At 47.5% G+C, this 1153433-nt stretch overlaps 8 protein-coding genes across 23 annotated transcripts; 5 read left to right on the top strand and 3 right to left on the bottom strand.

Annotated features, from left to right (window-relative positions):
- Positions 1–123188: 123188 nt before the first annotated feature.
- Positions 123189–130573, bottom strand: RPUSD4 (RNA pseudouridine synthase D4). Its single transcript, XM_047753348.1, has 7 exons — positions 130324–130573; positions 129802–129967; positions 127847–128048; positions 125978–126071; positions 125758–125902; positions 124561–124658; positions 123189–123716 (listed from the first exon to the last, which is right to left on the bottom strand). The coding sequence occupies exons 1-7, from the start codon at positions 130507–130509 to the stop codon at positions 123477–123479; spliced, it is 1131 nt and encodes a 376-aa protein (XP_047609304.1). The 5' UTR covers positions 130510–130573; the 3' UTR covers positions 123189–123476.
- Positions 130574–130636: 63 nt separating this feature from the next.
- Positions 130637–179905, top strand: FAM118B (family with sequence similarity 118 member B). Of its 2 annotated transcripts, none has more exons than XM_047753113.1 (8): positions 130637–130705; positions 156209–156301; positions 158835–159087; positions 169802–170029; positions 173071–173199; positions 174459–174744; positions 179095–179154; positions 179395–179905. In XM_047753113.1, the coding sequence occupies exons 2-8, from the start codon at positions 156216–156218 to the stop codon at positions 179406–179408; spliced, it is 1056 nt and encodes a 351-aa protein (XP_047609069.1). In that variant the 5' UTR covers positions 130637–130705; positions 156209–156215; the 3' UTR covers positions 179409–179905. The 2 variants fall into 2 exon arrangements, with proteins under 2 accessions (XP_047609069.1, XP_047609070.1); XM_047753114.1 differs by having other exon boundaries at positions 179098–179154.
- A 531-nt stretch (positions 179906–180436) lies between these two features.
- SRPRA (SRP receptor subunit alpha) lies at positions 180437–186990 on the bottom strand. Its single transcript, XM_047752612.1, has 14 exons — positions 186744–186990; positions 186049–186132; positions 185592–185755; positions 184934–185094; positions 184518–184677; positions 184228–184381; positions 183903–183994; positions 183680–183798; positions 183451–183537; positions 182700–182872; positions 182391–182604; positions 181815–181978; positions 181631–181729; positions 180437–181484 (listed from the first exon to the last, which is right to left on the bottom strand). Exons 1-14 carry the CDS (start codon positions 186858–186860, stop codon positions 181356–181358), a joined length of 1917 nt encoding a protein of 638 aa, XP_047608568.1. The 5' UTR covers positions 186861–186990; the 3' UTR covers positions 180437–181355.
- Positions 186991–187206: 216 nt separating this feature from the next.
- FOXRED1 (FAD dependent oxidoreductase domain containing 1) lies at positions 187207–194768 on the top strand. 6 transcript variants are annotated; one of them, XR_007130763.1, is made up of 12 exons: positions 187207–187344; positions 189169–189389; positions 190063–190173; positions 190947–191065; positions 192116–192210; positions 192458–192559; positions 192906–192982; positions 193165–193325; positions 193424–193553; positions 193779–193883; positions 194218–194376; positions 194477–194768. XR_007130763.1 is itself a non-coding variant. In XM_047752613.1 (12 exons), exons 1-11 carry the CDS (start codon positions 187260–187262, stop codon positions 194370–194372), a joined length of 1461 nt encoding a protein of 486 aa, XP_047608569.1. In that variant the 5' UTR covers positions 187208–187259; the 3' UTR covers positions 194373–194376; positions 194477–194768. The 6 variants fall into 6 exon arrangements, 4 of the variants coding, with proteins under 4 accessions (XP_047608571.1, XP_047608572.1, XP_047608569.1 ...); XR_007130764.1 differs by having other exon boundaries at positions 194512–194768; XM_047752613.1 differs by having other exon boundaries at positions 187208–187344; positions 194118–194376.
- A 2633-nt stretch (positions 194769–197401) lies between these two features.
- TIRAP (TIR domain containing adaptor protein) lies at positions 197402–215123 on the top strand. 4 transcript variants are annotated; one of them, XM_047752617.1, is made up of 5 exons: positions 197403–197526; positions 208114–208393; positions 209327–209450; positions 212167–212757; positions 214329–215122. In XM_047752617.1, the coding sequence occupies exons 3-5, from the start codon at positions 209387–209389 to the stop codon at positions 214346–214348; spliced, it is 675 nt and encodes a 224-aa protein (XP_047608573.1). In that variant the 5' UTR covers positions 197403–197526; positions 208114–208393; positions 209327–209386; the 3' UTR covers positions 214349–215122. The 4 variants fall into 4 exon arrangements, with proteins under 4 accessions (XP_047608575.1, XP_047608573.1, XP_047608574.1 ...); XM_047752618.1 differs by having other exon boundaries at positions 208159–208393; XM_047752619.1 differs by lacking the exon at positions 208114–208393 and having other exon boundaries at positions 197402–197526; positions 214329–215123.
- A 7050-nt stretch (positions 215124–222173) lies between these two features.
- On the top strand, positions 222174–258268 carry DCPS (decapping enzyme, scavenger). 3 transcript variants are annotated; one of them, XR_007130766.1, is made up of 8 exons: positions 222174–222409; positions 224200–224374; positions 246492–246637; positions 250915–251028; positions 255627–255737; positions 256020–257241; positions 257357–257484; positions 257584–257650. XR_007130766.1 is itself a non-coding variant. In XM_047752621.1 (6 exons), the coding sequence occupies exons 1-6, from the start codon at positions 222209–222211 to the stop codon at positions 257848–257850; spliced, it is 1014 nt and encodes a 337-aa protein (XP_047608577.1). In that variant the 5' UTR covers positions 222174–222208; the 3' UTR covers positions 257851–258268. The 3 variants fall into 3 exon arrangements, 1 of the variants encoding a protein (XP_047608577.1); XR_007130765.1 differs by having other exon boundaries at positions 256020–257484; XM_047752621.1 differs by lacking the exons at positions 256020–257241; positions 257357–257484 and having other exon boundaries at positions 257584–258268.
- A 7822-nt stretch (positions 258269–266090) lies between these two features.
- Positions 266091–304543, top strand: ST3GAL4 (ST3 beta-galactoside alpha-2,3-sialyltransferase 4). Of its 4 annotated transcripts, none has more exons than XM_047754088.1 (12): positions 266091–266282; positions 274339–274426; positions 296054–296126; positions 296690–296774; positions 297131–297211; positions 297421–297518; positions 297709–297769; positions 298248–298343; positions 298439–298628; positions 299320–299463; positions 303482–303625; positions 303891–304543. In XM_047754088.1, exons 3-12 carry the CDS (start codon positions 296111–296113, stop codon positions 303975–303977), a joined length of 1002 nt encoding a protein of 333 aa, XP_047610044.1. In that variant the 5' UTR covers positions 266091–266282; positions 274339–274426; positions 296054–296110; the 3' UTR covers positions 303978–304543. The 4 variants fall into 4 exon arrangements, with proteins under 4 accessions (XP_047610044.1, XP_047610043.1, XP_047610041.1 ...); XM_047754085.1 differs by lacking the exons at positions 266091–266282; positions 299320–299463 and adding exons at positions 275579–275648; positions 299138–299274 and having other exon boundaries at positions 274340–274426; XM_047754086.1 differs by lacking the exon at positions 266091–266282 and adding an exon at positions 275579–275648 and having other exon boundaries at positions 274344–274426.
- A 9443-nt stretch (positions 304544–313986) lies between these two features.
- Positions 313987–889054, bottom strand: KIRREL3 (kirre like nephrin family adhesion molecule 3). Of its 2 annotated transcripts, XM_047754083.1 has the most exons (18): positions 888953–889054; positions 886024–886452; positions 442202–442279; positions 409856–410005; positions 404195–404344; positions 357770–357927; positions 348951–349101; positions 341298–341403; positions 336195–336343; positions 334741–334868; positions 333424–333550; positions 329536–329636; positions 327272–327470; positions 325906–325941; positions 321905–322012; positions 320111–320220; positions 315854–315940; positions 313987–315234 (listed from the first exon to the last, which is right to left on the bottom strand). In XM_047754083.1, exons 2-18 carry the CDS (start codon positions 886076–886078, stop codon positions 314791–314793), a joined length of 2337 nt encoding a protein of 778 aa, XP_047610039.1. In that variant the 5' UTR covers positions 886079–886452; positions 888953–889054; the 3' UTR covers positions 313987–314790. The 2 variants fall into 2 exon arrangements, with proteins under 2 accessions (XP_047610039.1, XP_047610040.1); XM_047754084.1 differs by lacking the exon at positions 325906–325941.
- Positions 889055–1153433: the final 264379 nt, after the last annotated feature.

Below are 1153433 nucleotides of genomic sequence, written 5' to 3' on the forward strand. Positions count from 1 at the left end.
CCCTCACCTTTGCTTCCCCGAGAGAGGCGTCATTTCGGGCCGGTCCACTACTGGTCTACACGCTCCCGGGTTTCCCCGCTTAGGCCCCGCCCCTCACCCATCCACCTAAGTTGTCTGAGGGGCCAGCTAGTCCATCCCTTCTGTTGGTGCCTACCTGGTATCTCTTTTATGGTTCCAACTTCCCGCCCCTTTTGGTTCCTTCGCGTTTTTACCACTTTCTGTGTTTAGATTCTTAGACAGCTTCGTCTGATTCCCCACCACACTCGCCCGGCATTCACATACGCGCAGGCAGGTAACAAAACTTATCAGAGACTAGCAGAAGCTCAGTGTCGCCTGGTCCAACCAGCACGGCCTTTGGCCCCAGAGTCTTACCACTTCGTCCTTTGGACGTGCCCCAAGTGATCTGATCCCACTGAACTTCAGTTGTTCAAAAAGAAAAAAGGGGAAAATAATTTCTATTTAAAAGGTTGTTGCGAAGCATAAATGTGATACTTGGTAGAAAGCACCTGCCACTGCGTGGACATTCAAGGACTGTGACTTCTATATAATAATAATATGTATTATTACATATATGTGTATTGGTTTTTTTTTACCATCGTCATTATTACTTACTATTTAACTACAAAAACAGCCCTAATGATACTCACAGTTCAAAAACACTCAGTACTGAACATCAAAGAAACATGACAGTCTTCCTTACCTTTTTTCTTGAATTTCACAAGCAAATTTTTGAAAGTATAGTGGTGTTTAGACAGTTTATTGTTTTGCTTTAGCTATATCCAGGGTCTTTAGGAAAGCATAAGGTCCTAAGAAGGACAGTACAGGAGGATAAAAAAAAAGAGTTCTATTTCTTTGTTTTCTATTGTTCCATTTTTTACTTATTTAAACTGAGTCTGGATGTTATTAACTTAAGCTGTATTAAATGATTTTTCAATTAGCAAATAAGATGTATGAACATTGAAGATTTATCTAAATTGAGATTTTTGTGTGAATGGAATGGAAGTCTTACAGGTTTTTTGTGGCACTCTGCAAGAATCCTAGCTGCCCTATACGGCAGCTGTCCTATTCCAACCCTTCCAGGTTCTACTCTCGGGGCCCCCATTGATTGTGGGCACCCCCAAATCTCACAATGTCATTTGAAAATCACTATGCCTATTACTCATAATCAGACCTAAGAAATAATCATGATGTTTGTGAATACTGAGTAGTCCCTTCTGCCTTGTCTGTAAAGTAGAGAAATCATTTTGGGGCAAATAGTTTTTTGTTAATGAATCATCCATCTGTTCACTTACAAGTGTAAACACTTTATAAGGACTATTGAACACCTATTCTATGCCACTGTCAGACAAAGAGGTACACAGAGAAATATGACACAGTCCTATGCTTCGAGGGGCTCACAATCTAATTGTGATACTGACGTATACATGGATAAGTACATTAAGACGTCTTTGGTCCAAAGAACAGGCAGGTGTGGGAGTATAGGGGCAGTGTTGCCAACCCAGTCTAGAGTTTGGGGAGAGTGGGAGGGCAGGTTCCCAAAAAATGTCTCCCAAGGGAGTTCTCTTGTAGCACAGCAGGTTAAGGATCCAGCATTGTCACTGTGATGGCTTGGGTCGCTGCTGTGGAGCAGGTTCAATCCTTGGCCCAGGAACTTCCACACGCTGTGGGTGTGGCCAAAAAAAAAAAAAAAAAAGGAAAGAAAAGAAAAAGAAAGAAAGGCTTCCCAAAAGAAGTGACCCATGAACTAAGCCTTAAAGGACAGTAGAGGTTGGCCAGGGACAGGTGAAAGAATGGAAGGACAGTCTAGGCAAGAGGACATTATGAATAAAGGCGAGACACAGCAGGGCAGCTCAAAGGAACTGCAAATTCTTCTTTGTGGTAGAAGTGTGAGGGGTTAGGTAGAGATCAGTAAGAGACGGCACCGTGAAAAGAAACTGAAGCCAGATCACAGTGGCCGTGCATGTCATGCCAAGAAGCTGGGATTCCATCCTGTAGGCAATGGGGAGTCAATACAGGGTTGTAAATGGGAATGTGATATAGCCAGATTTATGTTTAGAAAAATGACCCAGCAGCAGTGATAAGGACAGATTTAAAGAGGCCAAGCCTGAGATCAAAACATCTAGAAGCTTCTGAAGCAGTTCAGGCAGTCCAGTTGGATTAAGACAATGAACTAGGACAACCATACAAAGGTCAGAAAAGAGAAGGAGAAAAGCCAGAGACAAGAGGGAATCTTGGTTAGACTTGGAATCTGATTGCATGTGGAAGGTAAAGAAGAGAATGGGCCTTCTAGCTTGAGAGGATGGTGGCCATCCCCCTACCCACATGGTACCTGGGAAGAGACTGATCCTCTGCACGACAGATGGATTTTAGGGGAACGACGCTGTGTTTAATTTTGATGCTTTTGAATTTGAGGTGCCCTTGGAACTTCCAAGCACAGGTGTCCACTAGATGGAGAAGTCCATGCTGGAGGTAATTGGCTTTGAAAGTCATTAGCATAAAGTAGTTTCTATGGCATGAAAGTAGACAGGAAGACTCAGGAAGAATATGGAATTCTAGAAAGTTGTGGCCAAGGAGAGATTTCTAAAACTCCAATATCTAAAGCCTTTAATTATCCTGATGAATTTGGAGGGAAGGTTGTTTATGAAACTCAAGATGTGGGGGTGTGGGGCTTGAAAAGAATGCATAGGGAAGGTGGACAGGGTTTGGAATAGTCACTGGCCAAAATGAAAGTTGAAAATTAAAAGTAGAAAAGCAGTCACAGGATTGATGAGTGATCCTGAGGGCCTGGCTGAGGTTGGAGATGGTGAATTTGTAGTGACGGATTGTCACTCCATGATTGTCTGGCTTTGTCAAAATTAACCACTCAGGCCTGAGGGGAAAGCATAACACTGAACCAAACTTAGAGTTATGCTGGAGAACATACAAGAAGGGGAGTAATATGTGGTATTAGTAAGAAAATAATTTAAGGAGTTCCTGTTGTGGCTCAGCAGAAATGAACCCGACTAGTATCCATGAGGACACAGGTTTGATCACTGGTCTCACTCAGTGGGTTAAGGATCCAGCGTTACCATGAGTTGTGGTGTAGATTGCAGACGCGGCTCTGATCCCTCATTGCTGTGGCTGTGGTGTAGGCCAGCGGCTATAAGCTCTGATTCGATCCCTAGCCTGGGAACTTCCATGTTGTGGATGTGGCCCTAAAAATAAATAAATAAAAATTTTAAAAAAAGAATCTGTGGGATCAGGGGACATGAGGAAAAAAAAAAAAGGCCAGGGGAGTTCCCGTCGTGGCGCAGTGGTTAACGAATCCAACTAGGAAACATTGAGGTTGCAGGTTTGATCCCTGCCCTTGCTCAGTGGGTTAACGATCCGGGGTTGCCGTGAGCTGTGGTGTAGGTCGTAGACGCGGCTCGGATCTGACGTTGCTGTGGCTCCGGCGTAGGCTGGCAGGTACAGCTCCAATTAGACCCCTAGCCTGGGAACCTCCATATGCCACGGGAGCAGCCCAAGAAATAGCAAAAAGACAAAAAAAAAAGAAAGAAAAAAAAAGAAAAGGCCAGACATTGAAGGGACGCAGAGGATGTTAAGAGCAATATCATGAGACAAGTGCCCAAGGCCGCAATGACTAGGCAGGAATGTTGCTAAGTGACAGGGTTATACCCTCAATGAATTTTAAGCCACTAATGGGTGCTTTTATAATACAAAATAAAAGCTAAAGCTGGTTTTCCAAGAATAACAAGACAGACTGAGTTGAATCAAACAGATGTGCATCAAATTCTGATGCCACCTCATTTGACTTGGTCAAGTTACTTAAACTCTTGGAGTCTCAATTGCATCATTTGTAAAAGAGGGATGATACTAATACCTTATATAGGGTTGATAACTCCCTTTCATAGGACTGATGGGAGAATTAATTGAGGTGATATTTATGAAGCACCTAATACTTGGCACATAGCAAACACTAAATAAAAATTAGACATGATAAGGAGTTCCTGTGTTGTTTAGTGGGTTAAGGATCCAGCCTTGACACTGAAGCTGCCCAGATCAATCCCTGGTCTGGGAACTTCCACATGCCACAGGTGCAGCGAAAAAAAATTAGACATAATAGTTAATGCTTATATAGTACATGCTATATGCCAAGTACCATTTTAAGCATTAGCCCCATATTGCAATTGAGAGAACTGAAGCCCAGAAATATGAGGGATCCTGATAAGGATCACACAGCTAGTCAGTGTCAGAGCTGGTGCTCAAACCCAGGTAGTCTCGTCCTAGAAGCTGGACTCTTGATTACTAATGTCCCCTCACACTAGAAATATTTATTTGTATTAATATCACTTCAAATGAATTTAACAGATAACAAAACTTACATTGAGCACCTATTGGGTGCAAAGCACTGAATTAAAGAGGTATAAGAAAATACCTGGACGTAAGTTTCTGTGTGGCTTACATGTTAAGAATCTAGTGTTGCCAAAGCCATGTTACAGGTGACAACTGCTATGTCCCAGGTTTGTCCCTGGCCCAGGAATTTCCACATGCTGCAGGTGTGGCCAAAAGCAAAACAATATAAAACAAAAAAACAAAAAAAAACCTGGATTAAGAAGTTTCCACTATTGAGTTTGATCCCTGGCCCGGGAATATCTGCATGCTTTAGGCTCTCATATAAAAAATAATAATAGTAAATATTATTTGCTTTACTATTATTATTAGCTAATAATAGTAAAGCAAATAATATAGAAGGGTCTGTAATGAAAAGTAACAATCCCGTGCCTACTCTGGTCTTAGCCTTCAGAGGCAGCCTCTTTTAACTATTTTTGCTTTTAGTTCCTTTGGCATTACCTCTGTATCTCTAAATAATATAGTTTTTCTACCATTGTTTAAAAAAAAAAAAAGAAGTTTCCACTGTGGTGCAACAGGATCAGTGGCATGTCTGCAGCACCAGGATACAGGTTCAACTCCCAGCCCAGCACAGTGAGTTAAAGGATCTGGTGTTGCCACAGCTGCAGCCATAGCTCACAAATATGGCTCAGATCCGACCCCAGCCCCAGGAACTCCATATGCTGTGGGGAGACCAAAAAAGAAAAAATAAATAAATAACAATTTTTTAATTAAATAAAAAAAAGTAAGAAAGAAGAGTTCCTGTCATGGCTCAGCAGTAACAAGACCAGTGTTGTACTTTCACACATTGATGGTAAGAATAAAAAATGGGAGTTCCTGTCATGGTGCAGGGGAAACGAATCCGACTAGGAACCATGAGGTTTCGGGTTCGATCCCTGCCCTTGCTCAGTGGTTTAAGGATCCGGCGTTGCCATGAGCTGTGGAGTAGGTCGCAGATGAGGCTCGGATCCTGTGTTGCTGTGGCTGTGGTGTAGGCCAGCAGCTACAGCTCCAATTGGACCACTAGCCTGGGAACCTCCACATGCCACGGTGTGGCCCTAAAAAGACAAAAAAAAAAAAAGAGTAAAAAATGGTGCAGAAGTTTCCACTGTGGCTCAGTGGTAAGGAACCCAATTAGTAACCATGAGGATGTGGGTTTGATCCCTCCCCTCACTAAGCGGGTTAAGGATCTGGCGTTACCTTGAGCTGTGGTGTGGGTCACAGACGTGGCTGGGATCCCATGTTGCTGTGGCTGTGGCTGTGGCTGACAGAGGCAGCTCTGATTCAACCCCTAGCCTGGGAACATTCATAGGCCACATCTGCAGCCCTAGAAAGAAGCAAAAAAAAAAAAAGGGGGGGGGGTCCAACTTCCAGGGAAGAAATTTGGACGAAGTTTATAAAAATTTAGCACATTTTTACCATTTGGTCCAGCAGTCCCTGTCTTGACATTTATCCTACAGTGAATCTTGCATGCGTGTGAAATGCTGATGTGAAAGTAACTCACTGTAGCACTGCTTAAAACAAATTAAAAACCACCCAGGTGTCCATTGTTAGGAAAAGGGCAAAAATATGATATGAAAATAGTACCCTTCTTTCAAGGCTTAAATGAGATAATGTGTCAGATTCCTAGCACAGCACCTGACACATAGTAGGATCTCAGAAAATGGCACCCACAAAAATAACTTCCACTTGAAGTGGTGGTAGAAAAGCTTTACGAGGGAAGGAAACTTAACTTCAGCCCGGAGGCTGGGGAAAACTCCAGAAGTAGAGAAAGGGGGGTGGTTCCCAAGGAGAAGGAGGGAAGTGGTGAGGGCTTGCAGGTGGAAGGCAGGCTCTGGACAGAGAATAGCCCATGGGATTAGAGCAGAGATGGATTTAGAGGAGTAGGGCCACTTCGGGGAGGGTTTGAATTGTGGATAAGATCTTGAGACTTGAGTGATGGACTAGGGGTTTGGGATTGACATATGCACACCGATGTATATGGAATGATTGACCAAAGGGGACCTGCTGCAGAGCACAGAGAACTCTACCCAATATTCTGTAATAATCTATGTGGAAAAAGAATCTGAAAGAGAAGGCATGTCTGTATGCGTATTACTGAATCACTTTGTTATACAGCAGAAATCATCACAACCTTTTAAATCAACTCTACCTCAATAAAACTTTTAAGAATGAAAATAAAAAAAAATTGAAGCTTTATTCTTTGGGTCATAATCATAAATAATCTTTATATTTGTATTGTATCTTATAGCACAAACTCAAATGTTCATATTTCAACTTTATAGGCGCTCAAGAATGTTCTTATTTCAACTTTATAGGAGCTCAAATTGATATGAGCCTCTAAAAAATTCTTGGGGTAGGAATGACCTAATAGACTCAGCAAATGTCAAAGAGTGTCCCTTTTAGGAAGATCAAGAGGGGCCAGAGCTGATCATCACCAAGCTGGTTCAGTCCTGTTGAGGACTTTCAAACTAAACAGTGATTTCATCCTGTTTCACTGTTGGTCATGGCTTTGAATGTTATTGGATCTTATTTACATAAGAAAAAACACTAACCAATTTCAAACTGGAAAAGGGAAGCAAAAAAGACCATCTGAAAGTCAGTTGGTTTAGGGCCTTTCTTCTTACTCTCTGCTAAAGGTTCCAAAGTTCAAAACAACAACAAAATCCCATAATAAATTGGGCCCAGAGAGCTAAACAATAACAGAAGTCACTTGTCTCCTTTTGGATGATTTCCAAATTTATACAACAAAGTTCCCGTTAAATATGCAGGAAGTTGTGATTATTTATGATGTAATTTAATATTGACATGTTATTAAGTGAGCTGACCCTTCCTCAGGCCTTTGGAATTGCACATCTGATGACTGCAGCCTCACCCCCTACCAAGGCTCAGAGGTTGGTAATCAACAGTTTTCCTCTGCGAGATATTTCTTCTCTTCAAAAAGAAATTCCAATAGGTTGACTGTATTCTCACTGTCTTGTACATTTCCTGAATTGTGTGCAAGAGGATTTCACGGAGAGAGAGATTTCTATGGCCTTTTTTATGCTGAACAGGCTAAGCTCCGGAGACCCACTGCCTAAACCCATTACACACAGATCCCCTAACTCGGTGACTGGTTTTGTGACGCCAGATTAGTTTACCCACACCCCAGGTCAGGAGAAAAAGAGTTTCTACATCTCCTTTGCACCACCAAAGAATGTGGAGATCGTCTTACAGGAAAGAGAAAGACGCGTCTGTAACAGAGTCCAGGGCTGAAGGGATAGGATGGCACCTTCCATGCCTTTCAGTGACAGGCGGCAAAGGAGCCTCATCTGAGATGCGAATGAAAGCAAAGGGCCTGAGAGAGAATGAGCAGGGCCTGGGGATGTTTGCAAAATGGAGCAGTTAGCATAAGCTGAGGCTGGAGGGCCCCATAGGAAAGCCCTAGGCTGAGGACCGGGAAGCCTGTCCAGTGTGATGGATTCATAGGCCCCTCATTATCCTTCTGTCTGCTGTGTGAACTTGGCCGAATCACAGTCTCTAAAGGAGTATTTCCCTTCTTTTTCCCAGAGAGGAAAAAATGAGCTGCAGTGTGTCAAGGTCTTCTAGGGGCAGGCACTGTGAGAGAAAAGTCTGGCAACTTTAAGGGCTGATGCATAGATGGGAACAGAAGGATTCTGGTATGATGTCTTAGCTGCTGCTTGAAGGCTTTGGTTTTCTAAATCCTCAGGACAGATGAGACGTGGAACACCTAGAGCAGCTCTAAGTAGTCTAGTCTCTGAAGGTGCTGGAGGTTTTCTGCTTGGCACTGTGGTCCGTGAGCTGTATAAACTTGGATGAGTATCCCCATCAGCAAAACAAAATATACCATAAGTTGCCTGGTTGGGTTTTTTTGGTTTGGTTTGGTTTGGTTTGGTTTTGGGAGGTTTTTTGCTTTTTAGGGCAAGATATATAATGTACCATGTGTTGCAGCTGTGCAGAACAGGCATGCCCTATTCTCTTATTATTCATCAGCTTGGCTTAAACAACCATGGCTCCTTATCAATTATGAATATGACTTATATCAGCAGCAAAGAAGGTAATGAATACTAACTTGCCTCTTAGACAAATTAATTATGCTTTGTGCCTCCGTTTTCTCCTCTGTGAGTCAATAATGATGGTACCTGTTTTCTATGACTGTGATGAGGATTAAATGAAATAATGCCTGTGAAGAACCAGGCCCAGAAACAAGGACATAACTAATAATAAAAGTAGCTATTAAGAGTTCCTGTTGTGGCTCATTGGGGTACAAAGCTGACTAGTATCCATGAGGATGCGAGTTCAATCCCTGGCCTTGCTCGGTGGGTTAAGGATCCAGCATTGCTGTGAGCTGTGGTGTAGGTCACGGGTGCAGCTCGGATCCCATGTGACTGTGGTATAGACCAGCAGCTGCAGCTCTGATTTGACCCCTAGCCCCCTAGCCTGGGAACTTCTATATGCTACAAGTGCACCCCAAAATAGCAAAAAAAAAAAACCCCAAACAAACAAACAAACAAAAAACCACCTACTATTATTAGTTTTATCATTATCATGGTAAAAATTACTGTGAATTCTCCTGCAGTTTTCTCTCACTGTTTTAGTTGTAAACAACTATTATACTACACAAGCAATGAAAGATTGATACTACACAAGCATGAAATTTTGGTTTGTGTTATAGTTTTCACATGTTAGTAATAAGGATAATACTTGCTCTTCATATTGATAGTTACCCATAAATGACATAAATTTAGAAGACTGTCATGAGGATTAGATAAGCTTGGCATATGGTAAACATTCTATTGCGCTTGTTAACGAAATAAACATACACAAACATGAGAAGACGAGGAGACCTTTTGAATTTCTACCCTTATTCTTGCTTTTGCTCTACCTAACCAACAGTTCTCTCTTCTCTAGTCAGGTTAAACATACTTACAGAGAGCGTCAATGCGTCAGGAGATTCTGAACTGAGCTCTCTAAGATGCCCTGTGCCCCCCAACCCTACACCCCTCACCAGCCTCCTTCTGTGTCCCATCCTCTCCCTGGACCATGGCCTTGACCAGCTCCTTTACCACCTGCCTGCTCCCCAGTTATTATCTATCCTATCCTGGGGGTTTGCAGTACCACCTTCCCAGGAGAAATGGCAACACTTTGTTTCTGACTCTGCATCACCATCTCAGCTTTATCACATCCCTGCAGGCTAGAGAGACCAGGGACCAGGAACCAGGGCCCTGGCAGGGAGAGGACACCAGGAGAAGAGAGCCTGGGACTCTGGTGACTCCGGGCAGAGCTACGCAGCTGGAGAAGCCAGTGGTTCATGTTTTGGATTCAGTTTTTTGCAATCATACTCGTGACGGAAAAGGAGGGAAGCAAGTAGGGAGAGAAGCCCTGGGAGCTGGATCCCTAAGCAAGAGAAGTTTATGAGGGGGCGGCAGGGATGGAGAAAAATTCATGCAGTGTTCTTACTCACTGTCCCTTTTTTCTCCCTACACCACGGATGGCCCCAGTTAATGAGGGGAGCATGATGGAGAAAGAGACAGATCCTCTCCAGATTCTCCAAGTTGCCAACATAAACCGGCTGTGGGCTTCTCAGCATATTTTTTGTTTGTTTGTTTGTTTGTTTGTTTTTTATGGCCAAACCCACAGCATATGGAAGTCCCCAGGGGTCAAATCAGAGCTGCAACTGCTCCACACCCACGGTTGGATCCTTACCACTTAACTCACAGAGAGAGACCAGGGATAGAACCTGTATCCTCATGGATACTAGTCCGATTCTTAACCTACTGAGCCACAGTGGGAACTCCCAATACCAACTTTATCATCAGTTCTCCCTGGATCTCTGGAGATCTGCCGGAACAGATTTTCAGGTACTACAGCTGACACCTAGGGAGATATTTTGGCTTTGGGGACCTTCTATCTCCTCCACCATTCAGATCAAAGCACAGTTTTTGTTCTGCACTGTCTACTTTTAAGGCCCAATGCCGTTTTTCTGCTTGCCCCACAGCCAGTAATCTCCCTGGTGACAAGCAATGCGTTAGGGACTGAATCTCCCCCAGCCTGGCCCCGGTTTGGGAGGGGGCATGGGAAGACCTTGGAAGAGCCCATTCACAGGCCCCTCCCATCTTCTCAGACTCCCACCTGCACTCAGGAACACTGCTTTCCCAGTCCCTCTTGTATTCATTTCATGGATTTGTCAGTGGAGTTTCCTTGTGACTCAGCAGGTCAAGGATTCAGCGTCATCACTGCTGTGGCTTGGGTCACTGCTAAGGCTTGGGTTTGATCCCTGGCCCAGGAAACTGTGCATATGTGCAGCCAAAAAAAAAAAGTCAATGCTGAGCCAATTAGCACTCCTGCAGCCCAGCTTCTCTTAGGCCCCTTCATTCACAAAGGGGCCTCCACCTTGATCAAAGGCTGGTGCCTCAGGATATGTGTTTAATGTTCTTCACAAATGCTGGAGGGGAAAGAAGAAAAGAATGGAGGTTGGGGGTGGGGGAGTGTAGGTCTTAAGGCTTAAGCCTTCAAATGAGTGAGACCAACACAAAATGTCAGAACTCTGGGACTCTGGTCCATAGTGAGATCATTTTCTTTTTAACCAATAACTGGAAGCCATGACCCTGGGTACTATAAATGCCCATCAGGCCCTGTCCCCGTCTGCACACATGAGGATGGCTCAGAGGTACCTCGATCCTCTGCAGGGCTTTATTTACCCTTCTCTCCCCATGTCAGTGTCTTACACTCCCCATCATGAGGCATGTAATCCTGAGTCCCTTCCAGGCCCAGGGGCTGGCTTCATTGCCCTCTAACACAGGAAACACTTCAGGGTGACCGTGGGATGTTCAGCCTGACTGGATTCCTTTGGTGAGCCCTGAGATCCAGCCGAAGTCACCAGGAAGAGAGATGGCCATTAACTTATCTTTCTATCAACATCAGCAGGCACAGTTTGGAGATTCAGTCCCCCCACGTTCTCCTCTCAAGCTCAGGTCTGTGAGCCTGGATCTTATCTGTGCATACTTATACTCCACCACGACTGCCCTAGAGATGGTTCAGAAGGTGCTGAGCTTAATAAATGCCTGAAAAAAAAAAAAATGAGCCCAAGGTGAGAAATAGGTGAAATCAGTCATCATCCACTTCCCTCTTTTCCTTTATTTTTCTACCTTTAAATACTGAAATTGCCATACTGCTTTTTAAAAACTGTAACGAAATTATTCAGTGATGTTTACTAAGCACCTACAAATGTTAGCAAGAAAAATATAGTGGAGTTCCCGTTATGGCTCAGTGGGTTAAGAACCCGACATGGTGTCCATGAGGATCAATATGGTGTTCAATCCCTGGCCTTGCTCAGTGGGTTAAGGATCTGGTATTGTTGCAGGCTGCAGTGTAGGTCACAGATGCGGCTCAGATCCAGTGTTGCTGTAGCTTGTGGTGGAGGCCAGCAGCTGCAGCTCCAATTCAACCCCTAGCCTGGGAATTACCATATGCCATGGATGTGGCCATAAAAAGAAAAAAAAAAGAAAGAAAGAAAAATGTAGTGATTCTATACTTCTTTGTGTTTACCTTCCATTTTTCTGCTTTCCTGGGAAGGGTCAGTATACCTGTATCTTCTCACCATTTCTTTGAGCAGCCAAAGACCAGGCCAATGCTTATCAAGCTTTTCCTACTTGTTCACCACCAGCTTGGCACTGTAGAAAGACACCATAGCATCTCTGCCCTTGAGACACAGTCTTTTTGGAGAGGTAACATCATACTTAGGCAGCACCTAAGTGCCAGGTACAGTTCGATAGCATTTAACATTCATTTGACAGTCCCGTAAAATAAGCACATTTAATCCTGCTTTATAGAGGAAGCAAGAAAGCCTCAGAGAGGTTGAGTAACTTGCCCAAGGTAACACAGCTAGGGAGGATAGAGCTGGATTCAAACCCAAGCCGCTGACTTCAGAATCCACACACTTAACCCCTCTGCTCTGCGGGTTTGCAAATGTACCTTCACAACAATGAAAAACCCAGGCAAAGCAGGGGCTAAACACTCAGAGGTTATGTTTATCAACGGAGGTTATGGGTTTGTTTGCAGGTTTTTTTTTTTTTTTTTTTGCTTTTTGAGGCCGCACTCATGGCACATGGAGGTTCCCAGGCTAGGGGTCCAATAGGAGCTATAGCTGCTGGCCTACACCACAGCCACAGCAACATCAGATCCAGTCCCATCTGTGACCTACACCACAGCTCACAGCAATGCCGGATCCTTAACCCACTGAGCAAGGCCAGGGATCGAACCTGCAACCTCATGGTTCCTAGTGAGATTCATTTCCACTAGTGGTTATGGGTTTAAAGAGAAAGAAAGAAATGGGTTTTGAGGAGAGAACCACAGAAAGAGAGGGGTTGGACTGTTTCAAGCCTAGCAGAAAACATTGTTCACGTGCAGAATGAGGGGGCCGAGCTGGAGAGCTGAGGAGAAGCTAAGGAATAGGATGGGAACCTCAACTGACTTAAGAAGAGAAACAGGAAAGCTCCCCTCTGCAATATGACGGTACTCCCTCCTGGTTTTGTGAGGATTAGAACAATGCCTTGCTCAAAAAAAAACCCACACACACACAGAAAAACAATGCCTTGCTCGTAGTGTAAGCTTTGGCTATACTGTTACTATTACTCTTCTTGGATGAACTTTTACTTCAGGATTGGCTAGAGCTGGGGACTGGGAAGCCTGGCCTACGTTATGGTATCTTAGGTTAGTGACTGAAACAGTGAAAACCTTTGTTCCTGGCAAAGCAACACTATGCTTTCATTGCAAACCCACTTATAAATTCTGCAATGGAAAAAAACGGGACTGGCCCATAGGGAACTCAGTGTAAGGGCCCAACACTTAGGCCACACTCTCACTAAATCCGCTGGCAGAAGACCTTCAGGCCCCCCAGCCCCACCTGTAGTGGGAGGCGATTAAATGGATGATCTCACCGGGGTCCCTTTTGACGGAGGAGAGAGCCCGAGTCTGTGGTCCTGTAAACAGACTCCTATGCATTGCAAACCATGGGCGTTTTTGTGGATTGTTCTTTGTTCAGAAAAAGCCAGAGCAGTTCTGAGAAGTCTGCAGAATGTTAAAGCTGTCACTTCTAAAGTAACATAACTCTGTTAGCCGGCCGATCAGCACAGCAGAGCAAGGTATATGTCTCCATGAGTCAGGGTTTATTTAATATTCACAACCCTGGCAGTTTTTTGACTGATGAAAATGTTTTGCAAACAGAACCTGGTCCTGTTTTTCTCCACGCTCCTTCCCCTGCCAAAAGTAGAGTGAGAGGTTGGCAGAGGCAGTGCTAAACTAGTAGGGCCGATGAGATAGTATCTCCGTTTCCTTGTAACACAAAACATTTTTTTTTTGCAGCGAGTGAACACCACGTTGAAAGGGCTCCAAGATTTCTGGGAGCAGGAGGCTTGATCTTCCCCTAGCTGGACTGCGTGGTTGGCTGACTTTCTGCCTTTTGTCTCCTCTGCAGTGGTGCACAAGCTCCACCTGAGCCACAGGCTGTGCTAGAAGCACCAAACCACCCCCCATCTTGGTCCTAGAAGCTGAGCCTAGAAAGACACAGGTTCTGATGGGCAAAACCAGGCTTGGTGATACCTACCCCATCCTAGCTTTGCCCTCTGGCTGTCTGTCTAGCTGTCCGTCTGTTGGGAACTCAAAGCCCTCAATGTGGACACAGCTTGGGACCCACATAGTTGGCCTCTGCAGACACAGAGGCACTTAGCTGAGGGCCTAAGACCCATGCAACAAGACAGCGATGCCTCAGGACCTGTGGCTCCTGGGGAAGCCTCACAGCAGATGAGTTCCCCCACTGGACCAGCCATAGACACTGCCTGGGTAGAAAGCCTGGCTCTTTTAGGAAGGGGCCCTGGGCAGGTTATCTCATTTCTGTATGCACAAAATGGAGTTAGCAGTAGTACCACCTTCAGGCTGTTCTGAAAATTAGAACAGTAAGCACAATATAAGTGCTAGCTATGCTGTTACTATGATTACCAGTGATAAGGTGTGAGTATTATTTCCTCCTCACAATCCAAGAGTTAATGACACCTGTTCCCAGTGGACTTGCTGTGCCAGCTGGCTGGTGCCACTTCTCTTGAAGGCTCACCTTCCTCTTACCTCAGAGCTGGCTCTGTGTTGTCTCTTTGGTCCCACTTCTTTTTTTACCTTTTTACCCTTCTTTCTTCTTTCTTTCTTTCCTTCTTTCTTTCTTCCTTTCTTCATCCCTGGCATACAAAAGTTCCTGAGCCAGGGAGTGAATCCAAGTTGCAGCTGCAGCAATGCCTGATCTTTTAACCCACTGAACTGGGCTGGGGATCAAACTCGTGCCTCAGCAGCAACCCGGGCTGCTGCAGTCAGATTCTTAACCCACCACACCACAGCAGCAGCTCCTTTTTGGTCCTGCTTTGGGCGTGGGACTCCTGGCATCAGCCTGTACCCCTTGGCCTCAGTCTGTTCAGTTATTTTAAACACAATTATTGTCCAAACTCTTGCTTTTGATGAAGGAGAAACACCTAAAGTGCTAGGCCTAGGCCCAGAGGTGATTTAAACCACACCACTGTGGTCTTGCTCCAGAAAATGTACCATCTCCTCATGGCTCTTCCAGCTTCATTGAGTGCTTTTAACTAGAGTTCCTCAGCCTGGAGCCCTGTGGACTTGGGGCGGGGGGGTGCACCCTGTGCACTGTAGACACTCAGCAGCATCCCTGGCCTGTACTTAGATGCCAGCAGCACCCACTCATCCAGCTATGTCAACCCAGCTATTGCAAAGACATGCCAATGTTCCCAGGGGCAAGGTTGTCAGATTCAACAAAGGCATATTTTATCTGGCCAGCTTTATTTTAGAAGCAGATGACCCAGATTGGGAACCACTGGGTTAGGTGCAGGCCCTGTAACTGATGTGTTCACAACCAGTGACCCCATGATAGACATGTCAGGCAGTTATGAGCACCCCATTCTAAAGATGAGAAACTGGGTCTTGGCGAGGGAAAGTGACTGGCCCCTAGTCAGCCTGGAGGATGACTAATTTCAGTCTCTTTCCCTTCTATTATAGTGGCTGGAAAGTATTCACCCTTCCGTAGTATCTTCCATGTTTATGACATTAGAGGAGCCCCCATTCCCACCTCATTCCAACTTTTCTGTGGACGCTCGGATAACTGGGGCATCGATTTTTCAAAAGGCCAAACTAGATACTGTCCTACAAACCTCTTTACCCCACACCGCTCTGAAAGCCTCTCTGGGAGAGAAGGCGAGGGGAGGAGAGGAGGGGAAGGAAAAGCAGGGGGGTGCGGGGTCCCTGCCTCCCACCACTCCACTGCCGCCGCCGCCGCCACCGCCGCCAAGGGCTGGAGAGACAAAGGGCGATTGGTGAGGCGTGATCGCTTCCCGGGCTCTGCCACCCCGTCAATGGGGCATCCTGGATCTCTGCCCTCCAACGCTCTGGGGCCCTATTAACAGACCTCAGCTGTTGCCCAAAGCCCTTACCTCACCCGAGAGGGCTCTATTTGCATGATAATGCCCTCTTTGGGGGGATGATTGCTTAATTAAAGAACAGCAATCACTTTAATTAGCATGTCTCCTTGCTCTCTGGTACTTCCACGGATTCCAATGAGCTCCTCATTACGTCTGGGCACTGGGACAAATCTTGGGGCCTCTGGCAGCAAAGGGAGGCTCCCAGGGCAGGCGGCCCCAGCCAGGACCTCGGGGACGGGAGGCCCAGCCCTGCCAAGAAGACAACCCAGGCTTTGTGAGGAGAGTGGCAGACGGCCCTGAGGCTGCACCTTCTGGGCCCACGACCTGCACACAGCGGGGAGGCCCTGGCCCTGGAGGGTGACCTTTGCTGGCTTTCTTTTGGCCTCCACTTATGCACCCACCCAGGGTGTCCTTCCCCTTTCTGCTCTTTCTCCCTGAACCTTTAGCTGCTAGACATCACCCTCCACCTCCCATGAGCTACTCTACCACCCCAACCCATCACTCTTCTCCAGCTACCCCACCCCACAACCTGAATGTGTTCTCATCTCAGTGCCCAGCAGGTTCCTCGCTCCCAGCTTTGGCGGGGAGATTTTTCCCCCTTAACAGGTTGTGTTGGGGAACAGTAGGTAAAACCAAAGCAAACCAACAGGGAAAACATCTGTCCTGATGCAAAGGCAGTCTTCTCCCTGGGCAAGATCACACCTTTCTTTAGCTTCTCTCCCACTAGAAAGGCAGCTACCCAGAGCCCCCCCACAGCAGGATTTCCAGAAATGTGGGCCAATGTGGTTCTTACTGCTGAAGCTCACCCTTCCTTGGTTATTGATAAGACAGAAGCTATTTTGCTGGCTGCTGGACAACCACTTCCTGTGCAGCACAAATAATGTCAGTCTAACTCTACTTTGATATTTCTCTTGATGTTTTCTAGACAATCTCTTCTGAAATAAAGATGATTGCCTCCCTTCCAGAAAAAAAATTCTCTTTTGCCTGGATGTCAATGTACCTAAAATCAATTGACATCTCCCCCCCCTGCCACCTACGTTACACACCTACACACACATACACTCTCTCTCTCCATCCCTCAAGGCTGATATCTCTATAAGATTCTGTTTTTTTGGAGTTCTTATCGTGGCTCAGTGGTTAACGAATCCGACAAGGAACCATGAGGTTGTGGGTTTGATCTCTGGCCTCTCTCAGTGGGTTAAGGATCCAGCATTGCCCTGAACTGTGGTGTAGGTTGCAGACGTGGCTCAGATCTGGCGTTGCTGTGGCTGTGGCGTAGGCCAGCGGCTACAACTCCCATTAGACTCCTAGCCTGGGAACCTCCATATGCCAAGGGTGCAGCACCAAATTGACCAAAAAAAAAAAAAAAAAAGATTCTTTTTTTTTTTTGCAGATAAAGGTAAAATACACACTGAAAACCTGAGAGTTCTTATTGTGGCTCAGTGGGTTAAGAACCCAACTAGTATCCGTGGGGCTGCAGGTTCGATCCCTGGCCTCATGCAGTAGGTTAAAGATTTGATGTTGCCTCAAGCTTCGGCGTAGGTGTTGGTTCTGGTGTTGCTGTGGTTCCTGTGGCTGTAGCTGTGACCAGTAGTTGCACCTCCAATTCAGCCCCTAGCCTGGGAACTTCCATATGCCACAGGTTCAGCCCTTAAAAAAAAAAAGTGATAAGATAGGGAGTTCTCTTGCGGTGCAGTGAGTTAAGGATTTGGCATTGTCGTTGCACAGCTTGGGTCACTGTTGTGGTATGGGTTCAATTCTTGGCCTGGGAACTTCTACATATCACAGGAGCGGCCAATAAAGTAAAAAATAAAAAAAATAGGAGTTCCCGTTGTGGCTCAGTGGTAATGAACCCAACTAGTATCCATGAGGATTCGGGTTTGATCCCTGGCCTCGCTCAGTGGGTTAAGGATCTGGTGTTGCCATGAGCTCTGGTATAGTTTGCAGATGCAGCTCAGATCCCACGTTGCTGTGGCTGTGGTGCAAGCCGGAAGCTAGAGCTCAGATTTGACCCCTAGCTTGGGAACTTCTATATGTGGCCCTAAAAAAGTTTAAAAATAATAAAAACTGATGAGATAGAAATAGCCCTAGCTTTGCACTTGAGATCTGGTTTCCAGAGCAAGTTTAGCATCCAGGGCAGAAACATTCTTTTCCTGAACTTTCTGGGGTTCTCAACAAGAGAATGAGACTAGCTCCCAGCCTCCAGCCCCAAAGAAGGTGTCAATCCAGCCTCCCAATCCAAATCAGGACTCTCTCCCGATGCCTTGCCTGGCTGGTGCATGTCCAGCTTTTTATCATTTCCATTTCACTCGCTTTGTGCCCCCAGAGTGAGCAGCCATGCCCCCCCCACCCCCCCCACCCCCCAAGTCCCAGCTTTTGCCTGTGAGGCAGGAGGAGGTACCTGGAAGCTCCTTTGAGGATTCAGGTTGGAGAGAGATGGGGGAAGGGAGGGAAGACACGAGGTGGAGGGGTGGGGGTCTCAGGGGAGAAAGAGCCTGGCTCCCCCTCGGCATTATCCTGTGGAGAGAGTAACAACAAATCAGAGGTAAATCCACTTCCTGGCAGGAAGCTGAGCCTGAAACCAGATGAAGCCACAGCGGTTCAAAGGGAGAGTGACACCCAAACAAGAGAGCAGCTCTTAATCCCCCATAGAAAGATGAGAATGGGGAGCTCAGGCCCAGGAGGGGGACTGCCCGGCTTTGTTTAACCAGGACTGAAAACACAGCCCTATTGAGAGGCCGGGAAGCTGAGACGCAGACCCTGAGGGGTAGTTGCCAAGTTGAAGGCAGCCCAAGGCCGACAGCTTTCACCTCTTTAGTTCTGGGCTCGGCAGTAATGAGGCCAAGGGCCAGGACTCTTAACTGGCTGGGTCAAAAAGGTTTCCTCATTAGACAAACAGTGCGGGGTGGGAGGGAGCCCCAGCTTGGAAATGGGAGTTTCCAGAGAAGAGGCAGAGTCAGGGGCCTGTGGGGCAGGCTCCTTTCATACCCAGCCCTGCTGAACCCCCAAGGCCCTTCACCTCCAGCCTAGCCCCAGCCCTGCCACCTTCGCCACAGCTTGAAGGAAGCCTGAAGCAGGGTCACATGGGCCAGAAGAACATCCTGATAGACTTGAAGTGACGAACAGGTGACTGGGGAGGGGTCTGCCCTGGAGCTAGTTCTTGACCTGTGGGTCAGCCCCTGGATAAGGTAAACTCAGAGGGGACAGCCCTCAGCTGGTGGGCAGACATGCCCGTGGGAGGGAGGGGTCCCTCCCTCCTGGGTGGCAGCAAAGCAGGTACTGGGGCCAACCCCAGCCCTGGGGTCTGAGGCCTCACATCCCAGTGGGTGTTCTCCAAAGCTGTTTGCTCCCCATGGGTCCCTAAAGCCCAGGAGGTGATTTGGGTGGAGGGGAGAGATGCAGGTGATGGTCCAAGCTGAGTGAGGGGGTCCAAGCCTCTCAACCACACATTTAAGATGTCTGCTTCTATTTACTTGATATACCTTCCCTGTAAGATCTCAGCTGAAGGAACAATCACAGGACCTGGAACGTTGAAAAAGCACCACCCCAAGGGGTAAGATGCTCTGGAAGGGAGATTGGAATGTTTCTATTTTCATGACAATATCTCTGCAGAGTTGGCATCCAAAAGAAGTTCATTAAATAAATGCTTACTAAACACCTATTTATATGCCCACTAGTTCCATGGAAGATTTGAGGCATCTTGCAAAGGGATGCATGTGAAAAATAGAGGTAAACATAAATAGGAATACATTACCAGGGCCAGAGAAAACATACCTAAACTGAAATGCAGACTAGGGAAGAGAAGTATATATATTCAGGTATTAGTTATATATATTTACTGTTACTGGATTCCAAACTGACTTCTGCGTTTCTTATAAAGCAGAGAGAGAGAGAGAGAGAGAGAGAGGAGTTCCCATTGTGGCTCAGCAGAAACGAATCTGACTAGCATCCATGAGGACGCAGGTTCGCTCCCTGGCTTCACTCAGTGGGTTAAGGATCTGGCGTTGCCATGAGCTGTGGTGCAGGTCTCAGACATGGCTTGGATCCTGCGTTGCTGTGGCTGTGGTGTGGCCAGCAGCTGCGGCTCCGATTTGACCCCTAGCCTGGGAACCTCCATATGCCACAGGTGCAGCCCTAAAGAGACAAAGGACAAAAGACCAAAAAAAAAAAAAAAAATGCATAGAGAGAGAAAGAGGGAGAGAGAGAGGGTCTTGTATCTAATTCTCTTTCTCAGAATGGAGGAACTATACCAGCTTCTCAGGCTAAGCAAATATTTTTTCCATCTTAAAATTTTAGTAGAAATTTCTCACAGTGAACGTCCTATAGGAAGAGCTGTGAAACAGAACTGACAATGTCTTTAGTTGGCTGCAGAAGGTATTGGACTCCTGTGGCTGATTCTGGGCTTCATCAATAAAAACTAAAGACATTAACATTAAAATGCAACTCTGTAAAAACGGGTTGATGAATATTCAAGATGAAACCGCCAGAAAGAGTAGACTTGTGTTGTTTTAGTTCACTCCCAAGTGTAACCCATCTGTCTTAGTTTGGGTCCCCCCAGAAGCAGATCTTAAGAAAAGGATTCAAAGGCAAGTCATTTATTTGGGATACAATCCAGTAAACAATGGTAGAGGGTGGGCAAGTGAGACCTGGAAGGAAAAGATATCAAGCTGGTTGCTACAAGGGGAAATGAGAGCCTACTCCAATAGAAAATCTGGGTTTTTTTTTATTTTATCCTACCTGAGTGTGGAGGGAGTGGGGCATTTACACACCAATTCCCATCAGTCATTGGTTGAAAGCCGTTCCTGGGAGCATTAATTCCCAGGCACTTCCAATCTGCCACACAGGTGGACAGAGCAGGCCCCAGCAGACAAAGAAAGCCTTCAGGCAAAGAGATGCAGGTGCTGGCAGGGGTATGTGGGCCAGTGTGCCCCAAAATGATACAGACCAAGGAGATGTGGGAGGGTGCTGACAGCATCTGCTATACCATCCTGCTCTGGCCCTATCAGGCTGGGGACAGGAGGTGACACCCCAGCAAAGGCAGTCTATATCCTCCTGGCACTTGCTCAGACCTTGTTGTAGGACTTCTGGTTCTCTGCAAAGTCTTCCCATAATTATTCCTAGGAGAACCCAGGGGGTGTTTTACAAGTACTCCCAAACCAGTCCAGGCAGCTGGGCATCCACTGGGCACTGCCCGCTCTGCTGGGAACAGCTTATCTTAAGCCCCAGGTCAGCTGCCTTTTCTGCTGGGCCCCAGCAATGTCTCGGGGAGCACCAGGCCTGTTCAGCAACAAAGCCTCTGCTAGACCTGACACCCTTTCCCTTCAAGTTTAGGGTGAGATGGAACTCTCCGAAAGCCCCCAGAACACCATACCGTGCTCTGAACTAAAAAGGAGAAAATGCCTTTCTCTCCATGACATCATATTCTATTAGAGATATATTCTTTTTTTTTTTTTAATTCGTTTCAGAACATTTTCTTTTTTTTCTTTCTTTCTTTCCTTTTTTTTTTTTGTCTTTTTGCCATTTCTTGGGCCGCTCCCTCGGCATATGGAGGTTCCCAGGCTAGGGGTCGAATCGGAGCTGTAGCTGCCAGCCTACGCCAGAGCCACAGAAATGCGGGATCCGAGCCGCCTCTGCAATCTACACCACAGCTCATCGCAATGCCAGATCCTTAACCCACTGAGCAAGGCTAGGGATGGAACCCGCAACCTCATGGTTCCTAGTCGGATTCGTTAACCACTGAGTCACGACGGGAACTCCTAGAGATATATTCTATTAGAGATCCACTGAAGCAAGGCAGGCACTGATACGGACTGAGATTTTAATGAAAACAACTCTTGATTTTTACATGCAGCTGCCTTTTTTCCTTCCTTAGGCCCAGACCCTGCCGGAAACAAACCCAAAGAATATTGTACAGGAAATTAGCCCTCCCCCTCCCCCATCCCCACCCCCACCAAGCTACATTCAGAAATCCTCTCTGTTCCCCTTCAACACTAAGCTTTGAGACAAGATCAAACCTGTCTTCCTCTCTTTTTCCTTGGGATTATTTCCTGGGTGGTGCCTTGGTCCTTCATGCAAATAGACTTCTAGAGAGCTTGCCTCACAGTTTGCCAAATTTGCTTAGACTTGTCTCAAATTGCAATGGTAGATAGAATTGAGACCAGAACTGGAACTCCTGCTTGAAAAAGACATTTTTAAATTCGAAGAAATGGGGAGTTCCCATCGTGGTGCAGCAGAAACAAATCTGACTAGGAACCATGAGGCTGCAAGTTCAATCCCTAGCCTCATTCAGTGCGTTAAGGATCCGGCATGGTCGTGAGCTATGGTATAGACTGGCGGCTATAGCTCTGATTAGACCCCTAGCCTGGGAACCTCCATATGCCATGGGTATGGCCCTAAAAAGACAAAAGAAAAAAAAATCAAAGAAATGGGTACATTCAGTATTGCTCAGATAATCTTCCATAAACATCATCTTTCAAATGTGCTGGATGGCAGAAGGTTAAATATTATATTCCATAAAGAGAGCCTGGAATGCTTATATTCTTCGTTGATGAGATTAGATCCATATGTACGGAAACCAGCTGAGCAGGTAATAGTTTTGATATTGTTTTTAAGCTGTCTAACTGGGATCTCACCCGGGTGGAGGGTCACAGAGGACGGCTGGAGGAGTACCCACGAGTAAAGGTACCTAAGGATTTTTCCTTAGAAACTCATCTTATTTGGACAAGGGGTTGATTCCCAAAGCTCTACACTGTAGAAACTATTCTCCCTTTCCCACCAAAGCATCCCTTATGGTAACGGCATTCTTCACTACTTATATGTCTCTGTCAAGTCCTGCATTTTTTGAGGCTATGTAAGGAAGAAAAATGTTATTATAATGTGAAAATATTCTCTAATGAATGGACCATATATATCATTAGCCTCCCTCCTAACCCTAGAGTTCATCTCTACAGCCCTGCCACAATTACATCAGCATCATTGTTCAAAAGTCTACTTGGTAGTCTGGGTGGTAGATGTGTGACTATCTGACCAAAAATGAAAAGACAATTGCAAATCTGGCACAAAATGCAGGATTTCATGAAGGCGATGAAAATGGTGTTAGCCACTGAAACAGAATGAACCCTTAGAAAATGACAGATAAGGAGTTCCCGTCGTGGCTCAGTGGTTAACGAATCCGACTAGGAACCATGAGGTTGCAGGTTTGATCCCTGCCCTTGCTCAGTGGGTTAACAATCCGGCGTTGCCGTGAGCTGTGGTGTAGGTCGCAGAGGCGGCTTGGATCCCGAGTTGCTGTGGCTCTGGCGTAGGCTGGCAGCTACAGCTCCGATTCGACCCCTAGCCTGGGAACCTCCATACGCCGAGGGAGCGGCCCAGGAAATGGCAAAAAGACAAAAAAAAAAAAAAAAGACAGATGACAAATAACTCAGTTACAGAGTTGACAAAATTGTTAACTTGATAGGTGCTCTGAAAGAGAATTTTTGAACAGAGGAGGATTGAACCCCCTTGAAAATGTGAATGGGCCTTTGCAACCTTTTACAAACATGGCCTTATTTATGATCTTGCTGTGAAAGGCAAAAGGGGAAGGAAGGTGATGCCTCACACCACATTGTATCTTGACAAAAATCTTCCCAAATGCTTAAATCATCATTTGCTTTCTTTAAAAAATTTTACTTGACTATAGCTGATTTACAATATTGTGTTAATTTCAGGTGTACAACAAAATATATCCATTCTTTTTCAGATTCTTTTCTCCTATAGGTTATTACAGACTATTGAGTAGATTTCCCTGTACTGTACAGTAGGTCCTTGTTGATTATCTATTTTACATATAGTAGTATGTATATGCTCATCACCAGTTTCTAATTTATCCCTCCCCCAATATATTCCCCCCTTGGTAACCATAAGTTTGATTTTGAAATCTGAGTCTCTTTCTGTTTGTAAATAAGTCCTTTTGTATCATTTTAAAATTTGATTTCATATATGAGTGATAGCATATGATATTTGTCTTTGTCTGACTTACTTCACTTGGTATGATCATCTCTAAGTCCATCCATGTTGCTGCAAATGGCATTATTTTCATTCTTTTTTATGGCTGAGTAATATTCATATATATATATATATATATATGTATGTATATATATGTGTGTGTGTGTATACATACATACATAAATATACCACATCTTCTTTATACAGTCCTCTGTTCATGGACATGCCTGGGCTATTGTAAATAGTATTGCAGTGAATATCGGGGTAATCATCATTTGCTTTTTAAAGAAATACTGCATGGTTGCAATTGTTACTTACATTTTGTCAAACATGGGGTAAAATGAACATTTCTTGTATTATTTTCGACGAAAAATTTTAAGCTACCCCATATCGCCCTGCTATTTACTATGGAATATTTTGTCCTCATTCTAAGTGGATTCACTGTAAATGACAATTTCCTGAGATCGACTACCTTCCAATAATGAGAAAATTTTGTGCAGCCTAAGGATAAGGATAAGGTAGCTTGTCATTAGCATGAAATCCCTTTAAAGTTTCATGCTACCTTAAAATTTCATAAAAATATTTTACACTTTGTAATTGCTTCTTCTTTATTTATTTTGGTCTTTTTAGGGCCATACCCATGGCATATGGAGGTTCCCAGGCTAGGGGTTGAATTGGAGCTGTAGCCATTGGCCTACCCCTCAGCCACAGCAATGCCAGAGCCGAGCCACATCTGCAACCTACACCACAGCTCACTGCAATGCTGGATCCTTAACCCACTGAGCAAGGCCAGGGATCAAATCTGCATCATCATGGATGCTAGTCAGATTCATTTTCACTGTGCCACAATGGGAACTCCTGTAATTAATTACTTCTGATAAATTACTTACCTGTTAAATTCCTCACACTTTTCATTACAAGTCTTTTATTGCAAGGATTCTCTCCCCAAACGAGCCGTATTTATCCTGTGGTTTTATATCCCCCTGTGACATGTCACATAGTTCCCGCAGGATATATGAACAGCATTTGAAAAGCCTGGCTATAAAGGATGATCAACATTACTTAGGGCTTGACAATGTCCAAAGGGGAGTGTTGCCATCAACCACTGTACCCAATCATAGAAAAATCTCAAAAATGCTCCCTTAGAAGATCTAGCTTGGAGCAATGTTCTCATCACTCTATGTAGAAAGTTAATTGTAAATGTACTCTTAAATTGCTAGACTGATTGATTTGATCTTTGAGATTATCCCAGGTGAGCCAGTTCAGTGTTGGAGGGTGGTATATGCCCCAGAGAGTGATTGTGTTTCAGCACAGCAGTGAGTCACTCAGCATAGTGAGATTCCAGGACTTTTGGCCACTTCAATATACCTACTCCTAGATCATGACAAGCAGAAGGCCTATCATATCTCCAGCTGGAGGACTCTTTCTTCTCCTATTTTTTTTTTTCCTATGTTTTTTCTTTATTCTTTTTTTTTTTTTGGCAGAGCCTGCAGCATGTGGAACCTCTCAGAGCAGGGATCAAACCCGCACTTCTGCAGTGACAACCCTGGATTCCTTTTTTTTTTTTTTTTCTTTTTAGAGCTGCCCCTGCAAATTCCCAGGTCTAGGGGTCCAATTGGAGCTGTAGCTGCTGGCCTATACCACAGCAACAAGGGATCAGAACCACATCTGAGACCTACACCACAGCTTGAGGCAACACCAGATCCTTAACCACTGAATGAGGCTAGGGATTGAACCTGCATCCTCATGGATACTATTTTGGGTTCTTAATCTGCTGAACAACAATGGGAACTTAACCCCTGTGCCACAAGAGAACTCCTTTATTGTTCTATTTCTGAAGCAAGGATATCCATCCATAGACAATCCTAGAACAGATTATTAGGGTAAACATTTCTAACATTTTAAATTTAAAGGGTGGGGGAGGACAAAAGAGAAATCAGAATGGTGTTGTAGTTTAGAATGTTTGGGGTTTTTTTGTCCGGTTGTTTGTTTTTGTTTTGTTTTTTTTCTTTTTAGGCCGAACCTGCAGCATATGGAAATTCCCAGGCTAGGGGTTGAATGAGAGCTTCAGCTACAGGCCTACACCACAGCCACAGCAATTCAGAATCTGAACTGTGTCTGCAACCTATACCACAGCTCACTGGCAACGCCTGATCCTTAACCCATTGAGCAAGGCCAGGGATCGAACTAGTATCCTTATGGATACTAGCCAGGTTCATAACTTGCTGAGCTACAATGGGAACTCCCATAGAATGTTTTAAATTGTCATTGTCTCTTTGATTTGGATTTTGATTCTCATAGTAGCATCCAAGGCAGGATTTATATGAACATGGACAACCAGGGATCTATCCTGTTCTGTGATCCATTTCCTGTCCCTTGTGTCAAGGCCAATGAGTAGCCAGTGGGAACCTCAAACAATATGATGTTGGCTTTGACGGAGTCCTTCACAACCACAGAAAGAAAATCAGTGGTCAATACGGAGTGGCTGTGCTTGAAAGCCCCAATCACTCCACATGTAAAATATTACCTAGGAAACACAGAAGAAACGCTTTGCTAAGAAGAAAGTGTGCACAATTTTATTGAATACAATTTATTTCATTTTATTATTGAAAGGATATTCCATATCATCAAATGATGGGGGAAAAAAAGTCGAGTAAGATAAAAGCTGAAAAGAAACTGTGAAGTCTCCCTTCAGTTAAAGGAGTGCCTGAGCCATGGATACTCACGTGGAAGTTGAACCTTGAACTACTGTCCAGTTCTCTCCCAAACCTGCCTGAGACCGTGGGTATTTTAAGGAGACTGGCTAAAGGGCGTGCTGGTCAATCAATTATAAACCTAATCCATGTATCAAGCTTAAGCTGATATAGTTTAATGAAAGGGGATTAAGCCTTATGGTGATTCCACCACTCCTGGCTGTGTGGCCTTGGCAAAACTGTTCACCCTTTCTGTCTTCTCATTTGCAAAATGAGGGTAATGGAATTCCCTCGGGGCACAACAGGTTAAGGATCTGGCATTGTCACTGCTATGGGTCGGATTGCTACTATGGTACAGGTTTGATCCCTGGCCTAGGAAATTCTACATGGCACAGGTATGGCCATAAAGAAAAATTTTTTTGAAAAAAGAGGGTAATAACATCTACCTTTTGTGCTGTCGTGATAATGAGAAATTTGCCAGTCTTGTTTCTGACAAAACAAACTATGATTTTCATTAGGAGAAGACTGGATTTCTGGATTTCAGAATTTTAGTTCCCAGAGAAATGATTTCATTAAACCATGTTTTAATATTTTGATACCAGGAGTTCCCATTGTGCTGCAATGGAAACGAATCCTTCTAGTATCCATGAGGGTGCGGGTTCTATCCCTGGCCTTGCTCAGTGGGTTAAGGATCCAGCGTTTCCATGAGCTATGGTGTAGGTCGCAGATGTGGCTCAGATCCCTCATTGCTGTGCTGTGGTGTAGGCCAGTGGCTATGGCTGTGATTCAACTCAGCCTGGGAACTTCCGTATGCCTTGGGTAGGGAACTAAAAAGAAAAAAAAAAAATTGATACCAATTTTATCAAGGATCATCATAGAAGTTACCAGGAATTAGGCATTAATGGCATTCATTCTGGGTCCTTCTGATACTTTGCCTGAACAGGACACATTGCCTAGAATTTAGCACCAGAAGTTCTACATTTTGTTTGCTTTTTATCAATGAGAATCACAGTGGTTTCATTTTTGTGTAGTTGCCAGGAAGCCTAGAACTAAACTAAATACAATATGTCTTTGTTTTCCTCTTCCTCCCTATATGGTTTTGGGGTTTTTATGTCTATTTTAAGCCTCATTTTATATGTTTATACTAACTTTACTACCACTTCTACGCCTGCTACTGCTACTGCTACTGCTTCTGGGACTCCAATTATGTCGCGTATGGATGATGACAGTGTCAGCTTTTTCCTGGGCCCTCTGATCCTGGAAAGCAGTGAAGGTTCATCAATGCCCACTTATTTTGTGTTCCAGAACACAACTAGTGCAAAGAACCATCCTTCCCCACATGACTAAGATGCCACCATGTCCCCTCTCCGTTTACCTGTGACAAGGCGAGACCCAGACCCTCAAAATTCCCTTTCCTGGCCACATTAAAAAAAAAAAAGATCTGGAAATCTTGTCCCCACTGATCGAGCAAAACCAAATGCTTGCTAATGAAACTTTGGTAAAGTTCCTCGCCTTCCTCCAGGCCCCTGAACTTTGGCCCACCTTCAGTCAGCAAATAACTGTCCTGAGAATAGCCTGGCCTCGGGGTAAAACATGCTCTGATCTGTGGTCCCATAGTGCCACTTTTTGTCCATCCCACTTGGTCCTTTCTAGCTTTGTTTATTCCCCTCTGCAAAGGAAAATCCCTTTTGCCAAACTCTTGAGATGCTTGCAAATCCCACAACCCATGGTGTTCTTCCATGGTCCCTTCTCCTCCCCCAACCTGGCAATAATCCTTTCTGTATAAAAGTCCTTCCTTACTAAATGTGGATTTGTATTTTATTTGAGAAAAGTAATCTGCATATAAAAAGTATGTACACGTACATATGCATGTAAATAATCTCACTTTTGTTTCATGACAACTGCATAATAAGGTCAATATCTTTAACAACTTCAGTTTAGCAGTGAGGAAACAGAATCTCAAGAAATGACCTGCCAGTAAGTGAAGTGGAGATCTGAAGCTAGATTCTCTGTGTTTAAGGCCTGGATTATTCTTGCTGCTCCATCACTAGCCTTTTTTTGAAAGTAGACAAGCTACACATAAATGCCGTGTGCAGCCTCTCTGGTCTGCTCCACCTGCACAGATGTGATTGCCCACATGCGTTGTGATGGTTGGTGTGTGTTTGTGTCCCCAGGGAACACGCAGCTGTTTTGGTGATTGAGGACACTCTGCCTGTGCAGACAGAATAATTAAACACATGGAGACCCTCGTGGAGTGAGCTCTTTACACACAAGTGTCATCGACCGCCACCATGTTGCATGTGTGACTGAAGTCCTAGTCTGACTACTTCCACAAGAATTGGAGGTTTTGGAGTTCCTGTGGTGGCTCAGTGGTTAACAAATCCGACTAGGAACCATGAGGTTTCGGGTTCAATTCCTGGCCTTGCTCAGTGGGTTAAGGATCCGGCGTTGCTGTGAGCTATGGTGTAGGTCACAGACGTGGCTCGGATGCAGCATTGCTGTGGCTCTGGCCTAGGCTGGCGGCTACAGCTCTGATTAGACCCCCTAGCCTGGGAACTTCCACATGCCACAGGTGCTGCCCTAGAAAAGACAAAAAGACTAAAAAAAAAAAAAAAAAATCGGAGGTTTACCTTAATTACTTTATTTAATCTCTCAACAGCTTGATGAGACAGGTGATTATCTCCATTGCCCGGATGAGAAAAGTAGGGTTAATCCTTTGATGGCTCTGCCTGTGGTTCCAATCTTAATAGTTACTACCTATCAGAGACAAAAAGAACACTGTGAGTTATACATCATTAGCCCCCTTTTGGAGGAGGAATTAAAGAATTTAAATAATTTGCCCAAAATACAGCAGAGCCCAGTCTTTACTGGACTCTTCTGAGCTCTTCTTTTCCTCCCCTTCCTGCATGTCCTTCAGTCCTTTATCATGGTTTTTTTTAATAAAAAAATTTCCTGGAACATAGTTTAAAGATTCCAAGGGTTCTGCAAGGCCTGATAAGTCCCAGCCAATTTCTGCTTCAACTCCTTTTACTCATTCTTTACCTTCATATTGTAAGGAGAAAGCTTACATCACTACTTCTAAATTTTTCACTGTTGGCATTTCTTTAGAATTTTTAACATAAGGAGTTCCCACTGTGACTCAGCATGTTAAGAACCCGATGCTGTCTCTCTGAGGATGTGGGTTCGATCCCTGGCCTTGCTCAGTGGGTTAAGTATTCAGCATTGCTGCACCTGCAGGGTAGGGCTCAGATCCAGTAGTGCTGTGTTTGTGGCATAGGCCTCAGCTGCAGCTCCATCCAATTTGACCCCTAGCCTGGGAACTTCCATATGCTGCAGATGTGACCATAAAAAGAAAAAAAAAATTAATTTAAAGTTTTAATGTAGGCATCACTTTATTCCCCATTATGGAAAAGGAGAATTTATTGCTCTATTTCCCAGTATAATTAGATTGGGATTTTGGTTAGATTAACATTCCATATGTACCTTATTATGACTATATAAACACTATTCACAGCCAAGTCATAGTATGTAGTGATTGTTTCCCTTTTTCTGCTGAACTTTTCTCCTGGAGTTAAAAACCATTTTGGCTTTTTTTTTTTCGTTTGTTTAGTCCTGTGTATTTGTTGCTAATTTAGTCCTAAACTCTCCCTACATTGAGTAGTTGCCTCTCAATCATCTCAAAGACTGAAATTCCTTAGGTATTTTATCCACCTCATTTTCTTTTCTTTTCTTTTTCCCTTTTTTTTTTTTTTTTTTTTTTTTGTCCTTTCAGGCTGTGCCCAGGCCTATGAAAGTTCTCAGGCTAGGGGCTGAATCAGAGCTGCAGTTGCCAGCCTACACTACAGCCACAGCTACGCCAGGTCCAAGCCTCATCTGCAATCTATACTGCATCTTACAGCAATGCCATATCCTTAACCCACTGAGCAAGGCCAGGGATCAAACTTGCATCCTCATGGATACTAGTCGGATTCTTAACCCACTGAGCCATGATGGGAACTCCTCCCTCGTTTTCTTGAAGAGTTGGTCCCAGAGCTTCCCGCTGGGCCAGTCTGGGCCAGGTGCTCCCCAGGCCGAAAATCTCCTGACTTGAGCTCTCTCCTCACTATCTAATTGGGGCTTCCCTCCCCTCTTATACAGGGTCCTCCTTTTACTGGGCACCATATCTTCTCCTTGGCTTATTCCCAGATTTTTGGTGGAGCATGTCTCTCACAGCAGCTTCCTGAGACAGAGCACAGGAGACACAAAATGGGGAGACACATCAGAAAATATCTTTTTTTTTTTTGTATTTTTAGGGCCACACTGGTGTCATATGGAGGTTCCCAGGCTAGGGGTCGAATCAGAGTTGTAGAAGCCAGCCTATACCACAGCTATAGCAATGCTGGATCTGCGCTGGATCTGCAGCCTACGCCACAGCTCACGGCAATGCCAGATCCTTAACCCACTGAGCAAGGCCAGGGATCAAACCCAAATCCTCATGGATACTAGTCAGGTTCATTAACCACTGAACCACAACAGGAACTCCAGAAAATATATTCATTCTATGCTTAGATGTTGGATGTGGTTGCCCTTGGTTGTCTTCTCATTTCCTTTGTTGTCAGGAGGTCTACTCTCATTCTGATTCCTTGGTACCAAATCTGCTTCTTCTCTCCAGAACCTTGTAAGAGCCTCTCTCTGTCCCTAACACTGACATTTCAGTGATGGTGACATTTCATGATGGCGTACCCTTCTGTGTTTTGTTTTTTTCCTTCATTGGTTGTTCTGGGTACTCAATAGGTTCTTTCAGTCTGGAAACTTATGTCTTTAAGACTGGGGGAGTTCCTGTCGTGGCTCAGTGGGTTCCCAGGCTAGGGGGTGAATCAGAGCTGCAGCTGCTGGCCTACTCCACAGCCACAGCAATGCCAGATCCAAGCTGCTTCTGCAACCTACACCACAGCTCACAGAAAGGCCAGATCCTTAAGCCACTGAATGAGTCCTCATGGATGCTAGTCATGTTCATTACTGCTGAGCCACTACAGGAACTCCAAGAATTCCTTTTTTTTTTTTTTAATTAATTAATTAATTTATTTATTTTGTCTTTTGTCTTTTTGCTGTTGTTGTTGCTATTTCTTGGGCTGCTCCTGCGGCATATGAAGGTTCCCAGGCTAGGGGTTGAATCGGAGCTGTAGACACCGGCCTACGCCAGAGCCACAGCAACGCGGGATCCGAGCCGCATCTGCAGCCTACACCACAGCTCACGGCAACGCCAGATCCTTAACCCACTGAGCAAGGGCAGGGACCGAACCCGCAACCTCATGGTTCCTAGTCGGATTCATTAACCACTGCGCCACGACGGGAACTCCAAGAATTCCTTTTTTAATAGCATTCCATTATCTTTTAGATGCAATATCACATCTTTCTAAGAATATGAGTTTACTTCTCCCTGCATAATCTGTTTTCTTGAAGATTTTTGGCTTCTGTTTGTTTGGGCCTTTGCTTTTTGTATCAAAAGCTTTCTTCAAATGTCCAGTGCTTCTTGGACAACTCCTTAAGACTGAGTCCTGAAAAGCTGCAGGGTGGTGCTTATCCATGCGTGGGTAGGGTTTATCAATTATAGATTTCACTGTAGGGTGATTTCTCTGCAGGGTGACCTGACTTTCCCTTGGGAAACTCTGGATGTCATTCTCAGAAAAGCTTTATCTGGTCTCCTGACTGGAGATGATAAACCTATCACCATGCATGGGAAGAAGGTTGGCGGTCTCAATATTCAGTCTGTAATCCTCCAGTTAATTCCCGTGTTTTTGTGTACCTTTAATTGAGCATGATACCTCCAGGTCTAGAAACTGTTTTTTCCCCTCTCCTCTAGAGAGGGCTAGTCTTTGCTAAGAGCGGGAGTGTGGGAAATGATCTGGGGCTTACCTGCTTTTGGAGCAAACTTGCAACTGATCTCCTTGCTTTCAGTGCTGACTTCGCCTCTCCCCCTTCAAGAATTATATCACCAATTCCTGAATCTTTGTGAGGGGGAGGCATTCTTAGTTATAATTTGTATAATTTGTAAATGTGTCTGAGTTAAGATTTAATTTCCTCAATCCTGCTTAGGTAGCTTATACCTATTAATATAGTATTTATGAAATGTGCTTTCTAGGCTCCAGAATTCTGTGGCTCTTATCTCTTTTCCCATGTCTTTGTGGGTTTATATTTCTGTTTGTTTGTTTCCTTCAGTTTTTGTTTTGATAGGGTTTCAGGAGGAATGAAGTTAAGGAATGTGTTTCATCTGCAATCTTTAATCAGAAGTTCAGACATATGCTTAAATATAAACTCCACTGTTCTATACGGCCTGCCAAGACACAGCCATGAAGATAGTGATAGTGATGGTGATAAAACAGTTGTTAAGCTTTTACCATCGGTCAGATACTATTTTTAGCATATGGACACTAACCATACACTAGTTGGGGTCTCTGTGAAACTTTGGTGGCCCCTTAATTTTGGCTTCCCCTCTACCAGCTATGTAAATAACTTCTTATTGCCTTAACATCCACATCTGTAAAATGTAGCTGCTGAATGGGACCAATCTGCCTTTCAGAGCAATTGTGCCGATTATGTAATGTACTGCCTGTAAGGTTCTCAGCAGTGTCTAGCAAATAGTAAGCATCCAGAAAAACAAAGAATGCACTAGCATAGAGAAAACAGAAGTAGCCTCCACACAGGAAATGTGTGTGTGTGTGTGTGTGTGTGTGTGTGTGTGTGTGTGTGTGTAGCCAGGGTGAGTATGACTGTAGCAAATGGAATTTCCCAGGCTAGGGGTTGAATAGGACATGCAGCTGTTAGCTTATGCCACAGCCACAGCAATGCAGGATCTGAGCCGCGCCTGCAAACTACACCACTGCTTGTGCCAATGCCTGGTCCTTAACCTACTGGGCCAGGCCAGGGATTGAACCCCCATCCTCACAATGTCAGGTCCTTAGCCTGATGAGCCACAATGGGAACTCCTGATCCCCATTTTATATTATGAGAAACTAAAGCCCAGAGAGGCTTGTTAAGAGAGTGGTCATAAGTGCTCTAAGATCATATAGCCAGCGTATGCTGGAACTGGAATTTCTCTCATCCCTGCTTTCAAAGCAATTGAGACTGGACAAGGAGATAGAATCCCAGGAGTAATCAGGAGGAAAGATTATCATGCAGAGACTCAGAGGGTACCCCAAAAAAGTGGAATGATGGAGAAGTTGGGGGAACCAGACCATATTAGGCTAGATGGATATTGTAAGTCCTGTGAATTGTGGGAATGTGGCAGTGGAAGGGGGAGATGCTCAGGCATTTGGGGTTAGTCCTGGGGGCTTCTGTTGCCATAACGACCGAGCATCTGATGTCCAGCAGAATGCCCAGATCTCTCTTCCTCTCCTTGGGGGCTGGAGAGCTCTGGAGATAGGCGCTATCGCGGCAACCCTGGCTGCAGAGGGCTTAGTGTCAGTGGAATCCAGGAGCAGGGAAGAGGGTAGGCTTAGCTGCCAGGGCTCCCCACCTCCCCACATGGGCCAGGCCCTCTACAGAACAGACAGCTGTGGCCTTCACAAGGCAGCCACTGCAAAGGCTTCTTTGTCCTTTCTTCCTTCAGGACTCCAGGACCAGGATGAGGGCTTTCAGGCAGGAACCTGGTTTACATTTCAGAGAGAGACTCTAATTGATCCAGACCTGAGCCTCTTCACTTCTCATTATCACCAGGAGCCACTGAGTTCCTTTCATGACTGAGATCTAGCCTCTGGCTCCCAGTTAACCCATTCCTGGCCCTCAGGTGGATGAGGCCAGTATTTGCTAGCAGAGCAGGGGCCAGTGGAGAAGAGTCCAGGGCATAAGCAATGTACAGGATAAGCACCCACTCCATTCCTCCTTCAGGCTCTCCCCTCTCATGGACACATCCCTGCTGCTATGTGGCCTGGATTCCTCCTGACTCCCACCACCCTCTGACCCTGCAGCTTAGACTGGCCACATACCTAAAGAAAGCCACCTCCTGGGCAGTTTAAAGATCAGCTCTGGGGGTTCCCATTGTGGCTCAGTGGAAACAAATCCGACTGACATCCATGAGGACGTAGGTTCAGTCCATGGCTTTGCTCAGTGGGTTAAGGATCCGCATTGCCATGAGCTGTGGTATAGCCAGCAGCCACAGTTCCCATTCGACCCCAGCCTGGAAACTTCCATATGCAGAGGGTGCGGCCCTAAAAAGACAAAATAAATAAATGAAAATTTTAAAAGTTAAAAATCAAGCTCTTATTTTTCTGTGTGTGATTTTGTTCAGGTTTTTAATTTCTTTGTCTTGAGTCTTCCTTACCAGCAGATTATGAGCACTGGGCCTGTTCCTTTTCATTTATATTCATTTTTAATGGAAAAGCAATAGTTAAAAAAAAAAAATCTATGTATCTAGATGTCATGCTACTAACAGTTCTGTATAAAGATTTTCAAACTTTTTAAAAATGAATTTTAAATACATAAATACACAGATATATAGGGTTTTATTTTGCTTTGTTTAACATAAATAATGCTGTACAGAGTGCTCTGAAACTTTTCTTTGCTAAATATATTACAGATACTTTCTATCTAGAGATGTATAGTTTTACTTCACTATTTTATTTAATTTTTATTTATTTATTTATTTATTTTTAGAGCTGCACCCGCGGCCTATGGAGGTTCCCAGGCTAGGGGTCAAATCGGAGCTATAGCTGCCAGCCTGCCTATACCACAGCCACAGCAATGCGGGATCCAAGCCATGTCTGCAACCAACATCACAGCTCACGGTAATGCCAGATCCTTAACCCACCGAGTGAGGCCAGGGATCGAACCCTCATCTTCATGGATACTTGTGGGTTTCATTAACTGCTGAGCTACTACAGGAACTCCCTACTTCAATATTTTATTTTAATTTATTTTATTTTATTTATTATTATTATTTTTTTTATCTTTTTGGATTTTCTAGAGCCGCTCCCTCAGCATATGGAGGTTCCCAGGCTAGAGGTCGAATCGGAGCTGTAGCCACCGGCCTACACGAGAGCCACAGCAACTCGGGATCCAAGCCGCCTCTGCGACCTACACCACAGCTCACGGCAACGCCAGATCCTCAACCCACTGAGCAAGGCCTGGGATCGAACCTGCAACCTCATGGTTCCTAGTTGGATTCGTTAACCACTGCACCACGATGGGAACTCCATCTACTTCAGTATTTTAAACGGCTGCATAGGAGTCCATAAAAGGTATCGTAATTTATCCACCTGTTTCCCTATCAATAGACAACGGAATATTTCTAAATGCTGTGATGAACTTGCTTTGTGGTAGACTCAATGCAAGGTGGTCACCTAGCTTGTGCTTCACACGGTGGCTGTGCATATGATCACCCCCTGTCTTGAGGAACCATTTCCTCCTTCTGCCTCCTTTAACCTATAACCCAAATATGCACAGGATCATGCTATTTCCGGGGCCACCATCCCAGGTCCTAGCATGGTGGGCAGCCCTCCAGCTGGACCAATGTGGAGTCCTAGGATCCTGCACACTGACTTGATTCAGGAAGAGAGCCTTCTTTTCTTTCTGGTTAGGAAGCTGGGGTGACAAAACCCAGGAGCTGCAGTGGGCCTGAATGAATGAAGCCAACCCACAGAGCAGTAGAAATAAGGCACACTTTTTAAACTGAAGGTCCCTCAATCTCTCACATTCTGTGACCCTGGGAGGGGGACTTCAAAGGGGCTGCCGGAGCTCCTCCCGCCTTCCTTTCTGCTCCATCTAAGTCCCCTTCCTGGGAACCCTGGCTGGGAGCCCCTGAGGTCTTAGAAGGCCAGGGGTCTGTCTGGGAAAGCCCTTTCCTCTGTCCTTTTTCTTTTTTTTCTTTTTTTTTTGCCTTTTCTAGGGCCACTCCCTCGGTATATGGAGGTTCCCAGGCTAGAAGTCCAGTTGGAGCTGTAGCCGCCGGCCTATGCCAGAGCCACAGCAACATGGGATCCAAGCTGCGTCTGCAACCTACACCACAGCTCACGGCAACGCCAGATCCTTAACCCACTGAGCAAGGCCTGGGATCAAACCTGCAACCTCATGGTTCCTAGTCGGATTCGTTAACCACTGTGCCACGACGGGAATTCCTCCTCTGTCCTTTTTCCATGAACTTCCCCTGGAGGTGTCTCCAATGTTTGATCACTGAACAGCATCTATAGCCCAAGAATTGACTCCTTTGAAAACTGTCACCAGTTATTTACATCTTGGTGTAGCTTTCAGGTCCTTTCATGAGAGCAAGTGTAAGGCAGGGAGATGAAGAGAACACTGGGCGCATTCAGTCAGTCCACATACATTTACCAAATGCCTCCAATGCTCCGGGTGCTGGGGATAGAAATTTCCCAAGCTCCTGGTCTCCACATCATGGGCTAATTGGGCTCCTGCTTCCCTGATTCCTTCTCTATCTCTACTCCTGCTGTGATCAGAGGTAACTGGAACATCCGTGAGAGCCCACCACCTAATATCCTTAATCCTCTTGCTTCCAGAAATTTCTGCCTCCTCTATACCTTCTTCCCTTCCTGCGTTAAATGAGGACCAGAGCATATACTTCGTAGGGTTCCAAGGGTCCGATGATCAAGTGTATGTAAAAGTGCCTTGTATACAGTAAAGCACTGCTACCTCTAACATCCAGGAATAGAGGAAGCACAGGAACAGGGAGGAGGCAGCAGATAATTGGAAGGGCAGAGAAAGGCAGGCCCAGGGGACCCCACACCAGTAGAACTGGGCTGGGGAGGGGAGACGAAGAGCTTCAGAATGCAGAAAGCATTCAGCCATCAGCCCAGGAGTCAGAACCCCTAACCCCAACATTATTCATCTCCCTGGAGGGGGTGCCTCAAGAGGTCTCCATGACCTGGTCCAGAGGCTGCCCTCCTGGGACATCTGTCTGTCTATGCATCCATCTCTCTCCCAACTCTGAGGAGCAGAAGGGAGGCTCAGCAGCCACTCCCTTTCCTCCTTCCGCCTATTTCTCAGACTTCCCAAGATGGACAGAGATGGACAAAGAGATGCTGGCACCTGGGAGTGTTTTCTCCCCACCCCACCACCGCCAAAGGGCCACAGCAAGGCAGTCAGGGCCAGACAGCTTGGGGATCTGAGGCTCTCCTAAGGCAGTGCTGGGATATCAAAGCTGGAAGCCCAGGGGCATGTCAGCCAGGCTTTGTGAGCCCGCTCCCATCAAGGCATGAAAGCCTGGCTGTACAAACTGCATTCGCCTCGCTCCCAACCTGCATTCCCAATTGGTCACGGCCTGGCCCCAGCTGCATTCCTGGACTAGAGGAGGCAGAGGGGCCTGGCCTCTTTGTTCTTCCCAAATCAGGGCTCAGAACCATGACAGCCTGATCACATTACCCAGCTGAGGTCAGCCTGGCAGGAATGACCCCCTCCTGTTCCTCCCCCACCTCCCCCAGATAGAAACACCCACCCTGCACCACCTAGCTCCCTTACCTGTGCCCTCAGAACAGGCTCCCGTGGGTCTTAAGATAGTTGAGGAAAATCTCCCAAACCACAGCTCTGCAGCTTCCTTTCAAGGTCAGATGCTGGGAGTAGTGCCCAGCCCTCACTCCAAGGCTTGTCCAATTTGGGGCCAGCTCCGAAGGCTGCAGCTGCTCCGGGTGGGCCCAACTGCTTTGTCTGCTATTGGAGCCCTCTGAACCCACACTGCATGTACCTAGGTGATGTTTAAGACCTGGGTGCTGTATCAGAGCAAGCCCAGTTTTCGGAGTTACCATCGATCAGATGCTTTTGTGTCCTAAGCCCCATTTGAACCACTGTCCACTTTGCCTGCGAGTGGAGTCTCACTCCCTCCCTTCCTGAACTATGCCTGCTAACAAACACCCAAGCTTTGACATCTGCCTGGCTTGACATCCTGGCTCAGCCACTTACTTGCTGTGTGACCTTGGATGATTTGCTTAACCTCTCTGGTCCTCAGTTTCTTCACTTGTGAAACTAGGATAACTGTGAAGATTTTAAAAGATGCTGCAAAATAGGTTTCTGGCATGTTGTAGCCACAAGACAAATGCTAGTTTTCCTGCCCTCTTCCTTCTCTTTGGAATGAGTGGCCTCAAGCAGAGTCTTCCTGAGAATAGCTAATACCCTTTCCTCCTTTCTCTGAATTCCTAAAGCCCCAAGAGTGAAGGCCAAGTTCTCTGGAGACAGCTCGACACAAATTATCCTGTGAAGCTTGGAATAGTTTTATATGCCGGTCTTTGTTTCGCCAGCGAGGTTGTTGGCATTCCAGGAAAAACCTTTTACTTTGTTATTGGCTTGACAAATATGCACTGGACAGAACTGCACAGGCCACTGGGGATCCAGCCCTAGGGAAGGCGGTCACGTATCCTGCTTTTACGAAGCTCACGATGGAGCAGGCAGCCAGGCCCCAATCCATCACACACAAGTTGTGCTGAGTTTCCCTGGCTGCCGGGAGTGCTCTGATGGGAAAGCATAGGCCACCATGAGAACATAAGGGACTCCTGGCTCTGGGAAGTCTCCTCAGAGTAAATGACATTTCACTATGATCTGAAATATGACAGGGACAGTCCTGGCTGAAAACCTACGTGCAGCTGTGAGACGTGGGGGCCGTCACAACCCCACAAGGAATCTGGATTGTGTTCGAAGTGAAAAAAGAAGCCATTGTGAGGCTTTGAGCAGAGGAATGGCATAATCCAGCGCCACTGGGGAGAGAAAAGAAAGGCGGTGAGGTGGAGGGTGGTGACCAGAGACGAAAACGGTAGGATTTGTCAGACGGCTGGAGCGGCCGTCCAGGCTGGAGGTGCAATATCATTTTAATTTTTTTGTTTTTATTTTTATATTTTGGCCATGTGATCCCAGACTAGGGATGGAACCCAGGCCACAACAGTGAAAAATGCCAAATCCTTAACTGCTAGGCCACCAGGGAACTCCTACAGTACCTTTTTCACTCTTCACAGTTATCCCAGTTTTACAAATGAAGAAACTGAGGCCCAGAGAAGTTAAGTCATCCAAAGTCACACAGAAAGTAATCGGCAGAGCTGGCATTCAAACAAACCAGGCCAGGTGTCGAAGCTTGCCTTCTTGTAAACAAGACGTTAAGGCAAGATGAGGGGGAAGGGGAGTGCTAACACTCTACTTTCAGGCAAAGTGGGCAGTGGATTAAGAGGTACAGACTAGTGGTTTGGCTTCATAAGGACAGTGGAGATGGAGAGAGGCAGACAGGCCCACTGAGGCTGCTCCACAAAGTCCTGTGTATAACTGGGGGCCTGGTAGGCCTGGGAGGACCACGCACTGGCCCGTAGTGAGTTACACAGCAGGCGTGAACATCCTTAGAATGGCTGACCCGTCATGACTGATGACGTACCATTCAAGGTTTTTCAGCACCAAGGACTCTTTTTTTTTTTTCTTTGTCTTTTCTAGGGCCACAACCACGGCATATGGAGGTTCCCAGGCTAGGGGTCCAATTGGAGCTGTAGCCGCCGGCCTACACCACAGCAACAAGGGATAGGAGCCGTGTCTGCAATCCACACCACAGCTCATGGCAACACTGGATCCTTAACCCACTGAGCGAGACCAGGGATCAAACCCACAACATCATGGTTCCTAGTTGGATTTGTTAACCACTGAGCCACAACGGGAACTCTCCCAACGACTCTTTTTATTGCTCTCGCTCTTACCCCATGAATTGTTTGAAATGATTTTTGTCTACTAAGCAAAATGAATTCATTAAATTATTAATTTGCTTTATTGCCTCCTGTTTTCCTAATCAGGCTTATGTACCTGGTGATGCAAGCCAAGCTTCTGATTATAGGACATAACTGCTGGTGCCAAATTGAGAGGATGGGATTTCAGCCAGAGTAAAGAAATCCCATATTTCTTCTCATTCCTTTTTCCCAATGAGTTTTTTCAGCACCTGTGAATAAACCATAGCCCCTGCCCTTGAGAAGACTGAAGTCTTATAGGTGATACAGAAAACGAAACAGCCAATTATGGTAGAATGTGACAAAGTCATGTTCTAGGTCAGCACAGGGTTGAATGGTAGACACCCAGGGCAGACTTGATGGATATTGTGGCCTGAATGTTTGTGTCCCCCACGTGCATATGTTGAAGCCTGCCCCCCGTGTGAAGGTTTCTGGAGGTGGGGCCTTTGGGAGGTGATTACAGTTAGATAAGGTCATGAGGCTGCGGTGCCCATGATGGGATCAATGCCCTTATAAGAAGAGACAGGAGACAGGAGTTCCCATCATGGCTTGGCAGAAATGAATCTGACTAGTAACCGTGAGGATGTAGGTTTGATCCCTGGGTTAAGGATCCAGCATTGCCACGAGCTATGTTGTAGCTTGCAGATGCGTCTCGGATGCTGCGTTGATGTGGCTGTGGCATAGACCAGCAGCTGGAGCTCTGATTCAACCCTTAGCCTGGGAACTTCCATATGCCGCAGGGGCAGACCTAAAAAGACAAAAAGACAAACAAACAAACAAACAAAAGAGACAGGAGGGCTCTCTCTCCACCATGTGCCCTGGAGAAAGGCCATGTGGGGACAGAGTGAGAAGGTGGCCATTGACAAGCCAGAAGGGAAGCACTTACTGGAGTGACCAGAACCTTGGTTTTGACTTCCAGCCTCCAGAACTGTGAGCAAGGTTTCTGTTGATTAAGCTACCCAGTCTACGGATTTGGTTATGACAACCCAAGCAGACTAACACAGGAGGTAGGCTGGATAGTGTCGTTTGTCCCTCCGAATCCACTCTACTCCCGTATCACCCTGCCCCTACAACAAGGCCTAACTTGAAGGACTGTATCATTGGGGCTCCTCTGCCCTCTGGCGCCAGGTAGGTTTTGCCGATGGGGGGACCTGGCCTGAGGAGAGTGAGGCCAGCTCCCTTCCTGATCAGCCACCATGGGTCGGCTGAGGCTGTGATCCTCTCCTCGAGGCCACAGCACCCATCAGACAGCCCCTTCCATCACTATAGGCCATGCAGGGGTCCAGTCACTGCCCCTTTCTCTTGTCCCACTAGGCCTTGGCTGGGTGAGGTCTTCAGATGCTGCTGTTAAGTTGTCCCCTAATCCTGAGAATAGCTTTTCCAACAGTCCCTTCTTAAAATCTCCTCTGTTGCTGGGTTGCAATGAGCCAGCTCTTCCTGCTGGGAACCCGGCTTATATAAAAGGTTAAGAAAGCTTCCCAGAGGAGTGACATTTAAGTGGGTATCTGCAGGATGACTAGGAGTTAGCCTTATTTGAGAAGATGTGTGGTTTCTATGAGATTTTTCTATAAACGCTGAAATAGCTCTCAACCTCCAAACTGCCTCCAGGAACACTTGGAGACTTGGCATGAACAGGCCGGGTCTCACAGGCATAGATCCTAATGAGACAGCACAGACCCATGAGCAGGTAAGGTGGGAAGAGAAGAGTTGGGAGGAGGGGGAATGCACTGTCGCTCCCCTCGGGGACTCTCCTGGGACACCTGTCCTCTCAGAGAGGTGTCCCAGTGGGAGGCTGGTGGGGATGATGCCTTGGGAAGAGACAGCCTATCCGTCACCATCACCGGTCCCCTCCCATGGTCCTTCAGGCTGAGAGAGGCAGCTGCCTGAAAGATCAGGTTTCGGGGAAAAGAGCCCTACTCCCTCCAGTCTGGGAATCCTGGGCGTTGGGACACCTGCCCAGGGCCCACCCACCCACCGCAACCTCTCTGGCCCGGATATGGGTCTGTCACACTCCTCCCTCCCTCCCTGAGTCTAGAGCCCTCCCCACTCCCTGTCACCACCAATTAGACAATTCCTGTTCACGCTCTTCAGAATCTGGCCTTCCCACCAGCTTAATTCAGCACCTGCCACCCCTTCCCCCAGGTTCTCAGGCTTCCTTCTGAGATGTCACGGCCGACCTCGCCCTGTGAGTCTTCGTGAAGAACACACGCTTTCTCTGGCCCCTGGGCTTGGCCAGGTCCCATCCTCTGTCTCCTGATTCCCACCACCTTTGTCTTTTTTTTTTTTTTTTTGTAGGGCTGCACCTGCAGCATATGGAGGTTCCCAGGCTAGGGGTTGAATCCCAGCCTACATCACAGCCACAGCAACTCTGGATCCGAGCCACATATGTGACCTACACCACAGCTCATGGCAATGCCAGATCTTTAACCCACAGAGCGAGGCAAGGGATTGAACCCATGTCCTCATGGATCCTAGTCGGGTATTCTGGATGAGGAGGGAAGACACTAGAAGATTCTGAGCAGAGCACCATTGTGATTTGTTTTTCAATGACTTGTATTAAAAAGTCGTTTCAGCTTCTTGGAGGGGACGTGGTTCGTGCCCAGTGCCACCAGGCAGGGCATGGGTCGCAGGCACACTGTAAGACACAAGCTCCATCCACAGAGAACTTACACTCTGCTGGGGACACAGGGCTGGGCTGTGTGGAGGAGCAGGAAGAGCCAGGGCTTTAAGGGAAGAATCTGGGTTTGAATCTTTCTGCAACTGCTTCACTATTTTAAAACTATAATAGTTATTAGATCTTGTTCTTTAATGTGTTAATAAAAAGCACATCTATTACTGTATCACACATTTTTAATGTTTCAACAACTGCATTTCAATGTCATTGGTTTCCTTTATAAGTCAAATTTATTTTTAAAAAAAAAAAACCTCTGAGGAGTTCCCTTTGTGGCTCAGTGGTTAACGAATCCGACTAGGAACCATGAGGTTGCGGGTTTGATCCCTGGCCTCTCTCAATGGCTTAAGGATCCGCTGTTGCCATGAGCTGTGGTATAGGTCACAGACTCGGCTCGGATCTGGTGTGGCTGTGGCTGTGGCTGTGGTGTAGGCCGGCGGCTACAGCTCCGATTCGACCCCTAGCCTGGGAACCTCCATATGCCGTGGGAGCAGCCCTAGAAAAAGGCAAAAAGACAAAAAATAAAATAAAATAAAAACAAAAAATAAAAAATAAACATTCTGAGAAGGACCTCCCAAGTTAACAGAGTGTGCTCATGGCACAAAAAGGTTAGGCCCTGGTACGAGCAATGTGGCTTACTGGAAAAAAGACATCAGGATATCAGAGAGCCTGGATTCAAATCCTAGTTCCAAGTCTTCATAGCTATGACAAGGAGGGCATTTACTTAACTTTTCTGAGCCTCAGTTTCCTCATCTGTTAAACTGAGTTATTGGGAGGATTAAAGAAATAATGTATATGAACCACCTAGCTCAGGCTGGCCCTCAATAAATGAATGTTAGCTGTAGTTATTAACATTAGTTATGGCCAGGAGTTCCTGTCATGGCTCAGTGATTAACGAACCCAACTAGTATCCATTAGGATGCAGATTCGATCCCTGGTCTCACTCAGTGGGTTAAGGATCCAGTGCTACCTCGAGCTGTGATGTAGGTCACAAGGGCGACTTGGATCCAGGGCTGCTGTGACTGTGGTATAAGACCAGCAGCTGCAGCTCCAATTCGACCCCTAGCCTGGGAACCTCCACATGCCTTGGGTGTAGCTCTAGAAAGACCAAAATAATAATAATAATTATTATTATTATTATGGCCAATAGCTATAATCCCAGCATCCTTGATTCCTCCTCTTTCCTCCGTATCTTTGTAAAGCTGCCTCTGGGCTCCAGCAGGGACTGAGGTTTCCTGTGGCTTCTGAATGACTCTGCCCCACACAGCCACAGCTCCCACCCTGGGTCCAACAGCCCCTGTCCCTGGCTCAGCCCACATGTCCCCACCGCTATCTACCCCCTGCTCCAGCAAATAGGACAAAAATGCACAGCCACACCACAGTGATGACATCGTGCAGTTTGCTAATGAGAAACAAGTGGCCTGCTGTGCTCAGTGCAGAGGGAGGAGGGCGGGATTCCCACCGCAGCCCAAAACCACAATCTCAAGGTGGCACAGGGTGATACGGGCTGGAAGGTGCAAGGGCTTCTCAGCTCAGACCTCTCCTTCTACACCAAGGCCCTCGCCAGTGCCCCTCCTCTGCAGCCACACCACAGCCCTTCCTGTTATGGGGCACCAGACCCGCCTAGGGTGTGGGTAGGAGGGCAGCCAAAGCCTGAGTCACTGGGAGGGGACAGTTGAGTCCTGAGTTGTGGTCTCTGTGGAGAGGGTTGAGAGGACAGGGAGGAGTCGGGAGCCCCTCCTTCCCCCCTAAAGTCCTCTGGCCCTTGTGGAGATGCTGGAGCTTGGTCTCCAGCCCAGGAGCCCTCTGCAGCTGCCATGGAGTTCCCCACCCTTCTCCTGTCCCCAGTGCTCTGTCCCCACTTGTTTTCTCGGAGTACTCACTTGTTCCCGCCCTCATCATCGCAACCCAGTTCTCTCTCCCCAGCATCCTTGGTCCAGCAGGAAAACACTGCCTCACTACAGGTAGCAGGGCTGTGTGAACACTAAAGTCTACTGCCTTGGACTTTGGGTGGAGCTGGAGACGCCAGCTGGACCCTTAGCCCTGGAAAGGGGACTGTCCCTGAGGCAAAGTGGCCTGGCGTGTGTCTCTCCAGCCTGGCCCATTGGCTGCCCCACACCCAGACTCCCTCAGCAATGCCAGCCTGTGCTTGCCCGGGGCCCTTCCTCTGGGTCCCAAGCAAATGCTACTCTGCCCCCATCCTTGACTTCGCACCCCTGCTCTTACTGCCTGAGTCAAGCGTCCACCTGATCCTCCAGGGCGCTCTTCTCAAACACAGTGTCCTCAGGTTCTCTGCCAACCTGTGTCTCAGTGAGGCTGCACAGCCTTGGGTGGGGGGGTTGGAGGATGATGGATTTAGATACTACATCTTAGTTTCCAGCCCACTGGCAGGGGTTCCCCCACTCCGTGCACCAGGTGGGAGCCAGCCATGCCAACCCTTGGCCCCGCTCTCAGGGCTCAGACCCAGCCATCTCCTCTCAGATGTCAGCATCAACCCTGATAGGTTATTAGGTTTGGGACCCATCCTAATAAAAACAAGAAGCGTGTTAGTCTTAGGGCAGGGGTATGGAATCCTCCCCCTTTCCAGGGAAGGGAGAGGTCCCTCAGGCCCAGCCCATGGGGTCTTTCACACTATTCCTTCTCCAGAACATCTTAGTTACTCCTTACAAGACTATGCAAAATCAGTGTCTTTTCCATTTTACAGGTGAGAACACCAAGGTGCAGAGGATTCTCAAACTTGCCCAAGGCTGAATGCTGGACCTGGACGTCAAGCTGTCTGCTGATTCTTCTGCTTTTTTCACCACACTGGACACTCTTAGGCTTGCCAAGCCACTGTCTCCTCCAAGCCTAAGCCAGCTTGGACTTGCCTCAGTCCTCCATTTGGCCTTTTAATGCCTCACTGGGAAGAGCAGTTTCCCTGAATCTTTTCCAGTAAGACAGAAGCCCTGGCAAACCACCTAACTGACGGAGGGCCCTCTCCCAGGGACCAGTCCTTGGCCCCTGTGTCCCCCAGAGCCAGAGGGCCCTGTACTCTATTGGCTGACCCCCAGAGCCACACTGTAATTGACCTTTCTGACTGTCTTCCTGCTCTTCTGGCCCATGCATAGGGCTGGACCTCCTTGGAACAGCACTGGCCCCAAAGAAGGCTGATTTGCTGTACTCTTTCAGATGCTGGCCATATAGCAATAGGCTACTACTTTCGGGGCCCGGCCCAATAGCCGCCTCACCAGCCTCCCCCTTTTCTTCCCGCGTCCCATCACCCTTGGGGGCTGAGCCTATGGGAGTTGTGATGAGGGCAGTTTCTCATGCAGCCACCAGGTTGTGAGCCTGATGCCACTTTTCTTCTCTCCTCCAAGCAGTCCCCCAAGGGGTGCCTGAAAATCTGTGTGTATTATCATTTCCAGACCTACCTTGCTCAGGGAGTGGAGAGAATAATGATCAGAAACAGTCAAAGACAGGAGTTCCTGCTGTGGTTCAGTGGGTTAAGAACGTGGCTGGTATCCATGAGGATGTGGGTTCAACCCCTGGCCTCACTCAGTGGGCTAAGGATCTAGCGTTGCTGTGAGCTATGGTGTAGGTTGCAGACATGGCTTGGATCCCTTGTTGCTGTGGCTGTGGTGTAAGCCGGCAGCTGCAACTCAAATTCAACCTCTAGCCTGGGAACCTTCATATGCCGCAGGTGCAGGTCTAAAAAGATAAGAAGGAAAGAAAGAGAGAGAGAGAGAGAGAAGGAAGGAAGGAAGGAAGGAAGGAAGGAAGGAAGGACAGACAGACAGAAAGAAAGAAAGAAGGAGCAAGCAAAGGACAAATGTGGGATCAGAAAGATGATCTGGAAAGGATTCTTCAAAAGGGAATGGATACAGAGCCCTTGGGAGAGAGCAGCTGGCACAAGCTGCCAGGCCTGGGCATGAAGGGAAGGAAGACAGGCGGGGGTGAGGCCAGGAGGCACCCTCACCTCCCGTGGAGCTGTCTGTTTATAGTCCGTCTGCTCGAACAGCCTTTTCCAGACTGCTGGCCCAGCTCCCTCACATGCTGTGGTTGTCAACACCCTCCCTGCTGCCTGGTGCCCCCAGGGAGGGCCACTGCTGTCTGTGCTAACTCTGCCACACCCCACAGCCCGGTGGGAAAGGACTGGGAACAGGGAGGGGGCCCCAGAGACCAGGGTACCCGGAAACCTCAGTGCCCCGCCCTTTTCCGGGGGACTCCTCAACTTTTCTCTGCTTCTCTTTCCCCTTCTCCATCTTTCCACACCTATCCCTTCTCCAAAAGTCTAGGGAACAAAGGCTCTGAGAGGTGAAGACACCATACTCCCCCACACAGGGAAGTCAGGGTCAGAAGCCCACTGTTTTCTACCCAGTGTCTCCCAGAACCCAAGCCCTCCTTCCTGCATCCTCCAGTGGGCAGGGGGCATACGTTTATGTCACAAGAACAGCCCAGAGCCTGATGAGCTCTTTCTCCTGCAAAGGCCAACCCCATGCATTTCCCATGCAATCTGGCGTCCCCATCCATTCTGGGACATCCTTGGTCAAGGATAGCTAGGAGGGGCCACTGGAGGGCTCGGGGTGGGCAGAGGAGGGCACTGTCCCCACCTATGTCACCCAGAGATGCAGGAGGAGGTGTCTCCTGGGAGAAGATACTGGAGCGGCTCAGAGACAGGTAAGGAAAGGCAGAGACAAAGACAGAAGGACACAAGCCGGGGTAGACAGACAGAGAGACAGAAAAAGCACCAAGAGGCCCAAATTGACACCACATGGCCACTATGCTGGACCCCAGGGCCCAGCAAACAAAGTTTCGTGCTGAGTCAGTTGCCATGGTGACAAACATGCAGGAAATATCCAAGATAACTAGAATAGTGGCAATAACATGTGTTTTAGATAAAACCTCCTCCTCACACCACCCCCTCCTAGATGTTGGTTGCATTACTTGAGATAAACTTGGCTTTCGCACAACCACCTTCCCTGAGAGACCTGGGGTGGAGGTTCTAAAGTCATCGGTGGAAGGCCCTGGGGAACTGGATGAACTGGAACCGACTTTTGCTCAGGAAAAAATGATACATTTTGGGTCTCTCACCTCACTTCTGCCTCTTGAGCCTAGATTTGGGTTCCCATAGCTTTCTTCTCCAGAGCAGAAAGGCCCAGAAGAGTCTAAATTCCTGTTGGAGGTCACATAGTGAGACTGAGGGTGGGGGACGGTACCGGGGGTTCTTTACAAGCCCCAAAGCAGCCAACAGAACTCAGTTTCTATGGTGAAGCCAAAGCACAATGAGGGCACATGAGGCAGTGTGAGAGCCAAGTGCCCGGGAATGCTGGCACCTCCACTGGGGTAACCCCCACCCTCGCTCCTGAAGCAAAGGCAAGACTACCCCGGGGAAGAATTGGAGAAGGAGAGATTCTTCAGGGCAGGTGACTCAGAGAGGAAGAGGATGAGCTCTGGCCTGGCAGCACACAGGAAGGACATGCAGGTGGGGTGAGGGAGGGCTCCATAGGGATCAGAGACAGCTGAGGCCACCACCAAAGGCCCAGCTGGAAGGCGGTCAAGTCAGCCCCTTCCTCCCTCCAGTGATTGGGCGGGGGGGGGAGCAGCATTTCCGATCGGCCCACCCCGTCACTGGGTCACTGGCAGAAAGGAATCCAGGAAAGGAACCCAAGATTTCAAGCCAGGTCCTGCCTGCGCCTCTTGCTTGAACAATCTCACCCCCCCACTACCATTGCCCGCCGGCTGCCCTGGCCTCAGTCCTGGCCTCAGTTGGGTGGAGCAAATGATCACTTATCTCGCAGGAACAGGGCACGTGGGAGCACTTGGCACAGCAGAAAGCCCTGTGTCCAAGTTGTTGATTGTCATGACTCAGGAGAGAGGAGTGGGCAGCCCAGGAGAGCAAAGGTTCACATGAGGAGACTTTCTCCAACAACATTACATCCAGGTTTTCCGATCTAAACAACCGGCTTCGGTTGTGACTTCCCGTCTTGGAAAGTTTCTGGGAAGTGATCCGTGATAGAAATGGGCTTGGGGTTGGTCCACCTGGACACAGTGGACCTTGCTTGGTTTGAAACATCTCCCTTGGGAATGCCAGAACCAAGCTGTGGCCCGGAGGGACCAAGGGATTTCTAGCTCCTGATCTTCACCCCTGATCCTCATCAGCAACAATCATGCCACCTCCTCCTGCACTGAGAGCACTGAGAGCACTGAGTCGGGCCTGGAGGGCCCTTAAATGGCCCTCCAGGTTCAAAAGAGGTGGGTGTCCCCTTGGGAATGTAGAGCTCTCTCAAACTCAAAAGGGCCAGATTTGCTTCCTCTCTGCTGGGAAGATGGAAATCCATCCCATTCACACCCCTGAACTCCAAGCCTTTACTTGGGTACCATGCTGGAAGGGTCGTGGAAGTGAGGCAGAGACAGGCAGGGGAAAGCAAGAAAGAGCTCAGGCCTTGGTGCCTGGCTCGCCAAGTGACAGCCAAGCAAGGGGAGCGGTTGGCTTGCAGTGAGGAAACCTGTTTCCCAGATCTGAGACCAGGGCCCTAGAGGAGCAGGGACCCAGCCGCCCCTCACAGGTGGCATGCCAGCTGAGCAAGCAGGAAGAAGAACAGACCAAGGCTGGGCCTGAGCCTGGGCCCCCCACCCAGCCCCTGGTTCCAAGGGAGGACGGCAGGAGGTCTGCTGGCCCGAGCACCACCTCCCCAGCTGGCTGCCTCCTCAGTGTCTGGTTTCACTCTCCCCCCACCCCTCTGCATTTTCCACATGGATTCTCTTTGGCCCTGGGGCGATTTTTCCAGTTCTTCATCTGTTTCTATATGGCACCAGCCGGAGAAGCGGTCTCAGTGGCAGAGGGCTGACTCTGTGTGTGTTGGGGCAGAGGTGGATGGTGGGGTAATGGGGGAGGAGGAGGAGAAGGAATTAGTAGCCCCTAGCCTAACAATACTGGTCTCGTCTCCAAACGTTGTCAGGAAAGCCCACAGACTGATGGGAGCCAGAGGATGCTGGTGCTTCGGGGACACGTGCCCACCTATTCTTTTCTTCATAATTCCTCTGGGTTTTTGAGGGGAGCAGGGGTAAAAGCTGTAGATTACACAAGAGCCTTAACCTGAAAAGGAAGAGCTCAGTCTTCCTTTCCTACCCGACGGGCCCAGCTGGGATCCCAGCCCACGTCCCCCTGGGGCTGTGAGCAGAACACTGAGGCATGAAGCCCAGCCCGAAAGACTCTGGCGTGTGTGGAGTCTATGCCCCTCCCCCGGGGGGGGGGGGTGCAGAGGGCAGACACTCACTCTGCTCTGTTTGCCAACGAGCTTTCTCCCAGGGGATTAACAGGGCCTTCCTGCCACCCCTCTGGCTGGTGCAGGAGCCAGAACACCAACCCTGGCTGCCAGCCAGCCTACATTTGGGGGGCCATGCTCCCTCAGAGACTTGCAGACGCACTGCTAGGTCCTTAGGGCGGCGGGAGGGAGGGAGATGCCTCTGGGGAGTCCCTGGGGCCACCCAGCCGGGAAGTACCAGCCCTGAACTCCAGCCAGCTCTGGCTTCTGGGGAAACAGGCCGCCTGGCCTGAGGCTGATAGATAACAGGGAGTCAGGAGTGTCTCTCGTGGTTTGTCCCCGCGCCCCCCCAAGTCAGAGAACATATGACCAATATATAACTTGGAAGACAGAAGGGGGCAGGGTGCTAAGAGACCATGGGTCTCAGTCTTTGGGGAAACGTGTTGCCTGTGGCAGAGGCCAATCTGAGCTAACAGGTGGGGGTACTCACGGACAGGGATGGGAGTGCGAGGAGACCAGAGGAGCGGGATCCTCTTACAGGTCCCATCGAATGGGAAACAGCTGGTGTGTGTCTCCAAGTCTTGAAAGAAATGACATGAGCTGCCAGGAAACCCTGGAGTCACCCTCCTTCGATAGATGAGGGACAAGGTGAGGCCCAGTGAGGTGACTTGCCAAAGGCTAAGGATTATGGTCAGCAGAGCCTGGCGTAGAACCAGTCGTTCTGTCATTATACCCTGTCCCTCTGGTTCTCCTCCACCATCTCTTAGGGCCCTGCTGCCAGGAGACATCTCTCCACCCCCGAGCACGAAGCCAAGAGGGAGATAAGCAATTCTTTTCTGCTTAGATGGAAGGTTAGGACTACGGCAGCCCTTGAGGAAGGCAGGCGCAATAGAACCCGTGGCCCTGAAGGCGGCGCTCCAGAGCCAGAAGGCCTGGGACCATGCAGGGGCCCCCAAGACCAGCTCTAATTCTAGGGAGGCTGCACTTGCCTCTCGCCTTGTCCTTCCCTGCACTCTGCTAAGTAAACAAACACGACACTCAGGCAGCTCTCTGCTGGCAAACACCCCCAACTTAGCAACGGCTCCTAGAATAAATAAACACTTGTACTCTGCAGGCTTACACACGCCTGTGCTCCCTGCCGTCTACAGAGCCCCCATCGGGACCCAGTCTTAGCAGAGAGGCTACCATCAGGGTTGTGGCTGAGACTGCCACCTTCCGCCAGGGTAATAGGACAATCTGGGACCCTTATGCTTGGAGACCCAGTCTGGAGGCAGAGTCTCTTCTAAGACGCACTAAAGTCAACCCTGAGGGCCAGTGGAATGTGAGGGGACCTTCAGGATGATCTAGTAATGAGATCAGCCAGTGGAAGCCCGGGGAGAGAAGACTTGCCCAAGTGCTTAAGAGTGCATCTCCCAGGAGTTCCCCTTGAGGCACCGTGGAAAAGAATCCAACTAGAAACCATAAGGTTGTGGGTTTGATCACTGGTCTCGCCCAGTGGGTTAAGGATCCGGTGTTGCCGTGAGCTGTGGTGTAGGTCGAAGACACTGCACGGATCCTGTGTTGCTATGGCTGTGGTGCAGGCTTGCTGCTGTAGCTCCGATTAGACCCCTAGCCTGGGAACCTCCATATGCCACGGGTACGGCCCTAAAAAGCAAAAAAAAAAAAAAAAAAAGAAAGAAAGAAAAAAGAAAGAATGGGTCTCCCAGAGGCAATTCTTTCCCCTCCCTCAAAAAAGGCCCTTCTCCTGCCAGTCATTTGGATCATTTTCACTGTGGCCCTTTGTGATCAGGAGACAAGCACCAGATGGCAGAACCTCAAGAAATGACAATTAGATAGTAAATGACGTTCTCCATGAGGCCTAGGGAAGGTGAAGGACGAGTGCTCCCACCACGTGGTCACAGTGGTCACAGTGGCCTTCCCTTCCCAGGAGCTATCTTGTCTTTTCCTTGGGAAGGATGGCTTCCTGTGACAACCAGCTCACAGCTGAGTGCCAGCCACCTCCTTATCAGTAAGTCAGATGGGAATGGCAGTTACCTAGCGCTTGAGCTCCAACTGGGGAACAGTCAAAGCAAAGTCGTCTTAGGCCAAAGGGACTGGAAGTGAACAACAGGAAGATATGTTTAATACCTAAGAAAATCAAGACAGCCGGGGGGGGGGGGGCGGTTAGGTAGTGGTGTTTAAACCAAAGCTCAGGGCAGGACATGGGGAGGGGCCCACAGTGGAGACCAGGCATGGTGGGGGCAGAGCAGCACCAGGCCTTTTTGTTATTAGCTATGGGCCAGGGTCCAAGTTACCCAAATTGTTCTGTGTCTACAATTGTCACTTTAGGAGTTCCCTGGTGACCGTGTAGTTATAGAATCCAGCTTTGTCACGGCTATGGTTTAGGTTATTGCTGTGGTATGGGTTTGATCCCTGGCCTTGGAACTTTCACATGCCGCAGGCAAGGCCAACAAACTAAAATAAAACAAAATAAAATTGTCACCTTAGGTGGTTGCTGTAAAGATGAATTGAATGCCATGTATTGTCTCTAGCTCTGCTGCCATCCACAGCAATGTATGACCATGGTAAGGTTTTCCATCCCAGCTCTATTTCCCTTTATTGTATGAAAAAATAAATGAGTTGAAATAAGATGATATGTGTGAAAATAACCTACAAAATTGAGGCATTAGCATCTTCTTTTCTTTTTAGGGCCACATTTGCAGCTTATGGAAGTTCCTAGGCTAGAGGTTGATTAGGAGCTGCAGCTGCCAGCCTACACCACAGCCACAGCAACGCCAGATCTAAGCCATGTGTGCAACCTACACTGCAGCTCGAGGCAACGCCAGATCCTTTAACCCACTGAGCAAGGCCGGGGATTGAACCCACGTCCTCATGGACATTAGTCAGGTTTTTAACCTGCCAAGCCACAATGGGAACTCCAGAGGTATTAGGATTTAAAAGTTTCCCTGTGCAGATCAACCTGACCCCAGCATATTTCTAAAGTCCAAGTTTTATTCATTGGTGATTGCATATTGTTAGTATAAGTGCTATAGTCAGGTACAAGTGATCAGTAACATAGCAACTGAGGCTGGATTTGAAATATTAGTCCTGTTACTCAGGAGCATGTCACTTGTACTTTCATTGTAACTTTGCACACATGACAAACAGCAATGGAGAAGGAAGCACAGAGTGTGGACCTGGGGCTTCAGGGTTCAGGTGTGAGCTCTCCCACTGCAGGTGTGGGGCACAAGGACTACCGGGTGTAGACCCACCCATCCTCTCTCAGTGCATCCCTGATCAGCACTCATTGGCCTTTCTAAGAGTTCCCTCCCTTCTATCTCCTCCAGCAGTCTGGTCCCTGAGCTCCTGTCAGTGTGAGCAGACAACAGTGTCTGAACTCAGGATAAGGAGACTCAGAATAAATCAAGGAGGCCCTGGATCAGGTGGCAGGCATGCTAACCATGCTGCATCTACATGGGAAGAAGCCTTCAGATCAGAGCCATGGGTACCCTGGCCTGGGGTGCACAACAAGGCCAAAGGCCCAAGACAGACCTACTAGCCAGGCAAGTCCAGGAACCAGGCATCGCTGAGTGTTTCTGGCTTCAAGTCTGCAAGAGTCAGGAAGCAGAGCTTAGCCAGGAGACCAGGAAACCGGGCATCAGATCTGGAAGCAGCTGTGCAGGGCTATGGGACTCCAGCAGCGAGAAAGGATTTTGATATGGGAGAAAAGACTGGCTCAACTGGGAGTGTGGAAATCTTTTTTTTTTTTTTTTTGTCTTTTTGCTATTTCTTGGGCCGCTCCCGCGGCATATGGAGGTTCCCAGGTCCCAGGCTAGGGGTCGAATCAGAGCTGCAGCCACTGGCCTATGCCAGAGCCACAGCAATGCAGGATCCGAGCCGTGTCTGCAACCTACACCACAGCTCACGGCAACGCCGGATCGTTAACCCACTGAGCAAGGGCAGGGACCGAACCCGCAACCTCATGGTTCCTAGTCGAATTCGTTAACCACTGCGCCATGATGGGAACTCCGGAAATCTTGTTCACTAAGTGCCAGGCTCAAGGCCCGGGTTAAGAGGTTGAGGCCATTAGCTGCAGGCACTGAAGGGCTGGGCAGGATGGACGGTGGGAAATGCAGTTCCTGAGAGCTGCACTGGAATCCCAGCACTGTTTCTCTCAAATAGCAGCATGCTGACCTGGTTTATTAAGAGCAGGGTTCGAATCTTTTCCGAGGCACTTACTAGCTTGGGAGAGTTGCTTGACTCTCCCTCTAAGTCTCAGTTTTCTCATCTTTAAAATAGGAATAATGACACCTACCTCGTAAGGTAATTGTAATTGTGCGACCTAAATCACATAATGAATGTTCATGGGCTTAGCACTCCTCCTGGCCTTATTAAATATGCTTAATAAAAGCCAGGCATAATCACTCATTAAACTTTCATTGAGTGCCTCTTATAATGCCAAGCCCTGTACTTTGTCTAAGAGGTACAAAGATGAAACGATCTGCTCTTAGGAAGCTTAGATGTAGTAGTTCTCATGTGGTTCAGCGAGTTAAGGCTCTGGCGTTGTCACTGCAGTAGCTTGGGTTGATGCTGTGGCATAGATTCAATTCCTGGTCTGGGAACTCCTGAATGCCGTGGGTTCAGCCAAAAGAAGAAGCTTAGCTTAGATGTAAAGAGGTGGACAGAAGCTCCAACTTCAAACTGGCAGTTGTGATAAGATCCTGATCCCATGGAGGCAGGCACCAAGTGCAGCAGAGGGAAGTGAGGGACAGAGCACTTTAATCTGGAGTCCCCGTTGTGGTGCAGCGGAAATGAATCTGACTCTTATCCATGAGGACGCAGTTTCGATCCCTGGCCTCACACAGTGGGTTAAGGATCTGGCGTTGCTTTGAGCGGTGGTGTAGATCGCAGACATGGATTGGATCCGGCGTTGCTGTGGCTGTAGCGTAGGTTAGCAGCTGCAGCTCCAATCTGACTCCTAGGAACTTCTATATGCCATGGCTGCAGCCGCCCCCTCTCCCGCCCCCCCCCAAAAGACCACTTTAATTCATCTTGAAAAACCAAGGAAAACTCCCAGGAGGAGACAGTGCTTGAGTTGCCCCTGGAAAGATGAACAAGGATTTTCCTGTGAGACACATCAAGAAACGGGAACATAGGCAGAGGAAGGAGCAAGCACAGAGATGCAGAGCCATGAGAAACCAGCTGTGTTCTAGGAGGTACGACCATGAACTTCAGGGCTGCTACAGCATAAAGAGGAGGAGTGGGGAGTGGAAAGGAGAAATGAGGCTGGACTGACAGAAACCAGATCCTGCAGGATTTTTTATGCTATGCTGAAAAATTGAGATGTTATTCAGAGAGGGGTGGGACACCACTGGAGAATGTTAAGTAAAAGACTGGGGCAGGGGCAGGATTTATCTGCTAACAAACAGCACTCTGGCTGCCATGTGTGACAGGGATTGAGCACTGGTGAGACTGGCCAAGGGGAAACCAGTTGGGAGGCTGCAGCAACAGCCGTCAAGAATCGAGTGCTGGACTAAGGCCGGAGACATGGGGCTAGAGCAGAGGGGAGGGATGCTGAAGGGGTCAAATTGGCAGGACTGGGTGACTGGAGGTTGGGGATGAGGCAGAGGCCCTGGGGAAGTGTCGATACTTTTCTCCAAGATGGGGTTCTGAAGAAAGGTGAGCAGATTCAAGGTGGGGTAGGGTGGGGTAGTCCAGCTAATGGGTGCTGCTCTATCTCAGAGAACTTCATGTAGAGATCAGGAGAGAGACCTTGGCTGGAAATTCGGATGTGGGGTCAGGAGCACGAGGGTGTAGCTTAGCTGGAAGTAGGGAGTGTGTAGAGTGAGAAGACAGCAGGGGTAACAATGGTCGGCTTTGGGAAGTCCCTGCCAACAGGTATGGATCCAGTGGTGAGGGCTTTGGCGGGGAGGGACACCAAAGAGACTAAACCAAATCCTCCAGAGTAGCACAAAGAGATTCAGGAAAGAGAAGCCTCACAAACCAAAGGAGATTGAGAGAAAGGTCAATTGTATCGAATACCACTGACAAGGAGTTCCTGTGGTGGCTCAGTGGTAAACGATCTGAGTCGTATCCATGAGGATGCGACTGGACTTGCTCAGTTAAGGGTTAAGGATCCAGCACTGCCATGAGCTGTGTGGTGTAGGCTGCAGGAGCGGCGGTGGCTGTGATGTAGACCAGCAGCTACAGCTCCAATTGGACCTCTAGCCGGGGAACTTCCATATGCCATGGGTGCGGCCCTAAAAAAAATTAAAAAGAAGAACTTAGAGATCAGCGAGTCAGACACACGGATTACATTTTCTCCTAAGGATATACTTGGTTTGACAATCCTAGACTGGGGTGCTTTGAACATTGGACAAGGTCTGAACACTTCTGCAGCTCCGGGTAATCCTGGATCCTTAACCCATGGAGAGAGGCCAGGAATCAAACCCACATCCTCATGGATACTAGTCAGATTTTTAACCCGCTAAGCTACAACGGGAACTCCCGGGAGTAGTCTCTTTTTCCAGCCTTTGTGTCCTCTGCTCTTACCTCAAATAAAAGGAAGAAATGCCCCCCTTCTTGACCCCATACTGAGGATGGAGAGGGGAAAACTTAGGCAAGGGCCGTGAGGCTTTGTGTCAGGTGGCAGTAGCTGGCAGTTCTCCGCTGCTTGATCCCAAGGCCACATTCCCTCAAAGGAATGAGGGTGGGAGGGGAGCCAGCACGAGTTCCTTGCGATGGAATGCTGGAGCTCTCCGATGGACTCAGTGCCACAACAGCTGTCCTGCAGATGGGGAAGAGCATTTGAACCTTGAGTTTATATTTCTAGAAAAACTCCCCTCCCCCACACCCACGCCCTCTCCTTTGCGGCTCACTCCCTTGTTGTATTATGGGGCTTTTGTGAGGTTTAGAAAAATAAACAGAATCTAACCATAACTGTCTGAAAGTGCTAAATTACTAAGGAAGACATAACAGATTAGCAGTGCAAATGAGGCCTGGGTGGGAAGAGTGGTTTCCTTGCTCCCTGTACCGTCCTCTTCTAAGAAGATCTGGCTTTGCACCCCCGGCTTCTCTGGCGGCTCTGAAGCTCAAGTCAGATTGTCTGTGGCGATGAGTTTTAGGACTAAGGGCACAGGTTCACTCTAAAACCAGCTGCTCCCCCAGACTTGAAAAGACCTGGCTAAGGCCATCTAGTCCATTCTTGCCTTTCAGGGAGGATAGCCTCTCAATTACCCTGGTTGGACGTGAAACTGTTGTCTGTTTTAAGAGGTAATTTTAGAAGTTCCCATGGTGGCACAGTGGAAACCAATCTGCCTAGGAACCATGAGGTTGCCGCTTCGATCCCTGGCCTGGCTAAGTGGGTTAAGGATCTGGCATTGCTGTGAGCTGTGGCGTAGGTCGAAGACATGGCACAGATATTGTGTTGCTATGGCTGTGGCGTAGGCCAGCAGCTGTAGCTCTGTTTCGAGACTGGGAATCTCCCTATGCCTCAAGTGCAGTCCTAAAAAGCAAAAAAAAAAAAAGAGAGAGAGAGATTTTCTGATGTGTCTCCCCATTTTGTGTTTCATGTGCTCTGTCTCAGGAAGCTGCTGTGAGAGACATGCTCCACCAAAAATCTGGGAATAAGCCAAGGAGAAGATATGGTGCCCAGTAAAAGGAGGACCCTGTATAAGAGGGGAGGGAAGCCCCAATTAGATAGTGAGGAGAGAGCTCACGTCAGGAGATTTTCGGCCTGGGGAGCACCTGGTCCAGACTGGCCCAGCGGGAAGCTCTGGGACCAACTCTTCAAGAAAATGAGGGGGGATTTCCCATCATGGCTCAGTATCCATGAGGATGTAGGTTTGATCCCTGGCCTTGCTCAATGGGTTAAGGATCCAGCATTGCCATGAGCTGCAGTGTAGGTCACAGAGGCAGTTTGAATCCTGCATTGCAGTGGCTGTGATGTAGGCTGGCAGCTGTGGCTCCGATTCAACCTCTGTTGCCATAATTTGGCCTCTGTCTGCTGGTGCCAAGTTGAAACACAGAGACAGAGTTTTGGGTAAAGGATTAAGAGAAAAAGAGCTTTATCGCTTTGCCAGGCAAAGGAAAAAAAGATAGCTTTATTGCTTTGCCAGGCAAAGGAGACCACAGCAGGCTAATGCCTTAAAGATTGTGCCCCCTTTGGAAGGGGTGGTTTTATAGATTTCGGAGTGGAATAAAGATCAGAGCCATAGGTAACGATCAGGGTAGAGGCAAGCTCGCACCGTCTTTCAAAGCTGATATTTAGTGTCCCCAGTACTGGTTCTGGTGGTCCTCCTTCCCCCAAATGGGCAGGAAGAATGCTTCATCAAGTAGTTCTTCCATTTATTGGGGGTTTTAGTTCTGCAGAAGAAATCAAAGGCATTGTTATGTGTATTTCTTAAGGAGGACCCAGGACCCCGCCCCAAGGCTACACTGCTCCTCCCTGGTCTCTGCATCCCCTCCCTTCCCTGATTAGCAACTGCCCTTTGGAACTCACAGGTCATGGAGGCTGAGGCTTATTCCCTAAAAACACGCAATGGAGGACACAGAGAGGCTTGTGTGCCCAGGAGCCCCACAGGGCATTAGCTCTGTTACACTCCAGCCTGGGAACTTCCAAATGCCCAAATGTGTCCCTAAAAAGACAAAAAAATAAATAAAGTCATAAGACACATGTTGGACACCCAACTCTTCCCTTACTGTCTGTGGGACCCTCACCCCACTGAGCCTCAGTTTCCTCATCTATAAAAGGGGAATACAAAAGCTGTTTTATTTAGCTGTTGTAACGAGCAGGGCCCTGTATGGCTCCGGGGTACACAAGACTTCCTGTGTCTTCCATTTCTTATTCTTAGGGAATAAGTTTCAGCTTCCATGACCTTCCCTGAGTCCCAAAGGGCAGTTGCTAATCAGGGAAGGGAGTGTTACAGCAGATACCCAGCAGCCCTGCGCTGCAGCGTATGCAGCGTATCAGCTCTGGCGACAGCCCCGTGGCTGTAGCGTACCAGCTCCGGCAGCTTTGCGGCTGCAGTGGATCAGCTCTTTTACCTGGCGAGAAACCAAGCGAGCACTCGGAGAGTTGGAGAACTCAGTTTTATTACGCCGGTGGGCTCAGAGGAGATCGCTCTCCAGAGTCTGAGCCCGGAAGAAGGGTTTCACAAGGCTTTTATGGGCTACGTCTTCCGGGTCCAAGCTTGACCAGTTGGACTGGAGTGACGTCAGGCAAGGTAGTAGATGCGGAAGCAGATGCATGGGGGAGGACTGGCTGGGGCAGTTGGCTAGACTTTGCTTAGTCCTGGCTGGGGTCTCTCCTTTCTGCATTTTATTGGGACATTTTCTCCTACAGGAGGGGATGCAGAGACCTGGGAGGAGCAGTCACGAGACAATAGTGCAGCCTTGGGTCAGGGTCCTGGGTCCTCCTCAAGAAATAATACATAACAATATCTTTGAGCCTTTCTGCAGAACTAAAACCCCCAACAAATGGAAGAACTACTTGATGAAGCATTCTTCCTTCCCATTCCAGAACCGGTCCTGGGGCCACTAAGCACTAGCTTTGAAAGACAATGCAAACCTGCCTCTACCCTGATCCTTATCTGTGACCCTATTTTTCTACTCCCCAAATTATAAAATCACCTCCTAACCTCCCCCAAGGGAGGCAGTCTTTAAGGCATTAGCCTGCTGTGGCCTCCTTTGCCTGGCAAAGCAATAAAGCTCTCTTTTTCTCCTTAACCCAAAACTCTGTCTCTGCATTTCTCTTCTGTGGAAAGAGGCCGAGTTTCAACAACATCGTGATGATTAAATTTGGAAGGACAGACGAACAACGATGATGAAAATTACTGCATTGATATTACTCATTTTTCTCCTCCTATTCCCCTAACTCAAGTAAGGGCAAGCCTGGGCCAAATCTGGGGAAAGGCTGTTTTCTCCCTCCTAAGCCATCAAGTCCCATCTCACCCTCTCCAGTCTGAAAGACAGGGTCCTCCTGTCTCTGCTTGAGCCGGGGGAGGCAGGAGGCAGGGTGGATCCCAGCACGGGGAGCCCAGAGCTGTCTCCTCCATCTGTCTACAAGGGAGTGCTCTTGGCAAGGAGCAACCCTCCAAATGCCGGAGGTGAAATCCATCACCGGGGCCCTGGACTGAGATAAGATAGAGGAACATAAATCAAGGCTCCCAGAGATAAGAAGGCAGCCTGGGGCTTCAAAAATGCAACTCTCCTGCCAGCTGCCCACTTCTACAACACTGCAAAGCAGAGGTCTGTGCTAGGTGGGGAAGGAACCCAGATCCTGGGCCCTTCTTAGAGAAGGAGGAAACTCAGCCTTCTCTCTTCCTCTTACCTAGTGCCAGCCAGAGAGGAGAAACAGGCATATTTATTGAATTTCTCTCAGAAAAAAAGGAAAAAAAAGAAAAGCAAACAAACCAGCCACTGGCATTAGAATTTTTTTCCTTTTTAGAGCCATAAGTGTGGCACATGGAAGTTCCCAGGCTAGGCGTCAAATTAGAGCTGCAGCTGCTGGCCTCTACCACAGCCATAGCAATTCAGGGTCTGAGCCTTGTCTGCAACCAATGATACAGCTTGTGGCAATGCTGGATCCTTAACTCACTGAATGAGGGTCAAACCTGAATCCTCATGGATAGCAGTCAGATTCTTTTTTTTTTTTGGCCACCCCATGGCATATAGAGTTCACAGGCCAGGGATCAGACCCGACCTATGCCGCAGCTGCAGCAATGCAGGATCCATAACCAACTGTGCCTGCCGGGGATGGAACCTGTGTCCCAGTGCTCCCAAGACACTGCCAATCCTGTTGTCCCACAGCAGGATCTCCATTGGTCAGATTCTTAACCTATTGAGCCACAAGGGGAACCCACCATTAGAGATTAAGGGCAAAGTTTGAGGGTCAGGCAGCCTGGGTTCAAATCCTGACTCTTACTTTGTGATCTTGAACAATCTACCTTATCTCTGTGGGTGTCAATTTCCAATAGGGATGGTACTAATGTTGCTGAAACTTGGCCTCTGTCCACTGGTGCCAAATAGAAACGTGGGGACAGAGATTTGAGCGAGGGAGAAAAAAATAGTCTTGACTGTTTTGCCAGGCAAAGGAGGCCACAGCAGGCTAATGCCCTAAAGACTGTGCCCTCCATTGGGAGAGAAGAGGAGGTGGTTGTATAGTTTGGGAGTATAAGGCCACAGATAAGGATCAGAGTAGATATAAGGTTTTATTCTTCTTCAGAGTTGGTGTTTAGTGGCCCCAGGACTTGGGGTCTTAGTTCTGCAGAAGAACTTGAAGTTTTTTTTTTTTTTTTTTGCTCTTTAGGGGCACACCTGCAGCATATGGAGGTTCCCAGGCTAGGGGTCAAATTGGAGCTACATCCGCCAGCCTCCACCACAGCACATGGCAACATGGGATCCAAGCCGGGTCCGTGAACTACACCACAGCTCACGGCAAAGCCGGATCCTTAACCCACTGAGCGAGGCCAAGTATCAAACTTGCAACCTCATGGTTCCTAATTGGATTCTTTTCCAATGCGCCAAGATGGAATACTCCTCGAAGATATTTTCATGTATATTCCTTGAGGAGGAGCCAGGACTCTGCCCCAAAGCTGCACTATTGTTTCCTGACTGTTCCTCCCTGGTCTCTGCATCCCCTCCCTTCCCCGATTAACAACTGTTTGGACCTTTCCTTTGGAACTCGGGGAAGGTCATGGAGGCTGAGGCTTATGCCCTAAAAACAAGAAATAGGGGACACAGAGAGGCTTGTGCCCAGGAGCCCCACTGGGTCCTGCTAGGTTTCACTAATGCTACTTTACAGAATGGTTTTGATGACTAAATAGGACCATTTTCATAAAGAATTTATAAAATGCCTGGCATTTAGAAAGCGCTTAATCAATAGTAGCTATAGCTGTATTTTTATATATGACTGGTAGTGACGGGGAGAAACCAACACCTCTCTCTTTATCTCATTTGTTGAGTGATCTCTTTTTAATTCTCTGAATGATATTCCCAAGAAACAAATTTGATTGAGTGTTATTGAGGAATGGGCCTTCTCCTTGCCAGCCCTCCCCAGTCTTTGACATGAGTGCCATCATATGTAAAGAGCTCCTTTCCTTCACTTTTTCCCCTTAAATGTGTGTGTTTAAGTACATGTGTGACAGAAAATCCTTAGCGGACACCTAGAGGCCAAAGAGAGGACTCCAGGGAAGAAATAAGCTGGGAGAGACATGGGATGTAGGTGAATAAGGACCTGGGCAGGAGCCCCACAGGCAGACAACTCATTTCTGCCTCTGAAAGAGGCCCTCATATCCTTAGTCATCCTCTCAGCCTCATCTTTCCCTCCTGCATTCTCAATCAAGGCATAAATTCTTACTTTGTGCCTGAGTTTGGAGGATGGTAGGAAAAGTTCATATCTTGGTCCCTGCTGATTCAAGAGGGAACCAACAAACTCAAGATGTTTCAGAGAGTCAGGGAAGGTTGGCTCATCCTTGCAGAAGCCAGTATTAGAGTTGAGATGGGGTCCTGGTGGGGAAGGAGGGGGCAAGTCTCAGAGGTCCCTGAAGGTAGCAAAAGCACATGGATAGACCAACACATTCAGCCAAGAGGAGCCTTTATGGCTTCTTGAGCAAGGAAATTCTATAATGGATGGAGTATGTGGGATGGAGCTGATGACAGATCATGCAAGAACGTAAAAGAGTTGGGGACCCAAGTTCAAAGCTTGGCTTAGTCACTTACTTATGGTGTAGGTGATGCCCGGCAAGTTTTCTGACTTCTCTCTTGGGTTTCCCATGTGCAATGCTAAAGCCTAGCTTCCAGGTTTGTCATGAAGCTACAAGGTGACATATGCAAGGCCACTTCCTACAAATGTATGGGTTACGATGACTGGAGTAGGTATGTGTCGGGGAGAGGGATTCCCTGCAGGAAGGGGGCCTAGCTGGGGACAGGCAGTGGGGGGTGGGGGGAGTGTTGGAGTCAGTTTCCCTCTTGCTTTCCTCCTGCAGCCCACCTTTTCTGGGGTCCGTGTAGAAAGACTCTTGTCGACTTGAACCCTCTCTTGGGTGAAAACGAACAGAGGCAGGCAGCTGAGCGGATCAGGGAGTGACAGAACATGAGTGGATATACAAATAGACAAGATGAACTATTCCCATTGTATACACAAGAGGCTTTGCTAACACTCAGCCAATTAGAAAACTAATCTAAACAGCCACTGGCTTCCAGTCTCTCCAGAGCTCTTTCCAACAGCTGTTCAGTCTGCACTTGCTGCTGCTTCCAGCAAGTGCTCCGAGTCTGGGTCTGGTTCCCCACTTGAGGCTCAAGGGCTCCTCAAGGGCAGAGGATTTTATCCCCCCCACACCCCCCGACTCCCTCTAGGGTCCCACTGTTATTTAAGCAGTGCTCCTTCTTTGTCCCCACCTCTGAAAGTACCCCCAAACACAGGGACTGTTCTAGCACCCCCCATGTTATACTGCCCTGTGAGGCAGGGAATGACAGGGGTAGGAACAAAGCATTTAAAGTCTGACAAATTGGGATTTAGGAGTTCCCATTGTGGCTTAGAGGAAACGAATCTGATTAGTATCCACTAGGACGCAGGTTCGATCCCTGGCTTCGCTCAGTGGGCTAAGGATCTGGCACTGCTGTGAGATGTGATATAGATTGCAGACAAGGCTTGGATCTGGTGTTGCTGTGGCTGTGGTGTAGGCCAGCAGCTACAGCTTCTATTGGACCCCTAGCCTGGAAAACTCCATATGCTGGGGGTGCAGCCCTAAAAAAGAAGACAAAAAAAAGAAGAAGAAGAAGATATATATAACACAATTTCTTTGTATTTCTGGCCCAGCACTTGGTATTGAGTAGAAGTCCAATGTGGGATGAGTGGCTGAATGAATGAATGATGGTAAAAGATAAACTCATCGGGGTCTGAGAAAGGCCTGGCCGGGCTAGATTCAAAATTCGGGCTTTTCCGCAGATCCCCTGCCTTTAACTTTGGCCCTTTCTCTCCCTCGCTTATGGCCCCAGGTCTCTTGTCCCTTCTCGGGTCCTTAGGACCTTGCCCTGCTTCCGGTTCCTGCATTTACTCATTCTCTCTGAATTTTTATTTTCTTCCTTTAAAAAAAAAAAAAAAAAAGCAATCCAATTCTAAAATATCTGACCCTGGTGAATTGAATAATTTGTGATGGAAAGCAGTTTTGTCCAGAAAACCTCTTACCCACCCCTCTCAGGAATGTGGTTGCTGCCGATATTAAAACAGACCTGCAGGCATCTGCAGTGAGTGGGGAGCTTGAGCCAGGAATGACCTCAGCCAGCACAGCAGGGCTTTTACCTATGAAAAGCTGCTGCTCTGGACTGGATCACAACAGAACCCTCCCTTCTCCAAGCCCTTCCCCTTCTAGGTACCCTGTGCTGCTACCCCCAGTTTAATACCAGAGCCATACCTTCCTACCCAGTGCTGGTACCAAAAGTCAGAAGGGCGGTGCCATCAGACCGCCTGCACAGGATGCTCTGGGTCCCTGGTCCAGGTGGCTCCAAGTGGCTTTGGTGGAAGCCTGTGGCGTCATGGCTGGCAGCCGCCCTTTCCTCTCCTCTCCTCCTGACTCCATCCTTCTCTTCGGGGGGAACCTGTTCAAGTGGAGAGGCATTGGGCTTCATTCCTCTGCAAGAGGTGCCCTCTCCAGGAAGACCAGACTCTCAGGGCAGAAACTGGTGACCGGAAATCCTCATCCAGGAGGCTCTTCACTGTATAAAGCTCATCTCCCCTCTGGTCCTTGGAGTTTGCCCTAATTCAGCTCCTGCTACTAATTCTGGACATGTCCAAGATGAAATAGAGACCCTTGTCAATTATTGGATGTCCCTCTTTTGCTGAGAAGCTTAGAGAACTGCAACTATTCCAGCTTCCAAACCCAACGGCCTAGCCCTTGACAACCCCGACAATCATGATAACAATTACTATCTGCCTAACCCATTCCTATATGCAAAGTACCTTGACCTATGCTATTTCTCACAGGAATCCTACAGTATTTTTAGTCCCATTTAACAGATGAATGAATCTGTGGCTCAGAAAGATGAAGTCAGGCTTACCCGGTTACATAGTGAACCAGTAGCAGAATTGAATCTAAAGACAGTCATCAGACTCGAATCCCGGACTCCTTCCAACGCTTTTCACTCTGCCTCTCCCACATTAGGCAATGCTAATTCGCCTTTAAGTCTGCATACCATTTTTTTTTTTTTCTTTTTAAGGCTGCACCCACAGCATATGGAAGTTCCCAGGCTAGGGGTCAAATCAGAGCTACAGTTGCCGGCCTACACCACAGCCACAGCAATGTGGGATCCAAGCTGCATCTACACCTACAGCTCACGGCAATGCTGGATCCTTAACCCACTGAGTGAGGTCAGGGATCAAACCCACATCCTATGGATCCTAGTTGGGTTCATTAACCCCGGAGCCATGAAGGGAACTGCTTGCATGCCATTTGTATGTTGATCACTTTATGTTGAAATGGACACACACACACTCAGTTGCCCAATTCCTGCCCCTTTGGCCCATGCCAGCCTCTGGAGAGCTGGGTTGAGTGACTTCATCTAAAGTAGCAATGGCCTGACCGCTGCCTTCAGGTCGAGAGACCTGGGTTTTAAATTCTGCCTCTGACACTGAGGAGGGATGTGACTTTGCTTGGGTTGCCTCACTTTCCTGGGAACTGTAATGTGAAAGTCATGTGCTGGATGATATTTCAGGTCACTTCCTGCTATAAAACTGTGTGATTCTTTGACTCAGTTGGCCTCCCGCTTGGGGAGGGACAATTTCCCAAGTCACTGGGGAAAGGACTCAGCCTGTTGCACTGGTCATGCCATCAGAGCTGGACCTGGGAGTGGGAGCACTTCGCCAGCTGCTCCAAAGACCATCAGAGCACCCTATCCCACCTCCTCCACCCAACCCCTGTATCCTGGCTCCATTCACCAGCCTTCCAAGACATCACATGATCTCTTTCAGGTTACAATCTGAGCTCCTAAAGGCCTCTGTCCTTGAATGTCATTGACCATCCATCACTGCCAACCTGGGTACCACAGCTGGCACACAGCACTGAGCTCACAGGTTGTCTGTGAACCTAGCTGAAGGTTATCCAGAGTCCCCTTGCTCGGGGAGACCCGAAGGCCTGCAGCTGCTCCCAGCTGTCCAGCCAAACAATGCAGAGTCTGTCAGGTCTTCTGCTGAGCTTTTTTTGGGGGTATTCCAGTTGCAGTGTTCACTGGAGGCATCTCAGTTGCTTCCCGCTCCTTGAGTCCACTCACAGATTCCTCAGCAAAGACAATCCTTCCAGCGCTACCTCCTTTCACAACCCCACAAGTTGGAAGTGGGGCACAGAAGTTTCAGCAGCATCTCAGAGGAAGGATTCAAACTTCCTAGGGTGGAAGGGGCTCCAAGGGTTGTCTCTACTTCTAGGCACAGAGGCAGAAGCACCGTTCAGTGTTCAGAAAACTTTGGGTGACCTTGTGGCTTCCCAGGTCACACTGTCAGACCTTAATCACCCAGACACTTGTCCTCCCTACAGACAAACACGTGCACAAACTGCTTGGGCTACTCACACTAGTTCAGTCTCCCGAACTCAGCTGTGCTGCTCCATTACTGAGCATGACAAATGCTGTCGCCCAAGGGCAAGTGCCTACCTGCCCCCATTTCCACAGCATCCCTAGTCCCTCTCTTGGCTTCAGAACTGCTAATCCAGCCATTCCCAGGGTTCTTTCTCTCCAGCTCCCTCAGTGCTCAGTGCTTACTTGATTGTTTTTGCCAAAACACCTACCTTTACAGGCAAGTTGATAAGGTTTTGGCTGGCTGCCAATGGACTGGCTGGTCCCCAAGGCCAATTTGGAGAGATGTAGGGGAAAATGACTCCTATGACATAAATAGTGGTTCAGAATGCACCCAAATGGAAACAACAGTCCTCACTGCACCCCTCTTCCTTGCACCAAGCTTCCTGGGGTCCCCAGGGAATGTTACTCAGTGCGGTCAGCCTGAGAAACAGGGAGAGGCTGGGCAGGGGACTCACAGAAGTTCCGTAGAGGCGAGATACGAGCCAGGTGCCCAGCTCCACCCTCTTCTGCCTCCACCAACAGGCTGGTTTCTTTAAGGCTTTTCTTGAGTCTTAATCAAAAACAAGTTGGAGCAGAGATGGGGGTGGGGTTTGCAGGACAGAGTTTATAGGAGCTCGCGTGTTCTCAGCAGCTCCCTCCTCACACATTCCTCTGCATTTTTCCTTTTATTAACGTGGCATCTTTCCCAGGCCACTTTATGGAACCGTGTGTTTTTACTTATGCCTTGATTGGGTTTGATCACATCGACCCCTCTGAAGAACCTTCAGATCTTGTTCAAGTCTTCCCTACCGCCCCTACCAGGATGCTCCTGTCACAGTGGGAGCCCGGCGCCTCTACCGTGATTTTGACAATACTGGGCACAGTACCACAGTACCACACCTCATTTGGACCCAAAATAATACAGCCCAGTTTGATGACTCACCGGAATCTGAAATGACTTCTGGCTCCTGTCCCCCACCCCCCTAGTCAAATCTGCCACAGACAATGAGGAGGAAGATTTGCCACAACTGAAGATTTTCCAAAGAATGTGCTGCAAGCCCTGAAGGCCATTGCCAGAGAGCAGCATTGACAGAACAGTTTTCCAAGGACCTGTTTTCAAAGCCTGGCCCGAATTTCTGGACAGTCAAGCTTTGGCAAGTTTATTAAAAAAGACACTTGTTAGTTTCAGGAACTCTGCTTTTTGCCTTTTTCTCTTCAAACCATCAGTTGCAAGAAAGACAAGGCCAAGGTTTGAGGTCAAATTGCTTCAACTGTCGCTTTGTCAGTGTTACCCTGTGCTGGTCTCCTGATGTCTGGAAGATACTGTTTCACTGAGACATCAAGCGGGAGGCAGATGACAAGCCTATGATCTTTGAAAACCTACTTCTGGGAGTTCCATTTGTGGCTCAGCAGGTTACGAACCCAGCTAGAATCCATGAGGATGCAGGTTCAATCCCTGGCATCACTCAGTGGGTTAAAGATCTGGTGTTGCTGTGAGCTGTGGTGTAGGTCACAGACACAGCTCAGATCTAGTGTTGTCATGGCTGTGGCGCAGGCCAGCAGCTTCAGCTCTAATTCAACCCCTAACCTGGGAACTTCCATATGCTGTGGGTGGGCCCTGAAAAGCAAAAAAGAAAAAAAAAAGGAAAGAAAGAAAAGAAAAAGAAAAACTACTTCTGTGCCCCCAACTCGGAAAGCCCCTCCCAGGGCCCCCAAACACAGGGACCATTCTAGCACTGCCCACATTAGAGCTGATTGTCTTCCTCTGTGAAATGAGGAAAGTGATGCATATTCTGGAGGGTTGTGAGAATTAAAAATGCGCTAATGTCTGTGAAAGGCCTGTCATGTTGGAGGCCCTTAGTAAACAGAAGGGTGGCTTGTTACAGAGGAGGTAGGGACCTCTCATTGAGAATCTGCTTTTTTCCCCTCGCCCCTCCCCTTGTTCATCCTGTCTGTCTTCCGTTCATCTCCCATTGCAACAGTCTGTAGACAACATCAAACTCCCTGCTCCGTGCTCAAGGGCAAGCATCTTTGAGTCCTTTGGGAAATGTAGTTCTGGGATCATTTTCCTGTTGTCAGAAGGCCCTGGAAGAGGCATTATGCTCACATGGCTTGATGTGGGATGTTTTTACAGGTACTGCTCATCTGGCTGGCAGATGTAGCTTTGTTGTGAGATATGGCTCTGTCTTCCAGATGGAGGGTGAGGTGGGACTGGTCTCTCTCTCTCTGCTTGGAGCCAGTGTGGGGCACATTCATGGGTCTGTCACCCCCCACCCCAAGTCCTCAAGCCAACGTAGATGGAGCTGGTTGTATCTTTCTCCCCTCAAATCCACATTCTAGCAATCAGCTGACCACCTCTCCATCTCTCCACCACCCACATCATCCCCCAGTACAAGTGTGCATGTACACACACACACACTCACACACACACGATGCTATCTGCATGGAGAGGGGATTAATACTGGATAACAGCAGAGGATACACTAGATATTTCTCCACTGGGAAGAGTTACATTGATTCCAACATTTTCTGGGAGGTGAAACAGGATGCAGAGGGCTTCTCAAGTTAGGGTACCCACAACATAGGCATTTTTCCCTGAAGGAAGGTGAGGGAGATGGTAGCAACCTGTGGCCGAGTTCTCCTCTCTATGTAGCATAACATTGGATGGCAACCAGCGGTCCCTAATCTCCACCCCCAGAGTCCCATCTCTGCCTTGACAGAGTGGGAATGGATGTTGCCCATCGGCAGCGCTCATCCAGCCTTCTTTGAGTTGGGCTTGTTTGGGGGATTTTTATGATAAAATGCTCCCTTCCTCATCACTTCCGGATCACAAGGAGCAGAAACCCATTCACATATCAAAAGTGGATATAGGGGAAGTTCCTTTGTGGTACAGCAGGCTAAGGCTCTGGTGTGCAGACTCCAGCTGTGGCTCAGGTTTGACCCCTGACCTGGGAACTTCCACATGCCACAGGTGTGGCTAAAAAAAAAAAAAAAAAAAAAAACTGCATATAAGGGCAGCTATTGGAGGACAAAGACCTTGCAAATAAGTGAGGTACCAGGCCTCTTGCTTTTTGTCTTACGGTCCTTGTTCCTCTTGGAACAGGAGTCTCCTGTCTCTTACTTTTCTGTGTGTTATTTGGTTTGCTCATGGTTTCACCACAGGGCCCTGACGCAAGTTCCCGCTGAACAAGAAGGGTTTTTTTGTCCTTTTTTTGTCTTTTGTCTTTTTAGGGCCACACCTGCGGCGTATGGAGGTTCCCAGGCTAGGGGTCTATTCGAACCTATGGCCACCAGCCTACGCCACAGCCATAGCAATGCCAGATCCAAGCTGCGTCTGTGACCTACACCACAGCTCACAGCAACACCGGATACTTAACCCACTGAGGGAGGCCAGGGAGTGAACCCACAACCTCATGGTTCCTAGTCAGATTCGTTTTTCTGTGCTAGGATGGGAACTCCTGAACAGGAAGTTTTCATCTAGCTCCCTACAACTAAATGGCTGCAAAGTCCAGGCTTTTTTATTGCAAACTCTCAAGGAGAAAACAGAGTGACTGTGGTCCCACCAGTGTACCACCTGGCCTTGGGCATCGACCCCTAGTCGAATGAGCTGAGGCTGAGGAGTGGAACACAAGGTACAGAAGATGAGTAAGGAGAGTTCCTGTTGTGGCTCAGCAGAAATGAATCTGACTAGCATCCATGAGGACGCAGGTTTGATTCCTGGCCTTGCTCGGTGGGTTAAGGATTCGGCGATGCGGTGAGCTGTGGTGTAGGTCACAGATGTGGCTCAGATCCCGCATTGCTGTGGCTGTGGCATAGGCTGGCAACTACAGCTCTGATTTGACCCCTAGCCTGCAGGCCTACACCACAGCTCACAGCAACGCAGGATCCTTAACCTACTGAGTGAGGCCAGGAATCGAACCTGCAACCTCATGGATACTAGCTGGGTTCTTAACCACTGAGCCACAGTGGGAACTCCTCGGGAGTGGATCTTGAAAGCCAGGGGGCAGGAGCTCCACTGAAGCACTGTTACCTCCACAGCACTTTGGAAACAGGGTGAAATTTCTCAAAAGAATGCACAAGGATATGGTGTCTAGTGAAAATAGCACTGGTTGGGGAGTCACGAGTCCCTGCTGACTCCAGCTCTGTCGCTAACCCACAGAATGGCCTGGGGAAAATAGCCTTCCCCCACTGGTTCTTAGATTCTCCATAAATTAAAAAAAAATTAATAATAACAATAATAATAAATGAACAGTGTTGAGTCAAATCATCTTCAAGATCCTTCCTAACCTCTAAGAATTCCCTCACACCCCTGCTTCCCAGCAATTTCCCAGAATGGAGCTCTCTGACCCTTGCCTTTGGTGGGGTCTCTGCCAGCAGCCTCTTGCAATAAACCACCCATCCCTGGGGACTAGTCCCTGCCAGAAGCTTTCCAGTCTGGCCCTGCTGTCAGCCAAGATAGCCCAGGCAGAGCATCCTATATGAGTGGGGTCAGAAATCCTCATTTCAAGAAGGAAATTTTAATTCTGTACTTTGGAGAAGATAAGGACAGGGCTTGAGCCCTAGCCCTCTGACCACACCAGAGAGGGCAGGTGGGTCAGCCAGGATTCCTCCAAATGGGGGTTTCCAGCTGGGCCACAGGGTCCTGTGAGGACAGGGGACGCTATTGAGGACAGGGGATGCTATAGGAGAGGGTCAGCAAAACCCTCAGAGGACAAGGACAGTAAGTCACATGGAGCTGGAGAGGGAGAGCAGAAAATGTGGGTCCCGAGGGGAAGTTGGCAGGGGCAATTTTTGGTGCCTCTGGGCAGGAAATGAATTAACATTGCAAGAAAATGCCAAGTGCCGTGATAATCGGCACCTGCTCACTGGGGAGCCAGCGGCCAGGGCCCAGGGCATCTGAGGTTGAGCCTGGCTTTGGGTCTCCCCAGAGGAGGAAACACAGTATGTTGAGATCCACTTGAGTGTTGAAAGAAGCCCTGGGCCTAAGTGGGGAAAGAAGGAAGGTGCCCTCAGCCTCCATTGCTCCGTCCTGGCCCCAAATGGTCTGTTACACACCCCGACTCAACCCCAGGCAGATGGCTGCAAATTCTGCAGGGGCCTCTGAGCATTCCCTTGGCTCATAGCCACATTCCAGAGCAGCATATGTTTCATCTCAAGCCCACAAGGTTTGCACTTCCAAGTGGAGCCAATGAGAAAACCTTGGCTCAGCTGCAAATATCTTAGGAGAGGTGGGGGCGCAGGAGGCCGACGGGGAGGTGGGAGCTGTCATAACCAGGAACACTTGAGTGAATCCAAAGTTAGGTCCAACGTCCGTGACACCTTCATTCCCAACTCCCAACTCCTCAAGCACCACGCCAGGGGCCTGAGCCAGCAGAGCTGCACCTCCAGCCTCATCCGAACGCCTCACCCACACCTCTGATTCCAGTTGTACACTTTTGCCTCAATTCCTGCCCCTCTTGAATCATGGGTTCATGGCCCAGGGCTGCATGGAGTGAGGAAGAAAAAGGGGTGAATCCTGATCTCTCCCTATCCCTTAAAAAAGGCCCCAACTCTCCTCCCCTTGCCCTGTCTCTGCTCTGTGGCGTGAGCTTTGCTGGCCTTTGGCTGAAAGGCACTGAGGAAAGATTCAGGAAGGATCCAGAATTGGATGGAGAGAGGCAGGAGGAGGAGGAGAGCTGGGGAGAGAGAAGAGGTAGGGTGGGGGCTGGAGCTCAGAAGGGACTTCAGAGGGTCTCCAGCTGGAAAGAGAGAGGCGGGGCCTCCTCTGGTGGGTGGAGAAGGAGGGGGAGAAGCTGGGGTGGGGGGGTGGTCCTGGTCCTCGGGGGGTTCTGCTCTGTGGTAAGAGAAGGGATTTCTGACAGCAAAGTAAACTGTGGTGTGCTGAGTTTACCCAGCTCCAATAAGCAGTGTTCGGAATGTTTAATGTTTCCTTCCCACCGAATTAGTTGACAGGCACTGAACTGCAGCCAGCCCCCTCGCTGTCTTTTGGGGAGGTAAAGGGTTGGGAGGTAAAGAGAGGGCTGTCAGCAAAGCCAGGGCCCTGATGCAACCCAGGATGGATTGGGAGACTTGGGTGGGAGCTGGCAAGTCCTGCTAACACAGTCCCAAAGCTCCCCATGGGGGAGATAGAACCCCATGGGGGAGAAAGTCAGCCCCTCCATCCCAGCTCCTCCTCACATAAGGCCCAGCTCAGCCAGCACGCGCAGCGTCCCTGCCCTCTCCACGGTCTGTTTGTTTTTCTCATTGTACTCTCTTCATTAAAGGCCTGCTATGGGGCTACAGCATCAAACAGCCGTGCGTATGCGGACAGAGGCAGAGGACACATAGACCACAAAATAAATCAGGAGGACACCAGAGCTCAGCACCCAAGAACAAAGTAAACTAACCCTGGCCTGATGCCCAGTACGGTCTGCCAGTGGGATTTGTGCTAAGGGTGGATGAATGGGTGGAAATATTAGAGAAAACTAGCTTTACGTCCCTTCAACCCAGGGAAGGTCCTGGGAAGAAACTGGCCCTTAAAATGAGATGAGGAGAAAACCTGGGGCATTTCAGGGTGTGGAATGAACACAGGACAAAGTGGTAGGGCAGAGAACCAGGTGGTGCATCTGGAAGGTGAGTATGGTAAGGGCAGGGCCCTGGTAGGGAGAGGGAGGAGTGGGGAGGACAGTGGGCTTTGGGTTCGGAGCCAGAAGCTCATCTCAGCACAGCAGCAGAGCACTCAAGTCCTGGGAAGCTGTGGCCCCCTGTGGACCTGGAGAGCAAGGGGAGGTGGACAAGTGATGAGAGGGGTTGGGGGCAAGGACACCAAGAAGGAGCCCAGGCTGCAGACCAGGTCTTGGAATCCCCATTAAGCTGTGGGTGTGGAGGGAGGGATGTGGCCATGTTATAAAGGCCCGCGCAGCACGGCATGGGAGCCGCCTGGACCAAAAAGCTCAGAAAGAACAAAAGCAGGAGGTGATTCACTGCTTGGGAGCAAGGGGATGAAGAGAGTTTGAAGATGCAGGCCAGGTGGTGTGCACGGAGGTGTGTAAACGTGACACAACTGCCAGGATAATTGTGCGTTAACTCAGTCTAATTTAACGCAGACTCCTGAGTCTCAATTTATTCTCTTTTGCAAAAGGTTGTAAAATACCCCCCCTAAAACCCACTAAGAGCAGAGAGGAGGAGTGGGTGAGTGACTTCAGATGGGCTCCAAGGAGCTCCTGGAAAGACCACAAGGGGCAGGCGGTGGGAGAGGACTCTCAGAGCTGGCAGGGCCCTTGTCCCACAGCCCAGCCCGGTCTCAACCAGAGCAGTCCCACCTTAACTGCTGTGTTTGTTTATTTGTTTATGCTTTTGTGTTAAGATTTCTTTTTGACTGCACCCAGGTTATGTGGAAGTTCTCAGGCCAGGGATCGAATCTATGCCACAGTAGTGACGCGAGCCCTAGCAGTAACAACACCAGATCCTTACCCTGCTGTGCCACAAGGGACCTCCTGTGTAAGATTTCCTTGAAAGAAGGTCTTACCATTGTGAGCCTGTAAAAGAGTAGCTCAAAAACCACTAAGGTATAATTCCTCTTGGGAGCCCTATGAGCTATAAGAACTCTGATTCCTGGAGTTCCCACCGTGGCTCAGTGGTTAACGAATTCGACTAGGAACCAGGAGGTTGCAGGTTTGATCCCTGGCCTCACTCAGTGGGTCAAGAATCCAGCGATGCTGTGAGCTGTGGTGTAGGTCACAGACGCAGCTCAGATCCTGTGTTGCTGTGGCTGTGGTGTAGGCCGGTGGCTACAGCTCCGATTAGACCCCAAGCCTGAGAACCTCCATATGCCTTGGGTGCGGCTCTAAAAAAGACACACACACGCACACACACAGAACTCTGATTCTAACAAGGAATAGGAAGCGAACACACATACCAACGTTGGGGCACAAGTCCCATATTCAAATATTCTGACTCTGTCAGATCATTTGTTTTCATTTTTCAGAAAAAATGTGATCTGCATGAGCCTTGTAGGTCTCCTCTCTTTTCATTTCTCTCAGGAATGAGAGAAACAGCACGGGCCTCATCATTTCTCCAGGCTGCACCCATGGCAGACATCACAAGTCAATAATAACACTCTCAGAATAATAGTAATAACAGTAACACAACAACAACACGCTCTCCAGATGTGTCTAAACAAAGTATTCCAGGTACCCGTCCCACTTGGAAGGGTTGGTCCATGAGAGGAACCCTCTCTGCTAGCCCAGGTTTGCTTGGTATCTGACTTCAAGAAGGCCAAGCTAAAAGGACCACCTCCATCACTGCCCAAACCAATGTTCTTCACAGCCTGCTGGACCCATAGGTTAAGGCACTAACCATAATCCCAAAGGGAGACTAGGGCTGGCCTTACCCTGGGAGGTAAGTGCTTCAAACTTGCCTGTTAGCTGCCTGGGCCCTGGAGCCAGAGGCCTGCCACACAGGGGAAATCCAGCCATTTCTCACACCTTGCAATCTATTCAAGGTCCAGGGACATTTACCCTATATGACTTTGAACTCTAGCCTTATATCTTCAGACTGTCCCCATCTGTTTATTCTCTACAGTTCCCCAGAAAGACTTTAAAGGACTTTGAATTTGTTCAAAGGGAAAGCATAAAAAGGGGCTGAGATAGACCGGATTCCAAACCCAAAGCTGGCTTGGCCAAGATCAGTCTTCTCCGGGGAGGGGTGTAGGGAGAAGGGAGCAAGGAGCCTTGGGGTGATGAGGGAAGGGGCAGAGTAAATAACACCAGAGAGAAAAAATTAAAATAAGGTGTGTTTGGGGGGTTGAGTGATGGTTTCTGACTTTTTAAATAAGATGAATTGTCTTTTCAAAAGAAATCAGACTCAGAATCCCAGATTATAAACAAATCAAAGGGAGCAGCTCTGGTTGAATGCGGTTCCCTAGTGGTTCTTCTCCTCCCTCCGCCCCACCCCCAACTCAGAGACATGAAGATATTACCTAGGGCCACCAGCCTGTTGATTCCAGAACTGCCTTGTACGGCCCACAGCATCTCACCCGCTCCCTGATAACCCGGCCATTGCTTTGCTCCCCACTTCTATTGGTATCTAGAATAGTGTCTGGCACACAGGAGGCCCTTTCATAAGTATTTGTGGAATGAGCGGATTCACCACAATTAAGCTTTCCATCCACTCAGGGCTCCACAGGTTGCAAAGCGCTTTCACGGGAGTTTTCTGGGCCACATGGCAACCTTCCCCGGTTGCTTTTGTGTGCTGTCTCAGCCTGGACCAGTCCCTCTGGAGTTGGGATCAGGAGCATCACATTAGCAGGTGTGATGTCTTGCCTCTCCGTCTCCGAGGGGCTCCAGGTCCCAGAAACTTGAATCTTCTTCTGAGAAGCCTCATTCCTGACCTTTCTTCCTGATCACTGAGCTGGAATCCAGCCTAGGGATCCTCTGATTCCTCGTCTTGGCCCCTCTCCTCTGTGTGGCCCTTTAGCACAAACACTTTGGCGACAAGAGTTCCAGCAGGAAGCAGGTGGCCCAGGGAGAGAAGGCCCATGTCATTTGTAGGGGTGAAGGGCCTCCACTCTGCTCTGGCCCCCTCCCTCATGCCCCTTCCCTCATCTCCTGGAAAAAGATGTGTGTGTTCCCTCCAGTTCCTCCAGGACCCGCTCCCTGTCCCTTGCCACAGGCCTGCCAATTTGGGACCTGAGAGCAGGCCAGGTTCCCTATGGGGAGCCCGGAGGGGCGGAGCCAGGCCTGGCTGGGCCTCCAGGTCGGCCTGCCCCAGCCCCAGGGTTTAATAAACTCCAAGAGAGGTTTTCAAAGGCCACTTGATCTTCCCCATCAGGCAGCCCCTGTCTCTCTTTCAGAGCCGCAGGACTGGAAAGAAAAAACTGCTCAATGAACAAGGCGGCCAGAGAAAGCCGAGCCACGGGGCACCTTCTATGAATTTCTGATGAGCACACGGTCCTGACTCCTGGGTCCCAGCCCAGTGCAGTCAGGGATGTTAGTTTAAGTCATTTCACACGGTTCACTGGCTCTCTGAGAGCTGCTTGTCTCCAGCCTGGCCCTCTCTAACAAGCTCTTTTTACTCAGGGCTTCTCTGAGCAGAGACCTCAAACAATAGCATCTTTCAAGGGGCTCGGCCCTCCTCTGGCGGCTTGCCTCTCCCACTCCCAGCCCTGCTCCCCGTCCTTCTCTCTGGCCTCTCTCTGCTTGCCCACCTGAACGTCCCAGGCCCAGCCGAGGGCTTGACACAAAGTAGGGATTCAGGGAGAATTTGCCCCTCCTTCCCTCCCTCTCTCCTTCTCACCTTCCTTTCTTCTTATCCTTCCTTCCTTCCTTTCTTCCTTCCTCCTCCACTGTCCTTGCCTTTCCTCCCCATGAGCGGGCAAGGATTAAGTAACCACAGTCTTAAGAGCAGGCTGCCCTGTCACTAGAATACTTTGTGGCTGGCGCCCCCTGAGGTTGTGCAGTGACAAGGCCCCGGCCAAGGGCATCTCATCCTGATCCTCTAGGCCTGTTGGGCTCCTTAGCCTTCTACAAAGTTTGAGCAATTTCCTCTTCCCTTTATTCTGAGGAGAATGCTGACTTCCTCCACATTCAGGGAGGGTCTCCACATCGTGGGCCCATATCTCAGGCCCAGGCCTGGTGGCATCACGGTGGAACCTGGGGCAGCAGGTGCACGTGTCTACCATCTGTCAAGTGCTCTCTGTCTTCCCTGTTCCTGCTTCTTCTCCTTCCCATCCCCTCTGTCACTCAGGACAGTAAGGAGCCCACTTCCCAGCCTCCCCCAGCTCTGGCCTCCTGAGTGGGTAACGTGTCCTCAGAAGGGCCGCCTAGGGAAGAGGAGACGCTCTCATCAGTAGATGAGAGTCATTCACATGTTTGGACTAAAACTCCAGCCAAAACAAACAAACAAACAAAGTTCCCACCAGGACAAGTCAGTGTTTTGGCTCCACAGAGCTTTGCCTTAACATTTGGACCCTTTGATGGTGGGTGAACTTTGACCTGGTCTGAGCCACTGTTAATGGACATTCCCCTCTGGGGTAGGTCTGTCCCTCTCCCAAGGCACCTGCCAGCGATGAAGGGTCTCCTGCCCAGCAACCTAGGCACAGCCTCCAGGGCCCAGGGTCTCTCCCCTTTCGAGAGTCCCAATGGGCATGTCTCCCCACCACCTCCTACCCGTGCCGCCTGTGCTGTCCCTGCCACTTCCTGCTATCCCCACATTAACAACTTGGCTTCTTCAGGAAATGAAGTTTGACCAGAAGGCACGTGGCAGGCTGAAGGAGCCATGAAATAGGAATGCAGGTTTAAGATGCCAGCTCTGCCCCAGCCGCTGATGGGCTCTAGGCCTGTGGCAAGGCTCCCCTGTTCTCTGCCATCACCTCCTCAGGACAGGGTTGGGCTAGACCAGGGTTTCATAGACTTTAATCCCCAAATGTCTGGGATGGGAATCCTCTGGACAACTCAAAGTTAAAAATGCAGGCTCAGGAGTTCCTGGGTGGTTCAGTGGTTAATGAATCCAACTAGTATCACGGGTGTAGGTTCAATCTCTGGCTTTACTTGGTGGGTTAAGACCCGATGTTGCTGTGAGCCGTGGTATAGCTCACAGACACAGCTTGGATCCTGTGTTGCTGTGGCTATGGTGTAGGCTGGCGGCTATAGCTCTGATTCGACCCCTAGCCTGGGAACATCCATATGCCTCAGATATGACCCTAAAAAGACAGGAGGGAAAAAAAAGAAAAAAAAAAAAAACCTCAAGCCCTGAAAAACCTGGCCTGGCCCCTGCCTGAGCTAGGTGATTGGTGACTTTTTATAGAGTCTCGGGCCTCCCTTTTTTGACATGTCCTCTGATGATGGGCTATTTCTCTCACATTCCCATCCCTCAAATGGTCCAATTTTTTTTTTGCCCAGTGAGAGCTCTAGCATCACCTCTAATGGTCACTATGGTAATCCCAGAGACCTGCTGTGGTCAAAGGTAGAAATAATTCTAGAAACAGACAGGTGTGCCCCAGGCTGGCCAGATACCTCCAAACCCAGACGCTGTTTTTGTTTCAGAACAGGGTCAGACAGGGCCAGGTGGAGAAAGGTGGACCCAGTTCTTAAACTAATCAGCCTTTTTTTTTTTTTTTTCCCTGTCTTTTTAGGCCTGCAACCACGGCATATGGAAGTTCCCATGCTAGGGGGTCGAATCAGAGCTGTGGCCACTGGCCTACACCACAGCCACAGCAAAACAAGGGATCTGAGCCTCATCTGTGAGCTACACCACAGCTCACGGCAGCGCCGGATCCTTAACCCATTGAGTGAGGCCAGGGATCAAATCTGTGTCCTCATGGACCCTAGTTAGACTAGTTTCCGCTGAACCATGACGGAACTCCTAATTAGCCATTCTTTACATTAGACTAAATTTAGGTTCAAATCTCTACTTAGCTTTTGTCTTCCAAGTAGTACCAGAGCCTGAGAGCTCTCTGCAGTCAGGAGCTGATAACCGTGCGTTCTAGGGCTATGGAGAGGGCAGCTGAGAGTGGAAATAAAGGACTTTCATAGCCCATAGATATTAACCAGTTGTAAGATACTGCTAATCAGGAAATATTTAGGCAGGAGGGCCTTGATACAATTCATGATCAAAAAGTTTGGGACACAATGTTATCGACTGTGCCCAAACCCTCCCAGAGCAGCTGTGTTGCAGAAGGGACCAAGGCCCCCTGCTGGCTATGCTGCCCAGCATCGCCCACAACGCCTCACTGTTGGCACCGAACAGACGCTCTGTCATGTACTGCTCACCTCCCCTTGGCATTGGCTGCGAAGTTGACTGAGAAGCAGAGGCAGGGGAGCAGATGAGGGTGGAGAGCCTGCCCCACCCCTCTGCCCCCTGCAGCCCCTGGCAAATCAGGGGAAGAAGGAGGAATAGGAGGAAGAAGCCACATCTGGTTTGAGTGAGGTTCCCAGCAGGGAGAACAGGGCCCTGGGACACCAGAGGAGAGAGCCCAGACTTGGGGAGGAAGGGAAGCAGGGAGGGCTGGCATGGGCCCCGGTCCATCCGGGAGAAGAGAGGGAAAGTGGTTGGGGCTGGCAAAAAGCAAATCAACAGAGTGGTTGAGACAATAATAATAAAGAGAAGAGTCATTGAAATGAAGAATGGAGATTGTGTCACACCCAAGACAAACAGAAAATAAACGGCCAGTAGATCTACTCTACAGATGTTTGGCACCGAGGCACGACAGATGAAAGATGCCTGGAAGATGCCGCAGCCGACTAGGGCCCCACTAGCAGCAGCTGGAGAGCAGGTGGACAACAGCCCCAGCCAACAGCCTTCATGGCTGGAGGGGCGCCAACCCCAGAGACCATTTCACCCACCTCCAGCCTTAGACAAGCCTGCCCCACGCTGATCCCAACAGGGCATCTGCTCGCACCGGGTGGGAGAGGTGGAGGAAGGACACTGACCTTCCCGGCCCAGGCTGGCTCCTTGTGCAAGGCAGCCTCCTTGATTTCCCAGCCACAGTTCCCTCCCCTGCAAGAGGGACCCAGAGTCCCCAGTACTCAGGGGGTGTAAGTTCTCCAAGGAAGCACACACTGCCTTATTCCTGGTTGGTGGCCAGCTTGCTGCATGCTCATTTTAATGACTTTAGGGACTCAGTGGTTTTCCTTCCTGGCATCCCGGGCTTCTGAGCTGAACTTTGACCTTACTAGGCGTGAAGGTGGGAACTCAGTATACAGGGCATTCACTCTGATTTACCCAACAGTCTACTTTGTGAGCTTGGCACTGCTGTAGGTACCTTAGAGGTTACAAAGGTGGACAAGAGGCCATCCTTCACCTACAGGGATTTGTACTCCAGGGATAAAATTATTTATTTATTTATTTTGCTTTTTAGGGCCACATCCATGGTATATGGAAGTTCCCGGGCTAGGGGTTGAATTGGAGCTGTAGCTGCGGGACTACACCACAGCCACAGCAACGCCAAATCCAAGCCACGTCTGCGAGCTACGCCACAGTTCACGGCAATGCCGGTCCTTGACCCACTGAGCAAAGCCAGGGATCAAACCCGCGTCCTCATGGTTACCTCTCGGGTTCACTACCTATGGGCCATGACGGGAACTCCAAAAATTAATATTTTTTTAGTGCCCATTCCATGATAAGTACTCTGCTAAGTGTGTTCAAATGGTCTACCTTATTTATTCTTGAGAGTAACCCTGTTTGATAGATACTATTTTGTCATTATTCTTCCAGAAGAGGAGGCTGAGGACCACAGAGATTCAGTGATATTTCCATGGTCACCAAGCCAGGAAAGGGATCATGTGGGTATTTAGATCCAGGTTCTTCTGGTCCCAAAGCCCAGTGCTCTTTCCCTGACACCGCAAACAACCACAAGGTGAAGCAGAATTCAACAACTGCCAAATAAAATTGATGCTCTTAAAGACACAAGAAAGAGGTCTCCTGTCTCACATTCACCCCTCCTCCCTGCCCCCTTAATTGGAACCAAACGTCATCTTTCTGCACTGTGCACCAGCAAGGAGGAGCCAGCACATCCCATCCCCAGCCAGGACGAAGTGCCTGCAGGTGTCTGAGGAATGCTAATGGCCATGACTTGGGGGAGGGTCTGCACAAACCTCCTTGGCATTTGCTTCCCATTAAGCCCTCTCCCCCTTCCTCACCAGACCCTGCCTCCCTCTCCAGCAACATGCAGCTTTCATGAGCCAATTACCATGGCCAGGTTTTTCTGTTCCTCTGAAGCCACTGGCACCGCTAACAAGACACAGATGCAGCAGGGCAAGCCCCTGCTGTCCACTTCAGAGAAGGGGCTTTCTTTGCCCTGAAGGACCCCAAGTAGACAGAAGGTTGGATTGTCCAATTTCAGCCCAGCCCCCAAAGGATGGGAAGGCCTCAAAGGGCAAAATGATTATGAGTGGTCCCAGAAGGGCTGTGGAATTATGGTGAATCTCAGAGACAGAGCAGGGGACCCAAACAAGAAGATCAAAGACTGGATGTGAGTGAAAGCCCAGAGCAGGGGAGGGTCCCCCAAAACCCTTGGTCAACAGACAGGTATCCAGAGTCTAGGTAACTTATTTCTAAACAGATTGAGTTAAAACCTGTTCAGAAACTAATCCAACAGGCTGGAATTTCATGTTTTCCTACTATTTCTTAGATCTCCTCCACACCCTCACTATATTCTCTGTCTCTCAAAATTCTACTCAGCCTTCAAGCCTCAGTGACCATGAACATTCCCAGACATTCCTGGGCAAAAGTATCCACTGATTGTGTCTTTTTGGATCCAGCATCACTATAACATATCTGAATGTGGATTCATTCTTGAGGGTCCTCCTCAAAACTTTTTAATCTGAGGATAAATGTCTTCCATTGATTCTGGAAAATTAAATATTGCTATTCCTCCATTCTCTCTGTTCTTCCTCTGTATCTCCTTGTAGGGTAGTTTGGACCCTCTTTTTCTATCCTCCATGTCTCTTAGATTCTCTCTTATAGTTTCTCTCTCCTTATCTTTCTGTGCTGCATTTGGGATAATTTCCTCTGGTCTACCCTTCAGTTCACTAAATCTCTATTCAGCTTTGTCCAACCTGCTGTTTGACACATCCACTGAACTTTCACAATTTTTTTTTCTTTTTTCTTTTTTTTTTTTTGGTTCTTTTTATAAATTTCCCTGTTCACTTTCAAAATACCCAGTTTCTCTATGGTTTGTATTGCTTTTTCACTTTTTAATCATTTTAAACATAGTTATTTTAAAGTCACTTTCAGATTGCTATATTATTTTATGTTATTAGAATGCTAAACCAGTTTGCTGTTTCCTGACTTTCCTTGATGGCATATTGTTTCCTCATGTGGTTCACAATTTTTTTTTTTGTGTGTGTGTGTGAGTGTAACTTCAAAAGGGATTATATTTTGCTATGAGAATGCTGTTTCTCTGGGGAATATTCCTCCAGAATAGTCTTGCCTTTCCTCCTCTTGATACCCTATGAGTTTTACTGGTCTGGAATCTATTTTTACATTAATTTCTCAGCTTGGGAATTCCAACAGTGGAAATTCAGACACTATGGTCACATATGGTTTGGGCCTGGAGCTTCTTTTTCTCACTGGAGCCTTTTTCTATTCAAAGTCCCAGTGAGCACAAGTTTATTGTCACTACCTTAAAGCCCTGAGTGATTTGTTCCTGGTCCTGATTTCTCTGAGGCTGCATCCTTCTCAGGGTCCCAGCCTTTTCAGAGGTCTCTGTTTTAGCTGTCTGCCTCTGATGAACTAGAGAGCATGTCACCTGCCCCCATGTTGACATCAAAACCATAATCCCTGTATATATGCATGGCTGACTCACTTTGATGTACACCTGAAACTAAATAACATTGTAAATCAACTATACACCAATAATTTAAAAAAAACAAACAAACCAAACCCATAGCCCCCAACACCTAGGGTTGCATCTAATCTGGTATTCCCCATGGCACCATTATTAAGGCTCAGTTTATGAAACTTACCATTTAGATTTTAAGTTCTATGTTTACCTACCAGTAACATTTTAAAATTATGCTTTGCATTCTAAGTCCTGAGTTTCTTTTGCAAGTACTTCTTGAAAAGCCTGCCTAATTCAACTTTGTTTCTCCAGCAGAGCCTAGCACAGTGCTCTGTTACAGCTTCCTTACTTATCCACTGAAACAGACAAAACCCTTAGGCACCCACACTCACCTTCCATCTCTACAGAGTCCCATAGACCAAGGGCATGGAAGGTGAGTGGGGGTGGGGGGCTGCAGAAGGATGTACTGGCCCTGGAGCAGGACATTTCATTGTTCTTTTCAAGCCACAGCTTCTTTCCTAGGAGGTAGTGCAGGCAGAGATCTGGATCAACGATCTGACTTAGTTCCAGTCTGATCTCAGGCACTTATGAGCTGGGTGGACAAGGAAAAGTCACTTTACCTTTCTGGGGTGTCAGATTCTGCATCTGTAAAACAGGCAGAGCAATGGCCTTGGCGATCTCCAAGATCCCTTCCAGGTCTGATAGTCTTTGAAGCTGCAAGATAAGAACACAAGCTGGATGAAACGGTCAGGTTCTCACTCAGGAATCCCCAGATTTTCCCCACCCCAAATCGCCCACTGGAGTTTCTCTCTCCCTGCTGCCTCTCTTCTCTGGCACCTAAGCCTCTCCTTTCCACTGAGCCTCCTTTCACTATTCCCTGCTCTTCCTCCTTGGTCCCATGTCTGTGTCTTAGGAAAGTGGGGCGGTAGAGGCTGTGCTGGCTGTTAGTATCCCCTTTCAAGGTGGGGATGAGCCTCCTGGGGGATCAGAGGGAAAGCAGATGGCATGGTGAATCAGCACCTGGATGCACAGAGGCCCCACCTGCCTCCAGTTTTAAGGGTTTCCTGAGCCTTGAGCTGGGGACCCTGCATCTTAATGAGCCTCTTGAGCTGGTTCAGAAACAATGAATCAAATCCAGCTGGAAGCTGCCCTCCGACCCAGCTAATGACTTGTTTATTGTCAGAGCAGCAGTGCGTCATATAAGGGAATTTCAAAGTGTCACTAATTGGCAGAGAGCCAGTAAATAGCACCGTATAAATCTGAGGGTGCTTCCACTGGGGCACAGGATTGTGGAGCAGATGCCGAGGAGGCAGAAGGAAGAGGAGAACTGCCAAGGCAGGGCCGTGGGCACAGGGTAGAGCACTGAGCTGCTGCCGCTGCTGCCCTGGGTCTCTACTACCCTGGAGAGGGTGGAATATTTGTTCTGTGACTGGGGAAAGGAAAACCAAAGCCCTGTGATGGCTCTAGTACTTTTAGTGGCATTACGTTGCATGTCCCCAGCCCCATGATGCCTGGCTTCCCACTCTGCTGTGGGGGAAGATGCCCTCTCTCTGAGGAAAGGACTGAAGCTCACGTTCGGGGCAGGATTGAGGGATTCTGTGCTCACAGAAGAACCTTGGCATGACCCTTACTCTGCCTCTTAGGGACAGAGCTGGGAGGACCAGGAAGGAATGACAATTGGACAAAAGGAGCCTCTTCTGAAGTTCCTACTGTGGCGCAGTGGGTTAATGATCTGGCTTGTCTCTGTGGAGGCTCAGGTTCGATCCCCAGCCCAGCACAGTGGGTTATGGATCTGGCGTTGCTGCAGCTGTGGCATACGTAGGTCACAGCTCCGGCTCCGATTTGATTCCTGGCCCAGGGAATTTCCATATGCCATGTGGTGGGGAGGGTGGGGGGGAGAAATCATGAGCTCCTCCTGGGAGCAGGACCAGACAATGGGTCAGAGGTGGGAAACGAACGAAAGAAACGGATGTTCCTTCCAGACTCACCCGAGCTCCCCTCACCCATCTACAGAGTCAGGCAGTCAGGCCGGTGGGGGATTTGGAGAAGAGGTAAGCAAGAGTGAAGGGGAAAGGAGGAAAGGTATGGAGTGGGAAGTGAAAGGCGGGTTGGAGCAGAAGACACGAGGCTGGCATGTCAGAGTTGACATCACCCTGTCCCAAGCAGACATTCCCGCAGGGCCTCCAACAGGCCCCCTCATGCTGCACCTCCAAGCACCGGCCCTGCACCATCAGCAGGCAGCGTGGTCAGGAAGCTGTGGCCTGAGGCCCTGCTGGAGAGCAATAGCAGAGAGCATCCAAGGGCTGATTCCTTGGGGCAACGACTCTGTGTCTGGGGCTGATGGTCCCTAAAGTTGGGCCACACTAAGTTGATGACCTATGACATCAAGAAGCCACGTGGGAAATGGCAAAAAGGCAGTCTCTACTCAGTAGCATTGACACCTGCAGTCTCAAAATGAGAGCCAGCTCTGCCCAAATATATCAGGCACCCTTCAGGGCCATGGGTGCAGCCGAGACTCCCGGCACAAGCCAGCTGACCTCTCACAGGTGGTTCCATTATTGCAATCCCCATTTTACAGAGGAGAAACTGCGATTCAAAGAGACAGGACATATCAGGGCCTGTCTAGAAGGTCCCCAGGGGCAGAAGCCCATCTCTCACTCACTGACACATTCACAGGCGATGTCGGAGATCCTCTGATGTTCTGGGCTCTGGGCCAGGAACTCTAGAACTAGTCTGAGCCGTGGTCTCTGTCCTGGAGGGGACTTCAAAGTTAATAGGGCGGCGGAACATCCAAACGACTGAAGATAATGCAAAACAGGCCTGAGGAAAGGATGAGAAAAGAGAAACGAGCAAAAAAAAAAAAAAAAAAAGTGAAAGGATGGGGAGGCAAATTCTGATTCAGTAAGAACAAAGACGACTTCACAGAGGGGTAGAATTTGAGCTGAACCTTGAAGAAAAGAGAGGTTTTTAGCAAACGAGGGGTAGACCATGATGGAAGATAATATAAGAAAAAGAACGTAAGAGTTCCCACTGTGGTGCAGCAGATTAAGTGTCCAGTCCATCTCTGTGAAGGCCCTGGCCCAGCACAGTGAGTTAAGGATTCTTTGTTGCCACAGCTGTGGCCTAGGTCACAGCTGTGGCTCAGATTCAATCCCAGGCCCGAGAACTTCCACATGCCAGAGGGCGGCCAAAAAAAAAAGGAAGGTGTGTGTGTGTGTGTGGTGAGAGAGAGAGAGAGTGACCCTGTCATTTTGCTGTATAGCAGAAATTGGTACAACACTGTAAATTAACTATACTTAAAAAAAAAAAATGAGGATGGTCTACAAGGAAGACGGCTCCTATGGTGGCCTCCAGAGGCAGTGACTGTACCTTCCTGTCTCATCCTGGCACAGAGCAGCTTGCCACACAGATGTTAGGGCCTGCGTCTAAGTCACAGAAGAACCACTGGGACAAGGCACTTAGACCAAAGATAACCAGTCAAGGAAATTACTCCAAACAGATCCACACGCCCTCCCTGTGGCCTCGGACCTGCTACCCTTAGGTCCCCATATCGCTTTCTCCTCTGAAGAACACCTCACAATTAGCCTTCGCCCAACTCAGACACTCAAATACCTTAAGTTCAAGAACTAAGACTGCTTGGGTTTTCCTGGTGGATAAGCGGGTCAAGGATCCAGCGTTGTCACTGCTGTGGAGTGGGTTTGATCCCTAGCCCAGGAGCTTCCATATAGTATAGATGTGGCCAAAAAAAAAAAAAAAAAAATTAAGAATATGCTTGAGTGATTTCTAGCCAGTATGCCCCCTTTTATATGTTTCTAATATTTAATTTTTTTAATTGTATAAAATTTGTATAGCCAGATTTATATGACGTAGACATAGAACAAAAGAATTAAAAAGGCCTATAATGGGAGTTCCCACTGTGGCTCTGCGGGTTAAGAACCTGACTAGTATCCATGAGGATGCAGGTTTGATCCCTGGCCTTACTCAGTGGGTTAAGGATCTGGCATTGCTGTGAGCTGTGGTGTAGGTCACAGAAGTGGCTTGAATCCTGCATTGCTGTGGCTGTGGCATAGGCAGGCTGCTGCAGCTCCAGTTTGACTCCCAGCCTGGGAACCTCCATATGCCACAGGTGAGGCCCTAAAAAGAAAGCGGAAAAAAAAAAAAATGCCAATGGACCACATTCCTCCTGGCCCTGCACATTGCCACCATGTCCCTGTCCTGTTCCCAATATTCCCAATATTCCCAGGGCCTTGTTGATCCTTTCAGAGACTTTCCACCTGCATGTCTTCTTTAGGAAGGGAAACAACTTTTCCTGCTGAAACAAGCCTTCTGGGCCATCTGGGGGCTTCCCTGCACGGGGCGAGAGGGACGAGCACACAGTCTACCGGTCCTCGTAGAACATTAAACGCCTCCCTCAGATTCTACATACAAACTCACCTTGCTTGTCCTCAGGATGGTAATGGCTAATCTTGTGTGTTTTATTGGCATTCTTTCTCTTGCTCATTATTACTTTTCTCACCCCCATTTTCCAGACAAAGAGACTGAGGCTCAGAGAGGTTCTGAAATATTCCTCTGCCACCCAGCTAGTAAGTAGCAGCAGCAGGATTTAGACTTAGCCCTGTTGGATTGCACAGTTTTGACTATTAACCACTACACAACAGTTTCTAGAAAGAGGAAGTGGAAAGGACTTTGGATTTTGCAGAATGAAGTTGGGGGCGGGGGGTGTACAGAGAAGAGCCTAAAATCCAGTCTCCACTCAGATGTCCAGGGAGAAATCCACCTGCCAAGAGCATCCCAAGTGTCCTTGTGAAATTCTTCTTGCCCAGCTCAGTTCTTTTTTTTTTGTTCACCCTGTGGCATATGAAGTTCCCATCCAGGGATCAGATTCAAGCCACCACATCCTATAATCCACCGTGCCAGGCTGAGGATCAAACCTGGGCCCTGGTGCTACAGAGATGCTGCAGATCTCCTTCTCCCCCAGCGGGAACTCCCCCAGCTCAGCACAGGAACAGACCATGTGCACACAGAGAAATACCTTCTGGGCAACCTGAGTTTATAGTGGGCTCAACTGAGTCACGTTGCTGTACAACAGAAATTAACACAATATTGCAAATCAACTATACTTCAATTTTTTAAAAATGGGGGGAAGGGGGAAGCCATGAGCAAGGAATCTCTTCCAGAGAAGACCAGGGTCGGCTTTTTAGGGGGAAGGTATTATAGACCCACTGTCCTGTATCAGATCCAGCAGCAGCTGCCTCCTTTGGGCCCCGAGAAAACCCAGACAGTCCCTTCACACCCACGGCCACTTTGCACTAATGACCACAGGGGAGAAATGCCCTGGTCACTCTAAGGACACAAGGCAGTGTTTGCAGGGCCTCCAAGGGGCCTCTGTGCAGACAAGCTTCCAGGAGAAGCTCGGCCCATCACGCCAGACAGAAATGATTGTGCTAATAAGGGGAGAGGCGGCCAGCAGGAGCCCTGCCTTGGCCCCAAGCCTCCAGTTAATGAGACTTCACAGGGAGAAAGAACCTCTAGGGTGAGGGGGCTGGGGCCAAAGGGGCCGCAGAACAGCTGGAGGCCAGCAATGGCTGAGGCTGTTTATTAGGAGACAAAGAAAGGACTTTGCTCCCTGCACTGAGGTCAAAATCAAGGTATCCCAGGGAAATGGCAGGGGAATTTATGAGGAAGTAGCCGGTTTGACAGCCGTCTGCTGGCCGCTGCCCCAGCCCTGTTGTCTCACCCCTGAACTGTCCTGGAGAGCGTTCACCTCGATGAAGCAAGTAGGGCAAATCCCTAGGACTGCAGGCCACTGGAAGGGTTCCTGGGAGATGACACTGGCACAACAGAGCAGGCTGTAGAATGGGTTGGAAAGGAAAAAGGCAGTGATGGCTACTCCTGGGTTCCCACAAAGGTCCACTCATTCCCAACGGCCTCCAACTCAGACGCACGGATCTCCCTGGGGCTGGACACTCCCAGGAGCTGCCACACAGCCTCCTACATCTGAGGACAGGCAACTGGGTCCCAGTCCTGTAACCAGAAGGCAGAAAGAGACAGGACTGACCTCCCTCCCCTGCATTTCCACCCCACAGCTCTAGGATGTAAAACTAGGGAGGGGTGTGGAGCTCGTACCGGAGGGGGTGGGCTCTTGGGGCCTGAGCAGGAGGGAATTCATGACTGCATGTTGGGACACTGGAGGAACGGGTGAGAGGAGAGACATGATTTACACTCAAGAATGTCAGTTTAGGAGTTCCCGTCGTGGCGCAGTGGTTAACGAATCCGACTAGGAACCATGAGGTTGCGGGTTCGATCCCTGGCCTTGCTCAGTGGGTTGACGATCCGGCACTGCCGTGAGCTGTGGTGTGGATTGCAGACGCGGCTCGGATCCCGCGTTGCTGTGGCTCTGGCGTAGGCTGGTGGCTACAGCTCCGATTCGACCCCTAGCCTGGGAACCTCCATATGCTGCGGGAGCGGCCCAAGAAATAACAACAACAACAACAACAAAAAAAAGACAAAAAAAAAGAATGTCAGTTTAGACACCTTGGTTAAGCAAGCAACCTGATTTCTATGGAAACCAGTTTTCCTTTTTCTAATGAAAAGAGGTGTGTGTGTGTGTGTGTGTGTGTGTGTGTGTGTATGTTTGGGGTAGGGAGGAGGATACTGACAAGAAAGGCAATACCTGCTTTTCCTGTATGCTGCATTTGGACCCCCACCCTCCCCAACATGGGCACCCGGATACCCACACAAAATACAGGCACCTTAAGCCCTTAGGAAGCCTAGCAGCACAACTCAAGATGGTCCTCTCTGGCCACGTTACCCCCAAGTGTCAGTCTGCTCCCCACATAGGACTTTCCTTGCCCTCTCCCCCTAGACACCTGCTTCCCATCACTAGCCCCTCCTAACAGCCCCCATAATCCCACCACTTGGACATTTCACTGCCAGAGCCCCTCCGCCCTCAGCCTGACCTTGCTCTGCAGAGCCTGGGCCCCAACCCCCAAACAGGGCAGCTAGAGCTACTGCCAGGGCCCATCCATCAGGGGCTGCGCAATCCTGCCTCCTCCCAGCCCCCACCACACCCAACCTGTGAATGTCAGAGGGCCCATTGGGTGGGACTCCCAGGGTCTATCTGCTGCCAGTCCCCCTTCGATGTGACAGCTACCAGGCAGAGGAAAGTGATGATTCCTCCCCTCCTGTCCCCCTTTTGCTGAGGCTGACAGCCCCCCTCCCACCTGGTGACCTATGGAGACCAAAGCTTCCAATCAAAGATAAAAAATGCCTGGCCATTGCCTAAAACACAATAAAGGGCCAATTTGCATGTTATTTACATAACCAGCCAAAATGAACCCAATGCCCCCAATCCCAGTGCCACCTTCTTCAAGGATCCTGATCCCCAATCTTTTCTCCCCAGGGTTTCCCCCCCTCCTCCCCTGCTTGCTTCTAAACTCTGGTGTCCCTCTTTATTGCGACCCTGCTCTGCCCTCAGTGTAAGGGTCTGCTCTGGATATTCCCACGGATGGCAGGGGTCCAAAGGGCCTGTGCCCTCCTCTGGCATGATTCATAATGCCCTGTCCCAGCTTGCCGGCCTCTCACTCCCTCCCTGCCCCCACAGACCTGTTGCCTGCATAGGAGCCCTGAGGACTAATACATAAGAGGCTGATATTCCTGCTGCTGGGCTGTGTTTTGCCAGGGGTGAGGGGAGGGCAGCAGGGTGGGTCCAGAGCATGGAGGAGGGTGAGAGGGGCAGCAGAATGCTTGGGGCCCAGCAGTCACAGCTCACAGACAATTTTTCTTCCCGCAGTTTTCTCTGCTCCAAGCCTGTGGGCCCCTGAGTCGGAGGCTTCCAGGACTATAACAAGCTTTAGTTTATACACAAACAGCTGCATTTTCCTACTACTGTTTACTGCAAAGGGAGCCAGTCTCAGCACCTCCCAGCTGCACTTGGCCTCAGTCGTGGGTTTTAAGTTCTCTTGGATGATCTGGAAGAGCAGTGACAGCACTGTCCATGAATGGGGAGCATCCTGGGTGGGGCCCCAAACTCCTGGGTCTGTTATTCAGGCTCCTCTTCTGTTGCTCTATCCATTGGACCTTGGGTTCCCTCCAACATCCTGCATCCCACTCACTGATGAACACACAGATGGACGGATAGAGTTTAAGAATGGGGAGTTCCCCTTGTGGGTTAAGAACCCAACTAGCATCCATGAGGATGTGGGTTCAATCCCTGGACCTGCTCAGTGGATTGGCCTGGCATTGCCATGAGCTGTGGTGTAGGTCACAGACATGGCTCAGATCCTATGTTGCTGTGGCTATGGCGTAGGCTGGCAGCTGTAGCTCCAATTTGACTCCTAGCCTGGGAACCTCCATATGCCGCAGGTGTGACCCTAAAAAAAAAAGTTTAAGAATGGAGGCAGGGAGTTCTCTGATGGCCTAGTGGGTGGGGTCTCCTGCATTCCTACTGCTGTGGTTCTGGTTGCTGCTGTATGATATAGGTTTGATCCCTGGCCCAGTAACATGCACATACTGCTTGTGTGGAAAAAAGAAAAGAAAAAAAGAAGAAAAGAATGGAGGCAGATTCAGTTAGGTCATTTATCAGACAAAGGAGCCAGCTGTGACACACTCCAAGGCCTCAGTGTGTTGTCACCTCCTTTCAAGGTCAGGTAATGCATGTACCCTGGCCCTTCCACACCCCACTGTCACCAGGGCCATTACAAATGCCCTTTGCCCATTTGATGAAGCTTCCAGCCCTGGAACCCCAGCCACCCACACATTCTGCCACCACTAGGCCCAGAGGGCAGCTCAAGGAGGTTCTGTCCAAAGCAGGGTTAACCTTGCCACTCCTGACCTCTGGGCTATCCCCTGGGGACCAGAGAATGGCGACCTTACCCCTCCCACTCCCTCCAGCCACAGTGCAGGCCCCTTTGGAGAGGCGGCAATGGAACTGCTGGAGGCATCCTCAGTGGATAATGCCAGGACCCGGGAGGCAGACACCCAGCTCCCTGAGCCAGCGAACAAGCTCCATGCTTCAGTTTCCCTTGAAACTGGGAGTAAGGACCCCTTGCCATGGCTGCAGCAAGGACTAAGAGAATTACCCGTCTGGAGCACTTGCAATGGGCCTGGCACACAGGGTGCTCAGTGCTGAGTGGTTGGTATCTCAGTACAGGCCAGGCGCCAGCAGGAGGATGAGGAGAAAAGGGACGGGGATCTGAGAGGAACAATGAGGCTTTCGTTTCCACACTCAGGCACAAAGCTATTGACAAAAGTCACCTCTGGAATCGTATGCCTCTTGTCACAATCTTTTTTCAGAAAAAAAAGTTAGACGAATGAAATTTCTTCCTCTCTAGCCTAATCCAAAAACCCTCACCCCTCACCCCTTGATCCTCTTCTCTGTATGGCCTAAGGGGAAGTGTGGGCTTTGGAGCAGACACATCTGGTGAAATCCCAGTCCTGCCTGGAGCTGGCTGTGTGGCCTTAAGAAAGTGACTTATGAACTAATCATCCGACTCTAAGATCGTGACCGGTTGTACCTCTCTCACCAGGTGAGCCCCTGTCCATCATGGCCAGCAGAGCCTGTGTGGTGCCACCCAGGGCCAGTACCCCAGCCCCTCCAAGTCCAGGGCCTCTTGACTCCGCTCAGATAATAAGCAGTAATGGTCGCAGGAGCCTCGGGATGATGGGTCAGAACCAGGGACACTCAGAGAAGTTTAGACCCCAGTTAATTTCCCGCTCCCCAGTCGACTCTCCCAAGGATGGGCCAGGCAGAGAAACCACGGGGACAGTGTTGGTGAAGAATGGCTCAGCACCACGGCATTCTACGCCTCCCAGGGAGAGAGAGCAGTCAAGGGCATGTCTCAGGGCTCAGTGAATCACAACTGAGCGCTCTGCAGGTCACATGTCCCAGGGTCAAGGGCCTTCCACAGGGGCCTCATCGCCATCCCCTGCACGTGATGACCATGCACACATAGGGACCTGCACACACCCCCTCCCACTGGGCAAAAGTACAGGTCATCCCAGCTCCCCACACCCAGGCGGGGCCCAGAGTGAACAGCACCCAGGGGACCACAGCTGGCGGCCACAGCCAGTTGTCCTAACCCCTTCTGTGAGGGCAGAGAGGAGGGAGGGAAGGCAGTTTGAGGAGAAAACAAACTTCAGCCTCAGTTTATCCCCCAGGCCTACTCTCTGCTTTCAGCACAAAGAAAGGTCTCCAATCCGGAGTGAAAAGCAGGCCCAGCTCTCCTCCTGTCCCTGCTTCCCCTAATCAAGGCCATGGGCCTAGCTCTCATTTTCCCATTAAATATTCAATTAAATTAATTTATTAATGAATGCATATTTATATTAATATTTCCCATTAAATATTCAATTAAACTTTCCTGGAGGTCCCAGTAATTGGGTCCCAAAGGGGAAGGTTCCCACAAAGAGAGCGAGACCCAGGAGGTGCAGACCGAGAGCCACAGGTAGACTGGCCCTCACGGTCAAGAAACTTTGCTAGGAGTTTCCGTGGTGGCTCAGTAGGTTAAGAACCTGACATAGTGTCCATGAGGATGCAGGCTTGATCCCTGGCCTCACTCAGCAGGTTAAGTAACCAGCACTGGAGTTCCCTTTGTGGCGCAGCAGAAACCCAATGAGGTTGCGGGTTTGACCCCTGGCCTCACTCAGCGAGTTAAGGATCTGGTGTTGCCCTGAGCTGTGGAATAGGTCGCAGACGTGGCTTGGATCCCGTGTTGCTGTGGCTGTGGCATAGGTCAACAGCTGTAACTCCAATTTGACCTCTAGCCTGGGAACCTCCATATGCTATGGGTGTGGCCCTAAAAAAAAGCAACAACAACAACAACAAATAGTATCCAGCATTGCTGCAAACTCAGATCTGATGTTGCCTGGCTGTGGTATAGGCCCTAGCTGCAGCTCCGATTCATGGCCAGCCCAGGAACTTCCCTATGCCACAAGAGCAGCGGTAAAAAAGAAAAAGAAAAAAAAAACTCTTTTCTAAAACTCTGTGCCCACATATTCTGGTTTCCTCTGAACTGGCCTGAGAGGAGAAATGAATCTTCAAGAGCAGGCTGTGGACCTGTGAGGACTCGGTGACGTTCAGTGGATCCACGTCCCCGCAACCCTTACCAGGCAGCAGCACTCACCCCGCCAGGGCCAATATCCTCTCCCTATTGAAGTCAAAACACCACAGTCCAGCTCCACCACGAAATCCTTGAAGACGCCAGCCATCTCTGAGAGGACATGTCACTCCAATAACCACTTCTTTTCCTGCAGTCACCTATCTGAAGTGCCTTCAAAAGTGGAAGGGTTCTCCTATTTCTATGAAAACAATGAGACCCCAAAAGGAGAAAAATCTGGTCCAAGGTCACCCTGCAAGTTAGGAGCCTGACCAGCACCCCCCCCAACACACTCCCCACCGGGCTCCTGGAGCCCTCCTGGTTGTCTCCACCCCATCAGGTCCAGTCAATGCTGCAATGTCTGGGGATGTCTGGGGTCCAGGACCAGCCCATAGCTGACCTGCTGTAACACAAAGGGGAGAAGCCCCCCTCTTCCGACGACTTCTAGGAATCCGTTTCCTCCACCAAGGACTTTCTCCTACAAAGTCTGGGAACAGGATTCAAGAATCAAGGAAGTATGACTTGGCACAAGGCTTTTTCTAGAACAGAGGGAGGGGATGGGGAATAGCAGTTCTTTCTTTCTTTTTCATTTTTAGTTCCATCTAAAAAAGTCAAGTTACAAGCCAGGCTGGGGGGTGCGGGGAATGAGGGAGCCAGAAAAGACTAAAGAAAGAGGCCAGCTGGCCCTCCTAATTGCAAACGCTAAAGCCCTCTTGACAGATCTGCCTGACAGTGTGGGTTTGACTCCTCTTGTTCCAGCACAGGCTGCACCTGGAGGTCTCCGCTGGTGACCTCTAGTCAAAGGACAAGGTTGACTAGAAAAGGAAGAGAGGAGGGAGGGGCCTGGAGCCCCCTTATCAGAGTGGAAGAGAGACAGACTCTGGGCAGCTGGCTGGGCCTGGTGGGAGATCAGCCCCCTGGGATGGGGCCACAGAAGGTGGGTGGACCTGGGGCCAGGGTAGGTAGATTTCTCACCTTAGCTCTTCCTGGTTTGATGGCTGCTCAGGACCTCACCAAACTGAGCATCTCAGATTGTCCCCCAAACGCTGGGGTAGCATCTCTCCATCCCACAACCCCAAGTTTCAGAAAAAGTTGAGAGCTCTAGTTCAGCCCAAAGGTTTTCATCCACGATAACCAGAGCAGGCCCAAGGCCTTGGCCAGGCTCAAAAGTCTCCCCAGCCAGAGCCCCAGAGCTGGGATCAATGTGCGAAGTCTGCGGAGAGGGAGGGAGGGCAGATGGGAGACGCTCCCCATGGCAGGGAGCCCAGGAGGCGAGCGCTGAGCCAGGAGCTTCCAAGGGAGTCTGGCTTTGGGATTTACAAGTCTCTTGTTCCCATTAAAAAAGACTCTATGCCTCAAGTGCTGGAGAGGATCCCTACACGGAGCCAACACACCGGTGGTGGGGTGGGGAGAGGGGGCAGCTGTTTTTCCTGAGAGGTACCATCCTCCCCCTCTGAGGCCAGATGCAAGCTCCCCAACACCCTTGTCCCATGGCTGGGGCTCCCAACGGCTCTGTCTAGGCTCTAGGACGAAGGACATGCAGAAGAGAGGGAAAGAGCCATGTTTCCTTGGACTTGAGCCCAAGAAGGAGCTTCAAGTTTTTGAAAAGTGGCCGTGAAGGTCAGATGTGCCGAGATTCTCAGGCAATCTGACTCAGGATGGAAAACATGACTCTTTGCAACCTTGCTGTCTTCCCAGAATCACTTTTCTCAGTGAATCCAGAAGTATCTCTGCTGTGACCCAAATTGTACTGGCCATTCCCCTCCCCCTACAAATCCCATCTCGATTTCTCACTGCTAGGATGGGGCACCACACAAAGCCTTTGGTTTAGTCCCAATTTGGGCATCGGGGTGTCAGACAGAAGACCCTGAACTCTGTGGTGTCCAGCACAGGCTGCGCATGGATAGACATTGACTGTGGCAGCAGCTGCTGCTTGTTAACCTTGTATTTGCTGAGGTCTCTGGCCTGTTGATCCTGCCAGGATGACTAGGACTCAAAGAGAAGAGACCAGAGAGACCTTGATGGTGAGTTCCCCAAGGAAACCAACTGGCAGTGAAGGTGAAAGAGCCATCCTAGGATGCTCTAGACTGAAAATGAGAAGAACGCTTCTGGGATCAATTTTTGGGAGCAGGGGGGTAGCAAGAAAGAGGGAAATGGTGACAGTTGGGGTGAGCAGAAGAATAAGCTCCAGGCCAGGGTGCTATTAGATAAGGCAAATCCGGCAAATCCAGCAGGAAACAAGAGCAGGAGAGTGTTTTTTCGTTGGAATAAAAAATGCCCTGGAGATATTTGCAATCATCTTGCAATCAACAGATACTACCAACTACAAGATATTTGTGGGATCTTTTCCTCTGGGACAGAGTAAACGAATGGCAGGAAGAGGTGAATTGATTCCCCAAAGTTCATATGCACTCAGGGTCCCCACACCTTTGCAGATTCTATCCACTCTGCCTGGAATGCCTTTCCCTTCCTTTATGCCTCTGTTCTTTGTTCCCACTCCCCACCAAGCTATGTACTCCTTCTCCAGGCTCCTAGGGTTATTGTGAGAATTAGGTGAATTAACTCATGAAAAAATCCTCAAACAGAACCTGGGCCTTAAACACTCGAAGACAAGTTGTCATGCCCTTCACATACCTGTACATGGACCCCATGGCTTGGTAGTCATATGTTTGTCTATCACAGCCACCTACCTGATTGTAAGTTCTTGGCTGCCAGGAGCCACTTGTTAATTTTGGAGGGGGGGGGGGGGCGATGGGGAGGCCCCCAGCAGTATATGGAGTTCCCAGGCCAGGGATCAGATCCGAGCTGCAGTCTTGACCTAAGCCAAAGTTGTGGCAACACCAGATCCTTAACCCACTGTGCCAGGCCGGGGCTCGAACCTGTGTCCTAGCGCTCCCAGGATGCTGCCAATCCCGATGCACCACAGCTGGAACTCCTGTTAAATGTTTTCATGCCCTTAGAATGTGGGATGTGGGGTAGTTTAGTGGCTGGTATATGCTAAGTGATCATTAAATGTTGAATGAATATGTAAATGAAAAACACGAATGCCTTTGCATATTTTTTTAGATGTGTTATGAGCAAAACATGGGCCTGCCACCAGAGGTGGTCGTATCCCCTTGGACATGTGTGCCTTCACCCCTCACCCACTGGCTTAGGCACTCAGCCAACAGCCTGTGGTCCACTCTCTTAGAAAGAGAGTTCATTTTGCTTTTCTCCAAGGCAGCCAACATCAACAGCAATGTGGAGATGGAAAACAGACCAGGACCAATGAAAGTTGCTCCTCCTCCCGCTGAGGTTCCAAATGTTTTAATTCCACTAAAGAGACCCAGAGAGGAGTAATCAGAGAGTGTCTAAAATTAGCCCTTTGAATCTGAGCAAGAAAAAAAGGGACTAAGTCAGAAGGGGGCGTAGTCTCTTAGCGGAGAGAGTGGGATCCCAGAAAAACCAGAGCAATAGCTGGTGCCCCAGGGCCCCAGAGAATATCTTGGGTGGACTCAGGATCCTCATGACTCAACATGTGGTCACACATTAGGACAATTCATGGGTCAGTTGTCCCAGAATCGACTGTGTTTCAAGGAAGTGGCTATGGCTTCAACTTGGAAAATATCAGCTGGGGTCTGACAATGGATTTTTCTCCTACCAACTTACCCCTTTCTTTCTTTCTTTTTTTGCTTTTTAGGGCTGCACCTGCAGCATATGGAAGTTCCCAGGCTAGAAGTCTAATTGGAACTGTAGCCGCCGGCCTATGCCACAGCCACAGCAACTTGGGATCCAAGCCACATCTGCGAGCTACACAGCTCATGGCAACACCAGATCCTTACTTAACCCACTGAGCGAGGCCAGGGATCGAACCCACGTCCTCATGGATACTTGTCAAGTTCGTTAACTACTGAGCCATGACGGGAACTCCAGCTTACCCCTTTCTAACTTCATTAATTTGGTTCCCATTTCCCACCACTAAAAGTTAGGCCTCTAATAGATGCCTCACTGCCTTTGTTAAACTTCCTGACCATTCTGGCCCACAGCAATCCCTACCTCCTCTGAATTCCAAACAGAAACATCCTGTCTTTACGACTCATTTATACATCTATCAAGCATTTATTGAGCATCTAGTGTAAGCTTCCACTACTCTGAGGCAGGGAGTAGGGATTCACACAAAGAGAAAGAGATCGTTCTGCCCTAAGGAGCTCAATCTACTGGGGAAATAAACAGCCGTGATATCACAGGATAATTGCTACATGGAAGTAACACATGCACGAAGAACAAGGCAGGTACAGGCAGAGAACAACCCAGGTCTATCTAAGGGAATAAGGAAGATCTTCTCTGGCACTGAGCATATATTGACTGGTGTTACTAATGTTTTTTTTTTTTTTAATTTCCTGACTCCCCAGATATGAGCAACTCAAAGCCAAAAAAAAGTGTCTTCTAATTCTTTATATTCAAGTCTGCACAGAACCTTTCACACAGGAAGAGTCCCATAAATGTTTTCCATTGGCAATTGCCTAAGAATGTGGGAATCTTGCGTTACAGAAACTGGTGACTGTTTCCATTCCTACAATGGAACCTACAAGAATAAGTTGAAACTGCCCAGGAAAAGAATTAAGATGAGGGCTCCTGTCAACCAGTGGATGATCCAGTGAAGCTGTAGGATCTTCTTCTTTAAAATGCTTCAAATAGGAGTTCCTTGGTGGCACAGCTGGTTAAAGATCCATTGTGGCTTGGGTCACTGCTGTGGCACGGGTTCGATTCTTGGCCCCGGAATGTCCACATACTGCGGGCACAGCAAAAAAAGAAAGCTTTGAATGTAAGAAAGTTTCTCTTACGTCCAAGGCAGTTTATATCTGGTGCCCCCAAGGACAAGAGAATGGATGAGATGATCTTCCAAGGGCCACTTGGCTCCAAGGATTGTCTTGTGTTCACAGGCCTCCTGAAAAAGGTGTAAGACCAAGTCCTAGAAGTAGGAGAACTTATGAGTAAGAGCCTCGGTGCCAAAATGAAAATCCAAATCTTTTTTTTTTTTTTTTTTTTTAATCCAAATTCTCGGAGTTCCTGTCGTGGCGCAGTGGTTAACAAATCCGACTAGGAACCATGAGGTTGAGGGTTCGATCCCTGCCCTTGCTCAGTGGGTCAAGGTTCCGGCGTTGCCGTGAGCTGTGGTGTAGGTCGCAGACGCGGCTCGGATCCTGCGTTGCTATGGCTCTGGCGTAGGCTGGCAGCTGCAGCTCCGATTCGACCCCTAGCCTGGGAATCTCCATATACCGCAGGAGTGGCCCAAGAAATGGAAAAAAGACAAAAAAAAAAAAAATCCAAATTCTCTGCGTGGCTTCCACCGCCCTTCTCAGCTGGCTCCAGACTATCTCTCCATCCCATCCTGGTCACTCTCCCAGACACACTAACATCACTGCCTCCTTGAACTCCCCACTCTTTCCCAGACTTGACGGGTCCTTCACAACTCCGTGCCCTCTTATAGCCTGGGATACCCTCTTCCTTCCTCCCCTGAGAACAACTACTGCCCTTGCAAAAACCAACTCAGATGTCAAGCGTTCCCTGCCCTTCCCAGCAGACTTAATCCCTTGGTCCTCTCAGCAACACGAGCATTTTATTTCTGTCTCTGTTGTGACACTTGCCATGTTGGATTATACACAGATTCACAAGGACAAGAGTGATCTGATTTCAAAGGCTGGACAGCCTTCGGGGCACAGTTGCCTCACCGCCCAGACAGAAGCTCTGGCACAAGAGTGTCAGCAATTACCTCCCCAAATCCTTCTGGGGAGGCTCCGTTGCCATCACTTCCGGTTCCCTCTTCATCCTCATCCTCCCTCCCCACCACAGTGCAACACTCCCACTCCTAGAAAGTGAAGCCCAGTGTCCCTCTCTAGTCTGTCCGCTTCTCCTTACCTTAATGGCCACCCTGGTTCCAGTGTCTCTCAACCCTGAAAGCACATTAGAGGCACCTGGAGAGTTCTGACAACCCTCCAGGGCGTCCCCTCTGCCCTGGCATTAGGGACCACATCCTTGCCTCAGCACCAAAGCCCTCACGGTCTGATCCTGGCCAGCCTCTCCGGCTCACCTTGGGCCCCTCTCCTGTGCTCCCCACATTGGCCCCTCTGTTCCTCACAAGTGTCACACCCTTTCTTCCTGGGGGCCTTCTCAGCAGTGGTTTCCTCCTGGAGATTTCTCTCCCTTTCCCCCTGCCCAGGTAATGCCCCCTCTCCCACGAGAGGCAGCAGAGGTTAAAAACAGGAGTTCTCGAGGAGTTTCCTTCGTGGCTCAGTGGTTTACAAACCCGACTAGTATCCATGAGGATGTGGGTTCGACCCCTGGCCTTGCTCAGGGGATTAAGGATCCAGCGTTGCCAGGAGCTGTGGTGTAGATTGCAGATGCGGCTCGGATCTGGTGTTGCTGTGGCGTAGGCCACCAGCTATAGCTCCAACTCAGCCCCTAGCCTGGGAACTTCCATATGCAGCACTAAAAAGAAAAGAAAAAAAAAAAAAAAAAAAAAAACAGGAGCTCTAGAGGAAGACAGACAAGTTTCCTATCCCAGTACCAGGATTGCATCCTCTGCCTGATAACCTGGGCTGTGACTGACACCCTCTCAGCCGCACTCCCTCCCTCCTGGCCTTGCCCGTGCAGAAGAATCAGCACGGGAGAAGGAGCGCAGCAACTTACTTAGATGTCTGCCTTCCTGCTTCCCACTAATACCTATGGAAGAGGGTCGTGATTTGCTTACCTGGTATGTTTTGGGGTGGGGGGAGCGTGAATGCGTATCCCTGTCTGGGTTCCTGAAGTAGCCCCCTGCCCAGAGCTTCCTCCATTCTTTGGTATTTGAGGCACTGGATCATCTCCAGCTTTCCCCAAACTGGGCGGGCAATTTACAGCTAAAGAATCGTGACTTCCTCTCTCCGCCATAAAAAAGCAGAAAGCGAGTTGGACATCAAAAGCCTCTTTAAAACCAACATTTTGATGACTTAAGAGTAAATGAATGAGAAACATACGGCTTAAATTTCCTTTATGATACACAAGGGCTCTTTCTGGACTCACTTTCCATTGCTGCCAAGCTAATGATGGGAGTGGAAGTTGCCCAATTCTCACATCATCAACAGATGGCTCCCCATATTTGGAAAATTTTCACATGACTAAGGAAGGAAACTGCCAGCTCCCCAAATCAGTTATGTGCCTGCTTCTCTGTCTTACCCTCGTCGAATGAGGTTCCACACCCAGTGGCCCCAAGGCTCAGGTTGTACAGAATGCCTTTGTGGAGCTGGCAGCAGAGGGAGTGCAGGATCCAGCAAAGATGGGAGGCCTGGAAGCAGGTCCATGTAACTTTCCTGGGCTTCAGTATTCTCATCTGCAAGAGGGAGCTGGTGATCCTTGTTCTATCTAGGATGGAGCCATAAGGATTAACGAGATGACATTCAACAGAGTGTCTGTCACATAGCAAACAGTCAACACTAATTGACCCTGAAAGCAATATGGAGGTAAGGAAGAGTCTTAACTTCCTCTATTAAGTACATAATCATTTTCTGGCTTCTTTTGTTCCTTTTGGTTGGGGAATTGACACAGCTCCGATGGGATGCAAGGAGGACCCAGGAGGCCTGGCCTCATTCTGATGCTTTGATCAGAGAAGAGCCACATGCAGACGTGGAGTTTAGGTGGTAACTCCCAGGATGCTTTATTCTCAGGCCAGTGACACCCCCATCTCCCTAAGGCACATTCTCATGGATATCCAGTCACGTTTGTTACCACTGAGCCACGGAGGGAACTCCAAACATAGGGGTTCTATACTGTGGTGCTCAAGAGCATGTGCTGGAGTCAGAGAGATGGGCTCACAGTCCTGCCCCACAATCCGTCAACTCTCGTAACCCTGGGGAACTGAATTATCTCTCTAATCCTGTTTCTTTAGCTATAAATGAAGCCAATAAAAAGTACTTATCTCATAGGTTGTTGTGAAGATTAAAGGGGATAAAAAAAATCCATGTAGAGTGATTAGATTCCTACTGGCATATGCTGGGTAGACAGTATGTATGGCCATTTTAGATAAAAAGTCAGACAGAAATAAGCCTGAAAGCAACTGAAAACTTCTTGGTCAAAAAAAATTCCAAATCTCAATAGGTTGGACCTATAGTGCATTTCAGTCAAGACAAAATTTAATTAAGAATACGGAGTTCCTGTGGTGGCTCAGTGGAAACGAATGTGACTAATATCCATGAGGATGCAGGTTTGATCCCTGACCTCGCCCAGTGGGTTAAGGATCTGGTGTTGCCATGACCTATGGTGTAGGTTGCAGAAGCAGCTCGGATCCTGCATTGCTATGGCTGTGGTGTAAGCCGGCAGCTGTAGTTTCGATTCGACCCCTAGCCTAGGAACCTCCATAAGCCCCGGGTGTGGCCCTAAAAAGACAAAAAATAATAATAAGAAGAAGAATAAAGGCAAGGTCCTGCACTTAGCTCTTAATCTCTCTCTCCCTCGCTTTCACACATACACACACACACTCAGGCACACACAGCTTTATAAGGGTAAGACAGGGAAGCCAGCAGAACATATTTGGGAAGAAAAAATTCTGGATTCTGGTAAGTTAGAGACGCAACAGGAGGCTGAGTTTTCTGCAGCTGCTAAAATCTCAGGTTGCATTCTAGAAAAGTAGTATCTGGACCTGGCAATGTGACAACGCAGCTTGCCTTTTTGTGTCAAACCTCCCTGGAAAACTGCTGAAAGTTCTGAGTGTCTCATTTTAAGAGAGATAGACTCGAGGTGACAGAAGCTAGAACAGGGCAAGCACTGAAAATCATGTCACATGAGAAATGTTTGAAGGACCTGGCATTTTTTTGCCAGAGAAGAAAAAGCCCCTAAAATACTATGTTTCATTGACCCTTTCAAATAGTTATGAAATGCCTCTTAAGTGTCAGGCAATGTGCTATATGTTACCATGGCAATCAAAAAGTCTCCATCTTGGGAGTTTCCACTGTGGCACAGTGGGTAATGATCCAGCTTGTCTCCGTGGAGGTGCCAATTCCATCCCAGCCTGGTCCTGGCACAGTGGGTTAAGGATCCAGTGTTGCATAGGTCATGGCTCTGGCTCTAATTCAATCCCTGGCCCAGGAACTTCCATAGGCCACAGAGGCAGCCATAAAAGAAAAAAAAAAGTTTCTATCTTCAAGGTGATACAGTGGGCCTTGGCTCAGGTCCCCTCTTCAAGGACAACAGACTCATCCCCCAGGTACTGGGAATGCCAGAGCTAGCGGTTGCGGTCATGCCCCGTCCCTCACTGGCAGCTGCCTTGCCCAAGGTCTGACGTCCCCCTAGGGAGTGGCCTGCTGTGGGAAACAAAGGCCACCTCTGAGCTTCTTCCAAAGGACCATCCCAGCTCCTGGGGCCTCATGGGACCAAATGAGGCTTCCGGCCTCAGCTGTAACCAGAGCGGGATCCACATCTCCCTCCCAAATCCCGCCAATGTCATTTGCTTACAGGATGCAGCCCCATCACGGTCTGGGCACTGGGCGGATGCAGACAGGCAAGCAGGCAACTGCACTAGTGAACAAAACTAGAAATGGGGGCAGCACAGGGCCTGATGGGTACACAGGCCCAGGAGAGCCTCTAATCCAGACTTGAGGGATCAAAGAGACCCCCCAGAAGAGGTCATCTGAAATGAGATCCAACATGGGGCATGGCTGGGATGGGAAATGATTTTAGCTTCCAGCTAGTCTTGAATGGAAGAGGAGAGACCTGGGCTCTTTAGTATGAGCCCAGGCTGGATAAACGCCTTAGAGGAGCAGCCTGCTCTGTCTCTGCCTCCAGCCTCTCGGATCTCTGCCCAGATCGCACCCAGACAGGGCCCCTTGCTTTCACCTGCTACTGCCAGCCCAGCAGAGTGCCCCAGGGCAGGAGAAGGGACTCTACTTTGGGGATTCTGTTTTCTGTCCCAACCCCCATCCCATCTTAAGAGAAGCTGAGCTCAGAGATGAAAACTCATTCTCTTACAGGAAACAAAGAGCTGTTGCCAGGACCGCCCAGCCAAGAAAATATGAACAAGATGCCTCGTGCTGCTGGGCTCCCAGCACTCACCTCCTCCAGGGAGGGCAGGGAGACGCCTCCCATCCCAGGCACTCCCATATTTGTTCCCAGCCAGCTTCACCCGAGTATGGGAAGTCCCTCTGGCTATGGTCACATCCACAGCCATAAAATGTCCTGGCTCTCATGGCTATAACCTACCCTATTCAGGGGGTAGGGACACATGGAAGTGATATGAAAAGAGCATTGGGTTTTAGGTCAGCCTGTACCAGCTGACTGTGTGACCCCGGGTGAGACTGTTCACCTCTCTGGGCCTTGGTTTCTTTATCTATGCAATGAGATTGTTCAGCTTCTGTACATCTAAGGTTTCTTCCATCTAATTCTAATTTCTGAGGAAGAAAACTGGCAAGCTTACCAATTTAACCAGAATCTCAGAGCCCAAAACCTGACATCTCTCACCCCCTCAATTTCTACGCTTCTTCTTCCTAAGAGAATGGAGGACCCAGGGAAATTAGTGAGATGTCCCTTCAAAACCATCCTGTTGTTTTTCTCAGGCCTCTAGGTCAAGGTGAAGACCAGTGAAAGCTTTAGATGAAGAAGGTGCAATGGCAGGGATGCAGATTCAATCCTCAGCTGAGCAAAGTGGTGTAGGTCGCAGATGGGGCTCGGATCTGGCGTGGCTGTGGCTGTGGCATAGGTTAGCAGCTCCAATTTGACCCCTAGCCTGGGAATTTCCATATGCCACAAGTGCGGCCTTAAAAATAAAACACACACACAATAAGATAGCACTCTGCAGCCACTAGGATGTCTAGAATAAAAAAGACAAATAATAAGAAGTGTTGGTGAGGAGGTGGAGAAATTGGAACCATCATACACTTCTGGCAGGAATATAAAATGGTATAGCCGCTTTGAAAAACTGCGGGTTCCTCAAAGGCAAAATGTATATGACTCAGCAATTCCACTCCTGGGTATACACCTAAGAAAAATGAAAACACATGTCCATGCAATATGTCCACAAGTATTCAGAGAAGCATTGGTCATAAAAACCAAAACGTGGGATTCCCCTGTGGTATAGCAGCTTAAGGATCTTAAGGTTTCACTGCAGTGGCTCAGGTTGCTGCTATGGCATGGGTTGGTCAATCCCTGGCCCAGGAACTTCTCCATGCTGCAGGAGTGGCAAAAAAAAAAAAAAAAAAAAAAGGAAATATCCCAAATGTCTATCAACTGACAAACAAATAAACAAAATTTGGCATATCTATGCAATGGAGTATTATTTAGCAATTTAAAAAATGTAAAACAGAATGAACCTGAAAAAAAATGATGCTAAGTGAAAGAAACCAATCAAAAGGGACCACATATTATATGATTCCATTTATATGAAATATCCAATCTACAGAGACAGAACCTAGATTAGTGATTGTCTAGGTCTGGGGAGAAGAGGGAAATTGGGATTGATGACTGCCGAGTGTCAGGGCTTTCTTTTCCCAGTGCTGAAAATATTCTAAAATTAATTGGATATACTAAAAACCATTGAATTGGACACTTTGGGTGGACTTTAAGGTATTGTGAATTCTCAATAAAGCTGTTAGAGGGTGGGGGGAGCACACCATTTCCTAGAATAGAGATTTTTAACTTGGGGTCCATGAATCCCCTAAAATTGCAAAATGGTATGTAGGAAGGCACTTGTGCATTTTCCTGCAGCTTTCATCAGATTCTCCCAAGGGTCCAGGCAACAGAAAGGAATCACTGCTCTCACTCAGGCTAACTGGAGGTAGGAGGGTGGGGAAGTGTGTCTGGAAGCCTCTTTACACCTCCTCTTGCTCTCTGGCAGTCCCATGGTTTCAGGAGGAGCAGATCCACCCAGCCCATCCCCCCAGGGCCAATAGGGCCAATTCCACTCCCCGGTCTATTTACTCACTGCTCCCTCTTCGGTGTGTTGTTGGTTGGCCACAACTCCCTAGCGAGCAGCACTCTGACCACAGTCTGGCACTCTGATCGCAGCCTGGAAACCCAGCTCAGAGCCCCGCCTAGCCCTCTCCCCTCTGGGACCCTTCTGCCTTCCCCCGGCCCCCCTCCCACCTGTCCTGTGTGGCTTCCTGGGGAGGACGCTACCCCACATTCTGCTGCTGCCACTTGCTCATGCCAATAATTGGGAACCAGGTTGCCTGGCTTCCTGCGTGGCCAACTCTGCAGCCATAAGTGGGGTGACCCCAACCTTGATCGCCTGGGGACAGTCTTGGTTTAAGTGGGGCTGGGGGTGTGATTTTTGAGTGTCACCTTTCCTTCTCACAACTATCCTGGTTTGTAAGACATTTAATCGTCCCCTTGCCGAAAGGAGCAGTGGCCATGTCTTCCTCCCCCATCATCCCAAGGCCAAGTTCCCTGGCAGGAAGGTTGGGCAGCCTTCTTGTATGCAGCTGTGAAGTCCTCAGCTTGGGGGATGTTGCCTCCTCTCAAAGCTGGGACACCAGGACCTGGCCTCCTGAGTCATCTGTCCTCAGCGAGGAGCACCCAGGCTTCTCCCTACAGATCTCTGTGAAGGCAGAAGTGACTTTGCTCTGGAGCCCCAGCTGCCAGCAGCCTTCTCTCTCCTGTCCAGGCTGAAAAACCCCACCTCCTCACATATCTTTTCTACCCTTTGCCAGCTCCCTGTGCTTTCTGCTTTTTACCATCCCAGACCCCTCACTTTATACAGCTAGTGCTTACAAATAGTAGGTGCTCCAGCAATGATTCTTTTTGAAAAGTAATTAAAAAAAAATCTTTAGAGTATAATTGGTTTACTATAAATTGGCACATTATGTTGTGCCAATTTCTGCTGTACAACAAAGTGACCCAGTGTTACACACACACACACACACACACACACTGTGTGTGTGTGTGTGTGTGTGTACTCCCTTTCTTAGATTATCTTCCATCATGGTCTATCCCAAGAGACTGGATATCATTCCCTGTGCTGTACAGCAGGACCTCATTGATTATCTATTCTAAATGTAATAGTTCGCGTCTACCAACCCCAAACTCCCAGTCCAGTCCATTCCCTCCCTTGAAAAGTAACTTTTGAATGAAGCACTGGCAAAGTTATGCTCAAGCTGCCAATGCATCTCGCTGGGCATGGGCACTGCAGAGCCTGGGCCTCTTGGCGTGGGCAGCCCTGGAAAACACACTCTCCAGAAGTGTGGCCCTGGGTGCAGTAGGTCCCATTGAAACCTGCCCTGGTGGATGCAGGCAGGAAGGTGACAGGCCAGAGGAAAAGGGCACTTCCTTCTATCCCCACAGCCATGGCACACACAGGACCACCCCCCTCCCCAAGCCTCTCCTTTTCAGCCAAACACACTTCCTCCACTCAAAAGAGAAAGGAAAAAACCCTTTTGTTTCATGAAGGGCCATCCAATGTAGAATCGGGCATCTTACACTTTGTATCAACAATCCTTTCTATTTTTTTCTTTTTTACAGTATTTACTACCCATTTGACAAGTATCTATTAAGCACGAACCAGGCCTGCGCTCGGCACTGGGGAAACAACCAGGAACCAGACAAGTGTCCTTGCCCCGTAGGGCTGTATTCAGTCACAGAGTCCAGACCTGGGCCTGGGACCCTGTTTAGAGTGCAATAAGACAATGACCTCTTGGTCCCTGCACACTGGGTATCTCAATGTTAATGGCCACCTTTACATAGTTGCAAAAAAGGGGAGTTCCCGTCGTGGCGCAGTGGTTAACGAATCCGACTAGGAACCATGAGGTTGCGGGTTTGGTCCCTGCCCTTGCTCAGTGGGTTAACGATCCGGCGTTGCCGTGAGCCGTGGTGTAGGTTGCAGACGCGGCTCGGATCCCGCGTTGCTGTGGCTCTGGCGTAGGCTGGTGGCTACAGCTCCGATTCAACCCCTAGCCTGGGAACCTCCATATGCCGCGGGAGCGGCCCAAGAAATAGCAACAACAACAACAACAAAAAGACAAAAAGACAAACAAACAAACAAACAAACATAGTTGCAAAAAGGCAATGGGATAGTATCTGCTTAACAACAGAGTTCTCGGAGGCATAAACACTTTCAAATCTCAGTTCTGTGTCCTCTTGGGCAAGTTATTTAATCTCTGTCTCATTTTTGAAATATTTAAGATAATGCCATCTACCCTGCAGGATTATGTAAAACACTTAGTACACTGTCTGACTATGGAGACGCCCAGTAGATGGAGCCAGCTATTATCCCTGAGAACCAGGGTTTCCCAGCCCAGCAAGCGGATGATTCTGGCCAGTTGACATTGCCTCATGTTCCAAGACAGTGGTTGCTAAACTTGGCTGTGTTTAAGAATTGCCATGGGAGCTTCTTAAAAATACAGATTTCTAGGAGTTCCCAATGAGGCTCAGCAGATTAAGAACCAGACTAGTCTCTGTGAGGATGGGGGTTGGAGGCCTGGCCTCACTCAGTGGTTTAAGAATCTGGCATTGCCTCAAGCTGAAGCTTAGGTCACAGATGCAGCTTGAATCTGGCATTGTTGTGGCTGTGGCTCAGGCTAGCCAATTTGACCCCAAGCCCAGGAACTTCCATATGCCACAGGTATAGCCATAAAAAAGAAGAAAAAAAGTACCGATTTCCAAGCCCTACCTTAAACCTACTGAACCAGAAACTCCAGGGTTGGGGCCTGGGAGTTTGCATTTTTAGAAGTCTCTACTTTTCAGTCTGTGCCTCTTAAATCCAGCCCTTGCTTCTATTCTCCAAACTCCCCTTAGGGGAGCGGGAAGTGCAGGCTCTGTGAACCCTAGTCTGCACCCCCTCCCAGCCCTTCTTCTCCCCTCCCTTGCTGAGCATCCCCAGGCTGCGGTGGGTCCCTTCTGAGAGAGGCGACTGCTCATAAAGCTCCCGATGAAAGGCGAGATGGACAGGAGAGGTCACAGTTCACACAAGCTGGGCTGCCTTCTTTTCATTTACAAGTGGCAGTCACCTCATTAAACCCAGGCCCCTCACCCCACAGCCCACCCCACACACACCCATGCATGCCTGGAGCTCCTCCCTTCAGCCCTGGGGTGGCAACACAGACAGTTGTTGGGGGTCTGTGGTCCAGGGGCAGACAGGTGACCTTCCAGAGGTGCCACCCATATGCTGTTTGGCAAGTCCAGCCCCCAAACTAGCCCAATGCCTGGGGTAGAGAATGTGCTCAAAAAAAAAAGTTTGTTAGACTCGGGCATTTATAAATGCAGCAAACTGCAGTTTGAAAAGCTAGCACATCTGTCCTTGGCAATCAGCACTGATGCCTTCAGGCAGGGTCCTAGAAGGAGATGGGCGTGGAGAAAGGAGGTCACCCCAGCAATGCCAGAGATTTGTTGGGCACCCTGGGCTGACTGTTCACCTCTCTGATCCACAGTTCCCTCCTTTATAAAAGGAGGGTCCCTGGAATGATCCAATGAGGTAGATGGCATGAGAGATCCTAGTTTAGCAACTGGCACCTTGTAGATTTTCAGTAAGCCCTCCCTCCCCGAGCCCATGGAGGGTGAAGTCTGCCAAGAATACACAGCACAAAGGAGGCTGGGTGACAAGCAGGAGCATCAGACCACCCCCCACCCTGGCCCACCAAGGACCCAGAGCAGATGGGGAAGGAGGGTCTTCAGCCAGGCCCTCCAGAGGGAAGGGACGTAGGCTCCAGTGAGTGACAGGTGAGTGCAGGGAGCAGGGTGAGGCCCTGCCCCCGTAGGGTGAGGGGTCACAGTTTGAGGGTCTTCTGAGGAAGAGTGGAAACTGCCTAGGGGCTTTAATGGGTGATGACTTGGCTAGATTTGCCCCCTCCTTCTTTTTAGTCTTCAAGCCCATCTTTTTTTTTTTTTTTTCGTCTTTTTTGGGGCTGCACCTGAGACATGTGGAAGTCCCCAGGCTAAGGATCAAATCAGCGCTGCAGCTGCTGGCCTACATCACAGCCACAGCAATGCCAGATCCAAGCCACGTCTGTGACCTACACCACAGCTCACAGCAATGCCGGATCCTCGACCCACTGAGCGAGGCCAGGAGTTGAACCAGACCCTCCTGGATACTAGTTGGACTTATTTCCACTGAGCCACAACAGGAACTCCCTCAAGCCCATCTTTAAAGTCAGAGTTCAGCAGCCTCCCCATGAAGATGCACAGAAGCCCCCTCCTCTTCCCCTCCCTCGGTCCCTCCCCTCCTCTTCACAACAGAGCTGGGACACAAAGAGACCTGGGGACTCAGTATAGGGTCGATGCCATCCTTTGGGTGGTGGAGCCTCAGCATTTCCACGCAGAAGGGACTTGGGGAGTCAGCCACTCTGGAAGGGAGGGCAGGGGGCTGGACTGGAACTGTTGTTAGCCCGTCAGGCACCTTGGCACTTAGATTGTTTGGGTGAGAGGAGCAGGTAGATTATCAGGGGCTGAGCCCACCCTACACTGCTCCCCAACAGTGGGGCAGCCTCCACATGCCTGGAAGAAGAGCCTGTTCCTGCCTGGTCTCCACAAGGGACATCCTGGGGACAAGCGAGGCCACTGGGTGTGTCTGTGCCTCTCCTGCTGGAAGGGGGTGCAGAGAGGATGAAGCTGGAGCTGCTGCTCCAAGGAAAGAAGGGACATTCACACAGAGAAAGACAATCAAGACAGAGAAGATGGGGGGAGGGGGAGAGGACGGTCTAAACCGGAAGGAGAAGGTTCTAGATAGGGAAGAGCAGAGACGGGCTGACCGGGGTGGGGGACAAGACAGAGAGACAGGGGCAGAGTGTGAGGGGGCAGAGAGAGACCAACGCAAAAACTACAATAGTGGCCATGAAGCAGGTGATGGGCAGCCAGTCACATTTGGGAGCCTGACTTTGTTACAAGAATTCTCAGCCTCAGCCCGGGGTCAGGACCCAGGAGGGAGCCTGTCGGTAGGTGCCTTCCTCTTTCACTTTCCCACTGGAACCCTAGAGGTAGCTGCAAGCCTCCCCATCCTCTCTGCAGCCAGAGAACCCCGAGGATGGGCCAGCTGGCTCTCTGGTCTATGAGGGGCCCACCCAGCCAGCCTTGGGCCAGTGGGGGAGGCTGTGGGGCATCAGGAACCCACCCCCAGTAAGTATAAGAAGGACCCTGAGAAGCACCACTCGAACAGACCCTCCCAGGCTCCTCCAGGCCCTCATGGGACACAGCAGGGCTGAGAGGGGACCTTGGACCCAAGGACAGGGCATCTCTGGGAGTTTGAGACTGACGCCGAGGCCTTAACAGTAACAGGCAGCTCAGAAACTATCCTCAGGTCACAGTGGAGCCCAGTCGCAGGGCTCAGGCCTCCTGGTCCCCACAGCTCAGACCCACTCCTGCCCCCCACCCTTGGCTTCCCACCGTCACCCTCAGGCTCCCTCACCCGCGGGTCACCTATTCCCTCTCCAGCCTGAGCTCTGTCCTCCAGGTACAGCAAACCACATGCAGACTCACCTGCAAACCCCTCCCCCCCACCACTTTCCTCAGGAACGCCCTCCCCCTCCCTCCACCTGGCACCCCAACCCTTCAGGCTGCACCTGCACTCCCTGGGGGTCTCATAATACCCTGTAGTGTCTAAAATGTGCACTGGAGGAGGGGGCTGCAACCGCGAGTGCGTCGCCTCGGCCCGACATAGAGCTGGGGTGTCAGGCACAGTCAGGATCAGAACCAGTTACTCCTGATTGGCTCCCACTTCATCTTTTTCTTTCCAACTAGAGAGCCTTTGGTTCTTGTGTCTCCTGCTCCTTATGCTTCTGTCTAGTTTCAGACTCTGATGACAGGAAGAGGAGTTGGAGTTGTCTATGACTCGTGGGACCCTCTTGGATTCTCCGTGGCCTTCCTAGGACCCTGAGTTCCTGAGCACCAGGAAGGTGCCAGGTCCACCTTGGCCTTCACCCCTTTCCAGGGACTACAGGGTTGGAGATGCTTCCTCCACTCCTGGAACCCCAGACCCTAGCCTGGAGCCTGCCCTGGCTGATTTTGGGACTGGCCAGAAGGAGGGTGCAGATGTGAGAACCCACCGGTGACGGGGTATCTTTTCTTTGGAAAATACTGAGACAGAGGCGGCAGAGCAGTGTAGCTGCAAGTTTCCTGCAGAGACTGTGGCCACACACTGCTAATACGCCAGGACATTGGAGGGAAGCTATCCCCCGCTGTCACCCCCTCCCTCCCCAAACCTACTGCTGCAGTTACCTGGCCTCGTGATTTTGGGGTGAGCTGGACTGGGGCCCAGGGCCTAGAACTTTGGTCCCCAGAACATCCTTGCCAGACAGAAACACAAGCCCAGTAAGGTCTCTGCTCACGTAGGAGGATTTGGGGGCTGGGAGGAGGTGTTTTCTGCTTCTCTCAGGTTGGGACCCAGCTCCCTCAGAGGCTCGGCTTCCTCCCAGGACTGGTCCACACGGGGATCTGCTGGTCACCCGGGGTGTCCCACTGGTTCACATGCTTCCCAACCTCAGCCTCCAGCACTTGGCAGGCTGGTTGGCATCACCCAGCAGAGAGCCCAGAGGAGGCCAGGTGGGCAGCCCCGGACCAAGGCCAAGACAGTGACTGTCACCTGCTTCACCTTGAAGCTCGTCGCCATCTGCATCCCCCAGAGAACAAGCTCTCCAGAGAAGCTGAGAGCCTGGCCCTGAGTGGGCACCGAGGTGACCAGCTGGCCAGAGGGGACACCGTGTGCAAAGTCCAGGTGTGGAGAGGCAGGTCAGGGACAGAGGCCCTGACAGGAGGCTGTCCAGGGCCAGCGCTGGTCAGGGACACACAAAGGTGGCTGTGTCCCCATCTGCACTGCCCCCACCTCGGGCCCCGGACCTTGCTCTTCCAGTCCTGTCTCCCAGGTGTCCTGAGCTGCCTGGCCTTGTCAGCCACTGTTGAGATAGGACATGGCACTGACAGCTCTTGTCACAGCCCCTGAGGCTTATTCATCCTAGGGAGGTGAGGACAGCTTGATTCCCCGACCCAGACACAGGGCCGCTCACCCTATGGGGTGTGGGGCTGCCACAAATTCCACCCCCCACCCAAAACGTGGGCATGGGAGACAAAGCTGCTGGTGTTCCCCACACCCCAGGCTCTTCCCTCTGTGCTCCTTCCTGCTCTGCCTCCCCTTCCCCTCTCCCTGAACCAAACAGCAGAACTGCTGGCAGCTAAATTGACGAGGGATGAGTGAAGCTGGGCGCTGAGAACCTGCTTGGGGGATGAGAGGGAAAACCAGCTTTTTTTTTTTTTTTTGTCTTTTTAGGGCCACACCTGCAGCATATGAAAGTTCCCAGGCTAGAGGTCAAATCAGAGCTATAGCCACTGTCCTACACCACAGCCACAGCAACGCCAGATCCTAGCCACACCTGCAACCTACCCCACAGCTCATAGCAATGCTGGATCCTTAACCCACTGAGAAAAATCAGGGATCAAATATGCATCCTCAGTGATACTAGTAAGATTTGTTTCCACTGAGCCATGATGGGAACTCCCAGAAAGCCAGCTTCTGAAAGAGCAACCTCAACCCTCCCCACTGATTCTGGGACAGTGAAAGGGCTGGATGCCAGATTGCAGGGGTTCTCTTAGCCCTGGTCTCTCGGACTTCTGGCCTTCCAATCAGGAACCCAAGAGTCCTGGCTTCATGTCATCACCTTTAAACCATCACACACTCCTTGAGGAAGCCAAGGCTCTCTGGGGCCACCCGTGAGGCTGTTCTCTCCCTGGAATCAGCCCACTTCCAGGCTGGGATCTTGGCTGGGGGTTCTGCCATGTCCTCCCTCCCAAGATGGCCTCCAGCTCCACCTTTGGTGGACCATCCAGTTTGGGGAACAACTGCATTCCCACCTTGTTGTCACGGCCATCTCCTGAGCTACCTGGGACTCTACTGCCCCATCATTGCCTGGCAACTCCTGTGTCCAGCTGGGGACTCTAGGCTTTCTCAAAGTGGGGAGGACCCAACACCCCCTTCCTTTCCTACTTCTCCCCCAAACTGTAGTCAGGATATCGTAGTTAGGGCTATTCCTCATCCCCTGGGGACACCAGAAAAACATACCCAAGAGACCTGCCTCCTCTCCAGAAAAGTTGGTGGAAATCAAAGACTGGACTGCACAAGAGCGTGATGGATAAGAATGTGCGTGCAATTCCCAGCCCCCTCACTTCTGAACTGCCGGCTGCTGGGCAATTTGCTAAACTCCATTTCCTGGTCTCTAAAACACCTACTTTGTGGTACTGTTGTGAGGATTTAATGAGATCACCCAGATGAAACCCAGAGCCCAGTGTATACTGTAGGTGCTCCATAAAAGCTGTTGCTCTGATTCTCCTGCTCGGCAATGGTGGCTGTGATCACTCACTATCCAGGGTGTGAGATCCATACCTCCCAGCCCAGGTGCTAGGCAGAAGGGTAAGGACCCCGTGTGTCCCAGCCCTTCTGGGAGGCTCAACCTCCAACGACAGGCGAGCCCCCTAAGTTAGAGCCAAAAATTGCGTTATCACACTGTCCTTCTCCGAGACACTGAAGGTTCTTAGGCCAGAACCTCATGGGGTCCAGGCAAGGGGGAGGGTGCTATTTCTTCTTCCAGATCAGTAATCTCAGCATAATCAGACTCAGGGTCCTGCAAGTAGAAGGGATCTCAGAGATGGTCTTGGCTAGAGCCTGGGGTCTTAGCATTGCCCCACCCTACCCATTTTACAGGTGAGAACACTGAGACCTAGATAGACTGTGACCCAGCTAGCTCTCAGCAGAATAAAAAGAAGACACAGCTGACTCATCATTTTGAGCTGCTCTTTCCTCTCTTCTCAGGGCGGGGTCCATCCATTTGGGTCCTGGGAGGACTGGAAGAGGACCCTGGAAGTCCTCTGATGGAGGCTCTCCCTTGCTCTTCACCTGCGGAAATGCGGGTGAAGAGCAAGGGCTCCAAAGTGAGACAGACCTGGGTCAAAACCTGATTCTGATGTGTAGCCAGATGTGACCTCAGGCATCGTGGCCACTCTGGGCTGCATGGGCCTCACCCACAACTGCAGTTAAGAGCAACAACAGATTCCTCACAAAGCTATTACTGGGGGGCTTTAAATAAGCCAGTACACGCAAGAGGGGCCACATGGGCAGCAGGTGTGGATGTTACCCTCAGTGTCGCTGTGGGGGCTCGGGGAACTCTGAGTATGGGGAGGAAGGTAATGGTCGGACTTGGACGTGACCATGGGCCCTCTGCCTGCTTTCTTTCCCTCTTGGCTTTTCTTCTCGAGGCCAGAGAAGTAGGGGGACAGGGGAAATCTGGTTTATAACTCCGGGGGGGGGGAAGCAGGGAAAAATTCTGTAACTTTAGACAGGAAAAAGGCCAGACTCCCCAGCTGGGCCAGGATGAGCTGGCAGGCTTTCAGGCCTGGCTCTAGAAGGCCTTGGGGAGTGCGTGTGTGTGACTCTGGCCACGGAAGGGGAGCCACTGTCTCTCTCCGTCTGTCTGTCTTTCTGTCCTCTATCTCTCTCCCTATTCTCCCATCTTTCCCCATCCCCCACACCGCTGAGGATGGGAACCTCTGGAGAGGTGCTCCTTGTCGGGAATGTGGCTGGAGGAGACTGGCACCCTGAGGCTTCTCCCAGCCTGGGATTCCTGACTCTGCCGTGAAAAGTTTCTTCTCTGACTCTCAGACTGGGTGCCTCCTGTGTGAAACGGTGGCCACTTGCCCCTTAGAATCCATGACAAAGGATGTACGTGGTTTGGGACCCCACCCCAGGGGCTCCTTGCCCAGCTCCCCTTGTCCCCAGCACCCCCACTCACCCACTCCCCCTCCAGGAGGCTGTGTGAGCAGGCAATGGGAGCCACATTTGGGACAGAGGCTGGAAGTATGGGACATGGAACCCAGAGTAGCCCAGGAGCTTGGGTGGAGACCTGGCCTTGGAGAATGGAGACATGAAAGGGGTGGTGAACACAAGCTGGCGTCTGTCTCCCGGAGGAAGCCTGACTGGGAGAGGAGACGGCCTCCAGCACAGCCCGCCCCCCCGCCCCCCGCCCTGGCGCTCACCTCCTGCTCCCTCCCTGCCCCTGCAGCTCACATCAAAGTGGGCACCCCTTCCCCTAGCTTGCTTCCTGAATGGGTCCAGGTCATCACTCCTGGCTCCTTGAGGCTGCTGATGGACAGGCAGTAATAGCTCCCAGAGTGTTGAAAGCCTAGCTTGGGGGTAGCAAAGCCGCCTGGGTCAGAGGGGGCTCCCTGTGGCCCTGCTCCAGCAACCTATCCTCGCAGCCCCTCCTCCCCCGGGAGTCTGGTGTGTCTTGGGAAAAGGTGGTTCAGAGCCCACAGGTGCAGGTGGGAAGTGTGGGAGAGATGAGGGTCTGAGGAATCCTAAATCCGTGTCAGAAGGGCTGTGAGCAGGGGTGGGGGGTGGGGGAGGTGAGACTGGCCCTGGGGGAATGGAGGAAAAGGGAAGGGCAGCAGCCATGCACCCGCATCACGTGCCTAAAATGGATCATTGCAGCACAGGCTTCCAAAGCCGCTGTCTTTAATTCCCCCATTACATCTTAAACAACATTTCACTGACCTGTTTTTTTTTGTCAAAATCATACATAACTATCAGTCAGTGCTTCTGATCAAGAAGGAGACAGTGATTTTTTTACTACACTGAGCCAAAATAAAAGCAGCCAAAAGCTGCTTGACATTTCAGCCAAGCTGTGCAAGCTCATGGTGGGTAAGTGCCTATTTCCATTAGGCATTAGGCTTTTTTTTTTAATTGGTGAAAAATTGAAAGCAGCGATGTCATAAATGAATGGCCCCTGCAGAACTGAGAGATAAAACCCGCTGTCTCCAGGGGACCCCCGAGGCAGAGGTGGCCCTTCAAGCCCGTGCACAGTCAGGAAGCACCTGGGTGAAGAGTAGCAACTCTTCTCCCCTGTGGGTTTCGGGAATTCAGAACCGAATTCAGAAATGGACTGGAGAGGCCAGTGAGTCAGAGCAGAAGGTATTTATTCCTGAAAGGAAGGTAGGTCTTGCACTTCTCACCTCTGCTGCCCCTGGTGTGCCAGGGAGGGTGCTGCAGGCAGTGTGAAGGCAGGCTGGCACCCTAATGCAGGCCTGGGATTCTAACTGAAGGCTCCATTTTGCTATCCCACCTAAGAGGTTCTCTTATCTGAATGTAGCCTTTTGATAGCTGAGAACAGCTTGATTGTACTTTCCACATTTCTATAATGAACTTGTACTACTTTTATAACTGTTTATGAGTCAAAGTCTATTTTGAATACATGCAGGAGCCTAAACTGTGACCTCCCCCCACTACCTTGCTCTCCACCTGAGAACAGAAAATTCCATGTTTAAGCTAACTGAAATCATAAAGGATAGAGATTTACAATGCTGGGGTAGCCAGTCTCAGGGGTATCAGGAGGTTAGAGAAAGCAAGATGCCTGTAGAGGGTACTCGATACTTCATTAAAGCCTGTTACCACTTTCAGCCCAGAGAGGGATGATAAATATAGGGGACTGCTGCCATCTGGTGGCAAAATAAGAAACTTCAATTATTTCCCATTTTGTTTCATTTACATTAATGCTATAATAAAACTAAATTTTACCCTATGAAATTATTAATGTTTGACCCAGTACGACCTTTAAAAATGGAAGTTTATTAGTTCCATTGGAGAAAAAAATAATCTTTTCAACAAATGGTCCTGGAACCACTGGTTATCCACATGCAAAGTTGGGCATGTTAATACAACATACTCAGAATTAATTTAAAATGGATCACTGGGAGTTCCCGTCGTGGCTCAGTGGTTAACAAATCCAACTAGGAACCATGAGGTTGCAGGTTCAATCCCTGGCCTTGCTCAGTGGGTTAAGGATCCGGCGTTGCCGTGAGCTGTGGTGTAGGTCACAGACGCGGCTCAGATCCCGGTTGCTGTGGCTGTGGAGTAGGCCAGCAGCTACACCTCCGATTCAACCCCTAGGCTGGGAACCTCCATATGCCGATGGAGCGGTCCAAGAAATGGCAAAAAGACAAAATAAAATAAAATAAAATTAAATTAAATTAAATAGATCACTGGCCCAAAATATGAGTTAAAACTAGAAAACTATCAGGAAAAATAAGAAGAAACCTCCATGACTTTGGATTAGGCAGTTTCCTTATATATGACATCAAAAGCACAACCCAAAAAAGTAAACATAAATTGAACAATAAAATTAAAAAATTTTGTGTTGCAAACGTTATAATTTAAAAAGTGTACAGACAACCCATAGAAGGGCAGAAAATATCTGTAAACAATACATATGGTAAGGAACTATCATCCACAATGTATAAAGAACTCTTACACTTTGATAATAAAAAGACAACCCAACTTAAAAATGGGAAAAGGACTTAAAGACATTTCTTCAAACAAATGGTTAATAAGCACTGAAAATATGTTCAATATCATGGGTCAGCAATGACATGCAAATCAAAACCACAATGTGAAACCATTTCAGATCCAATAGGATGCCCATAGTCAGAAAGATAGGTAATAAAAAGTGCTGCATAAATTAAATAAAGAAATAAATAAATGAATTCTGGATGTGGCAGGTTGCAGATGTGGCTCAGATCCTGCGTTGCCGTGGCTATGGTGTAGGCTGGCAGCTGAAGCTCCGATTTGACCCCTAGTCTAGGAACTTCCATATGCTGTGAGTATGGCCCTAAAAAAGACAAAAAGACAAAAACAAATAACAAGTGTTGGTGAGAAACCAGAACGTCATACATAGTTGCTGGCGTGTAAAATGGTGCAGCCGCTTCAGAAAACAGTCTGGTAGTTCTACAAAGTGTTGAGGAGAGTTAACATTTGACCCAGAAATTTCACTCTTAATTATGTGCTCAAGAGAAATGAAAATCCACACAAACACTTATACATGAATGTTTATAGCAGCATGATTCATCATAGCCTACTATGATGTAGGCCTCCTCCCCAGACAACAGCCCTGAAGGTGTCAAGAGTGGGAATGAGTCAGGGGAGGGTGTTAAAGAGAGGTTATGAACAGTGTGGGGGTCCTGTTGTGTGTGGACACACTGATGTGGGCTGGAAGGCACGGATACCTGAGTACTTGGGACGTGTTTATGGTCAGTGTCCATACACAGCATGTGAAAATCCCCAGGAAAGAAGAGCTTCACCCTACTGTGTATTCATTCCAGGTTAAAAACCCCATTCTCTTGAGTTTCTGTTGTGGTTCAGCGGGTTAAAAACCTGACTAGTAGCCACGAGGATGTGGTTTTGATCCCTGGTCTGGCTCAGTGGGTTAAGGATTCTGCACTGCTGCAAGCTGAAGTGTAGGTCACAGACGCAGCTCAGCTCTTGTGTTGCTGTTGCTGTGGCTGTGGTGTAGGCCAACAGCTGTAGCTCTGTCTCCACCCCTAGCCTGGGAACTTCCATATGCCACAGGTGTAGCCCTAAAAATAAATAAAAATAAAATGAAATAAAATCCCATTCTCACCATGTGGATCATAGCAGACAGGAGTGTGCTAAGCAGGGTGTGAGAGAGGAAGTGAACAGAAATATCTCAAAGACACTTGTTTTAAGGCAACAGCCAATGGAGGCACATATTCAGCCAGCCACCAAGGCTAGTCACTCTCTAGGAGTCAGGAAGGTGAGGAGGGGACACGGAGCTATGACTAAGGGAAGCGGGGTGCAGAAAAGAAGCAATGTTGTCTAGTAAGGAACTTGTCTGGCTCTTGTCCATGGCTCCTGGGAGGAAGCCTCAAAATCCTTGGCGTTTCCCAATGAGAGGAGTGTCCTTAATACTCCCAATGGGCCCTGATAGTTTTTGCTGACCCCAGTTGTTTCAGGGTGGAGGCTGTCCACATCAAAAGCCCAACCACACGATGAGAGGACTGGGGTTCTGAGATGGAAGGGGAACTGGAGTGACTTCGGTGACCAGGGGCTGTGATCTAATCTACCGTGCCTACCTGATGAAACCGCAGTAAACACCAGATGCAGAAGCTATGGGACGTTCCTGGTTAGCAATGCAGAGTTCCATGTGCTAGGACGGTGGTGGGTCTTGACTCCCCAGGGAGAGGACATGGTAGCTTCACGTTTGGGACACTCCCAGGTCTCTCCCCATAAGTTTCTTCTTTTGGCTGGTCTTGACTGACACCTCTTTAATACTGTAATAAAATAGTTATTAGAGCATTTTCCCAGGTTCTGAGGATCACTCTAGAAGACTATGGAGCCTGAAGGGGAAGTAGGAATCCCTGAATTCATAGCTATTTGGGGACAGGGTTCAGGACATGCCACCCTCAAATCTAGCACCTTGAATATTTTAATTTTTGTTGTTGTTGTTGTCTTTTTAGGGCCACACCCGTGGCACATGGAGGTTCCCAGGCTAAGGGTTGAGACCTGTGGCATATGGAGGTTCCCAGGCTAAGGGTCGAATCAGAGCTATAGCTGCCGGCCTACACCACAGCCACAGCAACGCCAGATCTAGCCAGCATCTGCGACCTACACCACAGTTCACGGCAAAGCCAGATCTTCGACCCACTGAGCAAAGCCAGGGATTGAACGTGCATCCTCATGGATACTAGTCAGATTTATCTACAAGAATATGACAAAGAGTGCTCCCACCTTGAATATTTTAAGTTTAAGCAGTTTGAGAAAACAGCAGAAGCAGGGAACCCACTTTGACCTCCTCCCCCCTTGCCCTTCCTCCCTAAAACTGGTCATAAACCCTCACGTGAGAGATGCCTCTCCAACCCCTGCCAATACCTGGAGGAAAGGTGCATCCTTATCTCCAAAGACTAAAAGTCACCAAGAAGAAACCTAACAAACAGGCCTCGCTGTTTCCCCCAGTTTACTGCAATCACCTCCTAACCCTCAGCCTGTCCTACCCCCGCCATCCACCCCCCCCCTTGCCACGAAGGTCCACTTTTCATCAAACCTAGCATAAAATTGCAGGTCTGCTTCTTGCGGTCTTCATGTCCTTATAGAAACTCTTATATCACGTAAAACCTACATCAAATAAATGTGTCGGCTTTTCTCCTGTTACTCTGTCAGTTCAATCTTTAGACCCAGCCAGAGACCCTAAGCAGTGGTGGAAAGTTCATTCGGCCCCTTCATTGGTGAGTGGTGTGGGTGGCCTGGGCACCCGCGAGCTCCCGGCTGGTATCTGAAGAGGAGCCTTGTGCAGGACTGTGCCCTTAACTCGGGAAGTGTGGTCAGCCTAATTCCAGGTGGTCAGCATGGCAAGCACTTCCCATTGGGGCGGAGGCGTCTGCACCCACCGCATGCGCTCTGCCCGAGCACAGACAGAAGGCCGTGTCTATATACCCTGCCGGGCACTCTGGCTAAAAGTCGTCTAGAGAGCCAAAGGCAGCCGACGGAGAAAACACGAGGGAGTGTCCTGCAGTGTCTCTGTCGTGGTTATAACAGCCCGCTACTGCCCTGGGCCCAGGAACCTGGAGTCGTCTCCACACGCCCACGGGGTCTGGTTCTGGGGGAACTAGCAGGTTGCCTCTGACCCCCACTTCTAACCCGCCCTGCCCCTCCACCTTCCCACTCTAACTCACCACAGCTGAAGAGTGGGGAGGCTGAAGCTGGTGCCCAGAAAGAGGCAGTAGGACTAAAGAGCTAAGTGCATTTTCAGAGAAGGGCTTTGAGAGGGAAAGAGGGGAGACCAGGAGACTAACTGGATTTGGGGACAGGTGTAGAGGAGAGTTGAGAGGGACACCCAGGACAAGGGTGGCACCATTTAACTAAGGCAGGAACAGCAGATGAAGACCAGGTCTGGAGAGAAAACTGAGCAGTGTGGGCATGACAAGGGGCTGAGTGGGAATCCCAAAGGGCGATGTTTACAGGCATCAGCACACAGCAAAGAAGCGCGGTTTGTAAGAAAAGGAGCAGCAACTCTCATCGTGGCTCAGCAGAAATGAATCTGACTAGCATCCATGAGGACGCAGGTTCAATCCCTGACCTCGCTCAGTGGGTTAGGGATCTGGCGTTGCCACGAGCTGTAGTGTAGGTCACAGACTTGGTTCAGATCTGGTGTTGCTGTGGCTGTGGCCAGCAGCTGTAGCTCCAATCTGACCCCTAGCCTGGGAATCCACATGCTGCAAGTGTGGCACTAAAAAGCAGGAAAAAAAAAAAAAAGGAAAAAAGAAAAAAAAAAGAAAAAAGACAAAGAAGCAGCCAACATGTTCAGGCCTTATGTATCACAGTTACCTCACCTGTGCTTCTAAAGTTAAACCCATCATGCACGTAACAGGTTTTGTGGACAGAGGGAAGGGGGTTAGGAAGTTGTGTTAACAATACAGAGAGCACAGAACAGCTGTCCTTGGGAATTCTCCCCAGCTGTGCTGTCACTCCGGCTTTTCTCACCTCAGACACATGAGGTGTGTCTGTTTGCAAGACTGTATGTACTGTCTCAAGAAACAAGATGGGAGCAAGCTGGACAACCAAGCAGAGCAGCCCAAGGGCTCAGCAGGGATCTTCCACCTGAGGCCCAAGAACAGGCTTGCTTCTGAAACAAAGGAGATTCAAAAAACAGCAGCACCCTCACAACCATGCATTTACAGACCAACCAAGGTCATCTCCTGGTCTAGAAAGGACAGAGGCTGCATGGAGCGAACCGCCAACCAATGACCCAGAACTTTTAAGATGGCACTTCTCTCCAAACTTCCACACAAGTTTTTAAACACCCATTTGCAAACAGGTAGCCTGCAGACCAAATCTAACCAGAAAATATGATTTGCTTTGGCTGCCCAAGTGTTGTGTTTTGTTTTGTTTGGCCATGCCCATGGCATGCAGAAACTCCCCAAGCCAGGGATCCAACCCGTGCCACAGCAGACCCAAGCCACAGCAATGACAATGCTGGATCCTTAACCCCCTGTGCCATAAGAGAACTCCAAGTGTTTTTTAAAAATTTTGATTTAGTTAGCAATACGATATAAGATTTCACATAAATATCTGGGTTTCCCAACCTCTGAAAAAAGTTAGAAAAATCTGTTCCCACAAAGCAACACTCAGCTGGAGCTAAAAACTGTCCTCTCAACCTGGGGGCACTCCCCACCGCAGCCTTACACCTGCCTGCTGCACTTGCTACCTGCCAGCCATTTTCATCTGCTTTCCTTGCTCACCAAACAACCCTTCATGGACTTCACAATCACGAGCACAGAATGGCTCCCAGGCTGAGGCTGGAGAGAATGCTTGCAGTCTACCAAATCGGAGGCTAAACCAAGCAGAAAGCCTGTACCAACAGACCCCACAGCTCCCCGAGGACAGCAGCCAGCTGCTTCTGAACCTCTCTAGGAGCTAGATAACCACTAAGTTCTTTTCAACCCCAGGAACCTTGCCGAGAGACCAAGAGCTTTATTGTTGAATGAAAACAGTTCCTGATCAGAGATTCTGTGCTTCAGATCTCCTGGTCCTGGGTGCTCTTCCACTTTGAGGCAGGGAGACTGCCTGATGATTTTTCCGGAGTGTGGTCAAAGTGTTAGCAAACAGACGCTAGTCTCCAGTAAAAGCCCCGAAGCAGCTGTTTCTCTAACTCATCACACCCGGCTCTTCTGGAGTCTGTCCCACGTGAGAAGTTAGCAGAGTCAAACAAAGTGAAGAATTCAGGGCAGACTGCCTATCTTCACTGTGGTCCTGGGTGTGAGGCTTCCTCATCCCCATTTTGATCGTGACTCGGCATCTTTAAGCCCAGATGACGCAGGGAATGGACAAAGTATCGAGGAGGCTTGCAGACCAAGTTGAGTTCCTCCTTCCTGGACTGCAGGGCAGGCAGGATGAGCTGGCGGGCATGCAGGTGCAGGGGGATGTGGCGGGCCTTGGACTGTGGCAGCCCTAGCTTCTTCAGGACACCAACAGACAGCTTCTGCACAGGGGAAAGTGCTCGTGAGAGCAAGGCCAACAGCCCCTCCTTGACCGCAATGCAAGGGCAGAAAACCTACACTAACGGGCACCAGCAAACCCACTGGGAACACAGTGATGGACAGCCTGCTTCGAGGCCACTTCCAGGAAGGGTTCAGAACACATGTAAGAAAACACCCACCGCACCTGGAAGCTCTCCTTGGCCAGTTCTCTGGCCTTCCAAGAGAATGGGCTGTAACAGTGAAAAAATAGTTTCCACTGAGGCTCTTGAGCAGTAGTGTGAAAGTCTATTCTGAGCCTTCTTTTTTTTTTTTTTGCTTTTTTTAGGGCTGCACCCGTGGCATATGGAAATTCCCAGGCTAGAGATCGAATTGGATCTACAGTTGCCAGTCTACACCATGGCCACAACAATGTGGGATCTGAGCCACATCTGCAAGCTACACCATAGCTCATGGCAATGCTGGAGGTTTAACCCACTGAGCAAGGTGAGGGAAGGAACTTGCATCCTCATGGATACTAGTTGGATTTGTTTCCGATGCACCATGAATGGAACTCCTTGCTCTGAGCCTTTTCAAAGTCTTCGCCGCCATCCCCCCTGCCCCCAGCCTCCTAACAAAATGTGAGGCTAAACAATGAAGTGGAGATATTTTGCCAGTAGATCCTGCAGCTCCATGAGGACAGAGGCTAACTGCTTCTGAATTTCTCTATAAGCTAGATAACTAGCACAGTACCGTGTCTAAAACTATCGACACATCTTTGCTGTGCATGACTCACTTCAGGGTTTTAACAAGGAGAAAGAGTAAGTTCTCCCCTTTATTCTGCTGCACATTGGGTCAACCCAACATTACCTGGGGGGCCAGCCTGTTCCAGTCTGAGTACTTATGATCACCAAGGATTGGGCAATCCAATCCAAAAGACAGGTGAACTCGAAGCTGATGTTTTATTCCTTAAAAAAAGAGAGAGGAAACTCGTAAGTAGCTATAGAGACGATACCACTGGCAGCATCTGCTTCTAATGGTATTAAATCAAAGCACAATAAAACTGGCAAAGCCCCAACCATGGTAAAGTACAAAGAATAATATACCAAACTAGGAGCTATTAGGAAATAAACGCTGTGTAAATAGTTAAGCCTCTAAGTAGCCCTCCCCTTCGCAGTTCCCTCTTTCCACCACAGATAACCATTACTATCAACTTGGTGTCTATTATTGCCATGCTTTTACTATATAACACTAAAGAGTATTACTCTGCACACTTATTGTGGCAAAACATACATAAAATTGACCATTTTAACCCCCTTGTAAGTGTACATAGCTCAGTGGCATTGGGAACATTCACGTGTTGTGCCATCAACCGCTACATCTACAGAACTCCATCACCCCAAACTGAAACTCTGTACCCAGTAAACAATAACTCCCCATTCCCTCCTCCTCCAGCCCCGATAATCACTACTCCACTCTATGAATCTGACTATTCATATACATGGAATTACACAATATTTTGCCTTTTGTGTTCTGCTTCTTTCATTTAGCACTTCTTTAAGATGTATCCAGGTTGCAGTATGGGTCAGAATTTCCTTCCTAAGGCTGAATAATATTTCATTGCATGAAGCACTGCATTTGGTTTATCCATTCATCTGCTGATGGACATTTGTATTGTTTTCATCTTTTGGCTATTGTGAATACTGCTGCTATGGACATTGGTGTACAGATACCTTTGTAAATCCATTTTCAGTTCTTTTGTATATATACAGGGAGCAGAACTGCTGGGTCATGTGGTAACTTTATGCTTCATTTATCGAGGAACGAATTTGCAATTTTTTAAATAAAGGTAAGCAAACTGTTTCTATCCTTCTGCTACCAATTGTTTCTAACAATCATCTCAGCCTCAGATCAGCATCAGAAACACACTCTCAAGCATCAGCTGCAACCCCAGGGCCCCAACAATCCCAGGTGGTGGAAGGAAGGGTAAAGCCCAGCACGAGGCCCTGGGTGAAGCTCAGCATCCTAGGGCTTTGTCACCCAGAGCAGCACGGTGGCAAACCTCACCAGTAACAGGCTGGAGCTCCAAGAGAGCAGAGGAGAGGTTACTGCTTAGCACCTGGTACTGAGTTACGGCCAGATGCGCGTTCCGGCTGGTCCGTACTCTCACCATCTTCCCGTTGTCCATGCGGTAGCTTGGGCATAGCGTCATCTGGAGCCAGAAAAATCAAGATGTGATTTCGAAGGCAGAGCAGGAAACCCATCCCTCCAAAGGCCGCTCACCCACCTTGTGGTGCTGCTGCTGGCCCTGCACCTCCTTCTCGATGATGGGGATGTCCACGACTCCTGCTGAGGGCACCGGGACGCGCACAGTAATAGCCCTGGAGGGACACACAGACCCTTGCTTTAGCCACAAAGGTGAGTGACATGTTCCTCTGAGTTGGCTACTTAGAGGTTTTAACACTGTACCCTCTGCACTACTTCGGTCATTTCTTAAGACTGGAGGACCCCAAATGATCTCCTGGTGTAGTGCCTAGCCTGAGAGCTTGACACTGTTCTTAGAAACCTATTTGTTTTTCACTACTAAAGTAACAGATGTTGATTGTAAAGTACTTGGGGAAGAAAACGGAAAAACAAAAAAATACATAAATTAATAACATGGTCTCTCATCCAGTCTTAAAAAAAATGAGTATGTATGGTTTAAAATAAAATTAGGGTAATATGAAACAAGCTATAATGAAACAAATAAAAATCACTTAAAAATTAAAAACAATAAAACTAAAGTAATATGGTTTTGCATACTGTTTTTGTTTTTTAAATAATAAAAGGTGGTAAGTTCAAGCTGCATATGAAGTAAATGAATAAACAAATGAATGACCTGAATGAAAAATTCACAAGCCCACTTCTGCTCTATTTGCCAAGTAGGTAAAACTGGAGCGACTGTGCTCAAAAAAGTCACAACCCCAGCTCAGTAACTCCTCCCAATTCACTCCTGTTGGAGCTCTCCCTCATCACACCACAGACTGTTTCATTAGCCCTTATGTTATGCCTCTTCCAGGCCAATCAGCTCTCCTGAGTTCTAACACAGAATCACTAGCTAAGGGGTCAAAAGCCCACTCAGAATAACATTGCATACCCTGGACAGCCCACTGCAGGTGGGCAGCAGTTTAGGCTGCTAGCTGATCCACTTTCTCATACTCACACTGAGTTGTAACTACTGGATGACCCTTTTTGACAGCATAACACTACCACTCAAAAATGTTCAATCAGTAAATATTGACTGAATATAAATAGGCACTGATCTAGGCACTAGTTCTATACGGATGAGTAAAACAAAAATCCCTGCCCTCTCTCAAAAATCAAACTTATAATTATCATAAGGGAAACCATGGGTAGAGGGATGAATTAGGTGGATGGGAGGAGTTACCATCATGGCTCAGTGGAAATGAATCTGACTAGCATCTATGAGGACGAGGGTTCGATCCCTGGCCTTGCTCAGTGGGTTAAGGATCTGGCATTGCCAGGAGCTGTGGTGTAGGTCCCAGACGTGGCTTGTATCTGGAATTGCTGTGGCTGTGGTGTAGTCCAGCAGCTACAGCTCCAATTGGACCCCTAGTCTGGGAACCTCCATATGCCATGGGTGTGCCCCTGAAAAGCAAAAAAAAAAAAAAAAAAAAAAGACATAAATCTTAATTCACTACCATGGAACGATCCCCAAACAAAATGTTAAATAGAAAAAGAAAGTACAATATATGATATATGTACATATACTGTGTTTAGATACACATGGATACAGTCACCATGTATGTACCAGATGCGTATATAAATATGTTGAGTAAGCTTCAGAGGAATAAAAACCAAACTATCCCAAGGGAAGGAACCAGAATAGAATGAGCAGATTCTCCAGAAGTCTTTGGCTTTAGCTTTGTTGTTTGACATTGTGCCACAAGAATGAAATCATGTATTACCAACATGATTAATAAGGAGTCACTATGCTACTAGACTCTAATATTCTAAGCACTAAATCTGTTCATATGCCCACAGGTCCTAGCACACTGCCTTCTATTACTAGGAGTGCCTGCTATGTGAAGGGATGGATAGATGAAAGGCATGCCTTCATTTACACCACCTCAACCACTATCCGTGGGCTTCATACCAGTACTTCTTTGCCACCTGACGGGTTCTAAACAACTCTTGGACTTGATGTGCCACTTCTTTTTCCCAAGCCAACACCATTATGCCTGTAGTTTCCTTGTCTAGACGATGGCAGAGATGCAGGGGCTCTGCCTTGTGGCCATGAAGAATCTTTGCCAGGATGGGTAATACATCACTGATGCAGAGCTGGACCCCAGGGCCACCTAAGAAGGAAAAAGCCAGAGATGTGAGTGGCCAGGAAAAGAGCCCACCAAAGACTTCTACTTGAGAAAATAGCCCTTTTTGGATTAATGATGATTTCTAGAACCTTATTACTAAGGTTTTGCTCCAGGGTCTAACAACATATCAGTATGCCCAGGGAACTTGCTAGAAAGGAATCTCAGGCCCCCAACCAGAGTAATAAATCAAAATCTGCATTTTAATAAAACACCCAAGTGATTCATGTGCACATTAAATTTTAAGAAACACTGTCCCAGAGCATGTGGCTTTCTCTTCAGACATATATATATATATATTTAATCTACTTATGTACTCACAAGAAAATTAGCAACCAAAAATGAGGAGGTCTGATATTTCACTACACAAATAAAGGCTTGAAATTTGCCAAGTAAACTCTAGTGAGAAATGCAAGACCATGAGGCCTTTCTGAGGCATTACAGAAGAGCTAAGAGAATGGGCTTTGAGGGGAGAAATTCTTGGGTTCATTCTGCGTTCCCTCCTAACTAGCCATTGACCTTGGACAGATTACTTAATCTTTCCAACTCTGTCTTTTTTTTTTTTTTTTTTTTTTTTTTTGCTATTTCTTTGGGCCGCTCCCACGGCATATGGAGGTTCCCGGGCTAGGGGTCGAATCGGAGCTGTAGCCACCGTCCTATGCCAGAGCCACAGCAACTCGGGATCCAAGCCGCGTCTGCAACCTACACCACAGCTCACAGCAACGCCGGATCGTTAACCCACTGAGCAAGGGCAGGGACTGAACCCGCAACCTCATGGTTCCTAGTCAGATTCGTTAACCACTGCGCCACGACGGGAACTCATAATCTTTCCAACTTTGAATTTTCTCATCTATAAAATATAACTATCTAATTATTTCACAGAGGAGTTCCCTGGTGCCTGGCGGGGAGGAATGCGTTGTCACTGCTGTGTGGTTCTAGTTACCACTGAGGTATGGGTTTGATTCCTGACCCAGGAACTTCTACATACTGCATATGTGGCTAAAAAAAATTAGAATAAAAAACAGCTATCTCATGGGAAATGGAAAGGCAAGAAGCTATTCTGAGGGTCAAGAGAGGGGGAAAAAAAAAACACACACACACACACAAAGTACTTGGCAATATTTGATTTAATTCCTTATCTTCATGTACAACCTTCTCCATAGCGCCCCCTGAGCATTTGTTCTTCTAGCCTGGAGTGAGTCAGGAAAGATGGATTTAAAAAAAAAAAAATTTCACTTGTGGAAAGGATTTTGCTAGGGGAAAACATGTTTTTGGCATTTTTCTAAATCAGTCTTTACTGACCCACTCCAGCTGTCTCTAACAACTACACAGAACCTTTATTCAAAATCATTAGCGTGTCCATTAAGTTCTAGACACCCTGGGGTTTTGTTAGGTATACATCAACACACAAATTATGTCCTCTTTCCCAGTTTTGATGGAAACTAACCTGAAGGCAAGAACCACACAGCCTTTGTACTTTTTCTATAGTAATCCTCACTGGAGGTCTGCAGACAGCAAATTCTATAAATCACTGCTAATTGCCACAAGTCTGGAAGGTGGGGACTGTCTTATTTATCTCTGTGTCCTGGGTAGTGCCTTACATAGACAGTACCCCACAAAAATTTGATTATTTTGAAAGAGAGACTTCAGAGAGCCCCGGAAGTAAAATCAGTAGAGTTGCCCCTACTTAGGGCAGAAATCAGCAGCAGGGCCCCCCCTTCCTTTCCCACGTGCTCCTTACCATGCACAGGGAGACCATAAGGCTTATTGATGACCAGTAGGTCCTTGTCTTGGTGGACAATTCCTCGGCTCAGCGCCTTAGCAAGCACATTGGGGTGGACTCGCTGCAGCTGCTCTGTGAACCGCACTAGTTCTCGTACTCTCCGCTGAACAGGGTTCGTGGGCACCTACAGGGAGAGAAGGAGCGACGGGAAACGCCTGGTGGGAAGGACCTTCAGTAAGTATAAGAATTTGGGAAGGGAATGCCTATACTTGTGCCTTAGTCTCGTGCTTTCCCCGAGTAATCTGAAAGCAGGGGTGTCTTCCTTGTACCCATGAAGAGCTTCGGGCCGAAGTCCGCAGGAACCAATGACCCAATGCACAAGAAGCTACAGTACACTGTTGCCTTCTCCCCTTCGCTTTCTTCCCATTCGTCCACCACTGTCCTCGACTTTTACTTGAGACCTGTCCGAAGACCTCCCTCCCGGCCTGGGAAACCAGTGAGCGCACTGCCTCTTGGGAGTTGTGATCCTTCTGGACTCACCGGCCCCTTCGCCTTTTGTTTCTCTTTCTGGGCTCGGAGCCTCTCTGCTAGTTGCTGGGCATCCATGGGCCTAGAGGCGGCAGCAGCGGAGCAAAGTCGCTTTGAGACGAAAGTGAAGAGACTCCCCAGACACTGTCCGGAACTCCGGACCCAGAAACCTGGCACACAGCAACTGGGCACCGCCATCTTGCCGAGAAGGGAGGGCCAGCCAAAACCCAGGGCAGAAGAGGGACCAGAGCGAGGCGGGAGTGGGTGTGTCCTAAGGTCACGTGGGGCGGGCGGGGGCGGGATTCTGGCCGAGTCACGTGGGGGCGGTACGCGCTAAGTGCGGCTGCGCCGGCCGGTAGCTGCAGCTGGAGCGGTGGAGTTTGGAGGAGACGCGGTGAGTGTGTGGGGAAGCCGAGCTGGGGCTTGTAACTACTGGTACCTTAACGCCTTGACGTTTCTACGTCCCAAGAGCTTACCTTCTCGGAGGTGCCTGTGTTGGGAAACCGTTTCTCCCTTTGGGAGACGAGCCACTGAAAACCACCTCCCCGCCCCCGCGCCCTGCAGAAACGATGCCCCATAAACGCTCGCTCCAGAGCAGTCTTGGGCGCCCACCTTGACCCTCCTGGCAACCAGGTCCCAGCTGTTGGGCCAGTCCCCGGACGTCGCGTCCCCGTTGCTTTCCGCTCGACCTTCGGAGACGCGGGATCTGAAGCCTTTCCACCCCTCACCTCCTGACTCCCAACCTCTTTGTTTCGCGTTGTAACTAGTCCTCTCCATGGGGAGCCCTTCCGTTATCCAGGTCCCATGTTTCCTTCCTAGGGAGCACCCTGAATTTCTCCTGCCTTCTTGAAGAATTCATTTCTTGGATTGCGTCTGCTCACCCCCACCCTCTTCCTACTCCTTCCCAAGGGAAGACAAAGTACAGAGCACGAACCTTCTCTTTTCTGCTTCCTTCATTTTTCCCCTCCGTGGTTTGCAACCGCTCCAGACCCTCTCTCCTCTTACAAGGTGCAGTGTTTGGAGTCCCATGCCCAAACTGCTAGCGACTTCACTAAGTCAAGACCGTCTGACTTCATTAAGGGGTGGCAGGGAAAAGGAACCATCTGGTTGGGATGGTAATGTTAAAAACACCTTGGGACATACCTGCCATTTGTTAAGAAGAAAGCTGACGCCGAGCGCAGAAGGGATGTCAAAAAATTAATGGATCTGTGCTGACGATAGAGGAAACAGTTTTTGACTCCTTAGAAAGAAGGCTGCCTGAGAAGTTAGAGGAGGTCATGAAATTAGTTTTACCTCCTACTCCTCTAATAGGGTTTGGCTGAAGGGAGCCATATTGAGCATGAAACAAAGTTGGACAGATAAGTGGAGCCAGCCAACTTGAGGAAGAATTTGAAGTAGAAGTGATTAAGTAGGGAGGAGTCTTTGAAGCTTCTAGAGTAGGAGAGAGACTCCTTGAAAGAGGAATTTTCAGATTGAAAATGTGAGGAATTTGATAGCAGGGCAATCAGCTAGGATGCTGCAGTCTAGGCTGTCGGTAGTAAGGCTGTGCTTCTTTCAGTGGTCTTTTTCCCTACACTGTACTATTCTTTGAGATTGAATTTGAGTTGAACAGATCAAGATGTACCATTGGCAGCTGCAGTTGAACTGTGAGTCCGTTAAGGACTTACTCATTTTTTCATCCCCACATCTGGTACAGAGTAAACTCACAAATCTTCCTTAGCTGGCTAAAGTGCATCGTAGGCATGCATTAGTTGTATCTGAACATTTTGAATTGTCTAATTTCTGTCCATTTTTTTTTTTGGTCTTTTTGCTATTTTTTTGGGCTGCTCCCGCGGCATATGGAGGTTCCCAGGCTAGGGGTCAAATCGGAGCTGTAGCCACCGGCCTACAGCAGAGCCACAGCAACGCAGGATCCGAGCCGCGTCTGCAACCTACACCACAGCTCAGGGCAACGCCGGATCGTTAACCCACTGAGCAAGGGCAGGGACCGAACCCGCAACCTCATGGTTCCTAGTCGGATTCGTTAACCGCTGCGCCACGACGGGAACTCCCTCTGTCCATTTTTGACCCGAAGAATGGAGGTAGAACTACATGTGTTTACAAAGGGGAGGGGGGAGAAGACCTGTGTATGTTTCTGTAATAAGAGATGTGATTAGGGTATAAATGTGAGGAATTCCAAAGGGAATTGGGAAACGTTCCTCTCTCCAACTGTTTTTCCAACAGCAGATTCTCAGGAAAGATGGATTTATAGAAGTCGAGAATTACTACCTTTTACTAATATGCCCCAGACTTTAATTTAACAGTTACCCATCCCATGTTATGTAGGTACATGAAGCCTCCTTTCCAAAGACTCTGAAACTTGGACCTGAGGACTTGAATTAATGTAAATTACAAACTTGGACATGAGGACTTTAATGGGTTTGTGTGGAGGCTGGGAGAACCTATTTCTACCTTAACCTGTCCTTAATGGTGTTCATGAAGTGATTCCTGTTCCTGTAGAATTGGCCTTCGGTGGCAGGAAATAAAATGAAGAACCAACTCAGATGTCATTGCTGGTGACACAGAGCTTGTGTTCTTGGGTTTCAAGTTAACCTGGGGCATATACTATAGTGCCTAGGAATAAAAACACTGGTCACTTTTCTTCTGAAGGAACTTTTAGGTTTTCCGTGTTGAAACTTTGTAAGAGAAATTTGGTAAAATCAAAGTTTTTGTTTGCATAGTATCACAGAACAGCTTTAGCCAATATAGATGCAGAAGTTTCTGTTTATCCCATGAGTCTAGGCAGTTGTTGATTGGAAATCAAGTTGCTCTCAGTACACAAGAATTTATGCAAACATATATTGCTTCCTTCCTCTTCCTTGTTAAGTTGAAAACCTGTTCTAGGCAGTTCATTTTTCCACTTCTATAACCATCTCATTTTTTTTTTTTTTTTGGTTGAGGACTCTTGTCTGATACATAGATTTTGATATATCATAGTATGTGCCCTCAAAATAACTACATGAAGAAAAACTTGCTGGAGTTCCCGTCGTGGCGCAGTGGTTAACGAATCCGACTAGGAACCATGAGGTTGCGGGTTCAGTCCCTGCCCTTGCTCAGTGGGTTGACGATCCGGCGTTGCCGTGAGCTGTGGTGTAGGTCGCAGACGCAGCTCAGATCCCGAGTTGCTGTGGCTCTGGCGTAGGCCGGTGGCTACAGCTCCGATTTGACCCCTAGCCTGGGAACCTCCATATGCCGCGGGAGCAGCCCAAGAAATAGCAACAACAACAACAAAAAAAGACAAAAGACAAAAAAAAATTGCTAATTTATTTTTAAGGATATTTTCTAACCTGTGCAAGAACAATAAATCCTCCTTTTTATTTCGTAAATACAAACAGGGACTGACTAATAAAGGAACTTGTGTTTCAATATCACAAATTAAGGTTAATTAGTGGCATAAGGTTAAATTCTAGTTCCTTGAACAATGATTTGCTAGTTGCACATTAACCAGTGATTCATTTTCCCTGAGGAGCAGGAAGTACTTGGATATTGTTTTATGGTTTTAGGGAGATTCAAAGAAGCAATTAGCAGGAGCTCTCTGAAGGTGCCCTGGAAAATGCAGTTATTAGGAGCTGGGAGATCTGGGAACTAGACTCAGATCAGCTGCTTGTGAACTTGAGCAAATAATTGGGGCTTCAGTTTTTTTTGTCTTTTAAAAGAAGATCCTTACCAGCTCTAAGCTTCATATCTTCTATGAAGATTTTTCACTGACACTTAAGTATTTCTCTTTCTTAGCAGGTGGAATTTATTTCAGACTTACCTTAGATGCTTTTAGCACTGGCACAGAGAACCAGGATTTTGCTCTTGTCCCTACAGTTTAATCTTTTTTTTTTTTTTGGCTCTTTTTAGGGCCGCCCCCACGGAATATGGAGGTTCCCAGGCCAGGGGTCAAATTGGAGCTGGCCCGGGAACCTACACCACAGTTCACGGCAACGCCAGATCCTTAACCCACTGAGTGGAAGCCAGGAATCAAACCTGAAGCCTCAAAGTGCCTAGTCATGGATTCATTTCCGATGCATCATGGTGGGAACTCCCTCCACAGTTTAATCTTAATCGCACTGAGCTGACATTTATGTTTGGGGGTTACTTCATTGAGTGCTGCTGGAGTAAGATTTTAGAAAACAGTGGTATTGACCTGTAACATCAGTGTAAGCGCTTGTTTCCATACCAGCATTTCAGAGAGATTCCACTGTATTTTTGCCCCTCATACTTTTATTCATCTTTTAAGTAATGACTCAGGCAGGTCTAGCTTAAATTACTGCTTCCCAAACTTTTTTCATACCATGGTACATGTGGAAATTATTGTTGTGTTACTGAGGAAAACTGGATGCAACCCACAGAAGACAGCTGGCCTGGGAGCTGTGTGGCTGTCCCAGTCCCCACCTGACTGTACACAGGTAGAGAAGATGCCCTGTGGCCCATCTGATCATTAGGAAAGTCAGCATTACACATTCAAGGTCTTTGTCCCAAACTCTTCATAACTATCAGGAGGAACTGCGTCCCTTTTTTTTTTCACTTTTTTTTTTTTTTTTTTTTTTAGGGCCCCACACATGGCATATGGAGGTTCCCAGGCTAGGGGTGTAATCGGAGCTACAGCCGCCAGCCTACACCACAGCCACAGCAATGCCAGGTCTGAGCCACATCTGTGACCTACACCACAGCTCACGACAACGCCAGATCCTTAACCCACTAAGCAAGGCCAGGAATCGAACCCGCAGCCTCGTGGTTCCTAGTCAGATTCATTTCCGCTGTGCCATGGTGGGAACGCCATTTTTTTTAGAGCATGTTATATATAATCCTTTGAAATGTAGCCCCTTTTGCCTGCTTATGTCTGGTTTGGGTTTTTTTTAATTATTATTGTATAAGTTTCAGTTGTTCAGCATTATAATTCAACATTTGTATGCACTACAGAGTGACCACCACCTCAGATTTGGTTACCTTAATTATTTTAGTTAAAACTGTCTCTAGTCTGTTTTGCACTTATGTGCCTTTATGCTCTTGGCTAGTTTATATTCAAAGACCGTATTTGTCCTTACACAGTGGCCTCTTTTAAAGTGTATGAATAGTAATTAAGTGATAAAGAGATGGGAAATACTTTTGCTGTAGTGTTTTGGCCTAAATTATGAGCAGTCTTGCTCTGCCTATCTAGAGGAGATGGGGAATTTCTTTAAACATGGTATTTTATGTTTTCCATTACATGAGTAATATAGAAAAATGTGAAAAAAATACAAAAAGTAGAGTGAAGGGGGAAGTCATTCATAGTTGTATTTCCCTGATACTGTAAATATTACCATTTTTCTTGTCTTTTTTTAAAATCATGCATCTTTTCATAGTTCCCATCGTGGCTCAGTGGTTAACAAACCCAGCTAGTAACCATGAGGTTGCGGGTTCCATCCCTGGCCTCGTTCATTGGGTTAAGGATCTGACGTTGCCATGAGCTGTGGTGTAGGTCATAGACGCAGCTCAGATCCCTCATTGATGTGACTGTGGCATAGGCCTGCAGCTACAGCTCTGATTAGATCCCCTAGCCTGGGAACCTCTGTATGCCGCAGGTGTGGCCCTAAAAAAGCCCCCCAAAATTCATGTGTTTTTTCTTAATTGTGGAAATTTTCAAACATCTACAGAAGTAGAGAACATCCTCTAACAATCCCAAGTACCTATCAGCTAGTTTCTACAGGCAACTAGCACGGGGCCAACCTTGTTCTACACCTCATTCTTTTTTTTTTTTTTTTTTTTGTCTTTTTGCTATTTCTTTGGGCCGCTCCTGCAGCATATGGAGTTCCCAGGCTAGGGGTCTAATGGGAGCTGTAGCTGCTGGCCTATGCCAGAGCCACAGCAAGTCGGGATCCAAGCCGAGTCTGCAACCTCCACCACAGCTCACGGCAACGCCGGATCGTTAACCCACTGAGCAAGGGCAGGGACCAAACCCTCAACCTCATGGTTCCTAGTCGGATTTGTTAACCACTGCACCACGACGGGAACTCCTACACCTCATTCTTAACTCCCAGATGGTTTTGAATCAAATCCCAGAAACATTTCATCTGTAAACCATTCAGTATGTACATGCAAAAGATTAGAGCTAGTTTTCAACATAACCATAATACCATTATCACCTTAAAATATTATATATTCCTTGACATCACCAAGCAACCAGTCAGTACACAGATTTTCCTGTTGATCTCACTCTCTTTTTAACAGTTAATTTGTTTGAATTGGGATGCAAGAAAGATCCACAAATCATGTATACACTTTTAATGAGAAAAGTTAAACCACATGTGCATTCAGAAGAGATGTGTGGACCTAAACCCTGGGGATGCTAAGAGCTTGCACTTCGGAGTCAGACAGACTGGGTTTCAAATCCACCTCTGCCCCTTGCCAGCTGTGTAACCGTGGGCAAGTTATTTAGCCTCTTTCTCTCGCTTTAGTTTCTTTATCCTGTAAAGTTGGAATAATATGTACCCTAGGACCACCATGAGGATCAAGTGAGTTAGTGCAGGTTAAAACACTTTAGAGCCTTGGACATAGTTAATGCTCAGTTAAGTGCTAGCTCTGTCCAGCACCCAGTATAGCACCAGGGGCATAGATTTGTGGATTAAAAATACAGTAAGTCAAAAGAGCTATGGAATTTGGACTAATTCTGCCATTTAGGGGAATCACTTCAAAGTTTTGGACCCGAGATTTCTCATCCAAGAAAGGGCGTGGAGTGAACATCTGGATGATCACTAAAGTTATGGTGCTTGTAGGAAATAAGGCAGGCTTGGTATTTTAGAACCACTAAAGTTATGGTGCTTGTAGGAAATAAGGCAGGCTTGGTATTTTAGAACGAGCATGAGCTTTGAAAACAGACTCGGGTTTGCATCACATTGTTATTTACAAGCATTTACTGACTATCCCCAGCCTCAGTTCCTTCGTATGTGCAGTGAGATTAATACCTATCTAATAAGATTGTTGTGATGAACAGTGAGATAAATATATCTGGTTCCTAATGTGGAGTAGGTACTCAGATTATTAGTCAGCATTTCATGATTATAAGTAAAAATAAGAATGTTGCACTGGAGCATTTTCAACATCTCAAAGAGCTAGGCATTTTAAGGCATTTTTTATAAATGAAGATGATCAAATATCTTGTGGGAGAAGGAATGTACACTGGAAGGGTGAACCAGGAAAATATGTTTCCAGAACAGTGGAAAATTGAGGGCCTATGCAACCATGTTTATAAAGGCCAGAGGATATGACGATCCCTAAAGCAATTCAAGAAAATACTTGCAACAGATAGTTGCTTAAGTCGAGTAAACTTATTTTCTGCACCATTTGAAAATTTTAACAATAAGTTAAAAGTTGTGGATTTTTTAATTGAAATGTAGTCAGCGTTATATTAGTTTCAGGTATGCTGCATAGTGATTTGATATTTGCATACTTGATGAAGTGATCACCACAATAGGTCTAGTAATCATCTGTCCCCATACAAAATTATTAGAATATAGTGGGCCATATTCTTTATACTGTATATTACATTCTTGTGGCTTATTTTGTAACTCAATGTTTTTACCTCTCATCACCTTCACCTATATCTCCCCCACCTCTACCCCCTCCCTCTCTTGTTATGGCAACATCTGTTCTCTATCTCTGAGTCTGTTTGCATTTTGTTTTGTCTTTTTTAGGTTGCATCTGTGAGATCACATGATATTTGTGTTTCTCTGATTTATTTCACTTAGCATAATACCCTCTAGATCCATCCATATGACAATAAATGGCAAGATTTCACTTTTATGGCTGAGTAGTATTCCATTGTGTGCATATGTATACGTACCACATCTTTATCCATTCATCTATTGATAGACTCAGGTTGCTTCCATTATCTTGGCTGTTGTAAGTAATGCTGCAGTGGTCATTGGTGTGCCTATATCTTTTGGAATTATTGCTTTTGTTTTCTTTGGGTAAATACCTGGAAGTGAAATTGCTGGATCATATGGCAATTGGATTTTTAATTTTTTGAGGAACCTCCACATGGTTTTCTATAGTGGCTGCGCCAGTTTACAGTCCTACAAACAGTGCACAAGGGCTCCCTTTTCTCCACATTCTCACCAACACTTGTTACTTCCTGTCTTTTTGTGTGTGTGTTTTTTAGGGCCACACCCTCCCCATAAGGAAGTTCCCAGGCTAGAGTTGTAATCCCAGCTACAGCTGCCAACCACAGCCATGGTCACAGCAACCGGGGATCTGAGCCCCATCTGCGACCCACACCACAGCTCATGCAGTGCCGGATCCCTGACCCACTGAGCGAAGCCAGGGAATCAGACCTGCATCTTCATGCGTACTAGTTGGATTTGTTTCCCGCTGTGCCACAACAGGAACTCCCAGGCCATTTTTTAATTAGGTTGTTAGTTTTTTTTTGATGTATTTATGAATTCTTTGTCTATTTTGGGTATTAACCCCTTATCAGATAATACCATTGGTTTGTTTGTTGATGGTTTCCTTCACTATGCAAAGCTTTTTTAGTTTGATGTAGTTGTGTTTGTTTATTTTTGCTTTTGTTGCCCTTGCCTGAAATTGCTAAGGCCAAGGTCAGAAAGTGTACTTTCTATGTTTTCTTCTGGTTTTTGGTTTCACGTGTTACATTTAAGTCTTTAGTCCATTAAAGAGTTTATTTTTATGTGTGTGGTATACTCTTATGCATGTAGCTGTCCAGTTTTCCCAACACCATTTATTGATGAAGCTGTCTTTTCCCCATTGTATATTTTTTCTTTCTTTGTCATAGATTAATTAGCCGTATAAGAAGATGTGGAGTGTGTGTGTGTGTGTGTGTGTGTTAGTAATTGGAACATGCCATTTGCTCTAATGATATTGTTAATTTAATGGAAATAACTTGCACGAACTGTTATGAGGAGAGCTGCTACATTAACTAACTGACTTAGGAAACCAGATCCACTCTGCGTTTACTGATCCCATTCTACTAGTCAGCACTTCCCCAACTTGTTTAAGATAAGAATCACCTGAGTTACTTTTAAAATCTACAGCTCACCTTGGAGGTTTTGATTTGCTCAATTCTGTTTCCCTCCCTTATTCCTGCCCAACAAACTCATATATTTATACCTCTGCCCAATCTTTCCTTGAGCCAGATGATCCATCACAGCTCTGCTCTTCCTTGTGTGTGGGTTCAGCTTTGCCTGTTTGGTTGTTGTTGTTGTTGTTTTCACTTACCTACATTAATTTTTTTCCAAATGCTCTCACATATTAACCACATTCTTATCAGTAATGTCACTATGGACTCAAAGGTATCACTCACTTTTTTACTGGAGCCCTGCATCTTCCTCCTTTTCCCTTTACTGCTTCCTATGAGTATCATTCAGTAACTGACCTTTTCTCTCCTGGGCTGCCTCTCATGCCATCCCATTTCTTGGCTTAGGTCCTTATGTCCTAAGAATTTGAATTCTGAAATAATCCTGGAGTTCCCACTGGGGCACAGAGAGTTGAGGATTTGGCATTGTTTCTGCAGCAGTTCAGGTCACTCACTGGCCCAGTGCAGTGAATCACAAAGGGTCTGGTGTTGGAGTTCCTGTTGTGGCTCAGCAGGTTACAAACCTGACTAGTGTCCATGAGGATGCAGATTCGATCCCCTGGTCGCACTTGGGTGGGTTAAGGATCCAGCATTGCTGTGAGCTGTGGTGTAGGTCACAGACAAGGCTCGGATCTGGCATTGCTGTGACTGTGCTGTATGCTGGCAGCTGCAGCTCCAATTTGACCTCTAGCCTGGGAACCTCCATATGCCATGGGTGCAGCCCTAAAAAGACAAAAAAAAAAAAAAAAAAAAGATCCAGCATTGCCACAGCTGTGATGTAGGCTGCAGCTGCAGCTTAGATTCCATCAATGGCCTGGAACCTCCATAAGCTGTCAGTGCAGCCAAAAATTAATTAATCCCAAAGTATTTGAATGACTTTATTTTGCCCACAAACTTGTTTGATGTTCAGAAATGTAACAGAGTTCCAGGCTTGAAATAATTTTCCCTTAGAGGTTTAAAGGCTTTGTTGAACTGTCTAGTATCTGTAAGTACTCTGGAGGCAAAGTGGTTCCAACCCTTTTTAATTAACCTTTGTTTTGTTGTTGTTGCTGGTGTTTTTCATTCGAGCCCTCGGTATGCAAAAGTTCCCCAGTCAGGGATCGAACCCGAGCCTTGGCAGTGGCAGTGCAAAATCCTTAACTGCTGGGCCACTGGGGAACTCCTAGGTAACCTCTTTTTATTGATTCGGTTTTTTCTTTTCTTGCTCACTAGAAGTTCAAGGATATTCCCTAGCTCTTGTGGTCCAGCGTTTCATGGTGATATACCCTAGTGTGGGTCTTTTCCTCATCCACTGTTCTTGGTGGACCCTTTCATTCTGGAAATTCATGATGTTAGTTCTGGGACATTTTTTTATACTATTTTCTGATTCTCTCCCACATCTTTTCTTTTCCTTTGATCCTTTTTCATTATATCCATTCTTGTCATATGGATATGATAGCTAAAGAGGTCCCATTATAGTTTTCAGTTTCCTACTCTCTACATTGGGACAAGTTTGAGATTTATTGCCGGACTGACTGTCAATCCTAATATAATGGCAAGCCCCTGCGTTTGATAAGAATTGGGTGTTTTCACCACAGCTTCATAGACCCCATTAGGGCAAATTGGGATGGGTCCAGCCCTCTGTTCACTTCCTCCCAGTTCTCCCATCACCCCAACTCACTCACGGCCTCAGTCACTAGAAATGCACTGCTTCTCTCTTTTCTACTCTCAAAATACACTGCACTGCTCTGTGGATGAATCCACAAGCTGAGTATTGAAAATTAATTTTATTAAGACACTCATATAAATGAAGGAAGGAAAGTTTTTTAAAAACTCAGGGAGTTCCCGTTGTAGCTCAGTGGTAATGAACCGAACTAGTATCCATGAGGATGTAGGTTCTATCCCTGGCCTTGCTTAGTGGGTTAAAGATCCGGTGTTGCCCTGAGGTATATATAGTGTAGGTCGAAAATGTTGCTCAGAACCAGCATTGCTATGGCTGTGGCATAGGCCGGCAGCTTTAGTTCCTATTCGACCCCAGCCCACGAACTTCCATATGCCTCGCGTGTGGCCCTTAAAAAAAAAAAAAAAAAAGCACATACGCAGAAAAACCACTCAGTGGGGTGTGTTCTCTGATGGTCTAGTGGTTAGGACTCAGCACTTTCATCCCTGTGGCTGGGGTTCCATCTCTGGTCTGGGAACTGAGATCCCTCATCATGCCTTGGCCAAAAAAAACAAGCAAACCATGAAGGGGGCTTAAATATGGTGTAAAAGCTGGGGCAGACTCTTAAGAATACACCTCTTTGAATTGATATGGACGTAAAATAGGCCATTCACACTAGCTCCAAGAGTTATCTTGAAAACTGCTTATCAGTACATAAACCAAAATCTCAGCAGCAGTTGTGTCCAGGTGGGATGACTTGCTATCTCTATGTCACTGTACCTTACCTCTTCCCCAGGAACCTACATGCCACCTGTGTCTTTTCTTGAAAAGGAAGATGCTTTTTCCCTGTGCAGTGTCTCCTGCCTTGGGCCCAGGCCTCTTGTCACTCCCTGAGACCCCTTCGTCTGTCTTCCACTGATCTCTTTAAGAAAGTATGTTTTTAGGTCTCCCTACCCTGTTTTTCTCTCATCTGTATTTCTCCTCAGTTATTTTCACTGGCCACTTTTTAAGATTAATGCCCCTTGCTCTGCAAAGCAATGCTTTTAAAACTGTTTCTTCTAAGTCAGCCTAGTCTTCCTAGCTCTGGCAGCCTCAGATAATAACCTTATTTTGGAGCTTTCAGCTTCTTGTTTCAGGTCTAAATAGTGCTTTCATCTCTCAGTTCATTTACAGATCAAAGAGAATATTTTTCAATTAATATTTCTCAGGAAAAAACCCAAATATCCTGAAAAGAATAGTTTAGTTACAAGCTTAACCACTTTCCTACCATCCACTTCTCCATCATTCTCTTGTTCTTAAGGGATTACTGAAATTCATCCAGGGAAGGTACTTGGAAGATCTTTCCTAAAATAGATGACAGTTCTTTCAAAATCAGTAAATGCTTGTGTTGGTGCTTGAGACAGAAAGAACTAATCTCCTATAATCCTATCACCAAGAGGTTGTTTCTGCCATTCAAAGATCTCCAGCACATGATAAGGAACAGGTAGTTGAAATGTGTTTTGACCTTTAAGTTTGAAATAAGACTATCTTAAATATGTTTGAGTTTTGGAGGGCTGTATAATGAAACTTCTGAGTAGGTATCTCATGAGTCTGAAACACAAGGAGAAATCTTAGCTGAAGATACAGATGAGTAAGTCATTAGCATTCAGTTGGCATTTTTTTTTGTCTTTTGTCTTTTTTGTTGTTGTTGTTGTTGTTGTTGCTATTTCTTGGGCCACTCCTGTGGCATGTGGAGGTTCCCAGGCTAGGGGTCGAATCGGAGCTGTAGCCACCGGCCTACGCCAGAGCCACAGCAACGCCAGATCCGAGCCGCATCTGCAACCTACACCACAGCTCAGGGCAACGCCGGATCCTTAACCCACTGAGCAAGGGCAGGGACTGAACCCCGCAACCTCATGGTTCCTAGTCGGATTCGTTAACCACTGCGCCACGACGGGAACTCCTCAGTTGGCATTTTAAACCCTCCCAGAGTAGATGGGATGGGGAGAGGAGGGAATAGGTAAAGTGGTTCCACTGGAGAGCCTCAGACATTGCCCCGAAGACCATCCACATTCAGGGGCTGAGCCGAGAAGAGGACCGTCCCCTACAGGGCTGGGAGGAAGGCCAGGAAAGCAGTATCCAGGGGAGATGAGAAAGGAATCCGGTGCCCAATGCTTCCAAGATGTAAAGGAAGATAAATCCTAATGATTTCATTGAGTTTTGCATAATGAAACCTATTTTCTGTCAAGCTTTCCTTGATCTTACTCAGACACAATTGTTAATCTCCTCTGTACTTCATATGCATATTAAACTTAGCACAGATACATTATAAATATTTGTACAGTTCTGTTGACCCTGAAAGGTGGGGACTTTTCAAGGGTTTGGCCCTTCAGGGTGTGGTGTTAATTATCTTTGGTGAGACAGTATTGCATTGTGTCTCCCTGACATGGACTCAGAAGTCAGCATCCTGTGTCTACTGTATAGTAACCATGGCATCTTTGAGCTTCCGTTACCTGTAGTATCTGTGATATGTGAGGCTAGTTTCTGCTTTGTAGAGGAGTGAATTCTTTGTATAGAACGGTGCTTGGCTCATTGTGAACACTACATGGCATTTGTTGCCGGTGAACTGGATGCAGTTGCGGTATTATTCTTAGCCCAGTGCCTGGTGTTTAACAGATAATTTAACATGAAAATTCAGTAACTTGTGTCGAATACAATTCCTGTCATTTTAAACTCCACAAGTATATACAAATATTCATGCCAAGCCAGAGGAACACCTCAGAATAGAAGTGGACTGAGAATTCTGTGAGTGTAGCTTTGTTTTACAAAACAACCTGTAGGCTTTTTGCAGTGGTACTATGTGATCTTAGTTTTTTTTTCATGTAACTGGGAAAAAGAAAATTGAAAGGTAAAGAAGAGTTCTCCAAAGCAGGTGAGAATGTTGCCATGTAGGGATGAACATAGCCTTAAACAGGTGAGTGGTGCCTAACACAGTATTTGTTTGGCATCAGAGAAACAATAGTACAACTTTACCCATTCACCCTTGTTTTTTTTTTTTTTTTTTTAACAGCTCATAAAAATAAAAATATCAGTTGATCTCTTAGACTTTACCTCGTGGTAGGAACACATCCATTCAGTCAGCAAATACGTGAACATTTACTACACTCTGTAAACACTTGCTGTATGACAGAAACTGTGCTGGCGGCTGGGGATGTGATGACAAATAAGACAGGTGCTGTACTTGCCCTCAAAGAGCTTTTATTCTTCTGGGAGATGCCAGTAATTGCAAGTGTTAAGAAATTTGAATAAGGAGCTGGAGTATAAATGAGGACTTGATAGGAAGGTAACTTTAAGCCTTCTGGGATGGGATGGGGATGGGGGTGCAGGTGCTTGCCGAGTAGACTAAGACTGTGAGCCAGGAAAGTAGGTGATGTGTCTTGTGTGGCTGAGGCAGAGGGCTGGATGGGATGTTGTGAAGAGACTGCAGATGTCAGACCATGCCAGGTACTGCAGGCATGGTGAGGAGTTTCACATTATTAAACACAGAGAAGCCATTGACTGGATTTAAATCATGACTTAATAATCCAGTTTGTTTTGAAATCCCTTTTGCTACTTCAAAAGTCTTCTCTTGTTGTAAAGTACTTCTGATTTAATATATAAATCCACAAAACTGATTTCTTAGCCCTAAATACTGATGTCCTTGAGTCGTTTGCTAGAAAGAGTTCGTGTTAAAAATCCACCCTCGAAAGTCAGTTTTAGGAATTCCCATCGTGGCACAGTGGTTAACGAATCCGACTAGGAACCATGAGGTTGCGGGTTCGGTCCCTGCCCTTGCTCAGTGGGTTAACGATCCGGCGTTGCCGTGAGCTGTGGTGTAGGTTGCAGATGCGGCTCGGATCCCGCGTTGCTGTGGCTCTGGCGTAGGCCGGTGGCTACAGCTCCGATTCAACCCCTAGCCTGGGAACCTCCATATGCCGCGGGAGCGGCCCAAGAAATAGCAACAACAACAACAAAAGACAAAAAGACAAAAAAGAAAAAGAAGTCAGTTTTACATCTTAGATATCAGAAACTCAGGTTATAAAAATAAAGTGATTGACATTTAAAATTATTCAGTTAGTGCCAGAGGATAGTCTTGAAACTTAAAGTCTGAAATCCTTTTCCCTACTAGCATCAGATTACCTTCACTCTCCTGTTGTGACCATTGGTATGTATCTGAAAGGTGATAGCCTGAATGTTACCTTGCACACAGTTTTCACAGGAATGTGTCTTTTCCCATTTGTTCCATTTGAAAAAGGAATGGCGGAGTTCTCTTGTGGCTCGGTGGGCTAAGGATCCAGCGTCACTGCAGTGGCTCGGGTCACTTCTGTGGTGGGTTCCATCCCTAGCCCGGGAACTTCCATGTGCCATGGGAGCAGCCAAAAAAAAAAAAAAAAAGGCCTTTTATGGTCCTTGCTACATTAAAAGCGGTAATAGGGTGTTTCTTTCTTTCTTTTTTGTCTATTTGCTATCTCTTGGGCCGCTTCCGAGGCATATGGAGGTTCCCAGGCTAGGGGTCAAATCGGAGCTGTAGCCACCGGCCTACGCCAGAGCCACAGCAACGCAGGATCCGAGCCGCATCTGCAACCTACACCACAGCTCACAGCAACGCCGGATCGTTAACCCACTGAGCAAGGGCAGGGACGGAACCCGCAACCTCATGGTTCCTAGTCGGATTCGTTAACCACTGCGCCACGATGGGAACTCCGGGTGTTTCTTTTAATTGAAAATGTTTTCTCCACTGCACGATACATTTCTTATAATTCTAATCATGAGCAACATCTTACATTTCAGTTAGTACATTCAATAAAAATTTTCATGCCTACTCTGTGACAGGCACTGTTCTAGGACCTCAGATTACATCATTCATTAACTAAAGGAAGAGTTTTACATTCCAGTGGGAGGAGGCAGAAGGCAAATAATAAACATAACTAATGTATTTATTACATTAACAATAAATATAAATAGTATGCTGGGTATGTATACTACTGTAGTATGTGCTATGAAATAAAAACTAGAACAGTTGATGCAGGGAGGGAGGAGGCTGCAGTTTTAAGCACAGTGGTCAGGGTGGCATCATGGAGACAGTATGACTTTCAAAGTCTTTGAAACTTCTGCAGATGCGGAGGGAAGAATAGAAAAAACAACCAATATAAAGAAAGCCCTGAGGCCAGAGTGCTCCAGGCCTGTTTGAGGAACAGTAAAGAGGCCAGCATGTCTAGAAGGGAGGGTGGACCTACAAGGAGGGGAGGGCATTCTTCAGCCCTCTAGGAACTGGCTTCTTAGTCAAATTCAAAGAGTTCATAAGTCACTGTTTGATAGAAAAGTGTAAAACTGAATTGGTAGTAAAATGGAAATAGCTTGCTTACCTTCTAAATTGTTAGAAAGCTAGACTTCTGCTACATTACATTAACATTTCACTTATGACCATATTTCTTTGGCCTTAGCTATAAATTTGGAAACCATCTTTGAAATATTGTAATTTTCTTTTTTATTTCCATAACCCTGTTTGGCTCACTGTTTTTTTGTTTTGTTTTGTTTTGGTTTTGTTTTGTTTTGTTTGTCTTTTTGCCTTTTCTGGGGCCACTCCCGTGGCATATGGAGGTCCCAGGCTAGGGGTCGAATTGGAGCTGTAGCTGCTGGCCTACGCCAGAGCCAAAGCAACGTTCGATCCGAGCCGAGTCTGCAACCTACACCACAGCTCACAGCAACACCCGATCCATAACCCACTGAGCAAGGCCAGGGATCAAACCTGCAACCTCATGGTTCCTAGTTGGATTTGTTAACTACTGAGCCACAACAGGAGCTGCCTCACTGTATTTTTAAAAAGATAAAAGATACGGATTTTCTTTGGGTTAGCTAACATAGCAAGAAATGTTAGAATTAAGAGCTGATTTTCTTTCATAAAGCAATGTGTGATTTGTTAACAAGTGAAATAGATGCAAATATAATATTTCAGCATTTGAAGGCAAATTAACCTCCAAATGTTTTACATAGACACCGAGTGGAAATCATCCTAACCATTATTAAAATTCTAGGTAATTATTGAAAAAAAAAAGTTCATAAGTCAAAATAAAGGAACAAATCAGGTAAACAATTTTCACCCCATGAATGTTCTGCAGATAGTAATCTATAGCTACCCTAATTCATGTATTAACTTGAATTAAGTGATTCCAAAGTTTCTCAAATTCATTTCATAGGGCAGCTAAGCAAACAAAAATTTTTTTCTGTGAATAAGAAACTGATGTTGGATCAATCACAAGCTCATATGACCTAGCATTTAGTAAAAGCTGAAAATTTTACCATTCCAGTTTATAGATCTCAAGTTAAAAACCGAAAACCTTTGTCTTGTAGTAAAGGAATGGCAAAGGTGCTAGATGCACTTAACCCCAAGAGGGCCCAAGTCTAGAGGAGCATATTTGGTTACCTCCCTTATTTCTTTCAGGCTTAGTAGCTCCAAATCCTTTCAACATTTTTATTTAGTGATAATGTATTTTCTGTTCTTTGACTCAGTGAGATTTTCCATGTGTTTAAGTTTCCAACCTAAGTCAGGCACACTATTTTCATAAGGTCCTAATCAGTGACTAATATAGTCAAATATTGGCAGAGTCATGTGCATATCAAGTGTATTCTATTGGTATACAAATTTGGTGTCATCTTTGTTTCAGACGCACAGTGTTCTATGAAGAACCAGGCTTAGTTTATCCAGTGAGATCACTAGAGCTTTTCCAACCATATTTGCCCATAATGTCTTTTCCCATGTTGTTTCTGAATTTCACTTTTCAAAGTATCCTTTTGTGGTTTCTTAAGCTTCTTTCTCACTAATTCCTTACCCAGTTTGTCATGGTTGTTTCATATTTGAGTCCTCCTTGTGAAATTGCTATTCATTATTTCTGACTTAGTTTCCCATGAGGTATGATTACCGAAGAAAATTCAGAGAAGGAGAGGTCTTTGACTTTCTGAAGCAAAACATGCTACATTCATCTCACAATAAAAAAGGTAATTGGTACAAGTTAACTGTGAGCTAGGGCCCTTGAAAATTTTGGAAGGCCTTTTCTCTCCTTCCTTTAGATAGGACTGCATATGAATCACCCCAAAATATAACTCTCTGCCCTCATTTTTCTTTAAAGCGAAATGCCATGACCTCTAGGCCTACAGTTCCAGTGCCACCCCAAGCAGAAAGCTTAAGAGCAAGCATTTCGTAGATATTTATTTTTTTTTTTGTCTTTTCTAGGGCCACACCCTCAGCATGTGGAGGTTCCCAAGCTAGGGGTCTAATCGGAGCTGTAGCTGCTGGCCTACGCCACAGCCACAGCCATGAGGGATCTGAGATGTGTCTGTGACCTACACCACAGCTCACTGCAACGCCGGATCCTTAACCCAATGAGTGAGGCCAGAGATCGAACTTGCAACCTTATGGTTCCTAGTCTGATTCCTTAACCACTGAGCCACAATAGGAACTCCATATTCAACTTTTTTTTTTAATCTGCTATGTCAGTTTAAGATAACATGCAAAGACAGGTGTACTTTGTGTATCTTTTTTATGTTCTGGCCTTGGTTTTGCTGTTAATATGGTTTCGCCCATTGTGAGGACCTCTGTGATGTCTCACCTGGTGTTGACAATTCACTTAGTCCCTTTTAACATTCAGCTACAACTTGGAAGTTTTTAATCATAACATTTGCCAGCCTTCATGTCAAAGTCCAACTTTAGGGAGTTCCCGTCATGGCGCAGTGGTTAACGAATCCGACTAGGAACCATGAGGTTGCGGGTTCGGTCCCTGCCCTTGCTCAGTGGGTTAACGATCCGGGCGTTGCCCTGAGCTGTGGTGTAGGTTGCAGACGCGGCTCAGATCCCGAGTTGCTGTGGCTCTGGCGTAGGCCGGTGGCTACAGCTCCGATTTGACCCCTAGCCTGGGAACCTCCATATGCCGCGGGAGCAGCCCAAGAAATAGCAACAACAACAACAACAAAAAAGACAAAAGACAAAGTCCAACTTTAAATTTTTTTTTCAAACTCAGTGCTGTTTAAGTCAGAAGTCCTCAGGAAAATAAAAAGGAGTGGAAATTAGGTGGGATATTCTTACTGAACATTTTAATTTTTATTATGGCAGAAAAGTGTTCCCTTCTTTAAGACTTAGTCAGATTTCTATAATTTGCCCAGACTTGAAGGAATATGCATCTGTATACAGCACACTGTGTGTCCTCTTGTTGGCTTGAGAACAAGCAGTTGAAGGTATAACCATTCATCATTCACACATAATTCACATAACCGTTCATAATCCTCTTAATAGGAAGATTTTAGTTTTTAAGGATTTGCTAGAATGTAAAGTCTCTCTTTTCTTTCTTTCTTTCTTTTTTTTTTTCTTTTTTTGTCTGTACCTGTGGCATATGGAAATTCCCTGGCTAGGGGTCGAATTGGACCTGTAGTTGTCATAGCCACAGTAAGGCCGGATCCTTTAACCCCCTGAGTGAGGCCAGGAATCAAACCTGCGTCCTCAGGGATACTAGTCGGGTTCATTACCACTGAGCCACAATGGAAACTCCCAAAATCTCATTTTAATGAATTGCCTAGGTCATTTGTGATTGTATGATTGTACTACTTGCTGAATAGAAAATATTTTTATTAAATGCTCTTAAAGCTTCCTTCCTTAGCAGCATGTGTCATTGTTTTCAGGATATGTTGTTTCAGAAGCTTCACAGGAGGGAGAACAGTGGCAAGGAAGGAATTCATCAGTTTTCATTCTTTGCACAGTAAAATCATCAACTTAACATCACCGGCTTTTCTTGTTGCTTTTGTTTGTTTTTGTTCTTGTTTTTCATCACCAACTTTTAATTCAAATCAGATTTTAGTTTGGATGTTCCATTACTCCTTCTTGAAACAGTTTTGTACTCTCTACCTGCTATGTTACTTTGGTTTTATAATTGAAAATAACTGATAGAAACAACATCTCAGCTTTTGAGCTTGGAATACCAGTGTGGTTTATTTTGGGACTGGACTTAAAAGGCTTTTTATAATTAGTGGTTATACCTCTCAGTCCTTAAAGTCTTTCCCAAAACCCTGTAGCTTATGAGTTCATTCTCACATTTTTTATTGATAGGTCATTGTTTGCTGGTGAAATCCCAAGAATAAGTGGTATCAAGCTGGCATTTTATCAGTGATTGTATTAAAACAAATTTTCAGAAAATGAGTGAGATACAGATCTCGTCTGACAGAAGGTTGAGGATTTTGGTGCATACAATTTAGGGATAAAAATAGGAGCCACCTAAGTACGTATACCAGAGGTAGAAGAAACACTTCAAGACTGGGGTCACATCCTGGTGCGTCTAGATGCAGTTCTTATGTATCAGTTCCATTTCTTTGGGTGAATGAGGAAGAAGAAAATGGAAACTTTTTGTCAAAACAAATAGGATAGGCTGCAATCTGCATTATGAAACTGAATTCATCAGCTACCATAGTAAACTATTTTAGTTAATTTGTTAATTGTCAACAAGCTTATTGAGTGCCTCTTGTAGTACCTTACACTGGCTATCTTTTTCTTCCTTCCTCTCCCCAGAGTTGCAAAAAAACAGATGTGTTGGAATTAGGCCAGAAGCCACAGAGGGGTTTGGTTTCTTCCAAGTCAGAGGATAACTTTTTTTCCTTTAAAAATGAATTAACCCTTTTCTGGAGCTCCCATTGTGACACAGTGGAAACGAATCAGACTAGGAACCGTGAGGTTGTGGATTTGATTCCTGGCCTCGCTCAGTGGGTTAAGGATCCAGCATTGCCATGAACTGTGGTGTAGGTCACAAGATGTGGCTCCGATCTGGCATTGCTGTGGCTATAGCATAGGCCGGTAGGTAGCTATAGCTCCAATTCGACCCCCAGCCTGGGAAATTCTGTAGGCCGCTGGTGTGGTGCAGCCCTAAAAAAAGAAGAAAAAATGAACTTTTCTGTGTTTATACTAGAGAAAAAAGCCAGTCTTTATTCCAGTCATTGTTTTATGTTTTTTAAAGAAAGGGGGAAAGCTTGCTATAAATAATACTGATCTTTTAAAGCACAAAAAGTACCACCTTTCCCAAGCTAGTCATTTGTAGATCTTTTATTTCCAGGCAAAACTACCATCATTAGAACTCTCCTCTTCTTTTTATTTATTCCATACACCCATATCCAAATGTGTATTATTCTGCATTCCTTCTGGCATGTCAGTTGTTTGAGCTGAAGACCACTCAGTGGAAGCACAGCATGAAGAGAGACCCCACTCTCATCTTTACGTGGGAAAGGAAGCCAGCTTTTGCCATCTTTGCCAGCACCAAGATGCTGTGAGAGCAGCAGCTTCTGGAATTCTTTCATGTTTTCAGATCCACCAAGTCCTCATTTATACAAACTCAATTTCATTCATATAGCCAGTCCTTTTCTTTTGTCCCTTTTCCGTGTTTCTTAATGGATTTTTCCTGGAACACTTGACTTGATTTTTTACGCACCAGATCTGAGCATTCTATTTCCTGCCAAGCTGACAGATTTCAAAGTAAAAGTGTCCTGTCTAATACAAAGACATAGGCCTCAGAAATTTTGTTAGTGAGGTTACTTGTCTCAGTCAGCATTTACCAAGTGTCTTGCTTTTATTTTGCTCAACTCTGTTGGCTTGAAGGATTTCTCAGTGCCTTAGCAGTAATTGGGATAATGAAGACCCTGACACAGGTTATTGCTTTTGTTTTCTTGTGGCAGAAAAGCTTTTTTCCACCTCTGCTAAGTCCCACTAAAAATGAAAACTCAGGTAGTGATCACATAAAGAAATAAATGTGTGAACTAGTTGATGCATGTTAGGAATTCTGTGCAAGATTTCACAATTAGCTTAGAAGATCCTTAGCCGTACCGGCAGATAGTTTAAGCACTAAAATGGATTTTTTTCCCCTGAAATAATACTCTACAAGGAATAAGATATGGTTTATGCTTGTGTGTCACTGGGATAGACAGTAAGATTGTATTATACGAGGCATCTTTTAGGCTGAAGAAAAGATGTTATTCTGTTAGAATGAGTATATATGATCAAGTATAAGGTGGGCAGGTGGGCATATTGTATTACTTCTCATTCAGTTTTTAAGAGGACCCAGAACATTCCAGTAACAACATGTCAGGAGCTGTTGGCCATATTTAATTCTCTTGAATTATGTAGATGGAATAGACTTTCAAAACAGTTGAGTCTGTAAAGAAAAAAATCAGAAAGTTTAGTATTCAGGCGTAGACACCAAGAATTGACTATGTGTCATAGAAAAGAAAAGAGACTCCTGCAAAAACAACCTTGCATATTTTGCAAGAGAAAATGATAGGACTGACCTAGGGTTCTGGTAGACTAGTGGGGGGAGGTATGTAGCAAATATTGCTTATTAACCAGAAGAAAATAGTTCCATTGATCTCCTAAATTTAGCTGACTCCAGGATGCCTGCAACAGGGCATCTAGTCATGTAGCAGCTATTAAGCACCACACTTATTTCAAGTATCTGCTTTCTAGAATGTAGGAGTTTCCTTTTTTGATAGTTTTGGACTGCAAGTTTAAAATGGGGGAAGGAGGGAGCTGAGAAACTAATACTTGGAGAATGTTTTTATGTTGTAATAGTGTGGTTGTAATGGGCCTGGGAGGCAAGCCGCCTTGGTTTGAATTATAGCTCCCTGCCTTTCTGTGCCTCAGTTTTCTCATCACTAAAATAGGGCAATAATAGTACTTCATAAGGTTATGGGGATTACATGAGTTAACATTTGTAAATAGTGCATAATAGGTGGTAAGCACTGTGTGAGAGCTTATTATCACAACTCTAGTTTGGTAGCTGAATTAAACATTGAGATTGTGGAGATGTCCATCTTCAAAAATTAATGACATTAAATTACCTCCCTCTATAATTTCATCCTTCTCAAGACACAGTATTTTTATATGGGTGTAATTTGTCCAGGTGATGGGTTATAAAACTGTATTTAAGGCAAGAATATAAGCATATGCACTTTTCGTGAGACACCAACATCATATGCTATTACTTACATGTGGAATCTGAAAAAGGGACACAATGAACTTCTTTGCAGAGCAGATACTGACTCGCAGACTTTGAAAAACTTATGGTTTCCAAATGAGACAGGTTGGGGGATGGAGGGATGCACTGACTGGGGGTTTGGGATGGAAATGCTATAAAATTGTATTGTGTTAATCATTTTACAACTATAAATGTAATAAAATTCATGGAGTAACAAAAAAAGGGGGGGAGCATATGCACTTTTCATTGTGTTCTTTGAAAAAATATCCCTAAACTCTTGGTTTTCCTGTATGTGGTAGAAGTTCCCATTCTTCTACCCCTACTTCTCCAGTCTAAAGCATAAACTAGGCTTTAGGAGATGCTTCACATAAATGAAAACCTCATAGAAATATTTTAATGGCAGTTAACTCCTAACTCTTTTTTTTTTTTTTGATAGGCAAGAAATAGATTTATTAGGATAGGATGCTTGTGAGAGATGCAAGAAGACAGGGAAGGTGGCTCTGCCCAGAGGAAACTGTGGGCTACAGTTTTATCCTCCAAGGGAAGTGGGGGTCAGAAAGGCCCTCCCCTAACTCTTTTTATTGACATATCAGTTACAGCTGTGAGACTATAATAAGCGATATGTACACGTAAAAAAAGCTAGGATGGCATATGGTGTGTGACTTTTATTTGCAATATTTGCAAAATGTGGATTGTGGACGGATTATTTGCATTTCACTTAGGTGTTTCGTGTTTGTCTTATAAGAATCCCCTGAAGATTCTGGAGATTCTGGCTCTTTAATTTGGGATTAGAGCGTGTGAACATATACTATCTTTTAAATTAATTAATTTTCTCTTCAAGAGTACATACTTTTAACAAGCATCTCAGATGACCGTGAAGTTCAGGCAAGATTTATTGTGTTAACTAAAATGTACAGACAACTTATACAGCTCAGCAGCAAAAAAGCCAACAACCCAATTGAAAAATGGGCAAAAGACCTGAATAGACATTTCTCCAAAAAAGATAAACAAATGGCCAAAAAGCACATGAAAAATTGCTTAATATCACAGATTATTAAAGAAATGTAAATCACAACTACTCTGAGGTACCACCTCACACCAGTCAGAATGGCCATCGTTAATAAGTCTGCAAATAACAAATGCTGGAGAGGATGTGAGAAAAAGGAATCCTCTGGCACTGTTGGTGGGAATGTAAATTGGTACAACCACTATGGAAAACAGTATGGAGGTACCTTAGAAAACTATACATAGAACTATCATATGACCCAGCAATACCACTCTTGGGCATGTATCTGGACAAAACCTTACTTGAAAAAGACACATTGCAACACTATTCACAATAGCCAAGACATGGAAACAACCTAGATGCCCGTTGACAGATGAATGGGTTAAGAAGATATGGTATATATACACAATGGAATACTATGTAGCCATAAAAAAGAACAAAACAATGCCATTTGCAACAACATGGATGGAACTAGAGACTCATACTAAGTGAAGTAAGTCAGAGAAAGATAAATATCATGTTATATCACTTATATCTGGAATCTAATATATGGCACAAATGAACCTTTCCACAGAAAAGAAAATCATGGACATGGAGAACAGACTTGTGGTTGCCAAGGGGGAGGGGGAGGGAGTGGGATGAATTGGGAATTTGGGCTTAATAGATGCAAACTATTGCCTTTGGAGTGGATAAGCAATGAGATCCTGATGTATAGCACTGAGAACTATATCTAGTCACTTAAGATGGAGCATAATGTGAGAAAAAATAATGTATACATATATGTGTGACTGGGTCACCTTGTACAGTGAAGAATTGACAGAACACTGTAAACCAGCTATGATGGAAAAAATAAAAATCATTATAAAAACATAAAATATAGAGTTCCCGCTGTGGCGCAGCAGAAACGAATCCAACTAGGAACCATGAGGTTACGGGTTTGATCCCTGGCCTCGCTCAGTGGGTTGGGGATCCGGCATTGCCGTGAGCTGTGGTGTAGGTCGCAGATGTGGCTCAGATCTGGTGTTGCTGTGGCTCTGGCGTAGGCCAGCAGCAATAGCCCCCATTAGACCCCTAGCTTGGGAACTTTCATATGCCATGGGTGCAGCCCTAAAAGGACAAAAGACAAAAAATTTAAGAATTAAATTGAATATGATTGTCAAAATTTTTTTAAAAAAGGCTTATTGAGTTAAATAATTCATGTGTCTTCTATGAGCCCCAGCTGTCTCACCAATAGAAATAAAGATTTGACTAGAAAGATAGTCTGTCTCCCAACTCCCTGCTGTGATTTTGAGGATCCCTGTTTTTCTAGTGAGTGTGATATCAAAGAAGAATTCCATTATGTGTGATGGAATATGGGTTCCAAGTATTGACAATGTAAGGTAATAAAATACCCAAAACTCAATAAAGTATTGCTATGTTAGAATTAACAGCCCTTATATTTAGCAAGTTTACTAAACATTTTAGCAATTAAAATTCTCTTTATTGATCTTATTCTGATCTCTGAGGATTCTTTTACTAGTTATCTCATCACCTGAACATAATTGCTTGATGATACCTTTCCCATCCTCACAGTGTCTCAGAATCCTCTCCCTGTCTAGCTGGAGAGTCATCCCTTGCTGCCTTTAAGGACACAATTCCAGCAACGAGGAATATCCAGCAGTCAGCAAATTAGTATTGATTATTCTGTCCTTGACCTGATGATTTCTTTAGCTGATAGTAACTGGATAATTCGGGGGGTTAGCATGCTTACCTTACCCATGGGTTATTTTCATCCCCTAGGTGCTCCCCAAGCCTGTCTCTGGGAGAATAACAGGTATTTCTTGGGTTCCACAAAGTGATGGCCAACAATTGACATGAATTCAGTGGTTTGGTATGGTTTGGTCTTTGGAGGGGGAGAAAGAGCCATCAGGAACAAAAGCAAGATAACAGTATGGAGCACCAAAGTCATAATTTCAAGATTATTTACTTTCTTTTTTTTTAACTTCTTAAGTTTGGGACACTCATTAGTTTCTATTAATTAGGTAACACCTTTCAAACACTCTTAGGATGTACAGCTTATTAAAATTGTTTAGTGTATATGCTGTATTAAATGGTATACTTTACACATCTAACTGTGGTCCATGGTGTTTAATCTATTTTAGAAACTGGATGGCTTCTACAGGGAGCCAGGCCTCGGATATAGACAAGATTTTGGGATTCTTCAGTGATGGCGCACCCCCCACCAAAAAGCCCAGGTAAACAGGGGACGGGAATCCCAGGAGGGGAGCAGATCATCATTGATGGTAGTTAAGGAAAAATGGTGAACATGCCGTACATCCCAAGTGACCTTACGAGTTAATATTAGCCTTCATATACAAACTAAACTATTTTTATATTGCCCCCCCCCTTTTTTGTGTTTTTGCCTTTTCTAGGGCCCCTCCAGCATATGGAGGTTCCTAGGCTAGGGGTCAAATTGGGGCTGTAGCCGCCGGCCTACGCCAGAGCCACAGCAACGCGGGATCTGAGCTGCGTCTGTGACCTACACCAGAGCTCACGGCAGCGCTGGATCCTTAACTAAGCAAGGCCAGGGATCAAGCCCGCAACCTCATGGTTCCTGAGCAGATTTGTTTCTGCTGTGTCACAGCAGGAACTCCAGGGGTGCATGTATCTTTTCAAATTATGTTTTCTCTAGATATTTGCCCAGGAGTGGAATTTTTAGTTTATTTTTAGTTTTTTAAGGAACCTCCATACTGTTCTCCATGTCTGTACTAATTTACATTTCCACCAACAATGTAGGAGGGTTCCCTTCTCTTCACACCCTCTCCAGCATTTATTGTTTGTCGACTTAACTGGATGGTTTAAACTTAGAAAAATCACCCCTCAGATCTATAATATATAAGGTAGAGAATTCGTATAGTATAGCACATTCAAGTGAAAAGCACAAATCCTTGTTCTCCCTGATCCCCAGAGTTAACCACTATTTACAGTTCTTATGAATCCTTCTGGAAATTTTGTTAGGTATATGTTTGTGTGTGTTTCCCTATCTTGATTTCCTTGAACTGAAATTCATTTTTCAATGTTTGCTTCTAATATCTATCATCAGTCTCCCCAGCAGACTAAGCTTTTGCGGTCAGGGACATCACCAGTGCCTGCCTTATCATCTGGTGCTTGGTGAGTTTTTCACGGAGTTGGGAATAGGGAAGGCAGTTCTCAAGGTGATTTCCCCCAAATCTCAAGGCTAAAAGTACTGTTCCTTTCTTGCATTGTGCCAAAATGCAGATCCTTTTATAATTTGGACAAAAGGTTGAGAAAGGCAATTTCTTTTTTTTTTGTCTTTTTTTTGTTGTTGTTGTTGTTATTGTTGTTGTTGCTATTTCTTGGGCCGCTCCCGCGGCACATGGAGGTTCCCAGGCTAGGGGTTGAATCGGAGCTGTAGCCACCGGCCTACGCCAGAGCCACAGCAACGCGGGATCCGAGCCGCGTCTGCAACCTACACCACAGCTCACGGCAACGCCGGATCATTAACCCACTGAGCAAGGGCAGGGACCGAACCCGCAACCTCATGGTTCCTAGTTGGATTCGTTAACCACTGCGCCACGACGGGAACTCCGAGAAAGGCAATTTCTTAGGGAAAAACATGCCCTCAGCAAAAACTAAAGTGAATAAACATATTTCAAACAGATTTTAATGTTGTTTCAGAATGAAGGGGGGGTTGGAGAAACAAAACACAAAACTTGTACTACTTCAGAAAACCGTGCTACCTCACGTAGAAGTTCAGGACAGGACTCAGTGCTTATCACGGAAGAAAGGAATGTTTTCCACCTTCCATCATATCCGTTGAATAGTTATTTCTTTATTTAGGTATGTAACGCAATTGTGTTTTCAGAATTCTATTGGCCAATTTTTTTTTTTTTTTGGCTTGAAGATATCTAGAACAAAACCAAAGGCACATTTGTTTCCATATTTGACTCTCTTATGCTCAGTTTTAGTCATGCTCATTTTCATCTTAATGTTCACAGAATTTGGGCTTAAATTTTTATTGTTTTTTTTTTTTGTCTCCTCTTTTATACTCTCAGCAATAGGAATTTAATGTGTGTGGGTTCCTCCGCTCTCTGGAATTCAAGCCAAACATGTTTTTTGAAATTTAACGTTGGTTTAAAATGTCATTTAGTTAGCAAAACTCATCTAAGCTGTAATAATCGGACCTTTTCCTGTTGTTAGTGCGTTCTCTTAGGTTGAGGGGACGATGAAGGAGAAAACTGATTTTTCAGTGGCTTTTTAGGATTCACACACAGTAGGGTTATCAACTTTGTTTTTCGGGGAGCTCTGGCACGGTATTCTGGTCTTCTTGCTCATGCTTTTTTGGAAAAGCATTAAACTTGTACCTTTCATCTTTGCGACAGTGAGAGAGCTGAAAACTGTGGTTTTATTTTTATTTTATTTTATTTTTAAAATTTATTTGTTTTAGAGCTGCACCCGAAGCATACGGAAGTTCCCAGACTGGGGTCAAATCGAAACTGCAACTGCCAACCTACCCCACAGCTACAGTCACAGCAAAGCCAGATCCAAGCCACGTCTGCGACCTACACCATAACTCACGGCAACACCGGATCCTTAACTTACTGAGTGAGGTCAGGGATCAAACCCACCTCCTCATGGATACTAGTCTGGTTCCTAATCAGCTGAGCCACAACGGGAACTCCCAAAACCATGGTTTTAGGCAGTCTTTGTTTTTGCCTCTTGTCTGCTGGATGCTCCCAGTCCTCTCATTTGTTTGACTTTTTTCAGGAAGCTGCTCCCAAGCCTGAAAACTAAGAAGCCTCGGGAGCTTGTGCTGGTGATTGGAACAGGCATCAGTGCTGCGGTCGCACCCCAGGTCCCAGCCCTGAAATCCTGGAAGGGGTTGATTCAGGCCTTACTGGATGCTGCCATTGACTTTGATCTTCTAGAAGATGAGGAGAGCAAAAAATTTCAGAAATGTCTCCATGAAGACAAGAACCTTGTCCATGTTGCTCATGACCTTATCCAGAAACTCTCTCCTGTGAGTACCCTTCTGTATGCCCTGCATTTGGTCTTTCCTAAAGCCGAGTACACATGCTGAATGCAGTAAGGATGTCCACTTCTAGCCTAGAGATTTGCATAACATTTGGCTCATTTACAGAATGTCCGTGTATGGACCTGATTCAGAGTAGTTACCTTGACTCCAGTGTGTGTGTGTGTGTGTTTGTGTGTGTGTTGGTAGTGGTGGTGGTGGTGAGTCCTTTATATGTACAAAAGTGATACCACTGTTCCATTAGTGCTGTGTTTTGAATTTACTTTTTCTATACTCCTATAAAAGGTGTGTTCTCTGGCATCCGTGCCTTTTAGGGAACCTCAAAAAGATGAGGGCTAATTCTTATTTTGTGAGTGAAGCAAAACCGGTTTTAAAGTTCCTTTTAAAGGCAATTAATTATTGGAGTTCCTGCTGTTATGCAGTGGGTTAATGATCCAGCTTGTCTTTGTGGAGGCACAGGTTGCACAATGGGTTAAAGATCCAGTGTTGCTGCAGCTGTGGTGCAGGTTGCAGCTCCAGCTTGGATTCAGTCCCAAGCCCAGGAACTTACATATGCCACAGGTGCAGCAGAAAAACAAAAACAAAAACCAAAGGGGGGGGCAGTTATTCATATTCATACAGAGTTTTGTCTTGTTTTATCAAACTGATTTGGGTATCAATTCCTGAATGATTTAAGAGCCTTCATGTCTTGCTTTGTTTTAAAAGTGTCTTCAAAATCAGGATTCACTTAAAATATATTTGGAAATAATAGAGTAGCCAAAGCATGTTTTAAATCTAAGTAAGTTAAATAAATGCACCTTTGGGAAAAAAATGTAACTCTTAACTCCTTAAAAAGTCTGTTTTCATCACGACATTGTAAATCAACTATATCATTCAACAAAACTTTTAAAAATGAAAAAAAATGTTAATTATCAGTGTTTATTTTTTCCCCCTATGCTCTAGAGCTTATAGGAAAGAAGTGTCATTAAGAGCTAGCCTAAAAGACATTTAGGAGGAATTCACTCCTAGTTCATGACTCATTCAAAAACTTAGGGCTTGTTACTTCCTCTTTTCATTTCCTTGTTCCTAATTGGGATACAGTATAAAAAATTAATAGACTTTAAAGAGCTCATGGGACTTTCACCTCATATCATACACAAAAATTAACTCAGTAGATTAAAAACCTAAATGTAAAAGCTAAAAACATAAAACTCTTAGAAGAAAACGTAAGTTTAAAGTTCATGAACCTGGATCTGGCAGTAGTTTTTTTAAACCAAAAGCACAAGAAAAAAAAAAGGTAAACTACACCTCACCAAAGTCAAAATCTATTGGGCTTACAGAACACTACCAGGAAAGTGAAGAGACAGCCTCCAGAATGGGAGAAGATATTAACAATTCATATATCTGATAAGGGTGAACGTATAAAGAACTATATTTTAACTTAACAATAAAAATGCAAACAAAATCTAATTTGGTGTGTGTGGGGGGGGTTGTTTTGTTTTTTTGTTTTTTGATTTTTAGGGCCGCATCTGTGGCATACGGAGGTTCCCAGGCTAGGGGTCCAATCATAGCTACAGCTGCCAGCCTACACCACAGCCACAGCAACATCAGATCCGAGCCACGTCTACAGCCTACACCACAACTCATAGCAACGGCAGATCCTTAACCACCTGAGCGAGGTCAGTGATCTAACCCGCAACCTCATGGTTCCTAGTCAGATTCATTTCCTCTGCGCCATGATGGGAACTATTGTATTATTTATTTAATTTTTTTATTAACATATAGTTGATTTACAATGTTGTATTAGTTCCTGGTGTACAGCAGAGCGATTTGGTTATATATATATTCTTTTTTCATATTGCTTTCCATTATAGTTAATTATAAGATATTGAATATAGTTCCCTGTGCTAAACAGTAGGACCTTGTAGTTTATCTGTTTTATACATAGTAGTCTATATATGTTAATCCCAAGCTCCTAATGTATCCTTTCCCCCTTCCACTTTAATAACAATAAGTTTGTTTTCCATGTCTATGCATCTCTGTTTTGTAGAGTTCATCTGTGTCATTTTAGATTCCACTTATAAATGATATATGACATTTGTCTTTTTCTCTTTGACTTAAATCATTTATTATGATAATCTCTAGGTCCACCCATATGGCTGCTAATGGTATTATTTCATTCTTTATGGCTGAGTAATATTCCTCTGTGTGTGTGTGAGAGAGAGAGAGAGAGCGAGAGCATACATCTTCATTATCCATTTATCTGTTGACATTTAGATTGCTTCCATGTCTTGGCTATTGTATATAGTGCTGCTGTAAACATTGGGTTGTATGTATCTTTTGAATTCAAGTTATCTCTGGATATATGCCTAGGAGTGGGGTTGCTGGATCATATGATAACTCTAGTTTTTTAAGGAACCTTCATACTGTTTTCCATAGTGGCTGCATCAATTTACATTCCCATCAACAGTATACAAGGGTTCCCTTTTTTTTCTCACCCTCTCCAGCATTTAAAATCATCCAATTTTGGAGTTCCCGTCGTGGCTCAGTGGTTAACAAATCCGACTAGGAACCATGAGGTTGCGGGTTCGATCCCTGGCCTTGCTCAGTGGGTTAAGGATCCAGCGTTGCCATGAGCTGTGGTGTGGGTTGCGGATGCAGTTTGGATCCTGCGTTGCTATGGCTCTGGCGTAGGCCGGCAGCTACAGCTCCGATTCGACCCCTAGCCTGAGAACCTCCACATGCCACGGGAGCGGCCCTAGAAATGGCAAAAATTAATTAATTAATTAATTTAATTAAAACCATTCAATTTTTTTTTTCCTCTTTTTTGGCTACTCCATGGCATATGGGCTTCTCAGGCCAGGGGTCAGATCTGAGCTGCACTTGTGACCTAAGCCGCAACTGTGGCAACACTGGATCCTTAAACCCACTGTGCTCAGCTGGGGGTCGAACCTGCATCCCCAGTGCTCCAAGATGCCACCAATCCACTTGTGTCACAATGAGAACTCTAAAACAATCCAATTTTAGGAGTTCCCGTCGTGGCGCAGTGGTTAACGAATCCGACTAGGAACCATGAGGTGGCGGGTTTGGTCCCTGCCCTTGCTCAGTGGGTTAACGATCCGGCGTTGCCGTGAGCTGTGGTGTAGGTTGCAGACGCGGCTCGGATCCCACGTTGCTGTGGCTCTGGCGTAGGCTGGTGGCTACAGCTCCGATTCAACCCCTAGCCTGGGAACCTCCATATGCCGCGGGAGCAGCCCAAGAAATAGCAACAACAACAACAAAAGACAAAAAAAAAATCCAATTTTAAAATGAAAAAAGATTTGAATAGATATTTCTTAAAGGAATATATACAAATAGCCAATAAGCATATGAAAAAATGCTTGACATCATTAGTCATTAGAAAAATGCAAATGAAAAACCGCTTCACACCCACTAGGAGGGCTAGAATCAAAAAGATAGTAAGTATTAACAAGGCTATGGAGAAATTAGAGCCCTCATACACTGCTAGGATTGTGAAATGTTGCAGACAAGGTGAAAAATAGTCTAACCATCTCTCAAACAAATATGGAGACATTACATGACCCAAGAATTCCACTTGCAGAGATTTTGTATACCCAAGAGAAATGAAAGCATATGTCCATACAAAAACTTATAAAACAAATGTTTATAGCATTATTCATAAGAGACAAATGATATAAATAGTACAGATGCCCATCAACTGCCAAATAGATAAACAAAATGCGACACATTCACTCATTGGAATATTACTTGCCAATAAAAAGGAATTAAGTACTGATAGATGCTGCAGCATGAACCTTTAAAACATTATGTTGAGTGGAAGCCAGTAACAAAAGACCACAAATTGGACTGTTCCATTCACGTGAAATGTCCAGAATAGAGAAATCTGTTAGAGCCAGAAAGTAGTTGAGTAGTTGCTTAGGCCAGGAGCAGATGGAGCACAGAAGGGTGATAGTTAAAGGGTATGAAATTTCTTTTTGAAAGATGACGAGAGTGTTCTAAAATTGACTGTGGTGACAGTTGCATATATCTGTGGATTTACAAATAACCATTGAATTGTGCACTTGAAATAGATGAATTGTACGTTATGTGAATTATATCTCAGTAAAACTATTAAAGGTAAAAAGGATGGGGAAGGTATATGAGTCAAACACTAGTCAATAGAAAGTGAGAGTAGCAATGTTAATATCTGATAAAAACACTTGAGAGAAGAAAGAAAGCATATATCTATTTTTAATGTCCAGAAAAAATACAAAATTGTTGTCATATAAGAAGGTAATTAAACAGTATACAGCCCACAGAGTTCCCATTGTGGTTTAGCGGTTTAAGAACATGACTAATGTCCATGAGAATGTGGGTTCAATCCCCAATCTTGCTCAGTGAATTAAGGATTTGGCCTTGCCACAAGCTGTAGTGTAGGTCGCAGATGCAACTCAGATCTGGCGTTGCTGTGGCTGTGGTGTAGGCCAGCAGCTGCAGCTCCAACTTGGCCCCTATCCTGGGAACCTCCATATGCCATGGGTATAGCCCTAGAAAGACAGAAAAAAAAAAAAAAAAAAAGAGTATACAGCCCAAAAATGTAAGGGAAAAGTATTAAAGAAGGGTGGCAGCCAATTAATAAAAATCTTGTTTTTCTGAAAAAAAGAAAAGAAAGCTCACGAGGGAAAAGAAAGCTATATTACTCCAGGCAGGCCCGTCTGTGAACAAAGAAGCCCTCTTTCAAGTTGGGACCTGCAATGGTGCCAGGTTAGCCACATACCTTGACTGGAGCCTTTGCTCATCTGTTGGAATGGTCTGAGAATAGAAAACATGACTTTGCTAGTTGGGTCAGTTATGATTAAAAGCAATGAGAGAATTTAAAGTCAGTGTCAATAAATGCATACTAACCAATTCTATCAAACTGAGTCATTAATTATCTTTGGTTGAAAATTTATTATTAACCTTAAGGTATAGCTATGGATTAGTGTCAGTTCCGGTAGAGTAGCAGTTATTAAACTTTGGTCTCCAGACCCCTTTATACTCCCCAAAATTATTGAGAAACTCAAAACAGCTTTTGTTTATGAGGGTTTTGTCCATTCACTGTATTAAAAATTAAAAGTGAGGAATTTTTTAAATATTAAATTTATTTAAAATGATAATAATAAATAACATGTTTGTGAAAAGTAACTATTTTCCAAAACAAAAGTAAGTGAGAAGACTACATAGTGTGTTTCACATTTTGCAAATGTTTTTAATGTCTGGCCTAATAGAAAATAGTTTCTCTTAATCTGCTTTATATAGTCATTTTGATGTGTGTTTTGGTTTAAGTGTATGAAGAAAATCAGGTCTCACAGGTACATGCTTGGAAAAGAGAAAAGTATTTTTGATACTCTTTTTGGATAGTTGTAGGTTTTTCATTATTGATACTACACCAAAAATTAAATAAATTCCTAACAATTAATAGCCATATGGAACCTGAAATCAGATCATATCTAGGTTAACGGTAGTATAGAATCTGAACTTCCGTTATTCTTGCATTAAGAACCATGATCCATCTTGCACTTAGCACGGTTTTGTGGCAACACCCATATTGCTTCATTGAATTATACCTGTCTTCTAGAATTTGACACAAGATGGCAGATAAAAAAGTTTCGTGAAATTCTGATTTTTGCTTGAAAGCTCAGCTTTTATCATTGGCAACAGTGGTATCAATCATCAATAGTTTTTCTTTGAAATGACAGGCTCACTTCATTTATTTTTGTAAAAATGCCAACAATACTCAAATCTGATAATCATAGTTTGTCTGCCAGTCATTCTTTCAAGTAAAAATCATGTGTGATGAAAAAAGGTAGTTAGTTCAGCTTGAAACTCATAATTGCATGAGTCTCTTGCCTCAAGACTTCACATCAGACTCCAGTCTGCGGCAGAAGTATTTTGTACATAGTTTCTGTTTCTTCTTTACACAGAATAGTAAAACGACATGTACACAAGGGTTGGCATTTAATACAGTTAATAATTTTCTGCTCCATTACGGACATTCTTTTTTTTTCCCCCCCTTCTTTTTGGCCTCCCTGCGGCATATAGAGTTCCCAGGCTAGGGATCAGATCTGAGCCACAGTTGTGACCTACACTACAGCTGCTGCAACACCAGATCTTCACCTGCTGTGTCGGGCTGGGGATCAAACCTGCATCCCAGCACTCCAGAGACACCGTTGATCCAGTTGCACCACAGCTGGAACTCCTCATTAAGGACTTTCTTAGGTGAAATTTGCATTCCTTTCTTACTAAGTCTTTGGTAGTGAGGAATACCATGATTGCTGGCACAGCTCAGTTTCACTGGCCTGATTCACACCAAAGCATCAGCAGTTTTTCCTGACATTGCTTTTGTCCCATTGGTGCAAATGTGAACACAATTTAAAAGACAAGTGTCAAAATTCCCATTGTAGCTCAGTGGTAATGAACCCAGCTAGTATCCATGAAGACGCAGGTTCAATCCCTGGTCCTGCTCAGTAGATTAAGGACCCAGTGCTGCTGTGAGCTGTCATGTAGGTTGCAAACTCGGCTGCGATCTGGCATTGATGTGGCTGTGGTGTAGGCTGGCAGCTCCAGCTCGGATTCAACACTGTAGCCTGGGAACTTCCATATGCTGCAGGTGTGGCCCTGAAAAAAAAAATGAGTAAAAGACGAGTATCACCTTAATATTATTAGGAAAATAATTTTGACTTTGCAGCCCTTTAAAGAATCTTAAGGATCCACAGGATCCATGGGCCACATTATGAAAACCACTCCCATAGGGGATGTGTAAGCAAAAAATACAGGCAACCCAAGGGCTTAAAAGACACACACACACACACACAGAGAAATATATGAACATTAATTTGATGTAAAGGAATTAATAATACTGTATTTTTTAGGTGTGATAATAGTTTGAAGACTTTTTTATATGTAAACAGGAGTCTTTATTTTCTAGGAAACTGTCGAATTATCTGAATGATATGATGCTTGAGAATTGCTTCAGAAAAAAATTCAGTGGAAGGGGTGGGGTATGGTGGAGGGGAGTTTCAGTTAAACAGGATTGGTCATGCCTGAGGACTGTTGAAATTGGATGATGGGACTGGGGCAGGGGCAGGGAGAGAGGGTTATACTCTTCTTTTTACTTTTGTGTGTCTTTTAAAATGTCCCCTTTTTAAAATTTTTTTTTTTAAGGATCTAACAAACAGCAGTAATATGACAAGATTAATAGTCCCGTCTACTGAGTCAGTTTCTTACAGTAGGGAGGTATTGCAAAGATCTTGAGTTTCAGAATCAGAAAGACTCTGCCATGTAAAGGCACTGGGACCCTGAGCAAATCAGAATCTATTTTTGTGCCTATAAAACTGGGATAATGCCACTTATCCCACAGGAAAAATAAGGGTGAAAATGTATGTGACGTGTTCAGCACAATAGTAAATGCACTGTAAATGTTAACAACCTTGGTGAAAAGGAGTCCAGATTTTTTTGTTGTTTTTACTGTCTGGGATCGGAAGGATGAGAGTTACAGGGTAGGAGGAAATGAGGCAACATTGGATTCAGTTCACTGTTTGAAATGAATGCGAAACCGTCCATAAATTTGTGTGGGAGTTCGGCATTTCCTTTTGACCATGGAACCTCCTGTCTGTTTTCATTCCTTTTTCTTTGCTTAGAGAGGCCACTGGTGGGAAATTCAGTTCTAGGTTCACCTGTTTCAAGAGAGGAAAAGTTCATTTTAAGTCTGAGGAAGTCGAGGCAGCTGCAAAAGCCACTTTCCTTCCTCTCTGTGTTGATACGCAAAAGGTAATTACTGAGAGCCACAGGACCCAAAGATAGTTAGCTGAAACAATTGACTCATGACATTTATTCCCAGACTGTAACCTTTTGTATTTCTTTTCTTAGAAGCAAGGAAATATATTCCACACTCGCTCTTACCTGATTGTGTACCCAGGCAGTTTTATCTGTGTGCATAAATGATTAAACTGGTACTAGGTAATACTGGTTTTAACCATGTGTGCATGAATCTGAGTACAAAATGAAATTATAACAGACAGTGAAGAAGTTCTCCAAATCACCATATTCTTTAACATTAATTTTGCTTTTTGAATGGGTACTGTTTACACACACTGCAGAAATCAGAATGATGCAGAAGATTTACATACCTTGAAACATCTCACTGCCCCCCGCCCATGGCTTTGTCTCTCCCCAAACTTGCCCCACAATGATCAACACTCTTTTTGAGTATCTTTCCTGTGTTCATTTCTTTTTTTTTCTTTTGTATTTTTAAGGCCACACCCACAGCATATGTAAGTTCCTAGGCTAGGGGTCGAATCAAAGCTGCAGCTACCAGCCACAGCCACGCCAGATCAGAGCCCATCTGCAACCTACATTGCAGCCTGTGATAACGCCAGAGCTTGTAACCCACTGAGCAAGGCCAGGTATCAAACCTGCATCCTCATGGATACTAGTCAGATTCTTAGCCCGCTGAGCCACAACTCCCAAGTGTTCGTTTCTAAAAAAAAACAAGAAAATAGGGTTGTATTTATTCTCATCTCACAACCTCCATGCTCATGTCAACAGGTATCACTCTAAACATAGTGAGGCATTCCTGTCATGGCTCAACAGAAGTGAATCTGACTAGCATCTGTGAGGATGTGGGTTCCATCCCTGGCTTAACTCAGTCCGTTAAGGATCCAGCATTGCCGTGAGCTATGGTGTAGGTTAAAAACACAGCTCAGATTTGGCGTTGCTGTGGCTGTGGCATAGGCCGGTGGCTACAGCTCTGATGACCCCTAGCCTGGGAACCTCCATAGACCTCAGGTGCAGCCCTAAAAAAAAAAAAATGATATTTTAAACATACCGATGTGCACTTGTTTGTTCACCTGTTAACGATGTATCCTGGAGATCTTTCCATGCCAGTTTCCTGTATATGGATACTTGGCTTGTTTCCAGTCTTATACTGTCACAGATAACAGAGCAGTGATAATTTTGCATGTGTCATTTCATTTGTTTGCAATTACATCTGTGGGATATATTCCCAGAAATGAGACTGCAAGATTATAGAGTAAGTGGATTGTAATTTTGATAGACATTAAAGGAGTGCTGTATTTTTCATAACAAATCTAGAAAAGTACTTGGCATTCAATAGTGGCTGACTCTTCTATGTAGAAATTTATTTAACAGAGTGATAAATTCTTCACTGTTTATTTCTAATCAGATTGTCCATTCTGATTTAAGTGTTAGAGTTCCGAGATGGTTGCCTATGGACTGCAAAATTGTGATGTAATAACTTATGCCATAATGTAATGAGAATGGACAAAAGTTGAAAAATATGACCCACATTCTTAGCCACATAAATTGTGAGCTGTACCATCTCGTGAGCCCACTGACAGCAGGGTGCAGTGGTAGATGTGGCATAGAACAGTGATTGACAGAACCAAATAAACTTCTGGGTTGTGTCATCACTAGGTAGAGGTTTCACTGTCTCACTTCTGTGCTCTCATTTTTCTCTTGTGGAAAAAACTCACCATTTATTTGGAAGATGTAATTTTAAAATTGATAATTTTATAAAATAATACTTTGAAAAAAATAGGTAGAAAGTCTGGCAATTCGAAGTGTGTTTTATGAATCTGTTTACGTGTTCCCTGGAAACAGATGTTTATCAGAGCATTGTGCTATTAGAAAGATAAGGGAAACCAGGAAGGTAGGAGACTACTTTGAGGAATAATGGAAGGATTATTGCTGGTCTACAGTCTAGCAGCTAATTGAAGTTACTTGGAGTTTGAAAGGAAATACTGGAGCCTTTAAGAACTAATTCTTGCTTTGCCGTTATTTTATGGAATGGTATTGCAGGAGTAGGATAGAGATCAGATATTTGTTAAAGCATATTATGAGGTTACTTTCCCAAATTCCCTTTGTCCTAGGGGTCACTTTGTCTTTTAAGTTAGAAAGCCAGCTTCCCACTTGAAATTGGTATTATATCTAATTAGTCCTCAGAGATATTTGCATGTATTCACAACAAAGCTGGGGAAGCAGTTACTGAAATGTACCATATGTTAAGAAATAGGGAGTCTGTTCAGAACTAATTAGTGTTTGGTGTTTGAATAGTTGCAAAATGCAGATTTTTGGTAATGTTTATCATACACTAAGTATTCTTCTTAGCAACCTTGTAAACAGTTGCTGAATTATACCAGGGAAAAAACAGGGAGAAGCTAAGCAGTTTTTCCTGAATCCTTCAGCATCTGTAAAAAGCACCTAGGATTAGAAAAGGACATGTTAGACCTCATTTAGAACTGTCTTTACTGGTTATTCCCTAGATAAGGAAAGTTTAATAGAAGGTATAGTCTTACCTGTGGCTTGCTTAAAGGGTGGTTGGTGCTGTGCTTTCTACCCCAGCTTTCCTTTAGGCCTGGTGGTGGCTGCCTCTCCTAGCCATGCCCATTTTCTTCCTTCTATTAAAGTGCCTATTTAGAGAGCTTATGCTTCTTTGCATATGATGTAATGGTATGGATCATTTGCCATGTGCTAAGTGTCGTGCTAGCACTTGGCATATATATATCCTCCTATTTTCCTTATTATAACCCTGTGAGAGAGACAGTGTTTTTCCTTGAAGTGCAAAGTACTCTTCAAAAACTTGCTATTACTGTAATGAAAACGGATGACCTACCACAACACCTGGGATTAATATATAACTTTTCTCTTTCACATCCCTCTCCAGCGAACTAGTAATGTTCGATCCACATTTTTCAAGGACTGTTTATATGAAGTATTTGATGACTTAGAGTCAAAGATGGAAGATTCTGGAAAACAGCTACTTCAGTCAGTTCTCCACCTGATGGAAAATGGAACCCTGGTATTAACTACGAACTTTGACAATCTCCTGGAATTGTATGCAGCAGACCAGGGAAAACAACTTGAATCCCTTGACCTCACTGATGAGAAGAAGGTAAGAAGTAAAGGATTAGTTCATTGCTTCTTCAGGCCAGCAGATTGTATCCTTATCAGAAACACTGTTTTCTGGTTCAGATAGTGTTTGGTACTGGTATTTATAGGAAAGTAGAAAGGGAGACTCTTATCCCTGGTTGGACTTTTGTTTTTTGGTTTTTGAGATAAAATCAGTGTACATTAAAAATCACAGATCTTGGAGTTCCTGTCATGGCACAGCAGAAACGAATCCGACTAGGAGCCATGAGGTTGTGGGTTCGATCCCTGGCCTTGCTCAGTGGGTTAAGGATCTGGCACTGCCGTGAGCTGTGGTGTAGGTCACAGACACGGCTTGGATCTGGCAGCTACAGCTGTGGTATAGCTGTGGCGTAGGCTGTGGCATAGGCTGGCAGCTACAGCTCTGATTTGACCCCTAGCCTGGGAACCTCCATATGCTGTAGGTGCAGCCCTAGAAAGACAGAGAGAAAAAAAGAAAAATCACAGATCTTAAAAGTGTTCAGTCCTATGAGCTTTGACAATTTCACACAAATTTTTTGTCTTTTTTTTTAGGGCATATTGAAGTTCCCAGGCTAGGGGTGGACTTAGAGCTGCAGCTGCTGGCCATAGCCACAGCCAGAGCAATGCGGGCTCCGAGCTGCATCTGCATCTTCGACCTACACACTGCAGCTCTCGGCAACTCTGGATCCTTAACCCACTGAGCGAGGCCAGGGATCAAACCCTCGTCCTCATGGATACTAGTCAGGTTCATAACCCACTGAGCCACAACGAGAACTCCCTCACACAATTCTAAAGCAAGAATACAGGAAGCCATTTGAACTGTAAGATTTAAGTCATTAACACTTGATAGTGTCAAATGAGTACAGTATTAATTTCAAAGTTCTCTGTTAGGGAGTTCCTGCAGTGTAGGTCGCAGATGTGGCTTGGACCTGGTGTGGCTAGGGCCGGCAGCTGCAGCTCCGATTCAGCCCCTAGCCTGGGAACTTCCGTATGCCACAGATGTGGCCCTAAAAAAAGAAGAAAAAAAAGTTCTCTGTTAGGATATGTTCTTCGTGATGTCTGTTGAAAGTGTACAAAAACTACCTTATGATGTCTGAAGAGTAAGTTTCAGGTCAAGTGACAGCTGGGTGGAGGTAAATATTCAGTGGACACCTCAGCAGACTTTTTTTTCTTTTTTTTTTTTTTGATGTAGCCCGTACTCCACCTAAGCCATCTGCCATAATATGGAATAATAGATTTTTGCCTGTGCCACCCAACAAGAGAAGGCTTATTATAATGGTCATTAGAGTTTGTAATTTGAAATCTAGTACCAATAGATTCTCTAGGAAACAACACCACCTAATTGATGAACTCCACTGAAGCCATAAAAGGGAAAATGTTTTCACTGTCATGAGAAGATGTCAGAGAATTATGATTGAAGAAGGAAGGAAAAACAAAAACAAAACAGGTTATCCTGTTTTTTTCTCATTTATCTTGCCCTATAGCTTTTGTAATTTTCCTTCTGTACTTTATTTTCCTGGGAACCTGTGTCCAACTTAGAGCCCAGCTAAGTTAAATATCACCTCCTCTGAGAGCCTTTTCTGACCCTCCTGATGAAGAAAGGATCCATCCTTTTGTTTGGTGCATTTCCTCCCATGAAACACTTCCCATAGGTTTCCATTTTTACCTTGGTTTGTTTGTTTCCTGGCTGCTTACCCCACAGGGATAGAAACTCCATTTGGACAGGTACCTTTGTCAACCCTTCTTACCCTGATGTTAGTATTTGGTACATATTAGGCACTCAGTAAATTTTTTTTTAATTAATCAATGATTGAATGGAATTCAGAAATGAATGACTTGAAAGTTTCCATGCAGTTTCTGATATAATCTCCAAAGATTATGACCAGCATTAGAAGCACAATGGGCCTTTTCACAGTTACAAATATCAGACTTGAACTTTTTCTTCTCATTTTTATCCTGGCGCCTCAAAGTTTGCTTTGTATTTTAGACCACATTAGGTGCAATAGTGAAGGCTAAGGGTTAAAGCCATTGACTGGTAAGAATGGAGCCTATTAATACTCTAATTCTAAATCTCTGTGCGTCTTAACTGTTGTTTTCCTAACCCATACCTTATTTCCCTATAATATTATAAATACAAATTTATTCTGTCTCAAGTCCTTGGGAAAGTTGAGCCATGGACTCCAGTTGGTCCTTATTGTCATTGTCATGTAAATTGTTCTTCATTGCTGGCTTTCTAGCTAACTCAGAGCTGACTGAGTGATTCTTTTATTGCTTATCAGTTGCTGCCCAAGAAACCACCCTGAGAACTTTGGGGTTTAAAATATTTTATTTGCCTTGATACTGTGAATTTGCTACTTGAGCTGAGCTTATTGGCTCACCTGGGCAGTTCTGCTGGTTTTACAGGTTACCCACGTGACTGCCATCCTCTGGTGGCCAGACTGGGTAGTGTAGAATGGCTTTGCTTGCATATCTGTCTCTTGCTGCGGGCAGTTGGCTGGGCCATGCATCTCCAGCAGGCCGTCAGGCTTCTTCATATGTAGTTGGGTTCCAAAAGCAGCAAAAGAGAAATAAGACTTTTTGTACCAACATTTTCCAGGCTTCTACTCATGTCATGTTTGCTAATGCCTCATTGGCTAAGGCAAGCCATATGGCCAAGCATGGAGTGAGTGCGAAGCCTCTTTGCATCCAGAGCGTGGATGCATAGAGGCTTGACAGCTTGGGAATCATTACCGAAACAAGGTCATCCATAGCTGTCATGTATGTTCGCCACTGGAAAGAGCCCCACCATTTTTGCACATGATAAAAAATTTTAATTTTTGACTGTTGCTTTCAAAGAGAAATCACCAGACTTGCTGCCATGAGTCTTAAGTCATGCCCGAAATGGAAACTGATGCCCCATCAGGTGGCCACATTCTTGCCCTATGCTGTCATGAAGCTGGAGAGCTCTGACACAGACCTAGTCCTCAGAACATCCTCTAGACATTGGGACCTTGAAGCAAGTATTGAGCCCTGCATGCCTGGTTGAGCTCTGTTTGTGTTGTGTAGGTCCTGGAGTGGGCTCAGGAGAAGAGGAAGCTGAGCGTCTTACACATCCATGGGGTCTACACCAACCCTAGTGGCATCGTCCTTCATCCGGCTGGGTATCAGAATGTGCTCAGGAACACTGAAGTTATGGTGAGTGCTGCTGACCTTGCTGCTCTTGGCAGAGCCTTCTTGGGAAACCTCCACATACACCATTGGTCTCCCAGATATAGCAGTGCAATTTCATTAGTTATAAGTGGTTCTTAGTTTGTGGATGTGCGTGCCGTCTTAGGAGATGTCGGACATCTTTTGGAGTGTCAAGCCCTGGACTTTTACTTTGTTCTTGATTGACAGCCAGCAGATGGCACTCTGTCATTGACATCATCTTCACATACAAAGAATGCATTACTGGAGTTCCCTGGTGGCTTAGTGGATTAAGCATCCAGCATTGTCACTGCTGTAGCTCAGATCGCTGCTGTGATACAGATTTGATCCCTAGCCCCAGGACTTCCACACACCATGGGTATGGCCAAAAGAAAATACAGTACTTCCCTTCTTCATCATTTGGTACATTATAGTATTAATAACCCTCTCTGTGCTAAAACTAAACCAAAACTAATTTATGCAGCTTTTCACTGGCCAATCAGTACTAGAGCGTACGTTGTAAAGAAATTTTGTATAAATGGTAATGGGCTTAGATTGAACTATCATATGTATTGCTCAGTGGAAAGAATTAAAAAAAAGTTGTAAAGGGTGATAAAATGGAGCTTTTCTTCATGAAGAAAGAAAATGTGATGTTTTCTAAAGCATGAAGGACTTATCCAGATAGCTGTTATAACTGCGTCTGTCACTGACATTGAGTCATCCCTTAAGCAAAATCATTTCTAATGTTTTTATGTTTATGTGTGTATGAATGTGTGAGAACGTATATGTTTATATATATGTATATGAACGTATACACACATATATATTGATGTTTTAAGTGTCAGGCTTTATTGGAACAAACCTGGTGATGGAATTATCTTCTCGGGTGATCCATGGCTCAGTCTGTAAAGCAAAAAAGGCAGATAGAGTCCAGAAAATGGAAAGAGTAAGATATATTGAAGACAGCTTTTTGCCTTATGGCCTCTGGGCACATAGAACAAAAAAACTGTAAGGCCATAGACCAGTGACACCCTGAGTAGAGACCCTGCAGGAGAATGCCAGGTAAAGAAGATTTTAGAACAGTCATCGAGTTTTACAGTACTAAACAATGAGGAGATCAGACTTCTTCATGGGATGGATCTACTTTCTTAAATCTTACTTAATTGGTCATCACAATCTGTGAAATGTAGCAGTTATGACCCTGTTGACCTTTTTGTTTCAGAGATGTCTTCATGGTGTCATTAATATATTGTTTCTTTTCCTATAAGAGAGAGATTCAGAAACTCTATGAAAACAAGTCATTCCTTTTCCTGGGTTGCGGCTGGACGGTGGATGACACCACTTTCCAAGCCCTTTTTCTGGAGGCTGTCAAGCATAAATCTGACCTAGAACATTTCATGCTGGTTCGGAGAGGAGATGTGGATGAGTTCAAGAAGCTTCGAGAAAACATGCTGGACAAAGGGATTAAGGTCATCTCCTATGGAAATGAATATGCCGACCTTCCAGAATATTTCAGGCGGCTGACATGTGAGATCTCCACAAGGGGAAGATTAGGTAAGATGCTTTGGGAGACAGAGTGAGATGAGAAAGCAACCCCTCATACCTATTGTGGCAGGTAAAGTCATTGCCAAGAAGAGGAATAGAATCCTAACCAGATCATGAAGGAGATCTCGGTCAGTCTTCAGGCTAGACTAATCAGGAGCTCCCATTGTGGCTCAGTGGGTTAAAAACCCAACATAGTATCCATTCGATCCCTGGCCTCACTCAGTGGGATCTGGCGTTGCCGTGAGCTGTGCTGTAGGTCCCAGACGCAGCTCAGATCCCACATTGTTGTGGCGTTCGTAGGTGGGCAACTGCAGCTCCGATTTGACCCCTAGCCTGGCAACTTCCATATGCTGCAGGTGTAGCTCTAAAAAGACCAAAAACAAATAGATAAAACAGATCAGACTAATCAGTGAAATGCAATTAGAATTTAGATTTCAAAATAGAAAAGGAGTTCCCTGGTAGGTCCACAGATTAAGGACCTGGCATCACTGCAGTGACTTGGATCACTGCTGTGGCTCAGGTTCAGTCCCTGGCCTTGGAACTTCCACATGCTATGGATGAGGCCAAAAAGAAGAAAAGAATGATAACTTCCTTTTGGCTAAGGCTATGAGAATATATTTGTGTAGTGTTGGTTGGAAGGTAGTTAATAGAGCTTCTCTGAAGGGGAAATTTGAAATATGTTCAAAATTTTAAAACCTTTGACTCAGAAATCTCACTTGATACAGTTTATCTTAGGAGCTATTTATCCTGAGGAGATAATTGGACAATTGAACAATTACGTGATACAAATGCACAGAGATACAGGTGTGGGAATGTAATTGGTATTGTATATAATGGCAAAAATTGGAAGCATCCTAAAATGTTCCGGTAAATAGGGGATTCTATAAATATGCCATTTATTAATTGAAGAAATACAATGAAGCTGTAACAGGAAAAAATACTTTTACTGCCCAAAATGATGTCAGGGACATAATATTTTAAGTGCAGAAAAAAGGTTGTAAAGCGCCACCATTGGAGTTTTTGGCACAGTGGGTTAAGGATCCAGGGTCGTCACTACTGTGGCATGGATCACTTCTATGGCGCAGGTCATTGCTGTGGTGTGGGTTTGATCCTTGGCCTGGGAACTTCCACGTGCCATGGCCAAAGAAAGAAAGAAAGAAACACCACCATGCAGAATTGTAGATAATGTTCTGTTCGTGTGTATGTGCTTATATCGAGAAATATTCAGGAGTTCCCATTGTGGCTCAGTGGAAACAAATCTGACAAAGACTCACGAGGTTTGATCCTTGGCCTTGCTCAGTGGGTTAAAGATCTGGCATTGCCGTGAGCTGTGGTGTAGATTGCAGACCTAGTTTGGATCTGGCGTTGCTATGGCTGTGGCATAGGCCAGTGGCTGCAGCTCCAGTTCAACCCCTAGCCTGGAAACTTCCATATGCTGCTGGTGTGACCCTAAAAAAGACAAAAAAGAGAGAGAGAAATATCTGAAGTGTACTAAATTAACTGTGGTTGTCTCTCTGTAGTAGGATTTAATGTGGTTTTTTAATATTTTGTTTCTGTGTTAGTATTTTCTACAATGATTATGTATCTTTATAAACAGAAAAACAAACCCTTTAAAAATGTTAGTTGGAAACCGTTAAGGTGGAATTAAGTCAGAGCTTGGTGGTATTACTTGCTTGACATTTTACCTCCAGGTTCTAATATAAAAGTCAAATGGGAATAAAACCACAGCAAAGGAAACCAGAAAGAAAACAAAAAAGATAGCTTACAGAATGGGAAAAAAAAGGATCAGTTTATTAATGGCTCCAGGCAGGTTCTCAGTCACCCTCCAAAATGCAAAACTTTTTGATGTAGCTAAATTGGAGAAGGCTTTTTAAAACTTCAGTTTTAATGAACCAAGCCCCAGGATATGGCCTTCTGACTCACCACCCAGTTCCAAAGAAACTTAGCTGCTGAATGTAGGATATGTTCTTGAAAAGTTGCGTGTTAATATTCATTTTCATTCTCAATCTGAATGTATCTCAGGGGGCTTGTTGAAGTACAGGTAATTTAATAAAGGGGAACTTGTCTTATACCCAATAATCACTCCCAGCTTTCTTTTCTGAATCACATTGCTTCAAGTGGAATTCTCCTGTGATGCGAAATTCCACAAGCTCTTATTATCCACGGCTAGGTTTGTGGTGGTGGTGGTGGTGGTGGTTGTGGCCATGCTCATCATTCAGAAGTTCCCAACCCAGATACCAAACCTGAGCTGCAGCAGTGACAACACCAGATCCTTAACCCACCAAGCCACCAAGGAACTCCCATGGCTGGGTTTTGATGGAACAAGATTTTTGAAAGGCATCACCTTAATTGAACACTAGAAACCAGGTTTACCCTTTCTCCTGGTTTTTAAGAAGACTTAAAAACCCTTAAAAAGGCAGATCTTCCAGTTTATCTCTTTTGTGAAAACAGTTTGTTACCTTTTCTTGGGGATGTGTTTTCTGCTATAGCGCAGTGTTTCGGGTTCTCTGTTGTTTGCCCACCCGCAGCACTTTCATTAGATTTTTTCACTGGACACAGAGTACATACCAAGCTCTATGTATTTCTTTTGATCTACATTCTGAGATCTTCTACCCAGGGAAGATGATAAAGTTGAACAAAAGCCTGCTGGACAGCTATTCCTATACACTCAATCTTTTCCTGACAAAAATCATCAGAAGTATCTTTCATTAGCATAGACTTCCTAACAGAGTAGCTTTACCCAAAGCTATCACTCATTAGGGTATTGGAATTGTTAAAAATCAAGGATTTTCAGTGTGGTCAAGGGACTTTATTAGAATGATCAGCTGAGTTTGTAATCTGAAATCTAGCCAGAGCAGTTTTAGGTTAAAAATGTTTTTTTCGTTTTGAGACAAATCAAGCTTGTCTTCCATCCTTGATTATGTTCTAAATCTCTGTAGATAAACATCAATAAGTCAGGAGTCTTTGCTGCTGCTGTTTTTTAACCCTGAGCTTTTGCTGTGTGCCTGACATTGTGCTTTGTATTCACTTTTGCATTGTGAAAATTACTTGGGTTCAAAAGATTCCATAGAATCCTGGTACATTTATTTCAGAAAAATCAAGTAATGGGGAAAGAACATAATTCTTTTATAGTTCATTAATGTAATACAAGAGGTGTTTCGGTGTGTTTCCAGTTAACAGTTTTTCCCTATGCATTTAATTGTGGTTGAAAAGAAATGTACATATAATCCTGGTACTTTTTTATTCATAGATTTTCTCACGTGGCTACAGTCTTCATAACCAGTATTTTTAGAAACTGTGTTATAATCCAGTGTGGATGTCTTATTAACCTAATTATTCCCCTATGTTAGGCAATTTCCTTTTTTTTTTTTAAAGTTTTTCTATTGTAAATAATGTTGCAATGAATGATATATTCATTCCTACAGTTTTTCCTTGTGCCAGTAATTTCCTTAGGATGGGTTCTCAGTGTAATTGCTGAGTCAAAGGGCAGTGGACATTTTTAGTGGTTGGTGAATATTGCTAAAGTGCTTTACAAGAGGGGAATACCAATATGTGTGTTTGAGTGCTGTGTCTTGTATACTCTAATTGGATGTTTTTCTTTCTTTTCTTTGCTTTTTAGGGCCGAAACTGTGGCATATGGAAGTTCCCAGGCTAGGGGTCAAATTGGAGCTACAGCTGCTGGCCACAGCCACAGCAACATAATTGGATGTTTCTGAGTGCTGTTCTTCCATGTTTTCAGTTTTGAACTTTCTGCATGTTTTGTATCCCAGTGCTGTCCAGTAGAATTTTCTGCAGTGATAGAAATATTCTGTAATCTTCACTGTCCAGTACATTAACCACAAGCCACATGTGGCAGTTGAGCATTTGAAATATGATTAGTGTGACTGGGAAATAGAATTTTCAATTTAATTTAAAACTGAACACCGCTTGTGGCCAGTGGCACCATATCAGATAGTGTGGCTCTAAACCCATTTTATACTGTGGGAGTGTCTGCCACTTCTCACTCTTTGACTTTGATGAATTTGCTCACTTGCCTGTGCTGCTTTCCATCCCAGGCTGGAGTCATTTTTTTAATCTAAACTTGGCCTTCTAGACTAGTTAGGGACAGCAAATACAGTTGTTTTGTCCACAAGGAATGTTAGTGCTCTCAGGGACCTCGCTGCTTCCCTGTTATTTAATGCTACAGTGCCAAGACTAACCCATTTATTCTCTCCACCTCCTGCCTTAAGTGCTCAGTACTAAATAATGTCATGCTTCTTGGACCACGTGTTTTCATTTCCCTTAACCTGGTTTTTTTTTTCTTCCATTAAGTTTGAGCTTTTCAGTCTAATATCTGATACTGATGTATGTTCTCTTTAGCAGGGATGGTGAGAGAAGGTCAGCTCAATGGCTCGTCTACAACACACAGTGAGATAAGAGGTATACAATTTGTTGTTCTATTTGTCAATTTGTTAGCCAAAAATGTTTTCCCAAGACTTGGAGAATGATGACTTACCTCTCCTACCTGTGAAGAATTCTGTATTTTCCTATCAAGTCTTACATGTTTCATAATATCTCATATGGCTTGTCTTCTGAAGGGTTGACTTACCTGTCTGTAGCTTTAGATGTATAAATTTGTTTCATGAAACCTTACTCTCTACCTTTTCTTTCTCTCCACAGACTGTAGTACATGAGAGGGCTAGAGGAATCCCCAGCCTTAGACCAAGCGGAAAGGGCCTACCATGGACAATTTCTAACAAGTAAACTTACAAGCTCCTCCAAGTACCAAAACCCAGAGGGTGAAGGTTGGGGTTAGAATTGGGGGTATTCCATCTTAACTTCATGCCAGCTGGTTCTCCATAACTCTGTGGCCTGTTCCAGTTCAAGAAAACTCAAGTGATAACAGGACCCAAGTGCAGCCCCCACCCCACCGCCAGGCTGGATGTGCCTGTGTCCACAGCAGACTGACGGGACATCTCCACTGACAGAGGCCGCAGCTCTGCATGAAGGACTTGGGATCTAGACGCCGCGGACCTGCCGTGGCCCTTGTTGCAGTTTTGTACTCTACACTTGGTTTTTCAATTAAGCTTAATGGCTTTTTTAAAACATGACTTGAAGCTCTAGTTTTCTAGATCTTTTACAGTGTACAGTATTTTACATAACTGAGCTGTATTAAAACCTTGTTCATTTACTTCCCAAGGGCCCTGGCTCTACTTTTAGAGTCACTATAGAAAACTCCTACCACGCAAAGGTACTGACAAGCCTAATTTTTGCAATTCCATTTAAACTTTAAAAATTCTGTTCTGGAGGTCCCGTCGTGGCGCAGTGGTTAACGAATCCGACTAGGAACCATGAGGTTGCAGGTTCGGTCCCTGCCCTTGCTCAGTGGGTTAACAATCCGACGTTGCCGTGAGCTGTGGTGTCGGTCGCAGACGCGGCTCAGATCCCGCGTTGCTGTGGCTCTGGTGTAGGCTGGTGGCTACAGCTCCGATTATACCCCTAGCCTGGGAACCTCCATATGCCGTGGGAGCGGCCCAAAGAAATAGCAAGAAGACAAAAAATAAAAATAAAAAAATAAAAATTCTGTTCTTTCACCTTGGGGGAAGGTGATATTCTGCAATCACAAATTTTTACCTGATTCTTCAGCATTACCAATTCATGCTGCTTCCCTTCTTACCATAAACCCTAGACCTATAAAATAATTCCAAGACCTAAGAGGCAATTTATTTATGAAATTTATTTTATATAAATTATTTCTCTGGGCAGACGGCCTTCACCTTATTGCACTAATAGCACATCTGTAATACCAAGCTATAGGACAAGTCTTAACAAGGTCTGTATTCTTCAGCGTAGCACTTGTCTACCAGGCACTGTGGAGGAGGATGAGAAGCCAGGATCCGCTTGAATGAAGAGGGGCAGGGGCAACGTGTATCCCCTTCTGACAGTTTTCTTCCAGGAAGGGAAACATGCAAAGTTACGTCTCATTTGGGAGTGGGAGGCTTTGGAGGCTGAGAAGCCTGGTGCAGCACTGCAGCTCAGCTCCCTCTGGTTCTAAGGGAAGTGGAGACTCCTCTTTTACTGTAACACATCACTCTGGCCTAGCTGATGCTTCAGGGAAATGGGGCAGGGTCATTATATTAGCAGCAATTAAGAATAGGCCATACACTGCCACAGTGTGGGGGGTGTCATCCTGGTCCCAGGGACCTGAAAGCTGTATATCCTAGGAAGAGGTGCCACTTGAGACCTAAGAGCTGGCTCTGAAAGCTGGAAAACTGGAAACTGCTCAGACAGCCCCATGACCACACTATGCAGCAAAGCTCTGGTGTTGGATGTTCTAACCAGGTCAAAACTGTCACGAGACCAAGTCCGTAGACAGAGTAAAGGGGTGCCTGAGTAGGAACGGAGAGGTCCCGGGGGGTGCAGGTAGTGGGCAGTGACTGTAACATGATTAGGCCCTCCTTGGAGATGGAGGCTCGGCTGAACGGGGAGTGGGGTCAGGGCTGCAAGTCCCCAATGCTCCCCTCACTCTGCCTTTAAACTACACTGAAGACAAGTTGCTCACATACTCTAAAGCACGTTCTTGATACAGGGATGGGGGCTTTGGAGGGAAGCGGTGATTTTGGTATTCAGCAAGAGCCACTTTAAGCCTTCATGAGGGCAGCCACGACAGCCTTGGCGTTAAGACTGCGTAGGTCACAGTAGGTCTGGCCAGTGCCCACAAAGACGATGGGTTTGCTTGTGATGTAGGTCATGGAAATAGCAGCTCCCACCTGAAGCAGAGAAAGAGATACCCAGTCAACTCTAGGCCACTGCTTTTCACTCGCTCAGCAACCAGTGTATCCTTAGCACCTCCACTCCCCTGTGGAGGACGGCCATTCCACCTCTCCCAGTCCCGCTCTGTGTTGTCCACATTTACCTTGTCATCAATGGTATCAAATTTGGTAAGCACAATGCCATCAATGAGCCGAGGCGTTTGAGCCATAGAATGGTCAGCCAAGGCTCTGTTGAACTTGACCTGGGAAGGAGAAACATGGTGTGAGTATAAGACATACCTAAGGCCATAGCTGAGGTTGGAAAAAGCAGCAGAACTTAGCCCTTACCAGCTGGTCCACAGCCTCATTGCCTACTAAAGCCTCTCCCACAAACAGCACCAGGTCAGGTGTGTTGACAGTAATGAGCTTGGCCAGGGCGGTCATCAGAGGGGCATTATCTTGCATTCGGCCAGCTGTGTCCACCAGCACCACATCAAAGCCTTGGTTACGAGCTAGAAAGAAAAAAGATGCTCAACTCAAAAAAAGCTCCTGGACTGTCACTCATATTATTTCCAACTTCCTCTCAAGAAGTCCTAGATCGGCCATCTTAAAAGTCTATTTATTTCCTTAGGTTCTGAATCAGGTTACAGGTAGTGTGAGAAAAGGTTTCCTATGTCAGCCATCATGCACATTCGGGAAAAGGATGGTAGTGGAACAAAAGTAACTGACTAAAGGTTTCTTTGGTTCAGATATAGTAGCTTTGCCTGCAACTACACGTTACCCCAAAGCCAAGCATGGCACATTACTAGCCCACATTACTGAGCAGTAAGTTGGTGGAAGGGTAACCCTGGTCCTTGGCAAGTTCCATGAGAACCCAAGGAGAAAAAGCCCAGACAAGCTCCTCCCACTTGTTGTGCACTGTACCAAAGGCAATAGCTTCCATGGCAATGCCGGCAGCGTCCTTGCCATAACCCTTCTCAAACAACTGCACCATGGTGCGGCCACCATGATTCTCTGGGGGGTGCAGGGCACTCAGGCGCCGGGTGTGTGTCCGCAGCTGCTCCACGGCCCCAGCACGAAATGTATCACAGGCAGCTATGAGGACACTGAAGCCGTTCTCCAGCAGCCAGAAGGAAATCTGCAAAAGAGGCAAAGAAAACCGTCACCTAGAGCCAGAGTCACCAAGAAACAGAGAGTGAAGAAATGTCAGCGGGGCTGGGGAACCGCACAGACCTTGGCAAGATTTGTAGACTTCCCCACTCCATTAACACCACAGAAAGTGACCACATAGGGGCGCTGATGACGCTGGGCATCCATGATGTCCCGCAGCATGTCTACACGGCGCTGTGGCTGCAGAATCTGCACCAGGGACTCCTGCAGAGCTTGCTTTACTGTGGAAGTCACCGCTGAAAGGCGGGGGAGATATCCATAAGCCCAAGTAATGTGCTCTAAGAACGCCCAGCACTTTCCTGAGCCAAGGGAACTAACTAGGATCTCACCCAGGAGTCCACACCACATCTGACAGTCCCAATAAGCACTTTACAAGTACCAATTCGTTTAATCCTTTTTTTTCTTTTTATGGCCGCACCTGTGGTATATGGAAGTTCCCAAGCTAGGGGTGGAATCAGAGCTGTAGCCACTGGTCTATACCACAGCCACAGCATTGCCTGATCCGAGCTGCCCCTGGACCTATACCACAGCTCACAGCAACGCCAAATCCTTAGCCCACTGAGCAAGGCCAGGGATCAAACCCGCATCCTCATGGATACTATGCCAGTTCTTAACCTGCTGAACCACAACAGGAATTCCTCAACTAATCCTAATAGGTGTCATTAGCACTTACATTCTATGTCATGTAATAGAGATCAAGAGGCTATGGGATTTGTCAGAAATCACAAGCCTACTAAGAATGGAGGTCAATGTGCTAGCCTCCTGGGGGTGTGGTGCCCTAGCTAAGTACTTTGGGTCTAGGAAGATAACTTACTGCTGAAGGTCCCCATCACCTTTCCTTCCAACTTGCTGGCCACAGATTCACAGAGCTGGACTGCAATGTCTGCTGCCACATTCTTAGCTGAGGAGATAGGGGACAGGTGTGGTGTGAGTGCCACACTAGCAGTGAATGACCCTCATGGTACAGCCAAGAAACTGGACGTCGTTCCACCCCACACCATCCCTTCCCCATAAACACAAGTGCCCCTGTTGCACAGGCTCACCAATGAGATGGTCACGCATCTTATCCAGCACAGATTCCATGTCTTCTCGACTCAAGCTCTTGGAACCCACAAGGCCCTTCAGCATCCCAAACATGCCACCCAGAGTCCCTTTGGTAGAACTGCAGGCACAGGAGATGATACGATGTATAGAAAGCCAGGAGGCAGCAGTCAGGTCTCATCAACTGTGCAGCCACACCCACCACCACCACCTGGAATCTCCTACCTAGGTTTGGTGGAGTTTTGAGTGGCCCCTTCATCATCTGAGCTGCTGCAGTCCAAATCCTGAAGCTGGCCTCCAGGCCCAGTCCCTCGAATCTGAAGGGTATGGGGAAAGAAGTAGGTGGGATCAGGAACACTAAGGGCTGGGGGCAGGGGGTGGCAGGCAGGATTTGCCCTTTCTACACTGTCCCACCTCTTTGACTTGGAAAGCTCCACATGGAACTCACTCCCTCGCTCCAACAAACCAAGGGTACCGCCCTCCTCACTTCTACTTCCTCCCCCATTTCTTCTTAAGGGGACCCTTCACTCTGGACTCTGCTGCCTCCTACCAAGTTGATGTCCTCAGGCGGGGCCGCCTCGGGGGCTCCATTGGTGGTGGGAGTGCTGTAGTCCAAGACTTCCTTGTTAGCAGAGCCACCCAGTGCCCACACACGGGGTGCTTTTTTGCCTTTCTCCTTGGGAGCATCTGACTTTGTGGACTTGCTGCAAAGAATTATAGCACAAAGGGTTATGGTGGAGAAGCAGGAAAGAAAACCTCCACCCAAGAAAGAGCCAGAGACTCCCCTGGCCCCCAATGTATTGAGGTAACAGTACTTAGGGCAAAAGCTAGAATGCTCACCCCGACTTCTCCACACCCCTCCCATGCTTCTGAATGAACTCTTCTCGCTTCCTACGGATCAGTTCCTCTTTGGAAAGTTCCACCCCATTCTCAGGCCCCACTGGGACACCTGACTTTTCTGTGGGGACTGCTTTGCTGGTAGCCAAAGGGCCATCAGAACCTGTCAAGGAGACAACTCACTGAGGAAAAAAAAAAAGTACCAAATTCCAACAAAATAGACAGATGGGAAACAGCTTTCCAAATCATGTAAAAGCAAACATCCTGGAGATCACAAAGACTGGAGACCACGGTGAGGGTGGTGGGCCCCTGATCGAGGGAGGCAAGCAAGACCAAAGAAAGGAAGAGGGAACCACTCCAGCACCGTCTGAACAACTTCCATGCCCGGGATATCCAAGGGTGTGACGTTTCAAACTCACCCTCTTTCTTGGCCCCCTTTTTTTTGCTGTTCTTTGCTTTTTCCTTGGGCTTTTCACCCCGTGTCTCAATCATGGACCTCACAGGTTTTTTGGACTTTTCAGAGTCTTCAAATTTCTTCATGGTAGTAGGAGCACGGATCTTACTGCTCTCCTCTGCTTCGCTAAAGAGAAAAGAGAATGGTCTCAATCCAGGGGAACGGGCCACACGCCAAGAGGACAATCAGAACTGGGCAACACACTTATGAGTTTCTGGGCTTTTTTTCTGGCTGAGGAGTGCAGCAGCTTGACATGGGATTGAACCCAGGCCGAAGTGGTAAAAGTGCTGAATCCTAACCACTAGACCACCAAGGATCTCACAGAAGTGTCTTTTCGTCCCCTCCTTAATGAGAGTTGCAATGTTTATTTCAGGTTCTCTCTTTTTTCCTTCTCCCCCTTTTTTGCCACACCCAAGGCAATGTGGAAGTTCCTGGGGCTAGGGATTGAACCTGTGCCACAGCAGCAACCCAACCCACAGCAGTGAAAACGCAGGAGCTTTAACCCACTAGGCCACCAGAGAAATCCCCTAGGAGTGTCTTTCAAGCCACAATTTATGACCCTTGGGAAGGAAAGGAGCTCATCAAGCCAAAGAAATCGATTTTAGAGAGGGGAGGCCTCTCACCGAAGGAGCCGCAGAAAGTCATTTTGGAAATCAAAAGTGCCATTCAATAGACTTAAAGCACTTTGCTGTTGAATCTCAGTGCGGTACTTGTCCCGAAATAGCCGGTGCACATCATCTATCAACTTGTCTACATAGGTCAGTGTTAGGATCTTCTGAAAACCAACCTGTTTAGGGAAAGAAACAGAGCCAACAGATCTGCTTACATGCCAGCCAGAAGAGGGAAGCCAACTCAACCCAGGCCTCCAGAGACTGGCTCAGCCACCTGGCAGATTTCCCTGACCTGAGGAGCAGCCAAGCTCTCTGATGGGGCCCAAGAGCTTCTTCCCTTTCCCTCTCCACCCTCCCTGTCTTCTCACTTACTTCATCATATACACTGGGTGCAATTAATCAAGGTTTTCTTAATATCAGAACTATACTGCGAATGTAACTATTGCCCCTCTAAAATACCCCCACTTACCACAAACACCAGCTCAAACTGGTTGTCCAGTTTATACTTGAGTGTGAGTGCCTCATGGGTGAAGGAGTTGTTACCTCCCCTTTCCTGGAAAAACAAGAGTTATGTCTCAAAGCTCAGACTATCCCCACCAAACCCAGACTTGGGCCCCTCTAGGATTACCTTTAGGAAAGAGCTAGACATTCCCCCAAAGTCAAACCTGTCCCCAGGGCAACAAGATGAGGGGGGACTTCTCTCCACCATTTCACTAGGGAGAAAAGGAGACACCAAGCTGGAGGGCAGAGGGAAAGAGGTGGGACGTGGAAGGACACGTGCGGGCTGAAAGGTAAATAGTCCCCATATAAACAATCGCAGCTGTATAGTATTAGTTCCTAAAAGACCGTTTTCTATTCAGTATCCCACTCAGCCATCGAAACAAGAGAAAATCAAGCTGCTCGGGGCAAACGGAGGAAACGATGGCAAGTCTCAACAGACTACGGAATCCAGCCAGAGTCCCATGAAGCGGAGGGGGAGGGGACGTCGCAAAGTTGCGGGATGGTGTGATGAGGGAGGGAGAAAAAAGGGGAGTCCCGGTTACGAGTGAGTGGCCAGTCTGAGGTGGGCCGAGGGAGTGGGAGGGAGGCGCGGGATCAGTCGAGGGGGACTATGGACCGGGTCAGAGAGACGAGCCCGGAGTTCTGATCCTGCGGGGGCGGTACCTGCAGCAGCACGGAACGAATCAACGCGTTAACCGGCCCGGTGCATGAGTCGCTCACGCCCTGGAAGCACCAGAGCACGAGCCCGCCTTTGGAGAAAATGGTAAAGAAGTCGAGCATGGCGGCAGCGGGAAAGGAGCCGGGGCCGCCGCCGGGAACTCAGGCCGCGATCACCGCCGCTTCCTGCTGCGCCAAGCTCAGGACACGTCACACCAGTGGCCCCGGAAACCGGCTCTTCCGCACTTCCGCTCAGCGGCCCCGGGATCCCTCCCCCACTCCTCCAGCTGGCGCGCGGGATCTACGTAGACTCCAGGCTTGCCAATGGCGGGTAGGGGCGGGCCTAGGCGGGGCTCTCGGGGATGCACGGAAGGGGTCGACAGCCTATCAGGCGGAGGGGCGGGGCCCAGGGGAGCCGCCGGCCAATGGGCACGCTCGGATGAATGGCCCGTGGCGCAGAGCAGTGACGGCTGGCTTACCAGTGTAGGGTACCCTCCCACAGCTGCCGGACGCTGGAGGGCCATGCTTCGGAGGACGCTGTGGCTCGGCTTGCGCCGGGGCCTCTTGGGCCGGGAGCTAGGCACACGCAGAGGAGGCTCTACTCTGGGTAAAGTTGAGGGCAGCGGAGGGTATCATGGTTCTGGGATGCCCCCAATGTCCAGCCATGTGACCTTCAGGACTTGGGATCCCTGGCCACGCTCAGAAGACAGTGGGTCGCTGGAAGAAGGGATATCTTACCTGCCAGAGCTTGTACAGTCTGGACAGGTGTATGGATCCAGAGGTTGCCCTTCTCAGGTGACAAATCCCAGTTCGTTCTATGCCTGAGCTTACCGCCAGAATAACAGCCATGGTGATTCATTGGTTTCACAGAAGTGCATTAAGTCCTGCTCGCATGCAGGATGCTGTTCTTAGTGTTGTAGTCATGAAAGAGGAAAGAAGAGAAGGAGGATTCGATATATGTTCTGGAGGTGCCTGAAGTGTAGCTGGAAAGGAAAGGCTTCAATAGACCGGTTCAAGGCTGGAAAGAACCCAGCTTAAGAGTTATGCCCTGCACTGCCAGGGGAGTAGCTAGTATACATGGAACAGATGCGAACCGAGGTCAGCCTTGAAAGATGATGTTTACTGATTCAAGGAAGGTATGATGTCCAGGTGCTGGAGAACTGAACAAAGGTTAGGAGGAGAAAAATACTGTTCTTACACAAGGAATTAGCAAAGGCCATCCAGATAGAGTTTGAGTAGTAGTATGAAATATAGTCTGGAGAGGTAAAATAAATCCAGATCAAAGAAAGAGTCACATGCTGCTGAGAAGAGTTTGAACTTGAACTGGAGACAAGACTCAGAGATTTGTGAGTTAGGTGTGGAAGTCAAAAGGATTCAGTATTCTAAACATTTATTAAGCACTTAGGATGTACCAGGTACTGTGCTAGGCTGGCTATTTCGGTGAAGAAGGTAGAATACAGTATGAAGCAATCCCAGAGAAATGCAAGGTTGCAGGTGTGTTGCATGCTGCAAAAGAGCCGTTCACGGAGCTATGAGATAGTGTGACAGGAGAACTTGGCATAGTCCAGGGGGCATCTCTGAGAAAATAATAACTGGGCTGAGATCTAAAGGAAGCAAGGGATTACCTGGGCAAAGAAGTGGGCACAGAGTTTCAAAGCAGAGAGGTCACCTGTGTGGACCCCTGTGATAAGAATGAGGAGCTGGGGCTGGAGTGTGCGGAGAAGACTAGGAGAATAGGAGCCAGATTGTACAGTGTCTTCAAGGGCCATGTGGAAAGTTTTGGACTTTAATCCTTAGAGTAACGGAAAACCACTGGAGGGTTTAAGCAAGAGGGCATGTGATTAAAATAGTGTTTAGAAAAAAATCATTCTAGCTGTGCAAGAGGGGAATGAGTGGAAACAGCTGAGAGAAACAGTATCATGGTTTGGTCTAGGGCGGTGGTGGTACAGATGAAGAAAAAGGGAGAGGTTGGGGAGGTATTTAGGAGGCAAAGTCATCAGGACTTGATGACAGGACATGAATGTAGGTGTGCTGGTGGTGACAGAATAAGCTGCTGTTCAGAGGGTCCGTGCTCCAGAGGACGCTGGACATCTTGGTGCCTGGGCTCAGGCAAGAGAAAGGTCTGCACAGAAGAGAGATATGTGTGAGTCGCCTAGCCTAGGGAGAGAGTAGAGAGGGTTAATTTTAGGAAAGGTGAATCTCGCTGGGCTGGGCATCATGCCCACAAAGGAAGAGAGACTCTGGCATGGAGACCATGAAGCAAAGCTAGGAATGCTGCTGGGTGCGGGCTAACCTTGTGAGAAGGGGTGACAATGAGAATTGAAAGCTCAGTGTCAGTTTAGCCCACCTTTTCCTCTGCCCATTCTCTAACTGCCCCCACTTCCTGGAAAGGAGACCTTCGGCCCTCTTTGACCATAACTGCATCCCACAGACTGGGATGGAAAAGTGTCCGATATTAAGAAGAAGATCCAGTCCATCCTTCCTGGAGGGGCCTGGAAGCCACTGTACGACACCAGCCACCTGCCCCCTGAACAAGCAGATGTGGTGATTGTGGGGGGTGGGGTGCTTGGCCTGTCCGTGGCCTATTGGCTGAAGAGGTTGGAAAAGCAGCGAGGTGCCATTCGGGTGCTGGTGGTGGAGCGGGACCACACGGTGAGGTCCGGGGTTGGGCAGTCATGAGCCGGGCACCAGGGACTCAAGGGATGGGAGAAGGGGAGGAGAGGAAAGACCTCTGTCCTTGACGGTCCAAAGGGCAGGGACTGGGCTTTGGTCTTTGTTGAGAAATAGTCCCAGGTTCCTCCTACCTGGACAACACAGATTTTGCTTTGGGAAGCAAATTTGGTAGTGTTGGCTCTTTTGCAATCTCACAGGTCTGGCCTGCAGTCAAGCTGCAATTAACACAGTTATTGCAACCCCTTTTCAGGTTGTGTGACTTCCAAGGTTTTTGCGCTTTGATCGTTCCTGTCTACCCCTGCCAGCTAGTCATGAATCTTGCTCCTTTGACCATATGCCTCTATTTTCCACCATCAGTAAAGCAAATGTCCATCTGCTGCCTTGGACATCCAGCCTGTCACCATTTTGCCTGACTGTGCCCAGCCCTTTTTAGATGACTGAGCCTCTCTGCCAAGCACATCTGTTAATAAGGATTTTAATAACTGTTTCCCTTGTCGGGCTGCTGGTTAACTTGCACATGGGTTTATCCATGTCAACCCCTCTTAGATTATAAAGTGGCCAGTAGGACTCCCCTTTAACTTTTGGCGTGTGTCTCTCACCCTCTATTATGGTGTTCTGCTCACATATATGTCACCTTCTCTTGTCTCTACAGTATTCCCAGGCCTCCACGGTGCTTTCTGTGGGCGGGATTCGTCAGCAGTTCTCACTGCCTGAGAACATCCAGCTCTCCCTCTTTTCAGCCGAATTTCTACGGAACATCAATGTACGTGTGATGAGATCGGGGGGTTGGTGGTGACCCTTCCATTAGCCCAGAGAGGGGAGCAGCCCAGTCAGCGGGGGTATATGGAGCAGGAGTTCGAAGTTCTGGTTTTCTTCCCAGGGGCGGTGCCTGGAGAGGGCTTCTCCCTGGGTTGAGGCCCCCGAGCCTGGGGCTGTGGTAAGAGGTCCAGGAAAGCCCTCCCTCCCTTCTTTTCTTTTTTGCTTTTTAGGGCCACACTCTTGGCTTATGGAAGTTCCCAGGCTGGGTCGAATTGGAATTGCAGCTGCCAGCCTATACCACAGCCACAGTAGCGCTGGATCCAAGCTGCATCTGTGACCTACAGCACAGCTCACGGCAACACCATTTCCTTAGCCCACTGAGAGAGTCCAAGGATCAAACCTGCAACCTCATGAATCCTAGTCAGGTTCATTAACCTCTGGGCCATGAAGGGAACTCCCCTCCCTCCCTTCTTGAAGTCAGCTTCTTCAAGGAGCTTTTTTTTCTTGGCTTTTTAGGGCTGCACCCACGGCATATGGAGGTTCCCAGGCTAGGGGTCGAATCGGAGCTGTAGCCACCAGCCCACACCACAGCCACAGCCACACCAGATCTGATCTTCATCTGCCACCCACACCAGAGCTCATGGCAATGCCGGATCCTTAACCCACTGAGCGAGGCCAGGGACAAAACCTGCAACCTCATGGTTACTGGTCAGATTGATTTCTGCTGTGCTACAATGGGAACTCCAGCTTCTTCAACAAGCTTTTCTTTGCACACAGGAGTACTTGGCTGTGGTCGATGACCCTCCCCTGGACCTCCAGTTCAACCCCTCTGGGTACCTCTTTCTGGCTTCAGAGAAGGGGGCTGCGACCATGGAAAACAACGTGAAGGTTCAGAGGTGGGCGCCTGGCACAGCTTCCATGCTGTGTCTCAGCTGCCTGCACGCAGTGGGTCCTGACTCACATTAGGCACCAGGCTGATGGAGCTGACAGGACGGGGCCCTGCTCTCTAGGAGCTTCGTCTGTCAGGCAGACACGGGCAGCCCGCCCATGCCCCTGCTAATGCTGTAACACAGACAGCGCTGCCACCGTGGTTCCTAAATTGCCGGGAAATGAGAACCACCCAGGACGCGTCCCACTTCCTAAGTCAGGATCCCAGGGAGGGCTCCTAAAATCTGCGGGTATTCTCCCTAAGAGCCAGGGGGTAAAGCTCGAAGGCTTTGCGGGCCATACAGCCTTTGTTACAGACAAAACCCTGCAGCTGAAGCACAGAATCACCCACCCACAAAAATACAAGCAGATGAGGGGCTCATGTGAAAGACAGGCCATGGCCAGACTTGGCGATGCCGCCCCAAGTGGGTCTCGTGACCAGTCAAGCGTGACCATCTTTAACAGATACATCTATGAGTCTCACTGGTGACGTCAGGTCACATCCTAAATGCTTTACAAGTAGTTATTCATTTACTCATCAGAATATCCCCATCTTACATGTGGGGAAACAGGCATGTGGCGCTAGTAAGTGGTGGCCCTGGGATTTGAACCAGGCAATCTGGCTCGTGACTGTGTCCTTCTAGTGCCTATGATGCTGCCTTTGGGCATCAGCATCCCAGAGGAGATGGTTGTGCTGGTGAACAGGACTGCACTAGGAGGCAGACAGGAAGGCCATCCCAGGCAGGAGTGGAGGGAACAAAGTGACCCACCCTTGTTGCAAAAGTTCCTGGAGCAGTTAGGGGGTGCCCGGCAGCTAAGCGTAGCAGAGGGAGGATAGGGCGTCAGAGACGTCAGATGCTAAAGGGTCTCGGCTGGGCGCGGGGTCTTTTCTAGGCAGCAAGTTTCCGTGGGGACTTTAGGAAGGAGGAGTGCTGCAAATGAGGTGACTTGTGACTTGCTTCTGCCCCTGCACACTCCGCCTCTCCAAAACATGCACACACACCCACACATTTCTCCAGGCAGGAAGGAGCCAAAGTTTGTCTGATGTCTCCAGAGCAACTTCGGAAGAAGTTTCCTTGGATAAACACAGAGGGAGTGGCTTTGGCATCTTATGGTGAGGCTTGCTTGCAGAGGGGGCGAGGGGTGCGGGGCTTCAGGTTAGAAGACTCAGCACCCCCCAGCCAAGTCACGGAGGAGCACTTCCCCCAGGCCATGCTGGCTCTGCTGGTCTTCCATAGGATTTGACTCTGGTTGATCAGCATGACTTTCCTCCACTTGTGAGCCCTAAAGAGTTTGAGACACACGAAAAACAGGAGAGGGGAGTCCTAGCCCCTCTTGACAAGTCCACTTTCTCCTCACAGGGTTGGAGAATGAAGGTTGGTTTGACCCCTGGTGTCTGCTCCAGGGGCTTCGGCGAAAAGTCCAGTCCATGGGGGTCCTTTTCTGCCAAGGAGAGGTAACACGTGAGTCCGCGACCCCGTGCTCACCACTCGTGTCCTCTGCCAGTCAGGACACCGACCTAGACGGGGTCTCGCCTTCACGCACAGGCTGAGCTAGGGCAGGGGAGGTCCTGGGCATCTTGCCTCTCACTCCTGACTGGGTTTTCTCCATGACTCGTGATCTGCTGGAAGAGTTGAGCATTCCTGTGCGCTGCGGCCAAGTTCATCCCTGTTCCCCCGTCTCTGTGTGCTTCAGTGTCTAAGGGAAGCTCCCAGCCTTCCAGCTTTCTTTCCTCATGAAACCAGAGGAATCGCCCTCTCCTTCCTCTTCAGGGCTTCAGGGGCATATTTTATTTTCTTTTTCCTGTAGGTTTCGTCTCTTCATCTACCCACATGGAGACCATCAGTGGGGAGGAAGTGACTTTGAAAAGGATCCATGAAGTCCAAGTAAGTTCCCAGCTTAAGTTTCTTCTTTACCGAAGTGCAGAGGCGAGAACAGCAATGATTCCTTTTGATTTCCTTCTGCCCACTTCCAGGGTGGGTAAACTGAGGCTCAGGAAGTAAAGTACTGTTCCCAGTGGCCATTGTGTGGGCCAGAGCCTCCCTCCCTTCCCCTCTGGTGCCCGCAGGTGAAGATGGACTGCAGCCAGGAGTACCAGCCTGTGGAATGTGCCATAGTGGTCAATGCCGCCGGGGCCTGGTCCGGGCAAATTGCAGAGCTGGCTGGTGTTGGGAAGGGGCTGCCTGGCACTCTGCAGGGCACCAAGCTGCCTGTGGAGCCAAGGAAGAGGTGCCTTTCCCAGGGCAGCTGATGGGTGGCAAAAGCAGAGTGGGGGGCGGGGGCAGAGTTGCTGTTCCCACCACTTCTAACATCGCTGGTCATGGCAGGTATGTGTACTTGTGGCACTGCCCCCAGGGACCAGGCCTGGAGGCACCGCTCGTTGCAGACCTCAGTGGAGTCTATTTCCGCCGGGAAGGACTAGGCAACAAGTACCTGGGCGGCTGCAGCCCCGCCGAGGTAAGCTACGTGGGGCAGGGGTGCCAGGAGGGAGACTGTCATTTAGGAGTCAGTCTTCTTTGGAAGGCGCAGAGCAGGTATTGATGTCACAGTCCCCTCTGGTTTGAATTGAGGTCTCTTCCCCCACCCTTACCTACCGAGGGGACTGATGAAAAGGGTCAGTGAGGCCTGGCTCTGCCCTTGTGTCCCAGGCAACATAAGCCTTGTCCCCTCCTCTCACCCCAGGAGGAAGAACCAGACCCAGGGAACCTGGAAGTGGACCATGATTTCTTCCAAGAGAAGGTGTGGCCCCCTTTGGCCTGGAGGGTACCAGCTTTTGAGACTCTAAAGGTAACTCAGAGGAGGGAGTTCCCATTGAAGCTGAGCAGGTTACGAACTCAAGTAATATCATAAGGACACGGGTTCAATCCTTGGCCTCCCTCAGTGGGTTAAAGATCCGGTGTTGCCCTGAGCTGTGGTGTAGGTCGCAGATGCAGCTCAGATCCCACGTTGCTGTGGCTGTGCTGTAGGCCTGCAGCTGCAGCTCTGATTTGACAGAGGGCCCCGCGTCTTGTGCCCCCACAGGTTCAGAGAGCTTGGGCTGGCTATTACGACTACAACACCTTTGACCAGAATGGCGTGGTCGGCCCCCACCCCCTCATCGTCAACATGTACTTTGCAACAGGCTTCAGTGGCCACGGGCTCCAGCAGGCCCCAGCCGTGGGGCGGGCCGTGGCAGAGATGGTGCTAGAAGGCCACTTCCAGACCATCAACCTGAGCCCCTTCCTTTTCACCCGCTTTTACTTGGGAGAGAAGGCCCTGGAGCACTGTATCCTCTGAGCCTGTAAGCACCTCACTGGGCCCCACTGCCACTGCTCCCTCTGTCACCCTGGCTCTAACTCCCGCCCGTGCTCACACCTTCTCACTGCTCAATTCCTCTCCAGCACCACAGGATCTCCTCCACCCTCCTCTTGTCCAGGGCATCCTGCTCCCATGTGTGGCTAGGTGGGCAAGTGGACCACTGTGCCTGAGGCCCAGCCCGATGCCACCCACCAGGAGCCCAGCTGGACAGAACACCTCAGGACTGGCTCCTTCCTGGTACCGACCCAGAAGGACTGCCTCTGCCCCTCTCAGCAGACCCAGCAGAGCCCAGGCAGGGAGCATCCTGGAGCAGCCCAGCCCAGATTACTGACTTGCCTCCTTGTTCATCAGTCAATAAATGTGATTAACTCCTTCCTTTCAGTCTTCCATCCCTTTCTCTTTTCACTTCACAGCCGTTGCTTTTGAAACACCCTCCTAGCCTTTGATAGGAGGCTGAGAGGAGCACAGTTCCTGCAGGGGTTTGGTTGTAGAGGGAAGCAAAGTGTTCATTCATCTAGTCAGTATTTATGGGGCTCCAACTCTTGGCTGGGCCTGGGGCTACATGTTAGAGACACACCAGCAGGCAGAGTATAGTATTTGTCTCCACTGGAGCCCCTGGAGGGCCTGTCAGGAACAAGGCGGGTAGCTGGAGGGACCCCACCATATCTAAGGCATGAGGCAAAGAGGATGCTGAAGCCATGGACAGAGGCAGGAGAGAAGCCTGGAGAGAGGTGTCCCACAGGCCCCGGGGGAAGGTCAGCAGTATAAGGGCACACACAGGGGCCAGATTCAGTACCAAGAGGGTCTATGGGGACCTTAGGGGGGACAGTCCCAGGAAGAAATGCACTCAGTGGGGCTGAGTGCAAACCGCTGTTCAGAGGGAGAAGTGCCTGGGAATAGAGAGCTAGTCAAAGGCCCACTCCCGCCCCCCAAAGGGCCTCTAGGGAGAAGGAGGAAACAAAAGATGGAGATGGGCCTCCCTGATCATCAGCAGGGTGAGCAAGGGAGGGAGGGAGGAGAGGGCAGATGTGCTACCAGGGGTTCGGGGTGAGGGTGGGCGGGGAAGAGCCAAGACTAATTAGATAAGCAGAAGAGGAAGAGCCACCTGAATGCAGAATGAACTTGTGCTGAAAGACAGGAAGGAACTTGCCAGGGCAGGGGGCAAGGATGGGGCAGGTCAAACCCAACATCCGTGTTAGCTCCGTAGAGCACCCTCCTTTGGGCCAAGTATCCACTCATTCTTCCTTTAGTACAGACACTCCATCTGGGGTCAGGAGGAAAAAGTCCTTCATCAGGCTCCTTCCGCAAAAGCTACTTCCTCCAGGAAGCCAAAGGCCGCACTTGTTAGAAAAACGTTATGAATCCTCCACACTCCCACAGAGCTTCATTCAGGCTGCAGGAAAGCGCTTACCTTTGCATCTGTCTTCCCTGTTACACTGTGAAAGGCACTCAGGGCCGAGCCTTCACCTTCCTCCCAACATGGAGCTTGCTCTATCCTTGGCTTTCAGAGTGCTTACCTGAGTTCCTCTCCTCCTGCTGGAGCCAGATCCAACCCTGGCCAAAGGGAATTTACAGTCTAATGGAGATAAGCTACTTGAGCACCAGGCCAAATAACACTAGGTACTGGGTGGGGAGGGGATTTCTGGGAAGGAGATGGGAAGGGCAGGGATGGCAAAGCTTTTCCTGCATAAGCTGAAAAAATGACCCTTTCCAGGAGTTCCCTGGTGGCCTAGCAGGTTGAGGATCCAGCGTTGTCACTGTTGTGGTGCGCTGGATCCCTAGGCCGGGAACTTGTGCATGCCGCCGGCACGGCAAAACAAACCAACCAAAAAACACCCTTGCCAGAAGAGGGGTGTTTCGAAGAGCAGAGCTGGGAAAAGGGAGGGCACTCTTGAGTTGAAGGGACGGCAGAGTGTGGGCGCAGCGCAGGGAAAGCGGAGGGGTACTTCCTGCAGAGTAAAAAAAGCCTTCCTCCGCACTGGGCACAGGGCTAGCCGTCTGATGGATTTTATCTCATCTACCCCTTCCCACAACACCAAGAACCAGATACTATCATTTCGATGAGGAAAGTGAACCTAGACAGGCCCCACAGTTCCCAGGGGTCTCATTTCTTGCACAGTGATAAGCCCTGGTTGTGAACCCCGGGACTTACTCCTGACCCTCCTATAAGGTCTAACACCACCCCGCCTCCCAGGATCAGCACTAAATCCTGCGGATGAGTAAGAAAAGCAGGAAATCTGATTGCAAGGGAGATCATGAATCTTAGATCGGCCCTATTAAATCCATCTCTGCCCTAAAGCATTTCACGTACACAGCAGGAATGTTTTCCAAACAGACATGCGGAGGAACACCGCTCAGGAAGAGATTATTTCCTGCATTGTGAAACAGCCACGTTCTATTTCCCCGCCTTGGTACTTTCCAAAGTTCTTCAACATCTCAAGAGTGCTAAGAAGTCCCTCCACTCTAACCCAGGACTCGCCATAGTTTGCCCCGCACACTCGGCCCGGTTGCCTTAGCGTTCAAAGGGCAGTGCGGGCCATGTGATTGGACATGAACAAGGGGACGCGCCAGGCACGGCCGGCCCTGGAGCTACCTTCACGGCTGCACCGCCGGCCTGCCTCTCCGCGTTCGAGACCGGAGTTACCACTTACTGTGTGAGGCCTTTGGGAAAGTCCAGCCTCATTTTCCTCCATTACCTAAGGAGAAAAGAGGTATAAATACTCCCCTTGCAGAGTGTTGAGCGGTCTCATGAATGAGATAAGGGCTTCTTTCCTTGCCTGCGACAGAGAACCCTAGACTGCAGGTTCTCCCAGTGGGTTTCCGGGAACTCAAGAGTAGAGACTCATCTCCAAGCTTCCGCTGGGTCCGTGGCTGCACAGATGCCAACGGGATTTCCCGCCGGCTTTAGGGACGGGGCGCGGAGGACTCGGCAGCAGGCGGGCCTGGTGCCACCTCGGGTTGAGCTCCGGGCGCGGGAGCGGCCGGCGGAGGAGGGGCCGCGGGCCGGGAGCCTCTGCGCTTCCGGGGCAGCGGGCGGGCGCCTGCACTTCCCCTGAGCGAGCGGCGGGCAGCCGGCCGGAGCCCACGCCCGCAGCAGCGGCACCGGGGCGGGACCCGACGCCCCCAGGCGCAGGTGAGCTCTCCGCAGGGGGGCGGGAGCGGGGGAGCCTCGCGGGCCAGGCAGCCCGGGCGGCCCCGGCAGGCAAACGGAGGGGCAATCAGGGCCCCGCTCGGGCAGAGGACCCTCGCGTCCCGCCCCGTTAGCGGCCCGATCTCCCGTCCCCAGTCCCGGACTTGCCCCTTCCTTGCGGCACCTCTGTCTGGTTCACCGCTGCCCTCCATCCGCCCTTTCACCTGGCTGCCCCGAGCACCCACAATGCGGAAACGGGGTGAAAACGCGCTCAGGAGAGAGCTGTCACTTTCTCGCCGAGACGCTCGTTCAGGGAACCCTCCTTGAGCATGAAGAGCCTGGCTCAGTCAGGTGGCTTCAGTCTTGAACTGTAGGTTTGTTGTCTCCCAGTCTCCTCGCCTCCTTCTCTGTTCTGGTCACAGCCTCTCCCTCTGCTCTTCTGCTGGCCTTTGTGACAGTGTTTCAGCAAGAACACGGCTTTATTTGGGTTTAAGGGCCTATCGAGGGATCCCTTCCCCAGTCATTTCAGGAACGTATACCATGGGTGACCTACCATCGAATGACCGCCCTGAACAGAGTCAGCCCTGGCCCGTCTTCTGGAGACATTAGGAACCACGCACACACGCAGACAAGTGCAGCTCTGAGGTGGCTGGGCGGCGGGGCGGGGGAATGGAGTACGTTCTCCATCCGGCTGATACACCTAACCCAGAAGACATGGAGGGTCTGGAATGACAGTCAGGGGAAGTTACATGTAGTTATTTTTAAAACCTTTTTTTAAAAATCGAAATACGACATACATACAGAAAAGTGCACAGATCTTCGGTGTACAACTACCCAGTGTCACATAATGAACATTCCTGTGCAGCCTGCATCCAGGTAAAACACAGTCCAATGCCCTCTTATGCCCATTTCCAGTCATTACTTTCTCCTCAGGGTATTGCTCTCCTGGTGTCTAACACTGTGAAATAGTTTTACCTGATTTTGAACTTTTGGCCCTTGGAATCATACTTCTGTACTTTCTGTGTATGGTGTTTTATACTCAATATATAGATTGACCCATGTTGCAGTTAGCAGAAGTTCATTTATCCTCATTGGTGTGTAATTTTGCACTGTGCGAATAGACCAGTACTCTCATTGATGGATATGGGTTGTTTCCAGCTTGATATTATTTCATTTTATTTTTATTTACCTTTTTTTATGGCCACATTTGCAGCATATGGAAGTTCCCAGGGCGGGGGTTGAATCCAAGCCACAGCTGCAGCATGGTAGGATCCTTTAACCAACTTCACAGGGCTGGAGATTGAACCCCTGTCTCCATCTGTGCAGCCTCCTGAGCTGCTGTAGTGGGATTCTTTTTTTTTGGCCACCCGGTGGCATGTGGAGTACCCCTAGCCAGGGATCTGATCTGAGCCACAATTTCAACCTATGCTTGCAGCTGTGGCAATGCCAGATCCAATTCCCACTGTGCTGGCAGGGAATTGAACCCAGCGTTCCCAAGACGCCTCAAATCCCATCGTGCCACAGTGGGGAACTCCTGCAGTGGGATTCTTTTTTCTTTTTTTTAGGGCCAAACCTGCCCCATATGGAAGTTCCCAGGCTAGGGTCCAATTGGAGCTGCAGCTGCTGGCCTACACCCAGCCACAGCAACAGGGAATCCGAGCCTCGACTGCCACCTACACCACAGCTTGCTGCAATGCTGTATCCTTGCGAGGCCAGGGATCGAATCCAAGTCCTCGTGTATACTAGTCTGGTTCTTTATCACTGAGCCACAATGGGAACTCTTGCAGGAGCATTCTTAACCCACTGCACCACAGTGGGAACTCTATGATTATTTTAAAAGTGCTGCTGAGACATAAATTTGTCTTTGGTGAACATTTGTAAGCGCTTCTCTGGAGTTTTTTCCCAGGAGTGGAGTTGCTGCCTGCGTTTATGTTCAGCTGTAGTATATGGTGCCAAACAGTCTTCCAAAGTCCTTGTATCAATCTACACTCCCACGGGCAATGAGTTCCTATTCCTCCACATGCTTACCAATACCTGATATTGTCTGGCTTTTTCATTGTAGCGTTTCTGCTGAGTGAGTGGGAAGTGAGGTTGCATTGAGGTTTTCATTTGCATTTCTCTGATGACTCATAAATTATGCGTCTTTTCATATGTCTGTTGGGCATTTGGGTATCGTTTTTGTGAAGTGTCTGTGCTGTTCTTCTGCCCATTTTTCCAATAGATTGTTTCTCTTTTTCTTACCAGTTTCTAAGAGTTCTTAAATATTCTGGATAAAAAACATATTGGATATGTAATTTTTAAACTGACTTCTCTCTCTCTCAGGAGATTACCTTTTCACTCTCCTATTAATGTCTTTTGAAGAACAGAGGTCCTTCAATTTAGTGTTGTCCAATTTATCATTTTTCCCTTTGTGGTTCTACTATGTCCAGTTTTTTTTAAGTTGTTGCCTATTCTGGGGGCTAGGGAAAGGACAAAATAGGTGAAGGTGGTCAAAAAGTACTTCCAGTTATAAAATAAAATAAGTCCTGGGGATGTAACGTACAACATGGTGACTATAGTTAATAATGCTCTATTTTATATTTGAAAATTGCTAAGAGAATAAGCAATGAGATCCTGCTGTATAGCACTGGGAACTATATCTAGTCACTTATGATGGAGCATGACAATGTGAGAAAAAAGAATGTATATGTGTATGTGTGACTGGGTCACCTTGCTGTACAGTAGAAAATTGATAGAACACTGTAAACCAGCTATAATGGAAAAAAATAAAAATCATTAAAAAAAGAAAAGAAAATTGCTAATAGAATAGTATTTAAAAGTTCTGATGGGAGTTCCCGTTGTGGCGCAGTGGTTCACGAATTCGATTAGGAACCATGAGGTTGCGGATTCGGTCCCTGCCCTTGCTCAGTGGGTTAACGATCCGGCGTTGCCGTGAGCTGTGGTGTAGGTTGCAGACGCGGCTCGGATCCCGCGTTGCTGTGGCTCTGGCGTAGGCCGGTGGCTACAGCTCCGATTAGACCCCTAGCCTGGGAACCTCCATATGCCGCGGAAGCGGCCCAAGAAATAGCAAAAAGACAAAAAAAAAAAAAAGTTCTGATGACAAGGAAAAAATTGTAATTGTGTGTGGTTAACTAGACTTATCGTGATGATTATTTCCCAATATATATTATATATGCAATATATATGTATATACCTGAAATTAATATAATGTTATATGTCAGTTATTTCTCAGTTTTCATAAATCAGGAAAATAATCAAAGGAAGATAATCTCCTATAATTTCCTCTAAAAACTTTATTGTTATTCTCTCACTTATATCTACTATCCATTTGAAATTACTTTTTTGCTATAGTATGATATATGGGTCAAGATTCATCTGTTCCCACAAGGCTGTCTAAATTGACCCAGTACCATATATTAAAGAGACCACCTCCCACACACACACACTGCACTGCATTGTTGGCTTTGTAATAAACCAGGAGACTGTATAGGTGTGGGTCTGTTTCTGGACACCCTATTCTTCCGTTAGCCTATCTGTTCTTGTGCACAAATATCATTGTGCCTTAAGTTCTGTTGCTTTATAGTAAGCCATTGTTCCAGTAAAGGAAGTCCTCCTAAATTTCTTCTTTAAAAATCTTAGGTTTTTGGAGTTCCCATTGTGGCCCCGGGGGGAATGAAAAGTATCCATGAGGATTCGGGTTTGAGCCCTTGCCTCACTCACTGGGTTAAGGATCCAGTGTTGCCATGAGCTGTGGTGTAGGTCACAGATGCAGCTTGGATCTGGTGTGGGCTGCCAGCTGCAGCTCTGATTCGACCCCTGGCCTGGGAACTTCCATATGCCACCGGTGCAGCCCTTAAAAAAGCAAAAAAAACCCTTAGGTTTTTGGAGTTGCTGCTGTGGTGCAGTGGGTTAAGGAGCCACCATTGCTGGATGGCATAGGTTGAAGCTGCAGCTTGTATCCAATCCTGGGCTAAGGAACTTCCATATGCTGTGGGTGCAGCCAAAAAACCTAAGGTTTTGGGTTTTTTGTTTGTTTTTTTTCATCTAATCCCCCAAATCCTTTTTTCAAAAATATATTAAAAGCAGTCATTTTGGTAGCTCAAAAGGGAACTAATATATAAAGGCACAATTTGTAAACTGTATCCATCATTACATTCAGTGCTGATACAACTTATATTGCATTCAGTGCCTGCCTGTTTACATGAGACTTACAGCAAAGTAAACATAAAACAAATTCACACCATTTCAGTTAAAAATGACCATTGGTACATATATGATATAGTTTCAAAACAATCTTTAACCCACTGCACCATAATAGAATCCCCAAAACAAAAAGTTTTTTTAAAAACTAAGAAACTGTTTTCCAAAGAACAATTTGCTACTTTTTACAAAATACAGGAATATTAATTAAAATACTTCCCATTTATGTTTGGTCAGTAAGATATGTTCCTATGTGACTAAAATACAGCTAAGATTTTTAGATTTTAGTAACTAAAGTAACAATATTCTTGATTTATAATTAAATTTAAAATAGGTGCTTTTACACACACACATATTTGAAATTTTTGACATTTTTAGAAGTCTTCAAAATTTACAAAATGTAGTGCTGAAAGCATAACGTGCCTCAGTATATATCCAGCAAAAATTTGGCAAAATGATTTACTTTAATACAGGTCATAAAGCTTCAGTTAATTACCCAGAGATCTATGACTCTATGACTGTTTTCTGCCTGGAGTCCAATCTTAAACCTGACTTTATAGCAAAATCAGTAGCTTGGAATTTATTTCATAAAATCAATCCCAAGATTTTCTGGGGAAATTTCAATTATTTCACTGCTTATAAATATAAGTAACAATATAAGTCAAGACCAGTAGTTCCTTATATCAGAATTACCTGGAAAGCTCTTTAAAAATACAGATTCTTGGGCCGACCCCACTTATGAACTACTGAATAACAATTTCCAGGGGTAGGAATTCCCATTGTGGCTCAGTCGGTTAAGAACCCAATGTGGGGAGTTCCCATCATGGCTCAGCAGAAATGAATCTGACTAGCATCCATGAGGATGTAGGATCGATCCCTGACCTCGCTCAGTGGGTTAAGGATCTGGCGTTGCTGTGAGCTGTGGTGTAGGCCAGCATCTACAGCTCCAATTTGACCCCTAGCCTGGGAACCTCCATATGCCATGGGTTCAGCCCTTAAAAAAAAATGAGAACCCAGTGTAGCCTCCTTGAGGATGCAGTTCCATCCCTGGCCTCGATCAGCAGTTAAGGAACGGGCATTGCCTTGGCTGTGGTATAGGCCTGCAGCTGCAGCTCCAGTTTGACCCAAGAAGAACCATAAGCCCCAGGTGCGGCTATATAAACAGCGGGGGGGAAAAGAATTTCTGGGGTAGTTATATTTTTAAAAGCTGTCTAGGTGATAATGGTGTGCAGCTTGCTTTGAGAACCACTGCTGTAGCCTACTCGACCAATGTATAGGTATATCAGAAGCCTGGGATTTCAAACTCAGGTTCCCAAGTCTTACACCCAGAGATTTGATTCCGTAACTTTGGAATGGGGCACAGGAACTCTCATTTTAAACCATCGTTATAGTTGGTCCCTGTATTCATTTTCTCTACTGAGTGATGAATTACCACAAATTAGGCAGCTTAAATTAACATCTGTTTGTTATCTCAAGAGTTTCTGTGGGTCAAGGACCTGGGAAAAGCTTGGCTGAGTCACCTGCTAGGGTCTCGCCTGGCCTCAATCTGGATATTAGCTAGGGCTGCGGTGCCATCAGACACTAATGGAAAAAGAACCACTTCCAAGCTGCCTCAGGTTGTGGCTTGGCAGAATTCATCTCCTTGCAGTTTTAGGACTGATATCTGTTTTCTGGCCGGCGGGCAGCTAGGCACTACACTCGGCTTGTTCCTTGTCACCTGGCCCTCTCATGATACAGAAAATTCTTTCGTGTCATCATGGGAGTCTCTCTCCACTTGCTAAGATGGACTTTTGCACCTACCACACCCCTACCCACACCCAGGCACATACATATGGATGTACACAATGTTCATTTGTATGTTATATTCATATACACACATCTCATAGGGTAAATATACACACTACATGTATATACATAAGTATATACATATATGTACACAAGATTGTGTTAATATGTATATGTACATGTGTATATACATATATATACAAATACATATACACACATCATATGCATAGTAAAATAGTTCTGTGAATGTCGTCCCACAACCTGTGCCATATTCTGTGCCTGTGTCATGGGGAGTTCCTGCTGTGGTGCAGCGGAAATAAGTGCAACGAGTATCCACGAGGATGCAGGTTCAATCCCTGGCCTCGTTCAGTGGGTCCAGGATCCGACATTGCCCCGAGCTGTAGTGTAGTTTGCAGACATAGCTCAAATGCTGCATTGCTGTGACTGTGGCGTAGGTCAGCAGCTGTAGTTCTTCTTCTTTTTTTTTGTCTTTTTTTTTTGCCTTTTCTAGGGCTGCTCTTGCGGCATATGGAGGTTCCCAGGCTAGGGGTCCAATCGGAGCTATAGCCACCAGCCTAGGCTAGAGCCACAGCAACGCAGGATCCGAGCCGCGTCTGTGACCCACACCACAGCTCACGGCAACACCAGATCATTAACCCACTGAGCAAGGCCAGGGGTCGAACCTGCAACCTCATGGTTCCCAGTCAGATTCGTTAACCACTGAGCCACGATGGGAATTCCTGTAGTTCTTCTTGAAGGTCTAGCCTGGGAACTTCCATATTGCCGTATATGTGGCCCTAAAAAAGCAAAAAAAAAAAAAAAAAAGAAGTAGTCATGGGCCCTCCCCCACTCACAGGTGTCAACATGGGGGCCACCTTAGGACTGTCCACCATAGTCCATAGCTACTCTGAAACACTAGATTGTGTCTATCAAGCAATTAACAATTAATTTCAGCACTTTAGATTCTGGTTTTTGTTTTGTTTTGGTTTTTGCCCCCCAGCATGTGGAAGTTCCCAAGTCAGGGACTGAACCCGCACCACAGCTATAACCAGAGCCACAACAGTGACAGTGCCAAAACCTTAACCTGCTGGGCAAGAGGGAATTCCTAATTTCACTTTAAGTGACACTATCCTGCAAGTTCTAAGAAATAAGAAGTCTTGTCCTGACAGGTGTTTCCTCAAGTGTTTGAGAAGCAAGTGTTTGAGGCTTTGAAAGTAATGTTCTTAAAGTCAAAAATCAAATGAAGTGTAGATGATAATTTATCCATCAAAGAAGTGAAAAGCTCAAAACAATTTAAACTTTCAAACAGATCCATTTTTAGCACTCAGATTCAATGCTTTCCCCATTCATCAGCCTCACACATAGACAGAGATAGTGTATTATTTCCTATTGGTTCTGTAACAAATTACCACAAACTTCTTGGCTTCATACCACACACATTTTCTTTTCTTTTCTCTTCTTTTTTTTTTTTTTTTTTTTTTAGGGCTGCACCCATGGCATATGGAGGTTCCCAGGTGAGGGGTCGAATCAGAGCTACAGCTGCTGGCCTACACCACAGCCACAGCAATGTGGGATCCAAGCCACATCTTCGACCTACACCACAGCTCATAGCAATGCCGGATCCTTAACCCACTGAGCAAGACCAGGGATCGAACCCGCAACCTCATGGTTCCTAGTCAGATTCATTTCCTCTGCGCCACGGTGGGAACTCCCACACACATTTTTGCATCTTCTTACACCACACACATCTTCTTGTGATGGTCAGAGTCTAAAATGGATCAGCAAGGCTGCGTTCTTCCTGGAGGCTCGAGGGGAGAATCTAGAGTCCTTGCCTTTTCCAGCTTCTAGAGGCTGTCATGTAACTTGCTTATGGCCCCATCTTATACCAACCTTTGCTTCTATGGTCACATCTTCTTCTCTTACCCTGACCCTCCTGCCTTCCTCTTATCAGACCTTTGTGATTACATTTGGCCTACCTAGATAATCCATGATAATCTTTCCTTCTCCAGACCCTCAATCACAACTGTGAAGTCTATTTCTGCCAAGTAAAGTAGCTTATTTTTCATTGGTTCTGAGAATTAGGATGTGGGCATCTTTGGAGGACCAGTGTCCTGTCTACCACAGACAGTGATTCCAGCCTAACAGAAATGTGATAGGAATTATATAAGCTACATATTCTCTCTCTTTTTTTTTTTTTGTCTTTTTGCCTTTTCTGGGGCTGCTCCCACATTATATGGAAGTTCCCAGGCTAGGGGTCTAATTGGATCTGTAGCTGCCGGCCTACACCAGAGCCACAGCAATGTGGGAACCGAGCCATGTCTGTGACCTACACCAAAGCTCACGGCAACGCCGGATCCTTAACCCACTGAGCAAGGCCAGGGATCGAACTCACAACCTCATGGTTCCAGTCAGATTCATTAACCACTGAGCCACGATGGGAACTCCTAGATATTCTAATCATATATCTTCATAAATCTCAGTACATCCCCTATATAATAGGTATTGGAGACCAGTTAGCTATTGAAGAGTACTTAATACACTTTGGATTTTATACCGTGAAATTTTATAGTATTTACCTCATATATTGAGTTCCTTCATAAAATATTGAAAAAGCATTCTAAAAGTGCTGACGGTAACATTGTTGCTGCTTTTTTTGAAAGGACCTCTTTACATGTTTTCTAGAAAGTCTTTGTAATTATCTACAAAGGAGCGATTTAGGTCTTTTATCATTCTACTTGATGAATTTTTTTAAAGCACAGGGAAAAGTGACTACACATAAGGCCACATAGCAAATCAGAGAATAGACAGAGCTAATGATGAGAGCTTCCAGTTGGAGATTTGGGTTCATTATATCCATATCTGCCTGACAACTATGCCTCTCATATCTCTCTATATGGCTATTACTAAATCTTGTCAAGATTGAAGCATATTTGATTGATTGATTGATTTTTTGTCTTGCATCCTACGGAGGTTCCCAGGCTAGGGATCCAATCAGCTGCCTGCCTATGCCACAGCCACAGCAACTTGGGATCTGAGCCACTTCTGTGACCTACACCACAGCTCATGGCAACACCAGATCCTTAACCCACTGAGCGAGGCTAGGGATTGAACCTGTGTCCTCATGGATGATAGTCAGATTCATTCCACTGAGCCGTGACGGAAACTCTTTTTTTTTTTTAATTTTGATTGAAGCATATTTGAGTATGATCACTCCATAGCCTCAGCTGCACAAGAACTGAAAAGTAATAAGGAAAGTGCAGTAGGGTTTTAGACTCCAGGAAGTAGACTGGGTATATCATTCGTGGAACTTATCTGCATTCTTGCTCAATTATCCTTTGACAAAGATGCTGTGATTTCCTGTGTTTGAAATTTTCCGTAACATCAGTCACTAGAGCTTATACCATCCCACTTCCAGTGGCTGTTGGGCAGTTGAATTTCTTCTTAACCAAGCATTGAAAAAAGGCAGTTACCAAAAATCAGCCTGTATTGCCAAAAGGGTGAGTCATTTGATAAAATGGGAAACTGAAACTTTCAAATCTACATCTGTTAAGTAGACTAAAGTGTTATTAAAGTGTAAATTTTGAACCTTTAGGCTATCATTAAAAATATCAAAGGAGTTCCCTTGTGGTGCAGCAGTTTAAGGATCCACCCAGGCATCGTCACTGAAGCAGGTGGGGTTGCTGCTGTGGCTTGGGTTTGACCCCTGGCCTGGGATCTTCCACATGCCCCAGATGCAGCCAAAAAATAAAAGTAAAAATATCAAATGAAAAACAAAAAAAGAAATAGAACGCAAAGAAAAATAAATCACATGAGTTTCCAGTTCATCAGTGTATCAAGGGCAAATAATGAATTTTCAAATTAAAACACAATTGAAAAACATTTACGTAATATAAAAACCAAATGATATTATGTCCCCCACTGGGAGTTGGGGGGGGACATCTTGGATGGTTGAAATATAGATTTTGAGAGACACCAGATCCTCACTGGGAAAAAGATTTCAAAACGTAGGAAATCCTAGGAAATGCTAGTGGCTCAGCAGGTTAAGGATCCAGCATTGTCACTGCTGTGGCTCTGGTTACTGCTGTGGCACAGATTTGATCCCTGGCCTGGGAACTTCTGCATGCCTTGGGCATGCCCCCCCCCAAAAAAAAAAAAAACAAAAACAAAAACAAAAACCAAACAGTGGTTACCAGGCACTGCCTCAACTTCAACACTGCTTAGGGGGTCAGAAACCCCAAATAGCATTAGGTAGGAAAAGAAACACATACCCTTGCTAATGTTCACCTGTTGTTCACATCCTTTTGGCTGGCTTAGCAGCTAACTGCTTGTTTCTTCCAAATAGAGCTTATGGTCCCCAAGCCTATCCCAACTTCTTCTGCCTCCCCCTGCCACTCCCCTCCCCACCCCTAAACCCCCCTCCCCCGCTATAGTTAAAGTTCTCTTTTTTGGAACTCTGATGTATTTTCATGAATCATCACTATCTCTTGCCGTCTGTTCTTCAGAAAGGGTATTCAGCATTTAGCAGAATGAAGCGTTTTTGCCCCACACTGCAGGACATTCTTTACATTTTGAAAACACTTAACTCAGTGTGTCTATTCATACAAGTTGTGTCTAGGTAAGTTCCCAGGGGAGTTGTTTTGACGTCTGCAGATCCATCAAAGAGTGAGAAAGCAGTCCTCTGCCTGTTGCTCCAAGCTCTTGAGCCAAGTTCTCCACCAGCCCTTCATCTTCAGAAGTGCCTCTAGAACGCAGTGGCCCCTTCCGGGATCAGGGCAGGCTCTGCTCTGCGTATCGTCCTCTCAGAAACCTTGCAGAAAGAGCCCCCACCATCAGGGACATCTCATCATCATGGTGGGAAGAGAACATGGAGGGTTGCCCATCTAAGGTATTCTTGGTCCTTTGCATTTCTGTATAAAGTTATTTATTTACTTTGTCTTTTATCTTTTCAGGGCCACACCCGGAGGTTCCCAGGCTAGGGGTCAAATCGGAGCTGTAGCTGCCAGCCTATGCCACAGCCACAGCAACGCCAGATCCAAGCCGAGTCTGTGGCCTACACCACAGCTCACGGCAACGCCGGATCCTTAACCCACTGAGCGAGGCCAGGGATCAAACCCACATCCTCATGGTTGCTAGTCCGGTTTGTTAACCACTGAGCCATGATGGGAACTTCACATTTCTGTATAAATTTATACGCCGTTTGACAATCCCTTCCCTGCACTGCCACCTCCCCCCACCCTGGCCCCCACAAAAAAAAAAAAAAACCTTCTGGAATTTGGAGTAGCATTGAATATATCCCTCCAATGTCTGGATTATTTAATTGAATTTAATTTTACTGCATTTATTTATTTTTGGCTGCACCTGAGGCACTCAGAATTTCCCAGGCTGGGGATCGAACCTACTCCACAGCAGCCACCCAAGCCACACCTGTGCTGCAGAGACAACTATGCCATGTACCATTAGCATCTCCTGTAATTTCACAACAATGCTGAGCAGGTCCTCAAATTATTTCCATCTCACAGATGGAAATGCTAGCTTGACAGGAGTTAGTAGTTTACTGAAGGCCATGGTTCATAAGAGATGGAGAGCTACGTGCTCTCCCTGCAGAGTCTGCTGACTTTACACTATTTGCAAATGAGGGAGGGAGGGAAGGGTGGATGGAGGGAGTTTTCAGGGGAAGGAAGACTTGGAGGAAAATCCCTGAAGTTTTCTTACTGCTTCTATAGTTTTCTTATGTACCCTCTCTCTACTGCTCAGCATCTGTCTGCTTCAATACATAATTATTTGTCCACTAGCAACAGAACTTCTTCTCTGATTTCAGCATTTACATAGGAAGTTCCTATAAAGCACTGCCTGCCAGCTGCCCTTCCCCAGATCCTGAATGCACTCCTGGCCAGGTGGAGCAGAGAACCGTCACTCTACGGGTCATGCTGAGCTCGTACCCTGTAAGTCTGACCACTGCACAGATGTGGGTCTATCTAGAAACCAGTTCTAATCACAGTGGTGTCCATCCCTAATCCCATAAGGGACAAGGAACCCATTTAGAGACTGAGCCTCTGTCAGGCACTAGGAGAGAAAGAATGGCCAGAGCCCACCCACTGGGACTGGGCGTAAGATAAGCACAGCTTTTGTGACTATCTTTCTCTGTCTCTAATTCTTGTAGGATGGCTGTTCCATGAGGTCAAGACTGGGTCCCCTCCCTCTTCCCATTTTACCAATGCCTGGTCTCATGGGATTAGTGTGGAGCCCAAAACGATGGCATCCTCAACCTCCTTCCCGGATCCTCGATCCAAAAAGCCTTTGGGCAAGATGGCTGGTGAGTGGAGACAGACTCCTGATTCCTAATTCCAGGAGGGTTGCCTGCCCAAATACAAGCCCTGGAGAGATGCAGGGGCTCTTGCCTTGACCGCAGTGTCCAGAGGCTCTGTGGGGAGTCAGGAGAGGAGCAGTGTATCAGGGAGCCTTCAGTCCTTCTGGGTCACAGATTTTCCAGGTACATTCAGCTAATTTTCCCAGCCTGGAAATTACTGTGCTGAGTGCTTAACATGGTGTCTCATGTCATATAAATCTTCCAGAACCATTCAGAGGAAGGAGCCAGGCAGAGAGAGAAAACATCAACCTAGAGAACACCAAACTTTCTGTCCCATCAAAAGGGGAGGAAGGAGTTCCCGTCTTGGCTCAGTGGTTAACGAACCCAACTAGTATCCATGAGGACTTGGGTTCGATCCCCTGGCCTTGCCTTGTGGGTTAAGGATTCTGTGTTGCCATGAGCAGTGGTGTAGGTTGCAGACGCAGCTCGGATCCTGTGTTGCTGTGGCTGTGGCATAGGCCGGCGGCTACAGCTCTGATTCGACCCCTAGCCTGGGAACCTCCATATGCCACAGGTGCAGCCCTGAAAACACCCACGCACACACAAAATCAGAGGAAGCCGGAGTTCCCGTCGTGGTGCAGTGGTTAACGAATCCGACTGGGAACCATGAGGTTTCAGGTTCAATCCCTGGTCTTGCTCAGTGGGTTACGGATCCGGCGTAGCAGTGAGCTGTGGTGTAGGTTGCAGATGCGGCTCGGATCCTGAGTTGCTGTGGCTCTGGTGCAGGCCGGCAGCAACAGCTCTGATTAGAGCCCTACCCTGGGAACCTCCATATGCCACGGGTGTGGCCCTGGAAAAGGCAAAAAGAAAAAAAAATCAGAGGAAGCTGAGTTGAAATTATTTGGAGTACTTGCACTATACCAACCACTGCATTATCTCAGCTTATCTTCCTCAATGAACCCATTTTAAAGATGAGGAAATGGAGACATAGACTGATTGGCTTAAGGTCATACAGAAAACAAACAGCTGGTCCACAATCAAACCTGTGCCCAGCTCCAAAGTGTGATTCTGAATCGCTAAGCTCTAAGCTCTTCAGGAGCTCTGAGCAGTGGTCCCCTTCCGCACTTCTGTCTTACTCATTTAGTAATAAGCTAGGATTCTCTAGGGCCAAAGAGATGCCATTCCCTCCCCCTCTTTCCCCCCATAATGGGTAGCCCCTTAATCTAAATCCGCCTCCCCTCAGGGCTGAAGGTGGGTTTGGGAACTAATTGATCTTTACCAGCTTAGCATAGTTCTACTCCCAGACTCACAGATGGTTGACTAGTGACAAGTTCTGGTTAGGATAGGCTGGGGATACCAGAAATTGAAGGGTGTGGAGCAGGCAAAGCCATCTTTGCCAATCATGCTGGTAAAACAGCCAGAGTTCTTCCTTTTTTTCTCTCTCTCTCGCTTTTTTCTTCTTTTTCTTTTTACATGTCCAAACCTGCAACATATGGAAGTTCCTGGGCTAGAGGTCGACTCCAAGCTGCAATGGCAGCCTATGCCACAGCCACTGAACAAGGCCAGGGATTAAACCCACATCCTCATGAAGTCAGATCCTTAACCTGCTGAGCCACAAGGGGATCCCTCATATTGTTGCTATACCAAAACTTTTTTTAAAAAAATTATTGAGGTATAATTGACATATAGCATTGTATTAATTTCAGGAGTACAACAAAATGATCTAATATTTGGGTACATTGTGATATGATCACAACAATTAAGTCTAGTTAACATGCATCATTATACATAGTTACAGATTTTTTTTCTTCTTCTGATGATAACTTTTTTTTTTTTGCTTTTTGGGGCCATCCGCTAGGCACATGGAAGTTCTCAGGCTAGGGGTCCAATCAGAGCTACAGCTGCTGGCCTACGTCACAGCCACAGCAGCGTGGGAGCCGAGCCGTGTCTGCGACCTACACCACAGCTCATGGCAATGCCAGATCCTTAACCCAATGAGCAAAGCCAAGGTTTGAACCTGCATCGTCATGGATCCTAGTCAGGTTCATTAACCGTTGAGCCACAACTTTCAAATACGCAATACAGTATCATTAACTACAGTCACCATGTTGTGCCTTACATCTGCACTGACTTATAAAACAGCTAGAGTTTTTACATATTCTTGAAACCTTTAAAAATAATGGGAATGTGGGGGCAAATCCTGAGGCTGTACACAGAGCAGAATAGACCAGCAAGTCTGAGGTGGGCAGGGGAGATGGGCAGGGGTCCTGCCCCTAGTGGCCCCTCTCTGCAGGACAGGGAGGAGGCTCCTGCTGAGAACTGCAGGCCTGACCTGTGTTTCTCCCCCACAGACTGGTTCAGACAGGCCCTGTCGAAGAAGCCCACAACGACTCATGTCTCCCCAGAAAACCGCCCTAGTGATATTTCACAGTCGAGCTCACAGGACAGCCCTCCACCCCTGGGCCCCAGCTCAGAGGTGTCTCCCACCCTGCCACCGACACACATGGGCGCGGACAGCAGCAGCAGCAGCAGCGGCCGCTGGAGCAAGGACTATGATGTGTGCGTGTGCCACAGCGAGGAGGACCTGGCGGTCGCCCAAGAGCTGGTCTCCTACCTGGAGGGCAGCACCTCCAGCCTGCGCTGCTTCCTCCAGCTTCGAGATGCCACCCCAGGCGGGGCCATTGTGTCTGAGCTGTGCCAGGCACTAAGCAACAGCCACTGCCGCGTGCTGCTCATCACTCCGGGCTTCCTCCAGGACCCGTGGTGCAGGTACCAGATGCTGCAGGCACTGAGTGAGGCCCCCGGGGCAGAGGGCCGCACCATCCCGTTGATGTCAGGCCTCTCCAGAGCCGCCTACCCTGCCGAGCTCCGATTCATGTACTTCGTGGATGGCCGAGGCCCAGATGGAGGCTTTCACCAAGTCAAGGAGGCTGTCCTGCGGTGTAAGCTATGGGAGGAGGGGAGAAGGGGAAGGGGCTTCAGCTGTGGTGCCTGCTGGTCTTTGGCCTTTAGGAGACTTGCACTGTGACCAAGTGTAGGCTTCACTTTATTGCATTTAGCAGATATTGTGCTTTTTTACAAATTGAAGTTTTATGGCAACCCTTGTGGTCAGATGATGGTTAGCATTTTTTAAAAGCGATTAAATATATATATAGGTAGCTGCCAGCCTATACCACAGCCACAGCCATGCCAGATCCAAGCTACATCTGCAACCTACCCCATAATTCATAGCAATGACAGATCCTTAAACCACAAGTAAGGCCAGGGATCGAACCTGCGTCCTCATGGATGCTAGTCAGGTTCATTACCACTTAGCCACAACCAGAACTCCATAAAGCGATTAAATATTTTTTGATAAGGCACATACTTTTTTTTAAACATAATGCTGTGGCATACTTAATAGACCACAGAATAGTGTAAACATAACTTTTGGAGTTCCCTGCTGGGTCAGTGTGTTAAGGATCTGTCATTGTCACAGCTGTGACTTGGGTCACTGCTATGGCATGGGTTCAGTCCCTGTCCCTGGAACCTCTAAATGCCACAGGTGTGGCCAAAAACAAGAAACAAACAAAAAAACCACATAACTTTGGAGTTCTCTTCGTGGCTAGCAGTTAATGAACCTGACTAGGATCTATGAGGATGCACGTTGGATCCCTGGCCTCGCTCAGTGGGTTAAGGATCTGGTGCTGCTGTGAGCTGTGGTGTAGGTCACAGACACGGCTTGGATCCCATGTTGCTGTGGCTGTGGTGTAGGCCGGTAGCTGTAGCTCCGATTCCACCCCGAGCCTAGGAACTTCCATATGCCACAGGTGCGGCCCTAAAAACCAAAACCAAAACCAAAAAAAACAAACCAAAACAAAACAAAAACACATAACTTTTATATGCACTAAGAAACAAAAAAAGAATTTTGTGTGACTCACTTGATTGCAATATTCACTTTGATGGAGGTGGTCTAGAACTGAACCTGCAAATTTCTGAGGTCTGTCTGTACTTCAAAGGGCTGGCTCCAGAAAATACCATCTGTTTCTTGGAGAAGTTACTTAACTGCTCTGTGCCTGGGTTTTCTCATTGATTAAATTGGAAAGATGCTATAGACCTAAATAAGTGTTTATAAATAAACACTAAATAAGCATTCAGATATGGCCTGGCACAAGCAAAGTATTCATAATAGGCAGAGCCTAGCACATATCAAGTCATCAATAAATATTAACTGTTATTATTATTAGTAGTATTAATAGTATTCAGTTTCTCTCACCGAGGTCAGGTTGGCAATGTCCATCAAGAGCTGGGGAAAATGCCAGGAGGGACGCTGGTTTAGTAAGGCAAACAGGTGCAAAATAATAGGAAAGAATTACCTACAATAAATGTATCCAGGGAGGGGCATTATATTATAGTGGGTTTGGAAGTAAAATAGATTAAAAAGTAGCAGAGGCAGGGACCTCTTCGGAGGAAACAAAGATGCCAGAGTTTGAGGAGGGTGACAAGCCCTGTGATTTGGTTTGGTCTCTTTCAGATCTTCGGGCCCTCAGCTGACTCTCCTTTTGTCACCACAGGACCCAGAAAGTTGGAGCAAAGCTGGAAATGGAGTTAGAGAGCCCAGGGCCTTGAAGGGCCTTGCATTCCTTTGCAGCATGTTGTATGTGACCCTGGGATCAGATTGCCCATGGCCTCCATTACCATGGGCTCCCAGGAAGGCCCCAGGGAAGCTGGGGACTCCCCCAGGAAGGCCTGGAGAAGCTGGGGACTCCCCCAGGAAGGCCACAAGGAAGCTGGGGACTCCCCCCAGGAAGGCCATGGGGAAACCAGAAAGTAGAGGCGGGAGGACATGCTGATACTCAGCAGTCACCCGTGTTTTGCCTCCTGCCTAATTGGATGTGTAGCCTGGCACTGTATGCCTACATCTTCCCCTGGGACGGGGCCCTGGTGTAGAGGTGCCTTCTTTGCCTGGATAAGGAGCTGGAAGCCTGCACTGCTCGCCCCCACGGGGTGGTTTCCCTGAGGCCTGGGGAAGCCCTGAACAGATGTTAGGGGAACGCGACAGTTTTGATATCATTCATACTCACACTCCTGCCGGGTCTCCAGTGACGTCACACACTTCTGAAAGTCACGTGGAAAATGCACCCAGCACTGTCCTGTATTTATTTTTGCTGCATGTCTGTCATTAAAGACACACCTAGAAACCGTTCTGAATAGATAGGAGAGGACAGGGAGCAGATCAGCTGGGATCAAAAGCCAGTGCTCTGGAGTTCCCATCATGGCACAGCGGAAACAAATACATCTAGGAACCATAAGGTTGCGGGTTCAATCCCTGGCCTCACTCAGTGGGTTAAGAATCTGGCATTGCCGTGAGCTGTGGTGTAGGTCACAGACACGGCTTGGATCTGGCGTGGCTGTGGCTGTGGCTGTGGCCGGCTCTAGCTCCAGTTTGACTTCTAATCTGGGAACCTCCATATGCCGCGAGTGCAGCCCTACAAAGACAAAAGACTAAAAAAAAAAAAAAGAGAGAGAGAGACCAATGCTCTGACATCTGGGGCCTCACCAGGAGTCTGGCCAGAACTCAAGCTTTTACAGTAGCTTCTTCACCTCTGTACCCAGAGGAATCAGCCTGTTTCTTCTGGGAGATGACTGTGTACCTTGTAGGACAGGCAAAGTTTTCATTCATCTGTTCTCAATAAAAGTTGGTAGGTAGAATGAAATGAATTTATTATTCCCCCAATGTATACTTTTGTTTCTCTTCAGCTACTTCCCCCTACCAAGTCTCCTCCTTCTACTGAAAAAAAATTATATATATATTTAATTTAGATGTAATTGACATAAAAGATTATATTAGTTTCAAGTGTACATGATTTGCTATTTGTATGTATTGTGAATAAAAATTTTAATTACAAATGAAAGGACTAAAGAATAATATACACTCAATGCCTAACACTAGCTTAAAAGCAAAACCCTACAATCCCCATCTCACTCCCTTTGTGTCCTTAATTACGTTCTCCTCCCTTCTCCCACCGGAAGTAACCACTATTCTGAATTTTGAATTTATCATTCTTAACTTTTCTGTAAAAATTTATTACATATGTATGTATTCCTGACGACTTATTTACTTTTACAGGGTTTTATGTTTTGTTTTGTTTTTGTTTGTTTTCGTCTTTTTTGTCTTTTCTAGGGCTGAACCCGTGGCATATGGAGGTTCCCAGGCTAGGGGTCTAATTGGAGCTGTAGCCACCGGCCTATGCCAGAGCCACGGCAACGTGGGATCCAAGCCGTGTCTTCGACCTACACCACAGCTCACAGTGGGATCCTTAACCCACTGAGCAAGGCCAGGGATTGAACCCACAACCTCATGGTTCCTAGTCGGATTCGTTTCTGCTGCACCACGATGGGAACTTCTAGGATTACTAGATTTTTAAATGTTTGCTAATTTGGTGGATCAAAACTGGTATCCTTTTATAACGTTTTTCCTTTTGCCTTTTTTTTAAATTTAAAAAAACCATACACTAAAAAGAAAGTTTGGTGAACTTCCATGTACCTGTCATCCAGTTTCAACCATTACCAACTCAACTCAGAGAAAGATTATATATGAGTGTGTGTGTGTGTGTGTATAAAACATTATATATACACATATATATGCAATATTTTATATATGGGTATATAATGTTTATATTTATGTATTTATTTATTTATTTGCCGTACCTGTGGCATGTGGAATTTCCTGGGCCGGGAACTGAAGCTGTGCCACAGCAGTGACAACACTGGATCCCTAACCACTAGGCAACCAGAGATAAACTTACATTAACAATAACTCTACCCATTCCTTCACCCTCTGATCATTTTGAAGCAACTCTCAGGTATTATTTTATTCCTAAATATGTATATATCTCTAAATTACTAAAAGCTTTAAAAAAAAAAACCACAGAACAGTGTCATTTAAGGAATAGGTTTTATTTTTTAGTATAAAACCTTTTATCTTTTTATCTTTATAGTCTCTGCGTTTTGTGTCTTTAGGGAATCCTTCGCTACTCCTGTGTTTTCTTCTGAAAGCATTTCACATTTAGGTCTTTAATCCACCTGGATGTTTTGTTTGGGTTTGGTTTTGTTGCTCTTGGTTTTTAAGTCAGAGATCCTTTTTTTTTTTTCCTATTTGAGTAGCCATCATTTACTGTTGAGTCCATCTCCCCACCCCCACTGAGTGTTTTGTCACTCCTGCCACACTTTGTCATATGTAGGGGTCTTCTCCTGGGTCCTCCAGGCTCCTCCCTTTGTCCAGGGATCCCTCTGTCAGTAGCATGCTGGCTTATTTACTGTGGTTGTTAGTAAACCTTGAAAAATTACAGGTCTGCTCTTCCACTCCTCTCATTCATTAAAATCACCCTAAACCTTCCTGTTCCTTTATTCTTTTCATATAAACTGTTTATTCAGTTTGTTCGATTCCAGGAAAAGGCCAGTACATATTTTTATGGGACTTATCTAGAGAGATTAATTTATAAAGAATAGATGTTTTAATTATATTGAAACTTTCTCTTCATAAAAAGTATGTCTCCATTTATATCTTTAAGTATGTTTCAATAAAACTTTATACATCTTTTCCATATTGGTCAGTTACCTCTTTTATGAGAGTAATTCCTTACCACTTCATTTTTTTTTTGTCTTTTTGCTATTTCTTGGGCGGCTCCCGCGGCATATGGAGGTTCCCAGGCTAGGGGTCTAATCGGAGCTGTAGCCACCGGCCTACGCCAGAGCCACAGCAACTCGGGATCCGAGCCGCGTCTGCAACCTACACCACAGCTCACGGCAACGTCGGATTGTTAACCCACTGAGCAAGGGCAGGGACCGAACCAGCAACCTCATGGTTCCTAGGCAGATTCGTTAACCACTGAGCCACGACGGGAACTCCACTACTTCATATTTTCAGTTGCAACTGTAAAAGGTATTTTTATTTTATTTTATTTTTTATCTTCTTAGGGCCGCATATGGAGGTGGCATACGGAGGTTCCCAGGCTAGGTGTATAATTGGAGCTACAGCTCCAGGCCCAGGCAACAGCCACAGCAATGCCAGATCCTTAACCCACTGAGTGAGGCCAGGGATCAAACCTGCAACCTCATGATTCCTAGACGGATTCATTTCTGTTGCGGCACGACAGGAACTCTTGAATTTGAATTCTAAACCTGCACAGAGATTGGTCTGTGATTACATATTTTCAGAAGATTTTTTTTTTCTTCCCCAAGAGCCAGATGTTGAGACACATAAGTTTCCTAAATATTTTGTTCCCTTTAGTGGGGGTATTTTTATTTTTTTAAATAGTTGGCCCTTTCATTGAAGTGGGGGAATCTTTAAAGATCTCTGGCTCTCTGGGAAGCTCTCTCTTCCAACTCCTCGCTTGCACAAGCCCAGGTTTGTGCCTTAAACATCACATTTTAAAGCACAAGTCTCTAGATTTCTACAAACCAACAAGCACACTTAGAACCACAGCTTCAATATCCACTTACTATTCTATTGATGTGTGCCCCCATATTTTTTGTTTCTGAAAATTTTATTTTCTTGAGAGAGCAAGAATGTAATCAAAAGGATGTTTTAAATTTTGCACCCAGAATGTTTAGATGTTTTTAGCTGACTTGTTTTTAGGATACCTAGTCTGTCTTAATACCTGAAATGAAAGGGTCTATTCCTTCTTTAAACTAAAACTAAAAAAAGGGGAATGACCGTTGTGGCTCAGAGGTAATGAATCTGACCAGTATTCATGGGTTAAGGATCTGGCATTGCCATGAGCTGTGGGGTAATCACAGATGTGGCTTAGATCTGGTGTTGCTGTGGCTGTGGTGTAGGCTGGCAGCTGCAGCTCCAATTTGACCCCAAGCCTGGGAACTTCCATATGCCTCACCTGCATCCCTAAAAGGCAAAAAAAGAGAGAGAGAGAGAGAGAGAGAGAGAGAGATCTACGTATAAGTGGACCTGCAGTTCTAATCTGTGTTGTTTCAAGGGTCAACAGTATACTTCCTTTCCTTTCCTTTTTTTTTGTCTTTTTGTCTTTTCTAGGGCCGCTCCCGCGGCATATGGAGGTTCCCAGGCTAGAGGGGTTTAACCGGAGCTGTAGCCACCGGCCTACGCCAGAGCCACAGCAACGCAGGATCCGAGCCGAGTCTGCAACCTACACCACAGCTCACGGCAACGCCGGATCCTTAACCCACTGAGCAAGGCCAGGGATCGAACCCGCAACCTCATGGTTCCTAGTTGGATTCGTTAACCACTGAGCCACAACGGGAACTCCACATCCTTTCCTTTTTTAAAAAAAATTATCTCAAAGAAAATTTTAATTTTACTTTGAGCAATGATTATTTTTCTAGAAAGCAGAGACTTCACGCTCCTCAAGTTTCTGCTAAAGCCATCATATTTCAACCAGTCGTGCTGAGAGCCTAACTGGTCAATCAAGTTTATGTAGGGACTGGGGAGGGGAGCTAGAGAAAGTGCTATAAATTAAACTAGGCTGGAGTTCCCAATGTGGCGCAGAGGAAACAACTCCAACTAGGAACCATGAGGTTTCAGGTTCAATCCCTGGCCTCATTCAGTGGGTTAAGGATCCTGTGTTGCCGTGACCTGTGGCATAGGTAGCAGACAAGGCTCGGATCTAGCATTGCTGTGGCTGTGGTGTAGGTTGGCAGCTGTAGCTCCGATTCAACCCCTAGCCTGTGAACCTCCATCTGCCGTGGATGTGGCCCTAAAAAGTAAAAATAAATAAACAAAATAAATCAGAATACAAAATTTGACATAAAAAATTTTAACTAGCACAGTGCTTTGCAACTTTGCTCTCCAATACATTCCTTCCAACCAAATTAAAAGAAAAAAAAAAAAGGAAGGGTGGTTAGCAGAAAATATCACATCAATGATATGATTTGCCAACAACAACAAAAAAATGTTGCCTGCCTGCCATTTCAGTAACCAGCGAATATTGCTCACCATCAAGCCATTAGCCACTGTTTTAGGCCGTGATGATGCACCCTGAGGGGCATTCAGGATGAAGAAAAACAGGATACTGGCCCTAGATAGTTAAGGTGCATAACTAAGAAATAATTTCAATGACCTCAGACTCTTGCATCTTCCCATGTATAGAGAGGCACTAAAATCCTTAACCTGAGATGTCTGTTTTTCATGATTAGCAGTAATCTTTTGATGCTCAACTACATTTTTTTTTTCTTCTAACAAAACCTCCTATATATCCTGGCTCCTCTCTTACCTCTTTGGAACAGCTCCTCAGAGCCATCAGAGACTGTTTTCCAGGCTACAGTCCTCAGTAGATTCTCTGAATAAAGTATAACATGCAACTTGTAGGCTGTGTGTGTTTTTCAGTTGGCAAGTATCAGCAGAGGTGCACTCACTTTTCAGGAAGGCATGCTCAAGCACCAGGAGTTGCAGGAAAATCATAAGTAAAAATTTTATACGGCAAAAAAAAATTTTTTAAGAAAAGAGGGGTTCCCATTGTGGCTTAGCAGGTTAAGAACCCGACATAGTCTCCATGATGATGTGTGTTTGATCCCTGGCCTTATTCAGTCAGAGATCTGCCATTGCCAGAAGCTGCAATGTAGGTTCCAGATGCGACTCTGACCTGGTGTTGCTGTGGCTGTGGCATAGGCCAGCAGCTGTAGCTCTGACTGGACTACTAGCCTGGGAACCTCTATATGCCGTGGGTGCAGCCCCCAAAAAAATTTTTTTTAAATAAATAAAATAAAACCCTGAGCTATATCCTTGAATTATTTCGCAGATAATGAAATCCCCACTAGGTAGAAGTTAACTGCAAACTACATACTGATCACAACCTTGTAGACCCCAGACTGGTTGGAACCAGAGGTTGATACTGACCCCAGAAATACCATCTATCAACCAGAAGAATGTCCATTAGATGATCAGGTACCCTGCCACCTTCTCCTTCACCTTGCCTTTAAAAACACCTCCCGGAGTTCCCATCGTGGCGCAGTGGTTAACGAATCCGACTAGGAACAATGAGGTTGCGGGTTTGATCCCTGCCCTTGCTCAGTGGGTTAATGATCCGGCATTGCCTTGCGCTGTGGTGTAGGTTGGACCCCTAGCCTGGGAATCTCCATATGCCGCGGGAGCGGCCCAAGAAATAGCAAAAAGACAAAAACAAAACAAAACAAAACAAAACAAAAAAACACCTCCCTGAAAGCCATCAAGAAGTTCAGGTCTTTTGAGCATGAGCTGCCAGTTTTCCTTGCTTGGTCTCACTTTAAGAACCTTGCAATTGGGAGTTTCCGTTGTGGCAAAGCAGAAACGAATCCGACTAGGAACTACGAGGTTGTGAGTTCCATCCCTGGCCTCGCTCAGTGTGTTGAGAATCCAGCGTTGCCATGAGCTGTGGTGTAGGTCACAGACGCAGCTCGGATCCTGCATTGCTGTGGCTGTGCTATAGTTCCGATTGGACCCCTAGCCTCCACATGCAGCGGGTGCGACCCTAAAACGCAAAAAAACCCCAAAGACTGCAATAAACGCTGTACTTTCCCTCATCACAACCCAGTGTGGATAGACTGCAGTATAGTTGCCCAAGGAGACCCAACTGGTTCTGTAACATAGATACAGTGGGGCAGAAGCAAAGAGGCAGGCAATGAGTGAGACCAAGCAAGGAGAACTGGCAGCTCATCCTCAAAAGACCTGAACTTCTTGATGGCTTTCAGGGAAGTGTTTTTAAAGGCAAGGTGAAGGAGAAGGTGGCAGGGTACCTGATCATCTAATGGACAGGAAGCAGAAGCAAAGAGGCAGGCAATGGAAATGTACTTCTGGCCCTGTTCACTTATCATTCTTCTCAGCAAAAAATACTGGGATTTACAAAGAAAAGGACAACACAATGAGGACTTTTGTAAAATGGAAACGGGTGAAAAATGGATAGGGTTTTAAGCGTTCTCTATGTTCAATCAATTGACTTCGAAAGAGATTGGCTCAACAGATTTGCTTCAGAAACATCCCTTCCACTCTAATCAATGTTGGCATAACTCTGATTAAAAAGCTGTATTCAACCCAAGTGTCAGCGCAGAGTCCAAAGGGCGTCTTGCAGCTCGGACTCGGGGGAGTAGGGGTGGGGTGGGGTAGCTGGGCTACCCTCTCCCCTGCAGCCTCTCTAGCCTTGCTGTCACCTTCTCTTTTCCCTCAGGACCAGCCTCCGCCCGGGTTGGCTAGCACGAGGAGACCAAAGGCGGGAAACTCGAATTAAGATGCTCACTCTAGACGTGTCCCAAGGAACAGCGCCCCTAGGTTTCCTACAGCCAGGAGATCAGCTGACTCCCGCGCGGAGCACGTCGGGAGTTGTAGTCACCGCCCTCCGCGGAGGTGGGGTGAGGAGGCGGAGGGGCGGGGCCGCGGCCGGTTGGCGCAGGCGCACACTCCCCCCCAATATGGCGGACACCGCTCCTCAACCCAGCAAGAGAAAGCGCGAACAAGACGCGGAGGAGGCGGAGGCACCCAGCACAGAGGAGAAGGAAGCAAGGGTTGGGAATGGTACCTCTGCTCCTGTCCGCTTACCTTTCTCCGACTTTAGAGTGAAAAAAGTGCTAAGGGAGTCTGCGCGGGACAAAATCATTTTCCTGCACGGAAAGGTACCATTAAACAGCGTTGGGGTGGGGATGCGGGAGGGAGTGACCCAATCGTCGCCTCGGAGGCGGATTTTTTTTTTTTTTTTTTTTGAGATTCTTTGGAAAATACTAATCGTATTGCGCTGGGTGGGAAGGAGGCCAAGTGCGCTAAAATGCCTGGGCAGGGGTTTGGTTCGTGGAGGAAACAAGGATACCTGTGAAATTAAGGGAATTAACACGCGTGGGGCTAATTTTCCTAATTCCTCTTGTACTAAAATAAGAACCTAACACTTGCGGAGTGTATTTATTGTCGATTAAAAAGTCACATGTTAAATTCCCCAAGCTTTCACCATTCATTTACTAAACCTGTGACGTGCTAGGAGTTCTCTTGTGGCACAGCTGGTTAAGGATCTGGAGGTTTCACTGATGGGGCTTGGATCGCTGTTGTGGTGCAGGTTCCATCCCTGGCCCAGAACTTCCACTTGCCTTGGGTGAGGGCAAACAAACAAACAAACGGGCCCCAACAAAACACACAAAAACCCTGTAAGGTGCTAGGAATCCAGTATGTTTCTGGGCAGTCTTGGTCATCCAGGCCCCAGGCAATAACATAGACACTGTAGGAGGTATGATCTCTGCTATATACAGGACTCCCGCTCCTGGGAGCGGGGAAACAGTTTGTTGAATTGGTGATTCAATTCCACATATCATGCACAGACAGGCCAGCACTGAACTGGGTGCAACATAGAGCTGAAAGTTCCCATTCTTGATTCAATTCCACATTTCATGCACAGACAGGCCAGCACTGAACTGGGTGCAACATAGAGCTGAAAGTTCCCATCCTTGATCTTCAGGAGTGCAGAGCATCCTTAAGCAGACAGGCACAGCTAGCTCTAGTATCACGTGCTCAGCTCTCCAGCAGGGACTGAGGAGAGACTGGATACTGACCCAAGAGCTAGTAAAGAGGCAGTTCAAGGGTTCCCCAGAAGTCCTGGCAGGAGCTCTCACTTTTGGGAGGATGGGGGCGGGGAGACCCTGGGCCAGGCTTCCATGCCTCTTTCTGTGTCTCTTGTGTTTTACAAGGTTCTGTCTGTCTCAGCCCAACTTACCTTCAGTCTGCAGCACCTGCTGAAGATTTTAGCCATGGGAACCTTTGAGCTCGAAGCTAGTTGGGATACTTAAAGTCTAATTTCTATTTCAGCATTTGGGCAAGTCACTTAAACTTCTCTAGACCTCATTTTCTTCAGCTGTAAAATGGGGAGAATTTGGGGGGGGGGTCTTTTTTTTTTTTTTTTTCTTTTTTTAGGGCTGCACCCGAGGCACATAGAAGTTCCCAGGCTAGGAGTCCAGTCAGAGCTGTAGCTGCTGGCTTACGCCACAGCCACAGCAACGCCAGATTGGAGCCAAGGCTGTGATGTACACCTTAGCTCATGGCAATGCCGAATCCTTAACCCACTGAGTGAAGCCAGGGATTGAACCCATGTCTTCATGGGTACTAGTCAGGTTCGTTACCGCTGAGCCACGACAGGAACTCCAAAATGAGGAGAATTTGACAGAGGCCTTGTGAGCCTAAAAGAGAAGACAGTTGAGAAGCCTTGCATCTCTTAAAGAGCTGTGGCAAGGATCTGGGTTGATGAGATGCCTTCTCCGGGAAAAGAAACATGGGTGCCTTTGGCTAGGCTTTCTTAGAGGGAAGACTGCAGAGAAGGAAATCCAAAGTATTGAGATTGTTAAGGCCCTGAGAGCTTTTATTTTTGCTGTCCAGGTTTCAACTATGGTTCTACCCCAGAGCCCACTGATGGTGTCTCTGCCCATAGGTGAATGAGGCTTCTGGGGATGGAGATGGAGAAGATGCCATTGTGATCCTGGAGAAGACGCCATTTCAGGTGGACCAGGTGGCCCAGCTCCTGATGGGCAGCCCTGAACTCCAGCTGCAGTTCTCCAATGATATCTACAGCACCTATCACCTGTTCCCTCCAAGGCAGCTGAGTGGTGAGCAAGTGGGGCCGAAGCAGCTGCCTTTGGGAAGAGCGGGATGGTGGGGAACTAGCGGGGGCTGTGACCACTTCATAACTGATTTGCATGTTCTCCTGCGATAGTTCTCTATGGAAGGAGGAGGGGACATTTGGCAATCTCTGAAGACATTTTTGATTGTCAGAACTGGAAGGTGGAGTGTTGCTGGTACCTAGAGGGTGGAGGTCAGAGACCCTGCAAAATATCCTGCAAAACACAGGATGGGCCCCCACAACAAAGAAATGGCAGTGGTGTTGAAGTTGAGAAACCCAGCCCTGGTGTGAGATGTTTCGAGGTGGGAGTGTGATCCATGGGCTAGAACAGTTTCATCTACCAATTGAATAATGATTGTCAGGACTTACTAAACGCTTCCTGTTGTGCTAGCCACCATTCTGAGTATCTACTTACATCATCGTATTTAATCTTCAGTACAGCCCTGTTGAGATAGGACTTTACAGGTGAGGAAACTGAGGTTTTGAAAAGGTTAAGTAAGTTTGTCCAAGATCGCACAGCAAATAGGTGGCAGAAAAACTGAGCTCTTTCGTGGACCGAGGACTCACCAGGTGGCTATGGGAGTGAGCAGTATGCTGGGTGCGGCAAGATCAATTACTTCCCCGAAGGAAGTCTCTCTAGTGGAGACACAGTGAGTGCGATTGAGGGCTTGAAAAGGGCAGGAGTCAGTGGGTTAAAAGGCAGAGACTTGGTGTTTTTTGGGTTTGGGTTTTTTTTTTTTTTTTTTTGCTTTTCAGGGCTTCATCCTCAGCACATGGAAGTTCCCAGGCTAGGGGTTGAATCAGAGCTGCAACTGCCAGCCTACACCACAGTCACAGCAACAAGGGATCCAAGCTGTGCCTTGACCTACGCCATAGCTCATGGCAATGCTGGATCCTTAACCCTCTGAGCAAGGCCAGGGATTGAACCCACATTCTCATGGATACTAGTTGGGTTTGTTTCTACTGTGCCACAATGGGAGCTCCAGAGATTTGTTTTTAATTGCGTTTATTTTTAAATTTATTAAGAGAAAGGAGAAGAATATTCCATGCCAAAAGCCAGGCATGATATGAGCTTTTATCCTTTGGACAATTAGGTTCAAGAGCCAGCTTTGTGGGAAGGATGAGGGAGGCTGGTTGGTCTTGAAGGTTCCTCCCAACCAGGAAATCCTGGGCTCTGTTTAGCAGCACAGGATAGTTTCGTAATATTCTTTTGTCTTTATTTGCCCTCCAGCATTTAAGAGCAGTTTGGCTTTACAGCTACCCCGCAGCAGTCTTTTGGATGATTTAGTCTTTTCTGCACCCTTAAGAAAGGGTGCTATTGTTGTCCTTTGGAACTACATGTGAACGCTTGATACAAGACAAGCAAACCTTTCAGAGCTGAAAGCAAGCCAGCCTGTCCTTTACTGAAAGAGGGCCAGTTTGATTGGTTCATGTTGACAGAAAGGGACAGCTGTATTTGCTTTCTCGGGCAGTGACATTTAAGCAAATGTAGTCCTCAACCCGGGGTGGCAGAAGCATGAAAAGAGACACTGTGGCCAAACACGACTTGGGGCAGCCCCTCCACTGCTGCCTCTGGGGCCATTGTTCTGCTGCCACCCATTTCCCTCACCTTCCCTCTTCTCTCTGCACCTTCTCCACCCTCAGCCAAAATTCAGATGGTTCTGCTCCAAGGAGCAGCCCCGAGGAGTTCACAGCCTTTCCTTTTCCTTGTGTTTTCTCAGCACATGTACTTCTGTGGTGCTGCATAGAGTTGGTGGTGGCCACTGCCCTGTCATTCAGTTTTTATTATTTTTGTCCAGGATAAGCCCTGAAAGAGGCAGTCAGTATCAAGGCCACGGGTGCTCATCCCCATTCAGCATCCTGGATGTCTGCACCTTTTTCCCAGTGCAGCCCACTCACACCTGGGAGCGTCATCCCTTAGCTCATCTTTTCCAGGACTCACTGTCTTTTTAGCATACTCATACAGATAGCGTATACTTTTACCCAAACTAGGCATGGCGACTTGGAGGTCATAACAGTTTGGCCCAGGCCCCGTTCTCATACCTCTCATTTCACTGTGCACCTTGTCCCTGTAGGGCATTCCAGATCAGGAATTGATGGACTTTTTTTTTTTCTTTTTCTTTTTTTTCCTCGGGTCTTTTTAGGGCCACACCTGCGGCATATGGAAGTCCCCAGGCTAGGGGTCGAATCCAAGCTGCAGCTGCCAGCCTATGCCACAGTCACAGCCACAGCACCACCAGATCTGAGCAGCATCTGCGACCTACACCATGGCTCGTGGCAACGCTGGATCCTTAGCCCACTGAGTGAGGCCACGAATCAAACTGCATCCTCATAGATACTAGTCAGATTCTTAATCCACTCAGCCACAATGGGAACGCCACACAGACTTTTTCTGTCAAGGACCCGAGATAAATACTTTAGGTTTTGTGAGCCACTAATGGTCTGTCACATATTCTCTTTTTTTTAAAAAAACCCTTTTTCGGATGAAAATGTCGCTCTTATCTTGCTGGATGTAGAAAAAGAGGCCATAGGCCAGATTTGACCTTCTGGCCATAGCTTCTCAACTTCTGTTCCAGATTTTTCCCACTGGGAGTGTGGTTTGTGGACTGGCAACATTGTTATCACCTGGGGGCTTATTAGACCCACAGACTCCCAGACCCTGCTCTAGACCTCAGAATCTACATTTTAGCCAGAATCCCCCTGGTGAGTCACATGCATGTGAAGCTTGTTGAGAGGCACTGGTATTAGATACCATCTGTGTGTGGGTGATGCTCACATTTATTCCCCCATCTCTGACCTCCCCCAGGAACCACAGGCTCATATTGAAATGACCACCTACTTGACATCTCCATTTGGTACTCTCATAGGTACCTCATAGATAAAGAGTTAGTGTCTGTAGAAGCAGTTAGCGCATATTAAGTAGTCGCCATGACTGATGCGCTGGATACTGGAGCTTCAGGGATGGATCAGATACTATCCCTGCCCTCCCAGTGTGTTTGGGGGAGGGGGGCACCCTGCAAATGACTATGAAAGGGGGAAAGTAAACCTCTCAGTGTTGGGTCAACTGCCTGGATGTAGGGGACAGTGGTTCTTGAAAGATGGAGCCACGTCAGACTCATTTCCTGTCCCCAGCAGGCAGACCAATATGAGGTGGAAATGACCCCTGAAGAGTGATCCCACAGACCAACCCACCTCTTAATTTTCCTGTGGGCCAAGCATTCCACAGCCACGAGGTGGCAGCACGGCCACGGTATTCTTGCGGCCGCCCCTTTGGCTTCTGTCCCAAGCCTTCTCAGCCCCGCCTCTCCAATCCCTGTCACCAACTCCACCAACTCCCTTCTGAGCTTGCCGCTGTCCTGATTTCTTCTGGTATCTCCCCACTCTTTAGCAGATTTCTTCTCTTCCAGCCTGAGGTATTGCTGTGTCCTCACGTATCCCTTCCAAGTCCTCAGCTGACCACAAGAGGCTGTTCAGTGAGGCAGTCACGGCCCTCCACCCTATGGACGTGGGAGAGCGTGGGCATTGGAGTCCAGCCCAGTCAGTGCTAACACTTACTCGCGCTGGGGCCTGGGGTGGTGGCGTGCTCTTTCTGAGTTTTCATGTATAGTGCCGGTGTTGAGGGGTGGGGCATACCTGGGCTGGGATCATGGCGTTGCCATTTACCAACTGTGAGCACTTGGGAGTGTCTGCATTCATGTAACAAATAGGAGGTGCCTGCTGTGTGCCTGGTGCTGTGCCAGGTGCCAGGTACACAAGGGGGGTCCTTGTGGGGAAGGCAGACAACAAACAAGGAGACAAGTCAACATGGCCGTGACCAGGAGAGGGGCTGCTCGGGCTGCGGGCCAGGGGCTCTCCGAGGATGTGACCCCCGTGCTGAGGCCTGAAGGATGGAAAGGAACCAGCTGTGCAAAGAGCTGGTGAGGGGAGCAGGGAGAATGTTCTGGGGGAGGAAAAGGAATAGAAAGGAGACCCTTGCATTAGGAGTTTGGTGGGTGGTTGGTGACTAAGGTGTGTCACTCAAATGAAGCTGAGGAAGGAGCTTCAGTTTTTTTCTTGTTTAATAAGGTTAGTAACTGAACCTACATCAGGATGGTTCTGAAGAAAGGGTGTTGGAAAATTTCTTAGCCTCTGCCCACAGTGAGAGAGATACTTCACGTTGTGACCCAGGGCAGGTGAATAAACACACATGAACATAAGGGACAGAAAAAGTTCACAGAATGGTACTTAGGTACTTACCCTCACTTTATGGGACACGCTCTTGTATTCTCATCTTCCCCTCCTCCGCCACTTTTCAGGGCCACACCAAGGCATATGGAAGTTCCCAGGCTAGGGGTCAGGTCGAATCAGAGCTATAGCTGCCGGCCTACACTGCAGCCATAGATAGCAACACGGGATCTGAGCCATGTCTGTGACCTACATCACAGGTCATCGCAACGCTAGATTCCTGACCCATTGAGCAAGGCCAGGAATCGAACCCGCATCCTCATGGATACTAGTTGGATTCCGATTCATTTTTGCAGCACCACAATGGGAACCCCTAGTGTTCCTTTTTTTTTTTTTTTTTGGCTTTTTGCCTTTTCTAGGGCCGCTCCTGTGGCATATGGAGGTTCCCAGGCTAGGGGTCTAATCGGAGCTGTAGCCACTGGCCTACGCCACAGCCACAGCAACGCCAGGTCCAAGCCGTGTCTTCGACCTACACCACAGCTCACGGCAACGCTGGATCCTTAACCCACTGAGCAAGGCCAGGGAACGAACCTGCAACCTCATGGTTCCTAGTCGGGTTCATTAACCACTGAGCCACGATAGGAACTCTACCTCTAGTATTCTTAATTCCAGCTTTGTCTGTTTCCTTTTTTAAAACTGCCTGTCTTAACCTCCTAAATTAATTTTGTCACCGCTAAGATCAGGGTATATAAGGCACTTAGCACAGTGATATATGGTGTGTATTCAAGAAGTGTTAGTCATCTTTTATCATTGTTTTTCCACCTTTAAAATTATATGAGCCTTAAGTAGAAGACTCTGTGGCATATGGAAAAATGTCTGGCCATGACCACAGGCAGGTTTCCTTTGTTCCCCCAGTGGTCCTGTGGCAAATGTGACCAAACTGGCCAGATGGCTGGCATCCTCAGGCCGTCCAGGCAGGGCAGAGCCTGGGTCCTGTCCTGCTACAGCTCTCACGCTCTCATGCCTGTAGACCATCAATGGAGCCCTTTCATTGAGAGCTCTGTTTTCTTACCTGGGGAAGGAGGGGGAGACAGTAGGGAGAGGGGTGTGACTCAGAAATCCAGACTGCCTCTAAAAAGGCCATTGTTTTCCCTGCTGTTAGAGCAGGGGTGTGGAATCTCAGGTTCAGAGCAGAAGGCTTCTGTGTGTGAGTGGGGCTGGGCCAGGGAGCAAAGAGATCCTGGGAATCACATCTTGGCTACAGGGAACTCCCAGAACTCTCGCTGCAGGCCCAGTATTCCTCCTGTGCTCTGTACAGAGGCAAAACCTGGGGCTCTTGGAGGAGGAGCATTTTAAAAGGCTAGCCACTTCCCCTGAGAGTTTCCCTGGCAGCATTGCTGATGAAAGAAAAACTAGAAGTGGTCCAGATAACAACTAACAATAAAATAGATATCAGTCCTGTGCTGGACTACGCCTCCACCAGTGAAAATCAGCTGCACAGGTCAGGGAGAATGAGTCCCACCACTTAGAGCAGGAAGAGCAAAGTGTAAAATACACACTGTGTGATTCTGATTAGATAAAGTTGAAAAATAAGTGAAACTTAACAATGCACTGCTTAGGGATGCATACATGCCTAGTAAAACTAGGAAGACCAAAAAAAAAAAAAAGAAGATTAGCCCCTAATTCAGCAGCGATTATCCCTTGTGGGATAGGACAGAGTTCTGGTGATATTTGTTCTTTGGATTGCATGCTCTGTGCATGGATGTTCTTTTAGGTTTCAAACAGTATATATTTTATATTTATATACATGTATATGTATATGTGTGTATGTATATGTGTGTACATATATGTGTATGTGAAATATGTGTATTCACACATTGTTTTATATGTACAATATATTTCCCAATTAAAAATTCACAAAATCTAGCAGGTCGTTAGAAGAACTGAGAATATTCCTCTACTGTATTATAGGGCTCTGCCCTCATTGTCAAGTTTTGTTTCATATCATTGTTGCTGAAAGTAAAAGTGTTTGATTAAGGCCTCCTTCCTCCTCTGGGTTTTGGGGACCAGCAGACTTTGTTTCTGTTCTGCCTCTTCTCTGGGGCCAGAGACTGGGCGGGCATGACCCTCATTTCTCCTGCAGACGAGGGAGCCCCATGCTGTGCAGTGCCCACTTGGGACAGTGCCAGCGGGCAGAGGAGGGAGGCACGTGGCCTCCTCCAGAACTGGAGGATGGGGCCTGGTACCAGGCTCCATGGCTCTGCTCCAGCACAGACTGGCAGGGACCTCTCACCCCAGCCCCTGCTGGTATCCTTGGCAGCTCTTCCGACACAGCAGAGCCAAAGGACAAGAGCTGTCTGAACAGTGACCTGTAGGGGATGCCTTGCCAGTCCGGTCTTGGCCAGGACCCCCCATCCCCACCCCCGCCACCGCCACCCCGGAGCAGGGTGTGGAAGAGCACCTGCATGATCCAGCACGAGAAATACCCCTGGCTTAGGGCCAGCGGACACCACTGCCAGGTCATGGAATTGCTTAAGACTCAGTTTCTCTGAAAGAGAAGTAAGGAATCTGGTATCTGGCTAGCCTGCCTCAGGAGCTTCTCTGTTGTCTGAGGTCCTAGAATAGTCATTTCTCAGCTTTGAATGGAACACAGAGGTTATTTAGTAATGTGGTTCTTACCTAGAGCTGTGCATCAGAATTGCTCGAGGAGCTTTCTTGCCTTTTCTTTTTTTGGCTTTTTAGGACCGCATGCATGGCATATGGAGGTTGCCAAACTAGGGGTTGAATTGTAGCTGTAGCTGCTGGCCTACTGCTGTGCTCAGCAGTGCCAGATCCGAGACAGGTCTGCAACCTACACCACAGCTCACAGCAGTGACGGATCCTTAACCCAATGAGCAAGGCCAGGGATCAGGCCTGCGTCCTCTTGGATGCTAATCAGATTTGTTAACCCCTGAGCCACAACGGGAACTCCTTGCAGAACTTTCTTGAATACAGAATCAGACATACTGATTAAGGGTCTCTGCGCTAGGCTAGGGCATACATCAAAGTCACACAGTCACATGGTCAAATAGTTGAATAGTGTGGAGGGCTTATCTGGACAGGAACAGGCTCTGGTACCAGTCTGCCCCACCCTGTTCTGCCTTCCAGAAGTCACTACCACTAAGGACATTTCTGGGGTTAGTGCTTCTGGTGGTTTCTTCCAGACACTTAATTGAGTAGTGTGTTTATGCCGGTCTTTCTTGATTTATCATTTTTGACATTGTCACTTTCCCACAGTGGAAGATGAAAGGCTTAGCTCCCTTACACTTTCCTATCCTCCCTCCCCTCTCCTCCTCATTTTTGATATTTATATTACTATTTTCAGGGTTTTTTTAAAAAATGTTTTCTTTTTATGGCTACATGAGTGGCATATGGAAGTTCCCAGGCCAGGGGTGGAATCAGCTGCAGCTGCTGGCCTACACCATAGCAACACCAATTCTGAGCTGCATCTGTGAGCTTTACCACAGATCATGTCAACACCTGATCCTTAACCCACTGGGCGAGGCCGTGGATCACACCTGCATCCTCGCAGAGACAACGTCCCGTCCTTAGCCCACTGAGTCGCAGCAGGAACTCTGAGGGTTTTTTGTTTTTAATTGCCTTTAGAATCCTAGATCTACTGAAATCTTTTGTCCTTATCCCATCTATTCTAGGTTACATCTCGTGTTGGGGAAGAATAGCAGTGAGAGGCCTCCAGCTTCCCCTTCCCAGCACCTCTTCTGTCTTTTGCTATTCCCTAACTTCTCTGTAAGCTGTACTTGGATTTCACTGCTCCCAGTCAGCCCTAAGATCACACGAGCAAACCACTTACAACCATTCTGTACCCAGACAGCCATTCTGTTTTTTACTTTCAGTACAGTATTCAATTACATGAGATATGTGACACTTTATTATAAAATACGCTTTGTGTTAGATGACTTTGCCCAACTGTAGGCTATGTAAGTGTTCTCTGCATATTTAAGATAGGCTGGGCTGAGCTGTGATGTTCCATGGGTTAGATGTATTAAGTGCATTTTTGACCTGTGATGGGTTTCTCTGCATGTAACCCAGCATACGATGAGGAAGATCTGTACTCTCTTTTTGAAATTACCTAGTCATTTAGTGTATTAGTTTCTTATTTAATATTTCCTTCTTTCATTCTGAAAGTATTGTTTCCGGAATGCTCTGGCCTTTGATACAATTTGGACAGCTCATTCTTGTGGCGTGCATTAACTCTCAACTGACTTCCCTTCTGTAGCTTTCCTGGTCTAGATGCACTGTTTGCTGGATGCTGTGTTTTTTTCTTTCTTGTTTGAACTATATTCTTAAGTACTTCCTCAAAAAATACAAAAGAGGAAAATTTTGAATCCTTTATTTTGCCCTCACTTTTGTTTTGTTGTGTTTTGTTTTGGCTACACCCATGGCAAGTGACATTCCAGGGCCAGGGATCAAACCTTCACCGCAGAAACTGGATCCTTAACCATTAGGCCACCAGGGAACTCCTTGCCCTCACTTTTTTTTAGGGCTGCATTCACAGCATATGGAGGTTCCCAGGCTAGGGGTCCAATTGGAGCTACAGCTGCCTGCCTACACCACAGCCACAGCAATGCCAGATCCGAGCCGAGCCTACGACCTACACCACAGCTCACAGCAATGCCGGATCCTTAACCCCCTGAACGAGGCCAGGGATCTAACCCACAACCTCATGGATCTTAGTCAAATTTGTTAACCACTGAGCCACGACAGGAACTCCTGCTCTCACTTTTGACTAATGGTTTGACTGAATACTTGTAAATTGATTTTCCCTCCAAACATTAAAGGCATTGATCTCTTGATTTAAAACATCTATTGTTGCTAAGTTTAATTCTCATTTCTCTGCAACTAACTTCATTTTTTTTGTTGTTGTTTTGCTTGGTTAGTTTCCTTCTCTGGAAGTGAGGGATGTCCTCTTTACCTTTAGTGTTCTGGAGTTTTGTAAGGCTGTGTCTAAATTGGACCTTTTTTTTCCCCAGTCACTCTGCTGGGTGCTTTTGGACCCTTAATTTAAAGTCTTATGTCATCCTTTCTTGCTGAACCTTTCCTCTATTATTTCTTTGATGATTTCCTTTTCTGTTTCCTTTATTTCCTTTTACTGGAAATCCTATTAGTTGTTAGACTTCTTAGATGTATCCCATATGCTGCTTTTGTTCTTCCCCTTTTCCCGTCTGTGTCCCTTCTTTCTATAGTATGGTAGGTTGTCTTCCGTTGTCACCAGACACAGTGGTGAAGGTTTTAATTTGAGAGCCACATTTTTAATTTTCTTCTCTTTGGTCCTCTGGTTATTTCATTTTCATAACATCTTGCTCTTGCTTCACAGAGGCCAAATTGGGTTGACTTTTTCTAACACACTAATTAGAATTGTTTTAAAAATTATCTCCTGAACCTTCAGTGATCCCGTGTCCTCTGGGATCTGGTTCTGGTTGTTGTTTATTTTGGTCATTCTTTTTCAGGCTGCTGGTTTTCTGTTAATGTCCGGTGAATGTTAGTTCGTTTGCATTTACAAATGAAGACTCAAGCTGATAGTCAAGCGAGCAGATTCCACACTGGGCCCCTCTTGGATGGGTAGCTGCCTGGTGCTGTGCAGGCAGGGAATAGGGCCTGGCCTGGCAGGCCTTGCCTGAATGTGTGGTTTGGTCAGCACCCAGAGCTCGTACATGCTCTGGTTCACTGCAGCTCGTGGGCCATATCTGGCCAGCTTTCTTTTCTATGGGCTATGAGGTAAGAGTGGTTTTTTTCAGAGTTCCTGTCGTGGCTCAGTGGTAATGAACCTAACTGTTATCCATTAGGATGTGGGTTCAATCCCTTGCCTCACTCAATAGGTTAAGGATCCAGCGTTGCTATGAGCTGTGGTATAGGTTGCAGATGTGTTGCTGTGGCTGTGAGGTAGGCCAGCAGCTGCAGCTCCAATTCGACTCCTAGCCTGGGGACTTCCATATGCCATGGGTGCAGCCCTAAAAAGACAAAAAAAAAAAAAGAATGTTTTTTGCATTCTTAAAGTGTTCTTTTTTTTTTTTTTTTTTGGTCTTTTTGCCATTCCTTGGGCTGCTCCCTCAGCATATGGAGGTTCCCAGGCTGGGGGTCGAATTGGAGCCGCAGCCGCCGGCCTACGCCAGAGCCACAGCAACTCGGGATCCGAGCCTCGTCTACAACCTACACCACAGCTCACCGCAACGCCGGATCCTTAACCCACTGAGCAAGGCCAGGGATCGAAGCCACAACCTCATGGTTCTTAGTTGGATTTGTTAACCACTGAGCCACAATGGGAACTCCTTAAAGTGTTCTTTTTTAAAAAAGTAAACTAAGAAGAATATGCTAAAGAGGCTATGTGTAGCCTGAAATGCCTAAACCATCTACTGTCAAATTTGTTTTATTGTTGGGTTTTTTTTGTGTGTGTGTCTCTTTTAGGATCAAACCCACAGCATATGGAAATTCCCAGGCTAGGGGTCAAACCAGAGCTGTAACTGCCGGCCTACACCACAGCCACAGCAACTCTGGGTCCGAGCCATGTCTGTAACCTACACCATAGTTCGTGGCAATACCGGATCCTTAACCCACTGAGCAAGGCCGGAGAGTGAACCCACGTCCACTCTGAGCCAGGACGGGAACTCCCACTGTAAATTTGTACAGAAGTTTGCCTACCCCTGCTCCAGTCCAAGGGCCTATGTCTTTGGAGCACAATCCTCTCTGTTCACCTGCTTTGAATGCCTGCCCCGAGGATGAGGCTAAGCTGTGGATGGAGCCAGTTGGTACAGCTCTTCTCCAGAGAGGTCCTATAGTCAGCTCTAATGATGGCAGATTTCTGTCACTTTTCTTCCTGGGGCTTGGAAGGACAGTGGAATTACAACTAGCAGAAACTTCAAGATGGAAATGGCCCTCCCCACTGAGTAACACTCTTGACCTAGGGTCTGGGTTCTGCCCTTCTCTCTGGCTCTGTGGTTGGCTCTCCTTCCACTGTGCCTCCGCTCCCTTGTGTGTTCCTCGTCTGTGCCCTTATCACTTCCCTTTACCAGCTGGGAGCAGAGGCCACTGTTCAGCTCTCCATTTAGACTCACAGCTTCCATGAGGCCAGGACAGCCATTGTATTCAGAGCCTATTTAGAAGTGACTAGATCCCGAGCTAGTGAGAAATAGCCACCACAAGACCAGTGTCCTCTCTTCCTTCCTTCTCCCTCCCTCTTTGCCCCCTCCCTCCCTCTCTCCCCCGCTCCCTTTCCCTCCCTCTCTCCCCACTCCCCCCTTCCCTTCCTCTCAGTGCCCCCCATCTCCTCCCCCTCCACCTTCTTCTCTACCCACCTCCATCTCTTTCCTTTCCTTCTCTCCTCCCCCCTCCCCCTCACCCCCCTTCCTTCTCTCCACCCTCCCTCTCTCTCTCCCTCCTTCTCTTCCTCTCTCTCCCCTCCTTTCTCTCTCTCTCTGTGTCTCTCTCTCAGCCTGGGCAAGATGCCAGGACTCTGGCAGTCTTAAGGCTTGAGTCAGCAGAAAGCCAACTTCCTCAGGACCAGCGGGCAGGGGCTGATCACCCACCGTACAGTTGGTTCCACTTCAGTCTGTGGCAGCCTGGGTTCTGATATGCTTTTCAGTGAGTGATGGCCTAGAACTCCGGTAGTCCTGGCTTCCTGGGAGGGGCTGTATCCTGTACCTGTGGCCTCCCCTTCCTTCCTACCAACACATCCTGGATGGCGGGTGCTCAGGGTTGCACCAAGACCAGGCGCCTGTGCTCCTTTGAGAGTGAAGTGAGGAGATGCCTTAGGAAGTCGAGAGAGAGGCTGCATGTTGGGACTCCCGAGGGTTCATTCTGATAGCTCGACCTCAGAACAGTTTCTTCCTGCACACAGGGGTGGGGGTCCTGCAGCTTTAAGGCCAGGGCTGTAGATCAGCAGCTCCATCGTCATTAGATAGCAGCTCTCATCCTTTGCTCAGATGGAACTGTGGGGAGTGCTGCACACCCACAGCTATCCTGCAGCAGCCATTCCCACCCTTAAAGGACCACCTTTCATACATGTAACCCCTGGAGCTGTACTCAGAGTGACTAAATTTGCTGCCAGGCCGATAAGTCCTGTCAGTCCCTCTCCTGGGCCTCAGAGGACTGAGTGGGTGGGTGGGGAAAGAGCCTGCCCGAGCTAGGATCTTGCTAAAACCAGCGTCTGCTTCTCCTCTGTCTCCAGTGGCATCTCTGTTCTTTCCTTTAGACAGGTAATTAGTGGTTTGGAGGTTTGCTCTGGGGCGGTTAAAGCTTCCAGTCGGATGCCGACCACACCCTTCAGCCCTGTTTTTCCTTGATCTGGAGGTCTCTTTGGCCCTCACTTGGGTACTTCCAGCATCGTGTAGCGTGGGACAGTGGACTCCCTGCCCTGGGTCTCTTCTCCACCCTCCGGCCTGCTCCCTGGTCACCATGACGCGAGGCTGAGGAAGGTGTCATCCACCCAGGGGAAGGTCTCCAAAAGGAGGAAAGAAGATGCAAGTCCTGGGAGACCCCCAGCTCCAGGAGGGCCCTGACGATGTACCCTGTCGACCTGAGTCTGGCAGCCCATCCCCGGGGTGGCTCTGCTTGGCTCCTGTGGAGCAGGGTGGGGTGGGCTTCACACCCCGATCACGCTTTGCTGTTACTTCTTCCCTGCGCCCCTGAGCCTACACATATGGGTCAAATAAGTTGAAACTGGCTCATCATAATGAAGGGAGAGCAAAAGCCGCAGGCTGAGCCATGGAAATGACCTCATCATGCAGAAGTCATCAGCAACGGCTGGAAAGCAGGCTTGTTTGAACATGTGTATGGGAAGGAGGACAGACTGTCTGTGGTTTGCATTTTCATGTTTCATGTGCAGCAGCATTTTCCTAGGGATTTGGCTAAGCTAGCTTTGGCAGAGAGCAAGAAAGGCAGCTGCGCTTTCCTCTCCGGAGCCCTGCCTCCCACCTCTGAAAGCAGCTGGGCTTTCATGTCTGGGGCAGGGGGGACAGGGCTGGCTTTATTTATTGGAGAAGGATCTTAACTGAGGGTCTTGACAGGCAGGACCAAGCTGTGTGCTCACCAGCGGCACCCCAGCCTGTTCCTCTGAGCTGTGGAGAGAAGGAAGGGGTGTGGACAGGGCTGCTGTTCACCTGCGGTTGGTGTGACCATTCCCACTGCCACAGCATCCCTGTTGAGAAAGAACTGCCTCCTGAGCCCCACAAGAGCAGTCACCGCCCCACCCCAGGCCTTCTTCTCCACCATCCTACACTGGGGTGGGGGTGGGGGAGGCGGGAGATGGGTACCACGCACGAAAGTCAAAACAGCCATCGTCCCTGTTGGAAGCAGGCTTGTCTTCATCCCCCTGTTCCAGCCCAGGGTCAGGTCGCAGCATCTCAGAAGGCCCTCCAGCACTGAGGGTAGCCTGCCTCTACTTCCCTGCACTCTAGGGGGCATTGCAGCGAGCATCATGTCACTGGCCTCTGCTCCCTCTGAGCTCTGATGTCCTGCTGGACCTCCCAGTCTGCAGCTCCAGTCGCTCTGGCACCTCATTGTGCCCTGTTGTTTTGCTGACAGCTGTTTATGTATCTCCAGGAAGCATTGGGACAAATCATGTTTCTCCTTATCTGATAGGGCTGCTTTTTGGAGAAGAGCAGCACAGGTTTCTTAGGAAAAGACTGAGAGTATGGCCCTATGGTATTGCATAGATGAGTCAGACTGCTTGGGTTCAAATCTTAGCTCTACCATTTACTAGCTGTGTGACCTTGGGTAAATTACTTAACTTCTCTGGGCTTCAGTTTTAAGAGGTGGCTCATTATTCTCTTTTTAATATATTTATTATGTAAGTGATCCATGTTTGTTTTAGAAAATGTAATAAATACCCAGAGTTCCCTTTGTGGCTCAGCGGTTAATGAGCCCGACTAGGATCCATGAGGATGCAGATTCAATCCCTGGCCTTGCTCAGTGGGTTAAGGATCTGGCGTTGCCATGAGCTGTGGTATAGGTCAGCAGCTGTAGCTCCAGTTTGACTCCTAGCCTGGGAACTTCCACATGCCATGGTGTGCCCCAGAAGCAAAAAAAAAAAAAAAGTAATAAATACCTTAAAAAACTAATTTAGGAGTTCCCGTCATGGCGCAGTGGTTAACGAATCCGACTAGGAACCATGAGGTTGCGGGTTCGGTCCCTGCCCTTGCTCAGTGGGTTGACGATCCGGCGTTGCTGTGAGCTGTGGTGTAGGTTGCAGACGCGGCTCGGATCCCACGTTGCTGTGGCTCTGGCATAGGCCGGTGGCTACAGCTTCAATTCAACCCCTAACCTGGGAACCTCCATATGCCGCGGGAAGTGGCAACAACAACAACAACAAAAAAAGACAAAAAAAAAACTAATTTAAAACATTACAGCTACATCCAACTCCACTGCCCAGAGATAAATGTCAAAACATCTTGGAAAATGTCCTGAATTTCAGACTTTTTTCTGTGTGTGCTTATTTGTATGCAGTTGTCTGTGCATATACTTTTTTAACAATAAAAAGGCATAATCTGTATTCTCTTCTATAGACTATATTGTGAGGCACCTGCTACTTCATCAGTATGTATCAGGTGCTGTTTTAGGCACAACACACTCACTGTACAAAGCAAAGTCTCTGCTCTCAAGAAGTTTACGTCTAGCTGGAGGAGATGAACCATAAATAACAAATACATAGGTCAAGTGGCCATAAATGGCTAAGAAGGAAAATAAAGCGTTAGGAGGGAGACAGAAGGACAGGGGCCTGGGCTTCCAGTTAAAAGGGGGCAGTTCAAGTGCCCACCCTCTTCCCTTAAAACCCTCACTAAATGTGACATAGAAGGAATTACCTTTAAATAAAGTTATCGTGTGAAGACTAGGGGAAGGGAGAGGAGCCAAACCAAGGAAGTGAAGGGAGGGTCTGGGAAGGGAATCTGAGCCATGGCGACTTAAAGCCCCTTTGCCACTTCACAAGACTGGCAACTACTCCTTCCAGAGATGTCATCTCTGAAGAGGTTAAACGGAGAGCCTAGAGATTCTAGGTGCAGGTGAGGGTGGGGTCACTGTACTAAAACCTAGAAGGTTTGGTGGAGTCTGCACATGTGGTGTTGAGGTGACCCCAGGCCCGCCCATGCTCCACCCAGAAGTTCCTCTTCCTCATCCCTCAGAAAGCTGTCCGCCAGGCTCAGAATCCTGTGCCTGAAATTGGAAGTGTAATCTGTGGCCATCTGACCAGCCCAAGAGAAAAGCCTTAGGGCTCATCATGCAAAGGAAGCACATGATCATCCTAAAATGAACCTCCAGGTGAACCCTCCTGTGTCCTCGAGCTTCCAGCCTGCTTCTTAGTGTTCTGCTCTTAAATATGAGTGTTGGGGTAGGCGTGGTGGCCAGACTTTTGAGTAAAGCCTCAGCTGAGAAAGAAAGGACAAGGAAAAGGAAAGAAGGAAAAGGAATTGACTAGGAGGAGACAGAAACTATGCAGGGAGAAGAATTTTTCAAAGATTGTCATTAACCTCAGAGAAATTACGATATATCAAAAGCAAAAGAACAAGATACTGTCAGGAATTTTTTTTTAAAGCTCTTGGGTATTAAAAAGACAGCGGATGTGAAAAATTCAATAGAAGAGTAGAAGATGAAGAAAAACTCAAAAGTAGAGCAGAAAAACGTAGAGCTGGAAGATGAACTGAAGAAGTTAAATATCCAAGTAGCGTTCCAGAAAGAAAGGGCAGAGAAAATGGGGAAGAAAATATCAAAGAAATCCAGAGTCCCAGGACTGAAGATTGTGATTTTTGAGACTGAAAGGACCCAATAATTACCCAATTCAGTGGATAAAAATAAACCCATTTCAGGACCCATCTATGCTATCAGGACATTGGAGACAGTGAGGGGAAAAAACCAAAAAAAAAACAGGTCAGTACAAAGGTTTAGGGATCAGAGTGACCTGAGTTAGCAGCAGCATTGCTATCCAGAAGGTCATAGAGCAGTGCTTTCAGACTTTGAGGGTCATTGCTTTCCATCCTAGAATTCTTGCGCCAAGTTCTTAATTAAGTGCTACAGTAGCATAAAGACATTTTCAGATGTTCTGTCTCTAAATGTATCTCCCTTGCACCATAACTCTGGAAGCATCTTGAGTTGGTACTTTAGTGCTGTGGCTCTTGCTCTATGGTCCCTGGGCCTGCAGCCAGCAGCTACATTTGGGAACTTGTAAGAAGTGCAGATTCTTAGGCCTTACTCCCAGACATCCTGAATCAGCTGGTTCTGATGCACATTAAGCTTGAGAAGCATCGCTCTAGCAAGACGAGGACATGCATGTGAAAGAGTAAGATGGATCCAGGAAGCAAGGTACCCAGCACAGCTGTGCATGGAGTCACTCTGGGAACACACCATTACTCTTGTGCCTGAGGAGTTTTAACATGAAGAGATTTTTATAAAAAAGGAAGTGGGTATGAGGATGACAGAAAAGAAAATTTAGAAATAAATACTGACTCTGTATACCAAAAATTGTGCTGAAGAGGAAAACAGTCCTAGTGTACTCTTCAGCAGTGGACAGCGTTTACATCATCTTAAAGGTGCTGACGTGGATCACTGATTTAGGAGTTCTGTTGTGGCACAACAGGTTAAGCTTCTGGCATTGTCATTGCAGCAGCTTGGGTCACTGCAGTGGTTCGGGTTTGATCTCTGACATGAGAATTTCCACATGCTGTAGGCATGACGAAAAAAAACACTAATTAATCCAAAATTGTGATCTGGCTGTGTTGTGAGGAGAGAGGGTAAGAAAGAATGCGTGTGTGTGTGTGTGTGTGTGTGCGCGCGCGCGCGTGTGTGTGTGTGTGTGTGTGTGTGTGTGTGTGTGTGCATGCGCTCTATTGGAAGAAGGCTGTTAAAAAAGCTAAAACCTCATCTTCCAATAAGTAATAGTAAGACTAAAGGTCAAGGCAGAACAAACTATTAAAATGTTTGTAATTTGGAACTGTGGAGTTATGGAACCAAAGAAATGGCCGGAAGAGATGAAAATGCTCCTCAGAAGGAGCAGAAAACATTTAAAAACAAGCTCCGTTTGTTCTTTAACCTATGTGCAAGCACACCTTAAACTAAAAATACAGGAGTGGTTAACGAATCTGTCTAGGAACCATGAGGTTGCGGGTTCGATCCCTGGCCTTGCTCAGTGGGTTAATGATCCGGCGTGGCCGTGAGCTGTTGGTGTAGGTTGCAGACGCGGCTCAGATCACACGTTGCTGTGGCTGTGGTGTAGGCAGGTGGCTACAGCTCCGATTCGACCCCTAGCCTGGGAACCTCCATATACCGTGGGAAGTGGCCCTAGAAAAGGCAAAAAGACAAAAAACAAAAAAACAAACAAACAAAAAAAACGAAAAAACAAACCTAAGAATATAAACGTCTGAAAAAAACATAATGGGTAGGGAGACTGTAAGGGGTGTTAGGGAAACTCAATAGATCGTGAACATTTCTGAGGAATGGGTTTTAGAGGGGTTTTTTGGTTTTTTGTTGTTTAAGAATGGCAACAGGAGGAAAGGGTCTGGAAAGTACTCATTGCTACGGGAAAAGCTTCTGGGCTGGTGGTGGTGGTGGTGGTGGGGTGCCAGGTTCTTCTCATCCTGGGCAGATAGCCCCTTAGGTCAACTTACTCGGCAGGGGTTGTTAGCAGAGAGGGCACCTGGTGGGTGGTGGACCTCATCTGCTGGCTTGGGAGGCGCGCCCGTGGTGCCAAGCTGGAGCCCAGCCTCGAGCCTCAGTTTCGTGTGTGTGTGTGTGAGACGGGGACCACAGTAGTACTTGGGAGGCGCGCCCGTGGTGCCAAGCTGGAGCCCAGCCTCGAGCCTCAGTTTCGTGTGTGTGTGTGTGTGTGTGTGTGTGTGTGAGACGGGGACCACAGTAGTACTTGGGAGGCACGCCCGTGGTGCCAAGCTGGAGCCCAGCCTCGAGCCTCAGTTTCGTGTGTGTGTGTGTGTGTGTGTGTGTGTGTGTGTGTGTGAGACGGGGACCACAGTAGTACTCACCTCACACTGGTGGTGGGGAGCGAGTGAGTTCATATGCACACAGGGCTTAGAAGAGTGCCTGGCACATCTGCTAGCAATTAGCATCCAGGGTCTGGAGGGTACCTACACCTTTTTATTTAACTTTATATTTTGAGGAAAATTTTTTTCAACCTTACAGGAAAGTTACAAGAATAGTATGAAGAACTCTCTTAAAACGCCTTTACCTCTTGTTAACATTTGACCACATTTCCTTTTTCTCTCCCCTCATATACCTATAATAATAATATTGTGTTACTGTTACCACTGTTATTGAAAAGTAAGTTGCATACATCACAACCCCTCCTTGCTAAGCAGGTCAGTGTGTCTCCCAGGAACCAGAGTAAAATGATCAATTCTAGGGACTTTCACATTTATACAAAACCATTATATAATATGGAGACCAAAAAGAAGTAAAAAAAATATGGAAACCATTATTAAATCTTACCAATGTCTTAATGCCATCTTTCAAGCAGGACCCCCTACCCCCGACAATTCTCTCCGATCCAGGATCCAATCCAGTCTCCTTTAACCTGGAGCAGTCCCTCAGCCCTAACCTTGACACTCTAAAGAGCTGTGAAGCCACTTGTTTTATAGAAGGTCCCTGGATTTGAGAGGCAGTGTCTCCTTGTGATTGGATCTGGATAATGCGTTTTGGCCAGTGCCCCACAGCACCCCCTGGGGGGCACATGATGTCAGTTCATCCCATGTGGAGGTCACTTTGTGTCACCTTCTGTAATTAATAAGTAATCTCTGGGGAGATGTTTTTGAGGCCATGCATGGATATCCTGTTCCCCAACATATTTTCACCCAGTGGTTTGAGCGTTCTTCGGCCATTGACTTCTGACCAGATTGCTCGTGAAGCTTAGCTGCAGGTCATTTAGATAAACACCAGAGTTTACTTTTGGCCGCCAGTAAGAAAATTCACATTGGGAAATATATTGACTCTTCTTTTTTTTCCTCCCAGAGAGATTCTATTCCATTTGGGACAAAAATGTTCTTCCAGGGTTTAAAGTCTAAAAAGGCCAGATTCAGTTTTTCATTTATTCAGTATTCGTGGAGTGCTTACTGTGTACCAAGGGCTGTCCCAGGTGCTGGGGATAAAATAATAAAACAAAATTTTGAGGTAGACGAAACCCCTGTTCTCCTGGGAAGTACATCAAATGGGAGACTCGGACAATCAGTCTGTTCTCCATTGTCAGGTAGTAATGGGGGAAGGAGGCAGGCCACGGTCAGGAAAGGTGCCTCTTTAGTCAGGACATCTGGGAGCTCTGAGGAGCCAACCTGTGGACAGAGAGCCCTGAATGCAGCAAGGGAGCACCTGTGCCTCAGGTGGGACGCCGGCCTGGCCATGGAGCAGCTGCTACAAGGCCTAGAGGTCAGAGTTGTTGGGAGTGTAAGGAGGCCACTGTGGCTGGACCAGAGATGTCGGGGGTGGGAGGTCAGTGGAGTTGGAGGGAGGCCTGGGGCAAGATTTGTGATACCAGCAGTGAGGGCCTCAGAGGGCTGCAAGGGTTTTCTCAGAAAGGGAAGCAGGACAGCAGGAAGTAAGCAGTTGGAAAGTTCCTTTTTATTTTTCTCTTTTGCTGGGGAGAGGGCAAGAGGGGCTAGCCTGGTGAGCAGTGGTCAGGGAAGTCTCTGACAAGCCTTGGCGAGCAGGCATGCCTGCAGGCCCCGCAGCTTTCCATTCTGGAGTAGCCAGGAGCCCAGGGGTGTGTGTGTGTTGCCAGCAGGGCCAGGCCCTTCTCCAGGTCCTCCTGGCCCATCTGCTCCGTGGTCTCTCCTGCCACTGCCCTGCCCAGGTAACACAAGGAGAATATGCGGCAGCATTTGGGGGGCACTCTTCTGGGGCGGGGTGTTTTCTAAAGGCTACTCACGGGCTTCTCACATGCCCAAGGTTATACAGCCAGCATGTGAACCCAGGCTGCTTGGTACCAGAATCTCTGTCCTTCTCCAATAGATACCATGGGCTTTCCTAGAGGCCACTTGCAAGGGCCAAGGTGGTAACATTCCATCTACTTCAGGAAGTCTCCTGCCTTCTGAGATCTTGGTGCGACCTCTGACCCATGACCCAGGGCTTTTAGAGGGTGGTAGGAATGAGAAGTACCCAAAGGGTTGTGAGGAGGCCTTTGTGCCTCCCTTTCAGGGCCAGATCCTGAGATCCCCAGGAAGTGGGGTGACATTTGCTTAGCGCCGCACTGGTCCAGATGACAAACCTTGTTTAAAGTTAACCACAGCTCTAAGGGTGGGTTAGAATTTATGGCCACCCTTAACAGATGAGGAAGCTGAGACTCGGGGGTTAAATAACACCCCCAGGGTGGCACAGTCAGAAGGGGAGAGGCACACAGCAGCCCGTGTCTCCACACAATGCAGCTTTGCCTGCCAGGGCTGATGGGCCAGGGGCCTTTGGTCCTCCCAGAAATCATGTGCATGGCATAGCATCTTTGGATGCTCACACTGGACGATGGTGCAGGGCCTTCAGGCAGGGGTGGAAAGAGCACGGACTTCAGGGCAGGAAGACCGTGTTTGCAGTCCTGCCTCTGCCCCATCCCACAGCGTGCTGTTGGGTAAGTCTGGAATCCCTGTGAACTCTTTCCATTCTCCTAGGAAATGAGCATTATAAAATCACCTCCATCCTCAGACCAGATGTTAAAATCTAGGTTGGTGGTTCCTAGCTGGGTCTTGAGGTGTGTAGGGGAGTCTGAGAATTTCCTGAGGTGTTAAATGCCCCTATTAGGCTGCTGCTCTCTGGGGCCGCCCTAGGAGGGCACATCTGAATCCAGAGTCAGGCAGAATGTGGGGCTTTGGAGAAATAGCCCAACTGATTTTAAGACACCATTTTCCCTTCCTGCTTTTAAGATCTGTGTTGAAGCACTATATAAATGTTAGAGTAGTGACAACAGTTGTAGCAGATGTTACAAATAGGGAAAAGGACTTAACTAAAACCAGGTGGTGTTGGACCAGGATGCTAGCCTAGAGTCTGTTTAAGAAAACTAACAGGTTTCCTTTTGATGAAAACACTGGTTCTCAACTTGGGGCAGTTTTATCCCTCAGGGGGCTTTTGATAATGTTTGGAGGCATTTATGGTTATCACAACTGGAGAGGGGATTTAATTAGCATCCTGGTAGAAGCCTGCAATGCACAGGATAGCCCTCACAGTGAAGAATGATCAAGATTGAAATGTTGATGGTGCCAAGGTCAAGGCTGAGAAACCCTGGATTGAAAATAGCCAGGACTTAGGTGGTATTTACTATGTGTCAGGCATTGTTGTTCTAAGGGCTCCATAGGTATTAACCTGCTAATCTTCCCAACCCTATGACATAGGAGCTATTATTATCCTTAGCTGACAGATGGGGAAGTAGGGGCACAGGGAGGTTAGACAACTGGCCTGGAGTCAGAGTCCCAGGGAAGGAGCAGGCAGAGCCAGGACTTGAACTCTGATGGCCTGGCCCTGGTTTCTGCACCTTCGACCACTGCTGTACTCCACTGCTCTACATTAGGGGAGGCTGCTTGACTTTAAACCAGATCTTCAGCTTTGGGTCCAGAAACCCACACACCTGGATGCTTGCTATGTGAGACGAGTCGGAAAGCTTGCATTCCTGTGTCTAGAAAATAACAGGGAAGGGCTTGGGGTTAGAGTGACAAGGGGCCCAGTAACCCATCAGTGAAAACCTTAGGTTTTCCAGATTCTGAGTGTGGGTCAGCTCATGAACTTAATGGCACAAGGGGCCTCGTGGGAATGGATCACAGATGAATATAACTTTGTAGCCTTTGGTTCTCCATTAGGGAATTGGAGACAGGACGGGGGTCCTCTCCTTTCTGTGGTGCCTGTAGGGGCTGGAGTGTGGCAGGACAGGGCAGAGAGCGTGGCTGACTGTGGCCCCGGGCTGTGTTGTGTCATTGCAGATGTGAAGACCACAGTGGTTTACCCAGCCACAGAGAAGCACCTGCAAAAGTACCTGCACCAGGACCTCCACCTGGTCCGAGAGACAGGAGGCGATTACAAGAACATCACCTTACCCCATCTGGAGTCCCAGAGCCTCAGCATCCAGGTGACTGGCCCCACGGGAGTGCTGTCCTTGTGGCCAGTGTATTTCTCGAGTATCTGTCAAGATGGTGCCAGAGGCCAGCACCATCCCACAGCGCAGAGCACAGCAGCGTCCCTGTCTGCATGGAACTTACCTCCTTGTGCAGGCGTCACATAGCATGTGAATTTAGGAGTAACCACAGAAGACATGAGGTCGTGAGTGCCGTGGAGAAGAATAAGCAGGACAGGTGGCTTAGAAAGTGCTGGGCTGAGGCAGTCACTGTTTGTTAGAGGATGGTAGCCTCCACTCATAAGTGTCACCTATATTGATGCTGGCCTGGGGCACACCCCCGTGGCGCTCAGGGATCTCAGAGCAGTCCAGTCATGGGCAGAATTTCTATCTGCTCTGCCATAGCTCTGTATGCTCTCAGAATGGCTCGCCCTGGCCAGGGGTCTGTGAATGGTGGAGGCCAATGCTGGTTAACGCCTCCCCATCTAGACCCTCTTGGTTTCACCTGCAGCAAACTGGCTTTCAAAAGTTGAGTCCCAGGGTAAAAACTTCCCTTACCCTCACTCCCGCTGTCTTCATTCCAGAGGGTAGGACCCGGGGTTGGTGTGGGGCCACTTCTCCCAGTATTCAGCCACTGTGCCAGATGTAGGGCCATTTGGCTGAGAGATCCGAGCTTTTGGGCCCGTGCCCAGCACCACCCCAAGCCTCCTCCTGGAAGTGGCCCCATGCACGTGCTCAGAGTTATTATGACTGATGCGTCCTTTGCTTGCTCTCTGTCTCTATCACTCACTCCTGTTCTCTCTGAGCATTTCTTACGTACTCCACCCAACATTGAGGCTGCATTGGTGCGGGGCATCCTAATGTGGGAAACAGCCATTTCCTAGGCCTGGAAGAAGGAAGTGTGTCCTGGATGTAAGAGCACTGCCAGGGGGATTGTGCCTGGGATGAGGAAGGACAGGAGGGTGACAGGGCCTGAGGGAAGGCCTCTGGGGAAGACCTAGCCTGACTGATACTTGTGCAGTATTTGTACAAGACTCCTCTAGCTCCCACTGGCTCGATTTTTTTTTTTCCTTTTTTTGAAAAAACAAGTCCCAGGAGTTCCTGCTGTGGCTCAGCAGGTTACGAACCCAACTAGTATCCATGAGGATGCCGATTCGATCCCTGGCCTTGATCAGTGCGTTAAGGATCCAGTGTTATTGCAAGCTTGTGTAGTCGCAGATGTGGCTTGGATCTGGCATTGCTGAGGCTGTGGTATAGGCTGGCAGCTGCAGCTCCGATTCTGCCCCTAGCCTGGGAACCTCCATATGCTGCAGATGTGGCCCTAAAAACAGTAAAGAAAGAAATCCCAGCACTTGCTCTGTCTTCTAAGTAGAAGGGAAATAGGTCTTCCTCTTCCTATACAGTGACTATGAGGAGATTGTTTGTGATTGCGAGGAGCTTCTGCTGCACTGGTTGCACGTATATGGGATTCAGGAGAGGAAGCCCTTAATACAGTTGATGTGAGTCATGTGTATACCTTGTTTTAGACCCTTGTACCATTCCTCTTGAGAAATAATACCAAAAAGACCCCAGTACTCTACTAACTTCTGTTTGACATAAGCATTCATGTATTCTTTCTTGGCTATTTCTAGAAAATTTATAAGCACTCAGCTTAATTGGCAGTAGTTGTTATATTATTTATTGAGCATCCCCTATGTACCATGCCCTGTGCTAGGCTCTGAAGGGTCACCAGGATAAACAGCATTGATGTCCTGTAGTCTTGTAGGGAAGCTAGACATGCAGTCCGACCACTGCAGTGTAATGGGATGAGCATTTTGGTGCTCTGTCTACAAGGTACAGTGGTGACACAAGGGGGATGATCAGCCCAGACAGTGGGGGGCTTCGTATGGGACAAGATCCACCAGTTAGGTCTTAAGGGACAAAGAGAAGTTTGCCAGGAGGACAAGGCAGATGGGGCACTTCAGGCAGAGGGGGAGCAAGGACAGAGGGCTGGACTCATTTGAAGCATGTTGGGAGCTGGCAGATCAGGAGGTGACAGGAGAAGGCAGGCAGGGCCCCAGAGGAGGCATGTGCCCTTTGTCCTGGAGACCAGGAGCTCCTAAACCTTGCCGATCGTCATGATGGCCTGATGAGATTTTTTAAGATACAGAGCACAGGCGTCTCCTTTGTCTCTACTAACTCAGAATGAAGCTGGGGCATGGGTCTGGGACCAGGCTCTGGCTTGGAATTGTGTGAACTTGGGTGGACTTCCTCGCACCTGCCTTTTCCTTACCTACAGGATGAGGGCACCCATAGCGCCTACCACAGAGGCTCGCTGCGCAGGTCGGTCCTGTGGGGCGCTCTTATCACACCACACCTTCTCAGCCGCCCTGGGCCCCTTCAGCCTTGCGCACCTTGCAAGCAGTTCTCTCTTGCCCTGTAGTCAGCACACCTCCTTTGCTCTCAGCTGTTTTCTTTTTCCCTTCTCCCCAGTGGGTCTCGCAGGCTCAGGCAGGCCCAGCCTGACCCCATTTGGAACTTTCCTAGCACCTTCTCTGCTTCGGGCGCCTCCCTGGGCTGGGCTCTTTTACAGTCTGCTCCGCGGCCCTTACGTGTGGATATTATTAGCCCCATCTTACAGAGGAGGAAACCGAGGCTTAGCCAAGGTGCAGCTGGTTAGTGGTGGAGGTGAGAGATAAACCCAGTCTTGTTGGGCTCCTGAACCCATTCAGTCTCTGGTACTGCAAGTTGCTTTCCAGGAGTTCATATCTGTGGGCAAAGGATGGGGCCCCAGGGAGGCCTGCCGCAGGCTGGGCTACACCAGGACTCTCCATGGACAGTCAGCAAACCCTCCCTCTCCTTTATTTTTGGGACACTCCAGGTCAGGGTCTGGCTGGCTTTTTCTCTCCAGCAGCACATTCCCAGAGAGGTTTCTAGTCAGAGAGGAAATGCCTCCCTGGGACATTCTCTACTTGCTGGGCTGTGCGTCACTCTGACTCCAGTGCCCCACAAGGAGGCCTCACTGCACTCGTCCTCCAGACTCTGCCCGGGAAGTGGATGGCCAAACTCTTCTTGGAAGAGCCCCACTTTTCTGCTGGATAGACCATGTTGTGGCCGGCCTGTGGGTCTTATCAGGGGGCCTAGGAGGCCCTAGAATTCCCCAGTGGTTACCCTCTGCTTCATCCTTCTCCATATCAGATATTTGCACTTGGCCTTGGCCCTGCTGGATGAGAGCCAAGGATACAGGCTAAGGGAGTGAGGTGTGCAGCACCAGCCTTCACTGATACTGCAGTGTCAGCCCTCCACTGGTCTGGCTGTGTTGGTGCCCTGGTCTCCTGTCCCCTCTTTGGTCACCTCGAGGCCCTTGGTGACTTCGGGGTGGAAGGGGCAGCAGTGTGAGCCCAGCTCCTGCCTTCTCTCTGGCTCCCCAGCAGGGCTGTCTCTCAGATTTCGGGCACAGAGTTCCCTGGCCTAGAAGGAAGTCGAGTTTGCACAGGGCGCTCAGAGCTCAGGGGAAGTAGAAAAGCGCAAGGTCTGTGGGTTGGAGCCCTGTGAGAACAGGAGTCTTCTTATCTTAACCTCCCTGCAGGCTGGCTTCCTCAGAGGGGCCATCAGGACCTTAACAGTAAAGTGACGCCCTTGGTATCCACACAACACCCAAGGAACGGTCCTCTGAAGACTGTTGACAACAGCTGATCAGAGGGCGAGAGAGCTGGCAGCCTGGGGTTGACAGGACAGGTCTGTGCGATCGCCTCTCCATGGGGTGTTTGTTCTGCTTTGTCCTGCTGGGTCCGCGTCATCAGCCAGGTCTCCAGGTGGGGCAGAGGTGTTACCCCGCACTCACAAGCATCCCAGCAGGCTGAGAAACCCAGCACATTATTAACTCTAGAACCTAAGCCGCCTTCTGCCCTGGCATGTAGCAAGCTCCCTCTGCAGAGGGAACTCCCAGCCTGACTCTCTTTGCTCTCTGGTCCTGAATAAAGGGGGACGGGGCCCATGGGAGGCTTTTCCCCAGTCCTGTGGGCAGTGGAAGAGCAGGTCAGGCTTACGAGGCCACAGCAGAGCGTGGGCACAGGGCCGGCCAGGAGGGGCCTAAAGAGCCAGCCCCGTCTGAGCTGCCGTGACCCCTGTGGGGATGGTTGTGGTGGAAGCGGGGCAGTTTCTTCCGGGCCCCCAGGGGGAGACCCCTGGGTCACTGTTGAGCCTCTGAGTTTAGTGGCCTTTCAAGACGTGCTGTCCTTCCCAGGGAGGCCCGGTGTGGGGTGTCTGTCTGGGAAAGTGGTTTGTGAGCCTTCTCTCCCTGCTCCTTCCAGTGGGTGTATAATATCCTCGACAAGAAGGCTGAAGCTGACCGGATCGTTTTTGAGAACCCAGATCCCTCTGACGGCTTTGTCCTCATCCCTGACCTCAAGTGGAACCAAAAGCAGGTAAAGGATTTGGTGTTGGGCCACTCCAGGCCACTGGGCTCCCTCGGCCCGCCCTTCTTCCTCACCTTGGTCTCCCGCTGAGCAGGTTATAACTTACCAAGGGGAGGCCTCATCTCTCTGCGGTGGCACCACTAACTTGCCCTGCTCGAATGTTTACATTTTAATGGACCAGCTTAATTAGAGCCCCTTCGGCCCTCCTCCCACCCCAGGGCTGAGGATGGGGCCATGTTGTGTCCACGACCACACAGGACACCAGCTCCTTTCCCAGCCAAGTGCCAGGGCCCCCACCCTCACTCCCAAGAGCACCTGGACATGGACTGTTGACACTCTCCTGGTGCCCTGGACACCAGCAGATCCAGGCAGGCCCACAGTCTGAAGCACTTGCCAGCTCCGCTGCCTGGCCCCCAAGTGCCTCCTTTCCTGACCTCAGGGGCAGCTCTCCCATGGAACCTGGCCAGTCACGCTGGCCCTCCCTTCTCTGTGGCCTCTGTCCACCCTCCCTGTTCCCTCGCCCTCACAGTATCCGCCACCAGTCTTACTCCACTCTTTGGGTGGTCTTTTGTGTTCTGAGAGTAACAGAAACAGCAGAGAACAGAGCCTGGATGTGCTATTCCCCCGTGGACTGAAGCTGGGCTAGGTGCAGCTGGCAGCGGGCTGGGGGCCAGGGGCCGGGACGAGGCCGAGGAGGCCAAACCCAGACTGGCCAGGTCAGCTGTGGGGAGCAGATAAATGCCCCTCTCCTGCAGTTGAAATCTGTGAGTGATCCAGGCTCAGAGCTGCCCTTTGCTCTCAGGTGGGGCCTTCTGGTGCCTGTTCCTCACAGGGTTGCAAGATCACCCAGGGGCATTGTGCTGGAGTCAGGCCCTGTCCACCGCCCCCATGGACAGCTTCTCTCGCATGCCCTCCACTGTGGCCTGCCTGCCTGGCAGGCCCTCTGTATCCTAAACACAGCTCACCTGCAGTTTGCTTGGTTTGATTTGTTTCTCAACCTGCTGCGCGTCACTCCTTCATTGCCATAAAAGCAGGGTCTGGGAGCCTGTGGTCGGGGCGAGGGGACAGGATTTGGGCTCAGCGCTCAGGTAAGCAAGCACCAACTGTTTCTTGGGGAGGTTCATGGGAGTTCCTGACTGGGCTCAAGGGGCAGTAGGGAATCTGAAGGGAGTTTCTAGAAGTTGCAGCACTGAGCGATGGTTTGTTAGAGGCCAGTGAGGTCAGAGAAGACACCCTTCCCTCGTGGGGTGCTGAGGTGCAGAGGCTTCCTCCTCCCCTCCCCTGCAGCCTGTCCTCACCTCCCGCAGGGCCGGAGGAAGCAGGCCTGGGGCTGGCGGCCCCTCTAGGCAGTACCTTTGTGCCGCTCTGCAAACCCGTCTGTCCCCTCGGGCAGCCCCGCACTTGCAAGTTTTGGATTGCAGGCTGGGCCGTAGCAGGTGGGGGTGCGGTAGAGGAACTTGTGACTCCCGAGGTCCCTAAAGACTGAAGACCTTGTGGTTTGCAAGGAATGGTGGTCTGAGGGCCTTGTGGGGACAGCAGCAATGTCTCCACTCAAGAAGCCCTAACACGCTGGCTCCCACAGCACTGAGAACGGAAATCCACTGTCCTCCTGACCTGGGGCTGGCAGACACCCTGCCTGGTCTGGCAGAGGAGCTGCTCCCTGTCTGTCCTCTTCAGAGAGAAAAGGCCCAGGAGCTGCACTGGGCTCCCAGCCACCTAGCTGGGGCGACTTGCCCTCAGGGGTTGCAAATTGGCCAGCTTAAATAGCAGGCTTTCCTTGATGGTAGTACAGGTGCCATTGTCCTTAACCTTTGCTTAATTAGCACTTGTTCTCTGTAGAACCACATTTTAGCATCTCACTTCCTTGACTTGTGACAACACTGAGGTCCACGGCTCGCTGGTAGTGTATCCAGCAGGAGGACTGGCCAGGCCTGGACTTCCTTCCTTCCTCACCCACCAGGGGAGGACTAAGGAGAGGGGTGTCTGGCACCCCTTTGAGGGGACTTCTAGCTGCCCTGGAGTCTCCTGCTGCTGCCACTGCTTCTCCCAGAAGTGTACCTGTTCCCCCATTGATGCCCAGGGTTAAAGGTGTCCATCCAGTCATCTGTCCATCCAGCCAACCATCCAGCCAGCCATCCGTTTCACAAATATTTATCAAGTGCCTAATACCTGCCAGAGACTCTGGCTCCCCAGAGGTTATAGAATCCCTTCCTCAGTTTTCTTAAGCTATAACCCATATATTCTCTTTTATTTGCTTATTGGAGGCAGTGGCGGGGAGTGGGGGGAGGTCTTGTTAATAATAGACATGGTAACAGTGCAAATAGTACAAAGAGTGGGCAGTGAAAGTAAGTCCCCTCACCCCACCTTCCTCCATTCCCTTCCCCAGCGGAGACTGAGATTTTCTCTCCTTCCATGATGGTCTTTACATGTTGTACATATCAGCATACATGTATGTGCTCCTGGACACACATACACTTGGAGTTCACATAATTTAGATTGTTAGGTCTAAAGCACTCGGGCAGGAGACTTCTTTGCGTTCCTCCCAAGATGGAGCCATGTCTTGCCAAAGCCCCTGCATCCTCTGCTGTGCCCCTTGCTTGGAAGCTGTTACCTTTTTTCTTTTTTTTTTTTTTTTTGCTTTTTGTTTTTTAGGGCTGCACCCGAGGCATATGGAGGTTCCCAAGGCTAGGGGTGCAGTCGGAGCTGCAGCTGCTGGCCTACACCACAGCCACAGCAATGCCAGATCCAAACCGCGTCTGCCACCTACACCACAGCTCATGGCAATACCAGATCTTTAACCCACTGAGCGAGGCCAGGGACCACATCCACAACATCATGGTTCCTAGTTAGATTTGTTTCTGCTGCGCCACGACGGGAACTCCCGGAAGCTATTACTTTTGAGTCGACTGCCCTGCCTGATAGAAAAGACATTGATGGTGTCTGTCTCCCCGGGGTGATTAAGGTGCCACTTTCTGGGTGCCGATCTGAGACCTGCAGCCCCTTGTCTAGCGTTTCTAGGCCGGGGCCTTTGGCTGCCTGTAGGAAATCTGGGGTCGTGTCTGATATCAAAGAATGCGCTTCTTTTCCTTCCCTCACCCATCCTGTGAGCGGATGCCCAGCACAGGCTGCATGCTTCCTTCTGTGCCAGAGGAGCAGGGAGGTGTGATTTAATGTCATGTTTGGGATTTGTCAGCAGATAGCTTCTAAAACAAATGCTGCTGTTATTTGGGAGTCCCGTGACAGTGACACGTAGAACAGCTGAAGACGCCCACAGGCATGCACACACACATACTCCATGTTCAAGCGGTTTTGTTTCCTGCCTCTCCTGGGGCCCCTGGCTAGCAAGAGAGTAAACGTCCCAGACGTGGGCCATAAGGAGGGAGAGTCCAGAAGGGACCTGTGGGCAAAACTGAGCCCTGGGGAGGCCCAGCTCAGCCATCTGCTGGGACATCTGCGCTAGGCTTGTCTCTAGCAGGTCTGGGGCAGAAAGCTGGACTCATAGGGCTCTAACAGAGAAAACTCTGAAGGACCTGAAGAGGCCAGTTGGACATCAGGCACCATATGGAAAATCTCATTCTCACTTTCTAAATCGGGGCCCTTAGGGATTTGGTTGGGTGTTTCAGGGTCCCCAAATTATCTCCTTGAGGAATCTAGCAGCTCAGATGAAGGCTTGAGGGCTGCTGCATTCTCTCCACACCTCATCTGCTGGAGCCCTAGGGTCTGGAGCCTGCCCTGCGCGTGTGCATGGATGTGATAACCAGCCAAGGCCAGAGTTGGGGTCAGCAGGGACAGGTGGGAAGGTTTTCTGGGCGAGAGGAAGAGTCCGTTTGCTCTCTGGCTCAAGGTCTTGTTGGCCTTGGGTTTTCATACTGTTGTGTCCTCTGGGTCTTCGGCCAGCACTATCTCCAGGAAGGATGGCAGGAAGGGCCACCTGTGAGACCAGGGAAGGGGGAGGGGTGAGGCCATGGCGGTCCTCACACGGAGCTGGCCTCAGCTCCCTTCCCCACTTCCTGAGCCTCTTCACCTCTCCCCAGCCTCCGACTCCAGGCACAGGGAGTTTCCTCTCCTGCTTAGGTGCCCTGTGCTTTCCTGCCACTGCGCTTTTGTATCCACTGTTCCTCTACCCCAGGGCCCTTTCGCCAAACCCTACCTCTTCTTCAAGACCCCGATTCCCAGCCTTGTTGTCCAGGAAGCCACTGGATCATGCTAGCTGGTCTTTAGTTCTTTCCCTTGTACTCTTATCACCTTATTTCCATGTGATTAGACCATGAGCATTGTCCTTGGCATTTTCTTAGACTTCCCTTCCCACCCCCATCCTCCATCTGCTGGGAGTATATAAATTCTTCCATATGATCATTTTTGGCAGGACAGTAAGCAGAAGCTCTGTCCTTAGACTGTCCCTCACCCTGGGCACGTGGACGCTCACTTTGACTAGGGGTGCTCCTGCCATGGCATCCCTGGGATTGGCTGTGACTGGCACTGCAGGCCTTGTGTGTGGCTGCTTCCTGGCTTCTGGGAGGAATTCCAGGAGTTGCAGCCTCCCTGACCTTAGCCTTGGCCTGGCCCAGCCTGCTGAGCCCAGTTTACCCCTGCCTCTCTCCACACAGCTCGATGACCTATACCTGATCGCCATCTGCCATCGCCGGGGCATCAAGTCGCTTCGGGACCTTACTCCAGAGCACCTGCCACTGCTCAGGAACATCCTCCGCGAGGGGCAGGTGAGCTGTTTGGGCCAGACTCACACAGGAGCCTGGAGGAATTGCACTCTGATGCCAGTGTGTCCCTGGGCCCCTTTCCTCACCCTTCCCAGAAGTCTTTCTGCAAAAGGACCTCCTCCCTGGACGCTTGTGCAGGACACCGTGGGCTTGTAGGTGACTCAGGGCCCCGGTCTTGGTCCTACCTGCCCTGCCCTCCAGCTCTCCTCTCAGCCTCCTTTCCTCCCTGCTCACAGGCACCCTCAGCTCGGGGTCCCACTTTTACGCCCTCCCTTTCTCCTGCAGGTCACATCTAAGATCCCAGGATTAGCTGTCCTGTTCATGGCAGCTGCAACATGGTGCACGACCTGACACATGTCTGCACATACCTCCTCCTCCACCCTGAGGGCAGAAACTGGGTTCTCCAGCACCTGGCCTTCTGGGAGACTTCATTTCTGGGAGATTTGCTAAATCGCATGAAATTATAGAGTTGCTGAAAGGGGCCCTGTGGTCAAGGGGAGATGGGGGAAGAGAGTCTAGAATCTTGGGTTGTAGTTCTAATTCTGACACTGTGACCTTAGCCCGCTGGTGACCTTGGGCTGGTCAGTTCACCTCTCTGGGCCTCAGTATCTTGAAGGGGTCCTTCTGAGTCCATCATTCTGTGGGGTTGGTCTCAGCCTTGTTTCCACCCTGAGACATTGGGTGATGTGGCCTCCACGCCAGGGCCCGCTGTCACCAGGGTTCTCCACGGGGGCGATGCTCGCCCCAGTTCAGATTCACCAAGCCCTGCTCCAAGGCTGTGACACCACAGACCTGGAGGAGGGGTTCTGCCTGGGGCCGCTGTACGTTCTCCTCCAGCTGCTCCCCTGTCATTGTGCCTACCTGCCCTCTTCCCCCTGCTGCCTGGGTCACCATCTCCCTGGCTGCCTTCCTCTTCTCATAGTGACTCGTTACTCTGCTGAAACCACCCCTGGATGCAGAGCCCCAGGAGATGCTGGGCCAGCACTTCTTCCTGACTTGGCAGCTCGGGAAGCCTCTCCTGGGCAGGCCAGCCCTGCTGACCCCAGGAAGCTGTTTGGGTGCCCTGGTCCTGGTGTCACCCTGCTGCTGAGATCCCGCGAGGGGGATAGCGAGCCTCCAAATGCAGAGTAGAAAACAATTCTGGGGCTTATTCTAGGCCCACTGACCACCTCAGGGATTTACTCACAATGGAAATCTGAATCTTCTCTTAATTCTTAGCCTGAGAGGGGTAGGAAAAGCTCTATCCTTGTGCCAGGTTGGGGTGGGCAAAGGAAGCTGTGGCCAAAGGCAATGCTTTCCTCCTCCGCTGAGAGTCCAGCAAGACCTGGAGGGTCCTTTCGTCCTCCCTGGTCTGTCTGGGGCAGCCCTGCCCGAGTCCCCTGCCCCCTCCTTTCTCTTTGATCAAGCCCTTAGCTTAGCCCCGGACGGCTCCTAGTGTCCCAGCTCCACTCTGTTCTGTGCTGAGAAGGAGAGCAGGGCTTCCTCCTGCCTGCCTGACTGAAGTCAGGTAAATCATCGGGGGCAGGATAGTCCCCTCAGTCCTGGGAGTCTGGGCCTGTCCTTAGCCTTGGGACTTCCTAGATGTCCAGTGGCGACTGTTGAGGAAGCACATGTTCTGTCAGGTGGGAGCAGGAACCCCTGGCGGAGGCCACCATCCCCATCTTTGGGAGAAAACACTTCCACTTTGCTGCCACCACCTGTACTTGCTGATTCCCTAGAATGGAAGATGGCCGCCCAAAGCCAGCAGCGGGTAGGCGGAGAGACTAGTTGGGGCCATGGGCAGAATGGGTTCTGGCACTGGTTTGTGGGCAGCAAGGTGATTCTCCCCGCCACTCCCCTTTCTCGCCAGGAAGCTATCTTGCAGCGCTACCAGGTGACAGGAGACCGCCTCCGCGTGTACCTGCACTACCTGCCCTCCTACTATCACCTGCACGTGCACTTCACCGCCCTGGGCTTCGAGGCCCCCGGAGCGGGCGTGGAGCGAGCCCACCTGCTGGCGGAGGTGATCGAGAACCTGGAGCAAGACCCGGAGCACTACCAGCGGCGCACCCTCACCTTTGCCCTCAGGGCTGACGACCCGCTGCTCACTCTCTTGCAGGAGGCGCAGCGGAGCTGAGTGTCCACACCCCCTTCCCCCGCTGTCGGGGGAGGAACACTGATGCAGGCGGTGGGGGTGGCAGGATTTTTAGAACCAAGTGAATTTTTTAAAAATATATTTTGTACTGGCTTCTCCTCAGTATGAGAATAAAGTATTGGTCTCATACTGTGTGGACCCACAGCATGGCTGGAGTGGAGGAGTGGGCAGAACCCGGCTCGAGGCTCCTGAGGAGGGGGCCGTGTCTGGGGACTGCCCAGCCGCCTGACCTGGCTAACTTGGCATCCTGAACCCAGCCCGGCCCCCCTGCTATCTCCACTTCCCACTCTGCCGCCATGCCCTCTTCCTTCCCACTTTTTGTCTTCCTAATGGTTTTCTTGCTAATGGTATAACCTGGGAGTTCCCCAAAAAAACGAAGAAGAAGACTTTCTGGAAATAATCTGGTTTTTTTAACAGTACTTCCTTTTTCCCCTCCGCAGGACTGAAGTCACACTTCCCATGTGTGAGCCAACACTGTTGATAAACTCTTCTTGACAAGGATGGAGGGTTGCCACCTGGAAGTGGGAGGGCTCTAATGAGAATCAGATGATGCAAGCCCCAAAAGCCTGCCTTGGCCTATTACTTGGTCAGCGAGGCCCTGGCCTTGAGTTTATTATCTGGGCAGGAAGACAAAACAAACTCACACAGAGCAGCCAGAAGATCAAATACAAACAGTGTCTCAACAGGGCAAAGTGACATGGTTGCAGTGGAGTCTGAAAGCTCTGAGGGGCTCGGGTTCAAGATACGACCAGCATCATGGGTCTCTGTCCGAAGAATCATGCGGCCAGAAAGGGACTTCATAGTGGTCAAGGCTGATGGCCCGTGGGAAGCCATCAAGGGCTTCTCTGGGAAGGTGACATCTACCACTGCCCCAGCAGAGCAGGGACACAGGCACGCACACTGAGGGTACGCAACTAAACACAGGGGGCCCTCTCTCTGGCGTATCTCCTTAGTCAAGGTGGGGCTGTGGGTTACTGGGTCTTGCTTTCTCAAGACATGCCCTCAGGGGAGGCAGGATGCTGGGTTCTGCAAAGTGAAAGGAGAAGGAAAACAGGCAGAGGCGGGGCTGCCTCTTATCCTGCCTGCCCTGGACTGAGACCCAGGAGACAGTTCAGAGCCGAGCTCCATTCATTCATTTCCTCAAATGTTTATTAAACACATCCTGTGGACCAGGCACTGCTTTAGATGCTGGTCAATGGTCTCTTCTGGAGTATGTTTGCCCATAACATTGCATCAGACCCAAGACATCCTGACATTTCAGGGGTATTTGGGATAAGGATCCACCATGAGGGGATCTGCTGGGTAAAGTATGACCATATATCGCTTTGTCTTCAACTTTGACTCACTGACTCTCAAGTTAGACACTGCTGGGAATGCAGAGATGACTAAAGCGGAGCTCCAGGCCAGTGGGCAGAGAGACAAGCCAACATAGAAGTTAAAGGAGACAGCACTAGAGAAGACAGGTAGAAGCAGGTGTCCTAGGCAGAAGTGCACAGCGTGCTTTTGGAATCTCCACAGCCCAGTGGCCAGTCCAGCAGGATGGCCAGAGTGGAATGAGGTGTTGAGGGTGCCTAGGGGCCGGGTTAGGGGAGAGGAGCCTCACTGGGGGGGAGCCGGCTTCAACTGGCTCTGAAGGTGAGTCTGCGTGTCCTTCTCCATGTACAAGAATGGTATGAGTGCGGAGGCCCGAAGAGGAGACCCCTTCCGAACTGTTAAGGAGATGATGGAGCCGAGCAGTGGAGGGGATCCTGACCCAAGAGGCCCATCTTTGCAGGGTAGAGGGACCAATCCCAGGGGCTTCCTGTCCTTGACAAAGTTCTATCACGGGCAGCTCCGCACATATGGTGTGTGCTTGGAAAAGACCAATAGGAAGACAGTAGGAGCATCTCTAACCTCTGGAACTGTGCCCCAGAAGGCATCCTCTCCTCTCCAGCCTTGACTCCCTAACATCTGTCCTGTCTCCTCCCCTCTCCTTCATGCACCTAATTTCTACCAACATACCAGCCATCTCCATGGCTCTGCAAGGTGCTGCTGGGAAGAGGAAGATAATAGGACCTGTGGCTCTTACCTTCCAGAGGACAGGACACTAGGCAGGGGGCTAATCTAGAGGAAGGCTCTGCTTTCTGTGCAGAAGAGGGTCAGTTCTCTCCTGAAGCCTGGAATGGGAGTAACAGGCCCGGGGAACAGCCCTGCAGGTGGAAACTGCTCTGGGAGATGTCAGGAGCACAGCCAAGACCCCAGCAGTGGCTAGGGGCACTGCCCACAAGAATGTTGGCCTCTTTTTAAATTTTTTTTATTTTACTTTTTTTTGGATTTTAGGGTCATACTCGCAGCATGTGAAAGTTCCCAGACTAGGGGTCAAATCGGAGCTACAGTTTAGCTGCTGGCCTACGCCTCAGCCATAGCAATGTGCGATCTGAGCTGTGTCTGTGACTTACACCCCAGCTCATGGCAATGCTGGATCCTTAACCCACTGAGCAGAGCCAGGGATCGAACTCACATCCTCATGGATACTAATCAGATGTGTTACTACTGAGCCACAGTGGGAACTCCAAGAAGGTTGCTTTTACTTCTGCATACAGCCAGTTGGATGTGAGGGGGGCTGTGATGATCTTGAGTCTCATCATCTGAGAGTGACCTACTTTGTTACCACCTAAAAACAGTTCCTTCGCTGCGACTCCGTCTTACCTGAGTCGTGGGACTCTTAAAGAGCTGTGGCGAAGAACTGCCAGAGTCGAGATGGCAGTTACTTTGTTAATCCTTGTCTAAACTTGTTTCTAGGGAGCGTTTGCCCCTAGGGGCTACAGGGGTCCAAGAGCAGCTCCCTCCGCCACACAGCACCCTGGGCCTGCAGCAACTGGGCCACCAGCTGAGACTTTTTACCTGCCCCCGAGGGAGCTCAGCTCTGAACCCGGTCTCCTGGGTCTCAGTGCAGGGCAGGCAGGATAAGAGGCAGCCCCGCCTTTGCCTAAGTTTTCCTTCTCTTTTCACTTTGCAGAACCCAGCATCCTGCCTCCCCAGAGGGCGTGTCCTGAGAAAGCAAGACCCAGTAACCCGCAGCCCCATCTTGAGTCAGGAGCAAATGCCAGCTCCTCTCTGGCAGTGTGTACATCTGTGCCATGCTAGACAGAGGGCCTCATTGCATTTAATTGCGTGCCCTCAGTGTGCGTGCCTGTGTCCCTTCTCTGCTGGGACAATGGTGGATGTCACCCTCCCAGATAAATCCTGGATGGCTGCCCACCGGCCACCAGGCCCCAGTTCTTGGCTGACTTTCTTCCCGGCTTGGTTAGGGAGGGACAGGAGCAGTTGGAGGCAGGACGGGAGTTCCTTGGCTCTTCTCAGTTTGCCCAAAAGTTTCCTCATAAAGCAAAATTGTTGAGTGTTCTCAACATTCCTTCATGAAACTGAGAAAAATAACATTTCAGGATGAGCTGGACAGTTAGTTCCACATTGTTTTTTTTTTTTGGTTGAATACAGATCCCTGGATAGAGAAGCAAATGAAGGAACAATTACATACAAAGTAATATTTGAAAAGGTTCGCTTGTAATAGTTCTATATCCAAAATATTTTAATATCTTTATTTCTGAATAGAGTTGGTGGAAGTCTGCTAACTCTACCTTCTCAGAAAAGACTAAATCTTTATTCCAGACGTGGACATAGAACACTAAAGTGCCCTTTCTTTTGTAAGAAGATGGTGATAATTCGCAGTAGTTAGGTTTTGTCGTTGGTGGTGTCTTTTTGTTTTTTGGCCACACCCATGGCATGTGGAAGTTCCCGGGCTCAGATCAAACCTGCAGCCAGAGCCACAACCCAAGCTGCTGCAGTGACAAAGCCAGATCCTTAACTGGCTGAGCCACAAGAAAATTCCAACAGCAGTTGTTTTTTAAATAGCCTCGCTTAGCAAAATAAAAGCCCATGTTTGTTCCATATTCTTAATGAAATTACACTGGATTCTGAAGTCCATGTAAACTTGAAGTTAGCAAATTTTAACCACTTTTTAAAAATAATCCTGGGAGTTCTCTTGCGGTGCATTGACTTAAGGATCCAGCAGGGTCACTGCAGCAGCTTGGGTCACTGCCATGGCGAGGGTTCAATCCCTGGCCCTGGAAATTCCATATGACCACCCCCCCAAAAAAACAAAACAAAACAAAACAAAAATAATCATGGGCTGACTTTGTTTAAAGTGTTTCATTTTAATAAACAGTTTTGAACTTTTTTTTTTTTTTAAGCAAGAATATAGAGCTAGAACTCTGATGGAGCTTACAATTTAGTGAGGCACATAGGCATAATTACAAAGTAAGTTCGCAAGTGGTGAGTACCTTGAAAAAAAGCAGAGGGGACTGTGGGAGCTGAGCCAAGGGAAGCCAGACTTCCAGCTAAAACTTGAGAGCCAGTTGGCCAGCACAAGCCAAAGCCCAATAGAAGGGAGACCAGGCTCAGCATGGCTGGGAACCTAAAACTTGGCTTCTTGCATGGGGTACCCACGTCCACTAGCACCCTGGCCAGTTTTTCGTTCAGAACAGTGAGGAAGAAATGAAAGTCAAGGCTAAGAGGAAATTTCTTAGCATTCTGTTCCATCTTTTTTTGAGAGCTGGTATAGAATTTGCACCTTAACCAAACATGATCTTGGGCAAATTATATAACTGCTCCTAAGCTGGCAGCGATAGCAGTGCCTACCTTGAGGAGTTTGGTGAGTATTAAATAAGAGCATTTTATGGACATAGTAAGAGCTCATAAATGTTAGCTGCTATTTTCCTACCGTGAGAAGGGCCTAAAGAATGCAGCCAGAGATATTTGGGTTAGATATTAAAAAGGACTTCCGGATCAGAAGGCAATGAAATCCTAGATTATGCAGTGGAGTCATAGCAACCAAGAGACTTGAAGGCAAAAAGCAAGCCATAAACTATCTGTGGTTAATTGATCGTGGCCCCAAACAGAGACAAGGGCCGTGTGCAATGACTTCTCAGGACCTCTTCTAGCCAACAGGTTCCTGGAGTGCACTTTTGCCTTGGCCTACTAGCAGTTTCTAAGACTACAATAGTGATGTCCGCTGCTATTGAGAACCCTGGGAACAGCTCAGCTCCAAGTCCAGCCATATAAATCTGATAAAAATAGAGCTGAAACACCATGCCGGAGTTGCTATTTTTAAAAGCATCTGAGATGCTGGATTGGGTTTATTTCTTCCTCAAACAGCATCTTGCTGTTCCCTCCTCCTGGTGGGCAGGATGCTAACGTGGCACGTGTGAGGGACGGGAGCCAAGAGCTTGTGAGGCACATGTGTCAAGTGGCTCCATGCCTCCCGGCCACACCCCTGCCCACCAGGGAGGAGCCAGGGCCCAGGGCCTCTCAGTTCCAGATGCACCTGCCCCTCCCATGCCCCCTGTTCCTCTGTCTCCTCCCTCTGCTTCTGAGAGAGGCCCCTCTGGTTGCCCCAGCAAGGCGGTGTCCTCCACTTCCTCCGGAGCAGAGACAGAGAGGTAAAGGGGGCAAAAGAGGTGGGGATAGAGACAGCGTGGCTCGGAAGGGACTGGGACCCAGATAACTGATCCTCAAGTTGTCTCGATACGCCCATGGCACAGCTGGCCCTTGACAGGAGCAGTTTTAGGAGCCCAAGCCCCCCTTACCACCCCCCCTGCCCCCACATCACCTCTTGATGAGCAACCCACAGGGCCTTACAGATGGGCCAGAGGGGCAGTAAAGCTGGGAGGGGCTGCAGGTAAAGGGTACCAGAGTCGCTTTCCTCCTGCGTCACAGATCATATAGGTTCTAAGCAGCTAGCTAAGCATCTGGCTGTGCCGTTAAGACACTGGAGGGGAAAGATCATGAGTAAGCACCCTGTGGCCTAAGGGGAGGAGTCAGGATTACAGTTAGCTTCTGGGCACCCAGTAACCAGGCCTGGGATGAGCTGGGGTGGGGGAAGGGAGGCGATCGGAATATAGATTATAGGTTAGAGGAGGGATTCCACATTCATAACAGCACACAATTTATAACACCTTTAACTGCCCCAGCAAATTTACATCCATTGCCTAATTTAATGTCAACAACAGCCCTTTGAATAAGTGCAGCTATTTCCCTTTTTATTTTCTAGTAAGAAAATTAAAGGTATTTAGCGACCGAGGCAGACTTGGAAATCAGGGCTCCAGGAGCAAAAGTTGGCCATTCAGTTCTCTTTGCCTGCTGAATGAAGATTACGGGGTTCAGAATAAGAAGTGCCAGCTGTGTTTAGATCTAGTTCATTAAAGACTTGGCAAAGTTTATGGGAGTTCCCTTTATGGTGCAGCGGAAACGAATCCGACTAGCATCCATGAGCATGAAGGTTCAATCCCTGGCCTCGCTCCGTGGGTTGGGGATCCAGCATTACCATGAGCTGTGGTGCAGGTCGCAGACGCAGCTCGGATCCCACACTACTGTGGCTGTGGTGTAGGCCATCAGCAGTAGGTCTCATTTGACCCCTAGCCTGGGAACTTCTATATGCCACGGGTGTGGCCCTGAAGAATGAAAAAAAAGAGAAGACTTTACAAAGTTTAGAAGCTGGGCTGATTCTCAGTCCAGCTCTGCCAGACTCACCTAGTGGCTTTGGTAGGTTGCTTACTCTTTTGGGGCCAGTTTTCCAGCCTGTGCAACAGGGAGGCAACTCCCTCTTTCTCTAGCCTTGCTCAGGGCAGTTTTTTTCATTGTGTTCTTTTCTACTAGCTTAGTGCCATGACTGGTGCTGATACACAGCAAATTTTTTTTCTTCTATTTTAGGGCTGCACCCACAGCATATGGAGGTTTCGAGGCCAGGGGTCGAATCAGAGCTACAGATGCCTGCCTACACAAAAGCCACAGCAACGCAGGACCCGAGCCACGTCTGTGACCTACACCACAGCTCACGGCAACGCCGGATCCTTAACCCACTGAGCAAGGCCAGGGATCAAGCCTGCATCCTCATGGATCCTAATCAGGTTTGTTAACTGCTGAGCCACAAAGGGAACTTCTGATACAACGTAAATGTTGAATGGATGCTTGATTGACAAAGCCAAAGGCTTCCATTCAGACATATTAAGTTAGCCACTGGTGGAAGGCAGAAAAAGCCTCTGGCCACGCAATGTGTGAGTTAGGATGCACAGCCACCGGGAAGAGATGGGGAGGCCACCTATCTTCACCCTCCCTTCTCTGCTTTGCTCAGGCAGACTGAGCTTCCTCTGCTATCTGGTCTCAGTCCAGAACCCTCCAGTTTCTGCTAAAGCAAGCCTTGAGCTGGCACTTCTGTGAACCCCTTTTGTCAGTTATTCACCTTAAACTTAGACACATCCTGTCCTCACTTATTCTTGAGTAGGAGTCCACTGTGAGCCTTCACTCTGTCACGGGATGGTAAGCTTTCTTGCGAGGGGGTCTTACGTTTTCTTTGGAGCCCTGGAGCCCTCAGCATCAGACAGTTCATACTAAAGCCTCAGTTAACAGTGCTGACCTAAGAAAGAGTGTCCTGGGGGCTATGGATTATCCTGTGGGTGACTTCTGGACTGTTCTTTGGCCTGAGTAGTTCTCAGGTTTGACTGGGGTGTGTGAGGCCCCAGGAACCAGGGTAAGGGCCTGATGGGGTTTCCCCTGGAGACAGGATGCCTGGCGTCTTAAGTAAGGAACAGAAACTGAGAAGCTTTCTCTAGGCCAAGATAGGGTGTGCAAAAAAGGTGCAGGAGGAAGAGTTTCTGGGCAGAGCAAGGGCCCAGGGCCCAGTCCAGGGAACGTGGCCCCTGTGCATTGGTGGTGGCGGTGGCGGGGGTGGCCCTCCCTCTACTGTGCTTCACTTTCCCGAGTGAGGGAAGGACACGGTTCAGCGCGCGGGAGAGCAGAGAACCCTTTGTTGGGTCTCATTGTTCCCAGGAGAGTGTGCAAAGGCTGCATAGGGCACATCCATCCTGTGCCACTCACAGGCTGCGCCCGCCAGAACTCTACTCTCATCCCTCCCAGCCTCCTCTCCCGCCCCTCTGCGCCTGCCCGGTCGGTTGACCCCTCTGCGCCCCTCGATCCCGAGCCCCGCCGCCTGCCTGCACCCTCTGGCCCCCACGGCTCCCGCACCATCCGGAGCCGCCCGGCATCGCCCCGCCCGTACGCGGGGTTGCCCCAGCCCTTCCTCCTCCTCCACTCCGCCCTCCCTCCTCCTCCTCCTCTACCCGCCCGCTCCCCGTCGGCTCCCCGGCAGTGTGCGCAAGCGTGTCCGGCCCCTTCCCCGCCCCGCTCCCGGGCCCGAGCCGGAGCCCGGGCCCCCGCCTCCCAGCAGGCGGACTTGCCTGCTCCCAGGCCGGCCCCTCGTCCGGGACAGGGGCCCGGGCCGAGCGGAGCCGCCGCGCTAGCGCCGCGCCTCTAGCCCGTGCGCCTAGCGGATCGGAGCTGCGCGCGGAACTGTCCTGCCCCGCCCCGCGCTACCCGCGAGGGTGAGTACGCGGCGGCGGGTCCCCGCGGGCCCGCGAGGGAGGGCGGGGAGCTCTTCCAGGTCCCGGCCGCCCGGCGCCGCGGCCGAGGAGGGGTCGGGCTGGGCACGTGGACGCCGCAAGGGTCCGGGTCCGGGTGGGGCCGCCACAGCTCTGGGATATTTTGCCCTGGACCAGATTTTCGCGGGAAGCCGATTCTCTTTGCTCCCTGGGAGTGAGGAAACAGGACGATCTTCTTCTCGGGAAAGTTTCTAGCCCCCACCCCTGCGCCCCGGCTGAAGAGGCATCCCGCCTTCAGCATCCTCTGAGCCATGGTTTCTCCCCACAACTACCCCACTAAGTCTGGGAGATCCGCCGGCCGGCTTTGCTGGAGATGACAGGCTTTGCTGGGTCTCCTGTGTGCAGGAGTCCCAAGGTCGCCAAGCAGAGCCCAAAGGTAGGGGCTGCTGGCGGCCGACTGCCGGTGTCCAGGACAGCAGGTCCACGTGGTTGGGGGTATTTAGGCATAGGCCACTGTGCCTCAGAGATGCCTGGCTGCTGGGCAGTGAGGAGGGATGGAGTTGGAGTGAAGGTGGAACACAGCTGAGGGCAGATTCCCTGGCTCATCTGTCTGTGCTCTGTGCCCCCCTGGGACCCCTGCTATCTGGGACCTCCTGAGCTGCCAGCGTGTCTGCCAGGACTGCCCCCTCCATTCTCAGTTTTGGAGGAGGCTGTGTCTGGGCCATCTGAGGCCTGCTCTCCTGCTGAAGCTTCTTCCTCTGTCCCACAGACTGGGTCCTGAGTGCTGGGGTAGAGGGCTCCTGCCGGAAGGCTGGGGCTATAGGCAGCGTCTGGGTGCTCAGCCATGCCCGCCTGACCTCATGACCACCCACAGGCTGGCACCCCCACAGGCTTCTCAGGGAAGCCTGTGCTTTCCACCACTGGAGGGAGGCACATTGTGGAAGCCAAGTTCAGGCAGACTTATTCTTTGCGGAACCTTGGGAACAGGCCTGGTATGGCTAGGATGTCACAGGAGGCACAAGTGCCGCTCTCTCCTGAGCTGTGCTGTGCCACCTGCCTCCTCCAGGCCCCGGCCCTGGCATCAGAGGGGAGATCATAAACAAGTTGATAGGTGCCAAGTACTGTAGAAGGTGCCTGCACAGAGCGCGGCAGAGGTATGTGAGTGTTTGCTGTTAGTAACATCTCTCCCACACGCTAACTCTCCAGAGCTGCCCCATAATTCTAAAGAGGGTGCCTAGGAGGTGCCAGCTGTGCAGGGCCCAGAAGTTAACTTCTGGGGCTTTTGCTCTTTGTGGGAGCTGGTCTGACCTGTTCCAGCTCCGCTCATGTCTCCACTGCCAGGCCCTCAGCATCAGCGTGGTGGGTGGGAGATCTGAGGCTATCTCCTGACCCCTGGCTCTCCCTCCCAGCAGTTGAGGGGCAGCCCGCAGGGCGGGGCCGTCCCCCCAGAGTCCAGGTTGCCAGGAGTTAGGAGGGGAGGGCAGAGGAAAGGAGCTGGGGAAATAGCGTGTGAGTTTCCTGCTTGGACCGAGGACTGAGGACAGGGCCACGGGGCCCTGTGCCCACGAGTGGAGGCCCAGGCTGAGGAAGTCCTCAGCGCCTTCTGGGCTGCCTTGTGTTCCCTCACTCTCCCCCTTCCCTACCCAAAGCAGTGACTCACTTCCCACTCCTCGGGAGCTGAGTTCCTTGGCCTTGCCACACTCCCAGCCCTTTTAGATCCCTAGGATCCACTTTTCCAGTAGAACCGAGAATCTGCTCCTTTTAGCATTAACAAATCTTGCAAGGACTCTCCCTTCCTCAGCTGGAGCAGGACACTCCCTTCCTGTGTCCAGCTTAACCGGGGGTCATCTGTGGTTTAGAGTGGCCTGGCATCTGCCCTGCCCTGAGTGCCCACTCGGGCCCTCTCTGGGCATGTTCTCTGGGTGAACGCCTCTCAGAGCGGTTCAAAATTTGCCCCCCGCCATCGTCGAGGGGGAGGGTTCTGTCCACCTCTGAATAATTCCCCACGGGGAATGGAGGGCTCCAGCCTCCTGAAAGGCACCCTTCAGATCAGTGTGCCAGAGAGTCCCCGAGTCTGTGACCAAGGCAGCCACCAGAACCCAGCTGAGTTCCTACCCCGGGGAGCAGGGCGGTCAGGGGGGCGGCACGCAGAAATAACCCCAGGCCTGCCCCTCCCTTCTCACCTCCCCAGCTGCCCTGGGGTCGCATTGCCCTGCAGCAGCTAGCTGGCTTCTCATGCCCCTTGACCTCAGGGTCCTCCGTCCTTCTCGGACTCATGGCCTTGACCTGAAAGTTTTGGTTTCCTTGAGGAAATGATGAGGGCAGGCAGGTTTTGGTGGCCACAGTCATGATTTCCTCTCTCTTGGTTGTCATCTCTTCCTGGAGGTGCTGGGCACTTCTGTGTGAGTGTTCTGAGTGACCCTGGAGGGGCCTCTGGCCACCCCTGGCCTCAGGTTCACTCTCGGCCTGCACCACATTTCCAGTGTGTGTATGAGTGTGAGTGACGCTGTTTTTTCTACAGAGGGAGGAAGTGGTCAAATGTGTGAGCAGCTGAATGTGATGCCTGGACTCCAGCCAGTGCCATGGGCCTCTGACTGGCGCCCCTGAGGCCTGCAGGGGGTGAACTCTGCCAGGGGGTGTGTGAGGTTGATCGCTCTCAGAGTGCGGAGGGCCAGGCAGAGCTGCAGGTGTCCCATCAGTCTTGGCCCCTCACCTGGGACCAGGAGACCCAGAGCCAAATGACTGTCCTATCTCCTGCACCTCCACAAAGCCACCCTGAGAGAGATGATCTGACTGCTCCAGCATCTGAGGCGCTGGAGGGTTAGGAGGGTGCTGCTGCCAGGGCAGGAGGTTTGCCCCGGGGCCTTGAGGGTGAGGAAGGCCTGGGCTGTAGGATCATCTCTTCTTCCTGCCTCTAGCTTTACTCCGAAGCCCGAGTGGGTCCGGGGACTCCTGCAGGGATGGGGAGGACGTTGCTAGAAGGAAGACAGGGAGCCGTTTGCAGAGCGCTGGGCCAGCACACTGTTGCTTCTGCCTTGGTTCCAAACCCTCCTCCAGGGTGTGGGTTCAGGGACCTGTCGTGATCGTCCTTATGCTCATGGTCTGCTCTGTGTCCTCTGCCAGTGTAGCCTCTGCAAATACATGTCCTTATAATAAAAAGGGACTTCACAAATAATGAAAGCAGTCACAATTTTTCTATCAAGCACTTATTAAAAAGCCTGGCCCAGGAGTTCCTGTCATGGCTCAGCAGGTTAAGAACCCAGCTAGCATCTATGAAGATGCGGGTTTGATCCCTGGCCTTGCCCAGTGGGTCGGAGATCCGGTGTTGCCGTGAGCTGTGGTATAGGTTGCAGATGCGGCTCAGATCCCCCATTGCTGCGGCTGTGGTGTAGGCTGGCAGCTACAGCTCCGATTGGACCCCTAGCCTGGGAACTTCCATACACTGTAGGTGTGGCCCTAAAATAATAAAATAAAATAAAGTAAAATAAAATAAATAGTCTGGACGAGTAAGCCTTAAAAAAAAATGCTATCCACTTATTTACATCCCTTCGTGTAAGTGCACATAACCCTTTCATTAAGCCCGTTTGTAATTGAAGATGTGGAGGCTCAGAGAAATTGAACCACTTGGCCAAGGTCACACAGCTCCTAATCAGCCGACCTGGGACTCATACCTAGGCCTGTTTCCAAAACCTGCACTTTTCAGCCCTGTTCTCTTCGGCTCCCCAAGCTCGTCTTACTCCGCCCTGTGACCCTTGAAGAGGCCGAGGCTCAGAGGTGTGAAAGGGTTTGCTCAAGGCCACAGGATGTTGGTGACAAAGGGGAACACAGTCCTCCTAATGCCCAGCCCAGAGCTCTGTGCGACCCTGAGCCCCACATCTGGCCCTGCTGGTCCTGGCTCCCTGTCCCCCGAGTCCAGGCCCCGGGCTCCTCTCAGCTGGGCAGGGCCTGTTCGCCTTCCTTCCTCCCCGCTGCGGCCCCTCCGAGCCCTTGCCAGCCCCCACCTCTCCCACTTTCCCGCCGGTAATTGCTTCCATCTGGCCTGTCTGCCGGTTCCTCTTCCTTGAAAATGCAGCTCCCCGGCTGCTGCCCACAAGGCTGCAAGACCTCATCTACCACCACAGCGACACATGGGGAAGGGGAGGAGTCCCAAGGGGTCTGAGCCCGGGGGACCCTGCCAAGGTGGCTGCTCCTGGCGTCTGGCCTCCCCAGATTCCCTCCAGGCTGCAGCATCTTTGCTCCTGGGCTCTCCTGGCCCCCGTCCTGGCTCAAGGCCAGAGAGGCCCCTCGAGGACCTGCTTCCCCTGTGCCCCTTAGAGGTCGCTCAGGTCAGGAGGAGGGAGGCTGGGTCAGGAGGGGACAGTGGGAGAGATGTAGGAGCCAGCAGGGGCCCACCCTGGGAACCCATGGGTCAAGGGTCATGGGAAGGGAGCAAAGCAGGAGACAGGTGGTGGCAGAGACTGAGGGACCCGGGACATCTGGGCAAGTGAGAGTAGTTGATACAGAAATAGCAGAACTAGAGATGAGCTTCACATTTTGTTGTGATAGAAGATGAAACGTGCCTCGGCTGGGTGGGGAGGGACCCAGGTCCTCAGTGTGGTCATCTGGAGGTTTCAGGAGCAGACCTCTGCCTCTGGAGGGGGCAAGTGCCGTATTGCCGAACATGTTCAAGCTTGGACCCATGACCTTGACGGGGATGGTGCAGAGGTGTTGCAGGCATTGGAGGGCACATTTGTGGTGTGGGATGGGTTTGAAAACTTGCAAGGCTTTTTCTTCCCTGAGATTTTAGGGGTTTGTATAACCTCCCGGAAGCTCTCATGTTTGTTGCCATGTTCTTCATGCCTGGCATGATGTCTAGCAAATAATAAGTGTTTAGTAAATATTTGTATGATGAGCAGATGGAGGATGGAGGTCGAGTATTCCGACCTTGTCCTCACTGTGCCCCTGCTTCGCTTTTCCCTCTTTTCTTGGGGCAAAGGGAGAAGAGTTTCTCTTTTGACAGCTGAGCTCTTTGTCCAAGGGCCTGCCCCTGCAGCCCATTCAGACACCACAGAGGCAGGCAGGAGACCTGGGGGGTGGGGGGTGGGGCAGGAGTCTGCCCCCCCCCCCCCCCCCGCCGAGGGCATCCCCCCATTCCCCCATCCCGGGCCAGCTGATCACATTCCCGCCCCTGTCCTTCCTCCTCAGCCCAGCCTTCAGGACCTTGCACAGCCTGATCCTAACATCCCCTGCTGTCCCTATGTCAGCTCTCTCTTTATTTGGGTCCAAGAAAAGCACCCCCCGGGGTGGAACACTTTCAGGTGTCATTTCAGGAGTGGGGAGATCTCAGGAGTCGGGGTGGGTTGCCCCTGGCCTTGCTTCAACCCAAACAGTTTCCTTCTTCCACTGCATGGTGATTTTCCACATAAAATGTTTTTCTTTTCTTTTTTTTTTAGGGCCGCACCTGCAGCATGTGTTAGTTCCCAGGCTAGGGGTCAAATCAGAGCTATAGCTGCCAGCGTACACCACAGCCATAGCCATGCCAGATCTGAGCCACATCTTTGACCTCCACCATAGCACATGGCAATGCCAGATCCTTAACCCACTGAGCAAGGCCAGGGATCGAACCCACATCCTTATGGATGCTTTACAGCCGAGCAACAAGGGGAACTCCTCTTTTAAAAAAATTTTTTTTTTCATTAAGGTATAGCTGATTTACAATGTTCCTACAATAAGTACACGTTCGTTGTTTTTTTTGTTTGTTTTTTTTCCATTTTCCATCATGTTCTAACCCAAGAGACTGGATAGAGTTCCCTGTGCTGTACAGCAGGACCCCATCATCTGTCTGTTCTAAATGTAACCGTCTGCATCTACCAACCCCAAAGTCCCCCACTGTCCCCCTCCCTCCCCGCCTCCCCTGGCAAACACAAGTCTGCCCTCCATGTCCATGATCTGTTTCTGTTTTGTAGATAGATTGTTTGTGCCATATTTTACACATAAGATTTCATTTGAAAGTGGGACAAAGGGTGTCTTGGCTTAAAAATATTTTTATTTGGGTATTCCCTGGTGTGGATCTGGTGTTGCCACTACTGTGGCTTGGGTCTTGCTATGGGGCAGGTTTTATCCCCGGCCCAGAAACTTCCACTTGCTGTGAGTACAGACAAACTTTTTTTTTTTTTTCCATTTGAAAACCCCCATTGGGTTCCAGTAGGACTTTTCTTACTTCCCCAGCCATGTGTTTTCAGCTCCTCGCCTCTGCTCCCACTGTCCCCTGACAGTGGCTTGGGCCCAGTTGGCAGCCCGCTTTCTAGATGGCAGATGTCTTCAGCATCCTGCATGGGCCTGCTCTGAGGCCTCCTTGATGGCCATGTACACTTGTCACTTCCCCTGTTCCCTCCACTCTCCCCCGACAGGTACTAACTTGTGACATCAGGAGACCCTGCTCCCCATGAGCCCAGAGGGGCTCAGATGGGGCTGGGAGGGCAGGGCTCTGAGACGGGTGGATTGTGTGCTTTCCCAGGCTGCACAGCCTTGGATCCGACAGAGCCTCTGTTTCTCCTCTGAGCAACTCACACTTGTGAATGTTTCAGATAACATCTCAGCGCCGGGGGTCCAGCCGGTGGTGGGCTTTCTGTGATTCAGGGCAGGGCCCAGAGATGGAAGAGTGCCTTCCTCCCTGGCCAGCAACCCAGGCAGGTGGACTTTGTTGCCTCTGTCTGCTCCCAGCTGTGTGGCCTCAGGCAGGACTGGGGCTTTGGTTCGCCATCAGATTCTCCATCTGACAGTTGGACTAATAGCATCTGCTGAGGCTCCTGGGATCATGGATGATAGCCATGTACAGGCTGGCAGTGTGGGTCGCTCAGAGGTCTGGGCTGATGTTTAGACTGTAGCATAGGACCTGCCACTATCTTACTCCCGTTGAATCCCCAGCACCCAGCACCGCGCACAGTATCCTGTAGTAGCTCTTTCCTTTTGCAAAGGAGGGCGCTGGGATTCAGAAAAATACCTTGCTGTTCAGGGTCACAGAGCGACCCTACCCCAGTCAGGGGCTACCTCAGGAGCAGCCCTGGACCTCTCTGGAGCTCCATCCCACCCCTGCCCCCATCTGTCCCTTCTCTGAGGCCCTGGTTTGTCCTCCAGGTTCTAAAGATCTGGGATTGTTGAGGCTGAAACCCCCGGGGCGGGGCTGACAGTGGGACTGGGTGGGGTGGGGCCAGTGCTCTGGAAACTCCCCTCCCTCCCTGTCCTGCTTTTCCTTGACCTGCTGTCCCTTGCTGAGAGGGTGTGTGAGGGCTGCTGGGGGGTTCATGGAGGGGAGCTAGCTCAGAGGCTGTGTGGGCCCTTCTCTCCACACTGGGTCCTCTTTCCCTTTATTTATTTTTTGTCTTTTTTGTCTTTTTAGGGGCCCACGTGGGGTATATGGAGGTTCCCAGGCTAGGGATCCAATCAGAGCTGTAGCTGCCGGCCTACACCACAGCCACAGCAACATGGGATCCGAGCCACGTCTGCGACCTACCTACACCACAGCTCATGGCAACCCGGGATCCTTAACCTGCTGAGCGAGGCCAGGGATTGAACCCACAACCTCATGGTTCCTAGTCGGATTCATTTCTGCTGCTCCACAACACCAACTCCCCTCTTTCCCTTCCTTTAGAGTTCTCTCTCCTCCTCCTCCCGCTATCCCTCTTCCTCCGTGCCTGTCTCCTCTTCTTTCCCTTTCTTGTCTCTCCCGCCCCTCCCCAGGCCTCGGCTTCCACCCTGCCCTGCCTCGCAAGGCGGCTGGGCTTCAGGTGGGCGTCCTGCAGGCTGTGAAGGTTCAGGAGCACTTTCTTTTGCTGGCAGCCTCAGCATTTTGAGTGAGATGGCTCTTCCAGCCGTTGGGTCTGGTGAAGGGACAGAGCCCGCCCCAAATGTGGAGGGCTCTGATCTTAAGCTCAGCTTCCCGGGTCCTCAGCACCTTCTTGGCCATCTTCCTGGGCAGGAAGGTGGGATCTGGTCCTGGAGCCAGAGAGCCTCCAAGGAAGAGCCGGCTGGTGGAGCTTCTCTGGGCTCTGACTTCTGCCCTCTGCCCTCCTCTCTCCAGAGCACAATCTTTTTCCCCCAAAGGTACCTGCTGGGATGGAGGAGGCTGGCCAGAGCAGGGAGGAGATTTCTGCTCAGATGCTTTCCAGGTGAGCACATACAGCGAGAGTGTGTGTGTGAGAGAGAGTTCGCACACACGCTATAAGTGTGCAAATGAGTGTGTACATGGGTTGTGTGGCAGAGAAGACACAGGCCTGTATCCATGTATGCAGAAGAAGGGGGTGCACTGGTATGGGTCTGGGCCCCCCTCCAGGCCTTCACTGTGCAGCTCTGCTCTTAGCCCAGATCTCTCGCCTCTGGGCTTTGCACTGAGGCTTTGCTCTGTCTTGGGGGCCAGCTGGTCCCCTGCTGTGGTCTCACGCAGTGGTGACTGATCCCTGGCCACCCATTCAGCTGCCTGGGGGCCTTGGGACCGGTGTTTGCCCCCACCTCCCCAAATGGAGGCGTGTGGGGGCTTCCTGCCCGACGTCTCAACTCTGCCAAGGCGGAGGGAATGGAGAACAGCTGCGCTGGCTGAGCCCGGCTCTCCGTATGGATTTGGTTTGACAACAAAGCTCCCTCTGTGTGTTCTCAGGCCCCTTACATAACCAGGGCCGGGGAGGCAGGCAGGAGGCGTTGGAGACGGGGACAAGGAGACACCAGGATGGGGTGGCTGGAAAGGGGACAGGGGCTGGGAGGAGAGGGGAGGGCAGTGAGAGAGATCGACCACTGAGAAGGAGGAAGAGTGGGAAGAGGGAGGAGAAGCGCCATGGTTCCACTTTCTGCCTCCCTGGGTGGGAAGAACACCGATTGCGGGGTCCTCTGACCTTGACCTGTTGATGCCTCGCCTTCCTTTCTGGGGCCCCACCTGTCAGTCCCGGACCTGCCGAGGACAGGGCTGTGTGCCCTTCGGGGAGGGAGGCCAGACAGGGCTTGGGCTGGGCCTGAGAGGTGTCCTATCCCACCCTGTAACCCATCACGTTCCTTAAAGAGGGATTCATTTTATGCCCCGGTCTCAGGCCTTCTGCTCCCTCCTCCTAGGCCCCGGGCCTGGCTCCGGAAGCCCCTCTGGCTACTCTGTCTGAAGTGCTGCTGAGGCTGAGGGTGTGCTGACCGCAGCCTCTGCCTCTACCCCTAAGGTGGCCCCAGGCTTTCCAGCTCCCCAGCCTCTATCCCTTCAGAGGCCCTGTGGCCCTGTCCCCTGTGCGCCACCTCCCTCTGAATAATCAGATGTTCTCTTCTCACCGTCACTGTCCCTGCAGCTGTCCAAATAGAGCCCGAAGAAAATGTTCTCTTTCCAGAACAGCTGGACTGACAGGCCGGGAAGGCCAGGTGAGCTGGCCAGGCTTGGCTGTGTTCTTGGGGGTGGGAGGCACCCTGATCCTGACAGCCCTTCGGCAGCAGGGAGCAATCCCACCTTCAGATGCCTGCGGCCGGGGCCGGTGGTGGCTTGGTCTCTTGGGTCTTCTTAGGGTCTGCGGCTCCTCTGTGCCTTAGTTTCTCCAAGTGCTCTGGCATCAGGTGTCCTTGCAAAGAGCCCCAGATGTGATCTGGCCCTGAGGGTGGTGCTTGTCCCCAGACCGCAGAGGACTAACCGTTCCCGTTCTTCCAGCCTGAGAACAAGGGTGGCTCCTAAAAGGGCAGAGAGAAGCTGCTGGCAAGGCCTGGGATTTTTCTGGGTGTGAATGACAGAGAACCCGGGGTTCTGGCTCTTTGCTTGACATCCCCTCGGCACCACCCTGCATTAGATTTACGGCGTCTTCCCAGGGACATTCTGTGGGACCCCAGGCCAGCGAGCAGTTTTGGGGAGAGGCAGTTGGGTTGGGCAAGGCCCAAACTGGCTGAGCAAGCCCTAGGCTCTGGAATCCTCAGTCCCACGGCCCTAACTGCCCCAGACCTGCCCTCTCTTCACTTCCCCAGGACTGGGTGCCAGGATGATGCTGGAATTGCTAATGCCTCAGGGCTTGAGCCCACAAGGGCTTGAACAGGGCAGGAGATGGCAGGGGAGGGCCGAGGAGTTTCCTGGATTTGCTTGTGGGAAGATCAAGTTTAGGCACAGGTGCAGAGAGGCTGGGACAGGCCGGGAGGATGGTGAGTGAGCCGTGGGTGCTGGCGGAGATGCCCTCCAGCAGCGCAGCGGCCTCTGCCCTGCTGCCTGACCTTAGCCATAGGCTGCCCCAGGACATCCCCCCAACCCTGGCCCCTGAGGACTCCCCTACCAGGCCCCATATCCTCCTCCTTTGCTTTTCTGTAGCCTCAGTCCACCTGAGAACGGCAGGGGCAGGTCCTCCTTCTCAGGAGCTGGGCTTGGCTGCCCCAGGGCCAGGAGTGCAGGGTTTCCCTTTACCCAACTTCTGGAGGTGAAGAGATCCCCAGAGGGCTGGCTGCACCACTCCCTGCCCTTCAGAGCTCCAGACTCCCTGACTATGACCCAAGGGACCTGCAGCCTGACAAACAAACTCGGCTGGAGCCAGAGCTGAAGTTGAAGGAACCTGCTGGGCAGTGCCCTGCATGAGGGATGGAGGAAGAGAGCGTCCTGGCAGAGGGGGCCCTGCAGGCCCCAGAGGCTGTATGTTGGGGCCGGAAGTGGGGCGGGCAGGGAGGAGGAGGAACGTGTGTGTGTGTGGGTGGTGGGGGGGAGGTCATGTTCCTCTGTGTTCATTCTGTGATGTCCTCCTGTGTTTGAGCAGGGATCCGTGTGTTTGTATTCAGTGAGGTCTTTGTAGGTTTTCAATACCGAGGACCAGAGCAGGGTTGGCCTGAGAAGAGGCTCAGAGTGTCTTCTCGGTGCCTTCTGGCTTTGGGGTGTGGATGGGGCTGTGGGTGCTCAGATCTGCCTCTGCGTTTCCGAGCGGGGGCTGGGTGAGCCTCTGGCAGGGAAGGCTCTGGCTCATCTCTCATAACCTGAGCACCAGCCAGCCCTCCTGACAGCCGCCCACCTGGGCCCTGCTCCAGAGGAACTGATGCAGAGACTGGCAGGTCTGCACCTTCCCCAGCGGCACCTAGAATGCTGGCCGCCCCTCCTCTTCCCTCATGGGTAACCTTAACTTTGAGGAGAGTTATATGGACAACTGTTTTGTCGAAAAGTCTTACTAATGTGAAGCAACCTCAGAAGGGCCTCTCTTACCAGCTTCTCCATTCCCAGGGGATAGGCTGATGCAGGAAACGGAGGTCTTGTTTTCCTTCTGCACGCTTTTATTTCTCTTCTAGAGACCTTATCTGGGGGTGTGGGTTGCCTGCCCCCCCCAATCCACAGCCTTCTCCTTTTGCCCTAATCTCATAGGCAGCAATCCTGACCCTGTTGGGGTCCTAATAGGTTCAGGCATGGACTCTCCCCTCCTGACGCCCTGAAGCCTCCTATTCCCAGAAGCACCCTTGCAGGCCCTTGTGTGTTGCAGGGCCGGTCAGGTGTTCCTGTGAGGGAAGGAGGGGGGCTTAGGTCCCGCAGAAGTGAGAGTCCTGCTGAAGCTAGAGGCCGGGGGACAGTGGTTTCTGTGCCTGAATCCCTGCTCCCAGATGCTCCAAAACATTGCCATGCCGATAGCCACCCGTCATGGGCCAGAGCTGGAATTTCATCCACCTCTGTGGGGATCCCAGGACTGAACTTTGCCCTGTACCCTCCTTGCTCGGGGACTTTGGGAGTACTGGCTCTGGAGAGGGGACTTTAACTATCAGAGGGCACACTGCACTGGAAGTGGGGTGTTGCACAGGTGAGGGCACTGCTCCAGAGGTGCTATGGGAGGAGGGGCCGCTCGGGGTGGGGGTGGGGCTGGGCTCTGTGCCGGCAGGGGGTCTGTGGCCACGCCCCTTGGGATGGCTCCAGGTGGGCAGATCAGGGGTCTAGCATCTTCTCTAGAAGGTGCTGTACCAGAGAGAGCAGCTTCTCCAGAGAGGCCTGCAGCGCACCCCTGAGCCTGCATAGTATGTGGGATCCATATTTTGTGTAGGCAGAGTCTGGATGGCAGTGCCCTCCCTATCCCGCCCCGCCCTGGCTGTGTGTCCTGTGTACCGTGTGCAGTAGGCACAGTGGCCAGGAGGAGAGGTGAGTGCGGTTGTGGTTGTGGTAGCAGGTGGGCGCTGTAGACCTCTCCCTGGGCTGGGCTGGGGCAGTGCCTGAGGGGAGAGGGGCTGCCTTGTGCTGGGCATGGGAGGAGGCCCAGACCAGGAGTCACCTTCAGCTTCTGGGGGCCGCTGAGGGCTTGCTCTGGGCCCTGCTGGGACTAAGGCTGTGGGCTTTCAATCCTGGGATGTGTTTTGAGGCTCACACGCCTCCCAGAGCTTGTTCTTGCTACTCCCATTTCACAGATGAGAAATCTGAGGCCCCAGAGATGCAGGACCTGTCTAGATCGACCCTAGACAGCTTCTCTCAATTCATGGGTGCTGCAGGGTGTGGGGCTTCTGATCCATTCAGCCTGCTTGAATTCTTTATTTCTGGAGACCTCAGGACCCTTCATGTATCTCTCTGTGCCTCAGTTTCCTCCTTTGTAAATCAGAATGAAAGAGGACTACCACATAGAGTGTTTTAAAAATTGAATAAGATGATGCATAAGAACTGCAGAAAAGCCCCAGGGATCTTTATTTATTTTTAAATGTATTAAAAACAAATTTTTTTTACTACACTCACGACATATGGAAGTTCTGGGGCCTGGGATGGAATCTGAGCTGCAGCTGCCCAGGGATATTTTAAAAATGAATCCAGAGTTTCAGTCCTTTGTTCGTACCTTCCAGCGACTTCTCAAGGGACTGTGACTAATGTCCAGGCTCCCAGGGTGGCCTGTGACGTCTTATCCCCCCAGGAGTCTCCCTGGCACCAGCATTGGCTCTTCTTCCCTGTCTCCAGTCACTTCGGACTTGCTTTCTTTTCTTTTTTCTTTTTTTTTTTTTGGTCGTCTTTTGAGGGCATATGGAGGTTCCCAGGCTAGGGGTCGAATCAGAGCTGTAGCTGCCATCCCACGCCACAGCCACAGCCATACTGGATCCGAGCCACATCTTCAACCTACACCATAGCTCACAGCAACGCCGGATCCTTAACCCACTGCGCGAGGCCAGGGATTGAACAGACATCCTCATGGGCACTAGTCAGGTTCATTACCGCTGGGCCACAACGGGAACTCTACTTCAGATTTGTTACTGACACCCACCAAGCCTCAGGGTCTTTGCCCTGGTTTGGAGGGCTGGAGCTTCCGCTCCCCCACTGCCCCTCTCTTTGCACAGCTGCCTCTCAGTTAGGCCTGAGGTCAAGAGCCAGCCCCTCAGGGATCTGCCGAATTGCAATCCCCCAGAGGCCCCTCTCTCTGCTCCGCTGCCCTGTTCTGTAGACCTCATCTTGTGTTTCATCCTCACTTTTTCTGACTTATCTCTGTGACTGACAGGTGTCTCTCTGCCCCAGGTGTCCACTCCACAGCACAGGCCTGTTACCTTGTTTCCTGCTGAGGGGCAGTGCCCGCGGCGGTCCCTGTGGGCCTCTGTTTCCACTGTACTGCCCAGCCTCACTGTGTCCCTGGAGGCCTTGGGACCCCAGCCTGCCTTGGGACGGGGATTTTTTTTCCTGACAACCCCTCCTGAGAAGCAAGCAGGGGAGAAGGGAGGTGTCCCCTCCTGGCCCCACGCAGGGTTAGTCCTCAGTGTGACCTCATTTAGAGCGTGAGCTTACACTGCCCGAGGTTTAGGAAGTGGGTACCGATGGGCCAACGGTGGCAGGACTCAGTTTCCTGGAAACTCCCTCTGCTAGTAAAAAGGTATCTTTATGAGTTCAGAGGAAATGACCCACAGAAAGATGAATACAGATGGGCTGAGTCTGCCAGCTCTCCCAGGGCAACCCCTGACCTGTGCACACCCGGATCTTTGCATTGGGCTCTTTACAACTTGGCACGGAGAGCAGAGGAGGATTAAACTGCTCGGCTCTAGGTGGTGTTGCTGCCAGCCCATACAGAGCCTTTATGTAAGGAAAGCCGAATAAATGACCCCTGCAGTTGGACACAGCCCTGCACCAGGGTAATGGTTTGACAAGCCGAGGGAGGGCTAGATTTCAGCCCGCACTCTCCCCCCACCCCCGGTCAGGCCATGCACCCCCGGTGTGTGCATAGCTGTGCCTGGTGGTCCTGCCCCTGCCCTTTCCCCTTCTGTAGAGTGGGTCACAAAGAGAGACGAGAAGGGCTCTGGAGAGGGAAAGGTGATGCATGGTCTGGAGTCTGAGACCAGCTGCTTTCACGTCTCCATGGTAACGACCTTAGAGCTCCTCTTACCTGGCAGGTCCAGCCACCCTAGGAGGAAGTGCCCTGTTTTTATCTCCATTTGACCCAAAAGAAAACTTGAGATCCAGAGAGGTGACTTGTCCGATACTTATGCAGCCAGTAAGTGGTTGGTCTGGAATTCGGGTCTGGGTGTGTGAGACACCAGAGTTTACATTCCTATTTGTTCTCTCTTCTCTTTTCACTTGAGTAGTTTAGTTGAAAGTGTATCACACTCACCAGTTAAAAAATATTAAACATATAAAAGAGTATACTATATAAAGAAAGTCTTTCTCCCATTCCAGACTCCTGCTCCCTGAGTTTCTTCTGCATCCTTTGGATAATCTATTCCTGTAGAGGCATATCCATATATGCATGTAAGTCTTTTGTTAAAAGCACAGTGGAGGAGTTCCTGTTGTGGCTCAGCAGTAATGAACCTGACTAGTATCCATGAGGATGCAGGTTTGATCCCTGACCTTTCTCACTGGTTTAAAGGATCCAGTTTGCTGTGAGCTGTGGTGTAGGTTGCAGACGCAGCTTGGATCCTGCGTGGCTGTGGCTGTGATGTAGGCTGGTAGCTGCAGCTCCAAGTCTTACCCCTAACCTGGAACTTCCATGTGCTGTGGGTATGGCCCTAAAAAAAAAAAAAGACACGCACACACACATAAAGCACAGTGGAGATAGATACACAGAACTGCTCTCCACCTGCCTTTTGTAAGGCAGCATCTCCCATCATTTGCTTGGGAGATCATTTCATAGCAGTGTGCATGGATTTGCCTCTTGTTTTTCACAGCTGCGTGACGTTCCATCCATTATCTGTGTGGTCATGTGTCTAAGCAGGTCCTTGTGGATTTTCAGTAAATTTTCAAGTTGTTTCCACCTTTTGTTGTCACAAATGTTGCTATCTGTAAAGATCTTGATAGAAAGTTCATACACAACAGACTTTTTTATAGGGTAAACTTCCTGCAATGGAATTCTCAGGCTATGGGGGATTCTGACAGATACTGCCAAGTCGTTTCCAGAAAGGTCACCTCGGTCCCCTGCTGATCTGTGGGAGGACCTCTTTCCCCACCTCCCCTAGCACCATAGGCTCTCAGGGCTCTGAGCCTTGCTGTTAAGATCAGTGAAGAACGAGTATTTCCTCTATGCCCTTATCTTATGTACATAAACTGCTCATTCGTGTCCCTTGCCCATTTCTCTGTTTGATTTGTTGACTTGTTTCCCTAATGATTTGTGTGAGCATTTTAGAGGCTAAGGGAGTTCATTGGCTTGTTACATATATGTTACAGAGATGCTTTTCCTAATTTGTCATTTATCTTTTAACTGTTCATTCTCTCTCTGTCTCTCCCCTTCTCCCTCCCCCTCTGCTTCTTAAATCTTTGTGGTTTTTTTAATTCAATGAATTTTATTATATTTATAGTTGTACAACGATGACCACAACCCGATTTTATAGCATTTCCATCCCAAATCCCCAGCCCACCGCCTTAAGTCTTTGTTATTGAATTGATCTTTTTTTTTTTTTTATAGCTTCTAAAATTTTTTCCTGAAATATGTACTCTCTCTTGTCAAAATACGAAAGAGAGGGGAGTTCCCATCGTGGCTCAGTGGTTAACAAGCCTGACTTGTATCTGTGAGGATGCGGGTTTGATCCCAGGCCTCACTCCGTGGGTTAAGGATCAGCATTGCTGTGAGCTGTGGTGTAGGTCGCAGAAGTGGCTTGTATCTGATGTGGCCGTGGTATAGGCCAGCAGTTACAGCTCCAATTCAACCCCTAGCCTGGGAACCTCCATATGCCATGGGTGCGGCCCTTAAAAAAAAGAAGAGAAAGAAAGATAATAGGATCCCATGGATGGTCAGCCAGATTTATAGTGTTCATGTTTTTGCATATTATGTCTGATCTTTTACAAGAGATAAAATATTAGAAGACTAGATCTAAGCCACAAGCCATTCCAATCAACTTTATCTCTTCCTAGAATGTAATTGCCACCAAAAGTTGGGTGATTCCTCCATTTTTTAAAAAATTCTTTTAGCTCACATGCTACATGTATAGTCTTGTCCTGTGTGTTTTTAAAGTTAACGAGACCCGGAGTTCCTGTTGTGGCACAGCAGAAACAAATCCGACTAGTATCCTTGAGGATGCCGGTTTGATCCCCGGCCTTGCTTAGTGGGTCGGTGATCCTGTGTTGCCGTGAGCTGTGATGTAAGCTGACAGCTGTAGCTCTGATTCCACCCCCTAGCCTGGGAACATCCATGTGCTATGGGTGCGGCCCTAAAAAGCAAAAATAAGTAAACAAAAATAAAAGCTATTAAAAAGATAAAAATAAATAAAGTTAACGAGATCATACTATAGGTATCTTTTTAAGAAACTTAAACATCAGGTTTATCCAAGTAGTCCTCATAGAGTAATTTTTTTTCAGTGTAAGTGGCTCGGTAGTACTCAGTTATGTAATGATACACAGTGTTTTCAGCTGTCCCTCTGCTCTTGGCCATTTAAGATGTTTCCATTCTTTTGCTGTTGCCACAAGGCTGCCATAAACAGCCTTAGTGCATGTACACACACAAGGGTGGGCTACTCTGGGCTATGCCTGGACGTGGACCTGCTGGATTGAAGAGTCTGCACACCTTCAGCCTTACTAGATATCATGAACTGCTCCTCTGGGCCTTTAGATAAGGAACTCCTGCCAGCAATGGGCAAAAAGTGAGATTTGCTTTTAATCTGTCTTCCCCGGTCACTTAGTGAGGTTGAACATCTTTTCATGCTCATTGGGTGTATGGGTTTAAGCTGTGATTTGCCTTTTCCTGTCCTTTGCTTTATTCTCTTTGGTTTGTTGGTCTTCTTATGGATTTGAAGGATTACTGATAGAGCCAGGTATTTGTTGTTATTTGCCATCTCCGACTTGTCCAAGGCTTCACCACTATACCACTGCCTCTGTTCTGCAGAGGAGGCACTGCTCAGGAGAGGGGTCTGATCAGGGGCCTGGCACCTTCTAGGAGGTGCTGTACTGGAAAGAGAGAGCGGCTTCTCCAGTGTAGCCTCATCGCTCTCCCCACCCCAGCTGCACACCTCGAGCCTGACTAGTACGTGGGATTCACGTTTTGTGTAGGCAGATTCTGGATGGCAGTGCCCCTCTGCCCCCCTAGGCAGCTTTGTGTCCCGTGTACCGTGTGCAGTGGGCCCAGCAGCCAGGAAGAGAGGTGAGTGCGGTTGTGGTTGTGGTTGTGGTAGCAAGTGGGCACTGTAGACCCCTCCCTGGGCTGGGCTGGGGCAGTGCCTGAGGGGAGAGGGGCTGCCTCGTGCTGGGCATGGGAGGAGGCCCAGACCAGGAGTCACCTTCAGCTTCTGGGGGCCACTGAGTGCTTGCTCTGGGCCCGGCCGGGACTAAGGCTGTGGGCTTTCAATCCTGGGATGTGTTTTGAGGCTCACACGCCTCCCAGAGCTTGTTCTTGCTACTCCCATTTCACAGATGAGGATTATGAGGTCCTGAGAGAGTTAGGACCTTGTCCAGGGGCAGCTGGCCTGGGGCCGCAGAGGCAGGGTTGGACCTCAGCTCTGTGTCCAGACCCCTTCCCTCTGCCTCCAGGAGGCCACGGGGTGTCTGGGGATTGCTGGCTGAGGTTTTAGCCCAGGCTGGTCTTCTTCTTCTTCTTTTTTTTCTTTTTAGGGCTGCACCTGTGGTATATGGAAGTTCCAAGGCCAGGGGTTGAATCGGTGCTGCCAGCTGCTGCTGCTGGCCTATGCCACAGCCACAGCAATGCCAGATCAGAGCCACATCTGTGACCTACGCCACAACTCACGGCAACACTAGATTCTTAACCGACTGAGCGAGGCCAGGGAGTGCACACGCATCCTCATGGATACAGGTCAGGTTCATAATCTGCTGAGCCACAGTGGGAACTCCCAGACTGGCCTTCTTGAGCAAGTGGGAGGAAGGGAGGTTTTCTGGGCGATAGGGTGTCTCCAGGCCTGTAGCTCTCCTGAGACCCCACAGGGGGTATTGACATCAGCCCGCAGTGTGGTCTGGCAGCCTTGGAGCTGGTAGTGATTAAAGTGACTAAAGATGACGATAGCCAGTTCTGCGGAAACCACACCTTCTTGGTATAAGGGTGTGTTTGTAAGCATAGCAGCATGTGTTTGGTACTCGCTGGCTCTGCCGTGTCCTGAGCTGAGCACCCCACCAGCCCCTGGCATGTTGTTTGCCCAGGTCATTGCAAGGTAAAGGTCCGGGATGTTTTAACTTGATGAAACTGTCTGTTCACACTTGTTCTGCTAATTTGCTCATTCGTTTAGACATCTGTTCATTTCAATATTCCTCAATTACCCGCCACGCATCAGTTATTAACTGTGGTGCTGGGGATACTGTGGGCCACAAGAAAGCCCTGCTTTCTTGGGTCCTGCAACCTCGTGAGTACAAGAGACAGTGTGGTGTACTTACTACAGAGGAAATGAAACAGAGCAGTGGAGCAGGACAGACAGTGGAAGTGGTCGGATGGTCTGGGACCCTGCGCCGGGAGGAAGCATAGAAGCCTGAGTGCCAGGACCCTGGGGAGGGGGCTGAGGGGGGTGGCCTAGGCTTAGGTCCCAACAGTGAGTCCAGATTCCCCCAACATTTATACTGTCATCAACCCCCCTGACAAGGACTCAGACATGAAACTGTTGGCACTGACCTTGCCCCCACCCTGCCTCCATCCTTGCCCTGGGTGTGGATGGAGGCTTGTGAACTAAGATTCATATCTATGGAGAGGGGAGGGGTGTTTAAGAAGTGCTAGTGAGGCCTCAGGGTCCCTTCAGGGTTTCCTGAGTTGAGCGACTCTCCACTTCTGCACCATGGAAGGTTCAGTCCTACTGCTATGCTTTTGCTCACGGAACAGATTGAAAAAGTTTTTTCAGTGATGTTTTAATCCACCCCACATGCCACACAGTCGCAGCTCTTGGGTTCTACTGAGCACACAAAGCAAGAGAATTGCCAAACTTTCTAAGCGTTTCCTTTGTTGCTTTACCTACAGTTGTTCTGGTTACCAGACACCGCAATCAAACCTGTAGGAACTCTTCACTCCATTATACAGATTGAGAAACTGAGGCTTAGGGATGCTTAGTAGTTTTCCCAAAGTCATAATCTGGCAAGTGACCAAGGCAGGGTTCAGTCCTGCAGACCTGTGCCCTGGCACTGCTCTTGCCCAGGGGAGGAGAGAAGGCTCTGGGGAGGCAGTGCCACGTGACCTGCTTGCTAGCCGACCACACCATCTGTGTGGGCCCGGGTGGGGTGGTGTGCGGGATGGGGCCACGAGCCAGTCCTGGGCAGGCACTTGGGCAAGATGCTGAGGTTGGGAAGGGGTTGAGTATGGGCAGAGTGGAGGATGGGCCGATGGATCAGGTGGCAATGTCACCTTGACCTGTGCCACCAGGGAGGGGATGGAGGCAGGGGGAACAGGGTCTTTTCAACTCTGATGCACTTGTGATCTGGGGGTGGTGCTCACTGTCACTGTGAAACAGGGTGACTGGGTCCCTCCTCAGGCCTCCTAGCCACCTGGTGTAGCCCTCTTGAAGTGGAGTCCAGAAGCAGGTGCACCTTCTGGGACTTCCAGTGGGTCCTTGGAAACTGGCCCTGTGCCATCCAATAGGAATGCAATGGGGGAGTTCCCATTTTGGTTCAGTAGTAATGAACTCAACTAGGAACCATGGGGATGTGGGTTCAATCTCTGGCCTCACTTAGTGGGTTAAAGGATCTGGCGTTGCCGTGAGCTGTGCTGTAGGTCATAGATGCGGCTTGGATCCCGAGTTGCTGTGGCTGTGTTGCAGGCTGGCAACTGTAGCTCCAGTTTGACCCCTAGCCTGGGAACTTCCATGTTACACGGGTGTGGCCGTAAAAAGCCCCCCCTCCCCCCAAAAAAAGAGAGCGAGAGAGAGCGAGGGGGAGAGAAATGCAGTGGGGTCAACAAAGGGAAGCCACATAGGTAATTTTAAATTTAAAAATAAGTTAGTTTAGGAGTTCCTGCTGTGGTGCAGTGGGTTAAGGATCTAGCATTGTCTCTAGAGTGGCTTGGGTTTGATCCTTGGCCTGGCACAGTGGGTTAAGGATCTGGTGTTGTTGCAGCTATGGTGTAAGTCACAGCTGAAGCTCAGATTCGATTCCTGGCCTGGGAACTTCCATGTGCCGTGGGCCAAAAACCAAAAAAGTTAATTTAGCCACATTTTCTCCCATTGCATTTGTTTATTTATTTACTTGGCTTCGTCCACAGCATGCAGAAGTTCCCAGACTAGGGATCAAACCCACAACACAGCAGTGACCCGGGCTGCAGCAGTGACAATGCTGGATCTTTAAACCACTAAGCCACAAGAGAACTCTCAATTTAGCCACATTTTTTTTTTTTAATTCCTGATTTTTATTTATTTATTTTTTTATTTTCCCACTGTACAGCAAGGGGGTCAGGTTATCCTTACATGTATACATTACAATTACTTTTTTTCCCCCACCCTTTCTTCTGTTGCAACATGAGTATCTAGACAAAGTTCTCAATGCTATTCAGCAGGATCTCCTTGTAAATCTATTCTAAGTTGTGTCTGATAGCCACATTTTTAAAAAGTAAAAATAAGGCGGTGAAGTTAATTTTACCATTTTAACTCAATATAGACAAAATATTATTTCAGTGTGTAATCAATATCAATAATTTTAAAAATTATTATGATTTTTAAAAATAGTGGCAGATGCAGCATGGCCGGGCCCAGGCTTCGCTGCTTTGCAGAAGTGGGAAAACACACGCCGCTGATTGGCTGTGGCCTCAACGTAAATAATTTTTAAGGTGATAGTTTACCTTTTTTTTTGTGCTGAGTCTTTGAAATCCAGTTTTATGTTTCCCACTGGCAGCACTCCTCAACGTGGATCAGCCACATTGCAAGTGCTCCATAGCCACATGAGGCCGGGGCTACCTCACTCGACGGGGATCCGGAGATGCTGGTGTGGACCACCATCTTCAGGAGGGGGTCTCTGGAGGCCAGAGAGTGGGAGGGGACTGGCCATGCTGGTGGTGAGCTGGGTTCAAGTCCCAGTTCCTGTGGTGCCTTGAGCTTTGGCTCCTTGGGACCAAATCCACAGGCTCCTGGGTGGAAGGTGGGAGGAGGGAACCCTGCCTAGGAGCCTGGGGCAGGTCCTGTGGCCACACTGGATTTTTTTCTTTATTTATTCTGGGCATGAACCTGTACTGTTGATACCCTACCCCGTCCTAACACTCTAGCTTTCTTATGCGGAGAATGGAATTCAAAGGTCCTGCCCCACCCAGGCAGATACCAGTAGTGTGATTTTCATGTGGTTCCCCCTGGTGTCTTGTGACCAGCAGCTGAGAAAGTGGAAATACAGAAGTTTTTTTTACAGGAGGCTGCAGCCCTGGGCTGTTTGGGATGCCTGTTGGGGGGAGGTATCCCATGGACCTCAAGGATGGGGAAGAGAGAGCCTTCCTGCGCTGCAGGGGGAAGCTGCTCTAGCCCCTTTTCCTCCAAGCTCGGATGCCTGGAGAGATGCCCATCTGCCCTCTGGTGAGCCTTGAGGCACCTGGTCAATTACTCTCCCCAGCGCCACCTCACATGAGCCTGAGACCAAGACCAGCTCGCTCCTTCCTGGGCCTGCTGAGATCATGCTGTGCTGTTCAGAATGAGTCAAGGGCTCAGTGCAGGCCGTGTCTGGCCAAGAGCCAGGCCAGAGAAGCTGGAGTAGGTGTCTGGCCTATTGCTACCACCCTCTCCCCTCTTACACTGCCTGCTCTGTGGAGTGACGTTCTCAATGAATAGATCCATTGATTAATTCAGCAGATTTCTATCCAGAGCCACTGTGTGCCAGTCACTGTTCTAGACATTGGTGATGCGGTAGCGCACCAAACAACCAGAAAAGTTCTTTGCAAGCAGGGGAGGGGGATCTGAGATGTCGAATGTGGGGTGGGGGGGTTTTTTGAGTGGAGGTGGAGAAGGTGAATAAAGAGCTGAATGGGTAGATCTCAAGGCTGTGCCTAGGGGAAAAGCATTCCAGGCTGAAGGAACAGCCAGTGCAAAGGCCCAGAGGAGGGAGTGGGCCTAGCCCGATCAAGAATGGTGAGGCCCGTGTTAGTTGAGTAGAACAAATGAGGGAAATGGGGAAGGAGAGTAGAGAGGTCCTGGCCAGCACATCCTGGGCATCCTTACAGAGCAAGGGCTTGGCCTTTCTCTCTCAGTAGATGGGAGCCTTGGAGAATTCTTGAGCTGAGGAGAGGTGATATAGAGGACTGATCCATTAGTTGAATATCTGCACCCGCAAGTGGCTGATTATAACACAGTAAAACTCCTGGAGTAAAACTCCAGTTCCCACTGTGGCTCAGCAGGTTAAGACCCCAACATAGCCTTTGTGAGGATGTGGGTTCAATCCCTGGCTTCACTAAGTGGGTTAAGGATCCAGCGTTGCCGCGAGCTGTGGTGTAGATCGCAGATTCGACTTGGATCTGGTGTGGCCGTGTTTGTAGGGTAGGTTTAAGCAGTTGCAGCTCCCATTCGACCCCTGGCCTGGGAACTTCCATTTGCTGCAGGTGCGGCCCTAAAAAGAAAAGAAGGGGGAAAAAAACCCTCCAATGGTCTGTATCCTCCCTCACCTTACCTCCCCATTGTATTGGTTACGATAAATTCACTGTCCAGCTTGGGCCCCCTCTGGAATAATGGCTGAGGACTCTGAGCTGAGAGCAATCGCTGTGGATTAGCTGGCGCCCCTGAGATTCACACACCTCGCCAGGCTGGAAAGGTGGCCCGTGATTCCTGAGGTGAGATGTTTGCAAACAGGTATAGCACAATCCTGCTCTTTGGTTCGGCCGGCGTAGCCACACAAGTTCCGGGCCCGCGGAGACCTGGCTTACCAGCCGAGGGGTGTTGGTCCCGTGCCAGTGGAGCAGCATGCCTGTGAGGAAGCGAGTGCAGGCTTTGCCAGCATTAGTGGAAATCTGGTGTCCAGATGGAGGGCGATAGCAATCCCACGAATACAGCTGTGGGCATTGAAGATACACTGGCGGGGAGCCAGGGCCAAGGCGGGCAGAGGCTGTGTCTCTTGGGATGTCTGCTTGGGAGGCTCCTCTTAGCTCTTGAACACCTTTGAAGGACTTAGATGTGATGGAGGGTGACTTCCTCTGGTTGCTCCAGAGGCCGGCAGGTGGGCTTTCCAGGATCTTGGCGTCTTCACAGGATGCTTTAGAGGCGGTAGGAGGCAGGGGTTAGGAGTGTGGGCTCTGGAGCTGAGCTCCTCGCTAGCTCTGCATCCCTGGGCAAGTTGCTGACCCTTTTCCCCCCTTCACTTCTCTGTCTCTGAAAAGGAGGTAATAATAGTGTTTAACTCCTAGGGTTGAGATCATACTTGGACGGCCCTTAAAAGTGTCTTGCAGAGTAGCTCATGTCTGGAGGCATTCCGGTTGTCAGAACTGGGGAGCGGGGTTCTCTCTGGTATCTAGTGGGTAGAGGTCAAAGATGCTGGTGACCATCCTAGGGTGCACGGGACAGCGCCCCCAGACAATGACTTATCTGGTCCCCAATGCAATGGCAGTGAGGTTGAGACCCCTCCCCCCGCCCCCCGATGTTGCACATAGTAAATGCATATGCATTTCAGGATCCGTAAGGGATGTCATACAGTTCGAATCTCATCGTATTATTTGTGTGTCAGATGTTTATAAAACCCAGTATTCTGTGATAATCTATGTGGGAAAAGAATCTGAGAGAAAATGGATATGTGTATGTATGACTAGGTCACTTTGTTTTTCAGCAGAGATGATCACAGCCTTGTAAATCAACTAGACGTCAATAAAACTTAAAATAAAGTAAGAAAATAAAAACATCTGTGTGCTCTAGGCATTAGAGTCGTGTCTGAGGAGATAAAGTGGGTCTGGACCACAGAGGTCATAGTCTCCTGGGCTAGACACGAAAACACACAATACTGTGATATAAAGCTATATTATGTGATAAAGCATCTTCTCTAGTCTATGTACCCTGATGACTCTTGGTATAAACAGGCCTCCAATTTCAGAGGTCAGAGGATAGTAGGCCAGGCATGAAAATAGTAATTATATAATACAACATTTTACAGCCTGTTAGGTGCTAAAATCAGGATATAAACAGTATTTTGTGGGAAGAAAAACATTGCTTAGAAATGTTGGAAAAGACTTCATAGAGGAGGGGCCGTTTGAGCCGCTGCTGTGAGAAGAGAGAGACTGTTGAAGCTGACGGTGGGAGGGCCTCGGGTCTTCCTGATAGAGGAAAGGCCGTGCGGAGGCCGGGATGTGGGAGAAGAAGGCAGTTTCTGGCATGCACGTGGGAGGAGGTGGAAGATGCAAGTTCAAGGTTTGTGGCCTGGGATTGAAGGTCCTTGGTTGCCTCTAAAAAGCTGTGGTTTTACGGAGTTCCCATTGTGGCTTAGCTGGTTAAAAACCCGACATGGTATCCATGAGGATGAGGGTTTGATCCCTGGCCTCACTCCGTGGGTTAAGGATTCCAAGGTGCTATAAGCTGCGGCATAAGCTAAAGATGCAACTCGGATCTGGCATTGCTGTGGCTGTGCAGCTGCAGCTCTGATTTGGCCCCTAGCCTGGGAACTTCCGTATGCCGCAGGTGTGGCCTTAAAAAAAAAAAAGAAAAAAAAAAAACAGCTGTGGTTTTTTTCATTTAAGGAATGGGGAGCAATCGAAGCAGGAAGGTAGTTTGGTCCAAATTGTTTCTTAGAAAGATACCATGCTGGCAGTTCCAAGGAAGGGGCTTCAGCAGTGAGCAAAGACTTGTGGTATAGAGACCAGTTAGGAAGGGGGTAAATTGACGTGGGCTCTGGAATCAATCTCTGGCTTTAGAAGAGGAGATGAAGGCTGAGTTCCAAGCACTTCTGAGGCTCTAGACTATGTGGCCTTCATGCTGCACCAAGTTTTACAAAACTTTTTTTTTTTTTAGGGCTGCATGTGCGCCAGGGATCAAACCCACAACCTCATGGTTCCTAGTCCGATTTGTTTCCGCTGCGCCACAATGGGAACTCTGCATTTTGTAAACTCCCCAGTGCCTCCCACAATGGCAGGCATTTAGTAGGAGTTCAGCAAGCATTTGCTGGAAGGAGGAAATGAGGTTGGAATGGATAGTGTGCAGTCGGGATGGTGTGACGGTGAGGGAGATGTTGGAAGGATGAGCTGATGATAATGTGGGGGTCGGGGGGGTGTGGGGGGAGATGCGTCCAGTTTGGGACATGTTTTAAATTTTAAGAACTTAAGATCATCTAGGGAGGATGAGCAGTAGAAAATTAGAAATATTAGAATGGGATCTGGGAGAGAAATTACAGAGCTGTAGAAGAGCTTGACTCATCACCATTTGAGTAGTAGTTAAGCTGCTGAAAATGAATAAACTTGTCCTGTGCAAACAGGCAGAGGAAGAGCAGAGGTGCAAGGGCAGCTCCCTGGAGAATGCTAGCACTTAAACGAAGTGGAGCCAGTGCAGAGGCCAGCACCGAGGTAGGAGGAAACCTGGGGGGAGAGTCTTGAGTAGAAGGGTGAAAATCGATCTTTCTCAGGTTTGATGAGTAGGAGGCTACTGCCAGCTTTGGCAGGAGCAATTTCAGCATAAAAATCAGGGTGGGAATCAGGGGCAGTGTAGGGTAGAGGGTGGAGTGGGAAGTGCGGATATAGCACAGATTAAAGAGCTGGACCACTGGAGGTCGAGATGGAGATGCAGAGGCAGCTTGAGGGAGAGATGGACCCAGAGAGGGGTTTTGTTTGTTTCAGTGTTTCTAAGCAGAGGGAGTGGAGGAGGAGGGAGAGATGGGAGAAGTAAGGCAGAAGGCCACCACTGGTTGGGGACAGTGCTGCAAAGGTGGCAGGGATTCTGTGTCCAGGTGGAAGTTAGGAGGAAGCAAGAGTGACGGGTGAGTCTAGAGGTGGCAGGCAGGCAGCTCCGGGTTTGCCCCTGGGAACTGAGGAGCAGTGACTTTGATGACGTGCCTTGCGGAAGGTCTCTGAAGCAGTAAGAACAGAGCCTGTGCTTCTGCCCCACTGGTTTTCCCATCCTCCTTCTCAGGAACATTAATCCATATCCCTTTGATGGGCCCCAGGGCTCAGAGAGAGTGTGGCATTGTGCTGTGCCCATGGGTGACATCCACTCCCATTCCTCTTGGTACAGCGGGTACCTACTGAGTCCTTTCTGGCTGTGAGGCTGAGTGCCAGTGCTTCGCCCCATCCCCCAGTTCTGCCCTTTCAACGAGTTCCGTGGCAGTGACCAGCAGCCTCCCTTCAGCCATGGACATCAGGGTTCCTGGCAGAGCACTGGGAGGGCACATGGCCTTCCTGCCTTGGGGTCGGTGTCACCTCGTGGTCGGGGGAGCTGGTCTCCTTGGCAGCTGGTGGCAGGGAGTGATTGGTACATCTTGAACATTGGCAGATCAGATTCCTGTTCTCCCACCCAGGTACTCTGCTGTGACTTGTCTCCTGTCCTTCTATTCCCAGGGGCTGTCAGTGATATGGGGCCACTGCTGAGAGAGGGCTCCCAGCTGTCCTGGGGCAGCAGCTGGCCTGAGAAGCCTGCACTGCTGGAATGTCAGGGGGCTGAGTGATGCTGAGGGGACGGGTGGGCCAATTAAATCCTTGGGTATCTCTCGGAGAAGACTCCTGAACTGGCCTGTCTTCTTAGCACAACGCCAACACAGTTTAGGAAGAAAGTGGAGAACTTTATCTGGGAAGAGGTCAAAAAAGAGTCATTGTCTTGTTGCATGGGATCTGTCCCCTTTGGTCACCAAAGGTCTATCCTGCATCGAGGTCGGGCCTGTGAGGGCGGCTGCGTCCTTGACCCTCAGTTACCGAAGGTCACACTCTCTGTAGTGTTCTCCAGCCTGGCAGCATGTTAGAATCACAAGAAAGGTGAGGTTTTTTGGTTTGGTTGGTTTTTTTAACTGGCCAATGCCTGGGCCCTGCCCCCAACCAATTACATGAGCTTCTTGGAGACTGGGGCCCAGATGTCTGCAAATGCTTCAGTGTCTCAGGCGATCGCCTTGTGCAGCCTGTGCCATAACCACAGATGGGAGCACGATGACTAAATCCTGATAGGAGAGGTGGGTGGGAAGCACGGAGGGTGGGAGAGGATGCATGTGAGCGCCGGAGGGATCTGCTTTGGAGTCTTGCAGCTCAAAGCGTGGTCTCCGCTGGGCAGCAGGGCACCACTGGGAGCTGGTTAGAATGCGGGCCCACCCCACTCGCTGAGTCAGAATGTGCACATCAGAGTCCGCAGGGCCTGTTTTTGCCATTATCTGGACCAGTGGTTCTCAGCCTTGGTTCGGTTGGAATTGCCCAGGGTGCTTGAACACATTCCAGCGCCAGGCCAGACCAGCTAAGTCAGAACTCTCAGGTACGGGCCCCAGATGCTGCAATTCTCCTCTTCAGCCAAGGTCAGGAACAAGTGCTTTAAGCTTGAGGGTGCATGTGAATCATCAGGGGATCGTATTCAAATGCAGGTTCTAATTTGTGCATCTGGGGTGGGGGGTGCTAAGAGGCCACATTTCTAAGAATGTCCCTGGTGAGGCCCGGGCTGCTGATGTGATACATCGTTTTGAGTCATAAGCATTTCTTAGGCCAACTTCCCAGTTTTACCGCCCAAAGGAACTGACGGTCAGAAAGGGGAAAATGACTTTCTCGAGACACCCCAACATGCCTTTCGGTCAGTACTTGCCGAACACTGGCTGTGGTGTCAGGCAGTGCGCTGGGTGCTGGGGCTACACCTGGGAATAAGGAAGACCTGATTCCTCCCCTTATGTTCAGTGCGGGAGACAGAAAGCAAGTGAGTAAGTAGCTGTGCTCATTAGAGATCAGGATCCCGTGGAAGGGAATGATGTGGCTGTTGCCGAGGGGAGGTCAGATAGGTGGCCCACTCTGGGTGATAGGTCTTGACTTTCATCCAGGTCTTCTGGTGACAAATCTGGAACGTTTCTTTACTGGCCAGGGCCATCCTCCACCCACCCTGGGATTCAGAGATGAGTCCTCCTGGCCCTGCTGAGAAGATCTCACTCCAGTCCCCAGCCCTCTCCCCTCCCCCAACCTGGCTTTCTCGTCCCCTCAAGACTTTCATCCGTGGGTGTTTGTGACGCAGGGTGGAGCCTGGGGAAGGCCCCTGGGAGCAGAGTGTTGACTCTGTAATGGGACAGGATTCAGGCTAATCCATTTCTGATCTGTAACAGAAGCTGGACATTGTCCAGATGTGGTCCCCACCCTAGAAAAATAATTTGAGATGTTTCATTTATCCCCAAGGGAGCACAAACCCTAGTGCTTCCTTCTGTTTCCTGAGCCATCAAAAGAGTCACGTGGGCTGCTTGCGAAAATACCCGACCCAGGTCTCACCCCTGGCTGGCTGAAGCAATCACAGGCCAGGGCCCTGCAACCTGTATTTTTAGTCCGTGCTCAAGGGATTCCTATGATCCAGATCACTGGGGAACTGGGAAGGGATAGAAGAAACTGGTGCTCTGTCTTGTGCCTCTTTGTGTGGCCTTGGGAGCTGCAGAAATTTCTCCGTGGGTGACTGAGACACATGGCCCTTGGCTAGATTTGTGATCGTGGGGACCTCTCTGTTTCTGTGCCTGTAGCAGCTCCTCCCCTCTCACAGCCCCGTCCTTACTAGGGGGGCTTTGTGCATCCTCTCCACCTCCCCCTGGAGGTCTGGCTCCTTGTCTAGGATGGGGAAGTAAAAACTGGAGACAGAAAAGGAGAGGAGGTGGAAGGAGCTCCAGTCAGAGCGTCCGGGGGCCCCGGGGGCCAACATCCCAGGCAGCCCCTGCCACCACCCAGGGCATGTAGGTCCCAAGGCTGACCTCTCCTCTTTTTGACCCATCAGACCTTCCCCATTCCCCTGCTCCCATCCAAACAGCCTGCCCACAGTGAGTTTCCCCCATGCACCTGGGTGTGAGGGCTTGGACACTATTTGCATGCAGCCAGAGTCTACAAGGGCTGGAGGAGGCCTCATGGAGCATCTGGGTCCCACCCTGGCCCTGGAGTCTGGCCTGAGCAGACCTATATGGGTGGAGTCGTGGGAGGTTGATGATAGAGAGCTGGGCGGCTGCCAGAACCTAGGGAAGGCCTTGGATAGGAGAGAACAGTTAACTGCAGTTTGTCCAGTGTGAATCACCCTTTTAGACAGCTAGCTGAACGTCCATGGAGAAAATGGGCGGAGATGTGTCTGTCTCCCAGAGCTGGCCCTTCTTAGGTCAGGACGAGGGAGAGGACAGGGAGGGGAAGCTGGAGGAGGCTGGTCTGGCATGGGACCAAATCCATGAGGGGTGGGACTTGGTTTCCCTTTTCTGGGATGTGGGACCCACCTGGACCCCTGCCTCGGAGGAGCGAGGGGGATGTCTGGGGTGTTGAGAGCCGCTCTCCCAATGGTCGCCCTGGGGAGCAGCTTTGTGCTTCCTGGGGACCAGAAGAGGCAGGCTGTGGGTGTGCCCTGCTGCAGTGTCTGGGGAGAGTGTGTGTGGAGCTGACCAGGCACCTGTGACTCCAACCTCCTAGGTGGCCCGAGGCAGCCGGGATGACAGCTCTCCCCAGGAACCCTGCTACTTGAGAAACATGATCAGCAAGTGCCGTGAGTGTTCTCCAAGCCCTCCCCCACCCTGAGGGATGTGCCCCTCAGAGACAGCCATCCTGGGACCCCCTCTGGGTTGTGGAGGGACAGGCAGGGAGCTGGGGTTCCCCTCTTCATCCCAAAGGACAGCAGAAACACCCAGGTCCAAGCCACAGGCTGGAGCAATGAGGCCAGGCGAGGACCTGCTTCTTCTTCTTTTTTTTTTAAATGCCTTTTAGGGCCACACCCAAGGCATATGGAGGTTCCCAGGCTAGGGGTCTAATCAGAGCTACAGCCGTCAGCTTACCTCACAGCCACAGCAATGCGGGATCCGAGCCTCGTCTGCAACCTACACCACAGCTCACGGCAATGGCGGAACTTTAACCCACTGAGTGAGGCTAAGGATCAAACCCACAACCTCACGGTTCCTAATCAGATTCGTTTCCGCTGCACCACGATGGGAACTCCGAGAGGGCCTGCTTTGAGTTGGGGCTGCAGGGCCTGGAGGTAGGGGGAGGAGAAGGTGGCCTGGGGCTGTACCTGCCTGTTTCTGACTCCAGCTCTTCTGTGCATGTGCCCTGCAGGCTGGAAGCTCCTAGCCATGTTGGCTTTCGTCCTGGTGGTCATGGTATGGTACTCCATCTCCCGAGAAGACAGATACATTGAGCTGTGAGTCCTTCAGGGGGGTTCTTGGGAACGGGGCTCAGGGATGGAGCATCTTGGGGCGGGGACCTGGTGGGTGGGGCAGAGGGCCTGACCTCTTCCTTACACGACTAGCACACAGTCCTTCCATGAGGGTGGTTGGTAGGTTTGGGGGGTAGGCTCTGGGATGGCTCCCTAGGCCCCTCACCCCGGTGTTCAGGGGAAAGAAGAGCTGGATTCGCAGTGGTTTTGGTTTCAGAGTGGCTCTCCAGGGCCCTGGGACCTCCATGTCCTGGGTGGAGGTGGGGGCTGCCTGGGATGCTGGCCCCCTGGCCAGGGAGGTCTGACTGGAGCGCCTGCCTCCTCTCCTTTTCTGTCTCCAGTTTTTATTTTCCCATCCTAGAGAAGAAGGAGCCATGCCTCCAGGGGGAGGCGGAGAGGAAGGCCTCCAAGCTCTTTGGCAAGTAAGTGTGTGAGGATGGCGTGAGGGAGGGGGGAGCTGCATGCTGGCTAGACAGAGGGAACTGTGCTGGTGGGTGGGGGTCAGGTGAAGCCCATAAGGGATCGGGAGGCCTTGGGTGTGTGTACAGAGTATTAGTCAGTGGTCTGAGCCTGTTTCTGGCATCAAGGTTAATCCCTTTCTCACCCCTACCCTGCCTTCACTTCGGCGCAGCTACTCCCAAGAACAGCCCATCTTCCTGCAACTTAAGGATTATTTCTGGGTCAAGACGCCATCTGCTTACGAGCTGCCCTACGGGACCAAGGGGAGTGGTAAGTACCCACCTGGTGGGAGGCAACAGTGGGCTCATCTTGGCCACACTGCTTCCTGTTCCTGGCCGTCCTCGATCCCGGTGCCCAGGCGCTCAGCCAGGCTCAGACGCAGGGGCTGGGGGGTGGGAGAGTCGGCAGCCTTTGAGAGCTAGCTGTTGTCATCAGCCCTTCCGATCGGGTTCTTTCGTAGAAGACCTGCTTCTCCGGGTGCTGGCCATCACCAGCTATTCCATTCCAGAGAGCATCCAGAGGTAAGGAGACACTCCTTCCTGCCCGAGTGTGAAACAGTCGTGGTCCAGCACCTCCCAGCGAGCCTTCATGTTTCCAGGGGAGGCAGGTATGCCAGCATCCATGGCAGCTGAGCCTGGGCATCCGGCCGCCGGAGTGGGCAGAGGCTGCTGAGGGTATTGCTGTAGTAACAGGCAGGCCTGGGCAGTAGTCGGGGGCTCCGAAATGGGATTTCTTCTTGGTACTTCCCAGGCATGTTCCTTCCTCTCCTCCTCTCCCTCCTGTGCGCTGCTTAGTTTCCTCTCCCTTGAAAGCCCAGGGCTACAGTGTCAGCCTGACCAGAAGCAGCATTCCTTAGAGATGCCTGGTCCATGAGGACCAGGGGCTGAGGGGGCGTGGGAAGGGATCCTGAGCTGGCCCTGGGGAAGACCAGGGCAGGAGAGTTAAGCGGAGCTGGGGCAGGGGCGGCGTCTGGGTCTCACCACCCTGTTCCTGTGGCAGGCTCAAGTGCCGCCGCTGTGTAGTGGTAGGGAATGGGCATCGGCTGCGCAACAGCTTGCTGGGAGAGGCCATCAACAAGTACGACGTGGTCATCAGGTCCGTATGCCCGCCCTTCCCTCTTCTGTTTGGGGTGATGGGAAACAGGCCCAGGGGAGCTCTAGGCGACCAGCATCCTCCTCCTCGCCTCCCAGGCTAAACAACGCCCCGGTGGCTGGCTACGAGGGTGACGTGGGCTCTAAGACCACCATGCGTCTCTTCTACCCTGAATCTGCCCACTTCAACCCCAAAGTGGAGGACAACCCGGACACACTCCTCGTCCTGGTAGCTTTCAAGGCCATGGACTTCCACTGGATTGAGAGCATCTTGAGCGACAAGAAGCGGGTAAGTGGGAGAACTGGGAGGGGAGGAGTGGAGGCTTGGGGGTGGGGACACTGCCTGGGTCAGGCCCTCCCACTGCATCATGTGTGCCCCTGCAGTCCTCAAGAGCCAGGGAGGGGAAGGCATGAGCTCGACGTTCTGCTGGGCTCCAGATGAGCCACCCCAGCAGCCCAGGTGCTAGGAGCAGCAGCCAAGGGTACCCCAAGCATAGGGCTGTTTGGGACAGAAAAGCTGCCAAAAATAGGTTTGCTGATGAGAAGCCTGGGAGCAGAGGGGCCAGTCGGTAGTCATCTCCGAGTAGGGGCAGATTAGAACACTTGAGATCTGTGTCCTTCTAGGTGGACCCCAGGAAGTCTACTGTGTCTCTTGGCCATCTGGTTGAAAGCTGAACTGCCCATCTTGGCATTTTTTGCCAAGTGTTTAGCTAGCCCCTTCCACCTGTGTGATGTCCTTGGAAGTGGGCGATGGTTGGACCCCATACTCTACTCACCCTGTCACCTGGCCTCCCTCAGGCATGGCCTCCGGTCTCCCCTGCCCCCTCTGGTGTAGGCCTCCTCCCTGCTCCCCTCACCCTGCACTTCCGGGAACCTGTGCCATCACATGGATGCCACCCCCTACTGAGGACCACCGGGCTGGATGCAAGAAACAGGTTTCCACCCACTCCCCTCTCTCCCTTCCAACCCCACCCCCCTAGGTTCGAAAGGGTTTCTGGAAACAGCCTCCCCTCATCTGGGACGTCAACCCCAAACAGATTCGAATTCTCAACCCCTTCTTCATGGAGATTGCAGCTGACAAACTGCTAAGGCTGCCGATGCAACAGCCACACAAGATTAAGCAGGTGATGGGGGTGGCGGATGCGAAGCCGGAGGGTTGGGGTTCTGGCTGGGGAGTAGGTGGAATGTCCTAGAGGCTTAGGAAGGTCTGGAGGACATGGGAGAGGGGAAATGAGAGCAGACAGCCAGCTTGCACTTGAAGAACACCTGCTGAAGGGCGCTGACCATAGCCTTTAGGCCCACACCGGCAACCTGAGTCAGTATATCGGCTTGTGCAGCAGGGGAGGGCGCACATTCTTGAGGTGCCCCGGGGCATCGCCAAAGCCTGGAGTCCGGGGGGGGGTATTTTTAGGGCTTGTGGGGCTGGATTCAGGGGGTGCTTTTGGCAGACACTGATCAGAATTTGTACACGGGATTTGATGGGATGGTGAGTAGTCTGATCTTTAGAATGTGGAGCCCAGCCCGAACCCTGCAGCTGCCGTTTGATCACTCTTTCTGTGATCTGATCCCGGAACATATTGGTTTCAGGAGTAAAAAGGATGTGCAGTTGGTCCTGTATATCATGGTTTGCTAAGTGTGGCAGTTTGGGGTGTCAGGGCATAGTTTTGCAAGCTATGGTTTTGCAGGTTTGGTTTCAGCTCTCAGTGCACTAGCGGTTTTCGGTTTTGACACACTAGGTGGCTACTCAAACATGTACTCCTGCAGGGTCTTTGAGCCCTCACAGAGGCTGTGTGGGGTGGGGGGCAGAGGTAATGAGCAGACAGAGACAGGACTCGCTCTGCTCCTTGCTGTGTGGCTGTGGACCGATCAGCCACTCAGAGCCTCAGTTTTCTTATCTGCATGGGGATAATATTAATACTGACCTTTTAGAGCCATTCTAGGATTTAAAAAGATAATTACAAAATATGCCTATCATGGGAGATTGGTACACTGTGAGTGCTCAATAAATGTTTGTTAATTTTTTTTTTTTTCTTTTTAAGGCCACACCTGCAGCATATGAAAGTTCCCAGGCTAGGGGTTGAATCAGCGTTGCAGCTGCCGACCTACACCAACAGCTCACGGCGAAGGATCCTTAACCCACCAAGCAAGGCCAGGATTCAAACCCATATCCTCATGGATACTAGTTGGGTTCGTAACCCACTGAGCCGCAATGGGAACTCCTGTCAGATTTCGAAGAAATGATTTTATTCTTTTTTTGCCTCGCCCATGGCACATGGACATTCCCAGGCCTGAGATCAAACCTGAGCCACAGCAGTGACCACACCAAATCCCCAACTGCTGAGCCACCAGGGAACTCCAATGATTTTATTCTTTATTATCTACTGTGATTCAGCTTCCTGTGTTGAATGTGTGCTGTGTGACTGCTCAGTGCCAGGCCTGCATGGGGAGTAACACATGCTCTCTGCCCACAGGAAACTCTCTCTAGTAGAATCAATGTACAGATTGTAGCCGGGAGGGGCAAAATGCTCCATTAGAGTTGTTCCAAGTGCTGTGGGTTTTGCAGGAAGGGGTGGACCTCTGCTTGGGACTGTGTGGAGGTGGTACCACTGGAAGAGGTGGGACTAGAGTTGAGTCTTAAGGGGCCAGCAGGTAGAGAACTGGGGACATGTATTTCATTTGGCAAGAGCAAACACCACCCCTCCCAGCCCCGCTGCCTGGCACTGAGTTCAAGTGCAGGTGGATTTGAGAGGGGCAGCAGGGAGGAGTTTATTATGCCTCTGATGGCAGAGGGTGAAGGCTAGAGAAGGAAGACAGAGAAGGTTAGGACCAGAAACCAGCTCTCGGCAGTAGGAAGGGAAAAGGAAGGGATGGACTTAATAGCTGTGTTTGTTTCTTACCACTGCCTAAAAGATGACCACAGTTTATGACACTTAAAACAGCACCTGTTTACTGGCTCATAGTTCTGGAGGCCAGAAGTCCAGCACAGCATGGCTGGATTCTTCGCTTAGGATATATGTGGCTGAAATCAAGCTGGTAGCCCAGTGGGTTCTTGTCTGGAGGCTCTGGAGGCCAGGGTGTGAGGAGGAGATTTGCTTCTAAGTTTGTTCTTGTTTTTTTATTTTTAGAGCTACACCTGCAGCATGTGGAAGCTCCCAGGCTTGGGGTTGAATTGGAGCTGTAGCTGCCAACCTACACCACAGCCACAGCAGTGTGGGATCTGAGCTGTTTATGACCTACACCACAGTTCATAGCAATGCTGGACCCCTAACCCAGTGAGCGAGGCCAGGGATTGAACTCACATCCTAATGGATACTAGTCGGGTTCATTACTACTGAGCCACAGTGGAAACTCCTCCAAGTTCATTCTTGTTCTTAGAAGGACTTGGTTCCTTGTGGTTGCAGGACTGAGGTCCCCATTTACTGGCTGGCTTTCAACCTGGGGCTGGTACCCTTAGCTCATGGGGGCTTCCAGATTCCTTGCTGTCTGGCCCTTTCCAACTTCAGGCCAGCAACACGTGGTAAACCCCTCTTGTGCTTCACATCTCCGACTTCCTCCACTGCTGGTTTCTAGACCCAGATGTAAGAGCTCATGCGCTTAGGTCAAGCCAACCTGGATATCTCATATCATATGATCTCCTGTGCCATGTGAATCAATATAACTCAATGTAATATATTGCATCATATTCATAGGCTACACATACTCTCAAGGGCGAGGGTCACTGGGGGTCATCTCAGAATTCTGCTACAGCATTTATTTTAAGGGGACATTGAGAAATATAGGACAGTGCTAGGCTTCCAGCTTGGACACCTGGGCGGGTGGTGATATGTTTCACTAATACAGGGCGGGGAGGAGAGTCTGGTGAGTTTGAGGAGCCCATGTCCAGGCAGAGCTGGCTATAAGGTGATGCATATGTGTTCAGGCAGAGGTCTGAACTGCATGAGATAACACAGTGGTGGTAAAAGCAACAGGGCTGAAACAGAAGGCTGGGCAGGAAGTGACAGATAGGACGGCTCAGAAAGGGGCACTGGGGAAAACCCAGCCTGAGGTGGTCTGGCAAGGTCCAGGGGGTGGGCTGTTGATGGAAGTGGGTACAACAATGGTCTGGAAGGCAGGTGGTCCCAGCTGAGGAAGGTGGTTTGTGAGGTTGGAGTATCAGGTGGCCTATCCTTGTGGAGGAGTCAGGGAAGGGGAAAGTGAGGTCTTCAGAGCAGCCCATCAAGTGGGGCGAGGGATGGCTGTCCCCACTTTACAGAAGGGGAGAGCCCACCCTCGTGAAGGGGACACACCCTGGGACTGGGAGGGCCCCAGGGCTTTGGAAAGAAGTGAGTTACTCCAAGATGGAGACCAGAACCTTTCCAGTCCTTGAGTGACCTGTTTCATAACTGGAAGCCTCCGTTCTCCACCTGTAAGATGGGGCTAAGATCAGTATCTACCTCTGAGTGTTTTTGTGAGGGCTGGATGAGACGATATCCTGGGTAAAACACTCACATGGTGCCTGATACATAGTAAGTGCTCAGAGAGCAATAGATATTATTATTATTATTGTCATTATTGTGATCCTGATTGCCATCACCATCCCCAGAGGCCCAAACCTACCCCAGATATGTGGAGCTTTACTGTGCAGTATGGTGGCCACGAGCCATGTGTTGTTACTTAAATTTACATTTTAACTCATTAAAGTTGAGTAAAGTACAGAGTTCGGTTCCTGAGCAGCATAGCCCCGTGTGGCTCCTAGCTAGGTCCGCACAGATGAAGAAAATTTCCACAATAGAAGACCCTTTGCAGAGCGCTGGCCTAGAGGTGGTGAAAGAAGCAGGCTCCTGGAGTTCAAGTTGTGGCTTAGCGGGTTAAGAACCAGACTAGCATCTATGAGGATGCTGGTTTGATCCATGGCCTTGCTCAGTGGGTTAGGGATCCAGCATTGCCATAAGCTGTGGCATAGGTGCAGACATGGCTTGTATCCCAAGTTGCTGTGGCTATGGTGTAGGCTGGCAGCTGCAGCTCTGATTCAACCCCTAGCCCGGAAACTTCCACATGCCACAGGTACTGCCCTAAAAAGAAAAAAAAAAAAAGAGAGAGAGAGAGAGAGAAAGAAAGAAGCAGACTCTCTCTCTAATATCTACCCCACCCCTTGTCCCTCAGAAGCCCACCACGGGCCTGCTGGCCATCACCCTGGCCCTCCACCTGTGTGACCTGGTGCACATTGCTGGCTTCGGCTACCCAGATGCCCAAAACAAGAAGGAGTCCATTCACTACTATGAGCAAATCACCATCAAGTCCATGGCGGTAGGTGGTCCCTGCTGGCGAACTGGGTGGTATGGAGTGGCCTGAGGACACTGGGCAAGCGAGGGTGGTTCTAGGGGCCCAGAGATGGCTCACAGCGAGGTCACACTGGAATGGAGGCATCTGAACTTCCTGGCCAGCATCCTCTGTATTCCGTCTACCTTCTGAGAGCCGGCACAGGGAACGGAGCTCCCAGGGTTTGGGGTCATGGGCAGCCCAGGGAGCTCCGAGGAAATTCCTCAGTTTGCTTCCTTGGCTGTCTCCACAGTGGTCAGGCCACAATGTCTCCCAAGAGGCCCTGGCCATCAAGCGGATGCTGGAAATCGGAGCGGTCAAGAACCTCACATACTTCTGACTTGGACAGGAGCTGAACCCATCCGTCTGCTCACCCTGCTGAGCAGCCCCCATCCATGGCTGTGGGGGTGCCTGGGGCCGGCATGACCCACTTGGACTCACCCTTCCCTGTGTGGGGAGGAGGCCAGGTCGGCGATGAGGCCGTGGCTCTGGCTGCTCTGGTGGAGGCCAGAGTCAGTCAGGGTGGAGGCCCTGGGGCTGCAGGAGCCTGGCCAAGGCACAGGGCTAGTTGCCGTGGCCCCCTCTCTCTGCCAGCACCAGGAGATTATTTAATGGGGCTATTTAATTAAGGGGTAGGAAAGTGCTGTGGGCTGGTCCCATGGCATTCAGAAAAGGGGGCATATTACAGTGTTCTGCCCACTTTTTATAAAAACAGAAGTGATGGACCCATCACGGGGCCTAGAGCAGGCATCCCCAGGAGGAGGGGTGTCTGGAGTGGGTGGTCACCTCCTGAGAGGGGCTGCTCTGTCCCAGCAGGCATGGGAAGAGCACTGGCACAGGGGTTCCATGGAGGAGGGGACCTAAAAGACATTACGTTTATCATTAAACTATTTTTCTTAAAAAGAAGCAGTTATAATGATACCCTGTGTCCTTTCAGATTGAAGAAGACATGGACAGAAAGTGAGACTCAGCCGTGGGCCCCTCGCTGGGCAGTGGACAGGCTTGTTAAATACTCAGGGGGACCCAGAGTGGGCCGGGGTTATTCAGAAAATAATTACTAACAGAGTAGAGTGCTAGGTTGGTGCCAGGTCATGCACTGTCACCCTAGTGGAGCTGGCAAGCAAGCGGTCCCGTCTGTGGAACACCTAGCCTGACATCTGCATCCTGGTTTACTTCTCAGAGGAAGAGAGGGGCAGAAGGGGGCCAGGTGGGAGTGCCAGAACCCTCTTCCACCTCCCTTCCTCTCCCTCGCCAGCCTTGTTTCCAAAATCTCATGCTTGGAGGTGTGTGTTTGAGGACATGGGTGTAGACAGGCAAAGCCAAATTTCCCTTCTCAGATTAAGTGGGAGTCATAAAATGGAGTTAACAGAAAGTCCTGCCAGTGGCCCAGGCAGCCAGATTTGGGATGGGCAGGGCACGGGCAGCATCTGAAGGACTGGCAAGACTTCCTCCCCCTGCCCCCCTCCCCCAGGTCTCTAAAAGTGTGATAACCCCATTGTTTGCCGGGTTTCCACCCCACTTTGTTCCCCCTCTTCCCAGGCCCTGCTTAGCCGCCAACTGGGCTTCCCGCCACTCTCACAGCTGTTCCTTTACATCTGGAGCCAGGAAGGAGAGCTGGACTTCCCCCAGAGGGAAAGGACTCACAGCTGTGTTCTTGGCTTTCTCAGAAAGAGTTGAGCTTTGAGGTTTTGAATAGTTAGGCTGGGACAGGACGGATAAAGCGGGGCAGAGGTTTGGGAAGAACAGAGGAAGAGGGCACCCTTCTCAACAAGGTGTCGGAGCGGCCTTGACAACACCCATCCTCACTCCATAGAATGGTCCTGAGGCTCATCGCGGCAAACTGCCTGCACTGTCAGAAGTCTGGCAGAACCACTTGGCTAGCTGCTCTTTCCAGGGGGGAAGGCCTGGGTGGGGGTAGGTGGATTCTGAAAGCAAATAGGGCTGCAGCCCCAAGACTCTTCCATCCACACAGGCAAGCTTCGTGTCCCAAGCTTTGTCCTGGTGACCTGGTTGACTCTGATGGGTATGTTGAGTGTGTCAGGGGATCTCAGCTCTGCTGATTCTTGGTGCTTCTCCAGCTGCTTCTCGTGAGGATATGCAAGGGAGTGTCCATTTCCCCCATCCAGGCCATTGAAAGTGGCTGTCAGCACATATGATCCAGCTGTCCTGGACTGGGGCCACCGCCTGTTACTGGATGTGCCTAAACTTGCGCCAGAATCCAAACTCATACCCACCCCCCCATCCCCAAACTCCACACACACTCGTAGACCTGGGAGCATTTTACATTCATGCCACACTCAGGCAGCCCTTCACAATTACAGGAGTGTGTATGGGGAGGGGGTGTCTACCCCCAAACTGGCCATTGTTCCCTGGGGGTGGGTTCACCTTTCTCCGGGTACTCTGACCCCTAGGCAGATGGAAGGCAGTATGCTCAAGATCAGAGCAGGCAGTGGAACTTGGATGTGAGTTGCTGGATGGGGCTCTTTGGTGTTCTGAGAAAGGGACTTTCATTCTTCAGTTAGCCTGACCAATGCGAATGAACCGCCTGCCAGCCAGCCTTTCTGGTCCTGATTAAGCCATGCCCCAGAAAGGAGGCAGAGGAGGAAGCAGGGCACAGCAGGGAAAGCACTTAAGTTCAAATCCACAAACTGGGTCCTACTCTGGGCTCTGCCACTTAATTCTGTAGGGCCTTGGGCTTATCACTTCTCCATGTCTCGGCTCCAACTCCTACATTCCTTGAAACAAGAGGGCGGGTCCGGCCAATGAGGACCACCTACCCCGGAATTATCAGGGCGTGATTTAAGAATGGAGAATCTTGGGTTTTACCCAAGCCGCTGGGGATTAGGCCCAGGAATCTGGCATTTTAACAAGCTCCCGCAACCACTGCTCTAGTCGTCTAGACTACAGGATGATCTCACGGGCCTCCACTAACTCAACCGTCTGCGTGCAAAGCCCATCCTAATCCCTGATGCCCTTGAGCCGCGTTAATTAGGCGCACGCGCAGTTTTCTCCCGCGGGCGGAGGTGGCGGGGGGAGGGGGGGCGCAGCAGAGGCTGGGGCGCGCATGCGTCCTCCGTGCGGGCGCGGATCTGGCCGCGGAGGAGCTGCGCTTTTCCCGCAGTCAGCCGGAAGGCCTCTCGAGGTGCTGAGAGGCTGGCGCCTCCTTGGCAACTGGTTCCCGTCCTGGCAACAGCCATAGAGTTCGCGCCAGTCTCCCCGGTTTGCTGCGTGCCTGTTTTCTCAGCCGATGTCTCCCTGGGCTCTTCAGAACTCAGGCTGGCTTGGTTCACGTGACCTACGTTGACTTCCCTGCAGGGGCGGGAGTGAAACTGCCAAGGGCTGCGATGGAGCAAAGGAGATCTGCTGCATCCAGTCTAGGCTCTGAAGTCCCATCTCTCCTTTGCAGAGACCCAGAGAAGGGAAGGGGCTCCCAGCTCGACCGCATAGCTGGGTAAGACAGCGTTTAGGTCGTTATCTAGACCATTGAAATGATCTATATTCATTCGAAGTGGTGTGCCTTAATTTGGAACACTTCCGGTGTTTGTTCACACTTTTTCGAGGACGTGAGTACAGCCAATTGCCTTCCCCCCTGAGACTGGCCAGCCTACGAAAAGCTTGTACTTGGAAGAGTTCTGTCAGTGAGGCAGTAAGGTTTAAGCTCTTGCACAAGCGTGCTCTGTCATATGATCTGTAAAATAGTGATTACGTCGGTCTGTCTCACAATGAGGTTTTAAGGATCTAGTGGGAATATGTCTGGAGAAAGTGTGTAGCCTGTAAAGTATGATCTAAATATTGGATTGGAAAGATGCCTGGCATGATGGAAAATACCGAAAGCGTATGGAACAGGTGAGGCACATCTGGAGAGCCAGACTTATGCCCAGGTACAGCTAGTTTCAGAAAAGTCTTGGTCTTCAAGTCACTCACAAGCTAAGTAGGGTAAGACATTGGTGAGGGGGCTCAAATGCAGGCTTTGCAGAATCCAGTAACGAACTGAGTTCAAAGGGTTCTCTGGCAGTGGTTTTCAAGTTGAGGTTAGATGTCCTTAGGGGATTTTGGACAATGAGGTTTCTTGGTGGCATTATCCATTTCCTTGCCATGAAACATACCAGGGTAGGTTCCTAAACTAAGATACATCCTCAGAATTGGTAATCTCTCTCCTAACCCATCTGACCATTTTGATATCTTTTTTTTTCTTTTTTTTTTTTGCATTTTAGGTCCACACCCACGGCATATGGAGGTTCCCAGGCGTTGAATCAGGGCTACAGCTGCCGGCCTATACCACAGCCACAGCAGTGCCAGATCCAAGCCACATCTTTGACCTATACCACAGCTCAGGGCAATGCCGGGTTCTTAACCCACTGAGCAGAGCCAGGGATCAAACCTGAAACCTCATGGTTCCTAGTCGGACTCATTTCTGCTGCACCACGATGGGAACTCCCCATTTTGATATCTTAATTAGAGCTTCAGAAAATTGTTTGTCAACAAGGACTCACTATAGAGCACAGGGAACTATCCATTTTGTGATAACCTATAAGGGATGAGAATCTGAAAAAGAATATGTATAACTGAATCACATTGCCCTATACACACAGCATGGTAAATTAACTATACTTCAACTAGAAAAACCCAAACAAACCTATTTATCAGTTTTGAGCATTTCCATGGTTTTACATCAGACTTGTTTCCAGGAAATCTTTCCAACTTCAAATTTGTTTAAGGAGGATCTGTGTATGTATACATCAGTAGTTATTAACCCGTTTTCCTGTCCAGTTCTTTCTCAACAAGCTTACCTCTCTCATTAAAGTTCGTGGGAATCCTGCACCTGAGAAATGTGGCGGGGAGATGAACCTTGGGTCTGGTTAGATGTCAAACTTGGGGAAGCCCCTGTGTATTGGAGGGTTCCACCTCTTCAAGTACAGGGATTGCAGGGAGCTGCAAACAGGTTGGGGAGACCATGGTCTCCTCTAGGAGGGTTAACACAGAGGATTGGCCAAAGTTTTCAGGGGCAACTGAATTTAGGGAGCCAGATTTCAGGTTCCCAGGGAAGACTGACAATGTAAAGGACTGCACCCCTCAAGGAAGGCACTGCTTCCTTTCAATCTTGCAAGGCTGGGAGGGAAATTGCCCCAGGGGATCGAAGTTGAACTGAGCTGTTCCAGAACCGCCTAAACACTATTTAGTTTTTGAAAACACTATTTACAAACGTCACCAACTTTAACACTTAAGGAGTGTCTTCACTTGCTTAAAAATGCATTTCTCTCCTGAAGAAAAATATCACAAGAGGACAAGTTATAGTCTGGTAGGGAGCCTCTCTCCAGTTTTGGCCTTTTTCGCTGTAGATCTGTGTTCCCCTTGTAACCCTGCATGGCAAGAGAGCTAGAGAAGCTTTTTTTTTTTTGTCTTTTATCTTTTTAGGGCCACACCCACGGCCTGTGGAGGTTCCCTGGCTAGGGGTCTAATTGGAGCTGTGGCGACCGGCCTATGCCACAGCCACAGCAACAGTAACGCCAGATCCAAGCTGCATCTACAACCTACCCCACAGCTCATGGCAACGCCAGATCCTTAACCCACTGAGCGAGGCCAGGGATTGAACCCACAACCCCATGGTTCCTAGTCGGATTTGTTTCCACTGTGCCACAGTGGGAACTCCTAGAGAAGCTTTTAAACAAAAGTCAGATTGGAAATTGTTATCTGAAACTCTGCTGTAGAAGTCCTGAATCTTTATTGGTATCACTTTATCTCTAATGCCTTCTTCATTCAAATATTTCTCCCGGGAGCAACACCTACTAGTGTCATGAATTTGTTTTTTAGTCCTTGGGAAGCCGGGCCCTAGCCTTTCAATTTCTTCATAAAGGTGGTGTAAAGATGGTATCTTTCTCTTTTTTTTGGCTGTGCCCCGTGGCGTATGGAAGTTTTGGAGCCAGGGATTGAACCTGAACCACAGCCGTAACCAGAGCCACAGCAATGACAATGCCGTATCCTTAACCTGCTGAGCCCCGAGGGAACTCCATGAAGGTGCTATCTTGAACTTAGTCCGCTTGAACTTGTCTTTGCCTAACCGAGGGTGACCCACAGGGGAACGTATCTCTATATTCAGCACCTATCCTGAGTAGCACTTTTTCTCTTGCATAACGGCAAGTAGATTTCAGAGACGGTCCATTGAATAAGACCCCAGCTCTTCCACCGAAGCCCTGTTTCCTGAGACTACTTTCCTGTCTTTGAACGTTAATGCTTGGAGATTCACCACAAAGAAGAGAGCTCTAAAGGAGCACGGTGAGAGTGCTCTCATAGCATTCCAAGACATTTCAAGGGCCATCAGGTGAGGAACAGCAGAAGATGCCTTTGTGTGACTGGGGCTCCCTAATCAAAAGGGAGGCCTTGGGCTCAGGGATTGAGGCTGTCCCAGCCCTGTGGGTGGGCCCGGCGGACTGTCCTACAGAGGAGCTCTGGGAACCTGGAATGGCAGGCAGATACGGGCACCAGGGATGTGAATGGCACGTGTTCACAAAAGGCTTTTTAAAGATGAGGGCTGTGATAGAAGTGAAAACTTCAAGGCCTGTGGCATGAAACCTTGCAGAGTGTGTCCAAGACTTTGTCGATAAGGAGGAGGGGGAGACAGACCCAGGAAGGACAGCAGTTAGAGAAAGTGTGGATGGCCTCCTCCCCGCTACCCCCGGACAGCACACATGTATTCAGCCAGGAAGACACATCCTTGTTTTTAGAAAGAAGGATAGCTTGGGGTTTTCTCATTTCTCCCAGTTTATGACCTAGTTAGGAAGATGGAAACAGAGGGGGTTGGGGAAAAGATGAGTGGAGACTTGCTGGGCATGAGAAGTAATTGTCAGAGCGAGGGAGGGTTTTATCAGTGACTCTTAGAGGCTGCTTGTATTTTGGATGCTGAAGCTACGAATGGCTGGTATGTGGTTACATCTCCTAAAAACTATTTCCACACAAGGCTTCTAAGGGGCTTTTAAAATTATGATTATTATTTTTTAATGGCCGCACCCACGGCATATGGAAGTTCCCAGGCCAGGGACTGAATCTGAGCCACAGCTGTGACCTACAACAGCAATGCTGGATCTTTAACCCGCTGCGCCAAGCCAGGGATTGAACCGCAGCAGTCAGATTCTTAACCCACTGCACCACAGCAGGAACTCCTAAAAGACTTTTTTAAAGGGGAAATAAACAGGCACCCCAAGTGGCATTTTAAATAAAAATTGATATGCAAATTAAGATAGTTTTTATTTAAATATTTATACTTTTATTTTAATAAAGAGTTTATTTTATAGGGAAACTTCCTAGAGAGGAAACTAATTACAGGGCTCCCCCTTGTCTTTTTTTTCTGGTGCCATCAGAAACCGCGATGGATTCCTGGGGAGGGCTGATGGAGCTGGTGGAGTGTGTATCTTGCCATTTCAATTCTGATCCCATAATAGCAAACACCATGCGTCATGTGTGACCCTCCCCATGTAGGAAGTGAGAAATGGAATCCCCATTGACTCTTTTTCTCTTGTCTGAGAAATCTTCCAAGGGCTGAATTACGTTTGCTCGGGTTTTTTATTTTTAGGGCTGCACCCGTGGCATATGGAGATTCCCAGGCTAGGGGTCAAATGGGAGCAATAGCTTTCAGCCTACGCTACAGCCACAGCAACATCAGGTCCAAGCCATGTCTTCGACCTACACCATAGTTCATGGCAACGCCAGATCCTTAACCCACTGAGCAAAGCCAGGGATCAAACCCACAACCTCATGGTTCCTGGTCAGATTCGTTTCTGCTGCACCACAACGGGAGCTCCACGTTTGCTGTTACTTCTCCTGTTCCTCTCCACTCTGGTAACTCAAAGGCAGCTTCAAGACCTATTCCTTCAGAGCACTTGTCTTAATAGTGTCCATCAGAGATGGGTTTGTTGTGGTGCTCTAGGGCTTGGTGTGAGACCATTTCCTATCCCATGAACGCTGAAGACATAGTGGAAATAATCCTGGCCTTTCCAGCCTGATAGCGAGCCTGAGAGTTAGAAACTGGGCTCCCATCCAATCTTTCAGAGCCAATGACAAATTGTAAAGCTATCAGAAAACTGGATCCTGGCCTTGGGATGGGTGGGGTGATTCACAGACAAGCTTTGCCAGGGAGTTGTGGTCGTTCCAGGTCATTTGGGGACTGGAGGGGGAGGATGCCAGGCCTGCCCTCCTACTGCAGTTGTGGTCTGTTCTTGCTCAGCCTGTCCCCATGAGCTAGCTCATGGCCTTTCACGTTGGCCATTTTCATCGCATTCTAGGATGAAAGCGGCCTTGGGTTTGCAGTGGAGGAAGGAAACATTTCAGAGGAAAGCATGTGTGTTTAAGTCTTTGTGCTTATTGTCTGTTAGCTCTGTGACCTTGGTCTTGTGGCTTCTTTCCGCCTCACTCCCCTGTCTGTAAAATGCTGATACTTTGTAGAATTGTGAGAATTAAATACGATTACCATTGTGAAGGACTCATTTCAGTTAATTTGAAATCGCCTACAGGGTGATTCAGGGCTCCCACTGACTTAATTAAAAAACAACAACAAAAACCCCACTTCCCTTTACCATTTTTTTTTTTTTTGCTTTTTTCTTTGTAGGGCCATACCCGCGGCATATGGAGGTTCCCAGGCTAGGGGTCGAACCGGAGCTGAGCTGTAGCCGCTGGCCTATGCCACAGCCACAGCAATGTTAGATCCAAGCCACACCTGTGACCTACACCACAGCTCACGGCAATGCCGGATCCTTAACTTAGCGAGGCCAGGGATTGAACCCCAAACCTCATGGTTCCTAGCCGGATTCGTTTCCACTGTGCCATGATGGGAACTCCTTTACCAGCTTTTTTGCACCCTCCCCCTCATGGTGGGCACTGTGAAGCCCCATCTGCCACGATGGCCACATTCCCACCCTGGGAGGGTCAGGCTCCAGAGGGGGAAGAGGGTTCTATTCTCTGGGAGATCCAGTTTCTTCCCTGTTCTCTTGGTTCTTCTGTGCCATTAACCTTGGGTTTCAAGAAAGAGTAGGCACCTCCAGCCTATTATGGGAGATGTAGTTGGGGGGTTGTTCATGTGGCAAGGGGTTAAGGTAGGCTGTAGTGAGGATTAGGTTTAGATTCTCCACCACCTCCAAGTGGGGAAGGCCGGGAGAGACGAATGGGGAAATCTTCTTAGGTCATCCTTCTCCTTCTAGCACACCAAGGCATTTTGCATCACATCTTCGATCCTTATTCCTTGTTAGCAAAGGCAAAGCATATATAGGAAGGAAGAAGGCTTGATTAACCTAGAGCACACAGGGGCATCTGTGCTGGGCCAGAAATGGTACCAGGAGCAGGATGTGGAACTGGGATGTACACTTATATTTCTTATTCTTTTCCACTCCCTTGGGCTTGGGGCTGCAAAGGAAGATATCTAGATAACTGGCGGTGGGGGGATGTTGAGGCAATAGGAAATAAGGCAGAAGCAGAAAAATCCTCTGGGTAGAAGTGCTAGGAAGGTTATGTATAGCATCTGTGGCTTGGGGCCATCCAAGGAATCTATGTGTGGAAAGAAGCATAGGCTTTTGTGATGAAGGTTCCCATGATGCGTAAGGACTGCTGGGGAAGGTTGGAGGAGAGGGGCTAAAGCTTAGGAGGACCTTCCTTTGGGGACAGTGGGACTTTTCCAGAGTTCCATTTGAATCTTGCTTGCTGGGCCAGCACTCTACCTTGGCCCTGTCTGCCATCACCACATCAAGCTTCCCACACCAAGGCCATTCTTAAGATATTATTTGAGTTTCAGTGTTTTGGGGTGCTTGGTGGCACAGGCTCTTTGAAGAGCGCATCCCCCCCTGAACCCCTAACAGGGGAAGCTTCCCTTGCAGAATATTGCTGAGAGAAAGACTTAGAAGGACCCCTCCAATGCAGCCTGAGCCCTTGCCCTCTGAGCTATATGTGGCGTGAGTCAGGTGCCTGGCGGGGCACGCCTGCAAGGAGGGGAGTCTGCCTGTAGGTCCTGTGGCCACCACAAGCAGAGCTATCCACTGTCTGAGAAAACTGAATGGAAGCACTGCAAGGAACCCTGGGGGAGAGGGGTGCCCAAAGCATACTCTGAGTGTTTGGGGTCTTCCCGTGGCCCCTGCAGGAACAAAAGGACAGAAGGGACATTTAATCTTGGATGGCAGGTGCAGATATGCTTTCTCTCTGGCCCCTGGGGACTGACTGAAGACAGGGCCGGTGGTTTCTTGTGTGAATCTAGGCTCGGCTGAGAAGGCGGGTCTCATCACCTTAAAGACCTGCCCTCTAGTCGCCTCCACCCCCACATCTCCCCGGACAGTCTTTGCAACAGCTCTTTCAAGAACCCTGACCAGAGAAGCTCTCACACTCCTTATATTGTCTCCGAATGTGCTGAGGGGAGGCGGGGAGTACACGAAGGGGGCTGGGTGGGGAAGCTCTGAGCTGCACAGGGTGGAGAAGGGTCCCCGAGTGTCACACTCCCCCTCCTTCCCTCCCTCTCCCTCCCAGACACCAGTCTCTGATTGGTCCAGTCCCACGTCAGAGTTGAGAGGCCTCCAGTCCAAGGACAGAATTGCAAGAGTATGGACACAAAACACCAAACGAATTGGGGATGGGCTCTGGGCCGGTGTGGTGGCAGGGCCGTTTCTGGCTTCTCAGCCTGTGGGTCCGGGCTGTGAGCAGCAGGGGGCGCTGGGGGCTCTGGGGCAGCTCAGTGCCAGGGAAGCGCTTGACCCCCGCTCCCCGGGGCTGTACAGGAGCACAGGCACAGGGGTGGGGCTTATGGGTAGCAAGGGGTAAGCTCATTGGGAGCCCGGCGCACGGAGGGCAGTTTCATTACAGCAGAGTTAGAGCCACTCTAGTGCCCGCGGGAGTTGCAAGCGGAGGAAGGGCCTCCAGGAAAGGGCCGGGGCCGGAGCGTCCCGCGCGGAGCCTTCTGCGCTCAGCAGCAGCTTCTGACCACGGCCCCGCTCTCACGCCCCGGACACGCTGCAGCTGGGCCCATATTTGTGCCGATCGATCGCGGCTGCGGAGGAGGGTGGTGGCAGAGGCCCTCGGGGCTGTCCTGGAGGCGGCTGGTTCTGGGGTCCTCCGCTAAGTCTCTGCAGAGCCAGCCAGCGCCCTTGGCCCCTTCCCGACCCTCCCTCGCCCAAGGTCTGGGATCCTCAGACGTGAGTCTGCATCCGTCGCTGCAGGGGCCGGCTGGGGTCGGAGTTCTGGGACGAGGACTGGGAATGGTGGGAGGAGGAGGCCGAGGCCTTGCTCGCCTTGTCGAACTGCACGTAGCCGTCCTGCTTGCCGCTGCTGCTGACGCTGCTGTCACACTGCGTGTCCAGGAAGGAGCTGCTGTCGCTGAGCGAGCCCCTCTGGAACTCCCGCTCGCAGAGCTCGATGGAGGAGCTGCCCATGCCCAGCACGAACCTCTGCCCGTAGTCGTAGAGGCGGCCCTGGCCGCTCAGCGTGCTGTAGATGTTGGTGAAGGACATGCCCGTGGGCACCCGCTGCTTGCCCGCTGGGCGCAGGTCTGGCTGGCAGCTGGACAGCGAGATGGTGGGGGTCGAGTGGTGCTCCTTGAAGGTGTTGACGCTGTAGTAGCCATTGGTGGGGTCCTGGGGGGCCAGAGGAAGAACAGGTCACATCCCTGGGCAGGAGCCCCCCCTGAAGGCGGTGGGGGGGGGGTTGGCTCTCCAGGCTGAGCCAGTCCCACCCTACATGGGGAGGGCCAAGGACAAACAAGAGGAAGGGGACAGCCAGGGAGGGGAGGCGGGGGATAAAGGAGGATTAGCCAGGCGCCAGGGGGTGGGGGTAGGGACCCAAAGCAGAGGTGGCTGGTAGCCATTCCAGTGGCAGCAGAAAGGGGAGGCGCTGAAGGGAATGGGGGGGGGGGAAGTGTCTTGACTCTTGTTATGTCAGGGCGGCTCAAGGCTCTGTGAGAACCAGGCTTTCATTGTTTTCTGTTTTAGTTTAGAGCATTGACATTTCATTAAAGATGTTCCTGGTGAGGAGGCTGTGGGAGGCAGGAGACCTGTGAGACCTCAGCCTAACTCTCTGGCCTCCTTGGTTTATGGGGGACTGTCCCACCTTAGTGAGAGGACAAGCACCTGTCCCCACAGTCACCTCTGGCCTTTCTCTTCTACTTGTTGTTGTTGTTTGCCTGGATCTGGAGCTTGGGTTGTCAGAGCTGAAGACCAGACTCCAGGCTGTGTGGTAACCAGTGGCTCTTCTTACCTTCAGGTTCTGAAACTCCTTTTCCTCTTCTTTGAGCACCTCCAGCTGCTTCAGGACTGAATCTTGTTGGAATTCGCCCCGGTCCATCTACAACCCAAAAATGGCTGCTCAGTGGGTGGGAGGTGGGCTAACTATCCATCCCCCTCTCCAAGGAAAAGCTGGAGAAATGAACTCAACAGAGGCTTGCCGTCTTTGCCTCCTCTCCCCCCACGTTGCACTGCCAGGAGGAGAGTCCAGATCTCACGGTTGTTCTTGAGCCCCTACCCCACCCCCTCCTGAGAGATGGTGACAGAGGGGTGGGTGTGTGTGGGCAGGTCTCTAAGACCCACTTTCTTCTGTTGGGCTAGCGTTATCACCTCCAGAGATTTCCTTTTGATTCAATTCAATTCACCAAGCATGTACTGATTTTCAGGCCAGGCCTTGCGCTCAGGGCCAGGCAAACAGAGATCCAGATACACTAAGAATCAGCTGTGTCCCTCAGGGAGGTGGACCTGTAGATAAATAACTACAGAACCTCTGGGGAGGGATTAGTGCCCCACAGGTAGCCTTATCCCTGGTGGTGGCCTTCCTGAAGGCCTGGGGAAGCAATCAATGAACTACCTGCAAGACGATGGCAGCTAGGGCCTCTCCTGTTATTCGCAGCAAGAACTTAGATGATTCAAAGTTATCTTCCTTAACAGAGCCTGGGTACAGGAGTTCCTGTCGTGGCTCAGTGGTTAACGGATCCGACTAGGAACCATGAGGTTTCGGGTTCGATCCCTGGCCTTGCTCAGTGGGTTAAGGATCCGGCGTTGCCATGAGCTGTGGTGTAGGTCGCAGACGTGGCTCAGATCCCGCGTTGCTGTGGCTGTGGCATAGGCTGGTGGCTACAGCTCTGATTAAACCCCTAGCCTGGGAACTTCCATATGCTGAGGGAGTGTCCCTAGAAAAGGCAAAAAGTCAAAAACAAGCAAACGAACAAAAAAACCAAATAGAGCCTGGGGACAAAGATGGCTTCCTGTTCTTATGGCTCCTAGTACACCTGGTACAGCGCCTTATAGATTGTGGTCACCAACCAAAATCCTGTTGGAGTGGAATCATATTAATATTAATATTATTAATTCTTTGATTTGCCAGTGCCTAGCTCAGTGCCTGACATACAGTAGGGCTATCACAAATGTTCTGTTTATGTCAGATGAATGAATGAAGCTCTAACTTACTGAAAATTAATAATTTGATTGATGGCGAAAAAGAAAGCAAACCTGCAGTGGGTTTATTAATTAATCTGAAGAGCCACATTGGTGCCTGTCTCGTAGCACAGAACGCAAATCCCCTGTTTTCACTTTTGCACCTGACAGAAGTGTCTGCTGCGTCTGCGACCTACACCACAGCTCACGGCAATGCCGGATCCTTAACCCACTGAGCAAGGCCAGGGACCAAACCTGCAATCTCATGGTTAGTAGGATTGGTTAACCACTGAGTCACGATGGGAACTCCTGGGTCTTTTTATTTGTGACTCATTTCCTGACTTCTTTTTGGAGCCCCTCAGAAGCAGCCAAAGCGCCTTCCTTCATCCTGCTACCTTCCCACTGACACTACTTTTTTCATTTTCCAGTAAATGCTGTGGGTTTATGCGGATTGAGTTCTTCCTTTCCATCAGATTCAACTTCTAAGCCTGCCTCTGCTCAGTGTTGGGGCTATATCACAGCAGGGGGTGAAGGGGACGGAGGAATGAAGGTTGCCCCGAGGGGAGACCTCAGTGGGTTCCTCTGCTGGGGTTATCTTCCACTCTTAACTGACCACTGAGTGACCTGCACCCCCTCTTTAAAATGTATTTATTTATTACGGCTGCACCTGTGGCACACGGAAGTTCCCCAGGCCAGAGATTGAATCTGAGCTGCAGCTGCAGCAATGCCGGATCCTTTAACCCAATGGAGGGGCTTGGGATCGAACCCAAGACTCCACAGGGACTTGAGCCATTGCAGTCAGATTCTTAACCCACTGTACCATGTTGGGAACACCCTGAGTGACTCCCACTTTTCTGAGGGCCTGGGCTGGGGAGTGGCATGGAAACAGTCTGAGGCAGTCAGAACATCCCCCTCCGGGGGGAGGGGGGAGATGGGCAGGTCCCTTGGGGATGAAGGGCAGGTGTGGGTGCTTCCACATCAGACTTGATTAAGCTCATCTACGGAGATGTCTGTTCCTGCTCAGGTCTGGGCTGTGGTCCCCTCCCTTGTAAGACTGAGCTTTCTGCTGTGTCAGGCCTGGGAGAAGTAGACCTTTGGAGACCTTTGCCCTTGAGGATCTCCGGGATAAGTGGGGAGGCTGACATGCAATTAGAGCAATGAACCATGAGGAGGAACATGCGGAGTGTCTGGGGAGAGCAGAAAGCACGTAGCTCTGCCAGCGTCGGGGGACAAGCCTGGAAAATTCTGGAGGAGGTGACATTCCAGCTGACTCTCCTAGGAGAATGTGAAATTCAACAGACAGAAGCAACAGGCAGAGGGACCAGCAGCGCAAAGCCTCCGAGGCATAGAAGATTGAGGCTAAGGATTGTAAATTCTTTGGGGTGTTGAGGGCCAGATGCTCTTGACAGGAACATGGAGCTGGGATGGCCAGGGGCCGCCTCCTGAGAAGGGCCTGATGACATGCTTGGCAGTGGGAATGTCCAGTAGATCTGGAGCCACCGAGGGCTTTTAAGTAGGACGGTAACAGGATCAGATTTGCATTTTCGAAAGACCTTTTGTGGGACTCTGCAGGGTGGAGAGGAAAGTGGTAAAAGACTAGAACGTGGGACCACTTAGGAGGATGTTGTCATGGACCAGGGGAACCATGGCAAGGCCTGTACTGAGGACTGACAGTGGGCACCAAGGCAGGGGCACCAATTTGAAAAGGGTCAGAAGTGGAATGGATAGGACCTGAAAATCATTTGGATGGAAAAAAGGCAGCAGAGAAAGTTTCATTGATTTAAACATTGCTGAGCATCTAATAGGGACCGTATAAGGCTTTGGGGCCACAGGCATGAGTAAGGCTCACCATCTAGCGGAGACACTTAAGGACACAGGTGACTTCACAGCAATGCAAATAAGCCACTCTTCCTTGAGCCCTCATTGGGTCCCAAGGGCTCCAGGCTCTTCAGGGGGTTACTGAACCCTCACCCTGGCTCCGAGTACCATGACCTTCACCCCATTTCCTAGATGAGGAGACTGAGACACAGAGAGGCCCCTGCCCTTGACCCCCGTGCTCACTGCCGTTACTCCAGCATCCTACAACCGTGATACGGTAGGCACCAGTTTTCTAGCAGGGTTTTCCAGGATTCTGTTTGGACAGATGGATGGGTTCTGGTCCATCAGTGGGGATCAGGAGGAGGGAGAGTGGCCCTGGGCTGGCTGGAGAAGTTATGAGTGTGCTGCTGGTAGGTAATCCAGTTCCCAGGAGGAACCTATGCTTGTTTGCAGACTTTTGGGGGAGTGGGGGGAGCGGGGCATGTACCGAACAGTGATAATAAGTGTGTGTAGGGTTGTATGTTGTATCACAACACACTGTGGCAATTTATGCACATCTCCTCTCCCTACAGAAGAGTTGGGGTCTTTGAAAGCTGGGTCTGCATCTTAGATGCTTCAAGTCTCCTGGAACCCCAAGCGCAATATAGTAGACGCACCATAAATCTCTGCTGGCTCAGAATACAAGCAAACTTTGTTTTATTGCGCTTTGCAAATATTTCATTTTTTATAAATCCAAGATTTGTGGCAACCCTACATGGAGCAAGTCAATTGGCACCATTTTTCCAAAAGCATTTGCTCACGTTGTGCACATTTTGGTCATTCTCACGATATTTCAAACGGTTTTCCATTATTATCGTATTTGTTATGGTCATCTGTGATTGGTGATCTTTGACGCTACTGCTTCGACTCGCCGAAGGCTCAGGTGATGGTTAGCATTTTTTAGCAATAAAGAATTTTTTAATTAAGGTGTGTACGTTTTTGAAGGCATAATGCTATTGCTCACTTAATAGACTACAGAACAGTATAAACATAACTTTTGGATATAGTGGGAAACCCCCCAAAATTATGTGAATCGCTTTATTGTGGGTCTGGAACTGAACTTGCAGGGTCTCCTGGGTCTGCCTGTAGGTGCCTGGCCTGTTCTGGGGGAGAAGCACGTCTTGACTGATGCTTTGCTTCTCAGGACCGTCTAGAGCATCAGGAGGCCTCTGGTTCTGGGACCTTCAGGGCACAGAAGTGGCGGGGGGGTGTGGGGACAAGGTGGCATTCTCACCATCAGCTGCTTGATGGTGGGGTGTTCCTCAGCCTCCCGGCCAGAGGCAGGCTCCTTGTGGACAATCTCCACCCGGATATCATTCTTGGCTGACACAACGCCTTTGAGATCTGGACATAAAATAGGAAAGTGTAGACAACAGATTCAGTTGTTATCTCAGGCATTCGGACCTAAGTGTTCAGTTCCCCCCTCCCCTCAAGTTTACCCTCCAGCCCTTGAGCTCAGCAGTTTCAAGGCCCCCCCCAGTAACAAAACACCGGTCTGGGTGCTGTGGGCTGTTGGGGCCTCAGAGCTCTGCCTCTGTTGGCTCCTGTTTGCTTGCCCCTTAGCCTTTCACGGCTGCTCCCGAGGCTTGGCAGTCATCCTCATTCATCCATCCACCTCGTCATCCTACTAAATTCTCACCTCTTTCTAGAAATCTTCCCTGACCTACTCTATCAAGCTCTCACCTCCCTGTTCAGAGAATCACACATCTGATGGTTAGAAAGGACCTCGAGATCCCACGGTCAACCTCCTGCCCAAAGCAGAAATGTCCTGGCATGTGGTGGTCCAGCTTCTGTGATGCTCTCAATGCTTCAGTGATGGAGAGCTTGCGGCTTCCAGGGGAGGAAGCCGATTTATACCTGGGGAGCTCTGTTAGAAGATTCTTGCTACAACACCCTCCCCTTATGGTGTCCACTGAGCAGGTGGTGAGGGAGGGCCTGGGACCACATCACTGGGGGCCCTCGAGAGTCAGGCTGCTTAGCTTGGAGGGGAGGACACAGGCAGCGTTCTTCCAGTACATGAAGGCTGCCAAGGGAGGGAGGGCACAGGCTTACTTTGATTATTCATTTTGTACCTTATGCTCAGAGATGGTTAGAGCCAGGTGGAGTCTTGGGCTTGCCTCCCACGGGACATGGGGTAGAAGAGGCAGAGCCAGAAGACTGTGTCTATATTGTTCTCACTGTCCCCACCGTCCCATTCACCCTTCCACGTGTCTATCACACAAAACTTCAGAGCTACGCCCAGGGTGAAATCTCCTGGCACACATGGTTCAAGAGCCCACAAATACCGGCATTTTATTGCTAATGACTAAAGACTTCTAAAAATCTGTGCAGGAGTTCCCTTCGTGGCGCAGTGGTTAACGAATCCGACTAGGAACCATGAGGTTGCGGGTTCGATCCCTGCCCTTGCTCAGTGGGTTAACGATCCGGCGTTGCCGTGAGCTGTGGTATAGGTTGCAGACGCGGCTCAGATCCCGTGTTGCTGTGGCTCTGGCGTAGGCCGGTGGCTACAGCTCCGATTCGACCCCTAGCCTGGGAACCTCCATATGCCACGGGAGCGGCCCAAGAAATAGCAACAACAACGACAAAATAAAATAAAATAAAAGTCTGTGCAAAGCAGTTCCTTGAATCCCTATTTTCTTTCTCATATGTGGGTGACCTGCTTTTCTGGTTAGACTAGCAGATCCTGGAGGGCAAAGATCACCCCCCCACCCCCACCCCCACCCCCCTCCCTGATCTCAATACAGTTCCCAATGCTGTGTGTTTTCAATCCAAGGTTCTAGCTGACAGCCCTGCAGGGTGAAGTTCACTTTCGTCCAGCTCAACATCAGTCGAGCACCCCCTATATAGCAGATGCCACGCAAAGCACCTCACGTAAAAAGGCACATAAGACCCCATCCCTGCCCCAGCAGCTGACAGCGCTGGTAGGGCCCCTGCTCATTGCACTCCAGCTTACTTGCTCTCCGGGGCAGTCTAAGCCTGGCCTTTTTCTCTGTCCCCCTCCCTGAGCTCCCGGCTCTCCCTCCCGTACTTCTCTGGGAGCGGGCACAGCAGAAGGCCACAATAGTTGCCAGAAGGACGAGGAAGGCCACGCCAGCTCCTACGGCCACCCCAATGATGACGGCCATCGGCACGGACTCTGTGGAAGAGAAGCAGGCACATGGATGAGGGAGCTGGGATGCCCCCCTCTCCTCCCCACACCCTGGGATCTCACCCAGTCCCGCGGGCGCAGCCCTTGCCAAGCTGGGGCCAGACCACTGCGCGTGGGTGCTTCTGGGAAAGGCCACAGGGCCCGGGCAGGACCAGACAGGATCCAACTGTGGTCAGCCCGGGCAGGACAGGGGATGAAGGAGGGGGTGGGCAGAACCGGGAAAGATGGGTAGCAGTGGGGAGTGGGGGGCAGGCAGGCAAGCAGACACAAGGAGGGGTGGGGAATGCGGGAGATGAGAGGCAAGCCTGGGTGCAATCGAGCTCTCTGTGGTATTAAATCAGGAGCATCCCGTGGTGCAGTGGCTGCAGAGTCAGAAGCCCAGGCTTTTGGGAAAATGACTATAATCATTGCCTCTGTTTGTTCGGTTTGCTTTTTCCTTCTCTTCCCCAAGCGCAGAGAGAGTGAACGTGGACAGACAGCTTTTGGAGGGTTTTCAGGTCTGAGGCCGCTTCCCCTCAGGGTCTGGGCATCACAGGTGGTGGCCGCCAGAGGCCAGTCTTAGCGGCCAGAGGGCAGGATCCTGGCTACCCCCACCTCTCTAAGGAGAGAGGCCCAGCCATGCTCCTGTCTCTCCTAGGTCAGTTCTCTGGGCAGGAGTCCTGGCTCCCAGCACAGAGAGAGGAAAACCTTTATTCCCTGCTGAGATTCTAGGCAAGTAGAGATGGGGGTGGGGAGGCTGCTGTTGGGGTGGGGTGGGCGCTCTTCCAGACAGTCCTGACCCTTCTGCGGCTGCAGAGGGAGCCGGAGCACATGATGTGGGGCCCTGAGTAATCCCTGGGGGAACAGAACGATTAGAGAATGCAGGGGCAGGAAATGCTTAGGGCTCCCGGCGTCCATGCTTCCCATTTGTAGATGGAAATCCTGAGGTCCAGAGAAGTCAAGTGACTTGGTGAAGGATACACAGCTGCAGTAGAGCCAGCTCAAATCCAGGTTCCTCCCTCCCCCACAATCCTGTATCATATGACATTCTCCAAATCTCACCTCCTCTGTAGGGCCCAGATGCCACCCCTTCTGAGCACCGTACTTTACCTCTCTTTCCTTTTCTGTCGAATGGGATGATTATAGCACCTGCCTCCAAGGGGCTGGCACCAAGCCTGGCATCTAGGCTCATCTGAGCCTTTGCTCTGGCTTCTATGTGGGAAGGAGGACCCCACAGATGCCAGGAGAGGAAAGTCCCTTTTAGAGACTCAACTTCCTCCCTGACCCCGTATTCCCAGTGTGGATGACTGGGGACTCCAGGTATCTGTCTTGGGCTGGAGGTTAGCCTTTCATGTTTCACTGCTCTTTTCTTTTTTCTTTCTTTTTCTTTTCTTTGTCTTTTTGTATTTTCTAGGGCTGTACCCGCTGCATATGGAGGTTCCCAGGCTAGGGGTCTAATCAGAGCTGTAGCCGCTGGCCTACGCCAGAGTCACAGTAACTTGGGATCTGAGCCGAGTCTTCGACAGCTCACGGCAACGCCGGATCCTTAACCCACTGAGCGAGGCCAGGGATCAAACCCACAACCTCATGGTTCCTAGTCAGATTCGCTAACCACTGAGCCACAACGGGAACTCCCTGCTCTTTTCTTTAAAGAGAGGAAGAATCCCACAGACTAGCCCCTGGAGATGCTGCTGGGAAGGGGGGTGGGTTCCTCTCCCAGAAGGAGCGGGTGCCCAATGGTTGGCAGGTTGACCACCACGCTGGGACTTCCTTCCAGCCTGGAACTTGCACACTGGCCCATTCAGCACCTGCCTACTGGTGGCTGAGACCTGGGTAGAAGTGGCAGGGGATGTGATGGGGAGGAGGTGGGTGTGGCAAACACTCAGGGACTGAAAATGGGAGGCCTTTGGGCTGATCTCAATTGTTAGGAATGAGACAATGGCCTTGACCTCAGCCAGCCCTGTGAGCTTGCTCTGACAGTGAGATGATTCTGTCTCCAGGGTTTTTTTTTTTTTTTTTTTTTTTTTTTGGCCACTCCTGCAGCATGTGAAGTTCCGGGTCCAGGGATCAAACCCGTGCCACAGCAGTGACCATGCCAAGTCCTTAACTGCTAGGCCACCTGGGCACTCCTCTCTCCAGGTTTTAATGTTATTACAAAAGGAAAACTGCTTTGGGCATTCACTGATTTTATTCTTTTAATTAAAAAAATTTTTAAATTAAAAATTTTTCATTTTTTGATTTTATTTTTGGGTTTTTTAGGGCCGCGCCCGTGGCATATGGAAGTTCCGGCTAGGGGTCCAATTGGAGTCACATCTGCGACCTATGCTGTAGTTCACGGCAATGCAGGATCCTTAACCCATACTGAGCAAGGCCAGGGATCGAACCCGCACCCTCATGGATACTAGCTGGATTCTTAACCCACTGAGCTACAACGGGAGCTCCTAAATTTTATTAATTTGGGTTGGATTTAGTTTCTCCTAATCGCCTAGGCAGTCTCCTTAGAAAAACTCGGGTCTTGTCTCTGCTGAGCTCAGAGCCAAAGGATGACAAGTGGAAAGTTCCTTGACATCTCCGGGCCTCAGTGCCTTACTTGTGAAACCAGAGAACCAGGTAACCGGTATCTAAAGTGCTCTCTGACTCCCGTGTTCTGTGAGGCCACATTTCCTCAAGTGGTTAACAGCTGGGGTGGGGGTGGGGGTGCCGTCTTATCTGGAGAACTGTCCTGAGTGGATGGATGGGGGCAGGGGAAGAGGGTCCGGTGGGGGTGGGGGACCCAAGGGTGCCATTCCCTCCGCAGCCTACCTGTGTGTGTTCCCTCCCTGCCTGGGTCACCTGTGCAGGCTGCCCCTCTCAGGACAGAGCTCCCCTTAGATGTTCTTGGAGAGGGACTGGATGGAGGGGCCGCACTTTGGCTCAGCCTTCCTTCCATCTGAGGAGGTAGGCTGGGCACGAGGCATCTCAGCCATCAAGGAAGGTGTCAGGGAGCTCAGATGAGTGTACAGACGCAGGAGAGATGCAGAGAGAGAGCAATACCAGCTCAGTGCCAGGAGGGGCCCTGAGAGGTGGCAGGGAGAATGCAGCAGGAGTTGATACAGTGTGGCCTCTGGGAGCTTCCCGGGCAGGAACTGGTGGTGCTCTTAAAGGAGCCGTCTGCCTGTGGGGCCCATCCAGAGCTTGCTGACAGAACTGACCACCCCTAGCACCTTCTGGGCCAGTGGGGTGCGAGAACTAGGGCAAAGGACGCCACACCTTCCGCACGGCCTTTGTCAACCCTGTGGGGTCTGGCTTGCCATGTCCTGATTCTCTGTTCTGGGTTTCTGCCTGGACGGTGGGGGCGGTCGTCTCCTGCGGAGTCCTAAGAACAACTCAACCAGGCAGCCCGGTGTCCCCTCGGCTACCGGGTGCCTGCCCAGTGGCCTCAGCCTGGTAGCGAGATGACAATTCTGTGAGGAACACAGGAGTGGGGAAGGAGCCAGCCAGCGGAAAGCGTGGGGTTAGCATGGATTATGCAGGCCACAGCAGGGCTGGGGGGGCCCTGGTGTCCCCGGAAGCGATGGCCAAGCGGTGGTGATGTCGAGAGGCCGGAGGAGTCAGGCGGGCGAGCTGACTCCACGGGGGCGGAGCCAGGACTTCAGAAGGGAAGGGGTGGGAGGGAAGAGGGGGAGGAGCAAGAGCTGGTGTCCTGGGCAGCGACAGAGGAGACAGGTCTCTGGGGTCCCTAGACCCACGCTGCCTGGGGACCCTCTCCCTGCTGCTCTGACTGCGCTACACCCTCAAGATGGGGGGAGGGCAGAGAAGTTAGTGGCCTGCACCGGCCTCCCTCCCCCCACTGCGGGCTCCCTCCCCCACTAGCCCAGCGGTCCCTTCCCCCATCCCAGGGAGTTCTCATGTCTCCTTCGTACCTGCTTCCAGCCCGGCTCCCGACTTCATTTCCGAACCTGTTTGGAAATAAAGCAAGCGTCCACAGCCAGGGCCTGGCTGGCCGGGGCGGGGTGGGACTTGGGGGTCGGCCACCTGGAGGGTCTGATGTTGGGGACCCTCTCCTGCATCGCGAGTCCGGGACACCCCTCAGATCCAGGCTAGCCGAACTGAACGTGGAGTTCGTTCAGGCTGACTTGGGGACTCCATCCAGAGGGGTGGGACCAGAGAGAGAGGTGGAGGCTGGGGTGAGAACACTAAGGGGAGGGCAGAGGAGTGGGGGAGCTGAGGGGAAGACACGGAGGGTAAGCAACAGGGGGCCGTGAGGGTTGGGATGATGTGTGGATGATATGCAAATTATGTGCAAAGCATTATGCAAAGCAGCACCTATCAGGGAAGAGGTGTTGGGTAGCCATGGGTGACCCCCCAGGGTAGCACTGAGGCCCCAGGGGCCCAGTTGAGACCATCTGCTTGGCCCAGAATCTCTTCCAGGGCCTGTCGGCCTGTGGGTGGGCCTTCATCTTGGAGGGAGTCAGAGACTGCCAGGGCCAAGGCCCCCTGGACCGTCCTGTCTGCCCTGGACTAACCCTCACTGGCAAAGGGGCTTCATCTGCATCCTGTCTCAGGACCCAGCGTGCGGATGGATATCTGTCGAACCGTGCCGCTGTGCTTTTCTAAGGCTGAGACCTTGGAGCAGAGACTAGTCCTCAGCATCTTCCTTTCCAGGCACTGGGCAGTCTCACATGGAGTCACAGAGGGGTGAGCCTCCCTGCCCCCTAGCCTCCCCCTCCACTCCCCCCACCGCAATAGCCCAGCAGCTCTGAGCCCTTTTGTCCAGTGCTGCCCTTCTGGCTGGCATCTCCCTCGGAGCACAGGGGTCCATGCATCTCCTGTGTCCCGGGGAAACAGCATCTCCACCGCCCCCCAACACACACACCGGGCAGGGATTGGACAGCCCTGTGCTTAGCATGGGCACCCTTGGGTTTGGGGCAACTGAACTGACTTGTCCTAAAGGGCTGGGCCAGGTTCCCCAAGACACACATTCTGGTGCATGCACCCCGTGGGATACCCCCGAAGGGCCCTGGGGAACGTGGGGTGACTCATCCTGGCCATTAGCTGGGCTTCCTCTGTGGTTGCCTGAGGCACCACCACCCGAGCAGCTTCCTGGTCTGGCCAAGGGCGGCTGCTCTTAACCGCCGGAGGCTTCATGGCAGGTGAGGAAGCATTCCCCCACCCCTGTACACGTAGGCACGCTCTGTCCCCTCAGGACCCTGGAGGGCCTTGCCTGGCGCCCGGCCTTTGGCCAGGAGAGGCCATGGTCTGCATCCCTGGCGGTTGTGGTAGCCCCACCTTGCTCTTTGAGCCGGATAATCTCCGTGTCGGAGCCGAAGCTGTTCCAGGCGGTGCAGTTGTAGATGGTCTGGAAGTCCGCTCGCACGATGTTGCTGATGGTCAGCGTGGAGATGACACCCTCCTCGGTGCTGACTGTCTCCACTGTGTAGCGCCCTGACGTCCCCGACTCCAGCACATTCTCCTTCCAGGACCAGGCCTGTCCGGGTGTGCAGGATTAGGACACCCCACCAGAGCCCACCCCGTCGGGACCCCTGTACCGCCTCCCTGCCTCAGGGCAGACCTTGCCCTGCTCCCATCCCTCTCACTGCCACACTCACAACACGTGTGCACACAGCACGGCACACACAAACACACATCCCATCCAGGTACCCCCTGCCCCCCTGCACGACCACACCCATAGGCACAGAGGTTGGGCCACCTCAAAGGCTATTTCCATCGACAAGGGGGCCTGATGTGGCTCTGACCTGGAGCATTTTCCAGGCAAGCAGGGGACTCTGGGGCAGCGATGGGAGCCCTTCTGGCAGCTGGCACCCCTGACAGGTGGTGGTGAAGACCCGCCCCAGGCTGACTGAGTCTGATTTTGTTACTTTGTTTGTCTGTGTGTACACACTCTGAGAGTTGCACTTGCTAGGATGTTAATCTATCTTGGTTTACCAGGGTGATGGTTTAATTTTTCTCAGAGCTGTTTCATGGGACTGTAAGCTCCTCAACGTGTACACCCCCTCCTCAGTTGCTATTGTGAAAGTGGAATGCAGTGAGTGCTGGTGGGAAGGTGGAGGGGAGGGGGCAGGTGAGCTGGAGTTACTTCCCCGCTGGGCACTGATGCTGCTCTGGTTGTGGGGGCTGTCCTGGGCTCTGTGGGATGTTTAACTGCATCTTACAATGCCTCCAGGCATCACCAAATATTCCCTGGCAGCAGAACTGCCCTGGCTGAGAACCACTGGCCTGGAGCTCCATCGCTATGAGAGGAAGACTGTTGACTATGCTCAGGAGTGAATGGGATAGTCCATTACGGGCACGTATTATACTTATAATTAAAAAAGCTGAAGAGTGAAGGGAGCAGGGAGGGGAAGCGCATGAATTCTTGCCATTTTTGTGTGACTCAGACGGTGAGTGAACGGAATGCCTGAGGCGGTGTGTAACACAGTCTTGTGAATAACAACATCTTGACTTCCAGGGTGACACCTTAGTTGTTGAGCATATGCCCCCCATGCCCTCCCTGGTGCTGCTGCACTGGAGAAAGGTGAAGCTGCCCTATGAACTTGACCACTGGGGCATTCTTCCAGGAGGACTGCCTGGGCCCTGGGGCTTGCTAACAACATTTACCCCCTGATAGTGCTGGGAGATGCTTGCCCCTCTGTTTTCATGTCCCAGCTTCCACCAGTTTCAGCTGAACTTGGGGGAAGATCCTTGCTTTACAAATGCAAACACCCGAGAGGGCTAGGTGTGAGCTGTTCAGGTTGCCTGAGTTGCGGGGATAAGGGTTTTGAGGAAGGAAGAGAAGAGAGTGATGCTTTTAGAGGGAAAACTTGATAAATGGGGCAGTTCCCCATGGACGTCAAAGCAGAGGACTCTGAGAGGTGCAAAAAGGGGTTTGACAATGATAAACTGAGCCCTGTTTGAGATTTCACTAATGGCTGGCCTTGAACTCAGGAAAAGGAAGAAATTGTTTATCTTGTCCTTCTGCTGCCCTCATTTGCCTTTCTGCCCCCAGGATACAGAATTTGATTGGAACCCATCCTGTTGGGGCACAGCTGAGTGGCTAGAGTTAAACACACCTGCAGGGAGTTCCCGTTGTAGCTCAGCAGTAGGGAACTCGACTAATATCCATGAGGACACAGGTGAGATCCCTGGCCTCGCTCAGTGGGTTAAGGATCTGGTGTTGCTCTGAGCCGTGGTGTATGTTGCAGATGCGGCTCAGATCCCATGTTGCTGTGGCTGTGCTGTAGGCCAGCAGCTACAGCTCCAATTCTACCCCTAGCCTGGGAACCTCCTTATGCCATGCGTGAGGCCCTAAAAAAAGACACACACACACAAAACACCTGCAGGCGAGGAGCACAGCCTGTCCCCAGAAGGAAGACTGCTCGTGATTTTCGCCTTCATGATGCTTTTCCAAGAGAGGGGAATAATTTTCCCACTTGCAGTGCAGAGGCGAGACCGACCAGCCTGGAGGTTGAGTGGCTTTGGCCAGAGATGACCTGCCAGGCTGCCCAGTGTGCCGGCTGTGCCCCTCACCCCCCCATCCCCTGCCGAGCACTCACGATGCGGTCGGGTGGTGGTGTGCTCCGGATGAAGCACTTGATCTGGCCCTTCTCCCCATGGAGGGCATGCTGGGTCTGGGTGCTGGAGATGATGGGGGGTCCTGTTGGGGAGACACCATCACATCAGGGATTCGGGAAGGGCAGGCCCCTGGCTGGGCCCCTCTTGGCAAGTTTAGAAGTTTATACATGCATTCAGTCATTCAGCCTGTATAAGCAAGGTAATGGGCGAGGCAGGGGGCTGAGATAAATGAGGCTTTCGGTTATAAACCTTTCCAGGGATCGTGAGTGAGGGCATTTCAGTCAGGACACCCAGAAACATAAATATCTCCAATAGAAGGTGGTGAGGTTAGCATCAGGGAGCCACACAGGCAAAGTGCTAACTGACTTCAGAGGAGAGAGAATAACTACCTGGTTGGTTGGGAAAGCTTTATGACGGAGGCATAAACCTGAGAAGGGAGTGGGGGAGGTGTCAGGGAGGAAGGAATGTAATGTCACCTCCTCTAATTTCACCTCCACCTTGGCCAACTGTTTAATTTCAAGCACTTTCTGGATATATCCAGCAGAGGGCGCGCTTGCCTAACAAACAGGTGGACTGGCAGGACAGGCAACCCTGGCAGGAAGAGAAATAAAAGATGTTCCTCCACCAGGCAGGGAATCACCCTGCATAGAAGGATCGGGCTGGGCACGTTCGTAGCCTTCATCTCACATGCGTCTCAGGAGATCCCTTCATTCATCACCTTGCCTGCCTCCACATACATACCTGGACAGCCCAGGTGGGATCATGACTCCATCGCTAACCCTGACATTATCTTACCCAGTCCAGGCCTGAGTGTCTTATATGGGTCACATTTATGGTTGTCTCTGGGGACACCTAGCTCATTTACTGCATCTGACGGCCTGGAGGGTCCTGCAGGAATCCAGCAGTGCATCCTGTCCAGTTCTGCCTGCTATCTAACCCAAGTCTCTCCTGCATGATGCCCATCTGAGAGTAAGGGGGATGGAGGAGCCACTGGTTCCTGGCTGAGCTGGATGGCTGAAACAAGGGGTGTAGGGGTGGAGACCCTTGTGCGCCCTTCCCAAATCCTGGGGTAAAGTCTGGGGCTTGGATGGCATAAAAAAAAGAAAGAGAGCTAAAGCAAGGGACCTGGAGGACAGGCAGTTTATGCTGGGAACAAAACAAAAATTGCTGCAAACATAATTGCTGTTTATTAGCCACCTTAATTAAAACAGATTTGCATTTCTATGAGTAGCTCTCAGCCAAGGGGAGAAAGGTACTGGGAGGCACTCAGGTGATTCCTATAGAGTCCAGGCTGGGAAATGGCTTGGATCTGGGTGAGGCCCGCTGTGGGGGACCCTCTTGATAAGGGCTTCCACCCTCAGGGGGCTTTTGGAGTTCCTCTCTCAGATACTTTAGCTCCATGAAGGCTTTGGCCAAAAGGCAGGAAGGCTTGAGGTTTTAGGAACTTGGATGGTGCTTTGTTTGCTCCTGGGCTGAAAGTGATGAGACTGTAAAACCTTTTCTCCTTCACATCCTAGGAGCTAGGATTTCCCTGGAGGGGGTGGGGATGGAGCTGTTCTCTGCTGTTCTAAAAGTGAGCTGGCAAATGCATACACATTTAAGGGCTTCTCAAAAGCAGGCAGAAATCTGGGTAAGGGTAGATCGGGGTTGGGAGAGTCAGAGTGTATAGTACTATGGTCCATCTTCCTCTTCCTGCAGATCCCAGATTTGAAGGAAATCAGTTGAGATCTGTGCCAGTTTATTCCCCAAAGGGTGATGGCCAGCAGTCCTCCCCCCTCCCTGGCCCCCTTGATTGGGAGGCATCTTGATGAGAACCCCATCTCATTCTGGATCCATTCATTTGGTCGAACCCCTCAGCCTAGTCCAGGCCCTGCTCAAAGGGTTTCGCCATCCCTCCCTGTGTTCTCCAGAGGCAGGTACAGGCAGGTCCCTTCCCAAGTCCACGCCAGTTTAGGGCTGGCAGGCTCCTCTCTGTGGGCCACTTAATCCATCCCCCTGCCTCGGGGCGCGATGACCCTCCCTCAGCAGAAACAAGCAAATGGCCTTCTTGCTTTACTCCAATCTCTGGGGTGTTTTTCTTCCTGGCAGCCTAGGGGAGCTTGGGCCCAAAGGATTGGAGGCAGAGGAGGGGGTTGCAAAGATGGAGGCTGGAGGGTGTAGATTAAACCCCGGAGAGACACTGGGGCCCCAGCTAGGGGGGACCCACCCAAGAGGAATATTCCTCTGAGGTGTATGTTCCCTCCTCAAGAAATCACTTTGAATCTCTGTTGGGAGAGGCTTGAAAGTCTAAAGTGACAAAGGGAATGTTGGTCCCTCCTTTATTCATAGTGTTTCTCCTAGAAACCAGGATGCTCGTTTAAGCTTCAGCTTGGGAACCCTGGGGGCCACGTGTGAGTCTGAGGGTCCCCAGCCTGGCTGGTCACAGGGCCATCAGACCGGAGCTGGCTGCAGTCACGGGCCAGCGCGACTCCCAGAGCTCTTCCAGAGAGGGCACTGGGGGAGCAGCTGATTTCACCAGGGCCTGGCGCCTGAGCGAGTGTCAGACACTGGAGCGGCAGGAAAAGGCTGCAGCCTGTGTTGCCATGGATATACGGAGGCGCGATCAGATGCTGTTATTTTTAGCCCTGCAGTGCCAATTTATTGGTGGCATCCTGGGGACACAGAGGGAAGGCAGGAAGGCTCCCGAGTCAGGGTTCTGCTGAGGACAGATGGCTCTGGGGTCCAGGTAGAATCATCCTCCCTCTGGGGCTGCCAGGGCTCTTGGGGAAGGGGGAGGAAGGAAAGAGAGGGAGGGGGCTGGTAATGGGGACAGCAGAGGGGGGGGTGGCTGAGGAAGGACCAAGAGGATTTCAGTCTCTAGCAAAGGGGAGACTAGATGAGGCTGTTAGTGGGCAGCTTTTTGGGTCAAGATGAAACCACCTGGGCTGATTTCCGGATCTCTGCGGAGCCACTTACTAGGGCCTTGGTCTAGGCGGGGATGCAGAGCCCCTGCAGACACGGGTCTGTGCCTCGGTTCCTGCTGGGGCTCAGGGGCTCTGGGCTCGACTGGAGATAGGCTACGTGGGAGCAGGGGGCCTGCAAGGAAGCTGAACACCCAGAGGAGGGGGACGTTTGAAATACAGAGGGAGATGCCTTAGCCTTCTCACCCTCTCAGGCCAGCAGCGTTGGTGGCCAGGGTGGCCCAGGCACACGTCTTGGCAGGGACATCGAATTTCCATCCTGGTGCCACAGCCTTCTGGAGTCTCACCTGAGCTAGGTCCCAGCCTCTCTGTGACCTGCATCCCATCATCCAGGCCGTGTCCCCTGAGTGTCTCAAGGGACAGTTATCAGGTGACTCACACTGTGTTCTTGAAGAGAGATGGAAACACCCTCCTGCAGGAATGATCTTATTATATATAATAAGTCACATTCCCTGCCTTCAAGAGACTCCCGAACTTGGTCTCATGGGGATGGTGGCAGGTCTTCCTGGCCAAGCATCTCTAATGCACTGGGAAATGACAGACCAGGAATTGCAGAGATGTCCCCTAAAATTCCCACCAGAGCCAAGGCCAAGGTCAAAGGGTGGTTATGGGATCTATGGCTGCTGCCCAGTGATCCTCTGACCCTTTTTTTCCTGGCCAGGACAAAGCTCATCAGCCATCGCTTTTAGGCTGAGACCCCTTAGAAGGAGCACAGAGGGTGGGGGGGGGGTGACCAGAAAACCACCCAGGCTCTGCCTCCCCTCAGGCTGGATTCCGACACAGACTTGAAGATGTGGGTGTGATCGCTATAGACCCACAGGGCCCAGAACCAACGTCGGCCCTTTGGGGACAATGCCTGGGACACTCTGGGCCCCTTCCCACTCCCCCCCTTGGTAAGTGGGGTCTTACCATTGACAGTCAGGGTCACTTCTCGCTCCCCAGCCCCCACGCGGGGCACCACGGCTCGGCACACATACTTCCCCGCGTCCTCTTGGCGGACGGTTTTGAGAGTCAAAGTCTTCTCATTGCTCAGGACCTGGGAGAGGCAGGGAGGGTCAGGCACCAGGAGTAGGGCCAGTTTTCTGTCTCAGAACAGCTGAGAGGCAGGCAGGGTCTCCAGCATCTCAGTGACAACCAGGGCTGGGGCGGGGGGCAGAATGTTTTATTGCACAGGGTGCCCGGTGCGCTGTCGGGGGGGGGGGAGCCTACAGCACAGGGGACCCCGTGTAGGTGGAGATGCTCTGTCCCATGGCTGTGCTGAGGGGTGGCTGTTCAGGGGAGGGGTGCCTTTGGGTGGAGGAGGGGGTCTCCCTGGCTGGGACCCCCAGACTTTCTCATTCAGGGGGGCTGCCAACCAGCCTGTATCAGGCTGGTCATGGGTGAGGCTGTCCTATGATGGAGCTTCTTTGAAGGTCGCGGACCTGTCTTTCCGGAGTCATTTGCTGTGTCCCTTGGGGATGAGGTTTGGGGTGATGAGGAGGAAACGAGCTTTAGCTGCTCCCAGTTGGAATCCTCACTTGTGTTGGTTTGGGTGTTAACTATCCTCTCTGATGCTCCGTCCTTATCCCCATAATGGGGCAGTGAGGCTCAGAGGTTAGCGTGGTATAAAGAGGAACATGGGAAGAGAGCAAAGCTCCCCAAAGTTGAAGGGTTATGACTATTGGGGCGAAGTGACTTGTCACCCCCAGTGTCTTGGGGATCATCTGCTTTTCTTCTTTTTTTTTTTTTTTGGTCTTTTTGTCTCTTAGGGCCGCACCCATGGCATATGGAAGTTCCCAGGGTAGGGGTTGAGTCAGAGCTACAGCTGCCAGCCTACGCCACAGCCACAGCAACACCAGATCTGAGCCGCGTCTGCAACCTACACCACAGCTCATGGCAACACCAGATCCTTAACCCACTCAGTGAGGCCAGGGATGGAACCCCAGTCCTCACGGATGCTAGTTGGGTTCATTTCCACTGCGCACGATGTGAACTCCCTTGCCTACTTTTCTTCTGAGGTTCACAGTAGGACAAAACTGCCCTGACTCGATGTGTTTAGGGCTGAGGGCTGTACATGCGGTACTTGGGGTTCCCTCTCCTCTTTCTGGGGCCTTTCTTCCTTCAGTTTACAATGGAGGCTGACACCCCCAACCCAAGAAGGAGAGGGGCCCTGGGAGGCAGTTTCCTCCTGACCTGAGGTCCCCCTACCCTTGCCAGGGCTGTCCAGAGTCTGAGCTGCAGACTTACCACGCCGGAGCCCCGCTTCATCCAGACGATGGTCAGGGATGGGTTGCCTGTCCAGGCACAGCTGAAGACAGCATCAGAGCCCAGATCCACGAGCAGCGATTGGGGCTCTGTGGTCATCCTGGGCCCGACTGGAGGGGAGGGAGGAGGAAATAGGGCTCTGGGGACCCTCCTTGCTACCGACTCCCTTCCCCCATCCCTTCCTGCCATCCACGGCAGCCTCCTCCCACATCAGTCCTCTGCCTGCCTGGGCCTGGGTCTGGGAGTGGGACTGGGAATTAAGCAGGAGGCCCCTCTCGCCACCGTGGCCTCCCTCGGACGTATCACGTGTGTAGGGAGCACCAGCCACAGATAAAGGTGCTCTGGTCCCATCTGTGCCTGGAGATGCCACCAGGGTTCTCCCATCCCCCTCCCTCTGTCCTGGTCCCAGGAAGCCCTCCAAAGGCCCAGTGTGTGGGCGGCAAAGCCTTTCTTTTATCCCAGAAACCCTGGGTCTTAGACTCTGTGCATCTGCCTTTAGGTCAATTGCCCACCTCCTGCAGGCCTTGGTTTGGTGATCTGGAGCCAAGTTCTCCATGCACCTGGCTCAGCTTCCTGGGCCCTCCCGGGGCCACCATGGGGCTGAGATAAGGAATGGGGGAGGCCAGGCCTCCTGCGAGGGGTTCCCCTTCACCCCTCAAATTATCCTCTATCCCAGTCCCACCTCTTCAACCCACCCGAGTAGGTGGCTTCTGGTTTCCCACGCCCCTGCTAAGTTAGTGGAGGTCCCCCTGTGCCAGCCCTGATCGGTGCCTCCTGCTGATTGAGCCTGGGTCCCCAGAGTGGGGTTTCAGGTGTGGTGAAGGGTGGGCAGATAGCGGCTTTCAGGGAACAGAAGGGGGACATCAGGGCCAGGGGACCCAGGTTAGTCCCTTGGTGCAAAAGGGGCATCACAGCGCTTGCTCTTGAGGCCGTCGGGGGCGAGGGGGAGCAGGTATAAAGTCTGTAGAAGCGTTTCGGAATCTGTTAAGGGCAGTGGACGGCAGCCAGCGGCCATTTGATAACAAGTGAACACAGCCAACGGCTGTCTGCTACCCAACGAACACAGGCAGTGGCCGTCAGTGGTGGGCTGGCTTGCCATGGGGCCCTGCCAGGCTGCCGCAGGGGGAGGAGTGGACCTGTCCAAGAGCCCATGATGGGAGGCAGACCCCGTCTCAGTTCTCCTCCTGCCACTTACTCACTGTGAGACCTCAGGCCTCCGTCCCTTCAACTGGGCAGTGGGAATAAGAATTCCAGCCTCCCGGGGGGATGAGGAGGGTCAGGATAAACTTGAAACAGCTCCCAGGGATGTTTTCAGTGACACGCATGGCATTAGGGCTTTGTGAGGCATCTTGTGTCGTAGGCCATGAGCCCACGATGGTGGCTCCCGCTCAGAGCCCGCTCGCCCTGGGGAGGCCCCTGGACAGCAGCGCACTCACAGTAGACGTCCACCGTGCGGCTGATGTTGGTGCTGCCCAGGGCGTTGGTCACCTCGCAGGAGACGGGCTCTGAGAAGTACGTGTAGTCCACGGTGGTCCGGTACACCTCGCCGGACGCCTCCTTGATGATCTGGCCCCGCTTGGCCCACCTGCAACACAGGCCCTGGGCTGGTGTGGACCATCAGCGGCAAGGGCGTCCCTCCCACCCACGGACTTCTCTCTGGTCGTGGGCTGCGTCCATCCCAAAGGAAAACTGGGCCTGGCGAGGGGCGATGTGGCAGCTCCCTGCACAGGGGTCCCGTCGGGGAAGGCTCCACAGAGGGGCTACTTCTTGAGCTAGGGGAGGGGTCGGTGGTGGAGGCGGTGGGCTCTGGTCCATGGGTCACCAGACGGTCAGCGGGATTTGATGAGCGGGTTCTTCTGGAGGGAGGTGGGTTGACTTTTCAGTGGGTGGGGAGATGGATGGTCCACCTGTCAGCTCCCAGACAGCTTGGCCGTCCTGTCCTGAGCTCTCGTGGGGGCCCTGTCCTCAACCACATTGGAAAGGAAGGAGGCCAAGTCTGTGACTGAAGAGGCCAAGGTCTAATGGTGTGTGCCCATCCACACTCCAACTCCTGCACACACATGCACCCATGCGTGTGCACACACAGGACTCAGGAAGCTTGATTTCCAGATAAGGTGAGAAGCTGATGGACAGGGGTCAACAGTGGTCCTGACTCTCTCCCACTTGGCCAGCTCTCTCAGCTCCCCAGTCCTGCCTCTTGTCCCCCGGGGCGCGGGGTTGGGGGGGTCTTCTCATCCTGCCTGCTCTCCCTGAAAGCCCCTTTCAGCCTCCCTCCCAGGCTCTTTCTCCTGCCCAGCCTCCATCTCCCACCCTGGCTCCATCAGCTGGTTTTCTGGAGGCTGGGGTTGGGGGTGGGGGGGTCAGCTGTGGGCAGACAGCTGAGCTGACTTCTTTCATGGGCCAATCAATTAGTGTCCTAGGCCTGGCCCTGGGGCGGTGATCCCTGCATTGGGCTGGTGGCCAGGCAGCCTATTGTCTGTGGTCCATGCACCCCAGGGGTGCAGTGCCTGCATGTGTGAGGCTGGGGCTTTCCTTACAGATGTCGGGGGGGGGGCCGAGTTCACAGCCTCCCCTGGTTTAATCCTATTGTGGATACAACTTGTTAAAAATCACACAACTTCCCACCAGGCTCTTCCTACTGCAGTTGAGGCCTCTTTTGGGGTGCACATCTCTAGCAGAGCTGGGGAGGTTCCTTGGCCCTACAATTGTCACCCCCAGACCATGGCTCCCTGAGGCTTCCTTCTCAGAGCCTTTCCTGGTGCCGCAGAGGCCCACCTCCTGCCCGTCTGCCACCTGCTTCTGCTCAGCCCGCCTATCCTGCCGAGAGACGGCCTCCCACAGAACACAAGGCTGCCCCATGCCATTATTATTGTGAATTAATATTGGGTGGTTATTAAGAAGACGATTAATAATAACAATTATAGTTTAACAACAGAGCAAACCATCGCTCCCCCAGAGCTGAAGGAGCTTCCCAACAAACCATTATGAGTTATTCATGAATTGTTTCAATCACCAACTTTAATTTAATGGCCAGACTTAATAGTCAGGCACAACTTCTGCCCGAGGCGGATGAGTTCGGGACCAGATACACAGCTGGGGATCAGGGTCCCTGCCCTCCTCCGTCCACCCTGCTGCAGTGAGGGCTCAGGAGGTGGGACACTGCGGGGTGGGTACCAGGCAGCTGGCTGGGCTGGGAGGAGGCTGGACGAGCTCCTCTTGCCTGCCTGGGCCACTGCTCGTGTCTGTCCAGAGCCCCAGAGGCTGGGGCTGGGGTGATCTTGGCCTCAGCGAGCGGGCCCGGATGGGCGGTCCTCTTCCATTACTGGGGGTCCCTGGAGAACAGAAGGCTTTCTCCCCACTCATCTGGGGCCCCTAAGAAGGGTGAACGCTCCACCAGTGGGGCTCCGAGGAACCTAGCACTGCTGGGGCTCCCTCAGGCCTGGAACCCAGCACCTCAGGTCACATGGGTGTCCTCTTGCTAGGCCCGCCACCCCTCTCAAAGCCAAAGAAGGGAGACATAAGAAGAGGCCGAGTGGCCATGGGAGAGGAGACTTCCTGAGTGCGGCCCACGGAGCAGTGGCTGCTCTCAGCTCCCCAGGCCCGTGCCCAGCTTAGAGGTGGAGGGAGAAGGGGGGAATTGTGAATGTCTTCTCCCAGGGTAACAGGAGGCCAGCTAGGGGGCTGAGCCGTTGGGGGACACCCCATGAATCCCCTGCTCACGTCTCACACAGCCAGTCTTTTTCTCCCCATCTTTCTTCCCCTCCCTCATCAAAAAAGTCCCTTACGGGGATCCCTTCTAGAAGCTCAAACCACTCCCTGAAGCAGCTGGCCACAAGATCCAGGGTGAGCCAGGGAGCAAGTCCCACTCCTTCCCAGCCCTCTCTCCCATCTTTCTCTTCTGTTTTGCAGCTTCCGTTCCTCCTCCTCTTCTCTCCTCCTATCCCCTCCCCCTCCTACTGCCCATCTACCCCCCGGCTACCACTGCTGCTGTCACCGCCTCTCCCAGCCCCTCAGAACAGGAGGCAGATTAAACCTTTCCCAATCAATGTCTAATTTGGCCTGAGCAAATGTAAGAGGATTAATTATTTATATCTCAGAATCGGGAGGCTGGCATGTCGCAGCCCACAGGCTGTCCACAGTAGCCCACCCTTCATACTGGGAGGCAGGCCCTGCCCTGTTCCCTGCCAGATGGGGGACAGGGGCCCCTGAGGGCTTCAGAGGGGAGCAGAGAGGCAGGTGAAGATGCACTCAGGTGTGCGTGGGGCCTGTTCTGCTCGCCCCGGGCTCCTGGTCCAGTGGGGCCACCAAAGTGACTGCTGGGTCAGCTGGATGGGCTTCCATGCCCACCTGGGGCCTCTGGCTGGGTACTGGGGTACAGAAAGGCATGCCTCTAATTTCCAGGATCATGGCTTTTATGCAGAACGGGGAGGAAGCAATCAACACCAATGGACATTCAGAGATCCCTGTAGTCTTGTCGAAGTCAGTTGGGAGAAATCGGTGGACTCAGGTGATGAGATGTGGTTAAGGCGTCTCCTCTTGGATCCCAACACTACCTCTAGAAGGACCATCTGCCTGTGGGCTGAGCCCTCCCTGAGGCCAAGGGTCTGAGCTGGTGGGGATGGGCTCTGGCCACAGTGCCTCCAACCCCTTCCTCCCCGGGTCACCCCAGCTCGCCCACATTTTCCTAGAGGCCAGGACTCCCCCAAAGCCTCTGGAGTCCTGGAGGAGGCCTGATCTGCTCCAAAGCATTTGTGGGGTCTTTGCGAATTAGAAAGCCAGCAGGGACACTGACAAGTTAGAACAAGTACGCATCTGCAGGGGCCCCGGCTCCTGGTTCCTCCTCTGTGTGTGAGGGGCTGACGGGGACTCTGAGCTGCAGGGAAGGAGGCGGGTGGAGGGAAACCACAGGGTCCCCAGAGCCTGGGGAGACCTGTGTGTCCTGTGCTTGCTTGTTGGCTTCTTAACTCTTTAGTTTGGAAACTTGGTAGTTATAGGAAAGTCACAAGAATGGTCCAATGGGAATGCCACGTTCCCTTTAACCTAGATTCCCCAGTTGTTAACATTTTGCCACATTTGCCTTTTGATGATCTCTCCATACGTAGATTAACACCTTATCATTGTCACGATGGAGGGTGAATGAGGGGGTGTCTGCTTGGGGGGTCAGTGGGAGAGAAGGGCAGCCCAGGGAAACTGGCATGAGAGATCTTTTCTGGCCACATGGTGAGTTTAGGGATTGGAAGCAGAGAGCAGACGGCAGGGAGAAGCCGACCTGCCGCCAGAGTCTGGGCTTCGCAGGTGCAGGATGGAAGCCCAGAGAAAGAGAGGCTCTTTGGGTGTTTCTTTCTGCCTCTTTGTCACTTCGTCACCCTGCTAAACCAGACCTGTCCTCTGGACCTTCGGAGCAGCCTGGAAGTCACCTGATCTTTCTCTGGCTTTTAGCCTGGTGAATGGTTAAATCGACAGGACAGATGGGTTTTTCATCCTATTTAAAAATATCCTCGAGGATAAAGACGATGCCTTTCTTGGGTTTCTGGGTCCAACGAGGTATAATTATCTGCACAGCAGGGAGCACTGTCTTATGTCCAACCTGATTCTCTGTCTGCCTCTCTGGCCCATTTCCTCGCGTTCTGCCCTCTGGGCTGCCCTGTGTCTTGTCGTCCCTGGCCTCCACTCCCATCCGCCCACGTTTCCTAGTCTGGGACTATTATCATCCTTGGCACTGGCTGATGCTGTGGTTTAATAAACCCATCTCGATGGTGGAGGCGACAGTGGGCTGAGGGGAAGGGCCAGGCAGAGTGAGGGCCATGGCAGGTGGCACAGGGCCCCTCAGGGAAGTAAGGGTCTGAGTCTGCCCTTTGAGCGCCTCGGTCCCTGAAAATCTTGTGTGATGGTGGTGCCTGGGCAGGATGGTGCCCAGAGGGGCAGCTCTGTGTGTTGATGGAGTGGGCAAGCCCATGTTCTGGTGCACCTAGTGCCTGCCACACACTTGCTCCATGCTCACAGCCATGAGAGGCTAAACTGCAGCTCCTGCCTTTAAGTTCGGTCCACAGGGAAAGACAAGCGTGTAAATACAGTGATGGTCTATCAGTGCTGTGAGCAAGAGCTGCACAGGGGCCTTGGGTGTGAATGAGCCGGGGAACCTGTCGGTCAGGGCTGGTTGTCCTGGAAATCCTACCCCGCCAGGTGAGCAGCTGGTGAACACAGGACTAGAATCCAGATGCTGATCATACTGGTTCTCCTAGTCCTTTTAACTTTTTTTTTTTTTCCCTAGAGCCTTTTTTGTTCTTTACAGAAATAGGGGATAAATAAGCCACGCAAACCGAAGGAATGGTATCTTCTGCCTCAGAGGAAGGGAGTGCACGTTAATGAAGGAAAGGAGAATCTGCCTGCCCAGGGGTGGGCGCTGTGCCGGGAAGGTTCTGGACGCTAACAGTGAACCAAGCCCTGCGCTGGACGCCCAGGACCACAGAGCACACTCACGTGACAGTCTGGGGTGGGAGGGGTCCGGGGGCCAGGCCGTGACTCACAGGGGCTCTTACCTGTACTGTGTGACAGCGGGGTTGGCCTTTGCAGAGCAGTGAAACGTGACGACGTTGTCCTCCAGCACCGGCTGTGGCTCCACCGACAGGTTGACAAGCGGGGGGTCTGCAGACAGAAGAGAAGACCTTGCAGAGTGGGGGGATGTGTGCACGGCTGGGGGGAACGAGTCTCCGGGGTGACTGCCCGGGACCCTCAGAGCAGCCACTCCCCTGGTAGTCCCCTGAAAGTTGGGGGCCTCAGCAGGGGGCTGGACATGCCCCATTCAGGCAGTCCTGGGGGTGGGGTCAGGGCTCCTGCTGTAAACTCGAGGCCCTGCTATCTGGGCCCCGGAGCTGCCCACCTTCCAGCTTTAGGAAGAACAAAACAGTTCAGAAAGGCGAGGTGGGAAGAGAGGGTGTGGGGGCGTGAGGGGGACGTGGACACTAAGCCCCATTTAAATACAAGCGTTCTGTCTTTGAAATGTCTGTTTCATGTAAAAGTTCTGGTGCATCTGGTGCATTTACAGCCTTTCATCAGCCTAATCATCTCTGCTGAGTCCTGACTGGTGTCACCCAGCCCTCAGCTCCCCAGGCTGGGCTCGTCTCTTTCACTCAGCATGATGAGAAGCCCAGCTCTGAAGTGCTAAATGGTAGGAGGTGGAGGAGACAGGAAGTCAGAGAGAGGGAGAGACAGGAGACGAGAAGCAGGGACACAGAGATGCATGGAGATCTGTGCCAAAGGGATGGGGGCAGCAGAGAGGGAGAGAGAGGGTGAGTAGAACAGAGGCAGAATAAGAAGAAGAGGCAGAAACACAGAGAAACAGACAGCAGAGACGGAGAGGGGTACAGAGAGAGGCTGATGGACATGCAGAGACGCATAGTCAAAGATTTCAGACTAAAAGCACAAAGACCGAGGGAGGAGTTCCCACTGTGGCTCAGCGGTAATGAACCCGACTAGTATCCATGAGGATGTGGGTTTGATCCCTGGCCTCCCTCAGTGGGTTAGGGATCCTGCATTGCAGTGGCTGTGGTGTAGGCTGGCAGCTATAGCTCCAATTTGACCCCTAGCCTGGGAACCTCCATATGCTGCGGGTGCTGCCCTAAAAAAGCAAAGAAAAAAGACAGAGGGAGACCAAACAGAGGGAGACAGGGCTGGGGAGAAAGACCCAACAAAATAATGAGGAATAGACTAAAGAAAGAAACAGACACGGAGAGACTCAGAGAGGGAAATAGAGGGAGAGGATCTAGAGCAGGGAGACTGAGGTGGGGAATCACCCAGAGAGTGGCCCCGAGGCGGCCTGGCCCTCCCGACTCAGGGGAAGCTGGCTCAGGACCTTCTCTAGAAGCTGCGCATCAGGTGCCCAGGTCTCAGCACACTAGGCAGCCGTGTTCCCGGGTGGGTGAAGGACAGGGGGGGACAATGGCCAGTGCCTGTCCTTCTGCCTGGTCGGCGCCTAGAGGTCAGGCTGGAGTTCAGCTCTAGGCTGAGTGAAGAGGGCAGCTGGGTCCCTGCATCCTCGCCAGACCCCTGGACCACATTTTCTGGCCCGTCCTCACCAATAAGCACAGCAAAGTGCTGGAAGGGTAGGGGGACTTTCTAGGGGTTCAGAGGCCATTGAGAAAGATGCTGACTCCTCTGGGTGCATATGCAGGGCACCATGGGGGCCACAACACCCCAGCTGCCTGGCCCAGCATCTGATTGAGATGATAGAGATGACATGGGTTTCCCGAGCCCCTCAGAGCATCATCTGCACAGCTGCCCAGCTGCAGACCGAGCCTCGCCCACCCTGGAGTTGGGATCATGGTCACTTGGCCTCCTGGTACCCTGTGGTGTTCAAGCTGGGCTGCACCTCACTGCCCAGGGCTGGGCCCTGGGGTCTTGGCCTGGGAAATGACCCCAGAGGTGGCGCTGGCACCTGCAGATAGCTTGTTGAGACATGGGCAGATAAGGCAGGCGCAGGGGCCTGTTCTTCCCACGTTCTCCCCTAGTTCTGCCTGGGGACATTGATCCTGGCAGCATCTGCTTCTGGTACAGCCAGCTTGCTTGCCTTTTCCTGGAGAATTAATTACCAGGGAAGTGATGGGTTCTTCAGCAATCTCAGTCTTGGTTTTCTTTCTTTCTTTCTTTCTTTTTTTTTTTTGCCTTTTTTAGGGCTGTACCTGAGGCATATGAAGGGTCCCAGACTAGGGGTTGAATTGGAGCTGCAGCCGCTGGCCTATGCCATAGCCACAGCAACATGAGATCCAAGCCACATCTGCGACTTACACCACAGCTCATGGCAATGCTGGATCCTTAACCCACCGAGCAGTGCCAGGGATTGAACCTGTGTCCTCACAGATACCGGTTGGGTTTGTTAACCACTGAGCCAGGTCGGAAACTCCTCAGTCTTGGTTTTCAATGAGTGACTCCAGTGGTCCCAAAGATTCTTGGCCAGGAGGAGCCACGAGAGCTCTCTCCCCACCTCCAGGAGAGCCATGCCCACAGGACCCCACAGCCTCTCTTCAGCTGCTGCCCATCGCCTTGGTGCCCACCCACCCAGGTGAGGGCCAGCTTCCAGGCCAGTTCAAGAGACCCTAGAAACCTGCCACAGAATTTGGAGAAGCAATGACATCTAGTCACTTCTGATGGAACATGATGGAGGATAATGTGAGAAAAAGAATGTGTATGTATGTATGTATGTGTGTATATATATATATATATATATATATATATATATATATATATGTGGCTGGGTCACTTTGCTGTACAGTAGAAATTGACAGAACACTGTAAGTCAACTATAATGGAAAAATAAAAGTCTTAAAACAAACAAACCAAAGAAAAAAAAAGAAAAAAAAATTTTTAAAAAAAGGGAGCTCCTGTAGTGGCTGAGCCGAAATGAATCCGACTAGTATCCATTAGGATGAAAGTCTGCTCCCTGGCCTTGCTCAGTGCGTTAAGGATCTGGTGTTGCCGTGAGCTGTGGTGTAGGTCGCAGATGCATCTCAGATCCTGCGTGGCTGTGGCTGTGGCTGGCAGCTATAGCTCCGATTGGACCCCTAGCCTGGGAACCTCCACATGCTGCAGGTGTGGCCCAAAAAAGCAACAACAACAACAACAAAAAAGAACTTTGGGAAGAGTTGCAGGAGGCCTGGCCCCCACCTAGGTGTCCCTCATAAAAAGATGAGGCTTTGGGGGCAGGGAGGTGGAGCACACACCTGTTGGAGGACCCTTCCCACACCCCGCTCCACCACGGAGCTGCATTCCCAGCTCCTCCTGTGGATGCCTGTCTCCTGCAGCTTCCCCATGTCTCTGCAGCATCCTTGGGACCCAGGAGAACAGATCCCTGGGAAGCTCCCACCCTTGCCAGTGTCTTCTATGCCTCCACTCAGGGCCCAGAGCTGCCTGTGTCCCTCTCTCTGCCCCTTTCCTCTGCATGTACAAGAGATGAATTTTCAGGAGTCTACCAGGCTCCAGAGGTATAAATAGTTTATGTCATATCCGACTATTAAACATGATTTTAATCCCATTTGTGATGTCGGCTGCATAACTTGCAGGGGGGCAGCTTTGATGTAGCTGGTGGAACTGAGATCACATTGAACAGATGTTACAGCTGAGAGTCTGTTAGTGTTTCCATCAGCAACCTGCCTCTGTGTGTGTGTGTGTGTCTGTGTGTGTGCGTGCGCACGTTCAGGGGAAGTATTACATCGAGGGGGCGAGAAAAGAGAGAAACTCCATGACTCAGTGATTTTATAGCACATGCATTTGAAACTTGGCAGCTGGATGCAGAGTCCAGATGTAGCAAGACTTTGGGGGTGTTAAGCTTTCTCTCCCATTACTCAATCTGGGGGCTTTGTCTTCGGTTGGGTAACATCTAAAGACCAAGGGAAACAAACAACAAATGTGTTTTTGCTGAGTGTGGATGCTTCTTGGTTGACTGAGAAAATGAGCAGGTTTGCAAAGGCAGCTCTGATCCAGCCCGCGGTGTCCACGGCAAACAGCTGGATGTGTATTGAATGAACAAAGGAAGAAATGGGGGCCTGGGGAGAGCAAGAGGGCGGAGGTGGAGAGAGCACGCTCTTTTGCTGGGCAGGCACGGGCAGACGCTTTCAGGAGTGGGGAGGCACGGACGGATGGAGACTCTCTCTTTTGGGGCTGTGGGGGGATGAGGAGGGGCAGCCACACCCTTGTGACTGTGCACAGCAGTTGACAGGGGCCAGGCACTCTGCCAGGGTCGCCACTGAAATGATTTACTCTAATCCCTCCAGCCAGCGTATGAGCCGAGCACTGTTACCTCCACGTACAGATGAGGAAACGGAGGCGCAAAGAGGTTAAATGACTAGGTCGGCATCCCTCAGTAAGTGGCAGAGCCAGAATTCAAACCAGGGGGAATGCTGTGGCTTTATTTATTTATTTTTTTAGGGCTTTACTTGCGGCATATAAAAGTTCCCAGGTGAGGGGTTGAATCAGAGCTGCAGCTGGCCAGCCAATGCCATGGCCACAGCAACGCCAGATCCAAGCTGAGTCTGAGACCTACACCACAGCTCACAGCAGCACCGGATCCTTAACCCACTGAGTGGGCCAGGGATCGAAACTGCGTCCTCATGGATGCTAGTTAGGTAGGTTCCTTACCACCGAGCCACAGTGGGAACTCCAATGCTGTGGCTTTAACCACGCCCCTGACCTGCCTTGGACAGGGGCCCATCTAGGACACACCGCACCTGGGTTCTCAGCCTCACTCTGACCTCATTTCCGATGTCTCCCTCCTCTGCTGGCTGAGTCATCCCTGGAAAGGAGGCCAGGAAGGCCCAGAGACTTGGCAAGGCTGGTATCCTCCTCCAGGGCATTCTGCTGTCTTTGTGCCCTGGTAAATGGATCATCTCATTAAAGTGCATTTCCAAGAATGTGTTTGAATAGTTGTCCTGATGATGACTTTCTGCTTGTGTGATGGACAACAGGCTGGGGCAGAAGTACTGCTTCCTCTGGGTCTCTCCTGCCAGGGCCCAGGAGCCGACCAGGCGGTTTCTTCTGTGGGGGTCCCAGCCTCAGCCTCCTGACCTGCTGGGGATGGGTGGGGTTGAGGAGGGAGGGCTGTTCAGTGGCCACAAGTGGCACCTTGGATGTCTTGTGTCTCCCACTCTCATTCCCCCCAGATTCGGCTTGTGTCTGGAGAGAGCTTGGATTCACAGTCAATTGTAGGGCAAGAAGAGTGCTTGGATGCCATTCAATCAAATCAGACACGGGTGTCCCTGGGGGTGAGGTGACAACTTAGGCCTGCACAGCTCACGGGTTGTGCAGCCTCTCTGGATGGTGGACTAGCACCCCCTCCTGGCATCTTGCTTCCCCTCCACAGCTGGCCTGCTGCTCTGTGCTGTGGCTGCTGCAAGAAGCAGGCGGGTGTGAAGACCCAGGGCCTGCCCTGGCATTGGGGAGGGAGGAACCTCTCTTAGGGCGACCTTGAACTTAGAGGACCTTCAGAGAGAGCACCTCCCTCCCATGACCCTGGTCCCAGCCCTGATGCCCCTGGCTCTCACTGGGTGAGGAATGGAAGAGCCCCGCCCACCCTCCCTGGCTGGGGTGGATGGGGAGGGGTTGTTAATAGCTGCTGAAGGTCAAGAATCCGAAATCTTTTCAAATGCCTCAGCTGTTGTGCCTGGGTGTCCACAGCAAGCCCATCTGAGGGTTTCAACAGTTTCTTCCGCCCCCTGGAACCTGCACAGAGCCTGCTAGGATTCCAAACGCTGAGGGAAGTCTGCTCTCTGGCTTCCAAATGGGCTCTGGAAACCCTGGGACTCCAGACCCCAGGTCCCCAAAGGGCCATGTGGAGTACAGAATCTAGGGCCTGAGATGAGCCAGGGCTGCTGGGAGGTGTTTCTACACAGATTAGACTGGAAGTGAGTAATATAACAAGGAGGAAAGGACCACCAGCCTGCAGCTCTGGCCTGTCCTTCAGAGCCTCTGGCCAAAGCCCCCAGCACGTGGTGGCATCGTTCTCCAAGGCAGGGAGGGGAGGGGTCGAGAGAAGGAAAGTTCATTTCCGAGCGCTAATACTTCCAACCTAAACCAGTCCAGTACCGAGAGGGAGGCGCTGGGTCCCTGGTTGAGCTCGTCTTTGTTCCCAAGGAATGACAGACACTTGAGAGAGATTTTAGACCTTTAGGAGTCTCCTTTAGGGAATTTTGGGATGCGATGCTGGTGGGTTTTTTTTTTTAATAAGCAGATTCTTTTTATTTATTTATTTGTTTGTTTATTTATTGCCTTTTCTAGGGCCACACCCGCGGCATATGGAGGTTCCCAGGCTAGGGGTCGAATTGGAGCTGTAGACACCAGCCTATGCCAGAGCCACAGCACTGTGGGATCCAAGCCGCATCTGCGACCTATACTACAGCTCATGACAACACTGGATCCCCAACCCATTGAGCAAGGCCAGGGATCGAACCTGCAACCCCATAGTTCCTGGTCGGATTCGTTAACCGCTGAGCCACAATGGGAACTCCGCTGGTGGGGTTTTAAAGCATCATCCTTGTTTACATGAATTGTAATAAGTGATGCTGGCTAAGGGCTTCTGGTGTGGACGTGCTTCAGTTTCTCCAGATGGGACCACAGTTATACTTACTCCCAATGGTCGCTGTAAAGATTACATGAGATAATATGTGCAAAGGATGGGCTGAGTGATGATTCTTTGATTCCTCTTCCTCTTCTCTCCTTGTATTTGGCTGTGCCCATGGCATGCAGAAGTTCCCGGGCTAGGGATCAAACCTGTACCATAGCAGTAACCACAGCCACAGCAGTGACAATGCTGGAACCTTAACCTGCTGAGCCACCGGAGCCTCTTTCCTCTTCTCTCCTTCCCCAAGCCAGGCCCCACGATTCTCTACAGGGCCTGGTGCTGTGTCCCCACTCTGGAGCCCTGAGTGCCCTTCTGTTCCCAGCATTTTCACCCTGGCTTCCTCTCCACAGCAGGTGGGGAGGTGGCCTGACTGGGCCAGCAGGACGGGGCTGACCACCTATTGGTTGGTGTGGAAGTTCGACCTTATTTAGGAGTGGAAATGTGGTTTGAACATGTCATTTGCAAAGGATTCTTATCTGTCTTATTTTTTTTTAATTAAAAAAAGTTTTTTTTGGCAGAGCCTCCTTGCCTGCCTGCTTGCACCTCTCAGAAGCATCCTATCTTAATAAACCTATTTCTTGCCTATCAGATTTTTTTTTTTTTTTTTGCTTTTTAGGGCTGCACCTGCGGCATATGGAAGTTCCCAGGCTAGAAGTCGAATTGGAGCTACAGCTACACCCCAGCCACAGCAACACGGGATTCAAGCCATGTCTACAACCTGCATCACAGCTCATGCAGCACCAGATCCTTAACCCACTGAGCGAGGCCAGGGATTGAACTGGCATCTTCTTGGATACTAGTCGGGTTCGTGACCCGCAGAGCCACAACCAAAACTCCTCATCTGTCTGGTTATTAAGATTGTCACCCTCACCTGTGATAGTAAGGAAGACAAGGTGGTCCCTTGAGTACCTGTACATACACACCCGCCAGTCCCCAGAGCTGACGAACCCGGTTCCTGCCTCTAGCCATCCTGCAGGCTGTGGCTCTGGCTGGCTATTCCCCTGCCTCTGACCCATGCTCCTGGCAGAGGGCCCGGGAGGTCCCTGGCCCGGGCTGGGCCTGGCCGGGTCGGGTGACTACTCACGCTGGATGTCGATGGTGACGGAGGTCTCCTTCCCGCCGGGGATGGCCTTGTTGGTGGCTCGGCACACAATGCTCTGCCCGTTCTCCACGTCGCCGGGGGAGATGAAGAGGGTACTCACGATGCTCTCGCGCTTGCCGTCGCGAAGCAAGGTCTAAAGTGGGAGAGAAGGGCCCAGTTACTCATCACTCGGCCGGGATGGCTTGGGTGGGCAGGAAGGTCCCGAGCCAGCCTCGGACAGGAGGAGGGAGAGTCGTGGATGGAGGTGGGTCAGCTCAGGACACCCAGGGGCGCCTGTCTCTATGCAATCTGGGGAGTTACCCTTGGCTCCGAGTGCCTGGCTGCGGGAGGAGAAAGGAACTAGAAAGTTCTCCAGCATGGGTGAAAATCAGCCTGGACTTGCCGACCCCGACGCATAAGAGAAACCAGGCTGGGCCCGATGGAAACCAGGCTGCAGGTCCTATGTAGACATGAACTTGTAACCATTCTGCCTCTGGTCCAGGGAGTCTCTGGGTCTGTGGGAGATGGGGGCCACAGACGGGTGCTGTGACCCAGGCTGGAGAAGGGGTGAGGTTTGGGGGATGGGGTAAGGGCAGGGCTGGGGTGGGGGTGTGCGCAGAATCTGTGCACACTGACTATTTCATTACTTCAACTGTATAAACCCTTTCAGCTTTCAAATCACTTCACGTCCTGAGCTCATCGAAGCTCTGACTGAGCCACAGACAGGACAGACACTGTTATCTTCCATTTGACAGGGGACAAAACAGGTGTGATCAAGGGAGGCTATGCAGCTTGACCAAACTCACTTCAAGTTGGTGGTGACCTAAGTAAGAGGGTCCTGGAGTGGGTTGAATAGCATCCTCCCCTAGCAATTCATGTCCACCCAGAACCTTAGCATGTGAACGTATTTGGACATAGGGACTTAGTTTCATAATTAGTAATTAGTTAAGGAGCTTTTTTTTTCTTTTTGCTTTTTAGGGCTGTACCTGTAGCATATGGAGGTTCTCAGGCTAGGGGTTGAATTGGAGCTACAGCTGCTGGCCTATACCACAGCCACAGCATGCAGGATCCGAGTCGCATCTGTGATGTACACCACAGGTCATGGCAATGCCGGATCCCCGACTCAGGCCTCGAACCTGAATCCTCATGGATACTAGTTGGATTCGCTTCCACTGCGCCACAACTGGAACCCATAGCTAATGATCTTGAGACAAGATCATCCTGGATGTAGAGTGGGCCCTCTGGCTAGTGTCCTTGTAGGAAGAGGAGAAGATGGGGAGACACAGGAAGGAGACCATGGGAAGGAAGCAGAGATTGGAATGATTCTTCAGCAAGCCAAGGAATGCCGAGAGCCAGCACGAACTGGAGGAGGCAGGAAGAGCCTTCCGGGGGCCTTTGGAGGAAGCCCAGCCCTGCCCACACCTTGATTCCAGACTTCAAGCATCTGCAATGGCCGCACTCATGGCATATGGAGGTTCCCACGCTAGGGGTGGAATCGGAGCTACAGCTGCCGGCCTGCACCACAGCCACAACAATGCAAAGATATGAGCTGCATCTGTGACCTACACCACAGCTCATGGCAATGCCAGATCCTTAACCCACTGAGCGAGGCCAGGGATCAAACCCGCAACCTCATGGTTCCTAGTTAGATTCGTTTCCACTGTGCCATGACGGGAACTCCACATTTTGGTTGTTTGAAGAACCATGCTACAAAACTTGGTCACAGCAGCCCTGGAAATGAACGCACGTCAAAAGGTCTCCTGATTTCCATGCAACTTAGAGGTCACTCCTCAGGGTGGCTACTCCCCACCACGACTGCTACCCTCCCTCCCCTGCGCCCCTTTCCAGCTACTTCCCTGACAGTATGATGCCCTGCGCCTTGAGCTCCCTGGCAGCCCATGAAGGTGGTTGCATGTTGGGGAGGTGCCTGGGCAGGAGGGCCACTTTTTGAAAATGTATATATATTCTTTTTAGGAGGACCACTTCTTGGGGTTGGGGGACAGGACTTGCTCAGCGGACTCCAGGAAGGAACTTGACCCTGTGGGGTGGAGGTGCTGGACACAGTCTTACTTTGCCATGACTGGAGCCAAGGAGTAGAGGAACAGACTTCACTTCCTCAAAACCTCCCAGAAAATAACCTCAACATCATCTCTAATCTCTAACCCCTGGAAAGAAGGGAGCCTTGTCTCCTAAATAACAGAAGAGAAAACTGAGTTCAAAGTGAGTCAAGAGGAGTTCCCCTCGTGGTGCAGCAGAAACGAACTGACTAGGAACCACGAGGTTCAATCCCTGGCCTCGCACAGCAGGTTAAGGATCCGGCGTTGTCGTGAGACGTGGTGTAGGTCACAGACGTGGCTAGGATTTGGTGTTGCTGTGGATATGGCTGTGGCGTAGGCCAGCAGCTACAGCTCTGATTAGACCCCTAGGCTGGGAACCTCCACATGCCATGGGTGTGGCCCTAAAAAGACAAAAAGACAGAAAAAAAAAAAAGAAACTCAAAGTGAGTCAGGAACTTGCAGGGCTGGCCTGGGCTTTCCACTTGAGAGTGGTGAGCCTGAGCTCACAACCCTGTCAACACAGCTTCCTGAGACCCTGACAGCAGGTTGTGTGATCTCCACTTAAAGGTGAAAACAATTGGAGAGTTCCCATTGTGGTTCACGAGGTTATGAACCCAATGAGTATCTATGAGGCCTTGCTCAGTGGATTAAGGGTCTGGTGCTGCCATAAGCTGTGGTGTAGGTTGAAGACACGGTTCAGATCTGGTGTTACTGTGGCTGTGACCTAGGCTGGCAGCTGCAGCTCTGATTCTATCCCTAGTAGAATGGGAACCTCCACATGCTGCAGGTGCAGCCCTAAAAAAGCCAAAAAAAAAAAAAAGGGTGGGAATAGACAATTAAGTGACTTAAGTGACAGGTAGGCAACTGGAGCCCAGCTCTGGGTGCTCACTTCAGTGGCCTCCAGCTCTAGAACAGGACCTGAGCCTCGAACCAGAACCATGCATCCTGCTGTAGACCAAGCCAGACTCGGACACGGTGGCGAGGCACACAGCCGGGCAGCAGCCCCGGAGTGTTTCTCCTCTGTTCTAAAGCTGCCTGGGCCCAGGCTGGCTCCGTGCCTATTCTTTCTCAGGACGTGGGTGGTGGGCTCAGCCCTGAGCGGAGTCATCTTGGAGAGGGGGTCGAGGAGGATGGTCAGTCCCGGGAGCCGGTGGGGTGAGGATCTTCAGCACTGACTCCAGGCCAGGGGGCTAAACTGGAGGCCAGCAACCGGGGGCTGGGGCTTGGGATGGGGGTGCGGTTAGCCCAGAGCCCTGCTTGGGAGCAGCTGGGAGCTGCACCATAGTAACGGGCTGGCTCTGGGCTCCTCCACAGACCTCATCTGTCTATAAATAGCCAGGAGATAATAAGAACAATTTCCTGGTTGAAAAATAAGACCTTGGGGCTGGGTTGGAGGAGGTGCGGAGGGGGTCATATTCTGCTTCCTCCCCCCCCACCTTCCTTTACTTTTCCGTGGTGCTAACAAGGGACATTTACATAAATTTTACTCTGCCAGGAACACTCAGATTGATCTGCTCAGAGGGTGGAGGGGAGCAGGGCCATCTGGGTGCTGGTGGGAGGGGAGCCAGGGCCCGAGCTCCTAATTAGGCCCCTGACTCCTGCCTGCTCCCCACACCCAGGGTGCTCCTCGCTTCTGAATGATGATTAATGACATATTTACTGTGTCTGGGTGTGTGCTTTTCTGGGAAATAAAAATTCTGGTTCAAGTTGTTTGTTCCACCTAATTAGAGAAGGGGAGATGTGTTCATTAAACCAGGGGAAAGCTCAGTGCCCGCTCCGCAGGGGAGGCCCTGGGCACCTGGCCCAGGGTCCCCAGCTCCAGGACGAGGCCCAGCGTGTTCCTGGGGAGGGAGCCAGGCTGGTAAAGGGCGGGGCCTTCCTTTTTTCACCCTGTTTTCCTCCTTCCTTTGTTCCTTCTCCTCACCTTTCCTTCCTTTTCTTTTTCTTCATTCCTTTCTCATAAAACTTCCCTTTTCTCAAATGCAAATGAAGCCCTGGGACACTGTGGCCTCACTTCCTCATCCTTGTCCTTCCTGAACCTTCTTTGGGCTTCCCTCCCCTGACCTTGGCTCTGGAGACACACCTAGGTGGAGCCCCCACCTGCTGCTTCAGAAACCTTCTTGAGCAGGCTCATCAGCTCAGGGAGGGTAAGCAGATTATTCATGGTGAGTTATCCTTAGTGACACCTCCACCTCCAAGGCTTGGGGCCACCCTTCCTCCAGCTAGGTGGGCAGTAGTGTGACCCCCATGGCAGCTCCTGGGGGTCCTGCCTGTGTGTGCAGACGTGGACCAGGAGCGGGGTGTACACACCTCACCTGCATAGGGGTGGAGGCGCCAGGGCAGAAGGCTAGCTGGCCGGGCTTCCACTCTCTGCCTGTGTGCGTGTCCACAGGCCTCTGATCCACTGACTGCTTCCAAACAGCTTTCCTGACTGTCCCAGTGGCTGTGGGAGGCCTGCAGCTCTCTTCTGGACCCTGCCTGCCCCCTGCTCCTCCCTGTCTGTGCACCCAGCCTCCCTGTCCCACCCCTGAGGGCAGGCACTTGGCAACCAATGGGCACTGGCCTGGGGGGCGAGGTGCTGGGCTGGCCGAGGTGGGTGCACAGACAGCATCCTGTGTGCAGCTGTCCAGTGTGGGCAGCTGCCCCCACTCTGCTCTTTCCAAAGCCCCAGGGGTTTCAGCTGGGTGAGAGAGAGCCTGGCTGAGCCCCAAGAGATGGGAGGCCTGGTGACCCCAGGTGAGGGAGGGTGGAGGTTTGGAGAGAATGCAGTGGGCAGGTGCCCCAGTCTGGGAGCTGAATATGGGATGTTCATTGATATGCAAACAGCCCAGAAAGGGCTTGAGTGGCCTGATTGCCTGGCAACCAGGCCTCCTCTTTTCGTTGTCCTCACTCACCTAGCCCACCTGCTGTGTCCTTTAATTTTTTTTAAAATCATCTCTTTTGTTTCCCCTTTTTAAAGCTGCCTGGGGACTCTGTTGGGGCCTGTTGTCACATGACTGGAATTAGGGGCTGTCAGAGAAGGAGGAGATGTACTCAGTACCTTGGCCCCAAACCCTGCAGTCCAGTCTTTTGCCCTGGGGCCATAGGGATGCTTTTCACAAAGAAGGTGAGGATGGAGTTCCCATTGTGGCGCAGAGGAGATGAATCCGACTGGTAACCATGAGTTTGTGGGTTTGATCTCTGGCCTTGCTCAGCGGGTTAAGGATCCGGCATTGCTGTGAGCTGTGGTGTAGGTTGCAGATGTGGCTTGTATCCTGTGTTGCTGCTGTGGCTGTGGCATAGGCTGGCAGCACCCACGGCATATGGAGGTTCCCAGGCTAGGGGTCCAATCGGAGCTGTAGCCGCCGGCCTATGCCAGAGCCACAGCAATGCAGGATCCGAGCCTCATCTGTGACCTACGCCACAGCTCATGGCAACGCCGGATCCTTAACCCGCTGAGCAAGGCCAGGGAACTCCATATGGAGGTTCCCAGGCTAGAGGTCAAATCCATATGCTGCAGGTGTGGCCCCTAAAAAGCAAAAGCAAAAAAAAAAAAAAAAAAGACGGTGGGGATGAGTGGCAGCTGCTCACTGGGTGGAGCCTCTCGGCCCCTAAGATGGACACATGGAATGGGGGTGGGGGGGGCGCATGGTGCTGGGTGATGGGTGGGGAAAGGCTGCATCGCTGTGCCCAGTGAGGGCCCTGAGGGGTGCTGTCCCAGAGCTTCTTTTCGCCTGAGCCCTGAAGACGCATGTGGTCCTGGCGGAGGGTGGGTGGGTGGCCCCTCGGGCAGGAAGCGGTATGAAGCTGGAGGATGCAGAGGGGTAGGGCTGGAGGGTAAGGCGAGGATGTACAAGACTGGGTTCCCCAAGACCAAGTGACCCTCCTTCCTGTCCCCCTTCGGGGTCAAGGCCCCATCCCTTGACATGGCAGCAGCTGGGGGAGGAGCAGATGGAGCAGGAATCTGGCCCCTGGGGAAGACTCCTCTCTGGCCTCAGCCTACTGTCCCCTGTCCTCTGCCACAGCCTGTCCTGCCTCCCCTGGTCTGTGTGTGTGCTGGCCTTCCTGAGTCATGCCACGTAGCCTGAGGCTGGGTGTCTAGGAAGAAAGGACTTGGAGAGATTGGGGCCTTGCCACCCACTCCCCGGCTTCTGCAGCTCCACCCAAGCACGCAGGTCATGAGGGCTCAGGAGGCCGTGTGTTTCAGGTGCTGGGCGCTGGCGGGAGGGAGGTCCTCCTCCCAGCTCTCCCAGGGCAAGGGGCATAACCGTCCTGTCGTGCCACCCTCCCTCCCACCAGCTTGTCCTTCCCTCCGCTGGCCACAGTGAGGAGCTAAATGGAACCTGGGCTGCTGTGTGACCTTGAGGAGGGGGGACAGGCTGGGTGAGGCAGGGCTCTAGGAGGAAGGACCCAGTAATGCTAGTGAACATTTACGAGGCCCTGGCTCTAAGCCAGGCTCTTTATGGATTGCTTTCAACACATTTTCCCTTTTTTGTGGCCACACCGGCAGCATATGGAAGTTCCTGGGCTAGAGATCGAATCTAAGCTGCAGCTGCAAACTGTGCTATAGTTGCAGCAATGCTGGCTCCTTTAACCCACTGCACTGGGCTGGGGCTCAAATCCATTTCTCCATGGCAACCCAAGGCTCTGCAGTTGGATTCTTTTTTTTTTTTTTTTTGTCGTCTTTGTAGGGCCACACCTGAGGCATATGGAGGTTCCCAGGCTAGGAGTTGAATTGGAGCTGCAGCTGCTGGCCTATGCCACTGCTACAGCAATGCCAGATCTGTCATGTCTGTAACCTACACCACAGCTCATGACAATACTGGATCCTTAACCCACTGAGTGAGGCCAGGGATGGAACCTGAGTCCTTATGGATACTAGTCAGGTTTGTTACTGCTGAGCCATGAGGGGAATTGGATTCTTAACCCATTGCGCCACAGCAGGACTCCCATTTTCCCTTTTAAGTCGCCCAGAGGTTCTAACAGGCATCTGTGGTTACCATCACCCCATTTGGCAGGTGGGGTAAAACTGAGGCAGAGAGATGAGTTTACTGTAATATGTGATGAACACAGATTTGTATCCAGGCTTATAGGACCCAGGCCTGCTCTACTGTGACACTGTGACACTGACATTCTCATCCAGGAAATGTGGATGGCGGGGTGCACCCAGGGACCTGGGTGGATCAAGTGAGGGACAGGCAGTGCTTCTGTGGAGTGATGCACTCTGCCAGGTACTTTGCTCATTCAAGCCTCACCATCCTTTGAGGAAGGTGCCATTGCTCCCATTGTATGGATAGGGACACTGAGGCACAACTCGGTTAGGTAGCTGACCCACGGTCACAGAGCTAGAAGGTGGCAGCCTGGATTCAAATGGAGGCTGCCCAGATCCTGAGCCCACAGGTGTAACCACCCATGATGTGACAAAGACTGAGGCTTCAGCCCTAAGGGCTGTCAAGGCTGCCCTGCGGGATTGCTTCTGTGGACTTTGGACCCTACTTGATGGTGTGTGCACTTGGGTGCCCTCTCCATCTCTCTCATTCTCTCTGTGTCTCCGTCTCTCTCTGAGCTGCTCCTGCCCTGGGGCCCCTTATTCCTAGCCTATCTGGGACTTCTATGCCTTCAGACCTGCCTAGGTCAGTGGCATTTATGGTCCTGGGGAGAGAGGGGGCAGCAGGTTCTTTCTGTCCCAGGTGCCTGGCTCAGGCCAGGATGGCTGAATCCAGCCAATAATCCCATAATCTGACAGTCCCTGGAGCCAGCTCTGTGCAAGCACCACTGGATCATCCAGCCTTCTCCATGTGCCCCAAGTCACACGGGGCTTGTCAGAACTGGCAGGCCCCCATTATATATAAATTGTGTCCCCCCCTGCCAAATTCCTGGAATTCATACTGTGAAGCCTCGACTCCCCTTGGGGCCATATTTGGACATAGGGACTTTAAAGAGGTGATCAAGGTTGAACGAGGTCATAAGGATGGGGCCCTAATCCAATGGGATTGGTGTCCTTATGAGAAGAGGAAGGGACATCAGAGATCCCTTCTGAATACACAGAGGAAAGGCCATGGGAGGGCACAGTGAGAAAGCCACCATCTATAGGCCAGGAAGAGAGCTGTCACCAGAAACCAACCCTGCTAGCACCTTGATCGTGGACTTCCAGCCTCCAGAACCGGTGTGAATTAGAGTAAAGCATCCAGCAGGTAGGCACAACAGGGTGCAGGGCTTGGTAAGGGATTATGGGCTGTATTCAGCCATCCCTGGCTTGAGCCAGGCACCTGGGACAGAAAGAACCTTAATAGCCTCACTTGGTAGCCCTGGGAAGGTGTTCAGTTTGAGCAAATAAAAATACAGACATCAGTTAAATTTGAATTTCAGATAAACAATGAATAATGTTTAGTATAAATATGGCCCACACTTATGCCCCATGCAATATTTGGGACATACACTAAACAGATATTCGTTGTCTCAGCCAAGCATCCTGTATTTTATCTGGCAACCCTAGGCCCGGGCCACTTCTGTCCTCCTGCGACCATCCTTTATCCTTCAGGTCCTTTACCAAGCCCAGGTATAACCCCAGGAAAGAGAGACAGGAAGAGGGACAGAAATGGGTCATGGTCATGAGAGAGAAAGTGACAGGGTAAAAGAGAGAGAAAAAGAAAGAGAAAGAGAGAGAGACAAAGAGCCAGAAACAAAAATCAATAGAAAGTCATATACAGAGAGCAAGAGCAGCAGAGAGGTGGGGAGAACGGCCTCTTCCGTGCAGCCCCCTCCCCTCCTGTCCCCCCCACCTACCTTGGAGTAGGTGGCCCCGTTGATGACCTCTCCCTTCCTCAACCAGATGATGGAGGCTGCAGGCTTGGCGTTGTCTGCATGGCAAGTGAGGTTGAGGGGGTCCCCGGCCCGCAGGCTGATGACAGGCCCCCCCAGGATGACGGGGTCGTCTGGCGGCACTGCAGGGAGAGGAACGCAGAGGTCAGGCTGAGGGTGCCTCTCCCCTCGGGCAGGGCTGGGTGGATTTTATGGAGCTGATGCCAAACAGTAATTATCATTCCTTAATAAAATGTATAATCCCTTGTACTACAACAGTAACAGCAACCACAGCAGTAATCCCTGACATATGCCTCGCGTGTTTATTTGCAGAGGACGCTCATGTCACCATCTCATCCTGCGGCAGCCCATGAGGGGACAGGCCAGGCATCATTAGCTGCAATTTGCAGATCGGAAAGCACGGCTCTGCTGTCTGGATCATATTTTTCTTTCTTTACTTTTTTTTTCTTTTTTTCTTTTTTTTTTTTTTTTTTTTTTTTAGGGTCGCACCCTTGGCATATGGAAGTTCCCAGACTAAGGGTTGAATCATCAGAGCTGTAGCCGCTGGCCTATACCACGGCCACAGCAATGTGGGATCCGAGCCACATCTGCAACCTATACCACAGCTCACAGCAATGCCAGATCCTTAACCCACTGAGTGGAACCGCGTCCTCATGGATAGCAGTCAGGTTCGTTACCACTGAACAACAGGAACTCCGATCATATCTTTCTTTTTAACTTCCCTCTCTCTTTCTCTTGCTCCCTCTTTTAAAGCAAAGCGCTGACACATCTGTCATCTGATTTAATCCTCACAACAGTCTTTCGAGGCAAATATTACTGTCCCAATTACATGGATCTGGAAACCGAGGCTCAGCAGGATGAAATGACTTGCTCAAGGTCACAGAGTGAATGATTGGCAGAGCCAGGGATGGAAGCAGGTCCCCTGACATTTGGCGCACCAGGCTGGCTGCTGCCTTCAAGGCGGACACAGCGTTTTAGGGAGCTGTGCTATGCTGGGCATCTCCTTAGCATGTTATTCCAACTCCCTCATCTCGGAGCTGGAATGAATCTCTCTTGCCTGGTCCTTCCAGTCCATTTCACAGCAGTGTGGTCCCCACTGAGAGATGGGGGGTGCCACGGAGGGGCGTCTCCCGCAGCATCCAGCACAGAGCCCAGTGCCTGATGGGAGCGCCATAAACCTTTTCTCCTTCAATGCAGTCATGCCTTTGATCCCCACGACAACCATGGGATGCAGGGTGCACCGTTATGAAGATGGATGACCATTGTTTGGAGAAGAGGCCCAGAGAAGTTATGTGACTGGCCTGAGGTCACAGAGCCTCTTCCAATGTTCTAGCCATGGATGCATGAGGGTCTCAGGCCCTTGTTTCCTGCCTCTCCTTCCCGACAAGCCAGGAAGGGCAGGGCTCCCTGGAGACCAACTGAGGAATCCCAGGCAGATCTTCCTCCCCTGGGAGAGGCTGGCCTGTCAGCTTGGGAGTCTTGGGGAGGGCTGAACTGCGTGTTTGCTCAGGGAAAGGATGAAGGGTTCACTGGGTGAGGAGTTGGGGTCCTTTGCCCAGCAGCCAGAGAGAGTCCATCCTTCCAGCGGAGCCCTGTACAGGCTTCTGTGCCTGTGGGCTGGGGAGGCGGTAGCTCCAGGCAGCCTGACCTAGCAGCTCAGCTTTCTAGGCCACTCCCACCTCCTCAGGGCACCTCCCACAACCTGCCTGGCTTCTCTCCCTCCCTGGGCCTCCTTCGCCTGCCTCCAGGTTCCTCAGGAAACTGCAGGAGACTCTGAGGCCAAGTAAGGACTGAGGCAGCAGCACCTTCAGCTATGGCTCTCCCTGGTCCTTCCCTGGCCCCCAGGAGGCCTAGTTCAGAACAACAGCCCAGTGAGTGCCAACTCCCAAGGTTCTATTTCCCGAGGGAAAAAAAAAAACCCTTCAGGGCTTCCAAGTTGCTCTCATCAGCCCCCAGACCCTGCCAGGATCCTGGCCCAGGGAGGAAGTCAGCCTCATTCAACCCTGCCCAACCTCCTAGGGGGCCCTGGGTGCAGGCAGATGGTGGGTGTGGGCTGGACCATAAATGCAGCCCCCCTCCCCTGCCAGCCCTCTACCCCGTCATTAGTGCCTGTGGCCTCCTGGGTGCTGAGCGGCCAGAGAGCCACAGGGAAGCTAATGAGGGCTTTCCATGGATGGGGGTGGGTGCAACAGTGCCAGGAGGGGATTTTGTCTCGGGGGCTTTGGGCAGCCCTTCCAGGAGGGAGGGCTGGGCTGGGGCTCCTGTTCCCTCCCTTTGTGGTGGCAGCTTTCTCCTCGCCAGCCGCCCAGGATGAAGGCGCTCAGGCTGAGCTTGCCCAAGCGCCAGGGACCCTGGAAAGAACCATCTGAAACGTCCGGAGTGGAATAAGAACGGGGCCATGGCATGTGTGGGCCTCTCAAGTGGGGCGTGATTATGGAAAGTGCCCTAAATCAGAGGCCAAAGCAGGAAGGCCGTCCTTTTCCTGGTTTTATTTCCTCAGATACAAAAGGTGAAAGTACAGCAGGGCCCCTGGACCGGTCCCCTGGCACTGACATTTCACGGGGCCTGAGACAGGGGTTCTCAACCTCGGCTGTATCTTACAACAGTTTGGAAGAGATTTCAAGTGTCCCGTTGCAGGCCACACCCTGACTGGCTAAATCCCCCATCACTGGACGTGGACCCGAGCATCAGGGCTTTTTAAAGTCCCAGAGGATTCTGCTGGGTGACCAGGTTTGAGAACGGACTGTCTCTGGGCCTTTGCTCAGCGTAACCTCCTGTGATCACAGGCAGAGGAGGCCTTTGCTAAGTGCGAGGGCAGTGAGGGGCCAGGCCCTTCCTTCCTGCTTCTTCAGTGCTGTGTTTTGGGATATGGGGTTAGAGGAGGGGAGAGGGGAGTGGGTCTGTGCTGCTTGAGTGCTCAGGCACACACATGCATGCGTGCGCGCGCGCGCGCACACACACACACACACACACACACACACACACACATCCTCAGAATGGGTCCTGATTACATCTTCCTGAATAAGTGGTTATCGCGCTGGTTATTCATGTAACCATGCATTATTGATCGGCCTTCGCCTCGGTGCACACCAGATGGGGTAGGAGGGGGTGCGGATGGGGCTGATGTGCGGGGGCGGTGGGGGAGGAGTGGGGAGGTTTGGGGGCCAGCCGGCTGAATAGAAATCAACAGTGGCTCTTGGCAGCTGCGGCTCTGATGGGAGGTGGGGGCGATTCATTACCCCTCCATTCAGACCGGGGCCCAGAGCTGAGGGGCCAGGAGGGGAGAAAGCCTGGAACAGCCCGAGCCTGGAGATGCATTATTCATAACCCCCCTCCCAGGACTGGTTATTATCCCGAACCACTATAGAGCTTGGTCTCCTAATTTTTAATCACAGGGAAGGTGGAAGCGTTAGCCTTTTGTGATTAATCCGGAGATAAAAATAGTTGACTGTTTTGGTGTTGTCTTATTGTCAGTCAGGAAAAAAAACGCATTAACTGTTGGGTGACTGAGGCCTGGGCGGACCTGTGCGGATCCCAGGCAAAGTTGGTCCCCAGAGCTGGAAGCCAGCCTGGGGATCCCACCCTGCCTCGGACAGGGCTGGCAGGAGTGGGGGGGGCTGTCTCCTCAGAGCTGCTCGTGGCAGGGACGCATCGTGTGAGTTAGGGGTCCACAGTCACAGGGTGGCTGGCTCTTTGCCGTTTCCCCTCCTGTCATCTGGGATCCAGGCAGCTGTCTGGGGGTCTTTCTCCTTGCTCTGCCCCTCTCTGGCCACCAGTCTGGTGGATGGTGCCACCGGCGAGGTGGGCAGGGTGGGCACCCGCTCCCCTTGTGTGGAAGGGATTCCCTGAGGACCTTCTCCCAGCTCTGCTGCCAAGGGCAAGGGGGCTGGAGTGGAGGGGCGGGCAGGGAGGCACAGACAGAGGGGCCAGGAGGCCAGGGGAGAGCTGCCCGGCTCCAGCTGGGAGGTAAAGCTGTCCTTTCTTAGGCATGAGGGTTCTTTACACCCTTTCACAGAAACAAGGGCTTTTGTGGTGAAAAGTTGTATAGAACCAGCCCCACTGCTGTCACCAAGGAGTGCTCCTCTGATCAGAAAGCCTTGGATTTCTGGACCAGAGCAAAAGCTAGGGGTGACCACCTGACTGTCCTTCCCACAGGACATCAACTGGACAGAGAGCAGAATGGAGCTGGGCCCAGAGGCCTTCCACCTCCTTCTGGAACAGCCTGTTGCCTCTGGGTGCAGCTCCTTTGACACCCTGGTGTGGGTTTGCCCGGAGAGGCTGGGAAATGCCCTCAGTACCAGGTCCAGGTGGCCTGATAGGGGTTTTCTCCAAACTCCAGTGGGTCACCTGAGGGGCCCCCTCTGGGCTGCCAGGATTTCCCAAATGCTCAGTCAGCCTAGATGGCTGCTCTCCAGACATGGCGATGGGACACACCTGCTGACAGAGGTCAGCTGTGCGGACATGCAGCTCATGTTACCAGTGGCAGCTGAACTGGTCGGGAGGTCAGCCATGTGGTCCTCTGGCCCCCAATAGCTCCGGGGCACCTCCTAGATGCCAAGCTCTGTGGAGGGCAGGCCCAGGTCTTGGTCGCCTTGTGCACGGTGCGTTCTCCACAAGCAGTCTGTTCAAAACACTGTCTGCTGGTGTCCCTGCTCAGCTCCAAGCTCTCCGGGGCGGGGGGACAAGGGCCTCTGGATGCTCCCAGGACGTAAGGTGAACTTCTCTCCATTACCCACAAGCACCTGCACCCAGGCCCCAGCCCGCCTCTGGGACACAGGTCTGTTCCAGCTATTTCACCCTCACCACGTCCCACCCCCACGGCCTTTCTGTCTGGAAGGCTCTTTTCTGCGTCCTTGTCCTGCCAGTTTCTTCCTGTCAATGACAGTACAGCTTAAATGTCACATCCTCAGTGAGGCCCAGCCACCCTGCTCAACAGCCCCTCAATTACTCTCCATCACGCCAGCCCGCTTCTTTTTTCTTTATCCCTGGGTTCGTTTGTTATCATCCCTTATGGAAAGAAGGCTCCCTGACAACAAAGAAAGACCTTACCTGGGAGGTCCCGTTGTGGCTCAGCGGGTTAAGAACCTGAATAGGATCCATGAGGATGTGGGTTTGATCCCAGGTCTCGTTCAGTGGCGTAAGGATCTGGCGTTGCCCTGAGCTATGGCATAGGTAGCAAACACAGCTTGGATCCCATGTTGCTGTGGTTGTGGCGTAGGCCAGCAACTTCAGCTCCAATTCGACCCCTAACCTGGAAACTTGCATAAGCCGCAGGTGCAGCCCTACAAGCCAAATAAAATAAAATTTACAAAGACCTTATCTGTCTTGGTCATTGCAGTATGGCCTTATTCAGATCCGTGGCTGGCATACAGTAGCTGCTCAGTGAATGTTTATGAATGAATCTGTGAAAGATCCCTGGATGAGTGGTCTGTCATGGACATTTGCTTCTGGGGCCAGCAGTTTTTATGCTGTGTGTAGAGGGGTGCTGGGTAGAGTTGGGGGTGGCAGATGAGTGTGTATTGGGGTGGGATGGGCAGCTGGGGCAGCTGTGTAGGAACTCATTATGGTGGGACCTGGGGGACCTGGCTGTTTCCTGCCATTTCTGGAGAGGGGAAGACTGAGTGGGGAGGACTTGGGGTGATGGTTCTTGGCCTGATTTCTCGTTAGCACCAGGCGCCTTGGTTAGGGGCATCCCAGGCAGGGTGGCAGAGAGCTTCTGGCTTGGAGCAAAGAGGAGGTTTGTCATGAAAGGTGCTGGTCCTGGCATCAGCGTTCAGCCCTGGGCCCCGGGGAGTGGGGGAGGGTTGGGAGTGGGCCGAGTTGGTGCTGGGGGTGGAGGAGCTGACTGGAGGGGCAGGGGACGCCTCTGGGCCCATCCTAACCAACACCTCCCACACCTTCAGAACCTTCCTTCCCATGTCCTGGGTGCACAGGGAGCCAGCTTTCCTTCCTTTCCTTTTACTCTTCCTCCATGTCTTTGTATTTATTTTTTTCTTTTAGGGCCTCACCCACGGCACATGGATGGTCCAAGGCTAGGGGTCGAATCAGGGCTACAGCTACTGGTCTATCCCACAGCCAAAGCAACACAGGATCCAAGCTGAGTCTGTGACCTACACCACAGCTCATGGCAATGCCGGATCCTTAGCCCACTGAATAAGGCCGGGGATAGAACCTGCATCCTCATGGATACTAGTCAGGTTCATTGCCACTGAGCCACAATGGGAACTCCCCCTCCCTGTCTTTCTTTCAGCCTCTTCTATGTCACAGTCTGAACATACATAGTAAAACCAGACACAGCCTGCCCTCCTGGAGGGGATAAAGAGAACTTGGTTACTCAAAGTGTGTGCCTGGGACAGACCTGCAGCCTCTGTGTCACCTGGGAGCTTATGAGAAACCCAGACACTTGTCCACCATGGGACCTCCTGAATCTGAATCTGTGATAATTTGTATCTACATTAATGTCCAAGATAATTTGTATCTACATTAATGTCTAATCCCCACTGCTCTCAGGGGTTCCTCGGATGATTGTAAACTGATGAGAGCTTTGAGAAAAGGCTCAGTGGACAATGAGAACACCTATGGGGCCCTTGGTCCCTTGGTTGGCACCTGTTCCCTCGTGACTCCCTGGGCTAGTGCACTGCTATGGGATACTGGATTTGAAGGTAGACTCCAGGATGAATGTGTTTCATAACTGGTTCCGTCGCAGGGTGGTTCTTGAACTTGGGATGCTGGAGTCCTTCTTTTCTGGATCACTCTTAGGCATTCTTCCAGATTTAGCTAAGGTGTTGCCCAGTCCATAAGGTCTTTCTGGAATCTCCTGGTTGGACCAAGGGATTTTTGTCTTTGAGCCTCTATCACTCTGGGTATCTTTCTGTCTCAATATCTCACCTCTTCTATGGAAATGATCCGCAGGTGTTTGTCTCCCCTAGCCTGCAATCTCAACCATCCTGGTTGTTGCCACCAGGCCGAGATCCTGCCGCTCCGGGGACTGGGGACATCCCATATGCGTCTGTTGAGCTGAACCTGGCTTCAGTCTATCCTTTTACAAGCTGTATGATTGTGGGCAAGTTATCTAACCTGACAACATTAGCCCTCTTATCTGGGAAGTGGGGCAATAAAGACACCTGCAGGGTTGTTGTGACAATTATCTTTATCATATGAAGATATGTAAAGGGCTAGACAAATATTATTAATGTTTACTTTTTTTTTCTTGCCTTTTTAGGGCCACACCCACAGAATATGGAGGTTCCCAGGCTAGGGGTCGAATCGGAGCTGCAGACTCCAGCCTACACCATAGCCACAGCAATGCCAGATCTGGGCCACATGTGCTGTGACATCTATGCTGCAGCTTGCAGCAACACCACTGAATGAGTACAGGGATTCAACCTGAATCCTCATGGATACTAGGTGGGTTCTTAACCTGGTAAGCCACAATGGGAACTCTGATTATTAATGTCTACTTTTTAAGAATAATACTTAGTTTTGTTTATGTGGATGGCACTGGGCCAAGGTGCCTTCTTGTTTTATTCTAAGTACCATTTGAAATAGGTGCTATTAGGATCTCTATGTCATGATTAGGAAACTGGGGCTCAGAGAGGGCAAATTACTTAGCTAAATAACTCAGCAGGTAAGGGGTAGAGTTGGAACTTAAATGCAGGTTTACTCACTAGTCAGCAGAGCGCACACCTGCCTATGAAGCTGGGGCAGCACCTCACAGCCTTTGCCATCAACCCTCCAGCCTTCATCCAGACCCTTTATCCCTAGGCATTAGGACCCTGCATTACCATCCCCCAGCCTGATTTCAGAGGGCTTGGGGAAGCATTGGCGGGCTTGTAGTTTGTGATCAGAGATGTGTGCTAAGGGAGCGGAGGAATGATTTTTGCCCTTCAGATCCTCATATTTCTCACTTTTGTCATTCTGCCTTGCGGTCAGGTTCTGGGCCCCGGTGTCATTCCAGGCTCCAGCTTCCTCGCGCACATCGATGCACCACCTAATGGCCAAAGTGCAGAACTGCACATAATTGCCAAAGCGCAGAACTGTCTTGTAAATACAGGACCGGCATGTGCCAGTTTTCAAGGGTGTGCTTCTCACTTCCAGCTCAACATGCTTTCAGAAAATCCGTATTGAGTGCCTACGATGTGCCAGGCCCTAGTCAAAGCACTAAGGACATAAAAATCCCGCTCCAGTGAGTTTACATTCTAGTTGAGAGACAGGCAATAAATGGACACGTGCATAGCACAGTGATGGGTATTGGTACATACTAAAGAGAAATAAGACTGGGTGGGGAATAGAGAAATTCTAAGTTGGCCTCCAGGGCTCTCTTCTGGCTTTCTCCCATTCTCTCTGGCTGCTGCTGTAACTGGTGGTCTTCCCCAGGGTGTGCTTTTGCTGGTATACGGTATTCTCTATGCTACCCACGGAGACGCACTCGGCCAACATCTGCATGCTGGTAAGTCCCAAACAGGCAAAACCCGTATTGTGGGGAATGGCACCACCGTTCAATTACTGAAGCCAAAAGTCCACATGTCTTTCTGGGTTTTAGTCTCCTTCATCTGGCATTGCTAACTATCCTGGCTAATGCTCTGAAATCTCTCTCGAATTTGCCTCTCCTTTTCCATCCTTAATAGTCTTCCCCCCAGCTCATGTCCTCATCATTTCTTGCTTGGGTCACAATACCTAATACCCTCTCCCCCAACCTCCACACTGTCCCAGGGTGATCTTGACAAAAGTTCGGTCATTCATCCAGCCATTCAATCGTTCATTCACTCACCATCTGCCAACTATGTAGCATTCCTTTGTCTTCAAATCTTTCACAGGTCCATCCAGATAAAGTCTGAACTTCTTGGTTCCTGCCAACCTCGCCTGCCTCATTCTCCATCACTTCTTAACAATTTATTCTTGTGGATAAGAATCACTTGCAATTGTTTCCCCACTTGTCACTTTCCCTTCCCTTTGCTCACTTGAAGCTCAGGCAGCTTTGATTCGAACGCTGAATCCTACATTTATTAGCTTGTGGCCATGGGCGTTTCTCAGCCTCTCTGTGCCTCAGTTCCCCCATTAGTAAAATAGAAAATATAATAAACCCAGACTTGCTGTGTAGCTGCCAGGATCAAGTGAGACACAAAGTGGGCAAACACTTAATAAATGGTCCGGTGTTGTATACATGTTATTTGTTCTCCAAGCAGACTGGGCTCAGTTCCTTGAAAGATGGTGGGAGGGTGCCTGGGGCTTAGATGTCTGGTGCTCTGTCTCCTTGGGGACACAGAGGTCTCTCTCCATTTCCCCTGCCCCATCCTCACCAGACATGGGGGGAAGACCCTGCTATTCCCCGGGGCTGGTCTCCTGCCTCGTCTGCCTGGCCTTCCTCCCTCTCCGTCCCCCCACGTTCTATGTCCACGAGAGGGTGGCCATTGTGCCAGAAAGCTGTAAAGCAGTGCCCAACTGACCCCACGCAGACAGAGGTGAGCCAGCTCCATTGAGCTTGGCCAAGTCCCTGATGGGCAGAATCATTAAGTTTGGAGTGGTTTTTCTTGTTTTGTTTTGTTTTGCTTTGTTTTTTAGGGCCACACCCAAGGCATATGGAGGTTCCTGGGTTATGGATCTAATTGGAGCTACTGCTGTTGGCCTAGGCCATAGCCACAGAAACGGCAGATGTGAGCATATCTGCGATCTGAGTGAAGTCAGGGCTCGAACCCGAAACCTCATGGTTCCTAGTCGGATTCACTTCCACTGTGCCATGACGGGAACTCCTGGAGCAGTTTCTTAAGTAGCAAAAGCTATTAACTGATATGCTCAGTAGGAACCCACTGCTTCTGAAAGACTGCCCAGCGCTCTGGGCTCCTCAGCACTGGGCCCCCCAGCAGTGACTCTCTATTCCGCTCCAGCCCCTTTCTACCTCCACTGTGGCCAGGTGACTGTCCTACAGGCTCCATCTTCACTTCTCCAAGGTTCATGGCTCCCGCTGTTCCGGGGTAAAACCCAGTTCCTCAGCAGGGAGCGCATCCAAGGCTCTCTACAATGAGGCCTTCTCTCTCCAGCTCTCTCTCACGTGCTTCCGTTGCACGGGTCTGTTCCCCTCTCCGCAAGGATAGCCTGACCTTCACAACTACACGCTTACATTGGTGAAGGTCTCTCAGCTAAGAATGTCCTTACCCTGAGTCTTAACTGGCTGCAATCCCATTTTCTCTCCAATCGGCTCAAAGGCCACTGTTACCTTGTTAATGCTTGGTAATTTGTCACTGTCACTTCTTCCAGGAAGCCCTCTCTCAATCTCCGCCCCTGCCCTAAGACCAGGAGACGCCTCCACGAGCCCATGTGTTCCTCGGTGCCATTGCCATTGGTTGCCCCACAGGGGTGAGCTCCTTGCAGGCTGGTCCTCGCCAGGTTCATTCTATCCTAGTACTTAGTACGGTGAGCTTGCATGAATCTTGGTGGGCTGGTGCCTTGTCTGATCCCACTGAGCTGGAATCAAACTTCCCCTGCTCCCTTGGCACCAGCCTTTTAAGTCTGCATCTGCCACAGTCCCCCTCTGTTGATTTGTGGGCCTGTTTTAGGTTCCCTACAGCTCCAGAGGAGGAGTCTTGCTGCATGTTTGCATTTTTATCCCCACCTAGCATGCTACCTTGGATGTAGCCCTAAGAAAATAGCACAAGTAACAATAATAATATAGATACTAGTTAACATTGATAGAGTGCTTATGACGCTTCCCAAACTCTTCCAGTGCTACAAAAACAATCATTTAATCTTCACAGCCATCCTACACAAGGTACACACAGTCATTACGCATATTTTAGAGATGAGGAAACTGAGGCATGCAGCTGTGAAATGACTTACCCAGAGTAATGGAGCTAGAAAGTAGTGGTGTTGGGGGTACATGCAGGGCGGCCAGATTTAGTGTATAAAAGTACAGGGGTCTAGATAAATTAGAATTTCAGATTAAGAACAAATACTTTTTAGCAGATGAATGTTTATCTGAAATTCAAATGCAACTGGGCATCCTGGATTTGGTCTGGCAAGTCTATACACGTGTTAATTAGATGTACATAATTTAATAAATGTAGGTGTCTTCCCCCTTTGCAGACCTTTTCTACTCCCAGTCAGGTCTGTTTAAAGGAGGTTTGGGGTAGGCTGCAAATAGCATGTGTTTAAGCTATGCTGCCCCACGTCTTCAGTGGTGCCGTTGCCCAGACACTTTTCCTGGAGGGCTGGGGCCGGAAGAAAGGAAGAGAGGTGGCTGGAGGCTGCGTTTCAGCTCTGGCCCTGCCCCTAGCCTGGGGGGTCTTGGGCTACCTGAGCTAGGGGTCCCTGACTCCGTCAACTTGCCAAGGTCAGGACACAGGGAAGCCTGCTTTCTACCTGGAGCTCCCATCGTGTGGGGGAAAAGACGGTAGGCAGGGGCCTGGCTCGGCTCCTGGTTTTGTGACTGTGGGCAAATGGCTTCATCCTCTGGGCAAGACAGCTTCTGTGTTACGGATGTTATGGTATTGATTTCACAGCACTGTTGTGCAGATGAAAGGGTTAATACAAGTGCCTTGTCCCAGCAGTTGACCCCAGATGAAGAATTCGTGGGTTCCCCGTGTGACTACTGTCTGTGCAGTAAGGAACTCCCCTTGGAGCCAGAGAGCCGCACTTACATGTGAAATCGCTTGTTTCAACCTCTTGCTGTGTTACCTCCTGGATCTGCACTCCCAGCCTTGGCCTCCCTGGACGTTGTGGTCAGCACCTTGCCTTGAGGCACCCAAAAAACTGCCATGGTGACAAGGAGAGGGTAAGAGGCCAGGATGGGTAGGGATGCCCGGGGACGGGGGGCAGGGGGAAGGCAAGGGAGACAGGTGCTGTCAGGGACAAAGTCAAACAAAGTCACTTGCTTCCCTCCTCACATCAGGAAGGGTGAGCATTCTGTTTATTTCCGATTAAACCCTAAAAGGATCTGAGCCATCTCATCAGTGAGGAGCTGTTTGTGAGGAGACGGATGTCTCATTAATACTGAGCACACAAGTGAATCACAAGATGTGTGTAGAGTACAGGGTGGGAGGGGGTGACTGGGGGGGCGGAGGGCGCGGGCCGTTGGCTCCATGCAAGCAGAGGGGGGCATGTGTGCATGGGTGTTTGTGTGTTCCTGTGCCTATGTGTGCCTTTATGTGTATCTCTGTGTGTGTGTGTGCATGCCTATGTGTGTACCTGTGCCTGTGTGTACCTGTGTGTGCTCTTGTGTGTGTGTGTGTGTGTACCTATGTGTGTACCTGTGCCTGTGTGGGCCTGTGTGGGCCTGTGTGTATCTATGCCTATGTGTATCTGTGTGTGTGTTTGTATGCCTATGTATGTACCTGTGCCTGTGTGTACCTGTGTGTGCTTGTGTGTGTGTCGCCTATGTGTGTACCTGTGCCTGTGCGTACCTGTGTATGCCTGTGCCCATGTGTGTGTATGTGTGTGCCTATGGGTGTACCTTTGTGTGTACCTGTGCCTGTGTGTGCCTTTGGGTGTGTACATGTGTGTCTGTGCCTGGGAGTGTACCTGTGTCTATGTATACCTGTGTCTGGGGGTGTGTGTGTCTTCGTGTGCTTGTGCCTTGTCTGTACCCAAGCCTGTGTCTCTGGTCGGCGCTGGGTGACAGTGGTGTCATCGCGTGTGAGGAGCAGGCATGAGGGGCCCACAACAGCCCCTTTGGTGGCCGGAGGAGAAAATGGCAAGGGAAGGTGACTTGCGAGGGCAGCAAGAGGAGCAGGGGGCACATGGGACCCCAGGGGTAGGCAGGGGGAGGAGGGGAAACATCCCTTGGGCCACCTGAGGGATGGCTTGTCCTGCGGAGGAAGGGACTTGCCAGCCTGCAGCTCGGCTCCTGTGCCCATGGCCACGGGGCAGTGAGAGCCCATCTCAGGCACGCATCTGCCTCGAAGCGTCTCCCAATGACTCCAGCTCATCCTGACTTTGACTTGACTTGGGATTCTCCTGCTCAACCCGCCTGGGTCCGGGAGGAAGTCTCTCGGGGTGTCACGAGTCATCATTTCCTTCTTTAGCCTCATAGAAGCCTCATGCCCTGGGGCCTCATCACAGCTGTATCTTACAGGTGGGGAAGCTGCACCATAAAATGGGACAAGTCACAGAACTCACAGCAGGGGGCCAGAATCCAGCACTGGCCCTTGGGAGCCTGGAGGTGCTCTCCTAACCCCGGGGCTGCCTGGCTGCATCATCCTGAGAGGCTGCCTCTGCCCTCCGCTCTCCAACGGCTTGAACGCAGCCACCCAGACCCAGCAAAGCATCTGGGGATGGTGAGTGTCTGGGCTGGTCCCATAAATAGGAAGCAGAGCTGGTATGGTTCTTTTGCTCATGGTTCCCAGCCAGCCACGGAGCACCCTAGAGGGGCTCTGTGATTGTCCCTAAGGAGGGGATGGAGGCCAGGTGGAACCTTCCCGCCAATACCTGGAGCCTTAGGAGTCCTCACAGAGATTGAGGAGCAAGGAGAAAGGGTCACCTCTTTAGGGGCGTGCAGGATAAACACATGACATCCCAATCATTGGCTTTTAAAATGAGAGAACACTGATGTTTGCAATATAAAACCGTCTATTTGTTCCATATGGTAACTGAAGCAGTGCAGGGAAGATGGAGGAGACAGAGAAGTGACAGAGCTGACGGAGGGGGACACACAGGGCTAGACAGGCAGGAGAAGAGCTGAAGCTGAGCGAGGGCAAAGTCATCCACTCGGGAAAAAGATAAATGGAGCAGAGAAAACACACTGTCCCTTGTCATGGGCAGCCGTAAAGCCAAGTGGCAGTGTGCCAAGCAAGGAAAAAAAGCAAAATGCTTTCTCTGGGCTGCTTGCCACAAAAATTCATTTCAGGGAATCCCAGAAAACCGCTAAACGCACCTTTCGACTTTATGCAAATATACCAAATCCACTATTTGCCAGAATCCTGAGAGGAAGAAATCATTCTTTTTCTGATCTGAGCCTGTTTTTGAAAAAGCACAAGCCTCTAAATTTGAAAAAGGGCAATTCTTTTAGAATTCATTATAGGAAGTGTTTCACTGCTCATCCGTACTTTAGCATTATAGATATTTTTGAAATTTCCTATCTTCCTCGTTTTTCACCTCAGAAATTGGTGAGCATTGCTTCACATTTTATACAGGGAGGGCATGCTTTACAGCGAACATTCCTGCTTTACAGTCTGCTAGGGTGCTGTGTGCGACGTGGAACGTGGAAAGGCTGAGGCCTCTGCAAACCTGGGTACTCAGGTCAATGCCCGCGCTCAGGGTGCAGGTGGGGTTACGCAGGTTGGGGTCCTGCAAGTCCACCCCAAGATGAGACCTGAGGATATTTAGAGGGGAAGCTCCTCCAGACCACCCCTTGATGGGAGTAAGGGGGGGCAGGATTGGGCAGAGGGGTGGGACTGTGGTGCCGGCACCTTGAGGGTCTCAGCAGATCCTACAGGAAGCTGTGAAGCTGGGGGGCGGGGGGCTGTGGGTAGTCCCATTTCAGGAGAGCAGGCTGGACTGTATGTCCTGGGGGCCAGTCACTGGAAGTGGACATCTTCCCCTTGGCAGCAGGTAATCCCTAGAGGGATGCCCAGAGAGCTGGCCAGCTGATAGAAGGAGTCCTTCTGTCCTGGAAGGGGGAAGGGAAGTCGGGGTAGCCATCACGGTGTCCACTGTGGGGCATGTGCATAGGGGGTGTGTGGCCTCTTCTCTCAGAGTGGGGTGGGGGTGAGGCTCCCCCTTTCTCATCACTACTCTGGTGGGTGGGGATGGCTTTCATCCCAGGTGCTCTGTAGCACAGAATATAGCCCCTTCGGAAAAAAGCCGAGTGGTTGGCCAGGAGAAGATGCTGGCCCTGCTCTGTGCTCTGGACCTGGACCTGATTCACCAGGTCAGGGAAGGACTCCCCATCTGCCTCTGGTCATCCCTGCAGCTGGTATTTGCTGGTGTCGGTGGGCTGGGTGTGGAGCCACCCAATCCCTGCATCTCTGGCTCCAAGGAAGAGGTGTAGGGGTGAGGAGTGGGCACGGTCTTTGCTCTCAGACAGACCTGGGGACCTCTTCACGGGGTGACCTTGGGAAAGTTTCTAAACTTCCTGAGCCTCAGTTTCCTCATCTGTAAAGTGGAGCTAAGACAGACTTCTTGTGGTGCAGGATTGAATAAGCTTTGTCATCAAAGCTCAAGTCAGATACATGACTTGCAAATATTTTCTCTCATTCTATAGGTTGCCTTTTCATTTTGTTCGTGATTTCCTTGGCTGTGCAGTAGCTTTTTAGTTGGATGGAATCCCATTTATTTATTCTTGCTTTTGTTGCTTGTGCTTTTGGTGTCAAATCTAGGAAATCATTGCCAAGATCAGTGTCAAGGGACTTTTCCCCTTTGTTTTCTTCTAGGAATTGTAGGGTTTCAGAGTCTTACGTTCAAGTCTTTAATCCATTTCAAGTTCATGTTTGTGAGTCCAACTTCATTGTTCTGCCTATGATTATCCAGTTTTCCCAACACCATTTACTAAAGAGACCGTCCTTTCTTCATTGGATATTCTTGGCTCCCTTATCACATATTAGTTGACTGGATATGTGTAAGTTTATTTCTGGGCTCTCTCTTCTGTTCCATTGATCTAGGTGTCTATTTTTATGCTGATACTGTACTGTTTTGATAATTATGGCTTTTTTCCCCACATTTTTGGCCGCCCCAGAGCATATGGAATTCCTGGACCAGGGATCAGAATGAAGCTGCAGTTTCCACCTACACTGCAGCTGCCACGACACCTTATCTTTTAACTCAATGGGCTGGCCTGGGGATCGAACCTGTGTCCTGGTGCTGGGAGACTCAGTTGGTCCTTTTGCACCACAGCGGGAACTCCTGATTACTCCAGCTTTTAAAGAAACTTTTTAGTCTTAATGTTTAATTTTTTTTTTTTTAAACCATAGCCTTGTAGGATGGCTTGAAATCAGGAAGTGTGATACCTCTAGCTTTGTTCTTCTTCCTCAGGGTTGCTTTGGCTATTTGGAATCTTTTACGACTTCACACAAATTTTAGGATTTCTTTCTTTCTCATGGCTGAGTAGTATTCCATTGTATGTATGTACTACACCTTCTTTATCCACTCATCTGTCAGTGGACACTTGGGTTGCTTCCACTTCTTGGCTACTGTGAATAATGCTGCAGTGAACATGGGAATACAACTACTTGTAAAAGATCTTGATTTCAATTCCTTTGGAAAAATCCCAGAAGTTGGATTGCTGGATCATATGGTAGCTCTATTTTTAATTTTTTGAGAATGTCATACTGTTTTCCAGAGTGGCTGCTCCAATTTACATTCCCACCGACAGTGTACAAAGGTCTCCTTTTTTCCACATCCTTGCCAATTCTTGTTGTCTCTTGTCTTTTTGATGAAAGACTGTTCTAACAGATGTGAAGTGATATCTCATCGTGATTTTGATTTGCATATCACTGATGATTAGGGACACTGAGCACCTTTTCATATGCCTGTTGACCATTGGTATATCCTCTTTGGAAAACTATGCATTCAGTTTCTCTGTTTTAATTTTGAGGGTTTTTTTTTTTTAATTTTTTTGCTATTGAATGGTATTCTTTGTATGTTTTATTCTTTCTATAATGGACTATTATATTATTATATTATATTATTCTGTAATGAAATACTATTCAGCCATGAGAAAGAAGGAAATTTTGCCATTTGTGACAACTTGATTCAATTTGAGAGCATTATGCTAGGTGAAGTAAGTCAGACAGAGAAAGACAAATACTGCGTTAGATCACATTATGGAATCTAAAAAAAAAGCTGAATTCCAAGAGACAGTAGAGTGGTGGTTACCAGGGGCTGTGAGTGCAGAATATGGGGAGATATTGGTGGAAGGGTACAAACTTCCAGTTTTAAGATTAACAAGTTTTGGGGATCTAATGCACAGTATGGTGACCACAGTAATTATACTGTATCATATATTTGAATACTGCTAAGAGAGTAAATTGTATATGTTCTCACTACTAAAAAGAAATGGTAATTATGTGATGGGATGGAGGTGCTCGCTAATGCAGAGGTGGTAATCATATGCAATGTATAAATGTATCAAATCAACACACTGTATACCTTAAATTTTGCATAGTGTCCTATGTCAGTTACATCTCAATAAAGTTGGACAAAAAGAAAGGTCAAGTAAAATACTGTGTGCAATGTAAGAGAAGCAATGAGGAAAGGGCCCTGGTATCTCATGGTGACAGTGGCCACGGATGACCTTATCAGATCTGCCCAGAAATCCATACGGGGCAGGTAAGTGTGACAAAGTGCAGACCTGGGTGGGAGACTGGCCTGAGATGGAGAAGGCTTCTCCCTGGTCATTGCTGATATTTATAGTAACTTTGCACTTTACAACATCAATGATTGCAAGCCTAGGAGGTGCAGCCATAGTCACCCAGTGGGTAGGCACCTTCACATCCCTAAAAGTGGGTGAAGGGGGCTGTTTCAGGGATGAGAAACTAAAGCTGGGTGTCAAGAATGAGGATTCTTATTTACTTTATTTTATTTATTTATTTTTTTAGGGCTGCACCCAAGCCATATGGAAGTTCCCAGGTTAGGGGTCGAATCAGAGCTGCAGCTGCCAGCCTAGGCCACAGCCATAGTAACACCAGATCCAAGCCCCATCTGTGACCTACACAGCAGCTCATGGCAATGCAGGATCCTTAACCCACTGAGCGGGGCCAGGGATTGATCCCCCGTTCTGGTGGATACTCGTCTTGTGTGTTACTGCTGAGCTACAATGGGAACTCCTATTTTATTTATTTATTTTAATTTTTAAAATTATTTATTTATTTATTGTCTTTTGTCTTTTTTAGGGCCATACCCGCGGCATATGGAGGTTCCCAGGCTAGGGGTCTAAACAGAGCTGTAGCCGCCGGCCTATGCCACAGCTATAGCCATAGCAACAAGGTACCAGAGCCATGTCTGTGACCTACATCACAGCCCACAGCAATGCCAGATCCTTAACCTACTGAGCGAGGGCAGGGATCGAACCCAAATCCTTATGGTTCCTAGTTGGATTCGTTAACCACCGAGCCACAATGGGAACTCCTCCTATTTTATTTTATTTATTTATTTATTTTCTTTGGTGTGGCATATGGAAATTCTTAGGTCAGGGATTGAACTCGAGCCACAGCAGGGACAACGCTGAGTCCTTAACTGCAAGGCCACCAGGGAACTCCAAGAATGAGGATTTTAATCTCTGTCTGCCCTCAAGCCTAGAGACCTTTCCACTTGATTGCTCCTCAGTGGGGGCTGGGCAGCCTGGGGCAGTGTGAGGGCTCAGGTGCCCTGGCCCTAGGATGGAGGGGGCCCCCAGGCTGGAAGGTGGCCTCCTGAGCCAGCTGTCCCCTGGCCCTGACTCTGACGCACACTAGGTCTCTTTTTATCTGGACTCCGCAAGCTCCCAGTATCCTCGACACTCTGGGGTCAGCCCCCTTCCACCCTTTGGGGAGGGAGGAGCCCCGGACCCTTGGAGCGCAGTCATCCCTCAGGATGAATATTCCCACTCACGGCTTGTGCCCGGACCTCAGCTGGATAATAAATTCTCTCTACTGAGTCTGAGGAATGTTTTTTCTTCCCCTTCTCCTTTGGCCTGTCTCACTCTTGCTGGCCTCGGGGAGGCTGGCCCTCATCTGGGTCGTGTGAGTCCCCAAAGGCCATCAATATCTCTGTCCCCAATGCTCGCAAGGTGCAGCCACTCTGCTGGGCTCTCTGACTGCAGCCACCCCAGGAAACTTCCCTAGGAGGTGAGCAGGAGGGGCTGCTGTCTTCCTGGAACACCCATCCTTCCTTTCTGACTTGTGGGCACCCAATGACCTTCAGGCTTTGATGAAGTGCCTCCCATGACCCCTACTGCGCTGTGGCTGGATATAGGAAGCAGGGCACAGTCTCGTCCTTGTGTGACCCAGGCCCCAGCACGGTGCCTCGGCCAGCGCTGTGGGGCTGAGCTGGGTGGGAGCCTCCCTTTCCCTTCTTAGGTGCTCCCGGGCCTCGAGGATGGCTAGGTGTGGGGGTCTGGCTGGGTACAGGGGTCTGACTGGAGGTGACTTCTTGGGAGTCTAGCTGGGTGCAGGAGACTGGCTGGGTATGGGGGCCAGCCTGGGTGCGGGGGCCTGCCTGGGTTCAGGAGCCTGCCTGGGTGCAGGAGCCTGTCTGGGTGCAGGAGCCTGGCTGAGGGGGTAACTTCTCAGGAGCAGCCCTGTCTCATGCCTGCTTTTGTCTCCTGCCCCAGCTGAGAGCTTGCCCAGGGCCGGTGCTCAAGAGATGGGTGTTGAGTGAAGGGGAGGAAGAGATGCCTGCATGAATCAGGGTTGGTAGGAAGACTAAGCTTCCCGATGGGGATGCTTGGAGAGGGGCAGACCTAGAAACACTAGCAAACACTAGTACGGACTGGGCCTCCACGTGGGACTCACAGGCCGATGTAGGGCATTGCTAGCTCGGAGATGGCTACAGGCATTTGAATCACCTTGAGTTTGGGGCCTAGGACAGCTGGTGTCCCCAGACCTCAGATAGGTCGTTTATCCTCTGTGTTCCTCGCTCTTCACTTTTAAGCACCTTTCTCTCTGGGACCTGTCGGCTCGACCCAGCTCAAATCCTTACTCACCCCCATTCTTGTTGCTGTTTCCCCTCTCAGGCTTCTCCTTCCCTTTGATTAGCAACCGACTCACCGTGGAAAGCTTTCTGTGCATGGTGGGCACTCCATAAAAAGAGACAGGACAGCACAGAGTTGCTGGGAGTGTCCGGGGATCAGAATATATGGGTTTCAGTTGGAATCTACATCACTGTCACTGTGCAGGAGTCTGGGGTGTCAGTGCTGCATATGTATGTGTGGCCAGGGAACAGCCCATCAGCTGCTCAGGGGAGTGGGGGTGGGGTGAAGTGTTCTGTGCTGGTTTGAGGTGAAATGTATTAGATGTGTCTTGAAGCCACAGTCAGCTTCTGTGATGGGCATTAACGTTTGTGGCCAGAGGCATGGCTAATCCAAATTTGATACATAATTGAATGTATCATTTGCATTTGACTTTGGAACACATTGTGTGTGTGTGTGTGTGTGTGTGTGTGTGTGTGTGTGTGTGTGTGTAGGGGAGGCAAAGTGGCTTTCCTTCTGGACTGTGTTTTCTTTAGACTCCCATTAGAGTTAATAATTTGCATTCACTGGACAAAGTCCCCTGGAGAGGCGGGCAGAGCTTTCACTGCAGAAGCAGCCTGGACTTGACCACAAGGCTGGTCATGGGAATCCCAGGAGCTCAGACTTCCTGGGTGCTAAGACACTGTGTCAGTGGACATGCCATCGGGCCAGAGAGGAAGAGTTGTCTTTGGAGTCAAACTTGGTACTGATTGTGGCCTTGCTTACTAGCTCCCATCTCGCTGGGTGCCCTGCAGCCCAGATGTGCTTTTTCAGAAAGGGTGATTTCAGAATCCAGACTTTTTTTCTGTTTGCCTTCAATGAGCCAAAAGGCCCATCCTTTTGCTCTATTTTTTTTCTTGTCTTTTTGAGGCCACACCTACAACACATGGAAGTTCCAAGGCTAGGGGCCAAATCGGAGCTGCAGCCGTCAGCCTACGCTATAGCCACAGCAATGCCAGATCCAAGGCACATCTGCTACCTATACCACAGCTCATGGCAATGCCGGATCCTTAACCCACCGAGCGAGGCCAGGGATCAAACCCTCTTCCTCATGGATACTAAGTCGGGCTCTCAACAATAGGAACTTCGAATCAGTTTCCAAGGGCTTATCAAATACTTATGACAGACATCTGGTAACAGAGAGGCCCTTGAGACATAGAGGAAGGTCTGTGCACGGTCTCTGTCTGCACGGAAAGCGAAGATGGGCTCAAGGACAACCTGAGGGAGTGAGGTTAGACAGCAGGTAGAACTGTTGTTAGAGACACAAGGAGGGGAATGGGGGCTGGACTCTTTCTCTACCACTCCCCCCCCTCTTTTCTCCTCCCTATCAGCCGTGAGTTGAATGTGGCCTGGTGACATGGCCCTGAGGCAGGGTTGGACCTGATGGCTTCCTAAAGCTCCTTTCAGCTGGTGTCCACTCACAGGCCTGCTCATTAGTTTGCATGACGTTTCTTGCCTGCTCTCAATTAGCCTCTGCCTGGCCAGTTCTCTGAGAGGCCAGTTGCTCCTTGTGGAGGTGGAAGGGAGGAGGGTGCAGGGGCTGAGGGTGCTGGGAAGGGGGCAGGGCCTGGAGTGGGGAGGGGGTGGAGAGGCTCTGGAGGGGGACCAGCCACCAGACAATTTGGATGGCTTCCTATCAAACTTTGACAAGTCGACTCTGCAAGGGTCTTTCCTTACAAGTGGTTTATGCCTCAACAGTGACGGATCAAGGCGCTGAAGGGGGCTGTGAGGTGGACTGTGAGGGGAGACTCTGGGCTCTTCCTGCTCTCCTGAGCCCCTAGCACTCCCCAGGCTCAGGAGAGGGGTGTTCAGGTGGCAGCCTTGGAGCCCTGGCTGAGAGCCAGTGGCCGCAGGACTGAATAGGGACCTCTACGCAGGACCGGGAGGCTGGTCTTCCCGAAAAGATGGACCATGGAGGGAGGGTGGAGGAATTAAGTTAGACATGAAGCAGAACTTTCTGACAGAGAGGTTGCGGAATAGACTTGGGTGCCCAGGCTGCGCAGCATAGGGCAGTCATTCTTATTTTGGCCTTGCCTGCAGCACGCAGAAGTTCCCAGGCCAGGGATAAAACCTGAGCCACGGCAGTGACAACACTGAATCCTTAATCACCAGGTCACCAGGGAACTCTCATTTGTATTACTTACCTCGAATCTCACCCTGACCCAGTGAGGTGGGCAGGGTGGGCATCAGCAGCTCTCTGGGACTCAGGAGCACAGAGTCCCGAAGGGATCAGGGAGTTCCCCAACATCAGAGAGTTCCCCAACATTACACGGCAGGAATCTGAGCTGGAACCTGAGCTTTAGGTCCAGAATGCTTCCCCCAGCACCCTGCCCCCAGCTACCAAATCCTGTACTCACCATCCCCAGCTGGCCACACCTGGCCTATTTCTAGTGCACCCTCCCCCAGCCCTGGGTCCTGGAACCCTTTTCTGGTTCAGGTCCGGGGACAGGCGGTCTAAAGCCTCTGCTTCCACACGAGGCCGGGCATGAAATGTATGGGTGCACCAACCCCCTCAGAAATGCAGATAAATCATATTTGAATGAAAAATTTTGAAAATACCAAGACAAATGCAAAAATACCTAATGATGAACAAACCAGCACAGTTTTAAATCAGGACAGGATCATTACGCCGAAATTAATTAAAACGATTTAAGACGGCACTTGGTCATGAGAAATGATCAAACATGGTCATTTTTTCAACTGAAAATGAGATAAGCAAAGGGAAGGAGATTATCATCATTACTGATGCATTGGCTTCTATCAAAGCCAGGAAAGCAGAATGACAATAAACACCATTTTTGCTGTAAAGAAAATATTTAGGCTTAAAATAATACTGTGAGTTTAAATACACCTCCTTTCAAAATGTTTCAATATTTTCCCAAGTACTTTAATGTTCTGAAAAGAAAATGCACCATTAAAAAAAATACACATCATGGAAATAGGGGCAGCATTTTCCCTTCTTGCCTCAGGCTCCAGTATGTTTGTCTTGGCTTGGCACCGCTACCGTTTCCTGTCAATGTAATATTTTGATATTTTGTAAGGAAATTAATGACTTTTTGGCATTAATTTGGATTTTTAAAAGCACTGCATAAAATATTACCTAGATTTCTGAGGTTTGGGATCCTCCTTCTATCTTGGGCTGCGCCCCGACCTTGGTCTTGCTTTAATGCTCTCCAGGGAGGGAAGCGGCCCTTCTTTTCTGTTCCTTGGGGGCACGAGATGCAGGCCAACCCCTCAGGCTCTTGGGACCCACCTAGGCCTGGAATAGTCCCTGGGAAGGTGAGCACTGGGGCGGGAACGGGCTGCCAAGAGAAGATGGATGGGCTCTGAGGCCCTACAGATAGAGGCGAGCATCCATTCCCGAGGCTATCCATCAAGTCCCTGGTGCGCTGACACCTTCACCAGGCCAGGAACCCCCAGAATGCAGGCACAAGGAGACGAGGGGAAGCTGGGGGCAGATGCTCCTGCAGGCTCTGAGCTGCTGCACAAAGGAAGGGTTGAGGTTCAGTCAGTGCAGCCAGGCTGGGCACTGACTGATTCCAGAGGGTGCTGCAAACTTGGCCTGGCAGCCCCATCCTCCAGGCAGCCTTGGATCTGCTGCTCAGACTCTGGGCTGGGCTAGGGGCTGGGAGAGAAGGCAGAAAGAGAGGGGAGGAAGTGGACTCAGGTGGAGGCTGACAGGTCAGGGCTGGGCTGTGCACCCTCTCCTTGCCTCCTCAGAGACCTCTAAGGGTACCCCCCACCTGCAGAATGGAGCTGAACCTGCAGCTTGAGTTCAAAGCCTCTGTCACCTGGCTCCAGCCTCTCCTGCACTCCCACCTGCCAAAGGTCCTCTGCATGAACCCCCTCTCTGCTGCCCACCTCCAGGGCCCTCCACCCTTTCTGGCTGAGCCCCAAATGGTTTCTCCTCCAGACTCAAGTTCTGCTTCCTCCCTGAAGCCTTCCCTGACTGCTCACAGCCCTCATTGCTCCACTTATTCTCGCTGACCTAGTTTCTGCATGGAAGCTTCTCCTGGGTACATAAGTCACCCCTCTCCCACTGCCCCCCCAGAGACTCTGAAGTATCTGAGGGCCTGGATGATAGTTTATACCCAGGGTTTCCTTCTCAGAGCCTCCACATGCCAGCAGCAATGTCTCAGGATAAGGTGAGGCTGTGAGTGCTCTCAGCCCTGTGGTCTCAAGTTGTGTGGAGGGTTGGGGGGTGGCTGCTGAGGGAGGGGGCCCCATTAGTGTGCAGTCAAGCCTGTGGAACTGGAGGGGCACAGGTCTGGCCCCTCTCTGAGCCTGTGTGGGTGCCCCCCATCTCATCGGAGGCTCTCCTGACGGGAGGCATCACTATGTGCTGCCTGGGGTGCCGGACACAGAGTCCTGCTCCCCATGTCTCAGCAAATGGCAGCTCCACACTACCAGCAGCTCAGATCAGACACCTTCCTGTGCCCTTGACTTTGCACCCTCTCAGACCCCAATGCTGTGGATCCATCACTGCAATGGCTACGGCTCTCATCCCCTCTCACACCTGCACTGCTGCCGCCCCAGTTAGGGTACCACGATACAACACCTGGAAGGCATAGTGGCTTCCTAACTGGTTTTCTGCATTCATTCTTGCTCTCCCCCCCTGCACTCCCGCCCCCGCCCCCATCTCCTTGATCTCTTCTCAAAATAGCAGCTGGGATGATCCTTTGCACATTGTGTCTCTCCTCTGCTCAAAGCCTCTGGTGGTTTCTGTCATAAGCAGAGGAAAATCTGAGGTCCTTATTGTGATCTACAAGATCCCACAAGATCTGGCCCCTTGCTCCTTCTGACCTCATCGCCATCCCTCTCTCCTTTAATATCGCTGCATCAGCTACGCAGCCTCCTTGCTGTTCTTGGACGATGAGAACACTCCTGCCTCGGGGCCTTTGCTGTATCTACTCCCTACCCCACCCCCACCCCCAATGGTCTGGAATATTCTTTCTCCAAATGTTTGCTGGGCTAGCTCCCTAGCTCTCCATGTTTTTGGTTATATGTTACTTGCTCAAAGAGGCCCTCTGTGGTTATCCACATAAAATAGCACCCCTATTCTACCCCTCTCCTCCTCCTCCTCGACCTGCTTCATTTTAAGTTATGACACTCACTCAGGATGTTACAGTATCTGTTCGTTCATCTCCTTACACGGGTGGAAGCCCCAGGAGAAGAGTGACTTTTTCTCCTTTGCTCACTGTTGTATCTTTGGTGCCTAGAAGGGCAATGGCATACAGCAGGTGCTTAATCTGAACGGCTTATCCCCTACTACCTGCGTGATGGGGGACACAGTGCTCCCACCTGCATGTAGGTGGATGGACTTACATCTCATCCGGCCACGAATGAGATGTAAGTCCATCTCTGCACCCCACGGCCCCTACTTTGCCTTAGGTTAGCGTCTATACTCTTCCAATAGTTTTCTATGCAGAATCATATCTTACCTTCTAGCCAATCCCTGCAGGCTCATGGTGGTAAAGTGAGACGCCCAAGGTCACCTAAGAGTGAGGGGTAGAGCCTGGGTCAGAGGCAGGCCCCCTGGGGTCCAGCCTTGTCACTCCAGCCCTCCAGAGTGGCCTGTGGTTTGGGGGGGGGGGGTAGGGTTGCTCTCCAGGGCCCATACCCAGACAGGGCCCTGGAGGGCGCTGCTGAGCAAACTCTCAGCCTCTCCAGCCTGGGCAGTGTCCCTTCTGTGAGTCATGGCTCCGTCCCTGCTCTTGCCTGTTTTATGATAAAGGGTGATTAACTAAGGGACATGCATCATGGGAAATAATGGCTCGCACTTGGGGCTTCACCAGCCTGCCTTTGCTAAAAAGCGCAGGGTGTGTCCATTCGCTTCAAATAGCCTCTTTGAATAGTGGGGACTGACGGGAATACTTGCTTCTACTTCAGAGTTAGGAAACCAGGGCCTCAGAAAGGTGCCACGACCGACCTAAGGTTCCAGATTGTCAAGGGAAGGGCCAGGGCGACAGCATGGTGGTGAACCCAGCTCGCCAAACACAACATGACACATCAGACAAAAACCCCTGCTTGTAGCGTGTGGTAGTTCCTCTGGTCTGAATCCTCCCATTATGGCCAATTTCAAGCTGCGGACATGTTGTCACCAAACGCAGAGTTGACAAGGGATGTCCATCAGCAGCTCTCCTGTGATCTGTGCCAGGGTGACAGCTCCTAGCCTCTCTTCAGACCTTCACAGACTATAAGACACACTCACATTGACTACTCCTCTCACTTTCATGACAGCCTTTAATGTAGGCAGCTCTTATTATTATTATTATTTGCTTTTTAGGGCCGCACCCATGGCATATGGAAATTCCCAGGTTAGGGGTGGAAGCGGAGCTACAGCTGCCAGCCTACGCCACAGTCACAGCAACGTGGGATCCAAGCCTCGTCTGGAACCTACACCACAGCTCACAGCAATGCCGGATCCTTAACCCACTGAGGGAGGCCATGGGACTGAACCCATGTCCTCGTGGATACTAGTCAGGTTCATTACTGCTGCGCCACTGTGGGAACTCCCCCTAGGGAGTCTTTTCATCATGTCTCCTGTGTCACTCTGGGCTGGTTGAGGAGAACAGGACAGAGTTGGGGTGGTCATCAAACCCCAGAATCCACAGGTGGGGCAAAGCCGGGGAACACAATGGGAGTTCAGCTCCTTCTCCCCATGATGTCATCAGCTGAGACTGAAAGGAGACATTTGAGGGGAAAAACATGCATTTCCACACTCCGAGTCTCCCCCTTCATTAATTTTAATCTAATTTGATCACAACATTCCTTGGTAAACAGCAGCCTCCCTCTAATAAGCCAGGCTCTTCCCCGACCCTGCAATTGTGTTCCTAATCAGCCAGTGTATTGGGAAAGACTCACGGCTAATTGTTGCAAGGCCCTGTCCTATCCTGCATGTCAGGTAAGGGATGGCAGCGAGAGATAATTATAATCAGATCTCATTAGTAATTATAACAGATCCCGACTAGAAATTGTTTCCAGTTAAATATTCCCAGAGAGGTGCTAACAGACTCTAGGGCTGCTGAGAGCCACAGACTCAGGGGACGGGTCTAGTGAGGGGTTGGCAACCTCACACCCCTGGTTTTCATCCTCTGACCTACTGGTGAGTGAGGAGATTCCGGAACTCATGGCTCAGGGGCTAGGAGGTTGGTGGGCCCATGGGGACAGATGTTGGATAAGTGTCCCGGTCACCTGGCACCTGTGGGTGGCATTTTCCCCCATGCATCAGAGGGGGAGGTCTCTTGGGGGCCGCCTGCAGTGAGCCTGCCGCCAAAGCCAATTATTAAGTGTCTCAGGACCCCGAGGCATGGAAACCTCTGGATCATTAAAGAAACTGTATGTTGCTTAGGATATTTGCTGCTAGAATCCTGTTGAATTGAATGGGATTAAAGGCATTCATAGGAGTTTCCTGGCTAACAAAAATTGAGGACAGTGACTCTCAACCCCACTTTGGTACCCTCTCTCTGGGCACTTCTTTCTCTTTTGGTCTCTAGCAAAGGTTTGGCAAAGTCTTGGTTGTCCTACCTTTTGTGAAGCAGGATCTAACTAGCCAACACTTCTCTGCCTTCAGATCCAAGACCCACACACCACCTGGTTCTCTTCCTTGGTACCATCAGAGCTAGTGATGAACTTCCCCAGGCACCCGAGATGACTCCCCACTGCTCATATCCAAGTTCAAACTCCTGGCATTGCTCAAGGCCTTTCCTGCTGAGCCCCAGCTCCCAGGCACTTCCTCATCCACTACAACCATCCCAGCACAGACCCCTCAATCAGGGTGCACCAGACTTTCATCTCATTGTGTCTTTGTTCTGGTTCTTCTTCTTCCTTTTTTTTTTTTTCCTTTTTTGTCTTTTTGCCTTTTCTAGGGCCGCTTCTGTGGCTTATGGAGGTTCCCAGGCTAGGGGTTGAATTGGCGCTGTAGCCGCCGGCCTACACCAGAGCCGCAGCTATGAGGGATCCAAGCCACGTCTGCGACCTATACCACAGCTCACGGCAATACCGGATCCTTAACCCATTGAGCAAGGCCAGGGACCGAACCTGAAACCTCATGGTTCCTAGTCGGAACTCCTGGTTCTTCTTCTTCTTACTTTTATTTTTAAACTGAAGTATAGTTGATTTATGATGTGTTTGTTTCAGGTATACAGCAAAGTGATTCAGTTACACACACATACACACATTCTTTTTCAGATTCTTTTCCATTTTAGGTTATTACAAGACATTGAATAGAGTTCCCTATGCTATACAGTAGTTCCTTGTTGATTATCTATTTTATATATAGCAGTATGTATATGTTAATCCCAGACTCCTAATTTATCCTTCTCTCCACCTTTCCCCTTTGGTAACTATAAGTTTGTTTGCTGTGTATGAGAGTCTATTTCTGTTTTGTAAATAAGTTCATCTGTATCAGCTTTTTTTTTAGATTCCACATACAAGTGATATCATATGATATTTGTCTTTGTCTGTCTTACTTCACTTAGTATGATTATCTCTAGTTCCATCCATATTGTTGCAAATGGCATTATTTCCTTCTTTTTCATGGATAAGTAATACTCCATTGTATGTGTATACCACATCTTCTTTATCCAGTGATCTGTTGATGAACACATAGGTTGCTTCCATGTCTTGGCTATTGTAAATAGTGCTTTTATGAACACTGGAGCACACGTATCTTCTCAAATTAGAGTTTTTTCTTTTCCAGATATACGTTCAAGAGTGAGATTGCTGGATCATACGGTGGCTCTATATTCAGTTTTTAAGGAACCTCCACATGCTTCTCCAGAGTGGATGCATCAATTTGCATTCCCACCAGCAGTGTAGGGAGGCGTCCCTTTTCTTCACACCCTCTCCAACATTTATTATTTGTAGACTTTTTGATAATGACCATTCTGATTGGTGTGAGGTGATAACTCATTTAGTTTCAAATAACATACCAAATAATTTAAATAATTAGTCTACTAAAGTCTTACTCATTCTACCATGGAAGAGTTCAAAACTCACTTCCCTTGTGAAGTCTTCTTAGATTTTCTCAGTTGAAATGAACACTTTCTCTGTATTTTGTCAATACATATATTTTACTTCTCTCATTCTGCCTTGGCTGATTGTAAATGGTTTGTATGTTTTCTTTTTCCAATGACGATAAACTCCCTGAGGGCGCAAATGATGTTTTACACTCCCCCTTTGTGTCTACACAATGCTTTTCCACATGGTAGGAATTTATAAAGATTAGAGAATAAAGGAGTGAGGGAGTTGCTGAGAGCTTCCACTCATGGGCTGCATTCTGACATCAATGCAGATGCTTCCAGGAAGCTGACCTCTACACCTTCGGGTCCAAGTCTTTGAACCTGTTTCCACTGTTGGCTGCTGTTGGGTTGCTGGCATAGGATTAGATGGAGTTTGGCCAGGAATGCCTGAATCTTATTTAAACCAGCAACCCCCCTCAAAGCCCCATGTGACAACTGAGCACTTAAAGTGAGCCTAGTGCCACTGAGAAACCGTATTTTTAGTTTTAATTAATTTTAATTAATTTGAAATTAAAGTAAAGTAGCCATGTGTGGCTGACGGCTACCATATTGGACAGCAAGCTCCCGAAGCTCTCTGAGAGTCCTCAGAGACCCACTGCCCAGGGCAGCAGGAAGGGCCTGGGACAGAAGCCTATTTTGTGTCAAATGAGGCTGCTCACAAGTTATTCCAGTGACTCACATTCATTCAGTTGAAACTGGGTCTATTTTTAACACATCTTTATTTTTTTTTTTGATGCTGATGTAGGTTTGGTGTTGATAACTCTCCATTAACCGGAATGCAAGCTTAACCAGAAAGACCATGTTGGGGAACGTGAATAATTTTGCTTAGTTCATTGCCCATGAAGGAGATCCCATTCCACCTCCATCCTGGGTCCAGCTTCTGGGCCACACCCTGCATAGGGGTATTTCCTTACTAGGAAGCGAGTAGCAGAGGAGTTCAACTCCAAGCTCCGGGCTCTTTGCATGAGATCTGCTCTGCGCAGGGAAGGAACACGCTGCCTACTCACCTTGGCCAAGCTCTTCTCATGCTTGAAACCTCACCTGAAACCCTTGCAAGCCTGCCCTTGATGACTCACTGGCACAACTGGGTGCTGCTGGCCTTCTGCCTTCTTTCATCTCCTCTCCTGGTTTCTATTTCTAGTTTAACCATTGACCCCCACTCTGAGCTCCCTGAAGGCAGGTCCAGGGTTGGCAATATCCGGATGGCAGAATTCCATGCAGGTGACATGAAGGCATTAAGTGGCCAAGGTGAGTCGGGGCTGGAGGCCACACTGCCTGAAGGGAGCAGCCATCACACACAACCGCTGCTAAGCAGACAAAGGGGCCTAATGTTGCCAGATCTTTGCAAGAGAAGCCAGAAATCTGCATTTTTAATACAAAACCCTCCAGAATCTTAAATGTTGGCGATGAATTTAAAAAACTCCAAAGCTACTCTGGGAGCCATCCAGACAGGGCTGTGGGCCGGATCTGGTTTGCCAGCTGCCAGCTGCCTCTCGTGAACCTGGGCTCAGTGAGTCCTAGGGCCTCTGCTCACTCTGATGGTCTCATCCTGACCCCACCCTGCCTTGTACAGAGGAGGCATTTGACACATGCTATCGGACAGAGTTTCAGACTCCTCATGTGTGTCAGGCTCAGGGCCTTTCCTGTGAATGCTGCCCACAGCCGGCAGCCCACTCCCCTGGGCAAGATAAGATGTGGCAGCTCCTCTGACCAGTGGCCATCAGGAGAAGCCATCCCCTCCAGGCGGGCACACCTCGAAGAGAAAGCGATTCAATTAAGCACTGGTTCACAGCAAGTGCTAAAATCCTCCCTCTAGAGAACCGTTTCCGGCTATGGATTTTTAAGACCAACGGCTGGAGAATCACTCTCCCCCCCCCCTTTTTTTTGTTCCATTTTGGTGCTGTGTCTCTAGTCAATAAATAAGTGGGAAATAAAGGATTTGCAAGAAAATAGAATGCAGTCAAAAGGTAAATCGTGGGCTTAAAAGCCCCTCAGAGACTGGCACAGACTTGGAAATGTTTCCTGGTTTGACATGCTCTTCTGTAAGCCCAGCTTTCTGCCCTCAGATTTGCATCCGGAAAGGTAATCTTTAAAACTGATTTCCCTCGGTTGCATTTCATTGGTGTAGAAACTGAACAGGCTGTTGCATTATAGTAATAACATCAACATTTCACCCACCTTCGCCTTAATTATTTTTCTGTCTTGCCAATGGAACCCGTTTAATAAGATTTATAGGTGGTGGGGAGGTGGGGTGAGCCGGTGTGTGGCTCAGATAATGGGCCAAGCTGATTTCCTCTCACTGGGTGTCACAGGTATAAAAACATGAACTAAAAAGCGTTGCAGCACTTAAGTAATAATAATGTCAACATTTCACCTGCCTCCCCCTTAATTATTTTTCTTTTTCACTCTTTCCACCTGAACCTGTTCAGATAAGATCCCTGCACAGATAAAAACCAAGGGCTCTCATTCTCTTAGGCAGATAAGCTGCACTTTTCTGCGATTCTGTGTGAAAAGGGAGCTGTGAGTGGCAGAAAGGCTTTCTCTTGGATCTTTTCTTGGGGGGTGGAGGGCAGCGTTTTCTGGAGCTTGTGGATCTCATATGGATCAGTGGCTCTGGAAAAGGAGAGCAGGTGACTGTGAAGGCAGCTATGGGCACTGGGAGGGGTACCCTAGCCTGGGAGGCAGGTGGGCACCAGAAGCTGGATGCAGAGGAGGGGCTATCTATGTACATCTGCTCTCTCCCATGGGGCTCCTGGGCAGGGGTGAATGCATCTCATTGGATGGGTGGGGTAGGGTACCCATTATACACACCACTAGGCAAACCCCCAAGGCAGTGGGCAAGGCATCTGGGACAGCCCTAGCTTTACTGCTAGTTTGCTGTGTGGCCTTGGGGACGGAACCCAACCCTTCTGAGCCATGGTTTCCTAAAAATGCAGTGTTGGTCTAGATTAGCTATTCTTACATATGGGGAAGCATACAGACATCTCCTTTAAAAATATGAAAACTTGCTCTGGAAATGCACTTCTTCATTCAGACTTTTGCATCTAATTTTATAGGGATAAAAGGCTTCATGTCAAAATCCTTGGCACGATCCTTGCCTCCTGTCCTTCTCTTATACTGCTGTTCATTCCTTCCACTGCTACTGTTCTGGTCTGGGTCCTCTCATATCTCGTGTATTGTTGCAAGAGCCTCTTATTACAGGCCTCCTTCCCTTGTTCTCTTATAATCTGGTCTCAATCCAGCAGTCAGGGTGGTCCTTTTAAAATGTAAGTCAGATCATATCACTTCTCTGTTTAGAAGCCTTCAATAACTCTGCTTTTTCACTTTGAGTAGGGATTTTCCTCCAAGAATCACAGCTAAATCCTTCACCTCTTCAAGTCTGTTCAGAGGCCACCTTATACAGAGAAAATCTAACTAGAACTACGCTGGGAAATTGAATTAATGATGAAAAACCTTCCCACAAAGGAAACGTGGGCCCAGACAATTTCACTGGTGAATTCTATCAAATATTTAAAGAATAAATGTTATCAATTCTTCGCAAAATCTTCCAGAAAGTAAAACAGGGACATTCCCAACTCATTCTTCAAGACTAGTGTTCCTCTGGTACTAAAGCCATGCAAAAACATCACCAAGTAACTACAGACCGTTGTTCACTGTGAATATAGATGAAAAGCCCTCAAGCAAGTCAGCAAACTGAAGCCAGCAACATTGAAAAAGATCATACGCCATGACCAAATGAGATTTTCCTCAGGAATTCAAGGTTGGTTTGACATTTGAAAATTAATTAGTACAATCCTACTAATAGAATAAAGAACAAAAACTTCACGATCATCTCAATTGATGCAGTAAAAGCATTTCACGAAACCCAGTACCATTCATGGTAAACCCTCTTAACAAAGTAGAAACAGATGGAAACTTCCTCAGCCTGGTTTGATATAGGGCATCTATGAAAAAACTACAGCTAACATTATACTTTATGGTGAAAGACTGACTGCTTTCTCTTAAGATTGGGAAGAAAGCGAGAATGTTCGCTCTCACCACTTCTGTTCAACTTCGTACTGGAAGTTCTACCAGTCCAATGACTAAAAAAAAGGCATCAGATCAGACACGAAAAAGTAAAACTACATTAGACAAAATGGTACTGACTGCATAAAATCTTAAGGAATTCACAGAACTATTAAAACTTAAACAAATGAGTCTAGCAGGAGACCCAAATCCATATATAAAAATCAACTATGTCTTTATATATTGGCAATGAAAAATCTGAAAATAAATTAAAAAAACAACTACATTCACAATAGCGTCAAAAAGAATAAAATACTTAGGAATAAATTTAACAAAATAAATAGAAGGCATACAGTGAAAACTATAAAATATTGCTGGGAAAAATGAGAGGACTAAATAAATGGAGATGGCATTCTATGTTCATGGTTGGAAGACTTAATATTGTTAAGATGAAAATTCTCCTCAAATTGGCCTGTAGCTTTAACACAATTCCTATAAAAATCCAGCAACCATTTTGCAGAAATTGACAAGTGGATCCTAAAATTTGTATGGAAATACAAGGGATTCGAAATAGCCAGAATTATTTCAGAAAAAAAATAAAAACAAATTGGAGGACCTACCATTCCTGATTTTAAAAATTAAGGTAAAGCTATTAGTAATTAAGACAGTTTGGTACTAGCATAAGAATAGACCTATAGATCAATGCATCATAACAGAGTTGAGAAATAAACCCTTAGCTGATTTTTGACAAAGGTATGAAGGCGATACAGTGGGGACAAATGACGTTGGGACAACTGGATAGCTGTATATAGAAATGACGAATTTAGTTCCTTGCCTCACAAATAAAAATTATCCCCAAACCAACTTAAAATGAACCATAGATTAGATGTAAGAGCTAAAATTGTAAAATTTGTACAAGAAAATATAGCAGTAAATTGCTGTGACCTTGGGTTCCACAGAGTTCTTAGATAGACCATCAAAAGCACAACCTATAAAAGGAAAAAACTATGAAATTAGGCTTGATTAAAATAAAAAGCTTTTGTGCTTCAAAAGATACCACCAAAAAGATGGAGAGACAAGCCACAAACTGAGAGAAAATATTTGCGAATTATATAGCTGATAAAGGGCTTGAATCTGCGGTATACAAAGAACTCTTACAACACAGTAACAATAAGACAAATGATGCAATTTAAAAATGGGCAAAAGATTTGAATAGATCTTCACCAAAGAAAATTAAAAGAAGGATAATAATCAGATCAAAAGATGCTCAACACATAAGCCATTAGGTGAATCCAAATTGAAAGCTTAGCAGAAGTACCGCTTTAAACACACTTGACTGGCCATAACAGAAAAGCCAAACAACAACACACACAACATTGTAAATCAACTATACTTCAATTAAGAAATTAAAAAAAAAAGCCAAACAATACCCAGTGTTGGCAAGGATGTAGAGAAACTGGAACTCTCATACACTCCTTGTGGGAATAGAGCACGATGACGCAGCCACTTTGGAATGTCGTTGGCATTTTCTTAAGAAGTTAAGCGTTAATTTTCCACATAGCCTAGCTTCCACTTTCTAGGAATCTACCCGTGCAAAAATGAAAACATATACATACACATGAACTTGTATGGGAATGCTCACAGCGGCATTATTCCTAACAGCCCCAAACTGGAAACAATCTGAATGTTCACTGAGTGATGACAGGATAAACAAAATGTGTCTAACCACTCAGTGGGATGCTACTCAGCAAGAAAACAAACGGACTGTGGACACACGCTACAACACAGATGAAAAGCCGCATACTGTAGGATTCTGTTTATAAGAAATATCCAGAAAAGGCAAATCCATGGAGACACGAAGCTGATCAGTGCTTGCCTGGGCCTGGCAATGGGAGCAGAGAGTGACAAGAGATCTTTTAAAGAAATGGCCTAACACTAGATCATGATGGTGATGGCTGCATAACTCTCTATATTTTTTAAAAATTATTGAGCTGTGCACTTTAAATAGATGGAGTTAATGGTAAGTTTTATCTCAGTGTGGCTGTTAAAAAGTAAAGTGTAAGATGAAAAAGGCATTTCCTCTGAGAAGTCCACTTGGACTGCCCAACCTGCCTTTTTCCCTTATATTCCACTCTGCATTTTTTTTTTTGTCTTTTTGCTATTTCTTGGGCCGCTCCCGCGGCATATGGAGGTTCCCAGGATAGGGGTCTAATCGGAGCTGTAGCCGCCGGCCTACACCAGGGCCACAGCAACGTGGGATCCGAGCCGTGTCTGCACCCTACACCACAGCTCACGGCAACGCCGGATCGTTAACCCACTGAGCAAGGGCAGGGACCGAACCCGCAACCTCATGGTTCCTAGTCGGATTCATTAACCACTGTGCCGTGACGGAAACTCCAACTCTGCATTTTTTGATAGAATTTACCATTTTCTAATAAAGTATAACATTTTCTTCTTATGTTCATTGTTTATTGCCCAACTCCCTTTGCTAGAATAAAAGTTCCATCAAGGCAGGAGGTTTTAGTTTGTTTTGATCCCTGATGTATATTTCCTGTGCCTAGAACAGTGCCTGGTGCATGGAAGATGCATACGTGTGTGTTGAAAAACACAATGAAGGAAGAAGCCTTGATTGGCGGGTTCCTTCCAGCTCTAACATTCTCTCATTGAGGTTTGGTTTCGGGGGTGGTCCTTTCAGAGGTTTCTCTTGGTCCTTAGCAGAAGTGGTGCCCAGGTCTAGTTGGTACCTGTGGCTGGGGCTGGAGGATGGACAGGGCAGTGCCAGATGAGCCTTGCTCAAAGCCCGCCTTTCTCTTGATCTTGATCGTGAAGGTTCAGAGAGACCTTTTCCTTTCCCAGGCATCGTGCAGCCTCCAGCTTATTTTTTGGGGGACCTCAATGGACTCACCTGCAGATGGAATTTTCTGGATCACCGTACAGAGTGTGTGTCTTTCTCTGTGTGTAGCTAGAGGAGAAGCAAGCAGAGGGTGTGTTTAGGAGTAGAGGAGGGCCAGCTCTTTGGAGGTGGCGGGGGGAGGCTGTGTGGTCACCAGTCTGCTCCCCGTTTTCTTGCTTTCCACCACAGAGCCTGCAGCGATGTTCCTGGCACTGGGTGATCTGTCAGCTGCTAACACTGTTCCTGCCATATTTACATATGGAAAGTTCTCCCTTTCTATAAACATTTACAAACACCTTGATCGGCTTGTGAAAATGTGACACTCTTTTGGAAGCCAGACTTTGTGGGCTGTGGGGCTCAGCTATTTATTGTTGTGCGATGGAGGCAGCTGTGCGGGCTTCTTGGTGCCTATGAACCTCCCACTTAGGACAACCTCCGCATGGACAGGATAATTTAGAGGCCCAGAGCGACAAGGGGAAAGGAGCAGCGGGTAGTCCTCTGACAGGGAGGCTTACTGGGATGGAAGATGGATGCTGTGGGTCTAAGGTCCTGGCTCCCAAGGTGTGTCTGGGGAACAGGGCTGCCTGGACAGGTTTTCCGGAAGCCTTTAGTTTGTTGCGCAGGCTGCCTCTCCCACGCTGGGGGCCTGGGAAGCCAGAGGGCTTAGACTGGGCTCCAGGCAGGTGGGGGGTGGCAGTGCTCCCTGGGGCTTGAAAGAGACCTGTGATCTTTTTTTTTTTTCCCCTTTTCTAGGGTGGTTCCCAGGCCAGGGGTCGAATTGGAGCTGTAGCCGCCGGCCTACACCACAGCCGCAGCAACGCGGGATCCGAGCTGCGTCTGCGACCTATGCCACAGCTCACGGCAACACCGGATCCTTAACCCAAGATCCTTAACCCAGGATCCTTAATCCCACTGAGCAAGGCCAGGGATCGAACCTGCAACCTAGTCAGATTCGTTAACCACTGTGCCACAATGGGAACTCCGAGACCTGCGATCTTAAGGGGAGGAGTCAGGAAGCAGTAACTCTGAGCAGAAGTTTGGGAAAGGGGAGGGGCATGACTTTGCAGAAAAGGCAAGGGTTTTCCAACCAGAAAGAACCTGAGTTCAGGTTCTTGCTCTTTTTCTTTCTCGTTGTGTGACTTGGGGCAAGTTGAATGGGCCTCTTTGTGTATCAGCCTCCTCATCTGTAAAAGGAGACCTCTGTAAAAGGGGCCTGCCTGGCAGAGATGGTGAGGAGCTAAAACAGGCTCTTGTGTGGATGATGCAGACAGGGGGTCAAGGCGCCTGAAATGCCCCTCTCCAGCTGGATCTATGGCAGAGACCTGTCCCAACACAGCGGCAAGACGCCAAAGCTCTGGCTGTTCGTGGGTCAGAGGTAGCTCTGTGCATCCTGCCTCTGCAGAACACTGCCCCCAGCAAGAGGCCGGCTCCTGGCCCCTGCTGGCAGGCATTGCATCCTGTCACTGTGGTGTCCTCTGCTGGCCTGGGATGTGGCATCTCTCGGGGTGGCTCTATGGGTCTGCCTGGGGTTGTGTGACTTCATCTCTAACCTCCCTCCCTTGCCCACTGGCTACTGGGGGAAGGTTTCCATTCAGTGGCATTTTCCTTTCTCATTTCATGCTGTAATGGAGATTCATTGCTAGTTTTAAATCCATAATTTGCCATGAAACCCTCGTCTCGGGCTGGGACCGAGGTCACAGCAGAGAAGGAGTGAGTTATTCTTCTGCTTCGAGACCTCCCTGCCCAGCCCCAGCCTCTTGGGTTTTCCCCAGGGCTGGCCTCGGGCAGGGTCCTGGGGGTGACACCCACACCGCTCCAAAGGCTAGAGCCAGGAAAGGGCACTTAACTCCGAGGAGTTGGGGGGTGGGGAGGGGGCAGTGGTTGGCCCTGCTCCTCCCTGTCAGCGTCGGTGACTCTTCCCAGCCTCATGCTGGGCGGGGGTCAGGCTCCCACCACTCCATTCTTTTCTGGGCCCAATAAGGAGGAGCCTCAATACTTTCATTGCGTCACCAAGATTTGTTTATTTCCCTACATTGACTGTTCTCTTGACTGAGTGTTCTTATGTCTGTCCACTGTGGGGGCACTGATAAATTGGCCAGGCTCTGAACTTGTGTGTGTGCATGCGTGTATGTGTGCATGTGCACGTGCACACCCTAGTGCATTTGTCCTTGACACATGGTGTGTGTATGGATGATAAACAGGGAGCCTGGTAAATGACCAGTGGGCAGCTGGCTGTCCTGACTGAGGACGTAATAGGGCACCTGGAGAGAGGTGGGCTCTTGCCTGTACTTTTTCTGGAGGGCAGGGATGCTGGAGGCCATTCCCAGGCCAGAGGAAGCAGCCCGGTGATGGCAGAGTGGGTGAGGGCCACATCAAGGCAGCTGCATTCTGAAATTATAGGAAAGTGGCCTGAATTTCACTGGCAGCCATAGAGCTATTGGTTCCATGCTGCAGGGCTGACGCCGGAGGATCGAGGTCCTGACTTTTACAAATCGCCAATGCACTGAGCCCACTGGCCCCTCCGCCGTGCAGTGGAGTCTGTTCAGCGCCTCCCAAGGTCACACTTAATTAACATATTATCCCTGCTCTCGGGAGCAGGGAAGAAGGACTCAGGGAACAATGCCCCTCATGCCCTAAACCATGATCGAATGAGGGAGAAGCAGAGTCAAACTGTGGAGTGGATTTGCACGTATCTTTCCGGCTCCTGGTTCTCCCAAGGAGAAAGAAAGCGGGTCCTGAGAGGTTAAGCACCATGGTCCCATGTCTCACAGCTGCTCAGTGGCAGGACAAGGGCAATGATGCATGTCCCCTGACTCCCAGGCGAGGGCCCTTATCCTGCTTGGACCTGGAGAAATGCCAGCGCCCTGGGCATGATGGAGGCACACTCAAGACTGCAGGGCTGCCCTGGACAGCCTAAGCCATTTAGTGTTGTGGTGGGGGGGTGGGTAGTAGGACTAGAAATGGAGTGGACTCCCTAGAATGGAGCCAGGGAGCAGGAAGCTGAGCACCTTGCATACAGCAGACCATAGTGGGGGGGCTGGGGGGGCTCCTACAGAACCTCCCTGACTTCCCCTGGGCTGGTGTTGAAAGCAAGAGATGCTGGACCAGGAGGGAAAGGGCTGGCCCTGTGGGTGCTGCCTTCAGCTTTGAGTGGTGAGCACTGCTCAAGGCCAAGGTGGGCCTTTGGGCCACCTCAGCAAAGCCGCTTAATTAGATCACTTAGCTCTCCTCTCATTGGCTGAGGCTGTTCCAACTGTCCCTGATGATGGCGGGTGGGGTAAGGTGGGGGAGGTGCAGCCTTTGCATTGGGTCTCCCCCTTGTTGGAGAGGACCCCTTCTGCTCCCTGCCACCTACCTTCAGCGCCGAGTTTGCCACCATCCCAGATGGATCCCTAGCCACTCTGAAGCCTTGGAAGTGGCCGTGGTGCAGCGCCTGTGAGTCTCCCCCTTTCCCCTGACTCCACTTCCTTCCTAGATGGATGGGCCCTGGCTAGGGAAGAGCGGCCTCTCCTAACCTCCCCCTGAGGCTTAGTTGAAGCACAAGGAGATAGAGAAGGTGCAGAGGGGGGCCATTCCTGTCCATGCAACATGGCCAATTAGAGGAACAGGCAGGCTGTTGAGGTAGAGGGCGAGGTTAGCATGCAGCACAAGGGAGGGCCCACTGGGACTCAGCTCCAAAGCCAAGCACCTCCTCCCAGTGGCTACAGAGTCTTCCAGGAAGACCCTTATCTCCCCCTGATCCCCCATCAACAACTGCTATGGGCCACCACTCAGCGGGCACATGGCACTGAACCCAAATGTGGACCTCAGAGACCAGGTCCCTCACTCTCAGGGAGCTTCTAATAAAATTCAGAAGAGCGGGACCATTTGTCAGCTTCAGGTAACTCAACGACTCCAAACCACACCCACCAGGTAACCTGGACGCGCAGGTGGGCACAGCGTTAAACCAAGAAGCCAAAGAAGGGTGAGCAGTGGCCAAAGAGAAGGGAGGGGCAGAATCTGCTCCTGGTCCAGGGGACACTGGGGTGGCCTGGGCCCTCCCGCAGGGTGGAGGAGAAGGAAGGGGGCAGGGAGAGTGGGTGGCAGGGGTGGGACATGTGGGGTGAGGCTCACAGCAGCTCCCGCACTGTCTCCCAGCTGGAACTTCAGGAGATAAGGATGCTTTTTTGGCTCCTCTCTCCCATCTCTGGCTTATTTGCTGCACCTATTTGGGGGTGATTGCAGGGTAATGAATGTGGCAGGAAACAGGCACACAGCACAAATGTGATATGGCACCTAAGACCAGGCCGAGGCCCAGGCAAAACACGCTTAATGAGGAGATAAGGAAATCAATTCTGCTTGTCTTCCCAGGCTCGCAAGCTGGGAGAGGCTTCAGGATTCGTATCTTTCTGCCTCCGTGCAGGATGGAAACGCTTCTCTAGGACACCAAACCTGATCCCCCAGGGAGGAGGAGTCTCTTGTTGGTGTCTATTACCATTGCAGGAATAAGAGTAACACAACAAAACAGGTATAATAATAAGAGCCAATGTTTCCATGCCTTGCTGCCTACAAGGCACTGTTTCATTTTTATTTTTCCTTTGTTTTTAGGGCCGCGCCTGTGGCACGTGGAAATTCTTGGGCTCTGGGTCAAAGTGGGGCTGCAGCTGCAGCCTATGCCACAGCTACAGCGACCTTGGACCTAAGCCGCATCTCTGACCTATGCCATGGCTTATGGCAATGATGGCTCCTTTAACTCACTGAGTGAGGCCAGGGATTGAACCCATATCCTCACAGAGATCCTTAACCCGCTGAGCCACAATGGGAACACCAAGGCGCTGTTTTGAGAAAAGGCTTCCCTGTCTTATTTCATGAAATCTTCTCTATAACCCTAAGAGGATAGGTACAGTTATTCCCCCATTTTACACACGAAGAAACTGAGGCACAGGATGGTTGAATGATTGTGTAAAACCATACCACAGGTTTCAAGAGCAGGCAAGCTGGCCCTCAGAGTTGGCTCTTAACACCGAAGCCACGTGGCCTCTCTAAACACAACACAGAACAACACAACTTTCACGTGTGTGGAGGATGTCCTACCTGCCAGATACAGTTCTCTGGGGTGAGGGTCAGTGCAGGCACCCTCGTCAGCCCCCCTGACAAACACTTACTGAGCACCTGATATGTGCCTGTGGGCTGTGCTAGGCATGGGGACTGCACACTGCCTCCCAGGAACCCAGTGGGGGGGGGGGTGTGGAAGTGTGAACAGTGACTTCCAATATAATGTGTCAAGTGAGGATTCTGTTTGATATGAGGACAGAAGGCTAGGGGAGTACAGAGTGGGTTGGTCCGGCCATGTGAGGTTCAGGGAGGGCTTCCTGGAGGAGGCAATATCTAAGATGAATCCTGACAGGTGGGCAAGAGTTAGCCAAGGGAGGGTGGGAAGGGCATTTCAGACAGAAACACAGGAGAGAAGGCACAGAAGTGTGTGCCGCAGAAGGGGCTGAAGAGCAAGCAGAGGGGAGGGCAGGTGGGAACTCGGGCTTTGTTCTGAGAAGAGGCTTCCTCACTACCCGCTACCAACAGCCTTTCTCACCACTGGTTTCTGGAGAATGATTTTATTTATTTATTTATTTATTTTGTATTTTTAGGGCCACACCTGAGGCATATGGAGGTTCCCAGGCCTAATCGGGGCTGTAGCTGTCGGCCTCCACCAGAGCCACAGCAATGCAGGATCCAAGCTGTATCTGTGCCATACACCACAGCTCATGGCAACGCCGGATCCTTAACCCATTGAGCGAGGTCAGGGATCGAACCTGCATCCTCATGGATATTATTAGTTGGGTTCGTTAACCACTGAGCCACGATGGGAACTCCAAGGAGAATGATTTTAGAAACCAGTGCTCTTGGGCTGTTTCAGCTCTGCCTTCCCCTGCTGTAGGACTTGAGTTATGCACTCTCTCTCTCTGGACCCACTAACTCGGAAGTTAGGGGATTGAGAGGTGGGGGTGCTGCCGGTGCTATGAGCTTAAGAGACCTTGCCTGCAGCTCCCTCTGCTGGAAGAGTTGCAGATGGAGCTTGTGGCTTTGAAAACAGGCACAAGGGAAAGACACATCTGGACCTTATCCATTTGCCCCTGAGTATTTGGGGTTTGATGTCATTTTAAAGATGCCCTCTTTATTTGAATTGACTTACTCTCCATCGTTAAATAATTCATATTGATTTAGGAAGCTTTATTTCTAACGGGAGCCCCAAGACAGCAGAGTTAATATTAGAACGGGCCAGGAAGAAGAGGGAAATGGGGTAGGAAGGCTGGGAAATTCCCTTTTTAATAATTAACCTGACATCCACCATCCTCCCCTGCCTGCCTATTTTCAATCCTCCTTATCTGGTTCTGCTTTTTCATTTTCATAGCACTTATTACCATCTGATGTCTTACATAGCTATGCAATGTACTGGCTCAATGTTTATTATTTATCGAGTGTCTCTCTTGCCACTAGAACACAAATTCCACCAGGGCAGGGGTGCGTTTCTCTCTCATTTGCTGATGACTCTCCAGTGCCTAGATCAGTGCCCAGCCCACGACAAGTGCTCAGTAAATGCTTGTCAAACAAATCCTTGGTGTCCATTTGCTCCTGCTCTGGGTTCCGAGTTTCAGGAAGTTAGGAGAATCAAATGAAACATCATCCTTATAGCTCTGGACCTGTAACAGTTTTATTATTTTTTAACTCAGGGGTTCCTACAGGTGGGAGATGTAGCTGTGTGCATGGCTGTATAATTATAGCTTTCTGGAAGCTGGACAGTTCTTTTTTTTTTTTTTGTCTTTTTGTCTTTTTTGTTGTTGCTGTTGTTGCTATTTCTTGGGCCGCTCCCGCGGCATATGGAGGTTCCCAGGCTAGGGGTCCAATCGGAGCTGTAGCCACCGGCCTACGCCAGAGCCACAGCAACGCGGGATCCGGGCCGCGTCTGCAACCTACACCACAGCTCACGGCAACGCCGGATCGTTAACCCACTGAGCAAGGGCAGGGACCGAACCCGCAACCTCATGGTTCCTAGTTGGAGTCGTTAACCACTGCGCCACGACGGGAACTCCTGGACAGTTCTTAATAATAGTGCGTCAAGGAGTTCCTGCCGTGGCGCAGTGGTTAACGAATCTGACTAGGAACCATGAGGACATGGGTTCAATCCCTGGCCTTGCTCAGTGGGTTAAGGATCTGGCATTGCCGTGAGCTGTGGTGTAGGTCTCAAACATGGCTCAGATCCCATGTAGCTGTGGCTCTGGCGTAGGCTGGCAGCAACAGCTCTGATTCGACCCCTAGCCTGGGAACTCCATACGCCATGGGTACCGCCCTGGAAAAGGCAAAAAGACAAACAAACAAACAAACAAAAAAGGGTCAAATAATAAGAGGTCATCTTATTTATCCTTATCTTCATTTTACAGATGAGGAAATTGAGACTCAGAGAGGCTGAGAAACAAGGTCAAGATCACACAGCTAGGTTAATGGCAGGACTGCGACTGTTGCCTCCAAGCCTTTTGCTCTGTCCCTGATGTCATGACTCCTGAGATGTTGGGTGGAAAGATGCCCAATACTTGCCTTGCTGTGCTTCATAGGATCTGTCCCTTCCCCTTTTTCTTCTGGGTCTCCTGGCCCCCTCCCTCTGTCTCCCTGCGAGTAGCAAAGACTCAGCTCACAGTTGCTTCTTGCCTGATTGCATCTGAGAGTTGGAAACACAAGGCTAATTAATGTGTCTGTGACTCTAGGCTTGGCTGCCGGGCCCGGTCCCTATGCCCTCTCTGGAGCACAGCAGACTCTGAGCTGGCCCTCTGGCTTCTCCTAGCAGGCTGCAGGCAGCTGCATATTTTAACAATGCACATCTGTTGGCTATATAATCTCTCGTATTTGCCCTTCTCACTTGGTGCTTTGATGGAAGACCCTGGAGGTCTCCCTCTGTTCCAGCCAATGTGTTTGCTTTGCAATTTTGCCGGAATACCATCTCATTCTGCTCTCACATCTTCCACAGGTTCTAATCAGGCTCTTACTTTATTTAATTAAAAATCTATCTCAGGCAAATACAGACTAAATTAGGAAGCTCTCTCATTCCTGGAACACAGGGAAGGCAGCGCCCCCCTTGGGGAGCTGGCTGGGACATTTTCCCAGGCTGAGATGCCATGGCAAAACAGATGGGATCTTGGTTGGGAAGCCGGTCGGCCAGGATAGAAACACCCCTCTCCTCTCTGTTGGAGCAGGAACCTTGTCTATCCACTACCATGAATAGACCAGGGCTCCCTTTCCAGAAGTCTGGGTCAGCTTCTGCATGCAGGACCTCCCTCCAGGGCAGTAGGTGGGGCTGTATACTGTGGAGAAACTCAACCAGAGCCCTCAGCAGCAGCTCAGGGGTGGGGACCCACAGAACCAGGTGAGGGGTGAGACCAAAGGGCCAGGGACCCACAGGACCAGGTGAGGGGTGGGGACCTAAGGTAGCCTTGAGGAGTCCAGAGGACTGTGGGCCAAGCCTGGGGAAGCTCTTTCCTACCTTGGGTTAATCTGTTTAGGAGGAAGGCTTCTCCTGGCATCTGCATGAAAGGCTGATGGACAAATGCCAGCACAGTCTCCCCTTCTGGCTGTCAGAAATTTCACCCAGGCCATCCTGCCAGGGTCTCCTGGAAACGCTACCTTCCCCCTCGTCTACTGACCTCCAGATTGTAAAACATCTCCCGCACAAACCAGCTCTGTGCCCAGAAAGCAGTGCCAGGTCAGGCCACTGGAGAGGGAGACAGGGAAGTGAATGCCTTTTAGATGTGACCCAAGGCAAAATTAAGGCTGTTCAGATCAGATCCAGAGGTCCTGCTTGCAGAAGCCTGGTTCTTAGCCAGCCAGACAAAGGAGAATCTGCTAGCATTTAGGAATGCGGAGACTGGGCACAGAGTGCTGGCTTGAATTTGGAAACTCTGGGGTCTATTTTGAGGGTTAGTTAAGCTGTGTGACCTCCCATGAGAGCCTTTCCTTATCTGTAAAACATCTGGGATAACGTGGACTTTGTCATCTCACTAAGACGGTGGAGAGGAAAGGAAACTGTACGTGGCTGGATGTGACCAGGAGAAGCTCTGATACCACAATGGAAACTTGAGGACCAGAGACATCTCCATCTGGTTTTGGCCCTGCATGAAGTCAGGAGTGGGCACTGCTGGGGTTCCTCTCATTTTAGCATCTCTGGGACCCCCTAGAACTGGTACAAGGTGGGAGGGGGCGGTGCTGAAAATCCCCCAGAGAGGAAGATCCAACGACTCTCCTGAGCACATCTGTTCTGGCATTTTGCAATCCTCAAAGATCAGAAAATATATTAGGCACCAAACTCTCCTCTCCTCCCTCAATCCCCACACCGATTGTAGACCCGGTCCCGTTTTAGCCACATCCCAGGAGAGATGAAGGCGGTAGCCTCTCCCCCTAATGCTGGAGGCCCGTTTCTGGTCAAGGGATCCCAGCCTATCGACCTTCCATCCAGGTTTATTTTTCTCATTCCTTCCGTCACAGGCCAGGGGAGGCTCAGAGGTTGAAGGAGGTCTCAGTTCCCCTTCCCCGTGTCAAGAAGCCACGCTCTGAGCTGAGTAAGTGACCCGGTCTGCTGCTGTGCTTGGGACAATCTGCCCCGTGTGCTGGCCGTGTAGATCTGAAGATAACCTGACACCCTCTTAAATCTTTCATCTCTGAGCAGCCGTGTGCCTCATCAGCCTGCCGGCGAGGAGGCAGCACTCCAGCTGCTGACCCTGTTGTCCAAGTTCACAACAGCTGCTGGAGGCTGGACTTCCCTCCTTTCCTGGCGGCCTGTGTGCTGGCCCACGCGCTCCCTTTGCTTTTCTGATCCTTAGACTCTCCTCAGGGGCAGCAATCCCCATCCCGCAGACCAGACCAGTGTCAGAACAGCCGAGGTAACAGAAGTGCAAATGCCATGAGGGTTGCTGTGCAGTGCTATCCAAAGGTGAGCTATTATTACTTATGTGCCCTGCATGGTTCGCGGCTGGCCTGGCTCCTCGGTAACATCTGACCCAAGGAGGCAGCTGACGGCGACTGAACTCTAAATTAGGACGAGGCAGTTTCTGGGGTAGCTAAGCCCATCCCCTGGTCTCCAGGCAGGTGTGCCCAATTTAAGGAGTGGGACCCCTTCCTGGAGGATGTCCCAGGGATGCTGGGCTCCTGGGAAGCCAAAGTGAAGAAAGACCAAGGGGCAAAGGTGTGATTTAGAAGAAGAGGCTGAAATGACATTCCCTAGAGATGATGTAGGCAGCCTGGTCCTCCCAGGCCCGAGGGCCAGGATCCCAGGGAGCCTGGAGGGTGGGAAGGAGCAGGGTCAGGGTGGTTCCTGTGCATGCTGAAATCAAGGGGAAACAGAGGAGCTCCGGGCTGAATCTGCCCTGGGAAGAGGCTAGACGGGGCTTCGTTAACAGCAGGGGAGGTCAACTGAGAAGGAAGAAACTCAAGGCTGCGCCCGTTCCTTCTCTGTATCTCCATCATTGAGCGCGGGCCCTGACATGGGTCACACATGCAGAACACGCTTCCTGATAGAATAAAGAAGCACCCAGGAGCCCTTTTTAGTTTTCTCTCTGGCAGTTGAACATGCTGGGACTGGGCAAAGTCACAGGTCAGCTGGCCTTGGCCTTCTGATGTCCAGGGAAGGGACGTTCACTTTCTCCCTTTTGGCGGGGAGGTACGGACACCGTGGCGCAGCCACAGCCAGAGCCCTGTGGGTCAATGCTGGGGCGCTTTGTCCGGGGGGGAGGCCCCTCCAGTCTGGCTCCTGGTCTCTGGAGCTGAGCCCAGGGTGCTTCCCATAGCATCCTCACCAGTGTACAGACGGCTCTTACCCAGGACGGTGAGGCGTGCGGGGCGGGAACGGATGGCAGCCTGGATGGCCTGGCACTCGTACACAGCATCATCCTGCAGCTCTGCCCGCAGGATCTTCAGGTGATGTTCCCCCGACAAGTGGTTCCCTACCACCAGGTACTGCGGATAACCTGTGGAGACAGCAGGCAAATCAGGGAGGCTGGGGCGGGGTTGGGGGAGATGCGCAGATAAGCACAGCTGAGGGTGGGGACACCTGAACAGGGAGTGTGGGGGTGCTGGTGTTCGGGGCTGGCAAAGCAGGAGACTACTTAGGGCCCCGATCTCAGTGTAAGGAATACAACAGTGGGTATCCCCAGGGTGCTGGGGGAGCGGGTTTGTGTGCGTGTGTGTGTGTGTGTGTGTGTGTGTGTGTGTGTGAGAGAGAGAGAGAGAGAGAGAGAGAGAGAGAGAGTATGGTAGGCTTAAATTCAGGAATGTTGGGGAAGCTATTATTATTATTATTGTTATTATTATTATTTTTTTTTGTCTTTTTTTTTTTAGGGCTGCACCCGCAGTATATGGAGGATCCCAGGTTCGTCGAATTGGAGCTGTAGCCACCGGCCTACGCCACAGCCACAGCAACGCCAGATCTGAGCCATGTCCGTGACCTACACCATAGCTCATGGCAGTGCCGGATCCTTAACCCACTGCGCTCAGCCAGGGATCGAACGTACATCCTCATGGATGCTAGTCAGATTGATTTCGGCTGAGCTACGATGGGAACTCTTGGGGAAGCTATTATTAAAGCAGGAAGGAGAGCACAGAAGGTGCTGCGTGTGGATAGACACAGCAAGGTGGTCACCCTGGAAAGCAGGGTACTTGGCAGCAGACAGGCATTCTTTTAATTAAATTAATTAATTAAGTTTTATGGCTGCACCTACAGCATATGGAAGTTCCCAGGCTAGGGGTCAAACTGGAGCTGCAGCTGAGGCCTATACCACAGCCATGGCAACACCAGATTTGAGGCTGCATCTGTGACCTATGCCACAGCTTACGGCAATGCTGGATCCTTCATCCACTGATCGAGGCCAGGGATTGAACCTGCATCCTCACAGAGACAACGCTGGGTCCTTAACCCGCTGAGCCACAATGGGCACTCCCAGACATGCATTCTGATAAGGAGACACACAGAGAAACCTGGACTGAGATTCACAGAGAAAATGGAGTCACAGGGGGAGAGAAGGAAACAGAGAAATATTGGGCAAAGCAGCCAGAGTGACTTTTGGGGAAAATTTTGTTTCAGGATGGACAGGAACTAGAAAATGAGGCCCACCCCGCCAGTGCCCAGGAACCTCTGGTTACTTTGAACCATAAGTGGCTCTTTGCTGGTCATTCCTACCACCACCCCCTGAACCCCAGGGCCTGATTAGGCACTTATTAGGTGCTCAGGACACTTAAAATTTGGGGGCCTCTTATGCCATTGGTGATGAATAATAGATAAATAAAAGCTTGAGAATGATAAATCATTAAGCAACTTTCCTGCTGCTGTGCAGGCTTGAATATAAATGCCAACATGAGCCACGCTGGCTCTCTTTCCCAGGTCTTGGGTCCTCAACCTCCTCCATTTGGCCTTTTAAAGAGAAGACTAGGGCTTAAGAGACAGAAACAGAGACGGAGGGGCGTGCAACAGCTCTCCTCAAATATTTCTAAGTCTCTTTGTGGGCTTTAGATGTGTTCATGTAACTACAAAGGGGCAGAATTAATGTGGGGAAAAGCTATTAATTTATTGTTGTCCAGAAAAGATCTGGGCTGCCAGATGTGATAGCGAGGTCCCCATCACTGGCTATATTTAAGCATAGGTAGTATGATCACTTGTCAGGGACACTAAAGAGGAGAATTCTACCCTGGATGAGGTATTAGAGCTCTAAGGCCCCTTTTGCCTCCATTACCTAAGGATCACCTAGAGAGAGGTAGGGTAGGGATTCCTGGGGGGGAGGGGGCGGAGCTGATAAGGGGCACCCCTTCCTGACTAGCGGAAGTAGCCATGATCCTCCACCAGTTTCCCCAGTATGCTTTTTGGGTGCATCCTGTGTGGCTGAGTGTTTCAGGCTTACGTCTTCATGGCTAGCCTTGTCCTCATCATGCCATCAAATGGCCCTGCCCTCCACAGCTGTTCAGGTCTAGCCAGAGATACTACACGGCCATGAGCCATATCCCTCCAAACATCACCTCCCCTCCTGCCTGCACTTCCTGCCCTCTGCTGGGCTTTGGGAAGGAGCCCAGTGGATAATTTACAACAACTGGGGGAGCTGGCTCACCCAGTAAGGGTGGAAGTGGGTCTTAGTCCAGCCCTCGTCCTGCTGTGGCTGCCCTCACTGTAGCTAGCTCACCACCCCCAGCCCCTCTGGCCCAGCCTCTGGGTCCCGCTGTCCTGTGATTAGCCCCTCGTCTCCTGCAGGCATCTTGGCTGGAGCTTGTGTTTTTGTTGTCTTGCAAGCTATCAGCAGCAGGATTCCGCTCTCATAAGCGGCTGAAAACATCAGTGATGGGTTTGTTTGTATTTGCCTAATTAGGCGGCGCGCCGTGATGCTCTCCCAAAGACTGGCAGCATCTTTGGGAAGCCTAGGCCCAGGAGCTCAGATTCTGAGGAAGTTCTAGCTCCTTCCTTAGTATCATTACTCTCTCCCTTGCTGTTCCCAGGGGAGGCAAAACTATTGGGAGCCTGGGTTCTACAGATAAATTGGCAGATCTATCAATTCTTAGCTCTGTTGTCTTGGGTAGGTTACTTTAACCTGCTTGTGCTTCTATTTCCTTGCCAATAAAATGGAGATGATGCTAGTACCTCATAGAGTTATAAGGAGATAGGATAATCTATGTCATGTGCCCAGCACATAGTAAGTAGTCTATAAATTGTTTTTTTTTTTTTGGCCACACCCACAGCATGCAGAAGATCCTGGGCCAGGGACTGAACCCACATCATGGCAGTGACCTGAGCCATAGCAGTGACAATGCTGGATCCTTAACTATTAGGCCACCAGGGAATTCCTATAAATGCTAGTTTAAATTAACCTGACGGTAACATAGGGGAGCCAAAGAGGCCCCCATCTTTAGGAGGGAAAACAGACAGTGTATAAGGACTTTGGGGGCTAAAAGCCAGGGTCCCGTGTATTGGGACTGGATATATGTTTCTCAGCTGTGACTTTATTTATCTGCCAAATATAGGGAAAAGCCTTCTTTTTCTACTCATGGATCATTGTAGATTTATGAGATAATGTCAGAGAAGTTTTTGAACTTCTCACAAGAAAAATCTTCCATCAATATGAGGGAATGTATTTATAAATCACTTCCCTCAACTGTTTTTTTCAGCCTCAGCGACCAGAAAGATAGTAAGGTCTTCAGTTAAGGTCTCATTCCTGATAGACCCGATGGGGCAACTCATTTAAAATAGAAGAAGGCAGAGCTACAGCAGGCCGAACCCCCACAACACTGGGTTCCAGTTTCCCCATAGTATTAAGTGCTCAGCAAATACATGCAGAGCTGAATTGGGATTTATTACTCCTGACTTTCTCATCAGGCAAGCGAGTAGTGTTTACTGAGCATGTGTGTCATTATTGTCATGATGCTACTTTTAATTGTATTTTTAAAAATTATAGTTGATTTACGATGTTGTGCCAATTTCTGCTCTACAGTAAAATGATCCAGTCATATATATATGAAATATATATATATATATATTCCTTTTCTTATATCATCTTCCATCATGGGCTATCCCAAGAGATGCAGATAGTTCTCGGTGCTGTAGAGGAGGACCTCATTGCTTAGTCATGATGCTGTTTTTGGGACGGGTGATCGAATACAGAGCAAATACATTACCAAAGGTATGAGTTTATTGGCTCTGCACGGAGAGGGCCAACCTTCTATCCATCAGTGGATGGAGGTGGAGAGGAAGCACACCTCAGCTCATCAGAGCCCACTGCCCTCCAGCACTTAGTAGGACCCGATCCTGGGTCCCAGAAAGGCATTCATGGAAGCGAATGCCAGAGGGTCAGTTATCCATGCGGTCATGACCACTCTCTGCACCTTCCATGGTGACCTGGGGCCCCCTCTTAGCCACGAACCCAACAAGACCCCAGCCCCTGACCGGACCTAAAAACCAGGAACCCAGAGAGCCTCCTAAACCAGCGGCAGTGCTGGGCCAGCTCAGAGCCACGTGGAGCGTGAACGATTCTGGTTTGGGAAGATTGTATCATTCCCCTAGTTCCTCTGGGGTAAGGGAGTTCAGAGTCCCTGAAATTGGCTGGTTCCCATAATACTTAAATTTTATGGCAGCACAGTATATTTTGGAGATATTATTGTGTATTTTATCCATGCTCAGCTGGGCTGTAGCACTCAAACTCTGTGATGCAATTGACCATTGCTATAATGTTTCAATATACATTTTTTGGCAAGACATAACTCACATTTTAAAATATTAATTTCCCAACCATCATGTTCCTGAGTGCACTTCGATTTTTATTTTCCTGCAGCTGTACGCCATGAGACAGGCAAAGCTACTTCTCAGCTGAATACATATTTTCTTTCTCTCCTTCTCCAACCTCAGACATTCCCCAATCACAGGGACACCCACGTTCCTCGTTCCGGATTTTACAGTTTCTGCTAAGCTTAGCAAACAGCCACATGCCTGCCATCCCCAGGGGAGAATAATTATGGCAGATGGGTGAGTGACCAAGAGAATGATTTCATTCTTTTTTTTTCTCACAAGGGAGAGGATAGATTGGAAAGACATTTGTATGGGCTTCAGGGTTGCATTTACAATAGTTAACAGGTGATGGGGGTGTGGGCACCAACCAGGCAGCTCAGATGCCAGCTATCAACAGCCACAGGTGCCCACCAGCACATCTGTGTGGAATACCAGCCTGGGTGGGGCTGAATAAGGGTGGGGTTTATTTTAAACCCTTCTTTTTTTCCCCCTCCCCATCACATAGTGACCCCTAAAATCAACAAGATGTCTCTCTCTCTTTTTTTTTTTTAGGGCCGCACTCAGGGCATATGGCAGTTCCCAGGATAGGGGTGGAATTGGAGTTGTAGCTGCCAGCCTATGCCACAGGCACAGCAACGCTGGATCTGAGCCATGTCTGCAACCTACACCACAGCTCATGGCAATGCCGGATCCTTATCCCACTGAGCAAGGCCAGGGATTGAACCTGTGTCCTCATGGTTGCTAGTCAGATTTGTTCACCACTGAGCCATGACGGGAACTCTCAACAAGGTATCGCTGCATTTTCCGTCTCCTTGTTTCCCACTAATGGATTGGGGGAGGGGTGGTGGGAAGAACCAGATTATGACTTCAGTGGGGAATACATTTAGGATCAAGAAGCAGGAACACTTTACTTCTGAACATCTGACTTTATACAAATCATGTTTGACTTTGGAAAGGCCCCTCCAGGGCAACACTGCTATGTTTAGGACTGACCACCAGACTTGAGGGTTTACTTGTAATTCATCATCAGTAGTTACAGGAGTCCTCAAAGTCCTATGGATCTTGGACTCAGGGTCTGCCTCACCTGCCTCCACCCATGGCATCTCAGTGAAGGCTGAGATTTAATCCCCAAATGCCTATGAAGATGGGGTTCCCTAGGAGGGTAGGTGAGTAGGGCAGGGGTGGGTTCCAGGCCTTGGTGGCGAGATCTGGGGGTACTCACTTGAGAGGTCCCTTCCCACGCCCAGAGCCAAGCCATCTTTGATCCACAGAACGAAGCCATCATATTCGGGGATGGCGCACAGCAGGGTCACCGGCTGCCCTGACACCACGGCCTGGTCCTGGGGCTGCTGGCTGAAGGAGTACACTTGACCTAGGAAGGAAACAGGTACAGAGGTCAGTTAACAGCCGGGAGCGGTGCCTGGAGGGCCTCCCCTCGAGTTATAGAAGCAGAGCCTAGACTGGAAGGCCAGAGCACCTCACTTGCTGCCTAGGGCCCAGCACGCCTTCCTCCTTGCCCCCAGCAGGACCCCCTGCTTGCAGGAGCTGGTTCCCAGCTTCAGCCTCCCTGATCATCTGTCCCCAGAACTTGCACGCTGTGGTTCAGCCATCCTCCAGCCTCCAGATCGTCCATGGCCCCGAAATACTTGGGATGTGCTATTCCCCCGTCCACTTAATACCATTTCCTCCTACCTGCGTCCACAAGGGGGCAGAGGCAGGAGAGAGACCCTCCAGCCCCAAGCACTCTGTGAGGGGGTGCTTCCACAGGGCAGTGGGCCTGGGGAGTGGGGGAGTTGTGTCCTTCGATTAGAATTGAGAACCTGGAGTTCCCATGGTGGCTCCGTGGGTTAAGAACCTGACTAGTATCCATAATGATGAGGGTTTGACCCCTGGCCTCGCTCAGTGGGTTAAGGATCTGGCACGTGGCTGTGAGCTGTGGTGTAGGTTGTAGATGCAGCTCAGATCCGGTGTTGCTGTGGCTGTGGTGCAGGCCGGCAGCTGCGGCTCAGATTCGACCTCTGGCCTGGGAACTTCCTGCCGCAAGTGTGGCCCTAAAAAGAAAAAAATTTAGAAACCAGGAAATAATTTTATTGCTTTAATGGCTCTCAGGATGGGACAAGGGCCAGATGCCATGGGATGAGGGTTGGTGTAGTGTGTTGGATGATGTGGATGAGGGAGCAGGTACCTGACTCCACCTGTCCTCCTGTCCCTTTCTTTTCTGCAGCAGACCCCACTCCAGCCTCCCTTGGGAGCAAATCACCAGGGCCCCGCACCCTCCCCATACACACCTCACTGAACCATCTAAAGTAGCCAGTTCCTATTTTATTAAACAGACATGCCCATATAGTGCACAATATGCCAGGCGTTGTTCTGAGATTTAAAGTTTTAGCTCATTAATATTTTCATCCTCTTAACAACCTATGAGGTAGGTACTATTTTTAATCCCCTTTTTCCAGATGAGGAAATGAGGCCCAAGGACGGGAAAGATAGCAACAGGAGCTGCGCATGTTACTGCCACGGGGAAGGCCCTGTCATGGTCCCTACAACACTTGTGTGGAGGCTTATCAACCCCATTTTGCAGGGACTCAGCACGAGGAGCCTTAGAGGTTCATTTAATTGTCCAGGGAGCATCTAGTGGCAGGGCCAGGGCTGTGACCCCAAGGCTTTCTGGCTCTAAGAACCATGTTCTCATCTACTGAATTATGTGGCAGGCAGATCTCTATGCTTAAGAAGGGGGGGTGACGTGACCCAGGTTCCTTGGGAGGTCACAGTTGAATGGACAGGACGTGGGACATGGACGTCCACTGAGCTCCCAGCCACAATGCCATCTGTGCTTCACATGCCGTCTCTCCTGTAACCACGTAATTACAATTCAGAGTAGAACAACAACAACAACAACAACAACAACAACAAGACAAAAAAAAAAACCAAAAAAACAAAAAAAAACCCCTTGGAGTTCCCGTCATGGTGCAGTGGTTAACGAATCCGACTAGGAACCATGAGGTTGCGGGTTCGGTCCCTGCCCTTGCTCAGTGGGTTAACGATCCGGCATTGCCATGAGCTGTGGTGTAGGTTGCAGACGCAGCCCGGATCCCGTGTTGCTGTGGCTCTGGTGTAGGCCGGTGGCTACAGCTCCGATTAGACCCCTAGCCTGGGAACCTCCATATGCCGCGGGAGTGGCCCAAGAAATAGCAACAACAACAACAACAACAACAATAACAACAACAACAACAAGACAAAAAAAAAAAAGAACTCTACCCATTTTTCGGCAAAGAAACCCAGATCAGAGAGGCGAAGTAAGCTGCCCAAGGTCACACAGCTAATGAGTGGGGTTGGATCTAGGGTTCATGACTTCAAAGACTGTATTCCTTCCCACATCCTTCTCTGTAGATGCAGGTACACAGATGAGGAAAACAGGACCTGGTGGGCAGGCTGCTGCCGTGGCCCCTCCTCCCCCACCTAGGAGAGTCAGGGATGGCCACAGAGGTCCCGGACCCAGCTGTCACCCTTCTTGGGGACACAAAGCCCCAGGCTTGGACAACAGTCAGGGCCAAGCTCTCGGTAGCAGATGATGAGTCCTAGGAAGAAAGTGACTGGTGTGTGGCGTTGGGGATGGTGGCAGAACAGAGACAGAGGTCCACGTCGGAGAGTTTGTGACAGGCGGGAAGGTAGCTGAGTTTTCAACCTGATGAGATCTTGGCTGAGTCTCTTAGGAATCTCATTAAAAATCAAATTGGCCCTGAATTGTGGGAGTAACACTTTTTATTCTGATTTGAGCTTTACAAATTAGATTTCATAGAACATTTTAATCAGCTGTGTGTGGTGGGGTGATTTTTTTCTTCTTCCCTTTCTGTCTCTTCAAGTTCTCTGTTGTAATTAGACTGTTTCTGGCACCAAAACAGGGGAGAGAACGAAGGAAGAGATGAGAGGAGAAAGGGGGGAGGGAGGGACTGGAGGCGGGTGGGGGGTGAGGAGAGGAGGAGAGAAGGAGCGGAGAGGAAGGAAGAAGAGCCAGAGAAGGAGGGAAGGTGGCAGGGACGAGAGGAGGGGAGAGGCGGGGAGAGGCTGGGGTGCAGCCAAGAGGGGGAGCGGGCGGGAGACCTGTTCTCTCCCCGGCTCCTTCTCCGGGCTCTAATGATGATTTCACAGCGCATCCTTTTATCTCAAAATCTTGCTTGCAAGAAGGACAGTGTCAAGACAGCCGGCAAGAGCTGCCAGAGATTGTGTTATCAGAGAGAATTATCAGGTTGTCAGCTGGGAGCCGAGGGGGGCTGGAAGGAGCAGACCCTCCAGAGTGCAGCCTGAGCTCTCGGAATGCGGTGAACAGGGCCTGCAGTGGGAACCTGCCCCTTCTCCCCGCCCCCAGCCCAATTGTGGGTGGGGGTATCTGGACAGTTGGGGCGAAGGGAGCATCCTGCAAAGGTGGGGACAGGGCCGAGGGTGAGAAGCCCAAGTGTGGTGGGTGAGGTGGTACCCCAGGGAGTAGAGGAACTGTCACCGTGGAAACTGGGCTCTGGAGGGGCTGGGAGGAGAGGACCTCGGGAGCAGATGTGGAGGTGGACCCTGGGCGGTCCCTATCTCACCTGGAGGCTATCCTGGAGCCAGGAGTGAGGGCAGGTATGAGACCCCTGGACAGGAGACCTGGGGCCCTCAGAAGGGAGCCTCAGGGCCAGGGAAGCAGGACAAGTCTCCCATCCCAGAAGGCTTCAGCGAGAGGTTTTGGCTCGAATCTTTGTCTGTTTGGATCCCCTTGGCTTTTCTTTTTTTTTTTCTTTTTTGGCCACCCTGAGGCATATGGAATTCCCAGGCCACAGATCAGATCCGAGCTATAGTTGTGTACTATGCTGCAGCTGCAACATATGCTGTAGCTGCGGCAATGCCAGTGGATCCCCTGGGCTTTTCTATGGAAAGAATGTTTCTGGAGGGAGATAGGTACACAGAATAGTCTAAAAGAAAACACCCCAAAGGACATGACTTGCAAATTATTTTGGGAAAGGGCATAGCAAGTGCTTTGACAATTTTCTTTTACAGCTTATTTTTTTTGCTTTTTAGGGCCACACCCGCAGCATATGGAAGTTCCCAGGCTAAGGACTGAATCAGAGCTGCAGCTGCCGGCCTATGGCACAGCCACAGCAACGTCAGATCTGAGCTGCATCTGTGACCTACACTGCAGCTCATGGCAATGCCAGATCCTTAACCCACTGAGTGAGGTCAGGGATGGAACCTACGTCCTCATGGATATTGGTTGGGTTCGTTATCACTGAGCTGCAACGGGAACTCCTTTCAGCACAGTTTTAATTTTTATGCATTAAATACAAGCCACTAAGAGCACTTTTTTCTTTCAAAACAATGAAGTGCTTTCTCAAGCAGACCCCTACACTTCTGGAGTATGTGAGAGTTGAGATGCTGAGGGTGGAGAGGAGGTGGAGGGTTAGGCTGGTGGGACCTTGGGGCTTCCCCTTCAGGCCCAGGAGCCCCTGGGGACACGGTGTGCAGGCCACAAGCGCAGGTTCTTGTCCACAGAATTTCCTCACTGTTTCTCTCACCTCCTGTTTTCCAGTCTTGTTTTCCCTACTCCAGAGAATTTAAAGGCCATGAGCAGGGATCTTTTTCTATAACCTCCTGGGCATTATATTGTGTAGACAGGAAGCTCCCTGAGAACTTTTGTTTCTTTAGTATCTACTTATTGAGACCTGCCGGGAGGCAGGAATTGCAGTCTGGTGAGAAGTGAATGGATGTGACCGGCCTTTCCGGGTGCCCACAGGTCTGTGGTCCTGACACCTGGCATCTCTGATCTGAGCAGAGTGTGGGCTGCATCTGCCAAGGTCTTGCTCTCACCATGGACTCAACACCTTGTCCCGTCCATCCCAGGTTTCTGCTTCAGTTTCCCATTTTGTCCAATAACGTCCTCCTGGTGTGAAGCCCAGCAGCCCATGTGACCTCCTTTCTCATGCTGTATTATTATTATTTTTTTTCTTTTTAGGGCCACACCTGCCGCATTTGGAAGTTCTCAGGCTAGGGGCTGAATTGGAGCTATGGTTGCCGGTCTACTCCACGGCCACAGCAATGAGGGATCTGAGCTGCACCTGTGACTTACACAGTAGCTCATGACAGCACTGGATCCTTAACCCACTGAGAGAGGCCAGGGATTGAACCCGCATCCTTGTAGGTACTAGTTGGGGTTCGATACCGCTGAGCCACAATGGGAATTCCTCATGCTATATTTTTCATCTGTCACCATCACCAAGTCCAGCCCCGGCTTCCTCCTTGATATCTCCCAGATCCACCCCTTCCTCTCCATTCCTGCTGCCACCAGCAAAGCCCAGGCCCTCATCACTCCAGCCTGGGTTCCTACAACAGACGATATGTGCTATCAGGCACTGTGCTGGATTCTTCTTCCTAAATCACCACTTGTCTCATGTTCTCCCCCTTTGCAGAGGTGGCCACATGAATAGCTCTGCGGTGTCTGCACCTGACCTTTCAGCCTGGATTACAAGCCTCTCCAAATTCCGCCCCCTTTCTCTTGGGTACTCCTTGGCAGTGGCAGCCGTCTGGGGGCTGCTCCCTGAGGTTCCTGGGCCCTGTCTTCCTGGAACACTCCCCTCCTGCAGCCCCCTGACTAGCCCTGCCCATCACTGAAAGCCAAGTTCCCGGCCCATGACCTTCACTTGTGGCTCTAAGACTCCTGTCCCCAGGAGGGGGTCTTCTCTCTTTCTCTCTTCCTCCCTGCTGCTCTTTTCCTCCTTCTCATCTCCCTTAATGTCTTCAAATCTTTATTGAGAACCTACTGTGTGTTTGATGCCAAAGAAACCAAAGTAAGTAAGAACTAGATGGGGTAAACTCCTCCAGGGCAGGGGACGGCTGCCTTTCCAGCTTCTGTTCTCAGTGCCTGGCTGGTAAGGAAACCCTTGGCTAAGTCTCCGGGTAATGCTCCCGAGGCCCAGGCAGCTTACCTACTCTAGTTTGTCTCCTGGGATCTGTGGTCATGGCAGGAAGATGGTTTTTACACTCTAAGTGACTGATGAGGCAGATATGGTGCTGAGCACACCACACAGAGGAGTGAGGTGAGAAATAAAGGAGAGGGGCCAGGAGCTCCCATTGTGGTGCAGTGGTTAATGAATCCGACTAGGAACCATGAAGTTTCGGGTTCAATCCCTGGCTGTACTCAGTGGGTTAAGCATCCGGCGTTGCCGTGAGCTGTGGCGTAGGTCGCAGACACGGCTCAGATCCTGCGTTGCTGTGGCTTTGGTGTAGGCCGATGGCTACAGCTCCAGTTAGACCCCTAGCCTGGGAACCTCCATATGCCATGGGAATGGCCCAAGAAATGGCAAAAAGACAAAAAAAAAAAAAAAAAAGGAGAGGGGCCATTGTCCCAAGGAGTCAGACTTTATGAACTAAGTTATTCATGGACAATGTAGCTACAATGCTAGTTAGCTGTTATTACCCACAGTTTATAGATGAACTGAGACTCCTAGAAATGAAGTGACAAGCCCAAGGTCACACAGTGGGCCCAAGTATATAGTTCAGGGTCACACAGTGGGTCAGGTATAAATCAAGGTCACCTGGTGGGCCCAGGTATACTTCAAGGTCACATAGTGGGTCAGGTATAGCTCAAGGTCACAGTGTGTAATTTCAACCCAAGTGCCTCTGTCTGCAAACCCTGTTTTCCTGCCGCTATCCATGCTGGCTATTGAATTAAGGGCCTGGAACCCAGATTTTGATTTTCAAACAAGAACTTACTCTACCCACCTGGCAGTCGCCTCAGACAATGTAAAGAGAGGCGGAGGATCTGTGGAGTGAACAGTGGTTTCTTGGTTCTCCCCTAAGTTTCCATAGCCTCCTCCCAGCTGAGTTAAGGTTTAGGGTGGAGTCCAGTGCTGGCCACCATTGACCAGGGGACAGTGCACAAAAGAAAGGAGGTGTATTCTCCAAAGAAGACATATGGATGGCCAAAAAACACATGAAAAGATGTTCAACATCACTCATTATTAGAGAAATGCAAATCAAAACCACCACTTTACACCAGTTGGAATGGCCATCATTTAAAAGTCTACAAACAATAAATGCTGGAGAGGGTATGGAGAAAAGGGAACCCTCTTACACTGTCTGTGGGAATAAAAACTGGTGTAACCACTGGGGAAAACAGGATGCAAACTCCTCAAAAACTAAAAATAGGATACCATTTGATGCAGCAATCCCACTCCCGGGCATCTATCCAGAGAAAACCATGACCTGAAAAGATACGTGTACTTCCAATGTTCATTGCAGCACTATATACAGTAGCCAAGACAGAGAAGCGGCCTAAATGTCCATTAACAGAGGAGCGTATAAAGAAGATGTGGTACATATATACAGTGGAATATTACTTAGCCATTAAAAGGAATGAAATAATGGGATTTGCAGCAACATGGATGGACCTAGAAATTATCATGCTAAGTGAATTCAGTCAGACAATGAGACACCAACATCAAATGCTATCGCTTACATGTGGAATCTAAAACGAGGACATAATAAACTTCTTTGCAAAACAGATACTGACTCACAGACTTTGAAAAAACGTATGGTTTCCAAATGAGACAGGTTGGGGTGGGGGAGGGACGGGTTGGTGGTTTGGGATGAAAACGCCATAAAATTAGGTCGTGATAATTGTTGCACAATGACAAATAAAATAAAATTCATCGAATTAAAAGCCAAAAAAGAGAAAGGAGGTATAATTATTTGTATATACTTATTAATATACGGAGAGTAATTACGATATAATATTATATAAATATTACTCTCTATTCATATATGTAATATATTATATTTATTATTATAGAATTAATAATAGCTAGCTTTCATTGACTATAAAACATGTATTAAAAGTTTTGCATGGGTTATTTGGTTGAATTCTCTCCACAGTCAGTCCTATGGGATGGGCACCACATCAGACCCTTTGGCAGATGAGGCTGTCAGGGGCCCAGGGCACTGAGTGATGGAGAAGGGGCAGTGATACAGAAAGGTGTTCTTTCTCCATCAATGGAGTGATGGAGTGATGCAGAAAGGACATCTTGAGGTCCTTACTAGAGAGTCCTCAGTCCCTGGGAACTCACAGACCCTGTCTGCAACCTCTCTCCTCCTACCCTTGGCCAGAACTGAGAAGTCCAGAGGAAATTTTAAAGGAGAGGACCGGGGTGGAAACCCATTGGGAATGCGCCCACATTTGGTGGGCTAGAGGATTAGGACGTGGTCCTGGAGGAGGGGCAGGCAATCTTTCCTGTTGGCTTCCAAGGCGGAGGATGGCCCAGTCCCAGGAAGGGAGGGATCCTGGGGCCATGTCAGATCCTCTGAGGTGACTGCCCCTAGCTCGCATGTCTCCCAGCATACCCAGACTGCTGTGGCTTGCCCAGGCCAAGAGAGAGCTCCACCAGCTCTGCAACTGACTTCTGTAACACGGAGGCATTGTCTCCCTAAGCCCAGAAAAGAGACATGATGACCCCCTCAAGGCTCGCTGAGTCAGGATGGAGTCTGGCTCTGATGAGTCCCCCTGCTTGGCAGGTGAGTGGGGGGAGCAGAGGTGGAAGTCTGAGCAGGTGGGGGCTTTTGGAGCCTTCCATCCAAACTGCAGGAAGCAGGGGTAGGAGGGGTGAAAAGAAGAGAGGAGGTGGCTCTGAGTCAGGATGGGGACAGAGGCTGCCGGTGCTGGTGATTGGCCAAAGGGAGGAGGCTGAGGGGGGGAACAGCACCAGGGAGGACTCTTGGCTCCTCAGGGCTAAGGGACAGCAGCAGGTGTGGGCCGTGGGAGGGGGCACTCGGAGAAGCCACTGGAGAGCTTGGGTGCTCTCAACCCCTACACCAGCACAGCTTGGAGCCTGCCCTCCCGCAGCCCTGCTGCCCTGTCCTGCTGCCAGATGTCCCGGCCCTCTGCTCTCTGCTCAGCATCTCTCTCCCAGCTTCTCCAGGCTGTGTTCTCAAAAGCCCCTCCCTCCTCGCTCATCCCTTCCACCAGGCTCCTGGCAGGAGGCCACCCTCCCAGCCCTGAGCACGTGGCCCCTCACCTCAGAGTCTCTTTTTCAGGATACGTTAGCAATGGAATGAGGCATCACCATCTGGCTCTGGGAGGTCCCCACTGTCATCCAGCAAAATATTGAACATGCTGAAGACCTCAGGACTGTTTATGAGCTCACCCACCTCTGGCCTCTGATCTGAGGTCACTCCTCAATTCCAAGGTACTTCCTGGGCAGGGAAGAGGTACTTTGCTTTGGAAGACTGAGGTTACCGGGGCCAAATCACCCATAGTGATGCCTTTACAGCCATGCCTCAGGGCCTGGATGCCATGGTGTGTGCATATGTGTGTGCATGTGTGTGTGCGTGTATGTGTGTGTGTAGGAAGAGGGACTAGTGGCCCTGTGCCCGTGAGGGTCAGGGTCCCTATGCCTGGCTCAGAGAAGCCATGGCACTCACCTACCCATGCCATCTATAACTGTCAGCCCCAGATCTTCTGGAGACACATTCTGGCTCTCCAGTGTCCTAAGTCTATTGCCACATGTGTTTGTGTCTCTCCCAGGCACCGATCTGGTGGTCAGATTGTTCTCTGATGTTGTGAGAGGCAGCTATCTGTAGGGACTAGTACCAAGGCCGAAGGGTGTGGGGCTAGTTAGTATAACAGGAGAGAAAGCCTTGTTGCCAAGTCTACACTGATGTCCCCATGTCCCTTGCCATCCTCCTCTTTTTTAAAATATTTATTTATTTTTTTTCTGTCTAGGGCTGCATCTGTGGCATATGGAAATTCGTGGGCTAGGGTTTGAATCAGAGCTGTAGCTGCTGGTCTAAGTCACAGCCAAGGCAACACCGGAGTTGAAGCCAAGCCACATCTATGACCTATGCTGCAGCTCACAGCAACACCGGATCTTTAATTCACTGAGAAAGGCCAGGGATCGAACCCACATCGTCATGGACACTATGTTGGGTTCTTAACCCACTGAGCCACAACTGGAGCTCTCGATCCCCTCTCTCGGTGGTGCTCAGAGGTCAAGTGGGAGGCAGTCAAGAGATGGTGCAGGGTGTGCCCACTCTCCCCCTCCCCCCCTCTGGTTACTTGGCTCCAGCTGCAGGTGGAGGGGAGGTGACCCCTGCCCTTAAGGTTAATCCCAGCCAGATGTGGACAGAAATGTTGGGGCTACCTGGCAAGCCTGCCTGGCTTTTATGAAGCCTGGTGCACAGCTGCCCTCACTTTCTCCTTCAGTGGGGAAGGGACGGTAGGATGGAGATGCCAAGTAATGCCCCGAGGATGCGCAGGGGTCCAGAAGCAGGTGGAGTAAGAACCTCTATGGTGCCCTTGGAAGCACCACCATCACCCCGTTCCTGAATGTGGGGGAAGCCCAGCTGCAACTCTCAGGACAATTGTTGAAACTCAGACTCATGGCTACACTTGACCCAAGCCCTTGGACTACGAGGGAGAAAGTGATGGGCTTCATAAAGAGGTCACATAAAGTTCTTTGGGGGTTTAAGAAAGGCCTGCTGCAAGCATGGAGGTAGGGGAGGAAAGAGAGGGGCCTCCTGGAGGAGGAATCACAATGCGAGCCTGTGATAGAGGAGAGGGGGCCTCTGCTGGGGCAGGGAAAGTACAAGCCAAGACGTGAGTGATGGGTAACCTCAGGTACCTGCCCTAAGTACCCAACTGATGGGTTACCTGCCAGGACCTGCATCTGGACTGTGGAAAAAACACAGAGCCAGGCAGGCCTGGGAGGGAACTCCAGCCCTGTCACTAGCAGTATGAATGGGGGCACATTCCTCACCCATTCTGAGCCTCAGTTTCCCCATCTGGAAAATGGGGGTGACACCCTTCCATTGCAAATCTGCTTTGAGCTGAGAGGCCTCACATGAAAATGATGCAGGTAAACACAAGGTGCTTCATAAAGGTCTGTTCTCGTTTTCATCACTCTTTTCTGAGCCCAGAACTATTAAAAACTGGAGCCACAGTGGCATCTGTCACGTGGGTTTCCAGGGCTGGGAAAGGAGGCTTGGCAGGTCTGAATTTGGACCGATTAGAATCTACTTCTTCCCGTGAGTCACGCAGGTGAGAGATGTGAGCCTTTGAGCCTCCTGCCGCCCTGACTTTGCCGTAGGCCCAGCCGGCTTCAGCCTCCCGGAGCTACCTGGTCAGTCATGCAGAAAAGGCTCAAATGTCACCATCTGCTCTGCTATTAGTGACCAATTGGGGAAGGCTTAAGAATATTGTACCAGGGATATTTGTCACCTGCTTTCTTCCAGCCTGGAGCATGCAAATTGCCTCTTATGAGGTTAAGGGAAGCCGCCTCGGTCCCGAGAAGCGAGCAGATGGGAAGAAGGGAAGGGGAGGTGGGAGCTAGCTCAGCGCCCGGCTGACACCAGGACAACGCCAGGTGGGGTGGGAAGGGACCAGGGCAGGATGGCTCAGATCGTGCCTGGAAGCCCAAGTCTTGACTTCTGTTGACTTCCTGCTCAGCACAGGGCCAGCTCCTAACCCAGGAGAGTGAGCTTTGGGAAACTTCCAAAATGACCTGTCGTGACATACTCAGAGGAGTGGGACTGGGGCCTTGGGGGTTGTGTCCTAGTCCCCGGCTAACAATAAAGCCGATTATTATGGGGTGTAACGTGTCAGGGGACAGGTCTCGCCGTGACAATCTCCAAGACCCCTGGCCTGGTGCGAGGGTGCTGATCAAAGTCTGACGTATCTTCCATGACAAAGAGCTTAGCGTCTGAAGGAGACACATACCTCACAGAGAACTAAGATAAAAGGTGCCCAAAGTGAGCTGTAAAGCAAGCCCCAAGGACACAGCAGAAAAGAAACAGACTCGGATACAGAGAACAAATTGATGGTTACCAGTGGGGACAGGGACGGGGGAGGGGATGGAAGGTACAAACTACTGTGTATAAAATAAATAAGCTACAGGGATACATGGCACAACATGGATTACAGCCAATATTTTGTAATAACGATAAAGGGAGTGTACCCTTTAAAATCTGTGAATCGCTATGGTGTACACCTGAAACGTATATAATCGTCATAAAAAGAGAAAGTCTCAAGGAAGAGAGATTTTTCCTTCTGAGGGAGTGCGGGGAGGCGTCACAGAAGAGCTGGCTTCTGACATGGTCTGGAAGGGTAAGCAAGATGAGGGCAACGACGCGAGGTTCCCTGGGATGGGGATGCGTGAGTAAAGCGTGGAGGTCAGAACGTGATCAGGGAATAAAGATGTAGATGCCCCAGGGTCCAGGCTTGATCTCTGGCTCTGCCATTACAGTCGTGCGCCCCTGGGCAAATTTCTTAGCAGCTCCGAACCTCAGCTTCCCCATAGGATGGTAATGGATGCTCATTGGGTGGTTTGTGAGAATGAAACAAGACCCTCTGAGGAAAGCGCCCAGGACTCTGCATGCCCTCCACACAGCAGCTGTCACTCTTGCTACAAGCCTCGTGTGACTGGCGCGTGGCATGCATGCATGTGGGTGTGTTCAATAGGATGCATATTGAGAGAACGGGGTAGGTCTGGCTCCATAGACCCATGGAGTGCCTGCTAAGAGGTTTGCACTTAATGAGGAATCATCCCAGGTTTTGACCCACACACTCAGATCTGAGTTTGAGAAGGATCACAGCAGAAACAGTGATGAGAATGGACGAAGTAGGGTGAAGGCAGGAAGACTGATTGGGAGGATTTCAGTCCTAAGGACTCAGGATAAAGGTGCATCCGGGGCAAGAGGAGAATGGATTTAGTTGTTGCTGGAGGTAGAACGGATAGCACTTGATGAGGGACGAGGAGGATGGAAGCATGAAGAACCCCCTCTCCCTGGCCTGCAGAACTGGGTGAACGCAATGGGTAACTGGTTACCAGTCTCACGGGAAGAAGCAGGTTTGAGGGCAGGGAGTTCAGTTGTAAATATGTTGATAGAGAGTGGCCTGGAATCACTCAGGAGAAGGCATCCTGGATGAAGTTGGATCCATGGGTCTGGAGGGAGAAGGTAGGATTAACCCACACTCACTGAGCATTCACTGTGGCTTGGGCAGTGGGAGAAGTGTTTTTACAATGGTCCTCTCATTGGGTGTTGTCCTGAGAACTCATTTCCAAATCTGGGATGCTATTGGCATTGATGTGACTATCTAAGTAGGAGGGACACAGTTGCTCCAGGCTGGGAGTTGGGGGGCAACTGCCCTGGGAGGTACGTCTAACTCCTATCAAAGTTTACACAGGCTTAGAGCCCTGTTGGATGGAAAGAGGTCAATCTAGTAGTTCCTTTGGACCAGGATTGGAAATACAGAGAAGCCAGAACAGTAGGAAGGGGTGGAAGATGGGCTTTCTCTCTGTTGTCTGTTTCTCCTGGACCTCTGCTTGAAAAAACTTTCAGCCCCAACATTGCCATTTGCAGCTGTTGGTAGCTTTGGTTCTGATACACAGGTGAGGAGAAGCTTGCCATTATCATGAACATTCTAGAAATTTTGCTGGCTTTTTATTGGGGCTCACATGGGAGAGGCTGACTGCACTTCCCAGGGCTGGGTGAGGGGCAGAAATTCGGAGGACAAATTCTCTCCCACCTTGTTCCTTGCCTGAGCTGGGGCAACCGGGCAGCCTGTGATCCTCCCAGCCTCACGTGTCTCTCCCCAGGACACACAGTCCGCCAAGGTTGTCCTGGACAGCGTGGGGCTTTAATGAAAAACAATGGGGCTGGCTGAGGCAGGCAGGGTGACTCCAAAGTCACTATAAATCCTTTGCCTCCTGATTATCAGCCTGTGGCCCCAGCCCGAGCCTGCACTGTGCTCGTTAGTCGCCGGCAGAGGCAATCCTCCATCCTCTATCCTCCATCCATTCGGCCAAGTTCTGGATGCCAGGAAGACACTGATAAGGGCTGCTGGAAATACTGGCGTGTCGATGCCTGTGAAGGAGCCCATCCATCCCTGCCTGAGGTCATCCTGGAATCTGACCGAGACAGGAAGGGCAGTGAAGTGTGGGCTTTGGCAGTGGCGGTGGGGGAGGGCAGAGATGGCAGCCCATGAAGGCTAGGGCCTGGATGTCATTTCAGACCTGCTGCTGGCTGTTCTGGGGGCCCTGGCTAAGCCCCTTTCCTCCTCTGAGTCTCAGGCTCTTGTGCCTTGGAATATGTGCTCACTCACCCATTGTTAGGGGAGGGGAGAGAGGAGCATGAGAGAAAGAAAGTGGGGCTGAAGAGCAGTGATGGGCTGTCGTTAGCCTGAGAGGTAGCTGCAGGCATTGGCCATGGGCAGATGGAGCTTCTATGGCCCCCTCTTAGAGCGTGTCAGCTTGGGGACCATGGGATAGGCTGGAGGTGGGTTGTGGCTCGCTGACCTTGTGATGTCCAGTGAGTCTTGTTCTCTTTTATAAGAGCTACTGTCCAGACAAAGGGGGTTGTGTCTTGGCCATGAGCACCTGGGCCCAGGAGATACTGATGTGGCATTGTCTCTGCAGACTCTTAGTTACGTGCCCTTGAGCCTGATCTTCCTGTCTCTGAGACTCAGTTCCCATCAGTAAATGCAGGTCAATCTGTAAGGTGCCCCCTTTCAGCCCTAACATTCTGTGTTCTTTTGTTTGTTTGTTTTTGTCTTTTGTCCTTTTAGGGCCACACCTGCTGCACATGGAGGTTCCCAGGCTAGGGGTCTAATCGGAGCTGTAGCCGCTGGCCACAGACACAGCCACAGCCAGGCCAGATCTGAGCTGCATCTGCAACTGACACCACAGCTCACGGCAACGCCAGATCCTTAACCCACTAAGCGAGGCCAGGGATGGAACCCGCAACCTCACGGTTCCTAGTCGGATTCGTTTCCACTGCGCCACGACGGGAACTCCCTGTGTTCTGATTTATCCAAAGTTTTATTTGGGGAGGTGGGGGCTAAGGCCAAAAAGAAGAAAACAGGCACAGGGAAGTAAAATTAAACCTCTCAAGGACATTTGGTCTGTTAGGGGGAGATCTATATCCTAAACATCTTAAAAAAAATCTTAAAATAGTAAACCATTTTATGTTGCTAAGACTTCCATGTGCATGAGAATGACCTGGGGGAACTTGAGAAAAATACAGTTTCCTGGGCTTCAAGCCAGAAATTTGGAGATAGTGGGTCTGACCTGGGCCAAGGAATCTGGATATTTACAGTTTCCCAGGTGGTTTTTGGTCTATATCTGAGAAGTGCTATTGTATGCAAACAGCTGGGGCTCAGAAGTCCGGGTCCTTTCCAGCCTTGGCTCTGTTGCTGTCTGGCCTCGGTCAAGCTGCTGTCTCTCTCTGAGTATTCCTTGGTTTTCTCAGCTGCATAGTAAAGACACTGGATGAGGGAGTTCCCATGGTGGCGTAGTGGAAATGAATTTGACTAGTATCCACGAGGATGTGGGTTCGATCCTTGGCCTTGCTCAGTGGGTCAGGAATTGGGCATTGCTGTGAGCTGTGGTGTAGGTCATAGACACAGCTCAGATACCACATTGCTGTGGCTGTGGTGTAAGCTGACAGCTCCAGCTCAGATTTGATCCCTAGCCTGGTAAACTCCCTATGCCACAGGTGCAGCCCTAAAAGGCAAAAAAAAAAAAAAAAAAAAAAAAAAAAAAAAGACACTGGATGAGGTCAGCAGCGCTCACACTTTTTAAAGTGCAGGCACCCTTCTGTTAATGGAAACTCATGTGGATCCCTGATGTATAAGGTGGTGGGTGCAGCTGGAAGGACTGAGTCCTGTCTCTGGGCCCCCTTGCCGTGGGCTCTAAGGTCCTTCTGTGAAATGTTCATGGAATCGGGTCAGTTTTGCTGGCGTCCAGGTGTTCCAGGAAGGGGAACGTTGCCGGCACAAAGCAGGTCTGGGATCCAGGGTACACTGTGGCTGAGGCAGGCTAGCCTTGAAGCTCGATTATTTCTGTGTCACTCAGTGATGCTGCATTGGGGACCACAACTCAGACCTAGCGGTCATGGAGGAATCTTCTTGTGCCTGCTGAGTCCTTTCCCACTGGAAACAGATCATTTTGGTACAGTGTCCTGAATTTCTCCTCTCTTGGAGCCCCAGTACAATCCACTCTTAATGATCTTTGCTAATGGAGAGGAGCAGGGGTGTGAATAATCCGAAATGATGGGCATTTCAGCATAATGAATAATCCTAAGTAACATTTATTTCCCACTTTGGAATGCATTTTGGTATGCAGATTTGAATATGGATGTGTTTGATGTCCTGGGAATTTTTAATACTTAAAAAAAAAAAAAGAAGCCACAACCCCCCCCCCAGTGATGAAGCTCCCTCTGGTCTCCTGCTCAGCTGGGTGGAGGGCATCACCCCTGGTCCTCCGCCCTTCTCCAGCTTGCTGTCTTTATGGTTCACACCTTCTCCAGGAGGGGATGGGGATCTCAGCTGATTTTGCCTTTAGAGGACTTTCATTCCCTTTGGGCCTCATGCAAATAAGCAAAAAAAAAAAAAAAAAAGTAAGAAGCTGTGAAATGTTAACAGAGGACTTCATTAAGCAATCTTGGTGATAGCATTTGCCAGGAATGGGGACAATTTGCCAACAGATAATTGAGAGCTGACTATGTATATGTCCTAATTAAAAAAGTGATTCTTCTCACAGCCCTGGGATTCTGGGTCCTGTCTTCTTGCTGCTTTAGGTTATTAACCACAACTAAGTCTTGTATAGCCTTTATACATCACATAGCTCTTCTCAAACACTATTTTTACTTATCTATCCCCCAACACCCAGTCCAGAAGTTTCTATCATCAGCGCTGATGTAGACACTTGAATGTCGAGGTTCAAAGTGATGATGCGCCAAGGTGTGTGCCCCATCCCAGCCCTCTTCTGTGTCACCTGGCCTCTCCCTTCACACCACGGTGGCCCTGGTAAGGGTTCAGATTATTTGCATCAACCCTGAGAAGGCAGCAGCAAAGGAAATAAACTAAACCAAGTAGCAATTATGGTCCCAAGTCTTTGTTTTGATTGTTTGAGGTGGACATGTTGGTAAAGGAGAGATTTTTGTGCTGAAAGTACTTGGAAGGAAGGGGTGTGTGTGGGGGTGCATGCTGCTGGGGGTGCCAGATGGGTTGAGAGGTTGTATTCCTTTCAGGAGGCTGAGGCTGGGTCACTGAGCCCATGTGTCACAGAAGATGAGTTGGTGGCAGGAAGGATGGGGCTGGCAGACACAGAGAACCTTGGAAGCAGTAGCCTCAGCTCCAGACAAGTTATTTTCACACCAGCAATCCCAAGGGGTAGAGAGAATCACTCCCATTTTATAGATTTTAATGGATGCACAGAGAGGTTGAGAAACCCATCCAAGGTCACAGGGCTGGAGGCTGGTACCTGGACCACTGTTGACTTCAGTTCTGGGCCTTTGTTTACTAGCCCGTCCCCGGGAAGCACAGAGGGTGTTTGAGCTGTGTGGTTTCCTCTTAAGCAAGCAAAGGCTGACTACTGTGTCCCCCAGCTGCCCCCAGCTGAGCTCCAAAAGCACATACAAGGCTGAGGGACATCTGCTTTCTGCTGCTGGTCACAGGCCCTGTCCCACCTGCAGACCACAATCAGCCAGAGAGACCTCTGGTCTTCCTGGGCACCCTTGGGCCCGAGATCAGCTCTGTGAATGACAATTTAGGGCAAAAGTCATCCACACCCTGGCAGAGGCATGGTCCACCCCCCTGCCTCCTTGTTCAGAAGGCTTTTGCAAAACCTGACACCCCAGGGAATAGTGTTCTTGGCTCAACCTGGGGCCGTGTGAATAATGACTTCCATTCCCTACCCGGCTGGAGCCCTGGGCCTTTGCAAAAGCTGCTGGGATGTGGAGCGTCTTTTCTGTTGTAAGGCGACCCGAGGAGGACCAGCTGGTGCCCAGCCAGGCCCTTCTGCCAGGCAAGGGACTGGGGGCGGTGAATGGGAGTCTTCCTGGGAGATGAAGCCCCCTCTCTGCTTGGGCCCTGGGACATCTCTGTTCTCCAGCCTGGAGTGCCAGTGGATGTGCCCACGGTCCCTCTAATAGGAGAGTTACTCATGGCTCCACTGGAGGGAACACAGCCACTCTCAAGCCTCCTCCCCGAAACGCAACAATATCTGGTACCACTTGGCGTCGTGGGGAGAGAATTCATGTCTGTAATTAGTTACTGTATATCACCGTTAGTACTCCGCTCAGGATTTACTGGGCAAATACCGTTTAACTGCACAATAACTACAGGTCCTTGCTGCTTATTGGGTAATTTACTAAGGCTGGGAGAATGGGGCAGGAGGGACTCTGAATAGGAGGTATTGTAACCCCTTGAATCAAACTTTATGAGTTTGGGTTTGGCAGGGAGGCGGCAGCTGGTAGCCAGCTCTCATTGCTTTGTTTTGCAGAGTTGGTTGGCAGACTGCTTCCTTCCTTTTATTTATTGCTGGAGAGGTCTGGGAGTGGGGTCTGGGGCTGCCCAGGGCTGCCCGGGGCTATCGAGGGCCTTTTGGTAGAGAGACTCTGGCTGAACACAAAGGAACCCCGCCAGAACCCAGCAGCAGGAACCAGGCTTGGTGTCCTGGGGGCGCCATCCAGCCCTTCCATGGATTCCCTCTGTGGGGCCTCTTTCCGTATCTGGGCCAGTGGGTGGGGAGAACAGGGAACTGTCTTCTGCTGGCAGCATCACGATAATCCTAAACCCTCTCTTCTCTCGCAGGTGCCATGTTGGGTGGGAAGTAGCCATTCCTGGATACTTCCCAGGCTTAATCTGCTTGGGCAAAGTCTGTCTTTGTTTGGCCGTACACTGTCTAAACTGCTCTAACCTATTTAGACCATGGGGAGGGGAAAAGACACAATAATGAAAATCGCAACGTGCAACATTGCCTTACGCAATCTAATAAATTACTCGGTACCCGGCTGCCAGCTCAGACTAAGCCCAATATTGCCTGCAGTAATTATTTGGATCAAATGCAGTTTATCTGCTTCATATTTGTGCTTCTGTGCTCAGTGGTAACTTATAAATGTCATTGTGGTGTTTATTTGTTATAATGAAACTTAATGGCTTTGGAAGCCAGGAGCAGAGCTGGTGGGGCGGCAGGTTTAAAACAATCTCTTCGTCTCTGGAGAGGGGATGAGCTGAGATAACACGGAACTGCCCTCTAGGGATGAGGTTTGCAGGGATGGTTGTGTCCTCATGCTGTGGGATGGATGGAGAGAGCCAGAAGCCTCCTCCAGAGGCGTCCATCAGGAAGCAGTTAAGACTTGGCTAGGTTCAACCCCAGCATCCCCATCAGCCCTTGCTTCATCTTCCAAGGGTGTTTAAGGGGGAGGCATTCAATTGTCATGCCACTCAGTGGCTGGCCCAGATAAGAGATGCAGGTTGCCCAGAGTCTTGGGAGGCAAATGTCTTGATGGATGGGGACAGACATTAGAACCCCAGGGCAGCTGCATTATGGGGGACAGACCATCAGACCTCTTAAAAGAGGCTTGGAGGAGGGGAGTGGGGGTTGGAAAACAAAGGGAGAGAGGGTATCCTCTCCAGAGGCCATGAGAGGATGGCAAGGCTTTCTCCTTTGGGTGAGGAAGGAGTGCTGGTCGAAGGGGCACAGACATGGACAGAACAGGGAGGACCTGGCTCTTTGGAAGAACAAAGATGGGCTGTTGGTCTAGAATGAAAGGCTCTTCATCTGCCCTGGACTCTGCCATTTAGCCATATGGCTTTGGGCAAATTATTTATCTTTCCAGAGTTTCATTTCCTCATGTGGAAAATGGGAGTAATAACAGACACCTCTCAGTAAACGAGGTGATGTGTACAAAGTGATGAACGCAGGGTTTGGCACACTGTGGCCGTGGCAGTGATTGGCACATGGTAGGTGTTCAATAGCTGCCCACTGAGTACATAAATTATCATACTTCCCACCTGCGGGCATTGCAAAGCCCTCCTCCAAACAACTCAGCTCGGACTGAGACCTCATAGCCATGCAAGGCTGCTCTTATCACCCTCATTTTACAGAGGGGAAGGGGAGGCGCAGGGTGGTGACAGTCACTTGCCCAAGGCTAGCCAGCTGGTATAGGGAATGAGCGGTGGCTCTCCTGCTTCCCAGGGTAGGAGTCCCTTGGCCAGTCTGTGCTGGATGGCTCCCCCGCCTGAGCATTTCCGTCCTCACTGGCTGCCCTGCTCCCTGGAGCCAGGCACGAGCCCAGACTTGGGCTGGTTACCCAGCTGAACCCGGAGGCAGAGGCAAGTGGGGGTCTTTCTGTCCATTTCATCTTAATACTACATTTAGTGTTCACTCATGAAATATTCATTTCCTCTCCTCAGCGACATGCTCATATAAGGCTCCTAACATCATAAATATGGATGAAAATTATTAGTCATTGTTATTTCTCCCACTAGCCAATCCCCGCCCCCAACACATCGCCTGTTTGGGTCTGAGCACAAATGGGACCGAATTGAGGGTACTAACCTGGAACACTAATAACAATGACTTGCATTTTACAGTGCTTTATACTTTCTCGAAGCACCTGTACAACCATTGTGCATATTTTATCATGGCAACAAATGCGTGGAGGAAAGAGGGCTAGTGTCGTGAGCACAAGCCTTTTCCAGATGAGAAAACAGGCTAAGAGAGATCAAAGTCAAGGTCAAAGGCACATGCCTGGTCAGGAACAGAACTTGTTATTTAAAAAGTTATTGATCATCATCGTCATTATATTATTATTATTATTGGACTCCTAATGAAATGTTCTCTAGGCATACGGAGTTTCCCAGGCTAGGGGTCTAATTGGAGCTGTAGCCACCAGCCTACCCCAGAGCCACAGCAACGTGGGATCTGAGCCACATCTGTGACCTACACCACAGCTCACGGCAATGCTGGATCCTCAACCCAATTAGCAAGGCCAGGGATCAAACCCGAAACCTCATGGTTCCTAGTCGGATTCGTTAACCACTGAGCCACGATGGGAACTTCTGTATCATCTTTCAAGTACATAAATAATAGCACCATTTATTTTATAATTTGTAAAGAGTTTTCATCCCTGTTCTTATGAGGCAGGTTTAATTTATGCTTATTTGACAAATTTTCCACAATGAGTTAGTGGCATATCTGGCCTTCAACCTTCAGTCCTTCCCCAAAGTGATTCCAAGAAATCCTAGTCCTAATACTTGCTCTAGGGAAAATGTTTTGTGGTCAAGTAAGTTTGGGAAACGCCGAGAACCATATCTGCTTTTTTTGGGGGGTGGGGGGGTTCGCCGTGCCCTTTGGTATATCAAAGGCTCTGAGAGGTCAGTAGGAGGGACTTATTTAATTGGGGTTAACCAAGCCCCCACCCCCTTATTTCCCCATACACACAGCTTGTATTTCACAGAAAATCATTAATATGCTATAGAAATGCCGCTCCAGGGAAATGTGTGCACCTGATCCCTCCTCTGCCTTATTTTCTGAGGCAATGGGGTTTGGAGCAGGGCTGGGAGGGGACAGCAGGGAGGGTGAGAACAGGGCAGGAAACATGCTTGTGGGGCCATCAGAAACACAGTGTTCCCTCCCCAGGCTGCCTCTTCCTTTTCCTATAACCCCCCAGGGCAGTGAGTTCCAGACAATTCACTCAATATTGGGAGCAGTCAGTCCAGCTTACATCAGGGGCAGGATCAGAGGGGCTGCCTGATTGGCTGAGGGGGGGCCTGTGGGCAGTGCATTGTGGGGAGATACGGGAGAGGGCAGCCTGTGGCCGTGGGAAGAAATCTCCATGGACCACGGATGTAGAGCAGGCTCTGGGTCAGGTCTGCCCTTGACAGTGATAGGGGCAGTTACCCCACCCCCATCTCCCAAACACACAAAGCTCCTCGAGGCAAAGCAGGAGTAAGAAGACCAGGGTTTGAGTTTCAGCTTTATGGGGTCATAGCTGTGTCTTTGGTAGTTGACTTAATCTCTCTGAGCCTCACTTCTTCCTCAAAACGGAGGCAACACTACCTACCTTGCAATGTCATGAGGATTAAATGACATGGGTGTGACAGTGCATCTCTAGCCCCACACCTTTGCAAGCTAGCTCGCCCCCACTCCCCCGCCTTCTCTAAGTCCCCCCAATATCACTCCAGTCAGAACAAATGGCTTCCCCCACCCCTATGTCCCAAGAGCATCTGATCTGCACACCCCTTTGGTACTCCTGTCACCCTGTCTCCTGCTATCTCACTGTAAACCTGTTCCAACATTGGACTAAAAATTCCCTCAGGGCTATGGTCACTTCTGTCCATGCCCCTCCTCTATCTCTCTGGCCAACTCCCAACCCCCAGAATTGACCACCCTTCTCCGGAGGTCTTTCTCTTTAGCTGCAAAGAGCAGGCCGGGAATGCCAGCGAGCAAACACTCTGACCCAAGCAGCCCCCAGCCAGTTACTGACAAGACTGCTGTGTAGACACCCCCTTCCTCGGGTGGTCCAACTGTGGGGACAGCACTTCCCAGGGCCTGCCACTGGGATGAGGCTCCGGCCACCCACCACTGAGGGGCCTGAGGGTTCCCCCTGTGTTGGACTCTTCCCCCTTCCCATATCAACGCCATATCCTCCTTCTGGCACTTTCTACACCTCCCAGGTGAGTCCTTGCCTAGGGCCTGCTTCTGGGGGAACTCGAGCTGAGATGAAGGCATCCTTCACGTGTTTTGTATCTCAGAAACATTGGGCACCCTGATAAGTCTCTGAATCCAACAGAAAGGAGCCATAAGCACAGGTACTTGGAGCGCATGTCCTACTGTGGCTGACAAAAGAGGGGCACCCGAGGAGCCCAGGGCAGGATGTTCTTCTGGAAGGTCCTGCCCTCTCCCCTGCCCCTGCCCCACCTGACACCCTGGTCAAACCTTGGTGGGTGAAGAGGACCCGTGGTCTAGCCAGCATCCTTCCTTAGTGAGGGAACAGCCTGGTGTCATGTTTTGAGACCTTTCCTGAGTAATGATTGAGAAGTGCTGCTCTTGTGCTAAGAATAGTGGTTATTCCTGGTACGTTTGACTTGGAGGTGGGGGGAGTATCACATTGCTCTATTTATTCCACAGTCTGTACGCAGTTACTGAAACTGTCACCGTGTCCTATATTCCACAGGCCATTATGTGTATTTCAAACCATTATATAAATGGACTTGATTTGGTACTTTTGAATGTCATTAAACTCCTCCTATACCAGTAACAACACAGTTACCATAGAAACGAATGCATCTGAGAAGGGAAGGCAAAGGGAAGAAAGCAGATGGGTTGGGGGGAAACGCGCCCGCCGATGACTATTTCCAGAGCGCAGTGCCCGGCGGTGTGACACGGCCACTTGGTGGAGATGGGGCGAGCTCCTTCAGGTTTTTATTGACTCTTCTTTGATAAAAGGTCTGGATAATTCATCTCAGCCTGAACCTGCTCATTCCGGCACACAGCTCTAAAACTTTATGGCACCGCAGGCCATTAGGCACCCTCATTTACTCCGACTCTCCCACCCTGGGGAGGGGGGGTGGACGGAGGGTCTCAGCATTCAGGGATGAAGCCTGAGAGGCTGGCTGAGGATGGGGAAGGGGAGGTGGAGGGAGGAGAGGATGCCTCCTCAGGACGTCGTTGGCATCGGATGAGACCTGAGATTTTGGCCAGTGGCTGTTACCTGTCACTCAGTCCCATCGTTCTCAGTGCAGTTAGAATGACACATCTGCACTGGGGTTGGAGGGGTGTTTTCTACTTGAAACTCCCTTATGAGAGCCTGGCCGAGGGGCTGCGGGCAGCCTTGGTAGGCAGTAGGTTTCCTGTCTTTGGAGGGATTCAAGCATAGGTTGCCACGGTCTCTTTAATAAAATTTGCTCCAAGGGCTCATCTCAGATATGACTTTCTCCAGGAGGCTGTTCTGGGCCCTGCTCACTTGGCCTATGGTTTGGCTGCATTCCCCTTCCCTGTTCCCACACTCTGTACACACCTAGTTATAGCCATTATGACATGGTATTGTAATAGCTGTGCTATCCTTGGGGGCAGGGACTGTGTCTATATGTGCCAAGGGCCCAGCACAGTGCTGGGCATAGAGTCAGTGCTTGATATGTGGTTGGTGAATGAGTGAGCACCCAGCACCACTGTGTTCAGAAGTATTTATGTGCACTGGTCCTTGGTGGGGATTTTGAGCCATCAGAAGAAGGTGTGGACTTGGTGACCTTGGGTCCTATCTGGTCTCAAGAATTTTGGACCATATGGTTCTAAACCCACTGTGACTATGCCTGGGATACAAATCTGGATTTCTGTGACTCCCAAGCCACAGTGCTTACCCATTAAGCATCCTAAGCACAAGGCTAAAGAGAAAAAAAACAAAACCAAACAACCAAAAAATCAACTCAGCACAGTGTTGGGTTCCTAGGGGATGTGTTTCATGCTTAGTTCAAAGAACCTACTTCCCATCTCTTCTCTAGGGGGCCTTGTTTCTTGTCCCTTTCAAAACAGGGCCCCAAACACATTTTAGCGGGCAGACTTTCCCGATGGATCTGTTCAGCATATCGTACCCACGATTCAAGGATCTAGCACAGTGAGGTGGGAAGGGAATTGGACGTAGGCTCCAAAGCCTGGGTTTGAGTCTCCCTTCTGTCACTTGCCAGCTGTGCTACTCTGGACAAGCCACGTCACCTTCCTGAGTCTCGGCTTCTTCTCTAGGTGATTTTTTTTTTGTCTTTTTTGTCTTTTTTTCCAGGGCTGCACCTGTGGCATATGGAGGTTCCCAGGCTAGAGGTCTAATCAGAGCTATAGCCACCAGCCCATGCCAGAGCCACAGCAATGCAGGATCTGAGCCGAGTCTGTGACCTACACCACAGCTCACTGCAATGAGGATCCTTAACACACTGAGTGAGGCCAAGGATTGAACCAGCAACCTTGTGGTTCCTAGTCGGATTCGTTAACCACTGAGCCACGACAGGAACTCCTCCAGGTGATTTCTGATGTTGCTTCTAGGAGCCTATGCGTCTCAAGTCACCCAGTCCCGGCATCTTGAAAGCCCCTGACTAGGGGCAGAGAAGTTCATTGTCCTCACTCTTCTTCCAATGTCTACTCTGTGCAAACATGATGCTTGGCTTCTGGAGACAATGGAGACCAGGCAGAACTTACAGACAGGGAGGGGAGACAGGTATGAGCTAAGTAATTGCAAAATGAACTTCTACGTACAGTCTGAGCTAAGCCCTTGGAAGGAAAGGAATACAAGAGCATGTAACACAGGAACTTGATCTAGATGGGGGCGGGGGGTGGGTCTGAGGAGGCTTCCCTGGAGAAGCGATGCTGCAGCTGAGATCTGGAAGATGAGCAGGGGTCAGTATGTGAAGGGTTTGGGGATGAGGTGTGGCCAGAGTGGCCAGTATCCCAAGATGAGGGACCATCCAGGGTAGACAAAGGCTGCCTGGCACACAGGAGCATGCCCTGTCGGAGGAGCCGAAAGAAGGCCTATGTGACTGGGGTACAGGGTGTTAGAGGAGCAGGACGTGGCCAAAGGGGTTAGCAGGAACCAGATCACGTAGAGCCTTATAAAACACACCAAAGATTTGGGTCTTTTCCCTAACGGCAATAGAAAGCCATTGAAATGTTTTCAAGAGGAATGTGACATTTTCAGATTTGCATTTTGAAATATTGCTCTGGCTGAAGTGTGGAAAATAAGCTGGGAGGGAAGGGGCTGGGCATGATGGATGCAAGGAGGCAGTTAGGAGGGCACAGCTGTGGTCCAGGTCGGGGTGGCGCGGGGTGGGTGATGGGAAGGGTGGTGGCCATCAGATGGACAGAGGAGGCTGGGTTCAAGACATATTCCAGAGGTAACGTTTCTAGGTCTTGGTGAGGATTGGATGTGGGTATGAAGGAAAAGGAAGTCTGAGGAGGAGCTCGGCAGGGCCTGTGGTCTTGGTGGCCCCCAGCCTGCCTTAGAGAAGCAGGTATCCTGGGAGGAATAGCCAGAGGAATGGGTTTAGGAAAATACTCTGGAATCTTCCATTAGATAGCGACAGGAGAATGGAGATGGCAGGTCTTTTGTTCCACGGCACTGAGTGAATTAAATAACAATCATAAAATGCCCTGGAAATCTGAGTCTTGCCATAAATAATAAACAGGGACGTTATACAAAGAACCAGCTTTGCAGCCCCAGCAGAAAAAAAAAAAACCCAAAAAACAAAAAAACAACAACACATCAGTAAGAAAAATGAAATAAGAAAGAAAGCACCCCAAAGCCCCAACTAACAAAATGACAGGATTAGCCAACATCCCGGGGGCTCTTGGCAGGCAGTGAAGGGACCGTTGTAGGAAAATGATTGTGGGCCCTTAGCTTGAGCCAGACTGAATGGGATGACATTCAGAGAGGAAGGAGCTCGTGTGTCACCAGACGAACCCCCACCCCCTGTCAGGTCCCTGGGTCAAGTCCAGACCACAGGACTCCTACTCCCCTCTACCTTGAAAAGTGCAGGCCAGCTCAACAGCCTCACCACCACCCAGCGTGCAGCTGACATGGGCCCAAATCCATTCTCAGGGGACAGACAGAAAAAGACACACATCCACTTCCTGAGGCTGCTGAATTTCCTAGTGCTGGTGACCAAAGCCTTTAAAATTATGGGGGTGGGGCGGCAAGAACAAGATGTAGCAGGGGTTGTTGAGAGGAGACCAGCCAGAATTTATAGACCGTGGTTGTCTTTTTTTCTTTTTAAGTCTGCACCTGCGGTATATGGAAGCCTCCAGGCTAGGGGTCGAACGAACTGGAGCTGTTGACACTGGCCTACACCACAGCCACAGCAACGCGGGCTCCAAGTCACGTCTGCGACTGACACCGCAGCTCACTGCACAGGATAAATTTTGGAATCATCCCATTTCAAAGGTTTACAGAGATCTTATCTGACATTATTTGATTTTTCCCACAAGAAGGTTGCCATCTGGGGGTTTAAGGACTAGCATCAGGCCACATACATGCCCTTATCAGCTCTGTGAGGGGACAGGCTGGAAGCAGGAGACGTTTTAGGCTCATTCTTACAGACCAGGGAACAGGGCTGCGGCAAGAGTGGATGAGCCTCCTGCCATCTCAAGAACTTCCAAGCAGCTTGAGGCACACAGATTCTTACCCTTCAAGGCTCTCTGGGCTGAGAGGTGAGGAAGCTGGCACACAGAGCCTGGCCTAGGATGTGGTATCCCCTGGGGGCTGTGGTGCAGCCAGAGCTGGTGTGGTGTGATGGAGCCCACTTTTTCCTTCCCAGCCCCTCCCATGGCGCCCTGGCTCCAGCGAACAGAAGTTGCCTTTGCTAATCACTGGCATTGGTTTCTTCCAGGGAAGACGAAAGCGACAGAGCTGGGAGGCAGATCTGCTTTCCCTTCCCCAGGCTGGGAGAAGCAGCTGGTCCCTGTGATTCTGCAGGTCTGGGGACTCTGCCTCCCACCAGATGTGCAGCCTGAGAAGGGAGGACGGGAGCCCTCAGGGCAGGCCCACCTCGGCCTCGAAGGGAGGCCAGGCTCTGCTGTCTCCCTTCTCCTCCTTTAAACATCCTCTTCCTCAGCCCCCTCATTTCCCCTTCAAGAGTCCTGGGGGCTGGTGGCCTTTTTTGGTTCTGCACAAAGGGTCTTCCCTGGCCTCTGTCCCTCTCCCCACGTCTTTACTGATTTTCTCCAGGAGAAATGGGTAATCAGGTAATAGACAGGAACAGGAAAGAATGGGGTGTGTGTGTGTGGGTGGGTGTGTAGGGGTGTGTATGTGGGTGTGTCAGGTGAGGGGACAGTGAGAGCAATTCCCATTGCAGGTCTGATGGCAAATACCTACCTCATCCCAGATGAGAAGGTGGCCCAGCAGTAGGAGGGGTGAGGAGGGAGGGCAGGTGGGCACAGGATGGACACCACCCTGGTGGGCTTGCCTCCTAGCCCTCCTGCTCGGCCAACCTGCCCTGGTCCTGGCCTCCCAGGAGGGGCTGCAGGCCTGGCCTCAGAGCAGAGGCTGAGAGGTAAGGCTGTGGAGTTACCGGGGACCTGACACTCAGGTTCTATGTCAGGGTGGTCTGCCTGCTGAACTCCTTCTCCAGACCCACCTTATGCCTGTGGGTGACTTCATCTATTCCTCCATTGTCACTCCAGACACTAATTTGCTAGTTGAATTAAAATTGATTGATTACTCCCTATGTGCTAAGGCCCAGGGATTGGGAGATAAGGAAGGAGCAGGAACTTGGTCTTCTTGAAGCTTAACTCTGAAGCGGGACAGTCTATGAAATAACCACCAGTCAGGGTAAGTGCCACAAAGCCAAGGCTGGTGGTCACAACAGAGCACAGTAGCAGAGGAGGAGGAGTGTCTAATTTAGGTTGGGTGGTTGGGCAGGATCTCCTTGTGGCAGTGCCAGGAACACTGAGATGCACCTGTGTGTTTTTATTAGGAGCCCGAGGGCAGGGTCTGTGTCTTAGTTACTTTTCAAGCTCCAGTGCTCAGAACAGTGGCTGGCATTTACTATGAAAAATGGGTATTATTTTTATGGTGGGTATTCACTGAATGTTTGATGAATAAATAAATGACCTCCTTCTAGCAGTTCCTACTTAACACACATGTACTTAATCACACGGAGACAATTATGTCAAACAAATCTGATATTCTTATGCCTAGTCTGTCTTTATTTGCTCCTTTCTTGTCTGTCAGTCATTGATTTTTGTTCATAGCTCCATTTGATGCCTCAGATGTGTTGAGTTCAAACAGGAAAGTGTACACACACACACACACACACACACACACACACACACATTACCAACCACCTCCACTCCTGCAAATGCTGCAGATTCTACCTGAGAAGCTATTATGAACTCCCAAATAGGGCAAACCTCTCATTAACTATCACATGCCTCCTTAAATGATTTTTAAATGGTGTTTTCTTTTTATTGCTTTGTGTAGTTTAATAGCAACAGTTGCGATTACTCTAGCTTATGATAAACCCCAGATGTATAAAGCTCCTGTTCATTCATTATTTTTCTCTTCCTTCTTTTCAAGCTGTTATTTTTGGGGGCGAATGTGGCGAGGAGGGGAGAGAGAGTGGAGGGAACGGAAAATGAAAAGATATGAATTAACAAGGAAGCAAATGAAATAGGGGACCATTTCTCCCCGGGTGACAGACACCCTATTAGATACTCTTAAATAGAACAAATATGCTTTAATACAGTGCAAGTAGATCTTTAATATTTATTCTAAATTGCAAATATAATGATCACCACCTTATCTTTAATGAAAGAGGCAGCTAATTGTTCCAATAGCTCACAAATTCCAACATATGGAAGAATAAATTATATATGTGTATATATATATACTTATTTATTTATTTACTGTTTTAGCAAATGTTTATTTTATACCAAGGTGTGTAGTGCAGCGTGGACAGAGATTTCTGTTTCTTGATCTATGTCATAGTTGCTATTCCAGTTCAATTATTAATAGATGGAAGTTATAATTATTTTGAGTATTATTACAAGATAATTATAAACCATAAAACAGCTCCCCACGCTTGCCGATGCTTTTTCTTATATGCGGACATGTTGAAGTTTGGGCATGTGAGCTTTAGAAGGAAAAAAAAATGTATAATGTGGTACTTGGGTAGCAAGGCTGGTGGGAGGGGGAGCAGGGAGGCTATCCCCTCCCCTGTACGTGCTCCCCGTCCCCTCCTCACACCTTCCATCCCTCCAGAGCCAATGCCAACCCACCTCCTGAGTCTCTCCTTCTGTCCCACTGACTCACCTACCTCCTATCTTGCCTCTTCTTGGTTAGTTGAGGTTTGTAATTCCTCACACATAGTGGTTTAACTTATTTACCACCCTCTTGTCTCCTTGTTTGCCCAGAAGCAGCAGCAGAACTGTGTGTGTGTGTGTGTGTGTGTGTGGTTGTGTGTGAGCATGAATGTGTGTTGGGTCTTGGGAGAGATGAGGACGACATGCAGAGAGGAACACGGGTGGGTGGAAGTTAGCTGCTCTGTTACCTCCTGGCCATTGCTGTTGCCTCTGTCTTTCTAGATACCTTGCAGGATTTGCAATTAGTTTTCCCTGGGGGCGGAGGCGGGGAGGTGTATGTTGGAGGTAAGGCAACCTGGGATCTCTCATTCCTAACCAAGTCGACCACAATCAGTTGAAAGGAATATCCCATTTGGGTGGATTGTATGTATTTGAAGAGAGGGCTCAGAAGGAAGAGCCACTCTTTTGGCATTTCTCTTTTTAACAAGAAAAAACAATTTAAAATGCTAGCTTAGTTGTTGCACAAAATAAGGCTAGCTATCCTCAGAGGTGATCAGATCCTGGTCCTGTTTCCAAGTCCTCTCTGGCTTCCTTCCTTCTTTACTTGAACAACATCTAAGGAGGTATCAAGGCTGCATTTATTTTTCTTACCATTTCCCGAACCTCTGGTTCAGAGGATTACAATTGTACCTTTCTGCTGCAGTGAATATATTTAAACTCCTTGCTATGGACTGAGTTGTGTCTCCCCCCACCTCCTATGTTGAAATCCCCCCCTCCTATGCTGAAATCCCAATTCCCAATTGTGACCGTATTGGGAGATAGAGCCTTTACTGAAATGTTAAGGTTAAATGAGGTCATAAGGGTAGGACCCTGGTCTGATGTGATTACTGTCTTTGTAAGAAGAGACACCACCTCTCCCTCTCTCTCTCCCTCTCTCTTGCTCTCTCTGCCAGTGTGATGACTCAGGGAGAAGGTTGCTGTCTGCAAACTGGAAAGAGAGATTTCACCAGAACCTGACTATGCTGGCACCCTGATCTTGGATTTCCAGTCTCCGGAACTGCGAAGAAATAAATTTCTGTGTTTAAGCCACCCAGTCTGTGGTATTTTGTTATGGGCTCCAGGGCTGACTGTGTACCCTCTCCTAACCATTTGTGATAGATGGCGGGAGTCAAATCATGGTCATCAGCCTTGTGATAGGATTCTCTTTAGGCCTCAAGACCTGGAGTCAGTATAATTTCTACTGGGGTCAGACACTCGGAGCTTGAGCTTTCCTATGCAGCCCAGCCAGCCCCTGACTTTTTGGCTTCCCCAGTCGCTGTGAACCTCATTTCAGCTTCTCTAATGAGCATCGCCAGCAAGAGAAGGTGTCTATTCAGCACCACGGACAGAGGTGTGCTGTCAGCTCCCACAAATGAGAAGTTACTGCCTAGCCTTGGCAAGACGGTGGTGGTGGGATGGGAGGGGATAGGCTGAGAAAGAGAAAAGTCGGGAAGGGAGACTGGCTGGCAAGATGCAGAAAACGCAGCCCTCAACCCTGGCTGTGCTCAGCTGTGGGGCTCCTACAAATAGGAAGTGGCTTCTGGATACAGTTGCCGTCTTACGCTGACAGGCTGCAAAACCAGGGAGGTGATACTCCTTGAGTTTAATTGTGCCGGCCTAACTGTTGTCAGACTGTCACCATGATGGGTGTTGGCAACAAACCTATAGCTGGCGAGGCCTCAGGTCTGGGAAGCACACTGGGTGTGGGTCATGGACTGTGGGCTGGGAGGAGAGCCTGCTGAGGAATGTAGGACGAGGGCATTGCAACTATGCTATGGTCTAACTTTGGGGATAGAGATGGTGCAGGTGAGCTGCCTTTTCCATGCCTGGAATGGGAATGGGGCTACAGGGGCCTTGGGAGGGCAGGGGCCCGGCTCAGAGCAAGCTGAGCTGGTGAGAAGCCAGGGGTTCATTTGTCTGACTTTAATGAATAAATGGCATCCCCAGCCATTGTTTATCTGCTTTTGAATCCTGACAAACAGTCTGTGGCATCTGATGGAGAGGGTTATTAGCTGCACAGAGACAGATGGCTGGGGACAAGGGGATTGGCTCTTTATTACAGCAGGCCCATAAGTGACAGCACTCGGCTCCCATTGCAGACTCCACATCAATGCCAATACCTTCTCCCAGTCTCCTGTGACCCAGCCAAACCTCATAAGAAAGACCCAGTGCTAGAGGAAGGCAGAATGGCCTATGAGTAAGAGGGAAAGGTAGGGCCAATGGAGTTGGAAAAGAGGTCAGGTTTTCAAGTGTGAGTTCTTTAAAAGCTCTGCCTTCTTCTTCTTTTTTTCTTGATTTTTCTACTGCACGTGCCATATATGGAAGTTCCCAGACTAAGGGTAGAATGGGAGATGAAGCTGCCGGCCTACACCATAGCCACAGCCACAGCAATGTGGGATTGGAGCCGTGTTGGCAACCTATACCACAGCTCTCGGTAACGCCAGATCCTTAACCCACTGAGCAAGGCCAGGGACTGAACCTGCACCCTCATGGATCCCAGTCAGATTCATTACCGCTGAGCCATGATGGGAACTCCTGCCTTATTCTTCTTTAGTATCCTCCCAAGTGCCCTGTGAGGTGCTGTTTTTTCCGACAGGCATTAGTGAAATGTGAATGATTAAGGAAAAAGGCAGGGAGGTGTGGATTAGAAAACATAGAAGCAGATTTAATTGTGCCGGGTGGGTAGATGAGGAACAAAAGGTAGGGAGAAGAGAGGAAGAGAAGTAGGTGACACAAAGGGAAGAGGGACGATAGCATAAGAAAACTGTGAATCAGCACCCAGTGTTTCAGGCACCAGCTACTCTCCTCTACAGTACGGTATGAACTGCTTACGAAACCAAGCTGAACTGTCCACTGTCCTTTCTGACATGTCCCAGGTACCATAGTCATAGGGCATCTCCCCACCCCCCCCAGTCCTCCTGAGAGGGCAGGTTCTCACCGACCTTCATTCATTCTCCGAAACTTGTCCTTGGCCATGTAGCCCAGCACCAGACAGCATCCTCTCTTCTGGAGGCCCAGCTCTGGAAAAAAAAGCACAGGTGGGTGAGCTTGGGAATGAGTCAGGGGTCAGGGAAGGTCCTTTTGCAAGGAATAGGAAGCTTGGTGCTCCTATAAACAGGGCTGCTTACTCCTTTAACAAACATTTAGAAAGCACTACCTGCGGTCCAGGTGTAACTTAAGACCCATCATTTCCTCATTCGATTCTCACGCCAGCCTTATGAGGTATATACCACCGTTGTTATCCCCATTTTATATTATCCCCATTGACAGACACATTAAGTAGGCAGCCTTTGATGAAAGAGCTAGTAGGTGGCAGAGCTGGGAATGTGAATCTAGGCAGTCTGACTCCACAGTCCACGCTCATAACCATTACTATAGGTTAATGAGGCTCTATACATCCTTAGGGGCTAAGCCCGATCACACCAGGGACCGTGGTCAGGCCAGACAAGTGGCAGAGTCCAGCCAGTGGTGTCCAGGAGGGAACATTCCAACTAGACACAGAGGGTGAAGAAGTGATTAGGTGAATTTAGGGGAAGACACAGGGGTCAAGTTGTAGGCAGAAGGAGTCTGCCTTTGGGGAGAGAGTGAACTGGGGCTGGGAAATCCCTTGATCCTTGTGTTTAGGCACCATCTGGCATCATTATCAGGCACTAATGAGGTGTAGACTCGGTGTGGCACATAGGGGCTAGGACACAGAAGACAAAGTCTGGTCCCAAAAGACTTTGACCCTATGGAAAAACAAGTAAGAAAAACAATTTTAGGTAACAAATGCAAGAGACCATTTTCTCCCCGCAACCATATTTTGTAAATCAATGCCCACTGGGTGTGAGCCTTAGGTTGGGGTACCTCGGCCAATCAGGCAAGATTTCCTCTCTGGCATTTATCCTTTCCTCCTGATGTGTCTTAAGCACTCTTGGGTCCTGAAGCAACTCCATACCAATCTTTCTCACTTGACCCCCACAACTACTGCACGAGGCAGGCAGACAGGTTATTACCATTCACAGTATGCAGATGAGAAAACAGAAGTTCAAAGATGTTAAATGACTGCTCATGATTATTTTAAGCTCCCCTCCCCCACCTCTTTGCTTTGAAGTTATACAAACTTGGCAGCTGCCACAAACTGAGTAAATGGATAAGGGGTAGGATTTCTGGAGGCGGTGCTGTGACTGCAGCTCCTTCTAGGCTTTGCTAGCTTTCTGGGTGCCCAGCTGCTCCCTCCATCGGTTTCTTAGAGAAGGAAGGTCTCACTGAATGGTGTGTCACAGAAACGTCTCCCACGACGCTGGGTGTTTCTCTGAGCCCCAGCCAGTCCACACCATCTAGGCTGTTGGAGCTTGAAGGGGTGGGCTCCTCCTCCTCCCTACCTCTCCACCCACCTCTTGTTGCCCAGGCCCAGCCTCTATGGGCAGCAGGATGAAAGGGCCCCAGAGACACAGATAAGTTAAGCTTAGGGGCTCTTGCCCCAGAGGAAAACAAAGCGTGGTGGGTGGTGGCAGAATGCCATGGCCCTGGGAGGTTGCTGGCTTTGATCTCCTGATTCTTTAAAGGGGTTTATTGACTATCAGTAAAGAGCAGAGAAGCAGATCTGAGAGTGTCTTTTCCAAAGGCACTCACTTCTCTTCCTTTCCCTCCACGCTTGCTCGTCTGAAGGCACGGCCAAAACGGCCTCACTTCAAACAGCCTTACATCTCAGGCGCCCAAATTGACGATGTTAAGTTCCCTCATCCAAGGCCTCAGCCCTTTCTTCTGGGGCTCCTGCTCTGTCGAGGGCCCCGTGGATCAAAGCTCCTTTGATGTTTACTTACTCTATTTGTGGATCCTTTCTAACAACCACCTTCAAGAGGCAGGAATGCAGCATGCCAGAAGGGGGCCAGCGGAAGCCCAAGCTGTGCGGAGGCGCCGAGCTCTGGCAAACAATAGCCTCTTGCCTGGGACTGTATTGAAACCTCAACATGCTGACGACAGGCAGACTTAATCAGCCCATTACAATTGCGCGCGTATTGTTTTTCATCAAAATGATACAATTGCTGATGATTACGATTATATTTCCTTCTGACTTCTTAGGCTCATCTGAAGCACATCAGCAGTGGCTCCTAATGAGAAAGGCAGCGTGGGTTCCTGCGTGGAGCCCAGGAGCTGGCTTAGAGGAGCACTGAGGAGTGGGGGGCAGAAGAACACTGGCTGGTGGGTGGTCCAGTTGGTTCTCCTGGTCAGTCCCCTAAACTCTCAGGGAGATGGAAAGACATGTTTCTCCTAAAGATTTAAAGACTGTGGGCAACCTGTTGACTCTATGTTGTCTCTGTTGGCTGTCTCTGCCACCCCAACCCAGAGGGTCTCAGGTTACATACGATGCCCCTGGAGGAACCGCTCAAGGAAAGCGGCTGCAGGTCCACACAGCTATTATAAGTAAGAGTCTCACTGACCATGTTTGATTTTTGCAAATGAGCAGGAAAAGAAGTTAAAAAAAAACCTGATTAATAAAAGAAATGGAGACGAGGCAATTTCTCAATGTATTTGGCTCATTTAATTTGACACGTGTGGGTTAGTCTTAATTATTTAGGCGGCTACATTACAAGGCGCTAATAAGCACACGGCAGAAATTTATTAAGTGAGAGGGCTCTCTGACTGAGTCTCTCCTGAGAAGTGGGGAGAAGCCATAGGGATCTTTGCAAGAACGAGCAGGTTGGGGGATTCTTGAGGTGAGAATTAGCTACCTATCTGCATACGGAAAGTTGGGGTGTTCTTGGGAGAGGTGTGCAGAGCTAAATTAGAGGTATTGGTTCCATGAGAGGAAGTATGCCAGGGGCTGAAGTGGGGGAAGGGAGGAGAATCTAACAAGACAGGCAGGAAGGATGGGTGTGGTCAAAGACACTGACCCAGAGAGAACAGGGTTGGGGTGTGGGAGTGGGTGGGGGTGAAGAAGGTGATAGGGATGGAGTAGACACAGGTGGTTGTAGAAGTCCCAATAAAGGATCACAGGTAGAGAGGGAAACCCAGGGGATGTTGGGAGATCAGTGCTAAGTTAATAATTGCTCAAGAAAGCCATCAGAACCAGGCAGGCTTGCTTGACCGGTGGAGGTGCGAGTATTGCCGCAGGTCATTGGGTGGGGGATGGGATGAGGCCCGAATTCAGGTTCAGACCAAGGGCAGGAGTTTGGGGACCGCCCCTCTGCTGATTCCTTACCAGATACCTAGGAAGAGCTACTACTCCCAGAAAGGAAGAGGAGGTCTTTTCAGACCTCTCACTCCCCCTTGGATGATAAAACGGTAGCCCACCTAATCCTGGGACAGAGCCTCCTTGCCTGCCCGCTTGCATCTCTCACAAGCATCCTATCCTAATAGATCTATTTCCTGCCTATTGCTTTGTCTCTCGCTGACTTTCTTCTGGGAAGAGGCGTGAAGAACCTGATCTTCTGTAAGTCCAGACACCGGGCGAGTGATCCTAACTTAAAATGTGGGTTCAAGTCCCAATCTGGGTGTTGGCTGGGATCAGGCCATTAGTGCTGTCAGTTTCAAAGGAGCTACAGCTTCAGTTTGGGAAAACTCCACCAAGCCAGCTCAATCAGGCTCTTAGGGGAGAGATGAAAGAAGGTGCCAGAAAGAACAGGCATTTTTCGCTTTGTGAGCTAGACCAGCCCCCAGACTGTCATCTTCCTTGTCACATGGCTTGGGACTGGTGGTGGAGTCAGCTCCCAAATGCCCATTTCAGACGAGCAATATGATGAGGGCTTCTCTGCGTGGATTTTGGGGCTGCCGCCTTGGGCTCAGCACTCGTCCGTAGCAGAACCACCAGATGCACTGAAAGTACCATAGAAAATTAATGGAAATAGAGTCATCCTGGATGAAGGGCAGTTCAGAACAAAGACAGCCAGGGTCACCGGCCCATGGGGGTGTGGAGGGCACTGTCTTAGGAGAACAAAGGACTAGGAAACATTGCTACACCAGGAAACGTTTCTTGGGGAGGGGTATGTTTCTTAGGGAGAAGGGCAGAGTGCACCCCAGAAACTCCTGGTCTCTAGATTATGAGCAACACAAAGGCAAGAAGATGGTGCCTTTTTAGGCTCAGAGTCCGTAGTCCCACGGGTAGTGCCTGGCACATGGCGAACAATCAGGACAAGTCTGATTTAATGAAACCAAGAAATATTGGGTGGCGATCAGATTTCCCTACTCAGGCCAGAACTAAATCAGGGGGGTTCATTGGCACAGTGGGTTAGGCTAGGTGAGGATGGTGTGGTCTGAATGACCACTGTAAGTCATCAGGACAGGAGTCTGGGAAATGTGAGGTTTCCTCTTGGGAGGAATAAAAAGGGATGGCTTCATAAATGGAATGGTTTTCCTTCAGTTTCAGAGGGTGAGGATGGGACTTTTTCTAGCCTGAGGATTCCTTTATTCTTACTAGTAATCATAATGATAGTACAGTAATATGGCCTCACATTTGTGGGGTACTTATTTTTTCACGATGCGGTTATATTCCCTGTCTTATTGGATGTTCACAGGAGCTCTGTGAAGCAGGCAAGGCAGAAATGATTCTCTCCACTTTGGTTTCAGAAACAGGCTCAGAGAAGTAAAATGACAATTGAAGGTCAAAGTTGGTAGCAGTGCTCAGGCTAGAATCCAGGTCTAATTTCTGGCTTAATTCTTAGGGGGAAGTTCCGGGATCCCGGCTGCCAAGGCCATAAATCAAGACAGACTGAGAAGAGACAGTGGAGGTCAGTGGTCCTGGCTGGAATGGGGGTGGAGGGTGAACTGTGTTCCCTAAATCCCATGTTGAGGTCCTAGCCTCAGTACTTCAGAATATGCCTTTATTTGGAAATAGAGACTTGACTGAGGTAACCAAGTGAAAATGGGGGGGCCCTAATCCGATATAAAAAGGGGAAATTTGGGACAGACGCAACTTAGGGAACAATGCCATGTGAACATGGAGATGGCCACAAACAGGCCAAGAAGGGGTGCATAGAACAGATCCTTTCCTCATAGTCCTCAGAAGGTGCCAATCCTGCCGATGTGCTTTGTGGACCCCTAGCCTCTCAAACTGTTTGACCTTTTTGATGTTTAAGCCACCCAGTTTGTGGCACCTTATCACAGCAACCCTAGCAAGCTAATACAGAGAGGAAGAGGAGAGAAGCTGGTTTTCTATAGGACCTGGCTATTTCCATTTGCCAAGATGCTTTGTCTTTTTTTTTTTTGGTCTTTTTAGGGCTGCACCGTGGCATATGGAGGTTCCCAGGCTAGGGGTCGAATTGGAGCTGTAGCTGCTGGCCTATGCCACAGCCACAGCATCGCGGGATCCGAGCCACGTCTGTGACCTACACCACAGCTCAGGGCAATGCTGGATCCTTAACCCACTGAGCGAGTCCAGAGAATTGAACCTGCATTCTCATGGATGCTAGTCAGATTCGTTTCCACTGAGCCAGGAAGGGAACTCCCTGCCAAGATGCTTTGAAGCACATCCTCAGTCACAGGGGATATAGGGAAGAGCATCATGTGACCACTCAAAAAGCTCGTGAGAGGTCCCAACTGACTGGAGGGCAGCCAGTGGGGCCACTAAGATGGGGCAGTGGGGGTTGTAACACAAGTGATCATGGGAAAGAAGGCAGGTGGAGCGGGAGGGCTGGCTATGTGTCTGGATGGCGATCCAGGATGCCTTGAGCATACCTGCTGCCAGCATGAGGATGATGCTGGCCAGGAGAGTGATTGCTTATTGCCCCAGCCAGAAACTAATGAGCTGTGAAGTAACCATGGATGGAGCTGGTGATAATGGACAGGTACCAGATCCCGCTCCCTCACCATTTCTGAGGTTCTCTGGTGCATGGAGGGGCCCTCTTGTTCCCAACTTGCCCAGTCATGGTGGTTCAGGGGTGATTGCTAAGGTCTAGCCATTTACCACCTAAAGCTATTGGATGGAGCATGTCCCCAGAAGCTACTGAACAAGAACTAGAGTGGGATGGGCAGGCAGTTTGATGTGGCTGCAGCGAAGATTTTGAGAAAGTGAGGTGAGGCAGGAGACGGAGGCAGGGACCAGATTCTGGGGGACCTGGTGAGCCTTGCCTAGGAGTCTGGACTTTTCCAACAGAGTGTTTAGCAGGAGAAAGGCCAGGCTTGTATCGTATAAAGATTGTGTTAGCACTGGTGCAGATGATGGATGGGAGGTGAGCCCAGACAAGCGAGCGCAACTATTGCAACACTGCTGGTAGGAGGTGATGGGCTGATATTTGCTCCCCCTTCCTTCCCTCCCAAGACTGCCTGAGACCAGAAAGCAGGTGAAAGGACCCTGGGCTTTTCCAGGGGTTATTCAGAGCCTCCATGTTGCTGCCACCTTGACATGAGAGAGCGGGGCCGGGGCTAAAAATAGCTCCCCAGATGGTTCCAGAGAGCAGATGGAGAATCTGTCAGCTGGACCTGGCAGCAGTCACAGGGCGGCCCCAGGGGGCAGGGGAGGCCACGTGTGCCTCAAATCTACCAGCACCGGCTGGAGCCTCACTTCAGCCCTTAACAGTCCTCAGGGCTTCTCTGGGATTCAGTTTTTTCACCTACACAAGGTGGATACCAGTAAGAGCCTCCTCACATGGTTCACATGAAAATTAAATGAGGTGCACTGGTGAAAAGAGCCTAGAACCAAGTACTGCGAAGGGCGAGTCAAGAAATAGAAAGAGAATATCAGGCTAGGGTCTAGCGATCATCAAATCCCCCCCACCTTTTTTACAGATGTGAAACGGGAGACTCAGGGAGGTGAAATGACCTGCCCGAGGTGGCATAATGAGCTATCAGGTGACATCTTTGAAGGTTAGGGTGTCAGCAACACCAGCTGGGCTGGAGGAGTGAAGTAGGTCAGGAAGACCAGCCAGGGGTTGTCACCAGCAAGGCCATGGGGACAGAGGTGCGGGGAATGGAGAGGAAATGGGGAATCGAAAAGTCAATGCAGGAGGAGTCCAGAGGAGGAACAAGGAGCTGTGGGTGGTGGCGTGGCCCTGGGGCGGGGGCGGGGGGGGGGGCTGCAGATTTGTCTGGGGTTTGCCTTGGTCGGGTGTCAGCACCCAAGCGCCTCTCTCACAGGGGACCATCTATCCCAAGCTGCTCCTCCCAGCCCTGGCCCCCGAGGGCAGGAGGCTGGAGACTCCTGTTGGGAAAGTTCTCACCATGGTTCTGCTAAACTGCTTTCTGCACCCAGTCTGCCTCATCCTGTCTTCAGTGCAATTACTCACATCCCAGGCAGTAAGGATGCCCGTAAATCATGCAAAGATCACAGTTTCCTGATCAAGCTCTCTAGTCAAGAGTCCTGAAGAGAGGCATAGTGAAGGTTTATTAATCCTAACTAGTGCATGGCTCTGGGCCTTGAGGAGGCGTAATAAATGTTTAATAGCCCAATAATACCTGTTTCATAATTTCTGAATCTCATTGCTTGCGAATGCTAAGTTTATTAAAGCACTGTAAACTTGACATTGTTGTAAAGACATAATTGCTCTTTCATTGCGTATTTAATATGAGCTAATTATATTAGAACTACGTTTTCCCCCATTCATATTAAGTATCAATTAGTTCCTTTAAAACTATTGATTTCTATTTAATTAACTATGCTATTACATACCAATTAAAGTCTTATAAGAGAAACCTGGAACAGCTGTGATCTTAAATTAAGTTTTTAAAACAATGAATTGCATAAAAAGCTCCTGGGAAGTGATCCTTTTGTAGGAAGCAGTGGCAATCTTTACGATAATGCTCCAATGTTTTTGTGGCCACCAGCCCATCCTCACCAGCTCCTGCAGGGATCAAGGCTTCCTCAGATACCCGATGATCAGCATCTTGCACCCCCAACAATAACGGCAAGGATCAATATCAAGGTAGCCCTTTGCCAGCCCCCGCTTCTCAGCTGCCTCAGCCCTGCCATTTACGGGCTGGCACAGCCCTACTACAGTGTGGCCAAGGCAGGCAGCATATTAGCAAACTCCTCACCGCCAGCTGTGGGGCCCATGATTGTCTGTGATGCTCCTGGCCCAAGATCCTCATGTGGCTGCAGGAAAACTGGCATCCGTGTGGTCCCCAGTCCTCCGCCTTCTCCAAATCACCACCCCGAGTCTGTATTTTGTGGGTAAGAACAAGCAGCCCTGGGCATTTACTTTCCTCATCTTGTTCCACCCTCACGCCGACCTTATGAACAGAGGTATTACAATTCCTGTCTTGATTGAAAAGGGATTGGACATTTGAGAGGGGTAAGGAGTTTGCCCAGGGTCCCTTGGCTCTGAGTGGCAAGGCTTGGGGCACACTGGGTGCCTGACTCCATGCTGATCTCCCTTGTCTGTGAGCTCTAATTCCTCCCAGCACTTCTGACTCTCAGACCCCAAGGCTGGTTCTCTGAGACCTTGCTTGGCTCTTTTCATCCTTTTTGTCTTTCTCTTTTAGGCTGGGCTCATCCCCGACCCTCAGACGCTGCCTGGGGTTTTTGTCCTAGCTGCTTATTTATTTATTTTTTTCTTTTTAGGGCTGCACCTGCAGCATATGGAAGTTCCCAGGCTGGGGGTTGAGTCAGAGCTGCATCTGTGACCTACACCACAGCTCATGGCAATGCTGGATCCTTAACGCGCTAAGTGAGGCCAGGAATTAAACCCGCACCCTCTTGGACACTATGTCGGGTTGTTTATCCACTGAGCCTCAACAGGAACTCCCCCAGCTGCTTAATTTCTTGGAATTCCAACAGGGTGACCAGCTGACTCAGAATGTGGCCTTCCCCAGGGCAACTTGGGCATCAATGCCACCCCCAAGGTTGGCAGAGTCTGTCACACCCCTCTGCACACTGGCATTGGGACACTGGCTGCCCACCTCTCCCCTGGGGGCTGGATGCAGCCTAGCCTGGCTCCTCTCCACTGGCTGGTACCATCCACCTGGGGCCAAGCTCACTTAATTCACCACTGCAATTAAAGTTGCCATTTCCTGATTACTTATGATTGATTAGTCTCTGGGCTGAGTACTTTGCATGCATTATCTTCTATCGTAAAAATTCTATAAGGTAAGTACTATTATTGTTCCTAATAATAGGAAACTGATCATCCAAAAGATTAAATACTCAGGGTCACATAGCTAGTAAGTGTGGAGGCCAGGAAAACGGATTATAAATGAGGTTCTTTGGGCACTGGTATAATCTCTTTGTAAGAGGTGCAGGGAATCGGGGAGGTTTAATAATGGTGGTGGAGGAATTTTATGGGAAATAGTTTTATCACGTGTACAAGACTACCTCAGCCATCTCTGATTTAAGATGTCTAGTCCCAGTGGTTAATTGCTCTGTAGGGGACAGGACAGAGAAAGGAGATCATGGAGGCCACCCCCCCCACCCCACCCTGCCAGCCTGTCATCAGTCGGCTTATCCTGTGAGGAACGGGGACTGCTGAAGGCCAGATGCCTGGAAGGCTTTTAGACTTTTCCTAAGAGAAAGCTGGGAGTTGGTGACTAATGGCTGAGTGGGGCCAGATGCTCGACAGCTGTGGCCTTGCCCCTGGGGAGGCTCAGCCTGGTACCGCCAGTCAATCATGCTGGGAGACCAGGCAAAAAAGAGGGCAACTCTCCTCTCTTTTTTCTAGCAGGATCAACAAAGTCCCCAAAGGACTAAGGCTGAGGGCAATGGGAAGCCTGCAAGGCCCTCTGCATCCACATGCCCCGACTCCGTCCCTTTAAGCCCAGATCTTTGGGAAGGCAGAGGACCAATAAGAGGCTATGAATGTAAGATTGATTTGTGGGTTTGATATTCACACAGATTCGCAGCCCCATCCTACAGGGGAGCATTAGGGAAGTTAGGTAACTTTTCAGACATCACGCAACTGGGCAACAGAGGAGCCAGGATTAAAACCCAGGGACTCATTACATCTCAGAGCCCAGGCTGTGCCCTTTTGCTCAGATGCAGCCTGGATGCTGCACACACAGCTCAGGTGACCTGCAGAAACAATTCATGGTCCAAATAAACTCATAAAGGCTGAGGATGAACCAAGAGGGTCTGGTAAGGGCCACGAGCTGGTTTTAAAGGGCTTCTCACTGGAGTCAGACTGGAATGGCCAGCCTTTGTCCTCAAATCCACTTCCTACTGGTCATGGTGAGGGTGGAGAGAGAGGTCTGTTCTCACCTGACACAAAGGAAGAGGATGAAAGGAGGGGAAGGTCCTGGGAGTGCGGGGGATGTAGGGTCTTTTAGGGTCCTTGGGATGGGGGAGGGTGGACAGGCCTCGATGAGCTGGAGGATGCTCCCTCCGCTTTATGGGGAGAAAAGCAGTACAGGAGGGAAGCCAGGGGATGGCACTTTCTAGTCCCCAGGCAAGGACAGTCATAGCTGCCTTGTTGACTGGTCCGGTTACTCTGGCACGCATGCTTGGCAGCTCGGGCCGTGTCCATCCAGAAACCGCACACCTTCCCAGGTGGAGGAAGGTAGGGGTATGGATGAATGAGTAGCCCTCCCTGCCCAGCCCTCTGCTCACGCTTCCCAACCTAGGGCTGCCCACCAGGGTGTCGTGACTTGGGCCGTCTTGGGAGCTGAGGTCCAGGGTTGGCCAGACCTCCTCCCCACAGCAGTGTTGAGCCTCCTGCCTCTGCCCACCTGGTGAGGAAGGAAAGTAGATGGTGGGGTTAGGAGAGGAGCCAGTGGAGGAGGCGGGGAACCCTGCTGTCCTCCCATTACCGAAATTTTCCTTGAGCCTCGCACACCCCATTACCACTCTGTATCTTATAATTAAATCGAATCTGCCAGTTACCTCTCAGCACGGCAGCAATTCTAGCTCATTGGAGGCTTTCTTTGTTTATTTTTATTTATTTATTTTGTAATTATTTATCTAGCTACCCACGGAGCCACTCGGAGGCCCTAGCCCCACGTTTTTCTTGCCTTCAAAAAGCACAGATGTATTGGAGTTTCCGTCGTGGCTCAGTGGTTAATGAACCTGACTAGCAACCATGAGAATGTGGGTTTGATCCTTGGCCGTTCTCAGTGGGTTAAGGATCTGGCGTTGCCATGAGCTGCAGTGTAGGTTGCAGACGAAGCTTGGATCCCAAGTTGCTGTGATTTTGGTGTAGGCCAGCGGCTATAGCTCCGATTAGACCCCTGGCCTGGGAACCTCCATATGCTGCAGGTGCAGCCCTAAAAAGACAAAAGACCGGAAAAAAAAAAAAGCACAGACGTAGACAGGAGGGGGGAGGTAAGGAAGGCGGGGCTGAGGTAGGTCTGGGGGCTGAATCCTTGCTGGGCGTAACTGTGGGAAAGGGTTAGGGTGAGTGCCACAGGCTGGTTCCAATCCCCTGTTCTTGTCCAAGATGCCTTATGAAAGGGTCACTATTTCCAGAAGGTTCCATGGAAGCCCTTTGACCCTGAAGGACTTGAACATGGGTGTGGGAATGGGGTTGTGACCAGCCATCAGGACGAACATACTTGCGGGGTTTGTCTGACTTAGCAGCATCCACCAGACACAAGTTCTCCTTTAACCCTGAGATGGCCCTGGAGGTGGGCACTGAGGTCAGAGAGGTTCCATGACTTGCCCCAAGTTGCCCAGCTGGTGCTGGCAGAGCAGGGATTTGAACACAAGGCTAGGGGTAAAACCAAGCCCACCACCTGCCCCAGAGCCCCAGACCCAAGCTGGCAGCCCAGCAACCGAAATCAAAGTGCTTTTCTTCTCTTTAATGATAACTTTTCAGCGGTGAGGGGGCGGAGGAGAGCCTGAGAGCTTTGATTAAGGAATCAACCTCAAACAGATCCAGGGTAGTGATTCTGAACCACCAGCCATCACTTAATAAGAACATGAAAGTTTATTTACCATGAGGCCAGCCCAGCAGGAGGCTGATTGCTAACAGGCATGCCAGGGGCGGCATGGGCCCCACACATCAACAGCCGAGCCCTGGAGAGGTGACCCCATTTGGGCAGCCCCGCTAGGATGGAGGATGAGGGCATTGAGCCAGTGTGGGGGATGGGAAGGAAGGCACAGGCTCATGCATCACAGTGGGAGACTGGGAAGGCATCCTGGACTCCAGCTGACACCCAAGCAAATCCCCTACAGAGAAGATGGTATTTATTTCCCACCTGCCCCTGCTAACCTGCTGGTCGGATCATCTGGGGCTGTTTACTCCTTCTGGGAGTAGGCACAGGTGGGACCAGAAAAGACCCGGGCTACCCCTGCTCTGAGCAGGGGCAAGGGACTCAGAGGTTTCAGTGCACGCAGGTGTGGGATCCATGATGCTTCTATGACCTGTTTGCCCATAAGAAACCATTGGGGTCCTTGACTTGGGCTCCAGCCAGTCCACAGAGGACCTCACAGCCACATGAAGGAGGCTGATGGCCCAGGGCTGACCTGTGGGAGGATTTAAACCTCTAGTTTATCTGGAGAAGGTTCTCTGGCTGGAGGCCACAGCAAGGTGGGCTGGTCTGAGACACGGAGGGGCCTTTAAACCCAGGGACCTGGTGAGCAGGAGGTCCTGAGCTGTCCTGGTTTACAGGCTTCAGATGTGACAGCCAGGTCCTAGCCCAGCTCCTGAGACCAAGGGAAGCCAACCCAGGGAGGGTGGACCACTGACCCCACAGCCCTTGGGGTTTCTCATGCAGTAGTGGGCCCCTCCCATTGTCCCTTAGTTTTTGATCTGAAGTGTCCACCTTCATTAATTCCTCAGTCTGTGAAGTGAAGACCTCGTGGGCTGGGATGAGGAATGGAGACAGACGATGAAGAAAGCTGGGAGATAAGAAGCGTGTCCCCGTTGCCTGTTCAAAGGTAGGCTACCAAGGCTGGGCACATGGAAAGCCATGGTAGGTACTTAGAACAATAACACAATGTACTGTTATAAAGAGCAGGGGTGTACTGCAAATCAGGACAAGAATAAAATCCTCTAGGCAGGAGGTTTGGGTGAGGGCTCTGGTTCTACAGTTTGTTTTTTGTCTTTTTTTTTTTAGGGATGAACCCACTGGCATATGGAGGTTCCCAGGCTAGGGGTCTGATCAGAGCTGTAGCTGCTGGCCTACGCCAGAGCCATAGCAACGCCAGATTCAAGCTGTGTCTGTGACCTGCACTACAGTTCACGGCAACGCTGGATCCTTAACCCACTGAGAAAGGCCAGGTATGGAACCTGCAACCTCATGGTTCCTAGTTGGATTCATTAACCACTGAGCCACAATAGGAACTCCCCTGGTTCTGCAGTTTGAAGAACGGCTTTCCAGACTGTTGTAAAGATAATGCCTGCGGCGGCTCAGGGGACAGTGGGGCCCAGCTCCTGGCGGAAGGGGTTGGTGGTCCTGATGGGGCTGCCACCCCTGGCTGGCACATAGTGTAGGTTCCAGGCTGCTGTTGGGCAGAATCAGAAGAGCAAAAGGCCTGAAGATGGTTGTTGCAGTTGTAACCACAGTGTGAACATAGGGCACATTCTAGGTAGGCACTGGAGGGAGGAAGAGGGTTCAGACCCACTCTTGGGGTCTTATAAACTAGTCAAGGAGTCAGAACAAATACACAGAAAGACCCAGATAAGGATCCTCTCAAGGCATATCCCGTTCAAGCAGGTGAGGAAAAGTTCCACCTGGTACTGCTCAGTACCCTCTGCTCAGAACAGAGGGAGGGTGGCCCAGCCCATAAGCCCTTCCTTTTTTATTTTTTACCCTTTCTAGGCTACCCCTGCAGCACATGGAAGGTCTCAGGCCAGAGATCGAATTCAAGCTGGAGCTGTGACCTATGCCACAGCTGCAGCAATGCTGGATCCTTAACTCGCTGCGCCGGGATTGAACTGGTGCCTCCAGAGAGACAAGCTGGATCATTAATTCACTGTGTCATGGTGAAAACTCCCATAAGCCTTCCTTTAAGGGGCGCCCAGACAAAGCTGGGAACACCCAGAGGACAGTGCCAGGCCAGCCAGGATCTAATAAGCCTGGCTATGAGGTGAGGAGGCAGGTCGTGCAGGTGAGAGGGAGAGAGAAGACTGACCGCAGGGCTTTGGGGAGAGGTCCCACTGGGGGTGTGGATTATAGGGAGGTGGGGGCAACTCAGTGGAAGAAAGGGCTTGCCTTCAGGGCAAGCTGCCCAGGGCCTGTTCTTCACAAGGAGTTAGGAGGGGCTGGAGCCCAGGGATCCTAGCCCCCTGTCCCATCCTGGGGCCTGGGATAAAGGCTGCCTGTAGCTGGTGGAGCGGGGCCTGAAGGGCCGAGGTGGGGATCTCCTCCCAGCACTGCGTTCAAGGATGCTGCACAGGTAGGATGCTCAAACCAGCCATGGTGGGAGGATTTGCAGCCAGCACATGGGCAGAGGGGTGATCAGGCCTCTCCTTCCAAGGGCTGGGTTGCCAGCTCACTGCCTGCTGACTCTCAGTGCTTGAGGAGAGAGGGCTCTTGACCCTGCTTCAGGCTTCTAGGCCTTTCACAGATGTGAGTGAAGGCCTCCACCGTGGTTTCTACTTCATTTCAGGTAAGTCGCCCCCTCCAGGCCTCGTGCTGTTTTGGCTGACCTCCAGGCAGAGGCCGCTGGGGTCCAGCCAGAGAAGCACGCAGCTGGGGCCGTGGGAACCCTCATGCTCACTCCCTTGCCTCCTGGCAGAGCTGCCATTCGACAGCTTCAGACAGGTCAGGACTGACCTGCTTGGAAATCTCTAGAGGGGGCAAACTCTGGACCTCTCCCTGGGTGGCCTCAGCTGATGGGTGGCAAGTTCTTCCCCGCCTTCCCTGGGGACTGCCTGCCACCCACGTTGGCAGACACTTGGAAGAGTGGGAGGGGGATTTCTCCCCGCTCTTGTCACTAGGGTGCCAGCCAGTAACTGGGTGTGAGATTCTGAAGGTGAGACTCCACAGCCCTAGGGACCCCCTGGACAGTGTGACAAAAACAGCGAAAATGTATCAACGGTGTTAACACTTTATATAAATTATCTCCTTTAATTCTGACACCAATCCTCTGCAGAGGTACCACGGTGGTTGTGCTGATGAGGATGGCCAGGCTTGGGAGGTTAAATATCTTGCCTCAGTGTCAGCTCATCTCTAAAGTGGCTAAGCTGGAATTCCTGTCATGGCTCAGTGGTTAACGAATCTGACTAGGAACCATGAGGTTGCAGGTTCGATCCATGGCCTCGCTCAGTGGGTTAGGGATCCATCGTTATCGTGAGCTGTGGTGTAGGTCGCAGACGTGGCTTGGATCCCGAATTGCTGTGGCTCTAACGTAGGCCGGTGGCTACAGCTCTGATTAGACACTCCTAGCCTGGGAACCTCCATATGCTGCGGGTGCAGCCCTACAAAAGACAAAACAATAAAAAAATAAATAAAATAAAAAAATAAAATAAAGTGGCTGAGCCAAGATTTGAACCTGGGTTTGTCTGACTTTCCAGCCTGAGTTCTAGTAAATCCTGCCCCTCCCCCATACCCCGAGTCCCCATAGAGTTTTAGGATTACAAACCCAGATCTTCTGGTCACACTATGGGGCAGGGGGATGTGTCATCAAGGAGACACAGCTCCCTCAGTTTAGTATAAGGAGCATTCTGTGTGCTGAGGGGAATGGAGCCTGCAGGCTGGCTGGAGGATGCCGAGTCAGGGAGCCGTGGCCCAAGTCCCTTCTCCTGGCTGGAGCCACAGGGAAGGCCACAGACAGAGAGGCAGCCGAAGCTCTGGGCACTGGCCAATTCCCAGAGGAGAGCACCTGCCCTCTGGGGCTTGGCTGTCCACTCTTTCCTGCTAGGGGCCCAGCTCTGGGTCAGGTGCCAATGACCAGTGCCCTGCTGGGAGCCTCCCTGCTTGGGGCAGATGGTGGCCTGATTTTCCTAGGGATCTGGCTCTGCTCTAATTAGGTGGGTGACCTTGGTGAGTCACCTACTCTTTCTGGGCCTCAACTTTCTCACTGGCAAAACAGAGAGTCTGAACTAGGGCAAGAAGCTTAACCTGGTGTCTGAGGACCTGGAGGGGACCTCCATCAGGGGGTGTTATACTCTTTTGAATTTGCATATAAAACAGAGGGGTAGGTAGGCATCTTTCCAGGGAGAAAACTGTAGCTTGACATATTGTCAGAGGGGCTGGTGCTCCCCCATCCCAAACTAATAACCTTTCACTGAAGGGATCCCAAAGAGCCCTTTGGCTTTAGGATTTGCTGGGTCTGAAGACCGCCACTGCCTGGAAACTGAGGCTTAGAAAGGAAGCCAAATGTAGGGAACTTGAGGGCCCTAAAGGATTCCCACTACCCCTTTTTTGTTTTGTTTTGTTTTTTGCTTCTTAGGGCTGCACTCTTGGCATATGGAAGTTCCCAGGCTAGGGGTCAAATCGGAGTTACAGTTGCCATCCTACACCACAGCCATAGCAATGGGCTATCCGAGCCGAGTTTGTGGCCTACACCACAGCTCATGGCAATGCTGGATCACCGATCCACTGAGCAAGGCCAGGGATCGAACCCACATCCTCATGGATACTAGTCAGATTCATTTCCACTGCACTACAACGGGGACTCCATCCCACTACCCTTTTTTGGTATTATTTTAATTGTACTTTTAATTAATTAACTTAGTTATGGCCACACCTGTGGCATATGGACGTTCCCAGGCCAGGGGTCAAATTGGAGCTTCAGCTGCAGGTCTACACCACAGCCACAGCAATACTGGATCCAAGCTGCAACTGTGACCTATGCTGTAGCTTTCAGCAATGCCAGATCCTTAACCCACCGAGTGAGGCCGGGGATTGAACCCTCGTCCTCAAGGACACAATGTTGGGTTCTTAACCCACTGAGCCACGAGGGGAACTCCTATTCACTTATCTTTTAAATTTAATTTTATTGGAGTAGTGTTGACTTACGATGTTGTATTAGCTTTAGGTGTATAGTAAAGCGAATTGTCATACATATAAATATATCCATTCTTTTTTCCCATATAGCTTATTACAAACTATTCAGTGTATTTTCCTATGCTATGCAGTGGTTCTTCATCATCTATTTTATGCAGCAGCGTGTCTATGTTATTCCCACCTTCCTGATTCTGCCCTCCCCCCAGAGTTCCCCTGTGCTAACCATAATATTGCTTTTGAAATCTGTGAGTCTTTCTGTTTTGCAGCAACATGGATGGACCCAGAGATGATCATACCGAGTGAAGTAAGTCAGACAGAGAAAGATAAATATCACATGATATCACTTATATGTGGAATCTAATAAAAAGTGATACAAAAAAAACTTATTTATAAAATAGATTCTCACTGCTCTTGACCAAAGCGTTCTTCTCTGAGAGTCAGGGGCTCTGTGGCGCGAGGCGTACTTTCAGCTCCTGCTGCTGGGGGCTCTCCTGTCTGCTCCTTTCTGTACCAACCACCAACTGGGGGCATTTAGCTCAGCTAGATGAGACTTCTCAGGGGTCAACTAGGACCCTCCCCTTCCTTGAGGCTGGGGAAGAGCCAAAGGGTCCAGGCCTGGGAGTTGACTCCACAGGTATAATGGGAGTTGCCAACGTAGCCATGCTATTCAGTTCTTACTCAGTTTGCACTAGATTAACCCACGTTTCTTTGTGTATTTTCTTATGCCTCTGGTCTTGTGTACATATTTGATCTTGGGCATTAGTCAGAAATGTCATAGAATGTTAGAGCCAGAAGGGAACTTAGAAATCACCCCCTTCAACCTTGTACGGAGGAAGAAACCAATGATCCGAAGAGTGTCATCTGCCCGGAGCCACTGGTGGCACGGCTGGGGCCTCGGTCCTGGATGGCAGGGGTGCTCACCCCTTGCGTCCCTCCCCAGTCTTATTTCCTGACCCCCTCCCTGTCCCCGCAGCCCACCACAGGGCCAGTTGTGATGACTAGTTCTGAGAATGTGCCTGCTTATTCCAGTTCGTAGCCCTGGCCCTTGCTGTTCCTTCTACCAGGGATTTTGCACTCCCCTCAAACATCCAATCCCATCATAGCTCGAGACCACCCCCACTCCCCTGGAAACTCCCTCTCCATGAGTCCTCTCCCACCCGTCCACGCAATTGGACCCCTGCCTCTGGACACTCCTATGCCTTGCAAGTACTGTTGCTATGAGACGTCCTATGGATGCAACAAGGGTTTATTCTCTTTTGTGCCACCATTGTTGACTGTGATGGGGACCATCTCCACTGATCCTTGCAAATCTACTGCCTAGCACAGAGCCTGGCACACAGTAGGCACTCAATAAATACACATGATGAGTGACTTAACAATGAGCTGGGACAATCTACCCTTATGTCTTGGGTGCTGAGGGCTCAGGTCTGAGAGTTTATCTGGTGGTTTGAGAGTAGGACTTTGTGCATTTTCTTCCTTCACCGGCCCTTCCTTTTTCAGAAATGCGCCAGGATCAGCCTCAGAAGGGGATCAACCTTCTCTGGTTATGTTGCAAGTCATTTGGGTTTTCCTCTTCGATTCTTTGTTCTACCCATCATTTCTTCACTCACTCATTCCTTCCACATTTATTGAGTGATCACTCAGACTCAATTCTGCTCACTGTGGATATTGTGGTGACCAGACAGACAATGCTTGCCCTTCTGAGCTTCTGCTTCAGATGCATCACTTAGCCACAGGAAGTGCTACCTCACTTGGACAAATCACTGGGCCTCAGTGTCACCATCTGCAAAATGCTATCCATAGAGCAGGCTGGGTGTGTGTCCGGCACCATGTCTGGCCTTGCATATGGCCGGGGCTGGCGAGGCTGCTGGTCTGAGTGTGGGTGCACATGCATGTGGGTACTGGTCATTTTGCCTCCTCTCTTCCCTCGTGCTTTGCTTCTGGGGGCTTTTTAATCAGCAAGGCACAAGATCCACTAGAGTTCTGGGGCAGAGATGAAGTTTTCTGTGCTGGAACGTAAAGCAAAGGACAAGGAACAGGCTTAGTGAGCCACTCACCCATGCTGGGCGCCATTACACACCATCATGTCATTTACTCACACGGACCTGCCGAAGGCGCTGTTAGTCTCCCATTTCTCAGAGGAGAATACTAAGGCTCAGGGTGGGTAGATACTGGTTCCCAGTTCCACAGCTGGTCAGCTGCCAGCAGCCGAGTGGTCTCAGAACCTGCAGCTGCCACTGACCGCCACCTAGCATCTGCGGGACACTTCTCCATGTGTCAGGAAGGCCCTACTGGCTGGAAGGAAGAGTGGATCTGAGTGTCACAAAGCCTCCTTTCAATAAAGAACTCAAAACATGTTTGTCTTGGCAACATTTTTGTATCGACCCTGTTCGTGGCACATGGATTAGTATGCAGTTGGGTGGTCTTTAAAAGATGGACATTTTCTCTAGGATCAATAAGCTGAGTGAGTTGAGTCTAAATTCATCAAAATGTCACCTGAAACAAATTCAGTCTCTGGACTTTGGCCCTCAGGTCGATGGCAGGGGCAGGGAGCCGAATCCAGGGAAGAAGAAGGTCTGTGGCATCTGTTGGGCCAGTGCAGGTTCAATAAACTGGGGTGGGGGAGTCCTACCTGGAGACCAGCATCCTAGAAACTAGCCCTCCTTCCTCCACTCCAGACTCCATGCTTGCCTCCAAGGAGAGTAGCTGAGCAAGAAGCTGGGTGATGACTCTCTGCCTTTGAGGTCACTCAGTCCCACCCTCATAGCTGATATAGGATCCCCTCTACAGCATCTCTGAGAAGTAGTCACATGGTTTCCCCTTCTAGTGGATCCTTCTAGTGACAGGGAGCTCATTACTTTGCAAGGCTGTGCTTTTCATTTTTGGAAAGCTAAAATATTTTTAAAGGTTCTTCTTTTTTTTTTTTTTAAAGGTTCTTTAATAGTTAACTTAAATATCCTCTATGGCCCTGTAACTGTGACTAATTAGTCCCAAATCTGTCCCTGGGACCACACAGAGCAAGACTAGCCCACTTCCTTCCAGCTACTCAGAAGTTGAGCAGATGGTCTTCCTCTTCTCCAATAGAAACAACCCTTGGGGGTTTGGGGCCTGGGATGCTGGTGGCCCAGAAAGTTTCCCTGGCCTCTCTGTGTATTCAGGGCTCTGCTTTCTCTCACTGTGCCTTCCTTAGCATCTCAGAAGAAGGAGGACGATGAAATGGGAATTCCTTGGAGGAATCCTTGCCTCACACATCTGGAAAGGAAAGACAGTGATCCCAGGTGTCTCATTCAGGGGGGAGTGTGTATGTCTCAGGATGGCTGGGAAGATAGGTGTGCGGGTCCCCGTGGGGTGGACATGCAGGGAGCCCTGTCTCACATGTGTGAAAGTGTGGGGTATGTGGGTGAACACGTGTGTCTGCTGCTCACAGGCCCTGGGAGCGGGGCTGTAATGATGCTCTTGTGACCCAGAAGCCATCTCCCCAGGGGAGAGTTCTCTGTCTGCAGTGACAAGGTGTTTCAGCCCAATGGGCTTTTGTACCTCTGACTGTTTAATTCCTGCTTCTTCTGTCTCTTATGCTCTTGGACTTGTGAAAGTTCTCCTGTCCCAGCAGGTCTGGGCTTACTGATGCTGACAGCCCTGTCCATGGGCAAGTTTCTGCCCTGTGAGATGCTCTTCATGCATTCTTTTTTCTTTTTCTTTGTTGGCTGCCCCATGGCCTATGGAAGTTCCCTGACCAGGGATCAGATCCAAGCTGCAGCTCTGACCTATGCTGCAGTTGTGGCAATGCCAGATCCTTAACCCACTGTGTAGGGCTGGAGATCGAACCTGTGTCCCAGGGCTCCAGAGATGCTGCTGATCCCATTGCACCACAGCAGGAACGCCTCTCCATGCATTCTTTTCATGCACTTAATCTCCATGAACTTGGATGACACGAAGGGTCGGCGAAGGAGCACAACTGCTGGGGAGCACACTAGCCAGAGAGCAGTGGAACCGGATCTAGATCAAACCCAAAGCCGCGCTTGTCCTCCTGCACAACCACCATGAAGCGGCCACCAGGGGAGGTCTCTGGCCAGAGGGCAGCAGGCCTCCCTCCCCGCCAGCTGGCCTTGGCCCCGAGGTTGGGCAGGTAGGAACGAAAGAAGATGATGGCAGGGTGGACTCCAGCGAGCCCACCAAGAGCTCTTGGAATTGATCACTTGGGAGGGTTATTAGTTCCTGAACACAGGTGGGTATAAAATCCAATTTCTAAAATCCCATCTGCGTCCGGGAGAGTTGAGGCTTCTCTGTCAAGTATGACTTCGGCAGGTACCCTGGGCAGCAGCTCCTTACTCCCCAAACCCTTGCCATCTGAGCTTTCATCCCTCTGATTAACTTATCAGGTTTCTTTTCTTTCTTTCCTTTTCTCTTCCTTCCTTCCTTTCTTTCTTTTTGTCTTTTTAGGGCCATACCCATGGCACAGGGAAGTTCCCAGGCTAAGGGTCGAATTGGAGCTGCTGCCGGTCTATGCCACAGCCACATCAGTGGGGGATCCGAGTGTGTCTGTGACCTACACCACAGCTCAGGGCAACGCCAGATCCTTAACCCACTGCACAAGGCCTGGGATTGAACATGTATCTTCATGGATCCTAGTTGGGTTCATTACAATTGGGCCATGATGGGAACTCCTACTTAATTAGATTTCTACTGGACCTTCCTCAGCAGGGAGCTCGAGTCCCCATGACCTGAACTCTCACTGGACCAATAACTTCTCTTATGAATAGGCTGGGGCTCAGCGGGAGAGATGGAGTGTAAGGGACGAGGGCCAGAGGGAACGGGGCCATGTCACGGGGGGGCCCAAGCGGAAGTCCCCTGAGCAGGATGGCATTTGTGTCTTTCTCCACATCTGGATTTGCACCTGGATCTGGACAATTCTTGCAGGTTATCCGCTGTGGTAACCTTCGTCCCCAACATCCTTTCTGCTCCCCATCTCTTCCTCTCCCCGTCACCGTGTTACGGGTATCTGCTCATGTGTCTATCTGTCTCCTTGGACTGTAAGGTCCTTGAAAACAGGGGGCATGCCATCTTTTTATACCTGACCCATGTCACCGTGACTGGTCCATAGTAGGAATTTAACACATACTTGCTGAATGGGCCAGCAGTGGACAACAGCTGAAAGTATAAAGCTGTGCTGTACTCTGTTTCAGCCCACCCGAGGCCCCCATAGTTGGGACAGCCAACAGCCATCAAAGGGCAGCTAACAGCCGCCATGGCTGGTCTGGCCAGGGAGGTCTTTGTCCTAGAGCTGGGCCACACATAGGACGCTGGGACTGATCAGTACAAGAGAGAAGAGCATGCTAGGCAGGAGGAACGCCTTGGGTGAAGGTTGAGGGTAGGAAGCGGCAAGAGGCAGCTCTGAATGTGGCAGGGAGGTGGGATCCTTGCAGGGAAGTCTGGAAAGCTGGATGAGGTCCACTGTGGAGCGCTGTGAAGGTGGAGGGTGGAGCCTGGATCCTTTCCCCCTGGCACAAAGAGTCTTCCCATTGGCCCAGGCCAAGCCCCACCTGGTTTCCCAGATTTATACACTGCCCTCCAGGTGAGTCTCCTGCAGGGAAGGGGCTGGGGTGGTTCCTGTACTCCAGGGACAAGCAGAGCTACTGGTGGCCTGGGACAGCTGGCCCTGTCTCCCCTTGGAGTCCGGAAGGAAGACCAAGCCCTGGGATCTTCTGATCTGGGGTACACTTTTCTCCTCCACTTGGCCAGGGGCTAACCCAGGAGTCTCCTCTTGAGCCAGGACTGGGTCTCAGGATGAGAGTAGACTCTTAGCACCTCACTCATAGCACCTCAGGGAGCCTCTGGTGTCCTAATGAGGTAGGGACTCCCCACAGAGGAGGGTACTGGAAAGGGGTTGCCACTTACAGATAGACCAGACCTGGCCTCCAGGCTCGCCAGTTCTATGAGGTTGGTATTCATCGTCTTATTTCACAGCTGGGGAAACAGATTCACTGGAGTTAAGCAACCTGCCTGAGGTCACACAGCTAAGCGGCAGAGGGTTATCCATTTCCAAAGCCAGGTATCTTCTCTTGATTTGGCCCTGGTCTGCCTGTGAGGTTCGTCTGGCCTTACCAGGTGACCTTGACCAAATCATCGAACCTCTCTGAACTTCAGGTTTCTCATGTCTCTAGCCAGGGGGTGAATTCCCAGTGACCTCCCTACTCGGGTCAGACCCGGGTCCCTCTCCCACCACTGCCGCTCCAAGGATGAGCCGTTTGCTAGGCTGTTGGGTTTTGTCAGCAGCCCCCGCAGCTGCCTTCACCAGCCTCGCTAAGCCCTGGTTTGTGTTTCTGCTTTCCCTGTTTTGCCTGTGTGAGTTGGTATCAGAACGCGCTCCCCTGATGCTGCCGGAAGCAATAATCCAGACACGGTTGGAGGGTTTAGTGGAAATCCTCCGCTATAGCAGAAGAAAGCAAAACCCTGCAAATCGAGGATTTGGGCAGATGCAAAATCTGCCCATTTACCTTTCAAATCCAGGCTGCAGGGATGGCTGAGGTGCAGGCGCACAACCTCAGCTCCGGGTTGAGGGGGCAGAAGGGGCAGCTGAATGCAGAGGTCTCTGGGGTCTCCAAAGGCCTGGGTTCCCTGAGGTCCGAGGGCTCCCTTTTGCAGGACAGGCCAGCACCTCCTGCAGTCACACTTATTTTCTTACACACTTAAGTCCTTAGCACTGACCTAGAAGGGGATTATTCCTATTCTTGGTCCCAGGCTCAGACAGCTTTAAGGGACTTGCCCAATGTCACACGATCAGTAAGCGACAGTGCAGAGAAGACCGTCTGACCCCTGCCAGGGGGATACTGCTCTCTGTTCTTGGCCACCAGACCCTCCCATCCTCCACTGCCCCACACCAACTACCTGTCATCCTGGACAATAACCCTGATGGGTTTAGCCTGCTCCCCTGGCCCCTCGCGCCTCCTGTGTGTCTCGGAGGGAGCTTCCTCCATCTGACCCACCCATCGGTGGTCACAGACCCTCCTGCAGTTCTCAGCTGGCTGTGGACTCTCTCAGCACCAAGGGGGTTGTATGGTTACCAGGGAAAGTTCACTCCTGAGCTCTGCTTGCCAGCTGCTCTAGGGCAATGAGTTATCTTTCTAAAATGAGTTCTTCCATTTCTGAGACTCTGAAACCTCAGATTTACCAAACTGTAGGCTTTCTTCCCAGCACAGGATAGCTGGGATCATGGCCAAGGCTGAGCTGCTCACAGAACCCCTGCTCCAACATCATCAAATCAGTGATAACAATCTGGTCCAGACCCCCCAGTGCCCAGCACACAGGCAATAACACACAGGCGCCTCTCTCTCTCTGTCTGTCTCTCTGTCTGTCTGTCTCTCTCTCTCTCCCTCATCTATGTATTTGTAAACATAGATACAAAACGAATACACAAAGGAGGTTAGCATAATGCAGATAGGAAATGTGATGGGCTCAGGCAGACCCGGCTTCAAATCCCAGCTCCACCACTTATTAATTGCACAACCGCAGGCAAGGCATTTAACTCCTCTCTTTCCTTCTTTGTAAAATGGAAATAATAATATCACCCACTCAAGGAGCTGCTATGGGGATAAAATGAGATCAGTCACTGAGCACAGTGCCTGGTCCGCCGCAAGGGCTCCACACGGGGAAGCTCCTGCCATCTCGCTCGCTGCCCATGGAAATGCCCGCTGTCTCAGTCTGCCGTGTGACAGCCAGAGGCTGCTGGAGAGGGAGGCTGCCTGTGAGCGGGGCCCGCTGAGGAAGCTGCTAGTGACTGCAGCCTTTCAGAAGGCATTGCAGGCCATTGTTTTAATCAATACTATATTATTTCCTCCGTGGCATCTATCCCCATGTTTATTATGTGTAAATAGGATTTTTCAATGATGTGAATGTGTTAGTTCAACGTAGCTGACATTCAGCGCATGCAATCTGGTGGCTGCCCCTCAGGACCTCCAGGAAAATGAGATGATGTATCTGCCACAAAGCCGTCCTCGGGAGTGAAATTCGAGAAATACAACTTGGTGGCCATCAGGGCAGCGGGTGCACGCTTGCAGGCTGCGTGCTCGAGTGAGGAAAATAAATAATACACATGGGCCATGGGAGCACAGTCTAGCTCCTGGGGAGAGGGAGTTCATGGCTGGTGGTCCAGAGCCTGGGTGTTGGGGTTCCCATCGCTTTGCTGCCCAGAGCTAGATCCTACAAAATAGGTCTTTGTGGTCTGACTGACTCCTGCTGATGTTCTCTTTTCCTGCTGACGCTGGAGCTTGTCAAAGCTCATGCTCCTGGATTCTCAGGTGACCCCCCCTCCCCTGCTTCCCATTCTGTGGCCCCCGGGGGTCTGAAAACCCATTTTGCACGTGTGTCTCTGGCTCAGCCCCCGGGGTGGGCTTGGCCCAGCCTTGCTGTCCAGGCAGCAGAGGAAAGCACCTGTGGCTCTTCCACACTTTCCATGTGGGCTCCACCCTCTTCTAGTACCAGGATGCTCAGAACATCGGATGGCGGCACCGCCGGCACCTCTCTTTCCGAACCGCTGGACCGAAGCTGAAGCAGGAGGGCTCATGGTGAGAGGTGGGAAGAGCTTCCTCATCATGACTTCACTGCAGCTGCAGGTCAGATGCCTCTACCACATGTCTCACAACCAACAGGTCAGACCCCAGGAATGGCCACTAAACAGTGTCAGCTCTCAGACCACTCCGGGCTCACTTGTGCAGCTCTCTGGAGCTCGTCATAGAGGAGTCAACCTCTCCCAAGACAGTCTGTGGACTTCTATCAACAGGATGCGCTTTCAGCCCTTGTTTTCTTTTATTATATTTAGTTTTGCTTTTTAGGGCCACACCCGCAGCATATGGAAGTTCCCAAGTTAGGGGTCGAATGGGAGCTGCAGCTGCCAGCCTACACCACAGCCACAGCAATGTGGGATCCAAGCGGCATCTGCGGCCTACACCACAGCTCAGGGCAACGCCGGATCCTTAACCCACTGAGCGAGGCCAGGGATTGAACCTGCATCCTCATGGATACTAGTCGGGCCCATTACCACTGAGCCACAGTGGGAACTCCTCCATCTCTTGGTTTCTTAAGTGTCTGGAAGCAGAGGACTGAGTAGGAAACTGCTTGACCTTCTATCTTCATACCAAATTGGTTAGGGTTAGGGTTACAGGTGAGGGAGGCCACCTGCAAGAGTGCTGGGACAGAAGGGATCTGTGTCTAGCCCTCCCTGCCCATTTGTTCACCTGTCCACAATGCCTGTCACACTGTAGGTCCACCCAGCTACAAGGTACTTCATAAAGGAAACGGTTGCTGTTATCACTAAGCTCCACCTGTATGTTTTCAACTTTCTGCACAAAACGTGGCTGGTTGGGCTGTGGCTCCCCCTCACTGTCTGAGAGAAGCAACAGAGGTGTTTTTCTTGGCAAATACATATAAAATCATAAGCCCTGGCAGGATTCCAACCTGAGTAATGGCCGTCTGCCTCCTCCATCTCCTCAGCAGCTTCGAGCAGAAACATCACTCTTTACTTCCTCTCTTTAAAAACACACTCTCTGTGGGAGAGCATCACTCGGCCGGATCCCTCCCCAGCATGGCTGCATTTCCATGATGGGAAGTGAGGGATGAGCTCAGATTATAGTGCACATTTGGGAAAACCTAGCAAGATGTTGGGCCCAGAAGAGGCACCTGAGGGTCTTGAATCAGAAAGACCACCCCCCATCCACATGGCTCAGTTGGTGAGGAACACGGAGCCCAAATCAGTAAGAATCACATTGCTGCGGGCTGCCACATCCCTGGTCTAAATCATTATGGAGTAACTGGGCAACTAGGTTGCCTGACTGGAGCTGGATATTCACGAACAAATACAACACTGTCTTGCTGAGCCCCATGTGTTGTCCTTGTGTTGGGGGGGTGTTGTCTTGTGTCTTCTATGCGCACACAGAGTGTGTAGCATAAAGGTATGCAACCCCCCTCATCCTTCGATTGTTGAACTTTTTGTTTGTTTGTTTTGGTATGTTTTAATTAAAGTGTAATTGATTTACAATGCTGAGCCAATTTCTGCTGTACAGCAAAGTGACCCGGTCATATACATACATATGTGTATACACACACACACACACACACACACACACACACACACACACACACACCCTTTCTTATATTATCTTCCATCATGTTCTATCCAAAGAGACTGGAAATAGTTCCCTGTGCTGTACAGTAGGACTTCCTTGTTCATCCCTTCTAAATGCAATAGTTTGTGTCTACTAACCCCAAACTCCCAGTCCATCCACTCCCTCCCCCTTGGCAACCACAAGTCTGTTCTCTATGTCTGTGTGACTCGATCTTTATACAACCCTTTGACATGGGTTGTATTGCTACCTGGGCCAAAGGGTTTTATAAAAACCTGACAATGGAGGCTTAGAGATTAATGAGATGACCTGTTCAGAGTCACACAATCCGTGCAGCAGAAGTGGGAGTTGAACTTGAGTCTTTTGGCCTGAGAGCCACATTAAGCCTCATCACCTCTCTGGGCCATGCAGACTTTGGGCTGCCACTACCCATACTGATGGGCGGTTATCACACAGCGATGCAGCGGGAGGCTCAGGGCCAGGGGCCGGTCCCAAGTTCCACATAACTTGGCCACTGATCTGCTGGGAGCTCACTGTGGTCACTCAGTCAGACAAAGAGGTCACCTGGTTGAAATCCTGGGGAGTCTTGAGGCAGGCGCATGGCCAGGGCTCTGAAAATGTCAGAGGAGGGCGAACAGCGGGCAAATGCTCAGGGCAGTTCATCCACCCCGTGGACATTCACTGAGCACCTACCAGGACTAGGCTTGGGGGCAAGACCGATCCCTGCCCTGAAGGATCTGGTGGTCTAGTGTGAGAGACAAGTCACAGACAATCAGACTAGAGAACGAGAGAAGCCTGGCACCTTGATGCACAGGAGTGCCACCACCACATGGTGGCTCTGGAGAAGGTCCCCGGGGGGACATGACAGCTAGGCTAAAACCGGAGGAGAGGCAGATAATGGGGCTGCAGGGTGTTCCAGGCTCAGGAGAAGCAACCTGAAAAGGCCAGGAAATGAGAAAGAGAGTGTTCTCTTCACATGATGACACATTTGGTCTGAGCTGGAGGGAGAGTCGTGGGCAGGAGGGTCTGGCCAAGAGGTGTTAGCAGAGGTGACCTTGCCACCTCGAGTGGTGAGTCTATGGAGCCACCACGTCTTCCCAAACCCACTGCCCTTCCTTCACCCTGACCCCGCAGCCTGGAGAGTCTTCACTTTGCTTTGGGCTCCCTCTGCCTTTAACTCTACCTGAGGAAGTTGGTGGAGATGCACTCAAACCAGAGCCGACACTACTAACCCCCGAATCAGAAAAAACAAAAACCAAAAAATACCCCAAACCCCTGGCTGTGCTTTATCAACTGAAGGACTGTAATCTGGGAGATGTTCATTTAACATATTTCTGCCTTCTGAATGGCTTTTACTTGTCACTAAATCGAAACTGCAGTGCAATATATGTGAATGATTAGACTCTGTAATACATTCCTGCAAATTTAGATTAGGAATGATTATGACTTAAGTAAAATAGTTGAGCACAATTCTTATTGCCATCCATCTCTTCTCTCTCTCTCTCTTTTTTGTCTTTTTAGGGCCACACCCTTGGCATATGGAAGTTCCCAGGGGTCTAATCGGAGCTATAGCTGCCAGCCTATGCCACAGTCACAGCCACGCCAGATCCAAGCCGCATCTGCGACCTACACCACAGCTCATGGCAACGCCGGATCCTTCACCCATTGATCGAGGCCAGGGATCGAACCTGCGTCCTCATGGATACTAGTCGGGTTTGTTTCCACTGAGCCACAACGGCAACTCTTATTATGCTTGCTTTAGGATCTGTCCCCCTGGTTCAGGAATCTTTCTTCTCTGGCACATCCTAAGCACCTACAGCACAGCTTGGCTGTGAGTAGGCACTCAGGAAATATGTGCCCAAGGACTGGATTTATGAGCTGGGCTAGAATTCTGTCTCTGGAGATAACTGAGGTGAGGCTGGGGAGATGGCGGTGGGGGAGCCAGGGTAAACCAAGGGCATCAGTCACTCCAGCGGGGAGCTCGCTGCAGGCAGAAAGAAATAACAGCAATTTGGTGCATGGAGCCTGGCACCTATTCTTCAAGGGAGCCTCAAGCCCCCAGAATTTTCCGGGAATCCCTGAGCACCTGCAACCTGGCCACCTTTCCCCGTCCCTCCCAGCAACCTGACGAAACACCTTCCAATCAGAGCAATTACTGCCGCTCCCAGCCCCTGCCTCTTGAGGTGTCTGCCTCCTGGGGCTCTGGCTGAAGACAATATTTCTCTTCTGTTCCACATGACAACAGCGACAACAAATAACAGGGTGGCAGATGAAGGGCCCTCCAAGCCCTCCAGAGCTGAAGAGCCTGGGCTGTTGGCAGGGTCTGCAAGGAGGGAACCAAAATGACAGCCACCCTCTCTCTGACTCTTCTAGGACTTTCAGTGTCACTCTGGCCATGGGGGAGAGGGGGCTGCAGGCAGGGCTGGCATCAGGGTCCTGTTGACGGCTCAGGTCCTCTGCTCTTGCCGCTCATGGGGAGCCGGTGTTCCATCAAGGCCCAGGCTGTGGGTCTTGCTAATTGCCTCCTCATCCCCATAGCCCTGTTGAGGCAGCTACTCTTGATTCAAAAGAGCAAATGGGAACTCAGAGAGCCTGAGTAATTGCACTGGGTCACACAGCTCATTATTAAGTGGCAGTGCTGGGGCAAGAACCCCTGTGTTTCTGTGCTCAGAGCACATCTGTCCTCTCTAGCACTATGGGCCCGAGTGGCATGGACCCTTCCTGGAGGGTGTGAGTGCAGCTCCTTGCTTCCCAGCCTCAGGCTCCTGAAGCTGGGTCACAGCATCCTGCCACCTGGCCTCACATTGCCTGTGTCCTCACCTCCTCCCCCCCACCATGGGCTGCAAGTTGAGTTCTGTTTCAGTTACACCCAAGGGCCCTTCTCTCTGCTCATCCTCAGGAGTGGGGCTCCACCTGAATACCAACCATGGCCCAACTGCAGCAGAGAGTATCTTTGGGTACCCACACCAATGCTAACGTGAGTACGAACATGAATATGAATATGAATACGAATACAATATGAATACTAATGGTAATTAATACTAATACTAATGCTAGTTTATATTTGTCGAGAATTTATTGAATCCCAAATGTGAACTCAGGAAGCTGACTCTGAAGATCTATGTTCTTTTCTTTTCTTTTTTTTTTTCTGTTTCTTTGTAGGGCCGCTCCTGAGGCATATGGAGGTTCCCAGGCTAGGGCTTGAATAGGAGCTGCAGCTGCCGGCCTATACCACAGCCACGGCAACAAGGGATCTAAGACACATCTGCAACCTACATCACAGTTTGCAGCAACGTTGGATCCTTAACCCACTGACCAAGGCCAAGGACTGAACCCGAATCCTCATAGATAGAGGTCAGGTTCTTAATTCGCTGAGCCACAACAGGAATTCCTAAAGATCTGTGTTCTTAACCATTGTATGTCCTGCCTCTTCCTCAGATGACATGGTCCTTTGACTGAAACCACCGTGGCATTCTCTGCCTTGTTAATATCCCTTTTCAAAATGACTTCTAGAACTGAGTACAAAATTCCAGATGTGGCCTGACCAGGCAAAGCGCAGGGACATGTCACAGCCCTATGTTTTCAACATCATTTTGCAATTAATCCTGTCTAGGATTGCACTTGCTTTTTTGGGTTCCTGAGCCTCAGGATTGGCAACCATTAGGCTTTTTGGTCAGTCCTAAGTTCCTGCATCTTCCAGGAACCGGCTGCTGGGGGTAAAGCTCTCTTTGCTTCCCTCTTTCGTGGCCGAGGGCTGAAGCCCAGCTTTTCTCCCCTCTTGGAGGAGCCTGTGTCTCCGATGGCTGCCCTTGGCCCTGCGTGGTGCTGAGAAAACACTCCAGATGAAAGAGAACATGGGCTCGGGCAAGTAGGGGGCTAGATGGAGGTGAAACGGCCTGTGAAGGTCGCTGCCACTGCCTGGTGAGCGATCTGTCCCCATTTCAGCCTCAGTGGGAAAGTGATGGAGGGTGTAATTAGGGCCTGAGCGGTGCCTGGGGCGGGTGGGGGCGGGAGGGCTGCTGTTCAAGGAGGCTGGGGACACAGACGGGAGTCTCTGTCCTCCCGGATGGGGGAGGGAGTGTGCCTGCTCCTCCAGGGGGAGGAGGAATAGCACTGGAAGCTCTCTTGGACCTGGAACTGCAGATCCCTGATCTTCCCCAGGCCTGTGGTGGTGGAGTTGGGGAAGGGAATGAGGGGGGGATGGAGTGAGGTAGGAAATGTCACCAGAAAAACTTGGAAGGGAGTAAAAGTGAGTCTTGTCTTGTCTTGCCTTTTCATTCCCCCAGCTTTTGTCTCCACCTTGTCCCCTCCCCTCATCTCCTAGAGAGCCGGGAGCTCAGGCTTCTGGGGACCCTCCCTTGTTGGGCAACCCCCTGCCCCATGCCTGGGTTCTCCCTCCTCTGTTCTCTCTGTGCCTTTTCTCATCACAGTTTACACGTCCTGTGTGTCTCATTTCACCCCATTCCCTGGGGGACTTGCCTTATTAGAAAGTGATCTAAGGCACTAATACAGTGTTAGGGTGTTCAAGTCTAACAATTGGCTTGATGCTTATAAGCAGCTGTCACCCATGGGTATAAAGACTTTAACAAGAGAATTTCTTAACCTCCAGGCATAAATCTCAGGGTGCGCTCCCTTGTGTTCTGGCAGGGAGGGCATCTGGGCAGGGTAAACTAGAACTGGTTATATTGCCTAGGACCCTGCTTCTCCTGTGAACAGCCCTTTATGATTCTCAGATACTGACATTGCTTCTTAGGATAATGCTTGAGATTGAGAGGGTGGAGATTTTCCTTAGGATGATGAAAGGAAGCTCAGAGAAGGTCTATGTCTTGCCCAAGGTCACACAGCTCACCGTTCCTGGAGCCCTAGCAGCCCCAGGCCCTCGCTGGGCCAACAGCCCCCAGTCCCCTTCTAGCCCCTCGGGGTGGGGACAGATTCTGGGGTCTGCCATGCTCGGGCTGGGGGCTTTTGCCTTGAACTCTTCAGAGATGCATACTCTAGATGGCTAAGGGCTGGTGTGCATCCCTGGATGGGCCATGAAATAAAATTCCAGAGCTGCTACCAGGCCACTTGGATGGAGAACTGCAGTGCACTGAGCACCTATGAGGTCTCAGAACCTGTTCCAGCTACTTCCCCAACAGTTATTGTTTTAATCCTTACAAAGAACACAGGGAAATGGGCATCTTTGTTTCCTATATATGGATGAGAAAACAGAGGCAGGGCAAAGCCTGAAGTCACACAGCTAAGAAGTAGGGGAGCCAAAATTGGACTGTTCCAGCCACTTCCAAAGCTCATGTTCTTTCTCCTACACTGGGTGGCCTCCCAAGGAAGACTGGGGTCTAGAAGAGGCAGTTTCCTTGACAAGTTTGGTCCAGTGAGGAATGCCGAGCACATCAGGATGCACGGGACTGTGGCAAAGAAAAGTGCAGCAGGTGAGCCTACTGTGTGGGGAGCAGTGTTCCCTGGAGCTGGAAGTGAGTAGTCCTTTGGTCTGGGTCAGGGCCAAGGGATCCAGGGTAATGGGCCCAGCAGGTCCATCTGGGGAGGTCTTTGGGAGGAAGTGAGTTTGGAACCAGTCCTAGGCTGGGCTGTGAGTGCTTTAGGAAGTGAAAGATGCTGTGGGCAACTGGGTGTGGCCACAGGGGCAAAGGGCCTGAAGCAATGAGAAGCAGGCTGCTGCCCAGAGGAGAGGGGCTGGCAGGCCTTGTGTGTGGAGCTGGGGGGAGGGGAGAGCCGAGAGGAGAGGAGACGTGTGGTCCAGCCACGTTTGGACGCTTGCATGAAGGGCTTCTTGGCTAGAAGCCCGTGGAGCCCACCTGCTCCACAGAGAATGGTTCTCCAACAGGAAAAGCACCAGGGCTTTGGAGGAGCAAATGTTTCCATGGAGCCTGGACACTGTTTTCTGCAGGTCATCCTTGTATGGACGCGGACCATGGGCCAGGTGGCTCTTCAGAGCTGTCCCCTGACAGCAAGCCCAGTAAGCAATCGCTCCATGGTCACCGCTCATGCGCTCAGCCATTGTTAACTGGTGACTTGAAAATTACTTTTATTTAGCACTGTTATCAGGAGACTGCAGGGGCGCCGGCATTTCCACTCGGCTAGCTCTCTCTGGCTGACGGCAGCAGCAGGCCACGTGCCACACAGTCCCTAACCCCTCCCTGCTCACGTGAGCACCAGGGCAGGGTGCTAAGGAGACCCAGCAGCAGGCCTGCTCTTGCCAGCCTGCTGCTTCCCCTCTGGGCTCAGATGGCTAAGGGCTAACAGGCCTGGCCCTGTTCCCTGCTGTCTGGTTGGCCCAACCTGCTGATCATTTCCCTGTGGCTGCCCTGCCCCGAGTGCATGAGACAGTCTAGAACAGCGTCCTCAGCTGGGCTCTGGGCACGCGCAGACTGGCTGACATGCAGGACTTGTGCCATTTTTTAATTTTGAGTGAATGTGCACAAAAGCTTTAGGGAAGGAGAACGTTCAGTCTTCATAGCTTTTAGCAGTTTCTCTAAAGGGTTTGTGACCCTCCCAAAGCTGGGAAGTCATCCTTCTCGACCACCCCTCTGGGCAGCTGCGCAGGCTGACCCACTGCCTTGTTGTCACCATTGCAGCAGTTCTCAGGGTGTCGGGAGATGCCATTTGACGGTTCTCCTCTGGAGGAAAAGGCCAGGTCCTTGCTTTGTCAACTGTGCTCCATGGATGGGCAGGTGTTTGCTGACTGACTGACAGAACACAGGGAGAGATGGAGGAGATGGAGCATTTGCAGAACCTCCTGCCTTTCCTTTCTGCCTTCACAGGGGAAAGAACTCACATCCCTTGGCTTCCTTCCTTCCATTGTGTGTTGGCACAGTGCATGTTCCTTCCATCTCAGGATCCCCGAGATCCCATCCCCACCCAGAGGGGCACAGAGCTCTGTGGTGCAGTATCTGCAGTAGGGTGGGGGCTCCTGCACCTGGAGAAGGAAGAAGGCCGAGGGGTGGGACAGGAGGAATGGGGAGTTGGTAAAATCTAAGGAGGTGGTGAAGGGCAGGTGAGTCCTTTCTTTCCAGGCAGCTAGGCTGCCCCCTACTGGAAGGTCTGGGCTAGCCAGTTGACTTCCTTGGGCCTCAGAGGTCTCATGAGTGGGACTTTTGAGGGTACACAGAGGCAGTAGCAGAAACTCCCCAAGACCCCTGCCAGCTCTACTGTTCTCTGATTTCTCACACATCCTCCTGGCTAATTCCCCTTTTCTGTCCAGTCTTGGGTCCTCATAGAAAGATAGAGACCCTGAATAGAACATAGGAAAAAAAAAAAAAATCACCGTCCTAATGATTGTAGAGAATTCTGAAGCCACAGAGAAGGAACTTGTGATTAGGGGCTGGGTGGTGTTTTCTGCAAGCAGAAGTGCCATGCAGTTCTTAGCCCTCTGTGCCAGCAGGGTGGGGGTCGGGGGGGAGAGCATGGCGTTTCCTGGCAAAAGCCACTTTGCAGCTGCTCAGGGACCCTGGGCCCAATGGGGCCTTCCTGGCTGTAGTGTGTGGTTCACAAGCAGCCACCATACATGGATGCAGGGTCCCCTTGGCTGCCTGGGGCATTGTTTTCCCGCAGCTGTGGGGATGGTGACAAGGTCTGTGGGCTGCCAGCCCAGTTGGAGAGCACTCAAGAACCCCTTCATCGACCTCCTCTTCTCTTTCTAAGGATCTTAACCCCCATGAGCAGGAGGAGGGGCCGGGGGGGGGGCGGTGTGTGGAAGCCCACTCTGGGCAGAAAAAGGAGCCCAAAGCAGCCTCCTCTGCAGCCTGGCTCCAGAGACTCAGAGTTGGGGACAGAGTAGGAGCAGCTGCAGAGTCCTGGGCACAGCTGAGTCTAGCCAAATCTGGCCGTGCCCAGTGGGAGGACATGGGGGGGAGGAATAAGCACTCAGATGGGAGGCCTTGGACAGGCATCTGTGCAACTGATGACTTGAGTCTGGGCCTGTCTCCCTTGTTGGGTTCCTCCTAGCTTAACACTTGACCTTTGACCCGAGCCTCGTTAATTTACCAAACGTTTACACAAATCATCTCATTTCATTTCCACCACGACCCGTGAGGTTAGTACCAGCTTAGGGATGACACTGTCGTGACTCCGGGACATAAAGTGCTTTGCCCCAGTTCACACAGCCCGCAAGTGGCTGAGACAGAACTAGAATGAAGTTTCCTTGTCCAAAAACCTGGTTGACAACCCGCCCTCCAGTCCCTTCAGCCAGGCCACACTGCCCCCTTGAGAGTGACAGGAGAATGGCAAGAAACAACCAAGGCTTAGGTGACAGGCTGTGACAGCAGTGGGCCGGGTGCTCCTTGCCAGAAGCTCCTTGCCAGAAGATTCTCCCAGCTCTGCAGCCTCTGCCTACTTTTCTAAAGCTTTCTTGTGTGTGGGCATGGTCAGATAGAATTGTAATCAACTATGATTGAAGAGCCAGAGGCATAGGCTAGCAATGGGTTTCTTCCTTCAGGAGCTGGGCGAAGCCACTGAGCTCTCCAAAGGGGGCTCCTGGCCCCTTGGGAGGCGAGAAAACCTCCCAGGAAGAATCCCTTGGCCCAGGACTCTGGTGGACCTCATGGGAAGCCATACAAGCTGAGGTTGGGGATCCCACCTCGTGGCTGAACTGTCTTCTCCAGAGGCCCCTTGCCAATTTCAAGGGCTGCCTTCCAGAAGTCCCAGGAACTCTGACCTCCAGCACCCATGCCCATGAAGGAGTGTCACCACGAATGCTCTGTTGACTGCCTTGTCCTCCATCTAATGTGTGCCTGGCAGATGGCAGATGTTCAGCAAACTCTCAGATGAATGAATTAAGTGCCAGGAAACCTAGAAGATCATCACCTGCAGAATATCATTCACTCTATTCTCCAGAGGTGGCACCGGAGGCCCAGAGAGGCTAAATAACATGTCCAAGGTTGCACAGCCAGTTAGTGGTGGGAGAAGTACCAGAGTCGAGGTCTCCTTTTCCTACATGCTCTTCCTTCTGAAAAGGGGGAAGGGTAGGAATGTGAGGACCTTGATCCCAGGGTCAAGCAGCTGATCTGGCCTCTGAAGAGTTCTTTCCATAGTTCCTAGCTGCCTGAGTCTCCAGTTACTGGACAAAGAAGAAACAGCTTTCATCAGGAGAGAGCTCGCTCCCTGTCTCCTGGCAGGCACGCTGGCCGTGGGAAGAGGATGCTCTCAGCCACACTCTCATAGGAGCACCTGGCTCTTCCCAGCATGCCCACGCACCGGGAAACCTGCTTTCCTCTTCGGGGAGGCAGGAATAAAAGCCACTACTAATAAAGTAAAAAGAGCAACAACAAGCCTCCAGCCTTGTTTTCCAGATGAGTTCCATGGCTTCTAGGGATGGGTTCTGGGAGAGAGAGAGACAGAGCCCAAGGTGCAGTCTCCAGGGCCCAGGGGACACATGTGGGTACAGCCATCTGTCAATCACTAGAACCTTTACAGCAGGAGGAGGGAGCAGGATGGGGTCATTATATGGGTTCTAGTCCGCCAACTGAGTCACTGAGAGGAAAGCCAGGACCCAGAAGCAATTCCCTTGCTCTAAACTTGCCATCACAAGAAAGAGAAAGACAAATAGCATATGATATCACTTATATCTGGACTCTACTATACGGCACAAATGAACCTATCTACAGAAAAGAAACAAAGTCATGGACTTGGAGAACAGACTTGGGGTTGCCAAAGGGGAGGGGGAAGGAGTGGGAGTTGGGGATTAGTAGATGCTAACTCCTGCGTTTGAGTGGATAAGCAATGAGGTCCCTGCTGTATGTACAGGGAACTATATCCAATCCCTTGTGATGGAACATGATGGAGGATAATGTGAGAAAAAGAATGTATATAAATGTATGGCTGGGTCACTTTGCTATAGAGCAGAAAGGGACAGAACATTGTAAATCACCCATACTAAAAAAAATTTTAAAAATAGAGGTAAGTCCTCAGGAAAAAAACAATCAACTCACCATCACGGAAGCCCAAGTGGTCACCCATCTCTTCCTTTGTCAGGCCTTCCTGGCACAGATGCCTCAGGCTCCAGTGGGCTCCTCCCCTCTCCCGCAGAGCCCCTTGGCTCCCAGTGGCCCCATCTCTCTCTCTCTCTCTCTCTCTCTCTCTCTCTCACCAAGAGGGGCATGGTGGTCCTTAGGCCTGGGCCAGAGCCTGCCTGCCACCCTGTAGCTTCACAGTGTGGGGGCACCAAAGGGCAGTGCCAGCAGCTTGCTGCAAACTGACAAGGCTGAGTTCACTTCAGCACCCAGGAGTCGACAGGATCATCTGAATTAAGTGGCCAAGTTTAGTTTTTAATTAAGCCCCCGTGGTCTTTTGAAAAGGTCACTGATGACACCATCTTCTTTAAGGCCGATATGAAAAGACATTCAAAGTCAAAGTTCTGAGATGGGAGCCTTGTAGCTTGAAATGTCACAGGGAGAAATTTGGAAATGGGGAAAGAGGAAGCTGGTGGGACGAATGACCCTGTCACACTGTCCTGCCATCAGCAGCACAGTTTCCAGTGGGAGCCCCAAATTATTTTGGTCTCGAAGGGGAAGTGGCCCCATGCTGCTCTCTCAAGCTCCTTCCCCATGGCTGGTTACATGGGCTCTTTGTTAACTGCACCAGGGAAAACTGGGACTCTTGTCTTCCCTGACAGGGAATAAAAGTTTGTATCAAGGGGGCAGAAATTGCCCCGATCTCTGGGGAATTAATAAACGTATATATGCAACTGACTGTCATTGCTCTGCTCTGATTCCTGCATACAATTTACTATGTAACTTAACTGATAGCGTACCATTCGGAAACACAGTTCTGTCTAGACCAGAACATAACGGCCTCTTACTCCCCCTACAACACCCTGTCACATTCCTACAGTGGAAGCAAAGACATGTGCCTGGTTCTGCACAGCCCTAGGAGGAGTAGAGGGTTGAGTTCATTCGAGCAGCGTAGACAGCACCTCTTAGAGAGGAGGTAACGGGGCCAGGACTTAGTTGGCCCTGTGATATTCTCCTGGGTCCCTGGCACAGCACCAACGCTTGGGCAGCAGGACACTCTGGATGTTGGACCGTTCAGTGTAGCCCTGACTCTGTGTTAGAGTCAGGGGATACGGTAGTGGTCAGGAGTTTGGGACATTCTATCCGTGGTCACCACAGGCAGTGTAGGTAGTGGACAGAACTTTGGATTTGGGGTCAGGAAATTTGGGTCTTAGGGCAAAAAGTACAATTTTTCCATTTATGTACCTCCAGAATCCTTACATTGCTGAGGTGGGAAAGTAACGAAGCCAAAAAATATGAATTTCCTAGACCCCCTTGAACAGCTCTAGGTGGCTAATGAGATATAATCAGAAACCATTCTTCAGAGACAGCTGATTCACACTTAGGTGTGAATCTAAAACATGGCACAAACGAACCTACCTACAAAACAGAAAGAGACTCATAGAAATAGACAACAGACTTGCGGTTGCCAAGAGAGGCGGGGAGGGACTGGGAGGGACTGGGAGTTTGGGGTTAGTAGATACAAACTATTACACTTAGAATGGATAAGCGATGAGTTCCTACTGTAGCACAGTGAAGTATATCCAATCTCCTGGGATAGACCATGATGGAAAATAATACTAAAAAACTAATGTATATATATATATACATACACACACATATATATACATATATATATATATATATATATATATACATGTATATATATATATATATACACACACACACATATATAGGTATGGCTGAGAAACTTTGCAGGACAGCAGAAATTGGCACGACATTGTAAATCAACTATACTTTAATATTAAAAAAAGGCAGGCCAATCCACCTGGGAGTTGCATGCATTTTGTTTATTTCCTTTTCCTGCCTGAAATGTGGAGTGATAGCTCGAGCTTTGGCCGCTGTTTTATGACTGTGAGGTGTAAACCAAGTACAGAAGCCAGTGCTAAGGATGGGCTGACTACTGAGCTCTTGCCTTCTTCCTGTCATGTGAGAGAAAGGTTCACTCCTAGCTTGTTTATGCCACCAGTGTTTCGAAGCTCCTCTACTAACCTCTGAATGCCAGTGATACCGAATGACTGCTAGCTTGCTCATTTATTCCTGAGACTTTGGATAAGTCATTAAATGTCTTCGAGCTTCAGTTGTTGTACCTCTCCGATGGGAATAATAATTCGTGTTCTGTAAATGTTATCTCTGACTTCTGGGGCCTACTCATAGTTTTCTGAGAAGGCTGTCCCCCTCTGTCTGAAAATCATGCATTTTTTTGTGTCTGAGCAGTGGCTGCCTCTCTCCCATTGTTGCGGTAGATTGTTCCTGGGCTAAGGCATATGCCTGCCTTCCAAGTTCAATGCCTTGCTCGGGGCTGTTATAAAGTACCCTCGTGGGCTCCCATTTTCTAGAGACACAATAGCTTTTCCTGGCTTGCCCAGGCCTTGCCCCTCCTTGCTGGGTGCAGAGACGTCTGCCGTTTCAAGCTGCTGAAAAGGAGGCTTCAAAGAGCCCCACGTTGGCCCATCTTAGGCTCTGACTCATAGAAATCCTCAAAAGCCTTATTAATCTGTGAAGACGTCCCAGAAGCGAGAGTCTGTGCACCCGATTTCCAGGGCTTTTCAGCGCATCCATTGTCTCAGCTGCATTGTTCTGCTTCCCGTCTTGGCCCCTAATGGCTCTTTCTGAGGCAGGCGCTTTCTGCTGCTCTGACTCTTCTCAGTTGCCTTTAACTCTTAAAGTGAAAAGGTGGCGGCTCTTCTTGGACTGTTTATTCCTCTAATCCCCTGTGTGGCTGGCTCTCTGCTTCTCCCTTTTCTCTCCTGGCGTCTGGCTGGATGTGGGTCAGGCACAGAGGGGCCTGCAGAGAAAATGAGGCCCACTTTTTTCAAAAGAAAACCTCTTTTTTCCCCTCAAATGGAAACCTCTAGGGGGTCTTTCATGCCTCAGGAGGATTCCTGGGATCCCCATGGACCTCTGCAAGGGACCTGCTTACAGCTGGTGAGTAGATCAGCTCAGAGTTGGCTTCTCCAGGACACTGCCCTGGCTCTGGTCCACTCACTGACCACCCTTCCGACGTCTGACCTTCTCTGTGGTTGAACAGGCACTGGGGAGAGGACCGGAAGCCTGGCGTTCTGTTCCTGGGTTCAAGCCCGGGCTGGACTTCCACTGTCTTAGTATATGTTCAGGGGATCCGACTTGGTAGCCCAGGGCTGGTGAGACCGAGGATCCTTGTCTCCTGGTTTTCAAACTCCCCTCCTCTCGAGGGTGGGCTGGACCCAGTGACTTGAGAATATGGCCAGCGTGATGAGAGATTCAAACTGTAGTTTTAAAAGGCAGTGCTTCTGGGTTCTGTGCTGGCACACACACTCTTTCTGGGCTTTTTGGCTGCTTGCTTTGCAGAAGAAAGCTGCCATGCTGGAGAGACCCCTGGGGCAGGCAGGAGGGTGGCCTCTGCCCGACATGCATCGAGGAGCTGAGGTCCTCAGTTGAGCAGCCTGCAGAGAACCAGGCCCCCGGCCGTAGGTGTGAGCTTGGAAGCAGATCCTTTCCCAGGTGAGCCTTGAGGTGACTACAGGCCTGGCTGACACCTTGACCGCAGCCTTGGGTGTCATGGATGCTGAGGACCCAGCTAAGCCACAGAGATTTGGAGATAATAAATGTGTCAAGTGGCTAATGTTGGGGTACTTTGTTTCACAGCAGGAGATAACTAATACAGGTCTTTATTAGCTTAAAAATATTTATTTTGCTCCTCCCTATTTATTTATTTTTTTGCCTTTTTGTCTTTTCTAGGGCCACACCCATGGCATATGGAGGTTCCCAGGCTAGGGGTCTAATCAGAGCTGTAGCCACAGGCCTAAGCCACAGCCACAGCAACTTGGGATCTGAGCCGCATCTGCGACCTAAACCACAGCTCACAGCATCATGGGATCCTCAACCCACTGAGTGAGGCCAGGGATCGAACCCACAACCTCAGTGATACTAGTTGGATTTGTTAACCACTGAGACACGACAGGAACTCCTGCTCCTCTCTATTTAGATTCAAGGACTTAAAACATTCATGCACACACACCCACACACCCACACCCACCCGCACAGCCACACTCGACTCTATGGGCCACTGAAGTCCCTTTGTCCCTATTCTAAAAATACATTATCAGAATAAATGAAAGAAAGAGATTAGCTCTATTGAGATGAGGCTCTATTGAGGTAATTCCTGAATTTCTCTTAGTAACTAAAGTAAAATTTGAATTTCTGCCAAAACCCAAAGAGCCAGAAGGGGCTTTACCAAGGAGGCCATGGGCGGGGGTGTGTGTGTGTGTGTGTGTGTGTGTGTGTGTGTGTATGTGCGTGTGTGTGCGCACCTCTGATAATTCTCTTCCACGCTCACCTTTCCAAATGTGACTCAAACTTTCTTCCTCTGAGAAAACATTGCCCGACTTCTCCAGGGAGAGCTCCTATTCCCTATCTGAGTCCCAACCGGTTTATATCCATATCAGATATATATTTTCATTACTGATATGTTCCCTCCTCACTTTCCCATCCTTTCACAGATCCCCCACCCCAGGAAGCTCAGAATGCAGTGATATCTACAGGAGATCATGCAGGATTTCACCACCTTAGTCGGAAGCAAAATTTTAAAAAACCCTCCCAACCCCCCTCATCATGTTCCAGGAAGCCAAAGCACAGAGCAATTTCTCCAATCTAGGAAGCAATAAAGAAATGTATTTATGAACCAGCCTCTATCTAAGGGAGGGAATTTATGTGTCTTCATGCTCTTGTTGACAATAATAATGGATTGCTGCATCAATGTGATGCAGTATAATTTAAAAACCCTCCAAAACAAGGATCAGGAAACAACCAGCGGAGACTGAGCCGTGGGCACCCTCGGTTTGGTGGCTGAGCCCTGGGCCTGCTAATGCCCCAGGCGATGGGAACACAGCTCTGGGAGCACCTGCAATCTCATCTTATTTCTTCCCCAGCACCGGGGAAGAAAAGCAATTTGTTTGCTCTCATACTCTAAAGATGAACTTCCCGTGCTCAATCAAACGTTATTATCCCAATGTAAGTCAATTTACCTTTGAATTTGAAGGCTATTTTCTTCCTAAATGGCTAATTATGGGAGATAGATGGCTGTAAACAGAAGCCTTCTACTTCGCCACTCAGCCAGGCCTTCTCCCCCAGGCGCCTACGAGAATCTGGGAAAGCGGGCCTGGCGGGTCTCTGCCTTCCTTACCTGGTCTGCATCGCCCCACCCTGTCCATTCTTCTCTGTCCTCCTGCAATGCCATTCATTCATCCTGCCCCCTCGATTTCTGGACATCCGTTTGGTGTCTCCTGCTGTCCCCCAAACCACACCCCCCACTGCTGTGCTCATTTTTGGAGTTCTGTTCCCTATGTCCCCATTTTGGAAGATGTGAGCCATCTTCCAAAATGGCCTGCTCCAGCTGCAGACGTGAGATGGAAGGATCCAGGCTAAAGAGAGCGGGGAGCAAGGCGTAGCCAGCAGGTGGCCCACGCTGGCCCCTCAGCCAGGCAGACCCCTCCTGGATGCTCCGGATAAAGGCCACATCCTTCCCTCCTGGCTCCGTCCTTCCTTCCTTCCCAGGATCTGGCCATCCAGGCCTCCGTGGGAAAAGTGGATGCCTCGGCCTGAGAGCTCTGCCCGCAGGACAGCAAGCATTTCAGGAAACAAGGGATGCTGTGAGCCTCTGAGATGAAACAAGGTCACCCGAGGCCGCCTCTTTGATTCTCCTGGCAAAGTCACAGAAGCAACCAGCGGGGCCCAGCGAGGCCCAGTGGGGCAGTGGCCTTTCCCGGTGCACGATCAGCACCACGCAGGAGCTAATTGAATGGCTGAGTTTGTTTACCGAGATGGGGAATGGCTCCCCTCCCTTGTCACAAAACAAAGTCTTTCCCCAGGAGCCGCGGCAGAGGTTGGCCCTGGAGGCCTCTCTGTTTGCCTTTTGATGAATGCGAAGCCAGCGCTCTGAGGGAGAGAGAACGCATTGTCTGTGCATCAGCAGAGGTGGCTCCAGCAGGGAGACCTTAGCCCTCCGAGCTCTTCAGGTCTGGGGGTTACAGAGCCTGTGGTGTGTGGGGTTACAGAGGAGGAAGTGGGTCTTCCAGCACCACTTTCCGAGGTCTGGCCTCTGAACCCCTGTACTTTCCACCTGGGCCAGCGATGCCACAGTAACTGCAGCTAGCCTTTATCCAACACCTCCTGGATTACACAGCACATCCACATACATTATTTCATTTGGTCCTCACAACCGTCCCGTGAAGCCATTCTCATCTGACGATGGGGGGACAGGCTCAGAGATGTCTAGCGCTTTCCTGAAGTCACACAGCTAACAAGTGACTGAATTAGGGCCTGCATCAGGGTGTTTAGATTTCACAATTCCATCACAGGAAGGAGGGCATCTGGCTCTATGATCAGTGATGAAGCCCTGTCCTAGCTTTGGAACCAAGTCACTTGGGCTGGGGTTCTAATTTGTGACCCGCCCCTGGACTTGGGAAGCATGGCTTTGAGAAGCCCATTTACCCTGAGCTTGCTATGCTGTTCTTGGGCAGTCTCTGAAGGCTGGAAGAATGAGCAAGAGAGGATGAGCTTTTCTAGAACTGCTCTGGGAAAGTTTAAGGCCACGGTGAGGGGCAGCCCTGAAGAATGTATGGCCAAGGGAGATGCAAGCCTCTCCCACTCACCTGTGTCTGCAGGGGTCTCAGTACCTGAGTACTGGGGGTCTGGCTGATGGAGGCATAGAGACCAGCCTGAGATCCTTTCTCTATTAGGGCAGATAGAGCAGAACCTACATCCCACTTCCCTACCACTCCCAGCTGCCCAGAGGAGGGCAGCTGGGGCTCTGGCCATACTTCAAGAAAGGAATCCATTTTGCATTCGGTGGACCGAAATTCTGAGAATCCTCTACAGATTTCCAGAGCTGCTAAGCCCCTTGCCAGGGTGAGAATATGGGAGCTCCCTGTTTCACTTAGTGCTTTGATTAAAACAATAAATTCACGTTGAATACCAATGAGCAGCCAGGTGGGGGCTCATGCCAGCTCTGGCTCCCTCCTGGCATCATCTCCTAGCAGCTGGTTGGGAGAGAAATCTCTCTCTCTCCTGTGGCGAGAGCCCTTGTTCCTGATAAATTAGGAAGCAGAAGCCTCCTTGGAGCCTAGGGGACGGCGAGGTCACAGAAAGGGGCTGGGGCCACGTGCAGAGTGCATGGAGGATGGGGGACTTGTCAAAGCAGAGAGGGCACAGAAGGCGCAGAGGAGCACGGAATGCTCAGCCAGCCCCCCGACCTCCACCCCACCTCTGTTACCTTCTCCCCACAGACATGCCAAGAGGGAAGGAAGGGGTGTGGGGCGCGGCCCTTTGAGCAGCTGTGCTGGGCCATGCATCAGAGCACTAACACGCAGCATCTGCTGCTGGCAGCACAGCCGCCTCACTCTCTGGGCTCTGCCTGATGCCTGGCAGCCACGGTGCTGGCTGGCAGGGGAGCCGGGGCTGTCACCTTTCCTGGCCTTGGAGAGCTGGCTGCTCTGGATTGGCCAGGCCTGCTGATGGGAAGAAAAAAGTGGTACAGGCCAGGGAGGAGGACCTGTCCTCCCCAACACAAGGTTTTTACCCATGGCCCCCATGGACACTCCTCCCCCTGACCCCAAGACCGAACATCACCTGTGCTGTCCCATCACAAAGAAGCTCCTGAATCTTTTCTGATGGCCAAGCGGCCATAGGATGTCATGATTCTTATCATCCATCCAATTTTGTTTACTTGGCATTTTTCCTCCCTCCCTCTCTTCTATCCATCTATTAACATTTATTGATAATCCATCACATCAGGCAAGATACTAGGCGGTGGGAATAAAAGATGAGTGAACTACAGCCCCGCCCTCGTGCTGTCTCCTCAGGGTGGCTGCTATTATGACCACCGCATTTCTCAACCAAAACTGAAGGCGCGGAGGTGACAAGGGTGAGTGTACTTATGGGAACAGACCATGCCTGAAAGCTGAGGCACGCTGTTCCTAAACCAGGATGAAAACTGAGTAGTCAATAAATCCATGGAGTTCCCATCGTGGCTCAGTGGTTAACAAATCCGAATAGGAACTGTGAGGTTTTCGGGTTCGATCTTGGCCTCGCTCAGGGGGTTAAGGATCTGGCGTTGCCATGAGCTGTGGTGTAGGTCACAGATGCGGCTTGGATCTGGCGTTGCTGTGGCTGTGGCGTAGGCTGGCAGCTACATCTAGCCTGGGAACCTCCATATTCCACGGGAGCGACCCTACAAAAGACAAAAGGACAAATAAAATAAAATAAAGTAAATCCTGGCTGCCCCGCATAGCTATGCTCTGGTCTTTAAGAAGAATGCCAGGAGCCACTACTTAGTGACACCTACTGTGTGCCACTAAGGCTGTGCTGGACAACTTGTGCATAGCATCTATTGAGTCTTGCCATGGGCCCCTAGAGAATTCACTGTGCAGATAAGGCAACGCAGGGCCAGGTGGGTCAGTCGGGGTAGCTCGGTCCTTGCTGGCCATGTGGCCTCTTCTCCCGAGGGTGGGGATATGTGCTCAGCGCGCAGCCTGAGCCCCTGTTGCACTGGGCGCGTGTCTGAGGTTGTGCAGAATGGCTCGCTTCAAGCAGTGTCTTAATTCTGCCAGGCGCCAATGTTTGAAACGTAATAAAAGGAGCAGTCTGCCAAGTGAGGCGAGGCCGTGACACAAGGCTGGATCCTGGGGTCGGAGGCCCAGGCACCATTCTTGCACTGCTACTCATTGACTTTGCAACCTGGCTTGCGTTACTTAATCTGTCTGAGTCTCTTCTCAGCATTGTTACAAGGGGAAAAGCAGGCGGATCCACCCCCCCCCCCCCCGCCCCCACCATGGCAGGATTTATGAGAAACAAATTAGACGGTCTATGAAATAGTACGTTGTCAATTGCAATCTGGATTATTACTGCTTCCTGCCCTCAGCAAAGACCCAGGATGACAGACAGCGCACAGTGCAGAGATGGCCCCACCCCATCAGCCTATCGCCGGCCTTCTTGGTCCTGCCCTTTCTACTTGGTTCCTCCCCACCCTCTTCCCTCTCTCCAGCATCCCACCTTCCCACCTGCCCCTATTGGGCCCCCACAGATAACAACTACCTAGTAACTGACTCCAGTGGGTGGAAAGCTAGGACTCCACCAAGCCATATTTTCAGTGGTGCATCTTTAGCCATTGCCAGGATTCTGGTCAGGTTTAATGTGCTGCGTTGTTTTTTTTTTTTTTTTTTTGGTCTTTCTTAGAGCCGCACCCATGGCATACAGAAATTCCCAGGCTAGGGGTCAAATTGGAGCTGCAGCTGCTGGCCTACACCACAGCTCATGGCAACACCAGATTTAAGCCACGTCTGTGACCTATGCCACAGCTCACAGCAACGCCAGATCCTTTAACCCACTGAGAGAGGCCAGAGATTGAACTCGCATCCTCATGGATGCTAGTTGCGTTCGTTACTGCTGAGACACAATGGGAACTCCTTTAATGTGCTGCATTTTATTTTATTTTATTTATTTATTTTTTTGTCTTTTTGCTATTTCTTGGGCCGCTCCCGCGGCATATGGAGGTTCCCAGGCTAGGGGTCGAGTCGGAGCTGTAGCTACCGGCCTACGCCAGACCCACAGCAACGAGGGATCCGAGCCGCGTCTGCGACCTACACCACAGCTCACGGCAACACCAGACCCTTAACCCACTGAGCAAGGGCAGGGACCGAACCCGCAACCTCATGGTTCCTAGTCGGATTCGTTAACCACTGCGCCACGACGGGAACTCCTAATGTGCTGCATTTTAAAATATTTTCTCTTTTTATGGTTGCACCTGTGGCATATATAAGTTCCCAGGTTAGGGGTTGAATCGGACTGCAGCTGCCGGCCTATATCACAGCCACAGCAATGCTGGATCCCAGCTGCATCTGCAACCTAAACCACAGAGAGAGGCAATGCCGGATCCTTAACCCACTGAGTGAGGCCAGGGATCAAACCTGTGTCCTCATGGATACTAGTCGGTTTTGTTACCACTGAGCCACATTGGGAACTCCTTAATATGCTGGATTTAATGTAGTCAGTTAGGGACCCAGGGCAGCTCCATCCCCAGGTGCAACCAGTGGGAGGCGTCATGTGCCCACGGTCTGTCTCTGGGTCTCAGGCCATCTGGGTCCAGGATTCCTGTGTCAGAGGAATGCCAGAGGGAGGAGTCCTGTGGCAGAAATGTGGGGGCTTGGGATGGGGCCCACTTCATGGGAAATGATGGAAGACATGCAGGATGCCCAGAGGGAGGCCCAGCCCATTCTCAGCAGCTCAGAGCATGAAAGTAGGGGCTCTGATCAAAGCCGGCACTGGGCACTTCATTTCCCAGAGACAACCGGCGTGTTTTAATAATGTCTGCTTGGGTTAATGAAAGTTGTCGGTTTCACTTAATAAATACATCACCATTCTTGGCCATACATGTCCATCCTGCTGGGCCTGGAGCTGCGCATCCCTGCCAGGGCTGAGGAGAGATGCTGGGAGTTGGGGGAAGGAGAAGGGGGGCAAGCACAGGGCCGACAGGGGAGAGCAGGGCGGGGAGGGCAGGGTCCCTCTTGGGAGTGAAGCAGAAGATTCCTCTCATTGTGCCTTTGCTCCAGAGGCAGAGCAGAAACGCACAGGCAGGGGGCCACTGTCCATTCATTCTTCGTCTCAGGAAAGGGAGGCACTTAGTCTGTGCCCTTTGGGAGGGAGCATGAGAGGCAGCTGTCTCCAAGTGGGCTCAGGCTCTGGGCTCAGACAGATTTGGGAAGAAGAGATGGCTACTCACCATCTCTGTGACTTTGGGCTCATTATTTAATCTCTCTGAGCCTCCATGGCTTCATCTGTAAAAGGAGATCATAGCACTTACCTCACAGGGCTGTTGTGAGCCTTCCCTGACAAAAGGCACGCAAAGCTCTTTGTACAGTGCCCAGTGTAAATAGCACTCAAATCAGAGCCAGTCATATTCATTTTAAAATACGATTTTTTTTTTTTTTTTTTGGTGTGTGTGTGAAAAAACAGCTTAGCACAGGATTTCTGAGCGTGGGCTCTGCAGCCAGACTGCCTGGGTCTGTCACTTACTAGCTGTGACATTAGACAAATCACGTCATTTTTCTGTATCCCAGTGTCCTCACCTGTAAACTACAGGGAATAATAATACCTGTCTCATGAAGCTGCTACGGGGATCAAAGAAGTCAGGATGCATAAATCCTTTAGAACAGGGCCTGGGGCATTGTGGCCACTCAAGAAACATTAGGGATTGTTATTACTGTCATTGATTTCACAGGGACATGGGGGAGGAGAGTCCAGGCTCCCTGGGAATTGCCTCCCACATTTCACCACCTCAGGTTGGTCACAGGGTCACCTCCTGGTGGCTCTACATGTCCTGGGCTTGATGCCAGGCTGAGACCCTAGACATGCCTGTGCGTGCAGAGCAGGGATCCAGAACCTCACTCTCAGTCCCTAGGACACGTGACTTGGCTCAAGGCAGTGGGGGACGGATCGCAGGGGGCATGTTTAACATTCTGGGGACATTCTCCTCAAACTCTGCAGAGGCCTTAAAACTTGCCCGAACTGCTATGCATCAATAGGCCTGCTTTCCTCCTCACTTTTTTTTTTTTCCCCCTCTTCTAAAAGCTTAGACTGAGCAAAGAAGGGAGAGATTTGGGGGATGGGGAAGGGCCCTAGATGTGTGGGGAGAGGGTACCCGGCAGGTACCTTCTAGCTGAAATAAGCAGCCTGAGAACCTGCCTGGATTCCAGAGCTTTGCCATTTCACAAACGTGTTTGCTTCATTAAGGAGCCCCTGGCTGGCAAGGGGCTCCCGGGCAGGCAGCTAGCTGCAAACCAGCCCCAGGGCTTGGCAGGCCCAGGCTTAGGAGGTGGGGATGATGGGGTTGCAGAGCTGAGATGGGCCTATCGCCTCCTTTTACAGGAGAGGAAACCGAGGTAATCAGTTCCCTTTAGCGCATTTGTGAGTCTGATGGTTGGGGCTGTTTTCTGGTGTGGATGGGAAGCTCCAGGCTGGGAGAGGAAGGGGGAGGCAAGATCAGGAAGGAGAGGAGGCCAGAGCTTGCTGACCATAACCTTCGCCTTCCACTGGAGGGAGCAGCCTCTCCACAGGCGGGGCTGTCCCTCAGGAGTGCTGTCCCTCGGGAGTGAAGGCTCTGCACACCCGCCGGCCTGGAGATGGGCCGATCTCCCATTTCAAGAACTCTTACAGCCTTTATTAATGGCTCCCTGTTATCACGTAGGCATCTGGTGGCTTCCATGTCCTCAGAGCACTAACCCTCCAGCAGCGAGGTCAACACATCAGCAAGGTCAACACTATTGCAGTCTATGGCCCAGAGCCTTGTGCAATTAGCCCTTTTACAGATGGAGAAGCTGAGTCCTCCGTTCCTTGAGATGGGCCACCCCTCCCTTCCTTTCAGGCCTCTCCCTCTCTAGTCCTAGTCCTGCAGGGTGCACAGGTGAATAGTGAGGGCGCTGTCACAAGGAGGAGCCTTGAGATGGCTGCTCAGCTCAGGACAGTCACGGCTGGGTGAGCTCTGCAGTGGCAGGGTTAGGGATTGGACACCCCATCACAGCAACCTGGGCACGACAAGCCCCTGCAGCTCTGCCCGGAGACTTTCTGCCACCCAAACTGCCCGCCACACCAGCCTCTCACCAACCAAGAGGCTGGGAGCTGCCCTTCCATCCACACTCTTTCCCACCCCAAGGGGCGGGTCAGGTGGTGTCTGAGCCAGGATGGGTCCAAGACCGATGTGAGGGTTTTTTTGGGGGGGCAGTCCGGGACGATGCATCGGGGGCGGGGGTGGGGAGTGGGAAGCAGCTGAGAGGGGCAGCTTCAGAAGCCCCCCTGGGGAGCCTCCCTTCCACCTGGCAAGCTGAATAACAAAAGCATTTGTGAAATCTAATTAGTACAGCCTTTGCTTCTGACTTTCTGCAGGGCTCCTCCTCCAGCCCCAGGCTATGGAGCTGAATTAAGCCACCTAAGATCACCTCATTAAATTCACTAACCTTGCTTTTCGACTGTGTTTAGCCCCTGGTGCCCTTCCTCTGTCTGTGGGAGGTGCAGGCCTGGCTTTACTAGAGGGGTTCCCAGGTTGGGTTTTAGGGACCTGCCTCCTCTCCCCTCCTGCAAATGGCTTCCTTAATCACAAATAGGCCTGGCCTGATCCGGTCACAAGCCCTGTGGCCGCCTGTCTAAGGGGATGGTGGTCCCGGCTGGGGCAGGACCAGGAAGGAGAGGCCAGTCTAGAGGCAGAGTACTGGGCATGCTTGCGAGCTGGAAACTAGCACAGATAATTTGCAGTTTCCTGGGGCTTGACTGTGCTGGCGCACAGAGTGCACTTCTGATGCAGAGATGGGCAATGGGGCCGCACAGGGAGGAGGCCGGGCCTGGGGCAGGAGGTGAGGGAGCCGGCAGGGCAGCTCCTGAGCCAGGCAGAGGATGCGCCAAGCCCCTGGTAAACAAATGACTGTTGTTGGGGTAGGGAGCAGAAACATTCAGCCAGAGGGGTAGGTAGGGAAGAGAAATGCAATTAGTGTTGTAGGAGGACGAGAAAAATCTTTCAAGGAGATGGAGATGGGGCTAAAGTTACTGCCAACTCCAACTGCATATTTAATTGTGCTAAACTGACCACTGGCCATCCACCTTGGGTGAACATCACTCCTGCTGAGGCTGGGACCCCAGGAAGGGGGCTGGGAGGGAGGGGATGGCTTCTGAAGGACTGAGGTTTAGCTGTCACACCCGTGCAACCTCAGGCGGCTTCCCTTGAGGCTCAGCTTAACTTCTTGTCAAGATGGCTGATGTGTGTCTTTCCCTGGGGCTGGCAGCTGGGTTAACTGCACATTGTTTTTCTTTCTTTTTTTTTTTTCATCTTTTCTAGGGCCGAACCCACAGCATATGGAGGTTCCCAGGCTAGGGGTCTAATCGGAGCTGTAGCTGTCGGCCTACGCAACAGCCACAGCAATGACAGATCTGAGCCACGTCTGCGACCTACACCACAGCTCAAGGCAACGCCAGATCCTTAACCCACTGAGCAAGGCCAGGGATCGAACCCGAAACCTGGTTTCTAGTTGGATTTATCACCCACGTCAGGAACTCCAATTGCACATTGTTTATGTAGCATCTATTACTTATGATTTCCTTTGGTCTATCCTAGAGGGACAATGGGGCCGGCTGACTAGAGTTATTTCTGCCTTGGGAGATGTGTGAGGAAGCTTTCCTTCTCAGTCCACCTGCAGTGACTTTGAGGCCAAGAGTGGCTTGGCATGGATACTGGCATCAGCTGAGAGCCCCCCATCCCCCTAACCCCCCCGCCCCGGCTTTTTAAAATTCTCTTTTCTTTTTTCTTTTTACGGTATCACCTGTGGCATATGAAAGTTCCTGGGCTAGGGGCTGAATCGGAGCTGCAGCTGAGGCCTACACCACAGCCACAGCAACAGCAGATCTGAGACACATCTGTGATCTACGCTTGCAGCAATGTTGGATCCTAAATCCACTGAGTGAGGCCAGAGATTGTACCTGAATTCTCATGGTCAATATGCCGGGTTCTTAACCCACTGAGCCAAAATGGGAACTCCCATCTGAGAGCTTTGACAGACACTTCCCTCAACAGAGATTTGGATTTAATTGGTATGGGGTGTGGCCTCCCAGTGAGATTTTTTTGTTTGTTTGTTTTTTGTCTTTTGTCTTTTTACGGCTGCACACACAGCATATGGAGGTTCCCAGGCTAGGAGTTGGATTGGAGCCGCAGCTGCCAGCCTACACCACAGTCACAGCAACACCAGATCTGAGCCATATCTGTGACCTACACAACAGGTCGTGGCATTCCCGGATACTTAACCCACTGAGTGAGGCCAGGGATCGAACCTGCATCCTCATGGATGCTAGTCAGATTCATTTCCGCTGAGCCACGACGGCATTTTAGAAGCTCCCAGGTGAGTCTAACACAGTGAAAGTGGAGAACCACTGTTCAGCGCATTCCTATGGTCATCGTTTATTCTGTTAACCACTACTCATGAGAGCAGTGAACACTAATTGAATATTATTACGTGACAGGCAAAGAGGCCAGAGTTTATGTAGGTAGTCTCAGGAAATCCTCAGAACAGCCCAACGTTGCTGGAAGATGCTAGTATTATTTCTATTTTGCAGGTAAAGAAATTGAAGCCCAGGGAGGTTAAATAAACTGGCCTAAGGTCATGCATTTATTCAATTGCAAAGCTGGGCCTGACCCCGAAGCCTGTGCTCTTAAACATTTATAACCACACTGTATGCCCTTCAGAAGATCAATGGAAAGATGGCAAGAGGGTGGGGACATTTTGAGGTCCCATGTGGAAGAGGATCTTGTTTAGGAGTTTCCTAAGCGGTGCTTCATATTAACAAATGAACCTTTGGGCGCAAGGACAATAGGGACATCCCTGGGAGAGCACTGGGTGATCATGGCCATGAGATGCTGACCACATCTACGGAGGGGATGTCTCGATGGAGGTCGGTGGGCTGTGGGCAAGGGTAAGGCTCCTGCCCCATAAGCAAATGGGGATGGAGGAGCCAAGGAGAGTCTGGAGCGCCTGGAACTGGGAAAGAGGGCTGTGCTGGGGAAATCCCTTCTCTGTGGTCACGTGGAGGGCTGTGCATCTTCTTGAGAGCAGTGGCATCAGGTTCATCTGAAGCTGCCTTGGGGGTTCCCAGGTCCCTGCAGGCCTGGCAGAAGCTTCACCCTCAGGGAATATCTGGTTTTCACAGAGGTTAAGATGCCCTTGGCCTTGACGTCTGACTTGGGCAGGGGCTGAAGGCCAGGACTCTTGGCTGTGGATCTATGAGCTTCAGGAGGAATCCAGACACGTCCGGCAACCTCCACACCCTGTGATGGAGATGATGAGAGGACAGGGCTGACTGCCTTGGGGGCTGGGAGGGCAGGTGCAGGGGACAGATTGCTGCATTCAGTCTGCGACCCAGTCCTGTGACCTTGAGAACGTCCTTAATTCAAGTCATAGCTGATAGGCGACCACTTTAATAGAATCTCCCTCAGAGAGTCATGGGAAAAATTAAATAACACATGTAACATGCTTAGCTCAGTTCCTCTCTCCCAGTGCCCAGCCAACACTAGCTATTATTACTGTTAATGTCACTACCGCCTTTGAAACCTTCTCCATCACTTTCCTTCTATAACCAATTTACATTTTCAGCTTCTCACACCATTGAGGGATAATGCCTTTTGGAGAGTGAGGTTTCTTTCAAACATCAAGGGCGGTTCTCCATAGAATTTATTCCATGGTCCCTGTTCCCATGTTCCCACCTTGGCAAGCGCACATAGAGGCTATACTCCCTTCTTCAAACTGGACTTTGAAGCTAACTGGGTGTCTCCACGTTTCCCACCTCACGGACTTCATTTTCTACTTTCCGAATTGCATCCCTGTGTCTTAAGAGGTGTGGCAGGTGGGATGACGTGCCGGAGCCCAGACACCATGTGAGCATCATTTGCAGAGATTTGCTTTCCCGTGTCCTTTCCATTCATACCCCACAGTGGGCTGCCCTCCGGCCTGTGTGCACATTGGGTTCCCTTGTCCCCGGACCCTTTTCTCTGGCTGAGAGGACCACAGTAGCCCCCTACTGCCCTCCGCACATTGAAGCTGCCCGTCTCCAGCCTTCTCCTCAGATCTGCTAGTTTGATGTTTTAGGAACAGATCATGTCTCAGCTGACCCAGCAGCTTAGGCTAAAGATCCAAATCCTTACCTGGCCTACAGCCCCCTGCTGTCTCTGTAGACCCTGACATACCCCCCTCTCCTTTTGCGGTGCATTTGCCCATGCGGATCTTCTTTAGTTCTTTAAATGTGCCAGGCTCCTACCCCTCAGACCCACCTCTTCAAGGAGGCCCCCAACCCCGGCCCTGTCTGATGTGTTACACACTCATTTTACCTGTGCTTCTCTTTCACCTTTTTCATCACGATTGTCCTTACACGATTTGTTGTGTGTTTGGTGAAGTTTCTCGATCCTAACAGTACGTCAGGGCAAGAGATTAGGAGAATGTCAACTGGTTCTCTATGGGGTTGGCAGGGCCCAGGTGTGCTGGCATATAATAAGAATAAGTATGCCTGAGTGAATAAATACATATGACATCATGACATCATTTTGGGTTACTTTTCTCTATCTTATACTTGCTCTCAACATGCTCTCCTGTGACCTGGCCACTATCTGGTGAACTTGTAAGTAGCTGGGGATAGTTTTTTTTTTTTTTTTTTTTTGACACTCAAAAGATGAGCTAGAGTTCACATAACATAAAATTCACTCTTTTAAAATGTATGGTGCAGTGGTTTTTAAGTATATTCACAACACTGCACAGCCACCATCATCAGCCAATTATGGAATATTTTCCTCACCCTGAAAATAAACCCGGTACCCACTAGCAGTCACTTCCAATCCTTCTCCCCACCGCCAGCAGCCACTAATTTGCTTTCTGTCTTTAGGAATTTGACCATTCTGGGCATTTTAAATAAATGGAATCATATGACAGTTGGTCTTTGGTAGCTGGCTTCCGTCATTTACCAGCATGGTTCCAAGACTCATTCACATTGTAGCAAATATCAGTATTTCTTTCCTTTTTATGGCTGAATTATATTCTATATATGTTGCTTTTTCATTAGATGGACATTTTGGTTTCTACCTTTTCACTATTATGAAACAGCTAATATGAACCTTATGTAAAGATTTTGTGTAAACATAGGTTTTCAGTTCTCTTGGGGTAGAAATGCTGGGTCACATGGTAACTTAACTTTTTGCAGAATTGCTAAATTGTTTTATGGGTACAGTTTTATTTATATTTTATTTCTCAGCTAAAGGGGATAGACCAGTTTAGTGGTTCTTAATTTTAAATTAATTTGGTTTTAAGAATTAATTTTAAATTTGTATTTATTTTATTTTATTTTTTATTTTTTTGTCTTTTTGCCTTTTTCTGGGGCCACTCCCACGGCATATGGAGGTTCCCAGGCTAGGGGTCTAATCGGAGCTGTAGCCGATGGCCTACACCACAGCCATAGCAATGCAATGTGGTATCCGAGCCGCATCTGCGACCTACATACACCACAGTTCACGGCAACGCCGGATCCCTAACCCATTGAGCGAGGTCAGGGATCGAACCCGCAACCTCACGGTTCCTAGTCGGATTCGTTAACCCCTGCGCCACGACGGGAACTCCCAAATTTGTATTTATTTCTGATAAATAGCTTTTTTAGAAGTATATTAAGGACCATGAAATCTCTTTCCAGATAAATGTATATGTGTGAATACACATAATTTCAGAGGTTCAAGAACCATCAGAAACTGGCTATGGATCCCAAAGTTCCATGATTATAGGCTCACTCGTGGCAGCGTTTTAAGGTTAGATTATTTTCTCAAACACAGAACTCCATCTACATTTTTGGCTTTTCCACATGGATACAGGAAATGGGTAATTTGACTAATGAGTTCTGATCCATGTTCTGATTTCCATCTGGGATCTGAACATTCAGCAGCCAATCAGTTGCCTTAATTTTTTCCACCCACTCTGTAATCATCTGATTGATGTGCAATTATCCCCCTTGCTTTGACAACGCTTTCCCCTTCTCATGTTTGCAATCCAATGCCAGATAACCTTCATTTTTTCCCATTTATTTTGTGTGTGTTGGCCACTGTTTGATATAATTATTTTTTGCAATCATCTTCTATTAGGTGAAAGACTATTGCAGCAGAGAAAGAAAGAAAAAGAAAATAAATGCCTTCCTGACAAGTTCTAATATTTTATGTTCACAAATAATCTCCCAATATCAGAGAAATAATATTATTTTCTCAATGTGCATTTATTAAAATGTAAAGTAGCTCCCTCACATTGGGAACTAAAACCCTTGCATTACCCTGGCCAGAAAATATCACTTATTTATTTCGGATTACATTTCTGGAAATTTAATACTGTTTCTTCCCCCCACCCCCCCACATAGCCTTTATCTAGCAGCAGAGTGAACCTGAAGGGTTGATTTCTAAAGAGGCTCAGTTGAATGCTCAGGACCTTAATTTGGTTTTAAGAATTGCTTTTGGCTTTTGATTTACGATGAGGTTCTTTCCTGTGTAATTCTTTTGGCTGAAACCTGAATAGAGCTCTCCCTTTGTGGATGGCATTTTGGCACCACATTTTAAGACTGGAGGGCAGAGGTGAGGGAGGAGTGGGGGAGACTTAGAAAAGAGAGTGGGATAACATGGTAGGTTTTAGGGGTTGGAAGAGTAAGACCCATCACCTATTTCTCTAGATTTCTCATGGCACACACCTTGGATTCTAGTTTGAAGTCAGAGTGTTAACCTCCACATAGCCTCGTAAAAAAGAAGGAAGGCAAGAGTCAGGACTGCTGACCCTGCTTCCTCCTCTAACCAGCTTGGTGACCTTGGACACATCATCTCTATGCTTTGGACAGTTTGCTCAAGTGCGCAAAGGAAATCGTGGGTTTTTGATCCTGGCTATGTAATAGGATGTTCTGGGGAGTTCCCATTGTGGCTCAGTGGTAATGAACCCAACTAGTATCCATGAGGACTACTGGCCTCGCTCAGTGGGTTAACGATCTGGTGTTGCCATGAGCTGTGGTGTAGGCTGGCAGCTACAGCTCTGATTAGACCCCTAGCCTGGGAACCTTCATATGCCATGGGTGTGGCCCTTAAAAAAAAAAAAAGTCCTGGGGAGCTTTGAAAACTATTTTGATGTCCATTCCCTTGGCTCAATTAAATCAGGATTTCTTGTGGGTGAGTGAAGGGGACTGGATGCTGAGGTCTTTACTAAACACTTCCCAGGGGATTCTATCGTGAAGCCCAGGCTGAGAACCCTTGGTCCCAATGATCTCAAGGGCTCCGTTGCATTTCTGGTTGCCTGATGCTATAAGCTGGGCAGTGAGGTCTCACCAGCCAACGCTGGTGTGATGTATTCATAGCCAAGAGGGCCACAATCACTGGAGAGCGAGTCTGAGCTGGGGCCCGAGGTGTCTCAGCTGGAGGACCCTGGAAGGATCCCAGGTGGAAGTGAATTTCTCTCAGAATCAGGGCTGGGTTGAGCAGGCAAATCTCCCCTCTTTGTGGGCCCACGGCGCTGAGAAGACAGATGAGCTGGGGCTGGTAAAATACCTTGTGTTCCTTGGAGAAAGGCATATGTTGAAAGATAAGCTAGGCTTATTATTTTTGGAGGAGAACTGGGACTGTTTAGCCTAGAAAAGAGGTGACTTAGGGGGACATGATTTGTGGTCTTCAAGAGGCTAAGAGGCTGACATGTGGAAGAGGGATTGGAGTGATTTTAGATGCTCCAGGGGGTGAACTTGGGCCAGTGAGTAGAGAGTCAGGGAAGCTGATTTTGCTGCATTATAAGGAAGAATTGTTGTCATATAGAGCTATGCTCCCATATCCCCTGTCACCTGCTTTTATGACTTTTCTTTCTTTCTTTCTTCCTTTCTTCCTTCCTTCCTTCCTTCCTTCCTTCCTTCCTTCCTTCCTTCCTTCCTTCCTTCCTTCCTTCCTTTCTTTCTTTCTTTCTTTCTTTCTTTCTTTCTTTCTTTCTTTCTTTCTTTCTTTCTTTCTTTCTTTCTTTCTTTCTTTCTTTCTTTGTCTTTTTGCCTTTTTGGGGGCTGCTCCCGCAGCATATGGAGGTTCCCAGGCTAGGGGTCCAATCAAAGCTGTAGCCACCAGCCTACGCCAGAGCCACAGCAATGAGGGATCTGAGCCACGTCTTCAACCTACACCACAGTTCACGGCAACGCCGGATAGTTAACCCACTGAGCAAGGGCAGGGATCAAACCCGCAACCTCATGGTTCCTAGTCAGATTTGTTAACCACTGCGCCACGACGGGAACTCACTATGACCTTCTTCTTTACCTTGAGACCACATCTTTTCCACCTCTGTATTCCCAGTACCTAATCCAGTTCCCGACATAGTCTTCATTTCAGCAAATGTTTATTATCATTTCTATGATGGTTCATAACCGTCACTGATGCCCACCACGCAAAGCCCTCCACTTAAGGAAATCAGAACGTAACGGTGGTTAAGTCATGTGCAAATTCACAACCAGCACGTAGCAGAGGTGGGCTGTGAATTCAGGTCTGTCTGACCCCAAATCTGCTCCTAACTGTTGCACTGCCCTGCCCACCAGCACCTGGGGTGGGCTGTTTTGGGGGGGTGGAGGGCTCCCCAAGTCTCAGAGGTATTCAAGGTTGAAGATACACAACTATTCCAGTGAACTGATTATGCCATGGCAGTGAGTATAGATTGAGTTAGGATGGTCCCAGTGATAGTGGAGCCAGAAGCTGGGCAGATTTTTAGAGTCTCAGGTCACCTGGCTACTGCTCCCATCAGCCTCCTACCCTGGCTCCACCAGCAAGCAAGGTCTTGGTCTGGTCTGGAGTGAAAGCCTCACTCTCTGCACTGCACAGGCTCCAGAATGGAACGGTTTTTGGGCAGCAGCTGTGGTCATCCTCAGGTAATGGGTGTCGTGACCTCCTCTGCCACCCGCCTGCATTTCTCATTAAGGCCCATGGTCACATGTTGGGAGCAGAATCCTTGTGTGCCCCTGGCGACAGGACTGGATGGAGAGAGGAATCCTGGGTGTTGCGGGTGGGGGGAGATGCATGACTGCTTTGGCCATGAAACATTATGTTACTTCTCTGTTCATGTCACAGAGACACAGTGATTGCATTATCGCGTGGCTCAGGGTGGAAGCAGCTGATGAAGGAAGGAGGGCTCCCAGGAAGTCTTTCATCAAAGTGATGGCATAGCTAAAGGCACAGAAAGAATATTCCTGAGATGGCACTGCCAATTAGTGGAAGGCTGCAACTGTGAAATAGAAATTTGGGAGAATGGATGGGAGAGGGGGTTAGCACGGGGCCAGTAGAGGCAGGAAAAGGAAAGGGGGAGGGGAGGAAAAAATCGGTGGGAGTAATGATTCCTTTAACACAGGGTGCATTGTTTTAAAGATTTCGGCATTCTTAAACATGGCCAAAATCAAACTTCCCATGGAAAGGCGGGATTTACTTTGTATTTATTTATTTTTATTTTTTGCTTTTTAGGGCTGCACCTGCAGCATATGGAAGTTCCCAGGCTAGGGGTTGAATCGGAGCTGCAGCTGCCAGCTTACACCACAACCACAGCAATGCCAGATCTGAGCCTTATCTGCGACCTACACTGCAGCTCACGGTGGATCCTTAACCCACTGAGCAAGGCCAGGGATTGAACCCGAATCCTCACAGAGACTACATCAGGTCCTTAACTGACTGAGATATTCATTTTGGTGTCTGTCTTTCAGAATTTATACTTAATTGTTTTCAAAAAAGAATTTTAAGAGGCATAATATTTTCTCAGGAAATGAAGAAGGCTTCTAAAATTCTTCTGTCTTGAATACTGCCCACAAATCAGCCTCCCTGTCAAACGCTGATGGTTGTAGAGCATATTATGATGCATAAATAGAGCTGCCATGGTAGAGCCCCTGCAAGGTGCATGGCACCGTGTTCAGAACATCATACATGCTATCTTTTTAAGTACACCTCACAACCCAGCAAGATAGGTATTTTTATTCCCATTTACCAGATGAAGAGCACACTGAAGTCTGGGGAGATTAACTGATTTGCCCAGAAGTCCCCCATGTGTAAGTAGCAAAACTAAGATTTCAATCCAGGCCTGTCTGACTTAAAAGTCCCTGCTCTTTCCCCTCTGTGACATGAAGTTATGAAATAGTAAATCTCAGAACTGAAAATTAGAGTTCAGCTCTTTTACCTATCCAATGCACAGAGCTTCTCAGAACATTCCTGATAAGGGCTGTGACTTGATTTACCCACCTCTACTGATGGATGATGCATGCATGATTTCATGGGGAAGTTGCACTGTTTGAATCCTCATTTGTCCACCCAAGGAACATTTAACAAATGACTACTTTATGTCAGACACTGTTCTAGAAGCTAGCCAGCCAGACAAGGGCCCGATTCTCATGGGTCTTAACTTCTAGTGAGAGAAACGAGTATTAGAAAATAAAAAAGTAAATAGAGTTTTCAGGTGGTGATGAATGGATTGGAGAAATGGTGGCAGAGGGTCCCTGGGCCCAGGGGACACTTGAGACTGAACAGTTAGGAAAGAGCTTGCTGAAGATGTGACAATTGAGCTGAGACCTAAAAGACAAGAAGAACCCATCTTCCCAAGATCCAGAGAAGAGCATCTGAAGCAGAAGGAACAGGACCTAGCAAGGTTTTGAGGTGAGACTGAGTTTGTCACATTAAAGAAGGCCAATAGCCTGGAGAGAAATCAAGTTGGAGGAGGACAGGGAGGAAATGAGCTCGGAGAGGGAAGTGGAAGCCAGATGGTGTAGGGCCCACCTGCCATAGTGAGGACTTTGGATTTTATTCTAAGTGTTGTAGGAAGCTTTCAGATGGGCTTGAATGGGAAAGTGATGTCTTCTGATTCATATTTTTAAAAGATGCTGTGTGGAGACTGGATGGCAAGGAGGCCCTTCTCCTTGTTGGGAAGATTATTCCCTTTCCTAACAAGATCTTTTCTTGGTTCTTCTAGTAACGTCTCCAACACCCCAAAGCAACACAAAATCAAAACCAAGGTTTTTACTTCCCTCTTCAAATTTTCCTTATCAGCTCTCGCATTTCCCTTTAGTTTTTTTCTTTTTTTTTTGTCTTTTTTTTGGCCATTTCTTGGGCCGATCCCCCGGCATATGGAGGTTCCCAGGCTAGGGTTCCAATCGGAGCTGCGGCCGTCAGCCTACACCAGAGCCACAGCAACGCAGGATCCGAGTCGTGTCTGCGACCTACACCACAGCTCACGGCACTGAGCAAGGGCAGGGATCCAACCCGAAACCTCATGGTTCCTAGTCGGATTCGTTAACCACTGCGCCATGATGGGAACTCCCCCTTTAGTTTTTTTCTAAACTTTACCTATGATTTTTGATTGGTCCTTGGATTCCAGACTCCTCACCATCTTGGTCATTCTCCATTGACTTATCTCTTGTTTATCTGTCACCTTACTAAAATACGGTATCCAGTAGCAAACATACTTTTGACCAGCCTAGGATTGAGAGGGAATGTTAACTCCATGGATAATTAAGAGTATTAGATTTAGGAATAGGGTACAGGATTTCTTAATGTGGGGCTTCTGGGGCCATGGATGTGTCCACCCACCTCATACACAGTGGCGTCCTTACTGCGTGAATGTGTGTGTTGTATGCACATCTTTGGGAAGAGAGTCCACAGCTTTCATTCAGGTCTCAGGTTTTTCATTGCCCTCAGAGATAGAGAACCACTGCCCTAGGAAGTTAAATCAAGGGATTTTTACACTAGTGAGGAGCTACTATTGGTGCTGTCTCTTGTCCCCCATTCATTTTCTTCTCTCCTGCCTCGAATGCCTTTATAGGTCTCTCGATCTCTTCTTTCTGCTTCCCACCCCACTTTAAATTCCTTTCTTAGCTTCTTATATAATCCAAATCCAGGGAAGGCAACTTCTGCTTTTTTCTTAGAGAAGAGACTAGCATGTCCAACAAAAAGGGTTGAACATATAGAGACATGGGGATAGGGCCACTTTTTTTTTTTTTTTTTATCCTCTGGACTTATAGATCTTTGGAACTGACCTGTGTGTCTGACTTGCAGATTTCTTGAGCACAGAGCACAGAGTCTGGTAAAGGGCTCACATGTAAGCTAATGCAAAGGGCAAAGTCATCGTAAAGGAATTATTATTCATTTCCCATTGCAGTTAATTTTGGCACCTTCATCAGGGTTTAAATTCTAGTACCACATCATATCAAAGGAAAAGAAAGTATTTGATGTACATGTTAATTACTGTTAAGATGTAGCTGCTTAAATCAAGAGTTTGACTATTCAGAACAGCTCTGAGTGGGGGATGGGGGAGCCCCTTTTGATTTGGGTTATTTAAATAGGTGATGAGAACTTCAAGTAAAATGGCTTCCTATTTTCTAAACCAACATTTGGAATTACCACCGAGCTAAATGCAAAATAGGAAAATCAAGTTCCTCTAGGACTTCCCAAGTCTGCCTCTTCTTGAAGTAGGAGAAGGGAGTGGATAATACAATCTCATGTGCTCAAAGACTTGAGAATCTGCAGAGTGATCGCCTAATGGTAAGTGCAATCTTAAAAGCATGTGAGAGGCTTAAAAAGTAGATCTATGAAGAAAATAATATACTATTATTTAAAAGCATAAATTGCCCCAAACGATACTACTCTTGGATACACTCTTTATAAGCATTATCTTGGATGAATCCCTAATGTGCATTTTTTTATACCATGAAACTATAAAACCACAGACATACCAACTTATTTACCAAGTGATTAAATCGAAGTCATTTATTATAGTTTTACTAGGACATTGTTTTCTTGGATTTCCAAGGCTTTATTGCCTCAGATATAACACTCTGCTCCTAATAATCCCTATTGATTTTACTATCGTACCTTATATTTTTAGATTTGTTTTACTGGCTTGCACTAAATCCTAACCTTAATGTGCTATATAAAATGAGATACATCATCTTGTTTCTCAAACCTTATGATGACAATTATCTTGTACAACATGGGTGGAAAATGCTCATTTGGGGCTGCTGATGGAATTGGGGCCAGGGGTTGCAGTCCTGAGACTGTCAGTTGTGTTATTTCTGGAGCAGAGAGCTCTGAGGTACTGTTCACCTACTGGCCAGGTGCTGGCGGGTGTGGGAGTCAGGGCCTTCACATAGATTAGAGGAGGTATTAGGATTGCATTTGTGTCCCTATTTTGCTACAGTTGCTAATCTCTCTTGGGATTTGTGGCTCATGCTGCATCTTTAAGGTGCTTTGCATAGAGTAGTTCAGTGCTAAACCAGCCAGTGGAGAACTCTGTGTTTGTAGAGAAAAAGTTCTCACACCTTTGGGTGCTGTTTTAGTTACTCTTCTCAGAGGTGCCTTCTAAATGCTGTTAAAAATGGCGACATATGGCACAAATGATCCTATCTACAAAACAGAAACAGGTCACTGAGATGGAGAACAGACTCGTGGTTGTTAGGCGGGGAGGGAGTGGGATGGCCTGGGAGTTTGGGGTAAACTATTACATTTGGAGTAGATGAGTAATGAGGTCCTGCTGTACAGCACAGGGAACTATATCCAATCTCTTGGGATAGAACATGATGGAAGATAGTATGAGAAACAGAATGTATGTATGCAGGCACGACTGGGTCACTGTGCTGTCCAGCAGAAATTGACACAACACTGAACATCAGCTATACTCTAATAAAAATACTCTAATATAAAAAATAAAATTTAAGGTATTCCCATCGTGGTGCAGTGGAAACAAATCCGACTAGGAACCATGAGGTTGCAGGTTCAAACCCTGGTCTTGCTCAGTAGATTAAGGATCTGGCGTTGCCATGAGCTGTGGTGTAGGTCACAGACAAGGCTCAGATCTGGCGTTGCTGTGGCTATGGCATAGGCCAGAGCTATAGCTCTGATTAGACCCCTAGCCTGGGAACCTTCATATGCTGCAGGTATGGCCCTAAAAAGCAAAAAAAAAAAAAAAAAAATTAAAAATGGTGACATATTCTATCTCACATTGAGCTCTCAGTTTCTATTGTCTGGGCAAAGGTCTTGAGTCTTGATGAGGCAGAAGGAGAGTGGTGGGGTCTGACTTCTGAGTGATGATAATCCTGGTCCCTCTAAGGAAAGGGCCACTACTGATAACCCCTCTGTAGGACAGCAATCAGTGGCCCCTGTGACCACAGCAAGATCTCACACTCTCTTATCAGGTCTCAATGCAATTAACTTGGCCCGTTCATCACACTTGAGGGAACACTAGATCTTGACTCCCAGAAGCTCAGATTCTAAGAGGGGAAAATAATAACAGCAGCCACACTCTTTAGAATGCTAAATACATGCCAGACACTGTTCCAAGTGCTTTACCTATATTAATTCTTTTAATTCTTTAATAGATCTCAGAAGGTTGATACCACTGGGAACTCACTGTACAGTGAGGAAACTGAGGCACTGAGAAGTTAAGAGTTTTGCACAAGATCACACAACTAGGGAGTGGTGGATGCAGAACTCAAACCCAGGCTCTTAAATAATCCTATGTATAATTCATAAAGTCTAACTCACTAATTATCTCATTTGATCTTTCTGACAACCTTTGGTTCCATTTTAGAGATAAGAAATCAGAAGTAGAGACAAGAAATCAGAAAACAGAAGTAAGTGTCTATGGTGACACAGCCCAAACCTGGACAGTTTCCTTCCCCTCTCCCTCTCTGAAACATTCCTCCAGGGGTGGAAGATAGAGTAATGTGGAAGGGAGGCCAAGTTTCTCTGCACATGAGCAGTCTGCCTCATCAGAAAACACACCCCCTCCTTGGTGCTGTATGTGACAACCCCTGCTCCCTGCCCCCCGCCCCCCACCCCCCAGCCCCAGCAGCATCCAGTAGCAAATGGACTCAGCCCGGATCATGTATAAATGGATGAAGGGGGGACTTTTCTTTCTCCTGCATCTCAAGGGTACCTCCTCCAATGTGCTCTTCTCAGTTGCTCTGTTATCATAATTTCAAAGTCTTTGAAGGAAGGGACTGTGTTGGTATTTTGTGATGTTGACTGTTTGAAGTGCTGACGAGAATTTGCAGCCACTGCAATGATCAGAAAAGCATCTATGTGAATCTTGAATGAGGAAGAAGTTGGAGAAATCAGATAAGAGTGAGAAGGAGGGCCAAAGGGGCATGAGTTGATAGGCCACCAACAAAGAGGTGGGGGGCTGTGGCCAGGGCTAGGCTGTGTACAGGGCTGTTTCTAATGCTTTCTTAAAATAAAATAAAAGGACAGAGCAAGGAGGCAAGGAGAAAGTCACTGATGAAATATCAAGCCAGCAGACAAAGACATATGGTGAAACTCTTGGTCTTCAGGAAAATGAACCAACCAACCAGAAAAGTCCTTTTCGGTGAAGTGGGACTCATATTAAACCCAGCAATAAAAATTGTGCCCCCACCCCCAGTTCAGGAAGGAATGGTAGGTAGATATTTTAGCCCATTGAGAAAACAATAGTGAGCAGTTGTCTGAATTCAATAACTAATGCTTAAGCTGATCAGAACCGAAGAGGCAGAGGCTGGGGGCAGAAGAGCTAGTCTTCCCTTCACCTGCAATGGCTGCTTTTGCATCTGGGGCCTGGGAAGAACCATCCTCACTGGTGATGGACATTGATTTAGTGTTTTGATATCCCTGGAGGGCAGGTCAAGTCACTAACACGGAAATGGCACTGTGGCTGAGATCAATAGAAATGAAGGACAGAGACATGAGGGGGTGGGGGGAGCGAGAATGAAAGATGTTGGGTAGTGAGAGAATGGTGATATGTTTGCACAGCTGGGGTCACCTGTTATTCTCCCTAAACAGAGATTCTTTTCTATTCCAATTTCCACTAAGGAAAAAACCAAACTCTAGGTCTTTCTTATACCATGGAACATGATTCACTACACCAGAAAAACCAGGAAAACACTATCAGGTGCTTAAAAAGCAATTGTAATCGGAAAGATCAAGAATCTGTGGGTCATTTCTAGCAGGTCAACAAATGCCTATTTATGTCAGTGTAAAAACCCAAGTCTCCCCTTCCTAGTCTGGGTGCCATTCCACTGGGCTTGGAACACTCGCCCATGCTATTCACCTGATAGATGATGCTCTACAGAAGCAGGCTGCCTGGGCATGTTGTGTAATTCAGCATTAAGTATCCTATTGATTCACTGAAGTGCTGCCATGGATGTTAATGGAGATAAATATTGTGGCTGTGATTTTTCAAAGGGCTGAGTAATTTCCAAGCATCAATAACATCTGTCATGATGTAACATAGGGCGACCTCAAGATGCTTGACTTGAGGCCAACCATGAGGGCGGGACTGGCACAAGGGGCATTTGGGTACCTACCCAGGGCTTGGGGAGGTGGTCTGAACTTTTTCAAGACCTACCAGGATAAGGATGGTGGGAACTGGGATGGGGCAGGGTGGCGGTGCTGAAGCAGAGGTGACTGTTGACAGCACAAAGGTCATTGATTATTAGGAAGCACAGGTATCCTATGCTCTTATCGTGAAGGCTTGCAGGGCCCTGGGAAGTTAGAGCCCACCTTGTTGCAGAGAAAGTGGGGGGAGGGGGGAGGGGTTCTCGTCCTCTTCAACCAGAAACACTACATGTCCCTGACAACACTGGAGCAGAATATGCCTCTAGTCCTGCAGTCGTAGGCCCTGGGATCTGAGCATGGGGCTGCTCCAGTGCACGACTCCTGTGACTGCTCACAGAGAGATTAAATTTCCTGTTCAAGGTCACACAGCGAGGTAGTCAAGGCCTGGGCTAGAACCCAGGTCTCAGGATTTCTCACTCGGGTCTATTCCCGCTCACCTTTAGGTAGGATCTCTGGACACGATTTGAATATATGACCCCAAACAAGTGATATTTCCTTCCAGAAGGCTATGTACAAAACCTCAGGATTAGTAATGGTAAGAAATCAATTACTCATAAACGAATCCCATTTCAGTCCAATTCTGCCAGCTGCCCCATCTTTCTACCTTCCAATTCAGTCTCCATGCTGTTATTCACATTATCTTGCTACAAGACGAATCTGATCTTGTCACTTCCTGGCGCAAAGACCTCCATCAGCTCCTCTCTGCTGACAGGATAAATTCTTTGGCACAATCTTCACAACCTCGCCCCCGTCTTCAGCTTGATGTCCTGCCCCTCTGTTTCCAGTCACTCTGGTCATCACTGACCCTCCTGTGCCCTCTTTTCCTCTGAATATTTTGTACATAAAATTCCCTGTTTCTTCAACATCTCCCCCCACCTGTTGCCAGGGAAACTCCTACCCATCCTTAAAAAGGGGCCAGCTCTTCTCTCCCGCCCTGGGAACCAGCCCTGCCTCTCTATGTAGAATTAGGAACTCTTCCTTCTCTGAGATGCCACAGGACACCACTCAGCCTTTGTTTTCTCTCTATTACAGCAGCCTTCCTCTTGTACTGTGTTTGTTTTCTTGTCTATACCCATTGCAATATGAGTTTCTGTGGTGAGGGGCTGTGCCTCTTTCATGTCTGTATCCCACTTCCGGGCACACGGTGGGTGTTCTCCAAGTGCTTCTGCAATGAATGGGGGATTGTGTTCTGGAACAGAAGGCTGTGGGGTGGGAGCTGGCGGTGGGGTTTAGAGCACACATGTTAGCCCTGTCTGATGCATGTTTCTGTAGTCCTGGGTCCCAGATGGACCCTCATGGAGTTGAGACCTAGAGGCTGAAAAGCAGAGCCTCAACTCAGCAGCATGTTGGGAGGTCTTGGGGGGTATGTGTGCCCTTTTATCACCAAGTTCTTTGAAAAGAGTGGCTCTGGGCATACATGCAATATGGACCCCTAGGGGAATAGAGGCTGACATTCTGATGGGGGACGCAATGCACCCTACTTGGATGTATAGCAACAAATGAACAGAGGTGATATTCAAATGTTCAGTGACAGGCAGGGCGAGTGCATTGGCCAATCAGAATGGACACAGGCCACAGGGCTAAAGCAGAGTCCTTGGTGCTAAGCATTGACCCTCTGTGTGCTGGACAGGAGGGCGTACCATGGAGGAAGTTCTGGGAATAGAAGCACCTTTACTGAGGGGGCCTGGTCCAGCAGTTCCTTATCTGTCAGTATGAAAATATTTCACTATTTTAACAACTGGCCCTGGTACTGCTGTTCTGGTGCATAGCCACATGTTGATAAGTCTCATTAAAGAATAATGAAAATTTTGAAGCCACCTTTGAAGGAAGGAGTGTGTGTGTGTGTGTGTGTGTGTGTGTGTGTGTGTGTGTGTAGGAACAAAATATACCTTTTATAAGAAGGCAGCATTTGAGTTGAGCCTCTAAGTTTTGGTTGTATTTCTGCACCAGGAGAAGGAGGTGGAGAACAGAGACGTCCAGGCCTCTAGAACTGAATGAGTTTGCAGAAGTGTGAATGGGCCTGTTTGGCAAAGGTGATTGACTGCTCGATGCTAGAGTCGCTGGAATCGCTGGGGACACAGGGAGGAGGCAGGATGGAAGCCAGATCCTGAGAGGCCTTGGAAGCCCTGTGGAAGTGTTTCCTTGCCTGTGTTTCCTTGCCTGTGTTTCCACCGGCAGGCCTCTAGCCAAACTTTATTGCTCAGGCAGGCTTCAGGGTGGCCCTCGCTGGGACACCAGTGGTGCCATCGTCACCAAGTCTGGGGCCATCACTTGGTGAGGGGGACAAGCTTCTCCTTAATTAGGAATGTCGTGGCAGCCTCCTTGGCTCCATGGTGACGAATGCTGCCGGTCCAGCTGCCACGAGGCCAGTGTGTCCTACTGTGGTACATCATCTCCTAATTAACACATCTTGTCAGGTCCAGCGGTTGGCTTTGGTAAACATGCTCCTAGCAGCTGTTACTGGGACCCCTTGTGAGGCCTGCTGCCTCATTAGCTAGAGAAAAGGGAGATGGCATTGGTGGCCAGGTGGAGGGGGAGGGATGTTCTTCATGGGGGGTGTTGGCAGGATGAGAGAGATGTCAGAGGCTCAGGGAGCACCTGCGGGGCCTGGTGGAGGTCTCTGCGATTCTCCTTGGAGTCGGGACAGGACAGGTGGGAGGCGGCGTGGTCAGAAATCAGGAGGCCTGGATCGCATGCCCTCTCCCCTCCCCTGGCAAGGCTCCCCCTCCCCCAAATTGATATATTGAAGCCCCAGTCTTTACTGCGATGGTTTTAAGAAGCAGGATTTTGGAGGTAATTCGGTTTAGAGGAGGTCATAAGGGTGGAGCTCCCGTGTTGGGATTAATGCCTTTGCCCAGCTCAAGGAAGGGCCATATAAGGACATGAGCAGGAACAGGGCCTTCACCAAGCATCCAACCCACCGGCGCACTCATCTCAGGCTTCCAGCCTCCAGACCGGCCTCGTTGTTGGTCTGTGGTAAGGGGCATAGCGGCCCAAAGAGAGGCAGGCAAGGGCCCAGGTATCTGTTTGAAAATGGGGACGATCCCGGCTTTGCCTACCTTGCAGGCTTGTTGAGTGGGTCTAATGAGAAAATAGCAATTCTGAGGGATGAGACCCCCCAGTCCTATGAAATAAGCAGGCCAATGCGTGGTTCTAATCTGGGGACATCTGGGAGCCTTCTCTGCTCGGGCAGGGGGAGTCTCGTGCTAACTCTGGGAACACACCTTGCCTGTCTTTCTCGGGCTTCTGGGCTGCAGCCTCTGATCCCTCATTCATCAAGCCCTTGCTCTTCCCTCTCTAATCCCACCGAGACCCTCTCCCTGCCAGCTCAGCCCAGCCTCTAGTGCTCCATGAGAAGATCCCAAAGGCAAATGCTCTCTTTCCTCTGGCCGTGGGAGTGTTACAGCAGATAGCCAGCAGCCCTGCGCTGCAGCGTATCAGCTCTGGCGACAGCCCCGTGGCTGTAGCGTACCAGCTCCAGCAGCTCTGTGGCTGTAGTGGATTAGCTCTTTTACCCGGCGAGAAACCAAGCGAGCACTCGGAGAGTTGGAGAACTCAGTTTTATTACGCCGGCGGGCTCAGAGGAGATCCTCTCCAGAGTCTGAGCCCGGAAGAAGGGTTTCACAAGGCTTTTTTGGGCTACGTCTTCCGGGCCCAAGCTTGACCAGTTGGACTGGAGTGACGTCAGGCAAGGTAGTAGATGCGGAAGCAGATGTATGGGGGAGGACTGGTTGGGGCAGTTGGCTAGACTTTGCTTAGTCATCATGGCTGGGGTCTCTCCTTTCTACATTTTATTGGGACATTTTCTCCTACAGGAGCATCGCTCCAGGCTCAGGGGAAGCAGCCCACTTCCCAGTGATGGCAGCATAGTCATATAGTCAAACAGTCATACTAAGCCTCGCCTGCCCCCTCCCCTACGAAGCCCACCCCTCCCCCTTGGCTTTTGAGCCCCTGTCTAAACTCTACCCTGAGAACACATAGTAGGCAGTTGGTAAATGCCCTTTAAGCAGGAAAAGCCATATATCTCATTCTCCTGGCTCTCACAACAATGGCAGGAGAGCTCACAATTTCTCCCAAGGTCTTGTTCTTGTCAGCCTTTCTATAGCCCTCCTTCTGAAGGCTGACTCACCTGTCCCTTGGGGCGGTGTATTTCTGTTTCCTCTTTGTCTCTCCCTACCAGAAAATAGAAACTTGATTGCCATCCTCTCCGCCTCTGCTGGAAGGGTGATACTGAGCACCCCTGCCCCGCCCCCGTCTTCCCTTAGTCTTCAGATTTCCCCAGAGTCCAGCCTGCAACCTGGAGCCAGTTCCCCCCAGTTCCGTGCCCCCACCCCCTACCATTGTCTGCTCTGGGCTCCTGGCTTCTGTTACAGGGTCTTTTCTGGGTACATTCTGAGCAAATGCAGTTGTTGTGAAAGTGTCTAATTGTAGCAGGGAAGCAAACTTTACTGACCCAGCGGAGGCGTCAAACCCACACAATTTTTGAATCCCTGATAATGAGCCTTTAAAGGGCACATCCTAATGAAGAGCCAGGAAAGGCTGGCCCTGGAATGCAAGCTGCAGGTTCTAATTACGATGCTTCCTTTTTTTTTTTTTTTTTTTTTTTTTAGTTTCCCCTTTTCCTTTCCTCCCTGTCCCTCCTTAACACCTGCACCCACTCCCTGCCCAGGACGCATATTTCTTGCTTCCAGACCAGGCCTGCACAAAAGGCGCGTGTCTCTTATTTCCTTAGACGAAAATGCTCTCTAGGGGACGTAGAGCTCTTCTTTAGCTGAGCCCACCGCATGGACTTGGTTTGACAGAGGATGTGCACATGTGGGTGGGGGCACTGGAGGACTCTGCTCCCAGGAACCAAGCAGATGTCTGCACCCCAGGAGGCACAGCGGGAATCCAAGCAGGCTCATGAATGAGTGGCAGCTGCCAGCCTCCTGAGCTTCCTGGGGTGAAGCTGAGGGGGGAACCAGCTGAGGGACCTTAGGGCCAAAGGGGTGTTTCTTGGGCCTCTCATGATACTTTTCTTTCCAGATGGCTCAATGGAGTGGGGAGCAAAGGCAGCTGTGAGAAAGGGCTTTGCACTGCTTTGTCTGGGGGTGGAGTGGCTGTTGTGTTGGAAAATCACTGTCTGTTTGCTCCTTCAGCTCCACCTCGACCCTCTTCCCTGCCCTGGGAATCTGAACTGTGTGGACTCCTTTAGCAGACTTCCTTGTCATAGGCTTTGGATCGAGTCTAGCCAATGAGGAGGGTGTAGCACGACCTCCGAGGGAAGCAGGACAAGGAGGCTGGACCACTTACCAGCCTCCTTGAGCCTCCCAGCTCTTTCTCTTTGAGATCTTCAGAGGCTGGTCAGTCTCTTGACTGGAGTCTGCAATTCCTTGTTAGGCGGTCACTCCATGAGATGCTCTTCTTCCTGGTTCTTCCCCTCCTTCTAACTGCCCCCTCCCCTTGCCCCCCTATGCAGGGAGTGGTAAGGGCTGCCGCTTTTTCTAGCCCCAGGCCATCATTCCTTGTGTTATATCCTGAACACAGTCTTGCCAACAGTCCCTCTATTAACCTCTCTCCAGATTACCCAGTTCAAGTGTGCCATCTTTTATTCTTATTTTTATTTTTTATTTTTGCCAGCACTGTGATAGAATCAGCTGTTTGTGTCCAGGCCAATCTTTCTCACCAGATAGTCACATGGTGAGAAGGATCCTGTTGGTGTCAGGTTATTCCTGGGATGCCAGCTTTGATGTGGAACAGAATGTAAATTTTTTTTTTTTTTTGCTTTTTAGGGCCACACCTGCAGCATATGGAGGTTCCCAGGCCAGGGGTCTAATCAGAGCTACAGCTGCTGGCCTATGCCACAGCCACAGTAACAGATCCAAGCTGCATCTGCAACCTACACCACAGCTTATGGCAACGCTGGATCATAACCCACTGAGCGAGGCCAGGGATCGAAACTTCATCCTTGTGGGTCCTAGTTGGGTTCGTTAACTGCTGAGCCATGAAGGGAACTCCCAGAATGCACAGTTTTGTGGGTGATAAAGGTCCCTACTTGTAGGTAGATAAGTTGGGTTTGGAAGTGCTACTGAGTTTGCTTCCCAGGACCCAATGATAGTCTTTAAACTTATTTAAAAGTCTGTGCAGGGTGGAATAGAAGCCCTCTGTGTGGGGTGAGGTGGGGGTGGAGTTCATTCCTCCTCAAATGTTCTATGCAAGCTATGGGGCGGTTCTTATTTTATAGATAAGGCCACTGCAGTTGAGTGACTTGACAAGAATGCAAGGAACATGCTCTCTCTAACTCACAATTAGCAAAGAAGTGAAGCAAGTATTCTAGCAATGATGAGAATCTCTCCTTCTTTCAATGCTTTCCTCCTTTGTTTGCTCCCTGTTGGCTCTGAAGACTCATTTCAAGGATACAGGGAAGTGAATAGAGCATTGACCCAGGGCAAGAGAAGACATCACTGAGATTCAGTCTCTTAGCCAGGCCCCCAGGATCCTCCTTATCCATGAATGGTTGATTTACACCCCCTCCCTCTCTCTGGAGTTGGCCCCTGGGTAGGGTTTCTGATTTTGCCGTAGCTGCCCCGCTGCTTCCTACAGGTGCCTCACTGCACCTCCTTCAGGTGAGCTTCTAGAAGTACGCCCTGCCCCCTGCCAAGGAGCGCCGCTTTGACTCCTAATTGACCCTTTTGCTGATTGGTTTGGGTTGGTGTTCTCCATCTCACAGGTCCAGAACTCCAGTCGGTACTACTACACAGAGGCCCCCCAAGGTGATCCTGCCCTTGACCTGATGCTGTGACCAGCTGCACTGCAGCTCTGATTATCCCTTAACATTGTCCCACTTTGCACCCCACTCCCCCCCCCCAGTGGGGGCCCCGAATGACAGGGAGGCACTTTCTCCGTGACGTGTGCTGCCTGAAATGTCAGCTTCCCCCGCTGCCCAGTGTTCCCCACACCAAAAAATGGAGTGGAATTTTCTTTGTGTGTATATGGAATGGATCTTTCTTCTCATATATGATACAGTGGCCACTGTGTTTTCACGCTTCAGCTGTCTGTGAATCTAGTAAATATTCATTCATCTGTTCATTCACTCAATCATCTTTTCTGCTATTTATTAGGCACCCTCACATATCTCTATCAGCTCTGTTCTATTATTATTGCCATTTTACCCAGGAGCAAACTGAGTCCAAGAGGGACTAAGTGGCTTTCTGAGACACTGGAGCCTGGACTGAAGCAGGGAGTATGACATGAGAACTTGAACTCTCAAGCCTTCACACAACGTCTGTTTCTTGGTTTTTCTTTTTTTTTTTTGTCTTTTTTGCCTTTTCTAGGGCTACTCCTGTGGCATATGGAGGGTTCCCAGGCTAGGGGTCTAATCGGAGTTGTAGCTGCCAGCCTACACCAGAACCACAGCAAGGTGGGATCTGAGCTGCGTCTGCAACCTACACCACAGCTCAGGGCAATGCCGGATCCTTAACCCACTGAGCAAGGCCAGGGATTGAACCCGCAACCTCATCGTTCCTAGTCGGATTCCTTAACCATTGAGCCATGACGGGAACTCTTTCACACAACGTTTTGATGCACAGACAGTTAGAAATCATTCCTAGGTAGAAGTAGTAGGTCCTGAGCAGATCCTGTCTCTCCTTCCCCCAAGTCACACTTCCACTGGCTCTGCTCAGAGCAAGGGTGACTGCGTGTGCAGAAACAGAGATGGAGGAGACAGGGAGAGAAAACCCTGAGCGACAAGTGTGGGGTGGGTGCAGGTGGAGACAATGCACTCTGCCACGATCTGTGTCTGTAGAAGGGAGTACGTGTCATGCTGTCACAGTCTCTCCCTGTACTGACATAATAACAATCCCTTACTTTTGTGTAGCACTTTGTAGTTTTCAAAGCACTTTCAAATCCATTAGCTCATTTTATCCCCCCAACAATCTTGCCAAAAGGCAGGAGTTATTATCCTTATTTTGCAGATGAACAGGCTCAGTGAGGTTATGTAATGTGTCTCAAGTGGGGGATCCTGGATGAAAACTGGGGTCCCTGACTCCTGGTCTTAAGGTCTGTGCAGCAAGCCTCACTTTCTTCATTCCTTTTGGATTTTGAGCCATTTGGAGGGCAAGCTGGCTCACCAGACTCCCAGAAACCCCTCAGTCTTGAGTTCCAAGCCACCTAGACTATACAAAGCAGTGCTTCTCAAATTTTACTGGGCATCAGAATCACCTGGAATGTTATCACATGGACTCCTGAGCCCCAGCCCAGAGTGTCTGACTCAGGAGGTCTCGGTGGCCCAAGAATCTGCTTTTCTAACAAGTTCCCAGGTGATGCTGCTGCTGCTGCTGATCCACAGACCACACACTCGGAGAACCACTGATGCCAGTCAATGTCTGATGGATATACAGCTAGATTTCTCTCACCTGAGCTCATATTCTGGGCTAAAAAAACCTCCGACAAAGAGAGAACTGACCTTGTGGGTCTCTCCCTGAGGGGACAAATCTGTGTGTGTCTTGCTTCACCGACTGACTGCTGTGTGGCCTAGAGAATGGGAAGGAAACCTCTGGCTTTTGGTTCATACACACAAAAGGAAAATGTCCACATGTGAGATTATTAATTCATTGTTCAATTAAGTTATGATCTCTAAAATTATCACAATATTTGGCTCAGAGGAAGGCAGCATTGAATAGCTTGTTCCACGTAATGTGTGAATAATGTAACTTTATTACTTTTCTCGCCAGTGAGTAATTTTGACTGACACACTGGCAATAACACAGATTACCTTCTTACCCTCCCCTCTCCATACTCTCGGTACCGAGCATTTACTTTCTTGTCTCTGCTCCCTTCTTGCTCCCTCCCTCCCTCCACCACTTCTTTTCTGTTCTGCCTGCAAAGCAGATCTACGGAGGAGTGAGGCAGTGAGGGGCTGCAGGTCCCAGGACACAGGGGTGTGCAGCATGTCCAAGTCCCTCAGCCAGCCTGCTGGGAGCTCTTGTTTGAACCCTCGTTCATATTGTTCCCTGTAAACCACCCCCTCCCCATCTTCCATTTCTTTGAAGTCCCTTGGACATCCATTCAGGGGCAGTGCACCACAGCTCAGCTGCCTGCTTCATGACAGGTGTGAGCTGACCTAGGTGCACACTCCATGGAGGGAGGCAATTGCTCTTGCAGCGCTAAGGCAGGGCTGATGCGCCCTGCTGAAGGAAAGTGTGTCTGTTTCCTTACTTTGTATCCCTTTTAATCCTTCTGAATCCAGCTTCTGTCTCCAGCTGGCCAGTTCGGGGGAAACATGTTACTCATCTGGGCCCCTCATTTCTGCCTCCTGGTGCTCTGCACGCTCAGGCTACAGTGGGCTGTTGTCAGCACCTTGGACAGCTCCCAACTTGCCAAGGGCCGCTCTCTCTACTCTCAGACTTCTCAACCGCAGATTGGCTGCCAGTGTGAGGAATAGACTTACAACTCCCCAGCAGTCCTTCTTTCGCTAAGCCACTAGGGATCTAAATATCTTTTTAAAGAGATTACTCCCTAGATGTTGAAATTCAGCTTGAGTACTATCTTGTCTTCCTTTTTCATTATCCCATCAGTGCATATTTTTGTACCAGCAGTATATTTATTTAGGTAGAACCTGAGTGCTAAGAATTTATCTAGAGTGTAGACATGGGAAGAACAGGAAGGATGAATGTATCCAATAGATTCTTTGTTTCACAAGGTTCAGTCACATTCCTGCCAAAGTGTCCCAGTTCAGATGCATTTCTAGCTTCCTTTAGTGAACTGAAGTGCAGTCCACTCCATATGAGTCACACCCGACCAACAGGGAACCCTTCCCTCTCTCTCCAGAGGGCCAGTTTGATGATCTGGCTTAGCCTCCTCCAAAGCTCCCTTTTGATGGGAGACTGGTCTCTTTTCCTGGCATGCAGACTGTATGGGTTATCCATTCTGCTCTGTCAACAGGCAGATGGCTTGGACCTGTCTTTGCTTTCACTGAGCAAGTGGTGAGCACTCCCAGTTGAGCTTGTACTTTCTGTCAGACCCTGTAATAAGCCCTTGATGTGAATGATTCCACTTAGTTGCCACAATAATTCAATGAGGAGGGTGCCTTTTTTCAAACTTCCTTATTTTACAGCTGGTCAGAGGCAGAAGCCTCATCACAGCACTGTTGTTGCTGGCCTTCCTGGGTGAATGTTAGCCTCACTCCTAATGTCTGAGATACAGCTGGGCCTAACCAAGGTGAAGCAGGTGATGGCTCAAAGGGCAGGTGGAATGGCTGGGCTGGGACAACCCCAGAGTTGAGGACACTGGGCTGGAGAGGCTGTGGGGGCTTTGTTTGGGAGATAAGGCTTGACCCTTGAGTCTCAAGGATTTAAGGTTTGCCTTTCTTCTCAAAAAAGTGTGAAAGGGAACCAGGTGTTTTTGGTTAGCCTGGCCCTGGGTACATCTGGCAGGAATTTGTTGGGGGATCACAGTTTCCCTTACCTAGCCCTCCTCACACCTATTCCACCCAGCCAGGACCACTTGCTTCTTGTTCAGTAAAGTATCAGACTTTAAAAAAAATGCCACCCTCAGCCCTGGGCTACAGATCTGGCCCCTCTTGGCTATGGTGGCCCTTGCTGGTGCTCTTTCTATTACATCCTTTGCCTCTCTGGTCTTCAAGAATGGCTCGTTGTTCCATGGGGAGGAAAGGGGAGAGGTCTATGCACCCAGAGAAGAAAGCTAGCACAGCCCTCATGCAGCCCAGAGTTCTAGTTGCTGCACTTGGTTAGGAAGTGGGGATAGTTTCAACTTTTGGGCTCTATTTGTCCCTGAACTTCTCCTAGATCAGGAGTAATGCTAGGTCTGAGAATAAAGCATAATGAACACTTTCTTTTAAGGGTTGACCTTAAAAAAAGCTCTAAATCTCAGAGTTCCTGCTGTGATGCGGTGGGTTAAGACTCTGATTGCAACAGATGGAGGCACGGGTTTGATCCCTGGCCTGGCACCAGGGATACAGTGTTGCTGCAGCTTGGTGTAGGTCTCAACTGCAGCTCAGGTTCAGTCCTTCGCCTGGGAACTTCCACATGCTGCAGGTGTGGTCATATAAACAAAAACAAAAACAAAAACACACTAGTAAACCAAAACCAACCAACCAAACAAAAACCCTCTCCAAATCTCAAAGGCAAGAACATATTCCCCTTCTGGTCCAGAGAAAAAAAATCACTGTCCCCAGTTTTTGCCCCCTTTATCCCATGGAGGTTGAACGGGAAGGATACATTTGACTTAGCTTTCTCATTAAAAGGGCCAGGGTGATACCTCTGGGCTCCTAGGCCACAGGACAGTGGGGATGGGGCTGAACAGGGGTCAAAGGCCTGGTGCAGGAGGTGGCTGGAGGAAAAGAGACTAGGAGGCAAGAGACGGCTGGAAGCTGGGATGCGTTCTCAGCTGGCTATTGTGTGTCCCAGCATTAAGCACCAGATCAGAGAGAGCAGAGGTCTTGGGTCAGGAGTCAGAGAGACATGGATATAAGATGTGGCTTGGATACCAACTGGATAGTTGGTTAGGTTGCCAATCCTCTTGGAGCTTCAGCTCCCTCACATGTAAAATGGGCAGGGACCCACCTGCTCCATCTATCTCAGGAGGTTGTTGTGTGAATTTGAAGAGCCAATGGGTATGAAAATACCTGGTAAAAAACCAAGTGTGTCCCAAGCCTGAGGGGTGAAAGAGAGGCCCTCCCTTGGCCCCTGAAATATCCTCCCTGGCTTCTTCTTCCCAGTGTGTAAACACTAAAGAATTCTGCCAAGTAACTTGGCTATTTTTGTTTTTCTGGCCACACCTGTGGCAGGTGGAAGTTCCCAGGCCAAGGATCAAACCCGCAGCCCAGCAACAACCTGAGCAGCAGAGCACCAGCGACAAGGCTGGATCCTTATTCCTCTGAGCCACCAGGGAACTCCTGACTTGGCTATTTTTAAGTCATGGAAGGGGCCAACAGGCCTGCAGGTAGTGAAAGGGATCCGTGAGGGAAGTGATGTATCTTCTCTGAGACTCGAGTGTCTCTGGGTCAGTCTGTTCTCAGAAGCCAGCCCCTTTGTGTGACAGACATGGGAAGACATCTCTGTTCTGCCACTTCTCATTTTGATGATCTTAGGAAAAGCACAGAAAACTCTAAATCTCGGTTTTCTCATTTGTAAAAACAGGAATGTTAATAGCACTCTCCTTCCATAGCCAAAGAATTACGGGCTGAGTGATGTAACATACTAGGTACTTAGTAGGGACCATTATGGTTGTTTTTATTCTTTTTTTTTTTTTTTTTTGTCTCTTTAGGGCCGCACCTGCGACATATGGAGGTTCTCAGGCTAGGGGTCTAGTTGGAGCTGCCAGCTGCTGGCCAAACCACAGCCACAGCCAACGCCAGATCCAAGCTGTATCTGCAACCTACACCACAGCTCACAGCAATGCCAGATCCTTAACCCACTGAGCGAGGCCAGGGATCAAACCCGCATCCTCATGGATGCTAGTCGGGTTTGTTAACCGCTGAGCCATGATGGGAACTACTATTCTTGAACTAATCATCTTTGATTAATAGGGAGGAAATATCCATTTCAGAGACCTGGGGGGGGGGGGATCAAATGAGAAGGCGTGTAGACAGCCCCTGGCATAGGCGACCAGGAGGCCCAGAGAGGAGCTTGTCTTCCTCTTTCTCCCTTCCTGTACTTGTCTTCTTGAGGGCTCAGCGCTGCCCAAACCTTGCAAGTCTCCTTGCCAGGAAAGCGCATGAAGCCATGTGGCAGCTCCACCTTAATGTGGGCTCCCATTACAGAATGTCCAGTGCTGGTCCCTCCTCCTGCCTCTCAGATCTCTCCACCCTCTGGTCCTTCCCTTGGCTTCTGGTCTTTGTGTTGCCCTCCTGCACCAGCACTACTGCCTGCTGTGCATTCTTGCCAGTGCTCTCTTGGGCTGCGTCTCTGCCTGGGACCCTTGTTCTGCTGATATTTATAGTCTTAGTGCCTCTTCAGAGTGGGGATTACAAGGGCTGGAGTCTGGATCATCTGGGCTTGAATTTGAATCTTGGTTTAACCACCTACTGTATGACCTTAGGCAAGTTGCTTGATGTCATTGGGTCTGTGTCCTCATTGGTACCATGAGGGACACCTATTTCATCACATTACAGAGGGATAAAAAGAGATGACATGTGAAAGCACCTAGAAGGGTAGGTACTCAGTAAATACTAGGTGATCTCCCTTTCCCTCCTCATTCCTCTTGCCTTGAAGCTGCTCAGGGGAGGGGTGGAGGGCAGGGTGGGGAGGTTGCCTCCCCGCCCAGCTGACCCAGCCCCTACTCTTCATCTCTCCCTGCATCACCCTCCTTGTTGTGTCCTGGATCCAGCTAAAGGAGGATTTTAACTGGACATGTTTTTTTTTTTTTTTTTGGGGGGGTGGAGAACAGAATTTCTTCACTGGTGTGCTGAATTTTGATTTCCATATGGGATGATTTCAGAGTACCTAGGAAATTTCAGTAATTAGAAGTGGTAGCACTGAACGAGCATGGCAGAGAATCATGATGCAACCACCCTCTTCTCACATCTTCTCTCCTTTGCTCTGAATGCAAAGGCTCCAAATACCTTTATAACCCTGCTGCCCCCTCCTCTGGCCCTTGGCCTCATGTTCCCACTGCAGCTGCCTGGTTCCCTGCTTAGCAGTATGTCTCTGAGCTGCCTCCTCCCTTCTCTTCCCCAGCCTCTTGCCCAAGCCTTTTCCCCCTTGTTTTCCCAGACTCAGCAGGTGCACTCAGCCAGCTTGTCCTCTTGCGAATTCTACTTACAAGTTTGTTTCAATTCCTAGTCCTGGAAGAAAGGAAATCAATGAAACAGGTCTACATCCTGATAAAAATATGCCTCGGTGCCTGTCTGGGCTGATAAAATTCTATGTGGAAAATGAAGACTTGCTTCTCTCCCCCAGGCTGGCTACCCCTGAAGGTTGGTCACTTAAAAAGGATAAAAATGCAGAGTAAGGTTTTCCTAGCAGAAGCTAATAATCAGTGGCTCCAACATCCATCTGTCTGTTCATCCATCCATCCATCCATCCAATTATTCATTTAATAAATACTTGCAGGATGGCTACAGTGTACCAAGCCTAGCACGGCTTTGGGGACACACAGACAACGGTGGGAAGACTGGCAGGTAAACTGAGATCACTGTATGGTGCCAGACACACTAAGAATGCAGTGGGAGCCTGAGGAGAGACATCTGAGTCAGTGGCAGAGAGCGACAGCTGCTCTGAAGAAAGGGACACTTGAATTAAAGATCAAGGAATGAGGAGAATTGAGCTTTGTCGTGTTCCCTTTCGCTCGCCCATGTATGGCACCAGGATTACTAAACTCCAGAATCTTTACAAAATGTACACCTCTTCCTATGTGTGTGGAGGACTATAACATCCTGGGAATGGGGCTCTTGGAACAGGAACAATAACTGACTTTGCTTTAGAATCAGAGAACTAGAACATTTAGGTAATGCCACTTCCTCTTGACAAGGTTTTCCTAAAAGATGCCAGCGAGATTGGAATGGAAACACCTGGCTGGTTCTTAAAGAATTCAAAGCTCCGCCATGTTTCTCTCTCATCCCTCCATCTCCTGTTGCTGAAAAACCCACTTGTCTGTCCTCTGGCTACAACTGAAGTTGATCTTCCTCTTAGGAGAGCCCAAATGTCCTTTTCAACTAAGTTCAAGGATACAAGAGATGGTCTATATTGTGTGCCTGGGCTGCCAGCATCTACACATGCAGAAATAATTACTGTATGGTCAGGGAGCACTGACAGCCCAAAGCAGAAGCACTTGCATGAGGGGAGTATAGCCCCATGGTCCATGGACAATTCCCTCTTCTTTATTTCCCCCCACTTATCCTATACTTCCTCATCACTCCAGCCTTCTGGCATGGGCATGGTCATGGTCATGGATCAGCCTTGGTGAGCAGAAGCCCAGGCTGAGGGTTTGAAATTCACATGGTATAGGAATGATGATGAGAAGACTGCTGCTGTGAGGGGACCACTGTTCAAAACAACTTCGGTCTTGTGGTTGCCAAGGAGGAGGGGGTAGGGGAGGGATGGAGTGGGAGTTTGGGATTCGCAGAGGCAAACTAGTCTATTTAGGATGGATAAACAATAAGGTCCTTCTGTAGAGCACAGGGAACGATATTCAATATCCTGTGATAAACTGTAATGGAAAAGAATATGAAAAAGAATATATATATATATATATATATATATATATATATATATAACTGAATCACTTTGCTGTACAGTGAAAATTCACACAACATTGTCAATCAACTATCTGTCAATAATAAAAAAAAAAAGAGCTTCAGTCTTAAAGAGCCAGGTGATGACTGAAGCATCTCTCGGTCTCCCACAGCCCCAGTGACAGAAGGCATAGTGTTTTCATGTTGGCTTATTGCCCCTCTCCTTTTCTAGAGTGTGTAAGCTGTAGTTTGCTTGCTAGGATGTCCCCAGGGCTGGGAGAGTGCGGTCTAATACTTTTTAGTTGGATGAACTAAGATTCTCAAATAATGTGAGATGGAATCACCACTTGTCCCGCCGGGGTCTCTCAGTCCCAGGCTGTGTTGCCAGAGTCCACAGTTTCCCTAGTGACTTGGCCAGGCCCCAACCATCCCCAAGCCCCGTCAGAAGTAACACTTCACTGCTGACGGATCTGGAGACTTAATCTCTGCAGGGCCACCTCTGTCAGATGAGATTTGCCTTCAAAGGCCACTGGCTTTGACCTTTTGATAACATTTTTTAAAAAAGAAACCTTATGTATTGACCGCATCAGTCCTATCTGAGTGAAGGTCTAAGCAGCTGTGTGTATTTCTGTTTGAGTCTTTTGGTCCTTTCCTTTTTTGACTTCTAGGTAAGCATGAAGGGAAAAAAAAAGTTCCTCTGCTTGACCAAACCTCATTTAAAAGTTGTTTGTATTTTTTTTAATGGAACCCAATCCCTTAAACCTTGAAAACTAACTTCCACTGAGCCCAATAAACCATCTCTAATGTGGCAGCTTCTAATCCAGGGGAGTTCGGGAGGCAGATGCTAAACCAGCACCAATTGCATCCCAGGACAGCTCCTGAAGTCTCAGGGCTCTTGAGGCTGGAGATGTGATCCGCTAATCCCGGCTCTATTCTTGTGTCCGCTCTGCTAGCTGGCCCTGACTCCTGCAATTAGCATTCTCCCCAGTGCTGGTTTTGTTCAAATATATTGGGCCCATCAATCACCCCCTTTCCAACTCCTCTGTCTGGATCAGTCAATTACAAAGTTATTTTTGAGCCCCTAGGATTCTTCTGAAATAGACACAAGAAGGAGCTAAACTCATTTCAGGTTTGATCTTGGAAGCTGGGATCTGAGGAGGCTTAGTTTGCTTACACTTCATGGCCATCCCATCCAATCTGGCCCGGAGAATAGAAAGGCCACTTGCTTAATTGGGAATGCTTTAATATAGATATCCATTAACTTATGCTGAATTACAGTAAAACATCTATGGAGGAACTTGATGTGGCATCTGCATGAATACTAAGTAACTTCATTACCATCAGTACTGTGACAATGAATATGAAATGAACCGGCCCAGAGAAGACAATTAATCTCCCACCTTCCCAGGCCATTACTGTTTTATTTCTCCTTTTACTGGGTTAAAAAAAACAAGGCATAGAAATTCTATGATTCTCTGAGCCTATCAGTTTCCTTCAGCGGCAGCGGAGTCCCTGAGGCCTCTAGTCATTTACAGGTTGAGACTGGCTTGGGCCACCTAGAGGTATAGCCATGGCCAGTGGAGAAGTGGGGGTCCTGGGGTCCCACTTTGGTTGAGGAAAGAAGGCTGTCAAGGCTGATAGAATGCCACACACACACACACACACACACACACACACAGAATTGAAAGGTGTCCTCATCTGGAACTATAGCAAACAGACGGTCAGGTCCGATTATCAACATCAAAATCACTCCAATCTGCTTGCTGCATACATTACACGCATAGATCTGAGGGAGGAATTCAGCCTCTGAATTAAGCCAGCTTTCCTTGTGGGCTGCCGGCACCTGAAAAGTGTGGCTAGGAGGGTCGAGGAGTCAGATAAACATACCCCACCATGCTTTGTCTGAACCACACAACTAGGTCTTAAAGATACACCCTCTTGTGTTAATTGCATCGATTTCACACAGGTTCTCCTGAATCTCAGGGTGAACCACGGGGACCCAACTAAATGCAAGGGGTAGTCCGTGAGAGAGGTAAGCAAGAAAGAATATTCCTGGGTTCCCCTTCTGTCATTTTCCCCTGGGTCCCTGCTGCTTTCTCTTCCTCTTCTTGACCTTTATCAGAGTCCCCTGGCTCCCCCTGCTAATCCAGTTCTGCACGGACCCATGTGATGCTCACTGAGTTCCTCATCACAGGTGCCCCTGCTTGGATGTGCATATGCCCGACTTCCACTCTTTCTTAGGGCAAGCAGGTCAGTTCTGCGGCTCCAAGTAGCAGTTATGAAGGGGCCCTCTTTGCATCATGCATGAAGCAGATGTCCGGGGGGAGGAGCCTCACTGTGAAATGTGCAGATGTCCTTAGATCTTCAGATGGAGCCCAGGTCCCAGGGGGCTGTTCATGGGGAGCCAAAGGCCCTCTGGAAATGGTAGATCCCCACCATCAACAGGAGCGCCAATCATCTTGTTAGCATGCCAAGAAAGAGATTTTGACAGATGCTCCCCTAACTTCTGGTCCCAACTTCAAAAGCTTTCTTGCACTGGGCTCACTGGGGTTGGTGATTAGTTCTCGCTGTTCCCTCTTCTGAGACCAGTAAGCAGCTCTGTCTGTGCCAAGTTTCCCTGCAAATACTGTGGCTGTGCCCACAAGAAGCAAAGTCTTCCTGGGGGATGACTCTGAGTTTGCTGCTGGACTCCTACTAGGAACAGGAGGGGAGTGAAATTGCCTCCCTGTGAGAGTGGATTACCATGTGGCCAAGCTCAAGCTCTACTCCGCCCTCCTCTTTCTGTTTCCTCCCTCTCCTCTACTCTTCCCAAGCAAGCGCTTGGTCTAAGAGGAACAGGTCGGATTTCCTTGGGTGACCACAGTCTCCAAGCTAATATCTGGGAATAGGCCATGAACAAACAAGAAGCCTAAGGAAGGCCAAGAGCATCTGACAGGACAGGAAAGTGGCTTTGTATATACTAGAGTTTTAGGGAGCAATGACACAAAAGGGGGTAGGGTGGGACCAGAGGAAGAGTTTTTATGAGGCAGAGGAATGGATGACGTAATGTCTTTATGTCCTCCCAGGTTTCTGGATGTGCATGTGAAAGATTCTTTAATGTAAATCCAGTTCAACAAAGTAAATGTTTATCAAGCATCTCCTCTGTGTCAGGCTCCAAGTGAAGAATTCAAAGGGGAACGTAGTCTGAAGTCTGTTTCTGAGTTCAGGGATGCTATAACCCAGGAGGGTAAAAAAGGCATTTGGGTATCTCTCCCTTCCTCCCTCCTTTCCTCCCTTCTTTCCTTCCTTCCTTCCTCTCTCCCTCCATCCCTCCCTTTCCATTCCTTCCTCCCTCCCTTCCCTTCCCTTTCTTTCCTATTTTTCTTTCTTTACATCCAACTCAAGGCAGATTTACTAAAGGAGTGGTAACTCTGGGCTGAGGCGAAGAGCACTGGAATTAGGTTTGTAAACTTGCTTGACCCTTACTAACTCTGTGATACTGGACAGGAAATTTAAACTCATTCAGCTTTGGTTTTCTTATCTATATAACATGAATATTAACAATACCTCTCTTATAGGATTAGTGTGAGCATGAAATAAGATAATGTGTATTAAAGTTGTTTACACATAGTAGATGCTTAATAACTATTAGTTGAGTGAATGAATTATAAATAAAGAAAAATGTTAGGGAAACACAGAGGAGAGCTCATCAACAGTTGGGAGGGAGATAATTTGAGATGTTTTTAAAAGATGAAGAGGATTTTGACAGGTATAGATAAAAGCTATTTCAGACAGAGGGAACAGCATGAGTACTGAAGTGGAAAAGAGTAGGTCACACAGGAGAAGCAAGTACTTGTGGGAAATAAGACCAAAGATATAGGTTAGACTCTACTGTGGCAAGCCTTGACTGCTATGCTAGGGAGGATGGACTTGATCCTTGAGCAAAAGAGAATTCTTAGAGTTTTTAGAGAAAGGAGTGACATGTTTAGGAAAAGCAATATGGCAACCAAAGGAATAGGAGTATGCCAGAGACTAACGGGAGACAGGGGGGTGAGTTTGGAGGCAACAGTAATCTCAGTGAGCTTAAATGAAGATCTTAACAAGACTAGTGAGAGCTGAAACAAAGGGAAGGGAAACAAAGCCAACTGGAGCTGGTGACCAATGGGATGTAGAGAGTGAGGGAGGATCAAAGCTGATCCTGGGCACTTAGGAAAAGACAAATGAGAAGACCATGATGTCAACTATTGTTCACGGAACACAGACCACATGGAATACATGGGACATAGAAAATGGCAAGAGTTTTTGAAGGAAGGTAAGCTATGCTCTAGATGGTGAGCTAGAAAGCTTGCAGGAAACTCATGTATAGATGTACAACATACAGCTGGAACTATGTGCCTGAAGACCAGGCAATCTAGAACCATAGATAAAGTTCATCGAATCGTCATCCTAGGGATGATGACTGAAAGTGCAAGGAAGGGTGCAATTGGGGATGGGCTGAAATAACTCTTAGTTTTGGGACCAGCATGCTAGAATTGAGGTAGATCTAGTGAATAGTGGATTCAGTGAATAGCGGGCTGGGAGTTATGAATAGGGGACTGCAAAGTCAAGTAAGTGGAAGGACAAAAAGATGAGCAATTCTGGTGTGTTAGCAATAGTGGAGATAAAACGTGTGGTCATTGAGTTTAGACTGAGTGAAACCAGGGAGGGAAGTGGGAAAATAAGAAATTCTGAAAAGACAAAAGGCCATGGGAAAACCAGATAGTAGGTTGAGAGGGAATGAGAACATAGGTAAGGACAGAAAGGGGTTTGATGATTAAAAAATCTGAATGTTTAGTAGTTCTAGGTTGTGTTTCAAGATACAGAAGAGATAGAGACAGAGGTTCCTGGATTGAAGAGGGCTTGAAACTGAAGACATCAGGAGCCTGGAAGGATTAGAACTCACCAAAGTTGAAGGAGATAGTAAGAAAGAGAGGGCAAGGGCGCAGAGCCAGTGCTGAAATCCTAGAGGAAGAGAGTCATATTCAGAAAACCAGTGGATAAGGTGAGAAGGATGGAGTGAAATTATAATGGATGGAATTATTGGAACAAAGAGCTTAAAGTGAAGTGGGTCCGCCCAAAACAATAATAAAGTGTGAATGTGCTGATTTCCTGCTAAATGTTTCAAAGAGTTAAAGTCTTAAGTTGGAGGGTCAAGAGTTAGCATTGAAACAAGTAATAAGCAAGAGGTTATAAAGACATCAAACATTTTAAGTGCTACAATAATAGTGCTGGCCACACACAGCTTGATCCTGGTGCCTCTGACCAGCACTCTTGACAAATGGCAAACATTCCAACTCCTATGAGGCACCACTGCAGCCCAGGAGAGTCAAGATGCATGTCCTAGAAGAGGTGGACTTGGGGTGAACTTTGAGGGGTGGGGGTAGGAACTCTGGACAGTGGGAAGGGGAAGAAATGAGCAGAAGTGGAATGAACGTGGCATGTTCTGAAGCACAGGAGGGATGCAAACCTGGGAGTTATGAAGGATAAAGTTAGGAATGATAGTGGGACCAGAAAATGGAGGCATGCAGACTGATGCTGTGAGAATTCAAAAGCAACAAAAGATCCCCAAGGTGGTTTTCCTGTAGTCACAGACTTGGGCCAACAGAAGAACTTGGTTTTTACATGGACCCCAAATGTCCCCACCTATGATCCCCAAATAATGAATCTGTATCTCTCTCAGCTGTTAACACATGATGGCACTGTTGGTTGGTAAGCCCATCTTTCTTTACTGTGAGCCACTGGAGAGACCAGCCCATCTCCGCAGCCCCCTCAGTTTATCGGACTCCATGGGGGAGAGCTCTACAAATATCTGTGGCATGAATGAACCAATCAGGGAGTAATGGCTGGGCATAAACCAGAGGATATGCACTTAAACTGGCTACAGTTTTTGGCCAGAGGCCTTTGACATCTGAACAGAAAGCATCATGGTGCCAGGTGAAATTCTAGGTTTCAAAAGAAAAAAAAAATGTAGGAATGACTCTCAAAGCCTTTGTTAATTAAAAACACGAATAGTTCTTCAGGGAACACTCCCTGCCTCCCACTCTCGCTCCTGGCTCTGAATGGCAGATAAAGTGGTATCTTTGCCTATGCTTTGGACCACATTTAATTAAATGCCTACATTGGCTGCTTCCCCACATACCTTGTTTTATTTCCTTCCCTTCCTTCCATGCTAAAGAGGGCCAGGGCTAATACTAATGCATATGCTGTTAAACCTTTTTAATTAACTTCAACTTCTTCCAGAGATTTATGTTTAAACAGTAAATTTTTTGTTGATACTCAAATACATAGGCGGCACTCAGAATGATGTACGAGTACTCTTGTCCTCAAAATGATTCTTCATGAGTCACCACCAGAGACGTTTTCATGAGCCTCTTTTATTAAAATAATAATACGCAGCAAAGCAATAATGCTTTACAACCAGCAGCTAATTAACTGCCCCCCCCCCGCCCCCACAGGTCAGCCTTAGCATCTGCAGGTTAAGATAGGAACGTCCAGTGGGTCTCTATCTTAGAGTCAGCTCTGAATTGGTCTGGATTTGGGCTTGGGCATCTGTGACTAATGATTTTCACTTAAAACACATCTTTGTTCCTGGACCGTAGCTCGATCGGTCCTTATCATTATTTATTTTGCTCTTGTTTGGTAACTTTCCTGCACGGATGATCTGCACTTGACCTCCTGTAAGAGAATGTAACTATGCCTTGGAAAAGCCAATGGATTTCAAACTCTTGTTTAATTGCAAAATCCATTTATTTTCCTGTAGCTCTGAATTTGTGCTCCAAGTATTTTTAATCATGATCTGGGCTGTCAATTGTAATTGCAACACAGCGACTCTCTGCCAACCCAACCAACCTACTTACCCAAGTTCCTGTTCCATTCTTCATGTTGAAACAACACTTTCCCCCACCAGCTGATGTAGTTCTATTCCGTGTTGTACCATTGATGAGCCAATTATTTCAATTTTGGCATCAGATTCAGAAGAGAGTTTAATGATCCTCAATAGTATAAACTGAATTTTGATTCCTACAGAATTTAGTAATGATGATGACATTTAAGCACTTAGAAAGTATTTCTCCTTTCCCACCACTGACAAACAGGAGTTCAGAATGATCATTTTAGGCATTTTTCTGGGCACCTCAGCCTCAGCATCATTTTGCAATATTCATGAAGCCTAGTCTTACCCCTGCAAATCTGCCACGGGCTATAGAAAGAAGATCCCCTAGACCCAGGCCTGTCTGCTGGGGTTTCGGTTGGAAGTCAGAACAATGGTCCAGGTCTTGCACATCTATTTTAATTAACTTGTTTATTCAGTTATTCCACAAATATTTAATGAGTTTCTACTAGGTAAGGAAACACAGCCCTAGGAGAGATATTGAGTTGTATGAGGTGTGTGCTTTTTCCTCTAATCAAATTGAATTCAACTCCACCCCCATCTCTGACTGAGGTCCAAATTATCTGAATACTTTATGCATATGTTGAGTCTACTCATTTGGCAAACATGCATCAGGCACCTTCTTGGTATAAGGTGCTCTTCTGGGAGCTGACAAGCTTGCAGAGATCAAATCTGTCAGCAAATCCCGTTGGCTTTCTTTCTTCCTCTCTCTCTTCCTTCCTTCTTTGCTTTTAAGGCCGCACCTGCTTAACCCACTGAGTGGGGCCAGGGCTTGAACCCACATCCTCATGGATACTAGTCGGGTTCGTTACTGCTGAGCCACAATGGGAACTCCAGCTCTTTCTTTAAAATTGAGACTTGGATTATTTCTCAGCCTCTCCCTGCTACACCTTGGACCAAGTTACAACGAGCCTGCACCTCGATTTGTGCCAGAGCCTCCAAACTGGTTTCTCTGCTTCTATCCCTGCAGCCTCACACTCTCTTCTCAACTGCATGGTATGAGTGATTCTTTTAATAACTAAAGTCTGATAGTGTCATTTCTCCATCCCTCATGATCTCAGACTAGAACTCCAAACCCTTTTCATGATTTACAGCATCCTACATGGTCTAGCTTCCTCGTTACCTCTTTAACTTCATCCCTTACCCTTCCTTTTGCTGATTCTGCTCCAGTCCTTCCAGCCTCTTCGCTGTTCTGTGCACACATCAGGCACATTCCTGCCTCAGGACCTTTGCACTTGCTTTCCCTCTGCCTGAGATGTTCTGCCCTTAAGTTGCCTTCATGGTTCCATCCCTCACTTCCTTTGTTAGCTTCTCAGGGACTAACCACTTTATTTGAAATTTGCATCCTACTCATGTACTGTATTCCTTTCTCCACATCCCTGTCCTTGATTAATTTTCCTCTAGAGTGTTTATCCCCATATGATATATTATTCATTTTATTTATTTGATTATTTTATGTCTCCCCCACTAAACTGTGAAATCCACAAAGACTTCCAAATTTGTCTATTTTACTTACAATGTATCAGCACCTAGGTCAGAGATATTTAATAAATATTTGTTATATATAAGTATATATGTAGACATATATATGTAGTGAATAGATGTAGTAAATAGCACTGTTAGAGTCCTTAAGAAATATATAATCAAATAGGAGCAATGTCTGAAAATAAGTAATGAGCTCTAATTTAAGAAAGCTAGAAATAAAAAGCTATGGTAGTTCAAAGGGTAGACAATTTCATTTTGCCTGGTTGAATGAGCCTGCTAAATTCAGTGCCCAGGTTTTGCTACAGGTATATTGTACTGGGAAAAAGTCCCCCCTACGATCCATGTTGAAAGGAGAAAAATGGTTTTTTGCTATAAGATCCCTCAACTAGATCAACCCTGGCTCTTGGGAATTGGTGATTATGTATGATGTGTTTCGTTGGGCCTTGGTGGCTATTCCAGCTGGGAATCCATCTCCATCCCTCCAAATCTCACAAACAAACCCCAGGGAAAACTCAACTCGAGCAGGGAATCTTTCTGAGGTTTATGGCTGCTTTTTACAGATGTCAGTGGAGACACTGGGGGATATGAAGCCAGTGTAATTTCTTTCTTTTTTTTTTTTTTGTCTTTTGTCTTTTTGCCATTTCTTGGGCCGCTCCTGCAGCATATGGAGGTTCCCAGGCTATGGGTCGAATCCGAGCTACTACACCACAGCCACAGCAACATGGGATCCTTAACCCACTCAGCAAGGCCAGGGATCAAACCCGCAACCTCATCGTTCCTATAGGATTCCTTAACCACTGAGCCACAATGGGAACTCCGAAGCCAGTGTAATTTCTAATGGCTGATTTTGACAGGACATGTCAGGTTAGGGCTGGTTATCCTGGAGCCTAACTGGATCTTGAGGAGAAATCTCTTCTTTGGTAGCACTTTAAAATAAGTGGCAGCAGTTCATGCATAATTACTTCTGAATTATTATGGGATTCATCAGGTTTGATTATAGATGCATAATGAATTTACCAAATTTGTGGGGTATTAGGGAGATAGTAATTCCATATGAAACCTCACAATTCATTCATGTGCCATTTGTTTTCATTCCTTTTTTATAATAAGCTAATTAGTTTAAATTATTTGTACTTGTACAAGGTCTTGAAACACATATAAGGAATGATTACACCAGAGCACCCAATAAATGGGAGGCTTCGGCGACAGCATGAATTGCGATGAAGGGTTCATAAAGCAGTAGATGTTCAATTTTCCCATTTGGGGTGGTAATAATAGGTCTAATCATGACACCTCCATAAAGTCATGGGAAGTCCCTAATTAGCGTTTCTGAATTCAGATATTTAAGAGAAGGTGGAGGAAGTCATTATGCCAACTGGAGAATGAGGCAAAAGGCAGGGGGGGTTCATCTTTTTCTAACCAAAGGGGAAAAGATTGATGAGAGGGCAAGGGGGTGTTAGCTCTGAGCCAGGAGGAAGATAGGCATGAGTGGTCCCCCAACTGTACAGAGAATTCCTTTAAGTAGAACCTGTGCTTTGGGGGTCACTGGAAAGCAGGGATTTCAGCCTCTCAGAATGGAAGGATGGGCTTCTTTGGATGGAGGCCTCAGTAGCTTTGGCTTCTTTTTGTCTTTTATGTTGAATTGGTGCCCTCTGGCCCATGTGCCAGCCGGAAGGGGCCTGGACTGAGCTCAGCCAGGGAGTCCATGGTCATGGTAACAAGAACCGCCAAACCTTGGGCAGATTCTAAATGGCAGGCAGAGTGGTTGGTACTTTATGTACATTATATCATTTCACCCTCCTTACAACCCTCTGGTGTAGATACTACTATTATCTCCACCTCACAGGTCAGGAACTTTGCACAGGACATCCTACAACTTGCCCAAAGTCATCCATTCAATTGGTAAGTAGCAGAGCTGGGACCTGGGGGATGTCTGATTCTGAAGCCCGCACTTAATCACGATGCAACACAGCCTCCTGTATTTCCCGCTGTCTCCTGAACATTGCGACTGTTATTATCACCTCATCAATGCGACCCCCCACCCCAAAAGGGGAACTTTGAAGAGTTATTCTTTTTTGAAATCTTAATACCAAATTTTCACTCCATAGGCAATCCACTAGGTCAGAGGCCTTTAGAGTTCCCTCCCCCAGGTTCTTTTCCCTGGAGCAGCAACAAAAGGACCAGCTACCTCGGCGGTCTCCTACTGCCATGAGAAAAAGCTCTGCAGGGGTTAATGCAAAAAGAAATTCTGCTTTGGATGAGACACCAGTTTAATTTATATTTGATTAAAAAAGTCATTCATTCATGCATTCAGCAGCCGGTATTTGTTAAATGTCTCCTACATTCTTAATTGGGTTTTGCTGGGGGGGAAGGGGGGAAAGGGAGCAGGTATAATAAAGCTTATGCCAGACACCTTGTTTATAATTTTCTTGGAAGAATATATGTACACACCTGAGAAGTTAAGTAAACAAGAGAGTGATTGAATAACCAGGCAACTGAGAGATGCAGATAGTGAGCTTTTTACAGTCAAAAGGATGAGACAGCACTGGGGCCTGGCGTGGTCCTGGAAGGCTTCTTAGAGGATGTAGGATGTGAATTGCTACTTGAAGGATGGGCAGGGATGGGATGGTAGAAAGGGCACCAGCTGGACCCAGTGAAGAAGCCGAGCTCCTGGACTCAGTCTGTAACTAGGTATTTGATTTTGGGGGATGTGTGTGGGGGGATTTACTCTTTGCTGTAAGATGAAAATAATGGTATCTCTCGGGGGTGGTCATGAAACGCAAATAGGTCAATGGATATAAAAACTGCTCTGCAAGATGTCAAGTGCAATATAAATGCCAGATACCACCTGAGAAAAAGCAACCCCAGAGGCAGGCCTCCTATAAACATGAATCTCCAGGTGCCCACCTTGAATTCTGTTCCAGCTAACCTGGACAGTTAGGCTCAGCTCTGTCCTGGCAGCGTTCAGAGTGGCAGAGCCAACTTTGGTCCCAGTGAGGCCATAGCCCTCAGTTCTAGTATCTAACGTCCTTGAATCTTCCCACCATGGCCTCTGGTTCCAAGGGAGTGCTGGACACATTAAGTGTTAATTTCTCTTTGAGAATCTCTCTGACTTGGATCTCTGCATTCAGTCTCATTAGGCTGCTGAGTGAGGGCTTCCAGTTAGGATACATGGGGAGGAGGTGGGGGCACTTTCTCTAGTGGGGACGCTGATTTGCTTTTTGCTTTTTAGGGCCACACCTGTGGCATATGGAGGTTTCCAGGCTAGGAGTTGAATCAGAGTTGAATCAGAGCTACAGCTGCTGACCTATACCACAACTCACAGCAGCACCAGATCCTTAGCCAGGGGTTGAACTTGCATCCTCATGTATATTAGCCGGGTTCTTAACCCACTGAGCCACAATGGGAACTCCATGGGAACACTGATTTTATTGCTAAAAGCTGCTAAAGGATGAGTTTTCTCCTTAGCATTCTGGACTTTTTCCATTTCAGTGATAGGGTGAAGAATCACCCCCAAGAGATGGATCTAGAATACTGAAACTGAAAGGAAGTTTAAGTGAATTCCTTTTTTCCTACCTCCATGTATCTGCCTCTGAAATACTGAAGATGGAGACAGGCTTGGTAAGACCTCCAAGGAAGGAGTTTCCCACCAGTAACTTTTTTTTTTTAATCTTTTTAGGGCCACACCCACGGTATATGGAGGTTCCTAGGCTAGGGGTCGAATCACAGTTGTAGCCACCGGCCTATACCACAGCCACAGCAATGTCACATCCGAGCCGCGTCTGCCACCTACACCACAGCTCATGGCAACTCCTGATCCTTAACCCTCTGAGCGAGGCCAGGGATCAAACTGCGTCCTCATGGATGCTAGTCAGATTCGTTTCCACTGAGCCACGACGGGATCTTTTTCCCCCACCAATAACTCTTAAAGATGAAGGGGAGTGTGTGTAATCTAGGAAGCTCTCTCGCTTCGGATAGAAGCCCTTCCTTCCCCCGTCTCCCCACCTAAGAATGTGATGGCCCTAAAACTGCCTTGAAGACTGACCTTGAACCAAATCTCTCCAGGTCTTTCCAACTGCAGCCACACAGCCTGATATCGGGGTTTGTCTGAGCCCCTTCGAATCATAGACTTTTAGACTCAGTGGAATCTTGTGTATTTAAAGCACCACTCCCTCTCCCTTCCATACTGCTTCAGTGCTTTTCAATTTTATTTTAAACCATGAGTGTTTTTAAGGATTTCCTTTTTTTTTCCTTTCCACTTTTTTAGGGCCACACCATGGCATATGGAGGTTCCCAGGCTAGGGGGTCTTAATTGGAGCTACAGCTGCTGGCCTACACCACAGCCATAGCAACACAGGATCTGAGCCACGTCTGGGACCTATACCACAACTCACAGCAACACCAGATCCTTAACCCACTGAGCGAGGCCAGGGATCGAACCCGCAACCACGTGGTTCCTAGATGGATTCGTTTCCACTGTCCCACAAAGGAAACTCCAGGATTTGCTTCTTTAAAGCTTTTGCCTCCTCTCTAAATTTTATTAGTGACCTATTAGGTAATAGGCCAGGGGTCTGCAGAGGGCCATGCATTCACCCCAGTGGGAACTTCTTGGTCTTTTCTGGCTTTAAAAAGACAGCTCAACCTTCCAGACTTTAATTAGGATGGAAGAAGACATTGAGAGACGTTCCTAGCTCACTCACGGGCAAAGGTGGCATTAAACATAGGTCTCACCCACAGTGGATGGATAGTGGTAGGGCACGTCTATCTGTCTCTTTGTGCTGGCAGCTTGTGATCTGGCAGCTCTGCCAAAGATTTGTGAAAAGGAGAAGAAAAAAGACAAGGTTGGGTTATGGGGAGAGGGTAAGAAAGGGGCTTAGTCACTTGAGTCAGGATAATTTTTTCTGATGTCAAAGCCACATCCAGGAGAGCTTTTGCTGTTGCTTGCTTTTATCCAGAAAACAATGTAAGTGGTATCTCTTGAAATTAGGTCACAGCTTGCAAAGGCAGGGGCTTGCCAAGGTGCTAACTGCCTGAATTCTCCTTGGGTTTACACGGCTCTCTGCTCTGACAAATGCCTTCTTTGTTTCTCTGAAAAGTCTGACTTGCTGAATGAAGCATTCGTGCCCGCCTCTTTTCTCCTTCCCCCTCCCCCCGCCCCTAAACAACTGAATCTGGAAGGTTAAAAACCACTTCACTTGTCAACTCAAAAGCTTTCCCTCCTCCTATCCAGTTGTTTCCCTTCCTGCCCGGGGAAGGAAGCTACTGCTCTCCCTCTGGGGACTGGAAGCCACTTTGAGATGAGAAAGGAGGTACAATGTTCACAACACACTTGTCGTCTCTGGAGCAGGAGGTGCCAGGCTGCCCTGGAGAGCTGTACGAAGGCCATGTCCCAGCTGTTTCAGCGGGTACAGAATTCTGGGGGAAGTCCTGGTGGCCTGGTCTCCTCAGTCTTGTCTGGGCTCAGGTCTCTACGTGGTGATGCTGCGATGGAGATCTGCCCGCTCTGCTGAAATGGGGGGAAGAGCAGCAGCAGCAACAGCAATGCTCAGCTCTTATTTGGCTTTAGAGGCCAGAATTAACTTTCTCATTCTTTTCATTCCTAACACTTTATTACTGGCTAAGGTGTTGTCATAATAAAACAGCATGACTCTAAAAGGTGGGTGGGGCTGGGAAGGGGTCTGAGGAGGTGTTGGAAGCTAATTAGAATCCTCCAGAGGTGGGTGGAAATGAGAACTGAGCTAGAAAGTCCCATGGGTTCCCTGGACTCTGGGCTGTCAATTATCTATGCTCTGCCAAGGAGTCAAACCCTGGAGGTGTGTTTGGAGCCAGAAATAGCAGGTGCTCCCAGGATCCATGTTTGGTGAGTGAGGTCAGAGGACAAGGAAGTTGAAGAGATGCCTGTTGCTTCTGCCATTCATACCTGTGAGGTCTTGGGCTGGTTTCTCACCATTGTCTCTATGCTTCTTCATGTGCAAAATGAAGTTTCTCCATTTGCAGAAAGGTTTCCATCAGACAATGTATTGAAAACCCCTGGCTCACAGTTTAAGCCTTCAGCAATTGCTAGTTACTATTATGACGGTTTCGCTACCTTTGGGGAAGGAAATAGAATAAAAGATCATTGGAGTCTCTAGAAAACCTTGAATGAGAGTGTCTAATCTTTGTTCTTGAGTAGTAGATTTCTTTTCAGATGAAATCTTCCATTGAAACTCAAAATGTAAAATTGGTATCAGTAAGGCATAAGGCAGTGGGTTCCGGTGATGGTTGGGTCCTAGGCCTTGCCTTCTCAGCCTCTCCACTGATTGTACAGGTAATTTGGACCATCTTGACCTCCCAGGCTCTACGGGCCCAGTTAGAAAACTGCTGCCTTAAAATACCAGAGAAATGATTAATTGTTTCCAAAAAAAGAGAACCCAGTTTAATATCCAGCTAGTTCACACGTTGTGGTGAACCCAGCAAATCAACATAGAGAGAAATGATCAGGAGAAGTCCCCGGGTAGACCGGGACACTGATTTGCCAGGTGAGAGCAAATGGAACAAATGCCCAGGGGGTGCTCTTTGGAAGAGAAAGGACAGAGTCTTTTTCCCTTTCTCACCCAGAGTGGGTTGAGGAATCGTGTAAACCTAGGGCCTGCCAATGGGTTGGGGTTGAGGTGGAGTTAGGGGATAGAGAAAATAATGCAGAAACCATCTGTCTCCACCACAGAGAGGGCTCTGCCTGAGCTCTGGGAGGGAGTGAGAATCAGCTGGGGTTTCTGCAGATGGGGTCGAGGGAGCTGCGCAGTCTGACTGTGTCCATGCAGAACCATGTTTAGTCATGACAGTGCATTTGCAATTCTATGGCTCCTTTTCCCCTTTTGCTTCCTCTTAGTTTTCGGCAAGATTCTATTCTGATTTTACCTCTATGTGCTAGAAAAGACAAGGAAATAATTTGACTAGACCAAGGCCAGCAAAATTGGCAGAGCACAGGTAATGATCAATCCACAACACTCTCCGCACTGGATGCCCATGTATTCAACACAGAAGATGGGCATTGCCAAAGCCTGGGGGATCACTGGGTTCCTTTGTGACTTGAAGCTCTCCCACTTCTGGAAGGATCTAGTAGGCCCTCTATCCCCATGGGATCCCTTCTCAGGGAATGTTCTAAGATTCACAGCTTCGTACACTGACACTGCCACGTCTCTTATGGTAATGCACAGAATGAGAAGGCTCCATCTTACATGAATAAAGGCACTTTCCACGGTCCTGAATACTCTGGCTACCACTTTATTTTTGTACGTAAGTAGATATATCTAGCTTCTAGGAGATTGTCATTTTTATACATTTCAGGATTTTCTATCTTTAATTCTCTGGGGAAACTCATAACCCCAACTTCCTGAGCTCCTGTGCTCCTGAAGAAAAAGCACAGATGCCACTTCAGTTCTACACAGGCTTTCTGGTCTAATTCCTCATCTCAAGGCTGGAGGTGACTCAGGGACGTATCTTGCTATTTTCATGATCCATTGGTGTCTCAGTAATGAATGTTCACCACCACGGTGCCCTCATTTAGCCTCATAACCTCAATAAGGTAATATTTGATTTGTGTTAAGTATCTGATTAAACAACATAAAGTATTTAACCTATTGATCTTTTATACCTTGCCAGCCCTACATTCCTGGATAGACTTTAATTACTGAGTTGGAGAGCTTTCCTGAATGGGATTTGCATCTCGTTAAGACCTTTTCTCTGTCTTTAGGGCTCCATGTCAACAGCTTTTTCTTCTTGTCGCCTCTGGGCCTTGTTTCCTTTCTGGCTTCTCCACTGTATCTTGCTCGATTCTGCCTCAAAACTGACAATATTCATTTAATCTACCAGGAGTGGGATCTTTTATGTGACCACGAATCCTACTGCTTTTTTAGAAAGTCAATTATTAAATAAATGACTGGACTTTTGACTTTGTCCACTCTGATCTCTGGAGCACAGGAAATTGTCCAGAGTGATAACCCCATTTTAGGCAGTTGATCACAGCTGCTGGATTGACCCAACCCTTATATTGCACAAGGAGAACAGGCCAGTGAGCATCCTACAAGAGGATCACAGCAAACCATTTCAACTGGCCAATTAGTTAACTAATTGCTCTAGTCTTAAGCATCTCTTAGAAAGCTCCAGAAAATCATACTTTTCTCCTCCTGCCTGCAAGGATATAGTTATGAATGTTAATAATAATTAGTTGGTTTACATGCTGTCTTTCCTTCAAGGATCTCAAACATGCTGGGTTTGTTTATTTTTTTCTCTTATTTTAAAATTGGCTCTACAAAGACTGAGATAGCTTCTCCATGGGTCTTCCCAAAATGAGAATAACACCTCATAGGATTAAGAGGATTCAATGAGAAAATTCATGCGGAACATTTACAATAATGCTGGCTTACTTATAAGTAGTTGACTAACAGTAGCTATTATTATTGCATCGTTTAAGAAGGCTCTGTGACTTGTGGGTTGGCCGTGCATTTCTTAACATGCTCAGGCTAGGAAGAAGGTGAACTGGCCTAAGTGTCTGGACATTTCATCCAGCTCACCTGGTAAGGGTTGTCCAACCCTGCATCTGTGGTCCCTACTGGTCCATCACAAGTCAAACCTCGACCAAAACATAATGGTTTGTGAAGGAAAAGGCCCTGAAAAGATCAACGTTCATCTCCACTCAGGCCACTGCCCAGCCTCAGATCAGAAGTAGAGTCAGATTGGTTCTCTAAACAGAGGTTCTCAGAGGGCATCTCTCAAAGCATGATGTGCTTGACAGCAATGCAAATAGAAGGACACATCACAGGCATCTGAACTATAATTTCTGTGAGTAGAGCCCAGACTTGTGCAATTAAAACAAGCTCCTTGGGTGATTCTTATGGTCAATAAAGTTTGAGAATCACTTCCTACTCTGTGGTTCCTTTCAAGCCAGTCCTTAAGAACTTGCAATGGACTTTCGAGAAAGGCTGGGGTTGTGAGATGCTTACTCCGCAGGAGCATGTGAGAGGCTCCGCATCCCAGATGGTACTCCGGTGTTGAAGGGAGCAATCAAAAGTCAGCGTGGCCACCATGCAGGGATAACTGTGTAGCCTACAGAGAGTACCTGGGAGTAGGTCCCAACAGCCCCACAAGGATCTGGGGCAGATTATGGGCACCAGTCATCCCACTGGCCAAGTGGGGCCCCTGGTGGGAGGAGACAAAACTACAGAAACAAAACAGAGGTCCATGGCCCTTTTGGTTGCCTCCATAGATACCTTAGGGAGCATCTGTAACACCATGGTGGCTTCCCTCTGTTACTCATGATGTGGTTGGAAGGCTTATTCCTACTTTCAACTGATGCTACTTCAGAGAATGCAAACTCTGTTACATATAAAATGCAGACAATCCACGGAAAATGTGATGCTGCTGAGAAACACACTCACGCATACACACTTACATGCACTGCATCACTGCATTTGTTCCAAAGCCAATAAAAGTGATTTTCAGATAATCTGCTATTTTGGATTATCTGCACCACTGCTCACCTCCATTAGCATGGCTAATTGAGAACTGACTGTGTGTCTTGGACCATTTCCAAGATGGGAACCCATTGTCTGGATGATAAAAGCTCCTGAGAGAGCCAAGTAAATGGATGGGAACATCAGATTGATGCCCATTGGAGGAGGAGCAAACTTTTAAGGATGACCTGACCATTACCAGGCCAGAGAAAGCAATCCTGTTCAGCATGTCACATTGATTGCCAAGGCAGTAAACCATAAAACTGTCCCACAGCTAGAACATGCACTGACTCTGAGAAAGATGAGGCTTGGTTAGTAAAGGATGAAGCCATTCCAAGAACCAATAAAAGATGCAATATGGTTTTCCTTGGGCTGTATATTAACACCATCCAGGAAGCTACAGGGAATGGAGGTTTGGCAAATGACTCTGCTTTGCTCTGACTTTTGCATAGCAAGGATGAGGTGGAGGCCAGTGGGGAGATCATTTGAGATCAGACGAAAAGCTTGGGAGGAATGAGTCTCTATAGAAACTAAGACTCTAAAGAAACCACCAATGTTTATGTGTCACAGCTACACTCTTCATTCATTTAACATCTTGGTGAAATACCCAAAATAGATCCCCAAACCAAAATATCCCAAGGAAAAGAAAAAGAAAAGAAAAAAGCAGAAAGTTGTAACTGCCTTCTGGTTAACGGTATTTTGGATGGTGTCATTTTTCTTATGACATAAGCTCCCAAATGGCACAGACGCTGTCTCTTAGAATTAATAGCAACTAGCAGTGGGTCATGCCTCATGTGGGTTTCTGATAAGCATTGTTTGGCTGTGTGCTGTTTATCACACAGAGAATAGATACTATTGTCATATAGGATCATGAGCTGCCTTTTGAAAGAAGCATGAGAGAAGTCCCCAACAACTTTACAAGTCTGTGTTCTGTTCCAAATAATAAGGAGAAATGAATTACCTGGGCTGAAAGGTAATTGAAGGAGGTGGTGCATTACCCAAGTGGGTCAGAGGGCCTATGTCTGGGGTTAATCTGTACTTGTGGGGTCTTTTCAGGGGCTCCCCTATAAGCCAGAGGGTCTGCTGGCTCTGTTTCTTCCAGGTCACCTCTGAGCACAACCCCTATCAGAACCAAGGGACGTGAGCTGTGAAGATGACTCATGCAGAGTTCTAAGGGCACCTGTCTATGGTTTGGTTCTCACTGCTGACTGCACATCATGGTTGGAGGAAGATAAAAAATAGACAATCAGGCTCCACCTCCAAAGATTCTGATTTAATTGGTCCACGGTGGGCTCCCCAGTGTGGGTAATTTTAAAAAGTACCTTGGTAATTCTACATGCAACTAGAGTTGAGAAAACCTGAGCAAAAGCCTCTACTGTGATAGGAGAGCAAACAGGAGGCCCTGGCTCAGTTCAGAAAGCTGAGGACCAAATCTAGTCTTTGAAACAGTATTTCCTACCCTTAGGATGCCAGGAAATAAATGGCAGTGGGGCAGGGGGGTTGGAGGTGCAGACAGGAAAGAAAAAGGAAAAGATAGAAACAGAGGAGAGCCAAAAGCCTATTGAGAAGAGAGAAATAAGGTCGATTTTCCCTGAATAGTTTTTCTGCACCCAGAGTCTGAGAGGTGAATTCCATGTTTACTCTTACTCCATAAAAGTGCTATAATTTAGGAAAATGTAGTATTTCCACCAGTGATCACAGAGGAGTCAGGCAACTGGTGAACAGCAGCACTGGGGACTAATAAGAGGAAAAACATACTGCCATAACTAAGAGCCCATAACCTTAACATCTGCCAGAACTTTGGGGAATTTGCCCATTGACCATCAAGGAAACCACAAAAGGGGGCAGGCCCTTTGGAAAACATGGTGATGTTGGAAATGGCAAAGCAGAGCGTAAGACATATCAAGGAAAAAGGTTATGGGGAGGGGAATAAGAAGAGGCCTGGTACATCACCTCCACTTCAAAGGAGTTCTCAACAGTAGGTTCTTTGATTGTCTAGAGTGTAGACTTTGACTTTTCCTGAAGTCATTTCTTTTTTCCCCTATTCTCTGTCTCTTCTCTCATGTATTTCTACTCAGAACGGGAGTCAGGGGTCTACTCTCCCTGTTCACTGGCAGAGATGCTGTGAAGAGCAGAAGTCAGGCGCTGCTCAGGCCTGTCCCAGGAAGAAGCAATGGGAAGAGGTCCCATCCCTGGGATGGATGAGGCTCTGGAGTGTGGTCTGTGAGCTGAGGTGGGAGGGAGCTGTGGAGGAAGTTCCCATGTCTGGCCTTAACAAGACAAAGCCATTGACTATTTCCTTCCTACACTTCCTGGTTCTCCCTAGGGAGGTGCCGGTTTCTACTGCACAGGGATAGATGGAGCTGCTTGTCATAATTAAAAGATCTCAGGGGAGACTATGCTTCAGTGTTTCTTGGGAAGTTGCACAAATAGCTGGTACCCAGGGAAGTGGGGAGTGGCACTCCAGGGCTGCCCAGCAAGGGCAGGTAACAGCAGATAGCCCCTTGGATTTTTCCCATTGAACCTGTTGCTCCCTGTAGCCAATTGCTGATTCCGTCTGAACAGCTGAAGGAGGTTGAGAGAACTTGGATGTTCTCTTTGGAGCTTCCTGGAAATTCCTAACCTCTGAGCCTGTTATAAGCATAGCAGAGCCCCTGCAATCCTGGATAAAACTCTAGGGTGAGGCTACCGGAAGAAAGCATGAGGGTCACTGGCTTGGAGGTTGGAGGGAATTTGCTGAGTGTGTGTGAGCCTGTACTCCTGTCACAAGGGAAATTAACCAGACTTTGCCTAGTGTGGGAATTCTGCACAGCAACCTAATCAAGGCTTAGTTTTTCATTAAAATTTCCATTAATACTAGAGCTGTTTAGAGTAAGTTGAGTGGAAATATCCATAATGCACCTTCCACCCTCTATTACCAATCTGGGGATCAGAGGGAGGATGCGTACTTTTGCTAGGGCCATTTGCATTTTTCCATAATAATCATCATCCCAAGACCTATTATATAAAGCAGGCAAAGTACAAGGAGGATCACGCAGAACCTACCCTTGTCCGATGTGACGGACAGGAAATGAATCAAAGAGGAAGCATGTAGAGGTTGAGAGTGAAGTACCATGAAATCTCACAGGATGGACTTCACTTTTCAGCATTGAGAAAAGCTTCTCTCTTCCTCCAAATGCCTCCTCTGAATGAGATTGGATTGGAGCAGCATCAGAGGGAGGGATGACATCAGGTCTTCTGCTGGGGCTGGGGATGCTGAAAGGGATGAAGAAATTCAGGCCTCATCTTCTTGAGGTCATTTCTACATCAGAGCTACTCAGAGTATCTGCATCCCTACCAGCTCTGCTGTGCCCTTTTTATAACTCTTAAGCCACTTAGATCTTGGAAATGCCCAAGAGCATCTCTTGGAGATGCTGGGTTATCTCATAACCCAGCAAACTGTTGTTTCCTAGGTTATGAGATATCTTGGGGTTGGCAGATATTTGTTCCTGTCCAAAATATCCATAAGTCATTTGGTCCATAAGACATTTGGTCCAACCCAATAGGTCCTTGATAGTTGGAGGACCATTTGGTCCTGTCCAAAATGTCCGTAAGTCATTCGGTTCACTCCAAAAGGTCCTTGGATATTTGGTCCTGTCCAAAACCATTTGGCATGGACCAAATACACTCATGAATGTTTTGGACAGGACCAAATTTCAAGGACCTTTTGGCATGGACCAAATATCTTATGGACATTTTAGATAGGACCAAATGTCCTGCAAAGCATCTGGGTAGCAGACATTTGGATGTTTTAGATAGGACCAACATTTTGCAGGGCATCTGGGAAAATAGTCCCACCAAGACTGGTTCAGTGACACTTGGCTGAACTGCATCCCTTTCCATCCTTAGCTGCAGCCACATGAAACTGCTTCCTAGTCCACAAACACTATGTTCTTGACAGTAATGCCCTAGGGAGAACATTCACCCACAGGTCCTGGAGCTCATCCCTCAGCATCCAGCTTGAAGGCTTCCAACCTGTTCCCTCCAGGTAGCATGAACTGTGACCATACCCTAGGTTTCCACAGCATTCAGTGTGTTATTTATGATATTATGGGACATTTGGGATGTCTTTCGTTTCCCCTTCACACTCTGAGCAGAACCCATATTTTGTTCAGCTTGCATCCTCTGTACTAAGTACAGTGCAAGTCATAGAGCAGTTCCTTGTAAAATTTTGTTGAATTGCCATACACTTCCCTCCACATTTCTGAAGTGAGCCTTACCACTGGTACCAACAAACCAATTGACGTGCAGTAACAAGAAAATCCAAACACAGCTAATGCAGTCTGCAAATGATGTTCATGGCATGATGTTTTTGTGCCACATGTATGTTTTGCCACCTGAGGCTGCCAAGTCTGAGGGAAACATTCTCTACTATGAGAATACTTAAAATAAGTTTTAGTACAGTGACTCTTAGCCAAGTGTGCATTTCAGGAAATAGTTGAATAGAAATATAAGTAATGGATAGTGGGAAAGAGCATAGGGCTTGGAAATATGTGACATGGGTTTGAGGCCTGCCTCCTGCATTTAACAGTTGTGTATGTGACCCTGGGAAAGTTTCTTAAACAATATGAGCATCCATTTCTTCCCATTTTTAAAATGGGGGTCATAATAGAACCTACTCCCTAGGGCTCTTATGAGGATTACATGAAATAATTTATGTAAAGAGTTGAGAACCTTTTCTACTTATGCTATGTAAGTTGAGCATATATATGCTCTTGTTGTTACTGAATCAGAGTCCCTGGATTGAGAAGATCTAGGCATTTTATGCTGAAAAAGCTTTCTCAGGAGATGCTGATTTGCACCCTTGGTTCAGAGCCATTTGTCTTCTTTTTAATAGCAGTTGAGGAAACATTAATCAACAATAAATAAGCGCAGTGAGTTAATCAGGAAGAGCATGGATTCCTGGAATTCTATTCTCCCTTGGCAACTTGTTTCAAGTCATCTTGTCATCCTCCTTCTTGCTGTATCTACAATGGGCAGCCTTGGTTTCCAGCCCCTGTTTGGACACCGGCTCCTCTTCCTGAGGGAATGAGTGGAATGGAAGTGCTGAGAGCAGGGGAGGGAAGAAGGAAAGTGTGTGTGCAATCCACATAATGCTTAAAACCAGCTCCCAAGGAGAAGAGAGCTGGATGCCCCTAGAGCTGTTTAGGGGCCGCCGAGCCTTCCAAGGGTTTACCAAGATGGGACAAGGCTAATGGGAAGAAAGTTACAGCCACGCTTATGGAACACAAACCCATTTCTTTCACTTAGGAGCAATGAAGAAACATTTTTTCTCACTTCCATGGCACAGGGAAAACAGTATCAGTGATTTGTGCTGCCTGGTTATCCAGTCTCTCTCCCAACACAGCTTATTTTCTTGCTGTGCGATATGAACGCTTACAGCTAAACACAGCTCTTGTTTTCTCTCTGGTGGGGTTTTTGCTTTTTGTCATTTTTATTTGTATGGATTGTGAGGTATTTCATCAGAAGACTAAAGAAGACTATGTTCTTGAGGAACCAGTCACTGAGCTGATGTGTTGATCAATGCGCATTACTAGTGTGGGTACGTGCATTTGGGGCCTGGAGTGGGAAAATAACTGTTGATAGGTTTCTGGGGAGGGAGAGGTCCTGCTGACAGCCTCAGGGTCAGGTCCCCCGCACCCCCAGTCCTACAAGGTTCAGATACCCAACGCTGATCCTAGGCAATGCTGGAGTGATCATGAAACTTGTTCAATGAGGCACTTTTATTTGTCAAGAGCTCTGTATCTTTTTGTACCATTTATTTAAGGGAAAGATATCACCCTGGGTTTAAAAAAAAAGAAAAAAAGCTCCAGATGATTCCATGATGTAGGACAAGGTGTCTCAAGTAAATAGCTTTGAAAGTTGAGCATTATGGGAAAAAAAAAACAAAAAAACAAAAACAAAACCAAACCCCAAATCAGAGAATGTGCCCCTAATGAATTCAATCACAACAAAAGTCCATTTCCATTCTCTTGAATTCTAGACAAACAATTTCCAGTTGCAAATATCTTTCAGAAGTACTGTATGCACAGTGTTGGATATTAAGTTGCTTGACAAATATTTTGGTTCAAAATTGCCTGCCTGGAAGTGCTTCTGGAACAACAATAATGCGGCTTTAGAGAGAACTAGGCCGTTTGCACATAGGTGTAGCTGATGTGTTTAATGGACTTTTGCAGAAGGGAATTGTCTGGAAAGCAGTGGGTATTTAAGGATGAATTTTAAACTACCGAGGTGAGGTGGAGGGAAGATTAGGGGAGAAGGAGAAACGCAGCCTTTTCATAACCAGTTTCCCCTGGATGGCCATGGCTCTGATGGCCTCAGCTTTGCTGTGATGAATTCAACAAACAATTTAGCCCATGCCTCTGCTCTTGGCCAGAATCTCAAGTTGCCCAGCACAACTGGTATCCTACCTGGATTTGGAAACTCCTCCTGGGGCCTCATTTGGAATACTCACAACTAACATTTCTGAGAAGTGTGTGAATCTGTGCATGTGTTTGTGTGTGTGTGTGTGAGCGCGCACGCGTGCATGCATGCGTGTGTGGACATTGTTTTCAGGAACAAACAAAGCCAATGATATTTAGGGAAAACCTCTGCACAGGAGTGCAGTGACCCTGGAAACACATTGCAAAAAGACGTAAAGCCTGTATCCGGCTAATCTGGGGAGGTTGGTGTTTCTTGATCTTGGGACAAAGCAGTTAAAACCCCAAACTTCCTGCATGCTGGAGAGAAACCTTACAGCTTCTTTTCTCCAGGGTGTGGGGCAGGACTGTTTGGTTACATTCATTCATGATCACGGATATTGGGGACCTCGTCTCACAACAACGTCAGCACCTCAAGAAGGGTGGATGGCAGAACCAGTAGCTCTAGCAAGAGGCTGAACTTTCCCCAGACTGCCTCCCTTTCCCCACAGTCGGATGGGCTGCCCAAGCTTGGGGAGCTTCTCGGGGGAAGAAGAGCCCCATTCACTGGACCCCAGGCAGCGTGGTGGCCTTTCCTCCTCTTCTTCTTCATTAGTTCCTTCCCTACTCCCCTGGATGACAGAAGGGTCCCTTTTTGGTTTTCATTATGGCCGAGAGTGAGCCGATAACGTGACATTTGCTGTCTCAAATTTATAAAGAGTTGTTGGCAGACCATTCTTTTTTTTTTTTTTTTTTTAATTTAATTCCCCCAGGTGGCTCACCTGGGCTTTTAATATCTTCCAGCGCCATCTGAAACCCCAGTCCAGAGTGTGCAACTCAGAGTCTTTTCTCGTGGGCGTTTGGTTACTGCAGAGTTAACGAAAATGTCAACCTTCCCTTCTTGCCCACAGCGAGCTTGCGTGGACTGAGAGCGAGAATGTTCTGGACAAAGGAGGGGGTTTCCAGGGATGTCCTGAAGTTTCCTCCACCTGTTAGGATTTTCCATTCCTACTCCTGGCAAAAGTCAGGCAGTTTGGAGCTAACCAGAAAAAGGTTTCACCCACACTCCCCTGCTCTTTGTTTTTTGTCTTCCCATGCAAGGGCACGTGGATCTTTCTTTAGCTTATTTTTGCAGGACTGTCCATTTTTGATTACTTGGGAAAGTCACTCAACCCACTGTACAGATGAAAGCAAAAGGGGCCCAGTTCCAGGGGGTCTGGGCCTGAGGCAAGCTTTCCCCAAAGTGGCTTCAAATGGTTATCTGGTCTTTCTCCTTCGTGGGCACTCGCTTCTTCCTGAGGGCTCACATCTTAGACCCCCTCCTTCAGCAAACCTTCCCTTCTTGAACCCCACATATTTTTAACCCACTAGCACATTCCCCAAACTTTTCCTATCTGTGGTTAATTCTTGTCATAGAGATTGGGTATTTCAGGGTGTCTCTGTTAAGTGCAGATGATTAGACTTTCAACTCCCGATTTGGAATGAATCCATCTTTTCTGGCACAAGGCTATAGGTCTCAGTGGAACACACTGAATACTTGCTAACTCTGTGGTTGATTCATTCAAGTCCTCCCATGAGTCAGATTACCCAGCCAACCAGCAAATGCTGGAGGACACCAGGGCTCAGCTGTGGGCTTTCCCTTCTTCTTCACTTAAATTTTTTTTCTCCCAAGGTAATTGCATCAAAGTCCAAGGCTTTAAATACCATTGGTACACAAATGATGTTTAAAATTATAAATCCAGATCTGTTCTACCCTTTGAGCTCCAGATTTGTTTATTCATTTGCCTTTTTGCATCTTTTTTTGAGCTCTAAATAGATATTGAGAACTGTAACATATCTGAAACAGACTCGTTATCCTCACCTCCCATGGACCACCACCAGAGTCTGTTTCTTTTCCAGTCTTTGGCTTGTAGGTACATGGTAACATCATCCAGCCAGGGGCTCAAGTTTCATATTTAGAAGTCTCTCTTGATTTCTCCCTTTCCTTCTGCCACATATTCAACATGCCAGAAAGTCCTATGGGCGCTTGATCCGGAATACTTCTAGAATCTCTTCTCTTCTCTCCACTTCCACCATTCTAGTCCTAGCCACCATCAGCTTTTGTGTGGGCCCTTGCATTAGTCTTCCTAACCCGTCTCTCTGCTTCTTTTCTTACTCCCTAAACACACCCCACATAGCAGGCACAGCGATCTTTTAAAAACAAATCAGCACAGACTGGGAGAACAGATTTGCAAATCACACATCAGATAAAGAACTCATATCCGAAGTATACAGAGAACTCTTAAAACTCAACGATGAGAAAACAAAGAGCCCAGTTAAAAATTGGGCAAAAGATCTGAACAGACACTTCACCAAAGAATACATACAGATGGCAAGTAAAGATATGAAAAGATACTCAATATCATCTGTCATTAGGGAAATGCAAATTAAAAATACAATGAGATACTTCAAAAGGCTTATTAGAATGGCTAAAATTGGAAAAGCTGACAAGACAATGCAAAGATGTGGAGCCACAGGAACTCTCATTCATTGCGGGTGGAAATGCAAATGGCACTTTGGAAGATGCTTTGGGAGTTTCTTACAAAGCTAAACATACTCTTACCATATGATCGAGTAATTGCAATTCTAGGGTTTACCCAACTGATTTGAAAACTTATGGGCACATAAAAACATGCGAATACTTATAGTAAGATTGTTCATAACCATCAAAACTGGAAGCGACCAAGATGTCCTCCAATAGATGAACAGGATCAACAAACTTGGATAAATTTATATAATGTAATACTATTCAGGGATGCAAAGAAATGAAGTACTAGCCCACAACATGGATGAATCTTAGACACATATTGCTTAAGTGAATGAAGCCAGTCTGAAAAAAACTACGCACAGTATGATTTCATTTATGTGACACTGAAAAAGGCAAAACCATGTAAAGGGTCAACAGGTAAGTGGTTACCATAGGCTTAGGTAAAGGAGAGGCTTGAATAGAAGAAGCATGGGGAATTTTAATGCAATGATCTTTGTCCTCTGTTACTGGCACAGAGCTAGGAGGATGCAAGGATAATAAAAAACAGCCTTAAGGGTACTTAGGGAATTTGCTATCTAGCTAGATAACCGGTGGATTATTTCTTTTCTAGTATCAATAGCAAAAGATACTTATTTGTCACCTACCTAAACTAACAAACCAGCTAACTAGTTAAGCAGTGAGCCCTCTCAATCCTAGTTGAACCACTGTCCTGTGTCCTAATTGCTTTGAGTTGACCTTGCAGTCTTGAACTTCATATGGTAGCCAACTTTTGGTAATCTGCCCTTCATCAAATTATGGAAAGTAATAAGATAAACAGGCTTGAGTTTCCTCCTCTGCTAGCTCTGCTTGCTCTCTGGGGAAAGTATTAAAGACAGAAATGGTCTGCAGGGGTGCAGCTGGAGCCAGGAAGGGGCAATGCACTCAAGGACTTGAATAGCCAAAGGAGAAGCAAGTGCAGAGAGTGGGCACTGGGTTGTAGTCAGCGAACTTGGACAGTCACACCTGCAGAGATGTACAGGAAAGCAGATGACCCAGACAAATGAAGTTCAAGGAAACAAGGCCACATTTGGCTGGGAAGGGCAGAGAGAGAGCTTGGTCAGCCAGAGAGCTGTGCTGCGTGTGCAGAATCTGAGCTGGTCCCATCTGTTATCTGGTCAGGACAGGCGGGTTGCAGGCAGAGTTTGGGCTCAGGCAGGCGGCACCGAGAGGAAAATTTATGAATAGACCTTTAGCTCTGGTCACTTTGTAGCCCAGCAGCTCTGAAAATTAGATCCAGATGGATAGTATTTTCATAGCTTCTCCTGACCAAGGCATTTATGTTAATTCTTGGGACCCAAGGGGAAGGAGGAAGCATCTAAAGGCAAGGAATCTATAATTGCTTCTTAACATGTTTCCAAAATTCATCTGTGTTTTCACTCATTGCCAAAGTTGAGGCTGGCACAGGGACTGGGGAGGGAAAAGCAAATGGGAGCCCAGGGCCTCGCTCATCACACATGTGCCTTATGTGAGATTCCTGGAGCCGAACAGAGAAGAATTTTTGGAGTATTCTCCCAACCCAGGAAAAACTCTGGGTTGGGGTCTGTAAGACCTTCCTCCACTGGGAAATGCATTAATCCTTGCTCGTCTCATAGATGCACTGAAGGAAACTCTAAACACCAGGGCAGATTTCTTTCCCTCCGTACTTAGGCTTCCCCATGAGTTAACAGGAAAGGGTTGAGGGAGAGCCAAGCATGTACCAATAAGGCTCAAAAGGCTTCTCTAAGAATGAAGCTACTTCCGGTCATGGCTCTGCCATTAATGAACTGTAGGATCTTGTGTGAACCCCTTAACTCTTTCTGGACCCCCACATCCTCACTCACTAATGGACAGGCTCAGATGCGAGGACTTCCAGGACTCTTTCAAACTCTAACTTTGATGCTCACAGGGTCTGTATTAGAAATGGTCTGGCTCTGCTGGCACATTATAGAAAGAAGAGAAGAGCAGGTCTTTCCCATGCAATGTTTTGGGAATTCTGTAGCTTGGAATGAACTTCAAAGACTCTATAGACTACCTTTTTGTGAGATTTATCCCCAATCTACATCTCAAGAGGATGGGTTTCACAGGCATACTAAAGAATCTCTGTCCAGGATTTCATGGCCTTTGCAAGTTCCCATTGGGCACCTCTCACGTGCCAGACCCTGAGCTTGTAAGTCATGATTCCACACTGAGATGTCCAAGGAAGGGCACGATCAAGGTCAGATGGTCACCGGGATGAGGAGGGCTGGTGCACAGGCTACTGAGTGAGCCAGGGCTGCCAACAGCCTGCCAGTTATCCTCAGAATCTGGACACTAGCCCAGGGCCCACCCTCTTTCCCATTCCCACACATGAAATCATTCCCTAGTCCTGACACTCACCCAAGCCCTTGTACTACTTGGGGACCCACAAAAGGAAAATATTCTTTTCATTTCTCTTCCAAATTTCACCACAAGAGCATCTGAGGGATTAGTGGGGAAAGATGGCAGGGAATTTGCTTGGGGGCTAAGACTTCTAACTTCGACTTAAGAAATGCTCACGATCAATGAATTCTAAGAGGTTGATCTGCTTTCTTGGGACACCCTCCCCCAGCTCCCCAACCTGGACACCAATGATAACATGTTGCTCTAGTCTGCCCTATTGGGTGGCTTGAGGAGACAGCACAGTGAGTTTTATTTCTACCCCCCCCAAAAAACTAGGGGGCTGGTTGAATGGTACAGATTATATTGGGGTCTGCCTCCGGCCAAGAGGAGGAAGGTGCACCGCCTCTACAGGGTCACTTCCAAGTTCAGTGCTTGCACCTCCAGGCTTGCTGCCTGCCCGCTCCAGCTGGCCTCTTAGATCCTCGGAGGGATGACATGGGCACCACCCCTCCCCCGCTGGCTTCATTTATCTCTTCAACACACCAGCCCAGCTTTGGGGCCTTTATCTCCATACTCGTCTCATATAATCAAGTCCAACTGAGCCAGTGATCTGACCTTTTATGTTTCCTGCTACTGTTCGTGCCTTTAGAAGTGGGTTTCTGCTATTCCACAGCACTCAGCACGCTTGACCTAATGGGGTGGGCCGTCTTTGCTTTGCTCTATGATTATACACTCAGCATATTATTAATTATGGCTCAATTCTGGATTTTAAAAGCCCACAATTTTGGATGGAGGCTCCAATGAAAAACATTTAGCTTTGGCCCACATCTGCTCTCATCTGGGGGTGAGGGTTGGCAGAGGGGAGTGGAGGCAGGGGTTGCGAATCACAGGATTGAAGACGGCGGGCAGCTGTATGAGACCATTTTTCACTAGTTGGGGGTTGAGGGTGGTGGGGACAAAAGGCTCGATCACTAGCCTGTGCTGGGGGTGCATCCCAGTGCCTACCGTCTGGCTTTGTCCCTTGCCGGAACAAAGAGCCTGCTTCCTGGCTGACTGGGGGCTGGTCATGGTGCAGGTGGGAAAAGAAAGCAGGTACTCACAGGCTCAGTTCATGAAAGGCTTTGTAAGCCATGCAGAGGGGACCGAATTCTCATCTGTAGGCAATGGGAAGCCGTGTGAGGCAGGAAATGATCCCCTCGGAGGCTGTATGGGTAATGGGTTAATGGGGAAAGACTGGAGGCTTGGACACCACTTGGGAGACCACAGAAGTTCCCAAGCAAGAGGAGGATGCTATTTAGTAGGCAGGAGGCAGCTTGTTGACCGAGAGACAGAAGGAGAGGAAGGTGCTGAGGCCAATTCCTTGCTTTGGGTTTGTGAAATTGGATGGATGATGATAAAGCCAGAATATGAAATCCAGTAGATGAAGGAAGCTGGAGACCGGGAGAGGATGCTATGTTTAGTTTGGGGCAGAATGGACTGGAGATGGTGTGTGGGTCTAGTCCAGGTGTGGAGCTCTGGAGGGACACCTGACTGCAGCTACCAAAGGGGGTGTCATGAGCACCAGGCTGAGAGTGGACCTCACGGGCAAAGTGGGTTTCACCCAGGGCAAAGAAACAACTGTCAGGGGCATACCGTCTAGGGCAGACAGAGCAAAGAAGCCCTAGGAGGGGGGAGATGGAGAAAACGCCATTGATAGCCTGGAGGGAATTCTTACACATCCATCCTTCTCCATCCTGTCTCAGTCATGGGAGAATCCACCCCCATCCTGAGGCCTCTCCCGCCCCTGGGGGCTGCTCGGCTGGCTCTGTAGACCAGCCTTACCCAGGCTGCTCTTAAATTCACATTTCTCAAACTACCATCTGTAGACATGTTTTTTCTTGTCTGTTGTCTTTGTGGGGGGGGGGGTAGGAAAGGTGCTGAGAGTTCTCTAAAGAACTGCCCCTGTTAGTGCGGGAGACATATTCTGAGGGGCCTTTGAGTTCTCGAGTCCAAGATTATCTGACATGGCCCTGGACTCTCTGCGTCTGGACCAGAGATATGCCCCAGGCCCATGTGCAGCCACATGCCACCACGTGGTACCATTTCTGCTACTGTAACATTTTATTTTCATTACAGCAAATGGCTCTTCTTTTAAAATAGCTGCATTGCGAAATAGTTCTCCTACCATACAGTTCACCCACTTAAAGTGTATCATTCAATGGTTTGCAGTATATTCACAGATATATGTGACTGTCACCAAAGTCAGTTTTAGGATATTTTCATCACTCCCCAAAGAAATCCTCACTCTTCTTAATCCTGTAGACTTGGCCTCACTCCCCCCGGTCCTGTGCAACTACGAGCCTATTTTCTGTCTCTTTAGACTTCTCTGTTCTGGACATGTCCCATGGAACCATATAATATGTGGTTGACTGTAACTGTTCAAGATTTCATTGTCTAGTCTGATAATTTAATCTTCACTCTGGAGGCAGGATACTGACCTCAAGGACAGTGCTGGGAGCTCTTCCTTTAGCTCATCGAATTCTCTCCACTGCTCGGGAAAGGCAGCCTTATTAACCCCATTTTTACAGATGAGAGAGAGAAGGTCAGAGAAATTAAATGAACTGTCCAAGGCCCCCAGGATCATGAGTGGTAGTGCAGGGGTGGACACGCAGCTCTGAGGCTGCGGCCATCCACTGAGTCGCTGAGTGCTGCAGGCAGGAGGGGTGGTAGACGAGTGAAGACAGAACACCTGCAGTCACATGAATGGGGCTTCCAGAGTGAGTCCTCAGAACCTGCGGACCAGATCAGGGCAAGGAGGATTCCAAGAACAATGTCCCTCTTTAATCACTTCTCCATGAAGCGAGAGAGCAGGAGTCTGAGCCCCCCAGGTGCCCTGGTTCCCTGGACCAGGACGATTCAGGATGTGGTCATTGGCCTCAATGTCAGCCTCTGGGACACAGACAGACCCCCTCCCCCACCATAACCACTACCGTGCTCCAGCTTCGAGGACCTTCAGAATCAGGACTCTGCTACATCTCCCGCGGGGAACTTATCATCTCATTATAAAGGATAAGGCATATTTTTTCAGTATGGTTATATGTGGTAATGAAGCATGCAGAAAACCACACAAGATAGATGGCAGCTTTCACTAGTGAAGCCGAAAACTTGGTTAACTTAATAGTCTATTTATTACATTCACTCTCTGAGCTTACAGCACCTGATTAATATCTCCCATCTTCCCCCTTGCTGTACAATTAAAACTCGTAATGTCTGATTGCACGAGCTGACTCCAGCACAGATGGGGACTGGGTTTGAGGCCAAGAGAAGATGTGGGTAAAGACTTTTCTCCCTGGGCCAGGGTGGTAGAGCTGTGCTCCTTCTAAGGAGGTGACCTTTCAAAAGTAACTGGCTTGAGGAGAAAGGCCCTTTCTGCTGTTCTTTGCCTGACCTGACCATTCCCACGTTTTCCAGCAGAAGCGAGCAAAAGCTGCATGGGGAGAGATGCTCAGGGGAGGTGGCAGAGGGCTGAGTTCTGACCAAGGGGAGGGAAGGAGAAATCTGCTAAGGGGTTTCTAGGAAAGATAGTTTGCTTTCTGAAACAAATGGAAAGGCATGCCATGAAGGTTTGCTGGTGCTGCCCCTTCCTCCTTCCTCTTGCATTGCATGTGGATGTGATGCTTGAAACGTTGGCAGCCATTCTGTGAGCATGAGGATGAAATGATAAGGTGAGGATGTTGACAATGGGGGAGGCAGTGTATGTGTGGGGGCAGGGGGTACATGGGAAACCTCTGTATCCTCTGCTCACTTTTTCTGTGAGTCTAAAACTGTTCTAAAAAACAGTCTGTTAAAAATACAGTATCTTTCCAGGTGTTCCCTTTGTGGCTCAGCAGTAACGAACCTGACTAGTATCCATGAGGATGTGGGTTGCATCCCTGGCCCCTCTCAGTGGGTTAAGGATCCGGTGATGCCGTGAGCTGCTGTGTAGGCCACAAATGCGTCTCTGATCTGGTGTTGCTGTGGCTGTGGTGTAGGCCGGCAGCTGCAGCTCTGATTTGACCCCTAGTCTGGGAACTTCTATATGCCGCAGGTGGGACCCTAAAAAGACAAAAAATAAAATAAAATAAAAATACAGTATCTTTCCAAAAAAAGAGGTAATATACTATGCATGGTAGAATAGGAAAATAAAGAGAGCCTGGGTTCTTGATTCTGTTGCTCAGCTGGCCGACAAATGCTGAGACCATCTACGCACAGACTTTTTGTTAAGCCCGCAGTATACGTCTTTATGGTTTAAACCTCAGTCAGAAGGGCGTTGTGTAACTTGCAGCTGAAAAGCTTTCCTATATAATATAAATGACTCTCACTTATTGAGCCCCATGCACATGCTTTTGATAAGTGCCTTGTGATCGTTTGGAAGCTTCACAACATCCCTTTGAAGCAGGTGCTAGTATTACCTCCACTGTGTAAATGAGGCCGTTGGGTTCGAGGGTATTAAAGTCACATAGCTAGGAAGGAGCAGTGTCTGGACTTGAACTCAAGTCCTTCTGACTCTAGAAAGTACCATTAACTGTTATGCTCTGTGACTTCACAGGTGGTTCACTGGAGCGCTGATGCATAAGAATGAAGGTTGCTTAGCGTCTGGCTGACTTAAGAGTCCTCAGCCTAAACCAAAGGGTTTGCCCACATGACCCACCATCACAAGGTGAACTTCAGTCTCACTCCTGATCTGACACAGCCTAGTCCCCTGCTGCCCCCACCTACCACACATAGTCCACACAAGCCATGTTGATTTACAGGTTGAAATTAGACAAACTAACCTAACCTGCTCCAGCCAACTGGACGGTCAGAGTGACATGAATGCAAGGAGAGAGGGCCCAGAGAGAGGGAGGGAGTGAGAAGCCCCTGAGCTGAGCCTGCGGGGTCCAGCAGAAGCCCCTCCTCACCTCTGTGAGTTTAGACCAGGAAGCAGCTTCTTCCACGGCATTTGAAAACTGAGAAAGATGACGATGGCTTTGAAAACCGCGTCTGGTTCTTCCGGTAACAATTCTTGCTGTTGCCTCTTCTGGTTGGAGGGAACAATCCAAGTGTGCATTTGTTCTCTGACGAGAACCTCCCCCAAACGTGTGAACTCCTTGAGACGGTTCCCAATTCCCCAAGGTGCCTACTCAGTGCCGGCTGCCTAGCAGATGGCCACTTGCCTTGTGACCAGTCGGGGTAACAGAAAGGAAGGTTCTCTCTCTCTCTCTTTTTTCCCAGGCTGCACCCATGGCATATGGAAATTCCCGGATGAGTGGTGAATTGGAGCTGCAGCTGCCCGCCCACGCCTACACCACAGCCATGCCAGATCTAAGCTGTGTCTGCGACCTACATAACCCAGGGCTCGTGGCAATGCTGTATCCTTAACCCACTGTGCGAGGCCAGGGATCGAACCCTGTATCCTCATGGATAGTAGACGGGTTAGTAATCTGCTGAGCCGCAATGGGGACTCCCAGGAATATTCTCTTAATGAATATAATTCATCCTTCTATTCCCCAGTGGAAGGGTGAAAAGCAGGCTGCTCTCATGGTAACACGTGTCAGCCAGTGATACTTAGCATGCGAGGGACCCCTTATTCTTTCCCATCAGCCCAAAGTACATCAACTCTGCTATTAGATCTATAGACACAGGCAGCAGCCAGTGGAGGGAGTTGGCCATAGGGCTAATTCTTTCCCTTTCCAGCCCCTCAAACCCTTATTCCTCAGGACATAGAGCTTCCCCCTCTTTCCTCCTACCTCCAGGGCAGACACTGTCTAGAGAGGGGGAAAAAATTCAGAATAAACATATGCAAGAACTGGGGTTTAAACATCCCATGAAGATTAACTTATCTGCAGTAATTGCTTTAAACTAGGGGATTTTTAATGCTTTTCAAAGTTTCGTAGAGAAGGAAAAATATGCAGAGTGAGTCTTACAGCAGCCGACAGAGGAGATAGAGCAAAAAAAAAAAAGTATCAACCATAAGAAGCCCATAGCTAGGAAATTTTAAGGCACTGATTCTAGGGGATTTAATAAGAATGTAATTTGTATAATTAACCATTCATCAATGTCAATTTCATTAAATGAATGCCAGAAATATTACCTTCAGCAGCACGACCTAACAGGATTGGAATATATTATATGAAAAACGAACACTTAGTGGTTCCCCCCCTGCTCTGTCTGTCACAGCAAGATTTGCAAGGCTGAGAAATAATTTAAAGGGTAGTAAATGAAACTGGCTAAGGCAAATGTGTGCATTTTGGTTACTAACCTCCGTCGTGATGTATGAGAGTTTGTGTCAAAACATTTTTCTTCAGCAATGACTAAAGGGACTTGTGGCTCCCTCCTAGGTGGTAAAATGTGAGAAATAATGTCGGGAGCTTCCAAAGGTGCCCTTGGTGCCCTGCCTGGAGACAGCTTACTCATTCCCTAGCCAGGCCGTTTAGGGTCCAAGCCCTAGAGTTGAGGAGTTTGCAGATGCTCCCTAACGCCTCCAGAGTAGCCTTGCACTGAATCACTTACCTCTATGCCTGGGAAAGAAATGATTGATGCCCAGTAGAAGGAAATCATTCTGAGTTTTATTCATGTTATTGCTTACAGTCATCAGGGGAACCTGGTACTGGAGGTAGGGGGGCTGATGAAATATTTGTAAATAGGACTTATTTCCAAGGTTGCTCATGAGGGGGGCAGTTTATGGGGATTTATTCAGTTCACGGTGGGAAAAGTGGAGAACTGTGTGCACCCATTGGAATGTGTGTGCACACTTGCATTTGTGTGTGTGCGTGTGTGTGCATGTGCGCGCGCGCGCGCGCGCGCACACACACACACACACAGGATCGGTGATACAGTCTGGAGGTCAATGCTTCAGCTTCACAAATTGTCACCAGAGTTAGCAAGTGCCTCACACATAGTAGGTGCTCAGCCAATCTTTACTTAATTGAATTCCTTTTAGTGTTCATCCCACTCCTGTTCCTTTCTGCTTCAGGCCATGACAAGTCTAACACTATTGGATCAGTATTCCTGAGGAATCTGCCTTTCAGAATCCCAGGTCCTGAGAGACAAGCAATGCATTGCAAGCAAATCAAATGTACCTTTAAAAAATGAAATCATGCAACAGAAAGATTGCTCAGAATTTTTTTAATACATTAGATTTCCAACATCATACCATCTCGTAGGAAAAAAGAAAATATTAGTTTGGGAATCAGGAGACCAGATGTCAAAATTGGACTAAATCTTCAGTCATTTCCTGATTTAAAGTTCTATGTTATGTATTATTTGATGCAGAGCAATAAAATATCCCTTCCCTGTGGTGACTGACAAGGACCTGGGAGAAGAAAGAGTGGGCAGCACAAAACCAACGTGGAGGCTATGCCCACGTTCTGTACATTAGACCCGTGGGGTCTGCAAGACTCAGGAACCTGTACTCCTTGTTCTGAAGCATCTCTTTGATGCGTACTGTCCCCAAGGTCACTTTCTCTTCTTTGTAGCTCAGGGTGGGTGACCTTGGCAAGAATTGTAGCCTCTTGGAATTACATAGTCTTCATCTGTAAAATGGGGGTAACACCTTCCCCGCCCAGGTTGCTGTAAGGAGTAACTGAGATGCATGTAAGGCAACTGGTCCAGCTCCTGATGTGACAGAGCAGTTGTTCAACCAGAATTTGCTTTTTTCCCTCCCACTCAGCTTTCAGGTCCTTTTCTACAGATGAGCAATGATCTCTGAGGGGTGACCTCCTTCATCAGCCTTCTCAGAGAGGATAGAGAATCTGGTAAATTGAATCACCCTACGATGCCATGAAGCTATCAGGTTGGTATCTTATGAAAATAATGCAGGAGTCGTTAATGTTTAAGATTAAAAGAGAGAATAGAGTACTCATGACAGAATTTCGGGTATCTTTCTATGAGATATCTTCAGATAAAAATCAATGTCAACCCCTTTGATCTATATCATATGGGTATCATGACCCAAATTTTCCAACCCCAGAACTGGGACAGATGGTGTGACCAGAGTTCTTGAGCTACTTCCAAGGGCAGGAACTGAAGCTGAGAATTAGAAACAGGATTTGGAAGTACTGGAATGTTTGCCCATTTTTCAATTGGGTTGTTGGCTTTTTTGCTGTTGAGTTGTGTAAGTTGTTTGTATGTTTTAGAGATTAAGCCCTTGTCAGTTGCCCTTGTCAGCTATTTTCTTCCATTCTGTAAGTTGTGGTTTTTTTTTTTTTCTTTCTATGGTTTCCTTTGCTGTGCAAAAGCTTGTCAGTTTGATTAGGTCCCATTGGTTTATTTTTGCTTTTATTTCTGTTGCTTTGGGAGACTGACCTGAGAAAATACTTGTAAGGGTGATGTCAGAGAATGTCTTGCCTATGTTCTCTTCTAGGGGTTTGATGGTGTCTTGTCTTATGTTTAAGTCTTTATGCCATTTTTGAGTTTATTTTTGTGCATGGTATGAGGGTATGCTCCTGTTTCATTGATTTACATGCAGCTGTTCAGTTTTCCCAGCACCATTTTGTGAAAAGACTGTCTTTTTCCCATTTTACATTCTTGCCTCCTTTGTCAAAGATTAATTGACCATTGATGTCTGGGTTTATTCCTGGGTTCTCTATTTTGTTCCATTGATCTGTATGTCTGTTTTGGTATCAGTACCATACTGTCTTGATTATTGTGGCTTTGTAATATTGTCTGAAGTCTGGGAGAGTTATGTCTCCTGCTTGGTTTTTGTTCCTCGGGATTGCTTAGGCAATTCTGTATCTTTTGTGGTTCCATATACATTTTTCGCTTGTTTGTTTTAGTTCTGTGAAAAATGTCATGGGCAATTTGATAGGGATTGCATTGAATCTGTAGATTGCTTTGGGTAGTATGGCCATTTTTACAATATTATTTTTTCCAAAACCCAGGAGCATGGAATATCTTTCCATTTCTTTGAATCCTCTTTAATTTCCTTGATTAATGTTTTATAGTTCTCAGCACATAAGTCTTTCACTTCCTTGGTCAGGTTTATTCCCAGGTATTTGATTTTTTGGGGGTGCAATTTTAAAAGGTATTGTATCTTTGTATTCCCTTTCTTTCTTTCTTTTTTTTTTTTGCTATTTCTTGGGCCGTTCCCACGGCATATGGAGGTTCCCAGGCTAGGGGTCCAATCGGAGCTGCAGCCACCAGCCTACACCAGAGCCACAGCAACGCGGGATCCGAGCTGCATCTGCAACCTACACCACAGCTCACGGCAACACCGGATCGTTAACCCACTGAGCAAGGGCAGGGACCGAACCCGCAACCTCATGGTTCCTAGTCGGATTCGTTAACAACTGCTCCACGACGAGAACTCCTGTATTCCCTTTCTAATATTTCATTTTTAGTATATAGAACTATGACTGATTTCTGAATGTTAATCTTATACTCTGCTACTTTGCTGAATTCGTTGATCAGTTTGAGTAGTTTTTGGGTTGAGTCCTTAGGGTTTTCTATATATAGTATCATGTTATCTGCATACAGTGATAATTTTACTTCTCTTCCAATCTGGATACCTTTTATTTCTTTTGTTTGTCTGATTGCTGTGGCTAGGACTTCCAAAACTATGTTGAATAAAAGTGGTGAGAGTGGGTATCCTCCTGAATAGACATTTCTCCAAAGAAGATATACAGATGGCCAACAAGCACATGAAAAAATGCCGAACACCACTGATGATTAGAGAAATGCAAATCAAAACTACTATGAGGTACCACCTCATACCAGTCAGAATGGCCATCGTTAATAAGTCCACAGATAACAAATGCTGAGAGGGTGTAGAGAAAAGGGAACCCTCCTGCACTGTCAGTGGGAAAGTGAATGGTACAACTATGGAAAACAGTATGGAGGTACCTTAGAAAACTATACATAGAACTACCATATCACCCAGCAATCCCACTCTTGGGCATATATCCAGACAAAACTTCCCTTGAAAAAGACACATGCACCCACATGTTCATTGCAGCACTATTCACAATAGCCAAGCCATGGAAACAACCCAAATGTCCATCGACAGATGATTGGATTAGGAAGATGGGTATATATACTACCATTGAATACTATCCAGCCATTAAAAATAACAAAATAATGCCATTTGCAGCAACATGGATGGAACTAGAGACTCTGGTACTAAGCGAAGTAAGTCAGAAAGAGAAAGACAAATACCATATGATATTACTTATCTGGAATCTAATAATACAACACAAATGAACCTTTCCACAGAAAAGAAAATCATGGGAGTTCCCGTCATGGCGCAGTGGTTAACGAATCTGACTAGGAACCATGAGGTTGCAGGTTCGGTCCCTGCCCTTGCTCAGTGGGTTAACGATCGGGCGTTGCCGTGAGCTGTGGTGTAGGTTGCAGACGCGGCTCGGATCCTGCGTTGCTGTGGCTCTGGCGTAGGCCAGTGGCTACAGCTCTGATTGGACCCCTAGCCTGGGAACCTCCATATGCCGTGGGAGCGGCCCAGGAAATAGCAAAAAGACAAAAAAAAAAAAAAAGAAAATCATGGACATGGAGAACAGACTTGTGGTTGCCAAGGGGGAGGGGGAGGGAGTGGGATAGACCAGGAATTTGGGGTTAATAGATGCAAACTATTGCCTTTGGAGTGGATAAGCAATGAGATCCTGCTGTATAGCATTGGGAACTATATCTAGTCACTTATGATGGAGCATGATAATGTGAGAAAAATGAATGTATACATATATGTGTGACTGGGTCACCTTGCTGTACAGTGAAGAATTGACAGAACACTGTAAACCAGCTATGATGGAAAAAATAAAAATCATTATTTTAAAAAGGAAGTACTGGAATGTTTGGAGAGTTGGATAGTTTGTGAGTATGTGGGACCGACTATGCGGCATCAGGAGAGTTCCCACAAATATTTGGGGAAACGCTTTGGGATCTGACTCAGCTGTGGATCTGGGGTGTCCAGTACTTTTTAGAGACAGGGTCCCTATGTGACTTTGGGCAAGTCACCAGACCTCTTGGAACCTCTGTTTCTGCGCTGCCAGATGAGAAGCACAATGGTCCCTATACTGATGAGGTGGTGGGAGGGTTAACAGGAGATTCAGCAGGCAAGGGTCGCAGCCCGTTGCCTGAAACACAGCAGCGTTCAAGCAGTGTTAACGACAGGTGAGTGTGCTTGCTGAGAGCACGGGGACCACGGCGACCTAGGGATGGGGGTCTAAAACACAGGAGCTGAAAATAAGTGTGCTGATATCAGCCCCTTTTCCGTTTTGTCTATGAGCAGTGAAATCTCCAATTAGGCTCCATTCAGCAGGGCTGGCAGCCTCCTCTCTCTCTCAGGAGGTAAACTTGCTTACGGAGTAAAAACAAGATGCATCTTTGAAACAGTGGCCAGGCCCCAGATAAGCACGGTCTGTGGTTGGTCTACCAAGTCCTAAGGTGGTTCCTGCCTGGTCCCCCTCAGGGCCTCAGAGGTCCTTCCCAGGGTGACGGGAGCCCCGTCCGGGGTTTGGCTCTGGGCCTCTGGCATCTCTATCCTCACTCTGAAGGCAGCTCAGTGTGGAGTGACTGGCCCACTGACAGCCCAGGCCAGCCTGGATCTGACACCTGGTTAGTGGGAGGCCATCTGGGGAGAGGCCTCAGGCAAGGCTGCTCAGAGCCCTGGAACAGGACACTGATGGCACGAGCCACAGGGAAGGAGGTGTGTGATGCGGCGGGAAGAGCCAGGGCTGCAACCAGCAGACACACCATCTCTGCCCAGCTCTGCCACCAGGCCAGCTGTGGGACTGCCCCAACATTGGGGACCGATTTCCTCTGCTCCAAAAGAGGGAGTCAGATTAGAGCAGGGCTTTCCAGCTTGCTATTATTTTAAATAGAAGAATTCTTTCCGCATATCAGATCTAAACCAACAACTGCTGCACAGAAACACATGGAGGCAAAACTTACTGGTTTAACCTGCTTTTCCCCAAACCCGAAGTGGTCCTAAGGCATCTCTATGAAACCTCAGGTCTCTGCAGAATATTAGGGAACCTGCCAGTGTAAATTGTGTCTAATATTGTATGACTTCATCTGACCAGTGTGTCCCTTCATTATTTGCATGAACATCCCTGGGAGATAATAGAAAAAAAAAAATAGATACTGGTCTCTGTTCCTGATTCCTGGCACAAGGCTCCTAAAACCCTTGTAATTTGCTGGGTGAAAGGAGTGTCCTTGTTCTAATCAGGCAACTCTGGGTGAGCTCCTGGCTGTGGGCTGATCAGCAGAAAGACAAAGCCAAGGCAGAAGTTTGGGATTTTCAGTGGGATGGACTGGGAATTCAGGGTTAGTAGATGCAAACTATTACATTTAGAATGGATAAGCAGTGAGGTCCTAGTTGTATAGCACAGGGAACTATATCTATATCCAGTCTCTTGGGATGGACCAAGATGGAAGATAGTATGAGAAAAAGAATACACACACACACACACACACACACACAACTGGGTCAAATGCTGTACAGCAGAACTTGGCACAACATTGTAAAAAACTATACTTTAATAAAAAAATACAAGTTCCCATTGTGGCTCAGTGGAAACAAATCTGACTAGCACCCCTGAGGATGCAGGTTCGATTCCTGGCCTCGCTCAGTGGGTTAAGGATCCTGTGTTGTGGCACAGGCTGGCAGCTACAGCTCTGATTCTACCCCTAGCCTGGGAACTTCCATATGCCTCGGGTGCAGCCCTAAAAAGACAAAAAAAAAAAAAAAAAGTTTGGGATTTTCTGCCCCCAACCCCCATTTTTTTGAGAAAGGGGAAGTGGCAGATGTATCATGCCTATGGCTCCATAAACATCCTGGTATAATGGGGTTCGCCCTGCTGGGTGAACACATTCACACCCTAGAGGATGACGCGTCTCAGCGCCATGGCGTCAGAAACTCCTGGGCTTGGGGCCCTCCCAGACCTCATCCTTTGTATTTCTCCATCCAGCCCTTTGTCCGTATCCTTTATCATATCCTTGAACAAACTAGTAAATACGAATAAGTGTCTCCCTGAGTGCTGTGAGCCTAATTAATCCAACGTGAGGGTGGAGTTCTGGGAGCCTCTGATGTGTAGCTGTGTCAGACAGAAGCTGTGGGTAACTTGGGGTCTACTTCTTGCGATAGGCATGTGGAGTGGGGACAGTCTTGTGGGAATGAGCCCTTTACCTGTGGGGTCTGACCCTACTGCTGTGTGGATAAAGCCAGAATTCAGCTGCACTATAGGTCACCCATTTGAGGTTGCAGAGAATTGGTGGTGGTGCGGGACTCCCTATCTCAAACACCAATGCTGGAATAGGGGTCAGCAGCCTTTAATCCTCTACCAGATAGGTCTCACTTTACTCACTGATGATGAAAAAGAGAGAGAGAGAGAGAGAGAGAGAGGGAGAGAGAATACACTTTAGAATTAAATTCATTTCTTTGGGTAGGTCTCCTCTTTTGTTTACATTTTCCGAGAGGCATTTATGATGTCAGAGTGACTTATAGTTATCTCAGTAGGTACTGAAGCTTGTAAAGGCCACCTAATCACTTTGCTTTGATATTCATTAGTCATCTGTAGCCATGAAAAATGGAAAGAGAGAGCAGGTTGATGTGTGTGTGTGTGTGTGTGGCGGGGGGGAGGGGGATGGAGTGTAGGCGGGGGGTTGGGAGTGGGCACTTGAGAAGATGGTGATGCCGCTGGTCCAGGTCTGTAGTGACCCTTTTTGTTTTTTATCTTTTTATTTTTTAGGGCTGCACTCAAGGCATATGGAAGTTCCTGAGCTAGGGGTCCAATAGGAGCTACAGCTGCCGGCCTATGACACAGCCACAGCAACACAGGATCTGAGCTACATCTTTGACCTACACCACAGCTCACAGCAACACCAGATCCTTAACCCACTGAGAGAGGCCAGGGATCGAACCTGCAACCTCATGGATACTAGTCGGGTTTGTTCATCACTGAGCCATGAAGGAAATTACTATAACGACCCTTTGTCTCACTTCACACCTCCTTCCTCTTTTCCTTTCTTCTCTCTTTCTTCCCCCCGTCCCTCCCCCCCTCCTTGCTCCAATACGTAAGCAATATTACACACACATTCCTGTATCTATAGGGATGGAAAGAGATGCTGGAGTGAAAACAAGGATGTAGGACATGGTGAACCCCTTCAAGGAGCTCAAGGCCAGGTGGGGGAGTAGGACCTGCAAGCACCCCCAGTGCAATCAGGACTGGGGAGGTGTCCTCCAGGGTACTGAGAGCAGAGGAGGGAGGATGAAGGGCGGCGGGGTTGGGGGGGGGGCACACAACCAAACATGGGGCATCTCTCAAACCCAGCACAAGGCAGATTTTGTGCAGAATTTTTTTTTGTCTTTTTGCCTTTTTTAGGGCCGCTCCCACGGCATATGGAGGTTCCCAGTCTAGGGGTCTAATCGGAGCTGTAGCTGTCAGCCTACGCAACAGCCACAGCAATGACAGATCCGAGCCGCGTCTGCGACCTACACCACAGCTCACAGCAATGCCAGATCCTTAACCCACTGAGAAAGGCCAGGGATCGAACCCGGAACCTCATGGTTCCTAGTTGGATTTGTTAACCACTGAGCCACGATGGGAACTCCTATGAGGAACTTCTTGAAGGAGAGCTGGAGGAAGAAATTCTATGGGAGGGAGATGGGGTCACTGACTTAGAAGAAGGAGGATTCCCCAGGCACTGCTATACCTTCCACCCCCATGCAACTCACGTGACTGGAAAGGGGTCCACCCCCAGTGCATTGTAACAGCAGTGATATTAATAAACTATACTTAATGAGATTAGATTAATAATCATTTTAATTATGATGGGCTTTTCTCCTCTCTTCCCTCTGCCAGGACAGGCTTCGTGCTTCTCAGGATTACAGTCATAATGGTAACAGATAAACCTTAATTAAAACATTCCAAAATATAATGGTGGAATTAAAATGTGGTGGCAGCTCATTTCCATCTCATCTCGATCTCTTGTTTATGATGGTGAATGTGTTTCCTCACAGTCAGCAGCATTCTGACTCCAGCGGTAGTTTCCAGGTTCCCTTCACATTCCTGGGGGTCAGACGGCGAACTCCCTGGAGTCAGGGGCCACTTGAGCCTTTATGCAGAGCATCCCTGTCTGATCAATGCTGAATCTAGTTCCCACGTAAAAACTTCACTCCTCTTGGTCTGTGCTGTCTAGGCCAGGAGATGTCCTCTCTGCTCTGGCTCTTAGGCCCCATCCCTAGGGTTTGAGCAAAGCCTGTCTCAGGCAGCCTGAGTGCATAAGCTTCCCCTTGCCCTCTGGTCCTGCTGGTTGGCAGGAGTCTCTGCCTCCTGTCCCGCTTTGAGAATCACCATAGCCCCTCCTATGTTTTCTGACTCATGGCTCAAGTTTAAAGGCAGGTTTCCATGTATTGTGTAGCTTCTCAAGGCCATCACCCGACTTTTCACAGTGTTTAGCATTCTTTCATGAATTCATCCATGTATTCATTTGTTAGGAAACATTTATGGACTAGTCTAGGCATTGAGCTGGGTGCTCAGATGCAGAGAAAAAAGACATTATTTTGACTTCGTGAACCTTATCCACCAACAGGAAGGAAGGTACAGAGACAATGAGAGTCTTGGGTGCTGAGGGTTTGAGGGAGCCAATGCTGGCTGCTATGACGGGTGGGGTGGTAGAGTATGGACCCAGGGGGAGGGCAGGTGAGGGGCAGTGTCCTGGGCTTTTGATCCTCAGCTAAATTTTGAAAGATAAGTAAGAGTTATCAAGAAGATGATAATAGGAGAAGGTCCCATCGAGAAGAGGCCTCACGTTCAAAAGCATGAAGGCGCAGAAAGGCACAACATTTCTGGAATTGCAAGTAGCAAGTATAGCTGGAGGTGGGATTCAAGGGGATGAAAGGCAGGCTGCAGATATAGGTAGGACACACCTAGGAGGGCTCAAGTTCATGAACAGGTTTGGGAAAGACCATGCCACAGAAAGGAACTAATTAATTTATACAAGGTTATCTCAATCATTTTCTGGGCTCTGCTTTGTGTTGGGCCATGAGCTGATCATTATTTCCTCTCCTGGCTGTCAAAGCGCATTCATAGAGTTGCTCTAATTCAAGGGTCATTTGCATCAAAAAATCTCCCTCTGATTGGAGAGAAGAATTCCCTCTTTCTCTCTCCCACTCTCTCTCTCTCTCACACACACACACACACACTCCCCAATATAACAGCCTCAAGTTTACCTAGCCCAAAGTTATTTAAAAATCTTTTTATTTCTGAGCCACTAAAGCTTGGAAGCAAGACAGTCTCACCCAGTTGGAAGCTTTCCTGTGAAGAAACCATAAGAATAGAGACTGAAGCTTCTAAAAATTCCTCCAGCCCTTTGGAACTGCCAATTCTGGAGGGAGAAGTTACAGAATTTTCTACCAGCTCCCAGAGGGTTTTACAATGTACAGGAACATTGTCCTGAGAATAACTCTTAAATGCTCAGTTCATTGATCGATTGGCTGGTTGGTTGGTTGATTGAGTCATTAGTGCATTATTTTCTAATTTCTTAGTGCAGCACACTCCTATTGTTCCTACATACCAGGTACTGGTTTGGATGCTTGGATGCACAAATGGATGCTACAAGGCCTGGGCTCCCAAAGTGCTCCTGGTCTAGAGAGAGCTGGGAGAACCTGCGGATGCTGTCTGGCGAAGGGAGATTCAGGGTCCCAGTGGCGTGAAGGTGGCCTTGGAGAGGGGCAGGCCCAAGTCATATCTACGGCTGGCCAGAGAGAAGCCCCTTCCCTCCAACTGCCCCCACCCCCGCCCCAAATCTAGGAAAATAAAATAAAGGGCTAATGACTATAATAGGAATCCTGGGCACTGGTTAAATTTGAGAGAGAAACAATTGTATTTATGAAAATGTCAAGGGGAAGAAGATACATAACTTCTTGAAGAAGAACCCCTGCCTCTGCTAATAAGTCAATACTGAGAAGCCCGAAGTAATCGGGGCTCGAAGATGGATGTAGCTGGAGAGCTCAGCATCACTGCCAACACTTCAAACAGCAACACCAGGGGCATCCTTCTCCCACCTGTTCTGCTTCTGCTGTCTGGCTACCTCTTCACCCAGCTCCAGCCACAGTCAGACGATCTCGACAAGTGCATTCAATAACCTTCCCTTTCCATTTAGAACATGATTGCATGCATGCTGTACATAAGAGCTATTGATTGCAGATACACTGTTGACTGGAAGACACGCCTCTGTGGAAATGTCTGGAAGGGGGGAGGAGAAACAACATTGAAAAGAGCGAGGAAACACCTATGGCCTCCGGTTGGAAATGGCCCAAGGATCTGAAGCCAATGATATTTTGCTTGCCTTTTTCCTTCTTTCTTTCCATCTTTCTGTTTTTGACTAGGCATTCTCAGGGTCAATATTGCATTTACTGCTGAACAAACTAAAATCATAACAAATATAATAAAAGGAGCGAGTAAGCCTCGGCTTTCTTCAGAGAGTGATTGGCACTTTTGAGCCCTGGATTGGTTGGGCCTTTATCTTGGCTGCATCAGCTCATAATTAAACAATAAAGGAAGGAATTGTTGTTCCTAGCACTGAATATATGGTGTCAGTTTTCTGTAAGGAGGACAGTGTGTGTTTTTAAAGCTCTGTTGCTGTCCCAGTTTTCCTGGATGGAAGGACATCTGTGTATTTTATAAGCTCTGCTCCTGTCTCTGTCAGTGGCGAAAGGCTCAAGGATGACATGGTAGCTGTCCCAAGATATTTTTGCTTAATAACATGGAACACTAACCACTCAGAGCTCTCTGGCCCCAAACAGCAGTGGGAGGAGGATGAGGAGGAGGAGGGAGATAAAAGCAAGAAAGTGGTCATATGAAGGGAATTTTTTTCTGCTCCCAATCTTGTTTTGGTTTGGGTGGACGTAAAGAAGTAATGTAGAGGGGTGTGTGTGTGTGTGTGAGAGAGAGAGAGAGAGAGAGAGAGAAAGAGAGAGAGAGAGAGTAATGACATATTGGTCTGAGCTGCTCCATCTTTACCAGGTGATAAGCTGAACCTCCGTGATCCTGTGGGCAATGCCAACAATCTGTGATCTGCCGTTTGAGCAACTGGAAAGAATTCTGGAAATAGTTAAGTAAGGTGCTATTCAAATGAGCCAGTACGTTTTGCCAGCAGCCTCTGAAATGAATATGTGGTGGAGGAATTTGCTGCATCACAACCGAGGGGACAATGAGTCACCTGGAGGATGAACCCCATCAAGCCACAAGAATTCAGGTGTCTGGTCATAGACTTGCATTTTCCACTTCTCCTTGAGCATCTTCCGTGGTGTGTGTGCAGGAGATCACAGGCCAGGTCATTCTAGCTCTTTTAAACTCCCAAGAGCACCTTTCCAATGTTCAGAGGGAGGAGAAGCCTTTAGACTTTCTAGCTGCCCATCTGTCTTGTCACCTGACTCTGTCTCTCCTTGACACTCCCCAGTGTAGACAAGTTTAATTATTCCATCCCAACCTCTCTTGGAGATTGGAGAAGATACCTTGTTAGCCAGTTCCTCTGGTAGCTTCCACTGCAAGGGTCCAGCTTTTACTTAGTTCTGCTTCAAGTCAGTGCAACTAGCTACCTGCCTGCCTGTCACTTTTCTGTGGCTGTCTGGGTCGCTTATCCAGCAGAGGATATCCTAGGACTGACAGGTCTGCACCAAAGGCATAATCTGCTAGTCAGATTTCCCACTGCTGCACAGAGAATAGGTACCCTTGACAGGTAAGTGAATAAATATGGGCAGACACTTGCTATTAACTGCAAATGGCAAAGCAACACCCTAGAAAGCTAGTTAGTGACACGGGAACAGGAGTGTGAGCTGACTCTTGTTTTAGTCCCCATTTCTCTTTCTGCCTCATGCCTTTTTCCTGCTTAGGCCACCCCTCTAGAAATCTCTCCTAAGCCTCTGGAGGAAGCCAGAGAAGGGAGCCTCAGCTGACCTCTGGAACGGCCCCATGTGGGCACACTCTGCAGAGCAGACTATAGAAATATACTGCTGCTAAAATTATTGGCAGCCTGTATCTGTTCCCCTGAACTCACTTATTTGCTGTTATCTTACCCTCCTTCTCTTTACTCTTCCCCAGAAACCTCACCCAAGCAGAGAAGTCCTTCAAAGCCCAAACACTTAGCTGTTTCTTTGGCTCGGGAAATGTTTGGGAGGAATTAGTTCCAGGTAGATTTTTTTTTTTTTGGGGGGGGGACAGTAATTTGAGAGCAGTTTGAGGGCCAGAGAAATGGTCACTGTCTCCTCAGAGCATGGAGAGTGATGGGAACACTCTGGAAGAGCCCTGATGGGAAAGCCTAACCTAATTCTCTTTGGGAAGGATGGCTACTCATGCTGTCAGCTTTAGGCTTTTCTAAAGTGTTCCTAGATGAGCATCTGTGGGAGTTCCTTGGCTTTGGGCTTTTGTCCCTGTGAACATCTTTTCTGGACTCAGATGAATTTTCCAGTTGGCAAAGGAGCAAGTAGCAGGCTTGTCTGATGAATCTCTGAACTAACTGAGGACAAGGCTGTAGAAAACTGTGTCTACTCTAAAAGAAGTTTCCATCTGATGTTAGGAAACTTCACTCCATGACTAGCTGGTGTTATGAATAGAAACACATTCACAGTTACAGTAATAATGGAGGGGATTTTCTGTGAAATGCCTGCCATTTCCTTTGCTCGTTTTCTACGAGGTGAGCTGTCCCTTTCTTGCAGAAATTTTTCGCACTAACTCTCTGTCAGTTCCGTGTGTGGCAAACAACTCGTCTTGTTTTTCACTTTCTTTGTAGTGTCTCAATGAACAGAAGCTCTTAATTTGATTAAAGAAACACATACGGCCAATAAACATATGAAAGGATGTCCAACTTCATTAATTACCAGGGAAATGCATATCAGGGGCAAATGAGATACCATCCTCAGCCATATGACTGTTAAAAATGAAGAAGCTTGACAATATCAAGTGTTGGATAGAACATGGATCTACAGAACATTCTATACATTGCTGGTGGGCGTGTGAAACCGTACAGCCACTTGGGAAACAGCATCATCTCGTGCAATTGGACCCTCAAATGCTCTATAACCCAGCAATCCCACTCCCAGGAATACACTCAAGGCAACTCCTATATGGGCTCTCCAGTAGACATGTATGGGAACGCTCAGACCAAGGATATTCATAAACAGCAAATACCTGGAAATCATACAAATTTACTCTGACAGAAGAATGGATAATTACATAGTGCTGTGGGTGTACAGTGCAATAATAAACCTCTGCCAAAATATGTATAACACTATGGATTAGTCTTAATCATAGAATTTGTGTAAAAAAAATGCAAGCACCCACAAAATAAATATTGCCTGATACCCTTTGTATCATACTAAATAAACTCAGTGGGATGGACTGTGAGTCTGGGGTTAATAGATGCAAACTATTATATTTAGAATGGATAAGCAATGAGGTCCTACTGTATAGCACAGGGAACTATATTCAATCTCTTGGGATAGATCATGATGGGAGATAATATAAGAAAGGGAATGTGTGTGTGTGTGTGTGTGTGTGTGTGTGTACATATGTATGTGTATGACTGGGTCACTTTGCTATACAGGCATAAACTTGTCAATCAAATACACTTTAATTTAAAAAAATAAATTTAGGGCATTCCCATTGTGGTGCGAGGAAAACGAATCCAACTAGGAACCATGAAGTTTTGGGTTTGATCCCTGGCCTTGCTCAGTGGGTTAAGGATCTGGTGTTGCCATGAGCTGTGGTGTAGGTTGCAGACGTGGCTTGGATCTGGTGTTGCTGTGGCTGTGGTGTAGGCCAGCAGCAACAGCTTCCATTCGACCCCTAGCCTGGGAACCTCCATATGCTGTGGGTGTGGCCCCAGAAAGACAAAATAAATAAATAAATAAATAAATTCATAAGTTAAATAAAATAAATAATATGAAATAAGTAATCTGCTATACATAAAATACATAAAAGAAATAAAAGTTAAAATCAATCCACCCAAATGTCATTTTTTTTAAAGAAAATACGTAGTTGTAACAAAACTTTAGCTGAAAAAAAGAAAGCAAGGTGATAACAAACATAAGGTTCAAGGTAGCGCTTGGTTTTTTGGACAATGGAAGATGGGGATACAACACAGACTGATGCCAATGTTGTAATTTTCTTATTTGTTGATGATTTTTTGTTATGGTATTAAAATACATCAATGCAACAACAAAAACAAAGTATCAAATACCTCAATGAAAAATGGCCAAAAGTCTATTTCTCTAAGGAAAATATACAAGTGTCCAAGAAGCTTATGAAAATTTGTTCAACATCACTAATTATCAGAGAAATGCAAATCCAAGTCACCATGAGATACCACCTGACACTCATTAGGATGGTTACTATCAAAAACCCAGAAAATACAACTCTTGTCAAGGATGTGGAGAAATTTGGAACTCTGTTCCCTGTTAGTGGGAATACCAAATGGTGCAACTGCTGTGAAGCACAGTATGGAGGATACTTAGAAAATTAAAAAACAAATAGTCTATCTTATAATCCAACAATCCCACTTCTAGATAGATATCCAAAAGATGCGAAAGCAGGGGCTCAAAGAGATTTTTGTATACCTTTGATCACAGCAGCATTATTCATAATAGCCAACAGATCAAAGCCACCTAAATGTCCTTCTATAGATCAATGGATAAACAAAATATGGTTTATACATACAGTGGAATACTATTCATAGAAACGGAGAGTAGAGGGAGTTCTTGTTAGCTCAGTGGTTAAGGAACCAGACCAGTATCCATGAGGATGCAGGTGCAATCCCAGGCCGTGCTCAGTGGGTCAGGGATCTGGCATTGCTGTGAGCTGTGGTGTACATCACAGACTCGACTTGGATCCCACTTTGCTGTGGGTGTGGTGCAGGCCGGCAGCTGTAGCTCTGAATATACCCCTAGCCCGGGAACCTCCATATGCTGTGGGTGCAGCCATAAAACGACAAAAGACAAAAAAAGAAAAAAGGAAAGAAAGAAAGAAAGTAAAATGCTGGTTATGGGACTAGGAGTGGGGGGAAGGGTTTCAGATTTGCAAGATGAAAGTTCTGGAGGTTTGTTTCACAACATTGTGAACATATACAACACTATGGAACTGTGCACTTAAAAACGGTTATGATGGTAGGTTTTGTCATTTTTTTTATTACAATAAATTTTTTTTTTTTTAATTTTACCAAGGGCAGGAGCCACACTGTATAAGCACTCACTAAATCACTGCCAAATGTTGGAGAGAAGAATCAGGTTCAATTAGCATTAAAAAAAAAATCACACTCCACCTGAAACTGACACAACAATTGTAAGTCAACTATTCTCCAATAAAATAAAAAAAAAATCACACTCAATTCCTAAAACTCCAACGTATCAACCTTGCTGCAACCCCTGGCTTCCACACAAAAGTAATACTTAAGTGAACAAACACATAAATTAAGAAATAAATAAAAAGAGCCATTTGTAGGCTAAAGATAGGAATGTGTGATTAGTGGTTGTATTTAGTACAAGTATGTCTCACTGGTACTCATGAAATAAAGAAAGGCCACAAATAGAAACCTCTTAGATGGCCCTGATCTGGATTGCAGGAAATCTTTTTTTTTTTTTTTTTTTAGGGCCTCAACCATGGCATATGGAAGTTCCCAGGCTAGGGGTTGAATTGGAGCTACAGCTGCTGGCTTATGCCACAGCTACAGCAATGTGGGATCTGAGCCTTGTCTGTGACCTACACCACAGCTCATGGCAACACAGGATCCTTTACCCACTGAGCAAGGCCAGGGATCGAACCCTCATCCTCATGGATACTAGTTGGATTGCCACCGCTGAGCCACAACAGGAACTCTATGGACTGCAGAAAATCTTGAAGTCACATGATTATTGAGTCTTAGCATGGAGGAGAGAGGCTGGCCAGAAATAGAAGCCACAGTCCCTTCTAAACCCCTTCCCCTTGATCCTTGGCCTGTTTTCAGGTGAGCATTTTTGACTGGAGATGATTTGAATGCTTGTTGATTGTTTATTACAAGCGGTAATGAAACTTATTGGATTCCTATTTGATTCACTACCATCCAATGAATTCATGGTTAGTTCATCTAATGATAGATGAAATTCATCCCTTGATCCTATTCAACTGGATGACCTACTTGGCAGCAAGGAGGTCATCTCTTCTTGAGCTGCAGCTGGGTCCTGAGATGACCACGCTGTGGCCAAACATGGAAGAGATCAAAGCTAGGTACAAAGAAGGATGAGGATGTATAAATGGGTATAATTACAACAGAACTGTGTTTGGGATTTTGTGCTTATAGATCCATCCATTGATGGTAATGGCAGACTGACTGCAAAGATGTCCCCAATTTTCCACCTCTCCCTGGATCCAGAGGGTTTGCCATGTGACATTGCACCTCTTTCTTTCAATGGGTAGAGTCTGTTTTCTCATCCCTTGAATCTGAGCTGGCTTTGTGTCTTACTTTGGCCAATACAATGTGGGGGAAGTGAGGGTATGCTGGTTCTGAGCTGAGGCTTTGAGAGGCTGGGCATGCTTCCACTCACCTCCTTGGAGCCATTATGCTGCTGTGTGTACAGGCCTGTGACAACATGCTTGGATACTGGCAGACAGATAACCCAGGCACGGCTATAATCCAGGCACGGGTATAATGCCTGCCAATAGTCATACAACCACCAGATATGGGAGCGAAGCCATCTAAGACCAGCCATTCTCCAGTCACATCCAGGTGACTAAAGACAGGTGACTGGGTCCAGCGAAGTTCAACTGAGCCTGGCCCAGGTGAGCAAATTTGCCCAGCTGACACAAGTAGGTAGGTAATAAGAAATGTGTAGCCACTGAATTTGGCATTATTTCATTTTGTTTTGTTTTGTTTTTTGTCTTTTCTAGGGCCGTACCCGTGGCATATGGAGGTTCCCAGGCTAGGGGTCTAATCAGAGCTGTAGCTGCCAGCCTATGCCAGAGCCATAGCAACACTGGATCTGAGCCATGTCTGTGACCTACACCACAGCTCACGGTAAAATCGGATCCTTAACCCACTGAGCAAGGCCAGGGATCAAACCTGCAACCTCATGGTTTCTAGTCAGATTTCTTAACCACTGAGCTATGACGGGAACTCCGCATTTGGCATTATTTCTTACACAGCAATAGATAGCTGTTACTGTGAGGATGACTGAGTAATGCCTATGTGTGTATTTTTTGTCTCAGCACACTTAACAGTCTAACACATATGAAACAACTTGAGAACAACATATGATAATGCAAAATCAAATGCTAAACTGTGGGACCCATCTATAACACAGGCCTGTAGCATGGCTGTGGAGGATGGCATCAGTGAGCGGCCACTCTGCTGGGATTCCACACTCACTAAATAGTCCTACGAAGGGCAGTAAGTTTCAGTATATGGAAAGAGTGGCTTGATATTAGTAGAAAAACCAGATCTTGGTTATAACTAATTCTTTGGTTTTAAGTATGGCTGGGATTCAAGGTGAGTAGCAAAGTCAGAGGAGGTTGTCAAAAAGGTGGGATGGATTGTGGGACGTTGTAATGTGGGAAACTTCCCATTGAGATGTGAAAGATGCTTTAAAGTCAACAAAGCAAGAGAGACTATGTGGGGAGGCTAGAGGAGCATGGGACTCATGGCGGGGAACGTGTTTGGACTCACTCCAAACAGACTGAACTTATAGGTCTATGTCACCTTTTGCATGGATGCAGATACACACACACACACACACACACACACAAACACACACACACACACACACACACACACACACCCCTGTAGCCAGAGTAGCAGCATTTCAAGCCAGGTGAGTTTACAAAGGACACACACACACACCCCTGTAGCCAGAGTAGCAGCATTTCAAGCCAGGTGAGTTTACAAAGGACACACACACACACCCCTGTAGCCAGAGTAGCAGCATTTCAAGCCAGGTGAGTTTACAAAGGGGAAACTCTTATCAGTCCACAGCCTCTGTGGCTTTCCACATTCCTATAAACTGAGGTAGGGTCATCTCCCAGTGATGAAGTTATGTTTGATGTCAGAGAAAAAGGGAAAGACATTTCTAACCATGCCCAGCCCAGATGGCACCCCCTCCACTTCTAGATGCGTCTTGATAAAACTCAGACCCCAATCTCCTCCTCCTCGCCCCTTCCCCAGATCGCACCCTGTCTGTCCACCTCATCTCCCCAGACATTTGAACCTTGATGGCAAAAGCCTAGGACAGGCTGGCAGAGGGAGAAGGCAAGCGGTCGCAGCCAGGGTCGGAGCAGCAGGGTTGGAGGCAGAAGGGCAGAGGCTCAGCTCTCAAAGTGACACTTGCACAAGCGGGACCTGGAATTTGGCAGGTTGCTGTGGTGATGGGCACACAGGCTCCATCCCTAAGGGAGCTGCATTTGTTTTTTCCCCTTCAAAGTCGGCAGGCAGTAAAAGAAAATTGCAGGGATGGGGAAATAATGAAAAAGGCTCTTTGTTTCTCCCCTAGTCCGAACTCCTAGCTCATCAAACCTTGGAAATGCTCACTGCAAATGGCTGTTCCTGTTTTATTGCTTATTTATGGGAATCTATTTAAAGTGAATTGCACTTTTCCATTGTATCCCAGAGAGTGTGTGCCGGAGTTGTGTCTCCCCTGGCTGTGGGGCTGTCTGGACTGGGGATTCTGTCTGATTGTGTCAGCATCACGCTCCATGACATTTAAAAGTGGGGAAAGAAAATTCTGCAGAGAAAGCAAGGAAAGTGCGGAGAATGATTGCTCAGATCTCTGTCTGCTCTGGGTGGATGTAGGGAAAACTGCTTTGAGGGCGGGACTGGGGGCAGCCTTCGAACAATGAGACATCTGCTTTGGAGGATTAGTGAAGGGTGGTGTGCGGTTCAAAGTCTTTGAAGTTTTATCCTGGCTCTACTCTAAGGCATGAGACCACTGGACAGTTACCTAAACTTTATGAGCCACCTCTTTTTAGCCTGTAGGAGGGGTTATTAACACAGGCTGTTGTTAACAATGATGATGATGGAGGCTTATGGTACATGGGAAGTCTTACCCAGCATAGGGCAGGTGCTCACTAAATGTAAGATTCCCTTCTGAAGATGGCTGGACTCTCGAAAGGATGGAGACACCCTTACCCTTTGCCCTGATTGGAAGATCAGAGGCCAGGTTCACTGTGCCCAGAATGCTCTGGGTCAGAGGTCAACAAACAATGGTCAATGGTTTTTGTAAATAAAGCTGTTTTGGGACCCGTCATGCCCGTTGGTTTATGTTCTGTTTGTGGTGTTTGGATGCTACAAAGGCAGAGTTGAGTATTTGGGAGAGACTATAGAGGCCACGGAGCCGAAAATATTAATAACCTGGCCTTTTACAATAAAAGTTTGCCAACCCCTGCTCTAATTCATCAGTATGTCTGGGGTTTCTCTTGTCCATGTAGTCGGATGTACAAAACATTAGAGCTGGGAGGGGTAGAGACTCAGGGATAGAAAGTGATCCATCGGAAATCACAGAGTCAGTGTCTGCGGCAGAAATGTGATCAGGTTTCCTGATTCCTGACCCAGTGGTTTCATTAATTGATGGTCCCAACGCACGGAGACACAGAAGCCATTGGCATTCGCTCTGCAAGTCTCTGAGTCACGTGGTGGCTTGACTTGCATTTGGCTGGTAAAGCTGGCACCGGCCTCCCCGTCTTTCCCAAAGCTCCACCCTCTAGATCCCTCATCAATCCCCTCTCTTCAGCCCGGGCCACCCCTGAAGACTCAGAAACACTTTCAGAGACACTGTGCTGCTGAGAACATGACCAGCCAGCGGTGTTGGCCTCCTCTCACCCTCCAGGTGGAAGTCAGAGAACCCTCGTGAGGTCAGGCCAGCTCCTCATTGTGGGGTCTCCTTGTCTGTGTGTCTGCCTGGGGCTGCCTGTCTGCAGGTTTTCATGTCTCAAAGACCCTGCAGCTTTGCAAGGAGGAGCAGGGACAGAAACCTGAGAGGCGAAGGAAGCAGGGAGAGAAAGCTTGATTCCTGGAGAATCCTCATTTCCCCGGCTAGCATCACACCCCCAGAAGATTTATTTTTAGTTTATTTTGGTGGGAAAGGACTGAAGTTATATATATATATTTTCTTTTTTGTCTTCTCTAGGGCTGCACCGATGGCGTATGGAGGTTCCCAGGCTAGGGGTCCAATCGGAGCTGTAGCCACCAGCCTATACCACAGCCACAGCAACGTGGGACCCGAGCTGTGTCTGCGACCTACACCACAGCCCACGGCAACGCCGGATCCTTAACCCACTGAATGAGGCCAGGGCTCGAACCCACAACCTCATGGTTCCTAGTCAGATTTGTTAACCACTGAGCCATGATGGAAACTCCTGAAGTTATATTTAATTCACGGTCATATACTCAATTCCTTGGCTTCCTCTGATGCCTTGCCTAAGAAAGTCTTTATGGCCTAAAGCTTCCTTCTAGCTTAATTGGCCTTGTCTCCCCCCTCCCCGCCATTTCTTCTTGGAACCGGCTGTTCCTCCTTGAGCCCCTGGCTTCTTAATGGTCAACACCACCCACCGTCTCCAGCCTTAACTTTCCAGTTAGCCTCCACTCCTGCTGTGCCGTCATTTCCAACCTCCAAGCGGTACCACATTCTCCTGCTGCTTCGACAGCCTCAGGTCAGGCACAGCTCGTTGTTCCTGGACCTCCGGACCTGCCTTCAGACAGACCTCCCTGCCTCCACGTGGGCTCCCCCTCCCGCCGGCCTCCATACAACTGCCCGCCCCGCGGAGCAACACAGCCTGGAAAGAAGCCACAGCACCTCAGCATAGTCCCAGCCCCTTCGCTCGGCTCATAAGGCCTTTGCTATTGAATCAGGTGCCCTTCTCTCCCTAAATTCACCTGAACCTCCTGTGTGCACGTGTGCTGGCCCCATAGCGTGTTTCTCATCGTCTAGACATACCTCGGCTCTCTCCAGACCGAGGGCAGGAGCTGGACCCTGGAGTAGGACTGACCAGGGCCCAGGTCTTGGCTCCATGGTACCTCTTCTTCTCTAGGCAAGTCACCCACCCTTCCAGAGCCCTGGTTCCTTAATCTATAGAATGGAGGCAGTGATGTCTACCTAAGGGCTGCCCCCAGGAATGGTTTAAGGAACCAAAAAAAAAAAATGCATTAAAGAAGTGCCACCTCCTTCCTTTCAGCCCTGCCCCAAGTGCCTGCTGCCCCTTTGCCCAGAATGCCCTTCCTGCCCCCCTCCCTTGCCAATCTCTGCTCATCCTTGGCCACTGCTCCAGCATTCGCCTCTCTGGCTCCTTGTGAAGGCTGAGTCACCCCCTCTGCCTGGCTCCCACACAGCTTCGCCCCCGGCTGCTCACATGCTCCTCACTTACTCTTGTAATTAATGTTTTTTTTTTTTTTTTATGGCTGCACCTGTGGCATATGGAAGTTCCTGGGATAGGGGTTGAATTAGAGCTGTAGCCGCAAGCCTACGCCACAGCCACGGCAACACCAGATCCAAGCCATATTGGCCACTTACACCAAAGCTTGCAGCAGTGCTGGATGCTTAACTCCCTGAGAAAGATCAGGGATTGGACCCTCATCCTCACGGAGATGACAATGGGTCCATAACCCGCTGAGCCACAATGGTAACCCCCTGTTGTAAGTGTTCACATGCCTGTTCATTCAGATGGCGGGACTGCTAGGGGGCTACTACAGGACCACTCTGTTTCCCCAGGGCCAAAGGGATGCTGTAGAGAGCACAGGCCTTGAAGCCAGAGATCCAGGGTCTGACAGGATGTCTCTGACTTAGGCAAGTAACTCAACCTCTTGGAATCTGGCTTCCCATCTAGCATGGGGAAGGCAAGAATTCCTACTTGCCGAAGTACCTTCTGCAGACCATCGCTCAGGGCAGACATGGAATGAACTTGGCTCTCTCACCCTTGCAGTGTTAAGACCTGTGGCTGGGATACAATAGCTGCTCGAGCACTCTGTTGGATGAATGAACAAATGAATGAATGACAGAGTGTGAATGAGGCCCTGGGATCTAGAGCTTCTGGATCCTCAGGAGTCGGATTGGGACCCATCACCATGACCCGAGCTCAGGTGAAACTGCGTGGAAAGAGAACACGGGCTCCTTCCTCCTGCTCCAAACCACAGATTCATCCATGAATTCATCCAGCCCCGCTTCCCTGGGGGCTGAGCTTCTCCCACAGCATCAGAGTGGGTCCTGGGGCAGGAAGCAGGGCTGCAGATCGCGTTGATCACCTTCCTAGCATTTCATATTAGACAGCATCCTGCTCGACCCAGGAAGAATCCGCCGCACTCTTGAGCTCTCTGCTGGGGGACAAGGGAAGCGGGAGGAAGGGAGAGGGAAGGAGGAAGAGACTGGAGTGATGAGGAGGGAGAGGGCCAGCGCCAGGAGGAGAAGACGGGAACGCTGGTGAAGTCGGAGCAAACGCAAAGTCAGGCACAATAATAATTTGGGCAAAATGGCAAATGGCACAGCTGAGGAGGAAATAGCACCGTGAATGTAAAAACTCCTAAATGGAGCGCAGATGGGAGGGAAAAGTGTAATCTTCTGGAAAAGCCTCTAATTGTCTGCCCACACTAATAATTTCAGCAAACGCTCCCTCTCTCCCTCCTGCGTATAATTACACCATTCCATCTGTCTATCAGCAGGTTTTTCACTGTGCCTTACTGCTACCGCGTTCTCAGCCTCACAGAGAGATGAGGGTTTTTTGAAGATTTAAGAATCCTTCTGACACATATCCCAAAGAAAAGACACTCAGGAGAGACAAATCCCTCTCCTAGGCCTGCTAAGACTCTATTTTAAAAAGTCATATAATCCCTTCAAATGCCATTATGGAGTCAAAAGGAGGCAGGGCCACATGAGGTCTCACTTTGGGTGTTTGACTCTGTGGGCTTGTCTTGGTGGGTCAGCCCTGGGCAGATGATGGGAGGCTGGTGGTGACACTCCCTGGTGGAGACACGGGCCTTGGTGTCCTGAAGGTGGCAGGTCATGAGAGCATCTGTTCAGGTATGTCACTTTAGTGTGTCTTGGGCCCCAAAGCCAAGATTCTGTTGCGTGGGGAGGAAGGAACCCAAACGAAGCAGGGAGGGGCTCGGACTGTTGGTGGCTTTAAGGCACTGGCTTAGGCAGCAGCTCTGCCAGCCTGGGAAGTGCTGCCCAGTGTCCCATCCAGCGGTCTGGGCGATTCCAACTGCCGTTGGCTCCTCTCCCTGCTCTGGCATCGAGTCCCAGAGAAGACAGGTGGCCTCCAGCAGGGAGCCCAGTGGGAAAGGCTCCAGGTTTCCCACCCACGTCGCTGCCTCTTCAATGCCAGGATGCAAAGGGCTTCACAAGCCCTTGCTCCCCAGAAGGGGGTGTGACGGCGCTCCGGTCCTAGGATGCTGCACAGGTAGGAGTCTACAGGTTGCTCACCAGTAAGTTTCATCTTTGTGTACAAAAATCACAGCTTACTTCACCTCCCCTTGCTCCCAATAAATGATTCCCTTCCTCGTTCCTGGGAGAGGTGCTGGAAGAGAAACAGGATGGGTGAAAGGAGGAGTGAGGCCAGCACCCCAAGTGTCTCCTGAAGGCTTAGAGGTGCTGGGGTGGTGCGGGGTGCCACCAGTGACCCATTAGCCACAGGCAGACTGGGCCAGGGGAACCGCAGGGGGAGGCCATTATGGCAAAGCCAGAGCCCCTCCCCGCAGCTCATCCTCACACGTCCAATATCATCACCCAGCCTCCCCCAGGACGGCTAAGTGGATAAAAGGAAGTGTTTACACACATCACCATTCATCAGACAAATACTGACAGTGTTCCCACAAGGTGCTAAAAAAGACAAAACACAACACGCTTCTCCTGTTCTCTAGGGCAGCAGTGTCCCATAGAAAAATAACACTCACATGTGTGATTTTAAATGTCTCAGCAGCCACATTAAATAGGTAAAAAGAAATGTGAAATTTATTTTGTATTTTTATTTATTTCTTTTTTCTTTTTTTTCTTTTTAGGGCTGCAGCTGTGGCATAGGGAAGTTCCCAGGCTAGGGGTTGAATCAGAGCTGCAGTTGCCAGCCTGCGCCACAGCAACAGCAATGCTGGATCTTTAACCCACGGAGTGAGACAAGGGGTCAAACCTGTGTTAAGACAAGTTCTAATTCCAGAAATATTAAAATTTGGGGGAAAACATGCATTTAAGGGCCAAGGAACTGTGGTACTTCATCTCTGTAACTCTAGAAACTAACCCAGTGCCTATTATATAGTAAATATTATTTGTTTCATGATTACTTTTTGATTGTTACTTCTATTGATAGTAATACATAAATATTAATTGATGAAAAATAAAATACAATTATTTCAAAATGGAAAAAAAAGATTATTTCATTCACCAAACATCTATTGAGCAGGTGTGATGTTAGAATGGTTTCGAATGGGGGAACCGAGGGGCTGAAGCTTTGCCTTAGATCATGTGACCTCCTGGGGTCACGCGGGTGGATGGCAATGGGAGAAAAGGGACAGAAGGGGAAGCAGAGATGCCTGGGGGTGATTTAGGTCAGTGCATTGTGTCAATGGAAAGGAGTGGTTGGGGGAGGGGAGAGGTATTAACAATTCGCTGTTGTGACTTAGAGCATGCAGGAGGAAAGAAGCGGTCAGGTTTGACTTCAAGGTTTTGAACTTGAATGACAGGAAGAACTGCATTACCATGAACTGCAATCAGGGTGGCCCTAACAGGGACAATCGCTGCTCTGAGAGTGACTGCTTCTCTATGGGGCTCCCAGCACTTTCCAGGTGGCTACAAGCAGGAGCACAGGTGCAGGGACTGGTTAATATCCCTTTCTACCTACCGTTTCTAGTGTCTAAGAGAAATCATCCGTAAATTTTACTTGATGAACATTTGGAGCCATTTATCTGGAATGAGGGGGAGGTCATTTCCTGTTAGGATCAACGGAAAGGACACCTTGGCTGACTCCCTCCTTCTCCTCTCCTTCCCTTGCCTTCATGTTCCTGCCAGCCCTAGGGGAGAAGACCACATGCAGCTCTTCACATCCACAGGCTCCGCATCTGGGCATGGAACCCACTGTGGATTGAAAATACGTGGAAAAAGAACTCCAGAAAGTTCCAAGAAACAAAACCTGAATTGGCCATGTGTTGGTAACTATTTATATATGTATTTACATTGTATTAGTATCATAAGTAATCTAGAGATGATTTAAAGTATCTGGAAGGATGTGCTAGGTTATATGCAAACACTACATGATTTTACATTAGAGACTTGAGCATCCACAGACTTTGGTACCCTTGAGGGTCCTGCAACCATCCCCTGGGGATACTGAGGGATGACCGTATATAGATTTTTGGCAGCTCCCTCCCCTCCTCCCTTCTCATTAGCACTGCAGCTAATGTGGTGTATAATCCCAAGCTCATAATTCATCTGTAAAATGGGGCTAATAGCCACAGGGTTGGTTTGGGAATCAAAGGAGAATCCTGGATGTGAAAAGCTATGCAGACTGGGGAGCATTATTCAAAGGCTGGCGGTTGGCTGCTGCCCTTCCTTCTTGGAGGAAGAACGGAGCCAGCAAAGAAGGTCATCACTTCCCGCACCCCTGCTTCTTGCTATGGCCTTGCTCCTTCGTGCCTTGGAGATTTTGTGCAGGCTGTCCCTTTTGGCAGCCATCTCTTCCCCTCCCCCTTCCTTGCTACCTCCCATGTGTCCTCAAAAAACCAGCTCAGGAGTTCCTTCTTCTGTTAAGACCTTCTAGATCATCCCTCAACCAACAGCTACTGTCAGAGCATCACGTTCTTTCTGTTATTATAATTCTTTATATTAACAGTATTCTCACAACTTATGTGTCCACATCTGTCTATAGACTGGACTCAAGAGCAGGAAAACGTGTCTTAGGTATTTATTACTGGTTTATCCTTGCATCCTCCGGCCCCTGACACAGTGCCTGCTCGCTGCTCAGGAAACACAGAGTAAGTGAAAGAGAAGCATAAAGGGCCACATGTTAAAGCCATCACTCCGAGAGAGGATGGAGTTGACAGCTGAGGCCCTGAATCCAAGATTCCACCACTTATCCACCCAGGGTTCCAAAGCCACCCTTTAGCGGGTCATAATTAAGGAACATGGGTTATAAGCCAAGACCCCCTCAAATCCTCCTCTTCCAGGTCACAGGGTCAGCAAAGTCTCGCACAGGAGGCTGAAAATGCCTCGACTCCGAAGACGGCAAGTTGGTGAAAGGGAAACAGCATCCCACCCTTCGAGCTGTGATGAAGTCACTCCCCAGAGGGGCTCGGTACCCTGCCCTCCTTCGCTCTGTCATTTGGCTTATTTCCTCCTTCTCACAGCTCCCTTCTTCAGCTGCAGGGCTGGAGAATGATCTGAGAGTACCACGCTATGTTACTCAAACTATGATCGCCCTTTATGAGCTCTAGGTCCTCTGTCCCTGGGCCAAGCTGGGTGCACTGGCCCCCTTGCCAGGACAAGGCCCTCCCCTCGCTGGATCCCGCTCCGGGTGTACCTGATGGATGCCGTGCTCAGAAGACTGGGGGTTCAAGAGGCAGCCAGGAGCCCTGAGGGACCAGGCGTTGTCTGTCTGTGGGCTTCAGGCCACCATTCAGCACATTAAATCTCTTCTCCAGTAACCTCCTCCTTCGCAATGTCCACACGGGCCTAAATTTGCTCTGGGCTAATATCTCCCTGAGGACTCTTTACAGGCAGAGCCCTCATTCCCAACCTTCCCGGGGGGTGCAGGGCTAATGAGCTCAGTCCCTTTAAACCCAGCTCCTGCCCCTGATCTTCCCAGCAACTCCTTGCTTTGTGTCTGGCCGTGTAGACAAAGCCCAGTATCAAGGCCTCCAGATTCATTTCACTTAACAAGAACCCACAAAAGCCAGCCCAGCAGCCCATTCATCCCAAAATAGCCTCTGAAAGCCCGGGCATACGTCAGTGTCTCTGCAAAAGCCACGCTGCCTTGTCATGAAAGGGCCACTTGAACAAAGTAGCTCTGTAGAAATCATCTCAATGCATTTCAACCACTTTCCTACGCCCAGGTTTGTTCCTCAGTAAATGAATCACATGAGTGTGTGCTTGTGTGTGTGTGACCTCCTCCCCACTTTCAGGACGAACTCCTAGATGAGTGATGTCACAAGTGAATGGTCTATGCACCTATCTCTCAGCATACATCCAAACGTCAGCACTGACAGGTGGAGAAGCCCTGAGCCCCCCGGTTCTCTGGGAGGGCAGTGGGCGTTGTGCTGCTACAAAGGACATCTAAGAGAAGCAGCAGGGAGGCAGCTGGGCATCAGTGCTCTGAATCAATGGCTCTTTCTCCTTGATGGCTTTGAGCTTGCAACCTGTCATCCTGCAGCCCGTCATCTTGAAATGGAAGATCCCTTGAAGAGTCACTAGGTTGGTGCTTTTATTTTATTTTATTTATTTTAATTTTTATTTTTGGGGCTGCGCCCATGGCTTGTGGAAGTTCCTGGGTCAAAGACGGAACCTGTGCCACTGCAGCAACTCAAGCCGCTGCAGTGACAACACTGGATCCTTAACCCGCTATGCCTCAGGGGGATCTCTAAATCGGTGCTTTTATTTTTTATTTTTATAGTGGCGCCTGTGGCATGTGGAAGTTCCCAGGGTGGGGTCGAACTGGAGGTGCAGCTGCCAGCCTAAACCCACAGCCACAGCAATGCCAGATCTGAGCTGCATCTGGGACCTATTCTGCAGCTGGCAACACTGGATCCTTAACCCACTGAGTGAGGCCAGGGATCGAACCTGCATCCTCACTGGCATATGTTGGCTTCTTAACCTGCTGTGCCACAATGGGATCTCTGGCTGGTGCTTTTAAAGGCAGTTTCTCTGCTGGTATGCTTGGGAACTCTTACAGCATGTGAGTAAGAAAGGGGATCAGAGCCCACAGAGCCCCCCTCACTAGAGGAGGGGAGGGAAGGGAAGAAGAGAGATGGGCTGGGGTGGCTCCCGGGAGGAGTCCTGGAGCTGGTCCCAGCTTAGTGGGAGCGATACCCTCACCGTCATGGGGAGAGTTTGCATGAGTCCTTTTCAGTTTTCCCATCTATAAAAAGGGAAAGGCAAACATCCTGTTAAGGTGCTATAAAAACTTAGGGTTTTCATCATTTTATCTCATTAAGACTCTTAGGTTAGTCAATGCTGGTCAGGTCCTGGCTCTGGACCTGTCATCCACTTGCTGCAGGGCCCTGTAGTTTCTTTAACATTTGTCGGGCCTCGATTTCCTTCTTTATAACAGGGTCTTAACCTCTCTATTTAACTTATGAAAAGAGGAGTTCCTGTCGTGGCTCCGTGGTTAACGAATCCGACTAGGAACCATGAAGTTGCAGGTTCGATCCCTGGCCTTGCTCAGTGGGTTAAGGATCCGGTGTTGCCGTGAGCTGTGGTGTAGATCGCAGACTCGGCTCGGATCTGGCATTGCTGTGGCTCTGGTGTAGGCTGGTGGCTACAGCTCCGATTAGACCTAGCCTGAACCTCCATATGCCACGTGAACGGCCCTAGAAAAGGCAAAAAGACAAAAAACAAAAAAACAAAAACAAACAAAAAACTCATGAAAAGAAAGGTAAAGGCTGTGAGTGTGGGCTTTGGGGCTGGAGATGCCTGACTTTGAATCTGGGCTCAGCCACCACCAACAGCTACATTATCTTAGGAAAGCCTGGGAAGGTTTCTGTTTCCCACTGCCAACCTCATCTGTAAAACGGGGAAGACTAGTACCTGCCTCGTTGGTTTGTTGTGAGAATTAAATGACGATGCAGTTGAAACGCTCAGTGTGGGGCCTGTCAAGGTGGAACACACCCCTCTGATGGCAGCACAGCTATGCATACAGCTTTGGGTGGCCCAAGTTGGAGAAAGCACGGCCTCCTTGAAAAATGCACAGGGGTTCAGAAACACATGGCATGACGATGACTATTACCACATTGCCTGTGTCGCGTCCTTGCGTGAAGTCCTAGGGTGGCGGGAGGCGTGTATTACCTGGCCCGGATGTGCCTCCAACCATTCATTCTCTTCTGAACAAAGCAAAGCAAAGCGCGGTGCTCAGGGCTGGCGGCTCCAGAGGGAAATGCTGGCGGGGCTGCCTGTGCCTTGCTCTCGCACCCTGGTGCCCACGTGGCCCCTCTCTGCCCGGCCTGCTTTGGGAGCATGGCATTCCTAGCAGAGGGCTGGTGGGACTAGGTGCCCCCTTCCCACCCCAACCCCTATTTGTTTCCAGGAGGGGAAATCCTGGGGGTGGGGACAGACCTAGCTCTGGCGCACTCGTTCAGGGTCATGCCTGCTGCCATTGCTGATTACAGCTGATTCACAGACAGGATTACTGTGTCTTTATTTTCAGGGAGGGTGGGTCTATGGTGACTATGGACTCTAATGATGAGGTGACAGGATGGCACATTCTCTGAGGTGTGCGTGCTGCTCTGGCCAGTGGAGGTGGGATGGGGCAGGACGCCTGGGAGGAGCCGGGAAACCTGGATTCCTTCCTGTTCACCTTGACTGGCCTGCCCCACAGCCTGGGTTACTGTGGGTAGCTGTGCAGACAGTGTACCGCACGAGGCCAAGGGCAGCCAGAAACAAACGCCACAGATGATGGTGCCCAGGGAGCAGTAGGGTGCAGCAGCCTTGCTCAGGGGCTCTTATGAGAAGCCCATAAAATCATTGTCATTACTATCAGCAGCAGCACCAACTCAACCAATTCCTGATCACCTGTGATGTGTCAGGCTCTGTGTCATGCATTTTACCTTTATCCTCTCCCACATCCTGCAAGATGGGACTGTTATCACCTTATTCCCATGTCACAGATAAGAAAACTGAGGCCAGAGAGATTAGGCAACCTGTCTGAGGTTAGTCAGACAGGAAGTGTCCAGGCTTAGCTGATGAGGGGCGCATGGGCTTCTCCCTTAGAAGTTCTGGCCGAGAGATTTTGGCAGAGTGCAGCTCAGCTTGGGGGCCACAGCCCTGTATGGTCTCCCTTGGGGAGACCATCTCATCCTTGTCCGTGTGCCCATGCACACGTGTGTATCCAGCTCAGGCTTACTCCCCATACACAGAGGGCACTTTATTTTCAGATGTCGTGGTTTTCACAAGTTGGGGTTAAGAGGGAGGCTGAGTCCTTCCTGACACATGGCCTTCCATGACTGCTGGGTGTCTGCATTAGCAAGGCTTCTTCTTCATTTTTTTTTTTTTTTTTTTGGCTATACCTGTGGTATGCAGAAGTTCCCAGGCCAGGTATCGAACCTGAGCCATAGCAGTGACATCTCTGAGTACTTAACTGCTAGGCCACTGGGGAACTCTGGTAAGTCATTTCTTTCTTTCTTTCTTTCTTTCTTTCTTTCTTTCTTTCTTTCTTTCTTTCTTTCTTTCTTTCTTTCTTTCTTTCTTTCTTTCTTTCCTTCCTTCCTTCCTTCCTTCCTTCCTTCCTTCCTTCCTTCCTTCCTTCCTTCCTTCCTTCCTTCCTTCCTTCCTTCCTTCCTTCGTCTTTTTGCCTTTTCTAGGGCTGCTCACGCAGCATATGGAGGTTCCCAGATCTAGGGGTCGAATCGGAGCTGTAGCCTCTGGCCTAGGCCAGAGCCACAGCAATATGGGATCTGAGTTGCGTCTGCAACCTACATCACAGCTCACGGCAACACCGGATCGTTAACCCACTGAGCAAGGGCAGGGACCGAACCCGCAACCTCATGGTTCCTAGTCGGATTCATTAACCACTGCACCACGACGGGAACTCCTCTAGTAAGTCATTTCTGGTGCCACCACAACACCAATCCCAAGGCCTCTCACAGAAACCATGTTCACTGGTGACAAAATAGGCCAGGCGTTCTCCAAAAGGAAAGCAGCCAAAGTTCACAACAGGCCATCACCCACCCATCACCCATTTCCTCCTGAAATCATGCCATTAGGACAAAAGTATCCTTTATATCTGGGGCCAGTTTTCTGCCTCTGTAAATTATCAGTCACCTCCTTATCAAACAGACCCCAGAGAGCGCCCTCTGTCCTTACAGCAGGGAAGGACACAGCAAGACGACCGTCTGTCAACCAGGAAGTGGGCCCTCACCAGATACCAAATCTGCCAGCACCTTCATCTTGCCCTTTTCAGCCTCCGGAACTGTGAGACGTAATGTCTACTGTTTATAAACTACCCGGTCTATGGTATTCTATTAGAGTAGCCTGAAACTACTAAGAAAGCTACGTAAACGGCATGATTAGAGTGGGAGGAATCTTGGGGCCAAACTTTAATGTGAGTGGTCAATCAACAGCATACCTACTAAATACCATTTCTTTGACCTAATAAATGGGTTTGGTTTTCTTAAAAAGATTTTGGCTTTATTTTTCAAATTAAAAAACATCATGTGTTTATGGTAAGGCTACAAAATTTCTATTGATGCCAAAATGATAAATAGGTTCTTAAACATCATGCCAGAAATTTTATATATATATCTGTGTATCCGCAGGCATGTATATATGTCCGAATGTATATGTATACATAGATATGTGTATATGTATATAAATGGAAAACACACTATGGGGGATTAGAGGGCCACAAAGACTTTGTCACTTCTCCCATAAAATGTGGAGGAAGTGATGCTGTGTACCTTCTGAGACACAGCCTTAAGTGACTTGCTGTTTGTGCTTTCGGGTGCTTGCAATGCTTCCTCTTGGAATCCAGCTGTGGGAATTCTGCATCCCATGGAGATGGGATCTGCCAGCACCTTCATCTTGCCCTTTTCAGCCTCTGGAACTGTGAGACGTAATGCTTCCTCTTGGAATCCAGCTGTGGGAATTCTGCATCCCATGGAGATGGGATCTGCCAGCACCTTCATCTTGCCCTTTTCAGCCTCCGGAGAGACCCATGCAGAAGTGAGGGACTAGGTCAAGAGCACAAGCTGAGCTCCCAGGTAACATTCAGCATCCATTGCCTCCACATGAGTGAACTACCTTGTGCCTTCCAGTCCAGTCGAACCTTCAGATGACCGTAGCAGCCCCTGGTGATACCAGACAGAGCAAAGGAACCACTGGACTGAAAGCAGCCAAGCCACAGAACCATGAAAGACAGTAAATAGTGGCTTTTGCTCTAAGCTACCATGTTGTAAGGCAGCTTGGTACATACAAAGAGACTACTGAATCGTGTGGATTGATTTATTCATTTCAGTAACTACAGAGTCATCACTGATTGGCTATAATTTTATAAAACTAATATATTAAAGAACATTTACGTCCTATCTGGTTCCTTGCAGGGGCATGGCAATGGACATCCTATACAAGTGTATTAGCACACATGTATAAATATATCTCTCTAGGTCAAGTTCCTACAAATAAAATTCTTATTAACTGACAAGTGAATTTAAAATTTTGTCAGATATTGCTTAATTATCCTCCAAATGTGTCCTGCCACATTTTGCACTCCTACTAAAATTATACAAATGTGCCTGATTCTCTATACCCTTGCCCACAAGGGCAGAGGGATTTAATCAAACTTTTAATCTTTTCTTATCTGATAGATTAAAAAAACAACCATGTTTTAGTTTGCTTTTCTTCAATGGTGATTGAAGTGGTTCATCTTTTGATATGTTTATTAGCTATTTGTTTTCTTTTTCCGTGACTATCCTTTGCTCATTTTTCTACTGACTCATAAGAGCTTTCTTCTTCAATGAATTTTAAGAACGCTTCTCCTTATTGAATTATAAGAACTCTCAGATGACAAATGAAAGAAATTAGCCCTTTGTCATCTGCGTTACAAATATTTCTACACAGATTAATTTTTAGCCTCTCACTTTGGTATACCAATACACACACATGGATATATGTGATAACATGTTCTTTTTCTCTAGTTTTATGGTTTTGTCTATTTTTTATCCCACTGGAATTTGTTTTAGTATAAGGAGTGAGGAAGGGATCCTGCTTAATGTCTTTCTTCCCAAAGGTCTAGCCAGTTTCCAACAGCAATTACTAAATAGTTGCGCTTGCCCCCATTGCTCTGAAACACCACTTTATCATAAATATCTCCTACAGTTACACTTGGGTCTATTTCTCTACCACTTTGTTTCCTTGATCTATTTGTAGCCAGCACCTAAAGTCTGCTTCTCTGCTGTTCCAGGGGGCACTTCCTGTAGGATGGCAATTTGCTCTTGGAACCAGGTCTGGGGCACTCAGCCCTGTAGCCAGCCCCAGAGATAATACCTCCATTTCATTCCCATCTAACCCTTTCTTTCTTCCATAGACTTCTTGCTGCACTTCTTTAGAAAAATCTCCTTCCCCTGGGTCATTTCTTCTCAGTGGAAAAATTCCTTTCAATAAATGCTCTGATGCTCTTCTTCTTTGTCACTGTGATTAGCTTTTCTTGCTTTCTTGGGAAGCTTCTACTGAGGCCAAGAACTCCCTCTTCCTGCCTCCTCTAGGAAAATAGTTTTTTTTTTCTTTCCCTTTTTAGGGCTGCACCTGTGGCATATGGAAATGGGGGGTCGAATCAGAGCTGTAGCTGCAGGCCTACACCTCAGCCACACCAATGCCAGATACCAGCCATGTCTGAGAGCTACCCCACAGCTCACGGCAATGCTGGATCCTTAACCCACTGAGTGGGGCCAGGGATCGAACACGCATCCTCATGGATACTAGATTCATTTCCGCTGAGCCACAGTGGGAACTCTAGAGGAAAAATCTTGTGGACTCCATGCTCATTCATTCTCTCGCCTGCTCACTCACCTGCAGTGTAACACGGGGCTGCTGGGTGGAATAAGTGGTGAGTAGGCCACTAAGAGGATGATGGACCTCTTGCAGGGGCCCTGACTAAGGTGATAATTTCCACAGGTCCTAGGGCATCCGTGTGCCATTCGACGATCAAGAAATAGACTGTCTCCCTCTTCCACCTGCTTTTCACATGTGAAAGAAATCCCCCAACAAGGAGTCAGAAAATATTCATGCCGCCCGATACCTTATCAGCCTGTGCCGCTTCTTTTTCCTCCCTGGCAGTTTACAATGTTATATTGCCATGAAAGCAGGCAAAATGAGGATGTGAAGTCAAGCATCAGAGAAGGCCTGAAAGTCTGAAACAAACAATATTGGAATAACAATGTCCTCCTCGCCAAGGGCATTTAGCCAGAAAAGCGCTCCTGCTCAGGAATTCTATTTGTTCTCCTCTTGGAAAATGGGAAAGTAGATCTGTAATTCAGCTGTGAATACCCTATTTTTCTTTTTCTTTTTCTTTTTTTTTTTTTTCTTTTTTTTTTTTTTTTAAAGGGAATGACTGGAGGGGAGGACTGGAAATCGAGTCCTTTATCTCAGGTCTCAAATCCTGGCCCTGGGCGCACCAGCCAGGGAGTCATCACCATCCGTAACAATGGCTTAATTAACAAGCTTCAGTTCCCAGTTTGCTGCCTGCGGTCCTGCGGTCCAGCAGGCAGCAGGCAGGCGGGTAGTTAAAGGTCCGGGAGAGGCACCCGACCTCCTCCCCCATTCCTCCAGTGCCTCCCAGGTCCTCCTTTCCCCTTCAGCATGACCTCTAGGGAGCTCACGGCCATCCCATCCACTCTCCAGCTTCCCCTTCTGTCAAGCGCTCTGTTCTCCACTTGGCTGGGTCTAAGACCATGGGATCAACTATCATCTCTCCGCTTCTTTGTCACTGTCCCTTCCTCCTAGCCACTGTCCCTAAATTCAGCGTTTCTTCCTTCAGGTGTCTGTTGAAGTTTTCTTCTCCTCTATCCCACTGTTACTGCCCTGATCCATCTTAATTCCACGGGTTCGGCCACACCCTGGTCCAGCCTCTGCCATCATGGCCGGAGGAATCTTCTGTAACACTGTGTTCACGGCATCTTTCCTGAGCAGGAGAGAAGGGCAGAGGTATTCGAAAGCCTACATCACGTCGGGCCTCCTCATACTCTGTGCTTACTTCATTTAATCCTGTCAACAACCTTATGAAGTGTGTTTTATTATATCCCTAAGCGAAAGGATCAAGATATTACGAGAGCAATTCCAAGTTCTTTTCCTGGCGTCCCAACCTCCCCCCTCCCCCCGCCCCATAATACAGTTCTGATTTGGCTACTTGGTTTTATCACAAACTCTATCCCAAGGGGAATTTGACTCCCATCAGTCTCCTGAGGGAGGGGGTAGGTGGCAGGGCAGGCCCTGTGGTGGAAGGTGCCATCAAATAGAAAAGACGGAGTTCACCCCAAACTGGCTAACGTCCAGGTAGGTGCTGCTAATATGTGGTTGTGGTGGCAGGAGGGGGCCATCATGGGCTGAACTATGTCCCCCCCAATTCACGTGCTGAATTCCTTATGTCCAGGACATCAGAATATGACTGTGCTTGCGGAGAGGGCCTTTAAAGAAGTAATTAAGTTAAGACAAGGTCTCTGGGAGGGTTCAAATCCACAATGACTGGTGTCCTTACAAGAAGAGGATACAGACACACTGAAGGGAAGACCCCGTGAAGACACGGGCAGAAGATGGCTATTTCCAGCCAGGGAGAGAGGCCTCAGAAGAAACCCAAACTGCTGACACCTTGATCTTGGACTTGGAGCCTCCAGAATGGTGAGAAAATACATTTCTGTCGTTAAAGCCAGTTTGTGGGGCTTTGTTGTGCAAAGTATTGGCTGAAGAAGTGGGGGAAGTGGAGCAATGGGGACGAGGGTGTGTATGGCTAACGAGAGCCACCTCTCCTGAGCCTCTTCTGTGCACCAGACATCACACTGCCATGTGAGCATTTCGCATTAAATCTCTAATCCTCATAAATACTCTGCAAGGTAGTTATTGTCACAGCCATTTTAGAGATACAGGATCCATAGCTCAGAGTGATAGTAAATGTCCCCAGGAGACAGAAAATGAGCATCAGCTCTCTGATTGGAACCCCAACCTCCTCCTGCGGGGCCCCTGCTCATGCTTCCAGGCTATGTGTGTCCATCAGCAGGTGGGCTGACACCTGTCGACCCCAGACCTGTCCATGGACAGCAGAGTCCTGGCCACCAGGTGGGTTTTAGGAGCAGTGTCATGTCTAGAGGGGCATGTTCATGGGGTCAGAAACGCAGGGCTTCACAGAGCCCAGGGAAGGAGGAACAGCCCAACGTCCTCTCCACTGCCCACCGCCCCTTCCTGTGTGTGTTCAGCCAGGTCCCGGAAGCAGCCAAATAGGAAGCCGGCATTAGCTTCCTAAGACAGTTCAATCGCATTCAAATAACTCTCTGTGGCTGCTGACATTCTTAATAAGGTGAGAAGACAGTCCTTAGAGCCCCAGTTAATGTGTGCACATAGGCGCTTGGGATATTTCTCTAAATGACGCTTTGCATGAATGACCATGGCCTTGCTTTTCTCCCAGGCAGGGAGCCCTCCGCTGTCTCAGATGTGGGGTTCCTGCATCCCCAGTGTGGACTTGGAGTCCCTGGTGCCCTGAGGGGAAGCAAATGAGACTCACTCATAATTAAGTGTCTCATATCAAGGTTTGCTTTAGTTTAATAAGAAAAGTGATTCCAAGTCAAACAGATCACAGTCGATTATTAAGAATAGAATCGCTGAAGTGTAACAACAGCCATAAACACGAAGGCTGATTTGGGAGTTGCTAAAGCTCAGTAAATGCCACTTTAATAATTAATGAAACATTAATTAGTGCATAGCCACATTCTCACAGACCTGATGGATCTCTTCACAGTGAGTGGGGTGCGCTGGGGTTGGGGCCTGAGGGGATAGTTCACCCGGGAGAATGCGGAAGGGGGCCCTTGAAGCCAGGGGCCCCTTTCTGGGCAGTGAGAGCTGCAGCGGCCTCTGCTCAGCTGATCCTGGGGAGAAACTGGCAGGGTTTACCTTCCCTCAAGAAAAATTGGTGGTCTACACTACCAAATTAACCACTTAACTGTCTAACTCTCTGGGCATCCAGATTTTGATCATGAACCCCAGGAGCTGGTAAAGAGCTTTAGATCTTTGGAGAAAAGACTCTGCTCCATCCTTTCCTGGACCAAGTGGTGGCACAGGGGTGGAGTCAGTGCAACAGAAGGCTCTCCATCCTGCCTGGTGCGTGAACAAGTAACCACCTGAGTTTAAGGAGGATCCTTGGTGTAATTTATTACATGGACGGTTCCCAGATAGTTAGCAGAACTAGTATCACATTAGTTGTATGGGGAAAACAAATGGAAAGCTTTGATCTGATAGACATTTGATTTAGGGGGGATGGACTAAGAACTCTGATGTAGTAAGGTGGGGGTTTTGAGCACAGTGCCCATTGCCTGATGATGCTTTGCAGGCAAAGGCCAGGGCTAAGCCACAGGGTCACCTCCGACCTGCCCTGCCTCTCCAGATTCTGGGCAGGGCCAGCTATGGAGCCCCTCGTTACAGAAGGTAGTCACAGACCTAAGCGCAGGCTATCCCAGGCACACGAAGGAACTAGCCCTCCACTGAAAGTACCTCCTTTGGGAGCCAAGGAAGCCCACTCCCAGTAGCACCGGCCCGTTCTTCCTTGGTGCAGCGGTACCTGGGTTTCCACCAGTGCTGGCCAAGCCCCTCTCCCAAAGGTTCTCTTTGGCCACAAAAGATTCCAGGGAAGGGAAAAGCAAAGCAGCAAGCTGTGCTGTTCCCACTCTCCTAGCATTTTCTTTCTGTGTCTCTGGTGAGTCAGAGTTTGTTTGAATGTGAATTATCTGCAATCATAAAAGTGACAGTACAGCTGGCTGCTGGCAGCCCGGAGGTGGAGGAAATGTGTGCGGCAGATAAGGGGGAGTGTGTGAGTGTGTGTGCATGTGTGTGCACGCGGCCGGGGGGGATGTCCTCGCCTATCAAGGCAGTTCCGAACGGGGCCTTTCTGAGTGAGGCAGGGGCTGGGAGGGGTGAGACACTCAGAGGCCCCTCTCTCTGGATGATGCTATGACAGCCAAAGGCCAGGGCCACTTCAATCCAGGGGGCCACTCCTGCTGCCCCCGGATGTCAGTCCAAGCTCAGCCTGTCCCCTCTGTTTCCCAGGGGTGGGGGAGCAAAAGACCAAATGGAGGCCTGTGGTTGCTACTCATATCCTCCTGGTCTGGCACCTCCTCCTTAGGGGTCAGAATGCAGGTAAGGCCCAGGCATGATGCCCTGGGCCCCTGATGTCAGGATCTAGGGCTCCTGTCCAGGTGCTGTGTGAAGCTTGTGGGTGGGAGGGGGAGGGGAATGGGAGTTTGGCTTCCTGAAGTTGGTGACAACCCAGAAGCTGCCTGTAGAGAGAAAAGGCAGGTGGGGATCATGCTACTTTGGGGCCAAGACCCCCTTTTTTTCCATTCTTGCTCCTCCTACAACATAACAGGAGGGTCAGAGGCCACTCAAACCTCCTGCCAGTCATCCAGAGGGAAGCTACAGCTTAGGTGTTCCAGGGCTTTTGGTCATTCACCAGACACTTACTCAGAGCCTTCTAAGCTCTGGTGTGGTGCTAGGTGCTGGATGCTAGGTGCTGTGTGGCAGGTGCTGAGTGCTGGGTGCTAGGTGCTGAGTGCTGGGTACTAGGTGCTTGGCTCCTGGTATCAGGATGCTCATAGACTGACAGGGTGACGCTCAGGTAAATAATCAGCTGTAATATAGTGTAAGAAGCATGAAATTGGGGACCGAGAGGCCCATGGTGTCATGAGGCTGCGGGGCTGCAGGGTATGAGGACAAATGGTCCAGGAAGGCCTCTTGGGGAAGTGCCTGGACTGATGGGAAGTACAGAGGGGAGAGAAAGGGCATCCGTGCAGGGGAGCCAGCCGTGCAAAGGCCTGCAGACCTTCTCTTTTTGGAAGTCAGGGATGACCGGTAGATAAGCCTGACCACGCAAAGGGAGTGGCTGAGGCTGGCAGATGAATGAGGGCTGGATGGGGCCTCATGAAGGCCCCGGGGAGCCCAGGGATGCTGTTCTGCAGAGGAACGACATGCCCAGGAGGATCGGTCAGGAGGCTGCTGCAGGGGTCTGGGTGACAGCCTGGCCCAGGGCTGTGCTGGTGGAGGCAGGGAGGATGGAAAGGATCCAGACGTGTTAGGAAGCAGACTTCACAGGCCTTGGTAACTGATGGGAGCCTACGTTCTGGGGAGGGAGACAGACATTAAACAACTAATTACACAATTAATTATGCAATTACAACTGTGATAAGTGTTCTGAAGGAGAGCGGAGGGTGTGAGGGTCGGCTCTGGCCAGGGGCACATGGAAGGCTCCCTTCAGGAAATAATCTTGACCTGAAGGCTGAGGAGGAAATATCCAGGGGTGATGGGTGGGGTACAGGGAACAGCACATGAAGAGGGAGAGCAGGGGGGAGCAGGGTGCTCTGAGGACCTCAGAGACCAGACTGGCTTGAGCAGGGACTGCGGGCCAAGTACAGCTGTCTGCCTGATTTTTGGGTTTCCTTGCAACACAGCTGCACGTACTTGTGCACTTTTGGGTGTGACCACTTTTGCACTTTTTGGGCAGGGACTAGTGTGAGGGAAGTAAGGTGCCCAGGGTGCCACACCGAAAGGCCCATCATTGGTGGGGGAGGGGAGTGGCAACACAGCCCCAGCCCTGGCAGCGCGCACCTCCTCCAATCTTGCACTTCAGGGGCAGAATTGAGTAGCTGCAACAGAGACTGGTTACAACGCCTAAAACAGGTGCTCTCCAGCCTTTTATAGATAAAGTGTGCTGCCCCTGGGCTAGAGCAGCAAGGACGAGGGGTCACGGGGTGCAGGCCAAGCACGGAAGGAGGCTGTTGCCACACTGCCCATGTCCCCTTAGCACTCAGCTCTGTGCGCAGAAGGCACCTGTGCACACACCTGTGTTTTCCGCAGGGCCTGGAGGAGGGGCATCTTTTCCAGCTGCAGAAATGTGTTCAGTTCCCGCACAGGGCAAAGATTGGAACCAGCTCTCAGCAAGGGATGGATGGGTTTTGCGAAGACAAACATCCCAGGTTCCTCGCTTCTCAACGGGGGAAGGCCATGCCCCAGAGCTGCCCAGTGGGCCTGACTGTGATAATGAGCCCTCCCTTGGCTCCGTTCCCTCCTTTCTTGCTCACTCCCTGCCTAGCTCTGCCCCAGTGTTTCCTGGGATCACCTCTGCAAACGAACAACATGCATTTGAATCTTTGTCTCAGAATCTGCTTTGAAGATAATCTAAATAAGACAAGGGGAGGTCCCCAAGATGCCACAAGGGTTGGGGGCTGGGGTACATGTACTAAGTCTCACTGTGGAAAAGGGAGGCCTTCTGGATTAACTAGCAGAGTTTCATTTGTATGACTTTTATTCCCCCAGGGCCTCAAGTCACAGGCTGAAGAACCGGGCTTGATGTATACATATATTTAAAATTCTAAACTCACACATGACCTTTCTGTGTGTCTGCATTGCTGGGGACTCTACAGTCAGGTCCTTGTGCAAGCCTCCTGTCCCACCACCTCAGGAACAGTGCCTAGATAAGTGATGTCTCTATTTTGTCCTCTGCTAATCCTGTTTCCTTTCTCTTTAGAGAAAACTAGGTAGAGAAAGAATCAAATGAGAAAAGCAGGCTTGGCCTCCGTACCCCTTCCATCTGTCTCATGTGGGAAGGAAACACAACAATTTCCTGCTTTCTAGTTCCTTCCCAAAGATCTCAGTGCCCAGCTGGCCCACTTGAGCCACTTTGTGGCTTCAGCCTGGCACCTGCCAGCCCCCGAGGGGTCTGCAGATTAAAAAGCAAGTTTTAAGGACGCACTCTCCTTTCCTGGGGATTGTTGACAGTGAAAGACCACATGGGCTCATCAGTGTGATCTTAAAGACAGAAATGATTGGGGTAAATGGCTCCAAATGGAGATGAAAAAGCTTTTATGGTGACAGGGAAGAGCTGTCGCAGGCTGCTTCACAGGCCATTTTGCAAATCAAAAACAAGAGGAAAGGGACAGAGAGCATATGAAATGATACAGAAGAGGGAAGCAAGGTGAGCTAAGAAGGGAGAGGGCTGGCAGGCAAAGGAAGGAGAGGAAGAGGAAGGCAGAGCGTGCAGACCTCAGAAGGCATTCGAAAGAGCCAGCGGGAAGACAGCGCGTGTGCAAACATCATTGAGGATGATGGTGGTGGCGGGGACCAGTGCTCCAGTGTGAAGTGGTGGGAAGGCTCCTGGAGCCCCTCTGAAGAATGCAAGAGCCGTCTGCAGTGCTATTGACTGACAGAAGATGGCTCCTCTCTGGCTTAGCCCAGGATGCCTTTTATCTCCTAAGAGCACCTTCAATGTGCCCCATGTTAGTTATTAGAAAGCGGTTGGGGATGGGAAGGGTGGAGGATGAGATGCGGAAAAAAGAAGAGCACAGGGAGGTGAGGGGAAACATGAGAAGTTATGGGAAAGAAAGGAGAAAGAAGAGAGGAGATGGAGAGAGATGGAGAGGAGGGGGAAGGCAGGGAGCCGCAAAGAAACATTTCGAAAATCTTAAGCTAAGAGGAGTAAAGCAGCTATCATCTCTGGCAGACCTGCTAGATGCCACACGCTGAGCTAGGGGTCATTTCGTTATCTTCTATAATCCTTACACCAACACCGAATCAGTGCTGTCACCCTCATTGTTATATATGATGACGAAATGGAGGCTCTGAGAATTTAAGTAATTCTGACTCAAATCACAATATTGAGGAAGTAGGTAGGTTGGGATTCGAACTCAGGGATAAAGGAAGTTTAAGATGATCCAGGATGGTTCCTACTCCAGGGGAAGAGGCAAGTACCTGCTTTTATGTGCTGCTTGGTTCCCATCTAAGGTAACAATTTAGCACAGAAGATTCCCATACTGTCTTAAACAAGTGAAAACTTAGGCCTCCAACCACCAGGGGGAGCTATCTCTCCAGCAGAAATGGGAACCACGGTTGATTTTAGAATTAGCTGTGCCAGGCAAAGGAGTTATTTGCTAGCTTGAGTTTGCCGGGAATTTGATGGAAATCTGGGAGTGCCACAGCTGACTAAGCTGATTCATATCAGTTGATTTTCACTTTATCCTGGAACCCATATAAATGAGATGTTATGCTCAATCACTATCCACTTGCTTCCTTATCTCAACCTGTGACCATAGACTTGCTTGTTGCTCGGGGTTAGCTCTTAGTCTCCCTAGGAAGACGATTCCTGTCTCATTCACTTGTTGGCCTGGCACACTGTGAGGTACATTTTTGATAAATGAATGAGCAAATGAGAGGATGCAGACATGCTTAACCAGGAGGGGATCTCGAGGAAGCATTTAATCCTACCAAACCCTGCAAAGATCTCAAGTGTCATGTTTAAGCAAAGAGCTCCACAAAGGGAGCTTCATTTGCTTTCCAATGACCTTCCTGTTGGACCTGGCCTTAAAGACTGCCTTCTTGGGGCTTAACTGTTTAACCTACTGCTGTCTTCTTTGGGAAGCGGTGTTGGGAGTTAGGAGGAGGGCTCTTTATCTTGTTGTCCTGGTAATGATAATAATAAAGGCTCCTTTCCAAGTCTGCCATGACACATGCCATCTAGTGCCATGTGAGTGTGGCTGGCAAGCTGAAGCTCTTTGGAAGTGGCCTCTGTCCACCCTCCTCCACTGTCCGTAAATTCTCTTATGGGGGCTCAAGGGGCTGTGTGAACCAGAAGTGAGAGAATGTTCTAGCAGTTGGCTACTCCTTACCCAAATCTGAGGGTTCTCTGTGGAAACTGAGCCCTTTTACCAACCCCGTGTGGCCATGTGGGGAATCGCTGTCTCCATACCTTCTCCTCCTCCCTGCTCCCTGTCCTCAGGTTACCACTCACCCCATCCTGATGGTCCCTGTCTTTCCTGGTGACTGCAAGGTCACTGCCAAACTAAGAAATCAGTTTCCATCAATGCTAGTTTTCATTTTGAGCCACAAGATAAAACACTTTATTGTGATTACAAATAGCCGAATTATTTGCTGCCAAACCACAGCACCCGAACTTAATAGCATGCTGTAATGCCACCCTGTGCTGATGTGGGGCATATTTAATATCCATCTTTCTTAGAAATAACAGTGTTCAGAAATTAGAAGGGACTTTAGCAGGGAAATAACTAATGTGAATAACCATCCTAAATGCCACAAATGGAACACATACAGATGGTCCTGAACTGTGATTGCTAATATGCTAACCTGTTTTGACAGAACTTTAAATTTTTTCCTCAGGAGGTTTGTGGATGCAAGTTAAAAATGTCCCTTTCCTCATGACAAGAGCCCTGTCTTTCTGGGTCAGGGATTCGTGGATCTCTGACTTGGGCAAGGGACGCTCACGGAGCTCTTGCATCCTGGGCCTGAGTCCCTTGCCCACTCTGGCTGCCCCGGGGCTGTCAGGAGGGAGACTTCCATTTCCGGCAGCCCTATTTCTGCCCTCGGCCTCGGACTCAGGCAGGCTGGGCCATCCTGGAACCATGCAATGGCAGCCAGGCACCTCCCACCCCTGTACTGGGGCTCTGAGGGAGGGCAGTGGCTCCTGGGTTTGGCCCCACTCAGTGGGAAGTAGCTCTTTGAAGATCTGAGCTGCCAGCAGGTGCAGCTTACAGAATCTAGCTCCACGAGGCTGCACAGAAATGAAAAATTGTCACAGAAGAATGACTCACCAAACGCACAGGCAAAAAAAAAAAAAAAAAAAAATCTATGGAGACAAATATACAAAAGGGTGTCTGGGAGAACTCCAGCTCCTCCTGGCTGTGCCTCCTTTTAGCCCTGCTGGCCTTGAAGCAGCAAAGAAAGCAGAAGGGCCATCCGTGTTTCTCAAAATGAGTCAGAGGTTCCCAGGGAAACCCTGGAGGGCAGGCCTAGGGAGGGAGGGGAAAAGGATCTAGGCTTTGCTGACCCCCTACAATGGGATAAGCACTGTATTTGCTTATATTCTTTGAACTAATAGACTTTACATGAGGGTCATTTGAGGTAGGCATGGTCAGCTAATACTTAAGACAAGGCAATCTAGACAAAGCGATTGGTCAAGTTCACCAAAGCCCTCACAGAGCTTCCTGGGCTCTGGTAGCATCATGCTGCCAGGCACCCCCACTGATGTGATACTGGGGTGGGTGGGGCTTTCCTGAGTCCTTCTTCCCCCTCTGAGGTCCAACCCTTCTCTTTGGGGCCGAATCCCAACCCCTGTCTCCTGCCCAAGGACATCGATCCAAACATTTGCCTTCTTTCTTTCCAGCGCCATCATTTCCCTCTTCTCTCTTTAATTCTTTCCTTACAAATATGCTGTGAGATAGCTTACTTTTAAAAAATGGACAGGAGTTCCTGTTGTCAATCACCAGAAAAGACTCTGATTAGGAACCATGAGGTTTCGGGTTCGATCCCTGGCTTCACTCAGTGGGTTAAGGATCCATCGTTGCCATGAGCTGTGGTGTAGGTTGCAGATCCAGCTTGGATCCTGTGTTGCTGTGGCTGTGGCTGTGGCCAGCAGCTGTAGCTCTGATTCGACCCCTAGCCTGGGAACTTCCATATCCCGTGGGTGTGGTGCTAAAAAACAAAACAAAACAAAAAAAACACCCAAAAAACCAAAAAACAAAAATGGACAAATTTCCCCAGTCTGTTTCCCTCCTGCTATAGGTCCTTTCCTGTGTTCTCTTATACATGACACAGAAGAGCTATCTCCCATTGTCTCCAATTTGCCTTCATCCATCCTCTTTTTTTTTTTAAACTTATTTTTTTCCCACTGTACAGCATGGGGAACCTCATGAATATTTTCTCAGGTCATTCTCCCAAGGCAACAGAAATAAGAGCAAAAATAAACCAGTGGTTCCTAATCAAACTGAAAGCTTTTGCACAGCAAAGAAAACCAAAAAGACAACTTACAGAATGGGGGAAAATAGTTTCAAATGATGTAACGGACAAGGGCTTAATCTCTAGAATATACAAGCAACTTATATAACTCAACAGCAAAAAAGCCAAGCACCCAATGGAAAAATGGGCAAAAGACCTGAATAGACTCTTCTCCAAGGAAGATATACAGATGGCCAACAAGCACATGAAAAAATGCTCAACATCCCTGATTATTAGGGAAATGCAAATCAAAACTACCATGAGATACCACCTCACACCAGTAAGAATGGCCATCGTTAATAAGTCTACAAATAACGAGTGCTGGAGGGGGTGTGGAGAAAAGGGACCCCTCCTGCACTGCTGGTGGGAATGTAAGCTGGTATAGCCACTATGGTGAACAGTATGGAGGTACCTTAGAAAACTACACATCCATCTTCTCTTGAACCCACTCACTCAGTTTGCTCCCAGTTCACTGAGGCACTTCTTTTCAAGGTTCCTGCCAAATCCAGTGATCATCTCTAGTTGACGTGGTTGATCAGTACTCCTTCTTTGAATGCTTTCTTCTCTTAGCCTCTGGGAGGACAATCTCTTTAGGATCCACTTTTATTTTATTTTTTATTTATTTTCATTTTATATTGGAGTATAGTTGATTTAAAATGCTGTGTCAGTTCTAGGCACACAGCAGAGTGATTCAGTTATACATATACACATATCCATTATTTTTCAGATTCTTTTCCCATGTAGGTTGATACAGAATATTGAGTAGAGTTCCTTGTGCTATACAGTAGGTCCTTGTTTTGTTTTGTGTTTTGTTTTTTGTCTTTTTGTCTTTTTAGGGCCGAACCCAGGGCACATGGAGGTTCCCAGGCTAAGGGTCTAATCGGAGCTGTAGCCGCCGGCCTACGCCACAGCTATGGTGATGCAGGATCCGAGCTGCATATGTGACCTGTACAAAGGCTCACAGCAACGCTGGGTCCTTAACCCACTGAGCGAGGCCAGGGATCGAACCTGCAACCTCATGGTTACTAGTTGGGTTCGTTAACCACTGAGCCACGATGCGAGCTCCAGTAGGTCCTTGTTGAGTAACTATTTTACCTAAGTACTGTGTATATGTCAATCCCAAACTCCTAATTCATCCCTCCCCTACCACCTTTCCCCTTTGGCAACCATGAGTTTGTTTTCTAAGTCTGTGAGTTTATTTCAGTTTCATAAAAACGTTCATTTGTATCATTTTTAAATATAAGTGATAGCATATGATATTTGTCTATGTCTGACTTACTTCACTTAGTACGATCATCTCTAGGTCCTTCCATGTTGCTGCAAATGGCATTATTTCATCCTTTTTAATGACAGAGTAATATTCCATTTTACGGGGTCCAGGCTGTGTCACAGCTGCTCCTTCTCTTTGTTGGTTCTTCCCCATTTCTTTTATTCCCAAATGTTGGAAGGCCTCAGGGCTTCTCTGGCTGCCTACGCTTACTACCTAGTGTATCTCACTTGGTCCCATGGCTTCTAGTACCATCCACAGGCTGAAGACTACCCCCTTGCCTGACATCTCCATTTGGATGTCTTAAGGGAACCTAAAATGTAACCCATCCAAAACCAAATCCCAAGCCCCAAATTCCTGATTCCAAGCCTGCCCATCCCCACACTTTGCCCAAGGCCCCCGACCTGATCCTCTCAATATTGTCCTCAACTCCGGATATGGCAACTTCACTCCTCTTATTGCTCAGGTTACAACCTAAGAAGTCATCCCTGATGCCTCTCTTTCTCCAACACTCTACATTCAATCTTGTATCCAGAAAATGACCATTTCTTACCATCTCTGTGGCTGCCTCCCTGACCCAGGTGGTGGCATCATGCACCAGGATGACAGCAACAGCTCCTAAGAAGCACCCTGGGTGATGAGCTGAAAATTATTTTCAACTTAGATCCAATGGGTTTAGTGTTCACTCCCATGCTTAGCCTAGGTGAAGATGACATTCATCCTTGGAAAAGAGGCACTTTGGGGGAGGGAATGGGGAGTTCTCAATAATGATGCCGGGACAATGGGCACAAGTCAGGACTGCCCTGGGGAAACATGGTGTGATCACCCTAGTCAGGGAGAAAGGGACTGGCCTATGGCTGGGCCTGGTAGCCTTGGGGATGATGCTGAAGGGTTGCGGTTGAAGAAGATGCCTTGGAAAAGTGGGAGGAGACAGAGAAGGGTCCAGGAGGGGAGGAGGAGCCATGAAAAGGCATAGAGCATTTGGTCTGACATGTTAAAAGGGCAGGGGCTGGAAGAGTCTGGGAGAAGGGTTTGTTTCATATGCCTGAGAGAAGACAGAAACTGGGCTCCTATGGGAGGAGCTAGTTGGGTACCAGTTGAGCTGATCAGGGAGGGGGCTACGAAAGAGAAGAATTTTGGCTGGTGCCAAAGTGCATTCTGGAGCTGACTGAGTGAGGAACATCACGGTGACTGGGAAAGAACGTCGGGTCCTAATTCAGTCTTACCTCCCGACACTCGGGAACTGGACTATGGGGATGTCACGGACTGTCCCTGCTCACATTCCTCCTGGCACCTTCCTTAAAAAGTTCTGAGAGGAGTTCCCATTGTGGCACCATGGAAACGAACCCAATTAGTATCCATGAGGGTTCGGGTTTGATCCCTGATCTTTTTTTTTCTTTTCTTTTTTTGTCTTTTGTCTTTTTTGTTGTTGTTGTTGCTATTTCTTGGGCCGCTCCCGCGGCATATGGAGGTTCCCAGGCTAGGGGTTGAATCGGAGCTGTAGCCACCGGCCTACGCCAGAGCCACAGCAACACGGGATCCGAGCCGTGTCTGCAACCTACACCACAGCTCACGGCAACGCCGGATCGTTAACCCACTGAGCAAGGGCAGGGACCGAACCCGCAACCTCATGGTTCCTAGTCGGATTCCTTAACCACTGCGCCACGACAGGAACTCCCTGATCCCTGATCTTGATCAGTGGGTTGGGAATCTGGTGTTGCTGTAAGCTATGGTGTAGACTGCAGGCATGGCTTGGATCCCACATAGCTGTGGCTGTGGTGTAGGCTGGCAGCTGTAGCTCCGATTCTACCCCTAGCCTGGGAACTTCCATATGCAGTGGGCGAGGCCCTAAAAAACAAAACAGTTCTGAGGAGTAAATAAGGCAGCAAGGCATCGAGCACAGTGCGTGGCCCAGAACAGATACTTCCCTGGTCTTGTCTCTAGGAGCCTGCTCCCCAAGCAAGAGAAGACCGGACCAAGGATGGGGGCTGCAGGCTGGGCTTGCGGAGAAGAGGTGAGGATGAACTGCAGGGCTGGTGAGGACATCTATGCACTGAAGGAGGGTCAGTGACAGGGGTACTTTGGGGGGATGATAGCATCTTCATGCCTGCGCATGAAGGGCCCCCAGCACTGTCCTGGACTCAGGGCTATGACACATGGCTGATAGCAGGAAGGCGCTTCACACTTGAAAAGCTTGTTTGTGTTGCTGAACCATCTGTGTCTGCTCTGGTCAGAACAGAGGAATTTGCAGAAAAGCCCTTCCTTATGAAGAAAATTAGGACTCCCTCGTATGGCATCACTACCCAGTCTATCCAATCTGGTTGCCTGCAAACATCCTTCGCCCAGGCATCATGTCCTCAATGACACTTGAACCCGAAGGCCTTACTTGGGCTCCAGGCTCGGGTCTTGCTCTTCCTTCTGTCCAAGGCAGTTCTGGTCCTGGTGCAGCTTCTCCCTCACTTCCTACAGGAAGTCTCATCCCTCTTCTTGGAGACATTTTCTCTGGCTCCCCTACTAACATTTCACCCCCGCCTACGACATTTCTCTCATTTATTTTTACCTGGCTGACTTCTGTTTTCTTCTTAGCACTTCTGACTCTGTAACTTACTATATCAGGGCTTGCAAATCATGGCCCAGGGGCCAAATCCAGCCCGCCCCCGTTTCTGTAAATACAGTGTTATTGGAACACAGTTGCACCTATGCATTTATGCATTGTCAACAACTGTTTCTGCGCTGCAACAACAGAGCTGAGTGGTTGTGACAGAGACCAGATGGCCCTAAAGACTAAACTCCTTACTGACTAACCCTTTCCAGGAAGTTTGCTGGACCCCTGCTCTAGCTAATTTGTATTGTTCATTTTCTGTCTTCCCTGCTAGAAGGTGAGCTCCATAAGGGCAAGACCTTTTGTCTACGTTCTCAATTACTGAATTCCTCTGTACCTAGAAGAATATGATAATTATTCAGGAAATATTGGCCAAGCGAATGATGTTGAAAAGTCTACCTATTGGCAAGGTCTGGCTCTAAGACCACCTTTTCATGAAACACTCCTCATCTTCCAGCCAGATATAAGCTCCTTCTTGTTTGTTCCATGGTGCATTGGAGCATACTAATCTTTGTACAAAATCTCATTTCTCTTACTAGATGCTAAGCTCTGGGTATCACGTAGATCAGGAAACCATCCTTTGTCTTCCAAGACAGAACTGACCCCTCGCCTCTTCCCTCTTCCTCATCCATCATTTATGGCAGCACACAGAATATGGCCTTTTTTCAGCGTCTGGCACAGGTGGGCTCCTGCACTGAGATCCTCCTGGGGAGGGACTGTGGGCCAGTCATCTCTGCTCCGGCATTTAGAGCAGAGCCTGTGGCACCAGCACATAGTAGGTATTCAATGAACACAGTAGGGCATCCCCACTGAAACCCTGCTGGCTCTCACACTTAGCAGGGCTCATCTGTGTCTGTGGAATGCAGTGGAAAGGAAAGGGAACAGGGACAAATCAGAGAACACTGCATTCATGGGCAGGGGTGATGGCGAGGGAGCCAGAAATGGTTAAGCAGGGAGTTCCCGTCGTGGCGCAGTGGTTAACAAATCCGACTAGGAACCATGGGGTTGCGGGTTCGGTCCCTGCCCTTGCTCAGTGGGTTGACGATCCGGCGTTGCTGTGAGCTGTGGTGTAGGTTGCAGACGCGGCTCGGATCCTACATTGCTGTGGCTCTGGCGTGGGCCGGTGGCTGCAGCTCCGATTAGACCCCTAGCCTGGGAACCTCCATATGCCACGGGAGCGGCCCAAGAAATGGCAAAAAGACAAAAAAATAAAAATAAAAAAAGGAAAGAAATGGTTAAGCAAGGAAGGGAGGGACCACGCTCTGTCCATCACACTCTGCTAGTAAGAGGTATCAGTTCTTTCAAATTAATCCTCTTTGGTTTCCTGACTCACATATTCTGTGGAATCAATAAACAGTTGGGGTGACCTTACCTAACATCTCACCTTAGGCAAGAAAACAGTTTCTGGACCCTTCTCCTCCATGCTTTTAAAACAAAGGCTCTAGAAGAGCACCCAAAGCAACTGAAGTATTTGCTACTCTTCTTCTTTTTTTTTTTTTTTTTGTCTTTTTGCCATTTTCTTGGGGCCACTCCTGCGGCATATGGAGGTTCCCAGGCTAGGGGTCCAATCGGAGCTGTAGCCACCAGCCTACACCAGAGCCACAGCAACACGGGATCTGAGCCGCGTCTGTGACCTACATCACAGCTCACCGCAACGCTGGATCCCCAACCCACTGAACAAGGCCAGGGATCGAACCTGCAACCTCATGGTTCCTAGTCAGATTCGTTAACCACTGAGCCACGACGGGAACTCCCATTGCTACTCTTCTAAACTGTGAACTTTTTGAGAGTAGTGACTGTGTGTTATGGGCTTATATTCTTAGCATTTAGACCAGTGCTTGATTAAAGATGCTCAATTAATTTTGTTGAATTACATAAATGACCTGATATGGGAAAGGAAGGGAGGAGGGAAAGAAGGAAGAAAGGGATCAGTACACATGCTTGTTGGGACTTGAAACTCAGGGAACAAGGCCTCAAACCAACAAGATACTCAGAATATTTCTTTTCTTTTTTTTTGGGGGGGGTCTTTTTAGGGCCACACCCATGGCATATGGAGGTTCCCAGGCTAGAGGTAGAATCAGAGCTGTGCTCTCTACAACACAGCCACAGCAATGCGGGATCCGAGCCGCATCTACAACCTAGACCACAGCTCACAGCAACGCCAAATCCTTAACCCACTGAGCAAGGCCAAGGATCAAACCTGAGTCCTCATGGATGCTAGTCAGGTTCATTTCCACTGAGCCATGACAGAAACTCCCAGAACATTTTAAGAGAAGGTAAACACCAGCACAGTTATCTCCCCATCCAGGGTTCCTGGGAATTTTCTTCCATTCAAGACACACTTGCAGAAAACCAGACTCTGATCTGATTGCTTTCACGAAGCTTTATGATGCTGAAACGAGGTGTAGGAAGATCCACAGACATGCACAATGGAAACAGAAATGGCTGAGGCTGTCTCTTTGAGCCTCTGTGTCTTGCCTGGCTCTTTCTCAGACCCAAGCCTCCTTGCTGAGGACAGAGATGGAGAGTGCACCCTGCCCTCACTGGGCCCATGGGTGACCTAAGAGACAAGAGCAGAGAATGAGACCTCCATCTCACCCTTCAGACTTAGCTTTCTTCTGCCCTGGCAAAGGGAAGATAGGGTCCTATGTAAGATTCCTTGTTTCCATCTCCTTGATGTTGGTTCATTTTCTCTATACCTTAAACACTGTGCTGCGCACACAAACACTATCACAAGACAAGCCCTTTGGTGCATCACACACACAGGCACGCGTGTGCACGCACATACACAAACAGACCTGTTGTCATAGCTCATTCCTCTAACAGATAAGATGCAGAGTGAGTGAGCTAGCAGATGGACGCCCCGGAGGTTCTGAGCCATGTCACTCCCTATCAGCCCTCTCCAAAGATCCAGGCAGGATCTGGGAGGGGCTGCTGATGAGATGGGTGGGCTCTATGAATTTCCAGCTGGGGTGATCCTTTCTCTCCCCCAGGGATGGTGAGGCCTCCTCCGCTGCTCAGGAGATATGTCATGCTGACACTCAGTGCAGGTGTACATTTTCGCTGCCCTTCTTCTTCTTTTCCTACTCCCCATCCCCCTTCCTCTTCTAGTCTTTCTCCTCTTCCTCCTCCTCCTCTTCCTCTCCTTCTCCTCTTTCTCTTCTCCTTGCACACAGAAGTTCTCAGGCTAGGGATTGAATCCACACCGTAGCAGTGACTGGAGCTGCAAAGTGACAGCACTGGATCCTTAACCCGCTGAGCCACCAGGGAACTACAACTACTTTCTTCCTCTTTTTTTTTTTTTTTTTGCTTTTTAGGGCTGCACCCATGGTGTATGGAGGTTCCCAGGCCAGGGGTCCAATCGGAGCTACAGCTGCCAGCCTACGCCACAGCCACATCAATGCAGGATCTGAGCCACGTCTGTGACCTACACCACAGCTCACAACAACACCGGATCCTTAACCCACTGAGCGAGGCCAGGGGTCAAACTTGCGTCCTCATGGATCCTAGTCAGGTTCATTAACCACTGAGACATGATGGGAACTCCTGCCTTTTTCTGATGTTTTTTTTTTTCCCCTTTCGAATTCCAAAGAGACATCTTTTGAATGCTGAGCTTGGGAAGCAGGACCAAGACTTGCTTATGTGCGGAGAGTTCTTATTAAACTCGAATAACCTTAATCATAACAACTTTCCTGCACTCCCCTTTATCATCAATCAACCAGTCAATTAATCATTCAATGAATATTTATGGTGCCTTGACTTTGCATCAGGTGGCATGCTGCATGTGGCAGTAGGTACTTTCATTCCTGTTTTACAGACAGAGAGACTGAGGTTCAGAGAGGTGAGGAATTTGCCTGAAAAGTGGTTGAATCAGGAATCAAAGGCCTGTCTTCTGGTGTCTGCCTAACGGGTTCTTCATTTTATTATGGCTTTACCCAGTGTGGGTTTCGGTGAGGGGAGGGCAGAGGGCAGGGCAGAGGGGGTTCTTTCCTAGGCCTGTGGGCAAACACTGAGGGACAGGCTAGAGGGATGTTGGCTGGGTGTGATGTATATGGGAGAGGACAGCGTGGTGCCGGCTGTGCCATGCGGAATTAATCTCAAGGAGATGCTACTGAGCTCCAGAAACTTAACATCAGTGCCGAGAGATCAAAGCTATGATATCTCTGGCAGAGTGTGCTATCAGGAGCGATCAAAGCAGAACAAAAGGATTCATTTGATACCCTGTGCATTAGTGGCCTGACTCACTGACTCTGGGCAGACCATCAGGAGTTGGGAATTGTGCCAACACCCACCTGGGTTTTTTTTTTTTGTTTTTTTTTTTTTTGCATCTCCTTACATCTCATTGATGCTGCTCCATAAACAAAAGCACTACATGGCTATCAGTTTGGCCCACTCACCCTCAAGCTGGCTGGACCCCCTCCCCCCTTTCTTCTGAGCATGCACATGTGCTCAGTAGCTCTCCTGCCTTCCTTGGGAGCCAACCTTGCTTGGAAGATGCAGTGGGATGGCCTGTCACGGCACAGACCTCCCTGGAGGACCCCAGGGCTGGTGGCCTCTGTCGCTAGGGCCCTGCAGGCCACCCCACTGAGCACTCTCCCTCTCATTCTAAACCCAGCACCCTAGACTGGGTCCTGAAGCCCTTCTGTGGAACCCTGGGGCTCCACTGAACCCAGCTGGACAAGCACCAAGATACTCTCTTAAGTTCAAGTTCCTTCAGTCTCTGACATTCACTGATTCTAGGGAAGCCATTATAAATCCCTCACAAGTCCATGGACGAGTCTTCTAGAACTTTCTCTCATGAATTTCACATTGTTTCTTTTGGAAGTTCTCTGAAGATACATTTTTGGCCTCATGGAAGATTCCAAACTTCCCAAGATGCCTTTTTTTTTTTTTTTGGTCTTTTTAGGGCAGAACCTGGGGGATATGGAGGCTCCCAGGCTAGGGGTTGAATCGGAGCTATAGCCGCTGGCCTACACCACAGCCACAGCAACACCAGATCCGAGCCATGTCTGTGACCTACACTACAGCTCACGGCAACGCAGGATCCTTAATCCACTGAGCGAGGCCAGGGATGAAACCTGCATCCACATGGATGCTAGTCAGATTCCTTTCTGCTGAGCCACGATGGGAACTCCAAGATGGCTCTCTGTGAGTGGTTCCGGCCTACGTTTCCAGCCCCTTCTCCCCACCCCTCCCCTGTCATTCTCCTTCTCTCAGTGAGACTCTGAATTGGACCCCACGCTGTTTCTGACCATGCCACGTGTTTATGCTTCATGCCTTAGCTTGTCCTATTCCCCATGCTGGAAACGCCCCCTTTCTACCTTTGTCCTGGAAAACTCCTACTCATCCTTCAAGGCCTGGCTCAGATGTCCCCTCTCTTGAAAGGTTTCATCTCTTTCTCCTCCACTTCTACAGGGCAGTCAGCTGCTTCTTCCTCTGAGACGCCTTATCCTCTGAGCCACATTTCTATCAGAGGTCTCAGGACCTCTGCCACAGCTGATGTCAAGCCTCTTCCCCAGGGACTGAGAGCTCCCTGAGGCCAGGGACTTACTCCAGTTCCCAATGCCCTGCATGGAGCCTCCCCGGGAGAAACTGTCAATCAATACATGTGTGTGGGATGACTGAGAATGACAGCAGGGACGCACATACAGTGGGGTGTTTCTCCCATGGGCAGCTGGCTGGACCGTCGGTGCACCCAGCAGTCCCACAGTGCCACCAGACCGGATTCGCAGAAGCTCAGGCTGCTTCTTCTTCCTCACCTCCATGCTCCCTTGGCAAGAGTTCTCCACCAGAAATACATGGTTTTGCCGAAAGGCCTCAGGGTTTGCAGTTTTTTTTTTTTTGGTCTTTTGTCCTTTTAGGGCCGTTCCCGTGGCACATGGGGGTTCCCAGGCTAGGGGTCTAATCAGAGCTATAGCCGCCGGCCTATGCCACGGCCACAGCAACACGGGATCCAAGCAGCGTCTGCGACCTACACCACAGCTCACAGCAATGCCAGATCCCTAACTCACTGAGCCAGGCCAGGGATCGAACCCACAACCTCATGGTTCCTCGTCGGATTCGTTTCTGCTGCTTCACGACGGGAACTCCAGGTTTACAGATCTAAAAATTTAAATGAGGAAGGACTTGGATGGTGGTACCCTGGCTTAGTGCTGAGTCTCAATTTGGAGGACTTGGCTTCTGTGACGAGTGAGGAGGCTCAAAGGCCCAGAACCACCCAGCTCTCCCCCAGGGCCCGGCCTGCCGGGTGACATTCCCACCCCGCACAGCCCTCTTCCTCCACCCCTCCAAGTGTCTGGCCGTCCCACCCTGGGTGTGCTCTGCTTTCCTGGTCCTCCTTCTAATCTCTCTGTCTGCCTCACAAAGTGGAGAATTCAATTTTCTCCCCCAAAGAAAATCAGATTTGATGTAGCTTGAGCCATTTCCACAATTGCTACCGAAACGCTGTCTCTAGGAGGACAAAAGGGCTAAATCGCTGACTTTCAAGGCGGGGAGGAGTATGGGCAGTGGGGGCGGGGCACAGCTCTTTCTGAGGGACTAACCTGGCACGGATGCAGGAGGCCACACCCATAGGCAGCAGGATACTGAGCTGGAGCCCTGAGCCCTCCAGTCCAGGGATGAGGAGACCCAGAGGGATGGCATGAACTTGAAGCAGAGCCACCCCAGGTGCAAGCATTTCTCCCACGGACCCCACACCCCATGGCTCTGAGAAGCAGGGCAATGCTGCCTGGGAGCCTCCAGTATATCCCACAGGACAGTGGGGCAAAGCAGTCCCTCACAGGGTGTATCAGAGTCACAGAGGGTGATAGAATCAGAGGGGCTGGGGGTGGCAGGGCAGGGCCATCAGTGGGCAAGGTGGGCCATCACAGCAGGTCGGTAAGCCCCAGTGAAATAAATGTGACCACAGAGGGGGAGGATCAGAGGACCCCTCAATAGCTCTGTGACCTTGGGTGAGTCACTCAAAGCCCCTGAGCCTCAGTGCTCCCTTCTGCAGAATGGGCATGGGGGTGTCGCATGGATGGATGTCCTCCAGTGGCATTCATGCCACACGTACCCACCATACTAAAGAGAGGTGTCGTGGATGCCTTTTCCCCAGGAGTGTGGGGCCCTAGAGAGGCAGGGCGTGTCTTACCTCCTGCTTTATTCCAGCGCTAAGCACCCTGCCCCGCCCACACGGAGTTTCATGGTATTTGTTCATCTGAGCTGGAATGATATAGCTTAGACTGCTGGCTGCCTGTCTGTCCAGGCTGAGTGATGCCGACTTACGACCCAAGAAATCCGGAACAACCTGGACTTTGTACAGGGCGGGGGAGAGAGGCAGAGGAAGCCCTGAGTACTGATCCATGGAGTGACAGGGGTAGGTCTGCCCAGGAAGTGACTTGGTCCTCTGGACAAAAGATTCCGCACCCAGTTCCTCCCACACCCTGTGCTGATTCCATGGCCCTGCCCCTCTCTGAGGTCACACACACCAGGCAGGGCTGCGGCTCCTGGGCTGACCTCCACGCACCCTGTAGGCATTGACTTCTGTGTCCTGGGAGCAGAGCCCAGGCTCCAAAGCTTGAGGGTGGGAGGAGGGGTGGGGCTGGCCTGGGCAGGGGGCTGTCTAGGAGACCCCAGGGGAGGTGGTTTGGGAGCAGGTGTGCGTGTGTGTAAACTTGAGTCGGGGCTGCCCGAATTATAGGTGGGGGAGAAGAGCAGCTACAAAGAGGTGGCCTGAGAATGTAGGGTAAAGAGATGTCTAAGAAACACAAGACTTCTGGTTTAACAAACACCTTAATTCTTTGGGAGAAGAGAGGTGGTGCGTGGGTAAAGAATGGAAAGGAGGGAGGGGAGCCTCAGGAGGGTCATCCTAGGGAGGATACGGGAGAGGTAGAGTGGGAATTTGGACCATTCTGCCAGGTCACTGCAGGGGAGCCTCACAGAGCCCAGGAGGGAATCAGGCTGTCAACAGGGCTTCTCGCTTCCTCAGGAGCAAGTCACCTTAACACGCAGGGGTCCTCCTCGTTAATGCAGGGTGGACAGGGACACAGGAGCAGCCCCTTGGCCTTTTGCTGCTGGAGACAGATGGGTGGGGGGGCATACAGGGGACTGGCTGGCCGGTGGTCCCCAGGTGGTCATGGGCCTGGGTGCTGCAGTGACCACCATGAGGCACAGGGCACCTCCTAGGGCAGGGAAGAGCCAGCAGTGCAGCCCCCCCCCCAAGCATACATCTGCTATTTTACCAGCTGGAGAGGCAGCCAGGGGCACAGGGAGCTCGTCCAGGGGGAATCTAGATGCCACTGAAAGCTGTTGTGTTTGTCCTGTGCTGTGAACCTTTTCCAGATCTTTCACATTTGCTCCGAAGCAATCTTTGGAGGTATGATGGATGCTTTCGGCCTTCCCTTCTTTGACATTTCTGTGACATTTCCTCTGCAAACTCTCTCTCCCTGCCTTCTTTCTGGGACACCAGCCTCCTGATCTTCCACTGACCTCTCTGACTGTTTCTTCCCAGTGACCTGTCCTTTCCCCATCTGCTAAGACGTTGGTGTCCCTAGGATCTCATTGCCCCAGAGACCTTCCATCTGAGTCTCCCACCCACACCTGGCTCTGACCCTCAGTCTTACTGTCCCTGCACCTGGGGACCCAACAGGGGCCCTCAGGTTTGATGAGATCAAAGAACCTCTGAGCACCCTCTCCACCGAATCTGGTCTGCCCCCTCTTTCCCCCTGTCTCAGTGCACCCTCAGCATCCCCTGGTTGTCCACCGAAAATCTCGGGGTCACCTGGCGTCAGCCCTTCTCCCTGCCTCACATGTCTGTGGATCATGGGTTCTTCTCAGCGTTTTCAGTCTGGCCCCATCTTCACACTATACTTAGGATCTCACCATCCTGTGCTTAGATGGGTGCTTCTCACCCGGGGGAGACTTGGTTCTGTGGGGATGGTTGGCAATGTCTGGAGACAGTTTTTTCTTTTCCTTCTTACAGCGTTACCTGCGGCAGATGGAAGTTTCCAGGCTAGGAGTCAAATTGGAGCCTCAGTTGCTGGCCTACACCACAGACATGACAACACCAGATCTGAGCCACATCTGTGACTTATGCTGCAGCTTGTGGCAATGCTGGATCCTTAACTCACTGAGCGAGGCCAGGGATTGAACCTGCAGCCTCACCGAGACAACATCGGGCCTTAACCCCACCGAACCACAACAGGAACTCCGGGAATTCTTAACTACAAACAAATCCGTCTGCATGCTCCACTTCCCACCTCCTCAGCAGACAGTGCTCCCTCGGGATCCAGGGGAGACTATTTCAGGAACCCTCTCAGATACCAAAATTCCCAGATGCTCAAGTCCCTTACATAAAAAGTTCAAGTATTTGCATGTAACCAACATAATCCTCCCACATACTTTTTTTTTTCTTTTTTTGTCTTTTTGTCTTTTCTAGGGCCTCACCTGCGGCATAATGGAGGTTCCCAGGCTAGGGGTCGAACTGGAGCTGTTGCTGCCAGCCTATGCTAGAGCCACAGCAACACAGGATCTGAGCCGTGTCTGCGACCTACACCACAGCTCATGGCGACGCCGGATCCCCAACCCACTGAGTGAGGCCAGGAATTGAACCTGCCACCTCATGATTACTAGCCAGGTTCGTTAACCACTGAGCCACGATGGAAACTCCGCTCCCATATGCTTTTTTTTTTGGTCTTTTTTTGCTATTTCTTGGGCCGCTCCTGCGGCATATGGAGGTTCCCAGGCTAGGGGTCGAATTGGAGCCGTAGCCACCGGCCTACGCCAGAGCCAGAGCAACGTGGGATCCGAGCCATGTCTGCAACCCACACCACAGCTCACGGCAACACCGCATCGCCAACCCACTGAGCAAGGGCAGGGATCAAACCCGCAACCTCATGGTTCCTAGTCGGATTCGTTAACCACTGCGCCACGACGGGAACTCCCCATATGCTTTAAATCATCTCTAGATTACTTAGAATACCTACTACAAGGTAAACACTGTGGCAAGGGTTGCTGCTGGGTGGTACATTCACGTTTTCCTTTTTGGAACTTTCCGGAATTTCTTAAAATTAAATATTATTGATCCGAGGTTGGTTGAATCCCAAGCTGGTTGGATACAGAGGGACGTCTGCAGTTTGCAAACTCTCCATAATCTGGCCCCCACCTAACACCCCTCATGTTCTATCTCTCTCCTCCTCTCTGCTCCAGCCAGACGGGAGAACCTGCAGCTCCTTGGGGAAATCCTGTTCCTTCATGACCCTGACCCAGGGCTCAACCACCATGTCCACTGTCAGCGTCTGGCCTGTGCCTATTTCATTCTCCTAGCTTCAGCTGAGTGTCCCCTCCACGAGGACGTGTGTGTATTCTTTTTTTTTTTTTTTTGTCTTTTTAGGGCTGCACCCGAGGCATATGGATGTTCCCAGGCTAGGGGTCTAATCAGAGCTGTAGCCGCCAGCCTACGTCAGAGCAACAGCAACGCCAGATCTGAACTGAGTCTGCAACCTACACCACAGGTCCTGGCAATGCCGGAGCCTGAACCCACTGATCGAGGCCAGGGATCGAACCCACAACCTCATCGTTCCTAGTCAGATTCGTTAACCACTGAGCCATGACGGGAACTCCAGGAGGTGTGTGTATTCTCATGTGTATCACCTCCCCACATTGTTGCAGCCTCCTTGAGGCCACTGGTGTGATTTTGTTGACAATTGGAGACCCACTGCTCTGCACTCTGCTGGTGAATGAGTGAGTGAAGGAAGCAGGCTTGGCTGAACTTCACACCCCTTGTTGCTGGAAGGACGAGGCTTGGCCCTCAGCTCTTGGGACTCTTGAGCTCTGCCCTGCTCAGCAGTGCTGATGGCCCCAAGAAGACCAGTGGTCAGTCCTGAGCTGCCTGACCCCTCCCACTCCCAGTTAGGGAAGAATAGGAAACTCATTGGCTGGCTTTGGCAGCTGCTGCCTAAGTGCCTCCATTTATTTGCAAGCTGAAAGGCAAAAGCCTGGCCCCCCCAGCACGGGCTGCATCAAAAGCAAAGCACAAAAGGGACCATGAAAGAAAGATGCTGGAAACAGTGGCCACTTTGATGCAGGCAGCACTTTGAAGAATCAAGCGAGGAGTGAGCCCCCAACACGGAGGAGAGGGGGATGTAGCCGCCAGAAGGTGAACAAAATCACCAAGTTGGGGGGGCCCGTGAGCGGCTTGGCGGGTTCCAGGGTGCACCAGGAGTGGGGATCTCATTAATGTCACCACCTTGCTGCCCAGCCCCCAAGCCTCACCGACCTGTCCATGAGGAGACTGCGGCTTCCTGCACGACTGGCCATCGAAGCCAGAGATTCGGGATGGAGGATTATAGGGAACGGGTAGAAAAATATAGTTGTTGATATGAACCTGTCATTAATAATATGATTTCATCATTTATAATAATGCACTAATTTGGTCAGTTCCTATAGTGAGCCCAGGGTTGCCCAATCCTGTCCATGCCTCGAGAGGCCACCCAAAGAAAATGCAAGCACAGAAAGGGAAGGGATGCTTTGTTGTTGGCTGGGCTCAGCCTCAAGAGTCTGGAGCGCTCCAGTCAGCTGGGTCAGACTCTTTCCCACTAAGCAAGTCAGGCCTAAACACTTCATGACAAGGGGCCATCCAGTGCCTCACCAGCCCCAGGAGGGCTGAAGCCGGGGACAGGGGGACAGTGAGGAGCCAGACTTTCCTTCCCATCCTGGTCTGGAGTTGGCCTGGAAGCCTGGCCCAGTATCAGACACAGTCTTCAAGCCTGGCTGTCATCTCGGAGAAGAGAGGAGACACTTTTAGGAAGGGGGCCTTTTGAGGCTGGGAGGCTGCCCATCAGGAGTTTCTGATAAAAAGACGCCTAAGGAGAGGCTCGGGATCCGAGCCCAGAGGGCGGCAGACAGAAAAGGGCCTGCGGGAGCCCCTTCTCATCAGAAAACCCAGTGAACCAGAAGTGAGCCAGAGGCTGAACCCTACCGGGGAAAACTGTGCTGAAGTGTTTCCTTTTGGATCCTGAGCAGCTTTCCTACCCACTGTGGTCTCAGATAGTTTTGGGGGATGGTCTGCTCTCAGAGGAGGGGGACTGGCCCTCACTGTGAATGCAGAAGACGTGAACTCTGGGCTCGGAGGCGTTTGGAGCTATTTGGAATGTTTCCCCCCTGAGAAGGGGGCCGGTTTCCAATTCAGACGGGTGATGTCTAGCACCTCTGTTGAGAAGGCAGCTACGGTCCTCTACAGTCTCTCTTTGGGTTTCGGCGCTGCTGACATTTTCAGAAACTTGAAAGCAAGGCGGGAAAGGATTTTTGGAAACGCTAAGGACGCACGGGGCCACACACAGAGCAGGGGCTCAGCCGGTGTCTCAGACGAGAAGGACGAGGACCGCAGTCATGGCCAAGGCGCCCTGGCCCAACAGCCTCTGTCCCTCACACCACTTATGAAGCCTCATAAGCTCAGGACACCGTCCTCATCCGCCCAGCCCACCCTCCATTCCCAGCAGGGACGCCATGCGCTGGGGCGATCAAGCCGGATGCAATCTTTGGAAGGATCTGGATTCTTTTCTTTTCCCTCCGAGCTGTCACTTGTTGTAAAAATGGTCATTGATATGCAGCCATTATACTTCCATAATCATTAATATTCTTAAAAGGCTCTTGGAAACACATTTGTACAAGGCTACATGATCTGTTCCTACATTTACTTTCAATTTAAATAACGGTTTTAGCCAGGGTTTTGATGTGCTGTTTACTTTAATTACCGTTCTGCCCCTATCTGTGTCTTGACACAGTGTCATTTAATATTTTATGAATTTCCTTTAGCCTGTTTTTGTCCCCTGATATGTGTGATTCTAAGGGGCTGCTGATGCAATTAAAAAAAAAAAAAAACTTGCACTTTAAACTTTTCCGAGGCTCGTTGTAAACAAGATGCGGCATGCCTATGGTTTCTCTTCCCCTGGTGATAATGAGAGGGAATAAATAAACCAGTAGACAGCTGCTTTGCCAAGCTGGCACCGGGATGCCAGGGCGTTCTGGCCCTGCTGGGGGCTCAGAGTGACAGGCCAGCAGCTTCAGCTGAGGTAGGATGCAGCCTAGAAAAAAATCAGAGGCTGCTTCTCAAAGGGTGGTCCAGCAGCTCAAGGGTCACCTGGGAGCTCCACCCAGAACCACTGAGTCAGAATCTGCATCTTAACAAGACCCCCAGGTGACCTGTGTGCCCATCAAAGTTTGAGAAGTATTGCACTAAAAGAAATCAACCAGTGGGTGGGAAGAAAATAGACTTTTCTCTGCTATTCCTTCAAAATTCCCAGGCTGTCATGGAAAACAAAACAAAACAAAACAAAACAAAACAAAAAAACCCAAAAAAACCCCAGCAACCCTCTACTTTCAGAGCCTATGGCAGATTTTTTGGGGGCCATTTCTAAAGTACATCAAAAACCCTGTTATTTGGCCCAAGATTCCCTCCCCCCCATTTTTCCATTCATCCATTTGTTCATTTAAGAAATCTTAACTTAGTACCGTTATGTGCTAGGAACTGCAGAAAGTGGCAAATAAGACATGAGATGACACCTGCTACAGCACAGACATGTTCAAAGTGCTAAAGACACAGAGTGGGGGGAGATTCACGAAGAGGTCAGAGTTTTCACTGAAGAGGTGAATCTTGAACTGGTTCTTGAAGATGAATAGGAGTTGGCCAGGTTGGAGAGAAGGGGTGGCTGGGGGTTAACTGGGGCCAAGGGATGATGAATAAAAGACACAGATGTAAATGTTCAGGGAATGACATGTCCTTTGGTCCAGGCCTGTTTCTGGCTCTGGTCCAAGGCGGGGCTGACAGGCGCTGCCTGGGGCGAATCACAGCATCCGTAGCACAGAGGCTCCTAGGAGATGTTTCCCATCCTGGAGAAGAAAGGGTTTTCCTGTCGGGACTGTGGCTGGCCACTGCTGGAGAGAGGAACCAGCACCGGGACTCAGCCGGGTGACAGGTGTACTCACTTCTACCAGTTGCTCGTGGTGCCCACTGATGACATCCTTTGCCTCCCCTTAACCCTGTCAGATGGGTTCCTGGGAAGGCTAGGTGATACCAAATACGTGAAAGGGACCGGCACCTTGCAGGTGTGCCAAACATGACTGGATCCGAGCATGAACAGGAGGCTGGTGAGTAGAGCAGGGGGGCCAGTGATAGCAAAGGAAACCAACAAGCCCAGGTAAGCCCTGCTGGGACCCTGGAGCAGCAGAGACCAGAGGCTGGTCAACCAGGCAGAGAAAAAGGAGAGTTTCTACTGGCCCCCTTTCCAGCCTCCTCCGCCCACTCTTTGTTAGCACTTTATAGAAACTAAGCCTGGAGCCCAGAGACAGATCAGTACTGTAACTGAAGAGTAAAGCCTCATGTGGGGTGGGCCAGACCTGTGATGGGATCTCGGTCATGTGCCTCGGGTACGGGGGAAGAGGTGGCTCTGGAATAGCAGATTGCTGTCAGGCCCCAGAAGATGGGAAAAGAGAGAAGAGGGAATCAAAACCTCTAACTCACTCTAAGGACAGTTATTATTTCCTTGTCTCCTTTTATATGAGCTGAAGTAAACTGCTCTTTGGGCAGAACCAAACCATAGAGGAGACTTGAACTCACGGGGAGTGAATGAATCCAGTTCAAAATTACTTTTCCTTCTCTCCTGTCTCAGACACGGCATTTATCCTGGGTAACAGAGGAATCTTAATTTAATGGCAGAAGTAAGAGGACTCAGTCCTGTTACCGAAGGTACCAAGTAAATACCCTGATATTTTTATTTTCCATTTTTCTTTTCTTTTTACGGCTGCACCTGCAGCATATGGAAGTTCCCGGGCTAGGGGTCGAATCAGAGGTACAGCTGCCAGCCTACACCATAGACACGACAACGCTGGATCTGAGCTGCACCTGCAACCTTACGGCAATGCTGGATCCTTAACCCACTGAGTGAGGCCAGGGATTGGACCTGTATCCTCACGGACACGATATTGGGTTCTTAACCGGCTGATCCACAAGAGGAACTCCTCCTCCGGTATTTCCAGATCCTGATCTGCTAGGCATTGGCACAATGGGCATGCCCGTAGCTGTCACTACAATTTCAGTTCTCAATACTGTTTACATTCCTGAGGTGGCCTGAGAATTTTCATGCCTAATGCGGTCCCCAGCACGTAGTAGTGTTTAATACACATATTAGCTTCTTTCCTTGCATAGGTGTTGCAGCTGGCTGGCCAGCTTTGGGTGAACCTGCATGATTTCATCCCAAGAGGGCCTGTCTAGAGAAAGCAGATGATCTGGTTTACTTTTAGTTGAAATCATAGAGGCAACAGTACCACTTGGGGAGCAATCTACTATGTGCCAGATGTTTCATAAGCATTTTTTCTCAATGAATCCTTCAACCAACCCTATGAAGGGGGTACTATTGCCTCCATTTTGCAGATAAACAAACTGAGGTTCAGAGAAGTGAAGTCATTTGACCACTTTATAAGCTAAAATCTAAGTGTGAGCGTCAGGATGTGAAGAGAGGTCCATGTCTAGTCCAACCCCATCCAGACTCTTTGTGTGTTCATGTCACTGTCTAAACGGAGAACCTGGAGTTCCTATCCTGACTCAGTGGTTAATGAATCTGACTAGCATCCATGAGGATGCAGGTTCAATCCCTGGCCTTGCTCAGTGGGTTAAGGATCTGGCATTGCCATGAGCTGTGGTGTAGGTTACAGACATGACTCAGATCCTGCGTTGCTGTGGCTGTGGCGTAGCCTGGCAGTTACAGCTCCGATTTGATCCCTAGCATGGGAACCTCCGTATGCTGTGGGTGTGGCACTAAAAAGCCAAAATAATAAATAAATAAATAAATAAAAAGAAACAGAGAACCTGAATGTTGGGAAGACCCTCAGTGATCAGGTAGGTCAGTGGTTCTTAACTGGGGGCAATTCTGTTCTCCAGAGAACGTCCGACAAGGTCTGCAAGAATTCTGGGTTGTCACAACTAGATGGCAGGGTGGGGGCATGAGTGGGTACAGGCCAGGGATGCTGCTAAATATCCTTCAATGCTCAGGATGGTCCTGCAACAATGGGTCCTCCAATCTGAAATGTCAACAGTGCTGAGGCTGACACACCCTCGTCTAGACCAGTCTCTTGATGTTATGGATGAGAAAATGGAGTGGGGGTAGGGTTAAAGGTCATAGGGATGAGGCTGATGGGGCTCACCCTACTTGTCCCCGAGGTACCTGGGAAAAAGAACTCCAAGGGCGTGCCCCACCCTGGCTGTCAGGGAGTGTGGGAGAGAAAGGTGCTATCTAGTTACCCAGGGAGCCAGCAATTCGTTACATCAGAAAGCATTATCCTCAGGAGCAGTGCGCTTGTTTAGACTTCAGGAAAAAAAAAAAGGCTAAAATTTTCTTGGGTGGTGAGTTTCTCATTTGCTCTGTGCGGCCATTTTCTGATGCTGATTCGGCGGAATCTGGGTGGGAGTGTGCCGAGCGGGGGTGCGCCTGCCAAAGGGAGGATGAACGTGTCCTCCTGAGGGGAGGCCGGCTTTAGGGACAACGGTGGCTGTCACCCAGGAGCACGGGAGGGAGGCGGGGGGGGGGGGGGGGGCGAGCAGGGCAGGGGGACGGCGAGCAGGCCAGACCGTATGCTGGCTGCTTCAGCTCCAGAGCACCCAGGGCCCAGGCCAAGGAGGCAGGGAGAAGGCAGAGCGGGTGTGAGCTGGCCCTTCCACCCCCATCACCCACCACAGTGCATTACTACCCAAGTAGCCCGAAAGGTCCTGCCCTGGGTCTAGGGAGGGGCAACATGTATCGAGGAGAGGACAGAGGCTCCAGGGTCACATGTCACATGTGAGGTCACTGCATCTCAGTCTCAGTTTCCCTACCCGTATGATGATGGCTATCATCCCAGTGGTGCATGCAATGAGATCACGTGTCTGAACACTTAGCACAGTGATGACCTATAGCACGCATCTGTGTGGGGTGAGTATCTTCCCCATCTCGGCGTCCTCCAGTGTATGAGAGCATTTGGGGACACGGATGTGCTGGAGGAGGCTTGTGTATGTGGAAGGTTGGTCAGGGTGGAACATTTTAAATGTGTAAGTGTATAGACCCAAGGCTTCCTGTGTGCTAGCTACAAAGTGTGCAAGGCCCACAGCTAAGCCCAGGAAGAAAACCCGACTTATCTTTGATTCCATGGGGAGATGCCTTCAACATCGCCCTTGGCTGCCCACCTGCGGCAACTTGTCTGGTCCTCTGCCTTCCTTCCGTAGAGAGCTCACCCTCGCCTACAGTCCCAGACACAGGCCACAGATGGGCTTCCCAGAGGGACCGATCAGAATGTTGGTTGAGGGGTGTGCCTACATATGCCTCTCTAGGCATCCTCAGGGCCACACATATGGGATGTGGGGTTCACACAGAGCGCTAATGGAGCCTTTCAGGAACCAGGCTGAGTCCCCTGGTTTTTTTCTAGGAGCACAACAACGGTGGTTCAATATTTGTTGGATGGTAATTAATAGCACTTAGTCTGTAAATCCTGAGCTTGTTTTCTCATTTGTTAAGAAATGGACTTCATCCATTTTTGGCTTCCTCCATCCTTTTCCCTTCCCAGAAACGTCCTTTCCTATTTCAGCCCTACCAGGTCTTAGGATCAGAAGGCCAAAACAAAACAAAAACGCATTAAAACAACCACCACCACTACCACCACTACCAACCTAGAAAGAGGTTTACTGCTGCATGATCGAGGTCGTTACTTGCAAAAAAAAAAAAAAAAAAAAGGTTTATGGAAAAAAAAAAAGTGAACTCTATTCTGCAGGCCCCCAGGTCTCCAGGCTTGACCTGGTGTCAGGCACGAAACTCCTTCAAGGCAGAGCAACCTCTCCTGCTTCCTTATTCTTCCAGACAAGGTTTAGTAAACAAAGCCCCTCAGTGATAAGGCTCTCATTTATTGAGTGCCTACTGTGTTCTAGGTGCTTAAATACCTGTTTCATTTATTTCTCATAACACCTCAGTGGTCTTAAAAGGCAGGTATGTATTATCTCCATCGTGCAAACAAAGTAACTGCGTTTCTGAAAGACGGAGTAACTTGCTTACAGCCCCACAGCCAGAAAGTGCCAGAGTGGAAACCCCAATCCAGACTGGTCTGGCTCCGAAGCTGAACTCTTCTCATGGTTCCAAATTACTGTCTAAACTGTGGATTTACCTGTGGGAGTGGCCTGCCTTCCACAGATGGTTCGCCTGCAGAGCATTAGCTGAGACTCATAACAGTGTTCATGGGACCCTCTCCTGGCTGGGTTACCGGCTCCCCCATAAATCGCTTCATTTGCATCTGTGTAAACGGCCATGCGCAGTAGGCTGAGCAGCCGTGACTGAATTACTCTCATTTTGCAGGTGAGAAAACAGAGACTGGGGTAAAGTTCCCAGACGAGCATGTTCCTGGGGGCGGGGGCAGGGGTCAGGAGCCCTGCCGGGTCTTAGCCTAACACACCCTTCCCCAGGGTTCCTCGCCTTGCTCAGCTGCTGGGTGTGATAACACACAAAATCTCCCTTTCCGGCTGCCAAGAGGCGCAAACGACAGTCAAAAGTGTGGGGTGGGGGGCTTGGTAGGCGAGGTAGCCCTCAGTGAATACTCCTGCCTGCATCTGGATGGTGGCAGACACCTCCAGGAGCAATGCAGCCACCCCTGCCAGTCAGGCAACACGTCTCGGGTTTTGAAAAACCTCAGGGAAGTGAGGGCCAGCAAATAAAATGTGCTCCACTTTGCCAGAGCCGAGGGGATTGGACAAGAAGGGGCACTTTGAATTTTGACACTGCACTTTGATCAGTTTGATGGGTTTAATATTATAGAAATATTTCATTGTTTCGGCAGAGACGAGGAAATCTAATCATCCGTCGAGCCCGACTCTAGATTTGTCATGATTCACTGGAGGGGTGGGGGCAGAGGGAGAGAGAGAGAGAGAGTCAGAAGGAAAAAGCTGATTTAAAAGCCACCTTAACCTGAGGTAATTTGGCCCATTAGTTCAAATGGTGCTTTTTTCCCCTCCCTCCTTTTTTATTTAAGTCATTGCTCTATTTTCAAGATATTATTTTTTTAAAGTGCCATCTAATTATGTTTTCTCTCCACATTCATTTTGAGCAGGTAATGAAAGCTACGGTGGGGAGTTGTGCTGTGATTAATGGAAGAAACTGCAGATGGGGCTGAATGGAAGCGGCGGTGTGAAATATGGGTTTATAAATAGGATTGAAAGAAACTAAATTGCTCGATTGCTAAATTCAGTGGAGAGGGTATCTGCTCTCCTTTGGGGGCTGCAGTTGTCTGGAAGTTGTATGGAGAAAAGTCCGTCTGGATATTCCAGACCAGCCTTCAGCAGTCACAAATGTGCTCAGGCTTGGGGGTCGCACGAAAGCCCCTTGCTCACAGATCTCTCTCCTACCTGGAAGCGTTGTGGCTTATAGCTTTGATTTATCCCCACAGGTAAAACATTGCTCGCTCCCCACATCTTCTTTTATCTTGGGAGAGAAGGCTAAGAAAACAGTTATCCCATTGCTTGACTGGCTCTCCACGATGGTAGGGTTTGGGGAGCGGGGCACTTGATGCTCTGATGGTATAGAGAGATGAGCGGGATGGGGTGCGAAAATGAACTGCAAGACAAATTTAGACAAATTCTTAAGTCTGCATGGCCTGGGGTCAGGTATATCCTTTTCTTGTTGGGAGCAGAGAAGGTAACCGTTGCTAGATTTACTTTCTAAAAAAATTTTTTTGTTATAGTTGATTTACAATGTTCTGTCAATTTCTGCCACACAGCAAGGGTATATGGATGTATAGCTAGATTTACTTTGTTTATTTCGTCTTCTTAGGGCCACACTCATGGCATATGGAGGTTCCCAGGCTAGGGGTCAAATCAGAGCTGCAGCTTGTGGCCTACACCAGAGCCACAGCAACGTGGGACCTGAGCCACGTCTGTGACCTACAGCATAGCTCATGGCAATGCTAGATCCTTAACCCACTGAGCAAGGCCAGGGATCGAACCTGTGTCCTCATGGATACTAGTCGGGTTCGTTAATCGCTGAGCCATGATGGGAACTCCTAGATTTACTTTAAAACGAGGTCATGCTACTGGGAGAAAGTCAGACTCACTGAGCAGAAGATGCTCATGGTTCCATGAGAGTCCTCCGTGGTATCACAAGAGACAAAGCTCTCTGAAATACCAACAGACAGTACTGACTTTGGGGCTGTGTGAGAAGAGGGAAAGTGGCAGGCCGGGGAGCAGGTTTCCTCACCAGGAGCTCATGTCTGGGGGTACTGAATGGAAAACCATCCCAGGCATTATGTAACACAAGCCGACTCTGTTCTTAATGGTAGGAAGAACAATTTAGGTCAAAGACAAGGAGTCCTTTCCAAAGCCCAGGCCTCTTCTCTCTTTTCACCTCCATCTCCACTTTCACCTGTGCTTTGGAGCACAGGTCTAAGACAGGTCTCCACAACGTCACTCAGCCAATACCGACATAGGCAGGCGAGTGTTCTTTGCTGTTGCAGCTGTGTTTGTTTGCCAGTGGGTCTGCTGGATCCCTTAGAGGGAGCACGGTGGCTTCTTGGGGGCTCTGGAATGCAGCTGGATACTGAGCTCTAAACTTCAGCTTCCCCATCAGAATGTGTTGGGATGATGGGTGATGGTGTCTTGCATGCAACCTGAGTTCAACAAGTGCATCGAAATTCTTCAAAGAAAATGCTTGAGGAGTTCCCGTCGTGGTGCAGTGGTTAACGAATCCGACTAGGAACCATGAGGTTGCGGGTTCGGTCCCTGCCCTTGCTCAGTGGGTTAACGATCTGGCGTTGCCGTGAGCTGTGGTGTAGGTTGCAGACACGGCTCAGATCCTGCGTTGCTGTGGCTCTGGCGTAGGCCGGTGGCTACAGCTCCGATTCAACCCCTAGCCTGGGAACCTCCATATGCCGTGGGAGTGGCCCAAGAAATAGCAACAACAACAACGACGACAACAACAACAACAACAAAAGACAAAAAAAAAAAAAGAAAATGCTTGAGAGTCCACAATGGGGACCGCAGGATGAATGGGAATTTTTAGCACATACAAGAGGGTAGGAGGCAAGTGGGGAAATCTGAGTTCTGGAACAAGTTGTGGAATCTTGGAGGTAGAGAGGCGAGATCCCCATTGACTATCTAGCCTAGTGGTTCTCAGGCCTGGGCACGCATGGGAATTAGGAGCCTGTGAAAAATTCAGATTCTGAGCCTTCTACTCCCAGATACTCTAATTCAGTAGGTCAAGTGAGAAGTTCGGAATCTGCTCCTCATGCAACTCTAATGTGATGGACATTAGGGAACCACAGAGGTCTGGTGTTGGTCCCCCAGGAAGAAACTGAAACCTAGGAAAATTGAGCGACTTCTCCAATGCCATAAGGCTAGTTAAGAGGGGGCGAATTAGACTTGCATTCATCAGCTCTTTGCATTCCTCCTAACTGCCATCAATTAGCATTTCCCTCGCAGAGAACTTCTCTGGGTCTGAGGATACCAGGGGGTTGAATGGAGGACACTTGGGCTAGGAAGGGAGAACTATTTCGAACACATGTGAAACTCTATTTACACCAAGCTTTAAAATGAACTTCCCATTTTCCAGCCTCAGCTTCCAGAATGCAACCTTAATCTAGTTCATTTGCATAAGCTTTAAAATAAGCCTTTAGAACAAATGTAAATGGATCTTCAAAGAACAATATTATGATGGGTTCAGTGTAAATGACTCAAAAACATATGGACAACATTTCTTAAGGATTTCCAAGAGCGTCATGTTGTCTGTCTGTATGCAAGGGAGTTTTCTTATCAAGGGGAGACTTGGGGGTTGGCCGGAGGGTGGTATTCAGGGAAGGACAAGGGACCCTAACCTCTCAGTGCTTCTGATTTATTTTCTTGCCTCAGTGGGCTGAATTGATAATAGGGAATGGTCAGCACGAAGCAGAACTGAGGCTCTTCCTCATGCTGAACTTGGATCATAGGAGGAGCTCACACCCCAGGTCATGGAACACAGAACAAAGATGTCAGAACTGGTAGGAACCAGAGATTTCCCATTAAACTCTCCTCACCAGAGGAATGAGGAGACTGAGGCTCAGAGAGGGCAAGTGACTTGTCAAGATCACACAGCCTGGAAATGCCTGAATCGGGACATCAACCCAAGTATGTCTACCTCCAAATCTTATTTTCTTTTGAATCCATCACCCCAGCTGCTAAAAAATCAGTAGACAGTGGCTTTTAGAACCAGATAGGCCAAACACAGTTTCAGAGAGTGGTTACATGGCCAGGTCTTTATCGATCATGTCACTGACACACTGGTTGCTGGGCAACAGGGCTCCTCTCTAAAGAAGCAAGAAGGCAGTTCTGAAGATGATGGATCTGCATTAAGCAAAACCCAATAACAAGGCACTTCTAGGTCAAAGACTTAGTTGGCTGTGGTTTGAAGTTTTGAGGTCAGCTGCTCAGAGGCTGTCCCCTGCTCAGCTTATCTGAGATGACGCCCTCAGTAAGGGCTTCCTCAGAAGGAAGAGTCAGGAAAACCAATTTAAGGTCCCCTTAGACAGGACAGATGGAGATATGGACTTGCTTTCTGCCCAATGTTAGTATCTTATCTTACAGCGAGGCGGACACTTAGAGGAGCTGACTGCAAAAGCCCCAGCCACCAGACAGGGCCACTGACCTGGGGCAAGTCAATTAAGTTCTGTGGGCCCCACTTTCACTTTTGCTGGATTAGGTTCGTAATGTCAATCTGTGGAGAGGTGCTGGTTGGCTGCGTACGAATCACCTGGACATTTAACAGAGACTCTTAGGCCCTGGTTTCAGCTGTCCTCATTCAGAAAGTTTGCCGTGGGGCCCAGCAAAAAACCCGTTCATTCAGCCACAGCTGTTTGCTGCGCATGTGGGAGGCGTTCTGGACTCTGTGTGAGGTCCTGGAAGGTAACGGGAATGTGTACTGCACACAAAGCATGTACAAGGCACCCGGGTGCCACGGCTGTTTAAAGAACTCTTGCCTGCCAAATGGCAGTGCAGGAGTAGAGAGATGGGATTTGGTCAAAACCGGGTTTGAACCTCTGCTAATTCCTGACTGAGTGACCTCGTTTATGCAGTTCACCTACCCTCTTTGATCTCATCTGTAATGCAGGGACGGGAGGATGGTGCCTGCTTCGTGAGAGGGTGGTGATGCGTACAAGAGAAGATCTGGCTGGTGGTTCTGCACAGTTCCTGGAGGAGAACCAAGCTTCCCAATAGCAGCTATTCACATGGATTCCTAGGGGTTCTCAGCAACGCATGTGGCATGTACATGAGTGTGCGAGGTACACACCAGCATACGGTGTGGTGTGGACGTGCCACAGAAGAATTTCAGTGATGGAAGAAACTACCTCTGCACCTCTGCTCGGTTTCATCAGGGACAGCCTCATGGAAAGGTGATATTTGTTTTTATTTCATTTTATTTTTGTTTTTTGTCTTTTTAGGGCCACACCTATGGCACAAGGGAGTTCCCAGGCTAGGGGTCCAATCAGAGTTGCAGACACTGGCCTACACTGTAGCCACAGCGAATCGGGAGCCGAGCCACATCTGTGGCCTACACCACAGCCCACAGCAATGCTGGCTCCTTAACCCACTGAGCAGGGTCAGGGATTGAACCGTGTCCTCATGGACACTAGTCAGGTTCACTACTGCTGAGCCACAACAGGAACTCTGAAAGGTGATATTTGATGAGGGCCTTATCACTGAATGATAAGTAGAAATGGGAGAGGAGCAGGGGCCCCAAGAAGGCAGATGTTGTGCTTGGGGGAGATGGTACATAGGCCACTGTGGAGATGAATCTGGAAGGCTGGCCTCTGGGGGGAGGGAAGGGGTGTCAGACAAAGGAGGTTGGGCTGTCTTTAGTCAAGGGATGCACGTGGCATCACCTTCTCTTCTGAAATACATATAACCTGAGGTTTTTGGGTGAGGTAGACCCTTTGATAAATCTTTGTTGAATAAGTGACTGAGTCGTTGAGCAGGAAGCAGCCTTTCTGGAAAGTTCGTCTGGAGGAGATATGCAGACCAGTTAGGACAGGAGGGAGGCTGGAGGCAGAGAGGCCAGGGCTGTGGTGATATTGCAGGTGTGGGAGACAGACTGCTGGACCAGAGAGGCCAGGAGGAATGGAGAGGAGGGGCAGGTGGCGGAGGCGGCGCCATGCCTTGGTGACATTAGAGAGGACCGTGTGGACAGAAGAGGCAGAGAGCTCAGTTTCCAAAGTGCATCTGAGGCCAACACGGACAACCTCACAGGGCCGAGGAAGAGGACTCAGAGCCGTTCTTGACCCTCCAGACTAAGTCTGGGCTCCCTGTCCCAGGTCCGATGGTGAGGTCAATGGCGACTGGTAGACAGTAAGGACTCAGTGATCATGACTCTTCTTAATGTTATTTATGACACTCAGGACAAGGTCGACATTTCAGATCAGCTTTCCCTGCTAGAGAGGAGGTTTCACGAGCCAGGTAGTGCATCTTTGTTGCCCACTGGACCCCAACCCAAGAAATTGTGTCTGCCACACTACAGACACTAAAGAGAGATTGAAACAGTAACAGAACAGATTCTGTGAGGAAAGCAACCGACTCTGTTCAAGACATTAGATTTGAGAGATAGGGGCCATTCTGGTGGAAAGGTCTGCTGGGTCATTGACTATTCTAGGCTGGAGGCCCAGCTCAAAGAGGGAGACCCTGGCCACTAGTGGGCACCTCTGGCCATGCCCAGCAGCCCCCTGCCTCTGGTCACTCCCTTGAGAGGATCTCAGGGAACCTCTCCCACCTCATCCTCCCCAAACCCTGGTTCCTCCACCAGAGACTCCTCGAATTTGAGCTGCAGCGATGTCTCTGTGAGGCAGAAGAGCCTCTTTTGCTTAAGGAAAATGACTCTGAAATTGCAGGTTTCCAAGTGAAGCTCTGAGGTACGCCCTATAGCAATTCAAAAGGAAAAAAAAAAAAGAGAGAGAGAGAGAGAGAGAGAGAGAGAAGCCTGAACAATTTCCTAACTCATTAAAAACAGCATTTGGTTCACATTTCAACATCTGAAAAGAAGACAAAATGGAATTTTACTATGTGTACACATGAGCTGAGGCCAGTGAAACAAACAAACCAAAAAAATGGGGGGGGGGGGAGAAAAAGGGAAAAAAGAAAGAAAACAAAACCAAACAGAACCTTCAGTTAATTGGTTATGTTATGGTAAATACTTGGTGTCTTTGGTATGGCCATTTCCAGTGGTTCTTTGCTTTTCTCACCAAATTCCCAAACACCTGCATGAAGAGAAGCCTACAAGGCCAAAGCCAGAGATCAAAGAGAGAAGAAAAAAGTGTCCTAACCGTGGCTTCACCCTGTGGGAGGACCACGTGAGATCTTGGCCTCCAATGGCCTTTCAGATTCTTTCACCTCATTGTTTGACACAATCACAACTTTACAATTCACCTCCACAATGCAAGGGCTGCTTAGACTCTCAAGAAAATAACTAGATGAAAGTTCCAGAAGCCAGGCTTGATGGGAGGCACTTATCTTTGCACAGTCTAGCCTTACTCCTCAAAGGGACAACAGTACTGGGCACCACTGCTGGCCAGAGCGCTGCTCGGCCTCTTGGCAGCAAAGGAAGGGTTTTTCTCTCGCTCTCCTCCTTGTCAGTATTTTCCTTTGCTTTACTTCCTCCCGCTCTAACCACCCTTTGTTAGGGTTCCTTGCAGACCTGCTCCCCTGCCCCCGTAAATGTTGATAGTCCCTGAGATCAGGTCCTCAGAACTTCACTCCGTTTTGTCTAATTCTCTATTCTCTTGCACGTATTCAGTGAGGTTTTAATGCATCATGTGTGCCAGACACAGTGCTGGGTGTTTGGGCATCTGGACATGAATGACAGGTCCTTGCTCTTCACCAGTCTGTGGTTTAGCAGCAGAGGAGGTAACAGAAAACAAAGAGACTCAATGTGGTGTGATGTGTGTTGTTGTACAAGTGTTGCGGATGCATAGTGGAGAAAGTGATTGACTCTGCCTCATGCACCAGGATCAACTTTATGCAGGAGGGAGCAATAAATCAGGACTCCCCAGTTCCTATCTCTATCCATGATCTGCCTCCTGTCTGAGCACCACACACGAGTTTCAATGACTCGACAGACATCTCCGCTGGCATAGCCTCAGATACATCAAAAACTCATAGTGTTTCAAAACTAAACTCCAACCTCCATGCATCAGCATTACCAGCCAAGGCACCCAGGCTGGAAACCTCAGTGCCATCTTGGAGATCTCTCTGCCTCATCTAACCATGTCCTGATGACGCTATCTCTATGAAAGCTCTGGCCTGCCTCCTACATTATCATGATCACTGCCAAGTCACTGCCCAAGTCACGCCACTGCTACCTCTAACCTGGAGAATTGCAAGGATGACAATAACTCCCCCCTCATTATGCTCAAACTCTATTGTACCCGCGACTCACATGGGGAGCAGATTACAAGCAAACCTTCTCCCGCCCCCTGCCTAGAACTTCTGGATAGGTAGGTCTGGGGGAAGGGCCGACAGTGGTTCCAAGGTGAGTGATTTGTGGACGACACGGTGGATAAGTGGTGTCTCTCTGCCTTCAGTCTCTGCCCTGCTCCAAGTAGCCCTCACTGTCTCCAGAGTATATTCTGAAGCAGACATGCTCACATCCTGCCTTGAGTGGTCCTGACCTTCTTAATATAGTCCTGAAGACCTGTCTTAAAATGACTGAAATCCTTTCAGCTGTATAACTAACTTTTTTTTTTTTTTTCTATCCAATGAGCAGTTTGGATCAGTGGCCTCTAAGGTACTTTATAGCTCTGGAGCCCTGGATTCTAAAATTTCAAGCATCCTAGCCTTTCCTTCAGTAAGCTTGACTTAGAGCATAAAGCTTGGGGTCTGGCTTCATCCTAGGCAAGCAGATGTCACATCCCTGCTCTGTTCTGACAAGCTGTGACCCTCATCAAGTTACACAATGATTCTGTATTTCTGAGGGTTGTAAGAATTAAATAACAGAAGCAAAGCTCTTGGTCAGAGTACGGTAAACACTTAATACTGAAAGCTGTTACCTCACACCTTCCCCATTAGGCACTCTACACCCCAGTTATCCTGGAGCTTGATTAAGTCATGCAACTCATTACCACTATCTGTACTGTCTTTCTCCAACTGGAAAACTCCTATTCACCCTTCAAAGGCCTGTTCATAAGTTACCTTTTGATAAAGCAGTGTTCTTGGCACTTGCCATGGTACTCACAGGGAAGGCTGTGTGTATCTCTCTATTGTGGCATTAAGCACTCAATGCGATTGGGAGTGCATCTCCCTTGAGCATGTTAGGACTGGAAACTGTCTTATTTATTTTTGGAATCTGCTAGCAAAGGGCCTGGCATGAGGTAGGCACTTAGTACAAACTGAGAGAGTTGAATGGTTACAAACCAGACTAGTATCCATGAGGATGCAGGTTCAACCCCTGGCCTCGCTCAGTGGGTTAAGGATCTGGCATTGCCCTGAGCTGTGGTGCAGGTCGCAGATGTGGCATGGAACACCATGTTGCTGTGGCTGTGATGTGGCATAGGCCACTGGCTACAGCTCCAATTTGACCCCTAGCCTGGGAACTTCCATATGGGTATGGCCCTAAAAAGCAAAACAAACAAACAAACAACAACAACAACAAAAACAACCCCCCCCCAAACCGAAAAAACCAAAACAAAAAAACAAACAAAACTGACCAAGCGAATGAATGGGAGAGAGAACAACTATGTGCAGAGAGTAGAGACAGGACCCTACATCCCTTGCTGTGTGCGGCAGTGCTATTCTTTGCAGTGGCCTTCACCCCTTAGAGACCTGGCGGTCAGCCTGAAGCCTCCGACACAGAAGCACGTTGCCCCTTTTCCTGTTCCTGGGCCCCGGATGTAGCCTTCCCAGACGACTTTCTCCTCATCTACTTCTCAGTCTCCTTCTGAATCAGCCTATCCCTGTGGCCCCTGTAAAGAACCGCTCCATGAATAACCACTTCCCTCGTGACTGATTTATCTGCTCTCTGAATCTGGTGAGGCTGAGCTTTTAAGGTGAAAATAGCAAGACACGGCAAAGCTGAATTGTTTTATGCCATTCCAGTCCTGGTGCCTCAAGGGAGGCCCAGGGCCGCCTCATCCTGGGCTGAGATGCTGCCTTGGTACTTTTTGCCCTTCTGGGCTTGCAGACCATCTCGGCATCCACTTCCTCTTACTCCCTTTCCCAGTCAGCTGCCCAGACTTCCCCGGCAGCAGACGGTGTTAGCCCTAGGAAGCTGCGAAAGCAATAAAAGAACTAAATGTTTTCTAGGTCACCGCCTGATCAAGTCCCCACTTAAACAATAATCTTGCCATGGCATCTGCACAACCCCAGCCTCAGGCCCCCAAAGGTTATTTCATCAATAATTCTTGAGCTTGCCTACGGCCAGAATTATTCCCGGCAGGCGTTTCAGGCCATGTCTAAAGGGGCTCTGTGGAGGAGAGGGCTGGCTCGGCTCACATTCTTAGGCTGGAGACATTAATATTGTTGGAGGTGGGGGGGGGGGGCAGGAAGAGGAGGACTCTTCCTGATGGGGCAGGGAGGCAAGGCCGAGTAGGGCCCATGGTTGAGTGCCTGCCTTCTGACAAGGGGAGGCTGCTTTTCATGTTAATAAATGTGGATGAACCAGGCCAGGGTGCCATCCAACATCACGATAAAAAGTCTCCCAGACCAACCCCACTCCGCGTGGGACCTCTTTGGAATCCGAAGCCTCCAATCTGCTCGTGTCTGCAGCTACTCTGCTGCTGCTCAAATGGCTTCTTTGATTTACTCAGCGTATTTACCAAGCAATTTTTGAGAGCAAGTAATTACTCCTCAGTTCATTGACTCATAGGTGGGAGAACCACTTGGGTCATCTTATTTGACCTCCATGCAGTCTTTCTGGGCCTCCTAGGACTCTGCTTTATTAGCATTTCATCTCCTCCAGCCCGGTCTCCAGACAGCAGAGGTGGAGCACGGCCACCTCCCCCGGAGATCCTAGCTCTCCCTGTACTTGGCGCTCTCAGCTCTGAACCTTCTCCTATGTGCTTTCCATCTCTTTCTCCACGCTGAGGGCTGGTGCACCTTGTCCTTCTGGCTTTGGACGGTGATTAATTCCCTTACTTCACTTATGCTGTTTTGTGGAGGTATTTATAGACCAGGATTGTGCTCCCATGGAGCCGAATCCTTTGTCAACTGTATAAATTTGGCTCCCCGGCCCTCTCCTGATACAATTTATCTGCTAATCTGGAGAACATTTGCTGGTATTGATGTTTGGCTTGGATTGTCTATACCTTGGCTATTGTGCACTGACCAGCATTGCTGAAGTTTCCACCCCCATCCCCAATAAGGAGGGCTCATCTCCGCCTCCTGCCTGCTTTCTCTTGGGGACACCGGTGGCTGAGCGCAGAAAGATCATGCAAGGGGAGAGGAGGTTAACAGATGGCTCATAATTATGTTATGAGAGCATCTCCAAAGGAGTATTTTTCAAGTGACTTTTTTTAACCCAAGTATTCTTGCGATTGTGACCCCTCACCAAAAAGCTCGTCTTAAAAGAAAAAAAAAAGAGTCAACAATTATTTCTCCGAGAAGGAAATAAAAGAGACTTCTAAATAGCAGAGGAAAGGACACAAATGAAGGGGTGGGAGTGAGAAAGATGGAAATTGACTGTTGGGCTCATTTCCATAACTCCACCCTGAAGGCATCAGGCTGGCTGCGAGGCTGGGAAGAAGTCCAGAGGCGGAGTCATCAATTCCCTGGGCCATAGAAGATCCTAGAGATCTTCATCTGACCTCATTTTCTTCACGAGGAAACCGAGTCAGGGCTGTAAAGGGCAACAAGTGTATGCGACAAGTGCATGCTGTGAGGCCATGCGTCATGGGTGCTGATGTCTGCTCATCTGTTTTAGAGCCATCAGAGGCTCTTTGTTAAGTCTCCCAAGTTTGCTAATCCTCAGTGTCCCCATCTGTAAAATGAAGGCTGCGTTATCTATCTAGTCGGGGGCTTTCTGTGGATACTGAATTAATGGACATGATCAACAGGTCCCCCTGCACACAGTAGGCACAGAGTAAATGCTAATGGCTATTGAGGCACAGAGCAGAGAAGGGACCTACCCCAAGTTACCTTGGCAACCTCGCAGCCAGAACTTGGGTCCTTTAAGGCTCCCATTCAGTGCTTCTACTGTGGTGCTACCATTTCAATGGCCCCTCACTGCGCATACTGCTAGTTCTTGGGGATGCCCTGAAAATATTCTCCATTATGACACATGGGCTATAAAAATACCTGATGCTCAAAAACACATAGGGGCTCAAAGTTCGCCCTGACACTTCAAGCAACATTAGAGAAGAGCATTCCTCTCCTATCATCTTTGGAAATGAGGGCCCAGACTGGAGGGGTTTGGCTCAGAGAGGCTTAGGGATGTGGTATGAACTTGCCAGTGAAGGTAGCAGCAAAGCCTTACAGGGCACCTGGGCTGGACCAGGGTCACTAGCCCACGTGAGAATGGAGGAGGTTCCCCTGGACATTTTATTGGGCAAAAAATCAACCTGTATTGGCAGGCACTCTGTGGGGTGACTTACAGATGCTATGCAACTGAACCTCCCTTCCCCCCCCCCCGACCCATACCAGGCGATGTCATGTTTTTCATTTAACATCAGATAGGAAGGCAGACTCGGATATATCCCATGGATTGCACAAGGACTTGAACCCAGGTCCTTAGTGACTGATGCTCATTTGTCTCTATTTCCATGAATGTGTTCATAAAATTCATAGCAGCAATCACCTAGAGATGGCTTCTATTTACCTGGCACCTACCCCTAAGAAGTTAAAAACATTCACCGATTTTATAAATCCAATTAAGTTTGCTATCTTCATATGATCTCACATGAAGTTTCTGTATACGGATGTGTGTCCATGTGATCTGGACAGAGAAATCAATTTGGATCCTGTAGATCAAATATATTTTATCTTACATCTGTGTTGCAGAATTGACCTGAACATCGAAGAAACTTCCACTTCACATTGACAGTGTAGACAAACTGAAGGCGTTGTGTGCAATGAGGACTCAGACTGGATGACCTTCCACTCAGCTCATTAGATCCACTCCCCCTAAGTCTAAAATGCTCTGGGGAGCAAACCCTTTGATTCAGAAAGGTCAAGGACACCCTACCTCAGTAAACCATGTCCTTGTCTAACAATCCTTCACAGCCAGAAAGTTCTTATACATAATCAGAGTGCTATTGCTTTGAGGGAACCACTTTCCTTCTGTTCTGTTTTTGCGAGCAATGGAGAACAGCTGGGAAGTTTTCAATATCCCTGTGATAAACTTGAAAGCTGTTTTAAAGACACTGCTCAAGTTTCTCTTCCGCTAGCTAAATAAACTCGATTCATTTGGTATTTGTCGCAGAGAGAGATCATTTTCTCCACATCTAGCCCTTTGATGAGAGAGTTACCATAATTATGGAATGTGGGATTTTAGGGGCAAGTGGGACCATGGGTTACAAGGCTGTGCAAAGTGATGTTACAAAACCTGCTGCAAATGGATTCTATCCAAATATTTTTGCTGAGCGAAAGAAAAAAAAACCAGTGAGAAAAATTCCAGAGTCTATATGATTGTAAGAAGAGAGCCAGAGACAGGAAAAAAATGCAAAGGGGAAAGTGAAAGAAGATGAATAGGAAAAGTGAGACAAGAGTCCAGGTCTCTTGACTTGTGTTTATCTGTAACCAGGGCAGACAGAGAATTACACAGTCTGTCAGAACCTGGGCTTGAGAGCAAAAAAGAACCCGTTTTCAGTCCCATGTGACCTTGATCAAGCTACTGCACTTCCTTGTGGCTCGGTTTCTTCTTTTGCGAAACAGGGACAGGAACATCTATCCCGGAATTGCAAAGATAGAAAAAGAGATTGCATTTAAACATTCCCCAGGCTCTCTTGGTTGGTGTTAAAACGTTGTAGCTCTTATGACTTTCTTCAGCCAAGTACCTGGCGATGGGTCTTGGCTTCTGAAACTATCTTTAGGAGCCTCCTCACTTAGGGATTTTGTGGGTCCCTTTCTCAAGAATTGAAAAGACGGCTTTAAAAAAATGTCAGGATTAGTTAGGTATTTATGAGTTCAGGAGATCCTAGGTGCTAACTGGCTGGTGAGTTAATTATGTAGCTGTAGAATTTACATTATCATTGCTGTGCTAATAATAATGATTGTGTAATAGCATTATCCTTACAACAGAACAAGCCCGCTGGGTGTTGTACCTGAAAACAAATGCAGAACTATAGGACACTGAACTCTTTCAAGTTTGGGTACAATTTACAAGCATCTATTGTATTAAGTATCATTGTTCTAATAATGACTATTTTTTCCCCTGCAGGTTCACATGTCAGAGGAATGCAAATTCCATTTTTCGTGACAAAGAAATCTAAATCCTTGGATTCTTCCAGCTGTACCCCCCAAAAGATCTCTCCCCGAAGTGAAGAGTATAAAAAAGAATAATGGGTTTTGAAATTTATGCCTTTAGGTGAAACCGTTGTGGGGAGGGAAGAACTGGAAGGGTGGGAATAACATATACACACTACTGGATAAATTAGATGATTCATGAGATCCTGCTGCTGTAGAGCACAGGAATATCTACTCAATAGTTTGCAATAACCTACATGGGAAAAGAAAGAATGGATCTTTCTTTATATGTATGGATAGAGTATGGATTTATATGTATGGATATAGTATGGATTTAGTATGGCTGTAGTATGGATCTATTTATACCGATTTACTTGGCTGTACACCTGAAATTAATACAACATTATAAGTCAACTATACTCCAATAGAATTTTTAAAAAAGGAATAATGGGGTCTGTACCTTTCCTTGGGGATTTGAGGAGGAAGTGGGGGCTGAGCTGGGCAGCGCTGGTGGTGGTGCGGAGACGTTGGTACAGATAAACCCTCTTTGTTTCCTAGAACACGTGTTCTCTGTTGAAGGAAGCAGCAATGAACTGCAGTAAATCTAGCCTTCTGTGCTCTTCCAGAGTCTCTTGTGATAATATTAAATTCTGTTTTAGCAGAAAAGCCTTGGAGTTTTCATGTGGCCAGTGGGTATGAAAGCAATAGCAGAGATATAAGCCTTCCGCAAAGAGTCTGCCTTCCTCCAGTCAACATTTAGGGACATGAGGTTACTAGACTCAAGGAACAGCATGCGTTCAATAAACCTATGCTATAAAAGAAAGAAGAAAAACACGGCCAAAGAAAGTTCCCCAGGACAGAACATGTTGGTAAATGTTTGCTAGTCCACTCTCCATGCCAGAGGAATCAAAGTGACCAAGCATCAGAGCAACACGCATCCTCACGGCCTTGGAGGGGCTCTGCCTCTTTCTCTCCAACCTGCAGCCAGCCAGGCTTTCCAGAACCAGATAGGAGGGTCCTGTTGTTACCCCAAGGAGCCATGAGCTCCATTCTGCACCATGAAGATGTAGGTCCCTCTTCCTGGCTACCCACACTTGCACAAAGAGAGTTGGTAGCTTACATCCGTTAGGAAAAACAACAAACAAAAATGACAGCTGAAGAAAAGAGGCAACTTTAATGTCTGCTAATCTAAAAAAGAAAATTAAATAAAAGACCACTGTGGGACAAGCCTTCTCCCGAGCTCTCCAGATGGAATGTCTACATTGATTCATTTACTCAATAATGACTCTGTCTATTTTCTTGGACAGTGCAGACCTAGTTCAAATTATATTAAGACCTAGCAGAAGGTTAGAAACTGGGAGCATACGCTGATAAAGTGGAGGGTTGAGAACCTGGGCACTGGATCTGAGCTCCTGCATCTCTTCCTGGCTCCCCGTAGGAGGCTGGGTAAATCCCATCACCACCTGTCTCCTGGTCTACAAAATGGGAATCATCACATCTGTTCCTCTCATGAGGCCTCATACATCTTCATCTCATGCTTGGAAATGATCAGATAGAAGCTTGCACAGATAGTATCAGTCTTAACTATAATGGTCTTAATAAATATTTATGGTGCCCAATAAGGGAGCCTATGATGTTGGAAGGATTTCCTTGGGTTCTATTTAAGGCTGAGACTGGGAAATGAGGGGAACAGCCTACCTTGTCACTATTTATCTTTCTTAGTTAACAATGTAAGATGTATGACGGCTGCTAAACAATTTGGTGGCAGAATATCATAAATGAAGTCTGTTTTCCCTGGAAACTGCATAACCATTTGAATTAATTTAATTTGATATTTCAAATTAAATTAAACTGTAGAATAATCCCCAAGGGAGAGCATATTTCATTTGCAATGTCTTTTGATAGAGTATTCCCTGCCAAAAGTTTTGCTTTGCATCTGGCTACAGATCTAATTTTATTGCATTAGCATTGAGAAGACTTTTAATAGAAAGAGAGATTAAAAGAAAACTCGGTGGAAAATAAAGATGTTCAGTGCGGAAAACAGCAGCCCCAGAACCCGCCTCACTGCCTTCATGCTTTCTGTATGTCTGTCTCTGGTCTTTAACTCTAGACTATGTAGCTGGGCTGGATGTTTGACTGGACAGCTTTCTCTTAGTTGTGCAAATGAACGTGTACAGAAAATATCAGAAGGGCAAGGGCAAAGCCTACTTGGTTTAAGGGCTATAAACTGGACAATATCTTCTTCAGAGATTGGTGAAGGGGCTCAACATCTTTTGAGAAGCAAAGAATGGGGATAAGAGATAAATTTATTTATTTATTTATTTATTTTGTCTTTTTGCCTTTTCTAGAGCATATGGAGATTCCCAGGCTAGGGGTCTAATTGGAGCCCCAGCCACCAGCCTACACCCAAGCCACAGCAACGCGGGATCCTCAACCCACTGAGCAAGGCCAGGGATGGAACCCACAACCTCATGGTTCCTAGTTGGATTCGTTAACCACTGCGCCACGACAGAAACTCCAAGAGATAAATTTAAAAGACCATCTTTAACGTCATGGTCAGTCAGCACATTTGGTGGTGTCAGGTGACCTCGCTGTGTTCTAAATTGTTTCCCTTTCTCAATAATCTCCTCTCTAAGTGCCGTTCTCTATTAAGGCTCTGGGTCTACATATTGGAAGGAGAGAAGCTGATGGTGAATCCCACAGTTACCTAAAATATAGGTCACCCCAAATCGCCACTTAGGAAATGACTGGTCTCTTTTTCCATGGCAAGACATTGAAGAAAATTGCCCTGAGCAGCTGCCTGCAAGTTGATGCAGTGGGGATAATCTATTTCTTCTTCGTAGTGAGCAAGTGCACAGCAGGAGACGCCGATGTGAACAAAGTGTTTGCTTGAAACAAACAAGCCTGGCCCTTTAAGGAAGGTTTGTGCTTGGTCGAAATCGGGACCCAAGAAGCCAGATAAGAGTATCTTAATCAAATAAAAAAAAAGCATTAGGCTTTAATCTCAGCACTTTAGTAACCTCCTAGTTTGTTTTAAATCTTGATTGGAAGAATTATCCTGACAAGAAAATTAGTAGTAAGTCAATAAGCCAGTGGCCCAAAGACAGGGCATTAAGTAACCAGAGGAAAAACATTTATTCCAGCCCAAGGCCCTTGCTGGCCCTCCTACAGCCACAAACATGGGTCTGCAGGCAATTCTCTCTTGATCCTGTGCACTGTGGGTGGGTGGGGAAGTTCATTATGATTTTAGCCATGAAGCCCTGAAGTGCAGGTAATCATATTTAAAAAGATAAGGAACACAACAAGAATAGAAACCCAGCTTCATGAAGAAATTTTAATTTTCAGCAGTCACGGGTGGAAAAATCAGTACTACTCTTTCGATGCAAAATGAGAACTGGACTTGATAAAGCCACCTCCACCCCCACTCTGTTTAAAGAAGAAACACACCAGAAAATGTGTGTGTGCGTGTGTGTGTGTGTGTGTGTGTGAGAGAGAGAGAGAGAGAGAGAGAGAGAGGGAGGGAGAAAACACAGAGAAAAAGAAGAAAAAGGCCTACCCAGGAAATGGTTTGCTGCTTGCCTAACCCTCCCTGTCCACCCCATCCCCATTCCTGTTGCTCCAGCACTTCCCCTGGCAGTGGACTAATTCCAGCTCTCCTTGTCAAAATGTGTCTCCCTGACAGTTTCAAGTAACTCTTCTCCTTGCAGCTTATTTGTACTTTTTTCCATTCCCTCTCCCCTACCTTGCGTGTGTGTTTGCCATCTGCCATTCAAGGGAAGAGAATGAGAGAAAGAAAGAGAGAGAGATGGACAGACAGGGAGAAAGAGTCTCCCACCAGCCTAGATGACCCAGAGCCCAGTTCTGGAGCCTCATTCAGGAATATTAAATCACACTCAGTTGTCATCTTGATGTAAAGGAGTTTTGCTCATTGACTGTCCGTGGAATTAGGTCTCCTCACACTCTATCATTAATTAGGGTGGCGGTTTTAGACATCGAGAGATTTGTTTTAATCACCGATTATGTCTTTGGCCAATAAAGCTCATATTGTTAACATTAAAATATACATATTTATAACTCAAGAGAGCTAGATCTAATTGAATAGAAAGGTTTATAATAACAATGATGATAATCATTCAAAATAAAATTTCCTGATATTCTCCAGCAGATGACATGATACTATACCTAGAGAATCCTAAAGACTCTGCCAGAAAACTGTTAGAGCTCATCAATGAATTTGGCAAAGTTGCAGGATACAAAATTAATACACAGAAATCGATGGCATTTCTATATACCAACAATGAAAGATCAGAAAGAGAAATTAGGGAAGCAATCCTGTTTACCATTATATCAAAAAAGAATAAAATACTTAGGAACAGACCTACCTAAAGAGACAAAAGACCTGGAGTTCCCGTTGTGGTGCAATGGTTAACGAATCCGACTAGGAACCATGAGGTTGAGGGTATGATCCCTGGCCTTGCTCAGTGGGCTAAGGATCTGGTGTTGCCATGAGCTGTGGTGTAGGTCTCAGACATGGCTCAGATCCCGTGTTGCTGTGGCTCTGGTGTAGGTCGACAGCTACAGCTCTGATTCAACCCCTAGCCTGGGAAACTCCATATGTCGTGGGAGTGGCCCAAGAAATGGCAAAAAGACAAACAAAACAAACAAGCAAACAAAAAGAGACAAAAGACCTGTACTCTGAAAACTATAAGATGCTGATGAAAAATAAAAGACAACACAAACAGATGGAAAGACATACCAGGTTCTTGGATTGGAAGAGTCATTATTATCAAAATGACTATAGTACACAAGGCAATCTACAGATTCAATGCAATCCCCATCAAATTACCAAGGACTTGAACAACATATTTTACGGAACTGGAACAAAATATTTTAAAGTTTGTTTGGAAGCACAAAAGACCCAGAATAGCCAAAGACTTCCTGAAAAAGAAAAATGGAGCTGGAGGAATCAGGCTCCGTGACTTCAGAATTTACTACAAAGCAACAGTCATTAAAACAGTATGGTACTGGCACAAAGACAGAAATAAAGATAAGTGGAACAGGAGAGAAAGCCCAGAATTAAACTCACGCACCTACAGTCAACTAATCTATGACAAAGGAGGCAAGAATATACAATGGAGAAAAGACAGCCTGTTCAATAAGTGGTGCTGGGAAAACTGGACAGCCACATGTAAAATAATGAAATTATGACACTTCCTAATACCATACACAAAAATAAACTCAAAATGGATTAAAGACCTAGCTATAAGATGGGATACTATAAAACTCTTAGAGGAAAACAGGCCAAACACTCTGACATAAACGACAGAAACATCTTCTCAGATCCACCTCTTAGAGTAATGACAATAAAAACAAAAATAAACAAATGGAACTTAATCAAACTAAAAATTTTCTGCACAGCAAAGGAAACCCTAAACGAAACAAAAAGCCAACCCACAGAATGGGAGGAAATATTTGCAAATGAATCAACTGACAAGGGATTCATCTCCAAAATTTATAAACACCTCCTACTGCTCAATACCAAAAAAACAAACAACTCTATCAAAAAATGGGCAGAAGATCTAAACAGATAATTCTCCAAAGAAGACATACGAATGGCCAAAAAACACATGAAAAGATGTTCAACATCACTCATTATTAGAGAAATGCAAATCAAAACCACTATGAAGTATCATCTTATACCAGCCAGAATGGCCATCATCAAAAAGTCTACAAACAATAAATGCTGGAGAGGGTGTGGACAAAAAGGAACCCTAGTACACTGTTGGTGGGAATGTAAATTGGTGCAACCACTGTGGAAAACAGTATGGAGATTCCTCAGAAAACTAAAAATAGAACTACTATTTGATCCAGCAATCCCACTCCTGGGCATTTATCCAGAGAAAACCATGACTCAAAAAGACATATGTACTCCAATGTTCACTGCAGCACTATTTGCAGTAGCCAAGACATGGAAACAACCTAAATGTCCATTGACAGAGGAGTGGATCAAGAAGATGTGGTACATATACACAATGGAATGTTACTCAGCCATTAAAAGGAAAGAAATAACGGCATTTGTAGCAACATGGATGGACCTAGATATTATCATGGTAAGTGAAGTCAGTCAGACAATGAGACACCAACATCAAATGCTATCACTTACATGTGGAATAAAACAAAATGACACAATGAACGTCTTTGCAGAACAGATACTGACTTGCAGACTTTGAAAAACTTATAGTTTCCAAATGAGATAGGTTGGGGGGTGGGGGAGGCACTGAGGGTTTGGGATGGAAATGCTGTAAAATTTGGTTGTGATGATTGTTGTACAACTATAAATGTAGTAAAATTCATTAAGTAAAAAAATACATATTTATAACTCAATGGAACTTGATCTAATTAAATAGAAAGATCTATTATAACGATGATGATAATCATTCAAAATAAAATTTCCTGATATTCTCCAGCAGACAACCCCATCCCTCAACACTGCCATGTAAATTATAGGCTATGTGGTGCATCATGGGACAACCCTCCCCGTCCCCAGCCCAACACCACTCCCGCTCCTGGCCAGGCACATCTGGCCTGCCAAAGCCACCCAGCACACACAGTCTACACAGGGAATGTGCCTACACAAAGTCATGCCCTTAAGACTTGGAGAGGTAGCTGTTTCATAGAAACAAGAGAGAGAGAAAGTGGCAGGAAACTTATTTGAAGAAATAATGGCTGAAAACCTCCCTAACCTGGGGCAGGAAACTGACATCCAGGTCAGGAAGCCCAGAGAATCTTAAATAAGATGAACCTAAAGAGAACCACAATAAGATAAAATATAATTAAAATGGCAAAAAATTAAAGACAAAGAGACAATTTTAAAGACAGCAAGAGAAAAACAACTAGTCATATACAAGGGAACTCCCATAAGACTATCAGATGATTTTTGCTATTTATTTATTTATTTAGGGCTGTGCCCATGGCATATGGAGGTTTGCAGGCTAGGGGCTGAATTAGAGCTACAGCTGCCAGCTTACACCACAGCCACAGTAACACAGGATCTTAACTCATGGTTACTAGTTGGATTTGTTTCCACGGCATCACAATGGGAACTCCAGATTATCAGATGATTTTTAAGCAGAAACTTTACAGGCCAGAACATGGTGTGATAAATTGAAAGTGCTGATAGGAAGACACTTCAAACCAAGAATACTTTACATGGCAAGGTTATCATTCAGAATCGAAGGAGAGATAAAGATTTTCCCAGGCAACCAAAAAGGGAAAGAGTTCATCATCACTAAAGTAGCCGCACAGGAAATATTAAAGGGACTTCTTTAAGCAGCAAAAAACGGCTATAACTAGTAATAAGAAAGTGTACAAAAAATGGCTATAACTAGTAAAAAGAAAAACATCTCACTGGTAAAGGCAAGCATACAGCAAAGGCAATGGAGCAGCCACTTAAAAAGCTAGTATGAAGGTTAAAAGACAAAAGTGGTAAAATCAATTGTAACTACTAAGTTGTTAAGGGATACATGAAATTTTTTTAAAAAAGTAAAATATGATGTCCAAAACATAAAACATGGAGGAGCAGTAAAAATGTAGTGCTCTTACAATGCATTTGAACTTAAATAACTATCAGCTTAAAATAAGCTGCTATATATGTAGGCTGATATACATGAACCTCATTGTAATCACAAACCAAAACTCCTTAACACATACACAAAAAATTGAAAGGAACCCAAGCGTAACACTAAAGAAAATCATTAAACTACAAGAGAACAAACTAAGAAAGGAACTGAGAAAAACTATGAAAACAACCAGAAAACAATTAGCAAACTGGAAATAATACTTATCTATCAATAATCCCTTTAAATGTAAATGGACTTAAATGTTCCAACCAAAAGACATAGAATAGTTGAATGAATTTCAAAAACAGGGCCTACCTATATGTTGCCTTTAAGAGACTCACTTCAGATCTAAAGATATACATAGACTGAAAGTGAAGGGAAGGAAAAGATATTCCATAAAAAAGGAAACAAAAAGAAAGCTGGGGTAGTAATACCAATATCAGAAAAAATAGACTTCAAAACAACAACTGTAGCAAAAGGCAAAGAAGGACATTACAAAAAGGACAAAGAAGGACATGTCCAAAAAGAGGACATAACATTTGTAAATATTTATGCACCCAACATAGGAGCACCTAAATATATAAAGCAAATATTAACAAACTTAAAGGAAGAAATTGACAGTGATGCAATAATAGTAGAGAACTCTAATGCCTCAGTTATATCAATGGATAGATCATTCAGACAGAAAAGCAACAAGGAAATATTGGCCTTAAACAACACATTAAACCATATGGATTTAATAGCTATATAAAAACATTCCATCCCAGAACTGCAGAGCACATATTCTTTTCATGTCATATGGAGCAATCTCCAGGGTAATCAATCACATGTTTGACCACAAAACAAGTGCCAGTAAATTTAAGGAGACTGAAATGATATCACTTATCTTTTCTAATCATGATAGTAAGAAACTGGAACCCTATTATAAGAAGAAAACTGTAAAAAACATAAGCACATGGAGACTAAAAAATAGGTCAATAAGAATTAAAGAGGAGATAAAAATATATCTTGAGATAAATGAAAATGGAAACACAACCTCCAAAATGTATAAGTTACAGCAAAAGCAGTTCTAAGAGGAACATTTATGGCAATAGAGACCTACCTTAAGAAACAAGAAAAATCTCAAATAAACAATCTGACCTTATACCTAAAAGAATTAGAAAAAGAAGAACAAAGCCCAAAGTTAGTAGAAGGAAGAAAGTAATGAACAAGATGGAAAAAATAAAATAGACACCAAAAAAAGGAATAGAAAAATTAACGAAACTAAATGTTGGTTCTTTTAAAAGATAAATGCAACTGATAAACCTTAGCCAGATCATCATGAGAAAAAGAAAGAAATAAAAGAGGGGGAGTTACAGCTGATACCAAGAACTGCAAACAATCATGAGAGGCTACTACAAACAATTTTATGGCAACAAATTGGAAAACCTAGAAGAAATGAGTAAATTCATAGGAACACACCATCTTCCGAGACTAATCAGGAAGGAACAGAAAACATGGAAAGACCAATTACTAGTAATGAAATTAAATCAGTAATCAAAAATCCCAAAAAACAAAGTTCAGGACCAGATGACATCACAGGTGAATTCTTCCAAACATTTAAAGAAGAATTAATAATACCTGTCCTTATCCACTATTCCAAAAAAACTGAACAGGGAGGGAACATTTCCAAATTCATTCTATGAGGTCTATGATACCAAACCAGACAAGGACACTATAAAAAAAGAAAATTTCAGGGCAATATCCCTGATGAAAAGAGAATCAAAAAATTTTAACAAAATATTAGCAAACTAATTTAATAATTTAAAGATCATATGCCATGTTCAAGTGGGGTCATATGCTATGAATGCAAGGATGGTTCATTATCTGAAAATTCAGTATGAAATACCACATTAACAAAAAGAAGGATAGGAATTCCCGTCGTGGCGTAGTGGTTAACAAATCTGACTAGGAACCATGAGGTTGCGGGTTCGGTCCCCGCCCTTGCTCAATGGGTTAACGATCTGGCGTTGCCGTGAGCTGTGGTGTAGGTTGCAGACGCGGCTCGGATCCTGCGTTGCTGTGGCTCTGGCGTAGGCCGGTGGCTACAGCTCCGATTCAACCCCTAGCCTGGGAACCTCCATATGCCGTGGGAGCGGCCCAAAGAAATAGCAAAAAGACAAAAAAAAAAGGGGATAAAAATCATATGATCATCTCTCAAGATGCCAAAAAAGCTTTTGACAAAGTCAAATGTCCATTTATGATTAACAAAATTCAACAAAGTAGGTATAGAGAAAAATAATCAACATAATAAAAGCCACATATGAAAAACCCACAGCCAACATTGTACTCAATGGTGAAAAGCTGAAAGCACTCCTTCTAAGATTAGGAACAAGGCTAGGATGCCCACTCCTACCACTTTTATTCAATATGGTATCAGAAGTCCTAGCCACAGCAATCAAACAAGAAGAGGAAATAAAAGGCATCCAGATTGGAAGGGAAGAAGTAAAATTGTTGCTATTTGCAGATGACATATACTACTTATAGAAAACCCTAAAGACTCCATCAAGAAACAATTAGAACTAATAATCAAACAAGAAGAGGAAATAAAAGGCATCCAGATTGGAAGGGAAGAAGTAAAATTGTTGCTATTTGCAGATGACATATACTACTTATAGAAAACCCTAAAGACTCCATCAAGAAACAATTAGAACTAATAAATGAATTCAGCAAAGTTGCAGGGTATAAAATTAATAGAGAGAAATATTTTGCATTTTTTTATACACCAATAACAAACTATCAGAAAAAGAAATTAAGAAAGCAATCCTATTCACCACCGCATCAAAAAGAGTGGGATACACTGGAATAAATTTAACCCAGGAGGTGAAAGATGTGTACTCTGAAAACTTCAAGACATTGATCAAAAAAACTGAACATGACACAAATAAATGGAAATATACACCATGCTCATAAATTGGAAAAATTAACATTGTTAAAATATCCATACTACTTAAAGAAAGCCACAGATTCAGTGTAATCCCTATCAAAATATCCAGGGCATTTTTCATACAACTGAAACAAATAATGCTAATATTTATGTGGTACTACAAAAGGCACATGAAAGATGCTCAGCATCACTAATCATCATGGAAATGCAAATCAAAACCACAATGAAATATCACCTAGCACCTGGCAGAATGGCTATTCTCAAAAAGACAAGAACAAGAAGTTTTGGAAAGGATGTGAAGAAAAGGAGTCTTGTGTGAGAATTTAAATTGATAGAGCCAGTATGGAAAATAGTATATAGGTTCCTCAAAAAATTAAAACTAAAACTATCGTGATCCAGGAAATCCACTCATGGGACTTTATCTGAAGAAAATGGAAACACTAATTTGAGAAGGTTTTTGCCTCCCAGTGTTCATTGCAGCATTATCTATAATAGCCAAGATATGGAGGCAATCTGAGTTGCTTGAAGATATATTATACACACACACATACACACATACATATATATATAGGAATAACTTGGTATGGTGATTGGTGGTAATGAGACTTGCAATGGTGATCATTTTGTAATATATAAAAATATTGAATCACTATGTTACTTGAAACTAAAACAATAAGTCAATTATACTTAAAATATTTGAAATCTGTGTTAAAAAATAAACAACTTGCGCAGAAAAAAATCAGTGTGCTGCAGAGATGTTTTTCTGCCCACCCTGTACGTAAATATAAACCTTTAAAATGGTGCATCCAGTGACTAAAGAGTAGAATGATAGGAAATTTCTCAATTGGATTGTATTGAATGTTAACTGTGTTCTAAAAACCCTAGTTTCAAAGGAGTTATTGAGGGGGAAGGGGCTTCCAGGAGAGTAAGGCAGGTCCCTTGGAAGCCATGCTCTCTGGATGGTCAGACCCATAGATGACCAAGACCAGGATAGATGTAGTATTGGTTCTAAGCCCATGAAATGCCAGTGGCATTATCTCACATCTCTGAAAGAGAGTGGAGCCATCTGTCATTTTGGCTTCAGCAGTTAATACGACAGCTTCCCCAAGGAGGAGGGGCCTGGAGCTCTGTAGGCAGCAAGGGAGACAAGGCAAAAATAAAACATTTCCTTTGGGTCAATCTGACATCTGCCCTCCATGCCACTTTCATTCCTCATGAGCCAATGCAGCTTTCCCCTTCCTTTGCTTTGAGCAGTATATACTCTGAATAGTGCCTGGAATGCATCCACATGTCTTTGCCAAGGATGATGGTGGCATCTCCAGTTAGGTTATAAACTTCTCAGGGTGCTTGCCACTCCTCCTCTCACTCCTATAAAGTCCCAGTAGCTCTGGGCAGGTGTTCAAGAGATGCTGTTGACATAAGGGATCCATGAATAAATCTTCCAGAGTTTTCTGGTGGGCAAGATGGTGGTTCTATGGGTAAGATGACTTAAGACTGAAGTCTCTTTCTTGAAGATGTCTCCTGTACTCAAGGCAATGGTTTCTTTGAGTGCCTGGGCAGACACAGCTACTAAGACACAGGGGTCTGTCTCCCAACAAATCTGGCTCCAATTCTCACATTTTTATATGCCATGTTACACACATCATTTCTGAACCTCTCAGAAGCCCATGCATTTCTGAGCATTGGCAATCAAGCATAAAGTTCTGGGGCAAGCTGTGAAATCTCTGAAATGAAAATCAATTCCATCTCCATTTCATGGAGACTAATGTGGCATTTACAACATAAACAATCACTTCTGTTAGGGAGGAAAATTAAAAGCTGTGCTACATAAAGGCACAATGTTTAAAGTTCTGGTGGAAATGAGCACTTGGCTTTGAGATGATTACAAAGGGATTGGAAAAAGAAAAGAAAAGGGAAGAAAAGAAAAAGCCAGTCCCAACAATTCAGAAGTAAAGAGGTTTCATAATACAGATTTGCTGCGACAGAAGCCATTGGCCTCAGCTCAGAACTCTGGGGGGAAAATAGAAAAACCTTGGGTATTTTCTACGCAGTGTGGGGAAGTGTTTCAAGGACTCATGAAAGTCACTTCTGTGTCCTTTCATGATGGTGTTAGAAGACTCCGGAATTCTCCCATGGGAAAGGGCTCAATTCCCATATGATGGGCAGAGCCCACTGGTTTTCCGGTCCCTCCAAGGACAGGTCTCTTGAGTCCTTGATCTGGTGACACTCCATTCCATCAACTTTAGTTTCCCTGTTGCTGTAACGGGGTCTCATGTGTTTCTGTGTGTAGAATCCCAAAGTTTACAAGATGAAATACAAACTAAAGGCAGGGAAAAATCAGAGTCTATTAGAGGTTTAAAGGCCTGAAGTCACCTTTGGCTTTACCTCTAGCTAACTGAGGAAATTCAGGCAGGGATCCTAATCTCTGAAGACTCAGTTTCCTCATCCATAAATTGAGAAGTTAGGTCACGTGATCTTTAAAGGATACTGGCTCTAACATTTTATCATTCTCTCATTCTGCATTGGACTACAAACAACCATTCAGTTGGCCTCATTTGCATGGGTGGTGGGGAGAGATACAAGCTGTTGCCAATCAGGAGGCACTCATTTGCATAATGGCTGTGATTCACTCATTAGCCAGAAAGACTTCCAGTATAGCCATGCAGGAAGGAACTAGGGTTCCCGCTGTGACACTATTTAACTGGGCTCCTGGTTTTGGCTATTAAGATTCTCAAAGTACTAGCCAGTAACTAACTGACTTTTCTATAAAGCTGCCCAGGCAATTAAGAGCATTAGCATAAAGGAATCTCTCTTAATTAGCTATTTTTAGAGTGGGCTGGCAATGCTGTCTTGCAGTCTTTTAAAAAGATTTTTATAACAGTACTATGTTTGTCGTATTACCAGTGTCACGTGTATATTTTCATTCTATTTTTGTTCCTCATCAAATAATTCGTAGTAGTACTATTTTGAGGGGTAGTGATTTTCATAGTATTTGAACTCAGATGAATTTCTGACAAAGGCAGCCTTCGTTAATTCTGATGTGCACACAGGACAACCCAGGGTATGGCTTGTACACGTATGTCAGCCAATCATCCTTTCAGGCAGCCTGATTTGCCTTGATCAGAGGAGCATTTTGTTAGGTATTCCCTCCCACCCCCCTAAATAGCTAATCACCTTTTCAAGGGAGAAGATAGATGGGGAACACTGCACAAATGGCTTGCCATAGCCCCCAAATGTTAATCACTTCCAAACATCTAAATTATGACTTGAGACCTTGCATGATAAGGTAAGAAAACAGTGCCTGTGCATACAGAACAATTATTTACCAGTGTCAAAAATAACTATTGCATTTGCATAACTGTGGTGCTAGATGACAATTTCTCCCTCAAAACTGCTTCTGTGGCAGAAAAATCTTTGACCGATATGAAATGCGGTGTGTCGGTATCTTTTTTAACCCTTACAAGATGCAATGGGACCTTTTAGAATGAGATGTTTGAGAACTTATTGGGAAACAGGAGCTACCCAAGAAAGCCATTTAAAATGCTTCTTTGGAGTTCCCGCTGTGGTGCAGGGGGTTAAGAATCCTACTGCAATGGATCGGGCGGCTGCAGAGGCATGGGGGTTTGATTTCTGGCCTGATGCAGTGGATAAAGGATCTGGTGTTGCTGCAGGTGCAGCTCGAATTGAATCCCTGACCTGGGAACTTCCATATGTTGTGGGTGCGGCCAAAAATAAAAATAAATAAATAAAATGCTTCTTTGATTGTGTTTGCTTTGGGTGCACTTGGTGCCATCTTGTATAAGCCAGTGGCCTCCAAAGTGAGTTGCAGGCACCTCAGAAGGTCATTTGATCCTTTATGGTACAGGAAAAAAGAATTTCATTTCAATTTTTTTTTTTTTGGGCCACACCTGTGGCACATGGAGTTTCCCAGGTTACAGGTGGAACTGGACCTGCAGTTCTGTCGGCCACAGCCACAGCAAATGGGATCCAAGCTGTATCTGTGACCTACACCACAGTTCATGGTAATGCCGGATCCTTAACCCACTGGGATCGAACCCACATCCTCATGGATATTAGTTGGGTTCATTACCATTGAACCACAATGGAAACTCCTCATCTCCTAATTTTATATTGCTTATTCTGCATATATATATTTTAATGCATATAATACAATGGAATTGGAGTGCCTGTGTATAACTTATGTAGAAATGCATATATTCTGGGTGTATGCTAAATTTTTTACTGATAGGGGCTAGTGAGAAAAGAAAAATCTTTGGCAATCATTATTAGACACCATATATCCTGGTGCTGGCCAGGAGGATAGCCTACTTCTAAAGAGAATTTTCTAGAAGGAAAAGCTCATTAGCTGCATCTACAAATACACTCTTAGAGAGGGTCCTTCTATGACATAAAGAAGCCTGACCCTAAGAACTGGACATAAACATATCTAACATTTTACATACCTTTCTATTCAGACAATAAAGAAATACGTTTTTCTGAAAAACTACATTATCAATATAGTCTCTCAAAGTGAAGAATTGCAGATTCAATTCTCTTTGGGGTAAGGAAACACATCTGGAAGAAGCTAGGATGCAGTGTTTGCAGAGAACAATGGCAGAGATGGAGAGGCAGCAGGAGATAAATGATGTCAGCTAAACAAGGCCAAGCGTAGGCCTATGGTTCAAAGTCACCCCACCTAACCCCAACCCAATCCGGGACTCCCTACACAGAGAGGCCTCTGAGACTTCCCTTGCACCTGCTGTTTATCTAGCACAGTTCTTCCCCTCCTCCTTTTTTTTTCTTTCTTTTTAGGGCCTCACCTGTGGCACGTGGAGGTTCCCGGGCCAGCAATCAAATCAGAGCTATAGCTGCCAACCTGCAACACAGCCACAGGAGTGCCAGATCCAAGCTGAGTCTGCAACCTACACTGCAGCTTGAAGCAATGCCAGATCCTCAGCCCCCTGAGTGAGGCCAGGGATTGAACCTACATCCTCATGGATACTAGTCGGGTTCTTGACCCACTGAGCCACAAGAACTCCTCTAGCACAGTTCTTATTCCCAAGAGCCTTTTGCTCTGGTTCCCCATTCATTCATTCAACCACAAATCCTAGATGTTTAGGATGGTTCTGATCAGTCTGAGATTCTCTTTTCCTCACTCCACTTGGTCTGGGGGTGGGGGTCACTCCTAGGTCTCCATTCCGTAATTTTGAGAGGCTGCCAACTCCTGGCTCCCATACTGAGATCTCGTGATCATCGAGTATGTTTGAACAGAGCTCCAACTGGAGGAGGAGACAGGTGGGAGTCTTCCAGGCCCCACCCATCCACACTGTCCTCATGTCTTCCCAGGAGCTGGTTGCTTCAAAGGGTTTCATTCCGGCGAGTTCATACAGCTGGCATTTCTGCAGGCCAACAACGATTCCACTCGTGTTTGAGACCCTCCTTTATGTTCCATCTTGAGCTGGATGCTGGAGGGATCCAAAGAAGCACCTAAGAGTCAGTTCTCACTAACCTGCACCATAGCTGGAGGACTCAACCACAAACCCAAGCCTACACAGGGGCACTGTCACACAGCAAGACATACCCGCTACCACACAGCACCACACCCACTAGTGCCAGTGCTCCACTCAGGGTCCGCTAGGAGTTGGGAGGCCATTGAGATGTCTAGGACCTCGAAAAACTCTAGGACTGGAAATCCTATGATCACGATTCCAGCCTTAGCTCCATCACTTTTTAGCTACATGAACCTGGCCAACTACTTCTATCTCTGAAGCTCATCAGTAGAACAGGAGTGATAATGCCAGATGGTGGGATTGTATCAGACATTAAATGAAGCAATGGGTATGGAAATGCTTTATAAGCTGGAAAGTGCTATGCACACTACAGGAGTTATTCCTTTTTTTTCTGTTTTGTCTTTAATCTATTTAGGGCCGCACTCATGGCATATGGAGGGTCCCAGATTAGGGGTCGAATCAAAGCTATAGCTGCTGGAGTACACCACAGCCACAGCAACGCCAGATCCAAGCCGCATCTGTGACCTACACCACAGCTCATGGCAATGCTGGATCCTCAACCCACTGAGTGAGGCTCGGGATTGAACTCATGTCCTCATAGATACTAGTTGGATTTGTTAACCGCTTAGCCACGATGGGAACTCCTATAGGAGTTATTCATAAAGGAGAGTGGTCACTCCGGTTAGGGGTGGTTAGGAAGGCGGTCGACCTGTTGTCCATTTTCACCCACTGGGACAAATAAATGGAGTAAGAAGCTGAAGGTCAGGTCCGCTGCATAGTCCTTGATGCTGGACTACGGGGAACGTCTGGGCTGAGCATGGAAGTGGTCCACTTCCTCCAGCTCACCCCTTCCGAGAAATCTGCTAGGGCCTGGAATCCCTGTCCTGACCTGTCTGAGAAGAATGGAAACTCTGGGTGAAAATGGAGTTGACAGGGGCTCGGGGTCATGCGCGGCCTAAATAAAGGAAGAGGGAGGGCAGTCAGCCTGTCAGACCCCAGCGCTCTGCCCAGGCAAAGGCTACTGACAGACCTCCCTGAGGCTTACGCCAGCGGGTACTGTGCGGGACTGGCCTTTCTGGTGAATTTCTTACCGACTTGCAGGGCTTGGTGGGTATGGTGACTCACCTCCAGTCACCAGCAGAGGGCAGTGTCCAGAGTCCACGCCTCCTGCCTCACCCCTTGCTCCTTTCTCTGTCAATGCCAGGTTAGCAGTTGACAGTTCACGGGAAGTGCCCCGAAGTGTCAGGATCAGTAAATGGGAAGAGGATTTAGGAAGCAAGTGCAAGCCTAACCCACAGAGCAGATTATGCAGTTACACTGTTATTACTTTGGGACGTAGTTACTCTTAATGCTAACAAATCTTGGGGAAATGTAATTACCGTGTAGCCTCTGTATATCACCAGATCGCAGGAAGTAGATCAGTGGGCACCCCACTCAGCCCCTGGGGGCTGGAGCAGAGTTAGAATCTGTGCTGTTTCTCCTTGGCTTTATCGTCTTTCCTATAAAATCTCTTGGGGAGCCTCCCCAGGAGGTGGCTCCCTGCTTTCAATCTCATTTTCTGATATCTGGCTCTGAATCTCCCATAATTGAATTTCGTCTGGGTCTCCCAGTCATTCCTCTTGGCTTAATCGCCTTTCACTTGGGGATGCCTTGCAGCAGGACCCATCCCTGGGCTGGGAGAGTTGGAGTGCACTGGGTTGCCAGAGCAGATGCACAATATTCATTAGAAATAACGTCCACTGAGACAAAAGTCACTAGCAGTCCTTTAATATCCATTCTTCTCTGATTTTTTAGCGACTACTAAAGTATGTCCTATATTGGTAGAAAATAAGGCTGCCCAGAAAAAGCCCCATATTCCCATCCTCCCTGGCAGCTGTGATCACCCCCTGGCCAATAGGATGGGAGCAAAAGGGATGTGGATAACTTCTGGACCATTCCCTTCAAAGAAAGAGAGAAGTGCCTTCCTCCTATTTCTCTCCTTCCCATTGACTGGAATTTGGGCACATCACTAGGACCTGGAGTGGCCACTGCGGGTCAGTGATGGGAGTCACCCTCTACTGCCTGCCTCCCGACTGCCTGAGACACAGAAATGACAATTCGGGGTTTATGACACTGTTAAGTTGGGTCTTTGTCATGTGGCCCTAAACAGGACTCTGCTATGGAGCCCTTTAGTGGAGGATGTGGGAGTGTCACATTCCCCTTTGTCAGCCTTCTAGGCAGGCTCTCCATGGGTAAAAGCTTAGTAGGAGCTGGGGCCCAACTCCACTGACTTTGGGGTCATCTTTTGCAGCAATCCCTTCCAAATCAGGCTTGGCCCCGCATTTCTCCTTTGTTTCTTTGTTGGGGTTGCCGCTCTGGGGACATACTCTCAGAGGTCATTCATACTCAGGGCTCCTGGGATTGACATTTGAGAGCATGACGAGGTAGGAGGAGGGGGGGTGGGGCCCGGGAGTCCTGTCCTGACCCCCCAACACACTCCCCTTCCTGGCATCGTCTGGCAGAGAGGAAAGAGGGCCGGGCTGGGTTTGAGAGCTGAGTCTGGCTCTGTCATTAACCAGCTGTGTGTTTTTGAACAACTCTCTTCCTTCCGGAGCCAAATCAGGGAGTTAGGCTGGATGATGGCTGGAATTCCTTCCAACCTGGCATTCAGTAACGTGACAACTCCGTACCAGCCTTCAGACTGTGGTGGCATCTTCAACACGTGAAGCAAGCGACCTCAGGAAGGTCCGTGTGTATCTACAGTCAGGGCAGAGCAGCAGCGCCCACTTCTTATCATTTGCTGAGCTCTGAAGGGCACTCTGGTGGAGGGGGTGGGGACAGGGCATGGGGTGCAGGGGCATTACAAAGGTGACAGCTGGCAGGGTCGTCCCTTGAGGAGTCTAGTCTCTCTGGAGCCACATGACACACACATGGGATCTGTGACAACAGCCTAGTACGTTACTCAAGAAATGTGCCCCTAAAGAGGGGCCAAAGCACAGGTTGGGGTGGGGAGGGGAGCGTGGTGCCCTCAGCCCAGGACTGAAGTCTGCCTGCCCTGTCCTTGCTATATGACCTTGAATATGTTTCCAAGCTTTTGAGCCTCAGTTCCTCACTTGTCGAGTCAGGATGACAGAAGCAGGCCCCTTCTTTCTGCACACCCCATGTGCAGTGTTCATGAAGCCCCGACCCGTGGTAGATGCTGAGTGAATTCAGTTTCTGTCTCGCTCGCTCACTCCCTTTCTTCTCTGAAAACATCAGGCTCTGATTAATTCTCCCACTTCGTTTACAGCTGACATTCCACCTCTCTTGGCTTCTGTCCCCTGAATCGTTTCTCTCTTTTCCTGTATCTTTTCTTCCCTGCAACTCTGCGCCGCCCACCCCCCCTTCCCCAGCAAAGTCCTCCCATCATCCTTTGCAGAGGGCAAGGAAAGGTGGGGTTAGAGAGATGCCCAGTGATATTTCAGAAGCTCTAATTAAGGGGAAGATTATGCATGCCATTTGAGTTTCGAAAAGGATTCAGATCAGAATGAATAAAATGCTAACTTTCCCCCTGTCTAACCCACTCACCCACATACACCCTGGGGCAAAAGGAACCATAACTCAGTTTCTCCAGGAAGGGCATCCAACAGCAGGTCATCCTGGTCCACGGGACCACAGCAGCGGTGCTGACAGTCTCAGTAAGTATCACTTCTGCTGGGCAGCCTGCCTCTCACCACCACAGCTAGATGGGGACAGGAAAGGGTGACGGCCTTGTGCTGTGTTCTGCCTTCCGTGGAGGCTCTGGATGTCTGTGCTACAAACAGGTGGCAGTGTGGCTTCAGGGCTGTGCTGCTCCCGGTGTGCTCTCGGCAGATGCGCCTTCCCCAGGGGTGCTGAGGACCTTCTCCCCGCCTGCCCATCGCCGATGCCCACCTCCTTCTCCGTGCCACCTCCCCTGCTCGGGAGGCCCGTGCCGGCCCTCAGTGAGCCAGTGACAACTGGACCTCAATCCTGAAAACAATTCCCCACTCATCCCCGGGGTCTCAGTTTACATGATCGTCGGTAGCACCCTCGTCCTCTCTCTGAACATGCAGGCCCTGGACACGGGGCGTGTAAGTTATTTCACACACGATTGGGATGTAATAATTCAGGGGCCTCGAGGGGCCCCATCAACATGGCTCCTACTTCCGGACCCAAAGGGGCAGGTCTCCTTAAGACTGGGCCTTGGGCCAAGGGCCCCACACTCCTGGATCTTCTGTCATGAACTAGTTGGGTGTCATTTCCATCAATACATCAGCTCTGTTTGTCAAGTGCAAGAGTTCCTTGCTGTCATTTGAAGGATTGTGGGGTATAATCAAATAGTGCACAGGTGGAAAAGTACAAGGAGTCAGTTTAGAGCTATAGCACAGAGGGACAACCGTGACATGCTCGAGATGGAGAAAGGATGCCATTCTCTAAAGATCAGAGGCTGATAAAAAGCATCTAAAGTCTTCCAGCCTTCTGTGGCCAGATTAATAACTTGGAAGCTCTCCATGGTTACCAGATGCCCCTGGCCGACCACAGACCATGGTTTTGTAAAACTCTTTTGACTGGCTAGGTAGCAGTCCCCAACTGTACAATGAAGGCTAGGATGATGGTCAACCTTCAGGGGCTGAAGCAAGGAGAGTCTTGGCACAAGTGTCATCAAGTTCATCTGTGAATTTATCTACTTACTAGAATCCCCCCGAGTTCATAAACGTGGTGTCCTTTCCCACCCTCTTCCCAGTATTTCTTCTTTCTGGGGCAGTTCCCAGTGCAGACAGCTCAGGGCAAAGAAAAGCCTGGACCGACGCATCCCGTCCTCCTGAGTACCTATCGCGGGGCCTCTTACAGCCGGCAAGCCCATTGCTGCACCTGCTCCGCGGCCCTCGCTGAGTGCTCGGCAGGCGAATTATTAAGGAATTATCATGGGGCTTTTCCTCAGGCTGTGTGCCAGCAGGGCTGTGGTCCCAGCATTTGGCTGTGGAATAAAAGATGCTCTGATAATTGCTGGGGCACCGTTACTTGCTTCTACAACTATTTTTATTAAAGAAAGCCTTTTCTCTTAGGGCTCCAGGAAGAAGGCACTACCATCATTTTCTTTGCTGTCTCCCTTTAATGAGGTCAAGGGTCAGGCAAAGGGAGTCAGGCAGGTTTAGAAGGAGCCACACGGCAACAAAATCGACCTCAGCCTGGAGAGCTGGACACCCTTCACTCCTCGGGGTGATTAACTCTTCCCCCTCCTGCAGGCTGGTTGAATGGTGATTATAAACAGGCACGCACTAGGTTCAAGCTCCCCATTTTTCTCCCAGTTAAAACTCCTCCCTGGATCAGGAGGCATTTCCCCTGCCCTTCCCGCCAAGCCCCCTCATTTGGTAGTTTGCACTTTAGGTTACAGAACCATCGCCAGCAATCCGAGCGTGGCCAGGCTGGAAGGAAGCTTTCCCTGGAGTCCATTCACCTCCTTGCTCTGCTGTTTAGTTCCAACCCCCATAACCCCTTGCATTTGCCAGCCCTCCGGGGGTGGCATCTAGGGATCATTTCATCCCTACCCTTGTGAGTGGGTTAAAATGATCATCTCCCAGGATGCCTACGCCAACTGGAGTCTCCCCCCACCACCTCCTCCCCTGTCTTCTTGGCCCTCGGTTGGCTGAGAACAGTAGGAGCCTGTAACAGACAGCATGTCATCCGTTCCTGACAGCCTTGGTACTGTAATACGGGGCTGCCAAACCCATTACAGTAATGACAGCATTGCAGAATTAGAACGCTCACTCCTACATAGAGAAGGAAAAAAAAAAAAAAAAAAAACTTGGGAGAGAGGGGGCCGGGTGGAAATCTTGTGCTATTTTGCTTGTTTTCTCTCTTTTCTCCTCCTCAGATGTGGCATCCTTCCTCTCTCGTTTTCTTTTATTCCATGAAAAAGATAAACAAGCAGGCAACCATATATCCCGAACCCAGCCAAGTTTTCCCGGAGGGGCGGTGGCATCGGAAAGAGATTACTGTGCCTCATGGTGGAGCTAGCAGTGTGGTGCTATGATCATTTCCCCCGAAAAGGGGCCTGTTCATGGACACTCTCTGCCAGGGCTTTCGTGGCCTCAACCGGCACGTCTGGAATTCGCTTTCTGCCGCGGGCAGGGGAAGGGGTGTTGCAGAACCTAATGATCATCTTCCTGACCGGGGATCACGAAGTGCTTTGATAATCATGATGATGAAAGTGATTTACCTACGGTAATTGGTGCCTAGGACTCCCTCGTGGAGGCAGGAGAAAGCCATTGCTCCATCTGGCATATGGGCAAACTGAGGCACGGAGAGCTGGGTCAAGGGTAGAGCACTAATTCTCTCTGGCCACAAGGGACTGGTCCAGGCACAGAGAGGGAGGAGTCTGCATAGGGGAGGGGGCTTGGGGGGGGGGTCCTGCTTTTCGGGAAGGGGAACCTTCAACATGAGATATGCAGGCTGGTTTAACACAACTAAGAGATGTGTGGGACCCAGGCTCCCAGAGCTCTGCCGAGCGTGGATGTTTACGAACAAGGCTACAAGCATACTGGTGCGAGTGCTGGGTTTTTCAGGGGATGCCAGGCTCAAATGAGGGAGGAGCATACACTTGGACATGGGAAGAGACAGCAAGCTAAAAATCAGCTTCCCTCTCTATGTATTTTATTTTATTTTATTTATTGATGCATTCCCTTTTTTGTAGGGCTGCACCTGCGGCACATGGAAGTCCCCAGGCTAGGGGTTGAATCAGAGGTGCAGCTGCCAGACCTCTGCCACAGTCATGGCAACATCAGATCCTTAACCCACTGAGTGAGGCCAGGGATCAAACCAGTATCCTCATGGGCACTATGTCAGTTCTTACCCCACTAAGCCACATGGGAACTCCTCTATGTGTTTTATACCAGGTACCCAGCCCCACGGTCAAAGGGCCTCTTGGAAAGGCCAAGGGCATTTTCTACCGAATCAGAAGGGAGGGGGTGGTGGCATCCTCAGGGCAAGAGGCAGAGCTCTTTGCTTAGTGATCAGGTCCCAGAGACCTGAGGGAGCCCGCTGAGTTCTCGCCTCAGTTGTGGCTACTAGGCTGCTTGCGGGACAGACACCCTCAGGGAGTGCGGAGGGCAGGACCATTGACTGAAGAGCAGCATGGAACAGTGGAAGGAGTCCTGGGCCTGAGGCTTGAGTAAGACCCGCTGCTGATCCTCTCTAAGCCCTCGTTAGACCATGAGTGGGGCTAATAACACACACTGCATAAGGCAGCGGTGGAGACTGAATATGGAAAGCCCTAACCTGGTGCCCAGACGTCACCCTGCTCGACATGCTAGTTTCCGCCTTTTTACTCTTTTCAAGGACCACCTCCGATATTCAGTCAACAGATATTTACTGAGGACCTACTCTATGTTCACACCAGTGCTAGAGGGATTTAAGAGGAGAAACTTGCCCCTGACAACCCAGTAAAATAAGGACTGTGTAGAATTCTCTGCCAAAATTGGTTCATGCTGAGTGGTTGGCAATTGGATGAGGTAAGGTTCAGGCATAAGGAACTCTCAGAAGCCAATGCAAAGCAAGAGATAATTAAATGATAATTAATTGTCTGGTGAGAATCATAATTTCCCAGCATCTCTATTGGCTACAGGATAAACGATCTGCGTGACAATCAAAGCCCAGTGTGGTCAGCTCCCTGAATGTCTCTCCGTCCTTAGAACTTTATGGTTCCTCATATCAGCCTTGTCCAGCAACTAGCATTCATTCATTTATTTACCCATCCATCCATCCATCCATCTATCCATATTATTCCACAAATACTGATGCCCTGTTTGGGGCAGACACTGTGTGTCCCGGCGTTCTGGGGGGTGCATGTGAATCACTCAAGCAGTCTGAGGATCTTACGGACTTGTGTTTAGTGCATGTAGAAAAGACAGACAATAAAAAGCAAAGAAATAAGTAAGACAGGTTCAAACAGTGAGATGTGCACTGGAGAAAGTGAAACAGGTTGATGTGACCAAAGGTGGGCTGGAAGAGTACTTTGGATGGAGTGGTCAGAGTGGGACTCTTGGGGGATGTGACAGTGGAGCTGAGACTTGAATATGAGTCCTCTCCCCAACTTGGGGGAGGGGAGCTGAGAAAAGAGAATTCCAGGCGAGTGGAACACATGGAAAGGTCCTGAGGTGGGAATGAGCTGGGTGTCCTTCAGGAACAGAAGGAAGGCTGTGTCTCTGGAGCCTGATGAACCTGGGGGCAAGGGGACATGGTGTAAGTCTGAGCAAAAAGCAGGAGCCAGAACGTGGCAGGCCATGGCAGCCATGGCAAGGTGTCGAGATTGCTTTCTCTGTGTGTGGGAACCAGGGAAGTATTTCAAGCAGAGAAGTAACACAACCTGCTTTATGTTTCAAAATCTTTTAAAATAATTAGTACTTGTAGCTTCCAAAATATACATTTCCATGGGACACTGCCATGCCTCTGTACAGGCTGTCTCCTGGGCTCTCCTTTGTGTCTTGTTTACCTGTCAGTCTCCTGCAGAGCCTGTAAGATTCTAATTCAGTTATCTCTTCCTTGGTGGAGCCTTCCTTAACCTGTCCACAGCCCCCGTCTCTAGCCCATCATTCCTTTTTCTTCTTCCTCTGCTTCATGCACACCTCTCATATTTCACGAAGTCTAATGCATTGCCATTACCTGCTTACACGTGTCTCCCCAAGTGAAAGATCCAGAACAAGGTAGGGGCTTAATATTGACTCGATAAGGGCCAGCAGTCAGGGTAGGCTCCGTGGAAGCAAATCTTGAAGGATGGATAGAATTTTGATAGATGATCAAGAGAGGCCAGAGTCACACAAATCCTACAATATCTGCTCAACATGAGACGTGATTGAAAGATACTGTCATCAAGAAGGGGAGCCCACTCCAGTGAAACCCATGGAACCCTCTCCTCTCTCCAATGTGATGCCGATACAGGCAGTTGATGAGAATGATAGATGTTGATTTGCATATGATATTCATGCATTTTGCATCTTTCCATTTAACACTGAAATGCATGGAGAGACTTCTCAATCCCCCAGGTCCTTCCTGCCTTCATTTAGCAACTTTTAATTACATGTCTCCTGAATATCCTGCTCTTGACACCAGACCCTGTGAAGGATAAGGAAGTAAGGATTTGTCTTAGGTGAGCTCCCACAGGACAGCTCCTGGGGTAGAGGCAGAAGAAGACAATGCAGTTTCCAGCTGGGGTTCTGGAATCAAGATGTGGGTCTCGACATTGACTGTGACAAGTTATATGATCTCGGGCAAGTGACTTAACCTCCTGAGCCTTGGTTCTTCATTTATAAGGTGAGGACAATCATACATAACAAATCAGGCTGACTTGACAGGGTGATGGGCAAAGAGCTAAAACACTGTGGATAACAGCTATTGACTCTTGTTTTTCCCAGCTCCTTCTATGGTTGGATTTGCAGATCCCATTAAAAACGCCTGTGTTAGACTCTGCGGGCATGTCCAGTTTCCTTCCTTCCCACATTCCCAGCCTCAGAGTTGGGATGACTATAGTTCAGCTTGCAACAGTGATGGAGCCAGGGAGCCTGAGTTGGGTGTGGGGTGGAGCCTCCCTGTGTGTGGCAGGCTGATATCTTACCCAGTCTCTCAACTTTCCCTCCACGGCTGCTCCAGTTGTGAGCAAAATCTACCCATTCATGGAGTTTCTGTCGTGGCTCAGCAGAAATGAATCTGACTAGGATCCATGAGGAGGCAGGTTTGATCCCTGGTCTTGCTCAGTGGGTTAAGGATCCGGTGTTGCCATGAGCTGTGGTGTAGGTTGCAGACATGGCTTGGATCTGGCATTGCTGTGGCTGTGGTGTAGGCCGGTGGCTACAGCTCCAATTCGACCCCTAGCCTGGGAACCTCCATATGCCGCAGGTGTGGCCATAAAAAGACCAAAAAAAAAAAAAAAATTCAGCCATTCAGGCCCTTTCTCTTCCTTTGTCTTCGACATACTCCAGGCAGATCATAAATTGATTCCCCCCCACCGACCTGCAGACCCCGGAAGGAGCCGTCTGGTTTTCTCCCAAGCCCTTCCCTGGCCTTCAGTCCCTCTCTCTTCCTGTTGCTTCAGTCCCAGCAGCAGTTGGGGTCAGTGAATGGGTTGCGAGAGCTCAGACACGATGTACGGTGTGTGATTCATTTGCGCCAGGGGATTCTGAAGAGATAATAATCGTCTGCAAATGGCAATTAGCGGAATCTTTAAAAAAAAGTCTCGATGGTTATAAAATGGAAGGCAAAGCACATCATGCCTCTTGTTGCAAGTGATTACAGGGGCAGCCTGTTATGTACAGGCTTTGAAGGACTTGATATTTCACCCAGTCCCTCAACTTTCACCAGCCAGACCTGGCTTTCATCCTGCGGGCACTGACTCCTGACCTAAGATCAGAGGCCCACCTCTCTACTCCCTTTGTTGGCGAGCTGAGCATCCGTCAATAGAAAACAGCAGCCACTTGCCTTAATCATATCCTAATATCCCTACAGGCCGTCCGACTTCCTTAAAGCCTTTCCTCTCGGGAGTTCCTGTCGTGGCTCAGCGGAAGTGAATCGGACTAGTATCCATGAGGATGCAGATTCAATCCCTGGCCTCGCTCAGTGGGTCGGGGATCCATGGTTGCTGTGAGCTGCGGTGTAAGTCACAGACATGGCTTGGATCCTGCGTGGCTGTTGCTGTGGCTGGCAGCTATAGCTCTGATTCAATCTCTAGGCTGGGAACCTCCATATGCCTTGGAGGTGGCCCTAAAAAGCAAAAAAAAATCTCTTCCTTTCTCTCCGCCTGCTTCCAGTCTTAAGGGGGTGGTGAGGGTCAGTCTCAGGGAACCACAATCTCCCCAGCGGCCTGGAAAGCAGAGAGGTTCCAGCTGGTTCCCAGGCAGATGGCCCCAGTGCAGCTCTCATGATGGGAGCTCTTATCTGTTCTGGACTCTAAACCTTCTGGAGCAGGTCTGGTGAAATCTCCAAGTATTATTTGGGAGGAAAGAGATGCTACAAATTATAAACTTATAAACTAAACCCAGCATGAAGGTTTGGGGTATGGGGCTTGGCAAGGATGCTAAATTCTTTCCAGGTGAGTCTTTGGAGGAGCAGACTCTCAAATCTGAGGCTGCAGAGACGGTGTCTGGGATAGAGAGAGATAGGAAGCTTGCGTACAGGTGAAATGCCAACCTGGCACCTCCCCACCTCCCTCCCACCACTCAGCAGGGATGGCTTGTAATTTGGGGTAATTTGAAAAAGAAGTTTGGGAGGAGGAAGCTTCAGCCAAGGGGGGCTGTGGGGATGGGGAGGACCGGGTGAGATGTAGGCAGGGGAGTGGCGAGTTGTTGCTTTCAAAGGCACCTTTGCACTCACCCCCCACCTGCACTGCTTCGGCCCGGGATGCTGTGGAGAGGCCAAAAGTGTACCCACAGACCACCGTCCATGAAGTCACCTGGTGGCTCCTTAATCCAGCAGCCTCCTGGGGCTACCGTCTTGGGGCTTGCAGCCTCTTCCTTCCCTGGGGATGTTTCTTGCTGGGTAGGGTTTTAGGGCCCAGGCCCCCGCCAGCCTTGCCACATCCAACAAATCAGAATCTTTGTCACAGATGGGCTGGGAAACCGCTTGGTTGAAAGCTCCCCAGGCGATTCCCATGAACATTAGAACTGGGCCACTGAGCAAAGTCCTGTCCTGGGGGTTTGTCATCTGGAACAAGTGGGAAGGGGGGTGCATGGCAGAATCGTTTGGTGGCATCATTGATCTTGAGCAAACCTCTAAGGATGTCTTGGTTCTCTAAAAAGTCCCAACAGGGAAAGGACTAACTGCGTCTCATTTACCAGAGGGGCCCGTCTCCTAAAATACTGGAAATAAAGGAATCTTCAAAATCACTTGTGGTTCAATGTCTTGATTTTATAGCACTGTGACAGTTCATTTCATGCGTCCACCGATCCCAGGGCCCAGATATTTGGTCACACATATTCTGGTTGTTTCCATGAAGGTGCTTTGGGGTTTAGCACTGAAGTTGGCGGACTAAAGCCGACTGCCCTCCCATGTGCTTGACTTGTGGGTGGGCTGCATCTAATCAGCTGAAGGCCTGCACAGAACAAACACTGACCTGCCCTGAACAAGAGGGGATCCTGGTGGTAAATGGCCCTCAGGCTCGGACTGCCGCTCTGCCCTGGGTGTGCCGCCCTCTGGCCCATCCTGCAGGCTTTCAACATGCCAGTCCCGCAATTGTGTGAACCAACCTTCAAATAAATCTCTCTCTATGTATTTATGGATCCCGTTGGTTCTGTTTCTCTGGGGAACTCTGACTAATTCAAGGCCCATCAAGGTATGAGATCCTGGGCTGGGTCTAGAGCCTAGGTCACAGCGGAGACGTGAAGCAATGGACACAACTGACAGTCCTTTGCCCTGAGTGTGCTAGCGTCTGCTGTAGGAAGAGCATCAAGCTGTGCATGCGTGTGTGTTCCCTGTGAGTTCCTCGGGGGGCTGGGACCCACGTGCCTTATTCATCTCTATGCCCCTAACTGTCCCTAAAACTGAACCTGGCAGATGCTACCCATTGAGTGTGTGATTGATGGAAAGCAAAAAGTTTTGAGAGACTCAATTATTTGGATAATTCTGGAGACGTTCCAAATCTCTAAGCAGCAGGATACATTCTGATCCCCTCTTTACTTTCCCTGTCCCCTTAAATATCTTGGCAGATGGGAATGAGGCCAGGGGAGAGGGTTGTGGGGCCTCTGATGGGTTAGAAGAAGTGCTGGGGGTCCTAGGGGGAACAGAGTGAAACTAAAGCCTGGAAAGAAAGAGCGAGGGGATGGGAGGGAAGCCCCTTGGACCAAATGCCCTGCAGGAACTTGTGTACAGGCTCCTGCATGGAATCCTCCAGCTGCTTGAACAGATGAAGGAGGGGTAGGAAGTAGGGATGGGGGTGAGGGACGAGGGCCCTAACCCAGCAGCAAAACAGGACCTAGGATCTTCATGTGCAGGAGGAGGGAGAAAGAACTTAGAATCCACACCAGTGGCCACCTCAGTCACCTCCAGCGGGGCCCAGAGCCAGTGCCCTGGGGCCTCTGCAGCCCTTGGGATGGGCTCTGCCCTCAGATATGCAGGCAGAGGGGGAAGTGATCTGGCTTGACTTCAGCTATGGAATTTTGCTTTGACCCTCAGAGCTCTGGGCCTCCTGTACCCAAGACACTATGCATTACCTCACCCCAGCCTAGTGCAGTGTGCAAACGGAGGGGCCGGGCATGGCTTCGGGCTGTGCATCCGGGACGCCATCACTGCATCTGTAGGACCTGTGCCTCCCCTGGGGTGGAGGCAGAATGGGGCTCCTGTCAAGTTCTTTCAGCTCCAGCTGGAAAAGCTCTCCTTTAGACAGCCAAGCCCTTGGGCTAGGCCGGTCCCTCTAGGACAGGGCTCTCTCGGAGATGCTGACCCAACTTCTGAGCCAATTGGATCTGCATCCTCAATGGAAGCCAGACTGACAGCCGGCTCCAGCTGTGGCCCAGCCTCTGACCCCTATCTGTGAAGGTGCCGCTCTTGCTCCTGGCTGCCCTGCCCTTGGACGTTGCCTACAAGCTGCTCCACCCCACGGCACCCCAGGATGGACCCCTGTTGCACCCCAGAACTCCCAAATATGGTTTATCTTACTAAAAGAATAACAGAATTTCCCATCAAGCTATTGATAACCAGTCATCCACTAGGCGTGATTGTTTCTAAGCTGTTGGGGCAAACAACAAATCCCCAACTCCCCAGGCCCCAGAAAGCCCCTCATTGTGAGAAACCACTGCGTTCACCTCGTGGTTGTTCTGTGAAGGAATATGCAAGCCGTGGGAGGCAAGCAGAAGGAGCTGTTTGCCAGATGCGCTCACTTACGGAGTCCATCGATTTAAAAATTCAGATGGATGCCTTGGAAGTCGGTTCCTGACAGCAGAATGGAATTCTCCCCAGTCCCACTGAGTTAAGCATCGAGTTACATATCTTTCCCAGCAGCATGGACACTTCCAGCAAAGCCAGCTTTGTGTGGGCAGTGCAGGTGGTGGGAGCTCCCTGACCAGGGTGCCTGTCTCGACTCGCCAGGAGATACACATGAATCCTGGGACAGCGCCACTTCCCTTTTCCTCCTGTGATAGCCCTGCCCCTCCTTCCGAGCCTCCCAGCCATCCCTCTCAGCCAGTCTGAGCAGCCTGGTCAGGCCTTGCCTGGCTTCTCCAGACCACCAAGCCCGTCTCACTCCCCCAGGTCCTCAGGACCTGTTCTCCTTTCTGGTGCATCATAAGTGCTCGAGAAACATCTCCTAACAGAAAAGGACTCAGGAACAAACAGAAGAGACCTCTGGTTGCCCAGAGGGAGGGGGGTGGGGGGGGGAGGATTGAACTGGTAGTTTGGTGTCAGCACATGCAAACTATTCTACACAGAATGGATGAACAAGGCCCTACCGAATAGCGCAGGGAGCTAGAGTCAACACACCGGGATAAACCATAATGGAAAAGAATAAAAAAAAAGAAAATATATGTGCATATATATATTCTTTATACATACACATATTCTTTGCCATTATGGTATATATATTTATATATATATATAAAAAACTGAATCACTGCTGTACAGCAGAAGTTAACACAACATTGTAAATCAATCATACTTTCACAAAATAAATTAAAAAAAGAAACATTACCTAATAAAAGATTCCTTTCATGTACCAGGTCCTGGAAAATACCGCATGTATGCGATTTCTTAAAAAAAATCATTTTTTAAAAAAATGGCATTTCCCATTTTTTTAAAACAAGGCATATACTTTTTCAAATAGTTGCTATGAATGCGTAAATTTAAATTTCTGAATTAAAGTGATAGTATTACAAGTGGAGTTAAAACAAATCATTTTTAAACCTAACGTAGATCTTGGAGGGCGAAATGCTATTATTCGCATTTTGTAGGGGAGGGGATGAGCTGGGATCTGAATTCGCTTCTTCTCAAGCCTGATTTGGGTTCTCTCCCACCGCCCTGGCAATGTCCTGCTCTTTTTACCTGAAGAGCTTGAGAAAGAGGCTGCCTGGAGACATCTGACCTCTCTGGCTTATGGGGGGTGCAGGTCTGAGCCTGATGGATAATCGCCTTTTCTGAGGGTGAGGGGCTAGGCTCCTGAGGCAGAGGCTACCCTTCACTTCGGAGGCTTAAAGAACACGGAGCAGGGAAAGTGTTTCAGCTGTAGCTCTGATTTGACGCCTAGCCTGGGAACCTCCATGTGCCTTGGGTGCGGCCCTGAAAAGCAAAAGCAAAAAAAAAAAAAAAAAAAAAGTTTGTGGTAATCCAGACACCTGAGGGATGGTTTGGTGGAATGCCTTTTTTCCTTTCACCTAGTCCTCTGCCCGGCGATCTTCCCCACAGGAAGCGTTTTCAGACCAGCTCTGGGTGACGGGGCTCCCACTTGGCCAGCAGCGCCTGGCTTGCATGGCATGGCCAGCCTGGGGCGGTACCCAGAAGCCTAGGAGAGTGACATCCACATGAGGCCTCTATGAGGGCACGGAACTTTGGCTTTGCAGCCATAGATGCCCCACATGGCTTCATGAGAGATGCCAGCACTGCCATCTGTGAGGGGTACCAAAGCTCAAAGGTCAGGAGAGAAACTCTCTCCCTCCCCAGGGCCCTGGAGTGGCACCCGCAGCAGGACTGCTGTGTGGGAATGCTCAGGGCCTCGGGACTGGGCTGGGCTCACACGCTTCGGCCGGTTGCCTGGTCACTGTTTGATATGAAACTCGAGAGGGAGGAACAGGGTTCCTTCCAGCATCCCCTTGACCACAGCACAACATGAAGCACATGGGAGAGCCCAGTAAACACTGACTGAACTGTGGACATCAGAGCCACAGGGCGTTTGCTTGCTTCTGTTGCCACATCCCAACTTTCTGGCTGCCAGTTCAGGTCCACCGATGGTAAGTGACCTTTCTGAGGTTACACGGTTGATGACCGCAATGCTTCTTCACCTGGGCAGATTTCTCCCCCAGAGGACATATGACATCTGGAGACATTTTTGATCATCATGATGGGAGGGAGGCTGCTGCTGCTAGTGAGCGAAGACCAGGGATGCTGCAAACAGCCTCCGACACACAGGCACAGCCCCCCACCCCCCACCGGGCACCACCAAGAATCATCTGGCCCCAAACGGCAGCAGGGCTGGGGCAGAGAAACCTGGGTGACAGGTGCAGAAAACAAGGTGTTTCAAGTCACCAAGTTGTTCAAGGGTCTGGAAGGTCTAGAAGTTAGGGATGGATAGTTCGGGTATGAAGGATGTACTACTGGAAATGCAGGCTGGAGCGAGAGAAAGGTCTTGGACACCGAGTGACGAAGCTTTGCTCCATAGACAACAAAGCTTTCCTGGGTTCGCTGAAGAGCCAGACGAGAGCCCCCTCCCAGCATAATACTCTTTCACCCCACCATGCTGCCTCTTCTCTAGCCAGTTTTCTCTTTTTTCTTTTATTTTAAGGGCTGCTCCCACAGCATATGAAGTTCCAGGCTAGGGGTTGAATTAGAGCTGCAGCTGCCGCCTACTCCACAGCCATAGCAACACCAGATCTGAGCCACATCCGCTTGCAGCAATGCCGGATCCTTAACTCATGGAGCCAGGCCAGGGATCAAACTCGTACCCTCACAGACGCTATGTTGGGTTCTGAATCCACTGAGACACAATAGGAACTCCCTCAGCCACTTTTTAGACAAGACAAAAGATGCAAAAAGAGCAGAATGGCAGCCACCCAATGTAAGTTCAATCACCTACAGGACTCACTTGTGAGTCCAGCAAATGATACAAATACTTCCATCCTTGCTTTACCTACCACACCATACTATACCTATTTATCTATTAATCAGTTTTCCTGTTAGATTAGGAGCTCCTTGAGGACAAGAATCATGCTTAATCATCCTTGTACCCCTGGTACCTTCCATGATGCTTAGAAACAAGAGGTACATCAAGCATGATGGATGAATAAACGAAGCAGCAAGAAAGGGTGAGTCTTCCTGCTACACAGTAGTAAAGATTATTCAGGGCTTCCTTCCTCCTGTTTTCTTTTTTAAAATATAAGAAATGCATTTCTAATGTACAAATAAATGAAAAATCTATAGACAATCCAAAAGAATAGAAATCATCCAACCCCTGGGGTTCCCACCATAGCTCAGTGGTTAACAAACCTGACTAGTATCCATGAGGATTCAGGTTCGATCCCTGGCCTCGCTCAGTGGGTTAAGGATCTGGTGTTGCCATGAGCTGTGGTATAGGTTGCAGACACGGCTCATATCCCACATTGCTATGGCTGTGGCGTAGGCTGGCAGTTGTAGCTCTGATTAGACCCCTAGCCTGGGAACCTCCATATGCAGCAAGTACGGCTCTAAAAAGACAAAAAAAAAAAAATTATCCAGCCCCTATGACTCCCTACCCAGTGATAAAAACATTTAACATTTTAGGAGATATCATGCCATCCTTTCTAGGGCTATATATTCATGAGATACACATGCCCATATTTTTCTTTTTAATTAAAATAGGATCACACTATATATGTTGTTCTGTAGCTTGCTTCTTCACTTAAAAATATATTGGAAACTAGTGCAAGGGGATGCCAGGGGATTTGTCTTAAAGTTGTGTTTGCATAGCAATCACCCATTTTTATTTAGAACTGCATCTTGGAAGAGGGGCTAAATCTGTGTGAACATCTTTCCATGTCCATGAATATACTTCCACGCCATGGCATTTAAAGGCTGCAAACCATGTGACCGTACGGTTGTGCAATAAAGTATTAAACTCAGCCTCAATTGTTGCAATTTGTATTGCTTTTATATTTTTGCTATGACAACAATGCTGCGATAAATATCCTTTTGGCTAAATCTTTGCACACATCCCTAATTTTTCCTTAGTTTGAATTTCTAGAATAGAAATTGCTGGAACAAAAACTGCATATCTTACAGCTTTCAAAAAGTAGGACCACACTGCTTTCCAGAAAGGTTGTACTGATGTCTATCCCCACAAGCGGTGTATGGAGAGTGCCATGTTAACTCTTTCTGAATAAAAGTGATCACGTAGTCCATGTAACACCAAGACAAGCAATTTTGATGCCATTCAAGGACCTGTCTATCCCATTCGAGTGCAGAGGAACTGTTCCTCTTATTATTTTATAGTTGACCACATGTGTGCTCTGTTTTGGCGTGATGTGCTGTGCAGTCACGTACATGCTTCTGAACACACACATGAGGTAACACATACGTATGAAAGCATCTAGGCCAGTTGCCTTGGAAAAATGCTCCTGCCATCTTTGCCCATCACTGCTGCTGCGGGCATGGCCTTTATCATCTCTTATCTGAGTGGCCATCTCCAGCCACCTGTCTTAGAAACCCATAAGCCAGTTTGCACACCTGCCAGAGTGACTGATCAAAAATGCAAGATGGACCATGTTATTCCCTTGCTTAAATGCCGTCAGTTGCTCCCCACTGTCCACACGCTGAAGTCTGGACTCTTTGGTAGGATGTACAAGGCTCTGTGACCTGCCTCTGAGACCTTGCACTTCATGTACTGTGGGTATCCCACCCGCACCCATGTCTCAGCCCTGCTCTACTAAGTGGGTCTCGTAAAAGGATTAACCCTTTCCTCCTCTGTGACTGGGAATAAGGCTCTTCTCTCTTCCCGCATCACATTTATTTCCTTTCCTACAATGTTTGTCTGCAGCACTGTGTCCTGGGAAACCTGTGTTAATCCCTTTTCTCCCTCCCCCACCCAAATGATAATATCCTCTCCTGGAGTCCCAGAAAATCTTGTCCGATCACCATTTATAAGGTCTCTCTTTGTATTATAATTACTGTTTTCAGGCTTATCTCACCAAACAGACTGTTTTGCTTTGTTTTACTTTCTGTCCATCTTCTCAACATCTGACACCAGGCTTAGCACACAGTAGAAGCTTAATCAAGGCTTTCTGAATGAATGTGTGGATGAAATGATAAAGTCCTGCCACACTTTTATATTTCCTCCCTCCCATCTGTCCATCTATCCTTCCTCCCATCTGTCCATCTACGCGGTTCTATCCACAACAGTCCCCACAGCAGTGAGCCAGAATCAACCTTCTCTCCTACCCAGATGAGTTTCGTGAACCAATGACATATGGTTCGACTCCCTTTTTGGGATCAAGTACAACCGTCTGAATCACGTGCTCTGCTGCCATCTGTACCTTCAGGAGAGGGGCAGAGCTAGCAGGAAGGGAGTGAACAGGTTCTAGGTCTGTTACCAGAGGCAAAGCTGGAGGGGAGCTGGGCTGAGCCTGGCTTCATGTGTCAGTGGGAAGCTCCCGGTGGCATGTAGAAGGGAGGATGGAACTTCTGAGACCAGAAATAGGCTTCAGAATGAAGGGAAGAGATGGAGAGGGGTTAGGAGAGGGAAGATGGGCAGGAGGCACAGGGAGAGAGAGGCAGGGAGGGATTCAGAGTCAAAGGAAAACAGGAAGGGATGGCAGACGAGGAGGATGAAAATGAGGAAGCAACACAAACCCAAGCTTGTGTGGGCGTGTGTACTGTGATTGTGTAAGAACAGCGTCTTCTGTGGGAAACACTTGAGACGTGTTGGGCAGGAGAGAGCTGTAGCTTTTTACTTAGTGTAATTAATTACTTTGTGGCTTTAAATAAAAACCAGCTATTCGTGGGGGAGCCTGACAGGGCTTCTTTTAACTTAATGTTTGCTGAACCATCCTTTCTATCTCACTTACCTGATGTGGAACATATGCTGGGATCAGAATGACAGAGAATAAATCACCAGATCTGCTTGGGTTCTTTGAAAAATGAATTTGGGGGCTGAGATTTCTCATCAGTATATATCTTCCCCGAACAGCCTCCTGACAGGGCATCAAGCTTGGGGGATGTCCTGCACAAAGGTAAATGGGTACCCAGAAGTGCCCAGATGCCTACATCTGGCAACACATCCATTACCTTGGGATGCAGGCCAGGCCACCTGCGCTAGGCTGGCAGGTATTGTCAGAGTGAGATTTGAGAGGCTGCTGAAATTTCAGGCATAGGACGCAACTGTGTCTTGACATGAATTTAACACATACACATGGAGCTCTGGACATGCATCTGAAACTTAGTACAGCAGGGAGGCTGAGTGGTAATGGTGCTGCCATGGGCCAGAAAGCCTGGGGCGAGTCTGAGTCTCAGCTCTGCTACCGGTGGTTATGATTGTGCCTCAGTCTCTCCATCTGCAAAATGGGGACAAAGTAGCCTTATGGCTTAATTTGTTGTGAGTTCAAATGTCAGTCATCCTCCTCCCATCTTCTCTTTCCCATTCTCACTGCTGGGTTTTAGTGAGATAACAAAGTTTCAGCACAATGCCTACCTATCTCAGATGCTAAAAAGAAGTTTCCTTACCCCGCTCCTCCCCAGAGATTGCAAAAGCTCTCATACTTCTCGGTGGAACAGAGGGAGGGGTTGTGAGCCATTCTTAACTCTGGATATTCTGGATTAGGGTGAAAGGGGGAGTGTGGGTGTATGTGTATGTGGTGCATGTGGAAGTGGGGGGGGATGTTTTTCCCCTGGGGCTTAACCTACATCTGCTTAGTCTGTAACGGGAGCTGTGGAGAAGAGAAGCTTTATGCGAACACTTAGGTTCCTGACCTTTCAATTTAATATCCCCGTGATATTGGACAAACCATCTCATCTCTCTGGGCACTAGTTTCCTCATCTCTACAAGGGGGAAGTGAACTGGATTGGACGTCTTTTTAAGTTTTTCTTAGCATTCCTTTTCAGATGATGAAAGTCACATATTATTCATTATAGAAAGCCTGGAAAATACATCAAAGTATAAACAAGATAATTAAAAACACCCATTATTCCACCACTCAGAGAAAACCATTGTTAATATTTTGGTGTAGTCTGCTTTCTCTGTGCCTAGTGCATTGTGGAGTGAAAACGAACACTTTTGTAATGTGCCTTTCCTCCCCCTTAATGTTAGATTATCATAAGCCTTCTCCCTGTGTCATTAAAAAAATATTTGGACCTCATTTTTAAGGTTTCTTCTGACACTAAAATTCTATGAAGAATGGGGCTCATCTCCTTTCCTAATAAAAACAGTTGTTTTCCCATAGCTGCAAAAATCATATGGAGGAAGGTGCCCTTGGGTAGTGTGTCCCAATTCCCTTTGGGCCATGCATCATGCAAGGGAATCAGGTACCTCTGTGGACCACCTGGCCCACACACTGCCATTTGCCACCTTAGCTCTGGAGAAGAAAAGGAAATTGTGGAGCTTCTTTTTTTTTTTTTTTTTCTTAAGGGCTGCACCTACAGCATATGGAGATTCCCAGGCTAGGAGTTAAATTGGAGCTGTAGCCTCTAGCCTATGCCACAGCCACAGCAACACAGGATCTGAGCCTCATCTGTGATCTACACCACAGCTAATGGCAATGCCAGATCCTTAACCCAGTGAGTGAGGCCTGGGATTGAACCTGCATCCTCATGGATACTAGTCAGATTTGTTTCTGCTGAGCCATGATGGGAACTCTTGTGGAGCTGCTTTTGAGGAGTTGCCAACAAATGATGAAGCTCTAAAAAATTAAATATCACCCTGAATCTGACTTTGTGTATTGGTAGAAAAAGGGGTACCTGTAGGATAGATTTCAGAAGAGGGCTAAAAACATTTCCCAAACTGCCCTTTCCTTTCTCCCTGGTTACAAATATTCAAAAGTCCTTAATAGTAAAATAAGACTTTTGGTTACAAAGGAAAGATTTTAAATAAGAAAGACTTGGGGAAAGTTAACCCCTGGACAAAAATGCACACAAAGATTAAAGCAGAGGCAATGCTATGTGCTCAGCCTATGGTCTCCTTTCCTGGGCTCACAGGGCCACATCTGCTGCCCAGCTTTCCTAGATATTAGCTTCAGGCTAAGAGACAGTTCTTCCACTGGCATGTGGGCACGAGGCAGGTAAGTGGCTGCCAGGCCTAAGTCTTTAAAAAAGAATCCTACATAATCTTTCAGCTCTCTCTTCCCCTCTGGTTCCCACTGTAAAGGTCACATGTTCAAAACCACAAAGCTGAACGTGGAGACAGGCCACCCAAGCTGTATCAGAATCTGATGCCTATTAGAGGTGAAGCTTTGTTGTATTAAGCAAATCTACGATTTTGATGTTCATTTGTTCATGCTGCTAAGCTGAGCTTATTCTGACTGATACAAAGATATAAATAACTGATAACAGATCCTTTTGAGAAACTAAGTTTGATTTTAGAGGAGATGAGGGGAGAAGTACAGAGGTTGCAGGCTCTTAAACTTGCAGGGAGGAAGCTCAATTTGGAGGGGGCACAGTGATGCTCCTGGCCCAGATGGCACCTTTTGTGTGAATTACAAAAGGCATCTCCAGGTTAACCATTCTGATATGCTCTACAGGTGCACTAAAGCTGAACAGTTAAGCACATGGGTGGCAGATGGTGGGAGCCAGATAACTTGCTGTTGGGGTGAGAGGTTACACGTAAGAAATGGAAGCAGCTAGAAGGTGGTAATGGATTAGAGCTGGATTAGAGTACAAATGCATCTTTAGCTTAATACACACATAGATGGTTACATACAGAATTATTTACAGATAATGTGCATAGGTGAGGGTTACTTTGCACATGTACACTTCCTTGCTCTGTCTTCTGAGAGGGCCTGGAAGCAACAGCACCCCAGGAGCAACAAGTGCATCAAGCATTCAGATTTTGGTTTCTAATATCATTCTCTACTAAAAGGAGCCAGAGTTAATAAACAAATGGGACCTAATCAAACTTCAAAGTGTCTGCACAGCAAAGGAAACCCTAAACAACACAAAAAGACAACCCACAGAATGGGAGAAAATCTTTGCAAATGAATCAACTGACAAGGGATTCATCTCCAAAATTTATAAACAACTTCTGCAGCTCCATACCAAAAAAACAAACAACCCCATCCAAAAATGGGCAGAAGATCTAAACAGATAATTCTCCAAAGAAGACATACAGATGGCCGAGAAACACACGAAAAGATGTTCAGTGTCACTCATTATTAGAGAAATGCAAATCAAAACCACTCTGAGGTACCACCTTACACCAGCTAGAATGGCCATCATCCAAAAGTCTACAAACAGTAAGTGCTGGAGAGGGTGTGGAGAAAAAGGAACCCTAGTACACTGTTGGTGGGATTGTACATTGGTGCAACCACTGTGGAAAGCAGTATGGAGATTCCTCAGAAAACTAATCATAGAACTAACATTTGAACCAGCAGTCCCACTCCTGGGCATCTATCCAGAGAAAACCACGACTTGCAAAGACACGTGTACTCCAATGTTCATTGCAGTACTATTTACAATAGCCAAAACATGGGAACAACCTAAATGTCCATCGACAGAGGAGTGAATCCAGAAGATGTGGTACATATACACAATGGAATATTACTCAGCCATTAAAAAGAACGAAATACCGGCATTTTTAGCAACATGGATGGACCTAGAAACTATCATGCTAAGTGAAGTCAGCCATACAATGAGACACCAACATCCAATGCTTTCACTGACATGTGGAAGCTGAAAAAAGGACAGACAGAACTTCTTTGCAGAACAGATGCTGACTCACAGACATTGAAAAACTTATGGTCTCTGGAGGAGACAGTTTGGGGGGTGGGGGGATGTGCTTGGGCTGTGGGATGGAAATCCTGTGAAATCAGATTGTTATGATCATTATACAACTACAGATGTGATAAATTCATTTGAGTAATAAAAAAAATGAAAAAAAAAAAAAAAGGAGCCAGAGTTCCTTGATGAAATGGCTGATTCTAGGATTGGGGCAGGTCATCTACAAGATGAATGTAGAGCATCTTGTGATGCCAGAGCATAAGGAAGTGCTCTGTGTTGGTCTCCTCAGGCTGTCACAACAAAAGACTATCAATCGGGTGGCTTAAAAACAACAGGGACTTATTCACTCACAGTTCTGGAGGGTTAGAAGTCTAAAATTAAGGTGTAAGCAGGGCCATGCTTCCTCTGGAACCTGTAAGGGAGACTCCTTCCCTCCCTCCCTGTTCCTGGTATTTACGGGTGACCCTCGGCATTCCTTGGCTTGTAGATACATCACTCCAATGTCTGCCTTTGCCACCACATGGCCATCTTCTCCCTGTTGTCTTACCTCTTTTCTTATAAGTACACTAGTCACACTGGATTAACAAGCTATCCTACTCTATGATATGGCTTCATCTTAACCAGTTACATCTGCAACAACTCTATTTCTCTCCTTCCTTCCTTCTTTCCTTCCTTCCTTCCTTCCTTCCTTCCTTCCTTCCTTCCTTCCTTCCTTCCTCCCTCCCTCCCTCCTTCTTTTTAGGGCCACACCTGTGGCATATGGAGGTTCCCAGTCTAGGGGTTGAATCAGAGCTACAGCTGCCAGCCTACACCATAGCCACAGCAACTCAGGATCCAAGCCACATCTTTACCCTACACCACAGCTCACAGCAACACTGGATCCCCAACCCACTGAGTGAGGCCAGGGATTGAACCCACATCCTCATGGATACTAGTTAGATTTGTTTCTGCTGTGACACAGTGGGAACTCCAACCTCCCTATTTCAAACTAAGGTCATATCCTGAGGTAATGTGGATTAAGACGTCAGCATATTTTGTTTGGGGGGAAGCAATGCAACATCGTCTAAAAAACCTGCACAGTGATGGGTTATTCCAAAGGGACAGAAGCCAACAGAAAGAACTCCCCATGTCCAAAGACAGAACAATTTGAGCAACAAAATAAATAGTGTTGGATCATAACCCAAAGTATGAGATGAAAAATCCATGAGTCCATACTCATGATGTGCATACAGTATGGACCCATATGATAAATAGATAATTGAATAAAGAAGTAAAACAAATTAATATAGGAGGATAGATATATCTTTGAGCAAAGGACTTCCAAATAGTTTCTATGGATGCTCTGCCCTTGAGGTGGTAGGGCATAACTCCCTACTCCTTAAGTATGGGCTGTACATAGTGACGTCCTTCCAGAGCAATATGAAAAGTGGGGGAAAAAAGAGTAACTTGACCATGGAGAAGCCTGACAAATAGGACCTTGGCCAGGTGATCAGAGTTAACCTCTAGGTGACAAGTCATGTTGATAGAATCCACCCTCGATATGACGTGATGGCAGTGGCACTCGACCTGTGTGGATTTCCCCCAAACCAGTGACTCTAGCTTACAGCATGAGAAAACACCAGACAAATTCCAACCAAGGGGCATTTTACAAGGTACCCGACCAGTACTCCTCAAAACTGGCAAGGTCATCAAAAACTAAGAAAACCTAAGAAACCGTCACAGTCAAGAGCAGCCCCAGGAGACAAAACTGCTAAATAGAATGTAGTATCTTGGATGGGGTCCTGGGATAGGAAATGATATTAAGGAAATTAAATGAAGTATGGACTTAATACTGTTTCAACATTGATGCCTTAATTAGAACAAATCTGACAGCAGAAAGCAACATTAGAGGAAACAGGGTGGGGATATGTGGGAATGCTGTACTATTTTATAATTTTTCTGTAAATTTAAAACTGTTCTCAAGTAAAAAGCTCATTTTAAAAATGGCACACCTAGGAGTTCCCGTCGTGGCTTGGTGGTTAACGAACCCGACTAGTATCCATGAGGACTCAAGTGGACCCTAGCCTTTCTCAGTGGGTTAAAGATCTGGCATTGCTGTGAGCTGTGGTGTAGGTTGCAGATGCGCCTCGGATCCCTCGTTGGCTATAGCTGTGGGGTAGGCCAACAGTGGTAGCTTTGTTTCGACCCCTAGCCTGGGAATCTCCATATGCTGTGGGTGCGGCTCTAAAAAGATAAAAGACAACAACAACAACAACAAAAAAGGCACACCTAGAATAATAATATTAATTGGAGACAGCTTACTGCTGGGGTACATAAACTTGGCAGTAGCTAGTAGGCTGGGTATCAGTCTTAACTTTTTTCCCCCTCAACCACTCCCCTCAAGCCAGATGCTCTTGTGCCATGGACAACCTGCACAAGCCCACATGGCATTCCTAAAGTCAAAATTACCCACTTCACCATTTTTCTTAGAGCTTGTCAAGCATTTGAACACAGTACTAATTTATGCTAAATAAAAGAATAGTCAGTTGCATTCATCAACAGATGTACCACACAGGATCACCTATGAGTTTCCAGAAGAAACTTCATGAACTACCACTGGCCAATGGATTCACCTTCAAGAGGCACTGCCTTCCAAATCTGGGCAGTCATAGCTCTGGCTTTTTACCTGTCGGAAGGTAGAAAAGCCAGATGCGTCAAAGGAGATGAGGATCTTATGGGGAAAACTTTCTTTCTAGGGCCGTGCCTGTGGCATATGGAGGTTCCCAGGCTAGGGGTCCAATGGGAGCTGTAGCTGCTGGCCTACACCACAGCCACAGCAACGTGGGATCCGAGCTGCATCTGTAACCTACACCACAGCTCACAGTAACACTGGATCCTTAACCCACTGAGTGAGGCCGGGGATCGAACCTGCAACCTCATGGTTACTAGTCGGATGCGCTAACCACTGAGCCACGACGGGAACTCCAGGAGAACGTTCTTAATTACACTTTACCCACAGAAGTAAAGTAGGGGAGGACTTTATACCAAACTTTACCGAACTGCTGTGGAGGAAAAGTGGTGTGGGAGGTGTCGGGGGCAGGGAGGGGGTGGAAAAGTAGGGGAATCCATCCAGAGCGTTGCCTTCAGAGAGTTGTTTTTTATTATTTACATGTGATCTGGTGACAGTCAGCCAGGTGGCTCTCTGTAAGCAAACGTCTTAATGCAGCAGAAGTGAGGAGCATTTTGAATTATGCATGACAAACCTGACATTAATTTTCTGCTTTTCACCCTAACAAAGAAACACACTTCGATTCGTCCAAGGCTGCCTCCACCTCCGGCATGGTCAGAGGTCCTTGTCTGTTCCTCTCTTGCCCAGCAGTGCCTCGTGGTGTGAAGTGCTCCAGGGCCTTCTCCAAGGGCCTTCTTTCTAAAGAGCAAGATAGCCCAGATTGTCACCTTATTGATGTCATGCCTGGGCCCTATGTGTCCCTTCCCCAACATAAAAACACGCTGCTGATTGCAAGCCCACAGAATATGGGAGTTCCTGTAGTGGTGCAGTGGAAACGAATCTGACTAGGAACCATGAGGTTGTGGGTTTGATCCCTGGCCTTGCTCAGTGGGTTGCTGTGAGCTATGGTGTAGGTCGCAGACTTGGCTCGGATCTGATGTTGCTGTGGCTGTGGGGTAGGCTGGCAGCTGTAGCTCTGATTGGACCTCTAGCCTGAGAACCTCCATATGCCGTGAGTGAGGCCCCCCCCCCAAAAAAGCCTACAGAATATGATTAGATGAAAACATAGATTAGAAAGCACCTTGGCAGTGTGTACCAGCAGTCAAAAAGATGTTCATATCCTTTGACTTAGGTATCCCACTTTTGTGAAGCTGTTCTCAGAAAAGAATTCTAAACACCAAAAAAATCTTTAAGTGGGATAACAAAAACAGCCTCAATATTCAGGCCCTGAGATAGGGTTAAATAAATTATGGCTCACTGATTTGATGGACCATTATGAAACCTTTAAAATGATTGTTTATGAGAATCATGTAACATAGAGATTGCATATGATAACTATGCTAAATGATAAAAAGGGAAGATAAATATAAGTAAAGATAATTACTACTATGTTAAAATATGCATAAGAAAAAGACTCGAAGGAAATTCCACCAAAATGCTAATGGAGTTTGTATTAGACTGGTGGGATTTGAGTTGATTCTTTTTTTCTTTTCTCTGGTTTCCAAATTTTCTATGATGTGCTAATATTACAGCCTAATGGAAGTGATTATTTTAAAAATATGTCAAGTCCTGTCCCCCAGTGCATATGGATAGTAGAATGGGGTTCCATAGCATGCGTAGAAAAATATAATAATGGCCATCAATAATAAAAGAACCTTAATAAAAATGAATAACATAAAAGGGAACATGGCTGGGCAAGAATGGGATGATGATTTCCTAAGATGGACATGCTGACTTCCTCCAGGATCAGCTTTGCGGGCCTTTTTTTCATCAAAGTGGGTGGTGATTTGTCAGTCTAGGCTGACTGGAGGAAACTGGCCAACTCCAGGCTTGCCCGCTGCTCACAGCTGGGCAGCCTGGGAGCAAACGCCTTGCGCACCCCGAGCCAATGCTCTCCTACCCAGGGCTCCGTGCGCTGAAGCGACAGAGCAATAGCTGGGCTGGGCCCACTTGCAGGGCACTTTGTATCAAGCCTTCAGTTGATTTCCTAATTGGGCTGGAGCCCCGGGACAGGCAGCCGGTAATGAAGGCCAGTATGAAAGGAGACAGAAAATGGAGTTGGTTTTTTCTTCCAGATGAGCAATCAGTAGCAACAGGAGCAGAGCGGGTCTGAGGGAGGGGCAGTGGCACCCTCTCCCTCCCCTTATCTCTAGTTAGAGGGAATCTTGGCTGATGGAGCGTGGTGGGTTTGGGGCATTTGCCTGTATAACAGCTAGGAAAGGGCCAGCATGGGGGCAGGGGTACTTATGTTATCAGTGACAAGATGGGCCAGATGTACTTTTAGCCAAGCCAGAGGGCCACTCACTGGAGGGGACAGCTGATGCGATGAAGGACAGAATGATGCTTGCTGGGGCCCATCGATCCTCAGGTGCAGGGTTTTGTCATCCCTGTGGTATGTGTTTTCAGGTTCCCCTTTGATTGGCAGTGTGTGGACCACAAGCAAACAGCCTGCTTTCTGTATGGGGAGTTTGCACAATTAATCATATTACAAAGGCCAGTGGCCCCGGGGTGTCTGTTAGTCCCATAATTTAAATCCTTGCCAAATGCTAAGAACAATCCATTCAAACCAACCCCACTCAAGTCAACACAAACACATCCAACACCCAACCCAAGTTTTCACCACACTGTTTTCCTCCCCATAGCTGGAGGGGAGAGCCAACTTTGCATGCCAACTTCTAGCATCTTCTTTTTACGTTTTTCACTAGAGGCAAAGAAGACTGGTCCTTTTTTTCCTGGAAAGATACATTTTTTAATGAATGTAAATGTTCTTTCGGTGCCTTTGTTTGGCGGGAGTGGTACAGTTCGGATAGCCAGTTTCAGGGAGACAATACTTGCTTCTTGTTATTTCTTTTCCTTTTCACCACCCAGTGAAGCACAGACGCTCTCCATTTGGGCCTTTGTTTCTGAGCCTGCCACCCCATCAGCAGCAGAGACGCTTGCCTTCAAAGAGCACACTCCTGATGAACTGGCCTCATTGGCTGTCTCTCTCTCTCTTTCTTTTTTTTTTAGGTTTTATTGAAGTATAGTTGATTTACAAGGCTGTGATAATTTCTGCTGCACAACAAAGTGATTCAGTCATAGATATACAAACATCCTTTTGCTTTCAGATTCTTTTCCCACATAGATTATCCCAGAACATTGGGTAGAGTTCTCCATGCTATACAGTAGGTCCTCATCATTCCCTATACCTCAGTGTGCATTGTCTTTTTATTTTTATTTTTGGTCTTTTTAGGGCTGCACCCGCGGCATATGGAGGTTCCCAGGCTAGGGGTCTAATTGGAGCTGTAGCCGCTGGCCTACACCTAAGCCACAGCAACAGCAGATCTGAGCCTTATCTGTGACCTACACCACAGCTCACGGCAACACCAGATCCTTAACCCACTGAGCAAGGCCAGGGATCGAACCCGCAACCTTACGGTTCCTAGTTGGATTCGTTTCCGCTGTGCCAAGACAGGAACTCCCTGATTTATTTATTTTAATTGATTTGTAACTGACCTACAATATTATATTAGTTTCAAGTATACAATATAATGATTCAAGACACATGCACTCCAATGTTCATTGCAGCACTATTTGCATTATCTTTTAACAACGGAAGCAGCTCTATTCTATCACATCTACTCTTCACCCTGCTTCCTCTTGGCATTTATACAGTTTCATTTATTTATTAACCACCTGCCAGGTACTATGTGCCAGGGACTATTCCACTTGGTCCACTTAACAACCCTGTGACACAGTTACCAGTATCATCTCCACCATCACCCCCACTTTACACATGGGGAAATGGAAGCACTGAGAGGTCAAGATGCGCCACAGCTGATACAGGGACAACCTCGGCAGCCTTGCCCCAGAGCCCACACTCTGAGCCATGACAATATTCTGCCTCCCCTGATCTCTGCTCAGCATTGCAGGTGATGAAGTTGGGACTGGGAAGAAAGAAGGGAACAACTCAGTTGGAGTGGTCACAGTCTGGAAGGAAATCATTTCTAACCATTTCTTTTCCATTCCTATGGACACTGCCCCCCAGAGCTGCTCTGCAGGTCCAAGTTCTTTTGCATTCATTGTGGTCTCCTTGGGCTTCCACCTCTAACTGGCTGAGATATGATTCTTCCCACTGTGCTGACTCAGAGGGCACACAACCTGCATCTTGCTTATCTGCAGTCTGAGGCCCTTGGCTTTGAGATGGAGTCAGGGATGGGCTCCTTTCCTTGTCTCTCCTGTCTGTTTCCTACCAGTGGCTCTGCAGAGTGCAAACGCTCCTGTCCAAGACATCCTAGGGAGCAGCAGGGCCACTGCTTGGGATGCTGGGCTGGAGAGAAACCTGCTGTGCTAAGCTCATTTTGGGGAAGCCCGCTTGAAGGATGGCAGGTGGACCACACTGTGGTTTGTAGGATGCGTGGGTTAAAAGCCAGCTTTAGGGAGTTCCTGTCATGGCTCAGCAGAAACGAATCTGACTAGTATCCATGAGGATGAGGGTTTGATCCCTGGCCTTGCTCAGTGGGTTAAGGATTTGGTGTTGCCAGTGATCTGTGGTATAGGTTGAAGATGTAGATTGGATCCTGTGTTGCTGTGGCTATGGTGTAGGCTGGTGGCTACAGCTCTGATTCAATTTGTAGCCTGGGAACTTCTATATGTCATGGGTGCAGCCTTCAAAAGCAAAAACAAAACAAAACAAAAACAAAAAACCCACCTTTAGCCTCACCAGAGCCATCATCATGACTTCTCCACGTTGCTCACCACAAAGGCCCTACAATCACTATCAAAGAAAGAAACTGACTGCTTATTTGGAAACAGGGTTCAGTCTGGAGTCTTCCAGACAGCTGCACATTGTGTGATTGGTGTCACAGAAAGGAGGGGGAAATAAGGGTCTGTTTGGGGGATTTCAGTCCCCATACTATGACCATCATTGGTAGAAAATCAGAATTCTTAAATAACTGTCATCATCAGAGGGTGACATCTCTTCAGTCCCTGCTGGTGTGTAAGCCTGGGCACCCTTGTCCAGCAACCCAAGCCACTTTCTTTGACCAGATGATTGGGCTGTGCCCATCCTTGTCCTGTGACTACCTCTGTCATGTGATGAGGCTGTAATATAGGTGTCTGTCCCCGCCATGTGACCATGAGCCCTTTAGGGGCAAAGACTACTCTTTATCCCCTCTGCATCTAGTAGTCTGGGCATATAGTGGGCACTTAATGTAAGTCTGAGAAATGTTGATGACTCTCATACTGCATGGAGAAAGTAGGTATTTCCACCACCAAACCGACAAACCTACCTGCGTTCATCTTTTCCTTCTTCCGTTCCCTCACATTCAGTCTCCTGTGACAAAAGCCAGTCCTTCCTCCTGTGTGCTGTGTCCATCTCCTCCCCTTTCTCAAGGCTCCTCAGCTACCTCCTTCCTTTCTTGCATCCTGAAGTTCTTCGTCTCTTCCCTGGATCATTCCCATTAGGCACAATCAAGAAATCCTCACTCAACTGCCACCTGCTCTTGAAGTCTCCCTTAGACCCCACACCTTATTCTGGCAGCCTCTTTCTCTGCATCTTTCTCAGGAAAAGTTCTGGCAAAGTTATCTACATACATTGGGTCCAGTTCAGCTCTTCCCATTCACTCCCGAGCCAGGAGTTTCTGGTTTCTACTCTACGGTTACAAGAACTTGTTCTTGTCAAGGCCAGTGTCAACCTTTAGGCTGCCAGATCTTGGGGTCCATCTGCCTTCTGTCTCCATCCTCCTTGTTCTGCAAGAAACATCCCACATGGTTGCCTCCCCTGGCTTTCAGTCTGGATGACGGGCACTCTGCTGTTCCTGCTCATCCATCTCTTTCAGCATTTCCTCAGCCTCCCTAGCAGGTTCCTATTCCCTAAAACATGGGACCCCAACCTTGACTTTTCCTTTCTCTGACGTGCTCTCTTTTTAAAATCTTTATTATGGTTGATTTACAGTGTTTTGTCAATTTCTGCTGTACAGCAAAGTGACCCAGTCACATATATGTATATATATACACATACATTCTTTTTCTCACATTATCCTCCATCATGTTCCACCACAAGTGATTAGATATATAGTTCCCTGTGCTATTCAGCAGGATCCCCTTGCCCATCCACTCCAAATGCAACAGTTTTCATCTCTTAACCCCAGACTCCCCATCCTTTTTAATAATCTCATCCTTCCCACCATCTATGGTTGACAATTGCCATATTTATATCTCCAGCCCAAACTTTTCCACTGGATCCAGCTGCCTGTTTGATGCCACCCCCCTGAATGTCTCACAGGCACTTCAAACTGATCCTGTTCCAAACCAACCTCTTCAATCACATTGCTTCCCTGAGACCATGTCCTTTTCTAGACCTTTCTATCTTCATAACTAAAATCTCTGTCCACCTAGTTACCTCTAATCCCCCTCACCCCCTCTGTCTGCGTGGTCCTCTCACCACCCACGGATTCGTTCCCTTGTTTCTTGCCAATCTGAGATGGCCAGGCATCGCACTGGGTCCTGGACAGATACTAATATGTTAAAGAGACTTGGTCCACATGCTTGGGAAATATGTCAGATGATGGGTGAACGGGTAAAAGGGAGGCCATAAAATCTCCGATTCCCAGTCGTAAGTTATAGCCTCCCAGTCCTCATAGAAAGAGGCTCATCCTGATTGGTCTGGTGCCACTGGTCAGGGAACTAAATCTTGTTGAGGTTCAGTGTCTTGATCTAGCGAAGGAGACTAGTTACACCTAACTCAGAGAGTTATTGCAAGGATTCAATATGCATAACACCTAGCATATTGTTAGTGCCCCATTCATGCTTAATTCAACAAGAAACACACTCTAATGCAAACAAGCCAACCCTGCGATCCATTCTTTTTTCTGATTGTTCTGGCATGTGTTACACCAGCCTGAGGTAAACCTGAACAGCATATGCACAGATGAAGAAGTAATGATGCACCTCACCACCCATGAGTCAGAGCAAAGGGTGATTTCAGCCCTGACCCCGGATGTGGTGAGACCATCACTAGCTCGGATGGGAGCCAGGGTGCTTTTCTGTTGTCCCTGTCCCCGTCTGTCTCCACCGCTGGCCCAGGCTTTGCCGCTGTCTCTCTTTCCTCCTCCTGCTCCCAGAGGAGCAAATGATGGATGGAAACATCATACACAAGAACAATGCCTATTGTGCTCTGCTTAGAAATGGCCTGTGTTCTTTTAAAAAATGACGGAGAAAATAATACACCGACTAAATCGGGTGGTGTGGGGGATGTGCAAATGAGAAGGCAAATGCAAATGAGCTTACTTGTTGGGTTTGGGAGGACAAAAAAAAGTGGTCTCCGGAATGGCCTTTTTCTACTGCTAGGAAGGTGAGAGGAAAACCATCTTCGTGAACAAAAGATCTGAAATTGCCTCCTGCACACTGACTGTCTGCTTCCGAAGAAAGGTCTGGGTTTAGGACACCTCTTACTGGGGAAAGAGTGCACTTCTGGGGGAGCCAGTACTGACAATCTAGTTGTTATTTTTTGACCTGATGAGATGGGAAATAGTTGAGGTATTAAATCCTGAAGGAAGGGCAGAGAGTGTTATAATAAAAAAAACAATCCATCGTCCCTGGACTGGGCTTAATGCAGTCAGCTACCATCTCAGCGGACTTCTGCTCACAGGAGCTTCTGCTGGGCCTCAGCTCATGGGAAATGAAAGTCTGGCCACTCCTGACAGTTATGGGATTCGCAGAAAATTGAACACATCATGCAAACCTATTTCCTTTTCTGGCCCTTCTTTAAACAAGGAAAAGAATTTCCAGGACACTTATGAAAAGGAGTGACTAATAGGAGGTTGCAGCCACTCGTTTGTAGGCAAAGGGGTCTGAGAGCAGCTTCCGAGTCGGTGGGCAAGGATGTGGTCTGGGCCCAGCCAGCCCCACCTTCCTTGGTCTGCCCACCAGGCCTCAGGACCGGCTGGGGGACGGTTGATTCTGCCCTTTGGAACCCTCCTCAGTAACCCTGGACATGAACGCTGAATCAGGGGTCTGATGAGTCAGCCACTGGGTGAAAGGGAAAGAGAGAGGAGACATGCAACACGGAGGTCACCAGGGGCTCTGCAGAAGGCTCATGGGCACACCGAGCAGACCCCATTGCTCACCAACAGTGATGGCCCCACAGAAGAATCAGTGCAGGGCAAGTGTCTTTCCAAAAAGTTACTGGAAGAGGGTGCAATTTGAGAGACTAAACCGTTTCCCCGAAGAGACTGAGAATTAACGCGGGCAAATGTGTAAATTACTATACCACATCAAGGGTACTGGAACAAACCTAAAGCCCCCTCGTGAGAAGTTCAGATGAGGAACAGGCAGATGTGAGGAACTCTAGTTCCTCCACAGTTCTGAGCTCTACTGTGAATATGTGTGCAATCCAAAAACACATATGGCTTCTCTTCATTCTCCACCAGTATCTGGACTGTAATAGGTACCTACTGAAGATCTGGAAAGTGATATAAAGGAATCAATGAATGCATTTTTCTTTCTTCCTCCCTCCCTCCCTCCCTCCCTCCCTCTCTCTCTCTCTCTCTCTCTCTCTTTCTTTCTTTCTTTCTTTCTTGGCCTCACCCACCATATATGGAAGTTCCCAGGCTAGGGGTCGAATCAGAGCTGTAGCTGCTGCAATGCTAGATCTGAGCGGTGTTTGTAACCTACACCACAGCTCATGGCAATGTTGGATCCTTAACCCACTGAGTGAGGCCAGGGATTGAACCCACATCCTCATGGACACTAGTCAGGTCTGTTACCACTGAGCCACGATGGGAACCCCGATGAACGAACCTCTAATAGTTGAGTTTCTAATGAAAGAATGAGAGATATCTGAATAGGGAGACACCAGGGCTAAACTGAAACCTTTAAAGGGTAATAAGCACTAGAAATACTATAGTGTGCCTTCTGTTATTGAAAAATAAAAGCTATTCTAAGATGCAAACTAATGGTAAAGAGTCCAACAATGTTCTGATGATTCTTTCTGATGGCTGGAGTTAATTTTTTTTTTTGTCTTTTTCTAGGGCCGCATCCGTGGCATATGGAGGTTCCCAGACTATTGGTCTAATCGGAGCTGAAGCTGCTGGCCTACACCACAGCCATAGGAACGTGGGATCCGAGCCGCGTCTGCAACCTACACCACAGCTCACGGCAATGCTGGATCCTTAATCCACTGATCGAGGCCAGGGATTGAATCTGCAACCTCATGGTTCCTAGTCAGATTCATTAACCACTGAGCCATGACGGGAACTCCTGGAGTTAATTTTTTAAAACGCTGAATACAAAATTTTATCTAAAAGATGCCTTAGATACCCTTAGGACTTGTTCAGTCTATTTCCTGGGTAAGTAGGTACTGGAAGAGCCTGGTAGAGCCTGCTGGCCTGGGTCCATAGTTCCTACCTGGGTACCATCTCTTTGGTTGATTCAATGGGATAGAAGCAAAAGAACATGGACTTTGTCCTCAGAAGACTGGATTCCAGGCCCTGCTCTTGTCACTTAGTGGGTGAGCTTGGGTTTTTCACAGCATCTTTCTGAGTCTCAGTTTCCTCGTCTATAAAATGGGCTTCCTCACAGGATGGTAACAAATATCAAATGAGAGGATATGTGTGAAGATGTCACATGACGTTGGTTTGTGTGATTACAAAACTATTCTAACCTGGATGTTTCTGAAAGGAAATGACAACCAAATGCTATAGAGGATACAGAGGGACAGGAACACTCAGCTACCACTGGTGGCAATGCCAAATGGTAAAGCCACTTGGGAAGACAGTGTGGTGGTTTTTTACCAACTAAACAGACTCTTAGCATACAATCCTGCAATTGTTCGCCTAGATATTTACTGAAATGAGTTGAAAATTCTGTTCACACATAAACCTGCACACAAGTGTTTAAAGCAGCTTTTTTCCCCCCAGGATTCTCAAACATCGGAATCAGCCAAGATGTCTTTCCATAGGTGAATGAATAAACAAACTGCGGTACACCCAGACAATGGAATACTCTTGAGCAATAAAAAGAAATGAGAATTCATGGAGGAAACTTAAATGTATATTGCAAAGTGAAAGAAACAATCTGAAAACACTGCATATTGTATGATTCCAAGTATTGAAGTTCTGGGAAAAAAAGAACCTCAGAGACAGTACAAAGATTTCCAGAGGTTGGGATTTGGAGGGAGGCAGGATCAGGGGAGCCCAGTGAATTTTCCGGGCAGTGAAACTACTCTGTATGACACCATAGTGGTAGATACACGCCATCACGCATTTGGCAAAACCCATAAAACATACAACACAGAGAGTGAACCATAGTGTAAACCAGGGACTTGAACTAATAAAAACATATCAATATTGGACCCTCAATGGTAACAGATATAACACACTAATTCAAGATGTTAATAATAGGGGTGGGGGTGAGTCTGGGAGTCCCTGCATTTTCTGTTTAGTTTTCCTTTTTTCTTTACTTTTTTTTTTTTTAGGGACACGCCCACAGCACTTGGAGGTTCTCAGGCTAGGAGTCCGATCGGAGCTTCAGCCTCCAGCCTACGTGACAGCTACAGCAACGCTGGATCCAAGCCGAGTCTGCGATCCACACCTCAGCTCGTGGCAACGCCGGATCCTTAACCCACTGAGTGAGGCCAGGGAGCAAACCCACATCCTCATGGATGCTAGTTGGGTTCGTTAACCGCTGAGCCACGATGGGAACTCTTCAGTTTTCCCATAAACCTAAAAACTGCTCTGAGAAATAAAAGTCTAAGAATGAAAAACATTAATTACAGAGCTGCTTGAACCCCCAACTCTTCTTCCCTACCCGGTACCCACAGAGAAACAGCTCTCCCACACTAGCCCAGCTTCGGCAAAGCCGGGCTCATCCCCACCCTGGGTAAAGGCTCACACAGGCTTTGGGAAAAGCGTGACTCAAAAGTGACAGCACATTTTTCATGGTGAACTATTACCTTGTCTGGTGAGTTTGCTATTCACACCGCCAACAATAAGCCACTTTGCTATCATGTCTTCATTTAATTTGTGATTTAGACTAATCTTTCGCTGGGAGTTTTGTATCTGTGGGGGGCGGGGACATGGGCTTTATTTTTTGCAAATGCAATAACGCTGGAATCCTGAACGTACTCTTCAGTCTCTAGAGGTGACCTGGGGAACTGCAGGGGGAGGGGGCAGGGAAAAAAAGGTGAGACATAAAATAAAGCCTCACTGATGATTATATATTAAAATGGGGAAACTAAAAAACCTGGCAAGTGGGATAAAAAGGGAGGGGCTCCCTGACTGGTGACAATTCCTTGGCTCAGGCAGGGCATGGCCTTGAAGCTTCCCTTGATGGAGGATTTTGTTCTGCAGCCCCATCCTGCTGCACTGGGTGAGGGCATTGCTGAATCCAGAAGAAGGAGGAGAGCCTTGGTGAGCTGGGTGGCATGGCTCGAGGAGGGGGAAGGAGGGGATGTCACCACTGTGGGGGCCGAGCTGGTGTTCCCCTCAAACATGCCAGGTTGCCTAAGGGGTGTGATTTGAACACTGCCATGTGTCTGCCACTGAGACCAAAATTCTCCTCCTCCTGCTCCTGAAGCTCCAAACAGGCACTCGCTGAGTAATAGGGCACTGGAGATACTGGTGTGAGTTCCCTCTTGTGTTAAGTATCACCCTCTCCCCTGCTCTTTTTAAATGGTGATGCTCCCAAGCAGAGCCGCAGCTCACAGAGTGTCACAGCGCCGGGACTCAGGGAAAGTGTGATCAGAGTGTGGAGAACCAGCACAGAGCTGGGAGTGGGTGAGACCCCAAAGGCAATGTTTCCGGGGTGTGAGGTCACGGCAGAGCTGGGCTGGAAAGGCTGGTACTGTTCAGGTCTCTGTGTACTACTTAGGGCAGGAGATGGTGCCTGTTTGGGGAGAGGAAGGGGGAAGCATCTTTCAGATCTGTGAAGCTCAGCCACACCTGCCTCCCTGCTGGTCGCCCAAAGCAAGCCCTGCTGGCACTCCAGTTCTAACAGTGGCTTGCTGTGGAGCTTAGTCCGAATCCAGCGGGTGGCCTGCGGCAGCGGGGGCTGTGTGATGTGATGGGGCTGCCCATAGGGTCGTGGCAGCCTGAGTCACAGCCGCAAAACCCTTGTCAGCCTTGGGCTGATGCATAAGAGGAAAGCACAGAATCATATGGTTGAAAAGAACTGTAATTGTAATGGAAATTCAAATCACTCCACTGAACCTGTTTTCTGCATTCGCATTTTGTCCTTGTAAATCAGAAGCACCGGGAGCAATTTACTTCTAAACATCGACAATTCGGAATGGGAAGGAAAATGAAATAATTGCATTCTGACTCGCTTGAAACTGTTCATCTGCATGTCCACGCAAATCCTGAGGGACTGTGGACACTGCAAAGTAACGCGGGGGTGGCTTTTGTGTTTCCTGCCTCCCTTGTGTGCCTGGCCAGGAGGAGGAAGGGGAACATCTGGGAGCAGGTGGATTTCTACTCCCGACCGTGTGATGCTGATGACCTTGGAAGTGTTGGCTCTCTGCACCCACCCCAGCCAGGTGGAGAGGGAAGATTTCCTGTGGTAGGGGTCTGGGCAGCCCCCTTTACTTCAGAAGCCCCCCAGCTCCTTGCCCTTTTCAAACAGCCAAATCTTCCCTGTCCGTCCCAGCCTGTTCCTTTCCCAGAACCCAGCAAAGCGCTTGCTGGGATTCCAAACCTGCTGGCTGATGCCCAGGGATCCTCCCAGGAGGCCTGCCTGTGGCTCCGTGTCCAGCGGCGGCAGACACAGATGCTCTGGGTTCCAGAAAAGCAATGGTAACTAAAGAATTAGGAACACGTTTCTTTTGGGAAAGAATTTCCCATGTGTTATTTCATGAGAAGAATGGAAGAGACCTCATTAGTAAAAGCAGAGGGGCTCAGAACAGGCCTTTTGCTGACTTCGAGGATTAGTGTTGTTTACAAGCCCACATCAGCCTGGGGCACCAGACAGGCGCCCAGGGCTACAGACCATCATTTTAATATGAGGAGCCTCTAAAGATCTCACTGCAGGCCTGCCCTCTGGGTTCCCCTAGTCCTTTTGGTTTCATTCTAACTGGATGGTGAGCACATCTTTCCGATACTCAGGGCGGAATACCATTAGCCTAAGAAACATTTTCTTTTTTTTTTTTTTTTTGTCTTTTTAGGACTGCACCTGCAGCATCTGGAAGTTCCCAGGCTAGGGGTCGAATCAGAGCTACAGCTGCTGGCTTCCACTACAGCCAAAGCAACGCCAGACCTGGGCCAGTGCTGCAGTTTGTGGCAACGCAAGATCTTTCATCCACTGAGCCAGGCCCGGGCTCGAACCTGCACCCTCACGGACACTATGTTGGGTTCGTAATCCACTGAGCCACAATGGGAACTCCCTAAGAAATGCTTTTTGATTGAGGAAACCAAGTGCTGTAAGAGGAAAGAGCATGGGTTTGGGGTCTCAAGGAGAGTTCACATCCACAGTGGCTCTGTGATTTCAATCATGCTGTGCCTCAGTCCCTCTGTCTGTTAAACGATGATTGCAACAAGGCCTATCACAGAGGAGCACCTGTGAGGATGTCCCCGCAGGAGCTTGGTGAACCGCGAAGAGGTGTGTGTATGTGTGTGTGATAAAGGGGAGAAAACATTATCATATTACCAGCTCCTCCCAGATTTCTCTTGGATGTGAATGATTTCTGTTGGAAAAATAAGAGGATGAGGACCTGGGGGAAGAGGAGATTCCTGGGTACTCAAGCCAGGGTGGAACTCACTGTTTAGCAGAAAACGAGGGAGGTGGCTCATGTGGTTCTACAGAGAGAGGGGAAGCCAGGCAGGAGAAGGGGGAGTCAGCGAGATGGCAGAAACCCATCCTCACCCTGGAAACCCCTCTGCCCTCAATTTTGATGAACTTGCAGTGGGATGATGGGAGGCTTGCTGTGAGTGATTTCTTATGGGGACACTTCTAAAGGAGTGGAGGCTGCCCTCCAGGGGGTCACAGGACCAACAGCATCTGAGGACACTGGGTGAGCAGAAGGGAGCTGCTGGGTCTTACAGAGGCTCTGAAGGAGCGGCTTCCACGCTACTGCTCTTTACAATCGCATGAGGAGTTAAAACACAAAACCATCCCCAGTCCTGCTTCAAAGCATCTGAATCTCTGTGGCCCTAGGCTGAGGGTGAAACTCCCCCACAGGTTCCCCCCCCCATCCCAATGGGAGCCAGAGGTGAGGACCATTCTTAACACAGCCTCAGGCCACCTGTAACCATATCTTCAAGGGCAGGTTGCCTTGCTGCATCCAGGGCACATCCCTTGTGCCCACAGGCTTAGCATCACTAAGAATTTCCTGGGAGATCTCAGGGAAGTGGTCCAGACCAACAGAAAACTAATTAAGCTGGGCTATTTAGAATCTGACCCAAGTGGGACCTTTCTCTACTGGAAACCTGGCCCACCTCCGTGTCCTCATTTGCGCTCTCAGCATTGCCTGGGCACCTGCTCCACCTTCTGGTCTGGGGAAAGGTAGGTTTTCATGATAAGGCAGGGGCTGCACTCTGATAACCCGGGTCAGAGGGGCTGGATGCCCAGAGAAAGAAAATAGCACTAGGGTGGTCATGTAAACGGCACAAATGGCTGGTAGGGAGGTCTCTGGGCAGCGGTTCCTCCCTTGATTAAGATTTAATTGCAATGGAATACCAGAAACCTTATACTTCTTATTTGTGGGAAACAAAATACCCAAGTGTTAGGATTCTCAGATACCTCAAATATGCTTCTCTCCTGCCTTTTCCGCCTGCAAATGGCATTTGTGGGACTGCGACCTTCAGGATCACCTCAAGAATAATGAGCCCCAGGCACCTTTTCAGCTCCATTAGCGGCTGAGATGCAACACTCTGTCCCCAGCATACAAACAGGCCACCTCCGAGGGCCAGGCGTGAACTCCAGGCCTTCTGACTGAACAGAACTATTCAAGCCCTGGACAATGAGGAAGCCAACAGAAAGCCAGGGATCATTACACAGGGGCTGCGGCTGTGATGGGGATAATGGGTGGCAGGGCCCAGCGGCTGGATTCTGAGTGGCAGCCTCCGGAAGCTCCAGCCAATAGGAGGTCTGCTGGCTGTCGGGGCTGGTGAAGGATCCTCAGGGGTAAGGACCATGAGGGCCTGGCATCTCTGGTGCCACGTGCCCTCAGACCTGATGCCGGCAAACTTCAGCCTCATTGGACGTCCTGCTTTCCGGTAAAACTCTGACGAAGTGGAGTGCTTGAAATAGATGTGGATTTATCGTTAACTCAGTTTATTCTGCCTAACTTAGGAGTCACTAGAAGCTCTACCCCTTTTAAGTTTCCATTTTTATAGAACATCTTTTTTTTTCTTTTCACTTTTAAGAATTTTATTTCAAAATGATTTCTGGGGAGCCCTAATGTCCTAGAAAAGTATATTTTACTTACTTGTATCTCAGGTTTTTAAATATCCTGGTAGTTTATTACTCCAGATTCCTTTTTTTTTTTTTTTTGTCTTTTTAGGGCTGCACCCATGACATATGGAGATTCCTAGGCGAGAGGTCCAATCAGAGCTGTAGCCACTAGCCTATGCCACAGCCACAGCAACACCAGATCTGAGCCGCATCTGCGACCTACACCACAGCTCACGGCAACGCTGGATCCATAACCCATTGAGCAAGGCCAGGGATTGAACCTGCGTCCTTATGGATGCTAGTCAGATTCGTTTCCACTGAACCATGACGGGAACTCCCAATTACTCCTAATTCTTTAAACATTGTCATCACAGAGACATAACATGTTTGTACTAAATTGGACAGGAAGTTGAAGATGTGATTATCTTCCTCAAAGCAGTACTTGATTCTTTCCTTGGTTGTATATTTGGGCTTAAAATATATTTTTTTATTGGAGTATAGTTGATTTACAAGGTTTCATACATACAACAAAGTGATTCAGTTATACACACACATAGGAATATATATTCTTTTTCAGATTCTTTTCCCTTATAGGTTATTACAGGATACTCACTATGGTGTCCTGTGCTACCTAGTAGGTCTCTGTTGTTTACATATTTTATATACAGCAGTGTGTATGTGTTAACCCCAAACTCCTAATTTACCCCTCCCCTGGTTTTCCCCATTTTTCCCCTTTAACCATAAGTTTGTAGAAAACCTCTTCTTCAAAAATGTACTTGCTTTCTTTTCTATCCTCAGAGTTACAGTACGGTTAACTTAATTGGCCGTTCCAGAGTCTCTGAGGTCATCAAACAGGTACACCATTTCTCACTGGATCATTTACGCAAACGTATTTTGAATTTCTACTGTAAATCAAACACCAGGCAAGGTGCAGGGATATTTCTACCAGAGACACAAGCATGGATGTGGATGACGTAGCTTCTGAGCACACAGTCCAAGACAAACCTTAGGCTTCGTGAGTTTTTGCTATGGGGTGTCCAGCCCTAAATCTCTAATGTGTTGAGTCAGACAAGAAAGTGAGTGTCTCCCAACACGAGCCGTGTTAGCACTGAGAGATACAGTAATGCAAAGAGCACAAAGTTCTTTTTAGTTTTTATTTTTATAGACGCACCTGTGGCATATGGAAGTTCCTGGGCTGGGGGTCGAATTGGAGCTGCAGCTTCAGCCTGTACCACAGCCATGGCAACACCAGATCCCAGCCACATCTGTGACCTACACCGAAGCCTGCAGCAGCGCTGGATCCTTAACTCACTGAGGGAGGCCAGGGATCGAACCCGCATCCTCATGGACACTATGTCAGGTTCTTAACTCGCTGAGCCACAGCAGGAAGTCAGAGCACAAGGTTCTGAGTCCAGGGACCTGGGTTCAAATCCTTGCTCTGCCACTCACCACTGTGGGACCTTGGCCAGGTGCTTTATCCCCCGCACCTGTTCTTCATCTGTAGGATGGAATCAAGACCCCTACCCAACAATGTGGGGTGGGAATAAGAGAGAAATACATGCACGCCTAGCATATGCCTGTCATAGGATTTGTTCTTAGGTAATTTGTTTAAAACACAAATTCAAACCATTTTAAAATCTAAGAGAAGCAAAAATAAAACAAGATTCCACTCCACTGCCTCCAAACCCCCCAAACCTCCAGTCACTTGGTTACAACCTGATTGTTATTCCACAGGCAAGTGAGGCCACTGTTTAGGTGTCCATAACTGTGACAGAGAAAAAGAGCCAAGACAGTGGACATTTAGAAACTCAGTTTCAAGAGTACATCTGCTCGTGATTCTCTTCCTTTCTTTGCCTTGGCCCCCCCGCCAAGTGCCGACGCTGACCCAGGGAGAGTTAAAGAGCCTACATGCGGCGTGGGCCAAGGCAGGTGGGAACAGAGACAAAGGAAGTCCAGCCCAGGGAGGCAGCCTGGGAACCAGAGCTCATCGTTCACGCAGCACGAGAAGTGGTTCTATATATAAGCGAGCTGTATTCCCCGGGAACTCCCTGAGTGAGTGTTAGAGGGTTGCCTAATTGATTCCTCCAGTCATCAATTCAGAAACACTGAGCACATGAAAAAAGAAGTGCCAGCCCAGCCAGACAGGATGCCAGGTGTTGGGAGGAGCAGAGGAGTCAGCAATGCCCCATCCAAAGAGCCCAGGCTTGACTGATGGAAGGCATGCTTCTGGGAGGCATGTTCTCTCACTGGCTCCACACGAGGACGTGTGCCACATCCAGTCTGTTTAGAGGAAGTGTAAGGGCTTCGCAGGGATGAACACAACCAAGCCAGGTCCTGAATGTAAGTGAGAGAACTCCATGTGCAAAATTGAGGGAACAGCATTACTCACAGAGGGAATGGCTTCTGCAAAAGCACCAAAGCATAGAGCTCCTAAGAAGTGCCTGGTCCCAGGAGCATCCTCAAAGGCCTGAGGTTAGGAAACTCTTACCTTCTCTCCAAGGACTGGAAGAATATGTGTTAATCCTATTGGGAGTGAGATTTACAGTATATAAAAATTGTCATTGTCGGCTACTATGAAATTCTCCTGTAAATTAGTAAGTCCCTTGGTTAAGAAAAGCTGGAGCAGATGACCTCTTAATCAGAGGAGGCCTTCCATCCCAGTATGACCCGAGCTAACCTCCCACAGGCACCCCTTGAGCCACAGTGGCTGTCAATTGTACTATCCCCCAGACACCACATGGGTGTTAACTTCTTTTCTAACTTGCTTGCTTTATGTTCACTTTGTCTCAGCTATAAACTAGATACACTCAAGGGTAAGTGCTCCATAGGGACCTGGGATCCTACTGCCACACATCCCACATCTATGTCTGTTGCCTAGGCAATGGCTAATAACATCAAATTGCAGCAGGACATTGCCGAGTAGTATGCTGAAGAGTTATCCAAACTGAAAAGAGCAAAGATTGCAGTGTGTATTTGTACGTGTGTCTGTGTCTGTGTGCATGCATGTACGTGTGTGTCTGTGTTTGTGAGTGTGTAGGCACGCACGTATGTTTGCTTGTGTTCCTACACACAAGCATGCATGTAGCATGCATGTAGGTTTGTGCCCATGTGTGTCTCAGACACTCTGGCTGGATGTCGATACGGGCACAGGATGTACAATTTACATCCCAGTCAACAGCCAGCAAGGCTAGGAAATAAACCTGCTGAAACCAAAAACCTGTGACCGGTGAGGTCTTAATCTGCCAAGGAAATTACAGTTTAGGAGCATGTGATTTCTCTACTTGCTGTCAAGAATCCCTGAGTTCTGTGGAGGGCGGGAGTCTAAAGATGACCTTTTCCTGGCAGAGGCAAGAGTGGAGAAGCCTATTATGGCGCATAAGCCAATTTACTCTGTACAAATAAGTGGCAATTTTCTTCCTTAAATACATAAGGGTGGAAGGGAAATGCCTACAAACTGAGATGCGCTCAGATGGCAAAGCTCCTCTTCTTCATGAAAAGGAGGGGGTGGCGATCCATTTAGAGGCTTATGAGAAGATGTCAGAGGAAGTGGATCTGAGTCCCTTGGTGAACTTCACTTTGAAAAATAGGCCTGAAACTGGTTTATGGACGGGGAGAAGGAGGAGGAGGAGGAGGTGATCTGTGGGTAGATATCTTTTCCCAAAAGCATTTTAGTGAGAAAGAAACTATGCCATACGCTTCCCTGCTTTAACTTGTAACTTCGTTTTGTTTAGAAAATATATGGGCGTTTGTCAGCTGAATGAAACCAGAAGTCATAGATCATGTTTACAACACTTACTAAGAGGAATGGGGAAGCCCTTGGTTACAACAACCTCTCCTCCCAGCAGAGGTTCCCAACCTGGAGTTGCTCAGATCTCTATGAGTAGATGAGCTACTGGAAATCATTGGCAAATGCTGGATGTGTCTTTCTAAGGAGTGGAATCCAGGATTTTATTAAGTTTTCAAAGGGATGGCCAATACAACAAATGTCAAGAATCACCTTCTAGGGAGTTCCCATTATGGCTCAGCAGGTTATGGACCCGACCAGTATCCATGAGGATACAGGTTCTACCCCTGGCCTTGCTCAGTGGGTTAAGGATCCGATGTTGCCATGAGCTGTGGTGTTGAGGACTCAGCTCGGATCCCATGTTGCTATTGCTGTGATGTAGGTCGGCAGCTGCAGCTCTGATTCCAACCCCTGGTCTGGGAACTTCCATATGCTGCAGGTGTGGCCCTAAAAAAAAAAAAGAAAAAAAAAAGAATCACATTGGACATTTCTTGGCTAAGGGTTGTGACCAGAGGCTGGATGAGGTTGGATGCAAACATATTTGGTTATGGGAAAGGTTACAAGGGGATGGAGATTTTAAAAGGTTGGCTTATCATGTAAGGAGCACAGTTCACAAGGTCTGAGGAGGTTTTGCAGATGGGTTTTCACCTATGATGAAGGAATTATATGTGCATGTGTGTATATGTTTGTATGCAAATGTGCTATAGTACAAACAGCATCTCTGTCTTCAGATTAATTCTCTCATAGATGAACGCACAAAACAATGCTGCAATGATAACTGTTCTAAAACTATAGAAGACTTGTTTATACATTTAGGTCCCATATTGAAGATCGAGAGAAGGGCTACTTATTAATAAATAGAACTGGAAGGGGAAAGGCGATTAACCTACTTGAAGCCATTCTGGGTGGTGGGGTTTTAATTACTCAAACGTTCTGCTCATCTTCCTCAAAGGTCCTGGCCCACTGTTTGGACAATTTTCCAGACCAGCCTCACCCCACCTCATCTGGTTTTGCTCTGAATTCCAGTGTTTAATGTGGTGTGGTGTCCCATCCAAAGAAACCTTGATCTGATTGCAGACCATTGTCTCTCTGCTGCCATTTATTCATTTATGAATAAATGAAATAACTCTTCCCTACCCTGTCAGCTTGTCATCTGAAGAACACTTGTTTTCAGAGTGACTGCTAATCGGGACAGTACAAAGTATGTAATAGACATGCCATATTTATTTATCAGGTAAGGGAAAGAAAGAGAGAAGACAGGGAGAGAGACAGAAGGAAAGAAGCAAGGAAGAAAAGTCAAGGAAAGAAGGAAGCAAGAAGGGGGGAAGGAGGGGAGGAAGGAGGAGAGGAAGGAAGGAAGGGAGCAAAGAAGGAGGGAAGGAAAGAGGAAGGAAGGGAGGGAGGGAGGGAAGGGGTAACTGGTATTCAGGACCTTTCAGAGTTGTCAGCTCAGCCTCTCCATCCAAGCCCCCTCCCCACCTCCATGGGACCAGAGGCTCAAACCCAACTCACTGGGCAGGGGTGGGGTGGGTGGCCTGCGTGTCCTCCTGTTTCCTGCTCCACGGCTGTCCTCTTGACATAGCTGTGCCTGTGTCCCAAACTCCTCCCTTCAACTATTTCAGGAAATTTTTAAAATCCACACAGACCCATCACGTGTCAAATTAAACGCCTGAACAGTCACCAGCCCAGTAGTTGTACAAACATCCAGACCCTGAATCCCAGTTTGAGTTCACATTGCAAAAAGAGAAGCTGGGGAATGAATAAAATCTTTGGGGAATGCTATTGTCTTGATTCTTCAGCCTTGATGAGCCTCCGTGGAGATAATAAAAACATGGAAGATATTCTCCCTCATATACTCACAACAACAGTTTGAGGACTAATAGTGATGAGAAGAAGCGATTGCCTTCAAGTGCACTCCTTTGCCTGGAATCGTCCCCAGGTAGCCTCGGGGCCCTGGACAAGCAGTCCCTGACTCCTGCAGCTCTCTTCTGTAAACTGGGGAAGGGGTTGTGGGGGATAAGTCCTTTCTAGTTCTAAGGTTGTGCTACTCCACAGCTGGGTGCTCAGTTAATTGTAATAATCACAGAAGTCCTTGATTCAGCCAGAGATGGCCCACAGTGTAGCAGTCACTTCTCATGGGCTTTGGCGTGTTGCCCCCCAAGTTCAGTGGCGTACTTGCTGCATATAACGTCAGGCAAGTTTATGACTTCTGCAACCCCTCTGAGTCCTTACCTCTAAATTAGGGATAACGATATGGGAAAATCTCGTTTTATTGCGCTTTGCTTCATTTTGCTTCACATATAATGCCTTAAAAAAAAAAAAAAAAAAGCAAATAGAAGGTTTGTGGCAACCCTGCGTTCAGCAAGTCCAATGGTGACATTTCCCCAACAGCATTTCCTCGTTTTGTGTCTCAGTGTCACATTTTGGTAATTCTCACAACATTTCAAAATCTTTTCATTATGAACATATTTGTGACAGGGATCTGTGATCAGGGATCTTTAATGTTACTTCCATGACCCTCTGAAGGCTCTCGGCAATATTTTTAAATTAGGCACCGTGCTTTTGCAGACATAATGCTATTTATTGCACACTTAATAGACTACAGAATAGTGTAAACGTATGCTTTATACACACTGGGAAACCAAAACACTTGTGTGACTTGCTTTTGTTTCGATATTTGCTTTATTGGAGTGATCTGGAAATGAGCCTGAAAGACTCATATACTGTTGTATTATTAGGCGAGGAGCAGATAGCAGCCACGGTGCTTTCGGCAGAGGTGGTATCACGGAGACCCAGAGAGAGTGATGGTCTTTCCAGCACACAGGCGTGTCTGCGAACAGGATGCAGTCTGAGAAGGCAGAAGGCCTCGGACCCCACTCCCTGCCAGAGTTTTAGTTCTGTCAGACCCCCACTGATAACACCTGACTCATTTAACGAAGGAACTTTTCACACTGATTTCTGGAATGCGGGGCAGGGAATCACCAGATCACTAAGGCGAATTATCGCTGCATTTCCACACAATGGGAGAGATGTTAGGAGAATCGATAGTTCTAGTATGAGACTGCCCAGCCCTGCCCCCGGCCTTCTCTGAAGGGAACAGGCGTTCTAACTGGCAGGCAGCCCTGTGACTTACCCTCAGCCTCTGGTGCTCAAGACCTTCTCATTAGCTTGTCCATATATGAGTACTTAAAAGTTTAACATGTATTTCAATGAAAAATTTTATGAAAGTCACCCCCACCCCCGCCCATGACTTTGCACCCACCCACACCGTGGTTGTACCCATCACAACAGGAAACACCAGCTTTGCCTCGTGCATCCTCACGTGAAACCACCTGCAGGTACCTATGATCCTCATCTCTCTCCCATCTTCAGGTCTTTGAACTGTCACTTCTTCTTCTGGAACATCTTTTCCCCTCATCCAGCACCTGAATGTTGCCAAATAGTCTTTTAAGCATTTCTAGAAGGCTTTTGAGGTTTTCCACACTTCTGCTCTGCAACAGGAGTCAGGTCTGGTTGTTCTTTATTAGGACAGACGTGACTACCAATTACTCGGTGCTTACTCGGTTCCAGGCCGTTAGATGGTTCATGCATAGCATCTTAAATAATGCATCGGGCTCTTAGAGGAAGATGATGAAAGGAAACTCAAGTCAGTGTGAGTAACCTGCCCAAGGACACAGGACCTCTGGATGTCAGAGGTAGAATCCGGTTCAATTTCTGATTCCAAAGTTTCACTGTATGGGTTAGCTTGGTGTTATAAGGACCTGTTCATTCGCCTATCTCCTGCACTGGACCTCGAGGGCATGGAGAAGATCCTCTTTTTTTTTCTGATAAGTTCTTTTTTTAAATTGAGGTATAGTTAATTTCCAATGTTGTATTAGTTTCAAATGTACAGCAAAGTGATTCAGCTATATATATATATACATGTATGTATGTATACACACACACACACACTACATATGTACATATATACTATATATATATATACATGTGTACATACATATATAGTGTATATATACACAGTTATATATACTATATATAGTGTATATATACATATGTACATACATATACAGTGTGTATATATAGTTACACACACACACACACACACACACACACACACACACACATGCTTTTTTCAGATTCCTTTCCATTATAGGTCATCTGCATCCCTTAGTGCCTGGCATGGTGCTCATCTCATAGTCAGCACTGGATGCAGGTGGAATGGGCCAATGTCCCAACTGGTGTAGATCAGGAAGAAAGGGAGCAAAGAGGGTCCAATGTCAGCAGGGGGCGCCCCCAACCCCATGCAAGCATCAGGGAGCAGCTACTGCCCTGGGGTGGGGGTGGGGGACAAGTGCCTGCAGTTTGGAGAAGAGAGCTCCCTCTGGAGGCTAGGAGGGAAAGGAACAGAGCCTCAGTGTAGTCAGAGGATGCTGCTAGGGAGTCACTGGCCAAGGAGAGCACTTATGTAAACATTAACGGTCCTAAGTTCTTTCTTATGTTCTGCATCTGGCAAGCTGTGATCCGGGCGGCTTCCAAGGGGTCATTCTAGCAACTCCGTCCTTGCCCAGGGCTGACTGGCCCCCCTCTCACGCTGAGGGGAGGCCTCTGCCAACTTGTAACCGAGTTATGAAGGTCCTCAGATAAAGGCAGCTTTTCATGGGGTTTGTTTTTTTCCCAGTGACCTCCTGAGGCAGCGACTCCCCAGGTTCACCGCAGCGCTGCCCTAGGAGGTACTTTATACCCTTAACATTATACATCAATTTTAATTGTAACAACAGAAACAGCAGCCGCAAAATGGAGCCAACCGGGGGCTGAGGCCCTTTTCTGCACTCTCTAACTAGCTCAAATTAAATGCTGAATTGTATTTTGGGGTCTGAGTTTTGTCATGCAAACGAAGAAAAACAACTTGCTTTCCAATTTCCACATGCAAATATAGAGTGAATTGTGGAGACAGAGAATATATTTTGCCATCTCAGTGGTTCTAGAAAAGATAAGGGGCTCTTGCAAAAAGTTCTGCAATTTGTCAGCTGGCAGCTTATTAAATACCCCAAACAAATGTTTATAGAGTATTAGAGGGACACTGTCAAGGTCGGGAGATTCCAAAATCAACCGATTTGACTTTCTTTCATAACTGTTTACAAAATCTCTTGTTCTCCCCCCACCCCCAAACAAATACAACTATTCTGTTTTCAGCTGCCTTAGGAAAAAAAAAAAAAACACTAACGGGCAAGGAGCCAGCCCTTGTGTACAGGCCCCTAATAATAAACCCAAACTCGGCAGGCACGAACGATACCACAATGACAGTCTCACAACAAGGAGTGCTTGGCTTCAGCAGAACCTTCATTAAGGGGCAGCGGAGAAGAGGAGGTTCATCCCATCTGGAAAACAAGCCCTGACTCACATGCCCCGGGAGCAAATGAAATTAGGCAGGAGGCTGAAGGGAAAATACCACCCTCCCTGTGCTCAAGAAGGGGCGTCATCAAGGGGGATGCTGGCCTTAGGATCAGCCTGATAGATGGGTCAATTCAATGACCATTTATTTAGTTGATTTAGGTGTATACTAAGTACTGTGTGTGTGGTGACACAGAAAACCATAAATGAGGCCCTCGACATGTCCCCAAAGGATGGTGCAATCCAGCAGGCAGATGGGGAGACAGACACTCCAGTAACTGCTGGGCTCACGGAATTGGAAGAGTTCTATGAGCTGTATGGATGCAAAGGGAGGGTGAGGCAGGAGTGAAAAATGAAATTTCCCCATGCTGTGTCTTTAGACCTAGACTGATGATATGGTTGGGACCCCATTCAAGAGATTTGTTTGTTTAAAACCAAAAAAAAAAAAAAAAAAAGGAGTTCCCATCACGGCTCGGCAGTTAACGAGTCTGACTAGCATCCATGAGGACGCAGGTTCGATTCCTGGCATTGCTCAATGGGTTAAGGATCTGGCGTTGCTGTAAGCTGTGGTGTAGGTCACAGACGAGGCTTGGATCCTGCGTGGCTGTGGCTATGGCTATAGTGTAGGCTGGTGGCTGCAGCTCCAATTCGACCCCTAGCCTGAGAACCTCCATATGCTGTGGGTGCAGCCCTAAAAAGCAAAAAAAAAAAAAAATTAATTAAAAAAAGAGATTTGTTTATTAACGAATTCATTAACTCAATTCTTCTAGGCTAACTGGAGAGGTTGGAGGGTTCAAGAGGCCATCAGCTGCTTAGAGGTCAAGGACATAGTGTGTTGGGTCCTGCGCCATATGAAGCTTTGCTGTCACGCCCACTTCTAGGGAATGGCTGGGCTGCTCCCAAGACTAAGTGGCTGCTAACATGGAAGATTTAACAAAACTCCCCCGAAATCATGTCCCATCTCATTGCACAGCCCTCCCTCCCTTCCCCACCCAACCCCAGAATTCTTTCTCGCATTCAGTTAACTCGAGCTGGTCTCAGTTCGGGCAAAGAAGTTTCCCCTGGGGCCCTGGGGGCCAAGGAGTGAAAAAGTTCTCTTTCTCAACTCGCTTCATGGCTAGAAATAGATTTCTGTCATTCTTAATAACAGTCCCATTGGGTTTGGGAAGGGCAGCGTGTTCAGTCACTCATCATACAGGGTACGGAGAGGGATGGTGGGGAGGGGCGAGCTGTCAGCCCCTCGCTCACACTGGACTACAAGCATGTAATTCACAACTTCTGTAAGCTTGGGAAGTTATCATTTAAAAGTTGTTGCTCTGGAGTGCCTTGACAGTCTAACAATACAAAATAAATCTTCTATTCACGCCTCTCCGGCAAGCAAGGATTCTAGGAATATGCAGCACCAGCGGAAAACAGTGATAAGTTCCTTGTTATGTTGTCGAAAATTACAGCCGCTCCACACTGCCCTGATTACCATATGTTAGCTTCCTGCAGACACGTGAGAACTTTCCAGGAGGCCTTCATCCTGGACAGCTCTCTAAAAACATTTTGTGGAAACCCCCAAGTCCCGTAGGGTATCTCCAGAATCTCTGCCTTCCACATGTTTTCAAGCTGTACCGTGTTTTCTCTTCTCAGGTTGAGCATCTTGTAAACATCTCATAAAGGGAGTAGGGAGCCACGAGACCAAATGATTGGCCCAGAGATTTTTTTCTGTGCTCAACCCTCTACCTGGGCCTTGCCAGGGTTTTGGAGGCTGGTGGAAGCCAGAGGCATTCATGTGGAGGAGGGGAAATTGGTTCTCCAGGAAAGGTTCAGGAATGGCTCATAAAACGGACATCTGTTTGGAGGAGTAACTGAAAGAGATGAAGACCTCATGGGCTACTGAGTCTGAAACACCAAATTAATCAGGGAGGCTGAGCGAGAGAGCAGCTTCCACCTTTTGCTGCGGTCCTGGCTGCAGCCCCGAGAGTGTGATGCTATTCTGGAGGTTGTCTGAAGCCCCCAAGCCCGGAGCTCTCTCCCTGACAGCTGCAGGTGTTGGCGTGCACGTTGGAGTGTGCAAAGGAAGGAGGAAGCACACTAATGAGGCGTGCAGCCCGTTCGACAAACCCCATCTGCTCCATCCCATTGGCCACCCAGGCTCTCTGCCTGCTCAGCCTGCAGCCCTGAGCATGTGCTGGTCCCAGAAGAGGGCCCAATAGGAGTGTTAAATCCCTGATTCTAAACTCCTGCTGTGGCCAGGCTCTAAGAAGCCAGCAAGCAATTCCAAGCCTGGTGCCTCAGCAGGGCCCTTCCGGGTTCATGATTGCCTCTTTCCTCCTGCTCTGAGAAGGCTGCTCTTCTCAAGGAGCTTCTCCTCAGCACTCTTCTCCCTTCCCTCCCAGCATCCTCTTTCTCCAGGGAGAACTTGACCCAGAAACCAAATGACTTTGTTATGGAGCCATGTCGTCCCTGTCTGAATTTTCCATGTGGCTGCTGTCTTGTAAGCTCCAAAAGGGTAGGGGGACTGTTTCTGGGTTGCTTCCTGCTATGTCCCTAGAACTTGCAAAAGGCCTGGCACATATAGAAGTCTCAATAAATAGCTGTCACCTCTGGATGGATGGACGGACAAGTGAACGAGTAACTGAAGGGGAATCAGGAACAGTGCCAGTTACAGCTAAGCCTACTTTTATAGTACTCAACATTAGCAACAAACTTCTTTAAGCCTCAAATAAATCAGACCAAGCCCTCAAAACATTAATTTACAGTCAAGAGACTACTTCCGAATCCAGCCCTCCTGCCACTCCAGCACTGACACTGACACAGCACAGACCTTCCACTGCCACTGGTAAATATGAGAAGGTTAAGGCACTTTCAGGATTGGAGACTTTTTCAACCCGATTGACATTTGAACCATTTACCCTGATGACCAGATATAATAGATTCTACCTATGAAGCAGACAGTTTGTTATTTTCTACCAACTTAACCTATTCTTTTCTATTGAGATCATAAGGAACAGAAGGCCAAAAGCTTTACTCTCCTACTTGGGAACTTGGGGGCATTTATGACAGAGCTGAGTACAAACCAGGCTCTCATTAACATTGTTTTGGAGGAGCTGGTGTTGACAGTGGCAGGGGAGGGGTCAGGAGGCTCCCTGGGCCAATCACTTCTGGTTTAGGCAGTAGAGCTCCCCCAGAATTTATCCACACTTTATGACAGCACTTCTTTTTTAAAAAATTTTGTATTAAAGTATAGTTGATTCAAAATGTTGTGCCAAATTCTTCTGTAGAGCAAAGTGACCCAGCTATTTTCCTATATTATCCTATATTATCTTCTATTTTAATTTTCCTATATTATCTTCTATCATGTTCTATACACGCATACACATATGTATATAAATTCCCTTTTACTATATTATCCATTTTCCTATATTATCATCTATATCATTTTCCTATATTATTTTCTATCATGAGCCTGACAGTGAGCTGTGACGAATGAAAGGGAAAGATGGGCATCATTGCTTTGATTTGCTTGTTAGGTTCTACCATGTAGTCCCAACTACATTTTCCTATATACTCTTGTCTCATGTACTATACACACACACACACACACACACACACACACACAAATTCCCTTTTCCTATATTCCATCATGATCTATCCCAAGAGACTGGATATAGTTCCCTGTGCTATACAGTAGGACCTCATTTCTTATCCATTCTAAACATAATAGTTTACATCTACCAACCCCAAACTCCTCGTCTATCCCACTGCCTCCCTGCTACCCCCTGGAAACCCCAAGTTATGACAGCCCTTCATGATGAGCTCTGACAGTATCCACAGTCACTGCTGTCAGGTGGACAGAACAAGACAATCTAGAAGGGTAAAGAGCCCTTCAGCACTTGGGACAGAGTAGATGCGTCACAAATGCTAACAACAATCTCATGACTAGATTCCAAACTGTGAGTTCTCAATGAATGATAATGTTTAGCAGCCAGGCTTTCTTAGTTTGCTGGGACTTTGAGCCTCTGTGTTGGAAATTCAGGTCCTTGTCTTTGGGGATGGGCAGCTACATCACTGATTCACTGAGACCCAGGCTGGCCAATGTGTTTCCATCACGCTCTACTGTAGCCCAGGTTCTGGGCTGGGTGCTGCTTCTCTGACCCCAAGTGAACAATCTCCATTCACTTGCCCCAGAAGAGGGCACTGTTCTGAGGGTGTGAGCCTGCTCACCTCAGGGCTCATAGGATGCGAGCCCACAGCCAGGTGGGACTACACGGTAGAACCTAACGAGCAAATCAAGGCAATGACGCCAGTCTTTCCCTTTCATTCGTCACAGCTCACTGAGTGTCAGGCTCTGCTTTCCCCAGTTCAGACCCGTCAACTGGCAACCATCACTGAAACAGAGCTTGCTTCTCCTTGCAGCTCCTTGTAATAACTCCAAGACTTTAGGAAGGTGGTAGAGATTTAGTGAAAATAATTCTCAGCAATGGGTTTGAGCTGCAAATAACTTGATTCAAGGACTGTGCCTTCGGATACCCAGGACTCAGAGAGATAAAGGCATTTGCAGCCTTGTTTCCCTCTGTGACTGGAGCATTAACGAGGCTTTGGGATTCACTTCAAAATCATTAAAAACATGTTCATTAGTCCAAAGCACCTCTCACCACCTGCGTATGAAGCAAATCAATTGATGGCATCTCTGATCCATCTCTGTTCCCTGTTGCTTCTTTCTCCTTGGTAAGTCCCTCATTTATCTTCTTATCAAACATTCACACTGCCAAGATGATACTTTCTGTTAAAAAATTCTAAGTATTTTGGGCCAAAATATCACCTTGAGATTTTTGCACACCTGACTTTCACTGCACTGAGTGGAAATTCTGCCCAAAGAAAGACTGAAGAATGAATTCCCTTGCTCATTAGTGCTGAATATCATCATAAGCACCTTGACTAGCAGTGCCATTAGGACTCACGAACTTTGATAATTTGTACTGAGGTTCATATACATGATCATTTTCAAGCAAAGAGGTCGCAATTATGAGTAAGTGACTAGGGGCTTTAACTCAAAGCTGCTTGTTCAAAATCTGTAAAGTGCTAAAACGAATTCAAACCAAACCAAAACAAAAAAAAGAGTATGTTCTTTTAGGTTACTTTCCTGCAATTGTACCTTAAATTTAGCGGATTAATCACTGATACAGAAGCATCTAAACTCGCTGATCCCTTATTTTGGCTGTGGAAGTCTACTTTTTTTTTCCCCGTCTTTTTGCCTTTTCTTGAGCCGCTCCCTCGGCCTATGGAGGTTCCCAGGCTAGGGGTCCATTCGGAGCTGTAGCCACTGGCCTACGCCAGAGCCACAGCAACGCAGGATCCAAGCCGCATCTGTGACCCACACCACAGCTCATGGCAACACTGGATCCTTAACCCATTGAGCAAGGCCAGGGATTGAACCCACAACCTCACAGTTCCTAGTCAGATTCGTTAACCATCATGCCACAATGGGAATTCATGGAAGTCTACTTTTGCGGTGTTGGAACAGATGAAGAAAATTTCTGCTTTATACTATTTTTATCATTCTTATTTAGGATCATAAGGAACAAGTACTGCCTGTGAGTCCATTTCTATAACATTTCCCAAGTGAAAAGTCTAGGGACGTCAAGATTCCGGCTCAGCCACTGAGATGACGGAGTCAACTCTAGATTGCAGGTGGAAGGGACAAGAACCAGACAGTCCCTGATTCTGTTCTTGGCTCTCACTCCTCTGACTGTGTGTCCCAGGCACATTACTAACTTCTCTGAACCCTCAACTGAGTTCTCTGTAACACGGGGAAAGGATCATGCATGTTTGGTAAAAGTATTGAGAGAATGAAGGGGACAAATTTAAAACCACACAATGCCTGAAACATCATAAGTATTCAATAAATGGAAGCTATTATTTTTATTATAAGATATACTTGTTCTATTTTCCCTTTGTTACCGCTCTTATCAACTGTCAATAAGTAGAAACTGCACAATAGCAGTTTTTAACTGGCATAGTAAAGTTCTTACAAAACCCGAAGCTGAGCTCAACCACCACAGAAGAGGAGGAATTAGTGTGTGTTTTGAATATTAATGAACAAATGACCTCCTTCCTTATTATGTATCTGTATTCAAAATGCCACAGCTAGTTCTAGCGGTAATTACTGAATTTTCAACATTTATAAAGAAACAGTACATACAGTATGGAGATAATTGCCCCATTGGAGTCTTAAGTAAGAGTCAGTTTCCTATAAATATAGAATTTGATAATTATCACTAGTGCTCTGTATTAAAATTAGAAAGTAGGTAAATAACAAATAGGAACAGAATTTATTCATTATCTTTCAAATGCATGTCAGCTCAATTACCCTAAAATCTCACAGACAATAGGTAAATTGTTTTTCTCCTTTTGCGGGAAGACTTCTTTTCCAGAGTTTCTGTTTCCTGAGGTGGAGTGAGGCATCGCTTGTTTGACAAGCCGACGGTATTATAATGGCCCCCGGATTTAGAAGGGGGCTGAAGGCAGGTTTCATCCGTCTGTGCTTCGGATTCTGCCTCAGTTCTGAATTAAGTGTGTTAGAACTGCTTAGAATTGTAAAGTTGGAGACCCACAGGAGAAAGAAAGTTCGAGCTCTGTTTTCATTTATAATCCCTAATGCTGAGTTTTAAGGTCAGACCCAAGTACAAATCTCCAAACCAGGGATTTCCCAAGCGATCACCAAATCTCGGGATGCTTGCCAATCTCCTCCTTTCCACCCATCCCTCCTCCACCCCAGCAGGGCAGTCAGCGGCCACGTGAAAGCACAATCTCAGACTCTCCTCTGCTCCAAGGCCTGCCTGCCACGTTGTTCCAGACCGAAGGCGCTCTGGGAGCTGTGGGAGGCTCATCACAATCAATAATTGTCCAGGAAACAAACTCAGAGAAGAGAAAGAAGTGATTTATTGAAGAGGCACGTGGAAATGGCACAAGCCCGGCATCCCTTCTAATCACAGACGTGGCACCTAAAGGGAGCAGGGGAGCAGAACCTCGTTAAACAAATGTGGATGCGCCGGGGCCCAATCAAAAGCCGTTCCGGGGAACATGGTACCTGATGAAAGGGAGAACCTGCCGTGTTAAACACTGGGCTCAGGTAAAGAGCACGTAATTGTAGGAGTACAGGGGAAGAAGACTCACCAGGAAAAAGCCAACACTGCTGAAATTAACAAGAAAAAGGGAAAGGCTGGGCCATCGATACACAGCAAAAAGGCCCTGTGTATAAACAGCCCATCTCAGACCAGAGGAAGAGGAGAGGATGAACCGCAGGCCCAGTGTTCAAAGTGTCTGCTTTTGCATCTGCCAGGTGAAAAGGAAGGAAATGTGGATTTTCTGAGCCAGAATTGGTTTCCAAGGAGGGAGGCTGCAGCAAGCCCAGAGCAGTGGCCATGGCAGAGCCAGTGAGCAAAAACTGGTCATGACTTAGATGACACTGCTGGCTGAGTGGCCGAGGGGTGCAAGTGACCAATGGCTTCTGTCTCCTGGTCTCCGGAGGCAAAAAAGAAGGAGTGAAATGCTGCTCCCTCTCTGCTCTTGGGAAGGGCCAGACGGAGGGACGGGCCATTTCTGCCACCTCTCTGACCAATTACGTGTCCCTGGGACCCAGTCTCTGCCATCCTACTGTCTATTGCTGGAACCTTTGTCTCAGCTCCCACCCTCCGAAACCCACCCCATCCAGGAGGGCACACCTTGCTTTCTTGTCCTTCGAGTCTAAGGGACAGCAAAATGACACTCATGAAAGGACAGACAGAAGACCAATGAGACCCGATGTCAGGTCTCAAAGGGATCAGGGAGCTCCAAGAGTTCCTCAAACTTGTTCACGTCCCGACACACACAGAAAATGATAATATTTGTAGAGTACACGGAGGAAACAGGTGATGGGTTCCTATCTGGATCTGACTCCCTGGGGCTCCAGCCGCCCCAAACTCACCCTGATCTGAGGGCTGAGGGGGTCACTGTGTTGACCCACTGGTAACCCCCAGGGAAGAAGCTCTGACAGGCTCACCCGTTATCAGTCCAAGGGTGCAGACGCCAGATCTCAGCACCTCGGGGTGCTTCTCTTCACAAATGCCTCTGCTGGGCCAGTCAGCTCTCTCTTCAGTGGCTTCAGCAGGAGAGAAGAGCCCCAGCTGATAAGGACAGTCACTGTCCGTTACAGAAGTGAGGCTCAATCTTGACGAGTATTAGGACCCTTTGATGACTGGAGACCTAGCAGACAATGGCGTGTGGCTCTCAGGTGGGTGGGAGCATCTGTTGGAGGTCAGCCTTTGCCGGGAGTTGAGGGCCGGGGTGCCACAGGGGAGCACAGCCTTGGGAGCAGCTGGCCATGGGCCAAATGAAAGGTGCTCACCGTTGAGGAGGTGGTGGGGGTGGTGGGCTCCAGTGGGAAGGAGAGGTGTGGGTTATAGGCCAGCCCTTTGCAATTGCTTCTGGCTCATCAGAAAGGCAAATAATGACTTAGGAAGAGTGAACAGTGAAGCAAATAAGGGAAGCTGCGTGGCAGAGTATGAGGTGCTCAACTAGCTTGGGAGTCACACAGCCCATACTTGAATCCTGCCTCTGCCACATATGAGCTGTGTGGCTTTGGGCAATTTCCCTAGCCTCTCTGAGCCTCAGTTTTCTCACATAATTATGATGATAGTTCTCTCACAGAGCTGCATATATTAAATAAAAGCATGTATACAAAGCACCCAGAATGCTATAGGGTTTCAATAAAATGTTAACTACTCCGCTCTACTATATATGTTGTTTAAAGTACAAACTGGTGAAGTGTATGTGTGTGTGTGTGACAGAGAGAGAGAGACAGAGACAGAGAGAGACACAGAGAGAGAGAGAGGTCCCTAAGACTGATTTGGAGGCTTAGGAAATCCTGCAGAGAAAGAAATCCTCGTGGATTGTCAGGATTCCCCCCATTGCATGGGCTCTACAAAGTGACCATGACTGTTGACTCCAGGTCTGCCTCCACCCAGAGTCCATCACTGGTCTCTCAAATTCTGCAGGGATTTTCGCAGCCATTCAATTTCCTTAGATGTTAGACTTCATTAGAGGTGAGCCCCCCAGTGGCAGGAAATATTATCCCCATATCTCTGCCCTGGTCCAGAGTCTGGTCCATGGTGAACACTCGATACATTTTGTAGACTTGAACTGAGGCTACGTGGTGGGCCAGGGGAAAAGGGGAAGGAAGAAGGCATGTACTTGGTGAGGACCTGTGGGGGGCTTAAGTGTCTAGACCCCCGCCAACCCGGTGGAGGAGGGGAAGGAGTAAGAGATGAGCGGGCTCGTCAAGGAGATGACGTCATCAGAAGGGTGGCAGGAAACCTGAGTCCCTGCTTGCCAGGCAGCCTGCAGTGACGGGCTGGTCTGCCAGGCTCCTGCTTGCCCACGAGGGCATCTCTCAGTGTGCACCACCCTTTCCCAAGCTGAGAGGCATTCAAACTTCCTGAGCGCAGGTGCAGTCCCCTGTGCCGCTCAGGGTCACAGGCAGAAAGAGGGCAAAGGTACGGGAAGCAACTACCTGACATGGTGCCACCCTGCGTGTCGAGACAAAACAACATGAGTATCAATTTCTCAGGCATAATGCGGTGTGGACAAGCAGGGGTGGGCAGGCCCATCGTGGGAGGCTGCGCCTTCCTGCCATTGTCACGGGCAGAAGTGATGGATGGTTTCTCCAGGCAGCATCCCCGGTGAGGAGCCCCTCAGCCGGTCTCCTCCTCAGATCCAATGCTGCAGGTCCTTGGGTGGGGTTCAGGCCATACCTGGGGAGCCTGAGTGGAGGATACAGCCCTCCACATACCTCTCTGAGTAACGGTGAGAGAGTCAATTTGGCCAACCTCTGGGCCTGTCAAAAGGATTTTACCTGCAGACGATTCACCTGTGTGACTTTAGAGCCCTTTGCCAGGTTCAGAACCAACAACTAAGAATTCTGCTACCAAACAGTGGTCCTTGAACTTTGGAATGGACCAGAATGACCCAGCAAGGGTGTTAAGAATACAATCATCTAAGACCCCACTCCGAACATTCAGAGTTGGACTCTGCACTTGACTGGGGTCCAGAACATCTGAATTCCATTTGATGAGGGCTAATCAAGTTAGTCATTTAATTAATAGCTAATTAAGGTACTCCTCTGATATTTGGATTAAAAATATTTTTTAATAATGTTCATTTATTCATGCAATATTTTTTAGAGCTCCTACCACATGCCAGGCACAGTTTCCAGGGCCAAGGGTCCACGCAAGAACAAAACATACAAAAATCCAAGTACCATTTTATTCCTATGGCAATTTTCTTTCAGAAAACGATTAGAGCCAGCCCAGTGGGGAGAAGGGGTGCTGCAGTGGGAGTCAGGGCACCTAAGGCTCAGGGTAATCCAACAGTGACCTGGCTGTGGGTGTTCCATGTGTTTTTTTTTTTCTTTTCTTTCTTTCTTTTTTCTTTTTTTTTTCCTTTTTGTCTTTTATAGGGCCGAACCTGTGGCATATGGAGGTTCCCAGGCGAAGGGTCCAATCGGAGCTCTAGCTGCTGGCCTATAGCACAGCCACAGCAATGCCAGTTCTCAGCCGTGTCTGTGATCTACATCACAGCTCATGGCAACTCTGGATCCTTAACCCACTGAGCGAGGCCAGGGATAGAACCTGTGTCCTCATGGATGCTAGTCAGACTGGTTTCCACTGAGCCACGATGGAAATTCCCATGTGTTCTTCAACTTATTTTTTTGGCCGTGCCCGCTGCGTGCAAAAGTATCTGGGCCAGGGATTGAATCCATGCCATGGCAGTGACCCAAGCCACCTTTCTGAATGGAAATTTATCGTGAGATTTTTTTACACAATAACCAAGAAGCTCTAATGATAAAGTAGGTCAATCTGCAGATCAAAGCATCCTGTGTGCCTAACCCTACGCTGAGTCCACGATGAACTCAAGGGAAATCCTGTGTAGGGGATAGATTCTGTCCCAGACGAGTTCACAGTCTATCCTGGGAGAATGACTCAAACCCAGGGAGAGAGAGGAATAAAGGCTGCCCTATAAGAGGTAGGGAATTTCGGCCAAAGGAGGCACCAAAGTAGGAGCAGGTGGGGCAGGTTCCGTGGCAGGCAAGGTGGGGTGGAAAGGCAAAGCAAGCAGGTTCGAGGCAGAAGGCAATGTGGCCAGGGCGTGGGGTTGGGGCCAAACAGAGCTGGGTTCGAATCCTACCACCACTTATTTAGCTGTTGACGGCACACTTCTCCCCATGCTGCAGATGTAGAAACTAGGGGTCAGAGAGGTGAGCTAGCTCCAGGGGTTTTGGTGAGGACCAAAGGGCAGGTATCTCAAGCACCTGGCTGGTTGCTCGGTCACGTGCGTGCAGGAGAACAAGCCGGCAGCTGAACTAGGGGGAGCGTGCACATGGGGCAGGGTGGCAGAGGACCGCCTGGGACACCTTTTGAGCTTTCTAGGTCCGAGGCACACAAAAATGCTTTTTGAGAGCTCCAAAAACAGTCCTTCTTTATCTCCGTTGGGACTGAAAGGGTTGATGCACTGGAACGATTTGTGGCTTCACGATGAATGGAGTCCCCTTATCGCAGAGTTCATTATCGGAAGGCTTTACTGGATATGAGAAATGGTGTTTCTTCAATTCTCAGGGACAGATAAGCGAGCAATCTCAGAGGGGTTTTCCTAGACAAGGTTTCTCTCTCTTTTGTTCGGGCTGGAGAAGCTGGCGGGGGGGAAACCCCCAATAATGCTTCTCACCACCACAAAGCTGCTAGAAAATTATATTTTCATGGGCTGGTGAAGAGGCATAGTGATTTGCTTAGTCCACTTCCAAACGACATCCTTGCCTCTAGAAGGGCTTATCTGGCCATTTTCTAGAATATGCCTGCTTTTTAGCTTGAGATTCTACAGGTTTCAGGTGGAGGGACACTGGGCGTGTGTGACCTCGGAAAAATCATTTAACTGCCATGATCCTCAGCTCGTGCATTTGTGAAAGAGAGATATTCCCATCTTATAGGGTGTGGTAGGCAGTATAATGTGCTCCCCAAAGACGTCCATGTCTTTATTCCTGCAGCATGAGAACATGTTATGTTACAGACAAAGGGGAGGAGATTGAGGTGGAAGATGAAAGTAAGGTTGCTGACCAGCCGACCTTGAGATGGGGAGATTATCCTGTGTTATCCAGGTGGCCCAGTGTAGTCACAATGGTCCTTATAAATGAAAGGATGAGGCAGGAGAGTTTCTGTGAGAATGATGTAGTGCAAGAAAGGCTTGTCTGGTCATGTTGGCTTTGAAGATGAAGTTAGCATCCCAGGAGCCAAGGAGTGCGGGGAGCCCCTGAAAGCTGGAAAAGGCAAAGAGACAAACACTCCCCTCAAGCATCCGGAAGACACATGGCCCCACGGACACCTTGACTTTAGCCCAGTGGGATTTAGTCCATTTTTGAGTCTCTGACCCCCCAGAACTACAAGATAATAAATCAGGGTTGTTTTAAGGCACGGAGCTTCTGGTAATTTGTTACAGCAACACTAGGAAATGACACACAGTGTTAATGGGAGAGCTAAATATTATAGCACACCTCCAAATGCGTAACCTTGGAAAAGACTCCATTCTCTGTTCCTCAGTTTTCTCACCTGTAAAATGGGGATGATAGTAAGAGCTACCTTGCGGAGCTGTTGTCAGGAATAAATGGCCCATATGTGTGAGGGTAGAAGAGGGCTGCCTGACACATGGCGGGGTCACCCTGACACATGGCGGGGGGCACATCAGCGTTGGCTGATGGCATTACTGTTCTAAAAAGCATAGTATGTTCTATAGCAGAGGGCTGTTCTGTAAAGACGCAGTGTATCTTAAAACATAACAACAATTATCTTTGCTACACAGGAAGGTGAAGGGACCCTGGCTACCACTCTAGGACTTTCTCTTCCCAGTGACAATCCAGGAACATCTCTCAAATTCCAGAAGGTCCTATGCTTGTACCCTGTGACCAATTCCTGTTTTCATTTAATTTTAACATGTATGTCTTCTGGAGGAAAGTAGTCTGACCCTGGGTACTTTTTGTAACTCATGTTAATACTGAGGTTTTTATTGCTGTACAAGAAAATACCCCCAAACTTAGAGACTTAAAATAACTATCGCTGTATTATAGCTCATGAGTCATGGGCTAGGAATTCAGACAGGACTTGGTGGAGTGGTTCTTCTGCTCCACATGGTATCAGTTATGCAGCTGCTCTAGAACAGAGGGTCCAAGCCAGCTTCATGCATGTGCCCGGTGGTTAGGTTGGGTTGGCCAGGAGAGCTGGGGGCCAGTCAGCATGGCTCTCTCTCTATGGAAAAGCCATAGAGAGCCATTCTTGGACTTGGAACATCTTCAGAGCAGAGCCAGCTTGGACTTCAGAACAGAGCTTCCAGAGAGAGTGCTGGCAGAAACAGCCTTTTATGGACCAGACCAGGAAACGCACAGCACTAAATTTGCCATTTTCCATGGGTCAAAGCAGTCAAAGGTCTTGCCCAGATTCAGTGGGATCCAGTGACCTGACCTGTCAATGGGAACAAGGTCAAGGACCTTGTGACCCTCTCTGATCCACCACATATGTCTGGTATTCACTAAAGGCAACCCAGAGAAAGAGAACTGGGAGTTGCATGTAAGGGACAGAACTGTCCATCGTCGGCGGTACAACGCACACTGAAGTCACTGGCCTGCCTCACTCTCGACATTCTGGATTCAACTAACATTTACTGAGCATCTACTTTCTGCAAGGTATGGTGCTAGGAGCTTTCACATTCATAATTTCATCTGACCCTTTGAAAAGAAAGCATTATGCTTCGGCTAAGGCACACACCAAAGCCTGGAGGACCTGGGGGACCAATTCAAAGTCCCTCATCTAACCTCCAGGGCATTTGCTTTTCATTACAAGCTCATCTAACTTGGGCTTTATGCCTCCATTTTTCTGACTCTAGGCAGACAGAATGGCCTCAGCAGGAAGGCGGGCTGTCTTAGACATCTGTGTCCAGGGAGGCCCGTGGGGCAGGCTGAATCCAGGTCAGAACGGACCCCAAATGAGCTCATGTTTCCAAAGTGCTTTGAGCTCCTCAGAGAAGAGAAGCTATTTAACTCCAGAGCCCGGCTGGTCTCATTGCTGGGTCCCCGCAATGAAGAACATGCTTTGTCACTGCTAGCACTGGGCCAGTGCCTCGGATAAATAGGGGGAAATCAGTCTCCAGAGTTCTCTGTCTGCTGTCCTTTCAGCCACAATAAATTAATTTTCAGAAAAATGGAACTCAACAAAAGAAGAGAGTGGAGGGGAAAAAAAAAAAAAACCAACCCGACAGGACTGAAAGGGAAAACAACACTGCTGCCGCCCGCTGCCCCCAGTGGAAGAGTGGAGGCGAATGCCGATGACTGGGTCTGGGGCAGTAGTCCACCATCCTGGTGCCAAGCGGCCTTCAGGAGGGCAGGGGAAGGGACGGGACCAGGGGAGGGCCGGGGGTGTCTGGTGGGAGCTACCTGTAGATATTCTGGATTTGTCAGCATCTCTCAAAATGAGATCAACTTGATGCTGATTAAAGCTGAAAAACCCCACAAGCCCAGCATGCTGAGCATCTGACTCTAGGGCCCCTGAACAAATTGTTTTCCCTTTTCCTGCTGATCCCTGTGAACCCTTTGGCTCAGCATGGTTCACCCATGGGGACAGGGCTGGAAATGGAGGCAGGTTTTCTCTTGGCACCTCGCTGTCAGAGCCATCCCCAAGCATCAGGCAGCCCCCCCCGCCCCCCCCGGCCCCCGGGCTCAGCAGGAGGGAGACAGAAGAGCACTCTCCTCCTAGGAGCTGAGGTCTGCATATGCAAATGGGCTGAAGAGCTCACAGCCTTGAATCTGATTCAAAAAGCGTTTATGGAGGGCCTACCTGTGCAGGTGCTTGCACAAAGATGCTCTCATTTCCAACTCACGAAGCAGGTATTCTACCACCCAAGACTGGCTATGAGGACCCTTAAGTTCAGAGAGGGTAATACCTTGCCCAAAGCCACACAGCTAACCATGGGCAGTAACCAGATATAAATACAGGCCTTCTGACTGGCTCCGGCATGCCTTCCATCATCAATAGCTACACACACTGTGACGCCAGGGAGAGCAATACAAATGGGGCTCTGGAATATGAAATACCCTCAAAATTATATTCAGAGTCTGAACACTTGACTCAGAGCAGGAGTTCTTAAACTTTGGTAGTCTGATGATGCTATGGAACTCTTCTCAAAAAAAATTCAAATATTAAACAAAATATATAGGATTACAAAAGAAGGCAATTACACTGAAAAACAGTTATGAGAATATTCATAACCACTTCTGCAGGACAGTAATCACATGTTTCATTATCAACACAATGAATAGCAGGATCTAGCAAAGTCTAATAAGGACTGTCATTTAGAGTCTTTGAATGCTGGTTCCACCCCTGGGCCGGGTTAACTCCTAGCCATTCCCTAGGCTCCCCTTCTTCAGAGAAGTCTGCCCTGAATAGTCTCCCCTGACCCCCATGACATGCGTCTGTAGCTCTGTCCTCCCCCTCCCAGGGCTCATCACCACGGCCAGGGAGCGTCTCTTTGTGTCATTACATTAACATCCGTTTCTCTCGCTAGACAGTGAGCGCCATGAGGAGGGGACGCTGCCTGGTTTGATCGCCTTTGTATCGCCAAGCCCTCATCTGCGTGCCGGGCGCAGGTGGATGCCCGATACCTGCGTGCCAAACGAATGGCTAGGGGCTCAGCCATAGCTCATCCTGGAGATATCACCTATTTGCTCCTGTGATAACTGACTTACTTGACCCCTCCCTCCATGTCACCAAGGAACCTATCATTTGCTAGATCCCTTTAGGGCTGCTTATTAAGTGGGTGTCTCCCTGGCCTCTAGCTCATCACTCTTTCTCTCCTCTGAATCTCCTCCAACTTTTTCAGATGTTGCTGCTTTGAATGTCCAGGACTTGAATGTTCTGGGAAATATCTGCTTGAGATGTTGGGAGGCATTGCTGAATGCCCACACTGGCTCTCTCCTGAAGTACCTGTTCTGGTCTGCAGGAAGATGGGCACCCGTGGGGCTCCAGCCTCATGCCCCTAGTTCTATATCACCCTCAGAAAGGGAACAAATGGATATTCATCCGATGCGTAAAGTGCTTTCCCCAAACAAAACGTTTTTCAGGATGACACTGAGTGTGATCCTACAGCCTGCCTAGGAGAGACGTGGTACAGCCGCCTTTTGTCACTATTGGAAGCCTTGGCAGTGTTGAGAGTGAGCCATCAGAAGCAAGGCTCACCCTTCCTTTCTAGGCTAGGAGCATGGCCATGGGGAGGGATTTCCTTGGTCAGTTTTTGGGGTTCTTCCCACCCAAGTTGCCTACGGGTTTGTCTGCATTTTCCTGTTTTTCAACTTGGTATTTAGAGAAATAACAAGGAAGAACCAAATGTCATCCGCCCCTTGGTGTCCCCAAATATCAGAACCGATTTAAGGAAACATGCAGCGGAAGGTCTTTCTAGCTTCAGATGCTTCATTAAGCTTTGTTTTGGCAGGTCTGGATTACTTTAAAGGGTGATGCATGGCGTCTTTGTGTGGGGGACATAAATAGTAATGGTCTTGGAGGATATTCTTTCGAACCAGTTTTGGACCTAATGCTAAAGGATTTCTGAAGCTGAGTAAGGCTATCGCTGCACCATTAAATAGGAGGGCATGTCCCAGAGTGACTGCTTTACCTAAATATGTGTGAGTTTTGGTAGGTGTCCTTTTCTTGGACTTGTGTCTGAGTAAGTTAAACGGGGGCAGATGTGGGAAGGAGACCCTCAGGTCACAGTTAATAGACAGGAGACGTTTCCATCCTATCTTTGCCTGAGCCTTGTCACATAGGCTCCACTGGGTAAAATTCAATGAATTACACAATGTTAAATTGAATCAGACGGACTTGTGTTCAATTGTAGCTGACTTGGACATGGACTTAATTATCTTCTCCAGTTTAGTTTCTCATCTGTGCAATGGGAATAGTATTACTTACCTTAAAGGACTGTTATAGGCACTGAATGAAATAACATATGAAAAGCATTTAATACAGTGTATGACACTTGGACACTTGGTGACCATACATTAAAGGGTAGCAGTTTTTTTTTTTTTTAAATCCATTCCATGCCTTGCCATGCGTCCTGGTTCACAGAGTTTACTGAGTGATTAACCAGATGGGATCCTGGTTCACCCCTCCATGAGCTCGGTGGGGTGGGCATTATTTCCCCATCTGGACTTGAGAATAGTGAGGCAGCATGACTTGCTTTGAGGTTGAATGGGAAGGGAGTGCTGGAAAATAGCTCTCCTGGCCTCATCCCCATGTCTGCCCTTGCTCTCCCCTTTGAAGGCATTTAGAAGTCATTGCATAAGGGGTCTGGATTTCTTAGAGTGTGACCATTTAAAATAAAATGAGATTCTAAATATAGAAGTGGCTGTCTAATATGCTTTGTAAACAGCAGGGCCAGGACGAGGGGGAGGCATGCGAGGCACTTAAGGAGAGACCCTCGCCCCCTACACCCCCCACCCAGGGCCGACTTGCACTCACATCTGACATTTGGCATGTTGGGAACCTCACTGCTGCACCCTCGCCCAGCCCTGGAGGGAAGATCCTCGGCCACTTTAAGGCCAGTGAGCTTGTGAAATAAGTGTCTATTCGTCCAAAGTGGGTGGTGATGCTGAAAGCCACCATCATTTGGATGTCTAAATTTGGGGACTTTTAATTTCTTTATATTTTCTTTTATTTGTATATATTTTTTCTGATCAGAGCTGAGCCAGATTGAGTAGTTTGAGTCCCCTGAAAGCAGGAGTGCGGGTGGTTTATTGGGAGGCAATTCCAAGAAGCAGGTATGAAGGAGGAGGAAGGGAGACGAGGAAGAGGAAAGGCCGGTAGGAGAGAGCCTGAATGGGGCCACAGCAATGAGACCTGTTCTAGGACCTCTAAGGACAATATACAGGAGGCCTCCCAGATCTGTCCCCGGTGCAAAGGAGGCTGGGGGTTCATCCACCTGCTCTCCCCTACTGACTGCAAATGCCCCAGGGAGTGGGAACTTTCAGACCCTCTAGACACACTTTTTTGCAGGCTGAGGTGACCCCATAGTATTGGGAAGGCTCTGAGGCCTCTTCTATTCTGAACGGCTGCCTAGGAGGACCGAAGTTGGAGGAGAGTTGGTGCGGCCCTGGCACCGCCCAGGCTATTTCCTTTTGGGCTAAAACCAGAGGCAGACTGATGGAATGTGTCATGGGGCATGAACGGCAGGCTAAGAGAACTTTCCTCCACCCCAGAAAAGGCAAAGAATAAGTCACACGACGACGAGGAGAGGGATGTGAAAAGAAATCGATTTGTGTGAGAGCTGCTTGTGAATTCACAGCCTGTGCTAATTACTTCCAATGACTGAAGAGATCCTGGTCAATCTTTTTGATGAAGACCATGACAGAAAATAATATATATAAAACAGCATATATATGGAGAGACTGATACACATGTATGACTGACTCACTTTGCTGTACAGCAGAAACCGGCACACCACTGTAAATCAAGTACCCTTTAATTTTAAAAGATATAACCACCAAAAGTCTTCCAGTAGATTCCAGAGGCATTAAGAATCCAGGTCAGAGGGACGATAAGCTATTTGCTTTCAAGGTGTGATCTCAAGGGTCTTAAGATTCAAACTGCATTCCTACCTATCCTGGAGTCGCTTAAAACTCTGGGCCTGTAGGTCAGCTCCTGGCATTGGGAAGGCCACGGCTCACCTGTTCCCTCACAAGGCTATTCACTTAAGAAATAGTTAATGAGAACGGCTAGGTGCCAGAGACCAGGCATGGGGCCTGAAGGGGCCAACATGTGGGGAAAAGAGGTAAAAATGGATACCCTTTAAGAACTTGCAGTACACGCAGAAGATGAGAAAGGCACAAGGAAAAGTCTTTACCATAAAAGGCAAAATATGATTAAATGCTACATGGGTGGGACAGAGTCAGAAGAATGCAGTGGGAACCAGAAGGCTGAATTGCCAAAAAGCCTGTTGAAAAGATGTGAGCTTTGATCTGAGCCTTGAAAGATGTGCATGGTCCTTCCACACTTCATGCCCCGAAAGCACAGATACTTCTGCTTTTTTTATTTTATTTTTCTTCCAGACTAAACCTCTCAAGGTATAAAAAGAAAGACAAGAGAGAGGCTAGGATGACCATGTTCTGATCTCAAGCTCCTGGTCGCCTTGCAAGAGCAAAAAAAACTGCATTCTGTTACTGTTGCTGATCAAGTCGTTGGTTTGCTTGAAAGTCATTCATGAATTAACAACCATTGCCAGTCACTGCTGGTTGATATTTATCATAGGTACAATGTACAAGATGAATTCTGCCATTGATGCTGGCAGCTACCCACCCAGTCCCACCAGCAGCTGCAAATAGTCATTAATAATATTTTCTTTGGGTTCCCACTTGCCACTTCCCATCCTGCTTTATAAGCAGGAACGGCATCATTACTAAGTGGTGCCCACAGAATGGAACACAAAGGCAACTTGGAAATTTTAAATGAAAACAGATGTTGAGAAATGCCATTATCCTAGGCATGCTGCAATAAATAGCGTTAACATTTCTGAGTGACGGTCCTCTGAATTGGACTGCAAGGAGCTCCCATTTACAATTAAATGAGGGACTTATCCTCTTGCATCCCTGGTTCTACAGGTGGCTTGGTGACAGTCATCTCTTAGTGTTTCCATTTCAGTGTGGCTGTTGAGAGCCAGCTAAGCAGGGATTGGATGGGCAGGCATTTAGAAAGGTGTTGGTGCCAAATGCATTCGTTGTCTAACTGCCTGGATGCAAAACTAACTTAGCATAGCAGCTGAAGTGTGAGAGCTCTTGAAGTGATTTCTTCCTAACTGTGTGCCTCCCTGTGCCAAGGAGTGGCTCTAGTGTTTACGTCACCCATGACTGGAGCCTGGGACCTCTACGCAGTCTGTCCTTCATTGGAGCAATTAGAAGAAGAAAGACCATGTCATCATTACTGGAATGTTGCTTTGTGGCCAGAGAGTACATCCACATATGTCTTCGCATATGTGAATAATACCGACCTGCGTATTATCATCACCCAGACTTTGCAGATGCTAAACCTTAGCACGGGGATCAGGAGCATGGATCATGGATTGCACCAAATTGGGGTTGAATACTGGCACTGCCACCACTGCCACTCACAAGCTCTCTGGTCTTAAGCGCATCATTTATTCTGTATGGCCTCTGTGTCTGCACTAAAACAGGGACAGTGATGTTGACTTTAGGGATGCCAAGTAAGTATCAAATACCTGGCATGGTACTTAGGGATGGTTCCTGGCTCAAGTTCAATTCTGAGATCACTGTTATCTCATCTAGTCCATGATGCAAGATCACCTTCACCAAGATGGTGTTCTAGGAAGAGAGTGATGGCTAAAGAAATGCTGGGCTCAATAAATTAAGTCAAGGTGCAACTTTCTTGGAGGATATTCTCATTATTTGTTAAATCGGTCTTTCTCTCTCTCTTTCCATCCATCCCTCCATGCATCCATTTCATCCTCTTCTATTCTAGCTTTTTTTTTCTTTTTTCTTTTCTTTTCTTTTTTTTTTTTTACTGGCTACACCCATGGCACATGGAAATTGCCAGGCCAGGGACTGAATCTAAGCCACAGCTGCGGCAATGCCGGATCCTCTAACCCATTGTACTGAGCCCAGAATTGAGCCTGCACCTCTGCAGAGACTCAAGCCACTGCAGTTGGATTCTTAACCCACTGCACCACAGTGGGAACTCCCACCCTCTTCTATTCTAAATAGCAACCTAGGCCATCAGGTGACCTCTGCATAGCCTGTATCTTCTGAACCACTTTTTTTTTCTCCAAAAAAAAAAAAAGGTACATAATTTTGAAGACCCCAAGGCACCTGAGAAGAAACAAAATATAACCCTCCTTAACTGGCTCAGTGAGTGCTGAACATATTCTTGAATATTCCTTACCCCAAACTTATAAGTTGGGGCTACACACAGCAGAAAATATGTATTTTCTGTTGGCTGGTTGGTTTGTTTTTTTTTTTTTCTCTGAAGGATACTGAGCCTGGAACATTTCCTGAAAGGATCCTAATACCTTGTTAAAGCAACAACCTCAAGTTGTAAGTTTAGAGAATAATTCGAGGTGATAGAGATAGTAAGTGGTCAAAGAACTAAGGACAAGTTCACACTACTGGCTGAGCATTTGAAATGTCTTAGTATTTGGAAAACATTATTTAGCAATTCCTCATGGCATATAACTAGTTGACAAGAAAGCATTAATCTGTTTGTCTTATCTATCTGTCTCTGTCTGTCTATCTATCCACCTATCTCATCTATTTATCTATTTGTCTATCTATCTGTCTGTCTGTATCTAATCTCTATAACAGTACAAATAACATACTCCTCAAATCTTTATATTTAATTGGCCTTACTCTATTTAAACCTTAGAAACTCCCCCAAATTAAATGTTATTTCTCCATCAAATATTACTGCATCTTCTTTTCCAATAAGGAAAGTGAGTCCACATCCAGATTCCATAGCAAGTGGAGTCCAGATGGAACAGCAGGGTCAAGTTATTTGCATGCTTGATGGTAGGTTCAGAATCACCGTGGGTACCAATACTGTGTGCATAGATGTTTCTCCCTTGGTTCAGTGCTGCATTAAATAAGAATAAACAGCATCTATTAATGTAAGGCCTAGGAGTCAATGTATGTTTGTTTTCTAAGTGAAGCTCTCACAATGATTACATGCTTGGGAGAAAAATATGATGGAGAAAATAAATAAGTGAGCATGTAAAAATTTATAATTGCTTTAAAATAAGCCTGTTCCTATAAGGAAATCCCTGGAAGGGCCTGTGCAGAAAGGCAAGCCTCCTCCCTCTCCCTGTAGCTGAAATTATCCCAAGGAAAGCTTGAGGCAGGAGTATATTTCAGGAGAGCAGGTTCCTTGCACATTCAAATCTACTCAGAGCCAGAGCTGTATATCTCATTAGGGCAGAACCAAAAAAAGAATAAACTCATGGGGCCACCGTATTACTCTTGCAAATTTATGCTCCTAAAGGGTTTTCCTTGCAAAGGGTCTGCTCTCAGAGGTGGCACTGGGCTTGCACTCTGGGGATGTCATAATGAGCAGATGTGGGTTCTGAAAGGGTCAGCATGGCCCACGACGCTGCTGCTGGGACCTAGAAAACCTTTTCCTTTTCAGCCTGGACTCTTCCCGGCATGCTTGCTCTTCAAGGACCTAGCAGTGCTGGGGTCTGCTGGTGCCCACACGACAGGTTCCTCTGAACATGGATCTGTTCAAGGGAACTCCACCAATGGTGCCAAATCAAGCAATTAAATAACACCAAAGGTCTGCACTGAAGCAATCTGAAGCAGACAGTGCTGAGTTTCAGGTGTGCCCAGGTACCCATGGCCCTATCCTCTTCTCACTGTTGTTATCTCATAACAGGATAGTTCAAGTTTGCTTCTCTAGTCTCTGAGATGCCCTGTTCCCACTATTTCAAACAGAAGTGATTTGTCACACAGTGCCCCCCTTTCTCCCGCAAACAGCACAAGGCTTTCATGTCCTGCCCTATTGTCTTCCTTTTTCCTGGTGAAGTGTTTTGCTCAGCCCTTCAAAGCACAACATACCCACACCTGCATTTCACAAACAGGCACACACAAGTGCAAGCCCCAATCATCTATGGCAAATGGGGATGCCTCTGTGGTCCCCAGATGCGTTGGCAACTGTGGGTCTACATGGCCACCTTCTCATGGACAGAAAAATGCATTATTACCTCTACCTGCACAGTTGCTGTACTGGCTAAACTTTGTCGTGCTAGTCACTCATCTGTGGCTCCCACTTAAAAAGCACCCTTTTGAATGTCAGCAGAATCCCATTAAGACAGCAATGGTTGGAGTCTCAAAAGTGTTTCCTTTACACTGAAACATGCAAATTGGAATTCCTTTGTGAAGACAGCTGGTGACATGTTACTGTGTATGAAGAATGAACGTCCTCACACCTTTAGCCCCCTGAGTATAGCGTGTCTCCAGGCAGATGAACAGGCTGTTGACACACAGAGCTCTTCGCTGTGCTCAGCAAACCCCGATCTGAGGTCGTACACGGATCGCCCCCATCTTCCCAAGTTCCACGTTCCCCCGTGTTGGTACAGGTCCGATTAGGTCCTAGGCTCTTGAAATTGATGTTCGGCCTCCATCTGACTCCAGACTCATGAGGAAGAATTAACACCCTGCTACTTCCTGAGGTTTTATTCCCTGTAAAGCCTACATTTTGTTTCAGCCCTCAGGGGCCACCACATCTTTTTTCTCAACGTCTTTTGCCCTGAGCGTCTGCTCCCCCAAATGCATCCACCCAGATGTGCAAGTGTTTGGGAGAAAGTTTGTTTTCTAAGGTATTTTTTCCTACATGATTATAATATTGTACCAGGGACAGCTGAAAGGCAATGATTACATCTACAGCGATATATATAGAATTTCAAGTGATTGGAGGTAAATCACTCACAATCCCTGGAGCCACTCTGTAGGGCTCTGTGACCCCACTGCATGACCTCCTATTGCAGGCTGGGTGCCGAGGCTGCTGTAGCTCACATGACCTAGAATTTGGGTGGGGACTGTTTCGTTCAAGAGTTTACCTGATGACATCACTTATAGGCGGGATCTTTAAAAAAGGATACAAATGAACTTATTTGCAGAGCAGAAAGAGACTCATAGATTTTGAAAACAAACTTTGGTTACCAAAGGGGACAGGTCGAGGGGATGGACTGGGGATTTAAGATTGACATATGCACACTGAGGGACCTGCTGTGTAGCACAGAGAACTCTACCCGCTATTCTGTGATAATCTATATGGGAAAAGAATCTGAAAGAGAATGGATGTGTGTACATGCATAACTGAATCACTTTGTTGAAGAGCAGAAATTATCACAACCTTGAAAACTAACTCTACTTCATTAAGACTTAAAAAGTAAAGAGTTTATCTTCCAGATGACCAAAGCCACCAGAAGAGGTCCAAGTTAGGGTGAAACTATTCATTCGTATAACGGTTAACACCTAATTCCATTGGGGGCTAAGAGAGAAACCCAAGTCCTAGATATAATATAGACATTTCTATCCTTTCAGAAGCCCCAAGAAACTCCTCTGTCAGACTCTGGCTCTTGGCAGGAGAGAGAACCACTGATGATACTGTAGATCATCTCAGCAGCTTACTATTGAGAAAAAAATTGGAAATTAGATCACTCAGGGGCTCTCTGAATGCCATTACTGAATATTATTTTGAGATGCTGTTGGTTTGAAATTCTGCCATCCAAGAGTCTTATTCTTTCCCAATTTGTAAAGAAGAGAATTCTCATGACAGAATCCTCTCGGCAACCACCGACTCGCAGCCCTTCCTCGCTGACGGGGATGGTGGCAGGCTGCTCGGCGTTGCACTGCCAAGATGCCAACACCCTCTCCCATGCACAGCTGGCAGAGTGGCCCCTAGTCTGTGCCACCATTCCAGACACATTAGGAACACTCCACAGCTGGCACATAATTAGAAGCTCAGTGCAAGCAAATCATGGCTTGTTTGGGGAGCGTTCCGCCTACTGATCATGCTCAGAGCATAGCAGCTCCACCCACATGACAACAAACATGTAACAACAAACAGATATCAGGGGAAAAAAACCAGGTGCATCCAGTTGTGCATTTCTCAGTGGCTTCCCTGCCACTTCTCTACTGTTTGTGTTTTGTTTGAAATTGTCTGTTTCTGCCAGAATGGAGTTTTTCTCCCTGAAGTCCTGCAATTGATTCTCAGTGGGTTGAATTCTCCAGCAGACTTATCTTTAATAATATCACCACGTGGAGAAAGAACACAAAGCAAGGAATAGCTGCTTTGGACTCTACACCTCCCAGGGTTTGGAAACAGTTTTCTCCCATAAACATCATCGATGCACTCAGGAAGGTATATGGTACTTGCTCAGGCTTAAGAAGATTCTGTGAGCATCAGTGGAAGCTAAGATATAGCCAAGGGTGTTACAGGCTGATAGACAGTTAAAAAATTTTTTTTTGGTGTCCTACACTTGGATATAAGGGAAGAATGACATTCCCAAAAAGTAAATGTCTGCCAGAAAACAAAAGAAAAGCACCTAGTAAGATCCAAATGCATACAAATCCAAAGCTGGGTTTCTTCCTCAAATAGAAAAATTCAACTCAATTAAAGTTTATTAAACATGTACTATGTGCTTAACCCTATAGGTGCAGAGTGTTGGAGACAGAAAAGGTATTCAGAGGGGGTCTCCAGCCCCAAGAAGTTTACAATGTAATCAGTGCCCACAGTAGACAAAGCATTGCGGGGGCTGAGAAGGGGAGAGCAGATTCTGTATGGGAGGGTGCCCCTCTGAGCTGGTCCTGAGGATGGTGTTGGAGAGTCCTTAACTTTGTGCCCAAAGGTCTGGCCATCATCAGTGCCTTTATTTGCCTGGGGGCTTTGGTTTATACCACACAGTCTAACCATGTGATTTAGGTTGGGGCTTTGGGCTGCCTGCATCAGTGGACCTGGAGACTGAGACCAACCATGTGACCAATCAATCTATCTATCCACAAAATCATGCCTACATTATGGAGCCCCAAGAGGAGCACTGAGTCCCAGGTGGGTCTCCCCGATTGGCAATATTCCCTGCGTATGGTTAAATGTGGGTACCAGGAAGGTCGCCCTCCAGACTCCATGAGAAGAGGACAATCGAAGCTCTGCATTTGGTGCTTGCCCAGATTCTGCCCTAAGGTCTTCTTCTCTGGGCTGATTTTAAGCATTTTTCCACAGAAAACCTTAATCATGACTGTAACAGCTTCCACTGAGTTCCATAAGTCACTCTAGAAAATGGTCAATCCTGAGGGTGGTTTGGGGAACCCTCCGGAACTTGCAGTTGATGTCAGAAGTGAGGTGGCCTCTTGGGAGGGCTGTTACCTCTGACCATGTAAAGGGTCAAACTCACTTACAAGGATGAATGGGAATTTGGTAGGCAGAGAATAAAGCTGCCCTAGACTAATTTCTAAATCTGATACCTTTAAGATTCTTGGCTGGAATAAATCCTGACTCCAACAAAGCCTGGATAAATAGCCTTTGTACTCCCTACCAGGATTCTAAGGCATATGATGAGGACCTGAGCCAAGCAGCTATAAGGAAGGTGAGCAGACTGCTTGAACTTAAGCAGTTAAACCAAACAGTTCAAAAAGTCTTTACTGTATTGACAATCTCATTAAGACGTCTGTCTGAGATGCCTAGAGGATGGAGTTTTTTCTTCTTTTTTTCTTAACCTCATGGAAGAACATGGTAACAAGAAGGTCAGCTTTCTCTTTGTGTATATGACTTGTGTAGGGACGAGAGAACATTCAGAGATTTTTCCCTTGACCTCTCCATCGCAGAATGGGTCAACAGACCTCCTGGTTACATGCACAAAGTGGACGCTGCTCAGAGGAAGGAAGCATGCAAGTGTTTCGTGATCCAATCTGACATAGGGTCTGCTCCTTCAGGAAGCTCTCCCGGAGCCAGGCAGACCCAGAGACCTCAGCCATGCCCTCATGACGTCCCTGTGCACAGCTCTGTCAACACACAGCACATTTCTGTTTCCTGTGCCCCTAATAGCAGGGTCAGTGGGTCCTTGCTTTGATCCTCAGCACCTTGGATGGTGATGGGCCCAACATAGAGTAATATTACTATTATAGTAATACTTACAATTAATATTAATAATTAATATAGTAAGGTAGTGAGTAAGTATTTTTTGGTTAAATGAATACAACAACAGCTTCAGACAATACGGTGTGGAGAAGTTTTGAAGTAAAAAACAAACACATTCGGTTCAAACCCAATCTCAGTGTTTGGCAAGTGTGTGACCTTGGGTGAAGGACATTTTGATCTAAAACTCAGTCTCCTCAAACTGCAAAATGGGTTGAATCTGACCAACCTCATAAAACTGAGGGAGACTGTATTACGCAACAACACGTGCTCAGTATGCAAAGAAGCAAACTCCCACACGTAGCTGAGATAACAGTTCAGCACCCTGAATGGAAAACCATGATCCTCACATATAAGGATGGGCTGAGACTCAGGGCAGAGATAGAATTGGTGGGTTAGAGTCTTTATCATTGAGCTACTTCCATAGCCATTACTTAGGAACCAGGTCTTGCTGAAGACCTGGGTCCAGAATTCAATGACTCCTTCCCACCCTTTCCACTCCTAACACAATCATTGAGGAGTCATTCTGGTATGAGACTCTCAAAGCGAACATAAGGGATCACTGCCTCTGAGATGAAGTACAGGGAGGCCGGCCAGAAATAATTTTACAAGAGAGGTCAGCGGACTTGGCCATAGTGTCTCAATGACAAACTATGGAGATTCCAGGAGATACTGTCAAAATACAACACAACCTCTCCTACTGGAAGCTTTGCTCATGTTACACGGGAGGGCAACTTGTTGTCTTTGCCCCCATAACATGCAGTCTCTGGCAAGGATTGCATCCTATTTCTCTCCCTCCTGAAGCCTGAAAGAACTGCCCTTTTTAGGAATACATCCTATAGAATACAATCTACAGTTAAATGTGCAGCTGATTTATCATTATCTTGGGTTATTCGGAAGTCACATTATTTATGTTACTAATCCTGGCCCCAGACCTTGAAGTCACTGCCCATCAGTCTTCAAACAAATAATCATCATCATAATAAAAATCAGATTCAACATTATATTTGGACATCGTCTGTCTGAAAGGTAATAAGATACAGCAACTACAGTGATTGAAATGAAGGGAAAAAATTGTTAATATAATAGAGGTTTCTACTGGGCATGCTTTAAATCATGAGCAGAAGCAATTTAAACAACCCATCCTGTCATCATGTTTAAAGCACATTGATTTCTTTCTTTTTCCCCCTTGTGGTTTTTGTCTCTTCGGTTGTTTTCCCCCTTCTTGTGGCAAGCCGAAGGAACGGAATATTCGACCAGAGGATTGGCTGAAATAACCTGAGTGACAGACTGCCCCTTTTAGGACATTTCTAATAAATCAAGAGGAAAAATAAATCTCTGCCATAGTGCCACGTTTGACAAATTAAAATTAAATTGCATCAACTCTTGGAGAAACCGGGATGACCTGCTCCGATATTTTGTTCCCAAGTTAACAGTTAACAGTAACAGGTAACAGGTAAGAGAGGATATTTGAGAGTAGGTTTTTTAAAAAAATCCCTCTGAACTCTGATCAAAAAGTGAATCTAGACCCACAAATCCATATTCAGTGTGAAGTATGAGATCAGGGGCTAAAAATAAATTGGGATATTTTTGCAAAGACATGTATATGTATTTTTTCCTTTAATTTTAAAATTATTATCTTGGAGAGAGTGGTAAATGGAATTTTTTGCCAGCAGTGAATTTTCGGTGTTATCAGCTGTCAGGTTGGAAAAATATATGGCAGTAATAACAGGGGGGAATATATGATCCATAAATAAAGAAAAACGGGATTGTTTGGCATTATAAAGTTTTAATGCCTTTAGGTAGCAAAGACTCCCCTTCCTTTAAATCTCCCTACACTCTCTTCAGATGGCATCCCCCACTTCCTCCCCCAGAGCCTATAAACAGTGATCGGGCTGGAGAGACCCTGCGCAGCAAGAAGGAAAGGGCTCTGGGTGAGAAGTCGAGGGACGAGTCAGGATCAAGGGCTTGTCAGAACCAAGGCCAGTGACAAGCCATGAGAAAGTTCTTGTGGCAAAAACTTTCGTGGAAAGTTCTTTTTTTTAATCGCTATTGCGAAGCATTGAAAAAACAAAACAACAACAAAAAAGATCCAGACCACGCACAACATTTATCCATCAGCGACAGCATGCGAAGTCAAGGCTGGACCAGTAATACGGGGGTGGATGAGCACGGCACCTGCCTTCAGAGAACTCATTTTCTCTTGGAGGAGACAGATGAGGGGCTCCATGAGGCTCCTGGAATCTTCTAGAAGAGTCTTTTTTTTTTTTTTGTACTTTTAAAATTTATTGGAATGTAGTTGATTTACAAAGATGTGTTAATTACAGATGCAAAGTAAATCAATTATGCATATACATATATCCATTCCTTTTCAGATTCTTTTCTTTTTCTTTTTTTCTTTTTTTGTCTTTTCGAGGGCTGCACCTGTGGCATATGGAGGTTCCCATGCTAGAGGTCAAATTGAAGCTGTAGCCGTGGCCTACACCACAGCCACAGCAACACCAGATATTCAACCCACTGAGCAAGGCCAGGGATCAAACCTGCAACCTTCTAGTTCCTAGTCAGATTCGTTTCCCCTGAGGCACGACAGGAACTCCCAGATTCTTTTCTATATAGGTTATTACACAGTATTGAGTAAATTCCCCTGTGCTATACAGTAGGTCCTTGTTACCCATCTATTTCTTATATATAGTCGTGTGTATGTATCAATCTCAACCCCCTAATTTACCCCTCCCCCTCCCACATTTCCCCTTTGGTAAACATAAGTTTGGTTTTGAAATCTTTGAGTCTGTTTCTGTTTTATAAGTCCTATTGTTTTGTTTCTACTAGACTTCACATATTAGTGATCTCTTATGATATTTGCCTTTCTTTGACTTACTTCACTTAGTATGATCATTTCTTGGTCCATCCATGTTGCTGCAAATGGCATTATTTCATAATTTTTAACAGCTGTGTAATATTCCATTGTATATATGTATCACACCTTCCTCTAGTCTATATGCAACAAGTGGACAGTGGGTATTAGCGGAATGAATGCAAATGTAAATGAATGCAAATGTAAGGTCGTCACTGATTAATTGGAAACAGAGGGCACTGAAATTTGTTTTTATTTTGTTTGGGGGTCGGGGGAGGTGAAAGGATTGACTGCAGAACAACGAAGGACCAGGGAAAAGAGAAGACAACACAACATTGGCTCCAGAAAGCTGTTCTTTAGCATCACTTTATATTATATACATTCCAGTTTTTAATGAGAAGTCTGCCTTGGGTGAAAAGATAATGATGAGTCAGCGTGTTAGAGGCAAACAATCCCAGGCCATTGTGCTTAGGTCTTTGCTCTGGTGGAAGCGTGTTATCTCCCTAAAACATCCAGGCGGGTTCCACTGCTGTCACTGTACAATTTGCATGCTTCCGTGATGTTTTATGTATTATGCTCCTTATACGCTAAAATGTAAATGCACGCTCCTGCAAATTTAGGTAAATTATGAATAAATTAAATCTTATCTAAATAAACAAGTGTCTTTTTGAACCAAAAGGCAAGCTGTCATGAATATTTAAGTGGACAAGGATGAATCCCCTCCCTGCTGTGTGTCTTACAGAACGCTTTGTGTATTCTTGATTTCAGCAAGGAAAGTGCACACAGCTCGAGCAATAAAATTGACTTCTCGCTGGGGACATGAACATAGAGAAATCCCTGGGAGATTGATCCATTAAAAAATAAGATCCACTAGCGGGATTAAATTATATGGGTGTCTACTGACACTGGTAATCATTGTCTTTTCATGCCATTTTGGAGTTCAAGGAGAGAGTTATGATTTTTATCCTTCCTATTAGCAGAAAGAGGCAATTCATGTAAATCACAGCTCTAGAACTTAGTAAATCCAGACACGTCTCTTTTGGCACACACATGATTTCTGCAGGAATCTCATGGACAAGAGAACGGACTCATCCTAATAAACATTTTCCAGAACATTCTCATGCTCAGGGTCAAGTTTAAGGATCTCTGTTCAGGTTTCCAGACCGTATCTCAGTGACATAGTGCTATTTCCTATGATTCAGAGACCCTAAGGATCTGAAGTGAAAGGGCAGATAGGGCTGGGGTTACAAAAGAAGAAACAGAGACATTTCACACACTTTCCCAAGGAGGGCAGGTTTTCGCACCTCTACATGCTTGTACTTTCTGTTCCTTCTCTTTAGAGAGCCCTCGCTCCTCTGTGTGTCTGTGGAATAACTACAGCACTTCCTTCAAGCTTGGGGTCCTCTCTCTCCTAGAGCCTGGTCTGAGCATCCTCGTTTCCACTGAGCCACAACGGGAACTCCTTTAGAGATCCCTTTTAATTACTGTTCACCGTGGTTTCCTGATTCTCTCTCAACTGGCCGGAAAGGACTACTCTTTTGCGCACCCACCCAACAATGGTCTATTTGACCTATAGGTCCCGCAGGAAAAGACAGTGGCTACATATCAAGATGAGCCTTTGGGTTGAAGAAAGGGAATAAGAAGCAGTTCTACAGAGTAACCCACCTCCCTCCTTCCCCCTCAGCCTGTGTCCCCAGGCAGGTGCTGGGCCAGGAAGGATGGGACGGGTGAGGAGTGGCTGAACGTGTCCAGGCTCTGCTGAGCTCTGCAGAGGTGAGGAGGTAGGACAGAGGAGAGACGGGGCGCTTCTGGGAGGAGGTGGAGGGAACAGGACCTGCCTTCATGGGGTTGCTGTGTGGAGGCTCATCCACATCAGGCGCTGCACCCAGGACCATGGCCTGAGACGGCACATCCAACCCATGATGCTCTGCTCTGCCCCTTGGACATGGCTCCTTCTGCTCAACTGTCTATGTCAAACCACTAAAGGATTTCTGTGAATCACTAAAGAATTTCTGTGAACTTGTTTTAGGATAACTCTCTTATTCAGGAAAAAAACCACCTCCTGTACAGAGTCTATATCTCTCAGGCTTCTGTGATGCCAATGCTTGTCCGTCTACTCTGTTGCAGGTGGAGAGGCCAACATCCAGGCCCTTCCTTCTCGAGATGAGCACTTATCCACTATAAGACAATGGCTATGTTAGGGCTCATCCTTTTTTTTTTTTTTTTGATAGACTAACAGGTGGTGCAGAGATGATGGAGCTCGTCAAGGGACCGTGAAGGGCAAGTGATTGGTGATGAGGACACGTTTATTCTCAGAGAGCGGACTGCCACCCATCAGGGGCCCAGTGTCCTATTGGCCCCGTCACAGACAGACACTGGGCTGACCGAGAGTCTAACTCAGTATGACGCCCTCCAGTCACATTCAGAGCTGACCTCCCAATCAGGAGAGAATGTGGGTCAAGTTCAGAAAGACCAAGCATCACAGAGGTTTTTTTTTTCTTTCTGCAAAAGCAAGGCCTTCACCTGGTGCTCTGAAGGACTTGTGTGCTCCACAGACTCCCAGCCTCACTGTACACAATCTGAAGCCAAAGTGAGAGGCTGGTCCCTACTTCTCTAGAGCGGCATCCTTGTTCTCTCCTGCCCTTTAGGACAACATCCCACATGATCACAGCAGCAAGAGGCAACACAGAACAGCTCTCTGCCACCAAGACATGGTCTGTGAGCAGGAAAAAAACAAGCAAAAACACTCATGGAAAACCCACTGATATAGCCTAAGGCGTATCCCCACCTTATGAAAGGCGAGTGTGCAGAACCAGAGATGGGGTTCACTCTCGCCTGGAGATCAAGGGTGTTTGGAAGCTCTCTGAGTAAAAAAGTGCTTGCGAAATGCTGAGATTCCCTCATGAGTGCTGGAGCAGGTGAGCTTCTTCGCTCGAGCACTGATTACAAGAAGGAACAACTCCAGCCCCAGTTCTGGCAATCGGCGTGGGTCTGCCCTGTCTTGTCCCCTGGGAGACTTGCATAGCCTTAAAGTGACCAGAGTGCTGATGGCTGTGAGCGAGACCATGAAGCCTAGCCAAGAAATGGGGGTCTGCAGGGGAGTCTGCTCTGATAGGGTCTGCTTAGCCACCCCAGCCCTCCTGAGTGGCAGGACATCTGGATCAGGTGTGGAAAGAGTCAGACTTGGGACACCCAGTGGTGTTTTCTGATCACAAGCACTTGGCAATGGGGGCTGGGAGGGAGGAGAACTGGTGTGGGGTGGGGTACTGCAGAGATGACAAAGAGACACCAAGGGGGCAGGGGGTGACAGAAGTAGGCCTACACCAAGAAAGCATGTGCTGTGTTTTCAAGGGCTGTCTCTTATTTTATTTATTTATTTTTTTCATTTCATGGCTGCACCCGCCACACATGAAAATTCCCAGGCCAGGGTATTAAATCCGAGCTGCAGCTGCGACCACCTCCTCCTGGTAATGGATCCTTTGAACCCATTGCACCGGGTTGGGGATGGAACCCGCACTTCCGCAGCCAACTGAGCTGCTTCAGTCGGATTCTAAACCCACTGCACCACAGTGGGAACTCCAAGGGCAGCCTCTCTGGAAAGCCATAGGTGGGATGCATGCTCATGGCCACAGTCAGCTGAGGCCCATCCATTACCAGGAGGCTGACAGCACACCAGTAACCTGTCTCAGAACTTTACTTAATAAATCAAAGCTGACAACTCCTCCCAAATTGATATGAAAAGGCTCTTTAGTGTCCATGAACTGCATACATTTTATTCATTTCACTTTCTAAAAGAAGCAGTGAACAGTCATCACAAACAAATAATCTGTTTTTGTCAGATCACAACAGGATCTCTTTCCTGGGACCCCTGTGGTCTGTCCAGCCTGGCCTTGGGGCAGAGGAGTCAGAGTCCAATAGCTAAGGCTCGGTCACAACTGCCACCATCTTCAGGGCGCTTCAGAATTTCTAGAGCGATTTCACCCGCATTTTCTCATCGAGCTGCACAACCCCCCTCCACCTCCCCTGCCCCGGCAGGTGGATTTTATTATCTTCACTTTTCAGGGACAACGTAGGGGTGGAGAGAGGAGACTGAGGGGTTCTGCAGCAGAAGCGCCTGCCCTCCGGATGGGAATGGACCACTGGGGGAGCTTCCTTTGGGGGGGATGGGGCAAAGCTCGCCCAGGCCTATCCCCGCAGGTGCTCTGTTCCCTCCTCCTCTTGTACCTCATTGCTCTGGGCTCAGGCTCCCTGCACACAACTGATACGGGTCAGGGGATGGGAGGGGGTGGACGGCCCCTGGTCACCATCTCTGCTGCCAATGGAGGACCGTTGTCTCCAGGACTCCAGAGGACAGTACTTTGGCCAAGGTCTGTTACCAAATTCAAAAGTCAGGCCCAAGTGGTTGAAAGATTGGATCCGGGAATCTGACTGGTGAGCACTGCTGGGCAGGGGAGTGAGGCTAAGAGACTGGGACCCTGGAGGATTCTGACTGGCAGGAACCACCTGCATCTGGTTCACCAGGAAACCCTCACACCCATAGCCAGGCCGCAGAGGCAGTCAGACCAGAAGATGAGTGGATAAAATGGGCCACATAAACACTGCAAACCGAGTCAAATGCAGGGGGGTGTAAGCTTCTGGAAGTTCAGATGACTACTGTGGCCAGCCCATGAGGGTCCCTAGGTGTTCCTTTCTGCATTGCCAGGGCCTCAGGCTGTCTCTGGTAGGAGCTCCGAGGACTGGAGAGAAGGATTCTGTATAGAGAAGGCTTCGATCTCAAATCATTCTATCCACGTCCAGTTACATGTGGGAAGACCAGACCATCAGTGTGTGCGTACTGAAAGAAAGGGCTGTGTTTTGGAAATCGGAGTGTGTGGATCGCTGGGTTGTGCTTCCATGCATGACAGGGTGTGGTTCAGTGGGAAAAGTCCTGGACCAGGGGTGAGAACATCATTTATAAACTGCTGGACTGAAGTGGGCTGCTCTAGGCATTTGGGGGACATGGGAGAAGTATCCACGCGAGGAGGGGCTTCTCTAGATGGCTATGCACAAGCGTGCTCAGCGACATTGCTCTGGTGCTACCACAATATGTACTTATAGTTAAATTAGAGGAAGTGGTGAATTGTTGGAACTGCTGGGGGGTGCTCTGGGAGTTACCCTGGGGAACATCTGGTCCTCTCCCCTCTTCTCCAGCCACACAGTCTTCTGCAGCCACAGAGAGGATGCTCAATGTCCTTTTCCACTGGCCAGAGAGTCACACACTCACCCCCCAGCCCAGGGTGCCTCTTTTCAGGTCACGCATCTTGTCTCTCCCGAGTGGTTCTCTCTCTTTTCTATACTGCGGGCTGTGAATGGTGGGCTCAAGCCCCCAGGGAGAGCAGTGAAGTCATTTTGGCAGGGAGGAGAGCTCTGTTCCCAGGCCGGGGGTCGAATAAGAGCTGTAGCTGCCAGCCTATGCCACAGCTACAGCAACACCAGATTGGAGCCTTGTCTTTCACCTACACCATCGCTTGCAGCAATGCTGGATCTTTAACCCACTGAGCGAGGCCAGGGATCAAATCCACGTCCTCATGGATACCAGTCAGGTTCGTTACCACTGAGCCACAATGGGAACTCCAGAGGCGAGCTCTTTATTTGCTCACTTGTGATGGGATGGTGTAAAGCGGGACCATTCCTCAGAGCTCCCCCATGGCCGTGAATATCCACTGGGCAGGTGGCTCCAGCAAACGGGCGGGGAGATGCAGGTGCGCTATGAAGCCAGCCATGGCCTCTCTTCCCCTCCCCTCAGCGGCCCCTCCTTTTCCCCCCGACCCTGCCACTTTCTATCTGCCATTCTCTTATAAAGCACAACTTTTCCAGAATTCTAGAGAAGAGGGAGAGGAAGAAATGAGGGGAACAACCATTGGGTTTGATGGGATTTGGAGACTGAGGTTCTAGGCTCAGCTCTGCCATTTACTAGCTGTCTAGCCTGAGACCAATCATCTAATCTGCCTGAAGCCCCTCTGTCAAATAAAGGGATGAACTCCTGAGCACCTGCTCTGTGCCAAACACCACATCTATAAATTTCCTCACGTCTCACCACAACCAGGAAACCCATTATTTTCCTTCTTTCTTTCTTTTTTTGATTAGAGCCACACCCACGGCATATGGAAGTTCCCAGGCTAGGGGTCTAATCAGAGCTGTAGCCCCTGGCCTACACCACAGCCACAGCAACACCAGATTTGAGCCTCGACCTACAGCACAGCTCATGGCAACACCGGATCCTTAACCTACTGAGCGGAGCCAGGGGTAGAATCCGCGTCCTCATGGGTGCTCGTCGGTTTCGTTACTTCTGAGCCAAGACAGGAACTCCCAGGAAACTCATTCTTGAGATAAGATGTCACCTGTGCAAGGTCACCCAGCAGCCCTCCCTCTCTGATATGGTGAGTTCAGAGCACGGTGACACAATGACATGGTGACAGCAGAGAAAGCATTATGTGCATTCGAATTCAAGACACTACATCTGAGCTTCAAATATCTGCTCTGCTTTTATTCTATTAATTTTCAAAGAGGAAGCTGAAGCGGGAAAATTACGACACTATGCTAAAGGTCCCCTCAGCAAAGCAACGGCAGGCTCTGAACCCCGGGCAGAATGTGTCACCTCTAATCTAGATTCAGGAAAATGAATATTGTCTCTGACAACAAAGACGTCAGGTAACTCTGCCAGGTTTTTTTTGTGTGTCGCTGCCTTTTTTTTTAGTGGAAAAAAATATTTCTTTTTTCCAAATGCTATCAATTTCAATCAAATTATGTATATTGCAGAACCAAGAAAGGATGCTTAAATTGCTGTGTTGTAGGGTTTTTTCCCTCCTTCTCTTTCTCTCAATCCTTCCACTCAGTTTCTTGAAGAATTAAGGTTGGGCCCTTTCAAATGTAAATTAAGCAATTTGCAAAATACGTATTTTGGCATATAGGCAACTTGGCTTTCCAAACAGACTGGAGTCTTACTGATTCTGTGAACTGCCATCTTGTGGAGTTATCTTGTGGCTGTAATTTGTGTCTTTTCTATGAGGAACTGTTTTCATTTATATTAAGCAGGATGTTCTGTGTCTATCTCACCCCACTCCCCATATCTGGCTTTTTTTTTGTCTTTTTGTCCTTTCAGGGCCGCACCTGCGGCATATGGAGGTTCCCAGGCTAGGGATCTAATTGGAGCTGTAGCCTCAGGCCTACACCACAGCCACAGCAATGCCAGATCCAAGCTGCTTCTGTGACCTATACCACAGCTCACGGCAATGCCAGATCCTTAACCCACTGAGTGAGGCCAGGGATCGAACCCAAAACCTCATGGTTCCTAGTTGGATTTGTTTCCGCTGCGCCACGATGGGAACTTCCTGGCTTTTTATTTTATTTTATTGTCTTTTTTTTTTAGGGCCATGCACTTGGAGGTTCCCAGGCTGGAGGTCAAATTGGAGCTGTAGCTGCCAGACCACGCCACAGCCACAGCAACGCAGGATCCAAGCTGCATCTGCGCCCTACACCACAGCTCATGGCAATACCAGATCCTTAACCCACTAAGGGAAGCCAGGGATCGAACCCAAGTCCCCATGGACGCTTTTCATGCGTTTAGTTTCTCAAATGTTACTTTTATCATTTGCTATCACAAAAGACATTAAAACACTAAAAATATCCACCCCCCACCCAGTTGCACCCACTCAGAGAGGGCTTCACATTTAAGTACGCTTCCTCCAACTTTTTGCCACCATGCCTGTTTCCTATGGTGTTGTACCAATCCTGTAAAAACTGCCAACATTATTTTTACACAAACTTAAGAAAAACTCTCTCTTGATCTTTCCAGATCTCAGGACCTATACTGTGGAACACTCAATTCTATGTTTCATTCTAGATATATGACAGGGACTTTACATGTCAGAAATTAATCCATTTCTCTATCTTTACTTAACAATAGTCATGGTGGGCAGAAAATAAATACACGGCGATTGATCTCGCAGATCAAGTAGTTCAAACTCCGGTCAGCAAAGGACATACAGGAATCTCACCCAAGCCCACCCTGAGAGTACTGAAGGAGAGATGGGCCTCCAGGGAAAACTTCTGACCTACCATCCCAACTCCCCATGAAGCTGACTTTTCTCTCTTTAAAAAAAAATTTTTTATTGTTATTTCTAGTCACGTACGATGGAGCATGATAATGGGAGAAAAAAGAATGCGTACAGATTCTGTTTTTCTCTTCACACTGATACTTCTTTTTAAATTGTGGTAAATATACGTAAGGTAAAGTTTCACTGATTTAACCATTTTTAAGTGTAGAGTTCAGCGGCATTAAGTACACTCACAATGCTGTGCCAACATCATTACCATCCATAACCAGAAATTTCTCATCCTCCCAAGCTGAAATTCTGTACCCATTAAAGACGAACTCCCCATTATCCATTGTCCCCCACCTCCACCCATGGGCAAGCACCATTCTTCGTGTCTCTAAAAATCTGCCTCTTCTAGGGACCTCAGATAAGTGAAAACATCCAGTATTTGCCCTCCGACAGAGCTCCAGGTACACAGTTGGTTAGCACGTGGTACATATATGTCCTTTTGTATCTGTCTTATCTCATTGAGCATAACCTCTTCAAGGTCCATCCATGGTATAGCTTGTATCAGAATTTTCTCTCTTTTTAAGGCTGAATCATATTCCACTGTATGGCTTATCCATTCACCCACTGATGAACACCTGGGGTGCTTCCACCTCCTGGTTACAAGCCTACCGCTGTGTGAGTCCCTGCTTTCAATGCTTTGGGTGTATACTCAGCAGCAGGGATATTAGAGCAAATGGTAATTCTGCGTTTCCCTTTCTGAGGAACCACCACACTGTTTTCCACAGCGGCTGGACATTTTACATTCCTGCCAGCAACACACAAGACTCCAATTTGTTCCCTGCAGTCATTTCAACCTCTCTTCCTCTCTGGACTAACTAGCCACATCCCTTACTAAAATCATCCTCCGCAGAGGTAGGTTCATCCCTGTCTTTAAGTAATGCCCCTGCTACAGACGAGGAGCGGGAGACAGGGAAGTTCAGGCACCGCCTTCGGGCCCAGAGCACAGTGGGGGTGGCATTCCCTGCAGGGGAACCTGGTGGAAAAACCCGCTCTCAGGAGAAGGCATCTAAGGGCAGCCCCTCCTGCGATCTTGTTTTACAGATTTGCTAATTTGCCACTCAGAACGGCTTTGTAAGAAGCAGCATTACTCCCTGTCATTTGTGAGGACCGGTCATGCTCTCCCAGTGGGCCTGTCACCAGCCCTTCCAGTCCTGAGGACTCACCACCAGGGATCTGCTGGCCACCTCTGGGTAAGGTCTAGGCAGATGTGACATGATCAGCCATACCTGGGGGCGATGGCCCAGGTGTTCTTCCCCTCATCACCTCTGTGGGCACTAGTGGCTCATCCATCAGAGCTTCTCAGGCTCTGAGCTCTTCTGGACCTGATCCAGGCTGTGGGCAGAGGCAGGGATGGGGGGCCCAGCAGAAGACCTGGGGAAATTTGCAGGTATCCAAAGATGTCCTTCCCCCCCAAAACATCTGCCCTGAGAGAAGAGCTCTGCTTCTTTTGGCCCTGAGGCTGCTGTTTCCCAAAGCTGGTCCTGGGACAAAAGTGCCTCAGATCTTCCTTGAAAGACAGGTCCTCGTGCCGGGTAATTTTTCAGAGCACTTCATAGGTTACCTGTCTTTAAATTTAGGATGCACTTTAATACATCTGGACAATTCCATAGTAAAGAAGCCTGTTTAACTTTATTTAAGCCACACTATCCACCAAGACCTCTGCTGAAATGCAATTTCGTAACGAGGATGGGATTAAGAATCAAAGATAAAAATCTTTCAACCTCGGGACTTTGCCTCTGCCTCTAAACGTAGGAGTTGGGAGCAAGTGAAGACAAGATGGCCTTTCAGTTTTTTCTCACAGCATTTAATTAAACTGCTTGATCTTTCTAAGCCTCGGTGTTTTAAAGTATCTTTTTTAAAATAAAAATAACTCTTGCTCATGATAGAAAAATCAGGAAAGTATAAGGATAAAATAATAACTCATAGTTTCAATACCCAGAGGTAATCACTATTAGCATGTTCAATATTTTCTAATAATATATATATATATAAGATTTTTATACAATGACGAGTATGCCAGGGACACAGGTCTATATGCTGAATTTTTTTTTGTTTGTTTGTTTTTTTGCCATTTCTTGGGCCACTCCCGGGGCATATGGAGGTTCCCAGGCTAGGGGTCTAATTGGAGCTGTAGCTGCCAGACTACGCCAGAGCCACAGCAACGTGGGATCCAAGCCGCGTCTGCAACCTACACCACAGCTCACGGCAACGCCGAATTGTTAACCCACTGAACAAGGCCAGGGATCGAACCCGCAACCTCATGGTTCCTAGTCGGATATGTTAACCACTGCGCCACAACGGGAACTCCTGCTGAATGTTTTTCCCATTTAACTTCATAGCATGAGCATTAAGCTTCTTAACTGAGTGGAATTGTCAATGGGAGGCAGGAAACCTGACAGGTGAATGGGAAAGAACATTAATGACATTTATGTGCACTTATAGGTGTGGGATACTTATTGGTATCTTCCATTTATACAAAGGGCCATGAAGCTTGGTGGGCTTCAGGGTCCAGGGGCATGACTTGTGGTCCACTCAGACCTCTGCATCCTTCTGCTGGCCCCATGTACCATCCCGACCTGCGTGCATGCTTTGCTTCTACTGGTCCACACCTGCGAGTCTCTGGGCACCACTGCCCTTGGGCCCACTGTTCGCCAGCACTTATGTAGAATGGGAGATGCCTGAATGTTTACACTCCTCAGGGCCCTTAGCCAGTGTCTAGTGGGGGAGGATGAGTGTTTGCTGAGAGTCAGATACACCCTTGGGTGTGATTTATATCTGGGAGCTTCTCAGCAGGGTCAGTGGGACTGGGCTCTGCCTGAAAGCACAGCCCTGCTTGGCTTCTTCTCCATCTCTACCTGCTGCCCCTTCTCCTTCCTGTTTCTCCTGGAAGCACTGGCTCAGGAATCCTTGCCTAGGGGCTGACCTGGGACTGATCTGACACAGGTATTTCCTCCAAGGTCCAATTTTTCACAAGCAGCATATCCAGGTATTGAATGGAGTCTTCCAGACCTCAGAGTTCCTACTGCTACTTCCTGCCTGATTCCCAAGAAGGCAGCAGACGCGCTGGGGGAAGGGTCTCTGGGCAGATCTGGTTGTCAGGGTGCAGGGCTGAGCCTGGGTCCTCCAGCTCTGCCCGGGATATGCTGGAAGGATGGCAGGCCGGCGGGCAGTGCAAGGCTCCGAGAGGGCGGCAGAGAAGCCCCTCCCCATGGTCCTTGGGGAAATTACCCATGTGGGAGCTCTGGCCCTGCTCCAGGAAGCCAAAGGGCACAGAGCTGGTGCTGAAGGTGAAATAAGCCTTAGACCTGCAGCTCTAACATGATGGCTCCCGGCCAGGGCTCCACATACCGCATAAACCACCCCAGCCAACCAAGCCAAGGGGCTCATGTACAAAAGCTTGAGAAATATTACTGTGGGCTCATGCTGGGAAGCAATTTGGTCCATTTCGGCTCCCATGTCATGGCAGCAAAATACACAAATATAGACGAAACTGGTCCAAAGGAGCTTTTCTCTCATTAACCTTGAAGGATGCCGCACATCCTGTCGAAGGCTGCTCTGGAGTTGGACATAACGAGAGGCTGCTGGGCCTGATTCCACGAAGCAATAGGACTTAAACAGCAGACATTAGACTGCCAAGTGCATTTCCCTCTTAATACACTAGAGATTCACCGGAAATGCTGAGAAAGCCGGGGTGGGGGCGGTGGGCCAGGTGAGTGCTGTTTGCCACGTGGTGCTGTGTCATTATCAGAAAAAGAGAATGATCCCTTGGTTCTGACCTCTTGAGAGGTTAGTGGTTCTCTCTCTCTCTCACACACACACACACACACACAGAGCGAGCCAGTGTGAATCTTTATCTGTTATCCACAAGGCAGACTGATACACTTCTTTGATCTCTTAGAAGGCCGGTCAGCTCTCACTCTGTCTCTGTCTCTTTGTGTGTGTGTGTGTGTGTGTGTGTGTGTGTGTGTGTGTGGTGGGGGGTGGGAGGGATTTTCTGTTGGGGCTCTGAGGAGGAGGAGGAGGGCCAGAGCTGGCTGTGTTGGAAGATTTGCAAACAAGCCTGTGTACAGACAGTTGATTTGCAGAGTCTCCAGCAAAGGGATGCTGATGGAAAGATTGCCTTCAAAACCGAATCAGTCATCGTTCTATTTATGGCTGGAGAGGCAGGATGTCAGGCTGCTGTGGCTTTGGCTGGGGATAGGGATTTAGGAGGAAAGCATGGTTTAGATGAGGCTCCTGCACTGCTCCTGGCTTGGGACTCCTGGGGGTAGCCGGAGGGCCACCATCTCTTAGCACAGAAATCTCAGCCACTGAGGGACTCAAACTGGGGACAAAGATTCTGGTTTCCCTCGAAATTATGAGATGAGCTGCTGGGCCACAGACACCCTTTTAAGGTAGTTATGCAAGGACAATAGTTGACATTTGCTCAGCTACCCCTGTAGGCAGAGCCTTGGGAAAGAGACTTGCTACAATTTCGAAGAAAACAGAGTTTTGTCCCTGGTCCTCAGATGGGAAGAGGGGAGGGGCACCAGCTTCTATGAGTGAAAAAAACTCACCACAATAACTGCAAATATTTGCATGCTTCTTATTCTGTGTTAGGTACTGTCTTCAGCACTTTATATACATTAGGGAATTTAACCTCACAAAGGGCCCATGAGGGAGCGCCTATCATTAACCCTATTTTCACCCATGAGGAAACTGAGACATGGAAATGCACAAAAGGGTTTAGGGCTACGCTTAGCGGAGCCGGGACTGGGGGCCAGGTAACTAGTTTCAGAGTCCATGCTTCTGTGGTGCTATGTAACTTATCTGTCCAGAGGGACGGCTGGACTGGATGACAGTGAGCAGTGTCAAAGGACAGGAAGGAAGCCAGGGCAAGAGAGACAAGGAAGAGATGGACTCAAAAGAGCATTTTGGCCGGAGGAGGTCATTAATAATCTAATGGAGGAACCATACACATACATATACACAAGGAAGAGACTTAAAATGTTGGCCTCAACATCTGTAAATCGAATTGCCATTAGAGACAAAAGTACTACCCAACCCTGAGAAGAAACATAGTTGTGGAAAGAAATTTCTTCCCCAGGTGTAGTCACCCAGCAGCCTGGAAGAGGAAGAGACCTCTTCTTCTTTTTTGTCTTTTTTTTTTTTTAGGGCCGCACCTGGGGCATATGGAGTTTCCCAGGCTAGGGGTCAAATTGGAGCTACAGCTGCCAGCCTACACCACAGCCACAGCTATGCAAGATCCTTAACCCACTGAGCAAGGCCAAGGATCAAACCTGCGTCCTCATGGATGCTAATCAGATTCGTTTCCACCAAGCCACTACAGGAACTCCATAAGCGACTTCTGAGTGAGCCAGAGTGAGGAGAGGTGGACCGAGAGGCCCTGGGGTGGGGTGGCGGAGACTGCTTGTCTCAGCATCAGCCTCACTCTGACTCTTGTCACTGCTGTTTCCACAACACAGCACTTCTTCACAGCATGCTGGTCTTTAAAATTCTTTTTTCTCTCTTTGCATCCAGGTTGAAAACCAATCTCTTTCCTTCTAGAATTTTCTTAATTCCCTTCTTCCCTGTTAGTATTTATCTCTCTAGCTGTATTCACCTCTATCAATGCACTGTTGTGTGAAAAGCACATCCCAAATGAAGCTGGGTTAGTGTCAGGGGCTGCTCAGCATCCTCATCCCTGGCCCCAAAGATTCTGAGAGCCCAGCACAGGGTGGAAGGGGACAGACATTTCTGACCTCCAGTTTAAGCAGCAAGATTCAGAAGGGGAGTATGGGGTACAAGGAGGCGAGAAGGAGGGAACTCATTCCAGTGCAACATTTAGTGAGCATTTATTATGTGCCAGCGGCTGGGTGCTTGGTGCTGGGATGCAGAGGCCAAGTTGTGAGCTCCTGGTGTAGGAATGGATGGATAAATGCATAAGGATATGACAATTTGATACAACTCAATACAGGTGTGGGCAACAGGGTTCCAGGAGCACAGAGAAGGGTGCAAGTATTTGCATTTCAGGCAGAAGTGTCAGGGTAGGGGATAGTAACAGAAGTGATATTATTGTGGAAAGAGGGGGCAGAGTTTCCACTTACAGGAGAGGCAGGGAGACAGAATCTCTAGGTTACCCAAGAACACAGAACACACCAATTTCTACAGGAACTTCAACCCTTAGCGCATGTTACTGTTATTGTTGGCTGTTCATTTTAGTAGAATTGCAGGTACAGTCAAGCACCTCTACATTGCATGTGGCTATTTCCTTTTTAATAAATCATGTGACATGTTCTGTAATAAAAGCACAAACTAACAAACATGCACACAGACACTATATCGTTTAAGAGCAGCACATGATGGGAAGGAATTTGCTGGATGGGGAAGGGAGGAGGGCATTCTAGGCAGGGGCAGAGTTTGAGCAGAACAAGAGATGCACGTGGCCTACTCAAGACTTGGTGACTGCTCCCAATTTGGCCTTGAGTTCTGGCCTTGGGAGTGGGAACTAATCCCAGGAGCAACAGGGAGTCAAAAGGTGCCTTGATGGAAGACTGGCTTGGTGGGATGTGTGTTTTAGAGAGATGCTTCCTAACAGCGCAGGGAGAGTGTACAGGTGGACCAGCCAGGAGACCACTGCCTTGGTCCAAGAGAGAGAGGCTGACAGTCTTGGCAGCCACGGGGAGGAGGGAGGCACAGGGACATGTCCTGGGCAGCATCTGTGGGCCCTTGGAAGATGGGGTGCCCCACAGAGGACCCCACATGGGACCCTTCCCAGTGTGGGAAGTAGTATCTCCTTCACACCAGTTTCAGCACATTCATATCCTACCCAGCTCAAATGTCACCTCTTCCCAAAGTCTTAACTGATGCCCCAGCTACAAACTCCCTCTTCGGTACTCTCCTTCTCTGTGTCTATGCTTTTCCCTTTAGGTTCCCTAGAATTGTATAAATTTGAGTTGCAGCAACTTCTGTTAAATTGATCTCTTTTCTTTGCCCTCGTGTGAGTTGGGAAAGGGCAGGGTTCTAGAAGTGTAAGGACTTTCTTTCCACTAAAGACACGGTAACATGGTAGCCATGTTGCCCCAGGCTTGGTTCCATAATTTCCAGGAATATACTGGTCAGGTTGCAGCCTGGTGAACAGTGTTCATGTCAGGTAATCTAAAATGGGGGAGTGAGGGTGCTTAAAGGCTAGCAGCAGGAGACAGCCAGGCCAGGGCTGGAGGCACGGGGCCACCCAGTAGGAAGTGGACCACGGATGAGACACAACTACAGTCTCACAGGCCACCCAAAGCCAGGAGAGAAGGGGTGAAATACACTGGCTTATTCTCTTCTCCATCCTCTATTCCCTTGACAGAGGTTCCATTGGCTGAACCTAGATGGGAGCCAGTTGGAAGGAAGTCTGGGAGGTGAATTTTGCAGGAGAAGGCTGGGGAATGGATCGGAGCTGGTAAACGAGCCAATGACCAATACAGGAAATTCAGACGATGTCTCTAGGCCTACTTACCTCACACGATATTGATGAGAATCAAATGGAATGATATGTGGAAATTACATACACAGAAATCGCAGAAAGCTATCCCAATGCAGCCCTGAGCTTATTTATGTTTGTGTGTTAGAGTTTCATCAGGCAAAGATAACCCATATTTAACTGTTCAGTCATTAATTCTCTCCCTGCCTGGATCTGGAGTAGGGATGGGCTGATGGTGTTTCCCTGTGGCTAGTCCATGAGACGTGTTCATCCAACACACTGTCACAGATGTCCGGGAGCACTGGATTCTACGTGATAAGAAATCTTTCTGCAGAAGATGAGACTCTAGTGATCTGCTTCTAAACCTTTAGTATCAGAACCAGACTAATAAACATGGGTGGGTGGGCACCAGGTTTGGAGAAGGGCCTCTCCAGCCCCTGCCCTTCTTGGCAACGAGCAGCCCTGATGAATAAAGCCACAGCCAGGCGAAGACTTTGATGCTACTCAAAGAGAGGTGATGCAGGAAGAGAGAGGAAAAGACACGTGAGAATTTCCTGAGTGGCAGTTCTACCCCAAGCATCACGCTGGGCACTGTCCTACATCATTTTGCTCCTGATGGTGGAAGGAGATGCCTGGGGAATAGGACCAACGCAACTGAACCCTTTAGTCTCTTCAGCCCCATTAACCCACATCCACCCAAATGGATTCTTAGCCAGTCCCATTAAGACATCCTGTCAGAACCATCCCACATCATTTGCAGAGCGAAGTGAATATCAATAAAACTGTAATGAGTAATTTTCCCAGCTTCACTGACTCTTACTGGAAACCAAGCCAGCACCTCCGCTATGAGTATTGACAAAATCCACATTCCTCCTGGGATCTGGGAAAACCTGAACCCATCTGAGTAGTACCAGGTGTGCTAATTTAATGGAATGGACATATGGACAGTGGGCTTGGAAAGGGGACTCTAGCCCCTGGTCTTTGTCATCCATGAGCAGCCCTGGTGAATAAAGAGGCTTGATGTCTCCATTGCACCAGGCACCGACTTCTGGCCTCTAGTGACTATCCACTGTTCCTACCATCATCTCTAACCCCACTAGACCTCATTATTTCATCAATAACACCAAGGTCCTTTTCGGTCCTGCAATCTCTGATTCTGAGAGATGGAGAAGGCACAGAGAAATCATCTGCCAGAGAGTGATGCATCTGATAGTGTAGACCCTTGAAGCTGAGTCTACACTGCCAGGCACTCAAGAAACAGACAGAGTGGGAGTTCTGCTGGCAGTTTCTCACTGTGGCTCTCTGACCACAGAGAGCCTGGGCATCACACCTGCTTCGTGGCTGTGACAGCCAGTACTGGGAGACCTGAGCTGTGAGTGACAAGGTGTTAATTCCAGGCATAGGAAGTGTGATGGTCAGGGACTGGCCTCCCCTTTCCCTGTTCGCTCCCTCCTGTCTGAAAGGCTGTCAGCAACTCCTGCTGATGCCTGGCTGCCACGGCCTCCATGCCTTCATCTCCTACACGGAGGTGGAAGAAAATATGGAGGTATTTCTGCAGCACCTCAGCCGCTGGTTTGGAAGGTGCTATCTGGGTGCAAAGACTGGGGACTGCTCAGTTGGTCTGTGCTGTGGTCCAGCCTTCTTAGCTGCCCAGAAAGACAGCTCAGCCCAATGAGGGTTCAGGATATTTGAATGGAGTGGGAAATGTGTATGTGTGTGTTTGTGCTCATGTGCTGCTTAGGACATTTTCAGGAGTCTTTCCCTTTCTCTCCTGCATCACCTGAGTGGCATCACTGAGATATGCAGTTGGAGCGAAAGGAAAAGAATGGAGTCAGTGAAGCCCAGATCCTTGAATCATGTGATACTGGAAGTGCATGGGAGGTTTTATGGGCTTTTCAGAACCCCCAGCAGCTGCTATTCCTCCACCCTGCCTCCTTCCTATGCCAAAGCTCACACAACAAGGTGGGGCTGCAGGTCTCAACTGGGGGCCAAAGATCTCTTAGAGCCAGGCGGCCAGGAGCAAACCCATGGATCGCAGGACTGGTTCAGATGATATAAGGGGTAAGGTGGGTATTAATGTCCTTTCTCTCCTTCCTCTTTGTGCATCCTGCCTGAAGCTGAAGAAGAGGGTCTGCCCAGACAACATGCATTACAAAGTACAGAGCACATTGCAGTTTATAAGTCTTTTCATTATCTATTTATCTTGTGAAGTCAGGAAAATGGGGTTCTTATTCCCATTTTAAGGATGAGGAAACAGAGGCTCATTAAGGAATTAGTAGCACCTAGTTCAAACTCAGTCTCCTACTTCATTCCCGAATCTCTATCACCTGTATGAGACAATAATGGCTTCCAGAATGATCCTAAGAATTCTGATAATGGAGCATCACCCCTCCCCTTTCCCCTGTGAAATCTGGAGAAAAGCAGAAGTGGAGCTAGGAGGGTCACATGCCTCCTAAAACAGCTGCCTTGCCATTGTGACACATAACCGTGGTGGACGTGAAAGTGGTGGCAGAGTTCTTTCATTCTTATTACTGGGGAAAGTGCAGTTGCCCTGATGTGTGGGCAGATGGAGAGGTCACGCACAGGAAGGGCCCAGTGCACTAAGTTATTTTGTATAAGGGCTTAAGCATCTGTGAATTTTAATAACAGCAGGGGTCCTGGTACCAATACCCAGGAATACCTGAGGGATGTCCGTCCGTGGCCCCTCTCCTTTTTGAGGCAAACATAAGGCGCCAGTCGACTACGTGGGTACTGGTTTCCAGCAGACTTCACTTCCTCTCTGGATCAAATGCCCATGGCTTGCTCTCCTCCCCATAAGGAATAGCAAGTGACCCAAACTTTGTTGAAGTTCGAGCCTTATACGCACTGGTTCCTCACGATAAGCATGGAGGAGCTGTAGATTTATCCTCGTTTCATGAGTGAAGAGACCAGGAGACAGAGGGGAAACGAATCGCCCAAGCGTGGGCCCCTAACGTTGATGTGCGCCAGGGCGCCCATCCTGGCTGATTGGCTGCAGGGCGCATGCTCCGAGCGCTCCGGACTCCGCCTCTCTGTCACGCGCACGCATGCACCGTCCTCGGCTGGCCTACCAGCTTTTAATGCCCCGCGTGTTTTCCTGCCAGCTTGTAGGCTCCCACAGTGTGTGTGTTGCATTCATGACCATCTGCCCAGCGCCCAGCACGGAGCTATTCCTTGCCCTTCCCTGCACGTATGTGTGCACAACCCCAACACACACACCCAGGGGCCCCTCAGAGGAGACCGAGGGAATTATGTGGCTCGCCTCCAGGCGCAGAGGCTCTAGCTCCCACGTGTTTCCTGGGTCCCAAAGCCTCCTCTTCTGCCCCCAGGGCACGTTGCTAAATATATCCCGGGATGATCCCATTTACCATCTATAGCTAAAATGCCTCTTGACTGTGCTGCGCCAAGATTAGAAGTCCGTCTAAACGTCAATGATTATTTCATCGGCTAAAAGCAAATTGATCAAGCCCTCTCTCCCTGCAGACTAAGGAGGCTCTCAGTCTATTTGCAGCTCTGTCTGAAAGGCAAGAGGCGGCTGCTTTGAGTTGAGGCTGCCTGTTGCTCTCTGCACTGCTGGAGCTCATGGAGAGATGCACGGATGTGTTTAGCCTAGGATCACCAGATCCTGGGGCAGAGGTCCAGCGGACAGTTTCCTCCCTGGCCTCTTAAAGCAGACCCAGGCTGTCACAGCATCCTGCACCCCCTGCACCGCCTTCAGGGCCATACTCCAGGATTCCGAGAAGTGGGGGGCCCATCTGGGCAAATCCATCTCCCAGTTCTCTTCCACCTTGGCCATCCTGAACTACTCACAGGAGCAAGGTCACTCTAAAAATGGTCCCTGAGAAAGGAACAAAAATACCACCAACTGTACAGGATTCTGAAATGATTAACAAAGGCTTTGTTTCTGTCTTTTGGGGAAGTTAAGGCATGAGAGCAGACACTTGGGTAGAAGAAAAATGCATAAGGAAGTGGAGAAAAAGTTTTCTTATCCAAAAAGCTTTTAGCAGAAATTAAAAAAAAAAAAAAAGGTGAGAACCAGAGAGAAAGACATTTTAAGTGTGTTGGTAGATATTTTTCTTACATTAAAAAAAAAATTAACTTTGCTTTCCTTTGTGATCCCAAGTTTCTCACCTCCACTGAGTTTCTGGCTGCCTCTGAGCTAAATAATACAGTAGCCAGCCCAGCAGAGACAACTTTTTGCTGGTCAGGAGGCTCCCAAAACACAGGGAAGGGATTTTTCATTTCATACATCATTTAAAGCCTGCTGCAGTGATTTACCAATGTCAGACCGTCTTTGGAGCACAAAAAAAGAAGAAAGAGAAATATGCATGCTTCTGTTGTGTATCTGGACTGAGATCCTAGAAGACTGATTGGAGGAGGGTGGTGGCCTGGGATTTCTCCCTTATCTAAACGCAATGGAGAAGCCAAAGACTGCCCAGCATTTAGGAAGAAAGAGAATGAGAGGAGAGTCGTTTGTGTACTGTGGGGAGATTGTGCCTCCCTTTCCACCTGACCTGGCCAGGAGTGGGGGGGGGGGCTCCCCAAAGCCTGTGTGCTCTCCTGGTCCCCAGGTTCTTGCACTTAGAACCATTCTACACTTGCAGAAGAATCACGATCTTGAAACTCCACCACTATCATGCCATTTCCCTGCGTAAGTCCCTAAAACCAGCTTCTGGGCAAATCGACCGCCCCTGGCCAAGCATGTCAGCCTTTAGGACCTGCACTCCTGACTCGCTTCCCATTTACCCTGCACTTCCAGGGGGCCAGGTGCCCCGAGATGCCTGCATGTGGCACACCTTTGCCAGCAAGCTTCCCATCCAGCTGTTCTCCTGGCCTGGAAGGCTCTTTCTCTTCCCTTCCATTTCCAAAACTCTCTCAAGAGCCAATCTAACACCCACTTCACCCATCCCTCTTTCCATGACTAAGCTGTTTTGCTTATTCACTTCCCCAAACTTCCGTAGCACTTTGAGTCAGCAGTGACTCGAATTAGATAATAGGTAATATTAACATTAGATAATAATAGGAATACTTTTCATCGAATGACTATTGAGCTTTCCATGCAGCACCTCTTTTCACTCTCACAAACTCCGTCAGGATATGCTGTTAATATTTCCAGGTGACAAATGTGGAGGCTTAGCCTCTGAGCAGTAATTACTTAAAGCTCCATTTGGCTAGGAGGTAGGTTGGCCAGAATCTGAACCCAGACTTTCTGCACCGCTCCCCCATGAGCCTTTAACCACTACCTTTACTGCCTCTCAGTCCAGTATTACTTCTGAGGTAATTGATTTTTAGGTTTTAGTTTAGTCCCGCAATAAAACTGTGGGCTCCCTCAGGAGGCCTCGCCTGTCAGATATATCTGGAGCCCCTGGAGCCCCTCACCTCAGAGCCAGGTATGCAATAGGCATTCGATATAAACTTGACCGTTTATTGACTGGCCAGAGAGCTTCCAGATTTGGAAACTTCTCCCTTTTCTCATTACGGAAAAGTACTCAAGGCAGACTGGTGGGGCAGGTGGGGGAGCATGGCCAGTTCTCTTTAGCAAAGTCTGCTACTGGACCAGTTCGTGGTGATCAACCAGATGTCTGTTAAGCACATACGATGACAGGCCAGGCAGGTGGGGGGGGGGCAGGTGGGAATCAAAAACCTTCCTGTCACCAAGGAGGCAAAGCTGAGCCTGAAGAAGACACAACCAGAGAGCAAAACAAGGCTGCCCTCGCTGAAGGCTTGGTTCTTGCTTGGTTGTATGGCACAGGGTGTGAGAAGGGGAAATGAAGGACCCTGCTGATGGATGTGGGTCCTCAGCCTGGGTGTCGAGAGCTTCAGGGGGAGGGGGGCCGGTGGGGTTTGAGGGTGGGCAGCATGGCGAGCACGGGGGAGGGGCACAGTCATGACAAGGACCACCCCAGACTCCTCGCCTTCACTCTTTTGGGATCGTGGGATGGTGCGGGGTGTGGGGGGGGGGGCGGGGGTGTTTGCTTAGACTTTGCCACTATTCATGATGGCTCCTAACTTATGGCCCTGCTCAGTCTTGCTTACGGTCATGAGGATAAAGTACGACCCAGTCTAGGAGTGCAGTGTGGCAGTGAAGGTCCTACATATGTATAGGGTCTGGTCATTATTTATCACTGTTTTTGACATGGCTGGTGCCCTGTGCTATCTTAGCAGCATTCAGCTCTGCATGCAGAGGCTGCCTGATTTGGGGGGGCGGGCAGCAGGGAACTGTGGGCCTGAAGCAGTTTTTTCTAGCAAAACGAGGCAGAGATGGGGCATAGAGACAACTGCCCCCATTTCCACACCCCTTGGTTCAAAGGATTCTGAGGTCTCTTTTGTGCAGCCCTGCACTCCGGCTGCCCCACAGGGACGACTGCATAAGGAGCTGTCTGTGGGCCGCCTTCCCTCCCCTGGCTTTCTCCCTGTCTCCTACAGTGTTTCCAGGGACGAGGTTCTAAATGGACTGAAGCATGGGTCTGTTTCTAGAAGAACCCAAAGCAGGGGATTGTGGTTTTTAGTAACTGCAGAGGTAGGCATATTTGCTAATACATCAATTCCCCCAACTGCCCAAGTGTAGTAAACCAGGTGGGCCATTCATGACTTCTTAACTTTTGGCTCTGAGCACCCCGCACGTTCACGGGAGGCTGACAGTATCCCTCTCGTGGGGTATTCATGCAGGTGTTGGACTTATCAGCCCCCTACCTCGCTCTGCTCCAGATGAGAGCTGTAAAGCCTTTGGAAGCAGGGGCTGTGCCATGTTGAGTCTTTATTGTAAGTCCCTCTCGCTGAGCGGGTGCTCGATGGATGGTCTGGGAATTGGATTGTGTTAAGCAGAAAAAGATACCCCCTGTCCAAAAGCGAGCTAATCTCTATGCTTTTCTCTGGCTGCCAAAGTGATAAAAGTTCAGTTCCTGAAGCTGCAGTGTTCGCTAGTGCCTTGTGATGGGTCCGCTACTTTGTTTATCCTGGGGTACCAACTCCCTGCAGCCTTTCGAATGGCTCCTCCCTCAGTCAGTTTCAAATGCCCCTAAATGGTCTTATCTTGAATAAAGCTCATCTGGCCCATGTGCACTTGAACACCTCCTTTAAAACTGGGACCTGAGAGCCTCGTGATTAAGGAGCAGAAGTGAGCGTTGGCTAGTGTGTGGCCCAGTGATCACTGTCCTGGAGTAGGGCATCTGTCTACGGTCCAAGGCCAAGGCCACGTCTCCTCTGGCCTGGCCTTGTGCTCTGCCAGGGCAGCAGAGTGCATCTTCCCCACCCCCAGCTCACAGCCTCCCTGCACACACACCCCCGGGCCGCCTGGGCCACATCCGCCCACAGCTGATCCATTAGAGGGCTGGTTCTTGGTGAAGATGTAATTATCGAAGGCAGCAAATCAACCAGCCTGGCTTTTGAGACCTGAGGCTGGAGGCCCCATCCAGCCGAGTGACTCATCACTCAGGGATGGCTCACCACTGTGGGGTCAGAGCCAAAAAGCTAAACCAGAGCTGGAGCCCTTGGCCTGAGGTTTCCATCCCTGGCCCTTAGAGACGTAAGCTGCCCAGAAGATGGATCCTTCATGAAACATCAGACTACACGTTGCGAGAGGCAAGCATCTCACCGGAACGCAGCTTCCTGGCCCAGCTCAGGCCAACAATCCCTAGTAACCTCCAAGACAACCCACTGGCCCTCCTGGCTTTACCACACCCTCATCATGCCAGGCTTGGCGAGCCTCAAGCTGGACAAACAGATGCTCCATCAGCCTCTCTTCCAATTCCACTCATTGCAAAGGCGGCCTCGATAATGGGAGCGTGAACTCCAGGAGGCCTGGGGTGAGCCCATCCCCTGCTACCACCCACGAGGAAAGCAGGGAGGGGCAGGGAGCTGGGGTGTTGCCTGCACAGTCTGTGCTCAGTCAGGGCCTTGGGGCTCTTCCCGCCAGGTGTGAAGCTCCCTCAAAAGAACAAGGGAGAGTTGGGACCAGGGCACTGCACGGGCCACAGGATACACTCGGTGACAACTGGGACGTGTTTTCTGCACTGGGCAGTGGGCTTGTTTTCCTGCCTCAGAGAGAGACTGGAGCCAAATTTCTCTGCTTGGCTTGAAAAGGCATGGAACCTGTGTCTCCAGACAAGCAGGTCTGCCTACGATCTGGAAGCTGGCCTGGCCTGGGGTCCTGAGCCAGGAGCAGACATCAAGAGCATCCGTGCAGTCTCCTTTGGTAAAGCGAGCAGATGATGCCTAAAACGGTCCAAACAGACCCTTCAGAAGCAATCTCCACCCCTCAAACAGCTGTGTCCTGCCGGCTGGGGTGTGCTCAGCGCACCGCCTCTGCTCTGATGCCCAGATTAGGGTCATGTGTTCTTGGGAAGGAAGAAAAAGCACAAACAGCAATTCCCTCCACCTTTATCTGAGGTCCACTGATAAAGGACCTCTAGGTCTGAGTGGGAGGGGAACGTGCAGAGCCCCCTTGGATCTCAAGGGAAATCGGGGGGGAGGGCCATGGCACGAATGACAGGCAAGCTGGGCTGCTCAGGGCATTCCATGCTACATTATGCTGTGTGACTTTGGGGAAGTCACCTACCTTCTCTGCACCTTCAACAATGCCAGATACAGGAGTTCCATTGTGGCTTAGCAGCTTAAGAGCCTGACTAGTATCCACAAGGATGTGGGTTCGATCCCTGGCCTTGCTCTCTGGGTTAAAGATCCGGTGTTGCCTTGAGCTGCGGCATAGTCGCAGATGCAGCTCGGACCTGGTGTTGCTGTGGCTGTGGCTGTGGCTGACAGCTGCAGCTCTGATTCGATCCCTAACCTGGGAACTTCCATATGCTGTAGGTGCAGCTTCCCCCCCACCAAAAAAAAAAAAACCCAAAAAAACAAAAACAAAAACACACAACCACCACCACTACCACAACAACAATAAACAAAATGATGCCAGATACAGATATACCTCACAGGGCTTGGGAGATCATGAAAAAGAAGGAGATACAACCTTTATCCAAGGAAGGTCTGAGACTTCTGAATAAAGCTGCTGGCATTCTCCTGGCATCTCGTCAGGAGAGCCGGGTTACCCTGCAGACCTGCTATAAGAGAATCTAGGTACTTGGAGTGGCCGGAGCCTTTCTGTCATTTGCACCAGCCTCTCCTTGGAAGCAGAAATCCCTTCTGCAGGATTTGCTTGAGCACATCCATGACAAGGAGCTTGTTTCCCTTAAATCAGCAGTGTGGGGGGGAGCTCTCGAGGGACACGGGAAGCAGGTCATTGACAAAAAGAAAGGAGACCCAAGTCCAGTGGAGACAGAGAGCCTGATGTGCCTGAAACCAAAAGCAGCTCAGCCTTCCCTCGGTACGTTTCCTCAAGGGTCCATGCAGGATGCTGGGGACACAGGCGACCAGAACATCCCTGTGCCTGCCCTCAGGGAGCTTGCACCCCGAGGACATCCCGCTGTCGTAAGTGGAAGAGGAGGTGTGGTCTGATGAATTCAGGATACCTCCCCAATCTGACCAGGCTGCCAGGACAAGCCAAAGTGGCCCCTACTTTAAGCAGAATGCAGAGAGCAGGTACATCAAAGAAGCGGTGGCCCCTGGAAGGGGGAGCTCAGCCTGTGTTCCCTTTGAAAGGGTTCTGTAGAGCCTCTAGCTTTTCCTTCTCTGTCTCCATCCCACCCCAGCCCGGCCCGGCCTTACTCTCATCTTCTCTGTGAGTGCGGGCACTTTCCCGCTTGGTCCACATGGTGCTGAATAGAAATGAGAAACAAATGAGATACTGAGCACCCCTCCGCATTCTTGGTGAGTGGATAGCGCCCTGGTGACAGCTGCGGTCGTTTGAAAGGCAGCCTGACTCCAAGAGCAGGCCTGGAGGGCGCCCAGGGCATGGCCAATGTCCACCTCTGGAGCTGAGTTACTAGGCAGTTAGTGAAGATCTGCCACTGTCTGGCCGCCAGTCCTGAAAGGCCACCAGCCACGTGTCATCACCTGGTCGGAAAATTACAGCCGCTGCTCTGCCGATGGTAACACACGCCAGCGTGTAAATTAACAAATTCCTCCAGAACCCACAACAGATACATCTTTGTTCAGCCAAAGAACTTTGATATAAATTGGAGCTATTTTGGACGGCTCTGTCAAAAGTGTAATATATCATGGAATAGCGGATACAAGTTCAAAAGTACATATAATAATATAATTAAGATAGCTTGACAAGAATGTATTTTAAAAGTATAAAATACCTGCAGGTATAATAGCTTCATAAAGTCTGTCAGATTTACTTCTGCTGTGAAGAAATTTAAAATGTTTTACTTTAATGTGATGCAAATGAAGTCTGAGGTATGCATATAACACGGTCCTTAAGAAATAGGTAGAGGGAAAAAGAATAAAAGTCAGATTCAGGCCAAACAAGACATTCAACTTTCCAGGTGACTGGATAATAGATCAAGCAAACAGACTGGGGAGCGGCGCTGGGCTGTTTGGAGAAAACACCAATTTCACATTTCCCTCCCTCGTTGGCTATGGGAAAGTAAGCGTTTTTATTCAAAATTAATGATTCCCTCCGTACATTTTTCTTCTGGCTCAAAAGGTTCAAGCATAATTCTTATTTAAAGCAAAAGCAATTTTGATATAATTACTGGCCCATGGAAAATTCAACACACTAAAAGCTAAGGAGAGGAGTGACTCAACGCCCAGAACAAAGGCCTCTGGGGCAACTCCAGGTACTCAGGGACCAGCGACCTCCTGGAAAGGAGGAATCCAAACACCTGTCAGGCCTGACTCCACCACCTGTGTGCTGGACCGATGCTTTTTCAAGTGAAGAAGCAGTACCTGTTTACCTAGTATTAAAAGATGCTAAGATGCTAAGATAGGAAATTAGAAGGTTTGTCCAATCAGCAAGGGTACAGATTGGGACACAGATCAGACAGATCACCTCTCAGCCTCTCTCTGCCCCCCAAAATTCCTCTAAGGTGTCCTTTCTCCCCAGGCTGGTGGTTTGCACCATCAAGATTAACCCGATGGTATCCACAGCATCACATCTTGCTGTGCTGTGTCTACTTCATGTACCAAGTGATGCAAAGTACCCACCTCAACCATTACGCAAATGCAACCCTCTGGCCGAAGTTTTATTCTTATTTTTAAATTTTTTAAAAAAATTTTAGGGCTGCACTTGCCGCATATGGAGGTCCCCAGGCTAGGGGTTGAATCAGAGCTACAGTTGCTGGCCTGTGCTACAACTGCTGGCCTACACCGCAGCCACAGCCACAGTAATACGGAATCTGAGCCACATCTGTGACCTACACCACCAGCACATGGCAATGCTGGATCCTTAACCCACTGAGTGAGGCCAGGGATCGAACCCGCATCCTCATGGGTCCTAGTTGGGTTCGCTAACCACTGAGTCACTACGGGAACTCCTCATTCTTATTTTCTTATTCCCAACTGGTATCAGACAGATAAGACCTGGAGATGAGATAACTACATGGCCTTCAGGAACTCTTATAACCTTCCGGTGCCTAGGTTGTGGTTTACAGCAGGGTCAGAGATCTTTTCCTTTGAGCACAGCAAAAAATCCTGGATTTCAGATTGCCATCTGTGCTTCTGAGCAAGGCTAGGTGCTTGCCAAAGCACAAAAAAAAAAAAAAAAGGAGTGGGGGAAGGCATTCAACAAAAGGCATCTCTTCTCCAAGGTAAAAATTACGCGCTTGAATCACGAATCGGTGTAGTTTAAATATCAACACTCCCAGTGCCTCTGCCACTGATGACTGCACCCGGAAGAATTTTTAAAGTAAATGTACTTTTCGCCATTATCTTGCTCATTTGCATTCTGCTCCATTTGGGTTCTGAAACTCGACTAGACACTTTATTTTCAGGGTAGGTCTGCATGATGGCAAACAAACAGTTTGGGAAGGAATTAGCCATATGGGCCTGGGCATTATTTCCTTAATGTGGGAATTGGGTCAACTCTACAAAATGTTTCCTCAAATACTTAAAACAGGCACGTTCTCTCTTTGAGAGGAAACTTTTTCAGAATTAAGCCTCTCAGTTGGCTCTGCCTGGACTGAGAGCCGTGTACTTCCAGCCCGCAGAGGCTCATGAAATATTAAAGGCACAGCAACCTCAGAGCACACCCCAGTTCCGTGTCCTCATTTTGTAGGGGAGACACAGAGGTCTGGAGAGGTGGAGTGACCTGAGAAGGTCACACAGCGAATGGGCCCGTTAACATCATGCTCTCCTGTTATGTGACTGACCTTGACCTGGCAGAGGTCTGGGCCTGCTGCTCTTGTTTCCCCCATATTCTAGGAACACCCATTGGCCTTTTAGGGGACCCCATCTCAATCTCTGGCCCCCCCGTCCACAGTCTCCCAACCCTCTGTGAATTCAGAGTTTTTGAATTTACACTGACCAGTTCATCAGTCCATCCATCAACCAACCAACCAACATATTCTTCCGCATACCTCTAGGTATGATCCTACATGTTGTCTCCCTGCTCTTCAGCATCAGGGACAAAGTGCAAAAAAAAAGCACAGAGGAGACCCCCAGAAATCACTCTTCTCCCCTAGCGACTAATGGGAGACATAACATTGGGAATGGCACTGGCAGGGGTGTCGCAAGTGAAGGATAACAATATGTGAAACAGACCTTTTAAGGGCAACCCATTATTTTTGTAATTTGTTTAAACAAAACCAAGTGACTCTTTAAACTCTAATTCAATCTCAGAAACCCAATGCTGCTATCTTCCGTTTCTCTGTCTGGAGCCGTGGCAATAATTTTAATGCCAGTAGAAGGCATTAGACATTAGAGGTGAGCAAGGCACAGGGTTCTGGCTTTTATCAGATAACTAAGATGCTACCAAAGTCAAACCTTTATCAACATTCGACTGAAAATAAGCGTCTTCCATCCAAGGGCCTTCTACAGAGCATTCAAAGTGACAGTGTTCTGCATAAGGGTTCGGCTGTGAAAAAATGCTTCACTGTTCTTCAACTTTTATTGGCAATCCATTCTCATTATGCCCAATGCATTTGTCTTCATAAGACGTACTTCACAATTATAATATCAAAGAGTTTGTATCTACATCATAAAAATGATCTATGGAAGAGTACAGGGAAAACAGAGTAACACAGCGTGATCATTAATGAAATGAATACTTTGAGAGAAAACATGCTACCTCCAGGGAGGGCTTGTCCCTATGTCATTAGATGTTAGAAACAGGCAAAGGCTTGGAGGTGAAAGTGAAATTAAACCTCGGATTCCCTAGAGGGAGCGAGCACAGGCATGACTTTGGTGATGGGAGGGGCGCACCAGGCCACCTCATGTTGGAAACAGTCACTTCAAAGTATATTCATTCGACCTACCCTTCAGAACTTTCTGGAGGAAACACCACTGGCTCAACAGACCGCCAGACAAGGCGCCCGTCTTTTCTCTCCAGAATCAGCACTAGGAGTTCTCTTTACCGACCAAGGTGTGCAACAGCTGGCTTGCAGAAATGCATCTGGGGGTGCAGGCTCGCTAGAATCAGTTTCCCAGGCTAAAGGTATTGACTCGAGAAAAGGAAAATGTGGAGAAAGGGCGTCAGCAAGGTAGAAACAGAGCTTGGTGACCATCTGGACTGTTTCAGCTCCTATCACACTCGGGGAAAAATAAGCACAGAGCTGGGCAGCTTGCATGGACGACGGCACGCTGTTCATTATCACACCTCCAGCATCCAACATAGGGCTTGGCTCACAATATGCGCTCAGTAAATAGTTTTTAATGAATGAAAAAAAAAACCAGACTTTATCATTAAGCTAAAATATTTCATAATTGATAGCGCCTACAGGAGGTGACAGAAGGCTTTATTTAAGACAGACTAAACCTGAAATGATGCAAAGAGTTGTATTAGTGAAGATCGAGGAAAAGGAAGAACAGAGAAGGAAGGGGAGGGAAGCTGCCTGAGTTGGCGTAAATGTAAAAGTTGGTTGTGGCACTTGGCCAAGGCAAGGCTGGGGACCCCTTGCCGGGCTGATGGGAGGCTTCGCAGATGTTCCAAACAGGAAGGGGGAAGCCAAGCAGATGTCCAGCTCTGTTAAGGGACCATGGCTTGAGAAGGAGCACTGTATGCTTCTCAGCTGATAGCAGGCAGTGTGGATCCACTGGAGGTAAGAGGCTTTTTTGTTTGTTTCCGTTTCTTTCTGTTGTTGTTGTTGTTTTGTTTTTCTGGAATGGCCAGCCAAGAGCTGAGCTACTCCTGGAACTGAGCTCAGATACGAAAACTGGATTTCATACATACACGTACAGTCAGCCCACCATATCTGCAGGGTCTGCATTGCTGAATTCAACCAACCACAGACTGAGAAGATTAAAAAAATATTCTGGAAAGTCCCCCAAAACAAAACTTGAATTTGGTATTGCAAGTAATCTGAGGAGATAATTTAAGGTACACGGGCGGGTGTATGTAGGTTTTATGTAAACACTACACCATTTAATAAGAGGGACTTGAGCATCTGTGGTGTTTGGTATCTGTGGGGGATTCTGGAATCAAATCCCTGTGAGCGCCAAGGGATGCTGTATTTTCCTCAAGTCCCCCTGTGGCCTCTGGACATTCAAGCCAGAAGTGAGTCTGAAAGGACAGGGTTTGGTCGGTCAAGAGGCAGGGGAAGTAAGTCATCTGATCTATGAACCCCAAGTAGTTTATAATTAAGATCTGTGATCCTGCAGTGGAAAATATCTCACTCCTTCATTCACTCCTCTCCTCAACTTCCCAGATGCACCCAATGCACAGGGGGTCTACCCCAGAAAAATGAAGTCAACTACATTGGGAGTGAAAATAATCTCAGCATCAGCTGATTTCAATGTACGCATATTGACTTTGGGTTATGTGGAAAATCATCCCAACTTACCAACTTATTTTGGACCATCCTAACTCATGAATGTGCCAGTATAACTTTCAAGAGGGAGACAGAGGTGGAATTGTCGATAAAGCATATCTCTGGCCTCAAGATGGCAAACAGAAACACAATGCTGTTATGGAAACAACATAATATAAAGGAAGTGACATACAGCAGCATGTGACAATGAGATCTTACACTCACGATTCACATTTTTTTATGCATCAGAAAGCAGCATATTGATAGAGTAGGTGCTAAATAGTTGCAGTGTCAAGGCTGGATTTCTCCTTAGAGATATAGTCCAAGCTTCTGATGACTCAAAGAGACACAAAGAGATTCTCTAAGAGGCGAGATAACTTGTCCAGGGTCTTAGAGCTGAGATTAAAACCTGGATACCCTTGACTCCTACCTAACTCAGTGCTTTTCCACTCCACACATGACCTTTCATTCATGGGGAGAGAGACAGGTAGCTATGTGGATGGGAGACAGATAAATACATATTCTTTGGGTAGTGTTATTTTTTGTTTGTTTTCTTGTCTTTGTTTTATTTGGGGGTTTGTTTTAGTTTTTAGGGCCACACCTGAGGCATATGGAAGTTCCCAAGCTAGGGGTCAAATTGGAGCTGCAACTGCCAGCCTATGCCACAGCGACAGCCACGCCAGATCTGAGTTGTGTCTGCAACCTACACCCCAGTTCACAGCAACACTAGATCCTTAACCCACTGGGTGGGGCCAGGGATTGAACCCGTGCCTCTACAGTGACTCGAGCTGCTACAGCCAGACTGTCTTCTTAACCCGCTGCAGCACAGCAGTGTTAGCTTTTAGACACGATTATTCCATCTTCAGATTGAACATCCCATAGGTATACCAAAAACTCCCCATAGAACATTTAAACTTTACTGCAGAGTTTAAAACTGTGGCGAGTTAAAAGTCCCCTGTAGCTATTAAAATACTGTCTAGTGGGAAGAGCTGTGTTACAGATAACTAATGAGGTTTCACCACCCACCCCCCCATATACAGATGCTGCTATAGATAAAGAATATATATGCTGTTGCATTTCTAAGCAAGGGGTCCAGTATTTTCACCCTGGGGGAGGGATCAACTGCTGACTGCTTTTCCCAAAAAAAGACTGCATTAAAACTTTCTTTTTTAAGAAAAATGAGAGAACAAAAAATCAATAAAGCATGAAAGGACATGAAAAATGCATTTTAACCTGTATATATATTTTTTTCTAACAGTGCAATTTTTTAAAGCTCTCTGAAAAAAAAAGTCAATGTGATTCTCAAGGAAAAATGCAACACGACCCTGAATTCAGGAGCAAAGGCAAACAAACAGACGGGAAAAAAAAAAAAACCCACCAAAACCAAAAACTCTCCCAACTAATGAAGATCCAAAGATCTGACCTGATAGCTTCAGGCACGGATGAAAAATGGCATAAGCCTTGGCCACCCCCTGGGATTGGCAGGTCAAAGGGTACATTTTGAATGTGATGGGGAACAAATTCTGTCTTTGGCTGGATCAGCATATTCCACGGCCTTTAAGTCTCCCAACTCAGTGAAAGGACTCCCGGGGGCCCAAGTGTTCCCCTATGGACCTCAGTGCCCTTCTTTTTTCTCCTGCAAAGAGTAAAATCGCACAGCAAAGAATGGGAGACATCCTTTACTGGACTCAGGTGAAAAGTAAAGGGGAAAAAGAGTACAGGTTAAATGCAATATTGAAGATGATCTCTCCTAATCAGTGTATCTTTCTTTCTTGCAGCCAAGCAATCTTTGTCAATTACAGGGCATTACTCTGCAGGCCAACTGGCAATTACAATGGCATCTTTCTTCTCATCACTGACAGCAAAAGGAGGAAATATTCCGAGTCCGGCTAAATGCAAACTGGGAAAGTGGAGCTCGTTTCAGAGGTAATGTAGAGGGAACCTATAACCAGGATGCAGATGCTATATGCAGCTGTTATGCAAAGAAGCTCCTGCTTTAAGAGCTGATGTGTTTATTTAGACTGGTGCTAAAGCCGAGTTAATGCCAATTTCCAGAGAGGATTAATATACACTAATGTGGAATTATTGAAGCGTTCCACACATCTGGAAATGCCTGTTTTAACAGTTTCTTTTTTGTGGCTGCCAGCTGCACTGGAGAGGCAGCTGATACGGTTGCCATTGGTTTGGAGGCCCAGCTGAATAGATGTCATGCTGTTGGCATAACCATAGGCCCTCCTGATCCAGACCATGGCCCTCACCCGCTTCTCCCCTTCACTGCTCCTTTTCCTCTGTCTGAATGTCAGTTTCCCGTCTTTGTTTTAAGGTCATGCTGCAATCTCTTCCCTTTCTCCCCAGTTCTCTTTCTGCTAAACCACTTCCCATGTAGCCCTGAGTTATCCCCCAAGAATGGAGAAATAGCCTGAGAATCAAAGGCTCTGGATTTCACCTAGATTTTTGTGGTCCAGTCATTTAACACTGGCACAGGACTGGGTGGGTTATCTGAGAGAATAATCTTTTGGTACAGAGACCACTTAGAGTCATGGTAAAGGCCATGTCAAGGACTCAACTGATCTCATGACTCAGAAGTTTCTATCTCCTGAGAAACTTTCTCACTCCTGTACTACTACGTCCCTTACTGAGGGACTGGCCCATCTCAGAAGAGACCATTGCTCCCCCGCTCCATCCTCCATTGTTCAAGGAGGAAGCCGTGGTGTTTACTGGGAAGCGTTGTGCCGGAGACCCCTTGAGGAGGAAGCTAAAGGGGGCCCGGCCCACCCTCTCCTTTCAGCCCTTCTCTGGGCCTATCCTTTCTCAGATGGAAGCTAATCCAGATGTGCAAATGATCACTAAGCATCCTGGAAAGGCTTTACCTATTTGATCTCGGCTGCTTTACCTGTTCGATGATCTCGGCTGCAGGTGTAAACATTTGCTCCTCGCTAATTACAAAGTATATGAAGATCTGAGTGCCTGACAGATACCAGCCACAGAAGCAATTTATGTTTCGAGATTCCGCTGGGGGCTTTCAACCACTCTTTGCTTCAACCCATCTACCCCCACCTTTTGCTCCCTGGATATCCAACTGTTCAGACAGATCCCACTGAGAAAACATCAGTCAAACCATCCCTTCGTCTCTGGTTCCCAAGTACCCTGCAATCATTCGTGCTTTCCTCCAGAATACACCTCTTTCACTGCCACATCAGAAGAGCTCTTTAAACGCTAACAAGAACCAATATTTTAGATTCTGCTGCTCGGCGCTTCAGCTCAAGTCACTTTATTGTAAAATTAGATGTCATTGTGAAAAGCATGGATATAAATATAGGAGCAAAAGGCCCTTTTCTTAATGTGGAAACCAAGGTAACAATATCCCATTTTTCCTTGTCGTCAAAAAGTTCCTTTTTTTTGATAGCTCAGCCAATATAATGCACTGCATATTTACTCTTGGCATTAAATAACTATTATGCAAAAGTACTCCACAGTAATATCAAAGTATATTTATGGAAAGCTAAATTATATTGCCAAGTTTATTTTAGACCTAGGAAGCCCCTGGGAAGGGAATCTTGTGTATTTTAAAGAGTAAATGTAAACTATTAAATAGCGAGTGCCTTTGTGGAATGTAACACATTCTACCTAGGTAAATCACAGAGCAATTACACAGTAAACTTTTCTTTGATGAAGCACTGAAGTGATGACATGTAATTACTTTTCCAATGCTGCACCGTGTGTTTATCAAAATGTTAATGCAAGCATAATAACAGGCTGTATGTTTGCGCCGAGAATGTCAGAGCCATCCAGCTGTCAATCACATCTGAAAATAAAATCGCAAATAAGCAGGCAGCTTGATAACAGGAGTGACAGCCAATACTCATTCGGCTGACAAGTGCTTTGCTCCCTCCACCAATCACAGTGTCAGTGTAATGTACCTAATGGGAGTGTATCTTTTATTAGCCGGAAGGGAAGCGAGTGACATAAATGGGCTGAACTCTGTGTGCGCGGCCTCTCTCTTCTCCTCCTGGTCCGCTAATGGGGCTTCTCTCAGGTGCCAGCTGATCCCATTTCCTTTCTCTGTGCTCCTCCAGAGCCGTGCCCTTGTCAAAGGCTGCAGAACCCAACGGGCTGGCATGATGGACGCTCAGTTCAGACCGGGCTTCCTGGCCAAGTGGCCTGGTTCCGGCAGTTCAGAACAAGCCCTACTCTGCTTTCTTTGGTCATGGTCACTGAGACAGAAGGTCCTAGGCTAGGACCTGTCTCAGCAATTGGCTGAGCTGGTTTTGCATAAAGTGCTTAATGCAACTTAAAAAAAAAAAATGCCTGGTTTTGAAAAACAAGTATCAAAACTTCCGGGGGAAACGCATTGATTACTTTGAACTAAAAGTAGAATGAACTAAGCGGTGCTTGAAGACTAGAAGCGCCACTCCAGAGCTTTCCTAGGGTGTGGGGTGGGTGGGATCAAGTCCTAAATAGGCCCCTGATAAGGTCATTTCCCATATCATTTCTTTGTCCTCTGGCACATCTGGGAAATGAGCACTTTAGTTCTGGAAACTTTGTGCTCATCCTGACTCATGCCCTCTTGACATTCTCTGAGAACACTTGGCACTGAAGGATCCTTTCAAATGTATCTAAAAATTGCCAGCCACTTGTATGAGCAGGTGCATACCTATATCACCTTCTCCTTGAGATCAGGAACTCCCGACCTCCTGTTGGGGGCACGTTTTTAGCATTTCATCCTGCTCATGCACAGGAGGGCAGTCTGGTGGGAGGAAATCTAACCCTGTACTTACCGTGTCCACGTCCCTGCTTAACTGAACTCACAGCACACATCATACTGCGTATTTGCATTTTGCTGTCATAAAAGGCTGGGCTGGATTGTCCATTCTGTCCTTTGTGTGCATGCGAGTGTAACCAGGGGAAACGCTCTAGTTCTCAGTAAAAAGAGAATCTGGGGAGGGAGGCCTCCCAGCAGAAAGCAGGCAGAAACTGTGTCCCTAAACCCTCCGCTCACCAGTGATCTTATTTGCATGATTTTTCATGCTTTCTGGTGATGTCAACAAATATTGCAATGGCGACGGTCAATCTTGGACATTCTTGACTGCCTGAAGTGCAGCAAAGAGCTGATTCTGCCCCCCTTCTGTGACTCCCTGATGGGCGGAAAATTCTCTGTCACATGCTTGGACTGACTAATGGATGCATTTTGAGTGGCAGCTTTCCAATTTTGCAGAAACCCGAAGAGTCACCCAAACAAAGAAACCTTTGGAGTGCCTAGGTTCAGGGTCCATGGATGCAAAGCCCCTCGCCTCCCTGGATCTGATCTGTTGGACATTCAGTGACAAGGCAATAGACACAAGAGGTGAGAGTTTAGATAGACCCCTGAAGTTCTGCCTATTGAGCCCACCTGCTAACACCCCAACTCAATGGACGCTTTCCATTACAGCAGGTGTCATTGTATTTAGAAATAATAAATCTCCTTTTGTTTAAGGGAGAGTATGTAGGGTTTGTTACTTGAATTTACTTTGTTCTTCTCTCCCCAAAAGGGGCTGAGCCAGATACTGAATCTGGGGCTTAGCTTCTTGGCAGTTGAGGAGAAGATAGGAGAATCATTTTGTATTGTAAGGAGTCATTGAGAAACCAGCAATAGGGGAGATTCAGAAAGAGAGGCAACAGGGAAAGCAAAGCAGGTCAGCAGGGTGGTGAGAGGTCTCTCCAAACAGCACAGTATTTAAAGCCATTTACAGCTCGTTCCTGGCAAGTGCTTCTGCCGTTACGTCTTGCCACCTCCCTTCCCTGCATCTCTGTCCACCTATTTTCTATGCACCCAGGACTTTGCACTTGCCCCTTAAATGCATGGCCACTATCACAATTTCCATGACACTACTCATCCTGGCACCTCTGCTTGGAATGTCCTCTATTCATTTTCTCCACCAGGGAAAAAATTCTAACACACTCTTCGAGTTTCATGAGGCGTACTTTGTCTGCAGTAAAGAAATCATCGCTCTCACCTTAGCCCACCCTTACACCTCTACTTAAGCGTTCATGTCCCTGCATAGTTTTCTTTTCCCCAGATCACACTATGAAAATCTCATGGACAAGCATTAGGCCCCAAACTGAGATCTGGAATTCCAGAGCCAAACACAGGTTGGCTTACGGATTCATAAAGGGTGTTCGAAAATGCTTGTTGCTTTGAATTTATGATCCAATCTTAGAAAGCATGTTGTGTAAAAGAAGGGCCGCTTGATATTTATTCAGTCAAAACTGGAACTGAGAAGTGAGGAGGGAGGCTTCAAATCAGTACGGAGCACTCTGCGATCATGAGCGCAGCTTCAATGCAAGTCTCTTGAAGTCATGCGCTCCCCATCTCGGCAAATATTAAAGTGGAGGATGTGTAGTCTCCTTGAGAGCTAGAACAAATGACCTCAGTGATCCTTAGGATTCATCTCAACCTTAAGACTCTAGGAGGCATTTGGTCTGTGAAGATGAACAAAGATTTGGGTCTATTCATTAAAGTTCTCTAGCTACCGCGGTTTGTGCATGTATAAGATTTTTCTTATGAAGCGTGTTAAAATCCTGGGCTCTGCTCCCAGAAATTCTGTTCAGTGATGTGGAGGCGGCCGCTGGGAATTTGCATTTTAAACAATCACTGCAGATGATTTTGCTGGAGGTAGCTCCAGGACTATCATGGGAGAAACACCATTCTAAAGGGTGCCGATAAACAGACCCTAAACCTCATTATTTGACAGATCTTTATATTGACATGAAGTCAACCCAAGCTTTAGGCATCACTCAATACATGAGGGCGAAGTGGATAACCTGGGCTCCCAGTCCCAGCACAGAGAGACGTGAAAGTCTCCAAAGCCAGGTTATCAGGATGCACGCAGGATGTGTTTGAGGAGCCCTGAGCAAGGCGGGGGCAGGCTGGTAACAGACAGGTGCACAAAATGGATATAGGTCTCAGCCACCAAAGCCAAGGATGACTCAGCGCTCTATGGGAAAAAAATGACAAATGACAGAGCAAGGAAGGATCATGGCCCAGGAAATTAACTGATCAGCTAGATGACGGACTTTGAGGAATATTCCTGGAGAAATGAGACAAGGAGGTTCGCCAAGGTTGTGGGATAGCTCAACAGCCAGGAGAGATGTCACCTCTCCTCAGAGGCTAATGAAGTGAGAAAGCTCATCTAGAAAACCACAACAAGCATATTTTAGCATAGAGGTGGAGCACCCTGTCAACATGAGAAACACAAACAGCGGTTACTTGGTGATGGGGTTTCTCCAAATTAGACAATCAACACAACAGTGTGTGCAAAGCTTAACATCATCCGGAGTTGATCATTTAACCTATCTTTTGTGAATGCATGCTGGGTGAAGAGGGCTAGTAGCTTGTTTTTATTTTTTTGTGTGTGTCTTTTTTGCCGTTTCTAGGGCCGCTCTTGCGGCATATGAGGTTCCCAGGCTAGGGGTCTAATCGGAGCTGTAGCTGCCGGCCTTCACCAGAGCCACAGCAACGCAGGATCGGAGCCGCGTCTGCAACCCACACCACAGCTCACGGCAACGCTGGGTCCCTAACCCACTGAGCAAGGCCACGGATTGAACCCGCAACCTCATGGTTCCTAGTCGGATTCGTTAACCACTGCACCACGACAGGAACTCCCTAGTAGCTTGTTTTTAAATAGAAAACGCTTCTGTGGAGTTAGTGTTACTATAGAAGCCCCCATTCAGATTGGACAGTGGTAGGGAATAGGGTTATTTCAAAGGTCGTTAAGCCTTTGCATATGGGCGAGGGATCTGGGCAAAGAGACGACTATGGGTACTATATTTTTCCATCCTGGACAACAACCACTTCATCTGTCCATTTCAGCAGTGAGAAAGACCCCCAGGGCAGAGCAGATTTCCTTTCAAGGTTACCTGGATCCCACAGTAGGATACGGAGGGGAACAAAGGGAATCTCGGTGTGGTGACATCTTCTGCAGTGTCCACAGTGGTTTCATTCTTAGCACATCCTCCCCAGAGAAAGGACAGAGGGAAGAAAATGTAGCATGTTCCCCAAATGGATATCCAGAGAAAATTTCAGGCATGTTCTTATCAAAGGTAATGAATTCCTTAGAAAAGACAGCTTAAATACAGCTCATCCCAGCATCCCTTAGATCTTGTTAAGTTTTGTTTGCACTGTGTGTGAATGCCAATGATCATATTAATCACCACCATTGCCAACACCATCATCATTATCATCATCAAATATTATTCTCCCGGTGGAGAAAAAGCCAAAACCTTGAATGCGCCTTATTATCTTTCTTGCAGGTAATTGTTTCATGGTAACTGGGAGTCCCCTCTTTTCTGAATAAGACTGTGTCAGTTAGCTGGGGCGCTGAGCAGAGGGCAGCCAGCTGGCTCCCAGCTATCTCGAGTTGGATGCCTTGGGCATGCTCATTGTGCTTGTTCTAGAGTATGTAGGGCTTAAAAAAGGTTTCATTCTTTCTTTTTGGCAACAAATATTTTATTTAAAAAATTATGAGGCTCCCATGCTAAGAGTGGTTTCATTGCTGTCTGCGTTCACTGATTACAGGTTATGGAAACTAATCATAAAACTGAGGAATGGGGCTAGGAAATAGTTTCTTTTCTTCCCCTGTCCATTGTGCGTCTCCCCTGAGTTCTGCGGGCTCTCCTCTCTCTCCCACTGGAGCTCCTGACTCTTACACCCTTTCTTCTTCACTGTCCTTTGACAGATCTTGTCCCCATCCTGCTCCCCTAGGCTTAGTGAAGATGCTAAGTGGTTTGGACCCATTAATAGCATCCAGATCATGGTGCAAGTGAGATGCAGTAGATGCAGATGTGTGGCCACGTTCCGGTACAGCCGTGGAACATACAGATTCCAAACATGGCTCCCTCCCCGATGGCATGTCCTCATCAATATCCATTCTAAGCAGCCCCTCTCCTCCGCTTTAGAGCCTCCCGAGGTCCAGGTGCATGGCTATTTCGTGTCCTGACTTCATATGTACCATCCCAACCGTTGCTTTATCACCTACCAGGGCCAACAAAAGGGTCTTGGTTCATCAGACCAGAAGGGGGCCTCACTTTTCTCATGAAAGACAAACTTTTTTCTTAAAGATCTTCTGCCTGAAAACACAGCCATGTTTCAGCGAGACATTCTAAAACAGGTGCTGGATAATTCAGTAATTAGTATGCACATCTAACTCCATGCAGCCTCCGTTGATCTCTCAATTATAGTTAGTGGGTCCTCTGAAGTTTGCAGTAGTTAATTAGAGCATTATTGAACAGTTGGGCAGGAGAGCCGAGCTCTGTCATCAGTCGGCAGCTAGGACCCGTGCAGTGAGCGCTGGGCTGGCCCCTCGACTGGGGAACGTCAGTCTGCAGGGTGACCCGGTGCCAGGAGGGCTTAGACTGGCTTTTGAATAACAGCTGGAGGGAGGTCGCTTTTATGAGCAGAGAATAATGGTCACATTCTTTATTCCGTCCCACCCTTGACAGGAAAATTCACATTCCAATGGTGATCTGTTTCATAAATGTCTCCTCAGGGGAAAAAAGGAACCTTCAACATTCAAAAAAGAGGATAATGGTTCCAAGTGGGCTCAGGAAAGTCAAAAAGGAAGGTTAACACATGAGTTAGAGCTCATTCTCCCTGGCCCATGTGGCTTCACCTTGACCAGCCTCCCAGAAGACTTCTTCGGGAGGGAAAGGCAGCGAGTGACGGGGGAGGGGAGCATGGAGGGACCCACGCAAGGTGAATGGGGCACAAGATTACAGAAGGCTGCTTGGAAATGGTTGCCTCTGAATAACTGAGGTATCATGTCATCTGAAACATCAGAACCTGACTTCCCAAAACTCCTGATAATTGCCCGGGTTCAGTTCTGAATGTAGCCCATGAATATGAGAGCAAGCATGCACTCATCACTCTAAGACAAAAAGACAAGCATGTCTTTGTCAGTGCACTGGCAGGAGCTGCTTTGGGGACTGGAGGTGACGGAGGAAGGAGCATTACTGATCATGGTCACGGGCAGCGTGCTTTCTAGGGAGGATTCTCCTCTCTGCCCTAATTTAGCTTCCATGCCACTCTTTTTCCAAATCCATGAAGTCGAAAGGGTCACTGCTCTTTCCTCAGCAAGTGGTGAGGTGTGTTATTCTGCAGCCCACCCATCATCGCAGGGAGAGAATGGGAGATGCAGGGATCTGGGCTGGTCCATTGAGTCAGTTACCATTTCTCAACCTCTCCTCCCCACACCCCTACCACCCCCAGGGTTTCCCAGCCCTGGCCAGGAATGCAAAAACAACGGAATGATACCCACATTTCCAAAGTCTGAAATGAACTTCATACCTCGGAGATCCTGCAGGTTCAGCGCCTGCGATAAAGCGAACATCCAGATAAAGCCAGTCACATGCATTTTTGGGTTTCCTCATGCATGTAAAAGTTGTGTTTACACCAGTCTGCAATGTATTAAGTGCACAAGAGCATTACGTCTTTTAAAAGTGCATATCTTAATTGAAAATACTTTACTGCTAAAAAAATGCTAAAAATCATCTGACTCTTCAGTGAGTCATAATCTTTTGGCTGGCAGAGGGTTTGACGTATCATGAGAATCAACAAAATGTGACACAGAGACACGAAGTGAGCAAACGGTGGGAAAATGGCACCAACAGAGTTGTTCCACGCAGGGTTGCTCCAAACTTTCAATGTGTAAAAAAAAAAAAAAAAAATGCAGTATCTGCAAAGCCCAATAAAGTGAAGCAACCATAAAGGAGCTCTGCCTGTGTTGGAGATGAAATTGGTACCACGGAAAGGAGGCTGCGTTAGGCAGGATCTAATCTCCACTCAGTCACTGTGTGACCTTATTGTGTAAGTCACATTACTTCTCTCCATCACATCCGAACAGTGGGAAGAGGCATAACCTTCGGTGCCTTCAGAATCAGTTAAGCAGAGGTGAAGTCAACCATCCGCTGGGGATGGTGTGGGTAGAGAGAATGAGATCCTGCTGTGTGGCACTGGGAACTCTGTCTAGTCACTTATGATGGAGCATGGTAATGTGAGAAAATAGAATGTGTACATGTATGTGTAACTGGGTCACCATGCTGAACAGGAGAGAAAAAACTGTATTGGGGAAACAACAATTAAAAAAAAGAAAACAAAAGAAAGAAATAATGTTAGAAGGTAGAGACTTGGTTCTTTTCTCCCCTCTGTTCAGTGACGGATCTTAGGTGAATCCTTTATCGAGATGGGCATCGATTCCTTTAACCACCAACAGGGATCGTAGCAAGACTTACCCTGAACACCTCACACAGCAAGGTAAGGCCTGAATGTGATAATTACGAGAAAGTGCTTTGGGATCCGCCAAGGGTGACATATACGGATGTTTAGTAGGGGCTAGAGTGAGGCAGGTGTGCCATCAAGTGGGCTGAGCTGATTGCCAGGAAGCTGGAGAGAACATTCTGAGAGTTCGGGATGTTAATCTAGACAGCAGCCACCAAGGCTGGCATCCGACAATTTACAATTCACACCTCTCCCAGGCCTGCAAGAGGCTTTGAAGTGAGGGGGCTCCCCTATCTCCGTTCCACCTTGCTGTGTGGTGAATTTAAAAGGCTCTTGCCAGCTCTCTACAGATCAATTCCTGTAGAAGGGAACAGCATGGGCGAGCATACCAAAAGTCCTAGGAGTTTTGCCTTGATCACCACTTTCTCCTTCATTAAGCATCCTTGTGAAAGGCCAGGGCAGAGGCCCTAAATCAGGCACTAGACATCTTTGGGACTCATCTCTGTGAGGCTAGGATGTGGCACCAGGCTCTCTTGATGCCCTTCCCTTCTAAGACGTACTATTTCAGGATTCTCTGAGTCCCTATCAGCTCAATCAATCGATAATAATGAGACTCCATGGTGGCAATGGTGGTTTATTAAGTGTTAAACATCAGATGTCGATCATTTGAATGAAAAAAGACTGAGCCCTGGTTAAGTGCTAGGCTCTGGGACAGGAGCATTGACCCAATTTTCTTCTCCACGGATTAAGGCTGAGGAAGCCCATTCGTGAAGTTATTAGTACACACTGTTGTTTTCTCATGTTGATGTTCATAATACCCTATGAGATAGGCAGAGAAGACCCCATCGCCCCCATTTTACAGATGAATAAACGACCATCCAGAGAGGTTAAGGTCACAGACCTAGTAAATGTTGGAGTCAGGATATAACTAAGGGGTGGGTGTCTGTTGTAATGGTTTATTGAGGTATAATCAGCATACCAGAGGTGCCATTTGATCAGTTTTGATATGTATCCACCCATGAAGTCATCATTACATCAAGATAACGAACATTTTGGAGTTTCCGTTGTGGCTTAGTGGGTTAAGAACCTAACTAATATCCATGAGGCTGTGGGTTTGATCCTTGGCCTCACTCAGTGGGTTAAGGACCTGGCATGGCTGTGAGCTCTGGTGTAGATCTCACATGCTGCTTGGATCTGGTGTTGTTGTGGCTGTGGTATAGGATGGCAGCTATAGCTCGGATTTGATCCCTAGCCTGGGAACCTCCATATGCTGCAGGTGCAGCCCTGGAAAGAAAAGAGAAAAAAAAAGATAATGAACCTTTCTGTCATTCCTTCTGAAGTTTTCTTATCTTCCTTGTAATCTCTCCCTTTTGCGTCCCCCCATTCAAGCAACTCCATGATCTGCTCTGTTTCTAAAAATGCATTTGCTTTTTCTACTACTTTATATAAATGGAATCACACACTCTTTTTTGCTGGGCTCCTTTCACTTAGCGTAACTCTGTTGAAATTCATCTCTGCAATTGCATGTTATCAGCAGCTCGCTCCTTCCTACTGCCCAAGTGTATTCCACCACGTGGATACAACACAATTCGTCTTGATTTGAAGTCCAATGATATTTTTTAACTGCTTGTCTTTGGGGAAAAAAAAGATCAATTCCCTCTATTCCTCCTCGAACTGTAGATGATAACTCAAGTCTTATTCCTCATATATTTCCTGATCAAATGGACAGTGTAAACGAGGCTACATGGAATCTCAGAACATAGCATCATCGTGAATAGGTTCTATTAGAAATTCCTGAGATGCCATATTCTTTGCTTGTAGTCAAGGAGAACTCACAGACACATAAACAAGAGAGAACTTTGGAAAAATTATGAGAGCAATTTAGGAGTGGATAATTAGATATCTTTTGCAGGGTGTTTGGGAAATTAAATTAGCTTTTTTTTTTAATGTGAAGGTTTGCGGGGAGCACTTCATAAAAAATATCTCTGTGACTGATTATTTTTCTAATATTCCCTGCCTTTCTTTCTTGCACATCCAGGGAAGTGGCACTTTTTGCCCTTAGCTGTGGCAGCCAATCATAGCCTATAATTGCATTCACTGCATAAATTGTCAGTGTCATGAATAATAAAATTCGTTTAAATAACCCCCCAGCCACAACCACAAATAACTATCTGGTGGAGGATCCTGCGTCCTTTCATTCTAGGGGAAAGGGTCAGTGTAATCTCTGTAGTTAAATTCTCGAATTAAAATGAAGATACAATTATTAGACAGGGAAGGGGTGGAAACAGGAGGGGACCCGCTTGGTAGGGCTCAGCAGGTCCATGAGAGAATTGGCCTCTTCCTGAACCCTTAGGGAGTGGTTGGTACCTGTGACCGACTGCCCTGACTAGCAATGATAGCCAAGAAGGGGTCTGCACCAAGCCTTGGCAGAAGGTAAGCCCTCACTTGCCTAGTGGCCTTGGCTTTCCTGCGGGAGGATCTCAAGGCAAAGCCTGGGGCCCAATGCTGAGCAGTGCTTCCCGCCCCTGCTGTGTCCTAACACAATACCTCCATGTATCACCCGGCGGCCCCAAGCAACTTCTGAAAACACTACCCACTGGCCTGGCAGGTTGACTGTCCAAAGTGCTGGACAGAATCTCATGAAGAGCTAGCCCATGGAATAGTGATGGACTCCTTGAAATTCCTACTCCCTATGCACAGAGGTGACTTTGGGTCGTGGAAATTCCAGCTAAGCTTTTGTTTTACCAAGTGATGCGCATGCTGACAAACCTTTAGGGACTTCATTTGGCCCAGCAGTCTTCCCCGGCTTCCCTCTTCCTTTACAGGCTCTGTCCAAGAGCTCTGCCTTCTTCAGACATTACAGAAGCTGCTGGGGTGAGTTAGAGAGGAGTCCCACTTTTTTTTTTTTTGGTCTTTTTGTCTTTTTAGGGCTGCACCTGCGGCATATGGATATTCCCAGGCTAGGGGTCCAATTGGAGCAATTGGAGCTATAGCTGCCGGACTACATCACAGCCACAGCAACTCGGGATCTGAGCCGCGTCTACGACCTACACCCCAGCTCATGGCAACGCCAGATCCTTAACCCACTGAGCGAGGCCAGGGATCAAACCTGAGTCCTCATGGATACTAGTCAGGTTTGATAACCACTGAGCCACGATGTGAACTCCAGGAGTCCCACTTTTAAACTCAGACTGCCTCCCAGCCCACAGCATCCTTGTGCCAGGAGGCCAGCCTTGTCACCATCACTGTCCCCGCAGCACCTGCCTGTACCCCGTGCTCGCCCAGCCCCCTCCCAACCACCTTCCTCAGCCCTGCTTCTATGAGCTCAGGTGATTTTCCCAAACACAATCCCTTCCACTGCAACCCCAGCCCCTGCCCCCACCCCCACCCCACGGAGCCAGTTCTCAGGCTGAGTCTCCCCTGTCCCTTCTGTCCCCCACTTGCTTTATTCCATTCCTGAGCCCACTCTGCTGACTTTATTTAATGAGGTTTATTGTTTGTGCTTAGTAATTTTCAAAGCCCCATCACCCTCTTTGAGTTCGCCCTCAGATCTGCAGCCTGTCGAAGAGGTGGGCTTTTGAAGCTTCCTTCATTAATTCAGTACCCAGCTTCTGCGTTTAACGGCACACGGGTTTGAAGTGTACATAAGCCACAGTGGAAACATCTGAGGAGCATCCTGAGATACTGCAAATTATAAAGGCTGATTAGGAAGTAGCGTGGCGCTGTAGCTTCTCCTGCCTTAGAACTTTATTCCTTATATCAAAAAGGTTCTGGGATATCAAAATATCACTGTCTGACTCTGATAATGACTTCCCAGAGTTTCAGACACTGGTAGAACAAAGATTTAATTTTAATTATCAGCAGCTCCATTAAAACACACACACACACACACATACACACACACACACACACACACACACACACTCCAGTGCTTGTAAAGGACAGGGGAGCTGGAGGGGAGGACAGAGAGGAAGGGAGGGAGGTGAAACAGCAGTGCTGCAAGCCTAGTACAGTGGCTGCCTATGACGGGCCCACCATCCCTGGCTGGGGGGACTCTCAGGCTGCAGATGTAGGGGATTCTCCAGCTGCTAGTCTGTCTTGCTGGCACCAATGCTGTCAGGCTGCAGAGGGCAGGAGCCTGTCCGAGAGAAGCCACATGGGCTTCAATCAAGGCAAATGCACAGACTCTAGAAACCACACTGAGGCAATTTAGCTTCGGAATCCAGCCCTGACTAGGTGAGTCAGAAAACAATGGCTACAGGATTTGCTGGCCCTGGAGACATGGTAGTGGTGGGTGTGATGCTGGGGTGGCAGCAGGAGTGGGCAAAATCCAATTCTCCCACTCCCCCCTTCGGTGAGGTCCTTGTTATCCTTTTCTTGCTAAAATTTATTTGTCTGTGTTTTTTTGGCTGAGACTGTGGAAGTTCTTGGCTGGGGCAGGGACTGAACCTGTTCCAGAGCAGCGACCTGAGCCATAGCGCTGACAGTGCAAGGTCCTTAACCCACTGAGCCACCAGGGAACTCCCAAGTCTCTGTTACCCTTGACAGAGGATCAGGATCCTTGGGAAATGTAGTTTAGAGGAAGGAATCTAAGAACACCCACAAAATGCAAAATATCTAAGAACGTCTGCAAAAGTAAGGCTGGGCTTGACATTATTGAGGGAGACACCTGTTACAGATTCTAAGCTATCACCAACTTTGGGGGCGGCTGACACTTTTCACTTTCTTCCTACCCTGACCTGGAGACAGGTCACGGAACCAGGAGGCCTGAATGCTTGTCCTGGGTCCCACAGGAGCGGGGTGCAGCTCCGGGGAGTCCCATAGCCTTCCTGGCCTTTAAGAGCCTTGGTGATTTCCTACCATTTTTTGCAGTGGAAGCATTTTCTTCTCCAAATGGAATTTCACATGCAAACTCACTGTTTAAAACAGCTAAGAGGGGGTGCCCTAGTGGCAGGAAGTCCCCCCTCCTACCTTGCCATCCCCCCAGAGGCTGAGGGACCTCAGAGCACCCAGGTCTCCCCAGAACCTACCATGAAAACAAAGCTCTCAACTACCTTTATGACAGCTCTGACTGTAACATTAACGATTTGATTTTAATCTGTACTGTTTAGGATACACTCAGGAGGGGCCCTGAGAGAGGCACTGTGACAAGACTTTTTTTTCCTTGGAAAATCAGTTATCATTTATCCTTAAGGAGGAAGAAAAAAATGACAACCCTGAGAAAATGATTTCTCTTTCACAGTCTTGTTATGAATGCGGGGCACAGCTGGAAGCAAGGTAAGGCTGTGTGTGTGCGTGTGGTTGGAGGCTCAACCCGTTTGGCTATTCTGGTTTCATCTGCAAGAACAGGGTAGAGAGATGGCAGCCAGGCCTGAGTTCTGTGCCCCTGGCACTTTGGACAGGTTGACCCTGGGATGGTAAAGAGGCTGTGGATCTGCTCCCACCCCAACCCACCGGACCTCCCGTGTGGACCAGAGAGACCCAAGCAGAGCTGGTCTAGTGGACAAACCCACCCCTGGACACAGCACGCTGCCTGACCCTCTGGCTGCAGGTCTGGGCCGAGTATTCTAGCTGCCTGTGGGTCCCACTCCCACTGTCTCTCTACACAGCTGTTTGCATGCCAGGGATATCTTCATTCCCCAGGCGGGGGTGGGGGGACCTGGGTGCTGTCGTCATTTTCCCCTATTGTTTGGCATCAACGTGTCCTCCGGAGATTTCAGCATTTAAGATTCATACAAATAAATCCACCGACTACCTGTGCGTCTACCCTCACATACCCTCAAAGGGATCACACCAATTCAGACAAACACCTTTCCAAATGGTGCCTCTCTTATAATTTCACTGCCTTTAACAACTGGTGATGGGGTTACATCTGCTGCCCCGGAACGTCCATCATGCATTTATTTTATCCAGCTCAGTGTTAGGCAGCAATTAGCAAAGGTAACAGTAATTAGGTATTACAATGTAATGCGTGTCCCCCTAAACTTAAGTCACAGCATTTTAAGCTTCTAAGGATTGCGAGGTTGCTCCCATGCCTAATAATAGCGGGGATGCTGACGAGTGCATTTGGTATGCACGGGGGTGCCCCTATTTCCTCTTGGGGCTTATTAGTATTTACTGGGGATACTTTATTTAATTTGTTGCTGAGCTCATGCCCTAAACAGAACCAGTGAACCAGCCACCTGAAAGGCTGGAAGTTTTAGACCGCAGAGGAACACAGCCTTTCTAAGGCCTGGCTATCTGGGTTATGGTGAGTCACGTGTCCCCCCCCCCCCCCCCCGGCTTTCAAAGTTTCACATCCTCTTTCTCCAGTGGTCTCAGCCGGCCAACCATCTCCCACCTCCAAATGCACTTAAACTTGCTCCTTGTTGCTAAGAAACATGTTAAATCATTAAACTATGTATGTATAAATGCCTTAGCATGAACCATTTCATGTTCTGGAATATTCTGGATGCAGTTACTAATTCTAGAACCAGTTTCCGTTTCTTAAACTGTTGGCTCTCAGGAGGCAGGACGTAAACCCGTGAGATGGTCTCTGTACATGTCTCACCCAGAGCCCGTATGTGGCTGGTGTTTTGTATGGGCTCTGGGGGCTGCTGGGGAGAATGAGACGGAGGGAACGCCAAGGGTGAGGTTTAAGCCGCCTCAGCAGAACTCTGCCGGGGTGCAGCTGGAAGACAGGACAAAATCTAGTTCCAGGGCTGATATGCCGACATCATCACGTCTGGGGCGACCTAAGGGGATGATGTGATTTTGAGAGACACTGTTGGGAATCAGGCTTCCTGTCTTCCTTCTGAGGGAGTGGAAGGAAGTGATGAATTGAGGTTTATGCATGCCAATGAGAGAAAGCTAGGGCTGTCTTAATTTATTGATTTGTTGGGTAAATATTCACCCTCGTGCAGGGACGCAGTGGTGAACAAGACTGGTGAGATTCCTGCCCCTCGGGTCTATATTCCATGTGAGGAGACCTCAGCAAGCAGCTGATCCCCCAACTCATTCTTACCTTTTAATCATGTTTAGTAAAATAAGGAGCTATGGGGACTGGGGCGGGGGTGGGGAGGGGGGGCTGATGAGCAGTTTGGGGTTGGTAGATGCTGACTGTTTCATTTAGAACAGATGGGTGATGGGGCCTTGCTGTACAGCACAGGGGACGGTATCTAGTCTCTTGGGTAGGAACCTGATGGAAAATGAAGGAAATAAAAAAAAGAAAGAAAGGAAGGAAGAAAAAAAAAATTGGGTGTGTTTGAGTGGCTGGGTCACTTTGCTGTACAGCAGAAATTGAAGGAACATTGTAAATCAACTATACTTTAGTAAAAAAAAAATACGGTTAAAAAAAAAGAGCTATGGGGAGCCATGAAAGAAGACTTGGCCAGGTCTACTCACTGGAACCAAGGGTTCCTTGAGGAAGTGATGCTTCAGTTGGGCTCTGAGGGAGGAGTAGGTGTTATCAGACGGATGTGGAAGGGAAGGGCATTCTAGGCAGAAAGAGCAGCAGGCATGAGGGTCCCAGGGCAGAAAATAGCAGAGAGCTAAAGAAAGAGGAGGGTGGCTGCAGCTGTCTGGTCTGCGGCTGGGGCTGGAGCAGGAAGCTCCCCACAGACCCTGCCATAGAACTTCATTTTTATCTTTGACCATGGGAGGCCACTGGGGCATTTAAAGCAGATCAGTAATATAATCATTTACCACCCCCACCCCCCAGTATCTTCTTGACCAGTGATCAGATGAGCTCTTGAGCTTTCTGGATATAAAATCATTCATAACATGCTCCATCCTCCCTGGGAACTGACAGGGTGTAGGGTTCTAAAGCTCTCTGCCAGCATCAACAGATTAGCACAAGAAAAAATAGGCTTCAAGGAGAGTAACTCCCAGGAGCAGAGATGCTCAGATGTGACAGTGTGGGACTATTCCTAGTGTTTCCATGATCTCTGCCTCCCAACAAGGGGCATCCTTCTTGTGGGAGGAAGAAAACAGAGTGGGCTTGAAAGACAGGGGAGGGGGGTCGGGGGAAGGATGGAAGGACCATTCAAAGCAAAGCTTCTGAGAATTTTCCTGCTCTCCCTTTAGGAGAACTGAATGCCAGATCCTAGCCAGGGCTGGGACAAAGCAAGAGTCTGAGGTTATGACTCTTCTGGTTATTTGAAAGCCCTTGTGAAGAGAAAACCGGGTTCTTCCACCTCTGGAGCAGGTTGGGGGTGGACATTCGTTCCATCACCACCCAACGCCTCCCTTTTACTGCTGTCCTGAACCTGAGACAGAACTCATTCTGTCAGGAGCCACGGCGGTCACACGACCCAGCTGCACCCATCGGGCAGATGCCTCAGACCCCAGGCGATAAACACTACTTACAGCGCACACTTAATATGACATCAGAAGAAACTGCAGTGGCTTTGTCACCAGAGCAATGGCACATTCTCATAGCCAGATAATGCAGAAATAAAGTGCATTTGTAATAGACAACAAAAGGATTATCCCCCATTCATTTCAAAGCACCCTTCATTCCACTGAGGGATTACATTTCTCTTTACTTATCTTGCAAATGGTTTTTTCTTTTTTTTTTCTTCTTGTTTTCTCTGAAGAGTGCGCACATGGCTTATGGCAAATATAAAATGTAGCTGGGCCTTTTAAAGGCAAGGCCTCCATTCATCACAGAGACGTCATTTTCCAGGACCCTGTGGGTACTCTAATCCACTGCCAGGTGGTTGGCTATCTAAGCAACTAACCCCACGGCATCCAATGCATCAGTGCCTCTTTTGCTAGTCTGCAAGGGAAGAAATGATCCTGAGAAGGAACAGCATGTCAGTGTAAACATGAGCCGGTTAGAAGGCTTCTCTGAACTCTCCCAACCTTGGGCTTTGGATCTAAGGCAGGCATCCTCCTCTACACTCCCTCCAGGTACCTGTGACCCTGGCAGAACCACTGCTGGGCATGCTTTTCAAAGACTTCCCCTGCTCTTTCCTTGGAATGGAGAAAACACCAACGTCTAAGAAATAGGCAGAGCTGGGGGTTCCCAATGGATGGAATTATGGCACAGACGCCCTGGAAAACTGTGTGGAGAATGTGGGGCCTGTCAGTGGCTTCGGTGAGCTCCATCCAGGCCAAGGGAGTTAGTGTGAACTGGCCAGGACTTGAAGGCCACCCAGAGTTCTGAGTCTGCTCAGATGGCCTGGTGAGGGGGAGCGAGACGGGCAGTCTTAGGCACTTGGGCATCTGTTCTCACCTGAGGTTTTACCTCTGTGACTCTTTTGCCTCCTTAGGTCTTATCCAAGCACATTTGCTCCTCTGCTATTGTCCATTCACCTTATCTCCAGCCACACTTAATCATGTACTGGCCCAGGAAAACATTAATAAACACCGCCATGGCTTCTGGTTGATGCTTCTAGCTCCATTCATTTGTTCCTCGAGGACTTTGCAGTCACAGGACCCTAGGAAGAGGTCAGGGAAGGAGCAGCAGTGGCCTTTACTCAACCTTTCTTATGCTTCGACCTTTCTCATGCCTTGATCTTTTCCTTTCCCGTTCTTGCAATAATCCAAGTAATCAACATAAGAAAAGCATCGCACAAACAGACTGCAAACAAGTCCACAACCAAGACTATCCCTTCCAGACCCTGGACCAGAGGAGCCCATGTGGCCCCAATGGGAAGAGCAGCACTTTGGCTCACTGGGTTGGGGGTGGGCCTGTGGAGTGTTCTTCCCAGGTTGATGCTGATGGGAAACCCTGGGATGAAGAGGTCAGTCTCGGAAGGAGGCCAGTCTTGGGTCGCACAGTTGAGGAAGGCTTCCCTTCGAGGTGTTCAAACTCTCAGAGACAATCAAAGGCCTTCTCCAAATGTTCTCTTATTTTGGAGAAAAATAACACATGAATGTGCAATTCAACTGGACCCCGACACAGTCCAACATGAGTGTCGGGCTTCGGTCATTCACCTGCCAGAGTCCTAACCCACCCCAGCCCCCACCTCCCTGCCCAGTGGGAAGGAGCATGAGCCCCTGTGTCCAGAGAAGCTTAAATTCACAGCCTCCCCCTGTTTGTGTCTAATAGGACCATTAGGATATTTTTATTTCTCCTCTCTCTGTGGTACACAATGCCACATCAAAAATACATTTGCAGTGGAGCTTATTTTCTGAAGATGGATAATTTGGTTAAATCTCTTCCACTTTGATTTCATCTCCAGTTTCAGATGAGCAGCAGTACAACATGCAGCAGCAAAAGCCCATTTTATTCTCATGAAAAAGAATTTAATGACCCTCTGATATAAAATTGATCCTCTGATAAGATGGCACTTGTGGGCTACTTTGACAGAAACATTAAACTAAGTGAGTCTGCACATATCCACTGATGTATGACACCTCCAGTCGCTGCGGGGACCAGGAGGGCATTTAACTTCGCCTCTGCTAGGGAAGGGGGAGCAGACGCTTGTGCTGACCAAGCCCATCAGACACTATTGAGTCACTGAATCCCTGCTGAATCAGAGTGGTCATCATGGGGCCTACAGCCCACATAGGATGGGAAGTCTGAACAGCTGCCTGGGAGAGTCAAGTGTCTCATTTCAGGCATCCTCAGGCTGTTTGCCCTGGTTCTGCTCTCCACTGTCCCTTCTTCCTATCTTGTGGAAAGTTGAGAGTAAAGATTTAGCATCAAAGTTGTAAGGAAGGAGAGTAGGTGAAAGTAACAATGAAATACGACTTTGTACCAATTAGGTTAGCAAAAATTAGAAAAGTGGAGAATGCCAAGGGCTAGTGAACATGTAGGGGAAAGGGAACCCCTAGGAACTAGTGGTCAGAATGTAAATTGGTCGATTATTTTAGAATACACCTGATGGCACTTAATAAAGTTATGTATCCTAAGACCCAGAAATCTTGTCTGGTGGGTGGTATGAATGCCAGAATTCTCAGGCAGTTTCATGGCAATGGGGAATAGAATTAGAAGTAACCCAGAGATCCATCAAAAGGGAAAAGATACATAAAACTTTATAAATGCATCAATTAGAGATAATAATGGGAAATAGTAACAATGTGAGCAATGCTTAAATGCAAAGTTGAGCGAAAGAAGAAACAAAATCAATGTCATTTAGGTAAATTAAAATCATTCACATAGAAAATACTACATATTTTAACATACATATTCAAAGACATATATAAAACGTAGAGTAGTTACACAGGGGTATAGGAAGGTTAATAAGAGTGAGGACCAGGGATAAAGGTTGAAAAAAAAGTACAGAAAAGAGAGTTCTTCTCAGATGGGTGAGAATGTCCATTGGGTGAGGAATACGATTAGCCCAAATCTTTGCAGCTCATATTAGATTTTAAAAATAGCATGTGATGATGATGGTTGTTCAACTATAAATATAATAAAATCCTTGAGTTTTTTTTTTAAAAGCAAAAAAAAAAAATAGCATGTGAACTTAGAACATGAAGCATGTAAACTTCAACATAAATGGTGACTCTGATGATTACAACCCAAGCTCCCTTTCCCAATGATCCTTGAACCTCCTTATCTTGTGTAATCAGTAGGGGTGCTATAACAGGAGGGGATTCAAAAGCAGGCAGAAAAGCTCTCCGACTCCAAGGTTCCCTGTGACTACAGGTAATAAATGCTAACAGAAAGCGGAAAGTCAATTAGACTCAATTACAAACTAACTGATCCACCAGGATGGTAAGAAACCCAAGAGTTGTTCTACCATCTTGTAAAATGGAGATTTCCTATATATATGACACCAATTTGGGAAGTGCATTGACTTTTTGACTTGGGTATAATGATTATCCGGAGAGGCTGATCAAAACAGGAGCTGGTCTGAATTCTTTATAGCCTTTCACTCCTTGCAGATGTGAAGATAACTAAGCAGAAGGGCATAGAGGTCATCAAAGTCATTTGCACTTGTACAATGTGACCCAGCAACCATTAAACACAAAACCTCTGATAACAGCAGTGGAAAAAAAAAAAAAAAGTGTCACGTATCCTAACTGACAAAGGCAAGGAAGGAGCGGAAAGTTAGGTGTGGAACTCAGACAAGCAACCTGTTCCTGGAATGACAATGGTGCCAACTTTTCTCCCGCCATCTAACCAATCTGCAGGAATGAAGTGGAAGACAAACCTTCCTCAAACCTGGAGCACCCTTCAAATGGAAAGCCATGCCATTCTCACCAGCTGGTATGTCTGACCAGATGAATCCTTGGGCTGAGGTTCTGGAAGCAGCTGTAGCGAAAGGTGCTATCAAGCTACTAAGCCTAAGGCTAGTAAAGCAGCTGTTTTTGAAGTTCTCTAACACCTGGACACACCACTGAGTTCACAAGTGATCCTCAAAGCTGGCCCAGAATGTGTCACGGAGGCCCGGCAGTTGAGTTTTAATATATTAGAATGGGAAAAAAAAATAAGCAAGTAGAGACCCTGGAAGAAGTCCTAGACATATGGCATATTCTTAAGAGTCTTCCCTGGAGCTTAAATCTCCTTCTCCTTCAGTTAAGCAAATTTGCTGATGGGGTGGTGGGGGGAAATTACTATGGTTATATGAATTGTTTGGTGGTTGGTGTTTTGTAAAAAGGAGTAGTTAGTTGATAGATTTTTCTCTACTCTTCAAAGCAGGTGTTTTACACAGTGGAGACACATTGCCAAAATCAAGGAACTACATGCACGTTCCATGTATGTAAACATACAGCCCTTGTGTGTCTAATTCATACCAAGTACACAGCCTAATACCAGAGCACTAATCTCTCAGTTACAGATCACCTACATTCTTCAAAAGACCCCTTCCTCACCAAGCATCAAGAGGAAAGTAGATTTTGTTGGGGTTCAGAACTATTCAGAGGTTTCTTAACTGCAGAGATCTTGTATATGAGAAACGCTGAGGAGCATAGGAATAGAAATGACAAAAAAAGAAGTACTGCAAGTCTATGGATGGCAACCCAATAGGAATACATATTCATTTCTCAATAACGCACTCTCACTCCCTTTCCTTTTGCAAAGGGTTAAATGAAAGAGTAATTAAACAATGATTTCTTTATAAGTGCTGGACTTCTGAGGCCTGTTTTCTCCGTTGGAAAAAAAAAAATAGATTTAAGATAATGGCCCTATTCTCCTCCGAATAAATTAAGCTCAGAGATAAAGAATTCCATTACTAATGCCTTTCAGCAAAGCCGAGGCATCCTTTAAAGTCAAACTTTAAAGTATAATGTGCCGTGATCTTGTTGAAATCTTTCCTGTAATGATATTTCAGTGATGGGCAAGGGTATCAATGGTTCAGGCAAAGTATTGATTGTATATCTTCAGGGCTGTTGAGCTCTTCCAGAGGATTCTGTTGGAAGGAATGCATTGCACTTATTTAAAGACACTTTCAAAATAGTTGCAAGTTAAGTCAAGTAACTGCTTTATCTTGGAAACTATGGGAAAAGAGGGTAAGTTCGGAGGGGAGGGGAGAGAAGAAAGAACCGTGGAGGAGGTTCAAGGTAGAAATCAATGGCAAAGACTGACATACAGAACCAACAGTCAGGCATTGGGATACTGGCTCGAACCAGTATACTGTACCTGCTTCAAGTTACAGATTCTGTTTAGTGCTCAGTTCTCAGCATTTTTCTTTTCTGTGGGAGAAGCTGACAAAGGCTTTATCTTCACCCTGGAGGCAAGAAGCTGTCCACTTTCCCTGGGGCGCAGGGGCTTCTTGAAGACGAGACAGCTAGCTGCTAGTCTGAAAAATCTGCCCTGTCTCAGCAAATCCAGCCCTATTCTCTTGGGAAGGAGATGTGGAGAGTCAGAGGGCACTCAGGGACAAGTCCATCAGCAATGAAACAAGATGTTGGCTGGAGAAAGAATGGGGGATGGCTTGGGACAATCCTAAACCTGCAGGGAACCTGCAATGGGGCTAAAAGCTCTTGATACCCCATCTGATCACCTGAGTCATGACTTTATTTAGGGCACAACTTGGGTGTCTAAATCCATCTTGTATGATACTGACAAATTGAGGACTAGCCCCAAATGTGGATTTGTAATTCTAACTCATTTCCCCTACCTGACTATAAACTTCTTGAGGGTAGAGACTTAAAAAGTCCTTTGCCACTTGTGAGTCTCCATAAAATACGTGCATCTTAAGGATGCCCAGTGCAAACTCTTTCAATAACTGGTTGTCTTCCTTGAAATAAAGAAACAACTGCTAAGTCTGCCTGGCACTGATGCCATCTTAGAGTTCACAGCTGTGGTGACCCCAGCTGGGTACCAGATGGCTCTTGGGTCACCCCCACTGCAGTGTGAAATGTTTCCAAAGCATTGGAGCCCAGCCTCCGCACTGCCATTCTTCTCTTCCACAGGACAATGAGTAACACCCCCAGTGCCCAGCACTCTGGGATCTACAAAGCACATCCTGGCTCCTGGGTGTCACCCTTCATTCAGAAGCACTCACAGAGCCTTGGTCCAATGGTGTTACCATCCTGGAGTCCACACAGGGCTTTGGGGCCACCTAAAGATGCTGTGGTTGACCCTAGCAAGGAAACGCCCACTGGGTGGTGGGGTCGGGATAACTGACAAGAGAGACCCAGTTCTGGTCAAAGGAGCATACTCTTGCGTCTTTACTACAGAGGAAGAGTGTCATTTCCACTGTGTAAAATTTCTGGTTTGATTCTTTGGATCAAATTAATCTATTTAAAATATAAACTACTGGAAATATGTGTATGCAGACACATATACACGTATGTATGCAATACACATTCGCTCATGACTCTAAAGTGTGGGTTTTGTATGATTTAAGGCGTGATAAGAGGGAATTCAAAAGAATGTACTCATAAGGATACTGCCTTCATGAAGCAGATTTATTTCACAAGCATTTGCTTGGTACTTCCTGCGTGTCAGGCAAGGTGCCAATTCCTGTGGGTACAGAAGTGAAAGGCCACTCCTTTGCCTCAAGAGTCCACAGTCTATGGGGTGGATGAGTGAGACAACCGAAACTTGCAATGCAGGGTGTGAGGAAGTAGACAAAATTCGGGCACACACATGAGACGCCTCCCTTCCCATAGCCTGTAGGGAAAAAATCTAGTTCGTACATGGCTATCATTGTGGAAGAGATGGAATTTTGTGTTCTATTTTCCTCCTACCTGTGACTTAATCACATTTCCTTCTGAGGATCTGTAGCTGTGCCTTCCCACTCTCAGGGACGTTTTCTTTAAATAAACAGGGATCTGGTTACCAAAATGCTACCCTTCAATGTCTCTGCCTATATTTATTTCATTACTTCATCCGAATAATAATTTTTCTTAAAAAGGAAGCCCAGGATTTTGCGACCTTGTGAAATAAGCAAAAAATAGCCTCATCATTCAGCCAGCAACATATTGTACCTCTGTCTGTTGTTTTCTAGCTTGTCTAATTATTCCAGAAAGGAGAGCCATGGACAACATTCTCATATCGGTGAATATGCTTTTGATTTAAGAAATTATTACAGGAAAATGCTGGAAGCTTTGTAGTCATCTTTGCTATATTTAGAGGGAAATAACATCTCTCTGCAATTACCATTTGGTATGAGCTTTAGGCATTCGCGTTTTTCTTGTCTTTCTTTTTAATAAACTTTTAATCTCTTTTTTTCTAGGTTAACAATGCAGGGATCACAGTTGCACAATTATTAAGAAGAGGCCACTTAAGTTCCACCTTCTGTAGAAACAGTGTCTGTGGCAGTGTTTAATTAGAGATTAAAATTGAGGAATTGAATAATTGGGGTTGCTAATGAATTTAAAAACTCAGCAAAGCAAAGGAGAACCGAGCATTTTTCTGGCTTTGTGTTCCTTTCTCGAGCCCTTTTTCCCTCCCCCTTATTATCACATTTCTGGCCCTGACTCCTGAGTTTATATTTCTACTCATCACCCTGGCCTAAGTGGAAACAAAAAGGCTGCGGGCTCTTTACTGCGTTCCAGCCATTCAGTCTGTTGGATTTACGACATGTTCAGAGGCTGTGATTGCAGGAGGCTGGCAATGATGAAAATGAGATGCTGGGCCACCTACACTTTCTGTAATCACCTTAATAGGTCAACAGAACAATGGATGCTGTCATCTGGAAAAATAAGAAGATGGTCTTAAATCAAAGAGATTTCCAAATCCACAAGTCCTCCTGCCACCTTCTCTTAGGAGACTGGGTTGTCTGGGCACCTTGCTTGGGAGGCTGGCCTCAGTTTCCGGAGGCCATGATGAACGTGGTCCCTTGGTTCACCCTGGAGTAGAATCCACCCTCCCCGAGGTGACTGTATAATAGACCTGCCCTGGGTGGACAGCACATTTCAAGCCCGGCCTGGAGATAATGCTCTAGCAGGGATTTCTGCATTGGGAGGTGGCTGGATTAGAAGACCCCAAAGGTCCTTTGCAACTCTAAAATGCTATGATTTTATAAAAACGGCAGAGAGCAAACTGCCTGGCTCTTAGAGGACCATCCCCTTGGAAACCTCTTTTGAATACAAAGGCAAAGCTTTTAGGACTATTTTTATCAGTTGGCCACTGCACTTCAGATGATACAATTCAAGCTCCATTTGGCAGAAAATCTAGGTGCTTTAAATCAACAGTCAAGGTAAACATCTGCATGTTTATAGCTAAAGGCCCCCACCCTTAGGGTTACTTGTTATTCTGCTGTTGCTGGTTAAATTGTGCCTTGATATTTACTGCCTCTCTGACTCCAATCAGACTGATTACTCTTTTTACAGTTGTTAAAAGAGACCTGGTGTGAGGCAATATTAACGTAACAGACTTCTGGTCACAAAATCCTTTTCTGAATAAGAGGTCATTTCTAATAACATATTCTTAAAACTTTTAATTTAATTCAATTTAATTTAATTTAATTTTGCTTTTTAGGGCTACACCCTCAGCATATGGAGGTTCCCAGGCTAGGGGTCCAATCGGAGCTATAGCTGCCAGCCTACACCACAGCCACAGCAACATCAGATCTGAGCCGAGTCTGCGACCTACACCACAGCTCATGGCAACACTGGACCCTTAACCCCCTGAGAAAGGCCAGGGATCCAACCCGCAACCTCATGGTTCCTGCACCACAACGGGATTCATTTCCCCTGCACCACAACGGGAGCTCCCATATCCTTAAAACTTCTTAGCCACACTCCTTAGCTCAGCTGCTGATGGCTTTCCACTGATGACTCTAAATATATGTTTTTGACAGCCAGGGAGAAAAATCATCTGTTTTATAAGACTGTTCTTACTTGGGCCAAGAAAAGCTGTCTCCTGCTACTGCTCAGCCCATCTATAGCGTGGGGGCGGGGAGGTGGTCAAGGGGGGAGGTTTGCATAATGTACATATTTAATCTTGCCTTATCTATTTTTATGCTGTGCGCACTCAATGTTTTCAACATTCTCTGTGTCTGTAAGCATCAATGCTATCCCTCTGAGACATTAGGACCCCAGAGAATAGAAACTGTGAAATTGTTCTTTGAAGGTATCTAGGACAGCTCCGAGTATTGTTAAGTATATAAAAAATAATTGACTGTAGACGATGATGTCGATGATGCAGAAAGAGCCAGTAACAGAAAAGTAACAGAAAAACCCATCTTCTGAGAGGTATTTTTGGTGAGGCTTCAGAGGAGAGGCTGGGGGACTCTGGGTCACTCGCTGGTTTGGCACACAGGGCAGTGTCACATCTAGTGTCCACTTTGTGCCATTGCTGGATGGCGCTGGGGCCACACCGCTCCATCTGTAGAAGGGGAGCTAGCTGGATTCTGAGAGTTCCCTCCTTGAGGGCAGGACTTGCTGTGCAAGGGTGGGAGCTGGAGGGGGTGGGTTAAGGTGTTTTAGTGATGGAGAAGCTTATACAGGGGCTGCTGGTGGCAGGTCTCAACCAGTCAGTCAGACTTCCTGTGAGATGAATGGAAATCTTCTAACCTTCACCTGTCTTTTTTGCTCATTTGAGAAGCGGCATCATGGGGCTATAGGATTGCGATTCGTCCGCACACTAGGTAGGTGCTTATTTTTAGGCCTTATAAGACTTGTCCCACTTGTGACCTGGAACCACATCGCAAGCCTCAGCCAGGGCGCTGGATCCCTGTGTGTTTCGGCTACGGAAGGGGAGCCCCGCGGTCTAACCTGTCTGGCTGTGAGCCTTTAACAAAACGCCCTGGATGTATGAGAAGGGGCGTTACTGACCTCCTGCAGGGCCTGACCACACAGAGCCCTACCTGCTTGCTGTCCCTCCGTGCTGGAAGGCTGGGGGGCGGCTGCAGCTGGGATGTGACCGGAAGGGCTCCAGGACCCCGCTGGTCCACACCCAGCCGCGCAGACATCCCCAGGGCAGCGGGGTAGACAGGAAAGGTGGAGACGGGTGGCTGGCGCGCACAGTCATTCTGTTTGGGGTTTGTCCACAAAGTTGTCAGTTCAGGTCTCTGGGTCAAAAATCTTTTTATCGGTTAAACCAGAAGCTTTGTAGGTGAACATGCCCATCATGCTGGTGGATTCAAGGTGGAGTGGTGTGCAAAAGCCCCAGGCTGCGATCACACTGCAGCAGGGCCAGCCCCTTGCTGCCCCGCTCCGTGTCCTGTCACTGCAGACACTGGCCCTCTTTCTCCCCATGCCCTCTGTTTCCTTTGAAGACTTTTTGATGGCCTCTTTCTGCCTGCTGACCACTCAAGAGGTAGGAGGTTCAAAGATGTGGCTTCCAGTCTCTGAAATCAGTCTTCCTGCGTTGCGAGGCTGCACAGATCTTTTGCTGTTGTTGTTGCTGGTGTTTTGTTAAAGGGATACATTCAAAGGTAGGGAGGCTGGGAAAGAACTGAAATCCTTCGTCTTTTTTCAATAGAGGGAAACTGAGGCCCAGAAAAAAAGAAGTATTAACAGTAAGATGTCTCGTAAAGAGATAAGTCACAGGCCTTCTCAGACAGCAAGGACCTTACAAGTGATTTCCTCACTGCCTTTGCCAGTAACTTGACTCTCCTTCCAGCAGATAAGCGGATGGGGGTTCGGATTCCCCTGCCGCAGGAAACAGCATTTTTGCTTTAGATCCCATTTCCTCTCACTGTTCTGAGCATGTCTGGAAACATCAGATTCACTAATAATCAGGAAAACTATTAAAAGCAGAAGATGTGCATTATACACATTATATCACAAATCAGATCCTGAAAGTTCAGACACTCTTTCGACCTTAAAGCGCTCCTATGTAGCCCTAGGTACGAGGGTGCATTTGGTTCCCTTCTGGGACATCTGCCTGGTCTGAGTTGTTCTGTCTTTCTGGGGGTCACAGGGGAAAGTCAGAGTGGTTGGGCTGAACCCTAGTTTTCTGCTTCTGAGTTACGCTATTCCACAGAGGAAAAGCAGGAAGAAAGGCTCATCATTGGACCATTCAAAAAGAAGAGGGAAGCAAACCTACAAAGGAGCCCCCAGCTGCCTTATCTTTTCAAACAAGAGGGCACTTCTCTGATGTGGGTTCCATCACATGCTTGGGGCCCGGCACATGGTCAATGAACCTGTCAGTAGAGGGTGTTACTCTCTATGGTTATTGTTGTACTTGGATTTTAACTTGAGATTTGGTCAGAGTGCAAGCCTCATCTCTTCCATTTGGAAATGCCCTTAACCTCTTTCCCCAGACCCCCTGTCATGCAGACACAATGACAGATCTTAAGTTCCACGTGCTTCCATGTCTGCCATGAAGATGGTACCACCTGAGAGGGCGGGGTCTGCATTGATTCAACCGTTATCTATGTCCAATACAGTTATGACTATATTCACCGGATTGTCATAGCTTCCTCCACACGATGGGATGGCAGCAACAGAGAGGAAGCTGAAATGGAAGGTCACTTCTGGTGGCACATAATACGGAAATACAAGAAAAAGATATTTTGCAGATTCCAGGCCAGGCAAGGAACCTTTCTCTGGAAGGACAGGTTGTGAGGCTTAAGAAAACTTCAACAAAATTAAGAAGAGAAGTCAAGGATTGGAGCTTTTCTAGCACTTCTAGCATTTGCTTAAAAAGTGTTCCGAATGCCAGCTGTGGCAAAGCTCAAAGCTGATCCCTGGAGCTGCAAAGATGAAGGAGTCTTTTCCCGTAGTCTCATGGAATGAGGAACCGAACTTGTAAAAAGAGAATTAGTGTAAAGTGACAGAGATGAACACAAAGCCAGCAGGATCTGGCTTCTGCTACCCTCCAGCCTCATCTCTTCTTCTTCATTTCCTCTGTCTCTTTAGGCCCTTCCCTGGTGAGGGTCTCTGCCTGGGGTCCGCTTCCTGCAGTATCTGCATGGCTGGCCCCCTCCCTGTCTTCGATCTTTACTAAAGGTCCCAACAGAACCTCCTTGACCACTTGATATGAAATGACATGACCATCCACAAGACCCCAAACCTCTCCCCAGCTTTATCTCTCTCCAGAGCACTTCTTATCTAACCCACCGGATCTGGGGGTTTCATTGATTACATTAACTTCCTCTCATCAGAATGGAAGCTCCATGAAGGAAGGAATCTTTGTTTTGTTTACTGTGCTGTCTCCAGGACCCAAACACACAACAGACATTTGCTAAATACTTATTAAAGAAATGATCTAGCTGGACTTTCCAATGGGTAGCTTCTAAATCCATAGACTCCGAGAGCTAGAGTTAGTGACCATTTTGTCCAACCAGAGCAGAGGCACTGGGGCCAGACTGCCTACGTTCAAACCTGAGCTCCATCACTTACTAGCTGTGTGAACTTGGGCAAGTCAAGTAATATCTCTGTGCCTCAGTTTTCTCATATGTAATGTGGGAGAAATAACAGTGAGCTTCTCATGGAGTTATGAAGATTCATTACTGTATTATCTGAAATACTTAGAATAGGCATGGCTTAAGGGAAGCATTGTAGAAGCACTGGAGATTATTGCTATTATTAAGAAAAATAAAAAATAATAAAAATTAAAAATTAAAAAATTAAATAAATAAACCAAAAAAATTAATAAAAATTAAAAATAAAATAAAATAGCCTATGTGACCAATTAACCAGACCTAAAAAAGAAAAGAAAAGAAAAATGAAGGCTATAGGAGTTAAGTAATTTGTTCAAAATCATCTATTCATTCATCCATCCATTCAATAAACTGAAGTGTGTCCTATTACCAGAAACTGGGCATTCTGCAACCGATTACATAGAATAGTTCCTTCCTTTATGGAAACTGTGATCTAAACAGAGAGATGCATGTCGAAAAAAAGCCACATAAACATTTAATTACCATTCAGGAGACTGCTGTGAACACATAGGGCATTGTGAACCTGAAGGATGGGAGACCTAACCTGTACTTTCCAGGGGCTGAGTGGAAATGGGAGGCATCCTTAGAACAGAAGTAGCAGGCATATGGGCAGCTGGTGGCGGAGTAGAAATTCGTCATGGCAGGGCAGAGAAGGAGTAGGGATGGGAAGGAAGGGGTTAATAGGAGTTGTGGAACTAAAACCCAGGTCCCAGAGGCCAGCTTTTTCCACCAGGGGCATACAGCCAAGGGATCGAGTATTTCCTCGAAGTAAGAGAGCAAGGGCCCTTTGGAGTTGTGAAAGACTCTTTGCATTTGTAGAAAATGCCAGGCACGGTGCATTGTGTACCCAGGGTGCCTGCAGGGTGAGGGCAGAACCTGCTCCTTCAGCACCTGCTCAGCCCAGCTCACAGAGTGTGGTCCTGGTTGACGAGGTGGTGCTCTCAGTTCAGACACGCAGCCCAGGCACAGACACTTCCAGGTAATTTACAACAGAGAATGGGCTCTGTTGACCTGGGGTGTAACAGCCCCCATCCCTGTGGGATCTTCCACTCTTTTGGGAAGTGAGGTGTCTCCCGGGAGTTCTGCCAGAGGAGGGGGAGATGCTCTTTGTCCTCCATAAACCAAGAAGAGGCAGTATTCTGACCTCAGAGGTGACCTTTGGCTACCATTGCCTCAGCATTGGTGGAGATGGCTGTGCAGGGGGCCGAAGCATCACCACGGTAAAACACCTGGTTAAAATATGCATTAATCCCTGGGAGGGTGTTATGCAAGATTCAGATATATGGTCTGTGATATGGATAGGATATATTTTTTTATTGCAATAATAAGTTTCTCAACTCCTAATGGACCCTGCACTAACTGGAGATGACAGGGAGCGAGGGATGGAGAGCTGGCAATTTGTTAAGGCTACAGAGCAGCGTGCCAGGGTTGTAAAAGATAAACCATTTCGGAGTCATTAAAATCACCCTAAATTGTCTACCTGAACTCAAAGCAACAAACCTAACTCTGTCCTGCGCCTATCACCAGATACCCTTTGCTTTACGCTGTGTTGGCGCCTTGGAACCGACATACGGTTCAATCATCTGCTCCCAGGAGCATCCAGGCTTTGAAAAGACCTCCATGGAGGTGGACCTTGGGTGCTCAGGAAGGGAAGGGAAGCTGTTATCGGTCTGGACACATCACCCATTTAAAAGAAGGTGAAGGGGTTAACCGAGGAGTCCTTTGCACCGTCTGGGGAGATCTGAAGGCCTTTTTAGAGTTAGTGGCCAGCACTAGGAAAGCCTTGAAACCCCCAATGGGGACTTTGTGGTTGTCCATCTGGATGACAAGGGGCATGACAAGGATTTTGGAAGCCCATGGGCAGAACCCATGAGTCACTGGGGAGTTTTCATGACCAATCTTGCTACTGCTCACTAAGAGCTTACTAAGGCCCAGACCCTGCTGAGGGATTTTCATAAACTAACCCATTCAGTTCTTAGAACAAGCCCATGAGGGAGTTCCCATTGTGGCTCAGCTCAGGTACTAACAAACCTGACTAGTACCCATGTGGATGCAGGTTCAATCCCCTGGCCTCTCTCAGTGGTTTAAGGATCTGGTGTTGCCATGATCTGTGGTGTAGGTCACAGAGGCAGCTCGGATCTGGCGTTGGTGTGGCTGTGGTGTAGGCCGGCCACTACAGCTCCAATTAGACCCCTAGCCTGGGAACTTCCATATGCTGTGGGTGCAGCCCTAAAAAGACAAAAAAAAAAAAAAAACCCACCAAGAAGAAAAAACCAACTCTATGAGGTAAATAATAGTACCCCCATTTTGTGGATGATGAAATTGGGCAGGTTTCTCAGCCTCTCCAAAATACACACATGGCTAATACGGCAGCTGGGCTGGGCTCCAAACCCCAAGGAACCAAACTACATTAACACCTCAGCTACAACATGCCCTCTTTCCACAAAACAGTGAATTTACTCGGATGGAATGCAGCATGGTTTCAACACTTCGGGCCCACTTAGCCAGTGGGGGTAACACCTCTGATGGAGCGCCCCTGCTATGGCCATCAACAGCAGAAGGAGCCTAGCAGTGGCTCTGAGCAGACCCTGGGGCTTAGCAATGAGCAAGACAGCAAGCTATGCGTTCCAAGAGCCAGGCAGGAGGAAGGCTGGGCATGACAACTGCCCTCTGCAACTGCCCTGGGACACAGTCACTCCTCCTGATTTATCCTCTGTGGGGGAGAAAGTCACCGTGATCAGAAGAGGTGGGGGGAGAAAGTCACCATGATCAGAAGGGGGGTCACTGAGACCAGAAGGTGAGGGGGAAGTCACAGTGGTCATCACGTGCAAGGCGATGGGAGGCAGGGGAGACGAGGAGAAGCGGGAAGCTCCAACGGAGACGGCGCTTGGGGGAGCAGCGATGACAATGATGGTTAATGCATCTCCACGTCCACCCTTCCTCTCCAAGCAGGAGCCACAAAGGGGGAAGAAGGCACCCAGAGGAAAGGCAGTCCCCCTGCTGCTGAGCCTCTTTTTTGAAAGCGGCATTGTTGTCACGCTCAGAAGACAAACAGTTTCCCATCCCGAATAAAACACTGACATTTGTCTAATTAAAAAAACCTAATGGAAATTTTGCCGACAGAGGGACACAGCCAACGCATCTGCTGGTGAAGTCTCCATATGGCCAAAGCCAGTGTGGATTCTGTCGCGGAGACAGAGCAAGGCAGTCTAGCATTAAGGCTGCCCAGCCATTAAATTACCTCCACGCCTTGCTGGCCACTGACAGCCAGAGGAGGGAGGCTCAGCCCAGTTTTCCGATGGCTTCACTCTTCTCCCCTCCAAGAGGAATATCTGACATGTGGACCAACCCCGAGGAAGTTGGTAGGGGTAGGAGGTGGGGGCTGGGATCAGGGCGAGTACTTATCTATTTGCTTTTTTAGGGCCCACCCAGGGCATATGGAGGTTCCCAGGCTAGGGGTCAAATCGGCACTACAGCTGCCGGCCTACACCACAGCCACAGCCACATGGGATCCGAGCTGTGTCTGCGACCTACACCACAGCTCACAGCAATGTGGGATCCTTAACCCACTGAGCGAGGCCAGGGATCAAACCCACATCCTCATGGATCCTAGTTGGGTTCGTTAATGCTGAGCCATAACAGGAACTCCAGGAGGAGTATTATGAAGGAATCTTCTCTTCTGGAGCTGGTGGATGGTGAGACTACTCGGTAGAGACCAGGAACGAAGTCCTGGAGAGCTGCTTCCAGCCCCAAGCACCTATGGAGGAGCCCAAACCATCATTCAGAGCCCGAGCAAGAGTGGGTGGAAGCCTAGATGAAGTGAGCTGGGCCTCCCCGAGGCCAGTCTAGGGACCAACCCTCCTTTCAGAAAGACAAGATAGGGCGAAAGCATGAGCAGTCAGCTGCATGGCCACTGTCCCCAGGGATGTGCTGACCATGCTCACCTCAAGCAAGCTAGCCTGGCCCAGTGTGGCTCTCGGGACATAAAGATTCGGCTCAAGGACCTCAAGCCAGTCTTCCCTCCCCACCCCTTCCTTCTCTCCACCTCTCGTGACCCTGTCTGTCACCATCACAGTTACTTCTTCACTCCTCTCCACACTAATTACCCCTTTTCACCTCACACACTTCCAGGGAGTTTGTGTGAAGATTTCTGCATTTTCAGTGGCCCCAGCCCCGAGCACCTCTCACACTCAGCATCAACCAGGAGGACATCACACACACACACACACACACACACACACACACACCAAGCAACCCACCATGAACTGCGAGACAGAAATAACCCAGCCTGCCTATTAGTTCAGAATAAGATCCTGATGGACAGAGGAAGGGAGAGACACATCGCCTTCCTCCAAGAGGCCATGCTGGGTAGCTATGGGGCTCCTGCCTCTGCCACTCATTATGTTTCCAGGGTCTTTGTTTCGAATCGGAGGCACCACAAAGCATCCCGCTGTATCAACCTAATTACCAGCCTTTCTCTTCGTTCCCACTGGCGTGGCAGGTGAAGCACAGCCAAGGAGTTGATGTGGTGATGGAATCTAGTGATGAACTTCTCTCATTATCATAACTACTAGTACCATTTGATCATGATGACATACTACGGGGTGCGGAGTTGTGACATCTGGGGTGTGCTAATCAGTCGAAGAGAGTCAATCCTTAGGGAACCATCGGCTCCCTTAAAAAAGCTCTCAGCCAAGCAGATGTAGTTAATAGGAAGGGCTGGCGGGAAGGTGAAGTACAGAATGGACCTCTGGCCTTAAATTTGAATGCAGATGTCATCCAACGTGTGGAACAGGGGCTAGGAAGGCTGGGCTCACCTCACCCCTCTTCCACCATTCTTCCTCCATGAGTTATGGGGATCATTAATGACTGCAGGTGATACCAGATTTCCCAAATGCAGTTGGAGAATGCGATTCAACTCTCCAAGATCCATTCTATTTCTCCTCCACTAAGAGCAGCAATCCTCAATAAGGAAATGACCGGCCCCCTGCATGATGGGACGAAGGGCTATCCAATCACTTGACAAGTCATCAGTTCAGAACTAGGCTAGTGACCCTATTTAGCCCAATGAGATGCAAGAGAGGGTTGCCAAGGGGTGTCTGGGAACTCATCTCACTCTTAGGAGAGGAAGGGGAAGCTAAACACATTCTCTCCCTGGGTGTAAACCCAGAATCATGTTGCCAAGGTTGCTGTTGGCAGCTATCTTATGGCCAGGAAGGGATCTGGCTTGGGAAAAAGGCAATCCATGAAAGAAGACTCCAAAGAGAGGTAGAAAAAAAACAAATTAATTATCTTCATTCAATAGCGCCTAACTCTAGGTTTCTGGCCATGTTAGTCGGCAACATTTTTTATGGCTTTACACAACTGGAATCAGTTTCTGTTATTTGAAGCCTGTAAGAAAAAGTACCTTCTCCCAAGTCTGCTTGGGAAAAGACCTAAGCACTGACCCAAGAACACAGGAAGTGGCCTGGCAGAGCAGAGGGCACTTGGATCAGAAGGGCTGCAAAGTCAAGGAGGAGTCCCTGTGATTGACACCTATATACATGCTTCCAAGGGGGCTTGTTAGTGGGCAGTGCATGAATCCACACTTAGGAGAAGCAGGTGAGCCATCCCCACCTGCAGTACCGTCCATCACTGCATTAGGGTAGGCTATATTTTATCCCCCACTATTCGACCCCCTCCCCCTTGGCCGTGTGACTTGCAGGGCTCCCTGTAGATGGAATTTTCTCTCTCACTCCTTAGTCAGGCGCGCACTGGCCTTTGCTTTACAACTTGCTTCTGCTGATGGCATATGTGGGACTATATGATGGATGGTACATGTGAGCAGACGCTCGGACAGTAAGTAACTGACCTGGCTTGGCCCATTTCCACCCTCTGTCACGAGACAGGAACGTTTCAGGAAAGTGCTACGAATTCACCCAGGGCCCTAAAAAGCAGTCATATGGAGTAGGGCTACAGCTGACCCACAACCCCCTTGTGACATTAATGAGAGGTCAATATTTCTTGCCATCGGCTGCTGAGATGCTACAGTTGTTTGTTAGGGCAGTCAAGCTAAAGCAACACAAACCAAGTGCAACCATAGTCTCAGGACTGCAGAGTGATTTGGAAGACATAGAATTGGGAGGCATGGTTTCTGTTCTCAGAGAGTTTACAAACACAGGAAGCTCCAGCATGAGAGAGAGCAAGTAACTCAGGGTACATTATATACAGAGACTGTGAGGGCTGCAGGATTCGGAGGGAGGAAGACCAGAGATGACCACACTTGCTGGGACAACCTTCAGGAATGGATGAGACCTGGAAAGTGGTGGGCAGGGTTCACCACAGGGAGGTGCCGAGGCCTGGACAGCTGAAGATCCTGCAAGCACCTGGTCAGCTGGCCTGAGAGCGAGGAGAGGCACTGCCAACGTCTGGACCGCACACACCACTTCGCTTTCCCTTCTGTCTGCCAGAGGCAAAGATGCTGAGACTTCTGCTCATGTTTGAATGAAAATAGCCTAGTGTACAAATTATCACTTTACAATTAATTATGCAGAGCCAGCAATACACATGAGACCTCAATATTATGACAGCTTGGAAATTTACTGTTTTCGAACTTAAGATGCAACAAGTCTTGCCAAATGTATGTTGAAAAGTAGCGTGAGATTAGACAATTACTCTTTTAATTTTGGGTATTTGAGGCACATCTGTGGGTCAGCGTAAACATCACAAACAACACAGCTTATGATCACCTGATACCCCCCACCCAAGACTCTGACTTTAAAAACCAGCGTTCCTTAATTAGGCCTTTCCTTCTCCTTCTGCCTTTGGAGAGAAGGGATTGTTATGAAAAAGAAATGATTGCACCATATTGGAGTTCACCAGGCATCTCAAATGGTTTGGGTTTGATAAAAAATAGCAGATTTCGTTGCTGGAATCTTCCCTCCAGAATTTGTAAGCACCATGTGGATATCAAGGGGAATTTCATCAGTATGTTTCTGATTCCTTTACACTTAAATCATTAAAAGATTTTTGAGGGTTTTGAAGTCCAAAAACTCTCCCGAGCCATGCTTTTCCCCCCAGCATATTTTTCATTTCTTTTTCATAAAATTTCGGAAATTGAATTTTAGCTCTGGATGTAAAGGGAAAGAAAAGGCAAGCTGCTTGTCAATGATAGTGGGCTAAGGATTAAAACCCTACTTCTAAAAATTTGTCCTGGGGTCCATCCATCTGATGAACATTTATTTATTCTCACTGGGCCCATTATATCTCAGATGGTAGAGATCTGACCCATTGTGATTCTGGAAATGAGCACAGGAAGTTTATGCTTTGCTTTACTCTTTGTAGCATGCGGTTTTGTCCAAGACGAGCCAGCAGAGTTGGCTGGAGTGGAGAGAGCAGAACGGGAGTATCATAAGCTGAAAGAGGCCTAGAGCACCATTTATCAAGCCTCTGCCCTAGCAAGGCAAGGCCCAGCGTGACAGTTCCTAAATCTCTTCCTCTGTTCTGTCCTGGTAGCAGGTATCACTTTAGTTGCACTGTAGTCAACTCATTCTTTGTTATGCATGACATAACCTGAACTTACTCTTCGGTAAGAGCATTTCACATCTTGCCATTCCCTTAAGAGATTTGAACCTAATCTTGAAATAGATCATATAAGTGCTTGCAAATATCAAATGGTATCATGAAGGACCCAGGGCAGAGTGTAGACTCCAGGACAGTGAAAGCCTCGTCTGTCTTCTTCCTGTAGCATCTTCCAGACCCAGACCGGCATCTGACACATACAGGCTGTGAAAAACATTTGTTAAAGGAAGGAATGAATAAAAATCTAGTCACATGGGAGTTCCCATCGTGGTGCAGTGGAAACGAATCTGACTAGGAACCATGAGGTTGCGGGATTGATCCCTGGCCTCAATTAGTGGGTTAAGGATCCGGTGTTGCCGTGAGCTGTGGTGTAGGTTGCAGACACAGCTCAGATCTGGTGTTCCTGTGGCTGTGGCATAGGTTGGCAGCTGTAGCCCTGATTAGACCCCTAGCCTGGGAACCTCCATATACCATGGGTATGGCCCTAAAAACACACACAAAAAATTTTTTTTAATCATATGAAAAAATATATTCAATCTGTTCATAGCACTTCCACCTACAGACGAATTAGAGCATCTTGATACTCTGAATGGGTAATGACAATAAAGCCATCCTTAGTTTACTTAGAAAGCATCTGAGGTCCAGATAGTGTGTGAGTAACTTAAGATCTTACAGCCAATCGATGGGAAAACCAGAACAGATTTCAGGTCAACTGATTCTCAGCCAGTGCTATCTGTTCATGTTCACTGGTATTTCTGAAGGTTCAGCATACCTCAAAATCACCTGGAGAATTTGTTAAAATACAAATTTCTGAGCTGCACCCCCAGAGTGTCAACTCAGTAGGTCTAGAAGGGTCACCAGAATCTGCCTTTTAATAAGTTCCCAAGTGACGCTGATCCTACTGGTTCTGTGACCACACTTTGAGGACCGCTCGTTGAGATCACATTTTATGAAGAGCAAAGCACAGACATATGAGAGACTCTTCTGAACATTCTCTGAGCCTACAACCAGATTATCAAATTCCACTAATCGGTGTAGAAAGCCAGGCTGTGAGGTTTCATTGCAGAAGCCTTTTTCATTCTTCATGAATAAGTAAAACAACAAACTTACTAACAGAGGTCACAGGTGGGGGATTTCAACTTAGAACAGTCCAACTTAGGACGGAGGTTAGGTGGAATTTTACCGAGTATGAATTTAGGTCTTGAATAGACACTTTGGAGCTGGAAAGAACATGAACTGCTTCACACCTGGCCCAACCCTCTCCTTTTCACACCTGTGAAAAGAAGATGAAGGTTTAGACAGCTGAGGATGCCTGGCCCTAGCCTGCTTCTCCAGTGGCTGCTCCTGCAGAGACAGTTGGTCACTTTACAGACATACATTTTGTGGGCAATGAGTGATGATGAACTGGAGCCATTTAGTCCCCAGGATGAGACTTTTGGTGGCTGCCATGATTTCTGGTGGCAGCAGACACTCATGTTTCTGCCCTCCACTAAAGTGGAGAGATAGACGTTAGAGTTGGGATGAAGTTTCTGGAGAATGAGACGATAACTGGAGAAGTCTTCTTTTCCATCCAATCCAGCTGCACCTCTGTTTAGTAGCTAAACTATTTTGTCGGGCACGAGATTACACTGCTCGTGGGGGCAGGGCAAAATTTGCATCACATGAGCATGTCTTCGAGCTGGGCTTCCATGAGACCCCACACCGATCTCTGGCAGGTGTATTATGCATTCTTAGAAATGTGAGGTTAGCACATAGTAATATATGTGCCTCTCAGGGGGAAGACAGAGACCCACATCACAGCAGCTGACGGACAGCTGACTTGAGTGAGATGGATGAGGTTGAAGCAGAAGAAATGTTTATCATTCATTTGCTCATAAGGCTGTCCCCCTCCCCTGCATTTGTCCAGCTGAGCCTCAGAATCATCATTAGATGCCGGGGACATCTAGTGAATTGCAAGTAAGCCAATAAACACGATTTAGTAGGAGAAGAGAAAAATGTGCCATAACACAAAACTCCCCTCTTTATATATTTTAACAATTTGGTGCCTAATATTTACGACAGTGCTTTAGACTATCCAACCAGTTTTAGTGTAAGGAGTGAGGACTTTGTAAACTGGACTGCTTAGTCTCTGGCAAGGGATGAGCAAGCTTATGGAGTAGAGGGCAATCACCAGATTTTAGTTACCTAGTTAAATTATGGTATTTCTGCATAAATATTCATCACCTTCATCATCAATAACTCATGACATTTGTTAGGTACATTTACAGAGAGAACTCAAAGGATACATTCCCTGCCTCCCATATCTAAGATCAGGTTTGCAAATACAAAGAAGGGGTACTTCCATTCTTCACGCCTGTGCCCATGGCAGACATTACTAGTCAAGTGCAGTGTTCTCTTTCATCTCCATATCCTATATTGAATGCCAGGCAGCCACTACCAATGGACTGCAGTAAGTATGTGCGATCCTGGTCGATGTACATTAGCGAAAGTGGCAGGGTCAGACCAGCAAGACATTCCTACAACACCAAATGGGGGGAAAGGGTGAACTGCTACAGACCAAATAAAATTTTACAACATCAACTTAGGTTTCCACACCTTCCAAGTACTAAATAAGTGCCTAATTTTTAGAATTGAGGCATAGGAGCTTTGTGGGTGTCACTACGCTGGACTCCCATGTGTGGATGCTTTCCTGCTGTGGTTGGGAGAGACGGTGGGAGGTGCAGCCATCAGCAGTGCTTTGCTCCCAAGACAGGAGAACGCCGGCCCTTTGCTTAAACACTGATCACAGCCCCATACCCTCGGCACTTCCTCCCTTCTGTAGTTCCACTTGAGTAATTAAAATCACTCTGTTCAACTAGTGCGGGTGGCTCAATAAGCCAAGGGCAAGTTTATGGATCTGGAGGATGGAAACTCCTTTAAACCTCGGCGGTACTGGCTGAGGTGAGGAATAACAATTAGAATAATTGACAACCAGGTCCTTGATGTCGAGCCACCACCCAAGGCCTCCCCATGTGGGCGGTGAGCCTGATTCCCTGGCTGGGGGAGATAAGGAGGCTGCAAGCGGGAACTGCCCCAGCCGCAGTGGCTGAGATGTGCTTCCGCTTAGTGAGGCCTGTTGTGCAGGAGCCTTCTGAACACTCACTGTCAGCTGTGGTCTGGAAGAGAAGCCCTTTTCCTAAGAGGGGCCGAGCTAGAGCACATTTAGACTTTCAGAGTAGCTGCGGAGAAGTCTTAGGGTGTCAGGCTCCAGAGAGGGCAGGCGGAAGCTGCTGGCACAGGCTGGGGGTAACGTGGGTGACCAGCTCGGGTGGCAAAAGGCAATTAGGGCTGAGGGTCTTGCTACCTGGAGATGCGCCCTAGAGTCTGGCTCGTCCTGCTGCCTTAATCAGTAACAATACCACTAAGTGTCATTTACGGAGCAATTGTTTCATGTCCAACACGATGCTGTGTTTATAATTCTATCATTTATTTTTATCACTTAATCTTCATATCAGTCCTGGGAAGGGCTCATCGTTCTCTCTATTGTGCAGACAAAAGCTCTGGAAGGTTAACTCACTTGCCTAAAGTCAAACAGACAAGAAGGGGCGAGGGTAGAAATTGGACACCCCCAGACTCGCACTCCCAACGCTCACGCTGTACTGCCTTACAGTCTGCTATGCTTTCCCCCTGCTGACTCTACCTATAAAATGTCTTTAATAAAATACCACTATAAGATGCATCTGTAGATTCCAAGAGATCTATTGATCAGCCAGAGATAAGTGCCCGGCATTATAACCGTGCTATCGAATCAGTGCTCTGAGGAACAAAAGGCGGGGTGAAATCTCTCTAAATGCAAAGGTCATTCATTTCACTGTGGAATTTAATCCACTTGATCTGGATTTGGGATTCCAGTTAAAGAGGTCTTCCTGTGAAGAGATACCACTGGCATTCACTTTTTCCTTGTGGGCTGTGCCATGGCCCTTATTTAGACACTTTATTTCCTGTCCACATCTTCCTAATTTTCCTGATCTTTCTTGGCTCTACCTCGGAATGTGTTCTCAGACAGTATGTTCTTGAAGGTTACTAAAACCTCCCCTCGCTGGCCTCTTTCTTTCTCCTTATCCTACGGACCCCGAGTCTTCACTCTCTTCCCTACCTAGCTGGGACTCCCAGGCCACCACGTCACCCACTTCACTTAGCCCCTTGTCCCTACATCCGACCTTCCATGAAAATCCCAACCCCAGATGACTTCATGACCTGCCTTCCTTGTACCCAATTCTGGGCTGCTGAGAGTTGCTAGACCAAATTCCCCTGCACACTGACCAGCCCCCATTTGTATGTGAGACCTCTAACCTCACTGGCCCGTCCACACTGTCTGCCATGCTTCTGTGCTTCTGTGGTCAGATCTATCTGCCATCCTCCACAAAGGCTACATCATGCCTTTGCCATGCTTCCTTAACTCTACTACTGCCTCTGCAGCTCCCACTGGTAGCAGGTGACCGATCACTCCTTACTCCTTAGAGAAAATAAAAGTCAACAGGTAAGTGGTTCCTCAATAGTTTGTCTCCAAACCCACCACCTCACCTTTATCTGTCCTCATGCAAACCCACCACCTTGACCTTATCTGTCCTCATGCAAACCTACCATCTTGCCTTTATCTGCCCTCGTGATCTCCACAAGAAAGTGTACCACCATCGATGTAAGGCTGATCCCTCCATCCATGGAGTGGATTCCCTCCCCTCCCACTTTCAGGGACCCTGTCCTATCAACTTTACCCTCTCTCCTTCTTCCCAATAAGATTAAGACATGTCAAGTCTCTTCCGTTTTAAAAAACAAACAAAAAGCAGTAGCAGCAACAACCTTCTCTTCACCCCCTCTTCCTCTGAAGCTACTTCCCTACTCTCTCCTCTCTATTTACTACAGAATCTCTTGAAAGGGGTGCATGCATTCACTACATCTACATCTTCCCCCATTCCTTCCTCAACCCACAGCGCCCTGGTGGCCATGTCTCCCTTCCCCTTGAACGTCTTTCTGAAGTTTAAGAATCTCCTTGCTCTGAATTGCAATGGCCACTGGTCGGCAGAGTTGTTTTTCTCTCCTTGAAACATTCTTGCCTTGGCTTCCAGGAAAGCACACTCTCCTGGTTGCCCTCCTACTTTTTTTGGATGTTTCTGCCTAATTTGCCTTGTGGATGTCTCTCTTTTGCCCCTTCCCCCCTCTTTTTAAATTTTTTTGCCACCCCACAGCATATGGAGTTCCCAGGCCAGAGATCAGATCCAAGCCGCAGTCATGACTTAAGCCACAGCTATGGCAACACCGAATCCTTAACCCACTGTGCCATGCTGGGGATAGAACCTGTGACCCAGCGCTCCCAAGACACCACTGATCCTGCTGTGCCACATCACAAACTCTTCTTTTATCCCTTTCTTAAATGTTGATATTCCTTGGGAGTTCTGCCTGGATTCTTCTCATAATCATGGAGGAGCTTTCTCTCCTGAGCTCCAGCCCCACCTAACCGAATATGTACTGGACATCTCTATTTAAAGGCCCCACAACCAATTACAGATCAATCTGTACAAAATGGGTCTCGCTGGCCATGCCCCTGAACCTTCTCCTCCTCTCATGGTCCCTGTCTCCGTAAGGGCTACCCATTGGTTCCAACCAGACACTAGAGCATGGGTCGTCATGGCCTCTCCCTGCTCCTCAGCCCCCATGACCTGCCCATCACTAAGCTCTTTTCATCTTACTCCTCGGTACTGCTCACCACACTACTTCTAGCATTTGCCACACTGCCTTGTCCATAGTAGATGCTCAGTAAATAGCATCTAGGAGACTAGATGTCTCTTGACTCTTCCCTCCGCTCCTTCTCCACATTCCTAGTTCAGGTCACTATCCTCTCTCACCTGGATGACTCCACCCAGATGGCTTTCCTGGCCCTTGGGTCCTCATGTGGTTCATCCACTCTCCTAACTGCAGAGACGATGATCTTTCAGGACACAAATTAGGGTCCACTGTCCTGTTTACATCCTGCGGGAAGCTCTCTCCCAGCATCAGCATAGTACTAGGCACTTACCAAGTGCTCCAAAAATATTTGTCCAATGAAAAAAAAATGATTGGGATATAAAATAAAGAGGATTTCCAGGCACGCTGGAAGTCTAATGCCCATTAATTTTATGTCATTGTTATGTTTGCCCGTTTGCAATAAGGAACATATGTGGCTTCACACATCAGACCCACAGGCTGCTCCTCAGCTTCTGTTCACTTCCTCCCGGAGACTGGCCCCAGAGCGGCATTTATTTCAAGGCAGGGCCATGTGGGGATTTGGAAGAAAGGAACGAAAAAGGAGCAGCTTGGCTTGTTAAAATCCGTCTCCCCAAGGAAATGTGGCAGTGCCTGTGTTCACCTGCCCTCCTGCCATTGCTTGACCATAGTGGTGACACTGGACGCAGCTGTGTGCTCTCTGCTCCGTCCCATCATTGCCCCGCCTCATCTTCTCGCCCCTCCTGTTTAGCTCTCCCCCAGGCTGAGGATGGAAGTTATTATTAGCCTGATTCCCTCCCCAACACCATGGATATTCAGCGTGACTGTGTGTCTGGTGTATGTGTGTATGTGTGTGTGCATCTGTGTCTGTTGCGTGTGTATCTCATGTGTGTGTGTTTGTGTAGTGTTTGTATGTTATGTGTGCCTGGTGTGTGTGTACATTTGCCAGTGGGCAGTGGAAGAGATACTGGGAAACAGCACTGGAGGGCCACCCGCCCCATCGGTAACGAAGGGCAGGCACCTGACACCACTGCCTTTGACATTTGGATCAAACACCTGCTGGTTGTGTCATCTCAGCTAAGAACTTTGGCTTTGTCTTCAGTAAGATGGGAGGATGAGCATCAGGCCAGTGGACTGTAGAAGGAAAGTCAGGATCCCTAACATAGAGCCCAGCATCATCGTTGAACCTAGTCGGGCCAATGTGAGTATCTTCTCATCTGGTGACTCTTGCAGCTCTCAACAGGGCCACCTGAAGCCCTATGTGCCCACCTCCCCAGGTTCTGCCCAGATCGATCCCCGGCTCCAGAGGACAGGTGAGAGAGCAGCCAGCAGCTACTCCCCACTCCATTCACATTGCTACACGCCCTCTTTGCCTCCAAAAAAGGCCCGCAACGGTGGCCATCACTGCTCCAGCAACTCACTGCCAAAGGACGCCTGGGAGTGTGATGGCAGCCACCTGGCACCGGCCTGAAAAGAATGGCGACATCTCCAGTGAGAATTTCTTTCCCCACTATGTGGTCAGGAGGCTGAGCACAGCCAAGCGTCGCGGAAGCCTCTGATGTCCGCGTGGCTTCTGAATACTAAAGAGGATGGGGTAAAAAATGAAAGACAGAGGAGAAAGAGGTCTCAGTCAGAAGTTTTTCTAATCACTATGGATTTCCCCCCATTTTAGTGGATTTGAGACAGGCTGCTAGAAAAGGAAGGAAAAAAAATCAAAAGCAGATTATTACCCTGAGCTGCTCTTCCTTTTCCTCCTGAGCTGTGATGGCAGCTCTCTGCCTGCCCCATCTGCATGCTCAAGGCTGAGGGATGAGGCAGGCAAAATATTGACCATTGAGCTGAGATTATAGGTTACTTGGATCTTGAAAGATAGAATCAATTAAAATGGAGCTTTCCTCTGACCGGGGACATTAGCTTCTGGAAAAAAAAAATCTGCTTTCCCTCCCAGTGTCCAGAAGGCACTAAAAACAGATGAGATGGGGTTGTACGAATTACTGAAAGGAGAGCTCCCTATTGTAGTACACAGAACATGCGTGTGCGCATGTGCGCGCACACACTGCGTACCTGGGATACAGTGGTTACTCAATAAATACTGGTTGGATTTATGACTGCATAATACACTCATATATTTATATGTTCTATTCGCTTATATCCACCATGCTATATCTGTCCCTCCTTAGCAACACGAGGCATGAGATCTGTCAGACTTGTGTGAGATTCCAGCAGGCTTACATTTTCCTTTCTCTCTTTATTATAAAAATAAACATTTTAATAAATGAAAAATGAAAGGTCTTCTTTGGCCAAGCTCCCTTTGGACTACTTTTATGGACTAGGTGGACATGACTTTTACTCCAGCCACCCAGCAGTGGAGTAGAAAAAAACCCAGAATTTCCAGTGTTTTTTGCCCACCCATCTTCTGCCCTCTGAGTCCCAAACCTCCAGCAACCTTTGCAGAAGAGCCAGGCAAAGCTTGCTTTGTCTTCCACCCGATCCCTTCTTGTGAGCTCAAATCTCAGAGCATCCATCCCTTCCAGGTGTGACCTTGGAGGGAGACCACCCTCCAGGGGAGGCACTGCCACCTTTGGGATCTACCATCTTGAATAAGTTATGATGATGTCTCAGAACGTCTCCATTTGTGAGCATTTAGTTGAGTAAAAGAAAAAAAAAAAACATGGATAAAGAATTCAGAAAGAATAAAGCTTCACCATGTTGGATGAGGGCTCAAAGATGATATCTCTGGAGGAGTGTAGAATCACTTTCCACGGAGCATTGTGGAAAGTGCTACAGTAAAGGTAATTTTTCAGAGTCCAGGGAAGGGAGATTCACTCTTTGTGGGAGCTTGAGGGACTCTGAGGATGAGTAGGACATTTCTAGGTAGAGAAGGGAGAGTGTGGATTTTATCAGAGGGAAGATTAGGAGCAATGGCTCAGACAGACCCCTGTGCACAGAGCATTTAGGGACAGGAGGGTTATGTAGCCAGCTCCTGGGACGGGAAGAGTGGCCAGAAATGAGGGCAACAAAGCTGACTAGGGCCAGATCTTGTTGTCCCTTGAAATGCTTCTTACATCATCCTTTAGGCAACGAGAAGCTATTCCAGGACCATAAGTAGAGAATGCCTTAATCAGGTCCAGGTTTTGGAAAGACAACTCTGAAATCAGTGTAGAGGATGGACCAGAGAAGGGAGACCCTGCAGACTGATGCTGCTTCTGAGAGAAAGGTAAAGGAGCTGGAGAGGGTGGGATGGCCAGAGCCACAGCAGTGATGGTGGCAGCAGGAGGAGAGGGAGGATCATGGGCTATCGCAGTAGCATTATCCATGTGCAGCGATTGAGAAGGTGAGATTCCAGCTAACTCAAGTGCCTCTCACCTACGCAACTGGTTGGAAAATGCTCTGTTTTAATGGCAATAAGGAATAAAAGACAAGCAGAGTTGTTGTTTTTATAGAATATTGCTTTGCTTTGTCTTATTTGTTTGCTTGGAGAGAATGAACATAGAAGAGGCTACTGAGGAGAGGGGGGAAATTGAATTTAGTGTTAAAAAAAATGGTTTTGTGGTCCTTCCAAGCTCCATGATGGTGATATCTAGCCGGTTCCTCTGTGCTTAGGTAAAAGATGAAGGCTAAATTCTGGGCTTGGGAGCCATGAGCTGATCCCTGATTGATAAAACTGTGAGAAAGAAAGAATGAAGTCACCCAAAGAAAATGGGGCAGGGGGCGGGGACAAGTTCAAGTTCAGATGTACTGATCCCTCAGCAGCTTTAAAGAGTGTTCAGAGAGCAGGGAGGACACACAGCCAGCTGTGAGTGTGGACAGAGAAGAGAAAAGACACAGGAGAGAAAATGCTCTGACAGGCAAAGGAGAAGGGCTTCTAGAAGGGCGGCACGGACAGACCCCAGGAGTCAAGTGTGGCAAAGCGGCTGCAGTGCCAAGCTGAATCCTAGCTTCTGCTCCAAAGTCTGCAGAACCTCCAGTGACCTAAACCTGCTGGGACAGGGAGCAAAATGGGGACCATGTGCGTGTGTGGACAACGAGGGTGTGTTCAGGAAGAAGTCAGAGGGTGGAGGTGAGGGAAAGACTTTGTGTAAAAAAAACCTTCCTCACATCACATCTCCTGGAACACGGAATTTTCTGACTTGCCCCCAAGAGATGCAGAGCAAAACCCGTACATTATAACCAACCGACCCACAAACACCGTCGCCACCACCACAAGCGGGGAGCGTCAAACAACACAGAACAAAAGCACGAGAGCCCGTTCTCACAGGCCGGGGAGGCACATGACCCAGTTTTGCAGCCGGGAGACCCAGAGCCCCGTCAGGGAAGCAGGCTGCGGAGTGAGTCAGACAGGCCCAGAAACCAAGAAAGCCAGCCTGCCCGGGGTCCCCTTGGGGACGGAAGTTCCTAGAGAATCTATTCACGGCTTCCAATTTCCCCTCATCAGACTGCACATTTGCCTACGAGCGATTCCACACTAAACATAACTCGGCCCAGAAAAATGCCCCTCTGTGCTTTCTTTCCAGCGCCGAATTTCAGCTTGGCTTAGGTCACACCCCCCAACATGCACGAAGATGCCAGCCCTGAGCTCAGGGCCTGAGAGGGCGGTGGGTCCCCCCCCACCTCGCGGGCCCACTCCCCATCCCCCCCCATGCGCCCCACCAACTCCTACGACACTGGAGGGAGGAGGGGCGTGTAATTGGTTCATTTCTTACATTTTATGGAACACTTCACTTTGCTTTCAGCATAATTATTGTTGTACTTTTTGCTGTTTCCCATTTGCTGTGTTTAAAAAAAAAAAAAAAAAAACACAAACCCTTCACTCCCCCCTGCGCACTTTTCTTAATGCATTAAAATTAATAACTCGTAACAGTGACCTAATTTGCTCTGAGTACTGTAACTCAGGGTTTGAGGTTTTTTCTTTTTTTTCCTCTCAGATCTGCAAAACCCTTGACATGTTACTGTGGTAACAGGAGCAACTCGGTTCGTTCATGAATGAACCCCGTTGCATGCTGCAAAGCCTTCTCTCCCCCCATTCTTCACAACGCCTGGATCGTACCCGTGCCTGCTGAGCCCTGGGTGCCGTGCGTTAGAACTGGGCTCCCCCCAGATTTCTCCAAATCCATGCTTGGGGCCCATCACCTCACTGCCCTACTCCAGAATTTTGGGGCAGGCCTTCCCCTACTCTTCCTAAGCTCCCCAGAGCTCCATGGCAGTTTTCCCTTCCTCTCTCAAAGGTCCTCCAAGCTCGAAAGCTGTCTCCATGACACAGCCACTTTCATGGTTTAGGTCTTCTGCCCTTCCCTACGGCGAGTGCCTGGACCCCGTGCCAAGGAAGGATGCTGAGGGTAAGGGGTGGGGCACGGATGTGCTTCATTCCCACACCAGCTCCTGGGTCTGCCATCTTCTTCGCAACACCCCTCATGGTCTTCCTGCCTTCAGCTCTGTGGCTCCAACCTAGCCCCCTCCCAATGCAGAGGAGGGGGCTCAATGAACTGCTTATCTGGTCAGGCCACTCCCCTGCTTAAAGCCCCTACCCTCCTTGCTCTCAAGAGTGTGTCCCAAATCCTTCACACAGCTTCTTATTAGGCTCTCGATCATCTGCAAACTGGGTACCACACCAGCCTCATGGCCACCCACCCTATTTCCCATGCTTTTCCCACCTGCACTGGACAATCTGGAATTCCCAGCCTATACCATCATTCTTCTCCAGGATTTTATGTTCTGTTTCCCCCTGCCCAACATCTCTCCCCTCCCCATCTTCCACTCTCACAAAGAACAAGTATAAGAAACCTTTGGGGGAGTTGAAGACCCTACCTCTGAGCTCCCGCAGCCCTCTGTCCTTATCCCAGTACAGAATGTATATGCACCATCCATGTGTGTCTATCTATATCTGTTGTCTGCCTCCCCAGCTCATCAATAAGCTCCTTGAGGGAAGGGCTTGTTTCTTGGGCACTGCTGTATCTGCAGCACTTACTGTAGTGCCTGGCACATGGTATGCACTCAAATTAAGACTGACTGAATGAGTGGATGGGATGGACACACTGCAACCTATTACCTGTCTCTCCTCCCTCCATCCATCTCTGTCCTTCCCTCCATCACTCCACAAGCTTTCATGGTCGGTCACAGGAAGGGAAGAGGGTATGAGGAGAATCTCCCTGTCTTCCAGGAGCTGGGGTGCTGCAGAATCCACGCTTGGAACAATCTTATAACACATTTCTTTTTTTTTTTTTTGTCTTTTTGTTGTTGTTGTTGTTATTGTTGTTGTTGTTGCTATTTCTTGGGCGGCTCCCGCGGCATATGGAGGTTCCCAGGCTAGGGGTCGAATTGGAGCTGTAGCCACCGGCCTACGCCAGAGCCACAGCAACGCGGGATCCGAGCCGGTCTGCAACCTACACCACAGCTCACGGCAACGCCGGATCATTAACCCACTGAGCAAGGGCAGGGACCAAACCCGCAGCCTCATGGTTCCTAGTCGGATTCGTTAACCACTGCGCCACGACGGGAACTCCATATAACACATTTCTTTTGAACACTCCCTTAGTGAGTTCTCTCGGATGGCCATCCCATAGAAGGAATTTGTTTCGTGTTCAAATCCACTTTCTAGTAGCAAGTGTAAGAGTGAGAGTCCTGAGCAGCACGGGTTGTCTAAATAATTCCAGGGTGGAATGGAAACAGTCATATACCTGCACTCACTCTTCCTTACAGCATCCCAGGGAAAGTTGTCAGCAGTTTCCAGATGGGAGCAACAAGGCAGGGAAGGTGGCTTCAGTCCCCTTTTAGCAAAGAGAAAAAGCTGGTGACAAATGCTGCAGAGCCCCCGAGGCAGGCTGACCCCCAGGAGTGCCATGTTCTCGCCTGGATGGCTGTAGACAAGGCACGCTTGCACCAAGAGGTGTGTAAGGATTTTGCTGCCACAGCGACTTAGAGAAGGAAATTCAGCACCACCCTCAGCAGACGGCCAGAAAAGAAGAAAAAGAATAAGTATGTATCAAGGAGGCTTGGTATTGATTTTAAAATCCCTGCTGACAAGAAAATGATTTGAGTCCCTTTCCATTTGGTGGCTGAAGCCTGGTGCTTTCTCTGCCTCTGTCTGACCTCCGAGAGGAGAGTCCATCTAGAACCGCCCTGGCTGACACTCTAATCCTGATTTTTCCAATAGCCTCTCGCTTGTTTGTCTGGAATGGGGAGGGGCATGCGGATAAGGGGTGCCGTGTTACCTCCTGGGTCTCATCTGGAAAGCAGTCAGGCAGGCCAACTTGGGGGGCCCTATTTCAAGGCTGATTTGGAACAATACATTTTAAAAGCCCTGGGCGGCCTCCCCCAGAAATGCGCGACCATCAACACTCACATGCCGCTGGAGCGTTTTCAGCCCATGAGAAAAGCCAAGGCACAATGCAATGCATCCAACCTAACGAGCCTCAGCTCTTGCCTTGGGCAGTCGCTGCCACGCCTGCTCCCTGCAGGTTCGCCCCACCAGGAACTGTGCATCTGCTGCGAGCGCTGTCTCTTTGCATGGCCAGAATCTCAAGTAAGGGCAACAGGCCTATGTGTTTAATTTACTTGTAAGGGAACAGCTTCTGTGTTAGAAAAAAATTAACTCAACCTACGAATGTGTAATTGCTTGAGATTTCACCTCCTGGCCACACTTCCCTTCCTATGGAGTTATTAAAACCCACACAATATGGTCTAATAATTTATTAATAGTCAACATAAATAGATAACAGCTCACATAGCCATATAGCCGCTGCATGTGAAATAACGAGGGATTCTTTAAAAGGCTCTTCACTGGAGAGGCTGAAGCATGGCTGTTCCGGTCTGCGATTGCAGCCGTCACAGCAGATACGCTCACGTACTCAAGACCTTCTCGAAGGTTCACCTGGTACCTTTGTGTCTCTACATCCCCGCCCTCACTTAGAAAGGGTGCGGTACCAGCCATTCCCTGCCCAGCAGAAAAAGACACGCAAATTAATGGGAAGGGAACAAACCATTGGTTCAGGGCACAAAGTAAGAAATACTGGAGTATGTACTTCAGTTTCTCTCAAAGGGGCTCAGGAATAATGCAGCTTCTAGCTCACAGTCAAAATCCCCACCATCAAACCTACATGTGCCTTTCTCACGGCAGTTCCTTCATCCTAGCACTTTGGAAAGGGATTAAGTGAGTCCAAACTCATTACAGTCTAATGAGGAACTCCCTCGTCCTTCCTGCCAGCCCAGCCCCAATCCGCAGGTTCTTCCTCCTCCGAGTCGTCACACCGTTTCCCCAGGGGACCTCTCCTATGATCTTTTTGAGTACTTTACAAAATTTCAAATTCCCTAACAGATACATGGCAACCAGACTGGAAGGAAGACGGAAGGAAAGCTATCTTTACTGGTAGGAGATCCCATATATTTAAAATCCTAAGGAATCTATAACAAAAATTACTAGAACTAATCAATAAATTCAGCAAGGTCACAGGATGTGAGATCAATACACAGAAATTAATTTTGTTTTTAGATACTGGCAATAACCCAAGCACAAAACTAAGAAAACAATCCCATTTCCAATGGCATAAAAATAATAAACAGGAATAAATTTAACGAAAATGAAAAATTCACAAACTGCCAGCTAAAAAACACTGTTGAGAGAAATTTAAAAAGCTTTTTCTTAAAAAATAGATGGAAAAAAACATGCCATTTTCATGGGTAGAAAGACTCACAAATGTTAAATGATAATTCCTCTCAAATTAGATTTTACATGATTCCTCTCAAAACCTCAGACTTGTTTTGCAAAAATTAACAACTCAATACCAAGATTTATATAGAAATGCATGGAACCTTGAATAGCCCAAACAATTTTGAAAAGAACGAAGTTGGATTACGTACATTTTCTGGTTTTAAAACATGCTATAAAGCTACAGTAACCCCCACAGTGTGGTGTTAACATAAGGATAGTCATGTCGACCAATGGAACAGAATTAAGAATCCAGAACTAAATCCTTATACTTATGGTCAACTAATTTTTTTTTTAACAAGATGCCAAGGTAATTCAACAGGAGAAGAGTCTTTTCAACACATGGTGCTGGAACAACTGGACAGTCACATGCAAAATGTGGATTTAGATCTTTTCTTCATACCACACAAACAAATTTGCCCCCAATTCATATAAACCTAAATGAAAACCTAAATCTAGAAAATTTTTAGAAGAAAATATAGTAGAAATTCATTGTAACTTTGGCTTAGGCATACTTTTTTTTTCCATAAAGAAAGACATTAAGAATTTGGACTTCATCAACATTAAAACTTTGTACTTTAAAAGACACCATTAGGAAATGAAAAGACAAGCCACACACTGGGAGAAAATTTTGCATATCAGATACCTAATAAATAACTTGTATCCAGAACATACGAAGAACTGTTTGAAAAAGCTCAGTAATAAGAAAGCAAACAACCAAATTTAAAAATGGGCAAAAGCAGACAAGTCACAGATTGGGAGCAAATATTTCCCAAAGACATATTTGATGAAAGACTAGTATCTAAAATATACACAGAATTTTTAAAACTCAACAATAAAAAATGAATATTCTGGTTTTAAAATATGGAAAAGATTTTATCAGACACCTCACCTAAAAAGATACACACATAGAAAATAAGCCTGTGAAAAGATGCTCAACATCACCTGTCATTAGACAATTTCAAATAAGAACAACGATATACCACTACATATCTATTCAAATGGCCCAAATCCAAAAACACTAGTGACACTAAATGACTATAAGGATGTGGAACAACAGGAACTCTCATTCCTTGCTGGTGGGAATGCAAAATGGTGCAGCCACTTTGGAAGACTGGTTGGCAGTTTCTCACAAAATAAATATACTCTTAACAGTAAGATCCAGCAGCCACACTCCTTGGTATTTACCTAACTGAACTGAAAATTTATGTCCGCACGAAAACCTGCACACAGATGTTTACAGCAGCAACTTCATTCATTCCTGGCAATACTTGGAAACAACCTAGTGCCCTTCAGCAGGTGAATGGATAAATAGACCATGGTACATCCAGACAATGGCTAAAAACAAATGTGCTACCAAGCCACGAGAAGACATGGAGCAAATTTAAATGCATATTACTAAGTGAAAGAAGCCAAAGTGAAAAGGCTACATCCTTTATGATTAATTATATGACATCTGGAAAAGGCAGAACTATGGAGACAGTAAAAAGATCAGTGGCTGCCAGGGGCTAGGGGAGGGAGGGATGACTATACAGAAGAAAGAGAATTTTTAGGACAATGAATTATTCTGTATGATAGTGTAATGGATACTCGTCATTTTTTTTTGTCTTTTTGCCTTTTCTAGGGCCGCTCCCACAACATATGGAGGTTCCCAGGCTAGGGGTCTAATTGGAGCTGTAGCCACCAGCCTAGCCACAGCCACAGCCATGCCATATCTGAGCCATGTCTGAGACCTACACCACAGCTCATGGCAACACCGGATCCTTAACCCACTGAGCAAGGCCAGGGGTGGAACCCACAACCTCATGGTTCCTAGTTGGATTCGTTAACCACTGAGCCACGATGGGAATGCCTGGATACTCATCATTATACATTTATTAAAACCCATGGAATGTACAGTGTGAACCCCAATGTTAACTATGGACTTGGGGTGATGATGTGTTCATATAGATTCATGGATTATAACAAATGTGTCACTCTGGCAACATGGGAAAACAGTCTGGCAGCTTCTTAAAATGTTAAACATAAATCTACTGCATGACCCAATAATTCTACTCTTAAGCTATCTTAAGATATCTATCTAAGAGGAGTGAATATATGTGCCCACAAGAAGATATGTACCTGGATGCTCACGGCAGCATATTCAGCACAAGCAAAAAGGGGAGAGAAAGCATTTCAATGTTCACCATCAACTATATAGCCATACAATGCGTACTCTTCAGAAATAAAAATGAATGAACTGCTGACACAGGCTACGACGTGGATGAACTTCAACAACGCGCCGAGGGAGAGAAGCCAGATACAAAAGACCACATCCTGTGTAATTCTATTGACATGAAATATCCAGAAAAGGCTAAATCTAGAGACGGAAAGCAGCTTAGAAATGGCCCAGGGCAGGGTGGGCGTGGGGGTGGGGAGCAGTTCTGGGGACTATCTGTGAATGAGCATGAGGGACCTTTTCAGGGAGATTGGATAACTCTAGAGCTGGATTGTAGCCATGGTTGCACAACAGTGTATGTTTACTAAAAATCATTCAACTGTACGTTTAGTGAATTTCACCATATGTAAATTAAACCTCAATAAAACTGTTAAAAATAGCAGAGGCTTATTAAGGATGTCATGAGGGTGCATGAATGGGAGGGCCCACGTTAAGGAGACTCCCTGTGATTGATTTAACACTGCCCCATTACTGGCGAATGAATCTTTTAGGAATACCTCCTTGCCTGGTACCAGAAACTCATTATCTATCTAGGACGGTGTAGCCTCATAGTTAGATCTAGCTGAGACAATTGAAGCCACCAAGCCCAATTCCAGCATCATTTCACCAGCAGAGTGAAACAGGATGCCCCCCCCACCCCAGCTTGGTCAGAAAGAGGGTATGACCTGTTGGCTAGAACTAAAACAACCACTGCCTTTCAACTGTCTTCCATTTATCTCCATGTGGGCTAAAAGACCTGAACAATAGTTATCACTTACCCGTCAACTGGCCTCTGCTTTGTGCAAGGGCTGGGCTAAGGATAATCACTTTCTTTTGTAAAGCGCTCATGAAATGCTTTAACATACAACAGCTCATCCGTTCTCTCAGCAACCCTATTACGAGATGTGGCAAACGCTGTTAGTTGGCTGGTTCAACCCTCATCCCGGCTGTGGTCAGTGACATGTGACCATCAGTTGCTGGGTGGCCTGTGGGGAAAGCTTTTGCTTTTCTGACACAAAGAGGCAGAACGTCTGTACCTTCCTCTCCCCTGCCTTCTCCACACCCAGGACGAGGATGATGCTTTAAGGGAGAGCAGTCATACTGGGACCATGAAGGGCAGAGCTGGCAGAAAAGGCCAAGAGAACCCCAGAGAGTCGCTAAGGCATTGGTCCTGATGAGGTCAAGCTGCTGAGCCAACTCTAGCTAGCATCACGTCCCCCGGCCGGCTTGTTAAGTGAGATGAATGGATCCCTACTTGTTTAAACCATTGCAGTTGTCTTTCCTGCTTGTTGTTGCCAAACCTATTACTTCTGGTAAATTAGAAATTACTAGTCATGCTTCACAGGTGCCAAAACTGAGGTTTTGAAAAAAAACTGTGCAGTTCATCCAAGGTCAAACTGCCAGCAAGTGGAAGGGGAAGAGTGACTTCCATCCAGTTTTCCGAATCCAGTCATGCAATAGTAAGGACAGTGCTAAGGACAAAACCCACCTACTGAGCACCAATTAGGTACCGGGCTTCTAACTCCAGGCACCTGACTTTTATCTTTCTCTAATTCTACAAACTAGGTAGTACCATACCCATTTTATGGTTGAAAACACTGAGGCTAAGAAAGGTTAAGTAAATTGCTCATGGTCATGTAGCTCGTAAGTGGCAGTGCCGGGAGTCTCAACTGGCATGTGCCTTGCCTGTTATGAGGGAAAATGAAAAGAATAAAGCACATGCCTTAGGATAAAGTGATCAACTGGTCTAGGTCTCCACTGATTGAAAACATCAGACACTTGAAAACATGTTTGATGATTCCTAGTGGGATTCAGGTTAGACGGCAAAACTCATGATGCTTGTGCATATGTTGCAATGTTCATACTTTAGACTATAAAATAAAGACACTTTCTAGACCTGATCATCTTTTCACTGTTGTAAAGTCTCTCTTCTCCACTCTGAGGACAGGATGTAGAGGACAGTAAGGGAGTTCTCCATGGCCGATGTGTAGTTCTGCTTCCTACTAGAGACAAGGGTAAAGATTAAAACCTCACTTCTCGGCAGCACCAGGCATACGGACAGCTCCTGGAACCTAGAATAAGCAAGAGAAGAAAGGAAGCCCTGTGGAGGGTGAAGCCCAGCCTGGGTGCCAGCCTGGGCAAAGGCTTCGGTGAAAGAAGCTCTTAGCCAGCTCCGGGCACATACACCATGCACCACTCGTGGTGGTCATTATTGCTATTCGAGGTGCAACATGGGTAATTGGCAGCATCCTTGGGCTGTCGTGGGGCTTGATGTGCATGTTGGTTTGGAACTGGGGGAGGGTAGTAAAAAGTAGCTCAAAGGGATTCAGAGATGTTAATTGCTAACTGCTGTCTCTTCACAAGAAGTAATCTTCCCCTTCTGAGATGGGCTGCAACATCATTCATCTCCATCAGACCCAATGGCTTGCTCAACCTTTAAGAGCTTAATTAGTTTTTCTTTCTGGATTCCTGCCTCCCCAACAATGACTGAATAATTGATTCACTCAAACAAGGGGCATTCAGAATTGATGCCTTCTTAAGGGATCATGGAATCCTGGGCCAAGGAGAAGACAGGCCCACGGAGCAGCTCCACAAGGGCCAGGACATCGCCTCACTTTCACAGGTTCCAGCACTAGCGGGGACTCCGCTGGCCACCCCAGTGCTGTCTCCTAGCGACGGCACCTCTGACAGGTGGTGGACATCTCTTGGATTTGTGAGATGAGACACAAGGAGAGCTGGACGTGGAGAACCACACTGTGCCTGGGTGAGCGAAAAGTCCCCCCTTCCCTCGGCTCGGTCCTGTAGGCCACCCCTCCCAGCTGGGGCTGCTTCCCTGTATCTGATTGATTCCACATTTCTGCTTTGCAAAACACTGGGAATATAGCACATCTTCTCTCCGTGGAAGCAATGAATCTTCCTGGCCAAGTTATCATCCCATGTCCCTTCAGAGATGTGTCTTCTTCCCCAGGGTCAAACATGGGCCTTGGGGAAAAAGCATTAGGAGAAACCCAGGAGAAAGAAAAATCTGATTATGCTCCTGGGAGCCTCACCTTCTCCACTTCTCACCACCTGCCTCACCCCCCAGTCCCCAACCTCCTGCTCCTTCAAGCTTGAAGCTTTTCCCAGAGTCCACCACTAGGGATAAAAATGGACTCTTTTAGTTTATTGAACAGACCATCTGATGCCCACTCCCCCAGGACAGGAAGCAGTGTGGACCACAGGCAGGTCAGAACGCCCCGCCCTGCTACAAACAGCCTTCCCCCAAAGGAATATCAGTGGTGAAACCAAGTGGTGTTTTCCCATCAAAAGCATCATAACTCATTTAACATTGAGAGTATTTTTTTTAATCCTTTTTCCTAGATTAGAAAAACAATGGTTGTTTCTTTTTTCCTTTTATTTCAGCGGGGTTCCAGATAATAAAAAGATTTATAATTAAGCCAGTAGATTTACTTTTGCTATGCTGCCCTAGATTATGAAAAAGTATAATTATATGCAATTAAAAAATGAACAGTATTTCTTATCCGAGTGAAGCTTTAAAAGTCATTATGAATCCATTAGCTCAGCAGACCTTACAAATGGCCTTCACTAGTCCGGACTTCATTTAAATTTACAACAGAGAGAAGCAACTTTTCCCCATTTCTGTGTGTGTGTATGTGTGTGTGTGAGTGTGTGTATGTGTGTGTGTTCACCCCCTGCTGCTATCACAGGGTCCAGACATTCATCTTGTGTGCTATGGCCATGTGCTTTAGCATTGAAGTTGCCATATTCTTCCAGTCACATGGCTCATAACACTTCACTTTGGGAGCCTGCCAGCTGGAAAATGGAGGGACTTTAGATTTCTTCTAATTTACCCTTGTTCCCCCCACCCACCCTTTGCTCCTATAAGGCAGTAATTCAGCCCTTAAATGCAGACAGCACCAGATGAGGCCAGGACTGCCATGCAGCCCTCCGGACCATGCTCTGCTTCCCTCCTCCTCCAGCTCCATCAGCCCGAGCTCACCCGGAGAATTCACATGAGGCTGGGCTGCTGTGGAGTTATTAGTTGCCCCACTTATCCAGATAATTACCTAGTGTGATGGAAGCTTTATCTGTTGACTACCAGGCCCAATGCATACAGGAGAATTGATCTAGATCATTCAGACACCATTCCTGATTTGACTTCAATTGAGCCTTCATGTTGGACAAGAAGTTGTAATTATGGAAAATTTCATCTGGGTTCAAATAATACATCACACCCAGAAGTCCTTTTTCTCTTGTTCCTCAATGTCAGAATCACCCGCAGTGTCATTCTTGGTGATAGTTCAGAGGTTATAGTTAAAACAAAACCAAAAACATCCCCCCAGAACCCCACGCCACCTTCTCATTTAACTGGCCATCACTGTCAGATGAATCATAACCTAGACTTACTGAATCAGAAGTTCTGGGAAAAAGGCTTAGGCATCTGCCTTTAATTTACTCTCCAGGTGATTTCTGGCAGCCAGCCCAGTGTGGGGCATAAACTGGCATTTATATTACTCCGGCCCAGAGCATGGGCTGAGAGCACACAGGTAGATAAAAGAGGGCCTATCTCTGTACATTTTCCCCCTCTCTCCTATTCATCCTTTTTCAGTCTTTGGGTACCATCCTGGATGAACAAGGGTCTTAGGACCAGAACCAGATACCTCCAACTCTGCAGCCTTCCCCAAGTAGGCCAGGTGCAGGTGGCTGCCCCTGTGTGGGGTGGCACACGCACCCTTGGGGAAGATGGAGGGCTTCCCAGCTGTCTGGCTCAGCACAACCATAACTGCTCAACAGACACAAGCGTCCCCCTTGGTTATTTTCCAATTTTTAGACATTCTAGTTCCATCATGCATTTGATTCGCCACAAGCCATCAACAAGTTACTTACAAATTAAAATCCTGAAACACTCCAAATAGAAGGACAATGAGACAAAGAGTTTGCCAAAGTGAACAGACCAAATACCTAGAATTCAGCAGAACTAGCCTTTCATACCAGCTCTCTGCCAATTTCCAGAGCTTTCACCTTACAGAAGTCTCTTCAGCTTTCCTGGCTTCAGTTTTTTTCACCTGAGTAATAAAAAGTGTTGAGCCAGATGATCTCTAAATTCCCTTCTGGTTCAAGTACTCTGTAATATAACACACTCCAAGGGAGCTCCATACACGTTCCTCGAATGATGAATACTTTTACACTCTCCATCACTTAAGAGCTTTATAACTGAAATCAAATTATTAATCTCTTCGCGACTTAGTTTACTCATTAATAAAAACGGAGTAATGGCATCATCAAGCAAATAGTTTAGTAAGGATTAAATGACGCATGCACCTGAAAACCCTACTGCCATGCTTGGCACACGGCAAGCATTGGGGACATATTGCATGACGTCACCACCATCGGCATCACCATCATCATCACATCATCACACAACACAATCCCCAGTGTCCCAAAGGGCCCAATTCACACTGGCCACCATATCATCTTGTCAAGGTAACAAAGTGACCTCAAGAACCTGGTAACAAAGAATCAGGGCATAACCTTAACATTGGATTCAGAACCTAGGGGCTACTCATTCTGTAAATGCCCAGAATTCACACCCTCTCCTGCTGTTCCACCTGGGAGAGGGTCACTCAAGTAGCAGCCAGTCAAAACCTTAACCTGCGGAGTTCCCGTCGTGGCGCAGTGGTTGACGAATCCGACTAGGAACCATGAGGTTGCGGGTTCGGTCCCTGCCCTTGCTCAGTGGGTTAATGATCCGGCGTTGCCGTGAGCTGTGGTGTAGGTTGCAGACGCGGCTCGGATCCCGCGTTGCTGTGGCTCTGGCGTAGGCCGGTGGCTACAGCTCCGATTCGACCCCTAGCCTGGGAACCTCCATATGCCGCGGGAGCGGCCCAAGAAATAGCAACAACAACAACAACAACAACAACAAAAGACAAAAAAAAAAAACCTTAACCTGCATTCATCCTGAGAGTCGTGTGGCCTGTGCTGGGGGGTCTTTTGTTTATTAATTTAATGAGTGGCATCCTTCAGTGGAAGGTGATCTCAAATCTCCCCTGGGTCTCTCTGAGGCCGCTCCGAGGGCAGAGACTCTCCCTGAAGGGTTCTCCTTGAGACCCCAGGGCTTACAGGGAGGACAGAGCTGAGTCCAGGCTTGCTGCTCTCAGGCAACCACATCTTCCTCCTCTGTCTCTGAGCATGTCAAAGCCACACTGTTGGTAAACTGCCTTCACCCAACGGCACTGTTACATGGGCTCCGCTCATTAACATGCAGCCTGTAAAGTAGGCAGGGGCTCCAATCTGTCATATTAAGAAGGCCATATTGCTGTGGAGAGAAACATTAAAAGATTTTATTTTAAGATATTCTCTCCAACCTCCCACCTACTGCAGACAAAGTCTCCTGGGACAAGTCTCTGCTCCAGCACTCTCGTTTGCACAGATTTTTGATAGATGTTCTCATCAGTGTCACAGGCCCTGGTGCTGCTCCACTGGGCCCTTCCCTGGGTGGGTGGGTGGGGGGTTCTTGGGGGCTGGCTCTTGAGATGGCTTGGGCCTTGGGCAGGCCCCATGGCGAGACATTCATCTTCATCTTTTCCCTCCTCTCACTTTCAGCAAAAGCCACATCCCGGGGAGGGACGGAGATTCCATCTCTGCCACAGAACTCATGATTCCTGGAACTAATCACAGCCTTTCTCTGCCCTTCTCGGCACAATCTGATATCGTTATCACCAACACCATCAAAAGAAGCCCCTTTACAGATTGCGTTGTACACACAGAATTGCCTAGACATGGCTGGCTTTGCCTCTGAGGGGGGTGCAAGCGCATTTCCGTGGTGCCATGGAGCACGGGTGAGGACAAGCCCAGGAGGAGATTAAATCATGGACTGAAAGATAAATGAATGCCACGCATTAATACTGAATACATTTCTGAGCATAAGTGCTATGCGGGGTGGAAGGTTGGGAGACAGGCATGACCACAGGGTCAATGGGACCAGAATGACTGATGTGAGGGGTCAAGGGCAGGCATTTCCTCCAAGGGAAGCATTAAAGAGCAATCTCCATAAGTGAAAGCAAGGCAGCCGTGTCCCCCGTGTCCTCTTTGTTTCATTAACATCCTGTTGGGATGAGTGAGAACAAGGTGGGGAAATGGCCAGTCTCAAGGTTTGGGGGTTACACTGTCATTGAATTCAGGCCAGGTGGGGATGTCTCAGAGGAATCAAGGCTCCTTTGCCATTGAACCACTGAACCTTTCTAGAAGAAGGAGCACTTATCAGAGCTCATCGCAGGCTCCAATCGGAGGCAAGGTGAGACTGAGGCTACCTTGAGGTCTGAGTAGGGTTGCCTAAGGGGGGCACCTGCACCCTGCTGCCCCCTCCAACACCTGCGTGCCTGGAGGGGAGCACAGCAGCCTCCCCTCGAGGCTGGAGCTGAGTCGGAGGAGAATGGACCTCCCTCCTCCATGGCTCCCGGAGCTGCTAATTCCTAGTTGCATTAGCTTTCATTTGGCTAACAGCATGGGGGATTGTCAGATATTGGCCCTGACCAAATTTAATCCACAGGCTGTGCTCAGCCCTCTTTCCCCTTGCCTTTTATGCCAGACGCTAATGAAGAAGTTGATCCGATTGGTTTACCCGAGTCCCATCCAGGATGAAGAGCTCCAGCCCTCCGCGGTCCACCCTTTCGCTGTCCACTCCAATCAAGGACGGGGGCCCTTGCAGCTCCCTCTGCTCCGAAACAAATTAAATCTCACTGACAGACTCTATCTGCCTCGAGTTCTCCATTATGCTTCGCTTTCGGTTTGCTTTTCCAATGACAAAACTGCTTTGACACCTTCGCAGATTCTCAGGGCCCTGCTCTCTGCAGCCCCCGCCCCCATCCCGCCACGGTCCAGAGTGATTCTTGTGATGACAAAACCTTCATCTCAGGCATCCCAGGGTCTACGGCTCTTCAGCTAAGTGTCAGCAGCCTTCAGCCCCAGGGGCGGGTCTGATGGCTGGCTGTGTCCTAGGCACGTGGACCTCCACTTATTTCCTGGAGGGACCCAGGAAGGGTTTCTCTGCCTTCTTTCTTCACCTGCCTTCCAGCTAGCACAGCCCTCTTGCTGAAAGAAATCATTCTTCCCCGGGTCTCCACAGGGTCTCTAGAAGAATGTGGCCTGGGGCCTTTCAATATCATTTTAATCTGTAGTTGCAATTTAGCAAATCTTTAGATATGTTCCCCCAGGCTGTGGGGAAACAGATCTCAGGATTCGTCTGGTGCCTTCGGGGAAAGCTGCTCACCCCCTTCTGCCCTAACAGCCTTATTAGACTCAAAATAGACATTCCCCTCCTTTGCTGGGCGGGCTCCTGAACTTCAGCCCTGCCACCTCCTTAGGGCTTCTGGAAAAGAGGGGGTGATTCCAGGCAGGTCACCATCAAGAACCGTGACCACAGTAAGAGCACTGATGACTATAAATTCTGCATTTTCAAGCTTCTATTAGTGCCTTATTTTAGAGTTGTTATATTGGAATTAATAATTGCAACGATAGTGGTTATATTCATCACCTGAAGTCCATTAAGGTCCCTTTCTTTTTTAAAGGTCTATTCATCCATGGGTTCATTCACTCATTCATCAAACACTTATTGAGTACTTGTCATGTGTCAGACTTTGTGCTAAGAGTTCCCTGGATTGCTGTGCTGAAGCAATGGGCTGGAGTAAACCAGGCTGGAAGGGAAATGAGATCAAATGCTTCCTGGATGTGGTGCCCACACATCCTTCTCACTTCTTGTCCCCCACAGTCACCATATCTTCTCTTTCCAGGTCCCTTTGTCTATGCAAATTCCCTTTGATCAACCCAGTACATCAGTCATAAAAAGTAAGGATGTGCCTTCAGGGAGGACTGGCCCTTGCCTCCCCAAGTGGCACTGACCTCTTTCATCTTAGCCCTGGCACTCTTCATGTGTCCTTCCTACCACCCATGGTGACAACTGCTAGATGAGGCCTCTCCAAACCTCAGATCCTGAGCTGAGGGCTTCAGAAATTCAGATCAAGTCAGAACGTCCAACCAGAACTGCTGAGAATTCTGAATTAGAATGCAGGAGCCCAGGGCCCTTGAACTAAGGCTCAGACCCCTCTTGTGGAGACCAGAACCCAGAGCTTAGATTCAAGTTGCATTTCCTCCCCTGACATGATGGGGAAGCCCCTGAAACTGCAAAACGAAGTCACATCTCAGGCAGTGGCCTCCAGCCTCTGCAACTGGCCAGGATGATCTGGTTGACACGACATGCTACCACACTGGGAGCTGCAAGACGGGGCTATAATTGTGGTTTGGTCCTCATGCACTGGGTCACCTAGTCCAGCCAACCAACCTCTCCAGGCCTCAGCTTCCTTGTTAATAAAATGCTCTTCTGTTTTAGTTATTTATAAATATTCAGAAAAGGCATTGCCTACAGGCTATGACCATAAAATCTACAGGCTAGGCTAGATGTTCGGTAAGGTGACTTTCCACTCTAAAATTCTACAAATTAATTGATTCATTGATTTAACATAGCTTGAGGACATGTTTTATGTCAGTCACTATCTGAAGAGCTCACAAAATATGGTCCAATATCCATAAATAGGAAAGACATCACTTAGATAAGATTAAATGACAACAGGAAATCAAATGTTTGGATATCCTAATAAGAGGTGTAATAATAATTACTGTTGTTATTGATGTTATAGTTACTATGTACCAGGCAATGCACTAAATGTTCCAGGTGGGTTTTTGCAATTTATCTGGACAAAACAACCATATACAATAAAAATCATCACACATACATTGTTCAACCAATGTGTGCTACATGGTTAGGATGTGGCAGGTCTTGTACTAGGTACATGGTATCACATCTCCAGGCATAGAGGGGTTAAATGACTGCCAACAAGTGGCAGAAAGAATCTAGTCTTCCAGGCTCCACAGCCCAAACTCCCAACCACTAACCTTTCTATCTCCCTCAGCTTGGTTTGGGGATCTTCATAACGCCAGGCAAAGTCAGTGTTTTCTGAGTCGATAGCTTACTCACTCCCATGGTCCTTTCCCACTCAGCTTCTCCCACATGTGAACTAACCTTCCCTGTGGCCGTCCTCTGCCAATGAAATACTCACTCTGTATTCTCCCTGCTTCACTGGTTCTCATTTTCAATTGCCACCTGAACACTGCTATTTTCTTCTTGTCTTTCACTCTCTGCTCTCTCCTTCACCTCTCCTGTAACTCTGTAAAATAGCCGTGAATTGGCTAAACTGAAGGACTCTCCCATGGTCTGATTCTAGAGCCACAAACTGTGAACTCCTTTGAAAATAGTAGCTGCTTCTTATAAAAGTAGAGCCAGGGAATTTCAGAACGATTCTCCAAGAAGCTGGGAGTGTGGGTATCTTGGTATGTTTTGAAACTGGATGGCCTCTTTCTATCTTGAAACAACAGTTGATGGGACAGTCGAGGGAGACAGGAAAGCATGGACAGCAACTGAGTCGAGGTAAACACGCACACGGTGCATACAAATGCCTTTTAAAGAAAAGAGCTCTGGGTTGGGTTCTGACGTAGCACATGGGAGACAAGAGGGTAGAGGATGGAGAGATGGGTCTCTATAACCCAGGATGCCACGGCTCTTCATGTCACCTAAGCAAGTCTGGATATGTCACTTCATAATGCACAGTGTCATCCTGGTGGGTTCTTCTAAATAAGGACTCGCTCTTTCAGACCCATGTGAAATCAGTGTGGTCTTTGATTCCAGTCTAGATGGTGACTCTTAGAAGCTGTGTGGTCATGTAGGCTGTCAGGAAGCATGATGCTAGAACAGAAATGAACTAGCCTCACTTACCATGAGGCTATGAGATGCTGTTTGACCAGACATGGCATCAGGTCTCACATATAAGTGATATTCCTGAAACTAACATATTTGTAAATCAACTACACATCATTTTTTTTTTTACAAAGTGGTATTAGGTTCTTGAAGAGTTAACTCAGTATATCCCAACTGCTGGCTAGCTACCCCAAACTCCAAATACAGCTCATTATTTCATAAGGGGTGCTAAGTATGAATTGTTCATTAAAACATATATTTTTGGATGTTTAACTACCGTGTAATTGATTTTCTATCCATTGCCTAGTAGTTAACCCTCAGTAAATGCTTTTTGTAATCAACCTAAAGTATAATACCTACCACGCTTGATATCTTTCTCCTTTGATTTAATAAGAAACCAGTTCTATATTATTGAAATTGTACTTGATCATTAAAAAAAAATGGTCAAGTCTCAAAAACAACATACGGAAGACTCCCTGGCATGAACCTATTCCCCTTCAGAGCATTTCAGTGTAACTAAGAGCTAGGGGGGAGCCTGGATGCGGTTCTTGTCACCATGATAGTAGCTAAGGTCCAGGACAGTCAAAGGCTCTGCTCACAGCTAAAGAGTCAGTGGCTTCATACACCAGGCAGGAACCCTGCTTCAGGGTCCAGTGTCTAATAGGTAGCACAGCTCCTCCCCAGGGTCACCAGGTCCATAAGGTGGCTGTGGCTTCCTAAAGAACATCAAAAACAATTAAGCACTATACTGCATTTGAAAGACCCATGAGATTCATCTTTCCTTCTTCACAGCTTTGGCTAATACTATTTCCCTCTGTCTTCAAAGCACTCCTAGAAATCCCACCTCCCCAGGCTGCCTGCCTTGACAGGATGGGAGTGAAAGGAAACTGACCCCATTCCTGGGGTCAGCAACTAGGGAGGCAGAGGGCTGGGGGTAGGGACAGCAATTCAGAGGCTGGGGTGCGGAATGTGAAGGAAGAGCCACCACTAGCTGGTCCTCAAAAACCCTAACGTGTTTACAGAATCCCCAGCCATTCCAGCCTTCCAAACCCGCTCACATACACACACACACACACACACACACACACACACACACACACACCATAAACATTGCAGAGCTGAGTGAATAATGAATGCGATCATACACAGAAAGCTCTCAGAAAAGGCACAGAGCAAGTGCTGAAAATATGAGCTATTACTGGTTTTCCTTATCGATATTTATTTATTCTACAGCATGGTTTTTAATTCACTTAATTTCCTCACTACTACTGAGAGGAATACTACACACTGACAACTTGACTGACTGATTCTTTTATTTCCTGAGATAAATTTGCTGGGTCTGCAGGTATGATTTTGGGGGCGCTTAAGATACAGAACTCAATCTCTCTAGAAGTGCTGTATGAAGGCGGTGGAGGAGCTTCCTGAGTATCATGGATTAGATGTCTTTGTAGGATGGTGAGTCTTCTGTTCTAAGAAGCTAGCAAGAAGAAGCAGATTGACTCTTAATTGGATCTGCTGGGAAGGGAGTTTAGCGATGTGTGGGCAGCTGGACTCCCAGGTCCCTTCCTGTTCTTAAATTTTATGATTCTGATTCTTCTGGAACACTGAAATGGTGATGCACACGCATCTTCGTGGCGGGTGACATAAAAGTGCGTTGCAGACTCAAGCCCTAACTGGCTGCTTAGCTTCCTCTCTGGATGCTCTCCCCCTTGGGGACTACAGGCAGAGCACATCCTCATGCAGCCTGTGACAAAAGGAAGAGAGTGCCTGGGCAGCGTGTGGTTGTTAGACAAATAGGAATCCTCTGCTCAAAGGGCACCCTCTTCTGCATAGTGAGTGGGAAGTTTGCAGTATTTAGGACACACTCCTAAAATAAAATTCAGTGGCCCCCAAATGACTCAGTGTAGGAGCTTTCTTTCTGCAGGAGAGGAGGGCTGCTAAGAATGGCAGGAACCACCCACAGATGGTCTGGGTACCAGTTGCATCAACAGATGCATACACAACACAGGCCTTTTCTCTGAAGCATCCAGCCAAGCTCACATCGAGTTCTCCACTGTGTATATTAAAACCAAAATAAATAATCCGAGAAAATCTGCACATGTCTGAGTGTTTGAGGTCCAAGATAAATCAGGCAATAGGCCCAAGAGGAATTTAAGATATTTGGCCACTTTTCCCTTCTTTCTTTTGGGTTGTTATCTATGGAAACCTAAGCATGAGATCACTTTCCAGCTTTAAAATACAGAAGGATACCAAACGCCCTAACAGCCAGGCTAATCTGCTGGCTGGTGGTTAAGATCCTACAGAATCTCACCCTGTATACTTAACTAATGTCATGTCTCATAAATGCTCGAGTTCACCAGGCTAGTTTCCTCAGCATGCCCACCTTTGCTCCATCACTCTTTCTTATTTCTCCCTTTAGGTCTCTCTACTCACGCTTGGTGCATTAAAGAGAAGCTTACATTTTCTTCTTCCATGTAGGAAGATACAGCCTTCTCTAAGGTTGAGCTGGCAATCAATGTATGCCTTTGCCAGCTGGTGCTCATCTAGACTTCTCTCTCTCTTCTCCCATCTCCTATTTCACAGTTAAGGGTGGAGGTGGGGAACCACCCATCTACACACTCCTCTTAGGAATTCCAGGAAGCTAGGACCAGTTACATCTGCATAGAGCTCCTTGGCAGAAAAGTGATGAAACAGACCTGGACGGAAAGGCCTCTTGGGGACCAAAGATCCACCTTTCCAAATAAAGGGGAATTTCTAAGACCAGCTCAGTTTCGAGAGAGGGTTCCTGTCCCATGAGGGCAGAGAAGTTACTCAGATATAGGAAAAAGTTCTAAGCTAGGTGTCCTGTAAAGAAAAAACAGTTTCTAGATAGCAGAAAAAAGTATTCCCAAGTTTAATATGATGTAGCATCATTCAAATCACCTTCAGCAACACCCTAGAATCATGGTCCCAGATACTTGGGTTTGAGATGGGTGTGCACTGAAGCGTTGACTATATCGTCCCTGTCTGAAAAAGCCCTAGTTCAGAAAAGGGGTGATTTCTTCTGTGTGGGGCATGGTCTGGAGAGCTCTGTGCACTGAGACATTTCAGTTGAGCACTGAAGGAAGGGTTCGTGAGAAAAGCTAGTTTCTTCTCTTGGACAGATCATCTCTGAGGTGTACATACATATAGATTCAATTTAGTATGAAACATGACATGATCATGGACTTAGGCTTTCAGAACCCCCCAAGGAAGGAAATCAGCTCCCTATATAGGTAGATTCTGAAAGCTTGTCAGAAGGAGAATCAAGAATTCTGGTGACTAATAGAATGTTGAGGGCAACTTCTGACTCTGGCTCACAGGGACATATGACCTCTGGTGGGTTGCATAACCTCCAGGAGCCTAAGTTCCTTCATCTGTAACACAAGGGCTAAGATTTTGTAGGATTGTGGTGAAGACTAAAAACATCTAACACATGGTAGCTATTTATAGAGAAGAGTTTAGCATCCAGTTGCCATAGGGATGCTGGAGTTAGAAGAGTGGTCAGAGCAGAAACAACAGGTTTAGCCATTGTCCCCACATAAGTTGGAGGGATGTTGAGGTGCCATGGGAATAGCTGAGTTCCATGGAAAGGAAAGGAGATTAATAATGAAAATACCAAAGATAGACAGACAAATAGATGAATAGATAGATATACAGATAAGTAGATGGGTAGGTAGATCAATAGATGATAGATAGATAGATAGATAGATAGATAGATAGATAGATAGATAGATAGACAGACAGACAGATAGGCAGATCAATCTGATGACTCACCTTTAAGGTTAGAAGAATAACAAATGAGTAGTTAAAGAGAAATTAGGAGAGCTGGACTAGTAAAGGGACTTAGAAGCCAAGAAAGAATCTTCAGAAAGAAGTTGAAATATGGTTAAATGCAGCAGAGTTTCAGAGCAGCAGACTGAGAAAAAAGCCAATGGATTTAAGTGATGCTGCAGATGGGGGAAGAGTGGCAACATATTACCTTCCCTGAGAATCTTTTCACTAGTGTGGTAGGTGCCAAAGATCAGTGAGTGAATGGGGGGCCCCAGTTAAGCAGGTCTGTAGGGAAGGCTGCGCAGAAAGAGGTATTATTTAAAAATTCTATGGGTGATTTTGGGGATAGATTTGAGAATCAACACCTTGGAATATTTTTAAAGTAATCTGGCTACGAAAGGTTGAAAAACATATAGAAGGTAGAGGAACAATGAGGGTTTAAAAACAAATAGGATTTTATTTGTTTATGACCTAAATATGCTGACAATCCATAGCCTGTAGAAAAGAAAATCAAAGATGCCAATGGGGGTGGTAACCAGGAATGGCATGGGCGTGCATTAGTTTCCTACTGGTGCTGTAACAAAGGATCACAACTTCAGTAGCTGAAAACACCACCAATTTATCGTCTTTTATTTTTGGAAGTCAGAAATGGAAGATGGGTTGGCAGAGCTGGGTTCCTTCTGGAAGCTCAGGGAGAACCTACTTCCCTGACTTTTCCAGCTTTCAGAGGCTGCCTGCATCTTTGGCTGGTGGTACTGCAGCCCTCCAACATCTACTTCTGCTGTCACATCCCCTTCTCTGTCCCTCTTGCCTCTCTATATAATGACCCTTGTGATTACACTGGGCCCAAACCATAATCCAGGATAATCTCCCCATCTTAAAATCTTTAACTAAATCTCATCTTCAAAGCCACTTTTGACAGGGAAGCTAACATATGCCCAGGCTCCAGGATTAGGAATATGGACATTGTTGGGGGCCATCATCTGTCTACCACAAGGCATAAATAGAGTACATGTGCTGAGGATAGCCATGGGAGAGAGGAACCACACATACCTTTGGCTTCAGGACAAAACAGAAGTAAAAGAAAAAGCCTAATAATCCAGAGACTTGAGGTTTGAAAAAAAGAGGCGGGTGCATCAAAAGAAATGCTTTGAGCTTTTGATAATGGACTCTCATATTTTTGGATTTTCTCTAATTAGAACACAAGCTTCAGAGGGGCAGAAATCATGTCTTACAATTTCCAGTTTATTGCCCACAGCATCTGGCTCGCTGCAGAACACCCAGTAAATGTTCAATAACGTCCTACTGACTAGTGTGAGTGTTGGCATAAGGAAGAAGTTGTGGGGTGTCTGCTACTAGTAGATGGGTGTCTGCTACTTAGGCATGGCTCAGAGAGTGGTGGATGATCCTGAACAAGAAGATTTTGCTGTGTCAGGAGACTATGATCGGAGGCCAAGGTTCCAATGAGGAACATGTGCCTACCTCCTCCTCCTCATGGAAGGGTTGGCTGTATCTGAGGTGTAAAGACAGCTGTGCCCATCATTATGCTGGCATATGAAACACTGGAGACAAAGTGACCAGGAGGCAAACCAAGCCTTGGAGTGATGGAAGGAGCCACAAATGGATTGGTCGCATCAATCCTACAAAGAGGCAGGGTTTACTCAAATGCTTCGTGGACATCCTTTCCGCTCTACTGAAATCTACAGCGATGAACTCACCTTGAGGAAAGAAGTCACTGACCAAAGGAAAAAGGAAAGAAGAACCCAAATTATGCTTTCAGAAAAGGCATGTCATGGGCCAGCGGCTCAAAGTGAGCTTGGACCAATATGTATGCATTTATCCTATATATTTGCCCTGTAAAAGGTTGAGGAAAAATGGGATATAGAGGAACAATGAGGGTTTAAGAACAGATAAGAGTTTTGTTTATTTGTTTATGACTTAAACATGTTGATAGTTCAAAGAGAAGAGCCTGTAGAAAAGATCAAAGATTTAAATGTGAGTTGAATACACACCTCACTCACTCACACACACACACACACACACACACACACACGAGAGAGAGAGAGAGAGAGGAGAGAGAGAGAGAGAGAGAGAGAGAGAGAGAGAGAGAGATCCACCAAGACACTAAGTATGATGACAACACAAAAAGGCTGATTGCTGACAGAAAATAATCAAATTGGTCACCAGTTTTTCACAAAAGAGTAATTCTTACACTTCTAAACCACTGGCTGGCAGAAAAGAGTTTTCATGATTTCTGCCTCTCAGAGGTCTCTCAAACAGCTCTGGTGATATACAGTTTTTATATAAATTCTGCAGTGACTTTTCCCTGGTGCTATGACTTGTTTGGGTTTTTCTCTGCCAGCCACAGGCTTATTTATGTTATCCTGATTTAGAGCCTTTTTGTCCCCCTTTCTTTCTTTGCTGAGGCTGGGTTTCACAGCACAGTTGCTGAAGGGCACACAAAGTGCAGGTCTGCCTGTGTGTGTGTGTGTGTGTGTGTGTGTGAGTGAGTGCGTGTGCGCGCTCATGAGTGTGTGCACATAGAGTCTAAATTCCCACCTGTGACCATCTCCTGCATCTTACATAATCCCTCAAGGTTTCTGATGTTGAAGTCATCACCACGGATCCAGGAGGATGCGGTCAGCCACTGCCTGGCCCCACGTGCTGATGAGGGAGGGGTATGGGAAGTTTGAGTCAGGTCTCTCAAAAGTCTGCCTCAGATCTGACATACTACTTCACGGCTGTATTAGAGTTGAATTTAGACATATCTTGTGCTATTAGAGCTGACTGATTATATATCACGTCAATGAAGAATTTATTGATGTACTTAATATTCAGTGCTTACAACATAAAGACCCGCAAATCACAAATTGTCTGGGGGCTCAGAGCTGCCCCCCTCTGCCCTGCCCTTCTTGTGTTCTCCTCTCTATCTCCCACGCCCATCTCACATCCTCTTCCAGCCTTTTCTTTACGCAGTGGTCTCCCCTTATCCCTGGTCTTATTCCAAGACCCCCAGGGGATGCCCGGAAGTGTGGATAGGACCAAACCCTATATATACTATGTTTTTTCCTACATATTCATACCCATGATAAAGTTTAATTTATAAATTAGGCACAGTAAGAGATGATCAACAACTAACAATATAACAGAGCAGTTATAATAATATAATATGAAAACCATCACATAAATTTGTTTTTTTTCTCTCTCAAAATATCCTATTGTACAAATTCCATGCCTTTTCTATCTCAATGAAGCACTTAAAAAGCACTGTGGCCCTAGCTTTTGTGGGTCGAGGTAAGATAGTAAAACTGGCACAAATTTCTTTTCCTTCTTTACAGTTTTCCAGAAAGGAGATGCATTCTTGCCGTAGATCTTTGAAATCCCAGCTTTCCAGTTTTTTTTATTTTTTTATTTCCTCCTTATGTTGACAGCCCTCACACGTTCACTTAAAGGAAGTACGTTGCAGCTGTTCTTTGGTGTGTCTGAGTTGCCAGCAGCATTACTATTCTGAAACTTTGTGGACATTATGAAGTAAAATCAGGGTTACTTGCTCACCAGCGCTGCGGTCCCGAGACAGTCCATCAGATCACTGGGACAGCTACCAGCTGACTAACGGGCAGGGTGTGCTGGACAAAGGGGGAGGCTCATGTCCCGGGGGTGAGTGGGTGGGGGGACAGGGCAGGGTGGGTGCAAGATTTCATCACACTATTCAGGACAGTGTGTGATTTAAAATTTAGGAATTGTTTGTTTCTTGAATTTTCCACTTGGTATTTTCAGACTGAAGTCGACCTGACTGTGGATAACCGAAAACGGAGAAGTGAAATTCTGGATAAGGGGGATGGGGAGGTGACTGTACAGACCAGGAAGAGTGGATAGCCCAGAAAGGGCACCATCTCACCCGTCTGTGGAAGAGGAGAGACGGTTTTCTCGACTCAGCCCAAACCTTCAAACCTCTTAAGACCGCTTGATTTACAACACAGTTCAGCCTAGGAAGGGCCCTTAAAGACCATCTGCTTAAATCTCACGGGCAGTTCATTTTAATAGCCATACTGAGTGCCTACCCTGCCTGATAGGCTGCATCCCTGTGGATGGCCTGGCTCCCCCTGGAATGGCATTATCAGCAACTTTCTTCTCATCAAAGGCAGAACTGTGTCACTGGCATCATGGAAGCAATGCTTATACAATGGAAGTAAAAACGAAGGAGGTCATTGAGACATCTTATGTAGGAAACAAGCCTGTTGTTTGCTTTCTCCTCATGGGCACATCTAAACAGGGTCGATGTGAATAGGGTACCTGTGCCTTCACTCAGCAGAAGCTGAGCAGAAGCAGAGGGAACTGACCCGCTCACAATGTGGGCCCTGCCCTGACGGCATCAGCACCCAGTGAGCCATGGCTGTCTGTGGGGGCACTGCTGCAGGCGTGTGGCATTTCACTATGGTCTTCCCACTGAAGCTGGCTCGAAGCATGAATTGGAGGAAGGGGCCACCAGGGTAATGAGGTAACAGAAGAGATGGAAGAGTAGAATGCACATTGCTTTAACCTCTAAAGAAAGCATTTCTCGAATGAAAGCAATGGCTTTGAAAGCAATTGATAGAAAGCTGGCTTAATCCTTATTCTGGAGATACTTACAGCTACCCACAATTTTTAATTAGTACACTGGGCTCCCTAACAAAGAGGTGGGGTTGGAGAGCATTAACAGCTTTACTTACCCAAGCCGAGGAAAGTGCTTTGGAATAAATGCCTGGGCTGCCTCGGGACCTGGGTTTGCCTCTGCCCTCCCGTCCCTGTGTGTCCAGGCCCTAGGGTGGTCCTACTGGGACCTTCCCTTCCCCAGAGGGAAGACAGGTTGTGTGGCCATTTGAGTAGGTCTGGGAAACCCTCGTGCCTACTCATTCCACTTTGTCCCAACCCCTTTTGCTCACTAACACACTCATTCATTCCACCAATACCTACTGAGTCGCTACTGCACACAGAGCAGCCGCAGAGTCTAAACGAGGAACTATATTTATATCAAAGACTTGAGCCAGGTGCTGAGGCTTCAACAAGTTACTAGAACAAACATGATCCTCATCCTCAAAACACTTGGGTCCCATGACAGAGATGCAGTCAGGGCTGATATTCTGAATGGCCATGCTAGGTTTTCAGCTGGTGTCCCTTGGGACTGTCTGTTCCGGTTGGGTGGTGCCACTGATATACGAGTTCTTAAATAGTTTGCATACGACCCCCTGGAAACACGAATGGAATTACAGGAGTAAATGCAAAAAGTTCTGTGAAGAAGGGTCCATGCTGCTGCAAAGGACACGCTGTGCTCTGTGCTGCCCTCCATGGATGGTTCACACCTCCGCCCACCTGCATTGCACTGCCGCCCGCTTCCCGGACTCCTGTCCACCTCGCTGCTTGGGTGGCTCATCTGTCTTGCAAGTTCATTCATTCATTCACTCATTCACTCGCTCGGCCAGTGAGCAGCTGCCAGAGGCTGGGCAGTGAGCTGTACACTGGGCACACGAAGCCTCCTGGAAGCTTCTGGGGATGGGGTGCTGCCCCTCCCCCACCATCTGATGGCAGGATCTTTCTCTTTTGGTTAGTGAATCCCATGTCAGAGTCATTCCGTCTGACAAAGTCTCTCCTCGTCTGAAACTCCCTGTCTACTCATATCTTCATCAGCCCATTTCCACATGTCTAAGCATTTTAATGGCATATGGTTCCAGGGGGGGAATCTCCAAATGAGAGAAAATTAGCAACTGTGCTTATTGGGCTAAAGAAAATGACTGGAGGGGAAGTTTTCTTTAAAAATACCCACAAGAAGCAGCAGCCCAAGGAGATGTGACTGCCATAAAAATGATGATTTTTGTTAGGGGTGGGGGTGGGGGGGAAATTATCAACCGCATTCTCTTTCCCCTGGAATGCGTCACAGTCATTAATTTGTTTAATTTATTTTTTGCCTCTTCCCTAGTGAAGCAGTCCAATTCACTGTCGGCCTACCCATCAGAACAAATTACACTTTGGAAATATCTGAGTGCTTCAATTTTCCATTAAATATAATAAGAAATCACAATGCACTGTTTTGGCCTGATGACTTCTCGCCAAGGATCTACAAGTACTTTTTACAATTGGTGCCAGGCAATTCTAGTTGTCATCCTTGGTGACACAAAGGCAAGAAAACAGGCCCATGACCACCAGGCCCTGTGTTAATTGACACTCATGTGGGTGCCTCTTGGGTGGTGCGTTTAATCTATTTCATATATCTGTGATCTGATTCTGTGATGCAATTACAAAGTCTTCATAGCTGAAGCCATCTTTTCTGCCTCTTTGCTGTCTCCCCACTGTGCCTCAGTTAACCCCACCCTGGCTGAGCCAATGGCTGATGCCAACTGATGGTTTCACAGAGCTCAGGACCAGGAGCACAGAGCTGGCTGGTGGTTTGTGGAAGCTGGCCTTCCACCTTCCCACCTCCATGACAGATCTCAAGGCTCAGATACTCATCCCTCTCCTTCCTCTTGCTTCATCCATACCATCAGTCACTGTTCAGATCGTGGAAACTGCTCACCACTGCAGATCAATCTATCCTAAGGAACACTGCTCATTAGCGATTGCGTTTCATTTTCAGGATGTTATCTTACTTGTGCAGATTGGAAATTGAAATGTCCAGGGGTTACACAGATGGTATATATGGCTCTTTCAGGTCAGAGATTAACTGTCAACTATTAATTTTTAATTCTCTTATTGCAAACGCTTGTCAGTGTTGCCAGGAGAAGGTGCAAGCTCAAACCTATCTTACCTGATACCCAGTGTACCTGAGAATAGGACCACTAGCACTGCCAGATCTGCACTTTCTGACTGTAAGACAGGGTATAGATTATAGAGAAAGGCTGGCACCTTGACATGATGCCAGTCTGGTGAATTCTTGGATGGGAGAGGTTTCTAAGAAGCAGGAGGGAGGTTGGCCCTGTTATAGGGGTTGAATCTGGGTTGACTTCTTTCTGGACAGAAGCAAGATTTGAGGCTAAGACTTGACCTCTTCCTTCACAGGTAGCTGGGAGTAACCTGAAGGACAAGGTTGGGATTATCAGATCTAGATGTCGGAAGACCTGGGTTTGTGGCCAGCTCTATTACTCGTGAGCAAATCAGTCTCAAGGAACGTTTGTTTCTTCCTCTGTAAAATGGGAAGGGTGCCGTCCAGCTTGAGAGCTACTATGTCAGCACTAAGAGCACAGTTCAATTGTGTGCTTCTCTGCTGTCTGCAAAGCACAGTGGAGACTAAGGGTCCTCTAGTTCCTCTTAAGCCTCACAGCTTCTTGCAATCTTAAGCGGACTGAAGTTTTAGGTTTGCTGGACAATCCCAAAGGATTGCTGGAAGAGTTAAAGGAGATAATGTATGCTGAGCATAGTGCCTGGCACTGAAATGTTAATTGATCCCTTCTAGTAGCTGCAGTTTAGAACTTAAAAAAAAAAAAACAAAAAAAAAACTAAGAGGACATCTGGGAGTGTGAATACGAAAGAATAATTGTATGATCATGACCGTTCATCAAGCACAAAGACAGAATGTTGGAATGTGGGATCTCCCCAGAGGAGCCCAGATCCTAAGTGAAGTCTACATGGGCTCCATGGAAATATCCTCCTTCTGACATTGCATGAGCATCTGTAATGTATGAGTATTTTATGAGTCATCTGACATTGTATGAGCTCCTTCTTTTGAGCCCAATGCCCCCCCATTCTCTGGCTGAGGGGACCTGTCCCTCACTTGTCACATTAAATGATGATGCATAACAGCAACCCACTTTCAGGACCCCAAGACTGGTCAGCACATTCATCAGCCCTATCCCCATGCTTCCATTTTGCCTATAGACATGCCTACCTCCTTCACTAAATTGAATGGTATGGAATCATCCTCACCTGTTTTTCACACATAGCTTTTTTGCCCAATCAAGTTAAAGTGTGCACATGAATGCAAAATACTCATGGAAAAACCTCCCTAGCCAAAGATATCAAAGGTGGTTTGAGGGATTATTTCTACAAATGAGAGCACTTATCTTTTACTTTCTCTGTCTCTAGTGCCTCTTCCTTCTCCTCCACATGACCCTTGTGATGATTAATTTTATGTGTCAACTTCATTGATTTTCAGGGTGCCCAGATATTTGGCCCAGTAGTATTCTGGATATGTGAGCAAGGGTGTCGCTGGATGAGACAGATATTGAAATCAGTTGACTGAGGAAAGCAGATTGCCCTCCCCAATGTGGGTGGGCCTCGTGCAATCAGTTGAAAGCAGACTATGGCAAAAAGGTTGACCCTCCCACGAGTTAAAGTGAACTCCTCCTGGCTGACTACTTGGATTAAAGATAACTTTTTTTCCTGCCTTTGAACTGGAACTAAAACACTAACTCTTTCTGGGTCTCATCCTGCTGGGTTTGGGACAAGAACTTACTACATCCATGGCCCTTCTGGTTCTCTAGCTTAAGACAGCAGACTGCGGGACTTCCAAGCCTCCATAATTGTATGAGCCTGTGTCTTTTAACAAATATCTTTCTCTTTCTAGATACATCCTGTTGGTTCTTTTTTTTTTTTTTTTTTCCCTTCTGGAAAATCCTAATACATCCCTAAATGTTAGTAAAAGGACTTTGTATTAGCTTTTTTTCTCCTCCTTCCCACAAAATATAATGGATAACCTCACCCACTCCCATTGTTTCAACCACCACCCTTATGTTGAAAAATACCAAATTTTCCTCTTTAATTCAGATCTGTCCCTTCAAGCTTCAAGATGCAATATCATATATTCAGCTGTCAATTTGATACCCCTTCCTGGTCGTCTCCAAGTTCCCTCACATTGAGTCTAAAGGAGATGACAGCATTTTCTACACAAAACTGCCCCCCCAACTTGCCCCTACTTTAGAGGATGCCCCACCATCTACTCGGTTAGCCAACTTTGGCGCCATGAATTTGACATTCTCTAACTCCAACCAGTGCTCAAGGACAGTGGCCTTGACCTCTTGACTCCCTCATATCCAACCCCCACCCCCATGCACATCAGCACTGTTTTAGTTCATTCTTCATCCTCTCTTCTAATGTTATTGTGTATGTTTATATAGGCCTGTCTTTCTATGCTACATTCTGTTCTCCTCCTGGGCAGGAATCGTGATTGATCTATTTTTTTTAATTCCACAGTTACCAGCAAAATACTTCACAAATATCAGATACTTAATAAATGGCTGTTGTCTGAACGAATGATTGAATGAATGAATGAATGAATGACTTCCCTTGTGAGTCTGCCAGGAGTAGGGAAGAAGGCAGCATACCTGATAAGACCTGGGCATGACTCAGGAGACAAGAAAGGGGGGAAAAGAAGTTAATTTATTTGTCATAAATAAATAAAAGGCAAATTCTCCAAGTGTTAGTGTGAAATGAGGAAAATAAAAACAGGGAGTCAATCTGAAGAGCAGGCCAGCTAACATTCTAACTACCCTCGGGTGGGGAAGGGGTGGGGCTGGCAGGACATACTCAACTCTAAGAGATTTGGTTGGTCTGCTTGTTTTTGTTGTTGTTGGCCATCATTAGAAATGGAGCCTGGGACACTGAGACAAACCCAGCCTTTCCAAAGAGGCTCTGGGGGTACATTTCGGGCTCTCCCTACACACACTGCCTGGGGCCTTAAGGCTTTGGTTCAAAGGACTAGCACTGAGCAAAACTCCTGGAGCTCAATTAATCAAACTCATCAAGATTGATTTGATGTGAATTGTGGTTCCAGGCAGCTGCTAACAGTCCAGTGACCAGACTGCTGAGTTGGCTGCTGGATGGAGACAATTCAGCCCAGGGTACCCAGAAAAATGCAGATGGAAAGCTGACAAGTAAGCTGAAAATTCAGACCACATAGACCTGACTTGAGGATAATTCCAGAGGCCCCTTTCCTTTCACTTTCTCATCAGCGTATATTCCTCAACTATTTGGAAAAATCTAGGTAAATAAAAAAATAGGTTTTTATAACTTGAATTACTGATAGGACTGACAAATAACAGAGAAGAGAGGAAGAACTGTAGAAGAGACCTAGTCTTCCAACACTTAGTTTTCTGAAATGAATGAACTGCTAGTTTTCTCTCTTCACCATCCTTCACCAAACACACACACACACACACACACACACACACCATCCTTGAGAGTTTGGAAGCACTGCTGTTTGCAAATGGGCCCATTAAAAGCAGATAAATCAATGGGAAACACATACAAAAATCTCATTTATCATAAGACGTGTTGGACAGGGTTTTGAGTTTTACATACATTTATTCTAGAAATCTGTTTATCTGAGCAACATTTCTGAACAAAATACTTTGTGATGAACCGTTCTCTCGCCTTGACTCTAGATGCAAAGCAATTAAATTCAAACCCCAAAGACAAAACATGATGAACACAGCAGCCAGGCTATTGATCTGTCACTTCACCACTGTCCTCCCTTCCTCTCAGATAACATCTCCACAGGCTCAAAGGCAGACACCTCCTGCTCCCATGTCTTTAACCAAGGCAAACACCCCAACCGTCCCCTGAAGACTGCCAGTGTCTGAGGCAGTGGGATGCGCTGTCCCTGGAGGGAATGGCCTTCCTCCAAGCTGCCAGCATGTGACTCCAACGAGAGAGACGTACACGAGCACCAGCTCCCAGCTCGAATGCGTTCAGGTGGGAGACGGGTGAGTGTGAGTGTTGGAGGCGAGATATAGGAAAGATGTGGAAGGCACTCAGCTGAGTCCATATTCCTATGCACATCCCTCCGTGCCAGCCCAGTGCCTCCTGCACTTCTGCATCCTCAGCCGCTGCTGGGTGCTGGGCAACTGTGGGGCTTGAGAGAAAGTAGAATCTCCCCTGGACAGAGAGCCTGGCACAGCAGTTTCTGAAAACATATGCAATAAACACGACTACTGAATGACTCAATCTGCGCATGTGAGACAATAGGTCTCGGCCCAGCCGACAGACTCTTCCAGGGATATTCACGGTTTGCCGTGAAAGCTATGCAATCTCTCTGGTGATGAAGAGCATCACTGATCACAGCCAGCATGTTGAGATTCATGTTCAATGTTTACAAACACAAGACTGGGCTGGATGTAGGCAGTGGCCCCTTCTCCCAAACAGACAAACAGCCCTCAGAAACCCAGGGAATTGAACCGATCAGTTGGACCATGTCTGTAAGAAGTCTGCCTGGTCTGCACTTCATTCGTATTGGGTTGGCTCTCCTGGAAATCCCTTCTCTGCAAGGAGAGAAGTGTGAACCTGAGATCGGGAATCTTCTAAGAAGCACTCTGAGAGTTTCATCACAGCATTTCTAGCCAAGTGCCTTGGGGGATACACCCAGCAACTCTGCCCTTGAGGGCACACCGACAGCTTGTGTTATAAACTCCTGCAAATAAGGATTTATTAAAACAGAATCAAGTGACAGCCTAGGAACGAAGGCAGCACAAGATGAAGACCCTGAGGTTCTGTGGAGACTGTTGACTTTTATCAAGGTCAACACTGAGATTTATTGACCCCCAAAGGTAAATACTGACGGAGGCTCAGGAGGTCAATATTTGCCCCAAGGAAAAATCAATCTTCCAAGTGACCCCCAAACTGAAATCTGTATTCAGGAGACTCGGTTCCAAAATGAATTAGCTGTGACATAGATTAAGATATCATTTCATTAGACTGTCTAGGGCATTGGAAAGCAATATTAATAGTGAGTACTTCATGTTCAAAGTACTTTCCAAACATTCATTAAAGTGTACCACCCTCTGCCAGATGGATCAGACTGTTGCTCTCCCAACTCAACAGATGGGTCATTAGAGCCAAGAAGAGGTTAAATAACTCTACCTAGGGCACAGAAAAAGTGGCACAAGAGTGAGAGGATGGATTGGAGATAAGAGTGGGCTGGGTGCTTGAGGGGGACCAGCAAAGATCTATATGATGGTGCCTTAATTAAAGTTCCCGGTAAAATCGTCAGTCCACTCGATTTAATTAATTTAGTTAATTTATTTCCCACAGTTGACAGGTCTGCTTGGGTTGGACAATTGTATTGCTTCTTTACAGGGATGCTTTGGGGTGTCTGGACATCATAAGCTCTGTCCTTTGAACTCTGGTCCTAGGCTTACAAGTTGAAGAGCACCTTGGTAGTTACCGGGAGGGGAAAGTCTTCGCTTCTTGTGGGGAGGGGCTTTCCAGGAGGGCCAGCCCAACAGGCAATAAAGTGCAGACCCAGGAGACCCCTAACAGAGTCTTCTATTTGCTCAATAGTTACCATCAGATTTCAATTCTCCAGAATGCCTTGGCTTTCCCAGTGGGTTCCTAGGATGCTGGTACTAAGAAACATCACCATATACTAACATATGAGGAACTGGCACTTGAATTCATGGATTCAACGATCCTTTTTATGTTGTCTCAAATCTGAATTTTAAATATTCTAAAGTTTTGATTCGCTTTGCTAGTGGAGAGAAAGGAGACACAGATAATCAGCCAATTCGACAATCCGATTTCTTTCTGACCTTGGAATATATTACTTCCCTACGTATCATGTTGGCCTCATTATCTTTTTCTTTGGATATTCAACATTGGGAAACAAGGAACAATTCCAGAGCACTAGCAAATGACAGCCAGGGAAGTGACAGAATGACGTGTTCTGGGTACCAAGACAGTAACCTTGATGCTATGCCCTAATCCCAGTTGAGTCGATGGTGCTCACCTTCTAGAATGTTGAATTTTCAAAGTTATTCCAGTTGACCTTAAATGTGTTGGTGGGAAGGTGGGGTCTTAACAGCACACCCATTCTGTTCACTGGGAAAGAAAGTAATTTGACGTGCAGACATCAGTGGTTAGCTGATGTCAGGGTCTGAGAAAGGAATTTAGGAGTCCTGAGCAGCAGTTTAGGTACAATCATTGTTTGATCCTGCAATAGGATTTTGGAATCGCTCAGGAAAGTAAGTGATACTGATATGATTTGATATTATTACAAAAAGAGTAATTTGACTGACAATATGGCGCAGACAAATGAAAGTGTTTACGGGGTTTAATATTTAATAACGTAAAATGAAAAAGTCGGCAGGAGCAGGCAGGAGATGAAAAGATCTGTAGCAAGTCAGAATTCCTGCTGATTGTCAGAGAGGCGTGCGTCTCCTGGGGGTCTGGGGAAGCAAGGCGCTGTTCTGCAGCAATTGTTATCTTGGGTGTATTGATCGTGTGTGCTCCAGTCAAGCTGTCAGCTTCTCCCTCCTGTCTTTATTTTATTTTTTATTTTCTACATTACAGCATCCTCCTAAACCCTCCCATAATGCTCGGCCTTCAGAGTTTAGCCACAGGGCCATCAAGTGCTCAGCAGGGGAGACGGGCTAGGCTGGGACATGCCGGCTCTGCCTGTGAGTGGCAGCTCGGTGGCCCTCCTTCTCCAGGTACCCATGTGCTTGGAGTCCAGCCACCTGCCACAGACCTACTCCTAATCAGCATGGATTAGACGCTGACCAACCTCCTCTTAGGAACATGGCTTTCTTCTTCTGCTTGATGTTACTTCATCTGTAACCACCTCAGCCTTCTCATTTGGAAAACGGGCATCATACCTACCTCAGAGAACTGTCCGGAAGATTAAATGAGAGAAGAAACCTAAAGGACTTGGAACACTTTCTGGCCCAGAGCCATCCTCTGCAGGCGGCAGCTGCTGGATCACTGGTCTGCAGAGATCGGGGGATGAACGTAGGGAGGGTCTGGATCCCAGAGTACCCAGCCCTGAACCAGAATCCTAGAATTCTTTTTTTTTTTCCTTCTGCTTTTTAGGGCTGTGCCTGCGGAATATGGAGGTTCCCAGGCTAGGGGTCTAATCGGAGCTTCAGCTGCCCACCTACACCACAGCAACGCCAGATCCGAGCCGCGTCTGCAACCTGCACGACAGCTCGTGACAACACAGGGATCCTTAACCCACTGAGCGAGGCCAGGGATCGAACCCACAACCTCATGGTTCCTAGTTAGATTTGTTTCCACTGCACCATGATGGGAACTCTGAGAATCCTAGAATTCCTGAGCTGGAAGGCCCCTCAAGAAGTTATCCAGCCGCCTACCCTTCCTCCCCTCAGCCCAGACAGCCGACAATTTCTTTCAAAAGACCATTAGAAAAGATCCTGAAACATTCTCTGACCTGAAGCCTAGCATTTACACAACCTCACAGCAGCCTGAGTGGTTCACACACCTCTCTATCTGTGAAGGGGAGAGGCAGGAGAGGGTGGGGAGGAGCCTGGAGCCGCTGTACAGCCCTCTGGCGTGTGTAGGTAAAATTATTTCACTACTATTGGCTGTTCCTCAGCGACTTTCTTTGCCCCATGCTCTGTCCCCACACCCCAGATCCTCCCAGGAACACTGACGCCCCACCCACCCCTCCAGCCTCGGGGTCTGGGACAGCTCCATGCTAACAGGGAGGTCAGCATGTCTGTGCTCTGTGTTAACGAGGCCAAAGTCCTCACAGGAAATCACTTCTCGTGGCAGAAAGCTGCCCCTGCGGCCTCCTCTAAACTGTCACTGCAGGAGTTGTCTCGCAATAGTAATAATAACAACGATAAAATTTAGCTTCATGGTGGCCTTTTCTCCATGGAAAACCTTCCACATCCCACTTGACCTTTACAGCGACCTATTGCAGAGAGGAGCAGGTGTCGAGAAAAGCTGGGGGTTTGGCCCAGGTCATATAATTAGAATGAAACATCCATTTAAACCCAAGTCTTCTGGGGCCAGGCCCTGTGCTCTTCATATCACACAGTGAATGAAAATGACTGGTTCTCAACTGGCGGGGGGCGGGGGGGGGGAATTTCTCCCCAGTCCTACTCCAGGGACATCTGGGACTATCTGGAGCCACTTTGTTTGTCCCCACTGGTGAGGAGGTGGGTGATACTGGCACCCCCAAAACACTACTAAACATCCTACACTACACGGGACAGCCCATCACAACAAAGAATTATTCAGCCTCACATATCAACAGTGCTGGTACCGAGATGAGAAGCCTTGCCCGAGACTCAGCCAAAGGGGCAGACGGCAGAATCCAGGGGCCTGGCCATCAGCTCGGGCCTGCTTTCCTGATTATCCTATCGGGCCCACCTGCTCTCCCCAGAGACACTCCATGGATGCTGGCAAAGGAAGCTGGGAAACTCAGAAGAAGCTTGAGAGCTAAATGCAGAGTTGCTGGATTTTGTAAAGCCGCTGGTAAAGTTATTTTCATTTTGCTTTTTAAATTAGTTTGGGAGTTGGTGTTCTTCTTTACATAATTACAAGCTGACAAACATGCTTCTGTATTTTTTTTTAATTAACAGATATTTGTATTCAAGTTCTCCAAATTACACACCGCAGCTTGCACATTACAGGACAGCTGCCATGCTCCAGATGTGGGCAATAACCAGAACATGGTAATGGCGAAATGCAAAAGAAAGGAAGGGAAGAAGAGGAAAAAGTTAATGTCTCTGGATGGAGAAGAGCAATTTTAGTCAATGTGTTTGGGGTTTTTTTATGGAGATGAATACCTTAGATTCTCCCAAATTTTCAGCTCGGTTTGAACATGTGGGATGAAGCCGTCTGGGTCATTCATTGCTGCCATCAAAGGCTCACCAGTGCCTTGTAAAAGCAGATTACGGATGAAATGGGGCACGTATAAATGTTAACAGTGTGCTAGAGAAACTATTCAAATTACTCCTGTTTACAAGTACCCTATTAAATGTGCTAAGCTCCTCCTGAAGAAAGCTGCTCGAAGATGGGTAAGCTGTCATATTTATTTATTTAGCCCATTTACAAGACTGCACCCCATTTGCTTACTTTATCCCAGGAGTAGGCTCTCAGGAGCCCACAGATAAGGAACAGGACACAACAGGACTTTGCAAGAGAAAAGCGGCAGGGATATACGATGAAATTTCCAGGGACAGATCTGCTAGCAAGCTTGCTGTGTGACTCTAGGAATGGGACTACCCCTCTCTGGGACAAGGTTCTCTCATTTGTAAAAAGAATGGGTGTGGTTGGAGTTCCCACCGTGGCTCAGTGGAAACAAATCTGACAAGCGTCCATGAGGATGCAGGCTCAATCCCTGGCCTTGCTGAGTGGGTTAAGCCTCCAGCGTTGCCCTGAGCTGTGGTGTAGGTCACAGACATGGCTTGGATCCTGCTTTGCTGAGGCGAAGGCTGGCAGCTACAGTTCCTGATTCGATCCCTAGCATGGGAACCTTCATATGCTGAGGGTGCGGCCCTAAAAAGACAAAAAAAAATTAGAAAAAGAATGGGTATGGCTGGACCATCTCTACAGTCCCTTCAGCTCTAACAGGGTTTGATTAGATGACATGGTTTTGACCATCTTATCAGACAGAACAACACTGCCACATCTTTGGAATAGGTCTCTGACAAAAGGAGAGGGAGTTATTTCCGGCCAAGTTGTCTGAGAACCTACTCTGTTATCAGAGAACCAGGCTCAGTGCACAGCAAATTTCTGTTCAGACAGAAGAGGGCGCTCAGTGCCAATGAAGCCACTTAACTGTGAAAACCAGAGGCAACTGGGTCAAAGGACATCAGTGCAGTGGGGGGCGGGGATTCACTGCATTCACTTAGTCAATAAACACTTGCTGATTGTCTCTGGTGGGTGCAGGGGAAGGAGAGAGAACCAGATTTCTCTATCTTTAGGAACACTGGTCTTCCATGGAGAGGGGCTATTATGGGGTCGGGGGGAGACAGGTGGGCAATTGAGCACAGTGCAGCAAGCCCAGATGAGAGTAAGCATGGGTGCTACAGGAATGCACAGAAGGAGCGAAAGAAGGCTACCATGGAGGTGATAGCCAGGCAGGTCCAGAAGAAAGCGTGGGTGTGAACCAGAGCCGAGAGAGTCACAACCTGTGTCAGGGTTGTAGAGCTGTGGGTAAAGCGATGGCGCGTGGAGGGTCAGGGCCAGGCAAGCCATGCCATGTTAGGACATAGGAAATGTCCTCCTCATAGACAAGTTCCACCCAAGTGAAAAGGGGAAGAAAGCGTAGCAGTGAAAGGGCGTCCAGTGAACCATGGTGGTGGCCGTGACACTCCTGATGGCACAGGCTGAGTAATTTAGTGATGGACATGTCATCCCAGATTATGCCTTTTGTGGATCAGTTCAACGTTGGAGATGGGGTCCTTGCAGGATTCTCTTGTCAGGTGGAGGAAAGGGCCAGCAGAAGGGTCTTTCCATGTTTTTTAATCTTCCACCTTCTCCCTACTATCAATTGCCTGGGAACAGTAAAGTGCCAGAGTCCAAGTGCATGAAGAAACAAGTTTTGAAGGGTTGTTTATATCATTCCAGCAAAACAAAAGAGGGGAAGATTTTGGTTTGTGTTAATGTGTACGATTCTACTTGAGTTCAGACAACACAATACAAAAGAAGACCTGGCTGGCATTAGTTTTCTTTTTACCCGTCAATGAACAGCCGAACTGCCCAGGGTTGACACCGCCATCTAGAGGTAGACTAGGGAACTGCAGGCTTCCCTACCACCAACCTCTTTCCCTGGTGATATTATGCATTTGAAACATCTTTCTTCCTGGTTTTCACTCTTCACAGCTCAACTAATTATACTTTAAGCATGCTGCTTTCCATATTTCTCTGTGGCTTCCTTTTTATTTTTCTTAATTTAATTGCATTTTCTAGGAAGTCCCCTCCTTTCTCTTCTTTTCTTCCCTTTCTTCTGGTCTCTCACATTCTCCTCATTGAATAGCATTCTAATTACAGTCGACCTGGGAACAACATGGGTTTGAACTGTGCAGGTCCACTGATACACAGCTGTTTTTTTTTTTTTTTTCATTCAATAGTTCTACAGCTGTATGCTATATGCAGTGGGCTGAATCTGCAGATGCAGAACCACGGATACTGAAGGCCAGTGGTAAAGGCACAGGGGGATGACTGCATAGAGATTATCACTGATAGCCTTGGTATTGCTCAAGGGCAACCTCTGTTGTCCATAGATGAGTATAAAGCCAAGCGATATAGCTGTGTCCATTAAATAGAAATCTATAACTTTGGAGCTAAATTAGACATAAAGAAACCACTACGGTCAACCTTTAAAACACTTACAGGTGCCCTGACAACCTTTCAGCATCCAGAAAAGCCTTGAGTTGCACCAATAAATTGTACTCTAAAGAAATCTAGTTTATATTAAGTACCAAATTACAGAATAGTTTTGATTTTACCTTTTTTCAATTCAATTATTGAATTGCTAATGAGTTTATTGAGATGGTGAGAGGAGTGTTTTCTATGATGCGTAAAATTGTAAACATAGAGTATTTCAACCACTCTCCTAGTTAAATAAAATTCTGTGGAGGGGCTAAGGAATCCAGCTTAATTTGGAAGACTGCTTCCACAAAAATAATGTCTGCTGAGTTCCAAGGAAGTGACATCTAAGGAAGTGAAGAGACACTTGCACTTTAGCATCTGGTGAGTCTCTACTAGACATCTGCATAGCAGCTGGGGACAGACATGCCCTGAGTGGGGCTGTGGCCTCTACCTCAGAGTCCAGCCTCTAGTACCTCCTTCACTCTCATGGCTGCGAAGAGCTCGGGTAGTTTTAAGAGCTGAAATATTAAACAAACACCGCTTTTCAATTTTCCTTTAATCTATTGTTTATTCCCCCCAACCCAACAGCTTCTGCCTGCCTTTGTAGCTACTGTCATCTCCCTCAAAGAAGCAGATTTAGGTGGGTTTTGACTATTTATGAGCCGAACGTATTATCTACAATTCTGGTGACATAAATTCCAGAAACAGAGCTGAATAAACATCATGAAAAGTGCAATGGTTTGGAGGCTAAACCATTAGTGAAAAATCATCAAGATTTGTGTCTTTTTCTTGAATGGATGGGGGTGCAGAGGAAGCTCATTAAGTGCCCAGTTTTCCCAGCTATGACCTGAGAATAAGGATCCTACCTAAGAGATTGTAATCATTACAAATGGCTTAGAAAGTCTCAAGAGGTAACAGCTAGATGTGAAAATGTGAGTGAGAATCCACTGGAAGCTGGACAGGCTTTTTATGTTCTGTTCTGAGTGTTGCTCCCTGATCCTATCATCTGACCTTCAGCATGTCACTGAGGCTTTTTCTTTTTTGCACCCATAAAAATAGGATCACGTTACCTTAACTCAGCAATCCGAGGAGGGGGAGTTAGTAAGATCTCTGAAAGGAACCATGGAAGTGAAAAAAAAAAAAATCACTCTGATTCTCTCCTTTGAGATCAACCTAAGGTGTTATAATGGAAGGCACCTGTCATAAATCAATGTTTCTACCCTAAATTAGCAAAAAGCACCGAGGCAGCACCTCTGCATCATCTTTCCTATGGTCCCTCCTATAAGGTCTGAAGATAAAGAGGCAGGGAAATCTTGTCATTTATTTCAAAAGACTCTAATGATTCACTGCAATGATTTCCCGAATACACCAGTTCTGTGTGATTTGGGCTCAGTCCATTGTACAGACAGGATGATCAGCAGCTGAACCTGAGTGGTTAAGAGCAAGAGACAGATTCATGGTAGAGAATTTATACAGCCCCTTCTCCAATGTATGATTATAAACCCACTGCTGCAAAGCAACACCGAAGCTCATCCGATTGCTTTTGTTTGGAAAGTTGAGAATTCCAGATGAGTTAGAGGGTGTGACATCTTGGCAGCATCTGCTTCACTGGAAAATATCACAGGGTATGATTAACACGTACACACTGCCTAGACCTGGTGACTGTACAGAAAAGGCCTGGTAGAGAGAGGGGGATTAGGCATACCTATTCCTTCACACACTGTGTGTCCCCCCAGATTAAGAGGGAAAACCACACTAGATACGCCAGTGGTAAATAAATCAAAAATACTATCAAACCTAAAAAAAGACGCACCAAAATTCAATACAATACCACAACCAATCCCACCACTCACAATTAACCCAAGACCTCCATAAATAGAAGGTTTTGTAGAAAACCCAACAAACCCAATAACAAAAATAGTACTTAAAATAAATGCAATATATATTGTCATTATTCTCACATGGAACCTAACCACGACCAATGACATGAAAAATCATCGTTGTATTTCAACTACAAGAACCCTAATGGCCAACTCCTTGTTGGAGTTACTCCTGTTTGGCTGCCCAGCAGCAGGAACCCCTCCTGTACTGGGACGGGGGGAGTTCATCATCTATGAGTCTGGGTGGGAAACAGGCTCCTCCCACCTCGAGGTAGAAGCAGCAAACATCCAGATCCTGGGTTTCCCAGATTTCCTTGCAGCCACACTGCAGGCCCAGGACCCAGTCACTGCTAAGAGGACCCACTCCCAGAACTCAGCCTCGAGAGTTAGTGATGCTGAGATGAGGTGAGCAGAGCATCCCTTCCGGCAGGGCCAGAGGGATGCATGGGAGTTCTGATGAGGGTTTGGGGGATCATACTGACTACCTCAGAACCTGGACACCAGATCTTCTGCAATTCTGTGACCCGCCCAATATTCTTTTCTGTTTACACCAGCTGGATGGCTTGTGTTGCTTGTCACGAGGGGCCTTGATTGACACAGTGCCCACGCGGACAGGCAGGCACGCCACACATGTGTGTAACACATACCACCCTCCACACACCTTCTCGTCCTTCCCGAGTCTTCTTTTCTTGCCTTGAAACACATTATGGTACAGCTAGCTGAAACAACCGCAGAGGAGCGGGGGGGTGGGGGGGTGGGAGGAGCCCATGACTGATTTTCTCCCATCATTCACATAAAAACTGACCGAGAAGAAGCAACAATATTCTGCTCTAAGTTGATAGCCTTAAATCCACCCTCGCTTTTACTCAAGCAGGACGCTGGCCGAAGTCAATGGGAATTAGGTTTGTGTAGCTAAGGGCAGAGCCGAACCCATAGAGACTGGAGAACAATTTAGCACACAGCTTATTTCCCTGCCAACTCTACCGTTTTTTTGGGGGGGGAGGAAGAGGCCAAAACTGAATCCTGAGGCCAATCTGCATGAGTATGTTAGTCACGGGCTTTGAATAATGGTCCAAACGTCCCCTGGCATGAGAATCTGCTCATTTTTATGGTGTAGGAGTTTTCTTAGGACTCCTGCATCACCATGGTCTCAGCCTCACATTGCCAAGGTCAAATGATCCACCCAAAGTTGAGGTACCCTGGAGGACCCCTACTCAAAGATAAAACTGGGTAAGGCCCCCACTCCCACACCCCAGTGGCCAGCAAGGGTCAGAGGAAACGAGTCAGTAGTGAAGTAAGATAAGCGCTGCCCTGTGACAAAGAGGCCCGGCTGCTGCCAAAACTACTGCTCCAAGCTTATAGGTCTGGACCCAGTTCTGTTACAAACTATCAGGGTGACCCTGATCGAGACCCAGAACCTCTCTGATCTCAATCCACTTATCTGAAACTGAGTTATCCAGCCTAGCATGGTGTAGCAGGAATGGCCTGAGTTCAGGAGACACATAACTCAAACGTAAGCTTTATGACCTTGGGCAAGTAACCCAACAGAGCTTCCATTATGACATCCAGAAAACAAGGATAAGGCTTTTTACGGTGGGCAGAAGAATTAAGAATAATGACAGGCACACAGCATGTAAAACTGGCAAAAAGGGATTCAGTTAAGGCTGGTTTCTATTGGTCACTGAGTGACCAATAGAATGGAATGATCCATTGATTCATTCTACAAATATTTATTTATTTATTTATCTTTTTGCCTTTTCTAGGGCCGCTCCTGCGGCATATGGAGGTTCCCAGGCTAGGGGTCGAATGGGAGCTGTAGCCACCGGCCTACACCAGAGCCACAGTGACATGGGATCCGAGCCTCGTCTGCAACCTACACCACAGCTCACGGCAACGCCGGATCGTTAACCCACTGAGCAAGGGCAGGAACCGAACCTGCAACCTCATGGTTCCTAGTCGGATTCGTCAACCACTGCACCACGACGGGAACTCCCGGCCACAAATGTTTATTGATGTGCCCAGGGTGCCAGGTCCATGCTTAGTGCTGGGGATCTAGTGATGCATGTGAAAGATAATGCCCTTCTTGTGGTGATCATGTTTTTTTCTCTGCACGAGAAGAGTCTGGTCCATACTCTGTGATGCTGGGGACAGGCCTTGGACCTGTGACCTCTTCAGTCGTCCTGTGAGTTCCTTGAGGGCAGAGACCAGCCCTCACTCTGCTTCCTGTCTGTGTGGATAAGTGCTCAATGGATGGGTGGGGTGGAATTAAGTGGCATAGAAAGCAAAAGGTCGCAGGTGCCATGTCCACAACTAAGACATTCAGTGCTTTATGCTAAGTGTTCTGCAGACTTGGCACCTCTTCGCATTTCAAACATTTGCTCGTCGCTATCTTTCCTTTCCTCTTCCTACCCCTCTGATTCCATTATCTCTGGACTGTGGTCAAAGAATTTTTTTCAGTGTAATTCTTTAACTGAGTTTTAAGGGCGTGGAAAGTGCCAGAGGTCACCTTAGCCGCACTGCACTCCCAGGGCAATCTCCTTAATGCTACTTCTTACGCATTCTCATCCAGTGTCCCCATAATGGCCGTTGATGGCAGGCTCACTGCCTCACAAGGCCACATGCTTTGTTTTCCAGAAGCTTGCTTTCTCCTACCCGCTTGTAATTTCATTCAACAGGTGCTTGCTGGCCTCCCACTGTGTCCCACTGTGTTCAAAAGCACAGAAACAGGGATGAGGGGCCGGGGCTCTCACTCTCCAGTGGCTAGTGGGGTTGCTGAGGACTTGCCAACTCGGGTTGTGTCCTCTCAACCACATGCAGGAGTCCAGCTTTTATTTCTGAGGAGAGTTATTTTGTTCTTCTAAGTCAGTGTTGCTTAAAATCCGGTCTTTGGACCACTGGAATGAGAACCACCTGGAGTGTTTGTTCAATTGTAATTTCCCAGGCTCCTCCTGGGATTAATGAATCGGAATCTCTACCAATCTAGGGATGGGGTTCGCTGGGATCTGCAATTTAAACAAGCACCCAGGCGATTTTGATGCACAATAAAGCTGGAGAGCCCCTACGTCTAGTCTAAATGATGCGCAATTCCTACCCCACCCCCAGAGTACATAATTTTCAGGCTTGTCACCACCCTCTCCCAGCCTTACACGCATGCGCTCATCTCTATGCAGTCAAGATGTGACTCTCGAGCGGGGGTGCGTGGAACCTCCTCCCAGCTGCGGTCACATCAGCAGAGAGCACTGGGGGACTGATGGTGTCCCCAACAGAAACAGTGCTTTCTACTGAGGAAGCAGAAGAGTCCATTCCTTGTAACCATGTCCCACTGTTAGCTTTTATTGAGGCTTCAATAAACACCCCTTTTTAATTAAGACTCTGGAACGCATCTGACAAAGATTAGTTTATCAAATTGTGACCAATACAACATCACAAAGGAGACACAAGTTGTGAAGTTGCAATGTCAATTTTTTTCTTAAATGAGATGCTAGCATGACTTGCTCTGAGCAAGCTCAAGGTGGCTTCTAGGGACCACAGATCACTTTCTGGGTATTTATGAACCATCAAATTAATCTCCTACAGGTTTTTTTTTTTTTCTGGAGCCCTCTATGATATCCACCTGTCCACTCTTTCTAGAATCTACCGCCATCTACTCCTTCACATTAAAACAAAGTGTGGTGTTTTTCCAGACCCTCATATTTTCCATTATTTCTTGACTATTGCTCACCCAGAGTGGTTCCAGGATCTTATCGTCAAACTGTTTCGATAACCTGGGAAGTTAATTTTGTTGGGCCTCGTCATCAGATTTGTTTTAAACATCCAATCATCATCATCATCTTCTTCATGATAGTATTTATTGAATTTTTTATGTGTCAGACCTTGAGTGTGACATCTGCATCATATCTTTTCATCCACACAACAGGTCTATGACGCACGTACTCTTGTCATCTATTTTAGAAAAGGGTAAACTGAACCAGGAGAGGTCACAAGCTGGCACAAAATCCTTGATCTGTGGGACTTGGAACTACTATGTTGTACAGCTTCTTAGCCCCACACCATGGCTCTCAGCTTTCAATTCCTTCTCAACCAAGAGTATTCTCCTTCAAATAGGAAAAGCATAATGACAAAGAAAGAACCAAAAGAGAAGCTGAGGAGAAGTTCTCTGTAACTGATTAACATTAGGCTCCTTTCTCAAGGATGACTAAAAATCTCCATTTTGTCTTTTTTCTCGTGGTTTGCTTTTTTCTGTTTTCTTTGTCTGCAGACTTGGCTCCAACGGGGTCCTTGGGTCACCTGACCCCCTCCTCCTCTTCTGCACGCACCCTGTGCTAGGTGCCCACCTTCCATCCTTTCTATGCGTCTTGTTACAACCTGTTGTCCATGTGGCCACACTGGCTTCTTTGGATGCTGCCCCCTTTCTTCTTCCTCACAATGCTTTGTATTGCATTGTCAAAGTGTCTTTCGTTTACTGAAGCTCCCACCTTTCTAGAGCCACCTTTCCTTTTGCTTGCCCTACTTTCTACATCTTTCTTTTCTATGGATTTCAGCAATAGACCTACAGCCTAGGATAGGCGTCTGATCATGTTCAGTGTCCTGTTTTGATTATAATTCTTTTTATATATTTTTTCAAAATATTTTTGTTTTGTATTTACTTATTTTTAATGTATTGATACATTTTTTTTTGTCTTTTTGCCATTTCTTGGGCCGCTCCCGCGGCATATGGGATGTTCCCAGGCTAGGGGTCTAATTGGAGTTGTAGCCACCAGCCTACGCCAGAGCCACAGCAACGCGGGATCCGAGCCGTGTCTGCGATCTACACCACAGCTCACAGCAACGCCGGATCGTTAACCCACTGAGCAAGGGCAGGGACTGAACCCGCAACCTCATGGTTCCTAGTCAGATTCGTTAACCACTGCGCCAAAACGGGAACTCCCTATTTTTTCTTTTTTTTAATTTCCCCAATACATTATTTTTTTCTACTGTACAGCATGGTGACCCAGTTATACATAAATGTACACATCCTTTTTTTCTCACATTATCATGCTCCATCATAAGTGACTAGACATTGTTTCCAGGGCTACACAGCAGGATCTCATTGCTAATCCATTCCGAAGGCAATAGTCTGGATCTATTAACCCCAAGCTCCCAATCCATCCCACTCCTTCCCCCTTTCCTTTGGCAACCACAGGTCTATTTTCTTTTCTGTGGAAAGGTACATTTGTGCCATATATTAGATTCCAGATATAAGAGATATCATATGGTATTTGTCTTTCTCTTTCTGACTTACTTCACTCAGTATAAGAGTCTCTAGTTCCATCCATGTTGCTGCAAATGGCATTATTTTGTTATTTTTTATGGCTGAGTAGTATTCCATTGTGTATATATACCACATCTTTCTAATCATATCATCTGTCAATGGACATTTGCTTTTATTATAATTCTAAACATGAGCATTCATTTTCCTCCAAAGTTGCCATTACATCAGTCCATTCATTCCTGTATTCTTTCAACATGCATTTATTGAGTGGCTAAGTCATCAATGGTGACACAAATTAGATGTTTAATAAATATTTGCTGAAAAAGTGAAAATTATTGAGACTTGAGACCAGAGTGGCAGAGTCCTTCATTGATTTCCTCCCCCCACCCAAACTTCTGCAAAATCAAGCTGCCTATAAGGCAATAAAAGATTATGCCAAGAACTCTGCTTTGGCCAGACTGGCCTTCCAGCCAATGTCCAGAAAGTTGACGGTCTCCACATGGCTTGAAACTTATTTCTGGGCCAATTTATACTTTGTATCAGGAAAAAGGATCCATATCCTATATGCCACAGTCAACATAATCACCTTCATTTCTTTTTTCTTTGCATTCTCGTCAGATTCTACCCACCAGGCTTCCCAGCCCCTGAAGTGCACATTCCTGCTATGGCTGTGCTTCCTTGATGTCCAATACAGCCATCTTCACCTCCACTGTGGCCCCTCACAGGGGCCTCCTACCAAGCCTATGACAGCAAGTCCAGGGGATAATGGTTAACCCTTTGGGGTGTTAGTTTTTTTTTAATTTTAAATGCCTAAAACTGAATTGACTAATATTTAAATTTGGGTTTTTATTTTTTAATTTAATATTTTTTTCTTTACATTTTATTGAAGTATAGTTGATTTACAAGGTTGCGATAATTTCTGCTATATAACAAAGTGATGGGGTATATGGAATGACTGGCCGACGAGAACACACAGGGGTGTTAAGTTTTAATGCTACCTCAGTGTATCACTATGCACTGTGTGTGGGAAATCATATGGTCCTTTCAGTGTTGTTTCTGTGCCTCTTTCTCTGATATCTTCTTTGAGGGGTTATCATGTGCTTCTCCACTAACATTCTTTCTGTGATGTCCTGTTGTCCTCTCAGATGGGCAAGTTCTTCATCATCCCCTTGGAACTTCAGTTTCCACGACTGTCAGGTTTCCTCCACACCCATGGACAGGATCTCAGTAACCAACCAGTATTCTTTCTTCCTTTTGCCAGTCCTCTGCAGCAATTACATCCTAAAGAAAGCACCCTGGTGACCTCACACCAGTCATTGCCTCTCTTGTCCAACATAACAGCTACACTTCCAGGCCAGAAAGCTTCTTGACTTCCAGTTCCGGGCACAGTGCGTGAATGCACGGGTGCTGCCAATGGCCTTGAGGCCCCTTGGTTCTGGCCACACCAAGCCCCTTGCAGTTCCTGGAATGGGCTGCAATCTTCTAGGATTTAATACATGCCATTCCCTCTGCCTGGAATGCTCTTTCCTTCCCCTAAGTTCCCTCCCCAAACCCCCTCCACCCTATTTATTTTCTCAGCTAACTTCAGCTCATCTTGGGAGCTATGCTTGGTGGAGGAAGTTTCCTCTGAAAGCTCTCCCCACCAGGTGGCTTAGCATCCCTCCTATCTCCCCTCAGAGCAATAACTCTGTGCAGGCCACCCCGGCCCCATTTTCCTGTACCCCAAGTTGCTTGTTTTCTAATTCGTCTTCCCTTATATGCCCTGTGTTCCTGGCTACACTGGGATACATAGGGGTATACCTGCCTCTCTAAAAGTTTGGCACACTTTCCAGTGTGTACTGAGAAAACATCAGGGGCTTCCCAGAGGTGGGAAACACAATTTCAAGGGAGAACATGGTGACTGCACAATTCACAAATGCAACTGAACTCCTCAATGCAGTCAAAAGCACAAACTCTCAGACAAGCAGCTATTAAGGACACAGAGTCCAAATTCACTTGGAACAAAAGACCTGTCTACAACCGCTATTTATCACCCAGAAAACATTCTCTTTTTGTTTCATTGTCAGTGCTCCACAGACCACATCTGCCTTTGGACGAAGGGGGAAGAGAGAGGGAGAGAGAAATGAATAGAAATGAGAGGATGGGTTTCCTTTATTTATTTATTTTACATAGAAATCAGCTAATCTGTTTAACATTCATATTAAAGTTGTAATCACCTTTGCACACATTAAAATACAAACCAGCACAAGTAATAGGCCTTAAGAACAGCATTACAATAGCTATTAACATATAACAGCTACCTTATCAACTTACAACATCCCTATAAAATAATAACTGCATCCAGGATTGATTTGCAGGAAACTCATTCTCCCAGAGCACTGAAGCCTGACACAGAGGCTGGGGAAGCTGAGATTCAGGTTGCTCAGGCTGACTCAAGAGCTGGCTTAGGGGTTGTGGCAAGAACACTAGTCAGGGGGTCAGAAGGTCTGAGCTTTTTTTTTGGCTCTATGACCCACCAGAGTGATGACCTGGGGAAAATTTCTTAAGCTCGATGCAAGTCAGTGTCCCCACATGCGAAATGGATCTAACAATCTTTTTTTTTTAATTTTTATTGAAGAATACTTGATTTACAATGTTGTGACAGTTTCTGTTGCACAACAAAGTGATTCAGTTATACATGTACACATATCCATTCTCTTCCAGACTAATGATCTTTCCACATAGTGTTTTTTGTGGAAAATCAGATGAAAGCATGAGAAGCAACTGGCACATCTAGCAGGGGCTTCATAAACGTGACGGTCTTTTCAAGGCAACTGGGTGCTGGATGGAGCAAGAGCTGAACAAGACGCTGTAGAGAACTGGGCAAGCGCTAGCCAACCGTGTATCTTTTCTCCTCATTCATTTCCTTTACTCACTCATTAAACGGTAGCTGAGCACTGACAGAGATGATCAGATGATATAAAAACATTAAAACACTGGAGTTTCTCTCCTTGCGGTACTCACAGTTGAGTGGGTAAGATATCAGGTAACCAAGAAGCTGGATAGGATTGAACCCAATACAACAGGATATTTACATCACGTTGAGGGAGGACAGAGAAAGGAGGGCCTTGAAGCTGCCAATGATGTCAAGGGAGAGAGAGAGAAGAGGATGCTGGGAAGACAACTGGTGCCAGATGGTTGAGCACTTCCAGCGTCAGGTGATGGTGTAGATCGGCTAGCACGTGGCAGGCAGTGCTGGGGCTCTGTTTATAGGCAAAGGAGAACCAGTGCACTTGGCTGAGATGGGGAAGAGTAAATCTGACATACCCTAGGAAGCTACAAGTGGTGAAGAATGACAGTGGGGAAGGATGACCTTAGAAAAAAAAAGTTAGGCACTTGACAGGAGCCCCTAATACTCGGGGAGAAAATGAGGAGGATAAGTAGGGCAATAGAAGGGAAAACAGATCTAGTGCAGAGAAAATGTGCCATGAGAAGAGAACTGATTGGCTGAGGAGGCTGAGAAGGAGGCTGGTAATGACTCGGGTTTGAGACCAAGGCATTGGGAATATGGAGGTACCTTGTACTGAGATTAGGACCACAATAGGAGACAAAATTTTAGTTTTCAGACTGTTGAATTTCAAGTAACAATGGGGTATCCATGAGATCTCGTAGAAGAGGAAACTAAATGACTCAAGTATATTCTCCTTGTTACTTGCTGTCATAATGGCCACTAGAATGGGTGCTATGGGTGTAAACATGAATTAGTCAAGACTGAATTAGGACAAAATCAAGTAATTTGGGGATTATTGAGAAATGTTAATCCCTAATCCTGTATAAATAAACAGCCTTTAATCCAATTTAAATTGCCAGAGAATGCTATTCTTACATGATGGGTCTACATATTTTGATGTTGAGTTTTAAATATTTGAAGCTGGGTACCACAGGACACCTCTTAGGACAAACTATTACCCGAGTGTCTAGACAAAGAGAGGAAGGATGGACAGAATATTCTTCTGTTCACCAGCCTTTGTCTCTTATTTATTCTTGGAGTTTAGTCCAGGGCCCAAGGAGACTCTAGCTGATGCTGAGTTGCCCCAGGGACCAGTGTCTGGTGATTCCCTCCCAGGGCCTTGAGAAGAACTGACAGCCGTCAGGCCCACTGAGAGCACGTGGGCGAACTGTCAGTGTCCTGGAGAAAATAACTCGGAGGTGTTACATGAGCTTGAGCTCCAGGACCCAAGGTGGGAGAAAGTTCAGCACTTGGGTGCACCACCAAGGAAGAGCTACCATCACCTGGACCTGTCTGGCTGCAACATGACTCTGCCCTTCACCCCCCATTTCTAGGAGGGAAAGGCAGTGTGTCTTTTCTTAGTGTGGGAAAGCACCCTGCCCTGCATGGCCAAAACCATGGTCTGGATGTCTAAAGAGAATCCAAGCACACACAGGGAACTATTTTCATTACATCCCCCCATCCCCAGTAGAGTGGGCTCCTACCTGGTGCAGGGAGCTGTGCTTGTGGTGAGGGTTGGGGAGGGGGCAAACCCTACCCCAAGGCAGCCCTCCCTTCCTAGGGCTCTGGTGGCTGTGCCTGGTGGGGCCAGTGCCCAGGGAGCTGGCCGAGCTTCTGCACCACAAGCTCCCTTGCCAGGGGACTCTGCCAGGGATGGCAGCCTTTAAACGCCTCATTAATATTCAAATCTATTCAAGTCACTTCAATTTGAATTCTATGCATATTATCAGATAGAACAAAATGCAAATATATACAAATTCATCCATATGAAGAAATAAATAGGGGGAGCTCTGCATAATGGGATTATAATCATTCTCAGGGCTTGTCTCTCCTTTAATTCCCCAGAGCCCCTGGCGCAGAGCTGGCTGTGACACTTCCCCTGGGACCATTTAGCAGCAACATCACCTTTCCTGGACACAGGCTCTTCCAAGGTTGAACATTTTGTAAACCTGTTTGAAGATGCTATCATTGCCCATCGATGGTGTCTCTCCCTGGCCTTCTGAGGCAGAGCCTTGGGGAATGTGGGGGTGGGGGTGGGAAGGGGATGCACTCAGAGGCCGTGCAGAGCTTCCCCTTCTGCATCCTGGAGGCCCTGGAGCTGGTCTAGGGCAGGCTCGGTCACTCAAACCCTTGCTGGGCACCAGGGCAAGAAGCGAACAGCCCCAAGCCTTCTACAGAGGCTTAAGGCATCTGGAGGGGAGGGGCGAGGGGAGGGGCTCATCGTCCACGTTCCTTATATCTCCAACCTGAGGGAGGCTTTGTAATGCCTTTCCAGGACACTGATGGAATCTCAAGACCTAAATGAGCCAAAGTGGTGTCTAACACGACCAGAGCATATGCTCTGCTTTGCTTGGGCACGTGAAAGGACATGCCAACACACCCCAGGCTCACAACCCCACGCTCACTGCTAAACACTCACACCCACTCCCTGTGCCTCCTTCTGACCAGATCCTCAGCCAAAAGCCAGAGATTCAACCAGACACGGAGCTAAGAGACAAAACCCCAAGGGCTCGTCGCAAATCCCCTTCCCTAGAGCAAATCCAGGTAGAAAACCCGGGTGCCAATGCGTCTGTTGTTTCACACTATCACTGTTGTTTATCTCTGTTCCATTTCAATTACTCCAAAGACAGGAGGAGACCAGGCTATATGGTATTTTAAAGGTGAGTTCCCCTACTCCATGCTAATGAAGTCAAAGTAAATCGCTATTAAGAATCATTTAGAGAGGTTTAACTACAGACTCTAATAGATGTTCCCCCCGCACCCAGTCTCTCCCCCATGGGACCGAGAAGCGTTGCATCTAAGTAGTAGCTCCACTGATTAACGTGAGCATCATTTGTACCAACTCACAGTAGGATATTACAATAGCCATTCTCTGCTAAGCACCTTTTACTAGATCACCCCAAAGGACTTGATGAATAGAAATGGAGAGCGTCCTGTCTAATTTATGGTGGGGAAACTGAGGCACAGATTTCTCACTCAGAGAGGCAGGACAGGAATTCCTACATTTTCCTCAAAAGAAGAGGCCGCCCAGCTCTATTTGGTCTTTGGTCCCAGTGGTGGGCAGAATGATGAAACCCAAAGACGCCCGCATCCTAATCTTGGAATATGTCACATTACAAGGCAAAAAGGGCTTTGCGGATGCAATGAAGGTAAAAGATCCTGAGATGACGAGGTTATCCCGAAGTATCTGGGTGGACCTGATGTTGTCACAAGCATCCTTATAAGAGAGAGATCCAGTCACAGTGGATGTGGCGATAGAGGTGAGAAGTCAGAGGGATGCAAGGAAGGAGACACAAACCAAGGGATGCAGACGGCCCGCCTCTGGGAGCAAGGAAAGGCAAGGAAATGGATTTTCCCTCGAGCCTCCAGAAAGAACCAGCCCTGCCCAGTCATGACTTCAGCCCAGTGAGGCCTCTTCTAGGCTCCTGGCCTCCAGAACAGTAACCTAATATGTTTGTGTTGTTTCAAGCCACTAAAGTTTGTGGTAATTTGCACACCAGCCATAGGAAACTAGTAGAGTGCCATGCAGCTTTTGCTCACCTGGGGCTTCTCTTCTGAACCAGGGTAACTCTTTTCTCCCTTCTCCTAAGGACAGCACACACCTAGTACCACTGTAGATGCATGGGGACTAAGTAAACTCATTAATACAATGGTTGTCCCTTAGGGTAATTTGGGTTTATTCTCCTGGAAAACCCTGCTGAGGAAGGCTGCCTGGCCTCACCTATTATCCCCAAAAGCCACACAGTGTCCTGCCCTGAAAAGAGACAAAGCATTCGAGCAGATTTGGCCCAACCTTGGGCACCAGCTCATCGCATCTGAAGATGCTGAAGCAGAGGATCGCAAATCCCTCACCTCTGTTTAGTGACCTTCTTAACCAATCAAAACACAGTAAGTCACAGCTTTAGCTGGCAGGCAAGAGAAGAAACCTGGTTCCCCGTTACATATGAGGGCCACACCCAGAGCCACACCACAGGCATGTGACAGAGCCCATGGCCTCCTGGCCTCTGGTCTAGAGCCCAAGTCACCTGTTGAGGATTAGCAGTTGTGAAGGGTGCTTGGACCCTCGCCAAGGCCCACCTTAACTGACAGGCTGACAGACTGACGCCCATGGCAGGTGCCCTGGGAGGAGTTTCCAGGCACCAAGAGGTCCTCACTGTAACAGAGCCACCAAGTCCCCTTACTGTGCCTCATTTACAAGAGAGAACCCCAGTCAAGAGCAAGCCCCCACCAGCCTCCGCACAGAGACCCTCTGTGCCTGGGCTGGAACCAGCCATCATGCCCTCGAAGGATCCTTGCCCAAGCTCCTCATGAGTCGCTATCTTGCCTCTCCGAGGATGCAATGACCCCATCCCGCTCCTTGTGACGATGCAGGAGATACCCCCAGGCACCTCTTCTGCCAAGCACCCTCTGTGAACATACTCTTTGGGGGCAGGAGCTGGGAGGAATGGGTACCACCAGAACCCCTGGGCTTGCATCTGGAACTCCGGGGTATCCACCTTCACTTTCACACCAACTACTTGTGTGTCCTGAGGGAGGTCACGTCACACGACTTGGATTCATTGTCCTTTTTTTTTTTTTTTGTCTTTTCTAGGGCCGTACCCTTGGCACATGGAGGCTCCCAGGCTAGGGGTCCAATTGGAACTATAGCCACAGGCCCACGCCACAGCCACAGCAACACCAGATCCGAGCCGCATCTGTGACCTACACCACAGCTCACGGCAATGCCAAATCCTTAACCCACTGAGCGAGGCCAGGGATCAAACCAGCATCCTCATGGTTCCTAGTCGGATTCGTTAACCACTGAGCCATGATGGGAACTCCAAAACTGTTCTTTTGAATCCTACAGTCTTATACTCTGTGAGAGACTAGAATGTCTGTCTCCCCCAGACACCTCGGCTGGCTCAATCTTTGTCCATCTGTCTCCTCTTGAGTCTGACAGCCACACACCTGCGTCTCCCTCCTCCTTCCTCTCTCCTATCACCACGTTGTGATTCAGACGTCTGGAAATGTGCGCAATGCATGCACAGCAGCCCCTGAGGGTGGGGGTGGGGGGGATGAGTGTGCCTTCAAATCTGGCACCCGCCCCACCTCTCCCTCGCCTCCCATCACCGTGTGCGTCAGCTCCTGCCTTTGGTTTCCTACTGGTGATTTGGGTTGAAGAAAGAGGCCCAGAGGCCTACTGATGAGAACATCATTTTTTATGAATTGAAAAATAAAATGACAGTAAGCAGCTAGCAGATCCCAGTTCACCATGAAGCAAATATCCATGTCTGTGGTTGTATTGACCTTGAAGATTTTTTAGAAAACAGAACAAGAACTCTCGGGGTGCATTATTATATTCAAGCAGAATCTTTTCACCGGACGAAACAGAAAATCCATCCTTTATGGACATGAGTCTCTCTGGTGTACGGCCTTGACTTAAGTAAACATTCCACAGTGCAGGTGGAAAAAAATCTATGGCCATCCTGAGCTACCTTCTCTCCTGTCAGCACAGACGATTCCATGGCTTTCCCGGGCTCCCCGAGGCGACAGAGCTGAGAGGCACATGCAAAGGAGCAGGTTTCAGAGCTCCTCTCAGTGACAGGTGGGCAAAACCTCTGTGTTCTAAATTGTATGTTCCTGGCCTTAGCGCTTGTCTGGTTTCTTAGCTCAGAATGGGCTCCTGGGTCCATTCTCAGTGTGTAAGTCATCCTGAGTTAACGTGATGTAAAAACGCCTAGAGGCAGCTCCCATGCGTCACCTCACCTCCTCTGGTTAAAAATTGCGCTCAAGACTCTGGTACAGCCTGAGTTAATACAAGCAGTATTCTCGCAGAGGTGAGGTGGGGGCTTCGGAGGCCTTGGGGGCAGAGGGGATTCCTAGGCTAGAAAATGCACCACCAGAAGCTTGTTTTCCTCTTAAGAACAAGCACACACTAAGTTGTTCTTTTAAAGCATCTCAGTATTTACTGGGAGGAAAGCTGCGATCTCCACGTCCCACACACTGGTGCCTACTGGACATTCAAATACTCTGCGTCCTATTCAACAAAAGCAGCAAAACTGTTTGGTGTAGGAGTTCCCGTTGTGGCTCAGCGATAACAAACCCAACTAGTATCCATGAGGATGCGGGTTCGATCCAAGGCCAGGCTCAGTGGGTTAAGGATCTGGCGTTGCCGTGACCTATGGCGTAGGTTGCAGGCTTGGCTCGGATCCCACATTGCTGTGGCTGTGGCGTAGGCTGGCAGCTACAGCTCCCATTCAACCCCTAGCCAGGGGACTTCAATATGCAGTGGGGTGTGGCCCTAAAAAGACCAAAAAATGACAACAACAAAAAACTGTTTGGTGTAAAGAATACTCATATTCGGATGTGAAAGTACTTTTTGTAGCTCCTATGGTTGCAACAGCCCTTAAGAAAGATATAAACATCCTGTCCTGCCAGGGTAAACATTGAAGGTAGACAACATAAGACTAAGACTAAGACAAATTCACTTAAAACGCAGCGGTGTCTATAGTTTTACTTTCCCCGGCAAGAATTTGGTGGTATGGACCTTAGAAAATAAGTATCTGCTGATGATGAGAGGGGAACATAGAGTCCCTATTTTGTTCGCAGGAGAACAGGGGAAGAAAGTAGTCTGTTTCTCTGGATGGTATTTTTTTTCTTTTTTTCTTCTTTTCTTTTTAGGGCCACACCCTCACATATGGAGGTTCCCAGGCTAGGGGTCGAACAGGAGCAACAGCTGCCGGCCTACGCCACAGCCACAGCAATGCAGGATCTGAGCTGCATCTGCGACCTACACCACAGCTCACAGCAACGCCAGATCCTTAAACCGCTGAGCAAGGCCAGGAATTGAACCCGAAACCTCATGGTTCCTAGTTGGATTCATTTCCGCTGTGCCACAACAGGAACTCCTGGATGGTATTTCTTGATTCTGATCAGCTCAGCCTTCAGCTGCTTTTGTTTTATAAAGCACGGATTTCCACCTGTGAGTACCTGTGCCCTGATTTGATGAAGAGAAAACCCAAAGCAAAGCTCATGCCCAGAGAAAAGGGCATCCGTGTGCCTTTGGTGCCCTGGCAATGGCTGACCACGCACTGCCATGTGATCCGTGTGCTCCCCTGCACACGCGGAATGAGAAGGAGGCTTCTGCCTTTTGCGTGGAGATCTACCTGCCCAGCATCCTTCTGCCCTCCTCAGATTCAATCTAAAGGTGCTTGGAAAACTTCAAAGAACTTTCATGTTTTGCTGGTTTATCAACAGGGTCTCTCTTAAACCAATGTTGTGATTTGGGGCAGGGCATCAGTAGACAGATGCCATCTTCAGAAATGACTTCTGGCACAAGGTGAGATGTGCCTGCTGGAGCTAAAGGAAGGAATGTTCAAGGCTGAATGGCATCCACACATCCCTGCTTTCCAAGAGTCCTTTCTATTTCTTCCTAACGACCAGTATTGATCATTTCAGAACCATGTGGTCTTCTGACATTTTTACACTTGACGAAAAGGAGGGTTTTGATGTCCTAGTGCCTTTTTGTGCAGAGCAGCTCTGTTCTTACAGCACACGGCTAACAACAGGCGGACCTCTCTTTAGGCAGAATGGGTTTAACCCTTTTTTTTTTTTTTTAATCCACTGAAGGAAAGTTAGATAGTGATGAATTCCTGTTAAGAAATCAGCACTTGGCTTCCAAGATTTTAAGCTGAACTGGAGCTGGGCTGTGGAGGTAAAGAGCAGCAAAGCTTCTCAAATTCTTACTTGTGCTTTTGTATTGAGAGGCGATTTCTTCCATTTTTATCAGCTCTTCATCCCAAGCCCTACAAGTTAGGAAAGAGGAAGACCACAGGCGAGGCCAGGGGTTTCTGTGGCTTACAAGGGACCAGTGGGACCAGAATTCCTCCTGAAGGGACGGGCGGCAAGAGATCCGGGTCTTAAATCTGAGTGTACACATGGCAGTTCTATGCTTATCAGTGGTTCAACCTTTGGGCAAGTTATGGAACCTAAGCCTCAGTAGTTTTCATCTGCAAATGGGAATGTCCATCCCAGCTTTATCAGGTTGCTCTGAGGACTAAATAGGAAAAGGCAGGCAGGCTCAGAAAAGAACCTGGCCATGCGCCTCAACAGCACCTCCCTATGGCTGGTTCCAGCTCAGCAACCACAGGGGTTAGTAATAGAGAAATGCATTGAGACTATGACAGGTTTTGCTCCTCTTCTGATTTCATCACTTCCCCTCTCTACGAAAGTATCCCAGAAAGACGGTTGTGTTTGTAAAAGGAGGGGTGGTGGTCAAATGAGGGAGCCAAGAAGGCAGGGGACCACGGGCACACACCACTTCGCTCTAACATCTTTTTATGTGAGGAAGAGAGAGATGGCTATTGCTTTTAGCAAATCCTCAAATTAAACAGCTCTATTCTTCCTCTCTGACCCATGTTTGCATCAAATCTGCAGTTTCAAATACGGTTTTGCAAACCTTATGCCAAAAGTTTTCTTCCCTGACATGAGAATGTACAGGCTATCACCTGCCACTGGCCAGGGGAACTGTTAGCAGGATGCACAGAGCCTTCTCCCCTCCCCCACCCCCAGGAAGACAGACTGTGAAGACCAGGCAGAAGGCAGCTCTCCTCACTTCTGAGAAAGCAGCAAGGAACCGTGGTGGGGAGTCAGGTGTGGGAGGCTGCTTGTGTTTGAACAAATCTCTTCTAAAATCCCACTGGCGACCAAAACCTAAAGGACAGTCACACAATGTCTGATGACTTCAGGCAGCATCAATATGCAGTCCTACTAGCCCCTCAGGCCACGCAACAAAGACAGGAGAGGGCTGCTCCAACGATAGCCCACCCTTCCTTCATCCTGTGTCCCGCTATCTTAATTTATGCTGCACACGGATCGACCCTGGGCCTTCCATCCATCTGGCTTGTAATTCTCACAAAGGTGATCTGCCTCCCCCAGAAGATAAAGGAAGAGGGAAGGGGTTTTTGGAGCCAAGAGGACACCTCCACTTCCCTCCAACAGAACGCAGGGCATCGGCCACCAGTGCCCATATCAGGATCTGGTGACCATGCGCAGAAGAGACAATTTCAAACAAATAGTCACGGCTCATGGCAAATTTTTAATGGTGCCTGTTTCTGTCCAGAGGTGAAAACAGAGTAGCTCCCCTTGAGCCTGCCCAGGAGATCAGGAATAATGAGGACTAATTTTAGCATGTTTGTTTGGCTTGTTCAGCAGGAGAGGGGAGCAGCCACAGAAATATTGGCTCCCGGATCATTAAAGGGGCAAACGCCTGGGAGGGGCTGTGGGCCCAGGCCCAGGAGTGGGCTCCCAGGGAGCAGTGGAGCTCCAGGCTGCCAGCCACCCTCCTGGGAGGACTAACCCATCCATCATCCACAGGACAAACCTCGTCGCAGAGCCGGACGCTCTAGCTGAGAGCTCTCTCACTCTTGCTCCTTGTAGCTCTTCTCAGGCTCTCGAGCATTTTTAATTGCGCCCACCTGCCTCCTGCCACTCTGCACAGGCATCCCCCTTAACCCTCTGCCCTGACAGCCCTCGGAAAGGGGAGAAAGGAAGCGAGACTCCTCGGGGAGCTGCTGCCATCCGGAAGGTCTGCTCCTCTCCTCCATGCCCTCTGCTCACGCTCAGCATCCCCAGCTCCTGCTGCCCAGGGCAGAGAAGGGCCCAGGCCTCCTGACCAGGGAGCCCCGCTCTCTTCCTGGTACTGAGGGGCCGCCCCCCAGCCTCCTGCTCTCAGCTCACTCTCCAGCTTTGCAAGCGCTGCTGCTGCCACCATCAGGCAGATGTAGGAACTGCAGGGCTCACTTGGTTTCAGATCCCCAAAACCTTCTGCCAGATCTTGACCCATGGGGTCCCGAGACAAACACAAGCGCCCTCTCCCCAGGCCCCATCACACAGGTGCAGCGTCCCATGTAAGAAGGAGGCTTAAGAGTCCAGCACCCCAAAGAAATGTAACTCCCTGTGAATGTGGGGTAGACCCCAGCATCCTTAAGCGAGAGCAGAAAAGTACGGGTCCTAGGACATGGAAAACAAAGCCACAGGGAGATTAATGGGCAGCTGCCCTCTGTCTGTGTGACAAGGACAGTGAGGCAGGGAAGGATGGCAGTCACTCTTTGTGCAGCATCAGAATGGGTCTCCAGGAGAGAGCTCTAAGTTTCTGTCCCCAGAACACCTACATGATGAGCCACCCTGGCTCAATGTCACTCTGAAGCTGTCATAGCTCCAAGCATCGCCAAGGGTGACAGGTGGCCTGTCACACTGCACCAGAGCCGAGTCACCTGTGACATGTGCAGGTGACTGACAGAGAAGGGAACTGACACACATTAGAGAACAGAAGGGCCCTACTGTATCTTGGGAGGAATGGGTGGCTCACCAGAGGATGTTTCTCTTGGCAGTGTTCCTGGTGAGCCGATGGTCATTCACGGCCTTACTCGAGAGGAACAGCTTCCTACAGGGCAAGACCACACTTTAAATAGTCGGGGTCTTTCCTCTGAACTCCTCCAGGGGCCTCTCAGCCTTTGGTGCGAGGTGATCTGGGGTGTCAGAGGCACAGCTTTCCTGTCTGTCTTTCACTGTCCCTCACATGTCATTCCAGCATTTCGATATTTATTCATGGTCTCCTATGTGACGAAGAGTGTGCTAGGCACCAGGGGGGTGAAAGAAATGGATATTTTAACCAGCTAGTTAATAAAAGTTCCTGTCTAGGGTTTCTTGTTTGTTTGTTGTTGATCGGAACAGCCACAAAGGAAGCGATCCCAGCATCATCTCCTTGATTGCTATTCAGCTCAAAAGGCTGGCCTGTTATTTCCCCAGGTGGGAGGGGCCTGGAAGCCTCAGGCCCTCAAGGTAAAGCTGAATGCCAAATGGATGAAGGGACCAACTCAGAAAGAGCTGGAGTCAAAAAAGCGTGTTACAATGCAGAGTCACGGTTCAAAGGTCAGCTCCCCAGTTTTCATAGGGAAGCCCTAAAACCCCCTTCTGTGCCTAGACTCTGAGGTCCCCACAAGCTCTAAGAACATGGCTCATCCTAGGCCACAGCTCAGGCTCCTCCCATGCATTTTGCAGTGTGGCCGACTTGGATCTGCCAGCATCGTGAGAAGCACCGAGGGACATAACAGTGAACCTGATGGGGAGTGTGTTCAGTCAAGCAACATGGCCTTTCTGGGGGCATGACAGTGACAACAGTCGCCTCTCACTGCGATCATGGTGATGAAATGAAGTAGTGCTTGTGGAAGGCCATCTGCCACGTGTGAAGCTTTACACAAATGTCATCATAATCATCCTGCTCCTGTAATTATCGCCATCACCAGCACCACCACCCACCAGAAGAATCCATCTGGCACCTCCAAGAAAAATGCGCTGGACAAAGAGCTCCCTAACACACCATCTACCTTCTAGATGGTGGGAGAATGTACAGTCCAAAATAAAGAGCTTGTGGTTAATAGGTAACATTTAGGAACTCTCGGAGAGAATTCCAACGTCGTCTAGTCTCCTCGCCAGTGAACTTCTTGGGAATTAACTCTTTCTTTCCTGATGGAAAAAATTCCACTCTTAGCCTTTCCTGGGAGGCTGCTCACTGGGCCAGCCTCAGACACTAGGATTAGATGTCAGCTGCCTCAGAGATGTCCCTGTCTGCTTCCTGCATAACAGTGGAGCTTGGCTTCCCTCTCAAGCTTGCCCTGCCAGCCCCACCATTTCCTGAAGGGAACAGGCCAGAGCGTGGAGCACGTGGGTGATCCGCTGGTGACCTTTACTCCTGAATGAAAGGTTACTTGGTGCTGGACACTTGTAAGCATTTCTAACATCTGACTAGAGTCATTTAGCTTGGAACCTTGTTTCCTCCACAGCAGGCATAGCTTAGCTTCCTCTTGAGAACAGGAAAGATGTCAGCAGCAAGATGTCCCTAGGTACCTCTTGCTTGTCTCCTCCTTGTCCTGGTCTCCTTTCTGGCTTACCATTTGTCCTCAATGCCTCCATCACTGCCCAGCCTTCCAGGGACCCCAGAAACATCCCATGAACAGTCCCGTGTGTCCTTGGCTGCCCCTGCTTCTGTGTTCTAAGTGGTCCCTTTCACATTCTTTATGCGACACATCACTCTTTTAAGCATGCATCCACCTATGTATGACCCGTCTCTGGAATCTAGACCAACTGTTAAGGCCATTCCTTCCCACTTATTCTCCTGTTCACTTTCTCATCCCTTTACCCACTACTAGGAAGGAAGACGAGTCAGTATCTTTCCATTCAATTTTACATTTTTTTCGTGTTTTTTTTTTTAGGCATATGGAGGTTCCCAGGCTAGGGGTCGAATCAGAGCTATAGCTGCCAACCTACACCACAGCCACAGCAATGCAGGATCCAAGCTGCATCTTTGCCCTACATGACAGCTCACAGCAACACCAGATGCTTAACCCACTGAGCAAGGCCAAGGACTGAACCTGTGTCCTCATGGATGCTAGTCAGATTTGTTTCCACTGAGCCACAATGGGAACTCCCAATTTTACATTTTTAAAGCCGCAGGTGAAACACAATGCATACCAAGAAAAAATAATATGGGATACTTTTTTGGGGGGAGGGGGGCAGTCCATGGAACCCATGGTACAGAGAGAATTACAGACCTGTAAGCCACTGAGGATGTTTCTAAAGAAGAGACAATGCTGACAGTCCACCCTCAAAATATTAGCATGGTATTCATGGCCATTCCCAAGCTTCCTCTCCTAACCCCCCCACCCCACTCCAGCCCTCACACACATCAGTGCTTCTGAACCGTCACATTCTGTCCTGCCTTCTGGCCGGCGCACACACATTCTGAGGTACCGCCTGGGACCCTCTTTCTCTGTGTCACTGGGAAAATTCCAGACATCTTTTATGATCAAGTCACCTCCTCTGAGCAACCTTCTTTTTTTTTTTTTTTTTTTACTTTTTAGGGTTGCACCCGCAGCATGTGGAAGTTCCCAGGCTAGGGGTCAAATCAGAGCTGCAGCTGCTGAGCCACGCCATGCCCTCCTGCACAACCTTTCTTGATGCTTCCAGCCACTCCTAATGCTCTTTGAAGACTCTGCCTGCTAGGAGCCTCCTGTATCACCAGGAGGCCAGGTGTTCGTTCCTTGATGAGCCAGAGAGCTCCCCTGGGGCAGAAACCTGGCCTCAGTCATCTTAACATCAAAAGCCCCTGGCACAGTGCCCACCACAGAAGAGGCCCCCGGGGGGGCTGGCCAAGTGGCCAAGGGCTGAGCTCTGGTGTCATCCAATGCTGCTTGATTACAAAGGAGGGAGTCATAAATGCAGGCCTCTGGGACTCAGGCCCTAGGGAGACCCTGGGGAAGCGTGTGTATGGGCAAAAATATTTGGCTGTCACTGCTGCAATGGGCAGGGTCCGATTTTCCAATTCCTATTTTCTAGGCACATTTAGAAAGAACGTGAACTTGCAGCATTTCCGGTGAACACAGGCCAAGTAAGCAGACCACCTGGATAAACCAGCCTGAGGGCACTCCTCCTTTTACCACTGGCAAAGGCAGGCCAGGGCAGTGGGAGTTTTAGCCATCAGAACATGACCTCAGATGAATCTTCTTCACCTGGCCCATGAGGACACCAACACCAGGTACAAGATCAGAGGGGGAGCTCACTTCCATTGGAGCGAAATGGCTGATGTGTTCTAAGATCCGACATCACTACAGTTTAGCAAGAAGTGGGTGTGTGGGGGTGTGTGTGTGTGTGTGTGCATGTGTGTGTTTGGGTGTGTGGAGTTGGGGTCACAGATGGGGGTAGGTTCAGAGTGGGCACGGTAAGGCTTCCAGACAGCCAGAAACCCCCCCCCCCCCCCCCCGGCCAAAGCATGAGGTATCTACTTTTGGTACTTCCTTGACTGAATTTCCAGCCAGTGGATGGATGAGGGTCTGTCTCCACCCTTCCTGCCCCAGCCAGGGCTGCAACACAATAACCCTGCAAGGAGCAGGTGTCACTCACCGCTGCCCACTCTTTCCATGGCTTTAACCTGTTACCAATGTACCAGGGGAAAGCTGACATTTATTTAATCCGCATAGTGGTATTGACTGTGTACTCACGGAAACATTGTATGCCTACGGAAGACATTTGTTTCCAAGCAGCTTATGCTAAATTGCAGTGATATAAAGGAAACACTTATCTAATATTGACATTTACTGACTTCTAGAAGTATACAGCCAGAATACTCATTTTTACCAATGAGAAAGGAGAGAAAGGTGTGTGGGGGGCGGGGGGGCAGGTGTGAGCTCCAGCTCTGTCAGTGGGTTTGAAGTACAAAGTTAATGAAAGTTAATGTTAAGTGTGCTGGTGGAGAGCCCGATTCTACAGCAACAGGGTGGGTTCTGTTTACGCCTCAAGCTCGCGGAGAGCAGGATAGAGCATTCTCTGCGGGGACGTGACAGAAGCATTCCGACCATCTGCAAGGCATCTCTATTGTGAGTTGATGGGGCTCACCTGACTGGGTAGAGTCTGGCTTTCCCCGGGGAAAAGAAAGTGACACATGATGGCATACAGAGCCCTACCGTCTCCATGCAGGACCTGTGCATTGTTCCTCTAACTGGAAATAAAACCCCACTCTCTTTGGAACCCCGGGTGAAGCTATCTCAACCTGGCACAGGGTGCTAGAGGCTTTGCTCCTCACTCCCTTGTGGAAAGCAGTGATGTGATAAGAAACCCGCAGGCCCAGACACCCCCAGGACAGCAGCCCCAGCTAGATCCGGCACCATGAAGGCTGGGGAGACACCCACCATGAAGGCTGGGGTAACTCCCATGAAGGCCGGGGAGACCCCCACCATGAAGGCTGGGGTGACTCCCAAGAAGGCTGGGGAGACCCCACCATGAAGGCTGGGGTGACTCCCATGAAGGCTGCGGTATCCACTGACCTTGAGGGAAGACTGGGCTCAATCACTCTATGAAAATCATCATTAAAGTTGGGGTTGCTACAGTGGTGAGAGTCCAAGTGTGGATTCCAGCACATTCCTGGTCTTACTGACCCTGTCCACTGCTGAATTAGAACATCCCTATTCCCAGGCAAGGGGGCGGCCAGGGCAGGGCGGGAGGAATTCCATGCCCCTCTGCTTCTAGATTGACCCTGACCGAAAAGGTCTGCACTGGTTTTTCACCTAAAAGTCATCTCAAGGTTGACATCTTAAAAGCCATCTTACAAGTATAAGGACTGTAGCTGGAAAATGATGCTGAAGCCTATGTAACGCCCCCGCCCCCCGCACCTCCATGTATATGGAGACCCTAAAATGAAGGCTCCTGGCCCTCCTCCCCAATCCCCCATCACAGGCAATTTTCTTTTCCTCGTTCATGTTTCCAAAACAGTTTATCTTTTTATCTCCTTGGAAGAAAAGTACTCTGCAAATCAAAGGAATCATTAGTATTGTTATTATTTTGCTATTGAAATCTCTTGAATTCACTCGGGATTATTCATGTGCTTTTTTGGGTCTGCAATATAATGCCGCCTAAGTCACCCCCACTGGGCTGAACAAAAAAGAAAAATTGCATCTTCAGGCCTGATGCCCTGCTCCACCCGGTCTCCTGCTGGCCCTGGCTCCTACCAACACAGGCGCCCCAGGCAGAGCTGCTCCTTGGTACCATGCCTAGCTCCCTGCTGCCATGTTCCAAGCCAGATCTTCCTTTGTAACCCCAGAGGGAGGCCCCCATGGGATCCTCTAAGTGCAGGAGGGAGGCACCGACCCCACCCTGCACCCCTCTCCTCCGGGGGCCTTTCTCCTCCCCCCTCAATAGGTCTGGCTGGCAACCGAGAGCTCCCTGCTGGGCAGCAGATACTGTGCCCACCCCGTGTCCAACAGATATGTCCCACTTCCCCTCGCCCAGAAGATCTGTGAAAGAAGGGGCCCCACACCCTTGGCAGCTGTGCATGGACCTTCTGGGACAAAAGAAGCAGAAGCGATTTTTTCCTCCTTCAGCCAAGACGTGGGAACAGTAGCGGGGAGGCGCGGGTGGTTGTTGGGGGCAAAGCACCACACTCATTACTCGCTCCATCTTTTGTTCTAAGTCATTTCTGGGCGAGGGTAAATGCTTCCCAAGTTGCTGTTCACTCCCAGTTTCCTTTTCTAACTGCCCCCTAGGATCCTGCCCATCCTTTTGGCTGCCTCTCACATGTTCAAGTTGCTTTTCCTCCCCCAAGGGAACTTCATTCAGGTTGAACCTTCTAGCCCTTTCTCCTCCCTTGCCATGCTTCCAGTCGCCCCCGTGGCTCCCCTCCCCCGCCACCTCCCCTCACTCCACTCACACTCTGTTTTACCCTCCCTCTGCGTGATACTCTTCTACTCCCTTGGGGATTCAAGTCACCACGCACCTCTGTCCACCCCACCCCCCATGGCCATGTGACAGCCCCTTTTGGTAATTCCTGCCAGTCAGTCAGGAGAGCGAGTGGCTTAGATTCTTCCCAACAGGGAGATGAAACTCGGGATTAATCCTCAGCTCAACTCGGGGGATGCCAATGACAGGGCAATGCAAGTTTTCAGTCACCCCAACACATTCAGAGCAGCATGGCGCACATCAAGCCAGAGAGAGGGCTGGACTCAGCAGAAATGGACCTTTCAGACCCACAAAATTACTAGGTGGGACAGGACAGTCTGGGATACCAGGGCAAGATGCTGGCAGTAGGAAAGAGGACACCCTCCCTGGGAGTGGCTGAAGTCAGAGGTGCCATTTGTCCCACTGCACATTCCCTGAGTTGTCCCAGAACCCGAGCTCTGACAGGAAGCAGGGCATCGCTGCTGGCCTGTCCCTGCCAGGACGCGATCCCTCCAAAGCCCCTTAAAACATGGATGGGCACGTTGGATAAGACAGGTCTTGAAGATGAGGGAGGGCTCTGAAAGAGACCGTTGTGAGCAAACTGAAATGATAAAGGGAAAAAAAAATCTAGCAAGTTCTAAGTGTATGGATGACAAGAGAATCGATTCCTTTTCACCCAGGGGCAGAACACACTTCTTCTCTGCAGGAGGCAAATTGTGCTGTGACATCCTCCCTCTCCGTACAGTGCATGCGGTCCTGACAGCTGAAGGAGGGCAGCCCCAGCACCAGAGAGACCCACGAACCGTGCGCTGGCAGCTCGCTGCTTCCTTGTGGGGAGCCAGGCCCAGGGACATCGGCTGGGGCGGGGACAGAGGGATGACATTTGGCCTTTCCACTGCCACCTTAAGAATGAATATTTAACCTTAATCTCTACAAAAAGCCCAAACTTTAAAAGATTCGGGATACAGCATATCACCAATATGAATTAATTATACCTTAACTTCACTTTCTAAAAGGTTATGAAAAAAAGTACAGGTGAATCAATATTTGACAAATGAGAAAAGAAAGGATGACTGAAATGGCTTTAAGAATTTACCTAAATGTTTTGCTTTCCCAGTCCTCAGAGCATGGACTGGCGCACTCTCTCTGCATGGAAAGCATGAGAATTGTGTTCCCAGCAACTTCAAAAGGGACGCGCAGGCTTCCCAACGTGAGACGCATTGGGTGGCAGATGGATGTGTCACCAGAGGGCCAGAGAAGGCCCTACCGAGAACCCTGGGCATTTGTTTTGTCCCGGTGGAGGGCCATCCCTGGGTCTCTGCACATTTTCTTGGAAAGCATCTCAGGAGAAAGGGCACAAGGAGGTGAGCTCAGATGCGTGGCCCTGTGGGAGTGTCAGGAGCAATCACAGTCAGGGGATGAGAGCAGGTGCCACCTTGAGCCTGTGGGTGAGTCCTCTCATGACCTGCTGAAAGTGGGTACGCTCTACCTGATCAACATATGGCCACAGGCAGACATGGGGAACAGTACACAATTTAAGCATATATGTGTAGAGGGTCAAAAAAAAGAGAAAAATCCTCTGGGGAATTCACAACACTCAACACCACAACCACAGTCAAATAAAAGCCCACGGATCAAGTCAAAAGATACCCTATCCCACTGAAGTCCATTGACTATTGCCCTCCTTGACCTTTCATTCCCATAGCCAGACATTGTCTGTTGAAGGAACCCACCCTATGATGTCCAGTGAGAGAGGGCATTCTGATTGGCAACACCCACTTTGATCACCTTGTCTTTCCTTAGACCTGTTTTGGACGCCCGTGGACTATGCCTCTGCCATCTGGTAGGCTGGGCAGAGCTGGCCGAGTTCAGAACACTCAAGAAAAACAAAGAACTACGAACTGCCTGACGCTGTGGTTTCTTCCCAGTGCCCTCAGGGCTAAGGGGAGAAGACACAGAGCCTTTAACCTTCATAGGTAAATACTGAAAGAGTCATCAGAGGTATCAAGAGACAGACAGCTCTGTCCTGAGAAAGGAATAAGCAAGGTAGAAGACGCACTCAGATACCTATAGGCTTCCAGAGACGTCTCGGCTCAAGCTTCTAAGAATACAAATGACGGAGTTAGATGTGCATTCATGCTATGAACTTGGGTGTGGGGGGAATGGTTGGATCCTCTAGGGGTTCTGCATGTAACTTCCTGAGTGAAAGCGGGCAGCATGCGTGTTGTTGTGTGTGTGTACCCACACGCATCCAAGAAAGGGGGTCATCTCACCAAATGGCAATCGAAGCCAGGTGTTTCTATACTGATGTTCTGAGATAGTTCTTATTCATTCAGCCCGAAAAGTCTGGGGAAGGCAATTTATCTTCCTGCTGCTGTAGGGAGCCCTGGTCAGAGGCACACAACGACAGGAATACATGAGTGTGAGTGTGTGTGTACATTATAATGATATACAAGCAGGGGTACACACAGAGTCAACCCCCCCCCCGCCCCGTCCTAGGTTTAACCAGGGTGGTCAGTCATAAACAAAGTTTGACAAGGGGAAAACCTGCAGTGACCACAAGTACCTGTGGAAGTGCTGGGGAAGGAGGCATGGGTTTCTGCTTTCATCTGGCTTCTCCTGATGGGGAGGGAAGAAAGGCAGACGTGCTGTTTGCTTGCAAAGCCAGCCACCCATGGTGGGGTTCTGCTTTCTCGAAAACTTTTACCCTTCATTTCGTCAACAGATGGACGTGCTCTGTTGTGGATTTTTTTCTGAGAGAGTCTTGTTCCTCTCGGAGCTGTGCTGGCTGGCACAAATGCTGCCTCAGATGGCAGAGACAGCACCGGCATTTCAAAAGAGGGCAAAGGAGCTAGCAGACTGGGCCGACTTACCCCTCAAACTCAATTCCACAGGTGACTCTGGAGGCCACTGGCCAAGCAGGCACCCACTGCCCTTCTCCTGTATTGCTCCCCCCACACACACTCCCACCTGCCCCACTGCCCAGGGGCAGGGAGCCGCAGGTGGCAAAGTTCTTTTTCCGGAAAGTCCACCAGTTTCTCTGCCCCTGCTATGCTGCAGAAAGGAAGCAATCAGCAGCAGGGGCGGAATTTCATTTCGTACCCTGAAATCTAGTGCTTGTGTAGGTCTCTGAATTCAGCCGTATTCAGATTACATTCAATGAAACTCTCTAGAAGCTTTTCCCAACCACTGCAAATCACCCCCTCCAACCATTCGGGTTTTGCAGCCGGCCCCCCTCCCCCTGCACGCGTTCCCTTCCCAATATACCCTTGCAAGCCAGACCTTACTCCAGCTGAAATATCCACCTAAACAAAGCTCTCCTTCCCTACCCTCTCCTTCCTTCTCCAACCTGTGTCTGAAGGAGAGGAGGCGCCCAGAAGTTCAGAGCCGCACAGCCCCATAGATGCTGCCTAATTAACATACAGGGAGCATAAAGAACTCATTTGCATTGGAGAGTTTGAGCTGGATGTTTACAAGTCAGGGGAGAAAGTCACCCTCCCCGACTGTATCCCTTCCTTCCGAAGGAAAATAAACAGTACCATTTTGTTGCATTTTTCAAAGGCAAAGAGGCAATGCCAGTGCATCTCGGCCGGGCACCGGGAGCCGCATCCATCAGTTCGAGTTTGCGAAGCCTGCCCACATTCCTGCCCGCAGCCTCCCGCGCCCTGACAACCCAGCCGACTTTCTTTGCAACTCCAGCGGCGCATGGGTCCTACCTTGGCTGAAAAGGAAGAAGCAGACGAAGAGCAGGTCGAGCTGGAAAGGTCTCATTCCTCCGCGCGGCGAGGGGAAGCCGGCGGGGCAACTTGGCTTCGCCCTGAGTTTCTCCTGCTCGGCGGCTCGCGGTGCTCAGCCTCCGCCGCGGTCCTCCCGGGTTCGCGCCGACCATGTGTCTGTCCGTCGGTCCCTCCGGGCGGCCTCGGGCTCCTGGCCTCGTGCGGTCAGCAGCCAGCCGAGGCAAGTTGCCTGTTTCTAGCCGCCTCGGGAAGCCGGGATCGTCAGCGACGTGCCCTCTCGGAGCAGATCCATCCTCTGGCGCTCGGCATCCCAGGCACACAGCTTCCTCCGGCGGCTCCTCCCACAGCCAGCGCGCGAGCGAGCCAGGGAGCGAGTGACGAGTGACAGAAGGGCTCCTTTCACTGAAGCTGGGGCGGGGGGAGAGGGAGGGGAAACAGGTCGTAATTAAAGAGGAAACACTCGGAAAAAGGAGATCTATGCAAAACGGAGGGTGGTGGGGAGGGGGAGAAGAGGCTCTGTTCTTTCTTTCCTTCTTTTTTCCCCCCTACACAGGGGGAAAGCCAGCGTTTGTCACCATTGTTGACCAAAAGGTACCTCGAACCGGGAGCGGAGCTGTGACTTTTCCTCCACAGGACATAATGTTTAAAGGAGTGAAGTTAAGGATGGCTATATGCATGTCCCCATATTTAAAATATGTGTGCCCTGCCTTTGCGGGGCGGCGCGGGGGGGGGGGGGCAACAGGGGGGGAGACCAGAAACTGGGCTGGATGGGGCAAAGGAAGTGGGGGGTGCATCTTTTCCGTGGAAGGACTTGGCCAGTGTGTGCAGTAGGAGTCTCTCTTGGAGTTGAGTAAGAGATAAGCATGCTTTGCATTTTTGAGACTTTCCTGGCAGGGGGGATAGGTAATAAAATGGGAACGCTGGCACCTCGGTTTCCCTTTGTGATACTCCCAGAAAACAAAATGAAGGAACCAGAGGGAAAACAGGTAGATTTGTGACACATGATCATTCATTATTGTTATTCAGATTTATGCATTTCCTACCAAGGATAGGGGAGCAGCCTGGGTTTGCATTTGGAGCCTCTCCTCTAAGCAGCGCTCCATCACTCTGAGAGTATCTTTTCTCCAAGAGGTGCTGTGAATCCTATTGCGAAGGAGAGGCCAAGGTCACAGGCAACTGCCTCCTAAGAACCTTCAGGACTTTTGCCTGTCCTGAAACACACACACAAATCAAACTCTATTGCCTCCAGGATATCAAAGCAAATTTATCTAGGTCTATTTACTTGATAGACATTTAGATATGCCTGGTATAGACAGGGCATTGGGGGAAATAAAATCTCAGGCACAGATCATACCTTCAGGAACTCATAGTTTCCTGTGGAAGAAGAGTATACACATAAGATACAAACTATAAAGATAGTTACAAAATATCATGCAAAAATACATAGCATTATGCAGAAGGAAGGGATGTAATGAGTGAGGAGAGGGAAATGAAAGATACTCTCTGGATTTGTGCCATGCAATTATAAAATCAATCATTACTTTCATCAGTCACTGGACCTTGGGGAGGTCTTTTGGGAAACCCTCCTTTCCTTCCACCAGTATTACATATTTGGGGGACCTTGCTAATTACAAGGCACATTCCAACTCCAAGTTTCCATGTGGATCTTAATTTTAAAAAACGCATCCCTTAATATTTATGAACAAGAAAGAGGGAAGTAGGGGCACGTGTGGAAGTGTGTGCTGGTAGCTGCTGACATCTGGTAGTTGACATCAAAGCTCCATAAATTAGTAGGTGTCTGCTCTGTTGACTTTTCTATTCTTAACTTAATAGTTTATTTAACTGCATCCCTTAGAGGCTGTTAAACATATCAAAGGGAAATTTGTAAGCAAGCTTGGGGAAAATGCTGAGCAACAGAAACTAAGAGGACCCCAAAGAGGCACCCCATCAGCTAAATTGGCAAATAAGGTACAGAAGCAAAGTGTCAGCACTGCTTTAGTCCAGGGACTTGCTCTAACAGACAATGCAATGGAATAGAAGAGGCACATCAGAATCACATGCAAAAGATGAATAATAATTCTAAATAGCATCTGCCAAATGACATATCCAGGGTGAAAATATGGTACATATTTTCATATGCTGTAATTTTAGTGGGAGCTTTCTATTGAATCTGTAAGAGGTGGGAAGAAATCTAAGGTCTGGGAATCATTCCTCAAGTCATCCTTGCCTTGAATAAGACTAATAATATTGGAATGTAGATTGCACCTTACAAAGCAACATTTGATGTTTTAACTGACATTTATCCTTTAAGCTGTTGTTTAATTCTGACTGCTAATTCCTAAGTGGCCTGGAGCCCAGACTTGCTTAATTCCGCCTTTGAGGAAGGAAACATTAGGAACAAGGGTCAGGAGGCCGGGGTCATGACCTGTGCAATTCACAAAAATCAGGCGCACCTCCAGGCGCCTACAAACCACACACACTCACGCTGGGACAGAACAGGGGTAGGGGAAGTTCGAGGTTGGAAGGACCTGGTTGCCCCCTGGTCCTTGGGACTGGCCTCTAGACTCAGGCTCTGGCTCTGGCGCTGGCTCTGGAGCTGGCTCAATCCCACCCCCCACCCCCGCCAGCTGGGCCTCTTCCCTTCTCCACCCCCTCCACCCCCTCCCGCAGCCTCCGGTCTCCGGCAGAAAGGAAAAAAGCTTGGATTAAGTGGTGAGCTGCCTGTCTCTAAAAGGACCGGGAGGCGTTTCAACCCCGAGTGCCAGAAAAACCACGGCAATCTTCGGCAGCCACCACGTGGGGCAGCGAGAACCACAGCGGTACCTGGAGGACCCACAGCCGGCCGGGCTCTGGCGCCAGCCCCGACGGCGGCCCCGCCACCTCCGCCCGGGCTGGTTTTTGGCCTCACCTCCTCCGCGGGCTTGGGTAACCTCCTGGCGCTGTTAGGTGCCTCCGCGCAGTTCGCGGCCGAGGAGGGAGCGGAGGAGGGAGGCGGCGAGGAGCGCACGGCTCCACCTGACGGAGAGGCGTGGAGTCTTAGACCTCCGAGCGCTGCGAGCGCGAGGGGCGGGGGCGGGGGCGGGGGCGGGGGGGGGGCCGAGGAGCCCGCCTCCCCCCTCGGGAAACCTCGGCGTCGGGTGCGCGGAGCGAGCGGGTGATGGGGGAGGGGGGGCTCTGGGCTCGGCTCGGGGAGGCGGCGGCCCTAAAGAGACAGCAGAAAACCAGCCACTTGGGAAACTGCCCGAATTCTTGTTCTCGGCACATTCAGGCTCCGGGTCTCCGTTGCGCCCACCGCGAGAGCCGGGGCCCCTCGCCAGCAGGTGGCATCCTCTCTAGCGTTTCTGCACCTGGCGCAGGGCCGGTGGCGTTTGCCTCAGTTCCCAGCCTCCCCTCCAGACCTTCGGTGCCCAAGTGCTGTGTCCTTTGAACCAGCCCAGCCCGGCGGGCAGGAGCGGGATCTCGCTCCGGAGAAGGAGGGCTGGATCCGGAGTCAGCTGCTCCCTAGCCAAGAAAATTTCAGAACGGCAAGTCTCCTCCGGACAGCCCCAAGCCCTGCTCTCTGGGCAGCAAGCGTGTCCCCACTGTTTTCTGGGGTCTGGGACAGAGGGAGTGAGGCAGGAGGTCCCGGGCCCTGGTGCAGGAGTGTCGTGGCACCGCTCTTCGGCGCCCCAGGCCGGTGGAGTTCAGACCCTAACTCATCCCTACTTTCCAGTGACTTTCCTCCCGGCTGTTCACCCAATGTCTGTAATATTTATTATTCCCTCGATTTGTGCAAAGGTCGGTTTTGGATATTTACTACAGATGTGTGGAATGAATATATGAATTCCTGTTCTTGGAAAGTTTGCCCTCTAGTTGGGAAGAAGCATACATAGGCGCATCCGTGGGAAAAAAAAATATGAAACATCTCATTGGCTTTTTAATGACAGACATTGCGCCTGAGGTCATCTGTCAAGAATCCTTTCTAGAAGGGTCCTTGTAGGGCCACTTGCCTGAGGCCCTACAAGAAGCTGCAGGGCTGAGATGCAGTACAGGGCTACAGCCTTCAGGCCAGAGTTTCCACTGTCCTGCCCCCCATCACCACCACCACTCCCCTGCAGTGCTCATGTGCCCCCCTGTATTCCCCACCAAGGTCTGTTACCACGAATGAGAAGGAGAGGCTGTTTTATGAGACAGGCAGTCATCACGAGCAGAGAATTTCCTGTTTAATGCCTCTTCGTAATATTTGTTGCACAGATACATTATAAACCACATTTCCTTTTGTTTTTTTCATATATCCTGCCAGTGCTGGTTAAAACCTCCTTGTCCAGGGATTTAAACACATTTTGAACAGGCCCCTCCTGGGAGTTCAGGGTAACTTGACTCTCCGGTCCTGCCTGGATAAGTTAATAAGGGCCGGAAGCTACATATACTTCCAGAGATCAAATGAGCTTCAGAGGCTCTCCCCGGGTGGCAGCCTGTCTGACCTGGGCAGTCACAATCTTCTAGCCTATTTCTTTTTCGGTTACCTGAACCAAATTTCTTGCTCATAACTGTGTAGGTAGATTATAAGACCTTAACCCCTGGACACTGTGGTCAGTCTGTCTGCAGTCCTACAGAAAGGGCCCGAGAACCAGGTAATCAGCTTTCAGAAGCAACCTCCAAAGTTCAGGGCCAGTCGGCACCACTGCTCACCCCAGGGCAGGCCTGAGTGAAGGGTCAAGGGAAAGCTGACCTGGGTTCTGTCCTGGGCACTGCTACCTTTTGTAACTGCTTAATGAACCTGGGTGTATCCGGCTACATCTATGAAATGAGGCAGTAGCTCTCTGGGATCCCTCCAATCCTAACATCCTATTGTCTCTTTTCCAGAAGCCACACCTCTCAGCCTGGAGAGATTTGGAAGTACTTCCCTAGTGACTTGGTGACTTCAGCGTTAGGGCGGATGATTGCCAGTGACTGATCCCCTCCCCCAAGAAAACTAGCCATTCCCCCACCCCCCGGGATCTGTGTGGACCCCTCTGCTCCTGTTGGTTCCTACTCTTCCCCATACTGTTTCATGTTTGTCCCACCCTGAGAGCCCTCAGTCTTTCCCCAACTTGCTCAACTTGGGATTTCTCGTCTTATTTTACACAAAACCACGTTCCACCCCCAGCCTGCATTCTGGGTTCCAGACCTGCTTTTCTTCAACATACATTCTGTAATGAATTTGGATGCAAGCCTTTTTAGCAAAGATAGGGAATGCTCCGGGGGTCCCCGTTGTGGCTCAGCAGTAATGAAACTGACTAGTAAACATGATACTGGCCTTGCTCAGTGGTTGAGGATCCAGCATTGTCATGTGCTATGGTGTAGGTCACAGATGCAGTTCGGATCCCAAGTTGCCATAACTGTGGCTGTGGCAGCAGCTGCAGCTCCAATTCAACCCCTAGCCTGGGAACTTCCATACACTGCAAACTTGGCCCTAAAAAGCCAAAAAAAAAAAAAAAAAAGGAGAGGGGGGTAATGCAGGGGAATGCTGATGCTAGGATGGCTAATAGTTAACAATTCCCTTGAATGGCCATACAGACCATGGTGCCTTGTATGTTAACTCAGTCCCAACAGGAATGAGACTTGACTGTAGATTCTGATTGTGAGTTTTCCTGGATGTCCTGGTGACTCCATGATGGTAAGAGGGTGCCTCCCCAGGTCACATAGCATTTAACCCTTACCCTGGTGGGCAGTAGGCCCTCCATACACAATGTGGGATGAATGGCAAAGTTTTACCTAGTGCCCCACATCCCATTTCCTGTTTTCCAAGTCCAATTTAACTTATTCTTTACTCCATTATTAAACCATTGTCAAACATCTGGCATGTGCCTGCCACTGCTCTGGCTGTATTTTATGGGGATGGGTAATGAATGGAGCCTATATATAGTTTGCAAAATGTGGAACACACTTTAAGATGCACAGCACTAGAGAAATGAAAGATATTTTTATCTCTTCAGCATCATTCTGCACAAGGAGACAATTCTCTGGCAGCACTGTTTAAGAACAATAGACCTGTTTAGCCTTGACACACTCATGCATGCAGGGCACTGGGTATTCAATTCACAAGGGAGCAGCATTATCTCCCTCAGCAAGGGCCTGGAGTGTATAATTTACAGGGAAGAAAAGATATGGGAAACGTTATGAAAGGAGGTGGCAGTGTCCCCAGGCCTTGTCTCATCGCCAGCTGAACACACAGGCCAGGACCTTCATCCATACTCTGGGGATGGCACCGCAGGCAAACCTGTGCATCCCTCTTCCATGTCTGCACGAGTCTTGTGTCATTTTGGAATGTGCCATGTGCTCTTTTTGTGTATATGAATGGGCTAATTATGTGGAAAATATTGGAAGACAAAGTGAAATTCCAATTTATGACTCATTCATGGTATTCAAAGTCTTAAAATTATACTGCGTTTATTCTTTTTCTCCATTATTCTTTCTCATAAGCCCCTTTCCAGACACACACACACACACACACACACACACACACACACACGCGCGCGCGCGCACACACACACACACACACACACACACACACACACCCCTAGACCTATGATATAAATTAGTAAACTTTTAGAACAGTCCAGGGAGCAGCTGTGTCTCACTTGAATCCTTTTAGATTTTTTTCCCTAGGTAGCAAACTTTACTTTCTCTTTTCTGTTTATTGTGTATACAGTATTTTTCCTTCCTTTCTCTTTTTTTCCATTCCTCTGTCTCTTCCTTTCCTTCTTCTTTCTTCTCTTCATATTCTAGATTGACAGGTGACATAAAAATTGTATATGTAACTCTTCTATTTATCTCTTTTAAAAGTTTTTTTAAGTTTATGTATATTCAACCCCCTACACACAAGCATGCCCATGTGTGTGCATGCACACACACACCTTTCTCTATTGACATGCTAGCAATGGGCCTCCGATCCAAAAATTCTGAACTACTCAGTCCTAGACCAGATTTTCATCATCTCTGACTGAACTCAGAGCCTCCTCAACTCATTGCCTGATCTACAGACTAACAAAACCACTCTCCACTGTCTAACCCACTGTTTCATTGCATTTGTCTGTTTGAAATTCTGTTCTGTAATATCTTCCCCATGCTTGAAAGTGTGAATGGTCCCCAAGATAGTGCATAAACTTTTTATCATGGTGTATAGGGTGCATCAAACAAACACCTTTTCCGTCTTGTCGCCACCCTCCACCTTCATAGCCCACACCTTAGTCCCGTCAGCCTGTCAGATGACTCCTTTTTTTTTTTTTTTTTGATTGCACCAGTGGCATATGGAAGTTCCTGGGCGAGGGACTGAACTCATGCCACAGCAGCAGCCCAAGCTGCTGCATTGACAATAGGGATTGAACTCATGCCACAGCAGCAGCCCCAGCTGCTGCATTGACAATAGGGATTGAACTCATGCCACAGCAGCAGCCCCAGCTGCTGCATTGACAATGCTGGATCCTTTACCTGCTGAGCCACCAGGGAACTCCCTGTCAGATCACTCTTTATTGATTAGAGGCAGCAGCCACTTTGATTACTTCCTCTTCTGTGTGCCTTTCCCCTTCACTCATCTCTTTGCCTAACAGACAGGTGCTCACTGCTCAAGAACTAGTTGGACTTTCATCCTATAAAATGTTTGCTTTCTCTGTTCTTCCCTTCAGTCAAAAATGAACAGCTTATTCATTCCAGGTTTCCATGGTTATCATGTAATGATGACTATTGTAGTATAATTATTTATTTACATGTCCTCCTCCCAAACTATATGTGAGCTCTTCAAAGTCAAGGGACATTTTTTGGAATTTGCTTTGGCATATTCTGGAGTCTGTTGTTCAATGCTTGGTGTATAGATAGAAATCATTGGCTGGATGGTGTTTAAACAGAAGAAAATTAGACCAAAGGTCTTGCTGTCTCTCCTCATGTCCATCCTGTCTCAAGCTTGAAATTTTCTTTATTCAGCATGTGATGCCTTGAGACCCAACTAGATATAGAAAATTCTATATCCATCTTCTGGAACTGGAGGCATCTGAAAGGCTGAAGGAAAATACTTCTGACTACGCAGTTTAAACCCAACCTGGGTCTCAGGTAAATACGGGGGATGGTGCCATCAATCTGTGTAAATCACAACCTAAGTCTAACTCTTGTATTAAAAGCATGGTTAGAAAGGAATCCTGGTTATTCATTTTGCTTAATGGCGCAGTCCCAAGCCAGTTGAGAAGCTAGCACATAACATAACAATTATATAGATATAGGAGTTCCTGTCATGGGGCAGTGGAAACAAATCCAACTAGGAACCACGAGGTTGTGGATTCAATTCCTGGCGTCACTCAGTGGGTTAAGGATCTGGCGTTGCCATGAGCTGTGGTGTAGGCCACAGACGCAGCTCGGATCTGACGTTGCTGTAGCTGCTGTAGCTTTGATTTGACCCCTGGCCTGGGAACCTCCACGTGCTGCAAGTGTGGCCTTAAAAACAAACAAAACAAACAAACAAAAAAACCTATATAGATATATGTTCAAAGTCAATGAAGAAAACCAGCATTAATAGATCTCAAATTCAGTCCAGTTTGTGCTGTGTTGATGGTTCAGTGCTTTTCCTGTTGTCTGTCTCTTTCCTGTCTTTTTTTTTTTCTGCTGTCTGAGATTCTGTGTAGGCAGAGATAGAAACTCCTTTTCTTCTACCTTGTTTTTGTTCAGCCCCACCTGGCTTTTTTAAAAATCATGTAAAAATGGTATTAGATAATAAAATGATTCTCACCATGGGCTCCTGGGCCAGTGCATCAGCATCTCGTTACAAAGGCAAAATCTCAGGGTTCACCCAGATCTCCTGAAGCAGAGTCTCTGGGGTGTGGCCCAGCTCTCTGTGTTTTGACCACCGTCCACATGATTCTGTGCATGCTAGTGTTTAAGAACCACTGCTACTAGAACCCCTCCGTACCATCATCCAGCCTCAGCAATGATCAAGCCATAGCCCAGGCTGTTTGACTTATCCTCCATGCTTCCGTCCATCTCACTGGGTTATTTTGAAACAAATTCAGACATGATATCCTTTCATCCATAAGACTTTCGGTTTGCGATAAGAGCCATTACTGTGGATGAAAATGACACTTTATAATATATATTTGTTAGCTATCTGGGCCAGACCGTACAACTTAGACAATTTATTCTTTGAATATATTCAATAGCCTTAATAGGGTAGTTTTCAGCCTAAATAAATAAACAAACAACTAAAAATGCTCAATTAGATAAGACACAGAAAGATCCTTTTTTGGATTAAGAATGTATTACTTAGAAAAGGATAAATTTGGTCATTATAATGGGGAAGAAGAATTAACACTAAAGAAGCAAACTCTGGTTGCGGCCCTTAACAAAATGATACCAACTTCACCTTGAAAGAGGCTGCCTCCTTAGAGTTTGTCAAGTTTTGTGCTACATCCTATTCATAGGCTATATAGTCTGATTGTTTTCCCAGAATTGTGATAGATTGACAGTTTTTGTCCATGCTCTGTGGCCAGATCTTTCGGGTCCATTTGCATTTGTGTGAAAATTGGCTAGAGTTAAGATACAACCCATAACCATGGTCGCATGTTACTGGAGAAATCCTGGGGAGTATGCCTATGACCTTGCTCTTATCAGCTGAGTGTGCTGGCCCTCCACGGTAAGCAGGCAGTCTCATCACAGGGCTATGTCATGGCCTGATTCCCTTAAGCCCTATTAGACCCCACAGAGTAGTTATTAGATTCTGGGAAACTCAAGAGAATATTTGTTCCCCTCTTCACATGTCTGTGGCAAAAACTGACACTTGCATGGAGCAAGATTTGATAGCAATATCTGCAAAGTGTCAGAAAGGGGAGGGGATCGATACACTTAATTTACTTGGAATAATTCATTGCCTAACCAGAGTTTTCAGCGAGGGCAGACAAACTCCACGCTAAACCAACTCACCCACCTGGATGGAGAGGAGGGCGGTGAATCCATCTTTGGAATGAGATGTAAACCTGTGTTTCTTGCTTTCATTAATGACTCCCTTGGCCCCTTTCTTTCTTGAGACAGGCTGTTGACTGAGTCAACCATTTTTCGAAGTGGGTGATTTGCGCTACTGACTGGGTCCCCTTGCGCTTCCACCTGAGCTGAGTGTTTGCACTCACTGATATGCGGGTGTGTTGCTTGCCCAGAGATTGTCAGTGTGGAGCTTCACTCCACCTCAAGATAAAGGAAAAACATATAGATATATAATTTTTTTTTTTGATGGGGTGTGGTGACGGTGATTTTTCTTTTCTAAACCAATAGGGGATCCGTTTGTCATGGGACTGGGAGTTACCAAATAAGGAAGAATTGCTTATGGCAGCGAGATGAGAACCTTAGCAGTGTGTACTGAGGTTACACAGGCCTTCTGAGAAGCATCTAGATCTAATTAATGGCTTCTTGATGATCTATCAGCCTCCCATCTTCTTTATCGGGCACCAGGTGCAAAACGATTTGAGGTCCAGGTTGCCACGTGGTAGCAGTGAAAGCCCATGACTTCTGAGTTTTGAGGGGAATCCACTGGAGAGTTCTTCCGTTGTTCAGGTACAGCCATCCCTGGTAAGCAATGCTGGCCCAGTGACATTGCACTGATACAAGACCGAAAGGGGACAGGAACCAGAGATCCCAGTTGAAGGAGCTGAAGGAGCTTGGGGAGGAGGGATGTAATTATAAGGCACCTTTAAATAATTATGCTATTACCATCTAATTATGAAGTGCCACTTTCTACTTTAACTACCTGAAATTCAGAGATTGCTCCGCAATGGACTGTCTACTGTGCTTTGGCTGCTCCCTGATGGGAAGAAAAAGTCCACAGTCAGAAAATACTGGGTTCTTGAGGGGGCCAGAGAGGTCCGCAAAGAAATAGCCCGCAAAGGTCAGGAGGTGCATTTCCATTCTCCCCATTTGTCAAATCCACTCACCTTTCTGTGCCTCATTTGAGTTATCTACCAAATGAGAGGAAAAATACTTCTCTTCCCCTTGCTTGTCAATAGGCTGGCAAAAAAAAAAAAAAAAAAAAAAAATCAAGCTATAAATCTCTGGGACTTTTTATTTTCTTTTTTGGCTGCCCATGGCATATGGCGTTCTGGGGCCAGGGATCAAGTCTGAGCCACAGTTGTGACCTAGGCCACAGCTGTGGCAACACCAAGTCCTTTAACCCACTGTGCCAGGGATCAAACCTGCATCCTGGCGCTGCAGAGATGCTGCGGATCCTGCTGTGGCACAGTGGGAACTCCTGTGATTATTTTTTGTTATTATTATTATCCTTTAAAACAGGAAAATAAAAAAAATAAAATAGGAGAAATCAATCAACAAATACTTGTTGATTGCTTATTTTTCTCAAGGCACTATAAAGGGATGCAGAAGATTTAAGACACAGGCCCCCGTCCTCAAGTACCTTCCAATGCAGCTGAAGACACAGAGCGGACACATGGTTTGATTCAGCCAAACATCAGTTCATTTAGGCAGATGCTCTCATGACAACTGTTTATCGAGCACCAACTTCATGTCAGGCACTCAGTGCAGGCTCTGGCACTGCAGAAACGAATAAGATCTACCTTCTGTCTTTGAGGAGCCTGTCATGGTCTCGCGAGACTTCAGGGACACCAGTATAAGCTCCCGAGAGAAGCTGAACATGATGGGGAGATACAGATGCTCCGAAAAAGGAGCGTTTGCTGTGGCTGGTGGGGCAGGAGAGTCATAACGGACCTCTGCTGGAGCAGGAAGGGACAGGGCTCAGGCCTGACACATGTTGCCCCAGTTAAACTAGAGCCCCTGACACCCAGGGCGTCCTCATTCCTCGCTCGTGTTCCATCTCCCAGAACACGAGCAATAAAACTCAATAGGAGAGGCATAATTGTGATAATAGAGGAGGAGATTAATTCATAATTTTGATTTCCTTTGAACCATTTTTACTTGACTTAGTCAAACTTGCTGTGGAAGATGATTCATTACAACCTATTTTAAATCACGATCAGGAAGCACAATGACACGCTGAAATGACAGAGAATGTATTTCAAGTGAAGAACTCAATTTTTTTAAAAACTTTGAGAAAATAATTTGGTTCTTTCTTGTAGAACAGAAGGAAAAGAAAAGATCTAAAAAAAATGTAAAGAATTCACTGTTTGTGATTGAATCCATCTATTACTTCTGTAAGCAAAACCTAAAGATAATCTCGTTTTATAAAACCAAATATTGTAGAAGCAGGGTGAGTACAATGTGAACACCTTCCTTTACCAACCCTCGCCCTACATCTACTCCCAGTGTTAACTGCTATTAGAAGATGTGTCTTTTGTTGTGTGTTTATGTACGTACGAAACAACAAGCACTCTGCACAAATGCATAAATGGAATAACACACATGATATATGTTATTCTGCAACTATATCATCTTTGAATTTAACAATATATCTCATAGATTTTTTCCAGTGATAGTCTGCTTTAATATGCCTGAAGGAAGCAGAAATTGAAGCATTCATTTCCTTTTGTCTTCTGCTTTCCAAGGCAAGACTTGCTTTTTTCATCCATATCTGATCCAGGCTCCCAGTGCAACAGTAATTGCTGTCGTGGGCAGGGAAAAGGGGCAGAAGGGAAAAGGTGAGGGCACAGGAGAAAAATACGAGCTACACGAAGTCTCCGGGTTTTTGAATCAGGCCCAAATAAAGGGAAGGGAAGCAAGGCCAAAGAGGAACTCTTGTCATTTTAGGCAAACTATGTTCAGCTGGCCTCAAGGAGGAAGACAGCCCTGACCTCAAATTAGTCACTCTCAAGTGCACATTTCTTCATCGTTTTCTATGTCCAAGTGTTTTAGTGGTATCCTTTTAGGGTACTACGGTCCTTTTTCAGAAGAAAGAATGAATGGATGGATGGAAGGGAGGGAGGAGGTAGTGAGGGAAGGAAGGAAGGAGAAGGAAAAGGAAAAGAGAGATTGTGGGGAAGGCAAAGAAGAAAGGAAGGCAAGATTGAGAGAGAGACACACACAAGTCAAATGCCTCTGCCCTCTACCGGCTTGAGGCTAAGGTTCTCGGGTGCCCATCTTGGGGCGAGTTTGCACATCCAGAGCACACAAAGCAGAAAAGGGTTTGTTCTGAGTTCATGGTGAAACTGTCTGATGTTTGTTAAATCAGCTCTTTCTATATGCAAACCTTTCAACTCTGCAGAGGGATGAGGTCTTTGGGGAAGCATTCTTTAATTTATTTGGTTCTAGATGCAATTAATCAGAGACGTTAATATCCACAGGGCCCTGATCCCTACCCCTCTCCCCACCTCCCCAACCATACGCAATTCAATTAGACAGGACTGAGTGTGGTTTTTGCGGCACAGAAGGAGGCTTATTCTGGAAGGTGCCCGTGTAGTGCAGTTGTGGGAACAAACAGACATCTGGGTTTCTGGTGAAGATTCACTCAGTCTGCAGAGAGGCGGGAAACACCAGCCAGGGCCTCTCTGGAGACTGTCCGAGATGGTGTGTTTGTGGAGCCAGTTCAGCATTCTGAATAGTACTTATTATCTTGAAGACTTTCGATGAAGGTTATGGAGCAAGAACCTTGGCTGCCAGGCCAGTCTGTATCCTGGCATAAAATAAGATGGGATGAAATTTCACAGACTGTGTAGAGAGGATGGGCAGGGTTACAGCAGCCTGTGAGGTGAATGCGAGACGCTGGGGAAGCAAAACAGTGCTTAAGGCAATTACCAGCCTCTAGCCATGGTAATGAGTGAGGGAGGGGCCTGTGTACAGGGAACCTTCGTGACCCAAAGACCAGGGGGCCGGGCCACCTAGCTAGAGCTGAGTCCTGGAGGGATGGGATGCCACCGAGGCCAGAACCCAGCCCTGAAGCAGAAAGGGAACACTGAGAGAAGCACTCCCACCTCTCTCTCATCTCTTTTTGGTGACCCTAATGGTTAAATCCAACTGGAAGTCAGAAGGAAGCAGGACTTGGAAGTGAATCCCACAGAGTGGGCACCTCGAGGCACAGAGCCAAGTGGAGAAGGTTGGAGAGTGAATCCCAGTGGTGGAGATGGTGGTGAGATGACATAGAAAATAGCTGGAGATTCAGCCTGGAAACTAAAACAGGGGCAGGCAGAAAAACTCGGCAGTCTCATGAGGCTCAGGTTCAGATCAAAAGGCCAAAGAAATTGTTGTTCATGTCACCCTAATGTGTTTAGAGCTTGAAGAACGCAGAGCAAACCATCAGTCACTGACACTGCAGGGTCCTGATACTTTGGGTGTTAACACCATCGTAGAGCGCGCAGGCTGGAAGGGAATTCCAAAATTCATCCTCCTGCCTCCAAAGAGGGCAGTACCAGACTATTCCAGGGAGATAGGAGGTCACAACATTTTTGCTTACACGGCTTTATGAGATGCTCTTTTTTGGTCCATCATTAGCCATGCCTACAACATGAAAAAAATTCATCCCAGCTATAAACACAGGTGTTTACAATGGAACACATAGCATTTTATTTTTATTTATTTATTTTTTTATTGTCTTTTTGCTATTTCTTGGGCCACTCCCGCGGCATATGGAGGTTCCCAGGCTAGGGGTCCAATCGGAGCTGTAGCCGCCGGCCTACGCCAGAGCCACAGCAACGCGGGATCCGAGACATGTCTGCAACCTACACCATAGCTCACGGCAACGCTGGATCGTTAACCCACTGAGCAAGGGCAGGGACCGAACCTGCAACCTCATGGTTCCTAGTCGGATTCATTAACCACTGCGCCACGACAGGAACTCCCACATGGCATTTTAAACATCATACTGGATATGGAGATAAGGGTCCTCGCTCTTTTGAAGCTTACATTCTGCTGAATGAGGCAGATATGTGCACGGCAAATTATATTTCAGAGGGATGTGATTAGTGCTTTAATAGAGATAAATACAATATGTTATGGGAGAATGGAAAAGTTGGAGGTTAATTTTGACCGCAAGCATTAGGAAACACGAAGTGATGTTTCATTTGGGTTTTATAGAAATGATGGGCAACGGGGTATGTAAAAGCAGCAGGGTGGAAAAGCACCCCCCCTCCTTGGGAGGGCATGGGGAGCCCTGGGGGGCCCGGGCTATGGAGCGAGTGGCCAGGGCAGGAAGAAGTAGGACTAGAAATTTCAGCTGGAGTGGGACTATATGGTAACTGAAAGTCAACACTAAACTCTGTGGGGCTGAGGTTTCCAGCTCTCTGTTCAGTATTCCTGCTCCTCTTTATCCTTACTAACAGAACCTCAATTTTTGTTCAAAGTGGTATAATGTCCCTTTAAACCTATGAAGTTCTTTGGCCCACTTGCAGCTAGAGGGGTAGCACATGACTTAATGCTCACCTTCAACAGGTTACTGGAAGTCATGAGGTTTCTGGGAAAGCTCTTGGGTGACTGATGAAAAGGGAGTCACCTGGTCCCTGCCTTTTGCCCTTGCTCCCCTCTCCTTCTCCCTGTCTAGAATGTGAATTTGAGGCTCAGAAGTGGAGCAGGCACCCTGGGGCCACACAGCAAAGGCCCAGGCTTGGAAGGGCAGAAAGGACATGAGAAGGAACCTGTATCCATGATGACGTCACGAAGCAGCAGCATCCGTTTTGGAAGGCCCACCTCCTGACTTCCCATTACATGAAAAAAGGGAACCCCAATCTTTAAGCCTCTTGAGTCACAATTCTCTTATATGAAGGTGCATAGAGTGGTCCAGTGCTTGAATTTATTCTGTATGTTGTGGGGAACCCATAAATGCTCATGAGTGACAGTGTATGTGGACTCAGGATTAGGGGCTGTGCTTCTAGTCTGGCTGAATCGTTGGACACGGTAAGCCACAGTAAAGACCTGGGATCTTGTGATCTAGTCCAGCTTTCAGTTCAGCTCTACCCCTATCCAGCAGGGTGACTCGAGGGGATCCCCTAAGCTTTTCTGAAAATGGTGTCCTCCTTTATAAGATAGACGTTTTCTTAGAAAATCTCTCAAGGACCATTGAGGTTTCCTGACTAGAGTAACACATTAGGAAGATGGCAGCAGGCAAGGTGGAGGCTGGCTGAATAGTGAGATCCCGGAGCAGAAAAGCCAGTTTATGTAGCTGTTGGACTTGGAGAGAAAGAGAGGGAAGGTGGTGAGGATTTGAACCAGGGGTGCAGACAGGAAAAGGAGTTGGCTCTGCCATCACTGGGTCTCTGGCACTGATTGGATATAGGCTGTGTGGTTTAGACGGAGTTTCGGTTGACTGATCCCAAAGGCAAATAAAACCCAAAGAATGTAAGTATTCTTCAATATTACAAAGATTTTACACAGACTTTTCGAGACTGCTGAAATAGCGTGGCCTCATCTAACACTCTTAGGAAGTCATAGATGCAGAAGCCAACAATAATAAAAATAACTTCGATTCATGTCACACTCTCCCCCTCAAGAACCCAGAGCATGTTTGCATCGTTGTTGGGAGTTTCTCATTGCGATGTCCTTGCTCAGGCAGGAGGGGAAGGCTCCTCTCTTCCCGTTAGACTGACAGAGGAACTGCAATCTGGAAAGGCGGGGATCTGCTGGACGTCAGGGCACAGCGGGCACTTGGAATTAAATTGTCCGCATCCCGCCTGGGCTCTTCAGGGCCAGCACCATGAGAAAAGCTAGCATTTGGTGGCTTCCTCCTCAAGTCGTTGCTGTTACAAAATGCATAGCTAATAAAAGATCTCTCCACCCCTTCTTATTTTTCATGACACATTATGCTTCTCTCTGGAGTCAGATCTGGAGGCACTAAGACGCGGATGTCTTACCCAATGCCTGCAGGCTCTGTGGGGAAAACAAGAGGGAGGTGTCTTGGCCTCAGTTTTCACCGCTGATGGGCGCTGGGGAAACACAGGGATCTGGCGCTGGGTGTCTGCCCCTCCTCTTCCAGTTTGCTTACCTGCTGCCTTCGCCTGGTCTGCAATTGTGGGTCTCCGTTCGCATGTTTTAAAACCTGCCTTTCCATTCGCTCCGATCCCAGACACAATCCCTTTCACAGATCTCTCCTACAAACAATGGGGGCATAACTGGTATATTTTAATCCCAAAATGGCATCCTAAAGCGTTCTGCAATGCCGCCAAGCCAGCACTTTTAGAAGCATCTGACGATATTAATTTCAGTCTATTTCCTGAGGTTTGCAGGAAACTAAAATGTAGAAAGTGCTGTGGCAAAAAAAATTAAAGCTTCGTGGGGAAAAAAAAAGGAAGATTGACAGGAAATGAGGCTTCAATAGGACAGCTTGCACAGAGCAGGGCTGTCCGCTTGCTTTTCTGCCTATCAACATATGCGTGGGGGGAAACAGCTCTGTCTCCCACTTGCAGTGCTGCCATTGGGAGCAGCCTTGCCTGCAGGCCGTAGGGACATAACGACTGGGGTAAATACACATTGAGGCTGTGAACTGGGTCCTTAGGACCGGGTCGTGAATCATTCTGGGTGGCCAGACTGCCAGAAAAGCAGTTATATCCAATTTGTATCTGATTAAAAAGAAAATCTAAGGAGACAATCGGATCAGTTTTTCTAAAACCCATTATTATTTTATGTTACTTGAGTTTCCCATACCATTCTTTTTTTAAAAAATTTTACATTTGACGCTGATGTTTTAAAATCCAGGCCTTTCTGCAAAGAATTCCTTCAAAACCTCCCCTGTGCAATGCTGCTTTGAAGCAAATTCTGCCCCCAAACCTGCCAGCTTTGGTTTTCAAAATGCCTTTCTTTGTCTGGGTTTCTCTTTCTTCTGATGATCCCAGGGCCGATTTTTCCGGACTGTTTCCTGCCAGGCGTTAGCGCTGCCTGGCTGGGCTCCTTCTGAGGGTCTCTTCCTGTTTCTCACCAGTAGGTGGACACAGTCCTGCTCAGGCACAGGCAGGATTTCTACCACGTTCACTAGCAGGCCCTGCACAGGCTTAGGAACCTCCAGGAAAAATCACCAAGCAAGTGAGCCGTCGGTCAGCCACCCGCAAAGCCTGTGATAAGAGGACAGAGGCCAAGTCTTCCAAAGACAAAACAGCCCCTGATCTTAAACTGTAAGGTCTGGGAGTTCCCGTCGTGGTGCAGTGGAAACGAATCCGACAAGGAACCATGAGGTTGTGGGTTTGATCTCTGGCCTTGCTCAGTGGGTTAAGGATCCAGGGTTACCGTGAGCTGTGGTGTAGGTTGCAGATGCAGCTTGGATCCTGTGTTGCTGTGGCTGTGGCATAGGGCGGAAGCTACAGCTCCTATTTGACCCCTAGCCTGGGACCCTTCATATGCCATGGGTGCAGCCCTAAAAAGACAAAAAAAAAAAAAAAAAAGTAAGGCCCAGTCCCTTCTACCTTCCCCTGCTGTCTGCTTGTTACCTGGAGAGCAACAAGGTCAAGAAGACACATCTGGAGGTGCCGGGAGGAGAGCATGGTTTTGTGGATTGGCATGGTGGGGGCGGGGGCTTATTCTAAGAATGAGATAAGGATTCACTGTAACTCCTGAAGAAGCACTGGGCCCTGTGAGGCGGGACCTTCCGAGGGGCCCACACTCTCATTTGAAAAGCCCGTTGGTAAAGGGAATCTGGAGCAATGCAGAAGGTGCCCAGCTGGGCTCTTGGATTCTTCTCTGCCTATCCTGTGTTATAGCCCAAGTGAGACTTTTTTTTAAATTTCCTTTTTCAAATTTATAGGTGCAAGACATGCCCCAGTGCCACCCTGGAGAGTGTTAAACCTATTATGATCTGTTGTTACTAAGCTTGGGTGAGAGCTGGGGGGTGAGAAAGCCAGGGCTCCCTGTCTCCTTGATGGGAGTTTGAACAGATACGGGGAATCTGAGTCAGGACCACTGGAGCCATGGTGGTCCTTTAAGGAGAATCCCCTTTCAGATATCCTGATAATAGGTCTGTTGCTATTATTATCCTCACAGTAAGGATGAGAATGAGAGGCTGGGAGAGGCTCAGGGATGTTCCCAAGGCCAAGTGAGGGCTGGGTGGAGTGGCCTCAGGACCCATTCCCAACCAAGTGCATTGTTCACTGCAGGTTTCTCCACCATATTTGCCTATTATCCTGATTCTTAGACAGGAGGCCGGTATGGATTGTAAGGAATAACAATAGCAACTGGGCCCACAGGGTGCATAACAGGGTTTGAAGAATTTTTTTTCTTTTTTTAGGGCTGCATCTGTGACATCTGGAAGTTTCCAGGTCGAATTGGAGCTACAGCTGCTGGCCTATGCCACAGATACAGCAACACCAGATCCAAGCTGCCTCTACGACCTACACCACAGCTCACGGCAATGCCAGGTTCTTACCCCACTGAGTGAGGCCAGGGATTGAGCCCACATCCTCATGGATACTAAGCGGGTTGGTTACCACCAAGCCACAATGGGAACTCCTAGAAGACTTTCGAAAAGGCTTTGGGATTCTTCCTGTTTTGTGTCTCTCTTGGGTGAACCCAGATTTTGTCCCCGTGAAAATCTGGATCCTGACATCATTTTGGAGGACCAGGTGGGCCAGCAAGATACAGAGCAAGGGCACAGATGAGTCTGTGCCTTGAATGCAGGAGTGGATGAGGGAAGTCACCAATGACTTTGGGGGATGTGGTTTCCTCAGGCACCTCCCAGCCTTTAAGATTCTGGCAAGTTGTATGAAGGTATCCACCGCGCCGTGGCCCCTGTCTCACCTCCCTACTCAAAGCTCTGGGACATTTAGTCCTGGCTTCGTGGTTACTGGCACAGATGTTAAAGGCCATTACAGGGTGGGGGTGGGGGGAAGGAAAGCTTTTTCTGAGCTAAAATGTACATATGGGTTTGGCCTATTGATGTGAACACAAGAGGTCTTATCATTTGAATGCCCATATTGCACACAAAGGCATTTGCTAAATCACAAACACACTGATTACAGTTTGGGAACGCGTGAGTGGCCAGAGAGATGAGTTGGTGGTTGAGGGGTTCAGATTCGGAGTCTGGAGAAGTAGCTTTCAAGATTCTCAACACTGGTGGAAAAGCTGTAATCTTCCAACCTGCTTTTTCAGGGCAGGTTTTTCCCAGTCTCTCTTCTGCTCTGACAAACCACTCAGAATCATGGCCTGCGTGAATCTGTGATATCCTTCCCTCCTAATGACAAGCCGAGGGGACCTTGCTTATTTGAACTAACTGCTCTTGGTTTCCGAAGCTCTGGGAACTTGAATTTGTTATTCCCTGGGATAACCCTAATAAGAGATGGGGGCCAGTGATGGCAGGTTTCACAGTCTGGCTGGTAATTGAATTGTCTGTGCTCCCAGATCCCCTTCTGTGAACTACTCTTATTTGGGACCCAGGGAAAATCATTTTAAAAGTGGAAACCTTTTGAAGTAACAAGTGGCGGCTTTTTTTCTCTTCTCATTTCAGGCGTGCTGAATTTTAGTTCAGCCTGGTTGCAAGGGGACCTCTCCATCATAAATCTAGAAACCCTCTACCATTAAGGATTATTTCTCAGATTTCCTGAAAGTGAAAGAAAAATGGGAAAGGTAAAAACTTGATGTTTTCCAAATGCTTGACCTTTGAAGCATATGCCAGTGCTGCAGTTTTTGTGCGAGTATTCCCTCAGAATTTTTCCCTTCCTTGCTTCACACTCCTGACTTCATTCTCTGATACTCATACCCATTCCCCAGTTTGGACCTTTTTTTTTTTTTTTCCATCTTGTTAGGGCTGCATCCGTGGCATTTGGAGGTTCCCAAGCCAAGGGTCAAATCGGAGCTGCAGCTGCCGGCCACAGACACAGCCATAGCCACAGCAAGACCAGATTTGAGCTGCATCTGCAACCTATACCACAGCTCATGGAAATGCAGAATCCTTAACCCACCAAATGGGATAAAACCCATGTCCTCATAGATACTAGTTGGGTTCATTTCCACTGAGCCAAAATGGGCACCAATTTTTAAAATGTTTTATTTTATTTTTTTGCTTTTTAGGGCTGCTCTCGCGGCATATGAAGGTTCCCAGGCTAGGGGTCGAATCAGAGATACAGCTGCCAGTCTACACCACAGCCACAGCAATATCATATCTGAGCCACGTCTGCAACCTACACCACAGCTCATGGCAATACCAGATCCTTAACCCACTGAACAAGTCCAGGGATCGAACCCAAAACCTCATGGTTCCTAGTCGGATTTGTTTCTGCTGCGCCATGACGGGATCACCTTTAATTTTTAATTTTTTTCCCCCCAGTTTGGAATTCTTATAGGAGCCTCTTCTTTTTGGTCTCTCTTATTTTTGTTTTTGTTCATCAGATATTCCTGATAGAGGAGACACCAGGCACTATCTCCTGCAGAGTCTGGGATCTAAGACCACACAATAAAAAAGGAAATATCAGCTGCTGGAATTGGTACTCATGACAGGGAAGCAGGTCCAGACCTGTACTGCCTGATGCAGGAGCCACTACCTACATGTGACTCTTAAACTTCACATTATTAAATTAAGTACAATTTCTTCTTCCATCATTCCACTCACTTGCAAAGGCCCAGTAGCCAATATGAGCCTAGTGGCTAGTGTATTAGACAGTATAGATTTTTTTTTAATTTTAAAATTAATTAGTTGGAGTTCCCGTCACTATACAATAGGACGTTGTTGTTTTAGACAGTATAGATCTTACAAACCATTTACTACATGACGGAAAGTTCTATTGGTCAGTTCTGGTCTAGTCTCTTTACTCAGTCAGTTTTAAGTGAGTATGTTATTGGAAAAATAGTGACCATCAGCGTTTGTCCCTTTGGAATGATAGTCACAGGAATAAATGGTCACCCCTTAGTTTGTTAACAGTAATACTTGTAATAACTCTGCAAAATCAAGGATGCTTCCATCTAGATCCCCAAGTGCTGATGAAAGATTAAGAAACTCAAGTTCCACTTGGAAATAAATGAGCGAATACCAATGTATTGTGACTGCTTTGGACTGAATTGTGTCTCCCCCAAATTCTTATGTTGACACCCTACCCCCCAATGTAGCCACACTTGGGTATTTGAGGAGGAAGTAAAGGGGACATAGGGTGAGGCCCTCATCTGATAGGGCTGGTCCCCTTGTGAGAAGAGAATGAGACCCAAAGGCTCTCTCCAGCACCCTTCAAGAAAGCAGGAGTCTACCATCCAGGAAGAAAATGCTCACCAGAAACCAACGATGCTGGCCCTTGATCTTGAACTTCTAACCTCCAGAACAGTAGGAAAATAAATTTCTATTGTGTCAGGCGCCCAGTCCATGGTATTGTGTGACAGCAGCACAGCAGACTAATAAGATAACCTTATGTTTGAGCTGCTGCTATTCATAACAGCTAGCATTTGCGCAGCATTTTCAAAGGCGATTTTATGAATCTTATTTGCTTTTCACAAAAGCCTTGGAGGCTGGCAGTAATATTATCATTTTACAGATGAAGAAAAAGAGGTCTGAGGATCCTTAGCTAATCAAGGGTCAAGGTGCATCTAGAAACTAGAGCTTTTGTATTCCCACCCCTCCACCATATTGCTTTACGGATTCAATTTGGTTTCCCATCACAAATTGGGCCTGGGCAACTCTAAACATGAGGGCTTTACCCATGGCTGCTTCACATTCAAGTCTGCCCGATAGAAATAAAGGAGAGTTCAGGAACATGGAAATCAATATCGCATAGTCAACAAGGAATTCGTTTCCAGAATATTAAAAATATTTTTCTACAAACATGTTTTAAGAAACTAAGAGAGAGATTGGCAAAGGATGTGAAAAGAAATCCACAGAAGTTGAGCTTTGCATATGGTGTTAGAGAATGTTCTAGTTTCACTCTTTAACATGTACCTGTCCAGTTTTCCCAGCACTGTATATTCTCTCACACCATACGCAAAAATAAACTCAAGATGGATTAAAGACCTAAATGTAAGACTGGACACTATCAAACTTGAAAAGAGAAACATATGTAGAATGCCCTTTGACAGAAATTGCAGCAATTTGTTTTTAAGACCTATCTCCTAAAGGAAAGGGGAGAAAAAGCAAAAATAAACAAATGGGACCTAATTAAACTTACAGGTGTTTGCACAGCAAAGCAAACCATTGATGAAATGAAAAGACAACCTACTGAGTAGAAGAAAATATTTGCAAGGAATGTGACTGATGAGATTGATATCCAACATATATAAAAAGCTCATACAACTCAACATCAAAAAGGCAAACAACCTCATTGAAAAATGGGCAGAAGAACTGAATAGACATTTTTCCAAAGAGGAAATGCAGATGACCAACAGGCACATGAAAAAATGCTCAACATTGCTACTCATCAGGAAAATGCAAATCAAAACTATGAGGAGGAGTTCCTGCTGTGGTTAAGCAGTAAGGAACCCGACTAGTACCCATGAGGATACGGGTTTGACCCCTGGCCCTGCTCAATGGGTTAAGAATCCAGAGTTTCCAAGAGCTGTGTTGTAGGTCACAGATGATGCTCAGATCTGGTGGTGGTGTGGCTGTGGCATAGGCTGGCAGCTGCAGCCCTGATTAGACCCCTAGCCTGGGAACTTCATATGCCTTGGTGCAGCCCTTAAAAAAAAAACAAAACACAAGGAGATATCACCTCACACCTGTCAGAATGGCTGCTATCAAAAATATCAAATGTTGATGAGGATGTAGAAAAAAGGGAACCCTTGTACACTGTTGGTAGTAATATAATTGGTGCAGCCACCATGGAAAACAGTAGGGAGGTTTCTCATGAAGCTAAAAATAGAACTACTGTATGACCCAGAAATTCTACTCCTGGGTGTATATCTGAAAAAAACAAAGCAAAACAAAACCCTACTTATTTGAAAAGATACATGCACCCCAGGAGTTCCCATGTGGCTCAGCAGGTTACATTTCAAGTGTTGTCACTGCAATGGCTCAGGTCACTGCTCTGCCTCAGGCTTGATCCCTGGCATAGGAACTTCCATATGCCTTGAGTGTGGCCAAAAAAAAAAAAAAAAGCAAAACAACAGCCAAAAAAACCAAAAAACTAAACAAAAAAACCCACAAAGATACATGCACCCCGGTGTTCATAGCAGCATTATTTACAATTGCCAAGAAATGGAAGCATCCTAAGTGTTCATTAACAGATGAATGGGTAAAGAAGATGAGGTATATATACAATGGAATACTATTCATCTGTGAAAAAGGATGAATTTTTGCCTTTTGCAGCAACATGGATGGACTTGGAGGGCATTATGCTAAATGAAATAAGTCAAACAGAGAAAGACAAATATTGTATGATATCACTTATATGTGGAATCAAAAAATAGAGCAAACCAGTGAATATAATAAAAAAGCAGACTCACAGGGAAAATAGAGTAGTGGTTACCAGTGGGGGAGGAAGGGGCAATATAGGAATTGGGGAGTGTGAGGTACAAACTATTGGGTGTAAGACAGGCTCAAGGACAACGGGAGGAACACAGCCAATGTTTTGTAATGACAGTAAATGGATAATAACTTTTAAAATTGTATAAAAATAATGCACAAAATAAAAAAATAACCCACATTTTAAAAATCTACAGAAGAGGAAATTCAAACAACCAATGAACAGTGTTAAATGCGGAAACTTGTTAGTAAAAGGAAGAGATATCAAAAATTAATTTATTCCGTTATAAACACTTACTTACACAATTAGTCATGGAAGGTAACAGGCCTCTTGGTAAATCAGGTCACCCAAAATACAGATGGTGGCAAACTAGTGGTCAAGGACTAACTTCTAAAGGAAAAAAAAAAGTGTTTTCCAGTCTCAATGTAGCAAGCACTGAGAAACAAGAATTGTCATAAACTGGAGATTGGAGTATAAATTAATGCTGTCTGTTTGGAGAAGGATTTGTCAATACCTAGTAAAGCTGAAGATATACATGCTTTATGATCCAGAAATTGACTTCTAGATGTATATTCTAGAGAAAATCTTTCAAATGTTCACAAGCAGATATGATCTAGGATATTCATGCAATCTTATAGTAATCACGAAAAATTGCAAACAAGCTAAATGTCTATCAATAGTGTAATGGATAAAGTATACTCTATTCAGACAATAAAACTATTTTCTAGTAAAAAATTTAAATAAAATGAACTAGATTTAAATGTATCAGCATATATACATCTCAAAAACATGATGTTGAGTAAAAAGAACAAGTTGCAAAAATACATATGTAGATGGTATGATTTATATAAAATTCAAGAACAAATTTAAAAAAACTAAATATAGAGCTATCATATGATCTGGCAATCCCACTCCTGGGCGTTTATCTGGAAAAGATGAAAATGCTAAATAGAAAAGATACATGTACCCCAATATAAAGAATAGCACTATTTACAGCAGCCAAGACATGGAAGCAACCTAAACGTTCATTGACAGATGAAAGGATAAAGAAGATGTGATGTATATACACAATGGAATATTACTCAACCATAAACAAGAATGAAATAATGCCAGTTGCAGCAACATGGATATGACTGGAGATTATCAGACTAGGTGAAGTAAGTCAGACAGAGAAATACAAATATCATATGATGTCACTTATATGTGGAATCTAAAAAAAAAAAAAAAGATACTAATGTCCAAGATAGTCAATCCCATAGAATCAGAGAGTAAGATTGTGGTTTCTAGGGGCTTGGTGATGGGAGGGAGATGTAGGAAGACACTGTTAAACAGGTGCAAGTTTGTTATACAAGATGAATGAGTTCTACAGCCTTGTGGCCCATCATGCCTAGAGTTAACAATACTGTATTGTCCACTGAGCAGTTTGTTAGGAGGGTAGATCTTATGTTAAGTGCTCATACCACAATAATAAATGGAAATAAAATTTTGAAGAAGTGCCAAAAATGATACAAATGAACTTATTTACAAAATAGAAATAGACTCTCGGACATAGAAAACAAACTTCTGGTTATCAAAGAGGAAAGTGGCGGGGGTGGGGGATAAATTAGGAGATGGGATTAACATATACTAGATAAACAACAAGGACCTATTGTGTAGAACAGGGAACTATAGTCAATATCTTGTATTAACCTATAATGAAAAGAATCTAAAAAAGAATATGTGTATATATAACTGAATCTCTTTGCTGTATACCTGAAACATTTAAAATCAACTATACTTCAATTTTAAAAAATCAAAAAAATTCAAGAACAAATTAATGTAATTATATATTTTTGTGAATACATACATAGTACAAATATACACTATGTAGTATAAAGATAAAATCCAACTTCAAGACAGTGATATCTTTGAGGAGGGAGAAAAAATAGTTTGGGGGCGTTCAATTATATCTGTACATTTTTTGTTTAAAATCCCTTTCTAAATTGATAGAGAAAAAAATGAACACTGAACATGTGTCCAATCTGGTTGGTGTATGGGTGGCTGTTAAATGATATTCTGTACTTTTAAGCATATACATGTTTCGTAATTAAAAGGCTCAAAATATTTTGCGAGATCAGAGTTTCCTGATTGTTTTATATCAATACTCAGAGCCCCCATCTAAGCCTTACAGTCTTACAGGCTTCAGAGCAAGCGGACAGGGGTGGTAAGAGGCACTTGGAGAAATTGTCTTCCAAGGACTCCAGCAAGTTAAGGAGAGAAAGAGAGAGAGAGACAGAGAGAGAGAGAGGGAGTGTGTGTGTGATGTCACAGCCTTGGGACCAGGCACAGTGCTGGCCATGTCCTACACAGAGCCCCAGCCAGGAGGCTGAGGTCTGAACTTGGTGGCATGGGAGTTTGGGGAACCACTCCCTCAGCTTTGCTTCTTCCTGCCTGGTTAGGGGTCACCACTGCACCCCCATAAGACTTGGCTATAACACTTCTTTCACATCCTGAAGAACAAAGCCGGAATTAAAAACTTAAAACTAATTTTGAAAGTAATTAATGTTCGACACAAGTAATTATTTTCCTGGGTCTCCTGAAAGCTCAAAAAACCAAAAGTGATTTGTTTGTTTTACTGGGATAAAAAGAGTAAAAAATTTAATTAGTGTTTCATGAGTCACCCAGCTGACACACCCCTTTTCCTTTAACAAACAAACTGAGACACCTTTACCATTAAACAGCTCGCCCCCTCACTGCTGCCTCCCATCTCCCCACCCTGATTTCAAAGGTTTCTCAGATTTTTGGAACTTTGTGATTAGATTTTTAATGTTTTAATCATCTTATGAAAATATGTCTTTTCTAGATTCTTCCTGGATGTCCACTGACAACCATTTGGGCGAATAAACAAACATCTGCTGGGCAACTAGTATGTGCTAAATGCTTCCTAGGTACGTTTTTCACTTGACTTGACTTGGTTCTTAGTAACAAAGCTTCAAAATTAGTATAGTCATTAATATTAGCCTCATTGCAGAATTCAAAAAAAATTGGGAGTTCCCACCGTGGCTCAGCGGGGTTTAGAACCCTAATGGTATCCGTGAGGATACAGAGTCGATCCCTGGCCTCGCTCAGTCGGTTAAGGATCTGGCATTGCCCCAAGCTGCAGTGTAGCTTGCAGACTCGCCTTGGATCTGGCGTTGCTGTGGCTGTGGCATAGGCCAGCAGCTGCAGCTCTGATTTGAACCCCGCCAGAAATTTCCATATGCCACAGGTATGGCCCTAAAAAGGAAAAAATAAGAAGAAGAAGAAAATTGAATTCTAGAAAAAAATGATTTGTCCATGTTTTCAAGGCTATAACCTTAGTAAGAGACCTGAGATTTAAAAGCTGCACTGGGGGAGTTTCCACTGTGGTGCAACAGGATTGGTGGCATCTCTGGAGCCCTGGGGTGAAGGTTCCATCCCCAGCCCAGCACAGTGGGTTAAGGATCCAGCTTTGCTGCAGCTGTGACAGAGGCCACAACTGTGGCTTGGATCTGATCCCTGCCCGGGGAGCTCAAAATGCTGTGGAGGCAGGCAAAATATTTTAAAAACTTTAGGAGTTCCCGTCTTGGCACAGTGGAAATGAATCCGACTAGGAACCATGAGGTTGTGGGTTTGATCCCCAGCCTCGCTCAGTGGGTTAAGGATCTGGTGTTGCTGTGGCTGTGGTGTAGGCCGGCAGCTACAGCTCCAATTAGACCCCTAACCTGGGAACCTCCATATGCCACAGGTGTGGCCCTCAAAAGACAAAAAGACAAAAAAAAATTTCAAAAACTTTAAAAATTAAAAAACACGGTTATTAGAATAAAATAAAAACTGCACTTGCCTCAATGTCCTGGATTCCAATCTTGGATCTGATGCTAACTATCACTGATTATGTGATCCTGTCTGGGTCACTCTATCCGAGCCTCAGTTTTGTCATCTCTGAAATGAAGAGGTGGGACTTGATGATGTCTAAGTTTCTGCCTAATTCTAAGGATTGTTTTATTTGTTTCGGTGTTCTTTTATTGTTCAAAAAGAACAGAAGAGACAGTTTAGCTTTAGCAGCTCTATTCCTTTTCTGGCCTCTCTGTGGACAGCAACTCAAGGACTGAATAGACTCATTTAAAAGATGAGTGAACAAATCCTGGGGTCCAAATTCTCCCTAAGGCCATGATTTCTCTGGGCAGGATTCAGGCCTGACTCTTGGTCTCTGAACTGTTTGGAAATCAGTCTGTGTTGTTATGATTACTGAATGCCTGTTGAACACAAAGAAGGGCAGCTGGAAAGGGCTGTGCCCATAAAAAGTTGAGACGCAATGCCTTGAACTGCATCCACTTGCATTACTTTGAAATGTTCTTCATTCAGGGTTGAAGGGTCCTCCTGCTCATAGGATGGGGTGGGGATGTTGAATTCTTCTAGTCATTTGCCCATAGAGCCAGGTTCCCGTCAGGACTGAAGCTGGACAATTTAGAGCCAAGTACATTCATTTTAGATCAGGAAGGACAGCCGTCTATTTCTTCCAGTGGTAATCCTGGCATTAGTTGTAACACCAGGACCTGAACTTGAGCTGGGTCCTGAAGAAGGGATACAATTTAGATATTGTAGCAGAAGTTAACTTTTGCATTGTGTGTGTGTGTGTGTGTGTGTGTGTGTGTGTGTGTGTGTTGTGGGTGGGGAGGGGATAAACAATCAAAACCCAGATGGGTCTTGATAAGAATGAGATTCTCTTAAATGAGAAGAAAGGCAACAGAACAGAGAACACAAAGATGATCCATAATCAGAAAGAATGTTAACTTTGTCAATAGGCCGTGTAGCGTGGCAGTTTAGATTAAAGATTCTGGCATCAAGCTCTTTAGGATAGAATTCGTGCTCTGCCATTTACCAGCTCTTGCCAGGTCATTTAACCTCTAAACTTCAGTTTCCTCATCTGTAGTGTCCACCTTGTAGGGGTGTCATGAAGATGAAATAAAATTCCTGCAAGACCTTGAGCATGGAAAAGGCAATGCATACCAGTTATTATCAGCATAGGGTTAGGGATCTTGGACCTTGCCATCAGGGAAGCCACCAAAGGTTTGTAACATGGGGAATGGTGATTTTAGGGCATCGGCAGGATGCAATTGAATTTAGACGGAGTCAGGAGGATGGTTTTGGAGGTCATTACAGAGATCTGAGTATGAGGTAATTCGGTCATGGCTTGGGATAATGTTAATGAAAATAAAAGGGAAAGGGCCAATGTGCCCATCATTTCAGGATTTAAAAATTTAGTGAATTGGAGTTCCCGTCATGGCGCAGTGGTGAACGAATCCGACTAGGAACCACGAGGTTGCGGGTTCGATCCCTGCCCTTGCTCAGCGGGTTAAGGATCCGGCGTTGCCGTGAGCTGTGATGTAGATCGCAGATGTGGCTTGGATCCCGCATTGCTGTGGCTCTGGTGTAGGCCGGCAGCTACAGCTCCCATTAGACCCCTAGCCTGGGAACCTCCATATGCCACGGGATCGGCCCAAGAAATGGCAAAAGGCCAAAAAAAAAAAAAAATTTAGTGAATAAAGGGGACAAAGAGATGAATAAAAAATGATGCCCAGTTGTTGGACTTGCCCCAAAGAAGGGTGGCATCATGGAATAAACAGAGGAACTGGTTTGGGGGGAAATCCATTTGGGATTTATTTATTAATGTTAAGGGTATGGAGGACCACCAGGCAAATGGAACTCTCCAGGAGGCCATCACATGTGTTCATTCACGGAGGAGAACTGACTGCCTTTATTATTTGAGATCCATGTACATTCCCTAAACTTCAGTTGTGTACTACTTACATTTTTTTCCTCTTTCTCATCTCTTCTATAATATTGTTTATTCAATAGTTTACTGTAATTTGACTTAAACTTATTTTTCTGGTTTCATTTAAGCAATAATATCTGTGAAATCTCAGCCTTTATGTGCTAGTTATATTTTGTCTAATACCCAGTAAAATAAAATGGTAACTATTAAAACAGAAATATTCTTCCATTTACCTCCCCAAATCATTCCCAATATCATCATTGTTATATATACACATTTTATAAAACATGGATAAAAATGAAAATTAAAGCCATAAAAAGCACTGATTTTTCTCATGGAAATAGAATAGCAAGAAGATCAGGAAGCTAAAGTGAGAAAGAGAAAATGGTCAGTGAATTACAAAGAAAAGGGTTCACCTCAGGAGAACCAGGACCCTATAACGTCATGGCATATATGTTGGAGGCAGAGTGAGAGAGGGTATTGTGAAAAAATTTCAAAGAAAGGGTATTAAAAATAATAACATCTAGAGGAATGAATTTTTGAAAAAGCCATGGTATCTAGAATTAGATAACCAAAGGAAGGTCATATTCTGGATATATATTTTTTAATTTTCATTTTTTAACTGAAATACAATTGATTTATAATGTTTCAGGCACACAGCAAATTGATCCATATATATATATATACACACATGGATCAATATATATATATTGATCCAATTATATATATATATAAAAGAATTGATCCAGTTATACATAAATAAAAGAACAGATTATTTTTCAGAATATTGTAGCTACTACTAATTGAGATAAGAAGATTGTGGATGGCTCAAGTTTGAGGAGAGGCTCAATCAGGAATTCCAATTCAGACTTGTCTAGTTTGAGATGCAGATTAATTTCCTGGGAGAAGATTTAGAGAAATGGTGGAATAACTGGGTCTGGAACTCAGGACTCAGGATCAGCCAAGAGCTAAAATTTGGGAATTGTCAAAATATAGGTTGTAACTAAATTCAAAAAACTAAATGGGTTCATTGCATCAATTAGAAGGGGCTTGATTTTACTAAGTAACAAGGAGTCCCCATCTTCGCAAATATTAGTGGCTTATCATATCAATTTTCCTTCTTGTTTATGCCATTCATTGCAGGTGGATGGTCAGCATGGCTCCATATTTCCTTACTCCAGGATCCAGGCTGACAAAGGTGGCAGAGGAAGAAGAGGGCTCTGGAGAGGCTTTTGTCTGACACTGAAATGTTCTAGCTCAGAAGGGATGCATGTCACATCTGCTTACAATCATTGACCAGAGTTAGCCACACAGCCCCATTCAAGTGCAAGAGAGGTCAGGAAGCACAGCAAGCACAGTCCTACCAGGTGCTTGAGAGCCAGAGGTGGAAACATCTGGGCCATGGCTCCACCATACCGAGGGATGAATAGAGGCAGCCCAGGGATGAGGGGCTGAGAAGGAACCAGCCGAAAGACAGAAGGAAAAGGAGGAGGACAGTGTGGTTCCCCAGAAGTCAACTGAAGCTTTTGTCACTTGGTTTTAGAAGCTTCAGAGAACAAAGTGAATGGTAGGAGTGAGTAAGCTGACAAGCCCCTCAATAGGAGCCTGGGAGTTTGGTTAAGAATAAGGTGTATTTGGTACCTGTACTGAGTCAGAACACCTGGGAGGCATGAGTATGGAAAAGTAAGAGCTCCAGCTTTCAGGTGACAAGCACCTAGGGTGGAACCCTAGCAGTTACTTAGTGTGATCTTAGCAAGCCTCTTAACCTCCGTGGTTTGCTGTGAAGACTGGGTAACTGGTGCCATGCAGGGAGCCTTCAAGTAGCATCACCATGAAGGTGGAGTTGTGAATTGCCGTAATTTGGAAAAGTTTGTGGCAGCATCCATGACATATGCGTACCCGATAATCCAGCAACTACAACCCAAAAGGCTTATGAACAACTTTCACCAAGAGGCATGTATTGGAATGTTAATGGCAACACTGCACATAATAGCCCCAAACAGGATACAACTCAAACAACAGGACCCAACAGCTGAATGGACCAACAGAGTATGGCGTAATCCCAGGATCACACTACCCGGCAGTAAGAACATTGTAAACACAGCACTGTGCATGAATCTCGCAGAGTCATGTTGAGTAGTAAAGAAGTCAGTCACCTAAAGAGTGAATTCCTGATGATTCCATTTATATAATGCACCAAACCAGGCAAAACTAAGCTTTGCAGAAAGAAGATAGGATATCGGTTACACGTGGGAGGACAGTGATGAATTACTGGGAAGAGTGAGTGGTGAGCTTCCAGGGCCCTGGACCCGTTCTGTGATTGGTACTAGTAAATGGATGTATATTCAAGACGGGAAAAAAAATCACACCACACCTTTTTTTTTTTTTAAATTGGGGCCACACCTGCGGCCCATGGAGGTTCCCAAGCTAGGGGTTGAATTGGAGCTACAGCTGCCAGCCTATGCTACAATCGCAGCAATGCAGGATCCAAACCATGCCTGTGACCTACACAATAGCTCATGGCAAAACCAGATCCTTAACCCACTGAGCAAGGCCAGGGATTGAACCTGCAACCTCATGGTTACTAGTCAGATTTGCTTTCACTGCTCCACAATGGGAACTCCCAGCCACACATCTCTAATATGTGCATTTTGATTAAAAAGATTTAAAAAATTAATGAAAAAAAAAAGAATCAGATGTATTGGAGCAGCCAAGTAAAGCTAAGTTACTTTAGTTGGTGGAGACATCTGAGCTCACTTGTTTTTTAATCACCATTTGCTGCCTCCTCTGCTACAAGAGCTGATTCAAGCCACAGGAGTAAACATTTGTATAGGTTGCTATCATTTCGGGTTGATTGGCAGTTTAATTAGGCAGCATCCTTTTGCTGCCATTCTAATTAGATTGGTGGAGAATCCAGAAATTCCAGGTTGTTACATTTGTGTCTTGATTGTTGGATTTTTTTTTTTTTTTAAGGATTTAGTATACTTATGAACATGATGGTGTCCTTGGCTTGAAGGAAGCCACACTTGCTGCAGCAGAAAGGCTAATCTTATTACGTTAAAGAGGAACTAGCTAAACAAAGAGGTGAAAGGAGGGGAAATGGCTTCAGTACCTGCTACCTTTTCTGCTGTCAGTCTGTCACAAAGCAGGGCTCCTGGAACAGGGAAGCCAGCCTTGACTTTAAGAGCAACAGCGAAAAGCAAGTGGAAGTCCTTGCCAATTTTACAAGGCAATCTCCAGCTCCCTCTCGCTTGCTTTTTTTTTTTTTCCTTCTTTTACTGCAGCTAGTTTAAAGTGATGCTGTAACTCTAATGGTTACTAGGAATAAACACAACCCAGCTCCAACAGGGTTTAGCCAGGAGGGATGACTGTAGACTCAGAAAAAAAACTGAGGGGCTTCTGGTTCATGGCCCTGGCCCTGGGCCAGATGGTTTGGAAATTATTGCTCAGGAAGCTGATCACCGAGTTGGGAAGGCAGGCCGGTGAAGGAGGCTCTTTGCCTTTGCCTACTCTGACCCTTTGGGATTTAGCCTAGATTGTCTCAACTAGTTAATTTTAGTTTTGCATAATTAGGATTAAAGAATGTCTTTTAATTTTTTTTTAAAGATTTTTTTTTCTCATAGACATTTTTACTTAATTTAGGGGAGGTAATTGGAATCCTATTTTCTCCCAGGGTAAACTAGAAGGTGTTTAGGTACAAGTCACTGTGAGGGTTTGAGATTTCTATGGAGATTTCAACTCAAACCTACACATTTTATAAATACATTTTTTCAGATATTAGTCACAATATATTACTTGTAATGCAGAAGCTAAACACAGTAAGCCTTACGTATTAAATCAGATAACCTTTAAGAGGAGACACAAACACGTGGGTACAGTTTTATCACTATTTTTAAACTATTACTCATCACATCTTAACCTAAATCTGATCCTATCACTGATCATCAAGAGGCTGCTTCTTTTGTTTTTGACTGTGCCCACAGCATGTGGAAGTTCCCAGGCCAGGGACTGACCCTGCACCACAGCAGTGACCTGACTCTACAGCAGTGACAACACCAGATCTTTAACCCGCTGAGCCACCAGGGAACCCTAAGGTGCTTCTTTCTAAATAACCCTCAGTCCTGACTTGGAGACAAAAAGCAATCAGTTCAATTCAATCAACATTTACTGAGTGATTACTATATATCAAGCACTAGAGATAGAAAATAAATAAGAAACCGGTCCTATCTTAAAGGGGCTCAAATTTTAGACAGGGGGCAAACATACAGTAACAAGATGTTAAGGGATAAAAGTAAGTAGAAATGATAAATACAGTTCGGGGGAGGAAGGAGTTGGTTTAAAGGTGGGAGGACTGCTTCTTGAAGAAGGGAATATCTGAACATGGTTTTGAAGGATGAAGAGGAGTTTCCCTCCCAGGCTTCAGCACAGAAGAAATGCAGTGAGCATAGGCACAAATACTTGGAGCAGCCTGGTCCATGCTGGGAACAAGATGGAGAGGCTTCATAGGTAGATACAGACAAAAGTGCCTTGATGTAAGTCTTGGACCTTCTTCTGTAAGTGATAGGATGAACATAAAGTTTTCTAAGGAAGTTGCCTGATTGGACCACACAGGCAGCAGTAGAGGATAGACTGACGGTGTGCCTGGAGGTGGACATGCTATTAAGAGTAGGAAGAACAAATAAGAGATGGTTGCATTAGTTTAGGCTAATGACGATGAGAATTTGGACAAAAATGTTAGGATGTTTGGAATCAGGAAGACCATGTAAGAGATATTCAGAAGGACCAACCGTACTTGGTGAAGAGATTGGCTTAGGTTAACGGTCTCTCCTCCAGCTTACTGCATCACCTTTGCTCCCTTCATGGTGATCGCTGTGCACTTTGGGGCCCAGGACATACTGGCCTCTAGGAGCTGAGCACACCCACTACTGGGTCTCCAAGCTGATTGCTTCTGCAACTCAGGGCCTCACTGGTTCCTCCTCACCTATGATTCCCATCACACAGCAATACTGTCCAGAGAGTGAAAACACCCAACCCAGTCTCTTTGAACCTAGAAGGTTTTCTCAGGTACTTGTTAGAAGGCAAATAGAACAATCTGGAATGTTTCTCTCCATCTGCTCTTTGAGGTTTAGCTGGCAGCTGCTAACTAGGGTATCGTATTATTTAAATATTTTTCTAAAGAACATCTTAAGCTTATGATCTGACTTTACAGAATTCCATTTATACACCTAAAGACAGAATAGAATCTCTAAAAAACAGATTTGCACAGAACAGGAAACTGAGAAGTTCATGAACAGATATTAATGGGCCCCTCTCTATTTTTTTAATCACACAAAAAATGTAAGTATAGCAGATATGAGATACTGTTTTGCAAATAACAGAAAAGCTAAGTCAGATTGGATTAGGCCCCAAAAGGAAATTTATGAGCATATGTAGCAGGGGATAAATGCATGGCTTCATCCAGGACAAGTGTCACTAGACGGCAGTCTCTGCTTCCTGGGTTTCTTCTCCAGGTTGCCTGCATCCTTAGCCTCCTCCTTTGGCTGCAAAATGGCGGCCAACAGCTCCATGTTCACATACACACCAGGTTTAAGTCCAAGGGTAAAATCGGAGCCAGGCAGACTTGGCGCTCTGGGGAAGGTAGAGGAGATTCCCCCAGGCAATGTGGACAGAGTGGTGGTTTCTCAGAGGAAGTTCTGGGTTTTGGTACCAGAAGAGAGAATGGATTACAAGCATGTAAAGACAAGAAACATCTACTCTATCAGGATGTCTAAAAATTCGGACAGGAGCATGAGACTTAGTGTTTATTGAGCTGACTGCTTCATTTGCAATCTATGCAGCGACTCACTCAAGAACAGGTGCATGATCTGTGCTCACTAAATATTTGTTGAATGAGTGAATACAGTATGCTCTTCCTGTCATAATAACAGCTGCCTGGCTTCCTGACTCTGAGAGAGGTGACTGCACATGAGACGTGTCACTAGTGTCATCCCTCCTGTGTTTGTGGCACCACTACCTCACCATTGCTGCGATGGTTCCACTACCCTGGAAGCATCATCTGTACTTTTGTTGTCTGGTCACTCATCTACATCTCCTCTCCTGGACTATAAACCCTATGTGGGCAGAAGCTATATCTTTCCTCTTTGAATCTTAAGGACTCAGCATAACATTGGCACAAATCCCGTTCTCAATATTTGTTGCGCATATGATACATGCATGAACAGTCAATTGACAGACAGCTCTCTTGAGCCCTTCAGAAAATTCCACTCTCTCTCTCACCTCTATCCCTGCACTCAACCAATATGCCCTACAGCTGTGGTTCCCAAACTTGTTTACACATTTGAACTCCCTTGGAGTAGGGATGGGGTCTTAAAAATTTCTAAAGTCCAGGACACACACCAGACCAATTAAATCACAATATTGTGATCAGTAAGTCTTGAAGCTCTGTGGTATAGAGACACATTTGGAGAGTACTGCTCTATGGGTTTACTCCGATGCTTGGTGAACTGAAGAGCATACCTATGATTGCCTTTTTCTGGTGGCTGCTACGGGTTATGGTAGTGTAGTTGCTCTGCCAGCTGGGACTGCTGTAGGAAGAGTGATCCCTTCCAGGGCCCAAGAATGGGCTCTTGTCTACCACTTGGAAATGAATTGTGGAAGAGATGCACATGCTGACAAAGTAAAGACTATTAGGAAGGGCCACCCGCCCCCCTACCCGGGTGGAGAGCAGCAGGGTGAGGGAACCAGGAGAATTTCTCTGCCACGAGGCTCCCAGTCTCTGGTTTTATGGAAATGGGCTTAGTTTCCAGGTTGTCTCTGGCCAGTCATCTTGCTTGGCTTATACTTGGTCTGGCTCAGGGTCCTTCTTGTGGCACATGCACCTCTCAGCCAAAATGGATTTCAGTACCAAGGATCCCAGGAGGTTGGTTGTCTCTTCTCTGCTGTCAGCCCCTCCCACATCCTCCGGGTTAGCCTTCAGGGCAGCACCCCTTTCCTTATCAGGGCTTCCTGCTGTGAGACCACTCATGCAAGTGGCTATTAGTGTGCTTGGCCAAGGTGGGGAGTTTTGGTTAATGGCCCCCTAACAGGACAAGGCAAGAAATCTGCTGAGCTTGTATAACCAGGCCCAGGGAATGTCTCCAGGAACGTGGAAAGGTAGGGAAGTGTTTTTCATCAGGCTCTGCAAGTTAAACTCCCGGTTGCCTCAATCATTTGCTTCCCTTTCTTCATGTCAGTGCAGGAGAGTGAGCTGGGACAGACACTTGTTATAATAACTAACAGATCAGATGCCTTCTCCTGGTCTTATTGACCTCTTCAAAGATGTTAAGAGCACAAGTGAATGGGGTCCAGGTTTTGCATCTCTCAAACATCCACTTTGGCCAAAGTGAGGAGGCCTAACCCATCCAAAGCCAACCTTTACATTTAAACCTCAGTATCAATGAAACCGTAGAAACCACAGATCTCTGTTGCCATTAGATCTTTGCTATTCAGAGTGCAGTCAGTGGACCAACTGAGACCAGGCTTCCACTAGGAGCTTTTTAAAAATTCAGATTCTCAGGGAGTTCCCATTATGGCTCAGTGATTAACGAATCCGACTAGGATCCATGAGGTTGCAGGTTCGGTCCCTGCCCTTGCTCGGTGGGTTAAAGATCCGGCGTTGCCATGAGCTGTGGTGTAGGTTGCAGACGCGGCTCAGATCTGGCATTGCTGTGGCTCTGGCGTAGGCCAGCAGCTACAGCTCTGATTCAACCCCTAGCCTGGGAACCTCCATATGCCGCGAGAGCGGCCCTAGAAAAGGCAAAAAAAAAAAAAAAAATCAGATTTTCAGGTCCCACCCCAGAACTTCTGAACCAGAATCAACATTTTAACAAGATCCTGGGTGACCTGCACGCCCATTTATGTTTGAGAAACACAGCTTTAGATTACCTTGATGGGAAAAAAGAAAAAAAATTAAGTTTTGATATTTTTTCCATTACTCAGAAAATGTCTTTTTTTTTTTTTTTTGCTTTTTGGGGACTTTGGCTGCATGTGTCTCTACTGAAAACTGCCCAAAGTACCTACATCTTTTTCTAGTGAAGAATAGGCTTACCTTTAGGGCTCTCAAAACAGTGGCAATTCTTATGTTAATGTTTGGAGGCCTGAGTTTTTGCAATTGACTAAGAGGAATTCTAGGATGCTTGTTTCTAACTGCTTTACTCTAGAGAATACAGTGAAGCGTGGAGATAATCTGAATGCACCCACACTCTCCTTACCTTCTTTCTCCTTTTATTAATTTATTTTTTGGCCAAGGTCTAGGCATGCAGAGATTCTCTGGCCAGGATTGAAACCCTGCCACAGTAGCATCCGGAGCCATTGCAATAACAACGCTAGGTCCTTATCCCGCTGAGCCACAAGAGAACTCCACCTTTGCTTTTTAAGAGTACCTTGGCTTAGCTGAGAAAACAATGATCTGAATGAAGCTGCAATAAATCTAAACCTGTTCTTGGGCAAAGGGTGTATGAAACAACCAGGACCAGGGTGTAGAAGTGAAATTTGCTTGATTTGTGAAAAGAGGGGTTTAAGGAGATCAGAAGACAGAGATCAAAATTTAAAGCTAAATTTAGAGCTGTGGCTGTGGTGTAGACCGGCAGCTGTAGCTCCAATGAGACCCCTAGCCTGGGAACCTCCATATAATGTGGGTGAGGCCCCCCCCCAAAAAAAAGAGTGGGAGGGACTGGTGGGTGCTGGGATGTGTGAGTGGCAATTAAATTGGGAAAAGTGGCATGAGTGTTTGATGGTAAATGAAGGTTCCATACTTCTTGGAGATGGAATTGAGAAGAAAGAATTTGCACTAGCGTTGGTATTGCACTAGCATTGGCAGTGGAAAGCCCTGAGTCAGCCTGCACCCCTCAGGCCTTCAAGGGCTGTGCCTGCCCAGCTTCAAGACCCAGGAAAGAGCCTGGAGTCAGCAACAGAGACACCCATGGTTTAATGGATGGGGGAACTTAACTTGTATGAAGCAAAGTCCTAAAGCAACTATAGTTCCTGTCTTTGAGCAGTGGAAATGAATCCGACTAGGAACCATGAGGTTTCGGGTTTGATCCCTGGCCTTGCTCAGTGGGTTAAGGATCCGGCGTTGCCGTGAGCTGTGGTTTAGGTCACAGATGCAGCTTGGATCTGGCGGTTGCTGTGGCTCTGGTGTAGGTCAGCACCAACGGCTTCTATTAGACCCCTAGCCTGGGAACCTCCTGAAGCACGGGTTTGGCCCTCGAAAGACAAAAGACAAAAATAAATAAATAAATAAAATAAAGCAACATTCCACTGAGCAGGGCAAGCCCTGCTGATGGCAGGCAGGAGTAGGTGCCAGTCTTCTCTCCTGTAGGAAGGGGGAGTTTTCCAGTTATAGGGAGAATTGACCTCAGGTTGGCTCACAAGTTACCAGGGAAACTAGCAGGGTACACCCTTCACTGCCCCTTTATAAGAACCATCACTAGCTGGTGTGGGGCAAGCACGTAGGAAGGTCAGTCTTGTGAGTAGAAGCAGGTGAAGCAGGGTCTGGTCTGGTGGGGATGGACAGAGAGCAAGAAAACAGCCATTCTAAGTAGCCTGACCCTTTGTCCTGCCTTCTTGGTGAATCTGCCTACAGGAGTTAATAGGGTCTGATGTGAAATGAGTTATAATGAGAAATTAGATTTCTGCATTAGACTCTAATCTAGACTGAGTTACAAAGCTCAATATGTGTGTATTAGTCTGTTAAGGCTGCCATAACAAAGGACCACAGGCTGAGCGGCTTAAACGACAGAAATTCATTTCCTCACCGTTCTGGAGGCTAGAAGATCAAGATCAAGATGTCAGTGGGGTTGGTTTCTTTTGAAGCCTTTCCCCTTAGCTTGTACGTGGCTATCTTCTCCCTATGTCCTCTCACTGTATTTTGGGGCCAGCAGAATTCAGCCCCTAACCATGTGGAAATTACCAAGTTAGAATCATTGGAAACAAGGAAAAAATCTAAAGGTTTACTTAGCCCAGTATCTCCATTCTATTTATGAGGAATTAGAAGCCATTAGAGAGGAAGCAATTCATTTAATCTCAAAGGTTATTCATAGTAGTGTTGGGACCAGAACCTAGTTCTTCCTGGAAGCTTTCCGCTCCCTCAGGCCTCTTCCCCTTGAATGGTGTCCTAGGCAACAGAGGAAGACTTAGGTGGCAGGGCGGCACTTCCTAAACTTTTTTTTTTGGCTGCCTGGCAGCATATGGAGTTCCCCAGCCAGGATTCAGATCCCATCTTCACTGAGCACACTGATGACTGGGGGATCTTGTTCAAAGTAGATTCTTTTTTTTTTTTAATTTTTAAATTAAAGTATAAGTGATTTACAACATTGTGTCAATTTTTGCTATACAGCAAAATGACCCCATCCTATGTATATATACATTCTTTTTCTCTTACTGTCCTCCATCATGTTTTATCCCAAGAGAGATATGGTTCCCTGTGTACTTCATTGCTTATCCACTCTAAATGTAATAGTTTGCATCTACCAATTCCAAACTCCCAGTCCATCCTATTCCCATACCACTTGGTAACCACAAGTCTGTTCTCTATGTCTGAGAGTCTGTTTCTGTTCTATAGATAGGTTCATTTGTGCACATTTTAGATTCCACGTATAAGTGATATCATAAAGGATTTGCTTTTTTTTTTTTTCCTGACTTACTTCACTTAGTATGAGAGTCTCTAGTTGTATCCATATGGCTGCAAATGGCATTATTTTGTTCTTTTTATGCCTGCATAGTATTCCATTGTATATATGTACCACACCTTCTTAATCCATTCATCTGTTGATGGACATTTAGGTTGTTTCCATGTCTTGGCTATTGTGAATAGCGCTGCTGTGAGCACAGGAGTGCATGTATCTTTTCGTATTACAGTTTTGCAGATTCTGATTCATTATATCAGAGGTGGGGCTTTGGATTCTGCATTTCCAACAAGCTCCTGGGTGAATTCCCAAACTCTGGCTCTGGACCAGCATCACCAGGAAGCTTGCTAGAAATACAAATTCTTAAGCCTGCCCAGATTCACCAAATCAGAAGCTGTTGGGGTGAGGCCTAGCAATCAGTGTTTTAGTAGGTCCTGAGTGATTCTGATGCATGTGTAAGTTTCAAAAACTCTGCTCCAGAAAGATTTTCCTTAGCTTTGTTCTGCTTCAAAATTTCCTTATGGGTTGGTTAGAAGGGCAGACCAACTGAATCAGAATCTGTGGTGACGATGTACATGTTTGGGGGCTATGGTGTGGAAAATGAAATAGCTATATTTTTCAGAAAACACTCCAGGTAATACTGTTAGGCAGCTGGGTTTGGGGCCCATCATTCTTAACGGGACCCTGGAACCATCCAGGTTGAGATGGATCATTATAAAATACTCCGCTGTCTAATGAGCACTTTGCTTAGCTGAGAGAATGTCCTTTTTCCTTTGTCCTCATGCCATAAGCCCCCAACCCTTTTCTTCCAACTGGATCTTCTTCTTCTGGACTTCACATATACCTGCCATTCACTGGATGTCATTGAGCTGAATTTCATTTTTTTTTTTTCTTTTTAGGGTCGCACCCATAGCACATGGAAGTTCCCAGGCTAGGGGTCGAATCAGAGCCACATCTGTGACCCACACTACAACACTGGATCCTTAACCCACTGAGTGAAGCCAAGGATCGAACCCGCATCCTCGCAGACACTATATCGTGTTCTTTACCCACTGAGCCACAACAGGAACTCTGAATTTCATTATCTTCTGACACATTTGCGGTGCAAGACTGCAGTGTTCTGTGGCTCAACTTTATGTTAAATTAGTTCTCGTCCTCTTGAGTTATTAATAGCTCACTCTTTTGCATTACGTTTGTCTTTTACTATCCTGAACACCCCCTCCCCACTTCCACATGCCCCTCCAGCCAGGTTTGCAGGCTGGGACAAGTCATGCTTGGGACCACTCCCTTACACTAGGTACAGCTTAGGCCCATCATAAGGAAGGCAGAGATAACATCAGAATAGTAAAGATGAAAAAGTCTGATAATACAATACTCAGTGTTGGAGAGGTTGCAGGGAAACGGGCATTCTTTTCTTTGTGTATTTTTAGGGGTGCACCCTTGGCATATGGAAGTTCCAAGGCTAGGGGTCTAATTGGAGGCACTGCTGCTGGCCTACACCATAGCCAGAGCAATGCAGGATCCTTAACCTACTGAGTGGGGCCAGGGATTGAATCCATGTCCTCATGGATCCCAGTTGGGTTAGTAACCATGGAGCCACAGTGGGAATTGCCATAGGCATTCCTTTTAAAAAAGTGTATTGTCGGAGTTCCCGTCATGGCTCAGTGGTTAACGAATCCGACTAGGAACCATGAGGTTGCAGGTTCGGTCCCTGCCCTTGCTCAGTGGGTTAACGATCCGGCGTTGCCATGAGCTGTGGTGTAGGTTGCAGACGCGGCTCGGATCCTGCGTTGCTGTGGCTCTGGCGTAGGCCGGTGGCTACAGCTCCGATTCAATCCCTAGCCTGGGAATCTCCATATGCCGCGGGAGCGGCCCAAGAAATAGCAACAACAACAACAAAAAGACAAAAGACAAAAAAAAAGTGTATTGTACTTGATTTATAATGTTGTGTCAATTTTTGATGTACAGCAGTGACCCAGTCATATATATATATATACGCACACACATATATATACACACATTTTTTTCTCATATTATCTTCTATCATGTTCTACCGCAAGAGATTGAATATAGTTCCCTGTTCTATATAGAAGGACTTCATGGCTTTTCCATTCTAAATATAATAGTTTGCATCTACTAACCCCAAACTTCCAGTCCATCCCACTCCATCCCCATTGACAACCCCAAGCTGTTCTCCATGTCTGTGAGTCTGTGTTTTGTAGATAAGTTCATTTGTGCCATATTTTAGATTCCACATATAAGTGACATCATATGGTATTTGTCTTTCTCTTTCTTACTTCATTTAGTATGAAAATCTCTAGCTGCATCCATGTTTTTGCAAATAGCATTATTTTTGCCTTTTTATGGCTGGATAGTATTCCATTGTGTATATGTGCCACATCTTCTTAATCCATTCATCTGTGGCTGGAGATTTAGGTTGTTTCCGTGTTGCTACTGTGAATAGTGAGAAACAGGCATTCTTAGGCACCATCAGGAAAAGTCTAAATCAGCAAGCCAATTTGGACAGCAATTTGGTAATATCTATCAATAATTTTTTTAATTACATATGGTTTGGTTTAGCAATATTGTTTCTAGGGGTTCATCTTGCAGACAAACCCATATAATACACAGAGATGTATGGAGAACATTCATGGCTAGGTTTTTATAATGCCCCAAATCTGGAGGCTACTAGAGTAGTTACCATTAAAAGCCTGGTTAAATTAGTTGTGCAATGCCGTATGTTCACTAAGACAGGTAGCTAGGTAAGTACTAGGGAATGCTGGAAGGCTGGACCCAGCTGGGACTATTGCCCAGAGTGCAGGCATGTAGGCTCTCCAGCAAGGCTGTCCCAGGGAAGCTGAGTTTCTTATATGGAGCTCAGGGCTGAGAAAGAGAGAGAGAGAGAGAGGTGGGGTTGGGGTGTTGGGTGAACAAAGAGGGTGCTGTATGGCCTTTTATGCCTCAGCCTCAGAAGACACAGACCACCACTTCTGCATTCCTCTATGGGAAGCGGTAGTTGTCAGCCTTCAGTTTCAAAAGGAAGGTGATAAATGCCCCTGGCAGAGGGATAAGCATGGGGAATTTGTGGCCATATCATAACCACCATACCACTGTTTACCTCTGGGGAGGATGGGTGGATTTTGTTCACTTTGTACCCTTCTATATATATTATTTGATTGATTTAAAATTGCTTGCATTATTTTTGAGATTAAAAGAAAGGTAAAGTAAGAAGAAAGTAGGGAGTTCCCATTGTGGCTCAGTGGTGACAAACTAATATCCATGAGGATGTGGGTTGGATCCTTGGCCTGGCTCAGTGGGTTAAATCATCCAGCATTGCTGTGAGCTGTGGTGTAGGTTGCAGATGCGGCTTGGATCTGGCATTGCTGTGGCTGTGGCATAGACTGGCAGCAGCTGCAGCTCTGATTCAACCCTTAGCTTGGGAACTTCCATATGCTGTGGGTACAGCCCTAAAAAAAAAATAGAAGAAGACCAAAAAGGAAGGGATTGGAGAATTACTCCAAGGAGGAAAAGGGAGGCCAGGGGGCCAGGGGTAGAAATTATTGAGTGGAAGGAGGGATGGAAAAAGAGGAAGAAAGGCAGGTAGGCCTGGGAAGTGATGCATGCAGAGGGGGACAGATATGTGACTGGCGGACATATAGGTTAGCAATTTGGCTTTGTGCTTGTGCTGGATGCACATGGGACAGCCTTCTGCCACCCACCCACATTCTTTGACCTTGGAACTACTACTCATCCCTTAAGGAACAATTCAACTATTATCTCTTGTATAACCTGGACCTGTCCCAGCTGGCATGGTCCCTCCATCCACCTGCTCATCATTTATGTGAATACACCTGCATGGAGCACGTACCAGCCCTGCTCTTGGTTGCTTGGAGTATGTCTACACCCTGCCAAAACCTGTCCTTAAAGGCAGATATATTTTGTTAATTTTTTCCATTCCCACAACTCATAACACTGTGTCATGCAGTGAGTATTTCACAAATATTCTTAAATGCAAATGTCTCTTATTTAACAAACACAAATGCTGTGTATTATGTGTTAGGTAAGGCCCTCAAATATGAGATCATTTACTCTCATAACAACCCTCTGAGAGAGGTGTCATCACTATGTCTATTCTACAGGAGACAAACATGGATACACAGGGAGGTTAAAGAACAAGGTCCCATACCTGATAAATGGTAGCTCTTGGAGTCCACTCAAACCACTTGGCTCAGGACTCTGTCCTCTGACCACCGCACTTGCCTTCGTCCATCCACAATATGACACATACCTAGGCTTCCCCAGTTGAGAGTCAAGAAGAGTGTCTCAGGTTTGTAAAATGTATCAACCACTGGACAGAATTGGGATTCCATGTACAAGCTGCTCTCTGGATGGCTGTGCAGTGAAAGAAGAAGACTAGCACTCAGGCAAGTTGATTAGAGCTTTAGTCCTTGAACCTTCTATGTCTTTTCATTGACTTCAGCCTAGACTAGACAAGGCCTTCCAGGAAGCCTGCAAAGCTCCCAGAACCATGATCAATGGCCCGGAAGGGTCTACAGAGGGAACATTATAGAACTGTCTGAAGAAGTTGCTTAAAAGAAAGGAATAGCAGCTCAGAAAAGTGCTGGGATGTGGGCAGGAAATAATTGGAAAGAAATACTCATGGGTAGAGCATAAAAACTCTGTGGTTGAAAACTCCAAAATAATGAGGTCACAGATTTATTTTTGCCAATCTATCCTCCCAGTGATTGGAGAGCTACTCCTCTACGGAGATAAAACAAAAGTAATCAATTTCAACATTGTTACCGTGGTCTGTGTCAAAACAGAGCAGGGAACTTGGGCGAGTTACTCATTGTCAAAGTGGTACTACATTGGGAGAAATGAGGGTACCTGGTTGCATTGGGCCCCACCTAGCTTCCTCTGGAAGGGAGGGTAATTTAGAGGTAGGGGCTGGTATAAAGGTTCCATCAAACATGGAGGTGCTTTGTATGGAGTTTCAATTCCACTTTGCCACTGGGTTCCACAGATACACAATAAAAATATAAGAGTGTTGAATATTAGCCCTCCGGCTTGCTTATTGCTTTCTATCATCTAAACAACTCGGGCTAATTTCTAACATTCAACATTTATGGACTTCCAGGAACTCATAAATGTCACATCAGGCTGCCTCCTGGTGAATTTTTAATCAAGGGGGAGAATTTCAGCTGCAAATAGACCAAGAATCGAGAGGCCTGGTATTGATCGGTCAAAGTGGCACTTACAAACCTGAGGTTGAAGTAGTTTGGATGAAAGGATGCTGGGCTTTCGATGGCCCCAGAGCCATTTTTTTCCCATCAAGTCCAGGTGAGTTTCAGGGACCTCTTAGATTTATTGAATAGCGGCAAATGCTAGGAGGTCTACAGAAAGCCCTTACTAACAGCGGTTAATATGAGAAGGCAAGGCTGAAATCCTGGCTTGGGCCAGATATCATCTCAGTCAGAAATCCCATAGATGTCCATGCCCATCCCAAAGTGATTGTGCCATTCTCCCCCACTTAGGGAAGAAGTTCTCCTTGGCCAGAATAGGCCAAGGCCAAGAGGCTCCGGTTATTCTGCACTGAACAGAGTCTGGCCTCTAAGTCTGAGGCCTTGAGCTGTCCCTGCAGAGACACAGAGCTGCGCTTGTTATGTCAGTGATCACTCAGCCCCGTGAATGATGTCTCTCACTAATGCCAAGCCATGAATCATTGGTCTGTGGTACTGTAAAATTAACATGCGCCGCTATAAATAACTCTTCTGTAATGGGCTGTCATTGATGGCTTTTTGGAAAGGCTTGACTCAGGAGTAAGGGTTTTAATGACTGTAATTGAAATTAGATGAAAAGCATCGGTATTGGGCTTTTTTCTGACCCAGGCGAGGACAAATTCCATCATATGTCAAAACAATTATTCTGTGTCAAACCTGAGGGACAGGGTGCCCGGGCGCCTCTCTTCTAGCACCTCTGACAGAGTCCCCTGAGGTGTCTCCCGGTGAGTGACAGGGCACCAGCTCCTCAAAGTTGCTCCTTTACAAAGGACCTTAACAGAGCCGGGCAGAGCTGGCAGAGCAACCCCCCAACTCCCAGATGACAGCCATTACCAGCGGGAAGAGTCATTATTATTAATAACAACGACTTTCCTTTGTAAAGCGGAATATGGTTTACAAACCTCTTTCGCGTCCATTAGCTCATGGGATGCTCACCCAGGCCCCGGGAGGTAGGGCAGACATTACGGCTATTATCATCCTCAGATGTCTGGAGAGATGGAGGCTCAGATTGCTGATGACTTGCCCAAGGTCACGAAGCCTGTCAGTGATGAAGCAGGAACCAGGGACCTCTGATCCAAAGCACGGCTGCCCTCTAGGGCCTCCTAAGCATGGTCCAGGGTGGGTGTCAAGTCTCTTGCTCCTCCTGTCTGACCAGCATGCCTCTTGCTCCTGCCAAGAACTTGACCCTAAGTAATCCCGACAGACCCCACTTCTCCATCACTAACAGGGAAGTAAAGAAAGAGGAGGACAAATGCAAATGTAGGCTGTTTTTTTCACCGATCGACTGGAATTCTCAACAGCTTTTTCTAGTACAATCTGAGTCATGAGTGGAGGTTCTGAGAGAGTGAGTGGAGAGGTTTTGAAACAGGCTAGATGGAGCTTCAGCGCTCTCTTTTCATCTTGCTTTTGGTGGAATGGAAAGCTTCGAGGGTTTCATTGTGGGTGATACTGAGTATTACGGGGGATGAGGATTTCACAAGGAAAAGCTCAAAGCTGGAGATGAAGGCGCTGAGATCCCCAAAGCCCAGCCACATCTCGGTTCCCTAACATCAAATCCTGGCCCCCTGTATGTGTCCTGGAAAGGAGGGCTAGGAAGTCACCATCACCCACTTCAGGTGGCTGCTGCTGACCTTGCTCTTGGGAGGCAGAAAACCTCAGAAGCAGTAGAAACCATATGTTTCAGCCATTACCTCCTGAACCTCCTGGCCCCAGACAATTAGTCTAAGGAGCTGAGCCCACGTGTACCTCCAGCCCTACCCTCTCCCACTGAGCCTGCCGGGCGCTGGGGCAGAAGAGGTTTGCAAATGAACACGCCGCCAGCATACCTTTGTTCCTGCAGCATGTCACTGTTCCCCACCTGGAGACAGCTCTGTAATCCTCCTGTGCAAAAATAACAAGCCCCACATAGGATTGCGTACATGGTCTAATTACACGTAACAAAACATCTCCTCTCAGGAGAGCAGGAGTGTTTGGTAGTAAATTAAGAGATGCAAAAACCACTGTGAGCCATGCTGATTAATCCAGTTCTCAAGCAATGGGGAAGGATCCTTGAGAAATGGGTTTGCAGTTTGATGATAATTAGATGCCCGCTATGGGGGCTTTTCAATAGCACTGGCTTTTGTGTTGAGGGGAGGCGGTGTGACTGGGGTGGAGACGGCAGAACTGATTCATTCCTTGTTGTGTTGACGGAGTGGAAATTGCTCCAAAAACCACTAATACTTATTAAATGGGTAAAACTCCAGGGAGCCCACCTGCATGGGCTCTCCGTATCTCTCACTGCAGTTTCAGATGGGATGGCACCTGTGCATATTGAAAGCTTTATTCAGCTTTGCTCTTAAGAATTGTGGATTTATTTGACTTTCCTTACCCCTTTCAGCACGGAGCTCCAAGAGCCACTCTGGGCTCCGGTCTGAGGGGACCTTATTGATTAAAGGGAAGGCAGAACAAACACATGAGGAAAGCAGAGAAAAACATGCTTACAAGTAATTACAACTGTAAAGATGGACCGTGTGTGTTTGCATGTTGGCTGGGGGGAGGGGCACACGCACCTGCACAGGTACGGCTTGACACTTGTGCCTAAAGCTACAGAATAAGAGGGCTGATTGAATTTTGGGGTTTGCCTCTTCTCAGCAGCCACCTGACCTCTCTGGGCCTTAGTTTTCTAATGTGCAATATGGGATTAGTAGTGATTTCTGCCTTTCCTACTTTAAGGGTTATTGTAGCAATCATAGAGGAAAACAGATGTGAAAATGCCTTGCCAATGTAAAGCATTACACAAATGTCACTTTCCCTCATATTAGCACAACGTCTAGCACATAGCATGTGTCCAATAAATATGCTAGTTGATGGATGGGTAGACAGATGCAAAAGGGTAAGAATGGAGCTAGTTGAAACATTTGAAAAACTCGAAGATTTACTATAAATCATGGGTTTTTAACAGAATTTTTAAATGGGAAGGGGTGAGGAGGCTTGTCTGGAAGAGTAGAGTAATATTCCTGACTGTACCAATGAGAAAATCTGAGTGGGAACAGCCTATTTCCTTGGCTAGAATCTGAGGAGAGTAGGAGTTGAAGGGAATTAGGTCAAGGATGGAGAAAAGGCAGGAATTGATGGAAGGCTGGGCGGGCAGAGGTTAGGTGCTGAGGTGGAGCTTGTCCTTGAGCAAAGAGCTGATTGTATGAGCATCTACATGAAGATGGTTGTCTACACTAAGATGGGCATTTATGCAAGAATGGGCATCATGGCCAGAATGGCTTCCATGCAAGACCTACAGCATGCTGGCAAGAGGAATGCAGGTTTGCAGTTGGTGATCAAAAAGCAAATAGAGGAGTTCCCGTCTTGGAGCAGTGCAAATAAATCCGACTAGGAACCATGAGGTTGCGGGTTCGGTCCCTGCCCTTGCTCAGTGGGTTAAAGATCCAGCGTTGCCGTGAGCTATGGTGTAGGTTGCAGACATGTCTCGGATCCCAAGTTGCTGTGGCTCTGGCGTAGGCCAGCGGCTACAGCTCCAGTTCAACCCTAGCCTGGGAACCTCCATATGCCGTGGGAGCAGCCCAAGACATAGCAAAAAAAAAAAAAAGCAAATAGATAATACTTGTGTCTAGCTCAGGTGCAGAATCTAGAATTCTAGGACCTCCACAACCCTTTGTGGAGGTAACAATTGGGGGGTACTGAAAAGAGGGAAGGGTGGGCATGGATAAGCTTGATCACGAGCTGGAATTCTGCCATGTACTGATGAAATGCCTTCTGGAGAGGCCGATCCCAGTCCGATATTCCAGGCTGTGAAGGAATGAAGCAGTTCAATGACCTTAGTCCAGAAGCAGTAAAATTCCCCAGGGAGCCAAAAAGAGCTTGTGAACTTTCCAGGGGAGCCTCATCCCCTGCTCCCCCACCCCCTTCTAGCCTGTGCTTTTCTACGGAGTTGTAATCCCTGAAGATGAAAAAAAATACATCTCCACTACAATAGAGGGAACTTCTGCGAGAAAGCTGTGTTTTGAATGTTTTAATACACAGAAATTGACACCCATCCACTTCGGTATTCAAAAACCCTCTCTCTGGAATAGAACAACAATGCTTTCTTCTCTATATTTTCCTTGCATGCTGCCACGAACTGCTGTTGTGAAGCAAATCCTTCTGTTGCAATCCTTTATTTTTACCTCCTCCCTACTTTGTAAACCACTTTCTTTCTCTAAAAGATTAAAGTGTGGTAAAAGCTGCAAAGTGACTAAGAAATGGACCCCTCTGAGTCAACAGATCTGCCCCCCCCCCTCCCCCGCCATGTATCTTTGAGTCACAGCTGCTAATGTTTCTTGATACAAACCAGTTTTTCCTTTGATTTTTTTTTCCTCTCCTGGTATCAGGGCTTACAGAAAAATTTCAAAGTGTTCCAGGATGGGAGATTTTGCCCTGATGCACGAACCTCCCTTCCTATCTTGGGGAGCTTGCTGCCAAGTAGCACATAAATATGAGGTAACATGTTCATTTCTCGGCACAGCTTGGACATCCCTTTGCTCCACTGCCAAGTTATTTTAGGGGGCGATCAGTATGCCTCCAGGAGTTCCAAGCAGCCACTTCTACGTGGTGAGCACCCACTCCCTGTGTGTACATTCTGGTACAGAGAGGATGAGTGTTGATTCGCATCCCGATCCTCCCCCTGCTAGCTGAGGCTTTGGACAAGTCACTCTGCCTCTATAAACTTTGATGTCTCATCTGTACAATCAAATGACAATATGGAGCCATTGGACGATGTGGATGGTTGGCAGATAGAGTGATAACCTGTGTGTGCCTGACACTTCGGAGTCTTACAATAGGTATGAGCTCACTTCCCCCCTCTTTCATTTAAAGCATCTCTTTCTCCCTATCTCATTTTCTTTCTCTGCACAGACATATATTATGTGGACAGATACATAAGAAACTGGCAACGGTGATGGCTTCTAGAGAGGCTGCAATCTGATACAGAAGGATAATTTTATTTTCACTGTACAACTTTTTGTGCTACTTGGATTTTTGTCATTAGCATGTGTTTTTTTAAAAAATACGTTTTTCATTAACATGTGTTTTTTAAAAATTAGTAGAATATGTAACAAAACTCTGAGTTTCTAACCCTTGGTCTCCTTTTCTTTTCTTTTCTTTTCTTTTCCTTTCTTTTCTTTTCTTTTTCCCAATGTCCTCTCTTTCAGGGCTCAGCAGTAGCACACCAAAAAGGCACAAAAAGAAAAATCCATCCATTTCTGTTTTGACATGACTAGTATTGACTGTAGGACTTGTTTAGTGTAAAAGGCCTCCAGATTTAAGAAACTCCTAGGAGATAAGTGAAATTTTTCATAAAGGTTTGGACAACTGGTAGCGATTTGGGGGAAGATAAAAATGGATTCATATCTCATACTATCTTACAAAATATACTCGAAATGGATTAGAGATTTAAAAGTTAAAAAAGAAAAGAAAAGAAAAGAAAAGAAACCTGGAGTTCCATTGTGGCTCAGTGGTTAACAAACCCAACTGGGATCCATGAGGACGCAGGTTCGACTCCTGGCCTTGCTCAGTGGGTTAAGGACCTGGCGTTGCCATGAGCTGTGGTGTAGGTTGCAGTTGTGGCTTGGATCCTGAGTTTCTGTGGCTGTGGTGTAGGCCAGCAGCTGCAGTTCCAATTCGACCCCTAGCCTGGGAACTTCCATATGCCCTGGGTACGGCCCTGAAAAGACAAAAAAAACAAAAAAAAAAAAAAAGAAAGAAAAGAAAAGAAACCATACCAAGTACTTGAACAAAAATTGGTGAACTTCTTCATAATCTAGATATGGAGAAATCTTTTCTAATCATGATTCAAAATCCAGATTTAAAAAGAAAAAAGAGGAGTTCCTGTCGTGTCGCAGTGGTTAACGAATCTGACTAGGAACCATGAGGTTTCAGGTTCGATCCCTGGCCTTGCTCAGTGGGTTAAGGATCCAGCGTTGCCCTGAGCTGAGGTGGAGGTCGCAGACACAGCTCGGATCCCGTGTAGGACAGTGGCTACAGCTCCGATTAGACCCCTAGCCTGGGAACCTCCATATGCCACGGGAGCGGCCCTAGAAAAGGCAAAAAGACAAAAAAAAAAGACAAAAAATTAAAAAAAAAAATAAAAAGAAAAAAGATTGATAAATTTGACATATTTTTTAAAATAACACAAATTCTTGCATTGCCAAAAAAAAAAAAAATCACAAAGTCGAAAGACAAACAACAAACTTGGAGAACATATATGCAATATACATCATAGAGAAAAGACTGATTCTCGCTAGTACTCAAAGAACATTTGAAAATTGAGAAATGAAAGTCCAAAACCTGAAAAAAACATGAGCAAAAGAAGCCGACACTTGAGAGAAAAATACACACAGTCTTCAAACATGTAAAAATCTGCTCAAATGTACTCTTAATAAGAGAAATGCAAAATAAGACTACACTCTGATACTATTTTTTACCTATTGGACTGGCAAAATTGAAAAGGTTGACAATACACACTTTGGACAAGGAAACAGTTATTCTCATAAATTGCTGATAAAAGAATAAAATGATGAGTCTTGGTGGAGGAGACTCCAGCATAGGGAACAAAACTAGGCATTTACCTTTTTCACTGGCAATTATTCTTGTGGGGGTTTATCCTGTGATACGCTTCCGCAAATATAAACCACCGTGATAAGGTTATTTACTGGGATGTTATTTATTGTAGGAAAACATTGGAGTCAACTGAAATGCCTTCTATGTTGAGTAATCTATGGCACGTTACACGCAATGTGAAAAGCAATGAAGACGCTTTCTATGAACTGATCTGCAGTGATTTCCAGGGTACGTTGTTAAGAGCAGAACGTGAGGTGTGAAAGAGTGCGTATAGTCTGTTACTTTTTATATAAGAAAGAAACAAGAAAACATACTTACATCCTTGCTTTTGCTAAAAGAAATACAAAGTACAGGAAAGGTGAACCAGAAGCTAACAAAAATCGTTGCCTATTATGGGGTACGTGGGAAAAGGGCAGGGCTGGGATTATTAAAGATGGTAATGAGACTTCTCTGAATATACCTTTCCATAGAGTTTTGACTTCTAAATCATAGAAATGTTTCATATATTCTAAAATAAAATTAGATCGGTGGGGATGAATACAAAGAAAATCTTAAAACTGAATACAAAATGAAACAGAGGAAGCCAAAACACATATCAAATTCATAATATAACCATGCCAAAAATAAATAATTAATTTAAAAACTCTTGAGCACAGTGTCACAACTGTATATCCTGAGTGGCTTATTAAAAAAAAAAAAAAAAAGAACTGTAGGAGTTCCCACTGTGGCACAGCAGGTTTAAAATCTGACCCAATGCAGTGGGTTAAGGATCTGACATGGCCACAGCTGTGGCGTAGGTCGCAGCTATAGGTTGGATCCGATCCCTGGCTTGGGAACTCCCATATGCTGCAAGTGTGGCCAAAAAATAAAAAGGAAAAATAATTTTAAATTAAAAATTAAAAAAGAACTGTAAAGACACCTTCAATTTACTTAATAGGTTTGTTGTTGGTAGTAATTCTAATAATTGTGAATATGTTTTAGGCCTGAGCAGATGAGTTAAATATATTGATGGTAATAGGAGACAGGGAGAAGGGGTATAAAAGTATAAGCCAGGAAAAGATAAGGAAGAGTTCTGGGATGTTGGAGTTGAATGAGGGGGAATCAAACTGACCTTAGGTTTATTCACTGAAAGCACCTTGAACTCCAGTAGCAATTAGCTCACCTAGCACATAGATTCTATACCTAAATACCATTCCCCAAGAAAGAAAACAGGGCTTGGGATCAGGATCACAGTTGCAAGAGGAAAATAAAAAGGAAGGAACCAGGTCTTCTTGGAGAAATGGCTAATTATAGATCTGGAGCCTGGCACATCCTATACCAGAAACCAAAGAATAGCTCAGAGATGGATGGCAGCTTATCAATAAGATACATGAGCTTGAAGGTGTTCTCACTAGCCAAACAAGATAATTGGAGCATCAAAAAGAATAATGATGGTAATAAATTATAAAACAATGAAAAAAATGAGTGAAACTCGATGCTAAACAATTAAACTATAATTCGAAAAATTTAAAAAGTATTGAAACTCCTGTAAAGTCTGTAGGCTAGTTGCCATATTGTGCCATATCGATTTCTTGCTCTTTTTTTTTTTTTTTTTGTCTTTTTAGGTCCACTCCCACGGCATATGGAGGTTCCCAGGCTAGGGGTCCAATCAGAGCTGTAACTGCTCCGCCTACACCACATCCACAGCAACGCCAAATCCGAGCCGAAATTTGACCTACACCACAGCTCACAGCAATGCCAGATCCTTAACCTACTGAGCGAGGCCAGGGATTGAACCTTCGTCCTCAGATCCATTTCTGCTGAGCCATGATGGGAACACTGGTTTCTTGGTTTTGATCATGAACTCTACAGAATGTCATCATTGAGTGAAAGCTAGGCTTGAGTACTCTGAACATCTCTGTAATAGTTCTTGCAACTTCTTATGAGTCTTTAATTATTTCAAGATAAAAAGTTGACAAATAAGCATGTATATGCATGGATGGGGAGGTGGTATGTTCTTTTAGAAGAATGCTGGCCAATATATGGAGAAGAAAGGGTGGCATCAGAAAAATCACCACTTGCAAGAACCAGTGTAATGATTTATTCAAAGATCACCAACAGATCATAAAACCATCAGATGAATTCCATTAGAGAATGGGGTATTCACATGGTCTCACCCCACAGATTACTCCTCTACAAAGGACAGAGTTTTCATGGTGGGCAACTCTGGCAGACATCACTTTAATCAAGTGATGGCAAAAATGTCCGGCCTGATTGCCCCACTTATTCTTGCTCCTAAGTCTTTGATGCCTGGGACATCACTTATCAATACTGAAATAAAATGACTTAAGGAACTTCCTGATCTGCTGGGATGAGAAGGAAACATCATCTTTGCAGTACCCACACCAACAATGCCTACTCTGAACTTGATCGTGAAGAAACAAAAACAAACATCCAAATTTAGTCTATGAGATATTCCATAAGACATTAGCCTGTACTCTTAGGAGGCTCTCCTAGATTAAAGAGACTAACTAAAGAGTTCCCACTGTGGCTCAGCAGTAACAAACCTGACTAGTATCCATGAGGATGTGGGTTCAGTCTCTGGTCCTGCTCAGCGGGATAAGGATTCAGCGTTGCTGAGTGAGCTTTGGTGTAGGTCACAGACACAGCTCAGATCTGTTGTGGCTGTGGCTGTGGTGTAGGCTGGCAGCTGCAGCTCCAATTGAACACCTAGTCTGGGAACTTCCATGTGCTGCAAGTGTGGCCCTAAAAAGCAAAAACAATAAGAACAATCGCCAAAAAAAAAAAAAAAGTAAAGAAAAAAAAAGAGAGGGAGACACTAACTAGACTAAAGAGAATGTCAATTACATGAAGTAAATGATTCTTGATTGGGTCCTAGATCAGAATAAGACAATTGGGAACATTTTTATATGGACAATATATTAGATAATATCATATCAGTGTCTTGGGAGGTAAATATTTTGAAGTGAAAAAATATTGTCCCTCGTTCTTAAAACGTACAAGCTGGAGTATTTCAGGGGTCAAATTTTAAGATATCGGTAAATAATTTTCAAATGGTGTAGTAAAAACTGAGAGCAATCTCGAACAAATAGAACAAAATGTGAGTAATTGGAGAAATAAGTTCAAGGAAAGGCATATACGTTTTCATTCGTATTATACTCTTAATCTTCATAGGGTTGAACATTTTAAAAATAAAAACTTGGGGAAAATACATATAGTTGACATTGTTTCACCCATCAATTATCTTTGTCCTGGACCTTAATTGGAATGCTTCCCCTTTCAGCTCATCCCTGCCCCTGAAACTGTGTGTGATGTAGTCAGAATTGCTAGGCTCCTAATGGCCCTTTGGGGCCAAGTCTTCCCACAAGTCTGCAAAGAGGGCTGGCCATCCATTGCCACCTCTGGGCTCTGCTGTCACCCCTGCTGGGACTGTTAGTAAAAGCTGTTTGGCTCCACGCTGAACCTGAGAGAGTGCCTGGGGGTTACGAGACCTCAGTGGCCTTAGATTTGCTGAGCCCTTAAGCCTTTGAGAGCGGATACTCTGGTGTAACACAGTGGCTTTCTGCTCAACAGCAAAAGCAGCTTCATCTTTCTCTTAAAATGGGGAACCGCAAGTGGCATGGGTGGTTTCCAGGAGAAGGGTCTACACTAGTGGTTCTGCAAGGATCCATTAGTTACTACGAATGTTCAAATAATGAGTCACGGTCATCTAACTGGCCAATAATAGCCCAAACAACAAAAGCATCCGTGCTCAAAAATATGCCCTGGGTGGCTGGCAGTGTGCTCTATATTGAGGCTGAGAGGATAAATAAGGCAGAGCCAAGAGTTTAGTGTGTATTTGGGGAACATGGATTTCAGATCACTTCCACACGATAGTCGGTAAATGCTTTGCAGCAATTTTCATATCTTAGCCCCAAACTGGTCCCTGTAAATAGGAGGGGGAGGCATGAGAAAAACATTTTTTTTTCCTTTTACAGCCGCACCTATGGCATACGGAAGTTCCCGGGCCTGGGGTTGAATCGGAGCTGCAGCTGCAGCCTATGCCACAGCCACGGCAACACCAAATCTCAGCCACATCTGTGACCTATGCTGCAGCTTGCAGCAATGCTGGATCCTTGACCCATTGAAAGAGGCCAGAGATGGAACCCACATAGGCTCATATCAGGCTCTTAAGCCACAACAGCAACTCTGCGAGAAACTTTCTTGGAGAGGGTGAAACATTTTCCTTCAGCTATAAAACCATTTCCTTTTGTCCTCAAAGTAGAAAATGACTCAGGAAGTAGGGCCTATAGTAGGGAGGGAGAAGGGTCCACACTAGTCGGTTCTAAAGGCTTCATTTAGCCACATGGTTTTCCTCCAGCTCTTCACCAAGGCCGGCTGGCCATCATGTCCATATTCGCCTAGGACTTTCCCAGTTTTCCTGCCAAGAGTCCTGAGAAACCATCACTCCCTGATCAGCTGGGACAGTTGGTCTCACCTTATGACCCTCCTACGCCCGCCCCAGAATCTTTAAGTTAAGAAGGACCAGGTGTGAAGAGCAAATCAGACAACAAGCTTGTTCTGAGAACTCTGAAGCAGATGCAGAAGAAGAAAGAGGAAAAAAAAGCCAACTTCATTTCTCCTTTGTCCACACAGATCACACACAGACAACACGCCCAGACGGAGCTCTTTCTCAGCTCCATACCCTCACCCCCTCCCCTCTCCATCAACATATCCAAATACTGTGCCTTCTCCAGTCTCAGCTGCAATCACATTTTCTCTTTAAAACCTTTCCCAGTCGTTCTAGCTGAAAGCGATCTTCCCCTCCCGAGAGATGTAATGGTACTTATTGTCTGTGTGCTCGTTCATGTGGTGCACACTGACTCCTATTTTAGAATTAGAAAGAGCCTCAGAGAAATCAGGGGGAATTGGAGGATATATTCATGCATGTGTAATTCAATCATTCTTTCATCTGTCCATTACTAGGTACCAAGCACTGTGCTAGGCCCTGGGGATTCCAAGGTGAGTAGGTCTTGTCCTTAAGGAGCCCACAGTCTACTTGGTGAGATGGCCAGATCCATAAGTAAATAAAACACAGACAGACGTGCTGTGATGGAAGCTGAGCATTGGAAGCAAAGTCAATAGAGTGTCTACTGAGTGGAGGATGCTGTGTCTTATGCCAAAGGGTTACAAAGCCCTGTTGGAGCTTATAATCAGTTTAGTGTCAGAGGCAGGTCTGACATTAAATAAGTTAAAAGTACACTTTTACTTATTTATTTTTATTTTATTTTTTTAGGGCCATGCCGGTAGTATATGGAAGTTCCCAGGTTAGGGGTTGAATCGGAGCTACAGCTGCTGGCCTAGGCCACAGCCACAGCAACACAGGATCTGAGCTGTGTCTGTGACCTACATGATAACTCACAGCGAGACCAGGGATCGAACCTGCATCCTCATGGATACTGGTTGTGTTTGTAACCTGCTGAGCCACAACAGGAACTCCTAAAAGTACATTCTTTTAATACCATATGGTAAGTGCTACAAAAATGTAAGCTCTGGGTGTCTGAGGACACAGATGAGGAACATTGAGCAAAGCTAGGGGTTGTATCAGGGTGGGCTTCCTGGAGGAATTGGCTTCTGAGTTGACCAGTTGGAGGTCAGAGAACAAGATGATGAGGGCGAAGGGCACAGAGAGGGATTGGCAGATCAGATTCAGCAGAGCAAATCACTGGAACTTTGTGATTGGTTGATGGTTGCAGAGAAAATCATCTCAGACCTGGAAAGTCTCATGCAGGATACTGTGCATGGTGGGTGTTGAACATCTATCTGAGACATTAGGCAGAACCTGAAAGACATCTGACCTGATTATCCAGGGGAATCTTTTAATCGGGGTTTCCTGGGTACATTTCTATGACAAAGTCTTAGATAAAATGTTAGACAAACAATGCCTCCTCAAACTGAGAAATGTTACTTAAATCTCCTGTGTGTGTATATAAAAGGTACAAAATGAAATCATTTTAGGAAATGCTGTTGTAGACCCTTCTGGGGAGTTATTAATGCATGAGGAAAAGTAGGAGGGTCCAACAGGAAAAAGGCTTCTCTTTATGCCTTTATCCTATTTATTTATTCTAAGTCCCATCCTCATTCTTTTAATAGTGATTTGAAATTGAAATCAAATTAAAAATGTGTGGCGTTCCCATCATGGCTCATCATTAATGAACATGACTAGGGATCTGTGAGGATGTGGGTTGGGTCCCTGACCTCACTCAGTGGGTTAAGAATCCGGCGTTGCCCTGAGCTGTGGCGTGGGACAGCAGCTGAAGCTCCAATTTGGCCCCTAGCCTGGGAACTTCCATATACAGGGGAGCAGCCCTAAAAAAAAAAGCAAAAAAAAAAAATGTGTAAGTTTCCTGTCTTCTCATGCCCTCCTTCCCAACACATGCTCACATTCACACACATACATGGACACATACACACACGCCTAGATACACACAAACACAGATTTATTATGTGTTTGTTTTGTCATCTGTGCAAAACGCACCTGCGCTTTCTGCAAGATTACAGATTCTTGCAGTTGGGGGTGATGTGGACCTTCGCACATGGGCTCTAATAAATACACCTTGATGTTGATCTCCAGGGTCAGAGCCTTACTTGCCTAGATTGAAGAGGAGGCGCTAGGCCTTGCTGGATTCAAATGAACAGCTCCAATCCAGCTCAAACTCCTTGCCCGGCTCCTTGGATTGCTGGGAGGGATGGGAAGATGGAGCACAGGGAAGCGTTTCCCTTCTGTGTTGGCATCTGTGTCAGAGACTTCCCAAAGCCTTTCTCAATATGTTCTCTCCTGTGAACGCCTCCCGCCTGCACACCTGCCTGCTGGGCACTGCTGCAACGTCAGCCACCTGGAGACTGGTCCCCCTTATGAAGGCATCCTTGGCAAAGCAGCCTCGGCCCTCTCAGGGCTGGCTGGATAGGGGGAGAGGAGACTGGCTCTGGATGCTCCTGCAGAATTTAAGTCTGGGGAGGGCACCTGCTTTTGTCTGATCCTTGTACCTTCTACTCTGAGAAACACAGAAATCCCAGGTTGATACTGCGGCTAGGATGCCGGTGTACCTGGATGAGCTTTGGAACTTTGATGAAGAGCACAGGGCCTGTTCTAGGATCAGAGGAGGTCAAATACTCCCTCTGTGCAACCCCTGACTCACTGGATGACTTTTCATCTACCTCTAGTCGTAAGCACCCTCAATTACACTAACGGAGTATTACTGACTATTGAGCACTTCCGGTATGGAGGCCATGGGCTCTGCGCCCTTTAAATGTTTAATTTCATTATACCTACCCTCCAGGATGCGTGTTTTATCCTTGCTTTAGAATGGAGGAAATCAGGGCTCAGAGAAGCAAAGGGACCTCTCCAAGGCCTCCTGTAAACAACAGAGTCAGTGTTTGCCTGGCTCCAAAGCCTGTGTGCTCCTATATCCCACAGACTGAAGGACACTGTATTAGCACTGGGCCATACAGGGGAGTTACCTACATCACACACCTCTCCAGGGACCCTCTTAGATCGTCAGCTGGTTGGGAGTAGAGACCATGCCTTATGATGGTTTTTGAACACAGTCTCATTATCTGTCAAACAAGGGTAATCTTTTGATTTCTTCTTAAAAGAGTCAAGTCAAATAAAATTCGGGTGAGTCTTTGGAATTTGAGGGAGGAAGTGGGACTGGGGTCCCTGGCACCAAGATGAGGCCAAGTGGTCCCTTCAGAAGCACCCCTCTGTCTTGGGAATGCCTTCCAAGGGCTCCTTTATTTCCTCAGATTCCTCCTGAGCACGTGTCAGATAAACAGGCTCTCAGATGTCTTACGTGTTATGAGGCATTGCAGATAACTCTGTATAATCAAATATGCCATTCCACATCTCATTTGTAATTTCACAATTTAGCTCTCTGTGCCATTTAAGCACATATAGAGCCTCTAGAGAAATTCTTATTTTTTCCTAAAGCTTTTAGATGTGAGCTTTGTGCTGATTTTGGTCTTTGCTGTGTCTAATAAGATTCTCACAAAGTTTTCTCACTATGGAAGGTTTTATACAATTTAAGGAACCATGAAAATAAGCCCTGGCCTAATAGAAGTCAAGCGGGCCAAGGAAGCATCAGGCAGGAGGCTCAAAGAGAAGCTGCATGTTCTTTTCTCTTGTCTATTCCTTTTGTGTCTGGTTTGACTGCGTCTCTGGAGACTATGGCTGCTTTACAATTTGCAGTGTTTGACAATTCACAAAGCATCTCTTTTGTACTGTATTTGATTTGAGCTTCACAACTTCCCTGTAAGTGAGGTAGAACAATGATTTTTATTCCCATTTTATAGATGAGAGAACTGAAGCTTGGGAAGTTTAAGTGACTTGCCCAAATCCATGAAGCTAATTTTATTTTTTTTATTAAAATTTTTTTCCGTTATGGTTGATTGACAGTATTCTGTCAATTTTATACTCTACAGCAAAGTGACCCAGTCACACACACCAGTTACATTATCCTCCATCATGCTCCATTGCAAGTGACTAGATATAGTTCCCAGTGCTATACAGTAGGATCTCATTGCTTATCCATTTCAAAGGCAATAGTTTGCACTATTAACCTCAGAATCTCGGTCCATCCTACTCCCTCCCCTTCCCCTCTGACAACCACAAGTCTGTTCTCCATGTCCATGAGTTTCTTTTCTGTGGAAAGGTTCATTTGTGCCATATATTAGATTCCAGATATACGTGATATCATATGGTATTTGTCTTTCTCTTTCAGACTTACTTCACTTAGTATGAAAGTCTCCAGTTCCATCCATGTTGCTGCAAATGGCATTATTTTGTTCTTTATATGTTTGAGTGGTATTCCACTGAGTATATATACCACATCTTCTTAATCCATTCATCTGTTGGTGGACATTTAGGTTGCTTCCATGTCTTGGCTATTGTGAATAGTACTGCAGTGGATATAGGAGTGCATGTGTCTTTTTTCCAGGAAAGTGTTGTCCAGATATATGCCCAAGAGTTGGATTGCTGGGTCATATGGTAGTTCTACATTTCATTTTCTGAAGTACTGCCATAGTGTTTTCCATAGTGGTTGTACCAATTTACATTCCCACCAACAGTGTAGGAGAGTTTCCTTTTCCCATGAGGCTAATTTTAATTATTAATTAATTAATGGTAAGGTTAGGCATTAAATACAGATCCTTTGATTAGAAGTCTATGCCTTCCTGCTGATTCAGGCTGCTTTCCTAGAGGGACTCTTTTTCAGTGGCTGAGCTGAGCTTTCAGAGATGAGATTATGATGTTTGGACTCTACCGCCCACTTAGTTGTTGAATCCACCTGTCACTCTCCATCCACCTCCAAGCCCTGATCACTGCCATCTCTCATGTTAGTCACTGCCAGAGTCTGAAGTTGGTTTTCTTTCTTCTGGTCTTGACCTTCTTGGGTCTAATATCCTCACTGCATCATATGCGACTTTCTTAAATGCAAACTTAGTCACAGTGTTCTGCTTGAGACATATTTGTCACTTCCATGGTCTTCAGAAAAACACCCCAACCCTCTAACATGGTCTCCCAAGGTCTGCATGGACAGATGCGGTTTAAATCTCTACACCCTCAGAATCTGAGGGGTGGCCCTGTTCCATCACCAAACTCTCATATCTTGGGGACTTTGGCATCTTCATTTGATGCCTCATGTCACCTTCCTTCTGCTTCATCTTCTTCTCTTTGTAATGTTTAATAATTTCAGGGTTGTTTATAACCAGCTCCCCCCATAACTTGTTTATCACTACTTTGATCAGTAGTAGTCATCTTTTTTAAAGCACGCCTTTGAGTTTATCAAATGCTGATATTGCTTCCAGTAATTAGCATAGGAAATGAGGAGGGCGGGGATCCCAAGCATGGATGAAGACACTGAGGACTGAAGATGTTAAGTAACTTGCCCACCTTCATGTCTTAGGCAAGTGGCAGACCCAGCACTTGGAAATCAAGTCCTGGTGTTCTAGTTTACACAACATGACACAACCTATTTGCATCATTTATTAGCTCTTGCAAAGCATTTTGGGGTACATGGTATAAAGATGCACTGCTGAAAACTGAGTTGCAATTCACAGACTAATTGAGAAGGACTCTTGCGTGAGAAGTGTCCCTAGGCAGGAGGAGAGGCAAAAAAAAGGGAGAAAACCACACCACCAGAACAGCAGCCCATGGGCTCATTAACCTCTTCCAAACAACCTCTCATCTCTCCCATCTCCCTGTGGACCAGAAATAAGTCAGAGGGGAATGAGTGTGGTTAACTTACCCCTGTGGGGACATGAGCTCTGGAGGGATAAAAACATCATGAGTGGATAGAGTTTGCTGTTCTCTGCTGAGTCATGGGGGTAGTCCTTCTTTCTCGGAATAACTGGAACTCATTCTCCAGGGGAAAATATTAGTCTCCCCAACCGTGTCACCTAAAAGACATGCATGCCAAGGACCATTGAGCTCCAGGTAAAACTCCCAACCTACCGGGAGACTTTGCTAACTCAAGCACCCATGTACCGCTTTCTCATGGCACTCATTTGGATACAGACAGTTATACACTGTTGGAGAGGCAAAGGAGGTTGGGGCACAGTCCTCAGAGGTGCGAATGGTAAACCATTTAGGAAGAAGAGGACGAGAACCCAAGCAGAGGGAAAAGGTGTGTGAAGACCCTGAAAGAGTCAAAAACATGGCAGGTGCTACAGCAGTTTGGAGGGTGGACATTATAGGACTTTGAAACTGGTTGAGCTGTGGGAGGGTGAGAGGATGGAGGAGTGAAGGTGGTCCCCCAGTGCCTGGCTAGGGCTGCTGGGTGAGTGACTGTATTTCATAAGAGAGTGCAGGAAAAAGCAGGCCCTTTCCTCTGTCCTTCCTTTATGCTTTCAGATCTGATGATCAGTGCTGTTCAGAACACCTTGAATTTGATGTGCCTGTGGATACCTGAGTTTGGGACAGTGAAGAAAGCTTTGGTCTGGAGATACAGATTTGGGGTACCCCAGCACCCAGATGGTAGTTGAAACTGGGGGTGGGTGAGATCACCTGGGGAGGGAAGAATCTTACCTAAGGGGAACAAAGGACATATTTCTCATTCAAAGTGAAAAGTGGAGACAAAAGAAACTAAAGCTACACCTTGGTAATTGGGAAGGCAGTAGGATGTGTCATATCTGAAGGGAGAAGCAAGGACAGAATGAAGATCAACTGGAAACATTGAGGCGAGAAAGTTACATGATGAGAAGAAGAGAGAGAAGATTAGGTGAGAGGAGGAGGACTGGGCAGATGAGGTGGCTGTTTGTCACTGAGGATGCTCTAGACTCGAGAGCCCTTTCACACGGTGCCTGGTACTTGCTTGGAAGGTGGTCACGGACACTTCAAAAAGCAGTGCTGGGCTCAGCACCATCATTCCTCATCCTGGCAGGGTGATCATGTCATGGTGAGCCTGATTTAAAGGGAAAGGAACTTTTTTTTTTTTTTTCCTTTTCAGGGCTGCACCTGAGGCATATGGAGGTTCCCAGGCTAGAGGTCGAATCGGAGCTACAGCTGCCAGCCTATGCCACAGCCACCAGCCTACACCACAGCCACAGCAACACAGGAGCTGAGCTGTGTCTATGACCTACATCACAGCTCACAGCAATGCCGGATCCTTAGCCCACTGAGTGGGGCCAGGGATCAATCCATCATCCTCATAGATACTAGTTGGCTTCGTTACTGCTGAGCCACAATGGGACCTCCTGGGGAAAGGAACTTCCGATGTGTGCTCTGGAGAATACCTTGTGCCCTTCCTTGTGTCCCCAAGATCATCAGTCTTCGGATGCTATTGACATGGTCATTTGTTGATAACAAAGAAAGAAGGAAGCATACATGTCCTTGGCCACCTCTGCTTTCCAGGCTGGTGGCAAGCTGAACTTCCCCAGATGTGCCTTACGATGGAGAGTCACCTGCTTATAGCCTGCGATAGGTCAACAGGGCCTCTTGGAATCACTGGATCCATCTCATGTACAACTTGGGATTGCACAGAGGGCTTCGTTTGTCAGAGGGCTCTGCCTTTGAAAATGCCTCCAAGTCTTAGACTCATGGCCTTTTGAGGTGCAGGGATCAGCAATTCTAAAGGTCCCGGGTCTCTCATCCAATGTCCTGGTTGTGCTCCGATTATCATATCTTCTTATCACAGTTGTTTAATGCAATCAAAGCCTATTTGCCAACAATGCCAAGGTGAAGGGCTGGTCCCTGGGCCAGCAGCAGCAGCGCTATCTAGAAGCTTTTTCAAATCAGATCTCAGAACTGCCCCAGAGCTACTGAATCAGGAGCTCCATCTTTACAAGATCCCCAAGGGGTGTGTACACATATTAACATTTAGGAAGCACTGGGGAGTTCCCATGGTGGCTCAGGGGGAACAAATCCAATGAGTATTCATGAGGATGTGGGTTCAATCCCTGGCCTCGCTCAGTGGGTTAAGGATCTGGCGTTGTTGTGAGCTATGGCATAGGTCACAGACTTTGCTCAGATCCTGTGTTACTGTGGCTATGGTATAGGCTAGCAGCTGTAGCTCTGATTCAACCCCTAGGGTGGGAACTTCCATGTGTCGCAGGTGTGGCCCTAAAAAGCAAAACAGCAAAACAGCAAAAAAAAAAAAAAAAAATTTAGGAAGCACTATTCTAGATTACCAAAGTCTGCTTGAAGGGTCTTGAACAAGACATTTGTCATAGAAGAGGGAGAGGAACAGATCAGATGCAATGAAATAGAAGCAGAGAAAAACAGAAAGAGGCAGTTTGACTTGTTGGGAGGACATTGAGTTATATACCAAACAATGTAAAGTCAATGCCTAAAATCCCAGTGCCTGGGGCTACAGGAGCTAGCCTTAGCTCATGGCCATGTCCTCGTTGAGTTTGGTGGCCCCTCTCCTCCCCTGCTGGTTTCCCAGAGCACAGAGGATGCCAGGGCAGACTGATTTCCATTTCTTTCTTTCTTCTTCTACTTTTTTTTTTTTGTCTTTTTGGGCCATACCTGCAGCATATGGAGGTTCCCAGGATAGGGGTCTAACTGGAACTATAGCCACTGGCCTGCACCATAGCCACAGCAATGCTGGATCCAGCTGCGTTTGCAACCTACACCACAGCTCACAGCAATGCCGGATCCTTAACCCATTGATCGAGCCCAGGGATGGAACCTGCATCCTCATGGATACTAGTTAGATTCATTTCCACTGAGCCATGACAGGAACTCTTGGTTTCTCTTTCTTCAGCTTGCCTCTTTGCTGCTGTTGCTGGGCCCTGAGGTGGGGAAGAGGGTCTAATCAACCTCAGGAAGTCCTGTTAGAAAGCAGGAAAGTCCAGCTCATTTTTTCTCCCACGTGGCACCCCCAAGTGCTAATGTCAAGGGGGTAATGACTGGCCCTTTATTAGTCTCCTTTTGGTAAAGCTGCTTTTTACCCCCACACCTATGTTCGAGGTTAATTCTGTGTTGTTCTCTCCCTGCCGGCCTGTGCTGAGTGCCACAGGGAACAGCATTTAGTCACACCAAGCAGGAGAGGCAGAGAGAGCAGCATTAACTCCACACATGACTGAGAAATTGGCTTCATCTGATGGCAGGAGAATGTGTGTTTTTCTGGTGTCAACTGCGAAAGGGTGGAAGCTGCGGGTGCTCAGGAGCCCTGGCTCACAGCACCTGCTCCCTGTCAGGGGAGATTCTGCTGAAAGGAGCACTGAGGGAGAAGGCAGAGATGCTTTGCATCTTTTGCAGGATGGGCTCTTGGGAAAGGAGATGAGCGCGACCGTGCAGAGAGGGTTTGTGCGAGGGAGGGAAAGGCACATCCTGCCTGACTGTCTTAAAGGCAGTCATCAAGGGAGGTGGTGGTGGGTGCCTCCTGGGGCAGTGCCCTTTGCCTCCTAGGCCACCGAAGCCAGAAACAGCCCAGCACATAAAGGGGAGCCAGCATCACGGAACCAGTCGAGGCAAATCTTCATACTCAAAATCATCATCTTCTCCCTTCTTTTAACAAAGACTCCTAGTTTCCTACCTAGTATCCCTTATCCCTTCTTTCTTGCCAACAGAACCCTGATTTTATCCCGGGAAGCAAGATGCCAAGGAAAAGATGAGGTTTTCAGCCTCCTTTGTAAGGAAGCAAGGCCCCTAGGCATGAAGAGAGGTCATTAGTTTGGGCTTCTAGGCGAGCCCCTCAGTGGTGCTGACTCACTAAGGGGCGCTTCTCTTTTGCTCTTTCTCCTTCTTTCTGCCTAAAATGTGGCTGTCTACTTGGATCTAAAGGCACATTTGGGAGTTCCCGTCGTGGCGCAGTGGTTAACGAATCCGACTAGGAACCATGAGGTTGAGGGTTCGGTCCCTGCCCTTGCTCAGTGGGTTAAGGATCCGGCGTTGCCGTGAGCTGTGGTGTAGGTTGCAGACTCGGCTTGGATCCCGCGTTGCTGTGAATCTGGCATAGGCCGGCGGCTCCAGCTCCTATTCGACCCCTAGCCCAGGAACCTCCATATGCCACGGGAGCGGCCCAAGAAATAGCAAAAAGACAAAAAAAATTAAAAAAAAAAATAAAGGCACATTTGATGTCAGAATCACACATTAGAGATGGTGAAACAGAAAAATGGGAGGACTCTGATTCCTGGATACCTGTGACCCCTGCCCGTCTCTGGACTGTGCCTGAGAAGCGGCTTGTTTGAATTTTCTGTGTGATGGGAAACTCAATTCTAGGTTATTTGCCTGTCCTCCGTGCTCCCTATTTTAGGGAGGGAAAGTAAATCTAGCTACAGTAACAGACAAACTTCCAGATCTCAGTAGCTTAAGCCAATCGAGCTTGCCGTTCCCATCAAACCCAAGGAGGAAATATTGGGTTGACGGGCAGACATCCTGGACCCACGGGCCTGTTCTCCCTGCCTCTGGGTCTCTACTGAACTCGACACTCTTGCCCGCAGCAGATGGGGGAGGGAACAAGAATAACATATTATGGTTTTTGTGGGCTGCACCTGGATGAGGTACAAGCCGCTTTTGCTGAGATCTCATTGGCCAGAATTCCATCGTGTGGCCACAAGGGGGCTGGAAAATACCGGCGGGTTATGTGCTTAGGAAAAAAGCAAATGAATTTTGGTGAAGACCCATAGTTTGCAAAATACACTGTTTCAAGAAACAGGAAGGAAGGAAGGAAAAAAGGGAGGAAAGAAGGGTGGAAGGGAGGGGAAAGGGAAGGAGGGAAGGGAGGGTGGGAGGGAGGAAGAAAGAAGAAAGAGAATTTTTTTAAAATCTTTTTTTAGGGCCACAGTCGCAGCATAAGGAGGTTCCCAGGCTAGGGGTCGAATAGGAGCCGCAGCTGCAGGCCTACACCAGAGCCATAGCAATTTGGGATCCAAGCTGCGTCTGTGACCTATACCACAGCTCATGACAACACCCAATCCTTAACCCACTGAACGAGGCCAGGGATCGAACCAGCATCCTCATGGATCCTAGTTGGGTTTGTTAACTGCCGAGGCACGACAGGGACTCCAGAAAGAGAAGTTTTTAAAAAAGGGAATGCTCAACTCTTTTCTAGAGATAAACCCCCACCCCCACCCCCCAGCCAGGACCTTGGTTCTAATGGCTTTCATGCCCTTCTCTCTGGTAAACGCCTACTCATCCTTCAACACCTACCCTTAATGTCACTCCTTCTGGAAAGCCTTCCCTGCCTTCTCCAGAAAGAATGGAAAATTAATTGCCTTGTTCTCAGCTTTCTCATGGCCCTTTATTTGTATGTTCTGTATTAACATTTACTTCTTTTCTCATAACTTGTTTGTCCACTAGACTTGGTGCTTCTCGAGGTGACATGTCTCGTTCCCTTTTGCTCCCCAGCAGTGTCTGGCACAGAGTAGATTTTTTTTTAAGTTAGAGAATTGATCAATGACTCCTGAGTGAATAAATGATCTCTCAAAAGATAGCGTTTATGATAAATTTGAATAAGAATTCCTGTTGTGGCTCAGAGGTAATGAATCTGACTAGTATCCATTAGGATGTGGGGTCCATGCCTGGTCTCGCTCAGTGGCTTAACGATCCAGGGTTATATGGTGTAGGCTGCAGATGTGGCTGGGATCCTGTGTTGCTGTGGCTGTGGCTTAGGCTGACAGCTGCAGCTCCAATTTGACCCCTAACCTGGGAACTTCCATATACCGCCAGTGTGGCCCTAAAAGCCAAAAAACAAACAAACAAACAAAAAACAGATTAATTTGAACAGTGAGATCATTGTCTGAGGCCAGCAGTAAAAAAGGCAGAGCTTCCCAGGGTGTTAGGTGGATGGAATGACCATCGACCTCAGGAAAGGCACAGAAATCCCGAGGAAATCTCGGGAAACTTCATTGGTTTGGACATGGAAAACCTAAGTTTATAAAATGGTGAAGCTGCAGCACAGGTGTCAGGAAGGTCCAAATGAGCCACTTTGGGACCAGCACAAGAGTTTGAAGATGGGGTGGTCCTGTGGGGCTGGACCAGCGGGAGAAGAAAGGGCTTCTGTTTAGAGGCCTGGCTACTTCTCTGACTACATCTGTTACCATGACAACACCTGCTCTGCCCTGGCTCCAGTCCAACCAAATTGGCCTCCTTGCTGTTTCTCAACAGTCAGTGTGTTCCCACCTCAGGGCCTTTGCGTCTGCTGCTCTTTCTGTCTGGGATGTTTTTCCCTGGATGTCTGACTTAGTCCCTCATTTCACTCCAGTTTCTGCTTAGATATCAGACCACTGGCCCATTAGATCTAAGGTCCTCTCTAATCTACAGCCAGCATTCTTTTCATTCATAGGACTGAATATTTATCTGCTTATTACTTATCTACTTCCTTATTGAATGTAAGTTACACAAGGACAGGTATTTGTTTTTTCCTGTTTTATTCACAGCTGTATCTTTGGTGCCTAAAACAGTGCCTGGCACACAGTAGGTGCTCAAAAAATGCTAGTGGGATGAATAAGGGGATGAGTAAATGGATGCAGTCTGTTTTGATCTGGCTTTGACAGGTGAACAGAGAAATAGTAGAAGCAGTGAGTGCGGAGCGAGCAACTGAGTGTAGATGCAAGAGGCTGCAAACTCAGGGACCTAGCAGGCCCTAATAATGTCCTCTTAAGGTGGCTGACGGGGCCAGGACCTCTTCCTCAGAGGCTGGCAGGCATCAGGGAGGGCAGAAGGATTTACATTTGGCCTGCTACTCCTGCTAAGGCAGACGTGTTAGAAAAGATAATTGCAAAATATCAAGTGCCATGGAAACACTTAATGCTGGGGGCTGGTGCTCTGATGGAGCCCGAGGCTCGCTCTGGCTCCGATTAACAGCCAGCAATTCTGAAGCGCGTCCAAAGCATTTGGTTTCTTGGACCAAAAATCACAATCTTCAGTACGCGATGATTTAGTGCCTTCTGTCAGAGAGTCTCAAAGCATGTCACCCGCAGTCAACCTGCCCATGTCCTTGTGAGAGGTGGCACCGAGCAGCATGGGCTCCATCCAGTCTGTTTCTGACTAATAGGCTTTTGGAAGCTTGGGAGGCTTGTCCCCCCTCATCTGCTCTCACAGATCCAGTTTTCCTTTCACTTTAGCCTATTGACTCTGCCCCCCAGTATCAAAGCCCGATCCCCACCTGTCCTACTACAGGTTCACGGCCTCCAGAGGATGGGGAAGGAGGCACTGGAGGCAGCTGGTGGTGACACCGGCCCCTGTGTCGCCGCTAGGAGGTGGGGCTTGGCATGCTCTCCTCCCTGACAGCACGCAGGTGGGGGTGGAGGAGGGAGAGGGGGTCAAGGAGAGACCTTGGAAGTCAGTTTGCTGTTGTGGCAGCTTTATGGGGTCCATACATACTGACTCCACTACCCAGCCGGCTGTGTTTCTCTTGGTGGAGTGGTGGGAGAGCTGGTGGGTGGGGAACCAGGAGGAAGTGATGCCACGGGATGCCAGAAATAGGAGCCACTCAGGACCGTGGTAGGTGAGTCATACTGGCCTCTCCCATTTTTCTCTGAGGAAGGAAGGAAGGGAGGGAAGAAGGAGAGGAGATAGTCGCAAAGGTTCTGCACTCAGAAATCAGACGTGTCCAAGTGTTTGAGCCTTTCTGCACGGATGCTGATGCCTCTCAGGGCAATCCCTCTGCTCTTTTTCTTTGAGGGTTTGAGAGAGAACAAATCTGTTGTCTTCGTGAAAATACTGTAGCATTCCAGAACGGGTAAATCCCCCCTCTTCCATATCTGTTCTAAGCATGTGTGGACCATTCTTCCAATCCTTACAGGGCAGGGAAGCTGTGTGGCCACAGGGCTCAGCAGAGATGCTCTAAAACCGCTCCCGGCTTTGGTGTGGTCTCAGAATAGGTTGTGTTATTTCAGAGCACGGGCCTCTGCCCCTCTCTGTGTCTGTTCTGCCCTCAGCCCAGATCAGAGGAGGTGAGAGGTGGGTTCAGGGGACAGTGGAATCAGGGGCAGGGGCCCCAGGTTCCTCCTGGCTGGGCTGACAGGTGAGATGACACATGCCACAGGCCACTGGATATGCTCACCGCTGGCTCAGAGGCAGGTGCTCTTGTAACTCCTGTCATCATCTTGCTTGTAGTTTTCAAGGCCAAAGGCAGGAGGCGGAGGGAGGAGAGACTGGAGGTCCTAGGATGTGGTTAGCGCACCCTGGAAAATGGCTAAAGAGGGAGTGGGTGGTGGCTCCTCTGGCTTGACCACTGCCCCTTGCTCTGCACCTGCCCCTCACGCTGCTTCTCCGCAGGCTGGCCCCTTTTAGCCTGAAAACAGCCCTTCTGCCCTCCCCCCTCTCCCTCTCTACCTGCTCAAAAACCCATCTCCTGCTATTCCTTTTGATGACTTCTCCTTAGTTGCCACGAAGAAGTGCTCGTATCAGCAAACAGATGGCGGCTGAGGCATGTAGCATAAAATATATTTATCAAGGCAAACAGCTGTAGCCCATTTCATTCTGCAGATTTCTATTAAAAGTTCTCCAGAGCTACAAGGCGCTGGGAGGCGGCCATCTGAAGGCGGCCTGGGGCGCGCTTTGTGCAGCTCTGCTCCCCATCCTTTTTCTGCAGGGACGATCACCCCATTCTTCTTCTCTGGCTTCAATTAAGGTGCCACAATCACCACCGGGCAGCTCGCCTCTCCCGCCTCTCTGGGTGGGGGTGGGTGCTTTGACACATCCCACACTCCAGGCCCTGCGGTGGATGGGTGACTTGGTGACTGTGAGGGCAGCGGAGTGGCCCTGGGCCCTGGACAAGCCCAGCCAGGGGTGGTGGGTGCTGGGAGCCATTCTCTTCCCTCTCCGGCCATCCTCAGGCTCTCTTTCTCATGGTTTTTTTTGTTGTTTATTTGTATCCTGATGGCTGGAATGCTGATGCGGCTCCGCCTTCTCTGTGGTTTGGAAGAACACTGGTCTGGGAGTTGGCAGAGCTGGGATCTATTCCAGACGCTGCCATTAATTTGCTTTGAATGTGGGCAATCCATTTCATTTGTCTGGGCTCTTTGTTGCCTCGCCCAAGAGTGAGATTGGATTAGAGGAGCAAACTCAAATGCCATTAGGGACTAGGCAGGTCACACAAGTGTGAAATGGTCAGGGGTAGATGGTGCCAAGGTGTGTAGAGGGTGCCTTTCCAAAGGGCGTTCCCCTAGCACCAGAGCACTTCGAGGTTGTAAGGGCATATTTGGTGCAGGGTCTCTGGTCTGAGATCCCCCTAGACTCCGTGTTCATCAGCATTCCGTCGAGTCCTAATGTTCTCTAATGACTGTTACGGAATAATGACGCAGGATGAGGCTGAACGCCTTCAAAGGTGAATGGACATGGAGGTAGTAGTAAGAAAACTACTACCTCGTGGGTTTTTTTTTTTTTTTTTTGGTCTTCTTAGGGCCACATCTATGGCACGTGGAGCTTCCAGGCTGGGGTCTAATCAGAGCTGTAGCCACTGGCCTGCCCCACAGCCAAAGCAAGTGAGATCCAAGCCACTTCTGCAACCTACACCACAGCTCGCAGCAAGGCTAGATCCTTAGCCCACAGAACAAGGCCAGGGCTCAAACCTGCATCCTCATGGATGCTAGTCAGATTTGTTTCCTCTGAGCCAGGACGGGAACTCCCATTTTTCTTTGAAGACTTTATCTTCTTAGAGCAGTTTTGGGGTCACAGCAAAATTGAGGGGAAGGTACAGAGACCCGCCATCTACCCCCTGCTTCCTCCATTACCAATATCCCCAGCAGACGGTACACTGGTTGCAATCAATGAAGCTAGGCTGTGACACATCATTATCACCTAGGGTTCAGGGGTTACGGTACGTTCACTCCTGGTGTTGCATGTTCTATGGATTTGAACAAATGTATAATGACAAGTCTCCATCATTATAGTATCACACAGAAGAATTCCACTGGCCTAAAAATTCTCAGGGCTCTGCCTATTCATCTCTTCTATTTATCCGTTTTTCATTTTTAAAAAGGGGAAGTGGAGACAGGGGCTCTTCCCCCCATCCTGTGGGAACCACCCAGCATCCTGAGAAATCAAGCGGTTTAGTGGGTCAGAAATAGGGACGACGGAGGCAGACTGTCTGGGTTCCAAGCCTGGCTCTGCTCCTTGATAGCTGTGTGACTTCTGGCAGTTTATTTAACTCGAGCTCCTTTATACCTCGGGAAGATTATTTAAATAGACCTCACATCTCCGTTTCCTCAACTAAAAAATGGCAATCAAAGTCATACTTATTCATGGAGCTGTGTGAGGGTAAAATTGATCCATCTGAACAATTCACCTGGAATTATGCCTGATGTGGAATCAGTGCTCAATAAATGCTAATTGTTATTTATTGGGATGACCTTCCGTCTTTGTTGCATTGGCACCAAATAGGACAAGCATGCAATGAATGGTTTTGTGGGGTGAATATTTACAAATAACTGGTGACTGTGACGAGGCTTACCGCCTCCATCTAGCTGATCATTTTACGGCTTTTGCTTCCAGTCAAGATATCAAACTGAAAATTCCTCCCATCTACAGCATGCTTTTACATGCATCATCTAATTGGATTTCTTGAAAGGAAAGAGATGAGCATTGCTTTCCTTATTGTACAAAGGCAGAAGCACAAGTTCAAAGAGGTTACATAATCTGTGCCAAGCCACCCAGCTAGTGAGTCCCAGAGTCAGGATCAGGGTCCAGATTATTGAATTGCCTTGACTGTGGTCTCTTCACTTTACAGGACTGCTTTTTTATATGCTAACTAGTTGTGAGTGATTATGGTTAATCAACATTGTCCATTATGGCCGTGCTTTTCACCAGGAGAGCTCTGTTGATGTGCAGAGTTTCTCAAACTTGCTCAAAACTTGATTTCAGAGGCTTGTCCACAATGCTGATATCTGCATCCCAATCCAAGCTGCATCCCAATCCAATCAGGATCCCCGACCCAGTGATCTGTGTATTTAACACATACCCCTGATGATTCTCAAGATCAGGATAGTTTGGGAAACAAACCTTGGGTTAGAGAATTCTACCAAGAGACCCCAACAGTCAGCTATCCACCTGGTCTATTCTCTTGGAATAGCTGGCTTGGGAATATGCGATAAGGTCATGGGGGTAGACAGAGGAGGTGGCTATCTTGAAAGACCAGAAGAACAAGCAAAGCAGAGGGCTTATTAATTCACTTCTCTAAATGGGTATTGTGTTCTTTTGATGAGCAAGGTGCCTTGATAGGTCCTGCATGTCAGGTTGGGAATGTCCTTATGGAAAACCAAAGGGCCAATTCTCAGAGCCACAGAGTGTTCAGTGGTTTAAAACAACAGATGCACTTCCTTGCCTGACCTACTTCCAAGGAAAGGTACTGACACCAGGGAGGTTGTTAATTCTCAATGTCTGTTAGATTATATCCAACCTTACCTTGCAATTAGCTTTAAGGTAGTTTTTTGTTTGTTTCTTTTTGTTTTTCTCAACAAATCTTTGGGAATATGTACAGAATTCAGGGCAATATTCCAAGAAATTGGTGTGCAGAGCAAAGGCTGCACCCGGTCTCAAGGGGCCTTCGGTTCAACAGGTGAGGAAACCAGTGGAATATCCCATTGCGAGACGTAATCTGGACAGTTATGATTCCATAATTATAGCACTTCGGGTAATGGCTGGTCCCTCTTCAGTTTAGGGTGTACTGACACTTTGGGAGATATGGCAGTCTCCACACTCACTGTTACCCTGATGCTCGTGCTTTGCTGCTTCTGTCCTTTCGCTCACCCTGTTTTTATGTGGCCTGCTATTCCTTCCTTCTCTGGCTCTGCCCATGAAAATTCTACCAGTGTTTCAGGGCTCAAGTTAAATTTCACCAAAACAAAATTATTTCTACTTTTTTTTAGTGAGGCCCATCCTCTGAAACACCCCGTGGTTTCTCTCTCATTGGCCTATGTTCTGCCCCACAGCCTGTTTTCTTTGCTCTAAACTTCTGGAAGCCTGGAGCTGGTCTTACTGGAGTTTTTCCAGCAGATATTAGCAGGCAACTCCACTTACAGTGGATGATAGATAATTGAATAGTTTATCAGTTTGATTGTTTGCCCAGGTCCTCAGTATGAAGAACCCAAGGCTCTGAGTTAGACTCTTAAAGATTGTCTCTGTTAGCTGGGCATTTCAGGTGGTACCTGCTGAAAACCTAATGCAAATCATTTGGAGTAATAAAGGGATTGCGTGGCTCACATAAATGAAAATTTTGCGGAGCTTTTTTTGTTAGCTTCGGGCACAGGTAAGTCAGAATTTATAAATGTCATCAGGAATCTATCAGTCTCCATCTCTCAGCTCTGCCTCTTTCCATGTCGTCTTGATACCTGGGTGGACACTTTCCATGAATCCTAGAATCTCTGGGCTTATATTCCACCTGCTCAGCAATCTCAGAGGAAAGAAAAAGTCCTGGTGAACATCTAAGGCCCACCCCTCATTGTGAATTATTGGCCACTCCTGCATCCAAAGGTGCTTGGTCATTAGTTCCACTGCAGCCACAAGAGTGGAGAGTGGGAGCAACTGCACATTTCTCATACAGAGAAAGGGGGAAAGACAACAGCTGCCAACCCAGGGCTATTTAGCCTTCCATAGGAAATCATTCAAGAAACAAATTACTTTCTTAAACACTTATTTTGTGTCTGATGCTAAACAGGTTTTGTAAAAAATGCAGGCATTAATCATAAGATGAACCAGTCCTGAAGCATGTAAAAACCTCAGTGCAACTTCTTTCACTCACTATCAACTATACACCTCAAATCTCAGCCCAGGCAAATTGATTCTAAGGAGGTAATGAGAAGCGCATGCAAAGTCAAGGCTGTTAATTGCAACAATATTTATATAGGGATAGCAACACAATTGGAAATAACATAAATAACTAAAACGGAGGAGGGCTTTAATCCATGAGAGCACATCCATTAAAAGGGATGTTTCTCAAATGTACCATACAGAAAAATGCTCCAGAAATGATAATACAATGTTAAACAAAAATGCTGAGTTACAAAAGTATTTCTATGTTGCAGTCTTAAATTTGTGTGAATATACACAGGTGCAGTAAAGGCTAGAAGGAAAGGCACTGAGATGTTAACAGAATTCATCTTTGAACCATCAAATTACCTATGAATTTCCCCTCCATTATGCTTTTCTGTTGCCTAATTTTTTTTTGCCCAATAACAGTATTACTTCATGATTCGAAAACCATGCTTTATATTTTGAAATTTATGCTTCAGTGTCAGTGCAATTGAAAACACATCCCATTGAATTTACGGTGACGGCAAAGTGGGGCAGCCCATTCTCCCTGGGACAGAGCCCAGAATACACACGGAGAAGGGCTTTGCAGCTTGCCCTGCCCCAGGCTAGTCAAGAGGGCACTCCTTGCTTCTATTTCTCCTGGGCCAGGTTCCCTGTTATTTCCATATGGGTTGCTTTTTTATTTGTTGCTCACTCAGCCTTCAGGGCAGATACCTACTCCCTCTCCCTCCTTCTTATTAAAGAATGGATGGAGAGAGGGAGGAAGTGGGGGGAGAGAGACAGAGAGAGAGAGAAAACCACTATCTCCCCCCCCTCCATAGGACTGCAATAAAGGAGCATATGTATCAACTAAAAAAATTCCTTGGCAACAAAAGCTTTTTAATTGAACACAGTCTCTTCAGCCAACTTATGTAAATTCTATCCCAATTTTGGGCATCTATTTTGAGCACAGAGAGAAGCGGTATGAATCTTGCCCTAAAATTGTGTTCAACAGAAGGGGTGATGCCATATGGATGCCACGATATGGGAGCCTGTCACCTGCTAACCGAGATGAGAAATTACAGGTTATAATCGCCTTCCCGCTGCCTGAGCAGCCCCGGTGGGTAGGGAGCGCTTTGGGCATCAAGGTTTGGTGTGACAACCTAACACTTCCCTGGGGCTTTGTATCCACAGGTGTCTGGGAAATGGCAGGGTGAAGGGTAAGGGAAATAGATGTTTCTGCCCAAAGCACTTACTTTTACACCAAAAGGAACTGGGTTTCCTTCTTTACCTCTTGTGGGAATCTGACTTATCCTGTAAAACTATAACCAGCTGAGAGTCAACGGGGTGGCCCTTGGGTGGTTAGACCGACCTTGAGCTGTTGTCTGCCCTGGAAGTTGGAAAGTGGGAGGAGAGCTGTGTCCCCGGTAGCGGAGAAGATGGGGAAAAAGATCCAGACTGGACCACTCTGAGCAACCTTACCAGCAGGACGGTCTGAGCACAGACAACCCCCCCTCCCTTGGTGTCTTAGGAGAAGGACGAGTTTTGTTAGGAGGCCCTGGGATCTGCCGGAGGTTGGCTGCAAGTCAGATGACAGAATGTGGGGGGAGGGAATGCAGGTTGTCTGGCTTTAGCCTACAGGTAGCGTCTCATAAATCTGGGGATTCTCTCTGAAAAGCATTTATCACAGATAATTGTTAAATACGATGCAGGAGAAAAAGGAAGTGGGCACATTTTTACATTTATTTTCCATGTATAACATTCTCCCAGAGTCACTCCAATTCTTGGGTTAAAATCAGAGGCCAATTCAATTTCAGGTGTTTATTATTTCTCTCTCCGTTGCTTTTTAAGTAGATTTACAAGCTTTATGGGCTAGTGGAGCACACAGATGTCACTGCCATCGATGAGCTGACCTTGGGGAGTTTGAGTAGCAGGATTCATGAAGATGATGGTGTGATCGCCTGTTCTAAAAATGTGAGCCCTCAGAGACTTGGCCTCTGTGAACCCAGTGCCGGTAGAGGACCTGGCACAGGATGGAGAGTAAAGGTGCTGTTACATACACGGATACTCGAGTTCTATTAGTCCTGCCCACTTTTGATTGGGGAACTTGGGCACTCAGAGGCCAATGAGACTGTCCTTGAAAAGCATTGGGTTTCATATCTAAAGCGATGGGCCAGAAGTAAAAGATCTCTTGGCTTAAATGCAACTGAAAATACAAATGCCATTTATTTCACCAAGATTTTTAATCTTCTCTTATAAAATGAGGGTGCTATATCAAGTGGTAAGTATCAAGTGATTAGTTAACTCGGTAATTCCAGACTCCAGTGTGCTCACTGGTCTTGTTTTTCCTTTGTGTGATTGAAGAGTATTTGCTTTTTTTTTTTTTTTTGTCTTTTTGCCATTTCTAGGGCTGCTTCTGTGGCATATGGAGGTTCCCAGGCTAGGGGTCAAATTGGAGCTGTAGCTGCCAGCCTACACCAGAGCCACAGCAACGCAGGATCCAAGCCACATCTGCAACCTACACCACAGCTCTCGGCAACACCAGATCCTTAACCCACTGAGCAAGGCCAGGGATGGAACCCACAACCTCATGATTCCTAGTCAGATTCATTAACCACTGAGCCATGACAGGAACTCCAGTTTGCGTTTTATGAGGAATAGTTTCTCTCCAAGTAACTCCTCTGACCTATGAGATATACTGTCTGTCCTTCCTCCCTTCCTTTCTCCTTCCTTTTATCATAAATATTCATTTAACACTTGCTGTGTTCTAGGCATCATGGGTTTATTTTGGATAAAAAAAATGAATGAGGCATACCTGACTTCAAGGAATTTATAGTCTAATAAAGAAAACAGGAGTTCCTGTCATGGCTCAGTGGTTAACGAACCTGACTAGCATCCATAAGGATGAAGCTTCGATCCCTGGCCTCAGTCGGTGGGTTAAAGATCTGGCGTTGCTGTGAGCTGTGGTGTAGATCGCAGACACAGCTTGGATCCTGTGTTGCTGTGGCGTAGGCACAGGCCGGCAGATGTACCTTTGATTCAACCCCTAGCCTGGGAACCTCCATATGCTGTGGGTGTGGCCCTAAAAGACAAGAAGACAAAAAAAAAAGAGAGAGAAAAAGAAAAGGAAATAAGCAACCAAAATAATAGTTATACTATACTAATATGTTTATATGGACAGATACAGGGTACTATGGGAATACAGATGAGATATCTAAGTCATTTCTATATTCCCATTGTCATGTTTTATCAACTCCAAAATAATATGAGAGGCTCAAAGATGTGTGTATGTGTGTGTGTGTATGAGAGGCAAAACAAAAGAATGGAGGAAAAGTAGTAATTCATACAATACGTTCTTTGTGTGAGGTGTCAGTTGCTGGAGAAGCCATCTGTGATACTTCCTGCTTTTAAAGTTGTTTTGAGGAAAAACTGAAGAAATATATGTAAAGTACTTATCTTAATGCCTGGCTCATAAAAATTCTCATAAATAGTCATTATGGTGGTGGTTGTAATATTAATACTATTATTTTTTATATGCAGTTTCATTCAAAGAACATTTAAGAATGTCTAGTGTGGGTTAAATACTGTAGTAATCCCTAAAGAATCATATGGTCTAGAAAAGAACGTGAATATAGAAATAATTTATCAGTCTATAGAATAAGATGTGCAAAAGAGAAATATGAAAAAGGTAGAGAAGTAATATAGAAAATGGAATGTTTAAATGATTGGGGTAAGACTGGAAAGGCTTCTAAAGGATGAATAGGAGTTTACCATATGGACAAGAAGTAGGGGGAAAGGCATGGGAAGGGAAGGAATTAATCAACACAGCATATCTAAGAAATTTCCAGATAATAGATGAGAGTAGTTTTTGAGAATGGAAAGCCTGTCAGCAATGGAATAACATTTTAAACAAATTACTCAGTGGCAGGAAGGAGGCACTGAATGCATATTTCTATTATCAAACTCAACCATCTGCACTGTAAATTTTCTGTACTTGTGCCCTCTTCAGGACTGTGAGCTCCTTGAAGAGATGTTTGTTCTTCTTTTTACCTCTGATGTCTATACCATGTAGTCCATATTTGTTGCATTAGGGATCAATTAAAATTAATTTCTAAGAGGATTCCTGGACTTTTCACTTCTCACAAACTGCCTTGAAAAGTAGCGACTTGAGAGACCACTTTTCCCACCTTGCAGGGAAGCCTTCTGTGCTCTGGAAAAGGTCCCCAAGGATGCCTAAGGGTTCTGAGCATCCCTGGGGCAGGAAGGAAGTAGGTCCTTGTCACCCACTGTCATATGTTCAGTCCTGGGCCAGTACCTGGTACACAGCAGGTGCTCCCTAAGTATTCATCGGATCGAATGAATAAAAACAACAATAAACACTTGCAGTGAACTTACACTGTGCCAGATCCCATTTTCAGGGCTTCAAATGTATTAATTCATTTCATCTTCTCAAACCCATGAGATGATAGTGGATGCAGTTATCTATGTGAGCATCCTCTGAGCACAGCTACAGTGACAGTGCCTGCAACCTGGGGCTTTCTCTTTGGGAGAATAAAGGGCAGCCTGCGGTGGCAGCATCTTTATGGCTGCTCCCCGACTCTAACCACTGGGTAAGTAGAAAGGGTCATGTAATGGCTCTAGATGATCCAGGCCAGACAGAGGAAAGTTTCTGACAGCCCTTTACACAGCTGCGCAGCAGCCGGGCATCTCAGGCTCCCTGTTGCATGATCACAGCAATGGTAAACACGCTCCTTTCCTTGAAAGCGAAGCCTTCTCTGAGCTGAGCCCTGGGGCTCAGTGTGCACGGAAGTCTCCGGGGAAGGCAGGTCACCCTAGACAGTTAATGCAAACACAGCTGCGATCCCCAACGGGGAGTGGTCTCTTAGTAGCAATCGCTGGGCCAGCAGCCCATCCATCTCTTGCAGTGTAGCTGATGGGAGGGTGTCAGTTCTCTTAAGTGTCTCTTCCTCCAGGATAAGCTCCTCCCTGGACCTGAGGGGTGTAGATGGACCGCCCTCTGGGCAGGGGGCTGGGAGAACATGGGGGCTCTGGGTCTGGCACCTGCTTCCCTTCTCCCAGGAGGCATGGAGCTCAGGGAGGCTTAAACCATCTTTGTTTGGCAAGGAATGTTTTTCTCCCTGTGGCTGACCTCACTACTGAGACCTTACCTTGGTGGTGAGCAGAAATGTACTGACAGCTTTGGATTAACCAAATGCAGGGAGGGAAGCAGAAGTGCGTGTTATCCAAGAGTGAGCCACCCAAAACCAGGATTGACCTTGGGATGTATTAGCTGTTGTATTTCACACCGAAAGCACTGACATTTAGAGGTGAAAAGGAGCATAGAGATAATTTATTCCCAAATCCTCATTTGATAATGGACAAAGGCAGGTTAGGAAGGAACAGATGTGATAACGTTTCATTATCCTTTGCAGTTCTTCGTTGATTCCATTAAACTGCTATGTTTTCCAGATATAAACAAATATGTCTACGGTGAACCTATCCAGAATCGCTGCCCTAGATGATTAGGGTGAGGTAGGTTCCCTGGATACTTCCGCTAGAAGAACCTGGGACTCTGCATTTCTATTGTCCAGGAAACAGGTTTGCCATCGGAGCAGAGTCTGGCCGGGGAGCGGTGACCCTGGTCTGCCAAGCCCTGGGTGGCACAGGGGTTTGGGCAGGGCCTTTGGAGTTAGCTAAGCCCAGGATTGAATTCCTGTTTTGCTGCTTCTTTAGCTTCCTTGTGACTTAGGGCAAATTTTGTTTGTTTGTGTTGGTTTTTTTGCTTTTGAAGACTGCACTTGCGGCACATGGAGATTGCCAGGCTAGGGGTTGAATTGGAGCAGCAACTGCTGGCCTACATCACAGCCACAGCAACGTTAAAGTTAACACCTGATCCTTAACCCACTGAGAGAGGCCAGGGATCGAACTTGCATCCTCATGGACACCAGTCAGATTCGTTTACCACTGAGCCACAACAGGGACTCCCAAGCCTCAGTCTTTTCTTTTTGAACAAGTCAAGGACATATGCCATGGCCATTGACAATGATCACATTTGGCACAAGACGGTGGGCTGGGTCATCTCTATACATTGTCTTCCTTCATTCTCATTGTTTTTTTTTTTTTTTAAATGAATAGGTGGTGTTATCTCCATTTTGAAGTTTAGAGAACTCAGGCATCAGAGTCAGGTCTTAACACAGGCTTTTATTTTACCTTGGAGGCTCTCCTTTGATGCACTAGGCTGGGATGAATGACAAGGTCCCTGCTGAGCATCTCATACTTGGGCCAGAGAGATAGACAGGGGAGCAAAGGGTTCTAACGCAGGGTGACCTTCAGGTTCTTCGAGATTTGGGAAGACGCTACCCTAGAATGGAAGACCACAGAGGGCTTCCAGGAGGAGGTGACACCTCTAGTGACTTGAAAGACAGACATTACCTGCTGCAGAAGTGTGATGTTGATGTCGATATTCCAGATATTCCAGAGAGACGAAAGAGCTTTAACCACCGGGGGTACAGACTGCCTGAGCATAGCTTGAGGACATATAAAAAGCTATGAGTGACTGGGGGTGGGGGGGCGGGCGGGGGAGTTAGACAACAGTCTGGTCATAAAATACCACACTTACGTTAAGGAGGGATCTGAACCCTAAAGTACTGGGGACCTGCAGAGATTCTTACGGACATCACTGATTTGGTTTGAGTTTTAGACAAAGATCACTACCTGCCCCACAATACTTCTGTAGGAATAATTACAGTGCAAAACAGTTTCAGGAGTTCCTGCTGTGGCTCAGCTGTAAGGAACCTGACTAGGATCCATGAGGATGTGGGATTGATTCCTGGCCTCTCTCAGTGGGTCAAGGATCTGGCGTTGCCGTGAGCTGTGGTGTAGGTTGCAGACATGGTTCAGATCTGGTGTTGCTGTGCCTGTGGTGTAGACCAGCAGCTATAGCTCCAATTCGACCCCCAGCCTGGGAACTTCCATATGCCACATGTGTAGCCCTAAGATGAAAAAACAAAACAAAACAAATAACCAAAAAACTAAAAAAGCCTCTTGCAGATCATGCTGAGTGTGAAGCCAAAATAACATACAAGCAGCACCTTAACCATGTTTTCCCAATCCCCTTCCTAGATATTTCTACCTGAGCTACCTGACACCGTCCATCCTTTCCCAGACTCATTGCAGACACTAAGCCCAGTCTGAGATCCATGCTGCAAGCCCCAGGCTGGAGTGGGAAAGAGCAGGGCGAAGGAATGATACATGCTGGACTTTATGTCTCCATGGCGCTCCCCTCTGCCAGATGACCGAGCTGGAGGGCACAGAGTCACAGATGAGGACACCTCACTTCTGGGCTCCCATTCCTCCTGCAGGAGACACAGCCCCACTGGCCCACTTGCCAGAGGTATGTCTGCATCTCAACTTAATTAAATTCTCATCCTTTTAAAGATATATTTTTGTATTGTTGCCTGGAGACATTCAGGTAATGGGCGCATCTTTAATAAACTCTGAAGTAAATAACAGTATTTTCTCCCCAGGAATTCCAGAGGGACATGAGTCTAGGGCAGTGTGGAAAAGAGTGATACCAGGAACGGGACCAGGAGACATTCAGGCACTGACTCTTAGGGTGATTTTCATCATTGTTCCCAGGTTCGGGGAGCCTCGGCTGTCCCCAGACGTTTGCGTGAACCTTGATGGGGACATCCTTTCCCAGACACCTGTGGGTTCACAGGCTGGCAGCTAACCCCCTCTAGTGTTGATGAAGATGGATTATTTGCAGCCCTGAGAAGAGACCCTGCAGCTTGGCTTGGGGGTAAGACCCTCAGGGGGTTCCCCGCCCCCACCCCCCAGTCCCCACACCCCCCAGGTGTGCAGGAACAAGACCCGCAGCTCAGGGTGTCTTTACTGTGCTGACCGCCCCAGCTCGTGCTGACCCACCCCTGACTTCTTCCCGAACCCCAGGTCTGAGTAGGTCATTGCTCAGGCAGCACTGCCGGCCCCTGTCCCCCGTCCTGCTGTGCTCATCCCGAATACCACATGTCATTCATGTCACTCTTTCTGTCCAGAATACCCTCCCCACCTCCACTCCAGTTACCCAGTTCCAGATCGAATTTCACCTCCTCTTTGCCCCCCACCCCCCACCCCCCCAGCTATGATAACTTCTCCTTCCCTTGAAATCCTGCAGCCTTCAACCACTGACATCTTACATTTGGGATATGCCACCTGGTGCTTTTATTGAGCTTTTTTATGGCTGCATAAACTTTTCTGTTGGGGGGGGGGATATTGACTGATGTCCTGCACGTGCCAGATGCCCCAGGTGCGTTGGTCCCTCAGAGCTGACATCCTGCAGCAGAGTCTTCCCTTAAGCCCCTGCGAGAGAAGCATCTTAGATATGAAGTGGCCTCTCCTACCCACACCTGCCTCCCAGCTTGGTGTCCCTGTCCCCCCAAACCCAAATCTTCTCTGCAGCTTTCCAGGAAATTCTGAGTTATCAGCACTGTCAAGCCAGAGTCAACTCTATGCCTTGACCTAAAGCATTCCAGTCTAGCCCAAACCTATTTTCAATTGTGAGGAGCTGGCAGCTTGAGGGACAATATAGAAGCCTTCAGAGTCTTCAGAGCTATGTCCCAGGGTTGTGCATTGTTTTCTGCTGCACCCATCCGCATTCTTTCTGGGAAGCAAAGCAAGGGAACAGGGTTCCAGCACAGGGTACCAGTGGAGGGGAGCTCTCCAGGCCCGGCACCTCAGGAGATGGTTTGCTTTTGTTTTTTTGTTTGTTTGTTTTTTGCTTTTTTTAGGGCCACACCCCTGGCATATGGAAGTTCCCAGGCTAGGGGTCGAATCAGAGCTTCAGCTGCTGGCCTACGCCACAGCCACAGCAATGTAGGATCCCAGCCCTGTCTTTAACCTACACCACAGCTCACAGCAACTCGGGATTCTTAACCCACTGAGCCAGGCCAGGGATCCAACCCCCATCCTCAAGGATCCTAGTCAGTTTCATTTCTGCTGTGCCACAGTGGGAACTCCCTCAGGAGATGCATTGCAAGAGACATCCTTGGCAGAGCAGAAATGAAGAAACTGAGCTTTGGAAGGAGCTCTGCCATGGCTGGTACTTGCTCAACCCTGAGCTATCACCCATTCTGTTTTGCTAATGAACTCAGGTTAATTCAAAGCTGTAAAAGAGCAAATCTTTGAAGTGGAGGGTTGTCTGAGGCGGGGATTACACACTTGAGTTTCTAATGAGACTTAATGGAATACTTCTTCTTGGTAAGATGTAGAGTGGCCCTTCCAGAACTCTCTGCTCAAACCTCTACAAAGCTGCCAGCCGTAGAGATAGAAGCAGATCTAAACTTGTTTCCTTGGTACCTTTTGCCTAATAAACGCGCGTCCTTTCTCTCTCTCTCTCTCTCACTCCTAGCTCCCTCCTTCCGCCCAAGGCCTCTCTTCTGCTTGAACCCCCTCTAATTCCTTCCTGCCAGACTTAACAATGTCCCTCTGGACCCTTCTCTCAGACAACAGAAGTCAGTTAAGGGGATGGCTCAGGGTCCCACCACCCTCAGAGCCTCCTCAGTTGAATCCCGAAGAAAGCACAGCGGCTGATGGGGAAGTGATTTATAATCCCAAACACAGTTTCTTTCACTGTTGGTTCTGGTTTTCTGCATCACAAATCGCTTTGCATATTAGCATTACATTGAGGACATTCAAAACAGGTGCAAGTGCCTATAGAACAGCTGCCGAGACCCACTGAAAGCTCCAAGCCAAGACCCCGGGTGTGTGAACCTTCCTTCTGATAAGCTTCAGCACAGGTCAAATCATCATTAAAGGAAAATTGACTTGTAAGTATGTGCAAGATTCTAGTCCACTGCATCTGACCACAAAGAAAAGCAAGGCAGCGGCGGCCAAGGGAATCTTCTTTAAAAATGTATTCAACAGAACAACAGAACAAAAGTGCCATCTCAGGACAGTGGCATGACACAGCATTAAGATGCCAAGCAATCAGACTGTTTGTGTGCTCCTGGAATCCAGGGTCACAGCCTGGAGCTCGTGCCTTGGAGGCAGCATGGCTGGGCAGGTGAGGGAGAAGCAGGGTGCAGGGTCCTACTGTAGGAAAACGGAGAAAGAGCTAGTCCGGGGCGTGGGGGGTGGAAAACAAAGCAACCCCAGGACATCAGCCTGGGAGCCACTTAGATGATACTGGACCCCAATATGTCACTGCTCATGTTGTTGGATCCTGAAGAGTAATTTTGGAAATTTCTTCTATTTAAAACAAAATGACTTAGTTTCACAAAGCCAGACTGGAACTCAGAAGCAGGGTAAATCTCCCTAAACTAGCCCCGACTGGGTGGGTATCCATAATATGCCAGGTGCCCAGACCATGGCTTAATCCTCACCACTGTCCCATGTCATAGTACACATGTCGTCCTTCTTACAAATGATCAAGTAAGGGGTCAGGACATTGATTACCTGGCCCAAGTTGGACAGCCCATGAGAGGCAAAGTCAGGATTTGAACAGAAGCTGCCAACTCTCCGATCAAAGGACTTACCCTCTCTCTCTCTCCCTCTCTTTTTTTTTCCAGAATAACATGTAACTTATTTCAGAGCGGTAAAAAGCAGGAAAACAGGGTATAGACAATCCGCCTGCATAATCTACTTTTTCTTTCCTTTATATACACAGCAACATGATATTGCAAAAAATGATGGGAAAAAGCAGATGTTCTCTTATAACCATGTTTTTTTCAAAATGTAACAGTTTTATTGAGGTCTAAGTGACAAATGATAAAGGGAGTTCAGGTCAAGCAACATGGAAAACCGTGGGTGGGTGTGCACCCCCGTCCCATCACCAGCCCCGCCGACCATGGGTTTAGGTCCAGCCACTCAGCTATCCTCACCCCTTCTTCCTGCCCATGTTGGCCTTGGCCTTGGCCTTGGTGAGGCAAGGGACGGGAATGGAGAGGCCTGCAGAACAAAAGCCCCAGAGTCTGGGGACAGATCCTTCACTTAACTCTCCATCGTATAACCCCTGGCCGCCCTCCCCTCTTGCTTGATGGACTTCAGGGTCTTTGAGGTGAGAGGGACCACAGGGTCACCAGGTCCAGGGCCTTCATTTCACAGATGAGGAAGCTGAGGTCCAGAGAGTTCAAGAAAATGACAATCTAGTTCTGCTGACTAGAGGATGCATCTTTGAGGCCAGCCTCCTCACACGTCTGCCCTGCAGAACTTGGCCCTGGTTCTTTTTCCGGGGCACACAGATGGTTGGGTAAACGTGTCACTCCCTGGATGGGGCCCTGGGAGTGATGGAGCCCAGCCATCCTGGGAGAGGCTGGGGCCGGGCTGGGGCCTCCGCTCCTGTGAGGTTCCTCCAGGCAGGAAGAGCCGTAGAGGGAAGAGTCTCAGGAAACGACGAAGTCAGGGGCTCCCCACAAAGCTGGGCACTGAGTGAAATGGGGAGAGCCTGGCTCAATCTGTCAACACTTGCTCGCATGTCCACTGGTTGCACCAGGCTACGGGCAGCTGGCCACCAGGCCAGTCAAAGACGTGCACTGCAGGGAGCCTCAAAGATGTTGCTGTGCATGCGAGGAGGCAAGGCATCAACACGTCTTCTTATGTGTTGATGCCTTGGTGGAGTGCTTGGGGGAGAGTGCGTGGCGCTGAGTGCACGGCGTGACCACAGAGGGCAGGGAGCCTCCTGGGAGCTCCCCGAGGGTTGGGGTCCTCAGGGTGGCATCATGGAGGGAGGGGCTTAGGAAGATCTCCATGGGGGCAGCTTCACAGTCAGAAAGAAGGGCTGAGGGGTCCTGGCCTGGCACTCTGCTGACACCACATTCCACAACTGTCACTAGAGGAAACCAATGCGATTTTTTTTTTTTTTTTGGTCTTTTTGCCAATTCTTGGGCTGCTCCCACAGCATATGGAGGTTCCCAGGCTCGGGGTCTAATCCGAGCCATAGCCGCCGGCCTATGTCACAGCCACAGCAACTTGGGATCCAAGCCACAACTGCGACCTACACCACAGTTCATGGCAATGCCAGATCCTTAACCCACTGAGCAAGGCCAGGGATCGAACCTGCAACCTCATGATTCCTAGTCAGATTCATTAACCACTGAGCCATGATGGGAACTCCCAACCAATGTGATCTTGACCTCACATTAGAAGGAGACTTTCTCCCATCGCAGTACCAAAACCTGCATAGCAGGTCATGGTGTTTCGGGCTCGGTTTTCCACTACCATCCTGATAACCACACTTGCTAGGGGGTTTAGAAAGCTCTCAGTACCCCTTATGATAGGATGCACTTGCTTGTATCAGGATTATTATTACAATAGTCCAAGAAATTCAGGTTCGCCTAACCAGTAAAACATGAAGCTGGCCTTCAACTCACATCTTCTGGGCCCTTGCATGAGATCACACGGCCTCTTTGCCCCCTTTGCTCTGCTGATCACACCCTGCATCTCATGAGACCAGGCGAAACCTGAGTCAGGCTCTCAGGTGACAGACGAGCCCAAGTGACAATCTGGGGATGGGGACAGGCACCAAGCATGTGCCTCCTGCCTCAGCTGCCCCCACAGAAAAGCCCATCGGACAGATGGCTTCACTGGGGAGCACAGAGGGTTTTAATCAAGGAGCTGAAGTAGATTTGCTTTTCCAATAATCTTCATATTAATTAGCGTCATTTGAAAAATGGCCCGTTGCATGCTTGCTTCTGCTGGGGAGCCAGGGCTGGCAGCCTGGGAGGCTGGGAGGCAGCCTAGTTCCTGCAGGCTGGGTCCGACCTGCTTTAGGAAAAAAATGTAATTTTGTTTCAAAGCCTTGGGGAGGTCTCAAGGTTCTCTCAGATGGAGAGGAAAACAAAAGGAGAGAGGGTGTACAAGGGTCCTCCTCCCTCTGGCAGTGGCCCAGCTGCAGTAATTACACAGATTAGAAGGGTTTAAAAAAACCTGCAACCCCCCCCCAACTTTCTCAGGGCACCTCACTTCCTTGTTCAGTGCTGGGCTCCTATTCCTACCAATGCAGGCTGGGGCCCTACCCAGGCTCACCCCGTCCACCCTTGCTGACAAATCCAGCTTCCATGACTTCCAGAGTCTCTTCCCAGGCCCTCCCTGGGGGCTGACTGGGGCATTTGGAGGACTTCCAAATACACTCTAGCAATGTGGGGTCTGGGGGAGCCATTCTAACAACAGTCCTGGCAGTACAGGAGGTTTCGTTATTGAGCTCATTTGAGAAAGGACACTGAGTCCTGGAGAAGCGATCTACCCAAAGACACACAGGTCCTGGTGATGGGGCAGGGGTTACACCCAGGACTGACCCCAGAGTCCAGGTTCACAGCCTCTCAGCTGTATTGGCCCCTGGGTGCGACTAACCACCCCCAGCCCCGCCCCCTTTAGGATGCACTTACCTCCTTCCTTGTCCTATCTGGGCCTTTTCTGGCCCTACAATGATTCCCCCCCTGGGGTCCTGCACCCTCATCACCCTGGCCTTCCCCTTTGACCTTCTACCTTGGCACGAATCAGCCTTTTAAACCTTTCCCCTTCCGATCTCTGAATGTCACCCTACAGGCCCTGCTAGAGGTTGACAGAGCAGAGCAATAGCTGCTAAGCCGGAGCTCCCACCCTCTTCATTGGAAGCAGGAGGGAGCTGGGGGGGCGGGCAGGGGTGGAGGGCTAATGGGCAGAAGCCTATCCACAGCACTATACACCATTACCTTCTACCATTTGCTTCATGGGGGATCGTGTTTATCTCACTACTAAAAGCAAATGTAAAATAAAGTTGCAATAAAGCACCTATGAATTAACCGGGCCTGCATTATTAATGTTAATAGTGCCCTCCCCCGCCCTACCCCCAAAACATTTCCCTTTTAGTGGAGACCTTCTCTTGAATGAGTTACGCGAACGGAAGTGTCATTCGTGAATTTCAGATATTGCGGTGAATCCCATAACGCGTGATATTCATGGCTACGGGGCATTTGAGGAAATCCTGCCAATTTCCATGTCCACCGTTGGATGGGCAGAAGGCACATGGTGGGGGTGATGGGGATGAAAAGCTTTCTTCCCCAAATGATCCCTCTGATCCCTATCCTCATGCTTTTGGGGGGGCGGGGTTCTGGGCACACATCTGCGTCTCTCTCTCCTCCACCCCAAGCAACTTCCCCTAGGCCACCCGGGCTCTGCCGCTCCACCTTGTCAAAGGAGAAAGCGGCGCCCATGTAATTATGACACCCTGGGGGTAATTTTAACTGTAAGTCATTATTCTAAAACAACCAATGCAATCCCCATTTGCCAGCACAAAGAGATGATTCTCACTAGCCTGAACTCACTGTCAAACATGCCAGGAGAAATAAAAAGGTGCTAATGCAATAGAGCCCAGAAATAGAAAATAAGATTAGAGGCGATGCTTGAGATTTCGGGCTGGGGGGCGGGGGGGGGGGTGAAAAATAGCACAAGGTTTAGTTACCAGCGGAACTGTCAGACGAAAAGCCTCCGAGGTCATTAATACCGGAACCTTCATTAAGCCAAGTGGATAAAATTAAAGGGTGTTTGGGGACGATTTAATTTTTCCTGGAGGTTTTGCTGTCTCTAAAGGGTTTTGGGGGCTGGCAATGAGGCCCGGGGAGTGGGGCGGCGGGATAGTGGAGCTCTTCTTGTCATCGTCTCCATGAGCCCGTTGAGAACGGACCAGTGAAGCGGTTTTAGTGCTGAGCTGCTGCTGCAAACTCCATGGACCAAGTCTCTCTGCCCTAAGCCACTTCCTGTGAGACAGCCAGGGGGCTCCGCAGGCCCTCTGTGAACCAATCACAGCTCAGCCCTAACGTGGGGGCGGGGCTGGCGAAAAGGACCTTACCTGGCCTGGGAGCCTTCAGAGGCCGGGAGAGTTTTGAGTTCAGTCCAAGAACCTTCCCCCCCGCGCCCCCTCCCCCCGCAATAAACAACAGAGCCCGGGGGCTACAGATGGAAACAAACAGGCCTGACTTTCCTCAAAGCTGGTAGCCTTTGATGGTTTCCCCCAACTGTCTTTGGGGTCCTTGCCTACCCCTCCTGCCCCTCCCTCACTTCATCCTAGCAGAACTTTTTTTTTTTTTTTTTGTCTTTTTGCCATTTCTAGGGCCGCTTCTGTGGCATATGGAAGTTCCCAGGCTAGGGGTCAAATCAGAGCTGTAGCCACCGGCCTACGCCAGAGCCACAGCAACGTGGGATCTGAGCCGCGGCTGCAACCTACACCACAGCTCAGGGCAATGCTGGATCCTTAACCCACTGAGCAAGGCCAGGGATCGAACCCACAACCTCATGGTTCCTAGTCAGATTCGCTAACCACTGAGCCATGATGGGAACTCCATTTTTATTTATTTATTTATTTATGGTCTTTTTGCCTAGCAGAGCTTTTTATCAGCTGATTGTCCCAAGAAATCTAATACTTAAAATCTCTTGATGGTGTTAAATGATTAGAATTTAAAAGTGTTAAACATTTCTGCCAGGAATGATGATCATTTTAGAAAAACACTTTTCCCCCTTGTTTTCCTTGTGATAAAATACACGTAACATAAAATTTACTATCTTACCCCTTTGCAGTGTACCATCCAGTACATTAAGCACCTTCATATGGCCGTGTGATCCTCACTGTCAACCATCCACAGAAAACTTTTTATCTTGAAACTCTGCCCTCTTTAAACAATAGCTCCCGATTCCTCCCACCTCCCAGCTCCTGGCAACCACCATTCTTTCTCTCTTTGTGAATCTGATGACTCTAGGGACCTCATCTAAGTGGAATCATATGTTACTTGTCTTTTTGTGTCTGGCTGATTTCATTTAGCACAATGTCCTCCAGGTTCATCCATGTGGTAGCGTGTGACAGGATTGCCTTCCTTTTGGTCTGAATAACAATCCATGGCATGAGCCGCATTCTGAAGCTCGAAAGGACTGACAGTCCCAAAGGAATGTGTTTAAAGGCTGGGAGGCAGACCTTGTACTTGGTCTGTGAGGAACTGGCCTTTTCTCTAAACTCTGAACCAAAGCTCGGGGTCCGCAGTGGGACTTTGGAGTCCTATCCTGAAGTGTCAGAGGTTCTAGAGAGAGTAGGAGGAGTCACGTTTGCCTGGGTCACAGTGCAGATCAGCTTCCTTTGGTGTCTGTGCTCTGGGGACTCCGGGGGGCTTTCTGAGAGCCCCATCGATCAAAACAAGGAGTCTTCTCTGGCTCCTTCTGCTGAGCCATAGTGAGGGTGAGCTCTAGTTTTGCTCACATCTAGAGACACATCTAGAGCATCTGGGACACGTGACAGGTCACCTCACAGGCACAGGAAGGCTTCTCCTGATCCGATCATGCCTGTTGGAGTTAAAGACCATTCAGTCCTACCCCGGAACCCCCACTGACCTCTCTCTAGCATGTACATGAAATTCTAGCAGTGTGCATGAAAAAACGTCTCTTCAAAGGAAGAACCAATTATCTGGGTTCATTGATTCGAGCCTTTTAAACCCAGCACCCACCGATAAAGCCATGCTGCTCAAGGTGTGATTCCCTAATGAGTGGCCTCAGCTTCCCCTGGGGGAGTGTAAAAATACAGAGTCTCAGGCCCCATCTCAGATGTGCAATTAGAATCTGGCTTTCAATACGTCCTCCTGGTGATGTGATATTTATGTTATTGTCCTAGAAACACCAGCCTGTGCTGCTTTTCTCTGCTGTGCGTAGAAGATCAGAGGACACAATAAACAGAAAAGTCCTCAGCGGAGGAGAGAGGGGAAGGAGTACGTGGGAAACCTAGGGCATCGTCTGCTCACTGGCAGCTGCTTGGTTCCCACCCCTTCAGCCAGGGAGTCTTCCCCACCTCCCCACCCAACATAATCAATTTCTTGGCTCTTGCTCCTCTACCCTCTTTGAAACAACATCATTTGGGTTCCTTTCATCCAAACTGCAAAGAGTATTTGAAGTCACAATATTGCCTTTAGTGAGTTTGTCTTCTTTGCCTCCATTTTTTTTTTTTTTTTGGACACACATTTGCCGTGGTGCCTGGGACCCGGTGCAGAGGAGATTAGCGTGCTCAGCCACTGGCCATGCCTCTGAGGAGCAGGGTTTTCTGTTTATCTCTTAGAAGCAGACGTTTGGATTTTATCCCAGGGGGAATTTATCAGGGTGCCCTGAATTCATTCATTCATTCATTCCCATATCCTTCCCCACGCACACACAGACACACACACACAGCTCCATGTCAGGCATGCCAATGTTTTTGCTGTATATTTTCATAAAGAGCCATGTTGGGGCTGTCTGCAGTTTGGTTTTCTTCCCTCTAAAGCACATTCTTGAGCTCGATTGCTTCAGCCCATCAGTGGAAGTTTGTGTTGGCCCCCGTCCTTGCTCTCATAAATGTCCAATGCTTGTGGATTTCTTCCAGCCCCCGCTGCTCTTTCATCTGGTCTGGTGTTCTCAGAGCAATGTCAGTGCTTCCACCTTCTTTTATGCTGGTGCCCATGCGAGGAGGCCTTGCACTGCTTGGAGAAATAGTCTTTGCCCATTTGTTCAAAGAATTCATTTTTCTGTCTTTGGAAGCATGAGGGCACGAGGGCAGGCAATTATATACCCATGGCTCTCACTGTGGGAACATTGTAAATTTGTGGTTAAGGGATTGATTGATCTAGTGATTGATTCATCTTTTTGTCACCATGAAAGGCTGCATGTTTAGTGAGCAGGTATGAGTGTTCAGACCCCTGTATTTATTCACATATGATCGTCAATCCAGTTCATGCTAAGCACGGGCCCTGCAGAAGGCACAAGGTGAGTGATGTGTGATAAACAACGGTTGCACGTATGAAGATGCTGGCTTCGATTTCAAGGGCTTTCTGTTTCCTAAAGAGATGAGATGCCATTATGCAACTTTGATATAAATTTGAAAGTGGTAAGGTCACGAAAAAAAAAAAAACCCAGCAGATAAATGAGATCAGATGAATATATGATTGCTTTCACCTGGAGACCAGGGATGACTTCCAGGAGGAGATGGCATATGAGTCAGAGATCTGCGTCTGTGCCCATGGGCACTGCCTTCCAGGCCAGGTGAGCCCCAGGCATGAAGGCACAGACTCAAAAGTGGTGGTAGGCAGTCTCCTCTGGCTGAAACACCCAAGGTGGGGGAAGGGGTCAGCGGGTGATGTGGTCCGTGTATGTTAGATTATGGCAGGGGCCGTGGCTGTAGATTATGAAGTTGTTGGGTTCATTTTGTTTGGGACAGAGGGAACCAGGAGAGGTGGATGTTTTTTAGATGGGTCAGTAAGATGATCAGGGCAGTGCTTTAGGAAGAAGACTCTGGCAGGGATTTGTAAGACGATTAAAGATGAAGAAGACGAGAGGCATCAAAGCAGCTAAGAGGCTATTACGGGAACCACGAAGACAGATGGGGAATGTCTGAATAGGGTGGTGGCAGAGGCAGATAAAGGAAATATTGTAGAACTAGTGTTGATGAAACTCAAAAATAAATCAGCAGCAGAGGAAGAGGAAGCGTGATGATGAGGGCTGGGGACCTGCGATGATGGAGGCGTCCTGACAGACCCAGGCCATACACAGAGACGTTCATTTCTTTTTGGATGAACTGTAGAAGGAATGGTGAGTGCAGACTGGAAAGTACTGAGTTTAAAGTTCTGGTGGGAACAACGAGATGTAGAAAGTTACAAGCCCTGTTGGAAATTTGGAAGTGGTTCTTGGGATTGATTTCAGGACTGAAGTTAAATTTGATAATCATATGTGTAGAGGTGATCATTGAAGCCTTATAAATGAATGTCATTGCTACGAGAGAACATATAGGAAAAGGATTAAAGAATTACATAAGCAGGGAATAGAAATTGAGTGAAACTGTCAATGGGGAGAGAGCCAGCAATAAGTGGAACATCACATATCTGACAGATATATACCCAACTGAATATTTTCTTTTTTTTTGTCTTTTGTCATTTTAGGGCTGCACCCGAGGCAAATGGAGGCTCCCAGGTTAGGGGGCCGAATCAGAGCTGCAGCTGCTGGCCTGCACCACAGCCACAGCAACGCCAGATCCAAGCTGCGTCTGTGACCTACAGCACAGCTCACGGCAACTCCAGATCCTTAAGCCGCTGAGCGAAGCCAGGGATCAAACCTGCATCCTCATGGATTCTAGTTGGGTTCATTAACCACTGAGCCATGACCGGATCTCGTAACTGAATATTTTCTTGATTGTTATGTGGATTCCTTAACTTGGTTCTGAACCTTGATTAGATTCTGTCTGTGTCCTCAGCTCATTTTGTTTCATTTAGGCTCCTAGTCTTTTATTAGGTGTGGAATTGTCAGGTCACTTGCTTTGCTCCAGTTTCTATCTCATGTCAATGAGGGCCTTTCAGTAATTAGACTCTTGATTATGAAATTCACTTTAAATAGAAAGCCAGTCTGAATACTCTGCTTGTTCCAGACTGTACACAGAATGGTGGGGGTGCTGCTCGAGTGCCAGTTAGAATCGTTCCCCTTATGGAAGGGTGGTTGTGTCCCACTTATTTTTCTGGGTTAGGAATCCCCTTACCTACATGTCATCAAATCCACAGCTCACACTGAATGGAGAGAGAATCTATTTTTGGGATAAGAAACCAAGGTAAAGGATCCGAGGTAGCAACAAATAATATAATGGACTTAGCTTCTCAGTAATGCTTCATTATTTTTCTTCCATCATATTCCATCTGATTTCTTTTCTCTTTCATACGTTCATTTTCTTAAAGTTTAGTTAACATTACACTCTCAGAGCCAAATCCCAGTGATCAACGGCTCAGGGGATGTAGCTGCGGTCAATGCTTAAATGTCACCACTGCAAAGATGACGAGAGAGGGTGAGACAATTTGGCCTATATATTGGTCATGGGCACATTATTCCTATAATTATTATTTTTCATGACAGCTCTTTATAGAGCTCACACTCCTTTGTGTCTGAAAGAGTTCTTTTCCTTCCCTCCTGCCTTCCTTCCTTCCCCCCTCTCTCCCTCCTGCCTTCCCTCCCTCCCTTCCTTTCTTCCTTAATTATAAAACAGCATGTTAAAGAATCTAGTCCTGAAATCTCATTCTAGTTCATAGAAAAGCTAAACTCAAAGAACTTTGATTTTTTTCTTCCCTTTCAGGGACTCTTTCACGAATTCTTACCTGATTTCGCTTGTGGTATGCCAGGGTCGTGTGTGTGTGTGTGTGTGTGTGTGTGTGAGAGAGAGAGAGAGTGTGTGTGTGTGTGTGTAGATGAAAACAGGACTTCCCGTATAAAGTATGGAACAGGTACTGTATTTCACAGCTGGCTGACTGGTAATGGAATTCTTCTATCAGAAGCTACTTTTCTGGATCCTGAATTGCTTAGCAGATGCAAATCCTACACTGCACGCCGATGAAACTCAGCCACACACCTCTGTGTATCTCTAGATGGCATGCATACACACACACAAACTATTTTCATTAAAATCCTCGTACATCCGTAGTTCTGGCACAATCCCTTCCACACAGTTGGAAATCCTTCCCTTTTCAATTTCAAAAAATAGTTAGGCAGTTGTTTAATGGGATGAAAGGAGTTTCCATGGGACATCTTGAGGGGATTGCAAGTTGAAGGTTCTCTTGTAAACAAGAGGCTCCAGCAGTCAAGGGAGGGAGCCTGCAGTTCCTCCATCCTCTGTGTGCACCTGGCTGTTGGCCGCCCAGTGCAGCACTTGTGGTCGTCTGGGCAGGGATGGGGCTTTCCTCCAGGACTAGCCCCGACCCCTTCTCCCACCACAATTCTTTCAGCTATTCAAACCTCAAATAGGATTCTGCCACAAGTCAATTGTGCAGCTCTTTCTGTTGCCTCCTGCTTTTCTTGGAAAAGCGGGGGTTACCAGAAGTTGGGCCCTGGGCAGCAGCTGCCACAGACCCCATGTGCTCAGAGGTGAGGGCTAGCCCAGCACTTTTCCAGCCTCGCAGCTGTCCCTGGTCTCAGCCCCTTCCCTCTGGCCAGGCTCCAGCCTGAAGAACAGGGCCCCCCCACCCCCCGGCCAGGGAAGAGGCAATGATTTTCGTCCTGTTTTTGTCCAGACCCATAGGTGAAAAAATCGACACATCAATCATTTCTTCTGGGGAGTCCCTGCATACAGGAAATAAGTATCTATGGGATTTCCCTTTTTTTCATGATTGTGACATCCTCACAGACATTCTACTCAGGACCCACCTCCCAGCTCTCCTGACCTTTCCACCTTCAACCACTGGTCCCTCATCTTGTCCTCCTCCCACCCCAAAATAGACAAGATATGTGAGGTCCAGAATGATGGGGGCCATTCTTGCTGTGGCTCAGCAGGTTAAGAACCCGACTAGTATCCATGAGGATGTGGGTCCTATCCCTGGCCTCACTCAGTGGGTGAAGGCTCCAGTGTTGCTGTGAGTTGTGGGCATTGGTTGCAGATGTGGCTCTGATCCCAGGTTTCTGTAGCTCCAATTCGACTCCTAGCCTGGGAACTTCCATATGCCACAGGTGCGACCCTAAAAAAAACAACAACAACAACAACAACAAAACGAGCAAATAAAAACAGAGTGATGGGAACTTAAAAGGCAACTTTGCTGCCTAAAGAATCCTCCACGAGTGTGACCCTGCTTGTCATCTCATCCTACATGCTTTGTTTTCCCCCCGCAGACCCCTTACCCATCTGCTCCCAGCCAGTCTGCGGTAAGACATGGTTTGTATAAAAGGAGGTGCGGGGAAGCAAACCTCTCCTTCTGTACAATGGATGCCAGGGCCGGGATTTCCAAAGCTGATTCATGACCGGGATTCTCTTTCACACTTGTTACCTACCCATTATTCATAACCATCCTCAGAAACACTCAGCAACTCACCTGTTGCTCTACCGGCAGAGCCCACAACTCAAATGAGTCATTATTGTTACGCGGCCAACCCAAGCTAATGCACTCACCCACAGATGTAGAGAATCTTGACTGAGAGAGGTCATTTCCATTTTTCATTGTGCTCGTCAGACCAGAGCCATTCACATATCTTAGAGGTGATGAAAGAGACTAGATTTCCTTTAGGCAACAAGAGGCTGAAGGGATGCAAATGCCTTCCACGGGAGAATGGTGAATGGATTGGCGTGTCCAGAGCTGCCGATATGCAGCATCAGAGGGTCTGAGCTGTGGGAGAGATTGGAGTCACTCTTTATGGCTCTGTGGATTGAGCACTTGGGGGTGGGGTTGGGGTAGTCAGGGAGGAGGATATTGTTAAAGAAAGAGGGGTTTTTTTTTTGCAGCTGACCTACACCATGGCCACAGCACCTCGGCATCCAGCCGCATCTGCAACCTACACCACAGCTCACCACAACACTGGATCCTGCACTCCCTGAGCGAGGCCAGGGATTGAATCCACGTCCTCATGAATACCAGTTGGGTTCGTTACTGTTGCGCCATGACAGGAACTCCTTGTTGAAGAAAGAGTTTCATGCTCAGTGTGAAGAAAAATTTCCAGTTGTTGGAGCTGCTCAGAGAGGGAATAGTGGGGAGAGTGTCCTTTCAAGGCAAGTGTCTGAACAGGGCTGCATGGCCAGTTGAGAGACATGTAAGCATCAGCCGAGTGGTTGGACCCGGGTGGGGGTAGGGCTTGCACAGCCCTTCCCATCTGGGAGGCGAACCCACGTAGCTAACAGGCTCAGAATAGACACGTGCTGCCCTGTCTCTTGAAGGTCAGCACACTCATTCCAACATGAGGCCCAAAGGTGGGATCGTCATTCTTTCCCTGACATTTCAAGTCCATGGGGGAACAGATTCCCATAGTGGAGATTCTGATCTTTTCTAAGGAGAGCTGGCAGAGAGTCTTTGTCAGACAGCTGGACCAAATATCAGGGGAGTGAAGGGGAGGCTGAATCCGGTAGGCAGCAAAGCCTGACCTTCCCTCAGCCTCACCTTTCAAGGTGAGAGATCCATGTGCTTAGCTGCAAACTAATGCAATTAGTCTTTGTTCCCTCCTGTTCTCTAAGAATGACTCAAAGAAGCCCAAATAAATATTTTCAGAAAACAGAGCAAATTGGTATTACTTAACCCAAGGAATGCAAACAAGTGTAATTAAAGTGAATACCCATAAATAAAGTAAATACATTAGTTAGGAAATGAATTAATTAGTGTTTAATTACTATCAATTACTAAAATCACTACAGCATTGCTTGTAGAATGGATTGAATTGCTTGCTCCTATTAATAATTTCCATTGCTAATTGTATGCAATTGTATTTTCTTTTCTTCGGGTGCATCTTAGCAGAGCTAATAGGGGGAAGGAACAGCACAGCGAACAATGACAGGAAAATTTTTTCCCCCCTTTGTTCAGTAAAAAACAAAAGTGGTTTGAAAACTATCTGCCTGGTTGTCAAAAGCCAAGGCGGGTAAGGAAGAGGCACAGGAAGGAGGCTGTCCCTGTGACACGGGGCAACCGCAGCGTTCCCTGGGAGGGGGAGAAGCTGGTGTCTGTGCCTAAAGTGGAGGTGCATGCATGAGTGTGTGCATGCATGTCCTGCAGGAGTGTGTACGCGTGCATGTGCACGCATGTAAGTAGGAAGAAAGGTGAGTGTGCGAGCCTCAATGTCTGAGCTCACTTTCATTCTGCTTTGAAGAACCCCTGGGCCGGCTGGAGAGGGAGGTCTTTACACTTGCTTGCCAGGTGGGGGACAGGTCTGACATTTACCTGGAGGACAGAGGACACTGTCAGCTGCCTTCCAGGTAGAGAGCACCTTTCTCACGCCCTGCTCCCCAAGCAGCACAGTATGAGGTGGTGAGTGGGAGAAACGGATGCACAGAAACCAGAGGTTGAGGGTCAAGGGACGGAACACCTTTCAAGGGGCCAGCACTGCCCACTCAGGACATTCTCGTTTCCTATTTGCACATCAGTCCTCTCCTGTCCCTGTCTGCTCTTCTTCTGTCTCCTGGGAGCATAGACCCTCAAGCTAGACTGCTTGGGTTTGATTTCAGGCTTTTCTTCCTGTGTGGCCTTGGTCCAGCTACGTAAATTTACTATGCCTCAGTTTTCTCATCTGTAAAAGGGGAAGAAAAATAACACCTCCCCAGAGGGTTGCTATGGGGGCTCCGATCAGGACCTGACATAGAGTGATCTCTGTCTATAGTAGCTTTTATTATTATGTTTTTATTGAAATATAGTTGATTTACAATGTTAATTTCTGCTGTACGGCAAAGTGATTCAGATATGTGTGTGTGTGTGTATATATATATATATATATATATATATTCTTTTCTATACGATTTATCTCAGGGTATTGAATGTATTTCCCTGTGCCATGCAGGAGGACCTTGTTGTTTAGTAGTAGCTGTGGTTACTATTGCTGCCCCATAGTGCTTTGTGGAGCAGAGCCCATTGGGAAGCATAAGACATGGAGGCAAACTAGCTGCGGGCTGGAGGGGTGACTGGGGAGGGAGGGGAAGGGGAGAGGAGGCACTGGGGCCATTGCTCTGCCAGCACGGAAGCAGCAAGGACTCTGGCAGGATGCAGTGATAGCAGGGGCTGTTCTGCCCTGACCCTCTGCCCCACCCACCTCCCCACACCTTCTGAGATGCTATGTGAAGGCTCCGAAAGTGGCCAGGCCTTAGTGAGATGGTTCCAGGCACAAGCTCCTCTAATCCACTTTCTTACGGACTGCACCTGACTCCCTGCAGAGTCACAGAAGAGCTGTGGCCTTGGCTCTGCCTGTGTAGACCCCACGTGGGCCCAGAGTGAACTTGGGGCTCTGGTGAACACACACATGAAGCAGACAAACTACCTTGTCCCGTTCGTTGCACACTCACTGAATGGCTGGTAAACCGAGGCTGAGGAGGACACTGGCGGCCTTTGAGAAGCTCAGCTCTCCGAGCGCCCTGTTGCCACTGCACTGGACCACAAGCCTGAGTGACCAACACTAGGAAATATGAAAGATAAAAGCCTCCTTGCCCTGGAGGGCGGTTATCTTCCCTTACGGGAGAGATTCTGAGCCTTGATGCTGGAGCCGACCCCAGGCAACATGACCAAAGGGACAAGCGGAATTAATCTCCCGAACATCTTCTGTGTTCCAGGTTGTCTTCCTCTTCCCTGTTAGCGAATTCATTCATTCATTCATCATTCATGCAAGGTTTACAAGCGTGAGGATGTAACTGTGGACAAGACACATCCCTGCCTTTAAAGGGTGTGGGGTGAAAGGTCAGAGAGGCTTCAGGTCTCCGAAGTGGAGACCTGAGCGTGGGGCGGTGAATGGGGTGTCACTCTCCCTGTTACCAGATAAGGACACGGATGGAGACCAGTGAGTTGCCTGAATTGCCTCAGATCACATGAAGCCGTGGAGATTCTGTCAGAATTGGGGCTGGAGTCGGTCTGGGTCCCACCAGGGACTTCCATTGTCCCTCACAGCACGCTCTTTTGCTTCTCTCTAGCTCCCCTTGAGGCCAAATTCCCGCCTCCAGCCTTCCCTTCCCCCATCTTGCCAGCACCAGTTGGTAGCAAAGCGGGAGACAGTCGGACGACTCGGGTTTGGCTCCTGACTCGGACTTATTTGGGGTGTAACCCTGGATACAGGACTGAACTTTTCTGAAGGTGAAATGGAGTACCTGCCTCAGAACTGCGGTGAGGATTTAAAAAAGAAAGAAAAGAAGGAAGACAGATATTGTTTGTAGAGAGCGTAGGGTAGCGCCTGCTACAGAGTCAGGATTCAATAGATGATAGATAACGATTGTGGATGCCGAGCCTCACTTTTGGTCTCGGTTGTTTGTTACTAAGCCACACTAACGTGCTGTCGGATGGGGCATCGGCCTCAGTTACATTTGCATTCAAGATGAAGATGCTGGAAGGGGAGAATGTGAACTGCCCCGAAGTGAGCATCTTCTTCTCTGGGAGGGAACGTGCCAAGCCCAGGGCACCGGGGGAGGAGGATGGAGACGTTCCCCCGCTTTCCAGAAGGAAAACTCAGAAAGCTGACATGAGTGCACGGGTGCAGGGGGCCGAGGTGATTTGCCAGTTGTGCGAGAGCTCCTTTGACAACCCAGCGTCACAGCTGCTGGGAAACCTGAGCTTGCATCTTCGCCCCTCATTCCCCCCTTCTGGGCCAACTCAGAGAGAAAATAAGCCCCAGCAAGAAATGTGTCCTTTGAAATGTCAGACTCCAAGGGCTGCCCTAGAGCATGGCCACCCCTAGAAGCTCCTCCCGGTCAAGCTTTCCAACCTTCCTCGCTGGAAAGGCTGAGTTTCCTCAACAGGCGCCCCGCCAATGAGAGGCCAGCAGTGGTCATTAGTTTTCATTTGCTGAAGTCAGCAATTTAATCCTCACTTAACAAGAGCCCGGATCTTCCTCCTCCCCGGTGGAGGCCCTCCCTGGGAATGACTGAATTTTACCAGGTGCCATAAAACAAAGGGCTTCTGCTGAATCAGGTGCTAGGCTCCGGGCCAGTAAATCACCCTCCTTGCTCTTCAGGTGGGAGGGGTTATGTCCCTCAGAGCCGTCCCCTTCAGGTCTGCCCTGCTCCTTCCACAACCACTCCTACTCAGGAGATGGCCCTAGGGAATGTACCGTCCCCCCACCCCCCAAACTCAACGTCCAGCATGACTCTGGGTCCTGTGGCATCCAGAGCTTTTCTAACACCCCCCCTCCCCCGCCCCCAATGGCCAGATGTGATCAGCCTCAAAACCATCCCTGAGTCGCTCATGGCTGCACCTAATGGATGGGGCTGAGAAGAAGGAAGGTGGGGACCAGACCGTGGAGAGAAACTCCAGTCCAAGTGTTCCCAAAGACTTGATCCCTTGACCAGGAGAGCAAGGATTGTGCAACCAATACCCTGAGACCTTTAGCTTAGTGGAGTGTGTTCAATAAATGTGGTTGGTTAGGTTAAATCAGCAAAGAGAGTGTCCCTTTGAATAGGAGTTTTCAGAATCCAGTGTTCAGCCAGCGCTGGGCTTTGGAAAGAGGAGGGATTGACAGAAGCTAAGACCCCCACATCAGTGCTTCTCTCTGTTTATCCCCAGTTTGACCTCATAGATAGCACACGCTAAAGCCAGTCACGCTCTTTAAGAAGACAGACCTGCTGTTTCCCTGGTAAGCTTCAGCCAGGGAAGTAGGTGGAACACAGGGGACCAGGGCAGGGATCCTGCTTTGCCTCTAACTGTGACACTTGGTAAGCTGATCTGAGCCTCTTTCCTTCCCATCAAGCAGGGGATGGGGCTGGACTAGATTATTTCTAAGGCCCCTCCCAGCCTCACTCTTTCTCTCACCTGTAGACACAGAGAGCCTGGTATCCAGAAGCCAGGGAGTGGGAATGCAGGGGCCACTCTGAACAAAGCATCTTTTTGTCCCTGTCCATAAGCTGGCCTAGGAAAACTGCCAGGTCTTTTGGTGGCACATCAGGAAGCAGCTATCCAAACCCACCTGGCAGAGACCGAGGCAGTAGAAGAGAAGGTTCCTTTCTCTGAAAGGCCCTAGCACCCTCTGATGGGTGGGTACCCGATGCTACCCTGGTCTGGGTATCTGTGCTCAGCATGGAAGCTGAGGGCGAGAGCTTTCTGGCAGAGAACCTGCTTTGAATCACGGCTCCTTCAACCTGTGTGACCTTGGGCTACTCAGCAACTACCCCATGGACTTGTTCTGAGTTAGGACAGGACATCTGGGAAGCACAAAGGACAGTGGCGGGGCTGCTCCGTGAAGATGGAGAGATGCTGTGGCCTCGGCTGGATGGAAATCTCCCCGTAGGCAGGTCTTGTCCTGCCCATCTCTGCATCCCCCATGCACTGGGGTCAGGGGCCCCACTCGGTTGGCCTAGCTGTGCTCAACACCAAAGAACACATGAGCGTTTAGATGGGTAAACACAGCTGTTGGTGGCCGAGAGTTTCTGGCACCTGCCCCAAGACAGAGATGACTTGTAAGAGAAGCAACCCTGAAAAGTGTCTTTTTTGGCCCCAAGAAAAGCTACTATAGACACTCTGTCGCGTCTCTCCAGTGGAGCTGACTCTGTCCTCACTGACCACCACTGACTCCCTGCAGAGGCTGGACAGCCGGTGGCCAGTGAGGGTGAGCAGGAAGCTGGGAACCCCAGGCAGCAGGACCTCAGCCGGCCTCCTCCCTGCAGCATCTATTCTGGCTTTCTGGAAGGTGCAGCATCTGTCCTATAGCATCTTGGTTATCCACACTCTAAACAGAGAGAATGCGGGCTTAGCAGAGTCCCTGCATCATGGGAGGAAGGCCAGGGCTCTGGTCCCCTTTTCTGTCTCTGAGGGCCCTTGGGAAAATCCCGTAGCTGCTTGGAAACTACCTCAGCTAATAAATAAGTAATCAGAACAAGGAATTTCCTGCTTGAATGTGGGTCCAATCAATGCTTATTTGGCTGGAAGCAGGGCTATAGCTTGGCCATGGGTCCATGTGATCATCAACTCCTATCCTGGAAGTTCTGCTCATTTATATGGCAGATCCTAAACTCTTGCCTACCAGATGGTGAGGGGCCAAGGGGGTCCTTCCTGGGACAATCGTGGGACATTCCAACACCCCTCCATCCTCTGACAACGATGCGTTTTTCCCACGCCTGACTCCACAATACTTGTAAATGTTCCCTGTAACAAGGCCAGAGCTCAGAAGTCATTCCTCAGAAGGAAAGAATGGAGCAAAGATCTTTCCTTGGGGGCAAATGCAGTGACAGCAGAAGCCTGTCTTGTTGAGAAAGGACTGTTTCTACAGGAAATCTTCCAGGCTGGTGGAGATGTGCTCTCTCCACCCTCCACCCCCAGCCCCCCTTCCCACCCCCTGGGAGCCTGATTCATCTCTTCTGAAAGCCAAGAGTGGGGTGTTTCGCAGGGTCTCTCACACAAACGGCCCCTCCACATCCAACTCCCCACCTGCCACCTGCCCCCCTCTCCCGCAACTGTCTCCAACCGTCCCTTGGAGGGTCCCTTGGAGGGTTTACGGGACCTCCTGGCCCCCGGGCGACACAGGCATTTGGAGAGCCAGCTCCCACAGTAATTACTGGACCGCTGGTGGCAGGAGCACAGCTGTCAGCACCCGACGGAGGCGTCCATCCTGTGACCCACCCGGGGGCCTGTCAGAAATAGAAATAATCTTAATGAAAAGGCACATTCCTCCGTCCTTCATGTGCTGACCAAGCAAACCAGAGGGGCGATTTTAATAAGAGGGTTGGATGCTTTCTGCAGGAAAGCTGCCCTGGGGCGGGGATGCACAGAACTCAGAAAATGGCATCCCGGCTTCTGGGAAGAGTTCCTTCCCAGGCCCTTGGCTCTCCTTTCAGTGACGACAGGATAAGGGCAGGTGACTGCCCTCCCTGTGAGTCAAGCAGGGAGCCATTCATCAGAGGCAGGACCAGCCCTGGACGAAAAAGGAAAATCGTAAACATGTCATAAATGTGCCTCTTCAGGACTCCCCAGCTTCCATTTTCTTGCTCCACCTTCCCTTCCCTTGAGCTCAATTTCTGTCTGCACATCACGCCCTCTCACCTGGCCCAAAGCAGCAAAACTTACTCTCTGCGGCTGACTGTGGATTTCTTCGGGCCAGGCCCTGCCTTATTCCCAGAAACCAGCACTGTGCCTGCCAGCTGACAGCTGCTTTTTAAATATTTGTTAAAAGGTTGGAAACCTCTTTTCAAGGCCCTCGGTCATTCCTAGATGTAAATGGCTGATCCTTGCTTTAGAGTCTTAACCTCTCCTGGGACATCCGTAGTGGAAAGACAGATCAAAGCAACACAGGAGGAAGTTCCACTCGATTAAGTGGTGGCATTCCAGGCAGCATCCAATCCTTCCTTTGAGCAAAGGACCTTCTCCATCCCTGAGACCAAATCACAGAAGCCTGTGGCCTGTTGGGGCCACTGGAGATGGATGGGAATTGCCCTCAGCTTTTGCGGGGAGCAGCTGTCAATTTTAAAGCCTCTAAGGCCTTCTCCTAGAGGGGAAGTGAAAAGCCTACACTCTATTCTGTGCCTCCTGAAATCATTGCATTTAAATGCAGATTGCTAGCCTCCCTGCCTCTAAATGGTCACAGAGAAGACAGAGCAAAGTTGAAATGATAATTTCCTTAAGGAGAAAGGGAGCAGTTGGGCTCTATCATGTGGCACCAAAGGCTCTTTCTCTTCACTGCAGTACACTCCACCTCACTGTTCCCCCATTCCTCAGCCTTCCTCAGCCCCAGTCACCCCAGTTTCTCTGCATCCATAGGCTTCTCTAATTATGCAAATCCCCCAAGCAGCCGGTATCTTCCTAGTTTGCAGGGAAAGAATCCAGCCCCAAGCCTTGAGGTGGTTATCTTTTTCCTCCTATCTCTTCCTCCACCCTAACCAAGTCCTTTTATACTGAACCTCAGGTAAAATGAAAGCCCAGGTTGCTGAGAAATTAACAGGAGGGTGCCCGTGATCCTTAAAAAGAAGACCTTTCCCAACTTTTGATTTTCAAGAGACAGCCAAAAATTTTTCTAGGTTCTGAACAGCTGGCCAAAGCAAAGCTCTCCCAGAGCAAAGTGGAGCTCGCTCTGTTGCCTAGAAATCCAGACCCTTGGGTTCTATTCATGACTCTCTCATGATCTTGTGCTGGAGATAACCCATTTCTTACCACTGACTATTTTTATAATATTTAGGAGCTGGTTGGGTAGTTTGGCCCCATGTCTGTCTGCCAGGGGCTAATAAACGCTGATGCAAGTGGGGGCCTCTGCTGAGACATCTGCTGACTAGCAACTCTGACTCTAAATTCACTGACGGCTGCAATGGAAGAAGTGGACAGGTGTCAGGTGTCTAAGAGCAGAGTCAGACCAGATTATACCCTTTATATCTACACTGGTTGCCAACCTTTATCTGTGGGAGAAAGGATAATTCATTTCCCAGGAAAGTCTAAACAGCTGGCCAGGAGGCCCCCTCCCAAAACAAAGTCCTTTACCTCAACATCTCTTTCTTAAATTTCAAGGCCTCTGGCTCCCTCAGAGGTCATGAATCTGTGCAAGCACAAAAATAAAACCCTTCCTGGTCCCTTCTTCCTCTGTCCCAGTGGCTTTAGGCTTGTGCTTGGGAGCATGACACTGAAACCAGAAATAGCTTTAAGAAGGCTTCAGACAAGTTCATGGAAAATAGTCAAAAATGATTACTATAGGGAAAGGCAGAAAGATTCAGAGCTCCATTTCTAGGTGGGTCAGTGGAAAGAACATTGCCTGGTAAGACTCAAAGTGCTTGGATTCTAGCCCCAGTTTAAACAGGTATAGGTTTTATGAGCTTAAAGAAGTCACTTTGCTTCTCTGGGTCTTAGTCGCTGCAGTTCCAAAATGATTGGGCTGTCTACATGATCTCATACTTTCAGCTCTGACATTCCCAGAGAAAATGAAGAGTGTGTGTGTGTGTGTGTGTGTGTGTGTATGTATACAAAACACTGAACTGATGCTGTAAAGGAGAACAAAGAATTTTCCTCTACCCTCTTAGTTTTGTGGCTAGGCTTATGGATTGAACTGACAAAAGACAGATTAACAGAAGAAAAGCATGCACATTTTGTTTAATATTTTTTCACACACATGGGAATCTTCACAAGAAAAACGAAGATGTGAAAGAGAGGTTCAGACTGAGAGCTTCTATACTTTTTAACAAAGAAAGATAAATTTGTGGAGAAATGATTAGACAAAGGAAATGGGGATTAAGTTTCTAAGGGTGGTAACTTGTGAGAAAATGACTAGAAAATACACGGGGGAAACTTCACAGAAGACCAGGGTCATTTTGGTAAATCTGTTTGTATGGGTCTCTTTTGTTGCTGACTCCCAGTGTCTGGTGATAAGAAGGTTCTTTCTTTCCTAGTCCAGGGAGGGCACATTTTTCATGGCAGATATTTTCCCCTGCTTTTAGATAGTTTCAAAAAGGAAATGACAGACCCAATATGGAGTCACTTGTGCTAAGCCCCACATCAGTAAATCAAGATTTAATATCTAACCTAATTGTAGTTACAATCTCTCCCAGGAGTGTAGTCTTAACATGTCAGTCTGGAATTTTTTGGTCAGCTCCAATGAGATAATCTGCCACATTGCTTCCTCTCATCCCCTATAGGTAGGCCTCCTAAGCAACAACCCACTCTTTTCCCCCTTCAGCCCATAAAAGCCTTCCATTTTCTACAACTCCTCAGAGATCCTCTCAGCTTGTTAGATGGGATGCTGCCCTGTTCATAAATCATTCAATAAAGACAATTAGATCTTGAAAATTTTAAATCACTGATTTTTAAAAATTTGACAGTAGAAAAGAAGAGGGAAGAGGCCCCTTCCAGTAGCTGCTGTTTCTCAAGTGCCATCAGCTCAAAATAATTAACAGGCCAAAGTGGCATATTTTGGGGTGACATGTTCTAAACTTCTTCCCTGACTACTTTCCTCTTTCCAAAAGGAAAGAAAGGTCTGAACAGCCCAGGAACCAGACAAGGGTCTGCTCTCTGGGTGTCTGGCCTCTCTGCAAATCTTTTCTCTTTTTCCTTTCTTCTCCTCTCTTTAGTTGGAAACCCTAACCATCAGACTTATGAAATAGAGAAAGGGAAATGAAGATACTCTGAAATGCTTATTTAGTCAGTGCCAACATATCAAAAGAGCATTTGACACAAATGGGGTATCTAGTTACCATAGATCTTATGAAGCTCATTCAAAGAATGTAATGAAAAAACATCAAATAATGAATCATTCAGGGAGATGCAAAGGATCTCTCCCATTCTCATTCTTTTGTTCTCTTTGCTATCTCAGGAGAGAAAAATAGATGAGAAACTAGAGCAGGAAGTAAGGGAATATTACAGAAAGGAAAAGGGGGAATAAGGAGAAAGATGAAAACAAGATCCAAGATTAGGGGAAGAACACAAAGGCCAACAAATTAGAATGTTGATGAAAAGAGCACACATGAAGATGTTCCTTGGGATGGGTTTTTATTTTTTATTTTATTTATTTATTTATTTATTTATTTATTTATTTAGTCTTTTTGCTATTTCTTTGGGCCGCTCTCACGGCATATGGAGGTTCCCAGGCTAGGGGTTGGATCGGAGCTGTAGCCACCGGCCTACGCCAGAGCCACAGCAATGCAGGATCTGAGCCGCGTCTGCAACCTACACCACAGCTCACGGCAACGCCGGATCGTTAACCCACTGAGCAAGGGCAGGGACTGAACCCGCAACCTCATGGTTCCTAGTCAGATTCGTTAACCACTGTGCCACGACGGGAACTCCCCTGGGATGGGTTTTTAAATCGGTGATGAGAAAGGAGGATTTCAGGGCAAGATGGGGTCGGGGATGAATGGAGGGCACACCAAGGTCAAGCTTTCCTGCTTTCCCTTTCTACCAAAGGCCAGAAGAGCTGGGTCTTCAGCCAGATGGGCATTGCTGTGCTCAGCAGGGCATCGCTGTGTCCCCAGGATACTGCTGGAGCCAGCCTCGCCCTCTGCATCACACCTTCAGCTCTGGGACCCATTCTGCTTTCACGACACAAGTCAACCTCTGCAGAGAATGCTTGACTCATCATACATACTGGCTCTTTCCACACATCCCTTTTCCAAAGCACTTTCCAAAAAGCAAGCCTCCCTCTGTGCCATCTGTGTCTGGGATCAGGGTTCTTGTCAGTGGTGGAGAGTCTGGGCTGTGGATCAGGCTTATCTGCCCTTGACTTAAACCCTGTTGGCTATTTGATTTTACACAAGGTAGTTGCCTCCTTGCTAAAGTAATGATAATCATAAAGCTATCAACCCTGGAGGCAAGTTGAAGGGATTAAGTGAGATCCTGATGGTGGAATGGTTTAGTGCAGAGAGAGAGTTTAGCAGCCCTCTCTCCCCAAAACATATCCAGCTACTCAGATGAGAAAATAGAGAGAAGCACTATGCAGATAACTGTCTAAATATTCTGGCATCCAGAACCCCTGCTCTGGTCACCATCGTCCTAGTGGTTCCTGCAGGATTTGGATCCATAATCCCTAAGTGCTGCTGATTATGTATATGTGATACGAGAAGATTAAAGGCAGTTTTACCAAAGTAGTGGGAGGCTACTTAAAGCCTGGAGCACCCCCCCACCCTGGCCTATTGGCTGATTATAAAATAGAGTTGTTCTCAGGAGTATGAGAATGGCTATCCCAAAGTTGCAGAAGGCCAATTCCTTCTGGGCAGGGAGCCCAGGCAGCAGGTGCACAGCTGCTTCTTCTGAAATGCAACACTTCTCCCTTAGAAAGCCTCCTTGTTACCTGTTTCCACTCCCTTCTTTGGAAGTGACAGGTTTGGTTGAGAGAGAGAGAGAAGCACATGCAGACATTATACATACCATCTCGTATTTTCACTTTTTATCCTTTTCCAGGTAGTAGTCAGCACATTTACAACTTCCAAAGTGAGGCTGGGGCAGAAATGTATGCCCTGTGTGTCTCCTGCTGGGTTCTCCTGGGCCTGACCTGGGCTCTGAAAACGCCAGGGCAGAGGCCGAGGAACGGAAGCCCAGCCTTTGTCCCGGGGCCTTTTCTTTCCTCCCCTGAGTAGCACTCCTCCTGGGAGATGGCTGGAACAAGAAAGGTCACACAGCGCAAAACTTAGCAGTGGCATTTTCTAGGCTGCCTTGTAGTGTTTGCTTTTGTTTTTCTTTTATTAATGTGGATTATTTATTTATACTCAGTGAAATTATAAACATATCAAAACTCATGTTCTGTATAATTCATTACTACTAAATGATTACCTCTCATTGAAGGAGGGTTCATTTCATCTTCCCTCCCCTGCTCAACATCTGCTTTTAACTCATTTCCTCCCACGTGCCAACCCTCTTTAAGTAACTGTATATGGCTACCTCTTCTCCATTTTATCCCATCCTCTTAACATACCCATGCACTTTTATGCTCTAGTAATTACTACAATTATCTATATAATATGTATATATATATATATTCCTTATATGCACTGAGGTTTCATTGTGTTTTATGTATGTGTGTTTCATGCACTGAGATCTCACTGGGTCTTATGTGTGTCTGTGTGTTTCATGCACTGAGATCTCACTGTATTTTTGTGTGTGTGTGTTCCATGCACTGAGATCTCATTGGCTTTTATGTATATGTGTGTGTTTCATGCACTGAGGTATCATTGGGTTTTGCATGTGTGTGTTGCATGCACTGAGATCTCATTGTATTTTTGTGTGTTTGTGTGTGTTTCATGTGTCTGCCCTGTTCATCGCTGTACTCACAGCCATTCCTGGCTGATTGTGAGGGGTCTGGGAAACGACCCCATGGTTTCTTTACAGGTGGAATCTGATTAAACAACAATGCTGTCCTAATCAGGAGCCTGGAGAGTCAACAGCAGGAAGGCAGTCACTTGGCAAAGTTGCTGGAGGAAGACGACATTACAAATGGCTAAGAATCTTGTGGGGGGAGGGATGGGCTGGGGGTTTGGGATGGGAAGGCTATAAAATTGGGTGGTGATGATCGTTGTACGACTGTAAGTATAATAAAATTCCCTGGGTAAAAAAAATAATAATAACCCCCCCACCCCAAAAGAGAACCTAAACAGCTTGAGGGGCTGCCAGGAAGGACAGAGGTGGCTGCTGCCACTGGGAGCCTATGTGCCAACTGAGGTCTTTGATGTCTTTCTTTGTTCAGTCAAAGAATGGGAGCCTGAACGTGTGACGCTTTGCCTGCCCCTCACGTTGGCCTGTCTTGGAGTGGTTTTGATAGGACGTTCTTTGCGATAAAGGCCAAGAACCTCTGGGGCTGTAGAAAAGTTGCTTGGGGGCTCCGAAGATATGTGCATACCTGGCAACTACTTTTCTGTAAAATTTCTAGAATTGTTTGGGGGTGGGAGGTGGGTATAAAAAAGAAGGCTTTAGAATTGAAAGGAGCTGGGGGGGGGCGGGGGTTGGATTATTCAGTAAGTAAAAGAGCAAAGCTTTTGTGATTACTCTGCTCTAAGGTGGATTCCGTGTCTGGCTTTTTCTGGCTATGACTTAGATTTATCAAGTGACTTCACCTTTCCAGCTCTGGGCAAAACGAGGTGAAAGAAGGCTTGTTTTGAAGGTGGCGAGGAATTAGATATCACGTACGAAAGCGCTTAGCTCACGCCTGGCACATGAAATGCTCAGTGGGAGCTAGGTGTTAAGATTTCCCCATGTACCCTGGGCCAAGCACACTTGACTTTTTATTCACAAAAGGACACACGACTGGGTTAAAATCCTGGCTGCCTCTAAGTCCTCGATCTTGCCCTCACGGTGCTGTTTCCACCCCTATTTTCTTTACAGCTTTCCTTTGTGCCCCCACGGTCTGCCCAGGGCCCCTCTATGGGGCTGGTCCTGGTCTGGTCTTAGGAGTGCAGGTCTGAACCCTCAGATCAGCAAGAGGGAACTCTACACTCCGCATCCTCCTCTGCCCTTGTTTATTCCTTCCATGGCTCCTCCTCATCCATGTCTTATGGAATGTCTCTACTCTCTCTCTTTTTAAAGTCAAACCCCAAAAGAATCAAAATAAGAAAATGGGGACAGGAGTTCCCGTCGTGGCGCAGTGGTTAACGAATCCAACTAGGAACCATGAGGTTGCGGGTTCGGTCCCTGCCCTTGCTCAGTGGGTTAACGATCCGGCGTTGCCGTGAGCTGTGGTGTAGGTTGCAGTTGTGGCTTGGATCCCGAGTTGCTGTGGCTCTGGCGTAGGCCGGCGGCTACAGCTCCAATTAGACCCCTAGCCTGGGAACCTTCATATGCCTCGGGAGTGGCCCAAGAAATAGCAACAGCAACAACAAAAGACAAAAACAAAAAAACAAAAAACAAAAAAACAAAAAAAAACAAAAAAAAAGAAAATGGGGACAGTCAGTAACGACCACATGGAGAACAAGAGGCTGGCAGAGCATCGCCAGTCTCCAAGCTGTTGGACTGGCCATGCTATTAAGTTCCATCTCGTACCACCATCATGAGTAAATTAGATTGCTGAGCGAGAAAAAAGAATGACATATTTCCCTTGTCATGGAAGGACCTAAAAGGCTCTTTTCTGATTTTCAGATTCTGGTCATGCAGCCCAAGCCTCTTCTTATCTGCTTTTGTATATTTTTTTTTAGCATCTCATGATTAGGTTTGATCTTCTTAAAGGCTTTGATTAAATAGTCTTTGCACTTCCTGATGTGCAAGTTCATCATTTTCTATGGGAAGATGTCTCATATAGACTTTGGAATGAAAATGTTATTTTCGCCCTCCAGCCATAATGGGCTTTTCATCCTCCACATTATTATTATTATTATTATTTTATTTTTGACAGAGAGACAGGGGGGACCGCCTCTCCCTGCCCCGCCGGGCCCTCCAGGCTCCCCTCCGCAACCCTCAGGCGGGAGGCCAGGGCGGTGCTGAGTCCCCCTCCACCTCTGCCTCTCGGTTTGACCCACGGGCTCGTTAATGGAAGAACCGCGGCCGCAAGTTCACGGGGAAGGAGTGCGCCCTCCCAATGGGAGGCCATCAGCTGCCCCACCGGGACCGTCTAGGGGCTCCAACTGCATCCTTGAGGGGCCATCAGCATTTCCAGGACACGCGTTTGTCCTTGTACTGTTTGCGCTGGAGGACTCCAAGGAGGATCAAGTCTTCAGAACAGAGTCTCGAAAACCCAAGCCAGTCAAGACTTCCTCTAGTGAAGGACATGCTGGCGGTTCTCAACAGATGACCACGCATCCAACATGGTGTATTTGTAGCCTTGAAAAAGGGGCCACAACAGTCTCCCACCAAGGTTGCTCTGAGATACAAAATGTGGCCATTTCAGTTGCGCTTGCAGTCTCTGTCCGGCTCTCCCCATGGGCCATGTTACCCTCTTTCCAGGCAGGTATTGCTTTATTTCTTGACCTCAAAGTGTCAGGTCCTCAAGAAGAAAGTCACACTTTCCCAGTATGTCTATTTCACTCAGAGAAGTTCGGGGCACACAGTAGGGACTTCATCCATATTTGCCCATCAGATCTGAGTGTGTGAAGGGAAGTGAGCCCTCTGTACTTGGGACGCTCTTGGGTTTAGCACAGACGGGTCCGCTTTCCATACTGATGCTCAACGCATGCAAAATAGACATCAGAGCTTTTCACCTGCCTCACCAGGGAGCCGTGAGGCTGCATGAGCTCATGTCTAGGAAGCACTTAGCAGCATTTAAGACACACACACAGTAGTGAGCTATTATTAGCCCCACCTCTTGGGCTTGCTGGAAGGAAGTTTCACAAGCTCTCTCTGGCACTTCCTCCAGAAAACAGTCTGAGAATCTGCTTACGCCCTTCATCAGCTCTGAGCTTCAAATTCCATTGTCCAAAGTCAGAAAGCAGGGGTCAGAAATAATGAAGGGTAGGTTAGCTAGACTTCATTGACCCTCAGATAATTAAGAGAGCCAAGCATGAGGGATTATTTATCTTTCTGGTCTCCATCAAATGCCAGGCTCTGTATTTTTTTCTGTGAGCCTTCCCCGGAGGTTGAATGAAAAGACATATTGTTTTCTTCTTAACTTGCAACAATGGGCCCCAAAGAGAGGCTGATTCAGCTGGGGCCATGGGAGAAAACTAATGACCAGGCGAGTCTGTTCCTCTGATGGCCATGAGCTCTTTGGGCATCTGAACCTTTTCTCTCATCCTCGTTCCCAGGCGCACATTGGGACAAGGCTCCAGAGACCTGCAGCTTAATTTTTCAAACCATGAGCCTCCATGATCAATGATGAGGCCCCTGGGAGACACGAGCCTGAGTGATGAGATTACTCATTTTTCTATGTTTTTCATGACTTAAGGTTCAGACCTCACTTGGAATTCAGAGAAGGTGAGGAGCAGAGGTTTACCAACTCACATGCTTATAAAGCACATCTGATCCAGCTTAATGATGACCCTGGGATAGTTTAATTCCCAACCCCTGTGTGTGTGAGTATGTGTGTGTGTGTGTGTGAGAGAGAGAGAGTGTGTGTGTGTGTGAGAGAGAGAGACAGGGAGTCATAGATTGACTGTAGCTTGAAACCATGCAACACCTTGGCCCTTTATCTTGCCCTGTGTCTCATAGCATATTCCAGCTGTTCAGTGCAAAGGAGCACTACTGAAATGCTGACTGTATACTAGACAGGCATTTGGCCCCGTACAATGAACAAAGAAAGGGCCCCTCCCTGCTTTTCCTACTGTTCTTATTTTTCCCCAAACTATTTCTTTCCTTCCAAAGAAAAAGGAAATGTGCAGAGAGGCAATTAATTATAATTATATATGTGCTAGAATATGGGAGAACTAGTCACAAAGAACTTTCAAGTCCCAAAATTGTCTAATAAAAACTACCCAACACCGTCATAATTTTTGGAGGAAGTAAAATTTTTATAGAGTTTGGTGATAAGAAAAATTTGCTAAAAGCGAGTGTTCTTAATCACTACACTGTCACTTTGGAAAGTAATTGTGGAATTAGGAATAATTACACTCTAAAGAAGGAAAATGAAACAATCTGCCTTATGATATTTTAAAATAGAATTATGATTCTGGTTTGTCCCATAAGTCAAAAAGAAGCAAAGCATGAACTTGTGGGTGATGTAATATCCTGGGGTCTTAGTGACTTAAAGTTCCCAGGGATGGGACCTAACTTCCTGAGCTATGGGTAAGTTTGGCATCTGAGAGATGGGGGGAGCCTGATGTGTGAAACTGTAGAGACATGGGGTCTTCAGGATGGGGGCTCGATCTTAGGGTAGCACTAAGAACCATAAGTGCGAATTTCATGGTGAGTCACTCCCTTGAATCCTCTTTTGGCAAAACTTCCATATCTCTGCCTATTAAACTGTACTCTAACTCATCCTGGGCAATGCAAGATAATGAGTAAGTGTATTAATCAGGAGTTTTGAGAGAAACAGAACCAACAGGATCTCTATCTCTATGTATCTCTACCTCTCTCTCTCTCTCTCTCTATCTATCATCTATCAGTGAAGAGATCTATTATAGAAATTGGCCCATGTGGTTATGGAGGCTGAGAAGTCCAACAATCTTCCTTGTGCAAACTAGAGACCTGGGAAAGTAATTAGAAGCAAGGGGCCACATATCAATTCCCAGATCCAAAGACCTGAGAACAAGGTGCTCCAGTGTTCAAGGGCAGGAGAAAATCAAAGGAACGGGAAAGATAATTCACCCTTCATTTGCATTTTTGTTACATTCAGGCCGGGCTCTCGTGGATTGGATAATGCCCACACTGGGGAGGGCAGATCTTTTACCTTCTTCATTTTTTCTTTTTATAGCCACACCTGTGGCATATGGAAGTTCCTGTGCTGAGGTGGAATCAGAGATGCAGCTGAGGCCTATGCCACAGCAACACCAGATCCAAGCCTCATCTGCCATCTATAGAACCCCTCATGGCAACACTGGATCCTTAACCCAATGATTGAGGCCAGGGATTGAAATTGCATCCTCAGGGACACTATGTTGGGTCCTTAACCTGCTGAGCCACAATGGGGACTCTGGAGGGCAGATCTTAACCCAGTGAATTGAGTCAGATACTATTCTCTTTTGGAAACACCTTCATAAATGCACCCAGAAACACCTCTCTCCAGCTCTCTGGGCCTCCTCAGCCCAGGGAAGTTGACACATAAGATGAGCCATCACAATGGGTTACAGTCAGAACAGTGCTGGAAGTTGCTGTGAAATTCCCTGCATTCGGACACAAAAAGTTCAATGTGTTAGTTTCTGTTGTTATTGTTTCGTCTTTTGTTTGTTTGTTTTTTTGTCTTTTCAGGGCCACACCCACGGCATACGGAGATTCCCAGGCTATGGGTCTAATTGGAGCTGTAGCTGCCGGCCTATGTCAGAGCCACAGAAATGCCAGATCCAAGCTGAGTCTGTGACCTATACCACAGCACATGGCAATGCTGGATCCTTAACCCACAGAGTGAGGCCAAGGATCGAACCTCAAAACCTCATGGTTCCTAGTCGGATTTATTAACTACTGAGCCATGACGGGAACTCCTGTTTTGTATTTTTAGGGCCGCATTCATTGCATATGGAAGTTTTCAGGCTAGAGGTCGAATCTGAGCTGCAGTTGCCAGCCTATGCCACAGCGACAGCCACAGCAACACTGGATCGGAGATATGTCTGCAACCTATACCGCAGCTCACAGCAAGGCCAGATCCTTAACCCGCTGAGTTGGGCCAGGGATTGAACTGCATCCTCATTCATTAGTGCTGAGCCACAATGGGAACTCTGTTGAATGTGTTCTTATACCATGAAAATGACTTAACAAATATGTTGGGGATTTTGCCTAAAAAAAGAGTTATGACCCCAATCATTCCAACCATCATGGAGTGAAAATCAGGGGAATTGGAAACCTGGATCTACTCCCTTCATGCTAGGATTTTGTTTCTAGAACTCTCCCTAAAGTATGGACCTGACTCTTGGTAGTAAATGTGGAGAGACTCGAAACTATAATCTGATCAGCAGAAAACTAAGGGTTAAAAGTGGACATGTGGCCCATTGAGTGAAGGTCTGGCAGGAAATAAAGAGAAAAAATATAGGCGTTAAGGGAATAATTGCCGAATAGTAATAATAATACATTATGTCAACAGTAGTGACAAAAGAAACACTCATTGTATTTATAGAGCTAAATAAAAGACAGATCCAGGTCCCACATTTTGACTCTGAACAACCTTCTCAGTTGGATTTTGCTTCTGCCTAAGGATTATTTTGGAAAGAGCTATTATTATCCGTGATTTATCACGCCACACTAGGGGGAACCTGTACTTTCCACAGAGACAATTATTGAATTCTCACTGGTGGCTCTTAAAGGAGCCAAGACCTGTTCTAAGGGTTCAAGTAGAAAAGAAGCTCCAGCAGGGGGCTGGGCTTTACCCTCGTTGGATCCAGTGTCACATGCACCATGGACCCTTTCCTCTCTTGTGACACCTCTGGTTCTTTCTCATTCAATACACTCTTCAGTCCCTACATTATGATAAAAGGACAGAGGAGGACTCACTTATGGTGAGTCCTTTCAATGGGTGCCCATCACCCCAAGGAATAACAGGTGGCAGTAAGTTCTGAAGCTTCATTGAGATGGAAACCTAGTCAAAGCCATGACCTAGAAAGACAAGAGTCTAGAATATTCTGGAAGCAGAGTCTTCGTTTGAGTAGGTGGGCACTGGAATGAACTCAGTGGTGCAGGGTGTCTGGGTGGAGGTCAGTGGAGGTTTAGAAAAAGAAAGAAGTCATTACTAGCATTAGAAGAGAGCTCTGAGTATCGGGAGGAATAAAAATGCAGTATTAGGTCAAAGCAATAACTGTGAAAGTAAACAATGATAAATACCGTATTAAATCTAAAGCACTATGTTAGTAGATAATAACAAGTAATAGCCAGCCGTTGATGCAAGCCAATTTATTACTTAAAACATTTATTAAGATTTAACAATAGCCAAATAATTTTTTGTTAAACAGTTATTAGACTAAATTCCTGTACACATTAATCAACCTGTATATATCATTCTGATTGTATCTCATTATATTCCAAGGGGGATAGATATGTCCAAACAGACCTGGAAATTTAAAATGAACTATAGTTTGTTTTTGTCAAGTGTAGATGAGTAAAGATTGCTGTGTCTGCCAGCTGGGTAGCCAGAAAGTTGAGTGGACTTGTCTAATTAGGAACAATCGCTGATAAATCAATTCTTTCCTTTTCTAGAACAATTACAATTTGTGTTTGTATGGGTATGTTTTCAATTCTAATTTGATTTTGCACATTGTTCTGCAACCAAGTTAATTCTTTGAAGCCTTTTTAGATCGTGGACACGTTCCATAAAACATGAAAGGCTTATTACTATTACAACAGTCATGCAAATAATCCAAGATCCATCTATTCATCTAGTCACATGATTCAGGCATAGATTGAATGTATTTGATCTAAGATGCCTTCAGTCTGGCTTCCCATACTGGATCCCAAACATGGCTTTTAATTATTTACTTAATATTTTCTTACTTACACTATTTCTCTCCCCACCCCCAGATGCCCTATTTTCCCTCTTTGCCTGTTTAAATTCTTTCTGGTCTTTAAGTGCAGCTCAAAGATCACTCCCCCACTTTCTCTCACTGGGGTGAGGTCTCTTTAACACCTGAATCTCTATCACTGTGTCTAGCACGGGCTTTGCCAGGAGCTTTAGTCATCATCTTTCTTCCCAAAGCCTGTGATTTCGTTGGCCATCGTTGCCTGGAAGAAGGGTTTTTATTCTGTGGTTTGTAAATGTGAATCCTCAACAATTAAGGAGGAAAACATCTGCCTCTCACGGGATGGGACAGCAAGGTCTTCATCTGAGGGATGGAGCACAGCCTCTGTGTGCGCCTGCTCACCAGAGATGGCAGTGGGCGTGCATCCTCTGCTCAGAGGATCCAGGTCAGGAGGTGTTGAGAGTCAGATGAACCCTGAGCAATTAGATTTACAACGTCACAGGCAGTCCACTGGCCAATTAGTCTGCAAGAGAGCAGAGGCGCCGGACTTTAATTGCTCAGGGGGCCTGCTTGGGTACTGTGTGGGGAGCAGTTTTAAATCTGGTTTCAGCTTTGCAGATCCTTGGATTCTAAATGAGCGGTGTTTTGGGTTCCCTCACGGATACTGGCAGCCACGAGACAAGGAAAAGAAAGGCCCTTTGGATTTCAGCCCTGTTTCCTGGTCAGTTTCACCTTGCAGTCACCTTTTGGGAGATCCAGAGTCTGCCATTATCTGGTCACATCCTGTGTCACTGGTTCCTGCCTGTGAAGTCTTCTGTAGTGAGAATTTACATACCTGTCTGTTAGCAACTTGCTCCTCTTCTCAGGGTTCACACCACGCTGAGAATAACATAAGCTGAGTTCAATCTTGTAAACTCAATATGCACAACTTGACCATTTATGACTATGAAAAGATGTCACTCAATAGGATAAAACATACAGAAGCTGTCAAATCACCCTGATTTTATCTCTACAATGTTTCAGCCTCAGCTTTTTAGTTGTTACCGCCTTCAGAACATATTGCTTCTTGCTGAGACTGAAATAACTTGGCCTGGTCTCCCTACCTCCCAACTTTCCCCATTCCAATGCAGGCTTCACATTTTCTTCTTGGAGGACCCATCAGCCCCAGCTCCATCACTTCAAGGACCCTTTGTTGGGGTTTTCATGCTATTCCGAAGTGGGCTCCACCCAATCTCTCTGACTTTGTTTCCCTTGCATTGTCTACAAACATTTTATGCACCACTTCAATGAAACCATTCCATCATTCCACATTTGCAGCCTCACTTCCTTACTGGTTTGTGATTTACCACCTGGAATTCTCTTGTCTGTGTATCCATCACACAACTTTTGATCCAGCTCTTAAGGGTCCCTTAAGGACCATCTCAAACCATACCTTCCCTGGAAGGCTTTCCAGAATCTTACTAACTAGGACACCTGCTCTCTCCTTGCAGGTTTTATAAAATATTGAATGGGGCTCAATCTGTCTTCGGTCTTCGTTGCAGTTCTCTAATTCTCTAATCTAGTATTTCCCACCATATCTTCCAGGAACACTAGACCCAAGAGATTCTACAGTTGTAAAGAGTTCTATGGTTAAATCAGTTTGGAAAGTGTTGCAGACTAATTTTTTCCTCTGAGAACTTTGTAAAGAGAAAAAGCATTATAAAGATTCTGAGAAGTTGTATGGTTGAGAAACCTGTTTACTTCTGTTCAGCCCAAAGCTTCTGAAATTTGTCCATAGAACAACTTTTTCACATAACACCTACTAACTAGTATTCCATGGAGACAATTAGACAATTCATCAATTCATTTTGGGAAATCCACTCTGATTTATTACAAGTTTTTTTTTTTTGGGGGGGGTGCACCTGCGGCACATGAAAGTTCCTGAGCTGGCCTACACTACAGCCATACCAATGCCAGATTCAAGCCGCATCTGCAGCCTATAACGAAGCTCACAGCAAAGCTGGATCCTTTAACCCACTGACTGAAGCCAGAGATTGAACCCTAATCCTCATGGATACAGGTTCTTTTTTTTTTGGCGGCGGTGGGGGGGGGAGGTGTTCGTTTGTTTTTTGTCTTTTTGCCTTTTCTAGGGCCGCTCCTGTGGCATATGGAGATTCACAGGCCAGGGGTCTAATCGGAGCCATAGCCACCGGCCTATGCTAGAGTCACAGCAACGCTGGATCCCAGTCACATCTGCAAACTACACCACAGCTCACGGCAACGCCGGATCTTCAACCCACTGAGCAAGGCCAGGCATTGAACCCACAACCTCATGGTTGCTAGTCGGATTCGTTAATCACTGCACCATGACGGGAACTCCCCTGGATACGGATTCTTAAACTGCTGAGCCACAACAGGAACTTCAGTGGAGAATCATTCTTACCTTTGATTCCCCTAGAGTATCAAGCCAGATACTATAAAGTATACTGTAGTATACATAGTAGGTGATCAATAAATATAAGATGAAATAAATTTTATTGACACTGGGAACTATTTGGTTTCCCCAGGAATATAAGTCACAATTCTGGTTTTGTACTTCATTGTTGTGTCAACTTGAGCAAGTCATTTTTCATTTCTGTTCATAATTCTAAGACAGGTTTTCCCATTTGTAAGATAGTTATAAAATTATAATAGCTATAGTGATGTACGGATAAAAGACATGAGATGTTTGGGGCAAAAGAATAATATGAAATTCTAAGGATGTGTGTACATGTGTAACGGAAGAATCACTTTGTTGTACAGCAGAAGTGATCACAACATAGTAAATCAATTATACTTCAATAAAATTTTAAAAAATGAAAAAAAATAGATGCTAAGTAACGCATTACCTTGTACATCAATGTTTCACTGAAATGAGCTGATCATCTTTTTTTTTTTTTTCTGGATTAGTGGTAAGAGAAGTAGCTACTGTTTACAGAGCAGTTATGATGGGCAGAAAGACACACTGGACATTTTACATGGATTGTCCCATTTGATCTTCACAGAAAGCTCAAAAATTAGGCATTACTGTTCCCTTTTCTTTTTTTTTTTTTTTTGGCTGTGTCCATGGCATGCAGAAGTTCCCAGGTCAGGGATCAAACCCAAGCCACAGCAGGGATAATGCCAGATCCTTAACTAGGGGACTCCCAGCATTCCTCATTCTTACTTGATAAATGAGGAAATGGAGACTCAGTGTCACAGGCTTAGCAGGGAGGAAAGTCCTTGGGCACCTGAAGCCCGCTTTCTTAACCACCCTGCGTGACTCGGTCTCTGTGCTGTGCTGGATGCCTGGTGGGCAGCTCTTCCTTGTCCTCTCACTTTCCTGTGTCACTGTGGCTCATCCTCAAATTATTTCCCATCTCATTACTGCAGTACCGTCCATCCGAGTGAGCACCTTTCAGCTCTATCTGTTCAGTCACCAGGTTCCTCTTCTCCTCTAGTTGATTGACTAGTTGCGGGGGTGGGGGAGCAGTGGAGGAAAACGTAACTGAGGCTTTTGTTCTTTCTTTTTTTTTTTTTTTAATTATTTATTATTATTTTTTTCCCACTGTACAGCAAGGGGGTCAGGTTATCCTTACATGTATACATTACAATTACATTTTTCCCCCAGCCTTTCTTCTGTTGCAACATGAGTATCTAGACAAAGTTCTCAATGCTATTCAGCAGGATCTCCTTGTAAATCTATTCTAAGTTGTGTCTGATAAGCCCAAGCTCCCCATCCCTCCCACTCCCTCCCCCTCCCCCTCCCATCAGGCAGCCACAAGTCTCTTTTCCAAGTCCATGATTTTCTTTTCTGAGGAGATGTTCATTTGTGCTGGATATTAGATTCCAGTTATAAGTGATATCATATGGTATTTGTCTTTGTCTTTCTGGCTCATTTCACTCAGTATGAAGTTCTCTAGCTCCATCCATGTTGCTGCAAATGGCATTATGTCATTCTTTTTTTTATGGCTGAGTAGTATTCCATTGTGTATATATATATTTTGTTATTTCAACACAGGTGAATTCTAGAGCTTGGGAGAGTCTGGAATCTTTATATTTACGCACAACGTGGATCTAGGGCTTGCAATATCTGAAATGCCATACAATTGGGCAGAACTCTCTTTGAGAAAAAAAAAAGGATGCAAAATTATCATAAAATCAGTTTTAAGGCCTAGGAATAGGTTCTTACAATTGAGAGGTACTGAAGGTGAAGCTTTATTGGCTTCTCTATTCACCTCCATCTGCCCCCAATACTATTCTCTTTTATGTTGAGAACAGAGTTTTAAAAAAGGAAAGGGCGCTTCCTTTGCCTGTAGATAGTGGATTTACTGTTCTTATGTAAACAAGGTTTGAGAAGAGATACAAAGCAAAATGTCAACAGGGGATCATTGACTCTGTGCCCTTGAAGAGATATGAGTAAAAATTGGGTAATTTGCCAGATTAGATTATCTCTCTGCTTAGGATGGAGCTAAGCCATTTTATTTTTTATTTTTTAATTTTTAATTAAGGTATAGTTGATTTACAATGTTGTCCCAATTTCTACTGTGTACCTAAGTGATGCAGTCATATATACATATTCTTTTTCTCATATTATCTTCCATCATGTTCTATCCCAAGAAACTGTGTATAGTTCCCTGTGCTATACAGTAAGATCTCATTGCTTATCCATTCTAAATGCAATAGTTTGCATCTACTAACCCCAAATTCCCAGACCATCCCACTTCCAGCTAAGCCATTTTAGACATGGATGGTGGGCAAGTGAGAAGGGAAGGAAAAAGATGTTGTTACTGCATTAAGAATTGATAGTCTTATTTTAGCTTCCCATATTTGTTTTTTGTTTTTTTGTTTTTGTTTTTGTCTTTATAGGGCCGCACCTGCGGCAAATGGAGGTTCCCAGGCTAGGGGTCTATCCAGAGCTGTTGCTGCCGGCCTACACCGTAGCTCACGGCAACGCCGGATCCTTAAGCCACTGAGCAAGGCCAGGGATCGAACTGGCAACTTCATGGTTCCTAGGTGGATTCGTTTCTGCTGTGCCACGATGGGAACTCCTAGCCTCCCAAATTTGTGACTATGAAACTTGGTATCATCATTCAGAAATGCAGACTCTTGACCTTCTATCTGGTCTTTATGGAGCAATTTGTTTCAGGGGAGAGGAACTGGGGTGGCTTTCCATGACCCACCTGTAGGGAGACAACTGTGGAAAATGGTCCACAGCCTGAAAGAGACTTGTGACCTCTTCAGGGGCATCTCCAAGGTATCATTGGCTCAGTTCTCAGAGTTCCCTCATCGGCCACTGCCACCCATGCTCATGTACCAAGCAAGACATTATGGGACATACCAACCCTCATTTCCACATCCTCTAGTGGCAACTTCCACCTGAGACGCCTCAAAAGCAGATGATCTCCCCATATTGGTTTGGCCCAGCCCTGTTCTAAATCTCTACGACCTTTCCAAAAGCCATGGAAATGTAGAGGATGGATCAGATGCCACCAGAGGGCAAAAACAACAGTATCTGCTCTGGATGGCTTCGTGGCAATTTTGCAACCCTTCCCTCCTTTCACTCTTATCACCCCAGCTTCTTAAAGCATGAGTTCTGCAGGCTTGACATGGATTCTATGGACCTTTGTTCATATTTGTAGGATTTCTTTAATGTAAAAGAGGAGAGATAAAGAGATTGACATCAAGATTGTAGGCTCATAAAACATTCAAGGGAACTTGGAGATTGTCTGGTTCACCCTTCATTTTACTATATTTTTTAAAATTTTATTTGATTGCTTTTATGCTAAAAAGATGTGAGTTCAATCTGGCCACATTACAGAACTTCAGAAAATGAAGAAAATAAAAAGAAAATCATCCATCATCCTAACGCCATGTTACAGCCAGCGTTATCAATTACCATAAACATATTTTACCAACTTGTAATCGCAGTGCACAGATAAGGTTGTTTCCTTTTATTTTTATTTTTAAACTTCACAGAACAGATCAGGTCACTGGGGCCTGAGCTCCCACAACTATGTAGTATTCACCATTTTATGGTATTTATTTTTTATACTAACCAGGAATAAGCATTCCGATTTCTGTTATTTCTCTCCAGAGGCTTCCTCTGCTGTAGTTGTTGAGTGGACAAGCGGCAGAATGAGATTTCATGGGCTTGAATACTCAGCCACTTCCAAACAGTGTGGCATTGGGTAAGTTACTTGTACCAATTTGACTCTGTTTCCTCATCTGTACAATGGGGAGAATATAGGCGTGGTGTAGGCATCAAATGATAGAACATAATTCAACCTGCCTGCTGGATTCACCCCACTTCCCTTGCTCTCTGGCTCCCTCCCAGTTGGTCTGGTCTCTGTTGGACAGAGAGAGTCAACCTTGCTCTTATTTGGGAGCCCTGGCAGGATGGAGGAAGGGAGGAGAGAGAGCATTCATTTCCTGGGTTCTCTTCCTCCCAGGTAGCCTATAGGCAGTTGTGTTCCTTGATCGAAGCTTACTGCTTTCAAGGCAATAAGGAATTCTTTCTCACTGCTTCTTCCCTCCTCATTCCTTCTGGCCTAGGAGTGATTGCAACTTAACTGCTATTAAGCCCCAGGTTACTGCACTATCCCTTGTGGCTCCCCAGCACCCACACCTTCTAAACAGTCCCTTTGTAAATAAACCCTCCTGGAATTTTCCTATTTTGAGTGTACCATCTGTTTCCTGTTGGGGCCTGACAGATACAACATGTTAGTATGACTTCATCCCCCTTTCAATGAAAAATGAAATTGCAGATTTTAAAAGACATGAAATTTCGATGGTCTCTTTAACTCTTGCAGGATTTACTGCTAAAGCTTCTCCAAGGTTGCAAAGCTGGGTCTGCAGAGGACGGTGTCCACACACACAGCAGCCACAGAGCGTTTCCTGGGTTCCGGGTCTAAGTGTAAGGCTGTCCATGTCTTATACTGATTTTCACCCTCATAGAAAATCTGCAAGGTAGATTTTAGTATTACCTACATTTCTTGGGTGAGAAGGTTGGGACAGCAAAGTTGTTCCATCAGTGAGGGGGCAAAACTGCCTCCTGGTTCCAATGCTGTGCTTTGAACTTCTGCACCTGTGGTTCTCAAAGTGTGCTGCAGGCCGCAGATGCCAGCCTCATCTGGGAACTTGTGAGAGATGCAGATTCTTGGCCCCACTTCAGGCCTACTGAAGTAGAAACTCTGGCCTGGAGTCTGAATCATTTGTGTTTCAGGAGCCCCTCCAGGTGGTTCTGAAGTTGGCTTGAGTTTGAGAACAATTGCATTACACAAAATCACCACCAGGGGCTCATGGCCCTTCTTCTTCTGGGTTTATTTCAAGGTCACTTGGAGAGCCTGGAATTATGCTCAGGATGCTGCACATTGATAAAGACAAATAACCAAGTTTATGCAGCTCTTTAGAATTTATGAAATGCTCTGACACCCCTTATCTTAGGAGAATGGGCTCTGAGCTGTACTAGCTGGGGAGCCCTCTCGTTCTTTGGGCAAACAGTTACCTAATCTGCAAACCTCAGCTTTCATCTGGAAAATTAGGATGATAATGATCTGTGCCTCTGAGAAGATTAAATATGAAATTTATAGGAGTTCTCACTGTGGCACAACAGGATTGGTGGCAACTGTGCAACTCTGGGATGCAGGTCCCTGGCCCGGCACAGTGGGTTAAGGATCCAGTGTTGCTGCACCTGCAGCCGGGATCTGATCCCTATCCAAGAACTCCCTATGCTACAGGGTGGTCAAAAAGAAAAGAAAAAAAAAGAGAGAGATAAAAGAAAACGAGAGTTCCTGTGAAAGAAAAGAAAAGGGGAGTTCCTGTTGTGGTGCAGTGGAAACGAATCCAACTAGTATCCATGAGGATGCTGGTTCAATCCCTGGCCTCGCTCAGTGGGTTAAGGATCTGGCATTCCTGTGAGTTGTGGTGTAGGTTGAAGACTTGGCTCATATCTGGAGTTGCTGTGGCTGTGGTGTAGGCTGGCAGCTGCAGCTCCGATTCGACCCCTAGCCTGGGAACTTCCGTATGCTGTGGGTGCTGCCCTAAAAAAAAGAAAAAGAAAAAGAAAAAGAAAAGGGGGAGTTCCTGTTGTGGCTCAGTGGAAACAAATCTGACTAGTATCCATGAGGATGAAGGTTTGATCCCTGGCTTTGCTCAGTGGGTTAAGGATCCGGTGTTGCCATGAGCTGTGGTGTAGGTCGCAGACGTAGCTTGGATCTGGCGTTGATGTGGCTGTGGCATAGGCCAGTGGCTACAGCTCTGATTAGACTCCTAGCCTGGGAACCTCCATATGCTGCAGGTGCAACCCTAAAAAGCCAAAAAAAAAAAGAGGAAAGAAAGAAAGAAAAGGGAAAAAAGCATAAATCACTGTGCTTGGCATAGAGTAAACACTCAATAAATGCCAGTTATTACTATTTTCATGGAAATCTGAAAACATAGGCATTATTATCCCCATTTTATAGGTGAGGAAAAATCAATTCGCTCAAGAGTGTCAATTTGCCTGGAGCTGGGATTCAAAGTCAGATCTTTTAACTTGAAATCTCCACTCTATTTCCATCCTTTTCCCAAAGCTGTCTTGGGCACTCTGGTTTCCTGATGGATAATGAATCTGAAGGATACTATTAACTTATTGATCATGTCCAAGAATATTTGAGGTTTAAATTTTGTTCTTCAGCCCACATGAATAGCATTTCCCTGTGAGCCTGTACGTTGGCCTCTGATGCTAAGAACCCCCCAGTCCAGGCTGCCTTCCCCCTGAAGGCTGAGTAGCCCTCAAGTGTTTGCCCCCTTTTTTCCATCTTGCCTGTGCTCTATGATGACTTCTCTATCAGAACACCTTTCGTCCTCATAGAGAAAGTGCCGGGCTGGAGCAAAGGGTCACCCAGAGAAAAATTTGCTCTGCTGTCTCAGTGCTGGAGCCCCTCAGGTGCTGAGTCCTCAAGAGACTTCCAGAACCATCGAGAAGATGCCAACCAGGAATGGAAAAGTTAATAACTTCCTTATTGGAAAGCTAAACCTTTCTAAACCTATCGCATGTGCTTTTCCTGGTGGAGGATTAACAGCCTGACAAGGTTGAACTTTGAAAGAAAAGCTATTTGTGACTTATGGGGAGCTGGGGGAAAAAGGTCTTGACTTTTTAAAAACAAAACAAAACAAGTGCACCGAAACACGTTAATTTTTCTCAGGCCTGTAGCTCACAAAGGGCACCTCCGCTTCTGCGGAAACTCTCAGAAATGACTCTCCTCTGAGTCCAAGTGAGGTGGGAGCAGGGGCATCCCCACAGAATTGATCTGCTAAGATTTATAAGAGTGGAAAAGAAAAAAAGGTTCACAGGGAAGTTGTTTTCAGAGCCCAAAGGATGGAGCCATTTCTAGCAGTTCATTCCTTTATTTCCAATATCCCCAAGCAGTTAAGGTAGCATTTCTCTACCTCTGATCACCTTTCCAAATTCTTAAAGAGGTGGATGGCGGTTTGGAATGAAGTTTATTGTTACAGAGGTTGGCAAGCAAATTAATAAAATAAATAAGGTTTTGAGAAGTGAGGTTATAGGGCAGGGCTCCAAAATGGGAGTTTGGGTCCCAATATTTATGAGCTGTGCCCCTCTGGGCAGGTAATGTCTCAGTACATCAGTGGCCTCTATAAATGGGCATATTTCTAGGGCACTGCAGTTGGCTCAAATGCAGTAATCCATAACACAGTCTGATAAAATTTGGTTATTTCCATTGTTACTTATGAACTGCCATCTAATATTGGTTTAGAATCAAACGTGACATGCCAGGTATATAGATAGCATTTATTTGTATGAAGACAGGTCCCTCAGTTCAACACTAATTTTTCATCTTGACTTCTGTTATTATTTGCATTTATAAGAAACAAAAATGAATTGCTTTATTACTTGTCTTTAATTCAGATGTTAAAGAATACATCATTCGTTTCCTCTTTCCTCTGGTCTAAAACAATGAAAGTTTTCAGGAGTTCTTGTTGTGGCTCAGCAGGTTACAAACCTGACTAGTATCCATGAAGATGCAGGTTTGATCTGTAGCCTCACTCAGTGAGTTAAGGATCTGGCATTGCTGTGAGGTGTGGTGTAGTTCGCAGATGTGACTCGGATCTGGCATTGCTGTGGTTGTGGCCTGCAGCTGCAGCTCCAATTTGACCCCTATCCTGGGAACTTCCGTATGCTGCAGGTATGGCCCTAAAAAGCACAAATAAATATATAAATAAATAAAAATAATAATAAATAAAATAAAACAATGAAAGTTTTTTGTATGTAGTGTTTTCATAAGCTTGGGACATCCCAAGTTGCTGGAAGAGGAACTGAAATGAATTTAAGATATCCTCACCATTAACAGCATTTCTGATATTATTTTTTTTTAATTTTTTGGCCTCACTCTAGACATATGGAAGTTCTCAGGCCAGGGATTTAATCTGAGCCGCAGCTACAGCCAATGCTGAAGCTACACTGGATCCTTAATATGCTGTACCACAGTGGGAATACCCATTGCTTTCTTTCTTTCTTTCTTTTTTTTTTTGTCTTTTTAGGGCCGCACCCATGGCATATAGAGGTTCCCAGGCTAGGGGTCCAATTAGAGCTGTAGCTGCCAGCCTAAGCCACTGCCACAGCAATGCAGGATCTGAGTCACATCTGTGACCTACACCACAGCTCACCACAATACCAGATTCTTAACCCACTGAGTAAGGTCAGGGATCAAACCGAGTCCTCATAGATACTAGTCGGGTTCATTAACCACTGGGGCCACTATGAGAACTCCTCCTATTTCTGATATTATTATTTAGCAGACGAAGTATTGTCCCTGACCCCACGGACTTTCCAACATGAGAGCAGAGAGAAGCATCGAAGGTGAGTAGGCAGATGAGGAGTTAATAGGCTTCAGGAGTAAAACTAATGTTTGGATGGGAAGTGAAAAGAAAAGACTTGCGACCAGGGTAGTTGGTTTGGGAAGATGTTGTTCTGTTAAGACTTTGCAGAACAGGTTGAACTTCACCAGGGTTCTAGAGGAGAGAGGTGACACCAGAAGGGCTATTGCTGCCTGTTGTACAGAAAGACACCAGTGAGGAAAGATGCGCAGGGAACATCAGTGGAGAACACGAGACGTTCTTTACAGCATTTGTCTAAAATGCCAGGTCAGAGGCCCTTTTACTCTGGTCCTTACAGAGTAAATAATTGCTGAGTCAACACTGAGAGCAGAAGTGGACCGAGTGGCTGGGAAACAAGGGTGGGAAACAGGACACCTCTAAGTGAGGCTTTAGAATAGTCAAACATGGAACTGTCAAATATTGTAACTAGTATGTTTCCTTTGATCCAAAGTGCTTTAAGGTAGTTTCATAAACCTCCTGACATCTCATAATTTAGGCCCATTTCCTAAATTTTAATTAAAAAAGTGCAGTTTGGTTATTTTCAAACACTTGAAATATCTCTAAGCAACAAACAGGGCTTTTAGGGTCGTGGCTAGTTAGTTCAGTTCAGTTGTTCAAATCACAAGCTGCATCTCGTTAGGGGTCATAAAGTCAATGTTTATGGGTTTTTTGTTTTTTTTTTGTTTTTTGTTTTTTTTTTTGCTTTTTAGGGCTGCATTTGTGGTATATGGAAGTTCCCAGTCTAGGGGTGCAATTGGCGCTGCAGCTGCCCACCATAGCCACAGCCGCAGCAATGCCAGATCTGAGCCCTGTTGCAGCCTACACCACAGGTCACTGCAATGTCAGATCCTTAACCCACTGAGCAAGGCCAGGGATCAAACCTACCTCCTCATGGATACTAGTCAGGGTCATTGCCCCTGAGCCACAACAGGAACTCCAATGTTTATGAGTTTTTACTAGACTATTCTTGTATTTTTTATTTGTGGCTGTTTCGATATTTATTTGATAGCTGATATTTTTTCACATCAACACCATATTTAATATTAATTACATTTTACTTTATCATATTGTTTTATGAATTTTCTATTACTTTATATATAGGTACATGTCCATATATGCATATTTGTACTTTATAGTGGCATCCGTGTAAAATGTATTTCTTCCTGTGGATTGTGGTAAAAAGTAAGTTTGACTTTTTTTTGGTTGTGTCCACAGCACGTGGAAGTTCCCAAACTAGGAATCGAACCCACGCTACAGCAGTGACCATGCGAGATCCTTTAACCAGCAAGGCCACCAGCAAACTCCTTGACTTCTTTTTATTTAACAAAAAAATTCAATAATTAATTCACACTTAAATAATAAATAGAGAAAAATGGATTAGAGGGTTTTTTTAGTTATTTTAAAATTACTCAATGAATTTTATTACATTTATAGTTGAACAACGATCATTACAACCCAATTTTATAGCATTTCCATCCCAAACCCTCAGTGCACCCCCCCACCCCCCAACCTGTCTGCTTTGGAAACCATAAGTTTTTCAAAGTCTGTGAGTCAGTATCTGCTCTGCAAAGAAGTTCACTGTGTCCTTTTTTTTAGATTCCACATATAAGTGATAGCATTTGATGTTGGTGTCTCACTGACTGACTTCACTTAGCAAGATAATTTCTACGTCCATTCATGTTGCTGCAAATGCCATAATTTCTTTCCTTTTAATGGCTGAATAATATTCCATTGTGTCTATGTACTCTATCTTCTTTATCCACTCCTCTGTCAGTGGGCATTTAGGTTGCTTCCATGTCTTGGCTATTGTACATAATGCTGCAATGAACATTGGAGTACACGGATTAGAATTTTGATTAAGCAGAGTTCCAGCTCTTGAAGGGATTGTCTTATTTAGTTTAAACTGTGCCATTATGAACTCCTTTATAATAGTATTATATTAGTTAGCCTTACCCAAACCAGGGCTGCTGGAATAAGCATTACCCGGAGTGGGCTGAGAGCCTATATTCTAAGGCTGACCCTTTGCAGAGTTGGGATCAGGAGGACTGGGGTGACTTTCAGGAATCTGTATTTCAACGAGTAGGAGTATTCAGGTGATTCTGATGTTTGGCCAGGGTTATATCAGGAACTGATTTCTTCAAATAGTGGTAAAACAATCATCACCCCAGGGCGTTTCCAAGGTTTCTTAAAGTGGATATAACAATGTTCAAATTAAGAAGCTTTGCTTTGAGAAGGGAGGCTGTTTACAGATACTGAAACTGAGAAAGAGGACTTGGGAAGAAGACTGTGGGCTGGAGTTTGAGACGCAGAATGTTCTGCAAACCCACCTACAGCCTCCTATTGTACTTCAACTGACGAATCTCCACTCTGTTTGTGTTCTGAGTGACTTATATTTTTTCATAAGTTTTTATAAGGTTTTATAAGTTTTGTGGGTGGGAAAGGTGGACGTTGGAGGGGAGAGAGCCTAAACCAGCTGCCTACAGAGGCAACGCTATACAAATAAATATGAGAAGCTTTAGAAAAAAGGATCAGAAAATCCCAGCCAGGCTATAAATGATTCAAATTTTGATCTCCAAAATCTATTTCTCTATTAAAAGTTGTTTTCTTTTATTATTTTTTCTTTTTTTTGGCCACACCCAGAGCATACGAAAATTCCCAACCCAGAGATCAAATCTGAATCCACCACAGCTGCAGCAATGCTGGATCCTTAACCCACTGTGCCGCAGTGATAACTCCTGAAAGTGGTTCTCTTATTGAAGCCTAATATTAGCTATTTAGGATTTTCATTTATTTTTGCTTTTCTTCGATTTCCTCTCTTTTTTTTCTTTGTTTAGGGTGTTTGATTGCTTGTTTCATCTGTAAGATAAAGTCACCAATATATTTCAAAAATAAAAATACAAATCACCCATATGGCTAATATCTGTGTTGATAAAATGTACGAAAACTAATAATCCAGTAACCTTTCTATTTACTGTTAATAGCGTGGCTTCATCAGCATTTAGCGAATTTTTTTTTTTTTTTCTTTTTAAGGCCGCCCACCGCATATGGACGTTCCCAGGCTAGAGGTCAAATCAGAGCTGCGGCTGGTGGCCTACACCACAGCCACTGCAATGCCAGATCCAGGCCTTGCCTGTGACCTACACTACAACTTGTGGCAACACCAGATCCATAACCCACTGAGAGGGGCCAGGGATCTAACCCACAACCTCATGGATACTAGTTGGGTTCATTAGCACTGAGCCACAAGGGCAATTCCAGCAATCAGGGAATTTTTAACAAACACCTGTTTTGGATTGTATACTGCTCTAGGATATGGTGGTAAAGAAGTAGGCAAGATCTCTGCCCATGTAGAGCTTACTGCCTAGTCGAGGAGTCAGAAAACCACCAGTCAGGATGGTGGCAGATAACGCAGTCAGCACTTCCTCTGAATGTGCTAACACTGGGTGAAGGGATTGAGTGATACAGACTAAACAGGGAAAACTTCCATCTCTCTAACAGAACAACAGTGCAAATGAGGGCTGGGTGGAGGGGCCTGTGTAAAAGCGGCTGTCACTTTGGTTGGTCTTCTCTCTTTCATTTAGTCCGTAAATCTTTTCATAGTGCACGGTGGAGAGCAGGGCAGCGTGGTCCTGCCTTCGGGGCAACTCAGCATGGCAGGGGAGGTAGACATCAAACGGATAATCACTCTGCCAGATATTCCGAATGAGATGTGAATAGCGTGCTGCGAAATTATACATCGGAGCCCTATAGAGACGAAGGATTAGGGAGATTTAAGATGATGTTAAGAGCTGAACAAGTAAGTAAATCCATTTCAGATGATGGGAGGTAACTGTCAGAGAAAGACGTTTTCAGTAAGTAAGGGGCAGAAGAAGGCTAGAATGAACCCTGTGGTCCTGGATTCATGCTGAGACATCAGTATTTATAACTCATGTTTATATTTGTACATATATATACACACACATATATGCTTGTACACACACATACAGTTAGATATAGATATGTGTGCATATGTGGGTTAGTATACATACTTTTTTCCTAGCTCAGTTAGCTAAAATGGCCCAGAAGCAGTGACACCCCAGTAGCAAGGAGCACACTCAGTACTAAGACTTGGTTTCTATATGCCTCTCTCCAATTAAAGAAACTAGGGCTCCTTGGAGAAATGCCTGTTCTCAGGGGAAATGCAGGATGAGCTTGGAGCATATTATAGGAGCAGAAGGCAAGAAAGTGTTAAACCTTTTAAAAAAGATATAAGGGAGGAAAGAAGAAGAGAGAGAGGGGGAGAAAGAGAGAGAGGGAAGAGGAAGGGAAGGAGGGAGGGAGGAAAATGGAAGCATATTAAGAGAACACAAAAGAAAGAGCTGCAGTGACCAAAGCGGGGAGACTCTAAGTAAGAAAATAAATAGCATGGCATTGAATTATAACCCAGAGTCTAAAAACATTGATAAAGTCCATACCGGAGCTCCCATTATAATGGCTCAGCAGAAACAAATTCGACTAGTATCCATGAGGATGCAGGTTCGATCCCTGGCCTTGCTCAGTGGGTTAAGGATCCGGCTTTGCCATAAGTGTGTGTTAGGTCACAGGCATGTGTAGGATCTGGCATTGCTGTGGCTGTGGTGTAGGCCAGCAGCTACAGCTCCAATCTGACCTCTAGCCTGGGAACTTCCATATGCTGTGGGTATAGCCCTAAAAAGACAGAAAGTTTTTTTTTTTTTTATAAAATCCATACTAATATAAATAAATAAATGGTGGTGAAGGGACAAATGTTCCTTATACAAATATTCCAAATAACATATGAGCATTCTTTCTCCAGGAGGTGGAGCTTAATCGCCCCCTACTTGAGTGTGGACTGGCCCTCCCAAGAATACCATTTGGAAGCAGATGGTTGTGCCTTTGCAGAGAAGAAACTGTAAGATACCTTAAGGTTCACATCACCAGACAGTCACGTTGACCCCACATGGCCCCTGATACATGATGAGGGCACATCACCTCTTGTGCTTTTCATTCCCAAACCCATAATTCCAGTATAGGCATGAGAAGAAGGTCCGATAAATCCAAATCGAGGGACAGTCTATACCCCACTGATTAGCACTCTTTAAAACTGCCAAGATGGAGAAAAGCAAGAGAGATAGTGCCATAGACAGGAGAAGACAAAGGAGGCATGACAAGCCCATGCCCTGTGGTATCTTCTGGCAGAAAAAGGATAGGGACGGAAAACTGGTGAATAGCAGATTAAGAAAGAGTAGCCTCCCAGGATGGGGGGCAATCATGATTGCTGCATTTCCTTTCAAAAGGAAATGGACCCCCTCCAAATGATATTTGCAAGTCCTTAGAGGACTCCATCACCCCTGTGTTCTATCTGGCACTGGAAACTGCCAGATCCTGGACCAGAGGATGGAGGAGCAGTCTCTTCTCCAGACTGCTCAGAGGGTCTCTGAGTCGCTTGGCACAGGCATATGACAAGTGCCAGGGGAGGCTCAGACTGTTACTAAGCTTAGTAGGGAAGGATGCTTTGTAGGGAAGAGCGCTGAGGCTAGGGTGTCTAGATGGCGGCAGGTGAGTGTTTGTTGCCGTGAGTGAGAAGCCCCTGGTTGAAAAGAAAATGCTGCTGCTTCTTTCCTATGCAGTATCTTCCTGCCTATACGGACACTACAGGACTGCTGCTGTCTGCAAATAAACAGCTTAATGTCATTTAGCCCTTCCTGCTTGCCTGTCCCTTTCTCTGTCCAAGTAAGCAAATAGCTTCTACAGAGGAGGGGAAGCCTACCCACTGCCTCAGATGCCCTCTGATCTGGAGAAATTGGTGTCCGTGGGGACACTCAGCACACCCACCCTTGACCTGGGCAGGATGACCATTAGGTAGATTTTTCAAAGATCAGTGCTCGTCTCTCTGGGGTTCTTAAAACACAGGAAGGATTGGAGTACAGATGCCCTTTATGTTTTGTAGTACTAAATTGGAGAAAGGGGAACCCTAAAAAGACAGGAGCCTGGTTTAGGTCACGGAAAGTGTCTGCAAATGAATAAGGAACAAATTTCCTGAATGTCTCATTCCCCACCCCCCTCCCCGCTTCTCCATGCCCCTCCTCTGCCTTTCTTGGCATTTAGAGGTGAGGATCTGTACTGGAGTTTCTACGACTTGTTTATCCCAGGAGCTTTTTAAAGATGTGTGTTCAGTGGGAAGCGATCTCATGTTTGCCGTCCGCAGCCCAACGGCAGTGCTCCCTGAATGTTCCATGTTATTTGAGGCAATAATAATAATGACGATGATGGCCGTGCTGAGGGCAGTGAGAATGATGATGGGGAAAACGGATCCCAGGGAACTCTCTTACAAAACCCTTGCCCTCATTATCATCACGTTTGCTGCAGCCTGAAAATGATTTCAAGGGCTGCAGCCTAGGGAAGATCCCCACTCTCCCCTGCTTTGAGGAGCCAGAGAGAAACCTAACAGACAGATGTGGAAAGGGCGACCTCCACGTGGTCTGCATCACAGCACAGAGCCGAAAGTTTTAAAAGGGGCTCAGCCCTCCGCAGATTTTCCATTATCACCTCTCCGTGGCCAGAATAGCCCTCCGTCATTTGGGGAGTTCTTAAGATTGCAGGGCAGAGAGGAAGGAAGGAGCAAAGAAAAGGACCAAACTCGGGAAAAGCTAGAGATAGCAGGCTCTAGCCTGAGCCGAGCAATAGTGGTGGAATTTTTCAACAATAGGAACACTCTTGGAATTCCCAGTCGTGGCTCAGTGGAAATGAAGCTGACTGGTATCCATGAGGATATGGGTTTCATCCTTGGCCTCACAAAGTAGATTAAGGATCTGGCATTGCCACGAGCTGTGGCATAGGTTGCAAGCATGGATCGGATCTGGTATTGCTGTGGCTGTGGTGTGGGCCGGTGGCTGTAGCTCCAATTGGACCCCTAGCCTGAGAACTTCCATATGCTGCATGTGTGGCCCTAAAAAAGAAAAAACTCTGATTGTAGTCCAGACACGCTAAGTTATACTAGGATAATTAGCAACTCCCCAAATCACGCTGCTACTGCATGTCCACTGTGTGCCACCTCAGAGAGCTTGCTCCATTTCATCCTCACATCTGGACCACAACTGATGGACCTTCTGACCCCAGAACATCTCTAGCTGTAGGGGCAGGCAGATGAGAAAACACTGAGAACTGCACATTGGCTCATAAATGTTTTCGTCTGGAATGGAAACGCACCACATTGGCAGGTGTGTGATTGGCCAGAGACAGTTACCTGGCTGCACTGTCTTCCTTTGACGGCGAAGTATTGTCCCTCAGTGTGGCTGGAAAGGGAGAAGAGCTGGGAATGTTTCTGGGCAATAGTAATGCCTGCCCATCACCTTCCTCTGTGTGTCTGAGACAGGCGAGCCGAGGGGGATCATGGTCCAAGCTTCAAAGCCTGTGGCGAGTTTGCAACTTAACTCAGAACCCATCCCAACACCCTCCTGCCTTGCCTCCTTTTCTCCAGAGGTTGGAAAATGGAACACTTGACTTCCCAGCTTCTCCACAGCCAGGGGTGACCAAGTGCAGATTCTGGGGAAACTCAATGTAGGTGGAAACCTATGAGAGAGCATCTCTTTCCTAAGAGAGACAAAGCCTCAGGAGGCAGAGGTGCTTGTCCCCTTAGTCTTGTATGGAATAGCGTGGATGTCACACCTGGAAGCCAGCAGCCATCTGGGTGACCATCAGGAGGCAAAGTGGGGAAAAGCCCCAAAGAATTGCAGAGATGTGGATCTTGGTAACTACAAATGGCCAAACCAAGGTCAACAGCATCTACTTTCTAGATTTCTCATGATGTGACACGCAAAAAGATTCCATTAGCTTTGTTACTTGTAGCAAAAAAACCCTTCATGTTACAGAGTCAGCGGGAATTTTTGGGGTCATATGGACCTTATTCAACAGATAAGAAAACAGGCAAGAGACCCAAGAAGTTAAACACAGACTCAAGCCTCCCAGCAAAATGAGCAGAAATGTTGGGCTAGGGATTAGAAAATCTGCAGTTCTTCCATGGCACTTGCTTCTTGTCTTTCTTCTTTGGGTTCAAACCAATTCTACCATAACACAACAGTCACCTCTCCTCACGTCTCATGTAAATTTGGCATTTGTCCTCCCATCTCTAGCTTCCCTGGCGCATCACAGCCCTCTCCCCAACTCCAGAACGTTTCCGACGTGGTTCAATTTCCACCCTCAGAAGAAACACCACCTTCCCAGGCAGAAGCAAGCCATCTGTGGCTATCTTCCTATCAGGCACATGGAACTGGCCGGAGACAGGATGTGTCCTCATGCTCTGAGAAGTTTTCCTCTTTCAAACAACTACGCAAATGTTCAAGGGCAAGAAGAAAAGGCAACTGAAGTCCAGATGCTGGGGTGTAGCTCATGCCAGGACAGCATACACAGTACAGCGGAGCATCATAATTGATTTCTGATGGCAGAGAACATTTAACCTGGCCGTGTGCAGTGAGGGGAACGGAGCGAGGAAGAGACTAGAAGCTGAGCTCCCACTTAAAAACTTCTTGAAGTCTAAATTAATTTGGTCCAATCTCACTTACCAGGAAAGTATCTATTTCACTTGCAGCCGAAGTGAGCGTTTGTTTAACCTCTTGGGGGATAGGCTAGAGCTGCACGTAGACCTTTGCTGGAAGAGGCACGGTTATCCAATTTCCCTCTAATTGCTCTAACAAGGATGAATTAGGACTTTCATCAGCAGGCCTGAGTGATCAGTTTGGAGTCAGCCATGGGCGGTGAAGCCGGTTATTAAACAAAACTACAGTGTTAACTCCTAATAATACACAGTGAGGGCAAATTAAGCAGAAGACAAATATGCCACACTGGTGACACTGGAGAATATGTCCTCTCAACTTTATGTCTCCAAGTGATGCTATTATTAGTACCGTCGAAGTTCATTTCCAAGGCATAATAGGGAAGTAAATGTTCACTTGGGCGTTCTATGCAGTTAAAAAGAAACCATCTGACAAGGGAACACGGTATACTGTTTAAATATCCACTTGGGCAGGGCTTCGCTTTGATACACATTAATTATTCCACTAACATCACATCGGGAGAACTTACAGAAAGCCTGAGCAATACACGATCCCCAGATAATTGTTCCTGGCTGAGGGGGACGGTGGCTACCACTGACACTGCTGTCTTTGCTCAAAATGTTACTGTGCTCATCCAAGGTGGTGTGCAAAACTGGCTTCCCTCAGGAGTTCCCGTTGTGGCTCAGCGGTAACAAACCTGACTAGTATCCGTGAGGGCAAGGGTTCAATCCCCGGCCTCGTTCAGCGGGTCAAGGATGGATGTTGCCATGAGCTGTGGTGTAGGTCACAGAGGCAGCTCAGATCCCCCGTTGCTGTGATTGTGGTTTAGGCTGGCAGCTGGAGCTCTGATTCAGTCCCTAGCCTGGGAACCTCCATATGTCTTGGGCGTGGCCCTAAAAAAGCAAAGCAAAACAAAACAAAACTCAAACAAACAAAAAAATAAAACCCGCTTCTCTTTCTACCCAGCTTCTCTGCAGCCACACTACCTGGTCACTGGCTCCCCTTTCAAGGGTAAGTTACAGCAGACATGATGACTCTGAGAAGAGAGGACTATTGAACAGGCAATTCAGGTTAAAGAAATCGATCCTCTATCAGGAGAGTGGAGGAGGGGAGGGAGAACCATTCTTTTGTCTCATCCAGACCTCAGAAGCCCACTCTAGTAGAACCTGGTTAATTTGCACTAAGGGCTATGATCGACTCACCTAATTATTGCACAGGGAGCAGCGTGGATTAGAGTGTGTGGGGGAGGCAAACACAATTTAAAAAGCTGGGATCATGGATCAAACAAATGGACTTTATTGTACAATTAAAAACCTACTTGAACACTGACTGGAATGAAATCCAATATCAGAATAAGTGCTTTAATAATAATACTTTCCAGAGTGATGTCGGGTGATAAGCACCGAGCCTTGGGGACCAGCGTCTCTGCAGGCTAGACCTTGTCCAACCACCCAGTCCATGTTGACCTTCCAAAAAGAAGGTCTTGGGTTCCTCTTTTTCATCCTTTGAGGAAGAGCAGCTGTGCACCAACCTTCTTTCCAATCTATTTCCTCTTCAGTATTTGATGAATGTGGGGAGAACACTTTGAACTTGGCTAGGTGGAGTATATCCAAGAGGTTCTTCCGTAGAGAATCTGTTTTTCTTTCTCTCTTTTTTATTTTTTTATCATCTCAGAGAAATCAGCATTGTAGTTGTTTAATCTGTTTAGACACACCTGCTGGTCATTCACCACCTGAACTCACAAGCTAGTGTTTGGACAATGCTGTGAGCATTGTCATGACAGAGACGGTCATGACGTGGCCAGAAGAGGATTAGGCACTGCAAATGGGAAAAAAACAGTGGGAGCAGATAAAAATTTTCAGGAGCAAAGATCTTGTTTCCATCTCCAGAACTCTAGAAATAAGCACTTGCACTAGAACTGATGTCTCGAAATGGATTACTTTCCCCAAACTTTCCAACCAGCGTGTAGACATGGCAACGGCTGCTCGCTCCTCCCACCCTTTTTCCCTTTGGTGGATACACGCCAGGCTTGGTGAACTCCAGCAGTCAGATTGTGTCCACATGTCACTTTCTTGACCCTACTCTCACTCGCTTTTATGTTGGACTCTCAAACAACTACAGGATTGTGCTGGGCCAAATACAGGCAGTGGGCAATGTGGTTAAGCTTCTTGGGAATGAATGTGACATCAGATGGGCTTTCCAGTCACTCATCCAAGCTTGGTGAGAAGCTGGCAGGCTGAGAGGTGGAGCCAATGGGACAGAATTTTGCATCCATGTAACTTTCTAGGGAAAAGTATCCACCCGCTCCTTACTGACTTTGGGTTTGGCCACGTGGCATATTTTGACCAACATCATGGCAGCAGATGTGATATGAGTGGAGGCTTTATATGTGCTCCTGTGGCTTAGCCTGACTTCTTGTTCCCGGCGATTTTCTGGGGAGAAAGCGTCACCCAAGTGGTGGCTGCTTCTTCAGCCTGGGTCCCAGATTGAGAGATGAGTGAGCAGATTGAACTCAGACCCCGGAAGAATTACTACTGCTGATTGTCACATTCACACATGAGGAAGATCAGTGTTCATTGTTGCAAGTTAGTGAAAGTCTGGGCATATTTATTACCTTCATTGGAATAGCAAACTAATCACTGACAAAACCAGATTAGTTCAGGAGGGTACCAAAATAAATCAGATATATACACTGCCCTCAAGAAGCTTGCAGATGAGCTAGGAAAGAAAAAATAACATTCCACAGCAAAAATATGAGCTAAAACAGAGTAAAAGAGGCAATGTTCCTGGGAGGTTCCCTCCAGTGTGAGAGAGGCGATGAATAGGACGTTGGGTAAGAGAAAGCCTCACAGTGGATGTGGTACTTCAGCTGGATCTTGAAGGCATGGAAGGACAAGAACATACAGGAAGGCAGGGAATGGTATCCCAGGAAGAGGGAATGGCATAAATTCAGGAAGAGGCACAAGGGTGAAAAATCCCTAAGAAAGATGTGACTCCCAGCTCCATTTTGGCAAATCCCAAAGAAAATGATCAGTCGAAAGCCTTCTATAGGTCTAAGTGCATGCCTTCTTTGCCTTTCAGATTTTCTAAATTACCTCCAATGTTTTAGCCTAAGTCTCATTGAAATGGAGAAATGGAACCGGGAACATTTTGGAAACCTAAGCCGTCTCTCTTTAGAGAGAAGTACATTTTTCCCTGTCCACGTTTTCAGTGTATGGAATATGAAATTCACCTCAGAAAGCCCAGAGATGACTCTATCGACTGTCCTTTAAATAGAATTAAAATTGACCCAAGACATATCTGCGAATCTATTGAATTACATAGTCTATGACTGAGCTGCCCTGGCCTTGCAGGAGGAAATTAAACAGATGAGGAGAGAAGCAGAGTGGACAGGCTGCCACTGGATGGGGAGGTTTCTTGTAGATGGGATGGAGGGGACTGGCTGAGTCAAATGTGAAACCTACATTGTGCCCGGAGACCTCAGTTGACTTGCTGAATGGACAGGGCCAGGTCATTTTCCTTCACTGATATGAAGCTCAACATGCGTCAGTTTGGACCCTTCCCCTGAGATGGCAGGAAGGTGTGGTTGAGTTTAGCATGGAAATCCCCAGTATGCTCCCTCTGTGTCCTTGACAATTTCCATGATGTATGTCTTGTGCCAGAACTGGGGACACAAAGTAAGCAGGACCTCGTCTCTGTCGTCATGTATTTTCTTCCTTCAACCATCATCCTTTCTTACTCCACATCCGCTTTCCATAAATAGACTTTTTTTTGTCTTTTTAGGGCTACATATGCGGCATATGGAAGTTCCCAGGCCAGGGGTCCAACTGGAGCTGCAGCTGCTGGCCTACACCACAGCCATAGCAATGTAGGATCAGAGCCACTTCTGCAAAATACACCATAGCTCATGGCAACACCGCATCCTTAACCCACAGATCAAGGCCAGGGATTGAACTTGTGTCCTCATCGATACTAGTTGGATTCATTTCCATTTCCGCTGTGCCAAAATGGGAACTCCTCAACAACACTTCTGGAACTCCCCCCCACCCCACCCCCCGCCCACCGCCCCAGTGCTGGGTACCCTTCTAATCCTTGGCAGGGCTGGTCATGACAAGTGTCCTGTTGGAGAAGAGGTCAGTCCTCTCAGCCAGACGCAGGCCTGGCTTGCACCCCACACACTTTATAAGGTGATGAAAGACTTAACCTCTTTGCAATGAGTCCAGCCTGTCCCTTCCATTGACTGATGCCACATGGAAAGGGACAAGCCTTCTCCAAATGTCCTTTGCTATGAGAATGGTGACTCTGTCCTGAGATAAGATGAAACCTCTGCCTTATACTTCTTGATCTGTGGGAAGGACTTGACTTTCTTACTATGGTTATTATTATTACTATCAGACAGAATAGCATTATCAAAGATGGAGGAGTTCCTGTTGTGGCGCAGTGGTTAACGAATCTGACTAGGAACCATGAGGTTGCGGGTTCGGTCCCTGCCCTTGCTCAGTGTGTTAAGGATCCAGTGTTGCTGTGAGCTGTGGTATAGGTTGCAGACGTGGCTTGGATCCCGCGTTGCTGTGGCTCTGGCGTAGGCCGGTGGCTACAGCTCCGATTGAACCGCTAGCCTGGGAACCTCTATATGCTGTGGGAACGGCCCAAGAAAAGGCAAAAAAAAAAAGACAAAAGCAGCAAAAAAAAAAAAAAAAAACCCAAAAAACAAAGATGGAGATCATGGTTGCAGGATGGGGTGGGGTGACTTTTACCTGTGAAATGAGCCTACTTATTCTCTGGATTTCCTCTCTGTAGAGAGGAATACTTCCCTAGGTGGCTCAGATGAAATGGTCCCAACACCATACCACCACACCCACAGCTTTTTCTTCTTAATTTGTTCATTGCATTCAACAAATACTTGTAGAGTGCATGTCGTGGGTTGGGCACTGTTTTGGGCATTGGGCATCAAACAGTGAACAAGCCTGTGATGACCCCTTGACCTCAGGAAGCTTACCCAGCAAGTGACAGATATTAAACAAGGGATTGTGCAGTAGATCATTAATTACAACTCTGATTTGTAGAACAACAGATAGCAACCCAGAGAGTGTCTCTACTTTATGCTTTTGGATCTGGAGTAACCTGACTTGGGTCACTGGGTTAGGTTTTCTGTGAAGAGAATTTTGTTGGAGTGACAATTCTGTGGAAAAGTCTTTAATCGTACTCGGCCTTTTAAGCTTTTCTGGATTAGAGACTGTTCATTAGAGAGGTGTATGTTTGGGGATGACCCAGTGTCCTAGTTTGCCCAGGTCTGAAAGATCTCCCAGGAAAGGGGGCTTTCAGTGCAGAAACTGGGACAGTTCTGGGCAAAGAGACAGTTGGTCACTTGTTTGTGTCTGTGCATGCACACACACACACATGCACACGTGCATGTGTAAGCACTGTGTGCACACCCATGCATAACCACGTGTGTGTGTGTTTGTGTGTGTGTGTATGCAAAAGTGTGTACAGATATGTGCATGTGTGTGTGTTGATGCATAAATTTGAAAGTCTCGGTTTCCTTAGCTGTGCCTGAGAGATGGGCACACGAGGCTTGCTTTTGGCTATAAATGTCTATGCTTCCTTATGTATACCCAAACTTGGTGTTCTGGCATCTGGATATACCTTAAGCTGATTAGGAGAGCATGTCTGAATATTTGGAGGGTCAAGGGTGGCCTGGGTCCACATGGGTCAGGAGTATGTGCACCACAAAACACAGCCCATCCCCGCAATTTTCTGTAAATTGCAGTTGAATGTGAGTTCTTATGGAAACTTTGCATCCGATACTAAACAGTTTAACTCTCTCTCCTTTTTTTTTTTGTCTTTTGTCTTTTGTCTTTTTAGGGCTGCACCCTCGGCACATGGAGGTTTCCAGGCTAGGGGTCCAGTCGGAGCTACAGCTGCCAGCCTACCCTGCAGCCACAGCAATGCCAGATCCTCAACCCACTGAGCAAGGCCAGGGATCAAACCTGCAACCTCATGGTTCCTAGTCGGATATGTTTCTGCTGAGCCACCGCGAGAACTCCAGTTTAACTCTCTTTGTGCCAAGCAATCTACTGCGCTTGGTAGCAAATGAGTTTCCATTAACCTTGTTGTTAGGGCTAGGAAATCTGTGTAATTACTTAGTAATTTTTGAAAACTTTGGGATGGTGTGGATGCCTATGTGGCTGTGCAGAGCCCGACTATCTATAGGTCATCTAATGGGCTCCAGTGGGAGGATGCTGGACAACTCGCAAACCCATCAGTGCTTCAGGCATGAGTGGCATTTTAAAGGACCTTTACCATGGGTGGAATTAGCATGTGCTGTCCCTCTGGTGCCTGTTAGCTTTTTGATTCTGACCCCCATGGTGAAAAATGAATGCATGTAATTTAGTTGGGAAAAAAATGTCTGTAGGGCATTTGTGATCCTCTTGGTTCTGCTCCATAGGACAGATACTTTTTTTTTTTTTAAATCAAGTTCCCAAGTGGCTGTGGACCAAATGAATTCTGTCCAAGAGGATGGGAATTTACGGCAGTGCTGACCTGCCACCCTCTGTCAGAGCACTAACAGTGGCCCTTGGGTTTCTGTCACCATGATTTCACATTATGCTTGTGTCCTCCTGGGTGTGGCCATGAGTCTATAGCTGGTTCCAGCTGATGGGTGATGGATACAATTTGTCCAGATTCAACAGTGCAGAAGAGTGCTTAGGGTTTTTTTTTTTTTTTTTGAGCTAAATTTTTTTTTAATTTATTTTTTATTTAAGTGGAGTTGATTCATAATGTTGTGTCAATTTCTGCTATACAGCAAACTGACACTATCATACACACATAAACATTCTTTTGTATATGATTTTCCTTATTTCCAAGAATGCTCAGGCCCAGAGTAGGGACAGACCTAATGGAAACTGGTGTTCCTGGTACCATTTTGAATGCAGCTCAAGATGCCTTTCTCTGAATTCCTAAGGTGACAGTGGTCCTTATTTAGCACAAATTCATAGATTGCCTTGTGTCAGCTCTTTTAAGTTCTTGTTGAGCACTTACAATATGTAACTGTTGTAATGCATGTCACATCTCTGAGTCCAGTCATTCTAAACCTGTTTGCCCCTTGCCTCTGCCCTGTCATCTTGAAACCTAGGGTCACCCTGTCCATTACAGACTGGGCTATGAAGTGTGTGGGTTCCATTCCCAACTTTTTATTCTCTTATTAAGACTTTCTTGAATGATGAAATGATCCAGGCGAGAGGAAATATCAGATGGCAGATGTTAAGCAATTTTGGAATCTCTTTCTTACCCTGGGACAAATCCTTTACTGAATATATTTTCCTTACAACTTTCTATGACATTAAGGAAAATAAAATGTTACCCACCAAGCTGTGATTGTACAGAATCCTTGTTATCCTAGAATTCATTAGCATAGTCACCAAGATGGTACTTATGCATGATATCTTTGAGAATTTTGCACAGATTATACCAAAATGGCCTTCTCTGGCTTAGTATTTTATTTTTATGCATTTTATAAATAATTTTATTACTTTCCCCCCTCCAAACCCCTTTGCCCCATCTGGCCTTTAATGGAGGGAAACAGGGCTAAGATTACAATGCCTCCAGATTTATATCCAAATACACTCTAGTTGCATTTGGAGCCCCAGAGAGTCAGTCAAGGCTATTATTGGCTGCCAGGATTTTTAGAAAATACATAAATCTCCCTTTGTGCCATAAATACATTTCTGCATTCAGCACTCAGAGAGAGACCTCATTACACCACATCCTGAGAGAGGGAGAAGCACTTCTCATTCCGAGTGACAGGTGACATGTTCTCTAGAAACATGTAAAAAGAATGCAAGCTAATTTAATTCCTTTCTCATTTTTAACCATGGTTGAAATAATTGTAGCTGTGCAAATGATACTTGGTAGCTCAGAATACAAGTTTTAAGCTAAGGAAGCCCAAAGCCCAGCTTGACTTTGTGTCCATATCTTGGTGGCATAGGTCTTTGCCCACATGCCCCTGCTTGTGAATGGGCTGCCGATTCTTGGATAAAAGTTTTCTGGGAAGCACATGAGAGTTAAGTCTATAAACTACAATTATCCAGTATGGGGGTGGGGGTGGGGGTGGGGTGGGGGTCTCAGCCTCCGGCTGCATATTGGAATCACCTAGGGAGCTTTAGAAACAACTGAGGAGTGTGGGCTCCATGTAACAGATTGTGTCCCAGTGGGTCTAAGATGGACCCTGCATTGGTATTTGTTACCAGCTTTGAGAGCCAGGGATCCAGTGCAGTGGTTCTCAAATTTGTTGTGCATAAGAACCACCTGATTAAGACACAAGCTTGCTCGGCTCTCTCCCCAGAAATTTTGATCCTGTATGAGGTAGGGTCTGAAAATTGTATTTCTGACAAATGATGCCATTCCTTCTGGTCTGGGGACCATACTTGGAGAACTACTGATATAGCAGGTTGGGATTTGAAGGCAGACATTCTCGTGCTCATTTGGGCTGAATAAAAATTATCTTGATAATTCCTTATTTTTCACTTTGAGTTATGTCAACCTGTTCTATTAGTAATGACTCTAATCAAATAATTAGTCATTTTTCTAAAGTCAGACTTTCTGGAACATGTCTTCCCACTCTAAATATCAAAACAAAAACTCAGTCTTCCAAATGTCTCTATTTGGTTATGAATTGGAAAAAAAAATGCAGACGATAAATCCTGTACTTTGGGGAACATGTCTAAATAAAGTTCTTATCAAAGATTAAAAACACAGAGATGTCAAAAACAGCCTTTCTCCCTTACCTGTATCAGAAGAGGTACTCCTGGCAGAAGAAATAATTTTCTAAGACCTGAGGTCAATTCCTTTTGATCCTTCCCAAAACCTTAGCATCAAGTATTCAATGGGTTGGAAGGAACCTATCTAAAATACAGACTCTTCTGAGTCAGTGTCTTCATTTTCTTATAGGGTGTTTGCACTTCCCTCTACCTTTCCTCGTTCAGGGATCTGTGGGTCGGAGTCACGACAGTTAAGGGAACTGTTTCATATCTTAGAGTCTCTTAATATCTTTCTAAAGTCCCTCTAGCACTCTTAATGTTGCCTAGCAGCAGGGTCCTCCAATAATAGACACCCTTTAGCTCAAAATCATAGCCCCGATCAATGCTGTAATGTCTTCAGTAACAGGAGTCCAGGGGCTATGACTCAATGATATTTTGGAATAAGGAGGCCTCTCTCTGCCTGCACCTACTGAAAGGAATTAAACAGGGAAGAGATAAGGCTGCATTTGCAAACCATTATGGGGTATCTGGGAGCTGATTCCAATTTAAAATGCTTTGATTATCTTTGAGTTTATTGACCTACTTTGCATTGGGGTCACAAAGAAAGGCATGTTCTTTGGTATCGAAGTTGTGCTTCTTGCAATAATCTCCAAGGCTCTTCTATATCCATTCACCAGCCAGGAAAACGGCCTTGGAATAACCGGCTGAGTAGCCTCATGTGTGGCTGGATAACTCAGATGAAATCCGATTTACCATTAGCCACCCACCAATATCAGAGGGTGGTCAGGCAGCAAGGGAAGAATCCCAGGCTCATTGATTCTGTACCTCGTGTGGCTATTTAGGGTGGGAGGAGATGGACATAGGGATACACGCTGCTTATGGACAGCGCTGACTTTTGACCCACGTAGGACAACCCACTTTCAGACTTCACACTTTAGAGCATCACTTCTTAAACTTCACTGTGCATTCAACTCATCTGAGGATACTGTGAAAATGCAATCTGAGTCTCCCAGGTGATGTGGGTGATGCTGATCCATGGACCACTTCTGAGGAGGTTGAGTCCTACTTCTCCCAATGGGGCAAGGAGTCTGTGGGGCCAGGGGGCTGTACATCCTCTGAGCCTTCACCCCTTTCTACATCATTTTCTGGCTACCCAGGATCCCCGTATTCTCCACTCAAATGGCTCTTAGGTTGCTCACTGCATCTGAAAGCCTCTCTCTTCTGGTCTGGCCCCCTGAGGATATCACCCACTGCATTACTGATGTGCACACTGTTATACCTGTGGGGGACCGGGAAGCTGTTGGCAGCAGGAAGGGACTTTGTGTGGGTGTGCAGGCCGGGGTCCAGAGACTTGTATATTTGAGGCTTTTGGGGTTGTGGGTCTGAACTAGAGGTGGGAGGCACAGAGTGGTTTAGATACCAGTTGTCTCTCTGCTGCCAGGTTGCAATATAGAACTCAGAGGAGTCCCACAATTCTAAATTTAAATTTGATCTTTTAGGTCATTATGGATTATGTTTATTAAGCTAGGAGGGTAGAGCAGATTTTACATAGTTTATTATTTGGTTTAAAGCTTTTAAATATTTAGATATATATGTGGTTCTCCTCTTATAAAGGGTCTCGTATACTTAGAGGCAAGACTACTTCTGGCTGATAAAATCTGTATCTTTTGTATGTAAGTGTGTGTGTGTGTGTGTGTGTGTAATTGACATATAGCTAATTAGTATTTTCCAGTTCAGGAAAAATAAAGAAAATCTAACTAGTATTTTCTGAACTGCACACACAACTTACATTTATTGGTAGAAAGTAAGCTGTCATTTTTTTCCCCTCTTGAAAATCATTCTTCTTAATTGGTCCTTAAGCCTCTTCTCCAAGTCACTGCTCCAGCATGACAGACCCTCTTTGTTCTGCTGAACCTCATTCTTTATGAGTGTGTTTATTAGGAAATTTGTTTCAAGTGTAGGCACAACACAAACCAGAGTCAAAATGACTGCAAAGGAAGGAGCAAATCTAGATCCTTCTGCCTTTTCCAAGAAAAACAAAAGAGAGAGAGAGAGAAGCCAGTGAGGTCTTAGGGAGAGTAGGAAGGTGTTTGGGGCCCCCAGTGCCATATGCTATGGTGACCGGTGTTTGTCATGCTAGGAAAATATGCATAACAAACAAAGGGGAGCTGACCAACTATTGTGAACAGAGTAGAGGAAAGACTTCAGCAGAGAACAGCTGGAAAATATCAGTGGTCCACAGTGAGATCTATCCCAAACACTTACAGTGCCAGCACCAGAGAACAGGATGGGTGAGTGTAAGGAGCTAGTCCTGTGGACCAAATAAGAGCTGAAGGCTTGTTTGGGGGGGCAATGCTCGTCTGCCCTGTAGGAGTCAGATTCCAAGAGGTTGAGGACCTGGTCCAGGTTGAGTACCAGCATCCCTTCATCTCACCCTTAGATGGCAGACTCCTTGAGGACAAGGGCTGCCTCCTTCTACTTTTATATCCTGAAAACTGTGTTAGGCTCAATAAATACTTGCTGAATTGAGTTGAACTGAGAGTAGAATTTGTCTCTACTTTTTCCCTCTGGGCTTACTGACAGAGCTAATGCTTCTTCTAAATTCCTCTGAGATCATTCTTTCTAAAGGCAGTTCCCAGGAGGGAATCAATGACTCCAGTCCCTGTGGGGAATTGATGATTTCCTGAGGATTCCTAGGACTGAACTTGCCACGCCTCATTGGCCTTCTGCTGTGTATTATGCAAGGCGATGCTAAGAGAGAGGTCTTGGCAAAGGCAAATAAAGCCTACATGGAAGATAAGCAGATTAAAAAAAAAATCTCTCCTATAGTGGCTCTACAATAGATTATAATTGCCCCTCAAATGAGAGTCCTACTGCCACTCCCCTCCATCTAAAAATAGCTGGCTTCTAGTGTGTGTCCCTATAGTTACAGCCTCTGTGAGTTACACAACTTCATCTTCAGAGATTTTGCCAGTTTTCTTTAAAGTGTACCAAAAAATAAAAGAATAACAAAAAATTAGGTTGATCTTATTGCAAAATGATTCAAGAGTTCCATGAGCTACAGTATCAGAAACTGCTCAGCTTAGAGTCAGGTTCACAGAAAGCACTTGATATCTAATTGCAGGTGCTCATTCATGAGCAAGGATGCTAGTCATTGATGACTAGACTAGCTGTACCGGCGCCTACCCATGATTATCAGCTCTGGATGTTCACTGAGTCTTGGGGCTTCACTAATTTATTCACATTGCATGGTTTTAGTGATTAGGAAGACAGGACTAGTTAGAAATTTGATTTAAGTCTTTTACTGAAGTAGTTCTGCTTAGCATCAAGGGATGCAGAAAGTTGTTATTAATAGAATATTTGTAATGCACATACTGTCATTCTGGATAATTTAGTTTCCTTTTACCATCACTATTGCTCTCCCCATACTGTTTGATAGAAAAACCATCTGAAAATTTTAGGCCCAAACAGCTCGGGATAGATTCCAATATATTCAGATAAAATCTGGCTCCAAGACGTTGCTCTTCCACATTGTAGCTCCGCAGTTCTTGACGAGTTTGATCTCCAGTTCTCTGATCGTAATATAAGAAGAATAGCAAGATCGAGCTCATGGGAATCGTTTAAAGAGGACAGAAATAAAATATTGGGTGCAAAAGCATTTTGCAAACTTTGATAAGGAAATGTCAGATTATTATTGTTAAAAATGACATTTGTCAGAGACCAGCATGTCTTTAAAAGATCTTGATATTGCTGGAGAAGCGGTTCCACATAAACACAGGCTCCTGCTATCATTTCTTGAGTTTGGGTCAGAAATTCGTCGGCTCCAAAGTTTATTTGGGGGGTTGAACACCCAGCCAATTTCTGTCACTAATTGGTTGATACCGCCTTGCTATGAAGTTTCACACTTTCCTAGCACTCCTGGCAGGATAAATTCCCTGAATCTGATCAGAATCATTTAGTGAATGCACACACAAAAATGTAAATTGCTCGCAGTGTTTTAAAAAAAACCCACATTTATTCAAACCTTTGAAGTGACTATTTCTAATAAAAGATGATTCCCTTGGGAAACCGTGAAGTTTGAAAGTTGAGTTTTGTTTGAATTATTTGTATGCAGAGATCCCTAGGCGAAACAGAAAATAACTATTTTCCTGCTTGTTATTAGAGGGGAAGAGAGTACATTTTCCAGAAATCAAAAATAACTGATTATACATGAGACCTTTTTTTTTTTCAGGCTTGGTCCAGCTCTGTAGCTTTTAAACAACTCTCTACCATTAATCAGTTAATCTACTTAACACCTACCTCTTTAACTTTCCGAGCAGCACAGACTCTATGGTAAAATCCTTAAGGGTTTTGTTTCAGTATAAGTTACCCAGCAGTTGCTCTATAAATATTTATTGATGACAATGATAGCAGCAATGATGACACCAATTAAATGGGCGTTGTTAGGAAGGAGAGGCCTGAAATTAGGCTGATTGTGTAATTTGAGAAGGAGATCTGGATCTAGGATCCTGCATTTATTGAAAATAAAGGCAGAATATTAAAAAAAAGAGGATACAGCATTTACTTAGATGAGATTGTCAATCGATGGGGCTCGATTTCATCAGATAATTGCTTCTGCTGAACTCTGCATAGAATCAAGTTCAATGAGGGACAAGCCTGTACAAGCGAGCATTTCGAGTTTACAAACTCAATACATTTTTGTTGAATGAATTAATCAGTGAGCAAATGTTCAGTTTTGTCCACGCCCCTTGTTCTTCTCCTTTCTTCTGTCACCTTCAGAATAACCCAGCAATAAGCCAGCCGTACTAAAGCACCAATGTTGAGTGTGGACTGTGTATGTGTGTGTGTGTGTGTGTGTGTGTGTGTGTGTGTGTGTGTGTGTAAGCGTGTACATCTCCCAACTGAATCAAATGACTTCTAGGATTTCTAGTGGCAGGTCTCTTGGCAACCTGCAGGAATGTATGAGCATAAATGTTATAGTGTCTATGTAGCTTACTCTTGCAACACAGAATCTAATTGAGAGAGACAAGGTCATAAGACTAAGGTTGAAAAGAAACTTTTCAGCTAAGGGTAACAAGGTGAAGGGCACTCCAGGTGAAAAAGATGTTTAAGGGATGCAAAGGAACCTGGACAAATATGAGCTGGATGGGAACATAATTACACCTTAACTCAGAAAATGATGATGACCTTTTCCAAGAGGTCAGTGTTGCCTGAGACTGATTCTCTGACTTCTGAGCCATTGTTTCACACCAGAAAGTCTAACTGGAGCTACCTATACTGCAGATGGGAAGAGGTGAAAACAGCCAATAGCTAGCAGGTTATTCTCTTGTCTCTGAGGAAGGGAGCTGAGGTGCCCTCGAGTTTGGGTTTAAAATGCTCCAGTGATGGAGACTGCTTTGAGGTCTCCAAGCCATTTACAGGACATCCAAGGTTTCATGCACATATCTGGCTGGACTCTGCGCAGACATCCAGCTCTTTGCATCCTCCTTCTTTGAGTCTCACCAATCAGTCCCTCTCCTCCTGGTACTGAGATCCTTGTCATGTCTCAGATATTCATCATTTAGCAAGCTGCCACACGTAGATGCCTTCTTTTACTCTCCCCTTGGAAGCTAGCTCCTCAGTCACAGTCAAGAGCAGGACATTCTCAGGATTGGCAGAATGACCCTGGGCCAAGTCAGAGTTTGTGTCTCAGTGTGCTTCAAGTGGGTAGAAGCTTTATCGATTATTTTTCCCTTAGAAAGCACTCTGCCATCATGGAGTAAAATCAAACCAAACAAACAAGCACCATCATCACCAAACCTCCAAAGAGCTGCGTGGCTGCATCTGCTATTATGACAGCACTTTAAGGAAAAGGTACCTGAAGCCCCATCACTATTTACTCTTTGAACTTTCTATGCTTAGAAGGAACATGTTCTTTCAATGTTAATAATTAAAGTAAATTCCAAGTGCATAATACAGGCTCTTCAAATAAGCATATGCAGAGAGGGGTTTTAAAAACTTTTCTTGATGAGTTAGTTTTTTTCCCCTTTCCCTTTTTAGTATTCTATGACGCACTCTAATCTTTGTACTACAAAACAGTTCTCTGTAAGATTCGGAACTTGCCAACAGTTGGATAAGATGTAATAAAGTCTCTTGTAACAGCACCCAGCTGACACAGGCACTGATAGGAAGGAGTAGGAGAGAATTAAAGTCCTCTAGCTGAAGGTTTATATTCTTTCCCGGAAGTCGTATTCCGTACCAGGGACCAATGGCAGTTTTGTTTTTTTTTAATGCCTCTGAAGGAAAGAGAATGTTCTGAGACTCACTCCTTGAGGGGAGGGGGAGGGGCAAAGACAAAAATCACCCTGAATGTAACTGCAGATATGTGGATGGAATATTTAATCTTCTTGTCATTGCTGTTAGTATCTGTTGATAAAATATATATTGACACGGAAAAAAAAAAAAAAGAGATGAAAGACAGCCATAGAGCCCAAACTCCAAGTCTTCCTTCCCCCAAAAAGAAGTAGAAGAATAAGACCATAAGGGCCGAGCAGCTCTGTTTCCAGAATGGACTGTCACCCCAGCTTCGCAGGAGCTGCTGGGAGGCTTCTGGAATATCTTCATAGGTAGGGACCTCTCTCGTGCACCCCATAGGAGCAGTTCAGATTGGAGAGCCTGGGAGGGATTTTTATGGAGTGCTTAGGCACCTCTCTTTCTTCAAGGCAGAATGAGGGAAGCTTCTAGGTGGCTATCCAGAGAAACTGTCAGGACTCTTCTAGATCTTGGGAAACCTAATGACTGGTATTGGACTTCTGCTTGGGAAAACTAAGGCTGAGGCTGGAGCTGTTCTCCTGGTGTCAGCACAAAGAGGCTCTTGGGACCGATGTCTTTCCAACACACAAAGAAAGGCACATTCCAGAGGCCGCTAACAGAGTCCCTGGCAGGGGGTGGGGAGTTTGACCTGGGGATGTTTACAAAGGATTTTGCTAGAAAGGGCGGAACCCCACAGCAAGAGCTAGATGGATGGCTGGATTTCTGGAAGGGAAGTCCTAGGTGGTCTCAGGAGGAAAGATTTTGCTTCTCTCAAGGAAGAGGCAGTGAGAGGTCTCTGCAGGAGGCTTTTAAAAACAACAGACAACAAACAATATACAGCAAAAAGCCCAACTGATGTACATCTGCTATCCAGCGTGCCCATCTCCAGATTACAACTATGCCTTCCGTGAAAAATGCTGTGGTTTTCCTTCTATTTCCCTCTCATCCTGGACACGACGGGGGGCCTGGGAAGAGAACTGGGCGGGTGGAGGGAGAAAGCCAGGTACACCTAGCCTCACCCTGGGCTGCAAGCCTCCAGGAGCTCAGGCTGGGGTTTAAAGAGACTCCTGAAAGTGGAAGTTGTTTGGCATCCCGCTAACTATAGTGCATGGGATGTTTTTGGACTCAATTCCTGAATTGAGACTGCTTTTGTGATTAAAAGGAGCTTGGGCAGATTTAAGACTTTCCTGAAATTTTATCCCAGGGATAGAGAAGACTAATCCAGAGTGATTTTGTAGGGACTCTGGAAGAAAGAATAAATTTACTCTTTTGATTGCACTTTATCCAGTTCCTTCAATAAAACTGCTGTACATGTGAGTCTGGTTTCCAAGTCATATAAACGCCAATGTCACCAAAATGTAAATTCAACCCCAAACGTGTGTGTGTGTTTGTGTGTGTGTGTGTGTGTGTGTGTGTGAGAGAGAGAGAGAGAGAGAAGAGGAAATAAATTGGTTCTTGAGCCAGAAAAGTCTTCCTGGTTCTTTTTTTTTTTTTTTCATTGAATATAGTTCCCTGTGCTGTACAGTAGGTCCTTATTTTTTCTCTATTTTCTATATTGTAGTGCGTATATGTTAATCCCAAACTCCTAGTTTGTCTCCCTGTCCCCAGTCTGGCTCTTCTACTTTGCTAATTACTTAACCATTCTGAGCCTGCGTTGGTTTCTTTATCTGTAAAGGGGAAATAATAAGGATGCTGATTTCATGGGGGTCTTGTCAGGATTGAGATGGTGCTTGTAATGCATTTAATGAAGTGTCCACTATACAGCAAGCACTCAGTGTGCTAGTAGAATAATTATCTACATCTCGCCCCCTTCCACCCGGTCCCCACACTCTTCCATCCGGACCCACATGCATTCCCACCACTACCTCCAACCAACATCCACACTAGAGAAATCAGCATGGACCTCTTTTATCTCTTTATTCTCTAAAACTCTCAGAACATTTAGTGTTCAATAAATGTATTGAATGAATGACATGAAGGTGAAGTAAGCACAGATTCTGCTCTAAAGAGCTCATTACTAAGTTGAAAATAATTATAATATATCAGAATGGCAACTGTCATAGCAAGTACAGAGAAAGCTAGGGTTCAGAATCCATCCAGTTCTGGTTAGAGTGTGAGGTGGTGAGTCCAAGTTTCCTGGAGGGGTTTTTAGCTGAATGTCACAGGAATTTTCAGTCAGTCATTCTTTCTTTCATTCATTCAAGAAATCTTTGATTGCTTTGGCTGTTTGCCATCCCTAGCTACTGGTTATAACCAATCCAATCAGATGCAGACTGCCTCTTGGGATCTTGAGGACTCCCTGCTCAGAGAGAGAATTTGGAGCCCCAGGCTTCACCACAGCTCGTGATGAAGGTCATGCTTCTGGGGCATGCCTGGCCAGCCAGCAGAAGGGAGGAAGAGGCCACAGTGGTAGATACCCACTGGATGACTGTTTGGATGCCGAGAGGCCCAGACTGGTCTGCAGATGTCAAACAGCCCTAGGTCAAGATCAGACTAGCAGGAGAGCCCAGACCTAACTGTAACTAAAAAGAAGGAAGGGGGAGTTCCCATTGTGGCTCATTGAGTTAGGAACCTGACATAGTGTCCATGAGGATATGGGTTTGATCCCTGGCCTCATTCAGTGGCATTGCCACAAGCTGAGGCATTGGTTACAGATGCAGCTTGGATCTGGTGTTGCTGTGGCTGTGGCATAGGCCACAGCTGCAACTCCAATTCAACCCCTAGCATAGGAATTTCTATATGGCAGCTTCAGCCATAAAAAAAAATGAAAAAAAGAAGAAGAAAAATAAGGAGGAGGAGGAGAGGAAGAAGGAAGGGCAGGGCTCAAACGAAAGTAAATTCTATGATTTTTTTTTTTTTTTTTAAGGAAGGTGTATTCTGCTCTCTTTTCTTTCCTTTGTTTCCACTAAGGGATATTTTTTTCATCCTTTCTGGAAGTGCTAAGGAATGGACAGTGCGGTGGCAGGGCTGAATGTCTGTGCCATCAATATGTGAGCCATCTGTCTGTCAAGCTGTCAGTCCTTGCAAAGGTGCTGTGGAGTTGGCCCAGGCCAGATCCAGGGTTCTGAGCACAAAGTGGCCTTCTGGAGTTGGTGGGTGGTGGAGAAGACTCCCGCAGAATAATCAGTGGACTAGATGACCTTGATAACTTTAGCTTTCCTTTCCAATCTGTCAAATGGCCCATCACCTCCCCTGCTCCACACCATCCCTCCATCTCAGAAGCACTTGTAGCCCCTGTCACATGAGTTTTTTCTGCTCAGTGCCATCTGTTCTTTGGTTAAACTATCATTTTTCCTTGAAGACGATCAACATTTTTAGGTCAAGACTTCAGATTTTTTAATGACTCCAGGCTATTGACCATTAGGCATAATGCAAACCTTTCTTCTTGCTGCCAAACTGGCTTGAAAGATAATCATTTTTTCTGTCACGTATATGTGTTTTAGAGAAATGTGTATTTATTGACTGTTCTCTGAGAATATAGCGTCAGGCAAAATTTTTGTTTAAAAGGTGCATTATCCCTCATAGATTGGCACCTGCTTTAGGAAACAAAAATAAATAAGCACTTTAAGAACAGAGTTGCAGGGTGGCTCTTGAAATTCCTGCCCTGCTAGATTCAAAAATTCTCTGACAACTTTGCAGCTGGGAAGAGGCCCTGGCATGGTGGAGAGCCTATTGTCTGGGAGTCAGAGACCTAGGTTCTTTCCCTGTGTCTGGGTGACTTCACTTTAGAGCACGTGAAAATGTCAAGTGATATCACGGAACAAGGAAGATAATGAATTGGACTCTAAATGTTCTTACTGCAATGAAACTCTTGTACTACCTTAAGCAATGCTCAGCATCTTTCTTCTTTACACTATAAAAGTACAGAATTGACGGTTGGAACAATTCAGCTGATTAATTATCATCTATCCCACTTTGTTTGCTGTTTTCTTTTGTTTATTCGTTCATGAATTCATTCATGTGCTCATCCATTCACCCATTCAATTATTCATTCACTTATGCAACAGAGATATCATTTGTTTTTTGATCAAATAATGGAGGTGAACATTAAAGGGATGCTGTGAGATAAGAAACTCGGGAAAATTTCCTGCCTTTCTCTGAAAGCTGCCTTAAGAAGGCAGCCTTAAGTCCGATGGACACATGTGTTACAGTCTTTAAGGAAGCCCCCTATCTATAACATTTGGCTGAAGTTCTTTTCAATTTGGGGTTGTAAATGGTACCAAGGTGTGAGATAATAGAAAATACATATTGGTCTCTGCCCCCAGTTCCTGACAGAACTCCCGAACCCCTGTAATTTCCTGGGTGATGAGAGTACTAGGAGCATCTTTTTTTTTTTTTCTTTCCTAATATTTGGTCTTTGACCCTGCTTCCTGATACAGGAAAATTTGTCATTTCCTGGGTGATTGGAGTGTCCTTTGTTCTAATGAAATGACTACAGATGGACTCCTGGATGAGAGCTCCCTGGAAAGACCAACCTGTGACCATAAGCTTAGGATTTTCAGTCCTGCCCCTCATTCGCTTGAGAGGGGAGAAGGGATAGACATGGAATTAATGATGGATCATACCCACATGATGAAGGCTCCATCAAAATCCCCGGAGTACAGGGTTCAGAGAGCTTCAAGGTTGGCAAACTGGAGAGTAGTGTGTCTGGAGATGGCATGGAAGCTCCACGCACCTTTCTACATACATGCATTGCCCTATGCATCCTTTCCTCCTGAGCCTTCATCTGTGTCCTTTATCATATCCTTTTATACTGAACTGGTAAGCATAAATATCTCCCTGAGTTCCATGAGCCGATCTAGCTAATTAATTGAACACAAAGAAGGGATTGGGGTTGTTGGAACCTCTGTTCTATAGCTGATTGGTCAGAAGCACAGGTAACAACCTTGACTTGTGACTGACATCTGAAGTGTGTGTGTGTGTGTGTGTGTGCATGTGTGTGTGTATTGGTAGCGTTAGGGGGCAGTCTTGTGGGATTGGATGCTATCTCTCGGTAAAGTATCAAGACCAAGTTGGATGGTTGGACATCCAGCTGGTGTCACAGAGCATTGTTTGATGTCGGGAAAATCCTTCACACATGTGCCGACCAGAAGGGATGTGATGCATCAGAACCAAAGTGGTCTTCATGAAGGTAGAAACACATGCAGGGACCTGGGTTTTCCCCCTACATAGAAAGGAAAAGCTGTAGATTTTTCCATTATATGAAATAAAGACTATCACATGATGGAAGGTAATATGAGAAAAAGAATATATATATATATATGTATATTACGTATGGCTAGATCACTTTGCTATACAGCAGAAATTGTGAGTCAACTATATTTGATAAAAACATTAAAAAATAAAGACTATCTGGAGTTCCCGTCATGGCTCAGTGATTAACGTATCCGACTAGGAACCACAAGGTTGCGGATTCGATCCCTGTCCTTGCTCAGTGGGTTAAGGATCCGGTGTTGCTGTGAGCTGTAGGGTAGGTTGCAGATGTGGCTCGGATCTGGTGTTGCTGTGGCTGTGGTGTAGGCTGGCGGCTACAGCTCTGATTAGACCCTTAGCCTGGGAACCTCCATATGCCGCAGGTGCGGCCCTAGGAAAGACCAAAAAAAAAAAAAAAAAAAAGACTAATTAACAACAACCACAAACTGAACTCTCTACAATTTGCCAGTAACTTAGTAAACCAAGATGGGTGTTTAACAGGTGGTCCTAGAGCTGAAGCCAGTTAAAAAGCGTGAATAAGAGTATTTACTTCGATGAGATTTGACAAAAGGAAAACAATTCTTTTTTTTTTGTCTTTTTTGTTGTTGTTGTTGTTGCTATTTCTTGGGCCGCTCCCGCGGCATATGGAGGTTCCCAGGCTAGGGGTTGAATCGGAGCTGTAGCCACCGGCCTACGCCAGAGCCACAGCAACGCAGGATCCGAGCCGCGTCTGCAACCTACACCACAGCTCACGGCAACACCGGATCGTTAACCCACTGAGCAAGGGCAGGGACCGAACCCGCAACCTCATGGTTTCCAGTCGGATTCGTTAACCACTGCGCCACGACGGGAACTCCGGAAAACAATTCTTCATGATCCTTTCAAAGGTAATAGACTTGAATTGAGGATCAGGTGATGAATTGTGAGAACAGAGGAGAGAAAAGGTGCTATTACCTTTCTTACAACCTAGTGGAACTTGATGAATGCGGTAAAGGTCAGAAGGACCCAGATGCAAACATTCATTCAGGGCCTGGACGTTTACCAGGGGCTCAGTCTGCAAAGAACTGATCCCATCTCAAAGCTGATGCATGGGAGGGAATGGTACTGTCAGAATTTCCAGGAAGAAAATGACTCAATTCTTAGTATAGAACTAAAAGCCTTAGAGCTGGGAGAAATAATACAGTTATTTATTTACCAGAGACATCCTAAAGAAGCATCTTTGCCCCTAACTCTCTGGGTCTGGGTGTCCTCATCAATTGAAGAAAGACTTGGAGTAAACATCACAGCCAATAACAAGCTCACATACCTACAGTGCCTAGCAGACGAGTAATATTCCTCACAATAGTAACAATGGGGACTACGTTGAATTGGAGATTGGAAGATGGCAGGACATGTGTGTATGTATATATATGGAGATAATGTTTCTGGAGTCAGTTCCACTTTTAGCCCGGGGCCAATTGTTTACAAACCTTGGACTTAATTTATTTAATTTTTCATCATTTAGAAATCTATCCAATTCCTCTAAATGTAGCAAGATGTGGTTCGTTGACATGTTGCTGCAAATAATCGACAGATCAGAGTCAGCTTTTATGGACCCCAAACAACTTTCCTGGAGTATTTTTCCTCAGGAAAGTCATTCTACAACCTGAACACCTTCCGTTCCCTTGCTAAGTGACCCAGAGGAAGATTCTAGGTAGAGAGCCAGGCAGCAAACATTCCCTCTGAGTGGGCATTTAGTTGCCAAAAATCATCCTTGAGGCTGCTTTGTGTTCTGGACCAGGAGTCTCAGCCCATGGCTCTGCACTTTGCTGCTGCAGCCCGACTAACAGCAGTTGCTCCATGAGAGGAGTCTTGCCTCTTTCCTCCTGCTCCTGGATCCTCCAGTGGCAGTGGCTTAGTTTCTTACCCATGGCAACCTCTCTCTAGATTAACGGGTGTCTTTCTAGCTCAGCCCCATGTATCTCTGGGGCTCAGCAGTTATATGGCTGCCTGGCCTCCCAGTCTAGGTGCAATGAATCCCCTTCCACATGGACTCCTCTTTGCTGCCATGGCCATGGTTGGTTCTGCCGTTCATCCTAAGCCTTCAGCAAGACCCGTAACTCTCTAAAATCTCTTGGGTTCTCTCTTTGCTGGGGGCTACTCACATACTCCATGATGCAAGCTCTGGGTTCCATGGCCCCAGCACTACAGAGCCATCTTTCTCACTGCCGTGTTTTACACATAGCCTGGCCCAGGCAAGGAGAAGTTTCTTCTTACTTGTTGTGCTTCTGCATTTGGATTCTCGAGATTTCCCACAGCCAGCTGGAGATTGGAGACCTAGTTTCTTCCCCGCAAGAGCCCCAGGGGCCTGGGCAGCTTCTCAGTAAATAAATGTTTTTCTTAGATTCAATTGGCAAGCAGAACTGTCTAATTCTTCACCTCTAGGTATAAGAGAGTCTTTTCTTTACTCTCCCTAGCAGGGCCTCAGATCTTTATTTTCCTGGCTTGGATATCAGCCAAAACATCTCACCTTTCCCCTGTCTTTCTATTTGAAAAGCTAAAAGAGGTAGGAGGGAAAAGTTGGCACGTTAACCTTCTCCCTACCCCCACTTCTTTTTCTTACGTTTGGAGGTGAGGAGGCTGAATGATTGAAAATACCCACTGGGCTTCTTCATCTTTCCAGCAGTTAGAACAAAGAAGGAGGGCACAGCCTGGAGGCATATGGTTGGTCCTCACTGGGCTGAGACGCGGAGGGCAGGAATCTGGGTACCATCAATGAAGCCAGATGAGATGTTATATACGAGGTCTCATTTGCATATTTAGATGGAACAACGGGGACTTTTTTGGTAATCTTTCCTATTGGGAGGATTCTTGGCCCTTAGTGTTAAATTGCTCTTTAGGGAATGTGCAATACTTTACAGTCCAGGTTGGGTTTTCTATGGAGGTTCGATGGATGGGAACATAAGACCTGATTAGTTTGATGTTGGTTCTACAATCTCTGCACCTTGAAAATCTGTTACTTTGTTCTCAAGTAAGTGCTGAGAACATACTGAGTGCTTCTCGGGGCAAGCCTACTCCCAAGTATATAAAGACCTAATTACAGGTGTGTAACTAGAAGACAGAGTCCTCAGGGTTGTGCTATGGGAAGACCTTTGTGTAAGACACTGTAGACCATTTCCTCTATCTGAAAAATGGGCACCATACATTTTGTCTTCATAATTCTGATGTTTAGAGGAAGATCAGACATTGTGATGTGCACACACACACACACACACACACACACACACAGCTAGCACAGAAACAAAGTCATTTTGTATTGAAGGTCTGGCCTACATGTAACATCAGGGGGGCTCCCAGAAAGGACAGTGAACGGAAGATTGTAGGCTTTGTAAGTGCTGACGGCAGGAGTGGTAATAGTTCTGGCTCACTTGCTTGCTTTCCTTCCTTCCTTCCTTCCTTCTTTGCTTTTCAGGGCCTCACCTGCTGTATATGGAAATTCCCAGGCTGGGGTCAAATTGGAGCTGTAGGTGCCAGCCACAGTCACAGCCACAGAAACACCGGATCCTTAACCAACTGGATGAGCTTATGTGAGGCCAGGGATGGAACCCATATCCTCATGGATACTAGTTGGGTTTGTAACCCGCTGGGCCATAATGGGAACTCCCCCTGTCTCATTCTGAGCCACCCTGCCTAAGAGGCTCTGCTGTCTTTCTGCTCAACCCATATGACCGATAAGAAAATGGAAGCTCAGATAACCAGAAGGCTAGCTTCCAAGATAAAACAAGAGAGTTGGAATTTATCCTAACAACTGGCAAGTCTGAGCTTAGATGATATTTTAAATTCAACCAAGTTAGCTTATTAAATGAGCTTATGACTTATTAGAAGTGAAAGCTCCTTAAGTCGTGTAGGCCAGCCACATCATTTTATAAATGAAAAAAATTGAATCTCAGAGTAGTTTTTCTTTATCCCTCTTGGCTTCACCTTTCTCTGACAGTTTCCATCTTTGTGCTGTCCCTTCCTTACCAAGGTTCTCGGTGCTTCCACCTGCCGAGGGGAAAAAAAAATCTTAAAAACTCAAAGTCAGAAAGGTTTTAGAGACATGTGGTGTTTCTCCACCCAGAGGTTTTATATTCAAAAGCATCAGTAAGTAAAACAGAAAATGTTTAATAAAAGTTACTTGGAGTTCTTATAACGGCATTTGCAGCAACATGGATGGACCTAGAAATTATCATGCCAAGTGAAGTCAGCCAGACAGTGAGACACCAACATTAAATGCTATCACCTACATGTGGAATCTAAAAAAAGGACACAATGAACATCTTTGCAGAACAGATACTGACTCGCAGACTTTGAAAAACGTATGGTTTCCAAATGAGACAGGTTGGGGGTGGGGGGATAGGCTAGGGGTTTGGGTTGGACATGCTATAAAATTTGGTTGTGATGATTATTGTACAACTAGAAATGTAATTTAGTAATAAAAAATGCTATAAAAAAAGATGCTTAGAGTTCTCTTGTGGTGCAAGAGAACTGGTATTGTCACTGCATTGGCTTGGGTCACTGCTGTGATGGGGGTTCCATCCCTGGCCTGGGAAATTCCACAGGCTATGTGTGCAGCCAAAAAAAAAAAAAAAAATTAAAATGTTTTAAAAAATAAATAAAAGATAATCTTTATGTGGAATTTTAATTTTTATTTCAATGAGGGAAGTATGTTAAAATATGGGGGTCTTTAGAGGTGTTCTTAAACATCACAATTTTTTTTTTTGTAAAAGACTCTATCTCCAAAGAAGCCACACAGATGCCAAAAAGCACATGAAAAGATTCTCAACATTGCTAATTATTAGATAAATGTAAATCAAAGCTACAGTGAGGTACCACTTCACACTGGTCAGAATGGCCATCATCAAAAAGTCTACAAATAATAAATACTGAAGAGAAGGTGGGAAAAAGGGGACTCTCCTACACTGTTGGTGGAAATGTATTGGTATAACCACTATGGTAAACAGTATGGAAGTTCCTTAAAGAAATAAATTCGGGGGTTCCCATTGTGGCTCAGCAGTAATGAAACCAACTAGGATCAGTGAGGACTCAGGTTTGATCTCTGGCCTTGCTCAGTGTGTTAATAATGATCCAGGGTTGCCGTGAGCTGTGGTGTTATTCACAGATGCAGCTTGGATCCCATGTTGCTGTGGTTGTGGCATAGGCCGGAAACTGCAGTTCTGATTCAATTCCTATCTCAGGAACTTTCATATGCTACAGCTGTGGCCCTTAAAAAAAAAAAGGAAAAAAAATATGTATATGGAACTAACATATGATTCTGTAATCCCACTCCTGGGCATATATTTGGAGAAAACCATAATTCAAAATGATATATGCACCCCAATGTTCATTGCAGCACTATTTGCAATAGTCAAGACATGGAAGCAACCTCAATATCAATTGACAGATGAAGGATAAAGAAGATGCCATATATGTATATATACAATGGAATATAATTCAGCCATAAAAAATAATAACTCCATTTGCAGCAACATGGATAGGCCCAGAGATTATCATACTAAGTGAAGTGAGTCAGACAGAGGAAAAGAAATATCATTTATATGTGGAATCTAAAAAAAAAAAGATTCAAGGAGTCTCCGTTGTGGCTCAGTGGGTTAGGAGCCCGACTAGGATGTATGAGGGTATGGTTTTGATCCCTGGCCTTGCTCGGTGGGTTAGAGGATCCAGCGTTTCCGTGAGCTGTGATGTAGGTTGCAGATGCAGCTTGGATGCAGCTTGGATCCTGTGTTGCTGTGGCTGTGGCATAGGCTGGCAGCTGCAGCTCTAATTTGACCCCTAGCCTGGGAACTCCCATATGCTGCAGGTGCAGCCCTAAAAAATTTTTTTTTAAAATTTAAAAAAAGAACAATTAAAAAAAAGATACAAATGAACTTATTTACAAAACAGAAACAGACACACAGACATAGAAAACAAACTAATGGTTACCAAAGGGGAAAGGGGGACAAAGGGAGGCAAGGAAGAATAAATGAGCAGTTTTAGGATTAACATATACACACTACTATATATAAAATAGATAACCAAAAGAGACCTACTCTATAGCATAAGGAACTATATTCAATGTTTTAGAATAAACTATAAGATAAAAGAATCTGGAATATGTGTATGTGTATATATACACATACACACACATATATGTTACACATATATATATACACACACATAGATATAAACATATACTTAGTATATGTACACACATAGACATACATACGAAGTATACATTTATATATACTTAGTATAGGTATACATATATCTATAACTGGATCACTGTTGTACACCTGAAACTAATACAACATTGTAAGTCTACTACACTTCAATTTAAAAAAAGAATGTAGATTTGATCCCTAGCCCAGGAACTTTTGCATGCCATGGGTGTGGCCAAAAAATAAAAAGACCATTCATTGGGATGATCCAATGAAATAATATTAGTAATATCAACTATTAAAATAATATGCAGCACTTATTGGACATTTACTATGACCTGTGTTGACTTAATGCTTTAAACGTGTAAACTAACTTAACTTATCTTAACAATGAGACTCTGTGAGTTGGGCATTTTAATTATCCCGATTTAAAGATGAAGAAACCAAGCCACAAGGCTAGTAAGAGACCTGCACTATGTGCTGACCATGTGCCAAGCTCTGCATTGCTGGATACAGGGTCACAGGGATGATCAGCGTGGCTCGGCCATCCTCACAGAGGCATAACCAGCAAGGGAACAAATCGTGTTCTTGTGTTGAACCAAGCTCACCCCGGGGTCATGGAGGCTTCGGGGATGTTAGAATGAGGGAGATCCAGAATGCACCTGTTCTCCCTTCGGGGCCTGTTTAATAAAGGATGGACACAGGGCTCCCGGGCCCGGAGTCCAAGAGAGGCTGAAGGGAACACAGCTGTGGCCCCAGGAGCAGTGTGCAGGGCAGAACTGTGGTGGCAGCAATTAACCTGTCTTTGTTCTACGCTTGCTCTTGTCCCACATTTGCCTCTGCTTTGTTTCCTAAATCCTGTCTTTAATTTATAGAGGTTTCTGAATGTATTCTGCCTTCAATTAAGCTAACCCTGATATTTTGAAGAGGTAAGGCGAATACAGGTTGGCGACTTCACTGTGTCTTAAGACTTACCTTTTTCCATGATGGGGTAAAGAGTGTGTGCGAGTTCGTGCATGAACATGTGTGCATGTGTGTATATGCATACATAACCCTGTGTGTATGCCTCTGTGAGCATGTGTGTATGTGCATATGTAACTCGTGTGTGTGTATGTGTGTGTGTGTGTATAGCTTTAAAACAAGCTCCATCGAATTGTCAGCTAGTCCCGGGCTTTCCTCCTGGGGGATTCCAGCTGCCTGCTCCTTTGGCCTCTCTCTGCTGGGAGCTCTCCCTGGGTCTATGATCCAAGGCACCTTGGCATTCCTTCCTGTTACTCTTGCTTTGGGGTTTTGTGCTGTTTCAATTTGCTGCCTTTTGGGAACTTTCCAAAAGTACAGAGCCTCCATTTATTATAATTTTGCATTTTGTTATTTATACAAAGAAGGCTTTGGGTGTGAACAGCTGCATATTAACATTTATTATGCCTGCAGTCTAGTGCATCAACATTTTTAAAGAGCTGCACAGGATTCTCTCTGCACTAATATCAACAGGTAAGGGCCGAAGGGAACGCCCTGTGGCCACAAACAATGTTTTTTTTTTTCCTTCCCTTTTTCCTGATGGATGACCAGCTAGAGCCATACTATAGGGACATATTTACCAGTCCAGTATATTTCTTCAGGTCTTCAGCTCCTGAAAAAGAATAATTCCCCCTCCTCAATGCAGTATTTCTTCTGTCCCTTTAAAATGAACAACTTTGGCAAAACCTGACCTCACAAACGGATCAGCAAACTTGAGTAGCAATTCCTTCTGAGTGGAGGTTGGCGAAGTGTTAAGAGGCATGGTGGGGATTAGAGATGCTTAGGAGCTCTTCCTCTATTATCAGAGACACTGTGAGGTGAGATGAGTGGGAGAATCAATTAATCACAAAGTATTTATGAAGAACCTTCTCTATGATTGGCCCTGTGACTATACAACCGTGCATAAAGCAGGTTTTTAATTTCATAGACCTTGAAATCAACTTAGGTAGTGCAAACTGTATATTCCACAAAGCCCCACACAAGCCAAGGAGGCGCCTGCTTGATGTTTGGTGGAAGGGAGAAACGGACTGAGAAAAGAAGCTTGAACTATGCCTCGAAGGATGGACTGGCTTTCGATGCGTGCAAGAGAGGAAGGCTTTCCAGACAAGAGAAATGCTGTTGTGTGTGTACCTTTGATTTCTCTCTTACTCCCTTACTTCTAACTAGTTTACAGGTTTGTCAATTTAATTTCCGCAGTGTTATTCAACCCATTCTCAAGTGACTGGTTTATGTTTGATTTTTTCGTTGCCTGAGCACAGACCCCAGTACATCCTAGACAAAGTGGGAAAAATTTAGATAGAACACTGTAATAATACCTTCCTGAAGAACAAGAGACCAGAGTTTATGGCATTCACAACAGCTGTAAAGTGAAAAGGAGAGGAATCCTTGGAAGGGGAGCCCCAAGGATTGTTTGTTTCCGTAAATAAACAAACCGTGGAAATTTGTGACTAACTCCTGAAATACACATGCATAGGGTAAACTCCAAACATCCCAGTTTAGACACCAAGAGTGGACAGATATTTCAGCCTCTTCCCACCAAAAATAGATTGGGCTTCAGAATTAATTGGCTTCTAAAACAACAACAACAAAATAAAGACTCTTTAGAGGGATAAAACTGGATCCAGGGTTTTTGCAATGTATCATAGATAGTGTTCAGGAGACCATTCAAATTTACTAGATACAAACAAAAGTGGTGGCATGGGATGCCCCAGACTCCAACTCTCTACAAAGATCAATGAGCAAAAACAGCCCTGGGGGAGCTCTGGAGTTCACTTAGGAAACTTAGTAACAGAGTGGAACAAACAAACAAACAAAACCCCACTAAGAATAACCACACCAGAAGAGAAGAAGGCTTTATTTCGTCTATATCATTGCACCCGCTACAAGTCAGCATTGCTCAGTGCCCAGAGGGCACTTCCTCACTGGGAAGTGTTCCCTTTGATAAGCAAGTAAGAACTTCCACAGTCTCTGGTCACTGCACAAAGGTCCTGCTTTGGTTTTACCCCACCCAGGCTGGCAAAGCTGAGATGAACAGAGGCAGTTGGAAACAAGGAAGAAAAGCATGGGCTACCAGTAGCAGCCACACAGTGGAAGCAACTGTAGTTCCCAGAGACCTGCTCTGTAGACAAACCTAGTGGATTATACCACCAAAAAAGCCACTGGCCATCACATTGGACTCCCTGTAAATTCATCAGCTTTAACTCCACAGGTTTTCACATTTGCCGATACTCTCCATCTGAGACTCTCTCTGTTCCTGGCCATTCTTCCCCATCCCCACCCCCACTGCAAGTTCAAAATTGTACCAGCACCAGCTCAGGCCCTCTGACTATAGTTAATGATACTATATTATATATTTGAAAGTTGCTAAGACAGTAAATCTTAAATATTATCGTGACAAAAAGGAAATGGTAATTATATGACAGTGGAGGTGTTAGCTAATACTAGAGTGGTAATTATTTTACATATATTAGTGTTTCAATTCAACATGTTGTACACCTTAAACTTACACAGTATTATATGTCCATTGCATCTCAATAAATCTGGAACCCAATTACAAATAACACCTTTACTAGGGTGTAGGAAAAAACCGAGATTGTAGCAACTTGTATTCAAGAGAAAGGGCAATCAGTAAAGACTGACCTAGATGTTGACTTTAGCAAATAAAGAGTTCAAAGTAGCTTTGATGTTTACGTTCAAGGATGTAAAAGAAAATAAGACAGTAATGAATGAACAAGTAGGGAACTGCAGCAGAGAAATTTAATTTGTAAATGATACATGGATCAAAGAATAATCACAGAGAACATTAGAAAATAGAACTAAATAATAATAAAAACACAATATATCAGAATTTGTTTTCAAAGCAGTGCCTAGAAGGAAATTAATAACATTTAAAATGCTTCTACTAGAAAAAAAAAGTATAACATCAATGGATTAAGTTTGAATCTTAGGAAGATAGTAAAAGAAGAGCAAAAAAAAAAAAGTAGGAGGAAAGACATAATAGATAAAAGCAGAAATGAATGAAAGAGAAAACTCACAGATAGAAAAAATTAACATAGCCAAAAGTTGGTTCTGTGAGGAGTTCCTCCTGTGGTGTGGTGGGGTAAGGAACTGACTACTGTGGTTAGAGTGGCTTCAGAGGTGCAGGTTTGATCCCCAGCCCAGAACAGGGGGTTAAATGATCTAGCATAGCTGCAGCTGCAGCATAGGTCATAGCCAAGACTCAGACTCAATCCCTGGCCCAGCAACTTCCATATATCATGGGTGCCACCATTAAAAAAAAAGACAAAGAAAGTTTGTTTCATGAAGAAAATCAACAATACCAAAGGGGACAGACTGGGGTAGGGATAGACTGGGGGTTTGGGTTTGGCATATGCACTCTATGGTGTATGGGATTACTGGCCAATGGGGGGGACCTGCTTCATAGAACAAGGAATTCTACCCAATATGCTGTGATTATCTATATGGAAAAGAATCTGAAAAAGAAGGGATGTGTGGGAGTCCCCATTGTGGTTCAATGGGTTAAAGACACAATGTGTCTCTGTGAGGATGTGGGTTCAATCCCTGGCCTTACTTAGAGGGTTAAGGTTCCAGGTTGCAAATGTGGCTTGGATCCGGTGTTGCCATGGCTGTGGCATGGGCCCCAGATGCAGCTTCCATCCCATTGACCCCCTGGGCCAAAAAAAAAAAAAAATCAACTATACTCCAATGAAATTTCAAAAAATTAAAAAAAAAAGGAAACTCAACAATGTTGATAAACCCCTAGCTAAACTTATGAAGAAGGAAAGAGACAAAACAAACAATATCAGAATTATGAGTAATTATCACCATAGATCATATATATATTTATACACACACACAGATGCACCCGCACACACATACACACACACGTATATTATAATATATATAAAATGTATCATATATAAAGAAAAATAAGATTTTGAACAACTAAATAATATTAAATTTCACAACTAAGGTGAAAGAAACAAATATTTTGGAAAATGCAATTATTACATGTTGATATAAGATGAAACAGAAAATCTTAATAGCCCTATAGCTATTAAAGCAATTAAACTTATTATCCTACAAAGAAAATTCCAAATCTAATTTGTTTCACTGGTAATTTCTCTCGCTGAAATAATACTACTCTTCAGGAACTCTTTCAGAAAGTAAAAGATCACTTTTACTGGGGAGTTATTTACCAGACACTACTAAGAATTTCTTATATATTCTGTCTTATTCTCCAAGTATTCCTATGAGGTAGGAGCATAATTTTATCCCCACCTTCCAGATGAGGAAATCTAAGCTAAGAGAAGCTAAGTAAATTACCTTAGGTCACATTGTTAATAAGTGGAACAGCTTGGACTTGTCCTTGAGGAGTTTGGCTTTGAAACTTGTACTCAGCAAGCACGCCACACTGCTTTCCCTATGGTATACCATTTTGCTCTTCATAATATATTTTCAGAGGCATAGCAGGCTCACAGTATATGCTGGTTATGTGAATGAGCCACAGACACAACTGAAATCTTTTGGTAAGAAAACATTTATTCTTATGATTTAAGAGATAAGAATGTAATATACAAGGAACATCATACTCAGTGAGAACCTTGGAGTCTCTCTCATGACTACCTCTTGATTCTTGACATTTTGCAGTAATTTATAGCCTCTAGGCTCTTTTGTTCCTTGTACCTTTGATGCCTTTTGCCCTTCTGTCTACTTCTCTCCAGACCGTAAGAATGTCTGTATGCTTCCTGGATAGCCTGATTCCATGTGCTTCCTGCAATCTCATCCCTTCTACTCTAGTCATGGACACTGCCCTTAAGAAATTTTATCCCATTATTTAAAGTTTGATCACGTAGAAGGGTTATGGTGTCATGTGTGAACAGTGGTTGCACAAAAATGTTTGTTGTTTAAGGCAATAAAGCAATAAAATATACCTCTTTACCAATTTGGTAAATACAAGATTTGAAAAATGCCAGTTATAAGAATAAGATATATTCACATGTTAGTGCTTAAAATCTCTGTTCCTGGGAGTCTCTTGCTCTTTCTGTGGGCTTTATAAATTGCAACTACAACTCATTTACTCTGTGTTGATATTACAGCAATAGAGGTGCCAAGTGTCAGTGAAAACGAAGAGCTGAAAAAAGTTGATGAGCTAAGCACGATGCCATTGGAAATGGAAAAACTGCAGATTTCCGACATAAAAAAAAAGAAATCAATTTAGTTAATCAAAAATAGGAAGGAGTGGAGTTTCTGTCATGGCTCAGTGGTTAACAAACCCGACTAGCATCCATGAAAGAGCAGGTTTGATCCCTGGCCTTGCTCAGTAGGTTAAGGATCTGGCATTGCCGTGAGCTGTGGTGTAGGTTGCAGATATGGCTTGGGTTGAGTTGCTGTGGCTGTGGCATATGTAGGCCAGCAGCTATAGCTCGGATTCAACCCCTGACTTGGGAACCTTCATGTACCATGAGAGTAGTCCTAAAAAGACAAAAAAGACAAAAAAAAAAAAAAAAAGGAAGGAGTCTGTATCCCAAAGCAGGCATTAGTTGAGAAAAATTTTCAGGTGTTTTCATTGAAGGTTTTTTTTTGGGGGGGGCGCTGTAAGCAGACCTTCTTTAAATTTGATGAAGGAACAATTTATCTACCATAAAATTCACCCCTGTAAGTGCACAAATGACTTTTTTAGTAAATTTACCAAATTGTGCAGCTATCAACATAACCCAATTTTAAACAATTTTTTTTTATTACCCCTGTAAGATCCTGCAGGCCTATTTATAGTTAATTCACATTTTCCCCTCAGCCCCAGGCAACCAGACAGAAACCTACTTCCTGTCTTTATAGAGTCACCAATTCTGGACATTTGATATAAATGCAGTTGTACTATAAGTGGCTCTTTGTATCTAGTTTCATGTTTCAAACTTATCATGTTTTTGAAGCTTGTCCATATTGTAGAATGTATTGGTACTTCATTCTTTTCTATTGCTAAATAATATTCCACTCTGTGGATAGTTCCATTTTGTTTGTCCATTTATCAGTTGGTAGATATTTAAGTTGTTTCCTCATTTTAGTAATATGAGTAATGCCTAACCCTGAATTTTAACATGTTTTGTTCCTGGACTAAAAGGCCAATGAAACTCAAAAATATAAGTGAATATGTATGCCATTTAGACAAGCAGTTTATTAGAAATGAGGATGCCTTTCATAATCAACATTCAACATACATATACTGACTGCTTCCTATGTATTATGCCCATTTAATATAGTGGGAAATATATTTGCTGTAGAAGTAGTCTCTACCAAGGCAGACCTTCTGTTCTACTTGGGGAGATAGACAAAAAAGAAGGAGAGAAAGAAAAGAAGAGAAGAAAGAAAATAGGAGGAAAGAAAGAAAAAGAAAAAAGGAAGACAAGAAGAAAGGGAGAGAAAAAAGAAAAGAAAAAAAAGGAAGGAAAGTGTTATGGGGACGATTAATGAAGATTAATGAGTAAGTTGATGGTTACTTTAGATTGGACAGTCCAGAAAGACTTCTTTGAAGAGGTAATATTTTGAGCTGAAGTTTGGAGAGTATCAAAGAGTCAGTCTGGAATTTTCAGGGGGAGGCGTAGTGTAAGTAAAGGGAATATATAATGTGAAGGCTCTAAAGCCGGTGTGATTGGGTGTAATTTTAAGAAGACTAAGAAGACCAGCCAGGCTGCAATGTAATGGGAAAGCAGAAACATGATAGGAGGTGAAGTGTGAGGGGTAGGCGGGTCCAAATTATATGGAGTTTTGTAAGAGAGCATTAGGAATTTGGATTATACTCTAAGTTCAAAAGAAGACTATTGGCAGATTTTAGGCAGGAGCCTGCCGTGATATTCTTTAGGTTTATTTATTTTTTTTTTATTTTATCTTTTTGTCTTTTTAGGGCCACACCCACGGCACATGGAGATTCCCAGGCTAGGGGTCCAATTGGAGCTGCAGCCGCTGGCCTATACCACAGCCACAGCAATGCCAGATCCAAGCCCCATCTGTAAACAAATAGATGGAATTATACTGTGTTTGCCATTTTGTGACTAGCTGATTTCACTAGCATATTGTCTTCCAGATTCATCCATGTTGTAAATTTTCTTTTATTTCCACTTACTTTAATAAAGATGGTGCATTACTGCAGTTAAAACTTTATGCTTTGGGGAGTTCCTGTCATGGCTCAGTGGTTAACGAATCTGACTAGGAACCATGAGGTTGCGGATTCGATCCCTGGCCTCGCTCAGTGGGTTAAGGATCCCACGTTGCTGTGGCCCTGGTGTAGGCTGGCGGCTACAGCTCCGATTGGACCCCTAGCCTGGGAACCTCCATATGCCTCAGGAGCGGCCCTAGAAATGGCAAAAAGACAAAAAGACAAAAAAAAAAAATTTATGCTTTGGGAGTTCTCTTGTGGGTCAGCGAGTTAAGAATCTGGTATTATCACTGTAGCAACTTGGGTCACTGCTGCAGCTTGGGTTTGAACCCCTGGCCTGGGAGCTTCCATATACCACAGGCACAGCCAACAAAAAAGAGTAGTCTGGGAGTTCCCGTTGAGGCTCAGTGGTTAACGAATCCGACTAGGTACCATGAGGTTTCGGGTTCGATCCCTGGCCTTGCTCAGTGGGTTGAGGATCCGGTGTTACCGTGAGCTGTGGTATAGGTTGCAGACTAGTCTCATATCCCACGTTGCTGTGGCTGTGGGTTAGGCCAGCAGCTACAGCTCCGATTGGACCCCTAGCCTGGGAACCTCCGTATGCCTCAGGTGCAGCCCTAATCAAACAAACAAAATCCAGTTTCGCTGCCAAAGAAAGTGAGTAAAGAGAATAGTGTGAGATCAAGCTGGAAAAGTAATTTAGGACCAGTACATGGAGCGCTAAGAGTGTATTTCCTAAATCCCTGTCTGATGTATCATAGACGACTTGTGAACAGGGAAATGACCTATTAGAAATAGGCCTTTGAGGAGTTCCTGTCGTGTGTCAGTGGTTAACGAATCTAGGAACCATGAGGTGGAGGGTTCGATCCCTGGCCTTGCTGAAGGGTTAAGTATCCTGCGTTGCTGTGGCTGTGGTGTAAGCCTGGCTACAGCTCCAATTAGACCCCTAGCCTGGGAACCTCCATATGCCATGGGTATGGCCCTAGAAAAGGCAAGAAGACAAAAAAAAAAGAAAGAAATGCGCCTTTGATAGATTAACATGGCAAATATGTGAAAGATCGATTACACTGTTAATAGGCCAGGTAGGGGCCATTGCTGGAGGTTAGGATAGTCTAAACAAGGGTTAGTGAGGGTCCTGCAGTTGGTATAGAGAACAGAGAATGGGAAGTTGACACAAAGGCAGAATAGACAAACACTGCAAACTGATTGGCTCTAAATGGCTACAAAGGGGAGAGAATGCAGGATGACTCTGACAGTCCAAAAATGCAGGGTTGGGAATGTGTCTGATCCATGCCTGCTAAACTGGCTGTTAGCATTCTCATTAGGAAGAAAACTGAAGTCTCTACTAGACCAAGTGAATATGGTTTGATGGAAAAATTCTACCAACCTAATTTGATTTTCCTATCACATTATTAAAATATTAAAGAAAATGATGAATAATAGAGAATCCTATAATGTGAAAGAAATCTCAGCTTAGAGGAAACATTCACACAATGATTTTAATCCCTTGATGTGGAGATGACATCTTTTCTAGAACTGAATGAACATATTCAAACATACGCTGTTAATATTTGACATGCCAGTTGAAATATTTGCAACCTATGCTCTGAATATGCTATGAGTATGATAGGCTCTAGACTTTTCCTAGTTTAGGAGGGCCATGTGTTTACTGACATTTACTGGGTGTCTAGCTGGGTCTTTCAGTTTTAAAAGTTAATGGGCCTTGGGGAGCAAAACTTTCTTCTTTTCCACACTGATGATGTTAAAAATAACAAAATGATAAAAATTTGCTAATGCTTGTCAGCTATTACTGTATGCTAAACACTATGCTAAAGGCTTATCTTACTTAATCCTCACACGCCCCTTTGATATAGGGACTATTTTTAGCCCAATTTTACCTAGAAAGACGTTAAGGCACAGAGAAGTTAATTAGTTACCCACCATCACACAGCTAGCAAGTGGTGAAGCCTAACTCAGAATCCAAGAGATGGCACGTTGCCCTACTTTGATGGCAACTGGGTTTTCCTTGAGGTCATGGTATGGAGCTGGTGAGAGTAGATGTCTGGAGAGAATGGCCTGACAAGAGCGGTGAGCTTAGGTAGAGCAGGACCGTCTAACAGTGGAGGGAGCTGGGGATATGCTCTGGCTGCTGTCTCCTCCTGCCCACTGGATCCAAATCTTGGACTCATACTCCTGTCAAGGAACTCAATGGATAAAAGTCCTTTCACGTTCACTCTCTCTCTCTCTCTTTTTTTTTTTTTTTTGGTCTTTTTAGGGCCAAGTCCATGACATATGGAAGTTCTCAGGCTAGATGTCAAATCGGAGCTACAATTGCCAGCCTACGCTATAGCCACAGCAATGCCAGATCTGAGCCGCATCTGGGACCTATACCACAGCTCATGGCAATGCCAGATCTTTAACCCTTTGAGTGAGGCTAGGGATCAAACTCATGTCCTCATGGATACTAGTCAGGTTCCTTATCGCTGAGCCACAAAGGAACTCCAACTGACAGGCCTGGCTCGTCTGGGTTGTGTTCACCCTCTTTAGAGTTAAAGTGCACTTCCTGCTACATGCAGGAGGTAGTATGCATGCATAGGAAGAAGATGCATGGGCTCTCTACTACACCAGGACTGGTGGAGAGGTCGTTAACCAAACGGTGTGATTTAATGGATGTGGAACCACTCATTGTCTCCTGGTCCTGCCTCAACCTTGGCCAAGCAGCAGAGAATAGTAGAATAGGGAATACCTAGTGAAAAGATGGGGGTTTAAATACTAATCCAACCATTACTAGTTTTTGTCACATGGCATAGGTGACTTAAACTCAAGTAAACTGTAAGACCTACTCATCATAGTATTAGTTCATAGAATGAGAGACAACCCTTCTTCAGTTTCTTCCAGTTCTACGAATAGAGGTATTGACTGCTTTTGTTTTGGACCCTTTTTTAAAGGACACACACACACACACACAGAGTGAATGCTCTGGAGACCCGGGGAAGTTTCTCATTGTCAGTACAATAATGTGCAAAGACAGGCACACTTAATACACATATATAAGTCTTGGTCCCCTATGGTTAGCTTTCTGAAGCTTATTGCTCCATTGGAGTCATTTGGCCCCAGTATACTGAGGGGACTGGGCTGTGGGGTCTGGGGATAAAATGTTATTACTCTGGCTATGACGTTTGCTGTGAATAATAGTCCTTTGTCTCTGAACCAGGAGTCTCATGTCTTCTGCCATCATCCATGATACCTTGCAGTCTAACTTGCCAGCTGGCAAATTAAATATCCCATTTAATTTCTCACTTTTTGACACTTGGTATCTAGAAATGTCACAAGAGGTTATAACAGAGAGAGCAGTGGATCAGGAGTTGGCTGAATAGCTGGTTGTGATACTTCCTGGTAGTATGAACTTGGACAAGTCACATGAGCATGGTAAACTTCAGTTTCTTTACTAGGAATGTGAGGGTAAGAAAATATGCCTTATCTGCCTCAGAGTATCTCTGTGAGAATCAAATATGATAATACTGTGCAAGTAGTTTGACTAGTAATGAAGGTATTTTATTATATTGAAAATAGCAGTCTTCCAAACATACTCTTCAAAGGAGCATGCTTTCTCTCTAAAGTATATTTTGGGAAGGACCACATTAGTTGCATAGTGGGCATTAATGATCATGGGTATTTCTCAATATTGCATTTGATTTGGCTCCTATTAGATGTAACAATAGTGTCCAATTAATTTCATGTCCATTAAAAAGCCCAAAGTAATAATTTCAAAGGATAACTATAAGTGGACTGCCCAGGATACTTAAAAATGAGCAGAAGAAATTCTTATAATATAATTGCTTATAATTCCTAATGAGAAAGTTACATGAGTATGTATCAGAGTAAAGGCCTAGCATGCTAAAGGTCAAGGGGCATGCGTATTGCTCAGAGCTCAAACATATCCATTTTTGAGTGAAGAGGAGCTGTATGGAGTATTATGGTGACCAAGCCATCTGCTAAGGAATGATTCTAGGAAGTATGATTGAGGAGTTCATGGTGGCTCAGCAGGCTAAGGAGCTGATGTTGTCACTGCTGTGGCTCAAGTTACTGCTGTGACATGGGTTTGATCCCTGCCCTGGGAACTTCCACATTCTGTGAGTGCAGGAAAAAAAAAAAAAATGGAAACAAAGCACAGTTGAAAAAGAAATGGTTTAGAATGGAGAGAAACTCCAGATGTGGGCCCTGAGAAATGAATTGGCACAGTGTAGATAATCTAACCACATCTATACTATCCTAATAAATTTTTCAATGTACAGGCATGGTCGTTAACACATTAAATTCAAGACAAGATTTTCTGTGCCTCCTGGGCCCAAGGAGAGAGTGTGCATTCCCCTTTCCCACCCAGGAATAGCAACAACATTGACTTGTGGCCCCTGGTTTTAGTACTTATGTATGCTTCCTCTGGCTCTCATTATTTCTTTGCTTTACATTTTGTTCCCACAAATGGATTAAATTTCTTGATCACATAGATTATACCCTCAGCTTTGCTTATAACCCCCAGAATGACCTGCACAACAGTGGGGACATCATAGTCTCTGCTTTGCTGTTGTTGTTGTTCAGTTGAATCATTTAAGAGAGAAGCTGCTAGAGAAGCATAGATGCTCATATTAAGCTCCAGTGGGAGTAGGACAAGGAGCTATGCTATGGAAGGTGCTAGAGAATCACAAAGGAGGCAGAGTGATCACAGGAGTGTTGGCTCTGGCTGCCATCCAAGTGACAGGGTTGCATCCTGTCTCCTAAAAGCTGCCTGTAGGTCCAATCAGCTGTGGTGCTCAGCTTCATTCCTTTTCCAAATCTGTGTTCTAACAAGGAGAAGCTCCAGGCAAGGGCTGGGGGAAGGGCTCAGGAAGCTGAGTAAGTGCGAAGGAGTGTAGCCCCACAGTTCCCTCCATCCTCACACCTGAATGGCATGTCTTGTCTTCAGGGACTTTGCTTGCATCGTCCCCAGCAGAGTAGACACAACAAGAGGGGTACAAATTCTTGAAGAACCAACCCAGTTTGGTTAAGCCATCTCCCTCTTTGCAAGAGAGGATCATACCTTTACCCGATGATGCAGATAGACATTAGGTTTTGGAATTCATGGCCTCCCACCATTTGACTTTTGCCTAAATTATTTAGATACTTCACGTAGTCCTGGTCACAGAGCTGCTCTCAAAGAGATGGAAGAGAGGAGGTGGGGTGATGGACTCTCGCACCCCTATAATGCCCCCTGTTACACTTAGGTCAATTAAGAACAAGCTCCTTGATGATTTCCTCTTCTTGGCCCATAATGAAGTCAAATTGACTCTGATTGTCATCCATAATTAATGAGCCCATCGGTTCTCTGCCTCTCCAGGCCATTTGGCAGATGGCACTGTCGATTTACCGTTGTGCTTGCCATTCTGGAAGCTTCTCAAAGTGGTTTATATTGTGAAAGCTAGTTATAAAAGTCTGCACTTCAGGCATTCTCCAGGTTTTGACATTCTCTGTGTTACTTTTTCTTCTTGGGACAGTGGCAGAAGAGGAATAACCAGGTTATATTGTCAGAGTTCATTTCTTTCCCCTCTACTGCAAGGTGAATAAAACAGGAAAACATATATGTATTTATCCAGCCAATCAGAAAATACATTGGTTAAGACAAATGGCACTGTAGGAAAGGTATGAGGCACTCAGTGACCCAACATCAAAAAGAAAGATTTATTTTGAAGGTTCAGACGTGTCCAAGGAGCAGTATTCAACCAACATTCGAAAGCTTATACACTGAAAAAAAATTCTTTTGGAGTCCAAGCTAAGATAAATGGCTTAGGTATGAGTGAGAGCTGGAGTGAACCCAGGTAGAAGTTTGAAATAAAAATAACACAGCAGGAGTGGTTACACACACACACACACACACACACACACACACATATATATATGGGGGGATTCGATATCTTAAGGGAAAATGATCACCAAGTCTTTTATTATTACTGGGAAGGGGATCTTGGCATAGGACTTTTGTGTGATTTCCTAGACATTAATTCAGTATTAGAAAAGGATTAGGTTAGGTAGGGGGGCCAATGGGATGCACTAAACATGTTGCCATACCAGATACAAGTGGGCCACATAAATATAAATACCTAGGACAAACCCTAGATCCATATTACAAACTGGATACCCTCTCCAAAGTACATTCAGAAAATTAAACATTGTAAAATGTCCACATACCACAAAGAATATTACCTGGGATTTTGTTGCTTAGAGGGGTCCTTCTGGTTAAAAGATATGAACCTGGGGCCAATATGCTTCCTCAGGAAATAGGCACGTTTTTGTTCAGATGCTTTAAAAAATATCTTCCAGGGATAGACTTCCAGAAAAGGTGGGTCCAATAATGGAATTTTCTCTGCACAGATTCCACCTCTGGGGAAGAGGTTCAGTCTTGGAGTCCAAGAAATGTCTCTTTATCTTGCAAGCTCTTGCTTCGTTGTGCTAATCGCTGGCTTCCTATTAAGTAGTTGAATTAAGTGTCAAGTCACAGCATCATAGGAGACCTACTTTCTGATCATGATGTTACATTTTACACTGCATCTCCTTCTGATTCAGTCCACAATGTCTGGAAGGTTTAAAATACTTAAAATTTCTCCTTGAGAGGATACTTTTGTTTACTTTTCTCGAAGCAAAACCCTTTGGTATACCTCACCTAACATAGGAAAAGTCCCAGACAAGCAGACAAAAACCCTCTCTGATAAATAATGGACTGGGATGGTTAGATTGAGAATATTAAAGCCTTGAGCATATAAAAATATAAAATAAGGGTGAGGGACTTCTCCCCATTGTCTTCGGGAATGTTGGGGGTTGGTATGAATGAGTCAACAGGTGGATACGTATATCTTTTAGAAGAACAGCGAGTACATAATATACAGGTTTTGCACAGAAAGGTGGTGTTTTCCATAGATCTTACCGCCTCCTTGTCCTTTACCAGATGCTATATTCTACCTGGATTATATATATTTTTTGCAGGATTCCATCAAGGCCTCAGTAACGCTCTGCCAGATCCACACCAGTTAAAACAACGGGCTAAACCTCCTCCTGATCAGTGAGCACAACTCCTTCAAGAAGAAGTAAAAATGAGGCGTTCCTGTCGTGGCTCAGCAGAAATGAATCTGACCAGCATCCATGAAGGTGCAGGTTCATGATCCCTGGCCTCACTCAGTGGGTTAAGCATCCAGTGTTGCTGTGAATCATGGTGTAGGTCATAGATGAGGCTTGGATCCCGTGTTGCCATGGCTGTGGTGTAGGCCAGCAGCTGTAGCTCCAATTTGACCCCTGGTCTGGGAACCTCCATATGCCACAGGTGCAGCGCTAAAGAGACAAAAAAAAGAAGTAAAAATGAATTACTACCTGTCGACCTTCACTGCCAGATGATTGAGAGACGACGTTAGGGAGTTCAGGTGAATTATGCATATAACTACCACCTTCTTCCTCTGCTTTCTGCTCTGTGGTACCCCATCTTGGGACTGGGACTGACTAACACAAAATGCCAGTCCACACTTTCTGCATAGGGAGATGATGTCGCTGGTATATGAGAGAATAGAGGCGTTGGGATTCTAGATGTGATATCTTAGAAATAAAGTAACTCATATGCTCACTGGTGTCTTACGGGTTTCCTATCCCTTCATTCTGTCTTAAAATAACTCAGCACTGTCAGTCAGGTGGGAGTGGGGAGGGAATACATATTGTTCCTGGCCATTGTGGTCTTTTTTTTTTTTTTAGAGCCGCACCTGGGGCATATGGAGGTTCCCAGGCTAGGGTCGAATCAGAGCTGTAGCTGCTAGCCTACACCACTGCCACAGCAACTCAGGATCTGAGCCGTGTCTTTGACCTACACCACAACTCATGGCAATGCCGGATCCTTAACCCACTGAGTGAGGCCAGGGATGGAACACACATCCTCATGGATACTAGTCTCATTTCTGCTGAGCCATGACGGGAACTCCACAATCTTTGTTTAAAACAGCATTTTATTTTTTCTTTAAATTATTAAAATATTACTTGATCTTTGTTGAAAACTTCTAAATAGCAATATATACATACATACACACATATATGGTATATACATATATATGTATGTGTATATACTGTAATTTCATAATCCAGAAATATCAAAATTTGGAGTAATAGTATTTTGGAGTATTAACATTGCAGATATTAATATTTGGATTATATACATGCAACACAAATAATCGGACGCATACCACATAGGCAGTCATATCTTGCTTTTAAAACAATAACATAACAAGAACACTTTGTCAGGCTATTCAAACTTATTACACAGATAATTTTAATTTCATTGTAGGGGTGTGCCATGTTTGCTTTAATTCTGATAATTCTTTTTTTTTTTTTTTATGTTCCCGCTGTACAGCAAGGGGGTCAGGTTATCCTTACATGTATACATTACAATTACATTTTTCCCCCAGCCTTTCTTCTGTTGCAACATGAGTATCTAGACAAAGTTCTCAATGCTATTCAGCAGGATCTCCTTGTCAATCTATTCTAAGTTGTGTCTGATAAGCCCAAGCTCCCCATCCCTCCCACTCCCTCCCCCTTCCATCAGGCAGCCACAAGTCTCTTCTCCAAGTCCATGATTTTCTTTTCTAAGGAGATGTTCATTTGTGCTGGATATTAGATTCCAGTTATAAGTGATATCATATGGTATTTGTCTTTGTCTTTCTGGCTCATTTCACTCAGTATGAGATTCTCTAGCTCCATCCATGTTGCTGCAAATGGCATGATGTCATTCTTTTTTATGGCTGAGTAGTATTCCATTGTGTATATATATACCACCTCTTCCGAATCCAATCATCTGTCGATGGACATTTGGGTTGTTTCCATGTCTTGGCTATTGTGAATAGTGCTACAAGGAACATGCGGGTGCACGTGTCTCTTTTAAGTAGAGTTTTGTCCGGATAGATGCCCAAGAGTGGGATTGCCGGGTCATGTGGAAGTTCTATGTATAGATTTCTAAGGTATCTCCAAACTGTTCTCCATAGTGGCTGTACGAGTTTACATTCCCACCAACAGTGCAGGAGGGTTCCCTTTTCTCCACAGCCCCTCCAGCACTTGTTCTTTGTGGATTTATTAATGATGGCCATTCTGACTGGTGTGAGGTGATATCTCATGGTAGTTTTGATTTGCATTTCTCTTATAACCAGCGATGTTGAGCATTTTTTCATGTGTTTGTTGGCCATCTGTATATCTTCTTTGGAGACATGTCTATTCAGGTCTTTTGCCCATTTTTCCATGGATTGATTGGCTTTTTTGCTGCTGGGTTGTATAGGTTGTTTATATATTCTAGAGAGTAAGCCCTTGTCGGTTGCATCATTTGAAACTATTTTCTCCCATTCTGTAAGTTGTCTTTTTGTTTTCTTTTGGGTTTCCTTTGCTGTGCAAAAGCTTTTCAGTTTGATGAGGTCCCCTGGGTTTATTTTTCCTCTTATTTCTATTGCTTTGGGAGACTGACCTGAGAAAATATTCATGAGGTTGATGTCAGAGAGTGTTTTGCCTATGTTTTCTTCTAGGAGTTTGAGGGTGTCCTGTCGTATATTGAAGTCTTTCAGCCATTTGGAGTTTATTTTTGTGCATGGTGTGAGGGTGTGTTCTAGTTTCATTGCTTTGCATGCAGCTGTCCAGGTTTCCCAGCAATGCTTGCTGAATAGACTTTCTTTTTCCCATTTGAGGTTCTTGCCTCCCTTGTCAAAGATTAATTGACCATAGGTGTCAGGGTTTATTGCCGGGTTCTCTATTCTGTTCCATTGGTCTGTCTGTCTGTTTTGATACCAGTACCACACTGTTTTGATGACTGTGGCTTTGTAGTATTTCTTGAAGTCTGGGAGAGTTATGCCTCCTGCTTGGTTTTTGTTTCTCAGGATTGCTTTGGCGATTCTGGGTCTTTTGTTGTCCCATATAAATGTGTGGATTGTTTGCTCTAGTTCTGTGAAAAATGTCCTGGGTCATTTGATAGGGATTGCATTGAATCTGTAGATTGCTTTGGGTAGTATGGCCATTTTTACAATATTGATTTTCCCAATCCAGGAACATGGAATATCTTTCCATTTCTTTACATCTTCTTTGATTTCTTTGATTAAAGTTTTATAGTTCTCGGCATATAGGTCCTTTACCTCCTTGGTCAGGTGTATTCCGAGGTATTTGATTTTGTGAGGTGCAATTTTAAAAGGTATCGTATTTTTGTATTCCTTTTCTAATATTTCATTGCTGGTATACAGAAATGCAACTGACTTCTGAATGTTAATCTTATATCCTGCTACTTTGCTGAATTTATTAATCAGTTCAAGTAGTTTTGGGGTTGAGTCCTTAGGGTTTTCTATGTATAGTATCATGTCGTCTGCATACAGTGACAGTTTGATCTCTTCTCTTCCTATATGGATGCCTTTGATTTCTTTAGTTTGTCTAATTGCTGTGGCTAGGACTTCCAAAACTATATTGAAGAGCAGTGGTGAGAGTGGGCATCCCTGTCTTGTTCCAGATTTGAGAGAGAAGGCTTTCAGTTTTTCCCTATTGAGTATTATATTTGCTGTGGGTTTATCATAGATGGCTTTGATTATATTCAGGAATGTTCCCTCTATACCCACTTTGGTGAGGGTCTTGATCATGAATGGATGTTGGACTTTGTCAAATGCTTTTTCTGCGCCTATTGAGATGATCATATGATTTTTGACTTTTTTTTTGTTAATGTGGTGTATGATGCCGATTGATTTGCGTATGTTGAGCCATCCTTGTGAACCTGGGATGAACCCTACCTGGTCATGGTGTATAATTTTTTTGATATGTTGTTGGATTCGGCTGGCTAAGATTTTGTTGAGAATTTTTGCATCTCTATTCATCAATGATATTGGGCGATAGTTTTCTTTTTTGGTGGTATCTCTGGTTTTGGAATGAGGGTGATGGTGGCATCATAGAATGTCTTTGGGAGTATTCCTTCTTCTTCAACCTTTTGAAAGAGTTTCAGGAGGATGGACACCAATTCCTCTTTATATGTTTGATAAAATTCACCTGTGAAGCCATCTGGTCCTGGGCTTTTATTTGTAGGGAGTGATTTTATGACCTCTTCAATTTCATTTCTAGTGATCGGTCTGTTCAGTTGGTCTGTTTCTACTTGATTCAGTTTTGGCAGGCTGTAAGATTCTAGAAAATTGTCCATTTCTTCCAGATTGTCAAACTTGTTGCCGTATAGTTGTTCATAGTATTCTCTTATGGTTTTTTGTATTTCTGCTGTATCTGTTGTGATTTCTCCTTTTTCATTTATAATTTTGGTTATTTGGGTTCTTTCTCTCCTCTTTTTAGTGAGTCTGGCCAGGGGTTTCTCAATTTTGTTTACCTTTTCAAAGAACCAGCTCTTGGTTTTATTAATTTTCTCTATTGTTTTTTGAGTCTCTATTTTATTGATTTCTTCTTTGATCTTTATAATTTCCTTCCTTCTGCTGACTTTAGGACTTTTTTGTTCTTCTTTTTCTAATTCATTTAGGTGGAGGGTTAAGTTGTCAATTTGGGATCTTTCTTCTTTTTTGAGAAAGGCCTGTATTGCAATAAATTTCCCTCTGAGCACTGCTTTCACAGCATCCCATAGATTTTGAGCGGTTGTGTCTTCATTATCATTTGTTTCAAGGTAGTTTTTAATTTCCTTCTTGATTTCCTCATTGACCCATTGGTTTTTTAGTAGCATGTTGTTTAGTCTCCATGCAGTAGGTTTTTTCTCTTTCCTTTTCCCATGGTTGATTTCTAATTTCATGGCATTGTGGTCAGAGAAGATACTTGAGATAATTTCTATGCTCCTAAATTTATTGAGATTAGCTTTGTGTCCCAAGATGTGGTCAATTCTTGAGAATGTTCCATGAGCATTTGAGAAGAATGTGTATTCTTCTTTTTTTGGATGTAGTGTCCTGAAGATATCAATGAAGTCTAACTTTTCTATTGTTTCCTTTAGGATCTCTGTTGCTTTATTGGTTTTCTGTCTAGAGGATCTGTCCATTGATGTGAGGGGGGGTATTAAGGTCTCCTACTATGATTGTATTCTCATCAATATCTCCCTTTATGTCTGTTAACATTTGTTGTATGTATCTGGGTGCTCCTGTATTTGGGGCATATATGTTGACAATAGTAACATCCTCTCCTTGGATGGATCCCTTAATCATTAAGTAGTGTCCTTCTTTGTCTTTCTTTATGTCTTTTGTTTTAAAGTCTATTTTGTCTGATATGAGCATTGCGACCCCTGCTTTTCTGTCATGTCTATTGGCGTGAAATATTGTTCCCCACCCTTTCACTTTCAATCTATATCTATCTTTTGTCCTAAGGTGAGTTTCTTGTAGGCAGCATATTGAAGGTTTTTGCCTTTTTATCCACTCAGCCACTCTGTGTCTTTTGATTGGGGTGTTCAATGCATTGACATTTAAGGTGATAATTGATAGATGATTATTTATTGCCATTTGAACCTCATGTTCCAGTTGATTCTATGGTTCTCCATTCTTCCTTTCTTTCTTTTTTTTTTTTTTTGGTTGGATGGTCTCCTGTTATTATCTGCTTGAGTGTATTTTTTTTTTCATTTTTTGCAAATGCAATATTTGGTTTTGGCTTGTGGTTGCCCTGTTTTTTTAAGTATGCTAACCCCTTCCCATAATTGTGTGTTTTAGCCTGATGGTCCTGTAAGTTCAAACACTTCATTACTATATTAAAATTAAGAAGAGAAACATACAGGGAGTTCCCATTGTGGCGCAGTGGTTAACGAATCCGACTAGGAACCATGAGGTTGAGGGTTCGGTCCCTGCCCTTGCTCAGTGGGTTAACGATCCGGCGTTGCCGTGAGCTGTGGTGTAGGTTGCAGACGCGGCTTGGATCCTGCATTGCTGTGGCTCTGGCATAGGCCCGTGGCTACAGCTCTGATTGAACCTCTAGCCTGGGAACCTCCATATGCCCCGGGAGTGGCCCAAAGAAATAGCAAAAAAAGACAAAAAAAAAAGAAGAGAAACATACAAATAAACAAAAAGGGTTATTTACTTCGTAACATCCCTTGCCCACATTTTATGGTTTTGATGACTCTTTTTTATTTTTTTCTTTTTAATTTTATTTTGTTTGAAGCATGTTCATGATTAAATCTGTATGCTGGCTTATTTGAGTGACTGCTCTCTGATTGCAGTTTCCTCAGTCCTAGTTCTTCCTCTTCTTCTTTTTTTTCTTTTCTTTTCTTTTTTCTTCCCTTTCCTTCCTTTCTTTTTGGTTTAGAGAAGCCCTTTCAATATTTCCTTTAACCTGGGTTTTGTGTTGCAGTATTCTTTAAGTTTTTGTTTTTGGAAAAAATTTTTATTTCCCCTTCTATTTTTAAATGATATTCTTGCTGGATAGAGTATTCTAGGTTGCATATTTTTTCCTTTTAGCACTTTAAATATCTCTTGCCATTCCCTCCTGGCCTGTAGTGTTTCTGTAGAGAAGTCAGCTGATATTCTTATGGGGGTTCCCTTGTAGGTAACATTCTGTTTTTCTCTTGCTGCCTTTAGGATCCTCTCTTTATCACTAACTTTTGCCATTTTTATTATGATGTGTCTTGGTGTGGGTCTGTTTGGGTTCAGTTTGTTTGGGGCCCTCTGTGCTTCTTGTATCTTGAACCCAGTATCCTTTAGATTTGGGAAGTTTCCAGCGATAATTTCTTCAAATATATTTTCCATCCCCTTATCTTTTTCTACTCCTTCTGGAATTCCTATTATGCATAGATTGGCCCACTTTATATTATCCCATAGGTCTCATATTGCTTTCCAGTTTTTTGATTCGGTTTTCTGTCTGTTGACTGGATTGAGTGATTTCCATTATTCTATCTTCCATATCACTGATTCGTTCTTCTGCATTATTCATTCTGGTTTTTACTGCCCTTAGTTCAGTTTGCATCTCTGCAAATGAATGTTCTAGTTTTTCTTGGCTCCTCCTTATATTTTGTAGTTCCTTTCTGAGGGTATCTGCATTACTGTTCATATCTTCTCTTAATTCCTTCAGTAGTTTCACTATTTCTCTTTTGAACTCCAGGTCTGTCAGACTGCAGAGATCTGTTTCATTGTTGACTGTTTTAGGTGAGTTCTCCTGTTGGTTTGACTGGGGGTGGTTTCTCAGCTTCTTCATCTTGCTTGTTGTTTTCTTTCTCCTGAGGGAGTTATACTCTCCGTTATCGGGCAGTGTTTGCCTTGTCACTGCCGTGGAATATTTCCTGAGGGCTGGCGTTGTTGGTCAATCTTTTTTGAGGTAGTGTGGCTTTTCTGGAGTGTTGATGGGGCTAACAGTGTTTCTTTGAAGCAAAGGAGGGCTTCCTGAGGGCAGACAGGACTGGGAGGTCCACACCACGATGGTAGCAGATTTCACTTGGTCATGCAGAGCTTGCTCTGGTGTTTTTAGGCTGTGGGGTTCTTGCAGGGGGTTGGCGGTGTTGGGCAGCTGTTCCTCAGGAGTGCAGCACCCCCTGGGGGCTGGAGCAGCTATCTGGGTCACTGAGAACCTAAGAGACTCTTCCCTAGGGCAGCCCAACTCAGAAGGATGGCCTGAGAATGTAGGCAGATCTTTTCACAGTCTGGCCAAGCTTGTTGCAGCTTTTCTGGGCTGCAGGGTCCCTTCTAGGGGGCTGGTGGTGCTGAGCAGCTATTCTGCGGGAGTGGGGCACCCCCTAGGGGCTTGGGCGGGTAGCAGGGCCATTGGAAACCCAAGAGGCTCCTCCCCAGGGCAGCCCGACTCAGAAAGACCGTCTGAGATCTTTTCCCAGCTTGGCCAGGCTTGTTGCAGCTTTTCTGGGCTGTAGGGGGTCCTGCCTGGAGCTGGCAGTCCTATGCAGCTGATCCACTAGGGCACCCCCTGGGGGCTTGGGCGGGTAGCAGGGCCGTTGGAAACTGAAGAGGCTCCTCCCCGGGGCAGCCTGACTCAGAAAGACCACCTGAGATCTTTTCCCGGCTCGGCCGAGCTTGTTGCAGCTTTTCTGGGCTGCAGGGAGTCCTGCCTGGAGCTGGCTGTCCTATGCAGCTGCATAGGACACTAGGGCACCCCCTGGGTCTTGGGCGGGTAGCAGGGCCGTTGGAAACTGAAGAGGCTCCTCCCCGGGGCAGCCCGACTCAGAAAAACCATCCGGGAATTAGGCAGATCTATTCACTGCCTGGCTAGGCTTGTTCTAGCTTTTCTGGGCTGCAGGCCTTTTCTGGGGGGCTGGTGGTGTTTGGTGCTACTCTGCGGAAGTGTAGCCCCTCCAAAGGGCAAGCAGGCCTGTGCAGGGACAGCCCTGCGGTGGTAGGCTTCAGGCAATTGTTGAGGCCAGCCCTCCTGGATGGCAGGCAGCCCCAGGTTCGGCGAGAGCGTAGGGGGTGGTGGTGGGTGGAGGGGATGCACTGGGAAGCACAGCTTTCAGCTAGCTAGTGGGCCTGTAAGCTTGCTGTGGCGTGGGGGGTATTCTATGGGGACCCACCCCTTCTTCTCTCCCCTCCCCAGCACAGGCGCAGACCAGGCTCTTTTCCCAGGTTCCCTCTGATGTGGCTTTCCACTTCCCTGCCCCTAGAGTATTGCTCCCTTCCTCTGTGACAGCTTTGTTTTCTAGTCTCCCAGGCAGTCTCTGCCCCCTCAAATGGTTTCTAGACCTCCCAAGCAGTTTCTGATCCGCCCCGCCCCCCCAGCCCAGGGACTATCCTCTGGAGCCTAGGTCTCGGTGCCCAGCCCCCACCCAGGCGTCCCCCGGCCCTTTCCCGGGGAATAACCTCTGGAGCTGAGGACTCGGTGCCCAGCCCCCACCCAGGCATTCCCCCGGCCCTTTCTCGGGGACCAAGCTTTGGAGGCGAGGTCTCGGTGCCCAGCCCCCACACAGGCGTCCCCCAGGCCCTTTCTCAGGGACTAACCTTTGGAGGCGAGGTCTCGGTGCCCATCCCCCACCCAGGCGTCTCAATTTTTGGTGACTGTGCTTGTAGTTCAGATGGTCCGTTTGGTTCTTGATCGGCTTTTCTGTACTCCAACTTACTGCTACACTCTTCTCTGCATCTGGAGATTCCTCCGGTTCGTTTGATCTTTCCCCCGTGTAGGTGACTTTCCAGGGTGCGGGATCCCTTTCTCCTCCGCAGTTCCCTTTCGGGAGCGCCCGTCCCACTCGGATTCACCTTCTCTCACTCTCCTCTTTTCTCCCGTTCTGCCCCGTAATGTCACGAACTTCTTGCCGTTATTGGAGTTTAGGTTCTTCTGCCAGCGATTGGTTGCTGTTCTGTGCGAGTCATTTATTCTGTAGATGTGCTTTTTTTTGTTGTGTTTGTGGGAGAGGGCGAGCGTGTCCCCCTACTCCTCCGCCATCTTGTCCTCTCTCTCCCAGTTCTGATAATTCTGAGAGGTAGAAGAAAGATATGACTGTTGTTGAAGTAAAAGATGTAGGGTGGTTCCATAAAACATGAAAAGAATGCGAACTCAATTCGATTATAGTTCACAATAATTCAATGACTGCTGGCCATGTGCAAGGTCATCTGTTGATTCTGAGGCCAGGATGAGTAAACACTTATCTTTTCCTCAGAAGAGATTCCACAGTAAAACTAGCAACCACTTTGTTTTATAGCAATTTCTGGTTATGCTGACTTCTCCCACATACCGATCATTGGATCGTCCCAAAAGGCTAAGAAGCAGTTAGCATTTATGATGCCCATTTTACAGATGAGGCTCAGTGTTCAATGACCCATCTATAGTTACCCAGCAACACGGTGGCCAGCTTTCCTTGTACTCCTCCTGCTGTCCCTGAGCCCTGGTCTCTGTGCTCCCCCAGCAGGGCTCTCTGTCCTCTGCCCCTCCTGTGGTTTACTTGTCTTTCATCATCTGTTCCCTCTGGCTAGTGAGTTACTGTGAGGAGGAATAGCCAGCTTCCTTCCTGCTTCCTTTGGTCTTCCTTCATCCATTGCTATTCTCACCGTGTCCTCAGGGGCTTGCTCTTGCTGAGAATGAATAGTACACAGACCCTGTAACAATAACCTATGAAGAGCCTCGAAGGAAAAAGAGGCTGTGAAGGGAAATCTTTCAGGAAGGAGGGACAGAGAAAGCGACAGGACCATGGCAGGAAAGGAAGAGAATATGGGAAACAAGGCAGCCAAGTGGGGAGAATAAAACCATCAAGGGAGAGGGAGAAGTCGGGGAGGACTGCTTTGTTAGGGAAAGTGGCTGAATTAGACAGATAATGAGAAAGGAAAGGGGGGACTCCTTTAAGCCACCTCAGCGTTCTGAGCCTTGGGTTATTTCGATGTTATATTTTAATGGGCTTTGGCTCTTTTTCTTTTGCTCTCACTGCATTAGTCGTAGCATTCAGCTGGGAAAGGGGAAAAAAAAAAAAAAAGGAAAACGGTAATAGTCAATTTAGGGGGGAAAAAAGAAACCAGACACATAGGGAAAAATCACCAGACGCCAGCACAAAGATGCATTCACCTTTTCCTATGGGTCTCTGCCAGCTGGTACAGAGCTGACACAGCTCTCCTTAAAAAGCAGGCACAGAATAGCAGGAGCGGGTCCTGGTAGGGAGGACCAGGGAAGGGGGCAGAATTGGGGGCACCAGAGGGCAGAAGGGGATGTGGCAACCAGAGGAATGGGACGCGCCACACTGTTGGAAGTGTCGGATGGCTTTTACCCTGGAGGCAGAGCTGCCATGCGATAAAGTTGGCAGAAGAGAAACCAGGGAGAGAGATGCCCACAGATGTGCCCAGGATGGATTTTCTGTCTGAATTCTTGTCGGCTCTTACTGACATTTCCTTTCTCTCTGACTTTGTTGTTATCATTATCATCACCTATTGGCTTCCGCCACTGGAGACTGTCATTGCCAGCGGAGACAGTTTATTTATCCCTCCAGATGCCCCATGACCCAAAAGGGCTTGTGCTGTGCCTGATGTTACATGTGGCTCTTCAGAAATAAATGGACAGAGAATAGAACAGAATTTCTAGTTATTTATTTATTTATTTGTATGGAAGTATAGTTGATTTGTAATGTTATATGAATTTTTGCTGTCCAGCAAAGTGATTCAGTTATAACATCTATATATATTCAAATTTTTTAAAATTCTTATCCATTATGGTTTAATCACAGGACATTAAATATAGTTCCCTGTGCTAGATAGGTGAGCCTTGTTTTTTATCGATTTCATGCATAATAGTTTGTATCTGCTAACTCCAATATAGTTTTACTTTTAGATCTAATTATAATTGGTAGACATACAATATTATTGATTATTTTGATTAACTATATCATCAGTATGTCTGTAATAATGATAATTATAGTTTACATTTTCTGAACTTTTAACTTATCCCAGGAACACTCCTAAACACACTGCAAACATTATTTCATCTACTCGTCACAATTATCCTATGAGGTAGATACCACTGTTATCATCATTTTGTAGATGAATAAATGGAGTCCTGGAAGGGATCATTTGACTCAGCCTTAAAAGAGGATTGGAAGAAGCCATAAGAAAGTTTTGAGCTGAATAGTGACATGGTCTAATTAATGTATTTTGAAGGGCTCCCTTTGATTGCTGTATGGACTTGAGAGGACAGGGACAGAAACCCAGAGGTCATTTAGAAAGTGCGAAATGATGACGGTGTGGACCCAGGTGAGGACAGTGCAGTTGATGAGAAGTGATGTAATGGAATTTTTTTTAAAAAGTTCTGATGGATTGTCTGTGGGGTGTGAGAGAACGAAAGAAATCAAGGATGAACCCATGGCTTTGGTCTGAGCAAATAAAGGAGGAGTTGCCTTTAACTGAAATGGGAACAGTGGCAGGAGGAGTGGCCTCAGGAGGAAGATCAGGACATTGATTTGGGCGCATTGAGTTTGAGATGCCTATTACGTGTCCGAGAGTTCAAGTTAAAGATAGGCGACAGGGCTGCTATGTAAACTTGGGAGTCGTCCACCTGAACATGACATTTAATGTAAACTATGGACTCTGAATGATAAAGATCTGTCAATACAGTTTCACTGATTCTAATAAATGTACCGTCATGGTGGAGAATATTAATAATGAGTGAACCTATGAGTATACGTGGGGGCTTGGGGCAAGAAGTATAGAGGAAGTCCTCTTAATTCTACTGTGAACCTAAAATTGCTCCCCCCCAAAAAATGTTACAAATAATTAAAAAAAAAAAAGTCATTGTGCTGAATGAGATCACCAAGAGAACGAATGTGGACGGAGAACGGAGAGGACTAGGATTCAAGCCCCAGGGAAGCAAATGTTTAAAAATCAGGGAACTGAGGAAGACACAGAAAAGGAGACCAAGAAAGGTCCACCAGTGAGGTGAAAATAAACCAAGAATGGTCTTTTTGAGTCTTGGGAGTCTAGTGAAGAGATTGTATCCAGGGGAAGAAGCGATCAATCCTATCAAGTGCTGCTAATTAGATCAAATGACATAAGGACTGAAAGGTAGAAGTTGGACTTAACTCTATGGAGTCACTATTGACTCTGATAAGAGCAGTTTTATTGGAGATGGGGAGAGGGTGAGAAAGCTAGATTGGAAAGGAAGAGAATATAAATTGAGATGGTGAATATAGACACATATTTCTAGGGAATTTTGTTTTAAAGGAGTGTAAAAATTATAAAAAGAGAGCGTCAGTAGGTTGAGGGAGATGCACCTGTAATTTAAAGAGAGTCTATTTATGAGAAAAATTACAATATTCTTGGATGTTAATGGAAACAGCCCAGTGGTGGAGAAGAATTAAGAAATAAAGAATGGAAAGAAAGAAAGAAGGCTGTGAGAGATGTGAGAATTTCCGCAGTGATTTCTCCAGTAGGGAGAGGTAACGAGATCTGTGCCCAGGGTTACAGGTTGGGTTTGGCTAGTAGTAAGCACTATTTTTCAAGGATTAACATGGGGCGGGGGGGGGGGGGGGGGGGGAACAGAAAAAGGACAAAGATGTGCTACAACTTTATAAATGTTTTTCTTTAGTAGCTCTCAGAAAAATAAGAAGAAATGTCATCAGCCAAGAGTTAGACAGGGGAAAGTGTGTTGGAAGTTTGAGAAAAGAATAGAAGGTATAGTTAACTTATTCCTGTTGATTATTTTTATTATCTATATTTAACACATTATTTTATGGCTTGAAATAGACCAAAGACAGTTAAGCATGGAGATCTTCCTCGCTTGCCTTCGATGCGCTCGGATCTTTTTCCAGTGCTAGCATCTGTAATAGACATATTGTGTTACTTTTCCCTGCGTGAGGCTGGCTTCTTATAGAGCCCAAGTGTGAAGCCGGTGGAATTGACTGCATCACAGGAAGCCCTCATAAAACAACTGCTGCAAATGCTCTTGTGGGAAAGGGCCTTGAGGGTCCAGGTATGAACATTGTATAGAATTCCCTTGGTCCTTGGGCTCATTTTTGGTTTTGGATGGAATTGGACATTTCATATTTAGGATTCCTATGGATTCACAATGGTAAGTGTGAGGCACAGCTTAAGCAAAGATGTAAAAGCCCACAGGGAAAAGCAAAAACTGAGAACACAAATGCTTTGCAAGGGGACCCTGCGGAGAGCCACTGTTACTGCATTTTAAAGTGCTACTTATTTTAATTGAGGGGCAATAGGGTAATAATACTGTTCAATAATGGCACACCCTTGTGTGGGACCTCCATATGCATGACGTAATGTGGCCCCACATCTCCAAGGGAAAGAGCCAGGTATAGCTGTCTGATTTTTGCAAAGCAGATGAAACTGGGTCATAGACTGAACATGCCTCTCCCAAGAATATTTGGGAAGGGTTGTTCCTCTGGATTCCAGATGAAGCAGTTCGAATAGGAGTGACCGTGTAGAGTCTGGGCGACTCTTCAGATTATAGAGGTCAGAAGTAATCAGGAGAACATTCAGCTATGTGTGTAAATTTATCCCCAGGTAACTATCTGACAACTGGGGATGTGTCAGAGATCAGGGCAAGCTGAAGTTCTGAAAGCTATATAGAACAAGGAGCTTGGACCAAGAATGCAACACAGAAACAGAACCATGGGATTTTAGGAATGCAAGAAACTTTGAGATGATGTAGCTTGGGTCTACTTCCTTCCCTTTGCAGCTCGATAAAGTCTATTTCTGAAGAAAAGACCTCCCCCAACTATGGTCTCCCTGTTTATGTATAAGAGCCAACTGGGATTGAGTAGACAAACTGATTAGATAATTAGATGTATGTGGTCATCTAATTTGTCTGTATTAGTGAAGTTTTAGGGGGTGAAGGTAGGTCATTAGGTAAGAAGATCCTAAAAGTCGTCTAGGGTCAGAAATGCAACATAGGTCTCTTCCCTGACAAAATGAATTCGGGACTATGTCAATGACAAAATGATTTCCTGTCTGAATTACCTAGACCAGGGCTTCTCAAATTTTAATCTGCATGTGAATCACCTGGGAATCTTGTTAAAATGCAGATTAAGTTTTGGTGGGTCTGGAATGGACCTCAAGATTCTATATTTCTTGCAAGCACCCTGGTGGCATGGTGCTGCCGGTCTCAGGACCTCACTTGGGGTGCAGAGGAGAGGCACTTTCCAGGGCTCCATTTTGATATTAACTGCATTTACTCCCCCACTGATTGTTTGGTTTTGTATTCTCTTCCCTCTAGGAGAGTTCATTTGCGTGAGGTATTTTTAGCTAAGAGGATCCTCTTGATGCAGCACAGAAAACAATGAATGTTTCTCTTACCAGAGGGCTGGGGAAGCCTGGGAGGGATCCTCTGTTGTGGATCTGGAGCCACCAAGAAGCTGCCACCTACTGGTTTTGTGACCTTGCATGACTTTAGGTGGGTCAGGACCTCTCCTGGCCTCGGGGGTCCTTATGTAAGAGAACAACGTGGATATTCTCTGCTCCATTTACGCCAGAGAGGGAGTGTTGGTGTTAGATAATGGATGTGAAGCTACTTTGCAAAGTAAAAAAAAAAAAACACACAAACACAAAACTGTTCTATAAAGAGAGTAAGCAGCCTTAGTATTCTGTCATTTGTACCCAAAAATCGAAGCCCCTTCTTGAGTAAAAGCACTCAAATTTGTAACATGTGGTAGATATATTAGTGTCATGGTTATCACTGCATTTTGGGTGCTGCATCGTTTTTAATCGGACTCATTCCTGCTTTCAGAGCATCTCTGCCCCGTCTGATCTTTTCTGTGATGGTGAGAGCCCAGTCCACCAGCACCCAGACCCCACATGCAGGTGAGGGTTGCGGTGTGATGGGTCCTCCTTATTCCACGAGCTACCATTTTCGAGTCCTGTAAGCTCCTAGATGTTTTCTGTAAAGCATACGTGCTTTTCTAATTATCTCAGAATATTGTGTTATTCCCATTTTCCCCATGAGGCAACAGGGGCCTCAGAGAGTTAAACTGACTAGTTCGACATCACACAGCTGATCTGGAATGGTTATAGAACTTTAAGTCCTCGTGTGTCTGACTTCAAAGTCTGTCCAGAATTCACCACAAGCTACTGTTTCCTCCATGTTGTCCAGGGCCTTTCATGGTAGAGTCTGGTGATGAGCCTGAACCCAACACCTTGATTCCGACACCTGTGGGGAGTTGGGGAAAGGTGGACAGGACAGGTTGGGGATGATGCATGCTGGATTTAAAGCCACTTGCCTCCATGTGACAAGGCCAGGGTTTGGGAGTAGGAGAGCAGAGCTCTGGCTTTTTCCCAGGGAGAAGTTATCAGTGACAGAAGGAGAACAGTGTCTCTCCTAAGGGGATGAGTCCATCTGTCACTTACAAAGTAAATGAGAGCTACTATCAGGTAAGGGAGAGGTGACCTCCACGCGAGTACTAAATAGAAAAAGATTGGCGAATAAGCCAGGAGGAAGGGCTTAAGGAAATGCATGTAAATAGGATTTCCCTACAGAAGGCCGCAGCGGCCAGAGTTTTTCTGGGTATTTATCTTCCCAACAGTGGTTTCCATCCTTGTCATGGTATCTGTATTTTTGAGTCGCATTGCATTTGTCTTCCTCTTGCGGACTAATTTTGTGAGATGTGTTTTATTCACAATAATTCTCTGAAGTGTTATTTCTATGATTTATTGCCCTTTGGTATTTATCTTACTTTCTGAGTTTTACCTTTTCTTTGACCAGTGTCTAACATTTTCGAATTTTACTTTCTGTATGGCCCAAATGTGTCTTCTTTTCCTATTTATTTCAGCATTTGTCATGTTCTCCCAATGTGTTTCATTCTCAGAATTTATCTCTCTCATTTTGAAAATATGTCCCAGAATATATCCTTTTCTTCTCCCTCCTTGGTCTTTATTTGTTTAATATTTTACATCTTCTCTGTGTTTTGCTCCTCATCAGAAGCTGGGGCATTTGGCAGGAGCTTGTTCTTGGGTAGGGAAGCCAGGCTTTTCCAGCAGATGCAGGTTTGGTGTGAGCTGCTTTAGAGCTGCACGCACCTCAACTTTTCAATCCATACAAATGGGGGATATTTAAAGCCCAAGAGATAAACTATGATCTCTGCTTTGTCTCAAAATAGCTTTGAGAGTGGGCAAGAATGAATATTTAGCTTGAAGACAGTGAAGGGGAGGTTCCTGCAAAGGATACAGTCCGTTTTTCATTTCTCTTATCAGTGTTGAGGAGGGCAGGTCTACTCCAGGCATGTTTCTGTAATTTTCTTTCCGACAGATCTACACTGCGAAAATGGGTTCCGCAGCAGTGACTACAGTTACAACATCAGCATTTTCATAGCTTTTAATGAATATGCAAATTTATGTGCTAGGATCACTTTTTAAACAAATCAAACATGATGATAATACCAATTACGGACATTAACATTTGAAAAGCTACATTTATAGCTGACAGGCGCATTCCTAGGACTTCTCTCCTTGATGTTCCTAAGAACCTTATGAATTAGGATTTTTATCCCATTGATTAGGGGGAAACTGAGACAGAGATCAAGTAACAGCTGGTAAGTGGCAGAGCCAGAATTTGAACCCGTTGCTTCTAATTTTCAATGTTGCACTCTTTCTCCAAATCATGTTGCATTCATATTGATTTTGATCAGTGGCATTGGATAAAATTTTTTAAATTACTTTTCACTCCTTGGACTTTCCTTGATGGGTTTAGCCTAGTCTTTTTTTTTTTTTTTTCTTATGTTTGTCCCGAATCAGACTCTCCCTCAAGAGTGAATTTATGTAGTGACTTTCTCTAGTGTCTGTGCCTGGCAAAAATGCCGAAATGGGCTGGTTGTGGCTGTTATTCCTTCTACGTCATTTATTTCCAATTTCTTTTGACACTCGCCAATCCAGAAAATACATCCTCCTTTTCTGATCATCTCTGGTGGCTGGCTGTAGAAACACTTCCAAGAGGGAGAAGATTAATACAGCATCTCATTCTGAATACTGACTCCATCTCTGCCCACAGTGACCAGATTATAAAAGTACGGCCTGACCGTATGAGGATGGTGGTAGCTCAGACCTGCTACCTTTTGCTCTGTGCCTTTAAATTTTCTCTGAGCTGGGACCTGTGCTTTCACAGGGATTGGTATTCTCCCAGATTCCCTGCTGATGTTTAATAAATATCAAACTGCTGTCCTGATATCCCTGAGCAGTTGAAAGGGTCTGTGTGCTACGATCAGACCGTTCCATCCTGGGTATGTTTTTAACACTTGACCTTCCTCTGGGGACAGCTGTGGGGGGAGTTCTGTCATCATGCCAACAGGGGCAGTGATGTTCAAACCCTTAGCGCGTCTGCCTAAATCTTCTGTCATTTCAGAGTGAACCCTGGCTGTGCATATCGTGGCACTGCTTTTGTTGTCCTAGTCGTGCTACAGTAAGCTCAGGTGCTGGCTGAGTTCTGATGCTGTAGATTCCTACCCTCGTGGCTTGGGGAGCCCCCTGCTCCATTTCCACCTCCCCGCTGCCTGATATGATTTCGAAGAACCCTGGGGAGAAAGCCTTCCGTGTCTGTCTGGTGTCCTTGCCTCTCCTGTCCTCTTTATTGTCTTTTCCTTCCTCACCGTTGCTCTCTTTTTCTAAGAAAAGGGAGAGGTAGAAATAAATGTATTTCAAACAAATGAAAACATATCCACATTGAATATACTTTTGCTTACACCTAGGAAGACTGTCTTCCCTAAATTCATCTTCCAAAAGTATTGTTTTGCTCTGTTGCTCCAGGAGACGTACATCCCTCCTAATACTGTTTGTCATCTTCATCTACTCACTATCCATCTCCAAATCTAATTCAGAAGTGTCCCCTCGGAGCCCAGAACTCTCCACAGAAATACTCTTTCTAGCATGTCTTTCGACAGAAATGCTTCCTAGCCTCAGCTCCCTTCTTTCTTCATGCCGTCCCCTTTTGTTTATTTTTTTCCTTGAACTTCATTTATGCCTTTAGCATTTCCCTGGTTTTCGGTTTCAAAACCGATCATGGATGTAACAATGCTTTGCAAAAAAGTTGAGTGCAGCATAGATGGAACTATAAAATCTATATATTATTCTATTGATTATGTCTATTATTATATTCAGGATACTTTCATCTGACAGCACTCACTCCTTTTAACAGGCCAGCTGCATGGGCAAATAGGAGAAAGCCTCAGAGGATGGCCATTGGTCCTCATTTGAGAGGGGGATAGCTGTCATCAGGCCAATTTCTTTTCTTTTCCTTTCTTTTCTTTTCTTTTTTTTTTTTTTTTGGCCATTTCTTGTGCTGATTCCGCGGCATATAGAGGTTCCCAGGCTAGGGGTCGAATCAGACCTGTAGCTGCCAGCCTACACTACAGCCACAGCAAGGTGGGATTCAAGCTGAGTCCGTGACCTACACTGTAGTTCACAGCAATGCCAGATCCTTAACCCACTGAGTGTGGCCAGGGATCAAACCTGCATCCTCATGGTTACTAGTCAGATTTGTTTCCCCTGAGCCATGATGGGAACTGCACCACCTGTTGTTTTGATCGGAATACCATCTCTGCTTTTTGGGTTATTGAATTGAATTTCTATGGGAAAACTCAAAAGGTAACTTCCTTATGAAGCTGTATTTGATTTTCCTCAGCAGAATAAATCACTTCTTCTAAATTACTGAAGAATGCTTTTATAATTCTACTTAGCACTGATAATTCTGTCTTGAGTTGTCATTGCTGGCATCATGTGCAACCTTCCACTGGATGGTGGGCAACTTGAGTAAAGGATCTTTTCTTTTCCTTTCTTACCCATTCGCAGAAAATCCTCTACTCTATGCTGGTGCTGGCCTTGGCCTCAGGAGTAAAGACATAATAGAGTCTTGAGTTGAAAGAGCTCAATTGTCATTGGGAAGACAGTCCTGTGCCTAGGAAATTGTAATGCAGTGTGATGGGGGCTATGGTAGATATTGATTTGAGCTTTTTCACCAAGTATAGCAAAGTACTTCATCTCTGTACTGGGGCTTACTATAGGAAAGGAAAGAATTTACTATTGTAAAGCTTTTTCTTTTATCCTCACCACAACTTGTGAATTAAAAACATTTTTTTTTTCTCTCCTTCAAGTACATAGTGGAGGTCATTTTTTTTTTTTTTCCTCTGAAGATTTCACCTTTTCTCTCCTGTGAAACTTATTTGAAATTCCATCCATGGGCAATTATGCTATTGAATCCTACTGTCGATGGGACTGATCATGTAATCCAAGCCAGGCCAATCAGAATCTTTCTCTGGGAACTTCTTTTGAAATAAATCCAAGCAAAGAGACTACCTTTCACCCTAGCAGTAAAGATGAGAAGACACAAGCCCTGGACCTGCCAGTGGCTGTGGGTTCCGTCTCTTGGGGAAAGCTAGTGTGAAAACTTGAAGGTGATACTCACCAAGGAACACAGGGAGAGCAAAAGCCCAGTCAGCACCCAGTCTTTGGATGAGCTGACTTAGATCTTCTGCCAAACACCCTCTATCTATGGTCTCATAATGAACCAGTGACTTCCCCATTCTAAGTTTCTTTTAATTGATTTCCCTGAAAAACAAAAGAATTTGACTTATACAACTTCTGACCTACCAATATCCTCTCAGTCTATCAATATCTCACTTTCCAATTGCCCACCTCATACCTGGACTATGAATGCACTCCTTTTTTTTTTTTTTCTTTTCTTTTTAGGGCCACACTTGCAGCATATGGAGGTTTCAGGCTGAGGGTTGAATCAGAACTGTAGCTGCCAGCCTACACCACAGCCACAGAAATGCACAGCCACAGAAACGTGGGATCTGAGCCATGTCTGCTATCTACACCACAGCTCACAGCAATGCCGGATCCTTAATCCACTGAGTGAGGCCAGGGATCGAACCCACAACCTCATGGATCCTAGTTGGGTTCATTAACCGCTGAGCCACTACCAGAACTCCAAATGCACTCTTTTTTTAAAAAAATTGAATATTTGATAGGGATGAGTATTTTATATCTTCTTATTTGCACTCTTATTGCTCCAGGGCTTACATTAAATGGTATGTTACCATTTAATGATAACAGAGTTTCATCTGGCTCTTAAACTCTTTGTGGAACAATGGAATATAAGCAGGAGAATTCTTGGATTTGATGTATGAATCTTGGAAGAATTAGGTTTTTCAGTTTAGAAGACAAATTTCTTAGAGCAGAAAAGAAGACACTTCAATATGTTTAATTATTCAGCCAGAGAGAAGAGAGAGCACAGAATATCCACAGCTGACTTTGAGGAGAAGGGAAAGGGGAGTATAGAAATTAAAACAAACAAACAAACCCTAAAATGACAAAAATGAATATTGAAACAATGAGCAGCACTGCAAGTAAATATCTCTAGTTTAACTACCATCCTTTCTTTAGAACAATGGAGTAATTTGCAACAACTTAGGTCCTAATTTGAATATTAGATGCAATACATTCTGAATTTATAATTACCTAAATGTCATTTTATTATTATCATCTCCAATCCCACAAAATTATTAAATTCTTCCTCTTTTTCTGTTTTCTGTTTCAGGTATGGCCTGTACAAAGAAATATAAGGAATGTTTTTGGCTGCCTTATATCTTTCCAAAACATTGAGAAAACCAGAACACTAAACAAGAGAAAGGAATGTGCAAGGCAGGTTAAACAAAGTGGCAAAGAGATCTTAACTGCAAAGGTGTTGAAAAGAGTGGTCCTGGGAAGCTAATGAAAGTGAAACTTGAAGAATAGGGCTTTGCTAGGCAGAATGCAGGGGAAATGGTCCTTTAGCTTGGAATAGTAAAGCATGCAGCTCCTGGAATGGAGCTGTCCATGGCATAATGGGGGACAAATGAGAAGACCGATTTGGCTGGAGCAAAGTGCAAGACTGGGATAATGGGTTAATGAGAAATTATGTTAAGTGAGGATGGATTGGGTCAGATTATTAAGTATGTTGAATGCTGGACTCAGTCTTTAGGGGTTTATCATGTAAGACAAATAGCTTTCATCTTATGTACTGACTCTGGCTGGGTTGGGGAGGTAAATACAACAGGACATGGGCCCTTATCTCATGAGGCTCACAGGCTGGTGGTATATATAAAGAAAGATAAACAAACAGCATAATTAGCTATTATATAATTTATATCATGATGTCTTTGATTGGGTAATTATTATGTGCCAGGTACAGCATGATGCTGTAAGCAGGCTGGATCAGAATTCTCAGTCCAACAGGCACTGGGGGCCCTAAGAGGCACACACCTAGTTCAGAATAGAGGAATAACCGCTCAAATCAAAGCCTTCAGCTACCTTCTCAGAATTAGACATTTTAAAAAGTAATATTTAAATAATTCACAATATTTGGAAACTGTTTTCTCACTGAAATGGCTAAAGATGTTGCTCCTGACCGCTTCCTTTTTCATTGCCCTTTTTGTTTTGTTTTTTTTTTGTCTTTTGTCTTTTTTTGTTGTTGTTGTTGTTGCTATTTCTTGGGCCGCTCCCGCGGCATATGGAGGTTCCCAGGCTAGGGGTTGAATCGGAGCTGTAGCCACCAGCCTACGCCAGAGCCACAGCAACGCAGGATCCCAGCCACATCTGGGACCTATACCACAGCTCACGGCAACGCCGGATCGTTAACCCACTGAGCAAGGGCAGGGACCGAACCCGCAACCTCATGGTTCCTTGTCGGATTCGTTAACCACTGCGCCATGACGGGAACTCCTCATTGCCCTTTTTGTAGTGTTATCAGATTCCATTGTGGGCACTTTTATTCCTCCAGTACTGTTAGGGGGCCATTGGCGGAAGCTGCCCACCTTGGCCAGGCATGATGATAGCTGCTTGCATGAGTTGTCTCTCAGTAGGAGGCCCTGTTAAGGAACTTGGTGCTGCCCTGAAGACTACCTGGGAGGATGTGGGAGGGGCCAGTAGGAGGGAGGAGACAACCAACCTCCCAGGATCCTTAGCGATGGAATCCAAGGAACCCTTGGCTGAGAGGTGCACATGCCGCCAAGAAGGACCCTGAGCCAGTACCAGCAGGGCCAGATGATTGGCCAGAGACAACCCAGAAACTAACCCCATTCCCCTAAAACTGGAGATGGGACCCTTGTGGTGGAGCAGTTCTCTTAGGTTCCCTCACCCTGGTACTCTCCCCCCCGGGTGCCCCTTCCCAATAAAATCTATTGTTTTGTCAGCATGTGTGTCTCCTCAGACAATTCATTTCCAAGTGTTAGACAAGAGCGCACTCTTGGGCCCTGGAAAGGGTCTCCCTTCTTGCAACTGTACTAATTTGGCCACTTCCAGATGGCCATTATCCAATAAAACAGGCTGAGTCTGCCCCCTGGGCTTTTCTTCTCCCTTCTCTGATTCTCTTTATATCATTCCTTTGCTTATAGATGGTATTAAGGAAATTTTCAGACCTGCCAACATTGAAACAATTGCACTATTTATTTATTTATCTTTTTTGGGGGGGCTGCACCTGTGGCATATGGATATTCCCAGGCTAAGGGTCAAATCAGAGCTGTAGCTGCTGGCCTATACCACAGCCACAGTGGATCCTTAACCCACTGAACAAGGTCAGGGATAGAACCTGCATCCTCATGGATGCTAGTCAGATTTGTTTTCTGCTGAGCCATGATGGGAACTCCACTTTTTTTGTCTGTTTGAATTTTTTCCAGTTTTGTTGAGAAATAATTGACATAAATCAATGTATAAGTTCCCATTGTGGCTCAGTGGAAAATGAATCTGACTAGCATCCATGAGGATGTGGATTCGATCCCTGGCCTCGCTCAGTGGGTTAAGGACCCAGCGTTGCGGTGAGCAGGTTGAAGATTTGGCTCGGACCTGATGTTGCTATGGCTGTGGCATAGGCTGGCAGCTACAACTCCAGTTCGACCCCTAGCCTGGGAACCTCCATATGCCAAGAGTGCAGTCCTAAAAAGAAAAAAAAAAAAAAAGGAAAAAAAATGTTTATGGTGTGTAGCATGATTGTTTGATTTCCTCATATTACAAAATAATTACTATGATAGGTTTAAGTAACACCTATCATTTCATATACATACAATAAAAAGAAAAAGAATTCTCCTTGTGATGAGAATTCTTAGGATCTACTCTCTTAACCACTTTCCCGTATGTCATACAGCAGTGTTAGCTATCGAGTCATCACGTTGTGCGTTATACTGACTTAAAAAATGCACAACCTGCAAGTTGAAAGTTACATTTTATTTGGGGTGAAATTAGGACTTAAGCCCAGCATCTCAGGTAGCCCTGAGAAATGCTGAGGAGGTAAGGGAGGAAGCTAGGATATAAGAGTTTTTACAACAGAAGAAAGGTGAGAGAAATAAAAAGGTTTATAGATAACCGATTTACAGAAAAAGATTTACAGAAAACCAGTTTCTAAGAGAAGATGTAAAGGTCTGGGCTTCCTGGAATCACTCCTTTGATATGCATCTCAGCTGGGGGCCAGTCTTCTTTGTTTCTTTCCTGGGTTCCCTCAGGGCTCCCTTGGGAGTGGCTGTTCTCAGAGAGGACCTTGACTTCTTTTGTTTAGCCCATTAATTACAACCTAAGAAATACTGCCCCAAAGAGGAAAGACGGACTATCAAGATGTAAGTCATAAAATTGAAGGGGGAGGTGCCTGCGGCCACGCGCCTTTTTACAGGAGTTTGCTGCTGGTGTGGACTCATAACATCTTCATCTAAAAATATCTTACTCTCTGAAGACTGTTCTTCCAGGTTTCCCAGAGCAGAGGGCCTCACTCCCGTCTCCACCCTGGGCTGCGCTCAAGGGGTGCTGTGTGTTGGCAGCTGTGGTGACTCATGATTTAATCCATGTAGAAGCTGATGGCAAGTGCCAACCTTCAGTTCACAATTTTATCCCTGACCTTATTTATCTTATAACTGGATGTTTGTATCCTTTGACTACCTTCTTCTTAATCCCCCCTCCCCCACCCCCTGCGGTTGGTAACCCACAAATCTAATCTCTTTTTCTGAGTTTGGAGTTTTTTGTTCACTTGTTTTTTAGATTCCACATATAAATGAGATCATACAATATCTGTCTTTCTCTGTCTGACTTATTTCACTTAGCATAATGCCTCAAGTTCCATCTGTGTTGTTACAAATGGTAGGATTTCCTTATTTTTTATGGCTGAATAATATTCCATTGTGTGTGTATGTCTATATGTATCCCGTGGTTTCTTTATTTCTTCATCCATCAATGGACATTTAGGTTGTTTCCATGTCTTGGTTATTGTAAATAAGGCTACTAGATACATGGGGGTAGAGATATTTTTTCCAGTTAGTGTTTTTATTTCCTTTGGCTATATTCCCAGAAGAGGGATTGCTGGTTCATATGGTAGTTCTATTTTAAATTTTTTGAGAAACCTCTATAACCTCTAGTTTTCCACCTTCTGCACCAATTTACATTCCCAGGAACAGTGCACAAGGCTTTCCTTTTCTCCACATTCATGCCAGCCTTTGTTATCTCCTATCTTTTTCATCATGGCTTTTCTAACAGACATAAGGAATCACACATTCTTGATCAGTGGACTCCAAATTTAAGGTCTTGATACTTCATTAAAATCAAATTCTGTGTGATTTTTAGCATTATTGAGTCTCTTAGTCTATGTTTGGAAACAGAGCCCCCACTCTGGACCCCATGCAGAAGCTTCTGAAAAGGCCAGTAGAAGGAAAATCCTCCTCGTCTGGACTCGGAAGAGGCGACACCCCAAATCACTCACGAGAAGCGGTCTTGATGCAAATAGCAAGAGGATTTTTATTCCAAGCGTGCTGGGGCCCACAGTCATACGCCACGCAGGGGTAGAGGACTGCGGCCCGAGTGCGGAATCGGGACAGCTTTTATGGGGTTCACAACAAAGCCCGCGCTTCGCAAACCAATCATTTTAAAACATCGAGAGTCCGCGCTCCGTGGACCAATCATTTTAAAACATCGAGAGCCTGCGCTCCGTGGACCAATCATTTTTCTACAGTTCCGGAGGTCTGCATTTGCGCGGGCTCCTGGGCAGAGTGACAGATTGCAGTTGAGATAGGTCACTAGGGCTTTCGATGTGTAATCATTTCTTCTATGGCGCCAGCAGTCTTACAGAATCCAGATAAGCGATTAGTCAGCTCATTTCCTGTTATCTTACTTAGGCCAGGATCACGCACTCAAGGGCCTATTTTATGTCCTTTCACCTAGTTTCATACAGAGAGCAGGCCCTGGAACAGCAAGAAGTGTGACCTTCTACCTATCTACTGGCAGGGAGCAGGGTCTGGAATTCGAGGGCATCTAGGGCTTTTTAGGAAGCTGGAGTTAGAGCTCTTTACTACCTTCTCAGGGTCTTGGAGGGTTAGGCTGCATTTTCATCCTTTCACTTCATGGAACAGGAGAACAAACTTGGGCTTTGGAGTAAACAACTGGATTTAAATCCTGGTTCTGCTGTAGACCAAGAGCCTGGACTCTCTTGGTGGATGCTCTGAGAGCCAGGGCTGGGCAGAGGAATTGGGTGCATGCACTCTTGGCTGCTATAATAGGGACCAAAAGGAATCAAGGGCACATCTGAAGCAAAGGTGGACTTCGAAGTGAAGGAGGGAACTGAAGTAAAAAATCTGAGAGACCAGCAGATGCAAAGGGTCCCAAGCAAAGATCCCAGGAGGTGTCTGCAAGCAGCAGGGCCAGGATGTTCAGAGGATAAATAGGAAGAGGTTCTGAGAGGGGTGACTTGATTGCTCTGTAAACAAAGAGATAGCTTTTGGGGGGGTGGGCTGCAACCTCAACATATGGAAATTCCCAGGCCAGGTATAGAATTGGAGCTGTAGCTGCCAGCCTATGCCACAGCCTAAGCAACATGGGATCCAAGCCATGTCTGCAACCCACACCACAGCTCGAGGCAACACCAGATCCTTAACCCACTGAGCGAGGGATCGAACCTGAGTCCTCAGTCAGGTTCATTACCACTGAGCCATAACAGGAAATCCTAAAAAGATGGCTTTTTATTAGGCTGCTGTGGTTTCACTCAAGTTAGGGGACAGGGGCTTTTCTGAAGATTGTATTATCTTGGGCAGACGCACAGAGGTGTGCCTTTGTCTGCAAAGCAAAGCTATTTTGCCTGCCTCCCAGACTCAGATGCAGCTCTCTAGCACATAGTAGGTATTAAAATAAACAAGCTCCCTCAAGCAGTTCTTCATGGCTCTTCTTTGTATGTGTGAGAAACTTCCTTCTTGCACAGGGAGCAGCCGGAGGAGAGTCTCACTGAAAATCCCCAGAGAGGCTCAGAGCCTCATCATGGCCTGAACCTGCTCACTGCCATTGCTGACATGTTTCAACTAGTGGGGCACAAGTTCCTGGTCCAAGGCTCATCTGTCCTTTCAGGACTTCTCCTTTTATATTTCTTTCTTAAACTTTTCACCCTCATTAAATTAAGCTCCAGTTTTTGGCAAAACTCTGTTCCGGAGGGAATTCTTAAAAAGTCCCATGCTGATTTAAAATGAAGCATTTCTTCTGCAAGTACTGTGGTAGCAGATCTTGTCTCTATTGAAAGCCCTGAAGTCCACACCGCCTTGTGTAGCCTGGGAGGCTTTGGTTTGATATCTGAAATTATCCTTTCACTGAAAACACTGGGGAGGCAGGATTGTCACTAGTAGGTCCTTTTAAATTTGCTTTCGTTCTGGGATAGAAGCAGCTCATTATAAATCCATTCCTTATTGTGCATTTGATGGCAAGTGGGGAGACCATGTCTCCCAAACCAAAGCCTCTTCTTTCCTTTCAGTCACATGAGCTTTCTGGTGCTCTATCCTGTATCCCCCAACCTGCACCTTCCAGAGCCTCCAGAAAGGGCTGCCTCTTAAAGGCACAGAGCCATTAGAAGAGCAAAGTCAGGAGCTTTCAAACAAGCCTGTCCTGAGATCTGCCTCTTTAGCCTTTCTTCTTTTTTCCCTAGTAACCAAGATTAAACCATTGTATTGGCTAAGCTTATCTTTTGTTATTTATTGTATTTCCCTAACACCCACACATCTTGTAGACATTATCCATGAATTGTTATTATCACAATGCATCACTGGGTCATAAAGCCAGTGGCAATTTATACAACTGTTAAGAATTGTGAGGAAACTTGAAACTAGTTATCTTTGTAGTGAATAGGAGAATCAGTGGGTTAGTGGCGGCTTATCTGCGCTCTGCGACTCCTCCTCTTACCACTGCCTTTGTTCCCTGCTAGTGAGAGACCCCAGTGCCTGCTCAAACCTAAATTACCTCTTGGCCCTTGGGAGACTCCAGTAGTATATTCCTGGAGCCATCAATATAGCATGGGGGTTGACAACACATTGAATTTATTCATTCAAATACGGATTCAGGAGTTCTTGTCATGGCTCAATGTGTTAAGAAACCAACATAGTGTCCATGAGGATGTGGGTTTAATCCCTGGCTTCACTCAGTGGGTTAAGGATCCAGCATTGCCGCAAGCTGCAGTGTATGTCGCAGATGCAGCTCTGATCCAGTGTTGCTGTTGCTGTGGTGTAGGCCTGAAGCTACAGTTCTGATTTGATCCTTAAACTGAGAACTTCCACAAGCTGCTGGTGTGGCCATAAAAAGAAAACAAACAAACAAATATGTATTCATTCATTCACTCAAAAAAGTTTCTTAAGCACTAGGCATTTGCCTGACTCAGTGCTGAGCACACACAAAGAATAAGTATTTGGGCCTATTAGGAAAATGAACCTGGATTCCAATATCATGTGAAAAGGGAGACACAATAAATTTCCCTCGGAAAGTACTGAATGTAGCACATTATTCTGGAAGGAAGCTTGTAGGCAGGGATAAAAAACATTTTCATAGAGAAGATGATTTCTGAATTGGGTTTTAGGGGATGAATAGGAGTTTAGGACGTAGCTTAGAGATGACTTATAATTGAGACATCTGAGAGTCAGGACCAGATGCCCCACCCAGTGAAAAATAAAATATTGCCTGCCACATCAGTAAACAAAGGATGTCACAGTCATTAGTGATTGCAGTTATCTCCAAGGGTGAGCTGATGAGCCTTGAGGGAATTCAGGAAGGAAACAAAAAACACCTTCCATTTAGCAACCATCAGACTGCAACCACTCTGGAAGGTGAGCCCTGAGGAAACTCAGAGTGTGAAAAAACAGGATGCTGGAGATAGCTGGGGTGCTCATCAAAGGAATGATTTCAGTGAGACCAGACACTTGCATCTTCCCATTCAAAGAAAAGACTGAATTCTTCAGACTGGGGTATCTAGTTTTCTTTTAGTAGCAGTAATCTTTTGTTTCTAGTACTGGCCCTTGGTTGCAAAAGTCCTATATATCCTACCTACCTCATTGCCTCCTTGGAGCAATTTCTCAGAGCCATCTGAAATGTGCCTCCTAGGCTGTGATCCTCATTTTTTTCTTTTTTGTCTTTTCTAGGGCCTCGCCCATGGCATGTGGAGGTTCTCAGGCTAGGGGTCTAATCAGAGCTGTAGCTGCCGGCCTACGTCAGAGCCACAGCAGTGGGGGATCCGAGTCGCATCTGTGACCTAAACCACAGCTCATGCAATGCTGGATCTTTAACCCACTGAGCGAGGCCAGGGATCGAACCTGCAACCTCGTGGTTCCTAGTCCGGTTCGTTAACCACTGTGCCAGGATGGGAACTCCTGGTCCTCACTTTGATCTAAATGAAACTTAACTCATAACTCTCATATTGTGCAATTTTTTTTTTTAAATCAACACCAAGCTAAGGTAGGGCAGAGATTCTCAGACTTGCGTGGGAATATAAATTATGTGGGGACCTTATTAAAATGTAGGCTCTGATTCTGTGTGTCTGGTATGGTCTGAGAGTCGGTCACTCTAATAAATCACTGGTTAAAAGCCCATTCTTCTTTCATAGATATCTCCTAATCTCACATGTCTTTATTTTATTTTTTGGAACTTAAAAAATATTTTGATACTAATTCAAAGCTTAAGGGGAGTTCCTGTTGTGGCTCTGGGTTTAAGAACCCGACTAGTGTCCATGAGGATAACGGTTCCATGCCTGGCCTCACTCCGAGGGTTAAGGATCCAGCATGGCTGCAAGCTGCAGTGTAGGTCACAGATAGAGCTGCAGATTCTGCGTTGCTGTGGCTGTGGTATAGGCCGGCAGCTGCAGCTCTGATTCAACCCCTATCCTGGGAACATCTATATGCGGTCCTAGAAAGAAAGAAAGAAAGAAAGAAAGAAAGAAAGAAAGAAAGAAAGAAAGAAAGAAAGAAAGAAAGAAAGAAAGAAAGAAAAATAAATGGATAAATAAATAAATAAAACTTATGGAAAAATTACAAGAATGGTGCAAGAAATACTACATACTTTTATCCAAATTGAAATTTAACAATTGTTTACATTTTGTCTTATTGGCTTTATTATTCTTTCTCTACATATTTATAAATTATATATATTTTTTCCTAAAGTACCTCACAGTAAGTTGATGACAATGTGCCTTTCTACTCTTAAATTCCTAAGAAAATAGGATATTCTCTTATGTTTCTCAAAATCAGGAAACTTAACATTGATCGCAGATACCACTGAGATGACACTATTATCTAATTTAGGCCATATTCAAAGTTTTTCACTTGTCCTTCATAGCGATTTTCCCCTTTGGTCCAGGATCCAATCCAAGATCACGTGCTGCATTTGGTTGTGTCTTTTGAGTCTCCTGAAATCCAGAATTGCTCAGCTGTTTTTGTCTTTCTTGACCTTGAAAGCTTTGAATAGTAGAAGCCAGTTATTTGATAGAACGCCCCTCAATTTGAGATGGTCTGACGTTTGCTCATAATTAGATTCATGTTATGTGTTGTTGGCAGGAATACCACGGAGGTGATACTGGGTCATGGGCCATGTTTGGAATACCAAAACTTGAGAGGATGCAGGCCTGGACACTGAGGCTGTCTTCCGTTGTCTCTACCAAGGATGGCCTCCCTGCCTCCATGCCAGGAGCTTCATGCCTCCTGGCACTTGGCTTGGCTGATCTTGGACTCACCTTGAACCTTTGAACATAACATAAGTTTCATGTTGAGCCGGTTTTCTCCACTTCTAGACTGGTCTTTCCCTTGGCCCCGGGGCCCCTTTCTCAGGTAGCCCACCTGTGGCTTCTTTTGCAAGGCCTGCAATCCTGGTGGACAGGCTTTGCCTCTATCTCCTGCCTCATCTGGATATTCTGTTCTGGGCCATCCAGGATGTCACTAGGATGGGAACTTGGAGAGATGGCTGCCATGGCTGGCATGAGGACCTCCCGGTGACTATATGCCTCTTGCTTTTATTCTTTTTTTTTTTTTTAAGGGCCACACCACTGCATGTGGAAGTTCCTGGGCTAGGGTTCGAATCAGAGCTGTAACTGCCAGCCTACACCATAGCAACACCAGATCTGAGCCATGTCTGCGACCTACACCACAGCTCACAGCAATGCCGGATCCTTAACCCACTGAGTGAGGCCAGGGATCAAACCCAAATCCTCATGGATACTAGTTGGGCTTGTTACCCCTGAGCCCAGTGGGAACTCCTTCTTGCCTTTATTTTTTTTATTTTTTATTTATTTTTGTCTTTTTGCCTTTTCTAGGGCTGCTCCCACTGCATGAGGAGGTTCCCAGGCTAGGGGTCGAACTGCAGCTGTAGCCGCCAGCCTACACCAGAGCCACAGCAACGTGGGATCTAAGCCGCATCTGCAACCTACACCACAGCTCACAGCAATGCCGGATTCTTAACCCACTGAGTGAGGCCGTGGATACTAGTTGGGTTTGTTACCCCTGAGCCACAGTTGCAACTCCCTCTTGCCTTTATTTTTGTTTATTTATTTATTTATTTTAATTAATTTAATTTTTGTCTTTTTGCCTTTTCTAGGGCCACTTCCATGGCATATGGAGGTTCCCAGGCTAGGGGTTGAATCAGAGCTGTAGTCACCGGCCTACGCCAGAGCCACAGCAATGCGGGATCCGAGCCGTGTCTGCAACCTACACCACAGCTCACGGCAACACCAGATCGTTAACCCACTGAGCAAGGCCAGGGATCGAACCCACAACCTCATGGTTCCTGGTCGGATTCGTTAACCACTGAGCCAGGACGGGAACTCCTGCCTTTATTTGTGATTCCTGCTGTCTCTCTGCCTTTTTACCACCGGCCCCTACTCACTACTCCAGGAAGCTCTCCCCTTTCGCAGGTCACCCACACGTCATTCATATGCACATTAAAGTCTGATCAGCTCTGTACAGATTTCAAGATCAAGAAGTCCAGCCCTGCTGAAGATACAGCATCGGAAACATGTGGTGGGGCATCCAGAGGCAGCCCAGGGAGACAGCAGTTGTCTGGAGTTAAAAGCCAGGCTCCCACGTCTAACCATTGGCTCCAGAACTTCCTGGCTGAGGGACCTTGACAAGAGATGTAACCTCTCTGAACTTCAGTTTCTTCATAAGTAAAATGAGAATCATACCACTAACTACTTTATAGGGTTGTGGAGAAAAGTAAATGAAATAACGCAGGCCACCTGCTCACAGACTATCTTATTTAATAAATATTGTTAGGATGGGAATTTCAGAAACTTCGACTCCATGCTGAATTAGGAAACTTGTATTCACCCTGCCTGAAGACAGGATCAGTCTTGGGAGGCTAGTGGCAAAGTGGCCCCACCTTCCCAGATCAGGATATTGATAATCCGGTAAATAGACGGACCCTTTTGAAACAGTCACAGCCACAGCTGCAAGGTGATCAGAGCTTAACAGTGCACAGTCCAGGACACCAGAGCTTGTGTGGTTTGCTGGTTTCAGACCCAGAAAGGCAGGGACAACAGAAGCAATATTTCAGCAGGATTTTCATGAGAATCACTGATAACTGTGTCAATCTGTTGTGAGAGTAAACTTCCTGCAGTGCCTAAAGAGAGTGCTAAGGCAAACAATTCTGATCAAAGCCTGGATTCCTCTGTCACAGGCGTTTTCTCCGCAACACACCCAAAGGCATTTTGTAAAATAGCAGCAGCTTCTGCAGGGAAGATGTGTTAATAGGATACGGTTTGGGTGTCATCAGCTCATTCCCAGAATGGGTTTCACGTCAAGACAGACATCAAAATGGAGAGGAGAGATGAATTCACTCACGTGTTGGCACTTGATGGAGAAAAGGAGAGAATCAAATGTTTTAGTGGCCTGGATCTGACCACTCTTGACGTGAGCATTTTGAGCTCCATTTACCTCTCTCAAACTAATGGGGTTATAAAATCATTCTGCAAGAATGACACCATTAGCAGATACAGTTCTGTTCTGCCTTGAAGCTTGAAAGTATATCAATTAGCAAATATTTACTGTCTGCCGTATGCCAACGATGGGCTAGGCACAAAGGGGCATTGGGCGTTTGTGTCAAGTAAGTTTCTGGTGGCAGTTAGTAACAACAGGGGTCGCTACTATTTTAGAATACATGCATTAAGCTATTTCAAAATATGATCTTACTTCCTCCAAGGGAAGTAGCGCTAACCCTCGTCTTACAATTGAGAAAACTGAGGCATAAAGAGGTAAAATAACCTGCTCAAGATCAGATGGCAAAAAGCTGAGCTGGTATTCTGCAGCCTGTCTGCTTTTTTGCTATAACAGGCTGCCTTGGAAGAGAAGATATTATGCATATTCAGAGATGCCAAAGGATTCAAAGCAATGCATGAGAAATATGGGGAAAAAAAGAATGCTATTCTTTCAGTAAGGAGTCAGCCCATTTCACAGATGGAGAAACTAAGGCTGACAAAATGCCCTTGATGACTTAAGAGAGATTAGCACTGGAAAAGGAGGACTTAGGTGCCTTCCTATTGAGCATGGCCTTACTCAAATTAACTCTGGCCGCCACTGTGGTGACTTTGCAGGATGAGCTGCCTACTTCCTGGATGTCTGGGTTTTGTACAGATGGCGTCTAGTGTATTGAGTATGACTTCCATCAGCTCAGCTTGGAGGAGGCCAACATCGTCCCTCGCTGTAGGTGGCCCACCTCCTGCCAGGGTTCCTTGAGGTGCTGGGAGCAAAGCAGCTAGACATTGTCGGAGAGAGACCATCTGCATCCCTGCTAAGCGGGTGGAAACCCATTCGGGATGGAAAGCACTGCTGGGAGATGGATGTACGTGGTCCACCCCGGCACAGAGGGGAATGGTTACCCCGCCTTGCTCCCTCCTCTCTGCTTCCTGATGGGAGTAGCTTGGCTGTTGGGGAGGGATGGGAGGAGGGTGGCTGGGTTGACTCAGTGAGGAGCACGGCTCTGAGATGGAAGGCTTCTGTCCAGAAGGCAAGAGAGGGGCACGTCGTGGAGTCATGGTGGAGACTGAGTGTTGTCCAGCGAATCCACGCTGAGCATCTTGTCTCCAGCCCCTAGGAGAAGAAAGAGCAGGGGAAAAATCTACACACCAGGCAAAGAGAATTAATCTGGGTCCAGAGCATTTTGAAATAATAAAATCAGAGCAAGCTCACTGGATACCATCCATTTCCATTTCACGCGCTCAGAGCCTGAGGACAGACCAATGAGCCTGGCTGGCAGAGTTCTGCCTTTTTCCGGCTGGCTACCTTCCTTCAGTTTTCCGTCTGGAATGGTGGGATGAAGTCTGAGGGGCCTGGAAGTCTGACTTAAGAAGCCAGCAGGCAGGAGTCCACAATTCTTCCTCTGGAATCGGGCTGCCGAGACCAGTTCAGGAGGATGGGGCTGAAGAACGGGTGCTATGGAACTTAAGGAAAAAAAGTTAACATAAAACAAGACACAGAGACATTTATCTTAAGTAAAGGTGGGAACTGGGGGACTCAAGGTCTCAGGGACCAAGAGCCCTGCCTCAAGAAACCACACTGCTTTTATTGTGCTCTGGAGGATTACGTCAAGTGAAAAGAGGGTTGTAGGTGCAGGATATAGGTTTTTAAAATTATTTTATAAGTTCTTTTATTATTTTAAAAGTCACTTAGCTGGTAGATGGTTAAACTTTTACTCTAAACTTTAGGCATTTAAGAATCATTAGCATTTGAGTTAGCTGTCTCTGCAGAGCGTTTCAGAGAATTCTCAGGTCATTTACCATCATGTGACTGTTTCTCAAGCAGGAAGACGGGACAAAGTAAGGAAGGACAAGATGGAGTTTTCAGCAAAGAGGCTAAGAAAATGTTACAAAAACATGTCTCGCAGCATCGGGCAAAGCCATCCAGGACATTTCAGCTTCCCTTTTCTCCTCTTGGTCTGTGTTATACTCTTCCATGTGGGCTGGAAGGACACTGCCTCCAAGGACATTGCTGCGTAGAGCACCTTGTCCTGATCATGTGAGTCATGACAGACAGACTGGCTGGGAAGTGTGACTTGCGTGCGAGTGTCTCCATTCATCTTGGGAGCAGCTGGCCCTGGTACCCTGCAGCCTGGAGCCTGGAGCCCGGAGTTGCCACTCCTTAGTTAGGGTTAGGGTTAGGGTGAGGGTGAGGGTGAGGGTGAGGGTTACGTGCAGGGGCACTGAGCCTCTGGTCCAGGGAAAAGGCAGGCCAGTGATAACCTGTGTGCTTCACAGGATCCAGCCAACTTTGGTTGCACAGCCCAAGGAGAAATGGAATAATAATAATAATAAATGACATCCAAATCCTCCTTACTCAAAGTGTTTGAAAGGACCTGACATGCAGACATTGTGCTCCAAATTTATTACTACAACAGAACTTGGGTAATACTAATGAAGTGGCAGTCCGCAGGAATACAATGCACTCTTTATGGAAATGCAGCTCCATCTGCAAGGACGACACCATGGAGCCTGAGTAGGTGAAGCACTATGATGCTGTAGGGTTTGCAGCTGTCCCCTATCATCATCAGGCCCAAAGAGATAACAGTCTTGGAGCAAGGACCCTCCTTCCAGACTTCGAGGGATGCCAGACCTGAAAGCCAGCCTTTGCTGTGATTGCTACTGATTCAGATGTCTGAAGGCATCTGTGCCCTTAGCAAAAGGATGAGGAGGTATTTATAATTGCCATTAATTGAGGGGCTACTCCAGGCCAAGATGTACATGTTTTGTTCTTATTTGAACCTCACAGTAATTTCACCATCCCAGTGTTGTAGATGATACAATTCAAGCTCATAGGTGTTATATTTTTACCAAAAGCCACAGAACTTGCAGCGAGTGAGAAATTTGAATTCCGGCTTATATAACTTCAAAGCGTATGTGTTTATCTTTCCCTCACAGATCATGCAACAACCTCGCTTCAAGATTTTGGGGGCACTCCTATCAATAAGTGAATGTAAGATTTCCTGTGAAATCCTCCTGCCTCCTATTTGCACTGTAGGCTAGGAATGCAAAATCCTGTCCTTCGAACCCCTTTATGGTCTGGGTTTGCTTCTACATGAATGATGGGGTTAATTAGTTAATTAAGTAAACAATTAAACAAATGTTTATTGAGTACCTACTATTTGCTATGAACTGTGACAGGTGCTGGCACAGTTAGGCCAAAGAAGACAAGTACTGTCCTATTCTGGTAAAGGAAATAACAAATTAAAAAGACATTAAGAAAGTAGAATCAAAACAAGTAATTACAGCTTATAAGTAGTGCTAATTGAGAAATAAATAAATAAAAGAAGAATATTTGATAAATAATGGGAACTAGGACAGCAATTTTAAATTGTTTGCTTGGGAAGCCAAGGAAAAGACCTGCTGGCTAAGAAGCAGACAAGAGGTTGTAAACTAAAGGAAAAATGAAACTACACAGAAAAATTAGCAAGTGCAAAGGTCCTGTGATTGGAAACAGCTCATCATGGTTAAGCGCTGAAAGGAGGCCCTGGTGGCTTGGTGGGTTAAGAATCTGACATTGTTACCTTTGTGGCTCGGGCTCAATTCCTGGCCCCAGAAATTCTGCATACCTCTGGGGGAGCTGAAAGAAAGAAAGAAAAGAAAAGAAAGAAAGAAGAAGGAAGGAAGGAAGGAGAGGAAAGAAATAGAAAGAAAAGTCCAAGGAAGAAGGAAGAAAGAGAAAGAAAGAAAGAAAGAGAAAGAAAGAAAGAAAGAAAGAAAGAAAGAAAGAAAGAAAGAAAGAAAGAAAGAAAGAAAGAAAGGAGAAAAGAAAGGGGTCTTGAGAAGCTGGGCAGTGAACCAGAAGGAGACTTGAACTCCCATAGATCAGGAGGGGTCTTGCTGACTGTGCTATTGAGTCTAGAGTTGGTTGTTCTAAGTACAATAGGAGCAATTAAAGGATTTCCATCAGGAAGTGATAAGAGTGGATTCAGTTTTTAATAGAAAAGTGTCTATGGCCAAAAATTCAAAAAATAAATTTTTCTGATAGAAGATAGAAGTATCTCCTTCTTATTTTCCCCTGTCCTTTCTTTCCCCTCTCAGGTCATATATCCTTCTGAATATATTTCATACATATCATATATATAATATAAAATATTTCCATAAACTTATATATTATATCTAAAATTAACACACATACCTGCCATTCTGTAACGTGCCCTGTGTTGCGTTCTTTTTCTTTTTTTCTTTCTCATTTTATACCTTGGAGATTATTATATACTGGTACATATGGAACTGCATCATTCTTGTAACTGCCACAAAGAAGTCAGCGTGGCACAGTGGTTAAGAACAGACTTGGGGATTTCCTGCTGTGGTGCCATGGGTTAAAGGATCCAGCATTGCTGCAGCTGTGGTGTAGGTCACAGCTGTGGCTCAGATTCAGTTCCTGGCCTGGGAACTTCATTAAAAAAAAAAAAAAAAAGAACAGACTTTGGAAACAGACTACCTAAGTCTAAATGTTATCTGTATGACCTCGGGCAATTTACTTAACTTCTCTGTATGTTGGTTGACTCATCTAGTTGACTGATGGGGAGAGAGTGCCCACCTCATAGGATCGTTACAGGATTGAATGAGTTAATACATGTAAACCATTGACAGCAGTAAGTGCCCATGTTGTATAAATACACTCTTGATATGGACGTACCAGCCCTCTAGTGATGGTCATCTAGGTCATTCCTAGGGTTTGGTCTTATAAATGTGACAATGGATATCCTTGTGTGTATGTCATTTCCCTCATGGATTTATAGCTGTATAATAAATATCGAACAAAACTTTTGGGACAAGGAGAGGTGTCTTTGTAATTTTGATAGATACTGTCAAATTCCCCTTCACAGATTTTTTTTTTTTTTAAATTTACAAGTTCACCCGCAATGTATACCATCAAACTTTTTGGTATTTACCAACCAACCAGGTAGGTGAATAAAAAGGTTATCTTTAATTTGTTTTCTATTTCCCTTAATTTGGTTGAGTCTAAACATCCTTTTTAATGTTGGGTTATTACATTTCTTTTCTGTGACATTTCTGCTCTGATTCTTTGCCTGTTATCTTTTGTGTTGATCTTTTTTTTTTTTTCCAAAAAATATTCAATCTTATTAGTGTGGTGGTTGGGGGTACAATTTCTGGAGGAAACGTAAGTTAGAATTATGGTTCTGCCTCTTACTAGTTGTGTGATTCTGGCCAAGGTAATTCACCTCTCTCCCCCTCAGTTTTCTCTGGCTAACACAGTGTCTATGCCATATGATTGTTTTAAGTGAATTCTTTTTTAAAAAATTTGTTTATTAAAGTATAGTTGACTTACAGTGTTCTGTCAGTTTCTGCTGTATGGCAAAGTGATCCAGTCATACATATATATACATTATTTTTGTCATATTATCTTTCATCATGTTCTATCACAAGTGGGTGGATATAGTTCCCCGTGCTATATACAGCAGGACCTCATTGTTTACCCATTCTTAATGTAATAGTTTGCACTGACCAAGCCCAAACTCCCAGTCATCCTCCCCCTTGGCAACCACAAGTCTGCTCTCTATGTCCCAGTGTCTGTTTCTGTTCTGCAGATAGGTTCGTTTGTGCCAGATTTCAGATTCCACACATAAGTGATATCATATGCTATTTGTCTTCCTCTTTCTGTGTAAGCGAATTTTGAATGACTGAAAAAAACAACAGACAATGGCCAAACATATCTAAAAATAGAACATCCACAATCATCATGGCTAGTCTAGGAAGTGACTAGTCCAAACCACAACCTCTGTGGCAATAACTGCCAGGTTCCCTGAGTTTCACCCCTGTTTCCAACTTAGGACCAACTGGAGAGAGCCAAATATGTTCCCCTAACTGGTACCTAGGATGGCCCCCTTCAGCTTGCTCAGATCAACAACTGCCAATCAGGGCATTCCTAAAGCCTTCCCCCTTTCCTCTTTATAAAACTATCTCTTGCTCTGCCTGCATTTGAGTGTCCGCCAGATGCAAGTGATGGTGACTGCCTCCCTTGCCTTAGCAAGCTCTGATCTCTTATTTGGGTGGTCTTCATTTATTTCCGCAATTAGTGCACGTCAAGTGCTAGGAAGAAGAAGAGAGTTTGTTATATAGTAACCATAGTCAATGTTCAATACCACAGCTTGTCATCTGTCCTTGATATATATCATGAGTAATTTTTCCTGGTTTGTCTCTCTTCTAGAATGCAAGCTCCAGGAAGGAAGATACCGCCGCTAAGACATTTAAAGTCTTCCATAGAACCTAAAATAATGCCTTACACATAGAGTGAACATGTGGGTTGAAGAGCTGAAAGAATCATCTGGTAGTTCAAAGGATAGGACATTTGTCCCTTGGTATCCAAGGGACGTTGCTTCTAGGACCTCCCCCCACCCCACACGGATACCAAAATTTGAGGGTGCTCAAGTCCTCTATATAAAGTGAAGTGACATTTGCATATAACCTATACACACCATCCTGTATACTTTAAATCATCTCTAGATTACTTACAATACCTAATACAGTATAAATGCTATGTAGATAATTGTAAATATGATGTAAATACTGTGTAAAAAATGCTGGAGCTTGGTAAATTTAAGCTGTGTTTTTTTGAACTTTCCAGATTTTTTTTTTTTGGCTGTGTCCATGACAGGTGGCACGTGGAAGTTCCTGAGCCACAACAGTGACAATGCCAAATCCCTAACCCCTGGGCCACTGGGGAACTCCAAAATTTTTATTTTTTAGTATTTGTGATTCATGGTTAATTCCATGAATGTGAAACCCAGTATACAGATCATTATACTGTAGGTCAAATCTTTAAGCTCAAATGCTAACCACAGGCAGAATTAACTGGAGTAGGGACAGAAAATAGATAAAAAGAGTTGACAAACAGAAAGGGATAGTGAATCCAGACGTGTGAGCTCTGTGACTTTTTGCAAATTTAAAAACTATCTTTAATTTCCTGCCTGGTAATTTGAGGAGAAAGCTAACTGCACAGAGGTATTATGAAAAGTGGATGGGATTATTGAGCAAAAGTGTCCCTGATAGGGTAGGAGGCCATGGCCCTTGTTTGGTATTTGTTAGCTCATCTGCATTTATAGGATCCTTTACTCTTTACTCAACGCTTATCTATGTATGAACCCACTTGCTAAGTGCAGTAGTCTGTTGAGGTAAGTAGGGCTGGAACTGACATTCCTATTTAACTGGCTGGAAGCTCAAGAATCAAATTCAAGTACTGGGTTACCTATTGGTGCTGGCTAGAGTTTACAGATGGAGTCAGGGGTTATCCTTTTTTTTTTTTTAGCCATTCAACTGGACTTTATTTCCCCACTAAAGCGAGAACTTCTGAGTGCACAGAGATTCTTAATTTTGCATTAATAATAACGTGAGTCCACATATTACCCTTTCTCCCATCCCAACTACATCTGTAAAGATGAAATGTGTATCATTTTGCCTGATTTTCTTACTGACCCCAGTTGCTATTCTTTTAGAGACAACTTTGTCAGCAAACACATCTGTCAACCCCCATGCCATCCATCTTTCAGAGTTAACGCTTTTAAAAACTATCTGTTCACCATAACAGAATTCTTCAGCTCCATCGTTTGATGCTAAATTCTATGTTTAGCCTCCTAAACGATGCTGCTTCGGAGCTTCTCTTGGAATATATGCGTGAGAATAAAAAAGGTGAAAATTTTCTGAATAAATTAAAGGCCAGGAGCTACGTCTCTGCATCTCTGCTGTCACTTCCTCCAGGTCAGGACCTGTGGAGTAGGCAGAGGTCTGCAGAGTCCATCTGTGCCCACCACCCTCCGCTCCCTGCCCATTTGCTGCATTTTGCTGCTATTCTGCCCCCAGGCCCTTGGCTGCTGCAAGAAACAGCAGCTGTGGCCATCTAGTTCATGTCACTAATTAAATGGAATTTACGCTTCGGACTTGGAAATGGATACCTTCTTGCCAAGGCATAACTGCCATCTGAAATCAAGCAATTGAGCTCGCCGAGCTTCCAAAAAACCTTTCTTTGGCCATGCACCCCACATTCCATTCCAATCAGCATTGATTGATTAGCTGTGTGCCAAAGATACAAAGACTCACTATCTTTGCCAAACCATCACCCCCACCATAAATGTTCCTTGAGCACCCACATGTAAGGCCGTGTGTTGTGGCCATTATGGAGAGAGTCAGAGAAATGGTTGAGGAAATTCAGGGCACAGAGGAAATGCGACCCAGGGCTAGAAAGAGAATTCAGTGCAAAGTGAGACGCGGGGCTAGGGTATGCAAGAAAGGGCAGGGGAAGTCAAGAAATGGCTCAGATCCTTACCCTGCATTGATGTGTTAGGAACTTCAATAGAAATGCTTGAACCCGCAAATGGTACTGCTTCCTCTCACCTTTGGACCCCCGATGGGGACCATTCCAGATGGGGATGCAGAGTGGTAGAGAGCTCACAGATCCTGGAATCCTGTCACCTCGCTTTCTCATCATGACACCCTTGCTGGTGCCAGACCCCAGGCTAGATTTTTGTTGTTGTTGTTATTTTCTCTCCCCTTCCCCAGCTCTTCTGCCTGAGGTTTACTGGAAGCCCCCCACTTCAGTCCTTGATCACATGCACCATGCATCTCTCTGTTAGGATGCTAACTGATGCAGCGACACTCTCTTCTTTGGGATGCCCACCCTCAGCAGCAAGACTTACTGCATTACTCTGACCCTGGGATGAGGGGGGGACTTTGGGATACCCTCCTGTCCTGCCATCCTCAGTGGAAGTCATGCTGCTCCATTCCATCTGCTTGTTAATATCCGCAGGGCTTTAAAAAGAACCCCATGGGAATAACGCCTTTTAAAGGGAAGTTGAAAGCACTTGACTAGGCCAGGACCCTGTATGCATCAAAGATTTGTGTCCACTCAGCTGGGGGTGTCCTTTTAGCTCTGCTCAGAGCAGGATTACCACAAATGTCTTCTCACTAAGTGGTTGTTAAAAGCCTGCTTTTTGAAAGATAGGAGGGAAAGGGACTACAAAGAAAAAAATGAATCTGAAAGTTTTCTTCAGAGGCCACATCATTCTAAATTCTTTCATAATTCATAATTCTTTAGGTTCTTGCCTAAAATTATGGGAAGGTAAGGACAAAAACATAGGTAAGCCAGGAAATTGTATTGGTCAGGGTTCTCTGAGAACCAGAACCTGAACCAAGAGAGAGAGATTGATAATATAGATACAGATCGGGAGATAGAATTTATTATGAAGAATTGCCTTGCAATTATGGAGTCAGAGAAGTTTCACAATTTGCTGTTTGCAAGCTGGAGATTCAGGAAAAGTGTAGTTCCAGTCCAGGTCGGAAGACCTGAGAATCAGGGCTAGTTGATAGTATAAATTCCAGTCCAAGGGCAGGAGAAGATGAAAAGAGATGTTTCAATTCAAGCAGAGAGGCAGGAAGAAGGAACCAACTCCTCCTTCCTCACCTTTTTGTTCTCCTTCGACCTTGAATGAATTAGGAGATGTCTGCCCATGCCGGCAGCATCTGCTTCACTGAGTCCCCCGGTTCAAATAGGAGTTCATCCAGGCACACCCAGAAATAATACTAATCTGGGCACCTCCTTGCCCCGTCAAATTGATGCACAAAATGAACTATCCCAGTCATTTTTAGAGTTCTCCATCTTCTCTCTGAAGAAATATAACTTGGTTAAAATTCTTGTTCTTGCTATGTGGCTTTGGGTAGGAAGCTTGGTATCTCTGAGCCTGAATTCTATAATCCATACAGAGGAAGATAATAATTGTAACTTCTCCCGCTTAGGTTTACTGAGTGCATTCAACGAGACAAGCCACATCGAGCACCAAGCATTCTATAGACCTGACACATAGTTACTTTTAGTTAATATTAGTTCCTCACCATCATCATCATTGTCATCAGCATCACTGCTGTCATCATTTCCATTCATTTTCATGAAGACTTGATGAGCCTTCATTATGTGTAAGTCACCGTGTTTGGTTCCATCGTGACATAACAATGAATCCAACTTTGTTACCCTGCTTAGGGAAGTTCAGATGTAAAAGGGAAGATAAGACTCACACAGAAATAACATTAATATGAGATAGAAAATGAGAATGCAGGAGATCCCATCGTGGCTACATGGGTAACGAACCTGCCTAGTATCTATGAGGATGCAGGTTCGATCCCTGGCCTAGCTCAGTGGGTTACCATGAGCTGTGGTGTATGGCACAGATACAGCTTGGATCCTGCATTGCTGTGGCTGTGGCATAGGCTAGGGGCTACAGCTCCGATTCAGCCCCTAGCCTGGGAACCTCCATATGCCATGGGTGCGGCCCTAAAAAGACAGAGGAAAACAAAACAAAACAAAACAAACAAACAAACAAACAAAAAAAAAAGGAAAGAAAGCAAGCAAAGAAAAAAGAAAATGAAAATGCAGGAAGAAAGAGATAGGAAGTGCAATGAGAGACCAGAGTCAAAAAAGTTTAATTTTAGCTGTCAGCGGGGTAGGAGGTGGGTATTTCAGGGAAACTGTGATGGAAAAGGAGTGTTTGGAATTAACATATACACACTACTCTACATAAAATAGATTTGCAACAAGGACCTACTGTATAGCACAGGGGACTGCATTCAATATCTTGCAATAACCTATGACGGAAAAGACTTTGAAAAAGAAGAATATATACACATATCTCAATCACTTTGCTGTAAACCTGAACCCAAACAACACTGTACATTAACCATACCTCAACTTAAAAAATGATTAAAACAAAAAAAGGAAAAGAGTGTTGGTCTGGGTCTTCTTGGATGGTTAAGATTTGAAGTAGCAAAGGGAAAAAGTCATTCCATGGGGAGCAAGAAGCATGATCCAAGTCATGGGACCTCAGAAGAAAGTGGAGGAAAATGAAACATTCAGTTTGGAGTGAGTATAGGATGTTTGAGGAGACATGTCTGGTGGGACAGAATAGAGGGGCTGACGCATAACAAATCATAGAAGCAGCACAATATTTTATTTCATTTTAATTTAGGGCCACACCCATGGCATATGGAAGTTCCCAGGCTAGGGGTCCAATCAGAGCCACAACTATGACCTATACCACAGTTCAGAGCAACACTGGATTGTTAACCCCCTGAGTGGGACTAGGGATCAAAATCTAGTCCTCATGAATACTGGTAGGGTTTGTTACCACTGAGCCACAATGAGAACTCTCAATGATTTTGAATAAGCACATTTTCATTAACAATCTTGGGTGTTTCACTATGCGCACTCAGAATGCTAGAGCCAGAGACACTCAGTAGTTGTCCACGCCACTGGTTTCTGGGGAGAGCCAGAACCCCCATGCTCTTAGATGTGAACTCACAGCTGTCCTCCGGCTGCAGCTCAGCGGGATTAGCGACATGGTGCTGAGGCATCTCTTCAGATGTCACAGGGGCCACTGGCAAGATACCTTCCAGTCTGATTCTCATACCTTCCAGTCAGAATTACCCTGCTTCTCCTTCCTGTGCCTCTGTTGCTTGCTTTTCATAGGTCTGTATGTCTTCAAAAGAAATCAGAGTGCTTGCCATTGATTTGTAGGGTAGAAAGTTGAAAGGGGCCAGAAAATATGTTTTTAAGCTCCTGCTATGTTGTAGGACCTACCTTCCAGGATTACTTGGTGAAAGTTCATTTCATTTTCATGATTCCTCGCAGTGTACATTATATCCCAGTTTTTGCAGATGGTGAAACTGATGTTCAGAAAAGTGAACATCCTGAAAGTCCCTGGGGCTTTTAGCCAACAAGCAGTAGAGGACAGATGTGTGCAGAAATCTGCCTGCTTACAAAGCCTTTCCATTTGAAAGTCTATCACTGGGTCCTCTAAGGGGTTATAGGTTTTCCCCCAAATATTTTAAATGGGTAATCGGAATGTCAAAGGATACCCTTGGTGGGAGGCAGGCAATATTTCATCATCTTTTTTTCAGCCTAGATGGCTCCCTAACAACTTTACCTGGGGCAGTGATTATGTTTGATTTGTTTATCATTATATATTTAGTACCTAGCATGTACCCAATGAATATTAATTGAATGAGTGACTCCTGGTCTCAGTTCAGCTTCTGTAGCTGCAGGAGGCAGTGGTATTCTGCTTTGTGCAGTGACTTTTGGACAACAAAAAGTGGTTCCAGACCTAACTTTGCTCGTACCTACCAAGTGCACTTAGGCCATTTTTGACATCTCAGAGCCTTGATATCCATAAAGTAGCACACCAAATCTGTTGCATCCAACATCCCAAATTGTAGTATAAGGGTTAAATGAGGTAAGTTAATTGAGAACTATTTTCCGAGCTCTTGCTCTGTATGGGATGAGGTCCTAAACATGGGTAATGATTAAAAGTGATTGAACCGGAGTTCCCGTCGTGGCGCAGTAGTTAACGAATCCAACTAGGAACCATGAGGTTTCGGGTTCGATCCCTGCCCTTGCTCAGTGGGTTAAGGATCCGGTATTGCTGTGAGCTGTGGTGTAGGTTGCAGACGCGGCTCGGATCCCGAGTTGCTGTGGCTCTGGCATAGGCCGGTGGCTACAGCTCGGAATAGACCCCTAGCCTGGGAACCTCCATATGCCGCAAGAGCAGCCCTAGAAAAGACAATAAATAAATAAATAAATAAATAAATAAATAAATAAATGTGATTGAACCTATGAAGAAAAGTATTTTTATACAAATAAAAGTCAAGAGGGGTTATTATACACAGGGCATCATCAGCTTAATATCAAGAATATCATGCCCCCAAGTCCTGACTGAGTTTCCTACTGGATTTTTTTTTTTCTCCCTGTTGAAAAATTGAGCACATTCTTTTTCTCATGACATTTCATCTAAATCAAGTTGTCAGGAAGGTGTAATTTCTTCTAGGTGTGCGTATGAAAATAGATAGGCTGCTTTTTCCTTGGGGTCATTAGCACTTACCTATTTTATGGATCCCTGGTTTGTTGAAAGCAACAATGGATGATATTCACAACCAGAACGCCTGGCTGAATGTGTTCTCTGGGTATCACAGTTTTTCCCCTTGGCTTCCCCTAGGGGGCTTGGTAACTTTATCCTTGGCCATAGCACACTGTTTCTCCTGAACATGCCCATATTTTTGTTTCTAAGGTTGGAGCATATCTGGAAATCAGTGCTAAACAAAAACCTAGGGATTAATTAAAATATAGGTCAATTGTATTTCTTTGTTTTCCTTTTTTTTAGGGCCACACCTGTGGCAATGACTGTTCCCAGGCTAGGGGTAGAATTGGAACTGCAGCTGCCAGCCACAGCCACAGCAATGCAGGATCTGAGCCTTGTTTGTGACCTACTCCACAGTTCATGGCAATGCCGGAAACTTAACCCACTGAATGAGGCCAGGGATCAAACCCACATCCTCATGGATACTAGTCAAGTTTGTTACCACTGAGCCGCAATGGAAACTCCCTATAGATCCAAAATTTAAAGTTAGAAAACAATTTGGCAATCACTTAGCTCAAGTCTTTCATTTTACAGATGAGGAAACACAGACCCATTTATCCATCCATCCATCCATCCACCCATCCATCCATCCAGTTAATCATTAATTTGACACATATTTTATGAACCCCTACTATATGCCAGGAACAGGGGAGAAAATTTTTAATTAGCTGGGGGGGGTCTCAATCCTCAGAAACCTTGATAATACTTGAATATCATTATAAAAATAACAACAATAACAGCAATTATTTATTGAGGTTTCCATATGGTCCAAAGTGGTGTTTTTCGTGCATTGTTCTTTTTCATTCTCTTAAGTATACTTGAAAGAGGTACTCCTACTGTTTCTATTTTACAGATGCTAAGTCTGAACTGAAAGAAGATTAAATAACATGCCAAGGACCTCATAATTACTAGTAGAGTTAGTGTTACACCCAGCCCTAACTTCAAACCCACATTTCTACATTACACAGTGAAGTCTTTTAGTCCAGAAAAGTGGAAAGATTGCCCATGACATTATAGAACAGCTTATTACAAGAGTCAGTGTCTTCTCAATCAAATTACTCAGTGTATACATGCACGCATATGTTTATGCTTCTATTTTCCTAACATTGCACTTAATCAGTTAAGAATTTGGTATGTGGTACCTGTATGAAGAAAGTCAATCATTTATTTTTCCTTTATGTAATCTGTTAAACTATTCAAAGTTTTTCCTTTGGGTATGAGAGGAATAGAGATTGAAGTCTGGAAATATACTGAGAGGACAATGTAAGTTCAAAATACTTTTGTAAAAGAAACCACATAGGAGTAGAAAATACTTGAGGAGTGCTGAAGGGCACATGTGGTGCCATCATTGAAAAATTATTACCCTGATAATTGCAGGCCCATCAATATCTGGGCAATCTTAAGGCAAACCATTAACCTATCAATTTGCAATCACCTAGGAAAGCAAGGATCCTTTATCGAAAAAATAAATCATCTAGAGCACTTGTTCTCAAACTTGAATGTGAATATGGATCACTGAGATTTTGTTAAATGCAGGTTTTTATTTAGGTCTGAGGTAGGGCCCGTGATTCTGCATTTCTCAGAAGCTACCAGATGGTGCTGATGCTGCTTGTCCATGGACCTTTGACAAGTGAGGCTTCTAGATCAATATGGTTTCTTATTATAACACTTAGATGAAGTAGAAAATAATCTTTCTTTTTTTGGTCTTTTTAGGGCCACACCCCCAACATATGGAGGTTCTCAGGCTAGGGGTCAAATCAGAGCTGCAACTGCCAGCATACACCGGAGCCACAGCAACTTGGGATCCAAGCTGTCTGCAACCTACACCACAGCTCATGGCAATGCTGGATCTTAACCCACTGAGTGAAGCCAGGGATTGAAGCCACATTCTCATGGATACTAGTTGGGTTTGTTACACGCTGAGCCACAATAGAAACTCTCAACAATGATCTTTCTTGTTCTCAATAAGATTTTTTTTTTATTGTATAAATGATATTTTCAACATAGGCTTAAAAGGTATATCATGATTGTTAGTTGGATAGATGATCAACACCTTTCCATAAAGGTAATTGCTGTCAGCTTGAGAGCAGACCAGCAGCATATCAAGTTACGTTTCAGAAAGAGAGGTCCTAGATGATGGTCAAGTCATTGCAGGTCCCAAGTACAGAGTGAGAAAATGTGAAAATAACACTAACATGTACCTCATTGCAAAGAAAAAGAAAATTCAAAATGACCTTGACAAGTCATTCAAATGACCTTGACAAATTGTCATAAAGCTCAAAATGAAGAGGTACCGAGTAATATGCTTAAAGCTAGAAAATGAAAATATGTGAGATTGATAGGGTAAGACTGGGAGTTTCACAGGAAAGATCTGAAAGACACTGAATCACAAGCTGCAGATGAATCACAATAAAAATGCTATAACAAGATGAAAATAAAAGCACTAAGATATTGTAAAAGTTTAATCTTTCCAGAAGAGTCTGCCCTATGTTATTAGGACTTTACATATGGCATTTTAAAGAAGGTATAGAAAAATTGGAGAATTTAAAAAGCAGCAACATCACAAATCTTTGGGTCAGAGGAATCTCCTCCATCCCTGGAGAGCCCTCCCCTCCATGCTCTTGGCTCAGATTATTTATTTCTCTCCTCTTTTCATTTACAACATTACATGAAACTGAGCTGCTGAAAAACAGGGATCCAAACAGGAGTCACCGTAAAATTTGTTGTCTTATCTGTAAAATACACACATCTGGAATTCAAGTTATGTAAAATATTAAGTTTCCTACTACGACACTGCAAAATGGTTGAGATGTCATATGTTACTCTGCTAAAAAAATAACATTGGCATTTGCAGGATTGCCTCATTACAACAGAGATCTCCCAAACTGGCCAGTGTCTCCAACAGAATGAGCCTGGGAGTAAATTCCTTTCTATCAACTGTCAGGCACTTGATGTTCAATTAGAACTTTTGTGCCAAAATGTATCACTGTAGATCTGTTGGACATCTGGGCAGAACTCAAGAAAGACTTCAGGGTCTCTCATAGTAGTTCATTTTTCACTTTGTTTTAGTCTGGTTTTTGTTTGTTGGTGGGACATTCTCTTTGAACAATAAATGACCTTGTAGGTTAAGATCTTAAGGGTTGATTTGATTTGACTTGATTTTAGGAAGGAGATATTGACTTCTTTCAGCTCTTTCCCATATCACCAGTGGTTCCTATGGGTTCTGTCTGGTCTAAAACTTCCCTTCATGGATAAAATTAGCTGGATAGCAAGGACCCCAGTCATGCAGGTAGCACACTCAGTGAAGAAAATTCATTCATTCATCCATTTAGTCAGTGAGTCATCTGAAGAAAATACACATTTGCTGAAGGACAGAACACATGTCCATCCACCTATCTTTTTTTTTTTTCTTTTTAGAGCCCCACCTATGGCATATGGAAGTTCCCAGGCTAGGGGGGTGGAATTGGAGCTTCAGCTGCCGGCCAACACCACAGCCATGGCATCCAAGCCGTCTCTTCGAACTACAGCACAGCTTGTGGCAACTCTGGATTCTTAACCCACTGAATGACGCCTAGGATTGAATCCGCATCCTCACGGATGCTATGTCAGGTTCTTAACCCACTGAGCCACAATGGAAACTCCCATCCATCTATCTTTAACAGTTCACTTTCTCCCTTCCTGCTCAGCCAAGGAAAAAAGCAGCATTTTTTTTTTTTCCCATTAGTGGGAAGTACAAGCAACCATGAGAGTCACCTAATTGCTGTGGTAGACTCAGGAGTAGGTGCAGAAAACTGTCTGGATCAGAATTACAAATGTTTTCAGTTTCTGGAAGACAGTGTATATGTGGAGATAATGGATGATTAGATAAATGGATACTTTTATTTGTCCTCAGTAAGTCAGCTACTGTCTGGGATCTTGCGCTTTTCTTTATTCATTTGGATTTCTCAATATTCATGAGAAATTTAATATTATTCTCTTCATTTTATTGATAAGGATGTTGAGACCCAGAGAAACTATAAATTGCTCAAGATTGTATAAAGGCAAAACTTACTCATATGGTCTCATTTACCCCTTCCTTTCTTCTTAACTGGTGCTTCTTGAGTTCTATTATATGACATACTTCTTATTTTTGGCCATATCTGTAGCATGCTGAAGTTCCTTGGCCAGGGAACGAACCAGCATCACAGCAGTAACCAAAGCCACAGCAGTGACAATGCAGGATCCTTAACCCACCGAACCACCAGGGAACTCTGGCATACTTTTTCAACTGGTGTGAATAAAAAGATAGTGAAGACACGCATCTTTCCCTTTAGGAACTTAGAGTCTAGTGCTAAGGAGAAGCATCACCATACCATTTTAAGGGCTATTGTAAATGTATAAAGATATTTCACTAGAAATCCAGAGAAGGGTGTAGCTAATTGCTTCATCTGTGCTAAGGGAAGCGAGGAGGGGTTTTAATAGAAGGATTGACATTTGTGTTGAATCTTGCAAGGTGAGTTACCATTTACATGGTGATGATAAACAAGCAGGTGGGATTCAGTGGGATGTTTGGGAGGGAATTTAATGGTAGAAAAGGAATTGTGGCTTGAAACATGGTTTAGCATGAAAACAGTTAGCGGTTTCACATGACTGAAGGTTAGGATGGAGGGAAGGGTGAAGTCGAGCCAGGGGAGGGTCTTGGGTACAGCATGTAGACTTTTCAGGGTGATGTTCCTCAAATTTGAAGAATGTATGTTCCACTTTTTAAAGGAAAAATTTAAAAAACCATTATTCCACTTATTCTTCATTCCACCTGTTACCCAGTCTTGACCCTTCTTTGCCTTGCATTCTCCAGTTTCCCTTGTCCTCTGGCTTCTGATGATTGGGCAACATTACAGGATAAGTAATGAGTTAATGGCTGGGGCAATGATGGGTGTGATCAGAGGGGGATGGGAAAAGCAGCAGGTATGTATTCCCTGTGCCCTTCCCTGCTGCCTGGTGCTGTGTTCTAGAAGAGGTCCAGTGTCTTCAGGCTATGGCTCCCATCAGGCAGCATTTCCTCCACTGCTCTGCTCCTTCAGCTCCCCAGGAGACTCCCCCTTTGCCACTTTTGGGTCCACTGCTGTTAGTTCTTGGATTCCTCACTAACCTTCACCATGCTCACACCCTTCCATTGAATTATTTTCAGGTACACCCTTCTACAGGTTCCAGCCCTTCCTTGGAGGGACCACCTATAGATTTTCAATGTTGACAAAAATATTTTTGTTATAACATAGCTTTATATGTACAAACATACTCAGGGATGCAGTCCTTGTAGCTCTATAAGAACTAAAAGAAAATCAAAAGAAATAATGTAACTAAATACCCTTGAAACTAAAAGCCAGTAACATAAGAATTAAACAAAGCTTAATATGATGCACTGGGTCGTTTGCCTAAATTGCAATTATGTGTGGGTGACAGATCACCTACCATGGTGTAGCTTTTGTGTTTGTCATTCTTCTATTACCCTGTGCAGTGTGATAACTCAATTCTTCCACCAAATCTCTCCACCAGAGCTACTGGGAAATCTTCATTCATATGGTGAACATTGAGGTCATTTGACCTTCACTTTGAAAGAAAGCATAATTTATGTACTTAGTCAGCCTCTGCTCTTTTCTCATTAGCTTTCAGTATGAAAGAAGCCCAACTTGTCACCATCGCTATTGTAAACACAAACACAGACACAAGCACTTTAATTGCTTGGCAGTTTTCTGTTCCAAGGTGAGTATCTTGGTGACCCTCAAAATGCTTGTGTTAATTTTTATATTATCAAAAATAGCAACATACATGGAAAATCCCTAATATTATTGAATTATGTCTGAAGACCCCCAAGTGTCAGATACCTGGGTTCAAATGGGACATTACCAAAGATCAATAGACAGGCGACTGTCAGGATCAGATTGCATATGATGGGGTGGGGAGGATACTGGAGGCAGGAGAAGTAGGCAGAAGAGCATCCTTGGAGGGCATCTCTGCCATAATTTTAAAATGGGACCAAAGGAGAATCGTAAGATTTCATTCTTTCTTCTCACTACCCCACCCCAAAGTAATCAGGTAACACCCATTACCTTTTCCCTGAGTGAAGGGGAATACTGCAAATTAGAGGAGTGGGAACTTGAAGAGTGATGATTGGGCAACATTATAGGATAAGTAAAATAATTTATTTGGAAAAGACAAAAACTCTAAATCAAAAAGACACCGGCACCCCAATGTTCATGGCAGCACTATTTATAATAGCCAAGATACAGAAGCAACATAAGTGCCCATCAACATATGATTGGCTTAAGGAGATGTGGCTTATATACACAATGGAATATTACTCAGCTATATAAAAGAATTTAATGTTGCTATTTGAGACACATGGATAGACATAGAGAATATTATACTTGGTGGAGTAATTCAGACAGAGAAAGACAAATACTACACAATACCACTTATATGTGGAATCTAAAAAACAATGTTGTGGCTCAGGGGAAACGAATCTGACTAGTATCCATGAGTACTCAGGTTCGATCCCTTGCCTTGCTCAGTGGGTTAAGGATCTGGCATTGCCATGAACTGGGGTGTAGGTCACAGACACAGCTTGGATCCCACGTTGTGACTGTGGTGTAGGCCAGCAGCTACAGATCCGATTTAACCCCTAGACTGGGAACCTCCATATGCCACAGGTGTGGCCCTAAAAAGACAAAAAATAAAATAAAATAAAAAACAATACAAATGAATCTATATATAAAAGATAAATAGACCCACAAACATAGAAAAAAAAAAAACCTTATGGTTACAAAGGGGAAAGAGAGGACTGGAGGGATAAATTAGGAGTTTGGGATTAACAGATAAAAATTACTATATGTGGGAGTTCCCGTCGTGGTGCAGTGGTTAACGAATCTGACTAGGAACCATGAGGTTGCAGGTTCGGTCCCTGCCCTTGCTCAGTGGGTTGACGATCCAGCGTTGCCGTGAGCTGTGGTGTAGGTTGCAGACACGGCTCGGATCCCGCATTGCTGTGGCTCTGGGGTAGGCTGGTGGCTACAGCTCCGATTCGACCCCTAGCCTGGGAACCTCCATATGCCGCGGGAGCGGCCCAAAGAAATAGCACAAAGACAAAAAAAAAAAAATTACTATATGTAAAATAGATAAGCAACACGAATTTCCTGAATAGCACAGGGAACTATATTCAATATCGTGTAACCTATAATGGAAAATAATATGAAAAATATGTGTATATCCAAAACTGAATCTTTTTTGGTGTACACCTAGAACTAACATACTATTGTAAACCAACAATAGCTCAATAGAATAAAAATGGGAAATTGAGGCCAAAAAGTAATAAAGAGAGAGAGACATTGATTCATCAACAAGGCAGAGGGAAAAACGCTGCACAGAGTTTAGAAAGCCTGCACCTTGAGGATTCATAGATTTATCTATACAGTGGGGGAGGAGGATTAATCTAGAGGATATTAAGAAGTTGTAACACGATCACTCAAGTTTCAGTTAAAAAAAAAAAAGGTGATACAGGTTTTGTGTGCAAGCAGGTGCACTTATGAAGTTCTCCCTAAATTAGCCTTTGAATTGGTGCCCCCCAAAAAACAGAGCTACCCTGAGATTTGAGAGTCTTCTCAGCACTGGCTGAGGGGTGGTTCCTCTCCTAATGCTCACCTTCTTTTTGCTGCAGGGGAAACACTTCAAAAGGAGCTGAGGGGTTCGGGCTGGCAGTGGAGGTCAGAAGGCGGTTCCTGAAATAGCTCCATCCGCAGCAAAGTCTCCTGGGTATCCCCTTCCTGCCACAGAGCATAGGGAGATCCGGGAGAACCCCCATCTTCTTAAGCACACTAGTTGGGGTGACCATGTTGGAAAGGGTGACTTGTTTTCCGGCTCCACTCTGAGAAAGGAGAGACCACTTGCTATCTCTGTACCAGAAGAATGTTGGCAAAACCACTGCCAATCTCTCTGTCCAGTCTCTCGTCCCCACAGGAGTAGAAGCAGCCAAGCCAAATACTTAATGTTGGAGGTCTACCAGGTCACGCTTGCTGGTGGCTGGAGTTACATACCTAGGGGGCAGGAATCAACCCAGCAGCATTTTTTCCCCTGCTTGTGGTCTTTTGGGCTTAGTGCCGTGGGCACTTTCATTTCCTCTCTCTTCAAGATAGGCAAACTGGACAAGGCACAGAGACAGGGTAGTAAGGAAGCTGCCGCATTTCGATTTCCGCAAAGAAGCAAAAGCTGTATTGTACAATGGAGTTTACCAAAAGCTTTGCTTTGTGGAGCACAAAGTCATTTCTTAGGTGAATCAGGGGGCTTTTCAGTTCTCAGGTAGCTGCCGATCTGTGTATGTCCCCAGGTCTCTGGAGGGGACAAGGTGAAGGGTGACATTAGACTTCAAAGCCCTGACACGATGTCACTGCACCTCTGCAGGGATCAATCCCAGCCTGACTCCCCATCTGTCACGCACTGTTGGTATGACATGGAAATGGCACACTCCCAAACTCTCTACGCCGTGTCCTTGGGCAGAGTCTAAGCCCTGTGCCTCGGCAGCCTGCGCTACTCTGCACTAACAGGAGCCACAGAGCGCCTTGCAAAGCAGAGCTTGGATTGGCTGTCCACTGCTACCTCTTCTACGAAAAAAGAAATCTATTATTGCTGTGCCTGATCTGCTCCCAGATGCAGAGCTAGCAATTACCATTCACCAGGTGGCCCTAAGCTTTTTCTTTGCTTTTAGGGGCAGAAGCAACTGACTGAAGTGTTAAGCTCATTAAATCCACTCCATGTGGGATAGGCACGTCATAGGTCTTTTTCTACCTGCTTTCAGGGGGCAAACACTTTCCTCCTGTGTTGTGCTCAGATGGGATTAAGTAGCTCCAGGACCCTGCACACAAGTGTTTTCCTGGACTCTGGCACATCCCTACTCCTGTTGCTGACGTGTCTCTGCAGCCAGTCTCCCAGCCAAGTTCATGGTGCCCTCTGCTGCTAGTGGGGGTTGGCTTGTGCCTTTCCGAACCAATCCAACCCTCTTGAGGCAGTGAATTCTGTTTCCCACATTTCAAAACTGTTTCCTTTTTTTTTTTTTTTGTCTTTGTGCTATTTCTTTGGGCCGCTCCCGCGGCATATGGAGGTTCCCAGGCTAGGGGTCGAATCGGAGCTGTAGCCACCAGCCTACGCCAGAGCCAGAGCAACGCGGGATCCGAGCCACGTCTGCAACTCACACCACAGCTCACGGCAACGCCGGATCGTCAACCCACTGAGCAAGGGCAGGGATGGAACCTGCAACCTCATGGTTCCTAGTCAGATTCGTTAACCACTGCGCCACGACGGGAACTCCCAAAACTGTTTCCTTTTAACCTAACCTGGCTTATATGCATGCAGTGAAATCCAGAACATTCTGTGATGTCTCCCTGGTCTGTCTGCCAGGGGCAGAGAGCCCCTCTTAGTTACGTTCATCCATGTGCTGAACCCCCGACCCTTCAGAATACTAACCTCCTGGGTCTTTATATAGCCTGTATTCAGGTTATTTTTTATTCTTCTAAACTTTCTCCTCTTGTCTCTCCAATCACACTATCACAGATAATCATTCAAATGATAACTATGATCTCCCCGTTTTTTGTGTGTGAAACACATCTTTATGTCTGTCTATCATCTATCCATCCACCTATTATCTATCTGTCTATCATTCATCTTCTATATATCTACGTACCTATGTATCTTATATGTTTCCATATTTCTGTATCTATATATCTAATCTATGTATGTATCTAATCTATGTATTTATCTACCTGTCTATTATTTATCTATCTCTACATAGCTACACACAGACACACACAGACATACACACAGACACACAGATACACAGACACACACACACACATGAACTGTGCAGATTTTGAAGCTTCTGGTTTATCACCATAGGAGTCTTGGCTTCTGGAAAGAAGGCCAGATCTATTTCTGACTATTTGTCTGTAAAATAAATGTCAGCCCTCCTCCCTCTTCGAGATTGGTGAAACCGAGACCCAGGACTGAAAGCCACCTTGTGTGCTGTGCTGGTCACTCTGCATGTCTCCCTTCTTTCTTCTGACGCCACAGCAGAGTTACTGTTATTATTTCTACTCGGTAGAGGGAACATGGCTTAGAGTGACCTGCCTGAGGTCAGAGCTGGGAGGAGGTCGGCGCCATGGCCCATGCCCTCCATCCCAATCGTTTACTGCATCCTGACTCCAAGGTCATTCCTGGGGAGGACCCAGGTTTTTACTTTTTAATTTCTTATTCTTAGAGCAGGGAGCTGTAGCCTCCCACTTTTGGTCACTCTAAGCTGAAAGTTTGAGCCTAGAACTAAAACTTGTATGCCACAAATAATTTCTCAGGTATCAGGAGAAAAACAAACAAGCAAACAAACAAAATCAAAACCAAAACTGAAGTCCTCAGAAATACACTTGCTTCCTCAAAGAGTATTTACTTGAAACGAAATCACAAAATTCTCACTTTTTTTTTCCTTTTACAGATGTAATTGTCACATATGTTCATTGTGAATTCATAATGAGGGCCCAGAACAGATGGTGTAGACATAAAATGACATACATTGCAAGCAATGCTTGTCCCTAATGGGGCTGCTGCTGCCCCCGAAGTCATGGAGGTGGGAGTGGTCTGCAGGGAGGCCCTGAGCCTGGCTTTGCTGGCCTGGGGCCTGGACAGGAGGTGGCTGGGCACAGAGCCATATTTAGATGAATCTTAGAGCAGAATTTGGAGCTAGTCCCTGTACTTGTCACAGCCTTCTTGGTGTCCTAAGAAATACCCTACTGGCCAGAAGAATAGGAGCCCGCAGATTTTAGTCGGAATTGGTGTTAGTGCAAGTGATGCACAGTGAGGCCAAACAAACCGAAACCTCAAAATTTGGAGCAGAGAAATGTTATTACAACGCCATGCAAGGAGGCGGCTAGCTCATGCCCTGCCAAAGGCCCGAACTCCCCGAACTAAAATTGTAAAGCATTTTTAAAAGCCAAATTAGTGGGGAGTATGGCAGGGTAAGCGATCAGCTTGTGCTCAATTCTCTGGCTGATGGTGAGGAAAGAGGGCGGGGTCACCAGGGGTAACTCTATCCGTCCATCCATCCTTAGGCTCCAGAAGGCCTGGGGGGTGCATGGTTATCAAGTAGTTAACATGCTCCTTTTTTGGGGGAGGGGGTGTCATATTTATAATATAACTCAGGGAATGAGTATCAGCTACTGTTATATAGGTACTTGGGAGGGGAGCTAAAGCAGAGACTATGAGGGAAGGGGACTCCCCACCCCACCCAAGGCCCCACAGGCTCCTGATCCAATACATAGGCTCAAGTCCAGTTGTGGAGGAGATAGGCAGGCCCTGTGTCCATCAGAGACCCCTCACCAGGACTCTCTTCTATTTCCATTTGAGGATGCTGTACTCTTTCTCCTACACCCAGGGCTGGACAGGGGGGAGGGGCACCGATGGCAGTAATCTAATGTATAGCTTCATGCTAATATTATGGAGTTGAGAGCACCTGCTACCCACATGCTTGAGGCCACCTCACTCATACAAGTTTCCAATGATGTGTCATTGTATGCATACCAAATTTCATTCTTGGTGGGGGACACAAGATTTAAATTGAGGTCAATTTGATGGCAAAGCCCACGGATTGTCTAATATAGTCTATTGCCAGTGCTAAGGTTTGCTAAAGATTAAATTGGTAATCCTCTCCTCTGAGAACTTGGAGGAAATTTTTTCGAGAGAGTCTTACAAGTGCAAATCTGAACTTAGTTGGCTGTTGTGGTGGGACTTCAGTTTTGAGGAACGAGAGTTCTCTCTGGTTGGAGAGGAGTCAGAAGGGATCCTCAAAGTATATCACAAACGCTGTACTTACATTTCGGGATGAGCTTGTGTTAGTTGCTCTGCGCGCCCCTTCTCTCCTTCAGATTCCCTCTCAATGGCTGCGATGTTGGAACCCAGCAGGACCCCATGAGGCCTTCCCAGAATCTGCCTTTTGTCTGTAGAAAAACTTTAGTCAAAGAATTAATGTAACTGGAGAAATGAGACAATGCAGAAAGAAAGGAAAACCGTCAAGCAAGACCAAACAGTAATACTTTAGCCTTCAATAAAGTCAAGTCCTTGCTAAAGGACTATAGATAATATTCTGAGCCATGTCCTCAGAGCAGTTTTGCAGGTGCTGAAGCCCCCACCGGGGAGAAGAAGTTCACGGTGTGCTGCCCACAAGCACGTAGACCCTAGACAGCTTGGAGCTAGAAGGTCGATGGCACTGACTCTCCATGACCTCACCACTCACCACTCAGAAGAATGTCCACGAGCCAACCTCGCCCTTACACACGGTAAGACTCCTCCCTCCTCCCTCCAGGGCCAGACACAGTCCTTGGGAGCATTAGCCCGCTGTGTTCCCTCTTTGCCTGGCAAAGAAATAAAGCTACTCTTTCTATTTCCTCCAAAACCCTGTCTCTGTATTTCTATTTAGCACCGGTGTACCGAGGCAGCTGAGATTTCGGCAACAATGTGGATTGTGAGGACTAGAAAAACCTTGTAGAGAGTTATGCTCCTGGGAGTTCCCTTTGTGGCTCAGCAGTCAATGATCCTGACTAGTATCCATGAGGATGTGGGGTTGAGTTCTGACCTCGCTCAATGGGCTAAGGCTCCGGCATTGCCATGAGCTGTGGTGTAGGTCGCAGATGCAGCTCTAATTCGACCCCTAGCCTGGGAACTTCCATATGCCACAAGTGAGGCCCTAAAAAGCAAAAAAAAAAAAACCAAACAAACAAAAAAAAAACAAAAAACAAAAAACAAACAAACAAAAAAAACCCCAAAAAACAAAAAAACAAAAAAACCTTTTGGTCCATGTGGTAAAATGAAAAGGCTTTATGATTCTCTTCATTGTTCTTCCATAAATATTCAGTTAGGATAAGTATCGGCTACTTAAAGGTGAGCACAATAAGGGGAGTGGCTGTCACTACAAAGCTACACACTTGGGCTTCCTCTAAAAGTGAAGCTCCTGGAGTTCCCACTGTGGTGCAACACGATGGGTGGCATCTCTGCATCTCCAGGATGTGGGTTCGATTCCCAGCCCTTTGCTGTGGGTTGAAGGATCTGGTGTTGCCACGGCTGTGGCGTAGGTCACAACTGAGGCTCAGACTTGATCCTTGGCTCAGGAACTCCATGTATGCTGCAGGATGGCCAGAAGAGAGAAAAAACCAAAAATTGAAGATCCTTTTGCAGATGGAGGGGGTTTTAAAACACCAGGTACACCTGTGAATATCATTTCTCCTCTGCCAGCGCTGAGTGCAACTGAGAGAAGAAAGACAACTAGTAAGTTGTGTGTGTTTGCAGCGAAGGTAGTATTCATTGATTTAAAGGAGAAATTGTAGAGCTTTTATTTATGTAACCTGTGCCTCACAAACTTCAAATGATTAGGCTCTATCATACAGTTGAGGAGGAAATAAACATTTGGTCCCTGTTATCTTCACAGGCTGTTGGAAGAGTTGTAAGGGCATAAACTTCCCTGGAAAGAGGTTGTTATGTCACCTGTGCACCCCAGCCTGGCTGTGTCAGAGTGTGTCTTTCACCGGAGGAGTGGCCCGTGTGTGAGACCCCAGGGGTTCTGGTGTTGTCCTTGCCACTCGGCCACTTGAGCCTCAGTCGGTGTCTGTGAAGAAATGAATATGGTGACATTTCTTCCTACTTCAGGGAAATGCTATGAAAGCAAATGAGAGAACATGGCCAAAGACCTTTTGTAAATTTTAAAGTGCTTTACAAATATCTGCTGTTTTGAGAATCCTGTATTAACGTAGAGTTTTACAATTTTAGCAAAGTTGATGTTTTGGGCTAAATGATTCTTTTTGAGGGAAATATGGGTGTTTTGTGCATTCCAGAATTTCTTTTCTTTTCTTCTTCTTCTTCTTCTTTTTTTTTTTTGTCTTTTTGCCTTTTCTAGGGCCGCGGTATATGGAGGTTCCCAGGCTAGGGGTCCATTCAGAACTGTAGACGCTGGCCGACACCAGGGCCACAGCAACGCAGGATCTGAGCCACGTCTTCGACCTACACCACAGCTCGCGGCAATGCCAGATCCTTAACCCACTGAGCAAGGCCAGGGATCGAACCTGAAACCTCATAGTTCCTAGTCGGATTCGTTACCCACTGTGCCACGACAGGAACTCTTTTTTCTTTTCTTTTCTTTTCTTTTTTCTTTTTTGGCCACCTGAAGCATAGGGAGTTCCTGGGCTAGGGATCTGATCTGAGCAGCAAGTTGCGACCCATGCTGAAACTATAGCAATGCTAGATCTTTCAACCTACTGCCCCAGGCCTGGGATAGAACCTGTGTCCTGTCCCTGCAGACAAGCTGCTCATCCCAGTGTGACATAGCAGGAACTCCTGTGCATTCCAGGATTTTGAACAGCGTCCCTGTCCTCAACTTCCTAGATGCCAGTAGCACCCTCCCCATCCCTCCCCCCCATATCCTCATCCAGCCAGTTGTAACAATCAAAAATGTCTCTAGACCTTCTCAAATATTTCCTGGTGGTCCAAATCTCCCCCACCAATTTTGTGCAACCTTGGATAAGTTACTGAAACTCTTGGAGCCTGGGCCTCCCCATCTGTGGCCTGGGGATAATAATAATCATACCTATCTCATAGGTATAATTTATCCTCAGTGTGAGAATTAAATGAGATGATGCTCATAAAACAGTAAACTGAGTGCAGGTTATGCATGCTACACGAGCAGGACATATTTGCTTTTATTTGAAGAGATGAGCCTAAAGCTACTATGAATATGAAGACAGCCCTGCTCAGCCACCATCCATAGAGTATATGCCCTGGGCATCTAGTTAAGAAATGGTGATGGATTTTCTCCAAAGGACCTACAGATGCACGATTGGGAAGGGCTTTGGCATGTGGCTTGCCTGAATCAAGCTACCTTTTGTGAGGACTCTTGAAATCATACCCCTCAGTTTGAGACATGAACCCATGCGTTGGGACTCTAACCCAGCCGAGACTCAGATTGGGCCTCAAACCCACCAGCCAGCACTCAAACCCAGACAAAACCAAGATTGAGACTTGAAGCACCTGTTTTTTTGAAATTAAAATCATACAGTTTGTCCCAGGATTTACTGGAGTTCATGTTCTTTCTTTGTATTTCAGCCCAGAAGGAATTCAGCAACAGGCCAAGTGATAGGTAAGAAGGAAATTTATGAAGAGATAGACAAAGCCAGAGAAGAGTCTGGCTTTCCTGCGGCACAGCAGGTTGAGGATTAGCATTTCTGCAGCAGCGTGGGTTCAGTTCCTGGCCTGAGGAACATCCATATGCCAAGGGTGCAGCCAAAAAACCCAAAAAACAGAAAGTAATGTTTGTAGATGAAACACTTTGGAGACTGTAGCTTTAGACTTACTGTCAGGGGCAATTGCTAAAACTTCATCCCAGAACTGAATGATGGATTTACTGTCCTTCACTCTCAGCTTCCTCAGGTGAGGCATGGAAGAGGAGAGATCCAGAGAGAGAAGGGAGGGAAGCCAGAGGCACTTCTCTAGTGTAAGACCCTCCACATAGAAACACCAGGCAGGGAAATGACCTTGACCCCTAACCCTGCATGATACTCTATGCACTGTGCATGCTGAAATCATGCCACCATTTCCCAAATATGCGTCTATGAAAAACTGTCATGTTAGGAACATAAGAGCAGGGTGGGGAACACGAAACACCATGGAGAAACAAGTTTGGGGAAGTCTGTGTTTTCCTTCGCAGAATTGATTTCTCAGAGCTTATATTAAACATGCAAATAGGCACTGCAAGTGTTCAAGTGGTTGCTTCCTCTTGCAGCCTTGCCCACTGATGGAGCCTGTTCTCTTGAGGTGCCAATGCACCTCAGTAAATGATGTCAAGCTAAATATGGAATAGAGGCAAGCTTGTTATTCATTAAACTAACGAATAATTCAAAGAGAATTGGAACTCTCCTAATGGAAAAAAGTCAGACAAAATTAGCTAAATTGCACCCATTAGCAAGAGGGAAAGACCAAGACCCATAGTTTTCGGTGTGGCGTTTCATTCTACCAAAATTATATTCATATAGGCTCATGTAATGTGGAACCTTGCTTACTACTTTGAAACAAATGGATATAATATAAAATGTATGTATACACACACACAGAGTTTTCTGATGGTGAAAGGGTTTTTTTCATTTTCCATTACCTTTTTTCTTCCTGAGATCTCATGGGAGCATGAGAATTTCATTTTTTCCCCAAATTTTACTAATTTGATGTGAGAAATAAAATATTGCCTGCCACATCAGTTAACAAAGGATGTCTCAGTCATTGGCGATTGCAGCCACCTCCAGGGGTGAGCTGGTGAGCCCTGAGGGAATTCAGGAAGAAAACAAAGAACACCTGCCATCCAGGAACCATCAGACTGCAGCCACTCCAAAGGTGAGCCCGAGGAAACTCGGGATTTGAAAACACAGCATGCTGGCCCCAGAGAGCAGTGGTGTTTATCAAAGGAACAATTTCAGTGAGCCCAGACCTTTGGGTCTTCCCGTATATAGAAAAGTGCTAAATTCCTTAGGTCGGGATATCTAGTTTTCTACTATTAATGGTAATCTTTTGTTCCTACCACCTGTCCTTTGTTGCAAAACTCCCATATATCCTAGCTCCCCCTCCCCACTCTCAGAGCAGTTTTCTGCAGGTTGAGATGCTGCCTCCTGGGCTTAAGTCCTCAGGTTTGTCCACCGAATAAAACGTAACTCTCAAATTTTAGGCTCTGCGTATGTATTTAGTGGACAGATGAAACTCCACATAATTTCAGGATACGGTCTCTGGAAGCAGATCAGTGAAGTAGCTCACATACCTGTTGGAGAAAAACCTCTCTATGTGTTAATATTGGCTACAGCTTCTTTGCCAAGAGTTGCATTTGATGTTATACTGTCTACTGGCAGAGCCTGATCCCATCACCTTGATTATAAACTGGAAGGGAATGTTGCGATAACCAGGTCTGGGACCATCCCTGGGAATTGCTCAGAGAGGCTCAGGGGCTGGCCAGAAGGGAATTGAACCCTGGCGAACTCTCCAGGAGCCCTGAGGTTATCACAGCCTCCTTGTGACAGTTGCCTCAAGTCAGAAACCAGCATCCTTCATAACTGATTTTTCTCTAGTGACAAACCTTCCTGTTCCTGCACTAATCTTTCCTGCATGAAACCTGGGTGTCTTTTTAGCTGGAAATGGAAGTGATTGAGAGAAGCGATGATCTAGAAAAATCGACGACATACCCTGGTTGTCCTTCCAAGCATCATTTAAATGCTTCGTCTTATTATAGTGCTTGTAATTGAGGACGGTGTCACACTTCTGCAGCAATGTAGTTACAGTTGCGATGGCACTTCCATTATAAACCCCTGTTTTCAGGTTCTTATGACAGCCTTGGGGGAAAAATCTCTCTTTGGGCTGAAATTTCTCATATCCGTTCTCACCTCGGAGGTGAAATTCTTGTTTTAAAGTCTGGTAGAAAGCTCTGAATCTGTGACAGTGTAAGCTCTCTCCAGGGACCTATGGGAGTGGGGATGTGTGTATGTGTGTGTGGGGGGGATCCACGTTAGGTATTTCGGGAGATTGAGATCTGGGCAATTCAGGGTCCTCATCGGTGTGATCTTTGGGAGTCAAGACCCCAGGATCACTTTGTGGCTTCTGCCCTGGAGTGCTAAGGTGATTTTGCAAGTGAAATTTAGTTCTCAGATTCCTGGGGGTTAAAGAGAATTTGCTCATTCTAGAAGCAGGCAAATGAAGTCATTCTGCAGGGGAACTTGGATGGGCTTCTCCCATGGCCCTCTAGGCACACCCAGTGTCAAAGCAGACCCTAGACTATTGGTGTTCTAACTCCACTATCACTTTCCCCTCTGCCTGCTGTGGTTCACACAGCTTTCTCAGCCTAGAATTCCTTTCCTGTCCTATTCCATCAGAGCCCTGGTCTTCCCATAAAATCCAGCTCCTATGCCTCCTCCGTGAGGCCCCCCCACCTCTCATCTCCTTGAAACTCTTCCTGCTCTGTATTCTCCCAGCAGGTTATTTATACGACTAATGTGGCACTTATACCTCTACTATAGTTATTCCTATATCTTCTGCTTCTGCTCCTCCCTTCCATTGACTCACCTGCTTCCAGAGGGTAAAGGACTCCTGAATTTTGCCAGTGTCACAAAGGTGACATTGCCTATTGGACACTCAACAAATATTTGTTAGATCAATTCATTTCATTATTATTCCCCTTCCTGAACAGCAGCCCCATCGAAGTGCTCTACAAAGTGACAGTCCTCTTTGAGATTTTGAACCCCTAAACCTAAATGGTCATGGCTCTGGCCCTCTGCAAATGGGTGATTTGGGATGTGTAGAGCAGAGGAAGAAAAATGAAAAGAAATAGCTTTAGCATCAGACCCTTTTGTGAATGGAGAGGGTGGGATGGACTTGTGGTTGGGGAAAAAAATCTGGGTTGAGCAGATGTGTTTGCATCTCTGCTTCGCTAAGGTCATGGAAAGCTTTTTCAAAAAGCCATCGGTAGAAGTTAATCCAAACCATTTTCTAGGATGGTTTTCAAATTGTTCTTGAAATAAATCAACCTGCTGGTAGACCTATAGCCAAAGTTAGTCTTTTTAAGAACCATGCACCTCAGCAGGGCTCCCATTCCTCCTTAAAATGGACCCCCCACTGGACTCTCACTCTTACAAGATTCTCAAAAAGCCAAGATGACTCTAAATACAAAGTGTGTCTAAAAGTGAGCTTTAAAGTACCCTCCCTCCCCTATTTTCAGCATCTCTGTTTTTAATGTCTCCGCACCCATTGATTGCAGATGCGGTGTCTCTTCTTCTGTCTCTGTTGTATTGAACTTGAGGTTTGTTCTGCTGAGAGGACCCAACCTGACAGGGAGGATGTGGAAAATGATCAGAGCCAGCCCTTGCTCCTTAATTCTGTCTGCTGTGCTCCCTGGATGACAGCGGGGGCCAGACCACAGATGCGCCATTGTAAGTTCCCGTCTCTGCGCGGTGGCTGCGTTTGTTACCTTATTACCGAACAAGCTATCTCTTTGGAGAGAGTGCCCCTCCGGTCAATTTTCAAATGGATTTGGTTGCTGGAAGATCTTCTCAGCTTCTGTGATTAAATCCAACTCAGGATTTAAAAGCAGGCGTTCTGCACATTGGGATAATTAACTACAGCTTATCCCACTTTATCCCAAATCCCCGTTGACCTATTTTAGGTGTAATGTTTCAAGCGTCGTGATCCTGAGAAGGAAACAGAGTCAGTCAGCAGCCTCTTGCCACCCTCCCATTCCGTGTTCCCTCCCCACCCCGCACCGCCCCAGGGCTCACATTCAACTTTCAGGCCTAACGATCCCCCTGGAAGTTAAAGTGAGTTCAATGCTCAAATTAGAAAACCCGCCAGATGCAAACTTGGCATCAGGACTCCAGTATAAAGAGCACTGAGACCCAGGGAAGCCATCGGCTGGGGCTCACCTTGAAGGCTCCCATCATGACCTTGAAAATATTAGGTGTGCACACTCAAAGCAATACAAGAAGAATATTCCCCTCTCCAGGGTACTCATCGTTACTACACTGCAAGCTCCTTTGCCCATCTCTCCCTCTCTCTCTCTCTCTCTCTCTCTCTCTCTCTCTCTCTCTCTCTCGGCGCGTGCTCGCTAGCTCTCTCTCTCATACACACACACACACACACACAGAGTCAAGGGAGTAAAAGGCAAAGAAGTAAAAAAGAAATCCAGCAGAAACCTCTGAGCACTCAGATAAAACACATGCTTTCATGATGTTCTTTATTCTATCCTTAACTCCAAAATGGGAAAAACAAACAAACAAAAACAAGCAGATGACCTGACTAATTATAAAATGACAAAATGGGGTGAATGCATTGAAATGGGCACAGGCTGTTGCTTTTTACATAAAAAATTTTCCTGTCGTATGGCAAGCAACTTCTTTGCCTTCCTCTCTACTTTTTTGACCTCTGCCGTTATCTCTAGATTTATCAGCAACAGTAGATGGCTTTTTCACATCAGTAAGCACCATCCAAAATATAACAATCAGAAAGAATCAGAGAAAATAAATCAATGTCCACAAACAACCGACCGATTTTGGCAAGTACAATTTATTCATAAAAGCTACAGTTCACTGGGGATCCTCCTGTCTTGCATCCACAATGCCCTTGATTCAGATGCCAGCCTGGTGAGCGCCAGGTGGCAGCCAAGATGGGAAGACGTGCATTGTTCCAGCCCGGGTGCTTTGTTCTCCTAATGCCTCTGGTCTCCCTCTTTTTAATCTCAGAGGCACACTTAATTCTAGGAATTCTATGGGATTGTTTTCCTAACTAATTGAAGACAGAAATTAAAGTTGAAAGGCCTTGGGTTCTTTGGGCGAGGGGGGTGGCACGGGGAGGGGTGTATAAAGAGGAGGCCTGCTGTCCTGGCGATAGGCTCACTGCTCCCAGAATTTCCGCTGCCACTGCCACCTGATCATGCGTATCATTGCCCCTCAGAGGTCATAATCACGCACCGGCAGAAATCATCTTAGCAGAAAGACTCCCATATTTTAGCTCTATATTCTGTCTAGGATTAATCGCCTATTTTTTTCCCAAAGGGACTCTGTGTTTCTGGGCCAACACTACAGATATTTGGTTTCAGATCCCCTCTTATTTTCTAGCTTGGCATCAGATGCCTAAAGATTTCTCATCCTCCCTTTATGAAAGTCTGCTCATGTCTGGGGTGCTAGGGGGAGGCTGGATACCTCGCTTTCCAGTTAGCCACCTGAGAAAGGTGAAAGGAAGAAAAGGGGGTTGGGGGAGGGGGGCAGAAAGACCGAGAGGTCGATTACAAGCTGGAGCGGCGGGTGGGAGAAAAGGATGGAAAATATACAAGGAAAACATTCTTTGACCAGTAAACAAGGTCGCCTAGCTCTGAAAACACAGAGTAAATAGTTCTGCTGACAATAATTAATTAGCAATAACAGTTTTCACTCAGAGCTCAGCTTTCATCCCAGCAACCTCGGAGCACTTCACAAACTGCCTTAATTAGGGCTCAGGCTCCCCACGGAATGTAGGTAGTCATTAACAGCACCCTGCCTCCTGCGCAGGGACACAGGCGTGGGGAGGGGTTCAGTGGTGGGTTTAGAGGCTGGTTACTCTGCCCAGTGGGGAAAAAGGAGCCCTCAGTCCATTCACCGGGGCCCACGTCTGTGTCACTGAAATGGCAGGCAGTGACCTGCCTGGGTGACCGATGTGTACCTTTGCTGATGGGTTGCCAACCTGACACGATCCCGCTGTGAGTGTGGCTCACTGGTCCTGTCCTCACCTAAGCGGACTCGGCGGCTTGCAGCCTCTTATCCGATCCGAGCGTGGAAAATCTCGGCTTCCTGTTCCCAAAGCAAGCGGGGAGGTGAACCCTTCCGCACAGACAATATTTAATTTGTGACGGCTTGATGAGGTTAGTCACCTTGCTCATCACCGCTGTGTTCTCACGGCCGAGGGTTCGCCAGACTTACTTTCTGCTGGTGTCTGGTCATGGGGGCTGACGGAGAGGGATCTGGGATGAGAGGAGGAGCGATGCTCTGGGGGCACTGCCGCTGCCCTTTTCTGCTCGTCCTCCTGTTGGCCCTCGGCTGGCAGCTGCTGCCGAGTTCCCTCCCCGGGCCCCCCCAGATGGAAGGAGGAAAGATTAGCTCTCCCTGCATCTTGTGCCAGGGCTGTGTGGTGGATTAGGCTGGCAGACAGACCCGAATAGCTTCATCTTCGGGAGCAGGAAGATTTCTCAAGGTCATTCTGCAACACACATATGTTTCTGACTTGCTCTGGGAAGCCAAGTGCCAGGTCTGCTCAGATCCTGGGTTCCCACCTAGAGAGTAATTCCTAAACTTTTACTGGCATCGCATCGCTTTTTATGTCAAACATTTTGGAGCACACACCCCTTGCCAATTTCCCCACAATAAAATTTTAAGTTATTAGTACTCCTTTTAATATTTATTTTGTAGGGAAATGCGTAATGACAAACAGCTGTTATAAATTCAGTAACGATCTTACACAGATACACATTTTATTTACAATACAAAATACACTTGAAAATAAAATAAGTGTGGATGTATTTGAAAAGCACTATTTTTTTTTTCCTTAGGTGAGAGATGACACTTAACGCACGCTCAAATTTGAAACTGCTTGCAGAATCCTTCAAGGGCCCTTGGAACACAGGCTGGAAATGTTTGGTTTATAATATAAGCCAAATAGAAGTTGGGGTGACTAAGCCTGAGAGAATTCTTAGAAATAGACCCAAACCTTTTCAGGATGCTTGGACCACTTGGCTGAATTTCTAATGTCAGGAGTGCACCAATTTTTTTTCTTTTAAAAAACCCAAAAAACTGTGCATGAAACCTGTGGAATCCACACAGGCCCATTTGGGAAAACGCCTTGAACCCTCAGGGACACCTCTTCCATAGGTTTCTTCTACCTCTCCTGGATCTTGGATTTCTTTGGAGTGCCTTTTTCCCCCTGGGGATATCAAAACATATTGCTAAAGTGATCACAGTAAGGATTACAAAAGCCATGTGAAAGAGGACCAGGGTGCATAAACGGTGTATCAGAGAGGCTCTAAATATTTTCTTTTCTTTTCTTTCTTTCTTTCTTTCTTTCTTTCTTTCTTTCTTTCTTTCTTTCTTTCTTTCTTTCTTTCTTTCTTTATTTCTTTCTGTCTCTTATTTCTTTATCTATCTTTCGTTGCCTTTCTCTCTTTCATGTTCTGTTCTCTCTTTCTCTCTTTCTTTCCTTCTCTCTCTGCTCTCTTTTCTCTCTCTCTCTCTCTCTCTCTCTCTCTCTCTCTCTCTTCTTGCTCTGCACATGGCATATGGAAGTTCTAGCGCCAGGGATTGAACCCATGCCACAGCAGTGACCCAAGGCACTGCAGTGCTGCATCCTTAATCCATTTAAATATTTTCTTTATTTGACTTTGAATTCTTCTTACTCTGTACTTTCAAGGGCTAGGATGCCAACTAAGAGGGCTAAGGAGGATCCATGGCTCAGAGACATTATTGAAAAGAACAGATCATTGTACAGATCAAGCGTGGCTTGATGTCATCATGGAGAGCATTTATGGAGCTCCGGCTGTGTCTGTATATTCACAGAGATACAGTAATAGAGCATATGAAAAATATGTATATCACTGCTGCTATTGTTTTCTGTTGTCTGCACAATAATTGTGAGGGCTAGTTATCTTTGTTCCCATTGTTGAGAGAGAGAAAAAAAACCCACGAGTTCTGTGCAGGGTGACTTACTCAAGGTCACAAAATTGAGAAACAGCAGAACAGGAGTCAAGTGCATGTTTGATTCAGGATGAGAAACTCAGCCTGGGACTGAGTGTATCTATTCTTTTATGGGTTCACATGTTGTTACATGTCATTTGAAAAGCAACTTGGATGCACGGCCATGAGGGCTGTCATTCCCGGTGTCCCTCTCCAGGGTAAATGGCTGGCTGCCCTCCAAGCACTGGGATGGGAACCCCTGGAGGTTTTGCTGCCTAAGAAAAGAGGGGATGGAGAGTTTTCCCTTATGGAGCATCTTCTCAGATGTGGTGCCATGGGGTAGAATCAGCGATGATAGTTTTGGCTTTAAAGGAAAAAAAATACCTATGAACCCAGAGCCAAGTTTTTAGTCTCAGCTATAACCAGTGTCGGACTTGTCACAAGAGGCTCAACTTCTCCAAACCTCAGCTCTCCTTTCTGTAAACTGATGATGCATTTAGTCACCAGAAAATTGTTTGAGTCTGGACCTTGGATTAGCCCACTGGCAGGTGACGCTACTCTTTAGGAACTCAGTCCAGTGGCAGATGAATTAAAAAGGTAATCCTCATTCAGTGAAACAAGTGGGATAATAGAGACTGAAAAACATTTATGGATGTCTCCTGGAATCAAGCAAGGCTTCATGGAAGAGGTAACATTTGAATCAACCTACAAATTGACCAGATGGAGAGTTCAGTTCACTTTAACTGGGGTGTTTGTGTGCGTGTTTGTATGTGTGTGCATTCCTTCTATTATGTCCCAGGTGCTGTGCCAGGCTTTGGGTGTACACAAATATCCTGTGTCTAAGATGTTTAGTGTGATGGGGGGGAGGCCACTCTGGGATGCAACATTGAAAGCCGCAGTGAGTATATACAGGAGTACTTACAGCTCATCTGTGGCAGAAGGAGAATTTCAAGCTGAGGGATCAGCTGTGTCAGGCTGTAGATGATGAAAGGCCACCAGTGTTATGTTGATGAGTGAAGATGTAGATGGTAAGGCTGGAAAGCCCTGGAAGGGGCAGCTGGTAAAGGGTCATGTCATGCAGGCTTTGTTAAGTTAGGGCTTTACCCTGAGTCAGTGGAAAACTTTAATCAGAAAAACAGACCAAATGAGAGCCTTTTGTGGGGAGGAGAAGGGATTTCTTCTAAAACTGGAGATAATATCCCTGGGGGAGAGAGTATGGCCCTTATTGTATTTATAGAGGAAGTTTTTGCGATGGGGGGAGCAGGTGGTTTGGTTGAGTGAGAAGAGCTGGTGCAGGGAAGGGCCCTGAATTAGAAGACACGGTTTAAAGATGGATGAGGTTTGAGGATAAGAGAAGGACTCAGGGGTAAGGCAGAGTAAGAATGGGATCTGCTTCACCAAAGAAGGTCAGATGGAGAAATCATGAGTTCACATCTGAAAGCGTTCAGGGAGATGCCATCACTCAGGTGGACATGTCCTCTTGGTCTGGTGGGGATTCATGACCAGACCTGCAGAGAAAGGAGGAGCTGCAGGCTGGGGTTTGGTGATGAGAATGGAAGACCTAGGATAAATCCCCAGAGAAAGGAACATTTGGGGGTTACACTGAAGTGAATTAGCTGTTGAGACGGAAAGGGAAAATCAGAGTGCTCTGAGGAAGGCCAGGAATGAGAAGATGCTGTAGGTTGAGAGAGGCTGGGTAGTGGGCGACAGAGCAGGATGGAGATGGAAGATGAATCATTGGGTTGGCTCTTAGGGGGACAGTGGTAGACTCACACAGAACTAGCATCTCCTCTATGCATGTTATGAGGCTGCTCTGTGGGCTGATGAAAAACCAGAGACTGGAACGCTGGACCAATATCAAGTATGTGTTCCCTGGCTGCATCCCTTCTTCCTCCCCTTCCACCCATCACACACTCTCAAATGATATTTTCAGCTGCCAACCCCTTCTTGAAAATGAAGCCACCTCCCTCTTGTGCTGCGGCTCTTCTTCATTTCTTTGTTCATACTGTTCCCACTGCCAAGAAAGCCTTACCAACTCCATCTTTTGTCTTATTAGCTCCTGTGGATCCTTTGGGATTCATTTTGAACATCTCCTCCAGGAAGCCTTCCCTGATTCTCAGTAATGAAAACCATTCCCTGGCCCCCCTCCCACCATGTACCCAAGACTGAGTTAAATGTTTCTCCTGTGGTTTCCGGTGACACCCCACGCATCTTGGTATCATCACAGGGCACATATACCACCCACTGTCTGTTTATAACATGTTCATTTAACATCCATTATCTGTGTTCTCTTTATAAACAGGAACCAGGTCTTACTGCTCTTAGAATCCCCCCCTGTTCTAGCTCAAAGCCAGGTACTTCATACATCCTCAATGAAGAGCTATCAAATGTGGATGAACAAATAAGATGCGGTCACCCAGGTGTTGTTTTCCTTCTTTAGAAACCAGAACACTCAACCTCTGCAGAACAGCCTTCGACCACTCACCTGAGAAGGAAAGCATTTGGTGTGGAGCTGTGACCAGACTGGCTGACAGCCCTAATTAAAACATTCAGCCCACGTGTATGCAAATCCAGAAACAGCATGCCAGGCAAGATAACTCCTGATCCGAACTCATCCCCAGAGCTTTTCCTGAGCCCAGCTGTTTAGAAGCAATCTGCAGCATGGCCACTTGATAAAATTATTTCTGTTTGGTAAGTGTGGGTGGGCATGCTGGCATGTGGAACAGGGAGAGTTGGGGCAGGAGCTGTTGAGGAATCAAATTGCAGAGGCTTCAGGAATGAAAGCTTAGTGAAAAAAAAAAAAATCCCTAGAGACCTCATCAAGTTTGGGGTTATAGAGCATGGAAAAGGGATCGTTAGACTTTCTTTAGACCCCCCCATCTTTAATGTTCAATGCAGCATCAAGCCACAAAGACAAATTCATAGACACAAACCTTGGAAAAATGATCTCAACAGCCCTTAGCCTCCTAGAGCTGCTATGTTACTCCTAGCTACCAGGTTCAACACAGAGCGAGACTCTTTATTTGGCACAGAGAGTTTTCTTCTAGGAATCTGAAATGCTGTTGAGAAGCAACATGATGCTTGAGAGATGCAGAGGGATATTTGGTTGCTCACCTCAGTGCCGTGGCAAAGTGGCCATGGGATCTTCTGCAAATCACATGGCTTCTCCCAGCCTGTGTTTCCTCACCTTAAAATGAAGGATTTTGGACAAACAACTCTAGGATCCTTCTTACCCTATGACTATGAAACGCTACACTCCTGATCTTATAGAAGAGAATTGTGCCAAGTCCAAGTTCATTCAGAGAGGGTGAATCAGAACCCAGCATACCTACACGGGCCACAGTTTGGACCACCCTCTTCTCTTTAGACTCAACTGCAGGTTTGTCGGGTGCTTTTATCCCACTTCCCAGTTACCTGTTATCTTCCTTCTCCTGGCCTTTGAAGAATCCCTTTTTTCTTAGTCTGGCTTTTGACTATGCCGCTGGGCAGTTGTGACAGCAATTGCCTATCTTGTCAGGGAATATGTATGGAGATGAGAAAAAGGAAAATGGAAATCCGGGACGTTGATGCCAGGGCACCCTCATGGAACCCACAGAACTCTCTGCATCTGAGCACAAACCGGGCCATTGTAGCCATCCAGAGTACCACCTGGAAGTGCCTGCAGTGCTTTTCCATCACAGTCAGACCCGGAGGAGCCCGCCTCTGCACGCAGGGCTCCATCCTTCCTGCCAGCTACAGGCTGCCTCAGCCAGTGGAACATCCTCCATTAATACTTTTTTTTAAAATTAACTTTATTAATTTTTTTTTTTTTTTTTAGGGCTGCATCCATGGCATATGGAAGTTCCCAGGCTAGGGGTCAAATTGGAGCTACAGCTGCTGGCCTATGCCACAGCCACAGGAACACTGGATCTGAGCCATATCTGAGACCTACGACACAGCTTGCAGCAACACCAGATCCTTAACCCACTGAGTGTGGCCAGGGATTGAAACCAAACCCTCATGGATACTAGTCGGGTTTGTAACCCACTGAGCCACAATGGGAACTCCACCCTCCTGTTTTTTGTTGTTGTTGTTGTTAGCTCCACAGAAGGTGGTGAGAGTTTTCAGGGGCCTGGAAAGGACTGAAATCCCCCTGCTCCTGGAGAGACAAGGCACAGAATTGATGACTCTCTAAGCAGGACCTTCATTTTGCACACACTTCTTTCTAGATTCTCAACTGCTATCACTTCAACTTTAGCCTTTCATCATCTATGTTCAAGGGAGTCAGCAGGGGTCAGCAAATAATGGGACTCCTCAAATTTTATACAATAGCTTTAAATCATTTAACAAACATGTATTAAGTGCCTAGTACATGCCTGCCGTAAACTCTGGCCCTCAAGATTCTGAATGTAATAAACTAAAGAGTAAAACAGAGAGGGAATTTGTAATCAGACATGTAGTGTAGCGAATTGTATTAGTTTCAGCTGTATAGCAAAGTGATTCAGTAATATATATATGTGTGTGTGTGTGTGTGTGTGTTCTTTTTTTCTGAATCTTTTCCATTATAGGTTATTACAGGGTATTCACTATATTTCCCTATGTTATACAGTAAAATCTCATTGATAGTTTTATATATGGGAGTATATCTGTTAATCCCCTACTCCCAATGAAGCCCCTCCCCTCCCTTACTTCTCTGGTAACCATAAGTTTGTTTTCTATGAATGTGAGTCTGTTTCTGTTTTGTAAATATGTTCATTCGTACTATTTTTCAGATTCCACAAATAAGTGATATCATATAGTATTTCTCTTTCTCCAAGTATGATCATGTCTAGGTCCAGCCATGATGCTGCAAAGGGAATTACTTCATTCTTTTTGACAGCTGAGTAATATTCCATTGCATATAATAATAATTATACATCTCCTTTATCTACTCATATGTTGTTGATGACACTTAGGTTGCTTCCATGTCTTGGCTATTGTAAATAATACTAGTGTGAACTTTGGGATGTATGTATCTTTACAAATTAGAGTTTTCATCTTTTCCTGATATATGCCCAGAGGTGGGATTGCTGGGTCATATGGTAACTCTATTTTCAGTTATTTAAGGTATGCCCATACTCTTCTCAGTAATGGCCACACCTATTTACATTCCCACCAACAGTGTAGGGGGGCTCCCTTTTCTCTATACTGTCTCCAATATTTATTGCTTGCAGACTTTCTGATGATGGCCATTCTGACTGATGCGAGGAGATACTCCATGGTAGTGTCAATTTGCATTTCTCTAATAATTCACAATGATGAGCATCTTTTCATGGGCCTTTTGGCCATCTCTGTGTCTTCTTTGAAGAACTGTCTATTTAGGTCTTAGGTAGAGCCTATTTCTTATCAGAAAAATTAAAAAAAAAATGGCAGGTGGGGACTGTAGCTGGAGGAAGGAGGGAGTGACCCAGGCACAGCGTGCATAGATAAAAAATGGCCACGCTTAGATACTGGCAAGAAACTCATCGCGGCTGCAGCAGGGGTGTGAGGGGTGCAGAGGTGGGAGATGGGGCAGGTAAATATTTTGGCAGGACCGTGTCCACATAATGGTTTACTCTGGGAGGTGACAACGGGAAGGAAAAAGATCAGATTCCTGAGATTGTATGTCTGCATTGTGCTAGGCACTCCTCATGCATCACCTCTCCTTACCTGACCCCCTCAGGTGTCCAAGACTCAGATTCCCCCTCCCCCTGCACGTATGTCATACACCCTAGGACAGATTGCTAAGGCAGATCAAGCTTTTAAACATCATAGGAAAAGGAGCATAATCATATTTCCCTCTCAGGGCTGGTAGGAAGGTGAAACAATAGAAACGGGAGAGACTTCTGTTTCTGTCAGTGTGGGGGCTACAAAGTGGGTCCGAGGGAACGGGTGGATTCAGACCAACCACTTCCTCTCTTGGGATGTTCGTTTGGTGAGAACGGAGCAGGAGACAAACTGAGGAGAGAAAGGAGGATTCTTTCCTCAACATGCAAAAATCACAGTGTGTAAGGTACTGATGCTGTGGGTGCAGGGGGAGATACGCCACCGAGGTGGGTGTGGAGCCTGGGCTCAGGTGCCCCCTTCTCCAAGGGCAGCATGTATACCTGTGAGGGGAGGAGGGCCCGAAGGGAGGGAGGAGGGCAGCTAACATCTTCGTGGAGTCTTGTTTCTAACATAGTATCTGTTACTTTCAAATTTCCTAACAAAACCTCAGTAGGAAATGATACTAAGTTCATCTACTATTTCCTGAGCTTCAACAAGGCCCAAGATGCTAGGCTCAGTCAAATTTTACTGTGTGTCCTGTTTGTTTCCTCTATATTATTTAATTTCATCTTCATAAAAGCAGTATGAGGGAGGTATGACCAATCTCCATTTTATGGAAGGGGACATGGGGTCCAAAATGATTCAGTCTATGTCTTAAGGTCATTCAGCTCCCAAGTCAAGGATCCAGGCTGCACCAGGGTGTGTGTCTGGGAAGAGAAACGCAAGAGTGTAGGACTCCAAGACTGTGCCTCAGTCTGATGACTTCGAGGGGTGTCTGGTCTGTGAGTTCTCCCTCCTTCCAGTGGGGGAGGGGAAATGGTCCATAATGCAGACCTGGAATAGCCGAGCAGCTCTGCAGAGAGGCGATAACTATAAACAGCCATAGGGTGAAGTAACCTCAGCAAAAACATAATGAAGCCTCTTCTCCGAGGCTACAGTGGGAAGCCCTGCTCTGCTAACCTCTCTGATGAGTGCTTGCTGATAACTATGTATTACGGCTCAGAATCACAGGCAGTAATTACTAGACAGGAATTTAGTCTGAAAGGTGAGATGAGAGAGATTGGAGCTGGCAAGATGTGGTTCTCTCTCCCACGGTCAATGTTGTGGACAGAGTAGTGTGCATCCCTTTGGACCTAGGAGATGGGATAAATTTTGGAATTTGAGATGCCCTGTGCCCTTGGTTGTTGAAAAGTCTCAGATAACTCCAGCCACTACTAACGCTGATGTATTCCAAATCTTTTAGAAAACCACCAAAGCAGGGTGTTAGAAAAATAGCATCTAATTTCTCCGCTGCCTCTTTAGAAGAGAGCCATTTCTAGGAGCCCCCGTCCCAGACTTTCAGCTCATCCTATTCCAACCTCACAAGAGGACCAGAATCCCTCCTTGGAGACCTGGTGGGTGTTTTGCATTTTCCTTTTGGCTTTCCTGTCTTGATTTGGCTTTCATGGGCTGAGCCTAGCTGTTTTTTTTTTTTTTTTTTTTTTTTTAAATCGTGGCTGCTGCTATTTTGGGTTGGTGAAGTCATTTCTGAAGTGAGGAAGTGTGGTCAGATGGGAGGGAGAGCCTGCCTGTAGGAGCTCTGGTGAGCAAGCAGCTCGCCTGGCCAAAGAGACACACAGCTTATCTGGTCTCCCTGCTCGCTCTGCTGTCCAGGAGGTGGTTGAGCCAATTTGCAGGGGAGGGTAGGACAGGGGAGGGGGAGGCCTTTGTGCTGGGCGGTGGGGCTACTTTGCGGACTTTTTGAGTAGGTAGGTTCTGGGCCGCTTGAGCCCCTTGCCCAGGCGGCAGGGGCATGGAGGACCTCTGCAGTCGTGAGGCACAGTGTCTGGGGGTGGAAACACTCAGGTTGGAAACATTTCTGCTGCTACAGCACCATCAGGAGCCTCCCACCTGGGCAGGGCTTGGTCTCCCTGACCCTAAAGACTGCTCAGCCCCTGTCCCTTCGAGAGTGCGTCTGTTCTGACCTCAGGCCCTAGACACACAAGCATCTGGCAAGCCCGGGCTGGCCCACCCCCCTCTCCTCCTTCCTGCTCCAGCTGTAATTGGGCAAATGCTTTCCTGTCTGAAAAACGCATGGCCACAGAAGATGAATGAGGGCGAAATCCACGATTGCTATTCTACCCGACCCTGTTGTTTATTTTCCACGGAGATGAAATAATGGATCTAAACTCTTCGCTCTTACTTTAAGGGGCTGCTGATGCATCGTAGAAATCTTTGAAGAGATTCTCTTTAGATTCATGATTCTTCTTCGAATACAACCATTTTCTCCTCCTTCCCCATTATTTATTTATTTAGCAAGATCTTTGCAAGAGAAAAGGCCCTTGCGTGGCTGGGAGTTTTAGCCATAGTTTTCCTGTATTCTGAGCTGGAGACCTCAGGTTTGGCCTTGGGCCCTGTTGGTAATGTCAGGCCATGATCTCCATGGGACCATTCCTAGTTCTGGGGGCTTGGGTGCTCTGCCCGCACCTGTTTCTCACCTTAATACCCTTCCTTAACACATGAGCACCAAGAAGAACAGAGACTTAGCCAAATACGAACTGATGACAGAGTTAAAATTCTTGGTTTGATTCTTAAGATAATTATCACTTTGCATTTCACTATTAGACCATGAAACCAAGGATTGAGATTCCAAAAGGGAAAAAAATATTGAATTCATTAAAGGTCCATTTTGTAATTGTTTAATCATGCAGTTCTGGTGTTGGAAGGGAACTTATTATTTATTCTAACCCCACCATAACTACTGATGAAGAAACAGATTGAAAAAGTCTTCAAGTGTCTGCCCAGCTCAAGGTCATCTGAGCAGGTGGTGATGGGACCAAGCCTGAGACTGAGACACCTCGACCTGATGCTCTGGATTGCCCTCGCCCTGGACTCACAATTTCCATGGAAATTCAACAGGTTTATTTATTTATTTATTCATTTATTATTATTTTTTTTTTTAGGGATGCACCTGTGGCATATGGAAGTTCCCAGGCTAAGGGTTAAATTGGAGTAGCAGCTGCCAGCCTTACCCCACGGCCACAGCAACCTGGCATCTGAGCCACATCTGTGACTTACACCACAGCTCATGGCAACACCAAATCCTTAACCCACTGAGGGCGGGGTCAGGGATTGAATCCGCATCCTCATGGATACTAGTCAGGTTCGTTTCACTGAGCCACAGCAGGAACTCCAATAGGCAGTGGCTATGAGAACAATCCTTTGGAGTATACTGTGCTAGGTGATTAGAAGACATGGCCCCTGCCTCTTACAGCCCAGAAGATGAGAGACTCCAGGCCTCACTCTTTACTCCCCTCTATTCTCTAAAGCAGGGATTCTGAGCCAAGGGTTCCTAAAATGTACGCCCAACAACTGAACAAGTATCCCATGGGGGAGTTCCCTTGTGGCTCAGTGGGTTAAGGATCTGGCTTTGTTGGTCTGGTAGCTTGAGGTTGCTGCTGTGGCATGAATTCGACCTCTGACCCAGGAACTTCCGTATGATGTGAGTGCAGCCAAAAAGGGGGAAAAAAAAAAAAGGAAGAATTCCCATGGGGGGGCGTCTGAGGCACATGCATTTTGTAAAACCTGCACAGGGGGATTTGGGGAAGCCCATTGTTAAGAGTCAGAGCTCTACCACGTCATCAACATGATCGACCAGGACGGTCATAGAAAGGAATGACATCTGGTGGTGGGCAGAGGTGGGTGGAGGGAGTGTCTGTAGCATGATAGCAGGGCAGGTGCTACTTCTCCTTCCTAATCTAACTTGGGGAATATCCTGCATGATGTCTGAAGGGAGGGATGTGGGACAACTTCGATACGAAAAATCACCTGCTCCAGCTGGTCCCATCTCTTGGCCCTCTGGGCTTCCAGGAAAATCAACAACAGGAGACCAGTCAGAGCATGCTTGGATGACTCCCCAGCCATGATTTATGTTAAAATGTGGAGCCTAAAGCATCCTCCTTTATTCTTTATTTTGTGGTCCAGGCCTCGCATTGGAAGATAAAACTCAGTTTGGAGGGAGCCTATGGCTTGCAGAGACGGTCAGCATGAGTCAAAAGCTATTTGCCATGTCTAACCTCCAGGATAAAAGGCCTGCCCATGGAGAAAGGTGAAATTCTGTCTAATTTGCTCCTGATCTGGTCCACAGGTCAGCAGTCTGCTGTTATGAGACTCCAGTTCCATCTTCTGAGTGATTAGAATGGGGCAAGCTTCTCTCCTGAAAACCTCATCATGCTGTGGTCAGGCTCCAACCTGCAGGAGTGCAGGTGAGAGGACACACCAAAGGGGATGGGGCGGGACAGATGCTTGGCTCATGGCTCCTGCCATGCACCTTGACTGGGGGCCTTGTCAGCTCCCTGCCAGTACCTGGGTTGGGGCTGGCAGCAGAAGTGAGGGGGAGTGGGGTGCAGAAGGGGCACCATAGCAGAAGGAAGCTACAGAAGCATCTGGAAATAAAGATTGTTTCTAGCTGTGAATCAGCAGTTCTCTCCCGAGCTCTAGCTCTACTAGCCATAGAGTGGGGTCTGGTTCCAGAGCAGCCTCTGGCTCAGGCAGGCCAGGGATCTTTGGAGGGATCTGGAATGTCTGAGCTGGGACTTCCCCTGGAGGAAACAACGATAACAAAACCACTGCAACCTCATTTTCAAGGCCTCATTTTAGTTTTCCTATGGGGTTAAAAAAAAAAAAGAAAAAAAAAGTGGGCTGTGGGTCATATTGACTACTAGATACACATTGATCAACTTGTTTTATTTTATTTTATTTTTACTTTTTTGTCTTTTTGCCTTTTCTAGGGTCGCTCCCGCAGCCTATGGAGGTTCCCAGGCTAGGGGTCGAATTGGAGCTGTAGCCACCAGCCTTCGCCACAGCCACAGCAACGCGGGATCCGAGCCATGTCTGCAACCTACACCACAGCTCACAGGAACACCAGATCCTTAACCCACTGAGCAAGGCCAGGAATCGAACCTGCAACCTCATGGTTCCTAGTCAGATTCGCTAACCACTGAGCCACGATGGGAACTCCGACTTGTTTTATCTTTTAATCATTTATTTATTTATTTTTTGCCTTTATTTTTTTCCAGGGATGTGCCTGCGGCATATGGAAGTTCCCCGGCTAGTGGTCAAATGGGAGCCACAGCTGCCGGCCACAGCCACAGCGTCAGATCCAAGCCTCATCTGTGACCTACACCACAGCTCATGGCAATCCTTAGCCCACTGAGCAAGGCCAGGGATCTAACCCACATCCTCATGGATGGTAATCAGGTTCATTACTACTGAGCCACAGTGGGAACTCCCTTGATCGGCTTGTTTTAAATTGAATTTAAAATGCTTCGTGTGGCTATGTTCTCTTCTAGGAGTTTGATGGTGTCTTGTTTTACATTTAAGTCTTTAGGCCATTTTGAGTTTATGTTTGTGCATGGTATGAGGGTGTGTTCCAGTTTCATTGATTTACGTGTGGCTGTCCAGTTTTCCCAGCACCACATGCTGAAAAGACTGTCTTTCCTCATTTGTATTCTTGCCTCCTTTGTCAAAGATTAATTGACCATAGGTGTCTGGGTTTACTTCTGGGTTTCTCTGTTCTGTTCCATTGGTCTGTATGTCTGTTTTGGTACCAGTATCTCACTGTCTTGATTGCTGTAGCTTTATAATATTACCTAAGTCTGGGAGAGTTATGCCTCCTGCTTGGTTTTTGTTCCTCAGGATGGCTTTGGTAATTCTGGGTCTTTTATGGTTCCATATAAATTTTTGGATTGTTTGTTCTAGTTCTGTGAAAAATGTCATGGGTAATTTGATAAGGATTGCATTGAATCTGTAGATTGCTTTGGGTACTATGGCCATTTTTACAATATTAATTTTTCCAACCCAGGAGCATGGAATATCTTTCCATTTCTTTGAATCCTCAATTTCCTTGATTAATGTTTTATAGTTCTCAGCATGTAAGTCTTTTACCTCCTTGGTCAGGTTTATTCCTAGAGAACCTAGGCAAAACATTCCCTGACATCAACTGTACAGATGTTTTCTTAGGTCAGTCTCCCAAGACAACAGAAGTAAAAGGAAAAATAAACCAGTGGAACCTAATCAAACTGACAAGCTTTTGCACAGCAAAGGAAACCATAAAAAAACTAACAAACAAACAAAAAACAGACAATCTACAGAATGGGAGAAAATAGTTTCAAATGATGCAACTGACAAGGGCTTAATCTCTAAAATATACAAACAACTTATACAACTCAACAGCAAAAAAATCCAACAACCCAACTGAAAAAATGTGCAAAAGACCTGAATAGGCATTTCTCCAAAGAAGCTATATAGATGGCCAACAGGCACATGCAAAAATGCTCATCATTGTGAATTATTAGAGAAATGCAAATCAAAACTACTATGAGGTACTGCCTCACACCAGTCAGAATGGCCATCATTAACAAGTCAACAAATAATAGGTGCTGGAGAGATTGTGGAGAAAAGGGTACCCTCCTACATTGTTGGTGAGGTTGTAAATTGGTACAAGCACTGTGGAAAACAATATGGAGGTATCTCAGAAAACTAAATATAGAACTATCATATGACCCAACAATCTTACTCTTGGCCATATATTTAGACAAAACTTTCCTTGAAAAATATACATGTGTCTGTAAGTTCAGTGCAGCACTATTCACAATAGCCAAGACATGGGAACAATCTAAATGTCTATCAACAGATGAATAGATTAAGATGTGGTATATACACACAATGGAATACTACTCAGCTATAAAAAAGAGCAAATAATGCTATTTGCAGCAACATGGATGGAGCTAGAGACTCTCAAACTAAGTGAAGTAAGTCAGAAAGAGAAAGAAAATTCCATATGATATCACTTATATCTGGAATCTAATATATGGCACAAATGAACCTTTCTGCAGAAAATATATTCTTGGAGAACAGACTTGTTGTTGCCAAGGGGGAGGGGGAGGAGTGGGATGGGAGTGGGAGTTTGGGGTTAATAGATGCAAACTATTGCATTTGGAGCGGATAAGCAATGAGATCCTGCTGTATAGCACAGGGAACTGTATCTGGTCACTTATGATGGAGCATGATGGAGGATAATGTGAGAAAAAGAATATATACATATATATATTCTTAAGTATTTATATATAAATTAGTATATATTTATGTATGACTGGGTCACTTTGCTGTACAGTAGAAATTGACAGAACACTGTAAATCAATTGTCATGGAAAAAATAAAAATCTCATAAACTTATAAATAATAAAAATAAAAATAAAATGCTTCATATGGGGCATTCACTTATCAGTGTGCCCCAGTCCCTGCTTTTCCATTAGCTCACACCCAGCTGAGTTTCAACTTTGATATCACTGCTCTTTCTGCTGTGGGCCCTATTGCTATTGGAGTTGTCTGACTCCTTTACTGTGTCTGTGAATGCACATATGATGGCTATTGGGTCAGTTTTGTTAATATTCCTCCTTCTACAGGTGAAGAAGCTCAGGCTGTGCCAGAACACTGCCTCGGCTGAGATCTCACAGCTGGTCAGCGTCAGACACAGGACACAGACCTCTGACTAGCAGGCTGAAGAGCATCTGCTCTTTCAGCGCACATGTAATGCAATCTCTGGGACTCCACTGCCCACCCCATCCCGATGTCCCACCCTCTCCCTCCCATGAGCTCTCCTTAGGCATAAAGATGATTCAGAAACTAAGGGGGAAGGTTTGCACCTCTCTGACCATTTGTGTCTTTGTGTTTCCTTTCATATTCCTATTGACCATTTTTATGTTGTCATTGGAGAAATGTCCATTCAATTCCTTTGCCTGTTTTTAAATTGGGTTATTTATTTTTCTTTTTCTATTTTTTTTTCTTTTTAAGACTGCACCCATGGCATATAGAAGTTCCCAGGCTAGGAGTCGAATAGGAGCCACAGCCACAGCAACGCGGGATCCGAATCTAGTCTGTGTATGACCTATACCACAGCGCACGGCAACACTAGATCCTTAACCCACTGAGTGAGGCCAGGGATCAAACCTGCTTTCTCGTGGATACTAGTCAGATTCTTAACCCTCTGAACCACAATGGAAACTCCAGCCACAATGGGAGCTCCTCTTTTGCTATTGAATTGTAGCGATTTCTTCCCATTCAAGAAACAGGGTGGAATGGTGGTTGTTGGGGGTGCTGGTGGGGAGAGAAGGGGTTGCTCTTCAAGGAGAATAAAGTTGCAGTCATGTGCGATGAGCAAGTTCTGGTGCAACACTGTACCTAGATTTACAATGAAACATGCCCTGAAAAATTTGTTAGGAGGGAGATCTCAAGTTACGTGTGCTTGCCATACTAAAATATAATAATGCAGACGAAGAAGGAGAAGTAAAGGCGGAGGAGATGGGTCCCGTAAGGGGATGGTGGAACCTGCACCGTGTGTGTTTCTCAGGATCCTCACGCAGGCAGCAAAAAGCTAGAATCATTTGAACTGGAATCTATATACACTGTACCCTCCTCAGTCTTGTTACCAATGATTGAACCCACCCGAGCAGTGAAGACAATGTGTCCTAAGAAAAATCAAGGGTTGCAAGTGCAGAAGTCTAAGGGTAGCTGGATTTGCATTTAACTCTAGGCCATGGTGATGTGACAGCTGCTGTTCAGGGTTTCAAGATCCTCAATTTCTTTTTTAATTTTTTTTTTTTTTTGCTTTTTTTACTCATGGCATATGGAGGTTCCCAGGCTTGGGGTGGAATCACATTGGAGATGTAGCTGCTGGCCTACACCACAGCCATAGCCACAGCAATGCAGGCTCCTTAACCCACTGAGCAAGGCCAGGGATTGAACATGTGTCTTTATGGATGCTAGTCAGATTTGCTAACTGCTGAGCCACAATGGGAACTTCCCTCCTCAGTTTCAAAGTTTGCACGCATCTCCTCTGGAGAGTTCACCTCCCTGGGACCTGGGACCACCCCAGGAGGTCACTCAGCAGCAGGGAACGTGAGGACCTGGCTCAAGGGAATTGCAGGTTTGCCCTCTGCTGTGCCAAAGCTGCTGGGCCCAAATGACTTTCTGCAAAAGTATAAACTGTGAGCCTGTCCCCCAGCCCCTTAGCTCAAAGGTCTAACCTTCCTTGTTTACCCCTGCAAAGTGTTTTCTGTGATGAAAAAAGAAAATGTGTTTACTTCCTTTCGAAAACCATTCTTTTCCCATATTGAAGGCCGGGGGTCATTTCCAGGATGACAGTGCAGCATGAAAAGGTTTAATGGCCACGGGGGGATGAGGTCTGATGGGGCACTGGGACAGGTTTCGCGTGCACCTGCATCAGATCCTAGAGAGGGTGTCACCCTCTCTTGTTGTCTGTATGGATGGATTGATTTTGAGGGGCTTATACACAGAGACATTAGTTAGAACATCATTTCACAGCCAAGTCCCAAGGTGAACACAGATTTGCTGTTTATCTCAGGGACAATTTACACACCCACACCACCCCTGGGTTTCTCCTGTCCTGACCTGGATGTTGGACCTCTCCTCCCCACCTTCCTGATTTGGTGATTCTTGCAGGTGAGAGTGAAAGCAGTGATGAGACCCTCCGATACCCGAGGTGGCTATAGGATGGCTTTCCCAGCTGTTCCAGCATCTTCCTGCCTGACGCAGGCCTGGCCGATGAACCCTTTTGTGAACCAGCTGGGTGGGTCCAGCAGAGGGGCTCAACCAGGGTGTGTGTGGATGGAGAGGCAGGAGGAAATAGTGTTGGAAACAGTGATTGAAAAATGGTCCCAGGAAAGGATTGGAGTTTTTTGATAGGATGTGAGAGTGAGGACCAGGAACCAGAAACAGGTTGGCGCCAAGGAGTTGACCTCAGGATGGAGCAGATTCAGAGAGTTCCTGTTGTGGCTCAGTGGGTTAAGAACCCAACATAGTGTCCATGAGGATGTGGGTTCGATCCCTGGCCTCGCTCAGTGGGTTAGGGATCCAGCATTGCTGCAAGCTGTGGTGTAGGTCTTAGATGCAGCTTGGATCTGGTATTGCTGTGGCTGTGGTATAGGCCTGCAACTGCAGCTCCGATTGCACCCCTCACCTGGAGACTTCCACATACCACAGGGGTGTTTCAGGCATTGGCCTAAATGTCACTCCCCTTTAGTCTTAGACACTTCTGCTTCCTCTGTGGGCTCTCATAGCTCCCATACATTATCTGTCCAGCACTTGTCAGGTCTTTTTACAATTGTTTATTCCTTGTTTTCCTCCTCCAACAGTTTGTAAGGGCCAGGAAAGCAAAGGGCCAAGTCTGTATTGATTCTGCCCCTCCAGTACCTAGACAAGTGCTTACCATCAGCAAATTCCACATATACTTTTATTTACTTTATGAGGCACTTTCTTTGCCCTGCCCTGGAGAGAGGGCCAGCCAAGCGTGGTTTCGGACGAGAATGATGGAGTGTAGCCCTATCAATGATCATTATGTTGTCTCAAGGAGTTAGTCTTGTCTCCCCAGCAGATTGCGTAAGAACCTTGAGGATAGGAGCTCTGTGTCCCATTCATCTTTCTCCCTCCCTCTATAAGCTATTTCCTTCCAGAAAGTCCAGCGTGGTGCTGGACCTATAGTAGCTGCTCAGTAAAAGAGTATGATTTGATTGCCTTGGGTGGCTGCCAGAAAGAAGGTGTTATCTGTGCTTGGAGGGATAAAGCAATTTGCTTCAAACATGTCTGAGTGTTTGGAATCAGACAAGAGTCCTTTTTAAAATGGGAAAATGGGACTTTAATAGATCTCACCCTCTTTCTCTCCCTACAGAAGATGAAGTAGGCATTTCATTCTGTTGGAGATGTTGTCTGTAGCAAATAACCCTTGGGATTTGAGAGGGACTGTTTGGCCACTGGAGGGCTCTTACATTGTTCCATGTAATGCAATTGAAACCTATTCAGAATGACTAAATAATTAATGCCACATGGTACAAAGTGTGCTTCCCAGTTCCTATCATAGTTTCTTTTTTTTTTTTTTGAAAATGCAGACTTTCAAGAAGACCAGACTTAATTTACTGTGTGTTTTGCTTCTTCAACAAAAACATGAGATGAATAATTTCCCCACATCATGGCTTTACATTTCCCCATAAATAGGGCATCTGTTAACATGGATTATTATGAATGCGATGCTAAAATGATTAGGCTCAAACACTCACCCAAAAAGCTAATTTTTTAAAAGGAATGACTCATGGAAAAATGAGAATGAGAATCAAGGGAGAAAAAATATTAAAGGCAAAGTCTGAAAGGGCCAGAAGAAAGGAGTAAGCTTGGCAATTTGGAGTCAGAAGATGAGTATTAATTGTTCAACCATATTTATCGTAAGCCTACTATGTGTCAAGCACTGACCAAGCTACTGGGCATACAAATCACAGCTGCTAATAGTAATAATAGCAGCCTAGCCCACTAGGATCCAGGATTTTGTCTTGTTTACCCTAGATCATACATGACCTGAAGTAGGTATGAAATAATATTCAATATGCAAGGAATATTTATTGAATACCTCATATAGACTTTGGGTTGTTTTAAGAAATTTATGTATTTTTTATTTAAAATGTTTTTAAATTAAAATATAGTTGATTTACAATGTTTCTTTGAGTTCTCTTGTACAGCCAAGTGACCCAATCACATACATTTCCCTGTGCTGTTCAGAAGGGCCCTACTGCCCATCGATTCCAAATATAAGAGTTTGTATCCAGAAAACCCCCAAAATGCCCATACATGTTTTATTCTTTATTTATTTTTGTTTATTTTTTATGATTGCACTCTAGGCATGTAGAAGTTCCTGGGACAGGGATTGAATCTGAGCCACAGCAGTGCCGGTTCCTTTAACCCACTGCATCAGGCCAGGATCGAACCTGCACCTCTGCAGCTCTGCTGCAACCTGAGTCTGCAGTCAGGCTCTATTTTTTTTTTTTTTGGTCCTTTTAGGGCCTCACCCATGACATATGGAGGTTCCCAGGCTAGGGGGTCAAATCAGAGCTATAGCCACAGGCCCACGCCACAGCCACAGCAACACAAGATCCAAGCCATGTCTGCGACCTACACCATAGCTCATAGCAATGCCAGATCCTTAACCCACTGAGCAAGGCCAGGGATCAAACCTGCGTCCTCATGGATGCCAGTCAGATTAGTTAACCACTCAGCCATGACAGGAACTCCTGCAGTCAAGTTCTCAACCCACTCTCATGGTGGGAACTCCTGTGTTTAATCTTCACGATAATGTTGTAAGGTCAGTGGCAGTTGTCCCCCTTATATTACAGGTGAGGAAACTGAGACTAAATGGGATTCATGAAGTTGCTTGAGGCCACTAGAGATGGCCTTAAAATCTGAATCTGATGGCAAGTTTGATATGAAATGTTCTCCCCATCATTAAGTGCTGCTCTGTAAAGATGATATTCCTGCAGTCTGGGTAGTCACACCTAGTGCCAGAAATAAATGTGCAAGCAAGCAGCCAAAATAAAAGTAATAAAATTGGAGAAAGACATTTCTGTTGTATCACTTGTATGCCTAGAGATTTCTGGAAAGCTTCACTCAGGAGTTAAATTTTTTTTGGTCTGCACCCTTGGCTTGAGGAAGTTCCCAAGCCAGGATTCGAACCCTTGCCACAGCAGCCACCTGAGCTGCTGCACTGACAAAGCCGGATCTTTAACCCTGTGCGCCTCAAGGGCATTCCAGGAATTAAAACTTGACCTGGTTTATAAAGATGATGTGAAGTAGAGCCACAGCTGACCCCCCAAATGTGCGTTGCCTGGATGACGTATAGGCTTTTGTTGTCATCGGTCACAGGGGATGATTGGTTATTAGACAACAGCTAGCTTACTCTTTTTTTTTTCTTTTTATGGCTGCTCCTGTGGCATACAGAAGATCCCAGGCTAGGGGTTGATTTGGAGCTGCAGCAACACTGGATCAGAGATGCATCTGTGATGTACGCTGCAGCTTGTGGCAACCCCAGGTCCTCAACCCACTGAGCAAGGCCAGGGATCAAATCCAAATCTTCATGGACACTGTGTCAGGTCCTTAATCCAATGAGCCACAACGGGACCTCTCACCTATCTTATTCTTACTGCTGTAAGAAGAAGGTCTTCTTTCAGAGTATAATAAAGAGAAATTATATATACTTTTAAATTTTTTGAAGTATGTATTGAATAGTGCACATATAGTGAAGTGTAGCTGAATGAATCTTCCCAAACTGAACATAGAACAAGAAAAAGAATTGTACCTGCATCCCAAGTCCCCTTCTGACGCCCTATATTAGGATCTTGGGGTCACTGTAACAAGTTACAAATACCTGGATGGCTTAAAACTATAGTTATTGGGAGTTCCCTTCATGGTTCAGTG

This window comes from Phacochoerus africanus, chromosome 11 (genome assembly GCF_016906955.1).
Source record: "Phacochoerus africanus isolate WHEZ1 chromosome 11, ROS_Pafr_v1, whole genome shotgun sequence".
In the NCBI taxonomy this organism is placed as follows: domain Eukaryota; kingdom Metazoa; phylum Chordata; class Mammalia; order Artiodactyla; family Suidae; genus Phacochoerus; species Phacochoerus africanus.

What these genes read in the sequence shown, in the direction of transcription:
- DCPS (XM_047752621.1), top strand. Translation starts at nt 222,209, where the DNA reads ATGGCGGACACCGCTCCTCAACCCAGCAAGAGAAAGCGCGAACAAGAC. An exon ending in CCCAGAGCCTCAGCATCCAG is followed by an intron (nt 246,638 to 250,914) that starts GTGACTGGCCCC and finishes TGCTCCTTCCAG; the next exon opens with TGGGTGTATAATATCCTCGA. An exon ending in TCAAGTGGAACCAAAAGCAG is followed by an intron (nt 251,029 to 255,626) that starts GTAAAGGATTTG and finishes CTCTCCACACAG; the next exon opens with CTCGATGACCTATACCTGAT.
- ST3GAL4 (XM_047754085.1), top strand. Translation starts at nt 274,374, where the DNA reads ATGGAGGAGGCTGGCCAGAGCAGGGAGGAGATTTCTGCTCAGATGCTT. An exon ending in ATTCCAGAGAGCATCCAGAG is followed by an intron (nt 297,770 to 298,247) that starts GTAAGGAGACAC and finishes TTCCTGTGGCAG; the next exon opens with GCTCAAGTGCCGCCGCTGTG. An exon ending in TCTTGAGCGACAAGAAGCGG is followed by an intron (nt 298,629 to 299,137) that starts GTAAGTGGGAGA and finishes GGCCTCCCTCAG; the next exon opens with GCATGGCCTCCGGTCTCCCC.
- FAM118B (XM_047753113.1), top strand. Translation starts at nt 156,216, where the DNA reads ATGGCTTCTACAGGGAGCCAGGCCTCGGATATAGACAAGATTTTGGGA. An exon ending in ACCTCACTGATGAGAAGAAG is followed by an intron (nt 170,030 to 173,070) that starts GTAAGAAGTAAA and finishes TGTGTTGTGTAG; the next exon opens with GTCCTGGAGTGGGCTCAGGA. An exon ending in CTCCACAAGGGGAAGATTAG is followed by an intron (nt 174,745 to 179,094) that starts GTAAGATGCTTT and finishes TGTTCTCTTTAG; the next exon opens with CAGGGATGGTGAGAGAAGGT.
- FOXRED1 (XM_047752613.1), top strand. Translation starts at nt 187,260, where the DNA reads ATGCTTCGGAGGACGCTGTGGCTCGGCTTGCGCCGGGGCCTCTTGGGC. An exon ending in AATTTCTACGGAACATCAAT is followed by an intron (nt 190,174 to 190,946) that starts GTACGTGTGATG and finishes CTTTGCACACAG; the next exon opens with GAGTACTTGGCTGTGGTCGA. An exon ending in AGTGGCTTTGGCATCTTATG is followed by an intron (nt 192,211 to 192,457) that starts GTGAGGCTTGCT and finishes TTCTCCTCACAG; the next exon opens with GGTTGGAGAATGAAGGTTGG.
- TIRAP (XM_047752619.1), top strand. Translation starts at nt 209,387, where the DNA reads ATGCACTCCTGGCCAGGTGGAGCAGAGAACCGTCACTCTACGGGTCAT. An exon ending in TCATGCTGAGCTCGTACCCT is followed by an intron (nt 209,451 to 212,166) that starts GTAAGTCTGACC and finishes TCTCCCCCACAG; the next exon opens with ACTGGTTCAGACAGGCCCTG. An exon ending in CAAGGAGGCTGTCCTGCGGT is followed by an intron (nt 212,758 to 214,328) that starts GTAAGCTATGGG and finishes GGTCTCTTTCAG; the next exon opens with ATCTTCGGGCCCTCAGCTGA.
- RPUSD4 (XM_047753348.1), bottom strand. Translation starts at nt 130,509, where the DNA reads ATGGCGGTGCCCAGTTGCTGTGTGCCAGGTTTCTGGGTCCGGAGTTCC. An exon ending in AACAAAAGGCGAAGGGGCCG is followed by an intron (nt 129,968 to 130,323) that starts GTGAGTCCAGAA and finishes CTCTCCCTGTAG; the next exon opens with GTGCCCACGAACCCTGTTCA. An exon ending in CAGGTGGCAAAGAAGTACTG is followed by an intron (nt 126,072 to 127,846) that starts GTATGAAGCCCA and finishes GTGTCCCTCCAG; the next exon opens with GGCTATTACTGTGCGCGTCC.
- SRPRA (XM_047752612.1), bottom strand. Translation starts at nt 186,860, where the DNA reads ATGCTCGACTTCTTTACCATTTTCTCCAAAGGCGGGCTCGTGCTCTGG. An exon ending in AAAGGGGGCCAAGAAAGAGG is followed by an intron (nt 184,678 to 184,933) that starts GTGAGTTTGAAA and finishes TCTCCTTGACAG; the next exon opens with GTTCTGATGGCCCTTTGGCT. An exon ending in GGTGATGGGGACCTTCAGCA is followed by an intron (nt 182,873 to 183,450) that starts GTAAGTTATCTT and finishes CCCGCCTTTCAG; the next exon opens with CGGTGACTTCCACAGTAAAG.
- KIRREL3 (XM_047754083.1), bottom strand. Translation starts at nt 886,078, where the DNA reads ATGAGACCTTTCCAGCTCGACCTGCTCTTCGTCTGCTTCTTCCTTTTC. An exon ending in ACGGGGCCACCTACTCCAAG is followed by an intron (nt 349,102 to 357,769) that starts GTAGGTGGGGGG and finishes CTCCCACTTTAG; the next exon opens with ACCTTGCTTCGCGACGGCAA. An exon ending in CTGTGCCCGCTCCCAGAGAA is followed by an intron (nt 320,221 to 321,904) that starts GTACGGGAGGGA and finishes TTTTATGTCCAG; the next exon opens with ATCTCAAAGGCGTTGTGTCA.